Source organism: Epinephelus lanceolatus, chromosome 24, assembly GCF_041903045.1.
Source record: "Epinephelus lanceolatus isolate andai-2023 chromosome 24, ASM4190304v1, whole genome shotgun sequence".
Classification (NCBI taxonomy): Eukaryota; Metazoa; Chordata; class Actinopteri; order Perciformes; family Serranidae; genus Epinephelus; species Epinephelus lanceolatus.
In genome coordinates this window covers 14837660-15891954 of record NC_135757.1, presented here as the reverse complement: position 1 = coordinate 15891954, position 1054295 = coordinate 14837660, and the positions used below count along the sequence as shown (strand labels likewise).

The 1054295-nt window shown below is 41.0% G+C and overlaps 20 protein-coding genes, 2 long non-coding RNA genes, 4 other non-coding genes and 1 pseudogene across 67 annotated transcripts in view; 11 read left to right on the top strand and 16 right to left on the bottom strand.

Moving 5' to 3' along the window:
- The first annotated feature begins 40042 nt into the window (after positions 1-40042).
- Positions 40043-50193, top strand: LOC117256044 (sodium/myo-inositol cotransporter-like). The gene is made up of 5 exons (XM_033625338.2): positions 40043-40333; positions 46973-47919; positions 48030-48225; positions 48668-48795; positions 48882-50193. Exons 2-5 carry the CDS (start codon positions 47280-47282, stop codon positions 50117-50119), a joined length of 2202 nt encoding a protein of 733 aa, XP_033481229.2. The 5' UTR covers positions 40043-40333; positions 46973-47279; the 3' UTR covers positions 50120-50193.
- An 8136-nt stretch (positions 50194-58329) lies between these two features.
- LOC117255986 (sodium/myo-inositol cotransporter-like) lies at positions 58330-69786 on the top strand. Its single transcript, XM_033625263.2, has 5 exons — positions 58330-58419; positions 63883-64792; positions 64907-65102; positions 65932-66059; positions 66153-69786. Exons 2-5 carry the CDS (start codon positions 64153-64155, stop codon positions 67367-67369), a joined length of 2181 nt encoding a protein of 726 aa, XP_033481154.2. The 5' UTR covers positions 58330-58419; positions 63883-64152; the 3' UTR covers positions 67370-69786.
- An 11890-nt stretch (positions 69787-81676) lies between these two features.
- LOC117255331 (putative ATP-dependent RNA helicase an3) lies at positions 81677-101255 on the top strand. Of its 10 annotated transcripts, none has more exons than XM_033624114.2 (20): positions 81810-81997; positions 83919-83970; positions 84392-84439; positions 84911-84967; positions 85243-85446; positions 87083-87185; positions 87539-87658; positions 88311-88410; positions 88513-88648; positions 88778-88875; positions 92822-92920; positions 93010-93170; positions 93445-93589; positions 94158-94302; positions 94744-94794; positions 97321-97502; positions 97702-97819; positions 97964-98147; positions 98250-98374; positions 99861-101255. In XM_033624114.2, the coding sequence occupies exons 1-20, from the start codon at positions 81953-81955 to the stop codon at positions 99938-99940; spliced, it is 2253 nt and encodes a 750-aa protein (XP_033480005.1). In that variant the 5' UTR covers positions 81810-81952; the 3' UTR covers positions 99941-101255. The 10 variants fall into 10 exon arrangements, with proteins under 10 accessions (XP_033480009.1, XP_033480011.1, XP_033480005.1 ...); XM_078165920.1 differs by having other exon boundaries at positions 84908-84967; positions 87089-87185; XM_033624113.2 differs by having other exon boundaries at positions 84908-84967.
- Positions 101256-109478: 8223 nt separating this feature from the next.
- Positions 109479-114360, bottom strand: tgds (TDP-glucose 4,6-dehydratase). Its single transcript, XM_033624121.2, has 12 exons — positions 114134-114360; positions 112774-112840; positions 112581-112649; positions 112384-112474; positions 112129-112277; positions 111937-112035; positions 111650-111709; positions 111525-111568; positions 111231-111396; positions 111095-111150; positions 110907-111004; positions 109479-110108 (listed from the first exon to the last, which is right to left on the bottom strand). Exons 1-12 carry the CDS (start codon positions 114178-114180, stop codon positions 110014-110016), a joined length of 1041 nt encoding a protein of 346 aa, XP_033480012.1. The 5' UTR covers positions 114181-114360; the 3' UTR covers positions 109479-110013.
- Positions 114361-115387: 1027 nt separating this feature from the next.
- gpr180 (G protein-coupled receptor 180) lies at positions 115388-125047 on the top strand. Its single transcript, XM_033623112.2, has 10 exons — positions 115388-115615; positions 117924-118067; positions 118186-118280; positions 119957-120062; positions 120412-120592; positions 121057-121106; positions 121968-122125; positions 122265-122462; positions 122557-122634; positions 122804-125047. The coding sequence occupies exons 1-10, from the start codon at positions 115477-115479 to the stop codon at positions 122957-122959; spliced, it is 1305 nt and encodes a 434-aa protein (XP_033479003.1). The 5' UTR covers positions 115388-115476; the 3' UTR covers positions 122960-125047.
- A 1064-nt stretch (positions 125048-126111) lies between these two features.
- trnas-cga (transfer RNA serine (anticodon CGA)) lies at positions 126112-126193 on the bottom strand. The gene has a single exon. It is a non-coding gene; the product is annotated as a tRNA-Ser (tRNA).
- A 629-nt stretch (positions 126194-126822) lies between these two features.
- Positions 126823-129320, top strand: smim11 (small integral membrane protein 11). Its single transcript, XM_033623329.2, has 3 exons — positions 126823-126961; positions 127867-128082; positions 128494-129320. The coding sequence occupies exons 1-2, from the start codon at positions 126947-126949 to the stop codon at positions 128053-128055; spliced, it is 204 nt and encodes a 67-aa protein (XP_033479220.1). The 5' UTR covers positions 126823-126946; the 3' UTR covers positions 128056-128082; positions 128494-129320.
- Positions 129321-130618: 1298 nt separating this feature from the next.
- LOC117255896 (nectin-1-like) lies at positions 130619-134193 on the top strand. 2 transcript variants are annotated; one of them, XM_078165858.1, is made up of 7 exons: positions 130619-130678; positions 130952-131290; positions 131389-131724; positions 131832-131925; positions 132065-132127; positions 132320-132465; positions 132984-134192. In XM_078165858.1, coding segments are annotated over exons 1-7 (1035 nt in total). In that variant the 5' UTR covers positions 130619-130623; the 3' UTR covers positions 132986-134192. The 2 variants fall into 2 exon arrangements, with proteins under 2 accessions (XP_078021984.1, XP_033481022.2); XM_033625131.2 differs by having other exon boundaries at positions 132320-134193.
- A 16705-nt stretch (positions 134194-150898) lies between these two features.
- On the bottom strand, positions 150899-156136 carry LOC117255569 (inosine-uridine preferring nucleoside hydrolase-like). Its single transcript, XM_033624604.2, has 9 exons — positions 156110-156136; positions 155791-155873; positions 154099-154276; positions 153771-153950; positions 153360-153471; positions 153126-153262; positions 152923-153000; positions 151283-151399; positions 150899-151196 (listed from the first exon to the last, which is right to left on the bottom strand). The coding sequence occupies exons 1-9, from the start codon at positions 156119-156121 to the stop codon at positions 151044-151046; spliced, it is 1050 nt and encodes a 349-aa protein (XP_033480495.2). The 5' UTR covers positions 156122-156136; the 3' UTR covers positions 150899-151043.
- A 1075-nt stretch (positions 156137-157211) lies between these two features.
- LOC144461854 (uncharacterized) lies at positions 157212-158276 on the bottom strand (annotated as a pseudogene).
- A 7283-nt stretch (positions 158277-165559) lies between these two features.
- LOC117255568 (protein-tyrosine kinase 2-beta-like) lies at positions 165560-181882 on the bottom strand. Its single transcript, XM_033624603.2, has 30 exons — positions 181610-181882; positions 181138-181493; positions 179548-179726; positions 179344-179431; positions 179137-179216; positions 178969-179031; positions 178582-178636; positions 178290-178430; positions 178127-178198; positions 177818-177919; positions 177397-177514; positions 177035-177074; positions 176776-176801; positions 176568-176615; positions 175671-175765; positions 175494-175575; positions 171001-171101; positions 170715-170830; positions 170500-170600; positions 170261-170350; positions 169838-170042; positions 169095-169197; positions 168707-168754; positions 168025-168150; positions 167741-167773; positions 167496-167520; positions 167111-167151; positions 166823-166957; positions 166211-166291; positions 165560-165950 (listed from the first exon to the last, which is right to left on the bottom strand). The coding sequence occupies exons 2-30, from the start codon at positions 181339-181341 to the stop codon at positions 165708-165710; spliced, it is 2841 nt and encodes a 946-aa protein (XP_033480494.2). The 5' UTR covers positions 181342-181493; positions 181610-181882; the 3' UTR covers positions 165560-165707.
- A 6066-nt stretch (positions 181883-187948) lies between these two features.
- Positions 187949-205668, top strand: LOC117255936 (rho guanine nucleotide exchange factor 7-like). 4 transcript variants are annotated; one of them, XM_033616259.2, is made up of 22 exons: positions 187949-188387; positions 189870-189953; positions 195184-195268; positions 195492-195616; positions 195787-195991; positions 197319-197410; positions 199005-199099; positions 199339-199434; positions 200044-200166; positions 200261-200399; positions 200502-200561; positions 200794-200940; positions 201210-201296; positions 201392-201470; positions 201674-201810; positions 201903-202130; positions 202247-202340; positions 202520-202609; positions 202992-203150; positions 203463-203559; positions 203809-203863; positions 204002-205668. In XM_033616259.2, exons 1-22 carry the CDS (start codon positions 188223-188225, stop codon positions 204122-204124), a joined length of 2565 nt encoding a protein of 854 aa, XP_033472150.2. In that variant the 5' UTR covers positions 187949-188222; the 3' UTR covers positions 204125-205668. The 4 variants fall into 4 exon arrangements, with proteins under 4 accessions (XP_033472150.2, XP_033481084.2, XP_033472153.2 ...); XM_033625193.2 differs by having other exon boundaries at positions 201189-201296; XM_033616262.2 differs by lacking the exon at positions 202992-203150 and having other exon boundaries at positions 187950-188387.
- Positions 191049-191122, bottom strand: trnai-aau (transfer RNA isoleucine (anticodon AAU)). The gene has a single exon. It is a non-coding gene; the product is annotated as a tRNA-Ile (tRNA).
- Positions 191661-191734, bottom strand: trnai-aau (transfer RNA isoleucine (anticodon AAU)). Its single transcript has one exon. It is a non-coding gene; the product is annotated as a tRNA-Ile (tRNA).
- trnar-ucg (transfer RNA arginine (anticodon UCG)) lies at positions 192069-192141 on the bottom strand. Its single transcript has one exon. It is a non-coding gene; the product is annotated as a tRNA-Arg (tRNA).
- Positions 205669-214726: 9058 nt separating the features above from the next.
- On the top strand, positions 214727-322829 carry LOC117250175 (uncharacterized). Its single transcript, XR_004501067.2, has 4 exons — positions 214727-215477; positions 296482-296584; positions 309432-309500; positions 321851-322829. It is a non-coding gene; the product is annotated as an uncharacterized LOC117250175 (long non-coding RNA).
- LOC144461940 (uncharacterized) lies at positions 312413-319082 on the bottom strand. Its single transcript, XR_013490522.1, has 5 exons — positions 318989-319082; positions 315226-315332; positions 314623-314741; positions 314073-314144; positions 312413-312583 (listed from the first exon to the last, which is right to left on the bottom strand). It is a non-coding gene; the product is annotated as an uncharacterized LOC144461940 (long non-coding RNA).
- A 2487-nt stretch (positions 322830-325316) lies between the features above and the next one.
- LOC117250174 (transcription factor Sox-1a-like) lies at positions 325317-327325 on the top strand. Its single transcript, XM_033616211.2, has one exon. The coding sequence runs from the start codon at positions 325705-325707 to the stop codon at positions 326767-326769; it is 1065 nt and encodes a 354-aa protein (XP_033472102.1). The 5' UTR covers positions 325317-325704; the 3' UTR covers positions 326770-327325.
- Positions 327326-378191: 50866 nt separating this feature from the next.
- Positions 378192-430424, bottom strand: atp11a (ATPase phospholipid transporting 11A). 7 transcript variants are annotated; one of them, XM_033615968.2, is made up of 32 exons: positions 403234-403310; positions 400502-400624; positions 399920-400009; positions 399373-399453; positions 399122-399229; positions 398510-398638; positions 398318-398421; positions 398172-398219; positions 397749-397813; positions 397259-397340; positions 396630-396780; positions 396344-396541; positions 396146-396259; positions 395987-396046; positions 395742-395908; positions 395541-395612; positions 395055-395128; positions 394831-394934; positions 392124-392305; positions 391494-391745; positions 391223-391400; positions 391027-391129; positions 390797-390942; positions 390437-390496; positions 390209-390336; positions 389170-389305; positions 388317-388340; positions 385990-386055; positions 385731-385834; positions 385444-385609; positions 382754-382881; positions 378192-381960 (listed from the first exon to the last, which is right to left on the bottom strand). In XM_033615968.2, the coding sequence occupies exons 1-32, from the start codon at positions 403282-403284 to the stop codon at positions 381909-381911; spliced, it is 3546 nt and encodes a 1181-aa protein (XP_033471859.2). In that variant the 5' UTR covers positions 403285-403310; the 3' UTR covers positions 378192-381908. The 7 variants fall into 7 exon arrangements, with proteins under 7 accessions (XP_033471859.2, XP_033471857.2, XP_033471856.2 ...); XM_033615970.2 differs by lacking the exon at positions 378192-381960 and adding an exon at positions 384353-384446 and having other exon boundaries at positions 382746-382881; positions 403234-403309; XM_033615966.2 differs by lacking the exon at positions 403234-403310 and adding an exon at positions 429997-430424 and having other exon boundaries at positions 378192-382881.
- A 1896-nt stretch (positions 430425-432320) lies between these two features.
- tubgcp3 (tubulin gamma complex component 3) lies at positions 432321-444198 on the top strand. Its single transcript, XM_033616109.2, has 22 exons — positions 432321-432501; positions 433619-433726; positions 434364-434431; positions 434605-434682; positions 434788-434996; positions 435633-435799; positions 435973-436085; positions 437128-437253; positions 437371-437439; positions 437539-437838; positions 438712-438822; positions 438933-439041; positions 439625-439814; positions 439923-440058; positions 440141-440209; positions 440297-440432; positions 440561-440649; positions 441067-441198; positions 441299-441439; positions 441535-441651; positions 441756-441850; positions 441956-444198. The coding sequence occupies exons 1-22, from the start codon at positions 432426-432428 to the stop codon at positions 442020-442022; spliced, it is 2706 nt and encodes a 901-aa protein (XP_033472000.1). The 5' UTR covers positions 432321-432425; the 3' UTR covers positions 442023-444198.
- A 27608-nt stretch (positions 444199-471806) lies between these two features.
- On the bottom strand, positions 471807-540285 carry LOC117250073 (fibroblast growth factor 14-like). 2 transcript variants are annotated; one of them, XM_033616055.2, is made up of 5 exons: positions 505885-506553; positions 497302-497412; positions 492182-492285; positions 476270-476468; positions 471807-473370 (listed from the first exon to the last, which is right to left on the bottom strand). In XM_033616055.2, the coding sequence occupies exons 1-5, from the start codon at positions 506075-506077 to the stop codon at positions 473222-473224; spliced, it is 756 nt and encodes a 251-aa protein (XP_033471946.2). In that variant the 5' UTR covers positions 506078-506553; the 3' UTR covers positions 471807-473221. The 2 variants fall into 2 exon arrangements, with proteins under 2 accessions (XP_033471946.2, XP_033471947.2); XM_033616056.2 differs by lacking the exon at positions 505885-506553 and adding an exon at positions 539490-540285 and having other exon boundaries at positions 472862-473370.
- Positions 540286-551934: 11649 nt separating this feature from the next.
- Positions 551935-591613, bottom strand: hecw2b (HECT, C2 and WW domain containing E3 ubiquitin protein ligase 2b). 2 transcript variants are annotated; one of them, XM_078165611.1, is made up of 31 exons: positions 591481-591613; positions 575055-576395; positions 570716-570823; positions 570454-570548; positions 567388-567463; positions 567127-567296; positions 566781-566923; positions 566135-566235; positions 564596-565548; positions 564350-564494; positions 563710-563859; positions 563048-563149; positions 561753-561903; positions 561551-561654; positions 561325-561449; positions 560447-560632; positions 559540-559692; positions 559337-559439; positions 559148-559244; positions 558962-559045; positions 558580-558689; positions 558166-558286; positions 557973-558086; positions 557665-557817; positions 557463-557561; positions 557109-557238; positions 556787-556933; positions 556561-556675; positions 555911-555996; positions 555646-555758; positions 551935-555445 (listed from the first exon to the last, which is right to left on the bottom strand). In XM_078165611.1, the coding sequence occupies exons 2-31, from the start codon at positions 575440-575442 to the stop codon at positions 555334-555336; spliced, it is 4734 nt and encodes a 1577-aa protein (XP_078021737.1). In that variant the 5' UTR covers positions 575443-576395; positions 591481-591613; the 3' UTR covers positions 551935-555333. The 2 variants fall into 2 exon arrangements, with proteins under 2 accessions (XP_078021737.1, XP_033471866.1); XM_033615975.2 differs by lacking the exon at positions 591481-591613 and adding an exon at positions 590044-590593.
- A 346-nt stretch (positions 591614-591959) lies between these two features.
- gtf3c3 (general transcription factor IIIC, polypeptide 3) lies at positions 591960-601898 on the bottom strand. The gene is made up of 19 exons (XM_033615590.2): positions 601658-601898; positions 600091-600172; positions 599260-599615; positions 599049-599172; positions 598773-598964; positions 598184-598349; positions 597916-598063; positions 597622-597793; positions 597178-597278; positions 596879-597050; positions 596346-596548; positions 595954-596055; positions 595719-595851; positions 594851-595076; positions 594689-594743; positions 594400-594535; positions 594112-594236; positions 593874-594026; positions 591960-592829 (listed from the first exon to the last, which is right to left on the bottom strand). The coding sequence occupies exons 1-19, from the start codon at positions 601748-601750 to the stop codon at positions 592707-592709; spliced, it is 2862 nt and encodes a 953-aa protein (XP_033471481.2). The 5' UTR covers positions 601751-601898; the 3' UTR covers positions 591960-592706.
- A 1274-nt stretch (positions 601899-603172) lies between these two features.
- LOC117249762 (adenosine receptor A1-like) lies at positions 603173-608132 on the top strand. Its single transcript, XM_033615472.2, has 5 exons — positions 603173-603271; positions 604904-605121; positions 605211-605345; positions 605714-605898; positions 606024-608132. Exons 2-5 carry the CDS (start codon positions 604942-604944, stop codon positions 606760-606762), a joined length of 1239 nt encoding a protein of 412 aa, XP_033471363.1. The 5' UTR covers positions 603173-603271; positions 604904-604941; the 3' UTR covers positions 606763-608132.
- Positions 608133-608484: 352 nt separating this feature from the next.
- Positions 608485-985220, bottom strand: dmd (dystrophin). 20 transcript variants are annotated; one of them, XM_078165595.1, is made up of 85 exons: positions 984899-985219; positions 853188-853249; positions 828258-828350; positions 824724-824804; positions 823024-823116; positions 819797-819898; positions 817911-817981; positions 815737-815855; positions 807453-807649; positions 799549-799677; positions 796591-796686; positions 795560-795658; positions 793857-794038; positions 791439-791589; positions 784365-784484; positions 780321-780422; positions 778070-778177; positions 777759-777938; positions 773510-773679; positions 771573-771696; positions 768501-768579; positions 765472-765584; positions 763372-763500; positions 757922-758114; positions 750390-750535; positions 742936-743036; positions 742182-742293; positions 741978-742091; positions 741521-741676; positions 741251-741421; positions 738741-738923; positions 733532-733666; positions 730383-730532; positions 720733-720894; positions 719543-719653; positions 718816-718989; positions 718580-718735; positions 718327-718497; positions 717964-718143; positions 717672-717794; positions 717002-717172; positions 716416-716538; positions 716202-716336; positions 714782-714934; positions 712403-712573; positions 705441-705563; positions 704839-705011; positions 704586-704721; positions 701547-701722; positions 700361-700508; positions 699801-699926; positions 698785-698934; positions 697895-697993; positions 697610-697709; positions 696948-697117; positions 696082-696199; positions 694955-695166; positions 694543-694697; positions 692963-693152; positions 688119-688291; positions 687872-688028; positions 686732-686843; positions 684013-684281; positions 681964-682110; positions 679521-679583; positions 676462-676525; positions 673267-673327; positions 667891-667926; positions 648810-648871; positions 648545-648619; positions 646345-646546; positions 646179-646264; positions 645419-645576; positions 642615-642781; positions 640654-640765; positions 639542-639678; positions 637892-637930; positions 635668-635733; positions 626006-626071; positions 623098-623256; positions 620612-620855; positions 618936-619050; positions 618596-618685; positions 617566-617591; positions 608485-611749 (listed from the first exon to the last, which is right to left on the bottom strand). In XM_078165595.1, the coding sequence occupies exons 1-84, from the start codon at positions 984978-984980 to the stop codon at positions 617569-617571; spliced, it is 10932 nt and encodes a 3643-aa protein (XP_078021721.1). In that variant the 5' UTR covers positions 984981-985219; the 3' UTR covers positions 608485-611749; positions 617566-617568. The 20 variants fall into 20 exon arrangements, with proteins under 20 accessions (XP_078021721.1, XP_078021727.1, XP_078021725.1 ...); XM_078165601.1 differs by lacking the exon at positions 626006-626071 and having other exon boundaries at positions 984899-985220; XM_078165599.1 differs by lacking the exon at positions 667891-667926 and having other exon boundaries at positions 984899-985220.
- Positions 985221-993071: 7851 nt separating this feature from the next.
- LOC117249882 (transmembrane protein 47-like) lies at positions 993072-1023148 on the bottom strand. 2 transcript variants are annotated; one of them, XM_078165691.1, is made up of 4 exons: positions 1021009-1023148; positions 1005961-1005999; positions 1005639-1005779; positions 993072-1000776 (listed from the first exon to the last, which is right to left on the bottom strand). In XM_078165691.1, the coding sequence occupies exons 1-4, from the start codon at positions 1021235-1021237 to the stop codon at positions 1000598-1000600; spliced, it is 588 nt and encodes a 195-aa protein (XP_078021817.1). In that variant the 5' UTR covers positions 1021238-1023148; the 3' UTR covers positions 993072-1000597. The 2 variants fall into 2 exon arrangements, with proteins under 2 accessions (XP_078021817.1, XP_033471574.1); XM_033615683.2 differs by lacking the exon at positions 1005961-1005999.
- Positions 1023149-1047989: 24841 nt separating this feature from the next.
- The window catches only part of LOC117250254 (cilia- and flagella-associated protein 47-like), a 70951-nt gene continuing 64645 nt past the window's right edge, over positions 1047990-1054295 (bottom strand). Inside the window, exons 65-67 of the mRNA XM_033616360.2 lie at positions 1049361-1049522; positions 1048554-1048719; positions 1047990-1048441 (exon numbers count right to left, since the gene is read on the bottom strand). Coding sequence (XP_033472251.2) covers positions 1048250-1048441; positions 1048554-1048719; positions 1049361-1049522 — 520 coding nt within the window. The 3' untranslated portion in view covers positions 1047990-1048249. The remainder of the gene's footprint in view (positions 1048442-1048553; positions 1048720-1049360; positions 1049523-1054295) is intronic.

Sequence of the window (1054295 nt, the reverse complement as noted above, 5' to 3'; positions counted from 1 at the left end):
AACAACATGGGGGACTCCACTACGGGGGAGTACCTGCTCTGTATGTAAATTTAAATGGTTTATTCTAAGGCAATGAAAATACAGTTATTTTTTTCTGGTGATTATAAACTAATGAAACCATAGTTCTGAATATTATATACGATTTCTGCCAATAGATGCCCCTAAATCCTACACAGTGGACCTTTAAATATTACTAACTATCCAGAAATGTAACCAGAAAACTTTCAGTTTCAGAGCTTCGAACTCTGACACTAGACAGAGCCCATTATTTAAATAATTTAGGATGTTTTTTCCACTGTTTCAGAGAAAAATTGTACCTTGCACTTACCAGCCAAAACTGAAATTCATATCTGCACAACAAAAACTTTACCAGCTGATAATGAAAGTCATCTGTTCCCAACACATGTCGGCTGACCTCTGCTGAGTCTCTGCGGTGGTTTTCTTTTAAGCAAATGAATGAATCGTATCACGTTGACTGCTGTGTGAACACACGCTCACAGTTCCAGCAACAACACACACAAAGTGAGGCCGTTTGTGTCCAAACCCAGCAGGACCCAAACAAACCTGTTAGGTTTGTCGTAAGATGTGCCAGGCTGTGTTTCCTCCTTCACTGACTGGGCTTGGTTAGCGCTTTGTTTGATGTTTTAAATAGTTTTAAAAGGTATTTTAAGCAACTATCGGAACTGTATGAGCAATATCAGGCTGTGGTCAGGTCAGTCAGCGCATGTGAAGCTGTACTCTGGACATATTTTTTACCCTCAGTCAGAACTAAAACATTTAAAGATATGATTATTTTAAAATATTGGATGTTACATATTCAAACCATGAATCTGTTGTTCACTTAGCTCTGACTTTGTGCACCAAAACGCCTCAAATTCGGCCTGGCTGGGCAGCCAGTGCAGAATACTTAATTATTATCCCATCCAAACAATCCCCAAATCCATAAATATCTCTGACTGAAGAACTCCAAGAGTTTATTTCATAGCTTCAGGAAACACCCAGACAAACCTGTACACATCCTGCTACAATAATATATTTTATTTTCAGTTAGGGACACTAAGGGGTTAAACCGAAAACCCACTTTGAGACATATTGATACAATATGTGTGTTTGGGTTTGATTGATTGTGACAGTTTCTTCAAAAACTTCCAGTGCGTCTCCATAAAGCCTCTCCACAGGTGTGTGTGTGTGTGTGTGTGTGTGTGTGTGTCTCTCTCTCTCTCTCTCTCTCTCTCTCTCTCTCTCTCTCTCTCTCTCTCTCTCTCTGTGATAGAGCTGTTGCAGTATTCAAAATGGGTTTTACCACTATCACGAACACACACGCACACACACATACTCACAGTACTGGAGCTCACAGGTTAATGATAGGGCTCCGTGCCAAATGCTCTTAACAGTGAACAACACAAACACGTAGCATTGATACACTCCTCTGAACATGTCACTGCAAGGTTTCCCCAGTGTCCTTTTACTTTGTCATTTTATTGCAACGAGTATGATGAATCATGATGATGTTTTTTTTTTAAATAAATAGATTTGTAAGATGTATTCATTTTGTAAATTATTGCATATGTCCTGATTTTATTGTGTTTTTATGGTAATGATTTCATTATTGTTTATTCTCGATTTTGTTACCCAGCTGTTTCCCCCTCGTGGTGGTGTACGTGGAATAAGGCAGTACAGGAGGAGGCGCACATTAATAATCCTCCAGGACTGTAACGTGCTCATGCTTGTTTAACCCAAACAATGTGTAATGTGACTGCAGTTGGTTCGGATCAAGGTCAGGACACATTTGTTTAAAACCGGACCGAGACCACCTCTTCAGGATGGTCTCGGTCCGGTTGTTTTGGTGTGCACCTGAGCACGACTGCTGTGTTCACACCTGCCCAAACAAACAGCCCTGAGGGGGCAAACCAACTTGAGTTCAATTGAAAAGAACCAAACAGGGCAGATATTACAGCTGCCTTAAAAACAGCTAGTTTATGCAGAATGTCCTGTTTCATGCAAGGGAGGATTCTCAGTACCAGGTACTGTCCGGGACCATGGTTTTTCGGTGTATCAACTGAAGCCTCTGAATGGGCGTTTCCCAAGACAGGGCCAGGCTTGCTGGGAGACACACCATCACTTCTGTCATGCACTACTGACTGGAGCATGTCATCAACCTGTAAAGCTTACGAGCATTGATGTCATGTTATTTATGTTTTCACAAAACCAACATAACATTGGCTATCAAACGTTATCAATTTAAACCGTCAAACTTTCAAATTCCAATTGCCCTTGGAAATTAAATGCTAGCATGCTAACGTTAGCACACATACCCTTCAGATGCTACTTTTTCATGTTATTTCCTGCACACTCATTGCTGTGTTCATCTAGCATTTTTCATGTGGATTCTTTAAACTTCACCTTCAACATTGAGCTTGTATCTTGTGATCACACCAAGCCAACAGTCCATCTTAGGTCAATGGCAGGCAGTCGATGAGCATCTGTTGCCCTAATTTTGGGGCATTTCCTGCATGGCTGGCACTAGCCGGCCCTTGTGGCCTATTTTTTGGTCGATTCAGCATGCTGATTTGGCGTCCTAGATGGTGGAGCCCGTTGGTGAGAGAAATCCTTGTGATTGGCAGTTCAGCTCAGCACAAGAGAAGGCAAACAGAAGTGAGGAAGGCAAACAAACGAGGGCGTGAGAATAAAATAAAGTTGTTACATTTGGTCCGATTCATTAGGTAAGATTTCTTCTAGCCACTGAGCTCTTTCGCAGAAAGACTTTGTAATTGTTTGTATTATTGTTCGCTGACTCACAGTAAATAGAATTTGTTCTTTCGACATCAGGTTCAGTTGTTAATGTGGTAACTGGCTAACTAGCGTCTTGAATCCATCCTGTTGGTCTTACAGCTTCCCCTTTTTCAGTGGTGAGTACAGATGATGCTGCCTGCTGCGATGGAGAGTGATAAAGCTCAGCATAAGTTCAGTAAGGTAGACTTTATTTATGCTATATCCATTGACAATTTTACCTTTATCCCACTCCTACTGCTTCCACCAATCAGCTGACTATGGTGTTCCCTCTCCAGGTTAGCCAGTCAAACTTTGCCATGATCTCCTTCAGCCATTCATGTTGCTGCTGCCAAACTTTAAATCTCCACTTTGCTCCTGTCAGCTGTCATTTTAGGCAGCTTGGCAATCGTTCACATTACCTTTGTCTTTTCAGTCTCTCCTCGATAGCAGCAAGCCGATGTGTGATTCCTCAGCAGAAATCAAATCATCCCTTCCCCATTATGCTCTCCTGTTCAGGCAATCTTGCCTGATAGCAGTCAGAGTTGTCATGTGTAACGTCATTCTCTGTATCCATTCCGGCCAAGCTTTCCATGCACACCTAGCTTCAGTCCCCGGATATGCCTCAGCCTCTGCCTTGTCAGCGTCCTCATCACCTCAGGCCTCCACACGCAGCCGACTCCTGCTTTCAACCAGTACTTCGTTCCGCCACCAGCCTCTCAACACTAAACAGCCCCGGTGCACCCCGATTTCTCATGGCAAAAAAGTCGGCAATTCAAGCAACCTGATGAAACAGCACATGCACACGTGCAGGCGCAGAATGTACATGCTAGTTCGCGGCTGGCAGAAGTCTTTGTGGTGTGTTCAAGTGCAACTCTTTGGCCAAGACACAGGCGACATGAGTTGGCCTTTTCGCCACTAGTTCTTTACTAGTTCCAAAAAGTTAAATGAAGTCCAACCCACAAAGCAGCAACAGTAGCTCTGATAGGCTAGCTGTTGTGTTTTGGTTGGAGCTCCAGCTGCTGCCCTGTCTGTCTGTGTGCAGCCAATAGGGGCGGTTCATGATGTCACTCTTCTTCCCCCAAATCAACATTTATGTGTTTTGTGTTTGTATAGTTGATTTACTGTCTGAATAACACCAGTAGATATTTAAATGTGGAGGTAGCTCTGGCTGGCCCACATTTGCCCTCTTTCTGTTAAGATGTGGCTGCTGATTTTTATTTTTTTTTCCACAGGATCTGATGTGGTCGTGATCAGAGTTCCTGCTCTGAGACTTGTGACAAATGTGGGCCAATTTGGTTTTTCTTCTCCGTCTCTGGGCAAGCCATCAATCAGGTTTTTGTATGCTTGCAAACATCTGAAAAAATAAAACAACTTCAAAAACTTCTAGCAGAATAAATGTTTTATAATTCAACATTGGACCACGGCTATATCTCTCCCTCTTCCCTCCATGTCTTTAATACAGTGTCACCCATCCCCTTGTTAGTCTTATGGGATTTATTTTCTGTCTGTTTATAGTCTTTCTCTCTCGCTCTGTCACCAATCTCTCTTTCCCTCCGTCTCCCTGCTCCATTTCTCCTCTATATTTCTCTTTCGCTGCATCTCTCCTCATCACACCCATCTCTCTTTCACTCTTCATTAGAAATGCAGAAGAGTTGAAACCTCGGTTGCTCTCCTGGGTTTTGATTTTTTACACCACTTTAACAACACTTTCTCCATCCAACTCTCTCCCTCCATCACTCTTTCTTTTCTCTCATCTCCGCATGAGATGGAGATGAGAGAAAAGAAAGATCCGGTGTCGATTGGCTTGGGCTGTGGCTTTTCTAACTTGCACTCGTTCCCTCTCAGGGTCCACTTGACCCAGTTTCCTCGTCTCTGTGTGTGTTCATGCCTGTCATGGATCATTTGGTAATGTGGCCTTGTCTCAACTTAAACCATTGTCTTCCTTAATTGACTCAGTGGTGTGTGTGCGTGTGATTAAAAACAGCACAGGGTATTTTTTTTGTTTTGCCACCACCATACACTCCTACTGTTTTGGAGATAGCACATTTCGTTGGTGTTACCCACCGGCTCTGACTTGAGCGTGTCACAGCTTGAGGGTTGCTCCACATAACAAAAATTTCAGACGGAAAAATTTAGCAGCGCACGGAGAGAAGTAAGCAGCCTGTTCTCCCCAGAGTGTACCAGAGGCGACACGTTTTCTCGTATTCATTGTAATCAACGCTGATGTTTACAGCAGCTCCAAACAGCCGACAGCCTCCATCACACCACTCTGCTGTCTGTTTGTCGCCCAGTTAAACGCAGCAGTTTGGTGGATGCTCTCCCTTCACTGTTTCACAAAAAAGCGTGGATTAGAAAGAAGCAGACCAGTTTGTTAAACACTTTTGTGTCCTGATTTTCCAATCACAAGTTGTTTCCTGATGTTTAAGTGTTAAAATAATGTTCTCACAATAGAATTGAGAGAAAATCTAAACTTGTAGCTGTGCAGCTTTAATATAAATGGTCGCTCAAGAGATATACGGTGGTATTGCTCTTAAATAAAGCTGAGAGACCTGCGAGAGCAGAAATCACTATTGCTGCAACAACTACGATTCCTGTAGGAGCCAAGTTACGTTTATACTTATTTTAGTTCACTAAAAAAGTGCAGTCTGTATTTCATTTTAAGGTATATTATGCAGGAATTGTCGATTATTATTTTTGAAAATGAAAGTAAACCCTAGCTTTTGCTGCTTGGCGTTTCACCTCACTATATTTGCATTTTTTCATTATTATTTTTTTTGGTGCTGCGTCCGTGATTTTTGTAACTGACTCTTGGATGGGTGCTACTCACAGTCTGGCACCTGGTTGCTACTGTTTTATAATAAAAAAAAGGCACCAACATCACCTTTGTGCTGTTTCCAGGAACAAGCTGAACATGCCAAAATAAGAAAAAAAATACAGGCAGGGCATGGGCAGATTATGACACAGTGGGCCCCTGGGCACAGAAATGCAGAAGGCCCCACCGCCTCTGCAACATGGGAGCAAGAGACAGAGACTTTGTTATTGTTTTGTGGCTCTTTGAAGTAAATTTGTGTCTTAGTTAGGTCATTTTGTGTCTTTTTTGGTCCTTTGGTGTCTCTTGTGGTCATTTTATGTCTCCTTGTAGTCATTCTGTGTCTCCTTGTGGTCATTTTGTGTCTCCTTGTACTCAATGTGTGCCTCCTTGTAGTCATTTTGTGTCTCCTTGTGGTGATTTTGTGTCTCCTTATAGTCATTGTGTGCCTCCTTGTAGTCATTGTGTGCCTCCTTGTAGTCATTTTGTGTCTCCTTGTGGTCATTTTGTGCCTCCTTGTGTTCATTTTGTGTCTCCTTATAGTCATTGTGTGCCTCCTTGTAGTCATTTTGTGTCTCCTTGTGGTCATTTTGTGCCCCTTTGTAGTCATTTTGTGCCTCCTTGTAGTCATTTTGTGTCTCTTTATAGTCATTGTGTGCCTCCTTGTAGTCATTTTGTGTCTCCTTGTGGTCATTTTGTGCCTCTTTGTTGTCATTTTGTGCCTCCTTGTAGTCATTTTGTGTCTCCTTGTGGTCATTTTGTGCCTCTTTGTAGTCATTTTGTGCCTCCTTGTAGTCATTTTGTGTCTCCTTGTGGTCATTTTGTGCCTCTTTGTAGTCATTTTGTGTCTCCTTGTGGTCATTTTGTGTCTCCCTGTAGTCATTGTGTGTCTCTTTGTAGTCATTTTGTGTCTCCTTGTAGTCATTTTGTGTCTCCCTGTAGTCATTGTGTGTCTCTTTGTAGTAATTTTGTGTCTCCGTGTAGTCATTTTGTGTCTCCCTGTGGTCATTTTGTGTCTGGGCTGACACTTTGGGCCCCTGGACCTATGCTCAATAGACCTATTGCATGAGACAGATGGTGTCTTAATTTTGTATGAGTCTATGCATTGTTTTTAAGGAAACTCCTGCATAGTATACCTTCAGTCGTATATGTAAATTGAGATAAATAAGTGATTTAATTTAGTAAGTTGATGGAAGTATATTTTGTTTGTCAGCTTTCTGTGAGAACAGTAACGTAGGTTCCTGCTGCTTTAAGAGAAAAAGCCCTCTTATGCACATTGAAGTGAATTCATTTTTTGCTCAGCTGAGGCTCAAGAAACGACGAGCCACATGGTTTTCTTAACGTAGCACAGTTTGCTGATTCAGAGAACTTACCTTTCAATACACCAGTAAGAAGATACTTCACAGCTGTGGAATAAAAATATTCAGTTTTACATCAGATAATGTGAAAAGGTGGAAGTTTTTCCATCTCAAATTAATGTACAGGTGTTAAACCAAGGCATCTTTAAGCTTCTACTCCCACAATCCCTCACTGGCTTCCCACCAATGAACATTAACATTAGTTTCCTGTGGGACTGAACAGAAAAACCTTCTGATTTAACGTTTTCTTCTTTTTTATTGAAGGTATATCATTATGAGCTAGTTTGAATAATACATATTCATCATGGACCGGGAATTGAGATCCCAGTATTTCCTGGGAATTCTCACCAAAATCCGCTCTGTTTCCCAGGAAACCAGTTTGAAATGGATGACGTTAAGAGAATCCAAACATTCTCTATAACTGGTGGTGCTTCAGAGAGAGTGAACTTTTAAGAAGAAAAGAAAGGTTGAGTTTTCCTGCGTTTCTCTTAGCACGTCAGCTCTGACAAGAAGCTCAACAGCTGTTTCCCTACAAGAGCTGCTGCAGCCTTACTTGCCCTGGGTGTGAGATGATGGACGTCTTCAAACCCGAACCCCAGAACACCCAAAGCATGTCTTTTCAACACCCCGTGATGAGGCTGAGAGCTGACGGAGCAGAGCGGCCAGCCTGGGGTGAGATCTCACTGACGGTGTCCATGCAGCTGAGTCACTCATCACCAGCAGCAGGAGGTTCACTTCAATTAACCTCAAACTTTGCAGCATGGAGAGGTGAAACAAGGCGCTGTGCTCTTCACGCCAATGCTAATTTCTCCTATCCCCACAGGTGATACTGTACCTTCCATTTTGGCTCTGATGGTACCCACAGTTTACCCACAATGCTCCACAGTGGCTTCAATGTGGAGCCACTGTGTATTGTTTGGGATAAAATTCTGAAGTATTTCTGCAAGTTAAGTCTGCTCAGCCCTTTAGCTTTGCCTTGGATTACTGCTGTTAGTTCAAGAATTTAAACCGGATGTGTGTGCGCGAATGTGCATAAGTGTGTGTGTGGGTCTAAAGCTTTCATAAGAGGTGTGTCTCCAGTCTGGCTTTTATCAAGCAATTTTCAGAGTAACTAAAAACACAAACAATGAAAGTGCAGCAGGATGGACGTATATCATGTTTCTGTTTTGCAGGCCTGAGGTTGGTGCTTCAACACCTCATCAGCTGGGGCCTCAACACATACAGTAATCTTACACAGGGACACTAAATCTTAAGGGCCAGGAAAGCAAATTCCGCTCAGTCACCCACTTCAACTGTTATCACTTGATTTATGGGTGTTATCAGCCGATATCAGCCTCATTGATATGAGGTATGGGGGCTGCAGCTAGTGGGTGGCGACCTCTTGTGGCTGTAGTAGTTATGACGGGAGCAAAGGAGGAAGTCAGGTAATATAACGTTAGGGTAAAGATTGAGAAAGTCTGCATTGGGAGGGCATAACAACAACAAACACAGGACTTTCACGCAGGAGACCTGGGTCTGTGTCTTGTTTGAGCCCCAAAATCAATGTTGAATTATTTCAAGTGAAAGTTTGTCACATAATATTAAATTTAACGTAACCCAAACCATGCTCTCTCTTTTTTTTTTTTTTTTTTTACCTAAATGCCAAGGGTGTAGGTTTCAAGACTTAAGACTTAATTTCCTGCACTCTTGTGATTTTTTATGCACCAAATTCTGTCTTACTTTCATGTTTATATTGGGAGGGGGGACAAATGCATATGTTTTAAATACTGAGGGGGATGTATCCCCTGTGGCGGAAATATCCACCTATGCTAACCATGTAGTTGTGGTGCTGAAACCAGAGTCCTGCATTGGGTGGAGTACCCAGCGGGTGAGCTGTAAAAAAGGTAATTCACAAGTGGTATTTTGTTTTAATTTTATTTCTGTTCTCGGTTCAGGGTGAAAAAAAAACATGCAGGTCAGATTGGTGTGGTGTTGGATGATGAATATATTGCATTGGTATCTCCTCTGCCATCCTGTCTTGTTTGTCTATTGTACCAAGACACCCAGGACAAACTTTTTTGTTGCCCTAAGTAGGCACAGTTTCACAGCAGCCCTAAGACTTAACATGATAAATATATCACAATAAAATTAGAAATATAATAATGTAATGTTTTATGGTTTTTATCATCTGACTGCTGACTGTGTGTGTCGGCTATGTCTTGTGCACCAACTGGAATATGAGAGCCTCTTTAATCAGGTGCGTTACTGAGAGATGCATTAACTGTGGAGATGAGAATAAGCAATAATTGTATTTCCAGTATTACCTTTATTTTAACATTAGGGTGGCTCCTCTAGACCGCATGTTGTGTTGGTTGTTGACGCTGTGAGGCACCATGTCAAGTTCTCTTCTTTCAAGATACACTTCTGTTTTCACAGGAAATTCAATGTTAACATATAGTCTCTTTCAAAATCAATGCACTACATCGGTACAACACCATGAATTGACTTTCTTTCCTTCAACAACAAATACGTGGTTGTGTTTGGGAAAAAAGAACAGGGTTTGGCTTTAGAATCTTGCGTGATGCAAAAACCACTCCTGGGTGAAAGTCGCCCCATTCAGACTTTCGCAACCATAACTTTCGTCCTTGTCCCACCACGTTTCCCTCTGAGGCCGCCGGGTGCAACCTGCTGCGTATCATGCCGATGTTAAAGGATGCCTTTTTTCATTGGTTTCTGACACCGCAAGTCACTGCCCAAGTGCCGGATTTTGGCAACTTCAGAGTGAGACCAGGCTCGCTGAACCAAATGAATGGAACACCACATGGTTGTCAAAGGATTTGTGGTTTCAGATCAGGCCGTTGATCTTGTGTCGGAGGGTCAGGTTGCTTCGTGGAACTAATTTGTCATGTGTGGGTGGGGAAGGTGGTGCAATATTACTTGTTGTGGTTGGGATTTGGGAGCATTATCATAACTGATAATTGCAATTTAATGGCTGATAACAGCCTTCTGAAACAACTAGCAGGGTTTACAGGCCCCTTCTAACATATATCAATGAGGCTTTTAACTGACACCCATTCAATCGAGTGATAACATTCAAAATGGGTGGCTGTACTTTACACTTTACTAATGTAGTGTATTTAAGTACAATACTAGGCACATTTCCCTCCACTACATGTATTTGATAACTTTGGTTACTTTGCAGATTCAGATGAATGATGAATCAATGAAGTCTGATGATGACTGTTGAACCCCTGGGGGGAAATTCACATACAACCCAGCATTACATCAAATAATCAGCTGTTACCAAAGGGATGCACACATGAATGTATGAATAATTATAATCCAATCCAACATACATAATTCTCTAATGAGCCATTCTGCATAATGAGGGGCTGTAAAATGTTTCCTTGTGTAAAATTTTAAATGCAGAGCTTTAACTTGTAACAGTCAGTAGTTTTGCTATTTTTACTAAAGTCAAAGAACAGACTGCTTCTTCCACTGCTGAAATTATCCGCTCAGAGCACATTGTACCTCCAGGACACTGCAAACCTCTGGGCTCTGTGTTTCTTTATCGAGGCTGCAGCAGCAGTCAAATATTGGACTGGGAGAGGACCCCCCCCCCCCCCCAGAGTAAATGTTAATGTATGTGTGCGTGTGAGCACGCTCCCAGGAATGCAGCGATGACTCGTCAACACCTTCCCCTCACCATGGAAACTATGTCAACACATGGGTGGGGGATGGTGAGAGAGGAAGAGTGTATATGAGATGGGGGGTGGCAGTGTGTGTGTGTGTGTATGTGTGTGTGTATGTGTGTGTGGTGTGTGATTTATTATTAGGTAGAAGATATTTGACCTCACTTCTCCATAAATCACTCTCTTGTGCTTTCGCTCTCTCTCGCTCTCACACTTACACACACACACACACACACACACACACACACAGATATGGACTTCAGAGCAGTTAGATGATTTTCAGAGTCTCTTTCATCTTCTGTAGACTTTCACTCAGTTGATTTATAAAACATTCAAACTCAGACACATTAAGAGAGTTACACTCAGTCTGATAGAAGAAAAAGAAAAGGGTTTCAGCAGGACAGGATTGTACTTTTATTACAAATCAGATGTGTCCCAGTCAATGTTGTCCGCCTCTCAGATGATGCATATGATGCAGCTTAATTGATTATTTACTGTAGAATGAAACACTACTGCTCTGGCTGTATGCAGAAACACCTCAACCTTATTAGCCTCCAGTGAGAAGCTCAGATTCTGCACAAGAGGAAACATTTTATTGTGTAACCTAAATTATGGATCTTGAATGTGATATTTTGATAGGAATGTTAAGATTTAAAGAAACAGTCAGATGCTTTCGGAGCCATCTGGTTTGTGAAGAGTCTTTTGAAAGTGTTGGGTCTTCAAATATGACGCTTTGTCACAACCCTTATCGTCTAATATGTGTCATACAGGGAACCCTTGAGCATACAGTCAGGTCCATAATTATTTGGACAATGATACAGTTGTCGTCATTTTGGCTCTGTACACCACCACAATGGGTTTTAAATGAAACAATGAATACCTGCTTAAAGTGCAGACTCTCAGCTTTCATTTAAGGCTTTTTTTCAAAAATGTAGTATGAACCGTGTAGGAATTACAACCATTTCTTCACACAGTCCCCCAACTTTAAGGGCTCATAAGTATTTGGACAAACTAACATAATCATCAGTGTCAATGACTGCCTGAAGTGTTGGACACATAGGCATCATCAGATGCTGGGTTTCTTCCCTGGTGATGCTCTGCCAGCCCTTTACTGCAGCCGTCTGCACTTCCTGCTTGTGTTTTGGGTGTTTTGCCCTCAGTTTTGGCTTCAGCAAGAGAAACGCATGCTCAATTGGATTCAGGTCAGATGATAATGACTTGGCCATTGCACAACATTCCACTTCTTTGCCTTAAAAATGTCTTTGGTTGCTTTTGCAATATGCTTCAGGTCATTGTCCATCTGTACTGTGAAACATCGTCTAATGAGTTTTGAAGCATTTGGTTGAATCTGAGCAGATAATGGTGCCCCAAACACTTCAGCTTTCATCCTGCTGCTCTTGTCAGCAGTCACATCATCAATAAATACAAAAGAACCAGTTCCACTGGCAGCCATACATGGCCATGACATAACAGTACCTCCACCATGCTTCACTGATGAGGTGGTGTGCTTTGGATCATGAGCAGTTCCTTCCCTTCTTCCTTCTCTTGTCTTCCCATCATTCTGGTAGTTGATCTTTGTTTTATCTGTCCATAGTATGCTGTTCCACACCTGTACAGGCTTTTTAGATGGTTTTTGACTAACTCTAATCTGGCCTTCCATTTTTAAGGCTAACCAATGGTTTGCATCTTGTGATAAACCCTCTGTATTTATTCTAGTGAAGTCTTGTCTTGCTTACAAGAGCAGCAGGATGAAAGCTGAAGTGTTTGGGGCACCATTATCTGCTCAGATTCAACCAAATGCTTCAAAACTCATTGGACGATGTTTCACAGTACAGATGGACAATGACCTGAAGCATATTGCAAAAGCAACCAAAGACATTTTTAAGGCAAAGAAGTGGAATGTTGTGCAATGGCCAAGTCATATCATCTGACCTGAATCCAATTGAGCATGCGTTTCTCTTGCTGAAGCCAAAACTGAGGGCAAAACACCCAAAACACAAGCAGGAAGTGCAGACGGCTGCAGTAAAGGGCTGGCAGAGCATCACCAGGGAAGAAACCCAGCATCTGATGATGCCTATGTGTCCAACACTTCAGGCAGTCATTGACTGTAAAGGATTTGCAACCAAGTATTAAAACTGACTGTTTAATTGATGATTATGTTAGTTTGTCCAAATACTTATGAGCCCTTAAAGTTGGGGGACTGTGTGAAGAAATGGTTGTAATTCCTACACGGTTCATACTACATTTTTGAAAAAAAAGCCTTAAATGAAAGCTGAGAGTCTGCACTTTAAGCAGGTATTCATTGTTTCATTTAAAACCCATTGTGGTGGTGTACAGAGCCAAAATGATGACAACTGTATCATTGTCCAAATAATTATGGACCTGACTGTATGTGATGCATTGTGTAACTTGTGAAATGATCCCTTTTATGTATGGGCAACAAACCTACTTGGTTAAGTGTGTAAAAGTGATCATGATCAGCAAAACAGCGCTGACTTTTGGTTTCATACGGGACACAAACTGCGATCTCCATGGTGAAAGTTTGGTTTTGTTTGAGCATCCATCACCCCTCCTTCCCACCCTAAACAGACTTTCTGGCTCCTTATACTACATCAGATGCTCGCTGCCTCAAGTGTTGTTGCAGAAGCGACATGTTGGAGGTAAGTGAAAGCCTGGTGCATCTCATAAAGCAGCTGAAGGGTGTCTTTGGCTTCAATACGTTTTTAAGTGAAAGCACTACACTTGTGTACAAATCCACCCAGTCCAGGAGTTTGTTTAAAGTTCGAGCAGTCCTCAGAGCTAGCAACCCTCAGACTTATCAGAAAAACACTCCAACACATAACTGCAGCTTAAACAATCATGTCTCATTTTATGACCCTCAACATAAGGCACGAAGCGCAGCAATGTCTTGTGGTCGTGTCACTGATTGTTGTCTATAAGAAGCATCACCAGCATTTTTTAAACAGCACACACATTCGTCACGGTAACCAACAGTAAACTGCCTTGACCTTATTACTGGGCCATCTATACACCACCTGGGTTAAACCGTCACAGAGCTGCAGCAGTGCCACCCTGCAGACAGCCTGATCCTGCAGCATGACTTGTCCTTGTATGGTGCTGTGTCTTCAGCATGGCACCGGTCCAGCTCTTCACCAGGCACACATCCACATTATACAAACACACACAAATAACTGGTACTGTAGGTATGACTCCACATTATCTCCCTCTCCCTCTCTGTGGCACCGTGCCAGCTAATATCTCTGCACCAACTGCTGCGCTCTGATGCTGCGAATTACCTCAGCCTCCAGATGGGGAGTAAAACTCAACAGGGAGAGACAGGGAGCCATCTTTGGCCTCTGAGGACCACTAAAGGGAACTTGTTACAAGTATCAATTAGATCTAATCTGCCCTCCAAAATTATATGACTTAGAGGGACTTTTTGGAGCTGTCTATTAAATATATTACATCAGTGTATTGTTATCATTGATGTGTTGAAATGTGAGCGTTAATCCCTGACAAATAAATCTCATGGGTAGACAAACACTCACACTGCAGGCCCATCACAGAGGTGAAGGAGGGTTGGCTTTAGCGACCCAAAACACAGTCTGCCCCAAATTTGTATTATCAAAGCCCTTAAAATGCAAAATAATGATGAGTGCTCCAGACACACACACACACACACACACACACACACATACTAATCACCAACAATGTGTATTGGCATAGCTGTAATTCCGAGGCTGCAGGGATCTGAGCTAATGCTTCACCAGGGAGCATTAAAGCAAAAAGGGATAAGAGAAGTCAGAAAGACTTCGACATGTCTGTGTTTGAAGTTGTTTGAAGCTGCGAAGATGCTGCGACTGTCGTTTTCTGCAGACTTAGGTCGCCCCTGATCAGCTTTTTCACGCTTTAGACGCTTAGTGACGACACATTTGAGTTCATGCTCAGGAGCAAACTGAGCATTGTAGTGTCCACAACACACAAATTAATTTAAAGGAGTCTATTTCTCCTGTTTTTAAGATCAAGGAATCTGGAAACAAATGCAGAATAAAGCAAGTGGCTTGAGCTGGCAGGTGCAGCAAACTGCGTTCATATTAGTTGTAAACTTCCTCATAAAACCCAACTCGACATTGTGATCCTCGATCACTTTAAAAGGCCCACAACTCATCGAGCAGCTCGCCTTGGCTTGATTTACACACGACATCAGATTTGTTTTTGATAGGAAAATCCCGGCTTTATTGTATCCTATGCAGCGATGCAGAGAGGTCAGCCTGCTCAAGTCAGGTCAGTGAACTCATCACATAACTGCATGCTTTCTGCCTTTATACTCAGATCCACAGGGCAAGTGGTGGAGCTTCCTATAGGCGACATAGGCAGCTGCCTAGGGCGCCACACGGATGGAGGGGGTGCCAAACTTGCCCCTCCCCCAAACCCCACCCCCCGTTTTTTTTCTTTTTTTATCTCTTAAAAAGATAATGATAGATAATAGTAAGAAAAAAGAAAAACTGTGAAGGGGAGGCTAGTGGGAAGCACCGAATGAGCAAGATCCAGCGCTGCACATGACAACTAACCTCCTGGAATTGTTTTTGTATCACCACATTGTCTGCACTATGCTAACAAGCAAAGCCAAACCAAGCTGCCTATGTAAAATTAAAAGTAACTTCCACTTTGTTTTGCTGTTTTTGACACATTTTAAAAATGAAGAGTGACCTGCAAATGCACCCCGAAGTGTGAGTTAAGAGACTGATTCTGCACCTGAATACGCAGATGAAAGTAATGAAAGCAACACACACTCTCTGATAAGAACAAAGAACTTTAACTGGGCCCAACAGCTCTCACACTCTGCTAACAATAGCTGCAATCACTGTAGTTAAATGCGATAAGACTGTGAGCATGTGAGAGCGCTGCAATTTGTGAGCTGAAAACTTTAAGGTTGTGCACATGTGTGGTTAAGTGTTTGATATGACCCTCAACTAACTGGATTATGGCATGTTAACATGGCTGCAGCTGTTGAGTCGAGGGGGTGGTCCTGCTGCTGTAGCACTGTGTAGTTTTGCACTTTCTGTTCTGTGGATTAACAAACAAACAGTCAAATGTGATGTGTAACCTCGTGTGACCCAGATCTGTTGCTTGTGCCATGTTTGGACAGCAGAAGCGAAGACGTGGGTCAAGTCATCTTCAAAGTGCAACATGGGCGTTTGTGTGTAAACATAGTCGCCATACGTGTCGATCACTGCACTTCACGGTCACATAAACCAGAATGAGGGAGGAGGGAGAGCAGAAAACATGTCACACTTCAAACACAATCACCAACCATTGCATCTTGTACATTATTACACATATTACACACACTCCCTGCTCATGCATGACAGCACGAAAGGACAACTGTCAGTGCAATATACATGGAAGTGCATTCAGACTCATGTACTGAATGAATTAGCAGAATATCATCACTCAAACAACTGCTTAAACAGGTATTTATTTTTGTCTTTTATCTCTGTTATAGTCTCGACTGAATTTTTATAAAGATCACCAAGGATGCAGGTTTCAGATTTTGAATATTGTTTGCATTAGGCCCTAAAAAAGGCTGAAATATCCATCAATGAACTTCTTTGCTGCAGCAGGTGTTTGGTACATTCCTGGGCCCAGGTGTTGCCATTTATCACTGCTTGTTGCACCAGTCAAGTCTTTGCATGGTGGAAAACAGGAGCAGCAGCAGAGTAACTCATAAGGAGGATAATATTAAAGGGTAAGTTCTGATGGACGTCATGCTAAGACCAAAATTGTTCCCATATTTGTCACTAAGACACAAAACATGGGATTACAGGGTATGGGTTGAAAAATACAGAAGTGCTTGTCAAAATTGCTATCACCAAACCCACCTGACTCCATTTAAAAAAACAGGGATTTTATCACCATGAAACACACTTCACTCAAAGTTGACAGCAACAAAATAAAACTCTCAAAAGCCATCTTGGTTCATATTTCCACTGTTCCTACAATTACCAACTCTGTTTTGGTTGAAATAAACCCTTAATTCACCTACTTAGATGTGAAATAATCCTGGCTCTATACACGCTTAAATGACTGTTTATTTAAATGGAGTCTGGTTGGTTCGACAATTGTGATTTCAGGGCTGTTTCTGGTTGGACAAAATGGATCTTACACTTTAAAAAAAGGTCTGTCCCTGCAGAGATCTTTTCCACAATGTTGTCAGACAATTGAAATAACAATCTGAGTGATGAAATTGCAAAAAGTGAAAATCATGAATGTCAAAAACCTGCATACAAAATCAAGCAAACTGTCAAGAGAGATCACATTACAGGTGAAAATGGGCATGTATTTACTGAAGATGTTGATCTGTTAGTGTGGCCCACAAAAAAACATTCTGAGTTGGTCCAAAGCCGAGTTTTATCTTGTGGTCATGTGAGTGTTACCTCCAGCCACACCCCAATAAAACAAATATGTTTTTTTTCCTGCAGGGAAAAAGAGAATAAATGCATCATTTACGTACATTACGACAATTTCACCCTCCACTGAATCATGCTCGGCCACTTTCTTCATTCGCTCCAGTTTACACCTCACAGAGCAGTGTATATGTATTATACACACAGAGTGTCAGATCCCATCATTATCACGCTGACCCTTTATTATTCTGGCTGTTATGATGCTCTGTGGATGCTCATATCCAGCCTGAGGCCAACTTACATTAACCTCTTTTCCACTGAGAGTTTGACCCAGCAGTCCTGCTTCTTTACTTAATGAAGAGAGTAGGGTCGGGTCACATGTGGGTAACTTAATCTCAGCTTCAAATGGAAGAAGGAAAGAGGTGATTTTTTTGTGTTTTCCTGCTGCTGGGTGTCTTTTTTTATTGAGCCTGTAGTTACTCACAGGCTGCAAAATGTAGCATCAGCACATGTTTTCAGAGTAGTAGTTTGTTTAGTCAGACTGGGGCAGATTTATTCTAAAAGCTTCGGTAGGCTATATTGGAGCTGACACTTAACACAGAAGTGCCCTTAAAAAGCAAATAAACCTGACATAAAGTTAAAGGGGACCTATTATGCTTTTCCTTATGTTCTGTATAAAGTTACAATGTTGGATGTTCATATTGAATGTGGCCAAAATTTCAAATAATAAAGTAAACATTTGAAAAAAATAATCCCTGTGCGCAAAAACCTCAGGCTTTAGACCACTCTGAATAATCTGTTTCCAAAGTTTTTTCTACTTCTGTGACAGATTTCTTTATATGGTCATCTGCACCACGCATGCCACTTTTGAGTCCCGCCCTGATGTGCTGTGATTAGCTAGTACTAACCCTAATCATGGCCTCTTTGCCCGAACCACCTTCACCCTTGACGCCTTGATGTGACAAATACTCGCCATGCACAGTCGGGCAGGACTAGGTGGAACATGCCTGGGAAAAAAATATGCCTGAGTCACTTAGGCTACTCTCTCAGCTGGCCACCAACATCATTAGATTTGGTTGAATTCAGGTTGACGTTGGTTGATCAAAATACAATGTCAGGACAACGTCTAATGCCAACGTCAATTTGACATATAATTCTGAAGATAGATGACTTCACGATTTTTTTGGTTTTAAGTTGTGTTGTAAAGTAAACACAAGCCAGCGTCTTCCAAATACGTAAAAAAAAAACGTAAAAACGTAAAATTCTAACATTGGTAGAGATTTAAAATATCGTCAACTCAATTTTCATGCCAACCAAAATTTAATGTCTTTCCAACAGAAGAGTCCAACATTTCTCTGACGTCATACTGACGTCCAGTACCAGCTGGGCTGTACCATGTAGCTTCATGCTAATATCAGGGAAATGTAATCTTGGTTGCCAGTGTTAATTTCCCCTGATTGTGGATCATGTTCCTACTCAGCTGCTCAGCCTTGCAGAAAATATCTCTCAGTGGCCACTTGTGGTTTTCCAGCGAAAAAATCCCTGCGGCCCAGAAAGCATTTTACTCATAGGCAATCACTGTAAAAGAGACATCTGTAAAACTGTTGACAGGATGCCTCGACCTGCAAACAAGGTTAATTAGGACTCATTCTATTCTGATTTTTTGATCCATGTAGGTTTAATATCTGTCGAACCTTCATCAAGCAGAGAAAAACGATTAAAAAATCTGTGACGTCACAATATAAGTCTATGAGCTGAGTGGGAACTTGCAAACGGGGAGGGTTTCAGACGGTGTGAATACGGGTGTTCCAGCACAGACAGTGTTTTTGATCATTAAAGCATGTAAACATTCTGATAGAAACCCAAAATACAAGTAAGAACCTGATAATGAGCACAATAGGTCCCCTTAAGAGCATAATTCACTGTAATAAAATCTAAATTCGGCCTTGACGCACAGTATTTTTATCCCTCACTCAATCAATAATATAACCTTCTTCAGTTGTCCAATAAATGTTTGCAAGTTGTTCACATGAGGATCTTTTCTTCGTCCATCCCTCATAATATGAACACGCATAATTTAGCCCGTGTGCGGAAAGCAGCTGAGAGCAAAAGAGAGCTCTGTACCATGAGCTGAAGTATTTATGAAACAAATCAATGAATGTGTTTTGGATCTCAAGGCACACCATTTTCTTCCTGCAAAATTAAAGGTTATAGCAGTTCGATAATACCTGCTCAACAAAAAGCTCAGGGAGGGAGTTCAAAAAAGTTCAATATTTGCTTTTTCTTCCTCTGACAAACCAAAAGGTGTTTCAGAAAGATCCACATGTTCCACCTGCTTCTGTCAGACCTTCAGATACACACCCAGAAGAAGCAGCAATCAGCAATGATAAACCACTTTGAGCCATTTGTATCAACTTGCAGGGGAGCCAGACACTGTAAACATTCAGGGACTCAGCCCAAACCTGGGGGGCTCCAGGGGCGGGCCATTGACAAGTTGGGAGTGAAAATGTGTTGTGTTATGTGAATGACACAAAATAAAAGCTATTTTAAAAAACCTAAAAGATTTGAGGCTTTTGATGAAACATTTGGGGTGGAGCCCCAGAGGCCACCTCCTGCTCCGCCCCTGTGAACTTGCATTCCCTTTCTCATGTTTGATGATCCTTTAATGCTCTGATACATTTTGCAAAAGTATAAAATGGACTCTACCTGACCCTGTTAGATAAAAAGTCAGGGGATGACACAAGTTTTAGAACGCATCCTCCGGAGATCATTAAAATTTCAGGGCGAGCCATCCAATATTTGGCAGGATATTTCCCTCCAGAGCAAAGTGGTGAACCCACCAACCGGCTGGCACAACCATCCCCAGAGCCCCGCTGCTAGCATGGCTAACAATACACCAAACTCCATTAAATGACCCTCTGAGACACAAGATGGCAGCTCAGTGATATTACTTTTTAAAGAATAGCTCAGTTTGCACTTTAAAGTCTTCTTCTGTGAAAAGTTCACAACAGAGGTCATAAGAAAACCCATGTCACTTTAACAGAGGAGCTCTCCTGTCAACAGCGAGTGTAAAAACCTTCAAAATATATCATTAAAAAAAAAACCTCTCTCTTTGAATTCCTCTCCGCTATATAACACTGCACGATAATCTGTTGGCTGCAAATGATCAAGTGCAGCATCTTAGAGAATTGACACGGATAGATTTCTGTCTTCTGGGTCCCCCACTTCAAAATAAAAGTCAAACTGTGCCTCAGGTTTTTAAGAAACGCCAACCTCCCTCTCTCGCTAACATACATATTCTCTCCTGGGTCGTCTCCTCCAACGCTGCGCTAGTACCGCCTGCAGCTACGTTTCAAATGAAAGAGCTGCTCCATGCATCTAAATGTTGTCCTGCTATGTTTTACACTTCAGCCATGATAAGAGGAGTGTTTGCTATGTTTTATTTTGCTGGATTTTAACCCCCATTTTTTAAAATTAAACTGTCAAATCACACAAAGAAAACAACTATAAATCTGGACAGCCTGCACCATGTTGACTCAACATTGTGATCACTTCCTGCAGGTCTGCGGATGACATCAATAGATGTTACTTTGGGTGCAGGGGGCCTTTTCACCACTGCAGGCAAAGATCACAAAGGTGAGTGAAAAATGTCTCCTTCAGAGTAAGACACTGTGATAAATACATCCAGTTCTGTCTGCGGTTTATATCTCTAACCGCCACTAATTCACAGAGTGGGTTCAGTCTTTCTAATCCTCGCTTAACCAGCTGTGTATTTACAGCAAAAGCCCCAGGCAATAACTGCACACTATAACTGGTCTTAGATTGTTGGCAGATGGAGGTTTATTCCAATTTTACCAATTGCCTGGATGACCAGAGGATATGTTCTAAACATGACTGTGCCCCCAGTGACGCTCCGAGACCTCAACGTTTCTCCTGAAACTCCCAGCAGCTGCAGCATTACACTGGATATGAATCATTCATATGCCGAATGGTAGTTTTATGTGTCTCAGTAGTATGAATCACTAAAAGGTATTTCCCTTGGGGGGTGCACTTAAAGGTTTCCCAAGACAAACTTCCATGTTCAAACACGTTGTGATATATCTGCCCCACATTATCGTCTGCAGGCAGTGGTGGAAAAGTATTTACATAATTTAAAGAATGAGTAAAAGTAGAAATACAGCAATTCAGATTTAAAGTACTTAAAGTACATCAGCTAAATGTATCAGAGTATCAAAGGGTGAATTCCCACACTGTAACACTACCCTGTTCGACTTTTGCTGTGTGGTAGTTTATTCATCATAAAACAATTTTTATGACACATTTGTGTTGGCACTATACAAACATGACAACAATTAAAGGTCCCATATTATGCTCATTTTCAGGTTCATACTTGAATTTTGGGTCTCTACTGGAACATGTTTACATGCTTAAATGTCTAAAAAACACTTCATTTGTCTCGTACTGTCTGCCTGAATACACCTGTATTCACCATCTGTCTGAAACACTCCATTTTAGTGCCTGTCTCTTTAAGGCCCCCTGCCCAAAACCCCAGTCTGCTTTGATTGGTCAGCATTTCTGGGTCTTCCACATCTGTGCTCTTTATATCTCAGCACTGCAATTGCAGCATTTTCTGTATTTATAAACCACTTCCCTGGATTTGCATTGCTCAGTAGCAGCTTGGGTTGTGACATCACAAATTTATTTTATTTATTTATTTTTATTTCATTCATTGAAAAAAAAGAAAAAAAAAAACCGATACAATATAAACACAACATTCCCAAATCTGAATGAAATTGACGGATGTCCTGACAGTTTGTTTAAAGGCACAGTTTTTAGCATAGTTCAAACCAAAGACTCACAACGAGAGGAAACTGTTTTTAGAACATTGCAGAGAAGAATTGCAGCAGTGTGAACTGCGATTCAACTGGTTAAATTGCTCATGGCTGGTTTTATAATGGAAAACATGTCACCTTTTTCAGCAGCCAGTTAGCTTGTAGTGAGCCCTCTTTTTCCGTCACTCACTCTCACTATCATCATTCATATGTGAAGAAGCTGCAAATTATATTCAGCCACAAAATGAGCCTGGAAAACTGGAAATCAGAGCAGAAGTACAGAGAGTTGTTGCATTGAGATGATACACCGTCTCATCTAGTTAGCATTGGTCTGAACCAGCAGGTTTTTAGAATGTTGCAGAACGGTGTGTTGCAAGTAGTTGCAAATTTTAACCCATCTCATCGCGAATCTCTGGTCTGAACTGGATTTTTGAATATGGACTATATGCATTCATCCGTGGACTGAGTGTTTTGATACTTTCACAGTATTTACACAGCACCTACACCTGCTTCATATTAAAAAAAGACATTAAAATCTGACAGGGACCTTTAAAATATTAAAGGTATTAGAAATAGAGTTGACACATAGCTCCTCTACATGACAGAGCCTCAGGGTAGAAAAGCAGGAGCCACCTTAGGGCCTTTACCACGTCAGTTTATATTGTGTTTTAGTCACAAATGTGCAATTAATCAAACTGACACACAGATAACCTGGGGTCTTTGTGCCCCTGTGGGTCTGGGGCCTCAGGGGCAGTTGCTAGCTTTGCATTGCAGGAAAATCAGCCTTAGCAGTAGAGCTATGCTAATTCGAATATAGGCCATCCTAACCTGAATTACTTGTCAAATGATTTCCCAGTCACAAATAAGTCTCCGATGTTGACCCTTTGTGTGTGTTCAGTGTGCGACTAAAAATTCACATTGTCTTTAGATGTGAGAGGATGTCAGACTTTAATCTTTAAAAGTCTTTTTATAGTCTTGTCGTGCATGTGCATTGGTGATAATAAAGTAAAAATATTTACTTATTCTCCAAGTCCAGCCGAGAGAGTCAAACTTTTCAGTGAGGGGTTTCATTTGTTTAAAGTTATTGCAACAAGCTCACAGTGTCTCAGTGCTTCCGCTAATGTCTCTAATACTGATGAATGATGCACTGATGTAAAAATGTTCCACATTAGCACCTTTCTTATTTATAGCAAAGTCAATATGTGTATTACCAAAAAGAAGCTTGACTCTGTGGGTTAAAGCTGCGGAAGAATCGATTCTGTTCATGAATAATAACTTAAGTTTGCAGCAGGAACAAGAGTTCATCATGTCTGATATTTACACTCAACTTTATCTGTGTATTCAGAGAACATTAACGAATGAGAATAACCGCTCATACTGTACACTGAAGACGTGAGGTTATTTGAGTCCACACACATTCAGGGTGACTGAGGTCGGGCGCTCTGCATACAGCAGCTGACTGGCCTTCATCACTCAGATGGTCTAAATGACTGTCTGAGGCAGGTCTTACTGGATTAACCTTTACACTCTCTCACACACACACACACACACACACACATAGTAGGAGTCTGTTGGAGTCCTATTCCCTCCAAAGCAGCTATTGCTAGGTTTGCTGTTGCCAAACCACCATATGCATGGACCACATACAGTAATGTGCAGTGATCTTTAGCAGGCTGATTTGTCCTGGTGCCTGCAAGGTAATTTGGCACCCTGATCAGTTTCAGAACCACTGTCTTATTTACATTTAGCTCAAAAAGCCAAAGAGCAAAAATAGAAGAGAAGGAAGGAGAGAAAGACAGCTTTATATCATACATGTACACTTGTTTTTATTTAAAGTAACAGTGTGTAGGATTTAGTGGCACCTAGTGGTGAAGACTGCAGATTGCAGCTTCTCCATGTGCCATGTGACCCAGATGGAATTCCTGTAGTGTTCACTGTTGAGGAGGTTTTTACTGGGAGCCAATTTATTGTTTCTTATCTGTGAAATTAAAGTAAATAAAAGCTTCTTTTCCTCTGAGGGAAATGGTTTCAGCTTCCAAAAATAGACAGGAGGTCTGCGTCACTGCTATGTGTAGTTACATTTCAGGGAAGGTGCACGTCAGGCTGCGGTGTAGGTGACAACGCACGGCGTTGATTCAAGGGAGAAGTATAAATCCTGCTTTATCTGTAGAGGTCTTTTCCTCTCCTTAACAAATGGACCCAGTGATTTAAACCATTTAAAACACTGAATAAAGCAGTTTCATCTTAAAAATCAATTTTTCCCGATGCTGTTTGGCTCGTTATGGAGGGGCTTCTAACAACAATGGCCGATACAAAAAATGCAAAAAACGTGAATGGCCCTGTCTAGAGTCAGTGTTTGGTTTGTCCATTCAAGGCTACTTCAGAAACAGCAAAGGCAGACTCTGGACGAGGACCTGTTCTGTATGTGATACAAACAGCTCATTCTAAGGCAGCAGAAACACAGTGATTCTTATTTTCAGGTGATTATACGTTAGAGAAAACAAACTTATTATATTACATTCCATTTCTGCCAATACATCCCCCTAAATCCTACACACTGGACCTTTAAAGCTGCATATCAATGTTATTTTTGTTTGCTGGCCACTTGAGGGCAGCAGATCTAGCTAACAACAAAACTCACACATTATCGCCTTGTTGAGTTGCTATGTCAAATTTAACCATTTTTGTTTCCTTGTAATGTTTTTCATTTTCTACTCTATTTCTATTAAATTGCCATCTTATGATATAAATATGTAATTTCAATATTAAAATTCCTCTCCTGATTTCTTTGAAACATTCAGTTATGCCATGATTATCTCTCAGGTAGAGAATAATTCATTAACTGTTTTATTGTAATGTTCCTTTCTCTCTATTAATTTTCCTCCTGGGTGAAATTAGCATCCATATATTTGAGCGATTGGCTCGTTAAAAAACCTCTTACTCCGGCAGAATTTGTTTTCAGTAATGGCACGGGAGGATGGAGCCCCGCAGTGTTGAGATGTTATTGATTTAGAAAACGAATGAGCTTTTTGTTTTATTTGCTCACAAAGGTTTTCATTTATAATTCAGTCGCCACAGTGTGTGTTGAGGAGTTGAAGCCCACATAACCACCTTTTTGTAGTTTGAAGTTTGGGGAAAGCTCGTGAGCAGAGAAATCACTGCTGACTCTTGGTTAAAAACTGGATGGGAACCACAGCCTCCAGCACATTTTTATTAACCATAACACCAATCTTACCGAACCATAACCATAACCTAATTTGCCATAACCACAGATTTCCCTAACCTGAACCACACTGTAGCTGCTACAGATATTAAAGACAGTCAGGACTTTGTCACCCCATGTTAGCACTAAAACAAAAAACTCAAACAAAAAAAAAAACAAAAACTTGGTATCGCAAGCTTCTTCTTAGTCATTATTTTGAGATACAAACTCATTATTTGAGGAAAGTTTCTCATTATTTTAAGATACTAACAAATTATTTTTGATTAAGTTTCTTATTATGTTGAGATACTAACACATTATTTTGAGAAAGTTTCTCATTATTTTGTGATTCTAAGTCAATATTTTCAGAAAATTACGCATTATTTTGAGATATAACTCATTATTTTGGAAACCTTTTTATTACTTTGTGAGATATAATTTGTTGTTTAAGAGTTTCTTATTATTTTTGAGACACCGAGTCATTATTTTGAGAAAGTTACTTATTATTTTAAGATAATGAGTCATTTGTTTTAGATGTAACTCATTTTGAGACATTTTCTCATTATTTTGAAATATTAACACATTATTTCAAGAGAGTGACTCGCTGTTTTGAGATACAAACTCAGTATTTTGAGAAGATTATTTATTTATTTTGAGATAATGAGTCATTATTTTTTTAGAGTATTTTTTAGACTCATTATTTTTAGAAATAGAAAAAGTAAATTTTAGAGTTTACTTATTATTCTGAGAACATTTCTCATTATTTTTTAGATACCAAATCATTATTTTGAGTCAGCTTCTCATTATTTCAAGATGGTAACTTATTATTTCCATAAAAGTTCATTATAATGACTAAACTGGGCATTTTTTCATCACACAGGTGGAAATGTGCTTCCATAATAATGCACTTGTTTGTTACTTTTTGGCAAACATCAGCCAAATCAATGTAAGGTAATGTCAACATAGGTGTTGTGACGTCATCCTCCACTGTGGAGGGTGGGGAGCTGACAGATCAACCTGAGTCGGCCCCGATGGGCACAGTTTTAGTTGGAATCTTTTCTATTGCATACATTTGCAGCTTGGAGTTCAAATATCAGAGTACAACAACATCTCATCTTTAAACAAGACTATATGACCAATGCTGGAGGCTTCTCTGCCTCATTCAAATGTTTTTTCTAATCTGCTTTTAATGAATCACACTGCCCTTCCAGTAAAATGTTACCAAGTCAAATACATGTAAGCACACACTCTCACAAGTTACATAAGAGCTCTGAGCGCTGGTTCACTGCATCGCTTGTTACTTCAAAGAAAGGGGAAAAACAAAGCAGGAGAGAGGATGGGGTTTATTCCTTCTCATTCGTCAGTCAAGTTCTCCCTCTCTCTGTTAAAAAAGCTGAGCTAGCATTTGGTGTCAGCATGTTTAGGAGTGTGTGTGTGTGTGTGTGTGAGTGTGTATGTGTGTGTGTGAGAGGATCAGATGTCCCCCCAGACAATAAGACGCCCTTATTTAAAACAACTGAGAGAGGAAGAGAGACAGAGAGGAGGAACAATCAGGAGGCAGACTTTAAGAAAGAGTCAGAGAGGTTAGATTAAAGCCTCTTTCTCTCTCTGTCAGTGTTTTCTTTTCTTTCTCTGTGACTTTACATTGGACCAAATTCTAGACAAAGCTAATCCCACAGAAATGAAAAATAATTTGAGAGCGGAGGGAGACATTAGTTTTGCATTTAATCTGGGTTTTTGACACATTCCAAAGTAAAAGTAATGCCAGAATACTGCCTTTTATTCTATTATACCTCCACTCACTCTGTGTGTTTCTTAATGCTTTGGACTTCATTGTAGCGATTTATGCCCCCAGATCTCTGCACAATGTTAACATAACTGATGCAAATTATGGACAAAACTATAAAAAGTAATATTCTGGAGTTAGCCAATCTTTACAGAACCTCTCTATCATCTTATTTCACAGCTCTCAGATGAGCTCCAGCTAAATATTTACTCTGACTCCGGGTTGCCATTCGACCATAAACGTGATAACCTCTGAGTGTTTCTGTCTGAGAGCAGGCAGCTGGAGATTAGTGGTGTCCTTGTAAGAACCTTAATTTGAAGACTGTTCTTTCCACTTTGTTGATAAGACCTAAACACTAACAGCTGGTTCCAGAGTGGTCCTTATTTGGAGCATTTTGGGTATATTATTAAAGGATTCCTCAGAGCAGGGGTTTAAAAGTCGAACACTGTACACCCCACCTCACACACACATAAAATAGTGCAACATGTAAAATGGTACTATTCATTTATTTAATTTGTCTATTATTATTCTTTGTCTTAATTTAATTTGGGAGATGATTGTGCTCCATGATTTGGGGAATTTTTGGGGTGTAAACGGGAAGGATATAATGATGCCATGATATCAGTTAGTTAGCTTTGGCTACAACTTGAGTCCAATATTTTATGCCGCCGTGCAGGCGACAGCCATGGCTGAAAGCATCAAGTTTCAGGTTGTCTGAACTTGAGGGTATTTCTTCAAATTTGGTACAAACCTAGAATCATCAGTGCCCTGATCTCAATTTTGGTTGTCAAGGTCAATGTAACCAACACATTCTCATTGACTTTTCATGTCCAGATATGACGTACAAGGTACCCTGGGTGCGTTGGTTGTTGACATTCTGGGACACTGTCTCAACTTTAGCCTGTTAATCGTCTGTTTTCAAAGTACACTTCCATTTTCACAGGAATTGTACAGTTTGCATACAGTCTCTTTCAAAATAAACGCACTCCATCAATACAACACTGCAAATTCAACAACGAACGCACGTGGTTAGGTTTAGGAAAAAAAGAACAGGGTTTGGCCCTATAATTTTTTGGGACACAAACACCGCTCTCCCGGGTGAAAGTTGGTGTTTGTTGGACCCATCCACCACCCCTCTCGTCTGCCTCACTCACAGTAACAATAATGGCAACTGGCCATGTATCATGCCAGTGTTAAAGGACGGCTTTTTTCATCTGTGTCTGACACCGCAAGTCACTGCCCAAACACTGGATTTTGACAACTTCAGAGTTAGACTAGTTTGATGTAACCCTGTCCATCTCATTCTTGTGAACACCATATCTCTAGAACATCTTGAGAGAATTTCCTCAAATTTGGCACAAACGTCCACTTGGACTCAACAGTAAACTGATTAGATTTTGGTGGTCAAAGGTCACCGTGAGCTCGCAAAACATGCGTTTGGCAAAATCTCAAGAATTTTACATTTCACACAAACGTCGCATAGGATAAAATGATGAAGTGATGACATTTATATCCAAAAGCTCAAAGGTCAGCTTGACTGTGACGTTATAATGTTCTGCAAAAACACTTTCTGTCCATTATTCAACATCATAACATAACATAAAGGAGAGACATTTGGTCAGATATTGAACTGGTGACACTAATCTGTCCACCTTGGATTTGTGCTAACTGTATAAACCCGTTCTCACTCCGAAGTCGCCAAAATCCAACGCTTGGTCAGTGACTTCTGGTGTCAGACACACGCATAAAAAGTTGTCTTTTCATGTTGGCACAATACACATTATTGTTGTTTAACGGTGCCTAGCAGTGTCAGGGGGAAACGCAACAGGACAATAACGAAAGTTTAGGTGGCAGATGTCCAAGTAGGACAGGCGGGAGGGGTGGTGGATGGGTCCAACAACCACTGACTTTCACCCGGCAGGGTGTAGTTTGTAAAGCCAAACCTTGTTCTTTTCTCCTGTGAACACAGAAGTGTATTTTAAGAAACAGACAATGCATGTAACAGGCTGAAGTTGACACAGCGTCCCAGAACGTCCACAACCAACGCACCTAGGGTACCTTGCATCTCGTATCTTGACGTGGGTAGTCCATGAAAATGTCTAAAATGTGCTCAGGCAAGTTCTGTAGTTACTGTATAAGGAGGGTCTTTTTCTGTTGTTATTAAGTGGCTTAATGAGGTTTAGTCATGACTATAATACTCTCAGGAAGTGTAAGTCACCCTGTCTATAAAAATATATGCTTCATGGATGTGTATTCAGATATGATTTGAGTTATGACTTCCAGAAGAAGTCCGAATTTTGAAAGAAAGAATTTTCTCGCCTTTAATTCACTGTCTTTCTGCCACACACACACACAAGTCCTCAGACCATGCCCCTCATGCTGTCAGGGGTGTGTTTGCAGAGGTCACAAAGTCATGTGTGTTTCTCAAGTTTCTCAGCCGCCTCTCTGCCCTCACACATACATATCACCATAGTAACGTTACATTAATTGTCCTGGCAACATCACACTGTAAATATGTATTAAAATTTCAGCAGCTCAGGACTCACATCTTGTGTCCTGCTTCAAGTCAGTATTGACTTTCTCAATATTAAACCACAATCTGTCTCTGACTTGATCAAGTTCTTAAAGTTGCCTAAACATAACCATCCATCCATCCATTCATCCTCAGCTGACACAAGTTGATTTTATGGGGAAATACTCTGATATTGATCGTTTGGCCTTGTTCAGCAGTTCTTTATTTATACTGAACAAAAATATAGGCTGCTTTAAAAACATAATCAACACAATGTACAGCCTCGCTCTCACACCAGTGTGGCTTTTAGTGCTAGTGTTACTCAAAATTCAATCACATTTTTCATTAACCCCGGGGGAATCATCTCCCCTCACACACACACACACACACACACACACACACTACAGTATACACGCTTCTTGATGATGATAAACATGTTGGAAGTGATTTTTCCATCTGCCTTTCCTTCCTTCCACCATCTGCCATCGCCAGCAACTCTCAGAGCTTCAGCTCTGTTTGTGTTCAAAGAATAATGCCCTCCTCTTTCTCCTCCTCCTTTTTCTTCATCTCTGTGCTGCAGAGAAATCCCTTTTTCCATCTCTGACACAGTGGCACCCATAATGACCCCCTGTTTATCTTTCTCATCGTGCACTGTACACATATTCTGTTCACTGTGGGTCAGTTAGTTTTTCTTACTTTTGATTAAACATGTATTTATTTCAGAAAATGCATGTAAGCACAATATCAACTGCAACAAAGTTATAAATGAAAAACAGATCCAGGCTCCTTGTTTCCCTCTGTTTCCAGTCTTTATGTTGAGCTAAGCTAACCAGCTGCTGGCTCCAGATACAAATTCAGCTTACAGATATGATCAGTCGGCCATGCTAACAAGATGTAAAATCCCTGTGAGACGAATCAGTGGCACCGTCATGGAAGGATTACTGGGCAGGCCAACTGGGCAGAGGTCCATGGGCACAAAGTGTGAGGGGGGCCCCCCTGGCCCTCACCTGCAAAATGTCACTCGAATTAACACACACTGAGCAGGAAGAGATTCAAAATGATCATGAAGAAATGCAAAGGAACTGCAAAGAGATACAAAATAACTACTAGAAGATGCAAAACAACCACAAAGATGACCAAAAATGACAAAAAATTATGTCTTGCTCCTATCTAGGAGAGGTGGGGGGCTTTGTGCATATCTCATTATCCACCCCTGGGCACCTCGCTCTGACATCTCCCCATTTAATGCATCTATAGGTCCTGTTTGTGCATGTGTGTGTGTATTTTGGGCTTGTGTGTAAAAGAATGAATTTCCCCTCGAGGATTAATAAAGTATATCTTCTTTCTTCTTTCTGCAAACCATGGATATGTCACATTTGTGGGTTATTATGAAGCAGGTATGCTGAAACTTTCAACAATGCTGTGGTTAATGTGCGGTTGGGTTTAGCCACAAGAACCACTTGGTAATGGTTGGGAAAAGATCATGTTTTGGCTTAAAGTATTCACTTTTTGTGGAGTGATCCAAGCAGGAAATGCAGCAATGTCTTGCTAAAAAACAACCATGTTTGGTGGCCAAAAAGCCTCTGGAAACACAGAGATGACTTGCTGAAGAACAAACAGTTTGGTTGGTTGTTGGTCTTGAACAGCGGTCTGAAGGTTGGCAGGTGCCTTGCCTGGGTGACACACCATCCACCATCCCCTCCACCTCCTGATGACAAAGTCAGTTCATACACTGTCATGTTAGAAATGTTGATATGCTGCACATGATACATACAAATGTAATGTAGCCGTGGTTTGCAGAAATGATAATGGCAATATTTTCCTCTGGTGAATGGCCGATCAGTGGTTGGAAAACCAGCTTTGGGAAGCAGAGAGGAATACATTAATATTTAGAGTTTTTGTTTAAGATCATTTCATGAAATTTCCTTTTACACCCTGGCAGATGATTAATGATACTTTTCATTCTGCAACATAACCTTTTCAACCTCTGTGTTAAAGCCAAAAGACATGTTGGGCTGTTTGTCTCCATCTGTCAATCAGCTGAGCGCAGAAGTGTCGTAGACTCGCGGGGATGCTGAGAGATGAGATTAAATATAGTCTGTAAAAACCGACTTTTATCTGATGTTTTGGTTTTCCCTCAGTAGGGATACCCGTTTGTGTATATTTGATTGACAGTGTGGGTTCTTGAAATTTCAAGTCAGTGTTTCACCACAAAAATGGTCTATTAATATTTGATGGGTGAAGAAAAGAGAACAGTTTCTCTGTCTTAGTTTTTGTGAGGAGAGATTCCAAGTTTGAAGGGAAGTGGGAGAACAAAACATTTCAGAGGACGAAGTGACATTAAATCTGGTCATACTTTCCAACCCATCCCACATCCAAAACCAAAATCTTCTACAGTACTCCAGGACTGTTCTGTTGTAACAGTATGTAATGTCATGCTGTCAGTTTAGGAGTCATTCTATGGAGCAGACCTTTCAGAGCACTGAGACACTTAAGAGGAATAAGACAGTAGAATTCAGAGCAGAGAGCTGGTGGTGCTGTTTGTTCAGTGGAGTAGTGGCGCCATCCACTGTTAAAGACTTTAAACAGCACATAATTCCACAGAATAATAATCTGAGTTTACTGCAAATAACACCTAGGTTACGAATAACAACCCTACCTGTTCCTGACCTGCCTCCGTCCTCTCTTCCCTGGTAATCACCTCATCCTTCTGTCTCTGACTCCAAGTCCTGCCTGCTTCCTTCCTGGTTCTCGTCTACTCGTCTCTGGCTGCATGGTGCTGCACCAATCCTGTTTACTCGGGTCTTCTTCAAGATCAACAATCATCATCTGAGTGAAAAAGAAATGCATTTGGAGCCAGAGTGTGCAGCACCTATTTACTACCTTCAAAAATAAGACAGTTTAAATCAACTGGAGACTGGTGTTCAGTCAAAACAGAAATGATAAAAGTGAAATAATAAAAAAGAGACATAAAATAGATTAATGCAATCAAAATATTTAAATCAAGAGAGCAGTTGAAATTAAATATCAAAAGCCAAGCTATAGTATGAGCTTTAAGATTATATTTTAAGATATAAAAAAACTCTTGTCTCAGATTCTGTTTGTGATATTCATGGACAGGATCTCAAGACACAGGTGAGGGGAGGAAGAGGTCCGGTTTGGTGACCTCAGAATTGCATCCCTGCTTCTTGCAGATGATGTGGTTCTGTTGGCTTCATCACACCGTGACCTCCAGCATGCACTGGGGCGGTTTGCAGCCGAGTGTGAAGCAGCTGGTATGAGAGTCAGCACCTCCAAATCCGAGGTCATGGTTCTCTTCCAGAAAACAGTGAACTGCCCCTTCTGGGTTGAGACTGAGTGACTGTGCCAAGCAAGGGAGTTCAAGTATTTCGGGGTCTTGCTCATGAGTGATGGTAGAATGGAGCATGAAATGGATCAGCGGTTTCATGTGACTTCTGCAGTGATGCAAGCGCTGCGCCGGACTGTCATGGTGAAGAGGGAGCTGAGCCAGAAGGCAAAGCTTTCAGTTTACTGGTCCATCTACGTCCCAACCCTCACCTACAGTCATGAGCTCTGGGTAGTGACCGAAAGACTGAGATCGAGGATACAACCTGCTGAAATGAGTTTCCTCTGTGGGGTGGCTGGGCTCAGCCTTAGAGATAGGATAAGGAGCTCGGACATCTGGAGGGAGCTCGGAGTAGAGCTGCTGCTTCTTTGCATCAGAAGGGGTCAGTGTGGCTGAGTGGAAGCAATGGGACTTCAGTGTTACCTCATGCTGTTCCAACAGTCAGCTGCAGCGCAGTGACGACCCACATTGTCTTTGTTGTGGAAATATGTCTCTTGATAAAAGGGATCTGCTGCAGCGGTGCAACACTTGTTGAGCTGAGTTTGACATTTATGCAGTTTTAAAAATTGAATGTAAAGTCATTTTCTGATGGTCTGATCAGAAACTGACTCTAGAGCTCCTTCACTGGCTGTTTTATGAGTATGAATGATCAGTAGTTCATTTTTCTTGCTCTGCTTTGTTTCTTTATCAAATTAGCATATCAAACAGTGTCCGTCTGGATTGCAATGTGTGATTTTAGGCTGAAAATGGTTCTTTTCCCGCTATGGAGGCAGTCAGGTTAATGGAAACTATGGGCACATTTCTCTATTGTGTGCCTCCTCGTCTTCTCTCTCCTCCGTCCTCCTGCCTGTGACCCCGAAATCGATCTCAGCGTGCCATCATGAAGGATGTCTAAATTCTTGTCATGGCTAGATGGTAACTTTAGACTTTCACGAGCCACTTCAAAACATTCTTGCCTCAAGGTCTTGTTAGGTTTAGGCTCAAAAAGCACTTAAGGTTGGGGAAAAATAATGGTTTAGGTTGATCCTCAGTTCTTAAAATGCATCTCGAGAGGGGAGGAGGCTTGCAAGAGGAGCTATTAGTGAGATTATGCAGGTGTTTCCTTGGTAAATGTCTCTCTAGCACCTGAGACGTAGAAGAGGTGTGACACACAGCTGGTGATGCAGCTGTGTCACATGTTATAATTAATTAATGCTGCTTTAAAATAATGGGTCTGAAACAAGGATATCTCCTTTCGTTAAATGCCTCTTCTTTTGTCTCTTCCTTGCCTCCTCTGCTCACTTCTCAGGTGGATGGATTGTTAAACAGGCATGCCGGGTACAGGCCCAAAGCGTCAGCCCCCTGGCCTTCAACTGCAAAATGTCATTCAAATTAATATGTACCAAAAAAAGACACAAAAAAACAGACACAAAATCACACAAAAAGACAATATCACTACAAAGAGACACAAAGGAACCAGAAAAAACACACAAAATAATCTCAACGAGGCACAACACATCTACAAAAAGGGACAAAGCCAGACACAAAATGAGTATAGGGAGACACTAAATGACCTCAAGGAGACACAAAATCACTACTAAAAGTGACAAAACATCCAAAAATAAACAAGAAATGACCCCAAACGACACAACATGAACTAAAAAAGACACAATATGACTGCAAAAAGGGGTAAAATAATAACAAATAACTATAAAAGGAGAGCAAAAAGACAAAATGACTACAAAAAGGGGTAAAACAACCAAAAAAGATGCAAAAGAACTACAGAGACACAAAACAAACCCCCCCCCCCCCCCACACACACACACACACACACACACAAAATTACCTAAAAGAGACACAGAATAATGGCAAAAGGCAGCAAAACAACCTAAAAAAAAAGACAAAATGATCTCAAGGAGATACAACATAACCACAAAAAACAGACAAAACAATCATAAAGCAAAATAGCTACAACAAGGGGCAAAACAGCAATATCAACAACAAGACACAAAATGACCTCAAGGAGACACAAAGGAACAAAAAGGATAAAACAAGGGCATAAAAAGGGGCATAAAAGCTAGAAAGAGTCACAACATGACCACAAAAGACACAAAATAATCTCAAGGAGACACAAAATTACTACAAAATTGGCGAAACAACCAAGAAATAGACACAAAACAACCAAAAAGAGACTCTAAATAACCTGGAAGACACAAAATAACTACAAAAAGGAGCAAAACAACCAAAAAGAGCCACAAAATAACATGAAAGAGACACAAAATAACTATAAACAGAGGCACAACAACAAAATACACAAAATGACCCCAAGAAGACACAAAATAACCTGAAAGAGACACAAAATAATGAGAAAAGGGGGCACAACAAACAAAAAAAAGACACAAAATGACCAAAAATTACACAAACTGACGATGAAGTGACACAAAATGACAATTACAAAAAGAGACAAAATAACCATTAAGTCTCTGTATGTGTTTCCAGTAGGTAATGGTAGGAGGGATGAAGACATGAGGAGAGGGGCCGAGGAAAGGAATGAAGGATGTACAGGTGAAGTTGATAAGCCTTGATTAGTAGCTCCATGTTAGTGAGAAACATGGTCAGGGCTCCGAATACCAATGAAAACAGAAAAAAAAAACTGCAGAAGAAGTGATCAGAAAAGTTAACAAGCTTTCCATTCTACTGTGTCATTTTGTGATCGCAGCAGCTGAGGCTGGATATCTGGAAAAGCAGCTGCTCAAAATGACTGAGAGGCCGAGAAGGGAACAGAGACTGATGAGAAGCCAAGCTCCTCCAAATCTGGATCGCCTGAGTCCAGAGAGAAGGACATTAAGCCGGGATGGAGTCTGGCAGACGACCTCGGGTCCAGTGGGGAATTATATGATATTACTAAACGCTTTGCCACCATGAAGGACAGTGAGCTTCAAATACATGGTGAGTAAATGCCTCTGCTTCCATGCTGCTGCTTACAGAGCTGCGCATTGGCACCATCTTGTGGCTGAATGGAGCAACAGCAACAATGTACGGAAAGAGACAGTCTACCCCAAACCAAAACTACACATATTTCCTCCTACTTGTAGTGCTATTTATCAATCTTGATTGTTTTGGTGTCAGCGGTAGAGATGTCTGCCTTCCCTTGCATATAATTACACTGGATTGCACTCAGCTTGTGGTTCTCAAAGTGCCAAATAAATGGATAAATGAATAAATGACACATTTGAAAAAATGTGTTGGTAGTCGTACCAAACCACCAACACGAAGCTTCGGTATTTGATTTGATTTTTGATTTGATTTATTCATTTTGAACATTAAAAAAAGATAAAATAAAATAAATTACAATATATTGTAGAATGAACAGACTTATGAGAGACATAAATTCACATTTCATGGCCAAAAAGGAGTCGGAAGAGGCAACCTGCTTGTCTAGCCCTATCCCCAATCCGACCTGGGAATGAAACTCAACAATCAGCTATCTTTCTTCAGAATTGCAAACTGAACAAACACACACTGAATGTACAATTGAAAGTGGAGACCATTTTGGCATCTAGGAAAGCTTAAAAAAGCAACTTTTTTGATAGATTTCTGTGTTTTAAAATCAAACCCAGGAACCAGGAAGTCCAAAGAAGAATCTGATATATTCTGATAATGCTGCAATTTCAAAGCCACATGAATACATTCAAAGGCTTGTGTTCTTGTGCACAGTGCACAGTTTATAGTAGGCATTAAGGATAGACCGATACATCGGGCCGATATTTGAGTTTTTTACTTGTATCAGCATCAGCCGATACGCGCATGGGTTCGCAGATTTATTTTTCCCTTTTTTTCATTTGAAAGTATGTGGTTAATTTGAACAAAGCTATTGAATCCTACTGTGTACAGTAGTTGTTGATTTATTTATGCTTCAGATTAAATATTTGTTTATTTTTATAAAGACACTACTGGAAGATTTAAGAGCACTGACCTCTTTTTTTTTATTTGAATGTATAATAATAATATTCTACCTGTTCTACCTCAACTTTCCATCTTGTTTTAGTATTTTTTACTGTTCAATAAATGTTTCTTATTTTAAACTTGAGACCTGTAATATTTGTTATCATTGTGTCCTTTTTTTTTATGTAAATTGAGGGAGCAAAAGCAGTATCGGCCCCAAATATCGGCTCAAGAAAATCGGCAGTCCATAATCGGTCATCGGCTAAGGGTGATGGAAAAAAATCGGTATCGGCATCAGCCCTAAAAAATCCATATCGGTCTCTCCTTAGTAGGCATGATACAGCATGTGGTGCCAATGCAAAAACAACAAATTCCTTACCATCAGTTCCCTGACACAAACAAAAGTCAGAACCCATCGAACTCAGACTGTGGCTTATTGTTTATGAAAAATGCAAAATCATGGTGTGTGTGCAGAAAGTAGGACTTTGCTGTCACGTTAAGGTCGTGCCTTTCTTGGTAATGGGTAATAAGGTGTTCTTGGTCAACACACACACACACACACACACACACACAAACACACTCTAAAACACATGCAAATAATATATTTTGATATACTTTGCATGCAAAACCCAAAAAAACAGTCACGCAGGCTTCAATGCAAAGTTGCATGCACACACAGATTTTTATGTAACAATACAAAAACAAGCATGCAAACACAGCACCAAGTCAGGCGGCATTCACGTTCTCATGACTCACACATTGTGTGAACACTTGGGTTTATAAGTAACTGTGTGTGTCCTTGTGTGTGTGTGTGTGTAAATCCACATATATGTGTCTGTGTACTGGATGCATGTGAACCCCCTGCAAGCTGCATGGTCTACTTGTCCTAATTGAGAAAATGTCAGTGATCTTTGGTTTACTCATCAATCCACATGTTTAAACTAATAGAGTGCGACAAGGAAAACAAGTTGAAGAATAACAGTAAAGGTAGAGACTTCTTGTCAGGAAGCCATAATATTAAACCTTTAAGTTTGTTTTCAGAGAGTGGTTGAATCAACTTTATCATTGGGGTCAAGATTTCTTGTTTTAGGTGTTCACTGTATGGTATGGGTTAAAATCCTGACAGGATACAAGTTGTCCTGCCATTAAAGGTCCAGGATGTAGGATTTAGGGGGATACACTGGCAGGAACGGAATATTGTATTACAAGTATGTATGTTTTAGTGAGTGTATCATCACCTGGAAATAAAAAATTGTTGTGTCTTCGTTACTTAAAATTGTTTGTCGACATAGGGAGCAGGTCCTCGTTTATGGAGATTGCCTTGTTGCACCACCATGTTTTTACAGTAGCCCAGAATGCACGAACCAAACACTGGCTATAGATATGCCCTTCGCGTTTTTGTATTGGCTACTGTCGTTAGAAACCCCTCAGCAACAATTTAGCCATTGCCAAATGTACTTGGGAAAAGGGGCCCCTGAAGGCCACTTTTTGCAATGACAGCTATAAATCCCCTTTACCTTCCATTAAGGCACTACAGTCAAGGAAGAATTATTGCACAGACCTACGGGCAAAGGCCCTGGGGCCCAAAGTGTAAAGGGGGCCCCTTGTCCTTCACCTGCAAAACGTCACTCAAATTAACAGGAAGAGATTTAAAATGACCATAAAGAGATGCAAACAGCCTCAAAGAGACACAAAACAACTACAAAGAGTTTCAAAACAACGACACAAAACGAGGCTAAACAACTAGAAAGTGTGTGTGTCTTGATCCTGTGTAGGAGAGATGGGGGTACCTTATGGATATCTATGCCCCGGGGCTCATGGATTTATACTACGCCCCTGTAAACAGTGCACCGCCACTCCCCGCAAAACCCCCCTAAGTGGGGCCCCTTCAAAAGATGATACCATTCCTTAGGACGTTCAGCTAGCTACCTGTAACTGTCATACACACAATGTTAGGTATAACCATCACCGCAACCATCAGGACCTCGATGGGCTTTACTCGGGGCCCCTCAGAATCTAGGATCGCCACTGGCAGCCGCTCTCTGATGGCCGACAAAGCTTTAGTAAAGACCATCAGTTCTGCAAACACAGTAGTGTCACCAGCACAACCCAAGATCTAGCTTCTCTGTCAGAGGGGCTCGTTCAGAGGCCCCAACTGAAAACTGAGCATTGTTATGCAACCGCCATGTGTAGCCTCAGGAGAGGTGGTCTCAGGTAACTAGACTTTTTTCCACAGTGCTGTGTCAGCGCCAGTGAAAGGTCTGGAAACATATAATTATTCTGCTATGGGGGGAAATGCTGTGGCTTGTTTGTATTTGTTTACACCAATCACAATCATCTTGGGCTTTGCTAAGATCAGGATACCATGACAGGTGCACTGCCATTAAAATGGCGAATGTTCTGCAAAAGAGAACGCCACAAAAAAAAAACAGTAATGACAATTCACAGTGTCAATGTCTTCAGTTTCGTCAGAATAAAAGTCCTCTGCTACTTGTATGTTTTTGCAGGGGGGGCAATTACACATGTTCTAAATATTGACCCCTGCCCCCCTGAAATCTACACCTACGGCAAGATATATGTGGCTCGTAGATGATATCCCAGAAGCTCAATTCAACTCTGACTGGCCGTGTCAGAAAACAGCTCAACATCAGCCACAAAAGTCCTGTAAAACCAAGTCTGGGCTTTTCTGAAGTTGTTTTCATTGTAGATCTTTACAACAATTCACCAAAAGACCAAAGCAGGCACGCCTCATAGTGGGGATTTTGAAAATGGTACATGCAGATAGTGGATGAGGGGCAAGAACGTCAGCCTAAATAGCCACAGTCTACAGGACAGATAGCTACTGTTAGGTCGATGTTGGCACATGGAAAAAGACAGGTGCATTGTGTCTTTGATGTCTTTATCATAGGTTTATGAAGAGAGAAGGTGATGCTAAAATTTTGCTTTTATGTTAGTTAATAAGGAGAAAGACTGGGTGCACATCCTTAAGCATAACTCCCTTAAAATCAAATAGTGAGACCTCTAACGTGCCTGTTTTTAGTATAGGCCTACATACTATCCTGCTCTGTACTTGGCGGGTACCTGAAGGCATCACAAATGATGCCTTGTCTTTATCTATTTTTCATACCTGGAAAGATCCTAAAAGTAAATCCAGCCATGCTTCCATTGAAACCACAAAGCAATGACCCCTTTGTTCATAGCAAATCCACCCTTTTCTCTGTCTTAAAATTTATGATTTTTATGCAGGTTAAGGTTAGTTTAAAAACATTTAGGTGAAGTCTATTACCACAACTACTTCTACAACTACAACTAATAATAATAATAATGATAATAATAATATCAGTTTCTAGTTTCATTATCCTCCATCATTAACTGGTATTTATTCTTTTTTTTTTTTCTTCTTTTTTATTGCGCACAAATTTGAGTGGATGCAGTTTAATCAGTGGTAAAAAGAGTTTCGATGGCTGCACAATCAGCAGTCACGTTAATCTGCACAGCATCATCATCCTCATCAGAGCACGAGCAGCGTGTTTCCCCTCCACCCTGCAGGTGATGATGATGCTGCTGCTGTGGGCGGAGGCTTCCGCTCCTGATAATAGCCCGAGGACTCTGCTGGTCTCCAACTAGTCTGGGACTCAAACCAGCCTGACAATAAACTTTTCCACTGCAAAGACAAACTGGGAGACGACACAGAGGAGATCAGCCTCCCGGCAGGTGAGTCTCGTGTTTTTTACTTTACTTTAAAAGTGCGGCTGAAATATCGCGATGGACATTCAAACGGTTTTGTGACCTGATGGATTTAATTAATAGGAGTTTTGTCTCGTATGTTGGTGTAAAATTTGTCACGGCTAATGCCCACAGACACGTTTAACTGCATAAATATGCTATTAAAATATTGTAATTAAAATAAAGGGCGCTGATCCACAGGAATTAAAAAGAAAAATATCAGAGGTTGAAAAGTACAGTGGAAAACTGATTACTGAGTCAGCTGAAAAAGTCCCTCAAGGAGAAAAAGAGAGCCAACTTGGCTATATGATAGATAATTCAGCAGCACATACTTTATAACAATATAAGTATACAGTGGTGGAAAAAAGTTTTCGGACACCCCATGCATTTGTGAAATATTGCACTAAGAATCACTCTTAGGTCTTCAAGTGCAATTTCTTTTAGTACAGTCACAGCCAAAATACTAAATAAATCCTAAAAAACCCATTAAAAAATTAAAATTGATTGGTTCCATGAAAACACATAAGAAATTTTGAGTATTGGGTCATTTTGGTACCAGTGATGAAGGTCGTTCTTTTTATTAAAAGACACAATTTTTGTTGCCAAGCTTCGTGTCTACATAAAGCCAGCACATTTGAAGGTTCTTCAGACACAAAAATGGCTAAAACAAGGAACCTAACGCAGGAAACACGCCTGAAGATAAAGATTCTCAGCCAGGAAGGGTACAGCTGCCGCCAGATAGTCAGGAAGTGCAGATGCAGTCCTTCAGCAGTTGGATACACTCTGCAGAAATACAGACGAACCAACAGCTTGGAAGACAAACCAAGATCTGGGTGTCCAAGGGTTTCTTCAGCAAGAAATGACCGCATCCTGATCCGCATGTGCAGGCAAAACCGCCGAATGACATCACAGGAGCTTCAGCAGCAGTGGTCAAACCAAACTGGTGTCCAGTGTTCCACCCGCACTGTACGTGGCCGACTTTTAGATCATGGCTTAAGGTCCTACAAGGCTATCAGGAAGCCCCTGATCAATGAGAGACAGAGGTTAGCCCGGCGTCGTTGGGCCCAGGCACACAAGAACTGGACAGCCAGGAATTGGAAGAAGATTTTGTGGTCAGATGAGTCCAGTTTCCAGCTTTATCTTCCTCCTACTAATGTGAGGGTACGCAGAAGGCCAGGCGAAGCATTATCTCCAGCATGTACAGTACCTACTGTCAAGCATGGTGGAGGCAGTATCATGGTTTGGGGATGCATGAGTGCTGCTGGTGTTGGTCATCTCACTGTCTGTGATGGCACATTGAACTCTACCAAGTATTGTACCATTCTCGAAACCCACATGCTCCCTTCTGCGCGTGCACTGTTCCGTCGAGGTAAAAACTGGATGTTTCAACAAGATAATGCCCCTTGCCACACATCCAAGGCCAGTAGAACATGGCTGCAGGAGCACAGTATCTAGGTCTTAGAGTGGCCAGCTCAATCCCCAGACATGAGCCCCATTGAAAATCTGTGGTGGATTATCAAAAGGTCTGTTTCAAAGCATAAACCAAAGAATTTAGAAGAATTAAAAGCAGTAATTCAAGAAGAATGGGACAAGATTACCCCTCAACAGTGTGAAAGGCTCGTGGGGAACATGCCAGCCAGGATTAGAGCTCTACTACGTGCCAATGGCAGGACTACTAAATATTAATTTGATGATGTGATGGTTTATTTATTTTTTGTTCAGTTTTGAACACATTCTCTGTTATTTGTTGACTTTGATACCGACAATGTTGAGAACTGACATATTGAAACTGTCAAGAATTTAGTTTTGTTAGTTTTTCTTGTAAACAATAAACAAAAAAATATAATTTGTATTTGTTTGTATCTGTCTAATGCAGCCACACCTTTTGAAACACAGAAAAGATTTTTCCACAAATATTTCATGATAATATTTGAGATTGTGTAAAATTTTAAGGGTGTCCGAAAACTTTTTTCCACCACTGTAGTAAAGTCCTTTTTCACTGTAGTAATATGAGATAAATTATAGAAATTAAAACAGCATAAATTACAGCAACCATATATTTGAACATATCTTGCTTCAGGTATATTTTGTATGAAAACCAAACTTTTTATTATACTTTTAATATCACAAGGTATAAGTATATGCTATAACTCATACTTTATTGAAATAATTAAAACAGCCACAATGAAATAAACCAGAGAATGAGAATATTATAGGAATATGATGGCAAAAAGTCATAATTATTAATATGATCACATCACACCATGCTTTACTTAAAGAACATGATGTAATGAAGTGATAAAGATATAACATTTCTGCATTTGAATATATAAAAAACAAAGGGACCTATGTTATATAATTTTTGAGTTGTGTACTTACATTTTCCCAAATGTTTCCAACAATGCTCAGAAGTCGGGCAGCATGACAGCTCCCAAAGCTTATCCTAAAAATGGTTTCTGTCATTAAAGAAATAATGTTTATGATAAGTACGGGTTTAATTAGCTATTTGATGCGATTAAAAAAAGGGGTGTGACATTATGATTGACAGCTGTGTGTTTCAACTGGTGTGCTTGTGTTCAGTGGCTCTGTTCACGAGTGGGTAGGACAGGTTTATGGGTAGGAACTTGATACCACAGCTCAACTTCCCGAATGCTACTGCGCAAGTTCTGGCTCCAAAAGTGCAATATTTGGCTGTGATTTTTTTACAGTGGAAGGAGAGATACGTTGTTCATCGTTATATACAGTCTATAGATCAAACCCAGAGGAATCGGTAGTTTAATTCAAGAAATGGTGCGTTTCATTTGGTCGCCTGTCAGTGGTTTAACAGATAACCTTTACTGCGTTCTTTTGCCCTAACTTCTGATGAAACACGAGATACATCAGCTGAAACATCATTTAAAATCATATAGTGTTGCCAAATTTTACTCAGTAAATGCTTTCTGTCTGTGTTTATCAAAACACAAATCAGACAAGCCAGTTAAATGGTATAAGCTAGATAGCTAGCACCCCTGCAATCCCTTTGCCTCACTCCCCACCTAAAAGACTACCTCACTGGGAGGAGAGTGGGCTGCAACTCCAGAGATGGACCTTCAGTTCCGTGGTGGTAACTCATATTTAACCACTGCAATACCCAATTGCTGGTGGGGTCACAGCAAACTGGTGGCCAGTAGCAGCGCTGAGTGTAACCTGGGTAACGGCAGCAACAGAAAGTTTGCTGATCTGGTGGTGAGTTGGTCGGCTTAATTCGAGTTGCTACAGGGTACTAATGAAGGTCCATGACCCCCACCAGTCAGCTACCACCGCAAATAGAGTCTACTTCTGTGGGAAATACCGTTCAACACACGTATGACGTTAGTTTTAGTATGACTGTTTTTAATGATATCAGCACTTGACCTCATCACAATTTGTTAGCTACGCTTACTGTATGGATAAGTGTTAGACGACTCATCTAATGCTAATGGTAAGTTAGCAAATTAAGGTTAGCTATTTTGTAGCATGACATAGTATGATTGAATATAATGTTAAGAAAACTTTTATACATTTTCTTGTCTGTCATTATGATTCCTGCCAGAGCTGTGTCAGATAGATTTTCCATCTGCAATATGGTGGTTGTTTAACATGACGACACACTCCCACAGTCCCGTGCTGCTTCATCAAAGTCTCTTTTGTTGAGAGACCCTGAGCAGCAGAAAGTACATATTGTGTGTTTAAGTAAAGGGTAGTTATGTAATCCTGAATTTTACAGCAACAGTGTTAAAAGGGCTGTGTGTCTGGTTTCAAGGCCCCACACCCCCGTGGTCCACCCATATATGTCTTTTTATTTATTTGCATATTGGATTCCTCATCAGGGGTTAATGTAATTTTTGTTGGTTTGTGAAGTTTGGTGGCTCTGTGCAATGCCAACATAACCCAAGAGAGTATAACCATAGTGAGCACTCTGCTCAAGAAGTCAGTTTTCCTTGTTATAATTATTTTAAATCAATATTGACTCTGCTGCAAGTAGCAGGATTGATTCCTGCAAATAGAAATAAAGACAGTCCAGTGTCCTCTGGTGAGAAAATGTCACTGATGCTATTGTTCCCAACCATTTACACGAGTGAAACATTTTCATGCTGCCTGCACAGAGCTAATTTAAAACTGTGTGGAGACATTTTGATCTTCCAGAGACTTGTATGCATTCATACAGTCAACCCCAGCTGTCCTCTACCGACCTGCACACTCTGGTCAACAACAAACACAAACACCAGCCCCGATGTGGGACCCTCATACTACAGTCCTGTATCAAAGCAGCACTGGAAACAGAAAATACAGCTAGTTATTTCTAGAGAGCAGCTGACATGTGATGCCCTACTTCTACAAATGTCAATACATGCTTATATTTGCTAATTCCACCCAGAGCTTTGCAGCCTTTCATTCTCCATTATGTTACAAGCTTGGTCTACCACAGGAAATTAATATGCAACTATCATATGTTTAAGTCACTACAATACTAAACTAAATATCTTTGGGTTGGACAAAACACCATCTATAGACCAAATGATTAATTGATTTAACTGATGAGATAATTGGCAGAATTATCAATAATAGATTACCTGCAGGCCTAACGTCAACTTGCTCTTTCAAAAACACAACAGCAGGACCAACATGCAAACATGCTCCATGGTAGTCATTCTTCAGTCATGATGTTTAAGGGGTAAATTGATCTGGCAGAGACCGAGATATCCAGACCTTCAGTTTCTTGTGTGGACCACCTCCCCATTATGCAACTTGACACCCTCCCTGCCCTGGAAACGCCCACACTACACTATAGAATATCTGTTTGGCATGCAAGGACTTGCTTACTCGTGACATGATGCAAACTGGAGGAGTGAGTCTGAATACACTGAGCTACAAGGTTCTTATACAATCTATTAACAGCACGGTTGCAGGTGACATCAGGAACTTGTAATCATCGTCAAAACAGAAGGTCGAGGAAATGGGCAGACTTGGAGCTCGGGTCACCCAGCTAATTATCAATTTACTATTTATGGGGAGCACTACTTAGCCTGTGGAAACAGCTGTATAATGTCTGTGGTGACTCCAGAGGTATTTTGTTTTAGTCTGAGAAAACAGTCCCGGTGATGTTATAGTGATGTCATCAGGGTTAGGTAGGTCTCGGACTGGAGACTTAACTGGAAGTGGGGATGTGAGTTTGATTGTTCTTTCTTTACCTTACAAACAGAACTTGACAAATCAAGGAGATGTGGTGACCTGGATGTTTAACGTGATGGTAGGATCTAATGGAAAATGCAAGGTGACAGTGACCTTAACCTTTGACCTTTGACCACCAAATTCTCATCAGTTCATTTGTGAGTCCAAGTGGACGTTCGGGCCAAATTTGAAGAAATTCCCTTTCGTTGTTCTTGAGATACTACGTTTTCGAGAATGTGATGGACAAGGGCACAGTGACCCGGACCGTTGACCTTTGACCACCAAATTCTAATCAGTTCATTCTTGACTCAAAGTGGATGTTTGTGCCAAATTTGGAAAAATTCCTCAAGGTTTTCTTGAGATATCGACAACCCAAAAACATAATGTGGCCACGGCTATGAAGAGACTGATTGTCTTGAAGGAATCTCAGTCCACTGAGGGTTCTCGACTGAGGATTCAAACCCCTGACTTTCAAGAGACAACCCAACTAAAGTGCATTATAGGAAACGTAGGAACAAGTGTTTTTGTTGCATGACCCATGCTAGGGATTAAACGTCTGGATATCTTGACCTCTGTTGCTTCCATTTTTTTCTCACGAGACATTAAACTTTTTTAAAAGTGCAGTACTTAAGTACCCTTTAAAGATCAGTGTACAGCCCTGTTGCTTACTTCTATGATATGTTGCATGTTGACACAAAGTTTAAAGCTAGGGTAAGCAGAAATCTGGAAAAGGCAAGAAGACTGGCAGAACTTGAAAATAAACCCTCCTCCTGCAGCTCTCCACTCTCCATCCTCCGCTCTCCATCCTAAGCCCCTCCCACCAGAGGACCACAGACATATGCAAGTGCTTCATACAGTAATTCAGAGTTTCCCATACATTGATCTATTAAATCTTATTTCATTGTAGAGTCGGGGTTGTCCAGTAAATAGTAAATGGTGAATGGACTTATATAGTGAAATAAATTTTACACATGTTGCACACAACAGGAGATTGTCTGTGTTAAAAGCGTTCTCACCAACTGGAAATGCTCTACGTGGTTTATGTGATGGGTGGTGCTTGGGTAGATATGCAGGAGGCAGGAAATTACACAATGGTCACGTAGCCCATTTCTAATTTAGTCATAAACAACCAAGTCTTCCGCCATTCTTTGAATTCTCCTGACGATTTTGGCATTGGCCCTTACTGACAGCTCTTCCAGAATCTTCTTGTCTCTCCAGTAACACATTCTTGTTGGTGTCTTCATGTGAATGACTCTTCTCCCTGCCACACTGCCCACCCCAGTTTTTAATGAGCATGTTGACATTCTTTCATGAAAAATGTCGACCAAAGTTGCAGGGACTGTAAAGTTATTTGGGGCTAAATGTAATTTATAGAGGCATTAGAGATTGTAGATGGAAATATGAATAATTTTGTCTGTACATTTGCTTTTGTTGCAGGATTCATTTTACAAGCTGCCAAGCCACAACTTGGATTCATTGCCAAAGCTAAGAGATACTCCAACGGAACAAGGACCATTAATTTCAGGCTTTGGCTTGATAACTGCTTTATACTACACTATATGATAATGTGCAGATGACTGCAAATGATGATTTTGTTGCTCAGTTGAATACCACTGTTTGACACCCTAATAAACAGGTAAATTAGGCATCTTTGGACTTAAATTTGTGCAAATTTCAGTGATTTTCTGGACAAAACACACAGCTTTAGTTTAGTTCTGTTTAAGAGCTACAAAACTGCTCAAACATGGCCGCTGCTAGCATCATGGAAGCGGCAGACATCACTGTTGTAGTAATCTACTTCATCCTGGTGCTAGCTATTGGTTTCTTTGCCATGTGGAAAGCTAACAAGAGCACAGTGAGCGGGTACTTCCTTGCTGGTCGCTCCATGAATTGGGCGGCTATAGGAGCATCTCTATTCGTCAGCAACATAGGAAGCGAGCATTTCATTGGACTGGCTGGATCAGGTGCTGCTACTGGGTTAAGTGTGGCTGCATGGGAATTAAATGCTTTACTATTGCTCCAGTTGTTAGGCTGGATATTTATCCCTGTGTATATTCAGTCTGGAGTCTACACCATGCCGGAGTACCTGTCCAAACGGTTCGGCGGGAACAGACTAAAAGTGTACTTTGCAGCGTTATCACTCGTCCTGTACATCTTTACCAAGTTGTCTGTGGATCTCTATGCCGGGGCCTTGTTCATTCAGGAATCCTTAGGGTGGAACCTCTATCTGTCAATCATCATCCTCATCACCATGACAGCTGTGTTGACAGTCACTGGAGGTCTGGTTGCTGTCATCTACACGGATACAGTCCAGGCATTGCTCATGATCGCCGGAGCACTGTGCCTCACAGGCATCAGCCTCTTTAAAGTGGGAGGACTTGAAGGTCTGTATTGATCTGATTTATACATTAAAGTTAAATCACTTGTACCATGTAATCAATTAAACTATTCAGTATAATGTATGCTAAACCATGTCCTGGCATGTCATTTTAAGGTGTAAGGACCAAGTACATGCAGGCTACTCCGAACATCACTGCCATCATGCTTTCTTCACCCAACCTGACATATTCTGAATCTTGCTACCACCACCTCCACCCGAAGCCAGATGCCCTGAAGATACTTCGAGGCACGAGGGATCCAGACCTGCCTTGGCCTGGTTTCTTACTGGGCCAGACTCCTGCTTCTATTTGGTAACTGTCCAGTTCTTTTCACGTAGTTTCACTTCCTAACTGGTTCAATTCCATGTAGTTCTTTTATGTGTGTATGCCCCAAGAAGATTAATCTTAACCCACTTGGCCTTTCACAGAACAGCCTGCACAGAACAGCAGTAAAAATAGATTTATCAGATTGCCATGAATTTTTATGAACACATCCATGCTTTCCAGAAAGGCTCCATACGTTATAATTAAAGTTTATGGCGATCCATCCAATACTTGTTGAGATATTTCAGTTTGGACCAAAGTGCGGGACCGCCTAGCACTATGCCTGATCCCTACCCACAATACTAGCCTTTGGAGTCAGTACAGACAGCTCAGGTAATGGGAGGTGAACCAGTGTCCTTGCTATAATGCTACTTGATACTTTAAAGAGAACTTAATGTTAAGTCTATGCATTTTTCCCTTTGTGTTCCAGGTACTGGTGTGCTGATCAAGTAATTGTGCAACGTGTTCTGGCAGCAAAGAACATTGCCCATGCCAAAGGTTCTACTCTCATGGCTGGCTTTCTGAAAATACTTCCCATGTTCATTATTGTCATACCAGGTAAAACCATTAATTGCTTTTTAAGTAACTGACACCTAAAGTCCTGACTCACTAAATAACTGATTTACTTATCATTATGATTCCAGGGATGATTTCCAGGATCTTCTTTCCTGATGAGTTGGCCTGTATCAGCCCAGAGCACTGCATGGAAGTGTGTGGTTCTGCAACTGGCTGTAGCAACGTAGCTTACCCACGGCTCGTCATGTCTGTGATGCCCGTTGGTCTCCGCGGCCTAATGATGGCTGTCATGATCGCAGCTCTAATGAGCGACTTGGACTCCATCTTCAACTCAGCAAGCACCATATTCACATTGGATATTTACAAGATGATACGAAAGAAGGCGTCATCCAGGGAGTTGGTGATAGTCGGCAGGTTGTTTGTGGTTTTCATGGTGATCATCAGCATTGCCTGGGTGCCAGTTATTATTGAGATGCAGGGAGGCCAGATGTTCTATTACATCCAAGAAGTTACAGATTACCTGACTCCACCTGTAGCTGCTCTCTTCTTGCTTGGAGTCCTGTGGCATCGCTGCAATGAGACGGGTGCCTTTTGGGGCGGGTTAGTAGGGTTTACCCTTGGTGCGTTGCGTCTGATTTTGGCATTAGTCTACCGTGAGCCTCACTGCGACCAGCCTGACGAGCGGCCATCTTTCATCAAAGATGTTCATTTCATGTATGTGGCTGCCATCTTGTTTTGGGTGTCAGCTTTGGTGACTGCAGTTGTGAGTCTTTGCACTCCTCCACCCAGAAAAGAACAAATCAGAAGCACTACTCTGTGGGGGTTAAACAAGAGAAAGAAACTAAAACAACAAGAAAAAGAGAAAACTGGAGATGCTGACAATGCTTTGAAGCCTCTGAACCATGCAATCCTAAATGGAAACAGTTTGCTTTGTGAAAAAAAGTATCAAGACCTCCCAAACAAGATCAATGGGGTTGAGGCCAATCATGAAAATGCTAAACCAAGCAATGGTAATGCTGTCACAGCCAGTGACCTAGAAACACAACTTCCAATCCACAATGGTTGCACCTCACCAATTTTTGATCCTAAAATGGTAGAAGAGGGAGAAGGGAGAGGAGTTAGGGATGCAGAGGAGGAAGGCTGCCTTGGAGAAGGAGTGGAGGGTGGGAGGTGTATGAAGGCTTTAAAGTGGTTCTGTGGCTTCCAAGAGAAACCACTTGAAGCTCAGGTCATTAAAGTGCAGGAACAGGAGAAGATTGTGGATAAGCTTTTACATGAACCTCCACAAGCCAGAATCATCCTGAACACAGGACTGGTGATGATTTGCTCTGTTGGGATCTTCCTCTTTATCTATTTCTCCTTATAGGCTTGTTTAATTCCAAACTGTTGGACACTTTTGACCATAAACTACAAGCAGGGGTGTTCTGCAGATAAGCTATCCTTGAGTTTTTCTCTGAAGGGTTGCTTAAAGAAGAGCATGATGAACAGGAAAAATGTTCCTAAGAACATTTTGTTCATTGTCAAATTGCAAATTATGTGCAAATGGCCTCTTTTAATAGGGTTGAAAGTATTGTAGCAGTGTATGACCATACGAGTACAAATCAAACCTTCAAGAACATTTTTTTTGTCCCGCGTCTCAGGCTTCCTTCTGAATAGTTAATGAGGATGCTTAGATTAACATATCATTTCACTGTCCAATCAAGGAACCAGGGGGATGGGCCTACTTTGCTGCAAGTCTGTGGCAGCAACCAAATGACAGCTACAGTAGCTTGAAAACTAATCATACATCAACACCAGATCTCCGCATTGTATCTTGAATATGTTAATCTGAGCATCCCTACTGGCTATTCAGAAAGTATGAAACGCGGGACATGAATTCAAAAATTAAATCTGTATTTTTTTCAGTTTTTTTTTTTTTTTTTTTTTTTTTTTTACATATTCAACGTTTGATCAAAATGATTTACACATTCACACAATTGATGGAATATATATATAGTAAATACTTTCACATATTCAGATATGGCCATACACAGCTACAATACTTTTGACCCTACTTTCTTCCAGATCTGGATACACAGTTCATCATTTTTCCGTTTCTTTTACCTGCAAAATTGGATGTAGAACCCCAAGCAGATTTGAAATATGCTTAGAATTAGGCTGCGAAACCAACTCTTGAAAAGAGGTTTTGGTTGTTTTTTTTAAATAGTTTTTTGTTGTATTTTATGAAATTTATTTTTTACACTGTATATAAGGCGGTAGGTGTCAAGGGTTCAGTATGCTTCAAACAAACTAGCTCGTCAACTCTTGATATTTGCACAATGATAGTGGATAAAACCTTTTTCTTTGGAAAGAAACCTGACAACTTTATGAAATGACAAGCCATCAAGCATGGAATATCAGTTTGAAAGTTACTAAAATTAATGGAGGCAGCCGCCTCAATTCACATCAGAAAACCACTTTGAAGCATTCTCACTCCTTTTAGGAGACACTTGTTTTGAAGATAGTCTTTTATTGCTGTAGATAGTCTTTTTATTAGTTTCACTGTGTCATAATCAATCAATCAATCAACCAATCAATTTATTTGTCACATGACATCATACAAGGTACAGATCCCATGAAATGTAATCCCTGTCAGCTCCTTTAACTTGTGCATTGCAAGTCCCTTTTTGCCTCCTTTACTGGTGTTCTTACATTGTATGCTGCTGCTTAATAATTTTCCATGTTTCCAGACTGTAGCCATAAATCGTAGGCTGCAGTGTGTGTGTGTGTGTGTGTGTGTGTGTGTTGCAACATACCAGATGGTTATGGTAATCCATGGTTTCTGGTGGTAAAATTATCTAACTGTTTAGGGTACAGGTTGCTTTTGTTGTATTTCAAATGAAATCCACCACAGACTCAATGAATTCACTGATACATTGGTGACGTTAACATTGTTGTCATGGAATATGCACCAGACTGCATCATGTTATGCAGACTGTAGGGTGGCCTCAAACTGGCTTGACAATTTCTGGACCTTTTGCGCCACTATGGCCTTGCTTTGTAGGTTGTTTACATATTTTGACCTCAGCAAGAGGGCATTGTCATTCTTACCAGATACTGGCAGCAATTCCACTTTGTAGACACCTCTGAAAGGTATGTAGCAGTGATTCAGAGTGTTTTTATGGCTCTGCTCTGTTAATTGTCATGGCCGGAGGCAATATGTCTTTTAGGTTGTGCATGCGTCCTTTTCTCACGAATGCAATATCTCAAAAAAGCCAATTTCTTCAAATTTGGGACAAGTATGAAATGATTAGTTTCATATGGTCAAAAGTCTAGGTTACTGTGACCTCAGCTGTCTCATTCTCAGGAACGTGATATCTCAAGGAAATCTTCGGGTAATTTTTCCAAATTTGGAACAAACGTTTGCTTGGAGTCAAGGGTGAGCTGATTAGAATGTGGTAGTCGAAGGTTAAGATTACTGTGACCTTACGTCTGTCTCATTTCTGAACAGTATATCTCAAGATAGCCTTGTGGGAATTTCCTCAAATTTGGCAAAAATGTCCGCTTGAGATTAGAATTTGGTGGTCCCAGGTCAAAGGTCAAGATAACTGTGACCTCACAAAACATGATTTTGGCCATGACTCAGTAATTCATAAGCCAATTTTGACAAAATTTCACACAAATGTCTTATAGGATAAAATTATGAAATGATATATCCAAAAGGACAAAGGTCAACTTCACTGTGGCATCATCATGTTCTGCAAAGACACTTGCCTGGCCATTACTTAATGTCATAACTCAGGAACAGAAGGGGCGGCGTTTGGACGCATACTTAATTGGTGACACTAATCTCGGGTGTCCAATGTGGAACTGTGCAAATAGTATAGATCTTCTGTGCTGCCGGGGGGGAAGATGTGGCACAAGGTGAGCAGGAAAGGGACAGCATTTCAATATTCCTATTGTCACACTAATCCTTATTCATCAGAAAGCACATGCCTCCTCCTTTTTTTTTAATGCCAGAGTGCTCTGTTCTCCCGGATCAGATATTGGAAAAAGAGTCACCCGATTGAATGGCGCTGTCTGGTGTTACAGGATTTAGCCAAGTTTTGGTGAAACAAAGGACATTGCAGTTCCTGATATCCTGTCAGAAACGGATGTAGGCCTGGAGGTTATCCAGTTTCTTATCCAATGCCTGTATATTGGTTAGCAGGATGTTAGGCAGAGAAGATGTCTAAGGCTGCGACCCCAGGCGGTGTTTATGTGGATATGTAGATATGGATATAGAGATGGTCATACTTGTTTGTGTGGTCATAATTGTAGCTTTTGCCCATCTTCTCCACCTCTTTCCTCTGTGTTTACTCTGATGTTTACATGGTAAAACCTCAGTCAGGTAGCAGAGTCGACAGGAGGACCGTAGTGAGTTGACTTCCCCATCCTGTAACCATACGTCATCACTGTTCAATCCAGATCACAAAAAGCACAAACAATATTTGTAAAATACATGTAAGAGCATAAAATTGCATAAATTTAGCGGAGCTGACGTAGAGGCGACTGGAAAGGTCCATACCACTGACTGAAATTAAGTCTTCCTCATTCTAAATGGGACGATCTGGAACCCTCTCAACAGTACAGAGGTCCACAAACTCCTGACTTCAGGAGATGAGTGCCGATGTTTGGTGGCAGTACGGCACCAAAAATAGGCGTCATGGTGATGGTAGTTATTTACATTCATCCATGAATTTGGAAAACTCCTGGGAATACTTCAGCACCCCACCATCTACCATCTGCTGTGACTAAACATGCACTTCATCAACATTAACAATCATCATTCCATTGCTTTGACTAGACAATCCACTTGTTAGAAATGCAGCTCAAGGCTGACTAGTAAGGGATCCATTCAGGTAGAAGTTACTCAGGGGCTTTGGTGTTGGTTTCTTCACATAGTATCGATTAGTGGGGAATGCACAAGAGTTTATAAAGCAATATTGCCAAGTGCAACTTTTCTATTTTTTGTACGTCATCTGTTGAATCTCCTTTTGCTGTGGTATGTACACATAAACTAGGTGCCTTACACCTATATAACACCACTGTGCAAAACAACACTGTGTCTGTATAACACTTTGGGGTTTTTCAGGAGAATGTACTGTTACTTGGCAGTCATTTTTAATACATTGGATTGTTATTATAACACATGAACATGATACTGTATGTGCTAGTCCTCAAAGTGTTGAAAAGTAACCAATATTTTTAAAGCTGTCTAAAGGGATATGTTGGGAAAATAAGCATTTAATGAGATCTTGTCTTTTTACTTTTCTGCACCTGTTATAGAACTCAAGGGCTTCCTCCACTGAAATGGTTAAAATGTTTTATGAACGTAGTTGTCAATGATGGTGTTATTGTGTTTATTTGTAAGAACTGATGTTAAGCCTGATTTCAGATGTGAAGGAGAGGACCACCTCTCCTGAATCAATTTGGTGAATATAATTGCAATATTGTAATTATTTACCACTGAATGATGTTTAAAACCTAATCTTTGCAATAGAAATTGAGTCCAAATAACTTGAGTGGTGTCTCTTAATGTGGCTATTGTGTGAGTTTCCATTAAAGTTTTACTGGCTGTAAAATGCTCGTACAAGTTTATTGTGGGACTCATTTTTGAGGATGTCGTGACATTAGAGATATGCTACATATCACAGAAGTAATCGCTGCTGCACTTGACACCATTCTTCACTTGTAGGTTGTAAAACACCTAACCAAACTGGTCATTCTGGTCTATTTAAAGGCCTCCACCAGGATCAGTACATGAAGGTTGTTACATGTTAACTGTTCACAAACTACACACTATGACTTGTGGGCTTTCTCCGGACTGACATGCTTGGCAGAGAATTAAATCAATAAACTGTGAATTTTTGTTGATGTATTATGACTGCTGGTTTATTTTTTTGTAAGTGGGGCATCCAGTGGCACAAAGGTCCCAGGAAGACAGATTCCAAACAAGCTTATCATTGACACAATCTCTGCCATCGAATATACAAAAAAAACACCCACCCATCTGTTCGTTTATACATCCGTACGTCAGTCCCATTCTTGTAAACGCAATATGAACGCCTCAAGGAAATTTCTTCATATTTGGCACAAACGTTCACATGTACTTAATGATGAACTAATTAGATTTTGGTGATCAAAGGTAAATGTCGCTGTGATCTTGCATCTGTCTCATTCTTATTAACACAATTTCTCAATAAGGCCTTGAGGGAATTTTACAAAAATTTGGCTCAAATGAAGTCCAAGTGAAGTCACGTGTCACTGGTGTTGAAATCCAAGGCGACTAAAAAGTCTTCTTTGATTTTGTTAAGTCCAGTCTAAAATCATCACATTTGTGACTTGAGTCCAAGTCATATGACTCGAGTTTAGTGCTAATTAGCAAATGTTGGTACGCTATCACACTTAACTAAGACAGTGATATTGATATGATGGTTTATGAGCAAGATTTTTTCTTTTTGGGGGGCCAAACTACTAATTCTAAGGTCAAGAAATAACTTTTGGTGATAACCCTCAACATTTCGTGATTATTTTGCAGACATTTTGATAGCAATTAATAGTCTGCAGATCTGCTTACTATGAACATTTGGCCAATATGTTGATTAATAAGACAATCTTAAACAGGAGGATTTCCTGGTTGCATCACCAGTTGCTCTTGCCCGGACCCATTGGTGTTCCTGTTACCTAGCAACCAGTTGTGCTCGATGAAAGGAGTAAGCTAGTTAGTTAGTTAGCCCTAAATCATGGACACAGAGATTATTATATATATATTTGTTTTTATTTAATACTTGAGGAGATGATTCGCCGCTGGAGAATTCATCATTTGATATATTTCCCTTTGATGGCGGACAGTTTTCGGGTAAACTTATCAAATTAAGATTGTTTAAGCTGTGTGCTTTTAGCTAACAGTAATGTTAACAACAGTCAACCGTTTGCTAGTTAACAACTGTTAGTTAACTTCACTTAATATACAGTACAGGCCAAAAGTTTGGACACACCTTCTCATTCAATGCGTTTTCTTTATTTTCATGACTATTTACATTGTAGATTCTCACTGAAGGCATCAAAACTATGAATGAACACATGTGGAGTTATGTACTTAACAAAAAAAGGTGAAATAACTGAAAACATGTTTTATATTCTAGTTTCTTCAAAATAGCCACCCTTTGCTCTGATTACTGCTTTGCACACTCTTGGCATTCTCTCCATGAGCTTCAAGAGGTAGTCACCTGAAATGGTTTCCACTTCACAGGTGTGCCTTATCAGGGTTAATTAGTGGAATTTCTTGCTTTATCAATGGGGTTGGGACCATCAGTTGTGTTGTGCAGAAGTCAGGTTAATACACAGCCGACAGCCCTATTGGACAACTGTTAAAATTCATATTATGGCAAGAACCAATCAGCTAACTAAAGAAAAACGAGTGGCCATCATTACTTTAAGAAATGAAGGTCAGTCAGTCTGGAAAATTGCAAAAACTTTAAATGTGTCCCCAAGTGGAGTCGCAAAAACCATCAAGCGCTACAACGAAACTGGCACACATGAGGACCGACCCAGGAAAGGAAGACCAAGAGTCACCTCCGCTTCTGAGGATAAGTTCATCCGAGTCACCAGCCTCAGAAATCGCAAGTTAACAGCAGCTCAGATCAGAGACCAGATGAATGCCACACAGAGTTCTAGCAGCAGACCCATCTCTAGAACAACTGTTCTAGAGATGGGTCTGAAGAGGAGACTGCGCGAATCAGGCCTTCATGGTCAAATAGCTGCTAGGAAACCACTGCTAAGGAGAGGCAACAAGCAGAAGAGATTTGTTTGGGCCAAGAAACACCAGGAATGGACATTAGACCAGTGGAAATCTGTGCTTTGGTCTGATGAGTCCAAATTTGAGATCTTTGGTTCCAACCACCGTGTCTTTGTGAGATGCAGAAAAGGTGAACGGATGGATTCCACATGCCTGGTTCCCACTGTGAAGCATGGAGGAGGAGGTGTGATGGTGTGGGGGTGTTTTGCTGGTGACACTGTTGGGGATTTATTCAAAATTGAAGGCACACTGAACCAGCATGGCTACCACAGCATCCTGCAGCGACATGCCATCCCATCCGCTTTGCGTTTAGTTGGACGATCATTTATTTTTCAACAGGACAATGACCCCAAACACACCTCCAGGCTGTGTAAGGGCTATTTGACCAAGAAGGAGAGTGATGGAGTGCTGTGGCAGATGACCTGGCCTCCACAGTCACCGGACCTGAACCCAATCGAGATGGTTTGGGGTGAGCTGGACCGCAGAGTGAAGGCAAAGGGGCCAACAAGTGCTAAACACCTCTGGGAACTCCTTCAAGACTGTTGGAAAACCATTTCAGGTGACTACCTCTTGAAGCTCATGGAGAGAATGCCAAGAGTGTGCAAAGCAGTAATCAGAGCAAAGGGTGGCTATTTTGAAGAAACTAGAATATAAAACATGTTTTCAGTTATTTCACCTTTTTTTGTTAAGTACATAACTCCACATGTGTTCATTCATAGTTTTGATGCCTTCAGTGAGAATCTACAATGTAAATAGTCATGAAAATAAAGAAAACGCATTGAATGAGAAGGTGTGTCCAAACTTTTGGCCTGTACTGTATAATCGTCCCCAGCGCACAATGCATTTTGGGAGAGGCTGGCCCACAAAGGATTCATCCGTTGCATCCTCCAAATTCTTGGAAAGATGGCTGCATTTCTCGGCCACATTTGAAGGAGCCTTCGAAATGGGACAGCCTTGGTCGCACTGATGTGGCGCAACAGGTCTTCAAATGCAGCCCCTGAATTGAGGCACAGCTAAAGTAGTCTTCAGAGTTTTACATAGTTTCCTTGGTAATCTACCAAAAACTGTTCCAAATTATCTGACTTCACGCTACATGAAGGGTACCTGATGGCAACCAGGGTTGGGGATTAACAAGTTACATGTGACAGAGTTACATATTTAAATTAAATGTAATTAGTTACAGTTACCGAGAAAAAATAATTAAATTACAGTTACTAATCAAATGGTAGTTACAAAGGGGTTACATATGGATATATTATTTTTGGTAAAAAGTTTATATGTAGGATAAAACATTCATTCTGTTGCTCTGCATCTTTTTTTCTGTGCCAGAATGTCTTCTTTTGGCATATTATTGGACAAAGCATTCAGTAAAGCCATTAGAAATTACAAATTTGAGTGCAACATATGTGCAGTCATGTGTTTAGGGACTTCTCAGCTTTATTGCCCAGTTTAAAACATTAGTTAGAAAAGTTATCTAAAGGAAATCAAATGTAACAGGGCCTAAACTACATTAATTAAATGAAGTAATTAAAATAGTTACATAACTCATTACAAATAATCTGTATCCTATTACATGTCAAAGGTAACCTTTCCAACACTGGTGATTACCAAGTGATGCCTTGTCATTTTTCTGCCGTGGAAACCCCGACAATTTTTATTGAGTGTCCAGGGTGCTGTCCCTCCACCCTGCAGGTGATAATGATGCTGCTGTGGGCGGAGCCTCCTGTTTCTCTTAATAGCCTGGGGACTCTGCTGTTCTCCAGCCAGCCTGAGACTCAGATGAGCCTGACAAAAAATCTTTACACTGCAAAGGCAAATTGAGAGACGACACGGAGGAGAGTCAGCAGGTGAGTCTCATCTTATTTTCATTTTAAAGTGCGGCTGAAATATCGCGATGCACAGTCAAACGCTTCTGTGACCTCCTGTGTATAACTAATAAGAGCTGTGTCTCGTGTGTTTGAGTAAATCATGTCACCGCTAATCCCACAGACACATTATAAAAATGTTTGCTGAATATTATTGTAATGCAGACTAGAAAATTTAGGTCACTGATCCAAGAAAAAAATAAAGAAATATTCCATGAATATTATAAGAGGCAGATTCAATAGAAAACTGTTGACTGCAATGTGCAAGACAGTCCCTCAGGGAAAAATGCAAAGCCAACCAGGCTGCATGATGGATAATTAACATTATAAAGCTACACAACTTACTTCATAACTATATGAGAATATCACAAGAAACGATTATATCTATTTTCACTTGCAGTTCCACTGTAAATCTATTTTCACTGTTGCAGTAAATGAGATAAATCATAGAGATTAAAACAGTATAAAGCACAGCAAGCATATGTGAGCATGTTTTGCTTCAGCCATATTTTGTATAAAAACTACATGAATGTCACAATGCACCACAAAAAGTCTCTCTGTAGTATAAGAATAGTAGATAGCTCACCGTCTACATTACAGGGTTATAATTAAAGTATCATATACATTGCTGCTATAGTCTCTCCAGTAGAATATCATAGGTATATTCATGCACGCGATCACAGACACCATGATTTACTTTTTAAGTGAAAAGGAAGTTTTGTTATCTTGTGTTAACCAGCAGCAACTCCAGTAAGGGTTTATTTTTGACTTAAACACCCCATGGTCCATTCCCATGTGTGTTTTTTATGCCTTGTCAGATCCCCTGTCAGATGTTTTTATTGGCTGTATCATTTTATTGATCCCTGAAATGACATTGTGCAGTCCCAATATAACTCCACCAAACTTTAACCTGAGCAGAGGTCGAATTAGCCAGAATAACTGGAAACACCTGTGGGCGCAGGACATTTAGTACTTTTGAGGGTCATTCAGAGGATAAAAAGGGGCAAAATGCCATTCAGGTAAATATAGACATTCAAATTCCACAAACTGAAACAGTGTGGTCTAGAGAGGGTTGCACTTTTGAGTCCCTTTCTTCAGTGAGACAGAAAAAAAATAGAGGACTTGTAAAAAATGTCTCCCGAACAAAGTGTTACGAAACCTCCCTGCAGGTCCAAAACTTGTTTGGCAGAAGTCCCCCGATAAAACCAAGAGGAGGGAATAAATGCAGATGTCTTGAAGCTGGAAATGTCAAAACCTCTGTTTACCCACCATTTTCCTTCTTGTACTAATTATCTTAAGTTAGTACTCACTCTGTTGCAAGTAGCATCAGGAGTTAACCCTGCACATGGAAATACAGCAGTTCAATGTACTCTGGTGAGAAAATATCACTGATGCTATTGTTCCCAACTGTGTACACTCGTGAAACATTATCACGCTGCCTGCACAGAGCTAAATTAAAGTGAATGAGGCTGTGTGGAGAGATTTTGATTTTTGTGCTTCTGCACATTCACACCAGCCCCAGCTGTCCTGCATGGACAAGCACATGCTGTTGAGCAACAAAAACAAACTCCAGTATCGATGCAAGATCCTCATATAGTTCTTTATGATGTCGAGTCAAAGCTTTGATGAGTTATGTTACAAGCTTGGTCTACTACAGCATATTCTTAGTTTTCTACATTAACCTTCTGAAACCTGGAGGGACATAATTTTTCTTGTGCTGCTTTCAAACCATTGAACTCTGAGCAAACTGGTGCAATTTCTTTCAAAAACAAGGGGAAAAGGTAATGAGCAACTTGGCAAAAATGTTACACAAATTGCAATAAAATAAATAAATTTAGAAAATTATTTTTAAAAAGATAGTGGGGGGAAAGCCAAGGAAAAACTATAATGATGATTATTACATATTTAAAATTATTTTACATAATTATTATAATATTTAAGCTATTCTTCCAGGTCATTTCCTTGTTTGTTTTTAACTAATCTTCTTGTTTTTAATTTAATCTTTTTACTAACTTCTTGCCAATAGTTGTGGGTCATTTCTTTTTTTTCATTGCTCATTTCCTCCTTGTCATGTTTTTGAAATAACCCAAGCCAATTTGCTCAGGTTTCAAAGGGTTAATAAAACTCCCACAGACATGCAGGTTAATTGGGGACTCTTGGCTGTAGGTGTGAATGTGAGCGTGAATGAATGTCTCTATGTGTCAGCCCTGTGATAGTCTGGCAACTTGTCCATGGTGTACCCCGCCTCTCTCCCAATGTCAGCTGGGATAGGCTCCAGCCCTCCCGCGACCCCCAACAGGGTAGGAGGTTACGGAAAATGAATGAATGAATACTTTTGGGTTGGACAAAACAAGACATTTGGCGATCGCTGTGGCCAGAGGCATTATGTTTTCGGGTTGTCCACATGTCCGTACGTCCCATTCTTGTGAACGTTAAGTCTCAAGAACACCTTGAGTAAATGTCTTCAAGTTTGGCACAAACATACAATTTGACTCAAGGACAAACTGATTTGATTTTGGTGGTCAGAGATCAAAGGTCAAGGTAATTGTGACCTGGTCTGTCTCATTGTTGTGAATGCGATATCTCAATAACACCTTGGGGGGAATTCCCTAAATTTGGCTCAAACATCCACACGGACTCAAAAATTAAGTGATTAGAATTTGGTGGTCAAAAGTCAAGGTTACTGTTACCTTTCATTTGTCTCATTCTCTTGAATGCAGTATCTTAAGTGGGTCTCGAGGGAATTTCCTCAAATATGGCACAAACGTCCATTTGGGCTCAGCAATGAACTGATTAGAATTTGATGGTCAAAGGTCACTGTGACCTCATAAAACATGTTTTTGGTGATAACTCAGAAATTCATACGCTAATTATGACAAAGTTTCATGCAAATGTCTAATACAATAACATGATGAAGTAAGGACATTTTATATCCATATCCATTGACCATCACTCAGTGTTGAAGGTCAACTTCACTGTGACATCATAATGTTCTGCAAAAACACTTTTCTGGCCATTACTCAAACTAATGGAGACATTTGGTCAGATACTGAATTGGTGGCACTATTCTTGGGTGTCCGCCTTGAAACTGTGCTGATTGTATAGATCTTCTGTGCTGCCAGGTTGATCATGTGTGTGAAGCATCCATGTTTTAGAATTTGTAGCTTCTTTGCAGCAACATCCACATTTGAAGCATTGTAAACCTCATGTCATGGCTACACATGAGTCTGGACAGACATGGATGTAAATTGTAATTGAAACTTGAATGGTTCGTGGAGGAACCAACTTGCAGACGTGCTCATTGGTAATGATGCTTCCATTATGATGTCAAACTGAAGCAGCAGAGCCCGAGATATCCTAACTTTTAGTATCTAGTATTGGCCACTTCCCCAGAATGCAACTTGATACCCTCCCTGGTGGCTAAACACCCACATCTTTCAATGCTGCATTTCAGAATGCAGAGACTTTAAGAGGTTTGCAACTTCACTTGTAATTTGTTTATGCAGACTTGTGAATTGAGGCAAACTGGGGTGAGTCTGAATGCACTGAGCCATGGGCTTCTTATTTGATCAATTCCAATTTAACAGCATTGTTCCTGGTGACATCAAAGCTGCTCTGTCACTCTTAAAAGAAAATCTGGCAGAAAGAGTTAAGTGCTGACTACTGACAGCTTTTTGTCACTGCCAAGCTCCTCCACCCTCTAAAAAGGCCACAGAGATGAGGAAACAATGGTCTTTATAAAAGGCTGTGCTGTGCAGATGCATCGCAAAGACAAGAGAGAAAAGAAAAGAAAAGAAACATGTTTCCTGTGTTTACACAGCTTGCAGAGGTCTCGATATGACCAGGGGTTGCATTAATAAATTAAAAAAAAATCCCTTCACCACTCTCATCCTCCTGACTCAGCGACCTGGCCAGTTGAGGTTTTCAAATGTAAAGCGAGTAAACATCAAGGAAAATGTATGCAAGTTGGGCACCATCTACAGTAGTGACCACTGGCTTTATGTTTTCCCATTCTCGTGAACATGATATCTTAAAAATACCATGAGGGAATTTCTTCAAATTTGGCACAAATGTCCACTTGGACTCAAGAATGATCTGATTAGATTTTGGGGTTCATAGTTCAAAGGTCAAGGTTACTGTGTCCTTACATCTGTCTCATCTTGTGAATGTGATATCTCAAGAAGGCCTTGCAGGAATGAACTCAAATATGACACAAATGTCCACTTGGACTTAACAATGTGATTAGAATTTGGTGGTTGAACTTCGAAGATCAAGGTCACTGTGACCTCACAAAACATTTTTTTATCCATAATGCAAGAATTCATACTCTAATTTTGACAAATTCAATCGGCTGGCTAATAGGATAAAAGGTCACTGTGACCTGGTCTGTCTCATTGTCATGAATATGGTATCTCAAGAACATCTTGGGGGAAATTCTTCAAATTTGGCACAAACATCCACTTGAACTCAAAAATTAAGTGATTACATTTTGGTGGTCAAACTGAAATGTCACTGTTACCTTTCATTTGTCCCATTCTCTTGTACGCAATATATCAAAAATGTCTTGAGGGAATTTCCTTAATTTTGGCACAGTTGTCCACTTGGGCTCAGCAATGAAGTAATCAAAGGTCACTGTGACCTCACAAAACATGTTTTTGGCGATAAGTCAAGAATTCATACGCCAATCATGCCAATTGAAGTGATGACTTTTATATCCAAAAAGTCAGAGGTCAACTTCACTGTGACATCATAACGTTCTGCAAAAACTCTTCTGGCCTACTGAATCATACTGAATTGGTGACACTAAACTTGGGTGTCCACCTTCAAACTGTGTTGATTGTATAGAGCTTCTCTGCCGCCGGGTTGCAGATGTGAGTGGAGCATCCATGTTTTAGAATTTGTAGCTTTGTTGCAGCAACATCCACATTTGAAGTGTGTGAAACCTTGAAAATGTGCTGATTGTATAGCTCCAATGTCCTTCGGAAGGGAAGATGTGTGTGACGCATCCACATTTTCTCAGAATGTGAACTGTAAGTGCAACTTAATAATTAATAATATACAACCGCAAAGTGGTAATTCTAGTTGAGGCACAAATAAAAGGAGCTGGTGAGATTACATTTCACTGGAATTGTATTGTGGCATAATAATATACAAATAAATTGACTGAAGTCAAAGAAATGAGCAGACTTGGAGATAAGGTCATCCAAAAGACTACTGCCCAGCTGTGACAACAGTTGTATGATGTTTTTGGTGACTCCAGTGTTGTGAAGATTAATGACCATATTGACATCCTCGCATAGAAAATGCTTTGACTACTCACTAAGCAGTGACCATCAAGGTAAGGGCTAAATGTACTTTGTAGAATTACATGTCTTAGTCTTGGTTACAGCATGTCTTGCTGTGGGAATAAGAATAATATTGTTTCTACATTTGTGTTTGTTGCAGGACCCAGATGACCACTTTCTTTTGAGGCCCCCAGTGACAGTGCACCACCATTTTGCAAGCTGCCAAGTCACAACCTGCTTTGATTACAAGGGTTGAGGTTATTTGGAACAGGAAAACATTTTTTGGACATAAGCTCAATCAGTGGTTTATACTGTATATATGAGAATCAAACAGGAATCTATGGACTAAAATTAGTGGAAATTCCATTGCTGCATGTGTAACCACACTTGGATTTTATGTCTGGGGTCATAACTAGCAAAGTGCTCAAACATGGCTGCCACTGCCATCATGGAAGTGGCAGACATCACTGTTGTAGTAATCTACTTTATCCTGGTACTAGCAATTGGTTTGTTTGCCACGTGGAAAGCTAATAAGAGCACAGTGAGCGGGTACTTTCTCGCTGGTCGCTCTATGAATTGGGCGGCTGTAGGAGCATCTCTATTCGTCAGCAACATAGGAAGCGAGCATTTCATTGGACTGGCTGGATCAGGTGCTGCTACTGGGTTAAGTGTGGCTGCATGGGAATTAAATGCTTTATTATTGCTCCAGTTGTTAGGCTGGATATTTATCCCTGTGTATATTCATTCTGGAGTCTACACCATGCCGGAGTACCTGTCCAAACGGTTCGGCGGTTACCGGCTAAAGGTGTATTTTGCAGCATTATCTCTCATCGTGTACATGTTCACAAAGTTGTCTGTGGATCTCTATGCCGGGGCCTTGTTCATTCAGGAATCCTTAGGGTGGAACCTCTATCTGTCAGTCATCATCCTCATCACCATGACAGCTGTGTTGACAGTCACTGGAGGTCTGGTTGCTGTCATCTACACGGATACAGTCCAGGCATTGCTCATGATCGCCGGAGCACTGTGCCTCACAGGCATCAGCCTCTTTAAAGTGGGAGGGCTTGAAGGTCTGTATTGATCTTATTTATACATTAAAGTTAAACCACTTGTACCATGTAATCAATTAAACTATTTATTTAGCATAATGTATGCTAAACCATGTCCTGGCATGTCATTTTAAGGTGTAAGGACCAAGTACATGCAGGCTACTCCAAACATCACTGCCATCTTGCTGTCTTCACCCAACCTGACATATTCTGAATCTTGCTACCACCACCTCCACCCGAAGCCAGATGCCCTGAAGATACTTCATGGCCCAAGGGATCCAGACCTGCCTTGGCCTGGTTTCTTACTGGGCCAGACTTTTGCCTCTATGTGGTAGTTTTCCATGTCTTTCCACGCAGATGTCCTAGGTGGTTCAGATGTATTGCTTTTTATGTGTGTGAAGATTAACACACTTGACATTTCTGCTTAAACTGGTGTGATGCTTGTACAAACCTGTGAAAATATATTGAGGAGATTGCCATAAAATTTACTCGCCAGTGTTTGCCCTCAACAGCGGTGCTAACGTTAGTGCAAACTAATGCATTACTAACAGGGAAAGGCAGCTAACGCTATTGTCAGTGCTAACTTGGTTTGTAGTAAAGTAAAACCAATACCTGGAATCTAAGCTGGTTCAGACTACAACGTGTCTGTGTTCTGAACCTGTGTGAACCAAGACGGCAACACCATTGTTTTTCACATTGTCTTCAGCAGTGTATTACAGCTTTATTGGGTTTTTTTACCTTTCAGAATAGAAATCCAACTTAAAGTACTCAGAGCATGTGCTAAGAGGCAACTTAACAAAGTAGCTTACACAAGTAACAAGTACATAGCTTCAGTATTTTCTATGTAGTCCTGTGGCTCCACCTACTTTTCTCCAAGCCCTCTCCTTTTTTGTTGTGATTCTGTATAGTACTGACATGGAGTAGTAGAGCCCAGGGTGCCCACAGAAGATGAAAATAAGTTTGTCCTCCATTTCTGATTCTCTATGACATCAGGAGCTTAATGCTGATAGGTGTGGACTCCCATGCAATTGCATCACCCAACACATAATTTGCATCTAATTGCATTTATGCATTGATTTTGTATGTAATTGTGCCACAGGTAAAATATGCTTTGCGTTTTCGTTTGAACACACCATAAGCATCACCCCTTTGTGTTCCAGCTACTGGTGTGCAGATCAGGTGATTGTACAGCGGGTTCTGGCAGCGAAGAACATAGCCCACTCCAAGGGTGCTACTCTCATGGCTGGCTTTCTGAAAATCCTCCCCACGTTCATCATTGTCATCCCAGGTAGCACCATCAGCTGCTTTTTAGTTGAGTCACACCAACAATCCCACCCATGGGCTCACTAAATAACTGATTTACTTATCATTATGATTCCAGGGATGATTTCCAGGATCTTCTTTCCTGATGAGTTGGCCTGTATCAGCCCAGAGCACTGTATGGAAGTGTGTGGTTCTGCAACTGGCTGTAGCAACGTAGCTTACCCACGTCTCGTCATGTCTGTGATGCCTGTTGGTCTCCGCGGCCTAATGATGGCTGTCATGATCGCAGCTCTAATGAGCGACTTGGACTCCATCTTCAACTCAGCAAGCACCATATTCACATTGGATATTTACAAGATGATACGAAAGAAGGCGTCATCCAGGGAGTTGGTGATAGTCGGCAGGTTGTTTGTGGTTTTCATGGTGATCATCAGCATTGCCTGGGTGCCAGTTATTATTGAGATGCAGGGAGGCCAGGTGTTCTATTACATCCAAGAAGTAATTGATTACCTGACTCCACCTGTAGCTGCTCTCTTCTTGCTTGCTGTCCTGTGGCATCGCTGCAATGAGACGGGTGCCTTCTGGGGTGGGTTAGTAGGGTCTTCCCTTGGTATATTGCGTCTGATTTTGGCATTAGTCTACCGTGAGCCTCACTGTGACCAGCCTGACGAGCGGCCATCTTTCATCAAAGATGTTCATTTCATGTATGTGGCTGCCATCTTGTTTTGGGTGTCAGCTTTGGTGACTGTAGTTGTGAGTCTTTGCACTCCTCCGCCCAGCAAAGAACAAATCAGAAGCACTACTCTGTGGGGGTTAAACAAGAGAAAGAAACTAAAACAGCATGAAAAAGAGAAAACTGGAGACGCTGACAATGCTTTGAAGCCTCTGAACCATACAGGTCTAAATGCAAACAGTGTGCTTGGTGAGAAAAAGAGCAGTCAAGACCTCCCAAATGTGCTCAGTGTTGTTGACAGTCATACTGTCACAGCCAGTGACATAGAACCACGCCTTTCAAACCAGAATACTCGCACCTCTTTGTTTTCTGATGTTAAAATGGTAGAAGAGGGAGAAGGGAGAGGAGTGAGGGATGATGAGAAGGAAGGCTACCTTGGAGGAGGAGGAGGACTGGAGAGTGGGAGGTGTATGAAGACTTTAGAGTGTTTATGTGGCTTCCGGGAGAAGCCAATTGAAGCTCAGGTCTTTAAAGTTCAAGAAAAGGAGCGGATCGTGGATGAGCTTCTCCATGAACCTCCACAAACCAGAATCATCCTGAACATAGGACTGGTAGTAATTTGCTTTATCGATATCTTTCTCCTTATCTATTTCTCCATATAAGCTTGTTTAGTTCCAAGCAGTGGGACACATTTATCCTTCACCAGATTGGATCCCCGATGAGTATGTCATGTGATGTGAGGGTCCACGTGTGACCTTGTGTGTGCTTTCAAGAAAATATTACAGCTACAAGTGGGCAAGTCAGAAAGTGACAAAGTACCATTCTGAGTTACAGAAACATTGCATGCGATAGTCCACCGTCCACCTTTGCTTCCCGTCCCTTTGTCACTCTCTCCTTCCCTCTCAAACACACATACACACCTTTGAGAGTGCCACTCTTTGAGGGCACCTGGGGAACCAACTTTTGGTTTGTTTGTTTTTTTAATAGAGTAAATAAGTGCTTTGTCATATGTTATGAAATGGATGTGGTGACTGTTGAGGTTTTAGTAGGCTTCCAACAAACTAGCTTATACAACAGAAGCGTTTCCACAATACACTTCAGTTATGGTACCCATTGAACTCGTATGTAGTCCATACCGACATATACCCAAACCTTCAAACTGTTTTACTGTCTGCATTTCCACTGCTGACAGTACTCTTAAATGTAGGGGAGTAGTTAGTTCAGAGCAAAATAAAAAAGGCTGGAGTGTGAAGAGTCTTTCCCAATCAGTGGGATATTTAAAAAGAACATTTTTGTGCATTGAGTCCTTGTTGGGCAAGAGTGACGACTCTCTCCTAAACAATTAACAGACTCCTGTGTTTCTAGATTCATCTTTTAGACATTGGACCAGTGTGCAAGGTACCTTAGCAGAGGGGTATTAAAAAACAGGACAGAATGGATGTTGTTGGTGCCCTCAACAAAATTTTTGACGATAGAAACACAAAAGTAGCTATTCTGATGTGAAACAAATTGAACTAAACCAGACAGCTTGGTAGAGACAAGGTGCAAGTGTCAACTCTTAATGTTCACAGAGCGGTCGTGGATGGTACATTAATTGCAATATATTTGGAAAGAAACCTGGTGACTTTTGTCAAGTATTGATTATTAGTTTGAAAGGTACAAAAATTGATGGACGCAACTTGCCGAATCAGATGTCGCATAGTTACTGAACAAAAGACTATCTACAGTGAGACCATGTCTCTATCTACAGTGAGACCATCTACACAAGTGTCTTGTGTAGATGGTCTCACTGTAGATAGTCTTTTGTTCAGTTTCACTGCCCCATAAGTTCCACTAAAAGAAATATAGTATTTGTCTTTCTAAAGGGGACTATCAAGAACCCACTCAATAGGACAGAGGTCCACAAATCCCAGACTTTAGGAGATGAGTGCAAATGTTTGGTGGGAATACAACACCAAAAAATGGCTTTTATGGTGGTGGTCTGTAAATTCTTCAATGAAATGGGAAAACACCCAGGAAACCTTGAGCACCCCACCATCTGCTGTGGTTAAACAGACACTTTATCTATATTAACAATCGTTATTCCATTGCTTTGACTAGACAATCCACTGGTTTGAAATGGAGCTAAAGGCTAGCTAGCAAGGGACCCACTGAGGTCGAAGTTACCCAGAGGTTTTGGTAATGGTTTCTTTACATGGGGAAAGCACAAGAGTTTATATATGTAAGTGCAACTTAAAATGTTTTAAATATTTTTGTACCTTTTAGTGTCACCTGTCATATTTTGCTGTGTGGAATGTATATGTACATACAGTATATGCTTTACAGCTATGTAACACCACTGTGTAAAACACAACACTGTGTTAGTGGAAATGTATAAATAATCCTATTATGTTTCGCTTTTTCTTGGCAGTCTTTTATATTTCCAAGGGTAGTCATGTTCAATACATACATGAGTACATGCCAGATGTTTTGGGAGATAAGCATTAAATATGATGTTGTCATGTTTTTTTTTTTTTCATTTTCTACACGTTTCATAGAACTCAAGGGTGCCTTCCACTCAATATAATAATTTTACGAGTGTAATTGTGAATTATGGTGTTATTGTTTTAATATGTAAGAAGTGATGTTTAGCCTGATTTCTTCTGTGAAGGAGAGGACCTCCTCTCCAAAAACTGATCCAACGAATGTAATCGTGTTAGTGTAATAACACTGAAGTTTAAACATTACACACTATGCTTTGTGGGCTTTCTTTCGGCTGATGTGCTTGACAGAGATTAAAAACAAACACACTGTGAGTTTTTGTTGATTTATTATAATGACAAGTCATGGGTTGTGCCTTCTCAAATAGGTTAGTGGAGATATTGAAGTTGCATCAGTTATATCAGAATTGGAGAGATCCCCTGCCAAGTAACAGTTTCCAATGACGGCTTTTCAGATAACTTCCTTTAACAAACCCATCAGGCGCGTCAGATTAGGGACACCGAGCAGCACAAAGTTCCCAGGTGGATATTCCCAGCAAGTTTATCGTTGGCATAATCCCTGTTTTAAACTATACAATAAAAACATACCCAACACTTTATTTCACCTGTCATTTGTCTCAGACTGAAATATCTCAACATCTATAGATTGGAGCAAATTTTGGACCAGATGTTCATGGTTTCTAGAGGATAAATGTTATTGATTTATTTATGATCATCTATTCCTTTTGCACCACCATGAAGTTGACTTGTGACTAATGAATTTTCATTTAACTAGCTAGTTAATGTGATGTAGGCTAGTTCAGTTTTCACCCAGTAGAGTCAACCATAGCTCACGTTTTCATGCTCTCACATTAGCTGGCTAGTTAACAGAAAATTCATCATAGTATATTTAAATATACATATTAAATACTACACAATATAAACATCATATACTTGAAATAATGAGACACATATTGGTACCATGTTGATACTCAAATACTGTTCATCTGCACACACTGCGATGCCACACAGCTGGTTCAATATCAGCAAAGTTTCCCTTTATACTCATTGTCTTCTGTGGCGATCAGCAGTGATGTGGTGGTTCACTTTTACACTGTGATCTGTAGCCTTTACTGTAGTTCGGCTTTAGCTTCTAACTATCTTTGTCTTTTTAACCTGTTGTTGTTGCTGTGTCAGTTTGACATCCTGGATATATCCTTCAAACACAGACTGTAGACCCATCTGTCTGCTTCTCTCTGGAATCACTGTTTAATTTTTCCAACAATATGATAATATTTCTTCTAAACACAAAGCATGTCTTAAATGTGCTAACACACTGATTGTGCTGAAAGCAGCACAAATGTGCTGACCTTAACTAGACATGCAGGTGTGTTAAAAATTAACATACAATGTGTTATTCTTAACACATCTGTTATAAGTCCAGTGAACCAGTCTTGAATTTAGACCAGCATGATGGGAGAATTTCCACAGCAAAGATAAACTGTGTTAAGAGTGTTAAGCTGCACACAAGGATTTTTTGGTAAAATAAGCATTTAATGAGATTTTGTCAAAGCTTTTTTTGTTTTCTACAGCTATTATAGAAATCAAGGGCTTCCTCCTATCAAATGGTTTCAAAATTTTAAGAACATACTTGTAAATTATGGTGTTATTGTGTTAGTTTGTAAGAACAGATGTTAAGGACCTCCTCTCCTGGATCAATCCAGTGATTATAATGGCATTATTGTAATATTCCAACACTGAGTGAAGTTTAGAACCTAATTTACGCAATAGAAATTGATCAAGTCCAAATAAGTGAAGTGCTATTTCTCAATGTGGCTATTATAATGATTTTCATTGAAGTTTCACTGGCTGTAAAGTGCTTGTACAGATTCATTAGGGTGGTCATTTTTGAAGATGTCATGACATGAGAAATAAGCTTTAACTAATAGATTCTTGTATGATATAATCTGCCTGCCCTAACTACATATTACAGAAGTAATCAGTGCTCCATTCTTCACTTATAGGTTATCTATTAATGGAAAACATTAAACCAAACTGGTCATCTGGCCCACTAACAGTTCCCATGATATGGTTAGCAGAGTGCCTGATAACCCCTTGAGTTTTGATTGAGCTTTGATTGATTTTATCAATGGTAAATTGACTTTAGATGGCTGCTCAGTAAGACATCTGTTAGATTCAGTAAACAACAGGCACATTGACCTGCACATCTTCATCATCCTCATCAGGGTGCAGGCAACATGTTTTCTCTACACCTAGGTGATGATGATGCTGCTGTGGGCGGAGACTCCTGTTGATAGGCTGAGGACCTGCCGGTTTCCAACTAACCTCACACCAGCCTGGCAGTAAACTTTCCACAACAATCACCAAGCAGATGAGTCTCCAGTTATTAACTGTTTAAAGTGTGGTTTAAATATTGCAATAGACGTCTAATTGGGTGCGTATTGTGACTTGCTTAATCTAATTATTTAGTTTTGTGTCTTGTATGTTTGTTTAATGCCCACAGACCCATTAAGGTTCCATTAAGGTTCTAAACATGTAATTTGCATATTGAAAATTAAATTAAGGACACCAAAATTAATAGAATAAGAAGAATATCACAAGACACTCAACCCTTGTGTATCCTTGAAAAAAAAGATTCCTCTTGTGTCAGAAAACAAAAATGTCCCCATTGAAAAACTGCCATTAAAATGAAATCTTTTGACCAGCTTCACTCTTAAACATAATTAACAAATGTGCATTTTTTTTTTTTTTTAATTTTAACCCTTTAAATGACAGTTTGTTTTGATAAAGCCACTGTTATTTTTTATGAAAACAAAAACTGAGTTTTCCCCCCTATTCTAAACACTAAATGGATTTTTCTTTTTTCTCTTTTTCACAGTATGGGGCATGTCAATGATAAGCAAAAACGATGATTTTAATCCATTTTTATTTTTGGTGCAGTGTCAGTTTTGCCTGACCCAAACTTAAAGTGGCACCACAGGTCTATCAACAGTAAGTAACAGTAATAATCAATTTGATAACACTGCAAACACAGCATCTTTCCATCTAACTTTAACGTGACAACTGTAAACACATTACACCTACACCGTCAACATATGATGGCTTCCCTTTTACTGGGTGGGTGACAAAAGATAACACTCAGTCAATATTGCTCATGCACTGCAAGCTATATCTACTCTTTCTGTATTTATTACTTAATATAGAGAACAGACCGTGGTGCTGAGACACTTTGTACTGTCAAAAGAGGCGGCATGTAGCCTTACAGAGATAAAGATGTAGAGCTTGATCCAGTGTCTGGGTTGTCTGTTCTGGGCTACTGAAGAAACAATACAATGGATTCTGTGGAAGAGGACCTGCTCTTGTTGTAGATATAAATGGCTAATTCTGGGGTAACAATTAGAATTACCGCCTCATGATTGTTTGCCTCCACGCAGCATTCAGTTTTGTTGTAATTATCTTGAATTCTTGAGTTATGGCGGAAAACATGTTTTGTGAGGTCACAGTGACCTTTGACCACCAACTTCTAATCAGTTCATTCTCAAGTCAAGTCAAGTGAACGTTTGTGCCAAATTTGAAGGAAACTAATTCAAGTCCTTCTTGAGATACTGTGCTCAAGAGAAGGAGATCTATGCAAGGTCAAAGTGACCTTGACCTTTGACCATCAAAATTTAATCAGTTCATCACTGAGTCAAAGTGGACGTTAGTGCCAGATTTGAAGAAATTCCCTCAAACTGTTCTTGAGATATTGCATACACGAGAATGGGATGGACGAACAGACAACAGACACTGGCATAAAAACACAACAATTCTTATTTTGAGGTCAGAAGTCTTTATACCTGGTATACCTGCATATACCCCCACTACCCGTTCTGAATCTACTCCCTTTAAACAGCACTGATGACATCAAAGCTGCTCCGACACTTTTGAAGGGCAGACTGGTTGAAAGGGTTAAGTGCTAAACTCAAAATTGCTAGACTCAAGACAGACAGCTGTTTGTCATTGCCAAGCTCCTCCACTCTTTTAAAAGGCCACAGAGATGAGGAAACAGGTTTATGAAAGGGTTTGTTAATTTGGGGACAACTTAAACGCTTTAAAATTGTTACAGTTTCAAACTTGGTTACAGCATGTTCTGCATTGCTTTGGAAATAAAAGTAATTTGTTTGTACATTTGCATTTGTTTCAGGACCCAGATGATCATTTTCCTTCGAGGTTCCCTCAGTCAAAACCCAGCGACAATGCAACGTCACTTTGCAAGCTGACAAGCCACAACCTGGACTGATTCCCAAAGCTGAGGTTAACAACAAAGGAACAAGGAACATTTAGACTTCGTCTTGATAACTGCTTAATCCTGTATATATGTGTAGAGATGACGGTAAATAAAGCTGAACACCACTGTTTGATACCCTAAAGACAGATTAAATCAACAATCTATGGGGTTAAATTAGTGGAAATTTCAGTGTTTTAGTGTATCTGCACTTGCGTTTTACATCTAGGGTCATTTTACATCTAGATTTAAAGTGAAAAGATATTGCACCTGATAAAAACAGTGGTACTTAATTCATTTTGTTCTGATAAGACCGAAGAAAAGTGCTCAAACATGGCTGCCACTGCCATCATGGATGTGGCATTTTGCCATTGACTGCTCAAAAATATAAAGGGAACACTTAATCGTCACACTATAACACCAAGTCAGTTAAACTTCTGGGATATCAACCTGTCCATTTCAGAAGTACAAGTGACTGTGAATCAGTTTCACCTGCTTTGGTGCAAATGAAAGTGACAACAAGTGCAATGCAGAGGCAAAAGCAGACAGGTTGCTCTCTCCTTATCCTTCCTGACTGATTCTTCTCTAGTTTTGTGTTCTGCTAGTGTCCTTGTCACTACTGGTAGCATGAAGTGGCACCTGCAGCCCAAACAGGTTGCACAGGTAGTCTGCTTCCTCCAGGATGGCACATCTACAGTATACGTGTATTTGCAAGGTTTGCTGTGTCTCCCTGCACAGGCTCAAGAGCATGGAGGAGACACCAGGAGACCAGCCGTTACACCAGGAGAGCTGGACAGGGCCGTAGAAGGGCATCAACCCAGCAGCAGGACCAGTATCTGCTCCTTTTTGTGAGGAGGAACAGGAGGAGCACTGCCAGAGTCCTACAAAATGAGCTCCAGCAGGCTACTGGTGTGCATGTTTCTGACCAAACTGTTAGAAACAGTGAACACCAGAATTGGCAGGTCTGTCATTGGTGTCCTGTTCTCTTCAAAGATGACAGCAGGCTCACACTGAACATATGTGATAGGCATTAAAGAGTCTGGAGACGCCATGGTGAACGTTATGCTGCCTGTGACATCATCCAGCATGACCAGTTTGGCTGTGGATCAGTGATGGTCTGGGGAGGCATATCCTGGGAGGGTCGCACAGACCTCCATGTCATAGCCAGTGGTACCTTGACTGATGTTAGGTACTGGGATAAAATCCACAGGGCAACCTTGGTGCAGTAGGCCCTGGGTTCCTCCTGGTGCAGTGGGCCCTGGGTTCCTCCTGGTGCAGGACAATGCCCGGTCTCATGTGGCCATAATGTGTAGGCAGTTCCTGGATAACAAAGGCATTGATGTCACTGACTGGCCCTCTCGTTCCTCTGACCTCAATCCAACTGAGCACCTATGGGACGTTATGTATCGGTGCATCCGACACCACCAAGTACCAACACAGACTGTCCAGGAGCTCACTGATGCCCTGATCCAGGTCTGGGAGGAGATCCCCCGGAACACCATCCACTGACTCATCAGGAGCATGCCCAGACGTTGTCAGGAGTGCATACAGGCATGTTGGGGCCACACACACTACTGAGTCACATTACGAGCTGCCATGATAACATTCACACAAGTTGCAGCCTGTGATTTAAGTTTTTTACTTTAATTATTGGTGTGATTTTGAATCCAGTGACCTTTGTTACCAAATTTTGTTCTCAACAAATTATACAGTGTACATTAGTAAAGATTTTGAACTTGAATAGTTCGTTCATCAAGATCTGATGTTTGATTTAAGTGTTTCCTTAATTTTTTCGAGCAGTGTATATTAAGTGCGGGTCTGGGGGTCCTATCCCTGGAAATTTTGAGCATCGAACACTTACTTTCCTGCATTGTGGTAAATTTTTCTGCATCACTTTTCTGCTCTGACACACAGACGCTCTCTGAGGATGATTTCTACATCCACGTTCTTCACTTAGATATGAGTGCTGAAGAGAAGTTTGGTTCATTTACATAAAATTTAGCCTTCTACAAACATGTTTCTTTGCTACATGCCTTATTGCAGGGCTTGTTTTAATTTTTTTCTTGTTACTTTCCCATCAGAACTCTGTTATTTCACACATGATCCAGTTAACATTTGCTTTATTTCATGCTGGTGTATAAATAAATGATTTTCACATTTTTAAATTCAATCTGCCGCCTTAGAATTAGTAAACAATGATGTTTTATATCAGAGAAACCACAACAATTCTTCTAATTATCTTCTAAATACACTTTAGATATTCTTAACGAATCCCAGAGCACAGACACGTGCAGCCCCACGCTCTTCCTCTCCTCCTCCTGCGCTCTTTGTGCACAGAGTGTTCCTGCAGCACTAAACCCCATGTCAGATTTCTTTAAGTGAATTATCAGAGCCAACATATTGGAGACATAAACATTATTTCATCATATCTTTTGGTTTCCAAAGACATATAGAAGTGGGAAAGCAATTCGGCCACTGTCTCTGCTCACACTGGGCAGCTGGTGAACCAGAATCTGGTGTGGTTTTACACCACAGTAGCTTACTTGTTAGTCTGGCTGTACTGAGATGTTTTTATAGTTAATTAATTTCAATTACAAACAATGCTGAAGCTTAGGGCAGACACTAAAGTTAGCTGGGTGTTCATGAAGGCAGGTCAGGGAGACGTGATGCTGCTCTGCAGGGCACTCAATTTGTGTGTCTTAACTGTGATGGCTGTGACAAGGAAAGTCAAAAAGGGCAACACACTTTCAATTGAGAGTGATGAAATGGGCCAAACTTAAAATATAGAATTAGAAAAAAATCAAACTTGTCTTGCAAAAAGGGCACTCATCTAGTCAGAGGCCAAAGGTACTGGTGTTTGAGCACCACCTGTATTCTATCTGTGCATGTTCCTGGTGTCGTCTGTCTGTCTGTTTGTCTTCCTCTGTTTTATTTGCCAAAGGCGAGGCAGCCACGGGGAAAAGCGACCCAGCAGTCACATTTTTCAGTTTAGTAATTTAAAAAAATCCAGTTAGGTATTCTTCAAAATCAAGTACTCTTTATTACTGTAGACTGTTTGATTCTTCTCGGCCAAAAAATGTGCATTATTTCCCATAAACCTCTGATAAGTACCCTTATCAGTATTCTTAATTAATCATCAACTAGTATGTGGCTACTGTAATTAAAATGACATCACTGGCAAGCTGCCACAGTTACTTGAAATTGCACTTATGCCATTTAGTCACTGACTGGAAATCTTTAAGCCATAGTAAAATGCAGCTTAAGATGCTTTCTAGTAAAACAACAAAAGGTGGAAGTAAAACTTGTGCCTCAAAGCAGAAGACCTGAGGCAAGGACTTATGTAATGACCCAGCAGGTCATGGTATGTGAGGCAGAATTCACATCCTCCAGTAAAAGGCACCACAACAAGTGTACATAGCACCACAGTCGGTTAAAATGCCATCAATAACAGCCTCTGCCGCAGTGGAAAGTTACAGACTGGAAGTGGAAAGTTACTGGGTAGACACATACCACAGTTTTTTTTTCCTTTCTGTCTTTGGTGTTTCAAGTTCACAGACCTGCAGCCTGCATAGTGTTTCAGGAAATGTCACTTTATTTTTTTAATGAACTCATAATCAGGAAACTTAAAGTGAATAAAAGTGCAAAAGTAATGGAAGCAGTTGTTGCTTGTCCTGAAACAAGTAATAAGAAAGTAAGTTAACAAAGGGGAAATACTTGGTAAATGCACGGTGTAAAATCAGAGCTTTAAAAGCGGCAGGTGTTACTAATATCATTAATGATGGCTCTGTTCTGTTAAAGTGTCCCAGTAATTCAGCAGTGAGCCAGCATGCTCAATATCAGTGTAAGGACATTCCTGACAGAGTCAGTTAACAAGATAAGTTTAACTATTTCTTTATCTCTCATACAAGACTAAATAATTTCCACTGTGTCTCCATCTCTTGAATTCCTAAACTGACACAACATAAACAAGTTGCACAATCTGGTTTGACAACATTGTTGTTCAGCATCAGCTTGGTGAAGGCAGGTCCCTGTACTGTTACAAACAAAGCACGTGTACAAAAGTGTATCTCCAAAAAGCAAAGTGTCCTTCACTTTGTCCTAATTTTAATTTGAAGATACATCATGTAAAATCTCAATAAAAATTGGATTTTAGCCCCACTCTCTAACATTAAACTTTACCATGAAATATAAGGATTAGAATCCCTCAGAAATCATATTTTTTGTATTATTGTGGGACTCTATTTCCAATTTATGCATAAAATACATTTTCCTCATTGAAAATCCATATTATGTGAGTTTAAATACACATTTTAGTCATGTCTCCAGGTTTTCACTCAGTCAAAAACATTGTTACACTTCATGTATCTGTGGGTGTTAAAAGTGACAGCAGTGCTGCAGGGGAGCCATCTGTTTGTTCCATAGATACAGGTATGCACAGATCATGAGAGGCCCATTATACATGTATGTACTTGCTGTCAAACACAGACAAAGACAGAGAGAAGGGGTTGGAAAGCAAATAATGCATGAATGATTACATAATATTAATAGGATTCTGTGTATTAGTTCCCCAAGAAGACATCTAGGGAACAGCTAGATTTTATTGTCATAAGTTTGGAAGCTAAATATAGTCTAAGATGCTTAAGGCAAAAATGAACCCTCATTCTGCTGGCAGCAGAGCCCCCCCCCCCCCCCCCCCCCCCATGTGGAAACAAATAAAAGGCATAAATATTTGAATTTTAACAGCCACTGAATATGTCCCAATAGTAGGAGGCCCTGGGGCAGACCTAGAACACACTGGAGGGATTACATATCTCATCTGGCCTGGGAACACCTTGGGGTCCCCCAGGAGGAGCTGGAAAGTGTTGCTAGGGAGAGGGACGTCTGGGGTGCTTTGCTTGGCCTGCTGCCCCCGCGACCTGGCCCCGGATAAGCAGGTGAAAATGGATGGATGGCTGGATGAATACTTAATACTGAAATTTAACAGCCACTATGAAAATTGATAGCTGATTTTTTTTTAAAGCCTGATCTAGGGTGCCCAGTATTTCAGTAGGCAGGGCAGGCGCCCCATGTACAAAATTCCAGCCCATTGCCCCCTGCAGCATATCATCTCCTCTCTCTTCTTCCCCCTTCACCCCTCAAACTGTCCTGTCATTGAAAAAAAAATAAAGAAAAATTCAACTGGCTGGTTTGCAGATCCTGTCATGGGTAGCTTGGACGTTGCTGTTGATGTTTTTGAACTTGAATTTTTAGATCTGACTTTAACCAATCAAATCTGAGCAGCCTGTATCTTTTTTCTTTTTTTTTAAACTTTAATTTTTGGATCTCAATCTGTAAACATTGAAAAAATATATATTTAGTGTCAGCTGGTGAAAGTGCAAATCAAGAAATTTCATATTTTAATTTCAAAGAGTTGAATTCAGTACAAATACATTCAGATACATAGTTTTCAACATAAATATTTCAATACTATAAATTCAGTGGTGTTTAAATTTCTATATCATTCAGTGGCTGCCAAAATCAAAATGCTTAAGTCTCTTACTTGCTTCTATACCCCTGCTGCCCCTTCCCTCAGAAAGCCTGTTCACATCACTGATCCTTCAAAATTGAAAGTGTTAAATGTTTTTAAAAACAAGTGTGACTGCAGAAACAACTTGTGTCTCACATTTTTATCAAACTGGTTATGACAATTTGTGTAGTAAATGAATGGAAATATAAAACACAAACTGCAAAGGCAAAGCAAGAGTGGAAACTGTCATTATCCAGTTCCACCACAAGTGGGAAGCATTTCTCCAAAGCACAGCCACAGACAGTCCTGAGATCCATCCTGCCATGAACAGGAAGTTCTCATTCATAAACTGCACTGTACTGAGCTGTAGATAGCTGTTTACATGATGTAAAAATATGACACACTCAATGGAGTCAGCAGCAAAACACATACAAATAGGCAAGCAAAAAAAAAAGGGTTATGGTGCACTGAATTACCACCACCATGTGTCAGTAAGGCCACATCCAACCAGGAAGCAACTGTCTTTTCTTGAGAAATTAAGTAAAACTTTCAGAATAAAATGTCTGATAATTCAAGTGGTTATTTTAAATGTCTGAGGCAACCAGCATGCACACCAACCAGAACCACAAACGAACAGCAACATCAGGTACAAATCAAAGGCTAAACAAACAAAACAGTGATGCTGGCAAAGCAAAACTGCAGGTAAAGCATCAGTGGTAAAACCCAGCTTGTTTGCAAAAAAAAGAATATCAAAGCCAGTGAGGGGAAAATACAAATGTATGCTCGCAGATGTATAGTGGATGTTTCAAGCGTTTCACTCTTCTGTACCTCCTGGATTTCCGTAACTGCTTCTGTCTGCCCCACACAGTGCCGTTTTTCATTCCTGTGGCAGCAGAAGTGCAGACATGGGTGTCCACAAAGCAATTAATGTGCCAGGAGTGAATAAATACTGGAAAACAATATCTTTGCAATGTAATTCATCCATGCCCCATCCACATGTTACATTTGCAGCCCATGTTCAGTTAGCCAAATTCGCCCTAATGCAGGGGCGGATTAACAGATAATGGGCACAGATATTGAAAAGGCCCCCCACCTCACAGCAGCAAGACACACTCTTCATATACTGCTAAAAAAAAAGGGAACACATAATCATCACAGTGTAACTCAAAGTTAATCAAACTCCTGGGGTATCAACCTGTCCAGTTAGGAACCAATACTGATTGTGAATCAATTTCACCTGCTGTTGTGCAAATTGGACAGACAACAGGTGGAAAGGAGAGGCAATTACCAGACAACCCCTGTTTAGGAATGGTTTTGCAGGTGGTGGCCACAGACCATTTCCCTCTCTGTGTCCTTTCTGGCTGATTCTTAGCTAGTTTTGCATTTTTCCAGTGCCCTCACCACTAGTGGTAGCATGAGGCGGTATCTGCAGCCCACAGAAGTTGCTCAGGTAGTGCAGCTACTCTAGGATGGCACATCCATACGCGCAGTGACCAGAAGGTTTGCTGTGTCTCCCAGCACAGTGTCAAGAGCATGGAGGGGATACCAATTACCAATTACCTTTGTCACTGCTGTTTAATTCTTAGTGGTCACCAATGGGGGCTGAGAGACTGTTCACTGCAGGCATCACATCATTTTCACAAACTTTTTCTCATGAACAATTTTGTAAAGTGTATGCCGACATGGGAATTCCCATATATTTGTTTATTAAAAGGGTAATTACATTAATTTCGCATCCTTTTCAAAGGCAAGTGCTGATGGTTACAAGACAACGGGCAACCTACACCACATTGTGTTCAGTGGCTGTATCGCGACAAGCTGTAACAAGTCTCGCGGTGTTTGGATTAATAACATTTTAGATGCGTCGGTCAAGCTGTCTGAGGCGTTCCGGAAGTAAGGGAAATAAATTTTACATTGCAATTGATAAGATAAGATCAGATAAGAGATGATAAAGTAAAAATATACTAGTAAAAAATACTGTATGTCCATGATTGATACTACATGATTAACTACAATCTATGAAACAATGTATACGATGTTTGTTTGTTTTTTTTTATAAATTTACTATCATTACCTTTTTTTGGTCTCTACATATGGGAAATAATCCTCAAAAATGCAAAAAAAAAAAAAAAAAGGATAATTGAAATACACACATGGTGGGCAGTATATTTACTGTAAAGATACAGCAAGTGGTAAGATTGCACAGTAGGAAATTGCACAGGCATGTTACACAGTATAAATACAGAGGATATCTATCTATCTATCTATCTATCTATCTATCTATCTATCTAAACACTTCCCCTCATCAACAACACAGTGGTATTAAAACAGACATAAAATGAAATAAGATAAGTGTATAAATAGAAATTAAATTAAACAAATTATACACACACACACACACACACATATATATCAACAAAACCAGCATACTTTTGCAGACAAATGAAAAATGTATTTTTATTAAATATAGATTGATATTCATTGATTAATTCAATATTTGACATTTAATACTATTTAACAATTAAAATGTTTATTATATATTTTCCATTTTTATTTTATTTTTAAATAATTCATTAATTATTAATTCTATCATGCAGATTAAGTTATATTTGCTCAACTATAGCAAAATGTTACATTGACTCATATTTATAGACTTTTATTTTGACACTACCGGATGTTTTTGTGTGTTGCATTCAGGCTCGCTTAACCAGTGCATGACGGCTTCACCTCAGCTTCAAGCTCAGGAGCAAACCGACATCAGCTGAGTTTGCATGAAGTACCATCCTTGCAGCGAAATACAGAATTTATTATCACGCAAAATTCAAGACTAGCATTTTACAAAGTTACGTGTAACTGTTAAACCAATGAAATAACTGTCATCTGTCGGAACCACAGAAACAAGATAGGGGCAAAGGAGAAATAACATTACATCAAACCCGGCAAACAAAGAGGTCCTTTTTTCAACGACAACATTTTTCCTCCATATTCTATAGTTATGAGTCATGTGGCCGTCGAAAATGTCCACGGTCTAGAGCAGCAGGTAAGCCGCCTCAGTTTGATGTGTGTTGCAGCGTCAGTTGGTAAAAAGTGTTATAACGCCAGGGATAAATGTTAGCTTACCGGCTAGCCTGAAAACACCGATAACGAGATGCTATCGTGCTAGCTAGCGTTGGGTGCGCTTCAATTGTACACCCGCGTGACTACGAGAGGCTGCGGAGCGGGTAACGACCCAAACGATGTGGAAAACATCGTTGTTCTCTCCGCATTTCAACTGTTTACGTAAAGATATGTGTGCTACACCATTAAGTCGTCTGGTAGTGATATAAGAAAGCTGTTAAATGTGATTGTTAGCTTAAAATGCGGCAGCCGAATGACCAATTGCGCCTGAGTGGTTCCGTCGGTTTTTCCGTGTGCACATATGAAACGCACCCATCAACTATTATCTTCACTGCGTTTGTCTTGCAGCTTGATACAATAATAAAATGGAGGTATGCAGAGATGGAGCTAGCGGGGCTGACACACAAACAATGCGGCGTTTGGCAGCTTAGCCCGCTGGCTTTCTGCTCATACGCAGTATTGCACAGTTTCTCTAAACTGCGTCCCGCTTAAAGAAATGCTCATTTCTTCTGCGTCACTAGCAACGTAGTCGAGCTGTGTCTGACTGGTCAGACAGTTGGATGGCAACAGAAAAGTACTGTATGTTCTCGGTTGATATTTTGGAAAGCTTGTATTGCCATCATATCTACTGGAGCGTTGGATGCACAACATAACAAAAATTTTACCTCATTTTTTTCAGCTGGGATGGAAAACATACTCTACTGGGAATTTTTTAAATGCAGATATCAGTCACTCTTATGAGCTTAGTTTATTAAATATTGCTGCAGTAAAGTAGAGCATCCCATCCTTAATCAAAATTCAGTTTCTTTAAATAAAATCATAAGATCTAAAGTTGTTTCTGTGACAGCAGTTTGAGTCTCTGCTCAGAGAAAGATGGAGACACCAGCAACAAATCTCCTGTCTCTCATCACTTTGATTTCCTCTGTTGTTGTTGATTGTCTCAGACCAGCTGTGTGCAGTTTGCTGACATCACCATAATGGGATTCCTGCACGTTACGGTTAAAATATTTCTCAGAGTAGTGTGCAGAGTGGTCTGCTGCTGATATAAAAAAAACGGATTGTCTCAGTGTCCTCTTCCCTTAAAGGTCCCATGTTGTTAAAGTCAGATTTAAATACCTTTATTTTACATCAGGTATAGGTGCTATATAAAAAATCTAAACCACAGAGAATTGCACTCAGTCCATATTCAGAAACTGTGCCTTTAAACGAGCTGTCAGGACTTCCGTGACGTTGTGATGTCACAACCGTACGATATAAAGGTACAGATTGTTGCTATAGTGCCGTTAAGGGTTGCAGCGGTGTACGGTGGTATAAAAATTGATTGCTATCACACCATGTTTGCCTATCTATGGTATTGGGAGAAAAATACAACCAGGCGAAGAATCTTACCTATATTTTAGTTGTTTTCAAAAATTTTCCACATATTTCCATTAAAAAAATTCAGTCATTTGGGCTTTTTCTGTTTTAGACAGATGCTAAAACAGAGCTTTCAGACAGAGCATTTCATACAGGTAAATTCAGGCAGACATTATGAGGAAAATTAAGTGGTTTTTGTAAATTGAAGCATGTAAACATGTTCTAGGAGAAACCCCAAATGTAGCTATGAACCTGAAAATTAGCATAATATGGGACCTTTAAGTCTGGACAGTTTAGTGACTCTAGTGTTTAAAAGCAAAGCGTTTTAGTAGGCAGCAGCTTTTGATGTCACCTGCTGCAAAAAATCTGCTGAAGAAGTATTCTCTAGACTCAAACATGTAGAACAAGGCTAGATATATTTTGTCTGCTGGAAATACCTGAGTTGTTGTTGTGCTGTTTTTTATGATAATTTGCGTCTGTCTCTCCAGCTCGCTGTCCTAGACTTGAGTGCGGCAGACGGACAAGGTGGAGGTACCAACCGTAAGCAGCCTTTGTTTAAACTGTGCATACACACTCACAAACCTGAACATTTTACCTCAACACACTATAAACTATGGTTATATAAACAAGGAAGTACTCCACAGAGAATAAATTGGGAGGGGCAGGAAAGCAACTAAGGGGATATTTCTCGTTATTGAGGAGTACTACCATTTAAAACTCCTTTAAATTTGAAGCTAATTTATTCACTGATAATTCCAATTTAGTACAGTTTAAATGTGTCATTGACACAAGACAAATTTTGGAAATATCTATTGGATTTCCATGTTTTTTAGCTTTAGATGTGCACCATAGATCAATGAATGTTGGGGGTGCTTCAGAAATTTTCAACAACTTAAAATCAAGTCCTTAAAGTCTAATAATTCATCAAATGATGTTGGACACTGTCTCTCTCTGTCTGCAGGGCGATACATTCCTCCACATTTACGGAACAAAGACGCTTCCAAAAATGGTGTGTAGCATCAAGTTAAAGCTGTCCTGTGGAGTTTTCTTGTAAACAAACAAAAGGCGTTACGTCATGTTTACATTTAGTGTCACTCACCACAACACTTTGTGTGAATCCTTGAGTGTACTTCCCTCCTCATAAAGCAAATCTGAATATTTAGTATTATTTACATCCATGTTAGCCTTCATCTTCCTCTGTGCCTTTGCTGGTGCATCACTACATACCTTTGCACATTACATTACTTGCGTCAACTGTTGATCAGTGAAATAGTGTGAAATTGGTGGACGTATGTGAATCAAGTCGCCGCATGCTTGTGTGTCTAAGTATGCATGCACGATAGAAACAAAATGGAGACCCACTTGTAAAGACATTGCTCTCTAATGCTACCAGGGGTCAAAAACTCCACAGGGTACCTTTATTAAGTGCATTTGTTACTGATTAAAACCATGACTGAAACACTGTCTTCCTGTCCAGCAGGAAATGCCTTTGCTGCCGGTCGACAGGGTGGCTACACCATAGCGCCCGCAGCTAACTGTAAGTTCATCTCTCAGCTTCTAATAAACTCTGCTTTGCAGTTTGCTGCCATGCACTGCTGTTCATTCTGTACTGATTAGATAACATCACTCATCAGTATGTTTTCCAGTTTGTTGCCTCCTCTCAGTGAGGTGATCACTTATCGATCTACAATAAGAATTGATACAGTAATGTCAGCAGTGATGAGTAGTATTCCTGCACATGTGGTGTTTTTGAAAACTCGGATCACTTAAATTTAATTTTAAATGTTTAATCATTGTCCTTTCCATCTTTAGATGGTTGGGACGGGGGGCGCAACAACTTTGTCAATGGCTACCATGACAACCGCATGGCTGGCGGCAACACGTTCACCCGCGGCCCGCCTCGCATGGAGCGCGGCAGAGGTGGCGTCGGAGGAGGTTACCGTGGCAACAGGGGCGGAGCTTTCAACCCCATCAACCCAGCACAGCAAATGGCCTTTGGTGGCTACGAAAATAAAGGTGGGGTTTGAGTTTACTGCATGACACTTAAAACCATCTTTCTTATAAAGTGTAAGATCTGCTCTGCAGGTAACATGTACGGAGTCCCCCAAAGGTCAACGGGAGATCTTTATTTATTTTTTGCCATTTTATTTATATTATATTGCTTATATTTTGTAGGGGTGGGAATCACCAGAAAATCCACAATACAATATTATCACGAAACGTCAGTCACAATTCAATATCGCAATAAAATATAATGTGATATATTACCTTTTTTCAACTGTAAATTATGTCCCCAAAGGAAAACTCTGCCAACATCTGTTTTATCGAATAAGATAAAGTTTTCAGTCTGTTCATCTCACTTGAGCCATAGCCATTTTTTTTTTTTTTTCAGCAAAGTCTATCTAGTGGACTGGAAAAGCAATTGATTATATGATTCTAGTAGGCTACCTAAAGGTTAATTTGCATTTTTAACATAAATAATTTATATAATAAAAAAAAAAGATACTTGGCACTGTGTGACGATTCATTATTGCCACACAAAAATAACGCGATACTATGTTGTATCAATTTTTTCCCCACCCCTTTAATATTTGCAAAATGTTGGGTTCCCCCATAATTAGTGGTGGGCAATATCGAGAGGAGTTATTGTCTTAGATGGATATCATAATCTTAAGCCGGGTACACACTACACGATATCAGCCCGATGCAGCATTGTACGGGGTCGCCATGGATCGTGAATGACAATGAGTGTCGTATGCGATAATCCATCCTTTTATCTCGTGTGGTGTGTCATAGTAGACGACAACCGATGCCATGTCTGGGACGACCTCATGACGTTCCAACAGAAAGTCTGGCATGTTTGATTTTCTTTTTGTTGTTCACGACTTCTCCCGTCACAACCATCACTTTGATCAATAGAAACACAGTGTGATCTGCTGCCGTAGTCAACTGTATGACAACAGCATCCCAGGGTTTTTGATATTTCCTCGAGGGATATTATCATGACAGAGTAAAAAGGGAAGATTATGGCGTGAAACAGCAGAGGCACTTTATCAACCCGATGATTACTGCCATTAGCATCAGGCTAGCAGAGAACTTTATTTCTTTATAATGGAGACGGACAGAAAGTGTCATGTCTGTCGGCCAAGTCATGGTGCGATTTAATTGCGTAATGTGACATAGTGACTGTTGGAACAGACAAAAATGTTGTGTAGTGTGAACCAGGCTTTACTTGTATCTTAAGATGTGCCATGATTAGAGCCAAAAGGAGTCAAGACTGTCCCCTCTTTTTACCTGCAACCTGTACGTAGAGTAGACCTATATATAATGTTAACTTCTTACGTTTTTCAATCTTAAATGGAAAGTTTGTGATCAACTGCTGACATTTTCACCTTTTTCTCTGCAGTGAGACTATTGTAAGGGAATGCAAACTTGGGTGACCCTTGGGCGTAAACATCCTGTGTTGTCTTTCAAGGAGAAAAAATACTCTGCTTTATATGTTGCACCCTGTTTGTGCGTATATCTTCATGATGGTCAGACCAGCTGAAGTTTTCTTCACACACTGATGAATAAGTAGTACTAATACATACTATGAAGTACTAATAATATTGTATTAAAGTGCCTTCAAATAATTTTATGTTCATTCTGCCAGATGCAGGCGGCTGGAACACTGCCAAAGATGCCTATGGCAGTTTTGGCAACAACCGAGGGAAGTCAGCGTTCTTCAATGACAGAGGCAACGCTAACAGAGGGAGGTAAGGAGATGAGACACGTACAGACTGATAAGCTGCTGTCACAGTTTTTTTTGTCTTTTTTCTTTTCTACCTCTTGTGATCCTTTGTGTGTGTTACACTGTCCTGGTGAGAATTTTTGTTGTTACGTAAAAAGCGGGTGGCGTGACTTTATGTATGTCATGGTTGACTAATGGCTGTTGCCTGCCCCTGGCCAACAGAGGGAGCAAGACGCAACAAGGACTGCAGTGTGTGGCCAAGTGGCTGTTCAAAAGATTTAAAATACATAGCATGAAATAAGACTGCTACTTGTCTAATGTAGAGTTGGAAAAGATCGTAGCATCATCCATGTTGCATCATCGTCCTTGTGTTCCCAGGTTTGAGCATGGTGGATTTGGTGGCGGAGGAGGAGGAGGAGGAAACAGCCGCTGGGTGGAGGAGTCCAGAGATGACGGAGATTGGTCCAAACCAACGCCACGTAACGAACGCCTTGAACAGTGAGTCTGTGCTTTTATTTTCACAACAGGAAATATCAGGGAAACTGTTCAGGAAGGTGGTAAAATAATCGGATTTATACTAGAGGCACGCGTCATGATTGAACACATGCATTGTAAAATCAACATTGCACTATTTATGACTTATTGTTTGGGTTTTATTTGGTCATAGAATAACACATGATGACAAGCTGGATTCCTGAAACAGCTAGAAAATTGTCACTTCATCCTTGAAATTTATTGTACTCATAGGCAGATGTCAAATCTTACATCACAACAACAGTATGCCAGTATGAAAGCATCAGTCCATCTGGCTCTGAAAGTCAAGTCAGAATAACCAGAATCACAAAAATATTCATCAGTTAGCTGATGAACAACTGTTTTCTCATGTTCTCTCGTAAAAATGGCACAACACACAACGGTAAGAAAATTTTACCGGTAACGGTAAGAAAAGAATTGGTGGATTCACTGAAAGTGAAAATAATCAGTGTTAAAAAATCTGCTGAGTAATCCAACAGCAGTGAGTGACATTGTTTTAAGATAACGACAATAGTACCAAAGAAAAATGTATTCAAAGACATGTTTTTTAACAGCTGCATATATTGTAAATCTTTGTGAAATGTCATGTGTTTTCTTCTGCTCTGTTCCTCCGTAGTGAGTTGTTCTCTGGCAGTAACACTGGGATCAACTTTGAGAAATACGATGACATTCCTGTTGAAGCCACAGGACAGAACTGCCCTCACCACATCGAGAGTGTACACTGCTCTTGTTAACTCAACATCCAGCAATATTACATTATATATCAGCTCTCCACTGCTCTTTTTATAAATGTCTTTGACTGTGTGTGTGCTGTGTAGTTCCAAGATGTGGACATGGGTGAGATCGTCATGGGTAACATCGCTCTGAGTCGCTACACCAGACCGACCCCTGTCCAGAAATATGCCATTCCAATTGTCAAGGCTAAGCGAGACCTCATGGCCTGCGCACAGACAGGTAGGACACACACACACACACATCTCTTGAAAAGTATTATATTGGAGTTAGATTGTTGGGATAATGCTATGAAATGATGTCTCTACTGAAGGCACGTGGAGATGGATGAGGTTGATTTTGTGTCTTTAGGTTCTGGGAAGACTGCAGCGTTCCTGCTGCCAATTCTCAGCCAGATCTACACTGATGGACCAGGAGAAGCCCTTAACGCAGTTAAAGCATCTGGACAAGTAAGAGGAAATAATGGCGCTTTATTACAACACATGGATCAATTGCAAGGGGATTAAAAAAAACAACACAAATTAATGCTAACGTGTTGTGTTCAAAGTGTACGTCTTTTAGATTAGACAAGTAGTATTTATTTTCAGAGCAAAATAAAACAGGCTGCAGTGAGAGTCTCTCTCCGTGGGATGTTTAAAAATAGCGGGTTTGTGAAGTTTATAAAATGTTCAAGCATAGACTGATGCCACCATTATTAGAAATGTTTAAAGTTACAATGTGTAATTTACGTGGTTGTTTATTAGCAAATATCAACTATTGCTTTGATAAATATATATTTACTAAAGTGTAATGCAATTCACATACAAATGGAAGCTTTCTCATAGGCTTAAAATGATTTCTCTATATATACACAGGCAGGGCGCGGTCTGCTGGAGGCTGCCCTCTTGCATCGCCATATTTGATACAGTGGCAGAAAGGGATATACGCCCTTCGCATTTACCTAGAACTTGCCGTAACTAGAGAAGGTGAAGATCAATCCGGGGCGCTTCTGCGTGAACCTGCTTTGTACTTTTATGATTCTGTCGCACTTTAAATGGAGGAGCATACACACGTTTTGCCCCGTAAGAGGGAAACCACGCCACCAAATAAAAGAAAAAGATCAGAGAAGTGAGGACGGGACAAAACGCGAGTGAATATCGGCGTTGCTTATTTTATTTGAACTCCTGTGGAAGAACACTCCGGAAAAGCATATGTTATAATCGTACCAACCTATATTTGCTGCACTGTGCCGTGACTATCACATGAAACGTGTTATTTTAGCATTACTGTGCTAATGTTTGCTCGTGTTACCAAAACAATTAGAAATAAAACACTCCTAACATAACGTTATATCTCACAGATAACCTATATGTCACTGGTAAGCTATAACATATTGTAGCATCCGCCAGGACGTGTGGAAAGGATGACGCAGTTATTCGGCAAACCACTGTTTATTACTGAACAGTACAGGTTACTGTTGGCCATAACTACGCCAAAACAACCAACAAACAAGAACTTAGCTGTAACTCCAACTGTGCACTGCTGCTCCCTCCTCCAGCTCGCTCATACACACATCAGCACGCGCACTCACACAGCCCTCATCCCTGTCACACTCGCATACAACATTGTAACATGGTTTAGATTCCTAAATAAATATTCACCTCGTCACTAGATAGGCCTACTTCTGAAAAACTCGAAAAACTCGTGGATGGATCTCTGCTGTCTGCGCAAGGCTTTTTATCCTACGAGGCCACGTCACTTACCGGACAGGAGGGGCGAGCGAGTGAGCGCGAGTGAGCCCTGCAATCTAGAATATGACCGCTGATGTCACTGTTACTCACCATTTTTACACACTGAGGCTTTAAGGAATCTTTTCACAACGGAATCCTTCCAACATATTTAAGGGGAGCACTAATCACTTTGCTGCCAAAACCGGGCAAACCGAATAACAAATGTGAAAACTTCAGGCCAATCAGTCTTTTAAATGTGGATTTAAAAATTTTGAGTAAAATAATAGCCAGGAGACTTGAGAAAATAATTCCGAATATTATTGACAAAGATCAAAATGGCTTTGTACAAAGTAGGCAAGGCTTCCATAATGTTAGGAGAATTCTAAATATATTATTTGAGGAAAAGGGAGCAGCAGATACAGCATTACTGTCATTAGATGCTGAAAAAGCGTTTGACAGAGTGGAATGGCTCTATTTATTTGAAATCCTCACACGTTTTGGCTTTGGAGAAAACTTTAATAAATGGATAAAACTACTTTATACAGAACCATATGCTGAAATCATGACCAATCGTAACATATCCAAAACCATTAAGATACAAAGAGGATGTAGACAGGGAGATCCCCTATCCCCTCTACTGTTCATTATGGCTATAGAACCACTGGCAATAGCAGTAAGAACACACCAAAACATGGCAACAGGCATATCAATTGGACAACAGGAACACCGTCTGGCTTTATTTGCGGATGATGTAATAATATTTCTTAAAAAGATGGAAAAATTCAATCCTGAATTATTAGAACTCATTAATGTATTTGGAAAAATCTCAGGATATAAATTAAACAAATCAAAATCATCAATAATGTTCTTAAATCAATTAGAAAGTAAAAGTCCTCCTAAAACAGCCACTCAATTTAAAATTGTGGATTGCTTTACATATCTAGGCATTCAAATTGTCCCACAACTTAAATATATTGTAGCCAGTAATTATGAACCATTACTGCAAGAAATCTCAAAGTTACTGGACAGGTGGACACACATACCAATGTCACTAATAGGAAAAATAAACGTCCTTAAAATGAATATACTGCCCAAGCTATTGTATTTGTTTCAGAATCTTCCACTTCCTCCTCCAAGTAACCTGTTCACTCAACTTAAAAGATTGTTTGTTAGATTTTTGTGGAATAACAGACGTCCCCGGACACGACTGTCACTATTGTACTTACCTTATGACAGAGGGGGACTCAAATGTCCCAGTCCACTCTGGTACTATTGGGCAGCACAATTAAGAACACTGTTGTTTTACTTCACAGAAGGAGATGCTCCTCTCTGGAAAGAAATGGAGGAACTCCAGCTAAGTCTGCCCCTCCCAATATACCTGTACTCAGCAAGAGCTAAAATCCTTAAAAAGAATACAAAAAACCCTATTGTGAAAAATATGATTGTAGTGTGGCATCAAGTTAAAAAATATCGTAGAGAAACGCCCTCTCCCTCTGTCTTCAGCCCAATATGGGGGAATTACTTCTTCCCTCCAGGTAAAATAGATGGGGGATTTAAATATTGGGCTACTAAGGGGCTGGGAAAAATAGGAGATCTTTACAACTCGCACAAGGTGCTGATGACATTTGGAGAAATAGTTTTTTTTTAAATACCTACAGTTGAGAAATTTCATTAGAACACACCAAAATCAAACATTATGCATCCCTGAAATGTCTACCATAGAAAAATTAATGAATATGAATTGTTTAGGGGAGGGGTTTAATTTCCAAAATTTATAAATGCCTGGTAGACGGAAGTACAGAAACATCTGCAGGACGGCTGGGGAAATGGAGAGAAGATCTACAGGAGGACATCCCAATAGAAAAGTGGGAGGAGGCACGCTCTAAAGCACAATGGAGAACCACTAACACCCGTCTGAAATTACTACAATACAACTGGTTGATGCGAACGTATATCACTCCAGAAAAACTTAACAGATATAATAGCGCTATACCTGATACTTGTATTAAATGTGAGAAGGAAAAAGGTACATTTTTCCATTGCGTTTGGCAATGTACGGAAATACAAAAATTCTGGCAAGAAATAAAACAATGTATTCAAAATATTTTACAGATTCAAATACCCTTGGTCCCACAGTTGTTTTATTAGGGTTATATCTAGATAATTTGAAGATTAAAAAATATCATCTAATATTTGTGTATTTGTAAACAGTGGCACTTTGCAGTACCTAATATTGCAGAAATATGTCGTCATCCCCCCCCCTATACAATGGACTAAAATGGACTAACTCACTAATCTGATCCCCAACCAAGAATTAGAATAATTTGAAAGGGCGGGAGGTGGGGGGGAATTGACATGTTTGTTCAAGACATGTAATTGTATTTCTTTGTTATGTTGTGATAACAAAAAAAAGAATGATGGTTAAAAAAAAAAAAAAAAATAGCGGGTTTGTGCATTTAGTCCTTCTCAGGCAAGAGCAATGTTTAGTGTTGCTGTAGCCCACAGGAACAATGCGCTGTTACACTGTTTTTTTACTCTGTGTGAGGATTACAATAGATGCTGTCTTAGTTGAAGGTAATATATATAAACGCTTGAAAAAAGTGTATGTCATATAAAAACTAAAGTAATGGTCAAAGTTGTCCCAGTGAAATTCAAGGTGTGCTGTTGTTTTGTCGTTGTCTTACAGGAGAATGGAAAGTATGGGCGTCGTAAGCAGTACCCCATCTCACTGGTGTTGGCTCCAACCAGAGAACTGGCTCTGCAGATATATGATGAAGCCAGGAAAGTGAGCAGACACACACAGGAGCATGAAATCCTTTAAGATGACAGACATTTACCCATGTATGTCCTTAACCTTTTTGTTTGTGTCTTTAGTTTTCCTACCGCTCCAGAGTGCGCCCGTGTGTGGTGTACGGAGGAGCAGACATTGGGCAGCAGATAAGAGATCTGGAGAGAGGCTGTCACCTGCTGGTGGCCACGCCTGGAAGACTGGTGGACATGATGGAGAGAGGCAAGATTGGACTGGACTACTGCAAGTAAGACATGGACAGGTGGAGGGAGTGATGGATGAAAGTAGGATACAACCTCTAACACTATTTGCAGGGTTGCCACTGCGCTCTGGCCAACTGGTGCATTATCCTAGATGCATTTATCTATATTAAGAAGAGAGGGTCACACTCAAAATCTATCATTCATAAGTTTCCATGATTATTTGTCTGGCAATTCACAGAATGTTTTTGGCCATAGAATCTTCATCAGTGAGGCCAAAGGCTTCAACCTTTTCATCTTCCTTTGTCCTCTTAATTTCAGCTACCTGGTCCTGGATGAGGCAGATCGTATGCTGGACATGGGATTTGAACCCCAGATCAGACGCATCGTTGAACAGGACACCATGCCGCACAAAGGCATCCGACAAACCATGATGTTCAGCGCAACCTTTCCCAAAGAGATCCAGGTACGTTTGTGTTGCATTTGCAGTGGCACCAGGAATACAGGAATATTTTTGCTGTATTCTCGTTAGCATGTGGTTGCGACCACCATGACCCACCTCTTCATGAGCATGTTGAAGAACTGGATGAGAAATGTGTGAAAAAGAAAGAGATATGTTTGATCTCCAATGGCTCAGGTGTAAATAACACCATAGCGCTGCACAACACTACTTCCACAAGGGTCCACAACAGTCAGCTCCAAACATACATGCAGGGGGTGTTATCAGGAGAGACTCTATCCAGGGGCAAATCTGCCATCTGCTGTTGTTACACTGCATTTTCCGCTTAGAGATGCTTTGGATAAGCCTTTGTTTCACACTGTTGTAGCAGTAAAATAAAGTTTTGTTTTCCACAGGGCTTATTTTCTGCAATAATCCAAAAAGCCAGTGGAATAATCCCATAGGCTTTTTTTTTTCCGAGGCAACCAGGCAGATGTTAACTTTCCACCACACCTGAATTGACAACAGTCCAACCATGAGCACTTAGCCCATGCTAAAACTCTATTTATAAGCACATTTACTGCTCCTTTTCCAGATCCTGGCCAGGGATTTCCTAGAGGAGTACATCTTCCTGGCTGTGGGCAGAGTGGGTTCCACCTCAGAGAACATCACTCAGAAAGTTGTGTGGGTGGAGGAGAGCGACAAGAGGTCTTTCCTCCTGGACCTGCTCAGTGCTACAGGTAAGACAGTCACATGACAATAACAGCGCATTACTTTCAGATGTGTGTTAACACTGCAGGTCCATGACACATCAAACAACTTAAGTCTGAATTGATTTTTCTACATTGGATAGCATTAGCAGGAGCAAAAGCTTTCAGCAGGTTTCATCCAATGATCAACTATTTTCTTAGCTCCAGGAAGGCAACAGTGAGGATGTTCCATAAAAAGAAATGTCATTCCCACTTTGTAATTTTCAAAGAATATTTTATTTTTCTTCATTTCCAGTAGAAACCAATTTAAAGAGCCACCTTTGTGGTTGGACAAATAAACCATTTTCCTGATTTAGTATAACAAATTTAGTGAACTGAGGCAAACAGGAACATCAAACATGTACAGTTGGTTTTCTGCTGCTGATTGAGTGCAGTTGACATGTCGATGGTTTGGTGTGGTTTTATCCCAAGTCATTCCCAGCGAGGTTCAGGACAATACAGGAGACAACATAGAGAAACCTGGTAAGATCCTCAGTGGGGAAACTTATATCTGTCATTTCATATTTAAAATAATTTTGCTTGCCCTTTGATGTTCCTCTCTGTGGATGGAGAGTCCTTCAGTTATTTTTGGTTCTGTGTACCATTTCATGGGTCCGGTTTGCTGACCTGAAAACAAACATGCCTGCTGTATTTTTTTGTGGTATTTTTATGTAAATTATGTTGCTGTGGTGTCTCTGTGTCAGACCCAAACAGCCTTGATGGAGAGAGTCTGGTTATGTTGTTGTCTCAGCAGCTAACCAGTGGATACAAATGTGGGCCAGTGGCCTCGCTTCATTTTCAGGTAGTGATGTACACGGCGCATTGAGGAAGAACTGTGACCACACTCTTTCCATCAGTGGCTCGAGTCACAGTTCAGCACAGTGCTGCTCATACTGTTAAGCTATTGTTTGGTATTATTATTTTGTTTTTTTTCCCACACTGCAATCCCTGCTTCCTGTTGCACTGTTCTGTTCATAGAGAAAATGTACTGTAATGTGAACATTTTATCTAAATTAAGGTGCATGTTTTTAGGATTTATGTGTCACACCTGGAACTGAAAAGCCTTACCAGCAGACCTGTAACCTGCTCGTAAGGCTGAAAGAGGAACTGATATGATTTGTTTATAAACGGAAGGATTTGCATGTCGGGATGTCAGTATGATGCAACATATATTGTGCCTACAGCCCTTTTTTAAATGGCAAATGAATGAATAAGATACAGTGAGATGGTGAATTTCCACTCAAGTGTTTGAAGAACTTTTGTCTCCCCCCTCTGACCATGAGAGTAATTACACAAACACATGATTATAACATAATGCTTGCAGGTGAGCTCACTGCATCTCCCCCGCCCCCAGGAGTGCTCCCTTCAAGTCTTCTTGTGCAAATTATTTAAACTTAGTCCTTCCTCTGAATGCCAACTTTCTTTGTATGTATTTTAGGCATTCTGTTTTCGGGTCTGTGTGTCCCATTGTGGTGAGCACAATATCTCCAGAATTTAGTACAAACGTCCATTTGGACTCAAAGATGAACTGATTGCATTTTGTTAGTCAAAAGTCAAGGTCATTGTGACTTTGAGTCCATCTCATTATCGTGAATGTGATATCTCAAGAAGGTCTTGAGGGAATTTCCTGGAATTTTGCACAACCATTGACCTTGTATTGGACTCATTCTCTTGAATGGAATCTCTCAAAAATACCTTAAGGGAATTTCTTTAAATTTCGCACAAAGGTTCACTTGGACTCAGCAATTAACTCATTGGATTTAAGTGCTTAAAGTCAAGTTCATGGGCGCCCAGTAGCTCAGTGGGTAGGGCAGGCGTCCCATATACAAAGGCAGTGTCCTTGTGGCAGCAGCTGTGGGTTCGATTCCACCCTTTGCTGCATGTCATCCCCATTTCTCTCTCTCTCGCCCTTTCATGCTTAATTTGTCCTGTCAAATAAAGGCAAAAAGCCATAAGCATAATCTTCAAAAAAAGATGTAAAAGTCAAGGTCACTGTGACATTGAGTCTTTCTTATTCTTGAATGCAATATCTCAAGAACACCTTGAGGGATGTTCCTTAAATTTGGCACAAATGTCCACTTCGACACAGCTGAGACATTCACTTGGACTCAGCAATAAACTGATCAGATTTTAGTTGTGAAAGGTCACTGTGATCTTGGGTCTGTCTCATCCTGAATGCAATATTCTTGAGAACACCTCAAGGGAATTTCCTCAAATTTGGCACAAATGTCCACCTCAAAACAGCGATGAACTGATTAGATTTTAGTGGCCACACTTTAGTGTTTGTGAGGTCATAGTCACTGTAACCTCACGAAACATGTTTCTGGCCACTATTCAAGAATTCAGAAGCTAATTAGGACAAAATTTCACTCAAATAGGATAAAATGATGAAGCAGTGCCATTTTATATCCAAAAGGTCAAAGGTCAGCTTCACTGTGACATCATACTGTTCTGCAAAAACACTTTTCTGACCTTTACTCAATGTCATAACTCGGGAACGGAAGAGGAGACATTTGGTCAGATACTGAATTGGTGACACAAATCTTGGGTGTCCACCTTGAAACTGTGCTGATTGTAAAGATCTTCTGTGCTGTCGGGGGGGGGGAGATGTGTGTGAAGCATCCATGTTTTCACAGTTACAGTCACAGAGGCATATAGTCATGAGACAGTAATTCTAGTTTGCCATGTCATAAGCAATCTCTAAAAATGATGAGGCCATTTGATGTGTTCATCTCCTAGGTCAGGGCAGGGTAACATGTCAACAAAAGACCAGTGGGAAGTTTTATATGCATTCAATTTTGTATAGGTACTAATCTCTATGAAAATATTCCTCATGATTTTCGTGACCACCTCACCTTTCTACTCTGCACTTTTCAAAATCTGTGGTGTGAAAACAGAGAAACATGCAGCTACTTTATTCTCAGCAAGTTAAAATCAGCTCTCTGTGTTATACATTTAGCGACCACCTTGAATGATTAACCTCGGGTGTCTTCTTTCTCGGCCCATCAGGTAAGGACTCGTTGACTCTGGTTTTTGTGGAGACCAAGAAGGGCGCAGACGCCTTGGAGGACTTCCTGTATCGGGAGGGCTACGCCTGCACCAGTATCCATGGCGACCGCTCCCAGAGAGACCGAGAGGAGGCCCTGAGCCAGTTCAGATCAGGAAAATGCCCCATTCTGGTGGCCACAGCGGTCAGTAGAAATGAACAGTTGCTTGTAAAAATGGTTAAACCTGCCTTAATACATACTTTATACTTCACACTCATATGGCAGGAAATAGTAGAAAGATACCGGTCTTGCTTTTAGAGACTCATATCAGTTACAAGTGAATAGTATCACTGCATGTGAACTTGTGTGAGTGACCTTTTTTCCCTCTTTTGTATGAACTTAGGTGGCAGCTCGCGGTCTGGACATCTCCAATGTGAAACATGTTATTAACTTTGACTTGCCCAGCGACATAGAGGAGTATGTCCATCGTATTGGACGTACAGGAAGAGTCGGAAACCTGGGTAAGACCAGAGCTAATGTCAGCCAGTGGTATGAAGCCCAGTCATGTGTGGTACATAATCTAAATTAGGACAGACTTGAAGCTTTTTGAGTCACACACCACAAAAAGCTGTGATTGAATGCTACTGTTACTTTTTAACCTGTAGGATTGGCCACATCATTCTTCAATGATAAAAATGGAAATATCACAAAAGACCTGCTGGACATTCTGGTGGAGGCCAAACAGGAAGTGCCCTCATGGCTTGAGAGCCTGGCCTATGAACACCAGCATAAGAGCAGCAACAGAGGACGCTCTAAGAGGTATTCATACACACCGTCTCCTCTTAATAGGTAAATGTGTTTTCTATGAATGTTAATGCCATTTATGGGTCTCAACCCATCAGTGTTTTGTACAAATGCAGTGACGTTCACTTTGTGTCTGATGTAAACCAGGTTCTCTGGTGGTTTTGGAGCACGTGATTATCGACAGACGGCTGCTGGAGGCAACGCTGGAGGGTTTGGAGGACGTGGAGGTCGCAACCAGGCAGGACATGGAGGAAACCGTGGGTTTGGAGGAGGTGAGCATCTGGTCTTTGGGTATGACTATTGCAGCAAAGTCGAAGTAACTTGCAACCCTAGGTTCATTGGGAACATCTTTACTTTGTTAAAGAAGTATTTCACTGCTGGAAAGAAAAAAGTTTTTATAAAACTGGGCTGTCCTTTAAGTAAATAGACAAAAATACTTTTGAAATTGGTGCTGTATGACCAAAGAAAACAGGGGAAGGGGGGTGTGGTATTTGCTTTTGCTAAAGACTGTGCAAAAAAGCACTGTGCCACAGCGGACCAATAAACAGTCCCTCCAGGATTTCACGGGCTGTTTTTTGGATTGTTGCGGCCTGATGTCACGGCAGCTTTTTTTTTTTTTCCAAAAATTGCAATCAGTGTTGTGGTATGTGTCGTTTTGTTGCAATGAAATTGCAGCCAATTGACACCGCGTTAAAGGACCGTCCTTGTGAAATCCTCTCCCTCTGCTCCTCTGCTTGGTGAGCATGAGCTAACATAGCACAATGCGATCTCATCCCTACTCAACATATTTTACTGCTTGAGCAGAAGCCTCACAACAGCGGTTAACATCCAACACCAAGCCGTTATCTCACACCAGAACGGCTGAACTCTGCTATTAAACCGTTGATTAACTGTTTGGTAACATTAGCTTTGTGATGCTAACAGTTAGCCCTGTCACTGTGTGTGTATTTGTATGTGTGCGTGCATGTGTGTGACTCTGTTCCAGGCACAGAGCTCCGGTCCTGCAGCAGTAGTCTCATGATAATCAGAGAGAGACGGGCTGAGCGAATCAATACGGTGCACGCAGCTTTACATTGAAATGAGATTTTACCTGTTTTAAGTGGTGGGTAGCGGAAAGCGTGCCCGTCTGTTTTTACACAGGAAACAATATGGCGGCTGGCTGGTAACAAATGATCGGTAAGCTAAAATATGGTTCTGAAAAAATTTGAGGCGAACCAGGCGACACAGTAACAGAATTTTTGTAGTTAAGTCCCAGGTTTTTTTTTAGACTCCATTTTTACAAAACAGGAAACAGTATTGCATACACCTCCTGTTTCCAAATTCTTTGATTTCAGCCAAACAGTACACTTAAATATGTTTGAATTAAGACATTTTAAGTGAGAAATAGGCAATACAGAGACATAATCTAATTTTTTTTTCCATTAGCACTGTCTAGTTGAGTCGAGTTTGAGAGAGACAGAGAAAGGGGGATGTTTCTCTCTTGATCTGCTTCTGTGCTCTTTGTGTCCGTGGTGGGGAGCATACGGACATTCAAAAGTACAAACTTAAGTTTGAGCAACAGCCCTAAAGCCAGCAGGAATTTGTCTAATGACACAAACTGAGTCATTCAGCAGATTTGAGCAGGGAGATCTTGGTGCTGGTAAGGTGAAGGAAAGTTCAGTTCATTCACACATACTACCCACACTGTTATGATACAAAGCTGGTTAAAAATTGTCAGAGTGTCCCTCTAACTTTTCTCCTCTGTTTCCTCCCTCTCAGGTGGTTTTGGCAACTTCTACACCAGTGACGGCTACGGAGGGAACTACTCACACTCTCAAGTTGACTGGTGGGGCAACTAGGTTCCTCCTCCCCTCCTTTACTCATCCCTCTTTCTTCCTCTCACTCATCCTCCTTCCTTTCTCCACACTGTTGTCTACACTCCATCTGTCTCCTCCCCTTCATTAACCCCGAGAACCCATGTGCATGTTATTAAACTATTTATACTCATTTATATAGCCCTCCTTCCATCCCTGTGCACTCAGATCTTTTAATTATTTGACTTTTCTCGTCCTTTCCATCTCCATCCTCGTCTTTACGGTCGACCATCTGTTTTTCTTTTGATTTCTTAATTCCTGGTAAACCTCACCTCGTACAGTAGGCCACATTATAAAGGGATTCTTCAATTTTAGGTTGTTATTTTTTAACACATCCTTAAGTTCCAGAGGATGTTTTGAAATATTTTCCCTTTGTGGCAAGTGCTTGAAGAAAAATAACCAATTGAATTTAAGTTTTACGTCTTCCTTTAACCCCTTAAGTTTAGATGGACATGTAAGATTTACAGTGACTTAGTCCTGCGAGACAACCGTAGAAGACCAGGGGGAAATCTTGTTGTTTTTTTTTTTTTGTTTTGTTTTGTTTTGTTTTGTATTTTTCACTTTAGATTTCAGTTTTGGCTTCATCGTGTTTTTGTCTGCATTCACCCAAAGCCAGCCAGGCGTCTTGTGTACCTTCACATGTCATCTTTGTATGTAACGCATGGCCATGTTGTAAATCACCGGCCAAAAACTTTTCTAAAATATAGCGCAGAGATAGGCAAGATGTCAATTCTGAGCAAAATATGTCTGCATATGAATTCACAAAATGGGAACTGGCTGAAGTTTTCTTCATTTACATGATAGATACTAAAAAAAAAGGGGCCACAGAAACAGAAAAATGTTTTTTTTATTATTTTTTTCACCTTTTTAAAACATATTGAAGTCTTGATTTACAAAGATCTGAGAAAGACGTCTTACAGAGACAGCAGGGACAAGGGAGCTGGACAAACCGAAACACCCAGCCTGTGGGACGCCAGCAGACGTTGTCACCCATTAGCAATGATGCTAGCAAACAGTCTTTGGACTGCGAACAGCATTTTCTTTGTTTGAAACAAAACATAATGAAGGATCATTTGTTTCTGTACTGTGCCTTTAAGAATTTGAACTTTGTCTCTTATTTCCGTTGTTTTAATTGCCATAATACGTAAGTGGCTACAAGTATTGGCCAACTGTGACAAAAAAAAGTGTATTTAATGTCATGTATGGGTTTAAACATGTTTTTCTTTATTTCTATTTGGAAGGAAACAAACTAGGCTTGAACTAAATCAAACCTTGGCAAAAAAAATAAAATAAACAAAAACTGTGATGAGGAAACTCAAAGAAATTCCTTATCTGTTTATTGGAGTTCAAATTCATCAGGTCTCTGATGAGCCGATTCCCAAAAGCATATTACCACTGTAACCATATTTAAAGATTCTTCTGATATACCCTCATCCAGAGTGACTAAAATAAGTCAAAACAAGACATTACATTTGTTTTATGCAAAATAAGAAGTTAATTACAAAACTACTAGCCAGTGAGCGCTCATAACAACAATGGTTTTATGCTTTTGGGAACCGAGTCCTACTAATTGACCTGTATGTCACATCTATAGCTCAGGTCTGAGCATGAGTTTGAGTTTCCCAAAGGCATCTTGTCACTAATTGTTGGGTCACATTACATCTCAGAACAACTGAGAGAGAATTAAGCCTACCGGCGTAGCAGCAGTCATGTTACTTCTTCTACCATTCAGACATGTGGTTGTAAATAAAAATATGTTCCAGGTTTATTTCTGGGTTTTTTTTTTTCGATCCAGTGCGGCGTATGAGCTTAAACCGGTTTGATTTTATGCAAACTGGCTGAACTGACATTTGTCATTTTGAAGCTAACGAAAGAGGTGTTCTAACTGGCCTACGCTTGTTCGCTGTTAGAACATGATGTCATTATGTCCTACTCGGGAGCGGCTGCTAAGTCAACTGCAACACCTAATAGTAAAATTCAGAATACTGGTCCGGTGCCTTAATGTCAAACCGGTTTTAAAAATCTTACACTGCCCCAAACCTAATAGCAGTAGCGCTCCTGATAACATTACCGAAATTCAGTATATTCATAGTATGATAAGTATCTTTGCAGCGAAATAGGAAAGAATATTGTGACCGCATCCAGCAGTGATGTGAGCAATGCTGCAGCATATTTGAGTGTAGAAATTAAAACCAGACTGCTGCTGCAGCAGCTACCAAATGTAACCAGCTACTCTCGTGCTGACTCTTAGTGACACCGTGCTCTTGGGAAACAGGCTCCGCCTCCACCACAAACACTGAAACCCTTGTTTGCCAAAAGCTTCTTTCAAGGGGATACACAACTAAAAGGCTTAAAGAGTTCAAAATTTTCTCGCTCACTCTATCCTGGAGAGTTACATGAAAAGTCTTCTCTAAAATAAGTCATTCCAGTTTATTCGTTATGTCTTTGAGATCTGTCGAGGTCAGGGTTCAAAGTAAAGACTTGGATAATTTAGCCTAACCCACTTCACAGCAGAGAGAGCCGGGGCTTTCCAGAGGATTTAATGCCACGCTGCCATAGCACATTTTAGCCATGTCCTGTCTTACTGTTAGGTGAAATGTGATCACGCGTCCTTTCCAAAGCACTGGCAGGGAAAGGGCATTACTTACTTGGGACTTGTGTTAGTTGTTTGAGAATTTGCCCAAAATGTGACTGCACCTTTTGAGTAGTTCACTTGTGACGCTGTCTTTACGCCAAATATAACTAGGCTTCTGCTTGAGATTTGTATACACTCCTATTCCGACTATTTATTCAACAGTGCACTTTGGCTAGCACTAGGGCTGGGTACTGGTACGCGATACCTCCAAGGTATTGACCAAAATAATGTAGTAACAAGAAGTAACAGATCTTCTCCAGTCAAACCATTATTGGTCCTTTTTGTACCAAGATCTGGTTTTGCTCACAGCCAATCACTGCAAGTGTTTGTCGATTTATTGCAACGTGCGATTGGTCCAATCGGCCCACATTGATACTGGTATTGTCATTTTTTAACAATACTCAGCCCTAGCTAGCACCATAGCTTATGAATGTTAAAAGGACACCGAGCTCGGCATAGCACAGTAAGACAGAGGACCAATAAAGTGTGCTTGTAGAAAAGTGGCGCAACAGAACTCAAGATCTTTGGCTACAACATGCAAGAAGATCAATTTATTTATTTTTTTGTGATCCCTGGTCAGCCCCACTCGCTGCTGCTGTGGAATCAGACGTCCATGTTTCATCCCTGATTGAACCTCCAAAAGGAACTCCACTGTACATTTGGACACTTCAGTGGTAGAAGTCCGATCCCCCCGCTGTGTTAAATAGCAGCAGAATAAGCCCCAAAATGCTCTGTTGCTACCTGGCGGGAGAAATTGTTAATCTTCATCAGGGTCTTAATTTGTTTTGTTTATATGAACAACTTTAGTGAAGTGAAAATATAGATTTAAATGTAAATAGTTAAACTCTTCTTAAGACAAAAAGAGGAGAATCTCCACTGAAAAAGAATGTGAATTACAAGTGAAACAACACTTGTGTAGAAATCACGTCCGATCACTCGATGTTGGACCAGGCAGTGTCTGGGATGCTTAGCTCAGTGGGCAATTTGAATACGGTCATCAGATTTTTTCTTTATTTATGGAAAAGGCGTAAGGGGAATTTAATTACTAATCAATCAATTGAGGAACCCATCAGTTACTAGTTTGACGACGATAACTACCTGGGTGCAACATTTCAACAGAAGAATTATGGCTGATGGGTTCTAAGATTACATTTCGGGCAATGCGTCCCGCCTTTTTTTGCGCTCCACTGTTTACCTGCATGCAGCCAAGCCTGCTCAGGCGTGATAAGGCGATACTACTTTGACTACAAACGGAAACCAATTAATGCTCACCAGACAGAATACCTCAAATTGCCCACTGGTTTTGGCAAATGACAAGGCTGGACCAAGACAATAAAACATATGCAAGTGTTGTTGTTTTTTGGTCAAGGAGTTAATGAACGCCAAGCAAATAGATACAATTCTACAGCAGGCTTTAGTTTTGTTAGAACTCTGATTTTTCCCGTCATCTATGATTTTGAGACTTTTTAACTTTCAAGAGGTCGTGTTCGGGCCAGTCTGTTTCCTTAAAGAACAGTTTGTTGGGAGGTTTAGGATGGAGTTGGCTTGAACGTGATTTTTTGGAGAATTCAGGTTGAGTAATGCTAAAGGACTCAGGATTCAAGCAGACAGCAAGTCACATAAAAACTCGATTTTTCAGAAGTTTCCTGGTGCTAAGGCACCGGCTTTTGTGTCTGAATTCATGGCGGGAGAAATGAGTTCAGTGATTTCTCAGTAACTTGGTTCACCTTCTTATGGTTGAGGGGCCAGTTTATGTTCAAGGACAGTTGTCATCGGATGCAATGTTAGGGACTAAAATGAAACTCCACCATGTAACCACTCAAAAAGCTACCGAACACAGAAGGTTAGTTTGCATTATCTTTTGGCCACTTGCGATTCAATTGTCAGATTAACTGTCTTTGTTGCATACAGCATTATAATGTCGCTATTGTTCAACTTCAAGTCAAATTTGGACTAAACTACCATGAGCAGCAGTTAAAACAGCGATTGATTGTTGACCAGAACTGTGTTTGAGGTGTCCCAGAAGATGATTTTAGCAACCAATCAGAGAATTTGTCTGTGGCCATGATATAAACACCGAACTTTAATTTTTCCTGCAGCATCTCAGAGAGAACTGTTGCTGTGCAGTGTGAAGGTATAACCAGCAGGAAGATAAAAATCAGTAACAGGACAATAAGTGAAAGATAACATTGCAAATGACAATCAGTTATGAAGGATTTACTTAGTTTAAAACTCACTTTACACATCAGTAAAACTCTTTCAGTTGCACTTTTTTGATAGTCTTTGGGGACACCTTTACATGTAGGAGTTTTCTTAACCAGCTGTCTTGTTGGCAGTTGTTTCATAACTGTCAAATTTTCCAGCGTGTGTCCCCCATCATGGAGGAGACAGATCTGCACAGGCAGACGAATGCCAAACTAAAGCTCATTACCTTACAGTTGAATTTGCACTCTTGGATTTTGTTACAAAAATCAGAGAGTCCACCTTTTAATATTGACTGAACAACAGTTTTAATGCCTGACTGAATTATCAACTGACACATTCCCTGTGTGAGAGGAGACATTGTCAGCGTTTGTTACTTGAATTCATGGCTGTTGCCAACCACAAACTTAGTATGCAGCTAGTGCAGTTGCTTGTGTTTTAGTAATAATGCTAATTATGCTAAAATCAAAGGCCTACAGTGGGAGGCAAAGCCACTTGGTTGAATCTGGTTGAGTGCGTAGACATTGCTATGCCTTCTACCAGCCACTAGGGGGCAGATAGAATAACCGTGAATAAATGAAAGGACTGAGCATTTCGCCTGCAGTGATAAATATTAGAATTGCTGATATAATACAAGATAAATGCTGGGTGTTGACTGCTGATGGTACAGATAGGAAGTGTGCAGCAGAGAGTCATGGAAGGTTAAACTTCAGTTTACCTCACATTTTCGTCTTGTTGGTAGAGCAATCTTGTCAAGTAGTGTCGTTCAGAGTTCGCACATGTATATGCAATGTATTTAGGTCTTTTACTAAGGCAGACAGATCACATCTGTCAGCTGTAATTACCATTGAACTGTGTTGAAGCAACACGTAACTACCACTGTGCCCCAAACTCCCTTCCCACTTCGTCAAAATGAACCCAACTTCTGCAGAAAGTGCAATAGAGATCAATTACTTGTGGCTTTCACTTTGCTGTCAACGAGTTTTTCTGCACGAGATGTTTTCCGTCTGTGCTCCATTTGGACTAGAGCACAAGCTGGCACAAGTGAGTTCAGCCCAAAGTCTGACATGTGCACGGTGCCTTGAAGTGACTGAATCTCTGATTTACTTCAGACTGAAACTTTTTGGTTAGGGCTGGGTATTTTTCAACACAGATGAAAAAACCAAACCATTAGGGACTGTTCTTCATTTATCAGAGCAGAGGGGTGCCTGGGATGTGACTTTGTTTTTGTTTTTTCTTTATTTTTTTGACCCCTGAATCTACAAATATTTTTCCTTTAACCGGACGGAAAATGCACGAACCACTCTCCACCATGAATTATTATTATTGTTATTAGAGACTGAAAGTTAAAAGTTGAAGACGAAATCCAGAAGTTGAAAAAAGCCGTGGATTTTCACTCTTGTCGTGCATATCAGTCAGTTCGTGCACTCTTTTTTTTGCCAAATATAAAAAAGACATGTTTTCTTTAATAATCTGCAGTAAAATAAATACAAAATACAACCACTTAAATTTGTATGCCCCTCCCCTTAGCCGAAATAAAGAAACATAAGTATGTCCCCAGTGTTTAAAAAATTATATGACATACCTCTCCTTTTGCACCACCCCCCTTCTCTCATAATAACGAACAGTCCCTTACATAAACGATTTCTTTTATAGTAGAAATATAGGATACAGTAGGGGGCATGCGTGTGACATCACTGTACACTGTCACACACTTTGGGTCATGGTCAAATACCTGCAAAACTGATACTGTTGCCATTAGCATCACCTGTACTTTGTAGTTAGTGCTAATTAGCAAATGCTAGCATGCTAAACTAAGATGGTCCACATTACCTGCAAAATATTAGCATACTAGCATTGTCGTCGCGAGCAGGTTAGCATGTGGATATTAGCATTTAGCTGTGCCTACGTACAGCCTCACAGAGCAGCTTGCATGGCTGTAGAGTCTCTTGCTGTTCGTCTTGTTCAAGTTAGTATTTTGCCATTTTTGGTCTGTTTTGCCACTCAGTAGTGTCGAAGGTAGCATCATGTTAATAAATCCACACCCTCTACAGTAAATGTAACATTTGTTTGGATCTTCAGCTTCACAAATCAGACAGGTTAATTTCCTCTGGAAGAAAAGTTCTTATTTAGAAATGCAGCACTTTAGTTTTTGAAATGTTTTAAAAACCTTTTTGATGCCTTAAATCCCAGGGTGATACCCAGCCCTAATGGAGCAGATAGTTGGTTACACTGTATACAGCATTACCATGGCAACAGACTCACTGACACTGACAGTGTCACCATGGCAAATGATTCGGCGTCACTACGGTAACTAACTTTCCAGCCGGAGTGCTTCTATTGTCAGTGAACAATTAATGGTGCTATGCTCCCATTGCTGCGGCCTGCAGGCCCCTCTGTTGTAGAAAACCCATTGAGTTTTACAGAAAATACTTCAGTTACTTTGTTTAATGTTCAACTAAAGTCTTCTGTAGTACATGTCTTTCAAAACCTCCGAGAGGTACGAAGGAGCAAGTGAGAGTGTTTGAAGTGTAGCACAGCCAGGTGTCAAAGAGAGAGGTTTCTCCACAGTTTAGTGCGTGGTGTGTGTGTGTGCACGTGTGTGTATGTGTCGTATGGAAAGGTTCTTCCAGATATGAAGCCGTTTTATTTTTTGGGACCAGGTGGAGTTGTAGTTAACAGCAACCGTAGGAATCAGCTGTTTGCACACAGAGTTCTCGAGTCTACTTTCGCTGCTAGTTTGTGTAATTTATCAAGCATTTTTGAGAAATATTTATTTTTATAAGCCTAATACAAAAGTTGATATTTTACAAAGTGACTTGACCAAAAGACAGTAAACAAAAACACTGGCACTTGAATGTTGAATGTCATTGGTATGAGTGAAAATTTCTATTTTTCTGGGGTAGTGTGAGCTTTTTAATGTTAAAGATGCAGCGTGTAGGGGTTTCTCTTTCAATATGTCACTGTAACAACCTGTGATGATGTAAGTAACAGATTTTAAAAATCCAGAATCTCACATTGGTACCAAAACTGATTCAATCATCAGTTAATCAGGAATCCAAAATCACCAATTCACTGTACAAGGGTGCCATGCCATTGTTCTGACGTCCCGTTGGTCCGAAAAATATCCTGTTGGACCGAAAGTCTATTTTACTCACAGTCCGTCATCCCAAAAACAAAAGCCTGTTGTTCCAAAGTCCAGTTTCTCTGAAAATAAGATAAAGTACAATTCAAACATTTTTTCTGGGGAATGGGTTGTCACACTGCAGGGAGGATATATTTTTGGAGAAACTGTACTTCGAAGCAATGTACGTTGGCTTTTTGGGATAACAGACTGTCGGAGAATGGGTTTTTTGTCCAGTAGGACATTTTCCTGACTAACTAAGCTGCAGAACTTTGGGCCGTCTGAACGATGGGCAGCCCCCTGTGTAAGGTCAAGACAAAACAACCCATGCTATGTGCACATCTTTTCGTGTTAAACCAGACTGTTTTTGCCAACCCAGTCCCAAACCCCAGAACAGTGCATTGTCTGGACCTGCACTATACATTTTCCTTAAGTTTAAACTGGCTTTTGTCCAAACAAAATTGGACCCTAAATACTTACAAAGTAGCAGCACTCCTCACACAAGGCCACAGAGTGAAGACAGTTTTATTACAGCTGATGCGACTGTGACATATTAAGAGAAACATCCGACATGGGTTACCTTTAAAGTCACATTGGACTCAGTATCAGATCCACAAACCTGTTTGTGCGACAGGTTCCATTGCCAATAATGATAATCAAACACAAACAGCCATTTTTAATTGGCAGACAAAATTTGAGACAATACCACCATATATGCCAAGGTTTGGATTAAAAAAAAAAAATTAACAAAACGTCAAGATCAAAGACCATTTTGTAAAAAACAAAAAAAAACAAAAGAAACATGCAGTACAAAAAACAAGTGTCCAGATTCTCTCCAAGTCAGATGTTGTTTTGTTTTGTTTTTTTAATTCATTTGAGTCTTTACACTTTTTCCTTTCCGTTAATACCCTTGTTGTGAATGTCTGGCAAGTGGTGATCTTTAAAGTCTTCATAACACAGAATTAACTGTGGTTCTATTGCTATGTTGTTGTGATTTGCATATTTTCAGGCATTAGGGTGTTAATGCTCATACGGGGGGAGCGTCTGGCCAATCAGAAATGAGGTAAAGATGACCTGACAATGCCCATACAGGTTCCTTTTATCCATATGAGTCTACATCTGTCTCTTGCATGAGACATTCTGCAGTTACACTGGGACAGAATGTAATGTGGCCCCAGTAAAGCCACGATTAATGACCGATCAAAGTTCATGCCTCTTCTCTAGTTGTGAACAAAAGGCATTCTCATTGAGGAATAATTATTGACTGAGCTGAAAGAGGAAAAAGTCCAGTGCTGTCCCCATTACTGACTGGCCAGACTCCTCAGTGTGGACACGTAGCACCTCCAGCCTGGTAGTTAGTATTTGCTTTATGTATTAGTTTAGCAGTTGTGCACGAAGAGGAGCACTGCACGAAGAAAAACAACTGTCTATTCTGATTTTACCACAAATAAAGGTTTGGATTTGCAAATGTAAAACTGTTTCGATCCATTTCTTCTTCCTCTTCTGTGTCTTTAAACGTGTACAAAATTAGATGTTTGAGAAAAGCAGGTCAAACACTTTGAAGCTATTAAATAATCAAGTTTATTTGCAGTACATTCTACAGAATGACATGATAAAGATCTTTTAACAATGTGTATAAAACAAATGACTAAAATGAACTGACAGTCTTGTTGAATGTTAGCAGGAGCTGGTGTGTTTACATGTTCTGAAGAGTTACAGCCGTCTGTCTCATTTCTCTGAGTAATCTCATTAAGTGCATGACAATGTAATACACGTCTTCCCTGTTTTGAGCTGACCATCACTACAATATGTGGTCATTTGATTTTTGAACTATGAGGGCAACGCGGAAAAGGAAATAAGACAACTGCTATGCTCATTAACACCAGCTGAATTAGTAATTAATATCAAAATAAAGTGCATTCATTTCCAGGTGAAACTTTGGTTGACGGGAGGCTCTGCCTTCCTGTTGTCTGGCACTTCAGGGCCTGTTGGTCCAGCGATCACTTACAGACAGTTGAGAATAAAAAATGCTGTACAGCGAGACTGATGTTCGCTCATGTGTTCAGTAGCTGTTAGTTAAGACGTAAGTCAGGCCACTTATTTGTTGGTGGCTTGTTCAAGCTTGCTTATGATTTGTTCTTGGTCCTTGCTCGGGTCTGACCAAAAGTCTGAGTTGTCTTGGTACCATTTGACTGAAAGACACAGATGTAGAACACAGGGATTAAAAGCACAGACTACAAAGAAGGAACCACCAGCACCAAATTATTGTTTAATTTAATATAGGTAAATACTGTGTGGTACCGTGAACTAGATAGCTAACACTTGCGTGCTATTGAAACATACGGCCAATTAGCTTTATTATTATTGAAAGTATATGGACATTCTTGTGAACAATGGATAATTTTGTAACATTTTCAAATGAGATTCTGACATACCGTTCACCTCAGAAACCACACACGAAAGTACAGAAGGTGAGGCTAACACACCTAGCCACGCTACAACTGCTACTGACTTAGAAGTTACCGTCCCTTTGCGCTTAGGTGTCCTTAGCCTGTAAAACCCTCAACACTCCTGATTTAGATGGACAATTTGGGCTACAACATGCACCTTTTAAAGATGAGGCTTAAATGTACTGGCTTATCTCCTCGCTTTAAAGCTGGGGTTAGCAGTTTTCTCTGTCCTAAGCCCCTCCCACAAGACAAGCATAGGCATATGCACGTGCTTTATGCAGTAGCCTGTATCAGCCCTGGTCATTCATTTTAACCACTGTAATTGTGATCCTGAAGCTGTTACATATGCCGTTTTCTCTGCAAACTTTTGGGCCTGTTAAGCCCTTTTGGATATCACACTTTAAACCAAGGCTCTAGCTAACATTAGCTACATAAACATCGACTTATAGCTGCAGCTGTGAGCCTTTTACTTTTGTTAGCAGAAGGCGAAACTACTAACCCCAGCTTTAAATCAGAGTTTTTTCGTGTGTGTTACTGTACCAGTCTGTCTGATGCCTTCAGCCCAGGACACCTCTGCTCTCCAGCCCAGCTGCTGCAGCTTCTCACATTTGATGGGGTAGCGCAGGTCGACACGCGGCCTACAGAGCAGAGGTTAGAGTTCATTAAGCTTGTGGAGACTGTTTTTTTTTTTTTAATAGATTTCTCAGGAAATATTTGTTTGCGCTCACCTGTCAGGCACAAACTCAAGCCAATCGTTCACTTCAGAGTCTGTCACGTTCTTCATCTAAAGAACAAAGACAGTTTATTGAACACCTGCTACCTCCTGCTATATGATTAAATTAAAAGAACAGTTCTTATACACACCATCTTAACAAGTTCCCTGGCCAGCTGCACAATGGGAACCTCACAGCTCGTTCCCACATTGTAGATTTCTCCCACAGTCCCTTTCTCCAGAACCAGCAGGAAGGCGCTGATGGTGTCATCGACAAACAGGAAATGGCGGGATTTCGGGAGGGTTCCCTGGATGGTGCTGCAGCAGAGCGGAGACAGAGAAACCCAGGTTAGAAACTACACATACTCTGCTTTATTTTTGTCTCGATATCAAACAAGTATTGAATCTGATTCGTCAGTGAAAAACAAAAAGAAAGTCAAGCCTACCATTTCTTGTTCATGCGTAAGAGGGTGAGAAACCTTGGAATGACCTGAAAGATTGAGAAGATGATTGCTGGCTTCAAAATGGACCAATCTGATCAAGATGTCACAGTAAAGTCTGGGTGCTGTACCTTCTCAGTGTACTGCCTGGGGCCGTAGATGTTGTTGCTCCTGGTGATGATGATGGGAAACTGGTAATAAAAAGACAGAGCAGTTCTTAACATGCAAAGTTGTGAGGAACAAAATCATGATTATTGCATCTGTTATTAAATGTCAAAATGAGCTAAGCTGGCAAATACAGTGTATTTCCAATCGGATAACCACGATGATAAACCTTAAAGCTTAATTGCATCTAGTATTGTCATATTAACTATACATGTCTTTAGTTAGCCACTTTTCTGCCTGTGTGTGTGTGTACCTTGTATTTGTCCCAGTAGGATCTAACCAGGTACTCTGCGGCTGCTTTAGTGGCAGAGTACGGGTTGGAGGGCCTCACTGGACTGCTCTCATCAAACACCTGCAGACAGCACACACCCAGTATCCACATCATTACGACTCATGACCCCATGATCCACTGAACAATCTGTCAACTAACTCACTGTCCACTGACCTGGTCCAGACTGGCTCCGTACACTTCATCGGTGCTGACGTAGATGAAGCGTTGTGGCTGGTGTCGGGCCTGATGGGCGGCTCCCAGTAAAACTCTGGTCCCATCGATGTTAATGCGCTGGAAACTAGACGGAGTTTCAAACGATGACTCTGAACAAGGGAAGAAAGAAAGAAATATAATTTTCAGAAGCTGATTATGAATACATGAACAGTAAAATCAGCCCGGCAGATGAGTGTAACCTCAATTCCTGCTCACCGACGTGTGTTTTTGCTGCCAGGTGAAAGATCACATCGATGTTTTCAGTGTTGAAAATGTGATTTACCAGCCGCGAGTTACACACATCTCCCTGTTAAAGAAAGGAGTACCAGTATGTTGTTATTTTAATAGAGATCACTACACCAGACGCTGTTGAGCATCTCTAGTTTTACAATATTAACGTGAGCAGCTCTCACCCTGATAAAGGTGTAGTTGGCTCTGTCTTCAACACTCTCCAGACTCCTGAGGCTGCAGCAGTAATCCAACTGGAAGAGATCAGACAATGAGAAATCCTACAGTACATACATATCGCATACTGGGATATATTGATCTATATATTCATTCATCCATTTGGAGTGTCAGCGCGACCAAACACCAGTAAGAACTTACGATATCCAAGTTAATAATTCTCCAGTCAGGGTGTCTGTTGACCAGCGAACACACAAGATGGGAGCCACTGGAACAGAGATGGGGAGGTGGAGATGAGACATTACAAAACACTTACTCTAGTACTGTACCTCAGTTCAGTTTGATTGTACTTGTACTGTCCTTGAGTATTTGATTTTTCTGCTATTGTATACTTCTACTTTGCTGCATTTAAGAAGAAGATGACCTTTTATTTGACAGCTATCGAAGATTAAAACCCATAATAATTACTCCAAAGTTCTTGCCACCAGAGCAAGTCTTCTTCTACAGAGATCTCCATGTTGCACCACCATGTTTCTTCAGTAGCCCAGAACAGACAAACCAAACACTGGCTCGAGATAGGGCCATTTCCATTATGACGTTTTTGCATCAGCCACCATAGTTCACAGCCCTTTTGCGACAAGTGTCTGAAAAACACTTTTCTTTTAACATGAAACTGCTCTATGTAGTGTTGTTACTGGTTTAAATCACCGGGACAGTTTGTGTCAGAGAGGAAGAGACCTCTGCGGGTAATTCGGCTCCTGGTAAAAACCTCCTGAACATCTGGATCTTAAGTAATCAGAGAAAAAAGTTGAGCACACATCAGCAGGTGTTTCCCCGTTTCTGACATGCCAAACAGCATAGGACAAACACTGAGTTTTAACTTGAAACTACTTTATTCAGTGTTTTTACCAGTTTTAGTAACTGATCTGTTTATGTCGGAGAGGAAGAGACCTCTGCGGATAATTCGGCTCCTGGTTAAAACCACCTGAACATCTGGATCTTAAGTTATCAGAGAAAAAAGGTGAGCACACATCAGCAGGTGCTTGCCCGTTTCTGACATGCCAAACAGCATAGGATGAACACTGATTTTTAACATGACACTACTTTATTCAGTGTTTTTACCATTTTTATCACCTGGTCCGTTTATGTCAGAGAAGAAGAGACCTTTGCGGATAATTCGGCTCCTGGTAAAAACCTCCTGAACACTGAACACTGACTAACTGGGAATTTTCAGCTTTTTGCAACCTGCAGTCCTCACTGTTAGATGACACTAAATTCGGTTAAATCTTACTAAGGTTGCAGTGATTCCGGTTTCGAGGTGTAACGTGATATAAAAGCTGACTATTGTGTACATTTGGTTACCTATTTTCATTCCTTTGAGGGTCATTCTGACTGATGATAATATAAATTCTGTAATGTGATACAACGATATTTTGTGAGACGGTTATCTTACTGTGAAGAAGACTGGTTGCCTTATGAGACTGAATGATGACCTGGTACAACTACCTGAATAACGGTGAGTCATGTCTTAATTATCAGTTTAAACTCAAAATAAACTCACATGAATCCATAGCCTCCGGTCACCAGAACAGTCCTGTTAAAGTCCATCTTCCGGTCATCACACTGAACACCGACAGCTGTCTGTTCACATTAAAGTCTCCTATAAACATAATAACGACATCTTGGTCGTTTCTAAACTCCGTTATCTGTCCTGCTACCTGCTAACAAGCAGCACTGAACTTCTTTATTTTCGTCAGTACACTACCTACATTGTGTAATTTAATTTACGACAGTCGATGGCCGTTTTACAGCAGTGTTGACACGTTGAAAAGGGGCGGGATATCTAGCGCATGTAGACGAATTTCTGATCTCTGATTGGTTGTCGTGTGTGACGGCAAGAAATGTGCGCTGTTTGATTGGGTGAATTTTAAATCAGTTAAACTGTCAATATTGCCGATTTGGCATGGCAACAGTGTAAAGTGAGCTACAATACATATGGAACTTCCGGATTATATGTTCAAAATAAAATTATTTGTTAACATTTGTTAAAAATGTATTTATTATCGAAGAATAGGTGCTTTTTAAAGTTTATTTACTAGTTTATTACATTTGCAAGGGTGAGTTGATGTTTTGACGTCACTCTGTACACCATAAATCTTTTCTTTTCTGTTTTATTATTTTATTTTACTTAATAGGATGCAGAGATTCCGTATACAATATGAGGCAAGCATTATTTATTTATTTAATAATTACCGATTTTCAACTGTAATTATGTCCACGAAGGATCTGTTCATCTGTCCATTTCACTTCAAGATTTTTATTTTGTGCAGCAAAATGTGTCCAGTGGTCTGAAAAGGCAATTGATTATATTATTCTAGTAGGCTACCTTTAATTTGTATTTGTAATATTAATAATTGATATAGTTAAAAAAACAACAACAACAACAACTGTGTATGATATGATACTGACACACAAAAATATTGCGATACTATGCTGTATCGATTTTTCCCCCCAACCCTAGTAATGTTATTTATGTTTATGATATTTTCTCATTGTTTTGAGGGAAATATGGCAACAAAGATGGTGTTATCGCTGGATTTCGAATTTATAATTAAGTGATAACCAAGCCCACAGAATTTTTCAGCTTTACAAATTATTATTAAAATTAATTAAAATATACAAACCCTCCCAATCATCTTTTTTTTTTTTAATTAATCAATGCACTTAAACATCTTTTATTTTCCAAAGTGAGCTCTTATGTGAGTGCAGAAACACCTAACTTCCGGTCTCGTCTCTGCTAACTTTGAACAGCTTGACGTAGCTGGTTTACTTCTGGCTTCGTGGATCATTGAATCCAGTAGCAAACGTTTATTTGTCGGTAACGTCAAACTGCAGCGGGGGAAAATGTCGTATTTATTAGCCACACTTGTCGCCGCAGTGCTGCTCGGTTCTGAGGCTTTGGGGAAAACTGTGACGGGACGTTTTAAGAGCGAAGCGGCGAGACAGCAGAATGGCCAGTTCATCACTAAATTCATGTACCAAGGTAACGACACTGATGTAATGATGCTAACGTGTCATTCAGGCACTCACTGGGCTAGCTCATAGTCACTGTTAATTTTTAGCATGGCGTAACAGTTGTGTTTTGAGTCATTTTACTCTATTGTTTCTGTTTTATTTTCTCTTTTGGCTCTTGTTTTATTTGCCACTGGCTCATCAATGGGTGTAACTAGGGTGTCATCACTACTTTATCTGATTATATCACTTTCAATAACCTGAGTTTGTCCATCCTCTGTTTCCGTATTTGTGCCACTTTAAAATCACAGCAATCTCTTCCAGCATCAGCAGTTATTATTTTTATTTTGAGCATTTTCTGAATCAGGGTGTCTTCATTCAGTTATTTGCTTCAAGACAAGTTACACATTGTAAATCAGCCTGCTCAACCAATACAAGTCTTCTCCTACCTCATCCAATAATCTGGACTTTCTGCTGCCCTTCCAACACCCACCAAAGGTCCAAGAGTGAGGTCAGAGGTTAGCTGGATCCCACTGAGCTGATAGGGTCATAGGTGGATCATGAACCAACTTGTTCCTGGGCACAGACCTGCAGAAGGCACCACATAAGAGCACGACACACAGACTTTATAGTTATTTAGCTTCTTTTTGTTGTAGTTTTGCATCTCTTTGTAGTTGTGTGACTCTTTGTGGTCATTTAGAGCCTCTTTGTAGGTGTTTTATGTATCTTAGTGGCCATTTCAAGTCTCTTAGTAGTAGGTATGTGTCTCTTTGTTGTCATTTTGAGTCTCTTAGTAGTAGCTTTGTGTATCTTTGTTGTCATTTTGAGTCCCTTAGTAGTAGTAGCTATGTTTATCTTTGTAGTCATTTTGAGTCCCTTAGTAGTAGCTATGTGTCTCTTTGTAGTCATTTTGAGTCCCTTAGTAGTAGCTATGTTCATCTTTGTAGTCATTTTGAGTCCCTTAGTAGAAGCTATGTGTCTCTTTGTAGTCATTTTGAGTCCCTTAGCAGTAGCTATGTGTCTCTTTGTCGTCATTTTGAGTCCCTTAGTAGTAGCTATGTCTCTTTGTAGTCATTTTGGGTCCCTTGGTAGTAGCTATGTTTATTTTTGTAGTCACTTTGAGTCCCTTGGTAGTAGCTATGTGTCTCTTTGTCTTCATTTTGAGTCCCTTAGTAGTAGCTTTGTGTATCTTTGTCATCATTTTGAGTCCCTTAGTAGTAGCTATGTTTATCTTTGTAGTCATTTTGAGTCCCTTAGTAGTAGCTATGTGTATCTTTGTAGTCATTTTGAGTCCCTTAGTAGTAGCTATGTTTATCTTTGTAGTCATTTTGAGTCCCTTAGTATTAGCTATGTGTCTCTTTGTAGTCATTTTGAGTCCCTTAGTATTGGCTATGTGTCTCTTTGTAGTCATTTTGAGTCCCTTAGTAGTAGCTATGTTTATCTTTGTAGTCATTTTGAGTCCCTTAGTATTAGCTATGTGTCTCTTTGTAGTCATTTTGAGTCCCTTAGTAGTAGCTATGTTTATCTTTGTAGTCATTTTGAGTCCCTTAGTAGTAGCTATGTGTCTCTTTGTAGTCATTTTGAGTCCCTTAGTAGTAGCTATGTGTCTCTTTGTAGTCATTTTGAGTCCCTTAGCAGTAGCTATGTGTCTCTTTGTCGTCATTTTGAGTCCCTTAGTAGTAGCTATGTCTCTTTGTAGTCATTTTGGGTCCCTTAGTAGTAGCTATGTTTATCTTTGTAGTCATTTTGAGTCCCTTAGTAGTAGCTATGTGTCACTTTGTCGTCATTTTGAGTCCCTTAGCAGTAGCTATGTGTGTCTTTGTCGTCATTTTGAGTCCCTTAGTAGTAGCTATGTGTATCTTTGTAGTCATTTTGAGTCCCTTAGTAGTAGCTTTGTGTCTCGTTGTAGTCATTTTGAGTCTCTTTGTGGATGTTTTGCCTTTTTCATAGTCATTTGAGTCTCTCTGTGCCTTTTTTAGCTGTTTTACACCTCTCTGTAGTCATCTTGTGTGGCTTTCTTGATGTTTTGCATCTCCTGTAGTCATTTTGTGTCTTTTTGTGGTCAATTCGAGTCTTGTCTCGTCAAGTGACAGTTTGCAGGTGAAGGCAAGGGGGACTCCAGACACTTTGTGCCTGAGGCCTGTGCCCTGATAGGCCCGTTCAGTAATCTGTCCATGGGTAGATTGTCTGGCTGCCTCCAGCTGGGTGGATATTTAGTGGTGGGTGGGTTAAAAAATAGTGGAGCATGTGAGACCATTTTTATTTTGCTGCGATTAACTGATAGAAATCTAATAAATGAAGACGTGTCCGACCCTTGTCCCATCTCTGTCTCTTTATAGGTGATAATGGTCTGTTGGTGTGCAGGCTGGACAACTCTGCTCTGGCTGCTGAGAAGGAGTCCAGGCTGCTGCTGTATCAGGATATGGACTCCACGCTGGACAACCTCAGCTGCTCTGAGAGGCTCGCTAAAGCTGAGTTCTCCAGTAAGAACCAGCATTGATACGATGGGTGTGATGCAGCTGTATTGATTTTTATCCTTGATATCCATCCACACTGTCACCTCACACCACTGTGTTTGTCCTTTTTGTCCTCCTGCTTCAGTTTCTCTCAGTCAAGACGAACACAACCAGACGATCCCTCGTCAGTTCTCTCCTACATCGTGGCGGGCCCTGTATGCTGACAGATATACATGTCAGGTAACTTCAAACATTGGTAACCCCACCTTAACAAACACATACATGGACATAAAATCTGAGTTGAATACCAAAGTTTAGAACAAATGGAGGAGGTGACTCAGGTTGTAACAGCCGCTGTGTACAAATGTATGAATGTGACCAGATCAGGGCTGCAACTGATTATTATTTTATCATCGATTAAGGTGCCCATTATTTTTTCAGTAATTGTTTTGCCAATAAAATGTCAGAAATTGTGAAATGAAAGATTTCTGCCAAACAAAACCTTACGCTTGTAGAGTGAATATCTCTTTGGCATTACGCAGTTGCAGCCCAAAACCTCAGACGAACCATATCACAACATCTGAACAGTAGACTAAACAAGACTGATGCTGATGAAGTAAAGCAGAGAACATTTAGAGAGGTTTTAGTAGAAGCATGTTACAGCAGGATCTCCATGTTGGCCATTTGGGTTCATTTGAGTACAGTTTGTGCCATTTGAAATTTTCTCTGGTAATTACAAAACTCATTTAATTTCACGTACATGTCAAGACGTGTTGAAGTGTTGCTCAAGTGCTCCTTAACATAGTTACGTCGTCACAGGCTTGTGTGTGTCTGCTACTTGCCAGAAACCACCTCACCTTGACGTCATCTAGAGTTTATTGTCTCACTTATAGCTGTGTGACTATAGTGACAGTTATAGTGACAGTTTTTAATGAAAGTTACCAACCACAGCTTTAATACAAGAGTTAATGTTGTACCATGATTCAGCCACTAGATGGAGACATAGACCATGAAATGAGCTGAAGAGATGAGCTTTCTAAGGGTCATTTCCCATGCAAGGGATAGAGAAGTTGGAATATACACCAGAAATAGACTTAAAATAGCCTACAGTCTTATTATTCAAGCAGTAATGGATTTATGTGGTCAGATCAGACAACTTTCATTTACAAAAACAGCGAAAATAAGACATAATTTATGGCTATAGCTGTATTAAGTGAAGTATATTTTTGCTCTTCCTCAGCTGCCAGGTCAGTGAAATTTGTGTATAGTGATTAAACACATACCTTTGGAATCTGTTGAGCCTCAGCTTTGTGTTGGTAGTGAAATTAGCTATTGCAACCCATGCGCTTATGCACCGTTAGTGTGTTTTTGATATGAGAATTATAAACTTTATTTATGTAGCATCTTTCAAAACATGGTTACGAAGTGCTTTACAAAACTGAATAAAAGACAAAGCAAATAAAATAAGATAAAAGCAGTAAAAACAGAAAACACACAACAGCAAAACACGCGATAATAAAGCTGTTAAAATAAAGGCAAATTCAGACTAGGTTTTCAGAAGTGATTTAAAAGTTGAGACAGAATTTGCCCTGATCTTCTCAGGCACGTCAGTCCAAAGTTGTGGAGCTCTGACTGCAAGTTACTTGAGTAACTAAATATACAGTACACATGTAGCACATAACAACGTCACTGCCAGTGTGAAAACTCCAAATAAATAAATACACTTAACAAAACTGAGCTGGAAAAATAACAACAAACACCCACGCTTATACCAGCAGTAGTAATATTAATGTCAGGGTTCAGAATGTATGAAATTCCTTAATAATCTTTATCCATTTTCAGTACTTATATTGGTACTAAGAGCAGTAATTTGTTACTTAAAGCTTTCCTTCTCTATTTCCTGTCTGTCTCTGCAGGAAAGTGCAGTGATTCCTGCTCATGCTGATCTCAGTTTTACCATCTTGCTGTTTAACCCTGACTCAGCTGGGAATCCTCTGGAGCACTTCAGCGCGGAGGAGGCAGGTCAGAAATAAGGACGTTTTTTATTTTGATATATTAAAGTGGGGAATCCCAAGCCCTGATTTTTGTTTGACAAACCATATCGACCCTTTTTTCAGTCTAAATAGAGTCATCCAAAACCACTGCTTTATGCTTGTGTGGTGCTGTTAAAAAAGATGTTTGTGTTAAATATTTAAAGGGAAGAAAGTGCATACACATGCTGTCAAATCTCTCATGCTGCTCACATGTGACATTATAACAAGAGGTTATGATTTGTTCAAGATGTAGAGACCAGTCCTGAGAGATCTGCATCATTTATGTGGGACAAAATGTTTCCTCTTGACTCATCTTATTCTCTCTCTCTCTGTCCCAGGTCTTCACAGTTTCTACTTCCTGCTGCTGCTGGCCTACTTCATCGCCTGCTGCATCTACATCCAGCCTCTGTACCAGGCTCTGAGGAAAGGAGGTCCCATGCACACCGTCCTCAAAGTGCTGACCACGGCGCTGGCGTTACAGGCCTGCTCCGCTCTCTGCAACTACATCCACCTGGCCAGGTAGAATCTGCAAATAAAGATATAAGATTTCCTTTTCAATTTAATAGCTTTTAGTCCCAAAGAGGTAACATTCCAGTGTATCACAAGAAAAATTAACAGAATTAGAAATAAATGCACATTTGTGCAGCAAAATTAGGTTCTTTTCAAACTTGTATTTCATCTTGCACATGACTGGAGCATTCACACCCATCAAGGCAGCCTCTTTTTAGGAAACAATCATGCATGATGGGCGGTTTTGATCTAGTATATACAGGATTTAGGTGAAGTGGAGAGCAGCTTTCTTCATTTTCCCCTTATTATACTTATTAACAAATTTCTTACCAATTCCACATATAGTTTTTTAAGCAAGGAGCCTTTGAGCTTTGCGATTAACATTGTTGTTTTGTTTCTTTTCTTTCTCCTCTTGTTATATATATAACTATCGCACTCTATTGTCTCCCGTTCCCTCCTCTTGTGCTCCGCAGGTATTCCAGAGATGGTACTGGTATTCCTCTGATGGGCAGCCTGGCAGAGTGTACGTTGTCTCTCTCCATCCGTATTTATATCTACTTCTGAAGCTTGATTCAGTTAGGGACTGTGCCCACCCTCAACACTGTGCCCACCCTCCAGTCTCCCCAGAAGCTTGAGCCACAAACACCCTTTAGCATTGTTAACTGTGTTACTAATAGCTCCATTAGCATTGTCAGCACAGCACGCGTTGCTAAGATACTTTACAATGCTAAAGGGGTTTTGCTGCTTAAACTGAAGCTGCTTACTTGCCAGGTAAAGCTGGGGGGAGATCGAAGGGTGCCCACCATGTTTACACAGCAGGATGGCGTTGCTGCATAGGCGTTCCTTACACATGATGCGTTCAAGAACTGTAAGAAATGTGGAAATCCAAAGATAATTTCTGTTTTTTACAGTTTTTAGCGATGATAAATGGTGTCATTTTGGTGATTTTTTTTAAAGATTATTTTTGAGCTTTTATTGCCTTTATTACAGTGCAGCTAGAGAGTGACAGGAAAGGGGGAGGGAGAATGGGGATGACACTCACGAAGGGCTGCGGGTTGACACACTACTTGCTGAACTAGAGGCCGCCCCTATTTTTACATTTTTTTTTTAAAGAAAAATTGCCTTTCAAACCTGGCTGTGTGTTTTGGGGTTCAGAGGGTACTTAAATAAATACAAAATACTACAATTTAAAGTTGTATGTCCAAAATTAAAAACATAAGTTCCTCCCCAGTGCTTAAAAAATCATTTGACACGCCTCCCCCATTTTTTCACCACCCCCATCCCGTCACATAAATAACAAACAGTCCCTTGAAGGCATTAGATTCTCTAATTTGTAAACAGACAAGAAATTAATTTGTTAATTACATTTTTGTTCCCTGTGCAGTCTGGGATATGGTGTCCCAGGTGTCCATGCTGTACATGTTACTGAGTCTGTGCATGGGCTGGACTCTGAGCCGGGGCAGGAAGCCTCAGTCCAGACCTCTACAGTGGGAACAGTCTCCGGCATCCACGGCTGTCGCTGTAGGTGGAGTTGTTATACAGGTACGCAGGATTACACTGAAAACTAATACTTCAGGGTGATAGTGAATTTGAATGTAAATGAAATGTGGTGAGATATGGTTCAGGTTGAAGTTATCCTGCATACTAAAAGATACTGACAGTGACACGGTGTCATTTTCAGGGCGTGTTGCTGCTGTGGGAGCAGTACTCCGAGACAGAGAGTCAACATCACAGCTACCACGCCCAGCAGAGTCTGGCAGGTCTCCTCCTCATGGCTCTGAGAGTGGGCCTGGCCCTCCTGCTGGCCTCTGTCCTCTACCAGATCATCTCCACCGAGAGGAGCACCCTGAAGAGAGACTTCTACCTCTGCTTCGCTAAGGTAACATACACAGCACACTAATGTACCCTCAAGGCACACAGATACTCACCTACAGTTCCTCAGGTGGTCATGTGGTGTTCCTTGTGTTCTGCAGGGATGCTTCCTGTGGTTCCTCTGCCATCCCGTCCTCTTCCTCATGTCGGTCATCTTCAACGAGCACCAGAGGGAGAAGGTTTGAACACACTAACAAACCACATTTGAAGTGTAACTTATTAAGTCTGAGCTGGAGTTTTCAGGTAGGGGAAAATGAGCTTGAAGCAATGTAGTTTGCCTGTGTTGCCACAAGTTCTTTGGTGTCGGTTTGGTGTGTCAGGGCCTTAACTCTCTCTCTCTCTCTGTAGGTGGTGACTATCGGCGTGATCCTCTGCCAGTCCATCTCCATGGTGATCCTCTACCAACTCTTCCTGTCTCGTTCTCTCTACTGGGAGGTCTCCTCTCTCTCCGCTGTGTCTCTGCCGCTCACCATGTCCAGGACGAACCACAGAGGGCGCTACTGAGCGCATCCACTGTCACACACACAATCCAGGGAGAGCACACTGTGACACGGAGGCTTCACTCCCGCTACCTGCCACTGTGTGCGAGGTGGGAGACCTCCTGAGCACGAAGACAGGAAGTGCTGTAACACTGCAGGGACTGTTCTCCTTTACTGTTACTGTTTCCTGGGAGACAAGTAGTAGCCACTAGCAAGCAAGTCAACAGGGAACTACAGCTCGGGTCACTAAACGACCAGAGGAAGATATTTACAGTAACACCCTACCTCTAGAACCAACATTGACATTACTGAGCAGGAGGAGAGATATTTAAAGCAGGACGCCAGGCTTTCTGTGACACGCTGGATGTCAGAACTAACAGCCAAAGTACAATTTCAGAACAAAACACGCATGATGAAGCTGGATTGCCAAGATTCAGGATTTTAGGATGCATCTGCACATTGCAAACACTGACTCATCATCAGTGTCGCGGAGAGATAATTGTTTGGACCTCAAGGACACGGCCCAGGATCAGGATCAGATCAGAGGGGTTTGTTGCATCCGAGGAAACTTCTCTGCAAGGACACAAATGTGCGTCTTTGTGCTCTTGGCTTCAGTCACTATTACTATAAGGGAAAATACAAAGCACAGGGAAGCGTTACACCACTGATTAGCTGTGGTGTTAGGGATGCAGGAAGGGTTCTAGTCATTCAATGAAACTTGGATCAGATCGCCAAAGAGAGAGCTTGTAAGTCAGATTTCAGTAAGGCTGTTGTTATTCTGTGTTTTTCTTATTGCCAACAAATCCCATGAAAAGACAAACACAACAATCACCCTCACCTCACCTGAAGAGGTAAATCTTCAGCAGCAACTCAGTACTTTCTGACCTCTCAACTACAAGTCCAACATGTCAGAAATATATATTTTCATTTTCAGAATCAGCTCAGTAATTTCCAACAGCTGGGCACTGTAGTTTTTTGTAAATGTTAGTTAAACTGGAGTAAATGCTGCATTTGTTTGGGACTACTTTCAGCTGTGGATGGATACACATTTGGTCTCAAATGCACAGTTTAAACAGAGTCTCTTACCTTTAATTACACTACATTTTCTCCAAAATAAGTTCTCATGGTGGTCCATTAAAACAGGAGGGACTTTGCCTCTTGAAACACTGTAGGCTCTGGTCTTTTCACAGGATTTATTTACAATAAGAGAGCAAATTAACATGCGTTGATTGATGGATCAGTATGTGGTAAGATTGATATGTTACTCTGGATGAACAGATGGAGGTGGAGAGTGAACTGGATGGACTTACAGATGGATGTACTGAGGGAGGGACAGATGGAAGTGTGGAGGTGGTTACAGTATGTCAACAGGTAAAGTCTCCGAAATACAAAGGATGAGTGCGCTTCTGTGTTTGCACATGCAAAGTGAGCCAAAAAATCAGTGTGTGCTCCCTTTATTTCTTTACGCTTGACATGAGTTTACGAGCTGACAGCATGTGAAACCTTGAAATCATATGAACTTCATGTAGCTGGAGACACACTGCATGACATCTTTTTTTAATGTTTTATTTTCCATTCACTGCACCCTGAGCTGGAGCGCTCTGCCTGGGCCAATGATATTCCTGATTACACACTTACAGCCCGGTGGGAACAGACCTGCGGGTTCATTTAGGACTGACATACAGAAGAAAATAAAATTCCACTTCTGACAGCTGACGTAATAGGTGACATATTTATTATTCGTTGTGTATTTATTTCTTTAAAGTGAATGTAGGTGTGTTATCTGGGCAGTATGTACTGTATGCACTGTACTGTCTATTTTATTCGACACTATGACACTCCTTGTCTACTTGGGAAACAACAAAATATTTGGAACAACATTTAGTCCTCAGATTGTTTCACATGGATACGGTTCAGGTTATATTTGTTTTAAAAACAGGAAAACAAGTTCTGTCCAGTCATTCCATTTTTTATTTTTGCAGTATTCACACTCCAGTGTCCATATGTCACATGTATTTATTTTCTATACAACCCAGCCTGTGGAAATTTGGGATCTGTGATCATTACAGCTGTAATAAAGCAAATGTAATAAAATACATTTTGAAATAACGTAGCTAATCTTAAATGCTTGTCTTCTGGCTAATGTTCTTCATGATGTTATGCTGGTTTCATTATTAGAATATACACCAGAGTCATGGGGCTGTTTACTTAAACTATGGAGGCAAAAAAGAGGCACAAGACACAACCACTGAATACTTAATATTGAAATGTAAACACCATTGAATTCATAACATTGATTTTTTTTTTTTTTTTTTACTTTGAAAACAAAACATGTACCTGAATTTATTTCTGCTGAATTAACCTCTTTGAAATTAAAATATGAAATATATTGATTTGTAATTTCAAAAGCTGAATGTTAATATATTATATATTATTATTATTGTAATCAGATAGTTTCACGTCTGTTTCATTATGTGCAAATACATTTTGAGGGTACCCATCCACTTCCTGATAGTACATTTCTTTGACAGACAACATCACAAGATTGACCACTTTTTTGTGTGTGTGCAATAAAAATATTTATACACTAAGATTATCCCCCACAAGGTCCATGTTAATGGGGTAGTATATATGACACATGATGGTAGGAGCTTAAGAACTACCAAGGAACACAAAATGACTACTTAGAGATGTAAGTAACTACAAAGAGTCTCAAAATGACTACAAAGAGACACAAAATAACCACTTAGACACAAAACAACAACAAAGAGCCTCAAAATAGCTACAAAGAAAACACAAAATGACCACCAAGACACATAAAGCAGCTACAAAGAGCCCCCAAATGGCTGCAAAGAGACACAAAATAACCACTAAGACACAAAACAACTACAAAGAACCTCAAAATGACGACAGAGACACATGACCACAAAGAAACTTAAAACAACCACAAAGAGCCCCAAAATGACTACAAAGAGACAGAAAACAACCACTTGAGACAAAACCACTGACAGATATATAAAAAAAAAACAACCAAAAAAAAGGATGAAGCTAAACATCTATATAGGCTGAGTGTCTTGCTGCTATTTAAAACTCGTGTTGGGGCGTTCTGTGTGCCTGTTGTCTCATCATCTGCCCATCAAAGTAATAAAATATTCAATGTAAAAAGAAACGAAAATTCGTCACGAACAGGATTCGAACCTGTGCGGGGAAACCCCATTGGATTTCGAGTCCAACGCCTTAACCTCTCGGCCACCGTGACTACGCATGCCTACTATGTTTCGACTTTGAATTTAACTATGGTAAAGGACAAATAAAGAATCGTTATATATACACTGTTGTTGTTATTATTATTATTATTATTATACATTGTTTAATCAAGAATTTGAATATGCATCGCGCCGTATGGGACGGGAGCGCCATCTTGAGAGGTTCGTACTCTGTTATCCCTTTTACCAAAGTGTACGCAGTCAGTCCAAAACGGAAATGATATGCAATGTCCGAGTAGGTGAGTCGAGGACGTGCATCGGGGTGAATATGAGCCAAAAGGATCCAAAGCTCCAATATTTAAAACAACCTTTTAACGAGCCTAATGACAGCATCTTCCATCCGCGTCTCGAACTTTCAACAACATACGAGTCCTTCAAGAGAAATGATGCCTTCATGTGTAATGGGAATGCAAACTATAACAAAAATACGCAATACAATTAACTAAGAAACATTGAAAACTAGTTTTACAATAATAACAATACAGTTCAAGAATTTTTTCATACTTAAATTCATATCTATCACCGCGAACTGCATATATATGTTAATGCCACAATGGTGGATCATCACTTGAAGTTCCTAAACTAAAATATTTGAGTCCATCCGTTGCTGAACGCAGCACTACTTACGTTCAACAGAGCCTGCATTTCAATTGGTCGGTCACTGCAAGCCCCGCCTTCTTCAGAAAGCATTAAAACCTCTCTAGCTGTCAAAGTGAAGGACAAACTTCTACACTACAGGCGCCATAATGATTAACTGGAAGGTAAATAAATTCTAATTTATCATTTTATAGATACATTATGCATGATTTGTTATTAGTGTAAAAGCTGTTTCGCATGTGGTTCTCTAATAACGCTTAGGTTGTCTCAACTGTCACTAGCATAATGCTAACGTTGCTACAGCTGAGTGAGTTTGTGTGTCTCGCGTTATCTGCCACAACTGTCACAAATTGGTTATATAATAAAATAGAAGTTTTTGTGTATGCCTTTCATGCTGTCTCTCTGTCCCGTAATTTGGCTCTGTTGTTAGAGTAGCCGTGAATTTTAGGCAAATATAAATGGGAAAATTTTGCGATAGTCCGCTTGGAAATACGTCAAGACTAACCTTATGATTAAATTGAGATTAACGGCTGATGCAGTTGTAAAAGGTAAAAAATAAATTAAACGTGTTCGTATTGATGGCTTGTGTGTATGCCGAATTAGTCTCTGTTCTGTAATGATTAGGAGCAAATCGTGAAATCTATCATGCGTTACCAACTTCGGTCAGTATATGTTGCAATTTAAAAATTGTCACTTTTTTGAACGAGGTCTGGGCGACAAAAACTGTACCACTGCAATCCCAGAATGCACATGGTTTGCAGCTGCTTCTCTCTTTCACACATCTCCCCCTCTCACTGTGACCAAATTAACTCCCACCTCCTGCTTGAACAGCTGAGGCCACTGGTGGATAAGAGGGAAGGGGGCGGGGGAGAAACAGCTTCAGGATGCCTGAATGTTCCAGAGCTGTCTTTTTCTTCTTTCACTTCCTATGGACATAAAGTAGCTCTTTTTTTCTGCAAACATTGGTAAAATTCTTATGTTTGGAAGAAATGTGCTTTGCTCTCTATAAGTTGTCTGGAAGCAGAAAAAGGCATAGTATTCCTCAAACATAAACTCTGCCTATCCTCAGGCTTTGGATAACGTCCCCATCCTCCTGTACATCCTAGCCCTGAAGACACTGCTGCTGTGTTTGGCGTTCGCCGGGGTGAAGATCTACCAGAGTAAGAAAGCTGATGAGGCCCTGAAGAAGCAGCAGGCTGAGAAGAGGAGGCTCGCCCAGCAGACACAGGAGCTCATAGACAACAAGAAGGAGGACTGAGCAGAGGAGAGAGGCAGCTGTACACAGGTACTGCACTGTACCACGCCATAAACATACAGGGATGCTTAAGTAATCAGCTGTTTTACAGCCAGTAGTGATTCATTCATTATACTGTTATACAGAGCGGCTTGAAACATCTGATTATATTGGAGATATTTTATTTATTTTACTTTTTATCGTACTTAGCAAAACTGCAAACTGGTGACTGTACGGCTGGCTTTTTAGTCACATAGCCAACTACACCAATTAAGTATTTACCACACACTGTTGCACCCAGGGGACACCAACACTTTGTAGATTATTCATAAATTGATAGTGCAGCTTTTTTCAGTCATGGTGGTCATTTTCAAAGAGGTCATAACCACATGAAGTAAATATGTCATATAGACCGGTTACTGATTGTGATCCATCTCACTTTGTTATATTCTCTCTCTCCAGGGAAACATGTTACTGACCTGAGCAACAAGCCGCTGTCTCCACATGTGTGACTCTCAGCAGCAGGAGGACCATCCTGTGCTTCACGAAGTGTTTGTGGTTCTGGTACCAGTTTTATATATCATGTAAATGTTTGACTGAACAGGGTTTTTATAAAATGAAATTACATCAGAAACCACGTGGTCTCACTGCAGTGAGACTGAGATAAGGGACTGTTGTGTCTTTTCAACGGACATAAAAGAACCACAGCAGGCTCAGCATCAACATAGTTTTTCCCAAACATCCACTCCTTTCTGGGCCTCATCCTCTGCATTGTGTATACTCTTCTCTATCTGTCTCGACACTTGAATGAGCTCCACTTTGTATACTGGATAGTGTAGGATCAAAGCTTGTCAAATCTGCATTTCATCTGTATTTATTCTGTAATATTCCTTGTAAATTGTGAGCCAACTTTGTGCCAAACTTTTGTAATTTATATTAAATAGTTTGTCCCACGTGCTACGATGTTGTTCTGCTTTTATTTCCCAGAATTCCTGGAAGTATGTAACACCTTTTGCTTCCTTGTTTCGAAGCCACAGCGGGGTCACGTTGAGTCTTCTCTGTCAGCCATAATATGTTCCAGCATTGTGTGTGCAGTCCAGATATAACTAAACCAGGGTTTCCACGAGTCCTTGAAAGTTTGACGGGGTAAAATCAAAAATACACGTGAAATTTAATGAATTTATACATTTTTGTGCCAGAATAGGCTCTGTTTAATAGTTGTCCGAAGGCTGCTACTTCTCAAAATGAAAATCTGCAGTGTTGTAATTAAACTAGATCTGTGTCGGTAACTATGCTGTGTTGTGTCCTTTAAAGGGAATTGGGCCTGGAAAGTAACCCTACTTCCTCATTTTGTTAACTTAATTTTCTTCTATCTATTTATTCATATTTTTGATAGTGTTTTTACTATATGATCTGTCTACCACACTGGTGTCTATGGCAGTTTATACTCCGACTCAAGTCTACCGGTCTATTTTATATATTTATTGGTAAATAAAGTAATTTTTCATCCTGTATACTCCTCTGTTTTGACATGTTTGCCCTGTTTTTCAAAGCTCTGTTTCCAGTCAAGTTTGTGGTAAAAAAGTTGATACCACTTGCTGTCTCCTATCCAAGTACTGTGTGTGGTTGTTACCACACACAAGTATTGTGAGACTCTTGCAATGGACCGTACCACTGCGCAGTGCAATAGGAGACATTAAGACGTCACGTGCTGTTTTCCGAGCAACATGACATTGCTGGCGAAGTCAGTAATTTATTTTCTGTTAAGCTGAATCAATAGGTGAGTTATATATCGCCGTATATGTACTGCAGGGATCACGTTTTACACCGTATTTTATAGTGACTCCCACGCTTGGACATAATGGTCTAGCCCATGTACAAATCAGAGCGCGGCAGTCGAGTTTTCCTACCTGGACCCAGGTCAAACTACTGTCTAAGTGTAACTGAATCTTTGAGTCTTTGTGTTTAACTCTCTTAACTATTGCATGTCGTTTTCTGTCAGGAACCTTTGTATCTATATCTCAGAGAATCAAACTCTCCTGAAGCTGTCTTTGTTTTGTCTTTGTTAATTTTTGTGTATTTGAAATAAATGTTTGTTTTATTCTTCCCGCAATTTGCAGCAAACATTTTGTTCTTCCGTTATTTTTCATATACAGGATTTTTAATGATTATCTGCAATTACTTTATTGTATTATACGGTTAAACAAGATCTAAGAAGATATAATTTAACACTTGTACACACTTGGTGAGTCCTCTCTGACACTGATAATAATGGTGTAAGAAAACGAAACTATGTGAGTGTCTCTTCAACTGATTTGGACTGGACTGTTCCACTGTGCGGTAAAAAGAAGGGAGACCGTAAGACGTCACGCGCTGTTACTACAGGGTTTCAGAGCAAAATAGCATAATTGACAAAGTCACTACTTCATTCGACATTTCATTAAACGATAAGTGAAATACTTACAGGCGTTTACGTATTCCAGAGATCACCTTACATCGTAATTGTTATAGTGAAACCCACGCACAGAGATAATGGTTTAACCGACTTCCTCACCTGCAGCTTTGAATTTTAACCGCTCCTTTAGCAACAACATGGCTAACGGTGCAGTCCTGTGTCTCCTTTTTGTGTCGGGGCTCTGTCAAAAAGGTAGGAAATATAAATAATATTACATAATATTACACTTATTGGTTGGTTTTAAGTCTATTTGTTTTGAATAGATTAAACTGCATTCACACGTGATGACACTGTTCAGTTAATAGCATTAATATTAGGGTGCTTTCTATTTAGCTAGCTTGTCAGATTTAATCACTGACTTGTAGTTGCTTATTGAATTACAAGTCACAATGCTGAGCAGCCAGTAGAGATCAGAGACACACAGTTGTTTCCCCTCATAACTGTCAGTTCATTTCTTCCCTGCAGGTCTAGCAGCTGTGATAGAGACTCAGCAGACTGTGATGGCAGCAGTGGGAGAAGAGGCTCTTTTAAACTGTCAGCTGATGCAACCTAAGGATGTTCTTCAAGTGTCATGGCAGAAAGTTTTACCTGAGGGGGGGAAAAATCTTGCGTCTTACAACAAATACTTTGGTCAGAAAGTGAATGATGGTTTTCAGGATAAGGTGGAGTTTAAAGATGCTGGACTGCTGAACTGTTCCATAGTTATCAGGAGGGTGACAGAGGAAGATGAAGGATGCTATCGGTGTCTGTACAGCACCTACCCTCACGGAGCTTTCATAGCTAGAACATGCCTCCAACTCTATGGTAAGAACCTTACAGTGTTATTAAAGACATCTCCATCATCCTTAAAGTCTGTCCTGTAAAAACTTGATGTGATGTTTTTAAATGTGTGGTGTGTGCAGAGCTGCATGAACCCGTTCTACATGTCAGAGAATCAAACTCTCCTGAAGAGGTAGTTGTGTCCTGCTCGGCCACAGGTCGACCTGCTCCCACAGTAAGACTGACTGTCCTTCACTACAACTCTACCAGTGTCACCAACACCAACGCTACAGTCACTGTCACCGCTACAGCCGTGCTGCCTCGTCTCCATGGCAACAGCACACAGGTTGGATGTGCAGTGCAAGTGCTCTCTGGTCCTCAGATAGAGGTGTTTACCATGATTCCTGAGGTCACACTGTTGTCTGCTGATGGTGAGAAACACCTCCAAAGATCCAATGAGGAATCTGGGTCTGACAAAGGTGATTTCACTAAGCTAACCTTTATGTGGTCTCATGTCAGTCTCACCATTTGATCTGTAGTTGCTTTATGAATGTTGAGTGTTACTAATTTTCCTTTCTTCTCACAGATGTCACTTTGATCATTGTGTTGGTCGTGGTCATGTCCTTTGTTTGTGTTGCTATCATTATCGCCGGCCTGCTTATTCAAAAACATCGCAACTGGTAATTATAAACTTTTAACACCTGTCTTGTTGTAACACCAGTGTCTCACATTTAATATAATAATGATTCATTGAGATCTATTTAGACAAAGCCCACAAATAAATGTTTGTTCAGCACTGACTTTTCTTAAATCCTTCAGTCTGTCACACAGAGACTCTGAGAAGAACAAGACACCACAAAAAACAACCAAAGACACTGAAGAGTAAGAAACTTTATTCATTTTTCATTTGTGCTTTCATCTGTACCTCCCTAACTAATGTGTTAACATATTTGTGAAGTCAACCATGATACACTGTACTCTTCATGGACCATTATGTATTCATAGTCAGCATGTTTGTCATCACTGTTGTTCAGAGTGATTTGGAAACCGACTAATACCTTGTTTTATCTGAAGGCCCAGAACACCTTTACTGAGTCAAGAGAACGAGGTACGGCAACGGATGTCCACTGGGAAAAAGAAAGAAAATGTCTCCCCAAAAGAATCATCTCTGAGAGCAGGGTGTCAGCGACAACTGAGTCAGCAGTTCACTGACACACAATCAGTACGTTTACATGCACAGAATGAAAGGCCATTCCGATTAAAAGTGGTCATGTAAACGGTCATTCCGATTGAAAAACGGTCATTCCGATTGAAAATTAAATCCGATTAAAGGGGGTGGTTTATTCTGTTCGTCATTCCGAATGAAAGAATTTTGTGTGCATGTATACACTCATTCCTCTTTAAGTTAATTCCGGTCTTTCTGCGCATGCTCGTTTCCTTGCCCTTCTGGCGCGATGGCGTCGTCAAGCATCTTGTTATCCGGAGCGAGGACTACAGTGTTTTCTTCCGGTAAACGTAAACACGTAACATCCGCCCCGCCCCCTATCCAATCAGAAACCTTCCCTGCCCCAAACCTTGCACAGACCTGAATAAAGGCGATTGAACTGATCTCCCATGTAAACCCTCATTCGGAATGAATATTTCCCATGTAAACTACCTGGAAAGACTTTAATTCCGAATGATTTCATTCAGATTTATTTCATTCCGAATGAGAAGCCATCATGTAACCGTAGCCATTGACCCCTAAGAGTGTAGTGCCTGAATGAAGACAGTTGGACAAAACTGCCTCAAAGCCTAAAATCATGTATAAGATGAATGTTTGACTACAACACAGAGAACATGTCTGTCCCAGTTAAAAGATAATGGCCCTCATTTATCAGTCTATCATACAAACCAGCGCAAATCCAAACACAGAAATCATCTTATGATAGGGTTTGCTTGTAATTCAAGAAACGTTCTTATCTCGCCAATCACAGCATAGGAATGATCAGGTGTTGACATGGCAGCTAAAGACAATCGCCAAAAGAAAATCATCACTCCAGTCAGCAACTCAATGGACAACTGAACTCGATGTGGGAATATTTAATTCATACATCCATTATATTTCAGTCTTGATATATACGTTAATATGAAATATGAAGTGACAAACACTGCACTGGATATAGTCTAATAACAGTTTTCCTCAGTAAGATCTACTAAAACTGCATACAGGAATAGAGACTTGATGTGAGATCTGACCGAGGCCTCCACCTGCCTGTCAGCTACTTAAATTTGCACGACCATCAGAAGCATATCTACTGTAGTAACGGCTCTTATGTAAAAAGCTACTGGGCTACCCTAATTTCCCTTGGGCATTATAATCTTGTCTATCAATCTATCTATCCACCCACATCAACATTTATGAATGCTGAATTTAGGGTGTAAATTGCTGTACGCTTAGTTTTCTGTTGTACATTTGTTTCATAAACGAGGTCCAATGATTCCGGTTGATTGTTTACAATAATTATGGTGTCAATGTTTGTATACCTTATATTTTTTAATGTACATATTTTGTAGCATCTTTAATGTGAATTAAACCAATCTACTGCTATATATATGTAATTTTACAACTGCTTCTTTATGGATTATTTTTCATGTAAACTGAAATATAATAAAGATTAAATTACAGAGGACTATGCAAGTCAAGAACAGCCATGCTTGCAAATATTACTTTTAAATGCCGTTTTCTTGCGATCTTGATCTAATAATTTTGTTTTCTTCAGAAATGAGCTTTGTTGTTATAACAGCATTACAAAATAATTGGAAGCACAGCTATTTCCAGCTTCTACAGAGGAGTCTTGTGTTAAAGGTACATTCAATGAAATTAAAAATGTGTCATTAAAACATCAAATTTAAATTAATTTTGTCTAATAAGCAGCATCATGACTCATTAAAGGGACTGTGGGGACTGAATATGTGCACTATTACTTTGGTAAAATATTTAACAAAATAAGGGTACAACAGAGTCACTGAAACTTAATGAAGAAAAAACTTAACTTAAAAATGATTCAATAGGTCTTAAAAACTTTTAACCCTCACAATTTATAAGAGGATTTAGAGCCAGATGAGCTGTGAAAATAAACTGGCAATTGATTAAAAATCAATACTGGAAGTACAAATAATTAGGGTCCGGGCAGCTAAGCTGCCAGGGCACTATTGTAATCTTAGGTATTCTTCTTCTTTCTTATTTCTTCTTCCAAGGAAATCATATTTCCCATTGGAGAAAACTCACCAAACTTTGCACAAAGGTCCAGTCTCATGCCAGATATCCTCAGCTGTAAAGTCAAGCCAATAATCCTGATTGTGGTGCTACAGCAAGCGTCTAAAGTTCAAAACTTTGAAAATTCATAACAAATCAACCATATGTGCTACAACTTCACAACTTTCATCTGAAGAAACTTTTGTACACTTAAACCTATTAACAATTATGAAGTTCATCACTCTTTTTTTTTTTTCAAAAACTGTAAAACTTCTTAAACCTATCTCCTCCCACAATTTTTGCTCAATTGACACCAAACTTGCTACAGAGCATCTTCAGACTGTCCTACAAAAACTATGTTTCTCAGATTTTTGATTTATCAAAAAATTGAGCCTACAGTGCATCAAAATGTTTGACTGTAAACAGTACTGTAAACATATACATGCAAATTCTTGCTAAATAAATCTTCAATGTTCATGAAAAAAATTACAAAATTCTAGAGTCATGGTAGATGATGTGTGGCAAATTTCAGAATTTTATCTCAAAAACTGAATTTTTGACAGCATTTTGAATTTTACTCTAATGTGAGCAATTGGAGTCAATGTAAAAATGGCAATTTTAAACATCAGTTTTTCACTTATGGAGCAAATCAATCATTGTTACAAACAAATTACCAACATCTCCATGCTGTCTAGATGCAGTATGAGTATTTTCAGATTTTTGTTTCAATAACTGAATTTTTTACAGTGGTTTGAAATCTGCTTTTCCATGCATGGATGGCTGCTAAACCTGCAGGTCTGGCTTAGTCAATTTGTGAAGCTACACATGAATTTTCACTGACTAATTAGCTCAGTGAGATAGAAATTGATCCTTAGTCTCTTAGAGGTTGTGAGTTCAAGCCTCAGCTGATGCAAAAGGCAGATTGTGTTGCTAAAATCCTAAATGTCTTCCAATTCTTCAGCTTGTTGCTCAGAATTGCCTAAAAATGCCCGCATTCGACCCACTGCTGCGCAGCAGCCATAATTTGTGATGTATTTCTTGCAGTTCATTGAATGTCTGTATCAGATTTTTAGCAGCACAAGCACAACATGGCCACTGGAGGTCATGCTTTCCTTCAGTTTACCTAAAGAAGAGTTGAAAACCCTACAATTTAAAACTGAACTGAAAATAAAACATCTGTGTTTCTTTGGCTGGGAAAATAAATGCAGTCAAAATGGTAATTCTGCCACAATCTCTCTTCCTTTTCCAAGCTATCCTAACTTTCATCCCTCTGTCTTATTTTAAACAGCAGGACTAGCTCACCACACCCTTTGTACAAATCACCAAAACACACCTTATCAAAGGATGAGGGTGGTTTTGACCTGCCACACTCTAAAGTTTACTACTGGACGGCTCACTTAAGCATCGTATCATGGTGGGAAAAGGGCCCAGCAGCTGACTCAAGTGGCTGCCCAGTACGGCAATCACTAGAGCGTGTTCTTTGCTTCTTGCCCTTCTTAACAGCCCCACCATAAATGCTCCGTTAACTCTAGACGCAATGTGATACTATTTAAAACAGTGCATTGGCTGTTCTACTCCAAAGACAGATTGCATTAGACTTTCCCTGATGTTTCCCCCCTTTGTAGACGATACAAATAGGCAGATGGGACATCAAGACATTCTCTTTGGACATGTCAGGAATTGTTTATTTACTGGAAAAGTATACTTGAATGTTTCTCTAATGCATTTGAGGGGAACTGGGAACCTAACCCACTAGCTGCTGTCCTAGGGGCCAGCAGGTAGGAGAACAGCCTTTCCAATCCTGATAGGAGAGGAAGGTGGAATGACAGGAGATAAATTAGGCACACCTGTGAGCGGGGGAAGGGGGAAATCCATCAACAAGCTGCATGAAGGAGAATGGAGAGGAGTTAGAGTGGCTCAAGGAGAGGAGAATCAAAATTTACTTCAGTTATGGACATTCTTTGCTCAAAAACCTTAAACGGAGAAACATAAAATTAAAAGTAGAGTGAGCAGTAGTTAAATCAAGGATCGTCTGGGCCACGTAAACGTTCTGGATAACAAAGCTCCTTGAGGAAGTGTGCTGATCCCAGATGAGGTGGAATGAAGGGACTCTTAATCTAACTGTCACCTGTTTGGATGCACCGGTGGACTTCTTTGCAGTGTCCGTCTGATAAGTTCTCTTTTACTGCCCTCTCCTAGCTTCTCCCTTACTCACAGTACTTACTTCTGCGTTGAACTGACGTTGCAACTAGGCGTAGACTCTGCGTCAACATGGAGCCTTTGCTGTAAGTTGTGGCAACACAGACCTCCTGTCTTTTTTGTAAGCTGAAACTATTTCCCTCAGTGGAAACAAAGCTTAATTTCACAGATAAGAAACAATAAATTGTGAAGACAATAAAGCCTCCACAAAATAGCATAAGTCCTGTGTGTGATTTATCCTGGCTTCATATGAGCAGAGGAAATCTCTGCTAGCTGCTAGGCTAATTTATACAATGTAAAATGCAATAGACTTGTGCTAATAACGTCAGCATTTTGTATTTGTTTGGAAAACGTGTTTTGTATTAGACAGTTGTTTTGTCAGTGAACTTTGTGAGTTGAATGGTGCCAAATTACGTACCATTACCTTTGTTAAATGTTGCTGTTGTCCCTGGCTTCATATGAGTAGAGGAAATGTCCACTAGTTGCGAGGCTAATTTATACAATGTAAAATGCCATAGGCTTGTGCTAATAACATTAGCATGTTGTATTTGTGGGGAAACGATTAACTCAAGTGTTTGTCTGTGAATGCTGTGAGTTATAATGAAGCCAATTTGTGTACTTGTGTTTGAAATTGTCTCTATTAAGCCATGTTTAATGTGTGTTTTGGGTGTGTTTTGAATCAACTGAACTTCACCAGTGTTTTGAAGGTGTAACTGCAGAGTGACACAGACACCACACACAAGTTTAAATGCTCACAATGGCGTAGGCGACGTGCATAGGGTCTGCCGCACTAGTCAGGCCGCTTCATACCAACATATGATATGTAGATAAGGCAGCTGATGAATGTATTGTACATAGAAAGGTTATGGTTCCCCTAATAAGGATAAGATTCAAATATTTGTCAAGTATCTCAAGGGTAGTGAATTGCAATGGTCTAACTGAGTAGCAGTACATCTTCTATCACTGTGTATATGCATTTTATTTAACTAGTAATAGTTTATGTTTTTCTACCTGCAAAGATATTTGTGGTTGACTTGATAAACCTTAATCATAAAATGAAGTTAAAAAAGAGTAAAATTCATCAGTTAACTTCAATACCAGACTTCAATACTAACAGGTTTTCTTTATGAGCAAAAATGCACGTGTGTGTGGGATGCACTGAGCAAACAACTGGATAGGAGACTTGGGTTATACTGCATGAGTTGTGTGATAGTTTGTAAACAGATGTTTGGATTTAGTTTTGCTGCTGTTAACGGTTCCTGATCAATCAATACATCAACTGACTACAGGCCGGTGGCACTAACGTCACATGTCATGAAGACACTTGAGAGGCTTGTTCTCCAACACCTGAGGACTCTGCTCTCTGCCTTCCTGGACCCCCTGCAATTTGCTTACCAGCAGCACATTGGTGTGGAGGATGCCATCATCTTCCTCACTCACAAGGCCCTGTCTCACTTGGAGAGTGCTGGAAGCACTGTGAGAGTCATATTCTTTGACTTTTCCAGTACCTTCAACAGTATTCAACCCAGCCTCCTGAGAGACAAGCTGCTGGATATGCAACTTCACCTGGACTGTGTCTGGGCGGATGGCTGCATATCTGAGGTGGTGTCAAGTAACACCAGGGTGCCCCAAGGAACTGTTCTGGCACCATTCTTCTTCACCCTCTACACCTCTGATTTCCGGTTCAATTCTGGTTCCTGCAACCTCCAAAAGTTTTCCGACAACTCCTCTATAGTCGGATGCATCAGAAATGATGACAAGGAGGAGTACACGGGACTGATTGAGAGCTTTGTCGAGTGGAGCAACCGAAACCACCTTCAACTCAACATCAGTAAGACTAAGGAGGTGGTGGTGGACGACCGGAGGAACCAGAGGCAACCTGCCCCAGTCACCATCCAGAGCGAGGAGGTGGAGATGGTGGACTCGTACAAGTACCTTGGGGTCCACATCAACAATAAACTGGACTGGACTCATAACACAGATGCCCTCTATAGGAAAGGACAGAGCAGGATGTTCTTCCTGAAGAGACTCAGATCGTTTGGCATCTGTAGTGGGCTCCTCAAGACCTTCTACCAGTCTATGGTTGCCAGTGCACTCTTCTTTGCTGTAGTGTGCTGGTGGGGTGGAGTTGAGACTGGTGAGGTCAACAGGCTCAACAAGCTTGTGAGGAAAGCTCACTCTGTGGTGGGACTGGACCTGGACAGTCTGGAGACAGTGGCTGAGAGGAGGGTGAAGGACTAAATCTGTGCAATTCTGGACAATCCTTCTCACCTTCTGCACAATGAGCTGTGGCTGATGGGCAGCTCATTCAGCCAGCAGATTATCCCACCCAGGAGCAGAACTAAACGATTCAGACGCTTGTTTGTGCCCACCGCCATCAGACTGTACAACAAGCAACATCCAGCTCTGCATTGACTTATTTTGCATCTGTCCAATATGACACTTTATCTGCCACCTGTCACTTTATTTCATTCAACACTTTGTCTCTTAATCTTATTCTATTTAATGTCCTTTGATTTTGTCTTGTGCTGCTGTGATACTTGAATTTCCCCCCTGGGGGATCAATAAAGTATATCTTATCTGATCTTATCTTATCTTATCTTAATATATTATGTTACATTATACAATATAATGTAATATTATAGAATTTTTTACATATATATTACATTATATTATATTATATTTTTTATTTTATTGTAAAATAAATGTAAAAGAATGAAGGATTATATGTATTATTTGTATGATATATATTTTATTGTTTAATATTGTATTATATTACATTATATTATTTTTTGGGGAAAAAACTTGATATTACATAAGACAATATAATATAAAAGTATATTATGTAATGATGTATAAAATAAAGGTTTTTTTTACACATATATTACATTATATTATTTCACATTATATATCAAATAAGTATAAAGGATAATATATATTTATATTATTTATATAATATTATTTGAAAAATTATATCACATAATATAGAGTAATACAGCATAAAATGATATACATTTTAATACTGTATATGTAGTACATGTTATTATATTTTTTGTATTCTATTTCATTATTCTATAATAATAATAATACAATGACAAAACCTTACATCCAATTAATGAATTTATTTTATTTCATTTGATATCATCCAGTTTTATGTTATTTTAGATTATCCAATTACTCATGTCAAGAGTAACGAAAAATTATGCCAAAATCATGATGACACTTCCCTCAAGCGGGCAAGGAAAAACTCCCAAACTCACCCTTCACGGGAGAGCTGGAAGAAACCTTGGGAAGGACCACACAAGAGGGAACTCCCTTCCTGAGATAGTGTAGTGTCTTATGGGCAGCATATCAAACAGACAGTCATAACAGACGCCTCCTGTGCAGGCGTTACTTACCAACCTCCTAATGACCTGATATTACCCTGAGCCGTTGATCTGTGGTCCTGATCCTTTGTCCTGGATCCGTTGTCCTCCGTCGTCCTCTGTCGTCCTCCGTCGGCCTCCATTGGCCGCCGTGGCTCTGGTGGCCTGCCACTGTCCAACAACAAGTTTAGTTATGCCAACTTCTCAAGTTTGCATAGCAAACTTTCCGTTACAAATTTTAATTCTCACAAGTATCAGAATTAAAGTTTCTTGATTTACAATCAGCTGATCCTGAGTGTGAGTTGCGTTAGAAGAACTTACCTGCACGTGAAGGTGCACCCTCAATCCAGGCTCGTCTCTCTCTTTTTCCTCTGTGGAGGAGCTGCAGTCTGGATTTCTGCACACATCAAAACTTGTTTGAATCTCTTGAATCATAAAGTCTAATGGGACAGACCGACTAAACAGGCATGTGATGCAACACCTACCTAATCGGACACTTTCCTTTTCCTCAGAGGTCTGGTCTGGTTTGGGCCACTGTCACCGGAGGGGATCTTTTTTTTTTTTTTTTGCCCTCTTTGGAGATGAGCAGTTTGGGTTCCTGCAAAGATGAAATGTTGTTTAAATATCTTGAATCCTACAGTAACAGCATAATCTCTTTAAGACTGGGAAGTGACAAAATACAAACTTTTCGATGATCTCTGGATTTTTGGCCTCGCTGGATGATGCATGGTTAGAGTCCTGGCGCTTCCCTGTGGGGAAAAAAAAGTTTTAAGGTTTCACCAAAACCACCCGCAAATGTGTTTTTAACTGAGACTGAGACCCACTGAACAGGAGTCAAAGATAAGCTTACTTTTCTTTTGTGTCTCAGACTCATCAGTTGGAGCCTTATTTGAATCATGTGACTGGCTCATCTTCTTCCTCTCTGGTGAGCATGGAGTTCTGCATAGATGAAATGTGTTTGAATGTCTTGAATTTAAACAGTTGGCATAAATAAGTTCAGACAAATAAAAGAACACTTACCTTAACCCAGGGTGCGAGGCTACAAAGGTCACCCACGTCCTTTTTCTCTGAGGTTTAATTTTGGCCTCAGTGTACGGAGCTTCAGTTTGGGCCTCGCTTAATGAATCCATCACTTTCATCTTCCTCTTCTTCCTCTCCGGTGATCCAGTGTATGGAGTTCTGTATGAATGAAGTGTTTGAATGTCTTGTATTTTAACAGTTAGCTTAAATAAATTCAGACAACTAAGAGAGTACATACCTTAATCCACTGTATGAAGCTACAAAAGTCGCCCATGTCCTTTTCCTCTGAGGTGTTATTATGGACGGAGCTTCAGCCTCTTTCAAATCATACAGCAGGCTCATCTTCCTCTTCTTCCTCTCTGGTGAGCCGCTGAATGGAGATCTGCATAGATGAAATGTGTTTGAATGTCTTGAATTTAAACAGTTGGCATAAATAAGTTCAGACAAATAAAAGAACACTTACCTTAACCCAGGGTCCGAGGCTACAAAGGTCGCCCACGTCCTTTTCCTCTGAGGCGTAGCTGTGGCCGTGCTGGATGAAGTCTCAGCTGGAGTCTCTTTGGAAGTTTCGTGTTGCTCTGCATAAAAGGAAAAATGAAAAATCTAAAGTTATGATGCTTACAATGCTTCAACGTGTTATTCATTTACAGCTGATCTCAAATGTGTGCTGCTATAGATGATTCTACCTCCATGTGTCTCGATTGAATCCGTCCTGATCCTCTTCTTCGGGGCTGGGCCGCTCTCTGGACTTCTGCATAGACCAAATACAGTTTCAGTCTTTTTAATTTTAGCAGCAAATATCAGGTAATTTGTATATATGCACGTATACTGCAAAGTAAGACAGGAAAGTTATAAAACACTCACCTGTCACCGCTCTGTGAGGTTTCAGAAAACCACCTCTTCAGTTTCCTCACAGGGCTAACTTTGCCAGTATCGGATGTAGCCACAGAGGTGGTGGGCAACTGCTGCTCTGGCGTTGCCTTTCCTTTGGCAATGGAACAGCTAAGTTGCTGTAGCTGTGGTGGACTCTGGTCGTCACAGATGGAGAGGCTACTGGAGATGGCCGATGCAACATCCAGTACCAGGGGATGCTCCTGGTGATTGTGCCAAGCAGGAGCAACCTGGCTGGGGGTGTAGTGTTGGTTGGGGGTGGCTGTGCTGGTGGAGGCCTGCGGGTTGAGCCATGGATCCTGTTCCATGTCCTCTGAGCTCTGACTCTGATCCTGACAGACTTCCATCATCTCACAGGCTAATTTTGTGCTAAGAGAAAACCAATAATTAAATCAACATTCGTCCATCCGCACCAGCACAGATGTTCTACACACAGTATTTTAATGTAGACCTACTGGAAGCTGTTGGGGTGGCTGTCACTGAGGTCACTCATGGTGATGAATGGATCCTCAAGAAGAAGGCTGGGCAATATCCGTTTACTTGGGTCCAGATAAAGCATCTTCAGCAAATCAATGAAGTTGTCCACGTCTTCAACTTGTGCCATGGTGTCCTCATCTGACAGATGGCAGACTGGTCTAATCTGAATCAGAATAAATCACAAAGGTCAGAAAAATCTCTGTTTATCTTAATGGTGCTTAGGATTTGTGGCAAATGTACTCATTTTTAAGAAGAAGAAAAATCTGATTTGCCAAATGCGACTTCCTACCTTCTTCAAATCATCCAGGGAGTTGAACTTGCTATTGCCCCTGGTGACTTGTCCATATTCCAAACGTGTCTGAAGAGAAATATTATTCGATTAGCTTAAACACAGTGAGCAGCATAACAAGACAAAGACACTGATGGATACAAAGATAAAAAGGAAGCCATTCTGGCTGACAGTCACTGAGTGTTTGTACCTTCAATCTCCAGCGGCATCCATGGCGTCTGCCACTGTAGAAGAAGTCCCTTGTGTTGCTGCCATTGTCCAGAAGTCCGAGCGGCAGCTGACCCTGGGTCTGAACCATATATCGTAGCTGTTGGCACAACACAAAGTCACAAAGTCAGTTACACTTGGTAAATATTAAGATTTCTTTTTGTTGTTTTGTTTGTTTTGTTAGAGGAGTAACTGCAGAGTGACACAGACACACCACTGCACAAATATAAATGTTCATTACAGCAGAGCCCACGGTGTAGCCTCTGTGTAGAACTGACACGCAAACATAAATCCGCCTTTAGTCGTAATACTGACCATGTCATACTCGCTGCTGCCAGGGTACAGGGCATGGCCTAGGAACAACTCTGCATCAATGCAGCCTAAAGACCACATGTCTGCTGTGCAGGGATGTCCCAGGATGACCTCTGGAGACCTGAGAAAAGAAATACAAATACATTGTTTAGGTTATTTGTTTTAGTTGCTTTAGTAGACATAAAATCTAAATCCTGAACTCTGCCACCTGTTACTTACCTGTAGTAAAGCGCCTGCATTTCTTTGCCACTCTTCATCTGGGAAGCATGACGGGCCAAGCCAAAGTCAATCATCTTAACCTTCAAAGGCTGGTTTACATGGTCCACCATCATGATATTGTCTGGCTTGAGATCTGTGTGCACGAGTCCAAGGCTTCCCAGGAGTTGTAGTCGTGGCCATCTGAAAGTCATGAATAAATCATGTTATAAGGTCAGTTTTTGTTTCTGAATATGGGCTTTGCCAGGCTGAGAGCCCTGTAAGATCTGAGCTGAGTATCATTTCAGAGCAAATTAGTTATTTACAGTTGGTGGAACAGAAATAGAAACACCTGACAATTTAATGCAGTGGATTTGAGTCCTGTACAATACGGATTATAGTCCACCTGGTGGACAAAATAGCAGGAACTCCCTATATTTAAATTCACCACAATAGATTGCTCCAGGGATCAAAAATGCAAACTTATCCCCAGGTTTTGAGACTCTGTATGACAGCACCACAGAAATACCCTCAAAAACACTACTCTGTTTGCCAAACAGCAAAGTCACACCTTGGCAACCTTGGCTATAGCTACATTGATCATAAACAGGTGAGGAGGCTGACCTTTAACCTTGGACATGTTGCTTTAGCCTCAGTTTTTGTATTTTAATGTGACCATCTCCTGTATGCATTACATACCTGATGCAGGATGGGGCGGATCTCTTTCACAGAGAAACAGTTGCGAGGTCTCTTATCCAAGAAATTGCACAAACTCATGTCCAGCATTTCAAACTCAAGACAAAATCGCTCTTTTATCAATCAATCACTTTATTTGTCCCCAGTGGGGCAATTAGTTTCGCAGCAGTGGGAGCAACACAAAGTACAAAAATACACAAATACACAGATACACACAGCATAATAAACACATTGTGGACAAGCCTAATAAATACTCACTCATACTCATGTTAAAAACAAAAAGAATTAAAAAAGCACTGTAGTATCTGACAAAGTTGTATCTGTCTGAGTCAAAAGCTCTCAGTTGTTTGAGGATGGCAGCCTGGGGAACATATCAGATGTTAGATTTCAGGCAAATGATTTAAAGTACATTTGAAGCATCGCACTGTACAAATGAAACCTTTGATACCTACCTCGTTCAATGCCTCAAATTTATAGGTGTTGTTGATGATCTTCACAACCACTGTTTCCTTAGTGGCTGACTTGGTGCACTTGGCGACTTGTCCAAAGACCCCCTGCCCCAAAAACGAGCGGATCAAGTAATCTGAGGAGGGGAGGAGAGGACGCTGAGGATGACCTGGGACTCATCATCTGAACATGAGGAGGGGGATGTGGTGTCCTCTTCAGATATTGTAGCATACTGTTTTTGAGTATTTCACATGCGTATTTGAACAAGGTACCCTGTGACAAGAGGACTGAGTATGGTACCAGGAGTAATATGCCTATTGTTAGTGTATATGAGTTGTTATGTGTACGATAAGATGTATTATGGTTACTGGTATTTGTTTAAGGTGTAATAGAGTATAGGATAGCAGTATAAGATACATCAGTAGATGACAGCAGCAGAGCAGAAGTACCGGTCAGTACAGGATGAGTGAGTTGCAGTGTGCAAGCTACAGAGAGAGCTCTTGATCTCTACTGTTTTCACATTTCCTACAGGAAATAATCGTGGTGCACCAAGGTGTGGCTTCATTCGTAAAAGTGTAACACAGTGTTGACTTATTGTTGTACTGCTTATTGAGCTGTCACTTTCAGTGTCTAATACATAAACTCTCCGACAACAACAATGTGCAGGATTCTGCTGCTTTATTTCAAGTCCATCTACCTCACATACATAACACCATTACCTCATCAAGACGTCTGATTGGTTATTGACACAAGGCACAGAATACAGAATACATGGACACAGTGTCACTGACAAGAAAACTTCAATTTATTTGAGCTGTAGCCCCAAAATGGGGAGGAAGGGGTCCGGTTTGGTGACCTCAGAATTGCATCTCTGCTTTCGCAGATGATGTGGTTCTGTTGCTTCATCACACCGTGACCTCTAGCATGCACTGGGGTGGTTTGCAGCCGAGTGTCAGGATCTCCAAATCTGGGTGAAGAGGGAGTTGAGAAGGTGAAGGTGAAGCTTTCAATTTACTGGTCCATCTACGTCCCAAACCTCACCGATGGTCATGAGCTCTGGGTAGTGACTGAAAGAATGAGGTCACGGATTCGAGCAACCAAAAGGAGTTTCCTCCGTGGGGTGGCTGGTCTCAGCCTTAGAGACATGGTAAGGAGCTCGGACATCCAGTGGGAACTCGAAGTAGAGCCACTGCTCTTTCGCATCGAAAGGGGTCAGTTGAGGGGGTACAGGCATCTGATCAGGATGCCTCCTGAGCGCCTCCCGCTGGACATGTTTTGGTTACGTCCCACTGGTAGGAGGCCCCAGGGCAGACCCAGAACACACTGGAGGGATTACATATCTCATTTGGCCTGCGAACACCTTGGGGTCCCCCAGGAGGAGCTGGAGAGCATTGCTGGGAAGCTTGGCCTGCTGCCCCCGCAACCCGGTCCCAGATAAACAGATGAAAATGGATGGATAAAAATGTTTATTATACTCAAATGTGGTAGAATATGTAGTGGCTGTTGTCCTTTGTTTTGATGACGTGATTGGCTGTAGATCCTTTTGCTCAACCTAATGCTGAGGTATGATGATCTAACCACGATCAGCTGTGTGACTGTGATTTGCTCAACCTAATGACCTAATCACCTAATCATCATCAGCTGTGTGACAAAGGTGTGGTCCATATAACAGATCAGTGTGCCCGTGTCTCAGTATGTTTGTTAATCTTGAAGACCTGTATATGGAGCCAGAGTGTGCGACACTTGTTTTCCACAGTCAAGTCTATTACCAGTGATCAGCACCTCATTATAATTCTTGATGTGCATTACTTTTATACATTAAATGTTTTGATGTTTTGCCTCTAAGCTGCCATTCATCTAGTTGGTGTGTCAGCGTCAGCTCACCTCACCACAGCTTGAGTGTTTGTGCTTTTGCTGTCTGATATATTCAGACTCTGGGCAACGTGAAGCTTTTCTAGCTCTGTATTTCAGCTCTTAGCTTCTTTAGGTAAAGCAGCTCAGCTTCCAGCTCTGCCAGATTTATATCTTGTGTCTTCAATCTGTATTAAATCCAAAGACAGGAAATAATCTGGCACATAACCCCCCTGTAAAACAAACTGTTTTCACACTGCAGTTTTGTATGTTCACTTTGGACAGAGCCAGGAAAGCTGGGGCCTGTATCACGAAGCAGGATTAATGTCTTAGCGAGGTAACTTCAGGATTAACCCTGGGTTTTCGGTCTCACGAAGCCGGTTCAGTTCTTATCGGGGTAAATCACCATGGTAACTTACTCTGAACGGCTATCCTGCTCCGGAGCAGGGTAAGTTCAGGGTTGAATCTGATCCTATAAAAAGCACCACCCACTGGCCAATCAGCTGTTCGGAAAAAAATGACTCCACTGACAGAAATGCAGCCCAGTCATGACGGGAAGTTTAATTCATTTGATTAATTTTGATTTGAAAGTTTATTTTGAACATTAAAAAAGAAAAGAAAGCAACAACAACAGACAATGAAAAGACTGTTCAAAAATGAGTGGAAAGAAGTCGAAATGTCATAAGAAAGAAACTGATAATTTGCGGACACTTAATAGCACCATTAATTAGTGCCAACATTTTGTTTTGTTGGAGGAAATGATCCCTGTTAAAGATAATGGGCCTAATTGACAGCTTTGCTGCTGGAAATGTGTAAAGTACCCTATCATGTCTACACTTCATGGTGTTTGAGGGATTTTCCTTTTTGTTTTTTAAAGAGGGAGACTAGGTATATTTTTGCGCAGCTGTTAATTTGTAACACAGCTCAATATCAGGATGATTTTATTCAGACTATCAATTTGGTGTTGATATGATTTAATTGTGGCGTCAGCTTTAAGCTTTATTGTAGCATATATAACGTTATGACAAAGAAGACCAATTTATCAGACGCAATGATGTTAGACGATAATTGTAATACACGCAATTCATCTGCACAGCATTGATTTCATGGGATTCAAGGGTGTGATCAGTGTCAGATGTACAGGTACAGGTACTGTAGCTACTTGAACCAGTGATGAGTAATTTAACCTACACATCATTTTATTTGCTACCTTGTTTTGTCTTGATTTTTTCCTCTCTCCTCCTCTATTTCTTCTTTCCTTACCCGTTTTTTTTTTCTTCTCTATTATGTGATTTCATTGATGTTTTGACAGGGGAATTTCTTTGATAAGCTTTTAGCGGCTTTTAACCTCTCCGGCACTTTTCTTTTTTTTAATCTTGTAAATTTTATACTGTCTGTTTTTAACATTATGTGCAAATAAACTAATCTAAACTAAAACTAAACATTATTCATCCTGCAGCTGCCACGGTGTTGGCCTTTTCTGTAATGTTGCTTTTCTCCTCCTCATATTTTAGTAGAATTAATCTCTGATCCTCACGAGGAATACTTTTTTTCCCCTCACATACGGCGCTCTGTGAGGACGCTCAGTGACGCTGCGCTTCTCTCATGATTGTGATTGGTCCGCTGCGTGCGCATTCACGGCTCTTGATAAAGCAACACTGGGTTGAGTTACCGAGTTGATATCCAGCGTCGTGATACCGATTATCCTGATTGCCATTGTTAGGGTTAGTCAACCCAGGATAGGTCTGGGTAACCCAGGAAAGGTTGATCTCGCTTCGTGATACAGGCCCCTGTTTCCCCCTGCATCCAGTCTTTATGCTAAGCTAAGCTAACTGTCTACTGTCGTCATCCTAGGTTTGTTTATATTCTGTTATCCTGTGGACTTTGTTTTGGAGTTTTCTGTTTGTGTTCCTTGTTTCATGGTATTCATTCATGTTTAATCTGATTCCTGTTTTATTTTGTAGATTCTCTCCTCATGTGTCATGTCTGGTTTTACTTCCTGTCTTTGTGTGTTTTCCCACCTGTTTTCTGTCACACTTGTCTCGTTAGTCCCTCCCTGTTCCCAGAGTCTTCCCTTCACACCTGTTCTGTATTAGTCTTGTTTGCTCCACCCTTGTTGTTAGCCAGTCTCCCTCCTTTTGCCCATGTCTTCCTACTCCAGCTGTGTCTCGTTCTTGTGATTAGTTTCCTGTGTATATATACCTGTGTGTTTCTCTTTGTTCTTTGTCAGTTTGTCTGTGTTCTTCCTGGGTGCGTTCTTTTGTTCATCTTGCATTCATCCCTATTCATTGTGTTTTTCCCAGTTGGTTTTCAGTTTAGTTTTTGTTCTGCTTTCATTCAGACTTTGAGTTGCCTGCCTGTATTGGATGTTTTCAATCAGCGACATTAAAGCTCGCTTTTTGTTAAAAACTCAAACTGTCTGTTAGTCTGCATTTGGGTCCTCCTCTGAACTGACTCGTGACACCAACTCCTGGACCTGGAGAGCTTTTTCATCAAACCCAAACAAGTCGCAACAATCATTTCAAAAACTTTGGCTTTTAGTATCAGTACAACATTCACATCCCTTTGTCTTTGACACATCCCTGATGGACTCAGTAAAGATTATGTCTATCTATTAAAGATCCTGCTGGCAGCAAGTAAAAAGGCCATTACTAAAATACTGGCTCCAGAAAAACTGTCCCACTGCTCGCCTCTTTATTAATACTGTTAATCACTTACACCTTATGTTGAATATGTAATACATATATGTAATATATATATATATATATATATATATATATATATATATATTACATATATGTATTACATATATATATATATATATATATATATATATAACTGTGCCCAGTTGAGATGTGATATCTTACCTCTGGCAGCGGAAACTGGTTGTTTTTATTCTGTTCCAGAAGAAGATAGGAAGTGTCAGCTATGTGATCTGGGGGTGGTCGAGGATGAAATGCATTTTCTGTTTTATTGTCCATTATACCATGATCTTAGACATGAATATTTTTGTAAAATTGCGGCCAAATGTCCTGATTTATTTCTTATGTCCGATGAGTCAAGACTTCTTTTTTTGTTTACAAATAAGGTCTAGCTCAATTTATCTGGAACGCCTTTCAATTGCGCAAGACTCTATGTTTAAAGGCGTAAAAGACTCTAATTTATGGCTATTTTAACAAAGCTGTTTCTGCTTGGCCTTTTGCCTTCACCGCTGTGGTCAAATGTTTTGAGCCATTTATGTATTATGTCTCCTGTCTTGAACCTGTTTTGTTTTTGTAGTTTCTTATAAGTCCATGTGGGCTGGGCATCTAAATTTGGTGCACGACACTCTTCTAAGAAAATAAAAATCAATCAATCAATCAATGTAAAACATGTTTATTTAGCCAATGAGACAGATGTCACATGATAATTGTATGTACCATATATGAAACCTTATTTTAGGTTAGTGTTCATAAATGTTCATAAACTAAACGCTTTAAAAAAACTGACTGATGCTTAATCCCTGTGGCAATCCCTGGCAATACCAGGGTTTGAGCTAACTAAGACGGTTAAAAGTTAAAAGCTATGAAGGATTATGACCTTCAACAGTATCTGACACCTGGATTAAAGATAACTACTAGGTTTTATCATGATCTGACAGATGCCCATTCATTTACAACCATCACTTGCGAAATTGCAAATACTTTGCGAAAACATTTTAGGGACATGTTTCAACAGCTTGATTTAAAGTAGCCACCAAGTTTGGTGGTGTTTAAATAAACTGTCATAGATTTCAGGACAAATTTTGCACCGGGCCATAGCACTTATTTGGAACTGGTGGCGCCCCCTATTTAGCAATTTCATAATAGTTTTACACAAATGGTTCAACATCGTTAAGAAACACATCCTGTAAATTTTCCAACTATAGCGGCTAAGCCTAAACTTAAAGCCACTGAGGGGCTGCATAGACAGGCTATTTACTAATTGACGCGCTTGCCTGACATGACTGACTACTGTTGATCAGGTGAAAACAAAAAGTCCCACAACTTCTTCTTTGATGCATAATTCAACCATTCAACCATTCATAAAAACAACATTTCACCATTACATTCAGCAGCCTACACCTGACTAAACATGGCCTGGCTTTGTGGTCAAAAAACTGTTCAAAATACTGTTTCTCTTTACTTTTCGAAGGTACTGCAGCTGCCCTTAAAAAGTATATACTGTTGCATGCAATATGCACACAACTGGGACATACTACTTCCTCATTATGTCACGCCCTAAACTTTTGCCACGTTTGCCACTTTGCCAATAAACAGAGATCGCCTCCGAAGATATATCTCCCTCTTTATATCTACACAACGGAGACATCACTAGAGTCCACCAGTTACATAGCAACACCTGTCCCTGAATAAATGGCTCCTGCCTATGTTGACAGATACTCATGATAGAACAGTGGCCCCTACAGGACAAATTAGCATACCACATACATTTTACACCAGGGATGACTTTATTGATAGTCTGATTTTTGTTATGCCACACCCATGTGCGCACAAATTATTGCTTTGTTCAGATTTGCTTTATTTACTTTGTTGAACCAAATTTATGCTTTCAGTTTGTTGCAGTAAATTTCTACTTCAGTGAATTCATGAGCATGGTTTTAAATTTCTCCAGGTCGACTTTCTTCATGATGACAGCCTTGTGTTTCTTTTTGAGCAGCTCCATGTAGTCAAGCACCATCATGCCTCGGGTGTAGGTCCCCTCCAGCTCCACTGTAACTGCGACCTGGAGGAGGATCATGAGATGCTGTTGGGCAATGACTTGAGCTGACATGTTTTGTTTTTTAAGATATAAAAGCAGCAGATACTCACCTTTTCACTGTCAGTTATGAGTGTGTCATCGATGGCGGCAGCTAAGGCATAGGTGTCACAGGAATTAAACCCTTTGCCCGCTGTAATTTCCTTCTGATATTCTGCTGACCTCGCTTTCTGCAGAGACAATACATGATGAATTCATGTTAGACATGTTGTAGTCTGAGTGGGCGGAAGTTCGCTGCATAGATCAGCCTCTCACTGGGCGGAACGAGCCACCCGCTGAAGTCCCGCCCTACCACATCCGGTTGTGTAGCAGTTTTCAACCGTTTTCAACACGTCATTTACTAACTTTTGTGGTGTTTCATCTTGCGGGGATGTAGCCATTTTTCTGCCATGGTTCACGTCCTGTAGCAGATATTTTTTGTGGGCGTGTTACACCAAAACCTGTTTCCCCCTGGCAGTATTTTTGCAAGCACACCTTTGCTGTGGCACCCCCCAGAACGATTGTGATTGGCTGAAAGAAATACAAGCAGCCGGTCTGGTGAGGAAGACTAGACATGTTGTGACCCGACACTGTTTTTTTCCCCCTTATTTATTGTTATAAATCTTTTAAAGATACACTTGATACATAACACTCAATGGGAAACCCATTTCCACCAATGTGATGAAAAAAATACCCTGTAAGTCACAATAATGAGAAACTTTCTCTTAGAATCTGACAATAATGAGAAACGGTACTAAGTTATGACTTTGAGAAAGTTTTTGATTGTAACTCACTATTTTTGAGATACTAAATTCTTGTTTGAGATACAAAGTCATTACTTTGAGATAATTTGTCATTATTTTGAGATACTAACTCATATTTCAAGAAAAATTCTTATTATTTTGTCAAAGTTTTTCATTATTTCAAGAAAGTTTGCATTATATTGACTTACTGGATCTTTTTTTCATCACAGACTTCCACACAATTGTATCAGTCATATCTAGATATTAAAAAAAAAACAGAAGAAGAAGGTTTGTGGGTGCAAACTCTTGGGATTAAAGGGGCCTGTACTGTGGATGTACCTTTATATTTTCACTTGTGATTTTTGGGTGATTTAGCTTTTGCTAGCACATTTTGGGGTTAGGTTTGGAGAGGATATTCTGCACACAGCCCTAAAAGCTTAAGCAAGTCCTGGCAAGCCTTTTTAATAAGCCTTTAATAATATAAGCAAAAAGAAATTAAATAGTACCCGTAGGTTATATGGCATAATCACCCGTCTGAAAACATTGCATACTTGTCTCAACATGCTCTGTGGTGCATGCTGTACTATAAGCACAGTTTTCTGAGGCTTACTGTCAGCTTCCACAAAATATGACAATTTTCCTCGTATTAACACAATATGCATGTAAGAGTGTGAATATTATAAAGGTTAATTTAAATATCATGCAAAATGAATTCCCAGACATTGTATAAACATATGTAAAAAAAAACAAAATGCATGTATGTTGAATTTTGATAATGACGCTCCCTTTAACTTTTAATTTATTTCTGCATTAGGCATGGGAGCACATCGTTTTCTATGGTGTGAGCCAGTGTGATTTCAACTTTTTCAGTAAACGTTTTAATTCATGTCAGACTGAAGTTACTGTACCTCCAGGTCATGAATGGCTTTTTTGATATTTAGAGGGAATGCCACCACAATGCACACTCTTACCGTCATTGAAAGGCGTGTAATCTTTTTCATGAATGCAGCCTTCTCGGTTTTCATGTCCAGCCAAGGGTCACAGAAAGACTGAGGGAGGTAAACAGACAGTGTTCAGCATTATTACGTCTCTTTTCACATGACTTTAAACTTAAATTCTGTTGTGTTAAACCTAAGAAGGGAAGTCTTTACCCTCTTAGTTAGCTCAAACTCACCCACGGCAGGCTGTTGCTGCATGTGAACTCCCATGTGGCGATGTAGGTGGGGCAGGTGTAGCGGTCCAGCACAATGTAGGCAGCCTCAGAGTCAGCTACAAAATTAAACTCTCCACACGCTGTGGTGTTACCCCTGGCTGCACACACACATACACATCATTCTCTGTACTCATACACTGTTAGTGAATAAGCAACAGATTGAATATATTTCAGAGTTAACAACAGATAACATACATTCCATGTTTCCACCCATGATGTAGAGCGCCTTCAGTTTCTCAGGGAGGGAAGGCTCCAGTTGCACTGCGACAGCCAGGTTAGTGAGGGGCGCCGTAGCCACTAGAGTCACCTGTAGACAGCAACAGCAAAGAAACACAGAATTAGTGTAGGAACTATTTTCTTTCTACCAAACTACACCTACCAACTGCATCACTGCGCAGACGAAAGCATGCAGTTTAACTAGCACCACTAAGCTAGCCAATGTTAAAGCCCAGCCAAGGAGGACGCCATTACATCTCACGCTGTCACAAGCACGAGCCTCTTGTCCATGAGTAGATGCACGCTTCCTTCTGTGCAGTGATATGGTTGTAGGGTGTTACCCTCAAATTTCATCATGTTAACAAGATGTTGGATGGAGTGAGGTCTCACCTCTCCAGGGTTCGCTTTCACCATCTTGATCATGGCCTTCACAGCGTTTCTCTTCTGCAGCAGCTCCAGACCTGGAGCATCAGGATCTGGGACGTCACCCAGCCCGTCCTTCCCGTGGTAATCTCCAGCATGTTGTTTACAGGCCAGCAGGGGCTTTGAGCAGCCTTTATACACTGGGATCTGTGGAGTATGATATGTTGTGCTTTATGCGGCATCATGTGTGGGTCATATCTTCAGTTCCAGCTGCACATTAGCCCCTTCAATACCCCAAACTACCAATTTCTGTTGAAACACCAATGACTGAAGTTACAGTCCACTACAAACTTACATCCAGCCTGTTGCAGACTTTCAGGACACGCAGTGTGTTCTTGAGGACATTCTCCAGGGGTGTGTTGCCATGGCAGCAGGTGATTCCCAAAATCTCCACATCGGGGGCCGCCAGGGCCAACATGATGGCCTGGGCATCATCCACACCTGTGTCCACATCGAGGATTAACTTCTTCATCCTATGTTTAACAGCAAGAAAAGATTAACACCTAAAGAGTATGTAATTACACATACTTTACGAAAGGTTTAAGTCTTCAAATAGAGGACTCATGGTGCTGCTGTTCAGGAAAACACAGTCTGAAATAGACAGATTGAGCCCGTTCATGCTTGAATTCTGACTTCTTCAGTCAAGATTTGTTCCCTATGTGTTTTTATTCCTCTTTAGGCATGAAAAGACAAATTGACGTTCATTTTTTAACATGCATTTTTCCACGTCCACTTGTGAAAACCTTGCTTCTGACCCCTCAGTTAACCATAGATCTTATTTCAGGCATCTAACAAAAAACTCACTGACTTCAAGACGAGGGAACCAGGAGTGCTAAAATGCTAACTCATTCCTGGGGCAAACTATAACTTCAAAACCAGGCCCCCAGGAAGTGTGCTGGGCTTTGAAGCCAATTTTCACAGTGGACGAACAGTGAAATTACAACTTCCGAGCCCGTCATATGATGTCAGTGGGTCCAAACAGACTTTTTCCAATAAACTTATATGGCAAAAGAGAGGTCCGTTTACCAGTGGATTCAATTTTTTTTTAGCCTCAAAGCTCCGCAGAATGACCCGTTTTAGTATCAGAAATTGATTTATACAGTCCAGTAACATTTAAAAAGTCTAGAGGAGTTACATACTCTCTCTACGTGACACTATACATGTCAGTCCACGATCAGCCCCTTTCGCCTCTTAGCCTGAAAGTAGAAGCTCTGAAGAAAATGCTAAGTTAGTGTTTGGCTAGCTATGTAGGATTAGCTTAAAAGAGAGGCTGTTAAAGTTAATGGTAAAAGGTTGCATCTCATACGTCTTCACATATAATGAATTAAAAAGTGGATTATTGCTTTATTTTGCTTTATTTGGCCTCATAACTGTTCACTATGTTGTAGTGTGGTTTAAATAGCAGTTGGCACAGTTTGCAGGGGTGTGTCTTGTCCGCTACCAATGGAATGTGCCTACAGCTATACATGTCTCCAATGATGATGTGTCCAGGGACACAATAAAAAGGTTCAACAATAATTGCTGTAATCATGAGCAGCTGGTGTAATATGAGCAACATACCATTAGGTGTAGCAGGGCAGAGAAGGAGCATTGCTCAAAAGATTACATGCAAACCATTTAAAGTAGTTCTAAACACTTCAGAAAGTTGCAATTAAATATTTGAAATATTGTTATAGCTAATCTTATTTGATATGGATATTATAATAGCATTACAATTGTGCATTTATCCACAAGAATCACATGCACTGTGTTTAGTGCAAAATGCAACTTTGCAAAATCTGTCCACAGGAGGCTTTTTAAATGTTAAAATACATCTACACTAAAGACAAAATACAATACATTACAATACTCTTGCTTGCAGATGACATATCAGGGGATTATTGTTGTTTCTAAGAATTGTCTTTTAAAAGTAACCATTGCAGGGCTTTACTCATGCTAATACACACTTTTAAATGTCTGTGGTTTGAAAATATTGGAAAATTCTCACCTGGCTAGTAGATCCTGACGGATGTTTACTGATGTGTTGACAGCGGAGAGGCGGCTGCTGACTGCCTGAACCTGAAGACCTGCCTTTTAAAGGTCAGAGACACACCTCAGGGGTGGTGCAAATAAGACAATCCCCCACTCCGAGGTGTGTTTCTGTATGTGAGAAATACCTAAAAGCCTCTCAAGTAGGTGGCTTTCATTTTAGTAAGTTTGGCTCACATTTAAATGGCATGACACCATCAGTGGTGTTTTGTTTCACAAACCACTTTAAAAGGATATCTTTTTCATTCTTTCATTCTTTCTTTCTGTTTGTTACTTACACAATGCTGCATTGAGACTCAGCTGCAAAAGAAAAATGTTGAGAGCAAGTCACTTCATGGCTGTCTTGAAATAACTATCAAAGAGGAACCTGCATTCATCCTGAGGGTGGACAAAGCGTCTGTAAACCGGCATTGGTTTGGTCACATACAAATGAGTTTTGCTTTCCAAGGAATTAGATGCTGTTTAACTGCTAGATAAAGGTGAATGGGTGTGTTTTTCTTAAAGGAAGAGAAAGAAGAGATTTGAACAGTATGATGCAACTTAATGTCTCCACTGTGTCAGAAAATAAAGAATAACCCGGGCGTAGCGGACACAGGGTACATGTGGGACATGTCCCCCGCACTTACCGTAAATGTGCCCTCTGTCCCCTACACTTTTTACAGTCATTACATCATTTTTAACATGTAGTAACGTGTTTTTCCGAGTCGTCTTAATGAACACCATTGAACTGTGTATTAACTATGTTCTGCCTTGCACAGTTTCTTCCAAACAAACCGTGTAAGTTGAGTAATGCTGTTGCATGTAGATAATGTTAGCTAAATGATGACTAATTAATAGATGCCAATATATCAAGTTAAGCTAGTTAACAAGAATACTAATGTTATTGTTACCTATGTTAAATCACAATTCTTGAGAATTTGGATAAAACAGGTTTTAATTTTGAAAAGAAAATATTTTAAATATTGAGAAATATTAAGTTATATGATTATAGATCAAGCTCTTGGTTTTCATGCAATATAGCGATGCAACCTCCCCATTTTGTAATTTTTTCATAAAATAGGCGTTTTCCCTGTCATTACTTTGTTTTTGTCAAATCCCCCCCCCCCAAAAAAAAACCCCAAAAAAACATAGAAAACAAACCAGGAACTAAATCAAAATATTTCTGGGTGTGAAAATCTTCACAAAATCAACATCTTGACCCTGTCCCTTTCTCTTGACTCTAGGCTGTCCTCTTTTCCCTTTTCTTCAAATCTTCTCTACTGTTATTCCATCTTCGCTTTTCTTTTCTCAGGCATTCCTCTTTTAACTCTGCCTCACTATATGCATTTCTCTCTCCACTTCTTTGAGTATTCCCTAATTCTTCTTGTTCACTCCTCCACTTCAGTCAGCTTTATTGGGAAGCATATGCTGAATATGTTTTTCCTCTATGAAGTCCATGACTTCAGCAGACAGGTGGTAGAGCTCCCTCGTCCTGCTTGCACGACCCGGTGATGAAGACTCCATCAGTTTGAATAGAATAGAAAAGAATATGTTCAACTTGTATGAAGCACATATCCTTTTTTGGTTTTGGATGGAATTGTGTGTTGGGCCCATGGGGGTAAAAAAAACCCCCCACTTGAACATCTTGATGTTGAGCATCCACAGTGACAGTCTTTGCTAACCACCAATGTTGGTCATATATGACTGCAAACCAATCACCACAATTAATCTCCCCAGCAGGTATATCTATCTCTTGGGTTCTTGCTCCATTTCCTCCCGCTCCATTTCCTCCATCAGCATTGCCAAAGGCCACCTCTTCTTCCTCACTGCAATAGAGCCATCATGTTCCTCAGCCTGGACCCTGGCATGTGTGTTTTCAGTCAACTGAAATATTGTTGGGCTGAAACACTGGCACATCTGTGGCTCACTGTAGAAACATGACAATGATCTGCAGTGGATGCCGTTTCTGTAAGGTGTGATCTGATAGATTTTCCTCGTTGCTGGTACAGGTTTTAGTGGTTGAGAAAGGAGTGCATCATATGTCTGCATGTAAGCTTCAGTAATATGATAGAGATAAGTACTGCGCAGGCTTTTCCCAACCAGCTCATGAAAGATCTTGCCATCCACAATGTCATTCCCCTGTAGTAGAAGGTGGTCTGCAGTCCTTTTCACAGTTCCCCCAATGCCATCTGGAGCTCCCTTCCCATGTTGGGTGGCAAAGAAGTTCCAGGTTGTTCTCTGAAAACCCAGTGTTGGAGGGACACTGCACAGGAGAGAGAAGTTTTTCTTGTTTTTGTATTGCTTGCTGGGGCCATCTGACCAAAAGTGAATGGTATCAACATTTGGAAACTTTAAACGAATATCCCTGAGGACTGGTTCCATGTGTGTCCAAATGGCAGACGCATCCTGTCGCTTGAATTCTGATACTGTACAAAACCCTGTTTTCACTTCTTTTGTGTAGTACATGCCAGTGTGCAGATTGAGCTGTGGGAGGTTCTGACCAAAATGACATGACTGTATCTCAGAACTATATTTGCATTTCCATGCCTCAGAAAAGTCCACATGCACAATCACTGCGCTTTCATTACAGCTCTGTATCATGCGCCTGTATTCCCTGGACTGGTTCTGAACCAAGCACACATGTGGTGTAGTTTCACTCTTTAGTTTGTCTTCATTCAGTTTGATGAGCTCTGCCAGCATGCCATTGTGTGTCACAAGTCTTGTATTGTAGTAAAGTCCATCTGCTGTGTGGTCCTGAACTCATTCCCACTGCTGCCATTCAACATCCATGCACTCCTGCTGTGGTGTGGGACATGTTTGCTTGTGGAGACACCAGGTGCAGGAGCGCAGAAGACATGCCTCGCTTGTCTGAGAACAACACACAAGTTCAAGACTATCCTCCAATTTACTAGACTTTACAATACCATTTTAAAAGATTTTTTCATATTTTTTATTAAATTGAACTGACAATCTCTTGTCTGAGGACAACTGATTTTGAGGGTAATGAGGTGACATATAATCATATAATTCATGAAATTAAAATTTAACTCATGAAATAAGTTTATATTTGTGTAAAAGACCCTCAGATGATCAACTCTGATTATTTTATTCATGAAAATGTTATTTATTTTTAACAGAATTAGCACTTTTCTTAGTGGGACATGTTTTATCCAAATTCTCAAGAATCAGTGACTTGCTAGCTAGTTTCATGCTAGGAATAAACCCACTCCTCTTTAATAAGAACCTGTGCTCACTATTGCTTTGCACATATTTTTTTAATCTTTATTGCTACAATATAAAGAGCAGGGTCAGGGATGAGACAGTGGGCCAGAGGCCAGCAAGGATGATCATGCAGGGTCTTCACAGGTGAAGAGAGAATATAGCTGGCTGAGAAAAAATATCTATAGCATAAAAGTGACTTTGCAATTAATTTCCACAGCTATGTCACCACTACTATTCTTAATTCTATTTCTAAATTTTGCTTTGCACATTTATTATCTAGTATATTATTGCAATAGATAGAAGAGGGACAGGGAGAAACCAGGCAGGTATTTGGCACTTAATTATCTGGCTACTTACCCTATAGATGCTCGAGGGTCATTCTGTGTCAACTCAACCAGTTTAGCAGCTAAAACTTTAGATTTTGTTAGTATATAATTTTAAAGAACTAAAGTCGGTCCCCTGGTGCTGTACTGTGGCTGTTTGTGGTTGTGTGGTTCTTTAGCCACTAAGGAGAGGTGCAATTGAATGTGAGAGGATGATAAATCACTCAATAGACCTCTGAACAATATGTCCCCCTCACTCCTGAAATGATGGCTACACCCCTGACCCATCCATCCATCCATCCATCCATTTTCATCCACTTATGCGGGGTCGGGTTGCAGGGGTAGCAGGCCAAGCAAAGCCCCCAGACGTCCCTCTCCCCAGCAACACTTTCCAGCTCCTCCTGGGGGACCCCAAGGTGTTCCCAGGCTAGATGAGGTGTGCAATCCCTCCAGCATGTTCTGGATCTACCCTGGAGCCTCCTATCAGTGGGACGTGTAATAACCTAGATAAATGGAAATCAATCAATCTTACCAAAAATAGTAGTTGCTCCTAAGTTTAACGACAAATCATTGATGAAACCAGTGACGATTTCTACAGGAATTTTCAAGCAGTATAATCAGATAATGAAGGACTATTTATGTAATGGAAAGAAACTTAGAATCAGCATGCAAAAGTTTGGATGGACACAAAAAAGAAAAGGAAATCGCAGCCCCATTCAAACCAACTGAGGCCTTGTCACAGAATGCTGTGGGTAGTCTAAGTAGTGAGGAGAGGAATCCAGTCTGGCAACACAGTGTGGGCGAAGTAACATGGGATGGTTTCATATCTCATTTATCTGTTATAATCTATCTATTTGAATAGGGCTAAAAACTTGTTTGTGAGATCCTGGCTGGCGAAGGAATTTGAATAAGATTGGAGACCTGTATTAGGGATAGGGGATTTTTGTCATTTTAAGAGATTAGTGAGCATTTCAGACTGAATGAGAGGAGAGATTTTTGGAGGGACCTCCAGTGAAGAAATAGTTTCAGAGCAAGGCAGTGATTTTGCAATATACTGAGTGTAAGAGCCACTTAAGCACATATTCATATTAGGTAAAAATGTCTGTGTTGATAAGACATATCATATACGTTCTGATATTTAGGTTTGCACATCAATTTCTGTATATTTTGAATGATGTATAGTAGTGGACTATGCTAAGGGTATGTTTATATTTCCTTTATTTCTGTGTGAGAATACAGGCACAAGTAATTTACGACAGGCATGGTGCAAAGAGGCAGTTTAGTGTGCATGACAAAAGGAGATTGTTTACAACGTTGTGTGTAAAGGTGATGTGAAGTCTATTTTTGAACAAACACATTATACTGATAGAAAATATCAATTATTTTTTCCCATGCTAAGACAGGTGTAAGTACCGAATGTGTCCGGGCTGCCAGATTTGTCCGGGGTCCCGTGCTAACTGATGACGTCACGCATTATGATTGGCTTTATGGCAGTCACAAATCCTGATTGGTTGTAGCCTAGGTTGTGGCTGGAAGTTTGAGGAAATGGTTGTAGCGTTAGAGAGTTTGAGGAGAGAAATAAAAATAATAAATCTAAAGTTTTCTCTTCAGCTGTATGCTGAATGAAGTATTAAAACATTAACATGACAAGCGGCAAACATTAACGAGATCGGCTCGGTTCGGATTAGCCTTCTTTTAAGTTAGCATTAAGCTAACAGCTAGCAGCTAATAAGTAAGTCTCAAGTCTTAACCTTCAAGTCTCAAGTAAGTCCCAAGTCATTTTTTCTTGGGCAAGTCAAGTCAAGTCAAGTCACAGGTTATGTCAAGTCAAGTCAAGTCAAGTCCTGTAATAGGTCAAATCAAGTCCAAGTCAAGTCACCTTATTATTGTAATTTTACCTGCAGAATCTGATCTCAATAAAGTGAAAAGACAAGATATAATATACTGATATACTGTCAGTAAACATTGACTTCATTGCTGCAATGTTTACTTTGCAGGGACGACCCCCATGCGTGCGCGCGCGCACACACACACACACACACACTCACACACACTAACCAAGGCAGCAGCGAAAATCCCCCATTTAGCTCATTTAACCCTGTGTTGCTCATTCATAAAACGTACAGCCGGTCTTGTGATGAATCGGTCGGAATGTTCGCTCACGTTTTCTGGGGTTAATGTTAGCAAATAAATTAAAAAACAAGTTCCACCAAACTGACACACCACCCCACCCCACCCCTGTATCGTATCAAGCTAACGTTAGCTTACTACCGACTAACCAGATAATATTAGCTAATTGACAAGCACTTACTGGGTAGAATGGCTCTTCAAATGACGAACAAAGTTTGAAGTTGTCGCCTGGCTGTCCGAGATGTTTATGTCGCATGTCTTGCACTGTGCTGTTCGTCTTTTGCCGTAATAATGGTAATTCCGAAAGCCGAAGACGATGACTCTCGGTACCCCTCCCGCTGACATGTTGATGCCTATCTGATATAAGAGGGCCTGTTTCTCCAATAAACACGTAAGGTACGTAGAGAGACCACCATTCTCAGCCTGTGCTCCTACCGGGTAATCAACATAAAACATGATGTGACTAACACTCAAGTCATTTAAGTCATCGTGTCTCAAGTCAAGTCAAGTCCCGAGTCTTTAACTTCCAAGTCCGAGTCAAGTCTCAAGTCTTTTATTTTTTGTCAAGTCAAGTCACAAGTCATCAAAACAGCGACTCGAGTCGACTCGAGTCCAAGTCACAATGACTCAAGTCCCCATCTCTGGAAATGCATAAGAAACATAAGAAATTACTGTTAGATCAGCTCGTGGTCGGAGGGTGTCTCACAAATCAATGTACAGTGTTTCACAAATCCAGGGTTAGTGTATCATACACTATATTTATGTGTAGGCTATCTGTATACAGTATGAAAAATAAATAAACATAACAGCATGTAATTGTAACTAACTTTATGTTATTTCTTTCTTTGTTTTGGGACCCTGAACACTGGCTGCACTGACCCTTGGAGCAATAGGTTCATTTGAGATGAGCCAGGCCTGCGCAGATTCGATCACCGGCAATGGGCGCACAATGCATGCCGGTTAGTTTTGTGTCCGACTTCATCCCGACTTGCTCTGACGTATTACAAAAGTGGACGGCGATAAAACCGCGAAAGCGAGGTGGCCGCAGTTTTTAGAGCCAGGCGCTGCAGTTGCTCTCCACCGACTGCACCGCCTGGCTCTCACCTGATCTAACAGCTGATTGGCTTAGATGTCAACTCAACAAGATGACGTTTTAGATACAGAGTCTACTGTATATTAACACTGGACTTTTTAATTATTGAAGTATTTAGCAACACAGACTTGTGGTCAGTGGGATGTAAGGATTCTTAAAATAACATCAGATGTGAAGCCCTGACTGTATCTGACTGAGCCTTAATGAAAGCTGTTGTCTTGTATTTTTTTCCTCTGAAAATATTAACCTTATAGTCAAGCACTGTTTATTTAGCCCCTGTAGTTGAGGGGACAGGTCAAACTGATATGATGCTGATTTACAGGAGAATTCATGTAAAATGGAGGGTAAACCATGAACATAAACTACAGATCACCTGCAAAGCATTTTAATAAATAAATCTATCATACTTAAAACAACTGGAGACTGAAAACAAACTGATATATGGGTCTGATCACTTTTTTAATGAATTGACATCATTCCAGACAGGATGTAAGCGTGTCTGTGACTTCCTGTATGGACTGAAGGCTGCTGGAAACTGTCGGGAAACTGTCCGACTTCACCACGGCTTTTTGTCACCGCTCCCCGCTGCGGCCACGTGCTCTTGTGTACTTTCCAGGTGAGGCGCAGTTCATCTCGAACGAGCCTATACCTGTATGCTGTCAAATACATATATTTGTGAAACATTGTACATTGATTTGCCCTCCGACCACGAGCCGATCTAACAGTAATTTCTTATGTTTCTTATGCATTTCTCTTCTTTTTAGCCATTTTATTATTAGCTGCTAGCTGTTAGCTTAATGCTAACTTAAAAGAAGGCTAATCCGAACCGAGCCGATCTTGTTAATGTTTGCCGCTTGTCAGGTTAATGTTTAAATACTTCATTCAGCATACAGCTGAAGAGAAAACTTTAGATTTATTATTTTTATTTCTCTCCTCAAACTCTCTAACGTTACAACCATTTCCTCAAACTTCCAACCACAACCATGGCTACAACCAATCAGGATTTGTGACTGCCATGAAGCCAACATAATGCATGATGTCATCAGTTAGCACGGGACCCCGGACAAATCTGGCAGCTCGGACGCATTCGGTACTTACACAGGCGATCATGCACCACCGTCCAAATTAATCATTAACAAATGAATAATCACATAATCATAAATAAACTTAACAAACTACCATTATTATTATTACTGCTTCTAGTATTCCACTCTACTGCAGTTCTGTATGTGGTTTGTCCAAGTGGTGCTGCCATACATCAGCAGCAGCCATTGCTCGACTGCTGTGGGTATTGTCTGTCTATTTCATAACTTTTAAATGTATTCAAAAGTGGAAAACTAGAATGTAATATGAGTGTATGAGTGTTTAATGAAGTAGTCCTTTGATTTGTCTTGGTGTGTTGTGTTAGGTAGGTGCTGAATCTAAGGTTTACATACAGTAACATTTTGGGTGTGCTTGGGGCTACTTATGTTAAAAAGAAAATCATGTTATGTAACAGATTATTTGATAACCGCGTTATATAACCATGTTCTGTATATATGGCCCTGTAACATCTGCAGTGGAGTCTACATCACCGGCACTTTGACATTTTGTGGTCTCACAGCCTCTGTTGAAACCTGCAACAAGGATGGTATGTCGAGCTAAAGGCTGTAATTTGCATTATACTGTGCTTTCACCAGAGGCAAAAGAGAACACGAGGAACCTGTCTGATGACTCTCTACATCTGAGAGACTCCCACCTTATACGTATGAACAGACTCACCCCGATATCAACACAACTTTTAAACCTACCTTCGGCTCAGATTTTGCCAGGACATGATCATGGTATTGATGCAACTGTTGGCACATCATTCCCAGCACTCACATCATGTTCTTGTAGCTACTGGAAATGTTTTCTCTTATGTTCAAGCTCATTATTGAAGGTGCAAGAACAGAAGTCTCACCTGCAATTAAATCGTACTGTGTGCAGAAAAAGCAGTCATGACCTGTTCAAAGCATTTCTTGTCTTACAACACAAAAGAACACAAAAGTGCAGAATGTCTTTAATAGTAAAAAGATTTTTTTTAAAAAAAGGAAAATATATATAAACTTTATTGCTTTGATACAATGTGGTAGTTTGATTTGTTCAGCTTCAAGGCGTGCTCATTATAAAGGGGACCTATTATGCTCACTTTTAGGTTTGTCTTTATATGCTTTAATGTTCAAAAAGCTCTTTTTTCCCATATTGTCTGTACTGGAACACCTGTATTCACCCCCTGTCTGAAACATTCCTTTTTAGCGCCTCCTCCTGACTAAGCCCAGTCTGCTCTGGCTGGTCCACGTTTCTGAGTCTTCCATATCTCGGTGGCTCTGCACTGTCTTTCAAGCCGGGGGAACAACTGTAATTGAGAATAGCAGCACTTTTCACTGTGAAAAATCACCAATAAAAGCTTGTAAACCAAAATCTTCACAACTGAACATGTTACGGCAGAAATATAATCCAATATCAGGGAGAAATTAACAACGTTAGGAACCAAGATTATACGTTTCCCTGACGTTAGCATGTAGCTACATGTAGCTACATGTAGCGGTGTATTTACAGCTGGGGGAATGGAGTACAGCAGCACTCTCCACTGTGAAAAATCACCAATTAAAGCTTCTATATCCATAAACCGGACATGCTCCAGCGGGAATGTGATCTGAAATCGGGGAAAATTAACAGCATCTGCAACGATTACATTTCCCTGGCATTCGCATGTAGTAATGTATGTGATTTAAACGCTCGCAATAGCATGCCTGGAGCAGATGACCAAAAAGAAATCTGTCACGATTTGACATCAGCTTGTAGCCAAATTTTCTAAAAAAATAAATAAATAAATAAAACGTATTGAGAAAGCTCATTTACCTCATTCTTTGAAACTTTGGCCATGTTTAATATAAACACTTGATACTGTAACATTATATATATTTCACGGAAAATAAGGAAAAGCATAATAGGTCCCCTTCAAGTTAACATGATTTTATTTTTTAGGAGAAAAAACAAATATATTATCACATCTTGTCATTGGCATGAAAACAGTAACTCATCCGCTTATAATTCGACCCAAATTTCATGTCCTTTTTTTAAAGTCCATTTGATCAACAGGGGATTTCATTCCCCAGGATGCTCTGCTTCTTGTGAGATAGGTTTGGGCTTGGCCAGGTTGGCCCTGACTCGAGCCTGGTCCACAGCGTCCAACAGGTTTTTGGAATCCAGTGCCAGGGTGTGAGCGGCCGCCAGCATCTGCCGCTGACATTCCTCCTTCAGCGATGTTACGGAGTTCTGCTGGGCCAGTCGCATCTTGTTGATCAGCTCCCCTAAATCCTTGTTTAGCAATTTCTTAGTGCCCTCAATCTGAGGCAGAGAGGAGAGAGGATCACATTAAGCAGTGTGGTTTAAGTTCAGTTTATCCAGGTTATTAAGAAATTCTTTTTGGTAAGTAACTTCAGCTGAGCAGGATACTGGATTTGAAAATTTCAGCATTTAACTTTGAACTAGCAGGTACCATCTCCAATTAAGTAACCACAGTATATCTGTTGACTGCATTTATGTCCACTGTCACAAATAAAGAAGACAGATAATAGCTCATACAAAGAGAGAGAAGTGAGGCCTACCTCTGTTGTAATGGAGCTGTGAAGAGAGGGCAGGATCTCGTCGACACTTTGGATCAGGCTACGGAGAGTGATACCAACCGTCTAAGGGTGGATGAGGGAAGGAGGAAAAGACAACAGGAGAGAGGAGGGAGGATAGAGTGAAGGAGGGCAGGAGATGGAGAAGGAAGGGATTACCATTTCTCAGTTTACTGGGGTATTTGTTTAAGACCTACAGACATGTACAAAAATTTGACCTTTACACAAGACAAATAAAAATGTAATGATCAGGTTGCAATTACATTTAGTAAATAGATGTAAACGCCCCAGAGCATAAGTTCTTTTCAGTTTTTTGGCCACTCCATGATTAGATGTTTAGGTACCAAACTTGGTACTTTTAAGGGTACCAACCAAATTACATCGGTACTACCAAGTACCAATTCACGTTAAATCTATCAGTGCCAAATTTCAGTATCAAAGAGCAGAGAAAGTAAGGAACTGAAAAGGGTATACTTGGGTACCAGAACTGAATTCCAGGTACTGTAACTGGTACCACTATGGGTTTAAATGTGAACAGTACCCAACCCTAGTCCATGACCTTTCGTCTAGCACCAGAAACTTCCTCAAACGACCTACTTTGACAGCGTTGGGATACTCGGAGGCTGGCAGTGTGTTGACATCATTCTTCAGCTGGACCACCTGTTTCACCATCGCCATGACGCCGAGGTAAACTTGGTCACCTGATCGGTCCAGCTCAGCTGTGGGCCGAGGCTACAACACAAGACTTACTTTTCAATGACCAAATTTAACACACAGCTCAATTTCAGTACAAAAAATGTGCAAACCAGTTGAACTTTTCTCGTCATTGTTGCAGCTTTAATGATTATTTTCATAATGACATAACAAAACCAAAGTATATTTTACCTGTGTGATTGTGGGAGGCATTGGTGGCTTCTCTGGAGGACCTGACAAACAGAATTTTGTTGACCCACACATTTTCAGCACTTATGTTTGACATATCAGAAGACTTTGAGTGTGAGTGTGAATATTCTATCCACAATATATGTTCTAAAAAATGCATTCTTTAATCTTAAAAATCTTGTTTACAGTCTTTCTTTTTGTCTTTGAACGTACTGTTCATGCTGTAATTATTATTTTGGGACCATTTATGCTCCGTAACTCTGCCTGTAAAAGTCTGATATCAGATATCAAAGGGTCCTTTGCAGATAAAACATTGTGAGCACAAGAGAAAGAAAAGCTTGATTCACAAAGAGCTCAGCTGAAATGAGGTTTCTTAATCTGGACTCACCATTTTCTGGGCTTTTTTTGGGTGGCTGCAAGAGAAACAAGAAAAGAGAATGTGACTTTATCACTTTAATAAGTTTGAGTTTCAAACATCACCTCAGGTCAGAGCTGGTGGACCAAACTACATCTTTAACACTTGTGTTTAACTTATAGCAGTATAAGGTGTGTCTCTGCCCTCTAGTGGTCAAAAGGTGCTTAATGCAGCTTTAATATACGTCTCAAATTAGCACAAGAGCAGCATCGCTGTACCTTGAGGTGTGTATCCACTCGCACAACCAGGTCCTACAGAAAATACAGAAACAGAAGCAGATGTCAGTGAATGCAGCAAAGATCAATGACTGTGTTTGCGTAATGTAGATGAAGCGATCATTTCTCTTCTTCACATGTCATGCGCTTGCCAAAGATCTTCCGCTTTCAAGACGCATCACTCCCGTCATTTCATCACACTGCTGGGGCCACAAACTACTCCCTGCGCATTCTTTGCTGAGCAGTGCAAGGGTAAGATATCTGTGTGTGTGTGTGTGATCCCTCACCAGTTGTCTCTCCTCTTGCTCCAGCCACTGTTTATCCATCAGCATCTCTCTTCTTTGTCTTTGTAAAATGTCCTCCACTTGCTCTTTCTCTTTCTCCCACACTGGCCGGGTATCTCTGTTTTTTCCCTACACACACACACACACACACACCCTTTAAATGTCAGTATTTTCACTTTGGTACAGTTGTGACGATATAACTTGGCAGTTCGTATGACCTATTTGGATTTCTTTGTCTTTGTGTGATTTCTGTAGCTTTTTTACTTGATTTGTGATCAATTATTTTACATATCAAAATAGACTTTTTTTCTCTAGGGTATGAACTGAAAAAGTTTAGTCAGTTTATTTCCATGTTATTGCTTAATCATCCAGACTTTACACTGGCCTTATAAGTTGAGCTGCGGCTGGCTTTGCAGAACATGACTCAACAACAAACTTCCTTCCCTTTTTTGATGTCATTTGGGAGGTTCAGACATTGTATGTATAATATGTTGACACAGAACCACTGCGTGCCAGACTTTCACTGTATAATTTTCAATATTACAGTGTGTTTCCTCTCTGTAAGGGAAGAAAAAGTCGCAGCGGGGGTTGACACAGTTCAGTTAAACCTAAATTTGGTCAGATATGAAGCTCAGTGTGTGTCGTTGTAGCATATTAGCCTAAGTGTGTGTGTGCATGTGGACACCTGTATGTTTGTGATTCGAGGAAGGGTGTTGCCTTGTACTCTGGATGGCTATAAGAAAGAGAAAAAGAGGAATTTAAGTCATTTAATAGAGGGATATCGGGTGAACACAGCCTGTACTGGTCGTATTGGAGTCTACAGCTCTTAGCTACTATTTTATCATTATTTCATTAATCAGAGATCCGCATTTACTGCCAAAACAAGTGGTTTGGTTGTCTCTCGTATCCACGTTAAAAAAATAACAGGCAATTTTAAAACTGCAACATACCAAAACATAAAAATCATACATCAAATACGAGGGCTGAAGGAACTGCTTGCTAGCTAACTAGGCCATCAAACCTCTTGCGACCAGCAGTACTGCAGTACACTCATGGCAGGTATCTAGACATACCTTGGGTGGAGGCTCTGTGGTGAGGTTTGGGTTAAATGTCAATGCGGTGGAGCGCCGTCTGTCTTGCCTTGACCCCTGCTCCAACTCCATCCTGTGGATGTCACTGTCAAACACACAAACAGACTTCAGTTAGTGTGTGTGCTGGTGTCCTCGTTTCAAATGTGTGAGCAAAAATAACATTTACAGTTAATACAATTATATCTTGATTTCATACATGTTGTTAAAGGTAAACTTCTGTATTAACTGACATGATTTCTAACCAATAAAAACATATTTTTAGTAGGTTGTTAGCCCCTCATAACCATGTAAATGCTTAACCCCATTGTTTTTCTCTGATTGGAATGAATATATACTTTCTGAACATGTTTACCCCACGCGTGACGATAACATTAGGTGATGCAATGTGCTGCATAAAACATGCTGCAACTGTATTTTCTGTGCACCTCCCTCTGCTGATTCTGACAGAGTAATTCATGAATGTAAAAAACATTTGAGCTTTGCTAGTGCTAAGGCAGAAACACTTCTTCTCCTTCCATACTATTATGTATTGTAAAATAAAATTCAAAAAATGAATATAAAAATTTAAATATGATGAAATATAACTAAATTATATATATAATTTTAAAATTATATATTTAAAAAAAAATTAAAAATAAAATATATTAAATGTAATACAGGACTTTCACTCATAACTCTTTTACTTCTTTTAAAGATCTGAATACTTCTTCCACCACTGTGTGTACCTGAGGGAGCAGACGAGCTGGCTGAAGGTGGGCCTGCCGTGCGGCTCGTAGGACCAGCAGCGGGTGAGCAGGGAGTAGACCGGGGGCGGGCATTGCTGCGGTTTAGGGAGTCGAACTCCAGACTCCAGCTGGTTGATCACCTGCCCGTTCTCCAGCCAGAAGAATGGCTGCTGGGCCATGGAGAAGATTTCCCATACACACACACCTGGGTGAACACACACAACCAGCTAAAATAACAATTGTCACTCGACCCTGCCTGACTCAGTCTCAGTGAAAACCAGACACATTTCACAATTGCAGAACTAAATTTAAAGCACATCTGACATCATGAATTGCTTTATATTGCACACACATTTCTTCCTCTGGTTGAGTATAAGTTGATATTTATGTTCACACGTGCATGCAGACAAGTGTGTTTCTCACCAAACATCCAGACATCGCTAGCTGTGGTGAAGCGTCTGAAGTTGATGGACTCTGGTGCCATCCATTTGATCGGTAATCGACTGACTGAGGCTGTAAACAGAGGGGACATATGTGATAAGAAACAGACACAAATACAGATTGGACAATTGTCTGTACTTTAAAGAGGCAAGAAGAGATGAGTGTAAACACTGAAATGAGTTTTCACTACACTGTGCTTCACTAAAATGTTGGCCACAGACCTTTGTAATACTCTTGTTCGTCAACATAGCGAGACAGACCAAAGTCACCAAGCTTGACGCACTCGGGAGAAGCCACCAAGATGTTTCTCACCGCTATATCTCTGCAGCACAAGAAGAGAACAGAAACCAGACCAGATTATTATCTATCATGAAATGCACAGGCATTAAAAATAGCAGAGTGTCTGTTTTTAGGTTTTCTCTGATGAGTCTATTACCTGTGCACCATATTGAGTCCCTCCAGGTAAGCCAAGGCTTTGCAGATTTGTAAACAGTACAGGATTAAAGTTGCCGTGGTCAGGATGTACTTCTCCTCCAGGAGATAGCTCCCCAGCTGTCAGCGAAACAAACACACCCACTTCATACAATATAGTTTGCATTCACATGCATCTCACCTTTTGGTGAAACCTAAACTCAGCAGATGAGCTGCAAGTTCAGCTTTACAGTTGTACAATTTCAACAATAATGTACAAATCAGCCATTCACACACACGCAAACACACACCTCTCCATGCTCATAGAGCTCCATGACGATCCAGACAGGATCGACCTCAATGACTCCGATCAGTCGCACAATGTGGGGATGATCCAGATTTTTCATCAAGCCTGCAACAGACAGAGCAACTGGGATCAATAAAATATCTTATTATATCAATAAAAATGGTGTTTCAGAGGAAACGTGTGGGGGGCAGAGAGGGGAATGAAATGCAACAAAGGTCTTTGGCAAGAGAAACAACCATTACTGTAGATGGTATGTCTCTTATCCACGAGGACACCGGGAACTGCCCATTGGTTCGATAGCCCATTGGTTCGACATCCCATTGTTCCGACCATATTAAACTCATTGTTTTCCGAAGTCCGTTTCCGAAATCATCATGATGCCCTGTGGTTAAGGTCTGGTTAGGTTTAGGCACAAAAACCACTTGATTAGGGTCAGGAAAACATCATGGTGTGGGTTAAAATGAAAAAGAAAGTGACAAACACATAAGCTGTGAGCCTGCTCTGTCTCAAGCCGGTTGCAGTGCACCATACACCCGCCGCAAGCCATTCAGCACCGCGGACAGTCGGACTAATGGGATGTCGAAACAATGGGTTGTCGAACCAATGACATGGACCCGAGGACACCGGGCAGCCCAGCCGCCAGAAGAAAATGTTGGTATTGTACATTACTGCAAACCACGGATACATTACATTTGTACGTTTCTCACTCTGACTTTGTCACATATTGACGTTTTTTTTCGTCTGTGTCTGACACCGCAACTAACTGCCCAAGCACTGGATTTTGACAACTTCGGAGCGAGTCGCTGGCAACATTTTGTTGGGAATAGAAGGATTTTATGTGTTTTACTATAAGTTGTGTTTCACTATATAAGTTTTAGATGTGTGAACAATGAGAATACTGAGATGATTTCAGCTGATCTGAATGTGTTTGCTTGGCAGAAGTGGAGAAGTACAGGAGAGGAAGAGACATGAAGTCTGAGGAGCACATACCGCAATGCTTAGATAATTAGTTTCATATATGGTAAAAAGAATAGAAAGTGATATACAGATAGTAAGGTACAGCACGTGTAGGGAGTTGTGTTGTTCTCTTGTCTTTCAAAACAGGAACCACGCCCCCACCGCCAGCGGGAAGGAGTCAGATTAACACGAGGCAGGGGCGTGGTGTGGTGAAGGAGGAAGTGGAACTGCCAATGAGAAGAGGACAACGCCTTGCGTGCACAATGACACTCTGTTACGCTCAAATATACTGGGTCAGGGAAAGGACAGGAGGTCAGACTTCGTGAACTGACACACCTTTGTTGTTCGTCAGGGACGTGAAGTTGAGACCCAGAGCTCTGTTTGTAGCATTACATACTGCTGACTGTATCCTGCCTTTCTTTTGGCTGCCACATCTGCTGCGTCATTCCCTCTGGAGACAACTGTCCCTGTTTTGTCATGACCCTTGCACTTAATCACTGCTACCTGTGCCGGCTTCATCAGAGCCTCCCGTAGTCTCCTCATGTCCTTCTCATGCTTAATGGGGGTCTTTGCTGCTGTTAAAAAGCCAGATCTGATCCACTGTGCCATTTCCACATGGATCGCTCCTACGACATAGGTACACATACATAGTCTACACATAGTCTGTGTAGATGTTCACTCTTTTCCCTTCTGACCATTCTAATGCTGCAATCATTGCTTGGAGTTCAGCCAATTGAGATGATTCTTTTCCTGTCACACTTTCTGTAATCACTTTCTATTCTTTTTACCATATATGAAACTAATTATCTAAGCATTGCGGTATGTGCTCCTCAGACTTCATGTCTCTTCCTCTCCTGTACTTCTCCACTTCTGCCAAGCAAACACATTCAGATCAGCTGAAATCATCTCAGTATTCTCATTGTTCACACATCTAAAACTTATATAGTGAAACACAACTTATAGTAAAACACATAAAATCATTCTATTCCCAACAATTTCCAGCCTAACTGTGTCACCAGTACCGGGTATTTTAAGCCAAAAACTGTGATGATTCTCTTTTAGTTTTGGTTTTTGGGTGGATTTTTGTGTACTCTCCCTTCCCCCTTGCCTTGCTGTTTCTGTTCCTGCCAGGCTTGTGTGTGGCAGGGGCGTGGCTGGCTCTTTCCACTGCAGCTGACGAGGCACACCTGTTTCTACTCAGCTCATCAACCTGCCTACATATACCCGGTCTTCACTCCACTACTCTGCCAGATAAGTCCCTCTGTGTTTGGTAATGCCAAGCATACTCTTATCCAGTGTTGCTTCTTTGTGGTTTTTGGTTTTTCTAGCCGGCCAGCACCCTGCCTCTAAAGTTTCAACATATCTGGTACATAATAGTGTACAAATGTTACGTGTTCATGATTTGCAGAAATGTACAATGCCAAAATTTATCCCGGGCCAAGATCAGCTGATCCATCTTACTTTTGTGCTGGTTTTTCAAAGCAACATTGGACTGAATCACCCTGATCCAGATACAGACCTTTCAGGGTTACCAAATCTGGATAGCCAGGACCCTAAATGGGACTACACATCAAAATGAAGGCAGCCTGCCAACGAACACACTGCAATTAGCACTTGCTGCCATAGGTGCTGCCACAGAAAATGAAACCTGATCTTTGAGATCATACCTTTTCAATACATTTTGTTTGATTTTGACAGCTATTTGGGGGATTCTTTTATGGGGACCATATCCTTTTTTTGATTTTACTGTATAGAAATGCTCAATAGTTAGCTTAATATCTACTCTATTCACGTAATCACAGTAACTGTTAATAAATCAAGTGCAAAATATCATTAGATGTATATATTAGACCAATTTGAAGGTTTCTTATTATATTTTGTTCCTGGAATCCACCCTGAATCTACCCTTCTGCTGGGATCAGGATAATCCTGATTTTTTGGATCAAAGGTAACCCAACACTACTAAAGTTTTGATCGACACATACTGAAGGTTTGATCCTGAGCAAAGCCAAGACTAGGTTCCATGATCTAATCCAATTTCAGACCCCTTTTCTTTTCTTTTGAACAACCCATTTTCAGGATTTGATCCTGTCTAATAGCTGGAATACAATCAGATTACCTCTGACCAGCTGGGTCCTGATGACGTAGGTACAGCGGGACACCACAAGCTTTCAGTTTTAGTTGACAGGAAAACCTTAATCGCAGCTTTTACCACTGTGTTTGTGTGGTAGAGCTTGTGGGAGGGATAACTTATCTTCCTCTTGACAAGAAATATTTCACACCTTCTCATTTGTACTTTTATTAACCAAGAGCAATGGCATCTGGTTTCAGTTAAAATGCCTGCTGAATGCTATCTGTTCAGCACCAAACAGCAGAAAACTAGCTGTGGAGCATTTACAGTAGGAGCTAAAAGGACCAGACATTTCCCGTAAGGAGTTGGTGGAGACCAAAACAGAGCTAAAAGGAGACTGACTATTTATTTTACAGTCATCAGGTGGACATGAACAGGATTCTGAATGAATACTGATGTTGTTCTGTGACCGCTTTATATGGAAATTGGTATTTGTTTACTGGCAAATTCAACATAACAACTTCACAAGATGATAGTCTGTCAAAGTTGGGGTTAAAACTTGTTCCAATAAAAGGCAAGACTATGTAACAACACATCATGTGCCTTAATAATGTAACAATATCTTATAATTGTCACTTCAGGCTAGAGTTTCCGCTGCTCAGCAAAAGACACACATCTTACTTTAAAGCAGATTTTTGGGATTCGTGAAAATGTTTTTGTGGCACCATCAGATCAGAGTTTCCAATTTGTGCTCAAGAAATTTCAAAACATTTGTGAGTACAACTTCCCAATAAATCCTATGACCTTTCTTACAGCAACCACAAGAAAGTTTAATTTTGTGTTGATTTTGACGTCATACTGTGGACAAAAGCAGTAGTGTTTTCATGAGCAACTGCATCATGTTGCAAAGATCTTTTTCTGGCTAAAGCATGTATTTGTTTTAGGAGCAGGTGAAAGAAAGACACATATTACTGTGAGCATCCTATGGAGTACTATTTATGTCCACAACATTGTCAGCAAATGTAGCTTGTTATTTTTTCTAAACCTGCACTTTGTCTGGAAAAAAAAAATCAGATAAAGTCTCTAGTCTCAGCTGGAGGTTACCACAGCCCCCAGTCTGAGTGTTTCACAAAACCACAACCAGGCAACAGGAAGTCGACTACAGCAATGTTCTGACTGATGAAACACGTAAAACCCTCAAATGTTCCAAGCTCATGTACGTCTACTCCTGTCATCACATTATACCTTTAATTTGCTTACCACTGCCATGTGTTCACTGTGATTAAAACCATAATCAGTCATATTTTTATGTGAGAAAAAAGTAACAACCAAAAGTGATTTATATTTTTATGTAGTTAAGGAAGAGTTTTACACTTCTTGTTATGAACATCTGCCAGATTTTCCAGTTGCATCACAAATCTCCGCACAAACCCTGGGGGCTGATAATCACTGCAACATACTGTACTCACCAGCTTCACTGAGAAACTTCTCCTTCACCTCAGCCGAACAGTCCTTACAGGTTTTGATGGCCACATTGATCCTCTCTCCAGTCTACAAACACACACATTAGTGCCATGCTTTCATCACACGATTCAAATATTTTATCTGATCCTTTAGAGTAATGTTTGGACCATAGATGAACTCACGGGGCTTTTATAAACTCCATCGTGAACCTCTCCAAAGAATCCCTCACCCAGGATTCGACCCACGACAACGTCATCTCTGGAGATCCTGTACTTCTCTAAACACACAAACATTAAAGGTACAGTTCACCCCCAAAAGTATATATTTTTCCTCTTACCTGTAGATCTATTTATCAATCTAGATTGTTCCGGTGTGAGTTGCAGAGTGTTGGAGATATCGGCCATAGAGATGTCTGCCTCCTCTTAAATAAAATGTAGCTAGATGGCACTCAGCTTGTGATGCTTAAAGTGCCAATAAAATACATTTGAAAAACTCAACAGCAATGTCTCTTTCCCAAAATCATGACCCGGTTACTCAAGATAATCCACAGACCTTGCTGTGCGCAGTTTCATGTAGGAACTATTTTCTTTCTACTGAAGTACATTCAACTAGAACACCACGCAGAAAGAAGGGTGCATCTACTGCTAGCTTGCCAAGCACCACTGAGCTAGCTAACGTTCCAGCTCAGCCAAGGAGGATGCCAATAATACTCATATCTCAGACTGTCACGAATGCAAGTACTCGTCCGTGAGTAGATGCACACTTCCTTCTGCCCGGTGACACGATTGGTAGGTGGAGTTCAGTTCAGAGAAAAAAGGTCCGACATGAAACGTGCTTTAAACACCACAAGCCGAATGCCATTTAGTTCCATTATATTGGAGAGAAGGCAGACATCTCTGTGGCTGACATCTTCAAGACTCGGCAACTCACACCAAAATAATCTACACTGATAACTCGCACTTAAGGTAAGTAAATGACATAGACACTGACATTTCTTCACTGATTGCCTTGTTTAAGGGCTTCATAGCAACATCTTGCTAGTTGATGTGAAGGTTAATTGTGAGTGTAACATGACTCACCACCAGTGTCTGCTGTGCCCTCTGGAATCTCAGCATAAATGTCCGAACCTTCAGAGTGAAACACGTTGAAATTAAAGCTGTTTACTTTGCATTTGTAATTCAGTATACAGTCACAGGAGATCAGAAGAAACCTCCGAAAAAAATTAGAAATGATTGTTGCATGATGTAAATTACAGAAGTCCAAATCAGTCATTAGATTCGCTCAAACCTTTGCTGGGACCACTGGAAACAACACTGAAAGAGAAAGGGAGACATTTTGTTTTAAGTGTCTTCTTTGAAGCAAGCAGTCAGTAACAACTACTACTATCAGCCTGTGCTTAAATATCTGTGACATTTCTGTCCAGCACACAGACAAGAAAATGAAAATTTGACTGCAACATAAAGGAGGAGGAAGGTGAGAAAATGAAACCCCACACAGTGTATGCCTCCGCCACATGACTTTCCAATATGATTCATTACACACTCACGGTTTTGGGATGTCAGGTAGTTTCTGTCTTGCGTCTCTCCCTGAAAGAATCAGATAATTGGTTTAGGGGTTTGTCCAACATGATTTATCTCTGAGGTTTAGAAAATTAAAGGAACATTTAAGGGTTTTTATAACTGGTCGTACTTCGGTACCTTTGGACATTGGACATTAGTTTATCGTTATATGGAAACCCTTTATTTTAACTGAGAAAAAAAGCAAATGCACCTGAAATTATGTGAATTTAGTGAGTAATGTCATCATGATTCATAGACACTTAAAGCCAAAAATACAAAAGTATCCCAGGTTGTGCAATAATAGAAATGGTGCAGGTTGGTGTGTCACAACATTTTCGCTCAAGTGTACCTTTGCTGGGCCGGGTAATGAGCGACCTCTCAGAGCTGCCTTCCAGCCGACAGTAGCCGTCAATCAGGTCGGCCATGTTTTCCGCCATAGCCAGAGAGGAAGTGTTCACTGACAGTGGCTGGAGGGTTGAAGATACAAGATAGTCAGTCTGTCTCCAACTTGCTTTGCACTTAAACCACAACTGACTCTTAGAGGTGCTATTCAGAGGCCAGGCCACATTTAGCATGTGTGAAAAAGGTTGGAAACAACTCGTCTGACCGGTCAAAATATCCCCCACAAGTCTCCAGGAAGTCACAGCACTTACAAGAAACAGTTCCAACATTTATCTCCTCTTAAAACCAAAACTTGTCACTTTAGTTTTTGTACAGATTAAACAAATGGATTCCTAATGAGGTGCAAACTATTCCTTTATAAAGATTACCTGTTTGGCTCCCTCTATGTTTACAGTGAGCAGAGCTCGACCGTCACTCTCAGCAGAGCAGGAGATACTGCGCACCTGAGAGAATGTGGCCAAACAGACGGGCTGCAAAAGAGACAAAGATGTTTGTTCCAATATATATAGATACACACTGTGATAGATCTGCCTCTGCAAATAAGGCTCATTGTTATATTCTTGTTTTCCCATGTTGCAAGTGCTGTAACCAGCATGCTAAAATCTGTAGTGTCTTGTAACTGTATGCGTCCTCTTATCATTTAGCACATCTTTCATCCAGACAAAGTGTGAGCTCACCGTAGAGTTTTCTATTTGCTGACTGATGCCGTCAGGGCCAATGACCAGGTCTATTGTTAGACTCCAACCGTGCTGTAAAACAGGACATACACGCACAAACACTTAAAGAAAACACAACATTCAGCTTGAAATATGACAGAAAATAACGTGTAAACTGTCTCACCACTAGCTGGCAGGCGAAGCTCTCCTGTGTGTAGCTGTGGCATTGAGCCAGAGTGGTGAAGAACCGGGCCATGCACTGGTCCTGCTTCAGAGTGGAGTAGCCCTGGAACGTCTGCTGGATGAGCCGACGTAACTGTTTGGGCTGACAAACACAGACACACAGCATTTATCAAATTAAAATGTTTGGTTTTACTGTATTTTGTAACTTTAACATAATACCAGCAGGTTTAAGCAGATAAAAGTGACATTAAACCAAGACTAATGACTATATAGGAGTTGTTTCAGCGCTCTACCTTCATGCTGTCAATCAGCTCTCTGGGAAAGAACAGGTCCAGCCCTACGTCTTTCCTAATGGAGGAAAGGCAGGCCACCATCAAAAAACAAACGCACCTCTTTAATAGCACACATATGGAAGCTGAGAATGGCTGTGCTTGCAATATTTCAAGAAATCGTACTTGTGTTTTCTTGAGAATCTACATAAAGAAAGCCGTTATCATGAGAAAACAAGCTCTGTTATCTCGAAACGAACAGAATCGAAACTACTACTCAAAGACACACAAACCAGGAGCCTTCCTGCTGCCAGGAAATGTAACCACACCTCAAATATATCTGCCACCAAGGCACAAAAGTCCTGATTTAAAAGACAAATTGCTCATATACAACAGTCACACATGACTTACTCTAATAGTTCAAAGTTGGACTTTTTCTCCAGTCCGTTTGGATTCATGTCTTTGTAGAATCTCCTGCAAACATGATACATGAATACAATGACACAATCAGCATTTGATTTTTCATTAAGGATATTAAACTATCTCTAATCTTCTCTCTTAGATCTGGAACACACGCACCTAATTTCCAGACAACCAAGCTGTAGAGCCATCCCATCGCTGACTTTTGAGGCATACTGCTGCATGTAGTCACTTCGTACCTGGGGATAAGCACACACACACCTCCATGGACAACAGCCATGTAAAAAATTGAACCTAATCTAGAAATAAAAAGTTAAATGACCTCATTACTATAATCTCAAAATGAGTTGCAGTGGTATTACTGACCTGCTGGTAAAAGTACAGCATCGTGGTTCTGTCATCTTTAAATTTCTCCAAGAAGTCTGATGGGATGTATCTGATCCTCAGGTCGTATCTGGACAAATAAACATCACAGTAAGCTTTGCCAAGTCATTTCTCTACACACATGTAGATTTTTACCTCACTTTCTTGAAGTAAGACAATGCATGCGACGAAGACTGAAGTACTGACCTCCACTCAGCTTCTAGGTGCTGCTGCTCGTAGCGCTGGGTGAGTTCAGACACAGTCAGGTCTGGGTGCAGCCAGTGTATCACCGAGGACTTGAGGTGTTTGAGTAGAAGGCCGTAGCATAAGGTGTATTTTATGTCTGGACCCACACAGCCACTGGACAGCACCACTTTAACAACATCCTGGGATAGAAGTCATTACAGTAATGTCTCTGAGATGTTTCAGAATGTGAATGTGAACAAACATTTTATTTATAGTCAATATGAAAAAACTCACAATGAGCCTTGTCTACTTGATAAACCATTTTCTTAACAATGACTGTGCTAGTCTTATCTTCTTTAACCTGCAGATTTCACTTCCTTGTTTTCTTGTCTTGGAGTTTGGTGCAAGCAAGTCAGCAGAATACTGCTTCGTAATGTAAAGATGAAACAAAAGTGTGTTAAAGCGTACAGCTAGATACAGACAAGTACAAGGAAATACAGAAAATGCAGTTGAAGAAAGACAAGTAGTGCGCAGACAGATTATAGAGTACAGTATAGAAGAGCGCAGTAAAGTACATTACAACACATTAGAGTACAACAAAGAGCAGCTGAGTAAGTGTGTTCCCTCTTGGCCATCTTATACGCAGACATAATATCAGTTTCCATTTCTACGCAGATGATACTCATGTCTATTTAAGCTGTGATCCAACAAATAACTATCTGATAAATTGCCTTCGTGACATTCACAAGTGGATGTCACGAAATTTCCTGCAGCCTAATGCTGACAAGACAAAGATATGGATCGTAGGACAAGATAGTGCTAACGTTCAAATATCAAACAGTCTTGGTTCTCTGTCCAACTTGATAACTCAAACCTTCAGTTTAAACAAACATGTGAATTCAGTAGTTCAATCCAGCTTCGACCATCTCAGAAATATTTCCGGGATCAGATCACTCCTTTCCAACAAACATCTGGAATTCATGCATTCATAACCAGTCAGCTCACCCAAAACTGTACTCGAAAAACATGACCACATCACACCAATCCTGGCTTCCCTACACTGGTTACCTGTTGCTTTTAGAATTGATTTTAAGATTTTACTGATTACTTAAAAAGCCCTTAGAGGCCTTGCTCAAAGTTACATTACAAATCTTTTATTGCCCTATTCTCCTTCTCGCACCCTGAGATGCTCAGATGCATCTTTTCTTGTTGTTCCGAGGTCTAGATTAATTCACAAACGTGACAGAGCCTTTGCAGTAAGAGCTCCATATTATTATCATTAGAGTATAGTATAATGGATTCAAGCAAAGTAAAGACATCAAAGTGCAGTAAAGTAGCCTACAACAGCCTGTAGCATAGTGCAGTTAAGGAGAGGACAATATGGTATCGTACAGTAGGGTACAGTGGTCCACAAGGAGAGGAAGGAGACATACTTTGTTAGACCGCATGCGGAAATTCTATTTTTTTACTCTGTCATATACACACAGGCCCAAAATACACACACATGTACAAACAGGACAAACAGGAAAGTAAAAAGTACAGCCAAGTACAGCATCATAAAGTAGACAACAGAATAGCACGTGAAGTACAGCAGAGTACAGTGTAATATACCTTGACAGTCCATCCCTCCTCACAACGGACCAGTTTGAAGTTCTTGCCCAGGTTGGAGCTGTTGCTAAGGAAACACACTTTGATGATCTTCACCGGGAAGATGCCGTCCCTGGTGACAGTTGCCGAGGGAGACAGATCCGAGGAATCTGACTGGCTGGTGGGAGACACGCTCCTCCAGGACAGGGTGCTGGTGTCACCCGACATCACACACACACACTCAACACATACACACCCAGACACACACAGCGTGTATGCTACTGCTTATAGACATACATTGCTGGCTCAACAATATGTCACTTTCTTCCGTCACTCTCATACGGTCTCATTAAACACACACATGAGGAGATGCATTGAAGCTGGAGACAGACGGGAGATGGACACAACAATCATTATATGATCGTGCAGTTGGATCTGAAGAACATTCATGCCTCAGTAAATGGTTCAGCTTCTGCTGTGATCTCTCTGTACTCACCAGTCTTGCACAAGTTCCACGGCTCAGCACCAGAAATTTATATTATCAGTCCCAAGAAGTGAATTCAAGCCAGTGCCAGCAACTAACTGTATTCATGTTACTTTTCAAAGTGTAGATTTGGTCTTTTTTTGTCAGATTAGCAAAGCAGACTTCTCCGAAGCTGTGCCTGATGAAGAATCGCGGTAAGCGAAAGAGGAAACGGTGCTCACGGGCAAATAAGGAAGTTGAAGAGCAGCAAACAGAAAAACTGACAGGACTGATGAAACCGCCATGTCACCCCATGTCTCACATGCAATGGCACAGTCCAGCACCAAACCACAACCCACCCCTAACTGTGCAAAAGAGGCACAGCCTACAGCGCATTCACTTACTGAGCTAAAAGTTTTGATGAGCTAAAGCACAGTACAGGTGAATACTGGGGATTTGGGCCTGAAGGAACATATTTTGTACAATATCCTTACCAACTATTTCAAGTAAAACAAGCACAATGTGTTGATCATTTAGAAGTTTGTAACCATGCTATGCCATGTACATGTGGTTCAGACCTTCATGGTCCTCAGAGGGTGACTCCAACTCATTTTGCCAATCCTCTTACTTTTTCTCTAGTGCCACCCCGAGGCTGACATTTTGGGTTTTGAGTAAAAAGTTTCCATGACTACTGGATTGATTTTTTTGAAGTAGGGTTTTATGAGGTAGATGATGGTCAATGCACCCTGGATTTGGAGAGGCAGACAAGAATACCACCACTGAAGCTAAGCAAAGTACAGCTGTGGATGGGGGCAGCAGCAAAAAACATATTTTTTGCCACCTAAAAATATCAGTATCAGTTTAAGAGTGTGCTATATTTAGAATATTTCCACTGCTTTACCTCAGCATCAGACACCCCTTTTTGACAGGGAACTAAACTGAAAGTGAAACTTATCTATGCTCTCTTCAAAGCCACCAGACTCCACTGACAAAAACGGTAATTTAACCTCGCTGAACACAGGAGCTGCTGGTCTACTGCTGCCTCCTTTTTGGTGTTACTGTGTGATTTTGACACCAAAGTCACCCAATAACACAAACAAACTACTAATCCAGGCAGTGGTAGACCAGCAGCTCCTGTGTTCAATGAGGCAAAATTACTCATTTTTGTCAATGGAGTCTGGTGGCTTTGAAGAGAGCAATATAACAACTTTGTCAGTGGGCTGTCTGATGACTAAGTAACGTGGTGAAAATATTCTAAATATAGCATACACTTGAACTGATACTGATTATTTCAGGTGGGACTTTTTTAGGTGGCTAAAATGGGTTTTGCTACTGCCCCCATTCACAGTAATACATTGCTGAGCTTCCATGGCAGTACTCCTGTCTGCTTCTCCAGAGTTGGGGCAAGCTGCTGATGATACTGTAGGTACCTCATACAACCCCACTTCAAAAATAAAAATAAAAAACATTTAACTACTGTTACTGTACAGCACTGTTATGCCTACACACAGGTAGGTGGTAGGTTTAACCTAAACAGCCATGGTAAATATTATTTTATAGTCATTTGGGGGTCTAATCAAATGCTTGTTATTTTGAACATTATTCTATTATTAGATAAAAGATGAAAAGCATCTATGTAAAGCTGCAGCCTGACTGAAGCCGTTCACATGCAGTGAGGCGTACAGTGTGGTGACCATGAGGCTGTTGGTGGAAAATTCTTTCTATTCTTTCAGATTCAACCTCAGTGGTTTTTTCTGCCTTGGCTGACGCTGAGGCAGAGACAGGCACCTCTCTTTGAACATGTGGGTGAGATTTGGGTCACAGATGCAGAAAGAATATGACCGTGTGTCACAACAGAAACAAATGTCAGGAAAAGTGCAGCCTTTGTTATTTTCAGAAAGCAGTTTGTTTCTTCTTTTGAATCAGTTTGATACTACTTACTGTCTTACTTTCATGGTGATACTATTTGTAGGATAATGCAGACACATAGATGGGAACTCACCCGTCTGTATGTTTAATCAGTGCAAATGTATTCTTGTATCAGACAGTTATAGAGAGGAGAGACGGATATCATGAACTATGTCTTCATTCCTGTTACTGACAGTCTTTACACTTTCAAGTGACGCTGTTCCACGTATCAGTACTTAGTGTGACATCCTGTTATGCGAAGTGCATTATATTTTTCACACTCACAACCCAACCTATTTTGCCTTGAACACAGCCCGAGCTGAAACTGTACTTATAAAGCATTAATTTGACAGGGTGAAGACAAAGGGGGTGCAGAAAACCCAAAGAGCATGATGCATGATGAGAATTACTAACAAAATTTTTGAGTTAGAACTATTAAATTAGTTGCTGCATTAGTTACAGTTCCTGAACTCAATTAAAAGCAGTGTTCTGCTACTTTATAATCTTGTTTTGGGGTTACATTTGCCTAATTTCAAGGGCAAATTTTCTTCTCTTTATCTTTGTTTCTTGTCAGAGAAAATAACGAGGGCTTGGAGCCAGAGGGGCGTAAGTGGCATTTTGGGCGAATATGGGTTCAATATATCAAAATAAAGGTCTCGATGAGCTCTATCCAATGGTGCCAAAAAGACCTATCTGAGATCAAACTGTATTGAATAAAGCAACAAAACAATAAAGACCTAACACAAAAGTGTGAGTAATGTTTGGAGCCAGAAGGGCGTAAGTCCACTTACACCCTTCTGGCTCTGAAAAATACATGTAGGACCCACATGTTTCAGAGCCAGAAGGGCGTAAGTGTAGTTGGTGCCCTTAAACAGCATTCAAAATGGCTGACACGGACATGGAACTGTCTGAGGCAGAAAAGATTTTGATTAATATTATGAAACAAACTGATGAATCCTATATTGAAGAAGTTGAAGGTGAGTCAGAGTGGCTTTTGAATGTATTTCCTCACAAGAGTGATGACAGTAAGACATTATCATGCCTTGAGAGCCTTACCTTGTTAGCCTAGCCTAACATGGCTAACGTTAATCCCATTGTTTTGGTCTGATCTGGTCAACTGTGCCTGCTAGCTAGCCTAGTGTTCTGACAGAATATTCTTTTGAACTTTCTCATAATCTACTTTACCCTAGCTTCGAACTAATAGATTCAGGGCACTCATGTAGGATGTTATATTAATAAATATTAATGTGTTAATCATTAAGGGACACAGCCACATGAGGTGAGGAAGAGAAATCAACTTGAGGGACACATGGAGACAGCACAAGATGCAGGAAGTGAGTTCTGACTTGCATAGAAAATAAGTTTGAACATTCACCTTATCTAATTCTTACCCTGAATTATTAGTAGCAGGGCATTCATGTAGGATATTAATAAATATTAATGATATCATTTAGGGACACAGCATGAGATGAGGGAGAGAGATGAGGAGATGGAAGAGAGAGAGGGACACATGGAGACAGAAGAGGATCGAGGGACTGAGACAGTAGACATTGTGCTAGAATTTGTTCAGGAGGGAGGGGCTAACAGTGGCCAGGAAGAGGAGACAGAAGATCGAGGGAGTGAGACAGTAGACATTGAGCCTGTTCAGGAGGGAGGGGTTGAAAGTGGCCAGGAAGAGGATGCCAACACACCACAGAGAGGAAAAAAAGACAGAGAGATGATGAAAATTGGAAAAGAAACCAACGTAAAAGGTTAAGAAATTCTGGCCAAAGCTACATTAATTCACATGGCATTCATGTTGTCTATTGTATACAGTACTTGAAAAAAAAATGAATGAATGTAATGAAATAAATTGAATAACTCATGAATTGCCAATCAGAATTGTGTTTAGCAAGTTCAGTGACTTTTATACAGTCTCTACTGTTCAGCAGATGCCCAGAATGGAAAAGTGAAATGAGAAAAAAATAAAAAAATAAATAATGAATGAGTTAAATGAAAATGAATTACTTATTCAAGTGTTATTCAAGTGTTAATTATTCAATCAATTCCCCTTTTGACCAATTATTTTCTGCATTGTTCAGCAGATACGCCCAATATGTCCATAGAAGACTTGGAAATGTTTGGTGCCAAAAAGGCGTATCTGACATTTTTGCCATATTTTTTTGATTTTAAAATGTTTTAGAACATGTTCATTGTGTTAATATGCCATAAGTTTATTACTTAAATACTCATTCATGTAAGTATGTCTGTGGTTGCAATGTTGTGGTTTAAGGTTAATAGATACAGTTGATTGAAGTGTGGTCAAAATTTTGTTTTGTCTCTCCTGTAAAGTTTGTCAAAAGCCACTTACACCCCTCTGGCTCCAAGCCCTCGATAAAGTAAAATAAAAAATAAAGTGTTGCATGGAGCTGATAGACCTCTCTTAAATATCACTACATAATTCAATAATCCATTGCATTTATAGGGAGTTTGTGTCCAAAAGTAATGCATTTTCATACATCATTGCACTTTTTATTCACTATATTATCTTATGACTACATGTTTTTTTGCAGGGAGTAATCATTTAAGAGTGTCCAGTGTCTTTGCTTGAGTAAAATGTTGCAGGATATGTCACTGACATAAGGTTATTAATTCATTGACAACCTAATGTAAAGTGAAACCTAAACTGTCCGACAGAGGGCGCCACAGTCCATTTTGACACGCTTGATAAAAGGCTTTGAGTCAATGAATTAATAATGTCACCCCCCTGCAGTCATTGGAAGAAATCGACTTAACACGCAAGTTACGGTTCGTTGAATAAATCAGTGCATTAACACAAATTAGACCCACGGCTAACATTTTCTCAACAATAATGAGGCACTCTTCATTATTCTGTTATCGAGTAGACGCTTGATTTAATTAAGAATATTTTAATTAATTGGCTTCTTCCATCAAATTGCAGCAGTTGTACAATTTAAGACTTAATTGTAAACAATACTGAGACTAAATGTGACTACAGTATTTTGAGTGTTACATCACCATGTGGATACATCGGCCACATATTTTCATTTTTGAGTTCATCTGTCCAACATATCTCTGGAAAAACAGAGTAGCCTGCCGGAAAGGGAAACACTGGTACATTTAATTTACAGCCATATGGGAATTTAATCATCTATTTTAATCTCTGACTTTATCAGATGAGGCCCGTCGGCCGTCTTCTCAGTGTGGTTTAATTAAGCTGTTAGTCATCAATGGGACGGTCCTGTGCTGCGCTGCGTCAAACTCATCAGTGACAGCAATGGATGAAGCGGAAGTTAGATGGGTTTGTCTTCAAAGTAAAAGTGCAAAAATGACTGACATCAAAAATTAAAGTGCTGCAGTTCTGAAATGATACGTATCACACACATTTTCCTTATTATTTCCCATTAAAATTCAGTTGGTTTTCCCTCTGTCATTTTAAAAAAGTAAACTCAAAACAAAAGTAAAAAGTAAAAGTAAACTTAAAAACAGAACAGATTTACATCACTTAAAACTCAGTGACCGACAAAATACATATATAAAGGAATACAGTATGACGCCATGAATGATATATAATTTATTTTGCAATAATTTTGTAGATGGTATGATAATAATACATATTAAATTTCCTTATTTAAGCCTTCTTCTGTAACTAAATAGTGTTCAATTCAATTCAGTTTAATTCAAAGAACTTTATTTTTCCGTTAGGAACTTCGTCTGTGAATAGTGCATATTAAACAAAATAAATACAAATAGATAAATACAAATGTTAAAAAGTAATAGTAGATATTTACTGTACCCTCCTGGACATGCATAACTTGACAGTAACTACCCAGCTTACATTTGTATGTGGGGCCCATGTGGGTAGTAAATGGGCTGAAAATTGGGCCCTATATTTGACTGTCCATGTGTTCCATATTGGCCCCATGCCAATTGCCCACATGGGTGGGTTTACCCAAGTGGGCTACGGATAAGATGCCCATTTCAGACCCATACCCACTTTGTATTCAGGTAGCCCCATCATGACCCATGTTGGGCCCACTTGGGTAAACCGATGTTGATAAATGTCATGGGGCCAATATGGAACCAGTGGACAGTTCCATATAGGGCTCATTTTGCGGTCCATTTATTCCCCACATTGGCCCCACATACAAATGTTGGCTGCGTAATGGTTTGACGATATAGTTTTCAGTCTTTTCACTGAAATTAATTTGAATTATATTTCTCTAATTTCAGTTTCAATTTGGTGTGTCGCTGCATGTTAAGACATTTGTGTTGCCAAAACATGTCAAATAAAAAAATGTGGATAATGAAAAGGAGCAATCGTGGTGCTACAACTGGTTAAAAACAAACTGAGCTCAGATACATGCTTTTAATTGGAAAAGTGTGAGAGGAAGCGGTGTGTTACAGCGCCTCTCTTGACTCAGTGCTGCTGCTACAGTTGTGCACACAAGCAAAGGTGATGCCAACATCCGCTGAGACAGAGAGCAGTGTGGGACAATAGGAAGCTGTTAAAGGAAGGAACCACCTTTCTCACTTCCACATCTATTTCTTTTTCTATTTTGAAACAACAGCCTGTGTGATCCAACCAGTGCGCGCTGACTGTTATGTTCCAACAAGGCGGGGCTGACCCCTCCTGTCTCATTTGGACCGTCCACAAGTAGGATAGCCTGGACACTGAGGAGTGCTGCTGTTGCTGCTGCTGCTGCTGTTGTTGTTTTATGACATTAGAGACTCAGGCATGAATTCGGCCGAACAGACTGTAACGTGGCTCATCACACTGGGGGTCCTGGAGTCTCCCAAGAAGAGCATCTCGGATCCAGAGGCTTTCCTCCAAACGTCTCTGCAGGATGGAGCGGTGTTGTGCAAGCTGCTGGAGCGACTTAAACCCGGGACGGTGGACAAAGTAAGTGGATGGAGGGGTAGAAGACTGAGGGAGAAGGAAAGAACCCATACTTAACTAACTATTGGACATATTGGGTATTTAAAAACATGGGGAAATACGTAAAAGCAGAAACACTGAGAAATCCCCTTTATCTACATGATGATTAATTAATAGTTAACATTCTTAGGCATAAGGGCACCTGAAAAAAACAATGTTTATCAGTAAAATGTTATAAGAATTTTAGAGTATCAGTGCCTTAAAAAGAAGCAATAAAATATCCTAATTACAACACATTATTCATAAGAAAAAATATTCAGAGATCTGAGGCTTTGAAGTGTTTTTTTCTGTTTAAAAAAATCTAAACTGAAAGGAAATGAACATTTTAGGCACTTGTAGGTAGCCTATTGAAATTATTGTATTACCTATAAACCCACCATTTACTATATCACCTACCTGTTAACGCTACAAGCTCAATAAACAGTCTATAGATAATCATAATATTGTTTATTTTTACTGTAGTCACATTGTTATCCTTACCTTTATGTGCTTTTCTTTTAATGTCATTTGTTTTTATTCTTATTTTTCACTACTATTCAGGTTATCTTTTTTTTTTACATAGGCTATTTATAATTATTATTTCTATTTATTTTAGGGGAAAATATAAAAAGGGACAAAGACATGCATGTTCCTACAAAAATTAAGTTATGCAAATACATTTCTGTTGTATTTATAATAGGCTACCGATAGAAATACTGCAATACAACTTGTATTATTAAATGTATGGGCTAATTCTACCACTAATTGGGCCACTGGCTGTCAGGGCTCATAGGTCCACTGGTCATAACAAGCAGTGATATTGCTATAGCCTCCTACTTTACTTCCTGTTGCTTGTTACTGCTGGGGCTGTAATAGGCTTTATCACATGCCAGTATTTTGAATCTCTCTCTCTCTCTCACACATACATGTACACACACACACACACACACACACACATATACACACAATGGACCATGAACCTGTCAACGTCATATCCTCCTGGCTTATCCAACTTCCCTGAGAGATTGTAGATCTCTATCAATGTAGCTTCAGTTAGCTGCAGAGTGAGGCAGTGCTTATTTCAAAATAAAAGCATATCACGCTATAGGTATATAAAATATTAAAATGATACCTCATAATTCACTGAAAAATGACAGATATCCTTGACTACAATAAAAAAGTGTATAAATTGTACAATGGTAATGTATTTTTTTTAGTGAAAGTATAATTTTAAACACAAAATGTTTGAAACGTCTCACAATTATTGCTTTACTTTGAAAGTTGAAACCGGAAGTTATCTTATTACGCTAGCTAGCTTGATACTGGTGAGCAGCAAGTTGCAAATGCACTAGCAACGCCTGTAATAAGAATGTTTTTCATGCGGAAAAATCCTCAACACTTTTTTTAAGAGTTTATTAATATTTTATCTTATTATTTAAAGCTAATTCAGGCACTTTTTGTGTGTAGTTTTTCCAGGAGCCGAGGGGCGAAAGCGAGTGTCAGAGGAACATCACCGAGTTTATTAAAGGCTGCGGGGCTTTCGGTGTGGAGGTGAGTTAATATATCAATAATGCATTACTTACACAGCATGAAGCCTAGAAGACAGATAACCCCATACCAGCAACTTACAGACCTATTTATCCTGTACACCACCTTGTAAAAAATATCTGTCGTTCTGTTTATGAGTGACGTCTTTATGTTTGGCCGTTACTCCTGTTAACGGCACGAGACAGCAACAGGTAGTACACTCACGAGCGACCTGTATGGAGGCAGTTATGAGTGAATATGGCTTTGTTGGGATTTTTCGTCACGATATTCGTTTAAAATTTGCAATTAAAATACAAAAATGTGTTTGTGTTAAACACTTTGTATTGTATTGTCTACGTGACGAACACAAAGGTGAGCTCCACTGAGTGATTCACAAGATAAACACAGACCATAATGTGTGTTACTCATATCCTCAGGAGCAAAGTGGGAGTGTTTTTAGTACTGCTTTCTGATATGTGTTTTAGGTCTTATAAATGTTTTGAATGCTCTTCTTCTCTGATAGGAAGCAATTAGTGGTTTTGCAGAATTGTTTGTTATAGAAACTGTCAAATATAAAGTGGGAATCAGTAAATCAAAACAGGTAGTAGGGTGCGTGCATGTGTCTGAGTGCTTGCACAACAGTGGGATTAAGCCAGGCAAAGCAGCCTACTATTTCAGGATGTGTTGTTGTTGTTGTTGTTGTTGTTGTTGTTGTTTTTACAAAATTTGTTTCACAATTAATCAGGGCCTGATATATTGGAAAGGTTTCTTTGTTCTCATTGAGGTGTGACCACTTGCCAGCTCTGTGTCAGTCAGGGTTGCAATGATATTGCTGAGACAGTTTGATAACCGTCTCAGCAAATATCGCAGTTTCACAGTATCGTGGTATACAGAAATACAGAGTTATCATTATTAAATGAATGAAAACAGAAGGATTATAAATGTGTAAAAAAAAATCTGACCGGCAGTTAAGGAGGAAAGGAGTTGTGCATGTGCAGGTGAGATTCTCTGTCACTGGTTGTATTTCTTAATATTGTAGATAAGAAAATGTACACAAAGTGATATTCATATATTTTTGACCGCTGATGCAGACTAACTGATTTGTTATGCTACTGTCACTGGCCAGTATGGGGGTTGAACCCATGACCCTGGTGTTATTAGCACCACGCTCTAACCATCTGAGCTAACCAGCCTTCTTTTTGTTATGTGCTTTATGACATTAGTTTCAGAAATTAATCAGTATGGTAACTGTGTCAGTAAATATCATGAATGTGTTTGGGGAGAGTGTTCCAGAGGGAGGGGGTGCCTATGGAGAGGGCTTTGTCACCCCAGGTCTGAGGCTTGGTCCTGAGTGGTGGAGTCAGGAGGTTGGCATCGAAGGAGCAGAGACTATGGGAAGGAGTGTGGCAGTGGAGGAGGTTGGTAAGGGAGCTAGGAGGGGGCATGGTTATGGAGGACTTTATAAATAAAGAGAAGAACTTTGAATTGGATGCATTTTGGGACAGGGAGTCAGTGGAGGTTCGGGAGGATAGGGGTGATGTGATTGCAGAAGCGGGGATGGATGAGCAGACAGGCAGTGGAGTTCTGGAGGTAGTGGAGTTTATTTAGGACTTTGGATGATGTACTATAAAGAATGCTGTTACAGTGGTAGATCAGATGTCCACAGTATGACATTCTATTTTCTGCTGCAGATGCATAAAAATAATTTTGTTTTTGTTGGGCTGCTATCACTGGCCAGTATGGGGATTGAACCCATGACCTTGGCGTTATTAGCACCATGTTCTAACCATCTGAGCTAACTGGCCTTTTATTGTTTTGTGTTTTACGAAATTTGTTACAGAATTAGTCAGGGACAAAACAAAAAAACATTGCATTCATTTTGGATGTTTAGTCAAGTGTGATCACTATCCGGGTTAGCATGTGTGGAGGGTTTATATCGTAAACTGCTTGGCTCAAATGGGAGTTAGTTACCCACAGTGTGCATACTATTTGTTTCTGGAGAGCAAAATACTTTGTATTATTGCAAAGCATTACAGACTTACCCCAACATGTAATGTTTGCATTTTGCGAAACAAAGTGGTGTCCACAGCACTATTCCAGCCACTCTCCTCACCATGATACTAAGGAAACATGAACTTTCAACCACGAAGGGACTCGAACCCTCAATCTTCTGATCCGAAGTCAGACGCCTTATCCATTAGGCCACGTGGTCATATAAAAGCTGTTGCTTTACAAATGAGCAATAGCATTTTCCCCCAAATATTCCATGAAAACTGTGTTTAGTTGATTTATGTTACTAAATGTTTGTTTCTTAGCCATTCAGACATCTAAACTCATTGATATAGTGTTAAATGTAAAGGTGAAATGTGCTCAAGAGCAGCCTGGAAAGGGTTTTCTTATGAGTAAATATGGCTGTGGTGGAAATTTATTTTCCAGTCAGAAAGCTGTGTAGATTTGCAGAATTGTTTGGCACAGAAACTCTCAGCTATAAAGTTGGAAACATTGAAATCGACACAGTATGTTTGGTAAGTTTGTCTAAAAAAATGCCTGCATTGTTATCAGAGCTCAAAAACATGTAGTAGGGTGTGTGCCTGTGTCTGTGTGTTTGCACAACAGTGGTCAAGCCAGGTTATGTCCTGCCCCAGAGTGGGTGTGTAGAGAGGGCTGGTGAGTAGTGTGGTACAAAATGACAGCACACACTCTCTCACTCACTCACACACTCAAACACTATTGATCTTAGTCATGGAAAAAGCCATGTAATAAATGGAAAAGAACAGATTATGCAACACAGGAGTCCTGGGCTGTGGAACTGTAACAAGGTTTTGCTCCTGACTTGGAAAATGATTTTGATGTCCCTGAAAGCCCAGTCAGTAAAAAGAGCACTGGCTTTGAGCCAAATCTTGAATCTGTGGCAAAGGAGAAATGGAAAGAGTATGAAATGATGAAATAGAGGAGAGGAGAAAGGGTGGGCTGACGTAATGCAACACGCCAGGCAGTCAGTGGATTTTCCAATCAGGTTGATTAGAGGCATGTCAGCCATGTTGCTGGAAGTCAAGGCCTCCATTACCAGCAGCCTGACTGACATCAGCGTAGTAACTCTCCCAGACAGTCATTGGACAAGCAGAGGACGAGCCAGGCTGTCGGTCAAATAGAGCGCGAGTACAGAGTGGGCTGCAAGTGGCAGTGTGAGTGTGGTTGAGTTCTGACTTCATGATAATCAGAGCAACACAATTAATCGGATCATAAATTTGGCTTCTGCTATTAATTAAACTTAATCGGGTGGGATATTGATTCTGTGCATTAAGAGTCTGCTGCAGTAAATCAAGCGCTCCCTTTTGTCAGGTAAGCCGCACGGGCATTTGTTTTAAGCATGCTGTGATTATATGCTCTCTGCTTCTCACAGCTGCACGTGCACAACCTGCAAGATGAAAATAGTTAATAATATCCTTTATTTGGTTGATAACTGCTGTGGCATTATTTATATTACTTATATTTAACTTCATAAAAACATTAATTTCATGAAAACTTTTCATTTTCATTCAAAAATGTACATAATTAAAGCAAGTTTTACTTTATTAAGTACGATGTGAAGGTAAGGACAGTTCTCTCTCAGGTGCAGTAAATGTAATGTGTTCTAAAGATGAAAAAATAATTTAAATAATAAATAATCTTTTATTTAGAATTAGAGGAATGTAACTCCTTGTAATACTTGATTCTGATCAGAAATCAGCAGCAGCTCACGTAATTGAAATTCACGTACAGGATGAGATGTCCTCTGTGTTACTGAACCTGTTGAGGTCATGTCTTACTTCGTGATGATGACCAATTATATTGCATGAAATCTAAAATGAAACTAATTTTTGCGTGGATCAATAAAGTGTGATCTAATATTTCAATATCAAATGGACTTTTTCCTCCGTTAGTGAGGTATAAGATTCTCTGCAAATGCCTTGCTGTGTCACCGACACTCTACATGTGGTTCTCAGATTTCAGTCATTTCCATTGATACATTATTGTACCTAAGGGAGCGGCAGCTAAATATCCAAAATGTGTGCAAACGTAACTCAAGCGCTGATACATTTCTACTGCGGCAGTGACTCAAAAGCCTCATGTTGTATCTCGGACCAGTGCCAGTGGGAAGGATGGAAGCGTGTATTAACTGTTGGGTCCATACTGCTCTGACTACTAATCAGCCTGTGAATATAAATCAGATGAAGTGGGTTCTTAAAAGCAGGACTACATTAAACACCGGTGTAGTTTTATCGGTATATTAAAGAGACACAATCTGAAAAGAAATTGAGATATAGGAAATCTTAATGTTCAGCTATTTCTGGCTGCTCTCAGCATGTGACCTTGGACATTTAAAGGAGCAGTGTGTAAGATGTAGGGAGATTTAGTGACATCTAGCAGCAAGGATTGCAGAGTGCAACCAGATGAAAGTGTTCCCGGTTAGAATTCCTTCTGTGTTGTTGAGGAAGTTTACACGGGAGCTGAATTATCCACAAAGGTCTCATACTTATATACCATTTCTGCCAATATATTCCCCTAAATCCTACACACTGGACCTTTAATTTGAAATAGCTGTCAAATCAGGATGTTTCAGCTCTGACATTTACGCAACATGTTGCTCCACCTTCACGCCTTGGGAATGTAGAAGGCAGTCAGTGTGTGGTATACACAAGATTAGGGGCTTCAGAGGTATTTTGATTATGGCTGTGTGTGTGTGTGTGTGTGTGTGTGTGTGTGTGTGTGTGTGTGTGTGTGTGTGTGTGTGTGTGTGTGATGGGGAGATTACAAGGGGAAGCTCAGACTTTTAGTAATCCTGCTCCAGACTGCAGTTGGAGCAGGGATGTAAACCCCCATGAAACTCAGTATTTCTTTATTTTTAGATTCTTTGACTGTAAGTTGTCATGATGTAAATTTGTAATGAGAACTGATGCAAGCTAATTAAGGATAGGGTAAAGAAACAAAACCATGATTTTTAAACCATATTGACATGATGTGTTTTAGAAAATTGTTTTTATTGTTGTTATAATGATCATGAGTTAAAGGTCTTTCTATTCCCACCACATCTCTGCGTGAGATACTTGCATGCAAATGTCAGGAAGGTTGCTTTGTGTCCTTGCTTCATGAATTTTATATGAATGTTTGTACACTACATGCTTTTCTTTTCTCCTCTTTCTCAAACTCCTCTTTGCTTTACTGCTGTTTTAAAATGTATATTATATTATTGATTTTGTTTTCTCCCCTTCAGCCTTTTGAGGTCAATGACCTCCTGCAGGGACTCAACTTCTCCAAGGTCCTAAACTCCTTGGTTGCCCTCAACAAAGCTACTGAAGGTAAGATGGTTGTTTTATGTGTATTTTTTAAGGCACATTTTTCACTGTTTTCAGTTTTCTGCTTTAGTTCTTCTTACTTTTTTTATTTCTTATTTATGATATTCTAATATATGCTCTGCTCTTTAGGTTTATTGTTCGTGTTAGTATCTTTACCTTACCAGGGTACTGAATTTTACATCTTTTGATTGTTTAACTCGACTGTTAACTGAAGCACTGTGTGCAGATTTAGGAGTTTCTGAGGACAGTGTGTGTGTGCCGCACTCCTCCCACTTGAGGATCAAGTCATTTGACTCTCTGAACACTCAGAGTCGCTCCTCCAAAGTGCTGCAGCCTCAGTACCGCAGCCTGGTGAGTTACCATGACAACGACAGCAACACATCTCATGAGTATTTTGACAGTAGACAAACACTGAGTGGGGTCAGATGTACAAAACTGATACCAGTCTGTTATGAAAACTTAGAAATTCATGTTTTTATGCACAGATTCAGTCAGCTCGTTGTAATTCTCCTCTTCCTCAGGACATGTCAGAGGGCAGTGGGTGCGGCCACGTGCTGGTCAAGGCGCGCTTTGCTTTCCAGCAGACCAATGAGGATGAACTCTCCTTCTCCAAGGGCGACATCATCAGCGTGAGCCGACAGGAGGACGGGGGCTGGTGGGAAGGCTCGTTCAATGGCAACTCTGGATGGTTCCCCAGCAACTATGTACGGGAGCTGAAGGGAAGCGGTGGGTGCAGCTAAAATAAACATTTGAGTCACACACTACTGTATATCAAACATTATAGTACAGCCAATCCTTCCAGTATGAATTTGAAGTGTGTGAAATTGTCTCAAAGTGGTGACACACACATGTTAAGGACATATACTGGGCTAATTATCCTTGAAACATACTGTAACTGAGAGCTAATTTGTATGTAGCTCGCATTTTGGATCATTAGATGAGACATTTTTCACTTTTGTAAATCTTGAGACACAAACATATCTGAAGCTTTCAACTTATTTTGATTTTTGCGTCAAACAATTTATTTACAAGTGTGATTTTTTCCATCAAAAATGTGAGATAATTGCTGCACTTGCACACTTTGCATCTCTGACTTCAAATTGACCACAGTTGAGGCTGCTAACTGCTGCCTCCCGTGCTTGTAAGAGCCATATCCTCGTGGTCTGATTGTGATGGTTGGTTGTGCTGCTTTCTGTGGAGGGAAGGCAGGAGTGAAGGAAGGAAGCTCCACAAGCACACAAAGACAGGAAGCGCCAGGCCTGCTGTATAGAAAGGCACTTCCTGACTTGAAGCTTACAGCTGAAAACAAGGACCATGATAACAGCGCTCTGAGGAATGGCAGTAAATTCATATCACCGGTGGGAGTTGTGTGATGTGAGAGATAGCAGACTAAAATGTATGATAGCTGTGGTTGTCTGTCAAGTAAACAGCGGTGAAATGGAGGCTGTGTGTTCCTGTTGTCTGGCACAAATTATTGTTATTGAGACTGACACATGAACAGAGACGCTATAGGTTATATAGCAGTCTTTGGACCTTCCTTTGTGCCTGCTCTAATACACAATCAAAAGAAGATCTAGGCAGAGAATATCTCTTTGTTTCTGTAACTGCACCCTAATTGTAGTTTACTTCCTCTCGTCAGTCAGATAAGTCTAAAAGTACATTAAACGGCTCATTATTTAGGAAACACTTGTCGGTCTTTCTGCTTTACGTTGCAATGTCTGCAAAGGACAATGAACTGAAGGATATGACAGCATGCTCTATTATTGGCCATACAATGTTAAAAAAACAGGACAGTGAAATGTTGGAGTCAGTATGGTAAAGAGTTCAGTCATTGGTCATCCTACATTTTGTACATTAAAGGGACACAACATCACCTGCAGATAGGAAATGTTCCTACTTCCTACAGCCCTGCAACCCAGCTCTTATATTTATTCCAAACCAAAAAGAAATATGTAATAACAGACACTTATAGAAACGAGCAGAACATGTGATCCCACCTTGTTCTTGTCTCCATTTGATATTTGAATTGTTTTCTCTTTCTGTCTCTTTTTAGACAAGACATTAGACAAGCCAAAGTCTGGGACGCTGAAAAGCCCCCCCAAAGGTTTTGACACCACCATCATCAGTAAGACCTACTACAATGTGGTGAGCATCATACTCTTATAAAAGTGTGTGTGTGTGTGTGTGTGTGTGTGTGTGTGTGCCTGCATGCATGCATGACCAAATGTTCTCACAGTCATGGAAAGAGGAAGAAAATCTACCGTTTCTCAGTTCTACCAGAATAGTTTCAGACTATAATTATGATGTTGAATTTGAATTAGGTCTGGTTTATTCATGATACATGTTAGACTTCTGGGGTAATTAATTCTGAAGATATCATTACCCAGAAATGTAATAAACATCTCCTTATTTATGGTTTCTATCTCTCATTAGAGTGATGGAGTGAACCAGATTAACACGTGTGTCTGCTTCTGTGCAATCAATTATTTTTCATCTGCACATCCAGTAATGATTGTGTAGCTGTGTCTGTCTGTCCGTGTGTATAAGCATGTGATGGTGTGTGGCGTGTGCATGGCACCCCTGTGTGAGTGTGTGTGAGAGTGCAGCAGATGTAATGTAGGTTACTTCTTCCATCCCAGTGGTTTCTGGGGCAGCCTTGCCCCAGGGTTGGCTATGGCCTGTGTGTGTGTGTGTGTGTGTGTGTGTGTGTGTGTGTTTTAATAATGCAACAAGCTGCCACAGTCTCTCCAGGCAGTCCATTTTCATTTGGGGTACCTGAGTGTCTCTCACAGACCCTGCCTCAAGTCAAAGCTGTTCTCAGACTGAAACGCAAAACAAAAAATGATATGAATAAAAAAGTTTTTGTCTTTCTTCTAATGGACACAAGAGAAGCTTGTATAAGTCGAAGATGTAGCCTTTAGGCTTTTTTCTTTGTGTGTGTTTGTGCTGTTTTTTAAGACCATGCCATGACCATTTCAAATTTGAATTTTTAAACCAAAATTTTGTTCCCACTTCCTGCACTGAGCTCCTCTCTGTATCCTCTTACACATCAGTTAATGATTTGATTTAAAGATAAATAAAATCTGTATACCTTGATGATGCCATTCTTCTTGTAGCTTATACCTCTTATTATATTTTGCCAGAATGTCTGCCGTGTATCCACGTGTAACGTGCAACAATTTATTACCAGAACCCTCATCCCTGAGAGGCTGTGATGTTGTGGAGAGATTAGCCAATTAGCCTGTAGCATCAGACGCATGGAAGGCAACTCGAGCTGGTGTTACGGCTCCCATAGGGTCTGATATCGCTCTCCATTATGCATCTCCTGGTAATAATCGAACAGCTCATAGAGTCATTTTGCCTTAGCAGGATGTTGTTGGCAGCAGGTCTTGTCTTACTTCTGGATGTGTGTTCATATTGATGTCAACAGCATAAAGAAAACAAATTGTTGGACTTATGATTCTAAAATATTAATATTTTCCTTTGTACTAATAATTAGAAGGGATATTTGGAGTAATGTTACATTGTATTTTCAGTGTAATATGTTAAAGTTGCTTTAAACCGAGCATACCTGGTGCACAAAAGTTGTATTATCAACTGGGTATTGTTATGAGCAAGAGCATACACCACTGCCATTTATAACTCTACTCATATCCCTCTCCATTACTTATTCTGTATATCACTCACTGCATTTAATATTAAAGCTTCTGTGTGTATTTGTGGTCCGTGTCTCGGTCAGGTCCTGCAAAACATCCTGGAAGCAGAGAGTGAGTATTCGAGGGAGCTGCAGAGTCTCCTGGGCTCTTACCTGCGCTCACTTCACCCCACAGACAGGTGGAGTTATTTTTTACACTTTTTACTGTTTTATTCAACACAGTCAGACTTTAGAGGCAGTGCTACGCACACTGGCATATCTGTTGCAACACCTATATTATCTGTCAAGTTTTAGAGAGTGTAAGAACTCATATATGCTACATATTTAATGCACATTTTACAAAATGCATGAATTATTATCCTTATATATTGGTGCTCCTCTCTCTTTCTCCTCTCCTCCCCTCTCCTCCATTTTGCAGACTCAGCAGCATTGACATCGGTCACATTCAGGGAAATCTGGAGGAGATCTCGACCTTCCAGCAGATGTTGGTTCAGTCCTTGGAGGAGCATACAAAGTCAGTGCACTGATCTGTCTGCTACAGATGCCACTGAAACATGATAAACAATTTCTATGATACTATAATGGACATTTTTCTCTTTATTTTCTGCCAGGTTACAGACCAAATAGTTAATTTGTCATGAAAATGATTGGTTGATAGTTGATAGTGTATATATTGTACTAGGTTCACTGAACACAGTTTGACAGGTGAGCATAAAAGCTCTCATAGAGTCTCTAACTCTTCTCTCTGAAACCTGCATAAAACCCTGATAAACAGCTCAAGCTAACATCCTGTTTAACTTTCAAATACATCCTCTGGCTTCGCTTCAAATAGGAGGGGGGCAGGCAAACTGTAGCTCAGACCTGATAGCGGCCTGAGTAGAGCTTAATGGAGGCAGTTATTAAAGCTACAGAGACATCTAGTGGTAGACTCATGTAATAGTCTGTTTATCTGAGCCCTGTGTGATTGCAACGTAGAGAGACTTCTTTTTAAAGGATTTTTCCTCTGTGTTACACATTCTGTATTAAATCCTATAATTATCATCTGTTTAAATCTTTACCTTAATGTGTGATTTATTGCTGACATTGGCAGTCGATATCTAATGGATGTCATTTGTGTGTGTAGACTCCCAGAGAACCAGCAGAGAATCGGGGGGTTCTTCTTGAATCTGATGCCCCAGATGAAGATCCTCTATGTGGCCTACTGCTCCAACCACCCGTCTGCAGTCAACATACTCACACAACATAGGTACAGTCAGAGATGTGCTGTGTTTTGTGTTTGCAGGCCTGTATTTTTTCTTGTGAATATATTTTGTATATTTGTATGTGTGTGTGCATCACAGTGAGGAGCTAGGGGAGTTCATGGAGTCAAAGGGGGCGTCCAGTCCTGGGATCCTCACTCTGACCACCAGTCTGAGTAAACCCTTCACCAGACTGGAGAGATACCCAACGCTGCTGAAAGAGCTGGACAGACACATGGAGGTTAGTTTAAACCTACCTGTCTGTGTCGTTGTCCAAATAAACCAATACACTAAAAAAAATCCCATTAATGTGTTCCTGTACTTTCTTTTTTCTTTGTCTCAGGACCAGCACCCTGACAGAGCTGATCTCATTGCTGCCATGATGGACTTTAAAACCCTTGCGGTAAGATACAAGCACACAGACACATAGATGGATCCTATGCGCACCAAACACCAGAAGACTTTGAAAAGGCTTTTAAAAGACTAAAGTCTGATATTGTCTCATATCTAAAGTCACACACTGTAAGATTTTGCAAAGACTGGGGATCTTGCAGGGTCATTATTTGCAAGACAACATTTATTAGACATCATTTACATTTATTTGTCTTTGAATGCTTCTCTGTATGTGTGTTTAGGCTAAGTGCCAGGAGGTGAGGAAGAAGAAAGACCTGGAGTTGCAGATATTAACGGAGCCAATCAGAAACTGGGAGGGGGATGACATCAGAACCCTCGGCCCTGTTCTCCACATGTCCCAGGCCACGGTCCACACGCAGAACTGTCAGGTACTGATCACAGTTTCCAAACAGTTGACCCAAGGAGGCTTAAAAGAGAAGTCATGGCATCATATAGTGTGATATAACAACACATGCACAGTCACACCTGGTCTGCACATGCTGAGAGACTCACTAGCTACCGCACGATCATACAAGATGGGAATGATTGGGTCATTTCACTGAGGGTCGGTCGGCCTTGGGTCAAAAATTGCCTTGAGTTTTCCTGAACAGGTGTAATGTGAATGTACGTAAAAAAGTATGTCGTTTTTGATTTTCAGGAGTCAAACGAACGCTACCTCGTCCTCTTCCCTCACACTCTGCTCATGCTTTCTGCCAGCCTGAGAATGAGTGGATTCATCTATCAGGTAAGTCATACTGTCTTTCTCGGCAGCATACACATGTGGTTTGGTCCTTGGTCCACTAATTTATACACTGTGTGTTTGTGTGTGTGTCTCCACAGGGAAGGATGCCACTGACAGGGATGCTCATCTCCAGAATAGAAGACGGGGAAACCCTGAAGAATGCATTTGAAATATCCGGTCAGCCCTTTCTCTTAAGCTGGTTCTAATTGTTTAAGACAAGATCACTTCATCCTGATTTTAGCATGGCATCACAGGCAGATTCCTGTTGACTGTGCTTCCTTTATACTGGAATCTGTGACATCTTTAAAAGCAGCACCATCACTCAAGTAAGAAAACAACTGTGTGTTTGTCTGTGTAACCTCTGCCTGTTTGTTGCTCAGGTGGCCAGTGTGAGCGCATGCAGGTGGCATGTAACAGTCAGCAAGAACTACAGGACTGGCTCGACCTCCTCACCAAACACACACACACTCTAGCTTCGCACACACACTCGCACAAGCCCCAGTCCGTCTGTCACACAGTAAGTCTCAACGAACCAGTCGATCAGTTGAACCTCATGCAGTATCTGTCTCTCTTTCCTGTTTTCTACAACCTCTCTTCTGCTTCTCCCAGCTGCCCTCTCACCCAGCCACTCCATCCAGACACTCGGAATCTCGTGGAGCGAGTACAGGAAACACCTACCACACCCTTCCCCATCCTTCTTCATTTGGGTCCACCCTCAGCAGCAGCAGTCCCATGTGGGGGCCTCTGGAGCAACCGAGCACCCCTAAACCCTGGAGCCTGAGCTGTCTTCGCCCTGCGCCTCCACTCCGGCCCTCAGCTGCTCTCTGCTTCAAGGAGGTGCTCAACATTGGCATATCAAAATGTGTCCTAAGTGTTTTTGAGGATGTTTTTGAGACGATAGTGAACAGTTTGATTGATTCCTCCTGTACATATTTCTGTATCTTTGTTTGTAGGATATGAGTAAGAGTCCAAAGAACATGAAAAAGCTGCTACCTAAGAGAAAGCCAGAGAGGAAACCTTCAGAAGAGGACTTCACTGTCAGAAAAAGTAAGTATGCAACTCAGCAAATACACCACCCCAATGGCAAGGGGAACAATTTGTCCTCTAACTGTTAAGAAAGCTGTGGGAGATGTTCTTTGAAATTCACTGGTGCAACAAAAACGCTGTCTTTCCTCCCCCTTCCTCCACCATCTCACCTCTCTGTCTGCCTTGTCCTTGTGTCTCAGGTACAGCGGCTCTAGAGGAGGACGCTGAGATACTGAAAGTGATCGAGGCCTATTGTACCAGCGCCAAGACACGACAGACTCTCAACTCCAGTGAGTGCACACACACATCCTCGTACTCACATACATGCTCACGCACTGTCTCATTGCTAACCACTGTTTGTTCTCTGCTGTCAGCTCTAACAATGTTTTCTCTTCTCTCTCTTTTTATGTCTTTCCTACTACCCTCCAAATATTTCTTTCATTAACTCCTTTATCCATATGTTTGGTTTCATTGTCCTTCGTTTATTCTGAATGATGTCTTACCCTTGCTTTCTTGAATTTGACATGATTTTTCCCACACAAATTGTTTTAATTTTATTTCAAATGTCCCATCATCCTTTATCCGATATGGTTTATACTCCTCCATTCATTCCCCCCACATTCAATTTGGTTTGTTCCAACCCTGTCTATTACTGGTTACGTTATGGTACAGCCTGGCAAGGGACCGACCTCATGCACAACCATGTGCTTGCTGACACCAGCCTCACCATCGCTGGTTTCCCCGGCAACCTGCCGTGTTCCGACCAGTCAGAGGACTCGGATTATGACAGTCTCTGGACCGCACATAGTTACAGGACTGCCTCATTTTCTCGTAAGATATCGGTGTCCGAACAATAGACATGCTAGTGAGCTGGCTAGATACAACTTAGGATAGATGTATATAACTGTGTATCTTCCCAGCCTTTGACCTGCTGTGTGTCAAGTATTTGTCTTAGTGTATGAGCCTGTATGAGCCCCATAGTACAGTCTGTTTAATGGCTGGATGTGTTGTAACTGCAACCTGGAACCCCATCAGTGTCCAAGCCTATCTATGATGTCGTCCCCTTTGAAGTTAAAATGTATGTTTGTGTGCACGTGTATGCGCAAAGTTTTAAAACTTACACTGTTTTCACTGTTCAATCAGGGTCCAGCAGGAAGGATGTACACATGTTGTTCCCAGACGAGGAGAAGATCATAGTGGAGGAGACCAGGAGCAACGGACAAACTGTGGTGGAGGAGAGGTGAGAGACGACAGGGGAAAGGTGTGCTTAATGTGTGTTAATGGAGGTAAGTGAGGCTGTGACAGTGGCCCCTATGGGGAAGAAGAGTTGCTGCAGCAGCTCTAGCACAAATATAGAAAGGGTTGCCAAGTGTCAAAGTGCAACGTAGAACATAGCAAAAATACAAAACATGCAATATATGAAATGAGACATTGTGTGAATGAAGCTGCAGTCAGGGTGTGATACAGTAAAGCTGATGTGTTCTTGCAGGAGTCTGGTTGACACTGTGTACAGCCTGAAAGATGAGGTCCAGGAACTCAAACAGGTGAGTCTGTAGTTTATAAAAGGTGTTACTAACTGGGACTTCTCCTTATCAGTTTTGATATTTGTTTTTTTCATACTGGTGCTCTTTATCCTTTCATCCTCCTCTCCTCTGTCTTCTGTCTTTGTCTCACGTCTCCAGGACAACAAGAGGATGAAGAGGACACTGGAGGAGGAGCAGCGAGCGAGGAAAGAGCTGGAGAGGATTGTCAGGAGAGTCCTAAAGAGCATGAACGACCCAACCTGGGACGAGACTAACCTCTGAGATCAACATGTGTCTGAGCATAACGAACGAGACCGACGTCTGACTTTGAAACGACCAAATGAGCTGTTGTTCATCCGGCGTGGACACAAGCTGCCAATGCTTCATTCAACATGTCCTCACCTGCTTTGACCTTCACAGTGACCTGTCTGTACCAAACTGTGGACCAAGAGGAAACACCTGCCAGCCATCAGCAAAGCCATCCCAACTGACCGTAAAATTGCCAAATTAGCTGGTAGGCATGATGACATCACTTCCTGTCACGCTCCTTAACTTCTTTCAACAGCTTTCTGTGGAGCACTGACAAACCAATAACTTTCCCTCATCCACGCGTGTTTGTTGTAATCCCTCCTTGTGCTTATTTGCATTAAGTGTGAGATTTAACCAGTATTTCATTGACTGAACTGAAGACCTCTATTTCTATTTTATGATATAAGTTACTGAGTCGAACAAACTATGAAGTTAGATCATTTGTTATATCAAACACAAATTGTTGTAGGAACCAAATTTTAAAGTCAACCTAAATTTACCAGCACTCTTCAGTGACAGGATGAAATTAAAGTTCTCTGTGCGATGTAAAGATCAGCGCAACTGTGATGAAGAACACCAAGCTTTACATTTTGGAACAGACCACCAAATTACTTTGTGGATCCACTGCATTGCTTCATGGGATACGAAGCAGATACCACGTCTCAAAAATGTGATGTACTGTAAAATCATCTTGTTATTGTCAAAGGGAAGCAGGAGGGAGATCTTCTCAGGAATTTACTCGTCCATCAGGGAGTTTCAGCTTTCTGCTCCAGATTAACTTCTATTTCAAATTTCATATTTTTGCAGAAAGACACTCCAAACAATATTTAAAGGTTCAGGATGATTTTGAATTGTGTTATTTTCAAATAGAGACACAGTCAGAAACTGCACTGAACTCATACAGAGCACCAAGTCACACAGATACCATCACAGCTCATTTTCAGTTTGTCTTAACCTACAGTGACTCAGCTCGCTGCTCTTTCTGTTCCTAAACCAAAGCAATACAACACTGGAAACTGTTTTTTTAATGATGTTTATGATGTCAATATGCAACTTACTGTAGAATGTTTTCTTATTTTTATATTTGTGATTGTGTTTTTACTCTTATCAGCTGCTTTTGATTTGTAACACCACTTATTTTCTACTTGACCTGGTTGATCACACTAAAGATGATTTGTACAGAGAAACAGCCTATTTCTCATCAACGTCAGGAGACGTGCCTTTGGGAGAAGAACATTTCCTTTGCTAAAGTTATGAAGAATCAAAACTTCACCAACTGAAATAGGCCTATAACTGAAATTAGAAACCACACTAATGCAAGCTATGTAATACAGTATGTCAATTATTGATTCTAACTTATGTATTTAACTGAGAGTGACTGATGTAAATGTATTGTGTGTTCAGTTGTTACAATAATGAAGGTGATTACAGTAGTTACTATGACAAGAATCACCCCCCCTCTATTTATTTATTTCACCCATTTGTCTGTGAATAAAATGTTGACTCAAACAGTTGAATCTTCTGTCTCTAGTAGATCTTTATCTCTGTTTTGTTGTTCAAATATTTTTACTGAGGTAATATTTCAAATGCAGGACGTTGACTTGTAACAGAGTATTTTCACAGAGTGGTATTAGTTACTTTTACTAGAGTAACGGATTTAAATACTGAAAGACTCCACTCACATAACATACCTGCTGCTGTCAGAGAGCAGGTGAGATAATAACACTGTTAAAATCCCCAAACGTGAGCCCAGCAGGAACAGGAGGCCAAAAGAAAGGCACTGAGGAAACGGTCTCATGGCGCGTGGATGCGCACGGCAGGCGCACATCCACACATTCACAGATAGTAAAATTATGTAGGGACAGCAGGCAGGAACAGTCGTTACACACTGGCAGCATCAGAACCTCGTACAAATACGAGCAGAGTCTGAGCATATAAAGCTGCAGCGCATGTATCGGCTCTCACTTCGGTGCGCTCCCGCTTACGGTTATTAATGCAGTCAGTTTCCTCTGCTGAGCCAAGTTTATCCAAAGCTGCGTTCAACCATGGGACAGCAACGTATAGGTGGTCTTGTTGTCATCAGCATCGATGCAGAACTCGCTCAGACACACACAGAGGTGAGATGTGACTGTAAGATCACACGTGCACAAAATGGAGGTGAACGATTCCATGGTTACTATGGTTTGTCTCCAGGTGCATCATTTATACAAGATCATCATTATAACAAACAAAACCGAGGACGGTCCACAAAAGTTTTTCACAGGCTTCAGTCGACGACTTCTTCAAAATTTCATTTTAACAGTGACTCACTGAAAGACACTCAACTCACTTCCATCATGCAAACTGTAAGATTTATACTCTTTGACTGTTTTTGTGTTTGTGTGTGTGTTTTAACTACGAGACTGTAAGTTAACTAACACATTATCAACAGGCTCTGATCACCATATAGATCTGAATGTGTGAACACTGAAAAAAAATTTCACATTCAGCTTTTAAAATGCAAATAAACACATTTAATATTTGATATTTAAATAAATTCAGATACATGGTTTTCACAGTAAAATATTTCAATGCTATGAATTCAGAGGTGTTTACATTTTAATATGAAGTATTCAGTGGCTGTAAAATTAAAACAGCTTACACTTTTTTTTCTCTTACTTGCTTTCACACACTCCCCCCACTCCATGTGTCACATGGTACACAAAATATATTGAAGAGGAAATCAATATAGCCTATATATATTATATTAATATTTATTCGTTGCAGGGAAAACTGTACTGATTAATTCATCTGCTCAATTAAAAATAACAAAAATCAAAATGGCAGCCTCACTGATGAAAATCATTTAATCTTTTGATGTTTCTCATGAAAATCATGAAATAATTAAATCATTTAAGTGCAGTAAAGGACTAACAGGCGAACAAGCCTCAGTCTAACATGAGTGTGTCTTGTAGCCATGTGCTGTGCAGAGACTGAGGAGGTGGCATGTGGCCTGCAGGAACTGTTCATGCTGCAGCCATGACCAGGTCAGACATTTGATGTCCCACTTTGTTGTGAATGTAACCCTTAATAACTAGAATCAGACAGCTTTACAAATGTTTCATTTGACAAGGTGGTCCTCTGCAGAGCGTCTGATGTCTTTGTCTCCTGTCAGATTATAAAAGTATGTTGTTAAATAACAAGTTTACTGGAGCCTGACATCCTCCTGTGTGTTGCTGACCTTCCCCAGGTGTCCACCTCCGAGCAGAAGCACCAGCCCTTGGCTTCTGCTGCTGCTCTTCTACAGAAGAGGAAGAGGACCTCCGTGGCTCGTCCTTCCGAACCTTCGGAAGCTCCAGAGGTGGTCAGTGCTGTTTCCATGCCTCACCCCTCCACATCAGACACTGACATGCTGTCTTTTTTAAATCTGGTCCCCAGGCCTTCAGCCACCATCTCACCTGACGAGCTGCCAGTGTGCTCCGGTGTGCCCCCCCGCCCCCAGCCCTCCACTGCTCCGCTGCCTGACGATGCCCCTCCGAGGATCCACAACCGCTCCGTGGAAGAGTACCAGCGGCTCTACCACGAAGTTGTGGACCCCATGCTGAGGTGTGTTTGAGTCAGAATCATCTTTCAGTCAGATCATCATGACCTTCTTCAATAATTATTACTTCAGAATCATATTGAAGCTTTTTAATCACATGTATCATCATGATTTCTGTTTCTCCTGCTCCTCACAGGTACAAGGATGGCCGGCTGCGTCCTTACAGTCTGGCGTTGGGGAGGTGCATCAAGCGGAGGCTGTGGGAGCGACTGGAGCGTCCAACGTTCACTGAATCAGTCACTGAGGACAGACTGGTTCATGTGGACGTGTCATACGGGGTTGAACACCTTCCTCCCCTGTATGACGTGGACACTTCAGGAGAGCCCGAGCCCTGGACACCGCCACACGCCAAACAAGCTAAGCACTAAATATTAGTCCTATTAACTCAGATATGTAAATAGTTCTGTAGTTTAAGTTAAGTGTTATAGTTTAAGTTAAGTGTTGTGCTTTAAGTGTTGTGCTGCAACAGAGCAAATCTCTCTCCACCTCTGTCACTCTGCTGCAGATCCAACCTCTGCCTCCACACTCTGACAGCAGGTTTTACCACCCAACTGCTGCCCCATGCTCCACCTGCCAATTCTCACACACAGTTAAAGACACACCTCCACCTCCAGCCTCTCACTGCTACCTTCAGGTCCAGGTCCTCCACCTGCAGATTCTGGCAGACAGCTGCAGCCAAACCATCTATCGACTCCTTAGTGTCCAGCTCCATCCTACACTGAAACAGCTATGGCCAAACCTCCACCTCCAGCCTCTGCCAGCAACCTGCAGCCTCTGCCTCCACCTGCAGATTCTGGCAGAGAGCTGCAGCCAGACCTCCAGCCTCTGCCAGCAACATGCAGCCTCCGCCTCCACCTCCACCTGCAGATTCTGGCAGACAGCTGCAGTCAAACCTCCACCTCCAGCCTCTGCCAGCAACATGCAGCCTCCGCCTCCACCTGCAGATTCTGGCAGACAGCTGCGGTCAAACCTCCACCTCCAGCCTCTGCCAGCAACCTGCAGCCACCGCCTCCACCTGCAAGTTCTGGCAGACACCTGCAGTCAAACCTCCACCTCCAGCCTCTGCCAGCCACCTGCAGCCGCTGCCTCCACCTGCAGATTCTGACAGACAACTGCCAGTCAAACCTCCATCTACAGCCTCTGCCAGCAATCTGCAGCTGCTGCCTCCACCTGCAGATTCTGACAGACAGCTGAGGTCAAACCTCCACCTCCAGCCTCTGCCAGCAACCTGCAGCCACTGCCTCCACCTGCAGATTCTAGCAGACAGCTGCGGCCAGACCTCCACCTCCAGCCTCTGCCAGCAACCTGTAGCCACTGCCTCCACCTGCCAGTTCTAGCAGACAGCTGCAGCCAAACCATCTATCGCCTCCCAAGTGTCCAGCTCCATCCTACACCAAAACAGCTACGGCCAAACCTTCACCTTCAGCCTCCTCCAGCATCCTGCACCTCTGACTCCTGCCCTGTCCCCATGCGAAGACCTCAGTGGAACAGCAGGGACCAGAGATACACACATAAATATAACCTTTCAGATAAAATGATAAAACAAAGCTTTATAATAACAGCATGCCTGGCCTGATAAATTAAACCCACCTTTCTGTTAACTATCTGTTGACATCATCTTCTTCACCTCACAGGTATTTCAGACGCTGTGTGAAAGAAGAGCACACACCTGTCAGCATGAACCTGGCTGAACTTCATCTACCAGAGACAGCTCCTCTTCCTCCACTTGTCTGAACTCAAGGTAGTGTGGAGCAGGCTGGTGTATAGCACTATGACATATTTGGTAGTTTCTCAGTGTGTCGTCATGAATGTTCAGTTAATCTGATCTTTCAATGCATGTTAAAAAATGATCAAGTCTGTAGAAGTCACTATATCTATATCTGTGTAGTAGAAGGTGTTAGAATAATATCTGAGGTGGGAACTCTGTGTGGTTTTCTTCAGGCCTTGATGGACTTCAACATCCACCAGGAGCTGATCAACGGCGAAGAAGACCGGAGATGATTATGCCTCCTCCCCGTGCAGAGATGCTACACATTCACAGATCATTTATCTTGTGTGATGACTACAAATGTTTAATAAACTCAAAAAGAAAAGAAAAATAATAGTCTATATACAAACAGTCGCAATGAAGCAACACATAACGCTCAGTGATGGTAAAACATACAGAGCCTACCTGATCATATGAATTTTGATGGATATTTTAAAATGTATTTAAACTCAATATACATGTTACATTTATACATAGTTACATATGGACTTGATCTCAGGTGTTTTGCAGGCTGATTGGATCAAACTATAGATGAGGGGAAAATCACCACAGTGACAAACTTGTACAACTCAGCTACGGTGCTTAAACAGTTATGAATTCTTAAGGATTTAAGACGATACTTTAAGTCTAATTTAATTCAACTATAGTGTCACTCAATATGCAATTTTTTTTGACATAATACTTTTCTTTTATATTTTAATACTTTCCCATCTTTTACCGAGTCAAACAGCGCCCCCATGTGTCAGTGGCCAAAGTGTGGTATTTACACCCTAACAGAAATCAACGGCAGGTGAAAGTTGCCTCTCAATTAAAATACAGTGAAGTATCAAACAGTTCAAAGCGGCCTCTGTAAGGACACCTTAGCACCTTAACGGACACGTTCCCGGTAAATAAACTTCATAAAAATAGCATTTTACAGTACAAACAGCATAAAGTTAACAACATAAGTTACTTTAAATGAAGCAACAGTTAGCTTCCAGGTAGCCGTAACGTTAGCTAGTTTTCCAGTGTTGCTAATGATATCGGCTAACATGCTAAGCTAGCTACATGCAGCAGCCACAGAGAAAGGAAACGAAGACTGTCAACGAAGAAATTGACTGTCAAAGCGGAAGAGGACTCTGTCAACAAACAAACAAACAAACAAACAAAATGACTGTCAAGAGGAAGAAGACTTCTGTCAACAAACAAACAAATAACAGACTGTCAAGAGGAAGAAGACTTCTGTTAACAAACAAACAAATAAACAGAGACTGTCAAAGCAGCAAGTGCAGTTGGACATCAGTGTCTACTTCATCTCCATGACAGAAAGATGAATGGACTTGAACAACAAATGTAAGCCACATACACTCTGTCTGTCTCTCTGTCTGTCTGTGTTTGTCTCTTTGCTTTATTTCCTGATGTTTAAATGTCCCGCTGTGGCTGCCTCCTGTGTGTGTTTAACTCCTTGCAGTGTACTTGCTGATGTTATGAAGGTTATTGGGGCTGTTTGTCTGAAGGTGTTGTGTTGTTGCTGCTGTCTGCAGAGGCTTTGAATGATGTGACATCTCTCTAGTTTTGCATTATTTGGTTGTTTAATCAGTCAGTCACCTATTGATGGTGTCTAATATGTGAATGGACCTATGTGGGAATTGCTTTGTATTTAAGCTTTGCTGCATTATGTGTATTGAGCTAAGTAACTCTATAGGCTTTATAAGTCATACGTTGTGTACCATGCAGACAGATAACAGTGTGTAAGTCACGTATTTGATACATGCATTGATACTTTTTGATGTGAACAAAAGGTTTTAGACCTGTGGATGTTTCCCCAGTATTGATGTGTACCTGCAGCTTCGTAGCACTGCATATATTTCTATTGTTTGAGAAATCATACAAACATGTTTAAGTCATGTAGCCTATCTTTGATATGTGCATTATATTTGATGTGAATATCATCACCTTGTATGAAAGTTCTGCTAAAAAGAGGCCTTTATATCAGTTATTTTAAGTGGCCTGAGTCTGCCCCCTGTGGATTAGATGAGCTAGAACCACTACCAGGTGATAAAACACAATCCACAAAATGTACTTGAGCAGTTTGGCAAAACACCTCAAATTAGCCTTTTACTATTTAATAGCATTTTGATCAGTTTAAATATCCTGGAATCAGCTGTGGTGTCGCAATCAGTGACATTGTGATGTTACAACTTGCTATGCTTTTGTTTTTCTGTGTATGCGGTACTGAATAATTAGAATTTTATTTCTTAATGCTATGCATGCCTTGTCATATTGGTGAAAATGCTCTTAACATTTTCATGTTTTCTTCAGCTCTCTCTGTTTTCCTGCCTGTGTGAAAACGGTGTTATCTGATATAAGTAGAAGGAGCTGAGGAAAAGAGGGAACTTTAGATATGTTAGAGTTGTTTTGCATGGTCGGAATAGGTGTGAACAGCAAGGTAAAAGGTGTTGTATACTTTGCTGAAGTCTTCTGCAGCTCTTTATCTTACTGGTTGCTGTTGTTGTGTCTCCTTGCACTGTTCTTCCCTGCAATTTTTGAAACGGATCCACTGGCCAAGTATCACAGAATATGTCTATATCTTTATTGTGTGCAGTTCTTGTAGCTGTTGAAAAGTGACACAGTAAACAGTGAGACTTCTGTCTGTTTGAAATGAAAATATGAACAGGAATATATAAAACTTTAAGCCGCTGAGACTCAACTTGCAAGTGACTGATTTATGGAGGCTGTATGGCTGTACGGTGACATTTAGGTACGGGAATAGTGACGACGTACCATTTTAAATTCACATCATAAAGGTTTTTGTCAAGGCCATACTGCAGACTATTGATGTCAGTGTGCAGGACACCAAGACAGAAAGTGGATATTTTAATTTGACAGTAATTACCAGTGGTTTCAGTCAGGTACAGTATGTTAAAGGTGAGACGCCTATTGTACACATGTATTCATTGTAAAGCCTCCATAAAGAAGTTTATTCTTGGATCTGATCACCACGCATTCATTTGTGATGTTTCACAATGCATCACTGACAGTTTGATAGCTTCCATGTTAGATGTCTGTTATCAATGCAATCAATAACATCACATGGCGAAATTGCCAACAGGTTTTGGCAGGACACCAGTGAAAAGCATTATTCCCATAACAACAGAGGAGAAAGGAGTCTTTGTGGAGTTGTCCTTACTAAATTGACAAGGCCTTTTACAGCCTTTGATACAGGGCTGGCTGCCTCGCACAATGGAAGGCATATAAATTTGCAGATGTCGTCTGGAAAGCTCAAATGTCAACGCTTTTCACAACAGCACCAGGGCCCTGCAAGAGGAATAATTGATTGGTTCACCTTTTGTCTCGAGCCAAATATTCATCCAGGAGGACAAAAACAGGAGGCAAAGCAAAAGATGAAAGAGCATCTTCTGCAGTCAGTGTGTGCTGACGCTATTCATCTCTTTCCTTTTAAGAATAATAGTATTTTCCCCCATATTTTACAGGCCACTCATGTAATACATATGCAGTGGTGCACCAATTGGATGTGTGGTTAAGGCTTTTCAGCTTCATATCAAACACTTTATCGTCCCTCCTTCTGGTACATCTGGTTTTGTGATACTAAAACTCGCACCAGTTACACAGCTATGTCTGTACCATAATCATAACGTACTGTAGCACCCAAACTCCTGAGTGAACTAATTTCAACAAGGATGTGTTTTATTGTTTATAAATTCAACTTTTTTTTTCTTTCAAAAATCCGAGAAATGTTTGCATAGTTGGAAAGTGTTGTGGGATCTAGGCTAGCACCTGGCCTGCTGGAAGGGAGGTTATCTCTTCATCCCCCAAAACCAAGTAACTTATTACTTAATCATTTATCTGTAATACCTAGAAGAATAAATAATGAACTTCATTATTTCCAAGGCTTACAGTTGCTTACAGTTAATGGACAACATTAATTTTTACATCTTGCACTGTCATGAGCATGAGCCTCTTGTCCATGAGTAGATGCACGCTTCCTTCTGCGTGATGCTTCAGTTGGTGGGTGTAATGGAAAGAAAATAGTTCCTACATGAAACTGCTCACAAATACGTCTGTTGGTTATCTTGAGTAACTGGGTCACGATTTCTGGAAAGAGACATGTTTCAAATGTATTGTTTTAGCGCTTTGAGCACCACAAGCTGAGTGCCATCTAGTTCCATTAGGCTATATGTGAGCAAAAGCAGACATCTCTACGTCTCCAACTCACACAAAAACAATCTAGACTAATAAATACAGCTACATGTAAGAGGTAAAACATGTATTTTTGATTTTTGTCCCTTTAAAGCACTCACACAAATCAGAGCCAGGATCTGAGAAGCAATCATTAATTCTACCAGCATCTCTACACACACCTAGAGGTCTGCAGAACAGTGAACTAGACACACACTATTGACAGCCTCATTGTAGATTAAATGACAGTGAGTTACTGGGGTTGTATTGTTTTTGGCCATGAGCCCAACAGGTGTGTGAAAGGTACTCTCACAACACACAAACACACTAAACTCCTCTGGAGTCGTACAGTACCTTTCTGTCACCTCACTGTGTTCAATAGCTAGTGATAATTTAGATTTGACTTGTATTGTTGCGTTGTGGCTCCCTCGTCTTTCTCCCTCTCTTTCCCTTCAAAGCCTTGCCATGAATTTTCAGCCTCTGCAATTTTCCTCTCCAATAGCAGAAAGGAGCAAAAGAAAAGAGAAAGAAAGATGACAAAGACAACACAGGACTCCTCTCTTCCCCCGGCCCTGTTATTGTACAAAATAGCCAAGCAATAGTTTTTTTGTCATTGGTTTACTCCTAAAAGCCCATTTGACGTCGGCCCTGAAAAGAAAGCAATAAAGAAACCTTTTCAGTGGCGTTGAATGAGCGAGAGGAGGAATGAATCCCTTTGGGACGTTGCGCCCAGAGAGGCCTTTTTATTGTCTTTGCTCTGGTAATCAAATGGAGCTGAAATGAAAATGGAGTTTTCTATGAAAATAGGGGCCTTTGTTGGCTTTGGAAGGCTAGTAATTCATAAACAATAAGCCGGCTCCTTTTGTTTGGGTTATAATATATTCCTGCTGCTCTGAAAGAGGTCTCTCTCTGCACACACACATACGCACACATGCACACACACACACATTGAAACCAGGGTAAAAGCCAAAGCGAGGCAGCAGGGGAAGAGAGAATATAAAAGGAGGCAGAGAGGCAGGCTTTCCATTCATCCTCCTGGCTGAGAGACGGCAGGATGCTCGACTCTTCAACTCTCCATCCTTCACCTCTCTTTCTCTGTTCGCTCCATCAACCTCTTCCTCTCTGTTATGACTAACAGCCTCTCACACCTCTTAGTCTTTTTTTTTCCCCCTGCAAAAGTTTAATGGGGTTGACTGGGCCAGCCAACAGGTGTGTGCTGATCATTTTTGCTTTTTCCAAGGAAAGGACTTCTCCTTCAATCATTGGATTGTGTGTATGGGTCAAATCATCTCTGATTTAACTTTCTTTTCTTAATGCTGTCTCTGGTTATTGAATTTGCCCCTAAATATTGGAGACACAAAGGAAGACAAGTGATGCAGCCTCTGAGATGACAGAAAACCTGCAACATCAGCAGCATGATGAGATGACGCCAAAGTCCTGCTGAGCAAAAACATTTTACTGTTCTAACTTCAGTGGAGCAACACCTCAGTGTGAAGAGAGTCATTTGTCTGGATGGTTTAACTCAGAGACGGGACAACAACATGGGTGTTTTAGACAGAATGACACCTGAATGAGTTTGTTTGCCAATAGTTGGAGCTCCAAACAACATCTTCCCTGAGTGTCTGGAAAGCAACCTGGTGAATTCCTTTCTTCAATGGAAGAAGACACTGAAACACTCATGTTGCCATACTTTGCACCCTCTGGATCAAATGAAGTTTGCAGATGAGAACCAGGCACATTTAAACACAAAGGGATTTGGATATTTACAAAAGTATGGATTTGGAATGAGCCAACATGACGTAAGTGCGGCATTTTGCATATTTCATACCCTGTATTTTTATTTCATCTCAGCATTTCTTTACTTTCTTTTAGTCTTTAGTCACCAGAGAGAGTGGAAGAGAAACTTTTATTTCCTCAGATGTCCACAGTGAAAGGGAAGTGTTTTTTTAAACTGAAGTAATCTCAAAAATTAGAGCTGCCAAATGCAAGTTCCATGTGTTCTCTCGATGATTTTTGCCAAATATGTTTTAGAGGGAAATGTAGTCGCGGTCAAGGTGGTCATGATGGATAATGAGTGAACAGAAGTCATGCTTTAAGCCAGCGTCATTTGAACTCATACCACACAGTCTTTCTGAAATTTTAAAGTGTATTGAGTTGCCTAAACATATTAATATTAATCATGCTTAAGTTGTAACAATTGTTATGTTAGCTAAACAAATGATTGTTATGCAGATGCTTTTCAAATTAACATTTTGTGCGTTTGCAGATTTGTCCATGATTATTTGTGCTCATTTGGTGTTGCAGATTAGTTCGAGCAGATCTATGTGCAGCTATTTGCTTCCTCGCTCAGCCACTCTTTAGTCATGTGACATATGGTGCCATGTGGGCGTGTCTTTGAATGAGTTTGCAGGAAGCAGTTGGACCCTTTTTAATTAATACAGACGGGAGACAGTTCCTCTGCTGCCTCCGCCCCTCTTACAGCCTAACTTCTCATAGAAGGCTACATGCTTTACTTATGTTAACATAAGCTGCTGTGGCATTGTAGCCATCAGATGAAGTTTAGACAGAAAAATAAACCAGACGGGCCGTATCCAGGGGTTAATAAGAGACTTTAATTAAACTCTGAGTCAATAAACAAGGAATAAGAAGCGATGGGATGATACCTGGAGCTATGATATCTTTCAACTGTCCTGCAAGATAACATTATTACCTACCTACCTTTCTCAGGATAGTCACAGCCTGGTGAATGGGAAAGATAAGAGGGAGAGACCACAACAAAATACTTACTAAACAAGAAATGTCACGTTTGGATTTAATAAAACAAAAAATATCTGCACTGCATGGACGAGTAAGAGATGTTTGCTTTGGACAATTCACATTTATAAAGGGTAGAAAGACAAATCTAAGCCAATGGTGAATAAATGTACAAACTTAACCAAATTTACAGCACCAATATTACAGACTTATAACTCAAGTAGAAATAGAGCTGCTTTTCTGATGTATGCTGCAAACTACTGTGCTGTTTTTACTGTAACAAACTCCACTCCTTGTCCTTGTTCATTCACTCCAGAGCCGTCCATGGTCATCTTAACATGGCACCAACAATGGACTGGTTACTGTCGCAAGTGCACAATTGTCACAACTGTACAATTTGGTCAGTTACATCAATTGTTTGAAGTTGCTTACCTTATTCTGTGAAGATCTGAAGGTGATGTTCTAGAACTCATCAAAAAAGGCTTGAATTATAGCCTCGTCATTTTCAGTATCTATGCCTGATAAATCATTAAATCTGTGTGTTGCTGTCAGTTGCTCTTTCAAAAACCTTGGTACTTTCTACTCAAAGACTGTGAGGTGGAATTGCAATCTTCTTTAGTTTTTTTGTGTTTGATGCCTCTGAACACACAAGTTACATTGATTGTTTTCTGAATCATTGCGAATACGTCAGCTAAGGAAATGGCTCACTTAAATGAGTTCAGTTTGATGTTTGTTGCAAAATAAGTGTTTATTAGAACATGTTTGATGATGTGGCCAGCTGGGATCTCATTTGATGGCTGGTTCAGCTGGTGGTGGAAATGTTGGAGAGGTTGTAACCTGGTTACAAAAGGGCCACTTATTTCTGCACTAATTGCTGCATCTCTGCAACCCTTATTTCTTATTCTAGCACCACTTTAAATTATAATAACGTGCTTTTACAAATGGCTAAAAAGTTGTCCATACATGTCTGTCATCCTCTGTCGGGAAAAGAGCAATTTATTTAAGTGAGAGGAGAGAGAATTAACACAACAGCAACCTCTTATCTGAAACCTACATCTCCTGATCATTTCTGCCTCACAGTTTCTTGATGTTTCATCTCTGAACTAAGTGTATTTGTGATGCTCCTCTGTGTGATATCACCATCATTTCATGGCTTCCAACTGCCTCATTGTCTTCCTCTAGTCGTCTGTTTTATGATGCTGCGACTAAGTGACTTCTTTTAATAATGCAAGCACAGATCTGCTATGTAGTTCATTTTATCTGCGTCAGCTTTCCTGATCGTGGAGGTCTTCTCTGTTCAGCCATGCGCAATATATGGACTTTGCTATGAAAGTCCAAACTGACTTTTGCGTCTTTTCTACTTGCATTTTTACAGATTTCTACTATCTAACTACTAACTATACAAACCTTTATCAGTGGTGATTGGTAAATACAGTCTTAGATCAAAAAGAAAACAAATGGACAGAATTAATTGATTTGACTCGGGATTGACATGTTAATGTTGGAAACAATGCTGGTAAACATGATGAAGAAATGGTGCAAGTCCCAATTTAACCACTAGATGGCAGCACAGTCTAATGAACAGAAACTCAGTGGTACTGGTGCCGCCAAGTCACAGTTGACCTCTCATTTTGTCTTCACTTCTCTTACATGTAAATGCACATTTGAGCTCTAACACATTCTTAAATATAATATTCATTTTTCATTTAATATGACGCATTAAGAATTAATTTACAACTAGTTATCTTGTACCTGACAAGACACAGTTGTTTGCCTACTTCTGTATCTTGTGCCCCAGTCTTTCTATACACAGATTTGAAACATACAACCCATGGAAAAGGTCAAATATTTATGTATGTAATCAGGCACCTCAGGAATTCTGGTTCATTATGGGGTTACAGTGATAACCTTAACTCTGTAGAGATGTGCCTCATTTCTCAGATACCATAGCCTCAGTAGATAGTTTTTTTTAGAAATACTGAGGTCAAGAATCCTACACAAAGAAAATGTTGTAATCATGCAAAACAGGACAACATCAGATTTGTTTTGTAGCTTTGTAGGGGTCAGACCTCCAAAGTTCTTACATCTGTGAATAATGAGAGAACTTCATCATTGTTCTACAAATGTAATCAAAGCCAGTTAAAAGATTGGGCGACAGTAGCTTAGTTGCTGGGAACTTCGTATGGGAACTGAGGGGTCACCGATTCAAGTCCCTGTGTAGACCAAATTTGGAGTGTGGACTGAAGGGATACATTTCAGCGGCCTTGTGTGAATTTCCTTGTGTAAATTTTCTGTGTGACAATTGACGAATGAAGAGATGATCCTGTAACACACACATATTTGTGTCCAAGATTGCCCCGTGATAAAAAGCTCTGCTCCTTCAGCTTTTCTTTAACTTGCCTTGAGAAAGTTATGCTCAGTGCATGCATACTTTTTTCTTTCATGTAACCATATACAATGTAGAAACTGTCCACTAGAGGGAGCTTGATATCCACTTTAAAATTTTGTCATTTAAACCCCAGAGAGCCCACTGGAGGCTTGAGAACTATTAGTCCCCAGTGTATATAAACTCTGTAAACAGCTGTTTTCCAGACACTAACTGACCGTGAGCAGAAAAATCAAAGCTTCTGATTTACTCAGTCGTTCTGCGTCTAACAGGCAGTGGCAAAAAGCCGGTGGACAAATAACAGGAACAATAACAAGACAAAATATAAGACAAGAAATGATGTATGGTACTACTTTTACTTACTGTAGTTTAAGAATTGAATTAACTTAAGTTTTGTGTTTAATTTAAGAGTAAAGAATCTTTTGTTATTTGACTGTGAAAGTTCAAAATTGAAGTGCTTTCCTGATTAAATTTGTGTGGAAAATAAATTGAAGGATATTTTAATTTTCTAAATAACCAGCAGAAAAATAAACATTGACACCACATTTTCAACATGATGTGACTGATACTGTAATTTTGACATCAATAAATAGTAACCTGAAAGTCACCATGTCCACAGACCTTGTTTGACTGAGTAAAAGGCGCGACAAACACAACAAATTCCTGCTCTTGTTGCCTTAAAATGCATCAACTCAGAGCAAACGATCAGCATGTTAATTGAGAAACATTCACATCACAGGGTCGTGGTAGTAAGTTTTTTTTTTAAATTTTACATTTTGCAGTAACTAAGCTACTGTGAGATATGAATCACACTTATTGGTGGATTCTGGTTGCACACAGTAAAAGCATAAATCTCCTCCACAACAGACTGTATGGGCTGTTTTTTTCCAGAAGCGTAGAGATTAAAATATGAATAGGCAGATATCACTTCTTCACACTATGCGGGCATTATGCCATTTCTTCAGCTGTTATTTAGACTAACTGTACCATAATGGCCAAACAAGCTTGAGTGGAATAAAGACTACCATTATGTGAGCTCAAAGTCTCGACCTGTTGATGCGCCATTAGCTTCACTTCTCAAATGTGTCTGGATTGTTCCACTGTGTTTTTCACTCCTTGCAGAGACTTAAGGTTAACTGGGTGTAAAGACAGGAGGGGAAAAATAAAATGGTAGAGTGTGGTGTCGCCCAGAATGCAGCAGGAAAAGTCTGAGCTGTCACTGCTTTTATGTGGAGGAAACTCTTTTGACTTTGTAACTTTTTGCAGTTAAAACTAGGGTTGGGCAATATATTGATATTATATTGATACTGTGGTCTTAGATTTTGGATCCTGTAATATTATAAGTGTTGTCTTCTCCTGGTTTTAAAGGCTACATTACAGTAAATACATGTAATTTTCTTAACTTACCAGACTGTCTAGCATTTCTATTTTTTTTTGCATTTATCTACTTAGTCATTATACCCACATTACTGATGATTATTTATCAAAAATCTCACTGTGTAAATATTTTGTGAGAGCACCAATAGTCAGCCCTATGTCATTGCAATATTGGTAATGAGGTGTGTGGTTGAAATTATCATATTTGATTATCTTCATGTCCCCCAGCCCAAATTAGGACCCATGAAAATAAAGACAGCTCTTGACTGCACACTGCATAATATCTGCAAATGTCATTGCAGTCATCTTATGAATGAATTTTAATGTATTTCACCATTCATTATAGCAGATTGGAAACAAAAAAACATCAAGCTAGAGGGTAATTTAAAACAAGTTGTATTCAAAGACAGCAAAATTAGTATTTTAACACCTTTTTACCACCCCATTTGGAAATTATAAACAATAAATTCTTAGTAAATTGTTAATAATACACTGTTTTGTCAACAAATATATATACATTTCTAATTTCTAATGATTTCTAATCCTCAGTGTGCTCATTTAGTAACTATACTTATGTATAAATCATTCACAGGCAGCTTTACAACCACTTATAAATGTGTTCAAACTCACGACGACATGTTGAGCTTCAAGGTTTACTTAAGCATGACAGAAACCCCTTCACTCAAGGTCCACTTATTAGATTTCTCACATGTCCTGGCCTTCATCAGTGGACGAACTTTACTCATTTGTTCTGTGACATAATTATGAATAAATAAATAATTTAAATATTCTACATGTGTCTACGTGCTGTTCTTATCTTAGTGAGTCTGGAGCTACAACGATGAATTGATTAGTATTCAACTATTAAATTAATCACCAATGTATTTGATTATTGATTTAGCGGTATTAGTAATTTTTTTTTTTTAAAAAAAAGGCAAAATTCTCTAATTCTAGCTTCTTAAATGTGAGTATTTTCTGGTTTGTTCGCTCCTCTACAGTGGTGGAAAAAAGTTTTCGGACACCCTTAAAATTTTACACAATCTCAAATATTATCATGAAATATTTGTGGAAAAATCTTTTTTATGTTTCAAAAGGTGTGGCTGCATTAGACATATGCAAACAAATACAAATTATATTTTTTTGTTTATTGTTTACAAGAAAAACTAACAAAACTAAATTCTTGACAGTTTCAATATGTCAGTTCTCAACATTGTCGGTATCAAAGTCAACAAATAACAGAGAATGTGTTCAAAACTGAACAAAAAATAAATAAACCATCACATCATCAAATTAATATTTAGTAGTCCTGCCACTGGCACGTAGTAGAGCTCTCACCCTGGCTGGCATGTTCCCCACGAGCCTTTCACACTGTTGAGGGGTAATCTTGTCCCATTCTTCTTGAATTACTGCTTTTAATTCTTCTGAATTCTTTGGTTTATGCTTTGAAACAGACCTTTTGATAATCCACCACAGATTTTCAATGGGGCTCATGTCCGGGGATTGAGCTGGCCACTCTAAGACCTGGATACTGTGCTCCTGCAGCCAAGTTCTACTGGCCTTGGATGTGTGGCAAGGGGCATTATCTTGTTGAAACATCCAGTTTTTACCTCGACGGAACAGTGCACGCGCAGAAGGGAGCATGTGGGTTTCGAGAATGGTACAATACTTGGTAGAGTTCAATGTGCCATCACAGACAGTGATATGACCAACACCAGCAGCACTCATGCATCCCCAAACCATGATACTGCCTCCACCATGCTTGACAGTAGGTACTGTACATGCTGGAGATAATGCTTCGCCTGGCCTTCTGCGTACCCTCACATTAGTAGGAGGAAGATAAAGCTGGAAACTGGACTCATCTGACCACAAAATCTTCTTCCAGTTCCTGGCTGTCCAGTTCTTGTGTGCCTGGGCCCAACGACGCCGGGCTAACCTCTGTCTCTCATTGCTCAGGGGCTTCTTGATAGCCTTGTAGGACCTTAAGCCATGATCTAAAAGTCGGCCACGTACAGTGCGGGTGGAACATTGGACACCAGTTTGGTTTGACCACTGCTGCTGAAGCTCCTGTGATGTCATTCGGCGGTTTTGCCTGCACATGCGGATCAGGATGCGGTCATTTCTTGCTGAAGAAACCCTTGGACGCCCAGATCTTGGTTTGTCTTCCAAGCTGTTGGTTCGTCTGTATTTCTGCAGAGTGTATCCAACTGCTGAAGGACTGCATTTGCACTTCCTGGCTATCTGGTGGTAGCTGTACCCTTCCTGGCTGAGAATCTTTATCTTCAGGTGTGTTTCCTGCGTTAGGTTCCTTGTTTTAGCCATTTTTGTGTCTGAAGAACTTTCAAATGTGCTGGCTTTATGTAGACACGAAGCTTGGCAACAAAAATTGTGTCTTTTAATAAAAAGAACGACCTTCATCACTGGTACCAAAATGACCCAATACTCAAAATTTCTTATGTATTTTCATGGAACCAATCAATTTTAATTTTTTAATGGCTTTTTTAGGATTTATTTAGTATTTTGGCTGTGACTGTACTAAAAGAAATTGCACTTTAAGACCTAAGAGTGATTCTTAATGCAATATTTCACAAATGCATGGGGTGTCCGAAAACTTTTTTCCACCACTGTATGACAGTAAACGATTTGGGTACTGGACAAAACGTGACATCTGTTGAGGTAATTTTGGGCTTTGGGAAACACTGATTGACATTTTTCACCATTTTCAGACATTTTATAGACCAAACAACTAATCGAGAAAATAATTGACAAATGAATCAACAATGGAAATAATCATCAGATGCAGCCCTAAGTGTGTTCATAGTTTAAACACAGAACTTAGACTAATGTGTCGCCTTCCTTGATTAAATCAATTGCAGGATGTCCGAAAATGTCCTCAGTTCTAATGATGGTGAAGCTGAGGTCATACAGTACTAATTGGACCAGAAAATGCTACCAGCCATTTTAACGGCAAGATAACAAATAGTTTGAAATCTTTGTGTAAATTTTGATTCAGATCCAGTTTTGATGACCGAGTGGTAAATTTAACTGCAGACTATCAAGGCGTTACATGGCCATGCTCACTGATTAGTTGACCCTAAATGTTCCTGATTGATGATGGGGCTCTGCTGGTTATTCTGAGGTCTCGGCTGGTGACTAATCGTGCAATTGCAGTCAAAGCAATTTAACTTTTTTAACTTCTTGGTGAGAGTCTTGGTAAAAATCCAAGATGTGTCTTCTAATGTTACCCCTTCACTCTTGCCATTTTGTTTTCAATGTTTTTGCCTTTTGTGTTTGCTTTTTCAGTTTACTTTATTGTAAAAAGTGCTGTAGAAATGAGATTATTCTATTATTATAGTTGCTTTTAGATACAGCATGAAGCACACTGAAGAAAATAATAATTGTTTAATGATCCTAACGGTGTCTCTACCTGCAGAACATCAGCATTTTGTGATTGTTCAGTTACTTTTGGAATTTCCAGAGGAAAGGAACTGATGTGAGATTTTTTAATTAGGCCTAACAGCGTCCAGTTTATCTTTAGATTTTTGAACACGGGTCAACACCGCTCTCTATGCCCAAGTTGATATTTCACTAAAAGACGTAAGAGCAATAGCAACAAAGACAAAACAAACAGCTTTACTGTAGAATTCAATAAAACAGCGAAATCTACCACCAGCACGACTACACAGGAATTGTTTTTAAGTGGCGTGCAGTGTTCCGAACCATTTGCAGAAAAAGCAGGGACCAGTGGGATACGAGAGCCTTCCTGTGAACTGAATTGCCTCAAAGTGCCAGGCTGCTATCAAACCGCATTAATGTGATGGATATCCGGCATTCTGCATTCATTCTCCACGCAGTAAATGTGGGAGCTGACAAACAGATCCTGGTGAGAAGGCTTCCAGCACAGAGCAGCCGCTCAGGCGCTCTCTGCCTCTAATGCATCGACAAATATAGCTTGGGTTCAAGCACATTTTATGTAAAACTCACACAAATAGACACACTTTTCCTTAACCCAATTTTTGCAATTTCTTAAGAGTAAGCAGCTCAGTCCTCCTCTTCTCGTTCTGGTATATCTGTGCGGACGGCAGTCAGTGTGATCAGGCTTGTGTTTATCTTCAGCCAGAGTGGAAAAGGTCACTTTATTGCATTTTGTTTGTTTGTTTGTTTGTTTGTTCACATTCACAGTGTCCAATCACAAGCCAACCTGAGCTTGTAGAGAAGACACATGACTTACAAATATCTACTATTTTACCTATCTTTTTGTAGCACAATACAGTTGTTTCTTTTAAATACAAAGCTGTGAAGTCATATACAAATTTAAGATGCATTTACTTCTGACTGTAGAATCAATCAGCGTCATCTGATGAGTAATACAGTGTTAAATTTAGAATTGATCAGGGCTCTCTCCAAGATTTAGATAACCTTAAATCTTTGAAATTTTAGAATTTTAAATGTGATTGCTATATGCTTGCTTGCAGTGCCAGAATGTACTTGTTTCTGTGGGAAGAGGAGCATGAAAACTTCTCAGATCATTTAAAGGGTATACATAAGTGTTTAGGGGTTTAATATTTCACCCCCACAAAGATGGGAGGCTTGCATGAGACACATTTAAAAAAGGCAATCCAGATTTGCAGCTGGTTTCCCATAATGCAACCAAATAGCCTTTTTCATTTGGCTTTCCCTGCCTTGCAAATGTCTACATATTTTTGCCTGTACGCTCCACTTTATGTGTCAGGCTTTCTGTCAGAAAGAATTATTTGTTCAGACACTGGGTCCACACTGCACAGGAATAAAGCTGACTTTGGGCCGTACAATCGTCAACAAAGCCCTGATTTTTTTGGTGATTCTAAAGATCATCTTGCCAGATTTTCTTGTGGTGTGAGGCAAATTAAACACATTTAATATTTACAATCTGATATCTTGTTGTGAGAGGGGAAACTAAAGGATCACCAGTGGTCCTGTGGGTCTCAGAGGATTTTAATGCAATATGAAATGGGATTCAACTCGCAATTTACTCACCTCCGTCTTGCGCTTTAACATGTGCAGTCCATGTCCTCGCCATCTCCATGACTTTCTTTGTCAGTTTTCTTTAAAAAGTGGCACAAAAACTAACAGCTAGTTCTTCCTGCCCGTAGTTCTTCAGATTTGTTTACTCTGAAGTCAAGTTTTATTGCGAGAGATATCAAATTTTGAGAGTCGAGAGTCGGGACGCCATGTCATTGCTCTCCACATACTATTGAAACAAAACTGTTAAATTTATTATTACATGTCATTATGTGTGGGCTCTCTCCCATTTTCAACATCTGTGAGGTTTTGAAAAATCTTTTACTGTGGGCTGCTCTTTCAAAGCTCTCTCTAGATGTGTAAAGCTGGTGAAATGCCCCTTTAAAGCCCCCCAAATTCAAAGAAACAATACCAACTCAGTGGTAGCTATGGCCCTGTTACTGGAGTTTGTTTGTTCTGTTTTGATTTTATGGTTACATCATCCCAATACAGCGCTGAGGATTTCAGACAGCAGGTGTGAAGAGAGAACCATGAGTGTAAAAGTCTTAATGAACTGTTGGTTAAGTCAGTATTGTGTGTAAACTGTGGCCAAAATGACATTTATTGATAAAAAGTTGGATTCTCACTCCCAAACACACACCTCAGAGGAGAACAGAAGTGCTTGGTTCAGGTCGATCTGCTAAATGACACATCACATCCCTGCTGCCTGGTTGACGGGCATCACGAATGCAAATCTGTCTCTGTGTATATTTAAATAGGTTTCTCCTCCATTCACATGTCAGTGCTCCTCCCATTACTCAGACCCCCTCGCTATGAAGGAACTATGCTGCCATCATCACACCACTACAAGCATTACACAAGATATTCAGTCAGACTAAATGGTCCAACCAATTACATTGATTTTAGAGGAGCTATGTTGTTTGCATTAGCGGAGGAAAATGGACTGCCATTTTCCATGTTGTTGGGTGGAAATTGAGAATTGAGCCCTCTTCAGGGTGTATAATGGACAGAATACCAATCAGCCGGCTGATGTAACTCACGCTACACTCTTTTGACCACGTATCACATCATGCACTTACACCATTAGAAAGTCTTCTCAATGCATTTCTAATTACATGTGCAAATACATTTCAGTGCTAGTGAGTGTGCCGGGCTGGAGGGAAGGCAGTGTGCATGCTGGTTTGGAATGGAAAGACTGTATCTCTAACGCAGACCTATTCAGCTGGTGCCAGCGGGGGACCAGTTCCATTTACAAATAAATACAGTTTAAAAACTCGAAGAAGGAAAATCACGCAAACAACAGACATTTTCAAAATAAAAGTTTTGAAAATGTGGTGGTACGTTGCGTCAATTGTACATACATACTGAGAATAATGACTCAGTGACTCAGCCCCAGAGTCCCTAGCTTTCTGAAAACAGTATTCCCACTATCATGAAATTCCTCAGAAAATTATCAAATTAAAACTGTTTTCCAGGCCTTCAAATGGTTTGGAATTAACCAAATGTTTTGGAAAAGTTTTGAATATATATTTCAGCTACTGTTAAAACTATGTTCATTAATGTCACATGATACACATTGTCAGTTTAGTAGTTTGCTTATCTGCAAATGCCGGGTACTGTAAGTCAGTGTTTAATAATGTATGGCTTTCAAAAGACAAATATAACACGTAGCTCAAGGGAGACGCCCTACTCTGAGTCAAAACGTTAAAAGTTTTGGTGCAGAGTAGAATAGGGGCCACATTTAGTCATGGGGAAATGTAGTGTGAGTAACTCTCCACATTTGGAATGCGCCCTATTTCAATTTGCAGCTTTTCATAGGTGTCCATACAGACTGTTTTAAACTGCTTATATAATGGCATGGAAATGGGGTAAAATGTTATAGAAAAAGTTTTGAAAAGTCATGTGTAAAAATGTTTGGGAACCCTGTAAAAAGGTGACCCCATGAAGTTGACTAGCCGTGATTTATGTACATTGATGACATTGAAATCTATGACATTTAAACAGAAAATCTGTACAAAATGTTTACACATTTTAGCCCAGCAATACAAATCCAGCATTAAAAACTTGTATAGAGAGTGGGAATATTTTCTTACATTGAGGCACCTTATAATATATGAATGCTTGGTCTGAGTTATAGTAAGAAGTAGTGTGGCTTTTATAATCTTACAGGCTCGTTTTCAATTAAATATATACCCTTTTTACTCTGATCTGAAGTTTGCCTCTTTGGTTATTTATCAATCAATTTCAACAATTTTAGCACCATTCCTGATGATTGAACCAGCAACAGATTACAATTTTAGGAATTTAAAGTCTGATATTCATTTCCCTCTTAATTTTTCTCAAAGCAAAAGGGCCAAATATTCTCAAATTTCAGCTTCTCAAATGTGAGGATTTGCTCATTTTCTTTATTTTTTGTAATTGTAAAATTAATATCTCTTGGTTTCAGATTTTTGTCTGGACAGAACAATCAGTTAGTAGACGTCACCTTGGACTCTGGGAAATTATGAGGGGCATTTCTTTTTTTGACTTTTCACTCGCATTTTTTTTTTTTTTTTTATTAATTGGAAGAAAAAAAAATTGACACTGAAAATAATTGTCAGCACAGAAGAGGCACTTGTCTTCCAGAAAAGGTTGCTCATAGTTTTGGTTATGTAAAACAGACAGGACATCTTAACGCCAGCTACCGCTTATACGTTTAGATCTTTCTCCTCCAACTGACACACACAGAGACAGACACATATACACACCTAAAGCGGAGTGCCTCTGAGTAAGAAATCACATGTCATCTTCGAGGCCAAGTCGATTTCAATCTCTATTTTCAGCTTTTTCCAAAATCTATAAACGCAGCTCTTAACACATGAGTGTGAGCTGGGTGAGCAGAGGGTTAAAGGGGCTCCGGGGCTCTGCAGGGCTTGGGTTAACTGCCGTGTCAAAGTGGCTTTTGTCCTCTGAACAGCATGGGGATGATGGTGCGTGGCATACAGACGGTTCCTAGTTTGAATCTTCACAGTAAAAGGGACGAGTTGCTGCTGCTCAGGAGCCTCTGATTCAGCTGCCAGAGGGTGTTTTATATCAACCTTTGTAGAGGAAGTTCTTTTTTTTTGCTTTAAAAGGAGCAGGGGGATGTTTTATAGGCCTTGTCACTCAGTAAAGACAAATATCTGGTTGTGTACGTTGCTGTTGTATGATCAAAATGCATTCGGGTCTTATAGTTGGCAATAACCACAACAGAAATGCCTCTCCAGCCACGTATCATAGCTGTCTCACAACAAGCCTCGCCTCAAAATAATTTCTTAATCCATTAATTGGCGTGGAGCAGCATTCGGGGCAGGGCTTTTTGTTCAATATGTTTTTCAGAGATGCATACTAATCATATAAAGTGATCCTTTGTACTCAGGTTGACAGCAGCGACGAGGGCTTTTAGACGCACACACACGTACACACACACACACACACACGCCGAGGCATGTGTCTGGGAGCGCCGACGGCAGAACGAGTGTATTATTTTCCCTGAAGAGTGTTATTTTCCTGTCAAGGCTTGATGGCAACGTGCCAACAGATGTGACAGGGAGCGATCATCCCTCCTTCATACTGTACGGAGAGAGAGAGGAAGTGAGGAGGGATGGGTGAGGACAGAGGGAGTAAGACAGACACACAGACACACTAGCTGGGTTTCCATCCAGGCATTTTTATGCAAATTACAATATATCGAACTTGAAAAACATCAGGGAAATGGCAAATTCTAATGAAATTTTCTCTCAAAGTTTTTCGCTGGAAGTTGAGAAATCGTTATCTGAAATCTATTCGTCAAATATAGGCTGATCTGTCCACCCTGATCTCCCAATGATGGACTGCTGTTGCACCCGCAAAGGCTCATGTATCCATTAGTTGGTACTTCAAAATCCTGCTTAGTGATTTCTTTAGATTAAAGTTTAAAACATGGTGTTAAACATATGCTCATATCTCAGTGTCGATTAGAACATTTGAGCTCAGTGGAGTTTTACTTTTGGGGACCATATATTAGAGCACATTGGTTATATTTGAAAAAGTCAACAACTTCTCGTCACTAAAATTAGGTGGGGAAAAATGGATATATTGATATCGGTATCAGTTATAGGCCAAATAAGTTGTTATATATCGGAATATCGGATATTGGCAAAAAATCTATTATCGTCCATCCCTTATCTTGGGTGTCCACCGTCTTACTTAGTTGTCAAGGTTTCCAAAGTTGGCTGTTGTCTGTTTCTGCATGCGTGTCCTCTGTTTGCATGTGGGTCCTATCTGGCCCTGTCACAGTGCAGTTATTATTTTTGGTGTGGAGTGTGTGTGAGAAGTGTTTGTAGTGGGCACATGATACTTGAAATTCTCCCTCAAATACCACGTGTACAAGCCCAGACCGGTTTATTAATGTATTAACTGTAAATTCCACAGCCTAACAATACATATTAAAGCTCCCAATAAGCCTCAGAAAAATTTCTGGCAGCTCCAAAATGAATTTTTTTGCTGCAGTCTGTGGTGGAGAAAACTATTTTTTCTTTTTGGTCAGGGCTGCTGATTTACTCCTTTACCGATGATGTGGGTGGCCATTAATTGAGTGTGTTTGTGTTTGAGGTGACAGACACTGCGAGCACTCAGCTTTATCAAGTTGTATTCATGGTTCTGCTTTAAGGGGTTACGTGTGTAGGCTCCTTATCTGACCACATTTTGGAGCTACTGTACAGTGGCTATAGAGACTGCAAGAGTTGTGATTGGTCAGTAGTCTTATCTTTTTCACTGAAACCCTTTTCACACATGCAGTCTGAAATGCTGTTTCCTGTATGGGGTCATGTGTAAATTGGAGCATGTATTGATTTTCAGGGAATCTGTACTACCACTTTCCCACTTCAAGACCTTATAAAATGTCAGGGAAAATGCAGGTATGACTGTATTGTAAATGAAAGCATTAACATCACAGGGATGAGCATGTAAAGGGTTTATGTCTTTCCTACAAAAGACACTTTAACATTGAGCAAGCTAACTGTGCCTTGTTTATCATTAAGCATTTACGGCAGCGCTTTGGCGAGTGAACTTATATCTTTAAAGACGTAAAAAGGACATGAATAACATCAGACAAAAACAGCTTCCAGTCCATCATGTTCCTGAAAATGATAAGAGATGTCTTCCTCCACATACATGTACATCTGGCCATCTTCTTCTTTTTCTGGTGAGTTTAACAGCAGTTGGTATCCGTAAGTGTTGCATTACCGCCATCTGCTGCACTGTGAATTAAGTTATTTTAGTCTTCGACTCCAGATGCTGGAAGAGCCAGCAAAACATCCTTTCATTTCATAGTTACAGTTTTATAATTAAACTCTCCATGGTATGAACAGTGGTTACAGAAAAGACTCAAAACCAGCCATAACTCAGCCCTGAGCAGAGGGACCGTCCGCTATTGACCAATCAATGGACTACAGTGTTCACAGCTCCACCTTTTAGTACTAGATCCATGTGCTGGGTACCCCAACAGATGCTAGAAATCGGTGAGACTTGAATCACTGTTGAATGTTACTCCTTCAGACTAAATTTGGAATCTCATTCCTGAACTTGCCTCAGTAATCTGATCTCCTGAGCCAGCTCCTCTGGAGAGGCGCACAGTGCCTCTCAGATCAACGCCACTATTCAGAGCTACCTGATAAATAACAGCCGCTGCAGATCAGATTATAGTGTGTGTGTGTTAATGGCACTGTTCTCTTTTGTCATGCGGTAAAGTCTGTAAGTAAACTGATTCTCTCCGTTATCTCCCTCTCTTTCTGTGTTCCTCAGTCTCTCTCTCTCCCTCTGCTCCTTTACCCTCTTCATTTACTTCTTCTCTGACTAAAAAACAAAGAAAAAGCAAAACAAAGCAGAAGAAAACAAAAGGAAAGCAAGAAGAACATGTCATTACTGGTTTTGTTTCTACAGCGGCACAATACCCTGACCACCCTCATCAAATGATAGAGAGAGATTGCGTGCGTGTAGGCGAGTGAGAGAGAGAGAGAGATAGAGCCCCCGTGTGACGAAAGGCAGTTTAATTTAGATAATTATCTCACAAATTAACCACAAACTCCTTCCCTGTTAATTACCTGTCTTGGGGAGCAGTGCAGGAAAACAAAAAGCAGAGCCAGGGAGGTCTTTGTTCAGATCTTCTTGGGGGGGCCATAAATTGGTTACGCCCCTGCTGAAAGGCCAGATAACCCTTTGAGGGAACAACCACTAAAGCATTTGATAGGCTAATGGGGAATACTGTTAGCATCCTCGTTTGTAATTGGACGTCATAAATCTGGAACAGGTGATGGGGGAACAAAAGAGGGGTTTTGTGCGGGTGTCGAGGCCACGGCGCGACTTGTAAATCCTTCCCCCTGCTGAATGGCGCTATCTGATGGTCCACATATGGCTACAACAGGAGATGCACGGCAACTGGATCTCCCACATCGATCCTGTGGAGTATTTATATGCGTTCAGATACACAACCATATGTATGTGTGTGTGTATGAGTGTGTGTTTGCCCCAGCAGTGCTAATAAAAAGACCTTTTCTTATCTTGGTGTCTGCTGAAGGTGATTCTGTCAGCAGCTATTAACCTTGCCTTTATAATGACAGCTCGCCTGATTAGTTTCAACACTTAAAGCCCTGACATTTTCAATTTCACTCTGGTATTTTTCTTCTTCAGGTCTTTGTCACAGTGTGAAATACATTCTGTACACCGTTATCTTCTCTAATAATGACTTATTAGTGTTGTTAGCGCACCTCATTAAAAACCAACATTAAAGCTTTGTTGTTTTTACCCTTTTTTTTTGGATCAGGTGTGGAGGAGTAGCAAAGTTTGCTTTATGTAAACTTTAATACTGAACTTATTTTCAATGTGCTTAGCAGAAGAAAATCAAAAGGTAAAATAAATGTTTCATTAAATTTAAAAGTGTCTTTTCAAAGAGAAAACACAAAGAGGCACAGTAGGTGGTCAAACCACTTAACAAATCTGGGAAACAGATTATATTTGAGCATGCATGAAGAATTTGACAAGGTTAGTGGTTTGACAAAACTCCTCAGCTTAATTTCCCTTTATATCTCCCTCTTAAGTGCTAATAAGAATATCTGCCTTTATCTTTGGTCAGTGTCAAAGAGGTATTTTGTTATCTCCTGATTTCAGTGATTTTGGAGACACAGTTGTACACCTCCAAGACACCTCTGAAATCCCTCATCTGTCTGAGCTGGAAGGACACATTTAATGTCATCCTCTTATTACACCGGCACAAGGTTATTGCTTCTGTCAGGTGAAATGTGTTTTCATTCTCCTCTGATGGCTGAAAGATTTGGACCCATGAAACCTGTTGAAAGTCCCTCAAACAAACACAAAAATGCCTGGTGGTCAGACTAAGGTGAAGGCTGATTATCCTCCATAAAAACTGACATTTTAGATTTTCCAGATGTCACCCTGAGAGGGCATTGTCCTTTTGCACATCAGGCGCATCAACTTCAAACTGTTAAAAGGAATTTATCTACTGTGTGTGAGGTCTTTGGTTTAACTAGATTGCTGTGGTGCTTCTGCTCTATACTTCTCAGACATTACCTGTCAGTCCAACAGTGTGACATCGCTGATATGATCTGGGCTTGGTTTGAAAATCAATTGCCAGTCTTTCCTGTAGCTTTTTGCTCAGCGACGTTCTAAGCCTTCCTCTGAATCACTCATCTGATTATATTTGCTTGGATTTCTTTTGCTGCAGTTTGAGTGTCACTTGGTGATTGATTAAACAAAACAGCTATTGTTTGTTGTTTCTCTCCAGAATGACAAACATAAGCCTTTTCTGATCTGATGCCCCCATCAGCATTACATCATTTTTCTGTGCCCTCCAAATGTGTTACTAATCACTGTTGCGGAAACATCAAAAGTGGTTGTTTTTGTCACTGTAAGGCTCAGATTCTTATTTTAAGTCTGACAGCACAATGGTAAGGATCCCTCTAGAGATAGACCCTTTTTGTGAAAGAGTAAGGTCCTTTTTCTTTAAACAGGAACAGCCCTGAAATCACTATTGCCACCAGACTCCATTTAAATAACCTGTACCGTACTGCTTTGTGGACACAATCTGAGCCTGTCAGTGGCAAAAACAAATACATTTAATGGACATATGTTGACGGTGTGAACATGCCTGGAGTGGTCACATTTTCTCACCCAATACTAGACCAGTTTTAGAAGTTGTTGTCTCCATAAAAACATGGGAAAAGTCAAGGGTGACAAATACTAAAGTAACCCTCTGAGGTTAGGGATCAATCATGATCATAGTTAAAAGAAACCAACCCTTGGAAACTGGACTCTAACAGCTGTCTCCCATGTCAAAGTCTAGCATTTATATGTTTGGCACACTATATTGTCTTTTGCTCCTATTGCTCTGAGGGCCATGGTGCTGATCACTTCTCAGTCTACCTTTATCTATCACTAACTAATTTTTATTTTTACCTTTATTACAGATAAATGTAAATAGAAAAGTAATAGAAAAGAAAAAAAACATTACCTCTATTTACAAGCAGGTTATTATTCTGACCCTCACAAAAAACATCTAAAACTAAAAATCCATTTTGATTTAAATATGTTGACCTTAAACACAAGCTAAACAAGAAGCAAGAACCAGCCACTTTGAATTAAATTCTCTTCGTCTTTCTATCCGCGTGGGGACATTTGATAGAAAACCACACACACAAATTAACACACGTGACGGTGTAACTGTGACGACAGCGGTGGTGCTAATCTGTAGCCATGTTCTCCAAACCAGGTGTGCGAGACATGAGAGTGCGCACACACACACACACACACACACACACACACACACACACGCTCCTCATACTTAACACACACAGCGAGGGGAACATCGGAGCTGCACCAATATTTGTGTTTTGCGGCTGTCACGTATTTGTCCAAGTCCTTGTGGCTGCTCTCCACATCTACCGGCAGCAGGTGTGAACAACTCTTGTGCTGAGAGGGACGCACTCTACCGCCACCCTGTCAGAGAGAGACAGAGAGACATAGACACAGGGCCGGGGGAGGAGGGGGGGGAGGCAGAGGGAGAGATCAATAGTAGTGAGTGTGGAGTTTGGATAATTACAGTTGTTAGCAGGGAGAGGAGAGCAGCTATAGTGGCCTCTCCACTCAGAGTCTCTTATCACTCTCTGGCCTGTCATTACAGCTTTAAATGCTGCTGTAGCAAAGTGGCAACTGTGTGTGTGTGTGTGTGTGTGTGTGTGTGTGTTTCTGCCTTTTTTCTGCTCCTCTTCCCCTCTTTTTACCTCCTCTCTTCTGCTCTGTATTTCTCCTTTGCTTATCTCCTTCTTGTTTCTACTCTCCTCTTCACAGAGTATCTCCTCTTCTCTTTATCTTTTCTCTTAAATTGTCTCTCCCTCTTTACGTCTCCTCCTCATTTCTCCTCTTTCCTGTTTTTACCTCATCTTCCACTCTGTATATCTCGGCTCGTTGTCTTTTCCTTCCCCTCCTCTTCTCTCTTTTCCGTGTCCCCTTTGCTTTTTTGTATCTCTTCTCCTCTCCTCTCCTCTTTTTGCTTCCTCTTTTCTTTCTCCTGCACTCCGAGCCCTCCTTTCCTTGTTTCGCATCCTTCCCTCTCCTCTTTAAATCTTATCTCCTTCTCTTTTCCTTCTCTTCTTATTTCCTCCCCTCTCTTCACCTTTAACCTCTTCCTCATTTCTCCTCCTTTAATGTTTTTACCTCATCTCCTCCACTCTATATATCTCCTCCCTTCATTTCTCCTCTCCTTGTTTCCCCATCCTCTCCTTTCCTCGTCCCCTTTCCTCTTCTCCTCCTTTCTTATTCCCTCGAATCTCCTCTTTTACCTTCTTTCTTCTCCTCAGCCCTCATTCATATCCTGTCTCTTTCCATTCCTCACCCTTCTTCTTCTCCTCTCTCCATCCTCTCCTTTTTTCCTTTTCTTATCCTTCCTCTTCTTCAGATCTCCTCCCCTCCTTTCTTTTCTTCTTTTTCCTGTTAATAACTTCTTTCAGACTTTCTTGTTCCTCCCTCTGTTCTTTCTCACATCTTTTCTGCTTTCTCTGTTTTGTCTCCTCTATATATCGCCAATCCTCCCCTCCTTTCCTGTCTCATCCCCCTTTTTTTATTTCCTCCCCTTACCTAGCCTGTTCCCTTTGGTCAACTCCTCTTTCATGTCTTTTGCTTCTGGCAATAATCTCTCGTCACCTCTTCTTTTCCTCAACTTTGTTGTTTCTCATCTCCCCTCCTCTCCTCTCCTTTTTACTCTTCTTGCCTTGCACCTTCTCCTCTGATCACGTCCTGTCTTCTCCTACAATCTCTCTGTTTATCCTAGTTTGTTCCTCCTCTCTCCTCTCCTCTCCTCTCCTCTCCTCTTCCTTTTCATACACCAAAATTTCCAGACTTTTCTAATCTATCAAAGAAACCTCTGTACTCTGGCAGTCTGGTCACTTTCAAGGTGGCTAAGTGTGTTTGACCCAGGTTCATTCCTCTGAGGCAGCTGGATGTGTCTGTTTAAGCCTCCCATGGAGAAATGCAGTGTGGATGTCAGTGCAGAGTAAAGTGCATGAGGCTATGTTTAGAGCAGGGAGTCACTGTGTTTCTGTCGGGCTGAGGAGACTCTTCTCACTGGTGCAGCAGTGACTCACTTTAGACGAAGTGTTCGATGATGGGGTTTTTATTTTTGGTCCAAAATGTTGTGCAGCGCTCCAGCTGTGTTTGTCTCGTTCATTTTCTAATGGGTTAAAACTGAGCATCTGGCTGAAAAGGACGCTGTTCAATAAACTTTCCAACTTTCCTTTTCCAATTAAGATCTCATATTATAAAATGGTGATAAATAACTTCATGAATCAAGTTTCTTTATTTTCCTCTCGTCCTTTCTTCACTTTCATACACTTTGATCTTCTTAGTCTCTTCTCTATCTCTGCTCCTCATCTCTCCTTCCCTCTGATCCACTCTTTCCATCACCTCCTCTATACAATAATCTCTCCTTCTCCTAACTTGCTCTCTCCGCTCCTGTTTTCTCTGCCTCTCGTCTCCTCACATCCTCCCGTACATCTTCTCTCTCATCCACTAATCTCTCTTCATCTCCTATCTCCTCTTTCCCGCTCCTCTCCATTCTTTGTCTCTCCTCCTTCCTTCTTTTTCTGACACCCTCGGTGGTGCCAGAAAGGGGAATTTATTCTGGAGTACCACGCTCTAATTTCTCAGAAAGAGACGGAGAGAGGTTTTGACTGTCCAGCCAGACAGGATTTTCTTAGTTGTTGAGTCTTGACACGCGACACTAAAATAGGCCTGGAGAAACTGGAGTTAAATCCCCTTTGGATGGCTCTGTGGTTGTTTCAACATCCTCTCTCCACACACACACACACACACACACACACACACACACACACACACACACACAGTTGCGGTTTTGTTGATCTCCACTGATGTTGAGGAGCCTTGTCAGACATAAGAAGGAGATGAGAATGATGGAGAGAAGGATTAGATGGGCCCAAAACAACGGCCGTTTGTCCCCCCCGGGCGGTTTGCTCTGATTTAGATGGAGCAGGATTAGCTGAGGATGACGAGATCAGAGTAGTGTGTGTGTCAGTCTATATGTGTGTGTGTGTGTGTGTGTGTGTGTGTGTGTATTGAAGAGAAGTGGGCTGGTGATACGTAGACGCTTGAGGCAAAGCTGTCAGATATTCGACCGATTTTCGTGTTGTGTTCCGTAGGTGGTGCATGGTACACCATGAGAACGTTGCACACACACACACACACACCATGCACTACACTGCAACACGACAAAAACAAAAATAAAGTTGCAAAACATCAAACTCCACCAACATATGTGGTTCAAATTCTTGTCTTTTTCTAAAAACCTGGACAGAATGTTCATAAACCAGTCGAAATGAAAGTTTATGGCTTTCCTTTCCACAATATTCTTGTAAATATTCAGATTTTGGTGTCAGTGCACTTGCAGGTGGTCTAAAACTGTAAATGTGTCAATGGTGCGCATGTTATTGAAGCCGATTGGGAAACGGAACTACGTGAATGTGGTTTTGATCGTCAGGAAGCGCTAACATGGCGGCTCATGAAACCAGACTGTCAGCTGTCTCTCAAAACCCGCTGTGCTATGTGTGTGTGTGCATGTATGTGTCTTTGTGTGTGTGTGTGTGTGTGTGTGTGTGTGTGTGTATGTTACGAGCATTGAGTCGAGTATCACAATGAGACAGGAAATCACTGCGAGGATAAAAATTCTATCTCTCTCTCTCCTCCTCATACAAAACACTCACAAATAACCCGCTAATCTCTGCCTCTGCCCGCGTGCCATTCAAGGCTTCCTCCAATTAAAAAGCATCAGGGAGTCGAACCCGCCATCTTATTTATCATATTAATTAGAAACTCCCCTGACAACAAAGAGAGGCCTACAGCTGTGGAGCAGAGGAGAGGCCTGGGAAATGAAGGATGGTTTGATTTGTTGTCTTGCTAATGTGACACCTATTATACAGGTTAGGCCTCAAATACAAAGACGCCACAACAGCATATGGTAATTGTAAGTGTGCACGTGTGTGTGCAAGTGTGTGGGGCGAATGCGTTGGCATCAAAGGATCTGCTTTGACTAAGTAGTTTTTGTATTTAGTTAACCACAGCTTGTGTTATTTCATATTGGTAATAAGTCACTCATATCTCCTTTTATGCTCATTTTCAATTTGTGCATAATAAGCCTGGGTGTAAAAGCCAAATTTGAAATAATCTTGAAATAAGGCAAAAAAAGTTTTTATATGCCCCGCAAGCTCTCGCCATCATTACTGGATGGCTTTTAGCACACTTATACACACAGGGTTGTTACCAGAACTCTTCCAAGTGTACACAGCTGTAATACTAGTTCTTCAAACTAACGTCATTGTTTTCCTTTATTCAAGTTTTGACTGGTGCTCTTTTAATGATGTCATCTCTTTGCGCCCTCTTCCTCTAATGGCACCTATAGAATTAGGGCTACCTACTGCTTATCTCAATGAACCAATGCCCAATATTCACATAACAGTAGTGGATTAGAAAGAGCATAAATTCACATTTTCTTTTGCTGATTTTCTTAGAATTCTGTTAAAATTTTTACTACAATTAGACAGAAACTAGACTGTGGAGCTTTATATGGTCGCCATAACCTATCACACCATACCTGAATGGCACTTGTAGGTTTCAAAGTATCACATACAACATGTGTACATGTTAAATGATGTGGCTGATACATCTCACACTTGGATATAACTTTGGACAGTCAGTTTTCTACATCACCGTTTCCAACTCATACATTAATATGTGGCGGCCTGCCACAATATCAACATTGATTTTCTATTTTTGGAGCTGCTCACACTCTTTCTTTCTTTTTCTCTCTCTCAAAAACATTGACTACAGACTGACCTACATCTATCGTTTTTCAAACTTTCTTTAGATGAAATTTGATGCTTTTCCATGGAAACAGCAGCCACTTGGGGGCTTGCGAAATATGACAGCTACAGTAGCTTGGAAAGGTACTTAATTTGACTTTACTGTTAATCAGACCACAAATGTAACAATAATTAACTCCCTCCACCAACAGCAGCACTGGGGCTAACCTGTGTAACGGCAGTGTGTTCTTATTACGAATCTAATTCTCTCCATAATATACTGTACTGGGAATTCCACTTGTTATTCTGTCCGCACTGCAAGAACTAGGAACGATCGTAGTTGATAGAACTAGGGGTGGGGGAAATTTCCGATCCTTAGATGCATCGCGATTCGGACGTGGACAAATCTGAATCGCTTCACAAACGTCCAAATTTCGATTATTTAAATCTGTTAATTAGAGTAATACAGAAGGTTCTAAATAATGTGGAACTAAGAAGCGCGGTACGTGTCATCTCCGGGACACTTTGGGATGCGCACCTGGAGCAGACATGCCAACACGCGCACAGAGGAAAACAAACATGGCTGACCGCTACCCACCTCGCCGTGAGAGCTGAACAGCTCCTTCTAATTTAAAAGCAGATGTGTGGAAATACTTCGGCTTCTACAACGTTGACGGCGGAAGCGAACTGAACAAGAGCCACGTTATATGTAAGCTGTGTCGTGCTAAAATAAAATACTTTGGCAACACAACAAACATGAGAAGCCATGTAACTCGATTCCACCTGATGGAGGAGTCAGGGAGACGGCAGGCTGTTGTTGCTGCGGCAACTATGGCGCTACCGACCAGAGAACAATCGAGGAAGCAATTAGAAAGCTGCCACCCTCATCGGAAAAGGCGAAGCGAATTACGAAGGCCATCGTGGCATTTACTGCCAAGGATTTGCATCCTTATTCTGTCATGGAAAATCAGGGATTTCGAGCACTGCTGCATACATTGGAGCCCAGATACACCATCCCATCCCAACGCTATTTCACCAACACTCTACCATCAAACCAAACAGAAGTCATGGCCTCACTGTTGAAGGCAGGTAGGAACACAGTTACATGTGATGCGTGGACGTCTGTCGCCACAGAATCATTTGTTACTCTAACTACGCATTTTATCTTGTGATTTAAGATACCTGTTGTTACCTTTGGTTCCATACAACGAAGTTGTAACTTTCCAGTTTGCACGCATTTCCATTTATATGTTTAATAAAATATAATGGAAATGAATTCAACTCTTTCTTATTACAAATGCACTGTTTTTAAAACTTGCAAGTGTTGAATGCTTATTCAGTGAGACAAAAAGAAATGTGTGTTGTGAAAAAGTGCATCAATATACATAAATTAAAGATGCATCAATAATCGTTTTATAATCGAATCGTAGCCCCTGAATCGTAATCGAATCGTGAGGTGCCCAAAGATTCCCACCCCTAGATAGAACGCTGTTTTGAGGGACTTTTATAACCCCTATTTCAGAGTACTTACTCTTCCAGCACAAGTGGAAACATGAATGACTTAAGAGTTCGGGGATTGGTCGAAACAAGGCAACCGGCACAGGCAACAGCCATTTTTAGAAACCTGTGCATTAGAACAGTAGATTGTTTTTGAATGTCCTACAAAAGCATGTTGCTTTACTAACCGCTGGCCGGCTCATGTCACTTCAGCATTCCTATTAGCGGTAAGAATGCAAGCCAAAAAAAATCCCCCTTGAAGATATATACTTCTTGTGGGTACACTTGACTAACCCATGGAGACTCAGAGGATACAGAGAGATAATGATGATGGGACCAAGGTTAGTGTTCAATTACTGGATGGAGACCATCTGCCAGTCGATGAGGTCCACCTCATATGCTGCTCTTTTTTTGATGACGTATTCATTTTTGAACAGTAGGTGTTAATTATATAGGAAGCTTAAACATAAGACAGTGAGTTTAAAAGTGTTTAATTGTGACTGAAATGCTTTTTTAGAGATTTTGGTACCACTCTCTAAAATAGCATATAAGACAGTGAGTTTAAAAGTGTTTAATTGTGATTGAAATGCTATTTTAGAGATTTTGGTACCACTCTCTAATGAGGCACTCTTTGCAAAGTGTTGGTTCATGAGTTATTACGAATTGGTTAATAATACATCTTTGTTCCCAGTCTTTGTGCTAAGCTAAGCTAACCAGCTACTGGGTCCAGTCTAATTTTTAGCTCACAGATATGATCATCTTACTCTCTGCAAAAAGAGTAAGACAAAGTTGAATTATTCTTTTATTATATTTCCACAAGGTTTCGACATCTGTAGCTTCAGTCTTAACAACGAGTACAGTAATCCCATATCTGACGATGCCTCAGAGAGAAGACCAAGAGGGGAGATAAAGAGGTTAAAGACTGATAGACAGAGAGTGATGGGGTGATGTGCTCTGTGATTACGGGTCTATTAACCTGCCCTCTATACGTCTGTGATGGAGCTCGAGCGTTGCCCTGTGGAAGATAGTGCTCGACATACTTGACAGCTGACAGGTGTGTGTGTGTGTGTGTGTGTGTGTGTGTGTGTGTGGGGCAGGGCGTTGCAGGATCATTTTTTTCTAAGCGTGTCGAAATTGTGCATTTCAGCCAGAACTTATGTGAAAAATCCTGAATACTTGTAGCATTGAAGGTGTTCTGGAGGTTTGTGGTCGCTTAGAAACTTAAGACAGTTCATGTTGATTTACTTGTTTTATTTGTCACCCTTGTGTGGATGCAAGTAGCACAGACGTTCACAAAAGTGCATCAAGTTGAATAAAGCTTGTATTTATCAAACAAATGTTACCTAAACTTTGGCCTTACAGTGGCACCAGAGGGATTATGGGATCTTCATGAGCATTGAAAGCAAAGTGAGTCTGGGTGTTCTCTGCCAAATTCATGTGCATGTCACAGTATCAAAAGCTGTAGCACCATTTAGTGCTTGGTGCTGTAAATATGGGCTGAAAATATTGCCTGCAAAAGAGAAGGCATAAGTGTCACTGACCGTGGTGCTGAAGTTGTGAAGGAGCTGTCCGCAGTTGTGAAACTATGGCTTCATCTCAAGACATGTGGCTCTGTGTCACCTTAGTAGCTGACAGGAAAGGAGAGATAAGCTGAAACAGAGGGAGATAAAGAAATGGAGGGAAGAAAAAAGACAGTGTTGAATGGATGGAGGTAGAGATAGATGTTAGATGGGAAGAGACGATGATAAATGAGTGGAGCATATCTCAGCTTTGAAACAAGCCTCACACTCTGTCTCTCCCTACAATATTTTTCCTTTGAGCCACCAGCTATTGAGATTTGACAGACACTGTCAAATGTGTGTGTGCATGTGTGTGTGTCAGTCCAGCCATCTGGTTACCAGGGCATTGTTTACTCTGTCACAACTCAATATTTGCCCATCCATCTCTCATCCCACTGCAAACCACGAGTGTGTGTGCTTGTAGTAAACTGTATATGTGGGTTTTTGTTGTATTTTGTGAAGGTGAAATGTCAGTTTTATGTGTTAAAACAAAGGTCAGATTTCTCCAGACAAATTAAACCTTTCAAATGTTTTAAATAAATTTGGGATTTAAAAAAAAAAAATCATATTAACCATTATTATGGACTAAACTTAAAAGTCTAGTGTGAGGGATTTAGGGGGATATATTGTCAGAATTTGTATTTAATATAAAAAGTATGTTTTCTTTAGTGTATAATCACCCGAATATAGGAAATTTGGGTGTTGTCATTAGCTAAAAATATGTCATTTGACTTGCTTCTTGCTTCAGCCTCAAGTGGCCATTAGAGGAACTGCAGTATTTGGCACTGATACAACACTGATTTTCAACATGAAAGTGTTTTATTTTGTGTTTTTACTGGTTTTAATCACCAAATCTGTTTGTTTTAGGTAGGAAGAGACCTCTGCAAATAATTTAGCCCCCAGTAAAAACCCTGAATGTCTTGATCTTAAGTTATCGGAAAAAAGGTTAGCACACATTAGCAGGCGAAGAACGTCAGAGAAGCATTGATTTGTAACATGAAAGTGTTTTATTTAGTGTTATTACGAGTTTTAATAATGGGGTCTGTTATTTTGGAGAGGAAGGGACCTCTGGGAATAATACAGCTCCTGCCTAAAACTGGTGAATGATGAAAACAGAAGGAATTTTTACCAGGAGTTCATGCTTAGCGCATGAGAGAAGTTTCAGCTAATTGCAATCTGCAGTTCTTTCTGCTAGATGCCACTGAATCCTACATACTCTGTGTGCAGAGCCAGTGCCATGGAGTAATTCTCCATTTGGCTGCTGGACAGAAAGATGCATGTTGGCAAGACAATCTACTTATTGAAGTAAACACACACACACACACACACACACAGCTAGAAGACCTTGCTATAATATAGCTTACATGTGTTTGTATGAGCATATATCACAACATCAGATTCAATGCACTGCTTTGACATGCCCCAATAGCAGTGCACTTTACACAGAGAGGGAATCATATCTTTGACACTGATGTTATTTCTGCCATGGATCTCCATCTCTGTCTTTCTACTGCTGGAACACTCTCATCCCTCCATCTACATTTCCTTTCTCTCCTGTCTCTTTGCAATATCTTGTTGCTTTTCCCTCCATTCCCTTTCTCCCTCTGCCCGTCTCTGATCTCCTGCTGCTGTCTGAGCATCAAAGGTGTTGAAGAGGTTTGCCATCTCACCTTCCTTGCCACAGATCCCTTCATCTTCTTCAAACAGGGAAGTGCAAAGGCTAACTGTGGGTTTCAGACATCTTCTGTTCTGTCGCTCTCGCTCCTCTGCCCTGGCCTTTGCTATTAGCAAAGTATCTTGACAGAACTGCTCTCTGGGTGTAGAAATGGTCGAGACATACATGACCTGAGCTCTCAGATCGTCAGAGCCTCAATTTGTGTTTGCGAGGCTGAGGTGCCATGCTGATAAAGTTTGTTAAATAATTGACTTGTTTTTATAAATGCATTATTAGTTTATATGTCTGTTACTATACTTATATTAGATATTTGAAAATGAGAGTTAAGTTGACTTTTCCATGATATATGCATCATTAGAGTCAGTAGTGGGGTTAAAATGGTCAATGTTACATGTGTCCTACAGATGGCTTCAGAAGAAAGGTCATGAGGTCACTATAATCAGAGAGCATGGTGTGCTTGTAAACTTTTATTGCATTCCAAAATCAACCTTGCACAGACATAATACCACCCCATTTTGTTCTTATACTTCTTAAATAGATATTTATAAACATTGTGTATTCAGATCTCATGGAGAATCCACCACAGTACACAGCAGCTGAACTGAAAAACAAACACAAACTCCTGACATTTCACATATCATCCTGTTTTGGGATGCAGCATGTACAAAAATTGATAATTTTCAGTCTCTAAGTGTGTGTAAGTGGGTAGCCGGTGATCCTGGCAGCTGCTCTTCACTGTGTAAACACACACTCACACACACACACACACACACACACACACACACACACAATGGTCAGAGCAACCCTGTGTGTTTGCTGACTGCACAGTATAAGCACCTGTCTGCAGAGCCATGCACAAACACTTTTAACATTGTGCTGAAAGTTAAAGTGGAAATCCTTTAGATCCTCCGTTTTTCTATTTAGTCACCATCTGTGGTGCTAAGAGCTCATCGCTGTGGTGTTTCTAAACTGTCCCAACAGGAGGCTGGCTGTCAGTCAATCTGTGTGTGTGGTACAGTGATGACTTTTACCTTACCTACCTAATTTGTCTCGTCTTCCTGTTACTTTGGAGATGTCCAGCGTGAATTACAATTGAAAGAATTAGGTATAAAATAGATACAGTGTGCAGTATTACGTATTTGTATAGGATTATACAGGATTAAAGGACATTTGGGCATGTTAAACCCCTCGGTGTGATGTTCCAGAGGGCCCAAAGGCCTAGACCTTACATGCTAAACCCCAGCAAACCCCCCCTCCACACACACATTTCAACCTTTACCCTAAACCCATTCCTCATCTCTGTGAGAACGGACTCTGAGTGAATGGCCTCGCTAAAGGCTTTTTAATAGACTGCTTTGTGCGGGGAAAACTCTGGGTGACAGGGGTGAGTCCCAAGGGAGACGTGGGGGAGGGGGGCAGAGACACACAGAGTGAGAATGGCTCATTGAAAAACTAACAGAGCAGGGAATCAGTGTTTGCTGCCCTACTGATCCTTAAACACCTTATTTAAATCCAATAAATCACAATTACATCTGTGACATTTCATAAGAACAAATGTCTCCGCTCTCCTGTAATGTGTTATGACTGATGTAGCACAAACATAGATAAAAACCAAATAACCTCTCACACACAGCGTATAATCACAACCATAAAAGCTTTCACATTTGCTGCTTACCTGGTGTCCACTATGTTTGTGACTGTCTCTGAAACAAACCTGATGTTCTCCACATCAAACCTTCATTTGGTTTCAAGTCTGTTTTTACTCGTCAGAGATTATACAACATTCAGGCTTTAGAAATAGCTTGAAATAGCTCCTCTAAAATTCACCCACACACACATACACACACACTCTGAATGCCCTTTTTGGAAAGAGTGTGTTGGATCATGTTAAATGAAATTAAATGAGAAGCAAATCCATTTACACTGTAATGTAATGACAATATACGCTATTTATTAATTGTATCTACAGTGTTTAAGTTGCTGTCGGAAACCATTAATATGTGCTCAAAAGGTACAGGACAGGCATGTCCACAGGAAACCTTTGAATGGTCCCTCATATCCAGATTGATTGTATTCATACAGTGTTTAAAAATGTGTCACCAGTGGCTGTGATTAATGCTGGATCTCTGCTCAGTGTGCTAAAAGACTTCAACAATTGGCCAGCACTTGGAAAGCGTATTCGTATTCGTAGACTGTAATCTAGTTACACTGCTATATTTACTTTTACTTGTATTTTGTTATGTCTTTTTAAATCTCTTGCATTTATACTTGCTTTTTTGGCTGATTGTACATGTATGACGATAACTGATAATGAATTCAGTCTCACGTCATGATATCTGTTTAAAGTGGGAAAGCAGGCTGTACATTAATTGTAGTACGGTTGATGGTTTGATTAACTGCTCCTCCTATCCATGTTTCAAAGTGTCCTTGAGCAAGACTCGTAACCAGAGTTGTAAATTGCGGAGCAAGACACCTCCTTGCGTTGCAGCATGAGCCAGCATTGGTAGGCTAAATGTTTGTAAATCATTTATCTTGCCCATGTAAATGTCGTCTATTTACATGTGATGCAACTCACGAGTCTTATCTCAAATGATACTTTATTAAATTACAAAAATAAGGGTAATCTTGTTATTATTGTCATTGTTGTCATCATAATTTCTCAACCTCATATGAGGGGAGTGGGAGGGTGTCGGTGCGGGTTTAGTATCGGAACTCATGTCACTAAATGGTTTTGTGACGACTCCTAAAATGCAAATAAAATGTGATCATGAAAATAAATTAATAAATAAGGGTAATCTTTTCATTACTATATCAAGAACCGCAGAGTGTATAGACCCAAGGGTGACTTATTACGTAAAATAAGTGATATCCAGACAGAGATGTTTATCAAAATGTTTGAATTTAAAGTCCCCTCCACTCAAAAATGTGTTTTTCTTTATTATGTGCCCTATAAAATGTCTGATCTTGACTATAGTGACATGTATCTGTGCAAAGTTTGTCACATGAGAGGTTTTTTCACATCCCTGTGTTTCTGTATTCCTCAACCTGAGATTCAAACGTACCAAGGGCAAGCTAGATTATAGGTATGTCACTCAAAGAAAAGCCAATCACTGTCTCATATGGAAAACACATATCATCGGGCGAAGGGACTTTGACACAACACAGGCAAAGAAACCTGAAATTTCCAGCACGGAGCGGATCTTTCAGTACAGAGAGCAGAGTTTGCATGAAAGTTTTGACAGAAAACATTGTAGAGGGTGCAGTTAATCCTCGTAGCAGATACTATTGTGTTTTATAACCACTCATGTGTCAACCACTAACTGACAAGCCAATAGACAACATAAACAACAGGGTTGTTTATTGGGGCGGCTGTGGCTCAGAGATAGAGCGGGTCGTCCACCAATTGAAAGATCAGCGGTTCGAACCCGGGCTCCTCCAGGCTGCATGTCGAAGTATCCTTGAGCAAGATACTGAACCTACTGAACCCCAAATTGCTCCTGATGGCTCTTCCATTGGTGTGTGAGTGTGTTAAAACTGAGTAGCAGGTGGCACCTTGTATGGTAGCCTCGGCCACCAGTGTATGAATGTGTGTGTGAATGGGTGAACGTGACTCCTAGTGTAAAGAGCGCTTTGAGTGGTCACAGATGACTAGAAAGGTGCTATACAAATAGCTATACAAATGCAGGTCCATTTACCATCCAGTGGTCATGGATAACCTGGAAAAGTCATGGAATTTCATAGTCTCCATTTCCAGGCCTGGGAAGTCATAGAATTAGTAAAATCCAAAAGTCATAGACTTTTGTTGTGTGTAATGAAACAATCGTTACTATAATCTTCCAGGGATAACCTTCCACGTAATGTAACATAACTGCAAATTTATCGTAGCTGTTGACCTAACGTAGCCCTGAGAAGTTTTGTTTACCCACAGGTAGCTTTCTTCCAATTTCTCCCCACGTTCTGTCTCTCCCTCCATGTATGCTGGCTAGCTGGAATTATGTGTGAATAGTGGTTGAATTTGATATGTTTGGATAGGAAAAAATGAATGTTGTGACATGGTGATTTAATGTGTAGGGTCATCGATTCAAAAGTTTGCGTACCTATGCCATGCCCCACTATTGCTTTTCAGTTATACTGCATTTTTGAATTGGAGCAATGTTCATGTTAAACATTGTGAGTGGTTATGGAAATTTTATTTCTGGTCCTTGAGAGGTCATGGAAAACCATTCTGATAAGCTTACTAGTTGCCGATTGCCTAACAGACTCCTCATTTGAGTCTGGGTCTGGCTCTGACATTGTATGGCTAATATTTTGTGTATCGATAACCATCTTCATGCGCACTGCTCTTTCACTGGTCAACCTACATCGAGCAGCACTGCAGGAAGCAGAAAACGAAACCTTGTGAAAGTGGCGACAGCAGGCAGGGTGGAGGCTAAACCCAGAATTTCTCACTGAGTGAGAAACAGTAGATCTACTTCAGGCCCCTTTTCAGAGTTTTATCTTTAACTATTATGTGGGAAAACCATGTAAAACAAAATTAGTAAAAGTAATGTACTTTAAAAAAATGCCTGGAGGGGGACTAAAATCAGGGGGACATCAATTTTAATCAGATGTTACACCAAAATGTGAGAGAAGGTGTTGATTGGTCTAAGATTGGTGCTACAATTTCAGGTCAGTACAAGGTGACATGTTTGACTGCATCATCCTTGGGAAGGCGATATGTTTGCGGTTGCCGTGTATTCCTGTCCCCTCTCTGCTGCGGAGTGTGTGAATGAAGACATTTATTACAACAGAGACACAGAGGATTAGCAGAGGGCTTAAACCATTCTCATGGTAATGCGCGGAGCTGGGAGTGCGCAGATAAACACAAACACTCACCTTATCAAAACACCCAGACCTGAAAGACTACTCCTTAACAGCACCGACAGACCAGCTGAAAGACACTGACAGAAAACAGGAAACAGACAGAGAAAGAGAAAGATGTCAGTTAGCTGTGGCAGATTATGGCCTCATTCAAAAGTAATGTTTGGACAATGAAATCATTCAAGGGTGCACCCAGCAACACTCAAATGCAAAAGGTATGACGCTATTTTCCAAGTTAATACAGAAAAACAATTTCTGACATGGAAATGGACATGGACCTTGGTTGGGTGAAGCACAACTGGACATTTGAAGTAGTACTGCTGGTTTTTGTAATTTTAGATGCGTCATCCAAAATAATTAAAGTTCATGAGTTTGAATGTGAAAAAACATCAGAAGACCTGCTGTTGTTAAATGGGAAACCGACCGGAGAGTTTGTCTTTTTTTTTTTTTTTTTTGCACTTTTTCCACCTTTTGTGTAACTGTCACTGATAAGCCAGAATAACACTTGTGCTATTTGGTGCCTGTTGCCTTGGAAGAAGTTACTTTAATTCTGAGGATAGAAACTAATGTTGGATACATCAATGGCCTTCAAGTGGATACTGCCATGAGGACAAGCACTCCATCATCTCTATCATTTACCGGCTAGCAACGGTGACGGAAGCTGGTTAGCATGTGAAGTGCTATTAAGAGATTTGCATCAAATTTTAATGAATGGAGGACCAAACTTTGGTGTCAGCATCTTAAATGTGAAGATTTGCCGCTTTTCATAGTTACACAAGATAGTCAATTGAATATATTTGAGTTTGGGACTGCCTGCCTGTAAGGAAGAGAGGCTTTGCCCTGATAGGCTTTGAGAGAACGTTTTCTCCACCAGTCCAGTTAGATGTGCTGAATTTATAGCTCACAGCAACTGAATACGATACAGTCTCTGACTTTTGTCTGATATGTGTTTGCAAAAAGTTTGCTGACAATTTGCACATTTCTGATTTGTCGTTAGCATAGTTGGTATGTTTTAGTTTGGAGGGCTAGTTTGGCTACTTTACAATATGACGTGTATGTCACTGTCACCCTGAACAATCGAATATTTGTGTTGAACAGCCAAATCCGATAAACTGAGGCATTTTTTTGTCTTCTTACTGTGTGTCTATCCATTCATCTATCCTTTATCCAACCTAATTGCCACAGGAATTGTTGGTGTTGTACATTTCTGCAAACCTAGTTAAGCTATTTTTGTACTTAAGTATGTAGCAGACAAGTTGAAACTTTGCATTTCTTTGCTTTCCAACGACGCTTTGGTTAATGTGTGGTTAGATTAAGGCACTAGAACTACTTTTTGCGGTGCTATCTCCGGTGGAAAAACAATAATGGGTTGCTAAAAAATCATTTGAAGGCTAAATTGTCACTACAAACACAGCAATAACTCGCTTGAAAACAACCAAGTTTGTTGTTTGTTGCCTCAGATGAACCTTTAATGCCAACATTTTCTTTATGCGACTGGACTGTTTCATATGTACCTGACATTTTTGTCAGTACATGATTTTAATTTATCTGATGAAAGCTTTTTTTGATTGCCTGATTGATTTTTCATCTCAAGCTATAATAATCCTGCGCCAGCTCATGTGAAAGACGGAGCAGAGAGAACCGTAAGCTCCCTGCCACTGTAATCCACAGTATCCTCTCTGCTCCAGGCGATCCACTGTGCTCACTTGTACCTTCTCAACATTGTAGTCAGACAACAATCTCAGCCACCAAATCCACGTCTCTCCAAATCTTCTCTCTTGGCGTCAGGTTTGTTTTTTGGCTCCGTCAAGAGAAGACGGGGAATAAGCTGAGCTCTGAGGATTTTTATATCCCTCTTTTCAATAGACTCTTCCTTTTTGAACGTCACACTGTAACAGCATATCATAGAGAGAGCAAGACTCCAAGATTCTTTCAGCCATCATATGCTGATAAAGGAGCGCTGTGTACATGTAGAATTTGACATTGATGATTTAAGCAAGCAGTATTTTTGTATTTTACTGTCACCAAAATGCCTGAAAAAGTCATCAGTAATTGTACTTACAGCTTAAGCTGTTTTAACAGACAAGTCCAGGTCAAGTCTCAAGTCTTTCAAGCCAAGTCACAAGTTTTTTAGAGCAAGTCTCCATTGCATCGGTTTAGTTCTATGTAATGTCACCGGTATTTTAGGGCATGTCCAAATCAAGTCTTAAGTAATTTGAAGCAAGTTCAATTCCAAGTCATTCAATGCCAGTCTCACTTCTCAAGTCTTTCAGGTCAAGTCACAAATGTTTTAGCAAGTCTAGTCTCAGGTCTTTCACTGCAAGTCTTGAGTGAAATCCTTTACGCCAGTTCATGTCTTTAAGACAAATCCAAGTCGTCTCAAGTCATCCAAGACAAGTTTAAGCCAAGTCTCAAGTCTTTCGGTGCTAGTCTTAATTCTCATGTCTTTCAAGTCAAGTTGCAAGTCTTTAAAGGCTAGTCCAAGTCAGATCTCAAGTAATTCAGGTCAAGTTTTTTGGTAGGTCTTTAGCCATTTGAGACGAGTCCAAGTCCGAGTCCAACACTTCATACAAAAAATGTCTTTGTGAGTCTGAAGTATCAAGAGTTCCTTAACAGCATGACTTGAAACAAGGGACAAGTTATTCAAAGGGTTTTTTTTTTTTTCAAGACTAGGGGAAGGTGCCATTAGATACTACAGTTTTACTTACCACCTGCATTGGTGTCATGCTCAACAGTTTGGGACCCTTTGGCCTTCCTGATGCCATCAAGAAGAAATCTTTGCACTGAGCTTCAGTCCAGTCCACAGGGGACGTAAACCTGTAGCCTTTGCAGTGTCCGTGCCAGAACCACAAGATATACAGTACATAGACACATGCTCCTCTTCCCCTGTCCAACTAGTCTTCCCCTCAGTGACAGAGATGTAGCTTCCAGATCTCTCCCCTGCCACCTCTGATTAAGGCTGGCGTGGGCGAGACACACCTGTACAGCTGATGGGAGACAATGCCGCCGCTTCCTCCCCGAGATTGATTTTCTCCATTAAAACGGGCCCTTTGTCTAAAAACCCTGCACCCCTTTTGTTATGCTAAAGAGAAGATGGAAGATTTCCAATTCAATTTGGGCTGAGCCGAGGGCCGGTCAGCTATATGGGCCTCCATTGTTCTGGCTGAGCCCGCTGGGACAACGCTAGCGTCTCCCAAACGCCAATTAAGCCGGACGGAGAGACGGACAGGGGGATAATTGACAGGCAGGAGAAAGGCAGCCTTCTTCCTCTCTGTCTCATCATTGAAAAAGAAAATCAAAGAGAAAGAGCAGCAGAGAGGAGGAGAAGTGAGGGATGAGAGGGAGAACAAGGAGGAGAGGAGTAATGACCTGTAATATGTTGCCCAGAGCAAATTCAGATTACATGAAGTGTTTAGCTCACGTACACAACTTTGGCCCAGCGGCACCGACAAGGCCAAGAAAAGACAATGACAGCCATGATTAAAAGTACAGAGTCAGCTCTGATGCTGCTTATTATTGGTTGATATAATTTTTGTGAAAAGAATGCAAAGCGGTCATATAAATTACACTAACTTTCAGTATCTTCATCCTCCATCATTAACCTGTCACAGGTCCGCTCACGTATTAATTACTTGAAAATGTATCTAATTAAGACTAATTTAACTTAAATTGTTAAATACGTCCTACTATCTTTCTGATGTCTCAAAGAGAGGTGTCCCCATGAAAACTTATCTTAATAATCTACAGCACATTTTTATGAAATCAGAAATCTGTCTCCTCATAGTGAAGTGGTTTCAATTGAGATGAAATGCTTTTGTAACTCCTTTAGATCACATCCCTGGTCATATTGTGCTCCTATTTAACAACATATACCATAATATAACCAATAATGTCATTACATCCTACCATTAGTCGGTCTGCAACTTTTGGCCATACAGAGCTAAGATTCATTGGTTAACTAGGTCGCAACAACATGGTATGTTGGTGTGTCTTCGAGTGTTCACCACCCTAAACTTAATGATCTTTTCTTCCCAAAATGGTCAAGGGTCTGCTGGTTAGAATTTTCTCAGAGTACACAAAATGCTACCCATGACAGTTCCAGATTATGTGCAAGGCATTTTAAAGTTGACCGCTCAGGCAGCTAACGTTACATAGAGCATATGATGGGCTTCATCTCTCTCCCTGACGAATGCCGTTATCTCGTCGTTGTACACCACTGGGTCCTCGGCATGTTTGTTATGACACGTCCACTTTTCAGCAATAAAATCAAATTCCTCTCAATGTTATATCCACCTGCTTATCCAGTTTCACTCAGAAATACAACATGATACTGAAGCTAGATACTTGCTTTTTCATGTGGACTTTTCAGTTATGCAAAGGAGTCAATTCTTTTCCATCAACCATACACATAGCTCCCACCCACACCACACCCTCTTTCTTTTAATGGAGATTTCCAGTGATAGTGAATTTTTAAAAAACATTTGCATCAAAAAGACAATACAGGTGTATTGGTAAATTGTGGCTGCAAACTATAAATCATAAACATACATTTTGGGTGATGTATTCTACAGAGATTTTGGATGTATTTTTAACTATGCAAGGGAAATGGCTCTAGTGATTGCAATGTTGGTCTGTTTGTTGGGCAGTCCATCATGTTGGTCCAGATTGCCATTGATGGGTTGCTGTGAAAGTTGGTACGCACATTCATAGTTCTTGACTTTGGTGTTCTCCTGTATTTTAGGTTCACTGATAAGGCAGTAGGGCATGCAATTGGTCGAACTGATGTTGAACTTTAGGAGTGCCAATTGTGGGGCCACTAGGAAACAGTGCTTTGTGCTTTATAGAAAAAAAAAATCAATCCAAACAGGTTATTACAGTTTAAATGTTTATTAGGCCAGGAGCCAGGTCCAGCCCTCATGATGTTCTCTACTACTTTTTCATTTTCATTATTATTTCCTGTTAGCCTATACCTTGGGCCATCGCAAGTTAATAACAAGCACCCTCAACTCGGGGCCGTTTTCTCTCAGGGGGCCCAAAGCCCTCTTTATGGGACGTTTCTGGTGAAATGATGTAAATGCAAACATTAGGGCACTACAGTAGCATAAATAGTTGCGCAAGCATGAAATTTGGCAAGGAGTATCCTTACACAAAGGGGAAAGTAGAAAAATAAGATTATTGGGCTTGCTGCTGTTATATTTCAAAATATCACACAACACATCCCCAAAAAAACAAAAAGAATGACTGTCCATTTGACAAGTTCTCATCAAAAATAATTATTTTTCATGACCTTGTGTTTAATATTACTGCTTCATTTGAAAATAGAAAACTTACCAATGTTGCAAAAAGGGGGTTTGGGCCCCCTGAGACCAAATGGCCCTGAGTTGGGGGTGCTCGTTATCAACTTGTGATGGCCAAAGGTACCGGCTAACAGGAAGGCAGCAGAAAACATCATGAGGGCTAGATTCTGGCTCCCAGCCTATTATTTTTTCCTCACATTGGAACAAAAGTTTCAATGTTGAATAAAAGCGACAGCCCTATGGGTTACACAACTCAAGCAAGTTTCAGGAATATGTTTTTATATTGTATAGAGTGAATGGAAAACTAATGTAGTGACCTGCAAAAGTAGAGAGAATATTCTAGGGATTGGTCTCATTAAACATTTAGGGCACACTGTGTATTGACCTCACAGCAGCCTTCTACCTGTACATTTCCGTGTATCAGCAGCACCTGCTTTGTGTTTCATTACTGTCAAATCCAATTAGCGCTTCCTCCATTGTGTTTCATAGTAAAGTAAAAAGAGCATCTCTTTCACTACTTTCTTTCCTCCAGACGTCCTTTTTCTCAGTTTATCGCGCTCTGTTTCTCCATTGCTCAAATCATAATGTCTCTGCCTCCCTCCCTCCCCCCTTTTCTCTCCCCCTCTCTCTGCTGGCTCGTGACAGACGGCCTAATAGGATTTAATAAGCCCCATTTGCATGTCAGCCTTTTAGATTTTCTGTAAGAAAGAAAGGCGATAGGAGGGATGGGGGGTGGACAGGGAGAGAGAGGGAGGGAGGGAGGGAGGGATGGTGTGAAGGAATAGAAAGGAGGAGAGAAAGAAAGAAAGGAAGGAGGGAGGGATAGGGGTGAGCATGACGATGGATGGATTGAATTAAGGACACATTTCGCTTTTGATAAAAGTAGAAAAGCATAATACCAACTGCTTTAAAAATATACTGGAGCCAACATTGGCCTTTCTTTAAAATATGATCTCATGCAATATTTTTTTTTTTTCATGTAAGCAGAGAACTCATTCAGTATGCACTGGTAGTGACAATTATTGTGTCTTTCAGTGTATTTTGTGGTCTAAATGTTGTTCAGAGGTGTCTCTGCCTCTACAAATATTAGATTTTGGTGGTAAATCTATGTTCAGCTGGAGCGAGCGGCTTCATGTCATTTCCACTAAGTGGCTTTTGTCTTTTTGTTTGGATTTGTTTGTTGTTTAGAGCAAATGTGAAGAACACAACGCAAAAGGAAGAGAAGGTTCTCAAAAACTGATTGATAGACAATGAGCTATCTGGTGTTACATGGCAATCATATGTCATCATGTTGGAAGAGCTTATTGTTCTCATCCACACTGCAATTGCCATTTTTAATTTCATTCACTTTATAGACCTTTTTGGTCAGTTTTGGTGATTGAAATGGTAGAATGTCCTCACTAGAAAAACAACAGCAACGATTGTTTGTTTTAAATACTTAAAACCATCTATGTTGAAGCTTTGTTGATGTGTGACCTCTTGGACCAAGAAGTGTAGTTTCTTAAGCCTGACAAAATCTTTTAACCGTAGAGGTGACAGATCAGAAAAATAAGTTGTTCAGTGGCAGATAAAGCTAAATAAGTCTCTTCCTGGTTATAAAATTACCCAAATCTCCCGCATCTATAAGCCCAGAGAGCCATCGCACTAGCGTTTCCTTTAACCCTGCCTACCAACCACTTGGTCTTGGGCTCACTAACTTCAGCAACAGTTCGTAAAAGTGTTCGCAGTGAGAAGTAAATGTACCTAAAAAAAAAAAAAAAAAAAAAAAAAAAAGATCTTCTGATTTACTGACATCTCTTTCACATTACAAATCTAAGCAACAAAGTCTTTTTGGCCCATGTGACAAATGCAGAAGTTTTAATTCAGCGGTTGGACCACGATGCCACATTGGCTTTAAATCCATGATTAACAGATATCTTTTGTCTACTCTCTAATTGCCCTTGTTCGAACATCGTCCACAGCTGCTAGGTGCTTTTAGACTTTTAATTTGTGATTTGTTAAATTAGTTTTTATGTAATCAGTTGCTAACAAAGCTAGCTATTATAGCTGTCTGTCATGTTGCTCATACAACAGTCTGAGTGACTGTTTAGCAAACAGCCTCTTTTTCTTTGACTCTTGTGGGCTCTTTGCATATGTGTACCAAATTCATTACCTTGTCAAACCTCCCATAAGGAAGTAGTTTTTAGGGTTCCCACAGTCATGGAAAACCTGGAAAAGTCATGGAATTTCTCAATCTCACTTTTCAGACGTGGACAAGTCAAGGAATCACTGAAAATCATTGAAAGTTTTGGGAAACTAATGCAGTTTTGTTGTTGGTAATGAAATTAGTTGTTACAGTAATCTTCTGGGGATAACCTTCCACGCAGTGTAACATAAGGATGAATTTATTTCACGCAAGTTAGCTGTTAACATAATGTAGCTCTAATATGCATCAACTTAGGCCTGCACAATATATCGTTTCAGCATCAACATTGTGATGTGCAAAAGTCACATCGAAGAGTGTACAATGTCAAATATGGCTAATCAACTCAAACAACTCATTTAATACTTGATACAATTGGAAAACTTGCATGGTTTCTTCGTTTCACTGTTTCTTATGTGAAGCGAGAATCTCTCCTGCATATGTGTGTGTAGAAAAGTAATCAGGCCAGCACGTGCAGTAGACACAATTAAGTGCATGCTTTTCTAACTTGAAAATAATATAAGGGGTCCTTGAAAAGTCATGGAAAAGTTTTGAAAGTCCATGGAAATGTGTGGGAACCCTGAATGATCTATCCCCACTAACTAATTTGACAGCTAGTCTGTACTGAACTAATTTAAATTCACTTTTACAAGTAAATTTAAGTTGAATTTAAATTGATGATGAATGAACATGCGCTGGTTAACCTGTAATCTTTTGGCATGGAAATTCAAATATAACGATTTTATGATGAGTTGGCATGAAATAGCAATTTAAAAATATTGGTACCAGCCCATAAGCCCAGATTGTACATTATTTATATCAGCTGATATCTATTCATTATTACAAATGATTAAAAAACATCTGACACATTTCAGGAATGAGCCTTTTCCTGAAATGTATTATTTTGTTGTACAGTATATCATGCTTCTCCAGTCCTTACATGGATAGTTACAGAAACCAAATATGTATGTGTGTGTGTGTGTGTGTGTGTGTGTGTGTGCGCGTGTGTGTGTGTGTGTGTGTGTGTGAGCGGCAGAGGGAGACTGTCGCTCTGTAAAGGAGGATAAAAGGTCCAGCCAAAAACCATGAGTGTTGCACACATCTCCACACACACTCACACACTCAGTAATCCCCATGTTGGTAGCTGATGTTTATTGCCATGTAATAGGATCAGGATGAGGCAGCGTCAATATCAGAGCAAACATCTCACACACACACACACACACACACACACACACACACACACACACAATCGCTGATCAAACATAGCCCAGGAAACATTGTGATCCAGGAGAGATGAGAGGACTAATCCTTTTAGCCTTCTAAGAAGACTCTCCTCCTCCTCCTCCTCTTCTCTTTTTTTCTTCCAGGCTCGCTTCCTCAATCATTCTTCTTCCTTGACTCTCTGCCTTTCTCTTTCTTCTCCTCTTTTGCTTGACAACATTGTTTTCGCTCTCCCCTTCTTCCACTTTTACTGACAAGGACAAGGCTAAAGAGAGAGAGTCACCGAGCTAAATATACATACCATGTGTGTGTGTGTTTATCTGTGTGTTAAGAGTAGATTGATCTGCTTGGTTTGCTGAGAGATTAGACCTGATAAATCCTCCATTTATACCAAACCAGCCTCCCTCCTCAGCCTCCTCCCACCTACACTCTGCATACGTCTGTGTGTGTGTGTGTGTGTGTGTGTGTGTGTGTGTGTGTGTGTGTGTGCATTCCTTCAGGTTTGCACAATGATACCCATCACATGTTAAAATATCAGCTCAAGCTATTCAAGTTCTGAAGGGTGAAACTGATTTTTTAAACCATAGCTGATATGTAGGGCTTGTTTCTTGCCAGAGGATGGGGTTTGGGATGTCTATTGGTTGGTCTGTCTGACAGCTTGATAGAGATAAGTTATCTCTACAGCTTACCATGAAATTTAAGACTATATTTGTGGTCCTCCTGACCATTACGCCAATGTTACCCTTTGACCAATTCTTTGGTACGCAGGGTATCTTAAAATGAATAGTTTCGTAAATTATTTTGTGGGAGTCAAGTGTGATAAATTGCATCTCTTTTTGTCAAGAGATGACAGGATTTGAGTAGAGAGAGAGAGATGGGGATTGCCACTTACCATAAACAATGATGCCTCCAGCTTGCTTTCAGCTAGGGGATGCTCTGGTTAATGGTGAGCACCTGATACTTCTTGTCCACTAGAGCAAAGCCTTTAAAATGCAAATAAAGTTTTTTAAAATATACAGTTTTTCTCCATAGCTTGGACATGCTTAAAGTAACTAGGATCCACCATTGGTTGCACACAATTTTCAACCCTTTTTCAAAGCAGTTATTAAAGATCTCATAAAGGGTTTCAAAACTTAATTGGATGAACCATGTTAAGCCTCAAAAATGGACATTGTTTTGCATGATTCTGTTATAATAGATCCAAAATAAGAACAAGAAGAGCTCAAGCATTCATTCTTTGTGCAGCAGAGAGACAAGGCTTCTGTCTTCCCTGTTATCACGTCATGACCTTGTGTTACCTCATTTTACGTGCTGTGCCAATGTGGGATTTTGCCGTAATTACGCCAGAATTTCTGTCATGGCCACTGGAGATAGTTGTTTGAATAATCCTGTATCTATCTATCTAAAATTAAAATATAAGAGCTCAAGCATTCATTCTTTTTTTTGCAGCAGAAAGCTAAGGCTTCTGTCTTCCTTTAATCATGTGGTACGCTCATAATAAGGTCACTGCGCAATGGTATGTTTGGTGCAAAAAACACAGAGGCGTGGGAGGAATGAATGACAGGTCCATAACAACTCCTTTGCACCCTGCACATTGAAAAAAGATTATATCTCAAAATCAAATAATGCACATAGTTCAATAACATATCGAGTGTTTGGAAATATTTGTTTATGTTTCTGCATTTAGAAATATTTTGGATCATTTTTTTATGACACAGTGTCAATACTTTTGTTGCTTATAGCTTACTGAGTGACTTAACCTTTTATCTTAGGTTGTACAGATTTAAGGGATAAAAAGCATTTGAAGATACTCTAAAAAATGACATCACAAAAAGCCAAACTACCAATATAGGCACTTTTGAACCATCTTATTGCAGAGTTCAGAAGGTTTAACAAAATGAAACATCAATTCAAAGCTGATAGAAGTTACCTGCATAATTATGACTCTCTAATGCACCTGTGTGAAACTCACAATTCTTCAACCAGCAATCAGTCCTTTTCCATCTGTAAAAGATACTGCCTCTTTGTTACTGTTTGTAAGCGTGGATCAAAGAGGCCAAAGGCAAGTAAAAATGAATAATACAACTTTTTTTAGAAAATAACTCTTTGAAAAAAGTGTCTTAACAAGGCATCTCAAAATGTGTAAAAAGTGAGAACAAAATACACCTCATGTAATATGCTTGCTTGCCTTTTTTTGGCACCTACTATGTAAAGTAACAAAAATAGCACAGGCATGTAGCACAGATTAAGGCTGAGCCGCTTCATATTGATAGCTGTATTTTGTATTTTGTTGTCCGTTGTGTAATGATTGATTGAAAGAATGTATTAATTTGACCACAAGCTGTGTTATATGATAGAAAATATTTGCTTTTGTTGCATGTCTTTAATGTTTCTTGAGTGTTGGAGCAAACAAAATGTGTCATTTTGCCACAGTGACTTTGAGTTTATATGTGAACAGTTTTGAAAATTTAACATCTGAATGGACAAATTTGTTCAAATTTGCAAACAGATTGCCCTAAAAATATAATATATATTTGTTTCTGTATTGACCAGAATATAAAAATAGTTGTATACAGGAAATGTGTATGAAGCAAACAAAAATAGCTTTCTCCAGTTGAGTTCAGTCAGTTCATTGTCCAGTAGAAGGACTTAAAACATCATAACATCTTACACATGAATGGTAATTTTCCCCTGTCCATGTACAAAACCCAAAACCAGTGAAGTTGGCACGTTATGTAAATCGTAGATAAAAACAGAATACAATGATTTGCAAATCCTTTTCAACTTATATTCAATTGAATACACTGCAAAGACAAGATGTTTAATGTTCAAACTGAGAAACTTTATTTTTTTTTTTTTTTTGCAAATAATCATTAACTTAGAATTTAAAGGCAGCAACACATTGCAAAAAAGTTGGCACAGGGGCCTTTTTACCACTGTGTTACATCGCCTTTCCTTTTAACGACACTCAGTAAACGTTTGGGAACTGAGGAGACCAGTTTTTGAAGCTTTTCAGGTGGAACTCTTTCCCATTCTTGCTTGATGTACAGTTTAAGTTGTTCAACAGTCCGGGGTCTCCGTTGTCGTATTTTACGCTTCATAATGCGCCACACATTTTCAATGGGAGACAGGTCTGGACTACAGGCAGGCCAGTCTAGTACCCGCACTCTTTTACTATGGAGCCATGCTGTTGTAACACGTGCAGAATGTGGCTTGGCATTGTCTTGCTGAAATAAGCAGGGGCGTCCATGAAAAAGACGTTGCTTGGATGGCAACATATGTTGCTCCAAAACCTGTATGTACCTTTCAGCATTAATGGTGCCTTCACATATGTGTAAGTTGCCCATGCCTTGGGCACTAATACACCCCCATACCATCACAGATGCTGGCTTTTGAACTTTGCGCCTATAACAGTCCGGATGGTTCTTTTCCTCTTTGGTCCGGAGGACACGACGTCCACAGTTTCCAAAAACAATTTGAAATGTGGACTCGTCAGACCACAGAACACTTTTCCACTTTGCATCAGTCCATCTTAGATGAGCTCGGGCCCAGCGAAGCCGGCGGCGTTTCTGGGTGCTGTTGATGAATGGCTTTCGCTTTGCATTGTAGAGTTTTAACTTGCACTTGCAGATGTAGCGACGAACTGTAGTTACTGACAGTGGTTTTCTGAAGTGTTCCTGAGCCCATGTGGTGATGTCCTTTACACACTGATGTCGGTTTTTGATGCAGTACCGCCTGAGGGATCGAAGGTCACAGGCATTCAATGTTGGTTTTCGGCCTTGTCGCTTACGTGCAGTGATTTCTCCAGATTCTCTGAACCTTTTGACGATATTACGGACCGTAGATGATGAAATCCCTAAATTTCTTGCAATAGCTCGTTGAGGAATGTTGTTCTTAAACTGTTCGACAATCAGCTCACGCATTTGTTCACTAAGTGGTGACCCTCGCCCCATCCTTGTTTGTGAATGACTGAGCATTTCAGGGAAGCTGCTTTTATACCCAATCATGGCACCCACCTGTTCCCAATTAGCCCGTTCACCTGTGGGATGTTCCAAATAAGTGTTTGATGAGCATTCCTCAACTTTCTCAGTCTTTTTTGCCACTTGTGCCAGCTTTTTTGAAACATGTTGCAGGCATCAAATTCCAAATGAGCTAATATTTGCAAAAAATTACAAAGTTTACCTGTTCGAACATTAAGTAACTTGTCTTTGCAGTGTATTCAATTGAATATAGGTTGAAAAGGATTTGCAAATCATTGTATTCTGTTTTTATTTACGGTTTACACAACGTGCCAACTTCACTGGTTTTGGGTTTTGTAATTGCGTTCACATAATATTACAGTACTTTGTATATGCTGTATGTCTTTGTCAGTCTATTTTCTCTTTTTTTTATATGGAGCTTCTCTTTTGAGTTTCCTTTTACATCCTGTTTAAAGTTAGGAGCCATTACAGTCGTGTCACATTTTTATGGCATGCTTTTCTATACAAGGCGACTTGTTGTGCTTCTTTCTTCTCCTGTTAAACACAGGCTTTCATTTTATTTACTCAGAGTGAAGCCATGCCCCTAAATATATACTGTATGTATCTATAAAAATGACACAATGTTATTATTGCATATCACATTCACAGGTTCATGTAAATGCTCACTGCTGCATACAGTTCATGCTTGTGAATGTGTGTGTGTGTGTGTGTGTGTGTGTGTGTGTCTTCAAACAGAGCTGTGAGTGCTTAATGAATTTACTTTGCTCTGATTGGAAATTAATTAAAACAGCCTCAAACAGACAGCCGCCCACAGGGAGCCACTGGCAACACACTGACAGACAGATTACTGCTCTGTGGAGGGAGGGAAGGAGGGACGAAGGGAGGGAGGAGGTAAGGGAGTTTACAACTATCTGATGCACTCCCTACGACCCCACGTGTCATGGATTAATGCAACCTTAGCCTCATTATGATCTTATTTTATCTTTCTTATCTGCAGTATCAGTTAAACAGCAGCAGTCTGGATCCTATACAGGTGAGCAGGTGGCTTTCTCATCTGTAAGCTTTTGATAGACATGTTTATAACTGATGCCAGAAAAAAAAATCAGGTTCTGATTGCAGTTCTGATGCAGGAAGATGATTTGATTCTTCAGAAAAAAACAACTTTTCTAGGATATGTTTAAGTGACATTTTGGGCAAATGTGTTGCCTGTTCCCATAGGCCAAACCCCAGGTATTAGACCCTGCTCAATGTATCCACATATGACAGTTTGTATAATATCTTAAGTAACGCATATACACAGTTTTGTATTATATCTAATGATTTAGTGCCCCACGAATGGTGTTGTCATGTTATGTACTTAATGTAGAGTTACATACGTTAGGTACAGGCAAGTGAAAAATAACATAGGTTAGGTTTAAGAGAAGAAACATGGTTGGGTGCTGTGAAGTTATGTACTTAACATAAAGTTATGTAGGCTAGGTGTGAGCGAGTAAAGTTACATAGGTTAGGTTTAGGAAGAGAAACGTGGTTGGGCGTCGTCACATCACGTACTTAATGTAAAGTTACATATGCTAGGTTTAGGCAAGTAAAAAATTATGTAGGTTAGGTTTACGAAATGGACATGGTATGACATTCGCAAGTTAGGTACTTAACATGAAGTTACATAGGTTAGGTTTCGAAAGAGACACATGGTTGGGCATGGTTATGTAACAATTTAACAGAGTGACGTAGGTTAGGTTTAGGCAGGAAAAAAGTTACATAGGTTAGGTTTAAGCAAGTGAAGTTACATCAGTCAGGTTTCGGAAGAGACACATGGGCCTCTAGTTTGGCAGACCGGGCGAGGCAGAGGCACCTGCGCTTCGCCAACTGGGTGTGGCCAGGCGGATTTTGCAAGTTTGGCACACCGTGCGCGCTGGTGCAGCTACTCCTCTTTCCCACCTCCGTCCCTCCTACCTGTGCAAGTCGGAAAGAGGGAGGAGAGAAGGCGTGGAGTGGGTTTTACACACATCACACCAATCAATTGAGCCCCTCTCCTCGCCCTTAAATGCGCCGCGTGAAGGTGTAATGAGAGTTTACTCAATTCTCCATGGCAGAAGAGAGCAGCAGAGACGGTCAAACTTCTCCCAGGAGGAAACTGATGTTTTGCTCCAAGCTTGCAGTGTCCGAATATATGGAACTGCGAGCAGACCTCCACGGGCTGATGATGCAGAGGTAGCCTGGGAGGAGGTCACCACAATTGTAAATCAATGTTGCGTTTCTCTTGTGCGCGTGCGCGCTCTCTCTTTCTCTCTCACAGTCTCACTCTGTTTCATTTCTTTTGACTTTTCTAAGATGACAGATGCTGAATATATACTCTCTATCTGATGCTGTGGCTGTTTGTGGTTGGCTGAGAGGGGTGTGAACTCATTAGTTTGCAGGCTGTGTTAATCAAATCAGGTTGGGTTTCAATTACGCGTGCCAAATGGTGCCAATCCCCTTTGGTCTGACATCACATGTGATGGGACAGTCGATATAGAGATACATTTATGTGCTGATTGCAGATAGTTGCATTGAATAGTGGTTTTGTGGCTATTTACTTTATTGTTAATGTGCCTGATATTCTGGAAACCTGCCTGTGAGGTTTTGGTGACGTGTGCGCACTGTCCGCCGGTCAGCCAAACTTCCACTTACACCGGCTGCACTCCGCCTGCGCTGACAGTAGACCTGGTTTCAGCTGGCGAGCTTTTAGCACACCTTTGGCGAAGCCTTTTGGCACGAAACTGTCACTGTGCCAAGCTGGATCTGTTGACACCTCCCACTGCTGCGCCGCCACACCCATCTCAGCGCACCTCGGTCTGCCAAACTACCAAACTGAGCACTCCTCGGGTTGCGCTGCTCGAAACTATCTCTGCGTGGGGTTCGCGACCCTGTGCCACCCTGCGCTCTGCCGGGAAACTAGAGCCCATGGTTGGGCATGGTTATGTAACAATTTAACAAAGTAATGTAGGTTAGGTTTAGGCAAGTAAAAAGTGACATAGGTTTAGTGTAAGCAAAGAAACATGGTTGGGCATTGTCAAGTTATGTTCTTAACGTCAAGTTACGTAGGTTAGGTGTAGACAAGTAAAAAGTAATAGAGGTTCGGTTTCTTAGGTTAGGTTTTGGGAAAGAAACATGCTGACGCAACCTTAAAATAATCCAATGTCCACTTGGTTTCAGACTGGACACCAACATTTGTCTCCTGGGGGAAAGTCCTGTCACCAACCCATCCTGCCTCCTTAAGCATACTGTCGTTTTTTATACTACTTCCTTCTTTTCTCCTGTCAGTGCATTGGTCATGTGATTGCAGCCTTTCTGATTACATGGATTGTATACTAATTCTGGCGCATTACTTTTCGAAGATGTATGTACAAACAGTGCGGAGAACAGCCTGCCTGGTTTAGTGTGCAGTTGTATGTTGCTAAACTTCAAACACCCATTTGATGAAAAAAAGTATCTGTGGGAACATTTATGTAATTGTACCAAGTCTTTCTTGATAAAAGGACACCTGTGCAACATTTCAATACATTAGCATAAATGTTTTCGATTTCCAATGATTTCCATGATAGAATGAACCATAGTTGAAGATTGGCTTCATATTTCAATATTGTCACACGAGCATCTCATCTTACTGTTTTTTTTGTTTTGTTTTTTTTTTCAATATATCAATCTTCAAATATGGGTAAAACAGTAAATAAATTAATTTCCTTCGAGTTTAAGATATTTGCTGCTTCTCCTTTAAAACAGAAGTAAACAGTGGTGGTGGTACAACTCAATAAGCGGTTTGGGAAGTTAGTCATTGAAAAAATGACAGTATGGGAGGGTGTTAATACAGTTTATTAATCTGTAATTGCAGAAGAATTGAACAAAAGTATTTGATTAATGTGCGAGACAGCTGGAGACTGAGCACGTCAGTGAACGATTCCCAACCAGCCCCTCAGGGAATGTGTCAAACACAAAAGGCACAGAGGAGTAAGACAAACAACAGGCACATCAATAATGACAAGTTATGGTGGTGAAAGACTTCATCAAGAGCGGCCACATGTCAGCCTCTGAGTGATTTCCTACCTCCACTCAAATCAGTCCTTTCAAAATCAAAATCTGGCTTTCTGCTGTATATCATTATTGTCATGTGAAAATGCGAGGGTTTTTTAGAAAATAAGAAGAGCCTTGAGCTCATGTTCAACAATGTGTTTCGAAGTAACTGATTTTAAAATGTTTTCATGAACCAAGTATTCTCAATGTTGTCATTCAGTCTGTGCCAATGCTACTATTAACAGGTTGTTCCAGCAACTTCGTCTTGCACTTCCATAAAGTTTGGGGACTTGGCACAAGACAGATCGAAAAAATAGCGGTTAAAACTAATGTAGCAGAGGCCTGTATCCTGACTATTGTGCCATAGTTATATCAAAGTTATAGTACTTATCAATTTCTGACTTGTAATGTCAACATCCAAGTCGTATTTATGTCCAGAAAACTCTTTTTTCTTAAAGTGATGATATCTTGTTGTTGCCTAATTATACGGAAGCCACCATGGACACTTCACATCAGATGGTGGCGCAATATGCAGCGGCCAGAGTCTGGTGAAAACGGCACAACAGCAGCTTCACATCCTAAGAACACACAGGAAAGCCAACCTGCCACTACAGCTGCTAATGTCCTTTTACCACTGCTCCACTGAGAGCGTTCTGACTAGGGCTACACAATATCAGTGTTCAATGTGGCATTATCAGGGGAAGAAACGTGGCACATCGCCTGGATGGTAAAGCACCATTGTCACTTATATCAGTGAATGCAGCATCTCCTGTCACAACAGAGGTTGGGATATTAGATATTAGGAATGTCTGAAGTAATATCTTACATACTCATGAATTTGGGTGTATTTTTGAACCTTAAAATACAAGGTGATTGTCTGCCAGTGGTCCCCGGGAGTCAGATCTGTGCAGAGTACCAGAACAAATACACCAACACGTCACATTATCGGTATGATAATAACATCCAAAACACAAGTTTCACTCTCAGTGGTTTCTGGGACAAGATAATTACTTTAAAAATTAGTTGAGTCACCTGACGCCACTGTTTAAACAAGGATTGGTCGTTCACAGTCACTTCGTGGCATCTATATCCGGGCATCTAGGGTGGTAGGGATCCATCTGATTGGCCAGATATATAGAGATGCAGTGTGTGAATGCATGGCACATGTTAATATTAATTATCACAGTTCAAGCAGTCTTTGCAAAACCTTAATTGCGTATGTTGATATTACTGTAAAGGTAAATTTTTGATATATTGTGCAGCCTTAGACGTGATACATGGGATCCCTGGGTGGTTTGGCAATAATTCTGCGGCTGACAAGAAGGCTCTGCAGAGGGTCATCAACACAGCCCAGAAGATCACCACCACACATTTGCGTGCCCTGGAAGACAAATATCTATAGCTCACATTGCTTGTAGAACACATCCTGCATCTTAAAGGACCCCTCTCCCCTGCCCATCACTTGTTTGTCCTTCTGCTCCCAGGAAAGTGATACAGGTCCATCAAAATACGCACCACAAGATTAATAGTTTGCACCTTGAGGCCATCACCACACTAAAGTTTACGCTGAAAGAACACCCCTCACAGACAATATTTATACTGTACAATACCTTGTATATTTGAGCTCCACTTAGGCAGTGCGCCTGAATTTCATTGTATGGCCCTGTACAATTACCGCAAAGAAATTCTATTTAACAAGTCAGTTAAGGTTTTTAAAGACAGCCCTTCAACCAACAGTACCTTTTTCTTAGACAATTTTTTGTAGTCTCTACAGTTTGGATAGATTTGTTCTAGATCATGTGCTCCAGAACAGTTGCTAAGTAGACCTTGAGGTGCTGTTTCAAAGCTCAAGAATAAAATTTCAATCTGAACTTTTGACCCAACATGAGCAAAAAGTTCAGACAAAAATGGAAATCTGAATATCTGTCATTTAAATGGACTTTGAGGGAACACTGTTTTGTCAAATGATAAAATACACTGAAATAACGGGCTAAATTAGGTATAAGGTGATGTGACGTCTGCTTCACATGATGCTCTGCAGTAGATACATTATATTCCATTAGAAGGAGCCAGACCCCAACTGTTGATGCGTCTGAACCTCTCAGCTCTGCCTCCGGTTCAGGAAGTGTTAACCGGTCCAGCTCCCTCAGGCAGACAATGATGTTAAAGACTAATTGACGAGCACTTTAAATAAGTCCTAATTAGAGCACGGCTGGTAATAATTGGGCAGGCGGTCTGAGCACTAATTAGCGTTTTAGAAAAAAGCCCACTGTGTGTGTATGTGTGTGTGTGTGTGTGTGTGTGTGTGTGTTACTGTGTGGATGAATGATCTCTACAGGGGGGCTGATGAAGCCCATACTTTCAAGAAGCAGACAGAGCGAAAGAGAGCAAGTGGGTGAGAGAGGTAGCGGGAGAATGGAGCAGAGAGAAAGTGGGGAGATAAACCACCTCCCCTCCTTGCTCTTTTGTGATGGTGTATGGTTTGTGGGTGGCCCTCTCTTCATGGGAGGGACAAGGTGGAGGGCAGGTGTGTGTGTGTGTGTGTGTGTGTGTGTGTGTGTGTGTGTGTGTGTGTGTGCGAGCTGAACTTACTCCTAACAAGACTAATTGATTCTGTAGCCTTTCTTTATCCTTTCCCGTCTTCCCCTCTCACACACTCTGTTTTTTCTTCTCCTCTCTGCCTCTAATTGTTTGTGCTGAGAGGCGTCTAGAAAACAGCACTAATAGATTTCCCACCTGCTGCAGAGACACATTAGTAACACACTCAAATGACTTGTTTGCCTCTCGCTCTCTCCCTGCTGCCGTCTATTCATTGTTTACTGCTGGGCCTTTCAGCCGGCGACCCAGGTGTACTGACCCCCCCTCTGGTTCTCAGCCAGGCTGCATATTAAAAACACAACCAAAGTGTCACTCTTCTCAATTTTTATCATTTCTATTTGATCACATTTCATTAGTGTCATGTAAGGTTTGAATGCAGCGTATTAAGGGCTGCTATCAGTGATTTGTCCTGTCATTAAAACCCAGATGCTGTCGAGTCATGAATATGATTTAGCTTGATTGATTCCTTGTTTCGTGTAGAATTAATTCAGTGATGAACACATTTTGTCTATGCTAAGTCATTTTGGTCAAATTACACAAATTATTGTAAACTACTGCTGGTGGTAGCCTGAAATTTTTTGTGATATGTGTGTTCAAGGGATGGGCATTTAAAGTAACATCCATATTTAGGTACTCACATAAAAGTTAAAAGTAAGAATAAGAATGTAAATTGGCCAACAAGGAAAAAAGTCTGCAAACTTTCTGTTGCTGCCGTCACCATTACATTGATTAAATGCAGCACTGAAGGACTGTCTCTGAGTTGCTTTCCTCCAAGTCCAATGTCTGCCCAGTTAGCAAGATCTAACACCGCAACAGTGGCTAATATCCGACACCGAGCTGTTTAACAGTCCCAACAAATGGCTTGACTCTGCTGTTAACTCATAACTAACTAAGTTAACGCTAAGCTTGTGGTGCTAACTCACTCTGTGCGCAGAAGCAATACACTGCATGCAGCACTACAATAAAATAAGATTTTAACCATTTTAGAGTGTGAAAAAAGAGACTTATGCTCACATGTGGGAGGTACAGCGGTCAGTACTTTATACCTTGAAGGAACACTGATGTCCAAATTAGTCCTCCAAGACATAAAGCCGGTGTCCACTTTTACACCTTTACAGTCTGATGCCATCCAATACAACTGTTCTGCCATACAGTCTACTTTTATTCATTCTGGAAGAGGCTGCAATGCTATACAAAAACCTTGGATCAGACAGTGCTTTGCAGGTGTTTCTTAACAGACAGCCACCCACAGTATATAGAGTATATAGAAGTTTCAGTCTGGCAAAAAGTCAATGTCAACTGGAAGAAACAATGTGCTCTGCTCAAACATTTTGATTTAGTTAACTGCATATTTGAAACTAGTATGTGTGTCTGAAAAAGTCTAAACAACAGCACAACCTCTCTGAAGAAGCGAGGAGTCTATGGGCTCATACATATGTTGTGTCTTTAGGCGCAGGGAGGCAGGTTGCGCCAAGGGCAGGGAGGCAGGTTGCGCCTGATGTTGCTAAGCGACCGTTATCAGCATACTTACCAGAAATCCTGAGTTCAGGGCCAATCTTCTTCAAGGCATTATTTTTTAAGTTTATATTAAAATACAGATGGAAAGCTCTGGGTTAGTTAAATGCAGTTAAATGATCAACTTTTCTTCCATATTTACCATCAACTGATAATTAGGTAAGAAAGGAAAGATATCTGCTGACTGTGATTGGTTGTTCCTCATCACATGACATATAGTGTGAGACCCTCCATGTTTAAACTTCCTGGTCAGCACATTCTGACAGAACAAGCTTTGAACAGTCATCAGTGAACTGGGTTCAACTTTGAATATTTTTATAACTTTGATCACAGTGTGTAGGTGGTGCACAACACCCAACCTTTAAGGAGGTAGCCCTCCTCAAAGGTTGCAGTGTGATTCTTCTGATCAAGCCCTGGAACTTGTGTCCTACTGGCCACAGCAGGATTCATCACTCAGACAGATTTACAATTGAAAATTACTTCAAATACTAATTAATGGCACAGCAGAGCCAATCTCAAATTGGCAGTCTGGTTTGAACATGCCAGATGTACACTTGGTGGTCTCTAATTGCTGGTTAATTAATTAAATATCCAGTGGATTAGAGGAATTATGGGCAATTGTCCCTTAACGACCCTTAACGAGGTCTTGATTAGTGTCTTCAGCCATATCCTGTGGCTAAAATGATCCTTCAATTAGTGATGGAAAGCTCATGAAGAGAGAGCTTTGGAGGATGAGAGGTCACATGATGGACAGGAGACATTTGCAGTTACTTCAACCAAATGAGGGAGAAGAAAAAGTTCTGAGGGGTGTTTTAATTTAGCGAACATGGGGCCAGTGGGTTGTTAGTTGGCATATATTCAGGCAACCTCACAGAGATTGCAGGTAATTTCTGGCGCACTACAACAAACTCCAACACTATCTCATACCTAAACCACAGAATAGGCCAATTTCAACTTACTTCCATAATGACACATACGATATCACCATCCAAAACTGGCAGTTCTTAACACATCATTACACATCAACTTTGTGGTGAGGTTTAGAAAAAACATCATGGTTTGGCTTTAAATAAGTACTTTTTTTAACAACGGAAAGTCACATATGTCAAGTGAGAGATGTCACATGTAACATTTGTCACATCATATACGTCACATCATGACACAAACATGACCTCACATACGTCATCTCACATACTTCACATACGTCACATCGAATACATCACATCAATACGTCAAGTCACATCCAATACGTCACATCACATACATCAAGTCACATACATCACATCACATCCAATACATCACATCACATACATCAAGTCACATACATCACATCACATCCAATACATCACATCACATACATCAAGTCACATACATCACATCACATCCAATACGTCACATCACATATGTCACGTCCAATAGGTCACACCAATACGTCACGTCACATACATCACATCACATCAAGTCACATATGTCAGGTCCAATACGTCACATCACATATATCAAGTCATATAGATCACATCACATCCAACACATCACATCACATGTCACGTCCAATACGTCACACCAATACGCACATCACATCACATCACGTCATTTCACATACGTCACATCACATATGACACATCACATCACATACATCACGTCCAGTACGTCACATCACATACATCACATCCAGTACATCACATCACATCACATACATCACGTCCAGTACGTCACATCACATACGTCACGTCCAATACATCACATCACATACATCAGATCCAGTATGTCACATCATATACATCACGTCCAGTACGTCACATCACATACATCACGTCCAATACGTCACATCACATACATAAAGCCTAATACGTCACATCACATACATCACGTCCAATACGTCACATCACATACATCACGTCCAGTACGTCACATCAAATACATCACGTCCAGTACGACATATCACATACATCACGTCCAATACGTCACATCACATAATCACGTCCAATACGTCACATCACATACATCACGTCCCGTACGTCACATCACATACATCACGTCCAATACGTCACATCACATACATCACGTCCAATACGTTACATCACATACATCACGTCCAATACGTCACATCACATACATCACGTCCCGTACGTCACATCACATACATCACGTCCAATACGTCACATCACATACATCACGTCCAATACGTTACATCACATACATCACGTCCAATACGTCACATCACATACATCACGTCCAGTACGTCACATCAAATACATCACGTCCAGTACGACATATCACATACATCACGTCCAATACGTCACATCACATACATCACGTCCAGTACGTCACATCAAATACATCACGTCCAGTACGACATATCACATACATCACGTCCAATACGTCACATCACATACATCACGTCCAATACATCACATCACATACATCACGTCCCGTACGTCACATCACATACATCACGTCCAATACATCACATCACATACATCACGTCCAATACGTTACATCACATACATCACGTCCAATACGTCACATCACATACATCACGTCCCGTACGTCACATCACATACATCACGTCCAATACATCACATCACATACATCACGTCCAATACGTTACATCACATACATCACGTCCAATACGTCACATCACATACATCACGTCCAGTACGTCACATCAAATACATCACGTCCAGTACGACATATCACATACATCACGTCCAATACGTCACATCACATACATCACGTCCAATACGTCACATCACATACATCACGTCCCGTACGTCACATCACATACATCACGTCCAATACATCACATCACATACATCACGTCCAATACGTTACATCACATACATCACGTCCAATACGTCACATCACATTCATCACGTCCCGTACGTCACATTACATACATCACGTCCCGTACGTCACATCACATACATCACGTCCAATACATCACATCACATACATACCGTCCAATACGTTACATCACATACATCACGTCCAATACGTCACATCACATACATCACGTCCAGTACGTCACATCAAATACATCACGTCCAGTACGACATATCACATACATCACGTCCAATACGTCACATCACATACATCACGTCCAGTGCGTCACATCATATATGTCACATCGAATACGTCACATCACATACATCACGTCCAGTACGTCACATCACATACATCACATCCAGTATGTCACATCACATACATCACGTTCCGTACGTCACATCACATACATAAAGCCTAATACGTCACATCACATAATCACGTCCAATACGTCACATCACATACATCACGTCCAATACGTCACATCACATACATCACGTCCAATACGACATATCACATACATAAAGCCTAATACATCACATCACATACATCACGTCCAGTACGTCACATCACATACGTCACGTCCAATACGTTACATCACATACATCACATCACATACGTCACGTCCAATACGTCACATCACATACATCACGTCCAATACGTCACATCACATACATCACGTCCCGTACGTCACATCACATACATCACGCCCCGTACGTCACATCACATACATCACGTCCAGTACGTCACATCACATACATAAAGCCTAATACGTCACATCACATACATCACGTCCAATACGTCACATCACATACATCACATCCAATACGACATATCACATACATAAAGCCTAATACGTCACATCACATACATCACGTCCAATACGTCACATCACATACGTCACGTCCAATACGTTACATCACATACATCACGTCCAATACGTCACATCACATACATCACGTCCAATACAACATATCACATACATCACGTCCCGTACGTCACATCACATACATAAAGCCTAATATGTCACATCACATACATCACGTCCAGTGCGTCATATTATATATGTCATGTCCAATACGTCACATCACATACATCACGTCCAATACATCACATCACATACATCATGTCCAATACGTCACATCACATACATCATGTCACATACATCACATCACAACTGTCACGTCACATACATCACGTCCAATACGTCACATCACAACTGTCATGTCACATACGGCACACCAGTACGTCACTTCACATACATTACATCATTTCACATACGTCATATCACATCAAGTCACATACGTCACATCACATACATCATCATCACATACATCACGTCCAATATGTCTCATCACATACATCACATCCAATACGTCACGTCCAATACGTCACATCACATACGTCATGTCACATACTTCACGTCCCATAAGTCACTGGCATAGTATGTTACACATACAAGCACATTACACTAAATTGTCATTTAAAGAAGTCAGCGTTGACCTCTGGGCACAAACACCCATCCACCACCCCCCCTTCCACCCTATAGGGAATTCTTAGATCCTTGTACAACATTATGTGGACTTTGTCACTTCTAATACTATGCCACCTCACTTTTTTATTGAGAACTGTTACTATTATTATTATTGGAAATGAATTAAACATATTTTTACACCTCATTACACCAGACACTGGTGATCAACCCATCTGCAGGAACTTCAGAATTTTTATTCACCCTGAGCTCTGGGGTTGTTTGGTGATGAAGATTTCATTGAGCTGGAACAGTGATTTTTTTTCTTTGATTTTGATGTCGGCATTATGTCCATGCATGTCAAAGTTTCCTCCAGCTTTAATAGAGGAATATGGTTAAAATGTGAGGTAAATCAATACATTCTTTTTACCAAATAAAACATATGTTTGTATTTTCTGTTCATGCCCTAGAAATACTGACCCATTTGGAGAGCTGCTCAGGAAAATAAGTCTTCTATTTTTGTTGAGAATTGCAGGACTGAGGCAGGGAACAAAGTGTGCATCACTTTCAATTTGGCCTCTATTCAGAATAATCGATTTTAACCCATACTCCATTTGTGCAAGACATGTTTTTGTTACTCTGCATACACATCGATGTGAAACCATGTGTTGCTGAGACCTTTCACTTGATTCTCGCACGGAGTGGTAGTCTGTATTTTCTACATTTCCCTGGAACATTGTGGACATTAAATGGGAGAGCAGCAGAGTTGGTGCACTATAGTCTCAGGACCATGATATTCAGCATGACGGTCCTGCATCAGCACTGCTAATAACTGTGTTTGAGTGCATCCATGTGTATGTATAAAACTGGTGTGTGCATGTGTGTGGGGGTCCCTATGTTTCATGTTTCTGACACAGTGACAGGAAGATTTCCCTGGCCTCTGCAGCCTTGTCAGACAGATAAATGTTCTCTAGATCTCCCATCATGCACACACCCTCAGACACACACACTGGCTGTATGGAGATAGGAAGGTGGCTGACATTTGTGGTGTCTCGTGTGAGGACATGGCCTTTTCTCCTCATTTCTCCTGGCCAATCACCCAGACTGAAAGGGGAAAGGAAGATAAGGCCCTTTGTTTGGCCTGACAATGTCCTACTGATACTGCCGTGGGAGACCATTCAGTGTTGTAGACAGTGTGTACGTGCATGTGTGTGTGTTGGGTCTATCCCATCCCTTTAAGACAGGGAACCCCTCGGAGAAGTCATTATTACAGAAGTACATCACCATCAGAGATTCACACACACACAAAACTAATGACCACACATATGATCACAGAGCTTACATACACGATAGCATAGAACGTTTGTCTTACTTTGAGGAATTTGCGATTGCAAAACTAAATTATATTCACAATCTTTTTATTAAATTGTCACCACTTTTTTCACTTACTAATGAATTCATAGCTGCAGTTGATGCAAATTCCTGGTAGATTGCTTTCTAATATGATCAAGGTGATTCCTCAGTTCATCTCATGATTGTGGCAATGGCGGATAAAATGATTGTCGCCAGAGCTTCAAAATCCTGTCTCATAGTATTAGAAAAAACCCACTGGCAACTTTGTCATCCAGCTCATGTCATGTACTTGCAGGCAGGCAGGCAGGCAGATTCACTCGCCACAGGGGCGAGGAAATAAAACCTAAACAGCCAACTTAGTTTGGCTTAGTTTAGAAGTTAGCGATGTCTTTCACTCACTCTTGGTCTCTGCTGTGTTTAGCTATTTCCCTGCTTTCCTGTTAGCGTTAGCACCACTCGGCTGCCACGCTAACGCTCCAACTCCAACTGAGCTGGGAGCCCGTGAGCCCGCCAGGCTCACGGTCTCACGGAGAAGAGTTGGCATGTTAGCATGGCAGCCAACTAGTGCTAACGTCCCTATGCTTCTCTGCCAGGCTCAGTGAACCGGAACCGAGAAGCGTGGGGACTAGGCTGACCAAACGTCCTCTTTTGCCCGGACATGTCCACTTTTCACGTCCCGTCCAGAGCGTCCGGGGTGTCCGGGGGGGTTTTATAAACTGATGATAATGTCCGGTTTTCCGTGTGTTTGTGTGTGTGTGTTAGAGTGCGGCACGGGCCGCATATTTCTGTCTGAACCCGAACCGAGCCCGACATTATTTAATGACCAAAGCACTGAGTTTGTGTCACACAGTGGTTACAGTTACAGGCTATTTAACAGGCCGGGCATGCTCAGCAGAGAGGGAAACCTCCGTGTTTGAGACGGGAGCGGGAGGCGGGAGGTCTGACAGTTCCAGCGAGAGGAGAGGGAGAAATAAAACAAAATAAGATAAAATCGGAAAAACTTGTCTCCCTCTCTTATTTTATTTTCAGCGTTTAATCAAGGCGGAGGCGGGCGGCTGGAGGTCCGAGACTTCCAGAGAGGGGAGAGGTAGAAACCATAGACTGTATAAAATAAGTAGAAACAAACAGCCAATGTGTGTCTGTGTGTGTTATGTTCAGGTGTTGTCACGTAAATAACAGTGCCCAAGCAATAAACAGGACAGACAATAGGATTTATTTATTTTTGTTTATTTTTACACTACATTTTCACTGAAAGCTGACCGAATCTGACCTGAACCCGAATACAATTTATAGCTACATTTTTGACCAAACCTGGCCCGACCTGTCGGGTACCGTCGGACTTGGATCGCCACACTCTAGTGTGTGTATGTGTCTTTGAGAGATATTATTTTGTAATATAACTGAATTTTCTATCCATACATATACATTTTAAATATATTAAAATGATAAGGCATCTTTGAGGAAGCTGCGAGTATCATTTAAGTAGGCTATGTCGTGGCCAGCCGAGTGTCCTCTTTTTTGGAAATCAAAATATGGTCACCCTAGTGGGGACGTTAGCGTTAGCACTAGTTGGCTGCCATGCTGACGTTCCGGGAGCCTGCTTCTCGGCTCACGGATCTCGCCGGAGCCGAGAAGCGTGGGGACGTTAGCGTTAGCACTAGTCGGCTGCCATGCTAACGTTCCGGGAGCCTGCTTAAGCATGGGGACGTTAGTGTTAGCACTAGTCGGCTGCCATGCTGCCGTGAGACCATGCCGTGAGACTGTGAAACCGTGAGCCCGCCCGGAGAAGAGAGGAATGTTAGCATTAGCTCCCAGAGTTTGCACTAGAGCTACTACGCTATGCGCTTCTACCAGCTCTTCTAGTCACTGAGCCTCGCCTCCATTTCAGCAAATACATTACATTTATTACAGGTACCATTATCATTGAAGTAGGCAGGGAAATAGCTAAACACAGCTGCCAGGCTGCCCGCCGGGCTACATTTTACAATGCTAATTGCAAATGTTAGCTGGGCTGCCGGGCTACTTACCTAACACAACCGTAACGCCTGACCCATTGCTGGGACTGAGCCGCTAATAACTCAAGCTCCGGACATTAACCCATGCTACGATTGTACATTAAATTTAATTGAATCGACATAGTGACATGTGCTTAATGTTACTGTAACACTAATTAAAACAGACATTTGACTTTATGTTGTACCTGTCCAGGAGAAGAAGAGCTAGCTCCGAGTCAGATTGTAGCCCCTTAAGCTCTCGCAGTGCTCTCCACTTTGGAAATGCAAGGCCAATGTTAATCCGAGTTCTGTCCCTTTCTGTCCCATTCACATGAACGCGCAGCCAGACCGGCTTGTAAACAATGGGCTGGAGATCAACACAGAGAGAGGGTGTGTGAGGTCATGCTATACTCCAGATGAAATTACACCTCTAGTTCTTCACATAGCGATTTTTTAATTCCTTCAATCTAGAAATGATGAATTTCGCTTATTGCTCCTTTAAGTAACTCAGCTGGAAATCGATGTTTCCCTTTCTGTGCTGAAAACCATTATCTGTTTGTAACTGACAGGTCACAGCAGGCACAGATTTTGGTTTCCCTGATTGCCTGTTGTAGGACCTGTGAACAACATTTCTCACAAAAATAGATACGTCCGTTTCAAACAATGTAAACGTCGCTATTCTCATACTTCCATGCATCCTTTAGGAATGCATAGATACAGCCAATAGATGGCACTAGAGGGCATAGTCAAAGTCTGAACAACAATCGTGGCGACCGTGACGGAGGTTGTTATAATGAACCTTTCAACAGTGGCAGCATTGGAGACAGCTATGGTCTATGTGGCCATTAAATACACCCCGACATGTGGACAGAGAATTCACTATATTATTGATTCTTTCCCCCATTTGTTAAACATCTTTGTTGACTCCTACGGCCGTTTCTCACTTGAAATATACCACAGTGCCCCCACAGTCTCTGGTAGTGCTGTTCCATTTCATCCATATCCGTAAGCTGTCAGAAAACGTGCACGAATATGGAAAAAATGAATGCAGTGTATGGACAGAAGACTCTTATCGTGTTCATGAACAGATTTAACATTGAACATAAATGAGCCCTAATCCAGATTCATCTTCTGTTAAAGTTGCTTTATTTCATTCAGGGGTGTGCTATTTGTTTAAATACCAAACAAAAATATGGCATTGCGTCTTTTTGTGGTGCGCTCCGGTGTGTGCTGCACCCTAGATTTGATTTTTATCCCCAAGGTCGGAGTCAGAGCATATATCATAACCTAAACTATAAACAGGAAAGTAGACACGCTAGGCTCATTATGTGCCAGACCAGCGCTTCACACACTTTGGACACCATGCTGGGGAGATGCCGTCCCATATCACCTTGTTAGCAGTAAATGGTGTTAAGATAGTGTCAGGTGGGAAGGGGGAATGCGCTCATTTAAGATGATATCACTCCCAGAAAAAGGGGCAGCAGCCAAATGCAGGAGGATTAATAATTTTGTCAAATTGCCTGTAGCACTTTGAGGCCTCGCCGTCAGCTGCCGAACATCTTAAAGAAGATCCTGGTATAATATATGAAGCCATCTTCATAATGTATCAAAATTGAATGGCTGGAATGCCACTTAAGGTAGTGGTGGTGTAATTGGTACTCAAAAAATCTTAATAGTATCATATATCTTGAGCTGGGCTTTTAAAAGGATCTATTGTGAGATCTTGCCTTGATCTCTCTCTCTCTTACACACACACTCTCTCTCTCTCTTTCTCTCTCTCTCACACACACACACACACACACATACACATGGGATAATGCATTCAAGACATCACTTCATCTCAGAATTCCCAAGTGTATTGGGACACCACATGCTGTAATGATCCTCTGTAAATGGCTCGGTGGTTGGACTGCTAACTTGTGTAAATAGTGCAGGCAGAGTCTAATGTACTGTCTTGTAATAGGGGGAAATTACTCGCCTATTACAGGTAGACCCACGGAGAGGGAAGGAGAGGAAAAAGGAGGTGGAAGACGAGGAGACAGGAATAAAAAAAGGGAGGATGATGAGATTGATGAGGAAGATGAAAGGAAGTAAGGAGCAGAAAGTTTCTTTTGTGTGTGAGGGAACTTTTGATGTCGACAAAATCTAACAGAAGCAGTTTAATGGTCTTGAAGGGAATATCCATGCACAAAATATTGCATAACACAGGACATATCTGTTTTCTCTCCATCATCCTGTTCTCTGCTTGTTCCAAAGACCTTTTTCAAACTGCGTTCTTCTCTTTACTTGGGTTCTTGTGAGCCTTGTAAGTGTTAGGTAACTGTCCCAATTCAAAGTCAGCATATAGCCAGGAATACTCCAAATAGAGTATTCGGTCAGTTCATTCAGATAGTGCACTCTTATCTTTGCAATGCCTTTCATACTACTTATCAAACTGTAGTGGTTAAGATATGAGAAATATTTCCTTTTGGAAGATTCATTAGATTCTCCAAGAGTTTATATTTAATATTTGTTGCGGGGCAAGTTAATGTGGCTGAAGGTTATGTTTTATGTGGGTTTTTTGGGCAGTTAGTTAACATTGAACAACACCATAGCTATCACTCAGTTAGGTCAAAAAGTTTGTTCCTGTTCCTGAAAATTTGGACTGAAGAGTTCAAATTGCCGGAGATTAAACTCCCATGAATGCGAGTGCAAACTTTTGTGTTTTGTATTGCGAGAGACCTTGAGTGTGAGACAGGAAGCCAAAGAGCTGCGGGAAAGAAAACTGCAACAAAAGCCAGGGTTAGTCAGGGTTATGCTGTGTGCAAGAGCAAATGTTGGCAAACTTCTGAAGGATCATACGTCGAAACAACAGAGCCTCGGAGTATCTCAAAGATCAACTTCATAGGATTGGAGGAACTTGTGCCCACTGGACTAGAGCTGGTGTGGCTGACTGGTGGTCTTAAAGGTGTTCATTAGCAACGCAGTATTTGCCAAGAAAATTCCCTCTTTTATTGTGAAATAGTAAGTAACCACTATGCCTTTAAAATGAAGATCAAATTAAGTAACATGGCAAGTAGGAACATAGCATCCTTGGTGTAATTTTTATGCTGTTCTTTTAATCATTTACAACATCCTCCAAGGAGATTGTGTTTTCTGTTTGGTCTATTTGTCAGCAGGAATACAGAAAACGACTGGCCCAGTTTACATGAGACTTGGTGGCAGAATTGAACAGGCATACCAAGCACAGGGGCCCAAAGTGTCAGAGGGCCCCCTGGCCTTTAATAGTAAAATATCAGATTAACACGTAACGACCAGGAAGAGACCCAAACTGAGCACAAAGAGATGCAAAGGAACTGCAAATATGGGCAGAACAACCACAATGAGATACAAAATTAACTCTTAAGAGACCAAAAGGACTACAGAAGATACAAAACAACCAGAATGAGACACAAAACATCCAAAAATACCAACACAAAATCTGTGTGTTTTGCCTCTGTTTTGGAGAGGTGGTGGGGCCCTTTGCATATCTGTGTCCAGGGGCCCATTGTCTCATAATCCACGCAGTTGCTGTGGTGGAATGTAACAAAATATATTCACTCAAGTACTGTACATAAGTACAAATGGGAGATAGCCTACTTGTACTTGTATTTTCTTTCCCTGCTACTTTATACTTCAGTTCAGGGGGAAATATTGTTCTTTTTACGGCATTAAAATTATTTACAGCTTTCAATACTTCACTTATTAAGATTTTTTGCATAATATGTGAAAAACATGTAAAATGTTGTACATACTATATATATATATTTTGATGTAGAGTAACCTTCTTAACAATGTATTTAACTACAGCTGAAATAATAAGTTGATTAACAGTTAATTTATTGGTACTATTTTGATTGTTTGAGTCATTTTTAATGCAAAAACATTTTGTGGCTCCAGCTTCACAAGTGTGACAATTTGATGCCTCTCCTTTTAATTATTTTTTAAATTTTGCATCCTTAAGAGTTTTTCTGCATTGAGTACTTTTACTTCTAAGTACTTTTTTTAGTACAATTTCCTGATTATACCGACATACTTTAACATAGGCTAATTATTATTTTTTCCTTACTCCAACTTTCTTTGATTTTGTCAACAAATAGGAAAAGGAAACTGCATATTTCAGTTAAATACCAGCACAGATACCTGCATGGCATGAGAAAAAAAGTTGATTAAAAGGTAAAAAAAAAAAATGAATGTGAAGTAAAATAAAACTAAAATAACATAAATTAAAAATTAAAGTAGCAATAATAATAATAATAATAATAATAATAATGATAGCGGGATCATGTGGAGCTTAGTAAGATGAGGGTCTTGGGGATAAACTAAAAACAAGTGTAGTTCAAGCCATCTATCCAATAGTGTAATAAATAAAGGAAACATGGACAGTCATGTTTCTTCTGGAGTATGTCTCAAGATTCTGGGGAAGATCTACGAAACATTTCCAGCGCAGGACTTTTACTTGAAATGGAGTATTTTTACAGTGTGGTATTAGTAGTTTTACTGAAGTAAAGGATCTGAATAATTCCTCCACAAGGGGTGTAGCATGGGCCAAGGAAGAACCTGTAATTTGAATCACAGTGCGGCTAAACTAATTATTTTTCAATTTTGTTAAAGTGCAAGAGAGGGAATGTGGCCTTACTGGAGGTCTGTGATCTCCAAGTGCCACTGTAGTTGGATGTTTGGATGATGATATAAGTATTCAATCATGGAAAACAATGATTATAAGTCTTGGACTAGATGCATAACATTTTATGTCCTTTTCCACATTATATTGAATAAGCAAAACTTAAGGAGGCTCCATTGGTTGAAAATGTTGGGTTAAAAAAAAGAAGTATATGAATGTAAGTTTCCATAAAGGCCTCATGAGTGTTAATTAAACAGTTGCAGAGGGCCATTCAGGATGTTGTGGTTAATTTGAATTTCATTCTAAACAAAATATGAAGCTTCATAAATCTCCTTTTCAAATCTGGATTTTGTTTACAGACAGAATTCAGGCTTGATAATACCAACACCATGTTTTGTCGTGCTTCTTTAAGGAAATTAATTGAAAATCTCTGCAGAGCTGGTTGTAATGCACGCTAATTTCCTTCAGCTATTGGCTAAGCATAAATTGGCAAACATTCGCATAATGTGTTCATGTGAATAGACAGTTTAGATCGCTGTTTGTTAACAATATTTGTTTGCTTAGTTATTGTATTCATGGGGACAAATATGAGGCATGTCTTTTTATGCTGCTTCATTTCTTGTTAGTTGTTTGCTATTATGATAACAAGGATCCATTTGATGTCAGCAGGCTTTTTATCTTCAAATGAGCCATTTAAATGTCATTACTGTAGGGATGTGTGTGTTTGCGTGTGTGTGTGTGTGATCATTACATTTACAAGGCCCATTCATGTCTCGTCATTTTTCCTACAATGAGAAATTACCAGCATTCACTCTCTCTGATGCCGCAGCAGTAACAATATTCAGTTTTTAATAGTTATTGTTCAGTGACATAAATTCAAGCTTTTGTCCATTTGGTTGTCCTCAGTTGTTTACTGTTTATGCAACAGGCCATAGCATAATGACACAGGAAATTAGAGTCATTATTCACTAATATGGTCAACAGTAATTTTGTTATTTATAATGCGTAACATGATACGAGGTTTGGAAAGTCAGTATCACTTTTTCAAGATCAAACTTGTCGGTAGCTTATCAACACGAGGATAGTGAGGATAAAATAGGGAGTATAGGCTCTGTGTAGTTAGTTTTTCAGAGATTCAGATTCTGTATACACTATTAGTAGTTCAACAAAAATGAAATCTTCCACAAATTACAAATTTAAATAGCTCTCAGATACAAACATGTCCCCTGGGATCTATATATATATATATATATATATATATATATATATATATATATACAGTACAGGCCAAAAGTTTGGACACACCTTCTCATTCAATGCGTTTTCTTTATTTTCATGACTATTTACATTGTAGATTCTCACTGAAGGCATCAAAACTATGAATGAACACATGTGGAGTTATGTACTTAACAAAAAAAGGTGAAATAACTGAAAACATGTTTATATTCTAGTTTCTTCAAAATAGCCACCCTTTGCTCTGATTACTGCTTTGCACACTCTTGGCATTCTCTCCATGAGCTTCAAGAGGTAGTCACCTGAAATGGTTTTCCAACAGTCTTGGAGGAGTTCCCAGAGGTGTTTAGCACTTGTTGGCCCCTTTGCCTTCACTCTGCGGTCCAGCTCACCCAAACCATCTCAATTGGGTTCAGGTCCGGTGACTGTGGAGGCCAGGTCATCTGCCACAGCACTCCATCACTCTCCTTCTTGGTCAAATAGCCCTTACACAGCCTGGAGGTGTGTTTGGGGTCATTGTTCTGTTGAAAAATAAATGATCGTCCAACTAAACGCAAACCGGATGGGATGGCATGTCGCTGCAGGATGCTGTGGTAGCCATGCTGGTTCAGTGTGCCTTCAATTTTGAATAAATCCCCAACAGTGTCACCAGCAAAACACCCCCACACCATCACACCTCCTCCTCCATGCTTCACAGTGGGAACCAGGCATGTGGAATCCATCCGTTCACCTTTTCTGCGTCTCACAAAGACACGGCGGTTGGAACCAAAGATCTCAAATTTGGACTCATCAGACCTAAGCACAGATTTCCACTGGTCTAATGTCCATTCCTTGTGTTTCTTGGCCCAAACAAATCTCTTCTGCTTGTTGCCTCTCCTTAGCAGTGGTTTCCTAGCAGCTATTTGACCATGAAGGCCTGATTCGTGCAGTCTCCTCTTAACAGTTGTTCTAGAGATGGGTCTGCTGCTAGAACTCTGTGTGGCATTCATCTGGTCTCTGATCTGAGCTGCTGTTAACTTGCGATTTCTGAGGCTGGTGACTCGGATGAACTTATCCTCAGAAGCAGAGGTGACTCTTGGTCTTCCTTTCCTGGGTCGGTCCTCATGTGTGCCAGTTTTGTTGTAGCGCTTGATGGTTTTTGCGACTCCACTTGGGGACACATTTAAAGTTTTTGCAATTTTCCGGACTGACTGACCTTCATTTCTTAAAGTAATGATGGCCACTCGTTTTTCTTTAGTTAGCTGATTGGTTCTTGCCATAATATGAATTTTAACAGTTGTCCAATAGGGCTGTCGGCTGTGTATTAACCTGACTTCTGCACAACACAACTGATGGTCCCAACCCCATTGATAAAGCAAGAAATTCCACTAATTAACCCTGATAAGGCACACCTGTGAAGTGGAAACCATTTCAGGTGACTACCTCTTGAAGCTCATGGAGAGAATGCCAAGAGTGTGCAAAGCAGTAATCAGAGCAAAGGGTGGCTATTTTGAAGAAACTAGAATATAAAACATGTTTTCAGTTATTTCACCTTTTTTTGTTAAGTACATAACTCCACATGTGTTCATTCATAGTTTTGATGCCTTCAGTGAGAATCTACAATGTAAATAGTCATGAAAATAAAGAAAACGCATTGAATGAGAAGGTGTGTCCAAACTTTTGGCCTGTACTGTATATATATATAATGAGTAAATGGATATATATATATATATGTATATATATATATATATATATATATATATATATATATATAGCAAAATCCTAAATGACTGGACATTATGCTCTGCCATTTCTCCTCTAATCATAACGCTGTAACCTGTAACTATTGCACGTTCACATATATGGAGTTTTTTGTTGTGTAACTTGCTAAAAGAGTCTGAGTAGTCCGGGACTGTTCATTTGGATATATGGAGGTAAATTGTATCTGTGTTATACTTTTAATAGTCATCAGTTGTTTTAATTGAAACATTTGATGTCAAATGTTACATCTGCCCCAACATGCAAGAGTGATTGTAAGAGCATATGTGGTATGAGAGGCATTTTATTAAACGAAATTCGACATTTACAGCAGTGCACAAATGTGTGTCTAAAGCCCTTGTCCTAACAGTTGATGTGCTAAATATCTTCCAGCAGCGCAAAATTAACATCACACACTTCAGCACCACTGCTGGATAATTCAATTTACTGTATAGACATGCATCATTACGGAAATCCTCACAATTGGTGTTACAAATTGTAATCTACAAAGTCAGTACTAACTATGGCTGTCAAATACACGTTGACGGTGTTGCAGTTATGTCTTAATAGGTGGGTATACGCTAATGTGGCTTGTCCCCAGGCTTGGAGTACTTCCTGTTTGTTGCTTGGGAGGATGCATTGCCTTAAAGGCTGAAGTCAGCTAATTGCAAAGATTACATGAAAGATAGTATTATGTTTGGCTGCAGTCTTGCTCTGTAAAGCCCCTTTCCCCCTGGACAAAAAACCCACAACACCCACTAACATCTGACTTTTGTCTGTAATGGGTAAAGTTACAATCAGCATTCATTCTCAGGCCAAATGTCTCTACAGTCGTCATCGCCTCCAGCTCCAATCAGCAGTGGTAGAAACATGACACCCAGGTGGACACACAGAAATTTGCCTCCTTTCTGGTGCAACCGTCTGTAATTTCTGCAACTCTTTGTCATCTCAGCTACAAATTCTGTCTTTGTCCATGCAGCGCTAAAAAATCATTTCAGATTTGTTGACGCTGAGTTTCAAAAAAAGAGACTGAATAATAAACATATAAAAAAGACTGTAACATTCTCACTGGGCTTTATACTACTTCCTGTTGTTGTTTAAGAAACCCTGTTTTCAGGCACATTTGTGATGTCAAACTTGACACACCACTAGAAAAGTCAGAAAGGCATACTCTACTAGTAAAGGGCAAACAGTCATCACCTGTTTTTAAAGGGTTTTCCCATGTTATTAAAAGCTTGTGCTGAGTTTGTGCTGATTTTGGTGGTATAAGGTTGGACAGAGATACTTATTACTACAGTATTTTAGAACTGTACTTAGTTACAGTACTTGAGTAAATGTACTATTACTTCCCTGCACTGCCTAATCAGCTCTGATACCAATGCTCCAGATGAGCTCAGGGCACCTAACAGCGGACCTCCTCTCTGACTGAATGATACGTGCTTTTAAAGAAAAGCTAATGTTGGCTCTGTGTCCTGTCTAACCTTCACAGAGAGAGTGCTGTCTCCGTCTCTTTGCTGGAGTGGCAGATAAGCTATAGGGCAGCCCTCCCAGTGCACTACTGGTAATTTAGGAAATCCTTACTGGCAGGTTGAGATGACACGGCCACTGTGTTTGTGGCAGCGCTCTGTAATTTGCTTGTTTTCCACTCCACCATAGAGCTGACGCACTGCAGGAGCAGGCAAGCCAAGGAGCATCTCTCTCTCTCTCTCTATCTGTCACTGTCTCCCTACCTATCTCTTTCTCTTGCTCCCTCGCTCATTTGCTCCGGGTTCGCTCTCTCCTATTGTTGTCATTGTGTTATTCAGCTCAGCTCTGTGGCCTCCAAGTAAAAAGAAAAACACAGGCTGCAACCACCACAGAAATCAGAGCCTAATCTCTTACAGCGATGAAATCCACTGCAGGAGTGAAAACACAGTTCTCTGGCATGTTTGAATACAGGGATTTTTTTAGTTTTCAGAAACTGAATGTGAAATATAAATGAAAAATAAATATCTGTGTAATGAGTAGAACTTTTAACAAAACTGAAACTGCCAATCATCAGTCTCTTGTGAAATCCTTTTGATTGAAAGGTGATTTAAAAAGTGTCTAAATATGGAGCTGGTGTTTAACTGTTAATGTCATTTCTTGTGTAATTTCCATTTCCTAAAAATGCTATTTTTCACATATGAAAAATTGCAAAAAAAATTAACAGGATTTGGTACAAGCGCCTTCCTCTGTCTCGACTAATGAATGTATGTGCCTCTCTTTTGGCCTGGAGCATTGTAGGAAATTCCTGCCCGGGATATTTTAACAGGGTTATTTTTCCTAAATGAAGTGTAAAATATAAATTCTAGTTAAATGTAATTAATAGACGTTTTATGAACATTTTCCAAATCATGAAACTGCCAGTCAGTCTCTGTCAAAATATGGATACAGTATTGATGCACGTCTGTTTGTCACTTTTTATGTACTCTTCCTAAAAATGCTCATATAACACCCAAAAGAAAACAAACAAAAAATTGCCAAAAAGTGACCTGAGTTTGGTTAAAGCTTGTTTCTTGATGTCTTTGAATGAATCATGAATCTTCTGTGTTCTGCACAGTGTATCGTTTTCCTCCCTGTTGCCCTGGAGCATTGTGGGGAATTCCCTCCTGTCATGGCGTACAGTTTTCTCCCTCTTTATCTACTTTCATTAGTCTCTGACTTGTAATTGGGAATTGTAATTGTTTTCTGAGGAAAAAGCAGCGTCAGACACAGGCTACATTTGTGTATGTGGAGAGTGTGCGTGTGTGTCTGTGTGTGTGCGCGCATGTGTGTCAAAAGAACTTTGACAAACAGCTCCCCTGTTTACCATGGCGACGCCGTGGCCTGTGTTCTCTCGTCTCTACGGTAACCGAGGCCCTGAGCTCTCTTATTGGCTCAGCCATTGAACTCCCAGCTAGAGACAAAAGAGAAGGACCCGGTGCTGGTAATTTCTTATCACCAAATCCCATTAGGCTCAGGGTTTTTCAGGGGTTTTTTTTCATTATACCACACAAAAGTAAAGTGGAAATCACCATACTCAGTCAGCTCAGCCCCTACTGTGCGCCTGACTAGGCCCCCTAATAACATCACTGTGCTCCAGCTCGTCTGGATTAATACAAGAGATACGTGCAAAAAGTGCATTAATAGAATCAATCCAAAATGGAAAATAAAAAGCTTTGGTTGTATTTTAAAAGTGCAATACTTAATTATCACATTAAATCCTGATGCCTTTGTGAGAAATCATTGTGAACAAATGAGAATGGCAGACAAAGATAGCCTCTGTATTATGTAAGTGATACTGTTAATTAATAATTTATTTGTTTCTATAGACGGGTAAGGGACACCCAGAGATGTAGAAATAAATTATCTAAACATAAATAACAAAAACCTAAGGAACAGATAATACTCTAAATCTACTTTTTTTTTTCTTTCTGGAGAGGTGAATAATAAGAAAAGGGATTTTAACACCAGCCTTTCACTATGTATACCATCCTGTTGGTGTTTGCTGGTGGCTCCCTGCATGTAATAACATATGATATGATCCACAGATTAAACGTCCAATAAAGGAACACTCTCCCAAAGTGATCAGGGAATGTGTATGGGAACACATCATGGTCCTGGGAATTTTGAACATCAAACAGTTTCCTGCATTCTAGTAAATTTTATCAAGTGGCAATCTCCACGGCTAAAAAACATGAAGCCTGCAGTTCCTCTAATGGCCACTTGAGGCTGGCTCCAAAACAAAGTAAATCCCCATAGACCCTCATGTTAAAATGCCCAACCTCTGCTAACAAATTATATCACATTTGGCTCCTTCTGAGATTAAACACCAGCAGGGTCATTACATCAATGTATGTTGAACCATAAAGTGGATTTTACAGCCAATTCAACCCACGGACATAAAATGCAAAATGCAACACTGAACTCTCCTGTCCTGTCTTCAACAGCGATCTTTTTCTTTCTTTTACAATAATTATACTAAAATCTCAAAGTTAATGAGGTAATGGCTTCGTTAAAAGCATGTATCACCTCTGAGGAGTGCAGGGCCTTAAGTGCTGTTTTGAGCATATCTCAAAGTGATCTTGTAAGAGGGAGGAAATGCTAGGAAAAGGAAAAGCTTGTATGTCCAAGAAACTGGCCAAAAAACAGTTTGTGCTTTGGGCCATCTACATTGTTTTAATTTTGTGCTGAAAAATGCATAAAACTTTATTCCACAGCAGAGTCGGCTGATGATCTCCACTGACATCTCAAGTGCTTTTTCTTCCCGTATTTCCTGTCAGAGTGAAATTTTCACTGTGCACAAAAATATTTGATTGTTAAAGAAACAAGAGTGAATAATGCCAATATATTACTTTCTCAAAAAGTCCTTTCTCAGAGGTCTGGAACAATAAAGCCTACCATAGTAATACTGGTAAACTTGTGAATACCTGCCGTCTTTTTGACATTTCGGCCAATCCAGTCATCATTTCTCCATCTGACACCTCTCAGCCCACTGAATGGGCCTTATATACCTACGGCCATAATCACTGACGTTTCTGCACGAGTGTGTGTGACAGTAGGTGGTGGTTAGGTGTATCTGCTCGTGTGTGCGCGTGATAACCGCCTCTATGAAGTCAGATTGACAGACAAAAGCCTAATCGCTCCTCAGCTCCAGCAGCCAAACAGCTCAGAGGAAGTATTGACCCAAAAGCACCATAATCCCCTTCACCTAACATGGGCAATTTCATGTAATACCTGTAATAACACGCATTTAGCTCAAAGTAGTCATCAAAAGAGCTCTGAGCATCTGATTTTGAAAGGTGAGCTGTTTGAATAAAAGGGACCTGAAGAGTATATCAATCTGTAATAACAACATCGTGGCCCGGACTCGCTTTCTTTTCAACTCCCCTTATCGCCGCTCCTGTGAATCACTTTCACTGGCGTTCTCTCACTCTCTTTGTCTCTCCCTGTCTAAATGTGTTCCTCAAGTTGCTTTGTGCTTTTCAGCTTTTTGGAGTTGTTTTAAAGAAACATATGGAGTCTTGCATGGTAAAGAAAAGCTGTGTCAAGTGGAGGTTTCACTTTCTTTGTATGCGTCTGCAAGTATGTTTCCTTATGTTTGACATTTGAAATGCCTTTGTACGGTACAGTTTGCATACCTTTTGTCATTTCTTGTTCTCTGCTGTCAGTAAGGGTCTCGTACCAATGTTCAAACATCATGCTAATACAGCAAGACTGTTGAGATTACTCTAGAAGTTCTAAAGTTCTCACGTCCAGTTCATGAAAGACGCGGCATGTGTACTGCCCCTTAAACCTCCAATAAAGGTACTATACAGTGCACTGCTGCTGCTTCCCAAACCCCCTAAGCTAGCTACCCTATGAGAGCTGGATACTATTGGTTAGGACAGAGCCTTGATTACCTGGGCCCCCCAAAATCCAGGATCGCCACTGCTGACTCCTAATCTGGGAACTACTGCATTTCAAGTATTTAGATCCTCTGTGAACAGGAGGGAAACTAATTAATCTTTGCTGCTGAGCAGCTAATAAAACACTGAAAACTTATTTTCTGTGTGCACCATTTCTCTCTGGTGAGCTTTAGACAATTGTTGTTTTTCCAAATACCTTGACAGAAATGTGTAACTGTTTCTGCAGGTCTTATTGTTTGTCTTGATTAAGCTCATTATGAGGAGTCATCAGGTCAAACTGTATTAAAATAAAAACAAAAGGAAGCACACACGGTCAAAGTAGTTTTAAAAGCAAAATGTTTAACTTTTTACTTTTCAGATAAACAGGAAACACAAAATCCACTTTTTCTAGCTGGCTGTTTGTGGCTGGATGCCTCTAAAATATTTAGCAGTGAACTTATTTTTGCCAACAGTTCACCAAACCTCACAGCTGAGATTCTTTCTTTTTGTTAGCACTTGTGTGTTTTGCTGCTGCACACAGAGTGTGTATAATGTGAGGCTTAGCGAGGAGAAGTGGTGCACATGATGGAGCACATGGTATTCTCTGTTTGTGTTAGGCTACATACACACGCAGCAGTAAAGATCAAGAAAAGAATCACTAGAATGTTTTTGGAAAACGTATCTAAAAAATACACAGAGGTACGTTCAGGGTCAGTGTTGTGGAGAGTTTATGAGTTTGGAGACTGACTATAGATCGAGTCATTTATCTCACTGAAGTGAAGTGTAGTGCTCCTTGTTTATTCGAATCCAAATATTCAGATTCTGGTTTAAGTATATATGTTTTAGGATCAAAACCTTATTTTCTCAAGCTCTTCGAAACATGTTTTCCCACATGACCTGATGGAGGTATCTGCACAATGACATTGTTAAGTATAAACCCTCTAACCCACTAATGTGCCTCTTCGTGACTGAGCCAATCCTCCTTTGTGAATTATGTGTCATCGATCTTCCAAATTAGCTATATTCCGTCCGTCAACATGAACTTCTGTCTTCACAGGAAACGTTATGTTTGGCAACAATAATTCTTGGTTACATTTAGAAAAATGATCATGGTTTTGGTTAAAATAACCACGAATTTACAGTTACTTAATGAGTATTTCACTTGACGATTATTTCATGTGACATACACCAGTAACTATGATTTGTGGTTAAAAAACTAAAGATGACTTTTGGTTTCACACTTGAGCAGCAGCGTCCTCTGTGAAAGTCCGGTGTGTGTTTGACCCATCCACAACAACTCCCTCCTTCCCTAATCAGATTTTTTGCTCACTCTTCTAGAGCTGCAATGATAAATCGATTAGTTGTCAACTATTAATTAATCACTAACTAGTCTTATAATCAATCAGTCAGTTTGAGTGTTTTATTTAAAGACAAAAAAATCTCTTTGGGTTATGGACAAAACAAGACATCTGAGGACGTCATCTTGGCTTTGGGAAACATTGATCGACATTTTTCACCATTTTCTTACATTTTTAGAATGAACAACTAATCAATTAATCAAGAAAATAATCGAACATTAAAATAATCTTTAATTGCAGCCCTTCTTTTTATTACATAATTCCTGCAGACTGGATTACATTCCAGCCCGGGGCGTCTCACTTTGTGAGTCAGTAACAGAAGCTGAAGGCCACTGACCAGGCTGCCATATATGACACCTGGGGAATGACGCAAAAGTCACACGATAACACAAACTAGCTAACCAATTAAGGCAGCGGTAAACCAGCAACTCCTGTGTTCTGCAAGGTAAAATTACTCTTTTGTCAAAGGAGTCTGGTGGCTTTGAAGAGAGTGATATTATGCCTTCTCTCCACTCCATCTCCACTCTTATCTACGTCACTGATTTTTGCTAACAGCTCAGTGGGCATTTCCATTTTAGAAAACCCGGAAAAGAACGCAGATACAGTTGACTTTTAACTTTTGAAACACATTCGTAAGAATCACATTCTGTGACAAATGAAAAGTTGAATTCACAAGCAATAAAACACACTAATGATCAGTCCAACAAACACAGGGTGGTTTGCTGGTACTGTCTTGTCTGGTATGTCCAGAAGCTAACGCTGGCTAACATTAAGAGGGGCTCTACTCTTTGTCTTATAAACTTTAAAAAAGAAAATGCATTTTGATATTTTTTGTGCAGGAGATGATGTATTGAGTCTGAAACCTGATCTGATTGACTGCTGAAGAAGTGGTTTGTGTCATCATCATCACAACTTCAATCTTTGCTGTATGCATTCACTCACACACACTTTTTAGCCTGATTTGGTATTTATGTCACAGCGATTAATCAACCTCATCGCTGTCACACACTGATACACACACTACAGTTACACCCTGTACCTGTGTCGAGGTAGTTGTGCGCGTGTGTGTGTGTGTCTGTGTGTGTGCCTCTATCACCATTCTGCTTATCTGCATATTAGCGCTGGACCATCCCTTTAATTTCCTACAGCAGCTGATAACCATCTCATCTCTCGGCCTCTTAGTCACTCCCACACAGCACTCTGAGATTTTATATGAGTGTGTATTTGTGTGTGTGTGTGTGTGTGTGCGTGCGGTTGTTGACTAATACCATCAGTTCTTTCTGTTACCCAACACACACACACACACACACACACACACACCGGGACTGTCAGACAGGCTTTGACATCGTATTGATTTACTTTTCTCTTTGATAAGTGAAATGATCTGTGTGCCATTAAAAGGAGATGTAGAGAGCGGTGGGGATGAGACAGGAGGTCAAACAAGCTGTGGGAGGTGTCTAATGATATTGAAATGATGTGCAGGCCATCACAGGGCACTAAAACTCTCCACCAAAACGCAGGTTGATAACAGTCTGAATTGTAATTACATTAGATTCACAAACTTTTACATTCGCTTACTTTGAATCTGTTAAAAACATCTCAATAGAATCAGTTCTTTTTTGTTCCTACTATAGATGTCCAGTGTGACAAACATTGTTTATCGTGTGATGATAAAGCCAATCTGACAATCAAACACTTCCCAGGAGTAGAATATGTTGACAGCTGCTGGTCAGTTTGCAATGAAATTTGGTCCACATGATTTTCAGTTACTTCTGACCTTGTGTGTTAACATTACATACACTGCTACATGTAGCTACATGCTAACATCAGGGAAACTTGTAATCTTGGTTGCCGATGTTTATTTCTTTGAGATCTTGGATCATATTCCTGTTGGAACATGTCTGGTTATGAAGATTTTGGTTGAGAAGCTTTCAATGGTGCTTTGTTTACGGTAGAAAGTGCCGCCATACTCTGTTACAGTCATACCCTAGCTGTGAGCACACTGCTACATGTAGCTACGTGCTAACATCAGAGAAACATATCATCTTTGGTGCTGATGTTGTTACTTTCTCGGTTTTATCAAATCAAAAACATGTCCCATTGAGTTTCGAAGCTGTTATTGGTAATTTTTCACAGTAGAACCCAGAAACGCTGACCAATCAGAGCAGACTGGGCTTTTTTGGGAGGGGAGGCTTAAAGAGACAGGTGCTAAAAGGAAGAGTTTCAGACATAGGGTGAATACAGGTGTTCCAGCACAGACAATGTGAGGAAAATAAAGTGTTTTTTGAATGTTAAAGCCTGTATACATGTCCAAAATACAAATAAGAACCTGAAAATGAGCATATTAGGTCCTCTTGAATGTAACTGGCTCTGGAGGAAGCAAATTAAACAGCACAATGACTGTCAAACCAAAGCAGAGTGAATAAGTATAACACATCCTGTCCACAAACAACCAGACAAAGATACATTTTTAATAAAACATAGAAAGGACTCGAAGCTTTAGAAACTTGCAGTGACAGGTTAAGTGACCGCTGTTAGTCTGCAGTAGGTGGGTGTTGAGTGTTTTGTGTGCATGTAGCCTGGCGGGCGGCTCACATGTATGGTATTGATTTTTACCTCTGATTTGGTGATGAGATGGTTGTTTTGACTGATAAACAGTCAGACCTAAAATTACATGATGTACATAAATGATATACAGGCTTTATATAGAAATTAATGATTATGTTTTCATGTGACTGCAAAGTGTGTGATTGGATTAATAACATTTTAATATCAGGTGTGAATAAGGGATGAACTGTGAGTCAAATTAGCTCAGTATTATGCTTTTGATGTAACTCTTATGGTTTTTGTGATTTTAGTTTATCTGTAATCTGACTAAATGCAACACATTCATCTGTACATTCAAGTGATCCATTCAGGAGATAAAGTGTGTGTGTGTTGCATGCTGCAAAATGTTTGCGTAGGTGTGTGTGTGTGTTACATACTACATATGGTGACAAGAGTGTGTTTGACAGCTCCACAGCAATTATTGCTTCACCTTAATTAACTCTGTGAGGTCTAGGCGAGTGGCCTTGCAGCAGCCTGTGTGTTTGCGCGCGTGTGCACTGTGTGTACTGAGTCACACCGCATCGTGAGGAGGCGAATGCTAATCTGCCATTTGCTATTATTCTGAGAGACCTTGGGTGAGACGAGAGGATGGAGGTAGAGATGGGGGGAGCAAGACAGCGGGGGAGAAGGAGAAGAAGCAGATAGGGAGGTTATGAATGAAGCCTTTGTGTGTGTGTGTGTGTGTGTGTGTGTGTGTGTGTGTGTGTGTTGGTTGTAGAAAAGAGAAGTAGTGCGAATTAGAAGTATGAGAGGAGCGAGCGCCTGTATGTGAGAAAGAAGTGAGGCGGTGAGAGGCGTCATGTGTCTGGCGCCCATTATGTACATCTGCACCTCACCAAGGTCGCTGAGAAAGAGAAGAAGTCTGTTAAAGTTTCTTTAAGCACAAATATGTTTGATCAAGTTTGTATTTTACCGAGGACTCAGGTGTAATGGATTTACAGTATCTTTGTGGGTTATCTGCTTTTTGTCAAGACATTACACTGATGTTTGTGACAAAGACAGTTGACCTTGGTGTAATGACTCAGCTCAAAGCCAGTTCCCTGACCAATCATAGGTTGACAGAGTTGACAGAGTTAGCTTGTGACCAGAATATTGGTGGTTCTGTCCTCACAGTGCCATCACTAAGGTGCCCTTGAGCAAGGCCCTTAACCCCACCTGCTCCAGCAGAGCTGCTCTGTAACCATCTGATACAACTGTGTGAACAGGGCCTGACAACAATGGTTGCAAGGTTGCCATTGGCAACTATTTTGAGAAATTGGCAACCAGTGCGTGGCCTTTGGATGCAATCAGTGGCAACCACTTTTTAAAATATGAAAAATAGTGACAGCAAACAGCAAAATGTGCACCCCAAAATAAATCAGTGTCTAATATGTGTTGCATTAGTGATCTTTAAGTATTGCTGTTACAGTCAGCAGTGGAACCTGACAATGCTGCACATACGTTGGAGTTAAGGCTGCACACATTAACTGATGACACTCAAAGGATCAGTGTGCAGGATTTAAACTGGTCCTTTTTCACAGGGCATCCTCTAGAAATAAAATATAAATAAAATTGTGCCAAAAATTAAATCAACAGAGCACTGATCTCACTTTCATCTTGTCTTACATTCCTGCTGATTAAAAGAAAATCATTGCATCAAAATCAGACTTAAAAATCAGATTCTTCTTCACCTGAATTTAGTGCATCTCCTACGGCTGCGTCTCTTGTCACTGTATTATTTTTTTTACAGCAGTCACGGTACTGTGACTGCTCTACAGCAGCTCTGTTATGAATGTTTGAGTTGACACTGGACAAGGATGGGGATTCAGTGATTCTTGTTGGCCTTCATGCATTCATCACACTGCAGATTGTGGTGTTTTTTTCAGGGAGTTTAACAAGTTAGTTACCAGTAGTTCTATGCATATGATTTGTTCTCTCCTAAATCTGAAATACTTCCAAACAACAGATGATGACGGTTGTTGAATGGATGATTTTCGTTTAGCCTGTCTGCAGTTGCAACATTTCGGAAAGTTTTTCATAGACTGTAACTGCAGTCTATGAAAAACGTTAGGTTGCAGTTTAGGGAGCGCTTGATTTGATTTGCAGCAGAGTGGGGCACACATTTTAAATTTCAATATAACAGCTGATCACGTTTATTTAATTGTGGGAAACCAAAATCGTGATTGTGATTAAAATTCGATAAATTGTGCAGCCCTTATTCATAACTATGTTTTCATTACTATATAATCATGTTGTCATCAAAATAAGAATCATTGTTTTTTCATTACATGTAACGACTATATAACTATATAACAAATGTTTATATCTACATACGGAGTGGCTCCTCTTCCATAGAGTTTGCCATGTTATCTCTACAGTAGCCCAGAATGGACAAACCAAACACTGGCTCTAGATAGGGCCATTCATGTTTTCACGTCGACCACTGTAAGTCTCCTACGTGCTTGGCACACAGGAGACGTTTCAGCTGGTTGTAGTCTGAAACCTCACTTCTAGATGCCACTGAATCCAACACACTGGACCTTTAAGATTAGAAATCTTTAAAGTTTAAGATGAAACATAAACTATAAAGAATTTTTAACTGTGAGTGTGAAAAAAGAGCTTTTTTCTGTCAGTGAAACTTTGGATGAGTAAAGTGTGTGAATTGCACACAGCAGAACATCTTTATCAGACTTTCTTTTTTTCACAATGCCTAAAGAAAAAGAAATACATCCTCTTCCTCTCTTCTACTTCTTTTTTAGCTGCTAAGAATCCGTACTGAAGCCCACAAAGATCAGGTGTTCCTCTGAACTGCTTTGTTGTTCATATTGAATTTACCTGCAGAAATCACTGAGTGAGTAATCGTCTTTTATTTCTCTGTTTCCCAGGCTCGACATGGCATGGCGACTTACGCTGAAGTTGACAACAGAGACGATCAACACCTTTGAAAAAGACGCAACCTGTGCCTGATGCTGACCATCCTTTCCAAAGGTGAGCAGCCTTCAATCAACGTGTTAGATCAATCTGATAAACTTAAAGCAGGCTGTGAAGGTTTCTCTTATTGACTGCATGTTTTTATTGACTCTATAAAACTCGGACACATCACGCCGTCCTTTGTTTGTAGCAGAAGGATACATACTGCATGACCCCCGCATTGAAGTGCAAAGTTTGGTACAAACAAAAATCCTGGTGGTAATTTTACTTTGACATTCAAATTGTTACATTTTAAGATATGACTTTGGGCTTTTGTACGAGTTTAGTTAGATCAACTGCATCTGTGGCCATTCGTTGCTTGGACCTTCCTGCTACAAAAAGTTTTTTTTTTTTTTTCATCTCTTTCAATCCTCCCAAGGCCGATACCGAGTGTGTGTGTGTCTGAGCATGTGTATGAGTGTGTGTAAGAAGCTTTCAATGAGATAAACACTTGAGCTACAGATTCTGTGCGGAGGGAAATCTATAATGTTTAATACCAAGGTCAGAGTTATTGTTTCTGTCTCTCTCTGCCTGTATGCTCTGCCACAATAGGCATATTTTTCTCCCTCAAAGAAGAAAAGTTTCCAATCAAACCCTGCAGCTGAACGCGTGTGCGCAGCATGGATGAGGTGAAGTGTCAACACCTCCATCTGCACCTTAAATCGGCAACTAATTATCAGAGGCCCTTTGAATGAGGACTTCTCTTAGCAGTATCTGGATAAAGCTGGATTTAGTTTTGTCTGATGAACAATACAGGACTTCTGCTAAAGTGAGTTTAACCCAAGTACTTTGTGAACACACTCACAGACAAGCAAGCTTTGAAGGACGAGGCTGGTAATATTTTAAAAAACAATTTGCCCTAAAAAAAAATCCCCTCAAAACCTCTTCTTGTTCCTCCATGCCACAGAGCTCTATTTTTGTCCAAGAACTATTAAAAACACACCAATGAGCCACAATCCTGTTCTTGTTCCATCATTACAGTGTCACTTTATGTTATCATGAATCTAACATATGCAGGATTACCTTTAAACCATCTCATGTTTATTGTGCTCATTGATTAAGTCAGCTCGGGCTGAAACTAACAACATTTTTATTACTATCATTGAACAATCTGCTTATTATTGTCCTCCGTCAATTTATAGTTTAGGCCGTAAAATGTCCAAAATTAAAGATATTCAATTAACTCTCATATATGACACAGAACAGTGTCAAGTCCTTACATTTAAGGGGCAAATACTTGATCATCTTTAAATCCAAATGTGACAGCTGACACTTAAATTTAGCTTCTTATATTGTTGTCAATTGAAAGAGGCATTTTATGTTTTCACGTTACAGGTTGATACCTAGAATCTTAGGTATTTGTAAATCTGTAAATCACTCTATAGCTACTCATAAAAATGGAAGTGGAAGCATTCTTACTAAATTTTGAATAAATAAAGTATTTTAAAAATAAGTATGTTTTAATGGTACAAAATTGTAAAAGAAAAAAAAAATCATGATACAAAATGTGTCCATTCTAACCTGTTATAAAATACCTTCAGAATCAGAAAACCTTTACTGTCCCTTGCAAGAAGCAATGGAAATATGTCTTTGACATGCTCACAGATGCACATAGAATAAAAACACAAGTTAAAACACAGTTTAAACATAGGACATCAATACAGAATAAATACAGTGAGGACATTAAAAGATTTCATTGTGAGTTGTTGATGATGTTGATGGTGGATGAAATGAATGATTTTTTTTACTAAGTTTATTCTTGCTCGGGGGACCCTGTATCTACAGCCTGAGGTTTTGGTGTCACTGCTTAATTAAAAACAGCAGTTCACAAGCACTGCCCACACCATCAGATAATATTTGGATAAAATATTTCATTGGATATGAAACATATGAGTTGTGACTGGCAGATGTGGGCTAGGCTTAAGGTAAGATCTACCATAACTTCAGCAGACCCCAAGGGACCCTATGAGAGACAACGAGTTTTTAGGATTCTAGGACACTCAAGGTTTAACCTGGACGTCTGTTGGAGGGTCCAGGGGATCCTCTCCTGGCACTTAGCCCTGATAAATATGCTTTATTTTGATGCCTTGTTTGCAGTCAAAGTCCACAAAAAGTTCTTAGTGCAAACCAATTTATTTTTTATTGTGAATTATAAAATGGTTGGTGGGCCATACGTTGAGTATCACTGTGACAGAGGGAGAGTAATGAGGGTGGTGATGGGGACTGGCAGTGCAGTGGATTTATAGAAGTGTTTGAAGTGAGGTCCGTCTCCTGAGCGTTGGTTCAATTATCTCAGAGTCAAGAGGAAGTACTACACCGTCAAATAGGACGAGAATGTACAGTAATGTGTTTGGTGGATGCATGGTTCATTTCAGATGCTGTAGTGTGATTTTATGTTCCTAAAAATACGCTTATGTTGTCTGCCGGACTGAAAACGTGAATCTTATCAGTGCAGAGTGACAGTAAGTGCTACTACATAGAGCGATATATGTAGTGTATGTGGGAGTCTGTGTGTTTTGTGTGTGTGTGTGTGGCCCAGAAGGAATAGAGTGCTGACAGCACAATGATGAGATGATAATGTATGTTCTTCAGACAGAATGACTGACACGGCTGCTTCCTGCTCTTATCCTGATCATCTGTCCAGTTCCACTGACTGAGCAGTGACGCTCCGCAGTCTTCACCCAGTCAACCTAAATACCTACCTGACATGCACGTGGAGGACGGTGTGTGGTGTGTGGAGGGATGAATGATGTATGAAAACTAAAAATCACATGATGTCAGGACGGCTGCAGGGACAGCTGAATGATTTTTGGATGTATTTTCCAGAGCAACCTCCAAACTAAAATATCTCAACAGATATTGAATGGATTGCCATGAACATGTGACCCACGCTAGGAATAAAAAAGTTAGGATTTCTCACTCTCTGTCACCACAAACTTTTTAAATACTAGATATTTTTAATGCAGCATCTTTAATTTCCAAACTGTCTCCTTAGTATTTCCCCCCCACCGAACACCTCCCGCCGTCCTCCTGTCATGCGCTCGATCCCTCCACCGCTGTCATGTCACTGCTTTTATCTCGTCACCCTAAGCAACACCTCTCCATCTTATTGTCTCGCTGCTGCTGTCTGTCTCTTTGTTGCTCTGATGAGGGTCAGCGGGTCAGCCGGAGGGCTTGTCATTAGCTGGGAGTGTGCACGTACATGTGCATACATGTGAAGTGTGTACACAAGATAATAAGGTCCTTTAATGACCGCTGAGAGGAAATTGTAGCGGAGAGGGAAAGTAGCAGGACAAAGCATTTAACGGAGAAATAAATGAATGTATGCGGAAAACAACATTACACACTCGGCCTTTCAAAGTGCTTTGACTTGCCTAAATATAACTTCAAAAACATGATCCAGATTACTTTAAATTTACTGTTAAAAATTAGTTTGTGGAGATAGACTTGCTGCCAGCCCACATGCCTCACTAAATTTAACTCTGAGACACTTAACCCTCAGAAATCGATGTAGAATCATCACAGGAAAATTATATTTTAATGCTATTTTACCAGCTGATATCCTGTTTAAGCGTTCAGCAATTCATGTGTAAATAAAAAGTAAAGAAATTAAACTCCTTTGATATAACATGCCGTATAAATGGAGATATTTATAGTGTATTTTCCCCTGACACATGCAGTCACTCTGCCAGGCGTCTCCCTCTTTCTGTCGCCTTCCATGCTGACCAGTTGATGTCTCTCTCTTTCTCTGTGGTGCTTTATCTGTGTCAGCCCAACAATAGGCACCAATAGGAAACTGCTGATGCCGTTGTGGTGGTAGTAAACAAACAGCATCCAGAGCTGTCCACCAGCCTCCCATTCGATCATTTACCGCTCTCGCCTCTCTTTTCTCTGGGTAAATTTAGCACAGTTCTATCTGCAGTGAGCCTGTGCGATGTTGGAAATAAAAACCTATTTACAGATATGAATTTTTACCACAACACATGAAGCTATATTAAGATGAATCTAACATTAAAGTGTGCTGGAGGAGAGTGTGTGTTGGCTCGCTGGCCTGTCCCTCCAATTTATTGTGTAATGAAAGACTCGCTGGGTATTGACCATGTAGCTCTTCTGTCTATGTGTGTGTGTGAGACCATAGCTTATTGTGCTGGCTGGTAATGAGGGCTGCTTGGCGTGTGCTGCTACCGTCGCTGGGCCTGTTTGTTTAGGTGCTGGTGTTCTGCGTGTGTGTATTTACATACACATGTGCACGTGTGTGTTTGGATGCCACTATTTGTTCAGCTTCGCCTGCTTTCTCAAGGTTGCCTCATCGCAGCCAGGAGACAAGCATAATAGTGGTGTGTGTGTGTGTGTGTGTGTGTGTGTGTGCGTGTGTGTGTGTGTGTTTGCCTGGGGGAATAGAATCTAGAGTAAACACACATGTCCATCTCTTTCCCAGGTGGAGTTGGATGAATGAATGAGCCGACAGTGGTATTGACAAGCTGACCCACTGCTCATGTATGTGTGTGTCGTGTGTGTGTGTGTTGCTCTAAAACATGGACGCATGGGAGAGAAATTTGAGCTGCAGCTTGCACACACTTGTTCTGTATTTCAGCAGCAACAGTTGTCAGTTTAACTAATTAGAAATCAACTTATGTACCTTTATGGATTTTTTGGATTTTTTTTAAACCTGCAAATTACAACATTTACAACTGACATTTTCGGTGAGTAATTAAAGTCCAACGTCTAATTTCAGTCCACTGTCTATTTTTGACATATAGCTTCAGTGTCTGGTCTACATTTCCCATGAGCTGCAAGCGAATCTGGCAAATAAAAAAAAAACAAAAAACACTGATAATCTACTCTGAACAATATAAGGGATATTAGATATTATACAAGTGATCTAAACATGATATATCAAGAAATACACAACTAGTGCTTCCACTTATGTCAGCCGTGTCAAAACAGAGAGCAAGAGAGACGAGCAGTCACACACAAACACACGCACACACACAAGCAAATGGAGACAGAGCTTTACGTGTGATTAGAAAGCAGGGGAGCAGAATCGCTTGCTGACTGGTGCAGAGAATCAAGGCTTCTGCATCCAGTGTGGAAATGGCATTAGGCTGATAAGTCCAGTCGTTGTTGTTTGTAGATACACTCATTCACACACACAAATATGCACCCAAACAACGAAATGCAAGATCCCAATGTGAAATAATGTGCCTTTCTTTTATAAATGAAAAGTCAAAAGCATAAGCAATGAAATGCCAATACCTTATAGTGGCTAATGTTAGCTTATATTAGCATACTTTAGATCGATATTACCTGGTATTAATGACTCAGTTCACTGACTTCATGACTCCTTTCTACTGCGTCACAGTGCTCGCCTTGGCTCACTTTCACGCTCGATCCCATTAATCACATAATGAATCACATAGTGGAATTCCATGAAAAACTGAAATTAAACATATTCAGAATCACAAATAGTTCTGTCTGTAAAAAGTAAGATGTGTAGTTAAGGACTTTAAATGCTGACTTTGTTTTAGTAAGACTTTAACATTTAAAACAGAGGGTCAACATGAGAACAGACCCAGATTAAGGTGATGAATTCTGCCATCACAACCTGTCCGATGTTGACTAGTAGGACTGGATTGATATGCTTATTATTACTGTGATTTTTCAGTACTACAACTGTACAAGTACCATGACTCAATATTAAGATTATTTGCAATTTATTTTTGTTTACTTTTTTAACACCAGGCCACTAGGAAAAGGTAAATGATGCACTTTTAGAGACTCTATATCATGAGACATTTTAAAAAATGATGCACATCTCATGTCAGTTAGTCTTTGTGGGGGTTTGTGTAAAAGTGTAGAAAACTTTCTTGCTTACTAAAATGTGTTATATTGACTATAGAATGAATGAAAAACATACTTTTCTTTATAAAGTAAACTTAAACTGCTACAATAAGCTGTCCCTGCTCATCAAGCCTGCTGTGTTTCCCATACATTGATTTATTTGTGGCGGCTGCCTCAGTATCTCCAGCAGGCTGGATCTAATTTGTGTCACTGCAGCAACAGAAAGTTTGCTGATCCAGTGGGGAGTTTACAGCGGGCCGGCTCGATTTGAGTTGCTTATAGCAGCTGAGGGTTTGTCCACCATTGTCTGCTTTCCTACTTCCTACATATTCTCTTTTCCCACCTAAGTGATAAGCTAACAATATGATGTTGGGGGTTTTTTGCATTGAAAATGTTCTTTTGCCCCTTCAACCAGCAGTTTTAAGCTGAGAGCAACAGGTCAAAGTTGGAGCAGGAAGTTGGTCTGTACACTGGGATTGATGTTAACATGGTGAGTACTGTGTTAGTATTTCTGGTTACGACTGTGAAAATAAGAGCTCAGTTGTAATAAAACCCAATCCCCACAGTCAAATGTGCACCATGGTAATGCATATGCAGTCATCAATTTGTGTGCAGACAGAAGCGTATGTGCTCACTGTTATCAGTCATTACTCACAAGGTAAGCTAAGTGTTAGCATATAGCACTGAAACCAGTTTTTGGTACGTTCTCTTCTCTTCAGACGATCTATCAAAGTGTAACAGGGTAAACAGGGACACGAGAGAGAGAGAGATGATGCATCGAGCTGCTGTGATAACGTCTCTCTCTTTCAGTCTCTAAAAAGAAAGGGATAAAGGGCCTTTTCTCCATCCCACATGCCAGGCAACTCCCAGCGGCCTCTTTGTTGACACAGCCGCCACAATGGGAACTAAAGGCCTCCCAATGCCTCCCATTATGAGCCTAACCCAGGGCCCAGTCGCTGCGCTGCAGGGTTATCCAGTGCAGGCCAGCCAGCATTGGCCAAAGCCCCCTTGAATATCAGCCTGGATATATAAGACTACCCCCCCTGCCCCCTCCTGCATTGTTCAGCATTATTCTGCTCCCACAATGGGACATCACACTTTGGAAGTAATTTTCAAAAAGGGGAAGCCAATCAAAAATAATGGCACTTATTGTTTCTCTTTTGACACACATTGCTGAGCGGCCTGCCCCTCCCTCGTCTGTCGCTTTCTCTGCCTGTGTAGCCCTAAACCCCGGGGTTCATTCACGTCTATTATACGGACAAATTAAATAAAACCCAGTATGGGTCGGAGGGGAGCGGAGAGCCACGCTGGCTGTCGGCGGTGGTGCTAGAAAGAGTCAGGGATGGGAGGAACGCCATGGAGGGAAAGACTGAGAAGTGGACAGGGAGAGCAGAGCTTGAGGAGGGCAGGAAGGGACGCAAACAGGCCCAGGTGGAAGGACGCTGGAAAAGACATGGCTGCTGAGGGTAGGGACAGAGTTCAGTTTGTGTTGCAGCAAGTCATCAGGTAGGGTTTCAGTTTCCGCTGTTGATGGACACATTAGCTCTGTGGGAATTTAACTGAAGATGTGATGCTGCTAGGCTGAGACAGTGAGAACCTGTGAGGAGTAAGGGGAACATCACTTGGAGACTGTACACTTGGCTTCCATATCTTTCTCCTGCTGTACTCCACGGGAGGAATAGAGTGTGTGTAAATGACATCCTGGATGGACTAACCGATGGATATATCTCCTGCTTTCTGCCATGGATAGATGGATGCCTGGTGACAGGAGGGAAGGTATGTTGTTACTTACCAAAGGGGGGAGGGCCTATTGAGGCATGAAGGTGTGCATTTGGTGGTTGAGGTTCATTGGCTCATGAAGGTTGCTCTACTTCTGGGTTTTAGGTTCAATTCAAATTTAAGATTAAGCTGATAAATGTAATCTCACTGAAAATAATACAAAAAAGTGGATGACTTATCTTTTGACCAGAACCAGAACAATAACTTTCACTACATGTGCACAGAAATTAAAAGAAGGCTTTCACGTCATTTGAACATTGGTGGAAAAATAATAATAATAATAATAATAATAATAATAATAATAATAATAATAACATAATTGCATCCACTTGTAGCAGCAGGGTCCCGCACAGAGCTGCTGTACAACTCTGCAGCTACAGAAATGTTCTGGGGTGTCCGGCTGTTTGATGGCTGACTGCAGTTTCTTGATCTGTTAGTTGGAGGTGGAATTAGAAAAACACTGGTCAGGTTTAGTTGATGTTTTGCCTTTCAAAAGCTCTCCACCTGATTGGATTGACATGAGTGCATGAATGGGTTTAACATCACGAGTGGTGTCTTTTTTAAATCTCGTGTTGATCTAAATGTTGGTCAAGACGTCTCATGGCCCTGATGTGACCAAAAAGTTTTTACTCTTTCTAGGTAGCAGGTCAAAAGACGTCTAGACTTGGTTCTTGCTTCAGCCAAGCCCTGCCTACTTGTGACCCCCTCCTGTTGGGTTGCACATCTGTGAGCTATGAGCAGTGAATTAGAGTTGTCGGATTGCTTCATTTTAAGAGGTAAAACTGCCGCATTTGAGAAAAGTCGGAAAAAAGTAAAGACAGTTTTGCATAGCAGAAATGTTTCCTATCATGTTTGTCGTCTTGTGACCTCTCCGATTAATCATTAGAACCCTAAGGGAACCAGACCCACAGGTTGGAAAACACATGTCCAGAAGTCTTGATAAACATTTATTGGAAAAAATTAACTTTTGAACGTCAAGGTTTGGTCCCTCTAGGATTGTGCGACTGTTTTTAGGATTGTTGTGGCCTAAAGTCTTGCTCAAGCATGAATCGTGCAGTGAAGAGCAGGAAAAGCCAAATATTACAGCTGTAGAAATATAAAAAAGGAAAGGTATGAAGACGAGAACGGTGCAGCTGTGTGATAGAGAGGAAGCATGATAAGAAGAGGAGAGGAAGGTGACGTGAGGGACAGGACTGGAACGAAAGGAAGAAGAAAAGGTTGTTTAGGGATGGGAGGAAAGGGCAGGAGGAGGAGAGCTGCTCTTTGGGGTCTTTGAAAGCAGCAGGTCCCGGCTGCTAGCTTGACCCCATTTAGGAGGAGCGAGGGACACGGAGGAGAAGTGTGAGGCAGGAAGAGAGAGGGCGAGACACTCCTCAGCCCTGCACTTAAAGGCCCTCCCCAGGAAGTCCTCATTCTTCCCCCGAGCCCGACACCCCCCACCAACAGCAGAGAAGATGGAGGAAAAAGCCCTCATTTAAGATGAGTGGAGCAGAGAGAGGACCCCCATCCTCCTCTGAGGGGGGCCCTCATATCAAAACTTTCCCTCAGCAGGATGGAGAGAAATGTCAGAGAGAAGGAAAGGTTTAGTATCTTTTATCATTTGATCTGGATATTGATTTGTGTGTGCAAAGCTTGTCATCAACCCCTTTGACCTTTTCAACATTTTGTGATGTTGAATTCAAAATCGAGCGAACTATTGTTTGTCACTGATCGACATGATATACATTCAAATAACTCAAGTCGTACAGCAGAAAATAAGGGTTTCAGATCAGTGTAAGTCAATGTAGCCAAGTATATTTACTCAGGTACTTGAGAACATTTATTTTGTGGCCTTTATTCCTCTACTGAACCACATTTTAGAGGAGCATTTGTACATTTGCTTTAATACGTCTGTACTTTTACTTAACTAGGATTTTTCATGTGGCGGTATCACTGCTGTGACTTAAAAGATCTGAGTATTTCTTCTGTCGCTGCATTTTGGTGCCTAAATTTTGATTCTGTCAGCATTTCTCTTGTACCTGTGTGCTTGTATGTGCTCATTACACAGTGTTACCTTCGTGTTTTCCTAGTTCTGGCCACTGTACTATTAGTCATGACATTTAACTTGCCAGTTTCATTGTAGAGACTCAGACACTACAGTCAGCTTTAGGTTGAGTTCAGATAACTGGTTCCAGTTTAGGTATATTATCATATAGGTATGAAATAGTTCAGTAGTATTGTTTCTCCATGTCTGTGCTATAACGTTGTGTTGTGTTTTTGTAGCTGCAGTAATTGTAGTTGTTTATATAGTGGCATTTTTCTCACAACTTTACTTTATGGGCACTTAAAATAGGTTAAAAATGTTCAAGTCTGTCTCAAAACAACTGTCTGATGATACGAACATTGTTCTATGACAGTTCTTGTTGCTGTAATCACTCCTGTTTATCCTGGACATTAAATGACTCCTAATAGAAAAGCCATTTTCACTGTTGACATGGAGACAGTGAAAATGTGTTTGTGGCTTTAGACGTCAGTGTGTGTCGTTATGAGGCATTACAAAAGTGGTGATGTTTCATGCAGTGGCTGACGTAACAAAAATAGTGCTGGTTCTAACCTTACTAACAGGACTTTTTACATGTTTACACATCAGTGATCAGTTACTCTTCGACAATACTGAGGAACAGTATGGTAGCTTATTTTCAGGCTTCTGATTGGCCAACATCTGCCTCTGCTTCAGGATTGCAGTTATGTTGTCTCCTGTTGGTTTGGTATGCTCTTGACAACACTGTAGTTGTGTTTTTGTGGTTTCACTTTGACAGAGATTTTTCTATAACAGTGTGTGTGGACAGGATTTTTTGAGAATGAAAACCCAGTTTTCAAAATACTGGTCCATGTGTGGACCAGGCCACAGACAAATCAAGCTGGTATCTCCTAAGTAGGGCTGTAGTGGTACACTGTGATTTACAAGTTGATGACTGTGAACCTGTCTTTTAAAATGTCAGGACAACAGGTGGATGTTGTTCTTCAAAAAAAGTCTTTCTGACTGTGTTGTCATGTTCAGCTCACAGAACTTTCTGCCCTACACAATCATTTTCAGATGTGTCAGTTAAAATCAGACATGATGGTGCTGCTGGTGGTGCTGGGGGTGGAGTGGGATTAGCTGGTCTTGGCCACTCACACCAATGACACACACACAACTACAATTCTGCCAGTGTTGCACAACAGCAGAGAAAACAGCTGACTGTCAACTCGAGAGGTTCAACGTGCTGGGCTGACACCTCTGTGTGTGTGTGTGTGTGTGTGTGTGTGTGTATGTGTGAGTGTGAGAGAGAGAGAGAGAGAGAGAGAGAGAGAGAGAGAGAGAGTGAGAGTGAGAGACTTGTAAATGCTCCCAGCCAAGCAGACACGACTAACATTGTTATTAAATCATTTTCAAAGTAAAATAGAGCTTAGACATGGACAAAGAGGTCTCACTGTGCTGAGGTCCGTGTGTGTTATGTGTATATGTTTGCATTATTATAATGTGGTCATTGTTATTGTGTGTGTGTGTGTGTGTGTGTGTTTGCATTGGCTGGGACTGGCTGCTCCCTCAGAGGGACTATCATTGCTGGTAATCCTCTTCATGGTCCACTAATCTGTTTTCGCCGGGGTCACTCCATCGCAGTCCTTCCCTCTCTCCGTCCTCTCTCCTTTCCTTTTTCTTTTCACAGCTCCTCAGTGGGGTTCTCCCGTGTCTCTTTACCTCATCCTGCAAAGGTCAATCCTTCATTCTTTCCTCCGTCTCACCATGTTTCCCTCCATCCTTCCTCCCCCTCCTCTCTGGCTGCCCTTCTCCCTTTAATAACACTAGTCTTGTTACACAGAGTATCAAAGCTTTCATGTTTACCTCCTGTCCATCAGAAAATCAAACTCATAATGAGAGATTAGGCATCTTCTCTCCTCCACATCTACCCTTTCCTCCACATCACTGGTTAAGTTATGGACACTGATACCAACCTCTTTTAGGCTAGCTGGCTTCACCCAGTCTTGATGCTAAGCTAGGCTAACCACGTCCAGGCTGCAGCTTTGTACTCTTGGAGGGAAAAAAGGGAATTCCCCAATCTGTTACAGCCATATTTTAGAATTGACCAATTGTGTGGCAGAATTGACACAATCTATGAAATTGATGTATCAGCTCCTTCCTCCCCCCTCCGTCTTCTCTCATTCTCTTGTATCCTCATATCCAATCATCCCCTCATCCTTTTTAACCCTTCAGCCTACCTCTGCTCTCACCACCAACAAAACCACAATCAGATTTCTTCATTTCCTCCCACCTCCGACACACACACACACACACACACACACACACACACACACACACGTAAACAGGGGAACTCAAACACGTGGTCTAATCATATTTCCTCCTATCTAGAAGCAATCAGTGATAGTGTTGGCTGCTTGCGAGCACTTTGACAATACTGGCAGAGAGGGAGACTGCACATTCTCTAATTAAATTAAATGTATGTGCTGGTGTGTCAGTGTGTGTCACACACACACACTGACACACCAGCACATACATTTAATTTGTGTGTTTGGGGGGCTTTGATGAGGGAGAGGGAGGTCCAAATAAAATGCAGCCGCTGCATCATCACTGCTTGACCCGCCTGTAGCAGATGGAAGGATGATGGGAAACAAAGGTTTGATGTGAAGAGCTCAGCTGAGAGTATCAAAGGTCAGAGCAGGATGCTGATCAGTGCTGCTGTGCGCTAATATATCATCAGTCATTGTTTTCAATCATCTGTTTTAGCACAGCGTTTCTTAGACATAGCATTATATTTTAGTCATTACCAGTCCACGTCAATACTTTACTCTTTAGTAGCTTACATTGAATACATTTCTCAGCTACTGCGTCAAACTGCGCTCTGCTGACAAGCATCTGTCAGGTTAGGAATGACAACTTGTAGAAAGCTGATTGTATAGCGACTTGTGGCACCTTGTGAGTGTCGCAGGTATTACTTTGTGTCATCAGTGCCAGTGCTGTTAGCTACAGTTAGCGATTTTGATGGACATCTCGGCAGTTTAATGTGGAAGTGAGACGTAAAGGATCTTTTGTTTGATATGTGCCCTTCTCCTGTGCAGCCCTCAATCACATGCTGGTTCCTTAAAGTTGCACTCGGTCATCATAACTTTGAGAAGTGAGTGTCTACAGGCTATGTCTGTTATTGGAGCAGGAGACACCTTAAATGTCTTCAAAGTGTTGGTAAATATGTTTCTGTTTTCTGTCCAGACTGATGAATGCCCTCAGGGACTTGAAGAGCCTGGAAGAGACAATGGATCGCATGGAACTAAAAATTTGGTAATTAATCAATTTATTTGATTTCTAACTTAGCACACAGCCTCCCTTCTGTTTCTATATCAGTGGTTCTAGTATTTGGAATAGTAGTTGTTGTTGTAGTATTTGTGGTAGTAACAGTAATGGTAGAATGATATGAAAAAGTAATTTAAAAAGGTCATAGTGTCATATGTCATGGTATTGTACCAAGGTTCCTGCAGCTCGAGGCGAGTTAGATTCAAGACTTTTTCAGGCTTTTTTTTTTTTGACACTCAGAATGAAACTTAAGACCAGTTTTACAAAAACCAAACTTGAGAAGAAGGGAAAAAACATGAACTATCACCAGATACCTAGGGTTAGGGCCAATTTTGCCCAAACTGATTGTAGGCATACATTCAAATAGTGTTTGGAGATCTGTTGCTGCTGACCCTGGTGTTGATATAAGAGATACTTTAAGATTTTACAATTTAATATTACAAAAAACAATTCATAAAATCCTACTTCCCATGTCTTTACATGTTTAGGGCTTCTGAATGACTGATTTGTGATAATATAATATCAGTTACCTTATTTTCTGACTAATGAATTAAAAGACTTTTTATGGATGTACAGAAACCCTGAGTTTGCCTTCTAAAATGTCACCAAAAACAGCATTGTATGTCATAAATAATGTGAAAAGATTAATCCATAGAAAGGTCAGAAAAATACCATGTCATTCAGTACGTTTACATGCACAGTTTAATTCCACTTTTAATCGGAATGGAAGGCCATTCCGATTAAAAGTGGTCATGTAAACGGTCATTCCGATTGAAAAACGGTCATTCCGACTGAAAATTAAATCCAATTAAAGGGGGTGGTTTATTCCGTTCGTCATTCCGAATGAAAGAATTTTGTGTGCATGTATACACTCATTCCTCTTTAAGTTCATTCCGGTCTTTCTGCGCATGCTCGTTTCCTTGCCCTTCTGGCGCGATGACGTATATAGCGCGCATAGCAACAGGCTGCATAGCAACGGGCTGAGATAGAGCAGTCGGACTTGTTGCACTCACCGGTTTCCATTTGCCACAGTACAGTCTTCTACCTCCCTTCTTCGACCTTCTACCTCCCTTCTCCTCCTCAACAGATGAAGCATTAGCAGAACAAGGTTGTTGTCGTACTGCTGCTTCAACAATATAAGCAAAACAAGCCCAAAAAAGGCACTAAGAACGGCGTTGTCAAGCATCTTGTTATCCGGAGCGAGGACTACAGTGTTTTCTTCCGGTAAACGTAAACACGTAACATCCGCCCCGCCCCCTATCCAATCAGAAACCTTCCCTGCCCCAAACCTTGCACAGACCTGAATAAAGGTGATTGAACTGATCTCCCATGTAAACCCTCATTCGGAATGAATATTTCCCATGTAAACTACCTGGAAAGACTTTAATTCCGAATGATTTCATTCAGATTTATTTCATTCCGAATGAGAAGCCATCATAAGGTACTGTGAAACAATGTCATAAAAAATTGTCAGTATAGTATACTCTGGATCAAACTTGAATGAGTTAGTTTCATGTATTTATGCAGTTGTCACTGAACAACACATCAATAAATACTTATATTTTATCAAAATCCTGGTTTTCTGTGCCATAACCCCTGCATTTCATTTCCCTGAAACACCGGGAGGAGACACACGTCTCAACTCCCTTTTCCACCTCCGCAGTGGAGCTCTGGACACAGTGCCCTCACAATGGTGAGAACCAAACCCAGCTCTGGCGCCTTCCAAACCGGGAACTGACAGACCACGCCACCATGCCACGCACACTTGGAACTGTTCTCTTCGTGTATTTGTCTTCTTCATTTTGGGAATGATTGATGATGATGTCTCAAAATTCACTGCACCAAATGAGTATTGAACTCTCAGCCTCCAGTCTTCAGACCAGTCTCCTTCCTCTCTGAGCTATCTTATGAGATGCTTCACTGTGGTTTAATAGCATATGTCTTCTTCACTTTGGGTTGTTTGACTACAAAATTGAACATACCAACTAAGTATTGAACTCATGCTCTCTGGTCCACAGACCAGTGTTCTACCACACTTAGGGTGTTGGACCTCAAATTCACTACATTACATCGCAATTAAACGCACCCTCTCCAGTCTTCCAACAAATCTTCTATCACACTGAACTACCTGAGACATTTAGCCTCTGTTACTACTTGCTTCTCACATTGTGCAGATACTAGTTTTTCCAGAGGTTTTGTGTGTTTGAGTTGAGTGGAAGTGGTATGACCAAGTAGTTCAGGCTGTTAGTAGACTTCTCAGAAGGCAAAGGTTTTAAGGTCCAACACCCAAAGTGAAGAAGACAAATACACAACAGAAAAGTATCATAGTGTGTTGGATCAGATAGCACAGTGTGGTAGAAGACTTGGGCTGTAATCCAGAGGCTGAGAGTTCAATACTTAGCTGGTGTGGTGAATTTTGTCTAAGACGCAAAATGAAGAAGACAAATACGCGATTAGTCATTAACCATTTGTGTCATGAGATAGCTCAGAGAGGAAGGAGACTGGTCTGACGACTGGAGGCTGAGAGTTCAATACTTAGCTGGTGCAGTGAATTTTGTCTAAGACACAAAATGAAGAAGACAAATACGCGATTAGTCATTAACCATTTGGGTCATGAGATAGCTCAGAGAGGAAGGAGACTGGTCTGAAGACTGAAGGTTGAGAGTTCAATACTCATTTGGTGCAGTGAATTTTGAGCATGATCATTCCCAAAATGAAGAAGACAAATACACAAAGAGAACAGTTCCAAGTGTGCGTGGCATGGTGGCGTGGTCTGTCAGTTCCCGGTTTGGAAGGCGCCAGAGCCGGGTTCGGTTCTCACCGTTGTGAGGGCACTGTGTCCAGAGCTTCACTGTGGAAAGGGAGTTGAGACGTGCGTCTCCTCCCGGTGTTTCGGGGAAGTGAAATGCAGGGGTTATGGCACAGAAAACCAGAATTTTACTTTATTTGAACTTATCATTGAGACCAAACAAAGCACTGTGACACTGCAGAACTGACACTCAGTAGAAGATGGCGACAATGATGTGAAGAAACTTGCTAGCTTCAGGTTGGTTCAGAAGCTGGGCACTTATCTGGGGAGAAAAGAAGAGAAGGATGACATCAGAATTGGCATTAAAGTCACATACATATCAGTGTACATACTAAAACTATAAAATCAATTAATATTACAGAAAAAAACTACAAAACAACAAGTTTTTGTAAGTGCTAACTTAGGGAGCCACAAAGGAAAGCTGTACCCTGTGGCATACTATCCACCTTATTCCTAGGGAGTGCTACTTGAGAAAAGATTATTGGTAAAACCTCTGGTGAGATAGCAGAAGTAGCAGTAAGCTAGTTAGTCCCATTGACTGTCTATTGTACTGGCTAATCATGGTGACTAACCACCAACAGCAGTTCTTCTTTTATGTAATTTGCCTTCAATTTAGCAAACACTGCTTTGTTTGTCAACAATCATTTAACTCAATTAACATTAACTAATTAGCATTGTCTAAATGTTCTTGTGGAGCTCTGGTACCTGTTGTACCTCTACATCTGTAATGTCACTAACAGCCAGACAAAGCTAAATTTGTGGATTCAACAACAGTGTTGAACACGCACCCCGAACAAAAACGGATTGTTCCTGTAACCATCGCCTAGGAATAGGTTGCCACCTGTTCTGTATAATATCGGATTGTCCCGTATTGAAAAAGTAATTAAAGTGTGCCTTACTGAATCAATATGGGACACAACTGGTCCAGTATTTTTGTGCCTACATTAGAAAATTGGCGGTCATAAAATACACTGAGCAGCATACCTTGAATTGTGTTATGTCACCTAGGCTGAGAATGTGTTACTGATTTGCTGTACGTCTTTCATATCATACAAAAATAAATGCCTGAAGTTATACATTTTACACTTTATTTACTATGACAGATTTTCTGCTAAATTCAGTATTATGTTTAATTCAGCAGAGCTCAGATTTAATAAATTAAGCAGTGATTAAACTGTGTAAACTGCGTCATTAGCTGGGAAACATCACATTTATTCATGGAGCTAAAATTAATACTGAATTATGTTAAATGCTTGCCGAACGTTAGTGTCCGTTCATGAGTCACGTGAAATCATAAATCATCTTTTAGAAGGAGTAGATGCTAACAGTCAGCTAGCGCAGCTCTGTTAAGGGGAATGTTTTAAGGGGAATTGAGCCCATTTTCAAATTCATATATTTTATTCTCATTGTCTTAAGCCCAGTTCAGACCAATAATTCACTGGTGGTGTGTTCCACATGTTTTATTTCCCAATCATCCTAGGAAAGAGGATTAGTGTGCAGTTACCAATGGAGAACACTGGTTGCGGTTCAGCGCTGTAAGTCGCGGGATAATTCACGCAACATATCATGGGGGCTAGGAGAAAGGTGGATATTATAACAATTTTCAATTACTTTTTATCACTTTTTTAAATTAGAGTTTTATGGCATACTATACATGAGACTACTACAACCACTTATACATCAAGTACATGACAACTACAACATCAACTACTATGACTACAACTACTGGTACGAGTTAATTTCATAGGTACCAAATTTTGGTTTGGTGCGCTCCACTTGCCGTCTTCTCTGGGCCCTTCAAGTCCCTTTGTTCATTCAGCAGACTGGACATGAAGCAGAGACATTTTCACCCACATTTACAAAACATATAAAGTCTCTCCAGATCCAAACCCTAACCCTAACCCATTTTTAAACAGACCTTTTGCATCAGTTTTCATGCAAGATACATCAAAACACAGGTGTATATATACTGGGACATACTTGATAATCTGATGATATAATCAAAATGTTCCTGGTGTGATGGTGACAAGGTGTTAAAAGTGATTTCATCACACATAAAGCCCTTTAAGTCACAAAATAGCTCACAATGATAAAATGGAGACTTTCACTGTCTTTCAGTCCATTCATTTGGTCACAAGTGTAACAGAATAGAAAATATATAAAGAAAAAAGAAATAAAACATTCCTGTAAAAGTTCTCAAATGGCAAAATGCCGCAAAAATATCTTCAACACAAAACACATAAAAAAAACTTGAAATAATAAAGTATACAAAGAATATTTTGCTTACTGATGTTTCCTTACTCTGTGAGTTTGTCTGGCATCCTCTGCTTGTCTTTGACCTTGTCTCAGAGGCAGCTGAGCTGCTTCTGAATAACTCCCTGTGGTTCTCTCGCTGCTTCTCCAGCATTGTCTGCAAATGACTAAACATTACCGACACACAATCATTCAAATATCGAAATCATTTCATCGTATGGTATGCCATAAAAATGGCATAAAAAATTTAACAGTATGCAATAAAAAATGTAAAAATAAATCATAAAGTATGTCATAGTAAATTAAAAAAAATGTCATAGTACAGTATGTCATAAAAAGTCCTCGTATAGTAAATCATAAAAATATCATAAAAATGTTTGACATTCAATAGAGAGGCAAAGTTCAGCACCTTCCACCCATGGAAACTTGTTTCGGAAAAGCAACTCTCCTGCAGTTGATAGCAATAGACATGCCATGAATTACTTGTTTGTCAATTTAAAAGATAATTTTGCAAGTTGAGAAAGTCGCAGTTGGTTGTAAAACTGTTGAAGTAAGACTGCGAAAATATGCAACAAGAAAGAGAACACAGGCCGCGTAAGTGATGTCAAAACTTCTCCCTCTTGCTGAAGCTACAATACCTGTGTTACGTACCAGGATGTGCTCACAGAGGGTGACGTAACAGGTCTTGCTTGTTCTTTTGCTTCCTAACTTGTGCCATGTCATTATTCAGCAGCTCATTTTTCCAAAACCCCAATAGTCTGAAAAAAACAACAACAACAGGATATTAGGACGGACGGTAGGACTGATTACCCGGAAACATAATCACAACCCAAATATAGTGTTTATAGTGTAAATCTGCCTGGACAGAACACCCATTTGTTTGCATAATCGCCGAAAACAAAGGCCCACTGCTCTAGTGGCCCATTGCTCAAAAAAATACAAGCTCTTCCTGTGGTTAGAACCGCCAAATTCTAATCAGACCATTGTCGAGTCCAGATGAATGTTTGTGCCAAATTTGAAAAAAATTCCTTTAGGGTGTTCTTGAGATATCGCATTTATGAGAATGAGATGGATGCAAGGTCACAATGATCCTGACTTTTGACCACCAAAATCTAATCAGCTCATCGGTGAGTCAAACTGGGCATTTGTGCCAAATTTGAAGAAATTTCCTCTGAGTGTTATTGTGATATTGCATCACGAGAATGGGACAGATAGATCGACGACCCAAAAAACAAACAGCATGTTACTCCAGTGATAATCATTTTAAGTTTGAAGTCAAGTACAGTAAAATACTGAATCTCCAGCTCATGGAAAGGGTTACTATGACATACAGTGATTACATTAATCTATGTGTCACAAAAAAAAAAATAAAATAATGGTGAGATTAACCAAGAAAAAAAGATCCTTAGGTGAAGCCCTAATTGGCACCTGGGAAGGTCTGGTAATCTGTTTGGAGGAGTGTGTATTTTACGAGCAATTGGTGTTTCTTTTTGTGATAACTGGCAGTCGGACAAATGGTCTTTCGGTTCAATGGATTACTGGTGTTTAGGAATAATGAGCAGCCGGAACATTGCATTGCGCCGAAGGAACAGACGAACTGTATGGAGCAGACACGAAGACAGTTAAAAATGCAATCAAAAAATTATTTGTCACTTCCTTTTGACTACCGTTCATATTTTTTACTGAATAAGGTCCCATGAAGTACACCTGAAGGGGAGGGACTTGGTCTCTCTATACACTACCTGGCTACTGCATCAAATTCACCCTTTGTTGGCCTTCTGTTTGGTCTACTGACCCACCAACCAGAGTGCTCCTCCCCATAGCAACAGTTGTTAACGTACTAGGATTCGCCAAACATTGCCCCAGGCTGTGTTCTCCCAGGCTCGTTGTTAATGGCATCACAGTGAACCACAGAGCTTTCTGGCTGGCAAACGTGGATAAATCAGTGATTTATATTATTTTAACATGGTTAAAAGCTGTGCTTGGGGTGTCTGCAACAGTGACTCGAGATATCCAGAACGTATTCCCGGAGTGGTTTTTATTCCATTTCCAAAACCTAAGGGAAATCATGTCTCCTTTGCATTCGACTCTGTGGACGACCACAATGGCAGTTCAACACATAGACTATCAATAAGCATACTTACATATGCTCGAAAATAAGAGAAGCAATGTGGTTTTCATATTTTATAATAAGTGATGTGATCCAACAATGTTACCCTAGCTACAGACTGTTGTTAGCTTGCTATGCTAACCTGTTGGGCAGGCCTCAGACAGGCCCAGCTCGTATTAAACGTTAACTTGCTGGCAACATTAACGTTTGTAGAGGACAACATTGCTATTCATACGTCAGCTAAAAATTACTGTGGTGTTAAACTTGTAAACACTCTCAATATAACGTTAACGTCGGGCAAGAGAGCTAGCAACCGCGGAAGGACAGCTCACGTTAGTGGCCATGGCTACCATCAGACATCGGGACAAAACAACGATTTTTACCAGTTTTCGGATATGTCATGTAATGCCCATTCACTCAACTGTAGCCACATTTGTTCTCTATCACTGACACCACGTTTTGGACAGAATGATCGATTCAATTCGAATTACGAGAAAGTTAAATCTCCTGGTATTTTCCATTGTTTTCTATGGGAATAAACCCCAGCGAGACCAGTTTTGTTGAACCCAGCAACAGTAACCAAAGAGGGCGGGACCATGGGCGGGTCTTGACAAAAGGTGAATTGCAGTTCCTTTAATGAGCATTTGACAGGTTAGGAATGACAACTTGGAGAAAGCTGGTTGCATGGCAACTAGTGGCGCCTCAGTAGTGTAGCGTGATATATATTCTGTCATCAATGCTTGTGCTGTTAGCTTAAGTTTGTGACTTCAGTGGACAACTTTGCAGTTTAATGTGGGAGTGAGTTGTAAAAGATATTTCGTATGACGTGTGCACTTTTCCTGACACTCAGTCATCAATACTTCGATAGCATTTGCTGTGTAGTGAGTGATATGTAGCACTCATGATTTGGTCCATGTCTGCACTGTTTTTTAAGACATAAAAACAATCTTTCTCCCACTAGTTTCAGACCATTATAGCTGGAGCCTACTAGCGATGAGTGATGTGGCTGCTAATTGCAAAAGTACTCGGTGAGAGATGCTGTTGAAAATGACTAAGAGCTTATTTACATTGGGAGCTCAATGCTAAACTTCCCTTTTTCAGCACACACAGAACTGATGTGAACATGGATGTGCTCTCCACAACAAGAAAGAGCAGCTCAGAATATATATATTGTTGGGTTGGTTTTGTCTGTTACAACAGCTCTAAGTATGTTACATCTGTGTGAGAAATGACAGAATAAATAGTCTTGAAGCTCTGGTGTAAACGCAGACTTCTCTGCCTAAAGCCTGGGCTGTCTGGCAGACAGGCAAAACCCATTAGCAAGGCTCTGTTAGCGATCGTCTTGTAAACCGAGACCCCGGGCATTCATTAGGCATCAATCAAAGGACGAGGTGCGATGATTAAATGATGAGTGCAAATGCTTAACAGTGTTCGGTACACCAGGCCACTTTACTCTGACACTTTAAAGTGGGGGAAAATGGATGGAAGAAAGATGATGTTAGTCTCCGTGTAGATGGCTGCAACTGGTTAATTTATTCATGGAAGTTATTAAAGAAAGTGAATTTCAAAACCTTGAAGTCAAAGCTTGATGATGCCTCCAAATGCTGTTGGAGCAAAGGGAATTCATTCGCATTGGCTCCCATTAATCATCATTAAATTGCACTCAATTTAGGAATTCACAGACTTTGTTCCTGTTTCAAAGCTCAGAGTATCAGCAGGCGCCAGATGAATGGAACACGACCACCAAGTTTGAGATCTGTGATGCACTAAAAACTTGAACATGCTTAGGCATCCATCCATTTTCATAGCAGCTCATATGGGTCAGGGTCGCAACGATGAAGAGGCACCTGACTTAGAAATAGGCCAGAATTTTTTACTGAAAGGTAGTTTTAAGGCCTTTATTATTTCAGTGAATATTGAGCTTACATGGTGCAATTTAAATGTGTGCTTGAAGTTTAACTGAGAAAAAATATTAGCATTTTTAAGATATTAGAATAGATGTCTTTGTTTTGACTATTTATGCTTACCAAGAAGAAGAAATTTAACTGTTCTGCAGTGATAGTGCCCCCTATATTGGTGTTGACCAGAGCGTGTGCATTATGGTACCAGCGTTAGCAATTACATCGTCCAATCTGTGTTTTGAGCACTGCCTACGTTAATCCATCTGGAGATAAAGCCATACTGTCGTAAAAGTTTTCATAATACAGCATGCCATGAAGATTTCATAAAAAAGACATGCCAAAAATGTCACAAAAATTCACAATACAGTGTGTCATTAAAAAAAATGTTGGTTGCAGAACTCACAGCCATCCAGCTTCTTCTCATCAGGTGTTTTCTGTGTGCGCATATTGTCCAGGTTCTTCTGTGTTGGGCTTTTTGTCAGTGCAGTGTATTCCTCCACCTGCAATGAACACAGGTGAGAGCCATATTGGAGGTCTGCTACAACATCAGAGTAGTAGTACAAAAGTCATTGTATGGTATGTCGAGAAAAGCCATAGTAAAGTATGCCATAAAAAAGTCATAGTGTAGTATTTCACAAAAAAAATGGTGTGGTATGTCAGAAAAAATGTAATAAAAAAGTCATAGTATAAAGTGTCATTTACAAAGTCACACTATGTCAAAAAGTCAAAGTCAATGTATAAAAGTCAGATCACAACGTAACAGCTCTCCCTTCACAGCAGAAATACCTTGAGTGACAAAATACACAGCAATAGAAATTACACTGAGCTGATCTCTGACAAATGTGTTTCATTCCTTTATGAATGGAGAGAACATAGAGCTTTCAGAAGATACAGTATTTTGCCAAGAGACTACTGATCCAATTTTCTATTAAACGTAATCTCAGCTCTACCAATATTATTAGATATGCTGAAAAGTTGTCTTTACATGAAAAAAACCTTTCAGTTTCAACAAAATACTGTTGCAGTACTATTAATGACTATTTTCATCATCAGCTGTGTGAGTGCTGTGGGTCATATTTAAAGTTCAGAAGGCCTGACTGTATTTCTGAGCACTTAATGTGACATATGTCATAGCTTGTTGTTGTATGTATGTACTGTATGCATGCATGTGTGTGTTAGTGTGCTTCCTGCTCTGTCTGTAAGGCTGAGCTCCAGTAGAGCTGACAGCTTGCTGTGACAGAGAGCCTTAAACAAACCCACTAGGTCGGCTGCTGCACAGGAGAAATGCCTTTGATTCTATTAGGCCTGTGTGTGTGTGTGTGTGTGTGTGTGTGTGTGGCCTGTTGGCTTAGAGATTTCAGGCCTAATAGCAGTGTGAAGATGTGAAGAACATCCTTATTGCTGTGTTTATCTCCAAGCACTCTTTGATCCTGTGCTATGTCCATGAGTGTGTGTTGAGAAAAACAAAGTAGTGATAGCTAATGCGTGATTATATGTATTGATCAACATGATTGGTTTAGTTCTGATGTCTCTGACTTTTGGTGGCAGTTTGGTTACACTGAGTTTCGAAAAATTCAATTTGTCCTTTTTTTTTCAATATAATTCCTTTGGTTTATGCTAAAAAAGTGTGTTTGAAACAATATATGCTGAAGAGAATCTAAGCTCAAAGGTCCACTTATTTATGATTTGGAGATTTCCACCTCATCTCATGGTTCACTGAGTAAAAGACCATGCGTCTGGATTCTCTTCACCATATATTGCACCCAGAGATCAAGAGTGATCTTCCACCTATAGAATGATGGTTTGACTTGTATGGGTTATTTATATGTGTGAGCTAAAACTGCAAATACATGACTCATGCATGCATTTGAAAGCCAACAGCTTTTAAAAATGTTCACAGCTCAGGACAAAGTGTTAACCAGGGGGAAGTGGAGGGTGGGCGCTACGCCTCAGCGACAACACCATCCCTATATTAGCAGTACCCGTTGTTTAAGCGCAGTGCAAAGCAGCTGCATGAGCTGGCAAGTGGAATACACACATGCACTAACATGCATGCTCAGCCGGACCTGCTCACCACAACAAACCACAGAGCAGCTCAGACTGCAACACACACTGATAGTGTCCATTATGTCATGGTATCTTCACATGGTTTACTGCTATACTAATGCTCTGAATATCTCATACAGAACACCAGCAATTAGACCTGTCTACTGGAAGTTGCTTTTTGAGTGGCAAAGACCTGGTGCTGCCAAACAATTTCATTGATGAGCGTAACTGACCCAAGCTATTAACTTCTTAGAATTTAGATTAACAACAATAACTATTTATATATTTTGTATAAGTTATTAATTTAAATAGATTTATTTTGCAGCTCACACAATTTTGACTTTTTTTTAGGATTTATATCTACTACTGGGGAATTCTTATATTCAACTTCAATAATTTAATTTATGTTGTGGGTTATTTTAACTGATATGATCTGCATTTTGTTGTTATGTTTTTCAAATTTTCTATTTTATCTTTGACTGTATTCACCTGAATGGTAAGACTTTGATAGGGTCATTATCTACATGGCATCATTAACATTATATTACAAAGAACTTAAGTGTAGCTCAGACACAGCGTACACAAGGTTACATTACTTGTCTGCAATTCGCAGTAAAAGCCAAATAACCCCTTAAAACCAAGGTTAAGTCAAAGTAACCCAGAGCAGCAGAAGTGCATGCAGTGTTTCCAGCACTGTCCCATTGGTCCACTGGCTGTCCTGTTCCACACAATACCTGTTACAGTTCTCTCTGGGTATTTCCAGTTAGGCTACGCTGGCCCTACACTGCTGCCTGCTGAATATCTACAACATGTGGGTTACTTGTTCATTTTATTTTAACTACCACACAGGCTGTGCTTAAACTCGTGGAGTTAAGAGGCAAAAAAAATATTGCAAGTTACTTATTTTAAGGATTTTAAGAGGTCTGACGAGTCGAAATTATTATTTAACAGTTTTACTCTCTAGAGGCAAACATTTGTCAAAAGCAGGATAAAATTAACCCAAATAACCCAATCACACTATTTAACTCTGTTGTACCATGAGATATTAGGGGACAGTTATAAATGATGCCATGTATTGACCTGCATTAGCTGGGTTTGTCAGTATTTGATATCTGTGCATATTTAAATACAGAGAAGAGTTATTGTTTTCTGATTGTGTTTCCTGTCCCTGCTGCTATCAATTCTTTTCAGCTTTATCAAAGATACTGTTTTATTGCAGATATGGAAATCTCTGCTTTACAAACTTCTTCAGGGAAACTCTGTGGGAAGACGAAATCACCCCCAGCAGAACAGCGTGTTTGGACACAGTTGGGAACAATCAGTCCTGCAGGCTTTCATTGATCTGGAGCAGAAGCAGAACCTGTCATGGAGCTCCATCTGATGTGTCACCATCCAGCTACAGAGACACTGAATGGATAAACTCAGAAACTCTGCACAAAAATACCATCTTACTATCCAACTTCTGTCTGCTACTTCTCTTTAAATCATGTGTCCCATGTCCCACAGACAGACAGCAGCCTGCCTCCTCTCCTTCATATGTAACTTATGAGCACATCAGCTTGTTGAACAAGCAACCAAACAAACACTAGATGGCCAATAAGCTGCATCACATTGAACAGCATGTAAACACACCTGTACTTCTTCTGTTTTAGATGCTGCTAACCACACACTGTCTGCCCATGTTTGTTTACATTATATCTGACTGCAAAGAAGGATGACTAAATATGATTTTAAATAGACTTTGATCAACCCAGTACAGACTGCAGTTCCTTCTCTCTCCACAACACAGAAGAAACATGCAACTTTTTTAAAAACGCGATACTGAATCAGTACTATTAAAATCAGAGCACCTCTCATGTGTTGCTTGATTTGTCTGAATTACTGTCTCAATCATTTTGTAATTGCACTTTGGATATGTATGTAAACTAGAGCTGCAACAAATAATCAGTTTACTATCATCAGGGGTGTCGTGCAATTTAATTATAGTGGGTCATTTTGAAGGTTACGTAACCAACTTTTCTGTCCTGTTTCCTGTTCAAGCACTGAAAAAATGTGCATGGATTTCAACCACATAATGTGAACTACAAATATTCTATTTCCTCACTTGGAGGAAAAAGTGTTGGATTGTCTTTCCAGCAGAATGACACCCCTGGTTGTCAACTATTAAATTAATCATTAACTATCTGACAATCAATTATTTGGTTTGAGACATTTTTTAAGAAAAAAAAGTCAAAATTCTCTGATTTCAGCTTCTTAAATGTGAATAATTTCTGGTTTGTTTGCTCCTCTATAACAGAAAATTACCATTTTCTTATATTTTATAGACCAAACAACTAATCAATAAAATAATCAACAATGAAAATAATCATTAACCATTATCACTAATGTAAACAAGCTTTGATTATGCCATCGTCACTCTTAAACACTGTAAAATTGGTCAAGACACAAGTGCAATGGTTTGTATGAACCACCTGGTGGTCAAAATTCACAAATAGGGCCACTACACTCAGCTCATCAGGAGGCATTTGAGACCCTCATTTCCTCAACAGTGTAATTCGGCTGCAGTAAATCAGCATGGCAAAAAGCATCGCACATGAACCGAGAAAACAATAAAATACAAAGAGCTATGATGTGACAGAGCCAATGACGGTGGTGTCCTTCTTTCTGTTCACTTATCAAACAAAGCCAACACACAGGCGTCGACTCTCAAAGGTCAACATGTCCGAGACAGTGTTGTAAATGAATGTCCCTGAAAATCTTAATTCTCCATATCAGCTGTTAATTCAGTAATCTATAAAATGTCTCAAGACTGAGAGTAAATTCAATAAGACTCACAATGCCACAAAGTCTCGGCACATGAATCAATAGATGAATAGACAGCACATTAGAACACTGAGCAAAGTGTGCTCACGGACAAGACATTATTATTTAGTCAATGTGAAATATTTCTGCCCATTCGCTGATTTGATTTCCACCTCAAGGACTAACTGCTAAATTTTCATGATATGTTGTACGTTTCAGAGATCCAATGTGCTTGTCTCTGTGTGTCCATGTGTTTCTGTGCCGGATGCAAAAAGGCAGAAAGAAGAGGAGATTGTGAGTAAAACAGATCATACAAGCCACTTAGCAGCACTATAGCCGACTGGTACAAGGGAGCGAGAGGAAAATCCAGCCATGCCAGCATGCCAATATAGTTTACAGCTCGCTGAGAGGCGGGCCGCACCTGACAGATGCCACTTGGGAGCATAATCCCAGAGGGCTGAAAAGATCCTCCACATGACGGGAAGCCAGTGAAGCAGGAGGAGACTGGAATACCAAATGACAAATCGCAACGTTAAATCAAATATATATCTCTTCCTTTCTTTTCATTAGAGCCAAATGCAAGGAAATTAAAACATTTCAACAGAGCAACTGTAAAATAACGAGGTGCAATGATTAGTGGGTCAACAAAAATAATAATCAGCAACTACTGTGATGATGGATGAATTTTCTGAATTATTTCTTGAGCAAAACACGAAATATTTGCTGGTTTTAGATACTCAAGTGTTCAGTTTGTCTGGGTCCCTTTGTCTTGTATGATTGTAAACTGAATATCTGAATGTTGTGGACAAAAAGCTCTTGGGAATTTCGGTCTATGTGTATTAGTAATATTAATATTATTGGCAGTAGGAGTAGCAGACGCGGGAATAGAAATAGATTTAATATATTTTAACAGTTTAATACCACAGGTATTTTTTGACAACAGCAAACTCTCCTTTCCAGACTCAATAAAATTATATCTTTCAGGAGAACTGCTTGGCAGAATTGTCCTTGATCCTTATTATAAGAACAGGAGCATGTAAGTGGTCTCAGGCCTCCTGCAGCAGGCCCGCAGCTGCAGGTTTATGGCGCCCACATCATATTTCATTACATTATTAAAACGTTATCATGAACAACATATATATTTCTAACATTTATTATAGGATTACAGTAGTTTTTCTAGGAGGGGTTAAATCTCTCCCTCTTTCTCTCGTGCTCTCCCTCAGCTTTGGTGAAACAAACAAAAGGGGCGCTTTGAATGGCACGTGCTCCGGGCGTCAGTCACCTGTTTCCTAGCAACGGGCACAACAGAAAAGCACCTGTGGCTCTGAATAGGAGGCGGTGGAGCCCTTTGACAAAAACCAGGGAGAAATTTTTTAAAATATATAGTCCTTACCCCACAGATAATTATATCTATAAATTATATACCCTATTTCTGATTTGGTAATGAGCTTAAAAGGCTACTTGAGTGCTTGTAGTTATGCTCCTAAATTAGCTCCCGTACATTGTGAATATAGAGAACAGCCTATTTTAAATGTAAATATTGTGTACCCAGTTGGGAACATTTGTGCTTGTAGTTGTGATGATGAAGATGATAGGATTATTAAAGCTCTGATGAATCATTCTGCTTTTTTCAACAGCTTCCATATTTACTTTATTTTGATTAAATTCATCTTACTTGTAACATATCTGTTGTTGCGCTGGAGCCAATGTCGTTCTCATTAAACTTATATTTTCTTTGCAGTGAAATATCAGAGCGCACAGACTCTGTGTAGGTCATGCGCAAAATTATGGGAATTAAACTGTTTATATGTTGTGTGTTTTTTTGCCACACACACCAGCTACACACGCAAAACAGATGACAGAGGGAGTAATTTTTAGGTCTCGCGCTCCGACGTCACCAGAACCTCGAGCATGCAAATCACGTCTCCACTCGAGCCTCTCCATTGGCCGTCTCTCGCTCATTTAGCTGCTGTCAAAGCGCGCGGCCCGGGCACGCTCTGGTAACTTTTCCCAGTACAGCTTCAACCAAAGTAAGCTCCAACAACTGGTTTCTATTCTTCGCTGCGCTCGCGGATGACAGGAAAAAAGGCGAAAAGGGGAAGTGAGGAGCAAGTTTACCTCTGAGTGGATTTCATCCTGAGCACCTTTTCATCTCCCTCCGTGTCTTTCACTCTTCATCTGTCTCTTCCTCGGAGGTTTAGCTGCGCGCGGGCCAGCCTGAATGTTTCTGTGTGTTTGACTGAGAAGTGTTGTCCTACAAAGACGAGGTGAATGTACAGCATCATGATGGAAACGGACTTACATTCCCCCGTGGTGCCCCAGACCAACCCATCCAACCCGGGGGGACACGCGGGAGGAGGAGGCGGGGGCCCCGGTGGTAAGGTCCCCCAGGACAGAATCAAGAGACCCATGAACGCCTTCATGGTGTGGTCCCGGGGCCAGCGGAGGAAAATGGCACAGGAGAACCCCAAGATGCACAACTCGGAGATCAGCAAGCGGCTGGGTGCAGAGTGGAAGGTGATGACCGAGGCGGAGAAGAGACCATTCATCGACGAGGCGAAGCGGCTCCGGGCCATGCACATGAAGGAACACCCGGACTACAAGTACCGGCCGCGGAGGAAGACCAAGACGCTGCTGAAGAAGGACAAGTACTCTCTGGCCGGCGGGCTCCTCGGCTCACCTGCGGGTGTAGGGATGGGCGGCGGGCAGCGGCTGGAGAGCCCTGGTGGGGGGCACGCGGGGGCAAATGCGGGCTACGCCACGCACGTGAACGGCTGGGCTAACGGCACATACTCGGGCCAGGTGGCGGCTGCAGCGGCGGCGGCTCACGCGATGATGCAGGAGGCGCAGCTGGCGTACACGCAACACCCAGGCACCGGAGCTCACCCGCACCACCCGCACCCGCATCACCACCCGCATCACCACCCGCACAACCCGCAGCCCGTGCACAGGTATGACATGAGCGCCTTATCTTACAGCCCCATCTCAAACTCTCAGAGCTACATGAGCGCTTCTCCGCCGGGCTACGGCGGGATCACCGGCTACACTCACCAGCACCAAAGCTCCGGTGTCTCCCCAGTGTCCGGGGCGATCGGAGGGACTTTGGGGTCCCTTGTGAAATCTGAGCCTAGCGTGAGCCCCCCGGTTTCCACCGCACGCGCACCACCGCCGTGCCCTACGGGGGACCTGCGGGACATGATCAGCATGTATTTGCCGACCGGAGAGGCGGCGGGGGAGTCCCCCGTTCATAGCAGACTGCACGTGCTCCACCCGCAGCACTACCAGAGCAGCGGCTCCACTCCGGTAAACGGGACGGTTCCCCTGACTCATATTTAAATCTCTAAATGTACTATAAGCACTACAAACCACAACCAAATATTTAAAAACTTAGATGTGGGCGCAGGCTGCTGATGAATTGTAAATTATAGGCGGTTATAGCCATAAAAATGCAATCACTTTGAACAAACTTTTTTATTGTTATTTTTATTTTCTCTCAGTGATGGATTTATGTCTGTCCGAGCTAAAGGAAAGCGCATCCGATTTACTTTTGCTCTCTGGAACAGAGCATGCCAAGTTTTGACACGATTTAAATTATAATCCGTGAAGGCTGGTGCATTTTGAAGGTTATTTTTTTTCCGACTTTTTCTGTGGAATTAAAAGGCACCAGCGGTGTGTTTGAGGGATCCTGAAAACCTGTTTAAAGAGGGAACCGTATAATAAATGGAGGGCGGTGTGGAAGATGTGTTTTAAAAAAAAAAGTTTCTAGGCTGCAACTTAAATTGATTTCCAGTTTTAATGCTTGTAAACATGTGAGTCAGTCGGTGTAATTTGAATTTGTTTTTGTTGTTGTAAAATCTTGTAAATTGTGAATAAATAGGCCTACTGAAAACGCTTTAATGCAAGTGTACATAATTTACAATATACCAAGCTTCTTTTTCGGGTTCAAACAATTTTTGCGCTGAGTTTAACACATTAAAAGTGTGAGGTTTGTTGGTTTGTTTTATATTTGCAGGTGGTTTAAAAGGCTCATGGAAACTGTACTTCCGATAGTTGTTTACATTTAATACATTTCTAAAATATATTTAAAAATGCTGACAAGCTTATTGCATCACGCGGGTTTAATGAAATCGTAGCAAAAAATCTGGTCAAATTGTAAATTACAAATAATAATAACAGTAATAATAATAAGAACATTACAGGCAGATATGTTTTCTAGGTGATGCCCTTTTTATTTATCGGTCAGGCTCTTAATTAATTATTTCTCCTAGAATTAAAAATAGCCTAACTGAAACATTATATTTATCTTTTTTCCCCTAATGGAAAAAAAATGTTAAACCTTCTAATTACCCTCTTTTTAGTTTACATAAATCTTAATAATAGGCATTTCATCAACATAAATTCACGCTGGACATCAGAATGGGTGATGTGTAAGAATATGGTCTTTTAATTGGGAAAAAGTATATGAAACAGACTACATTTTTTCCTGTAATTATTTTTTGTTTTTGATATTTATATTTAAGTTTTCTGTCCACAATATCCATGATATCTGTAATTGTAGAATTATGTTTATCAGATATAAGATTAATACATTCAGTTTATCTGACAGCCTGTCACTTACAGCTTGCACTAACACTTGTTGGCTGAGGATTTTCTCCACAGAGAGAGGAAGCTAGAAAATATATGCCTAATAATGTCCGAATTTTTGCATAAAATGGGGCCACATTTTAAATCTACACTCTCATGGTTATTATTCATTAATGCCACATGCAACAAAGAAGAAGGAAACAAGAAACAAAACTGATAACAGGGATAAATTCCATTTTCATGAATTATGTTTTGTTATATATTGAATTCCTGTTTCTCTCTCTGTTTCTTGCATTCTTGCAAATGTGAAAATGTATTGAAGATTTTTCTTTCAAAAGCCTTTTCTATGAGCCAGCTGCAAATATGGAATCATCTACGTGATAAGAAGGCCTCTGTGTCGTCTTATCACAGTTAACTTATTATTTTTGCAGAAATTCTAGCACAATTATTCATCAACTTGATCATGCATCATCTGAAATTTACTTCAGATCCACTTCCACATGTTGATGTTATGGGTCTGTCTGTATATTAGCGCACTCACAGGCCAGTGAGTTTCTTTTTTATTTACCTGCCTCAGGGTCATGACCTCAGTGATTTAGATCTCAAGCAAAAGTAAATCCGACAACAACAGTATCCGACGGTCAATGAACCACTAATTCTTCAGCTGGCCTCGACTGGGCCCACTTCAACTGTGCCTCCACCTCACGGGTCCTCCAACCCTGCCCCGTTCCTCTCCCTCAGCATCAAACGCCTGCACCTATGTGTGTGCAAGTCTCCTGGTTGTTAAATTATTTCCTTCTTTAAATTTGATGGCTGAATCACTGGAGGCCCTGGGGTAGGATGAGGCAAGGAGGGAGGAATGAATGAGAGGAGGAGGAGGAGGAGGAGGAGGAAGAAGGCGAGGAGAGGAGGTTTTTGTGTTGGAGGAGAATGGGGATTAGTCCTGGTGTAAGCTGGGGCAGCCCGGGGGTCACCCCTAACAAAAAGCCCAGCAAACAACACCCCTGGTTTTATCAGACTAATTCCCACTCGGGTCTGGACTTAAAAACAAGAGGGCAACGTGGATGCAAATCACATATAATAAAGCTGTTTCCATGGATGTCAGCTGTTTAAACTGAAGGTATTTATTAGCAATGAATGATCCCTGTGGGATTTATTGTAGTTAAATTCAGATTGCTTTTATTTTTGGGGATTGTTTTTGCTCTTAAAAGTTGGATTGATACTCCCTTAATACATAAAAATATAACATATACATTTAAATTAAAGCCAACAAACCTGTACAGTTCTGAGGATGGGGTCATAAAGAAATAATGCATAAATATGTTTTTGTAATTTGTGGAGATTGTTTAAAAAAGACACATTTCACCACCTTTTTAACTGCATTTTACTACTGCATGACTGATAATTAATAAATGTTAATTATTGTTTTGTCATTGTTTTTTCCACACATTAATATATATATCTCCTGAGCTAACAGGACAGGGATCATTTAAAGAGCAACTTCAGTGGCAATCAGTATCCATGGCTGCTTATTAATCCCTACATGAATTCCACATTTACAGTGATCGATACTTGATTAATTGATGTGAAGGAAATGTACAGCAAGATTGAAAGGCTGTCAAAGATTTGTTGTGCAGACTTCAAGACACATAAACTGACACTAAAGAGTGTCAGGCGATATTTGTATCGCTGAAAATACAATTAAAACGGGTGCCAGTCATCTACGTTACAAAAAGCTAAGAAACCTACAAGTAAAACACAAAAGTGTCTGTGTGTCGAAGAGAACGCATCACCTCTCTTCATTTTTAAGGTTTTTGGAGCATCTATATACTTAAATTTATTGAGGGATCAAAGGGAATTTAAAAGATGAAGACATTTTTAAAGAGTGAGCAAAGAAAAAAGTGAATATGCGAGGGAGAGAAAAAAAGGCACTCCACTGTTTAGTTGTCACTCATTACAAGTAAAAAGGTGATAAATATTAAATGAATGCCTTTAAATATTGCTCGAGTTGGACTTTTTTAGTCTTCATGATTCAAAACTGGAGGATCAAAAATGGACGGATTTTGCCAGAAAAAGCGTTTACTGTACAGCTACTGTGAGGAGCATCAATTCACTAAAGCTCAAGGTATGTCGAGAGATTTCCCTCCAAATACACCAAATATCAAATCCATGAAAAGATATTATAATCTGAGAAGTGTGATGAATCAAATTATCACACCACATGACATCAGGCCTCGCTGCAGCTCAGGTAGGACGAAACTTATGCAAATGAGGAATATGTGGAGCACTTTAAGGCAAGACTCAGTGTTTGTACTAAGATATTTGGGACTGATCAGTCAGAATTAAAGCTCAGTGGCCCAGAATGCTCCCGTCACTGAGGCTGGGGGTTGGACCCATCCACACATGTGTCTGCAACTTTTCATCCTCTCCTCATGTTGTGCTTGGCACATGCTTGGACACCGCTGCTCTGGCACTTCCCACTCCATAACCCTGTGCACGCCCCTCCCCATCCCGCGTGCTCCCGGTGTCCTAAACGTGGCTAATCGGCATCAGTTTATCACGCCTTCGCATATTTCTCTCCCTCTCCTCCTATAAAAACCCTCACCTCCGACGTTGGACCCGGTTCTGTCATGGGAGATTACGGGGGACCGATTGCACAAGACCGAATGTGGCGCGAGGAGATTAGCTGGGACGCCATAGAAAATAGCAACGGGGCCAACGGATTCCTCGCGAGGGGGCCTTATCGTGCAATTACACGTTGACACGTTTTAACCATTTTTCAGCCTCTTAATCCGAGGGCCCCCTCCTCCCCTTCCCTCCCCCTTCTCTCTCCAAAAGCAGACCTATTGGTGCTGAGGGAGCCTCGCTGCTCTGTCTGACTCACTCCATCACTCTGCTGCTGTCTGAAAAGTCTTTTCTCTCTTTATCAGCCACTGTTTATATTTCAAAACATTTAAAAAGGGAAAACAAACCAGAGAGTTGTTCACAGTTTGTGTCTGTCTATCTCTAGCTCAAAAACTTTAAAAGCTGAATTAGGGGGAAAAAAAAGTTTATTCAGGCTTAGAGTTACAAAGTCACTGAAGAACACTGATGACTAAATGAATAAAAGGTAATTACACAGATCAAATTAAACAAGACTAAAAACAGAATTAAGTGCAAGACAAAATCTAAACATGGGGAAAAGAAACTTTATATACACTGGCATCGACTGACTTTGCAGCTTTCACCAGACCCCAACATAACTGAGTCCAAATTTTACCACTTGTTATTTAACATCATCAAAAGTGCAAAGTGCAAAATTTAATCTTAGAATATGCATATAGGATGACTCTCAGCTCTGCTTGCCACCGTGTTATTTCTACAGAAATAACCCTTTATACATTTTGTTATTTAACTTCTTTGTTTTCCTTAAAAGATTTAGCTTTTTGCTGTGCGCTAACAAGCGTGCTCGGGCCGAGGTAAAATATATTGTCAGTCTCAAGGGTGTAGGCTGCGTTTCAACACTGGGGGCAGGGCACATATAAAATTGGAGCTTGGAGGTCCACCCGCGGAAATTTTAAGCATCAATTTTTGCCTTTTTTGCATCGATTTATGGTGGAAATGTATTTAATTTAGTCAAAATAATAGCCCTCTGCTCATGTCATGTTTTTATTGGAGGGGAGACATTACATGTTCTAAATACTTTAGGGAACATGTGCCCTGAGTCCCCCCCAAAAGCCACGAATATTATGGGGTCAGATCAGTCTCATAATGAATGAATTCACGCAGGGTTTTTCACGAATGCACATGCTCTGGTTCACAGTTGTATTTTGGACTCACTAATGCACACAATCTGTTTCGCAATGCACGCGCTCTGGTTCACAAATATAATGTTGATGCAAAATTGTAATATAAATTCGGAAATGCACACGATCTGTTTCGCAAATGCACACGCTCTGATTCACAAATATAATTTTAATGCAAACTTGTAATATAAATTCAGAAATGCACATGCTCTGCTTCACAAATATTATTTTGAGGCACACTTGGAATATAAATTCACAGATCATGCAAATCGCTGAATGTGCATTTACAAACTGCTTCTCATTTGTGAACCTCTCTACATTTGTGAGAGAAATCTGTGTGGTGAATTTTGAGACTCCCCTGACGTTGCAGGTCAACGAATGTCACCATTGGCTGATAAATCTGTCAATCAAATTTATGATTCTGATTGACAGATTCATCAATTAATCAGGTGTGTTTGCTTTCAGCCAATCGTATGGCTCCTTACATTTTCTCCACACTTTTAAACCAATCGCAGAGCTACTGAGCTACTGTTTGCAGTGTTCAATCAAGACGCGCTAGACTGAAACGGTGGAAGAGACATGGATCAATCTCAGTCTGTAAGTAACACATTTATCTTATTATCCCCTCGTTGTAAATCATGCGATGTTATTGAATTATAATGAGTTGAAGCATTCTGCTTAGCCAAGTAACATGTTTGAATGAACATAAACTATGAATACACCCTATGTAAGGAGCCATACGATTGGCTGAAAGCAAACACACCTGATTAACTGATGAATCTGTCAATCAGAATCATAAATTTGATTGACAGATTTATCAGCCAATGGTGACGTTCTGCGACATTAGGGGAGTCTCAAAATTCACCACACAGATTTCTCTCACAAATGTAGAGAGGTTCACAAATGAGAAGCAGTTTGTAAATGCACATTCAGCGATTTGCATGATCTGTGAATTTATATTACAAGTGTGCCTCAAAATAATATTTGTGAAACAGAGCGTGTGCATTTCCGAATTTATATTACAAGTTTGCATAAAAATTTTATTTGTGAACCAGAGTGTGTGCATTTGCGAAACAGATCGTGTGCATGAGTCCGAAATACAACTGCGAACCAGAGCATGTGTATTCGTGAGAAACCCTGCGTGAGTTCATTCATTATGAGACTGATCTGACCCCATAGAATATTGGTCAATCTCTCCTTATACAGCACAAAGGATAAAGAAAATTGCTTTTTTTTCCAGTGCAATGATGTACACAATTAAAACAAGCATATGAAATGGCTACAAAAAAACAGGAAGACGATGATACAATTCCTAGGGTAAGTGCAATGACTGTTGATTTAGTGCAGTCTTACATATAAGATGTGTATCACTTCATTAAAGATCACTGAAAGATGAAGCACATTACTTTTAACTGCCCAAAGAAATGACAAAGCAGTATTTGTCATAATGATGTCGTGGTTTCTCACCATACATTACTGATGAACTTCAACTGACATCCTGCAGTGGGTTTTGCAGTACCTCTTATAGCAGTCTAAAAGTCAAAGATGACGCAGTTCTGTATTAGTTGCAGACCATGTAAAAACTTTTCCCTACATTAATCTCAGTGTAGACTTTACACTGCAGCCACTGCCTTGAGGTTTTTTAACATCAGGCATCAAACGGACTGCATGGTGTGTTGTTACACCATGCTGCTCAATTCAATTAGGGCCTTTCATGACAATCAATTAGGGAGTACCCCCTGGATCTCCCCAGGGGCCTATAATCATCACACACCGTCTGCTCAGACAGGCACTGGGGAGCCCCGCCCACCAGTGGCAAGGACGCCTCAGTGCTACGTAACAGGGCCACTGGGAGCCCTGAGCAGACAGTTTGTGTTTTAATTCAAGGCATTTTACTTCAGATTATGTCCCTGTTTTCTTCACTGGCTGTGTGTTGAATGTAGATTTTCCCCCTTTAAATTTTGCTCGTCTGCACCAATTTTCATGCGTGTAAGGGGTTTTACCGGGACTGCCTCTTTTTTATGCTTTGGGTTTGTGATAATTGGTAATCACATCCAGGGGTTACAGCTTTGTCGTCTGAAGTGTTGCTGACTGAAACTGCACTGATCGGCAGAGTATTTACTGGGAGATTGAAGTAACTAATAATCACTTTACTGGAGATTTTATACAAAAATACATTCAGTATGGGCAGCAGTGATGGACAATAAATACACTCACTTAAGTACTGTGCTTATGTACATAATGAGGTATTTGTAATTTACTTTAGTGTGTTATTTGCTGCTACTTTCTACTTATGTATTTGACGGCTTTAGTAACTTTGTGGATAAAGATTTCACATACAAAACTGACAATCAGCTTCTAAAATGTGACAGACTGTTAAAGCTCTAACTAACACATACAATTCGCTTCACCTCCACCAGCCGCAACATTAGACAGGATCTCCATCAGTTTGACATATTATAGGTTAGTTCACCAGTGATGGAGAATACTCAGTAGGGGTGTAACAATAAACATGTTCATACTGAACCATTCAGTACGAGGCTTTCGGTTCAGTTTGGTACGCATTACAAATGGGCTTGCAAACTATAAATTTATATTGAAAAGATGCTGGTTGCATTATGGGAAATGCAGGATCTAAATTCATCCATACTCTGAACTACAAGCCAGGATATGTCAGCCTCTGCTGTGCCATTTTGAATATTCTTCGAGTACTAGCAGACTTTTTTTTAATACATTTGTATGTTTATCACTACATGTCATCACTGATTAAAACAATGTTGTTTATACATGTAGGGAATTATTTTTCCTCGGCCCCTCCACACAGAGCTCAAAGGTCATTGTCAGCTATGACCTTGTGGTTCCCAATCTTGGGTCAGAACCCCTGCATGTGGTCATTAGATTGGTCTGAGGCATCATGAATGGGACAGAAAAGAAGAAGAAAGATAATGTTCTGGCACATTTCCTTCATCTTTGCTGCTTTCTTGATAATTACTGGATACTTTATAGTTATTCAGATAAAACGATGTAAGAAAATAACTTTTTGGGTAAACTTCACCCCACTCAAGGACAAATTCAAGCTGTGCCAAAAACATCATAAACCCCCAAGGAGTGGTGGAGATTTTACCTCAAGGCTGTTTCAGAGGGCTGCATGCTTTCAGGTGTGTGAACACCTTCTGATTGACTGCAGGATAGATTTGAATTTTTGGAGCGTCAAATCCTAGCCAAGGAAAATCCACCTTCAAATAACAGCCCTGACTTCATAAATTTCTTTTCAACTAGGATGAACAAATGCTCACTATCTTTGCTATTCAAATGTTGAAGAACTAGACAGCTTTATAAATAAAGTGTCTCATAATCATGATTGAAGCAGGATCACTTCGCTGACCCCCAGCGTACTTACCAAAATGTTTTCATTATAGTTTCTGCAAACCATGAATACATTACATTAGCACATTTAGTACATACATACTAAAATGATGTAATATATAGTATGGGCTGACCTTTGTCATTGGGATGTGGAGGGGATGATAAAATGTGTGTTACCTGGGCAAGACGCCCCCCAAGCTGCAAACCGCTGCAGATTACTGTTCCCAAAAAAAAAAAAAAAACGGTTGTTTTCTGGTGACATTTCACGACATTTCACGACATTTCGCATTCACATTTCATTTTTAAGCGAAAAGGTCTTTTCCTAATCATAACCAAGCCTAAATCTACGACCAAAACTTTGTGACCCATGCAGTGTCCGAAATAACCAGCCAAGGGGACTGGTAAAATGAAGAAATCCACCTGCCAAGCACATTTCCGACCAGCCAAGATAACAGTTGCAGACCGACAGCAACGGATAGTTTAGTTTATATCGAAAAGGTATATTATTTTTTGGCCAAATTGTACGCACATGGATATGACTGTAGTATTTAACTATTTTAAAAAGCTGCTGTAGAACAACTTCACACAGAGGTACCAGGGGACCTCTGAGACAAACCTGAATTATCCTTCAACTACCCATCATTAGTGCTGACTGTTGAGATGTTTTGGTAAATGGAGTCACTTCAAAAGTTTCCACTGGAAAATCAATTACAAGACTTGATTCTCTTAGCTCTCCTACTCTACCGCATATATTTTTATAACTTAAATTGGAAAACATACAATAAACGTAGTTCTTAGAGCTGTCCAGGTGCTGAAATAAACAAGTTGCAATAAGCCACAGGGTAATAATTCTACTACTTCATGTCATCTAATGGACCTCACAGAGTACTAAACATGACTTCATTTAAACCACTTCAATAATTATAATTTTCCTTCACACTGACCCTCATTTACAAAATGTTCAATATTTTTCAGGAATAAGGAAGTCCTTGACTTAACGATAAATCCAGCACAATAGAGCGCTTCAATATTCCCTGCTGGTCTAAATGCACTGACAGGAAGAACACTATGGTGAAAATGTGTTAAATTTACATGTATATAATTTCAAAATCATAAATGTATTCTTCCAAAAAAAAAAAGCAATGTTTATGTTTCAAGTCATACATGCAGCAGCTGTATCCTACCAGAAAGAAAAGTGAACATTGGACAATAGAAAGCAGGAAAAGCTTCGGTGTTTCTACTTTTAAACAAATTATAAATGCAAGAGCAAAAGTGAGGTCTCCTCAAGCCAATTACCTTGAACACCACGGTACTTTTCCTGGAGGGTTAAGGCAGTTTGGAGCAGAAAGAAAGAAAAGAGGGGGAGAGAAAAGAGGTAGGAATGGAGGAGAACAGGAAACACTAACATGATTACAACTGCAGCTCAGGCTCAGGTAATCACTGGAGTTAAAAGGTCTCCTGCCAGCCCAGAGGCCAATGAACCGCTCCCTCCCTTTCACCTCTGCAGAGGGGAACTCTGTCATTTGCAGATTGCAGGTGAGATCTGGTTCACGTCTCTCCAACCTCCCACCAGTCTGGCCGCCAAAAACACTGGTCAATTAGTGCCAATCATCAGCAATGGTGCCATAATTATTTAGTGGTGTTTGACATGGGGAGACCTGTGTGTGTGTGTGTGTGTGTGTGTGTGTGTGTTTTTGTATTTCACAGATTCAGGTTTTTAACAGCCCATGCAGATGTATTCTAAGTTGAAGCTCCAAAAGGCTACAATTCAGCTGTTTTAAATTATACTTTAAATCTAAAAGACTGAAAGTTGTATTGTGCTGAGGGGTCTATATTCTTTCAATCTGGAAATCCATCAGTTAAAAAAAAAAAAAAAAAAAAAAAAAAAAGAAAAAGTCACAGCCCGGAGTTTTTCGACTAACGGAAGGGCAGGGGCCTCGGCGATCGCTCAACCCCTTCACTTCCGACAGTGCCCCCAGGGAATCGCCGTGTTGTTTACAAATACTTCGGGTAGAAAACCAGCAGAGTTTAGCTATATACAGTCAGGTCCATAATTATTTGGACAATAATACAGTTGTTGTCATTTTGGCTCTGTACACCACCACAATGGGTTTTAAATGAAACAATGAATACCTGCTTAAAGTGCAGACTCTCAGCTTTCATTTAAGGCTTTTTTCAAAAATGTAGTATGAACCGTGTAGGAATGACAACCATTTCTTCACACAGTCCCCCGACTTTAAGGGCTCATAAGTATTTGGACAAACTAACATAATCATCAATTAAACAGTCAGTTTTAATACTTGGTTGCAAATCCTTTACAGTCAATGACTGCCTGAAGTGTTGGACACATAGGCATCATCAGATGCTGGGTTTCTTCCCTGGTGATGCTCTGCCAGCCCTTTACTGCAGCCGTCTGCACTTCCTGCCTGTGTTTTGGGTGTTTTGCCCTCAGTTTTGGCTTCAGCAAGAGAAACGCATGCTCAGTTGGATTCAGGTCAGATGATATGACTTGGCCGTTCCAGAACATTCCACTTCTTTGCCTTAAAAATGTCTTTGGTTGCTTTTGCAATATGCTACAGGTCAATGTCCAACTGCACTGTGAAGCATCGTCCAATGAGTTTTGAAGCATTTGGTTGAATCTGAGCAGATAATGGTGCCCCAAACACTTCAGCTTTCATCCTGCTGCTCTTGTAAGCAAGACAAGACTTCACTAGAATAAATACAGAGGGTTTATCACAAGATGCAAACCATTGGTTAGCCTTAAAAATGGAAGGCCAGATTAGAGTTTGTCAAAAACCATCTAAAAAGCCTGTACAGTTGTGGAACAGCATACTATGGACAGATAAAACAAAGATCAACTACCAGAATGATGGGAAGACAAGAGAAGGAAGAAGGGAAGGAACTGCTCATGATCCAAAGCACACCACCTCATCAGTGAAGCATGGTGGAGGTACTGTTATGTCATGGCCATGTATGGCTGCCAGTGGAACTGGTTCTCTTGTATTTATTGATGATGTGACTGCTGAGAAGAGCATCAGGATGAATTCTGAAGTGTTTGGGGCACCATTATCTGCTCAGATTCAACTAAATGCTTCAAAACTCATTGGACGATGCTTCACAGTGCAGATGGACATTGACCTGTAGCATACTGCAAAAGCAACCAAAGACATTTTTAAGGCAAAGAAGTGGAATGTTCTGCAATGACCAAGTCATATCATCTGACCTGAATCCAACTGAGCATGCGTTTCTCTTGCTGAAGCCAAAACTGAGGGCAAAACACCCAAAACACAAGCAGGAAGTGCAGACGGCTGCAGTAAAGGGCTGGCAGAGCATCACCAGGGAAGAAACCCAGCATCTGATGATGCCTATGTGTCCAACACTTCAGGCAGTCATTGACTGTAAAGGATTTGCAACCAAGTATTAAAACTGACTGTTTAATTGATGATTATGTTAGTTTGTCCAAATACTTATGAGCCCTTAAAGTCGGGGGACTGTGTGAAGAAATGGTTGTCATTCCTACACGGTTCATACTACATTTTTGAAATAAGCCTTAAATGAAAGCTGAGAGTCTGCACTTTAAGCAGGTATTCATTGTTTCATTTAAAACCCATTGTGGTGGTGTACAGAGCCAAAATGATGACAACTGTATCATTGTCCAAATAATTATGGACCTGACTGTATCACATTTTTCAGGTCACTATATCACCGTGTAGACTAATCTGATGTTTGTTAAGTCTATAAACACAATGATTGAACAAATGTAACTATTTCTGTGTGCATGTTTTGTAAATAACATGATTATCGTAGATTAGCTGGGCTAACCGTTAGCTGTTAACGTTAGCTGTTAGTGGTGTCTGTAATAACCATAGTCTGTATAAAAATAAGGTATTAACTCAATAAAAGGTCCGTGAAAAAATTATTTTTTCCAGCGGATATCTTAGTTACAACGTGACTGAGCTAGCAAAGCAGTTTTGTGTTGCTATGTGTGGTATTTATACACATTTCCTGGGGACACCTGCACGTCTTGGCCACGCCCCCTCCATTGTGATTGGCTAAAGTGCAGCATGTTCAAAGTCAAAGCCCCCGCCCTCCTTCTTGGAAGAAGAGGTCCTTCTTCCAGGACGGAAAATGGTAGAACATGGTCAGAAGGAACGTAAGGTATACATGATCTGTGTGTGCTGAGTGAATGAATAGCTTGACTTCTGTACCAACTCGTTAAAACTCACTACAACCAAGGTCTGCAGAAGACCATCTCTGAACCAACAACACATCGAACCTTGAAGCAGATGGGCTACAGCAGCAGAAGACCACATCAGCTAACAACAGGAAACTGAGGCTACAATTCGCACAGGCTCACCAAAACTGGACAATAGAAGTTTGGAAAAACGTTGCCTGGTCTGATGAGTCTGGATTTCTGCTGTGACATTCAGATGGTAGAGTCAGAATGTGGTGTAAACAACATGAAAGCATGGATCCACGTCCCCCACCCCACCCCCCACTGGCTCTAATGGCAGTGCAGCAGCAGCAGCAGCAACAACCAATTAGAGCCGCATTGTCTAATTTTTGCCTTAAATGACTTCAGAAACATGTTTTAGTGTACTGTTGGCTGTAAACTAAAATTAAAAAAAAAAAAAAGCCCCGTCCACCAGCCAGAACAACATTCTCATTTTACAGCTAAACAGTACACTAAAATATATTTCTGAAAACATCTATAGGGCTGGGTGGTATGACTAAAATTTTCATATCACGTTTTTTTTTTGTTTTAAATATCAGTTTCGCGATATTTGACGGTATTTTGCTCGGGTTCGTCCCACTTCACATGCTACTGTGTTGTGCTATGGCCTATCCAAGTGCTGGAATTTGTTATTTACATAACAACGCCTGAACACAGGCTCCCGTCCGTTAGAGACTCCTCAGCTCTGATTGGTTGTTTTCATTCACATGCGTAAGGCCATTAGATGCAAATCAAGGGGGCAGAGGAATATGACTGCTTTCACAGATCTTCTGTCACATGCACTATTGTGTGAATACAGTGACAGTTTCAACAAATATGACAAAAAGTTATATTTTAAAAGTCACCAACTTTAGGTTTAACCTACTCAACAGTATGTAGAAGTCACCAACTTTAAAATGCTACTTAAATATTAATGCTTAGTTTAATAATCCTATAATGTCTGGGAACACAGTGGCTTTGCTGCAGCACATTCAGACAGGCTTTCACTAGCTGTTTGTCCAGATAATCTAAACCATGTAATTTGAAGGTAAGACTGAGAGCGCATCAAAAAGTCAGCCGAGGAGAAGACTAAACGCAGGTGAGGTTCACGACCATACTAACTCCCGCTTTTCAATTGGACCATATAGTTTTAAGTGTTTACATAGGAGAGCTTTCATGCATGCGTGTGTTTGTGTGTTTGTTTGTGTGTGCATGCTTGTGTGCGTTTGGGTAAAAGAATATGCTAATCTCTGGCGTGGAGTAGAGGGATTTGCTGTTTAAAGGAGAGAGAGAGGAGTATGCTTGTTAGCGATAGCCTGGCTGAAGATTCCTACACACACCCACCTCCCTGATCCACTTCCACGGGCCTTCTAGTGTGTGTGTGTGTGTGTGTGTGTGTGTGTGTGTGTGTGTGTGCATGTTTGTGTGTGAATGTGTCTGATCTGTCAGAATATATGGTTTCATCTATACATTTCCTGTTTCTCAGTCTTTTGCGAATGTTGCATATTGAATATTGATATCTGTATGTGTGTGTGTGTGTACAGGAGGATGATCTGTGTTGGCAGCCAGTAGTTGTGGACTCAGATTAAACATGGAGAGGGATTCAGTCTGAGGGTATTTACAGATTCTCATTATAGACTCAGAATATGAGCACACACACACACACACACACACACACACACTCTCTTTCTAATCTTATCACCTATATAGCTTAATCTGTTTACTGTGATTAGCCCAAATTTGAATGTAACATATTTTAGTTTTTCATCCAGGTTTCTCTGCTGGAACTTCAATGTACACAACAATAAATTCAGATGGTAAAAACACAATCATAAAGGTAATAAGTGGGTTTTGTGCAGTGCATGTTGGGATATAGTCCTTTGCCCTGTGGTGCTGAACAAGAAAAGTGTTTAAAGACAATGAATACATGACTTGTCATTCTTGTATAATGTGTAAACCTTATCTGACCTCTGGCCTCAACTCACTCATGTATTTCAGAAACTTGTAACCTTCATTTTTATAATCAAATCAAAATGATTTTTAATAATAAGTTCAATTCAATTAGAAAAGCTAAATGACTCACTTAAATGCATAATTTCTCTTTCAATCACAGTTAATTTCTTTTCTTCTCTCACCTCACTCTTAAACTAAAATTATACTTTTGATGTCCACATAACTGCAAGGGTCTGAGTGACGTATACCCATGGCTGTGAGGTACGTGTGAACACAATATAACTATGCTGACATGCAATGCATGTATGCTGACTGGCCGCAGCTCTTTTTGAGTACAGTCAGCAGCAAACTCTAAACAAATGGTAACAACAGTGTCATAAAGTTTTAAGAAGAATCTCTACCCCTCAGTAACAATAAAGTAACTTGCTTCCACCCTGCTCCCACCCTCTGGAAGTCACTCCCTAAAGACAGCAGAGACTCCTCCTCACTCTCCACCTTCAAGAAAACCCTCAAAACATACCTTTTCAAAACTGCCTACAACCTCTAATTTCAGTGTACTTTGTCCTTTCACCATTATTTCCCTCTCTACCACTTAGCATTCGCTTCATCATCATTATATTAGTTATAAATCCTACATGGCCACAAATAGAATCATTACCTCATCACTATGAAACAGCTGTGTTTAAAAAAGAAAAAATGTATGACAAATAAATTGCATCTTTCTTTCAACAAATGCGTGCACTAGCCAGATCAAGAGCTTTACAACACGAGGCACCCGTGCTCATGGGAAATGCAGTATTGCGCTACCGCTTTTGACCACACTATCACAAAAATCAACACAGAAGTTCCTTGTAGTCGCAAAAATCTGCCGATGTTTCCTGCCCCATTTGACTTCTTTGAAGCATTGTCACCACATTCAATCTCAGTATCACAGTAAGATGAAATTCCATCCATTTTCATCTGCTTTTCCAGGGCAGGGTCACGGGGGCAGCAGGCTGAGCAGAGCACTCCAGACATCCCTCTCCCCAGCAACACTTTCCAGCTCCTCCTGGGGAATCCCAAGATATTCCCAAGCCAAATGATTTATATAACAGGGTTCAACGCTAAGGTTTTTTTTCACTTGCCCGGTTGGGCAAGTTGGTCACAGATCTACTTGCCCGAAGTCAGTTTTTGCTTGCCCTATAAAAACTGTTTAATTTAAGCGGCTATCAATTAACAAAGACTGCAGTTATTTTCATGTTATATAATCTTTATTCACACTGTATTTAATAATTAAAACAACATATGTCATGTATTGTAGCTTAATTCCTACACAAAAATGACAGTGTCAGGGCTTAAAGTGAAAAATGTGTCAATTATTCTCCGTCTATAATTTTGCACCCATGCCCACCTCTATTTATTTTTCACCCCCCTCTCTCCAGTTCTGCTGTATTAACACTGGGTTTAATATACTTTGCTTCCATCTCTCTGCCCTGCTCTACTCTACTTCAATGCTACTTAGCTCTCTCTCTACTCTACCAGTAGACTACCACATCCACCTGTTGCACAAAACGCACACACAAGAGTGTTTCCCCTAGGATGGAGTTGTAGCAGTGGAGGTGAAGCACACGCATGAAAAATAATTTTCACATGCGTGAAACTTTTTTGTATGCTTGCAAAGCACAGCCTGCTGGGATGTTTCTATGTATCTACTGGCACCAGAAGGGCTCTTTAGGACTAAGTACATACAGTACATGTGTGCACAGTATGAGCAGGTGAAATGTCTGTCTAGCTTACATATGAGGTGTCTCAAGATTTAGGAACATACAATTGTACTTAATATAATAAAAGTAAAAAGTCACTTGACATGCTGCTGTTTTGTGCTATGACCTATTTAAGTGTTGGAAGTTGTTATTTACGTGACAACGCCTGAACGCAACACAAGCTCAGCATGAGTGCCGTGCTACGCTGCTCGGAGTGCAGCGTGTTTGTCTGTGTGTAACAGCAATCTGATGGTTATTTACACAGTGTCCATAACAATAACTTTGTCAGCTGACAAACTGCACCAGGCTCGGGGTCAGGTTTGGTCAGGAAAATGCGGCCCGAGCCGCTCTAACGTGCTCACCTGTGTGTGTGTGGTGGAACTCCACCGTGCGAGATACAGAGAGCAGAGGAGAATTGTTAACGCGTGACCATGTAGAGACAGAAATGACACGATGACATAACACCATAAATAGTATGTTGTTATGTTGTTATATGAAGCGTTTGTCGTGCAAAATAATATCAATGGGCGCTGTGTTACACAGCTGTGCCTGTGACTTCAGGCAGAGACACCACTGCATCAGAGCCGAAGGAGCACGGTTTAAAATACATTTATTTTATCAATTAGTTATATTAACTTTTACTATTTTTAGCAACTTGCCCAATCAGGCAAGTGAGTTGTTAGTTTACATGCCCGACCGTGAGTTTTACTTGCCCCGGGCAATCGGGCAATCCTTATTGCAATCCCATTTTCTGGGTCTGCCCCGGGGCCTCCTACCAGTTGGTCATGCCTGAAATACCTCTAATGGGAGGTCGACCAGGTGGCATCTTAATCAGATGCCCAAACCACCCCAACTGGCCCCTTTTGACGTGAAGGAGCAGAGGCTCTATTCAGAACTCCCTCCGGATGTCCGAGCTCCTCATCTTATCTCTAAGACTGAGCCCAACCACCCTACAAAGGAAACTCATTTCAGCTACTTTTATCCTTGATCTCATTCTTTTGGTCGCCACCCAAAGCTCATGACTGTAGGTGAGGGTCAAACTATGTTTAATTATGTGTTATAAAGCACCACTATTTAAATCCCAGTGTAAATTAAATAAGGAAAACCCTGCTGAGCCACAGAGCAGAAGCAGCAGATGAAACCCAGCTTGCAGGCTCCACACTCATGTCAAACATCCTCAGGGGGAAACTTTACACAATGCAGCTGCTGTTTAGACACAAACTTTTTCTTGTTTTTTTAAAGTAGACAACTTGGTTGGTGGAGTGGAGAAGGGGAAGGAGGGAGCGATGGCGAGGGATGTGGAAGGATGAGAAAAAACTGAGGGAGGGTAGAGCGGTGCTGAAACACAACGGGAGCATCCATCCTTTAACCGGTGGGGAGTTATCGCCCGACGACAGAGCCTTTCCAAACGCTTTAAAAAGCACATTTGAAGATGTATTAGTGCATCCCTGAATCCACTTGCTGCCAATAGGGGGCTGTTCGCTGGGCTTTGTGCATGTCTCTGTGTATATATGTGTATGTGTGTGTGTGTGTGTGTGTGTGTGTGTGTGTGTGTGTGTATGTATGATTTTTTTTTTTTTTTTGTAGCTCCCTCCAAATTCCCTTAGCGAGCGTTGCTAAGGTGCTTTAGGGATGGGATTAGCTGGAGGCTCATCACACATTCCATAACAGAAAGAAAAAGTATGAGGAGAAAGAGAGAGATAGAGAGGAAGAATTAAAGGAAGAACGCAAGAAAGAGGAAAGGAGGGAGGAATGAGTGATGAAAAAGAAATGATGGAAAGGCTGGGAAAAAGAAAGCAAGCAATCAATGAGGGAAGGAGGCAAGAAAGGAAAGGAGGAAGGAGAGAGTGATGAAAAAGAAGGAATGGCTGTGAGAATGAAAAGAAAGGAAGGAGTCAAGAAAGGTGAAAGAAGGGAGGAAGCTGTGATGATAAAGAAATGAAAGAAAGATGGACGGCAGGAACGAAGGGAGAGAAAGGAAGGAAGCAAGGAAGAGGAAATGAGGAAATAGTGATAAAAAATGAAAGAAAGTATAGAAGAAAGGAAAGATAGGAAGGAAGGAAGGAAGGGGAAAGAAAGGAGGAAAGAGTGATGAAAAAGAAGTAATGGAAAGGGAAAAGGGGAAGGGGCAAGAAAGGAATGAGAAAGTAAAAAAAGGATGAAGGAAAGACTGGATAGAAGACATAATGGACAAAAAGGAAGGACAAAATAAAAAAGAAGACAAGGCAAAAAAAAGACATCAGGAAAAGACAAAGAAATGACAAGAAAGAGGACAATAGAAAAAGGAGCAAGGAATTGATTGGAAGGGAAGAAAGGAAAAAACAAAAACAGAGTGATTGGGAAATAAAGAGGAAAAAAGTGACAAAGGGTAAAATGGCACAAAAAAAGTAAAGACAAGAGCAATAATAAACAGTGTGGTAGAGAGAGGAGGGGGAGACATGGGGATGAAAAAGAGGGGAGGAAAAAGAAGGAGGGAATGGTGGAGGAAAGAGTAGGAAGAAAGAGGAGGGGAGCAAAGGAGTGAGCTTGCTGACTGTTGCATCAGCCTGTTAACCGAGGGCAATATGATGAGAATAAGCTGCATAATGAAGCGTGGAGGCAGCTGTAGAAATGTGTCCAGGAAGCCACCTTGTCTCCTCTGCTGTGATGTTTGAAAATCCATCAGAGCAGCAGTCTGGCAGGTTTTGGCATCCTGGTTCACACGACACTGGAGATTAAAGACACGCGGGCAGATGAAACCGCTAATCTTCAAGATCCTGGTTTATTTTTGGTGTGATGTTTCTGCGCTGCACTTTGAGAGATCACCTGTCAGTCAAATGGTGTGGGCAGTGCTGAGATGTCTTTGTGGGGTTTGTGGAGATCTTTGTCATGCTAGCCATCCGACCAGTTCTCACTCCCAACTCGTCAAATACCAAGGCTTGGTCAGTGTCCCTTGGTGGCACATACTGATGACCTAAGGCACCCTTGAGCATCTGTAATAAGTTACCTGTGAAAATGTTGTTGCCAGAAAGTTGAACTCGCCCACCCTCACGCACAGCGTTGTGGTGAAGCAGACCTCCTGTCAGCTTCTGTGTACCAACACTATTTCACTCAGTGGAAACGAAGCTTGTATTTACTTGTATTTCACAGATAAGAAACTATAAATTGTGAAGACAGTAAAGCCTCCACTAAAATAGCATTTTAAGTTGTGAGTGTGATTTATCCTTCAGGGATTTGTACTTCGGGATTTATCGTGGCTTCATATGAGCAGAGGAAATCTCCACTCGTCGCTAGGCTAATTTATACAATGTAAAATGCCATAGGCTGGTGCTAATAATGTTAGCATGTTGTATTTGCTTGGAAATCGTGTTTTGTCGGCGAATGTTGTGAGTTGTAATGGAGCCAAATTACGTGCCGTTACCTTTGTTACATGTTGCTGTTGTGCCTGGTTTTATATGAGAAGAGGAAAAGATCGCTAGACGCTAGGCTTATTTATACAATGTAAAACGCCATAGACTTGTGCTAATAACGTTAGCATGTTGTATTGGTGGGCGAAATGTGTCCAGATAAAGACAACTGTTTGTCTGTCAGTTCTGCAATTTATAGTGAAGCCAGTTTGCGTAATTGTGCTTGAAATTGTCCCTATTAAGCCATATTTAATGTGTGTTTTGAATCAACTATATAAATAAAGTTTGATTTGAACTAAACTTTACAGCACTTAACACAGTCCTCCACTGCTGACTAGTGTTTTGGAGATGTAACTGCAGAGTGACACAGACACACCACCGCAGAAGTAAAAATAACATGCAGATGTTTTTTTTCCCCACGACTAATCGATAAGTTGAAAATTATGTGCGACTTTAGTCAACCAAGATTTTCTTTGGTTGACTACAGCCCTAGTCTGTATGAAACACACTGGGCCACATCATTATTTAGCTGTCTCTAGTAGACTATAAAGAGCCTTATAACCTTAATATAAAGTCCGAGGAGGGAGGGATGATAGATGAGTGAAACAAACACAGAACTTTCACCCAGAAAGCTGCTTGTGTGTGTCCAGTGTAAAACTAAAAATCAACAAGCCTTTTATAGGAACAAAGCGGAGTATGTTGTACGACATGTCACATACACAACACATACATCATCTTACGTTACATTAGTAAGAATGGTACTTATTTTGTTGGATTGGAAAGAGGGGATGACATGCATCAAAAGGACATAGCCTTAGTACATGGGTTGCCTGCCCTACCAGGTGAGATACTGGGTGCCTCGACTGGTACTCACTTTAACCCAAACCATAACCTTTTTTCTAAACCTAACCACAAGCTTTTGTTGCCTAAACCCAAGGAAGTAACCCTAAAAATGAAACAAATCTATGTTGGAAGCTTATTTTGAAACACATCTGTATGTATTTAACATGCAACAACCGAGCACCTCTCCTGCATCACAAACTTCATTGTAAGGAGGCCAGGGTGGATGGATAAGTCAGCAATATGTGTGACTTTTTTCGCATCAACAGTAAGCATTGGTTTCCTTTAACCATGACCATGATATTTTCATAATCTCATCTATCAATCCATGACCACAACCAAGGACTTTTCCATCACTCCTCTGCAGTCTGCAGTTTGGCAAAGTTGAGAGAGCAGCTGTGAAAAACTTTTTAGCTTGCTGTTGGGTTATCCTGTGTTCTGTGTACAATTACACAGTGAAAAAGAACAAAGTCTGATGCTTTAACTGGAAACGTGACATTCAAATCAAGCTATAGACTGTTTAGGGTAGGGCCTAGTTTGTGTTTAAGACCTTGAAATGCCAAAAATATGTCTACAAAGATCCAAAATTAAGAGCAAAAACACAAAGGAGCAAACAAAACCTGCTTTTTTTGTCTTCTCCAAAATCTATCGATTAGTCTGTTAAACAGTTATGAGCTTCACTTTTAGAGAGCCAGGGAAAAAACAGATAATGTCCATACTGTACATCCAGTGTGTTTGTAAGTGTGTGCATGTGAAGCAGGGGGATAAGGCTAATACCTGTTGCATAGGTGTGGTCTGTTAGATCTCCCGTTACCTGGCCCTCCATTGCAACCTGAGTCTCCTCTGTTTGGACAAATTGACACAGTGAACCGAGCTGACAGGCAGCCAGATTTCCCTCTCTGTTTATTTCCATCTCTCTCGTTTTCTGTTTATCTATCACTCACTTCCTCTCTATCTGTTGACGCATGGAAATAGAATAGAGACAGAAATATTCTTTTGAAGAAATGACAGCATAATTTATGATAGAAACATGTTTTTTGTTGTTGTTATAGATATTTGAAGTGTTATTTTGGATCAAACATTTGATAGAAATCTAGAGACTGCTTCTCTTTTCTTTTTGATTCAGGAATAAATGTTTACAGAACTTTTCATAGCTGTTCTGCCATTTTTCTTTCTCCTTCTCTCTCTCACTATGTCTCTATGTCTTTCTTTCTCCCTCCATCCATCCGTTTAGGGTTTCCATGATCTCATTATGTGTCTATGAAAAGGGACAGGTAATGCAATCTGGCATGGCGTGGCACGACTTTGTGTGTGTGTTGATTACCTGAACAACAGTCAACAGAGTCTCTATTTCACCCACTTATCTCGTCTAGAAACAATCATCTAATCAATCGTGCACACACATAGACACACATGCATGCATGTAATGTATATTAGTGTGTGTGTGTGTGTGTGTGTGTGTGTAAGCACTTCTCTGCAAACTGTGCGTGCACAGGCTACAAACAATCAAGCAGAAACTTGTCATGGCACAAACTTCTTTAACTACAAGTCATTTTGCATTGACTTACATTGATTCCCTGGACACTTCGCTTAACCATAAAAGAAAAACTTCAACACCCCCCAAATTACCTCTTGTATATCAGCTTCACTCATCATGTTACATTCAATGTATGAACAATGCTGGTTTTCTCATTATTATCAATTTAAGAACATAGCAGAAGAGGGGGAGAGATGCTGTGCTGCTGCCAGAGGAGCCGCTGAGTGAGTTCTCTCTGTGCGATAACTTACTAAAAGAGTCTGAGAAGTCTGAGGCTGTTTAAAAAACATCCAGGACACCCAGGCCGAACGACGCCAGTTTATTCCACGTTACTGAAGCTGCTCCTCTTTTTGGAACCACTGCAGAGTCCGTGGTAATTTTTCTTTCAGCCATGCTTGTTGTTGCTGTGATTAACAGGTATGCAAGAATAACAGTTTTCTTCACGAAGTCAACACAGGATGAGTAATTTATATACAGATGGTCATTTGGGGGTGGAGTATTCCTTTAACTATGAACATTAGATGCCTAACCCCAGCTTTCACCCTCAGAGCATAAGGGTGTAAGAATCTATATTTTCTTACTGTGGACAAAGACCAAAGCCAACAATGAACTGATCCTACGAACAAGTATTTTCTGGGCAAGAGTACAGGTTGGTTTAAAATGGAAGTAAAGCAATTTAAACACCATCATTATTCCAAAATTTTAAGTTGTAGGTTACATTCAGCTCATAATTTATTAAATCATGGAATATTTTGCTGACTTTGATATTGTATTAACTCGTATTTCTCTGGTACATGAACAAAAATAAAAAAATCAACTAACACACAGCTAAGCATATGTCCACAGAAAAAAGAAATTAAATGTAGACAACTGATGTATTAAACTGACATGAAAAACAATTATTAACACCCACGGGCACTAAAGGTAGTCTAGCAACCAAACATTTATTCATTCATTTCATGCCAACATGAGTCAATCCCCCACACACTGTTGTGGTAAATATGTACCATTTATTACCTGTTTAAGCAACATTTGCTAAAAATTACAGGGTCCAGCTAATGTAGGTAAATTGCTAAACCTTTTTAATATATATAAACTGAATGTCCTCATTGTCAAGACAAGTCTTAGACAAAACTTACTGACATTTAAGATACACACAATAACATTAGGTGTATTGTTTCACCCTTCCCTAACCCTAACCAAAAACCAATGCTTAACCCTAAATATTTTAACTGGATACATTGTGGGAACCAGCTTTTCACCTTCTAACAGGAGTGGAGTCTCCATAATATGCCTGTGTGAGCAGATTAATGTCCCCACAACATGATTAATACAGGTACCACACACACACACACATAAATGATGATGTATTACAGCTGTCTGTTGGCCTTACACTGAAAGCCTCATTTGAAAACATCCTTCATCTCCCTCTGCATTATATTCAAAGCACAAAAACAGCAAATGATTCATAGAATTTCATTTTCAGCGACTTAAAGAGGTATGTGTTTGTGTCTCTCCAACATAATGCTCAATTGGCAGGTGCCTCTGATATTAAAAATCACATATTGAACCGCAGTAAACACACAACAGCTAGAGAGCTGAAAAATAGATCAATCATGCTGATGGGAGAGAGGGAAAAAAGCAGTGAAAAGAAAGGCAGGAAGAGGGAGGGAGGCCGATCGACTGTAGTTTTGACCTCTCTGCACTTACAAAGCCCCCCTCCCTCAAAAAAAAAAAGCCTCAGAACCCTCCACGGCCAGGGCATTTTACTGTATCAATTGCCCCCCCACTCCTGCGCCCTCTCAGCCACCCACCCCACATGGTTGGACAGCCGATAAGTTGGAGCCGAGGACTAAAAGCTCCCGCAGGGTGTGCAACAATAGGACTCCTACAGCCAAGGAAAAGAGAGTGCCCTCTCTCTTCTCCCTCACTTTCTTCCACACTCACTCACTCTCTCTCCGTTCGCTGTAGGGACACATTATGAAGTCATTATTCTGGCCCTCCAAGTTGCCACAGAAGCTTCGGGGCTTTGACCTGGCCGTCGTGTGTGTGTGTGTGTGTGTGTGTGTGTGTGTGTGTACATGTACATAAGCCCTGCAGGATGCCTTCCAGCCCCACTGAGTGTGAGATGAGGAGAATTAAGAGTAATTTTTCCTCAGAGTCCCGACTTCTTTCCCCACAGAGGAGCAATGTCACACATTTTACATTAGTCCTGGAAACACTTTGATATGCACACACACACACACAAGCGCCTGGTATGAGGCAAATACCTCAAAGGAGTTCAAATCAAACAACTAATGTGTTTCAAAATAAAAACAGAAAATGCACTGTGTAAAACTGCAGCAACAAGTGTTACTATAAACATCTAATATTGCTACCCACTGAGGATTTTTCATGTCTTATTGAAATAATATGCATTAAAGTCAATAGTTAATCAACATCATACTGATGAGTCATTGGAGGTGGAAGACAGAGACAAAACAGAGGCTGAGAGACACTGAAGCTTCCCTGGAAGCAGCCAAAATACTGATTTATTGATTAAGGATCAGGTTTCTGGGAATGTTTCGTTAAATTTAGTTGCTTTCTTTTCGCTCTGCCTCTGAGTCGCCACTGTAATCCATTGTAAACTCAATGAATCATACTGATTACAGCTGCCAGCTTTTAAGAACGAGCGAACCTTAAAACATTTGAAGCCATTTTCAAGACATTGTTCTTTAGTTTTCTATTAAGCTTTATGTTGAAACCGACTGGGTGCAAGGTAGGGTTGGTACAGGACATATGAGGACGATGTATTCGAGAGCTGTGATTGACAAAGAATAGACACATCCTCAGCACATTGCTGCGGTGGATAAAGCATGTGAGGTTCACCCAGGTCAGGTTATCTTTGTGTTGGTTCGTGCAGACTGCGTCTCTGTGAAAAGCTTTTCTTCCACTGCCAAAATTCCAGTTTCACTACCAGTATAAAACCCAGTTGCTGCAAATTAACAGGGAGCATTAGCCATCAATCATTTTCTAATACACAGAATTTGACATGGAAATCATGGTGCCATAAGCCGGCGTGAGCAGTTATACAGAAGACCGATTCAGATGTCATGAGGATTGATGTACTAACTCTGTAAAGGACCGGCTTTGACATAATAAATTTAGAGTCAGTACCAATTACAGCCACCTAATCTAAATGTTACAGCCAGGTGAGGTTGGCATATCGCTACCGAACAAACTGCATGGACGAGCAGGGAAACTGTATGTTTGCCAGAGAGGAAGACGTATCCACATGCCGATTTTTACATTTTACATCTCCACAAAATTACATGGTTTGTGGATTATCTTGTGGATTATCCCTGGACTATTTTGTGAAGATGCATCGTTACCCTTGCAATGTAAAACTCAGCAAAACTAGACAGTAACTATTAGTATTTAATCATATCTGATGTATTTAAAATTTGAAGTTTAATTCTGCAATATTTGTCAGAAACGTCCTAATTTTTTGTCCGAGACAAAAATAATCACCATCCCCATTGGATCACTAAATCGTCATCATCACCTCTAATCTTTATTGCTGTATTTGTCATGTTAAATATTGTCATCAGAGGTTTCTTTCTGCCGTTATCAGCTCTGCCATCGTCATGATCACTAGCACCTTTACTGTCATCCTCATCATCATCACTGCTGTTGTCACCCCCTTCATCATGCTGACCTCTCTGTCACTTTCCTCTTTAGGGCCTTTGATTTTTTCTGGACCTCTTGTCTCTTTTTTGCCAGTGTCTGGAGAGGGCCTTTAGCTTTTAGGCTGAGCGACTGATGGTTAGAGAGAAAAGGGGATAAAAAAAAAAAGACGAGAGAGGACGGAAGAAAGAGGGGAATCAGGATGGAGGCTGTAATAGGAGACACGCAGCAGGAGGGCTGTTTACTGTCACTGAAGGAGGAGAAGAAAGAGGTGGGGGGGTGAGACGGAGGGATATGGACAACGAGAGGGAAAGAGGGAAGATTAGGGGAAGATGAATATAGAGGGGCAACGTTCATGGAAAAGACAGACTGCACAGTGATGGAAAATGTTTCTTTAGGCTCACAGAATCTTTCCATACTGTCACATTCACTGTACAAACAACCTTCACGTAACTTCTATAAATTGGCCGACTTGCCAGTTCTGTATTATCACAAATATTACGAGTTTTTCATAAGCTTTGAGCTAGCACCTCCGTGGCATATTATGTACTGTACCTAAGGTGGCCAGACCCCAACAAATCAAATGTGGGACAAAGAGTACCTTTGTGTGAGACACACCTGGTGCAAGTCTGTATACAATCACGTTTTTCTGTGCATTTCCAGTATTAACTCTTTAACCAGCAGCGGCATGTTGGATGTTCAGTAAGACACAGGACACAGAGAGGTAAGGACTGTGCACCACAGACAGCACACACCCCACGTGTGGCTTTTGACACACAGAATGATAATCTGACCATTTTATCTCATGTCACTTTTTGTTTGTTTCTGATTATGTGGCACTGGTTTGTAACATAGTGGTTAAAAATCTGTCTGCTCTTCCACTCGTAGCTGGATGTAGCTGTGTGTACTATATGGAGACATACACACTCACATGCGGACACACACACACACACACACACACACACACACACACACAAGCGCATACACACTAGCTGAGTATCATCCTCTTTTGTTTCTTTTGTGGTACGCCACTATGCTTAGTAATGCTGCTTTCACCCGACAAAGTGTAATTCAACAAAGAAAAGTATGAGCTTAAGCAGAAAACCGTCTGTCCTGCAGTGGTTTGATTTTTGAAAACTACAGCCAATCAAATCGCAGGACATTGTCTAAATATGTGGGATGTGGGACAAGACGATGTAGTGCAGTCTGGCATAAAACAGCACCTAACTGTACCTGAGCTTTTAACTGTGTAACTACATGACATAAGGTTAAGACAATGCTAGCTAAGGGTCTGTAACCACATAGCATTTTTTTCCCTCAAAGCCAGCGTCTTTTTTCAATCGTTCCCAATGAGGAGAGAGTGTACTGTTGTCATAGAAACAAAACCTACGCACAGCGCTCCACAGTGCCCTGTCACTGCTTTTCTGTTGAAGAAAAACATTATGTGGACACACGTCCTTAGGCTAAAGCTTGCTAACACTGGAGAAAGACTAGATACTAGGTTGCAAGAGGTCACTTGAATAATTCTAGTAAAAGCTGCTCATTAGGCACATACATCGAAAGATTTCTGCATAGGCTACCAGCATAATGAATGACAATAAATTCCACCTCCAACCTTGAACCTTTGATTCATTCCTTCACCAACTTTTCTTTTACTAATAATTAACCATCCATTTCACACTGTTTATCCCAGTCCACATGGCAGCAGGCTAAGAAAGGTAGCCCTACATCCTCTGTAGTTTTTTTTAACTTGATGGTTTTGTGCGTCAACTTTTGTCCATGTCCTTTCCTATTTTAGCACACCAGCTCTCTGACTCTTTTCAAGCCTTTCCCATCACTGGCTCCTGAGCTGAGACCAGCAAGTTAACACCTGCTGCCTGCCAAGGAGCAGTTCTTTCTGTTCTCCGGCTCTGAACATGAACTGGCACCTGGCTTGTTCAAAAGGGATATCAGAGGACTCTGTGAGGGATCTGTGAAGCGCCATGACCAACCAAAATCCAAAGCATTTAACCCGACTATTCAGTACCTAAGCCTCACTTTAAGACCCACTGCTCTGACATTTACTGTCAAATGTCCATTTCGATGAGATAAACACATGAATTTCACATTGTGAGCAGACATCGCCGGAAGCCATGATGTCGGCATGGCGCCAATGTGTGAGGCATGATAGGAATGGCATAAAGCATTGCTTACTGTAATCACATTTTGAGGTTTTCAGGCTGGCCCAAACTGCAATAAATACCTGTCACCTGCACCTTTTCACCTAACCAGCCAACTTGTGGCTGCATTTTCTTTTTCACTGTCTCTCACTGTGGAATTAAAGCAATCTGCCCACCACAAACTAACAAATAAATAACATCAAAATTAAATGTAAATGTTCAATTGATCAAGCACTTAATAGTCAGTTAAGTAAGCAATGATATAAGTTCCAATATAAGAGAATAATGGACAAGGTGGAAGCAAAGAGCCTCACAGTGTGTTTCCTCCACAGAGTCTATTATGAGTCAGCCATGTAACTAGTGAGAAACTGTAGGCTTAAAAAACCACACACATTGTCTGCATGTTAATTGCTTACTGAATATTTGTCCATGAAGTGACAAATCAAATGCTGTGTGTTTTTCTCACAAGACTCCAGAGACACAAACAAAAACAAAACAACACTTAGTACTGATTTGGTGATGAACACATTTGCAGTTCTGTATCTGGAATGAAATAATTTGTGTACCGACGCTCTTAAGAAAAAGTCTCTATGCTGCATCTCTCGCACACACACACACCTCGAGCATGTCTTCCAGACACAGTTGGGAACATTCACACACTGACACTAATGTATGCTGCTGCTTTGAAGATAGCTGAGCAATAGAGTAGGAGGGAGGAGGGAGAGACAGAAAAAGAAAGGAAATTGGTGAGGGTCTTACTGTGCTTTCTAGCAATCAATAACAAAAAGTCTTCCAAGAGTAAGAGGAGTCGTTACTGACATGTTTAGCTGTAGCTTCTCAGTTAAAATAACATCCACTGTGTACATGCTGAAAATCTAAAATTCAACATGCAACGGTGTTTACTGTGTAAAATTTGTCAACTTGATCTTTACTGTGGCCACGTCTGTCTAAACAATGAAGGATTCTTTCAAAAATCAGGTACGCACATATGGGCACAATATCTTAACGTTGCATTAGTCTGGCACACAGATGGTCTATAATCAGTTAAATCATGCAAAAATATAGCTTTGGGCATTGGTGCAGGACAGTGGGTGCTGCAGCATGCCCTTTTGACAAAATGTGAAACAACACAGTCTGTAAATTTTTGGCTATTTTACCATAACTTATGGGCTATCTGAACATCTGTATTTTTTTTTACAGTACATGATAGGGTGCCTGTAAGAAAATATATGAAAAAAAGGAATCACTGATGTAAGTATGTCTGAGAGCAGTTTTCCTGTAGCCCCTGTGTGAGCACGTGCACATACATAGTCATGCGGACACATTGGGCCTCATTCACAAACAGTATGTACACAGGAATCTGTGCTGAAACTGTGCATACAAATGTCTAACAGAAATCTGGGATTTATCAATACTTTCTTACCTCAACTTTTTAATACTCTGCAAACAAATTTAGAACAGCCTTGACCATACATACGTACAAACGATAAAGGCCAAACTGTCTTAGAAAATGTTGAGACTAGGGCTGCACGATTCTGGAAAAAATGAGAATCATGATTTTTTGGCCTATAATTGAGATCATGATTCTCTCACGATTTTTTTCAACATAAAGATTTATTGTGCTTATTTCCTGATACAAAAGGAAAAGTAACAAAAATTATAAATAAATAATAAAATAATATCATTAAAAAACAAAACCTATGATTGTGCCTGATACAAGAGACACAATAAACATAAACGCTGGTCAGCAGAGAGGGAACTGTTTTTAGCTTAAATGCAGCAGCTGACAGCCTGACACTGACCGTAAAAACAATAAACTTTAGTCTCTTGTCTTCTCTTACAGCTTTTGAACAATTTTAACAATAATATCAATGTTGAACAACATTTTTCTGAGGTAGGTATTCCAGGCCTGGAATTAAGTCATTTTTAGGGCAAGGCCACTTTGGCCTTTGATAAATACAAATTTATTGGGGTATCACGGCCAAAATGTGGGGCACCAAGGCCAAAACCAATGGCGCAATAACAATATGTGCTAATTACATTGAATGAAGACAAAACAATAAATGTGTTGAAAAACAGTACTGAGTTTATTAAAACTGTAAACTGAACATTTGACTTTTCCACAAAATGCTGTGTGATAAATGTTATTAAAATTAAATTAAAATTAAAATGTGAACAATTCATAATATTCATTGTTATTGTTATGATAAAATAAAGTCTAAATGGACTAAGGAAGATCAAAATTAAACATTTCAACACCATGCATTTGACAGGAGTATTCACCTAACATAGCCTACATATCTTTAATTATATAATTATTTATATGTTTCTATGTATATTTTTACATAAATCCCCAATATTTTATTTGCCTTAAAAAAATCCTCTTCCTTCATTTCATTTGACAATGTTTACTGTATTGTATTATATATATTAATTCTCTACAGAATCTTGTATGTTCTTTAATGTGTGTTCAATTTATTATAAGAAAAAAAAAAAGTTTTGGTGAACCCTGCAGCAAAGTGAGCCCTCTTCCTCAGAGAGGATCTTTGCCTCCCAGTTTGTTCCTGGCGGCAGAGCAGAGTGAACCGTCTTTCTTCTCAGAGGATCTTTGTCCCATGAGAGCAGGCAGATTTGGCAGTCACTAGAAGCACATTATGACCCTTTGTAAAAGTTTCTGTGTGGTACCTGTGTTGTACATGAACTAATGTTAGCGGCTAAGGACTGAGAGGCTGTCCGGTGTGTGTGTGTGTGTGTGTGTGTGTGTGTGTGTGTATGTCTGTCTGTCTGAGGAGTGTCAGTACGTTAACTTGTAAGGGGTCCTCCTCATGTTGTCGGCTCTCTCCTGCTCTTGCTGCTTTCCAAACTGCCGGCCGGCTGTCGCTATGCATCACGTGGTATAACGCTGCGTCGTTGGGAGCGCTTGTTTTCATGCAGATGATGTCCTGACTCCCGGCATGGGCGGGGCCGGCAGAATGGCCGTCATTGAAAAATTAGATCGCATATGCATATGAATCAAGATCACGATTTTATTACGATTAATCGTGCAGCCCTAGTTGACACACACCATTTTATTTGATGCATAACATATAAAAACTGTAATTATTTCAATGGGTTTCATAGAAAATATTTAAAACTGTTAATTTATAAATGCTTCTGTCAAATGTATTAAACAATTATAAAATTGACACCCTTTCATCCTCATCTACAGTATTGCTAATCAAAAAAAATCAACTATGAAAACATGTTTCTCAGTTTTTATTTTATGGATAGCCAACTAATTACTTGGTAGCCTATTACTGTACGTTCACGGCAGAAGCTTCCGAAGAGGCAAAGTCTGTTGCAGACGCCCAAGAAGCACGACTGTCAATAAAATTTGTGGCAGCTTTGGTCGCTCTAGTCGCTCATCGTGCGAATCACTGAACGTTCAATCGTGCTTGTCAGTTTAAAGGAGACGCAAAGTGGACTACTGGCTTGAAAGCAGCGTAGTTGCTGCTTGCTGTTGTCCAGTGAAAAAGCTCATAATTGGCCTACAGAAAGTTATGTTTGGTCAATGAAAACAGAAAACATATATCATCCCATTCAAACCAAGCAAGGAAGATTTGCATGCTAAGTCACAACATTAGCCTGCAATTCTCTCCTCTATTACTAACATTACACACTTTAAAACTCACCAGACCAACCAACTACCTCCACGACGCGGTCCCAAACCTCATTCTTTTATTTTGGTCTCTGTAACCAAACAGCGACACATAATAAAGGACTGAGGGGGCGCGAACACAAGTAATCAACTTCTCGATATCCATTGTCGGAACAAGTGTGCTGTAGGAACTGAAGTTACATGGCTTGTTCTCTGGGACCCGCTTCATCGAAGCACATCAGCAGTCCGTTTGGTTGCCGCCAAACCGCGTCAGAGCTCATTACCATAAAGTCAAACGAGTTTTAACTCCCCTCCGGAACCGCTCCAGTCGCTTTGGTCACCCAAGACGTGCAGCTGATGGCCAGGCCACCCAAGTCGCCGGGCTCTCATTGAAAATGAATGACTTTCCACCGCTCTGATGTGAGTTGACTCGTCTAAATAAAGACCTGAAATCTACTAGATTCAACAGGTACAAGGCCTTTTGTCGATTTTCTTTATGTAATATTGTACATTATTTTTCCAAGAGTGACAAAATACTGCCAACACAAAGTTTACTTAAGGCTATTTAAAGATGTTCTACCCCAAAATACAAGCAAACAAATAAGCCACGACTAAAAAGACCCACTGTGGACACTATGACTGCATTCTATAGAAGCCGACTGGCAGCGTCTGTGAGTGGGAAGCTGGTGAGGGATCATGTTTTTATTGCTGCTCTCCTTTTCTGCAAAACTCTTATCCTTTCGACAGTGCATCCTTCATAGGTCGAAGGTGAGCAAGAATGACGGCAGAGGATTTCTTCAGAACAAACTGAGAGAAAACTGAAAAATACAAGAAAATTAAAGGGAACTGCTTTCAAGAGGTAAAGTTAACATTTGCACATTTTGCACTGACCTCTGAAACTAAGTATGAAAGATTCTGCATTACATTTATATAAACTGCCATCATAAAAAAAAGACTTGGTCAATGATGATGAACTGCAGGTCACCACTTAAAATGGTTTTTCACACTGGGTTGGAATATCCATGGAAGCCTCTAGGTTTAAGAAGAATAAAATAAGAACATTTCTTTAAAGGAATGTGCTACTTTGAAAGCTTTCGATGACATATAGCATACAACCTATACAGCCTTTTCAGAAGTCACGGAACTTCATGTTCAAATGACCGTGAGAACCAAGTGCCCCCACACTTACACTGTTAATAAAAAGATCTTCAAGTATGATGTGTTTGGGCTGATGCTTCATTTCTGTCAATGTTATAAGTTAAACTGTAGAGTAGTGGCTTTTATGTTAAAATACCAGGACAGTGAAATATAGCTATTTTATTGTCTGGACTTTGATTTACTGTATGCAGTGTTTTGACAGTACAGTGCACGGTATTACTCTACTACTCAGTCAGTTGATGTTTGAACTCCTAATGTACTACAAGTGTAATTTCATGCACAGAAGTCAGAAAGTTTCACTTCTGTCAGCCTCAAAATTGTTGTGTTAATGCTTTCTGCACAGCTATTTATCTGTCACACTTATGATACTCCATACCACCACTGGAAGTTGTCATAAGAGGTATAATCTAAAAGCAAGGAAAGCCTCCACTGTAGGTGTATCAATTAATCATCACAGTCTCCCTCAGTCCAGGGTGACAGCTTCAAACGTTGTCCTTTTGTTGGACCAACCCCAAAACCCAAAGACGATTAATCTACAACACAGAAAAGTCATAAATTCTCACATTTAAGAAGCAGAGTACATTTGGCTTTTTTGAACAATACTCCCAACAATAAATTATCTTTCTGCCAAGTGACTGAATGCTTAAATGGAAACTTCAGTATTGTTCAACCTGGACCCTATTTGCCAAGTTTTTGTGTCAAGGGTACAAATACAGACAACAATTTGGTCCAGCATTGAGAGAGAGCACTGCAGCCTGCAACTGTGAAACAGGCTGCAGTGTAACCACTCAAAGCAATATCATGATGTCAATGTATGTCCATGAAAAGCTTGTTTTTGCCACTGACAGGCTCAGATTGCTCAGACAAAAACTATGATAAAAATCTTTTGTCAACCTTTTTTCCATGACGAAAACAAGATGATGACGAGCTAAATAAAGATCTTGATAATAAAAACCAAGACAAAATCTATGGGCCATTTTCGTTGATGAGACGAAACGTGATGAAAATGTTCGTGGTCAACTATTCGACATTGAAAACCGAGAACTGCAGTGCTTGTAATTATCTTCAAATGCTGCATGAGCAACAGGCTGGTAAACTGCAAATGGTCTGCACCGGGATGTTTTGCTAGCCAGCAAAAACACTCACACAGGAGCAGCGTCAGCCGTTGGTGCAAGTTAATCAGCCGTGTGTGTCTGACTGTGGATGGTGGAGCTGCTGAATGGATTTGTGTAGTTTATTAGTTAGTAGCCGCTGAATGGCAGCGGAGCAAGCAGCCACTGGCCACTGGACTTCACAGCTGATCCCCATGGGACCCCACTCAGTCCTGACTGTCTCAGGAAGGTTCATGGGTTGATGCTGTTTGACAGGCAGGTAGGAGGCTCAGTTATCTGTGAGTGTAGCTTTGCTGTAAGTTAACAGTCTAAACTCTTAAGTCTGACAGAGATAAAAGTTTAGTTTTAATCAAAAACTCTGTCAGACATAAGTTTAAACCTCCAGACTGTCATGTTGCAGATTAAGAAAGAATTCAAGCTTTAATTAAATTATTTTTCTCCTTCTTAACAGTTTGTAAGTGTTCAGAAATTATTTGAATCGTAAAAAAAAATGTCTCCATGAAATGTTTATACAACCTGTCACCTTGATTCTAATTTCTGATATATTAATTAGCCTGACTGGGTTAGTTTAAAGATATCACTAAGGGAGAAGTCTCATTCTGAAATCTCCCATACTTTTTCATACATTGTATTTCTATATATATATATATATATATATATATATATATATATATATATATATATATATATAATATTTATTGATTGGGCTCATTTTATACGTGTGTGTGTGTGATCTGTATTTGTTACTGTCTATTTTCTATTGTTTTATATTTCAGGTATGGCACAACAAATTTCGTTGTACTTCTTGTGCAATGACAATAAAGTCTATTCTACATTGTCAAAATCAGCTAAATATTTAACCATAACATTAAAAATTATTTATGTAACATGAAGCTATGGTTTTTGCACTCAAACACAACAAACCGTTCCCAGCACTCCTCTCTCCAACTTCCAGTAATTTTTCCACTGTTGTCTTCAAGTTCATTAGTCTTCCACATTTTTGGGCCAAGTATTGGGCAGATTTTTTCACCGTTGGACAGAGCCAGGTTAGCTGTTTCCCCCTGCTCCCGGTCTTAATGCAAAACTAATCATCTCTGGCTCTAGCTTCATTTTTTATGTATAAACTGCAGAATGGTATCAGTCTTCTCATCTAGCTCTCTGAAAAGATGTTCTGAGAAAAGGTGCCTCTGGTAAACACTTCAGATGCTCTTAAAACAAAATTACCGTACCATAGGTTAAAGAGCGCTTCCTACTTGTTCACAAAAACGCTCTCAACCTCTAAGATTGATTGTTGTTAGATAACGCAGCCCTGCACTGTACAGTACCCATGCCTCACTTGTCCACACAAATACATCCACTCAAGCTCTCACCTGTCGAGCTCTTCCAGCATTCTTTACCTGCCGCTGGGACCGGCTCCAACAACTGTCAATTATCCGTAAGACAATCCCACAAGCGATTGACAAGCCAGTAGAGCCAGGGATCGGGTTCAGTCTCTTGGGGATCTGTGTGTGTGTATATGAGTGTGTGACAGTCAGTGTGTGTGTGTGTTTATGTGTGTGCCTGTGTGGAATCAACCAGCAACACTGCTAAGCTCTGACTTCAAGCAGCTCAGGTTGACTAGAAGTCGATGGGCTGATAAAACCACCAAGTGTGTGTGTTTGTGAGTGTGTGTGTGATATAGGCCTTGTTGTCTGAAGACAGAGACCATGGGAACACATGGACACCGCTAATCCTTTAACTACCATCCAGAGAAACCACATAAAACACACACAAATAGCCTGTTAGCCCTCATTTAGCGCCCATTTTTGTTGTGTTTGTTTCATGTGAAGTTAGTTATGTTACTTGTTAATGCTGACTTATAAAACATAATAACTGAATACTCAAATCACTCAAAAAGCTGTTCTGGACACCAATAGTATGAAGACAAATTGTTTCAAGACAAATTAACTGTACTTGTCAGATAAAAACAGCATCAGTTATTTATTCAGATGAGTGCTGTTGTTTCAAATGACGTGTGGTTACTTTCACTGGCAAAACTTTAAGTAGTGTAAAAGTTTCATACCACTAAAGGTCTGTGTTTGTGGTGGATAACTGTGTACAGCAATTATGTGACTTTTACACCGTAAACTGTGGTTCACATTCTGTCTCCTACCAACAGTAAAATGTTTCTTTTAAACAATCGTTTTCTGAACTTGAGTCCAACTCAAGGTGGACTTAACCTGGAGTGATTTTCATTACATAAATGGAATTATAGGGGACAATAAATCAGTAAAATCATGTATAAGTCGCTTTAAAAACAGTCGGATGGGACATCTTATAAGGTGCTGCACTCACATGTTTGTTCTGATTTCTAGTAGTGATGTAAACGAGAAACCTGGTTTTCAAAATTAGAACACAGGATTAGAGAAACACAGTGTTTCCAGCTGGAGAAAGATTATTTCTTGGCAAGGTATGTGCATAGCTGGGATTCCTGAGGGACATCCTCTCCAAAAGCTATAACCAGGGCTGGGCAATTAATTGAAAATTAATCAAAACTGACTTTCAGAACCATTAACCGATGTAATCTTGCCCAGGTCACTAATTTCCGTTTTTTTTACATTCTGTTATTACCTTCCCCACTGTGTGTGTTCATGTACTGACCCCTTAAAAACGTACTACTGAGTGTGTAGTCAGGTGACTCCACCCCATCCAGTCCACAACCTGGAAGCCATATGGAGGAGAACTCAAACACCGAGCCAACTGAGCAACTTAAGCAGCTTGTACCAAAGCAGCCTGTATACTTCAACATACAGTTGGGGATAGGGAAGAAATTATATCACTGAACTGCTGCACATAGTGTATATGAACCTTTTACAGAACTCCTTAAGACTGGTCTTAACAAAGACCGTCTTGAGAGTTACGACCAGGCGTAAAGACCAGTTGGTGCAACTGGCCCCAGAGCATTTTACGCACACTGTGTGGATATGAGCACCCTTTGTTACATGTTGCGAAGGAGAAAGGCCTATCTTTGGTGTCAATTCTTTCTCAGATTGCCACTGTGAAAGGCTACAGAAAGATCTAACCACATTCAACTGAAAATAAAGGTTCAAAATGACAGGAAATACAAACACTTACCTGGATAAATACTGAGCTTAGAGTTCTATCTGAAACTTTAACCATTTCCATTGAGTTTTCATGCACCACATGTTATAACTGGAATGATGCCAAAAACAAGACAATGTCAACCTGAACAAAGGCTGGTTGGTTCTTATCCTTCATCTTACAAAGAGAGGGAAACATGTTAGATGGTGTGTGTGTGTGTGTGTGTGTGTGTGTGGGTGCGTGTAGGGCGTGGTGCCATATGAATGTCCTGAGTTTAACGCTCTAATGATTTACCTTTATTGTCTCCGTAATACAGGCCTATCAATCAGAACCTGACTGAATGCCAAATCAACGAGGAAACTTTTAACTCCTATCAGATGACTGCTGGGAGTAGAGAAGGGAGTATAGGTCAAGGGGAGTATTTTGTTTTGGACTTAATTTAATTACCCTTGCAGATGGAAATGGAATGAAAACAATAAATGCCAACAAATACAATATTGTGGGTTGAAACTTTTAAGCATGTTGCATTTCTATACGGCATACGATATTTCTCATTACAGCAGCAACACAGATGGCTGAGAACAAGACAATCATTGCAGCTGGATCTGCAGTGGAGGAGGAAGGAACAACTTTGGCAGTGTGGACGAGGTTTGTTGCCTTGCACATCACGTTGCTGTATTGTTCACACTGACAAAACATACATTGTGTGCAAAAACTACCTTTTCTGCTCAAAACTAGCTTCTGTGCATTGCATAGTTGAAGGCTGAGCAGAATTGTGTAGTCTCTCCTTTTAACCATGACTATATAGCAAAGACTCTGAGGTTTATTGAATTATACATCTCTTGAGTTTTATTTGATCTTTGGTGCATTATATACACTGAACAAAAATATAAACGCAACACTTTTGTTTTTGCTCCCATTTTTCATGAGCTGAACTCAAAGATCTAAAACATTTTCTATACACAAAAAAGACCATTTCCCTCAAATACTGTTCACAAATCTGTCTCAATCTGTGTTAGTGAGCACTTCTCCTTTGCCGAGATAATCCATCCCACCTCACAGGTGTGGCATATCAAGATACTGATTAGACAGCATGAATATTGCACAGGTGTGCCTTAGGCTGGCCATAATAAAAGGCCTCTCTGAAATGTGCAGTTTTGCTTTATTGGGGGGGTCTGGGGGGGTCAGAAAACCAGTCAGTATCTGGTGTGACCACCATTTGCCTCACGCAGTACAACACATCTCCTTCGCATAGAGTTGATCAGGTTGTTGATTATGGCCTGTGGAATGTTGGTCCGCTCCTCTTCAATGGCTGTGCGAAGTTGCTGGATATTGGCAGGAACTGGAACACGCTGTCATATACGCCGATCCAGAGCATCCCAAACATGCTCAATGGGTGACATGTCCGGTGAGTATGCTGGCCATGCAAGAACTGGGATGTTTTCAGCTTCAAGGAATTGTGTACAGATCCTTGCAACATGGGGCTGTGCATTATCATGCTGCAACATGAGGTGATGGTCGTGGATGAATGGCACAACAATGGGCCTCAGGATCTCGTCACGGTATCTCTGTACATTCAAAATGCCATCAATAAAATGCACCTGTGTTCGTTGTCCACAACATACGCCTGCCCATACCATAACCCCACCGCCACCATGGGCCACTCGATCCACAACGTTGACATCAGCAAACCGCTCACCCACACGACGCCACACACGCTGTCTGCCCTGAACAGTGAAAACCGGGATTCATCCATGAAGACAACACCTATCCAACGTGCCAACGTGCCTCCAACGAGCATTTGCCCACTCAAGTCGGTTACGATGACGAACTGTAGTCAGGTCGAGACCCCGATGAGGACGACGAGCATGCAGATGAGCTTCCCTGAGATGGTTTCTGACAGTTTGTGCAGAAATTCTTCGGTTATGCAAACCGATTGTTGCAGCAGCTGTCCGGGTGGCTGGTCTCAGATGATCTTGGAGGTGAACATGCTGGATGTGGAGGTCCTGGGCTGGTGTGGTTGCACATGGTTTGCGGTTGTGAGGCCGGTTGGATGTACTGCCAAATTGTCTGAAACGCCTTTGGAGACGGCTTATGGTAGAGAAATGAACATTCAGTTCATGGGCAACAGCTCTGGTGGACATTCCTGCAGTCAGCATGCCAATTGCACGCTCCCTCAAAACTTGCGACATCTGTGGCATTGTGCTGTGTGATAAAACTGAACATTTCAGAGTGGCCTTTTATTGTGGCCAGCCTAAGGCACACCTGTGCAATAATCATGCTGTCCAATCAGCATCTTGATATGCCACACCTGTGAGGTGGGATGGATTATCTCGGCAAAGGAGAAGTGCTCACTAACACAGATTTAGACAGATCTGTGAACAATATTTGAGCGAAATGGTCTTTTGTGTATATAGAAAATGTTTTAGATCTTTGAGTTCAGCTCATGAAAAATGGGAGCAAAAACAAAAGTGTTGCGTTTATATTTTTGTTCAGTGTATATTTTAACCTTGAGCATCAGTGGACAATCAAACATGTAAAGAAAAGGTACGTAGGGACATAAAAGATGTTTTTTAGGAGCTAATACCAAATCATTTAAGTTATAACTATTACTGCTCTCACTTCAGTTTAACCTTACAATAAATGTGTATACCTTGATGTCAAACTGACTGCTGTGGTCAAGGAAGAAGTCTTGCATTAACAAAGTGGATGACACCAATTGGCATGACACAACCACACCCACCATGCCAGTGCAAGTGCAACAAAGGCCCCACGGGCAAAAAGTCAGTAAGAGTCATTTATAAATCCATGCAAAAGATGTACAAACAATGTAAAATAAAACACTTGGTGGGATACAGTTATTTCAGATAGGCTCAGGCTAGGCTGCACCAAGGCAACAAACTCCCTGAAAGTAACACTGGCGTAACAAGTCACACAAACTAAAGCACATACTGTCTATGGCTCTACCACTCTACAATATTTGGATAACTCAAAGCCTCGTTGTGATTTGTTGACTGTGGTCAGGACGTACATGCACACTTCAGGGCTAACCCCCTTCATAATATCGATATGAATTTGATTATTCGTTCAGCCCCAATTGACACTGTTTTAATCTCTATAATCCTTGAAAACTCCCCGAGGTTAGAAAACTTCACCACAGCACCACAGCTTCCCAGACACGGCCTATTGTCAACAGAATAGCGCCTCTCAGAAGCATCCAAGGTTGGAGGAGAAGAAAAAAAACGGTGCTGGAGAGGCAGCGAGCAAAGAAAAAGAGAGAGATGAGGAAGAAAGACGAGAACGAATGCTAACAAAAGTGAATACAGTTTTCCAAGGCTGCTCAGATTGGATCAATTCAGCGGTGACTGAGGACTGTGAAGAGAGGTAAACATGTTAGATGGTGTGTGTTTGTGTGTGTGTGTGTGTGTGTGTGTGTGTGTGGAGGAGTTTGAATTCAGTCAGTGAGGTCTTTGTCTTCGAGTGAACCCTGTTAAATGCAAGGACGAGGAGCATTTTATATCCTCAGTCCATACCAATTGATTATATACAAGGTTAGCTACTGTAACGGTGAAATATTACCTAAGATAGGCAGACAGACTGGCAAGACTAACAATGATATCAAGAGCCTGTGTTCTCAGGTCATGCCTCCTTGCTCCCTTATCGCTTCTCTATGTCTTTTACAATATTTTCTCTTATGCTTCAGTCTTGGATCACTGTGTATAAAGAGGTCAAGAAATCCTACTAATTCACAGGATCTTCTCCCATAAAATAAAATCATGAAACCTATTTTATCATTCAATTAGGTGCTTTTGTGGTATAGGACAATCTAGAAACTTGACTCTTTGAACCTTGACTCGACCCTTTAATGCTGTCCGCCACTAAACGATCTCCTGAGAAGATGAAGGCTCAATTTGCGGCACAAAGTAAGCGCATCAACCACTGCCCAACTACAACAGAGAGAAACTATCAGTAGCTATTCCCAGTAAAGTTTGACTTTTGACTTAAGTTAGTAGATCCCATTTCAAAAACATTTTCCTGAGAGACTAGCCTCCATGTCAAGGCCACATACACTATAACAGGCTGTCCACACATGACCAAAAACACAGTCCTCTCCTTCTCAAAATTTAAGGAGACTATCAATCCTTTACAACATCTGAATGTTTGGGTCAGGTTCAGCCACTTGAACTGGACCAAAAACCAGAGGCCTTTCATCAGTAAAACAGCTTTTATTTTATTTTTTTTTTACTTTTTTACTTTCTCCGCCTCACTTTGAGATCTTTTCTATTTTTTTTTCTCTTAAAGGAATAGTTTGTCATGTTGGTAAATACAGGAACTCGGCTGATCAATACCAGGCAGCAGAAACATGCCAAGAAAAGTGTAGCAACGCACCAAACGAGATGAGAAAAACGAGGACTGCAAATTAAGAAAGATGACTTTTTGAATATACTGTATATATTAGGGATGCACCGAAATGAAAATTTGTGGCTGAAGCCGAAACCGAATATTATTAAATGCTTGGCTGAATACCGAGTACCAAATACCGAATATTGTTGTTTAGTTTTTCATTAGTTTTTGCAGATGAACCCCCTCCAGATTAGTGTTGTCACGGTACCAAAATTGGGACCCACTGTGCGATACCAATGAAAATATCATGGTTCTGTGTAGTATCACAATACCACAGCGAAAATGAGGCAGATGTGCCTTTTGTCATTTATAAAAGATAAATCACTTTTCTATAATACATCAATGATATTTCAATGGAATAAATTACTTACTGACTTATTCATACCTCAAAAACAGCATCAATCAGTGATTAACATAGGGGGGGATCAAAATAAAATAACTAAATAAAATAAGAATCAACCAGCCACCCTCCTCCCCTGACAAGTCCCTTCATAAGTAACGAACAGTCCCTAAAGTGCGGTGAGGTTTGTGGGCCGTGAAAGGCTCGTTTCTCCTCTGACACGTCACATACCTGTGTTCGTCTGGCTCGGCCGTTCACGTACTTCTGGGCAGTCATGTCGCCAAGAAGAGGATATTATTGGAACCGACTTCTCCGCCGCCGGTAAGCTGATGGCCGCCGTATTTGACAGGAATACATTCCTGTCTGTGTCTGTAACCCCTGTTCAACCCACAACCGGTGGCATTCGCCGTTTGTTTCTGCTGGTGGTTGAAATCTGTAGGCTGCTCGCACATTGTGTTGAATGATTTAAGCCTATTTTGCTCGCTCAAAACTATTTTTAGTCGCAAATGCGGTGACGGACGGATCGCCACACTGCCGACATTTTATTCCGCCCGTCACGGCACGCCGTTTGATTGTGTTATCAAAACACGCCGCTATTATTCGGCCTTGCCTTTAACTTATTCCACCGAATACCGAATGTGTGTTTTTTTGCAATATTCGGCCGAATATATTCGGTTACCGAATATTCGGTGCATCCCTAGACATCCCCATTTTTTTCTATAAAAACATTTTTTTGTTCAAGGTTTTCAATGAGGAGGTTTTGCAGCTTCTTTCTATTTTACATTATTGTGTATCTTTTGTGTTGCTAGACAGACGTTTTGACATTTTCTAGACTAAAAGATTACTCAATGCATGGAAAAAATAAAGGACAGATTAGGAATAACAAAGACAGTTGTTACTTTTTGTTAGTTGGATGCACTGGTTCAGACCACTTCACTGACAGAGGAATGAGGGCACCAAAAACAATGAGTGCTTCCGGCTATTCAATTGTTTTCTGTTCAGGACACATAAATCGTTTCCTGATTGCCAAACTCACTAATCTGCCATACAGCAAAGACATCACCGGCCTATAACTTTGATTGTGTGGTTTTCATCATGCAACCACTGACAGAAAACTATTTTAAAGTCTGGAGATCATTTGGGACCTGTAATGCCATTTTGACATACAGTATATTTGTCACACTGACAATAATGTGTTAAATTATGTTTTAATGAGTTTGGAAGGTTTTTGTGGCAAATGATTTTCAGTGAGGAAGCCTGAGTGTGTCAGAATGAGTTTAATACTTTAATTGTATTCTGTGTTAAAGAGGACTTTTTTTAAGTGTTTTTGGGTAGCTCTTCATTCATGAACAAAGAGAGTGACATTGGACAAAACAGAAAGAGTCTCATCTCTTTCATTTATTCAGCCTGTGTGTGTGTGTGTGTGTGTGTGTGTGTGTGCACGCACGCGCACGCACGCACGCATGCAGTATACATTTTTCAAACCCAGTATGATTCAGACAGAGGTCCTCTTGAATTCATTGGAATTGCCTTCTTGCTTTCTTCTTTCTCTGGTTGACCTGGCCTAATTATCCATGTAATGATATAACCCTGGGGGGAAAGGGGATCTCCCTCTGTCTCTCAGATGTGCACACACACACACACACACACGCACACACACACACACATATACAGACAAATAAACCGGGCTGCCCATTCCCACAGAAAACCAAAAGCCTCCTGCTGAAAGAAGCGAAGGCAGGGAACGAATTTCACCCGCTAATTAGACTCGACCCTGCCTCTTATTCACAGCGAGGAAACAACCTGGCCATGAGAACACAATATCGCAGAGAAGGAAAGGTACGGTCCATCCAAAAAAGGACTTCATATGTGCATAACTACTTTTATATGCAATAAATCCTTTACAGAGTTGACAATGATACTGCAGTAAATCGAGAACAACCAGATAAACGGGCAGAGACCTCAACACCAGAAACAGAGCCTGTTGAGATACAATGGACAAACGTGGACCTTCAAAACTTTGGCTTCATTGATGCACCAATTTTTCAACTTGTTCCATGCATGTATCTAATGTGATTTTTGAGTAGGCGGGGTGGTTTTGCCTGTGCTAAAATGTCAACATTAAACACATAAGCTCTAACTCGGGAAATTGGGTTATTCATATTCCCATATATATCCTGGTTTCTTTCAGAGTGCTCCAGCTAGCATAATCGGGTTTCCCATAAATGAAAAATGGTGTTTACATGCTTAAACAAATAAACAGGATACTCTGGACCTCACAGGTCACTTCATGGATCGCATTCATTCTCAATGATACCTGAAGCAAACGCCAACATACTCAAATACTTTATTTTTCCCTTTTGTGTTGTAGTCAATGCAGGAGTTATATTGTGTTGCTACACATTTGAAACTAGAATCAATTAATTAAAATAAATAATCATGAAAAACACAGAACACTGTGATACCGTACATTTGGCACAGCAGCTGAACACACACATCCATCAGCATGCCTCTGACAGCTCAGGCTTTTGAACAGTGAGGCAGGTCAGAGCAATTATATGAGATCGATAGCAGCTACACTTAAACGCACACACACATACAGAGTGGGACATCAGAGAGAGACTAACAGAGTGCTCATGGTTAGAGACAGTGTATCTCATGTGTCTTGCTCAAGTGTCTTGGTCTATTCATCACTGGTATGTTTGACAGTAACTGTGTGGTGACACAGCAGCTAAGGTTAGTGAATCCAGTTTGTAAAGCAGTTGTGGTAAAAAGTCATGGTCAGGAAACTTTTGTGATCCCTAACAATATGTGAGCCATCTACTAGTTTTTCTTTATTTTATTAAAAAATATCTAGCTTCATAAAACAGACAAAGGGCACTTTAGGAAGTAAAATCACCAACAGGTGTGTTCTTTGTTTATTTTCTGAAGCATCATGGGTTACTCTCAGCGTGCCACTAGAATTTTTCTTTGTCAAATGTTTTTTAAAAATGCTGTTTTACCTTTTGAGAAGCTACCACGAGGAAAGCAATCCACAAAGACTGAATGATGTTGTTTTTTTCTGTCTGTGAAATTGAGGCAAAGACACTGGCAGGAGAAACAGTTTGGCACACTGTTAAATGGTAAAATATCTGAACTCATTTAAATGACAGTAACGCTGAAACAGAGCAAAAATGGCCTTAACTGGATTTTCTAAAGATGTGCGCCGCTTCAGGTGCAATTCAGCAACTGGATTTATTGGGTGATTTAAAATATTATCTCAGCATGTGGCTACGTCTTGCTTATATCCTTTACCGACATATCAACAAGGGGTTAACTGTATACAGCTTCGTAGCATAATTGTTACAGTATCAGTTTCAACTAGCAGAAGTCACTGACTATTGATGATATTAACCAGGAGACACAACAAAGAAAGTGAATACTAAACTGCCAACTTTCTGACTTGGTTGAAGTAAGTGTTAGATGGCTGATGAGCATCTGCTCCTTTATGAACGAAGGCATATTTTTATATAACTCACCCGTTTACATTTTTTATCAAGGCTTAAAGCTACTCATAATTAAGGGCATAGCCATTTGAGTGACAGGTGGGTGCTGTCTGTTGACAAGTCACGACCATGGCAACAACATCGGTTATGTAACGCAACGATGACATAAACCCAGATACACAGAATATAAGCATAAAGCTGTAGCTGCGTATAAAAACAATAATACCAAAAGGAAACCATGTGGACTCCTCATGAAGTGTGAAAAACTAAGACTGAATTCTTCTGCTCACTCTGCTGTATATATGTGCATGTGCGTGCATGCGTGCGTGTGTGTGTCTGAGCAGGGACAGAGGACAGCCGACATTTATTGACAAAGGCTGCTCCGCTCGATAAGAAGGGGCATGAAATCAATCAACCTGATTGTTGGACAAGAGGGAGGGAGGATGAGACTACAGAGGAAGTCCTGCAGCACAAAAAGAGGGCTTAATATCAAGAATAAACAGTGGAAGAGGAAGAATTCACACACTCCCTTTAAGTAAAAGTAGGAATACCACTGTGTAATAATACTCTGATATAAGTAAAAGTCCTGTTTTTAAATCCTAATTGAGTAAAAGTACAGGAATGCTGTCAACTAAATTTACTTAAAGTAGTAAAAGTTAAAGTACTTGCTTTGCACAAAATCAGCGGTACCAAACCCGGGCCCCTCCAAAGGGCCACAAGGTAAATCTGAGGGGTCATCAGGTGATAAAAACGAGGGGAGAGACGGAAAAAAATATGTTCTGATAAATAAATCTAAATTCATTTTTCAGACTTTGCTCTAATCTTTGATTTTTTTTTTTATTAAATACTGGAGAGAATAATATGAGATGATTAGAAAGATTTATCAGAAAAGGGGGAGTCGGAAGAAGCTGTTACCCTGTGGTATTTTACAAACACTTCAAAACATAATTCAGTATGATTCAGTTATTGGTGAAAAAAAGGGGGAATGAGTTTGTAGCTAACAGCACTGCTTGGAAGAACAGCAGAAAAATGTCAGCTTTCTGCCACTGGCACTTGGACTCCATTCAGCACTGAGAAGGGGGATACACGCTAATCAGATTAGTTTGTTTCTGCACTTGTAAAAGGAGACAGTCAGCAGTGTGATGCAGTCTGTGTCCCATATTTAGCCTCCGCCAACATGAAACAAGCTATCACCTCTCGTCTGTTCTGTGACAGCTCTGGCCCATTTAAACCACAGGGGCCAGCTGCTAAATTAACCCTGAAACCAAACACATGTTTACAGGTTTGTGTTCACATAACGATAATGCACGTATGTATATTCTTAGTATCAATTCATACTACAGAAGCAGATGAGCACTGAAAACTGAGAAAACATTCACAGATCTCAAACTTTTTCTTCATATCAAAACAAATCAATGCATGTACCAAATACATGACTTACACACTCTTTCCTAATAACAAGGGTGGATTACTGAATGGGCCAACCAAGCACACACCCAGAGCCCCAAAATGTCAGGGGCCCCACTGACCTCTTGCAATATGTCACACAACATTTACGACTTAACCTACCAGTTAGAGACCCTGAGTGACTACAAAGAGACACAAAAGACAACAAAAGATAGTAAGGAACTGCAAGAGGCATGACTACAAAGAGGCACAAAACAACAACAACGACAATAACAAAAAAAAGGCAAAACCACCACAAAGTCTGTGTGTCTCACTCCTATGTAACAGAGGTGGTGGGGCCTCTTGCATAGCCATGCCCAGGGGCCCACTGTCTCTTAATCCGCCCATAATGGTAAACAGAGTAGAGCCTAAAAGACCCTCTGCAGCAGCAAATAAACCAGCGAGCAAAGAGACAAACAGCTTATCTATTTGTCTCTTTGACAGACAAAACAGATAGACAGAGAATATGTCTGACTCACGTTTCATTGAAGTCAGTTGGAGATGTCCACTGATGTCTAACTGCACTTGCTGCTTTGACAGTCATTTTGTTTGTTGACAAAGTCCTCCTCCTCTCCGTTGACAGCAATTCTGTTCGGTTTTTTTTTTTTTTGGTTGTCTGTTGACAGTCGTCTTCCACAAGTCTTCTTCCTCTTTGACAGTCATTATTTGTTTGTTGACAGTCTTCGTTTCCTCTCTCTTTTGCTGCTAGCTTAGCATGCTAGCCGCGGTTAGCCGATATCATTAGCAACACTGGAAAACTAGCTAGCTAACGGGTAACTGCCACTGGAAAGGTAACGGTTATTTCATTACAATTAATTTTTTAACCTTATCTTATTTGTACTGCGACAGGCTTCATATCTCACCACAGAGTTTATTTACCAGCAACGTGTCCGTTTATAGTTTCGCGGTGTCTTTACAGAGGCCGCTTTGAATTGTTTGATACTTCACTATTTTTTAATCAACGGATGACGAATTTCACCTGGCAGCAACCTCAGGTAGACCTTATTAAGCTGCAATACTCTTCCTGACCACATGGACTTAATATAAGCCAAGGGGGACGCTGTTTCACCCTTTTTTTTAAGAAACTTTAAAAAAAATTAAAACTTAAAAATAACTTCAGAAGAAAAATGATAGAAGTGTCTGTTACGTCAAAATTAAAATCATTAATTATCTTTTTTGTAAAGTTAAAGCGATACTGAATCGTGAGGGAGAGAAAACCCCCAGCTGCCGCTAATGTCCTATTTAAACATACTGTACGAACAGCAAGAAACAACGCAACAGTAAAACCACACCGAACAGTTTCTTCCCATTAAAAAATGAACAGTGCTGGAAACTGAATGGTAAATCATATCATTGATAATAAAGACCGACAGTTTTTAAATATGTGTATACAAAGGCATAGGTGTCATTTCAACATTGACAGGGAAACATTTCAGGGGTCAGGGGGTCTTCTTGAAGGAATTTTTGAGCACCACTTCATTTCTTGTATTCTGGTTTCATTTTAAGCACCAATTTGAGCTTTTTCATAATCAATTTCTGATTCTTTTTAATCAAAATTATCACTAGGGACAATTCTGAAGTCACAGGATATTGTCATGTCCCCAGTATGTCTTAATTTTATGCACATTTTCTGTATATTTTTACATGTATTTGTGTAACATTATATAGTAAACAACAGGAAACAGAAAAAAAAAACATTTTAGATTCTAATTGAATGCGAGTAATCTGTGTTGTGACCATCCAGCCTGCAGTGTTACTTTAAACTCGAGGATGTAAACTCCAGTATTAACTGCCTATTTCTTAAAATGTGTAGCCTAGAAATCATTTGCGGCCCCCACCTGAAATGGAGAATTCAGCTGTGGCCTTGAGTGAAGAGAGAAAACTATATGCACACAGTATAATGTTCCTGTGTGCTCCAGATGACGCCTACAGCCCCTAAAGCTTTCAGCTAACTACAAGTCTTTTAGGCTTAGATTGTCTTGTATTGTGTTTTATTTGTTTCTATTGTGTGTCAAGACATTGATGTGAGTGACAAAGAAGTGACAAGACTGGAGAACAGATGGAATAAAGTTTCTGCACAATTTCCCTCATTTGGAGAAGATGTAGACTGGAGGTGAAGAGGCAGAGATGCGAGGAGCTATGACAACAGAAAATATATTTAAAACGTGAGATCTTCCTTAAAATTTCATGTTTGTGTTAATGCTTACTAAACACTATCAAATTAATTCATAAGCCTCCCTCTTGGTGAGTGTGTGTGCATCCATCCTCAAAGCATCTCCCTTTAAAAGCCAGGCCATATTAATGAGACAGCCCTTTGTACGGACAAAAGAGGAGCCCCCGCCCCTCTCCCAAAAAACAATGTGTACTGAGTCATAAACAATTGGTGGCAAATAACAGCAATTTCACAGCTAATTCGTAGATTTCACGTGTGGATGCCTCCATCACCTCCCTCCATTTAATGTTGTGAATAGAGACACACGCTGACATTACAACACAAGGCGAGCTACAGTGCGTGTGTGTTTGTGTGGTGAGTGGAGGTCTTAGGTCTAATTATTTAAGTCTAGTTTGAGTGTCAGAGCTGCTGCTGGGCTCAGACATGTGCAGGAACACACACACTTTGTTGTTACAACAGGTGTAAAAATGACTAGTGGAGAGGAGACTGTTAAATGGTAATCAAATAAAACCCACACATATCAATCCCCTTTGATTCTTTAGATTATTAGCTTATCCTGAGTGCATAATCATAATATAATACACAGCTCATATGAAATCATGAAAACCTTGATATTTGCAGCTTTATATTTCACCCCAGACATAAAGAAGGGTCATAAATCTAAATGTTCAAAACAGTTTTTCCTTTAATTCTCCGTAAAGAGATACTTAAACTCTTCCCTTTATTCATGATAATTAAAAATATATTTCAGTCCTACCCAGAACACTTTGAGTACAGGTGGAGTGCTTGAGGATCTATTGAAAAAGTTTTGACTTCAGTACAACCTGAAAGTTGCTGCAGAAGATAAAAGAAGAGAATGAGTGATTCCAAAACGAGGTGAGTGGCTACATTACATGACATAAAGTAACAGAAAGTTTTGAACTGGATGAGAGAAGCAAAGAAGAGCCACTGAAATGAAGCATTCTGGACTATCTACAGAGTAGAGTAAGAAAAGGAGGGAGCCTAGGTTGGAGCCCTGTGCAGCCCCTTTTTGCATGCAGCATGGTTCAGACAGACCTTTTTCATGTCACGTGGTAGGACAAGTGTGTAGAGGGTCTAACCCTTAATATTGGTTTGTTGAGTGTGAAGCAACAGCAACGGTTAGCTTAGCTTTGTATAAAGATTGGAAAAAGGGGGAAACAGCTGGCAACAAGTCCAGAATTTTTTCACCAGGACTAGTAAAACCCTCCTTGGAATCTTTGCAGGTTGCCTGCCAGAAGAAATCTTTGGGCAGAGCCAGGCTAGCCATTTCAGCATGTGCAGTCTTTGTGCAAAGCTAAGTTAGCCTTCTGCCAGCTGTAGCTTCCTACTATAGAATATGGACATATAAATGGTCCATCTAAGACTTCACAAGAGCAAATAAGCTTCTCAAAATGTCGAACTTTTCCCTTAACCCCCACCTCTCAACAGAAGAGGATTTTGTGCATGGCACTTTACAGGATTACTATTGAACTCTCTATTTTTAACAGTCACCTGTTTGTTACTTATTGCAGCTTCAGACAGATAAGTCTGACTCTTAACATGATGGAAAATGAACCGATATCTACTTGCCTTTGATTTCTCTGCCAGTCCCATTTCTGTCTCCACCGTTTCATCATGTCTTCTCGATATGTTGACTATTTTCATATGATTGGGGGTGTAAATGCATCTTAATCTAACATACTTTAGTACATCCTCACAAACACCTACCTTAAAAAGTGTTATCATGTCTTACTATTGGGCCTCAAGCAATCTAACCTCAAGCAGTTTAAGATGCCTAAATTGGTAGGGAAGAGGTTGTAAAGGACTTGGTTACACCTTGAATTACACCTCCCACCTCTCTATATATTTTAGAATCTATACTAAGTAATACACCATAAACATGAAATTACAGGTAAACACGTTGCATATTTATAGTTTAAGTTTTTAGCAGTGTTTGATGAAACAGGTGGTAAAACATTAAGACTTTGGTCGTTCTGCTTTCAGTTTTAAAATGATTGAATGAGTCATTGCAATTTAGCTACCTGGAAAAAAAAAACAAAGCCATCTTGGGGAAAAAGAGGTCTGTGCAACCACAATGAAAACACACAGCCACTTTTCACCATCTACTTTTCATATTTCTCCCTCTTCACCAGATTTCACCTCTGACAGTCTTGCCCTAGATATTTCTCCATCCTTGTCAGACACACTAGCAGGTCTCATCGGCTGCCAGCTGTGGAGGAGAGGACGTGGAGATCAGCGCAGATGAGAAGTGAAAAGGATGAAGAGAATCCAATCGATCCAAAACCTCCATCCTAATCTTGTTGACGTCTTCAGATGGTGCAGACAGCAGCCCTGGAGCAACTTTGGGGAACACATTAAATCTAAAAATTGTCTCCCTTTCTTTCTTTTTTTTTTTTTTTACATTTCCTGTCATTTTCAACACAACTGGTAGTTTAAATTGAGCAGCATATAAAGGAAAAGGTTGGTTAGATGCTCTGAACTTGTATCATGAAATATCCTTTTGGTTGTATCTTATCAGCTTCAGATATTTAGAAACTCCCCAGGTGCGGTCAATTTTGTCAACTTACATCTTTAAAAGGCCTCAAAAGGGTCTGACACTTCAGAAATACTCTACTGCAGCCCTGTGGCTGATGCATGAAGTGCAGCTGCAAATAACCACATTATTTCAGGTTGTCATATTTCCACTTCTGGCTTTTATTTTCAAGCAAATGTACAGTTTGTTTGCCATTGATAGCTACAGAAAGGTTGGCAAAAATCCACAAGTAAATCTTGATATGACTCTGTTAAAAACTGTATATAAAAAGACCCCAAAACTGTACATCAATTAACATAACTACATTTATATACTGTATGTACTGTATCTGAGTATACAGTCATTTATAGATACTGTTGGTTATGAGAACACTATACAACAATACATCGTAAAAGAGAAAGATAACATTCTGTTCGAAGGCTGTCAGTTTAGGTGGTCTTGAAAGATCAGGACAGTTAGGACAGGAGCGAATGGTACAGTAAGACCTTAAATCCACCATTAATGGCTTTGAAAGTTTCTACAGCAAAGTGTCAATCATCAGACAAGACGGTTCAGTGCAGGGCTGTATCTGAGCTAACACCACAGAAATCTTTTTTGAAGCATTAAAGCTATGCATACATACATGTCCAGTGTTGTTTTGTCACACAACTCAGTTTGGTTGTTCCAGTACTCTTCTACATAAATAAGACACACATCAAATACTGTCTCCAGAACGTAAAAAAAGGTAGCATGATCTCTGACGTACAAAAACGCACTACAGTAACAGTGGGTATTCCTTGTGATTCATTCATTCATTCAGTAATTTATGTTCACGGTCCAATAATTAGAACTGATCCTATTGTATCTCACGATAAAGGATTTAGTGGATTTGTTTGTGAATAGAGAGGTAGAAACTTTAATGTCCAATAAGAGATTCCCGATTGTGACGGAGGGATCATACATGACTTCTGAACGCAAGACCAAGACAATTGTAATACATATCCACTGGAGTGTGGATGCCTGACCCGAGCTTGATGGGACCTGATGGGCCAAGCCTGGTTTGGACAAATATTCACAAATAATGTTCGGTTCGGCCTACTTGACTTGGTCCTTCATATTTTGTCTCAAGCAATATCGGAGGACAGTGCTTGCCTTAACTGTGTAGGACTAGGGTTGGACATTAAAAAACAGAATGTCTGATGGGTCTGGGTCCAACTCGGTTACTACTCTCGGGCTGAGGTCGGGTTTGGACGTTAACAAAACAGAATGCCTGTTGGGTTTGAATCAGGCTGGGTTACTACTCTCTAATGCTCGGGTCAGGCTAGGTTCCAACTCTTTTGGACTTGGGTCAGCACTCCATCATCCACTACCACATGGCTAGTGCTCTGAGGTCAGGTTGGTTGCAATGGGTCATTTACATCCAAGGCAATATTTCAACTTGAGCTGTCTATCCATGCAGATACTTTTGTTTTAGTTTTGTTTTTCTTGCTGTGCGCTATCACTCTGGGATTTCTGTCTCCACCTGAAAACAGCATCCATGCTACTCTGGATAATCCACAGACTTTTACTGTGGAAAGTTTTCATAGGGACCACTTCTTTAGTAGAAACAATTTCCAATCTGCAAGGCCAGATACCACGACAGGTGAGAAAATGTGCTTTTTTTCTTCTGTAATTTGGGTGAAATGACCCTTTAATATTCAAATTGGAGGATGAAATTCTGTGCATTTTACCACAACAGTATAAGAACCCCTTTGCTTTACCATTATTTTTACATAAACATTGAAATAGAAAACCAGAATTCTGAGAAGTCAGAGATGTTAAATTAAAAGGAAAAATACACTGAATAATTAGTAAAAAAAAATCCCAGTTTGTAACACTGATAGATCAGAGGTCTTATTAAAGTAAAGATTAACATCACATCAGACTGAGATATTTCCAGTGTGCTCTGACCGCTCAGTGAGACCTTCACTCAGTAATGTGGTAAAGGGGAATTTTACACATTGCACGCAATAGAAAACAATAAAAATAACATGTTGAGACAGATGCCCTCTTGGACATATATAAAACATTTGGATTATAAACAATAAAAAACAGATATTAAACATAACTTGAATGTTTTGGTGCAACAAGTAATTATTTGTTCACTGATTGTGCATCATTTGTAATATTTTAGTGCTGTGTTTGTTCCTTGGACAGGATAACCTGTGTAAAACTGATTTTTTACATTCACCTTTTCACGCACATATCCATTCTCTCAGTCACAAATCCGTTCATACATCATCTGCGGTGCTTTCACACGATCCAAAAGTCTAATATTAGGTGTAAAGTTACCATAAAGCGAGCAAAGACAGTTCAGCAGAGACAAATAAACTACAACAAGGCACCTAATATTAAAGCAGCTAAAAGTATCTCTAGCAGCAACAAGGCTTTGGTTCATAGAAGTACTAAAAGTAGAGTAAAAAACATTATTTCTACTCTGTCTCACAATGATGGATGGATGAATGAAGAAGATGCAGAAGGGGAGACATGTTAGGATGATGATGATCACACGGGTGGCTCTCACAGAGGTAGGAAAACTTCCACTTCACCAGAGAAAGAATAAAAGAAAGAGAGAAAGAGAGAGACGGCTAAAAAGAAAGAGAGAGGATAAAAGATGAAGCAGACAGAATTCAATGCACTGCAAAGGCTCTTTTCAAGGTAGAGAATCACATTAGACTAAAATACTAAAATACTAAAATAAATGAATGGGTATCATCTAGCTTATCAATGCATACCTCTGGAAAAAGTTTGACATTTGGGAAATTACCAGCTATAGAGGTGCTGCTAAGTGGACCTGCTTCCAGTCTTTATGATAAGCTAAGCTAAGCTAAGCTAAGCTAAGCTAAGCTAAGAGGCTGAGATCTCCAACTTCACACTGTGTTCTCATCAACAAATGGCTGCATGTCAAATTGATCGAATCTCCCAGTAACTGCATATCGATTTAAGGCGACAAGTAGTTTGGGGCACTTGATAGAATCCTTCTGTTGTGTTGTGATTATCTCAGTAAGGACGTGCTATCTTTTAAGGAAAGTAAACATAAATAATGTAAAACAGTATGCAATTTAGCCCCCAAAGCTCGACAGCTGACATGCACCCCACATTTCAAACATCAGATTTAGACTGTAGTTTTCTATCACCATATTAAAAACCATTTCATGCATTAATTATACTTACTTGATTGAATAATTCATGCGTGAAAGGGTTAATGGCTTTTACTAAATGTAATATTCTTTGTGGTGGCCACTCTCATTTAAAGTGTTTTACAGAACCATGAGTGTGTACATTGACGTACAGGTCACACACTTTCCCCAACACGACACTATATCCATCAGTTGTCACATTGTCTTTCTGTTTCTTTGGTAAAAGGTCTCTGTGGAGGACAAGGTGGTATTTACAAGGTAATTTAAGGCATTGAGAAACAGCTGGGAAGCCATCATGTAGCCATTTGTTCTATTTCTGTCATTTCAAAGCCATAAAAACTTAGATTAGTCTCTGTATATAGCGTTACAGACACATATAAGAAGAAGGTTGAGAGTTAAAGTGCTTTAAAGACAATAAGAAAGACAGGGATCCTGCCGAGATAAATGCGACATACACAGTGACATGACTGCTAGCTATCAGCACATATACACACACACACACATCTGTTTCAATTACTCCAGACTACCTACAGGTGAAAGCTTAAGTGTTGGATGTGCAGCTAAAGTCGGTCTTTCTTTCGTTAGGACATAACATACACTGACTTATGAATCAGGAAAAAGGCCGACTCAGATCCACCTCTCCAACACTTAGGCTTTACTGCTCTACTACACCCCTCCTTACAATGTTGTAGAGTCCTAGGGAGTATTTCGGGATAATATGTTTGCACACAGGCAACACCAGTTACACCTGAAAAGAGGCAGGACAGACAGACAGAGAGAGAGATAAAGAGAGATGGTAGGAATGAAGAAAAGAAAATGTTTGGTCAGAGAAAGCTGGAGCTGGCTTAAGCACTGTTACTGTCCTCATCATCATCATCATCATCAGCAGCAGCACAATCACAACACATCATAACCGTTTTTTAAAAAGTACACTCGTCAAGTACACTTCAGCTGCCAGCTGTCGAAGGCGGGCAGCCTTAAAGGGCCAGTGCACACATTTTCAGTGATTTAAGAAATCAAAGCTCTTGATTCTTGTTTGTTTGTTTGTTTGTTGTGACATCGATACGCTGAGCCCTTTGCACATTGTGGCGGCGAGCGAGGCCCTTTGGATGGAGTCCTTTCCAGAGCCGTCCCATAGTGCTTTGTGCCGTACTTGGCTGCTGACTTGGGAGCAGTTGTAAAGGTCACTTTCATTGTAATCCCTTACAGCTGGATTACCTGCTATTAGCAACATAGTCAGTTATTTGACTCCAGTAACGTAACTACACCAGTTACTTTTGGGCAACTTTACTTTCCAGTGACCTGATCAGCTTCTGGACCAGTTTATTGATGCTGTTCTATCTGATATCAGAATTATAAGACTAGAAAAACACCCAACAGAAATAAATTAAACTGAGGTCTCAGGCCCCGCCCCGCTGTAGGCATGTCCCCGCTTTGTGTGACGGGAGCCATCGGCGAATCGGAGGAGAGGGGTGAAGGTGCTGTAGTCTGGCGTTTTTTGCCAGCGCGTGAACATGATTTTCTTGGTAAAGGGTGCAGACCTTCGTGGGTTCAGGGCGTTCCTTTGGTTGCCCGAGCCTCGCCGGTGGCTGCCAGCCTTGGATGGGGCGTGGAGAGACGCCAGGGGGGTGAACTCGGACAGCTGGCCCTTGTAGAGTTTATCAGCATTCTGTGAGGGTGTAAAGAGGGAGGAAGAGGAGGCAGAGGGGGAGAGAGGAGATATAAAGCGACAGAGAAGATGGTTACTGTACTGTAGAGGGCTCTCAGAGAGAAGGTGGAGGAGACATTTCTATCCCAGCTGGCCAAAAATCAAACTGTGGATATATTTGTGTACTTTTAGTCTTCTAGTTTCTATGGTTTGGGTTAAGCCTTAGTTCCAGTGAATGGAAATCTTAGTCCCACAATACAGAATGAGACTTTATACTCTATGACATCATAAGTTTGACACTTACTTCTCTGGTTTCTGGCTTTGACAGAGTAGCTCATATTCATGAATATTAATTAAACTTTCCTAGACCATGAAAACAACATGCTGGATGTCTTAATTTAGGCGGTTTTCCCCTTTAATGCATGAGCATCAGGAGGTTACAGCTGCAGGGACAAAGGCCAAATGATCTACTGCAACAAACAAGACACTTTCCTCTGCCAGTAACCTGAGCCTAAACACAAATCTGCCTCAGCAGACAATTCAATTATTTATATGATTTAATTAATAAAGTATTGCATTGCCTTTAATCTAATTGGCCAGCTGTGATGAAAGCATCCTGTGCATCCTGTGGAGACACAGGCGATACAACTCGAGCAAATGAAGTACATATACAAGAAATAAATACTGCAGCACCATACAACACCATAACAGAATGAAACCAAAACATGCAAATGGAAACATAACTTAAAAACATGCATGAATGTTCAGCCCCAGTGTGTGTAAAGTCTTCCAACTCTGCAGCGAGGCTGAAATGCGTCACTAGAGAGCGCCAGAGCTCCATGTACAGAATCACCCAACAGGATACAAGTGTTTTATATATACATACCTGGAGGATTTTGGGGTCATCGGACTTTTATGACTTTTACAAACACTCACACTATACCCATGTGTTAGTGAGATACAACTCTCAAACCTGTGTAGCCACACCACAGCAGGATGTTAACACCACCCACCAATACCATTAAACACACACAGAGAGTGGCGGGGTGTGTGTTTTACCGTGCTGAAGCCCTCTAGGCTTCTGTGACAGCTAATCCATCTAGTAAGGAGTCAGAACTGTGGTAGGTCAGGGTCCTCTCAGACCCTCTATTACCCCGCACACGCTGTGGACACACGCAAACACACACACACACACACATATAGACAAACACATTAAGGGTCTACCACATACATGAAAACATACACAGCCTAACCTAAGTGTTGCAAAAGAAAATAGATGACTTAAACAAGGAGTCATAAAGGACACACATCACATGCCACATTTACAGTATACTACAGGGTAAATCCAGATGTTGACACACTGGCATGCAAGAAGAGCCCATTCATGCAAAATACTGGCAGGAAGAAGCAACAGGACGCAAAAAAGGAAAACAGAGAGAGAGAGAGAGGAATTCTGCACAAAACAGAAACAGGAGGAAAGGCAGAGGGTCACCTCTAGGAGGGCAGGGTTAGAAACTGATTCTGCTGGAAGTCTGAGACAGCATAAAGATGGTGGAGGGCTCGGAGGCAAGGCACCGACGCTTAGTCTGCCGCGGAGGAGGAAGAAGAGCCAGGAGTTCAGAGGGAGGAGTGAATAAGGAGAGGGAAGAGTTAAAGCTCTGGAAATCAGTGAGACCTTTCCAAATGCCACATGATTAATTTATGCAAAAGTTCATATTTACAGAGATAAGAACATAAAGTCTGTCTTCCAGGATCAGAAATATCTCGACAGGTTCCAGGAGGTCGGTTATTAGCTCTCCACAACCACAGTTATTAGGAAGGTTAAAGGAAAGGAGCAGTTTAAGGCATGTAGGAAGGAATTAAGAAAGTTCAAACCTCACTGCAAACAAACACATGTAACAGGCTACACATCTACAACACTCTAAAAAGGTTGATGTCACTTCAACAGCTGATCCAACCATCAAAACTCAATATAATCATAGCGCAGCATGGTGGCAACTGTCCTGCACCTGCACCTAAAATAACATTAGTGCTGTGCTTTTCAGTAGTTCCCCTGTGCCTAGACTCCAGAGCCAGGGACGGCAGCCACTCCCAGCCTCTGCAGACAAGTGAATAACAGCTATGATGGCTGCATCTCTGATTTAGAAATAAAGAAGCACTGCACACAGACAGAGAGGCTTACTGACTTACATCCAACAGAGTCGGGACGTAGCCAAAGCCAGCGTACATCTGCTGACCCACAGCCATCAGTTAGATATTTCACACACTGCATCATCACAGTTCATAAGCAGTATTATATGTTAGTCTAGAAAGCTTTAAACAGATGATTTACAGCAAATATTACTCAAAAATATCTTGTTCTTTACAAGGTAAAAGTCATAAGCAGGTAAATCTCCTAAACTGGTTATATGAAACACAACAAGCAGAGGGTGCTGTTCTCCCTGTGTGACCTAGAATATCTTCCAAAACAATGAAATTATTTTGGCAAATATGTTATTTGGTTTTAAAAGTCAAGAGTGCAATTCATTGTCAGTTATCTGGTGGTAAATACCTGCTAATCAGAACATATGTGTATGGACCCACCTGTATGCGTTCGGTTGTGGTGGGCCACAGCGCCCTCCAGATGACCTTCTTTAACACATCTGGCAGCAGACTGGCTGTTATCAGAAGGATTATACTGAGCCAAGCTGGACCACTGGACAACATCTGCATGAACACATAGTACATCCTCTGGTAGTTGAGAAAGGGCCTGGAAGAGAGAAGAGGAGAGGATACAGCAAAATCACAAAATATTTCTCTCATTCGCTCTCTAGGTTTCAGGCTTTGACATAAAACTGAAATTTAAAGATATATATTTCTCCAAAGCTTACCAGATGATTCCTCCCCACAGCAGAGAGAAGACCACGAAGAAGATCAGCGAGCCCCAGATGACAAAATGGTTGATCCAGGTCCAGTAATGAGTATCTAGAGCCAGCTACAAGAAAAGGGAGAGAGATGAGAGGGGAAACCTTCGACCTGTCAAATGTCATAGCTCACTTTAATGATACAGCTGAGGTTTAATCCGACCTCGCTCCGGTGCTCCTGTGAGTGCAGATACTCTGCAGACCATGTGTCTGTATGTGTGGTTACCTTGAATGTAACAGTGAAGACGAGCACGGTGAAGACCAGCGTGCCAAATGTCCAGTTTCCAAACATCTGCGGAGGCAATGTGACAACAGATGCCGTCAGTGAGATTTTTGGTTTTGTTTAATAAAATCCAATTTGAAAGCTGTTAATTTCTCAATTAAATGCACTCAATTGGTTTGAGAGCAGCCTACAGGTCTGGTGTTGATATGGTACACAGAGATAAACTTAAGTGCACATATTCAATAAGGAATCAATCAATCAAACAGATGGCAGGGTGCTCAGGTGAAGGACAGACTATCAGGTGACTGATGGGTGGGAAACAGGTGGGGTGAGGTGGCTTAAATACAACCAGAGGAAGGGATGTGCATGTCAACCTGACACAGAAACATAACATAACTATTTTTGTATTGCTTGACATCACAAAAGTGAACTGCAATTTAATCTGCCCTGAAAAACTTAATTTCTGGGAATGGCAGAGAGTGTAATAGAAATATAAAAATCTATTTCAGCTGAGGAGAAATTATGTAAAAGGCTCTCTACTCTTCACGGCAAAGGGATTTAAGGGAAATGTGGTCTTACCTAAGGTCTTATTAACAACATACCTCAAAATACTGTCAACATAAGACAGATCTTACTGCTTAGTCATTCATTCATTCATTCATCTTCTAACCGCTTCATCCTCTTGAGGGTCGCGGGGGGGCTGGAACCTATCCCAGCTACTGCTTAGTCATCTTTACAGTAAATATACCAACGTGTGTTAATGAAATAACCATAATGATATTAAGATGATGACTGCCACAGAGTCAAATGCTAACCCTAAATGTTCATTGAAACTTTCACCCTGGCTTAACCTCGTACCCTCACATGCAAGAAACTTTCAAACATTTTAATTTTTGCTATCGTTTCCTTAAATGTGCCTCATCCATGAGAGAGAATTAAAAAAAAAACCCATAAAGACAAGCATGATAAGTTAAAAATGAAGCTTTTTATAGGCCACCTGTATATGTGGTGGTTGTGATGTTGACATGACAAATGAAGCATGACAGTAATGAGTTACAACAGACATACTATTTACCCCAAACTGTTGTCTTATTATACATTATCCAAGTGCCAAGACAAAGCCAGTGGGTCTCAAAGTGTTTGTTGTGGTATTATTAAAGTAGAATAAAAGAGATATCAGGCACTTTTCTGGACCTGTACTCTCCTTTTCATGGCGAAGATTTTGATCAAGGCTATTTAAATGATAGCTGTATATATTAGCAAGTTCGTTGCTTGTTTTCTTCACAAAATGTAAGGTAAAGAGTTTTAAGCATATATTGATGATTATCGGGATAATGCAGTGTTAATTGTGAGATGACATTTTTATATTGCCCCATGCCTACTTTCATACTTTGGTTACACTGGTATCATTTTCTAGCTGCCTGTTTTTCTGACTTGTTGGTTCCTGAGAAAATGACTTTTTGATTATTTTCAGACAGATTATAATTTGTCAAATTTTAAAGTCTAACGAAAAGAGACACTTTTATTTTCAAACTCTAGTCATTACTAATGATGATGAATTCACACCAATATCTTGGATGGGGAGGAATGAATGTGGACGCTTAAAAATGGAGTTTGGTCCATTTACCAGGACCCCTCCGAAAAATTTGTCACAAGTGTCTCCTGTATATGGACATTCACTGGACACATTTAAGTGTTTCGGGTCTTCACACAATCACTTGGTGCCACAGAACAAATTCCACAGCACTGATCTCTGACTGAAAAACAGTTTTCAAAGCACTTAATTCACATTTTACTTTCTCTACACTTAGAAGAAGCTTCAGAATATCACTCCCAATTTCCTTGGTCCTGCTGGTGCTTCACCTCTGTTAGTTCTTTACAAATAAGCCTTTAAATAGTCCTGATGGTTCAGGGAGTGACTGCAAATGTGACAATGTTCTTCTGCTCTGAAAGAAGCTCCATCAGCTGAGGGAGAATTAGATTAGAAAGATGGCTAAATGTCTCGAATGTCATATAATGGAAATTAGAGTGCAACTATTTTCTGTCATGATTTATCCCCTGGCATCTGCCACACACACACACACACACACACACACACACAATGCACACAGAATGTAAAGTCAAGGTGTTAAATCACTACGTTAACACCTGGACACATGAGCATAGGTCACTACACAGAAGCCTACAGTTGATGTGTCTACAGCAAGCACTAAGGGGCTGGACATGAGATGAACGGTGATGATGAGTGGTTTGGTATCAGGCTGTGTGATGGGACCAGACAGGAAATTGGAAACTAGGGAGAGATGACAGAGAGACAGGGACAGGCTTACCATCTGTGTGTTGGTTGTCATTAGCTGGGAGGAGGAAAGAGAAGCAAAAAGAAAAAGCAACACAAAGGTAAGGGAGAGAGGAAGAAGAAGAAGAAGAGGAGAAGGCCAGAAAAAGAAAATCATAACAAAATAAACAACTGTTTTGTGGCTGGAGAAGAATAAAAACCCAATGCATAAATAAAAGTGAAGCTGAGCAACTCAAAGCAGTCTGAGAGGTCTCTGGGAGAGTTACGCTGCTTGGAAATTAAAGGAAACAAATAGAGAAACACAGAGGAAGATGGTGGAAACCCGCCATGCTGTCGCGTCTTGAATGTGAAAAGGGGAACATCTATCGGCTTTTAAAGTACAGACAATATGAACAGGTGTATGACCACTGAAACTCTCTTCCTTTTATTGTTAACTGATCTTAAACTGAAGTTTGGGGTTTATTTTCACTATTAATCTAATTTACTAACCTACAAAAAAAACTCTGGGCTGCAGTTAACACAAATTAAACCTGGGGGATTAAAAAAAAAAAGTGGTGGAATAAGCTGAAATTCAAACCACAGCGAAAACTTGCCTACATCTATGTACATTAAAAAACTTTAAACAACCCAAAAAGACAGAAGGAGACAAATGACAAGCAGCAAATTATAGATATGTTTTAGAAAACTGCGTCACAACAGGCCGGAGCCTGCAGAGAATATGCAAACTGACAAATTATAAAAACAGGAAATGAAAAACAAAATGTGTCCAACTGACGTATGCAGCCTCCAATCTAATATCAATTTAAATGTCGTCATGAGGCAGCCTGTGAATATTTTGACTTTAAAGGACTGAATTACAGGAGCTGTCTTTGACACGTGGACGTTACCTGTCCGTTGCTGGTGAAGGTGGTGTTGTCAAACAGGAAATAAGCACCGAAGAACATCACAATGGCGTCATACACACCCAGGATGGTCCAATATATGAAGATGGGCCACCGCAGCAGAGAGTTCTTCGCAATATCTCTGTGAAACACAAGATGACGGTAAACAGTATGAATGACCACCTCTCATACGAGCGATCACAGTTCCTGATCAATATTACATTAGCTGACTGCAATGAGACATTCTAATTTGATTTAGCATTCATATACAAATACTCTCAAATACATCACTGATACAGGCGCCGTATAAACACTAACATACCGAATGACCTGAGACCATTTATGTTCCCTCAGAAGTCGAGAGTGGGAGTTTTGAGGGTCATCCCACAAGAAAAGGAGAATTCATCCTCCTCCAGTCATGTGAAAAATTGAGCTCTGACCAAACTCAATCAAACCGAGTTATTAAAGTGGGAGTGCTCTGCCCTCTGAGGCCTGATCTGAATGCACTGAGCAAACGTCTCCTTTGCATGGACCAAAAATCAATAAAAACTGTTTATGCCTGCAGTTTATTGGAGTCATATTGAGTTAGTGTACTCTTTTGCTTTGGAAAATATTAAATCTTCTGCCATTACTTTGTACATAAACGATCAGGTGGAGGGTATTATGAGTGGAAATATAGCCTGGTTAGTCTGGAACCTCTTTGTTCATTATCAATATCCAAGGGACGTTATTATCGAAATTGAAATATGTATGTGTTTCTTTTGCTCAGGAGGCTGAAGTAAACACTGTCTCTGAAAAAATCCAATCAAACACAAAACATTATATTACATCATGTGCTTGGAGTCATATTGATCTTGTGCTCGACCTGTTCCAGGAGGTTAAACACCAAGCTGTTGTTTACTGTTGGAAACTCTTCATTTCCACCATTAAAATTACATAACACGACGCTGTCTCACTGTATGCAGGAAGCTTACATAATAAGAAAAGAGTGTCAGGTAATAGTTGTAGATTTTGTGTTTGCACATTACCAGATATCGACACAAACCTGTAGAGAGTTGGGTCTTTCTTCAGGATGTCCATGTTAATGTGCTGCTCTATGAGACTGTAGAGCAGAATGGGCAGCGAGGTGAAGCTGATGTTGTACAGAGTCAAGTAGGCTGTGTCATACAGCGGCTGGGGAGACAGGCACACAGCATTTAAGTGTCTTAGTCTTTCATTTATTCTTTTATTTTCTTTGTTTGTTTGGTGTGTGTATATGTGTGTGTGTACCTACTTGTTGTGAGAAGCCACAGAAGAACTGGTACAGGAACTGGGGGAAGATGAAACAGACATTCTGGGGATAGAAAATGAGAGGAGAAAAGCAGGCAGCAGGTCAGTAGGTGTAAAAATGATGAAAAGCAGTGGTTCCCATTTCCAACTGGTGGGTCGCAGTCCAAAAGTGGGGCGTACCACCTTTCTCAAAAAAACAACAACTAGAAACTAAATATTCAATAACTAGGCTGTAACTTGGCAACGTTCTCACAATAAAAACAACCCTGAAGAAATAAAATTAAAAATGTAGATAAAATATACATACAAGCTGCATGCTGCTGCCTTAAACAAACACAGTTCATGTAATAAGCAGACACACTACCTTGTAGAAGAAGTATTGCACGAGTTCAGAGATGCGTATGTAGTAATAGTGTCCGTGGACAAGCAGCATCTTCTTGAGGTGTTTGAACTTTGGGATGGCGTAGTCACTGTTCCTCACCGCCTGTCGACCCTCCTTACCCATGATACCTGGGAGAGGCAGACGAAAGTTTGTCATTGTAATTTAACATAATTTTAACACTTAAGTTTCGTACTGCAGGATGGAGTACTAACCAATGCCAACATGGGCCTCTAGGATCATGCTAACATCATTAGCTCCATCTCCAATGGCCAGCGTGATTGGGTGCTCCTCGGAGGCTTTGATCAGCTTCACAATCTAGAAATAAGAGAGAAGTGATGATGTCACACCTTTAATGGATTGGCACGAAGCATCACTCCAGGGCGTGACTCATATTTCAACTCAGTCTACCTGTGCTTTCTGGAGCGGTGCCATTCGACAGCAGAGCACAGCGCTGCAGTTGCGGCAGATTTCTAGGAAGATCTCTTTGTAGTTCCCTGAGTTGGAGTCCTCCTGGGCGGGCCTCATCACCGCAGAGAGCGTAGCTCCATCGATGATCAGACCGTAGTCCGTACAGTCACCTGATAAACTGAGCACAAGACCTGTCAATACAAGTCTGTCTGGCACTCAACTTGCTACGAGTTTTAACAAGCTGGGGGTGTAATCACGTAAACACACGCACCCAGAGAAGGTGTCCCTGGTCATGCCTCCATGCTGCCGCAGCACAGTCCTGCTCAGGTCAAACAGGACGTCATGAAGACTCTGCTCCTCAGTGCGTTTGGTGGTCAGCTCCAAGATCTGGGTGTTGCGGTGAAACAGCTTGCTGGCGTAGCAGGTCGCAGCTGCCGTCTCCATCTTATCCCCCGTCAGCACCCACACCTTCATACCTGCCTTGTGGAGAGACTCAATGGTGTCTGCCGCTTTTTCCTGGAGCCTGTCATGAAAGGAAGTGGGAGAAAAGACAAAAAGTATTCATTAGGGGCAGGACAGAGCTATACAGTGAATCATTTTCACTCTGCCTCTTTCTGCAGCATGAGTTGACTTGCAATGCCCTCTGGGTTGACAATCCCTTTAAAGCCTGCGCTGTAATTGCTTTAGTAGCGAGTGTGCTATCAGAGGGTTGAGCTGCCTCTTGCCGGCACCCAGTTACGCTCACTAAGAAGTGGGGCAGCACTTGTCATGGTAGCAGCTCGCATAGAATAAAGAGTTATTGTTTTGAAGCACAGATCCAAAAAGTGCAGGCCCAACACCAAAATGGTAATAAAAGACCAAAGGACTAGATTTCTGAAAGAAATTGAAAGAGATCCTCGACCTGTCCTCCACAGCAGTGGCTCCCAGCAGTATCAGGTCTTTCTCAATGAGGTCGTAGGCCTCGGCCAGGCATTTGTCTCGGTCCTGAAGTGCCAACTTGGCCCCGTTCAGCAGGTGGCAAACCTCCTGGTACTGTTCAGGGCTCAGGGGACGATAGGCAACACAAAGTGTCCTCAGACCCTCCTGGAGGAGAAGAGAGATTCAGACTAGGTTAGCCCTGTAAGACCCAGATATAGAAAAAAATGAGCAAATTTTTTTTTGACCTCTCAGATATTGTTTTAGGAGGCCTCTGATGTAGAAATTAAAGAGTTTTCAAATTTTTTACATTTTAGTAAGTTTTTAGGGAAATGTTGTAAATTTGCAATGTTGGGCAGTGTTGGGAGCAGAACTTTTGTGTTTGTACTCACTATGTCTGAACAGATATACAGAATATTTAAGTATTCATTTGCAGGGTTGATTGCTTACTAAGCCTCATAACAGTATATATCATGAGTAATAATCACACAACAATCATAGTTTTATGAATAAACATTTATTAATAAAAATATTGGAAAAAAATATATTTACAAAACTTTTTCCTCCGTCACTTTCAATGTGGTTTGAATGAAGTCTGTGTTCACTTGCAGTGATAGTCCCTAAAACAGTTCTTTTCATCTGTGAAGCACAGGCAAACATTGCACTTGCTACACAGTGTGTTTGTGTATCCATTATTTGAAAGAATAGACAGGGTGGTAGACCATGTGTCGAGGGTAGAGATCTAAGTATTACCATTAGTATGTCCATAAGTATTATCATTTCAATACAAATGCTTATCAAAATTCCACTACATTCAAACAATACTGTCTGGCTGGCCTATTATGCTCTCTACTTATCATACTAAAACGAACACATGCATCCCCCCAGAGCACTTACAGGTTCACATTCAAGACCATTCGCACCTGTCCCTGAACAATGCAACAGGCATCCCCCCAACAAATCCAGAACATTCAGAACCTGTTTTTCTATCTCCTAATGCTACAAACTGCTGCTTGGGCAACACTGAGAAAAATAGCTCAGGATCATTTAGAAGTTAAAAACAAACAAAAAACTACAAAGATACAGGGAGTTTCAAATACTGCTATAGATGCTGGAGTTTCAAATACCCGATACAATTTATTTATGTGTTTAAATATGGTCTACGCTAAACTAAGTAAAAATTTAACAGAAAAGCACATTTAGAGCTTAGTTACAATGAATCATCTAATACTTTAAATTTCTACTACATTTTTTTTCAATTTGTGACCATGTGAGGAGTGCAGTGACCTTATGTAATGTGTAAGGAAGCACAGGCTATTTTGACTACCACACTGACCCAACGTTGTAGAATTACAACATAGACATAACAAGCTCGAAATCAAATTTGATGAATGTTTTCCAAAATAATTAATTATGGTTAACATGTTAATTAACATGTTCTAGACATTGTAATAAACACAAAAAAAATATTTAAGGAATTTTATTTACTTTAATCCTGACAAATCCAGTCATGCAAAAAAAAGGAGATGAGCTCAACGGGAAGTTTGCAGGTAGAGTGAGTTCATGGCCAGATGACCAGACCTATATACACTTCTTCTATCCAACAGCATTGTGAGGACAAACAATAGGACCCATTAATTATGTAAATGTGGTCTTGAGAAAAAAAAAATATTTGCAGGCCTTTTTTTAGAATTGTTAAAAGTGATGTTGTAAATTTGCAACAGTGGGTTTTACAGGGTTAGACTGGTACATCAAGGGACAGTGGGCTTCTTTTTACATGTTCTGTCTAAAATGTGTGTTTTTAAATTCTGAACAAACAACAAAACAGAGATATTTGTTTGAGTTTGGGCTTTGGATGCGAGTGTGTGGTGAGTGGGAAGAAAATGCTCTTTCTAGTCGAACCTCTCCAGTACAACGCCCACCACAGATCTTTCTGTTTGGACTAAACAGCTACGATTCATCTGCAGCAGCAACCACAAGTCTCACTGACCTGGTTTCCACTACAGCTTCATCTCACTTTATTTAGTTCATCTTTATGGGTGAAGAGAACTAAAAAAGTTCTTACAGATACTTTCACAATCAACTCATTATATTTGTCGTCCATTTTGGGAACTATTTTGAAATTGGGTGTTGCAGTTTGCAGTTATTGTATGAGCTTTCCCTCCGCCTGCCTCCCTCTACATCAGCTGGTTATTTCCTTCATTTCCCAGGAGACTTTTTGACAGTCAGTTGATGAATAGGCCACTGAAACACATACTGCGGCTGCACGGCTTTCTGTCCTGTCTATTCTTTCTCTCTTTTGATTATGTATAACCTGGTTAGTCACAACAACAACAGACAGAAGGAGTGGAGAAATGAGATCATAAAATACATGTTATCTCACAGCTGATGAGAAAAACTGGAAGGGCAAGTTTTGTCTTCTGGCTCGCCACACTGAACCTTAAATACAAAACAACTGCTTAAATGAAGTGGGCCATGTTCCACTGATCTACTTTGGTGGTAACCATAGAAACCACGGTGGTCATGTGCTCCAACTATTTAAACCACTGAAGTCACACAACCTTTGAAACTCTCACAAGGTGAATCGTGTGAATAATGCTGCAACGGAAAAATTGTTTTTGTCATTTTATGAATCTATAGTAAGAGAAGAATTGTGTGTGTGTGTGTGTGTGTGTGCGCGCGTGTGCTCTCACCACTGCGTTGTGCTCCACCCGAGCTCTGACCTGTTCCACCTTGCCTGATATAACCCTGGGGAAGATGGAGGAGTCTGCACCTTTACAGAACAGATAAAGCTCACCTGCTCACACACACACACACACACGCAAAAAAGAGAGGGGAAACCGTATAAGAGAAGAGTGACGCCATACACCTACAACCTAACCATATACATGCATATTAACAGTATGAGGTCTATTACCAGTGTTGGACCTGACAATGACGCTCATCCTCCGTCTGACTGAGTCGAATGTCAAAACCTCCAGCAGCTCAAACCTGATAAAAAGAAGACACAAACATTTAAGCTATCTTGCTACATTCAATATATTATATATTATATTTATACTCATAGCTGGAAGGCTGCTGGTTTCGGCAGTTACTAGGCTGCTCCCACTTATTGCAGTGCCATTACAATAATGCACATGCAGATCAGATCAGCTCTTATCACTGCTCTATATTCATACACTGGCCATAATGTTGCTAATAAAACTATGTAAATTATGTATCATTGCACACTGAAACTGAAACTAAGCTTGTGAGTCCAAAATGGCCAACAAAACAATTGAGAAATGACCAACATGGATAATCTAATCAGAGGTGTGAGTTATAGTTATAAATCAAAAGCTGACAGGATACTTGTGGCAGAGGATTAAAGAGATAAACAACATATTATATGGGGCACACTGACCTCTCAATCTCATCCTCCCTGTTCAAGATCTCCATGTGACTGTCCTTGAGTCTCAGATAGGTGAAACCGAGCCTGCGGCACAGAGCAAAGCACTGTTACTGGAAATGGAGTGAACAAACTGAATGTGTGTATGTGAGTGACAAAATAGAAAAAGAAAAAGTAAATGCTTCTAAATGCTTTGAGTGTGTGTGTGTGGTCTACCTCTTCATGCCTTCCACCAGCGCCACCTCGTCCGGAGATGAGGAGATGTAGAAGGAGGTGGACTTGCCCTGGTGGATGCCGTGCTTGATCCCGTCCACCGTCTCCTCCTCCTTCACCTGCACTGTGTGGCACAAACATAGCGCCCGGAAAAACAGCTCCTCGTGTTCCTGTTGTGGACAGCCAGCAGTGTTAGCCCCTCGACACACATAAACACACACACATATTCAAACTGAGGCTATGCTCACCCTGGCCCCGGGACCTGGCGATGTGTCGATCATATCCATACCTGCTGCACCAGGCATCACCTAGCAACAACACAAATTAAGTACATTAAGATATATGGCACAGTCCCAAGTACAACACGAGAGTAATCTGAGTAAGAACATACAAAGCTAAAAATGTACCTGTCCGTTACAGATAGCATGAGGTACGTAAACATGTCCGTCCACACAGCACTCGATGAACTCCATGTTGTTCTCTGTCAGAGTCCCCGTCTTGTCTGTAAACACGTACTCCACCTGGAAACAGAGCAGGAAAAGCCTCTGCATGACTTCTCTTTATGGTACAGTAACATTTAGCTTGTTTCAAGTGTCGTTTATTACCTGTCCCAGCTCCTCGTTCAGGTCCGACGTGTTGACCACGGCTCTCTCTCCCAGCTCCTCGTCAAACATCTCATCGTCCCACATGATGAAATAGGAGCCCAGAAACTTCTGCATCTCCACAGTGACGTACATGGAGACGGGGATGATGTAGTTGAAAAGAACCATGAAGGCCAAGAAGTCTGTGAATGCCCTGATCACCTGAGGAGGAAGAGGAGGAGGATGAGAGGGAGGAGAGAGGATGAAGAAATCATTTTACCTCCTGACTGAGGGAGTGTGACCGACTCACGATGTGTCTCTGTCTCTCTGCCTCTGTCCTCTCGTTGTACCACGGCTCGTCTCTCTTGGAGTCGGCCTGCCACACGTATTTCAGCACTGTGTTGATGAGGGCCTTGCTGATGAGGATGCACAGGTAGACCACCAGGTAGGCATTCATTGACCTGCAGGGGGAGACAATGAGAGGAAACAAAAGTGCATGGATTTCGAAAGGAGGCAGTTTGGACTGTAACACACTGTACTTAACAGATACTTGTGTTAAGAGAACGGCTAAGACATTTACACCTAGCCAAGTTCATTTTGGCAAAAGGAAGACAAATGCAATTTCAATGACTTAATGAGGCAATGCTGTTGCCAAGTGTAAATGTAATCCACCTACAGACAGTTATATCTACAAGCCATCTGGATACAAGACGCATGTCAACGCCAGATGGAAAGAAAGTGATCCAGTCAGAGCAGCGAGCCAGAGAGACACAAGGCTGCTCAGTTAGCTCATAGATGGATGGGTAAAAAATAGAAATATTATCTAAGCTTGCTTTAATTGATGCTGCCAAAGACTGTAATGTCTGCGTGTGGGTGTCAATCAATGCTCATAGCTTCTCCTCCACAAACAACTTAGAATATTTATATCAGCAAACTTACTTTTCCACTGCAGACCGTTTCTGAGACTTGGACTGGTAGTTGAGAGCCATCTTGGTTTCCATGCCTGTGTAGATGGCAACCGCTAAAAAGGAGGCAAAGGTGAACGTTGAACACAATAGTTTATTTTTGACCAATAGTTTGGCCATGGCCATATATGCAACCTTAAAAACTTTTTGTGACTTAAGTCACAGCTTAAAACCCATCTGTTCAGACTTGCCTATCCGGTTTAATTTTCTGTCATGTATTTTATCTATTTTTAATGTTGTATGATTGGTATTTTTGTATGTTTTTATTGTAAGGTGTCCTTGGGTGCTCAGAATGGCGCCAACAAATAAAATTTATTATTATTATAATTATTATTAAGTTTTATACTTGCACCAACTGAAGAGAGTTAATAGCTCTGGAAAAAGGTCATACACGCACTTTGTTTGACAAAAAATCTTAACAAACACCTTTTCCAAGCATATTAGTGTATTTCAGGGGACATTACCATAGATGTATTCCGTGTTCTTGAGTGTGGCTCCTCGGAGCAGCAGGTTCTCTGCTCCTAACGGCCTGCAAAGAGACAACAAATCATTTTCTGGCTGTTTCATCAATTGTGAAAGTTCTGCTGTATTCATTTATCCTTGTACACATGTTCTGTTACACCTGCTAACAAAGACCTTATTTTGAAAGTAAGCCTTTGCTCAGAAACAAAAGTAACAAGAAACTCAATTAAGGGACAAATTTTGCAATGCTGTTTGGTGTGTTTTCAGCATCAGGGTGAGAGTGCTGCCGCTAAATATGACTGAACATATCTGGAGGACTAATATGGAGTTTAGTGATTTTTGGAAAACTCAGCTTAAACTGATTAACTGATCTTTGCTGGGGAAAAATGATTATACTCCTGTGGTATATTAGAGCTTTGAGTTACCTTGCAACTGGCTCACTGTCCATGTAGAAGTTGATGCGACCCACGAATCTGTGTCGGACAGATGTAACAGGAAACAAGACACATTTCAAACATTCATTTGCCAGGATTGTGTTTTTTCAATGTGTGTGTATGTGTGTTGTACTGACTTGTACAGGTCCGGCTGTGGTTGTTCACATTCTATAGTAGCATGGATGGAGTCCATCTCCTTCTCTGTGATGTAAGCTTTGGTGTCCTGAACTGCATAGTACGTCTAGAGAGGAGAGAAGGTACAGTATGGGTGAATAAAAGAGCCTAAAGAAGAGGCTGGCATGAAAACTGCGCACAAATACTGTACACACCTTGTGGCTGCTCTCTCCGTCCAGACTGGCTGTGGTCACATAGCAGGTCCCATCATCTCGAGATGTGGAGAGAAGGATGAGGTCGCAGGGAAAAGACTCATCTTCTTTCACCAAGACGACATCTCCAACCTGAGACAGACATCTTGTTTTTTCATTTTAAAAATGCACCGTGTCTGGCACTTGCAGATGCAGTGTCTCCAATCATGCTTTTAGTATTGCTAATGCACTTTATGCTAATGCAGTTTGCCTAACAAGCTAACCTTCTGCTTTACCACCTGTAACCCGTTCAAGTTCAGCCAACAGTCACCAACATTTGTTCTCTCACGGGACATTTGATCCTGTAACAGATCCTCTACATCTGGTTATTTTAGCTGCAATTTCACTTTCTGAATACATTATATAACGTATATTAATATAACACACTTTAAAAGCTTAACTGCTCTCAAATATAGGCCTACACACACACACACACACACACACACACATACACACACGCACGCACAGCTCAGTGGCAGGAAAATCCCTCAGCATGAGCCAATAAAACAAATGCACCAAAGCTCTGTTCATGTTATATGGGGTGAGAGTGATTTATCTCGTGACATACACACGTACCCTGAGCTTGCGGCTTTGTTTGCGGACTACTTTCCCGTGCTGCACCACGTGGACGGGACACTGGTTGACAGAGTTGTCTGCTTTGTGTCTCAACCAGTCCTCATAACCCTTACAGAGAGAGACAGAGACAGAGGAGGGCGGGATGTAAAGGTGCTGTGATGAGGAGTGTGTAGGTTTTGCTTGCAGTGTGGTGTTTAATGTCAATATCCCACAAAACAAAGCAAAGTGAAATTAAAACCTCTGGGTCTCACCTGTTTGATGGCGGTGACTGTGATGACAAAGAAGAGCGGCAGCCCGCTAGTGATCGGACTGGTGGGAGTGTCGATGATCAACTACAGTGACACACACAGACTGACAGAATTAAATGGCCAGCATAGATTTAGGGCAGAATACTATATCAAAATGACAGACAGCTTTAAAAAGAGACGCAAAGTAATATCTGACCTTTACCGGCCTCTACGGGGAGGTAATAAGAAGTAGCAAAGTACTGATGGCCTTAATCACCACCCATCTCACACCCACAAACAAATAATGGTTCATTTAACGACAGTGGGTCAAACTTTATAGCCACAGTTCTTTTTTTGGCTTGTTTTCTTCATGTTAGTTGTCCTTGGTTTATGTGAAAGGGTTATTATTGTTGTTATTATTATTATTTATGGTGTTGCACGTTCTCCCAGAAACCATTTAATTCCAGCATACAGTAAAAGCAGCTTTGCAGGAACAAAACTAGTGAAAAGACAGGAAAATACACTTTAAATATCTGTAATTAACGTAGAAGTAAACAGAAAAGGGTTTTACCTGAACCAGAAATATGATGAGAAAGTAGAAGTTGGCGACTCTCCTAAACTGCTCGAACATATTCTTTGGGATGAAGTTCCAAAATGTGTACTGGAGACATGAGACAGTTCAAATGATACATTGAGCGTTAGTGTTAAAATCCAAATGCATGAAGGGTCTGAACAAAGTAGATGATAAGATGCTTTTTCATTGATTTTACCATAAGTAGGACTAGGATATTTCAATAAGGGCTTCAATATAATCCAGTATAACGGAAGAAATGTAAATCTAACATTAACCACAGCCATAAAAAACATTTTACAAAACTAAAAAGACATTAAAATCATCAATAAACCACTGTCTGAAATGGCAGAACAGATTGAATTTAATAATTTAAATACTGAGAGTCCCATCTTTAAAATACAATAACCGCTCTTCCAAAATCTTCCTCACAGTGTGTGTTCTTACCAAGAATAACTCACTCACACAGCATAAGCCCGGACAGTGCTACAGTGAAAACTGTTGTTTCCTGTTGTGTGTTTTTCTTCTAGTATCTATGCTGTGTGTTTTGATCTGTGTGTGTGCGTGGGTGTTTTCGCTGACCTTGGAGGAGACTATTCTGTTGTCGGGGAATCTTTGTTGTATAAAGGCCTCCGTTCCTGGAGGAGGCTCCTTGTGTCCAATGTAAATCGTCCTGCTGTCCACCCAGTTCTCCTCACCAACACACTACAGAGGGAAAAAAGACATGTTTGAGTGTGTGCTGGAGCATACATATGTTTGTGCATTTCATTTAATGTCAGTTTTTATTTTAACTTGTGTTTTGAAGCTTCGCATTGATGATACAGAGCTCTACAGAGCTAAATTAAACATCAAACATTTGTACAAACAAACCTAATTTGACATTTTTATTGGACTCCTACATTTAAAATGGTAACTTTGGTATTTTCCAACCTGAACCCTATCTTCTCATGTCTTTGTTTCAAAGTAAGGAATGGGAACAAAACATTTTTTTACCCAGTGTTTTTGGTCCAGTATCAAGTAAGAGTGCTGCAGCAAGTAGCAGCAAATCAAGCTGCAATGAAATCAGTTTATGTTCACGAATAAATTGTTTATTTTTGCCACTGACAGGCTCAGATTGTTATTAGGAGTGTCTGACAACATTATGGAAAGGATCCTTATGGAGATAAACCTTTTTTTTTTTTTTTTTTTTTTAAAAGATATTTTTTGGGCAGTTTTGCCTTTAATTGATAGGAAAGTCTAGTGTGAAGGGAGAGAGAGAGAGGGAATGACATGCAGCAAAGGGCCACAGGCTGGAGTCGAACCTGGGCCGCTGCAGCAACAGCCTTGTACATGGGGCGCCTGCTCTATCCACTAAGCCACCAGCGCCCCGGAGATAAACCTTTTTGTTGAAGAGTAAGATTCTTTTTGTTTTACTAGACACAGACCCAAAATCGCAATCATCAGACCCACCAGACTCCATTCAAAAAAACAGCCATTTAAGCATGTAAAGATCCAGAATATTTCCACATCTTACTGGGTGAATTAAGGGTTTATTTCAACCAAACTGGAGCTGATGATTGTTGGAACAGTGAAGAGACAACCCAAGATGACTTTTGTGAGTTTTATTTTGTTTCTGTTGTCTTAAAATAAAGTGTGTTATACTATGATAAAATCACTGTTTTTTTAAATGGAGTCTGGTGGGTTTGGTGATGGCGATTTTAGGTCTGTTTCTAACTGAACAAAAAAGGATCTTATTCTTTCGCACAAAGGTCTTTCTCTGTAGGGATCATTTCAACAATGTTTTCAGACACTTACAATAGCAATCTGAGCCTGTCAGTGGCAAAAACAAACACTTTTAGTGGATACAAATTGAACAAACATGCAGCGAGTGGTTACATTGCAACCTGCTGCAGCACTGTTTAAAAAAACACTGTTGTTTCCATTAGTCACTTAGACACAAAAAGTTTTCATGGGAGATAAATAAATGTATGATGATCCAATGTGTTCACATATACACACACTCTATCAATACACTCCAACACACTGATAACAGAACACAGTGACATGGTGAAACAGATTGCAGAGAGTCAGAATGAATGAGTAGTTTCTCCCCGAGAGAATGAGAGCTTTTGTTACCACGGATACACGGACCTGCATGTGACTCAGACTGGAATGCCAAATGCACACACACACACTCACTCCCCCTCACACACATGTATACAGACTGATAAGACACCTGAAAACTTTTGTTCTTCTGACATCTCTTCACACTCATTTACCTGCTCCTGATGGTAAGGATCTCCACAATTCCAAGAATTTAGTTTCCTAATAAAGAATGTCATATGTCTTATAGCAACTAATCCCAGGAGACAGTTATTTAAACAACTAATAGATATTAGACTGAAGAGCTTACTGGTGTGATATCCCAATACTCCAGTTAAACCTGAAACATGCAAGTAGGATATTTGAGCTGAAAGTATTCAGGACAGGCAAGACTGGGCTTGCACTGGAAATACACACACGCTTTATGGCCTGCTGGTTCTGGGAAACGCACACACACACACACACACACACACACACATGTATTATCTCCCTGTGGTCCATTAATCCTAAGAAAACACAAGGGCTGCAACTAATGATTATTTTACTTTTTAATTAATTATGGATTGCATTTACTTACATCCTTAACAACTCAACTTTGTATGTCCAAATTTAAAATGTACATACAAACAATGGTTGCATTGTTTAGAAATGAGAGCAGTCATCAGTCAAACAACAGATTGAACCTCGTCCAGAGGGCTTTCATGTTCTAGCAAGCCTCAGCCATCTCTAAGCACCTGGTCCTGTTGAACTGCAGTGACCAGGATGAAGGGCAGACAGCTCACCGTCTTTCACTCTTTCAGGCATGAAACATTTTCTATATATGTCTGACGGCGGCTGTCAATCACAAAGAAATAGACCCATTTCCATCTTCAAACACACACATATGCAGACTAACAAGAGGTGACAGTAATCTGTGGCAGGTGAATGAGATTGAGTGTCAAGAGGCTGCATGGCCCAGTTTCTACACTCTCTCTGTCTCTGTCTACCTCACACAGTAACACACACACATGCACATTATGCACACACACACACAGTAACCGTTTAACTCACTGCTCTAAGATTACCTTGTTGAAGATGGAGAGCTATTTATATCCTGTGACCTCCAACTATTTATAGAAAAGCAAAGGATGGAAATGTAGGGAAACCTCACGTACAGATAGAAATCAATATCTTCAAGACATACATGCAGTTCATCATCCCTACTTCCCTGTCTTCTCTGCCCTCGTCGTTACCTTTCTGAAGGCCAGTATTGATGCGTTATTGAGACCGCACCAACATCGCATCCATCACATTAGCGAGGGACCGCACCAACTGACTGATATCTGATTTACAGTGAAGGTGGAGATGAAAACCAGATAACGCAGACAGCTTGCCAACTCTGTCGCCCACACAGTGTTGCTGTTCCTCCTCTTCTCTCCCACCTGCCTGCTCCGTCTGCTTCACCTAACACGTTTCTTACACACTTCCTGTTGATCGTCGGCTCATGGAACAGAGCCATGCATACACAGTGTTACATAAACATACTGTCCATTATGGAGACGCTACTAACTGGTGGTTGCTTGTTAGATAATTGGCCGTTTTTGTTTTACTTCTTTTATCGGAATCGCTGAACAAATGAGGGATGTGGGCCCGTGGAACCTCGTGTTGACATATTTGATTACATTTCTGTAGAATGAAGTCAACCTGCTGTAGTATTTTAGCTTGACTTTGCAGCATTCAGACTGTCCATCTTATTTCAGGTATTGAAGCCATTTGTAAAACCGCCTGTTGCCACAGTACAGAAGCATCTGACTCTTGGTGTTGTAAGCACAAAAGCTCCACAATGCATTTTGTTTAGTAATAAGCTGCAATGATTAGTTGATTGAAACAAAATTAACTAATGCCAAACGATATGAAGAAAATCGACGATACATCGACATTTTTGATGTATACTCATCATTCATGTGGATATAATGTAGGGATGCACCGAAATGAAAATTTGTGGCTGAAGCTGAAGCCGAATAAAAATAAACGCTTGGCCGAATACCGAATACTGTTGTTTAATTTTTCATTAGTTTTTGCAGATGAACCTCCTCCAGATTAGTGTTGTCAGGGTACCAAAATTGGGACCCACGGTATGATACCAGTGAAAATATCATGGTTCTGAGTAGTATCACAATACCACAGCAAAAATGAGGCAGATGTGCCTTTTGTCATTTATAAAAAGATAAATCACTTTTCTATAATACATCAATGATATTTCAATGGAATAAATTACTTACTGACTTATTCATACTTCAAAAACGGCATCAATAAGTGATGAACATAGCAGGGATCGAAATAAAATAAATAAATAAAATAAAAATCAACCAGCCACCCTCCTCCCCTGACAAGTCCCTTCATAAGTAAAGAACAGTCCCTGAAGTGCGGTGAGGTTTGTGGACCGTTACCTGCCACAAAGAGAGAAATGTGAACGGCTCGTTTCTCCTCTGACACGTCACATACCTGTGTGCCGCCACGGCTCGGCTGTCCAGGTACTACTGGGCAGTCAAGACGCCAAGAAGAGGACATTATTGGAGCCGGACTTCTCCGTCACCGGTAAGCCGTTATCTTGCGCCGCGGAGCACTATGGCCGCCGTATTTGACAGGAAAACGTATTCCTGTCCGTGTCTGTGACCCCCGTTCAACCCACAACCGGCAGGATTCGCCTTTCGTTTCTGCTGCTGGTTGAAATCTGTACTTGCACAGCGTGCTGAATGATTTATTTTGCTCGCACAAAACTATTTTTAGTCGCAAATGCGAGTGCGGTGACGGCAGAGTAAAATATCGCCACACTGCCGACATTTTACTCCGTCCGTCACCGCACGCTGTTTGACTGCGTTATCCAAGGACGCCGCTATTATTCGGCCTTGCTTTTCACTTATTCCACCGGATACCGAATGTTTTTTTTTTTTTTTTTTTTTTTTTTTTTTTTGCAATATTCGGCCGAATATATTCGGTTGTCGAATATTCTGTGCATCCCTAATATGATGACTAAGTGGGCTACAGCAGTCTGGTAAGTTCAGAAAATTACATCACTTTACTGTAATGCAGCCTTTAAAACAAGGGAAAGACAACAATTACAATGTTACGAAATCCAATATCTAAGACGATATCTAGCCTCATATCATCATATCAATATAATAGCAAAATATTGTCCAGCCCCAACTATTTTAATAATTGTTTAACTCACTTATCAAAGCAAAATTGCTCAACTTGCTGATTCCAACTTCTCAAATGTGAGGTTTTGCTGCTTTTCTTTGTTTGAGGTCACTGTAAATTTATTATGTTTGGCACCATCCTGGAAAATGTGACATTTAACATCGGTAAGAAACTTATTTGTGATAAATAATAGATAGTAAAGTGTATTCAGTTCTGCCTTTCTGCTACTTTCAGTAATCTGCTAAAACACAATATATTCCATGTTGATTAAAAAATGAAAGGAGTACCAACTACCAACAACTCAAAAAATCAAGTTGACATTGAGATGACGATAAAAAAATAACAATATATTGTGTAGCCCTATCAACAGGTTAATTGATAATAACAATAATGGTTGCAGCCCTAGTGTTGTTGTAAATGTCACTGATAATAGTGATGAGGAATGCATCACAAAGGCAAATATTATCATTACCAGTTCTAAAAAATGGTCTTCTGTCAATCATTTTAACATCAGCAAGTGCAGTGGTTTGCATCCAAGGGTCCAGGTACACCCCCTGGGTCCTTGGGGGATTATTTTCACTATTTACCTCACTGAAACTTTCACTTCAATCCACTCCCCTAATGTGAATAAGAAACTATTCTGATCATAGGTTTCACTTCCTATGTGATGAACTCCCCAGCTGTAGTTGACAACTATAGAATTCTGGTCTTAATCACAACCAAAATCTTTTTAGATTGAGGTCCCCAAAGTAAAATCTTATCAAATGGGGGCCTGACTTGATGTGTGTCAATTACTCTGGCTTCCTCCCACAGTCCAAAGACAAGCAGGTTAATTATTGACTCTAAATTGTCCGTAGGTGTGAATGTGAGTGTGAATGGTTGTCTGTCTCTATGTGTCAGCCCTGTGATAGTCTGGTGACCTGTCCAGGGTGCACCCTGCCTCTCACCCAGTGTCAACTGAGATAGACTCCAGCCCTCCAGAATGTCTGTATCACATATGAGCAGTGACATCATTATGATTATTACATGTATCTGTGTTGATCAGAGTGAATGGAGACAGATGGCACTGACTGCGAATCAGCAGGCCTCCTCTCTAACTGTCATCTCTTCCATTTTGCCCTTAATGCAGCTTTATTGGTTTTCTCACCTCTTTCCTCTCCATCTCTAACCACAACCTCTATGGCCTCTAAGCAGACAATCTCTCTGCTATCGATTACATTTAGCTTTCATCCGGATTCAAGCTTTTTACATGGAAGCCTGTCTGTGTTTAATCAAATAAAATAGCATCTTCACAAAATAAAAGCCGGGCTTATAAAATAAAACTGCCCTGTATTGGCTTGGGCCTTCAGCCTTTAGATGTAATGGGAGACTTTGGGCTATTCTGGACCTTGATAATCACTTTTAGCGGCGTTTCATGTTACAGGACGCGGCAGGTTTCAGGGGTGTATTTATAGTTGGAAGGGAAACATTTGTGGTCAGGAGAGAGGGATGGAGAGAGCTCACAGGCTTTGTTTCGGTCTGTCTCACTCAGCGCCCACATCCATTTTCCTTAAAGCCACATTAGTAGAAAGCGCAGGGAGCCTTTCAGAGATCACACACACACACACACACACACACACACACACACGCACAGACAAATGCATCCAGCAACATCAAACATGTATGAGAGCAGGTCTACACGAACAATGACACACAATGTTACCTCTGTAGTCACTGGTCCACGGGATATATTTAGCAGACTCCTATTCTTCTTGTCAGTTATGTGGTGTGTGTGTTTTTCTCTGTGACTTTACTGAGACAGAAAGACATGGAAATTCATCCAAAGTGACAACAATACAGTCGGGGAATTTTTAGAGTAAGAATGAGGTTTTTTTAGGGGAAGTTTAGGGGAAGGATTAGAGCGTGGATGTACCTACAGGTGTATGGAGCTATCGTGTGTTTTAAAGAAGTGAAACTAACACATCAAAAGTTATTTTCAAATTTTTAACCGAATCGTGTTTTGCATGTCAAAATTCTCAGAATACCTTGAAATATAGAACTCATTTTTCAGTCTTTTGATAATCAGCGAATGACAGGAGTTATCATATCTGTGTCACTACATTGGTGCTTCAAAAATAACACTCATTATTCCAACAGGACTTCAACACAGCATCACAGAGCCAGAAACTGAAGCCCCACTGTGATCAGGAACAGAGGACCATATTGTAAACAGGAAGAGCTGGACCCACCCACTCACTCACACACACACTTCCTGAAACAAGCAGGCACCTCCCCTCCTCTCCACCCCACCAGAGACACAGAGAAGAGAAAGATTCAGGGATGAGAGAAGACAAGAGGAGAACAGTATCTGATGTGGAGAATCAAATGGAGGTGTGTCTGTTAGGCAGCCAGAAAAGAAAAGCTGCACTGATGTTACTCCGATGTTATTGCCTCCAGTACTTTAAACAAAAGAAATACGGTTATGATCAAAGAAAACTTTGAAGACATGCTTTAAATTTCCCCTTTCAATTAGATTGGGTACACTTCTATGTTTGTGCTCAAGGAGGAAATTCATTGCCACAGCCAGGCAAACACAGATACATCCATTAAAAAGCCATGATTACACCAGCACATGACTCACAGATTGACACACATCAACAACACACCATTGCAGAGCAGCAAAATAAACCATCACATATGTACATCCTAAGATTTGCAAAACTATTTTGTGAAATATGTGATTTAAAACAAAAAAAAATGATGTTCAGTCTGCAGTAATACTGTAGTTAGTGCTGTATGATGCCTGGCAAGCAAAGATAACATTTACAGGACAGGAAAGATGAATCACTGCAACACACACACACAAATGACTATTGTTTGGCTGAGCTTTTGTTCGACTGATGACCAGTCCCAAAGTATTTTATCTCCCGCTGCAACAGGCAGCACTGAAAGTAAGTCTCAACTAAAAGCCACGGACGACAACCTGCTCTCTGCGATACCGCTGATGGACACACACACGCACACACACTCCTCACACACTTTCACATCTAAATACTGTGTCATATATCAGGCTTGCGTGTGCAAACACGTGGAAAGAGTGTGTATTATCTCTCTGCTGCCACTGAGCTACGGAGATAAGAGAAATCCTGTCCCCTTCACTAAATCACCAGGAATTAAATACAGACATATAGTGTGTGTTTGTGTGTATGTGTGTGTGTGTGTGTGTATGTGTGCGCGCGCGTGCATGTGTGTGTGTGAGAGAGAGTCTGCCTGTTTACTACTGCACTTGAGATTAGGTGGAAATGTTTTGGCCAAAAGGGAAACAGGGATAAATAAATGCAGGAGTGTAGAGACTGGTAGCAGTCCCTCTGTTTACTCTCAGTATCATGAATGGATTACTGAATGGCCCTACCAGACACAGGCCCTGGGGCCCCAAAGTGTGAGGGGCCCTCTCGCCTTCACGTGTAAAATGTCACACAAATTAATTGGTACCGACCAACTAGAGACTCAAAATGACCACAAGTAGACTCAAAGGAACTGCAAAGAGACACAAAATAATTACAAAAATGGGCCGAACTAAAAGACATGATTTACCTCAAAGAGACACAAAATTAACTCAATGAGACAAAAAAATGACCACACAGATACACAAAATTACTACAAAGCAACACAAAACAACTAAAAAAGACATAAAAGTGCCACAAAGAGACACAAAACAACCTCAAGGAGACACAAATGACTACAAAGAGACACAAAACAACCACAAGGAGACACAAATGACTACAAAGAGGCACAAAACAACCACAAGGAGACACAAATGACTACAAAGACACACAAAACGACTACAAAGAAACACAAAACAACTACAAAGAGACACAAAACAACCACAACAAGACACAAAATGACTACAAAGAAACACAAAACTACAAAGACACACAAAACAACCACAACACGACACAAAATGACTACAAAGACACTCAAAACAGCCACAAGGAGACACAAATGACTACAAAGAGACACAAAACAATAACAAACAGACACAAAACAACCACAAAGAGACACAAACTGACTACAAAGAGACACAAAACAAACACAAAGAGACACAAACTGACAACAAAGAGACACAAAAGAACCACAAGGAGTCACAAATGACTACAAAGAGACACAAAACAACCACAAGGAGACACAAAAAGACTACAAAGAGACACAAATGACTACAAAGAGACACAAAAAAACCACAAGGAGACACAAAACAACTACAAAGAGACACAAAACAACCACAAGGAGACACAAAACAACTACAAAGAGACATAAATGACTATAAAGAGACACAAACCGACTACAAAGAGACACAAAACAGACACATGGAGATACAAATGACTACAAAGAGACACAAAATAACCACAAAGTCTCTGTGTCTTGTTCCTATGTAGAGGTGGTGTTGGGGCCCCTTGCATACCCGAGCTCAGGAGCCCACTGTCTCATAATCCGCCCCTGCTCAGTTTTTAGAGCAGTAGCTTTAGCACAGCATTTCCCAAAGTCACCACTTTCTTCATGGCTGCTCCCGATGGACTCAAAGTTTAAAAAAGGCACTGGGGCAGGTTGAAAATAGCAGCGAACACGTACTGTCTTGTGTTTTATATGCACGTGGAGATCTTGTGCTGTATGTCAGCTGGCAGGCTGGTGAGAACATGATGAACTGCTGCAGTATCTACATCCACACTGCACAGCGATAATGTGGAGGATTAAAGAATTATAGTCAACCCGCCTGCGCTGTGTATATTGTTATCTTTATACGTGATATTCTGATAGGTGTCCTGATATCTGTGTGTGTCAGTCTGGGCGTGTGTGTTACCTGAGTCACAGATTAAATACCAGCTGTGCTCCCCATCTGTCACCATGTCGCTCAGCCTCACCCAGGGCAACAGGCCAGACCAAATAAGATAATGATAAATCCTCATCATCCACCTCAAAGCACCACTCTGTAACCTTTGACCATGACGGTGTGTTCGCACTGTGACGGACTGTGTCATCAGCTGAGTGTTTGGAGTGGAGTGTCCAGGAAAAGTTGAAGGATAAGTGGACGCTCTAAAAGCTGTCTGGGTGATAAAAGCCGCCCACAGACGAGCTTCTTGTGACCGTCAGCAGCCAATCAGAGCTCTGTGAGACAAAGTAGTAGAGGTTTTTAATTCAGCCTGAATGCAATGCACTCGTGATCTGTTCATTATTTCTTTTCTAATAAAAAATAATTATAAATAATAACAATAATTAAAGGAATACTTCACAAACTAATGCTCTCCAGTGCAAGCAGCTGCAGACCCAGACCCGGGATAAGTCTGGGTGAGATGGGAGGCAGCTGCCCTGAGGAAGAGAGGCTTTGCCCGGTCAGGCCCTGTAATTCAAAGTTGGGTTCAGTCCTCTCAATAACTCACGTATTAGGTTTGTTCTTGCATGCCTCTCCTCCTCCTGCGGTATAATCTAAGTCTCATTTGTCCAGCCATATGATCCCAAACACATGCATAAGTATTTTAAATAGTACAATTTTGGGAAGCACTGAGCTAACGACTGGATAAATGAGACTGTGAGTTGTGTGAGAGATTGTAAACACATGTTTTGGTATAGTTTTGCTGTTGTTAGACACGGACCCCATTTACTTCACTTCATCAACAGTTTCCATCATTTTTGGACTCTTCATTTACTGTGGAAGCATGTGAAAAAACAAAGTTTTCTTCCCCAAATTCAACCTAACACCGGGTGAGTGATTGATACATAAATAATCACTCTGTGGGTGAGCCATTCCTTTAATGCTGCTTTCTGAGCAGATGAACAGTCTGGTTTTAACTTGCTCTCTAATTTTCGTTCCAAAAAAGAAAATGCAGAATCACACAAAAGCTGCATCTTTTAATTACCAACCACAAACAAAAACATCCAGAAAATAGTGTCATGAAGTCAGCAGGGGGAGGGACAGGGCAAAACAAATCCCCAGCAGTGACCCCGAGGGTGTGGTTATGGGCATGTTACACCTTATTAGTGATGCTGCTGGCTGGCAGGTTAAAACAAGCTGGGTGGGGACTCCACGTCTATCAGAGGAAACTTTCTACACTCATCACATGCAGGCCAGTCTGGGGAGAAGAATTTAAATTAAATACCTTCAAAAAGCAACTTCAGAAAAGAAGCTAACATTAAAAAGATAAGAAAAATCTGTTATTGTGCTACTGTTGTTGTGTGGAGGTAACACAGAAAGCCACTCTGGCATTAGCAGAGATGAGAGGGGAGAATACTAATCAGTTAAAACCGAGCCAGTCTATAAAGCAAACTGTCTGTGTGTGTGTGTGTGTGTGTGTCTGGGGGATCTGACCCCCAGTCCTTACTGTTTTGCAACCATCTACACACATACACACACACACACATACACACGCACTGATGGCCTGATCACATGAGAGCACTGCTGGTATTAATCAGAGTCAGACTTTACGATTCAGCATTTGTACTGGTGTGTGTGTTTCTGTGTGAGACTCTACACCTGCATATCCTCACAAGGCTGAAAAACACAGCTAAAAAAAGGGAAAGTACAGAGAAACACAGGGAGGATGATAGAGAGAGAAAGTCCTGCAGATTGTTTGATGAAAGTTTTAAATAATGATCCCACTTCTGTTTTCACTGTGACCACTACAACTCCTCCTCCTTCTTTTAACACGACTGGAAATATAACAACAGCAACGCTACAACTGCTCCTCCTGTTACTCCTGATGTTTATTCAGATTGCATTTACTATCTTGAGTAAAGTATCTTAAGTACAGCTTGTTCATGCAGCAAAATGCATTCAATAAAAACCTCAGTAACTGTCTCAATCAGCAACTCCGTGATGTAACAGCAACTCTTTGAGCAACACCCTCAGTCATTAATCAAAGCAACAGGTGGTTGATCCAACCCTCACTGCGGAATGCCAAACACATACACACTACATATCAACACACCTGGATCATACCGATAAAAAATCATAACAACATGTGGGAGTGGCAGTGGGAGGGATCGTGTCATTAAAGTGGCATGACTACAGCAGTGATTGGGGAGGTGATGTAGGTCACTTTGCACCTGCTCGGCGTGCCAGATGGTGAGGTAATGATGATGATGTTGTGATCTAATGATCTATTCTAATCAATGTGGCTGTAAAGATTTGAAGCCTATGGGAAAGTATCTGAGCATAAACAGCAGGACTGCAGCTTCTCTGGAGATCATCTCACAGACATTCACCTGCTTCCATTACTTTGTGTTAGGGCTGGGCGATTAATTAAATTCAATTTAAAATTATGATTTTGGCTTCCAATCATTATGAAGACAAGATAACTAAGTAAAACGATGACTGAACCACATTCTGTTTTGCAATTGTGCTTAATTATGCAGAACTTTAAGCCCTAATAAAGAATTTATGGGTGAGTTATATAAGATTCACCCACCGTACAGTTGTTAGCTGTAGAGACCAAAACTTTTTTTAGTAGGCTGTAAACATGTTTATTACTGCTGTAAATTTGGGCATTTTAACATGGGGGTCTGTGAGGGCACTTCTGTTCTGGCTTCCTTTTTTTTTAGCCCCAGAGTTTGCCACTTGGCAGTGCCTGATGTGACGGAGACAGAAAGCTAGTTTGCTAGCTAATGTTAGCTAGCTTGCTAAAAATACCCTGCATTTTCTATTTTCTTGTCATTTTCCTGTTCCATGTCTGTCTCCTAGCTCACTGCAAGCCAGACAGCATCTCTCATGTGCAGCAGTTTACATTCTTCATGGCCAATATTACACAATATCAGCTGGTTAGACATGGCAACAATCAGCATTTCCTCCACACATATTTCTTTGCTTTTGGTTGAGGTTATGACTTTGTCAGTCAAAGTTCACTAAAGTTGAACATCACACAATGTGAAGACGCAAATTTGCTTTGCCACCGGAGGAAAATGTTTTATTAGGTTCTCTGCTAGCAGTGAATGGAAGTTAATGAGAGGCAAATAATCTGCAGTGTTAATTTTGCTCACGTGTGCGCACCCTTGCAGCCGCACACTCAGTGTTGCCAATTTTGCACTATTCTGAACTAGATTTAGGGATTTTCCAGAACCCCTTTGGGACTTTATTTCTAACAAGGGACTAGCAAAAAAAATAGAGAAAAGGCAAGACATACACTCAAATATATTATAATTACTTCCTAGTGACCAATATAATCATGATTATGATTTTTGCCATAGTCGAACAGCCCTTCTATGTAGGTTAGTGGACCATCGTACGACTGTGTGCGTGTATGTGTGTGAATGTGTGCTTGATTGTTGCGTGGTCTGAACCACTGTGTGACTTGGTTTTTGAATGCAGTTATATAACTAATATTAGTTATAACTAAGCACTTGTTGTTCACCTGAACACTTGTTGTTGATAATTATATAACACCAGGTTGCTGCAGCCTGTGTCTCTGTTATTTCTTCGTGCGATGACGCAACTTCTTTAAAAGCATGAATTGAGTGTAATTTCATCTAACACAGATACATGTATGGAAATACAACACACACCACTCCTATAAGACAAACCCTTCCTCCTACATCACTGCTCCCCTCTTTGATAAACTACTGAAACTGTGAGGAGAGGAGAGGAGAGGAGAGGAGAGGAGAGGAGTGGAGTAACCTCTCTGCTTCTGTCAGCTATACACAGAAATTCATTAGCCTGGTTTCCACAGAGCAGATCTCAGTAGGGAACTGGGATAATATGGCTGCTTTACCACACTGCACACACGGCTTGTGGCTCTAAATTAAACGTTCACCCACAATTACAAATATTCAATGTTCTCCCAAGGTACTGTATTTGCCTCAGAGTTGGAGCACCTCTGTAGCAGCACTGATAGCTACTACTGACTTGTTATAAGCTGCTTGACGCACTCAGTGAAGTAGATGCAGGATAATGCAGGATAGATGCAGAGCAGGAGGCAGAGCAGCTAACAGGCTAACCACTGTGCGTCTCCTCAGAGCTGGATAGAAGACCATTGTTGTGGATTTCCTGTGGATAAACACAGTCATTCTTCGGATGTCAAGGGAATAAACTTACACTGTTCATACTGGTATCATTGTGAGCATATGCGAGAGGGAGGGACCGCTGAGGGTCACATGATCCCCCATGACTTGACTTAATGCTGCATTCAGGCCACATGGGAACAAACAATGTAAAGGTTTGATGGTTAACAATTTGGAGGCTTTCAGTATTTTAGCTGCTGTTCATCACTTTATGTCAGCTCAGAATTCAGAATTTAGTAAGCTCTTTGTTAGCAGCCTTTTATACAGCCGAGACAGACAGTCTTTTTGTAGAATAATTACTATAATTTCCAGCACACACAAATGCAGAGCAAGCTCTCCAACTCTGTTCAGCAGTTAGTGGATTACAAAACACTAATGATTCAGCTTGCCATGAATGCACCTCGACTCCCAAACATCACATGAAACACATCACCAGTCTGACTCAGACTCTTCCTCTGTCTTCCCAGCATTAAAACCATTAAGCTAGCATACATTAGTACACACTGTCTTTGGTTGACGGACACAGAAACACAATGAATCCAACTAACTCCAGTTAATACTCTATAATAATCAAATACTGTAGTGCTTAAATGCATCTGTGACACACTCTTCAGTTAAACATGTGTGTTTGTGTGAGCAGCCAGGTCACACTGAGTGTCTGCATTGATCTGTGGACACTCTGCTCGCTTTAAATAACTTCAACACTGCCATTGAAGGGAAGTGGGCTTTTATTGGGGAGTAACCCCACTCAGCTTTTGCAGGCGTCCACAACTTTTGCATTTAGTATGTTGAAGAGACATGAAATATTTAGTGGATGCAGCAAAACACATTCATGTTTGAGCAGGATATGGTCTGGACAATGACTTTTTTCCAGTTGTGGCAGAGGATAAAAAGCATCTAGTCATAGTCAGGCACAGAAAGATGCTGAGAGCTAGATTGATATCACTCTCATGTCTGTCCTTTAAATGTGAAGCTACAGCCAGGAGACAGCTTAGCTTGGCACAAAGACCGTTTTTACCGACATCTAACTTGACTCATCACCTACAAAGCACTTCGGGTAGAAGCATTATTGTTGCTGAAGTATATTATTGGTAACAGCCTGCTTTCCCGCGGGGCTTCATCATGTTTGTCCATTCGTTTCATCAAGCATTTTTATTCTCCTTAGGGCGACAGTCCCATTAGTTGCTGATCTCCTGTACATATGTTTCACCTCGCTCTGTTAGTGCTCTCACTTCCTGCTGTAAAGCAATGCTGTCTGCTCGTCCCCCAGGAGCTCAGAGAAAAGTACCGAAATGCTTTCAATACTTTTCATCTTCCTCCAATGTGTTTATTTCCCAACTTTTCATTCTCTCCGCCCCTCTCCTTCTCGTTAATGGGAGCACTTCTCGGTCTTCCCTCATGTTTGTCCTGTAGGGACACGGCTGCTTAATGGTGTTTGTTACACTGTTTGTGTTGCCGGTAATCGTCCCCACACTTCACACACACACACACACACACACACACACACACACACACACACAAACATGAAGACACACATACACACACACTACAGAGTATATCAAAGCTGTTTCTACTGCTGCACCTCAATTCCTTTCATTATCAACTACTCTGCTTATATTTTTGTTTATTCAATTTACTGATTAATCATTTATAAAATATCAAAGGTTACTGAAGCATAATGCAGTAGAGCATTAGCAAAGAACTCCAGACATCCCTCTCCCCAGTAACGCTTTCCAGTCCTCCTGGGGGACCCCAAGGCGTTCCCAGGCCAGTCGAGATATATAATCCCTCAAGCATGTTGTGGCTCTGCTCTGGGGTCTACAAGTCTACAAATCTACAAGTTGGACGTGCCCGGATAATCTCTAAGGTGGGGCGCCCAGGAGGCATCCTGATCAGATGCCTGAACCAAATCCACTGGCACCTCAGGACAGGAATTACAGAACTTAACACTGCAGCTTCACACAGCCAACTGATACTGCCTACAACATTTCTGTAAACGTGCCAAAAGCTGTGTGAGATCAGATACCTTTGAGGTATACCATTAGCTGTCTAGGTTACTGTGATCCTGGTAAACCTATGCCACAGTGACGCAAGGTCAAATGACAACTCTAACAACTTGGGCTCTACCAAATAGTTTCGTTCCTAACATTGACACCATACATAGTGCCACCTGCTACTCAGTTATCATTCATGCACACTCACACACCAATGGAACAGTCATCGGGAGCAATTTGAGGTTCAGTATCTTGCCCAAGGATACTTTGATGTGCGAAGAGGATGAGCCAGGGATCGAACCGCCGATCTTCCGATTGGTGGACGCTCTACCTCTAATCCACAGCCGCCCCAGTGCTACCAGTCCTACAGCACTCCTTTCCTGTCTGTTTGCCAGCTGAACTGACTGGTGGCTGGTTGGTCATAGCTGGTCCGGGCTCCAGGGACTCTAAATCAGTCACATGATGATCAACTGATATAGAACTGCAGTCAAATCCTACTTCAAGTCTCTCTCTGCAGCCCTCCTCTCTTTGCTCAGTTTAAATCCACTTTTGAAATGCTGTTGCTCAAATGTTAGCATTTCATAGCAGGCTGTCAGTAAAAGAAAATATCCACGAGACAATGAAAGGATGTTTGCTCCAGCTAATGCTCTTCTTTTTTTCCTGACGACCAAACAAGCAAATGCACTTCAAAAGCACAAACTAATGGGTACTTTATATTACTGATGAAACAAAATGCGCAGCACGTCTTTTGGTGAAGAATTATTCTGAAGCTTGACATTTACATTTTATGATTCTGTTTTTCCTCTGCTTTGTGCTTTTTCAGTTTATTTCCCTTCAGTTTAATTTTGTCCCAGCTGAGCTTCACTGCTTCCTGTTCTGTTCCTAGTGTTTCATTGTCACATGTCCCCATGAATCCCGCTGCCCTTCCATGTCAGCTGGGGAGACAAATACACACACACACACTCTGAGTGTGAGTGCGAGAGGGTGCAGGAGAGGAGAAAATTACTATATGGTCAGTTTGTTCTTCATTATCTCCTTGACAACCATGAGATTAACAATCTCCCTCTGTGTGTCTCTCTGCGCTCACTTCTACCGCTGACTTTAATCTCGCTGTCTGAATCGTCCTTTCTCTCTGTAGATTTTATCTCTCCTCCACTGATTCCTTTTTTGTCCAACTGTTCCTCCTTCTCCTTTCCGTCTGACTCTGAATGACATGTGTAATACTGTCAGGCAGATTAAGAGCTATGATATTCCATGGGCAATGAGAGGAAGGACACACAGTCAACTTTTTTTTTTTTGTAGTCTATTTTGTTATTCTCCATTCCTGAAATGTCTTGGCAACAAGTATGATTATCAGATCTCAGTGGGAGGAGAAACATCTCAGGGCAAATCAGAGGGCTGAGGGGAACCTAATGGCATCATGTGGCCCTCATGAGACCAGTCACCTGACTTAGACCAAGCATCATGGTGGAAATGAATTCCTAGAAGTTAAATGAAGTCCAAGTGCGGCAATGCTTTCATGCATATTCACAATTACAGTTGCACAACTTCAATGACACCTTTTAATCGTCTGTGGCTGTGGGATTTAATTTACACTGCAATTAAACGCACTCAGTGTTTCATACGGCTGTGGCTGCAGGACAAAATAATTGATCATGAGACAAAGTGAAATGATTCACTGAACAGAATGCAGTTAAAATATACACAAATGCACTTTGCCCCAGGCGATGGCAGAGCACCACGCTGGTTTGATGCACAAATCCTGGAAGAGCGCCAGTCAGTCCGCTGAGCCCTGCATCCACTCCACTCCTCCCACCATTGCTAGCCTCAACTATTTATAAGATGCTGCAGCTGCTGACTTGTGTTTACTGTATGTGAATCTTTACAATCACTGAAAACTTCAGAGGAATTTACTTTACAGCAACAAAAGGTCTTCACCCTTAAATATATGGAAAACACAAAACTCAACACTGGCAGAAGTTACTATTTGTACACTGTATTGCCAGTGAAAGTAAAAGCTGACTCCGGATTCACTTTAGATCTCTATATTTGCATTTTCGTAGCTTCCTCTTAGATGTGTACTGTTCACCGTCTGGCACCTGGTCTCAACTGTGTGCTGTGCCTAGAACATCCTGAACACAGCACAAGAGGGAGAAAATCACAAAACACAGGCAGAAGGCAGCGTCTCTGCAGATAAATACACCGCCACACACTGAGAGTGGGCCATGAGTGATGATTTAAAGGGATTACTTTTGTTTGAGTCTTTGAATTTTTGTATGATTCCATCTAACATTTAGTCTACTGCACCACTGTAACACCCATGCTCATGATGATCAAAATTTAAAAGTAAGAGTAAGATGCAGACACAACAGCCCCAACAAATGACCTTGAATAGTGAGCACTGTGGCCTTGACTTACCAAAGCATGGCAAACCAGACTTTATAACAGACTTTATTAAAGTAAATGAAACATTCACCAGCAGAGTTATAGTAACCAATGGTGATGAGATCTCTAGTCGGTGTTTTGAAACAGGTAATGTTAGCTTGTTCACTATACTTCCTTTGTGACAAGGGCGACTGCTGAAACAGCAAACGACAGCAAGTGTTTGTGTGGACAAAATCATTTTTAAAATGGAGGGGAAAACTGTACATTTTTGTATACATGTATACATGGCCCTAGTTTTGCTTCTGATGGCAAAAACAGCACTTCACTCCTGAGTCTGTGCCACTTGCGTCTACTTTCGTGGTGCAAATCAATCCTGCCGATTTAGTGCTGAATCCAACCTGGTAACACACGATGTAAAAAATACTGCTGTGTTGCAAATTTAGCAGTGGCCTCTTTTGTTTGTGGCAATTATGCTCAAATATTAATGTGGTGATTATTTATTTATGTTAAAATGCTACACAAAGCACATTTAAGGGATTTAGTGTTGTCATTTGGGTTCACTCTGTAATGCTGCACTCAGAGAAAAACATATTTATGGGACCATAATTCCATTATTAATATTGTCCTGCCGTTATACTTCGTCTTTAGAGGAGCTTCTATTCTTAGGTTTAGTGCTCAACATTGCATTAGCGTTATATACTGCAGAATACAGACAATGTATTTGAACCAAGCTTCCAGATTGATGTCTAAATTGAATAAATTTAGTCTTGTCTTCATCTAGCGAGCAAAAATGAATACATCTATAAAGCCCATTTTGTCTCTAACTCGACAACATGCCATCTCAGTTCTATCAGAGATATTTCCAAGTGCAGTGATGTGTAATCTCAGTATTATATCACTTGGTGTTGCTCTGCTCTGGGCACACTGACAGTGTGTTAGATCACAGCCATCTACTTCATGGAGGCTGCCAAAGTGCATTGACAATGTTACAGACAGAATAATCAATGCTGTTTCATGTGCGTGAGTTGTTCAGCTATGGAAATCACTTGAGTGCTCAGTAGTTTCAACTTGATACTGAACATTCATGCGATTCACTGCCATGTATCATCGACACTTCCAGGCAATCATAATAATAATAATAATAATAATAAAAATACTGGTTTGTAATTTGTCACCTGGCAACAAATGCACTTTCAGAGAGAGGATCTTTTCTTAGTTGTTGTACTGCAGCTCGCTGCTAAAATGGCTTCACAAGTGCTCCCTTTGGATGCCACCGAAAAGCTTTTAATCCAGCCTGAGGAGCTCCGTATTCTACAATAAACCAGCCTTCTGTGAAAGAAAACACTCAAATGTCAGTATTTTCCTATATAACAAAGATGCATGAAAACAAGGATGAATGTATTCGGTGACTAAGTACAGCCCTACCACTAAATTACTGTAACTATGGAAAAATTTTGCAGATGCAACAGGGAGGACAGAAAAATATGCCTCTGCAGCAGCCAAAATGGAAGCTTAAAGCCTTCCTCTTGGTTATTTATGTGGACCTGAGACCTTACTGTCGAATCAAATAGTCTGAAGCTTCATTAAAAACTTTGACATACAAATTCTAAATCAATATATGAATGCTGCCCAGTTCTTGTTGCTGTTGTTTTCCAGATGTATTAATTCTGTTTAAACCAGGTACTTCAGCACAGTTGCAGATAAAGATAAGGCTACACTAATACTACAGCCTTGTGTCCTAGAAAGTACGTTCATATACAGCTTGTTTGAAAGAGAAAATAGGTTTTGAAGGCAGCACAATGCTGAGCAAATTACGTTTTCTATCAACGTAATGAGGAAATGCTGCTAATTATCACATCTAGCAAGTCAAAAGTTGTATCCACTTGTAACGAGAACAGTATTTTTCAATAAAATTTTTAATAAAATGTAACTAAAATTACAAACTTCCTCTAACCTTAACCTGAGACAGGAGTCTGGACACAAACTCCATGTTCTTGTGTCAACATCCTGGACTTTGTACACCTGCCATCCTTCCTAAACACCTTATTGCAAAGCCTACGCGGTACATGAATGTGATGTTTCGTTACCTAAAAGAAACGTCTCTAAACATTATCTGGGCGGCAATTACGTTGCCACAACAACATAATTAAGAAAACAGTTTAGTTACATACAACATAATTTCTAGGAGATAGGCTTGAATATTTTTACATTATACTATTTGTAGAATTTGATAGCAGCAATGACTGCGAGGATTGATTCTGACTTCCAAACATTTACACATCATTCCCTTGGTTACAACCCCATCTTTGCACAACGAGGGAATGTTAGTCATCTCAAAAGTAAATCAGATGATTACTGAATTTAAATTAAGCATTTTGTCTGAGTGATGGTGTCAGAAAATATGATGAGTTTAGCTGCCAATCAAAAAAAAAATCTCGAAAACCTCAATAAAAGCTTTGAATATAACAAAAATGACATACAGTACAGCCCCAGACATAACAATAGTCTCAAGAGGCATGTTATACTGAAATATACTGATGTAACTCCCTTCCTGCACTTGAATGCAGGACCTGTAATACGTTAAGTCTGTACATTAAAGCAGGAAAATTATATTTGAACTTCTCACTATTTAACTTAAGTGCTGCATTAACAGGAGCTGATGCAGGTACATCACACTGTGGCATCAGCTTTTAGAGGTATACAGTCTCATCACTCCTCGAATCAGGATCAACACAAACAGAGAGAAGGCAGCACAAGATGGATACAACTTCACTCCAGGTTGCACCAACTGAAGTATGACAGCATTTTCTCAAGGTAATATTGTTCAACCTGAACCACAAGTTTGCCCGATGCACTGAAGCAAATGCCAATCAGCTCCAAACACTACAAATGCCTCCTTTGGTGTATTTACAGGAAGAAAGCAGCTTTCCTTCCAATACCTACCACTGAAATCTAAACAAAAAGTTTATAAAATACAAATATCTCAGAAGATATTGGAAAAAGCGTCTCATCATATCCCACTGACAGAGGAAGGCAAGAGCCAAAACAGCTGTTCCTAACTGTTATATTATGGATAGATGTTCGTCAAACTACCGTTCCTAATGGGACTAATGGGGAGAGGTCAACCAACAGCGATCAATTCTTGCAAGTAAGCAAAATTCTGCTTCACTTCCTGTGTGAACGTACAGTAAGAGGTGAGTTCTATGAACCAGTAATCCAAATAATCAATAGTTCTATAATGCTGTCCTGCTAATGTCTCAAGCAAACAAAGCAAAGAGAGGGGAAAGGGGGAGACGTTCGGAGCTAAAAGGAAGACAGACGAGGGGGCTGATGTCTGCAGAGTGCACCGTCAGCGCTTAGAAAGAGGGGGTGTAGGCTCTCACTTCACTTTTCTTCCTCTCTCTCCCCCTCAGTCTGACATGAGGACCGCTGGGAATGGTGTGTTCCAGCAGCGAGTCGACCAGCTATCATTCCCTCAGATAGCGAGAACATTAAGGTGTACCTGCCCCTCTCAGCACTTTCACTTGCAACCCGGAGCAATGTTATTATGATGACCCAAGTTCAAACAACATCTTTCTCTCTCTGTGTCGGTCTCTCTCTTTGGATAGAGCCCTGCATGCACCATTAACCCAGGGCTATCCATCATCTGTCTCCCTGTTCAATGGGCTGTAATACACTGTTAATGTTACTGCAATGACACTGATACAAGCCCTTAATGGAGAGCACACTCTTCAGCAGGTACTGTTCGGGCAATGTGAGCAGGAGATAACCAGTATTAAAAAGCAGTTATACAGGAATCTTTATGTCTTTTACATAAGCAGATCCAGGAAAGAATTCCCACATACTAGCCCATTACTTGCAATAAACTTTATAAAGCAAACAACATTCTCATCGTCAGACCTCCGTCAGTCACCTGATGACGCTGTTTGTTTAACAAAGTTTATTGCAAGTAATTCGGACAGTTTGTGGGTATTCCTTTTTCTTTATCTATGGACAGTTTCCTCCTACGCACCTGTCTACAAGCATTTCAAAGTGTGCATATGCCTCCACATTCATATAAGAAGATCCGAAATCACATCTCTCTGACCTAGTCATAACACAAACATACACAACTGGTGACAATGGATCACAAGTAGAATTTCCTTCATTGTAAAGGGGTCACAAGTCAAACAAAGGTTGGAAACCACTACTTTATGTATGAGGGAGATGCCCCGTAAAGCTCTATCACGTATACCAAAGACTTTTTGTCACACCGACAGCCCAAGAAGCAGTACGTCCTCACATTTAATAAACTTGTTAGGCATACCTCATACAAAATTGCAGAATATAGATGCAAATGAACATTATAAATATAAACCGTGACTTGGATGGCGTGGTGAAGAGGGAGCTGAGCTGGAGGGCAAAACTTACAATTTACTGGTCCATCTACGTCCCAACCCTCACCTATGGTCATGAGCTGACCAAAAGAATGACATCACGGATACAAGTGGCTGAAATGAGTTTCATCCGTAGGGTGGTTGGGCTCAGCCTTAGAGATAGGGTGAGGAGCTCAAACATCCGGAGGGAGCTCGTAGCAAACCCAGTGTTCCTTTGCATCGAAAGGTGCTCGTCTAGGTGGTTCGGGCATCTGATTATGATGCCTCCTGGCTGCCTACTGTTAGAAGTGTTCTAGGCATGTCCAACTGCTAGGAGGCCTCTGGGCAGACCCAGAACATGCTGGAGGTATTATACATCTCATTTGGCTTGGGAATGCCTCGGGAACCCAGGAGAAGCTGGAAAACATCGCTGGGGAGAGTCTAGAGTACCCAGATAAGTGAAGGAAAATTGATGGATGGATGGACTTGGACGTTTTTGTAGTTCAGCTCATAAGAAGATGTCTAATGTTTGATGCACTAGAATAATAATCTTCCTTCAAAGTGCAAATAAATATGTAGAATACAGTGAATATGATTCTTGTTGTGTCTTTATGTAAACAAATACAGGAGACTGCTGCTAAATGTGATTGAAAAGTGAAGCAAGCAGTGAAACAATCCTCAGACCAAGTGGCTTAGTGAGAGCCTGTAAATCCTCCAGGTAAAGAGGTTAACCCTGGTGCACTTAGTGGATTGTGGACAGTATGGAGGGGCAGGTGTTAAATGATTAGCATGAGGCTGAGAGGAAACCTGTTGGCACACACACACACACACACACACACACACACACACAATGCCATCATACAATTTCCCAACAACGTGGATATCCTTCAAAATAAAAGGCTATCTTTCCCCTTAGTCCCGAAAAGGAACCTACTTCAATAACCTTTGATGAAATGCTATCTCTTTTTTGTTTTACTATTTGACCTTTTTCAATCTACCACCACACCATTGTTAATAATACTAACCGACGCTGTATTTGACTGTGGTTAGCGATTAAATACTTGTGGGGACTCCATGGCATCCCCCTCAAGCACCCCTGGTCATCCCTGGACCCCACAGTGAGCAGCCCTTCTGTGTGAGGACTCCATAAGAAGCGACACAAAGGTCAGCCCACATTGTCAGCCAGTCTGCTTATGAATTATTGACAACTAGACAGAGCCAAGGAGTTCATGTGATCCGCTGCCCTCTGCGTCACCTGGCTACTACTGAATTCCACCTGCCCGCTTAACGGTAACACTGCAGAGACAATATGATCACCAGCCACTATTCACTAACTCTGCACAGTTGTTCATGTCTCATATGCACAGATCAGTTGACATGCTTCATGCTCCAGCCTGCTGCTGTACTGAAACTGAAGGAAAACTTCTGTACCAACCTGAACATACAGCAGGTGGTAAACAAGCAGTTGATAAGTGATTGGCTTAGATTTCAGGCTTAGATTTCAAAGTATAGCTGTAAAATGGATTAAGTGTGTGAGGGAATAGTGAACACCAGTAACCCTTTAATCCACTATGTGAAGGCAGGAAGCCAGACAGAGACAGAAGAGAGGCACTTCCTGTCCAGGAATCCAGATTTGTCAGCAGCAGAGGAATGCTGCCCTGCTGCTTTTACCTCACCTCTAAACCGACACCACATCTCTAGTTTGTTTCATTCACAGCTGCGGCTGAGCATCGATACTCAATACCATCAAATTTTCTCAGGTCAAACAATACCTGCATTCAATCCTTTTTGTACCTGGCTCTAACCACCGGACCGATTAAATGCAACATGTGATTGACCAACCAACAGCACCTACAACCCATACAGTCTGTAGTGTGGTGAAGACGAACACAGTGTATTTGACGGAGACATTACAGCCTGCCGAGATGCTTTCAGGGTACTGGTATTGTAATTTTTAAAAAGATATCCAGCCCTATTCACAGCTGAAAGCTAGCACTGTAACTGCTTATCATGCATTGAATGTTTTACATTTCAATATTGAAAATTTTGATAAAAGAATGACATTAACTATTTCAATAAATGCTCAAAAGGTTACATTCACTGTCGCTGACACTGAGTTTATTGGGTACTACTGCATTCTCACCATCTGGATAACAAAAAACATTTCATCCTCTTTTATATTTTCATACAAAAATAAGGCTTTTATGGGTTTTGTTTTTGTGCCGAACAGAGTGAACAAGGAGATATGTCCGGACAGTCGCAAATTGGGAAACAGGTTGAAAATATTATAACAAGCACAGAACAGATTATTTTTTTTTTATCTTGATGGTTGAAGAGTCTCCAGAAAAATGTTAAAGGAATACTTCACCCCAAAATGATCATGTGACTCCATCATGAATTAGAACAAGGACCAAAATCGTCTATCTGCTATAATCTGGGTGCGTTCTTTTAACAAGAATAAGAAAGTGGAAGTGGAGAAAGAATAAGAGACATTAAAATAAAGAGATGTAAACATAATTTGTCTCATTTATAACAAAATAATCAACAGTAAAAATGTAAGAGACAAGTAACAGGGTATCTGAAGAGTTAGAGAAGCTAAATTAATGAGATCTTATGATGAACTTATTTTAAAAAACAACATATAGAAAAGCAGTTAGGAAAGGAGCTGTTTCTTTGGACTGAACACAAGCAAAATAATAAGGAACGACAGGAATTTAACTGTAAATGACTAGACAAGACAATAGAGCTGACAGGACACACAGGTGGGTTATATGGTTGAAATAAAAAAGGACTAATTTTAGCACTGAAGTATTTTACTGAGGACCGCAGAATGTCTGTAATTTAGAACAGTAAACTGTACTTCTAAAACTTCCAGAGCCTAAAAGTGCCCCGAGAAGAGAAGAGAAGAGAAGAGAAGAGAAGAGAAGAGAAGAGAAGAAGTGAGGCGAGCCAGCAGAGTGACTGAGTACAGTACGAGTACACTAGGTCTCAGTGCTCCGACTTGTCACTGTGATTACATTTTGTTCTCATTCAGCCTGGACTAAGGCAACAGCTACAAACTCTACATGTTACACTTTTAAAGCTATCTATAGGCTTACATAAAGGCCTCTACCTTTTTACTTCACCAGAGATGACAGCGACTGGAGAGACCAAATAACTGCAACAGTACAACTGGTATCCAAGTCGTAAATTCGTGGCCTCAGCTAAACATATTTAGGGTAATTTAATTTTTAGGTCACACATGTTTTCATCAGAGTATTGTCACATGAAAGGAATAGTTCACCCACAAAATGATTGTTTGTATATCAATTACTAAACTGTGTTTTGCCAAAATTGTGAAGAGAATTGCGTTTTTCTCGCATGCCTCGATGATGAACAGAAATTTTAAAATTTTGAAAATCTTGATGAATTGGAGTAAAAGGGGGCCGCGCTCAAAAACAGCATGACCTCATCAAAATATCAGTTAACAAACTTTCACTTTGCTTCATGTAATGCACAGGAAGAGTTCAAACTCATGCTCTTGCCTTGGCATGCGACTCGTAAGTCGTATGTGTTTTAAATTGTCAGGCCTTAGCAAAATACATGTGTTCGGGAAGCGCTGAGCATATATGAGTCGTAGCTGTTGTTAAATGCAGACCCTTTTCATTCAGTTCAAAGATTTTCTTTATTGGGGGAGTTTTTGGATTCTCCATTCACTGAGGAGGCATGCAAGAAAAATAAAGTTTTCTTCACAAATTCAACGCAGCACTCGGTGAGTAAATGATATAAAAGCGATCACTGTGGGGGTGAATTTTCCTTTAGGTCAGGGGTCGGCAAACTTACTATCAAAAGAGCCATTTTTGGCCAAAAAAAAGAAAAAGAAAAAAAAATCTGCCTGGAGCCGTAAAAATATTTAAGCCTCACAATAAAGGTAACACAGTCGTTTAAGTCAAATTCAGCCGATCAACTTTACCAATAGATCTAAATAAGCATTCATTAATATGCTGATGAAAGCAAACAAATTTGTCCATGCACTATTAAAATCTCTACAATCCCCTGAGACTTTCCCTTTTTGGATTTGGAATCCGCAGTTGGCCTAGCTAGGAAGACTCAAGACCATTGTAGGCATGGCTGGTGATGTTTTTAGAGGAAAAGGCGCCAGGCCATAGACACATGACGCACATGTTGGGTGACGAAATGTTAAAACATTTTTTTTTAATCGGTATATAGTTGAAGAATGTAAGAATCACTTAATGCCTACAACAATAAATAATGATTATTCATTTCCATATAATTTTCGGTCAAAGCTACAGGGAGCCACTAGAGAGGGGGTAAAGAGCCGCATGTGGCCCTGGAGCTGCAGGTTGCCACCCCTTGCTTTTGGCAAATTAGGCTACGCTTACACAGATATCTGACAATACTGATGCTGTATTTTTTCATTGACTTGAGAGCTAGGCAGTGATTTATACTGTAGGATTACATGCGTATTTAAAAGGCAATGCTCTGGAGCTGCAACTCAAAGTTATTTTTGTAGATTAATCTGCTGATAATTGCTGAAAATAATGATAGTGACAATCCAGAAACCAAAGACATTCAGTGTATGCGGCCTCACAATTGAGAGGCGGAAATTACTAGGTAATATCTGACATTTTTGCTTGAAATATTATTTAAAAGATGAATCGATCATCAAAAATTTGAGGCCATTAACTATTAACTAACTTAAGTCACTTGAAAAATATCTGGTGAAATTTTCATACCTCCAACATAAATTCTTTAATTTTATTTGTGCAATAGAAACAATAAATCTAAATAGTTTCAGTCAAGGGTAAAACTGATTTAATATGTAAGAGATCAACTGTATCATAGCCATCACAGCAGCATATCCAGGCTGACTGAAGTCTGATGTGTGTGATAAGGGCAAAATTAGCAACTCCAACTCCAGTCGACTCCATGCTGCGAGCCTGTTAGAGAAATCTTGCTTTTTATTCCTGCCATCGCTGCACTCATCAGCATCATTTCATCACATCACAGACAGCGACGCACTACTTATTTTTGTCTTGTAGACTTCAAACTATGGTTAATTGCAGGTAATAACCAATTACTTTGATCTATTATGTCGTTTTTGCAGAAATTTATTATCAGGGGTGATAAAGTCTAAGTAGGCAATAATTATTATTTTTGCACATACCCTGAGCTTCCTATTGGCTCTATTACAAACAGATGCATTTAAGTAATTTTTGGGATATGTCGGACAGTGAAGATGTGGATTTATTTATGCTGAACTCCAGATTAGATTACTGTAACACCCAAAGAAATATCATGAATATACTGACTGAAAGCATTGTGATTATTTGGGCAGAAACAAATGTGCATTAACTAGTTATTAGAGACATAAATTCACATTAACTGCTGAAAGGTCCTCAAAGGTGCTTCAACAGAATCACCTTGATTGTATTCTGGTCTTCATGTGAATCACAGCCGTCTGTTTACTGATAACAGACAAATCTCAACATGCCTGGAGAGTAATGGCTGTCAGCCCACAAAGCGACAAGTGATGCCGCTTTAATTGGCCCCATAAAACAAAGTCTTGTCAAATGCAGAGATTTTGGATGCATTTTTCAAGACTGGAGATCACTGACATTTCACATGAGCTTTCTGTAGAGCATAGCAAATATGTTAAGGTTTTAAATAAAGACTGAATTTCTGATTAGTTTCATTTACAGACGCACTCAGAGGGAGGATCCTCCATCATAACACTGACTCCCAGTACTGACTGATATTTCATAAAGCCCCAGTATTGACAACCAGATAAATGTTCCTAACCCTCATCTTAAGCATTCAGCAGTCTCTTTACATCCGGATTTTTGCAGCGGCAGTACAATCAATTTAACCCCAACCCATTTGTCTAAAGCAGTTTTCCAGATCAATTACAGCAGCAGACCTCATCAGCATCCCACATCCTCCCAGTCACAGACTCGTCTCTGCACGTTTCTTATTCTGAGGCTCCATTTCAGCCTCCACACAGCAGGGGGTTTTATCTAATCAGCCATTTGCAACAGTTGGGAGACTGTGTCTAAGCCTCAGCTGAGCATGGAGCCCGGGTATAAACCTCGCTGGCTCTCATGTGAGCAGGGGTTTGCTCTGCCGGGATTATTGTCAAACACATTACTGTGGAGCCTAATGCAACTCAAAGCCATATAGAGCGGCTGCTCCACTGCTGACCATCGATTTCACTAGCAGGGGGAAAACAACTGGATTACATAATTCATGTGACTGACTGTAGTGTTGTTCAACATAATAAATCAGAGTGAATAGCGCACACGTGAGTCCAATGATTTAAAATGAATGATATTTGCTGTCTGCCTGCACCTCTTGGCATGTTCTGTCATGACTGGATGTGTTGCCTGCCCTCCAGAATGCTGCATTACAACTGGTGATAATAAAAGGTGACTCCACCTTTCACTTACTTCAGCACCTCTCTGATTTGTTGACTTATGGTTGCTGCTGGTGTGTCTGAACATGAGGTGCTACAATACCTAAATTACTACCATAAGATGACAAATTATCATTACATGAGTTGATGTGTGCCAAATCTCATTCAAAAATATATAGTTTTAACATCCCTGGTGACCAAAAATTGCACTTTAAATATTAAAATAGCATTTTAAATAGGTTTCTAAGCCAGCACAGTGTATGCTGAGGTTGAAGATGAGTTTATGAATGATAGGATGTTCATTATAATGTTCAATAAATTATATTTGGATAGCGTTTTGCGTTATTAGAAGGACTATCTGCCAAATTGCTACTGTTTAATATGGGAATAATCACATTGCAAGCCAATACTACAACTTCCTGTAAGATTTAGTCATAGTAGGTTGTGTGTTTTCAGGCGTCACATAGTTTCCCAATCATTTCCCAATGAGTTTCTTTCCACTCCCTTTCGCGAGTGAAACTTAATCCGGATGAGTAGCTGCCTCGGCGCAATTTGAAACCAAAAGTGCTGAAAACGCTTCGTGTTTATCTTGGTGAATTGTTTAAAGCTTTAGTCTGCAGAGGATAAATGAGTGTGGTAAAAACTTACATATCTGCTGATGAGGGTCCGAAGAGTGCTGAAATCCATCCCCATCCTGCCCCTCTTTCCTCTCCGGACACTTCTTCGTCTTCTTCCCGAGGCGTTTCTCCTAAAGGTGATTTTACTGTAAGCGCTAACTTCTTTTTAATGCTCCTCCTTTGTCCATGACTTTCTCTCCCTTCTCTTCTTCCTGAATTTAAAAAGAAAAAAAAGACGCTCGGTCCGACGGAGCAGCTCCAAACAACCTGAGCTCACCTACTGGGTGCTGTACAGGCAGTTAACACACTTCATACAGACACAGACAAGTGGGCTACTCCTCCTCTGAGGCCGGGACGAAACTAGCACCCTTTCTCTTGCTCTCCCCCTCTCTGCGTGTGGACTAATAATCTTCTTGTCTAGCGCCGCGGCCAAAGGAGCTTTTCTCTCATCTACGTCACGAGGAGCCAGGTGGTGGCTGTGGCTGGAGGTGAGCGCATGCGCACTCTAGTGTTTTTGGGGTGTAATTGATTGGATGTTTCAGTTAATTAGGGTATTGATTTGTTTGCTCGGGACGGGGCGTCACGGTGCACCACAGACGAAATTAGCAATAACTTTAATTAAACTGAACAAAGAATTTACATTTGTGTGTGTGTGTGTGTGTGTGTTGGGGGACTGTCCATACATGTGTATCCCCCCCCCCCCCCCCCCAATTGGTGCTGTCCACCCAAATGGTGCTGAAATACATTAATAAAATTATTATTAAATTCAGTTATTACTATTACATATTCCAATAAAAAACATTTTGAACTATTATCTTGTGCTTTTATTTTGAAATAAATAAAAGAATATATTTAAATATTCCTCTGCTATCTTAAGTCCAGTTCCTCAGAACAGCAAATTAGCAAGGTTTAAAAAATATTCTACATCCTAGAGAGATTTTACAAGTTATTGCCACAAACAGAAAATATGCTTACAAGTACAGAGCGCATTATTAAGCATCAGTTTGTAAGTATTGACTTGTTTTGTTGAGGTCAGGAGGGTCAGAACTAGAAACTATGGTGCTGTGTTTCCAGAGGGGAATATTTTCATTCATTTGTCCATCCTCTGTTTCCTGGAGACGCTTTTCGGCGGGTTCTGTTGAAACACCAACGTCAAGGTTACTGCAGTAACAACCACTATATCCGGTTTTTACCTTCAGAATAAAACCCACTATGAGCCATAACGTTTTCCCTTAAAAACCTTTGCCACAAACAGTACAGAGTAATTTAGACACTGATTCTTTTTCTCTTTTTAATAGTAAAATTATTTTAAATTGGCATATTGTCATTATTGTATTTTTTGCCATAACTTCATATAGCCTATTTTGCATTTATTTAAATTTCGGCATACTTTTAGCCTACTTGAGTATTTTGATGGATTATAGTTGGCAAAATTTTTGTTTACATTTCCAGCCTTGCAAAAAATACTCCTGTACAAGGGTTTAATTGAAACCAGTTGTACTGCCAAAGCCAGCATAGACCAAAAGCTCTGAGAACAAGATAGTATTTATGTTGTCACATAGCCTGCACCTGCATTTATTGACACAATGAAGGTCCATTTCAAAAAGTCCAGTGTGCACAATGAGACACAAATCAAATGTATAGATAGCACTTTTAAAGAATAAAACACACTTTGAGAGGCATTAAAATTAAATTCCAAAGAAGCCATTTTTTCCAGCCCTGTTTCAACTATTTAATGTGCAGAAATAGATTCGATTTTAAGATTAGGTTTGTCTTTCTGTTGCCTATCGTCCACTCAGGCCTAAATGCTAGTGGCTATTGTCAGTATTAATTAGAGACAGTTATCACTGTTAGTGAATATACAGCTCATATGTTGTATAATCCAATTCAGTTGAACTTTGTTTATCCCAAAGGAAATTCTTGTGCCAGAGAATGCTTCAAATATAGTAGTTTGGGGGTATTAAATATCAGTCAAAAACATTAAAATTTACAAGATATAAATTGCCACAATTTACAAAGAAACCATCTGTGATCCCTTCAGTAGTAATCTGACAGTAAGAAGAGTTGAAAATTTGGAAAAGAAAGACAATTTAATTTATAGATTTTGTCGTAAAATTTAGGTGTAATCATTGACTCGCATATCTGATAATACACTATTAACTAATTTCTGCTTTAATCAGTCTAATTTAAAAGTAATTTAAGTTTAGTTTAATATTTTACCTTCATTTATTCATCCTCTTTAATAGTCATGCAGTTGTTGGCAAACCAAGTGGGAAATTATATGCTCTTACTTTGAAGGAAAAGTGGAACTCGTTTTCGTCATATCCTTCCAACGTCGTGCTGGCTTGACTTAACTTGTCAAAATGGCGTTGTTGGTAGTAGCAGACTGGAGTTAGTTCACATTATTCACTGCCATTTATTCGGTTATTGGGCAACACACGCAACATTGGCCGCGACAGCATGGCGACCCTGGATCAGAAATCTCCCAACGTGCTCCTCCAGAGCCTCTGCTGCAGAATCACGGGGAAAAGCGAAGGTACATCAGTTGACGTTAACGCTAGCATGCTGCGCGCTAGCACAGGAAATGTCATAGCGAACCTAATTCAAAAAACCGGCACTTTGTCGTTGCTCTTGCCATAACCAAACGTCTGTGATTTACACATAAAGTAAAGTTATCGACTGAATCTTTTTCGTCTACTGGCAAATTCGGCTTATCATTTTTACACCAGGCAGTTCAGATTTTGCTAATAATCTAAGTTTTCTTAACTGCTTGCAGCGGCCGAGCTTGCTGTTTTTGTGGCGGAAAGTTGTATAAATCCGTTGAAATTTGACTGGAGATGAAGCTGCTTGGTCTTGTGGACATATGCCGAATTGAAGAGAGCGTATTACTCATTTCTTAAAGGGCGTTGCGATTTAATAAACACAATTTCATTTCAGATCACATAGAGAATAGAGATAAGTTGAGGTTTGGTATTGCTTCAGCTGTGTTGAACAGCGATACGTAGCGGGGCTAGGTCCCCGTAGCTGTCAGCCAGTGGGCTTGGCTAGATACTGCACATCCCGCTCAACAGCTTCACGATACTTCCAGCTGTCACGATAACGCACTGTTAGCTTTGGATTAATAAAGTTAGCTGCTCTGTTCAGTTATTTATGAGCTTGCTAGCCAGTTAGCTCCCATGACCAACACACTGTTTGCCTGGTTGTTGGATGCACTTGTCTTGCTAACTGCAGGCCCCTGCTGGATGCAGGCATCTCAGAGTTGCATATTTTTAAGAGATAGCGGATGAATATTAATATGATAATTGTTTTTACTGATTTTGATGCGATTGCAGCTTTAACCCTGTGATCAAAGACACAATAAAGGTTTGCAGGCAATGCTCACAGACATATTACTTGTATTTTTGTATTCAAAACCACACTAATTGTGTCCCATAATTCACAACCCTTCTCAAAGCAATAGCCCATTCACACCAGTGTCCAAGTGTCTTAAGTTGAAAGTGTTATACTGTGCATGTACAACTTTTTGAGGCAAAATGAATGTAGGAAAATGGGGTGTGATAGCAGCAAAAACTCAACACTGTTGGTCATGTCCATATTACTTCAAAGTGCTGCTCATTTGACTTTAAGTTATTACCTGTTATTTATTTCTCCAGCTGAAGTTGCCCACCAGTTCCAGTATGCAGTGCGAGTCATTGGCAGTAACTACGCCCCAACTATTGAGCGGGATGAGTTCCTGGTGTCGGAGAAGATCAAGAAAGAACGTAAGTGCCCTTTGGACAAATATTGTCCCCCAATGACCACACATTCATACTGCACCAATAATAAGCGACCTTGAGTATATTTCTCCTCATCTGCCCATCTCTGTTGCTGTCAGGTGGTTTTGTATATATGCTTTTTATGTTGGAGCACTCCACAAAACAGTTAAAATCTTTATTTCACCTTAATAGAAAACTCCAGTGGGCTTGCATAGCAGCCAAGGTAGCAACATTAGTGGGAAAACATTGATCAAAGCTTTGACATAGAAAATAAAACTAAAATAGAGCAGCACTTACCGTACAGCGTTTATTTATCCCAGGTCTGCAGGTGGACTTATGGGAACCTTTGTTAAAGGATTTTGTAGGGTTATGGAGCTGCCGTAAAAGTAATGGCCCAGCTCTTAATCTCTAAATTTAAGACATCAGAATTATTAGCAGGCTTTTCCCCATTCACTGTGTAATGAAAGGTTTCTTTGTGCTGCAGCACAGAGCAAGCTGTGCAGCCTGGAAGACCTCATGTTCCTCAGCAATTTATTTTGCTGCTTTCTATTCTGTCTTACACTGCAGTTTAAGTTAGCCATGTTCAAATCCCAAATAGGCCATTTGTGGAAAGGTTCATTATTTTGTTTCGATTGTGTTGCAGTGCTGAAGCAGAGGAGAGAAGCAGACGCTGCGCTGTTCTCAGAGCTGCATAGAAAACTACAGACGCAGGTGGGTAATGGTGTTTCTTTCAGAAGAGAAAAGCGTCTGAACCATAATGAGACGATATTTACTCAACTCACATGACAATGTAGTTGTAGATATTAATTTTGGATGTTTTTCTGCAGTATCCCCAACAAATTATGATGTTTAGCTGATGAGATGTCATGTTTCCTGTTTGACAGAGTGTTCTGAAGCATCGTTGGTCTGTTCTCTACTTGCTGCTCAGCCTGTCTGAAGACCCCCGCAAACCCTCCAGCAGGGTGAGACACACACACTTAAATACTTACTAATAACAGAGGTATAATAATAAAGTACATGGGTGATACTGACTCCATCCCCTCACCTCCTCATTGTGTGTTTCTCAGGTTGGAAACTATGGCGCACTCTTTGCCCAGGCTCTCCCCAGGGACGCCCACTCCACCCCCTTCTACTGCACCCGGCCCCAGAGCCTGGCCCTGGGCTACGGGGAGAGGAGTGCTGGCCTGTCGGCGAGTGTGGGCACCAGCGGCATCTCCAGTCTGGGAGTCTACACGCTGAACGGGCCCACGCCAACGCCTCAGTCACTGCTGGCTGGGTGAGACAAACACCTGTTGAAGACACAATATAATGCCAGTGACAAAACTGGTAGTCTTTCGAGTTATTAAGTAATCAGATGATGCATTAATAGAGAAGAGAACCGACTTACACATTCATAACTGAGACACGCTTATCAGCTGTGTTTAAGCAGATTCATGTGGAAGGCTCAGGGGAAAAGAGGGTTATTTATCTGATGCTCGTCCTGTAAAAACACCCAGCGCCACATAAAGGAAGCATCAATTATCACCAGAAAATGAACCTGCCTCTCAGCCCGACCTCTTATAAATCTGTTTTATGAGGCATCAGAAGGCCATTTAATTCCATTTATGCTTATTAATAATGTAGATGTTCCTCAGCTTCAAATGACCATCGAGCTGTCCAGGTTCACCTTTTTAGTCGTGAAAGGGCAAATCCTTACTTCAAACATAGAAAAAGATCTCAAGGCATTGAATAATAATTTATACTCCGGAAAACACACGATAGTGGTGCTTGAATGAACAAAGATGTACTTTGGTTTGTTTTTTATTTGTTTATTGTTGTATTGCTGTTTAATTTTTGGTCATATCCAGATGTTAGTGCAAAATATTAGAACCTTCAGAGCAACTGTAAAACTGTGTGTGTGCTTGTGTTTCAGTCAACCCCCTCAGTCTGCAGCAGGAGGCGGGCAGCCTCTGGGCTCTCGGCTGGCCTGGGCTCTTCCTGTAAGCTGCTCCCCTTCCTCCGCTCTGGCCCCGCTCGCCACTCGACCACCCCTCGGACCTCCAGTTCCCTCCTCCAGAGTGGTGCGTCCTCGACGCGATGGTGAGTGACATCTATAAAGCCAGAATGACGATGGGTTACAGGCTGACCATAACATCATCAACGGAATACCATTTGTATATCAGTTACTCACCCTGTGTTACACTGAATTTGGGAAGTAAACTGTGTACTTATGTACAGCAAATTCTCTGTCCTCTTGTCCTCTGTGGGTGCAGGTGAGGTGAGCGAGGCGGCGCTGGTGCGGGACATCCTCTACGTCTTCCAGGGAATCGATGGCAAGTTCATCAAGATGAGTGGCCAGGATAACTGCTACAGAATAGACAGCAAGGTACGTGAACCTGCATCCAGCCCCATAAAGCTTATAATGGACTGATCAGTTCAGTGGGCTGCACACATTACCAAGAGTTACCTCACAGTGCAGCTCAGCATCAGCCAAGAACAACTGATACAATGCTGGCCGTGTGTTTTAAACATAATTTTTCAAACATGGTGAAGCTGATCATTAAAACTCGCCGTTCACAGTCTTCTTTCGGGAGACTTTGTATTCATGTTGGATAGTGTTTCTTATAAGGACTGAAGTACTCGCCACCACATATCCAGAGTAGACAGTATGATATCAAGACTGCTGTTGTTGATTGGACTTTAAAAGAAAGATTCAACAGATCAATACGAAGCTCTTTGGCTCCGAGCCACATCGACCCCTCTTTTCTCTTTTCTTTGTCCGTCCTGTCAATTTCTTTTACTCCCCTTTCATCCTCCTCTCTCGGCCTTAGATGAAACCTGTCCCGCATCCTCTCAGTGGTGCTAAACATAGACTTGTGGTCAATCTGCTGCCACTGTCCTGATGGAGAAGGAGCCACTGAGACCAGAAATAAATGAGTCAAGGATGGAAATATTTTGGGACTCGGCTATGGCCACTTAACTTCCCTTTGCAAAGCTCTCTGGATAAGAGGTTTTGTTTAAAGAGATAAAAAATTAATGCATCGTTAAATTTAAATCTTTCTCAGCCAGAAAACAAATCTGTTGCTGTGAGACGGCCGTGCCAGTAACCGTGGTTATAGCACAGTAAATTACAGGAATCACCATGAAATTCGTCAGAGCTTTCAATATGAGATTTGTGACGACAAACTGCACATCATACATCATATTATTTCTGTCTGAAGCTTATATATATTTGAGTTGCGGACAGAACAAGATATTTGAGGACGCCATCTTGGGCTTTGGGAAACACTGATCGACATTGTTCACCATTTTCTGATATTTTATAGACTAAACAACTAATCAATTAATAGAGAAACTTATTGTTAGTTGCAGCTCTAATTGCTTGTGGATGTCTTGTATGTGTTGTAATGTGTGCTGTTCCTCACCAGGTGGTGCTGTGCAAGTCCCTGAGAGACACAAGCAGCAGACTGGCCGAGCTCGGCTGGCTCCACAACAAGGTCAGGAAGTACACCGATGCCAGGAGCTTGGACCGGGCCTTTGGACTGGTCGGGCAGGTGTGTCTGTGTTTTCCTTGGATGTTTTTTTTTTTTTTTTTTTTTTTTTATCTAATCTCATTCGCTGATTCATATCTTTACATCTGTGTGTCCTCCTCTCTCTTCTTCTCCACTCAGAGCTTCTGTGCGTCGCTCCATCAGGAGCTGAAGGAGTACTACAGGCTACTATCTGTCCTCCACTCCCAGGTACACAGATCAAACAGGGCCTGGTGCTGACAGGGAAGTTCATACATTAGTAAAGACAGTGGATAATGAAATTGTCATGATTGTGTCTGTGTGTTGTAGTTGCAGGTGGAGGATGAGCAGGGTGTGACCGTGTGCACAGAGAGCAGTCTGACCCTCAGAAGGCTCCTGGTCTGGATGTATGACCCCAAAGTGCGACTCAAAACTCTGGCCGCCCTTGTCGACTTCTGCCAAGGTCGGAAAGGAGGTGAGCTGGCCTCAGCCGTCCATTCTTACGGGAAAACGGGAGACCCGCAGATGCGAGCGCTGGTTCAACACATCCTCAGCCTGGTGTCACACCCCATCCTCAACTTCCTGTATAGGTGGATCTATGATGGGGAGCTAGAAGATACCTACCACGAGGTACACACACACTTCTCTGCAGCCCTAAATACGGTGTCTGAAGCTTAATGAGAGATTGTGCTTCCCAGAAGTCCAGCAGGAATTTACTGGTCATTTCTGGAACATTGTTCCATTCGGCTGCTCTGACGTTTGACCCCAATGAGAGAGAACATTACTGAGGGGAGGAGGGAGGAGGGAGGCAGAGGGATAAAGAAAATGGGGAGAGGCAGGACAGCTTCTTCAATGAGGACTGATGAGAGGAGTGTAATGGAGAGGCCGGTGATGGATGGTTCTCCTTTACTTCTTCCTGCCCTTTTCTCTCCTCTTGTTTCGCTCTCACACACAGTATTTATGTGTCCAGCGTTAAGCATTAGTCATGACTGGACTCTGGGCTTAAGTGCAGTGTTTAAGAACACAGGGACAAAGATATTGCACCTTTCAAGGGGGAAATTACCCGGGAGATCACACACAAAGAGGTCTGTTAAAACACATGCAATAAACAACACCCGTAAGTATGGAGTGAATATAAGATGTTACGCTTTGTAGATCAGCTGCCTTATATTTTACTTACAGTACATGTTTTTTAACATCTCCCTGCAATAGTGAAGCTGACAGTTGGAGTCAGCATACATGGAGTGTGCTGCCCATTAGAAAGCCAGTTCAAGCTACTGTAGTTCCCTCTGAAGTAAATGGACAATCTAAGTGAACATGACAATGGATGAAAACCTCTGTCAGGCACTGTACACTCTGCTCATAGAGCTGTTTATTCAGTATCTCTGTTAACTTGATTTCAATTGCAGAGATACGAGATCTTGGGAAACTTGTATATTTCTGCAGTCATTTTCAGCCATAAATGTCAGTTCTACAGTCAATAAATATGTAATTTTTTTTTAGTTCTTTGTAGCATCAGATCCCAACGTGAAGACAGATCGTCTGTGGCACGACAAGTACTCCCTCAGGAAGTCAATGATCCCGTCATTCATCACCATGGATCAGGCCCGCAAGGTGTGCACCCACACACAATCACGCATCTTATTGCCGCAGAATACATGATCAGATAAGAATGTTTACTTTGAGTCATAATAACTCATTATCTCTCTCCCGCTCTCCCCTAGGTTCTGCTGATTGGTAAATCCATCAACTTCCTGCATCAGGTTTGTCACGACAGAACACCGCCGGGGAAAATCACACCAGCATCCACGTCTGCAGACACACCCAAAGATGGTAAGAGCCTCGGTTTCTCTCTCCAAAGCAAATATTTTGACATTAAGAAGAAGCAATATGATGCATATCTATAAGTTGATGGCACTGCTGGCTTTATTTGTCTCTCTTTTGTCTTTTTTTCTGTCTTTTATAGCTTTATTTTTCAAGCACTGTAATGACATTGACCAACAAGACATCTCTTTTTTTGTTTCGTCCTCATCATATTGATATTGTTATATTGACACTGGCTCGTGGACGGGCCGTGATCGATGCTCTTACCGCTCACTGGCCTTGTCCTCCTCTCCTTTTGACTATGCAGAGCAAAGAGGTATACTTAGCTGTGTTTTATTGATTCAGTCTGTAGGACTTCATCTGACCAGTTTGATCTGTAGCTTTTACTGTAGTCGCTGAAGGACATCGCGCTCTCTTCTGTGCAGCAGCAGCATAGTTGGACCAGGAATGGATATTTGCATACTTGACCCTGAATCTAAAAGAAAAACATCATTGCATGGCACATACTATAACAGCACAGAATCCATATTTCCTGTAAAACCCAACATTAAAAGTTGAAACTCCAGTTAATACCTTTCTCATCTCCTCATAGCTGCAGAGCTGCTGTCAGACCTGGAAGGGGCGTTTCAGGAGAAGATTGATGCTGCCTACTTTGACACCAGCAAATACCTGCTGGACGTCCTCAACCGCAACTACCTGCTGCTGGAGCATCTGCAGGCCATGAGGAGATACCTGCTGCTGGGTCAGGGAGACTTCATCAGACACCTCATGGACCTTCTAAAGTTAGCACTTTGAAGTCATCGTGATCTACTACTTTGTGTGCAGAATCATAGCATTTAGATATTAAGATGTAATAATCATCTAATGGTGTCCTGATTGTTTTGTCTCAGACCAGAGTTGGCGCGTCCTGCCACCACTTTGTATCAACACAACCTGACTGGAATCTTAGAGACGGCGGTCAGAGCCACGAACGCCCAGTATGACAATGCAGAGATCCTCAAGAGACTGGATGTTCGCCTGCTAGAGGTAATGTGTGTGAGGGTGTGTGTATGCTGCAGGATATTCAGCATGTCCTTATCTTTTGACATGTGTCTTTTGTTGGCTCCAGGTGTCTCCTGGTGATACAGGCTGGGATGTTTTCAGTCTGGACTACCATGTTGATGGACCCATTGCTACGGTATCACACGCTTTTAGTACAGTTCCCATCAGTTGTCTGTATACAGCATTGTGCTGTGTCGTAGATTTACATATCTGTGTGTTTCAGGTGTTTACAAGGGAGTGTATGGGCCACTACCTGCGTGTGTTCAATTTCCTGTGGAGGGCCAAGAGGATGGAGTACACACTGACTGACATCTGGAAGGGACAGATGTGTAATGCCAAGCTGCTCAAAACCATGCCTGGTACGTAAACACACTATCTGGTGGTACCTTTATAGATCTGCAACACTAGGTGTTTTTTTTTTTTGTTTTTGTTTTTTTTCAAAGTGCAGACTTATCTTTTACCTGCCATTGTGCTTTTTACCCTCCAGAGTTGTCCGGCGTGCTGCATCAATGTCACATCCTGGCCTCCGAGATGGTCCACTTCATCCACCAAATGCAGTACTACATCACCTTTGAGGTCAGGCCATTAGCGGTGCCGTTACCATCACAGGCTGTAAAACATCAGTAAAAAGCAGTAATTACCGCAGGAGGCGATCTGCTGCGTCTGTTAAATGCAGCGCTGCAGGACTCTGATTTACAGGATCGAGTGCAGCCTTGAAGAGGTTAACTCAATTTTAGAAGGTTGCAGGTTCAAACTATGCTGAAAGTCAGAGTAAAGAGCTTCTTTTAGAGGCGTTAGCAGTTCTTTAATGCAGACTGACACTGTGTAAAGACAGGAACGATTTTTCTACTTGGACATCTAATTAAATATATATAGAAATTAGAAGAAAACCATATTGACTGTGGACAGGAAGGCACCACCTTTGGACTGAATCATATCTGATTTCTTATAAAAGGGTAATACCATTCCCATATACCTGTGCTGTGTGTGTAGGTGCTGGAGTGCTCCTGGGACGAGCTGTGGAACAAAGTGCAGCAGGCTCAGGACCTCGACCACATCATCGCTGCCCATGAAGTCTTCCTCGACAGCGTCATCTCAAGGTGCCTGCTGGACAACAACAGCAAGGTAACACACATGATGATCTCATCGATATGATAAAATGTCAGATTGTATTTTATTTCCACACACTCACTTCCTTGAGCTCTGTTTCTATCTGTCCGCCCAGTCTCTTTTGACCCAGCTGAGGGCCATATTTGATCAGATCATCGAGTTCCAGAACGCGCAGGACTCCCTCTACCGCTCGGCACTGGAGGAACTCACCCTGCGGCTGCAGTTTGAAGAGAAGAAGCAACAGAGAGAGGAGGAGGTATGAGATGAGCTAAATACAGAGAGAAGAACAGTGGGAATGTTCGGAATGTAATGGCGTTTACGTGAGTGACGCTATCCTGTCTGTCGATCCAGGGTCAGTGGGGAGTGACAGCCGAACAGGAAGCAGAGGAGAAGAAGAGGATTCAGAAGTTCCAGAAGACTGTACCAAACATGCACGCCCAGCTCCGCCTCCTCACTCACGTCTACCAGGTACCGGCTTGAGCTTGTCATTCGGCACATCCTTCAATGCAATCAGATGTTTTACTGTATCTTTCTTGTCTTTGTTCCTCCTCACCTCCCTCTCCTTTCTTCAGACCATCGTCCAGCAGTTCCTGGTGTTGCTGATGACCAGTTCAGATGAGAGTCTGCGTTTCCTCAGCTTCAGACTAGACTTCAATGAACACTACAGGTTTGTCTTGATCACCAGTCTTTCAGATAAAAGTAAAAGTATCGTAAATGATATACTGTATATTAGGTAATTTTGCTTGAAATTATCGTTCTGTTTCCTCTGCAGGGCCAGAGAGCCAAGGCTGCGAGCCTCACTGGGTGCCACCAGGGGGCGACGACCGTCAAATATCTGACATAACGGTGACAGCATCAACAAGTGAGGCTTCCAGTCATTGGAGCGTGGGATATGACATCACAGTGGACACTCGTGACATCACAGAGATGGGCCAGCCAGCAGACTTGAAACGCGCTTCATGTCGTGATGATGTCATGCCTTGGAGGAGCGACCCAGCGCTGCTCCGGTGTCGCAGCGGTCGCCAAGTGATGACATCACAGCAGACGGCTCTGGCGAAGTCAGCCGTGTGGGATCACAAAGGAATAAAGTCCAGTAAATAAAACTTTCTGAGCTCGTTGTGACGTGCAGAACAAACACCCTGAACAGACTGCTCGAAAATTCAGCAAGTATTCTGCAAAACATGAGGTCAATTTGGGAAAACGGAGTGCAAGGAGGTAAATAAAAGCAGCTGTCAGACTGAGCTCCCCGAGTCACATGGCATGCCTTATTAATGAGAACAAACACTTTCTCAGCGCGGTTGCCAAATCTAGTCCCAACTCTCACAATGTATGTACATAGAGTTTATGCAAAAATGTATGTGTATAAATGCATCTTTACACGTCAACACTTGTGGCTTTGCATCTTCGCACTAGGGTTCAACCGATATAGGTGATATTTTTTCAACTTTCTATTTGTAGCAGTTATTAAAATGATCGAATTTGAGCATTTTTATTGCAGTTAATCCGTACGTGGCCGTGTTTCTGCTGATTTGTTTCCGTTAAGGTGGAAACAAACAGCATTCACAGTATGACTCAGTCTTCAGCATACTGAATACTGAATATGATCAGTATTGGCACACCAGTATATCGGTCTAACCCTAGTTCTCCTCTCACCTCTTTAAAATCCAGGGTTTTATAGTGTCAGCTGCCCAATCACAATCATACACAGGATGTAGAATTACGCACACACACACTTGCTGACAATTCTGCTTCCACTGACATGAAGACAATCTGGCTCATACAGACAAAAAGCCGACTTTGTTTACACCTCGTTTTAGTAGATTTGTAACTGTTTGCCGTTACACAGGTGAGGCTATGAACATCTGGCGTCACCTCGACTGACACTGACCGATGTAAAGAATGTTACTATGAGTTTAGTTTATGTGGTTTCCCTGTTTAGTTTACAGTTGGTGCTTTTGTGTCTGTATGAGCGATGGATCATGTCAAAGAAACTCACAACAACCACAACAACCTCACTTCGTCTCATCGCATCAACAATAGGAACTATAAATGTTCAGATGTGTCTTTAAAAAAATGTAAATATTTCTAAATGAAAGTCCATATTTAAAGAATTTAATGGTTATAAATGTGGGCGGTTTATTTTCTGAAAAAAGTCAACGTTATCCAGAGGAAAGCAACAGTAGTTGTGTTAGTAAGTGAGGTTTGCTGTGCGTATGAGGTGAAGATGCTGTTTGAACAGTCGCCCAAATTGTTACTCACATTTCATTAATCGGACCTAACTGTTTGCTGGATTTCCTTTGTAGTACACAGTCGAATGCTTTTGCTGTTCAAAAAAGGCCAAACGTTTGTTGGTATTGAAAAGTCAAATTGCAATTTAATCATCGAGTTAAACAATCAGCTGTGAGCGTTGATCTCACCTTGTAGGAGCTCTGATCCTGGATCATCGAGGGCATGTTTCTAAGAGCAAGGAAATTAAATTGATACGCTTAATGTAGTACCATAGATTCAAAGATTAAAAACTCTGAGAGTAAACATGCATCAAAAGTATTTGCATTTCACACTTTTTTGTTTTGTTAGTTTCATGGGGGAATATTTACTTCAGCAGATGAACAAACTATATTTCAGTTTGGGGAAATTCTCAGTCGGAGCTACAAAACCGTTTTCATTTAGCAGCATGCACACTGAGCTCAGGAGCAGATGTTCCTCAACATCAGCCCTGTAGTCACTGTGCACAGACTGACTCATAACGATCCACATGTGTGCAGTGATGTTCCCGCTCTGATTTTTGTCTTTTATTTTTACTGTCGATGAAACAAACTGGTGCTGCTTATGGTCACTGGACCAGTTAACTGCTCCTTGACAATGAGTTTCTGAAGTGAAAGACTTAACTGAACCTGGGTCAGCACTCCTGCATTGTCTGTCTCTGTTTGTCCTCGACATTGTATAGCACATAATGTATAGAATATAGGGAAAAAAAACATCCCACTTCTTCTTTAATAAAATGTTTTTTATTAATGTGTGTTTGATTTCTTACTGCCATGAGTGCTGGTGATGGGGTGCTGCTCTGCCTCAGGGTGGATGTGAATTTGCTTGAGTGTACTGCCACCTACAGGCAAGACATCAGAGATAATATTTCATCATTTCAAGATGCACTTTCCAGATCAGAATCAGAGTCATACATAAGGAAATTGCTTTGGTGCATAGACAAGCAACAGAAATATAGAATAGAAAAATCCAAATGAAATATGTGCAATGTAACTGTTTAAAATAAAAAAGCTAAGCAGGAATATGCAAACATTCTCGGGCAGTGTTAGTGGAGTTATGAGAAGGTGTAGGAGGCGTAGGAGTCTTCATCTTCTAACCGCTTCATCTTCAGGGTCGCGGGGGGGCTGGAGCCTATCCCAGCTGACATCGGGCGAGAGGCAGGGTACACCCTGGACAGGTCGCCAGACTATCGCAGAGGCGTAGGAGTAATCATGCATAATTCCTAAAATAATTATATTATAATAAATGTAATAATAATGGAAATGTAAGTTTGATAAACCACATTTTGTATTCAAGTATCCTATTTTCAACTCCAGAAATGTCAGCTACCACAACAAATACAATCGTGTTCACTTCTACGTTCCTATGTGATACCACCAAAAATGATGTGCACTGGTCAGGGGGTACTCTGCTGAATAACATATTTCAAAGGGGCACATTATTTAAAAAAAAGAAGGGAAATACCATTCGATATGATACGATACAATATACTTTATTGTCCCATAGGGAAATTTGTCTTGGACTCATAAGCGCTGCATACAATAAAAACACAGAGAAACAGTACACTAAACATAACAACAAATAACACATACCCCCTCCCCAGTGCAATACAGTAGGCTATAAATAACATCAGATAACACATACCCCCCACTCCCAAACATATTGCACATGTCCCATAGAAACGTAGGAAACACCATGGAGCTATTTCACAATCCTACTACCTTGGGCAGCATCATTTAAGAGTTGGATTGAGATTAGCACAAATGACCATGTTCCAGGGGAAGTGCAGAGAAATCTCTCCTGAACACTCAATTCTTTTGTCAAACAATATCATGATTAATGTAATTCAATATTATCAGCAACAGGTTAAATATTAGTTCTACAACTGGTCTTCCTCCCATCATCTGAGCCGTCAAGTTCTACTAAGACTTCCCTTCACTAAATTAATTGTTTTAAAAGTCATTACTTAAAGAGGTACACCAGAAATTTAGTATCACACCTTTAGAAAGTTGGGAGACTTGTGAGTGACAGACTTAAACTAGAACGGTTAAAATTTAAGTATCAGAGGTTGAGATATCCAGACCTTCAGTTCCTAGAAACAGTTCCTACATTTCCCATAATGCAACTCAGCTTGTGCTGCCTTCAAATGGAACTTGTGAGCTTGTGGTTCCAACATGGCCAATCATGCCTGGCATTTAAGTGGTTATAGGAGCAGTGTGTAGGATTTAGGGGGATATATTGGCATAAATGGAAAAAATATTCATAACTGTTTTTGTTAGTGTATAATCACCTGAAACTAATGCTGTGTCTCAGTTCGTATTCTTCCATACCTACACTGGCTGTTCTGAGTGCACAAGTGTGTTCATATTGACGAGTATGGCTAAATGCAGTGCACTAATAATGATCAGAAAGTTAATGTGTGGAACACTGGACACTTCTTACCATCAGTGGTCGCCATCTTGGCTACATAGCACAAGGGTAGGGACCACCAAACTTGTGAAAATGGCATCCAAGGAAGCTGTCGCAGATGCGGTCACTCTGGTGAACAAGTAAACAAGCCGGCAGATATTTTGCCAGGCGACAATTGTGGTCAAATGTTTGTGATATTGGACTGCCTGGTTGCAATTTGCAATAAAAAGTAGACAAATCAAATGTTGCAACTGTCATTTCTGTAAGTTCACACTAGCCATGTTTGAACACTGAAGAATCTGAATTCAGACACAGCATGAGAATCATTATGTTTTCTTTAGCTTAGAATGAGGCTTTCATACCTACAAAAGGAGCAGCTCCTCTTCCACGAAGTCCACCATGTTTCTACAGAAGCCCAGAACAGACATACCAAACACTAGGTGTTTCTCAAAGTCAAGGAAGGATCCTTTAATGGCTGAATTTCAAGGTTGCTACGTCATTAAATCCCACCTAAGGACTGTTCCAATGTCAAGGATCCTTCAAATTCTACTAAGGACTGAGTCCTTCTTCATTGAATTTTCAAGGATGCACCTCAGCAGGTATAAAATACCCATAATTCTTTGCGCATTCTTTGTTTTTTTTTTAAAGTGTACTCTAGAAATATATTCTCCCTCAGTGTCATGTGACTGAAAATACTGCTTACATTTGTTCAAACTGTACATCAGCATTAGAGAGTGCCAAAATGATCACAGTATCCTGAACCCTCTCAGTCTGCTGAGGGTTTATGACTTGAGATGAGACACTTGTTAGCCTGTTCCAATGTGTGTTCACTGAATGCTAAGGAGGGCTCTTGCCTCTGTGGGATCCTTCCTTAGAAGATCCTGTCCTACCAAGGAAGGATCCTTGACTCTGAGAAACACCCACTGGCTCTAGAGAAGGCCTTTCACATTTTTGCGCTACCTGAATGCCACCATAGACTTTGAGGGACAGTATGTGGTCCACTTCCTGGTGTTTTGGAGCTGAAAAATGCATCTCTTGGTGTGGGTTCAAGTAAGTTCAGTCAATAATCGACAGACATTTTTGTACTGTTTGTACTTTAGACTTAACTACACAAGAGAAGAACCACTAGAGGGAGTAACAGCTCCTCTTTTTCTAGCTTCCGTTCTCTTCACCCTCAGCCTGTGTGTGTGTGTGTTTCTCTTTCTCACAAAGACACACACTCTCGCACTCACACATTTAATCATCCTGGCTTTTCATTCTTTGGTGTGAAGTCCCTGCAATCAAAAAGCTGTTTAGTATACAGAACCAGACCATTTCACTGTCTTTTGTACTCACATTAAGTTATTCCGTGGGGCCTCTGTAATTCAGACGCTGTCATGGATAAAAAACGTTGCTCTCGCTCACTCGTTGTTGGATGTTGGAGGAAGATGTTTGCACAATGCAGAGGCAGGAGGGAGAGGAAGGTGTGAAAGTCCTGTCACACACATACAGTATCACCAGGGCCTCAGAAATTTATTCTGTCTGCCTTCATTTCTGTCTCAAAAAGCAATTCTTTCAGAGATTCACTCAGTCGTTTGATTGTGCAAATGTGCATTCTGTGTGTGTGTGTGTGTGTGTGCGTGTAGATACCTGTTTATTTGTCCAGAGAGCCATCTCTTCAGGCCGATATATAACAACCTCTCGTCTTCGTGGATAACACTTGGAGAAAATTGTCAATTTGGAAAGCTGGAGAGGCTGAGAGTCCTGACTGCTCAGTCGGAACAGACAGACTACGGGGATCTCCATTTTTCTTTTCTTTTCTCTCCTTTTCTTCCCTTCATCTCTGCACTCTGTCTGTGTGTGAGGTGTCTAAGTGTGTAGAGGTGTTTGTCTGTGACAGCGAAATGGTTTCTGATCACTTAAGACATTTTTTCCCAGTATTCCCAACGCCCCTCATGTCATTTTCTCTCAACAGAAATAGCTTTGCTCTGCTGACCTTTATATTGAGCAATACCCCCCCGACAAACTGACCTGGTATCAGTTCATTCTGCATGTGTCAGTGGTTTGGGGAGCGTTTGACAGCCTTGGACATGTTCACTCGCTGTAAGCTGTATTTTATATTTTGGAGTGAACTGTCCCTTTAAATAAGTATTCAAACTTAAATGTTTTGTATTCTTTGTGAACATACTTTTTATCTGGCCTGACGATACTCATGATATATTTCAAATGTGTGTCTGTGTGCACTCCATCCTCTTTGCCCTTGTGCAGTGAACCCTCACTAATACCTGAGAAACAGATCCAGCTGCCCCTCACTGCCACATCTGCACTTTGAACAGCCTCAGGGCTCAAGGTCACACAGAGGTGACAGCGAGGACTTCCTGCCTCAGCCATAGTTACCACTGAGGGCATATGTTTGGTATTTAGTGCTGAAAATTCAGGGATTTTAGCAACCATGGTGGAGTTTGCATTTTCCAGTAATCAACTTTTACTTTATTTAATTTGACATATTTTAGTAATCTTAATTAAATAACTAAAGGATTCAGTGCTTTTTTGCTGGACTTTCATTTCAGACTGTTTTGAAGGAGCATTTACATTTTTATGATGTGATATAAAATAGTCATACTTTAATTTACAGGTCTGTTACTGCCTGATACATTTCAAGAAAGTTTCCTGGAAATAACTGCATTTTCTTGTATTAATTACAAGGAAAATGGACACAAAGTTCTGGTAAGTTGTGTTTTATGGGGCTTTATTGTATTATAGTCTGTGTCTTGTATTGTTCTTGTTGATTTCAGACTTTTTTATTCTCTTATTGTACATATTTCTTTTTAGTTTTGCGTTTTGTATCGTCTTCTGTGTATTTTCGTGTTGCGTTTTATGTATTTTAAAGGCCCATAGGGAGGGGCATTGCAAATTAGCTTCGGCTATAAATGCTGTAATGTGTGGTATTAGTTTATGCTACATACTTGTCCTTATACAAATAAACTAAATAAATAAATAATGCACTTTTAACTGCTAATTCTTGGTACCATTAAAGGAATAGTTTTTTTTTTTTGAGTAAATATGCTTATTCGCTTCCTTAATAAGAGTTAAATTAGAAGACAGATACCACTCTTATAGTGTGTCTCAAATCACATACTTCTGTTAGTACACTTCTATGTAGTATACCATGTGCACTATGTACTCATTGGCATAGTGCACAAATTTCGACAGGGTAGTGTTGTCTCAAACCAAACACGGCCGTTGTGCACTCACCGGAAATGACGACCGCAAATTAGCTAGTTAGCAAACTAGCATTAGCATTCGCGTTACCAAATTATTACAGACTGCTAAATTAACCCAATAAACATACTGGTGGCTTATACCCGACAATAGTATAGTGGTGCTTAGTGCAAAAACACATGTATTTGAATAATGCAGCAACGTTCAAGGTCGCACATTCTTCGGCCGCTATTTCCAGTTTGAAAAGTGGTCCCTCCCCTTCCCCTACATAGCCAAGATGGCGACCATTGAGGGCGAGAAGTGTCCATAGTTCCACACTCAACTTCTTGACTGCTTTGAGTGCACCATCCGGGTACTCATAGTGCACTGCATTTTTCCATACTTCTCAGTGTGAACACACTTATGCACTCAAAATATTAAGTGCAAGTACAGAAGTACGAGATTTGAGACACAGTGTTAGTTACAGCTAGCATACTGTTAGCTTAGCATAAAGACTGGAACCAAGGGGAAACAGTGACCTTTGTTTTGTCTGAAGATGACAAACTCTTCCTCTACAGCTCAGTAATTAACATGTTTAAATGATCCTTTCAGAGTTTAAGACATTAACTGATTTTTTTTTTACATTAGAGATGTTAATAATCCCCTGAAAGGATCATAAAAGTTGTTGAATAAAAACAGGACAGCTGGTTAAATTTGGGGTTCTTGCACAGCAGAGCCATGTGGATGACACATGCCACATTTCCACAGCAGTCGGCTCTATTCATCTCTGTTTGACCCACTGATACAAAGCAACATGACCAACTGTCATATCCCATCATGCATTAGCCATGTCGAAAATGCGTGAATGCGAGCCGAAGAATAGTCCGCCAGCCATTCTGTCCCCTCACTGTTCCCCATTATATTCTGTGTGAATGTCATTAAAGAAAAGGCTGGTTCATTTCCCTGCGACTGACTCGAGCCCTGATCCTCTTTTGTACGACCTTCTAACACTGTTGTGAGGTGAGACGCAGAGAAAAAGAACACGTGTGTGTGTGTTGTCAAGCCAGGAACAGACAGCTGACATTTTAATGGCATTTCTGGCAGCAGGTGTATTTGAGAGAATCTTATCAAAAGGCTGAATTCTTGTTACTTCTTTTCATCCCTCTTGTCTCTCTGTTTAGCTGTATCCACAGTTTGCTTTATACACAGTTTAACACAATGCAGGATGCACAAGCTGATGTAGACACACTGTAATGTGCATGTAACACAACAGAACCGAGCTACAGCTTTTACATTTCTGCTTCTTAAAGGCCGCAGTTTGAAAAACCTTGCATTGTGTCCGAGACCTGCACCTCCTTTGTTCACAGTTTGCTTTAACAAGAGTCTTGAGGATAGATTTGCGGCATTAATTGGACATTTGCATTTATGGGATTTTAATGAGGCTAATTAGGCCAGAAGATTGTAGTTAAGTCTTATAGTTTTGCCCAGATACTGAACAAGGTGTGAAAAGTGCTCTCACTGGTGGATAATTGTCCCCTCATCCAAACTTTTACCTTTTGAAGTGCTTTCCCAGGTCAGATTTTCACTAATTGTGACCTTCTAATTAATTGTGAAATAAAACAACGCTCTGCGGGAACCTTTTGTTGCTGTTTTTCCTTTGATTATGATGCGAAGTTTGGTTTTCCAAAATTAGACGAGATGAAACAATGAACATGTCGCTGATATATATCAGGCCCTCTTTTGGCTTTCAAGTTTAAAGCGCTGACTAGGCTGGAGTACAGTTAGGCCTCTTACAATAACTACTTTTGTTTGACAATATATTGTCCACGAAATAATGATAAACTGTATCATTTTCATTTTGAGGCCATTTTATGCCACTGATTTAATGATAATATAACTGCATAATAAAGACATTAACCCCTTTCAAAGAGCAATTAACTTAATGCTAAAGATATTCAGATACTGGAACTGGATTGGAAACATTGATCTTTAGAACTTAGATTAAAAAGATTGACTGTGTGGTTAAAGAAAGCTTGAAATTATTGCACTATAATATGTAACCCTCCACCGACTTCTTCAGAATAAAACCTGATACACGAAGAGGAGCCAGGACTGATGTAATTTCCTCTCAGTAAACACAAGTCGTGTGCTTGTTGACAGCTGAAATTATTAGGAATGAAGTATATCAGAGAGCGCTGCGAGACGACATATGAAAGGCCGACTCGAGAGAAAACAGAGAAACAAAAATGAGACGACTCACAAAGAGGGTCAGGTCTGAAAGAAGTCGTTCACCAGCACATCTCGTCTCCATCTTCTCTTCTTCTAACACGCCATCTCGTCTCAGCTGCCTTCTGAGTTCAAAAACTCGGGCAGGTGAGCTCACTTCAGCTCGGCTGGATTTCTTGATGTTGCAGCAGGGTTACTTCTCTCTGTTCAGGCTCGTCTCTGCTCCTCTCCTCTGCATTACCTGACTCCTCCGCACATCCACATCTTGACAGCTTTGCTCTGTAGTTCTCTATTTTGAATTTTAAGCAAGCCTCACACCCATACCATCCACTGGCAGTCCCGGCTTCTTTGAGACACTCGTGTCTCAGCTGTCTCAGCCACTTCCCTGTCACTTGGATGAAGCAGAGAAACTTTGCCTGGTTCCTGAAGTATTTATATAAAAAAATGTTGTGTTAATATTATACTAGAAAGGTCAGTACGTTTGGGTGGAAAAACCTGGACACCAATTCATGGCACAACATCCTCTTTCACACAGAAAGAACAAACACTTTCAAGTTTTCATTTGCCTCCTCAACTGCTGCTTTTTGTGGAAAAGTCAGCACTCAGGGATCAGGCCATCTCTGTGGGCGGCCAAGCATGCAGACAGGAGGGAGTATTCAACACAAGGGACAGACGACATGTCGACAGTTCCAGCTGAGCTGCCATCACTCTGGTCAAATGATTTTTGGTTGTTGATGGTGCTGTAGCTCCTCAGTGTCCAGAGGACAGCAGAGCTGCCCATCAACATGCTGCAGAGAGACATGACAGTGCAGTTTTGGCTGGAACTTGACTTATGGTCCTGGCTACAGTGCACTGTGTCTACCAGGGTTGTGTGCTAGCAAGCATCTGGCAATACAATACAGGAGTTAGGATTTATTATATTGCAATATGATGTGTTACTGTAAGCAGGTTAATACAGTATGTTACATTTTATTTAAGGGGACCTATTGTGCTTTTTGTACTTTGTCTTTGGATGCTCTCAGACCTAGCGTTGTCTTGCTTTGGTCTGAATCAGGGACTAATTTTGTTACAAATTTGCATATTTGCCTAGAGTTGGTTCGTGTTTTCATGGCAGCATTTACAAGCAGACCAGATAAAACGCTTGCATGAGAAAGCTGCTCTTGATTGGTCAGAATTTCCATTTGCGTAATGTGACTGCAGTTGGTTCAGATCGAGGTCAAAACACGTTCTCACCACAAACGAACCGCACCAGGGTTCGTTTGTAACCGGACACAGACCACCTCTTCAAGAAGGTCTCAGTCTGGTTGTTTTGGTGCACACCGAGGGCGATTGTGTTCACACCTGCCCAAACCAACCGCACTTAAGGCTATTTCACATTACACGATTTTCTCCCTGATTTTGTGTCGCGGAGACTATCGTAATCTTTTGAGTGTTCATTCCTGGTGACGTATGTTTCTGTCAGCGGGAGTCTTGCCAACTGTGTTATGACCTGTGTGTGCACACCACAAGATTTCTCCACCGAACCCTCGCTGACAGAGCCCCAGATAACGTGGTGATGTCACCGAACTACATTTTTTAACTTGTGATCCTGTGGACACCGCCATTGTTGTTGTTGCTTGCCGGGTTGTCAGTGTTGCCAGATCTTGGGAGAGAAACAAGCAACCAGGGCTATGGAAACAAGCCCAAACGAAGCGACTATCATGCATTTAAATAACTTATTAGACGGATATATATATAGAGGAAGGTGACGTTTAGAGAGCAAGCCCAAATAAGCAGCTCCACTTTAGAAACAAGCCCTAAGTCACGGCTAATAAGTGGACCTGGCAACGCGGCGGCTTGTCCTCCTCACATTTCTTCAGTCCTTCTGCATGCTGACGTGGGACGTATCCCGCCTCTCATTGGCTGATGCTCTTTCTCAGTCGTGTCACTCTTCTCCAGTTTTCTAGCATGCCAGATATCCAGTCCAAGTCGCAGACAAGGGGGCAACTTGCTCGTAGGCTTGTTCACACATGAGGACTCGTCATGGCAGACTATCTGCCAACTCACCTCCGACCCAAGGTGGCTCTCAAGATCCTCTGCGATGTCAAAATTTCAGTGAAAATCGTGTAATGTGAACTAGGCTTTAGGGAGCAAACGAACTTGAGTTCAACAGAACCGACCAAACAGGGCAGGTGTGAAATCTTATACATGTAGTGTTCATATTAAAAGTTGTCAGACTTTCAGATAATGAGGCAAACATACAGAAGTAAAAGTAATAGACCACTGTGAACCGTATTTTTTTACTCTGGCTACAGTATGACGTCATGTTGTGCCAGACTTCCTTATATAGTCATCTGCTCAGGCACGCTACTACGAGCTACATGCTAACGTCAGGGAAACATGTAAACTTGGTTGCTAGTGTTGTTATTTGCTTCCTGATTTCGGATCATATTCCTACTGTAACATGTCAGGTTGTGTGTACAAGTTTTTATATGTGCTTTTTTACGTTACAAATTGCCGCTATTCTCCATTACAATCATTCTGAGATTCTTAGATCATTAAAACACTTGGAAGCATGGTCACTGCTATGATGCTCAATCAAACATACTGTAGTGGCCATCCAGAGACATATAAATGTCATATAGTCTGAGTTATGGAGTCATGAGGTTGCCACTGGATTAATTGTAGGCCTTTGCAGTGTTTAATTGTAATCAATTAAAAGATTTTAAAACCAATCATAAATTGCACACCCAGCTCCTGCCACCTGTTCTTATGTACAGCAGAAAGGGGGATGGGGGTGGGGGAGCAATTAGAGCTCCTGTTGCTGTGGGTTGGATTTAATCTTTTACAGTGATGATGCCATGGAAGCTTTATCAGGAAATATAATGACTTGTTTGCAACAAGCAATTATTCATACATTTATATTTAAAATATCCTACTCAGGTGGCACACTCCACACTCCATATATGTCATGTATAACAACATTAAGAGACGGATCAGTCTGAAACAGATGCTTTACATCATCAGCAGCTCATTCTGGAGCAACATGTTTGTTATTCCTTTCAGATCCTCTCACAGTCCTCCTCAACAGTCGTACGAGCTGCCTTTAGCTGCAGCACTGTGTGACATTTTCACTGCCATTGCCCCCATAGCTGCCCTTTTCCTGGCCGTGGTTTATCAACCTTGTGCATGTGCTCATATGGGAACGATGCAGTTTCGCTGTTTAATATTCCAGGGTAAAGTGCATGAGACAAATCATCTTCTGAACTCTCCAGGTGTAATACCTTCAAAAAGGTCATGCTGGTGCTGACTTGAAAATGTAGATTCTCTCTCTTTTTATGCACATTCAGCCTCTGAATGTCTCCATGTGCAGGGTCACGTGTGTAGAATTTGTACGCAGTTGGTTAATCACAGTAGCACACCAAACAAGTGTCCAAAATGGGTTGATCCTCTGGGGAGCATGAATATCAGTACATGGAGCTGACTGACAGGGGTCAGCATTAGACAATCAGGTAAAGTAGTTGTTGAGATATCTTGCAGTGGACCAAAGTGCTGGATAAACAAACAACTGATGGACATTAAGCCAGTGTGATTTCAGTTATTGAGTGTGACATTTCAGCCTTACAAGCTGTGGCTGCTTTACAGATATTTATTCAGCTTAGATGGTCAAATGGATTGATGGACACATTAAGGGGATGGGCAAAGAATAGTTTATTAGCCCACTTGTATTCATACGCATGCACAAGAGTTCTGCCGTCAGTCATGAGGCCTGATGGGAGAAGCTGTCTGCAGGCTGGAAATGCCACCGTCTCCGATATTGACAGACAGCAAAAACAGAGAGAGAGCCAGATCGACGGACAGAGGGACGTGGGAGGGAGCCAGAGTGGGTGTGTTTGTGTTGTTAATGTTTGATGAAAATACTGCAGTGATTTCATATTTTAGGCAATGAAAACTAGACAGTGTGTGTCATCTTTATTCTTCTACTATCTGGTACAATGTCCAAGTCCAATGTAGTCTATATACAGATTACAGTATGAGCGAAATATATGTACAAGTAATGCAACATAAGGTCATTTTTACACTAGTTTGCAGGGCTACTATAAAAAGCAATCAAAGCACCAGCTGTGCTTAAGTGCTATTCAGTAAATATTAGCATACTACATTAAGATGGTGAGCATTATGTTATTGTATCATCAAAACATCAGCATGACACTTAACACAATGGAGCATTGTTTTGAATATATATGTACTATTTTGATGTCTCATATCTTTTTACATGCTCATTTCTGAAAGGAAACTTCACTGCCAAACACAGGACGTCACCTAAAGAAAGAAACATCAAAGTCATGTGTACAGAAGCCCTGAGAAGTAAGCGAGAAAAAAAAATTCTTGTGATCCAAGTCTAATCTTAATTGTTTTTTCTTAGTCTCCAGGTTTAAAATAAAAATTTTAAACAGGATATTATTTTCTTTTATCTCAGCTGTGAAAACAGATGGGAAAAAAAAAGTTTGGGGAAATGATTAAGGAGGATTATTTTACTAAATGAACATTTCTTTTCACCTGTTTTCACAGATGAAAAAAGGTAATTTAGAAAAACTATTCTGGCTTTTTTGTTTTTACCTTTTTTACTACATTTTCATGTTTGACAGGAAACTAACTACCACAAAAATAGGACTTGGGCTACAGAAACACAACATACAACTAATTTATACGGAAGCTCTAAGAGGCAAATGAGAGAAAAAATTCTGTTTTCTAGGCCTGATCTAAATTGTCTAAATTCTCTTGAGTTTATAACTTAAAACAGATTTAAAAAAAAAAAGTTTTGCAAGTATAATTGCCAGTAGCTTTTTTTTTTAAAAAAACCTATGAAAACAGGTGGGAAAAAAGTTTGGGCAGGTGAAAATCTTTATTTTAATCTTTTTTTTGTTGTCAGGATCATTGTTCTAAATGAAGCTTTCTATCTAACCTGTTTTCATGGATAAAAAAAAGCAACATAGAAAAATTATCCAAGCAAAACTATTTTTTCCACCTACTTCACAGATGAAAAAAGAAATAGTACCTGAACAATTATCCTGGCAAAACCTTTATTCCACCTTTTTTAAAAAGTCATAAACAGGAGAGAAAATGATTTACATCAGACTGAGAAAATGGATCACCAGAAATCTGTAATTTTAGTGTCGCAAGTTAGCAAATTATTAACCATAAAGCAAAAAAGAAACAATTATGACATGATACAACCACCTCAAAAACACCAAGAGTTACTGCAGCAGGCACCCAGGTTGTAAAGAGTCCAATAAATGAATCTAGAAAATCTGCCAGTTTATCAATAATGCTTCCCCTTCAATACACAGAAACTCAAGGCAGAAACACTATGAAATGACATGAATATGCAGCAGCTGCCTTTCAATCAGAGGTAACACTACTGTGTTAATGTGTAAAGTTAAATTGTACTGGATGGAACATTTTGTGCCCTCAGGTTGAATCTGACTGCACAAAATGTACAAAGACAGGCCACTGGATGTCTCCCTGATGGCCTCATTTGTTAACAGTAATTACACTAATGTCTTAAAATGAACAAGGAAGTGATTTATTGGTGTTAAAACGCTACATGTAGCTCCACTGTGATGGCTTTGGACTCTGTAATAATGGAGAATTTTAATTTCAAAGACAAAATGTGATGAATGTAGCTGCTAATTCAAAGCCTCACAGCTGGTTAGTGGACTGAAACACACTGAAGCCCGATTTCATCTCATGATCTCGACGACAGCTCAACTGAGAGGTTAGACAAATGTCAACCAGAGCAGGTTAAGTTTATTTCTTTTTTCCCCCTATAATTTAGAGTAATTGCCGTAACAGCTGCCGGCACACACCTGGACAATTACCTTCTGTGAATGCTGAAATGGCTGAATTGGCTGAGTGGCGGCAGCACCCACGGGTGAAATTGCAGACGTGCCTCACACTATGATCAACTGACAAAACCGTCTGACTCATCAGGCTAAAAAGCTTTTCCCAAATAAAGGTTTATTGTGTGAATAAACTAACTGCTCCAACAGCTTTTATTCTGAAGAAAATCTGCCTTTTCTAGATATGCATTTGTAAGTAAGGTATTGATTTTCCATTTGAACATCTTGACCTGCCCTGCATGTGACACACACACTCCCATGCACACACTCCAATCAAATGTTCTGCTCCATTGCCAGTTGCCAAGGTCACCAAACCTGCACACCTACTGCTGCTTAAAAGCAAAGAAAAACACTTTATTTTTTTCTTGCGCTTTGTGCTGCAGTTGGGCATTGATCTCTCTGTCTGGCTGACTCTCTTCTCTCTCTGCTCCAGTCCATTTTTCTCTTTCCGTACCCGCAAAGAGGTAGACAGAAATAAAGCGGCCTATTCTCAGAAACCTCCAAAAGGAAGTGCTCTTTCTCTCCCCTGCTCTCTCTCAAACCACGGAGCTGTGACTTCAAAGCCACTCTCTAAAAATGGGGGGATAAAAAAAATGCTCGATATGGCTCCTGCCCGGCGTCGTGGGGTTGTTTTGTGAATGAACCAACATGCTGAGTTACCTGTAAGGCCCAAAAAACACTACCTCTTTTGACCCAGCTCTGGCTCATTCTTCTTCTGTTCCATTCACATCCATGGTCCTCTATTTCCAATAAAATATGAACTGTTTCCACAAGTTTCAGCAGTCATTTTAAGTTACAGTGGTGCTCTGGCTTTCTCAGCCTTCAGAAACTGTAAAAGCCTATCTGCATAGACACAAATATACATGTTCTACACACTATAAATGCAGATTGGAGCACATACTGTACACAGCAGACTTTACAAACCCCAGCCCTCTCACTAGAGTATGTTTCAGCGTCTTATTAGTGGGTTAACAGCTGATGAGGCAGCTTCATAACAGGAGACTAGAATATCCCAAATTATAATAGGATGTTGGTGTGTGTTTGTCAGATGAGAGCCAGCCAGGGAAATCATATTCATATGAAATGCAATATTTATGAATTCGGATATTGAAGGCTTCTTTCTGACTTCAATATTAAACCTGCTGAGGTGCCCTTCAAAATCTTGTAATAATCCACTCATCCTTTTCTCTGTTCTCCCCATCCGTCTATCTAATAATATCTTACTTACACACAGATATCCAAACACCAAGGAGATGCAGTTTAGTGGTTTAAAGGAACATTCCCTCACTTTTCCTATTGTTAATATATACGTGCAATAAAGTTACACCATGTCACAGAGATCAGATCATCTCAAACGTTTCTTGAACATGACAATGAGTTCACTGTACTCCAATGGCCTCCACAGTCACCAGATCTCAATCCAATAGAGCACCTTTGGGAGCTTGCAGTGGAGCGGGTGATTTGCATCATGGATGTGCAGCCGACAAATCTGCAACAACTGTGTATTGCTATCATGTCATTATGGACCAAAATCTCTGAAGAATGTTTCCAGCATCTTGTTAAATCTATGACATGAAAAATAAAGACAGTTCTGAAGGCAAAGGGGGTCCTATTTTCTGGTGAGGACAATCTCTGAATACCCAGGGTTTATCACTAATCCAGATTTTTAAGGCCACACTTGTTAAATGTTAACCCAGCGATATGACAGGCAAGGGTTAAACCTGGGATAACACTGCCTGGTTTTGTTTTAGCACTCAATAATCCCCCAAATTTCCTCCCGGCTTACTGCTGATGCTTTGAAAGTGAATACAGACGACTGAAGTGAGCCTCAGAGGGGCTGAGTGCAACACAGAGCTCATGCCAATGTTAATTTATACCAAAGGTTTATTTTATTCTGGCAACACACTTGACCTGTGCTCGTTGTCAGTAATAATCCTTACGAGCTGGTACTAGAAATTGTGATTTACCGTCAACACTTGACTGAATTCTGCCATTTTGATCACTTCAAAACAGACTGAATGTGTGCGGTGGTCAAGCTAAACACGATGCAGCTCCACAGAGACGATAAGTGACGCAGCGGTTTGAAGTGGACATGATTACTGTGAAAACCACCCCATGACTCATGGCTTCGTGAGTATGTGTGTGTGTGTGTGTGTGTGTGTGTGTGTGTGTGTGTGCCAGCAACAGCACAGCTAAGGGGTGCGTGGTAAAACCTAAATCTTGGGGATTGGATGAGTAAATAGGACTGTTTGTGTAGTGACATGCAGCAGTTCTGTACTTTAATACACTCTATAATCACATTCTCTGCAGTGCTATACAGTAAGTTATTGTTTCCTGATGTACTGAGTGTGGATGACACCTAATTCAGAAAGTTTAGATTTAATGCACACACTGACACACTGGATTTAAAGCACACTCCTTGCATCTGGCTCCATATGGGATAATAAAGCACGACTTCCACTGACTATCTCTGTCTGTGCTACTCATCTCTCCACTGCTCCTCATTTGCATGACAGTTGAGAACAATATTGCCAAAGCAGCGAGACAAAGGCTCTCCCTGTCTTTAATTTTGCTCTCTTTCCTCTCTTTCAGGGCCTCTGAGATAATTAAATGTTTCACAGTCATCAAAGTGTGTCAGACATGCTGTTGCCAAAGTACAGTCCAGAATAAAACCAGCAACAGGCTTGATGACATTTCCTCAACAAAATGACAAGTGATAATATCATACATACAATTAAAGTTACAGTAATCAACTTCACTGCAAACCAATTGGCTGTCGAAACAGGTGACAAGCGTTACGTTCTAAAACCAGCTGCCAGCGATTTAACCAGCTGAGTTGCAGGCGACATCATCAGCCGGCTTGAGTCAAGCTCAGACCGGCCTAGACTCACAAGGCAGTCTTTAGACGCTTTGCTTAACTAAAGACTGATGACTTTCTCCCTGATTTTGTGTTTAGATGGGCGGATACAATTTCAGAGTTTAAAAAACGCGGTCCTTCGGTGGCTTGCTGAACTCTTGTTCGTAAACATAGTCCGACTAGAAACACATGCAGCGGTACGTCCTTCATTTCCACAATCTTGTGGACTGAGCACACGTTTGATAAAACGGAGTTAAATCTCTCGGCATCCATTTTCAAGCTCTCTGTGTGTTTGTGCCCTTGCAAACGAGAAAAGTGGGAGCGCACATTTCTGGGAGGGCGTGTCCTTTTCAAAAATGCAAGAGGCGTTGCTTTGTTGCCGGCCGTTTTCGCCGGTGTGTTAAACACACTTTAGAAAGGAGTGTCCCCAGACTATCAGAAGGCGGAGATCTCTGATTGTCTGGTGGCCAGACTAAGACCGGCCAGTTCCCACCAATGCAACTTTTCTCTAAAATGGTTTTGTTTAATTGCGAATCATTGGTCTGAACTTTGAATGATTTAAAGCATGAAAGATGACTGCCAAACATAAAATAATCATCATAGCAACCAGTCATCAAAATGATCAGTTCAACAATAAAACACATTGTGAATATTCCTCAAGATGGAGGAGATAGATTTTTCTTTTTCTCAATTTAACACACGTACACTCACACACCGAGGTACTTCCTCCCTCTCCTTTCAGCTATGATGCTTTCTTGGTTGCCATGGCAGCCAACGAGTGTCTCTGGTGCCAGGCAGAAATGGGCTCTGATTGGTTAATCAGTATTCAGACTGCGTGTTTGCTTGGCTAGATGCTGCTCTGCTCTACTCTGAGTGTGTGTGTGTGTGTGTGTGTGTGTGTGTGTGCCTGTGCGTGTGTGTGTGTGTGTCCATCAAATGTCACTTATCACCTGAGAGATAAATTATTCCTTTCTCTCCTCCCGCCCTCTCTTTCTTCATCAACCTTTTTCTTCCCTTTCCTGCTGTTGTGAAGAAGAAGAGAGGAGGAGGAGTGATGAATGAGGGGAGGGTGATGATGAGAGGAGATGTGAGGAGGAAAAAAGGTGCAAATGGAAGAGAGGGGGTCAAAGGGGAGGAGCGAGCAGGGAACAGAGATGAAGACGAATGAGTGACAGCGACAGTATGACGACTCTGACCTCTGACCTTCACCTGTACCGTTTCATCTGAGGAGGCTTAGGTTGACAAACGGAGCCTGATTTTGAATTCTAATGAATCGTTTGGGTCAAATTTAATCCAAATAGGCATCAGGGCATTATGTTATTCATTCTAATGATCATCAGTCTTGGTTTCAGTGCAGACTTTTAATTTCCCGTGATATCTAGATTTTATATGAGAACATGAAACGAAGAAAATTAACAGCAAAAAAACTTTTTTTTTTTCTTTTTTTTTTTACATACATCAAATAACACTAATGAGACATGGAAGCAGTAATTACAAAAGAGTGGGGGGTTTGATCTTAACCTTTTCAGAGTGATTGACAGCAGTCTGGTTGCCATGGGGACATCATGAAACTGCAGACTGCCTTACATAATGCTAGTGTTGTGTGAAAACCTCATATTGTTGCTAATTTTCATGTTTCAGCCTCAGTTAAAGGATCTCACGCTCCTTTGAGGGACGAGGAAATTCCAATCACACGTTGGTTCATGAGATAATTTAAAAACACCACTGGATAACTGGGAAGAAAAAAAACCAAGGGGCTCAAGCTGCACTGCTTTTTTAGTTTCACAGTTGTTTGGAGATACAAGGTTTTCATGAGACAGCAGTGGTGAGGGACGCTGGGGCTTGAAGTGGCCATGATTACTATGAAAACCATCTATGACGCATGCCTTGTGTGTGCATGTGCATGCAAGGGCGTGTGCATGTGTGTGTGAGTGCATGTACTGGAGCGCCTGTTGTCTTTGATGATAATGAGGCAGACAGAAACAGGCTCTCAAGTGAGCTCTCAATGCCACCTCAAACACATTGCTTCAGCACGGGTACTGTCTGTGTGTATATGTGTGTGTGCATGCGCGTGCGAGTGTGCGTTTGTGGCAGATAAGAGACCAAAAATCCCAACTCGATGCTGTTTTAATGAAATTAATCAAAAAGACGGGAAATCGAAACATTTTGTGCTATGTGATAACAAAATGTCATTTTGCTTTCCGGCTATAATTGGCTGCTTTTTAATAAGAGATTACTGTTCAGCCATTTTGCTTTGTGCATAATGGAGTTTTAGTTTTGCTGGTGGCCAAAGTGATCTCATTGATTGAATCAAAGCACACATAGTGGAGCCAAACAGGGCCGGAGCCAGGATTTTAAAGTCCCAGACTGTCACATAGTCAGAAAAATAATGTCCTATGTCTTTTCCTAAACACTTAACCTTGATCTCCATGGTAACGTCATGAGGTCAGGGAAAGGTGTGAAGGTGAATTGGCCACCATAATTATCGCACAGATGCAGGTTTTGCAAAAATGGGAAAACACACTAAAAATAAGCGATAGATTCCTTTCTCATTGCCACTAGACGAGAGCTGGGTACAGGGCTCTGCAGCAGAAGAATATTCAACGTCACGAACACCCTGGAAAACAGGTTAATTACCAGAAAGCAGCATGGAGGTCAGAGAAACTTTTGACTTCTGCAAAGTTATTTCTCCCTGGAATACAATAGTAACATTTCCTATTAAAGACAAAAGCCGTATGTTAGTGGGCGTTACTTGTGTTTTGTCCAGTGGGAAAGGGGCTTAAAAGAATCTGTCTGCACTTACACAAGGCTCCATAATTGATGTGACAGCAGATGTTATTGACGTGGATCTGCTGTGGTGAAACTATAATGTTCCGAAGATGGAAAAGCACATCACCTTGATGATTCTACAACAGTAGCGCAATGTCCAAATTCACCAATTGGTTTCACACATTGTTGAAAGTTCAAAACACAAAAGCATGTTCGCAGGTTACAGCATAAGATGGAAAATAATTAATGAGCAACAGTGCATTTACATGAATTGTAGCATGTTTCCATAGCATAGAGATAATTCTAAAAGCTCTTGTCATGGCTGCCATGTAGATAATTCTGGCTTGTTTTACTCAGTTAGCAACCTTTCTAAACAAAGATGATTTCACCAGCTGTACCTCATCCATGGTGCCATTTTCATCTTGTTGGACAGTCCACAGTAAAGAGGCAAACGGGACACTATATTGAGACTTTAACCTAGGTGTCCTCAATAGTAGCTATGGTGCTGAAGCCAAAGAAATGGCGACTGGAAACACTGTCGGGTCAAGCAATTTGTCATATAATATAACCATAGAGAAAGAATGACTTTGTGAAAAGTAGGACACATCTTAATACTGATATTATAGTATGGGGCCCTAAAAGAACTAATGATGGTATAATTCATCTTTTACTTCAATTCAGAAGAAGTATGAGAAAAAGGACTGAGCATTCGCTTTTGCTCAAGAGGTAGACAACCTACAACTACCAGAATGCACTGTGCCACCAATAAACACTCCAATGGATAGGTAACATAATGCAAGTTTGTCTATTCCGACACAGGAAACAATATGGTGGCCAGTTGGTAACAAATGATCTCAAATTACAGTAAAAGGTTGTTTCAGAAAACAGTTTAGGTGAGAAATAGACGATGCAGTGACAGAATCTTGGTTCATATTTGATCAGCTGCTCTCTTTCTCTCGATCTGCTTCTATACTCTGCGTGTCCATTTTGGCAGTCGTACAAAAATGCTGAAGTACAGTCTGTAGTTTGAGCAAAAGCCTCAGAGCCAGCAAAAATCCACCAGATGACGCATTTTGCAGGAAGATCTGGGCACTGGCAAGATGGAGGGAAGTTTACCACAGTTGATTTACACACACGACCCACAGTGTTTTGATACAAAGCTGGTTGAAAATCAGCAGAGTATCCCTCTAAAGGGTTAAAAGACATTAGACTGTGCTGACAGAAGGACTCCACAGATCTAGATCCTGTCATCAACTCCTTCAATGATCAATTACACGGTCTGCAGAGGATGCATGTGTATGTGATGGATGTTTACACAGAGAAAGATAACGACTAATAACAGATCCATGATAAGGCTTTTGCAGAATATAAATTGTATCAGATATATACATGACCACGGAGGAACTACAAATTAGCAGCTGAAGCTATTCTTAACATCACATTGCTCACATTAAAGCGATTGCATTTGTTTGCAGAGAGATGAATCACACAAGCACAGAAGAATGACAAAGTATGGAAGTCAAAACCTAAATTTATGCAGCAGGCTACAAAAGATGTGACAGTGCACATGATGGCAGAACAGATGGTGAAACTAAATACTTAAAATGACAGAGAGTGACAGAAGGAAAACATTTTAAGGAAGAATTACTGCAGGAAATGAAATCACGACCGAGTCCATAATCCTAATACTTTAACAAGTGATGAAAAACATTACAACGATCATCAGTTTGAACGAGAGATGAAGCATGCAGTGTTTCATTGGATATAATTAAAGTTACAGTTCTTTATAACCCCCATCTTGCTAATTAAACACCATGTTGCCCTTTAAAGTACACCTAATTTACATTAAATTTACATATGCAAATCTTAATGACATCCATCTAATTACAGTATTTGCTGGTTCATCTGTCATTTAAAGGAGGCCAGGCAGTGCGGTGTGATTGTGTGTGTGTGTCTGTGTGTATGTGTCTTCTTGCCTGTCAACCTGTCTGAATGTGTCTGCCGAGCTGTCTCCACAGCTCTCTCCATACATGTCTGCCTGATAGTGGAGCTGTTTAATGGTGTTTCCATCAAACTCTGCTCTGTGGAAACTGACTGATGCTGCTTCTCTCTGTGTCTTTGGTTAATGTGGTTTACGACAGAGTTAATTACATTTGTTACTTAGTTGGATTCTTTTTTTCCTGTGTGAAATTTGGGTACACTAATCTTTTACACTTTGCATCAAAATTGAAGCTCCTGTCCGAAACTATTTCATTTCTGGGATTTATTATTCAAAACTTTTTCAGCATTGTTTGGACAGCTGGTTGCCCCATCTATGTCCATGGCAATATTTGCAGTAACTCCTCTAGATGTCTTAACTTAAGTAGAGCCCAAGTGGACATTGTCTCTTTTTGCTCTCTTCTGGAAGGACTCTTCATGTCCAACATATGGACACTGGATTAAGGATGTAATGTATTATTTACAAGCGGAGAAAATCCATTGTTATATCAAAGGATCAACCACACGCTTTTTTGCCACCTGGCAACCATTTTCAACTTTTGTGGCAAATATAGAAGCTGAAAACTTGTAATGAAACACAGGTTAATTAATTTGTCATCATTATTAATTATTTATTTTTTCTCTTCTTACTCTTTTTGGGATTCCCTCAACTGGTCTTGGATTTTCATTCTTATTGGTTCTGTGTTTGTCTGTTAGTACTTTGTATATCTTAATTGAATTGCTAATAGTGACACCTTGTTTAAAAAAGATTTGCAGCCCCTGCATTGTTATAGTTTTGAGGGGCCTGCTATCAAAATGTAGTGTCAATACCTTAATTACTTCAGTTGATTTTGTTTACAGGTGTAAATTGCAAAATAAATTCATCAAATTGCCACAAACTAATTGTAGGATGATATACATATGTATGCCAGCAACACAAAGCTACACCCTTAGCAACAATGGCACTTAAATGTAGCCAGTTACTGAACCTTTATTGCCGTTGAACAAGGTTATTATGGTCAACTTAAACTAAACTAAAAACTTACTAAACTGTGACTAACTAAATCAATATTGTGCATTTCAAAACGAAAACAAAACAAATATGAAACATATATTTTCAAGGTTTCATAATATAAAGGTATTGACAATAACTGTGATAATTAAAAATGAAATATTGATGTCAGGTTAATATTGCACATATATTTACATATATTTACATTGTGTACATAATGTAATCTAAATATAAAATATTTACACTGTGTAAATAATCCAACGCCTCTAAAGTAATTTCCATTTCTTTCTGTCTGCTTTGTCTCCCTCCACTAATGCCAACTGATGGCCCTTTCACTATCCATTAAATGTAATTGCTCCTTTTGTCATTACAGACTTTCTCTTCTTCTATAAATTTCGAAATGATATTGTAATTATGAACTCTTTTGGTTCCAGTTGTCGTGTGGTGAAAACCTTCTCTTGTGCCAGCCCTTGTCTTTAGGTCGTGTTTTCGTAAGTTTGGTCACAACAAGCATGAGGAGGCAACAACTGCCTTCACAAAGTGTTGTTGTTTGTATTGTAATAACTATTTTGAACTTCTTAGATATGTCCCCTGAATAAACAAATGCCCCACATATTATAATAAAAACAGTAAAACTACTACTGAAACTGACTGACGCTAAACTGAATTGAAAACAAAAACTAAAAACAGAATGAAAAACAAGAACTAATGATTACAAAACTATTAAACTCTGTGCTGAAATGGGTGATGACAAACAGCCTGGCCTTCAGTCAACACAAAGCATGAATGGTATGAAGAGTAAACCTATAAATGAAGAGTGCTTAAGTTGAATGGATAAATAAAGTCAGTGATGACATCTATGAAAGTTTATCTTATACAGAAATAAACGGATGAGAGAGAGACACACTGTGCAGTAAATCAGTCCAGCCACACTTCCTTTCTATAAATCCTTTATTCAATATTGTTTTCTGTGTGTATACAATGGATTGGACACAAACTGTACAGTGCAGACAAACTGTTTGCATAATATGTATGTAAAGGTAACTGTACATTTACTGACAGACAGAGTAATCTCCTTTAAGGTAAACACCTGGGACATTGCATCTGGCTCATAGCATGGTTTGCATTAGCCAGACACAGAAGGTTGTGAATCTACGGCTTTATTCAATGTGTTCTCCATCCTGCAGTTAATCACAGTCTCACTTTGAAACTGAACATGTAATTATACGTGTGCACTAGTTTCCATTAACCCCTGATCCAGGACTATGACACTACATATCAGTGATATAACCTGGACGTTTAGGTCACACAGTTCCTCTTGACATTGGGTACAGGGAGAATGTTGAAAACCCAGACTCACTCGACGGTACACAATCTCCTTTATGATTAGAAGGTGGGAAAAAACAGCATTGGGTTATGTTTTTTTTCATTGACGTCAATACAAACCATGTTAAATCAATTCTGTGTTGCTGTAATACAGCATGTGACCACCAGTGGCAGCACTGATTGAGGAGGAAAACCTAAACCATCTCTCGTTAGTTTACAGCTGCGTAACACCATTTTTGCCCACCTTAAAAGTCACAATACGTAATACTATATGTTGTGTGATGGTCCTTAATCAGGGCATCTATTTCTACATCTACCAGCATCTAAAATAACTCCCTGAGCACAATCCAGCATTGTTAAATGAAGCAGCAAAGGAAATCAAACAATTACTTACTGTTTTTTATAATTTTCCTGCTCTTAGCCTCCAGAATTAAATATTGATGCTCTGCTGAAAGTATTCCACGCAAGGCATGCATTAGTGTAACAATGTTAGCGATATGAAGTAATTTTGATTCATTCTTCCTTTGCTCCAGTAATGCAGTGATGGATTGTGCTTGGAAACAATGTGTCTCTGTGAGTTGTTTCCGATGCCACAGGAAAATGTAAAAATTACACAAACATCAAAAGTGGCTGCAGCAAACCAACGAGCAAGATGCAAAGTTTCACTGGTGCTACACTGTAAATGTTTGTTTTGTTTATGATAACACATTTCCTAAATTACCACATGCATTAGCCCCAGTCATCTTTCCTCTTTTAAAAAACATGCAACAAGTGGGAAACAGTCCGAACAGAGAGAGGAGGAGAAAAGAGGAGGTGGGAAGAAGTTCTCTGGCTGCGTGATTACAAAACGAGCAGAGAGCAAAAGCTAGCATAGTTACAGTGAACAGAAGATTGGGGATCAAAGGATAATTGAAACGTAAAATAAGATGAAGAGTGTGTGTCTGCTTTGTGTGTTTGTGTGGGATGAATGTTGAGAAAAAACAACAACAGGAGAGTGCGTTTACTGTCTCGTTTCGGATTCAGATGTAATAAGGCAGTCTTTTGTCAGAGGAATAAAGTGGAATGGAGAAAAAAGGAAAAAGAAAAGAAAACCTGAGGGAGACCAGCTACATCATGAGTACAGTGCGAACCATTACATGTCCCTGTGTCTCTAAAGTGCACCTGTACTGCAGTGGTCGGGTCACACAAGCCTTTTTGTCCCATTATGTCTCGTGTCCATTTTCTGATTTCAGAGCTACAGTTCATGCAGGACAAAGTAAGATGGCTACATGTGTACCTGCCATGAGAACACGAGTGGTACTTATATGTGGAAATTAAAAGTGACCTGGGTTGTCATGATTGCTCACTTCTAATTAAATCAGCTGCTCTCTTTCCTGTGCAGAGCTCGCTGTTAGATATCTCATAATTGTAGCCTTGGTACCTGGCGAACCACCAGTGGAGAGAAATCTCTCAGGAGACACTGACAGTAATTGCGCCGTCGTTGTTTGAACCAGGAACTGTGATTACCAGTCTGGAAACACTATTGTAGCAGTGTCTTTGGTCAGCAGCCAGGAAACCAGGCCCCTTTTTCTCTGGCCTCAGCTATCATTAATTCTTGAGCATGTGCCACAGATCTTCAATAGCTGCTTTCACACGACGTGGACCCTACTTCTAACCTAACAAGCTGGGCCTCTTTGAACGGAGGAAGATTTGGTTCTTTTGCTAAGTCGATCTTTTTCCTCTGCCAGCAGTGCAGACAAATTAGCTGCTTGATAATCGTTCAGTGGAAAGCAGTTGCTGTCCTGGATTGTATCTCTTAACGTTTGCTCAGGCAAGTACAAAAACATCATACTCTATGCTGTAATTAAAGTGGCTTCTTAGACACAAGCAGCGGAGACAACACAGGACACATTCAAAAATAAAAGTTTACAGACCTGATTGTCAGGGTTTTTGTTTTTTTTTTTTTTTACGTAGTAACCCCTACTGTGACACAACATTACATCCACATTTCTTTGACGTGACACAAGCACAATACCGGTTAAAAGACTTCTTCCACATTACCGTCATCCCACTTCAACAGAGCTGGAGTCGAGCGACTTTGAGAATTTGGAAATCTTGGATAAACCCTGCTGGAGCCCAGGACGGCCGAGTGTTTAGCATAAATCTGCAGCCACCCTGGATCTCACATCTCGAGCTTGGCTGGGGATAAGAGGCACTCATATAGCCAGAATCTACAACCAGCAAACATTGTCATGAGATACATGTCACGTGCACTTGCAGATTTCCAGGGTACACAGAAACTCTGATCTTTCTTTTATTTCACACATATTTCACTTACATCTGGCTTTTATAAAATACCTTTATATCAAACAGTAGCTATGGATGTGAGACTAGATATGTTTACGCAATGTGAGCTGCTCAGCCACACATATTTGAAGGCAAGTAACAGCTAATGAGAATCAGAGGAGAGAAAAATGTGGTGAATGTGAGGAACAAATCTGAGAAATGCCAATTAGAAACACTGTGAGCTGTCTTGTATTTTCACAGTCTCTTCAGCAGCCGAGTGTATCCTCTGTACAGTACAACACAGCGTGACAACATGAAACATGTCGGAGAGGCTTGGCTTGTGTGCAACAGCTGCAGTGTTTGACCTGCTGCACAGACACACACCTGTTGCTGAGGCTGGGGGTAGCTCGTTTAATGTCGGAACAACTGTGAGGATTAATCATATAGCCTTGTGGTTTTGTGTCTAGGGCGGCCGCTTTGTCTTGTCTCTTTGTAGTTTTGGGAACGTCAGTGGAGGTCATTCATCTTCAGCAAATATGACAGTGTTTCAAGGATCTGATTAAAATGCAAAGTGGTTACTTTGCTTAAAAATCAGGATTCAAAGCGAGAGAGACGCACAGTTTGTGTTTCTTACTGAATATATTCATTTATCTGTGCCTCATTGTCGCTGACACTAATATGAAGTGTGGGATCACAGTATTAACGTCTCCTCAGGGATATGACGGACTACTGGTGTAACTTTCTGAAGAGTTAATTGGCGTCTAGTCTTGCTGTCTTAGAAAGACGAGTAAACAGAGAGCCTGGGTGTCGAACGGGATTCAAGTCCAGAACAGATTGGTGCCATGTTGACTGTCACAGTGAGAGGGCAAAGCATGGGAATCTATTTGGTTTAATTTCATTTCAAGGCATTTGATTTTCTGCCCTGTAGTTCGAAACATTTCACTCAGAGCTGCATTTCGGTGGTGGGATTTGAAACTGCAATCAGTGTGTGCTGTTTGTTTTTGGTGGTTATACAAACCACATTTCTAATACTGTTTTAGTAATGTAACCTGCTGGTATAGGACGCTGTGCAGGCTAATTTAGAGCCACAATGTGAAGTTCACACCCTCTGTCTTGTCAAAAAACTATATTTCCTCCTGAAATTAAAATGCATATGATCAGATCAGCTCTGATCCACGCAGACATACTGGCCTTGTTCAGACTGCAATCCCAAATCCATTTTTCATTATATCCAGATTGTAATCAGATTGATTTTAGAGTGTGTGGACAGCAAAAAAACACATTTGGAGGTGATCTGAAATGCAATTTCTCAGCCTGGACGCTCATATCGGATTTCAAAGTATCTTTTGCATCACTGGCAATGCGTCACACAATGATGACGTCAAATCCAGAGGGACAGAAGTGCTGAGCAGGATCCATTCTGCTTCTAGATGAGCACTATGGACGAGTCTGTGTGGTACAACAGAGGAGTTCTGCACCACGACTTCACAGTGTGATTGTTTGGTGGTCAAAATGGTCGACCTCCATCAGGGGCGACGCTGGATAGTCAACGACTTGACGATTTGATCTAAGGAGCCTGATTCGACTGCTAATCTCATAGTGGAATCGTCACAGTTGCGGGAAAATGTGGTTAAGAAACAAAGCATCATGCCATTCAGCTCACGGTGGTGCTGACTGTCTGATTTTTACATAGAATTGTTTGGTTTCTCCCTATAAATCATAGCTTGTTTTGGTAGCGCTAAATATTTTTTAGACTTCTCAATGGTTCTGTCACAATAGAATCAGTGGCTTGCATCTTTCTGTCTCAAAGTTCTGTTTACAGCCACAGACGGCAAGCAGAATACAAACTAAGTGACGTGTTCTGTCTGTCTATCGATCTCTTATGTTCGCTCTTTTTACTGTGGACAGCGCCACATGTACACACTCATCCCGTACACACAATATACAGGGCTGAATGGAAGACGTACAATTATAAAACAAGTTCTATTTCAAAATTAAGAACATGAATCATTTAGCAAAAGAAAACAAAACATGATTTGACAATGAGTCAATGATCGGCAACACTTGATGAATCAGATTCGACTTTGTAAATTCTTAGTTGGGGACATTTTCCATTTCTTATGCTTCTGCGTTGGAAAGCTGCGTCATCAGCATAGCCACGTCGTTACAGATGTTGTTAACACAGCAACCCATGCAGATAGGTTGGTGCTGTCTTTACACACAAGTCTAATCTGATCACTTGCAAATAACAGTGCGGACAATCTGTCTTAAAAATTTGATTTGCCTGTAGTCTGAATGTAGCCAGTGACACACAGATCTGCATCCACTCGTGCAAAGTATCCACATACTGTGTATATATGCTACTTTAAAATTGCACTCCTCTAAAATTAATATTTATTTGAGAGCTGTAATAACTTTGAAGATTAGGACATGTGAAGACCTCTGATCTTCAGGTGCAGGTTGCATTAGGGGAGGGTAGTGGCGTGTATTGCTGTCTACCTAAGTGTCTTTTTTGAAAGAACCACTGGGCAGTTAAGTTCAACACAAAGTGGCTTTAACATCATTTACCCTGTTCATTTTTACCCTCATTCCTACCTTTAACTTCAAGTACTTGGGAAGGCAACAGAAAGGAAAAATACTACTGACCGTTCTTGAGGTTTGACCCTCTGCAATTTCTGCTACTCCATGTAAACACTGACTGCTACCATGCTGTTTGGACGCCAGCATGCCTCCTGTGCACTCCGTGTTGCTACAAACAGGGAATTTGTGGAAATCGTTCTGGCTTCAGCTACGCACTAATTTGAGCAACTTGATACCAAAACTCCTTATTTGACACGTCAGCTGTTCTCCTCCTCTCCTGAGCTACACTTGTGTCAGTGACGTTATGGAATTCAAAAGGGGACAGAAAAAAAAAAGACAGAGAGGTAGACACTAAAATCTCTTTTGTGTCTGTACAACAACATAGCTCGATAATCACTAGTGCTCTGTGTATGCAGAATACAGTAATAAACCATCCAACAAAAAGATAACAAAGGCATACTGAAAAGACAAACATGCTTTAAGCTATGTGGTGTCAAATAAGAACTCTCTCTTTTTAACAGCTATATCGTATGTGATTAAAATCAGGGACGTGTCATACGATGGGTTGCCTTGTATATAATGCAGAGGGTCATTTTCAAGTACATTTCATTATAAGTTTAGTAGAGAAGGTCTTGTGCCAAATCTTAATTGATCGATGACTAAGCATCCTCTTAATCATCAGTGTTTGGTATTTAAAGCATTCTCTTTGCCCGATGTTTGCTTTAATCTGTTCTTTATTTACTCAAAGATCGAATCCAAGTGGTCGATTTTGGGTAGGAGTTGTGTGCGTGTGTGTGTGTGTGTGTGTGTGTGTGTGTGTGTAGCCACCAGCAAGCAAGCATACCTGGCAACAGAAAACAGTACTATCAGGAGAGGAAAAAAAGGGGCCTCATTCTTACAGATTGTCACAGAAAAATACCGGTGAAGACGACATTTTTTTCCGTTTTTTCTTTGTTTTGTTTATACTTTAAGAAGTCATTTCGTGTCCCACATGAGGGCTGTCCCAGTTCCAAAATATCCGTCTGGCATTGGCCTGACTTTATGGTCTTCATCCTCCTCTTCCCCCCCGCCACCAGCCGCAGTGCTCTTCCCCACAACATCGGATCTGTCCAACAGGGGAAGAGCTGAGGCGGGACGTGTGGCCCCACTGATGACCAGTCAGAACTTGAGCTGTTGTTTGTTTGGTTACCTTTTGTTGCAGTTTAGTTTTGTGAGAGCACAGCAGCGGGGCGAGTCTCTGGCTTTTCCTGGCCTCCGGTTGGCCAGGGGAGAGTTAAACGGGGGGCTGGGTTATGTCTCCTCTTTGTCGGGTTTGTTGACTGGTTTGCCGCCATTCATGACCACCGGTTCGCTGGTTGTGCTTTTGGAAGGCGGGCCCCCGGCGAGTTTAGGCACCGCCTCCCCTACGTCGTGCAATGAAGGCTCTCGGTACATCGCAACTAGTGGTGGGAGAAAAAGGGAAGGGAGGAGGGTGAGGAAAGGAAGGAAGGAGAGAGATTAAAGAAAGTATACAGGAGAAGGAGTGGGAAGAGAGGAGAGTAACAAGGATTAAAAGGGGTAAAAGACAAGATAAGTAAAGCATGAATGAATGAAGGAAACAAAGAGCAGGAGGACAAGAATTGTCTTTATAATCTCATAAAACTAAAAAATAAAATAAAACTTGAAGCAGCATTATGCAAGAATTGGTATTTGCCTGAGTGATCTGTCTCACAGCTACTGGGAAAACCAAGACAATCAGCAGAGTGTACATCCCTGCCAATATTATTCATGAAAGATTGCTAACTAAGACTGTAACTTCATCAATGTCATCCCTTACTCATGAAGCCTTGTGCCTTGTGTTGACAAGCTGAAGGATTAAGAACCAGTAAATATGACGTCAGAAGCCAAGGGAACATGCCAACTGACAGCAGGGTTTCCCACGTATTTATTTATCGGTGGCAGCCCGCCACGATACCAACATCTGTCGCCACATATTGATTTTATATTTCTGGAGCTGTAGTGTTCATTCAGAGTTATTAATTGCATCACACTCTTGGAGCGCAGATTGTACTCTGAGCACAGACGGAGCAGCAGAGCGCCAGATGCAAGTGAAAATCAACCGTATGTTATGCTAGGTTGAATAGTTTGCTTTCACTTGCCTCTGCAGCAGCTGCTCCTCTCATCCACTGATCTGATCAGCTCTGGTCACATAAACTGATCAATCATTCACCCTGCAACTCAAACTCCTAAATAACAGTGACAGGGATGCACACTCTGTTGCTGGATTGTTGTTTTCCCGCCAGTTCCCATCAGGAAAGTATACACAGTTTGCAACCTTTTATTAGTTGGTTCAATAACAAAGTATAATTAATGCATTCGTAACAGTGTATGAGGTTTGGATTTTTACAACAATGGTTCTTTTATTAATGTCCTTTTAGGCCTCTTCGCCTCTGCCATGATGTCAGTACAAAGTTTACAACACTTTGTGAGGACAACTTGAATCTAAAGGTTGTAATAAGAAAGATAAAACTGAGCTAGCTTCTTATAGCTAGCTAGTGGTGTATGCCATCGTCAGAGGCGGCCTTTGGCATCAGGGGGCCCGTTTCAATACTTAATATGGGGCCTTATCAAGTAAAACATAAACATAATTATGTTTGCCAGCTACGCGTCCTGCGTCCGTGACGCATTATAAGCTGAAAGAACGCAGTAAAGTCATCCATGCGTCCCAAGGACGCACATATTTTCCCATGTAAAACGATACATTGTGACCAAGTGTTAAAATCATAACCAGGGCAAGAAACCGGGACTCAGCAGAAAAGGCAAGGATTCAGCTTGGTTTGCAACAAATAAGGATATGGATACTTTATTGTCCCTTACAATCCCCTCAAATTAAATTAACAACAAAAATAATGAGTGCTCCGCGTTATTTTTGTCCAGTTGTGGTCAGAGCACTCTCTCAGTCAGAGAAACGGAAATAAAAGAGAAACAACTTTCTACAGATTTGTTTTCAAAATTCAGCCAAAAAATCAAAAATTCAAAATTCTCAACTTACATTAACAACAAAAATAATGAGTGCTCCGCGTCATTTCAGCACCATGGACAGCTGGTGACGGAGACAGACGGAGGAAAAAAAGAAAGGTTTCGTTCTGCAAGGTGACAGACTATTGCAATTATCCTTTTCATGACGTCGTTCCAGTGTTTTTTCTCCAGCATTTGTATTTCTTGGTATGTTTTGTCAATGGCACTGTGCGCTCTTACGCGCGTCTCCAGCTCGCGCCAGCTGTCCATGTTGGAACGGTGTGCATTTGATTTCTCATGATCCTGGAGTGTGAGAGTGAGTCCTTCCCACATTCTGAAACCCCCGTCAGTGAGACTGTGATTTCGCTTGCCAAATAGGGTACAGCAGAAACAGAAAACTGAATCTGATGATTCTGAATACACTAACCATGACCTGCGTATTTTTTCTCCATTTTTCATCCTTATGAAATATCTGTCATTAGTAAAATGGCGGCGTGTTTGGCTCTGTGGGAAGTTAAAGTCCTCTATCTGAACGGGACCTCTCCGAACAATATCGATCCGTTGGTCACTGGTAATACGCTCTGGCCAACATGCCGGGTCTGTCTCTGTGAATGGCAGTGGGACTTTCTCCCTGGCTGCAGTGCTGGTGGTGGCATCTCCCTCACCTGTCTCAGTTGTGGGACTATCATCATGTGGTGCTTCAAACGATAATGTTTGGTCATCATTATCACCAGCTGTTTCAGTAGAAAGGTCTTTATTTTCACCTTCTCCCGTATTTGTTGTTTGGCGTTATGTGACTGCCGGCAGTCGCTGCTGTACTCGGTGCAGCTGTTATAGATGCAGGACCAAAGAAAGAGGTCACTTTTGGAAGACTACTCACAGCTTTCCTTTTGATGTCTGCTAGTTTTCGCTTTTCAACACCACTCTGGTATGTGCGTTTCATTTTGTAACGTTAGGGATGTTAGCTAGCTAGTTAGGTGATGGCAGGCAGTGATTTATTATTGTGTCTTCCTTGCGGCATTTATTTTTTTGTCAGTCAGTTGGGGGCCCCCTGGTGGCCGGGGCCCGTTTCAACTGAAACGGTTGAAACATAGGTAAGGCCGCCTATGGCCATCGTGCTGTAAAGTGTTCCACTCTTCTTTGGGAGATCCTATCCGCTCATTAAAGTTACAAAGTACAAGAACAGCCAACGTCGAAGCTGTTATTTAAGTGAAAAGGTTGCATAATGTTTCTTTAACATCCACAAGCATTTTAGCAAACAAAGGAATCCGGTCAAAAACCAAAAATGAAATAAAACTAAACGAATTAACCCTGGATCATGTGTGTGTGAATGTGTGTTACCTTCTATAGGTTTAGGCAGGAAGTGTGCAGCTGGTTTGGTCTTTTTGACCCTGTTGCCCTTCATGGCCTGTCCCTCTTTATTGAGGCCCAGAAACCAGGCCCGGCCCGACTCCTTCTGTCTGTAGAGCATAGAGCTGTAGATCACATAGTAGTTCTCGAACACCGACTCCTTAAACTTACACTCGGCTGTAAACAGTTCCTGAGGAGACAGACAGACAGACAGACAGGAAGCGATATGGGTCATATTATGTTGGGAAAAGGAGTATTTTAACAATTATTGTATGTGGGAAAAATGAATAACACAAACAAGGATTTAAAAAATATATATATATGTCAGTGTGCCAATAAATCTGACATAAGAAAACAATGAAACCACACTGCCCAGCCACAGACAGGGAGGAGCAGCACAGCACTGACTGAATGATGTGCTGCTTTAACCCATGTTACTCTCCCCAGACACTCTCTCTCTGTACACACATGAACAACAAACTAAACAGATAAAAAAGCTGACTGATTCTGGTGACACAAAGCCCAAAAGATCTCACCCTCCCGCCCACATCAGCTCTGCTGTTATGTGTCAGAACTCTTTTCCATGGTCGCAAGCGCCTCCAGCGGAGCATATTTCAGCTCTGAATCAAGGTGTTATTCTTACTGGGAGAAAAAATCCTGTCTCCCTAGTGTCCTCTTGCACTACTGAGTCACAGCAAGTACAAAAGGCAGCCTGAGATGAAACATTCTCCTTTTGCGGAGGTCAGAATCGAGGCAATCGGAGAAGTCAGGCTCCAGAAATCAAAAGAATTGCAAATACTCGAGCAGTATTTACAACTAAAAGATGGAGCTTTGTCAATGAAATGTCATTTTTAGTAGGGATTTTCTACTGTTTTCTTATATGACATCAACACAGCATGACATCAGGCTGGGTTAGCAAACTTCCATATTAGGGCTGCAGCTAATGATTATCAACTGATCTAACTGTCTTTGAGCAGGGTTTAAGAGCTTCTCAACAACACCAGATATTATTACCTACACAATCATTTAAAGCTGCATCTTCTGGTTCTTAGAGGACTTGGGAGGCGTGTGACATACTGCAAACATCTGACATATTATCACCTTATTAAGTTGATGTGGCACACATGTTAGCAGGGAATTGCCAATTTGCACATCAAGCTGACTCTGGCTTAGAGGATTTGGCTCTGTCACAATGACAAATGGTGAAAATTTAAGACACTTTTTAGCTGCTACTTTTTCCACTTCCTTCACCAGCTTACTTTGTCTGTCTGACATTTGCTACTTGGCAGGCAGGTGGGTTATCAGACCTTTTTCTGTGGGTTTGTTATTATGAGAAGCACTTTTCACATTACACACAGCAGCCAGTGATCCACTGTTAATATAAAATATGTAAAATAATGTATCTTTGTGCTATTGCTATCTCCTCTCTTAGGGCAACATTTCATAAAGGAACTTTCATAATCATTAACAATGACTGACACATTCCCTCTTTGAGACAATTGCTGAGGATATAAATAGTGTTAATAAACTACGCCTCATATGGCTGAGGAGGCTCCTGCCAACCCAAACAATCACCCCGGAGGTCCCCAGACCCCAGATTGGGAAGTGTTTGTATAGACCGTCTCTTATTGGTTGTTGTGGGCCTCTTGCCAGAGCCACAGACACATTGTCATTCAGCTCAGGTCTGTTGGTCCGAGTCTCATAGCAACATGAGGAAGAGAGGCGACACTGTAGCCGTGGCAACCAACCAGCGCTGAGAGGGAGGGGTCAGTGGGTGGGTGGTTGGCTTGTGAAAGGGGGGGGGGGGGGGGGGGGGGGCTGCAATAGTGAGAGAATGAAATACACACAAACACTTGCATTGGTAATTTAACGTATAATGCGCTGTAGCTCATGCTCTAATACATCCACTCATGCTAACATAGGAAGACACTTATTTAAGGCTGGGCTGGGTGGCACCGACACACAGCTGCGAGGGATCAGACACACACACACACACACACACTTGTGGCTCTAGGGGATGAATGGAGGGAGGTGCAGGGGGGCTTGCTGGGATATGAAACGTGACTAAATGATTGGCTGGCAACAAAACAAGACAAGGTTATAATGAATGAATGCTCTATTTATTGGCAATGTCAGTGACACACATAAATCAAATGGTAACCATGGTTTTGTTCTTTGAAGAGCTTAACATTCTTCATTACTGGATTAAATTAACAAATTCATAATATATATTTAGTCTTGACCTGCACACCGGATTCATTATTCAGTTGTTAAGGAGGTTGATCTTTGCTGGCGTGCACAGAGCGGTGCCAGACACTTATTAATGTTGGCCAGTGAGGTCATACATCATTTAATGCTGCTTTTAAAATTAAAGATGTTTGATGTCGAGGCGTCTCTCGGTCTCGTCTGAAGAAGAAACATTTATCCCCGGCTGAATTCAGAGAGAAAAAGTGAACTGTTCGAATTACTTCAGATGAAAACCTCACAGCCTTACAGGTGAGTCATTTTAACAACACTGCCTGCCTGAATGTGTTTCTGTCGTCATTTCTAAATAGCTATGTTCACCAGCTGCCCACAGAAAGAAGACAGGGAGAAAAGAATGAATGAAAGAAACGGAGGGTGGGGTGGTGGTGGTGGGGCTGGAAATTGGGACGTGAAGGAGAGGAGGGAGAATAAATCACCCAGTGAAGAGGACGACGCCTCCTGATTGGAAAAACAGCAGGGGGATTCTCTCTCTCTCTCCCTTCTCTTATCTTTGTGTTTCTCTCGTCGCTTTTCTTTTTTTCCCCCTCCCTCTGTCATTTCTCCATGCTCTGCAGAGATTTAGTGGAGGAGAGCGCGCTGCACACATGCATGCACATTGTTATCTTTTGAATTACACACACATACGTGCATGCAGCCTGAACAGCAGCCGCGATCAGATAGAGACGAGGCAATTAACATGTGAAACATTGTGCTCCAAAACATACCAAATTGATACAGGCAGCACTTTGTTCTCTGTCCATTTAAGACCTAAAAATAAGAAACTTAAAACCAGAGTGGGAAAAGCAATCTCCACTCTTGGCACGGCACCAAGCTGCACTAATGACAACACTTGGCAACTAGAACTACCCAGTGCTACCACAGAGTGACTGCCGGCCACTGGGAGCTCCCCAGTAGAAGCAGATTCACAATACAACAATAAACCGTTTTAATAATTAGTGTTCCAGTGCATTTCCTTTGGTCTGTTGTAATTTACTAAAGCCTTTAATCCACAGACAATCAGCAACATGTCTTGTTGAAGAATGAGTATCATCATCATAATAATACACTGACAGATCAGGCCCGTGACCTTACTGACCAGGGCAAGTTCTCCCTTCAAGATCTGACTCGCTGGGCTGAAGAGAGACTGACTGACAGCCTGAAGCTTGATTCATTCTTGTGCATCATTAGTTAACAACAAAGCCCACACATGTAGCTACACCATAGCTAACTTGCATCTCCTCAAAAATGCAAGTTAAGGGAGCCATAAGGTTTATGATGACTACAAATACACCATGTGGAGTCCACAGGGTCAGCTCAGGCCGCTTGTGTTTTCTTCCACAACTTTCTGATACAGCTAGAGATTGCTGATAATGAATCCAGCAGGAGCAGGTTGCAGAAAGCCTCAGTGTTTGCCTATTCAGTAACACACATCTATCATTTCTACTGCACCTTTTGCATCTTGCAATTGAGTTTCTTGATCCCAGTGAATGGAAAAACAAACAACATTAAAGGATGCTTTGCAGGAGGAAAACAAGCCAAACCTTTATATTATTGCTCTACATTAAAGTGGAAATAGACAAGTTTAGCTTTAACTTATCATTATGAGGTAAAGGTTGATTGCACAATGTAATGACACCATCAGCTTTAAGATGGGGTCCCTTTAACACCTCTTTATAACGGGGCATGATACTAATGAGCAACCATTAGATTGGTTTAGTTTTTCCCAATGAAGATGTCCTAACCTGCTCCATGCATCAGTGAACAGGCTAATTCCTGTGTCTTCAACAGGGGGTCCGGGACCCCTAAGAGAGGGGTCCTCAGAGTTACTGCAGGGAGGCCACCAAATTACTGCTTGATAATTTAAATTTAATTTAAGTTAAAATGCGTCTGCAAATACACATAAACATGAATCTAACATATCATCAGTGAAGATAAATTGGCTTATCCATAAAACCCATTTAATTTACAGTACACAACCAGGGTTTTCCCTGGGTTTTTTCGAGACCAAGGTGGCAAAGGCCTGTGGCGGGGGGCATCTTGACAGCTGTACTTTTAGATACGCCCCAGCCCCCCCCCCCCCCCCCCCCCCCTCTATTAAATATGAAAGGAGGCCCCCACATGCTTGAGCTTTACACTGCTTACTTGTATAATCAGAACAGACATGTCCTGTGATTTTCAGCCTTCTATGATTATATTTACCCTTTACAGCAGGCACATCCTGACAGCTGAGAATATTACTGTCAGAAATTGTCCCCCCTCTATTTAATATGAAAGGAGGCTGAAAATCACTGGACATGTCGCTTCTAATGATACAAGTCAGCGGTCCTGAAATGTGCGTTTCTCTTCTATAACACACATTCTACATCTCGGAGGCACATCTTTCCACATACAGGCTTCCTTCGCCTTTCAAACGGGGCAGAGCTCCATGGGAAACAGTAGGCGAGACACCGCCCAAGGGGGGAACTGGGATCTGACACAATACTGGAGGGAGAAGCAGGTCATGGAGCTGTGCGCCGGACGAAAAAACAAGCGTGTCGCACTGAATGCACGCCGCTACGGCGTCACTTTGGGTTGTGAGCGCGCATGATGCACATCTACATTGAAAGTAATGGGTTTGAGCGTGCAAAAGACGCTCCAGAAAGAAACCATCGACAAAAGTGCAGAGGGTGAGGCTAATGCACCTTTGCCACAACTGCAGGTGACTGAGCAGCTACAGGCAAGTGCAACAGAGAAAACACGACAACTTGGAGTCCATGCTCTGTCTCTCTTTCAGCTCAGGGTCCTTAGCCTGAAAAATGTTGAAGACCCCTGGGCCTACTTTTAAAACTGCTCACCCCAGCTCTAATTTTTTAAAGCTTTGCACACCTCCAAGCTAATGGAGCATGCAAGCTGTCCATACCTGGACACTTTTTCGTGTCCAATCCACCAGGGTTTCTGTCTCCAGAGTCTCAGGAAAATTAAGGCTCAATTTATGGTACAAAAGGAAGTGCACCAACCACTGCACAACCAAAACAGGAAGAGGAAAGCGCCTCAGTGGCTATCCCCAGTTACCAATGAGCATTAATTTAAGTTCTTTACAGTCACTATTCCCAGCAGCAGAAATGGTGGACAGTGGAACAACCTGTGAAAAGTGTTGGTCTGTTTCCACTTTAAGTAAATGAAAGGATGTAAACAATTACTTAGGGGCAGATAATTAAAGAGTGACAGTGCACAACACAGCTAATGTTACAGTGATGGTGCCCAGGAGTGAAATGTGATGCTGAACTGTGAATCAATCACTATGGCGGGACTACAGTACACTGTCATACACACGTGTAATTCCACCTCGCGTAACCTGTACAGTGTGTTCTTTCAGAGGTGAGCCTCACAAGGTCCCAAACATTCCACAAATCCTCCGAACTAAATAACAAATACATTTGTCACAGCCTCCAAACATAAATAGACCTTTATCAAAAAGATTCTGTTTTCTCATCTGCTGTTGCTACAGTTAATTCAATTTAAGCTCAAGAATGATATGTTTGAGTTCAGGGAGCAATGGTTAAAACAATGCTGATGACTGCCATGTCCGAGTCTTGTTGACCCATCAATCCACCCAGATCTCCTCCCTTGGAGGTTTTGCAGTGCCGTGATAATGTCAGACCTTTTTCCTGACAGACTAGAGGGCCTTGTCAGGTAAACATGAACACGTTGTTGTTTCTTTTGTCTGGAAAACTCCAAATGTCCCTTGTTTGTTTCTGATGCTTGTCTAGTCTCTCCCTTCTTCTTGCTGAAAACCCCCTAAAATACTGCCAATTTCTACTGCAGCTGAAAAATGAAAAATGGACTGAAAGTCACACCAAGCAACCTCCCCGCAGTTTATTTTTTTCAGTGCTGGCAATGCAACAAAGAGTCATGATTCTAGTTATGGCTGAGCTTTCTGGTTTAGCTGTTTTTTAAATGCACCCTGTGTTTTTTGAAGATGCCTGGCTGTCATTATTTCCTGTTCATTATAACCAAGAAATCATGAACTGGGACTGAACTTTTAAGGCTGCTTGAAATCAACATAAGAATGCTAAATAGGGCTGCAACTAATGAAAAGGTTTATACCTGTTATTATCATGTGTTTTGGGTGATCCGATCACAAGTGGACAGCTCTATGTCTGTCTATTCATACCTGGCAGAAGAACACGTCTCCACATGTGTCCCTAGTGACCACTTGTGACCGGATCTCAGTTCCCCACTCTGTATGCAAATAAACATGTGAATCATTTCCGTTTGCAAAGACCAAATGTGCTGTTTTAAACAAGCTTTGTAGTTCTATTTGTACACTTACAGCCTTCACCATTTAAACGAGTAAAATCTTATCTAATTGTAGGGCTGCATGAAGCATATTGACAGCCCCTCTGTGCCTGTATCTCTCTCTGTGTTTATCAAGTGCCACTAGGAGCCTACTGTGGTGCAGTGTGAGCTGTGAGCACCGTGTTGGGGACAACTGCACACATACAGTGACAGGGCTAACTGTTAGCACCACATGGCTAACATTACCTAGCAGTCATTAAAGGGTTTGACAACAGAGTCGAGTCGCTTCACTGTCAGTGTGAATTTGTTGGGACCTTTTAACAGCAGCTGCTTACTTATTGGTAATAATGAATTATCATCCAGCCTTTGTTTCTTATTTTAAACCTTGATGAAAATGTGTTTACTTATGAAAAATGACAACTTTGCACTTTCCTGCTTTATAAACTGGAGGAAGCATCGTTGAAATTTGCAGTTGCTCTACTTGTAAAATAACTTAATGCGACTAAGCTTAAGGAAGTTGTTTTTCATCCTAATGTGTATGTATATATGTGTGTGTGTCTGCGTGTGTGTGTTTGTGTGCAGTGCTCAGTGAGTGGGTGTGTTTGTTTCCAACACCAGTTATTATCACAGCGCTAATTACCCAGGGGAATTGTGGGTAAACAAATCATTCTAAAGAAAAGAAAGCCCACAGAGAAGAAGGAAGAGGAGGAGTGGAAAGAAAAGTGTCAGTGTATGAAAACAAAAGTGGAGAGGGCGCTTTGAGAGGGGACTTAAAAGGATGTCCTCCAGCCCAGACAGACCGAATCAAAGCGCACATCTGACTCCAATCACGGCCTCGATCTCGGCGTGTCAGGAACACCACGTGCTCTGCAGCCACTCCAGACCTGCAACACCTGATCCAATTACCCTGTTATGAAAATGTGTGGCTCCTAATTGGATCAGGTGTGTTAAAGCTGGAGCAACAACTCAGAGCACAGGCACTCCTGAAGGACTGGTTGGGAAACAGAGCTGGTGGATAGTATCAGGAGGATATAAATAAATCTTTATCTAGACACCTGGAAAATCATCTGTTGTTTTCTAAATCTTAACATATTGATGACACCAAGTGAGTGACCAAGTCGGGGTTCTGCTCTCAACATCACATACCTGATAATATATTTGAAGGTGACAGCCACTACAGAGTCCTCTGTTTTACATTAATACCACCATCTCATATCATGATTTTCACAAATGCACACAAAGGCTGCATGGAGGCCTGTTGAGTCAGTTACCAGTGAGACAATAAAATACAAGTTTGAGTACTTATTTACAGGCCTGTCATAATGCATGTACACCTGTCTGTGAAACTCCGACACAGAGCAGACGAGAGGACAGAAAGAGCGCGACCAGAGATGACAGCAAAACATGACTCAGCATAGGTGTTTTTTCCTGTTCATTCTGCTTAGGTGCCGTGAAAAAAAAGCTTAGGCGCTGCGCCCAAGTCTTATAATGATCGGGAAAACCCTGCTGTTTATTCTGGCATCCCGTTGGCTGCAATGTTGGTTAGATTCTTATGGAAACAAATAAACACATAAACACAGAGCAGTACCGTACAGTATGATATATTGACATGACCTTGACAATTTTTGCTGACTTCAATACGTCGATAATTATCAGTACAAGCCTATCAGCAGCAGAATGCTGCACAGGGGCTTATAAATACACTGAGGAAGGATTTTACATTTCTGGAAAGGTCCAAATTACACTCGGTCTAATCAGGTCGGATAAGGTTTTTTGCCACCTGTGAAAATAGAACTTTTAATTATTTCTATAAATTAGTCTTTGAAGCATATAAACAAATTATTTTTGGATTAGTTTTTATTTGTTCTAAGAAGATTATTATCATATTGCTGCACTTTTAACCACAGCGGCTTGTTAACTGCTGGTTCTAGTGTTGGTGTTCATTCTCTGTGAGGGTCTGTTCAGGTCTGGTCTGACTGGGTCTGCATCAGATCAAGTCTGTCTTTTTTTGTAAATTTATTTGTGCACATTGGGTTTGGGAAGATTTTCCACAGGCACCAGGATAAAATGGCAGCATCAGAGAAACGTCAGGATTTTGTTGGCAGCGATTCAGTTTGCAGATTTCATCAATTCTGCAGAATTGAATTAAACTTCAAACAATAAGCCAGCCTTTAAGTTTTTATTAAAGGTGAATATGTCTTTGAGTGTGTGTGTTTCAGTAAACCACCTTGAACAGCTAAACAAAAGGTGCAGACTGTGATTCATTAGAAAAGGGTTGGGAAGGCTATATATACGCCGGCAACGACTGTCAAACGATAGATTTGTTCAAACCTGCAATTTGAGTGTGATGTCTGCCCTGTTGTGCTTCAATACCACGATGCACAGAGTGACATCTTTGAAGAGACATGCCAGCGACTAATTCATTCTCTAGTCACCAGAAAATGTGTGTGTCTGTGTGTATGTGTGTCATGATGACTCACATGGCTAACATTTATTCTCTCTGCCACTCGTCTTCCTTCTCATCTCTCTGAATGTAGACATCACAGGACTCACTCTGTCTGAGTGCTGTACCGACTGTGTTGTGAATGGATGTCCATGCCCACGTACACAGACATGCGGCAGACACACACACACACACAAGCACATACGTAGAGCGCACAAACACACACACACACCAACATTTGTTGAAAACATCCTGTTGTAAGAAAACATGCTGTAGCTCAGGAAAAGAGAGAAAAAAATATGAGGTGAAATGAAAATGGAAGGACGAATCCTCGATAAAGAAAAGGGCACGCAAGGTCTCTCCATCTTGTTTTTTTATGTTGTAATGAATAAAACAGAGCTTAAGTGGTTAGTTGATTAGTTGATAATTAATGATTAATCATTAATGATGACTAATCAGCAGCTACTTTAATAACTGGTTGATTGTTTCAGTCACTTATCAAGCAAATTCCTCATTATCTGGTTTCATGCTCAGAATTTTTGGTTATATCGTAGTAATCTTTGGGTTTTAGACTGTTTGTGGGAAGAAGAATGGCCATGTGTGTAAGTATTGGTAAGAGTTTATTTTACCATTATTTTTATAGTGTAGTTAGTAATGGTAAAAGTGTTTGGCACTGATTCATGTAAATGTAGATTTTGTCTTGGATCTATGTATTCAGTCTTGTCCTCAGGGGGCTGTGTTTGTGTGTTTTATATTTTAGTTTATTTATTTATTTTTCCATTGTGGGATATCTCCTGAAGCGCTGTTTTTAGGAGGTTTATTTATTCATTTATTTTGCCTGGTTGATGTTTGGGATGTCTGAGTACAGAGAGTTAATATACTGGAATGTTAAGTTTGTTATTGGCTCATGTGTCTGATTAGTCCCCTGAGGGATGGGTCCTAAAAATGACCAGACATGAAAGTAAAATATTTAGTCTTTTATTCATTCTGTGACCATATTGTTTAGTTGTATGTACTTCTATTTTTTATGTTATTTATCTGGTGTACTAGCCGTCTTTCCAGCACCGGGAGCTGTCCACAGTATGACCCAGACAAAGACAAAGTCTCCACATGGGGGTGTTAATTATTGGAGGATAAATTCATGTTATTGTTATTGGGATTTAAACGGGCTTTGGACTTCTACTGCGAGAAACGCGCCCGACCTTCAGATTTCCTTCAGGGGGATGAAGAGTTTTTGAGAAGGACCAGACTTGACCACAGGCTATTTGCCGTCCCTTACTTTAAGATGTTTCTATGACCTGAGGATACCTGGGCTGAAAGAGAAGGAGGAAGAGAGAGGAGTTTTAGCACAGACACAAGCGAGTGAAAAAGATAGATGGAGGATGGAGTTGAATTGATGGTGTTCAGGCTCTCAGGACCTCTCCAGCAGAAAGACTGGGGCTCTAACAGTCTGACTCACAGGAGCTGGCATGGAGGAATACATTTCCATTTCTAATCTTGGCTGGTGGACAGTCAGCAAAATTCAGATTTCAAAAACAAGCAGATTTTCGGGGGGCACTGGTGTACACAAGCCTCAGTCATGATCTAGGTACATTATCCTCTCTTATCCCCCCCACATTAATTGTCTGTCATCTCACTCACAGTGTTCATGTAGAAGTAGTAGAAGAAGATAATAATAATGATAGTAGGAGTGGCAGTTGCAGGAAACGTGTCGTTTTTCTCTTTCACCTTTGAGCTGACATCCTGACACCTCCACCTCCACCAACCACCCTGATACACCCACACACATACACATACATACCAAGGCATGTGTTACACACACTTTGGCATACACTCCCATCACTCTGAGTCTCATTCACACACAAACACACACAGTCCCAAACTCATCAGCACTTTTTCTTTCCCTCACTTTCCCCAGCATGCTCCATAATTATCACATAGCAGCTCATTGCACACTGTGCCATCTGTTAGTCGCACGCACACACGCCCAAAACACACACACACACACACACACACACACACACACACACACGCGCGCACCACACGTATGTGCACAGCCACACACTGCCAGATGCTTGGGATCTGGGATTAATAAGATAGTCCTACCATGTATAACTAAGTTTGCAGCATATCATTAACAATTTGCAATAAGAGGATAAAGAATCTCACTGGGAGCTGAGCAGCATAAATTTAGGAACAAGGCTCAACTTGCTCTGTTGCATGGAGAATGCACTATAAAAGGATATTTAAATTTTTGAGACGGGGCAGGCAATATAGCTGAAAATGGTATTACAGTAATTATTTCAGAATTATCTTGATAAGTTGCTATATTGACAAAAGTATGAAAAAAGCAAAAATCAAAATCATTTGATTAGGGAATAAGTAGAACTGTCAACAATTTTGAGAACTCATTAATCATTTATTTATCAAACAGTTGCTGGTCCAGCTTCTCTAGCTCTACGTTATATAACTGAACATCTTTGGGTTTTTAATAAATTTGACAGTGTTCCTATGAGTTAGGGGAAACTGTGATGTGCTTTTTTTTAGTCATTTCTGACATTTCATGGACTGAATAAGTGTTACCCAACCAGAGATACTGGGGTGTGTGGGAAAGAGATACCCTTGGGGGTACTTCTGCCGTTACCAAGGCATACATGCGATATTGCAGTGCAGCTACACTAATTCGGGGGAAAAAAAAATCTAGTTGATTAGAAAATAAAAAATAAGCAGTATATGGTGTCAGCTGTAACTTGAATGTGTTGTAATTGTAAGCGCATGAAAAGAAGATGGCAAACGAGCAGAGAAGTCTAATCAGTAAGGTAAATGTGATGTGCAAATGCTTAAATACAAGCTAAATATAATGTGTGTACTGTTGAAATAGATAGCTAACTTAAAGTAATGGATAAATAGCTAAAAGAGTTAACTAAAAGTAATGGATACGCAGTTGAAAAAGTATTGGCTAAATGGTTAAAATATCTAAATGCCAACCTCTGCCAGCCGTAGTACAAATGTAGACTTGACCAAACTAACCTTGACATCGACAGTTTATATGTATGAAAAAAATACTCTAACAATATTGTAAAATATTGTGAATAATGCTGTATAATATCCACTTAATGATATATTGTAATGAACACATTTGGAACCTGACCAATAGTATTGATGAAGGGGTACATGAGCTCATCTGATGCGTTAAAGAAAAAGTTAGGAACCTCCAGACTAAATGACTGATAAACTAAATTATCAACTGATGATGAAAAATAATTGCAGTTCTACATATACTGTGACACATTTTGGTAAGGTTCATCTTGTTATTTTGCCTTTGGTAATGAGAAATGTGAGCCATAATATCTCAAAATAAAAACGTAACCACATGGTGCCAATGAGCCAAATTTACCCTGGGTTTTGGATGCAGAACATACGTGACTGTCTGTCTGCACTGTGCTACATACAATCATGTCCTTTCATCATTTAGACACATAAAAAAGATATTAAATGCAATTAAAAATAACAGCATTAATAGCATATTTGCCCCACAAACACCTTGTCATGCTGTACTCAGTACATCATGTTCTGATCATAATGATTGCAGTGCAGTCACAGTGTGCCTGAGATGTCTTACACCATGATGAGTGTTTGTTCCAGGAGTATTGAGTTATTTTTGTTAATAAAAATTCTTCCGAGGGCAAAATGCAGCCTGATCTAACATGTTACAGCAAAGACTGCTGATAAGTGCACCATGTTTAGTCGAAGGTACAGGAACTATAATCTGATTTGTATCGACTTCCTGACACCTCCACAATAACTAACCCGGCAGGATGAAAGATAATCCAGACTGTGTCCGATAAACAAGATGCTCTCGGTCTGAACCCAAACCAATTACACGCAAACACAAAGGGAAACGTCACTGCTGTGGTTCAGACCAGGATAAAACAAAGTGTAGCTGTGATAGCACCCTCGTAATGTTTAATGAGTATCTCTTCAGGCGCAGTGCTACCATCCTTACCCACACACTACAACACACACTACACCTGCCGGGACCTTTGCAGCAGCCAATTAAACATCAAGTGCCGCTGACATCATGATAAATTAGACCTGCTGTATGTAATTTATATATTCGTTATCATGTAACTGCCTGCACATCACTCACAGAGCTGGAACATGATCACACAGCCTCACTTTCCCCTCTACGCAACTTTAGAGGGGATTTCTACTGTGTGTGTGTGTGTGTGTGTGTGTGTGTGTGTGTGTGTAGGGGGGGACTCCCCCTCTTCAATTATTTACAGGAAGCCCTCATGCATCTGTAACTTTCAGCGACAGGCTGAGAAAGCCCAGCAGAGCAGCACAGATCTCGTCTTTCTCCTCCCGATTATTCCTCTCTCTTCTACACCTCCTCTCTCCATCCTATTGTCTACAACATTTCTCCGTCTACTTCTCCATCTTTTATTCTGCTCCGTCTGCAACCTCTTTTCTCCGCCGTCTGCATCCTCTCCTCCTCTGTCTACAACACTTCCCTCCTTCCTCTCCATCTTTTCCTCCTCTGTCTACAACACATCCCTCCTTCCTCTCCATCCTTTCTTCCTCTGTCTACAACACATCCCTCCTACCTTTTCCATCCTTTCCTCCTCTGTCTACAACACTTCCCTCCTTCCTCTCCGTCTTTTTCTCCTCTGTCTACAACACTTCCCTCCATCCTCCTCATCTTTTCCTCCTCTGTCTACAACCTTTTCCTCCTTCCTCTCCATCTCTTCTTCTCCTGCCTGCAACCTTTTCCTTCATCCTCTCCACCTTTTCTCCTCCTGTCTACAACCTTGTCATCCTTCCTCTCCATCTCTTTCCTCCTGTCTACAGCCTTTTTTTCTGTCTTCTCCATCCTCTTCTTCCTCTGTCCACAACCTTTTCCTTTATCGGTTTTTCCTACTCTGTCCTCAACTTTTTCCTACATCCTCTCCACCTTTTTCCTCCTCTGTCTACAGCCTTTCTTTCCTTTCTCTCCATCTTTGTCCTCCTCTGTCTACCTTTTCCTCTTTCCTCTCTAGCTTTTAACTCCCTGTCTACAGTCTTTTCCTCCTCCCCTATGTCGTTTTTCCTCTCATTGTCTGTGTCCTATTTCTTCCTCACCTCCTTTCTTTGCCTCCCAATGAAGTCTGTCCTTTCTTCTCCCCTCTCCTTCTTTCTTTCATGATTGGCCCTGGCCTCACCTTTATTCACCTCTCCCTTTCATTCCCCCCCTTTCATCTCCTCCCCTCCCAACCATTTCTATTCCCCCTGTCCCCTCACTCCGTCATCTCCCCTTTCCTGTCTTCTCCTCCCTTCACCTCCTTTCCCGTCCTCTCTGGCTCCTGTCATCTCCACCCCAAAAAAGAAATGAAGGGGAGGAAAGAGGGATGATGTCAAGGAGAAGCGACGCCAGTGAAAGAGTGTGAACTCTCTGAAGAGTCAGCATGGAAATAATTCATATTCTGCTCAGGCAGATCTCCTAGCAGCCGACCGCTGCTCCTCTACCTCACTTCCCCTCCACTTGCACCTCCTTCATCCTTCTCTCATGTCAGTGATTTGACAAAGGTTTGACTAATTTAGCTCTAGTTTTTAAATTCATTTAGCCTTTTTCATTTGCAACCTTATTTTGTTTTCATTATCTGGATCATACACTCAAGGAGGAAAAGCCTCTGGAATGGCATTTACGGACACTTAGACATGCTTACTTTATACATACCTATACATAATCCGACAAATATGTTTCATTATCATCCATTAAAAGCAATTATCTCTGTCTTCTCAGCTCTCTCCCTCACTCTGTCTGATGCACCTGTCTCCTGACATGAAAAAAGCTTTTATTATATCAAGCATGCTTCAATTCTTTGAGTTTAAACCTAAATGCAAGTTAGTTATTGTATAATTTAGAGCAAAATTTGTCTGTAACTGCACTTTGAGGTGATTCATTTTGCCTCATTGTGCTGCAGACGGAGCAGGAGAGGCTCTGCAGACAGACGGGTCCCCGGACACAGTGAATGTAATGGTCTGCACACCGGCTAACTGAAGGGAGTTGTACTAAAATCACCCAGTGGTTCTTCTGAGCAGCATAATGAGATGGGATGATGAGTTTGTCATGTTAACTGGCTAATGATCCATTTATCTCGGCTAAGAACGTGTCTTCAGTGTGCGGACAGCTACACTTTGCACAAGGGCTGAAACAGGAAGATCATTCTGCATCAATTTTGGTAATCGCCTTTTAATTTAAACAGAAATTGGTTACAGAAAATAAATCACTGTTTCAAGCCTCTTTAATAGGAACATTTTCTTCATCTTGTATGACAATAAACCAAATATTGTTTGGTTTTGGACTGCATATCAGATGAAACAAGCTATGTGAAGGGGTCACCTTGGGCTCTGGGAACTTGTGATGGATTTTATTTACTTTTTACAGTTTATATATCTATTGGACCACTGATTAATCATGAACATAATGGGCATAGTGACAAAAATTATTAGTTGCAGCCCTCCTTTGCTGTTTAATTTTGTTTCTGACAACTAAAGTCAACAGATGTGCCTCCCTGAATCACTGTAAGCCATTTGTCCTTCCTCCTGTGGATAAAGTAGGGTCTTATAAATGACCAGAGATTTGCCAAAATGGGCTGATACTTCCATTTGTGTCCGACAAAGAATTACCACAGCTTAAAACCAAACACCCGAGACTTGGATGAGCAACACATGATTTGTAATTAAGCCCCATAATTTTCCAGAAACAAACATTAAGCTCTCAGCAGGACTGCCCACCGCACAAACAAAGACCAACAAAAACAGACACGTGAAAATTACCGGAACAAAACATCTTATGGACACTGTCCATCAGGAATTTCTCATCCTTGTGTGTGTTCTTGACTACTGTGTGGTGTGTGTGTGTATGTGTGTGTGTGTGTGTGTATGTGCGTGCTTACCGATGAGTAGAGGTGACCCTCCCCGTTCATGGCGATGTAGAGGCCAGTCTTGACTGATTGGATGGCCACGACTCTCAGACCCACAGGAATTAAGTTAAACAGAGCTGAGGAAAAAAACAGACAAACTGAGTTTACGTGCATATGTGTGTGCTTTTTTCCTCTTGATATACGCTGCTCTATGAACTGACGTGTCAGTTGGTTTGTTGCTCACTTAGTTTGGATATCTCTTAAGGTGAAGAAAGAGCTCGGCCTGTGTATTATATTTGAGCTGAGTAATTTTTCCACAACATTTTAATATCAGCCTGTTCTTGTTTATGTTTTCAAAGGCACAGTCATGCTTTCAGCTCCATCGGGTCAGTGTTATTTGAAGAACAGCATTCAGTGATGGCACCCAAACAGACAGCTGATCACACCCTTATAGCCTCGGGCAGGTATTTTAAAGGACAATGCTTGTATCACTGCTGTTTTTGTTCACTACTGTTCACTTCAACAGTCCCCTACTGTTTTGTGTCTTTTAGATTTGTTTCACTTATATGACATATTAGCTATTCTTCTTTTATTACTAATATTTGAAGGTTGTGACTGTCAGATTTTTAGTGACAGTAATAGATTACATTTTTGGAAGAAGAAACCAAATGGATGTTTTGTGTTAACTTTGAAAATGGAGGTGTGTGAAGAAGCCTAGCTGGAGTGCTTTACAAACATCTATCATAATAGCCTATATGTGAAAAAGTCAGAATTAACATTAAATTAACATAACAAATAAGCAAATATTCCAATCAAACTATGAAAACCTCTCTACTTTCAAAACTCACATTACACAGTGATACAGGAGCTGCTATAAGAGAGCAATTACCTTTTTGTTTTAAAGTGTAAAAAGATAATAATGAGGCTTGAAAATTATTTTAATATTGCCACGGTGATGTACGTCTGTATCTGTCTTCTCTCTAATGTGAAAATGGGACAAATATTACTCTGATTATTGGCCATCATTAGCTGTGACCTTTCAAGGTTGTTGACAATCTCCCAGACGTCTCCCTCTGAGGTCAATTGAAATGTTGCCTCTTTAACCTGAATGCCTCTTATCATTACAGACTTATTGATTAGCCTGCTGACAGCACATACAGTGAAGTTGTTATGACAGAGACAAAGTCAAACTAAATTCAAGGTGAATCCTGCCTCTGTCTGTACATTCAGGATGTTTGTGCAAATTTTAGAAAAATCCAGCACAATGTTTTAATGAAAAATGTTCCAATGAACGAGCATATTTGCCAAGGTAAATGTGTTAGATGTTTATATTACCAGTTGCAGCTTTGTTGAAGCTGCAGCATACAACAAGGTCAAAATAAATCTCAGGATCAACCTGTGGAGTGAAGTGAGGATGGGGTGCAGTAGGTTTGGAGTTCATAAAAACATGTTTTTCTTTTGGAAGCAATGCAAAACACTCCACAGCACTTATAGCCAATGCTAGTTAAGCATTTTAGGGATGTTTTCATCAATTATTGATGGTGTAATTGTCTCAGGTGTTTGACTCCTTTTTTCGGTTGGTGGTTGCAGCCCGTGGCTCGAGTATAAAGACGTTAATTGTTTCATGTTGTGAGTGTGATGCCTGGAAAAAGCTGAACTGCTGCATTGTCAGTAAACTTGGTGCTGACAGTGTGTGGGAATTCATTGCTTTCATTTGCCTGGCTTTTGAAATAACTGCCTCCGTACAATGGAGATGAACAGAAATTTGTTTGTGCTGCTCAAAACATAAAAAAACACAAAACATTTGCAGAGCTCATCTGCAGTTTGTCTTTTTGAAAACAGTCCAAGTTAAACTCAATAATCTACAGACCTCACAGTGAACAGGTTTTATTTGGAATATTTTTCAGTGAGATCATTTTGTCCGATAACGTCTGATTAGCTTACACAGCTAACTCATTCATGTGTTGAAGATGGGTTAGTCTTGAAACACTTGACTCTCAATTAATCCTCTAAGCTAAACTATGAAACTTTTTGAAGGCTGTTGCCCTCTCTGAGAGCATGAGTAAATTAAAGCAAAGATGTTTGTTGTGATATGTTGAACTGAAGGCAGCCGCTGCAAAACTTTAAAATGCACAAGCTGACAGCGAAGTATTGACTGAAGCTGTTGATTTTAATGAATAAAAATCCAGTCATATTGGATCGATATATCAATTCAATGATCGACGATCCATATCATCATCTTTAGGATGCACCTTTATCTTGAAATTCTGTGTCACAGTCAAACAGCTCTAGGCAGATAAGGGCAAGCAGCCAAGAGAAAGATGATGAAAATGACATTATTTCATCAGCAGTGTGGGAATATTTTGGATTTCGAATATAGGATGACAGACAAAGTACATGCCACATGTAAGCAATAGGGCTGCAACGAATAGTCAACTAATCGATGACTAATCGACTATTAAAATAATCAGTGACTATTTTAGTAGTCGACTAATCGGTATGAGTCATTTTTCATAGAAAAGTACTATAAATGTACCCCAAAATACTGAGTACGTGAGTACGAAACAAGACATTAGATGACATAATTTTGTGGTTTGGGAGAGACAGACAGCATTTTTCAACATTTTAACACATTTTTCAATAAAATGATTAGTCGACTAATCGAAGAAATAATCGACAGATTAGTCGACAATGAAAGTAATCGTTAGTTGCAGCCCTAGTAAGCAATGCCGCTATGAGATAAAATACTCAGGAAACAACATAGCTACCTTACTGGGCATCTCACTCAGCTAACTTCTCACAATGGCAAAATTAGCAGCTCTGTTTTAATAACGTTCGGCTAAAAAAACGTGCATACAGGCTGAAATCTGTGCTGTTCTGTCGGGAGACGCAGTGACTGATGCCAAAAATGTGTGAGAAAAAGTATAAATAATACATGTTATTTGTTAAGCTATAAGTAGAGGAAAACTCCTAAAACCTAGAAGTGCTTCAGCTAATAATGAGTGACTAGCAAAACACAACTGTTGTGTCTACAAACCTTAACAGTTATTTTTGGGGCTTGTTGTTAGTCTGTTTTATAGCTGTTGGGAGAAGTTTGCCTCCAGGCCTCCAGATTTCTTCCAGAAAAAGGCTTTCTGGCACTGTAGGCATTGACCAACTTAACTGGTTAAAATTATTTATGTGTTGTTTTTTATCTTTGATAGTCAAAAGCAAGAAGACAGAGGTGGCAGCTTCATGATGAAACTACACCCATAGTGAGAGTCATCCTTTCATTTATTTTGAATTGACTTTATTGACACTGTCATGGATGCTGGGTACAGTATGACGATCTGATCAACATTTCACAGCAGCAGAGGATTCTCCAGAGACAGTTGATGCAAAAGGAAATACACAGGTAGTTATTATTGTGTAATTGATGTGAAATCACAACACAACAGAACAATGACCTGTAATGAAGGCCGTAAAAACGGACGTGCTATTTGGGACCAACAGCCGTGCTGGTTTTCTTTCTAATCAAGGGCTGATTACACCTGGGATATCAGAGCCCTCATTAATCAAGGTTACATAGAAATGGTCTCGAACAACCAACGTCTACAGTGTTTAGATATGAGCAGCAGAAATTTAAATGTGTGCAAGTACACCTGCAAGTAATCATCCTCCATAAATATCACTCTTTCCAAACCGCCATCGCGCTCATGCACAGCCTTCATTAACATAAAGATATGCACCCAGCTGATTAGCCATGGTGACGACCCTCCTTTTAAATGCTGCAGGAAATGTCACTGATGTCTCCCCTCTGCTGAACATGGCTCAGCCAGAGAAAACTGACAAACTAATAAAAAAAAAATACAAGCTTGGCTACAAGTGAGAGCTGCAGTAAATTCTGTTTGATCTACATGCCGAGCTGTGGCAGAAATTTCAAAAATGATGATGGGAAGACGTTCGCCAAAAATTGATGTGAAGACATTAGCCAGAAAAAAGGGATCATAGTAAACAAGTGGGACATTGCTGCAACACACGGATGGCAGAGAGCAACCAGCTCAGCCAACGTCGAGAGGACCAGCGAGCTGCCTGCTGTAGTGATTACTGATTAGCATTTGATTTTCTCTCAGCCCAGCACATCAGAATATAGCAATGGCTACATTAATCAATAAGCCATCCATCTGCAGCTCCTCCCTGAGGGCAGCGTTCGGGTGCAGAGGTCTAATAAACCAGGCCTTAAAAAACTAAATCCTCTGAGCAGCCACTTGTCGCTTTCAGCCCAACAGTTGGTGTGCTCTCTGAAAACACACACAGCCTGCCCTGCACAGCGTGAAATGTCCCCTCTATGAAAACACCATCGCTGTCTCATTGCTGTCTTTCTGACTGCATATACTGTGAATTTCAATCGATGCCAACAACTGTCAGTCATTTAGATCAATATGCTCGTATGATAGATGGTGTCGCAGCACAATATGTTTATAATGTCCTTGTAAATGGGGAAACTTGACCCTACTTTAACCTTTTAACTATTTGTATAATAACTATGATTCATTAGATCCTTCCTGCTGTTCTCTCCTTTTCACAGCGAGGAAAAAAGTGTCTCTCGACCTTCACCAAATCAGATGAGGACAAGAGACAGACATGTAATCTCTAAATAACTATTTGCCCTTGAGAAAGAGAGAGAGAGAGAAAGAGAGAGAGAGAGAGAGAGAGAGAGAGAGACAGAGAGACAGAGAGAGAGAGAGACAGAGAGAGTCAAGGCTTTTCTTTTGCAATGATGAAATTTAGGCCCTGGTGAATTAAACTGACTAGTTATTGTAGTAAATGTATTACAGGAAATCAGCAGCAACAGGGCGCTCAGTTTTTCCCAAATTTACTGTAACATATTGGCACACCTGATTACAGCTGGATGATTATGGCCACAATGACAATCAAGATTATTTATCACAATTATTAATTGATGATGTGGCTGCTGTTAGTTAAGGAAGCGCTTGATTTGATATGCAGTGGAGTGTTTTTTTTTTGTGTGTTTTTTTTATGATTAATACATCAACATCGCAGTCGATCATGTTCATTTAACTGTGGGAAGCCAATACGGTGATTAATATTTGATTTACTGTGCAGCCCTACACCTGATTGTGTGTATGGTATCCATCAGTGAGTCCACTTACAGGAGTTGGTGCTGTCGTCTTTGGTCCCGTCCAGACTTCCATCCTGGCCCATCTGGAGATAGAAGCCCTGCCTGCAGAACAACCTGGTCACTATGCCCTTCAGCTGTGGTTCTACGCAGACACAGACACAGACACAGACACAGGGAGGAGAAGAGAGATCTTATTATCAGGACAGCCTTTAAACATGAGCACGCAAATGAAAATAAAATGAGGCAAAAATTGCTTCAACAGAATAATGTATCCACAAATTCATCCCCACAAATCAATTTCTGCACAAATCCTGCAGGGCACATTTGAGATACACCACAGTTTGGCATTAAAGAACAATGTGACCACATGCGACCCGATGCATCCTGAGGGATTTCCTGTGGGAGACTAGTCAGGCACATCCAATCCATTACAGGATTCTTGGACTAATCCTTCCTTCGTGGTCATTGTTCCACTTGAATAATGCTGATAAATTATTTCTGAACCTTTGATGGTGTGGAGCAGCTTCATAACGGCTTTGTATCTTCCATATTCTGTTTACTGTTTATCCACAGACCAACATATGCGTTTGTATGTATTACTCCTCTTATCAAAACTCAGATACAAGTGTGTATACCTCTGATGGCTTCTCCCCACCTTGAGCTGTTTGTCTAGAATGTTACAGACAGATAACTATTGATTGATGCTTCAAATTAAGATGTTTAAATCCTTACAGATCTAATATCGCAAACACAAGCAAATCACTGTTGCTCTAATGCTAATTTTCTAATTCTTAGTCACTGGATGCAGTGCTCTTGGCTAATCCATATTGCTCCAATTAAACAGCAGTCACATTTGCCTCCCACTGTTTGCATCTCAGCAACAAATACAAAATGACTGATAATAAAAGAAAATGATTACAAATACATGTGACAAAGGGGATGTGAAGGAGCCGAGGGACAAAGACTGACTGAGTCACAAGATAAAGACGGAGCGTGAGAGACTGATAGAAGGATAGAAAAATACAAGTCTGCCTGGATCTGCGTCGTACAGGTACAGACAGGCATTCGTTCCATTCTGTCATCATTAGATCGAGAGCACGGTTTTTCCACATAAACATACACTCGCTGGTTGGTGACACTGATTATTTAATATGGCTCCTCTCACACACTTACATGTGACCACACCCATTTTCTCTCTCCAAAACATCAGTGACTTCGCCTTTGTCGGTGCAGCTATAGCAGGGTGGGAATCCCCTTTGAACATGTGTGTGTGTGAGCGGGAATGAGTAAAGGTATACTCTAATGCACAGAGACAGAAAAAAGCCAACACTGACCCAGTTTACGAGGAGTGTGTGTGTGAGAGAGAGAGGCAGGGGTGTTTTCCATCTTTGTGAAGGATCCATCTTGTGCAGCAGGGGAGAAGCAGGGAAGAGGAGCTGTGAAGCTTGCAACCAGCACTCCAACTGACTAAACTCCCAGCACACTACTTACTGTGGCATGTTGTGTGGTGCAGCCTGTGATAAATCTCACTTTTATTAAAAGAAAGCTATTAAATTTGATGGCAAGGATCTCACACCACCATAAAGAGGACTGGACAGTTTGTCATTCTTTATGACACATATATATCCACACACTAATTGGTAATTAAAATACTTGATAGTTGCAGCCCTGCACAGACACACTCCTCCCCCTGCTGCCCTTTTCTTTTCCTCTTTCCTATAAATACAGTGCAGCACAGTCTGTATTCTCTTGCATTAAGTAAACATCATTGCGACTGTCAGCTGTGATATTTTCTTGCTGCTTTATGATTCAAAGTTTACCTGCCCAGCACCCATCTGTCAGAGCAGAACAGAAATCAGCACACGCTGCCCACTGCAGAGCGACTGAAATCAGTCACATTTCAATCTCTCTGTGCTTGTTTCTGTGACACACAACCAGTGGAAGCTTCTGGAAATTTAATTTATTGTCTCTTATCTTTTTTCTGTGTGACATGTTAAATGTAAAAAAACATAATGTAAAACATGTTTTCTTTATCTTTAATTGTTACTGAATTAGATATGGAGACACAGCCTGGCTTTGTGTTTATACATCTGTCTTTCTGCTGGTTTCTATCTGTCTGATATGGATATATATTACAGCAGGTGTATTTCAATGGTGACATGTTACATCAGAATGCCTCTCCTGGCTGGTGTTATGACTCAGCTGATGGGAATTTTCAAGTCCAGGCAATTCATTTTTCAAAAACAGCTTGAAGAAAAACATTTATATTTCTGAAAGTTAGACATGGAGAGACATTTTTTTGGTTACTTTGACTTAAGAGGAGACGATAAACCAAATGTATGTACTTACCAATATTAAGGATCTTCTTGTATCAACCAATATTTACTCAAATTTAAATCAACAGTTTGTCTGAAACCCATAAAATTAAACTGAGAATAACTAAACAAGTGGGGCTGTACAAATTGTATTTCAATTCAAATATACTGTACCTATTTTTAATTATGATTTGCTCATACTTTTATTACAACTTTATTCTACCCTACATTTGTGTCCCTCAATTTTTTGCAATACTTGTATTTATTTTTTAATTTCATTTTTTCTTACTATGTTTATGTAACGCACCGACACACTAAAGCAAATTCTTGAAACCTGCTTGGCATTAAACTGGATTATTATTCTGATTTCATTCTTTACAATTGAAGCTTCAACTGATGTTTTCAGATGAAGTTTCTAATCTCTCTCTTTTTTTTTAAATCCTCAGTTTGAATAAAGTGCTTCATCAGATGAAATGAATGTATCTTCCTTAAATCAACTTTCCTCAATAAATAAATGGTGCTGTCAAGATTGCTGCAAGACCATCTTGCTAATGCAGGTGCAGGCCTCCCTTTGTGTGCAGCAAGCAGAGGAGCAAATTGTTTTTTGACTGCAGTGAAAATATTGTTTATGAAATGCTTAACACCAACAACTGTGCAATGAACCAGAAAAAAGCAGGTTGTGAATTTTAGAAATTATTACATTTATCTTTTTTTTCAGTCCTCTGGAGTTATTATTACTATTGTTACAATGGTTCGTATAATAACTATCAAACCACTGCCCCACGGATGGTGCAGTCACTTTACGTACTTAACATAAAGTTACATAGGTTAGGTTTCAGAAAGTAAAGTTACTGAGGTTAGGTTTAGGAAAAGAAAAATGATGATGACGTACCTTAAAATAATTCAAAGTTCATTTGCTTTCACACAGGACACAAACACCAGTCTGGGGGAAAGTCCTGCATTTGTTTGACCCATCCACCACGTCAACCTGCCTCCTTACACAGACTTTCTCTCTTTATACTATTTCCTTATTTACTCCCATCAGAGTGCAGGCCACATGATCGCAGCCTTCTCAAATACATTAAAAATAGATTTCTGGTCTATGATTACTTAAGTTACACAAATACTGGTGCTTTACTTTTTGTGGGTATACATATGAACAGTGCATGGGAACAGCCTGACTGGAAGCTAATAGTTATAATACTAATAATATTAGTATAATCTTTTCTGCAACTGTGCAGAAATACTGGATGTGAGCATGATGAATACACAAAAAAAGAAAAGCAAATGAGCTTGGTTTATAATTCTAATGTCAACATTATAAATGAAGCTTCCGAGCTTCGAACTGTTTGGCGTAGCCCTACTAACCAGAGGTTTAACCAATCAATTCACAGTCTATTCCAGTATCTTCAACTGGCCATACTGTAATTGATTAGGACTGAGCCAGCACATGAAAGGAAATTTAATGCACTGAAGTATTTATCTTATGTGATATCATTTATGGTGCTATAGATTTTTAATTACGTCCTCCAGCCCTATTACGAGTACAATTACAGACTCAAATGGCGTTATTGTTGGTGTTTGCATAACCCCCTGCTGCACTGGATGAAAAATCGATACTTCTCTACAGGGGACTGTCCTGCTGCATCCACTCTGCATCAGCTCATCATCTATTTATGTGTCTATTCATCCATCTAACATCCAATTATCCATTTACTCATATTCCAACCTGACGTGGCCAGCCGTTGCCACGGTGACATTCCCACAGTCGTCAATGTGATATTCCCACTCTTCCCACTTTCTCCATGTCCTGTCTGTTACTAGGGAAATTCCCATTCTCGTGTTGCCACGGCAACAGTCTCGTGATTCCAGACTGTTCCAGTGGAAGGGTATTCCCCCATCCACACAGACACACACACACATACAGTACACACACACACATACACACACACACACACACAGAGCTGTATTTTCATCATAATGTGATCTGATTCAATCAGTCAGCCCGTCAGGCGGCCACGCTGATTTGACATGTCATATTGTCTGTTAATTCACCCCAGTCTGAGTCTGAATACAGTGTTTAACACGGTATAAAATACCAACATGGGTGTCTCATACAAACGATGCATTAAAGACCTCTCTCCTTCTCTCTCTTTTTCACACATCTCACCAAACAACAGCACCCAAGTGAAAAATTCACAGGCAGCAACTGAATTCAGCCATTTCATCCTCATTTCCATCAGAGTGATTAGTGATTAGAGAAACACTTAGGGTGCTGAAGAGCGTGGATTTCTTGTAAAAAAAACAGACCATTCAGATCTGGTTCAGCTCCAGTAAATGTACTTCAGCTCTAACATGGCAGCAATGACGCAGCTTGTGCAAAATCTATACTGATAAATAATAAAGATCCTTAACCTAAATTTGTGCCAACGAGACATTATATTCAGGTTTTACACAGGTCTGCACCACTTATAATCGTTGAGGCTTTTCCACCCGTGACAAGAATACATTTCTGAGGGAAATACTAGTATCGATTATCCATACATGCTTATTATTATGAATTGATTGAAAGCAAGGAAACATCCTGTACAGACAGCCAGTCCATCACAAGGATAACACATAAAAAACCAAGGTGACAGTGTTAACCACAGAGCTACATATTGAGCTAAGTATTTTATTAAGTCAGAGTTCCACCAGGGTATCTGTACCAGGTGCCTGAAAAAGCACAACTGGCTTCTATCAACATGAGGAGCAGCAACTCGAATTTTATGTCCCCCTGCATCACTAAACTCCTCATCTCTGCAGTGAATCCCTATTTTGGCATATCCTTAATCTCATCCTCTCGGTCACTACGCAGAGTTCATGACCACGGTGAGGGCGGGATACAACATCAATAAATCGGAAAATCAAGAGCTTTGTGGTTCGGCTCCCTCTTCGGCCACAGCGCCCAGCTGGCACTCAATCTCATGCTCCTTGTTAGCGTCACATAAAGATACGACGCAGAGACACTTAACCTCCCCAACACCCCTCCCACCACCACAAGCTTCCTGGAAGTGACACATAATTGGGGTTTAGGGGTTTGTGAGCCTCGGTGAGCTTTGATAAATGTTTTCTGAGAACTTGTGCTCCTTTTAGGGATGTCTGCGGCAAACTGGTGTCAGGTAAGAGGCCAGAACATTTGAAGCCAAGAAATATCATGCTCTGCTCTGCTCAGACGTCCCCACTCAGGGAGCAGGAAAGGAGCAAACCAATATCTACGAGTGTGACAATAAATTACATGACTATTTAACTAACTAACAAGATGCCTGAATACATTGTCTCGGGCGGTGGGGAAAAAGGGTTTCATAGACTAAATTAGTCAAAAGAATTATTGACATTAATTAATAAAGAAAACAATCATTGATGCATCCATATAGACACACACTCCTCTGTTTTACTGCATTCTTCCCCTTTCCTATAAAGAGGACAAAGTCTATACTTTTCATCCATTAAGTAAACATAATTGCAACTGACAGCTGATATTTTCTCGCTGCTTTATGATTCAAATTTACCTGCCCAGCACCCGTCTGTCAGAGCAGAACAGAAATCAGCACACGCTGCCCACTGCAGAGCGACTGAAATCAGTCACATTTCCATCTCCCTGAGCTTGTTTGTGTGACGTACGACCAGAAGAAGCTCCTGCAAATGTAATTTATTGTCTGTTATCTTTTCCTAGAACATGTCATGTCCTTTATATTTCATCTACGACATGGTGATTTATAAAAAAAATAATGTGAAATGTTACTGATCCAGACCTGGATGCACAGGGGAGAGCGTGCCTTCCAGCCCGGCTTTGCGTTTATACATCTGTCTTTCTATTGGCTTATAACCCTGTCTGATATGGATATATTACAGGTGCTTTTCAACAGCGGCATGTAATATCAGAACACCTTTCCTGGCTGGTGCTGTGACTCAGCTGATGAGAATTTTTTGAGGCAGTGTGATTTATTTCTTGATTGAAGCCACGAAAAGCCAGTATTTTGTGGCAGTGATTGTCTTTTAATTCGGCGGGGATCTCCCGTCCATCATGTTACAATGAAACTCTCCACTCAAAGTCAGACTGGTGACGTGGTTGTAGGTGGGGTAGGCTGATTTCACTGCAGGATTTGAATGCTGTTGAGTAAAAATCCTCCCACACCAGTGCCGTGAACTCTCCGCTCAGACGCCTAATTACTAATAATAACAACACACTGAGACGAACTGTGGACAAGAAGGAGACTCTGTCATATCAAAAATGGACTGATATCACATTTTTAATAAAAAGCCAATTTTGGTTCCATGTCAGTAATGTAACTCTGGCTGATAAAAGCATGCAAATTTGAGCTGTATTGAACCACGTCTTTGATCGAGTAATGAAGGCTGCGGATCATTTTTAGTCTGTCTCTCCTTCACAAAACCTCTGGAAGACAGTAGGGGATGTTGGCAAATCTCTCTCACACACACAAACACACATACACATGGACGTTGCCAAGCTTTCACCAGCAGCTCTCACAGCTGGGAACACAGAGGGTGAAGGAGGGAAAGGAGGAGGTAGGGAAGAAGGGAGGAAGGAAGGAAAAAGAGGGAGAAAAAAGTAAAATGGAAAAATCTATATGGGGAGGAGTGGATGGAGAGGAGAAAGGTGATGAGATGAAGGTGAGGAGAGGAATGAAGGTAAGGGAGAAAGGTGACAAAAAGGGGAAATGAGACAAGGAAGGGGAACAAATATGCAGATGAACTGAGGCAAAGACAAGAGAAGAGGAGGAGAAAAGAAAGAGGAGAGATAAAACACAAAACGATGCTGGAAGAAGGGAGGTCCAAGGTAAGGAGGGAAGATTAGGATGGAGAGAAGGAAGGGAGATGAGGAAGGGAAGAGAGGAAGAAAGGAAGTAGGGAAGAGGGGTGACCAAAAGGGGAGGAGAAGGGAGAAAAATGCAAAGCAACTGACGGTGAGACAGGAGAGAAAGAGGAAGGTGAAAAGAGAAGTGAAGGAGAGGAAAGGACAGGACAGGAAAGGAAAGGAAAGGAAAGGAGAGGATGCTGTTGTATTCTTCCCAAAATTGTAAAAAGGGAATGAGGCAGAAGGAGGGACAAAGAGATCTAAGGTAGGAAGAGAGGTGGCAGGAGAAGAAAGGAAGAAAAAAATCCAGAGGAACTGAAGTGAGAGGAGGTGACAGAAAGAAAGAAAGGAGAGTGAGGACCTGGGATGGAGCTCTCACGCCCCAGTATATTCCCGTCAGCCACCAGACCAAACTGGTGAAAAACAATTCCTGTCAACATGACTCCTCACGTTCCCCTCTCCTCTATCTCCTCCTCTGCCCCTCTTCTCATTTCCTGCCTCCTTCTCTCCTCCCTTCATCCATCCCTCTGCACACCGGCACCTGCTGGTTTCTCACACAATCAATTGATTACAACAGCACTTATCGTCTTTGCTATATTGAACTCTCACCATAGCACACAATCACAGCATTCTCATTAATCTGCATTCACGGCTATAACCAATCAATTTTCGGCGCGTTGACGGCGAGATCTGTCCCGTGATTGAACAATGGTGTTTGAGTGGGACTTGAAATGTGAATTTTTTTTACTTTTTGACCTCCACGCCAACAAAAACCTGTCTGTGTTTTTCGTTCCAAGAGAGAGAGAACAGATGAAGCAAAGTGTGATTTCCAAACAAGAGAGAGGTGTTAGTTTTGTTCCTGTCCTTGTGTTTTAGTCCGACGTTCTGCTAATGTTGAGGCAAAGTCTCATGGTGGTGACAGGGCTCTGAATTATGAGCCCAAAATGAGAGAGTGGGGTAGAGATGCACAGAGAGACAGATAGAGAGAGAGGCTAGACAGACTAATCTGAGGCTTCAATAATGGATGTACCTGGAAACTACTGAACCATAGGGCACTACAAGACATGACAGTGTGTGTGTGTGTGTGTGTGTGTGTGTGTGTGTGTGTGTGACCACAGAGGAGAGAGAGAGGGGGGAAAAAGAGAAAGAGGGGCGAGTCTGTCATTCTGTGTTTGTGCATGATTCGGGGGGGGGGGTGTGCGTGTATGAGCGCGCGCGAGTGTGCACCAGCCAGGGCGTGCATGTGTGAAGGTGGTTGTGTGTGGTTGTGTCCGCGCGTAAAAAAGTGTATATAGGCGTGCGTGCATTCCTGCGTATGTGTGTGTGTGTGTATAGAAGCGCGCGCGCGCATCTGCATATCAATATATAGGCTATGTGCGTGTGTGTGATTGTCTGTGGTCATGCATGTGCGCGTTCGTACGCCCCCCATTTCCCCCCACACCTTGTCTCCGTAGCCTCCTCTTCTTCAAGCCAAATATCCGGACTTTGGAGAAGATGTCGACCAGGTTCCCGTTGCACAGCCCCTGCTTCTTACCGGGGCTCTTCCGCCGCCGGTGTGTAGTCGGTCGGTGGGCGTGTTGCTCTCTCGCCTGTCGCTTCTGCCGGATTAAACCGCTGGCGATGGCCGCTGCCATGTCTCCGCCGAAACAAAACCAGCCCCGTCTCCGTCCGTGTCTCCAGTCTCTTCAGCTGTGTCCACCGGAGGGGACGGAGCGCAGACAAAACCAGACGCAAACCTCCAGTCTCCGCTCTACCGGCTATACCGACCCCATACTTGAGCCACAACGCGGTAAAGTCCGAGATAAACACACCACTTCGCCTTACAGCATAACCTCTGTTGCCGTTATTCCCCAGGCCATTGATTTGAAACGCACAGCGGTTTACCTGTCCGTCACGTTTTACCGGTCTGTCTGTCAGTCAGATAACAACAGCTGTCACTGAACGGCTCCTCCAGCCGATACCACCGGAGCCCGTTTGTCACTTTGTGTTCCCATGGTCAACAGGCGAGACACACACAACCGGGAGAAAAGGAGAATAGTGCCTCAGAAAGCAATTCTGTCCTCTGCTCTGAAAAACGTCCGTTTGTATTCCACTGACAGAAGCGCGAGGCGCGCGTGCTGCCGCGAGCCGCTCCAGCTGCGTGAAACTAGCGACAGTTACCCGGAGCATCACCGGAAACAGGGCGGGTTGGCTTTCAAAGTGAAAGCTTCATGGTGTTTGTGTTTTTCAAACCCATTACATTAATGACTCACTTTACAGAAGAGAATTTTAAACCTTTAGCAGAATGACAATTTACTGTATTCATAGTCTATTAGTCCCCTTTTATTTGCCGCCATTTCACTACTTGTTGCTGCCATCAAGTGGTCAATATTCGGTCAATCTACATTATTTAGGAAAAATATTATTTTAATCTTACTAGAAACGCAACTAACAGTTTAAACTCTAGAAAAAAATAATTACACCCGTTTATTACAGGCATACATTTAAAAAAAATGTATATCAGCCACACGAATACGAATATTATTTTCTTTTAAATATCATTAATATTGGATATAGTTCTCCCGCATTAACACAATGTCATCTTGTGTTTTTTAGTGGAGATTTAGTGTCATTATCTTGATCCTCCTTTATAAAATATCTTTATAAAATTTTATTTAGCGTCACTATAGAATTTTTTCCCCAAGCCAACATGGAATATTAAAACTTATGTAGCACATCTTACATTATCAATTATATATATTTATTATTTTGAAAGTAATGACCGGATGTCCCCGTGGTGCCCATTCTAGGTGGCTTGACGTTGGAAGGCGCGAGCGCTCACTGGAACCACACCGTTGCTGGAGCCACGCGCCGAGCGAGCAGTCACACACGCGCTCCCAAAAACAACCTGTCATGCTCATCACGGGCCAGTGGAGGGGTGTGTGCGGGGTGTGGGGGCGACGTCACCGGCGGACGGTCGGCTGGAACCGGTAGCAGGTGCCCGGGTGGGGTTCAGGAATGAGACACGGCAACAGCTCTGTCCTTTAACATGAGTGCAAAGCATATGCAATGTGGCTACAGTGAAATGTTGAAGCATTTTCATCCCTATCATACTGATTTTATTTCAAACTGCATGCAGACAATGAGATGTGCTCCACTCATCACCTCCTCCTCCTCCTCCTCCTCCTCCCATACATCCCCACTGTCTGTATGCATGACAGGCTTTCTGACTGACTGGTTTAAAAATGCAAGAGGTGGGTAGATTGACAGGCTGATAAGGTGGAGGGCTACCTGCCTCACATGTGGGGTTTGTCTACTGTACACGTGCCTATACCTTTCACAGATGGCTGTAAGATAACACCACAGGACTGAGTACACTCATTCCCTCCCTTAGCACTGTACTGAGTGGGTATGTTTAACACTCAGTTTTAAATGAGTGGGATTATTGAATCAAATAAGGATACAATAGATATTATACAACCAGACGAAGTCAAACAAAGTATTATTATTTCTGAAAAGTTATGTTCGGATTGAAGTTTTGCCTGAAATTTCACAAGCCAGCACGAATTTGTCTTTTGTCCAGTGCAGCATGTAGGTCAGCCATCTCTCCAGAATAAAGAGCTGGGCAGGGACCCAGCTGGACACAAAGAACGCTGAAATGAAATTTTCCTTTCTTCTGGGGGAAACTCATATCAAAGAAAATCCCCAAACCTTTCCCAGTCTATCTGTCCTTATAATGAACAATGGACAGCGGGGTTTGGCTGTGTGGGTTTTCTGAAGGCAGGGTGGAAGCCTCATCATATGCGTGAAATTCACTCACCACATTCAAGTGCCCACAGGGGTGAACTGTTTCCATCACTGCCAGTCCCAAATGTCAACTTTGCATATAAGATATCTCGCTGTCTAATGGGCTGATTGTAATTCAATATGCTGATCAAAATCAGTTCCCTCAGGGGGTTAAGCCCTTGGATCACAATACAGATTGTAGCTATTCTATAGTGTGGCTGTGATTGGGATGTTACATGTGTTTGTCTGGGTGATCACAGGCTTGCAAGAAAAGAAGTTTAATGGTACGAGCAGTATCTGTAACCTGCATTTTATTGGTAGTATTTCTATGGAAACGAATGGTTTCAAAACTGTTCTGAATAAATGAAAGTCCTATTCATTTTCAAGTATTTTTATCTTTGTTGTGTTGGATCTTGAGTGCAGTGGCTGAAGCATATGCGATTAAAAAATAATCGGATGCCGCTTTGAGGCTTGGTGACGTCGGAGGCAGGTCAGGGCACTTTAACAAACATATCTCAGCACCATGGACAGAGAACATCCTCTCTCTAACACTGTCTAGCTCTGCCTTTGTATGTATGTGTGTGTGTGTGTGTGTGTGCTATTCAGATACACACTGACGAACAGACAGTTCTCTCCAAGGTACCACTGGGATATAATGCATGTCTTTCCTCATGCCCACTAGGTGGCACCAGAGCGTGTCTATGAAGATCAGCCCAACAATAGGAGCTCACTGATAACAGTATTAATAGTGGTAGCACATCAATAACACAGTGGCAGCTCACTATGTGTGGTACATAATGATCAGTAGCAGTGTGGGACTCCCGCACAGACAAGATAAAAGCATGCGTGATTGAAGAACCTGCTCATTTAAAAGCTACAATAACCAAATAGAGCTCTGAACGCAGACAGGAGCTTATCAGATTTTTGGTCTTTGTGTGAACTGAAAATATGTCAGTGCAGTTATTGTTGTCTCATATTCATCCTAATATACTTTGCTTAGCTTGGTCCCATTATGGCCTGTATTCATAGACTCGTATAGATAAAGCAACAGCAGCAGTCTGTCATCCTGGATATTCATTTTTTTGCCGTTTCAGCAGGTAAATCGAAAATCTTCGACAGGCCTCCCTTCTTTTGTCTTTGATGTTGCTGACACATTATTATTTAGATACAGAAGGAACCATTGCTTCGCCCTTGCTTGTCTCTCAGACAGCAGAAAAGAGAGAACAAAAAAAAGATGTGTGTGTACGTGTGTGAGCGAGGAGGGGGGTGTGTACGCTGTTTTATCCAGGTCAGTCCAAGAGAAGGAGTTATGAATAAATCAAAGCTTCATTTACATTAAAATTCATCTCCTCTGCTGCTTTTTATAACATCGGAGGAAGGCGGGACACAGCTCTTAAACTTCAAAAGGAAAATTCTTCGCACCCCATCCCTCTTTCACCATCCATCCCCTCAAAAAATAAAAACATCTGCCCATCCCAAATCCTTCTGCTTCACAGTATGTGGCTTGCATGAGAACAGCAACAACCTCTCTCTCACACACACACACACACACACACACACACACACACACAGAGATAAACACACAAATTGTGCATGTCAACTGAAATATGTAATAGTGTACATAAATTAAAAAAAAGAAAATGCTTTTAATACCAGAGCTCTCTCCTGAGAGGACACACACATAGACACACACTTCTATTCTTTTCTATTCTATTTGAAGCTCTTTACATGTCTGCGTGTCTACACAGTTTTCCTTTGGGTCTGCACAGAGGCAGCAGCGCCCTCTACAGGCACTCAAAGAAAACAGCATTCATCCACCACCACTTTCTCCTAAATCCTCTGCTCCTTCACTCTCTCTACTTGAATGAATTTTCTTCCACACACTAATCATTTTGTATTTCATTAGATGTCACTGCTCTGTGACTTTTCTATCAGCCTTCAAGACACTTTCATGATTTCTGATGACAGGGTAAAATAATTCCTGATAATTGTAATGCTCAGCTGGGGGCTTCTAGTGGCTGCTAGGCCGTCACTGAGCTGCTTAGTTCACTTATGCCTGAGACATGTTGATGTTGAAAGACCGATGGAGCCACAGATCTTACAGCCACCCACTATGAACGCCATCACTCTATTAAATAGGCATTCATAGTGGTTATCAGCCTTATAGATACAGGTTACAAGACTCCTAAGTTCAGCAATTACAAGGTAAGACAGCTGCCAATGCGGCTGAACATTGTGCAAGACCAACAAACCGAGACATAGGGAGACATTGTGGCGTATCCAGCTGTATTTCTGCCCTCAAACATGGGTGTTTTTTAGAGATCTGTTGCTGCATTTCCAGCACCATCTGTACCCGCGAACAATGGTATTTTAACGTTGGTGAGTCGTCGCTAGGAGTGGGGGAAAATTGATTTCTTAGATGCATGTCATGTGGACCTGGACAGTTTGGAATCAATTCACAAATGTCAATAACTGATTATCTAAATGTTTATGAAGTGATACTGACGGAACGAAAGATGTGGAACTCAACCACAAGGGCAGTGCAGGGAAGTCCACAATACTGACACGCTCCAGTTAACTCGTAATTCATATTCACAAAGGCGGAGGTTGCAAGCATGTTTTCATTTATTGTCTGAATAATTACACTGGCTTGCTGAACGTTAAATATATTGTGAATACTTTCTACGCCATGACCGAGAGAAGGAGCAGAGCAGCAATCAGCAGTATAGGGAACAACAAACGCTGCAGCATCAAACAACTTAAAACAACTTTGTGGTGAAGAACATAACTCTCTGCTCGGTCTGTTTCACCTCAAAAACACTTTGCCTGGCCCCCTCAGTGGCTGCTCTCATTACGTTAATAACAACACAGCACAACATTCCTCATTTTGTTATTCTCACACAGACTGGAGACTTAAAGCTGCTTTCAAATGAATTAAGTAACTGTTAATGCAGTTAACTTTTCAAAGTAAAAATGCTGCAGACCATTTATTATTCAACAGTATGTGAATTGAATACTATTTCCGGTGAAATATTACAGTATTCAAACACTGAATGCTGGCAAAAATATCCCACAATGGGTTAGGGTGAGCAACCACAGATGGATATAATCCAGCTATCACTCACTGGTTTGGGTATTGAAGCATTTTGGCTTCTATATGGTTGAATGGAAAAGTGACCTGGTCAAGAGCTACACTGTATGCAGGCAAATCCATCTGTTTATTTAATTATGGACCACTACAAATACAGTATGGTATATTTTAAAGGAAGCATGTAGTCACACAGTAAGAAAAATAATTCATGTATATAATATATAAATTAAAAAAAACCTGATGCGTCAAGATGCATTGATAATCATTTTACAATTGATTTGTAGCCCTCTGAACTGAATCAAATTGTGAGGTGCCTGGAAATTGCCACCCCTAGTCGTTGCTGTGTTTCCACCAACTTTTCTACCATCAAACTTGGGTGTTTCTAGTGATCCATCACTGTGTTTCCAGCAGATTTTGTTACACCAAATGTGGGTGTTATAAGCCGAACCTGATCTTTTCCTAACCATAATCAAGAGGTTTTTGTGCCTTAACACAGCAACATGTTTACCATAGCATTGCTGAAAAAGAAATTTAGTGTAAAGGTCTGCATACTGCTATCTAATAAGGTGACAACAGCATTCTATACATACTTGTCTGTGTAGCAAAAGCCTTCTAACCTGTAACTTTAATGCTGGCAAACACCACCAACGGCACTGTAATGGAGTGAAAACATACAAGAGGCTCTCAGGCTGCTAGTGCCCCTCTAGCGTGACATCAGGCTTAAAATGAAGCATCTAAGTGTCCCATTAGGGAAGAGACATATCCTAATTAAAAAGATTTCAAACGACATGCAATTTGGCACTCGGTGCAAAATGTAGCATCGCCTTAAAAAGCAATTCAATGCAAATAAACCCAATGAACCAGCCAAAATCGATGGATGCTGAGAGCAAGACTGTCTTTGTTCTCAAACACCAAGAAAGAAGTGCTGCCTACACCGACAAGAAAAGAAGTCATTGTACAGTACAGGCACCAAAACTGCTCAACTACCTTGAGACAAGTACTGAACATGTTGTATGTGGGAGGCTGAAGATGACTGTTTGGTTCTGATCTTTGTTTTCTGTGCGTTCATCAAGAAGCTCAAAGATGTACAGTACAGCAGAGGGACTGTGCTTGAGGCCAGATGGGGAACATTTTCTCAGAACGTTTTTAATTTGTGGCACTTTTAACTTGTTTTTCAAAAAGTGCTGTCTACATACTTTTGAGTACTTCATGTCTGGGGCTGTTTTGGTCTATGTCCTATAAGATGTAAACATTAATGGTGTTGTCCTCAGCTGAGCTATGACTTTAGCAGGCTAAGTGGTGCTAGGTGAGCTAGCAGTAAATGTACCCTCCTTTCTGCACTGTGATATGGTTGGCATACAGCTATTTTCTGGTCCTTGGAAGGTCACAGACACAAAAGTTTTAATTAAAATGTTTGCTAAGTTAAAACATAAGTCATGAACTTTTTTTGGTGAGGGTAACGTTTCAGTTTAAAAAAAAAAAAAAGTGGTATGTGGCCTAAATGATTTATAAAACTGTGTTAGACAAAGATATTGGAAATGTGTTACTTTTCGTTAATAGACATAAGAATTGCCACATTTTGATATAAGATTTGACAGACTGAAGAGAGATGGTAACATGGCAAACATCATTTCATCACAAAGTTGGGTCAAATGTGAGCAGGGTTGGTTGGCACACAACTGTGAATTGTATAATTAAGAGCTGTAGCTATAACTGAATTTTGTGAGATTAAAACTGTTTTGAAAGCTTAAAAATACTAATAATGTTAGTAAGTTATGATTATTTTGACTGGTGAATGGTTTGAATAAATCAGATGTTCCGACTGATAAATTGTTTAAAAATGTTGCTTAGTTTTAGAAATGGGCAGAAATTCTTATAAATGTTTGTGTTTTCTGGTTCTTCTTTGAATTAAATGTTAAAATTGTTTCTATTGAATGCGTCATTTGTGTTGTAACATGTGCGAATCAACCCTGTGATGGGGCTGGTCGGCACAAATGCACAACATGACTTGAATCACAAATCACTTTTTAGAAGACATTTGTGTACATTAAAACACGTGTTTATATCTGAGACCTTTCTGGTAGGATATTCAACATTAATTATGCCAGAAAAGTGTGGCAGAGAGTGAAAAGTGTGCCAATCAAGCCTGGTCTCTACTACAGGTAAGAGGTAAAATATGTATTTTTGATCTTAAAGTGAACTGTCCCTTTAACAAAGGTGGGAACAGCTAGCCTAAAAACTGTCTATTAACTTGGATACTCGGCTAACCACCTGACTGCATTTCTGCACTTAACACACACACACATTAAATTTGTATCCTTTCATCTCACTCCCAGAAACAGAATAAAATGTTCTAAAATGTCAAACTATTCCTTGAAATGTAAGATTTACATGTGAGATTGGCCCACAAGAATAAGGCTTCATTAACAATCTCCATTTTATCAACAAAAGCTAGACTTGTTCCCAGGGACTGCTTGTCGCTCAAACAGCATCTCTGCAGGTGGCGCTCTTTGTTTGATCGTGGTGACTGCGACTGCTCATGCTAATTAATGTGTTCCTCTGCTGCTCTGAACAAACACAGCCTGCAAAAGGTTCATCACATTCATGAAGATACACTGAATCAAAGCGCGGCACATATCTGTAAAGTCTCGCCAGCAGAAGAGAAGAGTTGAAAAAGAGGGGGTGATGAAGAGCAGAGAGGAGAGATGGAGTGACAAGTGGAGAAAGAGAGACAGACAGGGAGGTAACAGATGTGGGTGGGTGTTCCCCAGACAGGAGTGTGAGGATAGCCACTCTGAACTGAGCAGGATGAGTCATAATTCACGCTCAGACGCCCGCCCACACCAGCACACACACACTCACAGAGGCAGAGACACGGGGAAGTCCACTGTTGCCAAGGTAACGAGTGATTAGTGACGCAGGTGGGTCTCCGAGTGGAGGGGGAGAACACCTGCTGAATGCTGAGAGGATAACACAGACACACACAGACACACACATCTGGCATCTATTACATTCATCGTACTGCGTCTTTGACTTCATCTTACTGCTCTGTGTACGGGTTTGTTGCTCACACACACATATACACACACCAACACACACTAGCTGAGTTGCATACGTGTATACACACAACCAAGCTAAATAATGGTGGCCTCATTTTCTCTCCTCTCGCTTCCTCTAATCTCATCTTCTTTCCTTGTCTCCTCTCTTCCCTGTCTCCTCTCCTCCACCTCTCTTCTTTCTTTGTCTTCTCTCCTGTCCTTGTTTCCTCTCATCCTCTCCCATCTCCTTGTTTCCTCTCCTTCATACTTCTTTTCTCTCTCATCTCCTCCCTTCTCCCATATCCTTGTTTACCCTCTTCTATTCTCTTTTCTAACCCCCTCCTCTATTCTCCTTAACTTTCCTCTCTTCTCATCCCCTCTATTCTCCTTGTCTCTTCTCTCATCCCCTCTCATCTTTTCTCCTTGTTTCCTCTCCTCTATTCTCATTTTCTCTCCTCTAATCCCCTCTCATCTCCTCTCTTTGTTTCCTCTCCTCTATTCTCCATCTCTCTCACCCTCTCTCATCTCCTCATACTCTCCCCTGTATCCTTTCCTGGTCTCTTCCCTTTGTTCCCTATCTTCCTCTTCCCATCCTTCCTCTCATCTCATCCCATCTCATATCTCTTTTCGTTTCCTTTCCTTGTTTCCCCTCCTCTCTTGGTTTTATCTCCTTTCCTTCCATCTCCTCTGTTCCCATTTTTTGCTTTCATCTCATCCCCTCTGCATCATTTCTAATGTCCTTTCCTCTTCTCTTCTCCTTCCTTCCCATTCCTCTCCTCTTGTCTAATCTCCTCTCCTTTCCTTTTCTTTTCACCTCTCACCTCCTCTCATCTTGTCTCATTCCCTTTCCTTCCCTTTTCTCCTCATCTATCTTTGTAACATCACCAACTCAGCAGGGAGGAGGAGAGAGGGAATGGAGAGACTGAATTATTCATTCACATCCCCTCTCTCTTTTCTTCCATCTCTGTCTGCTGCCTCTAGTGTCTTGAATCCCCCTCCCCTCTTTCTCTCTGTTACACCTATTTCTCTCTCATCCTGAATTTCTGCAGACGTCTCTCTTGCTTGCAGCACAAAAACCATTGAACAGCTTTACATCTCCTGGGTGTCAGAGAATTCACAGGGATATGGGTATCACAGGAACAGACACAGTGAGACATATACACTGTTTCTGTTTCCTTTATACTCGCTTGTCAGTCAGGGGCAGTTAAAGTAAACTTTATTATCACAAGTTTAACTTTCTGATGCTTAAAATGACTATGACAGCAAGATGAGCCAGCCGCTGTAACCTAGCAACTACAGACAAAGTTATGCACATCAGTATTTTTTACTGCCAATTATCCACTGTGTCTAAATGGAAGAAGTGGATGTGTTTGAGGTTTCATTATCAGTTTAAAGAGAGTCTGTGTAATTTAAGTTTAACAGCAGTATGAGAAGAGAAAATCATAAAGTCAGCAATTTGAAAAAGATAAATGCAAATTTGGCATGTTTCCATCGACTGGTTTGGAGTCAATAAACTAAGCTAAACTAAGCATGGTTTAGTCAGAAGTTGGAGGAAAAGGCTACACTTTATGCACAGTTGTAATCTGCTAGTAAAGCAGATAAAGTAGAGGGTGCAAACCAAAAACAAAACAAGTCACCTTGGCCATCTAACCAAGGCCTCCAGGAACAGTGCCGGGCCATAAGGCTGATTTGACACAGTGGCACCACACATCTTTCAAGTGTTGCGTGCTGCCATGGGCCCACAAAGACTTTTCCCCATGGACCTTCATGTGAAAGAGGTGTCTTTAAATCAGCAGATCAGCTACTATTGGGCATGTTTCATGTTATCCAGACACAAAGACAAATTATGTCATTATGGGAATATCCTGGAAGATGCTGAAAGTGGAGCCACCTGATCAGTCTTGTGAGTTAAATGTTCACGTCAAAACTTAATCGTCAAAGACATTTCCATATCCCTTTTCAGCAAAGGCCAAAAGCTGACTGAATTAGCAAAAGGGAACAGGAGATAGACTGGAGAGATACTGAAGAAGGCAGAGGAAAAAAAAACTGATTATATGGAGAGACTAAAGTGAAACCACTGAATAAGGCAAAACGCCTTTGTGTGAGCTACTTTAGTGTACCACAAGACTTAAAGGGGCAATAAGTGGAAATTCATCATTTCTAGATTGAAGGAATTAAAAAATCGCTATGTGAAGAACTAGAGGTGTAATTTCATCTGGAGTATAGCATGACCTCACACACCCTCTCTCTGTGTTGATCTCCAGCCCCTTGTTTACAAGCCGGTCCAGCTGCGCACTCATGTACATTCATGTGAATCGTCGCCTCCTCCCTCCTCTCGGAGCCCTTGGCCCCCCCTCCCTATAAAAGGCTACAGCCAGTGAGCAATGGCAGTGCGTATTTTCGAAGCGAACTGGCGGAGAGCAGAACGAAACATTCACCTGAAGACGACCAGGATCTGACATTACCTCTAAAGAAACAACGGTCGTTGGCAAAGAAGTTGTTGGATAAAGAAAGGGACAGAACTCGGATTAACATTGGCCTTGCATTTCTAAGTTGGAGAGCACTGCGAGAGCTAAAGGGGCTACAATCTGACTCGGAGCTAGCTCTTCTTCTCCTGGACAGGTACAACATAAAGTCAAATGTCTGTTTTAATCAGTGTTACAGTAACGTTAAGCACATGTCACTATGTCGATTCAATTAAATTTAATGTGACAATCGTAGCATGAGTTAATGTCCGGAGCTTGAGTTATTAGTGGCTCGGTCCCAGCAATGGGTCAGGCGTTACGGTTGTGTTAGGTGAGTAGCCCAGCAGCCAAGCTAATTTGCAATTAGCATTTTAATCTCTAACTCAGCTTGGACCCCCGTGTCCGCGCTCCCTCCCTCCTCTGTTAAATGGTAGCAAAGGTAGAGGGAGGAGTGGCTCATGACACACTTTGTTTTGGTCTACAGGCAGTGCACAACAGCAAACCTAGCAGTGAAACGATTTCGCTTTTTGCCCCTTTAAGTTTTGGCATTATTCTATGTTCCCCTACTTTGGTTGCAATATAGTTGCCTAAAATGTGACAAGTGGCTTGTTTTAACCTCTAAAAAAATAGCTCAGATTGGCACAAAGCAGGATTTGTTCAGAGCTTCGTTTGAGCTAAACACTGAACTGTCAATCCCAGAAGTGCATGAATGTGTCAGTGGTCTTAAATGCCTTTGTTTGTGGACTCTTTTCACACCGACAGGAGTCAATTGCCATAATTTTGAAAATGCAAAAACAGTGCATCAGTCCCTCAACTTTTGTCAAAATCTGAGAAATGTTTCTGTGACCAACATGCAAACACAGCAGCAGATCCATCCACAATTTCCTCCACTATTATTTCCAACTGGGGAATAAAACATTGTTTTTTAGTAAACAGCATTACGTAATATACCTAACTTGTTGGACATGTGATGGGAATTTCTGGCTGTTTTGTGGCCCAGAACCCTGTATATATAAAACAATATCAGTGTATCAAGAACTCTCCCATCTGCATATCAAGTAACCCCACATGGGCCGACAACCCGAGGTTAAGTACTTCAGGCTCTCTACAACAGCAGGACTTGGATGTTAGTAATAGAGGGCTTCCTGGACCGTGGTCCTCTAAACACCTCACATATTACTATTGATCTCTCCTTAAAAGCTCCCTGTTTCAGGCCTCAGTGACATTTCATGGGGATTTCCCCAGGAAGTGCTGCTCTAATATTACTGATGTTGTTGGTACTTTGAAGTGTGAAGTAATAACAGCGAAAGTCAATTCCTGTTAGTCATGCTTTGTCCCCCAGAGTGACCCACTGTAAAAGGACTGGAGACACTGGATGTGTATGAAGCTTTCTTACAGCTATTTAAAAACTATTTAAAAGCATTATTCCAATAATGTTTCAAGCTACTTCGCTCCACTTTTGGATATTCAAAGAGAGGTCAGGGGTCACAAGCAGCTGCTACAGCAGGTACACTAGGAGGCTCAACTCATCAGTAACAATTTTCCACGCAAAATGATAACACTTCAAAATGGAAAACTCCTGCGTCAGAGCGGTTACATAATCGCTCCAGATCTTTCCCCCAAAAAGTCAGAACTACAGAGGAAGATGAGAGGAGGGGGAGAAGAGGAGCTGTGGGGATGGGGAGATATAACTACAGAGACTGAAGGGAGAAATCCTCCATGCAAGTTTGAATTAAGGAGGTGCTGAGAGTCAAAGATGGGTGGCGGACGGCTTGAAAATATGTTTATATAATGTGAAAATGTAGTGTTGTGGCACAGTCTGAAACAGAGTTAACAGCTTTACTGTTTAGTAAGACACCATCTACATTTGTTAGACTACAGCTAAGTTTGGTTCTGTGTTTTAGAAATGAAAAATATGCATTTACAATGACTTTTTACATAACTTTTGTCACATTATGTAAGTTTTGAGTGTTAGTTTTAAGCACTTAATGAGCAGTCTGTAAAAAAAGGGGGACAAATATCAACTCACAGAAATGAATTTAAAAGATAATATGACAGAAAGTCATCAAATTCAAACAATGTAAGAAATAAAAAGAACGATTATTCCCTGTAAGCCATGCATCAAAAGCTCATGTTGTTTCATTCTCTCTAAATCTCACTTTAAATAGATCGTGCAGAGCCGTCAGTCAAGCTGACTGCCATGATACCTCTTCATCTCCTCTATTATCCAAACACTTAACCTACACATCATGACTGGATTCCATTAGTACCTGGAGAGCGTGTGCCATCACTGTATTTCTATTAGTGACACCCAGCGTAACCACCACTTAGATCCCTTTATTCTCTATGAATGGCACAATAAGTCACAATTCACAAGGTCACAGGAGGTCCTTGTTTGGGATTGTTCAGTGTCGCAGGTGGCTAAGGCCTACTGAGACAGAGTGTAATGTGTCATACTCTGTAAACCATGGCCACCAGAGGGGAAAACAATCAGTGCCACAATAGGAAACCGAGGGTTGAAACAACAGGATACCTGTGGCTTCCTGAAAAATTTAGATTTAAGATTGTCAAAGGATTATTTTCCCTTCTCCTTACTTTGCTTCACTTGGAGAAATGATCTCAGTGAATGGTCAGAAGTAAAATACCTTGACTATTTCACCTGACAAAGATCAAAACCAGGCCTTGCATGGCTTAGTGAGTTTCAGCCTCTACAGTTCGTCCGGCCAAATGAGTAAAATGCATGCTTCACATGCATACTGAGTGTCAAGATCCCCACAGATTTCCCATTCTTCCCGCCAATGCCTTTGTCATCGTATTATTGGCTGTATCTAGGCCTGCACGATTAATCGTATTTTCATCATCATCGCGATGTGAATGTGCGCGATAAACACATCGCAAAAGTTGGTCTGACATGCAATAAGTTTTGTTTACATGCACCATGCTTTCACACTCAGCATGCTGACATTTGGCCAATCAGATGGAGCCCTGGACACATGGGCCATGCATGCACACTGTTTAGCCAATCAGATGATGCCCAGCTCCGCTCACGTTCCTGCAGGATAATTAGTAGTGAGAGGAGTGCAGAGAGATGGCGGAGGCAGGAGAGCAGAGCAGTGAAAATGCGGACGAATTGCTTGTGCCAAAAAGAAAAAGCACCTCCATGATTTGGCAATACTTTGGATTCAAGCGAGACTTACAGACTACAGATTTACAGACTCAGGTACTGTGTAGGACCTGCAGAACGGTTGTAGCAACGTCTAGAGGTAACACCACCAACCTCCATCACCACCTGCTGCACCACCATCAAGAGCTGCACGAACAATTCCAGGCCAGTCAATCTAGAGCACAAACGTCGAGCAGCAGTAAAGTAACACTACCATCACTGCAGCAACAGTCCATTGATCAGAGTTTTGGCCACAGGCTGCATCTTGCTATCCGTAAGTGTATTTTCTGTACGTGAAATTATTATCAGAGATTGAAGTATTACCTGAACTTTCTCAAGAGCGGGATGCCGTATGAATATTATTGATCTTAATAAAAAATAGCAACTGCAATCCTTTGGTGTAAAAGTTATATAGTTCATTTCCCCCACTGCATGGCCAGCCCTGAAACCAGGCTTTCTGGCCACATGCACACTGTACCTGTCAAATAAATTAATAATTTATTGATTTTGAGCTCATCCTTCAAATTAAAATATTAGTCTTTTTAAAGTCTCAGTTTTCACTTCGGCAGCTTCTAGACTGTTTCATGGGAATTGCATTGACAGGCAACAGCTTGGGTCTATGTTTACTTCCTGTCCGCTGATGTCCTTTGTGCGCATAAACAATGGTATGTATCTTTTTGGACCGCTGAACTGTAACTACAACGTCAAATCCAGAGAGCCTCCTTCCTAGTTTGAGATATGAAAATAAAATAATAAAAATATATTACACCTAGCAAAGTGAAATCTTATAATTAGGGGCCGGGCAGCCTAAGCTGCCAGGACCCTATTGTTGTGCTGCATCTTCTTCTTCTTCTTCCGAGGAAATCATACTTCCTATGCGCGAAAAATCACCAAACTTTGCACAAAGGTCCAGTCCCATGCCAGATTGCCTCAGCTGCAAAAACAGGCCAACAGTCCTGATGGTGGCGCTACAGCAAGCCTCTAAAGTTAAAAATTTTGAAAATTCACAACAAATCAACCATATGTGCTACAGATTTGCAACATTCACCAAAATGTAGCACCAATACTGAAGAAACTTTTGTACATTTAAACCTATTGCAAATTATGAAGTCCATCACTGTTTTTTTTCGAAAACTGTAAAACATATTAAACCTATCTCCTCCCACAATTTTTGCTCAATTGACACCAAACTTGCTACAGAGCATCTTCAGACTGTCCTACACAAATGATCCACACAGATTTTTGATTTATTGAAAATTGAGCCTACAGTGCATCAAAATGTTTGATTGTAAACGGTATTATAAACATATAGTACAGGCCAAAAGTTTGGACACACCTTCTCATTCAATGCGTTTTCTTTATTTTCATGACTATTTACATTGTAGATTCTCACTGAAGGCATCAAAACTATGAATGAACACATGTGGAGTTATGTACTTAACAAAAAAAGGTGAAATAACTGAAAACATGTTTTATATTCTAGTTTCTTCAAAATAGCCACCCTTTGCTCTGATTACTGCTTTGCACACTCTTGGCATTCTCTCGATGATCTTCAAGAGGTAGTCACCTGAAATGGTTTCCACTTCACAGGTGTGCCTTATCACGGTTAATTAGTGGAATTTCTTGCTTTATCAACGGGGTTGGGACCATCAGTTGTGTTGTGCAGAAGTCAGGTTAATACACAGCCGACAGCCCTATTGGACAACTGTTAAAATCCATATTATGGCAAGAACCAATCAGCTAACTAAAGAAAAACGAGTGGCCATCATTACTTTAAGAAATGAAGGTCAGTCAGTCCGGAAAATTGCAAAAACTTTAAATGTGCCCCCAAGAGGAGTCGCAAAAACCATCAAGCGCTACAACGAAACTGGCACACATGAGGACCGACCCAGGAAAGGAAGACCAAGAGTCACCTCTGCTTCTGAGGGTAAGTTCATCCGAGTCACCAGCCTCAGAAATCGCAAGTTAACAGCAGCTCAGATCAGAGACCAGATGAATGCCACACAGAGTTCTAGCAGCAGACCCATCTCTAGAACAACTGTTAAGAGGAGACTGCGCGAATCAGGCCTTCATGGTCAAATAGCTGCTAGGAAACCACTGCTAAGGAGAGGCAACAAGCAGAAGAGATTTGTTTGGGCCAAGAAACACAAGAAATGGACATTAGACCAGTGGAAATCTGTGCTTTGGTCTGATGAGTCCAAATTTGAGATCTTTGGTTCCAACCGCCGTGTCTTTGTGAGACGCAGAAAAGGTGAATGGATGGATTCCACATGCCTGGTTCCCACTGTGAAGCATGGAGGAGGAGGTGTGATGGTGTGGGGATGTTTTGCTGGTGACACTGTTGGGGATTTATTCAAAATTGAAGGCACACTGAACCAGCATGGCTACCACAGCATCCTGCAGCGACATGCCATCCCATCCGGTTTGCGTTTAGTTGGACGATCATTTATTTTTCAACAGGACAATGACCCCAAACACACCTCCAGGCTGTGTAAGGGCTATTTGACCAAGAAGGAGAGTGATGGAGTGCTGCGGCAGATGACCTGGCCTCCACAGTCACCGGACCTGAACCCAATGGAGATGGTTTGGGGTGAGCTGGACCGCAGAGTGAAGGCAAAGGGGCCAACAAGTGCTAAACACCTCTGGGAACTCCTTCAAGACTGTTGGAAAACCATTTCAGGTGACTACCTCTTGAAGCTCATGGAGAGAATGCCAAGAGTGTGCAAAGCAGTAATCAGAGCAAAGGGTGGCTATTTTGAAGAAACTAGAATATAAAACATGTTTTCAGTTATTTCACCTTTTTTTGTTAAGTACATAACTCCACATGTGTTCATTCATAGTTTTGATGCCTTCAGTGAGAATCTACAATGTAAATAGTCATGAAAATAAAGAAAACGCACTGAATGAGAAGGTGTGTCCAAACTTTTGGCCTGTACTGTACTTGCAAATTCTTGCTAAATACATTTTCAATGTTCATTAAAAAAAATGACAAAATTTTGGAGTCATGGTAGATGACGTTTGGAAAATATCAGAATTTTACCTCAAAAACTGATTTTTTTTTACAGCATTTTGAATTTCGCTCTCATGCGAACAATTGGAGCCAATGCAAAAATGGCATTTTTAAACATCAGTTTTTAACTTATGGAGCCAATAAATCATTGTTAAAAACAAATTACCAACATCTCCATGCTGTCTAGATCCAATTTGTGTATTTTCGGATTTAGCCTCAGCTAAGGCAGAACGGACATTCTAATGTGAAAGTCCTATGTTCAGGCATCATGCTATGTGGATTAGAGACTACCAAGGTTAAAATAGTTATGATCCAGGCAGTTTTGCGGAGAGACAAATACTCTTTATCAACACTTTCCCCTGTTATCCCTTGTCTCTTTTCCCTGTTTATTTGGCTTGGCTATCAGTCAATATGCAGTCTATCCAATAGCTACTTCTTCATCTTCTAACCACTTCATCCTCTTGAGGGTCGCGGGGGGGCCGGAGCCTATCCCAGCTGACATTGGGCGAGAGGCAGGGTACACCCTGGACAGGTTGCCAGACTATCGCAGGGCTGACACATAGAGACAGACAACCATTCACGCTCACATTCACACCTACGGACAATTTAGAGTTATCAATTAACCTAGTCCCCAATCTGCATGTCTTTGGACTGTGGGAGGAAGCCGGAGTGCCCGGAGAGAACCCACGCTGACACGGGGAGAACATGCAAACTCTGCACAGAAGGGCTCCCACGCCCGGGATTGAACCGACAACCCTCTTGCTGTGAGGCGAGAGTGCTAACCACCACACCACCGTGCCGCCCCCAATAGCTACTTTTACATTTTAAAAAATGTTTTCATCTTTGTCACCATGGATAATGTTTAGCTTTAAGCTAGATCAGGCCAGTTTGTTCATAGTTGCTAGCAGTTAATGTTATTCTTACTTTCTTGTTCTTGAGTTTTTTCTTTCCTTTGTATATATGGGTCTGATCACTTCAGCCACTCATCCACAATTTGAAGGGCATGCCATAATTATATGACATAACTTCTATGTTGTGATATGTGCTCTGTTTTAGTGTGTGTGTTGCTCAGAATTGCCTAATTTTGCCTAAAATTGCCCGGCCCCTACCATTGCTGCACAGCAGCTATAATTACATTTACACTGAAACATTAATGACATTACAGAGCTGACATGGTCACTGTCTATTAAGAAAGTTCTTATCTGTCCTATCTTTGTCCTATCTTTCTGTAATACTGTAATAGTGCATACTGTAATATTTCAACAGGAAATAATATGTAATTCACAAACTATTAGTTTTATACTAAGGTTTCTGGCATGCTAGAAAATCTCACATAGTATTTCAGAGTACTAAATAGTGTAATAGTATGGAATTTTGGACATTTGTTCTGGGTTTTTTGCTCTGTTGGTAGTGCATCCCACCACACAGCAGCTTTTAGGCATTTTTCTGTTGTTTAGTATCAGACACAAATGACAGAAGGCCCTTTCATGCAACACAAAGTCAATGGGGAGTGATGAATCCCCCCCAGAGGTGTGATTAGGATTTGATTGCACTCCGTTTCTCTAGTCCAGCACGAGTAGGGCAAAAGGTAAGGTACACCCAGGACAGGTTTCCAGTCTATCACAGGGTTGACTATCACATTTAACCTGACCTTCTTGAGCACTTTGCGGCATCTCTCTTATAATGCGATGCTCTCACTTTTAATGCTGCTGACTTTACACTCTAGTGTTCATTTGAGGCCACTTCAGTATAAATTAAATATGTTTCATATGTTTAAATCTAATTTAGACTTCCCTTTTGTTGCATACCTTGCGCCAGTTTGTGACAAATCTCTGCTGAGGTGTAAAATTAATGTGTAGAGCAGTCCTGTGCAGTACAATCCAGTGCAATCACTTGAGTACAGTGTAGTGCTGGAGATGGATAGTACTGTACTGACTGGACAGAGAAATATAATGCGTCAGTCGATACGAATTAATTCACTCTCTTCCGCTGTGTGTGTGTGAGTGTATTGCGGTGATCTCGGTCAAAGAAGCACTTAGAATTAAATGATTTCCCTCAACAGCCGCACCACTCCACTCAGCTCAACCACAACCTCCAGCCCACTGCTCCTCTGACAACAGTACTTCCCATTGTACCAGCCCTTTGATGACTAATGGCAGATTTTATTTTCATGCCTCTGCATTTTCACATCACTGTAAACTGCTGGACTCTCTGTAATGAGTCAGTTACGTCTCCGGCGGGTCATTTGTTTGATTGTGCTAGCAATTCTGTCAAAACTCTTTGGCATCATATACAACTCGACTGTGCTCTGTCTTTGGTGTTACAAATTAAAACATTTTTAAAATGTTTTTTTCTGCTAGTTACAGCAAGAAAAGTAGTGACAATATGTCAACTATCTGCTCCATATTTTCCCAAAGAAGGAGATTAGAGCCTGTTGATGACAGATGCGTTATTTTTCAGCGCGGCCCCCTGAATAAGAGACAAAATTAGTTTTGAATAACAGGAACAGAGAGCGTAGGTAGATAATGTGACAAGAGATAAAACTTTGCTCAGCATTCAAAACTCAACAAAGCAGCATGTTTTCAGTGCCACCCACAGTCGTGCACATGTTGGGCGAGAACTTGAGCTTATCTTTCTCTACAGCATGTTCAGTCAGCTGTAGTCTGAGTACAATAATGCCTAATTTCAGCTATTTTGTTGTGAAAAAACATGTTATCCCTCACACCTCTCGCTGAGTGAAAAGTTCACAGTTGGATAGATGAGGAGGATGACCAAGGAGGTAGTGAAATTTTGGACGAGGATTTTTGGCGCGGTTGGGGGGGGGAGAAACTCAAAAGGCTAACAAATTCAACAAAAACTAACTTTTACTCAAAATCTGAGGTGATACAGCAGATGTCCCTTTTCCTTCTGTCTTTAAGTTAGATAACTAACAGTGTGACATGACAGTAGGCAGTAATAACTGCTGAAAACGGCTGACAGTAACGCTGAATAGACCTGTGACTAATCCGTTTTCCCCACTTTGCTGCATTAGAGGCACCTTGGATACAGTATGTGCATGTGTGTACAGTAATTCCTCTCATCCTCATTCAACCCAAGAGGCCAACATCACACTGCATCTAATCCAAAGCAAATACAGATTTAAGAGCAACAGTCCTCACAGGTAAAGGTGTGGTTTGAGAGGGAATACAGCACATCAACACTGGGCTTTGACAGCACTGATTCTATAACCATGCTATGTCTGCACCCATTACCTAAAGCCTTAGAGTACAGGCTAATGGATTTGAGATGACAAAGAGTGTTAGCATGGGTTACTTACAATTCATTTAAAATTAGACAAAAAGGCATGAAATTGCTTCAAATCTTCTCATTTCACAAGAGCCAGTTTATCAACGAGTATTAACCAACAAAAACAATATAAAAAGCATTTTTATCAGAGGTGAAGCCTTTTAGTTTCTCATTTTGCCCCGTCTAATTGCTCCAAGTCAGCTTCAATGACTTTACTTTTTACTGCCATTTTATAAAAGTTATAATAATAGTGAGCGTGGGGCTGAGAGCCAAAGGAAAGTGTTGACACTGAGAAAAATTCAGCAGGCCTGGTGCAGTTTTACCCTCTGAGTCCATCCTCCACCCTCAACCCAACTGTTTTCATTTGACCTTATTGGTTAAGTTTCTCTTTAACTGGTGGTGTGTGTTGGTCAGCATGTACTTTTTTGCATATTGGTGCAAATTCTGCAGTTTTCTGATTTAAAAAGTTTGCTTGCCCGCCCGGTGAATAATCACCTACAGTGACCTATGTGGGACAGTATTCATGAAGGTGTTTGCCACCTCATGTTGAAATTCACTATCAAAGCATTTTTGTGTGATATGACTCTGCTGTACTTTAGTTACCATAGTTTAAATTGGAGGATTTGGTGGACTCAAACCAGCGTTGCCAGGTGGGAAAAGTAGGATTATCGTACCAGAGACTCAAAATTATCGTATTTTGAGGGAAATTATCGTACCTCCGTCATAACCAAAATAACAATCCTACTGATGCACTATAGGCAAATATAGTCACTCTAGTGTTTCCTTTTTTGGTTTACTTTTTTTCCATTTTCCTTGCTTCTGTTTTTCCTCTTCTTCTTCTTCTTCTGTTTGAATCTCATTCTTGCTCGACTTCCTGACGGGTCCTAGCACCTCGTGGGGTGGGTACAGCTGACCATTCAGCCAATCGTGCTCATTGTTCAGAGACAAACGTCACCCGTTTCTCACGCTAAGCAAAGTGCGTTTGGCTGGAAACATGTCACATGGGAACAGATGCCTTCAGGGCTCACAAAAAAACTCCGGCATACTGATTACAACCACACATTCAGGAAATGGTCAAATTATCATACATTTGGCCTTTTTTGGGATTATTGATCGTACATCGTACAGAGGGCCAAATTATCTTAAAATTCCGGTAATTATCGTACACCTGGCAATGCTGACTTAAGCTAGTGTATAACTAGTGTACACTGTATGGAAATGCAATTCAGCCATGTGACTCACATCACAAAATATACGACAAGAAAATGGAAAAAGAAAATGTATTTGCTAGCAAGGAAGAAACATATGGGCAGCTTCAGTGGCGAACATCATGACCTCATCAGTCCATCACACACACACAGACCTCCAGACAGAGGCTTAAGAGTGACGCCTCACTTATCAGCTACCGTTGTGTGTGTATTCTCATCATCAGTACAAATTCAGCAGCTGTGTAAGAACAGTGTTGGACTCAGGAATCATAGTGATCATGAACTCACACTAAAATCCCTCCACATTCAAAATCACAAAGCAGCACCCTAAATCCTGTCTGGGTAGGATTAGTTTAGCATCGGTTGGATCATTTATGCCAGTCCCAAAAGCTGTCAGTCATATCTGCTGTATTTTTGGACTGTTGAGAAATTACAGCCTCTTTTGTCTTGTGCATCACCCACACACCCCATAGAATTATTTAAACCATCTAATTAAAACTCAAAAAAGTTACTTTAATTAAGTTTCAATTATATAAAAGCAAATAAGAGACGGAAGTATTTTAATTCACTCTCTCTTCCACTGTGTATATGTCTGGTGACCTGTCCAGGGTGTACCAGGCTTCTCGCCCAGCGTCATTTGGGATAGCCCCCCCCAACACGATAAGTGGTTACAGAAAATGATTTTCTTGATCTGCACTTTTAAAAACCTGAATCTTTTTTTCTGAAATTCTGACACTTAATTTTTTTGGATTGGACTCGAGATTCAGCTTTGAATTTGCAAATCAAGAAATTTCATTTTCTAATTTCAAAGAGGTGAATTCAGAACACATAAATTCAGATACATGGTTTCCAAGCAAAATATTTCAATGCAATGAATTCAGTGGCTGTTAAAATTCAAATACTGATGTCTCTTAATTGTATTTTTACATGTTTCTTCTAACAAACTGTCAAATTAATTTTCAGCAAAATTTTGGAAAGTCGCAAAGAATATCAAATGTATACATTTAAATTATGATGAAGCCAAAGTGTAAATAAGTTAATATACAACCACAGTTTATACCTAAAGCTGTATATTTGGAGGACGGCATCGACGACATTTCTGGGAGATTGTTATGTATAGTTTTTTGAGTCCTCTCAACGATTCCCTGTGATGGCAGCATGATGGTGTGCTGGTTAGCATTGTCGCTTTACAGCAAGGGGGTTCAAACCCAGGGTGGGGGAACCCTTCTGTGCAGAGTTTGCATGTTCTCCCTGTGTCACTGTAGGTTTACTCTGGGTACTCCAGCTTCCTCCCACAGTCCAAAGACATGCAGGTTAATTGGTGACTCTAAATTGCCCATAGGTGTGAATGTGAGTGTGAATCGTTGTCTGTCTCTATGTGTCAGCCCTGTGATAGTCTGGTGACCTATCCAGGGTGCACCCTGCCTCTCGTGCAGTGTCAGCTGGGATAGGCTCCAGCCCCCCGCAACCCCCAACAGGATAAGCAGTTATGGATATTGAATGAATAAATGAAGTGACACTCCCAGGACACATGCACACAGCTGTAGCCAGTGTAAAGCGTATCTTACCTGGGTCAGCTTTGCCCAAAACAGTCTTTAGTCTCTTCTCTGCTACCCTCAGTATAAACTCATAGTCCATGGCTAACACACCTGTTCAGCCCAGCCCACTGAAAACTCACTTCTTAAACCGCCTGGAGTCACCCCCAATGCGGCCTCAGACGAGGACACACACGCAAACACATACACACATGGTGAGTGGGACAGATATGGCGATTATGTCATGCAAGGCTGTCATCAAGCAAAAGGTTAACCCAGACAAGGGAAGAGTAAAAGTCAGCTCAAGTGTGTGTGAGGGAGAGGTGGAACAAAAGAAAGGAGGGGAGACAAAGAGACAAGGTGCCAAGAAAAAGCAAAAGAGTGGGAACTCATCAGTAATGTAAGCTGCTTAGCTTTCACATCAGTGTTTACATTGTTTTTTCTTTTGAAAGATTAACTGTTGAGGCCAAAAATTCTGAGATGGATGACAGCTAATGAGCTCGTATGCCAACATCTGTGTGATATGGTTGAAAGGTCTATGGAAAGCTAGTAAGTACACCTTAACTTTAATTTATTTATTGAGTCTAAGAATAGAAAATCACCAGCCCGATGCTATAATACCGCAGTATTATAATCCAGTGACTGTGTATATTCGGCATTTCCAGCCTCGCCAATTAAACACTTTTTATGCAGAGAGTCAGAGAAGGAGACTGAGTTGTTGTCAGGTGTTTCTCTGCTTCTTATCATTCAGTCTGCGAAAACACTTCTTAGTGAAGCCTTTGATGCCCTGCTGCTTTTTAAGTGCACTTGGAAAAATAACACTCAGCACTCACTCTCTCTTGACAGAAACCTGGAGCGAGAGCCGTCCAAACACACTCACACATTTTCTCATTCACCTTTACACTTTTACTCATTGCTTCATTTTGAAAATTATAGTGTTTCCACTGCTCAACAGTCACACTATAATCAACAGTGCAACGCTCTCATAAGGTTTTTTTCTTTGTTTGAGACCCCTCAATAACCACAATCATTTACCTTGATACTATTGTTTCAAAGCAGAAACTGTTTGGGAGATGACAGTTTCAGGGTCTAAACATTTGTAGCAGTAATATGTCAAGAAATATTCGGGAAGGAATGAAATTTGAGTCATTTCTGAGTGCTCTCTCCAGAATCTAGAATTCTCTGCAAGTTTATAGTCCTGTAAACTGGGTAGACAAGGTGGATAACAAATGGGACTTTGTGTTGTTGTGGTCAGTCGTGACTTCTGGCTCTGCTGGGGAAAAATGAAACTCAGAAGGCTATACCTGAACTTAAATGGCCTGGAGTCTGTGTTGAATAGAGATGTAAGTTAGAAGATCTGTGCTGTTAAAGGGTCACTCCACCCACACACACACACACACACACACACACACACACACACACACACACAATGTGCCCACAGCACTGAAAAATACATTGGCAAATCTCAAAAGCAACTCGCCCTGTCCCTGTTGCCCTGGGCGGTCTACAGACCTCACTGTCAACACATTTCATTGGAATTGCTGTCCACCAAAAAAGAGTCCCACACCTTTATTCATTTCTACAACATTTTTCTTTTTCATGTTTGGTTGTTTGCTGACCAATTCAAAGTTCCGCCCCCCTTAGTTACTGTTGCTAGGTTGGACAAGCTTGACAAAAAGAGCAACACCGATTCCGTATAGCTGGGTGCCGTAGTGTGTATTAGGTAGTAAGAAGCAGACAGCAAGGACTACAACGTGTGATGGAAGGATATATTAACAAGGGGGTGCCAGACGGAAATCCAAATAAATAACACCAAAAGTTACTCTGAGGCAGTATGTAGCCCTACAGAGATAACACAAACAAAGGGACACTAGTATTGATTGTTTCTGGCTGACAATGATTCATGTAACGTTAGAAATATGTCAGCAACCAACCTATCTGTCCATCTATCGAAAAAAGGTGGAAGCAAATCCGGCTGATGCTGGTGATCTGACATTAGGACAGTTACTCTTGATATAGCTATAGCTATAGCTATAGCTATGTAAGCCAGCGTTTTGCTGACATTAGCTAACTCTGGATGTGACAATGTACAATATAATGTGTCCATAAAGATTGTGACACTAATGTGACTTGTTGATTGTTGTTTTACAGCTCCCCCAGCCACATCTTTATACCATCTTCAAATACTTCATATCATAGATGAGCCTAGCACATAACATACCTAGCTAAGTATTAAAGAAAAGGGAAAAGTTGACTGTGGTTCTGCTGGACACCAAGTTTGTTCACCTATAACTGGAGAAAAGAGCGGAAAGGGGCAGGACTTTCAATTGCTTATTTGCATATAATGCATACAGTGGTGCATTGTCCAGATGGAGGGCAAGAAACTGGAGGCAAAGACTACTAACACTGCACAAATGTCTATGATTTACACTGTTTACGGTTGCACCAACTGATCAAATTGGAAAAATAGGGGCAACATTAGGTCCCAAAAATACTACGTAAAGGAGAAATATGGAGCATAGAGTTTGTACAAGCAGTCTTCACCAACTCCTCAGGGAAATATCTTCTTGTGCTGCTAAATGTTCCTTTACTTTCAGCTAGCCGCCAACTTTATCAGTCTGCTATTAGGTGCTAAGCAGGTAGTGCATGGCAGATTTATCATAGCTTGTTTCACTAAAAACATTTTAAGCTTTAACAGTGCATTTGATAAACTAAACTGTACTAAAATGTGTATAAAACATTAAAAGAAGCTAAATCTATCACTATGACTTGAGAAATACTGAATCATTTTTGTCTTTTACCTGAAAAGTTCAGTGCAGTTTGGTTTGTTCTGGTGTTGTTATATAAATGACCTGTGTGACTGCACTGTATGTGTTTGTGACGAGTGTGAGTAGCTGACAGCTTGTGAGCGTGTGAAGTATGACGTGCACAAGAGTTCAGACGAAAGCAGCTCAGACCAGCAAAGTCATAATGTTTTTCTGCAGACTCAGTGTGTTTTGGACAATGAGGCCATGAACTAATGAGCATTACATACATACATACACACACACACACACACACACACACACACATACAGGGAGCATATTAGGGGACTGCACCAAAACCCTCCATGTGACCTTAGAGGACAGACATCACTATGACTGTCACTATTTTGTCAACTCATCACTTTTGGACAATGTAACAGCACGCAACTGAGAAACAGAGTCAGGGAGGCACACTTTGTTGCAAGCTTGAGAAAAAAAATAAATAAATAAAAAAAAAAAATAATAATATATATATATATATATATATATATATACACATATATATATATATATATATATATATATAATATATTTGATCCAAAGATATCCACTGATTTAAATTTAAACACGATATCTTTAAATAGCATAGATGTGTAGTGTGTGTGTGTGTGTGTGTGTGTGTGTGTGTGTGTGTGTGTGTGTGTGTAGGGGGGGGACTTTCACTGACAGAGACAGATCCGAGTTGGCACGAACCCCACTGCTATACTCCAGTGTTTAAATAAAATATAAAGCATGCTGCCTTAATGGCAACTCTCCAGAGGAGCTGAGCAGGTATGTGTGTATGTGCGGTCGTGGGCACGCACGCCTACGTGTGCTATAAAGGAGTCAAAGTCTATATCTGGGTCACGTCACATGGGACACAAGACATTGAGTAACATTGCGCCTTATTCCTTTTAACAATGAATGATACTGATGCTGGTTCATCCGGAGGAAACAGCTGGAAGTCCATTCCAACAGTTTCAACTCTTTCTAACAGAAAACGCTTCATAGAGAAGTGAGTTTTTATTATGTCAGGGATGAATTTAAACCTAATCTCTCTGTGGCTATCTTATCTTTGAAGTTATAATCTGATTTTTTTTTTTACTTTAAAGGAACAGTGTGCAAGATTTAGGGGGATTTAGTGGCATGGTGAGGATTTCCGAGTGCAACCAGCTGAAACTTCTCCTGGTTCCTTCAGTGTTCATTGTTCAGGTGGTTTTTACTGGGAGCCGAATTACCCGCAGAGGTCTCTTCCTCTCATAAACAAACCTGGTGATTTAAAGCAGTAAAAACACTGAATAAAGCAGTTTCACATTGAATAAATCAGTATTTTTAAAGATTTTTTTTAGGGCATTTTGCCATTAATAGACAGAACAGGTAAGTTTGGGGGGGGGGGGGGGGGGGACATGCAGCAAAGGGTGGACTCGAACCTGGGCCGCTGCAGCAACAGCCATGTACATGGGGCGCCTGCTCTACCACTAAGCCAAAAAAAATGACAAAAAACGTGTCCTCTCTCCCCTTGACTTTCCCCTGAAGACACATGTTTGGAACTATGTGAACTTTAAGTGAACTTCAAGTCATTCAGTATCACGTTGTCACCATGTTACTTTCCCTAAACCTAACCACAGTAACTTTACGTCATAACTGTACATTGAGGATGTAACAACATTCGTGGGGCACTAATGCGTATCATACGAACCATTCTATGAGGACGTGTTGAACATGCAGCGTCTTTGTAAAGCTGTAGCAGCAGCGCCAAGCTCAGCAAGGCGGCCATTTGATTCTGCAAGGAAGGGCTACCAAAGTAAAAGTTGGGGATAGTTTTAACTTTAAGCAGCAAGTTGCGGCCAGAGAACATAGCAGCCAATCAGTAAACAGAGTTCTTTTACTCCTGTGGCTTAGTGGCCTATGTGACAAAGAATTTCTTCCTGCTTGAAACACATGAAAACGCCTCAGACAAAGAAAAATATAATTATTACGGCGAGCCGGACTTTGCTGCTGCTTGGTGTATTTTCACAGTAAAGCGTTCAACCAACAAATCATGAGGTGGCTTTTTTTTGTAAAGCAGCCACAGGGTATCCCATATATTTCTCACCAAGGTCAGCAGTAATTTGTCAGCAATGCTATTTTTCACTAAAATGGATCTGCACCACAGGATATATTTAGTGACTTTTGACAGTGAATCAGTTTAATATTGCCAGGGAGGAAAGAAGAAGACTTTACAAGAAGAAACAAGGAAGATGTTTACAAGTCCTTCCTTTACCATAAAATTTTAGGGACTGAATAGAAACCCATCTTATTATAACAATGCATACTTTATATACTGTGTAATACAACAACACCAACCGTAGTAAGAGCTGAAACTTCTGGCTTGCTTCTGATTGAATCACCCAGATACATATTGATGTACACACACATCCACACACACTAAACAAAGCTGTATCTCTGTCTTCCCAGTAGACTTTCACTAAACAGTGCAATTCAGAGGAAAAACGGCAACAAATCCTGAGTCAGCAAACTCTGCCTCCTTCCCGTCTCCAGCAGGTCCATATTTCACCACCAACTGCTGCGTGTATCACACATAAACACACACTAAACTCCAAGGGAGAGAGTTCATACACTACGTTTTCTTTAATTAAAAGAGAAGGTGACAGCTAAATGGTGCTGGCTGCAAATCTCTGAGCCTGGCTGCAGGATGCTGCTGCGAACTTACTTGTGTACAGAACGTACTGACACTCCTCTTTGCATTCTCACTGTGTGTGTGTGTGTGTGTGTGTGTGTGTGTGTGTGCGCGTGACTGTGAGTGAGTGGGTGGCTGAGATATTCTTTCATTAGCTAATCACCTCACATGATGAAACGACATATGCGAAAGCCAAGTTTCTGAGCTCCTGTTTGCCATCGCTTGCATGTATCAGTGCAGTTGGCATGACACCAGGAAATAAGAACTAAACACTGAGTCACTTCACCATGATATAATGACTTCAGAGGTCATGTCAAATAAATGTTGAGTGGTTTGCCTCATTGGTGCAGAGGATTAGATAAATGTCAAGAATGTATGATCAGTTGCATCCGTCTGTTCACTTTTTGGTCAATAAAATGTCAAACACATGAAACATGATCAGCTGAGTCCAATGTGATGTCTCAAAAAGGCATATTTCATTACACACAGCTAACCTAATAAGGTATTCTATTTGCAATTACATGACAGAGAGAAGCATTTTATCTTAACTTGAATGGTAAAGTAAAGTAATAAAAAAGACTTCATTGGTACAATAAATTCATCAATTAGGCTAACTAATCTGGCAAAATAACACTGAAGGGTAACCACGACATTTTCAACCTGGATCCTATTTTCCCAATATTTTGTGTCTATTATGCAAGACCACTGCAGCTGACAGCCACAAAACAGGCTGCAATGTAACCACTTGGGGCAACTATGCACCATCAACTTATGTCCACGAAAAGTTCTTGTTTTTGCCACTGACAGGCTCAGATTGTTATTGTAAGTGTCTGACAACATTATGGAAAGGATCCCTACAGAAACAGACATTCTTGCAAGAGTATTTAACCAGAAAACAGACCCAAAACAACATTTATTCAAAATTTTAAGAAACAAAACAATATTCACAAAAATAGTCTTGGTTCATCTTTCCACTATTCCAACAATCACCAACTCTGGTTTTGTTGAAATAACCCTCAATTCACCCAGTTATATGTAAAAATATGCTGGATTTATACATGCTAAATTACTGGCAATAGCAATTTTGGGCTGTTTTAGGTTAAACAAAAAGGATCTTACTCTTTAATAAAAGGGTCCATCTCAGTAGGGATCCTTTACATAAAGTTGTCCGACACTTAAAATAACAATCTGAGCCAGTCAGTGGCAAAAAATTAATAAAAAGTTTAGTACCTGTTGCTTCCATTAGGCACTTAGGCACAAAAACATGGTTACAATAGGGTCCAGGTTGAAAAATACCAAAGTTTCCCTTTAACTCAAGGTCCACCTTCCCAGAGGCTTTCAACCAGATTATGGTTTTCATGAGCAGGTGGAGAAGGCTAAATTATCATCACATCAAGGGATTAAAAAAATCTAAGATCATATGATGACAACTGAGCCAACTCGGAACATGAGATGTGGTCGAAAGCTCCAGGAAAAAGCTAGTAAGTAGACTTTGAGTTACAATTATTGCATCACACAGCTTCCTTGGTCTAGAAGGAACTTTCACACTATATTGACTAATTGTTTCAGCATGATCCATGTTGTTATGACCCATGTTATAAGACCCTGAACTCTACATACTGACACTTTAAAATGATAATAAACATCTATATACTAAAAACAAAACTGCAGCTCAGATTCTGTCCATCTAATGCCATTACACAGCCAAAGAGGGATTCTGAAACTGCAGGGGAACTATGAGTAAGAAGGTTATGCTCGGTATTGTTAATATCCCTGCTTATGTATCACAGGAGTGCACGCGCTCTCTCATAAATCCAGCTCGCCTAGCTTCAAGCCAATTCATCAAATAAGCAAAGAGGAGCCACAATATAAAAGGGAATGAAAGCAGAAACACAGAGCCCAGAGGACACAAAGAACACAACCAGTCATGTGACACTTTTTATAAATTGCAAGCAGTGGCGTGTTAGCAGGCGGTGAAAAGGAGCTGTGAAAATTTTGCAGTTAGTACAACTGTTCAGTTCTGTGTAGCAAATTAGTCCTTTCACCTGCGCCAACACATCAATATTGATTTTGTTTGTTTTCAGGGGTTTATGTTTGGTGCTAAAGTCTTACTGCTCTAGTGTTTTCCCAGAGATTACTTTTCGATCACTCGTGGCAGATATACGCCTTTTTTCTTCCAGTGTTTGTTGGTAAAGAACAAACATACTTCACAGGAAAGATCTAGCAGCCTCTCATGAACTCTTTATAGGTCTATTCATTGTTATACCAGACAGTGATGCAGAGAAAAACACACATTGTGTATGAGAAATGCTACAGATTAGACGTACTACTTTGACATGCTCTCCTGCAGATATTTATGACTTGAATTTCAAGCAACCTCTCTTACACATCCTCTTACAAGGGGCTAGAAATGACTGAGGTTCTACATGCCAGTCACTTCAATGGCCAAAGCTGTCATACAGCATGCTGTGGTGTTTTACAGACTTGATTTATTATGCCTTTGCCCTTTTTACGCATCAGCTCCAAACCAGAGGAACACTGCTTTGTAATCACTCAAACTACTGAAACTGACTGTTAAGCACTCAGAGACAAAGAGAAGACACAGCATTAATGTCTCTGACCTCACCTCATCACTTTTCAGTGCTGACTGTCTGTGGTTACTCAATTGTTTACTCTGTGCCACTACAAAGTGATATTTATGCGTAGAGAAATGCAGCAAAGCACCAAGGGAAACATTCAAGTGCCCACATAATGGCAATTTTACATTATGCTCCTTCTGGGTAAAGTGTAAACAGGCTTGTTGATGCATCATAGAGAGCATGGTAGCAGGGTAGAGCTTTCACTTGACACTTTTAAAACTTTGTCAAAACTGTTTCCACTTATGCAACACTCCATAAAACTACAAAAGAAAATTTTGTTGTGTGCCTTTTCCCTAAATGCTTCTAGATGCAGGCTGGGAGAAAACTCAAACATAGAAATTTGGTTTAATTTTAATTTTGGCTTAAAAAGACATCTGTTAGGGGTGAGTTTGCTCGATTGGCTGTGGCTCAGCTTTTCAAACTCAGGTCTGGTTCCTTTGCCCAAAATATGTTTCTAGGCACCAAACAACAAGGCAGTGACACTAACTTTTCAGACCAAAAAGTTCTGGGGTCTCCCTGAGAGGGACTGCCCAATGAGGAGCTCTCTTGAGAATGATAATACTGCTAACTGTTATTTAAAAATGGCGGATGCTTGTGACATAAAGTCCCTCAAAAGGGCGTTCAACGAACTCTGGTCCGAAAACTTCTCGTGTTTGAATCCAACCAATTTAAGGTTGTTTGCAGCAAAGCAAACATTAAGACTGGTTGGGTCAAAGTTTTAAAAAGAGGAGAAAAGACCCCAGTGACAGGCAAGTAAATTAAACTCCCTTAGAGTTGGGCTAATTTTCTACTGGCCATTTGGTGAAGTGGTGCACTGTTCCTTTAATCAAGGCCTGGTGGAGTGCCGTGGAGCAAGACACAGAATAATGACCAGCTGCAGAGTGACCTGCCTGTGAAATTAATTGTCCTTTCAGTTTAAATGACAAAAAAAGCCTTATCATATCATAAACTACAAAGATTAATGTCAGGATTCGTGTTCATAACCACAAAACCAGTCAAAAAACACAAACTTTCAAATTACAATGTAAGGAAGCACTCTAAATTAGGAAGATGTGACCAAGTGATTTAGTAGCCTTTTGTGAATTAAATTTGCTGTGAATTAAATTTGATGTGAAGCTTCCTCTGGAATACATAAACAGCACACAGTCACAGTAAGATAGCATCATATAGTTCTGAGCTCAGAGACAACAAAAGGTAATGATTGGTAGTTTGGCTGATATACTTTTCACATTTAGTCATATTTACTATAATATCTGACTGTCATCCGACTTTACAGAGTGGCCTCATGGGGCCTGCTGTTGCCCTCTAAACAGTGCTGAGGATACACAGGCCAACTTTTTGATGCAATGTCAATATGCCAATAATGTCAACATTTTCCACTTCCTGTTGCAATGCCAAGTCAATCTGTGTCCCTGCCCTCACCCAGAGCGGAGGGAAAATCTGGTGGAGACCAGGACAAACTATTTGATTTGGTCAAAGCTTTTAGCAAATCTAAATATGTCCTGAACCCTCTGGAGAGCATGACCACGAGAATCAAAAGACCAGCTGGCCAATTAAACTAAATTTCACTCTTAATTATATCATCCCTACATCCTGTTGATGAACACAGCCAGGGACTTGTGACAGACAGATGTCTCAGTCCCGATCTTTGAATTTGTCCACACACACACGTGCACAAATCCAACTTCAGAAGATGGATATGTTGCCAGTGAGTGTACCAAGCATGAGCATAATTGACGGCTCACCTGAATGAAGAAGTTGCAATAAACATTGTGTGACCCCTTTAAGTCACTCCCCCAATAAGCTCTGGGCTCTGCTCATGAGAAGAGATGTTTATGTCCACACAGTCTGACTGAGATGTCTGCAGCCAGAAGAAAAACACACACCTTCCACTCTTTCCTGTTCCACAGTATGCACTGAACATCCACAGTGGAAGTCTAAATAAGGCCATGTGCTGTTTAATCATGCAGGTTACTGGAGCCTGAACAGGTCTGCATGCTGCATTAGACTTGATTTTCTGCAGCATCTCTGCCACGCACAGTACGCACGCACTCTTTTTCGCACGCACTGCCACTGTAGTCAGTTTCTGTGCTAATAAGTTATCACCCCCTCCCTCCCTTCTCCCCCTGCCCCCCCATCATACCCCCTCCCCTCCCTGTAGTGCACTCACTTGCTGCACAACTGCGATTGCAGAGAAACACCAGCAAGCAGTCGAACAGTGCAGTCTCGGGAGGGAACACACACACACACACACACACACACACACACACACTCCTCTGCGTACGCACACGCACAGAAACGCAATAAAGTCTTTCTCCATCACCCCCACACACGCACGTACACACACAGAAAGAGAGAAAGAGAGACACACACAACAAACTCACCAGTTGGGTTCTTGTTTTTCTTGAGGCTCCTGCCACAAAGACACTGCAGCATATGCGATCCTTTGCTGAAAATGTTGTTCCAAATAAACCGCATGGATTTGGCCGAGACGGGGGAGGAGGAGGAAGAGGTGGAGGAAGAGGAGGTGGGGGACGCGAGGCGCTCCGGATGCGGCAGCCTAAAATTCACCCACCGCATGGGGGCTGATCCGCCCCCCTGTTTGCATGCCAGCAGAGCCGGCCAGCTGTTGGGCTCAGTTCGGCGGTGCTTCGGCCCCCCAATCTGCACCATAGACAAGAATAAGAGCAGGAAGCCCGGCTCGTCGCCCGGTTTCTCGCCCGGTTCCTCCACGAGCCCAGAGACCAGCAGCCGCACGTATTCCGCGTCGACGTCGTCCTCGTGCGGCAGGAAAAGAGCAACCGCTGCGGCGCTTTTCTCCGCGGTCTCCGCCTCCGGCTGCCCCAGCGGCCGGTGGTCCTCAGCGGCGGAGGATAGGTCGCTGCTGCTGCCGCCCGGCCGCCGCGGCGTGGAAAGCCCCCGAGCGCTCCTCTTCAAATGGCGTCGTCTGCCGCGCGGCGCGGGGAGAGGAGCAGCAGCGGCGGACAGGCATGCGGCGGCGCTAGCGTGAAGTCGGCGGTACGCGGCAGCTGTCGGCTTCTGCACAAAAAACCATTGCATATTAGTGGGGATCGCAGGGGTCGGTGCGTCCGTCCGTCCGGGAGGGGAGGAGGAGGGGAGGGGTGCGGATACCGGGTGTCCGTCAGCAAGTCGGTGGCATCCCTGTACCAGTACAGCAGACAAGTACTGCAGCAGGGGGGCTCCTTTCCAAACACACACACACACTCAGTCAGACACTCACACACACTGCACACACACGCGAGATGCAGAATCCTTTTCCAGCAGCAGCAGCAGCAGCAGCGCTGGGTCTCTGGTCTGTGGTCAGTGAGAGCGCATGTTGCGCTGGACCGGCCAGGTGAATCACTGCAGGGAATCTCTGCACTATCCCACTCTGTGTTTTCCTCTTCAAAAAGTCCTTATGAATATTTGATCCGCGTTTCGGCCTCCACTTCTCAATAATCCATAAGCTCCAATGCGCCAAGATACTGCTGCTGTCTGTCTGTCTCCTCTTCCTCTCCTCTCCCTCTCTCCTCCTCCTCTTCCTCTTCCTCACCTTGCTGATGAAAAGCAGCTGCTGGACTGTGGCTCTGCTGTCTCTGCGACTCCACAAACTAGATGGAGAGGAAGTGGAAGGGGAGCGGGTCCGGCTCGTGGTCCTCTCGCGCTCCTCTGGTGCTTCAGCGTCTTCTTCAGCAGCGCTCGAGACGACCGACGGCCGGTGGGGCGCAAGGAGGTGCACTGACTATCTATACCCAAGCAGCAGCAAAGTGGGAGCAGTTAAACAAAACACCTATTCCGGTTGGCACCTTCAAAACAAAAGACCCAAATAATTTAAACTATTTTAACAGCACACTTTCATGAACAGGTAACAATACTGCTCCGCTCTTTTCACTATTTTCTCACAATATGTTGTCTTTATTTATATGAACCTTCCCTACAAATTCTAGTTATTTATGTTTATTGATTTGTATTTTTAGGATATAAACGCATGATTCAATAATCAAATAAAAAACAGGCCTCCAAAATAATGCTCATGCATGAATAAAAGTGCTAACTGACATGGGCATATTACAAAAATTTCTGACAAGCATGCAAATGTATGATTTGTTGTCTGTTCCTGAACAACATTTACACTTTGTTTTTGCTACAGAGCTCAGTCTGGTTTGTGTTCGACTTTTGTTGTGAAGGGAAGCGTCCCCCCTGCTCTGCCTGTGCAGCTTGATGCAGCCCTACCGAGAGGTGCTGCTTGCAGTTACGTAGACACGTGGTTCCCACACCGTCAGTATCTGGACTGACTGGATATAAACCGTAACCGGAGAGATTTGGGGAGGTGGGGGTGCCGGGATGGCGTCACTAATATGGGCACGAGTCCACCACAAACCTTTGTCTCGCTTTACTGCTGTTTTTTATGAGCGCACTCTGCTTTGTGTCGGCGAGGCGCTGCTCCAAACTCCGCGCAAAAATGTGGCGCTTTAATGCCGCCTGCTCTTTCGGCAAATGTACACACCTGTTGCACGACTCCCTTCCAACACTGGGGTCTCCTGCTCAGTTCGGCTTGCCTGATATGGTCTTTGCAACAGCACTTAACCTGAATGAAATCCTTTAGACGTGATTGTTTCCTTCATGCTTTATTTTATATTAAATCATTGGAGTTGAATTATTATTCATAAGAAAGGACCACAAAGGAATGAATAAAAGCTTATCTCATGGCGGGTTGAAACGGAGGTGAAAATGCTGCAGTGGTTTCAGCAGAGCGAGCTGGCGCTGTCCAGAGTGCTGAATCCACATCCACTGCTCAAGCTCACACACACACACGCGCGCGCGCGCGCGCCTGAAACCTCATCAGTGGGAACCTCAATTACCCTCATGGCATGCATGTGAGGTCTCAGGACCGTCATAACAATGTCAGAGACATTTCCATCCAATTACACTAACATACCACAAGGAAAATCAATGAACTGACTTCATTTTTTTGCAGAGATAAATCACCCAAGTCACACTGTACCTTTCTTATGTCTCAGAGAAATGATTAAATGTCAGTAAATGACAGAAAACGTTTGAAAGAGACAGAAACATCTGTCTAAACACACCATCAAGTCCTTAAGGGGATTTCCCGTGAAGGCTTTTAAAACACACCATCCATTCTCCAGATTGGTTTTTGGCTCATTTGCCTGTGATTCAGTCGATTTCTAAACCCAAACCCAAAAACAGCCATTTAACTAAGGAAAGCGAAACGACTTTCATGTATTAAGTGCCTTTGATGTTTGCAGTGTTAGAAAATCCCCCCTCTGAGCTGAATGAAGGTGTGGGCTTGCATTTAGAAAAGGAAAATTAAACACGTAGAGAAGCAATGCTCTGTTAATGAGAACAGGAATTTATATTTTCAGGAGAAATGGTGATGAGATGTAGTTAATATAAAGGTTTATGAAAAGACAGTAAATGGAGAGAGGAGATGATGGGCAGAAGAGTGAAAAATTAATAGGAAAAATGGCTTCCAACATTACTCAACAAAGATAAACATGATGATGAGCGGGTGGCTTGATATTCCATTACAGCCTCTATCTCAGCAGATCTAATTGGAAATAGAGTTTTAGTTCTGAGCAACAACAAATACGCCACCAACTGTATCCACCATAGTCTCATGTGTTCAATGATCATATCAAACCATCTGACAGTGGTATTGTACTGTCCCGATGTAATCTTTCCCTGGCACTAAACACTCAAATACAGCTGTGTGACATTTGCATTTCTCAAAGTTGTCAGGCACACACACAAAGGAGTGAAATTCTGCAGTGGCACAAATGACCAATTACAGACAAACACTGAACTTCCTGGAACAGACATCACTCTGAGCTGCATTGCAGTATCGGCAAATGAGTCCAGGATAATGGTCCTCACTAACAGCCACGTCTCCTGCTCATCTCGTCTTGTATATTCCGACATTTGAATCACAACAGGGACCACACATACAGAAGAGATACACAAACACACACACACACAGAGTCATTACTGCAGGATGACTGACGCCTGGCAGATTTTTTTTCACGTTCTGTTCACGACTTGTACTGTTCAGGGGAGCTCAAGGCTGCAGCATGGGATTGCTGTCATCAAGGGGCAACATATCATCTGTGTGCACAGCTCCTACCAGCAAACAGCCACAGCTGCACAGATGTGTGCTGTACAGTTTGTTTGTCATACACAGCAAGTAGTGTCGCTGGAAAAGGAAGAGGAAAGAAAAGTGACAGGAGTGAGGGCGCAGGAAAACACAGAAAGGTAGAGGAAGAAGGGTGTAAGAGAAAAACCAAGAGTGGAGAAAGGAGGATGCAAAAGACTGAAATCTGAGAGCAACGCTTTCAGCCAGTGGGAATTCATGAAACGCGAAAGAACCAGAAAAGAGGTGGCTTTTAATTACAACACTCTGGGAGATAATTTACATTAGAAAGACTCCAAAGCGTCTCAACTCGTTATAAATCTTGACTCATTTTCATCTGAAAGCAGAGGTGTAGGTAGAAAGCCCAAGGCCCCTGAGAGCACGTCTTTATTTAATAAAACTTTTCTTAATGATTTAACCAAAATGTAACCTGCTGCTCCTCTTCCATTGTGGAAAATACAATAAGACCATTTCATACAGGATGTAGATTTGAGTTGTAATAGAAGTCTGGTTTCTTTTCTATGACATCTGGGAATGTTTAACCTGTGAATGATAGTGGCAGTTTATCCATTCTTCCCACAAAATGGCTAACTTACAGCTAACTATAAGGACATGGAGGTCATATCCTCTATATTTTATCTGGGGGTTTAGAGATTTTCGCAACTTGAGGGGAGTTTCCATTAGTGCTGCACGATTAATCTAATCGCAATCGCGATGTCAGGCTGTGCGATTACATGACCGCACAAAAGGCTGCGATTTAATGTAAATAAATGTTACAGTGTGTGCCTGTGAATATGACTACCTCTCCTGTAGTGTGTGGATTTTGTTGACATCACGCCCACAAGTTATCCGGGTGTGTGCAGCACGTATGGTCAGGTGACCACCCCGCGTGCAGCAGTGACCAACATAGACGCTGAAGAAGAGCATGAGCACGACTAAGAACAGGCTAAGTTGGTGGCAAAAAAAAACGCAACGTCTATTACATGACGATATTTTGGATTCAGGTATGGCGACGTTGAACAGAAAGACGTGCTGTGTAAAAGTTTAAAAGTTAAAGTCGCCATGTCCTGCGGCAACACGACCAGTCTATATCAGCACTTGAGACAGCACAGAGAAAAGCAGGAAGAATGGATGCGAGAGAAAGCTGAGCCATGTAACGTTCAAGACAAAGAGACAACTGAAAGCCGCCAGAGCCTCATAAAACAACATCCAAGCACAGTTACGCAAACATTTGTAAGTGTCACGGGGAAATCACGGACTCCATAACAAACTATATAACAACAAATGAAAAACTGAGCAATTTTGCTCGGTTTCGGCCCACTCGACATGCTGCTGTGTTGGGCTATGGCGAGCTGGAATTTGTCATTTACGTGACAACGCCTGAACGCAACACAGGCTCGCTCCGCTGGTACAGTGCTGTGCTGCATTGCTGTGAGCAGAATGTTTGACTGTTCTCAGTCTGTTGATGGTCATTTACACTGTCCATAATAACTATGTCAGGTCAGGTCAGTGCCCCCCTAATATAATGTAGGGGAACACTGAATCAAGCAAGAAGACTAATGATACCATTTTCTTATTATATTGTGATCGCAACTGCAAATCGCGATATCGTCCACCATAATCGCAATCGCACATTTTTATCAAATCATGCAGCACTAGTTTCCATTCAACCAGGATTTCTTATTTCTGTACCTAAACTGTATTTGTGGCAGCTTGAACAGAGCTTTGAAACAGTAGACGTTCATCTTTGTGAGAACATGATAACACTTTTTCATAATTTCCTTGAAAATTTCCTGGTAAAAAGGAGGTGACCAGGGACAGTTGTAACACTTTTACTGGTCCATCTACGTCCCAACCCTCATCTATGGTCATGGGCTTTAGGTAGCTCAGGTTCAGGTTCACGTCCAACTAGCTGGAGGTCTCGGGGCAGACCCAGAACTAGTCTCGCGTGACCAGCCTCCCTTACTTCGGAATGGGAGTCTAGGGACATTCGTTTTTCGTTTTGTAATAGAAAGGGGCGGGGCTATCCAGACCACATGACGGCATTGCCATAGGTACGGCACACTGTAAATCCTTAATTTCTCCAATCTTGTGGATGTTGCAGCTCTGCAATATAGCTGAATCAAATGAAATCATATCCATTTTAATCTCTTCTTGCGATGCACTGAACACTTCCTTTTCTGTTGTACTACGGACAACAATTTGGGGAACAGTAATTCCGGTGTAGGCGGGTGTAAGGCAAAGCTAATCAGCCGTTGGTTGAGGAATTACGGAAGTACACGGATTTGGATCCAATCACATCACTGCCGCTGAGGGCACTAGTTCTATTAGTTCTATTAGTTCTATTCCACAGACGACAGAGTCAGCCAGCGTGCTGACGTCATCGGCGTCTGTCCAAGAGACTAACCCAGAACATGCTAGAGGATGTATATATCTCACCTGGTCTGGGAACGCCTCAGGATCCCCCAGTAGGAGCTGGGGAGAGGGACGTCTGGAATACTTTGCTCAGCCTGCTGCCCCCGCGACCCGGCCCCAAATAAGTAGATGAAAATGGATAGCCAATTTGCTATATTATAAACTTCAATGTGTCAAACTACCAAAACAATGTTTTAGGTGGTGTTCTTCAACATGTACAGGTTGCAAAACTGAGTCAAATGTGGCTCCTTTTTTGTAAGCAAGATGACAATCTAATTGAGCATGTTCAGAGTAAGTGTCATCACTGCAGCTTATTTCTGACTGGAGGAATTCAAGGTTTTACAACCGTCCCATGTCACAGCTGTCCCTGGTCTCCCCAACTACATAACCTGCAAGGATGGAAAGAGTACTAGGCTACAAAATGTGACACAAGTAAAAGTACTGTTCCTTTAAAGAAATCTGACTCACGTAAAGGTAAAATGACTTGTGGAAAAATACAGGTTACTGGGGAGTAAAAAGTAGGTATGTTAAAATGTAATGTTATGACCAAACAACTATAAAAACGTTCTCTATAGAAAGACGTTTGCAGCCTGTGTATTCAACTGATGATCAATTAATTAAGACAAAACATTTTCCTAAGTATAGCCTCACTAGAATTAATATCAAAAAAAGAAGATAAAACTCAGGCAAGAAAACAAAAGTGGGTGACAATAATCAAGAAGAGCTGTGGACACATCTGCGGATGCAGGCATTATTAGGCTACATCAGTTAAATAACAGGCAGCATTGGGGAGGAGAGAACTACTTGTAATTAAAGTAGCAGTTTAAGCAAATTTTGCAGTAGCTTGCTGGTAGTTCAACTACATTCATATCTGCATAGTGATCCAAGTAGGCAATTTAGTTTTTGCCCTTTTTGTGTAGTTAATGACTAAAACTACACACAATTTTGGGACACAAAAAGAAAGGAATTTTTTGGGCGGCTTTTTGTATTATATTTTGTTATAATTTCATATTACATGTACATTGTCAATTTGATCATTGTTTTACAAAGTAGTTCCAACACCTTTTTCTTAGTAGCTTTAGTCTGACCCTCAGCACTGGGGTGCCACAGGGCTGTGCTCTGAGTCCCCTGCTGTATTCACTGTACACATTTGATTGCAATCCTAAATACCTCACAAACACAATAATCAAATTTGCAGACGACACAAAAGGGGTGGAACTAATTTCAAACAACAATGAAACACAATACAGAGAGGAAACAGACAGGCTGACAGACTGGTGCATGGACAATAACCTCACACTGAACATCAAAAACACAAAAGAAGTCATTATTGACTCCAGGAGACACCGTGAGGACCATGCTCCCCTAACCATCACGAGAGCGGAAGTGGAGAGGGTCACCAGCTTAAAGTTTCTGGGGACTTACAGCAGTGAGGACCTCACATGGACGAACAGCTCCTCTGCCCTTGTTAAAAAGGCTCAACAGTGGATCTACTTCTTATGGACTCTACTTCTTCTCTGCAGAACTAAAAACATCTTGAAAGATGCAACCCACCCTGTCATCACCTGTTACCCTCTGGGAGGTGCTACAGAGCACTCAAAGCTTGCACCTCCAGACTGAAGGACAGCTTTTATCCAAGAGCCATCACTGAACTGAACAGAATCAAACACTGCCCCACCATTGTATCATTCAGATTAACTCAATGTGCAATAATGGGACAACTTGTGCAATACTGCTTTTCACGTTATTTTCTAAATTTATCGATTTGGGATGATTGTGTACGTGTATGTGTGGTGTACTTATAACTTTATTTTTTATATTGAGGCATGGCACAGCAAATTTTGTTGTACTTTTTGTGCAATGACAATAAAGTCTATTCTATTCTATCCTTACCGTTCTTGGTAAAATCCATATCCATAAATTTAAATGGTCTGACTCCAAACCCTGCTTTAATCTGTTTATTTTCTGACTCAAGCAACATGGCACCTTATTAGAAGATGCAGAGAACAAAAATTACTTACTAAAGATGAATGGACTTTTAACGCCTCTGGCATGTTGTCGTTTTCTGGTATGACTATCCTCCTGAGACCCTGTGTCCTCATATGAAGACATCACAGTTTTTGTTTCCTGCACCTTATACTTCATTGTGCTTAACTTAGACCTGTTGTCCTCCTTCGCGGACACTTTTTGTGCCATCTAGTGGCAGTAAGACCACAATAAACTAGTCCATGTACAAACAAGATGGCGGCCATCTCTGCCAAGAAGGTCAACAATTAGGAAGTACTTGTTTGAGGACATTGGGACTTCATTATTGTTGACCATGTTTAGTTTCTTATATTTATCAGATCCGACTGATCCCAAACAGCAAGAAGAAATTAAAATTGCAAACCAACAAAAGTTCGGGTCTCAGGTAGCTATAGGCTACCTCTAAATAGTGTTTTGCAGGAGAAAAAAATTCAGTGTCTTCAAAGTAGCTTCCCCACACTGATAACCTGCCACCTTAACAGCAATATAAAGTATCACAAAGCCAACATAGATGTAAAGACATAAACCCAACAGCAGCTGCAGCCCACTTACACACACACTGAAGCACAATTACAGCTGCGCAGTTTTACACACCTGTCCTGCATCACACGCACACTACGTCACTGACAACCTCCTCTGTACAGCGAGCTAGCGTCATAGAAATGTAACACTGTCTCGCATACATCCATAAATAAGTTTGTTGTTGTACTCACATGTCTGGACCTCCTTCTGCCAGTCTGTGGCACCTCCCCAATTTGCTCCAGGTTAAACTTTGCTGCTTAATTTTCGGTGTCAAATGTAGCCTAACTGTCCTCTCAGCCTCTCAGTCCCGCCCCGCTCCTCACACTCAAAATGTTCCCAGCTGAAACAGTCCCAGCTGTGACAGGAAAAACTGTCCCAAACAACAGAAAGGTCTCAAGCATCTTACTAAAGGTAAAAGTTCCAAAACAAATGTAAAGGTCACCGCTAGAGGGTCCACGCGAGTCCGCCACACGCACAACCCGCATTTTGTATTTAGGCGGGACCAGCATGCACCTGCTTTGACGCAGCGAGTGGGTGCGTTTGATTTGCGTCACTCCGCCAGGTGGTGAATCACAGTTTCTCGCATTCGCTTTAACATATCTGTGTATTGAGCAACAGGGAAGTGTGTTAGAAAAGAAAATATTTATTTATTGACAGTTCAGAAATGGTATTAATAATATAATAAAATAAAAAATAAAAAATAAGCTTGTTCAGAGCCTTTGTGGGTAAAAATATAGTCTAATAGATATCTACTGGTTTATAAAGTTAATGAGATTTCCTTTAAGCACATTCATCGCTGTTACCCTGTCAAGTTATTTTTAGTCAGGTTCAAGAAGGACATTGACACCATAAGCACTTTCTGTAACATGCACCCATAGACTGTCTCCCATTTGTTCTGGATTTGAGAACACACACTCAGAGTCTGCCTGTTGCTTAATATTGGACTATATCTGTGATACTTTTGTATCTAAAGGATGTACTGTATGAATGTTTTTCTGTGTAATCTCTTCATAATGCTGGCCAAGTTTTATACCCATAAATATAAGGTATTAAAAATCAAAGCCTCTTTCTAAACCTTTAAAAAGGAAGCAGAATCCTATATCAGGACTTTATATACCTCAGGCAATAGAACAGTTGTGAGAACCCTAAATTTGTGCTCCAAGTTTATGATTCTATTATAGTGTTAAATTATTTTGGTACAATTTTATTGTGTATCTTTTATTTATCTGTATCAGAATGTGTTTGTAGTAACCCCTGGCATTATATTTCTCTCTGTTGTCCCTTATTCTCTGATCTTCCATCATGTTCTCTCATATTATTGTCTCTATGTTCACAATGAAATGTAAAATAAAGATTTTTTTTTTTAAATCTGTGCACTGAGAAGTTACATTTTCAAAATAAGCCTGAACTGAAAGGCACAGGCCAAATGATACATTTTGTTTGCAAAATGCTCTAAAAACATTAAACACATGCATAAAAAGGAAATAATTGTATCAATCAACACAACTTTTGGTCAAATTAATATACTAAATTACTAAATATAGCTATCAGTAGGAACCAGTTCAACCCTAATTTGTGTTACATGCCTGTGTCATTCATTGATACTTTACATAATTATGGTATGTGCCAAAAAAGGTAAGCAAACATATCACTGCATGAGCTGTATTCTTTTCTCCAAAGATGATTTTTCTAAAGATAACAAACCCTACTACACTCTGCACCTGCATGCTTTACCCTCTATTTCAGATGTCCTGTTGAAATACTGTGAAAATAAAAGAGAGAGACATTTTCTAAGGGAGTTTTCTCCATTTTTTTCTTAACAATATTACAGTCATTATTCATTTTCAGGCCTACGTGCATTTGACCTCTTTGATCCATGCTTGCAAATAGCAACACAGAGATGGCGTCTTTTGATGAGGACTGATTGCTGATTTAAAGAGCTGTGCAAAGGAGTTTCACACAGGTACATCAGAGATTCATAACTGTGCAAGTAAAACACCACATGGACTACATCCAGGGAATATCACATAACTGTCCACTAATCCACAGGATAGACTGCAACACAGAAGTGCTGCTGGACCAAAACAAAAATGTTGGAACTATTATCCTGATTTGTGAGGCTTAATATATTTAATCTGATCAGCTGTGATATAAAGCATGTTGTATAAAGGAAAAATACACTTTTGGACACATCAAACCAAGCCCAGCTCTGGTAAACATATTTGGACTTTCGTCAAGAATCTAACTTAATAATGCAATGAATATCTTTTTCATTGAAGTCCAATGTTTGCAATCTGTCATAACATGCCAATGTCAATATAACAGCTGAACTGACCCCATATTAAAACCCTAAACCCTAATTTTCTGGCACTGTATCTCTCTAAGAGCATCCCACATAATGCAGCAAATCCAAGACCAGGATGAGGCCAAATCTGTGTTAGTGCTCCACCTGCTGGTTGTCAAGGAAAACTACAACTACAAGTCCATGGGAAAATGATGGTACTTTTTTTAACTGCAGTTCAGGCTTATGTGTATTTTATAAAGCATTTGCTTCACTTACCTTGGATGTGTTACTGTAAATGAATGAGTTCATTAGATCACAGACGATCAGGTCTACCTCAAAACACGTAGACATGTTGACCCAGAGATACCAAAGCAGGCGTTCTCAAAGTTTTGATGACTGAGTGCCAATTAGGGAGCCAGTCAGTGGTGTAGTTGAGGGTATACGCAAGTATATAGGGGTATACCCACATCTTTTTCTTGAGGTTTACAGTATACCCACCCATCAGCCAAAAAGCCACTGAAATATAAAGAAGTTTATACCCACGTCCTCCTTGGTAACCTACCTCTTGACTTAGTAGTACACCCACCTCATCAAAAACCACCACACCATCGGAGCCAGCATTTGACTGAGGGCTGAGGGCTGCACTGAAAGTTAGAGGGCTTGAGATTGGTACAATAATGGCATTTAAATTCCTTAAGCACCTAATTCATCTGTATGCAGACAACAGATCGTCAAGGCAGATCGTCCCCCAAGACTCGACGAGTGAATCAGTTTTTTCTGAGACCTTTTTTCCTGAGTCCTGACTGCAGCCCAGGCCCTTTCCTACATGTTGTCACTTCTATCTCCTCTGCCATCCCTGTGTCTTTCTCTCTGACTATCAAACATAAAGCAGAAATGTCCAAAATAAATAAATAAATTCAGTCATGGCTTTTCTATCTCACAGTGAACTATGACCTGAAAAATGCCACTCAAAAATCAACAGGTACCAAGCAGGTGGAGACTCAAAATGACCACAAAGAGACACAAAACAACTACAAAGAGATGCACAACAGCTGCAAAGAGACTCACAACGACGACAGAGAGGGGCAAAAGAATCATAAAAAGACACAGACTACAATGAGAATGAGAATAAAAATGACAACACAGAAACTCAAAGTGACCACAGACACATACAAAATGAGTACAGAGGAGTCAACAGTAAAGCTTTGATTGAAGAGGATTATCCCATGTCACACAGGCTGTTTTAAATTATATCCTGTCGTGCTAGAACAGAAACAAAATAACCATTTGAATTGGAAATACAACATGTGACAGAATCTGTTTTACGCTCCAACAGAGAAATGACAGGACACAGATATTCATTTCCATTTTATCCTGCACTGCTCAATTATAGTCAAAGTGACACAGAAAGAAGAAGAAGAAAGAGCTTGCATAGAGTGATGAAATTTTATTTCAGGAGAGAAGTGGTGACAAACATTCATATTCAAAAGTGAGGTGGACTGTACAGAAGAGTGGTCGGCTGGGTTGGGGTTAGATGTGAAGCAGCCCGGTAAGGCTCAAAACTTTGGTACATTCTGATGAGATGGACACAGGGCAGTGCATTCAGTGAGGGAAATTATATTATTATTTTCATCATGACAATTATTTGATCCCATTTGAATTGAACTAAATTCACACATGAAAATGTAGCCAAGAGTTAACTTCATATTCATAACTTCATATTCTGGATAAGAGCACATTCTTTAAAAGTGTAAACAAAGAAAACAGTAGATCCAGGACTTTATCAAGATCTGTTTTCTATGAGTGCATAATAAACTGGACTTTAAACGGCATCTTAAAATCAAAATTGTGTTTTTGACACCAGCTGTAGCAGCTAGGGGACATTTTTCAGTTCTGATCGAGGTGGTTGTGGCAGGGACGGATCTAGAGGGCGGCATGGGGGGAGCAGCTACCACCCTGACGATGGAGATTGTTCATAATTATAAAATCATGTAATATTCAGTCACCTCGATGTCCCTGAGCTGTCCAAACTCAATTAAGTGTTTTTGTGTGCCTAAACCTAACCACTCAAAGTGTATTCATTACATAATAATGTAAAAAGTCACGTAACCGTGAGTTGCAGAAACATGCAATGCCAACATTCATTGTGACAATTGGGTTGCCACTCCAGTAGTACCCGGAGTAGTTAGAATTAGTATTTAAAATTAGCCTCACCTACTGTAAAGTGATGTACACACACTTTAATCCATAATTATAATCCAAAATATTCTGATGACTTTTTAGTTAAGTGTAATTTTTTGCAGAACTTTTGATTACAGGGGTGTGTAGCTAAGATTTAAATAAAATACAGCCTCTTGCATAGCAGTGGTTCTACCCTATAAGATGACTCATCTTGAGTTATTTTGATTCACTGACACTTGGAAATGTACCGACGACAGAAAAACCCTGACCCTTTGAGAGTGTTCGTCAACAACTGTCACTTTGCTGAAGGAAAAATTATGATATTAAAATGATTTTAAAAGATGATTTTCATAAATACACAAATATAAATATACCAACACCTAGATATGTTTTGTATTTAAGGTGTTTAAGGAACTAGTGTTTCCTAATGATAGTAGTCATCCTGCACCCACTCTGCCCACACTCATGCATTTCCACTGCCTCATGATGCAGGATGTAGCCTACACTAGACAGTGTTTCCAGTTTTAACTTAATGCCCTTACATGCCAACCTGTAGCTGCAGGCTTCACACAGCTGCCTAAATTACATGATTCTTGTGGGACATGATGAGCAGATTGTTACCGGTGTTGACCTTAGACTCTGGGGGGACCCCGAGCAAAGAAGCCTATTGATGCCCCCCTACACCCCCTAGTGTCATTTTTCCTCCTCTTCTTGTTTTTTCTCTTATTTCTGGTGACCAGAACAGTATGCTCGTTATACATACACATATACCTGAATTCTGCATGTGCTGATATTAAATCTCGATACTTACAGCGAGCAGTTCAACTTCTAACTTTGGCTAATTCAGCACAGGCATTAGCCTAATACTTTATCGTATGTTGCCATGGTATTGGCAAAAGAAAAAAAAATCACATTAGTTTGGTGACCTAAAACCCTCATGCAGAGTTGCCACAAAAAAAAAGACGTTTGGTATCGCAAAAATTGAAGGAACCTCTCTGGTGTCCAGGACATGATACACATGGCATAGCTAAATGCCATAAAGTACATGGATCTCATCCAACTGGATGATGGAGCCTTGGGAAAACCTCTATTCTGTTCTGTTTTTGTGATAGCGATAGCTCGACTCCTGTATCCACTGCTGTTACAAGATTTGCGAAAAAGGACGACTACAAATTTAATTGTAAGAACTTATGAGTTATCCTAGTCATAATTTGAGTACACAACTCAAATATTGAATACCTAAGAATCATAATCAAAAGATAGATGAAACTACGTCTATTCTGCTGTAAATGTATTCTTATTTTTTCATTTGCACTTGAGCTAACTAATGGTTAACTGATGGAGGGTTTGCTAATAAATAAGATGGTGTTATAGTCATGCTATACCATTATATCATTATAAGTTATCCTTTAGGCCTATGTGACTGATAATTTAGTTTTGTCATAGTTAAACTTTTAGCTTAACTTGCAGAAGTAGCTTGTATTTTTATGTGGGGACGCACCACCCTCCCATGCCACCCCTTTGCCAGAAGTTTTCCAGATCCGCCACTGGTGGGTGGACATTCAATTTACTTTATCCATTTGGATAAACAGTTTACTTTCAATCTCCACCTGTTGAATGTAGATGACTTTTAGCAAACTTTAAAAAACAGACCTGGGTCAAAGTAAATCAATCAAATACAATCAAAGTAAATGGATATGGTTACATACTGTATGTTAATTACTTACCATCAACACATTGATAACGTGAGTGGGGGGACCAAATATTTTTTTGCCAATTAATCGAGATCTGGTGCATAATCACTTCCCACACAATCTACATCATTAAGTTACATTCAAATCACAATATGTCACTGCCACATCGTTAGAAAATCACTTTTTTGTTCTTCTTTGAGATGAAAATACTGTAACAATAGCAAAGCTTCTGTCTGGACTCCAAAACTGGCTGTAGAAGAAAATTCCATAAACTTTACCAAAAGTTACATCAGGCGGTCCTCAAAAGGCTTTGACAAATGCCTACATGGGTGCAGTTACTTCTACAGGCCACAGGGAGGCGCTGTACTACAATGGGGTTGTCACTGGACAGGCCGTATGATCTGAGGTCCATCAACACCAGAATAAAGACGCTGAGTCCACTCAGCTTTTGCGGTGAAGGCAGTGATCGCTTTTTCTTTGATGTGTAGCCTTATACTCTAATCCTCTGGTATCAAAGAGAAAGTAACCAAAAAAACAAAACAAAAACAACAACAACAACAACAACAAAAAAAAAACAACACTCCAGTATCCACATGGTCAAATCCCGGCAGTTATGATTCTGGTCCCAAAGGCAGTGTGGGTTTTCATTTGTCAAATCACACAGGTAAAAGCGTGTGTTACTAAGTAGGTGTGAAATACGTGCAGGTGCGGCAAAAAAAAAAAGTGTTTACCTCTGTACATAGGGCATTTCAAAAGGCCAGAGTGCAGCTTCATGGATCAAAGGTCTTATCAGCCTCTGATATAAAATTCAGCCCAATATAAATTAAACATAAACCATAACTTGGACTTTAAATCCAGTTTTTTGAACCTTTGTCCATCATAGCTACTTCTCGTCACTACTACCAGCAGTCCTTGAGGGGTAGACAGAGGTCAGCTGAGATTTGGGTTGGCGAGGATCATTCCAGCCCAAAGGTGCTGGTCTCCTCCACAGCCGTCAGCATCTTCTCATACAGCATTGAGAAGGACGGGTATGGTGGCAGGTCCAGCCGGTTGAAACAAGTATGAGCTCTGGAGAGAAACCACAGGACGTGATATCAGACAGTGTCTGAACAGAAGGTGTAGAGTGAGCAGCACATGTGTTCCTTATTGCAATTATCTACACAATATTATGTTCCTATCAAATTCCACTGAGAATATATTTGGGTCATTTTTGAATTAATGTTTAAAATGTGGCCTAAATAAAACCCTGTTGGGCTCAGTGTGTTTACCTGGGCAGCGCGGTGACCTTCCCCCACTTCTCCACACAAAACCTGCGAGGCCCGTTGCTGCCTCGCAGAGAAGCAAAGCCTTCGTATGGAATACTGGATGTCCCAGTCACAAACTGAACAGGCAGACGGGAAGGAGGGACAGAGAAGGAAAGAAAGAATAAGAAGACTAAAATAGAAGTCAACCTACCTCAAACATTTCACATACACGCACACACACGCGCACACACACACACACACACACACACACACACACACACACGCCTACCTGCAGGAGTCGTAGTCTCTGTTCATTGTTGAACCTCTCCACTGCTGCCCAGAACCACCGGATCACAATATGGTTGTCATGGTAACCTAAACATAACACATCATGTCATGTAACTATGGCGATGGATCGTGATGACTGAAGGCTGAGAAGCCAGCACCAAGGACAGCTGCCGTGTCTCGAGCTGGTCTGCACCACCAGGCTCAGGGACGGCTTCACACCACAGGCCAAAAGACTCACGACTCTTTTACTTGTGTGTTTTTTCCTTCTGATACATACTTAAATGAGCATTGTTGGAGGGAGCCTGACAGCTAATATTTTCATTGCCAGGGACTACTTCTCTCTAACTGTTGTGCATATGACAGTAAAGAAACTGAACTTGAATGATGATGGTGAATGCAGTGTATCGAGACCGAGACAAGACCAAGACTTTCAGGGATTGAGATCAAGTCGCACACTGCAGTACACACTTAGAATAAAATGTGGAACATGCAAACCATAGGCACTGCTTAACATCATCTGAAAGTTCCGCATTCCCATAAAAAAAACACCTATAGAATACAGATGGGGGGTAAAAACGCAGTTGAGTCCCAGAAGAGAGGATGCATATGAATTAAGACTAAAATAAAATAATAAATAAAATAAGAACATACCTCCTCTGTACTCGGTGTTGTTCCTCCAGTCTGATAAGTCAATCTCAGCTGTGCCAGCGATCACCAGCTCCAGCTCCCTTGCATCAAACACTGACACTAGCCTGGCATCCACTACCTGGAAAACACACACAACATATCATACAGCCACTGAGTGTCACATTTTCCACAGTACAGTTTGTGAAAGACTATCATAAAGGTGATTATATTATGTTACGCTGAGCCATACCTCGTAGAAACCTCTAACCAGGCTGTCAGTCTGCTGCACCACTCCTCTCTCTATCCTCCACTTCACCATCCGCTCAATGTATTCCTTTTTGTTCTTCTCTGACACAGGGATGTTGGCTCCACCGGGTTTGAGCTCCCTTTCTGTTATCTATGGAAACACAGGCAAAAAAATAAATACATACATTAATCCTTTTTATCACTTTTTCCTTAAGACAAAACAAAACAGAAGACTTTTTTTTACAATCTCAGTCCGTCCTCTTTCTCCCTCTGTCTTGCCACGTGTGTATAAATGTGAATACAAACACACACACATAGAGCCTAACCTGTCCAAAGACTTCCTCGTTGACGGTGAAGGTGAGGTCTAACATGTCCTCTATGTCGTTGTCCTTCATCCACTGAAGGGACTGGTGAAACTCCTCATCCAGGTACTCCAGGTCACTCAGGTCACAGGGACTACAAGGTGGGAAATGAGAATGAATGAGTGTGTGTTTGTGTGTGTGTGTGTGTGTGTGTGTATGAGACCTGTAACATTCCAGGTCACATTTAGGACACACTGGCTAACAAAGATAAGCAAATGTGCACTAGAATGCTCCAATATCCAAGTTTATAAACAGGTCAAATGACTTTTAAAAAGTACGTATTTGTGCATACATCTGTGTGTTCATTACAGTACGTACATGCGCAGTAGGCCTTTGTAGAAGGGTCTGGTGAAAAAGGCATCCAGTAGGTACTGATGGATCAGAGCCAAACCGAGAATGCGACCACTGAACCGGAACCTGCAACACATCAACACATAAAAGTAATCAGGATATTAAAGATCATATCTCAGCTTCATTGTCTCTAGTATGTATTTGTGTGTGCGTGTACAGTGAACCTCACCATTCATGGTGATTGTCTACGAAGGCAGACATGGGGCTTATCTGGACGGTGTAGGTGTCGTTGGCAGAGTACTCAAACAGACCATAATAAGGGTTGAAGAGCTCCCTGGAAACCAAGAAGAAGAACTCTCTGGAAGGCCCGCTGTAGTCCAACCTGCAACACACACACATTCGGATATCAGTCCTTCCTACATACAATACATGACTGTAATAGTGGTTAATGTTAAAGGGATGACTACTGTATGTTGCACATATATGCACATATGTTATGGGTTTCATGCTTCTTCTTCTCCCCTCCCACATACTCACCCCTCCTCCCCAACAAAGCTGACGTAAAGCTTGCTGCGCTGCAGGTCTTTACGGGAATAGCACATGATCTGGTTGAAGGCATCTTCCAGCAGATGGTCCCGACGGATGATCAACCTGCGACACAAACACAAGTGTGAGGGCAAAATGAAACAGAGAAGAAAGCTCTCTCTTCAGACGAACCCATTCCACCTACTTTAGCTTCCCTGGTCCTTGGCCGTAGCCTTTAGTTTCCAGTTTCCTGTAGAAGTTGCGCAGTTTGGCCTCAAAGTCTCTTTTGTAGGGTGCTGGAGCTCTGGCATTTGCTCTCTGAGTACCTACAGGCAGAGAGAAAGGGAGAGGTTGTACTCCTTTACTGCGCTGACATATGTCAGCAATCAGCACAGGTCTGTGCATTCCAGTGGTTAGTTTATAATCAGCACTGTGGGTTTTTGTTTGTATGCTCCCTTCCTGGTTGTTTTTTTAGTTAAATTATTTACAGATGTGACTACTTGACAAATATAGACATGCACCTATGGGTAGTGATGACAAAATGCAGCTTTTACCTGACACACTGTGTGTTGTATGATGGCCTTAATGCAAGTAAAAGAAATGTCTCTGTGTCTCTTACCAGGCGAGTTCTGTGGGGAGGAGACAGGTGATCCCCGCGGTGACTGGCAGTAGCTGGGGTGAAGTAAGGCGTGAGGAGGCACGTAGGACATTACTTCATCTTCAAACAGACTGCAGAGAGGAGAGAAAGACAGGAAGACATTGAATTAATTCAATAGAGTGACTTAAGTTGAAAGCAAGAAAGAAAGGAAAGAAATAAATTAGGGAGGAAGCAAGGAAGTAAAGAGGCAAAGTGATTCACTGCTAACACAATAAGACGTGGAGGGGAGGTAGAGGTAAAAGTAAGAAGGGAAGTAGATGACGGAAAAAACAGAAAGGTTGGCAAGAAGGAAAGGAAGGTTGAGGACAGGGAAAAAAGAAGGAAGGAAAGAAACAGGTCTCACCTTAGCAGCATGACAAGGTCAGCGTCACCTGACAACCTGGCCAATCCTGACCCTCCATCTGTGCGTATCAGCTGCACCTTCTCCCTGTTGTCATAGCAACATTACAGACAGATGCTGGTATCTGGTATCTGTATAACCCTATATCTTGGGTGGAGATAGTGTGTGTAATTATGTGTGTGTGTGTACCTGAGTGAATGGTTCCTGCTGAGGTCAGACTGTCTCTCCTGCAAAATCTCAAAGATGTTTGGTTGTCGAAGAAACGCCACAATCTTATCGTTGTAAGCTGGAGGAAAAGCAGACACACTCATGTAAGTCACTTTGGATCATTTCTGGAGAGTTCTGTGTGTGTGAGTGTGTGTGTGTGTTTGTACTGACCCACTGGCACAACGTCTTGGCACTGCCCCCTGCTGGCAGAGGTGAAGGTGCTGGAAGGCCGCGGCAGGACGGGTGGACCGGCATGACGAGGGTCTTCACCCACCTACAGAGAGAGGGAACGGAGGTTATATTTTTATAGTTTCACCAGCCTCAGTCTGCTGTTTGCCACACCTCTAAAACACCTGTGCTTTTCTCTGTCTTACCAGTCGCCGTGGGCTGACCTCCCCAGCACTGTGGCTGCGTTGGCGAGTCAGGTGTTGGCGGTGAGCCAGGAGGCTCGGGGGCCGAGTGCTCTGGAGAGGCAGCCGGGGGTCAATGAAGGTCGTCGCACGGCAGTTATGGTCCACGAAGAAAGGCTGCATATGTACACACAAGAGAAGACTGTCACATGTGACAGTACAGTTTTATTTCTGTGCAAATAAGGTTGAATGGAATATTCATAGTATACCTTGAATTATGTTAATTTAATTTATTAATGAATTTTAAAATCTGCATCTATTTCTGAGTTTCTACTTTTTTATTTCTGATTTTCTGTCTCTATGTTAATGAGGTAGGTGGGAGTAACCTTACTGTAAAGCACAATAAATGACATTATACATAAACGCAGAAAATAAGAAATGTAGAGGTAAAGATATTAATTTTGCAACGAATTACCAGCATTTATGTATTTTTTAATATTAAATTATGCATTAAAATATGTATTTTTATGTTCAGCTTCATTTAGTCTTTTATTTATTGATTGATTTTAGCATTTAAAAATGTATTAAATTAAATTATCAAATTAAAATTAAATTATGTGATCTTGTGAAGAAAGCACCATGTCATGGTGACTCCATGCAATTAAATGAATGGTCGTTTTCAAAGTAGAACCTGAACACACCCTGTCAGGAGACAGGAGGATACTCCCAGTGGCTGGGAACTGACTGGTAGTTGGCTGGCAGCCAAAAGCCTTCGGCAGTGGAGGGAGACTCAAGGTGGCTGCATCTGCATGTATCTGCACAACACTACAACCTCTGAACTGAATTTAAAATACTACACTCTACTGTTTCCAAAACCATTTAAGCCCATGAGTTAATAGTATGAGAGACTTTATATGGGCGCGGTCCCCACCTTGCCGGTGTGGTCGTGCTTCATCTCCCAGCCTCTGGGCAGCTCCAGCTGTTTGTTGGCGAACATGTTGAGGAAGGCCACCAGGTCCCTGTTGTGCTGGTAGCGCTCAAAGTGGTGAGCATCCCGACGAACCTTACTGATCATATGCTTCAGACACGTGTTGGTGGTGAACATACGGTAGGCACTCTAGACACACAAAAGAAACATGAGATAAATTATAGTAAGGGAGGAGGAACCACATGCACCAGAGAAAGATTTTAAATTTTGTTAATGGGGCTCAAATTCAGAGTGAGTTGTCTGGACACGGTTCTCAATATGGGGGTGGCTCCTCTCATTTCTCTTTGTGCCTCCCCATCTCCTCTCTCCTCCATCCTTCTGCCTGTGACCTGGAAATTTATCACAGTGCACCATGTTGACGGATGTCTCAATTCCCAAAATGCATCTTTCAGAGAGGAGGCTTACTGGAGGATCTATGAGTGAGGAGGCACAGGTGTATCCTTTACAGAAGTCTTTTTGGGAATTGTGACACATTTAAGAGGCATGACACGTTATATTTAGTTGACCTCACTTTGTAATGACACCTCCAAAAGCATGGATGTCTCATTTTGTTACATCCTTGTTGCTTCGACTCCTCTCTCCTTGTGTCATTTCCCTGCCTCCTCCGCTTGCATCTCAGGTGCGAGGAACTAAAACGCGAGGGGAGGAAGCAAGGCAAGGAATCGAGGATCTACAAAGTAAGAATTGAGAAGAGGGAGAGGCCTTGCAATTTCCTAAAACAAACAGCAGAGGGCAACCTATGAGAGTAAGTTGGGGGAAAGAGAGATGGATTGGTTGAAAGAAAGAAGAGAGAGATGAAAAAAAAAAACAGTTGTCCGTACAGGGTTGGAATGCAGCACAGTGAAGAAGTCGGGGCTGGTGAGGAACTTTGCGCTGGGGGACTGAAGCAGGAGGGTGAGACGAGACCTGGAGCTGGACTGAGATACACTGTTGTCCCGACGGAACTCTGAAACAGACACACACACACAGTCAAACAAAACTGATCAAGTCTCCAGGACATGCTTTACAGACTACATAAACCAGAATGCAGAGGAGTGAGAGGATTACCTGGGATGGAGGGGTGCATGTCAGTCTCATCTGTTGGCAGCTCATTGGCTGGCTGCTCCTCTGGTCTGCTGTCATTGGTTATCGTCCTACGTATACTCTGATACCTGGTAAGGTGTGCATGTTTGTGTTGATCACCATGGTGACAGTTAAAGTAAACAAAGAAATGTCAAAAGTGGAAAAATCAACTACATTTTGTTCTGACCTGCGGTTCAGCTGCTCCATCTGCTGTATGGAGTTGGACCTCTGGAGGGTCTGTGGGGCGGGGGGAGCGGTGGGACGCTGCCATGTTGTGGTTCTGTTCACGTGGTCCACGTAAAAGATCCGACCGTGGCTGTCGATACGAGCCTCCCAGTCTGATTCAGACACAGACACACAAATTGTCATAAGTAAGTACACACACACAATAGTAAGCCCAATGCTGAAGAGGAGATTCAGAGGCTTAGTATCTAAACAATCAAAGGTATAATTGATTTCATGCATCTCTTGGCTTGTCTGTGATGGTGAGAATTTCTTCAGAGATATAACGGAGTGAACACCCACTGAAAAGAGTAATGAATCCATTGATTTGCTTGATTACACTACCAATCTTTCTTCTATTAAACTGATCCAAAATACGCCATATTTTGAGGTGTCACAAAATTGTTTTGTTTTTTTTTGACTGAGCCAGTGGAGACACACTTCTAACCAATTTACGACTTAGTGTGAGCTGAAGTGAATTGTTAATTTGTGTGAGCAAATCACAGTAAATCATACAAAATACTAGAAAAACAAAGTGATTAAGAAACTCTAGGCCAGTACACTGTAGATCATAGTAACCTGCTGTTTAAGCTAAAGGCCATGGGGATTCGCAAGTTTGCCATTAAATGGGTCAATTTTTAACTCTTGGGAAGGACACCGACAGTAGATCGGTAGGGCCATTTTCCAAAGCTGAAACTATACGTTGTGGGGTCCCTCAAGGGCGTGTACTGGACACACTTTTTTCCTATTGTTCATTAATGATATGAAGGTAGCCTGGCCATCTGAACTGTTTCTCTATGCAGACGATTCAGCTTTTTTCGTGTCTCATAAAGATTTAGCCGGTGAACAAAATTCTTGGCAAGAAAATCAGGGTTGTTGGACCGGTAAACACTTAAGACCTTGGTCCAAGCATTGGTTTGATGACATTTTAACTATGCTATGCTATCTCCTGGTTGATTATTACACCACAGCACAATAAAAATAAACCCTGGACTGCACAAAACAAGTTAATCAAGGTAGTGTTTAAGTTACCTCCTTGAACCCATTGTGATTCAGCACATTTTCTACAACTTCATCGGCTTCCAGATGATAACAGAGGCACACAAATCAAGTATATTGAGGTCCCTAAATATCTGTCCAACAATTTTAATTGCCTCAGAAACAATCACAACAATTCAATAAGACATTCTATCTATCTATCTATCTATCTATCTTCTCACACACTCACACACCCCCCCACACACACACACCCACACTCACTAGGTGGTAGCGGCTCGTCCACTCTCTGGTAACGACTGATGTCATGGCGCACAGATGGCAGGGAGCGAACAGACTGGTGGCCATTGACCTGAGCTGTGGCACCTGCAAAACATTTGGCCATGCATCACTTTGAATAGAAGAAAAGGTAGAAAAGTCCCCTTTTTATATGTAAAACCAAAGCTGCAAAACCTGATGACCTTCCAAATATAAGATCCTACAGCTGGCTCATATCCTCACTGCACAACCTACTACTATCTACTACTGTCATAAGGTTAAATAGCACAACTGTTCTCTGTGTCATCCAACAGCTTTTTGGCAGGTGCAGAAAACATGATCTGATCTGAATAATGCTCCAGTCTTTTATTAAATACTCCCTGATCCCTTCTGTTCTGTGATGTGGAGAGATGCCAGTCCAGATACTGCATGGGGATGTTCCTCTAATGTCAAATTTATGGCAACATACAATAAATACTAGTCGTGGGATCATTCTAATAATAACAAAAATGATATGATTTGTAGATACTTAAAGAAATAAATAGATAAAAAGTCAGTGAAGGCTGTGTGGAAATCTCTAAGTGTTGCTATAATATTTATTTTTTTTTCATTTTTATTTTACTGGAAAAATAAAGCAAAAAAACATCCAAGATCATCCTGCATCTCACCTGTCTCTCTCTCCACCCCCACTGCCCCGTTCTGACTCTCTCTGGCTGCGCACGCCTCCTGGTTTTGGGCCACACCTCCGGAAGCTTGCATTGACTGCCTCCTCCTCCACACCTCCCCATCCTCCTCCTCCTGACTCCTGGCTCTTGCTCCTGAAATTAACAAGATGTTTTTATGAGTGTAATGTAACAAGGAGGCAGATAAAAGCAGCAGAGTGAGATCCGGCTGCCTGTGCATGGTCCTGGCAGCCATAGTATGTTATGTATATCTTATCATATGATATCGTATGAAGGTAGGTTTTCATTCCTGATTTCAGTTTGTTTACAATTAATATTATTTTGTTAGTATTATAAAAGTTGTCCGTTCAAATGCATCCACCTAACACAGTGGGGTTGATGCTGTCATTCCTGACTATTAAGGACAGAGCAGAGAGGCAAGCCAGAGCAGGGCTCCAGGGCCACAGAGGCTGATGGGCATATGATTTTCAAAAGGGTGATAAGGGGCCTAGATGGCCAAATTCCTGCTCTGACTGTAATGTTTAATGCATGTTTTTAAAATATGTGGACCCCAGGAAGACTAGGCCTTAAGGGCAAAGCTAATGGGAATCCTTACAAAGAAACAACAAATACATTTACCACCTACCAACTTCGGAGGTCCCTCCTCCCTGGTCAGCTATGATGCTGCTCGTAGATGCACCAGCTGCTGCTGATGGTCCGTTGGCCTCACTGCTTGATGACTCCCCTTCCTCCTCTGCCTTAGGAGCCACTTCTTTTCTTGTCTCCACCTCCTGAGGAGAGGACAGGAAAAAAGTGTGGAGAAGAAACTTTGTAACTTTCCAGCTGACACCCAAGATATGTACTGTTTGATCACCAAACTACAGCTGCTCACCTGAATGGGTGAAAGTGGACCAAGTGAGGGAGTGAGGGATACTTCCTGGTTTGCACCTGTTCTGCTACTCTGCTCCTGACAGGTACATTCCCCCACAGACTCCATGGGCCCAGCTGCCGCAGCTGCCTCAGCCCCTGATGCCTGAGATGAGCTGGAAGCTGTGGAGGGTTCTCCAGTGATGTGTGCAGCCTCAGCTGATGCTCCAGCAGCTTCTCCAAGCCCAGCTTCAGTCTCAGCAGCAGCAGCTGGTGTTCCTTCCTGTGTTTGGACTGCACTTTCAGCAGCTCCAGCTCCAGATTCGGCCCCTGCAGGCGTCGTTCCAGGCTGAGCACTGGCAGAGGAACCTGCCTCTGTTGTGGCTCCAGTCCCAGCTCCAGTCCCAGTCCCAGTCCCAGCTCCAGTCTGGCCCTGCGGCTCCTCTTTTGAACCCTTGTTCCCTTGTTGAGACTCCGATGTAGCCAAGTTCCTCGATGAGGCTGAGTCTATGCTCTGCTGTGTCCTCGTCTCCTGTGTTTGCTCCCTGTGCTGCCCTGCTGTCTCCTCATCCTCATCTGAGTCTATGTGCAGCATGGCATTGAGCCGTGTGTCTGTTGGAAAGCTAGAACGGAGTTTCGGCGAAGGCCCCGCAAGAGGCCGGTCCCCGGGGCTCCTGGGAGCCTCAATGGCATCCAGGTAATCATTGAGTGACACCTGCCGGTGAGTGTGGCCGCCCAGAGCCATAGCAAGCAGATCTTCCTCTGCCATCTGCCCAGGCTCCCGCCACACACTGTCATCGCCATAGTAACAAGCACCATTAACTAACAGGGAGCCCTCGTCCGATCCTGTGGGAGAAGGCCCGTATGCAACGCGCGAGGAGGAGGATGGGTGAGGGAGGTCTTCATCGTCTGAGGGACTTCCAGGGTCACCGTTCACTGAGCTGCCTAGGATGGTGCCCACAGCATCTGGGGAGGCTTCTGAAAGAAAGAGAGGATGGGGGAGAGGTAAAAGAAGATTGGGGATAAATTCGAGATATTAAAGATATATTTTTATGGTATTTTTCAGCCTAGACCCTATTTTCCCATGTTTTTGTGTCTAAGTGATGAATGGGAACAACAGTTGGCTCAGTGTTGAGTGACAGGGCTGCAGACAGCAGCAGTGAAACAGGCTGTACTGTAATACCTGCTGTCAATTTACAGCCACCAAAGTGTTTGTTTTCACCACTGACAGGTTCAGATTGTTATTAAAAGTGTCTGACAACAACATAGGCCAGGACACATTTAATAGTCCTGGATTCTTCTGCCAAAGAATATGATCCAGTCATCCAGTGGGTATAAATAACAAATGACTTTATCTTAACCCTATCTAACGCCCCACCCCATTTATTCTGAAGGTCAGGTATCCATACCAGAAGTTTCATTGTTCCCATGAACACAATCTGACTGAGCACTCCTCCAAATCCCCTCTAAGTGTATTAGTTTGTCACAACTGAACATCTTGTTTATTAAAAAGGTTGTGTTACTCATTTACATTACCCCAGAACATTTTAATACACACACGCACCTTCATGTCCAGTGGAGGTGATATCCACTCTGAACTGAAGCTGCCCACTCACATGGTCCGTAGGGAGACGACGACACAGGCTGTAGCTGACTGGCTGATCGCTGCACACACACACACACACACACACACACACACAAAGGAGTTAAGACACATTATCAGAGAACACACAGTCACACCAGATGGATACACACGTCTACACATGCACAATGTCTCTGACATTTATCTAAATCAAACTGTTGAATATATGAACAATTGTCGCTGTTCACATCCTATTACCATTAACTGTCAAAATGTGCACATACTATACACCATGCTTCACGAGAGTACATGATGTCCTGAGCTGTGGATCAATATCAAATCAATGCCTGAACAATGAGCTGATTAGGATGCATTGATTGATATTGACTGCACACTGTTGAGTCACTGTGGTTAAGTGCTGAAGGTCAGATGACTGTGCGACCTCCTCAGACGTCCCCTTCTTCTGTCTGAGAAATCTTGGTTCAACCAAAATAACCCTTTCATTTTCATTCCTTTAAGGCTATGATAACATGAAACCGTGATATTTTCAGACACGGTTATCGTACTGTGGAAGACTCATACAATTACAACCTTATGTGTGTGTGTGTGTGTGTGTGTGTTAACTCACTCAGCTGTCGGCCCCTCTAGAAGTCTCTGCACAGGGAGGATCAGCTGACCTAGAAACCTCTTGATGATTGGTCGGCTCTTGGCAAACTTATCCTTCACCTCGATCTCCAACACGTCAGTCATCAGAGCCACAAAGGTGTATTTCTACAGGAAGATCCATAGTAAAAAAAAAAATATATATTTTCAACATGTGGAAATTTGGTATATTTACAGTTTTTGTTTGTTCCTTTTCTGCTTTTTTTTTGCTGTAACTTCTGGTCACTATCCCTGGCAACAGTAAACATGTAAAGACACAATAGTGCCGGTCCATGATGTGTGCTTCTGTAGGTGCATGTGTTCGTGCTGACCTCCCCATGCCACACAGGGTTGGTGGTGTTAGCTATGATGGAGGAGCGTCTCTCCTGGCCGTGGTGGGTGAACTTGGGGAGGCCGCTTCTTTTCCCAGGCTGGATTGACATCTTCAGGTAGGGGTCAGGGTTGAAGAACATGCCCTTCTTCAAACCCACTGCTCGCATGTCTGTAGTGCAAAACACACATCTGTAAGTATGTGTGTGTATTTTATACTGGACCACAAATACACCACAGTTCCATGGAATGAGTCCTTGTACCTGATAAGGTGAAGCTGACTAGTTTCCGACAGTGTTCAGTCCCTGATTGGTCCTCGACTTGGCCTTCACTGCCCACCTGATGAGAAAACAACCAATAGAAGAGCAGTGAGTGGATCACTTGTCCATCCCATTTTTGGAGTGAACTGATTTGACTCTTAGAGAAAAAAGAGAGTTGATGAAACGTTAAAAGGAGGGACAACAAAGAGGGAAGAAAAATGCTCTTGATTCAAGCTGACTGCTTAAATTTCACTGACTCAACTGGAGTAAATGTCTCTCCGCTTCAGTTTGTGCTGCCAAGAGCTCAGGGACGTCTATATTCTTCATTCACTTCCCTCCACTGACTCTGACTGCATCCCTGCCATCTCTAAATTTGTTTCCAGCTTTGGTCTTAGCTGAGCGGAGGCCAAAATATGTTACCCAATAAATTCTGGGGGTTAAAGGCAGAGGCTAAGAAGATTTTCTTCTTAAAGCAACCTGTGCTGAAGTGGACACTGACATGCCTTTATTTAGTCACAGTTTAAGTGGAAGAAGAGGGAGGATCTGCAGCTGATAACCAGGTACTATATTTACAGTGTACCAGAATCCTTTGCAAGGAATCACACTGAGAGCTAACCTAAGGCTAAAAGCACCTCTACCTTTAAGATATTCACAAGGCCTCCTGCACTAACTTTCAGCAGAGCAAGCGGAGAAGAAGGACGTGACACTGCTGTTAAGCAACAGCCGCAGAGTAGAAGCCATGATTGTAGTTTGAAATGTTAGGCATTGGTAAAATTCTATGAAAATACTGGCACTGTATGTAACTACAAACCCATGACTATGTTACAGTTATATGTTTCATATGTATCATATCGACATTTCTAATGTGACGTAGTATATGAGACACCTGCAAACTGCATTTCACTGCAGACTACTGGTCAAGACCAACAACCAAACTGTTTGTTTTATGGTGACCCTTCACTACTTGCAGTTAAGCAACCTGTGACTGTGTTTCCTGCTGCTTTTTAGCCACCAAATGCGGGTGTTTTTAAGTCCCCAAATGTGAGGGGTTTTTCGCGACCTGTTGCTGTATATCCTGCTGCTTTTTAGTCCCCAAATGTGGCAGTTTTTTGCAACCTGTGGTTGTGTGTCCTGCGTTTTTTTAGCCCCCCAAACGTGGCTGCTTTTTTTTGACCTGTAGCAATGTGTCCTGCAGCTTTTTAGCCCCCAAACTTGGCTGTTATGTTGTGACCTATGGCTGTGTGTTCTGTGGATTTTTGGCCCTAAAACATGGCTGTTTTTTGCAACCTATGGCTGTGTGTTCTTTGGCTTTTTAGCCCTCAAACATAGCTGTTTTTTGCGGCCTAAGGTTGTGTTATCTGTGGCTTTTTAGCTCCCCAAACGTGGCTGTTTTTTGTGACCTGTGGCTGTGTGTCCTCCAGCCTTTAAGCCCCCCAAGCGAAGCTGCTTTTGTGTGACCTATGGCTGTGTGTCCTGCAGCTTTTTGGCCCTCAAACATGGCTGGTTTTTGCAACCCACGGCTGTGTGTTCTGCAGCTTTTTAGCCCCCAAACATGGCTGTATTTTTGCGACCTATGGTTGTGTGTTCTGCAACGTTTTAGCCCCCAAACATGGCTGTATCTTTGCAACCTATGGTTGTGTGTTCTGTAACATTTTAGCCCCCAAACATGGCTGATTTTTTGCAATACATGGTTGTGTGTCCTGCAGCTTTGCGACCAGTGGCTGTGTGGCTCCCAAAGTGGCTGTTTTCTGCTAACCTGTGGCTGAGTATCCTGTGGCTTTTTAGCCCATGATAGTGGCTGTTGTTTTGGGACATGTAGCTGTGTCCTGCAGCTTTTTTGCCCCCAAACATGGCTGTTTTTTTGCGACCTGTGGCTGTGTGCTGTGTGGCTTTTTAGCCCCCAAATGTGGCTGTTTTCTGGCAACTTGTGGCTGTGTATTCTGTGGCTTTTTAGCCCCCAATAGTGGCTGTTTTTTCATGACCTGTTGCTGTTTTTCCACCAAGGATAGTGCCATGAAAATTGGGGAACTGCCCATTGGTCCGACAGCCCATTGGTCTGACATCCCATTGTTCCGATCATATTAAATCCATTGTTCCGAAGTCCCGTTGTTCCGAAATCATCATGATGCCCTGTGGTTAAGGTCTGGTTAGGTTTAGGCACAAAAACCACTTGGTTACGGTTAGGAAAAGATCATGGTGTGGCTTAAAATGAAAAAGAAAGTGGCAAACACATAAGCTGTGAGCCTGCTTCGCCTCAAGCCTTTCCCAGCTGACCCAGAGCCGGTCGTGGCGCACCATCAAGGCAGAAATACGCCCGCCGGGAGCCGTTCAGCACCGCGGAAAGCTCCCCACACAACCCCGACCCCAGAGTTAATAACAGGAGGTTATGGTGTTTCACTCTCTTCTCTCTATGGCACTTGCATCTCGACCAGTAGCCTACTTTTGTTGCATTTGCTGATCCTCTATGGTACACAAATACAGTATAGCCTAGGATAATCACATATCGGAACAATGGGACGTCAGACTAATGGGATGTCGGACCAATAACATGGACCCGAAAATTGAATGCTGTTTTTTACCAAGACACTGCTGCTTTTCCAGCAGAGATTATGCCACCAAAACTGCATATTTTAAACCAAAACATGATCTTTTCCTAACCATAACTAAGTGGTTTTTGTGCCTACACCTCACCACACACTAACCAAAGTGATGTTGAAACACAAAGAAATGGAAAGTTTTAATGTATCCCCTACATAATAATGTGCAATTGTAACGCATCTGTGGTTTGCAGAGACAGACAATGAAACATTTTTCTGGTGATTAGGTGTGAAAACACTAAATGCAGCACTTTTTATGTGTAGGTCTCACATGTATGGAGCAAGACAAAGAGTCACTTCTGAAATGCTTGATAAATAAGTCACCAATTACTGGCCTCTGGAAGCCAATCAATGGTGGATTAAGGGCGTGACATTTTCATAACTGGAATAGAGGTCATTATAGAAGACAGACAAAACAGAAAGTAGTAGAAACAAACTAAGTGGGATGTCGATGAAACACACGCTAACATACCGGTACTCCAGGGTTCTTGACTGTGATACAAGGTGTTGTTGCTCTTAATGCTCCACTTACACCATGATAGTATTTAAAGCAGATCTTAGTCTCCGCTGTGGAGAAAACACACAAATAAAGACACTGCTGTGACATCATGATGGTTATTTTCTCAGACTTGACAAAGCTCTTCCATATCCACCAAAGACATTACACAACTGACAAGTAAAATCAGCAGAATACTTTATCAAAGACAAACACAGCACCCATGGGGTCCACTCACGCTCCATGAAGTTGGGTTCCGGCTCTAGTCTCCACACGATCTGTCCTCTCTGGGTGCCATTCACGCCACGATTCTTGGAGTCCCAAACGTTGGCCACACACGTCTCATCTGTTTAACACACAAACACATTTATATTCACAAGCTGTTCCTCTGTGTTTCTCTGTCATCTGTTTTAATAACACACACACATGGCCTGACAAAGCTTATGTAAATTAGGCCGCACAGTTGTTAGACATTTAGTAAGGTCACAAACAGCTATGTCTCGACTCACTTAATGAGGCAGCAGCATGGGCAAACACTTCGGCAAAAGATTATTTATGTCAACAGAGGAGAGAGTTGGAAGTTACTTTTTTTAAATCCAAGAGTGGTGTGCCAAAAACTGTAGTTCTTCTAATGGTATCTATAGGTCTGCCTGGAGACAAAAACAAAACTTGAGGACTCAATTACAGGTTAAAATTACTTAATGAGATGGAAACAATTATTTAAAAACCATGTGAGAAGTTCAGTGGAGAAATGCCTCTTTGGTGGAACTGCTAACAACTCAGATATTGAAAATGTGTCAAAGAGCTACAGCCACGGCCTTCCTAAGGGCTCACAAAAAAAGGTTGGGATTCACTAGTTTAATCTTCAACAGGGAAACTCTTCCCTCAGGTCATAAACCACATCCCTGTCTGTGCCTGTTGAGCCATCAAACATTTATGTGTACGTCCTGTGACAAATGGCTCGTGTCCTAATGGATCAATGCCGATGTCAGCCACACACACGCACAGGCACAGACACATATACAGGACACCCCTTGCCCTCTGTCACATCAGGTCACCATCAATAAACCATGAGCCTTTACTGGTGACAGCAAATAAGTATTCCTCACACACACACAGACACCCACACACCTGTCTGACCTGATAACCCTGCAATCATCCAACCCGTATAAACTCCAGTGTGAGAAGTGTGACACACACACAGGAACCCTTATACACACACAGGTCAGACAGCAGGGTGAGGTTATGGAGCTCAGGCGGCTCCAGGGGAACGTGGCCGACAGCCAGGCTGGAAACAGTGCCTTCCCCTGGGGAGAAAAACCCTAGAAATCCCCCTGCATGGGTCAATACCATGGAAGAGCTGCAGAGAGGCTGGAGGGATAGAGAGAGATCACCTTTCACTGGCTCTCTCTGCCTCTCTGTCTCAGATAGAGGATTGTCCACAGGCACCCACTCTTACTCACACTCACACACACACACACACACACACACACACACACACACACAAAATCAGTCACCTGTGGTTTGAGATGCCCTTAGCTTTTGTAAAACGGTGTGTATTTCATTGGCTGCTGAAAGCTGCTCTTTCACACCTGAGCCTGAGAACTGCAGGGCATCACCGAGCCCAGCTGTTAACACAGAGTGGCTTTTATCTCATATTAAACTCATGTAAACATATCAGAATAAACACTACTAGCCACTGGGAAAATACATTTGGATCAATGCTATAATGTAGAGGAATAAAAAACACTTGCATTTACTATATATCAAACTGAATAATACTTGTTGTAATTGGGTGACTGTCCCTTTAGATATTTAATTTTAATTTAACATGGATACACAATCGTAAATTCTTTATGCTTAATTCATTTTCCGTAACTGCTTATCCTGTGTTGCAGGGTGCTGAAGCCTATCCCAGCTGACATTGGACGAGAGGTGGGGTAAACCTGGACAGGGCTGACACACAGAGACAGACAACCTGTCACACCCACATTCACACCGACCAGCAATTTAGAGTCACCAATTAACCTGCATGTCTTTGGACTGCGGGAGGAAGCCGGAGTACCAAGAGAAAACCCAAACTGACACGGGGAGAACATGCAAACTCTGCACAGAAGGGCAAGTCATTGCGGTGTTTAAAGCCTTTAAGGTGCCAAACATGGTTGTTTTTTTACCCACAAAGAGCTGTTGTTTTTTTACCCAGACATCACTGTTTTTCCTGCCAGGATAGTGGCACAAAACAAAGATGTTTTTCTACAGAGACATCACTGCTTTTCCAGCAGGGATTATGCTCCTTAAAACCAGGTGTTTTAAACCCAAACATAATCCTTTCCTTAAAGTTTCAGTGTATCTGCTACATAATAACATGCAAATGTAACCTAGCCTTGGTTTGCACAAACGAACAATGCCACTTTTTTTCTGGCAAATGGGTTGTCTCTTACAATAATGGCAGTTCAGGATTGAGCCTTCCACTACAAAAAATAAAAAAGAATAGTGAAATGAAAAGAAAACCCATTTTCTGATGCCGATAATGTACCACAGTCCCCTGAGGTATGTAAAAAAAATTGTTGTATTAATGGCATTCAAAAATTCTCGCATATGTTTGTATTTTTGTCGTATTATTATGGGACAGACAGGTTGCACTTCACTACACGCTCTGTCATTCACCTGTACATCACTCTAGGACGAGGTACTTGAAATGTGTGTATATGTGTGTGTGAAAGAAAGAGAGAGAGTGTAATATGAGAACACAAATACTGCCCTTAAGTGCTACTGGTGCTGAGTCAGCATCACTTTTCATCAGGATAACCTCCCCTCTTCTCTCACCACCTTCTCCACACACAACCCAAGCCCACCATCCATTAGCCAGTTAATGCAGCAGCAGCGGGGCTGATGCCATGCTCTAATCTTGAGATGAGTTGCAAGTTGTAATTTCTTCAATGGCAATTCTTATGACAACACCAGACAAATAGAAAAAAAGACAAGTGGACAGACAGGCAGGCAGGGAGACAGACAGAAGGAGAGACAACATGGAAGTGAGAGACAGGAGGCAGGAACACGGACAGCATGATGATGATGATGACGATGAGCAAGCAAGAACAGACCACAATGGAAGTCCATTTGAGAGCTAGCTGTGCACAACTAATAGCTTGCTAAAAAACTTGCTGTGCTTTGGATTTTATAGTGATGTTACAGTAAAATTAATGGTTTAAAAAGGCAGTTTAAGGTAAAGTGACACAGTAAAATGTTGTGCAATAATGGTGCAGATTGTTTTTGTTGGCCAACCCAGTAGTTAACATCACCCTGGTTCCCTTGTCAAAAAGCACATGAGATTTTCCCATGGGATTTTGGATTATTGCAAAAAAGGTTATAAAACTTACACTATAATGTGGTCTCATGTTTTCATCGTGGCCACCACCATAAGGCTGCGAAGCCATGTTCAGGAATTTATTAACAATTGCCTTTTGTAAGACACAAAAAAGCTTAAAAATTCATGAGTGGGGTATTTACTGACGGAAGCTATTTTATGTCGTAGAACAAAATGTCTCTTCAGCTTTCATTAACAGCATTTTATTTCAGGCGTCTAACCAAAAACCAATTCAAAAACCTACTGCTTTTGAGATGAGGGAACCGAAAGTGCAAAAATGCTAACTCATGGTGTTAGGACTCATTCCTACACCACTGTATTTGGCCTCTAAAACATCAGGCCCATCAGACCTGGAAATTCATAGAGGCAAGACTGCATCGATATGCTGACAAGATGTTAGCGGTGAAACGCTTCGTTCATTAATCATCTAACTGTTCGAAAATCCCTCTTCCTAACAGCACTTGTCCAATCATAGCTTAGTAACTCTAACTATGCAAGGCTATCATGTCTTCTTCTGATTATCAGCTGATCAGGATGCTGACTCTTTGTCTGGAACATACAGCACAGCCTCGGTCTTTTAGCATGATATCATGTCGCCATCAAAAATCCCTTGTATTAAATGAGTCAGCTGGAAACATTAAAAGCTGGCTATGGAGTTTTCAGCCAACTTACAGAGCTGATGTGAATTAGCTTGCCAGCAGCTGATGAAACTGTTATTTCAGCTGAGAAAACCTGTGTCCATCAATTGGAAATGACTTGTTTCAAAAAGCACTGTGAACTTTAATTGTACATTAAAAATGTGGCATGCAAGAATAAAAAGCTTGACAGGTGTAACAACAGTAATGAACAGGGATGAGGCTTAGCGAAAGGTCAATGAGGTGACCAGCATTTTTGCTGGAACTTGAGGATATATCTTTAAATTAAAATATTTGTATATTCTACTGATTCATTATGAAAATAATAGCTTTGCTGCTTGTCACAGTAAAATCTGAAGACATTAACTTTGGCTCTGGGAAACTGATGGCTGTGTTTCACTATTTTCTATAACTTTATACCCTGAACGAGAAGTTGTTTCAGCAAAAGATAACTGAGGGGTTAACTGATATTAGACATTAATCACTAGGCGCGGCCCTTGTTGTATCATATCAATGCTTCCATGAAATTCAGAACATAGATCTTGAGGTCGCCCTCCTGAAGCAGGTTTGCTCACCGATGTGGTACAGGCCGATCCAGTCGGTGGCATCCACTTCCTCCTTGATGTCCCAGGAAATCACCAGGTGGCTGTGGCCTAAAGTCAACTGGTACGTAGACGCCGTGAGTGATGAGCGGCTGTCTGATGTCACCAGGTCTGTGTCGCTGTTGGCCCTCTGGAGTCCCACCCCTGCCGTTTCTGATTGACTCCCTGATGACATAGCAGAGGAGGACGAAGAGGTGGAGCTCCCGCCCTGCACCGACAGACTGCGCAGGTTGTCCGGACCAATCGTGTATGGCCGAGTGTGCGGGGTGCGCCGACGCACCGCCAGCAGGTGCTCCCGGGCGCTGCCGTTGGGGGAAGACGAGGATGAGGGAGAGGAGGAGGCGGTGGCAGCCATCGCCATGGTTCCCGCAGAAGAGGAGGCAGAGAAGGGAGGGGGCGAGAAGCGAGGGAGAGAGGACGAGAGTTGGTGGTGGTGGTGGTGATGGTGGTGGTGGTGGGGGGAGTGGGGTTGGGGGTGAGGATGGTGGTGGTGATGATGATGGTGGTGGGGGGAGGAGGGGGCGGAGGAGGAGAGGGAGGGGGAGGATGAATGGGGGCGGGAGCGAGGGGGGAGGACGGCCGTTGCGAGAGAGGGGCGAATGGTGGAGGCCAGGTGGGTGAGGCAAAAAACAAAACAAAGGGGGTGGGAGGGGGAAGGAAGTGAGGGAAGAAGGAAGAAAGGAAAAGGACACTTGGGCCCTTTAGCTTAAAAGTGAACCAGACCAAACTGAAGAAGCAATGAATGCTGGGAAGATGAAGCAAGGACAAAAGGAGAAATGATTGAGGTATAGAGGTATAGACAGATGAATGGAGTAATCACAAGAGAAGCTGTCCAAAGCAACTTAAAAAAAAGATTTAGGGTCCCTTGATGTACATGCTCTTGGCCCTGCTGGCGTTCCCTTGGGCAAGGCACTTCAGAACTCCCAGAATCCACTAGTGGTCAATCGAGGTGTCATGAGGCAGTTTGAAACATAGTTAAACTCTCTTAGATCAGTCATGGATATCACGTTTCCTCTGTGAACACTGATGTTGATTTATCTCTCTCAACACCCTAGGATGCCTGTCCATCCTGACTAACACTCGAGTGTCAACAGCAGAGCAATGCCTTGCTCTAGGGCACTAGAGTACTTCGTAAATCATCCAGGTATCCATTATGATACAGGGAAGTGGTGGAGGCGGGAGATGGGCAGAGAGAGACGAGGAATTAAGGATGAAAGGCGATCCAGTAATCCTTCTGCTGGCCTGTCCAGGGAGGAGGGGGTGATGACAGGGCGATCCTATGTTCCACAGGGAGGAGAGGGGTGGAGGGAAGACCTATAGGAGAGACAGAGAGAGAGACAGGAAGTCAGAAAGGTGATAGGGGAAAGAGGAGGACAAGGGGACAAAAAGAGGGATGGTGGTGAGTATTTTACGGTCAATACTTTGTGTGTGTAGTAAATAGTCACTTTTAATTTGATTCTTTTAAACATCAGTGCCATATATTTCCTTTTCTTCATTACTTAAAGGGACAGTTCACCCCAAAATCAACCAACAGTAATTTTCCATGCCACTAATGCATCTAAATCAGTCTGATGGGCACTCAGTTTTGCTTACAAACTGTTTACAAGGGGGGAAAAAAAGGTCACACTGTTACTGTGTGTGTATGGTTGTTTACTGGATAGTGCAGAGGTTTATCAGGCACTATGTTCAATGCTTCCGTGATCAGTTTGATGTTTAGAGTTTCAGTGTGTGATTGGTGAGAGCTGATAAAGGTACAGAAAGATGGCTGTTGTTATTCTTGTGAGAAATATCACAAACAGGTGCGCAGAATCTCTTTTTACGACAACTGCAGCGGCTTAATTCTAAATCCTATATTGACACCATTTGCTATGAGTAAAGTTTAGCCTGCTGTCATCTGAGTTTCTGCATTAACATAAGACGTCAACCACATGCCTGTCTGGTATGTTTTGATGGGTAACAGCAGGAGGTTTTCACATTAGGTCACTTATATCCAGAATTTGAGGGCCTCTCAAGGGGACTTCCTCTCAGCATGTTCATAAATGCAAAAGGTTTCTAGTCCTTCTTTGCTCTTTATGGTTTGGTTTTTGCATTTTTTAGCTTTTTCGACAGCTAACGGCTCTCAGTCTTGATGCTGAGCTAAGCAAAGATAAACAACTTCCTGCTCTAGCCACAGATAAAGCGCCGTGAGTGGTATCCATGTTCTCATCTAACTCTCAGCGAGAACATGAATAAGGGTATTTCCCAAACTGTGAAACTACTGCTTTAAAAAAACAAGATAACACATTTCACATTTACAGAATAATCTCCTCAATCTAAAAAATTACACTGAAAATTAGGGATGTCCCAATCCAACATTCGGATCAGTATCGGCCGCCGATATTAGCAAAAAACGGGCATCGGCATCGGATCGGACTGCATGGAAAAATGCCGATCCAAGAACTCCGATCACGGAGTCCGCTCCAGGTTTTCTGGCCAGCCCAGCGCGCCGCGATTCAAGCAGTCCATTCCAGTGATCCGCTCCAGCTCTTACTATCAATCCACCAGGCCAGCATGCAGACGGCAGACACACGAAGGGTAGGAAGAGTAACGGTCAACTTAGTTAACTGACTGTTTTCTGCTCTGGTTTTTTGAGAGTGATATTTTTATTTGGTTTACACTCTTACTGTTTAAGTAAAGAGCACTGATGGCATTGTTTTGGGCACAGCTAGTGAAATTGGAGCCATGGGTGGACTACAAAAACACTACTAAAATAACTGAAAAGGAAAGGCTGCATTGTTTGTTAAATGCCAACAATGTCTTGTGGTGTTAATTTTTTTTTTTATTTATTAGGGGAGCAAAGCACAAATGTGTGGAGTCTTGCTGCTATTTTAATTTCATTGTTAGACATTTTAAAGATTTCTTGTGTTGATTTATTTTCTGTTTATTAAGGGGCCAAAGCAGCCAAAGCAAACCAGCTATATTTTTTATTTAATGTTAATGTTCAAATTTAAAGTTTGTTTATTTAACCCTGTTAACAATAAACAGGTCAGTTTCTCATACCAACTGTTGTGGATCATTCTAACTAACCCGATTAAGTAGTTGTTCTTGTTAGAGTAATATTGCTTGATCAAACCTTTTCTAACATGACTGACAACAAAATAAGTGAGCTTGGATCGGATTGGTATCGGCCAAAACTCAAGGCTGTAATATCGGTATCGGATCGGAAGTGAAAAAGCTGGATCGGGACATCCCTACTGAAAATAACCCACAATACCATGGGTTTTTTTTCTGTAACTGCACCACTAAACAAAATGGATTATTTCTGAATGGCTCGTGTATCACTTTACAGACATTTCCCCAAATTTCAAACTGTGACAACATGAATTAACTATATGTTTCGAGCTCTTTTCTTGTCTATCACTTTGATACCACCTACACTGACTTTAAAACACAAACGTAGGCCACTGTATTTGTAAAGATGTCTGCACCCGCATCAGATGTTAGCAGGTTACATTCCACTTCCTGAATGGACACAAATAAATCCAAAACCTGACCTTTCCCAGCACACACACACCCATGACCTCTCCTCTTGATTATCTCTTTTCTCTCCCTCTCACACACATGCACTTCTGTTGCCATGGTAAGAGGTGATTATGCCTAACCATGTCCCAGCTTCCGCACCAGTCACGTCAAACCTACTGATCAGCAGCCACTCCCCTCCTTCCTCTTCTTCTCTGCATTCTTCCAGACTGAGTGGATGTGCACTCAGAGACAAGTATACCATCCCCCAAGGCGTCTAAATTAGCTGTGTAACGTGCTACTGACAGAGTTAGAGGGAGGAAGAGGTATGCAGAAAACTGCAGAGGAAGAGATAGAGTATGCAGGGGAGACAGACCCAAATAAATGATTGATGAAGAGAGAGAAATGAGACACAGGGCATATTATGGAGGATTTTAAGGCCCCAGATGTCTCGAATTAAACCTGCATAGCGGATTTTTTGACCACTTGGGGGCAGAGCAACAAGCTGTAAACACTACACTGGCATATTATCTAATGCAGGGCTGCAGCTTACAATTATGTTCATTATACATCAATCTCCCAATTATTTTCTTGATTGATCCATTCATTAGTTGGTCTATAGTACACAGAACAATTACAAATTCCGAGAGGCCAAGGGGGACACATTACGGTAGTTTAAGCTCCTACTTAATTAAACTTTTTCCTGTTTACATTCAGCCTGAGTAGCCTCGTGGTGACACAATACCTACAGCAATCAGCACAATACTCCCCATTGTCAGCTCCACTGATTAACTAAATGTAGGCTGTTGTCATGTTTTGGTTGGAGCACAGCATGCAAGGCCAGTCCCATGAACGCAAGCATCTGTCCGTCACTGAGTGAGTGAGTGATGAAGTTACAACACTGGTGGGAGTGAGTTGTGACGCAAGTGTTGGCTTTTTTTCTTCTGAAAGGAAAACAGTGTGCCATGGTAGCCTGGGGAATTTGCAAGGTCGATAGCTAACTAGAGCACCTCCACATGAGTAAAATTTAACAACTTCACCACTGTAATGACTGCATAAAAGTGAGAAGAGAAGACAAAGAGAAAAGAGAAAGTGGAAATTGGATGTTGGAACAGGTGCCATGACCTTAGGAACACCCTGTAACTAGAGGCTGACCAAACGGTTTGGTCGATTAAGGGCCAATGAGACGTTTTACAAACTATCGTTACTGGTGGAAGCTAGGCTTTAATGGTGGCAGATGACTTTGCAGCCTCCACCAGCCACATGGGGCTGAACATCATCTACTGGAGCTGAGGACGGGAGGGTTGTGTTATGTGTATTTGCTCTTCATTTTAACATGCATTACCATGATTTTTTAAGCTAGATCACAACAGCAAGGACAAAGACCGTGAATAAGTGAATGCTGCCACCCCCTATTTCAAATTAAAAGCCCTCCAGTGTGTTTTTACATGGTCCAGGTTTTGATCTGGTCTTGTTATATCCACTATTGCATGTCACAGAAATACTAGGTCTTTAATTACTCAGCAGAAAAGCAGACTATGAACACCAAGCTACAGTATGTAAAATTCAGAAAATCAATATGAAAGCTGACAGTGGCAGTGTGTATCTCCAGTTTCCATCTATTTCAGCAGCACCTCACAGGTGGAGCATGCCTCGAAGATGCCAAACAAAACATTGCCAGACATTTCTGTCACAGCAGACTATATTCCATTGAGAATATACAAAGCTATGGAAACTCTTATTCACGGGAACACTATAAAAAGCATTATGAAAAAACACGACAGGAAATGGTGAAGAAATGAGACGTGACTGATAACCTGTGCAGAGAAATACATAAAATTACTCACACTTTATGCATGAGTGTTGCCTATAAATAGGGTAATTTTCATTGGAAAAATCCAGGAAAGGTTGCTTCCTGTCAGTTCCACTACACGCATCCAACGACGAGAAGTCAAAGCGAGTTTAAGGAGCACAAGACACATCATGTTAGCTTAGAAGTAACACTTCTACATAATTCCCTGTCAGAATAACGATGCAGTTTCCTGGCTTTTCCAAAAGAAATGTCAAGCTTTACTGTGGAACATCCTCTAAATTCATCCTGTATTTACACACACACACACACACACACACACACACACACACACACACACACACTCACGCCCACACATCTGGACAGATTTATAAATAGCTCAGGGGAGAGGCCATTGCTGAGCATGGTGCTGCTGGCAGAGTTTAAAGCCACTTGTGCCCAAATAGCTGCCACAAACCCTCACACACATACACACCAGTACAAACTCTTAAAATTGTGCTGAATAGCATGCTATGTCCCGTCAAATTAAAGCACGCACTTCACTCTTTGCTTTTCCGAAAACACTCCAAAAGCACCTGCACACTCCATCCTGAGAGCCAAACGAAACCCTTCTCCGCAAACAAAACACACACAGACCCACTGCTGCCTCTTGCCTTTCTAAAACTAATCAGAATTGCACACACACATACAAGCACAGGCACGTGAAGCTCTTGGGAGGTAGGTGTCCTTGATTCAGCAGCGGGATTAAAACAGAGAATGGGGGGGGGATTTACTGTTGACAGAATGCCTTCTCTAATCCGCTGCATTACCACACGGCTTCAATCTGCAGCTGGAGCCCTGGCTGCCTCTGTAACTATATTTCAGGGGCATTTAATGATTTTTTTCAAGGTGTTTTTCCCACATAATTACACCTGAGCTTGTGTTCGGTAAGTTATGTGCGTTGTACAAGGTCACTTGATTTGTCTCTATTTGAATAACTTCTTGCCTCGTCTGTAGGATTGCTTCTTTTCAATTGTGAGCATACACACATACCTGTTGTCACATGGTGACAGAAGGTCATTGGACCAAAATCTATCTTAATAAATTGACTGTAAGTGTTGACAGCTTGTGAGAGTTGTTGTGATGTGTCCTCCTACACACCTGTTGCCAGTGGTAGACTGTAACCAAGTACACTGACTCAAGGACAGTACAGTTTTGAGGTACTTGCACTTTACTTGCAACTTTACACTTCTACTCAATCTCGGGGGCAAAGGTACTTTTTACTCTATAACAAATAACAATAGGGGTGTCGGTAGCGTACTAGATAGTGCCGGCGCCCCATGTACAGAGGCATTGCCTCGCTGCAGCGGCTGCGGGTTTGAATCCGGCTCGTGGACCTTTGCTGCGTTTCAGTCCCCACTCTCTCTCTGTCTCCCCATTTCACCTTCTGTCCTGTCAATAAAGGCAAAAAGCCAATAAAAATAATCTTTAAAAAAACAAAACAAATAACAATAGCTTTAGTTACTTTTCAGATCACAATTAGTCATACTCTTCCTGTCCAGTGAAAACCATGCATCTCCAGATCTGGTGGTTTTGATTGTGAGTGTTTCTGATAAACAAAGGGATTACAGCTTCCTTTATAAACTGAGACAACTCTACTACTTCTTAAGCCAGTTAAACTAATCAAAACCCCTCTTGGATTAGCTGGACAGTGCATTGTGTTGAAAACAGGGCAGTACTCTGTTGTAAGTCAAAGTCCCGCCCTGAAAATGCTGCTTAAGCAAAAGTATCTAAGTACTTTCCGCAAAACGTCGGTTACTTTAAGTCTAAACAGTGAAGGTAATCAATGTAGAATAAAGGTCCCTTTGAGTGTTATTGTTGTCAAGGTGAGGCCACTTTTAACTATTTTATATACTGTTATATTTGCTTATATTTTAGTCCAGTGGTTCCCAACTGATTTCTCCTTGGTCATTAGTTTAATACATAAAGCATCATACTTCGGCCATATCATCCAGCTGGTTTGCTGTCCCTGTCAAGGAGCTGTCTATTAGTCACTCAATCTATGGCAGGAAATGACACTTCAAAATACAATCTCTGTGCCGGAAATTGACTGTACCTAAAAATAAAGGGACCATGACTATGACCCACCAGTTGGGAACCACTGTTTTAGTCTATAAACCACCGTCATATTTATAAGATCATCATATTTTTTGGATGTATAATCTTTATTTGTACAGTAATTGGTAATTAAAGCTGTCACTTAAATGTAGTGAAGTAAAAGTATATTGTTGTGCAATACTGTTCTGCTTTAACTTCAAAACTGTACATTTTCTTATCGTTTGTCTTTACCTGTATACGGTATAGGAGCAACCTCAACATGTCTCAATCCAACTCTGGGGATCAAAAGTATTTCTGATATCTGATGTTGCATGTGCCTCTTTTTTTGTAGATACTGTACAGTACTTGAGTAAATGTAATTATTTAGCATCCCTCACCAAAAGCCCCGTAACAACCTGAAATCATCATCATCACTGTCATTATGTATGAGACTTTTTTTTAATTTACTGACTGACAGAGACTAATTGTCATGGTGACAGTATTTTGCTTCTTGTTATTACAGCGGAGTGATAAGCCAGATCATTTGACTCGCTGCCGCTCTATTACTGCCAACTCTAATTTAATTTACATTTAGCCTTCAGCCTGGCATTGAAGGTCACATTTAAAGGCTGAGCTATTAATACCTGACCTGTAACGAAACCTCGACCCTCCACATATCTCCTCCCTACTGACCCCTCGCAAACCCCCTTGTCGTCCTCTCTCCTCCCTGTCTCGCACATGCACAATAAGATGACCTTTGACCTTACTCAGCCTTGGTTTTAAAACTGAGCATTGCACATTAGGCATGCACTCAGAACTCTGCAAACGCTTAACACTAACCTTCTTTAAGCTTCAGCCAGTGCCAGGTACCACATTCATTCCCCAACTGAACATTGAACTTACATGTGAAATCTCATGTTTAGTTTAAGTAAATCACTATAAATACGTAACCATCATCACTTATATAACAGCTTTCACAAGACTTTAATCATGAAGCTAGGATTTAGGAAACAATTAAGAAGTTCAAGTCTAGTTGTTATAAGTAAAATGACACTGAGTTTTGTTGATCATCAGTTATACGTTGCTGTGTGTTGCTTGTCACTTAACAAGCAAATTCACTCAACTGTAGTAGAAATATACCTATTAGTGAATTAATTGATAAGTGGATTTACAGAAAAATAATCAGCAAATAATCAGACAAATTGATCAAAAATAGATTCGGGCTTGGGTTGGCAGTTGCCCTCTGTAGTTCTGCGTCCTATTTGACAATAGGTAACTAATTGGCGGCTATGAATGTCTTCGAACATAACTCAGCCAATCATAATTGAGGATTGCAAGTATATGTTTCGTAACATTCATTACATATCATGTAATATGTCACAAAATCTTTAAACAGTGATATCATTTTGTGGCCTGGGATCAGTTTGGCATGTATGCTGCAATGGACAAATGCATTTCTGTTTCATATTAGATTGACAGAACACAACAGGTTAATATTCCTACTGCAATTACACTGAAGATGTCTTTTAATTTAATGAAATTACAGCTATTGTATGATGGATGGAGGTAAAGAAGGCAGTGTCTGGTTGTCAGAGGCAGTCAAACTCATGATAGGAGCATGTACTTGTCCACCGTTTAACCACAGAGCCGTGAAAATAAATAAAACAAACACAGTGTGAGTTTCCACAGAAGTCTTCTGCTTTGCACAGAATTATCACCCCCCCCTTGCAGAATGTCATGTTGTATTTCCGCTTCAGCAGACTCCAACTATGTACAGACTGAACTCAGTAGCAAGAGGTGGTTGGTGGGTAGGGGGCACTGACGCCATACTGTCAGCACACACTCACACATACACAGGTGAAATCACACACGCTGACTTTCACTAACACACACAGGCAAAGGGAGACAGTAAGTGGATTGATGGAGTGTGCAGACTGGATCACATGGCTGACTCATCACTGCCCTACTGCCCCGCCGTCTCTAAGACTCTAAGTGCGTGTGGTCATCTGAGCAGGGTTGTGATTTAGGTGTGTGAGATCATAAGCTGTAATGTAGGTGAGCTGCTGCAGTGCCAGGGCTACCCCATTAGCTTAAAGGTACACTCCCTGATGTGGCTATCTTGTCTTCAAATCCCCAAACGTCCGCCCAGCTCACTGCTGACTGTGTCATGTAGAAAACTACATAAGTACATGTCAAAATCTGTGTCTAAGCCCAACATGACCAATAAATAAATCGACACATCACCTGATAATTGATTAATAGTTCAAACTTGATTTTTTTCTTTTTGTCCTGTTGGAGACATCACAAAAAGCTTTGGGAACTTCAACAAGTGGCAAACATTGACATATATATTTTAGACCAGCGGTTCCCAACTGGTCCAGCGGTTCTCAACTGGTCAAGCAACAAAAGCATTTATTTTGAGTCCTGTTTCTGTCTACCTGATGAATTTAACTCCAATATCCACTCCCTTTTTGCTCTGTTTTTGGTCTCCATCAACTCCTGAGAGATATCAGACATGACAAGACCAAAAAATTTCAATAAAAATAATTTACTAACTTCCAAAAATAAATATTTTCTCATTTGCTAATTATCTGACAATTTTTTAATTCTTCAGTTTGTCCATGTGGGCCCCTATACCTGTTACATTGTGTGATTTCAGAATAAAATAATAATAAATAAACAAACAAATAAACAATATAAACCCACAATATGTCAAGAAATGTAATATTCTTAGACCCATTTTCCTGTACACCACCTGAATTCAAGTATCTAACCTAAACCTAAGTGACGTTAGCTTAACTGCCTCGTTAACTCATGGTAAAACACACTGCATTCAAACTGGACAGAAACAAAATAAAACTCCCAAAACCCATCTTAGTTAGTCATGTCAGTCGTCTAGTTAGTTAGTCCACTGTTCCAACAATAATAATCCATTAATTCACCAGATTCGATGTGAAAATATGGTGCTTTCCCCTGCAGTCTCTCTCTGACATTGCGGCAGTTTACAGTCCTGTGATGTTATCTCAACAAAGCGCAGCTTTCTGTTCAACAAGTACAGAGTGACCTCTGGTGGCCCAGGTGGTGCACTACACCCTTAAAGGAATACTCACCCAAAAACTTTTCTTACCTTGAATTCATGAGGGAAACTCGACAGAAACATCAGTTTACAAACACTCACACAACTCCTGCAGGATAATCCAAATCTCATTTATTCAGTCATACGCCCAGTACTTCCCTAACACATTGATTTTTAAAACACCTTAGTATTGGAGTCTAGCTTTGAGGAGAGCATAGATAAGTTTCATTCTCAGTTCAGTTTTAAATAGTAAAGTTTTAATGAAAATGGATGTGTTTTGGAAACACTGAGTATACAACTGAACAAACAAGACTTGTATTACAATGTATAAGTTGAGTGAGAGTTAGTAATTCAATGTTTTGATATAGCTTTTTAAGCGGGGTCCCCAATTAAACAATAAATCAGTATGTTAGCCGTTTTCTGTGGAGGCATGCAAGAAAAATAAAGTTTTCTTCACAAATTCAAGATATTACGACATGACTAATTGATTTACAAATGGTCATTTTTTGGGTGAAGTATTCTTTTAACACGGCATCTCACAAGCAGCAACTTCCGGGGCTGAAAAATGAAGTGCAGTTCCTCTAATGGCCACTTGAGGCTGGCTCCAGAAGCCAGTCAATCCTCACAGACACCCATTTTAAAATGTCCAACTTTACAGCAGAAATAAACATGTTTACAGCCTGGTACAAACAATGTACAACTGTAAGAGGAGTGATTTTTTATGTAACTCATACATTAATAATTTATTACCAAGGCTTCAAATCATGAGTCCAAAAACCAATGGGTGACGTCACGGTAGGTACATACAATATTTTTACAGTCTATGGTTCAACAGAAAGGGGAGCATCTGTATTTTTGACAGCATTAAAAATCATTCGGACCAGATTTCTATATACCCTGGTATACTGTAATACCATGATACTGTCTGAGTCTACCATGTGAGACACAGTAATTGCAATCATCACCCTAGTAGCAATCTCGAAACCCACTGGTTATCATCTGACAACAATAAGCGATAGAGATTTCCCCAGCAGCAGCTCCAAGTCTGCAGGTTTATTTATAAATGGTGAGACTTTGTGACTAAATATAAACACAACCCAGTGAAAACAGACCCAGGCACTGACATCAATACACTGTCAGCTAGTGGTGAGGGTACTAGACACACAGTCTGTGCTAAAGTACTGCACATACACCCCAAAACCTGAGTTTGGTTTGGTCCTACTTTCATCCTATGCTAAGACACAGGAATGATGGGTAGAAGAGCGTACAAATTCACAAGGGTTTCTTGTCTGTGGGCTGGACAGGAGGAGCATTTTATCCCTCTGACTCTGAAGCTCTCCACTGAAATCAAAATGCTGCTGATTTTCTTCTAGGTGGGGCAGCGCTTGCTTGGGTTATGTGTCTGCACAGAAAAGGCTGCGTTATTGAATTATGTAAGTGTCTGAGAGCTTAAAAGCTGCACCAGGCAAGATTTATAAGAAAAAAATAGTTGTATCAGCCTAATTAAATCACGAAGTGGAGCTCCACTGGAGAAGGCTGACCCAGTCCCTGAAGAGATGCCAGAAATGTGTCCTATTTGCCCAAGTAACGGTGTGGTGTGGGGCTGGTACACTTTTCAGCCCGCAGGGAGAGACACAGCCAGACATGAGGGCAGAATATAAACTGTCCCATTAACTGCTAACTTACAGGATTCGGGGTTAGGTTTGGTGTAATATGGACGACAAATTTAAGGCCTATTAAGTTAAATTCACTGGTATAAATCTAGAAGGTTCGTACAAAAGCAGCCTTCTGAGATAGGACCATTATCACACATGCTGTATACACAGAGAGACAGTCCTGAAATAGCTGTAGCGTGATTGGAGAACAATGAGGCGGTCCCGTCAGAGGCGACAGCTTCCTGTCCCCAACACACCCATCACATTCCTCTGTGCCAGTTTGTGTGTGTATGTTTGTGTTTCAGTGCATTCTTCTACTTCTGCAGACCAAAGTGTCCAATCCAATCTGACAGACGTGACAGCACTCCACCTACTCAAGACATTTGATTCAGTTTGTGCCCAAACAAAAACGACTGGTTAGGGGTTACGGCAAACTGGGGATATGACATCTGAAAGATGTGGGCACTTGGGTTTACTGAAAAAGACTACTGGGTTGCATTTTGGGGCTTCACCCAAACTAAATACCAGGATATGTCCGCCTCTGCTGCTTCAGTTTTGACCATTCTTTTTTAAAATCTGTCTGAAGTGCAACATACAATCACTTGACTACCACTTTATGTTTTGAATCATCACTTCCTGTGGGGAGAACAAAGCCCATGACATTAGGATCTGGGGGCAAAGGGAAAGATTCAACAGGGTCTTTTATCAGTTTTGGCAGATTATTCTCTGCTGTAGCCAAACTCTGAACTAGATTACATCATGTTCAAAGGAATTTGCTACTGCAACTTCAACATCAACCACCTATTGACATATCAGTGCCTAATCTGGGTTTTCATGAACTGAAAAAGTTGCATATGGGGAAATCTGTTAGTTTACACAGTGCGGTTGCAGTTTTATCCAAGGACAAATTAGAAAGGTCCTTTCAGATGTACATCAGGGGGTTTAAGGTCCAATGTGTAGGACTTAGGGGCAGGATTTATTGGGATTAATCATATAAAACCTTCATAACTGTTTTCATTCATATATAATCACCTAAAACAAAGAATCAACGTATTTTCACAACCTTATAATTAGCTGTTTATACCTACATTATAGATACCAGATACCAGATATTGATACGAGATACCAGACCCCAAGATGGTGTCTATTCAGTCAAATGGAACTGTTCGCCTGATGCATCTGTCAAAAAGAGTTTCTAGCTTGCGGACTTTCAGGGTATGTGGCCCACTGAATATGCTCAGTAGGGTTTCTCCTCTGGACCTTGACAAATATAAAATCTCCATGGATCAAAAGTTCATAATAGAAAGAGTCATAATTGACTGTCTGCAGTTCAACAAATTCTGTCACGAGTTTTGCAGACGTCTCTTTTATAATAGTGGTCTATGGGGAAAATGCTTTGATGGGCTGCAGGGGATTTTTTTCCAAGCAATACTGCGAGTGGCCACTCGGAAAAATTGTTAGCAAGGCTGAGCAGTGTATCTGAGGGCCTGATACACATATGGAGTAGGTCCTCCTTCATGGAGTCCGCCATGTTGTTTCTACAGTGGTCCAGAATGGACAAACCAGACACCAGCGCTAGATATGGTCATTCGTGTTTTCGTGTCAGCCACTGTAGTTCTCCAACACGCTTGGCAGTGGGATAAGTTTCACCTGGTTGCAATCTGCAACCTCACTGCTAGATGCCACCACCTATTAGCGCATAAAGTTTTTATGAACTGATAAAGTTGCATATGAGGGAATTTGTTAGGTCACACAGTATGATTGCAGTTTTATTTAAGAACAAATTAGAAAATGTCTTTTTAGATGTAGATCAGGGGGTTTAAATGATGGAAAAGCACTGGGCAGGATGTACTGAGAATGAAAGTGATATCAAATATCAGGTCAATAGGCGTAGTAGTCAAAAATAGGCTTAATACGCTTGAGAATGTTTTGGAGTGCAGCTGATAATGTATATTCTACAATACTGTAATTTCTACTGAAAGGTCCCTGAGCAAGACACCAACACCCCCCCTGCTCTGATGTCAGTGAGGGAAAGGATAAATGATATTCCTTCTACAGTATCGCCCAAAATACTACCGTATCATACACTGAGGGATGCTACACATCCAAACTGAACTGTTATTTTGTTCAGCAAACAATGGATCTGATTATATGTTTTGAATGATAAACACACGTCTGCAAGAGAACTATTGCTGCATGCTAAAGAAAGCCACATTCTCATTGTCTGCCACAGGTCTTGGACAAACACAATGAGGAGCACCCAGATGACCTCCTAGTCATTTTCCTGATGAATTTTACCTCGGCCTACACTATTATATACGGATAACAATCAGTTTCAGATCCTACATAAAGCTATTAGGGAGGAAACCGGAGATGTCCTGTTATTCTGGGATTGATCTGATTGTGTGAGCAGAGCACACTACAGCTCTGATCACATTCTTAAACTGTGTGTGTGTGTGTGTGTGTGTGTATGTGAGCAGCTTCAAATCACTGCTGACTTTTCCCTTTCTGCACAAAGCCTCTTTTCATTCTGACAGCAAGGCAAGATGCTGAAGATGTTATTTAGGCTTTGTTGTTGTTGTTTCTATTAGGCCTTTATTTGTCACTGTTGCTTATGCGCTCGCCATCACACATCAGAGCATGACTTCATCAGCTCACAATACCAACCCTGTCGGAGGCAGCCCTTTATAGAGCAGCAGACAGATTGATTTGTGAGAAGGAAATATGTCAAATACATTTGCATGTGTGGAAAACGCCAATTAAAGGCTTGATGGCAACATGTGAGGCTGCAGATCCCCATCACAGTTATAACTATTATTGCATTTACATCTGAGACACCTCACTTACCTTTGCTACGGTGATTTAAACGTCGTTTGCGACCACAACTGCATGCAAACAAATCCCCGAAGAAGTCGCTTAATTATAGACGACGGACCTCCATATGGCCCAGGAACCACCGACCCTTCATCGGCTTCCAAACGGGATTCGGCGCTCCAGAGCCCGGGCGCAGCGCCGCTGCCCCTCGGTAGTCCAGCCTCCGTTCAACGCGAAGTCTCCCTTTGTAAATGCTTGTGTTTATTCCCGTCTTTAAATCATGGTTGCCATCTCTTCCTCGCCACTGCGTCGTTGACTTCTCCGTGATGTTGCCAGGTTGAGTAGAAATCCGTTCATATCTTATTTATTTGGCTGGACCACTTTACATCCGCCTCCCCGTTTCCGCTGCTTCACACACTTTATTCCCGTCCTGCTCGCGCTCCGCCATGCTGGAGGGAAATAAAACCGACCGCAGCCTGCTTACAACAACATATTTCCCTTAAATGCTGGGTAGGAACTTTTTTTAAGAAGCCAGGCCTTGTTGCGGGAGTCCATCCTGACCGAGCTCAGCATCAAAATAACTGATTTAACACCTCCCACCACCCTCCCCTTTGTAGAGCACGGATTACCAAACTGAGGTTCGGGGACCTTCAAGGGGTCGGTGCCTCACTCACCAAGATACCCCATAATGGTTTGTTACATTGGTATTGGAAAGTCGGTATTTCTGAACTCTCACTCAGAAATTTGAACTGAAATGCTCTGAAATTGGAATTCGACTTGGAAAGTGGCAGGCCCCCAGGAATATTGCACAACCATGTAGACAATTTTCCCAGCGGCCACTCACAGTATGCAAAATTCCCCATCGGCCAAAAGCATTTTCCCCATAGGCCACCATCATAAAAGAGACATCTGTAAAGCTGTTGACAGGACACCTTGAACTGCAAACAAGGTCAATTATGGAAGTAAACCTGAAGCTAAAAACTGTTTGGCGTATGCGCCAGGTGAGCGACTCCATTGGCATGAATAGGCACCATCTTGGGATCTGGTAACAAGGCATTATTATACATCTATGACAGTAATATACTGTTTACGAGCACCTGTCTCATTTAAATAGTCCTCTGCACCAGTGGTTCCAAACGTGTCAACTTTGTAAAAAAAACATGCATTGTGAACTTCTCACAGAGCTTTTATTTTGAAGCTCTGTTTCCTGCTGTAGACTGAGTGACGAACAGCCACCCACTTGACAGAGACAGCAAACTAGCTTGATGACATGGTCAAACACAAGTATGATGCAGAGTGTATTAACTTGTGTGGACCTTGAACTGTTGATGAAGGAGAAATGTGGACCCACAGTCCTGTGTAATTTCTATCTGTGGACATGTTGCTACAGTGTGTGTGTGTGTGTGTGCGCGCAAAAGACAGTGAGCTGCATTGATATCAACTGGCTGACAGTGGCTAACCGGGTCTGACCTGGTGTTGCTAAAACATCTTGGTTGTCGGACTTGTACTGGATTGCAGAAAATTCGGGTGATGTCATTCCCTACTCCAACCTCAGACTCCTGACTTCCAAGATAAATGGAACGCAGCATAAGATCATCCCCTACTTTCTGCAGCAGCACCTGTGACTGGTAGACAAATTTCTTCCCCATTATCTGGAGAGACACTGGACAGGACACAGACTGACATACTACATTATCATGTAGGTATCATATGACAGAAATATCATACTCACTTTTTAGCCACAAAAAATGAACCTATATATGGGATATGATTAATCACTTAAGCAATAATAGAAATCACAAACTAGAATGTGATTCTTTAAGTAGTACAGTATTTACAGCTTACTGTAAGTGACTAAACTGTCCCCCATATGTTCCAAATCCAAACAGATATTCCAGGATTATTACAGTAATATCATACAGGGCTTTAAATTATAAACTGTGACCTAGTGTTCTGATATTTTTTTATTTAGTAGGCAAACTTTTGGCAGCTTCTATACTGTGTTTTTGAACAATATTACTGCTTACATCATTCAGCGACCGGGGACGAGGGCTCACAAACAGTGCCCCACCCCCTTCCACCAGTAGGCCTGTCCCGCCGCTGGCCCTGGCCTAGATGGAATGCAGTGACCCAGGGAGGAAACATGATGGAAGCAGATGGTTAGGATAGGAGAGAGGGAGGGATTTGGCAAATAATCCGACCGCCTTAATCCCTGCAACAACAAAAGAAAAAGTCTGTCCTTTCATCTTTTTGTCACATTACTGTAAGGAAAAAAACCCCCAAATCACAGCAGAGAACATGACCCAAGCAACATCATGCTCATTTTTATGATTTAAATATACATAAACAACTGAGGCTCTTACACTGAAAATCTTTTATCAAAAATAGCATCCTCTTTACAAAATGAGTTTTAACAGCAGTGCTGATTTAAAAAGTTGAATTTTTACAGTAGCATCAGGGCTGTGTGTACATGTACAAATAATACAAGTTAAATCTAACCAAGAAAGTCTGACATCCACTGACATGGCGCTCAATCTGAAATATATATCTGTGAATTATTTTTATATATTATTCATGAATAAATCACCTTTAGTACTCCATATTTTTAAAAGGCAGCACTTGCACGGACTGAGTCTGAGTCTCAACATTCAAAATCAAAAACATTTTCACAGATGATGAAGCATTTGTGTGCATTTTCAAACGATGCAGTATGTGTTGATGAGCTGGTGGGCCATCCGCATGTTCCCGCTGGCCTGGTAGATGAGAGAGAGGTTGAAGGCGATCTCCCTCCTCAGATCCACCTGATCGTCAGGGATACCCTGCAGAGAGGACCAGTGGTGAAAGAATGAAGAGCGGGATACACAGAGGAAACGATACTGTGAGGCTACATTATAGAGGTCTACTGAAAAACTGTCAGTGCACACATATTGGACAGACAAAGCGCTGTGGATGTAGGTCCGTTCATCAATGTCCTAAATAACAGAAATGTGTCTAAATTGGGTCACGATTGATACAGCAGGCTGAGTGCTTATCATAAATCATAGTCGTCAGGTTACTGGATAGGAAGAAATAAATGTTCGGGTGATGTTGTATATATACTCTGGGTTTAAGTATTGCAACTGTTTTTTTTTTAGATCTTTTAACCAATTTTTTGATGTCTGAATCAATATAATGCAAATTCAGTAACTGCTTTTATCATTGTAATCTATGACTAACGTAACGTCATATTCTTTTCAAGAAAGACAAAGCCAAAGCAAGATGGCAGAAAATTGCAGGTGGTCTGAGGACACAGACCTTCAATCTTTAGCAAATCAAATTCAGCTAGCACAAACCTCAGCGGCGGGCGTGTGACCCCCAACTGCAATGGCTCTGCTGAATCAGCAAAATTTCTGTTGCTGCTGTTACACAGGATAAACCCAGCCTGCTGTGACCCCTTGGCACTTGCACCTGAATTTGAGTTGCTACACTTGCTACCACTAAATGAATGTCCGTCTGCTGAGGTGCAGCCCACGCTTTCCCAGCAAAGTATTCTTCTAACAGCAGGGAGAAAGACAGAGGGACCACCAGATGAGCTAGCTACGTAATTCTTGTGTCAGTGGTCAGATAAACAGAGAGCATGAGCGAGAGTGGGGCGAGGGGCTCGACAGGATGAGTCATGAAACATTTGAAACTGTTTTACCTGGTCTGGCGTGTGACCCCAGACTGCTGTGGCTCTCTGCTGAATCAGCAAACTTTCTGTTGCTGCTGTTACACAAGTTAAACCCAGCCTGCTGTGTCCCCTGGCACTGGAGTTTGCGCCTGAGTATCATGATAGTATGGAATCGGAAGATAAGCAAGTGGTCCAAGCCCTGATGTATACGCACCTCAAGTTTCTTAGGAGGCATTGTAAGAGCCTTCTGGTAGTAATGTAAAGCCAAATGTGTGAGGCCCATCTGGTGCAGCGCTCTGCCCAGGTTGTACATGCTCTCCTGACACTCTCCACGTAGTTCCACATACCGCCACAGGAAGGAGAAACCCTAGAAACACACAAATATTTAAAAACACCGAGTAGGTTTCTAACTATAAAGCTAAGAGAGGGAATACGACACACAAACACTGTACCTGCAGCACCAGCGTATGTCGTTTGGCGACATACTTCTGAGATGCCATGTGGAAGAAGGTGAGACCCACACACAGGCTGTGGAGTGGGTTGTTGGGGTGAGTCTGGAAGGCCTGAACATACTGACCTGAAGACACATAACATGTGTTACATGAATACCATGGGAAAATCATCAAAATATTTTTCCTAATCTCACTACCTTTTATATTTATTTTTAAAATTAGCTTGTCTACTACATTAACACTAGCCACATTAGCTCCACATCCTCAGTGCGTGTGTGTGTTTGGTACCCAGGGCGTGTTTGAAGCTCCCAGACACCATGGCGTTGTGTCCGCACAGGACACACAAGGCATGGTTGTCAGGATGTTTTAACAGCAGACGTAGACAGAAGCGATGGTGACGCTGGTGTTGGGAGGTTATTGTCAGCTGAGGGGAATAAAAAAACAGACATTTGTTTATGTCCACAAGAACAGACACACAGAAACAGAGACATTAAAGACTATTATGTATTTTCGTCACTGATTAATGGTCTTTAAAGCTTTGATGAGGTAATTCTTGCACACAGAGACAGAGGCAGACCTGGTTGAAAATATTCCAAAGCTGAGGCAGATCCACATTTTCCATCAGCATCAATCTATTGAGAAGAGAAAAGCAGAGGACAATTTATGTTTTTCTTTCAACTCCTGACAAAAAAGAAGCCGACTCATTCTCTGCATAATTAAGTTATAGATGTGAGTCTACCTAATGTAGTTGTAGGCCTTGTAGTAGTTGTGGTCGAGGATGGTGGCGGACAGGCCGAAGAACTCCATCTCCTTCCTCCTGGGCTTGTTGTCGTAGAAGGAGTAGAACTCCATGGCGGACTCGACCAGCAGCTCGGCCTCCTCGTAGCGCTGCACCTCACACAGTGTGAGCACGCAGCTCACCAGCAGCTGCCACCAGTCTTCTTTGGACAGAACATTGGTCTTACCTGAGCACAGGGACAGGATTATACCATCAGTATAGCATAAATTCTGGATAAAAAAAGATCACTGATACTGGCTCGGTCGTCAGCCGTTTCACAACATTTGACATTACATAACACAACATTTTCTACGTTTGTTTGTTGTTTGTCTTCCAGGTTTAATTTCATAAGGGGATGGCTCATGAATGCAGCACTTTGATAAACCATACTTTATGCTTTTTATAGTTTAGTGAGCTAAAACATGCTTCAAATATTGCCCCGTCGGAGAGAAATAAACAGCTTGTTCTCCACATATGGTAAATGTGAATAAGTGCTGACAGTGACCAATATCTGGCCAACTGCTCTGTGCTGCTCCTGCCAGCTCCAGGCTCTGTACATCAGCCAGACAACCAGGTATGAAGACTTGAAGCTCGGGTAAGCAGTTTAATTTTGGTGTCACTGGGCAAAAATCCCATGATTAACTTTGAGCATTTTGTAAGTCAAGTGGACTGAAAGAAGACGAGGCTTCTGCCCGTCTGCTTGGCTCTGCATTCAGGCTTTAGAAAATCTAGCTTGTGACAGGAGACTTTGGCCAATCATACTGCCAATCACTGCTCATGATCTGCAGTCAGCCTGTATAGTTCAGTATAGTTATATGTATATCCTTACCAGTGTTGTCCAGGTAAGCAGCTTCATGGTCAGCGATCTCTGGCAGTGTGTCTTTGGCCTTCACCAGTCTCAGGTGACTCTTCCCTGACGCCATTACAGAACGCACACACACCTTGGCTCGCTGCATGGACACCTAAGACACCGGAAAAAACAGAAGTGTCCCTCAGTGATGAACAAAAAAAATCTTCCTGGATGAGACATCCTCAGTGCATGTGGGTGTGTTTATGCGTGTTACCTTAAGCAGCATGGAGATCATAGTGATCATAGCGTCCAGATAGTCCTGTGTTTGTCCCTGAGTCTTCAGCAGTGTGGAACGATGCAGCAGCAGCTTCAGTTCCTACAGCCACAGTGTATACAGAGATAGGAGATTACACACAGACAAAGAAACCAATCCTGTCACTCTTTTACAAATCCAAACACGAGGAAAGCTAAACTCAGGTTTTTAAATTGTTCAGTATTTATTATGTATGGGAGTCCACTCACCCCAGACAAAAACATCAATGTATCTTATTTTTATTTTATTTTTGGAATTGTTGTGTGTCCTCAAGTGTGATTTTTAAATGACACAAGACAGAAAATGTAGTATATTCTTTTAAGGACTGGACACAAGATGCAAGATGCTCTTGCCTTTTGTGAGGCTGACGAGTCCTGCGCCAACGTGTCACTGTCATACATGGACTCCAGGGCCTTGAGAGCGCACTCCGGCCGGCCCAGCTGCTGTTGCAGAGTGGCCAGGGAGAGCCGAGCCTCCAGGTGCTGTGGTGCCATCTCCACCACCTTAGTGTAGCTCTGAGCTGCCGCCTCCATTTGGCCCAGCGCCTTCAGACACTCTGTGTGGGAGACGTGATGAAGGTATTTATGCAACAGTGGTTTTCATTTTCTCCACTCAAAGCCAAACTGAGGGGTCATTTCAAACCCTGTCTTGCACCTTAGCTGCAAAGTTTAACACAGTGGAGATTTTTGGATGTGTGCTTCTGGAGATAAGCTTCTCATCTACCAGGATATTTCAGTTTCAACTCTCAAATTTGTCTGAGCAGGATTATGGTTAGTATTTACACCATCAATGTTTGTTTCGATATGTTGTGAATTACCTAGTTGGGGCTTTTAAAGCATTGGACATGTTTACTCGATCTTAAACTTTTGCTTTCTGTTGGTCCCACCTGCGTGTCGGAGCCAGACAACAGCCAAGTTGTACTTCTCCGATATGATGAGGGCAGACAGCAGAGGCAGGGCAGTCATGTACTCGCCCTCCTCCAGGTAGGCTTCACCTACATCCAGGTACAAGTCACCAATCTCCTCTGGACTCTGCTCCATCAGTGTCGACACGAGTCCCTGCGAGGGGGAGGGTACAGAGCAGTGGAGACAGGTGTCGTTAGCCATGCTAGAAAATAATATTTTTGGCTTAAGTTTCTCAATGTTGCACCTGTGTTGCTAAGAAAATCTCCTCAACTGTGTTTACCTCCAGGGGTGTGAAGACATGTAGGTGTATGAGGCAGACAATTAGCTTGGCCCTCAGGTCCACTGGGACACTGTCTGGTACCTGCACATCCTGAATGTTACCTGGAGACACACACAAACACACACACCCTCGGTCAGCGTTACTATGCTCCAAAAATAACAAATATGACTACAGTTTCTTCGCTGACGGAGAGGAGTGTGAGAATTGTGAGAAAATTCACAGCTAAGGTGTGAAGGCTACATTTCCACAATAACACAACAAACCACTGTGGACCTCTTCTCTTTGTGTTTGTTTGTTCCCAACTGACTGGTGAAATGAGATATTGTTACTACATTTTACATGATGTTTTAAATTTAACCTTACAGGCATAGAAAGGCAACTGTAAGGTCAAAGAGAAGAGAAATATTTGCAAACTGATTTATGTTTTTGCAGAGAGCCACACACCGTTCTCTTCTGCAGCTAACTCCTCTACAGTCTTCGACTTTGTGCACTCTCCATTCTTCTCATCTTGTTCCTCAGTCGTACTCTCTGTCACTTTGTCATCTTGTTCTGGTACTGCACTCTCTGATTTGGTTTCATCCTTGACCAGAACTATACCTGCAAACTGGACCAAGACCTGGGACAACACACACAAAGCACATGCATCCATTAAGACACCTTGTGTTTACTTTTTCTCTCTCTGAACGACACAAACGAGCTTTTGCTTCACTGCACACAAACACACACACCAAGGTCTACCTGCAGGGCCTTGTTGTGCTGGCGGTTGGCGATATAGAGCTCAGCTGCCATGTTGATGAAGTCATCGCTGACCAGGTCGGGGTGTCGCGCCAGAGCTTCCTCTATTACACCCAAAGCTGAGGGCAAGTCATTACTCTCATAGTAACTCCTAAACAGGACACACACACTCTTAATTAATAATTAATTCATTTTGATGCAAGTAATGAAATCCTGTGTTGGGCTTTTGTGGTTGAATGTGTGGATCTGTGCATCACTGTGTGTACTCTACTTGGCCATGTCCTTGGACAGCTGCATGAAGTGCTCTCCGTCCTCCAGCGGCAGCAGTGACAGGATCCTGCGGTAGCCGTCCATGCACTGTTTGTGCTCGCCCAGACGCATGTGGAGGCTGGAGCGCTCCCACACGTAGCGCACGTTGGTGGGGTCGTACTTAATGGCTGGGGAGGCAGAGAGCAAGAAGGAATAGAGTACAGTATTATTGATAGTAGGGCTGCAAATAACAACTACTGTCATCATTGATTAATCTAATTTCTTTAATTGATTGCTTAATCGTTAGTCAATATAAATTATGTGAGTAAATTGTATTTTAGAGACAGCAGAGTAAAATGTGGTGAGAAAGAAAAGCTTCTTAGGGACAAGAAGATGTGTCAGAGTCGCAGAAACCCAGTCACTGTGCATTATCCTGCCCACCCTGGTGTCATGTTTCCAAAAATACCCCTGACTACTACAGTGTCACAAAAGACAGAGTTGCGACACAGGGACGTCTGGGTCACGTGGTTGCAGTCTCTGTTTCAGAACCGTCGCACCCCTCATATAGCTGTATATATTTTAATCTTTGACTTCTGAGTGTCAAGACTGACCCTTTGAGTAGCAGACAATGGCCTGTCGGATGTTGTCCTGCTCCAGAGACATTTCTGCCAGTCTGATCCACTCATCACAGTCCGAGGGGTTCAGGTGAGCGGCGATCAGACCAAACTGCAGCGCCTTCTCCATGTCTTCATCATCCTCGTAGATCATAGCTAATGTGGAGAAAGGCTCGTAGGCCAGAGGAGCTGGAAGAGAAGGGAGAGATCATTTAGATAATTTATAAATGTAAAAATAGATAACTCAAAAAACGCACACAAGTTGTTTCATACCCTGTCGTATGATCTCCATACACATCAAGATGGCGTCCTCTTTCTCTCCTCTGGCATAGCGGATATTGGCTTCTCCCATCAAGCCTCTCAGAGCTCTGGGCAGCTTGCTGCGATGACGCCGCTCCTGGACACACACACAAGAAGTCATAAACTAACACACATTAAGAGCTGGGGAAAGGACACCTGCACACTCTTCCGTCTGCCTCCTCACCTTCATCATCTTCTTGTTTTCTCGGTTCAGCTCCATCTCCAGCGCGAAGACGTCCCCCACTGTCACATCCTCCTCATCCCCGTCCTCATCCAAATCTCTCCTCTTCCTGCCCCTCCGTCCTCTCCCTCCTTTCCCCCTTCGCTTCGGCCTCTTCTCTGTCTCCTCCACCTCCTCTTCCACCTCCATCTCCATCTTTGGCCCCTCCTCTTCCTCCACCTTGTAATCCTCATCATCTTCATCATCAACGTAGCTCAAACTGTCCTCCTCTTCCTCCTCCTCTTCTGAAGATGGTGGTTCTGGCTTTTCTCCGAGCATGGAGGCAAAGGCGAGCTGGACCCCCGGGCTGACTCCCTCTTCTGGCAGGAGGGAAGAGTTGTGTCAAGTGATGTCATCATCAATAATAATAATAATAATAATAGAAATAACAATAACAACAACCATTGAGAGAAGATAGGAGTCACCGGAGTCACTTTTTATTGTCATTGTGCGCAGCAGCAATTGTTCTGTGGCCATTTTTACCTCAGGTTTCATCTCTCAGGCTATATGAAGGTTTAATATAACAATACTTTTCTGTATCACCTAAATAAAGCACTGTCCTTTGATTGCTTTTCATGTACAATACAATAATTTAATTTACACAGTACTCTATTTAGTAGAGATGCAACTACAACATCTATCCAGATTTGCATCTAATGTGCATCAGTACGTATCAGGTTTCACTGAAGAAAACTGATATGTCAAAAGCTCCTCAGTTATAGCATTTGTGTCACTGATCAGCAGCAAAATGCAAATTTAACCACCGCCTCAGTGTCAGAAAGACAGCAGTTTTACCGATTTTCCCCGGGATCTGTGCAGAGGTTGAGGGCTGAGCATCATCCTCCACATCTTCAGTATCAGCAGATACCTCTGACTCCTGGGAGGGGAAAGAAAATACTGACCTTTAGTTAAACAGCTATGAAGAGGCTTAATTTTCGACATGGGGACACAGGGAATATGGCCCCCACAGTATTGGACCTCCATTTTTAACAGTCCAACTAATGTTATATCAAAAAGGTATGGAATATGGAATGGTTTTTGTATCTTATAAGTAGTAAATTACCCATAGAATGAATGGCAAGTATGGAAATGAGAATTTAAAGACTCAAAATAATTTTAAAAGTCTGTAGAAAATTTTTAAAAGTGATAATGGAATCTATTTTAGTGGAATCTAGTTTTAACACTGTAAGAGGAGATGACACGTAGGGCAAATATCAGGGCACCATTAGTACAAATGTGAACTAAATCCAAGCAATAGGAAAAAAATGAAATGAGATTAGGTTGGTACCCCCATCATCTCCAGATTGGTTTTATTCTGCACTATTTCATCTATGGGTTAGTCAATACAGTTTAATTACTTTTTATTTTGCTGTATTAAATACTTTGTTACGACCATCCATTTCATGAAGAAGACATGTCAAAATGATTTCTAAAAAACTGTAGTGTTTTGTACTGTACTACTGTACTGTGTTTTGTACTGTACTACTTAATGTAGCCACTTTGCCACTGCACAAAAAAAACACAAACACCTGATAACATCTGGCTTTTGTATGTAACAGGAAAGGTTACAATCGGGATTCACACTTGGGTCAAATGACTCCGCAGAAGTCATGGTTGTTTATCAGCTCTGGCTCTGATCAGCGCTGCTTGAAATAAAACACCCAGGTGAAGACACTTATTTTAGCTCCTTTACAGATGAGATGCAATGACGTGGCACCACAAAACTCAGTCCGTTTCCGTCCATGCAAAACATTCAAACATCGCTCCAAATTAGTCTGCAACAAATTTGAACAAGAGACCGAATAAGTAAGACATATATGAAGTCATCAACACAAAGGTTTCACTGACCTCTATGCTGCTGTCTACTGTTTTCTAACCTATTGTCCAGACTGACAGACACTCCAGTATCAACAACTAACTAACAAACACATCCTCTCTGCAGCAGAGCTATGTACACGCCACTGGTTTACTGACAATTGGAAAGTAGTCTATGGCCCCTTTTTTTTTTTTTGCAAAAACGTATACACACGTTAATCTGGGTGGAAAAGGGAGATGTGTCCCCCTGACCACTGAAATGTAAAGCTCGCCCATGCAGCAATGTATATTTCAAAACAGACGTTTAGGTATATTATTGAACTAATAAAACAATCCATTATTTTTTTTATCAAACAGTCCAGTCATATTTCAAAATATAAATACAGCGTGACGACATTAAATTGTTGTAAAGTCTATGAAACGTACAGGGTGATGCTGCGTCAGCTAGCTAACGTTAGCTATGCTACCTTAGCTCTGGTCTGAGCTGTGGCGTGGTGTCGCCGGTTAGGCTGTTAACTCGTTCACATATCCATAATTTGTGATTTACCTTGGCTTTCCGCTCGTCTCTCCGCTTGTCAAACTCCTCAAATGTTATCCTCCCCTCCAGGTACTCTATTAACTCAGCGCTGAAACCAGACATCTTTCTGTCTGTTACGGTTAACGTTACTCTGTCTGTCTCAGGCTGAGGCTGACTGTCTGCACAGGAGGTGCTCCTTCAAACTAAATGCGTCATTTACGTTAGAGCAGTAACACAATATAAACTATTTCGAGAAAAATACACCCTCAGTGGTGACTTCAGCTGCACTTCAAGTAAACACAAATCACCCGCATGTTGAAGTGCAGTCACGTGACCTGTAAAAACTTCCGGTATGAGTTTCTCAAAGTGAATCAGGAAAGTGTTTTGGCGACAACTAGCGGTGAGAGCAGGGAACGCACACAATACAATTTGTATTTTGACCTTTATTTTTGCCTACATTACTGAAATATTACCCAACAAATGTTATTATGCAAAAGAAATAAGGTAAAGTCAGTCTTTCTAAATACTTAATTTTCAATACTAAAACTATATTGACCATTAATCTAAAACCTTTATCTGGTTTTTACTCTGAAGACATTAAAATTGAAAAGGTACTAGAATGTAAATATTTTTTCTATGTATAAAACATGTCTGGAGGGGACATTTTAATGCACTAGATATGAATTAATTAATTATTTTTTCATTTAATTATTAACAGCCACAAGTTATTTATTGTTCTTTTACCACCCACAGTTTATCATCTTGTTTTCTTTCACAAAGTTCCGTAAAAAGTGATTTTCTAAGAGGAAGTTTCATACAAATACACACACTGTGGGGCAATGTAGCTCAGTAAATTTACTCAAGTACTTGTACACTTGTACTTCCCTATAGTTCAGAGGGAAACATTGTGCTCCACTACATATTTTGACAGTAATATGTAGTCTATAGTATTGTTTGTGTTGAAAAGATGAAATCAATTTCTTCTTGACCAACTACATCAATCCAATTCTACTGGAGGCATTTTCCTGCATTTTTTCCTGCATCACGTTCGTTTACTTTTGATACTTTAAGTAAACTTTGCCAATAACATACTGTAGTACTGTATGTTTTTTGTTTATAGATATCATTTATAATTCATGTAAGTGCATTTGTTTCTTATTTTAGCCTCACATCATGTATGCTTTACACAACATGTTTGGCCTTCGCCTTCATTGTTCTTCATGAAAATTTGTTTGAAAGTGCAGCTTGAGCGTACGTAATTGAAAAATTAATATAACATGTTTGTTTTGTTATGACCATGCTGGGGATTTACGTCAATGCATATCAGCTTTTTCCATTTCACCCAGATCCAGAGCAGTGTGGCAACTGCTGCTGCTCATTCAGCAGGTTAATGCTTGACGTGTTCTGCATTATCTTTTTATCTCCCATGCAAAAAAGAGAGGGAGCAGAAGAAGAGAGAGGGACCGAGGGAGAGGTGGAGGGTGTGGTTTCATCCCGGCAGCTGATGCTCCTCCTGCTTCTTTCTCAGTTTCCTCTCAGTGTGAGCTCTGATGCCTCTGTTCCATCAGCTTCGCATTGTTTCAGTGTCCTGGATGTTCTGGATCTTCCAAACTGTGGGATGACTGCAGCTGAAGCCTAGCACAGGTGAGCATTATAATCCAAACCTGAAGTGTTTTATCAACCAAAATCAGTACTAACGCAAGAATTTGTCCTGGTGGTATTGTGGGTGTGGATCTTTATAGATAGTTGTTGCCTTCTCTTTAATCTTATTTTATGGAACAGAACGAATCTACAATTAAATGTGTAACAGACTTAATATGTATAGAAAGTTCACCCGCAGTGAAATGAGTGCTGCAACTTACAATCTTTATGATCATTTCTCCTGTTGATTCTTTTTCTTTTAAGCGATTCATCATTTTGTCTGTGAAAAGTGCACAAAATAGTGAAAAATGCCAAACACAGATTACAAGGTGACTTCTTAAAATGCCTTGTTTTGTTTGACCAACAGTCCAAAACCTTGAGATAATCAATATTCAGTTATACAAAACACAGAAAAGTAACAAATCCTTACATTTTAAAGGATGAAAGTAACAAATATTTGCCAATTTTGTGTGAAAAAAAATGAATGAAATGATTAACTAAATTAACTGAATGAAAATCGCTTCTGATTAATTTTCTGTCAATTGACTTATGAATTAATTGTATAATCTTTTCAGCATAATGCAGGTTCAATCAAGGGTAGGTTTTGCTTTGAAACTGAAGGGAATAAGTATGAAATGGGGTATGAAATTTTCAGTACTTCATTTCCTGCTTAGTGGTGAATTCTTATGCACCAATCTGTGTATTTTCTGCATCAGTTTATGGAATAAAAGTCTTTGATTTTGTAAAAGTACTCAACTACTTTCATGTTTTGAGGGGAAATGCACATATTCTAAATTCTGAGGGGGCGTGTGTCCCCTTTGTGCCCCTGAAATCTACACCTATGTGTTCAGCACAACCCAGCCTATTCTACTCATAAATTGCCCCGTTAGCTTGTGTGTTAATTTAGTAGTTCTTGGTTCAAAATTAGCAGATTGAAAGCTTGGTAAACAACGCACATCATTTGCAATGTTTACCATGTTTTTGGCAAATGATGATTCCACCTCTGATGTGCAATTTGGGCTGACTATAAATATTTCATTTACACTGACATTAGAGTTGAGTTGAAAAGAAAATGTACCATTTTTTCCAAGTATCAAACATTAATAAACCTGGCAACAAGGGGCAAACACAAGTTTGAGCCCCCCCCACCCGAACCAATTATGTATGGACTGACTCTACTCATTCAATAGGCAGGAAAATTGCAAAAATTCAGCTGCTGCTGTTTTTTATTCCGCCTAATTTGCTTAAATAGTAGGGAATCCATCTATTTACATGTGCACAGAGCAACAAGCAGCAGGTTTTAATACATATCCATGTGTGTACATAGTGAACACTTGGGTCTGTGTGTGTGTGTGTGTGTGTGTCATTGTTTTCATCTCTTATCAGGAACAATTTTCACCGCTCAGTTGGTCAGCACAAAGGCCACAGGCTGAGCTTCATAACAACCTCTGTTCCTCTCTCCTTTCATATCTTCTTCTCCTCAGATAAATTTAATCTGCGTAATCAATGTGAGAACTAGAAACTGCTCTATCAGCAGATCTAATTAGGTGGATGATTTGTACACCTCTTACAAATGATTTTCTTTACATATGGTTTAAATGCTGAAGTTTTCTCAATTTCTATCCCTATTTCCAGGTTTTCCAAGACTGTGAATCCTCTGTCTCCCTCTCATCATGAATGTCACTCCTGACAGCTGTACGGCAGAGATGCCGTACGGCTACCAACCTCGTCTGAAAGGGTTCTACATCGCCACCGAGCTCATCATTGCAGTGCTGGCCATCACAGGCAACTTTTTGGTTTGTCTGGCTGTCACCCGCAACAAGAAACTTCGCACCGTCACCAACTACTTCCTGGTGAGGAAATCTGTTTCTGCAAAATCTGGAATTCTTAACACACAAACCTGTGGCCAAAAGTGTTTTACTCTGTCTGCATGTGTGTGAAGATATCATTGGCTGTGTCGGACATCCTGGTGGGCTTGGTGGCCATTCCCTGTGCAGTGCTGACAGACCTGGGTCGACCTCGCCATAACCTGCCCCTCTGCCTGGTGCTGCTCAGCATCCTCATGGTGCTCACACAGGTAGGGACATTAACCTGTAGGCAAGAGCACCACCCATAAATATGCTCAGTGTATGTCATCAAGATGCTAGAGCTGCTCTGTTAAGTGTTGTCACTTTTTTGTTTGGGGCTTTTTGCCTTTAATGGACAGGACAGATTGAAATGGGGTGAGAGAGAGAGTGGGGGTTGACATGCAGTAAAGAGTTGCAAGCTGGTGTCAAACCTGCGACCGCTGCAGCGAGGTGTCGCCTCTGTACATGGGGCGCCGGCACTATCCACTACACTACTGACGCCCCTAAGTGTTGTCACTTTGACTAAGAATCCATTTTGTGATGCCTGCTAAAGACCCTACCATATATGACCTTTTAAAAACCTTCCTTTGTCTTCCAGAGCTCAATCCTAAGCCTGTTAGCAGTAGCAGTGGAGCGTTACACAGCCATCCTTCTGCCCTTCCAGTACCAGCGTATCATGAGCCCCAGGAACGCCCACCTGGCCCTGCTGGTCACCTGGGGCCTGGGAGCCATCACCGGCTCTGTGCCGCTAATGGATTGGAAACGACAACCGCCAGACTCTGAGTAAGAGAATGAGGAGGGCAGATGGATGGATGAATGGATGGATGGGAGGACTGCAAGAGAATGAAATTAAAGAAGGGGCATGTGTGCATAATAATTAATATATATATGCCTCCCTTTCAATCTAGCTACTGTATCTTCACTTGTGTGGTGGACATGAACTACATGGTCTACTTCAACTTCTTCTGCTGCCTCCTGGTGCCGCTGGTGGCCATGTTCATCATCTACAGCCACATCTTCCTCACCGTCCGTCGCCAGCTGAGACGCATTGCTGTGGCTAGGGGAACTGCAGAGGACATAACAGCTGCTAGTAGTGGGTGCACTGGGACAGACAATGGGAGTTCTGCTGCTGGGGGAACTGCAGCAGGTGGAGCAGACATGGGGGCAGTAAAAGAATCCAGCAGACAAGCCGAGGAAGGCTTGTCTGCTGGGCAGAGGGAAGTAGAGTCTGGCATTGGGTCTCTTATTGAAACTGAGACTACTGCTGTCTTTACAAAGCCAGGGCTCAGGACTGCTTCTGCTGGACCTCCCACCTGCAGCTCTGCTCATGCCAACACCCGTCCAGAAGAGTCCAACGAGGCCAAATCCAACGTTCGCAGCCGTCAGGAGATGCGTAAGGCCACCTCCCTCTTCCTTGTCCTCTTTCTCTTCATGGTGTGCTGGATGCCAATCCATCTCATCAACTGCATCCTGCTGCTCTGCCCACAATGCAAGGTCCCCATGTCGGTCACACTAGGAGCCATTTTGCTTTCTCATGCTAATTCGGCCCTCAACCCAATCTTGTACGCATACAGGATGAGGTCATTTAGATACACTCTGATAGGAATGTGGAGAGGATTGATGAGTGTTAGGCCAAATTCCAAGTAGAGCAGCACTGTGGGTCATAAACAAACACTCAGTGCTGAGGGTCAGGGTTGGTTTATGGAAAACTTCAACCAAGGGGATACAATTTTCACTGTAAAAAGTAGGGCTTTTTGTTAAATGCAAAATTCAAAGGGTATAAGTTGTCTGGATACAATTCTCAATATGGAGGTGGCTGAGCTGGTGGCTAGCAGCTAACGGTGCTAACTGAATAAACAGCATTTAACAACAGCAACAGTGCTGACAGAACTGACGGTGTTAACCAGGGGGGAACCTAAGGGTGGCTGCAACTCCTCCGCTGCACAGTAACCACCATAGGGGCATAGTGCAAGGCAGGGATGATAAGCAAGCCAGTAGGATATGCACATAAACTACCATGCAGCCCGACTGACTTACCACAACAAAGAACAGAGAAGTTCGGATTGCAACACACACAGAGGTCGTGTGACTTAATTCTCTGCTTAGGACACCATTACTCTACGATATCTTTACATAACAAAAGTGGTTTGCTGCTTTATTAATGCTCTAAACGTCACATACAGAACCTTTAAAGCTCTTGAGTAAGATTTAGTGGCATTTGACGACTGCAGAAGCAACATGGCAGCCTTCATGGAACAGGACCTGGGGGAGTGACATGCAGCAAAGGGCCACAGGCTGGAGTTGAACCCGGGCCATGTACATGGGGCGCCTGCTCTACCACTAAGCCACCGACACCCCAAAGTAGCATTGATTTAAGTCTAATTCTTTAGTGTTGACTGTAGCGATGCCCAAGGACCGTAAAATAAGGTCTACTCAGAATGTCTTCCCTGAAGCACTGAATCAGCAAATAGCAGGCCTTCAAAGGTGATGTGGCAGAGTCACTATTTTAAGTAATACTTAATAAAATGTTAACATAGTGGAGCATTTAGCAGCTAGAGTCACATATGTTTCTTAGAATTTATTGGAGACCAAAATAGAGTGAAAAGGAAAGTGTATAATGAACTTACATTCATTAAGTGGACACAAACATGACTCCAAATGAATTCTCGCGTTGACCTGTGTCTTCTAGATGTGGAAATAAGGAGCTGCTTGCCACCATGTTCGCCATATCATTTTTTAAGGCTGCACTGCCCCCAGGTGGTGTGGGAGAAAAAAATGTATGCGTCTGTGAAAGATGCAGATATACAGTAATGGGTCACATTTTATAACAAACTTGAGTCTTTTAATATATCTCAGTGTGTGTAATTTAATAGAATCAGAAAATTTTAATCTTAATGATATTTTTTGATATTTTTTATAGACTTTAAAAACTAATAAGGACAGTTATGGTCAATTGGCTTACTGTTTGGAATCAGAGGACTTTATAGAACTCTAGTTTCTGTGCAAATATTTTCATCTATTAAAAAAAAAAATCACAATTTTTTCTTATTGTAGCGGTGAATTTTACATGGTTGTTTGATTGTTTACATTGTACATCAGGAACATGTGTGTGTGTGCTTGCTTTATGAATGTAAAAGTTGAATAAATGAGTTGTCCTGTATGGACTTCATATGCACAAAAGTATTTAGGTTGCAGTTGATTGCACTTTGTCCCTTATTTGAGTTCATATGTGCAGGCATGTACTACTAAACTGGGACCTTTTTTTGTGGACCAGCTTTTCAAAATAAATATTTTTGTGCATTTATCGTTCCTTGCTTTTATTCTAATCCTGTTGAAAGCAAACAACAAAGAGCAAATCAAAGAGGTGAGTCAACTCAACATAACTGCGTGCTTTATTGATATACAGTAAAGCATTTTATAATACAGTAGTAAGGCATATATTTGGTGGAATCTGATATGTTGTGAAGTATTGACGCGTTATTTGAAAAATGATGTGAGAATGAAAGACAAACGTTAGAAATGAAAAACAAACTAAGAAATCAATCAAATTCAGTGTCTGGATCAAAACAAAACCCTCCTGGATCATGCTGCAAGAATATGATGCCAAAAACAAACGAGTGTATAACGCCACGGCGCTCACCGCGGACTTCTCTGAGTGGTTATACATTAAATAACGATGGAGTTTATTTAGTCACACATGCTAATATTGTAACACCTCACACGGCACAAAACAAAATACCTTTTTAACCAAAGACAAAAAGACACTTCTAGAATAAACGCATCCTCCACACAGGAAACAAATATCTAGCATGTCCCAGGTATGACAGTAGTGCACACGGATTCATTTGATTTGTGTAAAATGCTAATTTTTCAAACTTGAGTTAAATCTCTGACAGAGATGAGAAATGCAGTAAATGCATCTGAACATTCAGACTGGAGGCTCCTACAGTGCAGTAGAACGTTACAGAGTATTTAGGATATTTGACGTGAATCAACCATCCAGCAATATTCAATTAATAAACAATCAGAGGAGCATGGGGTTGAGTACAGTAGAGAAATTGCCTCCGAACCGGACTTTGACAACTCAGACGAGGTAGAGCTTACGTTACTGGGCTTCCTAAAACCTCCTAAAATATTTCTCTGTTACAGGTCAAACAGAAAAATTCCTCAAAAATAATCTCAACAAGCAGCCTTGTAACACTGTAGTGCTCAGGTTCAATTAAAATCACATTCTTCTAAGTTCCTCTTACAGTACTTCTGACAAAACCAATACACAGTGTACTGTGTGGACTCAACAGGCCCTAAAGACACTTAGAAAGCATCTTAGAGATTCATATGTTCATAAAATCCTTATTAAAGATGTACCAGTGCAATAATCAGGACTTTTTTCTTTCAAAAAAATACAGTTTCTTTCTGAAGGAGTCTGTAGAGGCCCGATGCAGAACTGAAGAGAAATGCTTTCACAAACTGATGACCAGTTTGGATATAAAAGATACTGATAGACATCCAGTGGTCTAACTCTGTTGCAGTGATGTAAAGGTGTACTCCAGGACATCATGACATCACTGCTGGGTGTGCTTACAGGTGCAACAAAGTTTCAAACCTGTTTTACCTCTGACACACCCATCAGTGATGCTGAGTGAAGACATGAAAATTTACTGGGCATCTACAAGGCAGTGAGGGTCTACTGAGAGACGCTATAAAGTTTCATGATGGGAAAGGTGGGATCCAGTGTTTTTAAAGCCACACTAGGAACAAAAGTCCGGATATCTCAGCCTCTGCTCCTTCAACTTGGACTATTCTTTTTAAAAATCTGTCTCTTATGAATCCCCCAACTTCATGAATGTGCAATGCCAAATCACTGAACTGACCCTTTAAAGGAGTAGTTTGGATATTGTGAAGTGGCATTTTGGGAGGTTAGTTCTGCATCTATGCTCTTGTCAAAGCCACCACACTCCACTTACAAAAGCAGTAATTTTAGGTCGCTGAACACAAGAGCTGCTGGTTTACCACTGCCTCAATCAGCTGGTTTGTTTGTGCTATTGAGTGACTTTGCGAATGTGAACTAACTCTTATAAACACCAAAGTCACAATATAACACAAACAAACAAACAAACCGGTCGAGGCAGCAAAAGACCAGCAACTCCTGTGTTCAGTGATGTTAAATTACTGTTTTTCTCAGTGGAGTCTGGCTTGAAGAGAGCACTATAACTGCTTCAGTTTCCCGTCGAAAATTGGTGTCTGACAGCTACGTAAAGCGGTGAAAATTTTCTAGATATAGCATACATTTAAAATTATATTGATTTTGTTTCTGTCCCCCTGCCTGCTTCTCCAAACTAGGGGTGTGCCGACTGACATCTACTGTATGTAATTCACAAAACTATAGATAAGTACCTCATACATCCCACTTCAAAATGTCAGAACTATCCCTTATTATCAAGTTTAAAAGATAATGCACACACATATATATATCTCAACATACTATGCAAATAGTAAATATATTCTTTCATCAACAGGGATGACAAATGCAGGTTGACTTTTCCCCACTACATAAGAAAAACAAAGTAGTTTGATGATTGTAGAATGGAATCCAAATGTTTTCCTATTATGTCGAATTATTTCCCATTATGTGCATTAGCTTTAAAGTGACCTTGCTGACTCATCTCAGTTCTGAATCGGGCCTATTACAGCATCTGTTTATGCACACAGTACACTGTGCTGAAAACAAACACAGGGAGAAAAACTGTTGCCATAGAGATGTTAATCACAGGGATGATGAACAGATTGATGGATGGATAGATGGACGGATGACTAGATAAATGAATAATTCAAATATAACATGAGGGCTGTCAGCCAAAGCCGACCCCCCCCCCCCCCCCCCCCCCCCCCCCAAAAAAAAAAAGCTGTAATGTAATGTGGAAATTAGGCACCACCACACGAACACACACACACACACACACAAACTCACACACAGTCTCACAGACAACGTACTGTAAAGATCCAGGATGCCTGCATTACCTTGACTGTAGTGTACGCTGTTATAGAAAGACATTTTTCTCTTAGAAAGCACCCTTATGATTACAATCATTCTTTTTTTTTGATACAAATGTCTGAAATGCTTTTGCTGTTTCCTCAATTACAAAGAGATGGCAAATATTCGACCACACTTAACACACTTATTTGTATCGCATCTCTCTTTGCCCCCCATCACCCCAGTCTTGTTTTATACAATTGCATAGAAGTTTATAAACCAGCCTCTGTTAATAATAAAACAACTTCAGGACGTTTTAAGAAACTACTGAAATCTACAAGGTATAATGTTTTTCTTTTGTTTGTTTTTTTTTACGCGTCGTTGCTGGAACCGCAATCCTTCACAAAAATAGACGTTATATATTCTCTTTGTAAACTGTGTTTCCAATCCAGTTGTTTTGACTAGAAAAGCATGCGATAGGTAGGCAGGGAGGAGAGAGGAGAGGAGAGAGAGGACAGGGGATGAAGGTTGAGAGGGGGCGGGATCAAAAGGGCAGGGCCTCGTGCTGTTCGGCGCTCTGCTCGTCTGTCATCACGTTGACTAGTGACTCCATGGCACGGCCCAGATCATCGGCCATGTGGAACAAACTGCCAATACTGGGACCTGGAGAGAGAGGAAGGAAATGCTTAGACATGACACAGTCGCTCATAGTGATGGACTGAAAGCTGCACAGGTTAACACGAGCATACAGACACATGACGGTAAAAATGGGCTAATATGTGTGCTACATATGAAACAAAACATCTACAGCCACGCCAACAGCTCTGTGAGGCTTTAATTAGGCAACATAAAAGAACAAGAGGTGACGAAAGCTGCACATGAACACACCGCAGAGACTACTGTCATCGGGCAACCAGCATGTACATTCTGCACCTGCATAAGAAGAAATAACTGTCTACAACAGCAACCAGTTAGCACATGTTAACACAATCCAATGTCGAAAGATTAAAGCATATTTACTGTGTGCCAGTGAACAAAAACACAAAGCATCAGGAAACATTTTCTGCTAAAGAGCCAAATGTCTAAAGAAAAATAATCTTACCTCATGTAGCAAGTTTGTTTCAATCTGACTCCCTGTTGACTTTCGCTGTCTCTTTACTTTCCTCACTTCCCTTTCTCTCCTTGTGTGCTGAGCTGAACTGCCAATCAAATGATTTCAATCGCTGACAATTAAACGTGCTGAACTGGCTGAAATAAAGCTGACAGGGACTGACGAGGGCCAACAGGGTGGGACACACCGCAAAGATGGCGAGCGAGTGAGCAGAGCACTGCTGGCTTAAGTACACCACCATAATATAAAGGGTGAGTTGGATGGACAGTATGTGAGTACAATGGTGATTGGAGGTGACTACTTAAACTATCTTGCAGGCTTTGCTTCATGAATCAGTGATTAAGAGCTCTGCACAGGCCTTTTTCAAAGACACCGTGCTCCAATCACCTGCACCTACCATCACATCTGATTTGTAAATTCTGATTGAAAAGCTTTCCCTAAGATTCCTTTTTAATGTGACCAAGAAATCAGCAATGATTTAAGCCCGTAGCCTCGGAATAAAAACCCCATGATGCTATTTGGATCGTAAAATGTCAAGCAAACTCCCTCTTGCTTAGGTTTTGCTTGAAATGTACAATGAGACCAGCTTGGTTCCAGATCTATGAATCACCGCGCACATCTCCCATTTTTTAAGCAAATGAAAAAATCAATGGAGTGAAAAGTCTGGTGATGAGGCTACAATGGCACCCCTAGTGGGCCAAATATGAGCACAAAGGAACATGCAGAAAATGGCACAGCGGTAAACAAACAGGCCATGTTTTAAATTCACTGTTACACTCGGACTGTATTGAATGTTTGCAGGAACAAATAAACCATTATATATATATATATATATATATATATATATATACACACACACACACACACACACACACACACACACATATATGTATATATATATATATACAAATATACACATACAGTACAGGCCAAAAGTTTGGACACACCTTCTCATTCAATGCGTTTTCTTTATTTTCATGACTATTTACATTGTAGATTCTCACTGAAGGCATCAAAACTATGAATGAACACATGTGGAGTTATGTACTTAACAAAAAAAGGTGAAATAACTGAAAACATGTTTTATATTCTAGTTTCTTCAAAATAGCCACCCTTTGCTCTGATTACTGCTTTGCACACTCTTGGCATTCTCTCCATGAGCTTCAAGAGGTAGTCACCTGAAATGGTTTCCACTTCACAGGTGTGCCTTATCAGGGTTAATTAGTGGAATTTCTTGCTTTATCAATGGGGTTGGGACCATCAGTTGTGTTGTGCAGAAGTCAGGTTAATACACAGCCGACAGCCCTATTGGACAACTGTTAAAATTCATATTATGGCAAGAACCAATCAGCTAACTAAAGAAAAACGAGTGGCCATCATTACTTGAAGAAATGAAGGTCAGTCAGTCCGGAAAATTGCAAAAACTTTAAATGTGTCCCCAAGTGGAGTCGCAAAAACCATCAAGCGCTACAACGAAACTGGCACACATGAGGACCGACCCAGGAAAGGAAGACCAAGAGTCACCTCTGCTTCTGAGGATAAGTTCATCCGAGTCACCAGCCTCAGAAATCGCAAGTTAACAGCAGCTCAGATCAGAGACCAGATGAATGCCACACAGAGTTCTAGCAGCAGACCCATCTCTGGAACAACTGTTAAGAGGAGACTGCGCGAATCAGGCCTTCATGGTCAAATAGCTGCTAGGAAACCACTGCTAAGGAGAGGCACCAAGCAGAAGAGATTTGTTTGGGCCAAGAAACACAAGGAATGGACATTAGACCAGTGGAAATCTGTGCTTTGGTCTGATGAGTCCAAATTTGAGATCTTTGGTTCCAACCGCCGTGTCTTTGTGAGACGCAGAAAAGGTGAACGGATGGATTCCACATGCCTGGTTCCCACTGTGAAGCATGGAGGAGGAGGTGTGATGGTGTGGGGGTGTTTTGCTGGTGACACTGTTGGGGATTTATTCAAAATTGAAGGCACACTGAACCAGCATGGCTACCACAGCATCCTGCAGCGACATGCCAGCCCATCCGGTTTGCGTTTAGTTGGACGATCATTTATTTTTCAACAGGACAATGACCCCAAACACACCTCCAGGCTGTGTAAGGGCTATTTGACCAAGAAGGAGAGTGATGGAGTGCTGTGGCAGATGACCTGGCCTCCACAGTCACCGGACCTGAACCCAATGGAGATGGTTTGGGGTGAGCTGGACCGCAGAGTGAAGGCAAAGGGGCCAACAAGTGCTAAACACCTCTGGGAACTCCTTCAAGACTGTTGGAAAACCATTTCAGGTGACTACCTCTTGAAGCTCATGGAGAGAATGCCAAGAGTGTGCAAAGCAGTAATCAGAGCAAAGGGTGGCTATTTTGAAGAAACTAGAATATAAAACATGTTTTCAGTTATTTCACCTTTTTTTGTTAAGTACATAACTCCACGTGTTCATTCATAGTTTTGATGCCTTCAGTGAGAATCTACAATGTAAATAGTCATGAAAATAAAGAAAACGCATTGAATGAGAAGGTGTGTCCAAACTTTTGGCCTGTACTGTATATATATATATATATATATATATATATATACACACACAGTCAGGTCCATAATTATTTGGACAATGATACAGTTGTCGTCATTTTGGCTCTGTACACCACCACAATGGGTTTTAAATGAAACAATGAATACCTGCTTAAAGTGCAGACTCTCAGCTTTCATTTAAGACTTTTTTCAAAAATGTAGTATGAACCGTGTAGGAATTACAACCATTTCTTCACACAGTCCCCCGACTTTAAGGGCTCATAAGTATTTGGACAAACTAACATAATAATCAATTAAACAGTCAGTTTTAATACTTGGTTGCAAATCCTTTACAGTCAATGATTGCCTGAAGTGTTGGACACATAGGCATCATCAGATGCTGGGTTTCTTCCCTGGTGATGCTCTGCCAGCCCTTTACTGCAGCCGTCTGCACTTCCTGCTTGTGTTTTGGGTGTTTTGCCCTCAGTTTTGGCTTCAGCAAGAGAAACGCATGCTCAGTTGGATTCAGGTCAGATGATATGACTTGGCCGTTCCAGAACATTCCATTTCTTTGCCTTAAAAATGTCTTTGGTTGCTTTTGCAATATGCTTCAGGTCAATGTCCATCTGCACTGTGAAGCATCGTCCAATGAGTTTTGAAGCATTTAATTGAATCTGAGCAGATAATGGTGCCCCAAACACTTCAGCTTTCATCCTGCTGCTCTTGTAAGCAAGACAAGACTTCACTAGAATAAATACAGAGGGTTTATCACAAGATGCAAACCATTGGTTAGCCTTAAAAATGGAAGGCCAGATTAGAGTTTGTCAAAAACCATCTAAAAAGCCTGTACAGTTGTGGAACAGCATACTATGGACAGATAAAACAAAGATCAACTACCAGAATGATGGGAAGTCAAGAGAAGGAAGAAGGGAAGGAACTGCTCATGATCCAAAGCACACCACCTCATCAGTGAAGCATGGTGGAGGTACTGTTATGTCATGGCCATGTATGGCTGCCAGTGGAACTGGTTCTGTTGTATTTATTGATGATGTGACTGCTGAGAAGAGCAGCAGGATGAAAGCTGAAGTGTTTGGGGCACCATTATCTGCTCAGATTCAACCAAATGCTTCAAAACTCATTAGACGATGCTTCACAGTGCAGTTGGACAATGACCTGAAGCATATTGCAAAAGCAACCAAAGACATTTTTAAGGCAAAGAAGTGGAATGTTCTGCAATGGCCAAGTCATATCATCTGACCTGAATCCAATTGAGCATGCGTTTCTCTTGCTGAAGCCAAAACTGAGGGCAAAACACCCAAAACACAAGCAGGAAGTGCAGACGGCTACAGTAAAGGGCTGGCAGAGCATCACCAGGGAAGAAACCCAGCATCTGATGATGCCTATGTGTCCAACACTTCAGGCAATCATTGACTGTAAAGGATTTGCAACCAAGTATTAAAACTGACTGTTTAATTGATTATTATGTTAGTTTGTCCAAATACTTATGAGCCCTTAAAGCTGGGGGACTGTGTGAAGAAATGGTTGTAATTCCTACACGGTTCATACTACATTTTTGAAAAAAGCCTTAAATGAAAGCTGAGAGTCTGCACTTTAAGCAGGTATTCATTGTTTCATTTAAAACCCATTGTGGTGGTGTACAGAGCCAAAATGACGACAACCGTATCATTGTCCAAATAATTATGGACCTGACTGTATATAACATTAATGACAAATTTTACTACACTTTGTGAAATGAAACATTGTGGGAATCCACCATTTTAAGAGAAATACAATGTATGCCTCAGAAATAACAGAACATGACAGACATCTAGCTGTTTTTATCACATTAAATTGTGGTTGCATTGTAGGGTGAGCCCCACACTGTGAACTGTAGCGTGGCATTAACACCTCATCCCAAATCTACATGCACACAGAGATGCTCTATGCACATACACACTCATACACACATCACTACTCCCTACTGTGCAGAACAGAGCGTCAGTGTGACAGAGGACAGAAAAGGGAACGGAAATTAAAAACAGGGACAGGGAGGGAGGACATATATGTTTTTTTCCACTGCATCACTGTACCATGACATTTCCACTTTTTGGGATGTTTTATGCTGAGTTCTACTCACAACAACATCCAAAATTCAGTCCCCTTATTAAGCCAATAATTAGATTTTTTTCTCATGGTTTCGGATTCTGATAGAAGCCAAAGTGGTACACACATGGTACTTGCATGAAATGGAAATAATCTTTCGGGGCTAAGGTAAAAAAAAAAAAAAACAGAAGTAGGGTGAACTAGACAATCTAAGTATGTTTAATATACTTACAAGCAATGTACTAAAAGTGTGCTATTTTCGATGTGCTAAAAATCTACTTGGTATGCTAATGGTGCTATTTAAGATATAAAAATTGTTTCAATTTGGTGTACTTGCCTGTTTTATTATGAGACCACTGAAATGTACATAAATATACTTAAGTACAACTTTCTAATAGTGCTGTAGTGTTGAAAAATGTCCCGGTATAAAAAGTTGGATTAAAGTATATTTTTAAAAAGTACAGCATTATTAATAAAAGATGTACATAAATAAATTTAAGTGCATTTTAATGGTGCCTTAAATAGTACAGTCAAGTACACTTAGTTTTATTTCAATATGTCTCAAGTAGCACTTATAATATATTAATTATATATCAAGTACATTTCTAATACATTAAAAATAGCACACTGTTAGTACATTAATCAAGGGCTCATGGAAGTGTTATAAAATGAAGTGTACTTCAGTACTTTTTTAAATTTGGTGGTGGGGAAATGAGATGAGACAGTGGGGGGGAGAGAAAGCTGAGCCACTAACCTCTCATGGGTGTCCCCTTCTCCCTCCTGGCTCACGGAGAAAAAGAGGGAAGGAAGAAAAGAGAGGAAGAAAGAGGAAACACAATCAGCCTCGTGTCAGTAACAGAGAGGAAGAAAAACAAGTGAAGGGCAGGTAACGCTTTACTTTAGGCTTACAGCTGTAATTAAGTTTAATGAGAGCATTTGACTGGAAGGAAAAAGGTACGCACATCCAAAAAACTCTTGAGCTAAGCAGGAGGAAAAAGTACCATGTTATAATTAGCAATTTTGTTCTGATTTTATATCATGCAATTTCCATTTTTTTCTTTACACTGTAAAAAGTGCAGTGTGGTCACCCAGTGTATTTTTTATCCCATAGGCTAAACTATGTATTTATCCTGGATGTTTTCTGTTTTACTAAGAGTTCTTCTCAGAGCTGATAACAGGAAGTTTATTAGGTGGCATCCTGAGGAAGACATGTAGAGAACCTCCCAGCATGCAGCGGGGCAACAGTGATCAACATAATTGTCATTCTGTTTGTTTCTGCATTGTTACTTATGTTATTGTGTTCATCGCACTATATCACCTTGTGCTCTTTTCACAGTTTCTAATGTTTTGGAGATGGAGCAAGTATTGACTAGAATTTGGTCATTAGTTGCAGCCTCATTTCCCGCAATTTTGGTGAATTCAGTCAAGGTTTTTTTGTGTTTTTTTCATTTATAAATAATGCCATCATTTTGTCTTCTCTTTACTTCTCATTTTTGGCTTTTGTCTGACTGTTCATGTTGTCTGATGATGGTTTCATTCACATGGTAATCTTGACCTACAGCCAAAGCCTTTTAAGACGAGACAACAGAATATAATGTGATGTTGATGCTGCTTGTGTCTAAAAAAGATCTGATCGATGAAAACCTTGTACAGCCCCTGTGAATAAAAATCATAGTGGGAGCAGAGAACAGAACTCTTACATTTCCCTGACTAGACTGGGGTATGAAACCTCTGAGTGACAATGTGGACAATGTGCAAGACACGGTGGTGTTGGTGTTCCATACCCTGGCTATGAGGAAAGGAATTATTGAGCTGTTCCATCACTTCCTCTAGTCCAGATGCATCTTGGGAAGGGCTGGACAGCTCGTCATCACCTGAAACAAAAAGGAGATGACGCTTTTCCACTTTCAAAAGTCAGTCTAAAATAATGACCAGTCACGTACACACACACACACACACACACACACACACACACACATTTCAACAGTGCTTTGTCGTCAGATGTACAACACTGTCCAACAGCATGGTCTGTACAAGCTGTGAAATCAAACACCTCTATTTATATCCGTGCTTTTAAAAAAGGTAGATGCATATTAAAGGATATAAGTGCGTGTGTGTTCTTACCCATTGTATCAGTAGTCTGGCTGGCAGCCACACGGAGCAGAGGGAGGGAGGAGTCTGAGCGCTGAGAGGAGGTGGAGGGAGAGGACAGTGCTGTGCCGTTCACCTTGGAATCCGTCTGACACACACACAGGCACGCACATGCATTAGATACACAACAAATTGGCAGCCACGCCGCACAGCTTAATTAGAGGAGTCAAAAGGGAAGTGAAGTGTGTGTGTGGGACCAAGGAGTTGGCCTGATCCTCTGTGTGTGTGTCAGCTGTTACTGGCAGTCAGACAGTGTGGAGGAAGCTACTTCAGTCTGAGCTTACTGGTGGGAACTTCACATCAACTTAAAGGCTCTATTTTTTTTTGGATCCAGGAAAGGAGCTGGCTCCTCTGCTGCTGGTCACTATAGCATGCGAGGGTTCACTGCCTTGCTCAAGCGCACGTGGAACATCAGATGTTGAACAGGCAGAGGTTGTTTTGTAATAATTCTGTGCACAGGATTTGCTTTTCTTATTATCTCAGTCATCTCTGTAGTTATATCTGACTGTGGGGCTGTTGCCAGCTTGTGCCAATGTGACTTTCCACCTGACTGTAACTGGACTGAAACACTATCTGCACTTACATAGACATTTTCATGGACATTACATGGACATTTTCTTTAACTTTTCTATTCTATATTTATGTTCTTCAGTGTTGAAGTGCTTTGAGTTACTTTTTATTCATCTTAATATCTTTATTGTATGTTTAATGTATGCAACAAAAACCAAAGCAAATTCCTTGTAAGTGAAAACTTGGTGATATATCTTACTCTGATTCTGATACTGATTCTAAAACAAGGGGCTCTGTTAAGATGTGTGTTTATATGCGGCAAAGTATTTAATCAAAACATAACCTTTTGTGATTGGTGCAAAGTGGTTCTACCTGCTGTGAAGTGCCTAGTTTTTTTTCCAACTTCACTGAAAATTCAACTTGTTTAATACATAAAGTAAATTAAGTGTTTCCACCTGTTCAACAGATCAGTCGTAAGTACCATAAGTGTAACCCAGGTTATTTTCTGCAGCTATAACGTAGAGATGTCCCCTTAATTCCTCACATGCAGACTATCAGTAGACACAACAATTTACCAGCGTTCTCTAAACGTCATATGCAGGCAACTGATAATGTTAGCAACAGATTGTTATGACCAGTGACTCCATTATTCAGCCTGTAACAACAACATTACATAAGGCCACTGTTTGAAAATCAAAAGCAGATTTCTGAATCATTTTGGAATTTATGAACAATTCTCTGCCAAAGTCAGCAGAGGGAAGATCTCAGAAACAGCTGTTGCGGCATGTCATATGGGGCACATGCAGCAGCTACTGGACGTCACCTAATGTGAACCTATGTGGTGCAAATGTGTAAAAGGAAACCTGACATCTAGCAGGTCTCATCATATGGTTAATAATCACACATAAAAAATCATGTCTTTTAAAAACTGAGGATTATCAATGTGAATATCCTTAACAAGTTTTTGTTCAGGATGTTGGTTTTAGACAAAGTGCTGAGGCATGTAGGTTAATTAAACAGTTGATTTGAGCAGCTACACATATCAGATATTTATATTTGGTTAATGGACAAAGTATGCACAGCATATATATGAGTGTGCCACAGTTTATGAATGAGTCCGTGTTCCTGCTGGTGTGTACCTGCTCCAGCAGCTGTCTCAGCCTGTGCAGTTGGGACTCCAGCTGTTTGTTGTGGTCCTCCAGTATCTGCATCCGTGCCTCCAGACGTCCTTTATGCTGCCGCAGCAGTTTGGCCTCGGCGATGAGCTCAGCATCGCGTGCGCTCTGAGGCGACACCGGGAGCATCTCCGGGGGCGACGGCAGCGGAGACAGGCCCTTCCTGTCGTGGGCCTTCTTCAGACGGTCGTACTCAGATTGCAGCTTCCTGCGGCGAGGGCATCAGAGGAATTAATCCGCTGCGGCAGCTCTGATATACATGTGAAATACCAAACACCCACTGCTGGGGAAAAAATGTGATCTTTTGTTTTATTGATTATAGAGGGGAAGCTGGGTCACTGCAGCAACACAGTGAAAGATATAAATAAAACAGTGACAGTAAACATCCATCAGTAACAGTCATCCCCCATGCATGAGGCAGTCACTCTTTATCTTTTTGTTTCAACAAAATCCCCCTGTTGGAATAAACAAAGAGAGGGCTGAAAGAGGAAGCCTATTAAAAAACACCATGTCTGCTACAGACGTCAAATGTTCAGTCTTTATTGATTTCTATTTTAGGACATTTGTATCCTAGGACTGATTAAATCCGAGGCAGAGAGGAGGACACTGGTACTTGGCTGCCTGCCCTTTCACAAGAACATTTTCACTGGGGTTGAAGATTCATGTAATTAAATCATAGACATTTTCAGGCCCGTTTAAACCCTGTCAGAAATATACATAAATCCAACTTAGCACTTAAAATAAACATGAAAATTAAAAACTTGATCTATGTGGCTGGGTGGAGTTTTCACTAGAAAATGGGACATGGCAGCAAAACAACTTTACAGAAGGATAACACAGGATTTCTCTCTGGCTGTCGGGTAATTACAGTGTGAACTGTAAGATTAAAGAGAACGCACAAGTTGCCTTTTCCTCTAAAGCTACACTGTCTAATTTTTGAAAGAAGAAATACCACAGTATTCTTCCTACAAATGAAAAGTTATATTCAAGCAACTGAATGCACCCTTGCTCATTTGAATACACTCAAGGGTTATACAGCTACAGTCTTAATGCTACCGTACACTAGAAGGCTTTGAAAAAACTTTGAAAAGACTTAAGTCTGACGCCCGCTCACATCTGAAGACAAGGTGAGTTTTTAGTCACACACTATAAAGTTTTGCAAAGACTGGGGATCTTCCAGGGTCACTATTTGCAAGACTACAATTAGATTCTGCTGGAAAATATAAAACCAAACTCCCTTTAAGAAAATGACATTTAACAATTCGTTACGTATCCACAAAGACACATAACACTAGAAACATAAGATAAAAGGCGGCATGTGCCAACAGTATTCTTGTCAATTCCGCATCAATATAATCTATAAAGACAAACTGTATTTGTGTCCAAAGGCTCCTGAGGCATTCCCAAACCCGATGAGATATATAATGCCCTATCAGCTGGACCTGCCTAGAAAAGCTGAGGAGGCATCCCCATCAGCTCCCTCCTATCAATCTCACGCTCCACTTTACCTCTACTCGTAAACAAGACCCCAAAAGACTTGAACTACTTAACCTGGGGTGCACGAATCAGAGAACTGCCATCTTATTTTAGCGGAGGGGTTTGTGACCCTGTGAGCTTTGATGTTGGGGGCAATAGCCGCCAGTAGGGTCTCCCAAGGCAAACTGGTCCCAGGTGAAGGGCAAAACTGCTACCCTTTTCCACCAAAATTACCATGTATGCCTTTCTTTTTTTTAATCAGATATCATAAATATGCTGGAAATCTGGTTAGTAAATAACAGAAAGCAGCATGGAGGCCAATGAAAATGTTACGGTGGTTGCTTTTTGTTTTAATATCTGTTACTTATTCAGTCTGTCTTTCAATCTTGGTGCGAATGGATTTGTAGCGCACGTCCCAGGAATTAATGTCGATTGCAACCTTTCCCATTAAGAGAAGGGCCAGATGTTAGTGGTTGCTGGTGGGTTTTGTCGAGTAGGAATGGAGCTTATGACCGATTAACAGAACCCATATGAATCAGCTAAGAGGGAGCTGAAGCACCTCGTCAAGAACAAAGACATCATGGCCCCCTGCTGGAGCCAGACCCAGGAGGGGAGCTTTCCGGCAAGCATCTGATTGGACACAGCCGTAAAGAACTATATGAATCCACCACCCTGTGGGCTCACAACTGCGTGTGGTCACTTGCATCGTCAGATAGGTGGCAGGCAAAGGCGTGGATCTAGACGTGCTGACCCCTATTTTCAAGGTTTCAAGATGCAATATTAAAATGTGAACCCCAGACCTCTGAAGAACCTAGCTTTTAGAAATATGACTGTTTCAGATTCAGCGAGCTCTTTGTCATTTATGCATGAATCAAGTCTCTTCAACAACAGATCCTGCTAGAGTTAGAGCCAAGTTCAGGTTAGAGTAAAGATGCAGCCAACAGGATTTAATAACGAAGGGTCCATTCACTGACCTGTTCTCCTGCTCCAGGTCATTCAGGACCCTCTCCAGCTCTCCCTTCTCCTCTGTCTCCATGGAGATGAGGATCTGTGCAGGGCTACGGGGCTGGCTGAGAGGAGAGCCTTGGTTCAGAGACTGGCAGTAGTGCTGGATCAACATGTGCTCGTCATCACTGCAAATGCACACACATGCCAAACATAAACACAGACAAAGGAAAATGGGGGGGGGGGGGGGGGGGTATCAGCAACTGACTAAAAGAACAGTGGAACAGGACTGCATCACAGAAGAAGAGTCTAAAACACAGCGGGGGACAGAGAGAGGGCCAGAGCTGTCGTCTTTACAACACATTTGTCCTGAACTCTGTTTGCAACACTGGATATTTGGAGTGATTCGATTGGCCACGCTCTGCCAACTCAGACTGATCACACACGCGGCCCGCAGAGTTTTGGAGGGTTTTAATTAGGCCAGGTGTTTAGATGCTGCTGCGTTCACTGCACTGCTTTCAGCTCAGCCAATCATCCACTCCGAATACTAAAGGAGCTGCAGATATGTGCTGATGAAAACAACAAATCCCCTTTAAGACGACTGCTGACTTGAAAGTAGAACTCATTATGGGAGGAGTGCGTAGCTCTCTGTGCTCTGGTTTAAAACAGCTTCTGGATGCTTTCTGCTCACATTTTTCACTTCATCAAGCAAGCGGAGTTCGAAAGTTATGTTGATGTGTTCCACTGGAGCTGTTCTTTTGCTTCAAATTTTAATTACAGGCTTACCTTTGCATGTCAGATTCCATGTGCAGTTATTACAAAGAAGGGAAATTTGTCTTGCAGCCATACAAAATATAGAATGGGTGCATGGATTTGAATATTTGATACATAAACAACACTATAATACATGGACATGTTTTACATCTGAATGCATCTGAAGACTATTAGCTGTTAACATCTGTGGGATTAAGTCTGATTTTAAAGTTCAGAGTTAAGTTTAAAGCCAAAGTTTCTTTTTAGCTTGCTGAAAACAGTAATTTAAATAAAATCAGAGCACACCTGGTGACTGCATCTTCTTCATTTGAATAAAAAAAACAGATGTTATGCATATTACACAGTAATACATTTTGTAAGATGAAGAAAAATATTACTCTGCTTTTACAGTTTTGGTTTTGGGGTTTGACCCATGCTGTGGACGAAAAGTAAGGATTTCTCAGCCTTTGCTGCTTTGATTTAGTTTCTCATAAGCCACTTTCAACTTTATGGAAGTGTAATATTAAATCGCCAACGCGCTACTTCAATCACTTGTCACTTAATTCATCAAATATTACATGTAATCTACCAATGGCCACTCAAGTTACCACAACGTTACCGTCAAAGTTCATTACACACTAAATGATTTGGACTCATAAACGGATGACTGCAAAGAGGATTTACGTTCAATAAAACTTTAGAAGCAACAGTTTTATTTTTGCTACCATTTTTCACAGGTTTAAGTTAAAGGTCTAAGACTTCCCTGATCCTTAAAAGACAAAAATTTTGGTCACCAATTTCTTAAAATTCATATTGGTAAGCACTTGTTTTTCCAAGACAATCCATCCACCTGACATATCAGGCATATCAGGATGCTGATTAAACAGCATCATTATGACACAGGTGTGTCTTGGGGTGGTCATGAAGGCCACTCTAAAATGCAGAGTTTTATCACACAACACAAGTTTTAAGATAGCATGGCATTGGCAGGCTGACTGCAGGAATGTCCACCAGAGTTGTTGCCTGTGAACTGAATCTGAATTTGGCAGTATATCCAACCGAGCTCACAACCACAGACCCCGTGTTACCACACTAGTTCAGGACCTCCAAAGGAGAAGTGCTCAATTACATTGTTTTAAACAAATTTGTGATCAAAATTTGAGAGAATTGAGTCTTTTGTGTGCACAGAAATGGTCTTAAACCTTAAAATTAAATTTGTGAAAAATGAGAGAAAAAACGAAAGCATCGTTTCAGGTCATCTAAAGACTTTGGCTGTTAAGAATTACTGTCAAAGGAATTTCAGCATCGTGTTTATGACTGAAATCTAATTTTCAGAACCCACAGATGTTGCTTGCTGGTTAAATTGAGAAATGGAGAAGAGTAAAGCATCAGTATTTAAAATAAAAAATACGAAATGTTGCTATAAAAATCAATACATTTTAATGGAATCACCACGGTCTGTGGATTTTCTCACTTACAAAGTCGATCCGAATTTTCAGATTAACTTCTACTTTGGAGAACTCTGACCCATGAGTCTGGTGAGAACGGACCTTAATGCTAAAGGCCAAGATGCTCACTGTGATTTAAATTATTACGATTTTGACCAGCTCTAATAACTAAACAGCAGTAAGTTAGCAGAGTTTTCTGTTCCTCTCTCTGTACCACCCAAAACTTCCTGTTTAACATAATTAAATTCCTTTGTACTATGTGAATACAACATTTTTGAAGACAGGGAATCAGAGAAAGCAAATGCATAGTTACAGTGATGAGTTTAAACAGAGTGTGGACATATATGCTGACATATATACTGTACATTTTACTAAACTTCCACTACTTGGGATGCTGGGATTTTGTTAACGAGCTGCATATGAAACTAATATACCAATCATAATCACCCAGAGAAAATCTTATCCCTGAGGACAATATCAATACAATACATGAGATGTACTGATATTACCTGGTAATATCAGATAAACAGTAAATCTGTATGGGATACGATGATGCAAACACAAATGAAACCATAACATGTATCCAGAATATTGAGCACAAGTAAACACAGTCACTGACAAATATCACAACCAGCCAATGAAAACAAAGAAGACAGAGCCAGTTCACACACAGTGAGCCAATCAGTGGGTGAGGAGGTTGGCAAAACAAAGCAAACAAACAAAAAGCGGTTCTCACATGCTCTCATTGGGTGAGATACTGTCATTCAGATAAGAGCCATTACGATTCTCCATTTCTGCTAACCTGCGGAGGGGGGAGAAACAGAGCAGTCAGTCCCAAAACCAAAAGGTCCAGCAAGTAGCAGATTATGGAGGGAAAATCCACCTCAAAACAGAATTCAGATATTTTACTGACACGATTGTGTTTTTGTTTTTTCAGGGTGTAACCTAATGTGCAGGTTGTCCTGTGATGGGTAAACTCCAACTCTGTGGGAGCTGGTTTTCACAGAACTAATGGCAGAAAATGTTTCCTGATGGGAGGAAAATGAGGATGGGTATCTCCAGTTACACTAGTTGTGCAAACAGCAGCGGGACTAATGAGGGAAATTTTGGTAATTGTGATGTTTTTTGTTGTTGAGACTGTTGGAGTTCCTCTGTGTTTGGCATATGTTGTTAGCATTTTACCCTTTCAGCTGTAGGTGGTAACTTTTATATGAACAACTTTTTTTCATAACTGCTGAAACTGTCACTACATCCGCACAGCAGTACATGAGACAGATTATCTGTGAAATAAAAAATCATGTTCCTCTGCCTCCTTGTAGTGCTTCTTATGTTGTTTGGATGAATCCACTGCAGCTGAAAGAGAACAATCAGAGCTGAAGAGTCTAAAACGCAGCTGTAAATCATGTAAATCGCAGCTCGTGGACTGTGGTTAAACTGGGCAGCGCTGATCAAACATGAACCAAGATTCTGTTACTGAGTTGCCTATTTCTCACCTCAAAGGTTTCCAGAAACATATTTTAGTGTACTGTTTAGCTGTAAAATGAAAACGCTTTTAGAGCTGCCCCCTGAAAGTCAAAGATTTAAACCCCCATTCAAACTCTCAAACTCTGGAAAAAAGGAACAAATAGTCATATATATTTGTACTGAACAGGCAAAACCAATTCAACTGACATAATTCTGAGTCGGGTATATCCCTAGAAGTTTGTGATGCGGCTTCCATGTTCAAAAGAGTCGAGCGAAAATGAAGCACTGCCCACTGGCTGGAGCAAACTTTGTCATTTTACAGCCAAATGGCACAATAACATATGTTTCTGTAAACATTTGAGGTGAGAAATGGGCAACTTAGTAACAGAATCTTGATTCATGTTTGATCAACGCTGCCCAGTTCGACCGTGTGACCACAGTTCACAAGCGGTGAATTCTTGCAAATGCCATGAGAAACACTTTAAGAAGGAGGAGGAAGATTATCTGTCTCATGTACTGCTGTCAGGATATAGTGACAGTTTTAGTAAATATGACAAAAAGTTAACATGGTATGCTAGACACACTGTGTGCAGCCCTCTGTAACCTCCTGTCTATTGCACTTCATTTTATAGTGTTTAAAACTGACACACTATAAACTAAAGCTGCACCTTCAGAATGTGGCCTTTTTATATTTTATACAAGTTGGCTCGTATTGTCTTGAAAGCTGCTGCCCTATAAAAGTGGCAACTGGCAGATGTCTAACGCATAATACTGCCATTTGGTCTGACTGATTTGTGTAACAGCCTCACTAACTGTGATTTACAGTGGTCACATCTCTGGTGCGTTAGTCACAAACACTATGACAACATATGTTAAACACAGGATCCAGGGAGGGTTTAAACAGACAGACGTTGGTTTCTTAAAAAATACTAGGGTTGTTTTTGTAATTCTTTAAAAGGAGTAATTCAATATTCTATTTGCTTTTTGCAAAGGTGGATCTCACACTGTGTTATCTATCAAGCTAAAGCCAGGAGTCGACTAGCGTAGCCTAGCATAAAGACTGGAAATGGGAGGAAACAGCTAGCCTGGCTTAGTCCAAAGCTTCGAAATGTTTGTTTTTACATTTCAGTTTTGTAACAAACATTAAAAGACACGTTTATCAGAGAGCTTTAGAGGTTGTGGGAGTTGTTTTCTTTGAACATTGGAATGAGCAAAGCAAGCTATTTTCCCCTGCTTCAGTCTTCATGCTAACCTAAGCTAACCACCTTCAGACTCTACCTCCACAATGACCAGACATGAAAGTAATACTGAACTTCTGAGTAACTTAAATTACTAGCCAAGTTGTATCTTAAGGAAATACCTTAACATTTTAGGGAACTGGCTATTTGCCGTTGCTCTAGCTCCATATTTAGCCTACAAATCTTCATGTCTCACTCTTTGCAAGAACCTACTTTTATCATGTACAGAAGGTGGACAGATGAACTAATGCCTTTTACAGAACATAAGCAATGCACTAAATATCAAATAGTTTTGTTTTATTTGTTTTTATTGTTGTTTTATTCATTTTGTTTTGAGATATCTGTGTCTGAGATTTCAGTTTTCATAAAGACCGTTTTTTTTTTCTCGCAGAAAGTAGTTTCCATAAAAATACACTGCTATTTAAGCTTTAAAGGCGCTGTATGTAAGAATGTGGCCAAAACGGTTACTGCACTCAAATTCAAAATACTGCCGCGGGTCGTTTCTGCCCCCCATCCCCTACAGATTCGAGGTAGCTGGACAGTGGCACACTGGAGACTGATTTGTCTGCCCACGGACGGCTGCCGTGGCAGGGCCATGTCGCCGCATCCGTGATCTGCAGTTTTCCAGTGGACCGTTCGAGCAAGTCCGGCTTCTCTGCTGCTAACGCTGCTGCCGGGATACAGCTGAGGAGCCGGCTGCTAATGTTATGTACCGGGACACTGCTAACGCTGCTGCCGGGATACAGCTGAGGAGATGCCGGCTGCTAATGCTATGTACCGGGACACTGCTAATGCTGCTTGCTGTGCTGCTGTAGCTCAGTCGTAACTGTAACTGATGCTGAGACTCTACTGACTGCGTGACTGGTAGACGGCGGTGGGTGGCGCAACAGGCCAAAACACAAATTCAAAACATAAACATGATTTGTGGACCGTAAAAAAATTTTTTTTAAATGCGAATATTCTGGCTGTACTATTGTTGTCGGTGAGATCAGTATGTTATATGAACATTATTCCTTAGTCTCTGTGACATATTAGGAGGATTTTACGACTATTTGCTTTAGATTTCTTACATATAGCTCCTTTAAGTGTCATTTTTTAAGGATATTTTGAGCCCTACAAACAAAATCCTATTCATCTCCATTGTATTTGGGTGGAGGCAAGGGAGATAAATATATGCATGGCTAGATACCATTAGCAATAAGTGAGAAAATATGTCTTTCATAGCTCTGTTGAACTGATCCTTAAACCCTGGTATTATGTTTGAGAAACCAGAGTCTGGCCATTAAGACGGCCTTGTAAACAAACCTCCCGGCTGTGCTTCTCAACAGATCCATCATGATAAAACAGCTATGAGCGAAAAGCCAAAGATTTAAATTGCCCCCTCGCTATCTCCACTAGATCAGTTTCCTGGTGGTGTGAGTGTGTGCCCAAAAAGTAAAGAGATTTTGGGGGATTTTTATCAGTGCTCAAATAAAAAAAAAAATAATAAAAAAAAGCTTGGTGCTTGGCAGTGACCATTTAAGCAGATGGACTGTGACAGACTGGCATCTGCCCAGGCCAGTGTATTTGTACTCATAAGCTGCTGCACGCTACAGAAACAAGAGATAACCTCGCAGTTTGGGGGCCATCAGCTCACTCAAGGCTTAATTATGTTACTTCTTTGCCCTACCACCTTCCTTTAATCTGCTGGATGGTATCTGGATTCCGCCAGATCTTGACACGACAGGGGCTGAGAGCACAGGGCTGGAGGGAGGCATGTGACTCAGCATGTGCGTCCGTCAGCATGTGTGTATTTATATACAGTACAGGCCAAAAGTTTGGACACACCTTCTCATTCAATGCGTTTTCTTTATTTTCATGACTATTTACATTGTAGATTCTCACTGAAGGCATCAAAACTATGAATGAACACATGTGGAGTTATGTACTTAACAAAAAAAGGTGAAATAACTGAAAACATGTTTTATATTCTAGTTTCTTCAAAATAGCCGCCCTTTGCTCTGATTACTGCTTTGCACACTCTTGGCATTCTCTCGATGAGCTTCAAGAGGTAGTCACCTGAAATGGTTTTCCAACAGTCTTGAAGGAGTTCCCAGAGGTGTTCAGCACTTGTTGGCCCCTTTGCCTTCACTCTGCAGTCCAGCTCACCCCAAACCATCTCGATTGGGTTCAGGTCCGGTGACTGTGGAGGCCAGGTCATCTGCCGCAGCACTCCATCACTCTCCTTCTTGGTCAAATAGCCCTTACACAGCCTGGAGGTGTGTTTGGGGTCATTGTCCTGTTGAAAAATAAATGATCGTCCAACTAAACGCAAACCGGATGGGATGGCATGTCGCTGCAGGATGCTGTGGTAGCCATGCTGGTTCAGTGTGCCTTCAATTTTGAATAAATCCCCAACAGTGTCACCAGCAAAACACCCCCACACCATCACACCTCCTCCTCCATGCTTCACAGTGGGAACCAGGCATGTGGAATCCATCCGTTCACCTTTTCTGCGTCTCACAAAGACACGGCGGTTGGAAGCAAAGATCTCAAATTTGGAGTCATCAGACCAAAGCACAGATTTCCACTGGTCTAATGTCCATTCCTTGTGTTTCTTGGCCCAAACAAATCTCTTCTGCTTGTTGCCTCTCCTTAGCAGTGGTTTCCTAGCAGCTATTTGACCATGAAGGCCTGATTGGCGCAGTCTCCTCTTAACAGTTGTTCTAGAGATGGGTCTGCTGCTAGAACTCTGTGTGGCATTCATCTGGTCTCTGATCTGAGCTGCTGTTAACTTGCCATTTCTGAGGCTGGTGACTCGGATGAACTTATCCTCAGAAGCAGAGGTGACTCTTGGTCTTCCTTTCCTGGGTCGGTCCTCATGTGTGCCAGTTTCGTTGTAGCGCTTGATGGTTTTTGCGACTCCACTTGGGGACACATTTAAAGTTTTTGCAATTTTCCGGACTGACTGACCTTCATTTCTTCAAGTAATGATGGCCACTCGTTTTTCTTTAGTTAGCTGATTGGTTCTTGCCATAATATGAATTTTAACAGTTGTCCAATAGGGCTGTCGGCTGTGTATTAACCTGACTTCTGCACAACACAACTGATGGTCCCAACCCCATTGATAAAGCAAGAAATTCCACTAATTAACCCTGATAAGGCACACCTGTGAAGTGGAAACCATTTCAGGTGACTACCTCTTGAAGCTCATGGAGAGAATGCCAAGAGTGTGCAAAGCAGTAATCAGAGCAAAGGGTGGCTATTTTGAAGAAACTAGAATATAAAACATTTTTTTCAGTTATTTCACCTTTTTTTGTTAAGTACATAACTCCACATGTGTTCATTCATAGTTTTGATGCCTTCAGTGAGAATCTACAATGTAAATAGTCATGAAAATAAAGAAAACGCATTGAATGAGAAGGTGTGTCCAAAATTTTGGCCTGTACTGTATATATATATGTGTGGTGTGTGTGTGTGTGTGTGTGTGTGTGTGTGTGTGTGTTAGCCTGAGGCAACAGTGAGTGGTGTCAAACACTCTCTGGCAGGGATAAAAGACTCGGCCTGTGGCTCAGACCTCACACTGACTCTACTGAGGAATGCCAACAGTGGCCGACTGACTGATTCAATGACCGATTGATCAACTGGTTGATTGACTCATAGTTTGATTGATTTGTCTGCTTCTTGTCCCTCAGCGGTGGGTTTCGGGGAGCAGTTAGGATCACTGCAAACTGCAAGAACACTGAAATGTTTTGGTGAATAAGCTCTGATTGACTCAGTGTGGCACCACAACAATATTGATGGGTTTCCTCTCCTCTGAGTCCAGTATTGATGAGGTTTTCGAACGCACATGCTGGCGCATTGGATGGCACAAGCAACATCTCAGATGCATTAGCATATACTGGACTCTTACTGCAGAACGCTTATTCACCAAAAAGTCAATGCATCACTTCATCATGTGAACAGATTCAGTTTCACTGTATGCAAAGGGATATCTTGACATTTTTGTTCAGTCGTATACTATTTGCTTCCCTGACAGAAAAATCATTCAGTATTTAACCAATGGTGCAAAAAGTTAGATGTAAATACTGTTTTTCTTTGATGAGAAAACCCCTGCAGTTATAATACGTACAAGTAAAGAGTTTCACATAAAATGGTAAATACACTGTGGTACAAAGAGTCACATAGAGTTTGTCAAGGTATCCCATTCTCCATTGAAAAAGAAAAATCAACAATCGTGCATAAACTAATTTCAAAGCACTGTCATATACAGCCATAAATATCTGGTGTGTCTATCTGGAATTAAATGTTTCAGATGTTAAAAGGTACAGGTTACTCAACATTGTAAGACTGTGGCTAAATATGCATCACTAGCGTTGTTTTGCCAGCAGCTCTTAGAAATGTCATCAGTTGCTGTTAAAGGGTAACTTCAATATTTTTCAACCTGGACCTTATTTTCTCATGGTCTTTTCGTCTAAGTCACTAATTGGAACAACATTTTTTTGAAATTGGTCCCGTATTGAGTGAGACTGCTGCAACCAGCAGAGTCAAAACAGGCTGCAGAGTCATCCATGGGGGCAATTGAACACTGTCCACTTACGTCCACTAAAAATGCTTGTTTCTGACACTGACAGACTCAGATTATCTAAAGTATCGGACAACATAATGGTAAAGATCCCTACAGAGATAGACCTCTTTGTTGAAGAATTAGATCCTTTTTGATTAACTGGTCAAACTCACCAGACTTCATTTAAATAAACCAACAGAAGCAAAACAAAACTCCCAAAAACCGCCTTGATTCATCTTCCCACTGTTCCAACAATCACAAATTCTGGTTTAGCTGGAAGAAAAAAAACTTAATTAACCCAGTTAAATGTGAAAATATGGTGGCTCCAAACTTGCTTAAATTACTGTTTATTTTATGGCATAGGCGATTGTGGCGCTGTTTCTGGTTAAACAAAAAGGATCTTCCTCTTAATCAAAAAGGTCTGCCTCTGTTAGGATCATTTCAATTATCTTGTCAGACACTTATAACAACAATCTGATCCTGTCAGTAGCAAAAACGAGCACTTTTAGTGAACATAACTTGACAAAGCTCAATTGCCTACAGGGATTACACTGCAGCCTTTTTTGCACTGGTCTTGTTCAATCCTGAAAAAGTTTCATGTGTTATTGACAGTCATTAAGTCATTCGTATTTTAGTTTAGAGAGGTGCTGATCAACTGTATGATCATTTTGAAGGGAGGATTAATTGCAGGACTGTTGTCTTAGACTGCATTAAAGGTGTACAGTACAGGCCAAAAGTTTGGACACACCTTCTCATTCAATGCGTTTTCTTTATTTTCATGACTATTTACATTGTAGATTCTCACTGAAGGCATCAAAACTATGAATGAACACATGTGGAGTTATGTACTTAACAAAAAAAGGTGAAATAACTGAAAACATGTTTTATATTCTAGTTTCTTCAAAATAGCCACCCTTTGCTCTGATTACTGCTTTGCACACTCTTGGCATTCTCTCCATGAGCTTCAAGAGGTAGTCACCTGAAATGGTTTCCACTTCACAGGTGTGCCTTATCAGGGTTAATTAGTGGAATTTCTTGCTTTATCAATGGGGTTGGGACCATCAGTTGTGTTGTGCAGAAGTCAGGTTAATACACAGCCGACAGCCCTATTGGACAACTGTTAAAATTCATATTATGGCAAGAACCAATCAGCTAACTAAAGAAAAACGAGTGGCCATCATTACTTGAAGAAATGAAGGTCAGTCAGTCCGGAAAATTGCAAAAACTTTAAATGTGTCCCCAAGTGGAGTCGCAAAAACCATCAAGTGCTACAACGAAACTGGCACACATGAGGACCGACCCAGGAAAGGAAGACCAAGAGTCACCTCTGCTTCTGAGGATAAGTTCATCCGAGTCACCAGCCTCAGAAATGGCAAGTTAACAGCAGCTCAGATCAGAGACCAGATGAATGCCACACAGAGTTCTAGCAGCAGACCCATCTCTAGAACAACTGTTAAGAGGAGACTGCGCCAATCAGGCCTTCATGGTCAAATAGCTGCTAGGAAACCACTGCTAAGGAGAGGCAACAAGCAGAAGAGATTTGTTTGGGCCAAGAAACACAAGGAATGGACATTAGACCAGTGGAAATCTGTGCTTTGGTCTGATGACTCCAAATTTGAGATCTTTGCTTCCAACCGCCGTGTCTTTGTGAGACGCAGAAAAGGTGAACGGATGGATTCCACATGCCTGGTTCCCACTGTGAAGCATGGAGGAGGAGGTGTGATGGTGTGGGGGTGTTTTGCTGGTGACACTGTTGGGGATTTATTCAAAATTGAAGGCACACTGAACCAGCATGGCTACCACAGCATCCTGCAGCGACATGCCATCCCATCCGGTTTGCGTTTAGCTGGACCATCATTTATTTTTCAACAGGACAATGACCCCAAACACACCTCCAGGCTGTGTAAGGGCTATTTGACCAAGAAGGAGAGTGATGGAGTGCTGCGGCAGATGACCTGGCCTCCACAGTCACCGGACCTGAACCCAATGGAGATGGTTTGGGGTGAGCTGGACCGCAGAGTGAAGGCAAAGGGGCCAACAAGTGCTAAACACCTCTGGGAACTCCTTCAAGACTGTTGGAAAACCATTTCAGGTGACTACCTCTTGAAGCTCATGGAGAGAATGCCAAGAGTGTGCAAAGCAGTAATCAGAGCAAAGGGTGGCTATTTTGAAGAAACTAGAATATAAAACATGTTTTCAGTTATTTCACCTTTTTTTGTTAAGTACATAACTCCACATATGTTCATTCATAGTTTTGATGCCTTCAGTGAGAATCTACAATGTAAACAGTCATGAAAATAAAGAAAACGCATTGAATGAGAAGGTGTGTCCAAACTTTTGGCCTGTACTGTACCTAATAAACTAGCAACGAAGTGTAGTGAAATGTACCGAAATGCAGATATGTAGACACAATTGAGAATTTAGTTTCCTGTACCTTTATCTCATCTTCAGGGGAATATAGAAGATTTGTGACCATTGTCTCCTGTATTAAACCACATGCAAAACCAGACAATTTTTGGACTGACTGTATATGACATGTGCCTGAAAGGTCGGTTCACATCTTTAGTGTTAGCATTTAATTGGGTTGCTCTGGCTAAATTACTAAAATAGACCCACTGGGTTGTGAACAATTGCATTTACACATGCCTGAGTGGGTGTGGAAGCTTTCACTAGATGAGAATAATCTGACTTGTTCTGGGGTAAAAATACCTCTAATATGTGACTAACAGCTTTTAAATACCAAAAAGCTCTTTAATGATCAGCTTTTAGGTCTATTAAGTGGAATGAACATGAGAATTTTGACTGCAAGTTCCCCGGAACGGCGTCAGCAAGGAATTAGGGCAACCGATCCCCTGTGAGTTAACGGCTGCGTGAACACAGTGGGGGGAAGACAGACAGCCCATTGCAGGAAGTGTGCTGTGCTTTAACATTTTCTCCAAATTCATTATTCCAAATCACATCAATCAAAATGTTTCTGGTGTCTGAGAGAGCTCTCTAGAGGAGCCATTATTTGCAAAGCTCACAGGGCCGAGGATAGCAGCAGGGAATGCAAAACTGGAGCACGAGGAAAGGTTACTTCATTGCATCCTGTTCGCAACACTGTGAGTCTACACTGCAAGGAGCCGCTGCTGAATGCAGATAGTGTGTTACCGGTTGGCGTAGTGCTCGATCCGAGTATGTGTGTCGTCATGTGAGAGCTGTGGGGATGATCCGGGCCTGCGACAGAGAGAGAGAGAGAGAGAGAGAGAGAGAGAGAGAGAGAGAGAGAGAGAGAGAGAGAGAGAGAGAGAGAGAGAGAGAGACAGACAGACAGACAGACAGACAGACAGACAGACAGACAGACAGACAGGAAAAAGAGAAATTCAAGAATCCAACCAGGAGAGACTCATTAATCCAAAAACACACACACGCGCACATGCACAAGCTGCATGAATCCAGCTATGAGGGAAGCAACAGTACGAGGCACAGATGTGTGGCGGTGTGAAAATGCTCTGTAAATAAGCTCCCTGCTTGTATCCTGCACTCCTGGCTTGGAATACATTTGCCTTCACTTCAAAAGATGCATCGGATCTGAGATCTCACACCTCGTCTGCCGAGGGAAAGATCAGTATTTTGACATCATTAACCACGAGTCTCTGAGGATTCTACAACTTTTCCTGCAGTGTTTTAGTCCTTGAGAAATTAGGGTTTGACTCTATAAAATCCTGAAAACTTCCCTTCACAAAGGCACCTTGACGTTTGGAAGTTTTATCTGTTAAGAGGCAAACAGATGAGTTTTCAGCACAAAGTAAAGGTAAATGAAAGAGGAAAAATGTCAGGATAATCCAAAAACATGAAATTATGTCTTAAAATAAAATATGCCAGGAGGTTGTTCACCATAGAACACTTTGGTAAATCTTTCTTTATTATAATTCTAATGCTTGATTCAAAGATATATGCCACTTACTGGTATGCAGCTACCATTTTACAGACTTATGGCCCTTATTAGCATATCACTTATGTTAAACTGATGCTAAGTGACATTAACTGCTGAGAATGATGTGTTGCTGCTGTTCGTGCCTTATAGACATATTGCCACTCACGTTTCACTGTCAGATAAGACTTTTCACAGACTCATTGATGATGTGACACTTGTGTTTTAGTTGATGCCATACTTGCCAACCCTCCTGATTTTCCTGGGAGAATCACGTTTTTCATTGCCCTCTCCGAATTTCCTCCAGAGGTCACAATTCTCCTCTATTTCTCACAATTTATCACTAGACACATTTTGTCCTTTGTGTTATGACAATCTGTTTCTGAACTGTAAAGCAAGTATATACCAAGCCCTACGACTCAAAGTGTCAGTGCTCTCTCCAACCCTCCAGAGCCTAGGGGGGACGCCTGTCAGGCCTGCAGAAGTTAGGGGATGGCTGCCGGGGGACACGGTGTCTCTGTGTTGGCCGCTTTCGGGATGCTCTATTGGGGGTTTTAGGGGTGCCTTGAGAGTTGGGGGCTACCAAACACATGATCCAAGCTAATACTGAGTACTGGTGTTGTACTGGTGCTGAAAGTTTTCTGATTGTTTAGGTAGTGGGTCTGGCTGTAGACATATCAACTCTGTACAACGATCATATTGAGTGTAGTCTTGGACAAAAAATTGGCCCACAATGCTAATGCTATTTGCTAATGGACATTATGTCAAAGTGTGGCATCTATCAGTGGAACAGCAGGGCTGTTTAATTGGCTAACTTTCACCACTGCAGTATACCTTAACATATATCAGTCTATGAAGCTGAAAAGTCATATATACCAGTAAAAAGCAGCATACAGAATACTAATATTCAGTACCACTCAGAACTGATACATGACACTTTACCACAAGTGGCACAAAAGTAGCCATTTTTGAGTGTGAGTGTTGCTGCGATCTAGATCAGGTGAACAGGTTAGATTTCGAATCGGTCAGAAACTGGTTAATTAACGTTAATAATCAAGTCATTATTTTACAGTTTTTCCTGGCCTTGATAGTTCTCGTCAAAAGTCAGAATCAGAAGAGTGAATTATCCTGAATCTCAGATGTGCAGGTGAATGTGGGGTCAAGCAGCAGCAAGAAACTGTGAGATGTAAACCACCACGACTACAAACAGAATGGCACTACACAATGAGTGTGAAATGGGTGGAGTTGAGAGAGTGTGTGTGTGTTTGTGTATATGCAAGAGAGTGCAACTAAAGAAAGAATTTGTGTGTATAATTAAAAGAAGAAAATATAATCATGTGTTTGTTGCTGTAATTGAGCAAGAGAATATTTGAACATGAGACTGAATGTAGATGTTCAGTGTGTGTGTGTGTGTGTGTGTGTGTGTGTGTGTGTGTGTGCATGTGCCAGCCAGGTACTCACGCATGGTCTACGGGCCAGAAGTTGATCAGAGTGACAGGACTGAAAGACAAAAAAATGTGAGATGATGACACAGGAAGTGGGAGGACACTGCACAGCAAGGCATGATGGGAGCTGTAGTATGACGGGGCAGCAGGGGGGCGGACAGGGAGGAGTGTGAAACCAGACTGACACAAACAAGACATAGTGATAAAACAGGAGTTACTGCATAGTGCATGTCACACACATTCACACACAAAACAGACACACCGTTACAATTAATATTCTATACTATTTCAGATATAATTAATAAAATACTCATAATATGTGATGTATCAAACCTTCATGTGTGCATGCACTTACATGTGAGTGCATTTGTCTTTAAGAAAGTGAAGTCAAGAACATCTATCACACATACACAATATGAAGGTGTGTGCGTGTGTGTGTGTGTGTGTGCGTGCGCTGTTGCATCGCAGAAGGACAAACACAATTCACAGTTAAACATTAATCCTGGATGAAATGTCACTGCGCCTGTATATCCTGTGTGTGTGGGTGTGATCACTCTCACATTTGCGTCCCCCTTCAAGTCATAAATTGCTTTAAAGACCATAAGTGCCTACAATTGTAAAGCCTTTACAATATGGTGTATTGCTGTGTTTCTTCTTTCATCATTTACATTACAGAGTCTTTGTGTTTCAGGTGTGCAGATATTCATATCGAGCCTGCGGCACTGAAAGCTCGGCCTTGACTGAATAACAGAGAGACATTCATCATTCTTCTTCAAGTGCCATTACATACGTTATTACTGACTGTGTAGCTTCAGCTAACAGTCATATTAAAGGTCATCCGGATTTCCATAATCATTAGTATTCAGCCCGTGTTTAAAGCTGGGGAAGGGAGTTTCATTTTGGCAATACTGGACAAAAATATCAAAGTGAACTTTAAGCATATCGTTATTCGAGTGGACTGAGAAGAAACTAGACTTCTGCACCTCCCTGTGGCTCTGTTTTCAGGCTTTAGAACATCAGACTTCAGCCAATCACAGGTCATTTTAAAATGCAGATGCATGTGCACTTCCTGTCGCTAAAAGCCTGATTCAATGGCGGAGAATCCTGCAGAGAAAGTTGCTAGTCCAGCATTGGCAAAAACTGCCAACACTGCAAAGCAACCCAACAATGGAAGACGGATTTATCAACAAGGGAGTCTAAAAGAGAGTCTGACAACAAACAAAACAGAAGACATGTCAATATTGGCAAAGGGATTCAGAGGTGGAGAGAAAATACTCCTAATAGTTTAGCCTTCTGCTAACTGGAGCCAAGGGGTCACGGTTGCTGCTTACAGTCACCACAACTTCTCTCACGTCCCTCAACAATAAGAAGCATAAAACACATAATTGACACGGATAAACAAACTACTGCACACACTATCATAGATAAATATGTTCTGAGACTGCAGCTACACTGCATTGCATGTCAATACATGGTAGTAAATGTGTGTATATATGCATGGACTGAAATTAGATCAGAGAGTTGTGAGCTTTCAGTGTGTTTTTGTCTACTTCAGGTCAATAAATGGGAGTGTCTCTCAGTTTGTAATAAAACCTAATTCTCTTCGTGTGTGTGTGTGTGTGTGTGTGTGTGTGTGTGTGTGTGTGTGTGTGTGTGTGAGACTCACGTTTCCATGTTGTCTCCCTCCAGGATGGTCTGGACAGGCAGGTAGCCCATGCGTGGGTGTTTGGCGAAGTAGCGCTTAGTCCTGAACTTGTTCTTCAGCACCTTGGCAAAGTCCCTGACATCCTCCCCTGATGTAGTCTGGTGAGGCACAGGGCACAAAGGTGGCTTTGTTTACACCATGGGAGTGGGGCACGCTCACACACATGCGCACACACACCTTGCAGAACACACTGCTAATTTATTTCAAGGCCCTTTTACCTTTATTCACACTTCTAGTGAGTGCAGTTAATGCCGTCTTTGTCGGGCCTGAGTGTGTCATTACAGTAAGAAGAAAGAGGAAACAGATTTATGACTCTCAGCCAGGGCTTCAGCGTCTTTATTTCAGCCTCAGGTTTTCCATGACTTTCTGTGTTATGTCAGAGATTGTCTACGACCCAAAATATCAAATTCCTGTCCTGGTGCAGAAGCTTGGTCTGTACCAACTCATGAGAAAAATAGCTGCAAAATGCCCCACTATAATCTTACTTTTTTTTATCTCTATTGCTAATTTCCCCGTGGCCACTTTGGGTGACATTTGGGGACCATCTGATTATGTCACTACCACAGCAACAATGGTGGTTAGGTAAAATAACCATGGTGTAACCCCAAAATCACAGAGTAAGTTGTACAAAAGATGTGCTAAGGAGTCAGATGTTCAGTTTTTCCGGGAAGTACATTTTGTTTTAATGGTTTTAAGCCTGTTTTTTCTTTTATTAGCATTAGCATTATCACACTTAGCCATAGTTGTAAATGAACGTAAAAACCAGACTTGAGGCTTTAAAACAGGAGTCCACAAACCAATGGGTGATGTGACTACAGTGGCTACGTCCATTATTTTATACAGTCCATGCTGCTCACCAAATGAAAGGCGTGTTGAAGGTGCAGCCAGGATGTACACTGGGAGAAAAACACATCCACATTCTCCACTCAAGATTAATTTACTGTGGCAAGCTTTTGGCTTCCACTTCATAACTGGAGGAAGAAAATTATTCGACTGTCTGGCACCTTAAAATTCACATCTTCACCGTTTTCATTTACACAATGCAGAGCAGGAACATATAAATGTATTCATACCGGAGTGCAGTACTCGACCATGGGGTACTGCATCTTGTGTCCCTTGGCGACGCGACCGGAGAAGAAGCAGCTTTGGCAAATGTCATAGTTGAAATGTTTCAGACTCCGATATCTGGGGAGAGAAAGAGAGAATGAAGGAGGGAGGTCAAGAAAGCAAAAGAAGACAAAAGGACAAGGAGAGCGGAGATGTGGGAGGGAAAAGAAAAGAGTACAGATAAAAGAGAGCAAAAAGAAAAAAGGGAGATGGCGGAGAATCAGGAATAGAAAAAGGGAGAGAATCAATAAAAGAGGGGAATTTACGGTTCTGTCTCCAGGGCGGGAGTAGTTAAAATTCTTTCAGCTCTGTACCTAAATGAGATATTTATTCTCTGGCCCTGGGATACTTCATTAAAATTTATCACTGCTCTTGTAGTGAAGGGGCCCACCAACAATAGAACAGACACACCTCCCTTTCCAGGTCCCAACCACTGGTTGAGGAAAAAAACTCTTGGGCTTCACCAGCATCTTAAGGGCTGAGGTTACAAATATGACTGCAGTTCTGTCAGTATAATCAGATCATCAATCATTCACATGTACAAGCGGGCTGCTTTACTGCTGCGCTGCTGCTGTTGAATTAGATTAAAGAGACAAACAGGATCACAACCTTTTCCACAGCTGGATCTCAGCTCTCTTAACTCTGTTATAATAACCCCGAAAAAAAAAAAAATGTTTTATTTTTACTTAAGAGAAAACTCTTAAAAGGAAAATTGGTGAATGTGTCAAACTCTCTTTAATCCCTCTTACGAATCTGGTGAGTGCCTCTCACATGGGGCCCAATATGAGCAGAAAATATGATAAACAAGAAATATAAAACTCACTCCCCTGTAACATCAATTTGGCAATTATCAATGCAGCTTCTCTGAATAGCTGCTGAAGCTTCGAGTTTCAAATAGCTGATTATAAAACACCTCACGGGCGTCGAGATAAAAAGAACAGCTTTGTGGAGCAAACTAGGGAGCCATCTCTCTTTTTCATTTGTTCAAGTGTCTGTGCAACACATAAAAAATAAATATGGATACCTTGCTTCTTGTCTACTGCGCAAAATAAAGAAGAGCACTACAGGGACAAGAATGCTCACTCTTCTCTCAAAATGAAAAGCTTTTCTATATTATCTCCATGATAAAGAACAATGTCCTCTGACATTTATTGGAAACACTATGGTGAGATGCAAATATGTTTAACTCTTTAAAGTAAAGGGTTTCCCAGACAGAAAAAAGATACAGCTGACACAGATTTCCTCATGTGCTCTGTCGATGACCCCAAGATACTAAAATCAAAGGATGTGTATCATACTTGGGCTATAAGCTGCAATTTATAATAATAATCTGTTTCTTCTCAGATTACATTGATAACATAACTAATAAATAATGTTTTGAGAAGGAATAAGTTAAAATGTTGCTGTGATGGTTGTTTATTACAGTTGATCATTCAGCTGATAGTCCTTGTATATTAAATATGTTGGTGTGATGAGGGTTAAAATATATACATATAGATAGCTAATGGGCTGCTGATATATGCTATAGATTAAACATGGATAGATAAAAACATATTTTATCAAGTCTGGAAGCCAAGGGTCTCTATGTGCACTCAAATCCAGTTCAACCCTCCTGACAATGGAACCTTGAAGGTTCTGTACTGCACCACAAAAGAGCATAATTCTCATTTACGTTCATTTGGCCTTAACTGAAAATGAAATTAATTCTGTGTTTTATTGCCCACTATGTAATGAGATGAAGATTATAATGCTCTACGGCAAAATGGCTCCGATTTCTGCTCATTTCTTTTGATTAGACATTCAGATGTGCAGCTCATAAATTGGATTACATATGGAACATTCACCTATGAAGCCAAAGACAAAAAAAGTGAACTCTTTAAGGCACGTTTGTACTGTAAGATTAAAAGTGGTTGTGCTCCAGCTGTACCTGAATCCTATGATGGGACACTCCTTGCAGATGTTACACTTGGCCTGGTGCTTGGCGGTCTCGGCAGCAGCGACACGGTGCAGGACGGGTAACCACACCATGGACTGAGGTTCCAGGCGCATCCAGTCCAAGAACATGGCCGCTTCCAGCTCGGGTTTGTTGTTAGCCTGGGAAGAAGAACAAATTACAGTTGGCATTGTTTGCAAATATAACAATGAATGAATTAATTAATTCTTTCTGTCCCACATAACACAATCCTAGAGCACCATTTATAAATTAATCCGCCCCTTAAAATTGTCCAAAACAAATGCTGCAATGCAATTTCCTGATATTTGTAATGTTTGTTAGAAATCACTGAGCCTTTTATCATATCTCGTGCTCTAAATGAAAGAATCGGACGGAGACAACATATTGGCTTCATCCACCCAGAAGACGGACGCCGTGTTCAAGCCTCATAATAACTGAAAATGAAAGCAGATGCCTTCTGTTGGTGACAATGATTGAAATTAGCGCTGACAGACACAAGTGCTGGAACATAATTTATACATATTATGTCTGCAAAGATTTCTCAACTTCTAATGCCACTGAAAAAGTCTGTGATGCTTCAAGGTACAAACAATCAAGGAACCAGATTATTATAACCACAAAAACATGAAGGCTTGATGTTGACAGCTCACATATATCAATGCTTTTATTAGCGCTTCTGTCAATCATTGTGTATGCACAATGCCTTCAATGAAATCATCACAATAAAGCAGACATAGACAGGAGGCTCCACATTGCTGATTTTTATTCCCAGGGGACTACGATTCCAGAAATCACAATTTGATGCTTGCTACACCTGCCTAGCTCTCCGTTATTGCATACCACATGTGCAGTTAACGATGACAAGCATTGCAGATTTACCACTTGAAATTCTTAGTCATTTTCAAACCAATGGGTATGTGATTTCAGACAGAGCAAGACAAAAATAACTTATCATTTCTGGCTGAGATCATTTTTGTCACTGCAGATTTTACTGGCTGTAGCTAGCTAGCTTATTGAGATATTGATATCGAAACTCTCTACATTGTAAACTATCTTGTTTTTTGGACTGAGCACATACACTTGGTAGCAAAGGTTAACAGATCATGTACCTCACAAGATTGCGCCCCTGTCCCACACAGCCTGACATATAGAGCTAGCTAGTCCTAGTAAAAGTCTAGTTTCATAAGAAAGTTTGGAGTGTTGTTTTGTTCTAACATAGCCCTTTTTAGCCACTTAGCATACATATTCACATAAAACAGCATGTTCTCACTGTTAACATAACAAAAGAGAAAGTATTTAGGAAGATGATTGACCAATGTGTCTGTGAAAGTAACACTTTCTCAAGTAAGAAGTTTGGCTGGAGCTGCTGGAGTGTGAAATCTAATTCCAGTAAAGACAAAGCCGTTAACGTTAGCCGAAAGTGATATACAAAGATCCAGGAGCAGCTGCCTCCCACACAGTGTAGAACTGCTACACACTGGATATGTTAGTCAAACAGGGCTTTAACGGCTCTAACACAACACATAACCTCACAACTTGGTACTGAATTTAACTTTATTGTACCATCACTGATCCTGGTTCCAGTCTATAGTGTTCATTACAACATTAGTTATTTTTTGTTTCCAGAGAAAATCAAGTCATTTTGTCCTCTTGTCTCCCAAAATCTGTGACATTTCTTAACCATGCTTGCAAACTGCATGGCAACATCCGTAGAAACAGTGTAAGTAGAAATAATACAAGTTCTGGGTTTTATAGTAATCTGTCATTTGTGCAGGTGTTGTATTCAGGCTGCACACCACTTCAACATGTGTAGGAATCCAAAGCTTGACAGGCTTGGTCAGTCTTGGTTGTTTAATATGAGATTGGTTGATTGCTGTATGGGGAAGGGTTTTAGCAAACTGTCGTTTTCCTCAGTATTCCCTCTGTTGAACACATAACAATGGTTTTGCTTTCAGAATACATTTGAGGAAAAGAGCTAAATTCGGTGTCCAAAGCGGGGACTTTAAACATGAAAATGCTGGATCATCTTTTGGAGATTAGGGATAATCCAGTCAGACTGCAATTACTGGAATCCTTTGGAAAAAAAAATTATGTGAATGCTGGATTTGCTGCTTGTTTTGTGGCTCAAACGTTGATGCTGTCTGCTCCCAAACATCAAGAAACACAAAGGGAATGTTGGTCTAAAGAGCTGGTGACTTTCCTTTCCTCGCCTCTCGGTGCTGTCACACACTTTATCATTTAAGCGCCCATGCACAGATAGATATATGGTGTTCAATCTGTCCTGTTTGTGAGATTTTCCCATGTTTCCATTCCAGCAACATCTCTGCAGCTGTCATCATTTGTTTGATCCCGTACAGGCTGCCATTCACACAAAGGCACTCTGGCCCTGTTTCCTGGAGTCTGTTGTGCACTTGTTGTCCCTCTTGTTGTTATCATCCTTGTTTTTATCGATGTTCTGCCCTTTATTTTCTGTAAAGCTCTGTTTTTTCTGTTTTTCTATAAAGCAACATCCAGCTGCTTTCTATAAATAAACCTGATTTAGCCTGACATAAACAAACCTTCACACTTGGTGGGGCTGTGCTAATATGTAGCCTTCATCTGGAAGACCTCAGGCATCAGCGCAAATAGACATGTGGGCTATATCAGCATTTGACTGTCCTGTTGCTATAAATAGTGAGTACATTCATCATGACTGACCATAACTCTAAAAATTCATCTGCTAACTCAAAACAAAACGCTTAAAAAGAGGAGTTTGCGTGGGAGAGTGTGTCACGTACAAACTGGAAGCAGCTGCGGACGGAAGGCTCAATGTTGGAGCCGCCGAAGGAGGCGACCTCGCCAAGCTGTCGGGGGATCTGGATGGAGTCGTGGAGGAGGAGGCCTAGACGACGCTGGTCACAGAAACCTGTTGCGCTGGCAACCTGTCTGAACAAGACTGGAGGGTGGAGGGGGAAGGAGGAGAGTGAGGGGATTACAAAGGGAAAGATGATGGTTACAATATAACCACAGACACACCTCTACATGTTATCAGACAGGCCGGTTATAACTCAGTATTCTACCTGTTTATGCTTCTGTATCTCACCATTACAACATGATGTCACCATTAATTACTCGAGATACAGCAGGATTATGACTGGAAGAAAGTGAGATTGTTGCTGCTTGACAAAAAGCTTCAACAAACTATTGTTTTTATTACTCATTCTGCACTGTTTGTCCTGAAAAAAACTACACCAACTGGCTGCATATTTGTGGTGCTGTGTGTTTGCGTCCTGCTGCTCTGCAATATCCAGACAACAATATGAATATGATCTGCTGGAGAAGCCAATTCATTCGTAGAGCCATTGCTCTCATGCTCCACTGTGATTGGCTCAACTGTGTCAGAGCGATGACAGCAGTGATGTTGGGTTTTTTCTGCACAGAGAATTATGAGACCCCGACTCCCTCATATTTCATCCCACACGTGTGAAAACACGGCGGGTGACTGGCTGAAAGTGTATTTAACAATCACTACACCCCCTGTGTGTGTGCATTACTTACATCTGTATTTATCCTCCAGGTGAGCCTTGCAGAGTGAGATGATTCCAGTTTTGAATGACAGAGTCCGGATCTTTCCGGTGCGACCACTACGACCAACAAAACAACATGTCAGAGTATGTTAAATCTCACTGAAATACTGGAAACTCAGCGCGCGCGCTGCACATACGTGTCATAGACGTTGAGCAGCCAGTTGAGGCACATGTCCACACACAGCGGGACGTTGACCAGGTGAGAGTGGCTCTGCTCCAGCCGCTGGTACAGGCTGGTCAGACAGGTGACCAGCTGGGAGATGTCCAGCAGCTGCTCGTTCTGCTTCAGTCCGTGCTGATCGAACACCTCGCACGCCATCGGCATGCTCAACAGGTCCACTGCAGATGGAGAGAGCGGAGGACTGTTAGTTAGCAGACACACACACACACACACACACACACACACACACACACACACACACACACAGCTGAGAGTGTCCTACTGCTGAGCTCACACTGTCCTTCAACCGGACCTGCTGGGTTCAAATTCTCTGTGTTTAAAGTGTCCCTGAGCTTAATGCTGCTCAAGGACAGTGACGTTACTCCAGGGATCAATAAAGTATGACATTATTCATCTTTAGCTGCCTTTCCAAACACTTTAGGTACAGTACCCTTTCAATGTATGGAACCCATATGGACATATACCTTAACCTGAGATCTGAGTCCTGACAAATCAACAGACTGCAGTGTTTCTAGCTCCACCTTTTAGTATAGTGTCAGTGTCCTAGGTACCTCAACTGATGGGTAAAAAAAACAAGATGAAAAAGTGTGGTGCGATTGGTACCATGCACAACTTTTGACAAACACATAAATAACCATTCTTATGAGTAATGAACTGAAGTGAGCCAGACTGCTTGATGGAAACAAGGCTTTAATCATTCATGAAGTCCACTAAAGGACGGGCAGACAGGGGAGAGCCCAAACACTCCTTAAATTATCCTGGCATGGTCAGTGGACAGTGATGGAAGTGACGGGATGAAGGCTGCAAACTGAACTACAACTTCAAAAAAAAATATTTTGGATCATTTTACAGACAAGAGCTGTGATCAAAACCCGCCAGTGTTAACTCTCAGACGCTGTCTTGCAAGTTTGCCGTCTTTGTGAATTTTGTAGCTCATAAAACTGTTAAGTCTTGTTTTTGGCACAGCTGGCCTTTTTCTCTTCCAAGAACACACAACATGGTGGACAGCAGGAGAGAAGCAAACTGAATCAATACTGATGAATCCGGGATCTCATTTCAATTTATAATTCAAACTCCAAGTCAGACTTGAAAGATATTAAAATATTGTAAAATTCTAAAATCTAGATATGATGCCATGTTCACTGTAGGGTAGGCCACCTGGGTTGCATTCAAATGAATTACAGCCAATTACACATTAGTTTGAATTTGTTGAAGCTTGACCTTTTGAAAATGTTGCAGTTTGGGGGTTGCTTGCTTACTGTTTCCTGGCCTTTGTGTCCTTGTGTATCTAAATTCAAAAGTTTTTGCTGGTCTGTGAATGCAGCACAGGCAGAATTTTTTTTTCCCCTCAGCAGCAAGTTTTGAGTCGTGGGGTGGATAACTGATTTGTCGATTCGATCAGGCCTGATCAGATCAGACTGATGGATGAGAGAAGCAGTAATTTTAAGGCAAAGGAATCTAAATAATCCATAAAAAGGTGGAAAGTGAGCTAGATTAACCCGGTAAAGTAAAAAGAAAAAGAAGAAGAAACAGAGAGTATTATTATGAAGATGGAACGGCCCATCCAGTGTGCTGCTGGGAATAATGTGAGCAAAGGGTTAAGGAAACGAAAATTTCACCACCGTGCTTCCGTCACCAGCGTTAATCACAAAACCTGTTCATTTTTATTTTTAGAAAAATACCTTCACATAAATAGTACTTCTGTGCTATACAGTTGCAGCCCACTATACACCTTAAAACATATCACACACTGAACAGCGTGTAGGCGGCTCACACTCTCCGGCTTCACCAGCGAGAGGGATGAGTAAACACACATATGGATACACACACATGCAGACTGATGGCAGAGCAGAGACACAAAGAAAAGTGAGTGAGAAGAAAAAGAGGAGGAGGAAAGAAGAATACACAAAGGAGGAAGTGAAGAGGAGACGATGGAGAAGAAGAATGCTGCAGCAAATGAGGTGAATTAAGAAAAAGAGTGAGACAGAGAGATGTAAGAAAAGAAAGAACAAAGGAGGAGTGTAGGAGGGCTGGAACACAATGAGAGGAACCCTCGTGACGAGAGAGGAGTGTACTTCACGCAAGAGACGGGAACCCTATATGAGACACACGTTGAGGAGAGGTATGTAAACTATATATAGGCTGAGGGTACTTACAGCAGAGAGCCTTCTGAAGGCGTCTGAGCTTCATGGCTGTTCGATAGGCTGAGAATCGAACATTGTTCAGGTCGGCTAAAGGAAGAGAAACAAGAACGGAGATGAAACAGAGTTAGAGGTGAAGAAAAGGGAGATGGTGGACTTAAAGTTAACAGCGTCATAATTTCTACATTTCATCCTGTCATTCATGAAGTGATACCGCTTCTTAAATCACAGTCAAGCAGTTCAGGGATTCATGACAACACATGACTTTTCAATATCTTACCCAGAGACTGGTAGAGCTCAGCCATCTTAGGATGATCCCAGCATGTCGTCTGGGTCTGGTGGCTGGAAAGGGACAAAAAGAGACAGAATGGTCAGATGCCAAGTTGATCAAACAGTCATTCACCAAAGGCTAAGGCTCAACTAAATGGTCATGAAAACATTACACTAAGCTAAATGCTAGCACTAGCCCTTCAATGCAATATGTTGATGTTCAGCAGGTTTCAGGTTTACCACGTTAACCATCTTAGTTTAGCATATTAGCATGCTAATTCACACTTAACACAAATGATGCATTCCATTTCCACTGGGAAGTTGGAATTTCAAGTTTCCAGTCGAAAATTTCAACTGGACAGCCTTCTGAAATCAGATTTCTGACTCTGAAAGTCAAAGGAACTTCACCAAAGCCATCCCATAATGGCTGCTCTGTGCATCAACAGTAGTGAAAGCTGTAGTAATATACTGTTAATTATCTCTTCTGTCTTATTTCTGTCTTATTAAAATGTTGCTAGAGTACTGGATGTGCAAAATACAGCATGGTACGCTCATATCAACTGATATTGCTAACAACATCTTGGTTTTCAAACTTGTTGTACTGGAACGCAATTCAGGTGTGATGTTATGTCAAGCTCGGACTTCCAAGGTAAATGAAACACAACAAAAGAACAGATGAGGCTAGTGATAATGTCATATGCTTTGCAGGTATTTGGTTATAAATCAAAGTGTTGGACAAATGAAAATCTTGACCTGATGATAGTGCTACAGGAAAGGTTTAGGTATAACCACGTTATTACAATTCATCCTGAGGGGGGCATGACTATCTGAACCAAATACAATACATCTAATAGTTGACACTGACATTTCCAGGGACCATTAACGTTCCCCTACCCCCCGCTGTTACAACATCTACACCCTTGCTCCACAGTGACTCACATACCTCTGTCATCGTGTATTTATATTTTGATACCATCATTCCCTTTTTAGCCTCTCAATGTAAGGTCTTCTGCTTTCCTATAGTGTGTTACTCTGGATAGGACCATCAGCTATACACACAAAATGTAAATTAAACACACTTAAACCAACTAAACTGATGGAAATCCCTCTATAAGAATGACTAGTTTCATGTCAAACATTTGATACAAATGTTTCACAAGGAAACTAGAATAAAATGTCCATACAAGAGCATTTGATTAATCTTTGATGAGATTTTTGAGATGCTAAAAAGATTTTTAATGATGTTTTAATGTTTGTCAGCTTAAAACATAAAAAGTGGCTCTTTTTTCTGAGGAGATATCATAATAGTTGCTCTGCCAATAGCTTTAAAGTCCGATTAAACCAAACTAAATGCCGCCATCAGAACAAAGTTATTAAAACACAACTCAGAGTTTCTTCACATACAGATGACTTAAAATAAATCTGAACACTGGTTTTGTACAGTTGACATATAAAACCCTCTGAATAAGTAAATATTTAGACAGATGCCTTTCAAACTGCGTCGTAATGCCAAATGACTATGCCTTCCTAAAAACCCAAAAGGAGATGGAAGGTCCTTTTGGGTAAAACTGAAATGAATCTCAGTCTCTGATGAATTAGATCAGCTTCCCCAAAATCCAACACTATGACATTAATCCTGTTGTTTGTGTGTTTCTCCTCTCCATCTCCTAATCTTAGTAAATAACAACCCACTGTGGCACAAACCCATACAGGCTCCATCCTCCCTGCATCACACAAGTGTGATAGAGGAAGAAAGAAAAGAGGCAGAGGGAGGAAGAGAGATAGATGGCTGCTGTGTCATTCTCCCCTCACACATTCTCTCCTCGTGACTGCTGCTCACCACTCACAGGAGACTTGGCTGTGTATTTGTGTGTGTGTTGGAGAGAAACAGATCGAGTGAAAAGGGAATCTGTGTGTGTGAGATTTACGCCCTCAGAACTGCAATGAGGGACGTGCATTTTCTCATGGAACTGAATATGAATGATAATGATGATACTTAACCCATCCTGTTATTCCAGCTCCTACTGTCCTGCACGCTCTGTGTCAACCCTGTATTGTGCGTCTGCCTACCCATGGGTTACAACTAATAAGCCAAGTTAACCCGTCACACAGTAATATGAATGAGGCCGTCAGAGGCTTAAAGAATTCAGAAGATGACACATCCAAGAAATTGACAAAAATAAATTGTCTTCATCAAAACATGGCTGGATTAAGCAGCTCCAGGGGCCCCTATCAATCCCCAGCTCCTCCTACTCTCTATGCATTGTGTACAGTTTCCTATGCTGTATTATTACCTTGCCAAACATTAATTTAGAAATGTGAAACACACATGCAAAATTTAAGTAGTGGAGGTCTTGTATGGATGCAGAAAAAGGCCATAAAAATATGAATGTTTATATACAACTGGATTCCATACTGTGGAACGTATACACTACTGAATACTCAATGTTATAATATAAATACCACAGCATGAAATTTTTCGCTTTGAAGTCTCTTGGATTCCTCAGAGGTTGTTTCAAATATTACAATGTCTAAACAGAATTGATGCCTCGCAGTTGTATGCCTCTGCCCACCTGTCAAGTTGCAGTTACAGTTTGTATCCATATTTGTCCAGAGCCATATGTAGCCATGACAGCTGACAATGCTTCAAATCTGGATGTTGCTGCAAAGAAGCCACAAATTCTAAAACATAGATGCCTCACACATATCTTCACCTGGCAGCACAGAAGATCTATACACTCAGCACAGCTCAAAGATTAGTGTCATCAATTCAGTATGTGACTGAATGTCTCCCCTTCTGTGTTGAAGGTATGGTGTTGACTAATAGACAGCAAACATTATGGTGTCATGGTGAAGTTGACCTTTGATCTTGTGGATATAAAACATCATAACTTCATCATTTTATCTCAGTAGACATCTGTGTGAAATTATGTCATGGTTAGGGAATGAATTCTTGAGTTATGGGTGAAAACATGTTTTGTCCTTTGACCGTTTGTGCCAAATTTGAGGAAATTCCATCAAGGTCTTCCTGAGAAATCCCCTTTATGAGAATGGGACAGATGGACAACCTAAAAAACATAATGCCTCCAGTAGGGGTGGGAAAAAAAGAAAACTGATACAGCATAGTATAACATTTTTGTGTGGTAATATCATATCACCACACAGTAGCCCCTTTTACACTGCCAGATTTTCTGCAAATGTTGGGCCATTTTGCCAGCAAGCTGCGAGCGTTTAGACATTGAGAGCCGGATTGACGAGTTGATCCGAGATGCCCAATTTTCCGCCTCGTAGGGTAGACATATTGGCGGAACCTTTTTGGTTTAAACAGACAGAGGCGGCCTTCCGCCGTGGGAGGGGCTGTTGAAGACTTGTGGGAGGAGCTGTTGATGACGCCGCTTGTGCGACCCATTGGCGGTGGATAAACAGGAAACAGCTGCTAGCAGGAATTAGCGAACAGCTAGTACTAGTAGCAAGAGGGAAACGCAAACCTGACAGACACTGTAAAGATGAGCAACTGGGAAGACAAAGAATTGCGTACCCTCCTTGTCCTCGCAAATGAAGAGGCCATTAACCAGCAGATGATGAGGACGGTGAAGGACGGGCCAACTTATGAGAGGATTGCCAAAGGACTGACCAGCTGCGGCTTCCCTCGAAGTACATCATTGTTTACGTCACACGCTGAGCTACACTTTGGTTACTTGCTCAAAAGGCGCATTCTGTATAAACAAAAGTAGGCAGGTGGCATTTTGCTGCACTCCTCAATTTTGTTTTTATACTGCCAATGCTGAAAGAAGACTGATTGGGCTTTCCTGCAAATTTGCACAATTCCTGTCAAAAAAGGGCTCGTGCCGAGTATTAATTTTTTATTCAAATACAAATTAAACTTTAGGTAGCCTACTAAAATAATATAATCAATTGCATTTACAGTCCCCAAGACACATTTTAATTCAGCCAAAAAAATGGCTGACATTAAATGAACAGACTGAAAACTTTATCTTAGATAAAACAGATGTTGACAAAACTTCCCTTTAGGGACTTAATTTACATTTGAAAAAAAGGTAATAAATCGCAATATGTTTTGTCGCAATATTGAGCATATTGCAACATTTTTTTAAATTGCAATAATATTGTATTGTGACTTAAGTATCGTTATAATATTGTGGATCCTCTGGTGACACCCACCCCTAGCCTCCAGCCATGGCTGTTGCCAGTGCAGAGGCGTAAAAACATTCAAGTACCCCAAATTAAATGAGTCATTTTTTGGATCTAAAACATGAACATCCTGCCAGTGATCTGCAGTCGAGTCAGGTCACATTCTGTCAGACCAAGAAAGAGAGGTCTTTTTAACAACCGGAAATCCATCTCTCTCAACGTATATATCCAAATTAGCGAACTTGAAATTACTTCAAACAACATAAACTCAGATAAATGGTTTCAATGGTGAAATTTTAGTGGGATTCAAGTGTCAACTTACTTAGTAGTGGTTAAATTTCACAGTTAAGTATTTGAGAATAGATATAAATCATTTGGTATATCTTTGCTTCCATACTGTGCTCACATATTAGCATTACATTCAGTTAGTGTCTTTATCATAACCTGTTAAAAGGTATACCATGAAAAATTGATGGTAAAGGTTTGAAAACACACTCATGTGACAATGCGAGTAAAAGCCAACCCCAGATTCACTCTTATTTGACATTTCACCTGCTGTTTACAGCCTAGCACCTGGACCTTTTCATAAAGCCCTGACCACACCTGAGCACTGCAGGGTACACGCCCATGAACATCTCAAACACAGAAAATAAGAGTACAGGCAAAAGGCAGAGTCTCTGCAGAAAAATACACCATCACACACTGATTGAGAGGAATTAATATTGCACGACGTTCGACATGGAAACTCATACAGGTACAGAAGCTCTTGAATTAAGATGATATTTTATTGCTGCTTATTTATTGCTTTATTACCTTAAATATGGTGTCAGTATTTGCAGTCATACAAAAGCCAACTCTCTCCATATGTCCTCCTGACGTTTGCTGTTTAATCCCAGATGAATTCATAGCATCTTTAAAACACCCACTTTGAATTGAAATGCCATCTAGGAAACATTAACTCTGCTTACATTAAATGGCAGCAAAAACTAATTGTGTTACTGTAAAGCAAAGAGCTGATTTTCCTGGTCATTAGTTCCACTTAGCTGCTGTTGCAACAATTATGGTACTAACATGATAAGAAAGTCTGGACGGCTAATTCCAGCTGCATTAATAACAAAGTGTCTCCATTCGAGCGAGAAAAGAGAAGTTCTGTGCCACGATAAATACAAGTGTGAAGTGTCAGATCGACGCTGCTGTAAATGTGATGGTAATGCGCCAGCTGCCTGTTTACATAAAGCTAATGGAAGCCACATGTCTTAGCAGCGAGGCAATTAAGGTTTTTTGTTCAGAGCACATCAAATATTTGAAAAGTCCTTCACAGGAGACGGAGAACAGTGGAGTCTCAAGAAATGGTTTCCAGGGCCTTCCACTTTATACATCAGATGGTTAATAAATAGACAGTTGTCTCTCTGCTATCCTGTAAATGAAAGTGGCTTCTTAATAAAGTGTGTGTGTCAATCAATGTGTCTGTGACACTTTCGCCATTAAGTTGAGTATTGGACAGTTGAATGTCTATTCAGTGCCAGTTAGAATGAAATATTTAGCCATTTCATTGCTGATGTGAAGGTGAAAATGAGACAAGAGCTGGAGGTGAAGAAAGAATTTAAAAATATTCTTAGTCTTCTGTGAGACCACACATATTTCCCCAGTACAGGTGTGTGTGATCAGACTCACATACATGTGGATAGTAGGTGTGCAAAGTGGTGGGTGTGAGTGGGAGTTGTGGGTCAGTGAAAAAAAAAGCGTTCCTTCACAGACAAAGTGCTGTTTTCTGCTTTATAATTCTGTCCTGAGACAGGCTGGTACACACTGTAGCCCTTCCCAGCTTGTTATAAGCACACGTCGAGTTGGTCACACACAAGCGCACCTGCAGTTAACCTTTGTCTGAAAAGCAGACAAATAATAATCCATATGCTGTGTTTTTTCTCTGCATTGCCCTTGTTTTTCTCTCTACTGCCTTTCTCCCACACTCCCACTCCAGATAATGAGGAGAGGGGTCCCATGGTGAAGAGCTACTTAAAAATCCTCTAAGCTCAGAGTCTGTGCAAACAGTAGCTCAGTCACTCAGCTCGTCATCGGTGTGCCGCTTCGAGCCACTCGGACAAATGCTTCTAATAACTGTGCAGAATCAAACATGCAGCGATGCAGGGTTCTAACTGGCTGAATCCGCTGGGAAAATCTGACAAGACACCCTTGAGCAAGACAGGTAACTTGCAGCTGTTTACATCAGCTGCTCAGAAGCAAATAAACAGCAATGAGGAGCACTTCTATTTCCATACAAAGCTGAAGTGATCTAAGTTGCCAATTCTCACCCTGGGGTCAGGAACCAATTGATGAGTCACAGAACAATACATCTTCCTGTGAAAGGAGAAGTTGTTTTATTGAACCTGGTGTCCTGCTGGACAAGAAAACAATATACTGTAAAACAAAGCATTGACACAACATTTAATTCGTACTTGATTTTTTACTTGGCTGTCATCTTCCTTTTGTGGGGATTTTTATCATATTGGCCACAGGGACTGGACCTTTTCAAACAATCTGCTGCTAAGAGCAGCATTGGAGTCAAGACCACCTAAACCAAGATCAATTCATGACCAAGAACAGAGTGTATTGAGACCAAGACAAGACCAAGACTTTGAGGGGTTGAGACCAAGTCAAGTACAAGACCAGACCAGTGAGAGTCCAACACTTCAGAACACACAATAAAATGTGGAACATGCGAACCATAGGTGCTTCTCAAGTTGTTCCAAAAGATCTACAAATCCATAAAAACACCCAAAGAAAACAAATGAAGATCCCTCCTTATTCACCAATTTTATTGCCATACTGTGTGTGCATGTGCATATATAAGTGTACAATACTAAAAACTAAATACAAACACTAAGGAGCTGAAATCAACTAAAGCATCTTTATTCAACACTTGATATCCCTGCATGGTCTTGACTGGTCTTGGAATAAAATCTTAAGTCCTCTTTGTCTGAGAACGAAATACGACAGAGTAAAAATGTGGCTGAGTCCAAGACGAGACTGACATCTTCAAAAAATGTTCTTGAGACCAACCGAACCCCAGTACTTAGATTAGATTCGTTTTGGATTTTTCCAAATTACAGAAGAGAGTAAGACGTTTTTGAAGCCTTTGGGGTAACTTTTATGTAACAATTCCAATTGCCTGTTAATTTAATGTATATATACTCCACAATATCTATACAGCAGATTCACAGGTACATTATTTTTGTCAAGTTCTCAAAGAATATCTGAGGGCAATCTGTTATGTTTATGCTGACATTTAAAACTACAACACTTCATTTGTTGCAGTTGTGTTCTTGAAATAATTTTCAGTGTTTTGTCATATCATGGAGAATGTCATTATTGCAAAAATACCTTGACATATTGTGATATTATTTTAGGGCCAAATTGCCTACCCCTATTTACAAATGTGGCAACATATAAAGGGAATTAGGTGCAAATTTCTTCACTGGGCGATTAAAGTGTCTGTCAGAACACAAAGTTCCAATGTTGGGAAACAAACATGGACAATAAAAAAAGCTCGGCTGTGAAGACCTTACAGCTCTTGGGCATGTTCTTTCGTTTCAGCTCATATAAGTCCGTATTTGTTGCATTCTGGAGCAAGATGATGACAGAGGGCTGCCGATAAAGGCTCCCTTGATTTATAGCAGGGAGTCTCCCCTACGGGTGCAGCTGTGTGTTTGATAGCTATGGGAAAGTTACGCTGGAGTTGACACTTATTCAGCTTTTCTAATTAGATAACAGACATAAAAACGTTTGGATGAAAAGTGTCATAAGAGTAGCGTGGGTCCTTTCAGGAAAATCTCAGTGTGTGAAACAGTGTTTCAGCAAACTATCTAAAGGTTTATTGACACTCTTTTGCAGACGATTGCATCATTTCAATGAGCAGCCACTGAAATTAACAACATGGACTTAGGTCTGGTTGCAGAGCCAAACACAACAGCACCGCTGTGTGGCATGAAATAAACAGCAGAAGACAAACTGTTAATTGCAATTATTTGGTTGACAATTTGTATGACGATTAATCATAAACTGAAATATCATGATCGTGACAGCCCTAGGAAGAGGAGGATACCGCACAGTTACACACACACACACACACACGCCAAAACACCTGACAAACACATTGTTCCAATATGTCTACATCATCCAGAACTGCAGTCCAACCACTTCCCACTAGATGCCCCATTGGGATTAATGAACAAAAAAAACAACATGAGAGAACAATCATGTATCAGTGGTGGCCTGCAGGAACTAAGCATCTCTCGTTTTGACTCTTTTTTTATGCTCTTTGAAAGCCGATACTGTCTCCCTTGGAAATGTATCATGGCCCCGGGACAAGCCAAAGTGTTGATAATGCATCGTAAACTGTCAAAAGATAAACTACTGCACACTGAGCATCTCCGGCGGAACAGTCAGGGATTCGCTGCCTTGCTCGAGGGCGATCTGATTGAAGTTGATGAGGGAGGGGGAGAGCATTCAACATTCACATCCCCCACCCACCATATCCCAGTGCGAACAGGGATAGAAACCAGTGGAAACAGTGATGGTTCATCTTAATGAGATGAAACAGCGAGAAAAAACACAAGAAACTGAAATAGAGATCAAAGAAAAGTCTTGTTTTTCACAATACATACTGTAAATGACCTACATGTTCTACAACTCCTTCGATATTTGAGGAGCAGGCCTACAACATGCTCACAATTACAATACTGACTGTCAGACAGACTGATGAAAAGCAGGAGTCATGCTTATCATCTTGATTTAGTGTGTTAGCATTGCTAACATGTGTGAAATAGTATATATTTCAGTCTGGACCAAAGTGGTGGAAGGACTGTCTGACAGACATTACACATTCTGCAACAGCAGAAGGTGATCCAAATTAAAATAAAGTTGGTTTGAAGCATCTATTAAGAAACACTGAAAGCTACTGACAAAAATTAAAACATCCCCTTTTGGCCACTTTGCATGCACTTTTGAGACAGTTCCAAACTTCAGCTGGTCCGTTTAACTGTCAAATCACTAGAGCTGCATTTGATAACTTTAAGGTATCCTGCCAAATAACCCAGTATCAAGCAGTATCAAAACTTCTCCAGTCAAAATGATACCTGCATTTGATCCTTTTTGTACCCAGAACTAGGAAAAAACGACATGTGTAAGGTTTTGCTTGCAGCCTATTCGATTGCTGAGATGCCACCAAAATGGTTGACAGTATGGGCAATATCTTAATGTCAGCACTTTCAAAATGTATTTATGCTAAAGAAAATGGATCGGGAGGAGTGGTGGTGGCATTTTATGTAAGTGCCAGGCTTCAATAGCTGATCATAAGATCAGAATAATAATACTAATATATATAATAATACTAATATATATACTAAATAAGGAACATCGTCCGGCTTTATACTGAATTGCGCAACAGGTAAACGGAGGATGAACCTCTCTGAATGTCTATTTCTATTTCACCTACATGTTTTTAGCCTACAGCGGTGATACTCAACTTACAGCCCGCCGGCAAAATCTGGCCCTCAACAGGGTGCTGGGTGACCCCCAACCATTTTCTCACTCAGAATGAAAATAAATTAATTCATGCTGGGAGTACTCTGATTGTAAATAAGGTGCCAGAGCGCATAGAACAGCGTCAAAATAGAGCTTGTTTAATGAAAAAGTGCCATGGGAGGATCCCCTGGACCACCTAACAGAGTTTCAGACTAAGCCTCTAATATCCTTAAATTCCTAGAAACGCCCTTGCACACACCTGACCTGTGCGGCCCCTGGCCTCCTGTCATTTTGCGAAAGCGGCCACCAGGCAAAGTAAATGGAGTATCCCTGACCTGCAGTCTATTTTTTTTTAAATCTGGGCAAATCTGCTGCTTTGGCTGCTCCTGCTCACACTGCACACACGACAATCACTCGATTACTAATTATACTGTAAAAGAAGTTTTAATCTGATCATACTGTTTCTCAAGGCCTGCTTTTGTCCAGGAAATATAAAGTGCAACAAAACTTAGGGTTGGATTGAACTGCAGTTACTCTTTGACAGACAGTTACGCACACGTGCCGTCACACAATGACACATCCACACACGTGTGAACACACAATACTACATATTGCAGTTAAAAGGCAGCTGAATAGCCTATTGCGGCGGTGACAGATAGGTATTTTAAATAATGGATCCATACAGAGACACCAGTGTCACTTTCTCACTGCAGTCAATTATGGCTCTTGGATGAATGATTAAAGGTGGTTTATGGTCTACGGCGATGTTTTCCTGTGCCTATCAGCAAGAGTGAGCCCTGACAGAATGTCTCCTGCACACCAGGCATCTGAATGATCTCAAACAATGGCCTTCAGGGATGTAATGTGAGCAAGAGAAAAAGCGGGCTAAAAGGCATAAAAGCCATATTCATCAGCTGGATATTAGAGGAAGCTGTTTGTGAAAGAGAACCTAAAAGTACAGCCAAAACCTGAGGGATCACACAGAGCTGAAAGATAACTGTTATTATGTTTCTTGTGATAATGTATCATAATGATGAGTTACGATTTTAGACCCATGATTAGTTCTGCATCTTAATTAAACATCATGAGATTTTCCATGGATAATTCTGGTGTTCATATTTATTTTAGTTATTGTAAGCAAATTCGATAAGAAGACCATTATCCTGTTGAAATACTTTGTGATCTATCTGTATTGTCTTTGGCTATCAGTCTCAAGCTCAATGGTTCCTAGTGAAGATGTAAATCTTTTAAAAACAACTACAACTACATAGTATTTTTTTTTTTCATTGAAAGGGCAAAATTATAACCTAAAACTGCTGGACACTGTAGTCTCTAATGAATACTGGGGTAAATAGTGCATTTCATGGGGTCTATTTTCAGATTGACTGGTATCAAGATGGTGTACGGAGGAATTTCTGTGAGTTTCACAGAGTTCAAGGGGACGTCTTCAAGTTATTTGTTTTTGCCAAGAGTCCAAAGTGTCCGTCCATCAACGATATACTGCTTATCCAATTCAATGAATCCCAGCTGACATTGGCCAAGAGGGGGGATATATGTAGAGACAGACAACCTTTTACGCTCACAATCACATCTATGTGCAATTTACAGTCACCAATCAATGTGCACGTCTTTGGACTGTGGGAGGAAGCTGGAGAACCCAGAAAAAAAAACCCAGAACCCGCTTACTGTAAGACGACAGTGCTAACCACTGTGCCACAATCTTAGAATCCATGGGCTATTGGTCTGACAATGATATAGCCTCTGTAGGGAACAGCCAATATTTTGGGGGTTCCAGTGAAGCCAGCAGATATTTGTGCCAAGACTTTTTTGTGCACCTGTCAGTTTGGCAAATCGCTATAAGCAGATATCTGCTCATGAAAGCAGATACATTATTTTCCCAAGCTAATAGAAAGCTAAATCGTCATCAGCCCCTTTTGCTCCTCATAAGAGCTGTTTGCATGCCGCTCGAATGTGGTTAGTCAATACTACTCAGACCACAAATGGACTATGAACGAAAACCAGAGTGCATCCCATACCCATAGTACTTTGTACATGTCATGAAATATGTCTGGGGGGGGTCTTTAATCTCTGGTAATTGATTAATCAATTTGAACTAAATGCTTGTAGGTATTGGTGTGTTGATAAGGCAAAATAAGCAATTTGATGACATCACTTTGGGTTTAAGGAAATTGTGAGTTCACTTATTTTTAGTGATCTGTGATCACCACAACCATTGGGGGGGGGGGTAGTAAACTACAATTAAAATTACAATAGGTTAGACCCAACACAGATAAATGTCTGCAGTATGAACTGAAGGCATACTAGTTAAAGTGGCTTTGTCACAAGTGTCATTTATATATTAACAGCTGCATGCACAGAAAAAGAAGAGGGGGCTGCCCACCCTAAACCTCATGTAATACAAAAACCATACAGTCCTCATACTGCAGTGGTTCAACAAAGAGATGACTGAACCCAAATGGAAGAAATTCATTTCTCACACATTTTACTTTGTGACCTTTGGCGAATCTTTTGTTTTCACAGCCACCGCTCGCTGTAATAATCAATGTGAAATTGCATGAAAGGCTGGGGAAAAAAATCTTTTGATGCTTTTTGCTTCAGGAGGTTGAAACCACTGGTAAATATACGTGATTATAGATATCACTCGGAACAACTGTTCCCTCGTGGAACAGCTCATTGACGATTTTATCAGCCCTCTTAAAAACACTGAAATCTGTCATCGGCATCATCGTCACCACAATCAGATCTGTGTGCAGGCTGAGTGCAGATTATCTCCCCAGCAACACTAAATGCTTCATTAGTTTGACGCTCTACTCACAAAAAGTAATTTTTCATCATTTTAAAATACAACCTGAGGCCTTCAGAAGGAAGAAAATTACTTTGAATATGAGTAGATTCATGCTGATAACCGATTCTGCACAGAAGCAACTTTTGTACATGAAGTATGGGATGAACTTTTCCTGCAGTAATGGTGACTCTGGCTGGCTCACACGTCTGACAGCTCCCCCACAAAGTCTGGAAAAAGGGAAACAGAAGCAGCTCTTTTTTTTGTTCTCTAGTGGCGGACATTCATATTAGACATTTTGGGCTGTGAGCTGAAAGGTTTTGGCAGGCTAATTATCCCCTGAGGACTAAGGAAGATGGTTATTAAGTATCATCTTTAAACTTTTCTGACAGCTTCTGGTTTCTCTCTCAAAACCAGTCTGATCTGAAGTCATTCCAACTAAGTGAACACATTAATGCCAGAGTTATCTGTTCTCACATGCTGATTCAGAAACCAACATCTTCTTGATGCTGCAGTCATCCAAGATCATGTATTATAAGTCATTCAAACATGATACCCGAACATAAAAGGCATGCAGCTTGAATGTGGTCAACTTTATTCCATCACTACCTATCAACGCAGAAATTCACCCCCTGAAAACAAAGATCAGGCTGAACTAGAGCTTGTGGTTGATAATCATCGGCACCAAATACAAAGACAGCACACACATGAGCCATAACAATCATGCCCAAGCACGTCAGCACCACTATCCAGCAACTGGGATTGAATCTATGTGTGTGTTGAGGCTTTTTATCCATCAGCTGTATTTAATCAGTGCACACACACACACACACACACACACACACACACACACACACACACACACACACACACACACACACACCTGCAATCACATTGGTGCCAAAAATCTGCACCAGCCAGCCCGTATCCCCTGCTCTCATTTAACCAACTCCTGAAGTGCACACACACACACACACACACACACACACACATATACATAGAGGTCCATGTCATATCAGTGCAGGACAACCCCATCCCACTTCACAGTGGATCTGCAAATGATCTGAACCGTGGATGAACACCACACATGAACCTAAAAACCCCGCTGTTTGCGCTGAAAAATGAGGCCTGGCGATATTTTTCCAGCCGAAAATAGACCAACGCAGCACATCAAAATCGCCGTGCACGGTGCGCACACCTCCGCACGCACACACCGTGCAAAAACGCACTGATCCAGACACGGGCTGCTTTGCTGGCACGGGGGTGATTGTGTTTGCACCTCTGTGTGTGACTGGTTTGTGACTGTGAAGGAATGCAACACAGTGATACATTGCTGCTTTGCTCGGCGGGGCTCTTTTCTCATGCAAAAACTCAGCCAACGCACCACACACTCACACAAATCGTTGTCGGGCCAAATTCAAACACATACGGGCAAATAAACGCAGGCAGCACAGAGCTCCGTTTGCAGCCTGTTTGCTTTAAAGCATTCAATGCCCTTCTTATTCCAACATGGCAGCAACTAGCCAGTGAAACAGTGCATTGGGAGGCTTTACAATTAGGAAATGCACGGTTCGGGTATCCGGAGGGGACAGCGGGTCCAAGAGCCTCACTGGCCGCACACCTCGCCTGATTCCCCGGTAACAATCACAATCAGCAGCCGTTGTGAAGAAAGCGGCTGGCTGGGTTTAATGGCTACCATATAGGACAGTTTTCCTCCCTTTTCATGGAAAATTAACGTCCTGTTTTTCTGTTCATACGCTCAGGGCTCCATCCCTGACATGCAAATACATATGTTTACTTATACCAGTGAATATTTTTGCAGTATGCTTCAGATTTGTCCATAAAATGCATGTGAACATGCTATGTGACATTCATTCGTTATGCATTTTGGATGGACTTGCAGAAATGGTTTAACAGCACACAAGAAGGGAGAGCATCTAACGTTATTTCTCTATCTGGAAAATGTAATTTGAATGAATGGTCCAGTTTGTATGCGTATTTTTGCGCAGATAGTGACTACTGCTGGAATACTGTGTGTTTCTGCAGAGTGTGGGGGATATCTGTGCCCCTACTCTCCGCCTCTCTGCTGCCCATGAAAACCCACAGCCAGTGTGCTGTCTGTGTGAACATGTTTACTGCATTACGACCAGCACAATTACCATCACCATTATTAATCACCACCACTAACAGTTCCCAGCCCAGCACTCACTTCCGAAGCTGCTCCCGCATCACCGGCCGATCAGAGAGCTCCGCGTCCGGCAGATATTAACTGATTCCTGGGCAGAACCGAGGCGATATCCCGACCCCTCCGCGGTCCGACCAAGCGTCCTCTACCACCGGCGAGAGGCGTCCGAGATTACCGTGTGAAGCCTACGTGTGTGTATGTGTGAGTGTGTCGGTGTGTGTTCCTCTGCAAGCGGCAGCGGTGGGTTGCAGAGGCTGACTGGCCAGCGAGACGCGAGGGTCAAACAACCGTAATAAAACAAAGACCACTTCCGCTTACCGCTTCAAAATAAAAGCTTCAGTAAAAAAGATGCCGTGCTTTTGTTTCTTGAATAACCACACGTTAAAAATCTGTTAACAGAGATACTATGGTGTCATCTAGCATTAGGTAGATGGAATAATGCAACATCATCAAAACAATCTCTGCAGGCTTGCTTGTGATTTAACTGTCCAACAGGAGATGAGCTGGCTTGCTACCATAAAGAAACTGGACATGGTTCAGGCCCCTAAGAATGCTGCTTGGCTTGGCCTCCAATTTTTTCCCAATGGCAAGTCATGGTATTGCAGTGACAAAATCCTATTCAGGGAGCCACATACCCTGGAAGTATACCTGAAAGCTAAAAACTGGCACTTGCGTTTATCTGAAGAGGCGCCATCTTGTTGTCCAGTGTCCAGATCTAAAAATACATCCATGAGGCAGCAAGTGAAGGCAATAGAAAATTGCCTTAAACCTGCATTCTTTCTAATGGCCAGCAGGGGGTGATTCCACTGGCTGCAAAAAGAAGTCTAGCCCCTTTTACACTGCCTGTTCATGGCAGGAATATTGCACTGTTATCCCGTCTTGCAGTTCTGTATAAAAGGTATGATGGCGGAATGGAGGGACAGAGTTGTCTCTCCTCGGAGCCAGGAACGGAGGTAGTGACAATGCTGAACCGATGTCTGTATAAACAGGAAAGCTAGCAGGATGGAGTCATGGGAGGCATGGGTGTGACGTTTTGATGACGTGTTAAGCGTGTGACCCATTGCTTGAGATTTAAAAATGAGATGATAGCAGTTAGCGGCTAACTCAAAGACGAATAGAAGCGGCTGAGACATATAGCAGAGATGGTAAATGATTGTTATTTCTATTTAATTGATAATATTAGTTACCCCAAAAGCAAATAACTTGTTACAATCTTATTTTTGTTGTCAGTCCCCTTCTGATTTAAAATCCTACAATCCATCGAATCCTGGAATTCCTTTCCTCATCATCATGCATGCAAATCACAAAGCAGTAAGCTTGCTTGGAAAATGAAAATGCTTGCACTCTGCAGCTAGAAAAATCCCCATTACTTTAGTATTTCTTCCACCACTGATGGCTACGCAAGATATGTTAAGAAAATGGCATGTTAAGATTGAACCATCCGACATATTTGCCACCTTTATTTTGAAATCTAACTAAACACACTTCCGATCTAAGCCTGTCTGCCTCTGGGAGACTTGACACAGCTCAGATAGACGAGGCGGAGCTCAGGCTCCCTGCCTCCCTTCCCCCAATCCCGCTGTTTCTGAAAGCAAAGGAGCCTCGACACCATCCGAGGAGGTTTTTCACCTCCCTGACGAGAGAGAGAGAGAGAGAGAGAGAGAGAGAGAGAGAGACTCTTTGCTTTTCAAGGCACACATATTTCCACATTCAAGGCCATAGAGAGATAGAGAGAAGAGAAAGAAAGAGGGGCAGAAGAAGAAGAAAGATAGAAAAAGAGGAAGAGACAAAAAAGGCAGGGAGACAGAGGAGGAGAGAGGAAAAGGGCGCTTTTTGCTTCTACAAGGAGCACAGGACAGAAGAGAGGAGAGACAGGAAGAGAGAGAGGGGTAGAAGAAGAGGAGGGGGGGGACTCTTTGCTTTGGGAATCAGTGTTCAAGGCTTGAGAAATGTAGGCTATGTTGCACCAGCAAAGAGAGAGAACAGCCTGTAATTTATAGGCAAGTCTCAACTGTTATTTTATCCCCCACAACAGTATGTCTTTATACCTGAGTGTGTGTAGGTGTGTGTGTGTGTAGCAGAGAGACATGACAGATTGAGACGCAGGAAGAGGACAGAGAGGGATGGAGTTAAAACATAAAACAAATCCCAATTACTGATTTCAAGATTTCAGATGTCCTTTTGCATCTGACTGTGTTTGTGTAGGAGGTCATTGATCTAAACTCACCGTGGGGAGCATGCTTGCAGTGAGTCGAATCAAACACACCCTCACAGGACAGGGTGGGGGGTGGGGGTGGGGGGGACAAGGTGGATGTTGCAGGTTTGAGGAAATCATCTCCAGAAGCAGACACGTAATTGTGCACAAGAAGCAGTTGGCCAGCCATATGTTGTCGCGCTGTGCCCTGAATGTTTATGAGAGTGTGTTTGTATGCGTGACACAGTGGGGGTGTTTTGCCAAGTGTGTGTAGGCTATAGCCTCAGTGGTATATTGTGTGAAATATGCAATGTATGCATGGACACTGTATGGCTCAAAGTATGCAGACATCCCTGTAAACACTGCATACTTTTGGGTTGGGGCTTGTTTTCATGGTATGGGCACTTTAGTTCTAATAAAGCATACATTGACAATGAAAAGGGATAGTTCCAGTTTTCTGAAATGGGGTGTATGAGATACTGATCCATAGTCAGGTTATCACAGTAGATGTCAGTCAGCATGCCCCAGTTTGGAGAAGCATGACGGAGTCCGACATGGAAACTAAACAAATGTATTTTAGCCACCCAAAACAAGTCAGTTTAAGCGTACGCTACATTTAGACTATTTTTACCACTCTACCTTACTATTAGTGATTTGTGACGGTAACTGAAGCCGTTATATCACTTTCTTTAAAGCCACCAGACTCCATTGAGAAAAACAGTAATTTTGGCTTCCTCAACACAGGAGCTGCTGTTCTACCACTGCATCGATCAGTTAGTTTGTGTGTATTATTGTGTGACTTTGGCATTTCAAAAGGTTCGTTTGGATTCACCAAAGTCACACAATGACAAAAACAAGCTAACTGATTGAAGTAGCGGTAGACCAGCAGCTCTCATGTTCAGCAAGCCAAAATTACAGTTTTTCTCAAAGGAGTCTGGTGGCTTTGAAGCATAGATGGATACCTGAAACTGTGATGGGCCTTCACATCTTCATCTCACTGATCACAGTGGGTATTTAAAGATGGCGTTTCTGTTTGTATCTTATTACAAGTCTGAGGAAGAGCCTGCGTTGCTCGAAATGTCACTTGACAGAAAATAAATGGATAAATGGGAGCTCTATCGGTGTGCGGATCATCTTTTCCTTTTTTGATGCATGTTAAGTTTATGATCCAGCACCCTTTTAATATTTCTTTGGGATGTGCGTGTTATTATCTTTTTCCTTCACATCAGAACAGGCTGTCTGACAGAAAGGTAAAGCGGTGATAATACTCTCAATATAGCATAAACTTAAACTTAAATAAAGTGTTTAGGTGGGACTTGTTTAAGGTGGCTAAAATACATTTTGCCGCTGCCCCCACCCACAGCAATACATTGCTTAGCTTCTGTGCTACCTCTCCAAACTGAGGACATGTTGACTTCAAGATATGTGAACCGTCCCTTTAAGACGATAATATGCAACAAACTTGGTGGCTCTTGATTTTGCCAGTTTGGTGTGGAAGAATTTGACTGGCCTGCAAAGAGTCCTGACCTCAACCCAATGCAACACGTTTTGGCTGAACTGAAATGCTGAAATGTCTTAGCACCAAACATTAATAGTCAACCTCACTAATGCTTTTGCAGCTTGAGGGCAGTGGCTGAAGAAGTGTTCAGATCTTCTACTGAAAGGGTATTGCACTTCCACGCAGTGTGGGGATTCACAAGAGACAGATTTAAAAAAAAAAAAGAAAAAAAAAAGGGTCAAAATCAAAGCAGCACAGGCAAACATATCCTGACTTTTAGTTCCTAGTATAAGTCAGGGCCCCAAACCATTGGATCCTACATTTCCCACAATGCACTAACTGCAATTATGTCTTTCATTAGATCCTCTCAGCCTAGGAAACTCCCACAACTTTCAAACTCGGTTTGTAACGCAGTTATTTCCTGTATAAACATGCTCTCTACAAGCCCAAGCTGAGATGAGCTGAGACATCATCAGGGATATATTTTTTTCCTCATAGTATCAAAAGTAAAAATACCTGTTATAAAGGCAGAATGACCTCTGCAAATATAAATAAATTTTCATATACCATTGTATTACTATTACTTACTTGTAAACATAGTTGTCAAATAACTGCAGTGGAGTTAAAAAGTACACTTTCTCCCTTTAAAATGTGTGTGCATGCTGCATACAGTAAGGGGATGTTTGTGTGTGTGTGTGTGTGTGTGTGTGTGCATGTGTGGTCAGCTGGCACTCACAGGGCCTCGGTCGTCTGGTCAGGTCCAGCTTTCTCACTGCATGTGGAGAGGAGAATCTGTCACTTCTCTTTCCCTCCCTCCTTCCTCCTCTCTCTCTCTTTCTCTCAGGTGAATGCGTTTCTCTCACTTGCAGTTAGTTCCATGTCAGACATGGAATCTCTCTCACTCAGTCATTAAGGGTTAACTCAAACACACCAAACTGCTAGTTGCTGATTACCAAACCCGTGCAATCTATTGTATGAGCTCTCTTAACTGCAGAAGAAGCAGGAAGTGAGGTTGACCAATCACATCGTGGGGTTATTCTGACCAATGAGTTAGGAATGTGAGGTGGGGAGTTAAGCCGAGGCCACTGTTGCTACAGTAACGATGTAACAATTACAGGATAAAGGCCTGGTTACATCAAAAAAATGCAACAACTACATTCATCCTTGTGTATTTGCAAAATCCATGAGCCTGGAAGCTTGGTGACCCTGGGGAAAACTCACTGCACACTAACAAACTAGAGTTATTAAAGGGGAACACGCATGCTACCTGTCAGTTACCAACATGTATTCATTAAATCTCCATCACTTTAAATGCTGGTGTGACCAAGCCTCAATGGAAAATTCTAATATGTGGTGTAACACTAGGACTAGTAGAGATGAGCCAGTAAACCATCTCAATAATGTCAATTACACAGCAATACCTTACCAAAATTTGCTACCACTAGCTAACATACGCTAACATAAGCTACATGTCATACCATACCAAGAATGTGTGTTGCAGCACAAACCCTGAGGCTGCATTTTATTGCTAAAGAATTAAACAGGTCATTTGTAGCAGAAGGGAAGTATTATCTCTTCTTTCAAAATTACAGTACATGGTCTGTTTTTTTTATTTGTGCTGCATCATATGACACTGTGTGAGGCTAACTGTGTGCGGTAACACTTAAATACTACATGATGCATACACTAACTGTATTCACACTACAAACGACACAACAACAGGCTACAAGCATGGATGTTTAAAAAGAACTGGATACAGTGCCAGAGGCAGGACTTGCTCATTCTTATGAAAGTTTCTCAGTGGGGCATGAAGCCAAACAAAGTTGGACTTCCTGGGTGTAAAATTACCCACATCATCCACTTTGTGGGACCATAGAGCAGGCACACTGGAGAGTCTACTGGCCGAGTGACTAACTTCCAGTTTAGCACTCTGCTAACTTAAATGGGGATGAAATGATTTAATCACACGGCTCTTCTAGACTTTTAGACTTTAGAAAGGTTATCGGTCCAAATGGTCATTTCGTTGGGATTGTGATGCTAAAAAAAAAAAAAATATGCGATGATTTACAGATGTCTCTTTCCCAATGTATGTCTATGGGAAAGTCTTTTCGGACCCCAAGGCATCAAGTGACAACCTTGGAACTTGTAGTTACACAGTTTAGCTACTATGTCAACATGCCTTCAAAGTCCAACAAACTTCCTGGGGGCCTAGGGGCAAGTCATTTTCAATGACCACCGGTGACATGAAGCTACAAACTGACGCCCAAAACTTGTTGCTGCGTGACAGGCGTGATGCGAAGTTGAACTGGCCTCAACTTCATACAGCACTCCAATCAGGGTTAAACATCAACCACTTGTATGTTTTTGTTTCAAGCTATAGTACTGTGTTATTTAGCTAAATTTGCTGACTCTATGCTATCTTTCTGTGTATCGCGGTGCACACTGAGTTGCAATGGGCTGGCGAAATGTGAGGTAAAATGGGGCTCAGAGACTGATCAAAAGCATTTTTGACCAAATACAAACTTTAGTTAACGTTCAGTCGAGGTGCTTTGTTGCAAACATCAGACACACACAAGTATGTCAACAAGTGCTTAAGGAACAATCCAGTTGCAACTTAGGGATAATGTACATGGCCACTCTGTTGCTTTGTCGCTCATAGTGTGAACACACACTAGGTTCTGTAGGTCTGAACAATGAGAGGTCCGGCAGGAAGAGGTTAAAGCCCCTCCAGATTTATCATAGCTTCACTCTAAAGTATTCAAATTAATGAGGACAACACTGCTCAAAGGAAATCAAAAAAAATCATAAAATGTTTACCAAATGATCTCTCATGTTTAACCCAGGGAAATATCTTTGCTGCACCAACTCATGAGCAGTTAGACGTCTGAGGCACAAGCTGTAAGACAGTACTTCCAACTGTGCTAACACACCCCACCTCCAAAACTTCTGCTATCTGCTGATGAGTAGTAAACAGTTTTCCGGCATTCACCACTGCAGCACAACTCAGTTGCTCAATGAATAATGACGTAAATAACGTCCAAAATTTTTACCCACCATGCAGTCTTTTGGCAACAGCAGCGTTTTAATAGGCCTATAAGTCTTTGCACGTTTGGAGCATTGTAGAGACGATCATGTTATAGTCAGCAGGAGGGAAAAGCTGAGAGCGTACAGCTAACCCATGTGGGTAAATTTGCATCATAGTTTTAACTGAGTTGCAGAAATACATTAAGTGTGATGATGACTTCAGCCCCTTATGTTGTGCTGATCATGTTAATGAAATGATTCAATTATTCTAAATTACAAAATATTGCATTTGAGTGGATGGATGGATGGATGGATGGATGGATTGTAAAATGTCAACAGATAAAGAATTAAATGTACTAAATGTGGAAGCACAAACAGCTTCAAAGAAAGACAGACACAAAGACTAAATGAATGAATATAAGATGCCATTAAACACTAAGAGATACCACCAAAGCCAACAGTTAAGGACTGAACAACACATTTTGCAGACACGTGCAACACTGCATCAGTCCAGCTCAAAGTATTAAAAGTCAGGATGAAACAATGTTTTGGCTAGATCTCACTTCCTTAATGTGACTGTGCTGAAACAGGATGTTGGGACAGGACATCATATAAGCCAATTAGACATCCAGGGGCTGCATTTAAACGCCACCATGTTATTTCAGAATTTTGATAAGTCCCCTTCATGAAATGGATGGTTGTAACAACAACATTTTATACAGTGTAAACTGATAAGAAAAAGTTATGGGAAAATAGCGTCCTGATATGTGCCCTCAAACCTCAAAGCAGTATGGATACGACAATGTGCAATTACTATAAAACTAGAGCCTACAGAGGCTTTTAAATACAAAACTGTTAAAGGTAGAATTTTCACAGACACCTTTTTAAAAGAAAGTCATTTAAACTTCAGGTAATATGATGGTATGTTGGCACAATTCAGGCCATGACATTGATTCAGAATTTTTTACGTTAAAAAAAAAAAAAAAAAAGGTGCAATACAGCAAAATGTGTAGAGTGAGGACTACAATGGACTTTTTGTAAAAACAAACTGTTTTTTTTTATCTCTTTTATATTTTTGGAGATTGTTCAAAAATAAAAGTTTTAACTCCATTAAACCTGATGGAGCTCAAGATTTCAAAATGTAGCTCCTGAATGTTTAAATTAGACGTTCCAAGCCCCACTATAATAGACACTGTGACCACTTTAAAAGATTTTAGACAGATTTGAAAAATTCATTTTAGTTGTTATATCATTTTCATTTCCCATTTTTTAAATTTGCTACAACTTGTAAGATAAAAAACTTTCCAAAATTCACACCTTCAGAACTACAAACGGTTGTGTGAGGAGAGTCTCTTTAAAATAACTTGAGTACTGCCTTCTGAAAAATGCAGTGGACATGTTCCCCAGCTCTGATCGGCAGTGATGGAAACGCGGAAACGACACCTGGATTGATGCTCTAAGCACCACCACAAAAAACAGTCCATCAAATTAGTCTTACTTTAGAGTTTAAAGTATAAGTGGCTCCATCACTGGCCTCCATGTTGCTATCTACTGTTTACTAATATGTTTTCTGGCGCCTTCCGGATGCTGAACATGACACACCAGAAAAACAGTATAAAGACCTACTTGTCTACTACAGAGCCGACTCTGGTCGACTGGTGATGAGAAAAGAGTCAATTCAATTTATTTCAATTTACTCCTTTTCCAGGAAAAAAGGTTTCAAGAGATTTTGAAAAATTACTTTGAGAAAGGAGGTTAATTTTATAAAAGGAGATTCCAACTTTTTACCCACTTATAGGTAAAGATAAAAGATTGTTTTTCTAACGAATATTTTCGAAAAGTTGGCTGTAATATTGTATGTTTTGTATTTATGGTCATTTGTATGTACAATTCTGTAACCACTAGGTGAAACTAGAGATGTCCTTCCAATAGATTCGTAGAAGGACCAACCAGGGGCCGATAAAGATAAGACTGTCTACACTGTGGTGCTGGTGAGCTGCTGCACCCATAGTCAGAGTCCTCCCAGATGTCATCGGAATACGTTAAACGGACATGACCTCTTAACAACGCATTACGTGGTGGAGCTGACAAAAACAATGCCAAAGCAAAGTCAGTGAGGATCTTGATCATGGTGGACACAGGGATTAAGTATAAAGAGTGAGAAAGTCCGCATTGTGCTGTATCGGTCAAACCAACTTGGACTTTCAACCACGAGACCACTGTTTGTGTCACCTGTAAAAGCTAAAGTCAACATACTAGTTACATGACTTCACAGACTTTCGATAACTGCGCCAAGTACTTTCCGTAGGTCCTTAATGTAACGATGCAAAGAGAAGTAGAGAGAAGTATATGTCACTAATGTCTCGTATGTAGGTATTGTAACTGAAACCATGATCATTTCCTAACTCAACCAAGTAGTTTTTGTTCTCTACAGCTGACCAAGGTTTATCTTTACCTAAACGTATCCAAAGTGTGACCGTTTCAGAACAAAATTGTGACTGTTTGTGACAGACTTTGCATTGTCATTGTTTTCATGTTACCAGCACATAATTTTAGCAATCTTAATTCCCACCACCACTTATTGAATTGTTTAAAAGTCATGTCCTTTCTGTTTCCATGACACTTTGTTGCTGTGTCACTGCATTCAATCAAGTCAGAACACCAGTCTCTGACACAATCCAAATGAAGGCAAGATAGCCTGAAAGTGTTTGGTGAAAAACAGCTCTAACAGATCCACAAACACCCAGGAATGCTTAATGTTGAGTCCTAAAATTTTTAATTTGCACTTTCTTGGCTCTTCATGTGCAACATCATTTGACTCAAACTTTTTCAAATACTTTGGCTTAGGCTGGATTGCTGTAGTGTCAATGCACAGTACACACCACTCTGTTAGAAGATTAGTGCACTCAAGTTACAAATTTGTGCTCCTTTCATGACATTTAACCAGACCATTAGCCAGTGTCCAGCATCAGCATCACCAGAACGAGTACTAACTAATGAGGTCAGAATTTGTGTGTGGACTGGTGGAACTGTTATATAAATAGCAGTGAAGAGACATGCTGGCCACAGCTAAGAGGTCAGTACTTACTTTATGTAGTAGGGCACGTTGTTTGGGGAGATGCCCTGCTCGAAGGGGCTCTCTACAGATCCTGCTGAGACAGAGAAACAAGGGTCAAAACAACTGTTCAAACTGTCTGCAGGCGATTAAACTTTTCACATACACATTTTACTGCAGGATCAACATCCTGTAGGTCTAACAAGAGCATGCACATCCAGGAAGTGTGTATGCAGCATTTACCAAAACATCACGCGTAGTGAAAAGTTTTCTTCAAAGTAATATACATGATAATGAAAAACAGCAGAAAAACAAGAAATATTGCTAATTATCTCACTTATTATGCCCACAAGAGTTGGCACACCAACCATTAAAGCAGACTGTGCTTTCTGGGAATTGTCAGCACAGTTGGAATGCATCTCTGACCAATCAGATTGCTTGGCTGAAACTACCCGCTGTATAAGCGTTATTGTGCCCCACGGGTAAAATTTGCTGCAGTTAAAAACAGAACGATGCATCGTGGAACAAACTGCCAGAGCACATGCGGTGTATATCAACACAGCAGTTAGATATGAGAAACGTGTACATTCTTACTGTTCTCACATTATCATCTTCACTGTCATCTTTATTATACCCCATCACCATCTCTGTCTGTCGGGCTGTATCTATTACAGCTTCATTATCAAGCTAGAAGGACCATTTATATATGAACAGATGTGACACTGTAAGTAGTGCCTCATCCCCAAAGACTTATTACCTCCAAGGAATATTTCAATCTATGTTTTGTCCTTTGATAGCATATTTGACAAATGTAGTTGCTGTTCTCCTATTTTTTTCCACCATCTTACAGAATATCAATGCTATTTAACCTCTTCATTTGTACCTGAAGTGTCAATTTCACTTTTCGTTTCTTCCTTTTCTTATGTTGTTCTTACAAGCCCCCCTGTGGTTCGTCAATTTTAATCACCGCCATGAGCGTATGAGCAATGTTGTGATCTTTTGTTATCTGTGGTCTTATAATTACTCTGCAGATGAGCTGTAATTAAACTAAAGAGAATTGGTGAGAAAAGGCAGCCAGCAGTTTGATGAGTGGCTCCAGGTGGACATCCTTAAATGAAAAAATATCATCCTTGTAGTATTATACTTTCATACATCATTAATCTGCATTGTTTAATGTATTCCAAGAGTCACTTTGTTTTCCTCTTGGATGCCAACTCCAGCTCTGGTTTCTACAGAACGTCTGTCCTACATTTTTACAAGCAGCTGTGATATGTCAGTAGAGAGAGCGAGTAGAGAGAAGTGATAATTGTTGCTTGTGGCTGCTTTCTTGTCTTTTTTTTCCATTGTTGTCTATTAATCACCAAGCCCTGCTTAGCGAATAGCCAAAATGAGTCACCGTGGCTACGCCATCCAACTTTTCAAGTCAAGTTAATTTTATTTATACAGCTCTGATATCACACATCACAAATTTGCCTCAAGGGGCATTCCTAAACTGCACAAAATTTACAGTGATAATGATGACAGATATATCACTCGTAGTCGTTTCAGAAATAATATGTCCTTCACTTCACACAGAGACTTCTTGTTTCTAGCCAGAAACCGCAAAATCTTGTTGGATGACATGATAGCTGTGGCTAGCAGATTTTATCGGCTCCAGCAAGATAATTTATACTAACCTAATGATTAGGTCTTCTGTCTTTGGCTGACCCATTCTTAAAAAAGAACCTTGTAAAAATAGTCTTACATTTGCACTAGAAGGCTACATAACATCTAAATGAGCACACTAAAATATGTTCTGAATCTAAAATCTCTTGTCGCAAAAGCAAATATCTCCTGTGCACTAGCCCATAAGTTTGACTGACTGACTGAAAGTACCCGGAAAAAGAGACAAGACTAATAAAAATGAACACAAATACAGTAATGTTTTTTGGGAAATGAGCTCTTCAAGTTATAATTATTAATTGCTGCTGGCTCATTTTTGTTAGGGAGGTCTCATTCCTTTCCTGTTTGGCTGACGTGGCACATGGTCATTAGCTGAGCATCAATCCACTGTCAAACAGCCATGACAGTTCTTTATAGAGAAATCTCACATTTCCAATATGTTTTACAATGGACATTTGCTGTTAATGTGTTCAACCCGCAATTGCAGAGATGGACCTTGAGCTCCACGAACTGCGGTACCTGGTACAGCTATGGGCAGAAAATAACCCTTTTGTTCACGCTGCATTTTGGTGAACTTTCAATGCTTTTTGCACAAGTACTAAGTGCCTAATTTTGCACAGCTTTCTCACTCTCAAAACATCCTAATTAAAACTACCCGAATACATTATGAGAGGAAAGACAGAATTAAGTTTTTAATAAATCCTCCTACGTAGGAGATAATATCCTGTATGTAGGAGGAGATGATATCTTGTACGTAGGAGATAAACTTTGGTTTTGCCCAACATTTCCCACATTCTTTTCCCACCTTGCCTCTCAGGGCTTCCATAGATAGCTGTTTGGCAAATGTAACACTATCTTGGGTTGCTGGAGTGTAAACTTCTCGTAAGAGAACTACTAACATCAGCTGAAACTCTAATTCAGCAGCATTTTCACTCTGACACAATAAATGTGCTGATTGGAAATGGGGGTTTTCTAATTTAACCTGTAATGTTGTTTGCTAATGTTATGCTCCTTGGCCTGATAGTAATGCTAGTTTACCACTGTAAACAATGAATGAGTTTGCAGCTCATGTTAGAGCCAAAAAACACACTGCTTAATCCATTCCTTACACTTTTGTTCTTGTATTTCTGGTTTGGGAAAGGCTGAAGAAAAAGACACGACCCAACACAACCTTAACATACAAAAACAACCACAAAAAACAACAACACAGACCTAATGAGCAGCCAGAGGAGAGAGAGTCTTTATGTACTCTTTGCCTGTTCACTTATTCAGTTATTCAGTGACCTGTTGACAGTGGAGTGCTGTGTCACTCTCTCTCGCATGCTAACACGTCACTAATGTGAGTGTCACTGAGCGAGATGGAGCCAGGAGGGGGATGCCTCATCTCCTCTAAGACATTTTGTCTTAGTTCTTTCTTATACGCACACACGCACACACACACACACACACACACACACACACACACACACATACACACACATACACGCTGAGTGTTCTTGTCAACTGTCAACAGTCTGATGTATGCAGGTAGGTGTGTGTGCACGTGTGTGAGTGTCTTTTACTCACCGTGCAGAAGGCCAAAGTCCCTGTGAGCGTCTGTCAGCTGCTTTAGATGTTCATTGATGGAGATCTGATGGAGAGAGATGGAAAGAAATGAGATAGATAGATTCACTGTGTCCTCATGTGCTAATGAATATGACAACACAACAAAAGAATCAACTGTTTTGTGGCCATGAGTAAAAGTTCAGCCTTCAGCTTCCACAAAGTAATGAATAGCTTTTTAATGCGATGACAGGGACACACTGGGGGGTGATTTTGTGTGTGTGTCACTGTGAACCATGACACATGATATACTTAAAGAAAGAGCAGTAAGTAGAAGTACAAGGATGGGCAGAGGGAGGGAGAGGGAGGGAGAGGAAGGGAGGTGGGGGAGACACAAAGACAAGCATGGAAGAGATAATTGAATTTGTAGTGGAGGAATTAGAGAGGATGCAGTCTCCTGTGAGTCTCCTTCAGCTCTGAATGAGCTGTCTATCTAGATGGAGTTGAGATAATTGTGCCAAATCAGCAGAGCTCTGTAGGTACACACAGCGAGGTGGGGCTAAGCCCAGGGGGTGCACACACTTGTCTCATGGCTCACAGATTTCCATCTAAACAGCAAACTCTGAGCTTGTCATTCATCCAAATCTAAACACCTATTTTGTATGCTGGCACTGATTTCACAATATCATCGACTTTATGTAAAGTACCATGCATCACTGGCATGAAAATCCTATCTTGATGATTCTCATGTTTAAACTTTATTCAACACCTGGGGAGGGGCGGGGGAGTAGAAAAAATATCTTTATCCTGGGACATTGTCAACAAAACTTAAACAAAACAATATTTGTTCAACAGACTTCTAAAAAGAGCAGAAGGCAGTTACTAACAGGGTTCAATGAGTGCACAAATGTAAAGTGCTCTCGATAAAAAAAGTGCTATATCGATGCAGTCCATTACATTCCATAAAATATACATTGGGGTCTATCTAAATTAATTGGCCTCTTCACAGCTGCAAGAAATCGCATGAGCTAATGCCAGCCATAACTCATGCAGTCTGAAGAAGATAACCAAGAAATCTGTCAACACTTAAATAGACCAACAAATGCTCACACATCCTTAAGAGGATACAAAAAGTATTTTTCACTTTCTTTTACTTTGTGAGATAGGGCATTTGGCCTTGGTGGAATAAACGGCATACATCTTAAAATCCAGTCAACGGTCATCAAGTTAAATTGTGACAAAACAACCAATTGTAGAGATACAATGACTCAATATCACATCCACATTCACAGGTACCAGTAATCCTCTGGGGCAGTGGTTTTGTCACATCCAAATGTGAGTTGTCGGCAATAAACACAGTGTGAAGCTGCCTTGATGTCTTTTGACTCAAGTAAGAACTTCTTCCTTGTGAACATACAGTTTGTCGTAACGACTGTTTCTGATAACAAGCTGCTTTGTTAGGGATGTTATTTCCGTCTTCTGGTTTTCACAAATGTATGAAAAGTATGATAAATATTTCCAACTTAGAAATCAATTCATAGCAAAGATAATAAGGCGCCACCTAGGCACAGCTATATTTTGACATAATTAATGAAACATAAGTGTTAGAAAAATACCCAGACATATATTGTGGTTGTGCTACTTTCCGCATACCATATATGACTGGACTATTGGCCATGCAGAGGTCTGCCGTCTCGTGGTGCCTTTGGAGGTTTCCATTGTTTTTCTTGTATAGCATTAAAGGGACTACAGCTGTATTTTGTTTTGCAATTCTATATAATGACAATAAAATAACCTTGAACCCATAGGTGCAGGAAGGTGGGTGCAGCACCTCCTATTGACAGGGGGTGGAACAATACAGTCTGTGGATAGTTTGCAATTTTACCATAACTATCGGAATATTTGTTTTAAATTTTGAACAGCATATGATAAGCTGCCTGTCAGAAAATACATACACAAAAAGATGTTTAAAAATGCTGAAATTTAATTAATGTCTCTGATTTGACTTGACAACATCATCACATCAGGTCAAAGTGCAAGGGTCAGGGTCATCCATGGAACAGCTAAACTGAGAGTTGAACACTGCAGAGAAAACTGCCAGAAGTGTTTCGCAGCTGCTTTTTAGATCCATGAAATTCAGTGAGTGTCGCTGCAGTGGGACTTCCACTGCCAACGGGATGGAGTTTTGTAGCAGCTAATGGTGGAGCGAACAACAAACTGAGGTATGATTTGCCAAGAGGGTGTGAGTCTCTTCAGCAAAAATCAACTGGATGTCCGATACTACTCAAAAGGTATTAGAAATTGTGGCACATGCAGTCCAGAGAATAGTGGTGTTTAAGGTGAGGGAGCACACATTATTTGGAGTAATGGCTGATGTAAGCATGTTTGAGCAGTCTTCCTGTAGCTCTTGTGTAAGTGTGTGCACATTTCTACTGTGTAGAAAACTGTGCAAAACTGTGTTCCCATGTGCATACTTAAATCACGATTTACCACACATTATTCCTCAAAATCTGCTGCTTCCATTAAGCCTTTCTAATCTGATGTATAATTCACATAAAAAGACAGCCGATGGTTGCAGGCATGATTTCAGTCCAGCACCAGCGCTCGACAGCGAGCTGCAACCTGACCGTCCCTGGAGGAGCCACTGTGCGTCTATAACCACTGATGCTTCCTGACACAATGTTCAATGATCTGATGTTCCCAGGCAACACATGCAGGTCTGGCTGGCATGCAGAGCTTTGGCAGCCGCTGATTAGCGACAGACTTTTGTTCCAGGAAGTACAAAAAGTGAATCATCGGAGGCTTAAAGGCGTCTCAACTTTCTGTGATAGAAGTCTTGATGCTGAGGGACTGAGAAGGGTTATTATCCAGTCTGAGTGGCCAGATTGGCTGATTGACCATCCAACCTTTCATCCATAACCCAAATGAGAAGGCTACTGATGAGACACTGTCAGGAGAGCGTGTGTATGTGTGTGTGACTCATGGTATGAGATGAAGAACAGATAAGGATGACAATATGACAGTAATGACCAGTCCTTTTTATTTGGGCTTCGATGTGGCATGAAACCAAATGATGAGATTACCTTTGAGTCCACCTCACCCAATCCATTTCTGCCTGAGTTGCCTTTCCCCGTATCCAGGGTAACCTAATTAGAATTGTACAAATGACAGGAGTGGGGTTGTTGAGGAAGAATTTATCGAAATTACTTAAAGTGCTTTGTGTCCCTGCATCAACCAATCAGCGTCGACCTTTTAGGCACGACAAGAACACTGTGAACCAACTAAAATGATGTGAATGTGCAGGTACCACACACACACACACACACACACACACACACACACAATGACATCAAATGCATAAACACAAGCACTCACCTCAAAGCCACATTCTCAGTCTCATTTAAGCCACATTAACTGCACCAGAAAACATGAAATCACAAACACACATTGGACACACTCAGATTACCAGGCAGTGCTTAAGCAGGCGCACACACACACACACACACACACACACACACACACTGCTATCCATCACCCTGCCATTATAAGTGATGCCAATATTCCTGGGCAAACATCCCGCTCCCAATGAACCACCTGCAATGGAAACTGACTTCTCAAAAACTGGCAGTAAAATCCTATCCTCTGTCCAAATTAAATACTTAATTCTCTTCTTACCATTTTATATCAGCTCATGCATATCAGTGTAAACAAAGAGGGTAATCTTTTCCTGAGTGAAAATGAGACACGTATCTTGCAGTCTTTGACCAAGCGCCATATTTATCAAGCTGCTAAAAGTGACAGAAGTAAAAATATATCTTACTCCTACTTGCAAACTTAAGAATAAAAGCCATTAATCAAATTGAAGAGAGCTCCAGAGGTCTTTTAAGGCCTGGGCATGTGAGAAAGCGTCACAACAAAACTGGTGTGGCTGGCGAGCTCACCACTAACCCGTTAGCCAGCTCAAACAATAGTACTAGTCAGGTACACCAGTTCTCTGAGCTTTTTTCTGTCCTGGCGTGGTGCTGTCTGGACTCTACATCCCTTCACTCAAAACAAAATAGTGTGCTAACTGCCTCAGCTATGCAGCATTCACATGCTCCTCGGGTCGACTTTAGTGTGTTCATGAGCTTTAAGTTGTAATGTGGACACAACATGGACGCTACAAAGATGTGTTGTATATTACTGCATGAATGTAGGGTTAGCAAGCTTGTTAGCTCGGTCGCTATCAGGACAATGACTCACTTCCACTGCATAGTTCGACTCAACTCGACTCTGCCTGACTCACTGTCATAGTGACACCACATGAAACTGCTGGGATATCATCTTCAACATGACACAGCACTTTATACTAAGAGATTAACTAAAAGTAAACAGTGCAACACAGCTAAGAAGATATGACAGCTTCCTCCATCTTGGACAGGTAAATACTGTCAACTTAATTGCTATTAACCAACCGTGCAAATGCACTGATCAAGGTGCACCAAAGTTTAACTTTACGCAAGAAATTTGTGTGGATTTACTTCGCTTCTACTGGTGAATCCATGGAGTGATTGTTATAAAAATCACATAGTTCTTTTTAGCTAACTACCTGAGAATAGGGTAGTTTCTGCGTAATTTTTTGTGTCTTCCTGTCTTCCTCTCCCGCTGTCTACATCAACTACACTGATGTTCTCACCTTCACTACAAGATAAAGGTGTGTGTGTGCATGTGTGTGTGCAAGCATCTGGTCAGGTGCTAACTTCAGAGAGACCAGCCGTCTGGTCCCGTCACTGTGGTGTCACCACGGCACCCATCTCTGCCCAGGACTCCTCTGCATTAGTTGATCTCTCTGGCAGCTGATTGGCTCTATCTGTCACCCCCGGTAATAATCACTGTCTGACTTCCAGCATGGCTGCCATTGGGTTTATTGAGACTGATGGCGGCGCACCCTGTGCTCCCTCTGATCACCAACACATGGTGTGTGTGTTTTGTCCTTGTTCCAGCTTTCCCACAATGTAGCACGTACAAACACTCGATGTGGTACACCAGGTACAGACTGTCTTTTTTGTTTTCGAGAGTGAACCAACCTGAAAAGATGTTTGGCATGTTGGTCAAAAGACGTCATAAAATCTCAACAGTCACTATTACGTCATCATAGTTTCGCAACTGTACCAACACAAGAAGGCCTGTCACATGTTGAAGTGGTGTGCATGGGGCTTTAGTAGAAGAGGTACTTGGTACCTCAAAACTTGGGAGGGTTGTGTCTTTTGTTTTTCTGTAGCCAAGCCACAAACACAACGCAAAAGTGTAAGGAATGCCAACAGTCAGTCGCAACAAAAGAATCTGAATTTCTCATTTTATTTTAAACAGAACCCAGGAGCCTGAAGATTCAAGAAACTGTAATCCCTTGAAAAAAAGCACGATACGTTATGACATTTTATGTGAAGTTTATGTACATAACTTCAGAAGATATTAATGTCTCCACACTTGAATGAGTTTAAGTGTGTGTGTGTGTGTGTGTGTGTGCGCGCGCGCATGAGTATGTACCTGGAGCAGCCTCCAGCGCGTGTTGAGATCTTCGATGCGTTCCAGGTTGCTAGGTGACAGCTGGATGTCGGGTGGACCAAAAGTGGACGCCAACTGGTTCATATGTATTACATCATCCTTAATTGGAGCAATTTCTTCCTGAAACTCCTGTAACACACACACACACACACACACACAAATTCTCGGGTCATTTGTATTGTGCTGCATTGTTTACAGTGGTGAGCGGACAGATGGGAAACACAGACAGGTTGTTAGTAGCCCTCGGTTCACTCGTTTCTCACCTCAACTGCTCTAACAGTGAGACACAGATGCATCCATCATGTAAACTCCACTTTTTCTGCTTGTTTAATTCTTACTGATGTATGGAAAACACTGACAGGCTTAAGTAGGATAAATGAAATGTCGCTACTGCTAACAGTTATAGCCGATAGATGCAAGGTGGGCTCACTCCTCTTCCTCTTCAGCTGTGATGCATGCAGATCAAGGAGAAGGTAATGCACACGTGTGACTGTTATAGATGGCTTAAAGGTGCTTTTGGAGCACTTGAACACAGATGAATCATTATCAGATTATTCACATCTTGGTACATTTAATTCAAACAAATGAGAGGGTCATTGAGAAGTCAAGCAGCCTATATCAACATCTAGTTATCTGCTAGAGTCCTAATTCTCAATAATCTTTGAAATGTTAAGGTGTGCTTTCTTGAAGAGGTTCAATGAAGACTCTGTAATGTCATATTGATTAAGTTTACGTGAGTCAGTTTAGTGGCTGCTCAAAGTAGACGTTCCAAAGTACAAATCAAAACTTCAAATTAATCAGTGACAGTTCTTATGAGCTTCGTGAATATGCACATAATCAGGGGCAGACCTTTGATTTCAAAGGGGATAAACTGTATGAAAATAATGGATGTAGCTACAGTGATGTCACCCATTGGTTTGTGGACTCCCCTTTTCAAGCCCTGAGTTTGGCATTTTGGGCTGTCGCCATCTTGGTTTTTTGTATGACCAAATTTGGATGAGAAAGTGGAGCTGTGGAGGAGGGGTGGGTCTGACTCTGGATCTCTGAGACTGTGGTGACGGTAAGAACGTGGCTTGTCTCTCAAAGCGGCCACGCCTTAATGAAACAGAAACGGGTGATTACATAAAAATTCACCTCCCATACAGACCAGGCTGTAACCATGTTTATTTCTGCTGTTAAGTTGGGCATTTTAACAGTGAGGTCAATGAGGACTGACACAGTTTTGCAGCCAGCCTCAAGTGGCCATTTTAGGAATTTTTGAAGTTTTTGGCACTTCCATGTTGGCTTCATTTTTCAGTCCCGGAGGTTGCTGCGTGGTGGGAGACACAGAATTACAAACAAATCCTTGAAAGGACTTTTTTAAGATACCTTTACCTGGGGTAGAACAAAACATTAAATGGATGCTCATAAAACACTAAACAACTATGGGTGATGAAATTTATCAATATGTTGATCTCTCATAAAACTAGAGGCTTGAAGCTTTTCAATACAAAGTTGTGACAGATGGAGATTTCAAACAGGCACCTTTTTAAAATAGAGTTACTTGTACCTCAGGTAATATATGATGGTATGCTGGCACAGTTCAGGCCGGCACACTGCACAAAAACAATAAAGGCGGTGCAATAAAGCAAACTGTGTAGAGTGAGGAGTAAAATGCAATTTTTCATGGTAATATTTAACAAAGTATGCATAAAAAAACTGTTTTTATATCTTTTTGTACTTAAGAAATACCACAAATAACATCTTAATCCCATTAAACCCTATGAAGCTCGAGATTTCAGAATGTATCTTCTCTTACAGCATTTAAAGCGCCACTATAATAGATACTCTTACCACTTTTAAAGATTTTAATACAGATTTATGATCTATGTAATTACCTTCAATTTATAAGATACAAACAGCATTCTAACTTTCATACCTTTTTTTATTGGAATATTTGTGGACTGTAAGAAGTGAAGGGGTCACTGCCTCCTGAAAAAGTGCAGGGGGACATGCCTCCTGTGTACCCCATCCCCCTCTACTCAATCTGACCTTGACTCTTTCGATGTGCTCCGGCAGGGAATCGATCAGCAGGTCACCAACAGGTTCCCACGCCTCCTTCACCATCTCAGCCTGCCTCAACTGTCCATCCAGCAAGTCCTCCGCCTCCTGGAGCTCCATCAGTCGATCCAGTGCCAGCTCCAGCCTCCTCTGCCATTCGGCCGAGTCGTTATTGAGCCTGTCCCACTTGTTCACCACATCGTCTGCCTCTTTGCGTAGGATTCTCCCAACGTTCTGAGCACGCTCCTCTGGGCTGATATCTGAGGGTTGTGGAAAGAACAAGTCCTGATAAAAACATCTGGTGACAATAAAAGCAAACTGTATCCTCACAGGCTGCAACACACAGCTCATCATCATCATCATCCATAAAATCTATTTTTTCTCAACCCATATATTGCATCTAGTATTTAAATAATGCCTATATTCATATCTTGGGATTAATTAAAAAGCCTTTGATCAAAATTCTGATGGCATGGGAGGGATAGGAGAGGGGGGCAACTGTTTTAACAACAAGTTATCAGTCAGGAGTTCATGGTGGGATGTATTCTGGGCTCTGTCCTTGTCAGCCGTTATATAAATTAAATTACCTTTTCTGTGTATGACTGTGAAATTTATTTATATGCAGACAATGCTTTTGTATATGGGCAGATAGCTTTTCACAGCTAAGAAGCTCTGATAAACTAACAACTTCATTTTTGATTCATATGTGAACTCTGACTGGTGCATGGCAGTGGGTGACAACATGTTCCCTACTGAGCACTGCCTACTTCATACCAGGGGGGAAAGCAAGGACAAAAGCATGAATCTATAATATGTCATGTGAAATAACCCAAACTGTTCTACCAGTGAGAAAAGTGGCTTTCAGGACCTCTAAATAAAAGCATGTCCACACATAATCCATCGTCAACTATGGCAATTAATCTGTGTTCTCATAAAACTTTAGAAGATATTAATTTGTACAGATCTGTGGGAATGAATGTAGATGAAATTACTAAGTGTGGAAATGCATGTCCTAATGAGGAGAAAATGTCTGCTGCTACAGAGAAGAAGAGCTCCTGCAGTCCTATTTCGTCCTGTTGTCTCCTGACTGTCTTCACCTGTGCACAACTCTAACTGTGTAAGACTCGGCCATTTCAGTTTAAAAGCCTATTTCCTCTTTTAAAGTAACCACAAGCACAAGCAGTGGCTATGACAAAGAAGACCAGCTCCTGAGAGACTGTCTTGCTTATATGTCAAAGCACTCAGGCTGTTTGTGGAGACACAGGTTCTCTTTTAGGAAAGCCAGGTGAATTTAAACCAAGCAAAATGTCATATACTGAAAAGTGCTGTGTTAATTCAGCTTTTTAGACGTCCCCAACCGCTGCCGATTTGAAGGTCACATCACAGAAACATAACAACTTTCTAAGAGGAAGTAAATGCTCCTGTCCCCCAGTGCAACAGCGATCAGCAGCTGGAGTTCACCCTTTCTTTCTGTGTTCTCTGTCTGTGTTTAACTTGGCAGCTGAATGGGTTTAATGGACCACAGTTAAAGTTCCACTATTTTCTACAAGCATGGTAACCAGGCTGCTGCCATGGTGTTAAAGGTGCTGCAGGAAATTCTGCGTGTGTGCTGACCCCTGTGTGGTTGTTACCAGGCTGTTACTAGGGTCCAAAGTTCACTGTGTGAGTCAGAGATGAGAGGAAAGGGACCTTTACATCGGGGTAGGAGACAGGTCTGTTAACTTCATTTCAGACTTTCCTTTTATGTAGGATTTCAAGTGTTAAGGCTGATCACGGCACTGCTCTGGCAGGAAACATCACTAATTAATCAACTATTTAGGTACATAGTGTGTTCAAATGCAAATGTATCTTTGTTATAATATCCTTATTGATAATAACGCTACAAAAGAGCTCATGCTGCTCATAACACATACATTCTTAATCTATCCAACATAAAAAACATTAAAGCAAGTCTGACGCACTGAAGGGGGACTATCTTAACAAGGACCTATTGTTCTTTTCCGTATTTTGTGGCTTATATATGGTGTTACACTGAAAGAAGTCGACATTAAATGTGGCCAAATAATGAGGGAAACATATGTAAGATGAATCCCTGTGAGCAAAAACCTCAAGTTTCCTACAGTACTGAACTTTTTTCTACTCTGGCAACAGTATGACTTCATAGTGTGCACATTTTTTAATACGGTCATCTGCTCCAGGCACGCTACTACAAGTGTTTACATTACCTGGACTACACTGCTACATGTATGTGCATGCTAACATCAGGGGAACATGTAAACTTGGTTGCCAGTGTTGTAAATTTCTCCCCAGTTTAGAACATATTCCTCCTGGAACATGTTTGATTGTGTTAAGAAGCTTTTATTGGTAATTTTTCACAGTGGCTTTTCTCTGTTACAGTCGTTCCCAGGCTGCAATGACGGTGGAAAGACGCAGAGATATGGAAGACCTGGAAACACTGACCAATCAGAGCAGATTGGGCTTTTTCAGGAGCGTCTCAGAGGGCGAATACAGGTGTTCCACCATAGACAGTATGAGGACAACACAGTATTTTTTGAACATTAAAGAATGTAAACATGTTCAAGTATCCTTGTGGGTCCTCTCTAATCCCTGTTAGAAAAATAAATGGAGGAGAGGCTATATGTAGCATTGGGTAGAATAAATCATTTTGGCAATGTGTGTGTGTGTGTGTGTGTGTGTGTGTGTGTGTTACCTCTCTTCTCAGGTGATGGTGTGTCTCGCGGTAGCTCAGACAGAAAGACTCCCACATCATCCAGCGCCTTGGTTACAACCGGCTCTTTAGCTCTCAAGTCCCTCCTGAAGCCCTATTAAAAAAAAACCCCACACACAACAATCTTAATTTATCTGTGCCACTAACAGGAAATGTGTTATTTATTATATGTAAAAAAAAAATAAAAAATAAAAAAAATAAAAAAAAGGTCAGGTGTATGACATGTTTTAATGAATGTCTTTGCCTTCTCTTGATTATAGGTTCATGTAGATATTATGGTGGTCAATTACGCATTCATGAGCTTGGGTCCTTGGGACATTTCAATTTTGGGTCCCATAATAAAATAGCTTGAGAGTCCCTGTTGCAGAGATGCAGCCTCAGGAGTCAACATATTTTTTACAAGATGTAATACATCAAGTCCTTTACATAATTATGATAAATGAAATGTTGAAAAGGTTGTTGCTGGAAAGTTTTCATGTATTCTTTGCATGGGTAGAGTTAGGCACAACACTGTTCTGTTAGATTCAAGGGTCTGTGTATCTGAGTGGTCCCTTCAAACTAAAACATGTCTACTTTCATTAAGAAATGCTTTGACTAAAAGCCTTTCCCTAATGCATATCTACAGGAACTCCCCATTTTGCAGACTCATTGTAGTTTTATACATGAAATGACCAAATCAGCAGAGCCAATCATCTCGCATTTTTGCATAAAATGGTGCATAAAAAGGGTTTTTCATTTAACCTGCATGACTATACTTTCCATTTATTCTGAGTCTTTGATTTGCATAATGTGAGTCAGAGAGACATTAAGTCTCCCTCCAACATAAATGGCTGCTTTTGCAATGAAACCTCGAAACTTTTTTATTACAAATGAATCAAACACTGACTTTATTGGTTGCTTACTGCATTGATGCTGACCTGTCAAAGTATTACAGTTCATTTCTGTGATAAGCAGTGTGCTAATCATTAACTCAACAACGCTCAACTCAAAGCCCAACTTCACAAACACCTCTGAAAAAACACCTCCAGAATCAGCAGAATGTCCCATTTTCCAACAAAAGATGCAGCAGAGACAAACAGTGCGTCTGTCAGCGTCCCACATGGTGTGCATGTTCACTCCTACCCGGTGTGTGTCCAGCTGTGTCTGCACAGCCGGGACGTCACCCCCTACAGGCGGCTCTTGTTCCAGCTGTTGAGTTTTAAACCTTAGCCAGTTCAGCAGCTCCTGCAGCGACATGTGGAGCCTCTTCCACGGGGCCATCTCTGAGTCCAGGTGGGCCCTGGAAACACAAACAGATTCTGTTTCTTGTGCTTTATATAAACTCTATGTTTTTACAGAGAAAACCTGAGCATTTCCAACATTCCCTCACCTCATGCTGAGGGTCTTGTTGCGCAGGTCGTTCCAGCGCTGGCTCATGTTATCCAGACGTCTCTGGAGCAGAGCACCATCCTCCGAGTCCCCAAGCGAGGTTACGATCCTCTGCCCATTCTCATCCAGGGAGTGATACAGCTCTGTGTGGCTGTCAATCTCTGCCTGGAGGTCCTGGTAATACACACACATGAAGACTCAGTGGAAAAAAAATCTATTGCAGCACACATAGCACCTGTCTTTCAGGAATTCACTTTTTTCATTGCTCGAGTGCTCAGTAATGGGATCAGGATCTGAGAGAGTGATTTACTCTCTAAAAGCAGCGATCACCAGGATTGAGGCATAATGTAGGGCTTAATATATTGTGGAAGAAACCTTTTGTAGCACTGGAATGTCAAGATGTGTCATTCAGCCTGGTATCAGTTAACTTCCAGTAGTCCCACCTGTGTACATCTTTCCTACAGACAATCCATTACTGAAGCTCTAATATTCCTGATAAGTCCCTGGAAAGGAAGAAAGTACTGAACAAACCAATCTTTGTAGAGTGCAAAGGAAGTAAAGCTTTATTTCTGTGAACGATAAAATGAAAAATAATAATAATAATAATATATAAAATATAAAATAATAACGAAAAAATTACCTGACTGAATCAATTGCCACATCTTAGGGAATCATGTGAATATATCTGAATCTTTTACCTGGGCATTTAAATTTCTGTAATGCTTACAGTAACGTCTTTCAACACCGTACACATAATTCCTCACAGAAAGTCTCTAAAAGATTTTAGCAGTGGGTTGCCTGTGATTCTTGATAAAGAAATTTCACTTTCAAAACTTCAACAGTTTATGTCATCATTTCCCAAACGCTTACCAAGTGTTGTTAAAGGAAAAGGTGATGTAACTCAGTGGTAAACATGCCACTGTCTCAACTTTTTTCCAAATAAACGATAAACCTGTTACGTGATATCAGAGACCATTTTCACCCTTTTATATGTTAAAAGTTGACTAAAGCCATGAAAAAAAGGAAAAGCATCCTCTTAAAGAATGTTACACCGGCTGGAAGTTTTAAGATAAATTAGATAATATGAAATTTCAATGATACCTGCAGGGGGAAAATGGGTCATTGCACCAAAGAATAGGACACAGACAAGAATAGAACAAATAGAAAGCACTGAAGACACAGTGAAGGTGGAGTGCAGGATAACCGGCTCCTGAATTAAATGTAGTTCCAGAAAGTTTCTTCTGTGATCTAAATGTCCTCTGATCCCTTTGAACACTGAGTCAATTTGAGCCCTGTGCCTTCACATGAACCTAAACTTTGATGTCTTTATTTTTAACTGATGGTTTCATATTTTATTCTGTTTTATTCTTTATATTTTATCTTTTGTGAAAAAACATTGAACAAAAATTTAAACGCAACACTTTTGTTTTAGCTCCCATTTTTTACAGGTTTAAGTTAAAGCTCTGAGTCTTTTTTATGCACTCAATAAGTGTATTTCACTCAAATTTTGGTTGAAAAATTCGCTTAAGTCTTTTTGAGACTACCAGAGCTGTTGCCCGTCAAATGAATGTTCATTTCACGACCATAAGCTGTCTCCAATGTCGTTTCTTTCTTTGAATTTGGCCGTACACAGTCTGTGTAATGACATCAGCTCAGGACCTCTACATCCAGCATCTTTACCTGCAGCATCATCTGAGACCAGCTGATGCAATAACTGGTTTGCACAATTCATCAGAAACCATCTCAGGGAAACTAATCTGCATGCTCATTATCCTCACCAGGATCTTGACCTGACAACAGTGTGTCGTTGATGGTGGCAACTGCTCACCATTGATGGTGTCTGGCACTTTGGAGAAGTGTTCTCTTCACAAATCAATCCCGCTTTATACTGTTCTGAGCAGAAGGCGTGAATGGCGTTGTGGGGATGGTTGCTCATGACAATGTTGTGAACAGAGTGCCCCACGATGGCGGTGGGGTTATGGTATGGGCTGGCATAAGCTACGGACAACAAACACAGGAGCGTTTTATTAATGGCCTCTTGAATGCACAGAGATCTGTGATGAGATCCTGAGACCCTTCATCAGCCTTCATGATCTCATGTTGCACGGCCCCATGTTGCATGGATCTGTACACAATTCCTGGAGGCTTATAACTCGCCTGTTCTTGCATGGCCTGCATACTAACCACACATCACCCACTGAGCATATCTGGGATGCTCTGGATTGGCGTGTACAACAGCATGTTCCAATTCCTGCCAACATACAGCAACTTCACACAGCCATTGAAGAGGAATGGGCCAACATTCAACTGTCCACGATCAGCTGATCAACTTTATGTGAAGGAGATGAGTCGAACTGCATGAGACAAATACTGACGGGTTCTTTGGGGTATCTGTGACCAAGAAATGCATTTCTGTAGTGCCAGTCATGTGAAATCCTCATCCTTTTTCAGGATAAAACACCTGTCAAGCAGATGGATTATCTTTGAAAAGGTGAAGTCTTCACTAACACAAATTCTAACAAAGTTTTTGGGCCAAAATTGGGGAGAAAAATATCTACTGAGTGCGTAAAAAAAGTCTTAGATCTTTAACTTAAACCTGTGAAAAATTTAAGCAAAAAAAGAAAGTATTGCATTTAAATTTTTGTTCAGTGTATTCCCCAGATAGTTGACCTCAAACGCCTCACGAAAAGCTAAACAAACGTACTTTTAGACTCGTAGTTTATATTAAAACCTCATTTTTCACAATGTGACAAGTTCTCGTTGAAGAAGCAAAGCCTGAAAACAGCAGAGTATCCCACTGAACTGATACTTAGATATATAGATTTTCAAAAAAAACACAAATTTCTTATGTTGTAACGTCAAAATTTTTACAACTTCTAAGCTACTTAACTAACACAATACTTTGAAAAAAAAAAAAAAAACAGTTCTTGATTTTCTTTCCCAACCTGAACATGGTAGACCTTCCTCCGCAGCATCCTCAAAACTTTACCGTGGAATCCCAAAACTCAACGTCGGGTAGAAGAAGAAGAAGAAGAGGCATCATCTTCTGCCTCTTCTAGTCCCTCAAGAATAACTCACAATGTGAGTGCATAAGAAAACCCTCTGTTTAAATGTGTGTTACAAAAAGAGAGATTAGGAGATGAAGAGGAAGAGAGGGAGAGTCGTAGAGAGATGGAGGGAGGGTTAGTTACCCATACAAAGAGAGACAGAGTTGGAGGGTGTGAGTCTCAGTGAGTTTGAATGACAGAGGGGGTGAGACAGAGAGGAGAGGAGGAGAGAGGCAGGGAGAACTTGAAAGGGTGCGTAAAATGATGAGTTTGCTCATTTTCCAATTAAACGTTATCTGTGTGCAGCGTTGTAGCCCGTGAGTGTGTGTGCGCTCCCTGGATGCTACGCTGCGTTGCTGTCCACCATTATAATTGGACACAGAAGACTATCTCAGCTCTGCATACAGTGCTGCTGTTGTACTGACAGAGCTGTGTGTGTGTGTGTGTGTGTGTGTGTGTGTGTCAGAGAGAGGGAAAAGGATGTGTGTATTTGAAAATGAATTTCCAAAATGCTGTGTGAGTCCCTGTGTGTTTCCTTTACAGTATGTATGTTGTTTGTGTGTGTGTGTGTGTGTGTGTGTGTGCGCGCGTGTGCGTGTGCATCGTGCATCATGCACACGCCGTTCCACCACAAAGCTTGTGTGGGTGCAGGGTGAGGGCCGAGGGTCAAAATATGTTCTCTCACAGAACAGAGCCTTCCCTTCAACACCCACAATGCAGTGGGGGGATTTTTGCATTTGTTTGCCAGGCACCAACCGGCCAATGAGATCTCTCTATGCTGTCATGTCAGCATTCCTGTCATACCAGACAGGGCAGCGACAGTCAAGGAAGACAGTCTTAAACTCTGGGTCAAAAACTGGAGATGCACAGTAATGGATGTCTGATAGACCCTGTATGACAAAATGTTGCAGTCATTCACATTTTCATTGTCTCGATCACGGCTGTGGTCAAAAGAATCACTTGTCACCTGCCAATCAAACTGTGTTGGCAGGACAACAACATCTTTTTCTGTTGAGGTTTGAGGGTAACACTCTATAACACTGGCTGTCAAACTGTGGGGCGGATAGAGCCGCTTCAGGTGGGGCGTGGGTAACCAGGGCCAAAATATGGAGTTGCAGGGAGGAATTGTACAAGATGGAGCCGACACAGTGTGTATGATGTCAAGGTAAACATTTACGTCACAGTGCTGTCCTGTGGAAAATCATTCCCACTGTGTTCACGGCTTGAATGGCCGCTGTTGCTTGTGGCTGAGCTTGCTGTCAGTATCCCCACTGCCTTAAAAATTGTTTAAAAGGCATACAGAAGGCTTGAACTGGACAGTTCAGGTCAGCCTTTCTGTGTTCTCCTTTTTCTGCACACAATGGCTCCTATTTTCTATGTAAAAATAATGGTTAACCATGGATAACATGGATCGGATACTGTTAATATGACAGCGTGAGAAGCCTAAACTTCAGAATGATTCAGCTTGGACTCACAATTAATTTACTTAATTCATCAATCTCCAGCAGAAGGTCAATAATTCCAAATGAGAAGCACATCACCACTGTGTTACAATGCAGCTGTTGCACGCACTGAATTCAGTCTATATTCATATGTGAATGTAATTTATGTTTGCTTCAACTAGCAAGCTGTCTGTGAAGGTCTTAGAATAAGATTAAAGCTGCAATGGAAATCAATGTTGTAATAACAAAATAAATAACCAGGTCACTCACTTACATTTTAATATGAGTGACCTGAAAACACCCCAGTGGAGCTGTGTACAGTCGGGAGAACAGGAATATATAACAGTGTGTCCTACCTTCCACTGTGCCAGCAGGTTCCTGGCTGCCTCTGGCTGCTCCTGCATTCTCTCCTTGTTGGTGGCGTCTATTAAGACGTTGCAGGTTGTCTCGGCCTCCGTCAGCCAGTTGAGGAACTTCTCCAGGTCAAGGTAGAAATGCTGCAGCAGCCTCAGAGCTGCCTCCAGAGCCGCCTCCCTGTCTGAAACGCTGGGGAAACACACGACAAAATACATGTTACCAACTAGCAGTTACAGTATGTGGAAAACGCAAAAACCTAACAACATTTTTATCCAAGATTCTGTATGCGACATTCACAGCATTTATACAGCAGCAAACCACTATTTGCTATGTAAAGATATAGTGGAGTAATGGTAGCAGAAAATGAGGTCACGCTAACTGTGTGTGTGTTGTTATCCAAGCTTCTTTATGGTTTGTTGTGGTAAATCAGTCGAAACATGCATGCAGATTAGTGCATATGTGTATCCCACTGGCTAGCTCATCACCGCTGCTTATACGCAGTTACTGCTGATATCGGGATGTTGTCATCGCTGGAGCATAGCGCCCACCCTCCGGTTCCCCCCATGGTTAACGCCATTACACTCTGTAAGTACTGTTGCCGTTGTTAAGTGCTGTTTATGGAGTTAGCACCGTTAGCTGCTAGCCTCCGACTCAGTCACTTCTCTGTTGAGAACCATGTGAAGAAGACTCACTCTGAATATTGCACAGAGCGCCTTGTTTTTTTATGTATTTATTTTCAGGGTCAATATGATTCAAACACTGAAAATGTTACTTTTATTTTCTTATTTATTTTTATTTTCTTCTGTTCTCAAAGACAGCAGCTTAAAAAGTTGCAGACAAACAATACAAAACCATGCAATGGATTAAACAATACTAAACGCAGATAAAAAAAAAAAAGCTAAAATAAGGCTAATACATGTGTTAAGAAGAGATTTAGAAGTAATTCATTTCCCCTAACATTCACACAAAATTCTTGATATTGCCTGAGATATTAGTGCCACCAGTGTAATTCCTTTGCAGACTACTTCGAATGGATAGATCAGAAAACATGGAGGATTTTTTTTTTACCATCTCCGTACGTATATTAGCAAGATGCACACTGAGAAATAAGTTTGCAGAAATACAATGGACAAAATGAGTTTATAAATAAATACACCAATGACTCAACTGATGTATGGGCAGAAAACCTAACATGTGGAGGCACTGTTCTGGGATGCATTTATGAAATTAAACTCAATTTTTAAAGCTCAGATTGCCAGGCATTACAGACAGACTGTCACAGATATACAAAGCTGCATCATCTGCATAACATTGAATATAATTTCCATTTGCAGTCAAAGTAAAAATAAAATAAAAGTGGACTGAGCACAGTACTTCATTAAGTACAGTAAGGCAATTTGAACTGAGTCCAGCATCCCTACAATGAGCAACCTATACTTCAGTAGGGCACAGTATCAGTATCAAAAGCTTTCTTTCTTGTTTCTTAGGGGCTCACACCATATTGGTTGCTTTTTGAATTTGTCTTGTGTTCAAACAAGCTGTTGAATGGTGATTATTCCACAGTAGTGTGTGTCGTTACCGCCTGTTGATGTGTGTCCAGGTGGCCATCATGTTGTCGTTGACTTGGGTGACCTTGTGCGTGTCGTCATTGGCGTACAACGTCAGCAGCTTGTCGGCCAGTGCGTTGGTTTTGTCCACCTGACCTTGCCACTGCTGCAGCTCCTTCACAAAGAGCTGAGGAGGGAGGGAGAGTGAAGGAAGAACAATTCCAATTTAAAATGTGATGATTCACTCTCAACGCCTAAATGTCCTTTGAGTCATCCCCAGTACAAGTACAATCATATTTCTAAACCATCTGTTTATAAATCTCACATGCAAGGTGGAAAAAATGTTTAAATCTAAGTTTTGATTTAGTTAAGTAAAAACGCAGAACATAAATATGAGCACAAACATCTTTAAGACATTCTTGCATAGTAGATGTCCAACTCAACCTTCAGTTCAGCATTTTGTTTCTTCAGTGCATCCATTGTGTATGTGATTTCCTGCCAGGACTCCAGCCTCTCACTGGCCTGCTTGATGTGATGATCCACTCCCTTCTTGGCATCCAGCCAGTCGGTTGAGTCCTGCAGCATGTTGTGGAGCTGCTTTGTCCTATCGGAGAGTTTGGTCTGTGAGTCTTCCCAGTGAGTCTGAAGCCTGTCAACTGCAATGACAGAAAGAAACCAAACACAAAGCATTGTTTTTGCTTTGTTTTTTTTTTATAAAAAAGACACTGCTTTGCCTTTTTTGTTTGATTTTTATGCAGCATTGTCCCATTGCTGCCATGTAGTTTTTGATTACCACCACTGGAGGCTGCTGAACGTTTAAATTTCTTTATTTCGACAGACTGACTTCATGTACTGAAATATAAACGTACCACTCAAAATCTAAAAGGGATGAATCATAATAGGACACTACACATTGGACGCGCAGGTGGGTTGCGGGTGGGTGAAATAAAACATCATTGATGAGGAAAATATTACATTCTCTAAAATGTGAACATAGCAAAGAGCAGGGCAGAGCTGCTGTCAGACTCCCCGTTAAGAAGAGAAGCTGTGCACATTTATGCACAAGTGAAAACAGCTCGGGATCAGGTGTTATTTAGCTGCTCATTTACACATGCAGTCTTAGTAGTATGTTTATACATATCCTATGTGCTTCATGTGGGTGAAATCCTATCAGTCTGCACAACATCAGATTTTGTTTTATACTGAATTATGCATTGCAATTTGTGTAAGTATATTTGTTGCACCAAGCCTTCCTTTTAGAAGGCCAAGAGTCAGACATGCTGCATACATTAGGATGTGACATATGTAAATCATATGCAGATAAGGTAGTGGTGTGCCGCATGCTTGTTTCGACAGGTGACTTAGATTTATAAGTCTGGGATCAAATCAGCTCTCTTTTGTTATCTTGTTTTACCAATAACATGTGAATAGATATGGATATCTGTGTCAATGCTTTCATTTGCTTTAATTTCTGAGTGTCTGGAAAATGTCTGGGTGTGTGTGTGTGCGTGTGTGTGTGTGTGTGTGTGTGTGTGTGTGTGTGAGAGAGAGAGAGAGAGAGAGAGACATACTGCGTTCAGTGATAGCGTTGCGGGTCTCCTGGTTGCTGGTTTTGTTCTTCAGGTTCTGAGCTGCTGTGACTTGTCTCTCCAGGAGGGGGCGTCGCTGGTCCAGCTCCTGCAGAGACACCTAAAAATGCATAATCAATATTTGTCATTTGGTTTATTAACAGAATAATGAATGTTTTTAGCAGATACAAATACTCATCACACAGATACACACATCTGTGTACACACAGATGTAAACAGATATGATATATCTGGTGGCCCAGCCCTATTTTCATGTAGCCCATTGAACTATTGAACACTGTGGCTGCTATTCCTGCACAAATAAGACAAAAACATACTGTGTAATTCTCAAAGCTTCTGCAAAAATTGAAATGCACCCCTAATTGTGCTGCCAAGCAAATAGCATCTCAGTGCTCCTGTACTATTTGCATAAATTCAAATGAGGTAATATGCATAAAAGAACAGCGCTATTAACCACACACAGTTACAGTGAAATTATTAGCATCTTAAGAGAGTTGGTGGTAACTGAAGTGCATTTGTACATGGTGTCAACATCCAGACTTTCCAGTAATCATATTCATTGCCTGAAGTTTTGAGGAAAGCCTCTACACTTCGTCAGTCACAATTTTTTTTTCTGACTGCCATTGTTTTGCCTGCTGTGTTCTTGGTGCAAAGGCAACACATATACTTCGTCAAATGGATAATTGCAGTCTTCTGATAATTAAATCAGACCCTGAATCAGGGCAGATAGCAGTTGCAAGTGATGCGCAATTCATGGTGCTGTCAGTAGCTGCAATCTTTGCGAATTTGCCCCACAGTGTTTTTTCTGCTGGTAATCTGGTTGGAACAGTAATCTCTGAGGACCTGACCTTGAGCCTGGTGATGTTATCGTTGATGTCGTCCAGGTCAGCCACCACCACACGCTTGTTCTGCACCATGTTATCCAGCATTGTCAGCCAATCAGTGAGCTCAGCCCAGGACTTGTTGAACTGAGCCAGCGCTGCAGATTCAGGCTGGGAACTTCCTGTCAGACTTTCATCTGACACACACACACACACACACACACACACACACACACACACAGAATGTTTATTTATTCATGTCCAGTTATAGACTGGGACTCTCCCTCTCTTTGTAGCTCATTTTCTGACTCAGTATAGAGGCTTCCAAGGTTTACTTGGATTTTGGGAGAGAGTTCCCACTGGAAAAAAATGCACATAAAGCCACAAGTAAACCTGCCAACAGACCGATGGGAGAGCCCTGTCTAGCTTTATCTTCCAGGACAATTTGCACAGTAAAACCAAAGTACTGAGGGTTTATGAGTTGTTTTGTGTTTTAAACTCCATAAATCCCAAAAGTAAAAGGTGGGAAATGTTTATTACTACAAGGTGTATTGCAACCTCCCCGTTAGCTTAGAGTACAGAATTATCTCTTAGCTCCAAAATATCATTATCTCTTAAACTTAGATCTCTCTAAAACACATGGAGGTACACATTGACTGACACACCCACTGAAGAAAATTAAGTCTTACTGGCTTTTTTGGCGACTAGCAGAGCAGCTGTCCTCTCCCTATGCTGCCGCAGCAGCTCCAGGATCACAGTCCAGTCTTCTCTTAGCTTGACATACTTCATCTGTTACAACACACACACAGAGTCACAGTCAGTGTTGAGAAATATGAGTTTAAAGATAACTGAGTAACACAGATGCAATCAAAGGCTTTTATTTTGATATGGCAACTTTAGGTGGGGAATATGAAAAAGCACATATGTCTGATATATGCGAGAGAAATCACTGACAGCTTGTTTGATTTTCTCACCTTGTCTGGTTGGCTGGGAGGACTGTCCCTGTACAAGTGATCGGCTCGTTGCAAAACTGACTCCACTTCTGGCTTCTTCACTTGCACTTCCTCACCGAGCTGCAGCCAGCAATAAATGGAGAGGCAACACAAATGTAAAATATAGCGTGTAAAAGATTTCATTCAAAGGGATGGGCATTTACTTTCTGCATTTCTGCACCATTTGTGCAATATACAGTACAGGCCAAAAGTTTGGACACACCTTCTCATTCAATGCGTTTTCTTTATTTTCATGACTATTTACATTGTAGATTCTCACTGAAGGCATCAAAACTATGAATGAACACATGTGGAGTTATGTACTTAACAAAAAAAGGTGAAATAACTGAAAACATGTTTTATATTCTAGTTTCTTCAAAATAGCCACCCTTTGCTCTGATTACTGCTTTGCACACTCTTGGCATTCTCTCCATGAGCTTCAAGAGGTAGTCACCTGAAATGGTTTCCACTTCACAGGTGTGCCTTATCAGGGTTAATTAGTGGAATTTCTTGCTTTATCAATGGGGTTGGGACCATCAGTTGTGTTGTGCAGAAGTCAGGTTAATACACAGCCGACAGCCCTATTGGACAACTGTTAAAATTCATATTATGGCAAGAACCAATCAGCTAACTAAAGAAAAATGAGTGGCCATCATTACTTTAAGAAATGAAGGTCAGTGAGTCCGGAAAATTGAGTGAGAATCTACAATGTAAATAGTCATGAAAATAAAGAAAACGCATTGAATGAGAAGGTGTGTCCAAACTTTTGGCCTGTACTGTATATAATGCCATTTATACTCATTTCAGTCAGTTTGGGCTTTAACCCTATGGTAATTAAGGGAAAATAGTGTGTAAGTGTGCTTGTGTCTTACCCTGGGTGGTGGCTCCTCTGGGCTGTGCTCTAGCTTGGTTCGGGTGGTGGACGCCCAGCCTGACAGGTCGTCCAGCTGACCCTCAAACTTCTCCAGCTCCTTCAGCAGACCCTCAATCTCCAGCTGACGCTCAGGCAGAGCCTTGGACACCTAAACAAAGACAGGCTGTGATTTATTCAGGTGCATTACACTCTTAACAGTCGACAATGACTGAGGATAGTTGGGCTTTGGTTGACTCATAACTCATAATTGTTGTGATATTTCAGGTATGACTTGTAATATCAAACCCATTGTCGTGAGGAGTGCTATTCAGCTTGTGAATACAGTTGTATAACATCTCCTATGGCTCTGGATCGTTGCTAAGTCTGAGAAAATTGGCTGTGGTCTTTGTGGTGTGTTCAGGTGCAACTTTTTAGCCAAGACACTGGTGACGCGAAGCTGCGCAACATTTGGCCTTCATCACTGCTAATTCTCGGATGTCGGTTCTCTGAAGGTGGACTTTACTATGCATGGAGGGTTTAATCAAGTTTTTTTGGAGCTTGACCCATACAAGGGAGTCAGATAAGGATATCACTGCTGCCTCAATTCACATTCACCACAGAGTGCAATTAAGAAGCTGACTGAAAAAATACATTATCGGGACTTTTAATATGGTATCTTGTTAGCAAACACTTGTTTGCACATCAAGCAGACAGACTAATATTATCCATCGATTGGAGTGGTGCTTGTGTCCACCCGATGAATGTAAATCCAATATTCACTCTCTTTTTAGCTCTGTTTTTGGTGTACATGAGCTCCTGAGAGAAATCTATTTTGCTGCTTAATGCTCCACTGGCCAAATATTCACCAGTTATTTTTTAAATGTGTTTGTCAGATGTTTGGTGCTGCTACAGACAGCATTATGCACCGAGTATGATTTTACAGCCTAGTGCAGCTTTGTTCTGACCAGAGCAGATGAATATTTACAAATCAGTGGTGTGTTGTTGGCTGTGGTGTTCACAGTGGCGGCTGCTGACCTGAGCCCAGCGAGCGTTGATGATCCTGATGTCTTTCTGTCTGTCAGCAGGAAGTGTTATCTGTTTGTGTCTGGAGTTCAGATCCTCCATCGCTGCCTTCTTGGCAGGAAGCTCCTCCACACGTGCCTGACACACACACACACACACACACACACACACAAGTCTTACAGGCTGAATTTAATAAGACATCACTGCAGCAGCTCAATGTAGGACACACGCTCTTTCAATCTAATTATGTAAACTCACACAACCAAATACACACACGCACACACACACACAAACAATAAAGTGTTTTCAAGGTTGAATTTCAGAATGAGACATTATAGCATCTCATTGGAAACCATAATACCCTCAATTAAAACAAACCAACACACACACATAAGCACATGCAAATGTTCTTTTAACGCTAGGTGTAATAATAAAGAACCCGTATCTCATTTACACTGTGATAGCAGCTAAATGAAATTACACTGATCAACACACACCCACACAGGTACACAGCCACACACACAGAGAGCTCAGAGGCTCATTAAAACTGCTGTGTTGTGTCTGTAGGGTACCTGGACTTTGCCCAGCGTGTCTCTGATGTGCTGTGGCTCTGCAGGCTGCAGAGGGATGGCCAGGACGCTGTCCGCTTTGTCCAGCCAGCCCAGCATGGAGCCCATGTTCTCCTGCAGCTCTGCAGTCGCTGTGCGCGCCTCTGTGGACCTGCAGAGAGTGGAGAGAAAAAGAGGAAAGGGTGAGACAGGGATGCCCCCATGGAGCAAAGTCCTAATGGCTCAGCTTGATAAGGCCCACAAAAGAGTGGGTCTCACTTTCAGACTGTGAGTTAAACAAAAGCAATTTAACTAAAATAAATTCAACACAGATAATAAACTATACCTTCCTATTCTATGGCTCAGTTCTCCTCTATATGAAATTATTGTTTCTTTAAATTTCAATTAAGTTAACCAGTTAATTTTGTCGTGGCTATGTGACCTTAAATGCACCATGCAGTGTTTTTGACTAGTAGCTGCACTATGCAGCATTGTTCTGAAGAGTGGGCCCACATTAGGACGCACATGCAATGGGCAACATGTTTCAGATTCCTGCCAATGGTTCACGCTATACTAACGATCTACAGGTGGCTGTTATGGGCCAAGAAAGCAGCAATGTGCCAACTAAAGGCACTGAAGAAGAAGACTACTTGTAAACAATGTAAGTTTCAAACTTTTAAAGGGGGACTAGAACTGATTTCACATCAGCAGGTGTCTCCAGGTGTTTGGGAGTAGTGCAGCAGGCTTGACGATGAAAAACAATGTGTAGAATAAAAAAGAAAGTATCTCCTTTTCTGCTGCATTGATCTGGATCCTTTAAAAAAATCCATCATGCACAAAACACAAAAGTCCATCATGAGTGTGTCAATGTTATAGAAGGGCAATGCTAAATCGGTAGAGGACACTCATTTACAACACTACTGCAGAATTGTTTGTAACCAGTGTGTGTGTTTGGATAAGGAGGCAGCCTGCGAGAGCGGGTGCTGAGGTAAGCTCAATATTCTATATTGTTAGTCCACACTGCAACTGGCTCACAATAAATAACTCCCTCTGTATCAGTTCCATCCTGATTCTGCCCACTGTGAACTCTCAGATACAAGCACACAGCACACAGACAAATTAAAGAAAGTATTCCATGAGAGAGGGGAATTTTGAAAGTGAGACAAACATGGATTATCCATGACCAGCAATCACACATACACACACACACCTCCTCTTGCGCTCATTCAGCTGCTGGCAGACGTTGGCCCAGCGAGTGTTGAGGAATTTGAGCTGCGTTCGGAGCTGTGAGGCATCATCTGGTGTGCTCAACTGGCTGATGTCCTCTCCTGCAGAGTTCACTCTGCTCAACACCACTTCCTGTAGAGGTATAGCCTCCGTCAGGTCCTGCAACCACACACACAATGAATGATTAGCTTTTTTATTATTTGATTTGAGTGTTTACACTGTAGGACTTATTTTAAGGTTAAGGCTCGTGCTAGGTACAGACTACATATTTGTGTCAGTGTCACAATGACAACTGTGTCAGAAAAGAGGATTATAGAGTCACAAATTCTTGCCGTGACTTGGCCAGGAGACTTGAAAGACTGCAAATTGGTCCCTGAACCAATAAAAGCTTGTCATCTTTCATGAAGGAGGTGCTAGGAGCTGAATTCCAAGAACAATAAAGTAACCAAACAGTGGCAGTGTGTATGATGCTGGCTGTGTTTGGACAAGCCCAAGAAAAAGAAAGAAAAAATGACTGAAATTAGAGCCACGAGGTGGTAATCTTAGTTAGTTTAGCATAGAGACCTATAACGGGGGAAACAGCTTGCCTGGTTTGGTCCAAATGTCAAAAATTAATTAATCTGTTACATCTTGTTTTGATTAAACCTACATAAATGGAGAGGTTAAAGTCACATTAAAGTGACAATCTGTGGTTTTATTGGGAGCTACATACTGGAACTTCTTGACCTGGCCAGTGGTTAAGCTAAGCTAATCGTCCACAGGCTTTATATTTAGTGCAGAGACATAAGATTGATATCATTCTTCTCATCAAAATCTGTCAAGAAATACAATAAACTTGTTTCCCAAAACCTTGAATTATGCCTTTAAATGCTCTTAAGTACTAAAAAAAACTTTTTATTTTAAATAAACCAACCATTTAAGGTTAGGGTAAGTCTCCACAAGTTAATATAATTCAATACAATGCCCCCCATAAATGTATCAGTGCCAATTCTATGTCTGAGTGTGTGTTAGTGGGGGATCAGGATTGGTTCAGGTGGCAGTTTGTGATTTGAGGTACCAGATGGTTCTCTGTCTCTCACACACACACACACACACACACACACACACACACAGGTTGGTACTTGAGTGGCACTTGGACACTGTATCCTCGTCTGTGCAGGTGGACATTGAGAGCTGATCAATGCAGCCCAAAGTGGACTGGGCATATCTGATGATGCAAACACACACACACACACACACACACACACACACACACACACACAACACATGCATAACAATGCCTTATATCCAAGGTTGAGTGCATCAGTTTAACCGCCGCGACTCAAACTAAAAGTCAACTCAGCGGCACATCTGTGAAAACAACGGCTCGTACATTTCTACTCTGTGAATCTGATTCCTCATACATTATTCATCTAAGTCGTGGTGGTGATGTAAAAGCCTATTGTTCTACGCTGGTATTAAATTGCTTTTCATAATCCTTCAATTTCAGTTTTTTGGGGTTGATGTAACATTCAAATGTCAAATTGATGACATAATATTGTTACATAAGGTCTAAAAAAGGAAAGAGTTCTGTTTGTATTGAGGCTGACTGCACTGTCAGACACTCACTGCCTTTTCCTCTTGACAACTGCCATCTGTGTGCCAGCGTGTGTGTGTCTGTATCAATGTGTGTGCTACTGACCACACACAGAAACTAAATGTGTTGTGGTGATGTCATATCATTTCACATCTTTTTTTGGCATGTTATTTTAGGTGTTGTTGTGTCATGCAATATCAAAAAAATGTCCATCAATATCTTGACATGTCATGTTTCATCACGTCATGCTATCAGAGGAGGGTAGTAATGAGTCGACACTTTACTCCATTTCATGTGGATAGAGTTAGCACACCACTCGGTCCCCCTCAAGGATGTTGCAATGGCAAAACTGCAGCAATTAACGCAAACTCAAGCCACCCCTGTGAATTTTTTACAACCTTGCAATTTTGTTCAATCACTACAACTTTATTTTGCAAATTTGACCAAATGTTGACATATTCATACTGTTTTATACATTATTTACTATAAATGTGTACCCTTGTACTTCTTGTTAGATGGTTTTAAATACCTCAACAATTTTTCAAAAGATTGCCATAAAATGTTGCACACACATTCATGCTCCCCTCAGGGTGAACTCCACTCATAAACCCTTTAGTCTCTGCGTATCCCCCTGCCCTCAGATTCATCTGTGGGGATAATTATTGTACTCACCATTGTACCTTGAGTAACAAGGTTGGGTGGTTCTCTCTGGCAGAGGCGCGTGACATGCACTGGCATCTCTTTCTTTATAAAGCTATTGTTGGAGATTTGCCACCTTATATCACCTCATTATTGCACTGAACCTCTGGCCCTTAGCGCTCCAGTGACTGGCTTACACTTAAAGTTCCCAGAGCTTTTAGCTTCTACGCCCCGTACACGTGCACGCCCTACAGTGTACTTAAAAACTCAAATCATTTGTACCCATTGGTCAATTTAAATCCCTAACAACCAATCATTTCACTCCATCTGCAGTTGCATTTCTTGTAATTGTTTTGTATTTATCATGTACAGGAGATTATAATGTGATGTTGCACACAAATAGACCATACATTCACTGTGATGACACATTTTGTTATCATGTGTGCCAAATTATGTCTTCATATGTCATGTTAGGCCATGATATGTCACATCTTGTCAGGTCATGTCATGTGCTATTTCATCATACTGTGGTGGGGAATTTGTATAATCAGTTTGGGCAGAAAACTAAGAAAAAGAAAGATGAAAGTGCCGACAGAAGCAGTCTGGACTTGTGTGCTTTGCTCAAGGGCGCTTCAGCTGTGTTGGTGGACACTGGAGACGAAATATGACTCAGACTCAGCTGGAATACACTCAGCAGCTTTCTGGGTACAATTAGCCTTGTGTGTGCAAACATTTTCTTTATATCTGTACAGAAATGCCTGTGTCTCTGGTTAAGTGTGTGTGCGTGTGTGTGTGTGTGTGTGTTACCCTGAGGTGCTGTCTCTGTCCTGCTGGGTCACTCTCAGCCAGTTTCAAAGTGTTCTCAGCATCATTCAGCCACTCCTCCATAGCCTTCTGATCAGAAACAAACTTCTGCCACTTGGAGTTGCAATCCTGCCAACGCCTTGATGTGCGCACACACAGACACACAAACACACAGAGATTTTCAATCAAAGGTAGGCACAAAATGAGTCAATAGTCATGCAATCATGTACAGTACATCCCTCCAGCCCCTCCTTACTTGAGTCTGTCCTGGTAGAGCTTGTTCAGTTTGTCCCAGTTGGTATTGAGGAGGGTGGCCGTCTCCTGGATCCTCTGACCTTCCAGAGGCCGAGCCCCAGACACCATCTCCTCTTTGCGGGCCAACGCTCCCTCCACAGGGCCTCGCAACTTGTCGATGCTCCCCTTCACGTCCTGTGTGGTTGGTGGAATTTGTTACCTTTGGACAGAGCCAGGCTATCTGTTTCCCCCTGCTTCCAGTCTTGCTATGCTAAGCTAAGCTAACTGGCAGACATTAGATTGGTATCAGTCTTCTTATCTAACTGCCAGAAAGCAAATTTGCATGTTTCCGAAAATGTCAAACTATTTCTTTGAACGTGCATTTAGTTCACAGACTCTCTCTTATCAGCATCAAAGCCCAGTATCTCACCCTCTCTCTATCAGCAGTGAAGACTTGACTGTGCTTCCTCTCACCACATACTGTACTGTACTGTACTTTGGTTATTTCTTAAGTCGGGATATTTCACGAACAACAAAATAATTTAAAAATTAGCTGTACATAACATTATTTCCTGAGAAATGTTGTCTGGTGCTCTCAGACAGAAACACCAAAGCAGTGCTGACCTTCAGGCAGTGCTGTTGCTGAGGCAGGTTATAATAAGCTGCAGACCAGTATTCAGGAGAGTTCAGCTTGAAGTCCGTCTCTGACACCGAACGCAGCAACGCCTGCAGCTCTGTTAGGTAGTCCTGGACACCCACACACAAACACACACACACACGCAAAGGAGGGTGTAAGCACCAACACATTCACAAACACACAAGGCAGAGAGGTGGATCAGAAAAAAAAATACTAAGACTTCATACAAAAAAACTAAGTATTCCAAATCATGTGTGTTAATCTCTCTAACCAGGCAACATATAATGGCTAGCTTAATGGGGAAAAATATTTGGATTTTCAAGAAACTTATCTGGAGCTTAAATTGTTAAATAAGTTTACTGGACATCACTGAAATTCCACATTAGAAGTAATTCTAAAATACATGAGGTCAATCTCAATCAGATCGATAGAGGACACATTTTCATGATATAAAAAAACCTATATTAATTAATTATTGTCGATACATTTTTGATGATGAATTCTAAACTTTGACAAATGAAGCACCAGATTGTTTCAAGGCCATCAGATACCGTGTAACCTTTCACAGTGAAACTCCTCTCCAAACACATTACTAATCCCTATTGTATATCATGATCATATTAACTCAACTTTAATTTATTTAAGCTTTGGTTATAAAGCAACTCTTAAAACAGCAATTGAAAGAAAAATGTGTATTTCCTCTGACCATGATACACAATACTCAACATGGCAAATGAAACTACCTCTACCACTGATCGTCTTCTGCAGAGGTACCGGGGCACTAACACTCAGCTCTGTCCATTTCACCTCTTTGTCATCTGGGCAATCACTTCTCTCGTTAAATTATCCCACAATAAAACGCACAAATTGGTATTATTAGCATCCTTCCTTTGCTTTTGCCTGATGTGGCAGTAAGAGTCTCTGTAACAGGTGGGGTGGATTGCACAAGCTGATTCACTCACTAGCTGGGGGTATAGCTGTTCAGTCTAGTAATAGTCTAATTATTTGGCAGGAAAGAAATAGCTCGGAATCACCTGAGATTCAGTGTTGCACTTCCATAAAGTTTGAAGACCCAAAGAAAAAACAGAATGGTCAAAACTGAGACAGCAGAGACCAAGATATACTGATTTTTGGTCTTTAGTGAGGGTCAGACACTAAAAACCTACATTTCCCACAATGCAACTTGACAGCATCTTTCGTTAAACTCTCCCAGCCTGATGAAAGTCTACTTTCAAACTCCATACCCCAGTTTGTAACGCATGTAGTTGCCATATGAAGTGAAATGGAAGACCAGAGTTTAGTATGTCCCGGTTTCCCTGCTGACTATATTAGCATTGTGTCTGCTGCAGACGGAGAGTTGTGTCACACTGGATTTCAGCTGGGTGAAATACAAAGAGTAGTGGCGCACGTATTAAGGGAATAGCTTGCTATTTTCCTGAGGGCTAGATAAGAAGATCAATACCACTAGCATGTCTTTGCATTAAATATGAAGCTAGAGCATGTAGCCAGTTAGCTTAGCTTAGCTTAGCACATCTCTTTAGTTTTTGTTTGGATAAAACAAGCAACATGTTACAGGTTAATTTGAAATTGTTTTATAACTATGGCCAGATCAACAGTATACTAAATGTTTCCACTGCCTTAAGCCTTTATGCTAAATTAAGCTAAGTGGCTTCAGCTTCATATTCAGTGGTTTTGATTTCCTCATCCAAGTCTCTGCAAAAAAAAGTGAGTCATTATTCCCTTAACTTTTATAGTAATCCTCCAAACTAATCTGTTAATATTTAACTCACTGCTACAATATCTGTTCATTAACTGGTTAAGGAAAAGCTACTAAATTGACTTTGTGCTTAAGTTGTTTTGTCAATGACAATCCAAAAGAGTTCACGAAGACATCTACAATTCCATGAACAACAGTGTCATGTGATCTGATCAGCTATTAAATTGATGATTGTTAGGTGGTTAAAGGAGAGGTTCACATTTTTTCACGTCTGTCTTAAAACAACACTCACATGCCCGTATGTGCAATGAAAGCTACTACTTTACCCAAGTACTGTACTTGAAGGGACTGTTTAGCCCCAAATCATAAGTCCATATTTTTCCTCCTACCTTAAGTGCTATGTACCAGTCTAGACTGTTTTGGTGTGAGTGGCTGAGTGCTGGAGATATCGGTCGTAGAGATGTCTGTCTGTCTATAATGGAACTAGATGGCAAAAAAATACATTTAAAAAACTCAACAGCAATGTCTCTTACCGGACATCATGACCCAGTTACTCAAGGTAATCTGCAGACCTTGTTGTGAGCAGTTTCATGTAGGAACTATTTTCTTTCACCCAAACTACACCCACCACTGCATGGAGATACAGTTGGCAGGTGTAGTTCAGTTGAAAGAAAGTGAAGTTTCATGAAGTTCCTTCATGAAACGCTCACAAGCTAGTGAGTGAGTGAGTGAGTAACTGGGTCATGACTTCGAGAAAGAAACATTGCAGTTGACTTTTTGAAACACCAAAAGCTGAGTGCCATCAAGTTCTCTTATACTGGAGAGGAGGCAGGCATCCCGACGGCCGAAATCTCCAACACTCGGCAACTCACACCAAAATAATCTAGACTGATAAATAGCACTACAGTTAAGGGGAGAAATAGGTATTTTTGATTTGGGGGTTACCTGTCCCTTTAAGTATAATTCTGAGTATTTGTACTTTAATTTAGTGTATCTATGTTCTGCTGCTTTATACTTTTACTGCACTATAATTATCTGGTGTTACTTGTTACTTTGCAAATTAAGATTTTACATACAAATGATGCTGTATGATACATTGTTACAACCCAACAGTCAACAAAGTAGTTAATATTTGTTCCACCTAAAGCTACGACAGGAAAATGCTGTTAACATGTGAATGCTTCAATAATAATGATCCAGCAACATAACATTTAATGATCTAACAATGATATGGTGCATTCTGCTGTATAACAAGTACTTTTATGTTTTACTTTTGCTCATGAGAGTACTTATAAGAGCAAGGGTGTCTTCTTGCTTCTGAGTTTGACTTTTGTGAGAAGAAAACTGTAATTTCTTCTGTAAAAGTTACATAATCTCCCTTTGAGTAAAGGATTTAAAAATGTCTCATATAAAAGTAAAGTACCAAATGCCTTTTTTGTTGCTATCCCTCCACTGCAGCTGAGTAAATAAGTAATGTCTGTGGAAACACAAGGACAGAATTTGGTACCAAACAGGACGTAACTCCAATGATTCCCACTCAATTATTTATCTACTACATCTGAATTTTTACACAGACCTGGGGCTGTGGCTTTTGTCCCCCATGTCTTACACTTAAGTAAAAGAAGGGACAGCCAGTATGGACAGGAGGAATGAACACAGTGACCAATTTTTCCTTTAACGTACATACGGATGCCTGAGTACTGTTTAATAAATATGTGAACTAATCCTTTAACATTATAGGGAAAGACTGCTGATTTAATACTTTTTTTCTTTTAAGTGTTAGGGTGGCACTCAGCGATTTAACCCAGTGTGACAAACTCACACATTATCTCTCATTGAATTCATCACATCCATAGTAAAGGCCCAAACCTCACACACATAGACCCACCTGCTCACACATTTAATGTTTCGTGTGGAGCCTTTTTTTGACATTGTGTGCGTGTGTTTGTGATTTCAATCTGTGTTGCTGAGATATGAGAGCAGAGCAGATCCAGGCGATGAGAAGGAGAGGCTTTAAGTAGCATGTCTCAGAAAAGACATTCTCAAATTAAATAAAATTGGCAGGGAAACAATAAAGCGGCCTGTTACTGTGTGGGAATTAGATTTAGTTCCCAGGTTAGTCGGTCAGAAATGTCTCACTTTCAAGAGAAAGTTTGGCTCAAGCAGTTATTCTCGTCTTGTTTAGATGTCTTTGTCTAGACTGCCAGCAAATACTGATTCCTTCCCAGCATTTTAAAACTGGACCAGCGTAGGTGGGCATTTTTTGGAAATGCCTGATGTCGCCACTCTTTCAGATACAAAAACTGTTTTGACCAAAATAATACTAAGCCAGGAAATATTAGGAAACTCAAAATAGCTCCCACTCTCATGATCTGGTCTGCTCTTCTCTTTCTTCTCAACCACTTGGACTGAATACACATCTGCACTATGTCTTTAGTAAAACCGTTGTGCGAGAATATGCAGCAAAACTGTAGCATCTGACTTAACAGTATGCTGCATGTCATGATTCACTGCTGCTCAGGCACTGAGACGAGATGAAAATGACTAAGGGCTCTATTTTGGTGCTGGCGTGCAGTTAGGTGTGGCACAGCAAGGTGGCCTCTTACTGGGGTGCACTGAGGCTGTTGCTTCGTCTCATACTCGGTTCGGTATTTTTATTATGACTAATCTAATATGGCTAATCCAGCAACGCACTGCAGCCTTGGTACCAATGATGACTGTTGACCATCTTGAAGCAGATCAGAGAGTACTGCAATGTTTTTGTCACTTATTTGCAATTTCAGTCTATTTTGTTCATGTAAAAGTTTCAAATCTTACAGGACTGAACTCACAAAAGTTGTAACTTGTCGTTTGATTTCTGAGGCTCAAAAACTGCTGGAAAAGCAGGGACGGAGTCGGTGAAAAGCACCCAGATTCAATGGCTCAAATGCCACTGGGAAACGGGGTGACATGCCAGAAATTACGCCCAGGTTTGCTGCCACAAATGCTCCTGGGAAATGCCGGGATGTGCCACTAAAGCCCCCCAGTTTTGGTGGGAAATGCCATGAAAGGTTGCCAAAAAGCAACCAGTGTTGTCAGTTTCCGTCTCACCTAAGTGACACATAAACCATCAAATTACCTCACTTTAGAAACGTTGATATGATACATATAAAATGTGCAAATGTAACTTATTTGAGGTTTGCAGAGACATATAGTGTTAACATTTTCTTTTGGGACTAGGCTGCAAGTGAAGTGCATGTGTATTACATAAGTTGTGATGCTGCAGTCCATGGGAAAGGAAGTGCACCAATTACTGCTCAAGAGTCCTTAAGCAATGTACCAAAGTTCCTAAACAACTCGAGTGGAGCAGCTTAGAGGCCTTACTGTACCACACTGGAGCACATCATCACTGAGAAACAGTGAGTGTGTTCAGTCTGCAGTCTCTTGGGACACAAAGATAACACTAAATATGAGCTCATGATTCCTCTCAGTGCGTCCAAAGAAATGCTTAAGTCTAAACCCTGACAGTTCAGATGTGGATTCGTCCAAGCTGGTACCATGTGGTATAAGTGTCCGTGAGTTGATTCATGTGATTGTTTGACAGGATACATACATCTTCAGTGATTGGCAGATCAGGGAACTGCGAGGGTGTAATGTGATTGGTTGGCAGGAGGCAGCATGCGGTGACACAGAGCCAGACAGAGCAACCAATGAGATTCATACATGTGAGCGTGCTTCACATGTATACATAGGACATGTTAATGAGTATGCAGCAAAGAAAAACCAAAAAAGCAACTCACATTTTATTTTCCAGGGAATAGTCTAATTCTGACTTAAATCTTAAGTATCTTTTTAAGGTAACTGGGGGCTAACAGTATTTGATGTACGTCACTAATAGTTAAGGAGTTAGGATAAGTCTGGTGATATCCAATGTTTCTCTTATTGTCAACAAATCTTATGAGACCAACAGTGAATGTATGTAATACAAGTATTGTGTGTATCAAAGCCTGATATATCTTCTTCCTATGTGCCGTAGAGCTCCACTCTTGTTTAAAACTAATAAAAACACATCAATGAGCCACTCTACTGGGTGATGTTCTTCCATACCATGAACACACACACTGTAGTTTATTTAACTCAATCCCACATACACATGTTGCCCTAAATACTCACAAGAGCACCAAATGTGGATTAATCCGCAGCTCAAAACAGTCCCCAAGTAAGCACAATTTTCTCCTGTCTAACGGATAGAAGTTAAGACATTAAAACATTGTAGGGTTTTGGTGTTTTAATGGGATTTGCTGACAAAAAGAAAATATAGACTATAGAATAACACCAGACTTTGACCTTTACGTAAGACATTTTTTGCAATAGATTAGAGATACTCAACTTACGGCCCACGGGCCAGATTTGGCCTGCGGTAGGGTGCCAGCTGTCCTGACGATCATTTTCAAATTCACAATTAAAATAAACTGATTCACACAGGGATTTGTTTTGTAAAGAAAGTTCCGGAGGACCCCCCCCCACACACAGCAGACATCGAAAAATAAGGAACAGGCGATTCATTTATTATATACACTGACTATTATTAATGTTTGTTTATTAACTGGCCCCTGGCCGTCTGTCATTATGCAAAAGTTGCCTCTGGGCAAAGCAAGTTAAGCATCCCTGCTATAGAAGAATGTAGAGAAATGTCTTCTTCAACTAACTTAATTCGAGTATATTCCCTACATTTTGCAAAATACACTTATTAACTTGCTCTTAAGATAGATAATAGAGAAGATGAATGGTATGAATCTTTTAATTTAAGTGTTGCCAAGATAGCCAATAGATGTTATTCCCAAAATGGGATGACAGGTGTTGGCATCATTATTAGCCTGCACTCAGCTCAGAAATGAAACTGCACAGTTAATTAGAATACACATTGACTGTTGATGAAGCCATAATTGTTTTTTTTGTTGCACTATTTTGGTGGCTTTAGGATTCTATAACTATTTATAAACAGCCTGCTGCAGCTTGCATACCACATTTCAAATGGGATTCAGTAAAGATAGTTGTTATTAGAAGCTCTTCAAGCAAGTCTCATGCTAATAGTTAGTGAAATCAACTGTTAGACCTGCCTAGAACGTCTCGCACACTGTCTATCAAATGTTTAGATCTCAGAGAGTAGTATTAGTATTATGAACTGGTCTGATTAGTATAGTTTTTTCTGTTAGTACTGTAGATATAGAAGTCGTGCCTACTGAAACTCACACATTGTCTTTTGAAGGGTATGAACTTGCCCTCCACCTCAACCCAGCGCGTGTTGAGCTGGAGTTGGCGGGGCTCCACTAGATTGGCGGCTCCAGCTTCTGAGAGCTGATTGGCTAAGCCCTGCACCTCCTTAAGCTCCTCCTTCTTCTTGTCGAACTCTGAGCCAATTTCCTATTGGACGAAATCAACCAGGAGGTCACTCGCTATTGGCTGAACCCGGGGGGAGTGAGCACAGAGAGGCATGTGGATGTCAAATAATACACATTCATACACACACACATACACTGACAATTAATACATAATAAAAATAATAAAACATTAAATTACTCACTAGCACACACTCAGACCAAGACACAACACATTAATAAAAGAGACAAGATATCATGGTTTGTAAGTGTCAAACATACACAGCGGATTCATACTGTAAATTGATAGTATCTCCATTTCAACAATCCTTATAAAATCATGACGTGGTGCTATAAGTAGGAGGCGCACACTGCCTTCAGACTTTATTTACATTGAGAAGGAGTACAATCACTGGCCTTTTAAATAAGTACAGAGGAGTAAGTGCAGTGTGTGAAGTGGGAGGTGTGAGCGTGAAAAGAAGCATGGAGAGACAGAGAGACGGATAGATGAGCAGACAGACAGACAGATAGCGAGGAATCTCAGGTGCGGCAATGACAGGTGAGTCTGAGGCAAGCGAGTCAGACGTCCGCTTAGCGAAATGTCATAGTGATCATCTGAAAGTGAAACACACACACACACAGTCAGGGTGGGGGGCAGAAAAAAAGGTGGAGTGCATGGTTTCTCCGTCAAACCTTTTCCCACATCAACACATTCAAAATTGAGCTGCCATCAATGTATCAATGTTTAACTGAAGTCTAACTAATGTGGAAGCTGTTTATAACACTCATTAAAGGGGAAACAGACAACTTTTTTAAACCCCTCCCAAGAGTTTCAAGTGGTATCATTGTTGGCGCCATTGTCGCAAAGACAACCGGATCGCTATTTTTTCTTGAAATGGGTGGAGATTCCACGGTTACTTTGATTGTTCCTCTATCCGCAGTTTCTGCCTTTGCTATTCTTTGGTAAGTGTTGCCAGTTTCTTGGGTCAAATAAAAAAAAAAAAAAAAAAAATCAAAAACCACCAAGGAGCAATTTGGGAGGACTGATTAGTAAATTAGCTTTAGTATTACGCCGCAACCAATCAATGAGAATTAATAACAACAAAGGCAAGGGCTAGAGGCTGTTTGGAAAAAGCAATAAAAAAACTTGTCTATTTCCACTTTTATATATACATACATATATATATATATATATATATATATATATATATATATATATATATATATATATATATATATATGTATGTATATATATATATATATATATATATATATATGTATAAGCATCTTCAAATAGTTTAGATGGAGTCTTGTCAGTCGACACTGTAAAAAAGGGTATTCGTGAGTAAATAGTAAGTATTAGAAGTAACAAGTATAACATATAAACACTTTTTCTTAATTAAATTCATATTATTATAATATATGAAAACATATTTGTGTATATTGTCAAGCGTTTATTATTATGCTATGACACACTTCACTAACACTAACACTTCACTTATATCCACTTACAACTACAGTAAACCAGAGTCTGTTACAGTGTACTATAAAGTATTAATAAATTGCTAATACATTTATTATAAATGCTATTGCCATTTTTTCTTTTATCTTGACCAATTATAATAATAATATTAATTGAAATTCTGCACTTTGAAATGATAAAACAATAAAACACAGAGTGCAGGTCATCAGCTGTAGTGAGCTTTAATAAATAATAATTATACTGCCGTTTCACAGATATTTTGGTAATGATTTATTGATGTTAAAATGCTAGACACAACAGTGTTTAATTAGCCTCTTTCTCACTCTGGGCCTGCCACAAAAAAAAAAAAAAAACAGATAAAAGCTGCAGTCTTCTACTGGGGACAAAAATTGATCTGCAATTATTTCTTTAAATAGATACGAGGATGATGTCCTGGAACAATTGCTCAGAAAGTGAATTATTGCAAAAGCCTTGACACCAACCCATTGTCCAAAAGCGGGGGAAGAGGAGCGGTATAAACAAAGGGAAGAGAGAGGTTTTTCCACTGTCACCGGGAAAACGTAGAATGAGAGATGATTAAAGACACAGAAGGTGTGAGACAGACAGCGGGAGATGACGAGGAAGGCAGAGATAAACAGCAGGCTGGATATCAAGCTTATTTGTCAACATGGCAGAAAAGCAAAGATATTACTGTCTCTGCATACATGTATATATGCACATGTGTGTCTGTTTATCATGTATGTGAGCATGAATGTGTGTGTGTGCTATCACCTTGACCCTCTCTCCTTCAGGGGGATCAGGCAGTTGGTCCACGCTGCGTTGGATGTCATCCAGCCAGGCCAGCAGGTCATGTGACTTCCTCCTGTACTGGTACCACTGGGGGGCAATGGCCAACGCTTTCCGGTTTCTCAGCAAACGCAGGTCCTTCACAAACATACACATACACAAGACACAACATGTTAATGAACAAGTTTTAGAGGTGCCGGTCAGAGACTTTTGTTACCTTTAGACTGACCGAGTCTAGCTGTTTCCACTTGTTTTCAGTCTTTATGCTAAGCTACGCTAACTATCTCCTGGCTCTCGCTTCTTGATAAAAGGGGAGCTATTATGCTAATTTTCAGGTTCATACTGTCTGTGCTGGAACACCTCTGTCTGAGATGCTCTGTTTAGCCCCTGTCTTTTTCAGCCCCACTTCAGAAAAAGCCCAGTCTGCTCAGAGTGGTCATCATATCTGGGTCTTCCAAATTTTGGTGCCCAAAATGACTGTAAAGGAGTATAACAGCACTTTCTACCTTAAAAAAATCACCAATAAAAGCCTCTTAACACAATCAACGTGTTACAGCAGGAGTACAATCTAAAATTAAGGAGAAACTGACAACATCTGCAACCAAGATGACATCTTTCCCTGGCGTTAGCATGTAGCTACATGTAGCTGTGTAGGTGACATAATGTAACGTGCCTGAAGCAGATGATCATAGGAAAAAATCTAGCGCCGTACATGTTCTTCTAGTGGATTTTAGAGGCTCAAGTAAAAATATACTTGACTTTTGAGTCCAAGGCACAATCTCGCTACAAATCAATGTCACACTTGGCCCAGGCAGTCAGTCAAATCAAGCAAGAGTCAAGGTTTACTAATGTTTTAATGTCAGTAGATGTAGAAGGAACAGTGGGGCGATGGCAAATGCAGACAAAAAGTTGATATTTGTGGTATTTAATTACAATGAAGATCACCCATTATTCAAATACTTATCATTGAACGCATGCATGGAGTTGCATGAGTAGTCAGGTGAATCTCTGGTGAGTTTAATACCATTTGCGATGCAAGTAAATTGGCTCCCTAGCTAGTTAGCTGTTGAACCTTGAGAGAGCTATGGAGTATGTGGGGGAAGGGGGATTTCAAATTTCATGTAATAGTTTCATGTAGAGGCAGAGAAGGAGAAAGAGCGAGCCATGGGAAGACTACAGGAGATTAGTTTGTGTTTGTTTTTCTGTTAATAACATTGCATTGCCTGGTTGCACATGCAGCCCCGCTCCAAAGGTGCGCCAAGCTGTTTTACCTAACATATTTTGCCAAGGTGTTGCCCCTGTAGCGACATGTGTTGGTGTGACTGGGGCCTAACCCTTGGCAAGAAAGTAAACAAGCATCTTTGCATTACTTCTTTGTTTCATTCTAATAGTATGTGTGTTTTACCTTGACGGTGTTGTACTTGCTGTTGAGCTGGTTGTGTTTTTGTCTGATCTGCTCTCTCTTGTCCTGATCCGGGACCCTCTTCTGTAGATTCTCTCCTTTCAGTAGTAACTCCTTCACTGCACCTTCTTCACAGTCCTGCACAACACACACATTGTTTAGAGGTGCACATATAATAAGGAAAGGAAGTCAAAATAATCATCTTAGTGTGTGAGACCTTGTCCTCCTGGAAGTCCTCCTCCTTAAGGTTTTCCCCCTGTTTGACTTCCTCCTCCAGGAGCTCCAGCCAGATCTGTGCTTCACTGTGGTACTGCTCCAGCTCCTTGGCCGATGCTGCCGTCTGCCACACACACACACACACACACACACAAACGTGCACGCACACACCCACGGCAAAGATGCACGGGCGGACAGACACATGAAAAAAAGAGAGATCATTAGTGGAAGTAATTTAGTCGGAGAGGTTGGAGCAGATTTAGTGAGAGTTTGAAGTAAATTTAGTGTGAGAGTTTGAAGCCTGTTAAGTGAGGGTTTAAAGTACATTTAGCGAGAGAGTCTATTTAGTGAGACTTTGAAGTAAATTTAGGGAGAGTTTGGAGTAAATTTAGTGAGCTCGGAGTATGTTTGGAGAGAGCTTGAAGTAAATTTATGGGGATGGCTGGAATATAGTATTTAGCGAGAAAGATGAAAGAGTCAAAATGACAACGACTGACATATTAACTCAGTCGTATCAGACTATGTGTCACTGCTGTTGGAATTTTAAAATAATAGTATTCAGAGGTTATATTGTCCTTTTTCCCTACCAGTCCAGAGGCGATGCGTTGTGCGATGGTGTCAAATCTCTGGTTGAGCTGCTCCACTTTGGGTCCCACCTGGGCCTGGCAGTTTTCCCCCCTGGTGGACATGAGCTCCTGGGCCAGAGCCCTCACCTCCTCCATCTTACCCCTTGTCATCTCCAGCTCTGCACGCAGCACCTGTGAGACAGAGACACACAGAAGAAGAAGTCTTTCCTGAGGCTTGGGAGCTGCAGCTGCATCGTTTAAAGTTCAAGGTACATCTAGAGCAAGGCTTGAGACAAATCCTGAATATGTTTTATGATATAAATGATGAAAATTACGTCCCTATTTTAAACATCTATCTGAATTTATAGGATCGACGGGCAAGATTAAAGGCATTTTTTTAGGCTGTTCCACTGAATTAAAAAGGTATTAAGCCCTAAACAACACTGTGGAGTGAACACTTGCTGTCTCCCATAGGGAACTAACTAAAGATAAGTGTGTATTAATGACTTATCACTCTCTCTCACAGCTAATAACAACAGCATATTTATCTGTACTTTCAAGCAATACTGCATGTCTTCTCAAAATCGACCTCCCTCTCAACTAATCTACAAACACATTCAGATAATTAGTGGAGAACAAACACAAAGTAACATAGCTTAAACGCGACATACATAATGATAGACATTACAACCTTAAGCACAGCGTCGTTGGGTCCCTGGCTGTCCATCTCGTCCATCTTTTTCTCTGCGCCGTCAATCCATCCGTTCACTTCCTTTATCTCTCCATCCAACTTCTGCATCTGCCGCTGGTAGTCCTGAGAGACAGAGGAGAGAGAGAGAGGGAAGAAAGGATTAATTTCTTGAGGCTGCAAACAGTGACACTTCTAATGTGTTATTTATAGTTTGGTTTAATTTTAGCACTGATAAGACAGACAAATTAGTATCATAGGGTGTTTTAAATTCTGTTTTTTTACTGTCTCTGACCAGCAGCAGGTTGAGCCATTCTTCTGCTCTGGATGTCACTGCAATCCAGTTGCAGCGCAGCAGGCTGACTTTGTCATCCACCAGGCCCCCGTGGCCTCGCAGCACCGCCTTGAGGGCCTCTGCAAGGTCCACCACAGCCTGCAGCTGCGGCTGACGCCTCTCTGTCTCCCCGTGGATGGACTGATGGGATGAAGAAAAGGGCACAGGAGGAGAGTTAAGTTACACATTAGATTCTTAAAGGTCAATTACACCTATTTTTAGTGTGAACTTTATATTTCTGTGTGTATGTTCCTATAGACCATTTTAAACTTTCCCCATTATATTTCGAGATTTCAAATAAACAGTTGCCTGTGAGTTTCATACCTGTGCCCATGCCACTTCAGCCTCCAGGTCACTGGGCATACCATCCACAGCAGAGCGCCTGGTCAGCTCAGCGTCAGTGGCGGCGAGCCACTCCGTCAGCCCGTTCAGCTCCTTACGCAGCTTCCTGGACAACTTCAGACTTTTCTCCAGCTCCAGTTTACTCTCAGTTACCTACACACACATAAAAAAGGACAACATCTAAATGTGACGTGACATGTATCATGTGTATCTAACTATGTGTGCGTGTTCTAACCTGTGAGCCCAGCTGGTTGTAGAGCAGCTTGAGGGCGGTCACCCTGTCGTCCAGCTCTTTGGGCTGTTCGGTCTGCTGCCTCTGGACGATCTGCCTGCCTGTTTTTATCACCGTCTCCACCTCCCCTTTCACTTCACTCAGCACCTTGTATAGCTTCTGTTGGACACATACAGACAGCATGGGGCTTAACATCGGTTCAAACCATCCATTTATCCATTTATCTGCCACAAACCCACCATGCACTGATCCAGCTGCGACTGCACCACGTCCTGCTCCACACTGCGAATGTCCAGCACCCCCACCTGACTTTTGACCCCAGCCAACAAGCGCTCACACTCGGCCAGCCGAGCGTCAAAGTTTGCTGGCTTCTGGAAGAGCCGGAACTTCGTCCACACGTCTGTCAGCATTTTCTGTGAGAGGAAAACAGAGATCATCAAAAACAGGCTGAGCGCTTGTGCTGGGCAGTAGCTATGGGAAAAAGGTTTGGTGCTGTGGTACTGAAGGAGGGCACATCAGTTGGGAAATTAAGTAAATGATATAAATGAATAGATAAATAAATAAATAAATAACAAGACAGTTAAGTGCAGACTGCAGAGGCAGAAGCATCTTCCGTGTTTCCAATGGATTTTGTATCCACCTGCTCAGATCAATTCGTTGGCGGAGGGTCACACACACACCTCTCCTGCTTATGTTACACATAGCTGGCACAACTGGGATACCTTCATTAATCATTTACACTTCCTGACAAGACACCAGGATTTATTGCTAATAGTTCAACTGATCTCTCTTACGCTGACTAGCAAATCTTCAGGCCCCATCTTGAATTTGTTTGTTTAACGGTAAGACAGACCCAAAAAAATATGATTTTAAGGGTTACAGGGAGTCCAAGGTGCTTAATTAAGGAGCTGAGGACACACTGGCTGCACGTTTATACACCATGTGTGTCCATCTCTCTGTGTGTACCTGGGTAAGGTCTATCTGTCCCATCATCCTCTGGGACGGCTCTTTGTCCTGGTTCTTCTTCCTCATGTCCTCCAGGGTCGCGTCATGGCCGCTCAGCTCCGTCTGGATTTTCTGTTAAACACACACACATGTTTTTTTTTAATATCATTATTATAAAGTATAGAGAGTTACTAAATTGAAAAAGATTTGTTCTCAAAGTGTAACTAAAGCCAATAAAGTTTAAGTGGATTGAAAGTGTACCTCCCTCTGCCGACCACAAGGGGGCAGGAGACATCAAGGAGAAAGGAGAGGAAGCTCAAAAGTTTAATCATCTGTCATCCTCTCTCTCTCTCTCTCTCTCTCTCTCTCTCTCTAACACACACACACACACACACACACACACACACACAGACACACTTGGCCTTCGTCACCCATCTCTCTTTTTAAATACCAAGTGCCCTGTAATCACATATGCTCATCCACACCACTCTAATCCAATCATTCTCTCATCCTCCTGTGTGTGTGTGTGTGTGTGTGTGTGTGTGAGAGTCATCCTTTGCACTTGTGGTCTACAACACACGTGGAGGTAATCTCGCCATCCCCTCCTTACGCACACACAGACACACAGACACAGACACAGACACAGACACACACACACACACACACACACACACAAACACAGACACAGACACGCACACACACTCTTCCGTTTCCATCACTTATTCTATCATCTCAGGTCGTTATTTCAGGATCTACCATCTGATTCATCTGGAGGCTTTGTGTGTGTGTGTGTGTGTCAGAGAGATAAAGCAAGGAGATATGGTGACGGAGTTAGAGGAAGAGACAAAAAGACAGAGGCATAGTGTATGCGCATGTGCATGTGCGTGTGTGTGTGAGTGTGTGTTTGCTCTGGCTGTCCGTGTCCAAAGCAGCTCCAGGCTTAATTAGGACCACGGGGAGAAAAAGAGCAGTTGCCATTCTCTCTTGGGTTACTCCACACACACACGCACACACATACATGGAAAATCTGCGTAGTATATTTCCACACTGCTGTCCTTCTTCTCTCTCTATACCTGTCCACACAGCTGTCTCTGACAGTGCTGAAATCTGTCACAATAGTCCAGGTATAATGGCTCACCTTTCATTCTTCTAAGCCCTTAAACACACACACACACACACACACACACACACACACACACACTGATGGCTACCTGAGCCTCCTGTGGTATTTGCTGGGCGTCGATATGGTCAGCCAGGTAGGCAGTGAGGTGGCGGTCGGTGTTGGCCAGCGCGTCCTGGATCTGTTTCAGCGACTTGTCATTCTCCTGAGCCCATTGGACGCTCTTCTCCAGCTCCTTCTGCCTGAGCGCCGCCTGGGGAAACAGGAAATGCATCACATCTTGTCAAAAGAAACCCAGACAAACACATAAAGTAGACTATAAATACAGGAAACACATCAGTAGATGTTTTCATGTATTCCTACATTAAAATTTCTGACTCATGTATATAAAAGTAATTCCCCACAAACAACAGCTTGAATAATCTCTTAGAAATTCTGGATAACATACCCATGAGATTCAGACAAGATGCATTTTTACAGAATCCTCAGGGGAAGATTGGGATATTTCATTCACATATCCAAACTAGTGTACTGTTAGTTTTTGCAGTCAGTGTATAAAAAGCCTATGCTGAGTGACATCACAGCCTCTACAACTGTGTGCACACAAAGCCAACTGCATTTTAGAGGCTGAAAATAGGCCAGTAGATGAGTTAAAAATGAGACTGCCTCTCCAATCTGGTAAAGGTCAGGCATTGAGGGCTTTTGGCCATCGCCATCTCATTCTTGGAGCCATTGGTGGCCATTGGAGGAACTTCCGCATTTGCTTTATTTTTCAGCCCAGATGTTGCTGCTTGTCTGGGACATGCTGGCAACAGTCAAATTTTTCTGGACTATGTTGTTTATTCTCTCTCTGGTATTTTGTTCTCATGATTGTACATACTTTTATTCAATAAACAGTCTTATTGCAGAGGGAATAAGCAAACCTCAGAAATGCTTGCTAACTGTCAATTTGCAAGCTGGTTGGTTTGGTTGCTAACAAGGCACTATGTTCACACATTGTATTTAAAAGGCGCATTTTTACCATCAGCTCAAAACTGTCTACAAACCAATTGCTTTTCTATTGAGCAGTTTGTAATACTATGTGAAAAAGAGATTCTTAGTTTCAACTTTTTCTGCTGTTGCTTTGGAAAAGATCACTTCTGATACTGTCTGCAGCAGTGCAAAGAACTGCTTGAAAAAGCAATTATCTGATGGTTTTCTTTGTGACATCAAAATGCCAACATGCTATAAAGCTCCTGTGCACAACTAACAAGACCGAAAATTTAAACCTTCAGTTTCATATTACACCAGCTGAAGGAGAAGGTGGCTGGCGGCCATCAGAAAGGATCACATGATCACAGATGGGAGTGTCAAAACAGACCCTGGTCCCCCAAGTGTGAGAAGTCTTACAAGTCGTATAATACTGGAATAATAGTAATACCATTACTCTATGTCGATACATTTGGTCTTGCAATTTGGTGGTCATTATAGGCCCAGGCTTGGCCAGTTACTTTAGTACTTTACAGTACTTTAATCATACTTGTAGGTATGTGGTATCATGTTAGACAACCCAAGGCATCCATTTGTTACCAACCATGTCATGCTAGCAAGTGCGGGGGCGCGTTTCCTCCCATATCTTGCCTTAGAATCACCAGAAAGGGCTTCAAAGTAATCAAGGGCCACGTTGGCCTCAATATTCTGTAATTAAGGATGTAATTCAAGGTTGTGAAATTAAACTTGAACTTGAGTGTACAGACGAGAGAATACTGCCCCCCTTTTCCCCAAACAAAGATGGCAGCGATTTTGTGACGTCACGTTGACCGTGGTAAATAAATGAAAGTAAATGGTGCAATACAGCAAATGAGCTGCAGTAGCTTCCTCCATGTAGAATCTTCAGCCCTTCCTCGGCTGGGTTGCTGCTGGTCAAAGGTGCAAATTTGCCATGTCGATTTCACCAAAGTTGAACTTGATGCAGAAAATTTGCGCAGATTTCCTTTGCTTCCACAAATAAATCCACCAATTGCGGTGATTCTGTTGAAATGAACTGGTTTAGCCGCAACATTTCAGCATTCTCGCAATTTCTCTCCATGTACCTACAAACGAGCAGACACACACACAAACATAGGCACAAGATGGAGCGATATGTACACACACCCCAGCCAACCACCACACACACAAACACACAGACACACTCCCCGTGTGTACCCTCTTGAAGGACGGCCTCCGGGGTTTCTCTCTCATGTCGTCTCCGTGTGACCGACCACATCAACGTTGCTGTCTTCACCAACACAAATGATCTTCTGATGCCTGTTGTTGGCAAGTGGCAAATGCTCAAGTGTTTCCTCTCTCCTTTTCCCCGGTGACTGCCTACAAGATTAACTAGTGAACTGACCTGTTACATCACAAACCTGTATGAGCTCGTATGTTAGAGGGAGACAGAGAGGGTGTATGTGGTTACAGGTGAGCATGCTAAGCTCATGTGGAAGGATAACCACTCTAAGTATAGCGCTGAGCCTGTCTAACCCCAACACACACACACACACACACACACACACACACACACACACACACACACACACACGTTCTCCTAATGTTACCAGTGGATGTGTCTTAGTTGATAATGTATGAAATGAGAAGTTGAGTGAGATTAAATATTTAGACAAACATTGATAACAACCTTCCCTGTGGCCATGTACTCCATTTCCCTGGCAATTGTCGGCTCATGAATACATATTCTCATTAAACACTCAGTTTTCCCTTATTACTTATTTCTCTCACACACGCAGACACGTAGTCACGAATGCAGTGATTGTGAACAAGAGAGATAGAGAATCACTGTTTGCTTAACTGCCTTGTGTCGGAAACGCCGTCGGCAAAGCGCGAGCAGCATTCTCTGCACCACACTTCCTCTTATTGGTTTTCAGCTGCTACAAGAAGCTGAAATTAAAATGGCAAACATGCCTCTTTGATCTGAAGTCTGAGACGGAGATGTAAGACAACATTTTTCTTTTTTTTGCATGTGCGGGCTGGATTTATCTCCACATGAGGTTTAAAGTGGGACATTGATATAATAAGATTATGTACTTATTTTACTGTCTCTGCATTTACTTAGACCCCTGCACTCCGCTGAACTTGGTTCAATCTGATGCTGGGGAAATGTTGACATTCAGCTATTTGACTCTTGAACTTATAATACTTTTCTTTGGATAAGAAGTAGGGAACAGATAAGAAATAGACTTCTTTGATGTCTAACTTTGAATTCAATGACATCTACAATTTCTATGCATAAAGGCAATCAAAACAGTGTCAATGCCAGATCGAGTGAGGAGGCTTTATCCTCGTCAGGGTTCCTGCTCCACATACAGCTACAGCAACTAAAAGGACTGACACCTGGCTGGTGGCTGCAAAGCTGCACCATTGTTTAAGACTAACAAACAACAGTACTGGTTGATTTTAGTGAGACACTGGCAGCATTTCCAGCCCTGATTGTGCCATTAAAAACGGATGTTTTGTATCATGATATCAGCAGCTTTTCTAGCAGCAGTTGTGCCAACAAAAGCAGGTGATATTTAGCAGGACATCAGCGGCATTTCCAGCCATGATTTTGCTACAAAAAGCAGGTAATTTTTAGCAATAAAAAAGTGGGATTTCCAGTAGCAACTGTACCACGAAAACAATCCTGTTTCCGCAGGAAATCAACGGAATTTCCAGCTGTGATTGTGCCACCAAAAGTTAACAGAAAATTGGCGGAATTTCCAGCCTTGACTTGACTCGTCAAAAACTTGTGTTTTTTAGAGGGATATCGGCAGGAATCCAGCTGTGGCTTAGGGTGTTTTTTTAGCTAGAAATCTGTTTTATTTCCAGCGACAATTATGCCACCAAAACCGTGCATTTTTTAATGGGTCTTTGCATTTCCAGTGTCATTTCAAATGGTATTTGAAATGGTGATTGTGCCACCAAAAGCAGGGGATTTTTAGCGAGACATTGTCAGCATTTATAGTCTTGAGCGTGCCACCAACAGCATGTATTTTAAGCCAAAACGTGATCATCAAATATGTTTAAACATACTGTAAAGAGAAGTAAAGTCGCAACATATCTGCTACATAATAACATAACAAATGTTATTCTGACGATTGGGTTAAATATAGCAAGGCCTTTTTCACAGAAGACCTTTCTACATGTTATCACAGGAAAAGCACTGGTGCTATTAATAACTTGATTAATGGCTGCATTCCACTCAGTGACAGGGCCCTGGTAACACAGCCATAATTAAAGTTATTAATTATGATATCATAACTCCTCTGAGTAATTAATATATTACATTGGCATTTTACAACAAAGCGTAAATATAGTGCCTTTTAATTCTACAATTCTTACAATTTAAAGGTGTTAGTTTAATATCATGTATTAAGAGGGCATTTAGGGTTCTTGTTTTAATTAATAAACGATAATTAAATTGAATGTCAATTTGTTTCTAAATGAAATGAGATGTCTAGTTTTCATCTTAAGTGTCTGGAGAGCTAAAAAATGGCCGTCACTAAAACTGGTCCACAAAACGATCCTAGAGATTTGATAATGTTTTCTTCAAACAGCACTGATCAAGAAAGAAAAACAGATTTAAAAAAGAAATTCCCTGGATACAGTCCCCTCAGGTCAAAAAAAGGAAAAAATATTAAGGCAATATTTTGGTCTCAGTGTGCTTTTGCTCCTCCATCTGTCTTTCCAGAGATACTCACAAACACCCGCGTCCTGTCTCTGAGCTCCTCGTCCCCTTTATAGATGACAAACAAACAGGGCTCGGAGCCGCCCGGCCTCACCTCACATGCATACATGCTGACATACACACCGAAACAAAGGACACCAGCTTCTGTAATGCTTTCAAACACATACGCACAGACAATACATACGGTGACACTTCCTCCCAAAAAATACAAAAAGTCTGAAATAAAAGACTGTGCTTCACACACATACATACGCACACACACACTGTCTCTGATGGGTAGACAAACAAAGGGAGGCTTATCAGGCTGCAAGGAGAACATTAATCTGGTTCTATTGTGAGGGAGGATCAACCCAGCGGGCAATGAGTGTGTGTCGCTATGTGTGTGTGTGTGTGTGTGTGTGTGTGTGTGTGTGGGTGCAAGTGTGTCTAATCTGTCACTGAGCATCACCACAAGAGGCTGAGAATGTATTGCTGCCGCTGATGATGGCTAGAAGGGAGGAAAGGAAGATGTTGGGAAAGGAAGAGGAGGAGAAAGAGGAGGAGAATTAGGAAGAGGAGGGAGGACGAGAGAGTGAAGTTGTAGAGAAGAAGGAGAAAGAAAATGATTAAGAAAAGGCAGAAAAATCAGGGGGAGAAATGGGGAGAAGAGAAGGAGGAGAGGGTATGAAATAAAGGGAAAATGGTAGAAAGGAGGATGATAAAGTGCAAGAAGAAAAGGAAAGGTGTGATAAATGGAGGAAGGGGAAGATGAGGCAAAAGGTGGGGGATTAAGAGTGGAAAAGAAATAAAACAAGTGTACGTGCTTGCGCCCTTGGTGTATGTGCCGAGGTCTCTTAATTAATGTGTATTATGTAAGAATACTGTTACTGGCAATCAAGCGTTGTTTTTGTATTGCAGTTAGAAGCAACTTTCAAATGTGTCACTCTGTCCAATCATATTATAACATAAATAAAGATGTTTTTCTGTTGTGTTTTCCCTGTTTGCCTAAATGGTGGTAAACAGGGAAGCAATTTATCTGCATTGTTGTCAGATGTTGCTCACACTGAGTATACCTCATCATTCCACACACATTGTGTGCATCTTTGAGGTTAACAAACATGGTGAGTGCAATTCTGTCCTCGCACTGCAACCAAATTAAACTTACACAACACATACAACATTTGAATTCCTGCTGAAACATGTAATTAGTCTCACATTCATAGGCCCATTCCCATTTCTTATTTTTACCCCTACCCCTTGTTTTCAAGTGCCCATTTGTCCCTCGAAGGAGAGTTTTAAGAGGCAGTGGTTGAAATCTTTCCCGGTGAAATGGGACAATCTTTCAAGGCCTTGATAATTATAATAACAATAAACTTTGTTTATATGGCTCTTTTCATACAAGAAATGCAGCACAAAGTGCTTTACAATTAAGACATTATAAGCACTGAGTGCTACACATGAAAACAGACGTAATGAACATAAAACAGACAAACAAGGCAATTAAATATAAAAGGACACTTAAAAACAGTTTAAAACAAGGATTAACTGGTTCAACAGTTTTCATTTTAAAGTGGTGGTGATTTAAGATCCTAAATCTCATATAGTATTTCTTCTTGTGTCACCTTTTAGGCCCTCTGACGTCACTACCAATCAGAGCCTATAATTCCCAATGGGCAAAGACTCACCAACAGACATTGATTAACTGAAATGAGCGTATTTTGGATTACCCCAGAACGTCTTCTCAAGACTTAACCACATTGTGGGTATGCTGGGTACAGCCCACAGCTGCCACAGAATCTGCCACTCAGTTGTGGCACTGTGGATCAAATAAAACTCACCACAGTCTTTCTCCAACAAATCCACCACCCACTGATCAAAGCCAAACGACAAATCTTAAAATCGTGAAAAAATCACAAAATGACCTAAGTTATAAAATGTCCCAGAATCATGACAACATACAGTCATAGAATTGTTAAAGCATAAATCATAAAATCAAGTAAAGTTAAACATTTTAAAGAGTTGCAGCAGCGTGAAGCGTAAAAAGAAGAGTTTTAGACCTGAGGAAAATTAGAGCTCCTTAAAGGCTAAGTGAACATGTTTTTAGCTTTCTTTTAAAATGTTTAGAGAGCTGGCTTTCCTGATATCTATCGATGATGTGTTCTATAGTTTTTAAATGACAAACACAAATGTGTTACGTTCAGCTACAGTAAAAAGGTGTTACTCCTAGCAAAGTTGTGTGTATTTAGATGCTGTGAGGTATGTAATTCAATACTAGCACCTATAACAGTGATCTGTGTATGATACCACCTGTGACTTGTCGAGGCTTGAGAACAGAGGGTTGTTGTTATTCCTGCTAGTTTGTGTGTGTGTAGCCGAGGAGTGCTGCTAATGCAAAAAACACCTTGTAAGGTAGACATGTTTGTTGTTTTGCCATTGGCTAAGGCCCACAAGAGCCAGTGTTGCCAACTTAGCGACTCTGTCACTATATTTAGCAACTTTTCAGACCCCTCTAGCGACTCTTTTTCAAAAAAGCGACTAGCGACAAATCTAGTGACTTTTTCTGATGTTATTGAAGACTTCTGGAGACTCTGTTGTGAGAGCACGTATCATTCTTATTCTTCTCAACGAGCAGCGGATGCTGCCGTGGGCCCTTCCCTCGCCCCAAAGCACTCACAGAAGGCCCAGTCCTCCCTCCCAGCAGCAGTCAGAGCAGGAGATGTTAACCCCTCCACGTCCAGACTGTAAGTGAATCGCGCATGCGCGGAACCGCTGCTGGCTGATCCCGACCTGGTTTACAGTCAGGGCGGGATGTAAATGTAAAATTTTCTTCGTCTAATATAAATCATTGAAAGAAGGTTTATTTGTAGTTCTAAACATATTCAGGGTGTTTTTTTACTCAGTTTTTGTCTCTCCCACGACATTATTCCTCTCTCCTACAGCAGCCATTACAATTACATGCATATGGAAAATTATGCAAATTGGGCAATGACGTCATTTAGAGACTTCTCGTGACTTTTAGGACAGCCAATGGCTACTTTTCTTACTGAGGAGTTGGCAACAGTGACAAGAGCCTGTGTAAAGTTAAGGAATAAAAAGCCTCATTGTAGCCTCATTGTTAAGGGACGCTACAGAATGAATGAATTAATGAATTACTTTATTTCGAACCAAAATAATGATATTTGCTTTTTATCTGATGAAGCATGGACACTTCTGGTTTGTTCACAACTTAATTTAGCTTCATTACCAGGTCACTAGCAGTGGTCTGGAGGCTAATTTAGCAACCTGTGCTTCAGCATACCTTGCCATTAGGCCCTCATATTAGAGGAGCGCAGAGGAGTTTAGTTAAATTTCATGCATCATATGCCGTCATGGGAGGGATGCGATATGGAAATATGTCAAAATGTGGGATGGTTATGCACAAATCAGCAAAACAAAGTAAAACTAGCTTCTTGCCTAGTTAGCTTCCTGTCTAGTTAGCTACCTTCCTAGTTAGCTTCTTGCCTAGTTAGCTTCTTGTCTAGTTAGCTTCCTGCCTAGTTAGCTGCCTGCCTAGTTAGCTACCTTCCTAGTTAGCTTCTTGCCTAGTTAGCTTCTTGTCTAGTTAGCTTCCTGCCTAGTTAGCTTCCTGCCTAGTTAGCTACCTTCCTAGTTAGCTTCTTGCCTAGTTACCTTCCTGCCTAGTTCGCTACCTGCCTATTTAGCTTCTTGCCTAGTTAGCTTCCTGCCTAGTTAGCTACCGAGACATCAGCATACCACAAGCGATTTTTTTTGTTGTAAAATGACCTAAATACATTGAAACAACATTAAACTAAGATAGTATGATGGTTGTTGTAAGGTTTTATTTTTTTTTTTAAAGATATTTTTTTGGGCATTTTAGTAATAATGATTACTCATAATTATTCAGTTGGGAGTGTGCTTCTGAAAAGTATCCCTAACACTTTACCTTCCCCCTTTATCCCAATTAGAATTGGGACACCCTACACCTAGACCTGCGCATGCAAAACAGAGGGGTAAGGGTTAAGTGGTAGGGACAAGGTGTGTATTGGGATTGAGCCATGATCTAATAGAGTACTTCTTGATGATGTCATGGGTTAAATATTCATACAGGAACACAAAAGACGAGGTTTGTTAAAAGATAAATATCCTCAGTGTGAAAAGATTAACTGTCTTGAAGTGGCTGAGAGAAATTAAAACAAATCAAAGCACCTCAACATCTTACCTAAGATTTTTTATTCGAGAAATGTTTTGGAATAAAGCCTTCAAATGATGACCGTCCTTGTCCTGGACTGTCCTTGGCTGCAGCAGTTACATGAATTCCTGAACGGAGTAGAATTCTACTTTAAAGATTCAAAAGAAGGATTTAAATGAAAAAAAAAATCTAATCTGTATTTTTACAGTATATGTATTTTTAAGTGTGTGTTTTGACCTGTATCAGGATGTATAGATTTTTATAGATATTTATTTGTCTAAATGTAAAACAGAATCACAATCACAATCAAAGATGTAGAACTACTCTGCCACTTTGTCATCACATACAGGGGACCTTGGCTGTGGAATATGGACCATTTTGTTGCAACTCAGTGAGGCAGTCCAAGCAGGTGGGTGCTGTGCTAATGGCAGCTCTATAGGCAAGCCTTAGGCCCCCTCGATCGTGTGATTTTTGGCTGTTCCAAACAAAAGGCGACTATTGCAAAAGAAATCTTAGTCAGAAAAGAAAATGCACAGATTCTGAAAATGTGTTTATCTTGCAGTCACAATCATCTCCAGCCAAAAAGTACATGCTGTGCCCAAAGCTTTGTTCTCTTTGCTGGTGAAATCTTTGGTTGTCAATCAAAACTCTGGTCCAACAATGTACTGTAAAACTTGTCCAAAAGCAACCAAAGACAGCCTGCAGCAACAATCCGACAGTGTCAGAGATGTGGGACCAAAGTCTCACAATGTGACTGTTGTGACAACTCATGTTCACCAACCAACACACCAGAACACAATCTGAAGTGATGCAGAATGCTCCTGCTAAAAATATATAAATCCAAACTCTTAAATGTTACTGTATGTCTTACCCTTGCCATGAGCTCATCCCATCGTGTATTGAAAGCATCCAGTTTTTGCTGTATTAGTTCATCCAGAACACCTCCGTCCATCAGCGTCTGGGCGAGCTCCCGTATCTGGTTCCTGTTGTCCTCAGGGTGCCGCAGAAGAACCTCTAGACTCTGTACACACACAAGACATCATCAGTCACACTTGGCCATATAACTAGTAGTTAAAAATTCCACCGTGGTAGCTTCCATTAAGTGAAACCACAGAAAAATATGCACACAAAGTGATGTTGTTTTGTTTGAAGGTGAGTCATGATGAGGCAGCAGCAGCATATTGAAAATTATGCAGGATAAGAGTATGAGGTGCTGACATGTAGAGGCTAAAAGAGGTCAAGCAGCCCTTGTTCGTTTGACCTTGGTGCTTAACAGCTTTTCACATCTTCTGAAATCCCCATAAAGGTCTCTTTGGCTGATGTCAGTAGAGCATTTAGCGTAGTAGAATACAGCTGATTGGGCAGTTATTTGCATTTTGCTGTTCTGTACAAACCTAAATTAAAAGAATGGATCTGTGGTCTCGAGGCTTTAAGCTTTTTGCATTGTTTAATCTCATGAAATCCCTGGATGTAACATCTAAGGCAATCTGCAAAAGCACAGTTTAAGCAAATTAATGAGTTAGGGTTAACACATAAGCCTTTTACTTTATTTCCCCGGGAAGGCCAGGAAGCCTCAGTGTCTCTTATTGCAAGATTCAACATAAATTCCATTGAATTCAAGATTTCTTTTTTTTTTTTTTTTTTTTTTTAATCTGTGTGTCTTACATAACATCAACATCCTCAGAGAGGCCAACACACTCAATCTTTTTATCCCCTAACATAATCTCTTTCATATATGCTTTTATCTGATGAAAATCACCTTTTCCAGAAATATCTCACATCACATATTTCTTCTTAATGTTATCTCTCCCCACTGACTCCTCGAGTTATGAGAAAAAAAACAAAACGTCTCTTTTCCTCCTTAAAGTGTAATTGTCCTTTCTTTGCATCCCACCCATACTTCCATCCGCTGATATGTTAGTTTGAGAATCTGATTGAGTTCAATGATTACCATAATTTTGTAATTACTCTAGGTAATGGTAGGTCTCTAGGTAAAGTATAAATGGAAAAATGAGAATGTTTACTGGCCTTATGGCTTCACATAAACCTTGTTGGTTCTTTTAAAATAGTTTATTCTGAAATAAAGGCACATATGCCTTTTTATTTATTAATTCCCCTATTTATTTACATTCCTATTTAGTTTTCCCTTTTATTTATCCATTTTTTTTTTACATTTATCTATTCAATTTTATCTGTATTTATTTAAATAATTAATTACCTAATTATTTAATTGTATTTTATTTTGGCAGCTTCCTCCACACTTCACAGCTCAATCCTGCCTTCTATTTACCTATTCATCAGTCTTCCTAATTGGTTGTTTACTCATTTCTTTGTTTCCTCTCTATTTCCTTTTGTCTTTTTTGTTTTTCATGTTTCCTCAACATAAGCCTTTTGGGCTCCTTGGTAGGGTGGCGGGTGTTCTTTTCATTTTATGGTGGTGGTAGGGGTTGTATTTTGGTCAGGCTCATAGCTGAGGGAGGCCTGAGTTCTCCTAGTAATTGTTGAATTAAAAGAAGAAATCCCTGTGAAGCCCACAAGGATCAAACTCCCTCCTTGATGGTCTGGTGTCTGTTCAGAGTGGGAAACACTTTTGCCTCAAAGTGGTCAGCCTCCTCAAAATCCCGTTTTTTCAATACAGCTGGGCAATCTCATGCCAAGCTGAGCCGTGAGCAACCACGATGGTTGAGCTGTGCTGGCACACTTTGAGTGTATTTGCACAACACAGCAGGGCACAGCGAACGTTGTAGAAGATGTGTTCAAGTGGTGCTGGTCCCAAACTGCATTAAGAGCCTGCTGCCTGCAGCTCTTCACCTAAAAGCTTGTCTAGGCTGCTTCTGCTTGTACTATCCCTGTCTGCAGTACTTAAAAACCAAATATGTCCTCATCTTATAATAAATTCTAATCTTAATCTAAGAATAGCACCGCTAACAACAAGAAAACTAGCAGTGATGGAATGTACCTTTTTACTTATGCACTATACTTAACTACAATTTTGAAGTACTTTACTTTAGCATTTTAATTTTATGCTACTTCATACACATTATGGTGTATTATTATTGATTAAACTATCTATAAATATATAAAGTGATTAGAAATAGCCCTACATTAACAGTTGCACTGTTAAAGTGATGGACACATTAATGCATCACTAATCACAATCCAATTACATCATTTAAGTATAAAGCAAAGAATCTCTGTATGTCTATTTGTCCTTCACATATCTCAAGAAATACCCGATCCGATCCACTTCACACTTGGCGGGTGTATTGCTGGGGACCCAAGGATGTGCAGTGTCTAAGTTGGTAGACAGGGTACACATTCAATAACAAAAACTTTGACTAATCAAGCGGACAGCGCTCTGTGGGACTTTTATGAGTTAGCTTTAAATGTGTGACTTTTACTTGTAACAAAATATTTCTATAATTAATACTTTCTAAAACTAATACTTTAATATCTGAGGACTTCTCCCACCACTGGAACCAAGAAAAGCTCCTGCTTCCATCAGCAGTAATTTCATACAGCTCCAATATAACTGAAAGCAATCAGTAAACAGTAGAGTAAGACTGATATGATGAAAGATGAATACAGACAGACAGGGCTTACTCTCTAGTCTCAAGCACAAACACAAATGTTTACAGCCAATCAGTTTAGCGCAAGACACGGCTTTGCTTTGCGGGAGGAGACGTCCCAGGTTGGCTGCAGTCGGCCCTGCTGTCTGAGCACAACAGCTGTGCGCACTGCTGTGAGGGCGCAAGGGAAACACATAGGATCACTGATGTGATCGGCTCTGCAGGATTTAAGAAGGCTAAACCCTTAGCACAAGGGTCTGGGTGGGAGCTATGCAGGAGCACCCCTGCCTCCTGCTTTATAGAGGGGAAAAACAGAACCTGCCTCCTCCTTATCCCCCCAGTCCCATTTTGACACATTTTACATCATAAAAACTTCTTGCATTTTCTCTGCAATGTAAATCTTGTGCACTGCATGCATGTTCACTTCATTTCTCCTTCTCTTCATACTCACATCCAGCGCCTCCTGCAGCTCCTCTGCGCCTCCTTGAAGGTTTTCCGTCTCATCCAGTTTCTGCTCCAACTGGTCCAGGAAGGCATTCTCCTGCTCCAGGTAGGAGAGCAACTCACACCAACACGCCCACACCTCCTACAAAACACACATATATACAACACAGTCACCAGGAGGTACAGACAGAGATGAAGAGGAACTGATTGATAAAAAACAAACAAACAAACAACAACAAAGACAGCTGGACATAAGCAGAAAAAGACAAACCGTAAGAGAGAGAGAGTCTTCAGCCATAAAGTTGAATTACCAAGAATGCCAAGACGCAGAGGTAATTATGTCTCAAGAAAATGAGGCACAAAGGAGCGTGGAAAGACAGGGAGGAGACTCACATCAAGGGAACACAAAGAGAGAAGAAGAGAGAGACAAGGATAGGTAGCAGCAGATAACTATAGATGCCACTTTCTCGTGGTGTTTGGGTTTTTTTTTTTTATTCACGTATTCAGCTTTGGCGCAGGCTGTCATAGCAGCATCTGTTCAACATCAACATGTTTGATTAGTTTGTTTCCGCCTGCAAATTAGCAACAGTTGCCTCTGTCTGGCTGAAAAGATTGAATTGGCTTCCCGGGATGTAAAATGGAGCTAAATCTGGAAATATGTTCAACAAAAGAAAGCAGATTTCACACAAACACATAAAAAGCAAATTGTAAAGGTGTTAGCCAACATTGTAATGCACCAGCTGATGGCTGTAAGACATCGTTGGTGGCAGCATGTAGTGTATAGCATCAACAAGTGGACAGACATTTTGACAGCAGCTTTTCATGAAGCCAAAAGCTTAAAAGAGAAACCCACTTGTGCTCATACTGCCCGAACAGGCTTCTTTTGCAGACTGGACAATGTCTGGATGTCAGGCCTTATTTCAATTATCATTATTATTATTTTTAACAGGGGGCTCTTTTCCTTTTCTTGCTCTGTGTCATGTGCCTTCTGAAAGGGTGTTCCCTGCCCAAAATGTTTCACCCATCATTCATCAGAAACATGTCGTCAGATATTACAACTATAAAAAATTAATTATCTGTTAATGGGAGAGTGTGAGGGTAAAAAAAAAAGACTCGGTACTAGCGAGGAGAAGAATTAAAATAAGATTAGATCACTAAATATAACCCAGGCTTCTGCAGAAAATCTGATGTACTGTGAGTAAAAATGTTGCCTAACTTTGAAGCATTATTATATTGTCATATAACACCAATATCTTCACTCTAGTTTTATTTGGTAGCCTGCCTAACATTAACTCCCCACCTCCTCACGTTCAGCTTCACCAGACATACCTGGTGCTTCTTCATACTTTTTTTTTTTTTTTAGCCAGAAACTTGCCCCTCTGCTCCTCGAATTTCAGCTGCACAATTTTCACAATATCTGCCAGGGGCATCACATGACAAGGTGAAATGTGTTTCAGAGACGGCAATAAATTTATCATGTAATACATACAGTCAGGTCCATAATTATTTGGACAATGATACAGTTGTCGTCATTTTGGCTCTGTACACCACCACAATGGGTTTTAAATGAAACAATGAATACCTGCTTAAAGTGCAGACTCTCAGCTTTCATTTAAGGCTTTTTTCAAAAATGTAGTATGAACCGTGTAGGAATTACAACCATTTCTTCACACAGTCCCCCGACTTTAAGGGCTCATAAGTATTTGGACAAACTAACATAATCATCAATTAAACAGTCAGTTTTAATACTTGGTTGCAAATCCTTTGCAGTCAATGACTGCCTGAAGTGTTGGACACATAGGCATCATCAGATGCTGGGTTTCTTCCCTGGTGATGCTCTGCCAGCCCTTTACTGCAGCCATCTGCACTTCCTGCTTGTGTTTTGGGTGTTTTGCCCTCAGTTTTGGCTTCAGCAAGAGAAACGAATGCTCAATTGGATTCAGGTCAGATAATATGACTTGGCCATTGCAGAACATTCCACTTCTTTGCCTTAAAAATGTCTTTGGTTGCTTTTGCAGTATGCTTCAGGTCATTGTCCAACTGCACTGTGAAGCATCGTCCAATGAGTTTTGAAGCATTTGGTTGAATCTGAGCAGATAATGGTGCCCCAAACACTTCAGCTTTCATCCTGCTGCTCTTGTAAGCAGTCACATCATCAATAAATACAAGAGAACCAGTTCCACTGGCAGCCATACATGGCCATGACATAACAGTACCTCCACCATGCTTCACTGATGAGGTGGTGTGCTTTGGATCATGAGCAGTTCCTTCCCTTCTTCCTTCTCTTGTCTTCCCATCATTCTGGTAGTTGATCTTTGTTTTATCTGTCCATAGTATGCTGTTCCACAACTGTACAGGCTTTTTTGATGGTTTTTGACAAACTCTAATCTGGCCTTCCATTTTTAAGGCTAACCAATGGTTTGCATCTTATGATAAACCCTCTGTATTTATTCTAGTGAAGTCTTGTCTTGCTTACAAGAGCAGCAGGATGAAAGCTGAAGTGTTTGGGGCACCATTACCTGCTCAGATTCAACTAAATGCTTCAAAACTCATTGGATGATGCTTCACAGTGCAGATGGACATTGACCTGAAGCATATTGCAAAAGCAACCAAAGACATTTTTAAGGCAAAGAAGTGGAATGTTCTGCAATGGCCAAGTCATATCATCTGACCTGAATCCAATTGAGCATGCGTTTCTCTTGCTGAAGCCAAAACTGAGGGCAAAACACCCAAAACACAAGCAGGAAGTGCAGACAGCTACAGTAAAGGGCTGGCAGAGCATCACCAGGGAAGAAACCCAGCATCTGATGATGCCTATGTGTCCAACATTTCAGGCAGTCATTGACTGTAAAGGATTTGCAACCAAGTATTAAAACTGACTGTTTAACTGATGATTATGTTAGTTTGTCCAAATACTTATGAGCCCTTAAAGTCGGGGGACTGTGTGAAGAAATGGTTGTAATTCCTACACGGTTCATACTACATTTTTGAAAAAAGCCTTAAATGAAAGCTGAGAGTCTGCACTTTAAGCAGGTATTCATTGTTTCATTTAAAACCCATTGTGGTGGTGTACAGAGCCAAAATGACGACAACTGTATCATTGTCCAAATAATTATGGACCTGACTGTATGTGTGACTCCAGGGTGTCTACAGATATCAGACACTTAAACTAAATGCTTTTTGAGACCTTTTCAAGATCATTTTAACATTTCAAGGCTGAAATTTAAGACTGATTTTTAGACAAATGATCTTTTTGTTATTTAAGTATTGCAGGTAAGTATGAAGGTAGGAAGTGTCAATGTGGTCCTGTGCAGAGGTGGGTTTTATTTAGGAATATGGTTATTAGAGTGCGTTAAATCAACCTACACTTTGCCAACAGGAAAGGGCAAGTGTGAAGTAAAATGACAATATTAGGTTAAGTGGTAGGTTAAAAGATTTGTAGCATTAAAAATGTGGACTTCTACACAGCAGACCTTGACTCATTTTGACAAAAAGAAATTAAAAGATGGATAAATGAAATTAGATAAAGTGTTATAATTCACAAATTCACATTTAGGACTATTTAATGACTGTTGAGGCCTAATATTTATATAACTGAACTGAAGACATTTTAAGACTTTGAGAACCTGCAGACACCTGAATGGTCAGTGATAAAAGTCAGTAAGTAAATTGCTGTTCTTGATCATTTAAGGGTCAACCATAAACCTTTCTATGGACCCCCCCTCCAGGACGTGGGCTGGAGTCATCTATACCCTGTACACCATGATAATAGCTTGGAAATACCTGCAGCCATCACACAGCAGCAAGAACAATACGAGCAACTCCAAATAAGAGGCACTGTGCAGAACATTTTGTGGACATCACAGAGCAGCAGTAACTTTATGTATTATTCTAATCTAATGGTAACTGAGCTTCAGACAGGGAAGATTTTCTCCAGTAAACACATTTGAAACATTGCAGCCATCCTCAGGAAGAGCCCTGAGCTCCATCTGAGTATTTATGGGTGGACTGACTCTTTTTACAGTATCGATTCCTTTGAGTTGATTCATGTAAACAGATCAGATTCTTGCTTTGACACTTTTTGCAATGTCTTTTTGATGTTCATGACACTTTGTTGTAGTACAAGCACGTTTGACTCTAATGCTGCCCGCCCCACAAAACTTCTCAATACATTCTCAGTCATCATGTATAAGTTTACATTAATAAAGATAAAATATTCAATTTAATGCATTGATTCAACATTTAACTTTTATCTAGGTGGGCTATGTAAGCTTACTATGATATTACACAAATGCTACTGACCAACAATCTGTCCATCTTTGAGGTGCAAGTTATATCTTAAATAATAATAATCTTAAAAATTAGTTTCCAGTCATACGTCATGGCTCACCTGATCAGTTTCTTTTGCTTGACACTATCAAGGTGTGTTTAAGCGCTCTGAGCAGAGAAAATACAACATATCTTCTTTGTAGCAGTAATATTGTTTACAACTTAAAGCTCATGAACACACCAAAGTCGGAAGAACGGCCATCTGAGGAGTACATAATACACCATTTGCTTTTGCTGAAACTAAAAAAACTTTACATAATAAGCACTTTAATAAAGTCTCGGCCTATTCAAAGACACACAAATTATTAAAAGACAAAAAATCCCATGACAGTGGTACCTAGCCATACAGATAGCTTTCAGATATCCGCCTCTGCGATTTCTGCCTCCAAACCATAGAATATACTGTCTGTGCTTTTCACAGGGAATATTTTCTGCAAACATGTATTTATCCAGCTTGTATCTCCATCATATTTATCACCTGCAGCCTGAACATTAAACATTAAAACCTTGAGCATTCATTCAAATTGACTTGTTTTTGATAACGCTTACAATTTGAAGGTCACGAGGTAACATCTAAAATGCAAGAAAAAGAGCCTGAAACGGTGTTGCTTGGCTGATCTCATTTACCCTCAGCTCATCTATAATAAACTATGTGCACTCACACAGTCATCTACCCACATACACAACAACATGCCCTGCAGAGCTGGCACTGATGTATGTATGCACTACGGCCTTGACACATCATGTAAGGGTGTTTTTAGCTTGGGCACACACACACACACACACACACACACACAAACACACCCTCCCATCCTTTCCCCCTTTTAATAGTTTGTCATGCCGAGGTTATCCATTAACACTTCTAAATGAGCAGAGAGAGTTTGTACCTCCAGAGTTTTACATTTCCCATCCAGCCGGCTACACAGGCGCTGGTAGTTGGCCGTCAGCACGTCCAATTCAGACCGCAAGGCATCATGGGCAGTGGGTGGGGCTTTGGCGATGAAACTGTTGACACTGTCAGTCAGGAGTTTGACCTTTAACTCCTTGGAGTGGACCTCTTCCTGGGCCCTCTGATGGAGAGACAGAGTAAATGAGTTGAACAGGGGACACTTTAGCATCTCAGTTGATTTAGTTTGTGAGCATGAACAAGTCTCGTCGTGTCAATAAAAATCCTAAAAGTGAAAGTGGACAGTGAAAGAAAAGAGATACAGGTGGCAAGAGATAAAGAGCAAGAGGAACAGAAAGAAAGAGTAAGAGAGGGTGTAATGGATGGAGGGATGGATGCACAAACAAATGAATCAATGTATCTTCTGTTGACAAAGCCACCGAGTGTAAAGAGACAGAGAGAGACGGAGCGAGCAAGTAAGCCAACGAATCAATGAATGAAGGAGTGTAGCTAATACTTTCCCAAACGAGGGAGGGAGGAAGGGAGCAGGAGACAGGGGGATTAAGAGAATAAGCGAGCAAACGGATTCACGAATGGAGTTTCCTTTAAGCTCAGAGTAGAAAGGGGGAGTTGAGGAAAGGAAGAGGAGGTGAAAGGAGGGAGGAGTGGGAGGGGGGAGATTAGCAAGAGCAAGCAGAGTGAAATCAATTTTTAATTTTCAACTCGACTCTCAAGCAAAGTTTTTCAGGCACACGGGTGAATGGAAGGGGACTACTACTGCCAAGGCTTTTTGGGTATATCACAAAGCAAATAAATTTACATCACAAACACATTGCATTAAAGTTATGAAAGCTCAAAAATGTACAGCATTGAATAGGAGAATTGATGCAATTTTATACAAAATTGAAGAGCGGAGGGAACGAGAGTGGAGAGGGGGTTTGAAAAAACAGATTCGAAGGAGTGAGTGAGGGGAGGAGATAAAGAGAGGGCCAAAAAAAGAAAGAAAGAGAGCTGGTTTTCAACTTCAACAATGTCAAGAGAGGCAGCAGACGGGGGCGTTATCGACCTGGAATTAACCGGGATCAGAAGAGAGTGACAGAGCAAAGCAGCTGCATAAAGTTGGTCAGATGTGGGCCTCTGCTGTGAATATAGAGAAGACCAAGATCATGATTTTAATGAATAGGCCCACATGTCAGGGAAATCCAAACAGGGCTCCACCAAACTCTACATATTCAGAACTACAGCTAAGATACACAGGTAATTTAAATGAGGATATGGATGACCCTGGCGAAAAAGGAAAGACGACTGTCTAAGCCATGAAACCATGCAGACCTTTTCAAACCTGGCAGACAATATTCAGTTCAATAGGGGACTGTATGAAAAGTATTCTAAATTATTATTCTGCCAGTTTAAAAGAGTAAGGGCTGCCAGAAAGCCAAAATACAAGAAAAAGTACACAGGTGTAAAAATGGACAAATATTCAGTGAGAGAAATATCAGTATAAAGAATTATTAAAAATTAAAAATTAAAAATTATTTCACTTTTTGTAGAGACAGTGAAGTGTCAACGGGTCCTTGGTGGAGCAGGTGGAAAGTTTCAAGTACCTTGATGTCCACATCACGGAGGGTCTGACCTGGATGCTGCATACTGACTCAGTGATGAGAAAGGCAAGGCAGAGGGTGTTTCACCCCAGACTGGGAGTGTGGTGCTGCTGGAGCACACTGAAACGACGCTCGCCACTTTTTTTCATCAAGTAAGGACACAGAATAATCTGGTTGAAATTCATATAGTGTTTAATTGTTTCAAGAGCTTGAAGATCCAATTATTACTAAAGTGTGTGTCATGCAAGAAAGACAATAAAAACAAATGGAGTGGTTTGTTGCCATATTGACATTTAAGTTGTGTTGACTGATTCATGACGTCAATTCATGCATTGAGTTATGTACTATAAAGTTGCCGGTAGTTGCCGGCAGTAGACTTTGAGCAGCAAAGTGAATCAATTTTTTTTTTTATCAGTCTTCAGCCAGCTGTTAACTAGTAAAGATGAAAAGGCAGCAACACATCCTTTCATTTTATCGTTACAGTCGACTACTGTATGTAAACTTGCCACCGTAGGAACAGTGATCATAACGTTCAAAAAAAAAAAAAAAAATAAGGCCAGGAGAATCATTAAAGATCCCAGCCACAGGGATAACTGCCTTTTCTCCCTGCCAAGGTCAGGAAGAAGGAACCGAATATACCAAGCCAGTGCTAAGAGGCTCAGGACGAGCTTGTATCCACAGCCACTTGGATCCTAAATGAAGACGCTGCCAAGGTCTGCCCAATCACACATACATATACATTGAAGAGATTGATGGGAAAACATTTCACTGTCAATGTGTCTCATGATTTCATGTGGCGGGTGAATGCTTGCTGAAGTGCTCAAGATTTTGGTATTGGTACTGACCCATATCAGTTTTGCCACAAGTGAAGGGGATAGCAATGTACTGCATGTTCTGTTCACGCACACACCTTGAGCTCCTCCACGGCCTTGCGAAGCTCTTCAGGTGTCTTGTATGTGAAATCTCTCTCCAGGTAGTCTTCCTCTGCCTGGTTGATCCATTCTTGCATCTCCTGCATTTCCTTCCTCAGAGCCATGGTCTTATCAAGGCCGCCTTTCAGAGCGGACTTCTTAGCGTAGGCCTAGACAGAGGAGAAAAACCCACATAGCAACGCAAACACTCAAGGTTACATGTACACATTAAAGCAGGAAAAAACATCCTCTGGATGAAGGTTACACACCTGTTTGCAGACCATCTCCCACTGGCCGTTGAGTTCGTCTAGTTCTTTCTGGATGTGGATGGCAAACGGTGGCTCAGCCTCTTTCTTTAGGTACAGACCCACTTCATTGATGCCGTTGACACTGGGTTGGATGGTGTGGATGTCGTTCACCAGAGCCTGGCCAATCACAGTGCAGGACGGAGGTTACGCAGGTGAAATTATTACCATCATAATTCCAGTCTTATTGAGAAACCTTTAATTTCTTTACAAGTAGTCATGAAAAAAGTCATGAAAAAAAGGTGCTTGCTCAGTTTCAATTGCCTTTTTACTTCACTGAGAGATATTTTATAGACTCTGGGATATTTTATGAATTCCCTGAGGCATTTTTATTCCAAGAAATTTCTGAGAAAAAAAGGAACTTCATGGTGAGAAGCAATAGTTTAATGTCAAGTAATGTCAAGATGCATGGTTTCCTTACTGTGCACTGCTCTAACTGTTTCTCCAGAGCTTCAGAGTCTCCCAGAGCTGGCCATTCCTCATTCAGAAACACATCCACATCTGCCATCCACTTCTTTAAAGTCTTTACATCATTCTGGCCAACAGAAAATAAATGGGTATTAAAATAAAGATATGTCCACAAGCAGATCTAGCAACATATAGTACTCCCTGTGATCAGTTGCACCTCAAACTGCATCAGTTTGGCCATGAGCTCCTGTATTCTCTGGGCGTTGTCTGCCAGCGTGGTGCCGAGTCTTCTCCAACGCGCCATGACGGCATCCGTTTCTATGCGATACCTGCAGAAAATCAAAGAGGCTTATTGGCTTGCGTCTTCATTCCTACTACGCTGTTTAGAATGCTAATAAAAATGAATACTCCACTAATATTCTGATTTACATGCATCTGTGCATACTCCGAAAATATCAAAATAAGGAAAAGTGGAACAGCTCTCCCTTGTGCCAGGACTTTTTCAAAGTTTTCCACCAGTGGCGGACTTGTTTGACCATGAGAACACAGCCTCCCTCTTTAATTTCTCTAATCACCTCCTTGAGAAGCTCGTCCTTGCAATATTTTAGCATACCCAAAAAGCCTGTTGATATCCGTCTTTCATGAAGTTTAAAAGTAGATGTGTTTCCCCTTTAGACCAGAAATGTGGGCTTTTCTTTTGGGCATGCATTTCTACCTCAGCCTTGCAAACAGTTGGTTTGTGTACAACACATTCATGTCAAAGCACAGAGGCAAGAGGCAGTGTTTCCCTCAATGTGGTAAAATCCCCAGTTAAGACATATATTCTGAATTTGCTGTATACATGTCCAAAGAATGCTCCCAAAACCGAAATACTACCAGCATATCCCACATGTCCAGTGCACCAAATTCCTTCTTGTGTCAAACTTTCCTTCAGTGGATTACATAGCACTCTGTTATTTTCCATGTCTCACTTTTGGCTGATGTCTGGTGGAGCTTTCTGGAAGACCTGCTCCACAGCTGATGTTAGGTAGTCCACCTCCCCCTGGTGTTCAGCCAGAGCCACCTGGAGGTTCTGCAGGGGTGAAAAAGAGACATGGTGGAAAAAAGGCAGAGGCAGGGTGGATGGTTGGGGGAAGGATATAGAGAGAAGATATAAGTCAGAAGAGCTCTTTTGGCCACTTTGCCTGACAGGTGGAGGTTGTGTACACAGTGGGAGGAGGTCCAGATGTAGAAAGTAGGGTGCTGAGTCGGGCCAAGACTAAATAAACGGATAAATACATAAAAAATGGAGCGTTTGCTGCAATAGGAGGAGATCCAGATGTAAAATAGATTCTATTCTCCTGACTTTGTGTGTGTGAGGATCTATGAAAAGCAGGGGAAATAGCAGAGTGAGGGATGACGAGCATGAGAGGTTACGGGGCTGCCACTGTTAACATTTTGTAACGAAAGCCTTTTCACACTATTTGATTTTGCTTACCCTGCTGTGCAGGATGAATTACAAGTGGATAGGTGAGGGAATTCCTGGTGAACTTTAGGTGGGTTGCAGTGGAAGATTTGGGGCAAGAAAGCCTCGTTCACACCAAGGTGGCTCAGAGGCTTAGTTTAGCTTAGTTCAAGCACAGCCCCTGGACAGGACATCCGTCAGTTACTATGGCTTACCCACAATCCTTCTGCTGCAACACTGAATCCCAAGCAGGGAGGCATTAGAGACTATTTTTGCTCAAAGTTCTGGCTTTTTCTTTTCTTTCCTCCCCCTCTCTCGCTCAATGATTTGTATCCAGCTCCAGTGGAGAGCAGGGAAACACATGGACAAGCCTCTTTCTGTAAACTACCACTTTCACTTCTGAGCTCTCTTATTAAAGATCCAATGGAAAGGTGAGGAGGTGATACATCACAATGCAAAATAATACAAAAATAATGCCTGTGATTCTCTTTGAACCCATGACCATCTGTTGATGGACAGCCTTCCACCCACAGGGTTGTGTAATAGGAGAGATGTAATATGATATATACCATTAGACAACAGAGATATTACTATATCACAGTCATATGTAACTCTGGTTTGATGCTGCCTCCTACTTCAATGGTAGAGGGTCTTAGGGTCATTACTGTGGTGGCATCTCAACACTGTAATGAATGTATATTGTTTTCATGCACCTTTGACCAGCTTTTGCAAAGAAATATATCCAGCAGACACTAAACAGCCTGTTACACAGTCATCAAAATGCCATTCAAACAAAGGTTAAATATACAAACTGCCTTTTGAGGTTCACTATGTGTGTTTGATTACAGTGTAAGAAATCATGGATTGCAGGGTTGATGATTTATGCTATCAATGCTCGTAATGCCAGCTGGCGTGTACTTCACAGCTTTAAATCCAGACTGTGTCAGTCAGACAGAAGCAATACATTTGTGTTATTTCTTAACAAAGCTTGTGTCGTACTCCAGTCTCACACAAGTGTTTTGGGACTGTCTCACGCTAACTGCACATGGCTTCATGTTGATCTGAGACATGCCTGACCAAATCAATTTCTCATCCTCCTTTCGCAATCCACCAGCAACCAGATAACAAACCACAATCAACTCAGGCATATTTACTTTCACTATCAGTCAAAATTCTTTCAATTCATTTTTTGTCTGTAACGGATGAAATTTGAACCGCGGGCTCCAGTGTCCAAGTCTCTGGCTTTGTTGACCCAAAACACACCACAACAACAAGGCTTGGGATATATTCCCCAGCCCTATTGTGGTGTGATACTATATCGTGGTATGAGACTAGATATTGTCTGAGACTAGATACTGTCTTAGATTTTAGATATAATATGTGTTTTCCTGGCTTTAAAGGCTGCATTACAGTAAAGTGATGTAATTTTCTAAACTTATCAGACTGTTATAGCTGTTCAATTATTTGGCTTTACCCACTCAGTCATTCTAGCAATGTTACTGTTGATTATTTAATGTATCAAAAATCTCAATGTTAAAATATTTGGTGAAAGTACCAAGAGTCAGCCCTACAATATCGTTATTGTGCTATTTGATAAAATATATTGTGATATTTGATTTTATCCATATCGTCCAACTGTACCACACTGTCCTACCTAAGAGTTCTTCGGAATGCTACAACGTCACGCTTGACAACATTCATAATTCTTACTGCCACATATGGTCTTCTTTAAGCAAACATGAGTTATTTCAATCATTTTAGCAAATGACCAGTGCTGTTGTTTCTCTTGAGAGGACAGTCTCTACTGAGTTAGCCACCTTTTTAATATATGTTGGTCACTGCTGAAACAACATGTTGCAGTAGTTTGCTAATGGTTCTACTACATTTGTATTTGCATGGTGATTCAAGAAGATAAATTATTTTTTTGCATTTTTTTTGTATAGTAAATTACTGAAACTACAGACAATCTTATACGGAGCGCAGGAAGAGACATCTAAAGTTGAGCATTCTGTCATGAGTAGTGGGGTATTTTCTTTTCTTTCCCTTTTTTCTATTATTTTTATTAGGAATTTAAAAGCACAACAACTCAAAAGAGTATCATGACACAAAGTCCCAGAGGACAGCCCTTAAAAGCATTGCTAAAAACACGTATTTCCAAAGTGGTTCTTGGTTAACTTTTTTGTATGACCTGTGAATAAGTGGGCACTTTTTGCATTTAACTCAACTGCGCTTTTTTGCTGGCATATGACTTTTCTGTACTATATTTTGTTATAATTTCAAATCTCATGTAAATTGTCAATATGATCTTTTTTTTACAAAGTAGTTTGAGCTACTTTCTCGAAGTAGCTTTGGTTGACCAAACTACATTTTATCCTGAGGGCAGCTTTGTTGAAGTTCACCTTCTTCCAGCGTAAAGTAATTAGTAGCTTGCAAAGGTATACTTTCAAAATAGCTTTGCCAACACTGACAATCCAATCTAAATAACAGTTTAACTGGGAGAATGTGACTCTCGAAACTGCAGTCTTCAATCAATTATCCATACAATCAACCCCTACTCACTTCTCACCACATCACTACTACAAAGTCCCAAATCAATCACACAATGTAATAACACCTAAATAATAAGCAGTGATTGAATGCTGCAATCAGCTCTTTAATAATTTCTCCCAGCTGCTGTTGATAATATTAATAATCATCTGTCATTTGCTTCAACCAATCAGGGCTGTTTTAATATCTGCTAGAGTTCTGTTTTCCTAACACTAGGTCAGGATTCAAACCAAGTTCCCATCCGACAGGAGTGCTCATTACTTTAATGAACAAAGTAAGTGGAAAGAAACGTGCTACCGTCACCTGGGTAAAGGAAATGTTTCCAACCACACATACGTGCACACACACGCGGAAGTTTCTTTGAGTGACGAGAGGGGAAAGACTTGTGCTGGAAATTAATGACAGCTTATCAGTATGCAGAATGAATTCTTAATTATTATCTACAATCAACTTTAATTAATCTCAGGCTACAAGGCTTGATCTCCCTGCTATGCTACAAGACCATTATCAAGTTTAAAGAGGGTGCGCTCACACACACACACACACACACACACACACACACACACACACACACACTTTTTCCCCTATTGTGTAACCTTGACTTTAGTCAAAGATAGAAATAAACACTTTTAAAACAACATGAGTCATAAAAAAAACGACCTTGTATGATTTTGACTGGAATTACGGATTAAAACTGACACAATGGAAAATGTGTATGCGTATGTACTCACCTCCGTATTGTATGCATACTGACACAAACTGCACTGGCGCTCTGTGTGTGTGTGTGTATCTGTAGGTAGATATTGTGATAAACAGAGACACTGATTTGCTCCACTGGGATTTTGCTCACCCGCCTCTCATAATTGCAGAGTTGTAGACAAACACACACCAATAGCAGACTGGCTCTGGCCTGCTCTCTGCATGTTAATGCAGATGCGAGTCTGGCTTCAGGAAATCGACGATTTTCACTGAAATTGAAATTCTATCTGCTTGTTTTTAGGCTTCTGAATGTGCAGTTTAGCTTGCTGATGGAGCTGCTGCTTTCAGTGAAGACTGCTGTTAAGGATACAGGACAGCAAATATGGTGCAAGGTGTGAATGCATACTGTTTGTATAATGATAGCTTTAAAGTCTGATGAAAGAGGATCTTACGATTGTATTTTATTTACATTTTACAAAATACTGTGATGTGAACTGCACATTCTTTTTATACTTTTATACTTCGTACTGTGGGCCTCAGTTTAGTCCTTGGACAATGCACATTGCTGCCCAAACTACAACTTCTAAAAAGGGCACTATTCTTTCATTTTTATTCAGACCTACAGTTCCTATTTCATAGTATCTTTTCATGTCTTTATTATCATTTTCCTTTTATGTCTGTTTCTGCACTATGTGTGTTACTTGTATGTGAAAACTTACTTAGCAATAAACCGGATTATTATTCTGATCCTGCTCAGCATCTTGATTTGTTAATTCACTCTTAAAACAGGACCAGAACATAATTTAGAGAGGGGCTGATCGAACATTAAACCAATGAGATATCAGTTAAGTTGAAAAATGAACTACTGAATTTACACTTAAGGTAAAAATGATGCCAAATAAAACAAGAAAATCAAACATTTGCATGACATAATGACTATATTGAGGGTTCTGTCCTGAAAGCGTCTACACTTCCGGTACATGTACTTAGTTGAAAGAAATGGAGCACAAACACCTCCAGCAAACCCTTAAAAGCTTGTGGCTACCCAAACTGAGCTTGCAGTAAAACAGCAACAACATCCAGCAAGAACACCACAACCACATGTGGAGAAAACAACAGATGCAACAACTCTTTCACTACCTACATGGGTGGAGTATCTTCAAGTGAGGTGGTCTGTGTTGTGTGTTTGGTTGGGGTAAGTATGTTTGTTTGCATATACATATGTATGTGTGTGAGGGTGTGAATAAATAAATGGGTAAAAGGAAGAAAAAATAAAGAATCAAAGTTGTATTGGGAGTTGGAGGCGAGATGGATCAGTGGGGTTACAATTTTGTAGTTTCCAAAACAAGCCTAGCCAACAGCCTGGGTCACAGAGGCAGGGCAGCCCAGTCGCCAGAACAAACCACAAATACATTACATTTTTACGTTTTATATCTATCATGTCAGTGTTTTTAAAGTGTATATAAACTGACATTGTAATCGGGAAGTGGGGAGGATGGCATGTAACCTTAGTGAAACGCCTGCCAAGGTGCAGATCACTGCAGACCACTATTTGAGACCAGCAAACAATAAAACCGGTAGTGATTTTGTGAGCCATTGCTGTGTTTCCAGCAGTTTAAAGGCACCAAACATGGGTGTTTTATAGCACCCCATTGCTGTTTTTGAAGGGGGTATATAGTGATTAAAAAGCAGAAAATGTTTTTGGAGACATTGCTGCATTTCTGACTGTATTGTGAGACCAAAACCTGGTATTTTAAGCCAAAACGTTATCTTTTACTAACTATAACCGAGTAGTTTTTGTGCTCTATCTGAACAACAACATCGCTGACACGTTAAGTTTCTGTAGTTTGCAGAAACGTATAATGCCAGGTGAGGGGAGCACTAAAAGGGGAAGTCCACCCCAGAAGTATAATTATAATATTATTTGTAATAAGTATAATAATATTATAAACAGAACTTAGGATAATATATCTGTACACTGTATTGTGCCCCCTAAAAAGACTCCTTTGCTATTAATACTGGGTTACATTTCAAGCAAACTTAGTTTAAAACGACCTCTCCTTTTTAAAAGGATACTCCAGCTGCCTTAATGATTCGTTCTACAAGGGTTTTATGTTTACAATGGTGATTTGGGGATGTCCTAGTGTATCAGATGCATGCAATTTACTCAGTAGGTTGTGGGTATGAATCAGACTCTTGGTTAATGGGGCATGTCATCTGTTTTCTCTCCCTTCTTTATCCTCTGCCTGCTACCTCAAAGAGCAGCAGAGAAGCATCCTTTAAAAGAGTGCTGCTTTGGCAGTTTGGCATCGCCAGTGGCCATATAACTTTACTACGCGCAGTAAAAACTGATTACAGTGTTATACAGCCCCACAGGATTAGAGAGCCAGCACCATTTTGGCACTTTATGGGAATTTGTAAATAGATCTGAGCAGCAGCGTTGTCAAGAGCACACAGAGTGATACAGAGCAAATCCACCTATCAGCTGAATCACTGTTGACTCCTAGTGGATGATGGGATTAGAGTATACCCACCTAACAGCATAATTACCTCTGATTCATACCAGATGTGAGGTGCTATTATACCAACCTCTAACATTACACCATACTACATGATTCAAGCCCTGATAAGTTAAAGGGACAGTTCACCCCAAAATCAAAAATATATATTTTTCCTCTTACCTGTAGTGCTGTTTATCAGTCTAGATTGTTTTGGTGTGAGTTGCCGAGTGTTGGAGATATCAACTGTAGAGCTTACTGTCTTCTCTTGAGTATAATGGAAGTAAATGGTACTCAGCTTGTGGTGCTCAAAGTGCCAGAAAAATACATTTGAAAAACTCAACAGCAATGTCACTTTCCGGAGATCATGACCTGGTTACTGAAGATAATCCACAGACCTTGTTGTGAGCAGTTTCATGTAGGAACTATTGAATTGAACTACACCTGCCAACCATATCATCACGCATGCATCTACTCATGGACGAGAGGCTCTTGCTCGTGACGGTGCGAGACATAAACATTAATGGCAACCTCCTTGGCTGAGCTGTAACGTTAGGTAGCTCAGCAGTACTACATGAACTAGCAGTAAATGTACACTTCCTTCTGGGCAGTGTAAGGTTGGCGAATATAGCTACATAGAAAGAAAATAGGTCCTACATAAAACTGCTCCCAACAAGGTCTGTGGATTATCTTGAGTAACCAGGTCATGATCTCCAGAAAGAGACATTGCTGTTGAGCTTTCAAATGTTTTTTTTAGCACCATAAGCTGAGTGCCATCTAGTTCCATTATACTGGAGAGAAGGCAGACATCTCTACAGTCAATATCTCCAACACTCTGCAAATCACACAGAAACAATCTACACTAATAAAAAGCACCACAGGTCAGTTGTTATGTGAGCAGTGACGGCAGTAGTTACTGTACAAGTTGAAATCAAAGTCAAAGATCTAAAGGTGGCTGGTCAGGTGGCATGTAACCGGTGAAAGTGGCTGAAGCTTCAGTGAAAGTGTAAGAAACCAAAGCAAGAAAGGTATGAAAGGGTGGAGAAAACTGAACTGATGTGTGGAAACATTTCTCAGTTTTATTAATTAAATGTGTGCATCTAAATCTACAAAGTGCCACACTATAGATATTATAGAGATTATTACAGAGATGAGATTATATTATATTATATAGATTGGATATTAAACAGAAATGTATCACTCATCTGCAGACCTAAGTGTGTGTGTGTGTATTTACCTGAACGTCCTTCAGTCTCTGCTCCATGATAGGATATTCTGTAACGGCCGTGGATGGGACAGCCAGCTTGGCCTCGCACTGTTGTAACCATGCCAACAGTGTTGATATGGTTTCCTTATAACGAGCCGGGGGCAAGCTCTCTAAAACTAGAGACAGACAGAGAGAGATATATTTCAGTGAGGCAGTCAGGCTATCTGTGCGGATGTGGCGCTGCAAACTGCAGAGACTTATAAAAAATGATTTATACCTTTTAATTGAGCATCCAAACATGTGGACAAATACCATCCTGAATACATATTTTCTTTTGTTCTACCTTTGTGTACAATTAAAAAGAACAAAATCCATCTTTTGCTAGGATGCACTCTATTTCAGTTTTAACTGACAGGCTGAGTTGCTGGGCTGGACTTACTGGCTTTGTCCTGAACTGGTTCTGTGCTTCCAAACACAATCATCTCTCTTCCTTGGCCATAATCAGGTTTGGGGTGCCTCATGGGTCAATTTTGGGTCCTATTTTATTTTCCCTATATATGCTTATTCTGGGTGAAATTATTAAACACCATTGAGGAACATCAAATGTTTATGCTGAGAACATACAGCTATGAGTTTCAATAATGCCCACTGACCCTGGTATGCTGCACATTTCAGCATACTGATGTTAGGGCAAGTACAGCCATTAACGGTGTGGCTGTAGACCAGTGGTGGAATGTAACTAAGTTCATTTACTAAGTACAAATTTGAGGTATTTGTACTTTACTCCACTAGATTTCAGAGGCAAGTGTTGTATTTTTTACTTTACTACATTTATCTGAGAAGATACAAATTAAGATTGTTTTTGTGGTGTTTTCTTATAAATTAACTGTCCCAACAGTAAATACAAGTGCAGCTAAAACAATTACTTGATTAATCAATTAGCCATTTGATAGCTATTTTGATAAACAGATATAACAGAGTGTGGTATAGTACTTTTACTTAAGTACAGGAACTGAATACTTCCTCCACCACTGCTGTAGATTATTTTATTGTGGTTATATTGATTTGGTTCTAGTCAGTAACGTCCTTTGTAAGTTTTGTTAAGAAAAGTGCATTGTAAATAAAATCTAGTATTATTATTATTTGAGTGAAGTTATTCATGTGAAAAACGATATTACATGCCAGGGCCCCGACACATGAAGCCAATGGTCGGCCATTGGTCAAAGTAGGGCCGTTGGTGGGTGTTACTTCATTTTTTGCGGTGTGTACTGCGCTGTTGGCACCAGTCCTCCCTTGTTGGCTATTGCTGAATCATGCTGAATCAGTGTTGGAGCTGGCGGAGCCCAGCGCTAAATGAAATCCTTCTGCTTGGCAGTTCAGCTCAGTACACGTGAAGAGCAGAGGAAGTGAAGAAAGCAAATAAGCAACTAGAGTCAAGAGGGCGTGAGATTGAAACGAACTTGTTATATTAGGTAAGATTATTTCTTTAGTCATTGAGCTCTTTAGCAGAAATGGTTCCTAATTGTTTGTGTTAGTGTTCACTTGCACACAGTGAATACATTTTGTTCTTTCAACATCTTGTGTTGTTTATGTGCTGCCTGGCTAATTAGCACCTTGAGTTCGGCCTTTGGGTCTTCTAGTTTTACTTTCGAATGACGAATACAGACGACTGCTGCCTGCTGGTACGGAGAATTATTTACTCTCATGCAAATGCAGAACATGCAAGCGAGTTGGCCACTGGCTGATGTCTTTTTTGTGTGTTTACGTGCAACTTTGCCGACGTGCCGAGACACAGACGACATGAGGTGATGCAACTGTGGGCCTTCGTTGCCGGTAGTTCTTTGATGTTGCTTTGTCGTGTCTGGGCCCTTATATTTAACATCCCTCATGAAATATCTGGAAATCAGATATTTCTATATCTAAATGTTCCACATGTGTAGTGTTGTCCTTATTTTGAATACTTTCATCTCTTACATTTACAGCAATTTATGACTTTCATATTTTATGATGTACTAACCTCACCTCGTAACCTTTGAATTCGTTCCAATGAAGGTACTCTGATTTGATCTGAAGTGACTTCGAGAAATGTGCTGACCTGACCTGATCTGACTTCCGAGGCAGAGAGAGAGGATGCCACAAAAGGAAAATGTCTCATTTAAATAAGTGCTGCATCTTTTCGAAAAAATCTTTTCTATATGCTCTCAACTGCACTTGAATTCAGCACAGTAATCTGTCTGTGTGTCCTTTACCCAGTTCATGTATATGTTGGTAATCTCACCCCTGGCGTGGGCGAGAAAAGCGCAGTGTGTGGCACGATGGAAGAGGCTGTCTGAGTGAGTAAAAAAGTATAGTTTGTCTGGTTGGCTGTCAGCATCTTTTCTTCTCTCTCTGTCTTTTGTCCCACCCTCTACATCTTCCTCTCTCAATGTCAGTGTCATTTTCTCAGTAGCTATATTCTTTCCATTGGTCTCTACCCCACTGATATAAATAGCTATCTGCTCTCATTTTGTTTCAGTGTCTGATTTAGCTTTTCTTGTCTTGATGGCCGCAGCTTTCAGCTTCTTTTTCTATCTCATTAAGTCTCATTGTCACATAGAGCATCTTAACACACACATGCACAGAGAGAGGAGCACTACAAATTTAACTAAATGACTCACTGTCACTAGCTGCTTACCATGACGACAGGTGAAAAGGTCTAACCAGGTGAGCACTGACTGTTTACACGAGTCACTCGCCTTATAAACCAGCTCTGAAATTGGCCTTGTGATGTGATGTGAGCATATGTAGTGTCAAGATGACACCCACAACTCTTAAAATTAGAACCTTTGAATGACATTTTCATTTGACTTGAGAACGTAGATCGCTTGAAACTTTACTGCAAAACCTGATAGCCAGGAGGAACTGTCAGAGCCCCACAGGTGCTCAGAGAGGACCTGAGGTAAATCAAAACCTAATTTTGAAAAGTATTACCTTCCAAAAAGCATTTTCCCCACAGACCTCCATTATAAAAGAGGTGTCTGTAAACTGTTGACAGGTCACCTCTGACTGCAAACTAGAACGTCTTTAGCTTCTGTTGACGCATTTCCCAGTGAAACTAAATATTTCAGCAGACGAGGAAGGGGAAAAAAGTTAGACCTCCGCTACATTGTTTTGGAAATGAAAACATGCATAGGTTTTACCCATTGACATTAAAAACACATCTCTTCCTATCTCTCTCCATATTATTCTGTTAGCTACAACCACCTGTGTTGTATCAAAGTCTGTTTCCCTGTTGAAAAGTGTTTCTTCCTGTTAAAGTGTAGCACTCCCTTTGGTGGTTAGAGAGAGAATATGGTTCAGATTTGGTTCAGGTTTCGGTAGGGGAAATAAATACCAATGGGTAAACAGTCATCGACACAACACCGGCAGACAGTGAAGTGAGGCTAGCTAGTCACACAAAGTCTTCGTAGTTATTGTTAAGATTTGTTTCCAGCATCACAAAATCAAAGAATGACGTAAATTCCCACATAATTTAGTCAATTTTTTCATTTATATGGGACACAAGTTACCTGTTTTTATACCTCCTGTGAATTAAATTAATCTCAATGTGTTTTGTATATACTCTTTTTTATCACAACTTGTTCCTGCCCCAATGTCACACAATGTTTGTTTTAGATCACTCTATTCTTGTCACTCTGTTCCATTCAAGGTTGCTCGGTCTTAGTAAACATGTTCTGCTTCTAACCTGACCTTAAGGGTCAAATATTTCGAGGCCTTTTCGCCACCCCAGTCGCTGAACCCGTTGGCAAACCACTGCATTAAAAGGTGGACAAAATTACATGTGTCCTGGGCCATTTCATTGCATACCATAAAGGTTGGAATATGGGGGAATTCCAATTCCTGGCAGCTGTTTTGACCACAGGGAAGCGAGCTAGCTGTACTAGGTCTCGTGCAACCGGCCGATTGTATTTGCTGGCCCGACCAAACTTTTTACTGCCCCCAGGTCATCAGGCGATCCTTACTGTTAGGCTCTGGTTGATAATGAGCATTTTCATCTAAGGGCGTGTCCAATGGCAGAATTGTTTCTCCTCAGGAAATCCACGCTTCATTATGTTATTGTGTCCATTTGCAAATACCCATTAGATATTTTTTGGGGGGTTGTCAACATGGAGTCTGGCTTGAAGCTTTTCCTTCACTGTGAATATCTTCACTTGTCATTTCATGCATTTAGATCTCACGACGAATGTATTTAGTTGCTTCTCAGAGACATATAAAATGTCAGGTACATCAGGACTTTGGCCCAGCATTTAAATATGTGTTTGATGTCAGCGTAAAATCGAATAATGTGATTCCCGACAGATCTCAAAATAGAAATTCTCTTTTGTCTTGCCCTCTCTAACAGACATCAGCGGTCAGTGTGAGCATTAATTCAGTACTGGAGCTGACAGAGATTCAGTGTTCTGCCCCGAGGATACGTCAACGAGGTGGATGTTTGTCGCAGCCAGGTCATAAAAGGCAGTCTTACCGTGCTATTGTATCGTTTTGAAAAAGGCTTTTTATAGCGAGTGTTTTAAAAATGTTTGCATTTTTGACTTTGATTCTCAGCCTAGGCAATAAAATAATGACTGTAATATAAGCAGCACAGCATAATGAGTGATGTTTCCTGGGAGATTAATTTATTAAACAGCCGTCTACGATGCACCATGCTGTGCTGTACATTAATGCCTTATGGAGGTAATTGGAGAGCAGATCATATGGAAACAGTACTGTATTCATTCTTGCATCTACCCACACTGAGCGACGTCGCTGTAGGCTGTAGATCTCAATGCATTTGTTCCGTTTTCAAACAACCACAGCTGTGTATGTATTAAACGTTGGGTGGTTGTTGCTGTTGTGGGTAGAGACATTTGCCACTCTAAATCTGTCTGATACAGTGTGTGGGTTACAGCCAGCTGTCAAGGCTGACTTTCTGCAGCGGGAAACTGAACAGTCACTTATGTCCTCTAAATTGCTGAATCCAGAGTCCTACACAGACCTGGGAACAAGTAGTACTAAAAATATACTGTTGGTTTTTCAAAGATTGAGAACTGGAACTCCACATCAATCTCAGAAAATCCAAAAGAAGTAGAAGTCCTGGTGTCATGAGAGGGCCACTGAGTGTCAGCCAAAACTAAATTAGCAGCACTTTTTTATTATAGGAGATCCACCGGTTCAGGTGGGTGTGTTTCCGTTTCAAAAATACTATTTACTGGTAGAATGGAATATGTGTGCCCTCTAAGTGGTCACCTGTGACAGCTAGGTTTAGGTTTTTGTGTACTAGTTTGTACTTTGTACATGACTCCAAAAAACAAGGATATAGAAATATTTCCTTATAAATAAGGAGTGCACACTAGTAAATTGAATAATCCTCCACACCCTGAGATAAAAATTAAACTGAGGAGTTCCTGGGCCAATCTACAGGAGTGAGATTAAAGCCAATCTGGGCATTTTTGTATTAATAGGAACTGATATTACAAGGTTGCTTTTGTTCTGGGAACAAAAGCAACCTTGGGGCAGCCCCTTAGCATTGGGATTGAGCCAACCAAGAACTGTTGCATCTCTTTCTTCCTTCTTTCCTGTCATTTCTTTCTTATTGCTGTCTTAAAATGTCCAAATTATTATCATTAAAAACTATCCAGTTGCGCCCTGTAATGGGTCTACAACATTGTGAGGAAGTGACCCATCAAGCCATACGATACAGAAACAGCAGCCAACAGCTACACTTAATGACAAGACAGCACAGATTATTGATCAATGTGAGCCACTTTGAGTTTAAAAATGGCTGTTCTGTGTCTACTTCATCGACTTTCTGAAGGTGAACCACATCGCTGGTGAAAACTTAATACTAAAGTTGAAAGGAGTCTGTCTTTTTAATTTTTTCGTCTAATCTTTCTTTGTTTTGCTATCTTACAATCTTCTGAAACATTGTTTAAACTCGGTCAATAACTGCAAAACAAATTTTGTTTGGAATGCAAAGTTTGTTTTTATGTGACACCTGAAATAGCTTGTTTGATAAAGTGCTAAGGCTTTTACAGATTTTTCAGAGAACTTTTATATCCATTTTGAAAACAACTCATTACTTCAAGTTTATTGTTTAACATCTCTAGGCCAGCCAATTTGCAAATCTACTGTCATTTGTCATCCATAGATCCAAGGATTTGCCTCCAAAAGTTAAATACTTGTTGTTAAACTTTATGTATCAGTCAGAAGTGACTGACTGTGCTGTATTGAGAAAAACAAGTGAAATAGCCTGGAGTCACTGCTGAATTGTCTTGGGTAATATTGCCTGTTTTTATTGTATTCTAGTCTGATTTTAAATTATATTGTATTTTAGGTTTCAGTCTAGCTTCTTCACCACATGCACCCACATGTGGCTGACAGTGTCTGGGTGGCGGGTGGTACTATAGGCTTAGTGACGTAGCGACTAAAAGGCCAGCTGGTAAACCACTGTAGCTGTCGAGCTAAAGGCTAACATGCTAGCCAGAGAGGAATATGCTACAGCAAGTCAGCCAAAATCATGATCAGGGCATTTATAACTATGTGTACCAATGCGACTTGCAAATATGCCCCGCACTATTTTGATGTGATTTCTAAAATCATAACAACAGGATTAAGCGAGGACTAGCACGAGTGTGTTGCTTTGCAAGTGACGTTACAACGTCTGCTCTGCTCTGCCTGTGTCTGTCTCCAACTTAAGCAGCAGCTGGTGTGATCACAGGAATGCAAGTGACGGCTAGCTTGTTATATTGTATTCATAGGAAGTGTAAAACATGTCTTGACAATGATTACATTTCAATGAAGGATATTTTGAGTATTGAAGTCTGACAGTTGTGCACCACCTTAAAATACCTTCTTTCTAAAGACTTGTAAACATTGGTAAGTTCAGCTATGATCCCAGCAAACACCAGCAAATGTCAGAGCCAAGGTACCAAGAAGACTTTTTCTTTAGCACAGCATATTGTTCTGTCTGTAAATGGTTTATTTACTATTTATATGTCTGCAAACATGCCTCTGTTGTGGAGCAGTTTAAATAGGACGGGATGTTTAAACACAGCTGATAATCTATGATTGAGTCTAAAATGGTGGAACATTTTAGACTCTGGCTCCTCATTCCCTCAAAGTTGAACACTATCAAGAAGGCTTACTCTTCACTAACTCAAGTCATTGAACACTTGAACATTTTGTGCTGATTGATTTTGCTCATCTGAGCAATCGTAGTGATTCTTTTGAAATTCATTATTTTACAGCAAAGTTTTGCTGTTTTAAAAGCTTTCACATTCATGTTTTGGTGGTGGGTGATTCACCATATGTCAACAGTCAAGTGTAGTGCCATAAAGGATAAAAATGGTGTCCAAAAATAAGACCTGTGTTTTGAAAAATGGAAAATCCTCAGGCTTTAAAGACTGCAGCACTTAGCTACTAACTTCTGAAATAGAAGGGACAAAAGCAGGGGCCAGGAGGTGTAGTAAAAAAGTTCAACTCTGCACAAAATGCATTGCTGGCATTAGGTTTTTTACAGTGAATCACCATCTCTCGTCTCTCACCCAGTTGTAACTGCCTCTCTCTGGCCCTCAGATCCTCCAGGACTTTGTGGTAGTGCTCTTGGAAGGCATTGATGTCGGCATCCAGGAAGGCTGAAGGGTCCTCCTCTCCTTCCTTCTCCTCCTTCAGCGCCTTCAGCTGCTTCTCCAGGAGGTCCACTTGAGGTTGCAAGGAGGCCAGGCGAGCGACCTCCTCCTGTTCGGACAAGATTCATAAAACAGTCACATTATGGAAGACTGTTTTCTATGTGCCTTCATAATTGGCTAGAGTTATAGTAGTCATAATGTGCTGCATAACCCAGGAACTCAGACTCGTAATGCAATATAGATGTGACCTTCATAGAAAGTATTACCCTCCATTCTAATTCAATAAAAACTGATCTGAGGAAAAGTATTGTGTTTTCATTTTTAAAGCTCCACTCCATTTGCCTTTTGCTTAATCAATTGTATTTTACAGAAATGTTTAAATACACTCTCAACTGTTAATGAATATGAAGCCAAGCAGGAAATTGGACCAGCTCAGCAAAACCGAAATGTGAAACTTTCCCTCCTCGACTGTAGGAAGAAATCACTGCTTTGTCATCACAGGAGGAGGATTGAAGACCAGAGTGTGGCTGAATGATTTTTTCTATACTTTTTAACATTTGGTTTGTGTTGAGCAAGCACCACATTAAAAAGACAAAGTGTAAGTTAGAATCATGATTTGATGTCAAACCAGTGGGTCAAAAGGAAAACAAAAATGATTTCTGGAAGTCAACCACTGATACTGTCAGCTGAAATGGTGACTATCTCTGACAGACTGTTTTAGCTGTAGCTTGTTACCTAATTAAACCATAGATTTTAATAATAATTAGATACCATACTCCAAGATGGTGCCAGTTCACTCCAGTGGAGTTGCTCCCTTGACACACATACCAAAAAAGGTTTCTAGCTTCTGGATTTCCTTCTGTGGCATGGGTCCCACTGAATATGCGCAGTAGTGTTTCTCCCATCGGCCCCGCCTGCAAGTTCCTGCTTTAATCACTTTACTCAGCTTGAGTAAAGTTTCACGAATATAAAACCACCCTGGCTATACAATGGAAAGATTTATTACTGACCTTGTTTGCAGTCCGAGGTGTTCTATCAACAGTTTACAGATGTCTCTTTACAGTGTGGTCTATGGGGAACAAGCTTTTTGGGCTGCAGGGGATTTTTACACTGCAATACCACAAGCAGCAACTAGGAAAAACTGGGCGGCTTTAAGGGAGTCTATGAGCTGATGAAAATTCCATCATGCCTCCAGCTGATATGTATTAAAACAATATACTGTGTAAAATAATGGACAAAGCCACTGACCTCACCGATTGGTTTGCGGACTCCCGTTTTGAGGCCTTGAGTTCATTGAGAGGGTGGAGCTAACCCATACACCAGTTGCTAGCTTGGTTAGCACAATGGATTTATGGCTTTAATTAACTATGATAGTGCTAATTTTCATGAGCAAAAAACAGGCTTAAAACCATTAAAACACAATGTACTTACCGCAAAAACAGACTATCTGAGATCTAGAGGGTCTTTAAGTTCAACCAAATGCTGAACAAGATTATTTTAGGCGACCAAAACCTTACTCTTATGAACTGGCAACACACTAAAAATAGAGACAGCTACAATTACGTGGCCACGCTGTTAGTTATACATTACTTTAAGCCTTGATAACATTTAAACAGGCGAGTTATACAAAAATGGTAGAGCAAAGTAGAGCAGACAAACTGTTAAAACCATTATCTAACTTTTTACTATTGTTTATTTCAATCCACAAACATACAGACATAAACTTCAATCCCACCCCACCTAACCACTTAAACTTGTCTGACATTTGTAGAGTTAAAATGCTATCAGCGACAGATAACACTGACATAGAGTGGCAGTATCAGTAAAACTGGCAGGAATAGACTAAGAAGGCCTGATTAAAAATATTGAGCTGCAGGGCTCTTTGTGTACCATCATTTGTAAACTACTATTATCATGAATCTTCACCAGAGCTAAACACAATGTTGTTTTAGATCAGTGTATTTAGTTCATCATTTATCAGACAACTCACATTTGCCTGAACATAGAGCCTCATCTGAATGGAGGCTGCGGTGAAACCCCCCTTGGCATTTGTGCACCGTCAATTTACATCCACTAAAAGGTCTTGTTATTGCCACTGACAGGCTCAGATTGTTATTATCAGTATCAGAAAAACATAGTAAGTAAAGTACCCCTACAGAGACAGGCATTTTTGTTAAAGAGTAAGATCCCTTTTGTTTAACCAGAAATTGCCATCGCCAAACCCATCAGACTCCATCTAAATAAGGAGTAATTTACTGTAACTGGGTGTAGAACCTGCAAATTTTGACATCTAACTTTGTCAATTAAAGGCTTATTTTAACCAAAGCAGGGTTGGTGATTGTTAGAACAGTGGAAAGATGAACCAAGCTAGTTTTTGTGAGTTTTCATTTGTTTCTGTTGACTTTAAATGAAGTGTGTTTTACGATAATAAAATTACTGTTCATTTAAATGGAGTCTAGTGGGATCAACAGAGGCAATTTTAGGGCTGTTTCTGGTTAAACAAAAAGGATCTTATTCTTTAACAAAAAGGTCTATCTTTGCAGGGATTATTTCCATAATATTGTCAGACGCTAATAACAACCTGAGCCTGTTTGTGGCAAAAACAACCACCTTTAATGGATATGAACTGATGGTGCAATCGCCCATAAACATTACACTGCAGTCTGTTTCACAGCTGCCGGCTGCAGCACTCGCCTTAATACTTGTTAGTGGGATTGTTCATTATTGGTTTGCATTTTAGTAAGATTTGTTGACAATAACAAAAACACAATATGTCACCAGGCGTATACTTTAAAGCAATGAATTAACTTCAAGTAGTTTTCTTTAAATCACATAAAAAGTGTGGAGGATCAGTCCAACTGAGCTGCCGAAAGTAGCAGGTAAGGCGGGTTAATATTCACTGAACTGTTTGGGGATGAAGGCTCTGAATGCAGCTCAGTCTTATCCCCTTGTAACACTGAGTAAGTTAACGCTCTCGCCTGGAGCCAAGAGACATACTCCTGATTCATGAATAATGTTAGAAAACACAGGCTTTTATAACCTCGATAAAATATATTTTCATAAGCTGACAGTTGGCGGCATGGTTTGCCGATGGGAAGGTTGTTTTAAAAGTTTCAGTAAATATTTTATTTTCGCTGAAGTCTCTCCTGTTTAATATAAAGATAGGAAGTCAGAAAGTATTCATGTGTGGGGGCAAGTGTGTGTTCTTCATTTGTGTCTATGTGTGGGTGCACTTCTGAGGGAAACCTTGTTTGTGTGAATTTGTCTGCAGTGGAAGCCAGACATATCTCCCAAGAAAAATCGAATTTCAGCACCCCATCTCTTTTTTCCTCACAGCTTTATCTGCTCATTTCTCTTTCCTCCATCCTTTGTCCATCTTCATTCTTTTTTCTGTCTTACTTTAAAAGTTGTCTCCCTTTCTCTTATGTCTGTGGCGTTTACTCCTTTCTGTTTAAAGTCCTGTCTTTCACTCTAATTATGCGTCCCCTCCTCTCATCTCTCCTTTTAGAAGTTTGTTTTTCCAAACCTGCTTGTCTCTTCTCTTCGCCTGTTGTTTAGATGTTATCGAAATGAACCTATTTGTGTGTTTCATGCAAGTCAATACTCCTGCTCTTTAAGCAGCCCACTCATTTGGACACACATTTGGTTTAAAGCAGCAGATTTCAAAGTCTGACACTCCCTCCAAATTAGAGCTTTGATCGGGCACAAAAAATCAGAACTGACCCGACATGAACTCACATAGTTTCTGCCCAAGTCCAAACCACAGCAGCATGTTAAGGTGTCTTTGTCTTCGAGTGAGCACAGTGGTCTAAAGCAATACGGCGTGCAGATGATGATCACTGCTTTGCGCTGCATGTTACATACATCTCTCCCACTGCTCGCTTTCTCTCTTTTTCCCCTTCCAGTCCAATGCAACTCTTGCCATTTATGCACATGGACTGCCAGTTTCTTGCGTCTCGTTTGCAGTGAAATGGAGTTTGTGTACGGTATTTAAGCAAATGACCCCTAATTCTAATGTTTTTCAATTTAAATCTAATCTAACTCTCAACGTTTTTCATTAGTTATAATGGGTTGATGGCCGCCCACACATTATTCATGAAACCACACAGAGGTAACGTCTGCCTAAAAATACATAAATTGATGGATAAAAATTAAAAAACTGGCACAGAGCCGATCGGATTCAAGCCTGAGGAAATCTTTATAAATTACAGCCTGGAGCAGCCTGAGCCCACCTGGTCCAAATCATGTCCAGACAGGCAGAAAATCAATTCTCTATTTCAAAATACAAGATTGGCACCATTAAAGGTACGCCAAATTATCTAATAGTGGTTCCTTTTTGCAGCGTACTTATAAACGTACAGAAAACTATTATTGGATTGCTTTAAAGAAAACTTAAAAACCTGATCATTCTCAGGCAAGTTAGGGAGTCATAAAGAGTAATTTTTAATCTGGGATTTCTAATTGGATTCATCAATATTTATTTACAAAATATGATATCAGAAAGTGTCTCAGTGTAAGTCACACTGAATCTAGAAATATATGACTCATCCATGTGTGTTGAGATCTGACTGAGTTATGACTCCAAGGAGTGTAATTTTTGACACAAATTCACCTGTCATCTCTCCCCTCACACCTCCCTCTGCACCTCTCCCATGCTCCCTTGGGGAGGATGCCACCTCACAGTTAGCTGAGAAGATCAATACCATGATTGATCCTCATATCTGTGCAAAGTTAGAGCCAGGAGACAATTAGCTGAACCTAACATAACAATGGAAACAGAGAAAAACAGCTGGCCTGTTTCTGTCCAAAGTTATGTCTGGTTTGTCTGATGTGTACACCAATAGAAAAGTATTAATGAAAAGTTGTTGTTTTAGGTCAACTTTGGACAGCGCCAGTCGAGCTCTCCCCCCTGCTTTAGCTAAGCTTTGTGTGGTACTTGTAGAGACAATATTTTGGAGGGATAATTCTGCTGTTTCTAACAAAAGTGGTAACACATCACTGGCTGTACTTTCTGTAGGAGTGGGGGAAGTGTTCAAAGAACAAATTGGAAAATAGGGAAGAAGTACACTTCATTTAATCTGTGTTGGAATTAATAAATAACTCAAAAATACTTACAGAAAATTGCTGTGACAAACAGATGCATGAAAAGAAACACAAATTCAAACAAGCCAAATAAATAAAGATGCTGTATAAATAACAAATGAAGACACAAAAAATGGAACAAAACAAAAACTATGCAACAACAAATGGACTTCAACAAAAATAGTATGACAAAATGAAATGTTTGCGTGATGTTAATCAGTGTGGGTCTGAGCAGAGAGTAATGGATCATCCTGGAGACAGTTTGGGCTCATGATTTCACTCACCCGGCAGCGGTCCAGTTGTACTTTGAGTGGCTCTGGTTCTGATGCTGGAGGCGCCTGGACTTTGAGCCAGTTCTCACTGCTGTCCACAGCCTGCTCACACTGCTCATACAAGCTGTAGAAGGCCAGCACCTGCAGGACACACACATACACACAGACACATTTTGAATGAAGGTGATAAAAAAGCCTCCACTCAATTCCCACAAAGACACAAGCAAACACCCACACAACATCTGTCTTGTTTCATGAAAACTCTTTCCTAGTTTGCAGCAGAGCTGCATGATGAGTGTGAATGAAACTCTCTCCACACCTGTGATAACCTGAGAGTGAGTCATATCACATTGCAGTTCTAACTCTGTACCTGGGTAGAAATTTTGATACTTAAAATCTTTGTATATAGTAAATCAGTGCTATTCACCTGCCTCAAGGACACCTCCAGGGGTATTTAAGGCCCACCGTTAAAGCATCATGTCCACATTACAAGAAACATTTCCTGAATTACTGATATCACATAAATAATACATATATGATAATAGCATGTAAATAATCCAGCTTCCCTTTAATCACTTCTGTTTCTTTTCCGTCTTGCTTTGTCTCCCTCCCCCAACACCATCTGCTTGCCTTTTCACTATCCATTAAGTGTAATTGCTCTTTTTGTACAATTTTGTTAAGATATGGTGACGGACTCTCTCTCTGCCAGTGAAATCCATTTGCCAAAAAGAGAAACAAGAAACAAAGTTAAAGCTACAGTTGGTAACTTTTATGACAATAACTCTTTGTCATATTTGCTGAAGCTGTCACTACATCCACACAGCAGCACATGAGACAGATAATCAGTAAAAAAGATTAATGTTCCTCCTCCTGGTGCTCCTAATGTCACTTGCAAGAATTCACCTCAGCCGGGGGAAAACAATCAGAGCTGAGGAGTCTCTAACGCAGCTGTCAATCATATCGATCACCTCTTGTGAAACTAGGCAGCGCTGATTAAATATGAATCAGGATTCTGTTACAGCATTGCCTATTCCTCAACTCAAATGTTTTCAGAAACATATTTCAGTGTACTGTTTAGCTGTAAAATGAGAAAGTTTGCTCTGGCCAGTGGGTGGTGCTTCATTTTCCTGACTTCTTCCAACAGACTTCTTCTTTTTGGCAGCTGGGTCACAAACTTTGTCATTTTGCAGCTAAATAGTACACTAAAATATGTTTCTGGAACATATTCAAGGCAAGAAATAGGCAATGTAGTGACAGAATCTTGATTCATAGCTAATCAGTGCTGCCGAGTTTGACAGTTTGGCTGCATATCATGAGCCATGATTGACTTCTCGGCTTTGACTGGTAGTTTTCATTCATGTGCAGTAAGGCCATTAGAAGCACTGACAGAAGGCAGAGGAACATTTTTCACAGACTATCTTTCTCATTTAGTGTGGGGTGAATATAGTTACATTTTCACAAATATGACAAAAAGTTATTTCTTTTAAGAGTAACCGACCAGCTTTCAGGATGAATTTGACAATATTTTGTGTTTTAAATTTTCTACACCTATTGCGGTAATATCGTTACTATAAACTCTTTTGGCCATTAGACAATAAGTCACTTAAAATAAAGGAAATCTTCACCAATTTTACACATAAGGATCACTTTAGTAGTCCTGTTGAGTGCTGTGCAGCTTGTGAAAACAGTATCACATCTCCTATAGAGCTTGATATATAGTAGGGATGAAACAGAATATTTCATACTGTGCAGCACATATTTGGATGATTCTTTCTTAAATCTGTCTCGAACAGGTCCCTCAACATCATGGAAATGCGATGTTACATGCTGGAGTATGGCTTTAAAATGCTGTTGTTTTTGTTGTTCAGTCATTTGTCATTGTCATGACAATCCCATAAAGCTGAATTTGTTCGTGCAGGTGTCTGTTTACAAGCTGTTCAAGGGATTTTTGTCACTTTCTAGAGTGGTATATTTGCCAAAGACAAGGTGCTACGAACATCAACTTATATCATACTGAACTTGGTGAGTGAAGCTGGTTTACAGCAGGCAACTGTGGTTAAAAGTAAAGAAAAGAAAAAAGCAACAGGGGTGGACATGTATGTACGCGTGTACCTTTGTCTGATAAGCCAGCCATGCCAACCTTTCTGCCAACAGGGCACAAAATCCCACCCAGCGCTGGTTCAGCTGATCCGCTGCCTGGGCAATGTCATCAGCACGACTCCCCTCTGGAGGGGGCAGACAGAGAAAAAGGGCCGGCTGTCACACACACATACACACACAGTGATACATGCCTCATAGTTCACATGAGCACGACTGGCCTCTCTGTTGGGGACAGACATGAATACACACACACTCTATGCGCACAAAATGTGGTGAAAGTCATTTGTAGGAGAGATGAGGCGAGCCATCAATATTCTGCACAAAATAAGAGCTCCAGAAACTGATTATCTGCCTGCCCACCGAACACAGGGGCACATACACACATCTCGCTGTGCATTCACGCTCAGTGCCAACATTTTTTTGATGTAAATGGCCAATTTAAAGTGCACGTAAAAGTCCGATGCCCGGGAAATGAAAACCTCCATGAAGTTCCAGGAGGGAAAAATCAATGCTAAAGTTGTACAAAGATGAATTCACGCTCCTGCCTCTAAAAGGGCAAAGTGAAGCCCATGGGCTGGATGATAATTGAACCTGCAAGGCACCGTCCTGGCTCGCATGACTCAAGATTGCTTCTTCTTCTTCCTGTAATCGCACCTCCATTAGGTTCCATTTAGATTTACATGTCAAGCATTTGGCTGATGCAGCACAGGTTACTATAAATACAGCAGCATAGGCTTAATGCTAGACAAGTGGCATTACATGTGACTCATTTCCTCCTGTTTGAATAACGTTCGGTAAATAAATAATAAGATTGGAGGCAACACAAGAAAGTAGGGATGTGTGGGTGTTTGATGACCGAATATATTCGGCCGAATATTGCAAAAAAACACACATTCGGTATTCAGTGGAATAAGTTAAAAGCAAGGCCGAATAATAGCGGCCTTTCAATCAAGCAGCGTGCGGTGACGGATGGAGTAAAATGTCGGCAGTGTGCCGATATTTTACTCCGTCCATCACCGCACTCGCATTTGAGACTAAAAATAGTTTTGTGCGTGCAAAATAAATCATTCAGCATGCTGTGTGAGTACAGATTTCAACCAGCAGCAGAAACGAAATGCCGAATCCCGCCGGTTGTGGGTTGAACGGGGGTCACAGACACGGACAGGAATACGTATTCCTGTCAAATACGGCAGCGCATGATAACGGCTTACCGGCGACGGAGAAGTCCGGCTCCAGGTGAATAACTTGTTGTCCTGACTGCCCAAAAGTACCTGAACAGCCGAGCCATGGCGGCACACAGTATGTGGCGTATCCGAGGAGAAACGAGCCATTCGCATTTCTCTCTTTTAGTCTTTCAGTGGCAGGTAACAGTCCACAAACCTCACCACACTTTAGGGACTGTTCTTTACTTATGAAGGGACTTGTCAGGGGAGGAGGGTGGCTGGTTGATTTTTTATTTCATTTATTTATTTTATTTTGATCCCCCCCTATGTTAATCACTGATTGATGCTGTTTTTGAGGTATGAATAAGTCAGTAAGTAATTTATTCCATTGAAATATCATTGATGTATTATAGAAAAGTGATTTATCTTTTTATAAATGACAAAAGGCACATCTGCCTCATTTTTGCTGTGGTATCCTGATACTACTCAGAACCATGATACTTTCACTGGTATCGTACCGTGGGTCCCAATTTTGGTACCGTGACAACACTAGTCTGGAGGGTGTTCATCTGCAAAAACTAATGAAAAACTAAAAAACGGCATTCAGTACTCGGTATCCGGCCAAGCATTTAATATTATTTGACTTCGGCCACAAATTTTCATTTCGGTGCATCCCTACAAGAAAGTGCCCCTACCATGACTCTCTGACCTTTTAATGCCTTTTCTTTTTTTTTTTAATCAAAACACTATCACATTACAAAAACTATAACAGCTGGGCAATGATGTAGCCTGCAGGGATGACATTTTTTTGGGTGGCCAACCTCAACGACTACATCGAGTTGGGTCTCTCACAAAACACATATGGTATTTTCCTGTTGAATTTTGGATTACTGCAGAAAAAAACTCTGTGAAAACAAAACTGCCACATTTTGTTCAATGAGATAACCTTCACAAATGAACACCACATTCTTGATTTCTCAAGTGTAAATGCAATGGCCCAAAGTAAAAAGTTAATGTTACGCTGTAAATGAAGTGCACCACAGTCACATATCTGGGCGTCGCCACTACAACAAGGCTGTAAAGCCATGTTCGATGACGTTATATAGTCTCATTTAGCTACTTGTTAGCAGACGCCTGTTTTTAAGACACAATAAATGATCAAAAATCTCTCAAGCCGGTGCTAACCCCCGACCTTATTTCAGGCATCTAACCAAAAACCCATTCCGAAAACCCACAGACTTCAAGACGAGGGAACCACAGGTGCAAAAATGCTAACTCATTTATGGGCTTTGGGACTCCTGCACCACTCCCAATTTCTAATGAGGTGATGTTTTTGGAGCTTTATTCATGAGCTTCATCAAAGTTCGCCCTGGGTTTAACCACATTATTTCACATATTAACATTTCTTTTAGTCATGTTACATTAAAACACATTATACACATTATATTATAGTAAATATAGCACATTACATCGTATTTATTAATGATATTATTTGCACACAAAAGCATTATTTTTTTCTTTCTCCCTCACTTCCAAGCACACAGAGACTCACACACACACACACCATTCAGTAAGTTGGGGGATGTTCTGGCATGTTCTGTTTGGATTGTGGTTAAAGCACTAAAAGTGAAAAGTATAAACTGAGTGCTTTTCTGCTTTCAGAAGTCCCAACAATTGCACAAGGACAGAGGAGAGGACGGAACGAGAAGAAACATCTCTCTCTTTCTGTCTGTTCCTCTCTCTATCAGTGTTTCTATGGAGACAAGGAGAGAGGGTGGGACAGGTGGAGGCGTTGCCATGGGGACAGACAGGGTATGTGTGTGCGTGTGTGTGTATGCATGTGAATGAAGTGTGTGTGAGTGTGCGAGTGCATGTTACCCTGCTCGACCAGGGTCTGCGCCGTGCGCGTTGCTTCCTGAAGCTTTCGGTACTTCTCTGGCCGCTCTCTCTCTATCGCCTATGGCAAAGAGAAAGAGAGGTAGAGGGAGAGTGATGGGGCAGAGGAAGATAAAGGAAGTTAAAGGACAAGAGACAGACAAGGAGAGGCAGCAAGACAAAAGGAACAACAGGCTGACAGCAAGAGAATTATTATTTATTTCAAGGAAAGATTCAAGAATCTCAAGAATCAATGTCAAATTCAACAGATTGTTACTCTCCAAGAAAACAAGCTCCTGCAGCTTCCATCAACCTCTGACCCTATTCTGCTGCAACATTAGGACAACCTGAGCATGTCTGGTACATTTTTGGCAAGGAAAGGATGAGTAGAAAAAAACATTTAGGGAGTTAAAATTTCCTGTAAGCTAACACCAAAGCTCAAATGGTAAATTCATTGTTCAACATTCAACATTGTTCAAATGCTCTGAACATAAAAATTCAAAACGTCTTCTTTGTAGTGTCCATGCTGTTTCCATGTTACGACTAAAGCTCATGAACACACTGAAGTCAGAAGAACAACCATTCAAAGAGCATGTGAATGCACCATTGACCTTGGCTGGCAGAGGTCTCGACTTGTGTTCAACTGTTTCTCGCTCACTCGCCATAGTAGGCAACGTGAGCAGCACCTTACAATAAGAGTGAGTGGGAAGAGTTGGGGATTCATGAGCACTCGGATTTTCCGCAGGTTGACCTGGTACGCGCTGGACAGTTCAAAAAGATTCATTCATTTTCGCCTTTCACTACTAGTAGTGCAGGGATTGCAGTTATATCCACAGGCACCACAGTTATCTATACAGTGCGTGTGTGTGTGTGTGTGTGTGTGTGTGTGTGTGTGTGTGTGCGTGCATGTGTGCGTTTTAAAGGATTTAGGTTAAAAATTATTTAAACTGTAAAGAATACAGCTGAGTTAAAGTTATGAGGACTTAAATAGAAAGACCCAACAGCTTTAGCATGTGACTCGAGTAAAATCAAGACTCACTTTGCTCCCTAATACTGTGTTCTAAAGGAATTTAATGTTGTTTCTTTTATAAGCTGCTGCAGAGAACCGATCTGACAGAGAAGTTGAAGAGGCAACTGGGATCAGAGGAGATTTTGAAGAATCTGCCTACCTAAAATTCATCACTTTGCATCTATTACCACAGTGCGTGCATCACTTGTAATGCCAGTAGTTAAGTTTCAGATTTTGTTCACAAACAGTGTTTAAAGGCTTCATACACTGTTTATGTGGGCTGCAGTGGATTGGAGTTTTACTCATTTATTATGAATGATTTGTTGGCACATTTATAAATGCTGAGCAGTCACACAGTATGTGTTGTGCCTTATCTACAGCTTTAATTGTTATCATTAACAAAGCATGCATCAGCACATTGTGAGCCCCTTATAAGCTTTATCTATTTATAAGTATTTCTCATTCATGATGAATGTAATTACATGAGTAAATATATATAAATTGTTTTCTGCCTCTAATTTAAAGTTGCAGCAAATGGTTCATGTCGGGGACAAGCACTAATTTAGAAAAGATAATATAGTTAGTTATCAAGGTGTTTGAATTTAATGTCAAACTAATGGTTCTTAATTCTTACAAAATGTCATTGTTCTTAATTTGATTTATTTAAAGGGTGAATCTGGTGTTTTTCAACTGGACTCTGTTTTCCTTTATTTCTTTTTTGTTTTCATGTGATGAATGAGAACAAAGATTTTCAAAATTGTTCCAATATTGAAAGAGAGCTGCAGCCAGCAGTGGCACATAAGGCTGCAATGTAACCACTTGGGGCATGTTTGCACCGTCAATGTACGTCTGCTAGAAGTGGTTGTTTTTGTGTCTGCCAACATTATTAAAAGGATCCATAGAGAGACAGACCTTTCTGTTTTTGTTTAACCAGAATCAGCCCCAGAATTGCCATTGCTAAACCCACCACATTTCATTTAAATCAACAGTAATTTAAGTGTGTATAGAGCCAGCATGTTTTCACACCTAACTGAGTGAATTTAAAGTTTCAACATACCCACAGTTGGTGAATGTTGTAACAGTGGAAAGACAAACCAAGAAGGTTTATGTGAGTTTTGTTTCTGTAAACTTTGAAAAAAGTGTGTTTTCACAATGATAACATTACTGTTTATTTAAACAGAGTCTGGTGGGTGGCAATTTCAGGGCTGTTTCTGGTTAAATAAAAAAGACCTCACTTTATCTCTGAAGGTATCCTTTCCATAATGTTGGCAGACACTTATATTAAAAATATATGCCAGTCAGTGGCAAAAATAAGCACTTTTAATTGGCGTAAACTTACTGTGTGGTTACATTGCAGCCTGTTGCACTGCCATCTCAATACTTAATCACTCAGTAAAGTTAAAGGCATTACTCGTAGTGGTGAGGCTACTACATCCAATCAGCAGCGAGACAGAAATGTGAATGAGCTGTGAATGTGCAGATATAACAAGCTAAGCTACAGTGTTGCTTTAGCTTCATGATTAGCATACAGATATAAGAGTGCTATCAATCTTCTCATCCCACTCCTGGTACATAGAGCTGCATTCCCCAAAATGATTAACTATTCTTTTAAGCTACTTAGAAGTACCTATTTGTATCACAACAACACGTTGTTGCTATATTTTTTGTATTTGCTACAGTGAGTAGAAGCTGGTATAGTAGCCACCTTCCTTCATTTTCCTGTTTATCATGTTTGTGTTGCCCTTTAGAGGCCAAACCTAGCGAGTTGACATGCATAGGTAGCTGCTGCAGAAAAGTTTAAAAACTCCATAGTCATTATGGACGCTTTACTGCATCTCATACTTCCGCCGTGCCACATCAGCGTTGTCCTGTATGCATAATCACTGCTCAGAATGTCCTCACAGACATGATTGCTATATGGAAGGTAAAATTCATTTCTAACCCAACTGTGTGATGGAACCTTGTTATTTCAGCATCACAGGTCTCAGCAGATTAAGCTCCGCGGGGCATCGCATACACACTCACGCGCACACACTCACGCACACACACACACAATGTGTTTTTACCTGCACTTTGTCATGCAGCTCCTGTATGCTGCCGTCCTTGCGTGACACGGAAAACTCAGGGCTCTGTAGGATGGCCTCGCCGCGGGTCATGTAGCTGTGGACTTCTGTGAAGTCCACGTCAAACCTGAGAACACAAACACAGACAGATACTTGGCACTGTTACCTGCTATGCTGATATTTTTGAGCACATATGATAATTGTTGCTGCTGTTTTCTATACATTTCAAGATTGCATCCTGTGTTGTTCCTGTTAATCTGAACAACTTGAATTGTATTCTAGCATTTAAGTTAGTCTAAACTCTACAGTTTTGAAGTCATCTGCTGTATGTAAACACAAAAAACTACCCTAACACAGTGGTGGAAGAAGTATTCAGATCCTTTACTTAAAAGAGTACTCCAGATACTTCATATTCCATTAAGTTTAGGGACTTTTTTTGCTAAAGTCAGCAAGAAGCACTCAAAACCTTGAATCCTACATTTCCCATAATCCAATTTAGCAGAATCTTTTTCTTTGAACCTCCCTGCCTAGTAAGCCCACATCTTTCAAACTCCCGCTCTTCAAACGTTTCCTTAATATGTAAAGTAGAATTTCTGTTATAAATTTATACACTTTAAGTCCAAGCTAAGAAAACCCTGATGACATCACCATAACATCATCAGTTATTTTCCCAGACATACACATGATGATACAACTGTTTTCACAGGCTGACGCCATGTTCACACTTGAGATGAAAGTACCACAGTATGCCAACTGCCAAGCGAGCATGCAGCAGTCTGGCTGTTTTGAATTTTTCTAATCACATGTAGAGCTCTGTCTCTGTCTGTCAGCTTGAGTGTGTGTATGTGTGTGTATATGAGTGTCTGCTTGTCTCTCTTGCTCTGCTTAGACACAACTGACAAATTCGTGGAGTAAGTTGGCGGGGTAATTTAAAGAAAACAATCACAAACAGCAGTAATACTAGGCTTTTTCTTTCTTTTTTGTTTGATTATTTTGGGGCTTTTATTGCCTTTATTTTAGAACAGCTGGAGAGTGACAGGAAAGAGGGGACAGACAGAGGGAATGACACGCAACAAAGCACTGGAATCAAACCCGGACGCTCTAGGTGAGCTAGAGGTTGCCCAAATACTAGGGGTATTATGTATACCATATGTATTTCTGATCAATTTCATCGTGGGGGTTAAAAATTGGGAAGAACAGCAAGGAGAGGGATCAGAATATCTAACCATATCTAATACATCCTTTATATCCTTCATAATTAGATTATCAGTCTGTTTTCTTGCCAGGTTCACTTATGGCTTTCAGAGAAAACAGACCAGATGGCGAAACTATTGCCGCAGATCATGAGACGGCCATGGAGCTCCGCGCCGGTCCCGGGGGAACAGCTCAATTAGTTAACATGGCTGCCAAAAGGGAGCAGGCAGGGCCCTATGGAAAACTGGGGTACTTTGGCATCAAGTGTGAACCTGGCATGATGAGTATTCCTCTGACTTTTAGTGTTTATTTTATATATTTTTTTAAAGACAATTTTTGGCATTTTTATGCTTTATTGAGAGACAGAGACATGTGTGAAAATGGAAATACTCTATTATAGTACAAGTTCCCAAAAGCTCTAGTGAAGTTCAGTCCTTGAGAAAACACTTTCCACCACTGCAGAACAGATCCTCCTCTAAGGTTTCCTGCTTCACTACTCTACAAAACGCAAAAGGATTTCCAACTTCTACTTCACTATTATCAAAGGTTCTTTTTAAAACAGCCTCTATTACTACCATCACAAATACTCATTATCAGTATCTGCAGTGTTTCATCACCTACCTGCTGAGATAAGACAGCAGAAAGGGGTGCATGTAACTGAACATTTCACACAAGTTAAAAAGGAAACTTAGGATGTCATAACACAATTCAGAGTACACCTCCTCAGTGTAGCAACACATGCCCACCTTTTCCTGAGTTCTGAATCCACCACAACTTGTCTCTTTTTCTGTGGTGGCGGTGACTCTCGGGTCTGGCGTACAGCTGACACCTTCTCCCTCGTCGTCACCTTGGTAATGGTCGCTGTGACAGAGTGGGTCAGCTCAGACTGCTGGGCCACGCTGACAGCTGATGATAGCTAAATGTGCACACATGCACACACAAAAAACATTTAGACAAACCGCACACAACAGCAGGCGCTGTATCAGTTTACAAGGATCTGTCAAAACCATACAGATCCCAAATCACCACTCAGCACACTCTCACATCTGTCTGAGTGCCTGCACGCGCACACACACACACACACACACACACACACACACACACACGCACACACTCAGAATGCAACAGTGTCCTTGAGAGGCGATGAGTCAAAGATCAGTTACATCAATCATACATTATCTCAACAAATATATAAGACGTGATGTGTGCGGAGTTTCGACAGCTACAGATGTGAGGATGAGTGTGTGTGTCACTGAGTGAGTATAAACTCAGACAGCTGTGAGACGGTTAAGTAGCGACTTGGGATTTCTGTGACTCTGACAGATTGTAATGGCACAAAAGGAGGGGTGTGAGAGAGATATTACACAGAGTGCATGTGTGTGTGTTTTTGTGGGCGTTGCATGCTTAGATGAAGGTGTGTGCTTATTCAAATTCTGAGCAAATTCTGTCTTCTTGTGATAACGTGTGTGTGTGTGTTTGTGTGTGTGCGTGCAGGTTTGTTTCAGCAGGGAAGCGCCTAATAACAGTTAAGCTGTGAGTACAACTACTAGGATAGCCTTGCTACCATGGAAACATGTGTGTGTGTGTGCAGCTGAAATGGTGGAGACTGTGTGTGCCTGCAGAGGTCAATCTGCTAATTATCTGACTGATTATAATGGACAAGTAATTGAGAAAGAGAGAGAGACAAAGAGGGGGGAGTGGGAGTGACAGAGGGATGGTGCAAGAATCACATACTGTACTTGTATTTGATGAATTGTTTATGTTATTCTCGCCTTGTACGTGTTCTAATATTATTTTAGTTTATTTCAATTTTGAAAAGTCTATTATAGGTGCACCATGCTTAGGTTTTATTGATTTCGCTATCATTCTGTCTTTGAGTGCTTCTTAACGGTTCCTACTGAAAAAAAAAATCCTTTAAAACAGCTCATAAATACATAGTTTCATTTTTTAAAAAGGCTCAATAATCCCCTAAAACAGCTTGTCATTGTAGTTTTTAGCAAAATTCAGTAAAACAGAAGAAAATAGCCCATTTGTTGGGACTATTTACAGCGGTGGATTGATCCACTCTAGTGCTGAGGGTTTGCATGAACTGCATGAAAACACTTATGTTCAGACGATCACTTTAATGTCTCTCTGCTCTGATATGAACCTCTCAAGCAGTGTTAAAGGAAAAGTTTCACATTTTCTGACAGGTAACTAAAACCAATATATCATTTTCTACAAAGCCAGACTCCAATGAGAAAAACAGTGATTTAACATGAACACAGGAGATGCTGGTCTGCTGCTTAAATCAAGTAATTTTTTTGTGTTATTGTGTGACTTTGGGGTTTTAAATGGTTGATTTGGATTTACTAAAATCACACAGTGTCACAAACTAAGTGACCAAAGCAGTGGGAGACCAGCAGCTTCCTGTGTTGATTGATGTAAAATTGCTGTTTTTATCAATGGAGTCTGGTGGCTTTGACAAAAGCATAGATGGGGAACTGAGGCCGTTAACCACTTCCCGTTGGAAAGGGCTCTCTGACGGAAATGTAAAGTGGTGAGAGCACTCCTGAACTGTTATTGTTTTTGGCTTGGGTTTTTTGCAAGTGGCTGAAAAACATTTTGTTGCTGACCCTCTCCACAGCTTCAGTGGTGGCATTCTTGCTCATGACAAACTGAGGGCATGCCAGTTGACATCTAATATGGGCAACATACTGACAATGGAAAAGTATCACATGAAAACTATCCCTTTACAAAGAAGTGTATTTCCAATGTGTTACACTGCTCCTTTAAGTCCAAGTTTTTGAGCTTTTGAGAACAGTGAGTGGTGCCTGAGAAGGAGCACTCAGGGCATAAATGTTCCTTTGCAAACCTGTAATATAAATAATTCCAATCACTTACTCAACTCTCAGTGTGAAGCTGCCCACAGGGAGCATTACAGTGCAGTGTCTTTATCAGCAAAAGTCCAAAACCACAGACACGCTTTGTCTTTATCTTATCACTTGTCACTGAGCATGTCAGTTTTAAAAGCACAGATATGACAGTGGAGATAAAGACTGAGAGGAGTTGTGTAGTTACAGGAGGAGATGAGAGAGCAGCGGGGAAAAGTGACAATTGAGCAATCAAACATTATCAGAGAAGTGATAATGAAGAGTGATCATCATCACTGTGTTTCTGCTCAGGACAGTGCAGATGCCAAAGGATTGTTCACACAAGTGTCAGTCCTAATTTCACCTTTCCCTCCTCAGTATTCTCCACAGGTTTGTAACATTAACCTCTCTAGGTGTTCAGTGACCTCTGTCACCCAGCCAGTCCATTTATTTCTCTCTGTCCCTCAGGCTAAACACCAGCAGCCACCAAGACTCAGTTTGTTCACAGTGTTCTTCTATCTAGCGGGACAAAATGTGACCGCAGTGCGTCTAGATGCTACATGGATTTTGTTTTGACAGAAAACCAAAGTGAGTCATCTGTAGGGCTATAAAGCAAAACAAAACAGTTTGGTGAACCAGCAGAGCACACTGACAGCTTTTATGTTTGAGTAGAAGAAGAGGAGATAGGACTTGTCTTATAAAGAAGGCTCGTGGTTCATGTTTTCATAGCCATTGTCAACATTGGTGACACTCATTCTGCCTTTAATCGTAACTTTCTTCTTCCGTTCAAGCTGCTGTTCTTTAATCAGCCCTTTGTTTTTTAATCTCAGTCCCTGAGTTGCAACTTCCTGCTGGTTTTCATTCCGCTACCTAATCACAAACTGATTAAGGCCTGGGACACTGAGTGAATGAAATGAAGTGCAATCATCTAGTTGGTAGGATGGAGAAAGAGCTCAGCAGAGTCTGAGCCATGAGGACCACAGCTGAGACTGACCTGAGCAGACAGCTGGCAAAAGGCTGAAGCAAAGTTGTTTTGACTTAACTTTACTTTAACCTACAAGTTAAACCCATGAGTCACTAACATGTCCGCTCTATGCTTTTGTAGCATAATCTTATTCTGTATGTATGTATGTAGTTGGTAGGGTGCACACCAGCAAGCAATTACAAGCATACAAGTTAATAGAAGCTTACGACGATCATCTGTGGACTCAGAGCTTTGTATGTTAACATCAGAAATCCTCCCTCGCCAAAGACAACGACACAATGTATGTATGAGGCTTGAGTTATAATGAATTAATGTTACGTCATAACAGCGAATTCTGTGTTTTTGGCTTGTTAGCTAGCGTAGTTCAGAACTCAGTGATGTGGTTGTTATGCAAATTCCGCCTCTGTTTTACTGTAACACAAGAAGTTTTGACTGTGTCCTCAGTCCAGTGGAAATCAGAAAGAGTGACCGTGCTAATTGGTGACCCTCAGCTGAATGCGTTCTTGGTTGCTCATACTAACTTGCGTAAATTGTTACTGTGGATAATAAACACAGAGGAATATGTGTTTAAAAAAACAGCTGCTGTCAGTACAAGTAACCATGACCCATTAGGTGAGTCACCAGCTAACACACCTAATGCCCACAAATGTTCGAAATTCTGTAGAACTTGAATTCACTGTTGGAAAATCAAAAACAACCAAAACATGTTTCAGCTTTTGACAGAGCAAAATGCCACTTCATGCACTTACTTTTGATGATGTCAGCTGAAAAATGGTCCATTGTTTATGGAAAAAATGCTGTAACTATTTCTTGGCTGGGCGCAGGGTCCTCCGCTGGTTGCCTGGCAACCTTGTGGCAGCCAGTGTTGGGCAAGTTACTTAAAAAATTAACTAATAACTCATAACTGATTTAATCTTAGGGTAGGCTTTCTAGTTGTTAACATCAGCGGGCCAGTGAGGAAAACACAACAAACAGGAGTATGTACATTTGGTAGAGACTAACCACCTCCCTCCATCTCAGGCCACTGCACCAAGCTAGCACATCCAGGACCAGTCTGTCCAAGTGCATATAATACTGCTACTGGGCACCACTTACAATACACCTAAACATGTCCTTGGCAGCCTGGTATATAAATGCTAAAAAACCCAACTGATGTACCTGGGAGCTGCTCATCTCCAGACTCTGTATCAGTCGGTCCCAGCGCTGGGCGAAGCTGTCTAGTCTGGCCTCCAGTTTGTTGGCCACCTCTTTGTTCTTGACGCTAGACAGCAGGTCCTGACTCATGGAGCACAGCTTGTCCATGGTGGGACGCTTCACCTCCAGGTCTGCCTTCACCGTCTGATACACACAGAGGATGGTAAGCATTTCTGTTTTTTTTGTGCAGGAGGACTTACACTGAAGTTACTTCATGTACGTTCCTCCTTTTTCCTTAATGAAAAATTCAGTAGATCTGTTACAGGGAGACTCACAGCAAGACGGCGGAGGCAGGCCACCATCTCTGGTTGGTCTTTTAGGTTGGAGGTCTTGATTGAGCGAACCAGCTCCTCTTTCTGAGTGAGCCAGGAGTCAAATAAACACTGTGAGGAGAGAAAAGGAGAGGAGAGGAGAGGAGAGAAATGAGGAGAGGTGATGAAGGGAAGGAGAGTGAAACAAGAACAAAGTAGGGGTAAGAGGAGAAGCAGCAGAAATCCAGAGAGAAGAAAGTGGTAGAACACAGAAAGAGGAGGAGGAAGAGTAGACGGATGGCAGAGGGGAAAGAGAAGGGGAACAAGAAGATAGGAAGAAAGGGAGCAGGAGGAGAAACACATCTTATCATGTGGGAGGCGGCACACTTGAGGCCATTGTCTCCTGTTGGTACAGACAGCTCTTAACTGCAGCATCCTCCTCAGGCCTATTGTCTGTGACAGCATCTCTCCCTGTGCCCGGGATTACAAGGTGAATATTTCTGTTATCAGCGCACGGACAGTTCATTTGCAACCAGAGCCTGGGGCGCTAGTTCAACAAGCATTTAGCCAGAGAACGGGGGAAAATTGAATTCAATGTATTTCCTGATGTTTTGAATAATTAATCAAATTAAATTTGGGTCTTATGGATGTCTTGAAGCCATTGCAGCCAATGGCACATCATTATAAAACACAGTGGAGAGGTTATTTCATGATGAATCTCTACTTCTCTATGTAACTAGGTAATCACACTTAATCAAATGGGCGCCTGATGCCCCGAGTCTCAGATTTTATGCACATTAGGCAGAGCTGCAATGCAAATATAGACACTTTTTTAAAAGTGAGACAACAACATGCAAAAACAGATTTATCTAGATTTTATTATGGTGTCACTGAGCAAAAAAAAATCAGGAAAACAATTATTAAAATTTCACTTTTTTTGTTGTAACAAAGGTATACTGATAATAAATAATATTTGAGTTGATTCCTGCCAACGTTAGAGCATTCATTTGCCTTTCTTTTTTTAAAATACTTGAACAGTAAACAAAGGCTGACTGTGACCCAAAGGGCTGCAAAGCAAATCCAGTTTTGGACTTTTAATTAAGGCTGATCAGTTAATCGTGTATAATCCGATGTTGTGATTTTAGCTTCCTTAGTTATTAATCACAGAACACGAGCAAATCGGATATCATGACACATTTAATTTCCTTTACAATGTCTGCTGTGGCTAAAAATATGAACTGCAAAGAGGCTGATAAGGGACAGAGAAAATATGATGGCATGAAAGTCATTAAAAAGAGCATCTAATTAATAATTCTGATCAAAATACAAAATGAGATAAAGGTGTCGTGTCCTAGTTGGTCTTCAGATGAAGGTATAGGCCTGCAATGTTTCATGAAAAAAAGCATTTACACCTGTACTCATGTGACAGAGCCTCAACCCACAACAGTCCAATCACCCTAAACTCATTTTAATGCAAGGCGTAAAGGAGGTGTATGTGACTGGGCCACCCACATCCCATCTGGATCACACTGTGATCAGATCTTAGCAGGTGTAAATGTAATCCATACAGCATGATTACATTCTTAAGAGAAAATCCATCCGTCAAGTTGAAAGGTCACTTAACTCTTCATGTTCCTGGTGGTTTAAGATAGTCAGGCAAAAGCTACAAGTAGAAGCTGTTGCTATAATTCTGCCCTTGCAAAAAGTGAATGATGGCAAGTCATGGTCATGCTTCCCTTGATGTGGGACTCCAGACATGCCAAGTGCACCAGCCATGCTTAACTCATACTTAATCTAGATAATGCGAACATCTTGGTTCAGTGTGTTAGCATTCTAACATTTGCAAATTAGCACTAAACATAAATTACAGCTGAGGCTGATAAGACTGTCAAATATAATGTCAACAGATTGTAAACTATAAAATAGATTTATCACTTTTATGAAGCACAAAGATGTATTCTAAATTTTATCTTTAGTTAATATGAGACTTTAACAGTGTGAGTCAGACAAATTATGTGGTGTCTTCCCAAGTTACAGACATTTAAGAACAAAATTCTCTCTTTTTGTTTCTTTCCCTCCATGAATATGAAGTCTGCTTCAGCTTTAAAGTTCTCTTAAAGCCCGAAGAATGTGGGAGTAGACATGATCTGGATGATCTAATCTCATTATACATGCAGCAAATACTGCTGTGATCCTGTCTCAGCTCCTCACACACACACACACACACACACACACGCAAGCACATGCACGTGCACACACACACTCGTGCTCATACCTGTTCATTAGTGAAGTGCTGCCATTTCAGTAAAATCTCTTGAAGCAGAATCCAGCGTTCTTCTGTCCATCTACAAATGGCTGCCCAGCGGTCACCAAGCACCTGCACACACACAGGCACACACACGCACATAAATCATCTATTAATGTCTGCATTAGCACAAAAATTCCTTTTGGATTATTTCCCCTGAGGGACTGAAACATTTTCATCATGTTGCCTCAAAGGCTGATGGATTCACATCTTCACTTGCCAGTTTAATTTTTTTAGCTGCCAAAAATGCAGTTTGATTCTCGTTCCTCTCCCTCCCAGAGGGACCGGGCTGATCATGATTGTTGAAGGGCATGAAATTCAGAGACGACAGGGACAAAATATCTCTTTATTCTAGCCAAGTGAATGGAGTGCAATAACTGTACAAATAAAGTATAAACAATGAACAATCTGGAGTTTCATAATGATCAAATAAAGGATAAATAACTGGATGTTAAGAACACTTTTAATTCATCAAGATCCATTTCAAGTTGTGCTTTTTCAGGAATTTTAACGCTTTTTCATATTTTTAAGTGCTAAACATCGGCAAATTTTATTCCAATGATCTTTAACAATTCAGGTACTGAACAATATCTGGCCAAAAGTATGAGGACATTCTCATAAACATACTGTTCTCTATACTGACAGTTTTCCATACACTTTTGGCCATGTTCTCACCAGCCTGCTTTGTCAACAGAATCCACAAGATCCACCCAAACAAATACCACATTTTTAACCTCATGTGACGAAAGTGCATTTGGGGGAAAAAAAAAAAAAAAAAAATTCAAACAATAATAAACGATAAAATCAATAGGGATTCGGACAATAATAATTTAATGATGTATTAAACATATAAGTAACATATATGAATATCAAGACATCTCTAGACTGCACTTATATAGCACTTTTCTAGCTTAACAGACACAGCACTTTATAATATGCCTCTCATTCACTGATTCAAACACACACACACATCAGTGGCTGAGGAGCTGCCATGCAAGGTACTGGCCTTGAAGCAATTTGCGGATCAGTATCTTGCAGGAGAATTGAACCACCAACCATGGGATAAATGGATGACAGCTCTTCCTCTTAAAATAAATAATTCAGTGCTATAAATTCAGTGGTATATAAATTTGACATTAAATATTCAGTGATGAATAAAACGTGAATCAACATATAGTTCCCACTGCTCGTTCCTGTCTTTTGGCCATATTTCATATGATATATTGGAGTTGTTTTACTGGGTCCAGCCTCCAGATCTGAACACAGTATGTGCATTAAAGCATGTTGGCGCACTGACACACACACTAACACACACAGAGGCTGTGAGCTGTAAAAGTTTATTTCTCCTGACTCCATTGTATCGGCATATTGGCAGCTGGCTGTTAGCTGAGTAAAATGGGAGAGACACTCTTCCGTTCCATTTAACTGGCATATACAAAACCCACAGTGTGACCACTGAACAAAGTCATCAGAGTGACATAGAGAGGGGAGGGCGGTGAGGAAGGAGAGGAAATGAAAAGACAATGAGATGCAAAAAAAAGTGAGAGACAAGCGAGCGGGTAAAGACAGACTTGGAGAGAGAGGCTCAGCAGGTTAATCTTAAGATGAATGGCCTGTAATTAATCAAGCGACAGTTCTACAGCGGGGAGAAACCACGGAAGGCACCTTCTATTTGCATTTTCACATTCCAACACACACTGCTCTCTCTCATCTATTCATCTCTGTTATCTTGTATTTAGTAATAAACCGCACTGCAGGAAACAGCGCCAGCAAACCTCCAGAAAGTCAAACACAAAGTTGTATTGCTAATGATGTTAAGTGTGATTATACTTTTCCATGCAACAATGTGTCTTCTGTATTGTGATTTCTTAAAATAAAACACAGCAGCATTGTGTCTTTGATATATTAGAACAAATTACATTATTCTTTCCTTTTTTTCGAAGGTATTTCTGACTTGAGTTTTTAATTTTCAGCTAATCTGCTGTCAGTATGGAGCAGGATCCTTTTATCCACATCTCCTCAACCCTGCTCTCCCCAAGGAGGAGCTTCAGTCACATCCAATTATCCAAATTTCTTCATTTCCTCTTCGCCAGTGATGCCCAATTCTACCTCAGCTCACCCACTCGCACCTTCCCCAATGATAATAGATTGAACTTCCCAAGACAAAATCACCATGACTTCCCCTTTTCTCCCCGCATCAGCTTTCTATTTTCCACTGAGGCAGCCCTCCATCACAGTTCACATCATATGCAGCTCAGCGTGGACGCTTCAGCACAACTTTCATCTCTAATCCTGGCTGCAGTTTGACATTGCTGTTAAAGTATTGTCATTGGTGGTACGTCACTGATCTCTGTCCCGTTCCACGTCTCTCATACTCTGATGCAGTTCTTTTGTGGTGTGAAAGCAAAGCAGAATGACCACAGGAGTCTGTGACGACTGAGGTATGAAATAAAAAACTAAATTACTATTAAATCCACCTGGTGATTGTGAACTGTCAAAGTAGAGATTGGTATAAGCCGACTCATGTAGTAATTGAATGCTGTGTTACTTAAAATGACAGCGCTCCGATTCTAGTGCAGAGCATCAGACTAGATTTACAAACACACCCTTTATCTTTTTACCCCTTGGTGTGGACCAAATGAACCAAACTGCAGGTGTGACAGAGACCAGAAAAAGTAAGTTTCCATCCACCTGTTTTTACATTTACACATTTTCATAAAAACATCAGATCTGTGTGGAGCGATGAGTCGACTGTAACCTTCCTCAAATTAAGACACAAAATCATCATGTTTAACTCAGGGTTCTCTTAAATAATGGGCATAGACACTGTGATATCACCTACTGGTTTGTAGACTCCTATGGCTTCAGCTACACCCATACTCTGTGAGTCTAGGGTTATGCCATGGTTACATTATGTAACCAATTTTGTTGCTGTGGCATCAATTTGTCAACAGACACAGGCACCCACCTGTCAGTCAAAGTGGCCACCGCCTTAATCATGCATAACTTTAAGCCTGAAAAATGTTAAAATGTTAGCAGGTGAGTTACTGTAAATAAAAATTCATCCCTCGTACAGTAGTCACAAAAGGTGAAAATAACTATGGAGACCAAAACCATATTTTGCACCCGGCTGTAAACATGCTTATTTCTGCTGCTGATATCAGAAACTACAGCCACACAGCCAGCTCTTCTTTAAACTTACAAAACTAAACCCTTAATGCAGCAATTATTTATTGAGCCAAGAGCATAAAAGATCTTTTCTTTACCAAAGCAAGGTCAGAGGTCAAGATAGAAGCACTGTAGCTTGTCAAGAAGTGCTTTGGCAGTCCAGACACTAATCTACTTGTTTATCCAACATTCTTGTATCAACAGCACATCCAATCAATTTAAGAGTGAGGAACCTTCCAACACCTAAATCCTGGACAAAGACAGCAATAGTGTGGCGGTGCTTTAACATGAAGCAGCATGCTACAATTAAGGCTAGTGTATTTGAAAGCAGTGGATATCAGCAGCTGCAGTTTTAATAGATTTCAGCTATACTGTTTGCAGTGTATGGGAGTTAACAAGTGGAACCAAGGCCCATACATCAGATGCCTAGACAACCGTGGAGAATTAACCGCACAAACAGGCAGCGAAGTCTGGCTCCTGGCTGGAGTCTGTGTGATGATAACTTAGAGTAAACAAAATCAGCAGAAAGCAACAACACACACACATACAGCACAGGCCCATCTCGCTGGCAAGGTCTAATTACTGCGCAACACCAAAGACAAAACTATCTCCTGTTCAATCTATTTTCCCTGAGAAACAACAAGCGGAGTGTGCTGAGCCCACTGAGAGGGGGAAAGAGAGAGAAATATTTTATAAGAAGAGATGAAAAAGGCCCACAAGGTATTTGTCCTTCTATGAAATTTCCCCGAACGCTCTGTGTGATCAGCAAAGTGTGTGCAATGTGAGCATGTTTGGCTCAGATTTTAGTGTATGTGACAATGTGCAAGCATGTGTGTCTGTCCTCACCTGAAGTTTGCTCTCTAAAGCAGCGGTGGCGCTGTCTCCACTGGTCTCGTCCACCACCACCACCATGTGGGTCAGTGAGTTCACCCTCACCTGCTCCAGCTCCAGGTCCTCCTGAAGGAGCTGCAGCACAGGAACACATGCAAAGTTTTAATTATGGTGACCCAGTGACAGAGAGTAGCTGGCAGCAATAGAAAGTAAACATTGTTGGTTTGCCAAAAGACCGCAGGAGTTGAGAACAGAGCAATGTTTCAAGTATATTCCCTAAACACAGGCAGTAAAAAGAACATTTACAGTCACCAATACAGATACAAACTTTCTGTATTTAAACTTCAATACGTTCAGTTCTTTATATAAAGTGTTTGCATTAATATATTAGAAAACTCATATTCTCTCTCAATGTCATATTTTACGCGACAGCACGAGATGTGTGACAATTTCAATTTTAGCCTTCAAAGCAACAGATGATTCACTGTCACTTCAAATCCTTACAGCGGAGGTGTGGACTTGAGTCATACAACTTGGACATGAGTCAGACTCAAGTCACAGATTTGATGACTCGCCCTGACAAAAATCAAAAAGGACTAGGGTTTTAACACTGATGACTCATGACTTAATTTAGACTTGAGTCTTTTGGCTTGAAAATACTTCATACCTTCCCCCAAGCTCAGGGATTAAAACATATGTTATTCAAAAAAGGCTCCACGAGTCACATCATTTCCCTTCATTTCCTTAATTGAAAGCTATGAAAGCACATTATGACTTGTTCAGGACTCACAACTAAAAGTTTAGGTCTTTGGACTTGACTCAGGACTTGCCTGTCTTGATTTGGGACTTGAGTGCAAAGACTTGACACTTGCTTGTGACCAGTGACTTGGTCTCAACTCTGCCTTTCAGGTCTCATATCTTTATCTTTCAACCAAAAACCTCAGCTCTTCTAACTCCCACAACTTCCACTGTTAATACACAGTTTATCCTCACTGCTTTTACACTTCAGCCAACACTTGAACTGTCATTTTGTTTCAAATTATACACCCGCAGTGGCACTTATTTCTTTTAGGACACTCATTTTAACTGAGGCCTCCAGCTGAATTTATCACTTACACTTTACTTTTCAACTCCTTTAAGTGCTTCAACTTAATCCTCCACTTCTTTGGGCACATTCATTTAAATTGATGGTTTATTGTCACTCACGGTTCACTTTCAAATTGACACTTCAAATTCATCCAGCCCTTCCATTGAAACTGCTGTTTCAGTGTCTTTTAGGTTTCTTTTTTAACTGCCACTTCAACTTCTTTCAGTATTTTAAATTTAGATATTTAACTGAGCAGCACACATGCAAAATTTATTCAATTTCTCCACGTTTTTTCTGATATTGATAATATTTGTCCAAGACCCAAAGATTACAAAAATTCTGATATGAAACAGAGCAAAGAAGCAAACCCTCACATCTGAGAGGCAGAAACCAGCTAATGTTTGGCATTTTTGCTTGAAAAATTAGCTCAGTCAGACAACTCATGGCTTTAATGTGTATTTCAACAGCAGAACATAGTCAGAGTTTGGCGTCTAGACTCAGGCCTCATCGCTCCCCCAGATATGTTTACATAAGATATTTAGGATTGATGATTAAATCAAGATCAATAAGATTTATACTGTATACAGCAAATTTCAAGATGATAATGCAACCAATTTCAACATGGAATTAGAGGTATTTCAGCAAGAAACTAAAACTACTAAATTGCTGCCACAGACGTGAAAGTGTTTGTTTAAACCCCCTGCTGATGGTAACAGGATTCAATTCAAAGCCTCTCTGAAACCTTCCATTTTCTCAAAATGATTTCTCCACTGGTTGCAATCCTAGTCAGAATGAGATTCTCGAGGGCAGCAGAGGAACTAGTCACAAAACCAACAAAAAGTGCACACATACAAATAAAACAGTATCTGAGTCTACTGTGTTTGTTTCTGTGGCAAACCTGTGATTTCTCAGTGAGTGTCAGCATGTTGTTTTTAGCATCTGTGTTCACTCTTGGGGTAAATTTGTACAGCGACATATGATTGGTGGTAATTTAGCCAATTGGAGTGCATTTTCTATTTTCCCACCTTCAAGTGGCAGGAAAGCCAAAACAAAAAGATATAACCGAACCTGCTGACAACAGGTACATCTATGTTTTTGTTTTCATTGTCAGCACTCTTAAATTTAAGTCGGTGTACTGCTTAAGTGTTTACCAGTGAACTTATTTTTAGCAGCTTCTGTGGGGTGGCTAATTGTTGTTTCCCCTCAGCCTGAGCCACCGCAGCTTTGCTGTGTTGAATCTAGTTTGACAGAGCCTCCTGCTGTGAGAAGAAAGTAAAACCTCCAAATCAGGCATGGATTTGACATGAGATTGTAAACAGTCGGCTAATTTAAAGCTTTTTAGTTGTCAGGGATCTTTAAAACTGCCACATGAACAGATGGAGTCAACGTGTGCAGAGCAGCCTCACACCACTGATGTGATAACTCATTCTTGACCTTGGAAACAGTGCTTGGCAAAATAACCTGACCACAAAGTCAATTTGGTAGCTGTGGAGCTTCCAGTCCTGTCCCAGCTGTCATGGAGATACAGATGTTCAAATATTCATTTTTCTTCAGGGCATGTTAAAGGCTTCTCACTCAGGTTGGCATAAAAGTTCAGATTGAAAATTAATTTTGATCTTCAATAACAACACTAACAAAAGCTTTATTTGAATGCCACATCTCAGAACATTAAGTAAAAGCTGAAGTAGGCAGAAATCTTTATTATTATTTTCATTTTATTTTAATATATTTAACATCTAACTTCTAAGTTTCAACCCACGTTTCTTGTTTTTGTTTGTTTTGTTTTTCCCACCCGGGGTCAAACCCAAGAGTAAGATATACACAAAATATCAACCTTCTTGCCCTGCTCTCTCTGTTTATCAGACCACCTATGAGACAAGAATTAGCTAGCTAGCCACCCCCTTCTGGGTCCATCTGTAGTGCTCTTCTCCTGGCGAGGTGGTCAGTAGTGGCAGGGGGAGTGAGGCGGAGGGCAGATTGTGATTCAAGGTTTTAGCTGACATAGCAACATAAAAGTAAAAAACTATTAGCAACATTTTCCATCTATCTGTGATAAGTTTAGCCGATACTGACACTTTCATTATTGCGTTTATTGTCAGACTCTCTTTTAGTCTCACTCTTCAATAAGTCTGTCTTCCTTTTTGGGGTTGCTTTGCAGTATAGGAAGTTGTTGCCAATGTTGGAACTTCCTCTGCAGGATTCTCTTCCACTGAATCAGACTTTCACAAGAGGGACACGCACATGCATCTGCATTTGTAGACCAGCCAATACTAACACCCTCTCTCTAATATTACCTGTTATTGGCTTACGTCTCCCATTACAGCCAAGAGGAGGTGCAGAGGTCTTGTTTTCTCAGTCCAGTTAATTTACAATACGCTCAAAGTCTATTATGGAATTCTGCCCATTGATGCCAAAATTAAACTGTCTATCCCAGCTTTAACAGGGTGCTTCACAGAACAATAAAACATGACAATATCCATTACAAGAAGGGCATACGATCAATACAGATATGAAGTATGATAAAAATGGTGACACGTTGACTATGTTGTCATGATGAAATGTACATTATTTTGGATGATATACCTTAAAACTGGACAAGGTTGCAGTTAAAAATTTGCAATTGAAACATTAACAATAGCATATAATACTCCTTGAAGTTAAAGTGGCAGTTTAAATGCTGAAGAATAATGAAGTTTCAGTTTTACGTGAGTGGTGAATTAAGTTGAAGAAAGTTAAAGACTCTTGAAAGAAGTTGAAATGTTCAAGGGATAGTGCACCCAAAAATAAAAATTCAGCCATTATCTACTCACCCATATGCTGATGGAGGCCCTGGTGAAGTTTTAGAGTCCTCACATCCCTTGCGGAGATCGGCGGGGGGAGCAGCTAGCACACCTAATGGCAGACGGCGCCCCAGACTAACGTCCAAGAAGACAAAATTGAATCCACAAAGTATCTCCAACATGCTCATCCGTAGTGATCCAAGTGTCCTGAACCCCTGACATAAAAAGTTGTTTCGAAAAACGTCATCTGAACTCATTTTAGCCTCACTGTAGCCTGTAGCTCTGACTGCTTCTCTGTGCTCCACACTCACGTGTGTGCACTCAGGGTGATCGGTGATGCACGGTCTCTGAAGAGCAGCAGTCTCGTCAGTACTGATGTCCAGATTCTCAAGTGCAGGCATCGCCAATTCCCAGTCTGAGCAGCAAAGACTTTCCTCATCTGTTGGCATTGCTTTGCATTTGAAACAACTACACCACCAGGTTTCCAGTGCTCGGTATTATGCGGCTGGCTGAGGGTTAGGCTCATGAGCTGCGGTGGGTGCTTCGTCCAGTAGCCTGAGTTCCGCATCCGTATACTCGGGCTCAAACAAATACGGCTCAACAAAGAAATGCTGTTCCTCCTCAATTTCAAAGTCTTCAGACATGTCGGGCTGTCCTTTGCTAAAAGACCGTAGTGCAAATTATCTTTTAGCTCTGTGGTTACTGTTGTCTCTCCCTGCAGTGCATGTGTCACGTGATGTAAACACGGTCTCACGCAAGCACGCACACGTGAGCGCGGAGCACAGAGAGGCAGTCAGAGCCACAGGCTACAGTGAGGCTAAAAACAGAGTTCAGATGACGTTTTTCGAAACAACTTTTTATGTCAGGGCTGCAGCACGCTTGGATCACTACGGATGAGCAGTATGGAGATACTTTGTGGATTCAGTTTTGTGTTCTTGAACGTTAGTCTGGGGCGCCGTCTGCCATTAGGTGGCTCGCTGCTCCCCCCGCCGATCTCCGCAAGGGATGTGAGGACTCTAAAACTTCACCAGGACCTCCATCGGCATATGGGTGAGTAGATAATGGCTGAATTTTCATTTTTGGGTGCACTATCCCTTTAAGTGTCAGTGAAAAAATGAAAGCAGTATAAGTCAGGTTAGAAATTTTGGCAGCAGGGAAGTAAAAAACAACAACCCCAAAATCAATCCTAGTCCCTGAATTTCAGCAAAGTGTTTTGTACCCGCCTTTGCTTTCCCAATACCAGCAACAGCACATGAGATAAAAGCTGAATGTGCAAGAACGCAGGCCACAGTTTGGTCAGTTTGCTGCGCTTTGCTTTCAAAGAACGAAGACTTGCTCGCATGGATGGATTACTGACTATTGGACTACTGGGCACAGACCCAGCAGGGGCCCAAGGGATGTAGTACATTTTATTTCTTTGGTATTTTGTATAATAGTTGGAGAGAGGTGTCAGTGAGGATCCTTTGCAAGAGGAAGCTTTAGAAGGGATTTAGACAGCTTCTCTTCTCCAACATGAACAAAATACTGAAGTACGTGGGGCAGTTTTCAATCAACAGCAGCACTCAGAGTTTGTTAATCTGCATGACACCACTGAAAAGACACTTTGTAATGAACAAATTGAAAGAACTGGTGAGACTACATTTGACTGGAGCTGCACCTTATATGATTACATGTGACAAATTGAATGCATTGCAATTAATGGAAATTAAAATTGGGTGGGGGGCTGGTGAGATATGTAGGATAACGGGGCATGTATCTTGCCCAATGTCTTATTATCTGCCTCCTAGTTATCACACTTCTACTGGCAAGAAAACTTATGGAATATATGGGTTCAAGCAATAAACAGGAGCAGTGTCATCAGCTTTCCTGTCAGTAGTTATAATTGGGTATTATCACCTTTAACAAACTGCTTTATGCATTTCTAATAAGGCAACTGAGACTCACACAGCCTTGGTGTGATGTATGTTTAAATACCTAGCTGTTTAAGGTCAATCCAGGATGCTGCTACACTCTGAGAAAAAGGGGTTACAAAAGGGTTCTTCCTGAAGGGCTGAGATTCTAACCATGCTTTTTTTTTTCTAGAAAAGCTGGGTGGAACCATTACACCAAAGAAATGTGTCTCATACTGGGCTCTGAGTGGAACCTTTCACAGATGGTTCTAGACATAACCTGTTAAGTTAGGTTCTTGGTAGTGCCCTCTGAAAAGGTTCCAGGTGGGACCTTTATAAAAGGCTGTATAAAGAACCAAAAGAGGCCTCTGAGTTCAGGCCCAAGAACTCTCTATGGTTCAACTTTGGATCTTTATGTCTAAAAGTGTATATTAGAGTTTTGGCTAATGTTAGCAGCTCTGACCTGCTCTATATTGGAACAAGGTTTGCCCTCCAGCAACCCCAGCCAACATTAATTAATATAACACTGCCACACTGGTTATTAGAGAGACGAATTATCCACTCAAGTCTCAGATTTTAACTGGTAAAAACACTGGATAACCAAGTTTCATGTAACAAAATCAGTGTTTTTCTGAAGCTGCCAACTATAGTGGCTGACACAAAAACTAAAAAAAAAAAAAAAAAAAAAAAAAGGCGAATGGCCCTTTCTAGTCAGTGTTTGTTTTGTCCATTATGGGATACTGTAGAAACATGGCAGTACAACATGGTGCACTCCATAGCCAAGGACTCACTCTCTATGTAGATATTCAATCTCATTCTAAAGTGACAAAAACACAACAATTCTTCTTCTTCTTCTTTTAAGCAGATGATACACTAAAGAAAACCTAGTTATTATATTATATTCCATTTCTGCCAGTATATCTAGCTAAATTCTACACACTGGACCTTTATGGGCCTTTTTGCATAGTTTTCGTTTTCAAACTAGTCAGCTGGAAACATTAGAAAGTCACACAGAGACAAAGTTTTAACCAACTCAGGGAACTAATGTTAGCTTAATTAGCTAGCTACCTAAAGTTGATAAAATCTGATAACTGGCCATACCTGATTTTGTTTACTTCTGTCAGAAATCAGCCAGCATTTGTTTCAAAATGTCAAAAAATTTGATGGTTAATCTGACACTGTTAACAATGTACACTGCATTTGTATCCTGCGAATAAAGAAGAGCTTGACAGACTCAGCAACTGTCAATCAGCAGGATAATTTAAGCTCAATCACAACATGATAGCCTGGATTAGTTAGGTGCCATCTGAAAATCAGGCCAGCAGCTGCCCACCTTGTGCTCTTCCACTTGGTGCTTGACATCCTCCAGGTCAGGTCCCAATGGTTGAGCCCCCATCCTCTTAATCCGGGCCTCCGTCACGTCCAACCAGTCTGTGAGCTGCTGCAACTGCTGGTGCTGCAGGTCCATGAGGACCTCGTGGAGTCTGGGGTTGAGAGACAGTTCAGTGAGCTGTCAATCTCATGTTGATACTGCAAGGGTTAGCTATCATCAAAAAGAGTCTCAAGAACAGTTCAGAAGGACAGATGAAAGTCTGGTTAAACAAGCTCATGCCCCGAGCAGTGCTGCTGATTTAATTGGTAGAAATGGTAAAAGCCACCTAACCTGCTCTTATATGCACCCGTGCTTTATAGCAGACCCTCGCTGTATTGTCTAAGTGGTATTTGGTAGTCAAGGCCATGTCTGCACAGCTTTGTGCTTGAATCAACAAGATTATCAAAGAAGATAGCTGAACAGTTAATTAAATTTGGCTCAGTGTCAGTTATCGTTGGATCCACCATAATTAGAAAGGCCGCTGTTCTTTGTATCCATGAATGTTGGGTACTGTGGGGATCTTCATTATGTCAAAGAGATGAAACTTTATTCTTACCCCTAAATTAAGATCGGATAAAACATGTGAAGCTGTGCGTGTGTGTGTGTGTGTGTGTGTTTGAGTGTGTATCATTATGTCTCATTGGGCAAATACATTCTGACACACTCCCTGAGCTTTTTGATCTTTTCATTGTCTTCTTGTTTATATTCCCAGATCTGTCTTAAAGACCTTTGACTCTATAGCTTCATCACATATTCGTAATAATTCCAATTCCTCAGACTGTGGTTGCAATATATCATCCAGAGCAAGCTTTCATCACCACGCCCCCTTTTGAAGGAAAAGAAGCCAGAGTTCAGCATACACAGAGTAGGTTGAAACATATCTCTACATTTCTACTTAAAACAAACTGGCCTAAAAAAAAATAACGCAAGCCCAAGAGTTGCTGTGTAGTTGGGTGTACCAACAATAAATCCAAAGATGCTGATCTCCAATTTGTTTCCCTGTCGTGTTGTTAAAAAGACAGAAGATGGCAGCTCCAAGCTACAGACTAACTGGTTGACATCACACACGCCAACTGCGTGTCCCCTTTTGGTGGGAAAGAAATCCGCTTTCACATACAGAGACAAACGGGATAATGCAGAGGAGCTGTTGTGTATCGAGTTAACCAAGGCTGTAACACTGAGATTTAAGGCACATAATACACATGAATTTTCACTGTCATTGTGGTAAATGATGCTGGTGACAGTTACTATTGATGGATAGCTTTTCGTTAGCTTGAATGGGAGCTGCTGCAGTTAGTTTCAGTCTCACATTGCAGCAGCATGATTCGTCTCAACTAAATCTCTTTAACTTAAGGTATCGTTAAAGCTCAGGTTCAGGCAAGGTCACAAAACAATTATTGAACAGTCTATAAAACAAACATTTGTTTTAAAGAAATTAATGTATACAGACATGTTAAAATCATAATCCAAACACACATCAAACTGCATTGACACAAACACGATCTTTGGCTCTCTATCCCCTAAAAGAGGGCGCAGCCTTGACCCGAATGTGTGCTCCAGGTATGAGTTCTAAAACCTGTAAATGAGTTTGCATTTTAGTAGTCCCCTCATATTGAAGTCAGTGGGTTTTTTCAATGGGTTTTTGGTTAGATGACTGAAATGAGGTCTGTGGTTAACACAAGCTGAAGAGGCTTTTACGTTTTGTTCTACGACATAAAATATGTCAGTAAATTCCCCACTTATGAATTCTGAAGCTTTTATGTGTCTTAAAAAAGGTGGTTGCTAACATGTGGCTTAACGAGACTACAGAACATTATCACGACGAAGACAGCTTTACAGCCTCGTTGCGGTGGTGATGTTGAGACATGCAACTGTAGTGTAGTTTTAGTGTCGTTTTATTAGCTTTTTACTTCTGGCGAATTTAGGCTTGGTGAATTTAGGCTTCAAGCATCGTTCATTTGAGAAGATTATCTTGCTGAACAAAACGTGTAAATATTGTAAACGTTCGTTTGCCACAGAGCTTATTTTCTATAATAATCCAAAATCCAATGGAAAAATCCAATTGTCTTTTGAAGAGGGAATCAGGGCAACACTAACATCGACCTCCAGAAAAATGTCATCCCTGGAGCACTCTATTAGTGCAGTTGAGGCTGAAGGAAATGTCATTAGTTTTACAGGTATTTGATCACAAGCCAAAGTATTGGACAAAACAAAATTTTGACATGATGATGATCAAAGTAATGGCAATTGATCCTGAAAGAAACATGGATATCCGTACCAAATTCTACGGCAATCCATCCAACATTTGCTACGATATTTCAACTAAAGACATACACACATAAAGACCAACTTAGAAGCCCTTCAAAGAATGTTATCTACCTGCTCTGTCTCTCCATGCTGGCCACTCTCAGGTGCTCCCACCGGGAGTTGAGGAGGTTCATCTGCTCCCTAACTTCCGTGTCCTCCTCTTCACTCAGGTTCCCCTCCCCCAGCAGGGCGGCGCCGGCCCGGAGGACCCGCCCCACACTGCCTTGGTGGGTGGTTAGCTCCACCATGTACCCCTGGCGAGAGACATTTCACACACATATTCGCAACGTTTCCACTCATTTTGCCTAATTACCCCTCCATAAGAAGGGAACTGCCTCACATCAGTACCCTGAACGACCCTCATTCACTTTAACTACTCTCAAAATACATTTCCACCTCTCACCTCACTGCTTAATCTATTTCCTCCAAGCACACTTATAGGATCCTTCTAGGATCTCACACAGCAAAATGGTCAGGGCTAATTTAATTTTCAGAGCATAAAAGTCAATAGTAAGCCTGTGGTCCTGCAAGTCCACATCCATCAGAGTTAATTCAACACTTACAGTTTGCTGTAAAACAGCTGCACAGTGCTGGAGCAGCTCTGCAAGTAAACAACTTAAAAATTCACAGATCAATTCAAAATAAGTTACAAAGACTGGAATATTTCACTACCTAAAGCAGACTCATCTTAGTATTTTTAGGAATTGGCTAAATCCCTAAACTGTTAATTTGGACGATTCTTGTTACAGTTGACTGTTCTTCGGTGTTCTGCCTTTTTCAGATGTTTGTTCGTCTTCCATCAACAAACAGCAGAGATTGTTTTTTGGTGATGGGCCACTTTACACTCATTACTGCAGTCTTTTCAAGCCTGGCCCTTCAGTGGAGTGGAGGGAGGGAGGCTCATTCTTTTCTTTAACTACACAGTTCTCCTAGTTATTGGACATGGTATGTTGTTATGGATTGATGGCTGCTATTACTTTAACTTCTTTGTTGTGTTTTTGGCTAGGTTTCGGCCGTGCAACACTGACTTAGGGGCAAAAAAACAAGAAGACTGTGTATTGTGTTTGTTTACAGCTTCCAACAGGGGCACATTATTGCTGCTCTGTTACCACTACAAGAATCACAACTCATTATATAACTACAATTAACATGTCGTTATAGCATCGTGCGTGTAAGAGCCCTGCCAGTAGTGTCAAACTGATGCTCTATTAGGGAAAAACAATCTTAAATAAATGCTTTTTTCATATTATAACTAATTACAGCCCCATAAAAATGTCCAGGACTTCACTGCAAAGTTTTGCTGGATGATATTTTGTGTTCCTTAATAACATTACAACGCTTATAACAACTCCTATAAAAGCAAACATATAGAGAAGATGTTTTACAACACTTTCTACATTTTATAAACCACTAAAATTTATGCTGCTAGTTAGGTATTTTAACAAGGGGGTCTATGGGTACTGACTCGCTCTTGGAGCCAGCCTCAACTGGCCATTAGAGGAACTGCAGTTTTGGCACCGTTTTCAGCCTCAGAAGCTGCTGCTTGGTTAAAACTCAGAAAAACTTGGGAGTAAAAAAAAAAAAAAAAAAAAGGCAAAAGCATTTTAGGAACACTAGATCTCATAATGAAGTGCTTTTCTGCTAAGCATCATGGATGAATTGTTGTTTACAGTGGAGTGTTAAAACAGATGTTCTGCTAAAAAAAGGCTGCTCCAGGAGCATCACTAATTACAGCCCCCCTTGTTATACCAGGAATTCACTGCTCCAGCTCTCACCTCATGTGTGTGGAACTGTTCTTTCACCTCCTCCACATTGTTGGAGATGGGAGGTTGGCCCTGGAGCCCATCTTCAGCCGACAGCAGCCATGTCAACACCTAAAAAAATTAAAATTAACATGACACACAGAAAAACAATCCAGTCACCAGGATAAATGTTTGCACTGTATGTTTCTGAAAGCTACAGATTTATTACATTTGTACATTTCCTTATGTTTGAACAACTCTGGAGTAAATGATTGGTTCAGCTTAGGGCACAAAAACCACTTGGTTATGGTTAGGAAAAGATAATGTTTTGGCTTAAAATACTCAGTTTTGGGGGCACAATTTCCACTGAAATTACAGGGAGGGGCTGCCAAAGGATAAGTCTGCTGATATTCTGCTTTTTCTATTGTCAACAAGTCCCTTTAAACATCTAAACCAACACTGTGTTAACATCTCTAAATACTGTCCGACTTCACTATCCTGTCTACAGCTCTCAGCCACAAGACCACTGTTCCTACTGAAAATGTTATCTTTTAAAGATGCCTCACATATATAATTTCTTTAAAAAAAGGAGTCTGTTATTTCCAAAAACATCTGGTCACTGTAGTTTTATCAAATACAACTCAAACAGGAGGAAATAGTGCGCTCTTTAGGGACTATTTTCAGCAGGCAGATTAATCCATATTTGGTGCCCTAGTGAGAATTTCAGGAAATAGGACAGCGTATGAGGGATTGAGTCAAAATGAACTACAGTGTGTGTTTTCATGGGAATGAAGGAACATGTCACCCTATACAACCGTGTGGCTCATTGATGTGTTTTTAATAGCTTTTGGACAACAATAGAGCTCTATGGCGCAGAAGAAAGAGATATATCAGGCTTTGATACACACAATGCAGCTGGATACATCTATTGTTGTTCTGGCCCTGCACATGGGATGTGTTGACAATAAGAAAGATATAGAATATCACCAGACTTGTCTTTTAACAGAAAAGTACATTAAATAGAGGATATGAAACATTTTTTTATCACCACTGTAGTGACATACCTCCTCCAGTGCAGCCTGGTAGCTCTCCAGGCTGGTGGAGCCTGGAAGCAGAGGACTGAGGCCCCGCTGTAGCTCCTCGTGACCAGGACTTAGGAACTACAAAGGGAAGGGATGGATGAGAGATAACAGACGGAGATGGAGCGTGATTGTGGGGAGGGATATGAGGAGAAGCAGAGGGATAGAGGATGTCAAGGTTACAAGGTAGGATGGAAATAGGGTTAAGAGAGGAGGGAATAAAAGAAGGTTTCGAGTGAGGGAAAAAGGGGGCAGGGAAGCAAGGAAATCAGTAGGCAGCATGGAAGAAAGGTGGGCAGAGAAGATAGATAGAGATGAGGAGAGGCCTGTCAGTGTTAGCCATTACCGGTGCTGACAAGCAGTTCTGGCCTTTGTCCAACCTCAACAACTTGTCCTCTTTCTCTCTGGGTCTCTTTCTCCCTCTCTCTCCCCATATCTCTCTTTGTGTGCACGCTACTGATCTGGACACTAACAACTTCTCTCTTTTTATCTCGGCTCCACGCTCCTCCTCTCGCTCTATTCTTCTGTCTGGTAATAAGGTCCTGAAAAGATACACAAGGCCCATCCACGGTGCTGATAACTGTCCAGCCTCAGTCAGTGCCGTTCTCTCTTTATGCCTCTTTTGTATTACAAATGTGCTCCGTTTTGTCTGATGGTGGAGACTCAGAAATAACTCTTTACTGACAGAGTTTACAGCTTGTGAAGTAATCAAATATAAAATAAATGCGGAATATTCAGCTCCCTGACAGTTTAAAGCATGCTCTTTCTTTCAAACTCTATCTTTATATACTAAGCTGTCCATATAAAACATGTTTGACTGAGGCAAACTGAGGACAGTGCATTGTAAAAGTCTATTCCTCATATTCTCAAGGGGGTACTTTGGTGAACCCTGTTGCAATGAGACCGGGGTTTTTATCCAAGGTTCTGCTTTACATCCTACTTTTCAGAGAACAGTGGGGTGTGCTTGAATACAGCTTATCTGACAAATTATCTTCTCTTCTTGCGATGCCTTTTAGGTGCCAGCCAATTTAAGTCGAGCACCCTGCTGTTATATTAAACATTTGACACAGTCTCTGAATACATTCACTCGAGCCGGAGCAAATTATGGGCCACATTTAGTTACGCAGCGCAGGGTGACGGCTTTGAAAATGCATCTGAACTTTTTGAAATGTCATGTTGGGGAATACAGGGGACAAAAAGTACAAGATGAGTGGATGCACATTAACTGTTTTTGTGTTGCAGGGTGCTGTAGGAGCTGTTGCATTAACTGGTGACAGATAAGAAGCAAACTTGTCAGTTTGTTTTTGGTTGTAAAGTGGGGCACAGAGCAACTTTTTCTTAGTTTAGATTAGCAACAGTACAGTAAAAGTTTCCAGTTTACCCTTCCTTCTAATCTTTATACTAAGTCGAGCTAATCAACTCCTGGTTGTGGCTTAATATTTTAAGGTTCTGTATGTAACTTTTTACATGTATCAAATGTTTTTTGTTGCTAATGGGTGAACAGGTCGTAACTTCAAAATGGGGACTTTCCTCAACTTTCTCAATTGCCTGTGACAGCCCGTGGACTGACCTCTATGTAAAGGAATTTTCTGGGAATTTTCTCTTCAGTTCTGCTACAGCGCTAACAGTGTGGCCTGCTAACATCAACAAACCACTGGCACCCACCACAACACAGAGTCAACGCAGGGTATTTTTCCACGATATACATTCTGCAATGGTGGCGCAGTGGAGAAAAAACTTTATTTAGCAACCTGTAGCAACTCGAATTCAGCCAGAGTAAGACTGAGTGCCAGAGTGCTGGGGGACTGATCACGAACTGCCTTTCCGAATACCTGCTGGATCAGCAAACTTTCAGGTGCTGCCCTTACATAGGTTGGTCCCAGCACTGCAAACAAAGACAAACTGCTAGCTAGCTAACTTAGCAAAATACTGTCTTTATTGATTATTGTTGTGTAATTTATTCAGACTCAAGGGTTGATATGTCAGTTGACTAACTAAATTTAGCCCTTTCTACTAGCCAAGAGCAGTGCAGGGGTTGCCTATAAGCTAACCTGAACCTCAGATAAGGTTAGCCAGCTATCTGTAACTTAGCTAATTAGTTGATTGCTTCGTAACATTAGCTGATAAAATAATTTGCAAATGGCAAGCTCCTTGGATACAATGGTCCGAATGAAATATCACAACTTTGCAGATAGTAATGTAATTTATTTTACGGTCAATCAGTCATGGTCAGTTTCTTGTTTGGCACTGTTTTTGGCCAATTCCCAAGAATGCCAGCACAAGCAACAGAATGCTAACTGCAGTTTACTTAACAGCCTAAGACATAGGGGGTCACTATATACAAGGATTTTCTGAAAGTTACACACAGAACCTTTAATGACAAAGTGGTATTGATCTTGAAAAAAAGGAAGTTTATCAAATTTTGATTCATTATATAAATATCATAATTATAATATTGCTCAACTGCACTGATTAAGAGGGAGCCTTGGTATCACTACTGATAAAAAAGACGACCTCATGAGCATAGTCAGTACCCCTTCTGACTCATGGGTTGTTAAAATTAATGTATCACATCATGAGCAAAATAGTTTTTAAACCATGAATTACATGAAACGTAATGTGATTGACAGGCATGAACAAAAAGTATCCAACTCAACAAGTCAAGTTTCATATTCAGTCTTAAAATACCGTTTTTCTTTACCATAAGTTAAACAATTCAAACATTAATTCCACTTTTCAATGTGTTTTCACTTGTTGCAGGTACCATGGTAGGACAAGGTACACCACCTCTTAGGCATACAATTATATACAGACTTGGTGTGATGGACAATTTTTGTCAATGACAAAGAGAAACAAGAGCAGACAAAACAACAAATGTGCAGCCAAAACATGCACAGACAGATGGACGCTTGGCATGGAGTGTTAGCACTGCGAGACACGGACCTGATCAGTAAAACGCCTCCTCTTTTGTTCGGGCGACTTGACATATGCAGCCTGGGTGTAGGCATAGCTTTTATAGCGAGGCTGAGGGGAGGGACTCCGCACTCGGCCCTGAGCCACACTCACTGTGATCTGAGAGAGATGGAGAGATAGAATGGGACAGAGAAAGAATAGGACAGAGGAAGAGGGAGAAAGATTTGGCAGGAGAGGCCAGAAAAGAGGAGAGAGAGGGAGAAAAAGAGAAGCGAAAGGACGCAAAACATAAAGCGAAAAAAGATCCAAAAGCCAAATTATACAAAGGAAGAGGAGGCAGAAAATGAAGAGGCAGAGTGAAAGAAATGTAACAGGGAGCGAGTGGTGATGAGAAATTAAGATGAGGAGAGATGAGAAAGAGAAGCAGAAAACAGGAGAAAAAAAAGGAAACATGAATAATCACACATAAGCTCTGTTTCCATCCAAATGTCAAGCTAATTTTAGATGAACTTTCGAATCGACATGAATAAAAAATAAATCACAGATTATGTGTGTTTCCATCAACAGAGTGTCAAAAAACACATTTACAAGAAAAATGGAAAGTCTCCAAAATTAAAACGGGCAAGTAGTTATTTACGTTCATCTCAGGAAATGTTATAAATGTTGCCATATCTAATGCTCTCTGAATATGAAAACAGAGATATACTGCAACAAACTAAACTTTATCAGGCATCTTACGCAGCTCAGGAAGATTGTGGTGGACTCGTAAAACCCAAAGTCACTATAATGAACTGTTTTAAAAGTAGACTGAAGTATTTATTTAGATAATTCCTTACGCAAAATGTACTTAAAGTGAGACTATGTAACTTTGAAAAAAAGAAACAACACATCCTTCTTCTTACGAGTGAAAAGTTCAAAAGCAATAAATGCACATTTCAATGCACTCATGACAACTTTTGATAGAATACTGTTGTGTATTGCACATTACTGAGTCAGTTTGCTGACTTTATGACTCTTTCCTGTAATTTAGCATTTCCTATTATCTTGCTATTGCCACCCGTGGCAGCGTTGCTCCTGCACATTACATCGGATTACTGTTAGTGATACATTCGTGTTTAAGTAGCAATTTCCACCGAACAATACATCCTATTTTAGAGGCGGATTTTCCATGAAATATAATCATCAAAATATATTTTTCTCTGAAATGTAGTGGATTTGAAGTATAACAGAGGTGAAAAAAAAACTCAAGTATACTTCCTACCACTGCTGATTATGTATTTGTAAAATGTATAATGGCTTTCAAATCTGACACTTTGAAAAACTCCTTGGATGGAAACCCGGCTACAGATAATGCAGACATGAGAGAGCGCAGAGGTAGAAAGAGAGAGAGAACAGATGTGTTATGCAGGAGATGTGGACAGAATAGACAACAGACAGTAGCGTAGAGTCAAAGCTGATGTTGTTGTGAGCAGCTCCCATTCAACAACCCTCCATCCTCGAGATCCACCACACCCATGCAGACACTCTCTTTCTGCCTGCTGATGTTTAAAATGTCAACAGTTTTACACTTTGTTTTCTCTCCTGGGAAAGAGATCACTGGCCTGTTTGGCATCTTCACACTCACTCTGGCACATTTATCCCTAACTAGCAGCAGCTCTGTATAACTGCAGTCCTAAGCAATTTATCATCACCTATCATTTACTGGCTAACAAACAATGGACTGATTTTTAGTTTCATTAGATCTCATTACAGGTTTACTTTGCGAGAACGGTAAGAATATACACAGTCTTCTGATCTACGGTCCCTTGAACTCACCTCAAGGTATCTGAAAGAAAATGGGTTCTACAAGTCTCCCCTAAACTTGAGTTCCCAATAAATGTTTTTTTTCCTTACAATCAATCTGCTCCTTTTAATTAAAGCTGTATGTTTGTCTTCATAAGGAAAAGGACAACCAGCCTACTCGAATAACAATGATGTGTATCAGATAATTATTAATATTACCTGTAAAAAAAAAAAAAAAGTCAAATTAATGTGTGATTGTTTAACTGTCATTTTGATATAACTTTCAGCTAACCTACGGTATATACTACATCAGCACAATGGAATTCCTGAAATTCAATTATGGCTGTTAGTTTTGGTGTGCCACTCAAAGATTTTCAGTGGCCCCATCTGGTCACCCCTATGAAAAAATTCTGGGGGCACCACTGACTATGAAACTGGAGTCAGGAGGCAATTTGCTTAGCTAAACTTAACTTAGCTTAGTGTAAAGACTGGAACCAAATGAAAGGAGCTAGCCTGGTTCGGTTCAGTGTTTAAAAATATGTCGACCAACAGCTTTACAGCTCACTAATTAACACATATTTTGCACGTCAAGCTGTTTCTCCTGATTTCATTCTTTTTTCTAAGCTAAGCTAACCAACTCCCAGGTGTAGCTCCACATTATAGTTAACTCTCAGACATGAAACTGGTACTGATCTTCTTATTTAACTATTCACAAGAAAGCAAATAAGCATATTTCCCAAAACGTTGAACCTTTCCGCTAATTAACAGCTCCAATATATAAATTTTTAATGGTTTTAACATGCAAGTAATTCATAATTAATTTAAGTATTCAACAGTACCCCAGTAGCAAGTTAACGTAGTCTACCTTAGCATTTGGACTGGGGTTAGGGCTGCAGCTTTTAGCAGTAGTGTGAAAGTCCAGGAAAACAATGTTGACCAGAAGTGTAGGTTTGCTGCACATGCTCACAAATGTTTTACATTAAAAATTCAAGGGATGGCTTATTGAAATCAGTCCACTAATGAGTCATTAAGTGTGGCGCAAACACTGTTTTCGATGAAGCCTTTTGGATATGCTTCACAGTCAACTGTAAAACTATTGTACTGTATGAAGTTTGGATATAAAAGTGGGGAAGAACCTTTCTTGCGTTTGGTTGTGCCTCTCAGTCCTGCCTCTTCATGTGTATTAATGCATCACATGGTCTATCAAAGACAGAGGCAATTACACAAAAACTTCATTACTCAGTGTATGACTCAACAGCAGATATATAAAATCTGTAAGTCAGAGCAAAGCCATGACTTTCAAGATTTATTAAAAATCTTTTAGTTCAGTCTAAGTAAATGAGGTCTCTTATTGAAAAATTCTCCATGACTGACAACACTAATTCCATCTAATTTTGTCACTGCAGTGAAGGCACTATGTAGCCAAAAGTATGTGGACACAAACCCACATGTGATTGCTGAACATCTCACTCCAGAACCATGGGAAATAATATGCTGCTCTAACAGCCTCCGTTCATCTGGTTTCTGGCTTTTCAAAGACTTTTAAATCATTCTGCAAAAGCACATGTGATTAAACATGAAATTAAATCAATAGTATAAAATATATGAATAGTATTAAAATATAAAGTGTGATGAAATAAGAAGAAAACCAAAAAGGAAACCAAACTAGTGCAGGGAGGCGATTGTGCTGCTGGAAAAAGAGGCACGGTATAACATGGGAATTTAGCACCATGACATTAACTGCAGGTGGATGAATGTGTGCACTGTTTAGGATTTTACCTTTAAAATCATACAGTAGTCAAACTGTACAGGTGCCACGTTTTCAAACAGCTGAGCTCTTGTTTTGGAGGGACAAATAACTTTTAATTGACGACTAATTCTCTCACTAGTTTGACATTCCCAAGCTGCCTTTACTATGACAGCCGAGTGAGCTGCTGCATCGCTAACACCAAGTCAACCATTCCACCACAGACATCATAAAAGTTTAATCTCTCGCTGTCTCGGCTCTTTCTCCCCAGCTATCAATCTCCCCTTTCACCTCCATCCCCTGTCTCTCTTCTCTCCCCTTGCTCTTTTTCGTCTTTTCACCTGTCATCATCTCTCTGTCTGTCTTCTTCCTCTGTTTTACTCCTCGCTGTTTTCCCCTTTCTCTCTTTCAAGGTGGATTAGGTGTTTTTCTTGCTGTAAAGAGCAGACAGCCAGAGGCGACCCAGCCCGGGATCAAACGCTTCCTGGCAAATAACTCTTAGCGTTTGTTTGCACCAGCTCGGAGCAGCAGACAGGTGGGGTTTTAGAGCATCAGGACACCTCAGATAATGTCACAAAAAAGCTGACTTTTCTAATTTGAAACAATTGTCTCAAACTTTGGATTTAGTCATTTTTCCCACTCTATTTCCATGAAAAGTTCCCTTCCTCCCTGGGTCCCAGGTGGTGGTAGTATGGTGTTGATGTAAGGAGGTGGTGACAGCACCGCTTTGATGATGACAGATGAGGGAGGAGGCAGATAATAGCCGCTGTCAGTAACTCCTTTTTTTTCCCTCCCGTCTTTCCTATCCCTCTCTCGTTTTATTGCCATCTGACTTGTTCCTCGCACTCCCTATTTGTCTGCTCCATCTCACTCTTCATTTCCCCCCTCACCACCTCTTCATCTTTCTGTACATCTTTATACATCTTTACACCTCCCCACTTCCTCTCTTTGCCCTCTTATCTTTCCTTCAAAATCTATGCCTCTCTTTTCCATCTCTTTTTCCGTCTGTCTAATTCTCAGAGGGAAAAGGCCTGCAGTTTCCTCCACTCTCAGATAGCTGATGGGGGGGAAGGGGGTGGTGTGGCCATTAAACTGACTGAGATAATAATATTACCAGCCATTACTCCAGGAAGCTCACTCCATCCTGCTGCGATTCAGCGCGATAGCATGACACTGACCTCTTCTTAACTCAGCTCGAAAGGTCAGCACTGGTGGATCTAATTTGTGACTTGAGATTTGGTCCATTTTTTACAGCACATTCATTGAGAGGTTCTGTCTAAATTTAGCAGTCAATTTTCATTCCAATGCTCACAAATTTCCGAGAGTGACTGAAAGAACAAGATAGGAGATTTGTCTACTCCTTACTGAAGGGTGACTACATCTCCCTGCATACCTGGCAGGGCTTGGGAATCCCCAGCAGGAAGAAGTTCTGCCTCACTGCTGCCTCTGAGAGCCTAACCTCAACATGTGATGACTAAATGGAGGGATGAGCAGATGAACGGACAGATGGTGATTAGGTGGATGCTGAATTGAAGTTTTATTTCAAACTCAGCTTTGGGAACATGAACTGTTAATGCTATGTGTGTCAAAGGTCTTAAGATGGTCTGTTACTTTAATTCTATTACTGAAGAAGTTGTGATGCCAGAAAACGCATTGCACTGTTCCAATCTTAGGTTTACTGCAGAGAAGGGTTGGGTGTCATTGTGGAGGACATAGCCACCGTGACATCACCCACTTGTTTGCACTCCTGTTTTGAAATCTCCAGTTTAAAATTTGGGCCATTCCCACCTTGCTTTTTTGGAGCTAGAATTACGCATATTTGAACAAAATGGCAGAGAAAATCCTAACGCTAGCTGCTACCTTAGTTAGCACGGTGCATTAAGGGCCTGCAACTGTGATAATACTAATGCTAATATTTATTTTTGATAGTGGAAAAATAAACCTTAAACTATTAAAAAAATGTTAAACTGAGTGATTGCTGGGAGGAGAGCTGCTTGAGAGACAGTAGCAAATGACAGTTTGCTGATCCAGCAGGGAGTCGGGACGGTCCAGGGTCAGACCACCAACGCAAGGTAGTGATTACTGATACGCAGCCCTACTACAGAGCAAATCAGATAATATTACTTTACTGATATAACATTCCTGCTATATAATAGTTTATATTGAAAGTGCTCTTCATCAGCCTTCAGTTGCAAATACTGTATATTACAGCTTTTTCCAAAATTCTAGAGGCTCGAGGCGGAGATAAAATTGTTTATTTTTCAAAGTACTCCCACACAACAATACCACTCCACAAAAAGAGGCTGACCTGAAGAGGTATTTTCTGTCTAATACAATTTCAGGAGCAGTAAAGCTGAGAGGTTATTGTCTTGTGGCAGATCTTTTCTTTTTGTATTATTATTATTTTTTTTATTTTGGCTCTCTGTGCCAAAACGTCTGCTGATATAATCATAATATTTACATAAATTTGCAGCATTTTCTCCTCTTAATCACGCCTTTGATTAAAATGGTTGCGATAATCTGCTCCTCCAGGAAACCTGCTCGCAGTTTGTGGCACCACTGAGAGGAAAATATGTTCTCAAACTGTTCATTATCCAATTTAAAAAGTAGAATCCGAACAGTGATTCTCTTTTTAACTATGCTGGTGAGCCTGTGTGGATACTGGTTAGCGCCTTCATTTTATTTTACAAAAGTACAGGGATAGATGGAGTTTCAAACCTCTCTCTAATGTTTTTCCTTTACTGCTTGTAGAGATGTAAGAATGAGGTGTCCTACCTGACCCTTCATTATCTAAAAGATCTCCAAATCTCTGCAGAGTTTCTTTGATTAATTCTGTTCTTGCCATACAGTGCTGATTTAGGACAACTTAGTGGATATTTGATAGCAGGGATCATCCCCTCTGTTTCTTTCATCCCCTTCAGTTTCTCTGGGATACTACAACAGACAGAGGGCCCTGCTGGGAATTCCACAAGCTCACTTCGTAATCTTGATAAAGTGGCAGGTTGGCAGAGTGGCGGGACAGAAGTGTCGATGCTTCGAAGGAGTGCAAATTCATTTTGTAACTAGGTTAGAGAATCCTGTTCTGGAGCTGATAATATGCAGTGGACAAACAACTGCAGTAATTTAGCTGTATGATATGCAATACTATAGAGCCTACTTGAGTATGATTATGTAGTGTGGGCACTGCCACAACAACAAAGCAATGAAATGTAAATGTGAAGCTCTAGGACCAAGTGAGTGTACAGCACAGACACAATGCATGCATAGCAAAGGCCTATGGGGAATCAATCATGGCATATTGCTATCATGACCGCATGAAGCAGTCATGGTAACAGTGACGGCAAATTGCACAGACACAATGACAAGAATCACTGGCATGAAGCTGCCACTATCACCATTCAACTAGTTCCCATGATGTGTTACCACAGAAACAACAATGGCACATTACTATGGTAACAGGATGCCGAGCTTCTATGACAATATCTAGGGCACATTAATTTTTCCTTTCTTCTGTTTCCTAGAGAGATGGCTGTTATGACTTGATTTAAAGTGGGACTAGACAACTGTTATAATTGTTGGCGCCTCTGTCACAAACACAACTGGATCACTTTCCATTTTTTTCCTCAGAGCCTGGCAAATAGTCACAATAATACCGCGGGTTTAATTATAAATATTAACACAGTTACCTTTAAGCTTTTCCTCACAGCAATAAACAAAATGTAGTATTGCTGAATGGGGGAAAAAACACGAAAGGATAAACAATCCTCAAAAATATCAACCTTAACAAATCTAACTGAAACTACATCTTGTGCTGCGGCTCATAATCACAGCAGCTCTGATGACATCACTCAGGTGAGACAAAGAAAATTACAATCAGAATGAAGCAAACAAACCTGTGCTGCAATACACAGGCAAACTTATTACATAACAATGCGTGCTTTCTAACATACACTGATACTCTTTGGTAACTTGGGATAGCTATAAATAGCTACCATGGAAAACGTGGTATTTCTGAAAGCGCTATCCACTTCCTGTTTTGGATGAGTAATGGTTGATGCGTGTCCTTTGTGCTGCGCATGGAACCTTCATTGCACAGACAGAATTGCATAGTGAAAGTGAGGTTTAGGGGGAATAAATCTAAAGGTTGATGGTGTCATTACTCTATAGCCATTACATTGTACAATCAACATTTCCTTCATAATGATCAGTTAAAGTAAAAAGCTTGTCTTTTTCCACTTTAATAAAAGTGATGAAATACAAGAATTGTTTCGGAGAAAATTCAAAAATCAGTGAGGCGTAGCAGTCCCACGTGGCAGCCTTAGTAACAGTCAACAGAATGCAATGGCAGGAAGGACTGACAACGTGTGTGTGTGGTTCCACCCGTGTCTGTGTTTGTGTGTCTAACCTGCTGAGAGAAGCGCTGCTGGGTCTGGATCTGGTAGTGCTCCTCTGTTGTCACCCGGGAGATGTTGGCTGTGGTCGCCCGTGGCAGCGTCTCCACCTCATGGATGGCTTCCATGGAGACGCTTTGGGGAAGCACCTGGAAGAGTGATGTCACGTACATGATGACACTCTTCTTGTCAGGGTGAGGTACCGCCACATCTGAAGAGTGGGAAGTTAGAGGAGAAAAAAGTCATTTTAAATTTCGAGGGTAAACCCTTCGAGATTAACTTTCTTGTTTTTACGGGAGCTTTAGACACAGAGGAAAGTTACATTCACATAACAAACAAATAAAGAAAAACAATGAGGAAGGAAAACCCAAAACCACACATCACTTTTAATACCTTCATTAAATATATATCCAGTCACAAAAAAATCAATTCAAAAAAGGATTTAAAAAAATGGAGAGGGACATGTACTCAAAAGAAATTATGCAAGTCCTCCAAATTAAACTGATTTCCTCAATAAAACCATAGCCCAGCATTTTAAAAATATCTTCTCTTAGAACAGTTTTCAAAAAACTCAAGATTTTTGTTGATAAAAACGGAAAAAAATGTAGAGAAAGAGATCACATTTTAAATTTACACACATTTATATTAATTAATCCCATAGACCTTATGAAATAATGGACGTGGCCGAGTTTGGCATTTTGTTCAGCTCCATCTCAGGTTTTTGAAGCCTAAAGTGAGCATCTGTGGAGAAGAAGGTGGCGCTAACCCTGGTGCTAGCTGCTAGTTTAGCCTCAAGTGGCCATTAGAGGAACTACAGTTTTTGGAACTCTGCGTTGGTTTCATTTTTCAGCCCGGGAGGTTGCCTCTTGGTAATATCAGATAAGCTAGCAAGGAAGTTCTAAAGTAATATAAATGAGCAAGTTGAAACTACTGTTTGGTGGCTGATCGACAGGAAATCCATCTGCAACAAGAACTACATGATTCAATAATTGTTTAAGTAATTTTCTCTGGATCCACTTTTCTAAATGTGAATTTCTTAACTAAATGTTTTTTGTTTTAGACTGTTGGTCTGACAAAACAAGAAATCTGAAGATGCTGACTTGGGCTTAAGAACATTAACGTAGAGAGGCATTTCTCAGTATTTTCTGTGGATTAATCAGAAAAATAATTGGCAGAGTCGTTAGTTGCAGCCCTAGAAAGCAAATCTGAATCCATTGAGGAAGTTGTTTCAGTGAGACGGAGCTTGAAAATGAATTCAAGTATATGATGGCCTCTTATAGGGTATCCAAGAGGCTGCAGGGTAAGGCAGCCGATGTCTCAACTGCAAAAACAGACATTTTTCTTTGTGCTCATGAATAGCTGTAGGCCTCTTCTTATTTCCCATAGCATCAGTGTGCGTCCGCCTGTCTGCCCTCAATCCTACAGCTAAATTAAGTCTGAGCAAAGTTTTCCAACAGGTGGAGGACAGATATAACAGCGATAATTTCAGGAAAGGTGGCCAAGAGCCTGTGGCCCGGCCAGTCAACCTGGGGCAAAACTAATAGAGACAGATCACAGCAGCGCCGAGACACAGCAGATAAATGAAGAGATAGGGAGAGGAGAGAAGAAAGAGGGCGAGCTGAGGGAGAGGAGGCTGAGAGCAGAAAGGGAGGAAAGAAAGACAGACAGAGAAAGACGCAGAGTGCTAATGAACTGATGGTGGGTACGTGGTTAGCTCACAACTGTCGGAATAATGAACAAGAGAGAGGAAGAAGACGATGATGGAAAGGAAGAAAAAGACAGAAAGAAAAATAGCCAGATGCAAAGCAACAGAAATAAGTGTGTGCCAAGAAAGATATGTGTGTCAGCGGATAGATAGATAGATACAGCTCGTCATATATTTGGTTGTAGAATACTGATTTATCAGCATCACAGAAATCTGAGGATGTTATTGTTTGTCTGAGGAAGACAAACAGCTCCGTAAATAATGCAACCAGCTGCAAGTCTGTGTCTGAGTGTGTACACATCCCTCACTTGTGCAGTCCACGTTGTTTTTCCATCCCATCATCTCCATTTTAGTCATTCCACAACAGCTATATGTGTGTGCATACCTATGAGGGACTGTGGTCGTCTTTGTGTATGGATGTTGGAGTGTGTGTTTGCATGTGTGGATAATTGTGTTTGGGAGTACAATTTTTTGTGTGTGTGTGTGTGTTTTTTGTGTGTTATGTTATGTGTGTGTATAAGCATGTCAGATTGCCAGACTGTCCTCCAAAACACGATCATAAAGGTCATTTTTCCAAGCAGCAATTACAATCTATATTTAGGCTTACTGTTAGGTGGTTGTTACAATATCAATCAGAACATTTTATTACATTTTTTGGTCAAGTTATAACATTACTGGGTTTTCTGACATTTTCGATCAGGTGAAGTAGACATTTTACTACATGCTACATGGTCATATATGAGCTCTGTCCATGGGTAGGGGCGTTAATTTTGGAAAAACTCCTGAGTGTTGTAATCAAGGGTAGAAACACATGACCTATGTATGGGCTGTATGGGTGGAGAACTTGTTGCACAGTGCGTTTAGTGTCCACATTTATGCTTACTGATGTGTGTGTCTGCACGTCTTTTTTCCATGTTGCTTCACAGGTGTCTATATGCCTCTGCTTGTATGTGTGTGTGTGTGTGTGTGTGTGTGTGTGTGTCCCTGCCCTGCAGTGATTACATCTGTCTCTGTAAGCACACACTGTAGAAATGTCATTAGTTTGGATTAAAATAGCTTCTCAAATAATTCCCTGGAAAATATTTGGTTTCCTCCGTGATATTTAACTTATGATTGAGAAATTCTATTCTTGTACAAAACAAACAATAATATTCCATTCATGACTTCTCCAAGTTGCCACGACCCGTGCGAGGTCACATAAAACTTTATAGAGTCGCAGCTTGATAGAAACATGTCTAACCAATATTCCACGCTGTGCTTATGTGTTCAAGGACTATGTGCAGCTGGATGTCAGCTTTGATTCCAGGCTAAAGAAGTGAACAGAGGAACAAAGCAAGACAAGACAAGAAAGAGGAGTGAAAAGGAAATTAAGTGGGAGAAGCTGGAGAGATAAATACACAATATATATCCAATATATAAAATACAAGGATTTGTCCCCCTAACAACTGCAAATGACCAGGCGTGTTATCACATCCCTCCAAACTCAGTTTTAAACTCCCCAATGTACTGGCTGAATAGTGTTTACTGAGCTTCTACCTAATGTCGACCAACAACAATGAACACAACAGCTGCGCACGTGACTGGCGAGCATGCCAAACGTTGGGGTCAGTTCTGTATCCTCTGCCGGCCGTGTGGAGATCTATAATTCACAAGGACAACACAGTCTGTTTGAATCATATAATCACTAGTACACATGTGAATTATAAATTGGTGCTACTGCTGCTGTTGACTAACACAGCCTGAGGGGTGTTTTTCAGCCTAACATGCTGAATGATGGTCTGAGCTTCAACTCAATTTTATTTATATCACCCAATAACACTAATCACACATTTGTCTTGTTCCCTGCTATACCGTGTGAGCATATATATAGTCTGAAAAGGGAAGTGGTCTTTCATCTGGCCTTAAACTCGAGGGGACAGAGTGTTTGCAGTCAGGGCCCACAGCCACTGAAATGACCTGCCCAAGTAAATGAAGCTGTAGATACCCACTTTAGAAACTGGTGTGCGCACCAGTGCGCATCATTCATGGCTTATTGCCCTTTGTCCTGTGTGTGTTCTGTGTTTTACATTTAATATGTAGTCACTGGTTATCTGCTGTGAACCTGCACAGGACTCACTGGAGAGTGAATCCCTGGGGCACCAACTTGTATTGAAAAGTGGTGGGGATAAAAAAGACCTTGTAAATTGTCTTCAAAATTTGTGATGTTAGGCAATGTAATGGGGGGGATCAGTATGAGGCCCGAGGAGATAATTACAGCAGGTTGGGGAAAAAAAAGCACAACAATGGATCAAAAGGGTCTTGCTTCAGCTACTACTGAAGGCATAGGTTGTATTTCAACATGGGGGGGTACATATTAAGTGGGGTATCTGGGGGGCCTCTAAATTCTAAGCATTAAACAGTTCAACAGTTCAAGCGTCTTTATTGTTGTAAAGGAAAAAACAAAGTTCAGGCAGCAGGTGACAATTCAAAATACAAAACTAGAATGAAATGTAATACAGTAAGACTTTCGGGCATTCTGTATTGCTTCAAATATTTATCCTCCTGTCGATGGACCTTTCTCATTTAATGTTGTCTCTGCTAAATCAACACACATGCAGGCATGATTTACTCCTACCTCCTCTTTTGTCAGGGGAAGTCACTTTTTTAAATGTGCACATGGCACATATTCACATCAATGACAAATTAATTTGTTTAAATTAATTTATAAAGCCCTGGATTTTATTAGCTTTTATGCGTTGTCCGGTTCACAGGGAGAGAATGGAAAACTTGAGCATGAAGAAACTGTGTCAGCACTTTGTTAAAGCTACCGATCGACGCATGTGGATTTTTGGGTTATTTTAGAATCAGTAGGGTAGGGGGGGATTTTGTTGTAGCTGACTTTACTTCTTTGTTTCTTCTGTCTTTACATTGCATTGTAAGTTTTCCTGATGTGCAAATGAACCCTTGTCAAAGTGTTCTCATTTATTAACATAACATAACACAACAAGTTTTCTCCTTTTGGTTAGTTGCAGGGAACAGCAACTAATGAATGTTGTAAATATTAACAGTAAGAGTGTTTGAGAATGCGCAGCTGGAACTGGTGTATCGATACTACGGAAAATGAGTATTGAAGCCATTTCAAATAAACTGAAGCAATATGTATCAGTTAAACTGATATTTTTGACATCAGTGCAAGCTGTGTATTTCACAGAGCAATTCTAACAAATTGTGCTTGACCCATCAAATTGTCCTTGACCCATCAAGCTCCCTGATTTCATGTTTATTTGTCATCCTCGTGTTTCCTGTTTTATTTTGGTAACCATCGTCTCGTCTCATTTCAGATCCCACGTTCTGTCAAGTTTTCCTCCTCTGTAATTACTTGCCCTAATGTTTACCTCCGTCTCATTGTCTCCCTTGTCTTTGAGTATTTAGGTCCTTGTCCTCCCCTCCTTTGTTGCCAGATTGTCTTTACCTTTGAGTGAGAGTTGCAGCATTTCCTAGTGTTTCCTGTGAGTGTATGGTTCAGTTTTTGCCTTTTGACCATTTGTCCTGTGGATTCGGATACTTTTGCCTGTGTGAGTGATTACCCGTGTACCAACCTGAGCCTGATTAAAGACCCTGAACTTTTATCCGAGTCTGTGAGTCTGCTTTGTGGGTCTGTCTCCAGTTTGTGCTAGAGACTTTAAAAGCGATGGGGACAAACTCGACCATCCATTTTATGGAGTGGTGGGGACATGTCCCCAGTGTGAATGATGCCTATGGTTCATCCTGATAATACAAAAAGAAATACTTTTGTATTATATAAGTTGTGTGCGATTTTTGGATGCCAGTAGGAGGCTTACTGACCAGTGAGGTTACTGTTCCTTTCAAGTATTGCCAAGCTGTCTATATAAGAAGCCAAGATGTTGCTGCAGTGGTAGAATAACTAAAATGTTACGAGTAAAGGCAGCCTCATTTCTCACATCAGACATTGACTGTTCTTGCTTTGTTTGAATTGGCTTTTCCTCACTGTAGCCTTAAAGAACTGTAATATAGTTTTGTCAGGGTATATTTCCAATACCTCCTAACCCCATGACCTTACATCTACCCTAGTCAAAAGTACACTTTCAGTACAAAAATATTTACAACTATAATATAGTTTAAACATTTTGTTTACAGCTTTGGTAATAATCCCCCTCTAAACAGCCAGCAAGTGATTTAACTGGAAGAATAAAGAGACATAAAGAAAATAAAAAAGACAAGGTAATAAGGCTGAAGTTTATGATTACACCAAAGTATCCATCACGGTTTGACGGCTAGCATTAAAACTACTGTTGGCATCACAGACAATGAGCTGTTTCAAAGGAGTAAACTTCAAACAAGCGTCCAACTTCCTAAATCCTGACAGCTCCTCTTCACTGAGATATGAGCCAAACAATCCTCAGACAAACACAACTTGAAATCCTTTATAGCATGAGAAACTGTTCAAAAAGCCCAGGTGGGGGGTTAATGGGTTTTTGAGCATTGATGCAAGGCATAATAATGATACACGTTCACCCCACTTGCTCAAAACTGGCGATTGTCTATAGTAAGATCAATGGAAATTCATCTGCCGTGATGTGTCGTTTCAAGGCTTAAGTGAGCTGCGAGGGATTACAACATCCCCTATCGCGCTGGCTCAAAAACTGAACATAGCGCTCACAACAGACAGGATTAAAGGGGAAGGCCTCTCAATTTCTGATTTCACATTCAATCAAGACCAATCCTAAAAGCCCAGTCAGACATGTACATGGCAAGATATTAAGAAAATTGATAAAATACTGCACACGTGGAGAGGAAAATTTTTTACCATACAGAAAAAAAAACCCTAGTTTATTATATGGTAATATGAAAAATATAAAATGCTTATATAAGAACACATTTTTAAAAAATGATGCACAGTAAATAAAAGACAAGGAAGGACAAAAATAAAGGAAATCCATATAACAATGTGTATTGTATTTAATATTTAACTGAATTTCTTTATTTGATCTGATTTATTTCAGCATATTAAATCTTCCAGTTCATCACAGCTCATATACCTTACACAGCTAGAATGCTGCTTACTGGGTACTGTTTACCTCAGTTCCTGAGTCAGTACCATCCTAATAAATTTGGCTTTCTACATAATGCACCTGTGAACAAAATGCACATGACTTCAGTAACAGTTTTGCTTTTAACTGGGAGAAGCGAGGGCCAAGTTAGAATTTGCATTAGCAGCTAACGCTAGTATTACTTACCATATATTGATTGCTCCTCTCTGTAACTTGGTTTTTAAATTAGTACTGAGGCATCTCACATCATAGGCCTCTCTTATTACTTTGCCGCTCATTCTAAAGCAGTGGATCTGCCTCCATAATTTGCTATTTGATACACACCACCCACCTGAACATCGATGCAAACCAAGCGCCCCCTTTCATGGCAACAGCTCTTCCTGATGGCAGCCCCCTTGCAGGACACAAACTGATCAAGCATCTTCAAGATTTGCTGGTACCCAACATTGCAACTCACAGGACCCAAGTATCTGCTGCCAACGCCCCGGTTCCAGATACCACGGGACAATCCGCAAAGGACAAGTCAGGGCCATGTCTGATCTACCTCTGGGGTATGGCATGTCTCACAGGTGCTCATTTTGATTTTTATCTAGGGAATTTGGAGGCAAGGTAAACACCTGGAGTTTTTGCGGTGTGGCATGACACATTGTTCTGTTGAAGGGGCCACTTCCACTGGGGAGTGCCACTGCCATGAAGAGGTGTACTTAGTCTGCAGCAGTGTTTGGGTGGGTGGTGTGTGTCAAGTGGCATCCAGATAAGACAAACAGTTACATGATCAAATTATTAAGAAGTGGGAGAAGACTATTTTATAAGAAATAAATGTCATAAAGAACATATATATTTGTCCTCTGATGAGGAGGGTGACAAAAAAAAATCATTTTTTAATATTAAATGGTTTTATAATAAAAGGAAAATTTAGATATATAAACTTTATTCAGGACTGTGGCCCTTTCTCTTACATTGATCGATCACTTTGCCTTCACCCGACTATCGATCTCTCTAGTTTTCTAAGAGGCAATATCACTGACAATTTTCCTGATAAGTGTAGTAAATCTAGGCCTGTGTTTGCAAAAAACACCACCAACATTTATCACAGAGAGCTGCCCACCAAAGACAGTGTTGCAACAAACTTTGACCCAGCTTTATTCACTTTACCCCTGCCTGACAGTTTTGATTAAGAGTCTGTATACTGGTCTTAGGTCACAGCAGCAACCCTGGCAGTGATGGATGCCACAAATGTCAACAAATCCAGAATGAATATTTGTTAGGAGGTGTGTTATTTTGTACAAAATCAAAGGGCTTTTCCAGGGAGGTGAGCTCGGTCAGTTTGTGCATCACTGATCAAGTCCTTCCACCAAGGTGACCACAGTTATCACTATAGCAACACCCAATCACACCAGACACATCAAGTTAAACTGGGCCAATTAAGGTGCATGATTGGAAGGCGTGAAATGCGATGAGAGCCGTAACTCACCTCAAATATTCTTCTCTGGAAATATCAGTGTGTGTGTGTGTGTGTGTGTGTGTGTGTGTGTAAGTTACCCTCAGGGTCCAGCAGTCTCTCTATCCCCAGGTGTTGTTCTGCCTTATTAAAGGCGTGTTCCAGTCTGTCGATCGCAGACGTCTTCTTCTCCACTGAGCTCCAATCAAAAAGCTCAGGTCTGCGGAGGCAAAGGGAAATCAGCAAGGATCACTTACACATATTCTCCGTTGCTCAATGTAAATGCTTCAGCACATGTTGAGAAAAAGGGGACAAAGAGCATTCTTTAAGTAAAAAGACTGACATTGCAGTAATGAAAAATGTTTTTTTTTTTTTTATTACACAGCCTTTAGATTAATTTTCTTAAATGTGAAATACACTGTAATTAACTTACTTCAGCTGATGCAGTCAGGTTTATTTTTGGAGCAACTTTAAGTCAGCAAACATGTGACCATTTGTTGCACAGTGATTGTAAGCTGCACTCTCCAGTCAACCACCATTAAACAGTGAAATTAGACCATGATAATGCAAAGCAGTGTGTTGATTGTGTATGTAAATTGATTTAAACATTTGCTCTGTGAAATCTGCTGTAATTCCACAATCAGTAAACAGAATGCTATTGGCATGGAGCAGCGGAGGAAATGATCTGCAGGGTGATGGCTTTGTCGTGTGTGTGATCTTCCACTCTGTATTCCAGTAAGGACACTGCAAACAGATGTTCTTTCAGCTAGCCAGGATTTAATTCATAACTACGAGAGACCAGGCTTGAGACCAAGACTCTCGTGAGCAACCATAGAGGCAGATAGACACTGTTTCTCCTCTACATGTAATGTATTCACCCAGCTTTCATCCATTATCCATTCATTGATTCATTTAGTTATGTATTTATTCATTCATTTGTTCATTTAATCATTTAGTGTAGCTTTTCTATGTAATAATACAACTTCACTACACTACATGTGAAATTATGCTAGATATATAGATATATCCGAGGAAGTATCCGAAGTAAACAAGTTGCATTACTGCAGTAGCATCTCCCTACAAAATACATATGTTTGAATGCAAGCTGTCCTACGAAGTGTAGAATTTTCTGCTTTTACTTCTACTTTCTACTTTAAATGCTACTTTTGACAACATTGAGAACAACATATGTAGTTCTCAGTTGCTCCAACAGTAGCGGCAAACTTGGACTAAAAAGGATTGTGAAACAAGTCAAGTCAGCTAATGTACTGTAACACTGTCTTGCTATCTTAGCTAATGTTAGTGGGCTAACATGACTGTCTAGAGGCTGTGGTGTTCCCACAGAATAAATTAAGTCAATCAAGTAACTGTGTCAAACAGTAGCTTCTCTGACAAACAGTAGCTGCTCTAACTAAGGCAATGACCACAAAGGAAAACATTTGGCTGGCATCACAAAACGAACAGGCACAATGTTGTCTGGTGTTTCGTTCTCAGCCGAATGCGTGGTTGCTCGTAGTAATGACAGCTGTTGAAAACATGAACAGATTTAAGTGTCCTTGTAAAAGCCCCAATTTTTCTTGAATCAATTTTAAACACTCATCTGTGTTTATCAACTTCGCCAACCATTTCTGTAAGTTAAGCAACGACAGATACATATGGCTAAAGTCACCAGTTAAAGCAGCTGTTAAACCAAAACACCAAGTCAATAATGTCTACATTTTATGCCACAGTTTGTCATCAAGTAGTTGAGATAATCTGAGTATCTGCAAGCTTTGCTGCTGTTACTGTCAGCAGGCAGCCACAGACACTGCCACTTGCCACAGTGATGGCAGCCGTGCAAGAACACACAAATTGGTCGCCAGAATTGTCCATAGGCTACAGTATACTGGCTCACTGGCTTGGAGACTTTTTAGTGTCCACCTTATAAACAGCTATGGTTTTAATGGCTTCCTATAGCCGTGCACCACTAATACCAACTGGCACTACCTGACATATTCTGTGTCTTTCCTTTTCTATTTCTCTTTTTCCTTTTGTGAGTATTTAGCACTAATTCTCCACGTCCAAGTATATAAATGTAATAAAATGTATGAACAAGACCTCAGTTTAGGCAGCCATATAAATTTCATAATGCGTCTCCCTTTGTATGCCCTTGACATTTCCCTTGTCTATCCACTTCTTTGTGTCTTTTTTTTTGTTTTCTTTCTATTTCTCTCTCTGCTAACATACACACACACACACACACACACACACCAGCACACTACCCATTTTACAATACCTGTGGCTGTGGATGAGGGCATTGAAGGCCAATCCATCATTCCAGCTACTGGAGAAGTTAACCACATTGACCTGAGGACAGAGATAATGGATATTAAAGGGCCAACCTGTGAATGCAGTATGACACCATCTGTTGAAACACGATTGCACCAATACTGGTTTCCATTTTCATAGGTATATTAGAGTGAAGGCATCTTTTCTCTCTCAAATTGCCAGTCTGAGCTTTTAATATATGACCTGACAGACTGCTTAGCTATGGAGGTAACCCACGTTATAACTGTAATGTTAGGTAGCACGCTAAGCTAGTTAACGTTAGCTGGACAAGCTAACGTTTGTAGCATACGTCAAAGAGTTCTTCTTCAACTACGGTCCATTTTGGTCTGAGAATTTTTAGAAAATCTGACACATATTTAGAGAACTATATTGATATAATATTTTTAGTTATATAACACTGACACTGTCATTTCCATTGCCATATGTCACATTTTTTATAAAATATGTTTGCTTGCTAATCCTAATGTCCGTTTTAGCATTAGCATTAAATATACACAAAATACACACTATAAAATGTTTTCTTAATATTTGTACATTCAAAGGAAATATGAGCTGTTTGGAAAGGACAGCCAATAAAAATATTTTTTATTTCAACAAAAAATTACCTCAGTTTTTTTCTTATTGCCCTCCATGAAGCTAACTGTCCTTCTGCTGTGCGCTCTCCTGACACATGACTATTGCTGTGGTCACCAAGTGTACAAACTCTAAAAGACTTCCCTGAATTTACATTTGGCACAGTGTGGAGGACACAACAGTGACTCCAGGGGACAGGTGTTCTTTTTGTATCAAAAGACATGAAATACAACACATGATGTATTTCATTAAAATGGGCATTTATGTGTTAATTGTTTCTGAAGTTAATATTAGATCACAATTAAGGTCAAAATTAAGCACGGTCTAAAATCTGGCTCTGATACAAAGGAACTATTCCAAAAACCACACACAAAAGGCCACTTTTTGTATAATAAGAATAATGATTGACCCATATTTTAATTTACGTATGTTTCTTTTGGTGTCAAGCAAGTGTGCCAAAAATAAAAAAATAATTAAGGTAATTCAGGACCCATTTTGCTAAACAGGAAATCAAGCACTTTAAAGCTTTGCACCTCGGAGAATATATGAAAGAAACTATATAATGCCACATTACCAAAAAAGTGGCATAAGCTGTGTTGTCAGTGCTCTTGCGTTTTGGATTTAATACAGTAGTAAACAGTTCATGCCAGAAGTTACAAAAAGAAATGGAGAAAAAACAAAATGGACTGTACAAACTTCTATAAATACTCCAAAGGAATCTAAAGAGATCACAAAGACCGCTGAAATTTTAAATTAATTGGATTCTTTTTCCACCTTGAAAACATATTTTTAGGACTTCGGCTCAAGTCTTTTAATTTCATATGTAGGGCTATAAAATGATAACCATCTGATGGCACTAATCCCAGATCTGGATCACCACCAAAACCTAATCCATTATTCCTTGGCCCCCAGCCTATCTGTCCAACAAATTTCATGAAAATCTGTTCATGAGGGGTTTTAATAATCTAGTCAGACAGATAGACAGACTACTGGAAAAAACATAAGGTCTTTGGCTGTGGTAAAAACATTCTATACCATTAAAGATGAAACGGAGGCAGGACCTGAAGCTACTGCTTTTAAAAGAAGACATGCTCTACATACATGGTCAGTCAATAAGGCAGCTTTTTTTTAATGGTGTCACAGGACTAAAGTTTCCTGAAAACACAGAAGAGCCTGCATTAGAGGAGAAGTTCGGTAACAGTGGGGCCAGTGTGACAGCCTGCAGACTGAGAATAAAACTGAATGAGTAAGAAAACAAACCTGAGGATACTGGCGTGTGTTCTGACGAACCCAACTCAGCAGAATCTTCTCACTGTTGGTCTGCTGTAGGCCCGCCATCACATCTTTCATCACATCCTTTACCTGCACACAAATACAAAGTACAGCTGGTGTAAACACACACTCACACACACAAAAAAAGTGAAGTTTGTTCATAGGACAGCACTGGAGGAAAGTAAATTGGTATCACTGAAACAGTTTATACTCTGAGAAGCATGAGAGCTTGATCAATTTAGGAATCTGGGGTCAGCTGCACAAAACACTTTAAGTTAATATTATCCTTAAATTCCTGGTTCAGGATTCCTCAAAATAAAATCAGTTGCACAAAACACCCTTAAGTCTTCTCCTTAAGATTACCTTGGAATGTTCACTTAAGTATTTATGGTTTTCTCTTGGTCCACCATTGCACAAAAGACTTTAGCAACCAAAGCAAGGTAAAAAAAACTTTAACTCTACCTTTGACTCTATCTTTTGCAACATGACTGAATTTATGGTGATGAATGAAAAAATTAACACACCCTGGGAAAAGTGTTCCGCGACCAGGAGAATCCAATGGATACACTTTTGATTTTACACTACAGATCTGAATTAATTAATTTTCAACGTGACTTCTTTCCACCGTTTTCTGTTTTCTGGTATTTGGGGATTGAATTGAATTTGTAGTGTGTGCTCTCTAAGATTGTTTTCCTCCAGAAGTCTAATCTTTTCCTCCTCTGACCATTGTGGTTTTCTTGTCTTCTTTTCTTATGCAATTTTTTCACTATCTAACTATAAGACAGCTAAGACAGGTATCACAAGCATGGGTCCAAGCAAACAAACAATCTCCATGGAATCTTTTAGTGCCATAAAATCTCTTTCAACGCAGTGACTGTAACGCTTTTTCTTAACTAAGGAAATCTTTCAAGGGACTCTGTGCAACTATGTGAGTCCCTCAGCTAAGGAGAAATAAAGCCTCGAGTGTCATACTTAAGGAAAAAATGTAAGGTGTTCTGTACAACTGGTCCCTGCCCATTAGATTAAAATAACATTGACTTCTGGTTTCACACTGGACACAAACTGGGGTCTTCTCAATTTAAGTCCAGTTTTGTTTGAGCCATCCAACTCATCTCTGTCCCACCTTACGCAGGCTTTCTTACACCTTATACTACACCAGTCTCTCTCACCACCAAGTACTACCAACAAATAGGTTAACACTGGAGGTATCTGAAAGCCCAGTGCATCCCATAAGGATGTGAAAGAGTGTCTTTGGCGTCACACGCCAGCTGGCGTGGTAAAGCAACACCCTGGGAATAAGAACTGGCTGTGTATACAGTGTGCGCTAAATTTTGAGGCTTATAAGTGAAGTTTTTTATGTTTGTCCTCCAGCATTTGTCATTCGTATAAAACACATGCAAACAGTGGATTTGTCAGTCAGTTGGAACAGGATAGTTGGCTGTAAAATACACACAACAAATCCTGTAGAAACACAATATCCACCAAGAGAGAACAGACACGCACAGTTAACAGTTGGCTACTGTTAGCAGTTACCATCAAACACACCCACAACCACTCTCTCTCCACATAACTATAAAGAGCCGTTTTTAAAATATCTGCTGCTTTCTAGCAAAGTTTTGGCGTGGCCTGTCAGTGGATACTTTGCATATTCACATACACACTGGTACCTCCACATGGCAGCAGACACTCAGTAAAGTGCACACAGTCAAAGGATACTTGTGTACACACATATCCAGGCATATGCCTGTGTGTGGATATGGTTTCATCCTCGCAGGCTGGATTTTGGCAGTTGTGAGTGACAGTTTTGGAGCACTTGTTCAGGGCTCAGGGGGAGAGAGGGAGAGAGACATTACACTTTTCACTGCCCGGTTGTGCATTACTTATGCATATCTTACCCTCATATGCTCTCACACACACATACATTCTAAAAAAGGCAGTTTTTGTTCCCCTCTACTCCTGTCTTTCTCTTTCTCACCCCACTGTACCACTAAACCCTCTTCCTCTGCCTCGCTCCCCTCACTTTCTGCACTCTGACAAACACACACGCACTAATGCAGCGAGGTAGTACAATGAATGTTAGCAGAGCTCAGAGCAGCGGCTGGACAGATGAGTAGAAGACAGAATGAGGAAAAAAACGAGTTGAAAGCCTCGAAACAAGTCAACAAAACATCCAACAAACAATCACAGTCACACACAGTTGCACAGAGAGATGTAAAGTAATAGAGTAAGAAAGATGAGGGGAAAGTTTATTACACACTCACAGACACACACTCACACAGAATGTGCAACTAAACCTATTAATAGAGCTCTGTGTAATTCGGTGTTGAGGTGAATTCCCAGCAAGGGGACTCTCACACACATACACACACGCAGGTTTGTTAGCGATTCCTCACTGAATGTGGCCTGCCGGGTAAAAAAGGGACTCATTTGGGAGTAGGTCACTGCATGCATTTCCACTTTAATTGGAGGGGCGCTTTGACAAAGACTGCTGATTACACACACTCACAATGACACACACACACACACACACACACACACACACACAGATGCACTCACAGACTGGCATACATGCCCACACACAAGCAAAAGATAACCTCTAGGGCGGTGCAGCCTTTGACAGGCACATTCACACACACTATATACACAGACACACACATACATGCTACAGATAATCATGCGCACTCAGCCAACACACACACACACACCTCATTATAGAACTGTGTTTTGCTATTAATCGCATCATTAAGTCTATGCCAAAACTACCGTGATTGAGACATTAGCCTCTATTCAACTTAATGAGGAATGAAATACAATTAAAATGTATCGTAATGTAAGCTATTAAAACTACTGATTTTACATGAAGTTGGTTTTAAGCATTGAGTCTATTGTAAAATAGATAATGAACTTTAAATACAGCTTAAGGGGAGTAATAGCCAACAGGCATATTGTTGTTCTGAATTGGCAAAAAGATGAAAGCTCCATCATGAAAAACAAAAATATTAAAGGAACTTTGGAGGTAAGGAAACAATATTCAGTCCAAATAGTAACAGCTCCCTGAAATGCAGCCAGAATTAGCTGCAACTGCAAACAACAAATGTCATAACTTAATATTGGAGGCACTACCAACATATGAAAACTCTTATTGCCTCCAAAATGCCTTCAGAGCACCCAACACACACTCACAAAGACATACATATGCATGCACACACACACACCTGCCAGTGGAGAATGATGCTCCAGATGAGCCCGAGAATCAGTTTGTGATTCCCATCAACGATGTCTGCTGCTCCGATATTCACCAATTCAACCTGGAGGAGAGATGAACAGAAAGTCAAATCTCATTGTGGGATCATTTTAGAAAATACAGTCTCCTTTCTTCCTCTGACTCAGTGGTTCCCAACCTTCTTGGCTGCTGAGCAAAAGTGTACGAATTAAATAGTGTGTTTGTTGGCTCTCATGCAAGCTACCAATATTAGCACGCCGAGCTAACTAGCTGACTAACAGTAGAATTACTATCATAACCAAGGAGTATATCCCTGTTAAGGACTAACAAACTAACAAAAAACTGTAAAAAGATTTATAATGTTAAATGTATTATGTTGTACAATCAGACAGAAAGGTAGGTTAACATTATGTATTTCATTTTGTTAGATCAATTAAGCATGATTAACTGACATTTTGTTAGCACACAGTTAGCATAACATTAGCTAGCTTATCTTTGATAAGATAATGTTGCTTGCATTTGACTTGTAAATCAGAAGGTCCTGTAGCCACCTGTTTGTAAATTGGACATGGCCCCCCAAAATTAAATGTTTTTGATTTGCTGACAGGTGTAGGCACTAACACCAAGCACCAGAGAGACATCAGGGACCATAATGTTAATGGGTGGCAAGCTGTCAAAGTCTGTAAGGATCAATATCATTAACTAAATTCAATTTTGTAATAGTTCGCTCCTTTCCTTTCATGGATCGAGAGCTTCTCTCCATATGGGTCTTTGGAATGTAGTTTAATATTTCTGACGATTAACAATTGACAGATGATTAATGTTGCAGCAGCTACCATTGCTAGCTATTAAGGATGGTGTCGCTGTCCCAGAATACTCTGCCATTCCCAATCCTTTTAAGTAAAAAGTGTCACAAGATAACCTCTGTTGTAAATTAGGCTATATAAATAAATCTGAGTTGAAAACTGAATTGAATTGCTCAATCTATTGCCCACTGTTATCACTGTAAACTATATGCCGTGCTAGAGTAGAAAGCTTGATAATAACAACAGTAAGTAATGGGTCAGGAGTGGACTGTCAGTTCAACCAATAAGTTCTTCCTCTTTCATTGAAGACTTTAGAAGTCTGACGAGATGACCATTTCCAATATTTCACAATTTAAAAAAAAAAAGAGAACAGAGTCACAAAACTCAAGATTTCTTTTATCCTCTGGTGACTGCTCCGATTTATCTTTGGATCCCTACTATTTGCTAAACTTAAGTAAAAAATATAAATATACGCTTTTTTTTGACTAAAATAAGATATTCTTATATCAAAGGGAAATATCACAATAGAAGTAAAAGCACAGCAGGGCAACACAATGAGAGACGATCAAAGAAGAAGTAAGGCAATAGAAAGATTGTTGGAAGGGAAAAAGCTCAACACACATATGTGCACAGTAGAAAGACAGTGATATAAAAGAAGGAATGCTTTTCTTAGACAGGAAAGTAAAGGCATCCTGCAAGAGATGATGGTAAAGGTATATGGAAGGACAGATAGAGAGGAGATAGAGGACCAGTCTACGCACTTCACTGTTTGCTGAGTTTAACCACTGATTCATTTAATGTATATTAATGTAGTCAAATCCATATGATATGAAACTCTCCTGAACAATAAAGGGGAATATGTGTGTGTCACTGCACGTATACTCACATTGTTCTTCTGCAAGATCTGCAGAGCACGGTTGACATTGTTGAGCGAGTGAACGCGCGTGAATCCCCTCTCCAACCTCACCTACACACACACACACACACACACACACACACACACACACACGCACAGCCCAGAAAGAGGAGATTATTGAGGCATAAACAGACCTTGCTCAGGGGCATCCATGAGCGCTACAAACAGCCACATTACAATAAAAGTGTGTGTTTGTATGTGTGTGTATGCCATTACAATAAGGAGATAGCATCAAACAAAGGACAAAGATGATAACGTCTCTCCCCAAGATAGAAGTGGAGGCGAGGAGAGAGGGAGGAAAGGTGGAGGATAGAGAAAGAAGAGGAGAGAAAACCAAAAAAGAGATAAATAGAAAGAGAAATGGTTGAAGAAGAGAGAGGGAGGGATTCCAGCAAACAGACAAGGTGGAGGAGGTGGGGAGAGCTGGAGGGGAAAAGAAAAACAAGGTGGGAGCGGAAGTTTGATTACAGTAAGGCCGTGGGCTGCGCTGGTGTGTGTGTGTGTGTGTATGTGTGTGTGTTCCCATCTAAGAGCCAGTTTAGGATTTTAATCTTGGCACTTGGCATTTATTTTCCAGTTTTCATTTCCTCAAGTGATGATTTTAACATTAAGGTTAGAAATATGATTAGGTCAAGCTGAGGTTAATGCTGTGTACACACTGTGTGTGATAGAAGATGAAGTGTGATGTGAAAGTTTTGCTAATTTGGTTACAACTTGTCAGAGTAAGTCAAGTGGACAAACTCCAATGTCTCACAGAAGTGTGTGAAATGGCCAGAGTGTCTTAATACATGGTGGTGACACGAAAGCACCAAAACTACTTGGTTGTGATGTGGTTTCCATTAAAGTAACTAGATTTATTGTGTATGGGGCCAAATGGTTGGGTTAAAGCACCAAAACTGATTGGTTAGGTTTAGTGGTTTTAGTTGAAATAACTACATTTGTTAGGTATAGGATGTAAGTATGTCAAAAACTGGCATACGTGTCTTACATAACGTGATGTAACGCCCAAAAGGATGTAAATATGTGAAGTTCAAAGAACTCAGTGTTGACTTTTAGTTTACAGGGGACACAATCAGCTGTTTCCTTGTTTGTTTTCTTTAACCGCCACCCATTACGTGACGTCACTGAACCAGGAAATTTGCGTGTCCACCAAGGATCCTGATAGACTTCCCATCGGCAGTGATTCCATGGTGCCAGCATGTAATTTTGACACATTACATGCCATTTGTCTGAAAAGAGATATTCGCATGTCCAACTGTCTTAGATGCAGGTGCACCGGAAATTATCACTTGAGTTGAACAGAAAATCACGCACACTGCTCTTGCTCAGCTTCACAATTTATTAGTAACACTAACAATTCGGACCTTCTGGACCTTCAAGACCATAATATACAACATTGACCTTAAATAGGCCCACCCATTTTGCAGGTGTGCACAGGTGTGGGGGAATTAATCAGCTGTGGGTGTGTTACCCAATAACTGAAAACAGCATGTCCACCATATGTCATATACCCCACCAGCAAGGTGGTAGCACTGAAGAAATACTTAGCAGAAGAGAAGTATACTGGATATTTAATCTGCATGGCATGTCATGCTATAATGGCTTTGTGGATCTCAAAAGACCAATTCATAATACATGACATAAGAGTATACAATGCTGAACATTTTGAATGATTAATGAAAGCTGCAAGGCCGATGTGTTCATTCATAAGATGAACATCTTCTGTAAATAACCTTGTAAATAGCCTGTGGAGCCTATGGTTTTTCCTGTGTTTTTCTTGTTCCCTGGATCTTTCATTTGTGAGGTATGTGACACATGGTGTACAGGTTGTTGTCAACTATTGGATAACGCACCCACAGCTGACCCCCTGATACCCCCCACACCTGGGCACATCTGCAAAAGCGTCTTTTATTTAAGCTCGATGTTGCAAATAATGGTGTTGATCACTCTTAACGAGGTCCTGGAAGGAACGAAACGTTAGTGTTACTAATAAATTGTCAAGCTGTGCAATGTGCAGGTTTTTCTGTTCAAACACATTACATGCCACCATAACATAATGCGCTGTTAGGTTGGGGTCATATCATACATTTCTGTGGGACCAGGTTGTTGGTAGTGTTATTAATAAGGAATATAATTACTATGTTGGATGAACTGTTATCCGGGATACAAGTACCTCTGGTTGAGAAGCACTGGTACTTATTTCAAAGCCTGCAATATACCATCTCTTCAGGAATTTCCTCCATCAGTACCATCCAACATACACAACCGTTATATATGTATTGTTTTTTTCTTTCCTTCAATAATGGCTGTTTTAAACATAGATAAAACAACAATTCAGGCACCAAATATATTATTAACATCTGAAACCATTTTGGCCCAAAAAGAAGAAGAATTAAATAATTCATACTTCCATTTAGCCGACGTCCCCACAGTGTGGCATGACAGGGGAGAACAATGTTGGAGCCATTTATCCTCGAATACCCTTTGATTTTGAATTTGTTCTCCTGTCCAGAAAAGTGTAAGTGATCCTCAATCATTACTGAACCACAATGGTGGAGTTAGGCTTGAAATTTTTGGGGAAGCCACTTTTTTTGTGGATGGGGTTAGGGGGGCTCTGCAGTCTACCAAGAGGTTAGATTGAATAGGTTTAAACTTTGATTTGTCAGCCCACAGTATGTTCAGCTGATATTCCCCTCAGCAACATTCTGCCTGGAGTTTTCATGTTCTCCCATGTTCTCCATGGGTTTTCTCCAGGCTCTACAGCTTCCTCCCACAGTCCAAAGACATGCAGTTTTGGTTAATTGGTGACTTGAAACTGCTGTAGGTGTGAATGTAAGCGTCTCTATGTGTCAGCCCTGTGATAGTTTGGCCTCTCGCCCAGTGTCAGTTTGGATAGGCTCCAGCCCCCCTGTGACCTTGAACAGAATTAGCGGCACAGATGATCAATGAATTGAATTAGAGGCATTTTTGTCTCCTTATATCTTCTTAATTGTCAGTCTGGTTGAACTTGATATTGTACAGTTTTAATGTAGCTTGTCATGTTTTGCAATTGATTTACAAGACTGTTACACGCAGCATCCGGTCCTTTCCTTTGCTTGGTAACATCAGCAACTGAGACCAAAATGTTTTGCAGCGAGTAGGGTCATCAGGTGTGACCAGATGTCAGCTGCTCAGTTGTGTAAAGACCTCAGTGAGTAAGGCTGATTGCATCCTTAATGACCCTACTCACCCCCTTCACAACTGGTTCCTACAAAGCTATCGCAGAAATGGAAGGATCATGCAAAGAAAAAAGAGAACAGCCAGGTTTAGCAAGTCTTTTGTTCCTATAGCAATCAGACTGTGAGAGGGACAGCACAAAAACATAGGAGCCTATGGTATTTTGGACAGGGCTGTGGGGAATGGTAATCATTACACAATACTTGTAAGGGGCATTATATGAATGTATTTATTAGTTGATTATAATGTTGTAGTCATGTCAGTTATATGGTGGTGGTATATTCATACCAGTTCATGTCCTGACAGCCCCTCCAGCAGCTCCAGCAGACGTCTTCCATCACACAGGTCTGAGAACAGATCATCTACAGGTGGTTTCCCTGTCTAAAACACAGATACACACACAATTATCAGTTTAGCTGAATATATTAATGTGCATTAATACTTAACATTCACAAGATTCTACAGGTTTATTAATACAAAGTTACATTTCTTTAAGTCTGCAGGCAGTGACATGAGGTCAGTTTACCGCGTAAGGGTCAAAACTTCAATCCACGTACTGGAGACTACTCATAGATGGCCAGAACCACAACAGTTTTTGGGAGTATAAAGAGACGTCTTTTGAGTAAGCACAAATCAGCCCTGTGTTAAACGCGAAGATAGCAGTTAAAACCCAAGAGGTTGTTCTTTATCAGTGCTGATAAGTCTGGGATTACAAGCTAGCAGTTACTTCACACTGGAAAACACTTCAGGCTGAATACAGTGAATGTCTTCTCTGGGCCTTCACAGCAGCCAGAGTGAAGGGAAAAGCAGGAAGCGAGGAGCTATATTTCAATTAAATAAATAAATAAATAGTTTTTTCACTTTGCAGCCAAAAATAGCAGGAAACTACAACCCATCACACAGTCCATAATAACAACAAAATACAACCCCCCCCACCCATCCCACCTGTAACCAAGAGGGGTCAACCTACCAATAGATATATAGATATAGTACATACATTATTAACCAAAGAGACACCTGACAGGGCCTAATAAATACAATTCTTTAAGTGAGCTAGAAGAGATATGTATCTGGAGAATTTTTTTTTTTTTTTTTAATGTATCACCAGTTTAAGTTGATGTCATGAATTTTTTTCCACCACTATACTGTGTTAATAACATGGACTGTGTAAAAAAAATTAACATAGCCAAGTCACCCATTGGTTTGCGGTCTCCCATTTTGAAACCTCGAGATAGGGGTTTTTGCTGTCGCCATCTTAGATTTCTTGGAGCCAGAAGTAACCATATTTGGATGAGGATGTGGAGGAGAGAGGGGTGGATATGACCAGCTTGCTGAGGAGATGCTTATCAGCAGGCCCACATGGAATCTGCGTCCACAGAATTCCGCAGATTTAAAAGTTGTTGTTTTTTCTTTTGCTTGTTTTTTATTAACACTATCACATTACAAGCAAAGTTTAATTATGGATCGCCGCTGAAATTAAGTAAACAAATCTGTCACTCAAAGCAGCAACCTCTTTAATTATGCATAATTTTAAGCCTGAATAAAATGTAAACATGTAACTTATAGAAAAATGCACCCCCTGAACAGCTGACATGAATAGGGAAATTAACTTAGTAGACCAAAACTGTTTTGTTTTTGTTTGTTTGTTTTGTTGTTTTTTTCCAAGCTGTAAACATGTTTATTTCTGCTTTAAAGTTGGGTGTTTTAACGTGGGGGGTCTATGGGGATTGACTCACTCTTGGAGACAGCCTCAAGTGGCCATTCAAGGAACTGCAGTTTTTAGCACTTCTGTGTTGGCTTCATTTTTCAGCCCTGCTTGGTTTATAAAAGTATGCAGGTATAAGGCACAACTGGGCGATATAATCACAAAACCATAAAAATAATCTAAAATCAGTAAGTATCTTATAGAAAACCCTAAAACATCACCATTATTTCTCCCATATATTTCACCTCGGTGGTCTTCACAGGGCTACAGCTCTTAACTTGAGGCTGATCAATTAGTTCAATTTAACTTGCATATTGCGAATGACCTTCACATGCCCACGGTTTATTAGAGGTGTCATAACAGATTTGAGATCGGCTAATCTGGACTAATTTTTCAGCACCACTTGATTTAGCATGGTGAGCAGCCCTATCGTATTATTTTAAAAACTGAGAAAAAGCTTGCTGAAGTAAGTAATTATGAGCAAGTGTAAGAAGAATTGGTAAAGACAGGAAAGGGGCAAGGACACAGACAAAAAGTAAGTAAAGTGAAGCTTTTCTTTTGCACGTTTTGCCAGCAGCATCATGTACAAATAGCATCATGAATCTTCCCTGCATTATTACTGTCCTGGTTACTGTGGCAGAGATCTCTTTTCCTGCATCGATCATGCATTATTACAACGATGGCTGCCATGTAGTCCCCACTCCTGCATCTAGAATGCATTAGCACCGGCAGCGAGACAGAAAGAAAAAGGTCCCAGAACTGTGGGGAAAAAAATAAACACAATATAGAAACAAAAGTGAAAAAGGAAAAAAACACTTTTCTATAATGACAAAATTCAGTTATCAATCTTCTGAGAAGCAACTTCTTCCTATCACTGTCTCATTTTCTCACATTTTCCATTCATTTCTGCCCTCACCCTCAATCTTATATTTTACACTCAGTCTCCTCCAAACATTCTCTCACATCTCATTCTCTGTCTCTTATGTTCTTATTTTCCTCCCTCTGTCTATTGTTCTCTTTTTCCATCCCTCTCTGCCCTCGACCTACGCCTCTCGGCATTGTCCTGAGACTGAGCGTTATTGAGTCATTTTCCATTGGCCAGAGCAATGTGTGCAAGTGTGTGTGTTGAGAGTAGATGTATTATTTGAATGGGCTGTGGACAGTGTGTGGGTGTAGGTGATAAGTGAAGAAACCACAGGCCAACACAGATAAAAGAAAAGGAAACAAGGCACGAAAAAGAGGCATATGCACATTTGAATATTGCTGCTGGAAAACAGAATACGCACAAACGAACACTCACTCCTGCCCACTCACACCCATTAAAAATCCCTCTCTTGTCCATTTAGTGACGGCCTCCTTCAAATTTCCAGTCCACTCCAGCAGTGAAGACAGTTCTTCAGGTATTCTTTGGACTGAACTGATGTTCTTATAATTGCAGCTCTCAGAGGAAGCACTTGAACCTTTGAAACTGGTTTGTACTTAAAACTGAGGAATCATCAAAAATGTACACAGATGTATCAGACTCGCAGACTCCATCCAGAGCAGATGTTTTATTGACATTACAGCAAGTGTTTTCTATTTCTCTTGCTTTTTTCGTGAGTGTATTGTTGCCTGAACAAAGCAGCACTTACTGGTGGCCTTCAGTCTGAAGATTAAAGTATCACTTAGCGATATAAGCTGGAGGGGCAGCTCCACAAATGGCTCTGACCTCTGACCACCCGCAGAGACACTGAATGAAAACAGAATATTCCTTGGGGCAAAAGTGAAATTTCAACACTCTGACACAGGTGGCCAAAATAGACCACATCACAAAGTTGGTTTACAGTAACCTCTGGGAAGAAAATCTCATGTCATGTACATAAAATAAAAGCAAACGCTGCCTCAATTAGTTATTTTTTTAGCCACCTAACTTAAAAATCAACATCAGTTGAAGGGTGCATTATATAGAATATTTTCAAAGCTTTACCTTGCTGTCAGACAACCCTTTCCGACAGTGAACTTAAGCTGTTATCTTAAAGCCACCGGACTCCACTGACAAAAACTAACTTTACTTCACAGAACACGGGAGTTGCTGGTTTACTGCTGCCTCCATCTGTTAGTGTCTGAGGTAAAACAGAGAAAATATTCCAAGTATAATGTACAATTAAAATGATACTGATTTTTTTTTTTTTTTTTAAAAAGTGTTGCTGTGGCCCCCATCCACAGCTTCCCCACCGTTTGATTCGGTTTATCAAAGACGCTGTCAAAGCAACACAGTATATAAAATAAGCACAGCAGAAACATCAGATAGGAGGATCAAGGTGTTAAGCTATATATCTTTACACGTTACAGTTACAGCTGAAAATGACAAGCAAGAAATAAACATGTTTGCTGATTGCACATATCTCCACAATTGAAGTAAATTTCCAGTTGCTTACCTGGAAGTGATTGTTGCTGTTAGCGCAACATTCAACACATTCTCATCCCAAAACATCATATATGGCCACTTTGTTAGTGGCCTTTCACATGTACATATTACATGCTGGGTATACTTCTGCGTCTGCTATTGACCTTATAATATCACTGTGATTATTGCTGTTCGGCCATGTCATGAACTGAAGCTGTCTGTCTGTGATCATACTGCTACTGAAATCACTGACAATGCAGCGGTATTCGATGACCTTGGAGTGAGAACAAGCTGCAACATCACGATGACTGATGATTATATTTCTATATTTATGCATTTTTTGGTCTAAAAATACAGTATTTAGCATGTGGGTACAATTTAATGTTATGATTTTAAAACTTTAAAACTGGAGGTGTGTATGGCTTGCAGGATGTTACAGGTCATTTCATCTTCTGTGTAACATTGTTTGCTACTGCCATTTATACGCTACTCCTTATATCTATACTTTAACATGCTCACTAAATATACAAAATCTGGTGTCCATGTACCAAGTCTATTCTCTGAGCAGAAATGAGTGATAGAAACAGAACAAGAGGTTTTAAAGCGGGCAACACAAGTCAGAAATGCACTGAGGCTTACTGCATGATTTTTCTTTCTGGAGGCCAAAAATATCTTCAAGGACAAACAACATATTTGTCAAGTACATTTTGGACAAAAATCCAAAAAGCTCTCTTGGCCATTTTTCATGCACTTTTGAGACAATCCCTAACTCCAACTCTAACTTTAGTTTCCTGTGTCTAATACTGGATCATGGGGTAAAAAAACAAAACAACTGCCTTTGTCAAGCTTCTTTCTGCAGTGCCAAAAAATCTGCTGAAACTTTATCATCTAAGTTTTTGAGAATGAACCTTGCTGAATATGTCTTGCATACCATAACTTGTAACCATACCCTGAGTGTTGTGTTTGCATTCAAAATGACAAAATGAAGCATACGCTAAAGCCCAGCAGGCATATAAAATGGTTCGATTTTTCAGGGTGGTCTTGATGGACACTCTCCTCCCACAGCGAAATACATGATGAAAATGGAAGAGTTATTCAAAGTTGATTAAAAAATTGAAATAGTAGATGGTGAAACATTCCCTCAGGCAATAAATCCTCAGGGGAAAACAGTTACTTGCTAATTGTTAAACACCTAATTTCCATAATTTCCTACAGGAGACTTTTAAAGACTAACTACACCCGGTTTAAAAATTCAGTTTGTCTTGCCAATTACTGGTGACAACATGCTTTTTCCACAACATAGGCAGCAATGGTTCAAGAGGCTTATTGTACCTTTCAGCCCACAGAGGTCAATGCCAGTGGCGCCCACAGAGATTTTTCATAGGGGCGGTCCAACATGGGGTGGCACACCAAATCCAAATCCAAATCCATAACTGAATTACAGGAATTTGATTATGCTGTTGAAGTATATAGGCAAGCTAAAAACTATGTCAATGGGGAGTTCACGGAATCACATACCAGTGTACTTGGTTTCTCATTTTCCATTTAAAATTACTATATAGTGGATGTGCGTAGACTCGTACAGTTAACCTTTCAAGTTCCAAAACAAGCCTGTTTTAATGTGTTACGCATCTATACAGTACATGTTAGGTAATTCATTGTTCTTCAAATAGGCTGCTTGTCCTTTTCCTTACATTGATTGTAAGGAAAAAAACATTTACTGGAAACAAGCCCTTTCAAGTTTAGGGGAGAATCATAGGAACCCACAGAACCCAATATCATTCAGATACCTTGAGGTGAGAGTTCAAGGGACCCCTTTAAATGGCCATGGCAGTAACTCCCTCACCAAAATTTTACCTAAATTTAGAGCATTTTTTCACCCCTTTCTGACAAGCTATGCTGACATAGTTGGTACCAATTTATGCCTTAGGTCATCTAGTTTCATAAGATACCACTACATTTGCGCTAGCTTAAAAGAACATGTCACAACCTTTTAAAGACAGGAATGCTGACCTCCAAATAGCTATTGTATCATGGTGGCCATGGCCCCCCCCCGGCTCCTCCTTGGGAACGCCACTGGCCAGTGCAGCTATGTTTTTCCTCCTTCCAAAGTCTAGTGCAAAGGTACTCCTTTAATGCAAAAATGTCAATTATAAGCACTTATGACTCCAGGAAGTCACGGCTCCCAGCCAAGAATTAGTCCTTTATAATGGCAAACTGTTTTTACACTTTAGTTTTGTAGTGATTGAACAGTATATATATAAGTTTAACAATTTCAATGCATCCTAACACAACAGTTTGTTTAATATACTACAAATTAGTGCCCCACGAAAGGTGTAACATACTTAACGTAAAGTTGTATACTTACGTAAAGTTAGAGAGGATAGGTTCAGGAAAAGAAACATGGTGACGATGTACCTTAAAATGACTCAAAGTTCACTCAAAGTTCACACGGTTCTGAGCACCAGTCTCCTGAGGCAAGTCCTGTGTTTTGTGACCAATCCACCACTCCAACCTGCCTCCTCACAGGACCACTTCCTTCTTCACTTCCATCAGCACACTGGTCACGTGATCTAAGCCTTCCAGTTATAGACAAAATTCTGGCTCATGATAAGGTGGGATATGTAAGAATTTTGGTGCATTACTTTTCACAGGAAAATGTAAGAACAGTGCATGAGAATAGCCTGGCAATTTATACAGTGTTTAAAACTACCATTATTTTGAAGAGCTACATTGATATAAATGTAGGAAATAACATTGACGTGATGTGTCGAGAGCACTGTAACTCACCTTACAGTCTGCTGCTGTTACGTGCCGTGTTGTGTTTGGTGTTTTGTGTTTTCGCTCTGGTTCTCTCTCGCCAGGTACCGCCCCCCCTCCTCCCTCCGCTGATTACCGCAGCTGTGGCCCATCACAGCAGTGTGATTAAAGCCACCCTGGAACTGGAGCCGGTGGCTAGTGGGCTTCCGGCAGCGTGCAGTGCAGACCGTGGCTGTGTGCGTGGTGGTGTGCGCTCGGGTGTTTAGTGACCTAGTCCCAGTGTTTATTCTTCTGCTTTTGTTATTGATTATTGATTATCTGTTATATCATTCTTGTTGCTAGTCGGCTCCCCTTATTTGGGAGCTTCTTTTGTGTTTGCAATCGTAAATAAATCGCTGCCTTGCAGTCGCTTTAGTTTACTTCCATGTTCTTCATTATTGGTTATTGGTTATTTGTGTTAATTGTTACCTCCCTTCCCCTAGGCCTTTAAGGGTTTGTAACAGCTGCTATGAGTAATGATTGGCTACATCGCTCCAAATAAAGAAAATCAAGAAACATATTTACAAAAATAAACCCTTCTTGATGTACAAACAGACTGTGTCTGTAGTTTTGGGGTAACGTGAAGGGCAGCCTGTTCTTTGCATCTGCCAACAAATAAGCGTGAAATCACAGGCTGCTTCTACGGCACACTCAGCCCTGATTTGTTTTAGCACTTATGTATCTTTTTATCTTCTTCCAACACAAACTGGGATTTACATCTGTACACAAATACAAACACACACCATCAGTATTCCACTGACACAAAAACACGATGCAGAGACACAAAAATACATTTTGAAGTATATCTGTCTAACTATAAGGTGTAACTGCATGACAAACCCCTCCCATACACAAACAAGCATATTTTCATTTTCAGACTACAATTACCTGCCAGCATGTGACCACAATGCCAAACTCCACTGACGCATTTCTCACGTGTGTGTGTTAGTCTTTTCAAACCAGACATCACAAGGTGACTCCATCTGTATCAAGGACAGTGTGTCTTTTCTCGCGTTTAAAGGGAAAACATGTGTCATTGCTGGGTTACAATTTGAATCAGGTGAAGCTTAGAGTACGAACAGAGGTTAGCTAATTAGAGACAGTAATGTCTATGATAAGGACATGAAGTCTGTGTGAACTAAATTAACTTTCTTCCCCACTTGTCTTTCATTTGCATGTCAAAGTGTATGTAAGTGTGTGTCTGTTATGGACCATGTATTCCAATGACCACAAAGAGGCTGTCTGACCAACAATGTAAAACAAAATTCTGTTTATTATCACATAAGGCAGCTGGAGGCCGAAACTTAGAGGACACAAAGCCTTTAAAAGTGTTGACAACAGTAATGATGAGACTAAAAACTGTTTCTAATATGTGTATGATACCACAGTGCATCTGTATTGGACAGCCTGTTTAGTAAGGGTGTAACAATAAGCTCCCATCTGTATCAGTTTATTTCACAATATTGAGGTTCATACTGGTAGTGAATTTATACTACCAATCCAAACGGCAGATACAATTTTGGCCTTGTACCTTTCTGTAAAGCATGAATGCAGCAGATACATTGAAACTTTACACTTCAACAATGCTGTGGTTATTATCGTGTGGTTAAACCTAGTCACAAAAACAACTTGGTATTGGTTGGGAGAAGACTGTGTTTTGGCCGAACGTACCCAGTTTTGGTGGCACAGTCTCAGCAGGAAACACAGCCATGTCTTGGTAAAAAAAAAAAAAAAAACACACTGATTTTGGTGATACTATCCTGGCAGGAAACGCGGCACTGTCTTGGTAAAAACAAATGTAGTTCATGGCCCTTTACTAGCTGGGAACATAGCACTGTCTTTGTAAAAAGCAACCACTTTTTGTGGCATTGTGCCCAGTGGAAACACAGCAACAGGTCACTAAAAATATTTGGTGTTTGGTGACTAAAAATCTGCTGGAAAGATAATGATAACTCACTAAAAACAATCGGTTTTGTTGTGTGTTGGTCTCAAACAGTGGTCTGCAGCTTTGCAGGTGTCTCGTCTAGGTATCACGCCATCCACCATCCTCTCCACCTCTTAATGACAAAATCAGCTTATATATTACATCACTTTAGAGACACTGATGTGATTTGTATGAAATGTACAAATGTAAAATATCTGTTGCAGAAATGTACCATGATAACATTTTCTTTTGGTGACCGGACTGATACTGGATATACTGCTTGTGTGTGTGTGTGTGTGTGTGTGTGTGTGTGTGTGTGTGTGTGTGTGTGTGTGTGTGTGAAGAACTTTAGCGAATCACAAAATATGAAAAATTACATCATATCACAACAAACAAACAAACAAAAAAAAAAAAAAAAAAAAAAAAAAAGTCAAAATAAATGTGAAGAAATTACAAAATTGTGTTGGGTGATACTGCATGATTTTTCTCTCTCAAAAAAAAAAAAAGACAGAAATTGTGTATATTATGGGAGAAGCTACAAAGATAAAGGCTGGTATGAGGTGCCTTTGATGAAAAAAAGAAGAAAGAAAAAAGCTATTAACAAATATCTAAAAAGCTCTTTTGGCCATTTTGGTTGCACTTTTTAAGATGGTCCCTAACTTCAGCTGATCCGCTCCCATCCACTGTCAAATCACACAAGATGCCAGGCTTCAATATGTGATTATGAGGTGAAAATAACATCTGTGGAACATCTGTCTAGCTCCATTCTGCTCCGCACAACTAATCTGGGGAAGGCTACTGAAAAGTTATGATGGCTTTTTTTTCTGTAATTTCTGAACAGATTTATGGACAACTGTTGATTTTATCAGATCACAGCGTATATGATGCCTGTGTGTTTTGATTTGACTGAGTGCAGACTCTGAAAGGACGTGGTGGGATGTTGTAAACAAATAGTGCCTATTGTTTAGAATGGAAGGAGAGCAAAATATTAATGCAATTCAGATGCTGTTTGTAATCAGAGCACATTTATTTTCATTCTCAATGCATGACTAAACTAAATCAGACAAAACACTTATGAGCCAACACTATGTACTGTGTGTGTACGTTTAGTGAAAGGTGAAATCTGTGTTTGTCCTCTGTTCTCCATGCCAGACACAAACTCACCATCAGCTATGAAAACAAATCAGAAGCAGGGATGTTTCAAGATGTCAGCTTCTATAATTGAATTTTGTAACAGGACCTCCTACGACTTAACTCTAAATCACAAAAAGGAAAGATAACACAAAAGATGGAACCTGCACCATCTGATCTGAGGACAGTTAAAGGAAGACAACCTTGCAACCAACTGGAATGCTTCACTCCATACATTTTTTTAAATCTGCCGAGGGACCACTTCTCTGCATTCTGAAAGTGTCTGGATTTCACTGAGATAACAGTCAACGTGACACATTTAATGGTTACGTCTTGTTTTGAATGGCTGCTTTGAGTCATCACTATTTTTTGTTAGCGACATTAGCTGTCTGACTGATCAGTTAACTGACTCCCTGTGTTAGCATTATACACTAAGAAAAAGAGGGTTCTTCCTAAAGGGCTGAGGTTCTACCCAAAAGTTTTTGCTTTTAAAGTAAGGGTTTTTCAAGGGATCTTTGTAAGACTTATGGCTCTATTGAAAACCTTTTTTTTTTAAAGAGGTGCCCAGCACTTGGCATTTTGTACTTGGTTCTAATCTGGTTCCCAACCTGACTCCACTATTGAAATAGTAAAGACTGTAGAAGTAGTCATAGTTTTTTGTTTTTTTTTGAACTATGAGTGTTGTGGATTTTGCTGGACTACATCAGCCGTTGGACGTGGTTCCCTTGGCCCAAGATTAACCTGTTAAACTAAAAATGTGATTAGTGGAGATAGATCTATTGGTAAAGAAGAACCCTATATACTAGTTAGCACCTATACTTCTAAGAATGCAGAAAAGAATTACAAAATTATAGACACTGCAAAGTGTCTAGATACTTGAGCCCCAAAAGCCTCAGGTCTGTAAGTAATTAAATTAATATAAAATTTAATTAGATTGTCACAAGCTAATTCACACAACAGCCAACCTGGGGCCAGCAAGTATTCCAGGACAGAGAGAGCTGGTTGGTCTGTGACGCAAAACATATCTGAGATAAGATGACATGTGTGTTCTGGTTCCGACTTGTGTAAAGAACATAGGTCATGGAAAAATAATTTTACTTAAGTAAGCAAACATATAGGGTTTCACAATTTCAGTATGTAGCCCAGACTATATATAGCTATGGTGTGCCTGCTTTCCATTCTCCCAATGCTTCTCTGATAACAACTAGTGATTATATTGGAGTCAAAACTGCCATCAGAAATAATCAAAATATCAAAAATGATCTAGTCTCAATTTCCTATTGGCTGGAAATTTGGCACACTGTATCACATGTACAATTAATTGAGATGATCGGAAATGAGGAAAGAGAAAGATGAGGAAGTAGCAATCTCTGGGGCTGAAAAATAAAGCCAGTGCTAAGTGTCAAAAACTGCAGTTCCTCAAATGGCCACTTGAGGCTGGCTCCAAAAATAAGTCAATCCCCACAGACACCCATGTTACACCCAGCATTTTGTTTTGATGGTTTTAAGCCTATTTTTCGCAAGCAAAAATTAATTGTAGGCAAAACACGACCACCACAGGGCTGTGGGCTACATCGGAGTCCTTAAATGTTGTCTTGTTGTATCATTGGGAGACAGAATAGAAGGAGTCATGGCTCATACTAACCATCACTGATCGGAACAACAAAGCAGACAACTATCGTTAAATGCAATAAGACGAAAGGACTGGATGAAGGCTCAAAATGCTCAAACAAACAAACAAATGCTCCCATGTGCAGCGCACACTTCATATCAGGTGCAGGAAAAAGTATTTCCTGTTGTAGGGATGAATAACATTATGTATATTAAGTGTTATCATGTCACCTAATCACAAATTGGGGAGGTAATATAGTTAAATTATTAGTGCAATAGCAAACGTTAGCTTCAATAGCAAAACAAAATGGAGGAAACCATTAAAGTGTTGTTCTCCTTTGTAAGATTAGCATAGTAATCGACCACAAAGCTTCCTGTGACATCATCCATCCACTGAGTGAGAGCATACGGGTTGGCCAGTCTGGTCCTGTTGGTCAGTTTTTACTTAGTCAAGTAACACTCCCAATTCTGGAGAGTGAGTGACCTGACATGGAGTCAGTTCAGTCTGATTCTCCATCCTAAAATGAGAGCCCTGTTGCTCAAAGAAATGTAACATTCTATTTCTACATGAATTAAGTAACAGTTAAGTTAATCAAACATTTACTCTGATCAATGCTCTGCTGCTCTGTTTTCCCAGACAGAGAGCCCAGAGTGCGCTCTGCCACTCCGAGAGTGTGGTGCTCTGGATAACCAAACTGTACATTAAGACAGCTCTATACATTTACAAACAGTCCAGCAAGAGTGTGCTCTGCCACTCAGAATGAGTATTTCCAAACGCACCCTAATCAGAGAGACTTATATCATCTTCCTCCCTTGTCGAAAAGCCAACAGAACTTGCTAGCTAGCGCTAACTAACAGTAAAAGGGTCTATAACAAAGGCCCTCAGCTGGACACAAACCAGGGCTCTGGTTCCTGGTACTTTATAAGAGCAAATGACGGAATTACATTTAAAAGCAAATTTTACTCAAATAATTATGTAATTCTTTAAAGTTCCCTGTGCACCTCACTGTGCTAGGTTTGTTTTCACATTCATCTGTGGAGGGAGGACGTTCCTCTGAGATCACTGTAAATCTTTTAATACCTAGACGCACCTGTAGGATTTATGCCTTCACAACTAGCCTGGAGTCGACCATGGTCAGATATGCAACTTACAGAAGTGTGATGTGGAAACCTGAAGCTTCCAGGTCACATACACAGAGAATTGGGCCATGAGAGACTCTACTAAAGAATCCTTTAGCAAGTTTTTTAAAAAGTATGGAAATGCGAGGTAAGTTGGTTATCTTAAGCTGCACCTACATGAGACATTTGAACAAGCAGGCCTCCAGGAAATGGGAAGAAGGGCAGTTTATCTAATATTACAGAATGCATCTTTACTGAGCAGCTTTCTAACATATAAAAACAAATAAGACAGCTTTAGTGTCTTCTGACAAGATGTAAACTGAGATGATGCACAGAGGTGAGCTTCACTGCAGAATGCTATCAGCAATTTCACAGACAGGAAGCTGTGAAATGTATCTATTTAATTCATTTCTCTGAGGGTTTCAGAGTTTCTCTCTATAAGCCACAACACACACAGAGAAAAACACACTCATACACAGCGATTTTCCAGTCAAGGATCTTGCTAATTGTCGTTTCCAGACAGATTTTACATGACTTTAAGCAGCAGCATTTAACATGGTGTCTAGTGTGTATCCTTTAAATCAGAATTAAACAGATTCAGATGCTCTCGTTGCCTCCAAATACATATTTTTTTCGGATTAGATGACTCATGACTAAATCCCAAGATTTCACGCAGATTTCATGCTTTTGTTGTACAACCAAAATGAACATGTCAACCACGATAAAATCTTACCCTGAGGTGGTTGTATTCTCTTCATTTTTTAGCAAATTACAACAAATAGAAGTTGGTAAAGGTAAAGAAGAGAAGCTAATTAGTTTGTGTCAATGAGGAGAAAAACATTCCTGCGCTCGACTATCCAACGCAACACCTCACAAAAAAAAATATATTCTCATTATAGTATATAATGTACTTTCTTGCAAAAAATCAAGAAAAGCTCTGATGTAGGGTTGTGACCCTAGTTTGTTAGGTTACCAGGAGACAGTATCTCTGGAAGAAAAATTATGTTTAGACAAATGCATGCTGAAAAGAAGATAAGGAAAAGAAATCCATGCAATAGAAACAAAGGAAGCCCTACCAGTAAAATGTGTGCTGTACAGTACGTATAACAACCTCACTTGACAACAAATTTTTAAACACAAGCATTTTCTAAATGTCACAAAGTGACAGTCTCTGTGTGATTTGATTTTGTAGTTACTCACAGAGACAAATATAAAACTGTTCTGTTTCCGCCCTGTCACTCGTCTTTCTATCCCAATTATTCCCACAAGTTGTTTTTGGGCTCTTTAGTATAGAGACAAAGAAACTGTCAGTAACAACAGCACTGGAAGTTGCTGTCACTGATGGCTTATCGCAGGAAACAGTTACATTTCAGGTTGTAAGCTGCAATCCAGCCCAGATGCTAGAAGAAAATGTTGGCATTGTACATTTCTGTAAACCTCAGATATATTACATTTGTACATTTCATATTTATCATATCAACACTTCTAAAGTGACAGTAAATGAGCTGACTTTGATTTTGGATGTCGACAAGACAGCTGTCAAGCAGCAGACTCAGGCCAACAAACAACAACACAGGTTGTTTTTTAGTGACCTGTTTCTGCTTTTCCAGCAGCTTTTATGCCATTAAATATGGATGTTTTCCAGCCACCTGTCAACGCTTTTCCAGCATCTTTTATGCCGTTGAATGTGGATGGGTTTTTTTTGGCCAACCATCTACGCTTTCCCAGCAGCTTTTATGCTTAACTGGGGGGTTTATAGCCAACCTTCACCACATTTTCAGAAGCATTTGTGCTGTCGAACGTGGTTATCTTCAGCTAAAACATACTCTTTTCCTAACCATAATTAAGGGCTCTGGTTTCGCAGACTGGGCGCGGCGGGGGCGCAGTGCACCTGCACTTCGCCAACTGGGTGTGGCCCTTAAATGCGCCGCGCAAAGGTGTAATGAGAGTTTACTCAATTCGCCATTGCAGAGGAGAGCAGCAGCGTCAGACAGCCAAACTCCTCCCAGGAGGAAACTTATGTTTTGGTCCGGGAGGTCCTCCACGGGCTGATGATGCAGAGGTAGCCTGGAAGGAGGTCACCACAATTGTAAATCAATGTTGCGTTTCTCTCGTGCGCGCGCGCGCTCTCTCTTTCCCTCTCGCAGTCTCACTCTGTTTCTTTTCTTTTGACTTTCTAAGATGACAGATGCTGAATATATACTCCCTATCTGATGCTGTGGCTGTTTGTGGTTGGCTGAGAGGGATGTGAACTCATTAGTTTGCAGGCTGTGTTAATCAAATCAGGTTGGGTTTCCATTACGCGTGCCAAACGGTGCCAATCCCCTTTGATCTGACATCAGATGTGACGGGACAGTCGGTATAGAGATACATTTATGTGCTGATTGCAGTTAGTTGCATTAAATAGTGGTTTTGTGGCTATTTATTGCATTATTAATGTGCCTCATATTCTGGAAACCTGCCTGTGAGGTTTTGGTGAGGTGTGCGCACCATCCGCTGGTCAGCCAAACTTCAGCTTACGCCGGCTGCGCTCCCCCTGCGCTGACAGTAGACCTGGTTTCAGCTGGCGAGCTTTTAGCGCACCTTCGGTGAAACAGTGACGAAACTGTCACTGCGCCAAGCTGGATCTGTCGACACCTCCCCCTGCTGCGCCGCCACACCCATCTCAGCACACCCTGGTCTGCCAAACTACCAAACTGAGTGCGCCTCAGGTTGCGCTGCTCGAAACTACTGCGCGGGGTTCGCCACCCTGTGCCACCTACGCTGTGCCGGGAAACTAGAGCCCTAAGTGTTTTTTGTGCCTAAACATAGTCACACATTAACCACACCACTATTAGAAAAAAGTGTCCATATATCAGCTACATAATAATGTACAAATGTAATATGTTCGTGGTTTGCAGAAAAGAACAACGGTAGCATTTTTTTCTGGGGATTAGGTTGTGCCACGGTGAATAACAGAAGGCTGACAGAAGTGTTATTTGACATATGAACTTCAGACTGAAGTCAATTAACCCAGGTTTATTTTTGGAATAGTTTTAGGTATTTTGAGTCAAGTGTTTTGATTCAAGATTCATTGTTTATTGACACTTAAAAATCATTCGTGTTAGCATGCGGACCTCTTGTTGTGCATGTTTACTTCAAATGAAAACCCAAAACACTGCATGCAGTGCATCCTAAATTAGCATTTAGATTCAAAGTTGTTACAAGTTTTGAGGTAATGCCAGCAGCCTGTATCACTCAACAGTGTGTGTTAAAGTGTTGACATAGATCACCAGAGCAAATGATCAACTGCGGACATACGGATGAGACTGCTGCATTCTTCACGAGGTAAGCTGCCCGACAGAATAACTTGACCAAAACTTTGCATTTTTTTTAAAGTTGAAGCCACCCTGAGCGACAAGTAAGATTTGATTCTGACAGATGTGTGTATCTTAATATGTTTTTACATGCTGTGTGATCAGACAGTGTGTGTGTGTGACAGAGCTTAGCTGTAAATGCAAGCAAAATGGAATTTGGGAAGATGTCGATTTTTTCCTTGCGGTAAGATTCAAACCCCAAGACAGTGAACACAAAAGCTATAATATTAGTGTAGTTTAGTTTAATTTCACCCTGGTGGCTCACTCCTACTTTGGACTGTACCTTCCCCCTGATGGTAATCAAACCCTCCAGCGCACCATCCCCTGGAATACTCTGTATGTGTGTGTGTTTTTGCAGCTCCAGGAACCTTTTGTTTAAACATATTTTTGTGAAGCAGCTTGTTTCACACACAGTTAACAATGTCTTTCCCTCTCAGTTCCCACATATATTTTTCACTTAGACTTGTATGATACTGTGAAATATTACAGAGATGGAAGATGTAATGCAAATGTAATTTAAGTGCCTATCTCGTGGCATATGCAAACAAGTATGCAAGCAAACTGTTTTGTGTCATTCTTATTGACAAAGTGTTGGATTTAATCAGCTAGGCTCCACTTTAAAAAGCATGAACCATGACAAACATACTCTCCCAGTGTAAAAATCAAGTCAACAACTTCACAAACCTTTCTACTGATTGTGGAGTTTACATAAATTGAAGCAACCTAGTATCACGGAAAGAAGAGCAGAAACAATTTAGAAACAGAGCTGCTCAAAGATGCATGATTTTGAACTATTTTCCACAGCAGTTTGCCAAAAACACAGTCAGCAGTGATCCAGTGAAAATTAGTTCTAACAGCTGCCATTCAGAAAACCCTTAAAAAAGCACACTCACCTTTTCAACTAACTTCATCCAATGACCTTTAAATCTACAGTACATCGCACGTTATGAACAAGCAACCAATTCTGCCTCACTTCTCCCATGCTGCTCTCCAGTAGTTTACACTAGTTTTGACTTGGGAAAGGATCACTCAGCTGTTGTAGCTGTGTGACACCTCCTAATTTTCACAGCTTAATTCAGACTCAACACAAAAGAAAGAAATGATTCATTAGGGATGCCAGAAGGCTAGCAGTCAAAGAAGAGCATATTAAAGGTAGTGAATAAAATAATGGCTGTATCTTCATTCAACTTCATTTTTAGGAACCATGAGAAGCCTTGGCCCAGCCTGTTCTCATACACTGTACATATACCAATGAAAAGCAATACACCAGAATATGTATATAACCCAAGTAATTATGAGCCAGTAATTCATATATAACTCATATAATCTGGAAGGTAGTGATAACGTGACCAGAAGTAAAGAAGGAATTAGTATTAAGAGCAAAGTCTGCATAAGGAGGCAGTATGGAGTGGTAGAATGGTCAAACAAACACAGGTCTTTCCCCCAGGAGACTGGTGATAGTGTCCCATGTAAAACTAAGGTACATTGTCACAATGTTTGTATTCCTGTAATGCCCGCCAATGTAATAATGTCCACAAATGTAATTAACCACAAATGTAATAAAAATCTGCAGCATTTAATGTAATAAACCCACAAATGAAATAAATATTCCACAAACGTGATAGCCGCTGCCTACTACAAACGTAACATGCAATTTCCCACAAATGTAATAACTATTACGTTTGCAGGGATTTATTATGTTTGTGGGGAAGTGAAAATCTTTATTGTAATAACTTCCCACAAATGTAATAATACAATGAATAATGGTCATTGTGGTTGTTGTTTGTTTGTTTGCCTATACACCTACTAATACTACTGACCGTGGGTGCTATCACACAACGGATCCCCCCGGATGCCATATATTTGCATATTTCTTGATTCTGGAATTTTTAATGAGGGAAAAGGATTTTAACAAGATAGGGGCCTACTTTAACTTTTTGTGTGTGAAAAACTATATCAGTCACATTATTATTCAAAGAAAAGTATTTATAGGCTAAACCTTGAAACATGTCTAGAAGGAGTCTTTAATGATTGCATTTTGTTATTTATTTAGCTAGGCTACATCACAAATTGATAACAGGCGGGCGGGGGATCCGTTGTGTGATAGCGGAGCGGAGAGTCAGCAGCTGGATTTTGCACCCACGGTCAGTAGTATTAGTAGGGTATAGGCAAACAAACAAACAACAACCACAATGACCATTATTCATTGTATTATTACATTTGTGGGAAGTTATTACAATAAAGATTTTCACTTCCCCACACACATAATAAATCCCTGCAAACGTAATAGTTATTACATTTGTGGGAAATCGCGTGTTACGTTTGTAGTAGGCAGCGGTTATCACGTTTGTGGAAAATTTATTACATTTGTGGGTTTATTACATTAAATGCTGCAGATTTTTATTATGTTTGTGGTTTATTGCGTTTGTGGACATTATTACACTGGCAGGCGTTACAATTCCTAAACCTAATCTATGTAACTTAACTTTCTTAAACCTAACCTACGTAACTTTACCTGCCTTAACCTAACCTACATAGCTTTACTTGCCTAAACCTAACCTATGTAACTGTACTTGCCTCAACCTAACCTATGTAACTGTACTTGCTCTAAAATAACCTACGTAACTTCACATAAAGTACATAATGTAACGATAATTAGTGGGGCACTAATTTGTTAGGTATCATACAAACCGTTGTATGTGCATTTCCATTAGGTATATGAACTGCTGTACGAGGATACATGCATGGTCATACCTCTCTTTCTCTCACTGTCTTGCACATGCAGTCTTTGGATCTACTGAATCCATGTTGATATGAAATAGCAGTCACAGGTTAATCTCTAGTATAATTCTATATAAATCTCACTGATAAACAGTAGAGTTCAACTTTCATTTCTCTCCTTTTATCCATATACCCTCAGCCCCTCTCTTTTCTCTCAAACGTTCTCATTCTTTTTCTCCATCTGGAAAACCACATGTTTACAAAGTTAAAACATCAAGTTTTTGTAAATGTCAACAACTTAGATATAGGGTGTTATTAAGTTACCTTTAGCTGTGTTTATAACTGGATTTTTGCACAGAGCCAGGGTAGCTGTTTCCAGTCTTTATGGTTAGATAACTAGCAGCTAGCCTTAGCTGTATACAAGGGTGGTAGCTAGGCAAGCCAAATGATATTTTTTATAATCTACCACCTTTCCTTATTATCATTAACCATTTTTGTTTTATTTTTGCAGATTCTTGAAGTGAATAGTGGTCAGTGATTTGTTGAAAAAGGAGAAATTGGACTATCACGCTATCATATATCTCCATCTTAAAGGAATGTCACCATCTGAAATCCACCAAGATATGCTCAATACTTTACATGACAATGCCCCTTCATATGCCACAGTCAAATGCTGGATACAGGAACTCGAGCATGGCAGAGAGAGTGAGCAACCTGAAGAGTTCTTTTCCACTGGGATAAAGACACTTCAGCACCGCTGAATTGTGTTGCCCTTGAGGGGGATTATGTTCAAAAATAAAAGCACTGAAAAATCTGTATCTTGTTTTGTTTCCTTGAGGCTCAAAACTTTTCAGTCACCCCTCGTATTTAGTGTACATATGTGTTAGTGGTTCTTTCCAGATTCACAGTGTTTGCAAAGCTAGTTAAATGCTCCCATACCCCTCGGATGTAATGTCGGTCTTTCACGTCAGTAAGTGGATGAACACACTCAAACATTTCATTGATTTACTAATAAATCTTGACAAATGTCCCTTTTCTTTGGAACAAAACAGGAGCAAAGCAACACTGACCAACACTTCAATCTGTAGTCCTTTTTTCCACCTCTGAAAGGCTTAAATGTAACACAGATGATGTCCAAACAATGGCAATGTAGTACAAACACATCACTAAATGTGAATGCTACAGAGTAATGACCCACAACAACCATCAGGCTGGGTACTGTGTAATTATCAGTAATGCAATGTGGGGAGTTATTCAACAAAATTAAGCCTGTATCATCAGCATAACAATGCATCTTGGAATACTGAAACAAGGAAATTATGCCTTCCTCACTGCTGTCTGTGCTCTTAATCATTTTATCTCATCTCACATCTCCTGTTCTATTCCTTTTGGTTCTTCAGCTTCTTTGTCCTCTCCTGCTCCCTCTTCTCCCCTCTCCTATCAAAATTATTCTGCAGTTTTTGAGGACCTGAGCAAACAGTGACAGCCAGGGTGTGAAATTAACACCAGGCACTGGACGAGTGCTGCCTTCACCTCCATCTGTCACCCTTTCCCTCCATTCCTGGCTCCCTAATGTGAGTTTATTTGTCCACTCTGTCCTTATGGAAAAAAGCACCTAAATGACCAATACCAATCAATTAAACTTTATTCAAAGAGTTTCTTCACCGCTTTGTACCAAAGAGATTGTTGTTAGCTTGCCAACCCCTGGCAACGAGCCCATCAATTGTAATTTTGGGGCCTGTACACATGCAGTGTTTTTTGCAACCTAAAATCCATTGTTTTTAATGTAGAATGTGGCTGAGTGCTGAGATAAACAAAGCTCAACAGCAACACACAACACATGTGACAAGGAACAACCAATCACAGCTGGTAGATATCTTCCCTTTCTTCAGTAAATATCAGTCTGTAATAAAAGAAGTCGATCATTTTAGTTTAGGGCTACCCAGAGCTTGTCCCATGGGCAATATTTGATGATAAATTTAAAGTGAAAAACAACACCTGGATGAAAACACTCCAAACTTGGCATTTCTGATAAGTAGGATACAATGCTGGTTATTGTCACTTAGCAACCACTGACACAACCTGCCTTAGTGCCCTTAAACGTTGGCACACAGTAGGCACAAAAATAATACTCAGCACCCGACCTCATATTTTCCTGGCAGTCAAGGAATAGATATTTGTCCTAGCCCTGACCCTCCAACAACCTCATCCTCCACTCCGTAAATCCATCACCAAACCGCCTAGCTCCCAGGTTGCATTCCTCAGGAGCCGACTGCAGCACACCGGCTGGATGATGCAAGTAACTGCAGAATTCCCAGAGCTTCACTAAGCTTGTCTGTAAGACACAAGAGGCATCACTTGGTTTTGTTTATGTTGGCCAAATTTTTTATTAAGTCTCAAACCGTGTTGTTATTCTGGGCTACTCCTATAAAGGTGCTATTATATTATTTATACTTTCTTGTAGATATTAACAGGTGTTCATTACTCTTCAAAAATATATTAAATATTTTTTCATATCCTAATTTCAATGTCTGAATATTCTCATGAATCAAATTTCATTACTCTTTGAGAGGGTGCACTTGCATCACTGGGATATTTTATTATTATTATACCAGTGGCATAAAATGGTCTCAAAATGATATTCCTGGGACAATATATTATCAAACGAAAGGAGTTACTGTGGCAGACTTATCTGTGTGTTGAAAGTGGAATGAAAGTGTCAGAAAAGTAAATTACAGGTGACATGTTGCAGTGTATCCTGCACTGGAATGGAATCTCATACTCTTGAATAAAATACCAGCTAGGGTTGGTAAACAACAACAACAGAAAACGGCTCAGTTTCCTGCCTTGGTGACGGATCCTCATATATTCCTGAAGTGCCTCTTTTTATGGTTTGCTGAGTAGCAAATCACACTAAAATCAGACACGACGCGGCTTCACTGCCAGGCATCTCGCCGGCTTTTTTCTCTCCATATTTCTCACGCCTGCCGCTACCATACCTTCCACCTCCTGCCATAACTCGTTTGCTCTCCCCTCTTGTCCCTGTCTGAACTTTTGTTTGCCCCTCACTCATTCTCTATTGCTTCTCCACACTCTTTCCTACATCCTTCATCTCCTTCCCTTACTCCTCTCATTTTCTCCTCTCCTATAATCTCACTTTCTTCCATCTGCTGTCTCACTACCTCTTACTCTCCTGAGGCTGGTGTATATGTGTGTGTGTGTGTGTGTGCGAGAGAAAAAGAGAGAGAGGCATAGAGACTCATCTATCTAGGATGGGGTACTCATTATGCTCCGCTGGGTTTGGATGGATGAGGGGATCTCTCTCCTTTCCTCTGCTGCGTATCTCTATCACCCTCTTTCTATCTCCTTGACTCCCACTGCCAGATTTCCCCCCTCCTACTTTCTCTTAGTTATGGTTAGAAGGGATCTGGCAGGCTGGATGGACAGGATAGGAGGAGGGAAGACAGGAAAGTGGAAGGAAGGAGAGAGGGAGAGAAGAAGGGAAGGCAATGAAAGGCAAGGAAAAGGGAGTAGAAAAGAAGGAAGGGAAGAAAGAGGGTGAAAGGAAAAGGAGAGGAATGAGGAGAGGAAGAAAAGAGAGGAGACAAGAGGAAGGACAGGAGACCTCTCCAGCCTGTCTGTCCTTTTCCTGGCTTTAATCACCTGCCTTGGATCAGACTTGTTTCAATAGCTTTACTCACACACACACATGCACAAATGAGCACCAGCGTGCACACAAACTGTATGCACACGCACTCACCTAAGTCTCCATCACCATGGCAACAGCACACCTCTAGCACCCTTGTAATCAACTTTGAAATAGGGATAGAAGTGATGTGTCGGCACGCACAAAATACACATACGCCACAAATAAACACAGGCACATAAACACTGAAATGTAATTAGAGTTACATGCAAAACAAGTCCCCACCCACCCTACTGGGGTGGGAGGTGGGGGGTGGACTGAGCAACTGTTTTGCAGGACAACAAAGTGCAGGAGACAACGATCAAGCAACAAAAATCAAAAGAGATAACCAAGAAATCCATAGTCATTAAAACAATCCCAAATACAGCATGGAGAATGACAAGGAAAAGGGGAATGTGAAAAATGTGCAACACTCCCCTGCCCCCTTTATCCTAGCTTTACCAAACCCACTCTCCAGAGAGAATGGACGTGGCAGGAATAACCTTTGTGTGTTTGTTTGTGCGTAAGAATCACAGCCGTAAAAGGAAATGCCTCAGAAATTGTCCATGACTCTGAGAGACGAACAGAAAACAGCCCCAGATGAAAGGAGGTGGAAGACGCTGCCAGCGGTTAAGAAAAACAACAACAACAAATCCTTCCCTCCTGTTCGTTTTCTTTGGAAAATAGGAGGAGGAAATAAATGAAAACAAAATAGAGGGTGGGAGGAAGACGGAGAGAGGATCTGAAGTAGACAGAATAAAGAGACAGGTAGGTGTTCTCCCTGCTCCCCCACATCATTGTGCATGGATTGTACCCCACAAGATGGACAGTATCTCATAACACACACAGAGACCTGCTTCATTCCATTAAAGGTCCCATACTGTAAAAAGTCAGATTGAAGCAGGTCGAAACGCTCCACCTACAGACATAGGCACACAGTCCGTATTCAGAAACTGTGCCTTTAAACGAGTCGTAAGGACTTCTGTAGAGTTGTGACATCACAGCTATACCATATACAAGTAGAAACTGCCGCTATAGTATCACTACAGTCATTCTGCGGTAGGGATGCACCGAAATGAAAATTTGTGGCCGAAGCCGAAGCCCAGTAATATTAAGCGCTTGGCTGAATACCGAGTACCGAATACGGAATATTGTTGTTTAGTTTTTCATTAGTTTTTGCAAATGAACCCCATCCAGATTAGTGTTGTCACGGTACCAAAATTGGGACCCACTGTGCGATACCAATGAAAATATCATGGTTCTGAGTAGTATCAGGATACCACAGCGAAAATGAGACAGATGTGCCTTTTGTCATTTATAAAAATATAAATCACTTTTCTATTATAGGCTACATCAATGATATTTCAATGGAATAAATTACTTACTGACTTATTTATACTTCAAAAACAGCATCAATAAGTGATTAACATAGGGGGGATCAAAATAAAATAAATAAATGAAATAAGAATCAACCAGCCACCCTCCTCCCCTGACAAGTCCCTTCATAAGTAACGAACAGTCCCTAAAGTGCGGTGAGGTTTGTGGGCTGTGAATGGCTCGTTTCTCCTCTGACACATCACATACCTGTGTTCGGCTGGCTCGGCTGTTCAGGTACTTCTGGGTAGTCATGACACCAAGAGGATATTATTGGAGCTGAATTCTCCGTCTCCGGTAAGCCGATGGCCGCCGTATTTGACAGGAATACATTACTGTCTGTGTCTCTGACCCCCGTTCAACCCACAATCAGTGGGATTCGCCTTTCGTTTCTGCTGCTGGTTGAAATCTGAAGGCTGCTCGCACAGTGTGCTGAATGATTTAAGCCTATTTTGCTCACTCAAAACTATTTTTAGTCGCAAATGCGAGTGCCGTGACGGGCGGATCACCACACTGCCGACATTTTACTCCGCCAGTCATGGCACGCTGTTTGATTGCGTTATCAAAACACGCCGCTATTATTCGGCCTTGCTTTTAACTTATTCTACCGAATACCGAATGTGTGTTTTTTTGCAATATTCGGCCGAATATATTCGGTTACCGAATATTCGGTGCATCCCTATTCTGCGGCTGCAATACCAGCACAGAGACACAGAGAGCACAGATGTAAAAGACCTGGAAACAGTGACCAATCAGAGCAGACTATGTTTTTTTGGGGTGGGGGCTAAAAGAGACAAGTGCTAAAACAGAGCGTTTCAGACAGGGTCAGTTTTTTGAACATTAGGAGTTCACTAGAGGGCACGCCAGAAAACACAGACAGTAAAGAAATTCGGGATTTGCATGATGTAAATGATAAACATGGCAGATCACAGATCATGGTAGAAAATGTGACAGCAGCGCCATCATAGGTGTTATGTGTAAAGCATATCTTGACTTTAGTTTCTTTCTCTCGTTCTGCCAACACTATCCCGACTGTTCATGTGTGTATTACATCTTGTGGACATTGAGGACGTGCACAGCCAATGCTTCAAACAGACGCAGGTGACACAAGGCAGCCATAATGTGCACACACACGTGTAGTTAAAAGTAAGTGTATCTCCAACCTAAGGGTCCATTTTCAAAGCAAAGGGCTTCAGCCATTAAAACAAGAGATAGTGACAGAGAGAAAGAGGTTCCAAGAAACAAGCTATGCTACAGATTTTGTGTCATGTACTTGTTAGAATTTGAGAAACGTTGAAATAGTATTGAAAATGAAAGAAACCGATCACAGTCCAGTTGGTGCAGACAGGCGATAGAAAGTACAGTAAATGGAGTGGATAATGGAAAGAAAGCAGGAAGCTGTCTTACCTTAGCCAACTGTGAGTTTACCCATTTTGTGAAAGTCTTCTTCTGAACGTCTTCTCTTTCATCTGCCGAAGGAAGAAACACAGACAGTCAGAAAAAAGGAGCTGTACATGTGTATGTGTGTGTGTTTGTGTGTGTCATGTCAGATGTATGGCAGCGAGTCAAAGAGAACATGAAAAGGGCACATTTCCACTTTAAGACTCCAATCTTCCTGACTGACTGGTTGACAGTCTATCTGAGTTCAGGCTTCTGTCTCTCTCAAACACACACACACACACACACACACACACACACACACACACACACACACACACAACGCGAGTGGTGCTTAGCACGATAAGAGGCTCCTCTAATTTTGCTCAGGGCTAATTGCATCCTCATCATATCAATCAGCGTGCTACTTACAGGCCTTCACCGTCACATCACATGACAAACTGGAGTGAGCCTGCACTGTTTTCACTTGTTGCCCTCACAGAACAACTCCCTCTGTACTATTAAAATATCATTACAGTGATCACATAGTCACTATGGCACTGTTTCCTATTTGCTGCCCATCAATGTAGATGCTTTTGTGCACTGAGGGTGTTTCTGAATGTGTTTTAATTTGGTCAACTGTTTAGTTAGAATAGGTATTATTACTTTATATCCAACTTTCATTTTAGAATCAAACCCATTACATTAAGTATTTACTGCACTGCAGAATTATCTAATATGACATTTAAAAGTCAGTTTGTACCAGAAACCCTTACTTTCCTTCAGCCTCAACTGTACTTTGCATGCAAGGGTGAAAGCAGGTTGGTAGTGTCTGCTACTCTGTACCACTAACAGCTTCAGGGAGAATTTAGTGAAGTTGTAAAGATATTTACAAATTTGAACTTCCTGGATCAATAACTCATTAAGCGAAACACTGTTAAAACACAAACAAGCCTCTTTTCAACAGTGGTAAGGTAAACAGCAAGCTTCAACTTAATCTTCATCAAAACAAGGTGTCCTATGAGCTGAGCAGGAACGTTGATCTGTGTGTGGCTGTGAGACGAGTGCAGGGACCGTCTACAAAGTGCAACACCCGAAAGAGATAACTTCACTCACAGTAAGTATATTGTCCCGAAGATCACTTCACATATCAGTGGTCTCCTGTTGGTTATACTGCGATACTTATTTTGGGGGGAAAAGTATTAAATTTACTGATATACAGTATAGTTTAAGATTTCAAGCTTCAAGATTTAGTTTATTGTTAAAAATTCCCATTAAAAATACAACCATATTCTCAAATATTCAATAACCTCACTAGAAAATTGTTTTTATGTGCCAAATGTTCTGAAAATCCAAAGACTTCTAAACTGTTCAGCTGTTGTTGATGAAATTAGTTGTGCTTTACTGTTTAATTAAAACAAAGCAAATTATGATTTTAAAGTTTTCACAAATTAATTCACAGATTAATTCACAAATGTATTAAGTTGCGCCATTTAGAGAAGAGTTATGTGACATTCGGAGCATTAACATAGCAGCAAATTGGCGTTTGCTGTGTAAAGATAATGCAGAGTAATGGAGTCACAAAGTCACACTACTGTACCTCTGTGTGTGTTGTAATCTGAGCTTCTCTGTGGTTTGTTGTGTGTGTATCCTACTGGCTCGCTAACTGCTGCCATTCTGCACCATGCTCATTTGGAAGGTACCGCTAATATCGGGACAGCAGTGTTGCAGAAGCATAGTGCCAACCCACCAGATCACCCCCGAGTAACATTGTTAGCTCTGTCAGCACTGTTGCTGTTGTAACATTTTTTTCTTCATACAATCCTCCAGCTAATTATCAGTTACTTCACCATGATTGTTAGAGACCAGAATGAAACTAACCCTTGCATCATCTTGATGTAACTTAGTCTTGTTTATTGGCAGTTGGTATTTGGCACACTCTGCTTTACACAGAAAATTCACACAGCAAAACATTAGTCTGCCATCAGTGAGAAAACACTTTCTGAGTTTCTGGAAGCTTTCTAACAGTCCACTGTCACTGCTCTCTGAAATGTCAACTTTCTCAGAAAAACAGCTCTGCTTTTACAACGTGATGGCATTTTCAAGTTTCATGGGCTTTCAAAGGGATTTAAAAGGAAGTTGCACAATTTTTACAAGCAACTAAAAAGCACATAATCTTCCCAGGAAGTTAAAATTTGAACATTTGGAGGCTTTAAGATGATGATACTGAAACATTTGTCCTAACTTAAAATGATAAAGGCCCCAATAAAACATATACAGTACAGGCCAAAAGTTTGGACACACCTTCTCATTCAATGCGTTTTCTTTATTTTCATGACTATTTACATTGTAGATTCTCACTGAAGGCATCAAAACTATGAATGAACACATGTGGAATTATGTACTTAACAAAAAAAGGTGAAATAACTGAAAACATGTTTTATATTCTAGTTTCTTCAAAATAGCCACCCTTTGCTCTGATTACTGCTTTGCACACTCTTGGCATTCTCTCCATGAGCTTCAAGAGGTAGTCACCTGAAATGGTTTCCACTTCACAGGTGTGCCTTATCAGGGTTAATTAGTGGAATTTCTTGCTTTATCAATGGGGTTGGGACCATGGGTTGTGTTGTGCAGAAGTCAGGTTAATACATAGCCGACAGCCCTATTGGACAACTGTTAAAATTCATATTATGGCAAGAACCAATCAGCTAACTAAAGAAAAACGAGTGGCCATCATTACTTTAAGAAATGAAGGTCAGTCAGTCTGGAAAATTGCAAAAACTTTAAATGTGTCCCCAAGTGGAGTCGCAAAAACCATCAAGCGTTACAACGAAACTGGCACACATGAGGACCGACCCAGGAAAGGAAGACCAAGAGTCACCTCTGCTTCTGAGGATAAGTTCATCCGAGTCACCAGCCTCAGAAATCGCAAGTTAACAGCAGCTCAGATCAGAGACCAGATGAATGCCACACAGAGTTCTAGCAGCAGACCCATCTCTAGAACAACTGTTAAGAGGAGACTGCGCCAATCAGGCCTTCATGGTCAAATAGCTGCTAGGAAACCACTGCTATGGAGAGGCAACAAGTAGAAGAGATTTGTTTGGGCCAAGAAACACAAGGAATGGACATTAGACCAGTGGAAATCTGTGCTTTGGTCTGATGAGTCCAAATTTGAGATCATTGGTTCCAACCACCGTGTCTTTGTGAGACGCAGAAAAGGTGAACGGATGGATTCCACATGCCTGGTTCCCACTGTGAAGCATGGAGGAGGAGGTGTGATGGTGTGGGGGTGTTTTGCTGGTGACACTGTTGGGGATTTATTCAAAATTGAAGGCACACTGAACCAGCATGGCTACCACAGCATCCTGCAGCGACATGCCAGCCCATCCGGTTTGCGTTTAGTTGGACGATCATTTATTTTTCAACAGGACAATGACCCCAAACACACCTCCAGGCTGTGTAAGGGCTATTTGACCAAGAAGGAGAGTGATGGAGTGCTGCGGCAGATGACCTGGCCTCCACAGTCACCGGACCTGAACCCAATCGAGATGGTTTGGGGTGAGCTGGACCGCAGAGTGAAGGCAAAGGGGCCAACAAGTGCTAAACACCTCTGGGAACTCCTTCAAGACTGTTGGAAAACCATTTCAGGTGACTACCTCTTGAAGCTCATCGAGAGAATGCCAAGAGTGTGCAAAGCAGTAATCAGAGCAAAGGGTGGCTATTTTGAAGAAACTAGAATATAAAACATGTTTTCAGTTATTTCACCTTTTTTTGTTAAGTACATAACTCCACATGTGTTCATTCATAGTTTTGATGCCTTCAGTGAGAATCTACAATGTAAATAGTCATGAAAATAAAGAAAACACATTGAATGAGAAGGTGTGTCCAAACTTTTGGCCTGTACTGTATATGATACAGGGAACAGGTTTACTGAGATACTGAATGATGATTTTCAAGGCAGGATTGTGTCTCTAAAATCTACATAAGGTGTTCCACAGATGCCTATATGGCAGGGACATTATCCTCCACTATGGAGGTTTTTTTCCTCTGTAGCGGAGCAGTGTGGTGTGGCCTGTGACATGCATTACAATCCAAATGCCGACATGATGACTTATAATAACATCTCTCCCCCTCCTCTCTCATTTGACTGGAAATGGGGTCACTTCCCATTACTACGGATAATAAATTACACCATCATCCTGAAACAGAACATCAGTTTAAATATTATACCAGCCCAGCTAACAGTACTCGATCAGTGTGTGTGTGTGTGTGTGTGTGTGTGTGTGTGTGTGTGTGTGTGTATGTGTGTGTGCGCATGAGTGTTGACACCACCCAGGCATTGACTAATGGAGCTGATAATGAAAGTTCTCCCTTAATTAAAAGGTCCCGCGTTGAGCAGTGGACTGTGGTGAGACGCCGGACACACATGCAGGTATACACACAAACACTCAAGTGTGCAGGCACATATAGCCGATGTGAGATAATGGCACGCCAAGCGGTGAAGCATGAATGAAATAGAAGCATGTAGCAAACAATCTCATCTAAAGCAGGTAATCCATCCACATCAATGTACAGTGTGTGTGTGTGTGTGTGTGTGTGTGTCTGTGTCTCTGTATGTGTGTATGTATGTGTCTGTATTCCCATGCAATGCAATGTTCTGCAAGTGTGAGTTGAATGACTATTTTTGGATGGTGTGTGTGTGTGTGTGTGTGTGTGTGTGTGTGTGCCTGAGGCCAGAAATCCACAGTTCCTTTTATAGCCAAAGTGTTTAAGATATTTTAAATGTGTGGTGTGTGTCATGACAACAAAACTAAAAGAAACAAAATGTTTTCGTCTTGCATCATAAACCTTAGTTCAGGCCTAACTTACAAAAGGCCTGCTTTAAATTAGAGAAGGTATTTGTCCTATAGTACTTAACATCCATAGAGAGTGTGTCAGATAGACTCTCTTCAACCTCAGCATTAACAAAAAAAAAATAAAAAAAATACTAGAAAAGTGCACTCAGAGTGCAGATCTCTGCCAGGTGGCTGCCTGAGCTGATCATGGCCATTCGAGACAAATCTTGTAATTCCAGCAGATGCGGCGCAGCGCATTTCAGAAGCGTCCCGAAAGTGTCCCAGATGTGTTCCATAAGCTAATAAAAATACATGTCTCATCTATTTTTTACGCAGCCAGGGCACACTGCACAGAGCAGATCAAGTCCTGCTATCAGACATTCTATGTGAAATAAAAGATAGGATGTCATTGTGAGGATGAATGTATTTTTCATCATTAAAACACAGCCACTAATCTTTCATCTGTATCATTCATTACTGGACTTTTAACAGTATTAACCTTGCCTGTAGGCTACAGCACAACAAAGTAGGAAATAACAACAATAAACACAACTAGAACATACAAGGAAACAAATAATTTAAATAATAAGCCTACTTTCTTACTTGACTTTCTCACTGGAACAAATATCAAGGTGCGAAGCAGTGATAACCGGAATGCTGTGCACCTGCGCTCAGTGGAATTGTCCCTCCCAGCTTCCTTACAATCAAGAGGGCGGTGACGATTAGAAAAAAAAAAAAAAAAAAAATTAGTTGACTTATTCACCTTGTATCATGCCCAAGTTTAGTGGATCAGGTATGGAATTAATCTGCAAGGTTCAAAATGAGACCAAACTTTGCTATGGAGGTCACTTTTTCAGCCACAACGAAGGCCAAAATATTGCCTGCAACAGTTGGTAAAGCTTGTTGTTTTAGTGGAGACAATTTCCTGAAAACTTGTGGCTTATGAGGAGTCGGTAGTCAGTGACTGTATAAAACAGCCAATAAAAGGGGTTATTTAACAATAATGAATCACCGCAACCACAGGAGGTTCTTGAGCATACAGTCAAACGCGTGCACAAAATATTAGGCTGATAGGTCCAATAGTTTGTGAGATTATGATGATGATGTCTTAATGGACAACTGTCACTCCCTTAGCCAACATTTGGATTTACAGACACTTTTCAGACTAAGAATACTTAAACTGGCCTGACTCCTGATCATTTGAGCTCATGTTTAGGATGTAACAGTATGTACAGTCTTATTTCAGTTTTCATCATATGGTGATATGACGATTGCATTGGGTTTAAGTAGCCTGGTAATTGATGTCCCTGTATATACAATTATTCCACAGATGTGTGAGCAAATTAACTGTGGGGTAATAAAATGAGAGTCAGCCAGTCATTTCGCTTAATGATATGATGACAAGTCAGTATCAGGTGTATAGTGTAGCATCAGCAGTGGATTTATTTAGTTGTAAAATGCACTGGATGTCAATGCAACAGAGTTTTAACAATACACTGGACACTGTGGAATTAATTACACAAAAAGGTTATTTGTCTTTGTGTATAAATGTAAAGGATTGACAGTTTCCCTGCATCAGTACATGGATGTTTTCTACTGTACATTAACATGTCCTTGTGTGTTTGACAGACTGTGTGTTAATTTGCATATATGTGTGTGTGTGCTGTCAGGCAAAATGAGCCAGTGTGTGAGAACCAGCGGGGAGGGCAGGAAGCCGTCACAGACTGACAGAGAGAGAGGCACAATCAATAGTCCATTTAAACTGTTGTTCTGCGATTGAAACCTTCGGTGTCCTCACAAACACTGATACACTCATGATGAGGCATGCACACAGCCACATGCATCTCATTAAAGAGGCTGCAACATTAAGAGCTTAATCTCGGTTCCAGAGAGGCGTCAGAAAGAAGAGTAAGAGAGGAAATCAAGTGGACAGGTAACACGAAGGAAAGAAGGAAATTAAATCGCAGGAGGATGAAACAGGCCTGAAACAAAAAGGAGGAGGAAAGACTGTAAGGAGAGGGGAAATGAAGAGAGAAAATGTGGAGAAGACAGCATGAGAAAAGGAGAGAAGGCCTGATAGGGCAGAGAGAGGAAAGTTAAAACGGATAAAGAGAGAGCAAGGACAGAAAGCTGGAGGACACAAAGTGAAAGACTGAAAAGGAGACAGAGGATCAGTCCCAAACAGGTCTCCATGACCACAGGCAAAACTAAAAAAATATCTATGTGACTGCAGAGAATCATTTTGCCAAACTGGAAAACAGCCTTTAAACATGCAGTGTTTCAACTATCATGCAGCCTGTGCTGTAACTAGAGCTAACTAGATTTGGAGAAAACTTTGAGGAACACATGTACAATCTTCTGAGGATAAAGTATCCACCAGTTCTTTGACTAAGATTAAAGTGTCACAGTTTGTGTTGACAGAATTTGGGCAACAACAGGATACAATGCAAACCAGCCTGTAAATATAGGCCCGCTGTGCATTTACTATTGCATGCAGAATCAATCCCCCACTTGATCAAAAGATAGTTTCGCTAAATGTGCTCCCACATCTCCGAGAAAATCCGCTGAGTTCATGTCAAGCGGCGTATCTCAGCCCTGCCTTCCTTTCATGTTTACATCACAAAGTGAACGCTTCAAAAGCACAGAACGACTTCAACACTGTTTCAATATGAGTGTGCCTTCCCTATGAACTAGCTGGGAAAATAACATAATATGTCTAATAATATATCGTAACAAGGAAAGGACAAAGAAGAAAAACATGTGTTTATGAATGCATCCAGTAGGGCAGGGAAAAACTAACTGTAGCCTGCTCCTCGTCTGTGCTTGAGGCAAGAGGCTTGAGGCTATATTAGCCACGACAAGCATAACACAACAGAATCTGAAGACTGAACTGTCAGTCCTCGAGTTGCATTGCGGGTAATGCAGGTTTTGACAAGGAAGAAGAATGTGTGGAATAAAATAGACAACATCTCTCGTTCTACTTTTAGATTTTACTGTCCATCATTAGTCCAACAATGCTATAGTAGTAAGGGAGAATGGGGGTTGGTTGTCACTCTTTTTACTTTCATTTTAATCCCTCGAAAACTATCATTAATAGATTGCTTCAAATGTGTAACAGTAGCCTGGAGTGTCAGGTAGATAAGGACTGTCAAATGCGTCTTGTATACTTACTACAACCATCCCCATCATGGGGGATAATTTCAAGATACTTCTAAAAGTCCATATCTTTTGAACAGAATAAGCTTAAGGAGAGTAAGGTCACTCGACTCCTGACACTTAAGGCTTCCATTAAGCATTGAAAAGGAATCTGTTAAGAATATTTACTTGGTCTAACCTTTAGTAAATATGATACAAAAAGGTTTTTGCAACATACGCCGCTTAAATAGTGCCTGCTTGTACGATACTCACTGGGCTTTCAACAAACTCCAACGTGAGTTCATCTGCGTTATTAGACATTCAGAGCAACAGACCTAGTATTAAGAGTGTGAATGTCCCCTTGAATGGTGGTGGATTGGCCCCACAAGCACAGGACTTTTACTCAGGAAACCGGTGTTTGTGTCCTGTGTGTGACTAAAAATCAACTTTGACTTATTTTGTCAGTCGTTAATCATGTGAGTGACTGACTAATGTCAACCACAATCTTTTTTTCAACCCTAACCAACTAGTTTTGTTGCCTAAACATACGTGCCGACCACCTGCATCAAGATACAAAGCAAAAGACTGCCCCTAGTGCCACTATAATAATGCCAGGGGCTTCTGCTGGTTGGAAAACAGACATTTGAAGTTGTTATATTGGGCATTAGAAGACTATGATGGCAATTTTTCACTATTTTTGATGCTTTATAGACCAAATGATTTATGATGTTCATCCTTACATCTCACTCTGTAAGATGCTCTCAGATGCTTTGTGAAAATATCTTAAAACAAACTCTTAGTTTCACCATTCAGGAGTATTTCTTGTGGTAATACAGAATACTTATCGTATATAGCTCTGGGTGGTTTCTTAGTGAAGAGATAACAGGATCTGAAGTGATAGTGAGTTAAAGAGTTAAAGGGAATGAGAGACTTTTCCAGCAGGTCTCTACCCTGCTGACTGAATGATGGTGAGTGCCTGGGACAGCTCCAGGATCAGCACTCTGGACACCAACTGTGGCAGCGCACTGGCCTAACAGTGGATAAAACTGATCCATCAGAGCTGAAACATTTAGTCCATTAATTGATTTTAGGACTCAACTTCAGTTCTCCTGTTTGTTTTAAAAGCTCTGCACAGTCTCCCTCTGAGTAACTGTACACCAAGAAACTCAATCTCCCCACAGTCGTGTTTGTTTCTGAGGTTTTCTCATAGGCTTCCAGCCATCCTATAGTGCAGTCAAGAACTAAGTGTAGCAGCCCTGAGATAATGGAATAATTTCCACAATATGATGAGTTGAATTCATTTGTAAATTTCCATTTTTTTTGATCCGACAGTCATTTAGTAATGTAAGTATATGGAGTGAGTATTTTGTAATTTAAGCGCACAAATGACTTTTGTGTCAAAGAGATTTATCAAAACATTTCTCCACACACCTACTGGGCTTCATGTTTTTCAGAACAAAACTCTTCAATTGATCTCCAAATATACTGTTCTTTGTTCCCTTGAGAAAACAGTTGAACACCTCCTACTGCGAAGGAAGCTGTGCTGGCAACACAACTTGCAGTTAACTAGATGGTCAGACAGCAGGAGACAGGCGTCCGGACCTGCGGCACACCTAACGTCTGCCAAACCTCAGCACTTGACAAACAAGTGACGAAAGAAAGGAAACGGAAGTGCGGAGCTGCTGCCCCCATCGGAGAGCGGCAGCATCAAAGCAGCTGTCCAGCTAATAGAGTCTGGTGAAACTAGGTGGGAGTTTGATCCAACAAGGGGTGTGCTTTCAACCCGTCAGTTTCTCAGCTAATGATGGCAAGAGAAACTGGAAGGTTGTTTTGATCCGTCATGGGAGCCAGCTGGAGCCCGTCAACAGCGAAACTACAGAGGCCCGGGAAACAATTGTAAAAACAAAGACAAGGAGGAGAAAAATCTGAGCTCTAACCTCGACTAAGTACAGAGCTGATAGTCATGAAATATGGATGCAGATTTTGTCCAAACATAAAAAACTGTGTGATACACAGCGGTGGGTAGAGTGGTCAAAATGTGGACTCAAGAAAAGTATCATCAGTTCGGAATAAAAAGTAGAAGTAAAAGCAGTTATTAAAGGAAGTACAGATAGGCAGGATTATGTACATTTATAGGTCATAAATTTTAAATATATCCAAAACATTCCCAATGCAAGATAGAATATGAGGTCAAGAGATTTTTAAATAAAATAAAAAAGACAAGTGGGAAACTTGAGAGAGAAATCAATTCATTGAGGCTAATTAGTCTGTTTGCCTGTTAGCTGTGGTAGATTAGCAAGAGCTGCTAGCACTGTTTGCCTGCCATATTCAGGCAGGCTTTAAATATGTTTTAAATATTGTTTTACACCTAACACACTACAAAAAAGAATATTCAATTAAATAAAATAGTACAAAAAATACAAAGTGTGAATGTCAGACAAAGTGATGATATGATGTTAGCCTGTTAGAGAGGCTAAAATTTATGCTAGCCCTATAAAACAGATTGAAACACGGGTTCTAATATTATATATCCTCTGGAAAAAGTGTTTAATTAAGTAAACTAAGTAAATTGTAAAAACTTCCACCAGTATAAGAGGGCAACGGTACAATAACTTTCGGGACAAACGCCTCGCTAAAGTTAAATGATAATGCTAAGTACAAACATGTTCATAAAATAGCTAATATAATAACAACATTATCTTTGAATATATTCAAAACATTATTCATGCGAGAAAAAAAATGTGACGTTGTGTAGACGGCAAACCAGATATCATTTCAGTAAACAAGAGCAGGACAGTAAAATTAGGTGAGACCAGCAGAGAATACCAGCGAGGTAACAGTAGACAGCATTAGCATTTAAAGTTAAAATGTTTAAATTTTTTCCTGTCTTCTGTGTAAGAATAACAACCAGATGTTAAGTAGCTCCTTCACACAAGGAGAAAACAGACAATCTGGACAATATCTGAATTTTGAGTAATTACATAAAATAATTACACAAAATATGTTTTATTTTATGCCATTCTTTGTAAACATTATGGCATCAGCATGGCACATGCATGTTTCATTTTACCGTCCTGCCATTCAGTCGGATTGTTCATTTGTTTTCCCCATGCTGTCCAGGTGTTGTTCATGTGCCATCTACCGTCTGCCTGATTCCATGTGAACGCAGCATTAGTGGCATCTAATGGTGACGTTGCAAATTGCAACCAACTGAAACTTCTTCTATGTGCCTAGCACGGAGGACAACTACAATGGCTGACGCGAGAACACAAAAACGACCTCTTTTTCTAGAGCTGCTGTTTGATTTGTCTGTCCTGGGCAACTGGGTAAATACCATGGCAGACTCCGTGGAAAAGGATCTGCTCCATATCTAGATATAAACGGATCATTCTAAGGTAAGAAAAACACAACAGTTCTTATTTTCAGGTAATAATATGCATATTATATACCATTTCTACCAATAGATGCCCCATAGTCCTATACACTGGTCCCTTAAAACTGCACATGAATAAAACTGCACATAAAATCTTCCCTGCTTCATGTTGCCTAAAAAAAAAGTTCAGAACAAATAAAGTGATTAAAGTTTGAACACATCAGCAGCACTGGCTTCGTTTTTGTCTTCCCTAATGGCTTTTGCTTTCAAAATGGAAAAGGACAAAGAGAGCACTCTCCAGAGGAAGCAAATACAAATCCATAAATACATTTTTAACTTGAGTCATTACATTCCATTTATATTTTAGGCATTTAGCAGACGCTCATGTGGAGGATGGCTTACCAAAGTGCAACAGTAAAATAAGCTTAAGGTCTTGGCTCATAAAAATTGCAAATGGGGGGAAAAAAAAGACAAGACAAAAGACAAAAAGCATCCAATGAAATGATTATGTAATATTAAAATATTAAATCTCAAGATAAAGCAGGGACACAGCAGAAGTAATAGTCTCCTAAATAATTTTGATCTTGGACAAAAAGAAGGCTGTTAGCCTTGAGAAGTATTTCACAAAAGCTGTGGAGGGGTGCTGGGTGTCTCACACCACTGCCATGGACACCAGTGGTGGTTTCTCAGCTGTGCAGATAATAGACGTGAGAGGAACTACTGTTTGAGCCATCGCAGCAACACATTTAAAGCTTTCATGTTGAACTCCAGCAGGCATTGAAGAAATGAGGTCCCCGGAGAGGACACACCGCCTATAGTAGTGTTTCAGATAGTACAGTTTGTAATGGAGCCCTGAAACTATTAAAGCATGGCCTAGTTATTGTCTGGTCTGTCACTGTGTCTGTTCACCTGTCGGCTAAAATAAATCTGCAGCTCTGGAAGAATGTAACACAGCCTTGCTACGGCACAAAACAGTGCTGCTCAAGAAACTGTCAATGCCATGTCCTGAACTTTTCAAAATGCTAACTATGGAACTACAGATGGATTATTGAACAGGCCAACCGCACACAGGCCCAGGGGCCCAAAGTGTCAGGGGCCTCCCTGGGGTTCACCTGCAAAATGTCACTAAATAAACACATACCAGCCAGGAAGAGATACAAAGTAACTGCAAAAAAACAATGAAATGACCACCAAGAAAAAATGTCTTTGCTGAGAACATATACATTTCCCCATTTGCAATGGTAAATGGACTGCACTTGTATAGTGCATTTCTAATCTGTGGATCACTCAAATCACTTTTAACACGACATGTAACATTCACCCTTTCACACACAAGTGGCCAAGGCTACTATACATGGCGCATCCTGCTACTAAGTAACCATTTACACACACTCATGGAACATTTGGGGAGCGATTTGGGGTTCAGTATCTTGCCCAAGGATACTTTGACATATGGACTGGAGGACGTGGGGATCGGACTGCTGATCTTCCGATTAGTGGAAGACCCACTCTACTCCTGAGGCATGGCCGCCGCAACAAGTTTTTACACAGTTTAGTTCCACCACACTGCAGTAAACCTCACGCCAGCCTTACACCAAGTGACTTAAAATAAAAATCTAAACATGGTTAATATTTAAGTTTTTAGTCTTGGCTCATGCAAACACTAAAGTTCAATGATGTGAACATTGTCAACAGCCAATAGCTGTGCTCTCTTCAGCACCAAAAAGAAGACAGCAAACTAGGTGGACAGTAAACATGGGGGGGGGGACAAGCTCTTACACAGTCTCAGTTCTCCTGTACTGTGAAACGGGTGTGTTTGTGGACCCAAATGCCGTACCAGGCTCGCAGGAACAGTTGGTAATGACTTTTATTAGCACCACAGCAAACAGGGAATGCAGCAGGCAGAATAAACACAGAATAAAGTTCGTTCTTCGGGCAAGTTGCCCTCACACAGTCTCTGAGGCTCAGATGAGGGAAAGAGATCAAGCTTACGGCAGCCAAAGGTGGCGAGGCAGACGCACCGTAGGCTGAAGTGCCGGCTGATCGTGCTGAGAAGCCGACGAGGAGTGAGCTGAGGCGAGGTCGGGAGCCGGTGGGGGGGTCGTAGCTAGAAGAGCCGTCAGCGAAGGCAGAAGCACCGTTGAGGAGCAGGCAGGAGGGTAGACGAGGCCGGGCGGAGGAGTCGAGACCAGACGAGCAGGCAGAAACCAGAGACGCTGAAGCAAAGCACGAGGTCGGGGACAGAAGGCAGGTGAGTTTACCGGGAGGCAGACGAGGGGAGCAGGTCGGGGACAGGCAGAGTTGGCACCGGGAGATCAGGCAGGAGAAGAACGCTGGAGAGTCTCGCATAATGCTAAAGAACAATCTGGCAGTGAGTGAAGGTGCTGGAGAGGCTTATATGCAGGGCTGGTTGATGAGCTGCAGCTGTGTAGGCAGGTGAGCAGAGTTGGGCTGATGAGGTGGGCGCGGCTGGCAGGTAGAGTGAAGCAGAGGGAGGGGGAGTGGAAAAACACTGCAGCAGAGTGGCAGGAGAGGACTGAGAGACAGGGATTGTGACAGAACCCCCCCCTCAAGGGACGGCTCCTGACGTCCCAAACAGTTCCAGAGGAGCCGGGTGGGTGGCGGGGGCCTGGAGGAGGGCTAAAATTCCTCAGAGGCCTCTGTCCCAGTCTCTTCATCCTCCGAGGCCGGTCCCGCATCCTCCTCCTCAGACCCAGATGCCTCAGATGCAGGAGGAGACCGAAGGTCAGTGTTGGGGCCCCCTTGTGCCGAGGTGATGTTGGAGGGCTGGTCAGGGTGTTGGCGATGGAACTCCCTGATGAGCCGTGCGTCCAGGATCTGACGGGCCGGAACCCATGACCGCTCCTCCGGACCGTACCCCTCCCAGTCGACGAGGTACTGCAGGCCCCTTCCCCGGCGACGAGAGCGGAGCAAGCGGTGCACCGTGTAAGCAAGGTCCCCATCGATGATGCGAGGCGGTGGGGGTGGCCGGGAGGCGGGCTGCAGGTGGCTCTCCCGACACGGCTTTAGCTTGGAGACATGGAAGGTGGGATGAATCCGCATGGAACGGGGCAACTTGAGTCGAACAGCCACTGGGTTTATCACCCTCTCGATGGGGAAAGGACCGATGAATTTGGGGCCCAACTTCCTCGACTCCACCCTCAAAGGCAGGTCCCGGGTAGAAAGCCACACCTTCTGTCCCACCTGATAAGGGGGGGCCTGGGAGCGGTGACGGTTGGCGGCTGTCGAGTATCTGTCGGCGGCCCGTAGAAGTGCAGCCCTGGCCTGTGTCCAGGTCCGGCGGCAGCGGCGGATGAAGGCCTCCACTGAGGGACAGACGGTCTCTTTCTCTTGAGCAGAAAACAGGGGAGGCTGAAAGCCGTAAGCGCACTGGAAAGGGGAGAGTCCAGTAGCGGAGCTGATGAGGGTGTTGTGGGCGTACTCCACCCACAGCAGTTGCGAGGACCAGGAGGCAGGGTGCCTGGAGACCATGCAGCGGCGCGCCGTTTCCATTTCTTGATTCATCCTTTCTGACTGACCATTAGACTGGGGATGAAATCCAGACGTCAGGCTGGTGGAGGCCCCCAGGAGACGGCAGAATTCCCTCCAGAAGGAAGAGGTGAACTGGGGGCCTCGATCGGAGACCACATCAGACGGGAGGCCGTGAATCCGGAACACGTGTTGCAGAATCAGTTCAGCAGTCTCTTTGGCCGATGGAAGCTTGGGCAGGGGCACGAAATGAGCCATTTTACTGAAGCGGTCCACAATAGTCAAAATGGCGGTGTGGCCCCCTGACAGCGGCAGTCCAGTGACAAAGTCCAAAGAGATGTGGGACCAGGGGCGGTGAGGCACAGGCAGGGGTTGCAGGTGGCCGGCAGGGGCCTGCCGAGGGGCCTTGTTCTGGTTGCAGATTGGGCAAGCGTTAACAAAGTCTCTGGTGTCCTCATCCAAAGTAGCCCACCAGAACCGCCGTTGTAGGACCTCCTTGGTACGGAGGATCCCCGGATGGCAGGTGAGCCGGGAGTCGTGGGCCCACTGCAGAACCTCCGTCCTTAACTCCTGCGGGACGAATAGGCGGTCTTGGGGGCAGGAGCTGGGCCCGGGCTGGTCCTCCAAAGCAGCTCTAACTCGCTCCTCCACCCCCCAGGTGAGAGCGGCCATCAGACGAGAAGTGGGGAGGATGTTGTCAGGGCTGGGGGAGTCCTCTTCCCCGACCATGAACTGACGGGACAGGGCGTCAGGTTTGACGTTGCGGGAGCCTGGACGGTAGGAGAGAGTGAAGTTGAATCTGGCGAAGAAGAGGGCCCACCGGGCTTGACGAGAGTTCAGCCTCTTGGCCGAGCGGATGTACTCCAGATTCTTGTGGTCAGTCCAGACGAGAAAGGGGGTCTTGGTTCCCTCCAACCAATGGCGCCACTCCTCCAGTGCCAGCTTCACCGCCAACAGTTCTCGATTCCCGATGTCGTAATTTCTTTCAGCTGGGGACAGACGCCGGGAGAAAAAGGCGCAGGGGTGAAGCTTCTGGTCCCTGGCAGCACGTTGGGAGAGGACGGCCCCCAACCCCACATCCGAAGCGTCGACTTCTACGACGAACTGTCTCTCGGGGTCAGGGATCAGGAGAATGGGGGCTGAGGTGAACCACCCCTTCAGGTGCAGGAACGCCTCCTCGGCGGCCGAGGTCCACCTGAAAGGGACCTTGGAGGAGGTGAGGGCGGTGAGAGGTGCTGCCACCGTGCTGTAGCCCCGGATGAACCTCCTATAGAAGTTGGCGAACCCCAGGAATCGTTGCAGCTGTTTGCGGGAATCAGGGACGGGCCAGGAGGTGACAGCTGATACCTTGACGGGGTCCATCTCCATGCGGTCCCGGCCTATGATGTACCCCAGGAAGGAGACAGAGGGGGCGTGGAACTCGCACTTCTCCGCCTTGACGAACAGGGAGTTCTCCAGCAGTCGCTGCAACACTGTCTGGACGTGATGAATGTGTTCTTGCTTGGAGCGGGAGAAGATGAGAATATCGTCTAGGTAGACGAACACGAACTTATTGAGCATGTCTCGGAGCACGTCATTGATGAGGGCTTGGAACACAGCAGGGGCATTGGTGAGGCCGAAAGGCATCACCAGGTACTCGTAATGTCCAGTAGGGGTGTTGAAGGCCGTCTTCCACTCGTCTCCCTCACGGATCCGGACCAGATGGTATGCGTTGCAGAGGTCCAACTTAGTGAAGATGGTGGCCCCTTGGAGCAGCTCGAAGGCTGAGGCGATGAGGGGGAGAGGGTAGCGGTTCTTCACCGTGATGTCGTTGAGCCCTCTGTAGTCGATGCAGGGCCTTAATGTCCCGTCCTTCTTGTCGACGAAGAAGAACCCCGCTCCGGCAGGTGAAGAGGAGGGTCGGATGATCCCGGCGGCCAGGGCGTCGTTTATGTAGGTCTCCATGGCTTCCCTTTCAGGTGCGGACAGGGAGTAGAGGCGGCCCTTGGGAGGGACGGAGCCGGGAAGGAGGTCGATGGCACAGTCGTAGGGCCGATGAGGGGGCAGAGAGGTGGCCCTAGCCTTGCTAAACACCTCCCAGAAGTCGTGGTAGTCAGGGGGCACCATGGAGAGGTCTGAGGTGGAACGGGAGCTGGCCGGTGGCGTGGATGCCACTGCTGGTCTGAGGCAGATCTGTTGACAGGAGGGGCTCCATCCCAGGATGGACCCCGTGGACCAGTCTATGTGGGGGTTATGACGGCGAAGCCAGGGGTAGCCAAGAATCAGGGGAAGGTTGGGAGATCTCAGAATGTGAAACTGAATAGTCTCTTGATGTGTGCCGGACAGAAGCATCGAGATGGGAGTGGTTTGATGAGTGACAGTCCCCAGGAGATGACCGTCCAGGGCGCTGGCTGGCACGGGATGAGGGAGAGGGACCCTAATGAGGTCCAACTGGCGGGCGAGCTCCTCGTCGATCAGGCTGACGTCCGCCCCCGAGTCGATGAATGTGGCGAGGGTGTGGGACCCCCCTGGCAGCAAAAGCTGGACGTGGAACAGAGGTCTTGGGTCGGGGGCAGAGTTCTGGGAACGGCTCAGCAGAATGCCCCTCTTTACTGCTGAGCCCTCCCTTTTGCTGGACACCGGGAAACAAAATGGCCGGCCTGGCCACAGTAGAGGCAGAGATTTCCCCGGCGTCGTCGCTCTCGCTCCTCTGGCGTTAGGCTGGTCCGCCCCACCTGCATGGGCTCCGCCCCTCCATGTATGGGTTCAGGAGGTGGGACAGGAGGGGCTGGGAGTCGACGTTGACGGAAAGATGGCCGGTGATCTCCTCCCTCGTGGCGTTGTTCCCTCCTCCTTGTCTGAATCCGCCTGTCCAGCCTCGTGGTCAACTCGATGAGTCCGTCCAGGGAACTGGGGAGGTCGAACGAAACCAGCTCATCCTTCACGTACGGAGCCAGCCCGTTGAGGAAAGCGTCACATTGGGCGGCAGCGTTCCAATCACTGAGACGAGCCCGGGTCCTGAAGTCAATGGCATAGTCAGCAACTGTCCGATCCCCCTGCCTCTGGCTCATGAGACCCCCTGTAGCATCAGGACCCAGGGAAACGGGACCAAAAACCTTGCGAAGCTCCTCTGAGAAGGCCTGGAAAGAGGCGCAGGCTGGTGTGCCTCTCTCCCACTCTGCCGTTCCCCACAGACGTGCCCTTCCAGTGAGGTGGTTGATGGTGAAGGCGACTCTAGCCCCCTCTGTGGCGAAGGTATGAGGTTGCAGGGCGAACAGAATGGAACAGTTTGTCAGGAAAGGGTTGCAGCCCTCAGGGTCCCCTGCGTAGCGTTCTGGCGCCCCCACCCGGGGCTCGGGTGCAGTGCTAGAGGACGGCCCCGGGGTCGGAGCAGGAGGGGCTGGAGCCGCAGCAGGAACGGCGTGTTGTGTCATGGCGGCCGCCATCTGTTGCACCTGGGCGGCTAGCGAGGTTAGCGCTCGTTCCAGAGCAGACGCCGACTGACGAGCCTCCGCCGCGTTGGAGGCTAACTGAGCCTCATGCTGCTGGAGCATGCCCTCCACCCGGGCTAGGCGAGACTGAGGTGAAGCAGGGTCTGCTGGGTCCATTTCTGGCCAGATTGTACTGAAACGGGTGTGTTTGTGGACCCAAATGCAGTACCAGGCTCGCAGGAACAGTTGGTAATGACTTTTATTAGCACCACAGCAAACAGGGAATGCAGCAGGCAGAATAAACACAGAATAAAGTTCGTTCTTCGGGCAAGTTGCCCTCACACAGTCTCTGAGGCTCAGATGAGGGAAAGAGATCAAGCTTACGGCAGCCAAAGGTGGCGAGGCAGACGCACCGTAGGCTGAATTGCCGGCTGATCGTGCTGAGAAGCCGACGAGGAGTGAGCTGAGGCGAGGTCGGGAGCCGGTGGGGGGGTCGTAGCTAGAAGAGCCGTCAGCGAAGGCAGAAGCACCGTTGAGGAGCAGGCAGGAGGGTAGACGAGGCCGGGCGGAGGAGTCGAGACCAGACGAGCAGGCAGAAACCAGAGACGCTGAAGCAAAGCACGAGGTCGGGGACAGAAGGCAGGTGAGTTTACCGGGAGGCAGACGAGGGGAGCAGGTCGGGGACAGGCAGAGTTGGCACCGGGAGATCAGGCAGGAGAAGAACGCTGGAGAGTCTCGCATAATGCTAAAGAACAATCTGGCAGTGAGTGAAGGTGCTGGAGAGGCTTATATGCAGGGCTGGTTGATGAGCTGCAGCTGTGTAGGCAGGTGAGCAGAGTTGGGCTGATGAGGTGGGCGCGGCTGGCAGGTAGAGTGAAGCAGAGGGAGGGGGAGTGGAAAAACACTGCAGCAGAGTGGCAGGAGAGGACTGAGAGACAGGGATTGTGACATACTGTGAACAAGAGCCAATGTTTAATTCGCCGTATAACTGGTCCACCAACCAGCACTTATTTTAGTTAGAAATCTTCATTTTTTTTAAACAGTGTGCTTCTCATTCCCACCATCTCCTCCCACTAAAACAGCGGGGCTAACCAACAAAGACTGTTTGCGAGTTTGCAGAACTGATTAGAATACTGCTAACATGTCACGCCTTTTATCTTGTGTTTCTCGAGTTATGTGTTTTTGTGGATATGTAAGGAATTGTTAATATATCATACCGTAAATTACCAAATAATAGCTGGGTTTCAAATAACCGCAGGGTCCCCTTTAAACGCCGGGTGCAGGTGTATATTTTGATAAATAACCACCGGTTCCAAATAAACGCCAGGTCTAATTTATTTATTTTTTTAAAACAAAGAAGAAGACGTTGACCACTGACACTGCACGTTTTTCTTCTTTGCGCTTTTTTCACGTAGGCTATTGTGCTTGCTTTCTGTCAAATATCACATCAATGATCGCCATGGCTCCGGTGCAGCAAAAAAAAATTAAAAAGTACGACGTGAAATTCAAACTTTCTGTCATAAAATATGCAGAGGAAAACTCGGGAGAAGCCGCCGCTAGACGTTTCTCTGTCGATCCCAAGACAGTGAGAGTTTGGCAAAAAAATAAAACTGAGCTTCAGCGTCTGTCCGAGGAGGACAGCAAAAGGGCCAGGCTGCCTGGTGGAGGTAGGAAGAAAGCTTCCGAGGAGCTTGAGATAAACATGCGGGAATGGGTTATCGGCAAACGGGCACGCCACAAGAGAGTGTCCCGTAAAATGATCCGGGCGATGGCGAAACAAATGTACGCCACCGTGAGTGACAGCAGAGATGAGGAGTTTGCAGCCAGTGCTGGATGGCTAAATCGTTTCCTCCGCCGCAACAACTTCACTTGCAGAAGACGTACAACTATGGCCCAAAAGGATGCCAGAGAATTCACCGAGAAGCTGGTGAAGTTTGTGACATTTTCATCCCGGATGATTGAAACAAAGAAGATACCGAACAGAGACATCATAGCTATGGATGAAACTGCGGTGTGGTTTGACATGGTTGGGTCCACTACTGTGGAGACACGCGGGGCCCGCAGTGTCCCTTTGAAAACTACAGGCCACGAGAAGAGCCACTTGACTGTTGTTCTGGCAGCAAAAGCGGACGGGACCAAACTGAAACCTTTTGTGGTTTTCAAAGGAGGTGTCAGGGAAGTCAAGGCGATGCAAAGTATTGGTGGAGTGGTGATAGCATCCTCTAAAAACTGCTGGATGAATGACGACTTCACTGCAGATTGGCTGCAGAAAGTTGTGGGGAAATTCAACTTTGGCTCTCGTCTCCTCGTCTGGGATTCCTACCGATGCCACATCAGCCAGGCCGCTAAAGAGGAGCTCAAGCGGGGCTACAAGATAACTATGGCTGTGATACCGGGAGGATGTACAAAATACATCCAGGCACCTGACGTTGTTTGGAATCAGCCGTTCAAAGCCAGTCTGCACAAGTCATATGACAGCTGGATGGCCAGTGACGCAGACAAAACCTACACCGCTGGAGGAAACATGAGAGCCCCAGCTCGCCGCCTACTTGTCGCCTGGGTGCTTAAAGCTTGGGAGGAGTTGGACACGGAGGTGGTGAAAAAATCCTTCAAGGTGATTGTGTGTGTGAGTTTCTCTGTTTGTAAATGAAAGAGAGAGAGAGAGAGAGTCTGTTTGTGTGTGTGAGAGAGAGTAACAGTATATATATATATATATATATATATTATGACAGTAAATGTTATAATTATTTTAATATACGTTTTTGGAATATTGTGCTTTAAGGTGTGTGGCCTGACAATGGCAAGTGATGGCAGTGAGGACCATTTGATCCACTGCTTCAAAGAAGGAGAGCCATGTGCTGCAGGGAGAGAGATGTTGGCTCAGGCCAGACAAGGAGAGCAGGAGGATGATGGAGAAGCTGAGCAGGAGGAGGAAGATGAGGGTGAAGAGTTTGAAAACGAACTGGTAGTTGAGGATGATGATGATGATGATGAGGAGGAGGAGGAGGAGGAGGAGGAGGAGGAGGGGGAGGAGGTGGATGCTGATGAGGAGGATGAGTGAGAGGATGGACATGGACTTGGTCTTACAACAGGCTGTTGAACTAGTTTTCTTGTTGTCTTACTCAGGTTGCCTTCTTTCATGTTTCTTTTAAATTCATGTACCAGTACATGTTATTTTTTCTGTGTGTTTCAGAAAACAAGTTGCTGATATAGCTACAGACAGGATCTGGCCATTGTTGTTCAGTATTTGGCCTTATATTGTCTACCTTCCTGAAAGTGTTGTGAGAGTGTTGTGTTGACAAAAGAAGAAAAAAGTTTAACTACAGTACTGTAATCTTACTCTTAAAACATGTAAAAGTTAAAGTCATTCTGGTTTAATAAAAGAATTTGAATAAATTACCATATTTTCCCAGTTTTTCTGAGCAAGATTTTTGTGAGGAAGGAATTGAACGCCTGTCCCAAATTGCCGCCTGGTCCCAAATAAACGCCTGGTCTGTTAAGTGATTGAAACAAATAAACGCCCTGGCTATTATTTGGTAATTTACGGTATTTCTTAAAGGGAGTCTGACGTAATATTTTCAAGGAACACGATGGGAAATAATTTCAAAAGGGATCTCATTGTAGTCTTGCAAATAGTGTCTGACTACAAACTCAGATTGTCTTTAGATGTGAGAGGGTGTCAGACTCTTTTCAAAGTCTTTTCAAGGTCTTCTAGTGTTTGGCAGGCATTTTTTGCTACAACTATCTGATCATTGTTAAAGTTAAAGTTGTGTTACACTGAAAATTAAACTACAAATCTCCTTATATTAGTGGCCATTTCTCTAACAGTTAACGTAATCCTCTTCTGCTATGCTAATGTATTTGACATCACACTAGGAGTGATGCCTCTGCATCTCTTAGCCTGCAAAGGCTGCCGTGATGCACCTGATTTATTTAATCTTACAGCTATAAATCTTTGTAAGTATAAGAAGTCATCCTGTGGTATTTTATATTCAAGCATACCGTTATTAAATCTTCTCCATCATGTATGTAATACGCTGTAACTCATGTTTATGGCTCAGCTGCTAGCCGGCAAACCTTTCCATAGCACTACTGTATTCTCAGCGGAAGAGCCAAGATCACATTCAAATGAAATGATAATTAACTGAGACTGATGTTAAATGTCATTTATATGTCACATATCTGCCTGGAGATTATGCAGGATCTGTACTTATCATCCTAAAATGTATTTCTAATAGACTGGCACTCTGTGTGATAGATGGATAAACTCCGGGCAACTCCATCACAGAGGCCGACCTCAACAGTCATGTCACCTGTCCTAATGGAGCTCAGTAAAAATGTAAGCAAAGAAGCCCCAAGAGCGCAAACAAGTGATCCGTCTCCATTGTCAGCGTGGCCCGGCCTAACAGCCATGTTTGTCGCTGTTTTGGCACAGGCTGCCTAGCAACGGTCACGGCCATTAGCCACGGAAGGAATCTGAGACCAAATCCAATCAGATCAGGTCATTACTGAGAGATGAGACAGAGAGGAAGTGATGGAGAGAAAGGGAGACAGAGAGGAAGATGGCCCGTGGAGAAAGGGCGGAGCTGGGAGCAGATGAAGAGGAGAAGGAAGGAGAGAGCGGGAGAAACAAAATGACCAAAAAAAGGGAGAGAAAGAGGGAACCAGGAAGTGACAGCAGGAGAGAGGGAGATGATTGGAAAGTGAGAGGCATGGATGACAAGCTTATGTCAGCCTCAATGTCAATTAGCACCATACACACTTAGGCAAGCACACACATTTTTACACACACTCAAACTAACGTCAGCCTCAGTTTTTGTTAGTGCCATACACACTGTTATGTTCATCTAGTGGTCTCTGTGACACACACAAGTACTGGTGGTGCACACAAAGGCACACACTTTCACACACATCATTCTGCCGGAATGTGGCGTGTACAGTGTGTTTGTGTGTTAAATTTTAAAATACGGCTGCCACAGATGTACTCCAGCCCTTTCTCCTCAGCTAGAGAGGCACAGATGGGCCGGACCACTGCTATAATGCTGTGTGCATGTGTGTGTCAGTCAGTGTGTGTGTGTGTGTGTGTGTGCCTGCAGCTGTCCAGGAAAAAATACATTTACAAGCTCCAAAATGTAGAGCTGATACCCATCATCTGCAGCCAGAGAACAGAAGAAAAACAAACTGTGGAAGGGATGAGCTGACAGAAATGTACTGCGCTTCAGAGAGGGGAAACTCTTTCCACTCTCCTCTCTATTTTTTTAAAAAAACATGTCCACCAGCTGCCAATATGCCCCATTGATTTATCTCGGAAATCTAGAATATACACACTTGCCAGAGTGTAGTTCATCTTCTTAGATGGGAAAAAATATATGTCAGGAATGTGTAGAGTAACTAAAACACAAATTACCACAATGCAAGTTAATTTATTCTCATTTTACCACATAGGGTTGCACAAAAATTGCAGTTCTAGCCCCTTAATGCCACACAAGGGAAAAAAGCTGCTCTGTAGTCTGGTGGCACCACAGCAGATACTTCTGTATCACCTGCCTGATGACAGGAGGGTGAACAGGCTGTGGATGAGGTGAGTGTGGTCTTTTAGTATCCTTCAGACTCTGTGTAGACACCTCACCTCACCAATAGTAGGGTTTCCATCCAAATGTTGCGCAAATTTTAACAGATTTTTCATAAAATTGGCAAAAGACAATGCAATTTTATATATTTTTTCTATCCACTAATGTTATACAGATATTGAGAGTTGATGACAAAGAAAACAATGGATGGCTTATAACAGAGAGCACACTGGACACTGGAAATACAGTTTTATACAAATGAAGCTTTGCATTAGCTCATGCAGGTCACGGGAATCCTACGCCCCAGTTGACAGCCAGCTGATTGGATCATTGCTTCTAATCAGTCACAAACCAATCATAGCCCATTCTCACAACTACTCACTCATCGCTGCTACCCCAATGCTGCTACACACAAAACTTTTTTTTTTCTGTAGATGGGTACCAATGATGTTTTGGGCGGTTTTTATCACCTGCTGCACCTGATGCATTCTATCGCTCCTCTGTAACAGGTAACAGGAACTTGGCAGGAGAATTTTGAATTCTTACATTCACTTGCTCCACTGATGTGATTGTCTTTATCTCCTTTTTTCTAAAATCAACAATCAGCTCCTTGGTTTTGCTGACCTTGAGTAGTAGGTTGTTCTCTGCGCACCACTCAGCATGACTCTTCCTCTTGATATGAATTCTCATCGTTGTTTGTAATCCGTACGATCAAGCTGTCATTACTGCTGTGTTAAATGACTTGTAAAGGCAAATGTGGCACATTCGCGTCTATTTGTTTATATAAAAATGTTCACTTTTTGAGGGCTTTTGCCAAGAAATCTTTCCATCAGATTCCTTAGACCATTACCCATGGCAAGAAAAAAAAGTTTCAGGGACATTAAGGACCACAGAGACCAACAGTATGAACAAACATGCAGAGACGCCCACCACCATCTTCCCACAGGCAACAGACAGTAAAGCCAGTAGAGGTGACACGCAATCACAGTCAATAAAAACACGGTGCATGGATTCAGGCGTGGTATAAAGTTAATAGCTCTCCCCCACGTTTTGATCTGATTTGATGATGATGATCTTGGTTTTAATGAGGAAAGACAAAGAAAAAGAGAATGAATAAGATGGAAAAAGAAGGGAGGAAGAATAGAGGACAAAGAAATTGGGGAAGGGGTGGACAGACAGTGAAGAGATATGGCTGAAAAAGGGAGAAAAAGAGGGAGACAAAAAGAAGTGATGAAGAAAGAAAGGTAGAGTAATAAATGAGTGTGACACAGGAAAAATAAAAAAAAAAGTAAAAGGGATGTGTGTCAGAGAGGGATGAGTAAGGACTACTACATCCACACCCCCACTGATGGAAACATATGGCCCTGTGTGAGTGTGTGAGCAAACGCTACAGAGAATGTGGGAGAAGGTGCAATCTCTAACTGTGGGACACACAAAGAGGTGCGTGACAAAGTGAGTGTGTGTGTGTGTCTGTGTGTGTGACCTGCAGCCAAACAGTTAAGGCAGAAAAATATGACTTCAGAGCAGAAATATTTGATTCTTCTGCTATTTCTGTAGAAATGTTGATGTCAACAAATTGAACCCCCCTCAAACACCCAGACACACATGCACACATACACACAAAAAACAGGAATCCAAAGCTGCTGATAGACAAAAGTAACTGAAACCATTACACCTGCTAAAGCAGCACAAGGCTAACTGCCACCTGGCCCTTTCTCTCTGGATCTCTCCAGTCGTTCCCCCTCAGTTCATATCAATTGTTCCCTCACACATTGGATCCAGATGTACACACCAGTGGCCACACACAGCTTTGAATAACCCGCAGAACAATTCAACTGAGCAAAACCGAACAAATTAGCTACACACACTCATTTCTGCTCCTGTTTATTCATCAAAGTTTGGAGTAAACAAACGAACTTTAGAGTAAACAGTGAGAGCCACACTGAATCTCAAATCAATTTATTGTAGGGGCGAGTTTATTTATACAGTACATTTCATATATCTCGCCATTAAAAATGCATTAAAAATTGAAAAAGATGTCAAGCTTTGGGGACCCTGTGTGTTAAAGGGATAGTGCACCCAAAAATGAAAATTCAGCCATTATCTACTCACCCATATGCCGATGGAGGCCCTGGTGAAGTTTTAGAGTCCTCACATCCCTTGCGGAGACCGGCGGGGGGAGCGGCTAGCACACCTAATGGCTGACGGCGCCCCAGACTAACGTTCAAGAACACAAAATTGAATCCACAAAGTATCTCCATACTGCTCATCCGTAGTGATCCAAGTGTGCTGTAGCCCGACATAAAAAGTTGTTTCGAAAAACGTCATATGAACGTTAGCCTCACTGTAGCCTGTAGCTCTGACTGCTTCTCTGTGCTCTGCCTTCAGGTGTGCGCGCCTGCGTGAGACCAGCGAAAGCATGAGCTTTGCTCACCCGTGTTTACATCACGTGACACTTGCACCGCAGGGAGAGACAACGTAACCACAGAGCTAAAAGATAATTTGCACTACATTAGGCCATTAGGTGTGCTAGCCGCTCCCCCCGCTGATCTCCGCAAGGGATGTGAGGTCTCTAAAACTTCACCAGGGTCTCCATCAGCATATGGGTGAGTAGATAATGGCTGAATTTTCATTTTTGGGTGCACTATCCCTTTAATGAATTATTACCATGAGCAACGTCTGGTGTCGGGATGAGCGAGTACACAGTTATCTGTATCTGTTTAATCCATACTCTAAATGGGCGGTGTTCAAACTGGAAAGGGGTGGGGCTTAAAATAAAGTAGGTGTGGTGTAACCAAAAGTTGCTCTTTTAAGTCTAAAATTGATATGGTTTCATAAAAAGTTGCTATATTTATTATTTATTAAAAAAACAATTCACAGAACAATCTCAGAATGGCGGTCCAGGCTGAACACAGCTAACCAAATGAGGATTTTACTAGAGCTGTAGTCTCCTGGTCAACTAGTCGATTATTTGGTCACTATGCTCTCGTGCGACCAAATTCTCATTGGTCGAATGATCGGCATGTTACTTTCATAAGGAGAAAAGTGCTACATCAATAGCTTTCCAGGATTAATCCATTATTTTCTGCGGCGAGAGGGACAGGCTAAGTTACCTGTGAAAATGGGGGTGTTTTCAAAACACGCGTTAGGGTGGGCGAGTTCAATGGTGTGTACTCGCCCACCCTAACGCTCAGTGTCGCAGTAATGCAGACCTCCTGTCTGTTTCTGTATTCACCTTATTTTTCACGGAAACACGGAGGCAAAACAGAACGCAGCCAGCTTCCAGTTTTTGAGCAACACTTCCGGTCCAGCACTCTTGACCACTATGTAAATGAGAATCTTGTTGTTTACCTTGTTGAGTTTAGCTATATATATATACAGTACAGGCCAAAAGTTTGGACACACCTTCTCATTCAATGTGTTTTCTTTATTTTCATGACTATTTACATTGTAGATTCTCACTGAAGGCATCAAAACTATGAATGAACACATGTGGAGTTATGTACTTAACAAAAAAAGGTGAAATAACTGAAAACATGTTTTATATTCTAGTTTCTTCAAAATAGCCACCCTTTGCTCTGATTACTGCTTTGCACACTCTTGGCATTCTCTCCATGAGCTTCAAGAGGTAGTCACCTGAAATGGTTTCCACTTCACAGGTGTGCCTTATCAGGGTTAATTAGTGGAATTTCTTGCTTTATCAATGGGGTTAGGACCATCAGTTGTGTTGTGCAGAAGTCAGGTTAATACACAGCCGACAGCCCTATTGGACAACTGTTAAAATTCATATTATGGCAAGAACCAATCAGCTAACTAAAGAAAAACGAGTGGCCATCATTACTTTAAGAAATGAAGGTCAGTCAGTCCGGAAAATTGCAAAAACTTTAAATGTGTCCCCAAGTGGAGTCGCAAAAACCATCAAGTGCTACAACGAAACTGGCACACATGAGGACCGACCTAGGAAAGGAAGACCAAGAGTCACCTCTGCTTCTGAGGATAAGTTCATCCGAGTCACCAGCCTCAGAAATCACAAGTTAACAGCAGCTCAGATCAGAGACCAGATGAATGCCACACAGAGTTCTAGCAGCAGACCCATCTCTACAACAACTGTTAAGAGGAGACTGCGCGAATCAGGCCTTCATGGTCAAATAGCTGCTAGGAAACCACTGCTAAGGAGAGGCAACAAGCAGAAGAGATTTGTTTGGGCCAAGAAACACAAGGAATGGACATTAGACCAGTGGAAATCTGTGCTTTGGTCTGATGAGTCCAAATTTGACATCTTTGTGATGGTGTGGGGGTGTTTTGCTGGTGACACTGTTGGGGATTTATTCAAAATTGAAGGCACACTGAACCAGCATGGCTACCACAGCATCCTGCAGCGACATGCCATCCCATCCGGTTTGCGTTTATTTGGACGATCATTTATTTTTCAACAGGACAATGACCCCAAACACACCTCCAGGCTGTGTAAGGGCTATTTGACCAAGAAGGAGAGTGATGGAGTGCTGCGGCAGATGACCTGGCCTCCACAGTCACCGGACCTGAACCCAATCAAGATGGTTTGGGGTGAGCTGGACCGCAGAGTGAAGGCAAAGGGGCCAACAAGTGCTAAACACCTCTGGGAACTCCTTCAAGACTGTTGGAAAACCATTTCAGGTGACTACCTCTTGAAGCTCATTGAGAGAATGCCAAGAGTGTGCAAAGCAGTAATCAGAGCAAAGGGTGGCTATTTTGAAGAAACTAGAATATAAAACATGTTTTCAGTTATTTCACCTTTTTTTGTTAAGTACATAATTCCACATGTGTTCATTCATAGTTTTGATGCCTTCAGTGAGAATCTACAATGTAAATAGTCATGAAAATAAAGAAAACGCATTGAATGAGAAGGTGTGTCCAAACTTTTGGCCTGTACTGTATATATATGTATACATAATATATATATATATATATATATATATATATATATATCACATTTTTCACGTCACTATATCACCGTTTAGACTAATCTGATGTTTGTAAAGTCTATAAACACAATGATTGAACAAACACTACTATTTCTGTGTGCACGTTTAGTAATTAACATGGTTATCGTAGATTAGCTGGGTTAACCGTTAGCTGTTAGCCGTTAGCCGTTAGCTGTGTCTGTAATAACTCAATAAACGGTCCGTGAAAAAAATATTTCTTCCAGCGGATGTCTTAGTTACAACACGATTGAGCTAACTGTTTAATGTCGTATCCGACAATGGGAGGCTTTTAACAGATGACGTCCTGATGTTAGCTTTGCTGCTAGTGTTAGCTGTCCCTGTCAGCTGCAGCCATTGATGCTTTCTAGATACCGTGATTTCCCAAAACTGAATAAATACCACACACAGCAACACAAAACTTCTCTGCTAGCTCAATCATGTTGTAATGGCTGGATGGTTGATGCGTACAGAGCCGATCCGCACATCACTATGGCTTAATAATCAACTTAGTCAATAAAAACAACCCGTCCTGTGAGTGTATGTCGCTGACAGAAAGAAAGAAAGAAAGAAAGAAAGAAAAGGAGAAAAAAAGATAGAAAAGCAGCGTACACCTCACATATTTATTTCTCACAGTTGAGCACACGTTTGGCTGGCAAGCAGAAGCACCGTCTGTGTGTCGAGGGTGCGAGCAGCAGCTTCAGCTGCTCAGGTAGAGAGGCTGTGTAGCCCGGTGTGTTTTTTCACTGATTCAGTTCTGCAGGTTCTCTGCTGGTACACTGGAGACGGGATCAAGCAGTTTGTCTAACTTGGGATATATTGTGCTTTTTTGGTTCATAGTTTTTGATCGACATGCGATTTATTCGCATTTAGAGGGAATTATTTTTTACTGGTAATTACCAGATAACGAAAACGTGGGCACAGTTATCTATATAAAATACACAGACTAACTAACTAACTAACTGATTGACTAACATTAACAATTTAAAACTGAAAAAAATTAGCTTGCACCGTTAGCTCCGGTAAGGGAAGGCGGCTGACCGGAAGTCACACACAAAAACACGGAAGTTGATCACTATTTACTTCCGTGTTTGAAAATAAGGTGCTAATAACGTTAGAATGTTGTATTGGTGGGGGAAATGTGTCCAGATAAAGACAAGTGCTTGTCCATCAATGCTGCAATTTATAGTGAAGCTGATTTGTGTATTTGTGTTTGAAACTGTCTCTCAGTAATTGAAAGATCAGCAGTTCAATCACTGGCTCCTCCAGTCTGCGTGTCCAAGTGTCCTTGAGCAAGACACTAAAACCCAAATATGAGTGTGTGTGTGTGTGTGTGTGTGTGTGTGTGTGTGTGAATGGTAAATTGAGTAGCAGGTGGCACCTTGCACCTTGGCCACTAGATGAATATGTGTGTGTGAAAGCACTTTGAGTGGGTGGAAGGTGAAAAGGGGCTATACAAATGGAAGTCCATTCACCAAGCATCTGTCATCAATAGAAACAGACATGGATGCGTGACATAAGGACGGCTCCACATACTGCGGGTTTGATGCATACTTCAAACTGTAATCTTTACATTATCTTTGTGTAACACACAGCCCGTCTGGAGGCACTCATTCATTCACTCCTTTGTCCTGCTGCAACCAAAACCAAGACCTTCAATCAACACAAATCAGCAGTAAGTGATGTATGTAATGTGGGTATTACTGACAAAGGTTGGAATCAAGGCTGTCCCTTTAAGAGTTCATTAATCTTAAGTACATGACTGTCTGCCATGAAAAATGTTATGTGGGCTTGTTTAAAAGGGAACGAAAAGGGTACTTTAAACATGCATGTATGATGTTTTTCACTGCACCACAGAAGCTGCGTCAATTGCCCGTCCACAGCGGCTTGGACAAAAACATCCAAAAGTGGTTATGCTTTGACAAAACTGAAAAATAAAACCTACAATATCATAGTTTCTGTCCTTAGACCAAAAAAAGTTAAGAGAAATCAAATTTCAGTCAAAGTTATTACACTTAATATTGACTTTCTGCCAGTGCCAATTCGATCCCCAGACTGGCAGGATGAATCTGGGCAGGGAGAGTAGTCACTGCGTTATCAAGCTTCTAGATATTTCCTCTGTTGCGTAGGAATGTACTCTATTGTAACACTGACTGGTGTGACTGAAAAGTTGAAAAGTTTTCTTTTTCCTGAAACCGACTTTACTTGTTACACTGATTTATTTAATTAGATTTAATTAATGCACTTGGGTCTAAAAAATATATAAATATTTTCCAATTATCCTGAATAACAAATAAAAAAAATCACTCCCCACAGTTTTGAAGGTCTCAGAGTATGAGAACACAATGTGCAGCTCTCTCAGGATCTAAGGTGAACCACGTGAACGCTGAGAGTTAAACGCGATTTACTGTTTACGAAATTACGACAATCTTTGTTTCAAACTAAGGTGGAGAAATGCTCTTAAACACCTGTCCATGCATAAAGCTGTTAAAGCCTTTTTCTGCTGTCCCATCATTTGTGTGTACGTGTGTGTGTGTGTGTCTGCCACATGACACAGCTCCCACCTGTTCCAGATTAACCCAGTGTGCTCCTTTGCCAGGTAAGGATTAACCTCACAAACGCAGATTAAGCGCACACACACCAGCACACACGGACACAGGAAGCACTCAGGCAGAAAAACTCTCTCTCACACACACTCACATGCACTCTCACATTACTAACAGTGGACAGTTGTTGTACCCTCACCGACTGATGACCTCCATTTCTGGTCATTTTAAAAAAACATCAGGCCACACACACACATGCTGTACAAAGACACAGCAAAACATATGTATTGGAAACATACACAGAGAAAAGGGAGAAAGTGAGACAAGTGGGACTAAAGACATCTCACACACACACACACACACACACACACACACACACACATACACACACACTAGTCTATTTTGTCAGTCATGATAATTCCTATTGACAGATTACAGAGGCCGTCTCTCTGCCATAATATATTTTCTACTTCCTCATTACGTCCCCCATCTCCCATCTCTTTCACATACCAATTTATGCTTTCATTAAAGCAGACCTTCTTGTAATTACCTCTTCTATAAAGAAAAGTAATCTTTCCTCCTGCTGTGTTTTATTAGACAGGAAGCCTTGGAGGGCTTTTCTCTGCACCGACTCTTTTTTTCCGTCGAGTCATTTCAAACACTAAACAAAAGTGTTGCACTTGCACAGCTTGAAAGGTAAAACTCTGTAATTGTCAATGACTGACTGTCACCTTTTCAGACATCTACACGCACACAAAACAATCAACTTGTTCCCCAGTCAGACTGAAACCTGTGCCTCCGGGTTGCCAAAACTTGCCGAAGGCCCACGGGTCACGCAGCCTCCTCAGCACATCGCTGAAAGTCAGCTTTCAATTCGAATTCAAGATGTATAAAAAAAACAAAGAAGTTGGAAGCTCCCATTTTGCTGTTCCTCCAGGTTTGTTTCACTGCAGCTGTCTCGATCTGTCTGCCAGTCTATTCACACCGTATGCTGTTTCATTCTCGAATATCTCTCCTCCGTTGACTCATTTTCATCATCCAAGAGCGGCTCTCTGCATTTTCTCATCCCTGTAATTGGAAAATTGTTCAGATCTGCTTTGAATGGGGATTACTGGTACTGGCAATCAGATTTCAGGCCCATATCAAGGCAAAAAAAAAACAACAAAAAAAAAAAAACGATTTTATCAGAAAATTGCCCAAATCCAAAAACTGACACCACAAGCAATCTGTGATACAGGAAAGCAAAATTACTTGTTTATGTGCATTTGTACACATTCCGTGGAAGCAATTTTTGGGTTGCAGAGCTTTCACTAAGGTACACGTAAGAGCTTGCATGTGATATGAATACCCACGATCCCCTGTGCGCAGCCCTGCACAGACCTGTTTAGACATGCGAAATGCACAGTCATAACCTCAAGCTTAATAGAGAGTACTGGCCTAAATGAGTTTTTTGTCCATCTCCAGTGGCGAGCAATAACTTTCTATTGACCTTCAACTTTAATTTTATCTAGTGCCTCAGCAGAATTTTTTTAATGGACTTTCAGAAATACCTCCCAGATGCTTCAAAAAGCAAAGCAGCGGAGAAATACACCAAAGATGTTGTTTCTTATCTGTAAATGTCTTTTATATCAAACTGCATCAAAAAACACATGAAATATAGATGCAAAGACACCCAGAACACACAAATATTGCATCAGCCAAGCCAAGTGCTAAGAGAGGCATTTGGCAACATTAATATCAAACACATATGTAACAACGTTCAGGGGACTCCCTAAAAACATGGTATTTCACCCTCGGGCAGTGCCTTACAATAAATTCGCCAATATTCGTTGTGTGCCTGATGTTCATTCTGGACAGCACACACTGAGTCGTCTTGCCTGCAAATTTTTAAATGTTTTTTACCCGACTGCTGATAAATTCTCAAATTGACCACTAAAAAAATCATTCATTTATTACCTGTAACAACTTACCCCGATTGTAGAGGGGCTGGAGCCTATTCCAGGTGACATTGAGTGAGAGGTGGAGTGCACCCTGGACAGGTTGCCAGATTATCACAAGGCTGACACATACAGACAGACAACCATTAACACTTGCATCCACAGTCCCCAGTTGACCTAATCTGTATGTCTTTGGACTGTGGGGGAAAGCCAGAAGCTGAAGAACCCGGAAAACCTTGAGAAAACTAAGGCAGGAAGAACATGTAAACTCCATATAGAAGGGCCCCAGTTGGCTGATGGGTTCAAACCTAGAACCCTCTCGCTGTGAGGTGACAGTGCTAACCTTAGTTAATTAAAGTTAATTCTAACAACCATAATCTACCCAGATGGGGGGGTCTGTATTCTGATATCAATGTAGTATCTTGGATCAAACAACTGAGTTGATTAGCTTCACACTGCATGAAGACCAGAACAGTTAGCCTAGCTCTCTTCAAAGTCCAAACATTTTACTTTATGTACAGATATTAAGCTTTAGAGGTGCTGGAAGGTTGATCTTTTTTTTACCTTTGGACAAAGCCAGGCTTGCTGTTTGGGTCTTGCTGAGCTTAGCTAACAGTCTCTCAGTTGTGGCAGCAAAACCCCTGAGGTGGTAAAGGGATGATGAGTGTTAGTTTTTCTTTCAAAAGCTCAACAGCTACTGTTCTGAAAACAGTAAAAAAAAAAATAAAAAAAAATAGAAAAGCAGAACAATCAAACCCAGTATGTTCTGTTGAGGTTTCACAGCTTTATAGATGCATAGACTTGCTTTCTTACCTGTTGACTCTGGTACAAATGAATTGTGCTATTTGTCTGGATGAGTGGGGGAAAATTGCAATGCAATTTGCAAAATGATTACTCTGTCTTTAAATGGCAAAAGTGGCAGGTGCAATTTGATTTGTCTGAACACTTGAGACAGAATTTATTTCCATGTGCAAAAGCACATAATCACAATGACACAAGTTGATAGGTGAGGGGGTTCATCTTCACCGGATATACAGTGCAATGTATGTTTAGGCCGACAAGGATGTACATAGAGTTAGAAGAGAGGAGCTTTTGCTTTCAGAGAAGTCAATAATCATTTCTGGTAAATACAAGGAATACCTCATACTACTAGTAAAGTAAGTGGGGCATGACAGTGGCTGCTGTTATCTATCACTATTAGGCTCTATAATATCCGATCAGTGGGTGATTATAATAGTTTTAAAATGGTGTTTTATGTGCGCTTGGCTTGTGCCCCAGCTGTGGGAAAACAACAAAGTGCATGCCGAAAGCCTTTGGCAATGACAATGGAGGGCACAGATGTAATGTTCAGTGTGGCTGTCATTATCAGCAAGTAGCTTACTGTTGATGTCATTTGCTTTTCGTTGGCAAAAGTTAGTATTTCTTTTTGATGAGATAGTAAATAGGGTAACAATGTATGCTGTGGATATCTTCTTAAGTCTGCCTTTTAAAGAAAACTTGACATTACACACTTTAGTACCAAACCAAATGTCTGATAAAAATAATCAGATTTATTGTGGAGCGGCTCTCCATGACATCATGACTAACTGCAAGCTTGTGAAAGATGACGCTTTTCATGTTTTTGTTCGGTGGGGATGATGCCTGGTCAAAAACAGGCTTTCAGTAACTTGGGCATCTTTCTAAGAGGATTACCAAACATGAAAGCTGCAGGACAACAGTGTAAATAGGGCAAATAAAGCTACACAAATTAACAGTGCATACAAATAGGGAATTAACAATTTAACAGCAAGCTTAGGAGAACATGTATGTGCCGATTCCGAATATCACCTATGTTACACTATGTGAGGAATGTCAAATATCGCATTATGTCAAATAATAAAACTGTGTAATTTCCTGGTTCTGTATCTGTCCAAAGAAGTTGTTGCCCCAACACCCATGTTTAAGTGAGAACACTGCATTGATGTCAAAAAGAGAGGTAGCTCTACTGTGATACATGTGAGAAGGAGCAGGTTATTTTAGAAAAACTTCAAGTTTATAACTGTACTGCAGTCAGCTGGAGTCCAGGATAAACACAACTTCATACTCAAACACTGGGCACACTTCAGCAGTGTTTGCCAATGAGTGGTGAGGGAGGAATGTATCTTTGAGATGAAGGGGAAAACATTTACTGCTGAGGACCGTGCTGCATAGAAACAGCCAGGGAAAAAAAAAAGAAAAGCATGGCACTTACTCTGTCAGAACTCCAACGTGTGGATTGGGTGCTTCATAATTGCTGCCACTGACTGTTAAATTCCCCGCTGGCTGCTCTGTGGCTGTGTACGATGATAAGCATAAATATCAGCTAACTTTGTCATATTTGCGTTCGCATTATAGATTGCCATCACTGCTGTGTTTGCATTCATTTACAAAAAAGTGGTTTTGTTCTTGGATTTCAGCTCAGCGTATGGTATGCATGAATGATAGACGTGGGTGCTAAGTGTGCTGCATTATGAAAATATCAGTATATAATAAATGTGTAATGTTTTTTATGTGTCCATTATCAAAATGTGTATTTGCCTGTAATTTTCCTTTTTCAAAGTGACAGCCATTTGCAAAAAAGGTGAGATAGATATGATCATGGCCGTTCAAATGAATGCAATAACCATTAACATTGTGCAGCAGTTATTAGATAAATCGGATAGCCTTCCTGGCTGTGTGCTCGACTAGACAACTTGTGCTTGTGTATAAAGTGCAACTGCACATAAACTGACTTAAATGATAACCACTGGGCGTTTATGAAAGCTGCAGGTAAACATGTCTGAGGCAACAGTAGCGTGCTGAGGTGCAGCAAGCATGTCTTTAATCTGATGATAGAGAAAGCAACCAATGACAAGCACCCTTTATAACAACACAAGCTTCCACAAACAAGTCTCTATCAGGCAAACACACTCACTCTGAACACTTATCAGACCGAAAATGGCCTTAGGGAGCATAGATATACTGTGTTATTGAGTATGTGTGCATGTATACAAACTGCGTATATTTTCCCCTGTGGTGATGTGGTACAGCTCTTAAATCTTTTTTCTGTTCTGTTTTCTGTTCCACGTGTAGCATCTGCGTTTTCCTGTGTGTTAGCTGGGGGGGCTGTATCTCATGTGATACATCACCCAGCATATGGGAGGTACATGAAAGTGAGCGCACACATTTGTAGCTTGCAAAAACAGTTATGCATGGGCATGCTTCTCTGAACACACATCTACTGTTTACTCTCTTCCTCTGTCCTCTTGTTCATTTCACCTCCCATCTTTCCTTCCTTCGATCTGTCTCCAACCTTTTTCTTCTCTCCATCCTCCTCCTCCTCTTCCCCTCTGTTGCTAGCCATCCCCCAGAGAGATTAGCCAAAAGACCAATTTGCTTCCTGAGTTTCACTTCTCTAGTCCCTAATTGGCTTGAGGGGATCTGGGGGGGATTTGTGGAGGGGCGGAGCTCAACAGAAAGCAGACTCCAGACTAAAAGTTGACACAAATTATAGCAGAGAACTGACTTAATAAAGCCTCCAATCTGTAACTGCAGCATGATGCCCTGTCACCCCATTACTGGGTTTGTTTACACTTTGCTTTATTGGATTTAAGACTTTTGACCTCAGGGGAAGTGAAAAAGCCAAAGAAGTTGTGTTTTTAACCCACTTGTGTGAAATTTGGTGTACAGTCCTTTGACCAAGGAACGACTGATTGGATTTAAGTGGTGGACTTGAACCCAAATATGTTTGCATGGTGAGGAAATCAATTTCACTTAAAAGTTAAGTGGTAGGAATGCAAGTCAGTGTCAACCACTGTCTTTGAGACAAGTTGGAAACTGATCTTCTATTGTCTGTTTGTCTGTCTGGACTGCAGTGGAGGGTAAACAAGATAACGAGGTAACTATGTTTCACCAAATTTCGGCCTGTCCTGGTAATTATGTTATCGACTTAACATACTATATATGCTCATGACCTCTATCATTTTGTTGACTTTGACATTGCCTGTTGTGTTTTACATAACAAAGTCACCTACATTTTAGTCAACATGATACCAGAATGAACAGCAGGGTTTTCCTGATCATTATAAGACTTGGGCTCAGTGATTCTCTCTTTTCTATTTCTACGCCCGCCACCTTGCAGAAGTCCGAAGAAAAATATAACCCTTCAAAGACGACACAGCGTAGCTGACCAGTAGCCAGCAGCTGCACTTTTGGAGTAAAAGCCACATTCCTGACAGATGTTAGCTTGCCAACCCCTTGCAACGAGCCAAAAAGTGTCATTCATAGTTCTACCCTTCAACAACTTCATTGTCCATTCTGTAAAACCACCAACAAACCTTGTTCCCAGGCATTCCAATCCAAGGACCTGACCGCAGCACACCCGCAGAATTATGGAGATAACTGCGATGATCCCAGAGCTTCACTAAGCTTGTCTGTTAGTTGCAAGAGACACGTTTTGTTGGCCAACTTTTATATTAAAGGCTGAGAGTGTAGGATTTCATGGCATGTTGGGGTGACGTTACAGATTGCAACCAACTGACACTTCTGGGCTTGAGAAAGAGTTCTTCCAGAGAGGGCTTTCTGGCAGAAGCTTTCCATTTTAACTCAAACCATGATCTTTTTCTAAACCTAACCTAGAAAAAAGGCAGTCTGAAAAGCACTGGAGGCAAACAAAAACGCAATGATTCTTAGATTATGTGATTATATACTAATGAAAACAGTTATGAATATTATATCATTTCTGCAACTGTATCCCCCTAAATCCTACACACTGGACCTTGAAGTCTCAACCTGAGTAATTTTGGGCAGCTCCAACAGAGGGTACTATTATTTTATTTATACTTTCTTGTATATTTACTCTTTTTTTAAAAAATTATGTTAAATAATTTCATATTCCTATTCCACTCTCTAAATAATCTTAAGAATTAATAGCATTCTGAAAGGGTGTGCTTGCTTATATCAGTGGCATAACATGGTCTTAAAGTTTATCGCAATTACTTCTGGGACAATATATCATCCAACACAAGTAGTTATCATGACAGGCCTAAACAAATTCTGCAGTAGGGTCTTCTCACACTCCACATCAGTTATGTCTCTTTTCCACCTAATTAGCTCTGGTTCTTGAGCTGGTTCTGTTCAGGATTCTTGGTACCTTGGTGCTATCTAGTGAACCAGCCTGTCTCTCCACCAGTTTGGATCAGAAACATTGTAATCAAGGATGTGTCATCAATAGAGGTCGTGGCAAGTAGTGCACTAGTAGCAAGATGGCTGATCAACAAGCAAACATTGACCAAATATTAATTAGAACACCCCAGGCTCTTTTTTTCAATGACTTCTCACTTAACATCTCTATTGTTGTCTTCTCCATCCTCTCTTTCCAACCTGTAGAATGTGACACACCCACTGATGTCGTCACGGTTCACACTAGGTTAGGAAAAACAAGTTCCAGCTGGGAACCAACTTTTCAGATTCTGGTCAAAATGCTCCAAACGATTCAAATTAGTTGGGGAACCAGAATGGAAACTGTTGCATGTTAGTGGAAAAGGAGCATTAGTGCACTCAGACTTGGTTTCCCAAATTCTAGGATGCCTCATTTGGCCCCCTATTGGAACATTGTATCCTAATACTATAGCACCACTTTATCCTGTTAACACTTAGCAGCCATTAACCCACCACCCACTTGTGCTATGCGGGAGCTACACTGAAACTAGCAGTCAGACTGTAAACACCGCAGGAGATACTTTCAATAAAAGATCACAAAGCATGTAGCTAGACTTCAGCCCTTGCATGACAATTTTCTTTCCGTGGGGCTTTAAAATGAACGTTAGCACTAAAATCCAAAGCATTAATAAGGTTGACATGATGGAACTGAGTGGTGAGAGGCATAATGTCTCAGTCAAATCCCATATGTCTGAGATAATTCAAGGCAGACACATGAATGATGAGTAGAAACTAATCCACGCCTCTCCCAAAGCTCCTTCAGAATCTCTCTCTATATATACAAACTGTCCACACATATACCCATGTGAATACAGAGCTGACAAATGACACTGAGTATTACATGACTGTGCTCCTCTTGAGTTTTTACAATCAATGTGTAATATAAAATATTATATAACAAGACAGACAGGCAATCTGGTCTGACTGTACTCACAATTCCCTTAAAGCATGGAAAGCCGGTGTCTTTGATTACTGGCCAACTCTTGTAACCACAGACTGAGACAGAAATCTCATGTTTGCTTAATCCTATTTGTCAGTGTATATACTGTATTGAATATTATTCAGAAGTATCTCCATGCAGTGCATCAGTTATGAAATTCACAGTACCAAAAGATCTTTGCTGTAGCTACAGTATGAAGGCCATGCTGCTTACAGTGTCCATGAGTTTAATATCACAAGGCCCTAAAGGCTTTGATATGACTGCACAGGCCAGATCTTATTACAGTTTGATTAGACTCATTATAATATTATGTAATATCAAGTGGCACCCACATGTAGTTGTAAAAGAAACATGTTTCAGTTCGGCTGATTGATTATCTTTTCTCAGGTTACTAAACTGAACGCACAGCACATGAGCCCGCAGATTGATAAATTACAGCAGTTTGTTAATTTCTACTGAAAACAATTATCTTTATACACCAAACAAAACCAAATATATGCTTAATTAGTTGCCGCTGAACTGTGAAACGGAAACCAATCCACAGGCTGTCATATAGCACATAACAGGCAATCAGGAGGGATAAAGGGAATGAAAATACCACAAAACAAACAGTTCAGTACACTACTAATCATTCAATTTGACAGTCTATATGTGAGAAATTCTTCATGCTAAAAATCCAACAGTCTGTTTTCATCACTGAATGTGGAGCCACTTTCAACTGTCAGTTATTTCCTATACACAAATCATTCACATAACAGATGTAGGAGTAAGTATTTATTGGGCCCATTGTGTATTCATTCAATTCAATTCACTTCCTCGTAGGGCTGTAACGATTCTTGTATTTGTGTCAAACGATCACGGTATGGAGTCCAGGTCACTTTTTGACCTATTTGCCGAATACAGTGATATTTCTACACCAGCAAAAAAACAAAACACAAAAAAAAAGGCAGTCAGCCCAGGGTATGTGAGCAGATGTTGATCAGTACAAGTGTTTTAACCATGACAATGACAAACTTGGTTGCTAAAAAAGGTACCACTTTGCCCATCTGGCAGCCTCAAGTTTGTTTGGTAGATAAATCAGAACTTTTACTTTTTAAGCATGCTATGAATGCCATTAGCGCCAACGCAAATCAACCACTGAGACCACTAGGGCTGTCAAAATTGCTCAAAAATGACATTTGAATATTCCTTCTAAAAATAACTCATAGGTTCGAACCATTCGATTTTTTCTTTTTTCGCATTATGTCCACAAGAGGGCAAACCAATACAAGGAAACATACTTGTATATGTATAAATACAAGGAAACATAACTACCTGTAGGTATTTTTATTTCAACATAAACATCTTTGAAAACATTTACATACCTACACATTAAAACACATAAAACAATTATCTATAACATTTTATTATGAACGACCATGGACCTCTCGCTCGCTCTCTGACCTGTCACACCAGGGCCACACCGCCCGCGGAAGTGCTGCGAATAGCCTCGAAGCGCTGAGAAGCGAAGCCAGTTTCCTTTCAGCGCCCATGTTAACCGATTGTGTCATTCACACCGTTGCCGGATCATGGCCGGCTCGCGCCCTGCAGCGACCATTTCAGCGTCTGGTCTATTTTCTGCGCGAGCCGCGAGTGAATGTGTCAAGCAGTGCGTTCAGTGCAGCAGCCCAGGCCAACGCCCACTTGCAAAGAGGACAGCTGCGGTGGTGTTTTTTTTTTTTTTTTCCTCCACAGTCGAATATCAATTTTCACATTCGAAGGTCCATTTTTTTTCCAAATTCGAATTTAAATTTGAATTTAGAATATTCGTTGACAGCCCTAGAGACCACCATGGCTGACTGCCATCACTGATGAAAGAAAGCATCATCCATCAGCCAACCTTAATGCACATAATGCAGAACCAAATTTCACAAGCGCTGAGTTCCCCCCATAAACTTAAATCTGCCTATATGTTGTTAGTAACATTTGCTAATGTGAGCAATGCAAGCCGATTGGCGTTCAAGTCAGTTACATTATAATGAACGCAAATCAAATGTCAGGGTCAGCTACAACAGCAACTGAGAGAGAGTTGTGTATGAGTCGAGGAGGATGTGTCTGTGTTGCTCCACTGTTGGAAGGGACTGTGAATGGAAACACATCCAACATGCTCATATATAATCCAGAGGTGCCATATGCCATTGTTCTGATGGCCGAAAATTCCAAAGCCCCATTGCTTCCAAAAATGTTCCAATGGACCAAAACCCCCTTTCTCGGGCAGTGCATTATCCCACAAACAAATGCCCATTGCTCCAAAGTCCCGTTTCTCTAAAAACCCACATTCCCTGCAGTAAGTTTCAGTTTCCCAGCAGTGTTTAAGCCACCTAACCCAGGTGTTTTACTGACCTGTCTCTGCTTTTCCAGTGACTTTTGAGCCTCTAAATGTGGGTGTTTGAAGCCTCATATGATTTTCTCCTAACTTGTTTTTTTGCTGAAACCTTACCACACATTGACCACTGACAAATGTGTCCATAGTTTACATAAAAGGAAAAATTAGGTGGTTTGGTTGTCTAACTGCAGGGAGTGTTTACTTTTGGAGAAATGGGAGAAATACGTATTTGTTTTTGGTATAATGGGCTGTCAGAGGAATGGGCTTTTGATCCAATGGGATTGGCGGGGTTTCAGAATTTTGAGCAGTCGGAACGATGGGCAGTCCCCTCACCTAGATGTTGCAATCCCTGGAACAAGGAAAAAAACAACCCATATTTTGGTATTTTCAATATCATAGCATAAGAGATGCTTTTTAGTTTTTACAGCCTGTCATAACTTGTTCCTTCCTTTTAAGAAAGTATTTTTTCAGTGTTCGTACTGTACTAGTACTGTACTTATTGACAGAAGTGTTTGAAATATTCCTTATTTATATAAAAAAAAGTTTACCAAAGTTGCCAGTGGGCAAAATATTACCTCAGTCCCCAGCAGTAAAGTTTTGTCTGTCTTTGGAACTTTTACTGCTGTGTGTTTAAAAAAAAATATGACACAAACTTGTCTGTATGCATCTGTACCACCGTGACTTTTGTGTACAGTTACACCCAGACTTCCTCATGTTTTTTAAAGATTCCCTGAGATGGATGAGAGAGCTCTGGTGTGGGATTCCTCTCCATACATTCTAATTTGTGCTCTGCTGTCTAATTGTTATTGCTACACCTGATTCCCAGCTGCACTGTGTATATTAGAGGAGAAAACTAACTCAGAGAATAATTATTTGCTTACTACTTCAAACCACCATATGTCCACAAAAAACTCTTTTGAAGCAAGTTAGAAACAACCACGTGTACAACCTGGTGAAAAATATTACTTCAATGCACTACCAGCATCAAACTTCTGACGGGTCATTACATATCCCAGCAGTACTCTTTCTTTTCCCTCTTCTTTTCTGACTGCCACTTCAAGTCTATTCATTTAAATGAATATTTCGGAGGATGCTCCTTTCACTGTCATAGCATACTATGAGTGAATCCGTTGGTGTAGTGTAAGTGGCCCCAGCGGGAACAGAGCTAGCCCAGGGCAGTGATGCTCTGCTACAGTGTTGAGTTAAACAAGACAAGAACCATTCTCTCCGTCCTCTATCTTTGCTGTGTTATTTCCATTTTCCCTCCTGTATTCATCTCGATATATTTCATTTTGCTTTTCTCTACCAAATAGCTATGTCAGTGGTCAAGTCAAGGGGCTGGGCTGACATTTTGTTGCTCTCCTAATTACATAATGTTGCTGTGAAGGAGCCTTTTTGAGTAGGCAGTGGGTGACTGATAGGCAAGCTCTTGCAGCGGCAGGAAATTACACCGGTGCAATGCCATTTAACTCTGTGAGCAGCATTGTGCTTAGGTAGAACCGCGAATCAATCTTGCTTCCTGCCTCCCTTCCTCTGAAATGCCAATGTGCACTTTCTCTCTTTTGGCTAATGGCTAAGAGACTGACTGGCCTGCAGGGCAGAATGCTGTGTTAAGAGACTCGCTGACGGTCTGCGAGGTGGGGAGAACCAGGTCACTGTGATCTGCCCTTTTTGTGAAAATCGCACTATGTAGAAAGCCGCTACAAACTATGAAGCATGAGAAACTTTCAGAGGCAATGGGAGTTTCTTTTTTAAAGTGTAGAAGACTGTTTGCCATGATAAGAGCTGTTCAAATTCTCTTAATGTGAAGGAAAGGTGCTTCAGTGCTTCCTTTCTTATCTCCTTTAGCATAGGATACACTGGAACATCCTTCGCCAAAGAAAATGAGATAATGCCGTCCGACAATTCTTTGCTGCAGCAGCATTTAAAGCAACTCACCATTCAGCCATTCTGCACATCCACAGCCATAACAACTTCAAAGCACAATCAACTCAACTTGTCAAGGTGTTTACCTACATGCACCGACTTATAATCAGATCTTTGCCTTGAATGTAAATATTTTTCAAAAACATATAATTGTATTGCTTCTCATATACCCATTATGTTACTATAACTTATTATATTTTATATGCATATATATTTACTATTCTTATTGAGCCTTTTACATATTTTCACAAAAATATTTCACAATTGTAGTTGTGAACCAAAGTGACACTAAGCATCTCTACAAGATCATAATCAGCATTTTAACTATAGTGCAGCAGTCTGTGTTTCAAGAAAAAGGTATGTTTTAAATTCAACCTGTTTGAACTTAAGCAAGTACAGCAGTAGATTTATGAGCCTAACATGATATGTCAGTCTTGCATATATGTAATTATTTTCATATAATCATTCTAATTAGATTTTATGTTGATGAATATGGTGGATAAGAAGGTTAGCTCCTCTCAATATCACAACTATTTTGTTTGAATTTTGTGACCGGTAGCTGTTATTCCTTTATTATATAAATTCCAACCTTGGCATTGAAGTAATATTTTTCACCAGGTTGTACACGTTTATATATGGTGCATTAAGTATCTAAGATAATAATAATAACTGTAACTGTTTATCCTATTCAGGATTGCAGGGGGGCTGAAGCCTATCCCAGCTGGGAAAGAGGTGGGGTACACACTGGACAGGTCATTAGTCCATCACACGGCTGCTGCAAAGAGACAGGCAACTTCTCTATCACATTCACACCTTCAGGCAATTTAAAGTCACCAATCAACCCGCATGTCTTTGGACTTTGGATGGAAGCCTGAGAACGTGGAGAAAACACATGCAGTGACAGTGATCACCACTGCACCACCACGCCACCTTTATTTTTAGAGCAATATAAGATCCATGCTATAAAGTGCTCCACAAAGGCAGCAACAGATGTCATAAAATCATCAGGTTTTAAAAGAAAACTGATTTAACAAATGGGTGTATAAAAACCAATACCATGAAGATATGCTTTTAGTAGTCCATCGTTGAAACACTGTATTTTCACCAGACCAACATCAGGGACATCTGCTGTCGCGTAATTACAGAGCCTAGTGTAAGTACAATCATATTCTTTCAGCACTGTGGCTATCTTTTCCTAACTCCTTGTGCATTCTCCCTCACATCTTTCCTTAACCTCATGATGTTTTCAATCAAAGTCAAGGAAAAGTGGTTGGGAAAGGAAGCCTAAGTCTTCAGTCAAGTCTGAAGTCAGAAGAAGCAAGTGATAGTAAAGTCTCAAGACTGACAGACTAAGTCTTAAAGGTCCAGTGTGTAGGATTTAGCGTGATATACTGGCAGAAATGGAACATAATAAGTGGGTTATCTTTAGTCCGCCACATTGTTTCTACAGTAGCCCAGAACAGACAAACCAAACATTGGCTCTAGATAGGGGCATTCGCATTTTCACATCAGCCACTGTAGTTAGCAACCCCTCCATGACAAACAGCATTGGAAAAACACTGACATATTAACAAAAACCTTCTCTATTCAGTGTTTTTACTGGTGTAAATCACTGGGTCTGTTGGTCTTAGGTAGAGCCCTCTGTGGATAACTTGGCTCCCGGTAAAAACCTCTTGAACAACAAACACTGAAGGAATCCAAACCACTCTCACTCCATTGGTTACAATCTGCAGTTCTCACCAATAGATGCCATTAATTCCTTCACACTGCTCCTTTAAATCAAGTCTAATGTCTGTCAAGCCAAGGATCACTGAATTCAGGTTGGTACAGCAAAGCTAGAAGTGACGTGAGAGAGTAGTATCGCCAGGTTGGCTTTACTTTATTATTGTCTCCCATAGAAGAGTTGTCTCGGCTTAAGGGACTTGCAACATCCAAACCGCACATCGCCATAAAAAACACATGTAATTAAATGTAAACAAAATCCCATAGGTAACATATGGCATCAGGTCAGCAAGAATGAAATCAGATCATGCGTCAGTAACAACTTCACTGACTAAACTAAATTACTCCCTCCATCTTATGCCATGGGAACATGGGTCTCTAATTAGAATGGAAACAAAATTCTTGACAAGCACAGCTGTCCATTTTAATCCTACACCTGTTTCCAATCATTGAATGCTAGGATGAATATGTTTTTTAAAGGCCTTTCTTAACTTCAAGTCTGTCATTACACCAGCAGAGACCATTTTGTACCCAGCTTTGGGCATAAGAGGAAAGCTGTCATTTGTTCTCCCTTTCTAGGCACAAAGAGCCGCTTTAGATATGTTATTTTATTCCCTGGCTGGTCTTAAAAGCACGCTGGTTTCAGCACTTTAAGAAAACTGAGTGAAAAAAGCTGCACTTTTCATCTTTCTCATTGTCCTGCATCTACTTTGCTTACATTTTCTCTATGTCTCACATCAATTTATTCCCATTTCCATACACTCATACCTCTCAGCCTCACTACCTTTCAGTCTCTCACCACGTCACTCTATCTTTCCCTATGATTTTCACTCCATCTGTCTCCCTTTCATTCTCTTTCTCTCTCGCTCAGCTGAGATATACTGTAACAGGACCTAAAAATACCAGCACTCCTGCCAAGTGGGGAGGAAAGAGACAGTGATGCGAGTTACTTCAACGTGAAATATCTTTACCATTTCAGCTGTCTCCACCCAGCTCTGTCAAGCCCCTTGAAAGCCATCTCTTCTCATGTTGCCCTCTCCACCCCTCTCAATATCTCTCATTATTCTCCTTTATTTCTCTTCCTCCATCTTGGTCTCTTTCACACTTAATCTCACAATCTTTCTCTTCCCCATGGCCACTCTATCAAGAAGAACAATAAAAGCAAGGGTAAAACTAAACATGTTGTTTCTTATGAATGAAGCACACTTCTTCCAAACCAACAGGCATTATGTCACCAAGGTTTGACCTCGGATTGTTGAAACTCTATTAAATGCTGGAATTAAGTGAAATCTTACTGCAGATGCGTCATTGTTCTGTACAAGCTTAGATGAAAAAGAACATTATTTTTGGACAATTCTGCAAAACGTGGGCTTACATTCCATGTAAATTTTGGACAATCAGTGCCAACATTTTTTAATGAATTATTTCAATCATACTCATGCGTCATGGCTACATCATGGTTAGGGTATCATTAAAGTTTCACTCCACTCCATTTAGATCAATTTATAAGTGATGGGGAGAGGAATTTGACAAGTCTGGGAAAATAATCCTAATGATGTCATAGTGGTGTCATCTGGGTTAACACAGCTTGGACTTGGAGACTACAAATGTGTGACAGAAAGCCTAGAGATGTGAAGTTTGAAAGGCATTTTAAAAGGCAGGGAGGGTATAACAATTGATGCTATCAAAAGTTGCATTACGGAGACTAAATGTGAGGATATCCTGGCCTCAGCTGCTTCAATTTTGCTCACTTAAAAAAAAAAATGCCCTTGAAAGTTTATGGAAGAGTGATATTAGATCTCAGAATTGCCTCTAAAAGGTTATGGAAAGAGCATTGTCATGATTAAATATTTAAAAATGCCTCTGATTACACATGGTGTTCTTTATGTGGTACATGCCAATTCAGCAGCCTCCACACTCTTCATTTTTGCCAAGCGGCAACCCCCTGGGCTGAAAAATGAAGCCAACTTAGGTGGCAAAAACTGCAGGTCCTCGAGGCTGGCTCCAAGAGGGAGTCAATCTCTACAGACTCCCATGTTAAAATGCCCCAAATTACAGCAGAAATAAACATGTTTGTTTCTGTCTGGTACAAAAAACTGTATTAAAGCTTTAAGTTATGCATAATTAAGGGCGTAGCTGCTTTAAGTGACAGATGGATGCCTTCCGTTTACAAGTCGCTACCATGGCGAGAACGTTGGTTATGTAACCTTGCCATGGTGTAGCCCCAGATTCAGAGTATAGGCGTCATCATGGGGGCTATGTACATTAGTTTATACAGTCTAGGATTACTAGAAATGCTAACACAGCAGGAATATTAGCCTCCACATATACATATAATATAAATACCATCATTTAACCCCTCCTTTAAACTTTAGCACAGCTGACCATGAAAATCTTTTTACATTCTGTCAAGGAAAACCAAAAACTGGGCACATTATATTCAAACAAGATGCTTGTATCCACAAAAATGTTCACAACAGGCCCCCAGGAAGTGTGCCTGGCTTTGAAGCCAATTTTTGTAGTAGCCAAACAGTGGAATTACAACTTCAAAGCCCGTCACGTGATGAGCTTTGGCCCAAAGAGACTGTTTCCCATAAACTTACATTGTGAAAGAGACATCTGTAAATCAGTGGATACATTTTTTTTTGAGTCCCGTAAATTGACTCCTTTCACTATCAGAATCTCCATTCAAGTTCACGGAGCGCTATACCAGAGTTAGCTGGCTGGGACGTTGGCAGTCTCTAGTGCGCCTGCTCTATGGGCCCAGTGATGCAGGAGTACTGCCGATTACCCAGGTAATTTATACGCGACAGTTTAACTGTTTTGGCCTCATGTGTTACTGAGCAATTGAACAGGGTCCCACCTTCAACGCTGTATCCAGGTCTCTTTATGGTTCAAAAATAAAAGAGAGTAAGACAGCACTTTGTGAACCTCTTCTAGGAACAGAAAGTTAAGTAAGAAAAAAAAAAGTAAAGTATGGAGGCACACATCAGATGCAGGCAATATTGTGTCTGCTTTGCTGTGAAGTTCAGTTCTATATCAGCTCAGTCTGAGTCAGACAGCCAAAACATATAAAATACTCGTCATAATAAGACAAGTATCACCACAGTTTATAACACATCTTTTGACAGCAGCCATGTGGGAAATCAGACCCTGAAAGCCGCTGATCGTTCAGGCAGTTAATCAGGCGATGTGACCCCTCAAACTGCATGTCAACAAGCTTGGCCCACTTCTAAAATAAAACGGGGTGACTAAATCGGGGTTAAAATCTGGCTTTATCTGTACAGTGTCTGCCTGGTAAAAGGAACAGAACAAAACAAAAAACAAGACAAAAGAAAAAGGCAGCAGATATCAGTGCCAGGTCGGTAAAATTGTTGCAATTCCTATGCAGACAATCCAAGCTCTCCCGAACGCTGTCTTGAAATTAGAGATCACACTGTATCTACCCAGGGCTCTCCGGCTCTTTTGCAGTGACACCCTGCTTCCCACAGTAACACCAATTCTAACTTGGGACTTGCCTGTCACAGCCACTTGACAGAGGCTGTGAAAGGAACAGGATCATGCCACAGTCACTATCCTTATGCAGATTTTCAGTGTCTGTCTAAGATCCGACCAGAGGGACAAGGATGCTTGGGTAACCCCTGAGCCATTTTAATGTCTCACACTCCAAAATAAACTGACATGGGAGTCCTTACTCATGTTTGATAAAAAAAAATCACTGTGGCGGATGAAGTATTCACATCACTGCCTCAAAGAAAATTAAATACCACACTGTACAAATACTCAGTTACATGTAAAGGCCCTGCATCATTCTTGGTCATTCAACATTTTTGTGCATTTCTTTAACTGGGAACATTTCAAGGGGCAGGAATCACCAGAGACTCCATGATGCGATGTTATCACAATACTTAAGTCACGTCATGATACAATATTATTGCAATTTTTAATGTTTTGCAACATGCTGAGTATTGAGATGACATATATTATGATATATTGAGATTATTACCTTTTCTTCAATTGCAAATTATGAGATAAAAACAACATCTGTTTTATCTAATAAGATAAAATTCTCAGTCTGTTCATCGCACTTGAATCATTTTTATTGCAGAAAATTTCAACTGATAATCATTTTACTGTTGACCTCTTCTTCGGGAAGTCTGTGACTTCCCGTAAAGCTTAATCTCCTTCACAATCACAACAGACTGTTCTGATATTTTGTACAGTTTTCTCCACCTCCTCCTGCCCAGCCTCTCCCCACTCTTCCCTCATTGTTGTCGCTGCCAGCACAAATCACCTATACTGATGACAGCAGCTGATCAATAGCCTGCTAGTCCTAGTCACGCTTGTCAAGTCAATTTCCCACTAATGAAACCTGTTCGACCGCGATCTTCTTTGATGAACTATCTGAAGTTGTTTATTGTGCACTTGCCGCATCACTGCTGTGCTGTTGGAAACGGGTTACACAGAGAGAAACTCATGATGATGCATCTCATCATGAGTTTCCAGAACCCAATTCATTGTTTTCTTGACGAGTTCTCCTATTGCTGTGGCCAAAACGTACAACCGTCGCATCCCATCAAGATATTTACAGCAAAACAGCGATGGAGTTTGATAGCACTTTCAGCAATTTTTCAGCAATCTAAAACATCAATGATAAATGTCAGGGTTTACTGTCAGCCTCTCAGAATCAAAGCGCAAGGGCTCCTTTCTAGATTAATCATTTTAAACGGGTATTTCACAGACAAACAGGGAGAAATCCATCATGTAAGAGGCATATATAACACTCTCTCAATTGACACTGGCCTTAAGAGCATGCCAGCAATGTCAGCTCAAGGTAATTTCAGTTCTGTAATGACTGTATTGAAACATATTGATGTTTAACAGTCTACAGTAACAGAGTGCACTGTGTATTGTTTGTATTTATGGGGAAAATGGAGAGAAACTGAGAGAAAATGCTCCCCAAGGATCCATTTAGCCCTCACGACAGCAAATAACAGCATATGGATACAAATGTAGAAACACTACAAAACCGCTTATTCAATACAGTAGATGCAGCATTTCATCATACACAATGGCTATTGGTATGTACCACACAGGATTTGTAACTTGCTATAGGACCGTAACCCCCAGAGAGGCTTATCTGAAATACAGTGTATTTACTCCACGGTGTCCCTGTGGTAAATGGACGAAACACTGGTTAGAAAGGCAAACACCCAAAAGCCTATTAAAGTTGTTCAGAATATAATAGAAGGTTTAGAATGAGCCTCTCAAACAAGCTGTAGCTGTAGATATGTAGCAATGAAACACCTGAACGCCCAAATGCAATATCAACAATATCAAATATCAAACACTGGGGTAAGAAATAAAAATACAAAAGCCTGCAATGAAAAAAGTTAATCAAAAGAAAGTGCAATAACTCCAGTTGTAGGCCTGGTATTGTCTGAAATCACATATACACACACACACACACACACCCACACACACCCACACCCACACACACACACACACACACACACACACATATGCATCCATTCCAAACATTGTCCACAGAATCTCCACATTGCTGCCTCCAAACCAAACCTAACTGCAGGCTTTCTCTCTGGTCACCAGCAGCCCTATTCGGTAGTTTAGCTCCCACAGGGGCTAACGGACGGCTTGTGGCGCTATTTGAGCAGTGGTGGTCTGTTGTATGACAAGATGGCTTGTAGCAGCCATCATCTCGTTGTCCTGAGGACAATAGCAAATGTGTTTGGGATGCGCAGAGATCTTCCCTGGAATGCGATGCACATCCTATTGTGATGTGCGATAAGAGATCCATGACATGTGGGCCAGGGTCGTAAAGTGGAGTGGGGGAATGGCCATTCTCGAATTCCTACCTCCCACTTCCAGCACCCTTACTCAGACCACAGCCATCTTCAAACTCTGCCTTCATTTTGATCTCAACTACACACCTTTTAAGTTTTGTGACTGCATCTTGCACAATTGTGATGCTATTACGATAGCAAAATCTGTTAACAAACAGACAGACGAACATATACTTACCACCTGGCAAAGTACTCAAAACCACTTTTGTGGTCGTTTACGCAGTGTATAGGTGTCTCTAAGACCACATTGTGCCATGATGACACGCACACATTCAGACTCACAAGGTCGAAAATAATACCAGATGCCACAACACTGTCACAGCGGATATAAAGGAAATAAAAGGAATAATACTTTGAAAAAAAAATAAAAATAAAAAAAAATACCGTCTTTGCTACTAACAGGTATGTTTGGTGTTTCTTCACTGCAGAAGCACCAGATGGTGTGAGGGGTGCAGCTATACTTCATGCCCGTTGACTCCATTAGCAGTTTGTGAACAAAAAAGAAAAAAAATCAACAATACAAGAATATTAGGCACCACCATGCATGCTGAGCATGAACAACAACATCCCTGTGTCGCATCAGGCTGAGGAGCTTTGTTGCATGTCATTCTCCATCTCTCTCTCTTTATTTCTTGCCACCTTTCTACTGTCAAAAATCTCCAATAGAGGATTACAAATGCACAAAAAGAAAAAAATATGGGTTATGATGAGCATTATTATACCTTAGTATAGAGTGAACAAAAAACACACTTTGCATCTACCTCTGCCGGCATCAAGAAGGCTAAATGACCTTATTCAAACATCCCGAGAGTGTTGTCGGGCAGGCGCATGCTGTGTCTGATGGTGGATCCTCCAGCAGTGTCTTTAATACAGCCTTTCTTCTATTCCTGAGAATAACTGTTTTTTTTTCATTCACTTTCTGTCTGCCCATCACTATTTATGCCATTTGAGGTCCAGTCACGCTGTGAACGAGTAATGCTCACAATACCATAAATTATTTCTTTGTGAGCTTGCTGACTCCAGAGAAGATAAACTACCAGGCTTGGTAAAGTGCTGCATGACTGGCGCGCAGTCACCAGAGTTTCCCCACTCTGATACAAGTCAATTTGGGAAACTAAAACTTCCTTGTATTCTTTCCAGCTCATGTTTCCAACACCACACAACAATCAGCTACAGTAATATATGCACACACAGCAGGGGGACTTATGCAGCAGCTCCAGGACCTCTGCATTTCCAGGCTGCACAATTCATCTGAATGAAACATAATCACAATATTGAACTTCTGCACCACAATTCACAAGAGGCTGTAGATTTCATGGTAGCAGTTTACAACGGGTCGCATTCTGGTGTACTAATTAGTGCATCTACCCATGAAAAACCATTGCATGCACAGAATAACACTGAGCTTGTACTGAATGGAAATATCCCTCCAATGAAATTACATTTGGGGATTTTTGTTCTTGTGTTAGTATTACGGCTCTGGAAGCTGCGAGGGAGGATTTCAAAGACTGATTTTTTTTGCTTTGATATGATTGTTGGGGAACAAACTGTACATTAAGTATTCCAGGAATAGCTGGAATCGGGAGTTTGCGGCAGGAATAAAGAGAGCGATGACCAAAGAGGCTGAAAACGATCACAGCTTTCATGAGTGCAATACTGAGAGACTTTATATATGAAGGTGCTGATGAAGTGTGGACACACACGCACACACACACACACACACACTCATAGTGTCCCTGTCACTCTCTTTCACTTTCTCTCCCTTGTGTTTCCTCCCACTTGTTCTGTCTTACAAACAAAGACAAACACACACTGCAGGGGTGTTTCCCAACGGGACACCGAGTATTGAACGCTCTCTTTTTCTATTTCTTCCTCTAACACACGCACGCACACACACCACACACACACACACACAAATACAGAACATCCCAGCTCACACACACACTTTGCAGGGGCGATCTCCATTGGGTAACCTATGATTGAACTCTCCTCCGGCCCGCTCCCTCTCTCTCACACCCCTGCTGTGACCTTATAATGATCTTCCACGCTGCACCACACAAACACATGCGCGTGCACACACAGCCATACACAGACACACACACACGGTGTCTCTCTAAATTCCCACACTGGGTCTGTAATGATCTGCCAGGCACTCCATGCTCTGAATCTTTTAACAGTCCACTCCTCCACTAAGTCTCAATAGAGTACCCCGCATGTATGTGTGTGTGTGTGTGTGTGTGTGTGTGTGTGTGTGTGTGTGTGGGTGTGTGTGGGTGTGTGCGTGCGTGCGTGTGTTTTGGGATGTTTGTAGTGACTGTATGTATGTAATTTTCTGTGATACACTTTGTAGCAAATATGTGCACATATTGTTTGCCTGCTTTGCATTTTTTTCCATTAGATGAAAACAAGTGTGTATTGTGTGTTTATTGTGCATATGCATTTTTCTTAACACACACACACACTCACACACACACACACACACACATCATGGCAGATAAGCTTTTAATCACTGCAGCATGTCAAGGGAGTGGTGAAGTTTTGCTGCTGTGTATTCAGTATTAATTTCAAGGTCTTCTGAAGTTAGCATTCATCAAATATCTTTGTGGGACTCTAAAGAGCATGACTGTGATAAAACATCCGAGTGAACGGGGTGAGCTCTGCTGCTCATTGATTATATCTCATCAGAGGTCACTTTAGATATGTCTTTTAGATACATCTAAATAGATTAAAGCAATACTCCACCAAAAATCTCTGTATTGACTATCAACTCACCACCTGTAGGATTGAAAGCAACGGCAACTGCCTCAGTGACTGAAGTGGGTAGATGGTACCACCGTGGGTTGGAGGCTAAGTGTATAACCTTTATATATGCATGTGTACAGTGGTGAAAGTACTGTACAAAGTACAGAGAAAGTTGCTATTCCAGCATTGGCAACAACTTCCAACACTGCAAAGCAACCCAAAAATGGAAGACGAATTTATCAAAAAGAGAGTCTAAAACAGAGTCTGACAATACACAAAATGAAACACATGTAAATATTGACAAAGTGTTTCAGAGATGGAGAGAAAATGTAGCAAATAGTTTAGTCTTCTACTAACCGTAGCCAAAGGCTCACAGCCACAGCTTCAAATTCATGTTCATGTAGCTAACGTTAGCAAGAGCCTGAAATCGCAGTATGTCCTCCGCCTCACTCCCCACTGCTTCAGACAACCTTGCCGTGTGGAAAGAGGGGAGCAGCTCTGGAGATAGACCCCCAGTCAGCAGTCAAAGCAACCCTAATTCAGCCATGGCACACCCCAGCTCTAGGGGACCAGACAGCCCCAACTCCCTGCCAGATTAGCAAACTTTCTGTTGCTGCTGTTACACAGGTTAGACCGGAGATGCCACTGGACACCAGCCTGCTGTGAAACCCGGTCATGGGTGGTTTGCGCTGGCCAAATTCAAGCCATTACAGCTGCCAACCAAAGTCTGTCTCCCAAGCTGCTGTCCGCTCTCCTCCCAATAATAGCAGTCCACAGCGGCGTAGAGTTAGGCAGAGGGACTGTGGGGTGGCTAGCTAGCGCATTCTTGCCTCATTTGTGGTCTGATAAACAGAGAAAGAGAGGATGGGGTGAATGAGCAGTGTGCAATTGTACATGTACAATGAAACACAATAAAATATACCAATGTATGGGACACACTGTTACTGTATGGAGTGTTTGCACATGCCCAAAGTCATCTGGTGGGAGAGGCTTAGGACATAGTTTTAATGTAGCTGTTTTTATGCCTTTTCCAGATTTTTGCCTACCCTGGCTTGATGATGCAGTATTTTTAACATGGAGTGTCCCATAGAATAATTGAATGAACAGGGACGGACTGCCTATCAGTGTATTTAAGTACAAATGTATTACAAGCTCAGTATCATTAGTTAGTATCATACTAAGCATACTAAGTATCATAGCTTAGTATCATTTCAATTCCTCTGAAACACAATTAATTCAGGAGACACAAAGGTGGAACTTAAGTGCTTTTGGAAATGATACTAAGTGAGCTTTCAGCGTTTGAGAATGTCAATGTACACATTTGTTAATGCAAATCTGTGTGAGTGCTGCTATGTTTCCTGCTGCAGTGGCGCCTGTGTGTGGTGATCATGTCTCGTGTGTGAGTGCACAGATGCATTAGAGCCGTGCAGAGGCAGCCCCTCTAAGTCTGAGGCATTCCCTGGACATCTCTAAGTGGTTTTCTTTGAGAGCCACAGCCTGGCAGTAAGACCCCTATTACTGATAAAGACACACTGTAATAAGGCAGAGATGCTCACACACTCAAACACAGACACTCATATATAAAGGGACTTTATCTCTACTATCAGCAGCACATAAGAAGCAATCTGCACGCAAGGACAACAACCATTGCTGGGGCAACGTTAATAACACTGGATCGAGATGAACATATAGTGCACTCATGTATGTACTGACAGTATAGACTTGTGTGTGTGAATTTCAGAAGAAGTATGGTAAGAGAAGAAACAGAGCTCACAATCTGTCAATATGATTCCATATCTCTTCTTCATCTCATTTTTCTTCCTCTCTGTTTCTCTTTAGTTCAGCATCCCTTCCTCTGCGCAAATGTTTGTAATCAGAGATATTGAGCGGCTGACTGATGGCCACTTTCATGTCTAAATTTAGCCAGACACACACTACACGGCAATAAGAAGAAGATAGATGCACACAAACACACAGAAACACCATTGTGCTCCTGTCATCTCCCCCTCTCTCAGACAGATCATTATCAGGCAGGAGATCGTTCTGTTACAGGAAGGGACCCGACACTCAAAGGACAGGAAATGAAGACGTGGTTCAGCCTATCAAGCTCCTCAGGAGACGACAGGATAAGAGAGGGTGTGTATCGCCCTATCAGTGTCTCTGGGGAAAGTCATGTGACCGAAGAGGCAGGAAGTGGGTTTTTAATAAAGTCGCCCCCAGCCAGGCGGATAGGGCATCAAGGATGAGTGGGTTTACAAACAGCCTTTTTTCCTCCCGGAGTCTCTGCTGACCTTTGACCTTCTTACTATCTACCCCTACCATTTTTATTTAGTTATGTTTTTTTATTTATAAGTGTTGATAAGCACATTATACAGTAAACATCTACTCAGATTAGACAAACAATCATGCCACTCCACCCATCCCACCCACTGAAACATACACTCAATAAGAAGAGAATAAAAATTAAACAAATAAAGGTCACATTTAGCCATACCCAATGTCAATATCAGATTCTACCTAAATATGTCAGAGCTGGTTCCTAGACGGAGAAGGAGCCCCTTATTGAGTATTTTATCTTCTCTAACTGTTTGAATAGCATAAGGTCAATTATAAAAGTTCAGCGTGTAGGATTTAGGGAGATATATTTTCAGAAACGGAATATAATATAATACGTATGTTTACCTTAGTGTACAATCACCTGAAAATAAGAGCTGTGTTTTCATTACCTTAGAATGAGCATCTACATAGAGAGCGGGTCCTTGTTCATGGAGTCTGCCATGTTGTATCCACAGCCCAGAATGGAAAAACCAAATACAGACTCTGAAGAGGACCTTTCGTGTTTTTGCATTTTTGTGTTTTAACGTAGGCCACCATAATTGGCAGCCCCACTGTGACAAATATTGGAAGAACACTGACTTTTAAACTTGAAACTGCTTCATTTGGTGTTTTTATCAGTTTTAATAACCATGTTTTTTTTTGTGATGACGCAATCAAACAGCGTGATATGTGAATGTATTCCTGTCAAATACGGCAGCCATAGTGCTCCACGGCGCAAGATAACGGCTTGCCGGCGACAGAGAAGCCTGGCTCCAGATCCAATAATTTCCTCTTCTTGGTGTCATGACTGCCCAAAAGCACCTGGACAGCCGAGCCGTGGCGGCACACAGGTACGTGATATGTCAGAGGAGAAACGAGCCGTTCACATTTCTCTCTTTGTGGCAGGTAACGGTCTCTGCCGTCCTTTAGGGACTGTTCTTAACTTGTCAGGGGAGGAGGGTGGCTGGTTGATTTTTGGTTGATTTTTATTTTATTTATTTATTTTATTTCGATCCCCACTATGTTAATTACTTATTGATGCTGTTTCTGAAATATGAATAAGTCAATAAGTAATTTATTCCATTGAAATATCATTGATGTATTATAGAAAAGTGATTTATCTTTTTATAAATGACAAAAGGCACATCTGCCTCATTTTCGCTGTGGTATCGTGATACTACTCAGAACCGTGATACTTACTACTGGTATCGTACCGTGGGTCCCTAATCTGGAGGGTGTTCATCTGCAAAAACTAATGAAAAACTAAACAACGGCATTCGGTATTCAGTACTCGGTATTCGGCCAAGCGTTTAATTTTATTCAGCTTTGGCCACAAATTTTCATTTCGGTGCATCCCTACTCTTAATGACCAGAGGCCTGTACTAAGAAGCAGGATTTGGAGTTAGCGAGGTAACTTTGGTGTTAACTCAGGGTTTTCAGTACCAACGAAGCTAGTTCTCTTTTTACAGGGATAAATCACTGTGGCAACTTATGCTGAACAACCAATCTATAAGGTAAAAAAGAGTAGCCTTTATGCTGTTACAGGTCAGTAGAATTATTTCATTGTTCCAGGGCTCTATTTCCACTGGTTTTAAAACAGAGCCTCTAAGAGAGAGAGAGAGACTGTTTACACACTAAACACATGATTTTAGCCCTGTTTCAAATTATGCAAAGTCTATTTTAGTCCTCAGTGATAGTGCTGCTACTTTTACACTCTGATTCCATCACTGCAGCTCAAAATAACATAAGACACCTACGTGATGAGATCTAGGATAAAACAGGTAACATTTAATAAGTAAAATAATCCACACACTGTTAATTGGCTCTAGTTTTTATAAATGCCACATTTTGGTCAGACAGACCTCATTAGTCATTTACTACTTTTCCACCCTTTACTTCAGCAGCAGAAACAGTCTGGCGTCACTTTGAAGTCTTTTTACGTGACATATTCAGAGTAGTATTATTATCCGCCACTGCCATTTTAACTACTTTATCTACTAATTGATAGTTTCATCTAATGCATCCTATAATATTATTGATCATATATTTTTATGTTTAACATCTGATTCTGCAAAGTTGTAAGACAAATGTAGCAGAATAACGAGTTTAATAGTGTTTCTTCTAAGCTCCCCATCCCTCCCAGCAGGAGTGAAGTAGAACTATGCAGCTGAATAACCAAAAATTATTCCAGTAATGTCCATGTACCTCACAACTGTAATTAAGCATAGAAAAAAGGATTATATTAACTGACAATATTACATCTTTTTTATATAAAGCCAACCACACTAAGTTCCAAGGCTGGATTTTCTGTTATTAATATACAAATACAAATGTCTACTGAATTTTAAATGAGTTTTCTTACTTCTTGCTCTCTTTATCTAAGTAAACAGAAAGCTTGACCTCTGTACTATTTTTTTTAAACCAATATGACTCACAATAAGTTAAATTCAGATCTAAGAGATGCATTTAATGCAATGATTAAAAGAATCCCTATGCAGAAACACAGCTAGACAATTGCATGTTAAAGTTTACAGAGGCTTCTACCTGAAGGGTCAAGGGCTATATAAAAGCAGATATTTTTTAACATGTTCCACCTGCAAATACACAGAGAACTGATCCCCTGAAACTGTCAGGAGGTAATGTTTCCCAATATCCATTGAGGAAAATCTGCCAGCAGCTGTAACCAGTTGTCTTTTTTGATGATTAATTAATTTGTCAAGGGCCACTGCACCATTCTATTAAATTTATAACAACGTTGACTTTATGTCATCACTGAAGGCAATATAACCCACCTAAATCGCCTCAAACAGGCGGCGGTCAAACTGAATCAATAACCAGAGAAAAAATATGTGGAAGCGGCATGTGCTCTCTTGGACCTGCATATTATTGGCCTCTCTGCATAAATGCAAATCAAGCTGAATTCTTGGCAATATTATCTGAGGAAAAGAGGACACTGACCCTCCACTTTGTATCCACAAGAGAAGTACGTGCTCTGCGTACTACTGCTGGTCAACCAATTTTGCTGGAAAAACAGAAGGGGAGGCGGGTGAGCAGCAGGCGGGAAATATAAAAGTCAAGCGGGAGTATTAAGGGAAGGATGGGAGGTATAGAGGAATGGCTGACACGCAAGATGAGACAGAGGACACGAGATGAAGATGCATGAGCAGAGGTGGTAAGATGCAAAATAGATGAATAAAATGAAGTGATACACACATATGCAAGATGTATGCATTGATTTCTTTAGACAGCATTGAGTGAAGACCAGGAGAACACAGTATGATAATGCCCTGTCTACTGCCAAAAACATGATTACACACATGCACTACACACGCAAAGCCGTGCTCCTGTCAATACAATAGATCCACACTCTTTTCCCTCTTCCAGGGTCACTTCCTTCCCTGCTGTCTCTCATGCGCACATGCCAACAGGCACCCATCACAACAAGCACAAACTGACTGAAATGGCAATAAACCTCGCCCTTGTCAATCGACTGGTCGACATGAAATCAATACACAATCAGCCTTAATTAGGAGGCCTTGGTGTAATATCTGAACCCCAATCAGATTGAGTGACAATCACTCCAGAATAATCTCAAGAATTTATCGCTTTTTATTCACAACAAAATGAAGCAAAGCAGATCTGGTCTAGAAATTCCCCTACAATGTGTGTGAGGCGGCCCAGGCTAATCTCTGGATAGCATCTGTTTGCAATGAGGTTTTCGTTCCAAGCCGCTGAGTCACGACAAGCCCTGGCCAGGCTCAATCTACAACACGGGAATGAAATAAGGAAGGAGCAACCGTGGGTGGGTGTAATCTCTAGATTGCATCTGTTTCTGTTGAACGCCGGGCGAAGGGCATCATATTTACAGAACATTTACTACAGGACTGTTGTTGTCATCCACACAGTGAGAGGGAGCAGAAAAGCACAAAAAAGTCACCTGCAAAGACATGCAAGTTCAATACCTGTGTTTGTTTCACATGTAAAAGCTTAGTAAAATAAGAAAAGAGGGAATTCAGAGGGGGTAACTGTTACTCTGGAAAATTGAAAGTGTCAGAAAGTGTAATCTGGTTATTTAGCTCCCTGTTTAGAAAACAAGGTTTATGATTATGCCCGGGTTTTATTTAGATACTTAGAAATGGCATAGTTGTGAGCATGTAACTGCACTAACTGACAAATAAACTCACCTGAGTGAGAAACCATATGTCTCTACTGTTCCTAAGATGTTCAACACCTCAAACTGCCAATTTTAAATGAAACTGTAAAATAATTATAAAATAAACTATCAACTATTTAAATACAGGTAGAACCTATATTATATGAATGAAATTTGAAAGTAAATTATATTTTCAAAAATGAGATATCAGATCATTAGTTGGTGTTTAAAAAAAATCAAATAATCATTTAATAATATCACATAAATGTATATTAATGCAGCGATTCTCAACACCGGTGGGCCTCGAAGCGATGCCATCTAGTTGGCCATGGAGGTAATGCAAATTGGTTGTATTAAATTCACGAAACAAACTGGTTATTTGCAAAGTTAGTTATTTTTATATCTAAATGTGGTGTAGTATTTACATAAAAAATAAATGTATTTATTTAATACTGAACACTTTGGGCTTCCATACAAAACAGCCATCACATGTTAAGGGTGATATCTAGCATACAGTGTGTACAGTTATAGTGTAGCCTGTTTGTGCCGTAGTTTAATACATGTGTTTCTTTTGTTTTCATTAAAATTGTACATTCAATTTCGCTGAGGGATACACACAGACACAAAAGGGAAATGATTTCATCTATGATTTTTGATATTTTTAGTGACGCCTTTGCAATATTGCTCTTTAGTTTCATGCCTGTGTAAGACCCTGAATTGAAAATAAATTGAACTTGCCGGTTGGGAGGGAGGTTCGCACTGAGCACAGTTATTAATCAGGCAATAAGCTTGCAGAGAAAGCGGAGCCGACGTCTGTCTTTATAAGGTGAATTTCCCGATTAAAACAGACGCCACCCTCTAACTCAAATACAGACAGGCCGTTTCAAAGGGTTCCCTTGTATTACATATTTTCCTTTGTAGTCATGTCTTCCTCATGCTAACCACACCTATCATGGTGATAATGAGACGTCCTTATTATATATTCAGGCTGATAAAGACCAGGATACCAATCTTTTTTAACTTGAAAGACATTTTTTTAGATGACTAATTCAAGTGGCGAGGAAAGACGCCTGTCAGCTCTGAGGCCAGACTCTACGTGTGTGTGTGTGTGTGTGTGTAAGAAAGAGAGAGAGAGAGAGAGAGAGAGAAAGAGAGAGAGAGAGAGAGAGAAAGAGGTAGAGAGGATAGGAAGGAAGGAAGTCATTCTATCCATGGTCTCCAGGGGATGCAAGGCAATTTGGGAAGCCTGTGACAGCACAGATTTTAAGTTTTATATCCATCCCTCCCACATCCCTCTCTTTGTGCTGTTCTCTTAACATCCAACTTGCTCGCTTCTCCCTCTTTCCCTTCTACTCTTCGCCATGTATCTGGATACGCTTTGATAAACTTTGCTTTTAAAACACTTTGTTGAACACAGAGTTCATGACACAAGACTTTCTCCTCCTCCTCCCCCCCATTCACCCCGACACTTCCTCTCTTCGTCCATCACTCCTTTCTGTCTATTTCCTCTGTTTTTATCTCCGTCTGTCCCTCTAAGGGTCCATCTCTATCACTCACTCCACCATACCCACAGATGCATGCACACTCAGACACTTAAAAATTCTATCCACGGTCCGCCACTTACAGACACAAAGGAGCATTGCGAGTGCTGGCCGGGGGGCTAAAAGCGTCATCTTTGATAGGAAAAGCAATTTGAATGGTACTGAGTGATGCAGACTGGGCTACTTTTCTGCTACACACACACACACACACACACACACACACACACACACACACACATACATACACACACTTAAATGGACATACTGGAGCACACAGGTGCATAGACACAAAAACATTCACTCACACACACATAAATGTAAGCCACTATCAACCAAAAAGTGCTCTCACACCATTAATGGACATCACTAGGGCGGACAGAATATGTAGTAGCCTGGATCACATTGACAGACACCAAAGTAATGACAGCAGGCCACATTTGGCTCTCAAAGTATCTGTTGGCCTTTTGAAAGCTTCCAGCAGCATGATGAGATTTTCAATATTTTCTGTTGATCAGAACTTCCATTAGAGCACCTGAATTCTTCACAGGGATCATAAAGTGTCATCTAATGCATCTAAGCGTCAGATCAGGTGTCAGATTTTTGAGGTGCGTTTTTCCTGACCTGTAACCCATCACCGGTGGTATGTTTCCTCCTTCAGCAAACCACAACGTCCAGATTGGACAGCCCCCAAGTAGAAAATCAGGGCAGACCCCAAAATGTATTCAACATCATAGGACCATGTTCAACTCCACTGGAACTCACCCCAAAAAATGAGAGAAATGTAAAATACCGTTTCAGAGCTGTTCTGTGGAGCCTTTGCTTTGATCTACAAGGAAAGCCTCTTTAAAAAATAACCACAAACAGGCAGGCTGCCTTTCAACTTCTCTCCTGTTTCTCCCATCTGGGTCTACCTCTCTGTTCTGCTCTAACCTGGGCAGGAAGTTGGGACGAGAGCTTTTCCTGGCGACAGAAATGTCTGCCAATTTAACAGCAACTCATAACAGGCCAGATAGGGCTCCATCTGTTGAGTCGGTTCATTGATTGGCCCCGCATACATTTGTATCTCATCCCGCTTTTCATCCTTCCATCCAATCATCTGTCTATTTATACCTGCATGCATTGATTTGTTCATATTTGTACTGTCAACTGGATAAATTACCATTCCTCTAATCCAATCCGAGTTGCAGTGTAAACAAAATCAACATTAGAGTGACTGCACTATGATTACAGACACTTCAGACTTAGCGTAAATGTTCATTTCGCCAAAAGACTGGAGTCAAATATCTGACAGCAACTCTTCCTCCATGTAATGTTTTAATAAAGAATACTCCAAGGATCACAGTGACAGACGCTTAGTCAATCCCTCCACACTCCAACAGCGTGAAGAAGACGAGGCAAGGGGAGGAAAGATTTTAATTTCACTCCAAAAAAATAAAAAATGAGGCAACACTATGCAACGGGTTAGCTTGCGGCTAGCACTTCCACTGGGATCGTTATCAAGCATGCTGCTCCTTGGGTAATAGAAGAGGGTGGTATGGAAACTGTTTTATTCCCCCACCCCCTGCCAATGTAAGCGATGAATTCCTGGTGAGGAACAATGGCAGACATTCATTTGATACATGGCATCCCCTGTGAGCCACTGAGACTCGTGAGGGTGCAACAAGATGAATTGATGGATACATTTAAAATCTTTGAAATATCTTTAAAGTTATGGTGAGAGTTTTTATGTAGAGTAATATGTATAAACTGAATAACACTGTATGGCAAAGTCATCTTCTGAAAAGTGTCTTTAACAGTTACAGTTACCTTCAACTCATTACTTTGACACAAACATAAAATATGAACATCTTAACTATTCACCTTTTTCAGTCTGATGTTAGATAGAATCTTGAGAAAAACCAGAATTACCGCACCACGGTTGTATGCCTATTGACGCCTTATTGTTGTCAAGAACGGTAGCCAATGGTTTCCAAGATGAAATAGGTAGTTTTTGATTGCAGAAAAAAAGGACTACACTATGGATGGAAGGATATCCTTACAATCTTAACTTTTATAAACAAGGCAAAATGGCACGACTTGAGGCTTCTGGTGTCAACGAAAAAGGAAGAACTGAGGATGAGGATGACAAGAGTATCAGTTAACATTGCTCCTGCACTGGTGGGTATGTGTTCCCTTTTTCCCTTAAAGGGATAGTGCACCCAAAAATGAAATTCAGCCATAATCTACTCACCCATATGCAGATGGGTGTGAGGACTCTAAAACTTCACCTGAGCCTCCGTCGGCATATGGGTGAGTAGATTATGGCTGAATTTTCATTTTTTGGGTGCACTATCCCTTTAAGGACATCAGTAAAGTACTCTGTGTATTTATTACTGACTATAGACAATGGTGCTAACGTAATGTTAGTCTATCGTCAATGTAGAAAGTTACTTTGGGGTGGCATGTAGCCATGCAGACATAATATAAACAAAGGAACATTAGCCTTGATCTTTTCTAGCGAACGATGACTCATGTCATGTTAAAAACATGTCAGCAACCAACCTATCTGTTCCAAGCTTGTTCAACTGTTATGGGAGCATAGCAAAAGGGGGCAGGACTAAGGAAGGGATAATTGATTTAAGATTGTTAACTCAATGTATGCATGGAGAGATAAAGAGATAGAGAGATAAAGAGATGCTAGTTTGATGTGTTAAAAACTAATTTTGGCACATTTGATTAGAAGGCAGTGAATGTAGTACCTCTCCTTCTGTCTAGTACCTACTAAGTGGTTTGTCTGCAGCAAGGATCTCTCCCCTGTTCAGTGGCCCAGTCTCTATTCACACTGACCTTGATGAGAAGAAAACAGGAGAGAAGAAATGCAAATGCAGGGTGGCGGCATTGTTAAGCTTTAGCTTGGGACACACACACACACACACACACACACACACACACACACACACACACACACACACAGAACAGGTAGGATTTTTTTATATGGTTGAATTTATGCTCCTTGCCAGCTGAGTTTACACTGTGAAGGCTTCTGAACCCTGTTCTGTGACCACACCACAGCCTTATAGACTAAACATTATGAACTCATATGCTGTAAAATCGATTAAGATCCCCAAAGAGAGCAAAAATACAATAGGTCATATAAATGCAGCGCAGTGCTAGGCAGTTCTCAATCCAGGCACGCTTCCCCTTTAGTTTTCATCCTTGCATCATCTCAATAATGAATGAATCAGCTCTGCTGTCTAATTGTTGAAATGCACCAAGGTCCAAAAGCCCTGTAGCCCATCACTGTAACGTTAATGGCAGCAGTTTATATGAAAGAAACTGTCAGAATGGTCTGAATTAACATTTAAAGTTAAGTGTTATCAACGCACTTAAAGGCAAAGGATGACGATGTGAAGTGATCATTGCTGTGGTGTTACTACAGCTTTTTCCTTGTATTTTCTATTAACCTTTTGCACTGATTGATGCGGTTTTGCCGCCCTCAAAGTGGACCAACTGTCATAAAACATTCAAACTGAAATGGACTAATATAACACACATACTGATGAATCAGCAAAGCCTTGTCTAGTGTCTACTGCACGTAAGTGCAGGGGTGGTTAAAGAACTGTAAATCCATACCCAAGTAAAAGCACAGTTATGTCATAAAAATGACTCAAGTAAAAGTGAAAATTACCATTTAAGAAGCCTACTTAAGTAAAAATAAAAAAGGTACCTAGGTAATAAATTACTAAAAAATACATGTTTCTTTTAATTTAATATTTTTAAGGGTGTACTGGTGGTGTACTTTAAGAACACAGAAATTAATAACATAAACAATTGGAAGTACTGTTAACAGTGTTCTGCAGTTATCTTTTGTAACCCCTTCTCACCCATCCTCACCCACATGACAACAGCAAACAAGTCGAACCCCAAATATGTCGTTAGTAACTGTAATGTAACATGTAACCATTCTTTGTGTACTAAAATGTATTTTTTTGTGTTTTTGTAACAAAAACCCTTTTTCCTCTTCCAGGATTTTTTTTTTTTTTAACACCACCCCAAACCAACAGCATTGCTGTGGGAACATCGTGCCCATCCTCCAGTCTCCCTCCAGGTCGTCAGAGTGAGTAACCCCCTTAAGCATTGTTAACTTTAGCTCTGTTAGTACCGTTAGTATTGTCAGCACAGCTAGTGGTACTAACAATGTTAAGGGTGACCACCATGTTTCCACAGCAACTCTAGCCCACTGGCAGCTAGCTCCCACCTGACCCGGCTGGTATGCAGTGCAGAGTGGCCAAGGCTAGCTAATCAGTGGAAACTGGGATAGGTAGTCCGCACTATGTTTCCTCATGTTAACAACAGGGCTAGCTGGCCGTCTGTCAGCTAAAGCAACAGAAAACGTAAAAAAAAGGCAAGCCATGTACATCCCAAAACATTAAAATATAATCACCTTGAAATGGATAGCACTTTAAAATTCAGCACCACAGCTCGCTGAGTCTTTAGAGCGCTTAACCACAACAAAAGGCCTTTTGTATTTCACGTCATTTTGTTTTTTATCTGGTTAGTTATTGGTTAATGGGTGTCAGACTATCCAAAGCAAAATTAGCCTAAATTCACAGCCCTAATACCAAACAAACAGTTTTGGGAGCTAAAAACCAGACAAAAGAGAGTTGTTTTCTTTTCTATTTGAAACAGTAAATGTGACAACGTACGTGCTTTCATTATATTGTGCTGCATTACTCATGATAGAGTGAGACCAAATGGTATTTGTTGCAGGGTATTACTTTAAAAGATAATCAAGCACCTGAATTATGGGACATTTCTCTCCGTCACCCTCTCTCCACCAGCTTTATTTTTCCACCTCACGCCCTACCACTCTAATTATCCATCTCTCTCACCCTCTCGCTACCTCCGTCTGTCCATTACACACAAACACACATACACACACACACACACACACACAGAATGAGGGCTGGAGGGGTTAATGTGAATGTGTGAGTGTGTGATGTCATATAAACAGGCTCACAGGATGAGGGGCCAGGTGATTTATCAAGGGCTTCAGTGCCGCCACAATAAGCTAGCTGTCAATACAATCACGGCTTCTGCCAGCACGAACACACACACAGTCAACCGCTAAGCTATTCATGGCTCTATCTCTTTCCATTGCTCTATTCGGCTGGCTAGACAGACACACACACTTCCATCCATCTGCTTTTCATTGCTCTATTCAGCCAGCTGGTCAGACAGTCCAGCAACGATAAACACAATTGAGGAAGAGTCCAAGCTCTCACTTTCTACCTCTTTCCGCTATCTGCCCTCCTCACCCCTTTCCCCGACTCTTCCTCTCAAACCATCTTCCTTCTTTCTCTCTCCATCCCCAAACACACACATTCATTTTAATCACATCTTCGTAGGGAAACACACATTACCTTGCACAGATGCACAACATTCACTAAAAAATGCAACAGACTATAACATGGTATTAGACTGTAACCATCATGATAAAGGACTGCCCTTCCCCTCCAATCTAATATAGTTTGGCAATCACTGTGGTGATGCATAAACACATAAACAAATCATATTTTCCGGTCAGAGGACGGCAGCAACACCACACCTGACTTACAGTGCAAGTGTTTAACACTTAAGGAATGCCAGCTTTTGCTCTCCATATCTGTTGTCATCTGAATATTTTGCGATTTAAATGACAGAAATAGCAAATTTCAGCGTGCATGGTTACTGGTACTTGTATGCATCTCTCACATGTGTGAGAAGGCCTAACAGTGCTGTGAACTGCAGGTTGGACCGGCTCCCCAACCCACAGGGCTTTGACGCAGCTCCCCCTCAAGACACCCAGCAGGTGGGCTGAATGATGGGGTGAAAGGCAGCACAGGACAGGGCAGTGTAACAAAGGATGTGGAGGGAGAAAGTGGGGAAGTGATGGTGAATCAACTTTAAGGAATATACAGTGCCAGACCCCACACCAGCTAGACGGATGAGTGAGGCAGGGAGTGACACATTACCTGCTTCAGCTCGAGGCATCCTCAGGGGTGCTGGACAACCCCATGGCCCAGAAGAGACAGAGAACAGGAGGACTACAGGGACCAGTAAAACCAACCAGACAGGCACAGTAGACCAGGGATAGTGGCACAGTTGTACACATTTGCAAGTTGAAAGTTAATAAACAAACATTAATATATTTATGTGGATATAAAAAAAAATAATTGCCTGTTTTCAATTTTTGACATTTGCTGTCCTCACTGATGTTTGCCAAGAGGCATATCCAGTTGCAGCAGCACTGCATAGCGCATGTGTAAGCATAGGTGTTTCTAGGATTTGAGACTTTCCCTGACACTTAAAATGCAAACTTTAAACTTGAAAGTGACACTTAAAACTCTAATTGGGTACTTTATAATGCCCTCTGGCACTTTATTTACATTCAAAGCATAAAAATTTAACAGCGTGAATCAATTTATTTTCATTGTGAATTAGAAAATGGTCGGTGGGCCACCCAGCCCCCTATTGTGGACCAAATCTGGTTCATGGGCCGCAGGTTGAGCATGACTGCAGTGGAGGCTCGGCTCTTTTAACTTTGACTTTAAGAAAGATACTTTTACTCCCTGGGACTTTTAACTACTTTCTCATTGAACTGTTACTCTTTCAGAGGCACAATTTTAATGTCTTTGGATTATTTTTACAGGGTTCCCACAGATCCTTTAAAAGTCTTAATAGGTGCTGAATTCATAAATGTAATAATAAGGCTTTAACTGGTGCTTTAATTTTATGCAAAAAGTTTTTCAAACTCGTCACAATGGGAATCAAGAAAGTGGAATCCCACATGCAGAGTGAGAAACACAAAATCGCCATGTCATGTTTTATATTACAACAAACAACTGAGCAAAATTGTCCCTAAACTAAATCAATTGATAGGGGCGGCACGGTGGTGTGGTGGTTAGCACTCTCGCCTCACAGCAAGAGGGTTGCCGGTTCGATCCTGGGCGTGGGAGCCCTTCTGTGTGGAGTTTGCATGTTCTCCCCGTGTCAGCGTGGGTTCTCTCCGGGCACTCCGGCTTCCTCCCACAGTCCAAAGACATGCAGATTGGGGACTAGGTTAATTGATAACTCTAAATTGTCCGTAGGTGTAAATGTGAGCGTGAATGGTTGTCTGTCGCAGAGGTCTCTTCCTCTCCAAAACCAATAGACCTGATTATTTTAACAGGTAAAAACACTGAATAAAGGTAGACCAGACACAAAAATGCAAAAATGCGAATGGTTCTATCCAGGACCAGTATTTGGTTCGTCCGTTTTGGGTCACTATAGAATCATAGTGGTGCAACATGGTGGATTCTGTGGACAAGGACCCTCCCCAGTCTCCTTACCTTATATCAAGGTAACAAACTCATATTTTCCGAGGATTATACAAAGAAAACATACTTATTACCTCCACCAAGGAGGTTATGTTTTCGCCAGCGTTGGTCTGTTTTTCTGTTTGTCTGCAAAATAACTTGAAAAGTTCTGAACGGATTTTGATGAAATTTTCAGGAAAGGTTGATAATGGGACAAGGAACAGATGATAAAATGTTGGTGGTGATCAGTTGAGGCGAAGTGGATAAAATAATAACATGGTGGGAAATCCGAGCTGCGGGCGGCACGGTGGTGTGGTGGTTAGCACTCTCGCCTCACAGCAAGAGGGTTGCCAGTTCGATCCCGGGCGTGGGAGCCCTTCTGTGCGGAGTTTGCATGTTCTCCCCGTGTCAGCATGGGTTCTCTCCGGGCACTCCGGCTTCCTCCCACAGTCCAAAGACATGCAGATTGGGGACTAGGTTAATTGATAACTCTAAATTGTCCGTAGGTGTGAATGTGAGCGTGAATGGTTGTTTGTCTCTATGTGTCAGCCCTGCGATACTCTGGCGACCTGTCCAGGGTGTACCCTGCCTCTCGCCCGATGTCAGCTGGGATAGGCTCCAGCCCCCCCGCGACCCTCAAGAGGATGAAGCGGTTAGAAGATGAATGAATGAATGAATAAATCAATTGATGTCGGTCGGTTTGTTGTTTGTTTATCTTGCTTTGTTTTTTCTAGTTTTGGTCATTGTGAAATTGGTCATAAATTTCATTCGGTGCGACATTAAAAAAAGTCTTAATAATCTAACTTGCCTGAAGCTTAATTGAATTTATTTATAACAACAGTTTGTAATGTTTTGTGGTGTTTTACTGGACAGGGTTCTTTGAAAGCCATTTCTATTTTGGTATCAGATAATATTCTTGACAGTGAAATTTTACATTGAGGGAGTTCATTTAATTGCCTGATAAAATCTTACATGCATTTTTGAAGTCTGCATCGCTCATCAACCACTGACAATAATCTGCTCTGCGTGCTTCAAGCAACTGAATGGATTCTGATGATACTTTCTGCTTTCCATCCAGCATTTTTTAAATATACTGATTATACTGACAATTACTTGTTGCTGACTGGCCCACAGAGGCATGACAATGACAAGTGTATTGCCACCTTCCTTTTTGTCATGACACTCCATAAGTTAGATTCACATTTGCTCTCCAGTTAGATGAAAACCTTTCTTCGCTTTGTTTCATCACCCTCCTCTGTCTGCCTGTCTTTTAACAAACACACACACACACACACACACACACAGTCTTAAGCATTGCTTGCTCAGTCACAGCGGGTCCCCCAGGACGTGACAGGGGCGTATTAGGCGGTGAGAGGTAGACCGCCAAGGGTGACAATGTTTTCTTTCAACAGCACCCCCCCCCACCGATCCCTTCCTCAGCACCCCACTCCATGTTACCGTAAGCTACCCTAACCCACAAAACCAAGCACGACGAGTGGGCTCTGTCACCCAATAACAGCATGCAAAGAGACAGGATAGAGACCATGCAACACAGTGGGAGAAAGACAGAGAGGAAGAGAGGGTGACGGGTGAGAGCGGAAAAAAATAGTAAAAAAAAAAAAAAAAAAAAGAGAGAGTACAAAAATAGAACAAGATTCAGGTAGACAGAAAGGTAAAAAAAAAGAGGCGAGAGGAAGATGATGCAAGAGTGAGACAGAGGGAGGGAAGAAGGAGGAGAGGGAGAGGGGGGAGAGAGAAACAGAGAGGGAGATTACGTCCGTCCTTGTCCAAAGAGGATAATGAGGTGAGTGGAGCTGAGCTGACCCAGTGTGGCAAATCCCAGTGTGCACCTGGTGCCTGGGAAGCATTGCACAGGACAAAAGCACAGCCTGACACACATTTGTATGACGATACTTGTGAGGACCATCCTTTCCTGACTATTAAAGTAATGCTTCACTTTGCAGGAATATCAGCAGAGTGCAGCAACACAACATGACAATAGTACTCAGAGGTCAGCTACAGAACTGCTATTGCGAACTTGATCCATGCATAGGCATTGTTAATTTCATCAATGAAAACTATGACAAATAATGTTCATCAACAACCTTTTTTCCATTACTAAGATGAGACACTGACGAGCTAAAAGTGACAAAATGTATGTTCTGTTTTGTTTACAAAATGAGTCAGCTATTGGACTGTATGAGCAGTATGAGATTGGAGCGCCAACAACAATGGCAGTAAACACTCCGCACCAGGATGTTTTGCTAGCCTGCAAAAACACTTACACCAGAACAGCGTTGGCCATTAGTGTGACTTTTGAGCTGTAATTCGCCAGTAAATAAGCAGCCGTGTGTGTCTAACTGTGGATAGTGGAGATGGATCAATGGATTTGTGGAGTTAGTTGGTTGCTGTGGTGGCTGTTAGCTTGACAGGCAGGTTGGAGGCTCAATTCTCTGTGAGTGTAGCTGTGCTGTAAGTAAACAGTCTAAACTCAACTGCATCTTTTTGAGAATCTCATCATAACTAGAACTCGTGAACTATCTGAATTACAGCCCAGCAAAACTAAAATGAACAGAAAAAGAAACATTTATTTCAGAAATGTTTCAAAATTTCAAAAAAACATTCAACAGGAGGATTGGCCTGAAGTGAAACACTTTCATTTCAAGTCAGGCATTATTAGCCATGAAACACAGGTATAAACACTCACAGTAAGTGCTCTCTCACACACACAGAGGTCAGGCAGAATAAAGTCAAAACGTGGCCTTTATAATAGCTGCTTTTACCCACCCAGAGTAAAAACTGAGCAGAAATGCCACATTTATTTTAATGGGATAAGAGCAGAATAACTGCCAGTTTATTAAAATGTTGACCCAAGGTAAATGTTACACTTATCCATTCTCATTCCTGGGTCATCAAATACAGCAGTCAGTGGCCCTAAGCGTCTGATACCAATGCACAAGGCACCCCTCAGCATGTGCCTATAAAAGACACACCAGCTCTCAGCTTTCAACTAACTCCAAAGTCAACCCATCTGCAGCAATACTGGACACTCAGAGCAACTGATGTAGTATAGACCCTACTGTTAGTAAACAGTATGATGTTTTTTGGTGGGCGGGGCTTAGCTGGATGCAAAACAATTCTCCACAGACATTAGCTAGTGCTAGCTAGCGAGTTCTTTTGGCTTGTGTTAGATAGTGGTAGGAGATGATACAAGTGGTGCATTCCAGAGCACCGCACTCTGTCTGTGGAGACAGAGCAGCAGAGCGCCGAGTGGAGTGAATGTGTGATAAAATTAACTGCTCATTAATTCATATAGAAATATGAAGCTCCGTTTCTTTGACCAACAGGGTTCTCATTTTAGTGTAGAGCGTCAGACTGAATTTACAAACGCACCATGTCAGGTTACTCACTCTCCGGGACCGCCGCCAGTGTTACTTAAAAAAGTAAAAGTAAACACTGACTAACGGGACCAGACTGACCGACCTGTATGCTCTCACTCAGTGGATGGATGATTTGATAGGATTGCTGAAGGTGGGACGGCCGACTTTGTGGATGATTACTATGCCAATCTTTCAAAGGTGGACGACACTTCAACGGTTTCCTCCAGTTTGTTTTGCTATCGAGTTAATGTTAGCTAATGCACTAAAAAGTTAGCGTTACGGAGAAATCCAACAATCCTCTTAATACCTCCCCAATTTCTGATTATGTGGACATGATAACCCTTAAAGGATAACTTCGGTATTTTTCAACCTGGGCCCTATTTCCCCATGTGTATGTGTGCGTATGATTCATAGGTACAACTCGTTCTAAAATTGGTTCAGTATTGAGGGAGGCGGATGCAACAGGCAGCCGCGAAACGAGCTAAAACCGTAACGGGGGCAAATGCGTCCTGTATAAGTTTGCGCATTAAAAGTGCTTTTTTCGCCACTGACTGGTTCAGATCGTCAGTGCTATCTCTGTAAATAGCATACTAAGTGTTTCCCTGACCCTTCACCTCCTACCGGCTGTGACGTCATCTCGCGAGAGCTTTGCTTGTTGCCCGAAGAAAACAGGATACGATATACGAGGGCAAAGTATGCAACAGTAAATGTGCGTCTCGGAGACAATTCTAGGTATCAGTATTACATGCATATTAGTAAGACATATTAGTAATACTTACTCAGGGTCCAACGTTAAGGTTTTTTTCCAAGTACTTCTCAAATCTACCTGCCCCATCTAAATTCTTACTTGCCCTGCCTAAGAGGTTCTTTTTCTGGCTGTGTGGTGCATATTTTCGCTCATGACTTACATCTTACGTCAGCAGAGACGCTCAGCCAATGGAGACAGCAACACAGCAACACACTTTATTGTCCTCTCTCAGCACATTACATACATTGAAATGAAATTTCACCTCTGCATTTGACCCATCCTACTGTATACACTAGGAGCAGTGGGCAGCTGCAGTGCAGCGTCCGGGGACCAACTCCAGTTCCTTTGCCAATGCCAGTGGTCAGGGTCACTGACAGGAGTATTCACCTAACATAGCCTACATATCTTTAATTACATAATTATTTATATGTCTCTATGTATATTTTTACATAAATCCCCAATATTTAATTTGCCTTTAAAAAATCCACTTCCTTCATTTAATTTGACAATGTTTATTGTATTGTATTATATGTATTAATTCTCTACAGGATCTTGTATGTTCTTTAATGTGTGTTCAATTTATTAAAAGAAAAAAACAAAAAAATGTTTTGGTGAACCCTGCAGCAAAGTGAGCCCTCTTCCTCAGAGAGGATCTTTGCCTCCCAGTTTGTTCCTGGCGACAGAGCAGAGTGAATTGTCTTTCTTCTCAGAGGATCTTTGTCCCATGAGAGCAGGCAGCATGCTCTCCGTGTCCGCATTTAAAACAACTTTCGCTGGCGATTTGACAGTCACTAGAAGCACATTATGACCCTTCGTAAAAGTTTCTGTGTGGTACCTGTGTTGTAAGTACTAAGTACTAAGAGGCTGTCCGGTATGTGTGTGTGTCCGAGTCGGTGCTGCTTGCCCGATCGGGCATGTCTGCGCAGGGTCTGCTGGGCCACCGGCTATTTTTACTTGCCCCGGGCATTCGGGCAACCGTTAATGTTGGACCCTGCTTACCTGATGGATAGTTGACCATTTGGTCCCTGTGGTTTTGGCCGCCTCCTCCAATTTATTTTGGGCACATGATAAAAGGTATCCAGCACTGCCCTGTTGATCAGAGGGGGGAAATCCTCTAACGTAGTTACACAGCATTTGGTAGTTTCTTTATCATCCCAGGACACATCAAGACCATGAATATTGGGCAGCAGGTCCCACTCATTGCAACACAGACATTTTTCCTCTGTGGGCATGGAGTCACAGCAACCACAGGAGCACCACCAGTCCTCAGAGATTCGCGTTCGTGCAGCCACTGCTTCACCCTCATCCCTCGTCTGCTCACTGGCCCTCTCTCTCTATCCTCGTCTGCTCTTCAATTTGTAGGAGCTCCTCGTCCGTATACTCGGGCTCAAATAAGTACGGGTGGCCACTGTAATAAAAGGGCTCATCCTCATTCTTGAAATCGGGTAAATATGCAGCCATGATACAGATGCAGTAAAACTCCCAACTGTACTCCGGGACAACCAGCGCCACTCTGAGCGGCGCTCAGCATGGCTCCTCTGTTTTCTTCCGGCAACAAACAAAGCTCTCGCGAGATGACGTCACAGCCGGGAGGTGGTGAAGGGTAAGGGAAACGCTTAGTATGCTATTTACAGAGATAGCACTGGTGATCTGAACCAGTCAGTGGCGAAAAAAAGCACTTTTAATGTGCAAACTTATACGGGACGCATTTGCCCCCACATCTACCTCGCGGCTGCCGGCTGCATCCGCCTCCCTCAATACTGAACCAATTTTAAAACGAGTTGTACCTGTGAATCATAAGCACACATACACATGGGGAAATAGGGCCCAGGTTGAAAAATAGTTATCCTTTAGTTATCCTTTAATACATATAACGTTATTCATCCCTACAACAGGAAATACTTTTCCCCTAACCTGATATGAAGTGTGCGCTGCACATGTGAGCATTTTTGATGATCGCCTCCGTCCAGTCCTTTCGTATTATCTCATTTAACCATAGTTGTCTTTGTTTTTGTTGACGGGCAGTGTTGGGTGGTATGTGCTAAAATTTAAGTTTCGAGCCATGACTCCTTCTATTCTGGCTCCCAATAACACAACAAGATGACATTTTAAGACTCCTTTGTAGCCTACAGCCCTGTGGTGGTGAGTCGTGTTTTGCCTCCAGCTAACAAACTGACATCATTGTGATGTCGGCCCTAAAAGGGTCCAAACAGAGTGAGAGAGTCTGCACAGGGAGGAGGTCAGGGTGGATGGGTGGGTCAACATACACAGGACTGTCACCCAGGAAACAGCTGTTCATGTCCTGTGTGAAACCAAAATGGAACATATGGAACAAGCTGACACATCCGAAACTGAAACAAGAGGAGTAACTAGAGTGTCATAGTTTGAAGCTTAGTGCCACTGATGTAGCTGCTGTATTTGATGGGTTGGAGTGAGAAAGTTTTGGTTCCTCACACAAACAAAAAACACATGCATACACTGTGGATGGTGTGTGACCCAGGAGAGACGCCAGTCATTGCTGTTTCCAGCCAGGATAGTTCCACCAACCCAGGAATTTTAAGATAAAACATGATGTTTTCCTAGCTATAACCAAGTGGTTTTCGTGCCTAAACATAACCACACATTAAGCACAGCATTGTTGAAACACAGATTTTCAACATATCTGCTAAAGAACTGTAACAGCCATTTATCTATGTGTGTGTTTATTTATTTATTTATTTATTTTTTGTTTGTTACAAAACATTTTTGTACTTTGTGTGGCACTGTGGCAACTTCCTGTGGGAGTGCACTTATTCAGCCAGGTTAATGAGGCCAGGTGTGTATGAGTAGAGGCAAACAGTTTTTTGACCATGGCTGAGGCACAGCTGAGGTGTCTGCAGATAGGAGCAGTATTAAATATTAGGCTACCTAATTGCTACAGACCAAGGTGTTGTACCTTCTTGTGCTTAAACTGTGGAAGCAATAAATGGAGCAAAGCAACAGGAAACGTCTGGACATTGTTTTGTGAGAGCCAAGCCTGGCGCGCGTCAATTAATTGCACCTGCAGTAAGTGACAGTGGAAAGACACGTACAAGAATAATGTAAAAATGAAACATATTCATGGTTTACAGAAATGTACAACATTGAGTCTCTTCATTGAGTCTCTTCTGACGATTTCGTTGGTGTGTTCATCAATAAATGCAAGAGATTTAAGGATCTCTCACTTACACACATACAACATCTTTGTGGTGCAAAACACAGACACACACATTAAAGGTTTTTGGATTAAGGTGTGAAATACGTTGATGTCCCTTTTTTTCCAGAAAAATCACATTCAGGACTGGTCTCACACACACACTCGCTCACACACACTCAGTAACTGGGCCCAGCATCTCCCTTCCTTACCTTTTATCACAAGACGCTTGATTCATCATCCAACATCACTCCTGGATGTTATCATAGGAGCGTGAAAGGGATCTTACATCTCTCAGCCACGCACAGACAACCTGCGCGCTAATAAGCCTCACCTAAAACGACCAGGCTCAGCTGGCACTGTAGTGTCGCCAAACCCTCCAGCGATCTGTGGTACATTTACACTGACAGCCCGGGGAGAGGGCTACAAACAGACAGGAAGTGTGTGTTGTTTGTTTACTAGTCACGGTTGGCTCACAGCCATGGGGCTACCGACGGAGAGTCTCAGCTGCCCCGACAGCCAGGCACACAAACCAGGGTGAACCCATTGGCTGGCTGGCTTCGTCAGTCCCTAATGGAAAAATGACTGATATAGCTATGATACTACTACAGGGACTTTACAGTGAACATCTTTGTCTTGAAATACGATAAGCGCAGGGCTTTGTCATTTACAATATGGGATAAAATTAAGAAATGATGCAATTACTCTGAACAAAACAGTGCAGTAGAAACTACAGACCAAAAATATTACTGAGCCTACCCTTTTTCACAAACACTATCTTTTTACCATCAAAAAGTAACACTGTTCCTGCATACAAATCCATTTTAATACATATATTTTTAAGGTGAGCTATATATTTTCACTTCATCTCCATAACCGTTCCATAAATTCAGCTCTTTTACTGAAATTCAATGTTTTTTTTTTGTTTTTTTTTTACATTATTCCTCCTCATCATTTGTTTCTTCAGCATTCATATTCCTCTCAAGTCATATAAGTTTTCTCTCTTTTTAAATATCTCTTGGATACTTTCGGGTTGTAATTTGTTTTTGACTTTATACATGATTTGTACCATCTGAAATAGTCTCAGAATTTTACTGCCTTTATTTTAAAGCCCCCCTCCAGTCAAAAATGTGTTGTGCTTCTTGTTTCTTCGCTGTGATGTTTGAGCTTGACTGTGCAGAATGATGTATGTGCCGTCTGTTTTTACATTCATCTGCTGGAGGCAAAATGTCTCTGCTCTCATCTGAAATCTCAGTTTATAACACGGACGTATCAGCAGGATTTGGGACATCACAACGAGTTTGGAGGATATCATGGTCCAGTAGGTAAATTACACAAGTGCAATGTAGAAACTTGAAGTCTCCAGGTCACATAGACTTATAATAGACTTAACAGTGAAGGCGACATCTTGTGCCCAGCTGTTAAAGATCTACTATGCAGGATCTTACAATGATTTTACAAAATATAGACTCATACAGAATGACCAGCCAGAAGTGTGTTGCGGTGTATTTATCTGCAAAGACTCTGCCTGCACTTTCTTCTTATTTTGCTGTGGTTGGGACATTTATGGGCGCGTAGCCTCCAGCCAATAACAGCACTCAGACGATGTTGGGACATTATAAAAATGTAGCGCCCGGATCGTAGGCAGCACACATCCAAGAGGAAGCTATGAAAATCACAGCACAGTACAGAAAAAAATGCTAATATAATGAGGCCCAGTGCCAAGTGGAAAAGCTCATTCCAAAACGAGAGTGAGTGTGGGGCTGGCCTTTCACTTTGAAGTTTGCTGGCAAGCACTGTAGATAAAGACCAATGCAGAGATTGTTTGCATTGTGTTGGATAGGTAGGTGCCCATGAGTAGCTTAGTAATCCGACCAATCAATTGGCTTTTCCAGTACAATATGTGACATTTCTACAATAGTAGCTAGAGGTGTACATACAAGTAGTGTAGGAAGCAAGGAGCAACCCCCAGAGCAAAAAAAAAAAAAAAAAGCCAATTCTTTAAATGGTCACTTGAGGTTGGCTCCAGACATGTCAGTCTCCGAAAAAGCCCAACTTTACAGCAGACATAAACCTTTTTACAGCCTAGTAAAAAAAAAAAAACTTGCCTGTTTACATTTCATGAAGGCGTAAAGTTGTGCATATTTAAGGACAAGGCCACTCTGAGTGAAAGACTGTCTACCAGGTGTCACCGCTTTTCCTCCAAATATGGTCACTTCTGGCTCCAAAAAACCAAGATGGCGACATCCCCAAATGCCTGACTTGACGCTTTGAAACAGCAGTCTACAAACCAATGGGTGATGTCACAGTGGCTACATCCATTATTTTATAGAGTCTAGGGAGGAGGGGCCAAGTTTGAATGTTGTGTTTACAAACAGTAACCGACAATTCCTGTATAGTTTACCTTTAAACTTTCGAAATGAACGATATTAGTGTATTCAGGAATGTGGGATTTTTGCTGAGGGAGAGGGAGAATATGTAGTTTAAAGAATTCTTAATGATGTGACTGAACTTTTTTGCATAAATTTGTATTATACATGTCTTAGATTAGATTTTGATCAGATTAAGATTTACATGTAGATTAGATTTAGATTTACTTTAAGACTTTTGACTTCATGCACCTTTTATTTGATGGAAGATGTTAGTTCTTGTTTTGTTTGCTTTAATGGCTCCTTTTGAACTAAAAGAAATGATGGTGCATTTGTTTCAAGTGTTTCCCAAGTGACTAAAGAGTGATTTCTGATCCTTAATATGTTTATCTCCAAACAGTTTCCACTTAAACTGTATTTATGTCCCAGTAGGGTTACTTTCAACTCTCTTTTTTTTTTGCACACTGGGTTAGAGTCACCTGATTTTACTTTATGTTATTTCTGTCTGGCACAGTGCAGCATCAATATGCCTTAAGGGCATGGTGCTCAATATTGGCTTTATATTAGCCTTATGGTACTTGCAAGTATTTTCATCTGCTTTGACATATAGGCGTATTATGACTTTAATCCCTGTGTGAGAGTTATAGCATATAGGTGCTGGTTCATAGTGAGTTTATGTGATCAAATATCATTTGTGCTGTTTCCATCTCCTAAGGGATCCACCTAATGTTTCTACTAGGCCTCGCTTTGCTGTGTATTCTCAGTATCCCTTCATATTTAATCTGCTACATAATAGCCTGTATTAATTGACTGTCAGTCCAGGTCTGAGATTTAGAAAATAATTTCTACACAAAAAATCAAGCTGCTCGTAATTAGTATTTCAGGATATGGAAACTGAGCTCTTTTGTTGAAGAGTTTATTAAATCCAGTTCAACCTTTATTCATAAATGTGAGCAGAGTGAGCTGTCATTACCTCGTGTAAAGGGTAAACAAAACAAGAGATAAATAAAGGGGGGGGGGGGGGGGGGGGGGTAGACATTGATAGTGTGGGCGAGACAGGACACGCACTACACACGCGCGCATGCACACGCGCACGCACAGTCTGGATGTCCTCAGTTGCTAAGGCTACCTCTTTAAATGTAATGACACTTAGTGACAAAACAACATGTGTTGCCAATAAACCGATACAGAATCAATTAATGTCCGATTAGAGTATTAGCAGATGACTTGCAATGATGGCTGCAAACACGCACACGCGCGCGCGCTCAGACGCACGCGCTAAATGCTGAGGAATGTCATATCTCTTGCATGCCTTGCAAAACACCGCCCCACCTGCCTGTTGTCACACAGAGTTTATTCCTAAACAACATGAGGGTAATAAAGCAGCAGAATTCACCAAACTCACGGCAGGACTCACATTCCTGTCTCCTGTCAAAATGAGCTGACAGCCGCGTGCAGCCGCTCTCATGACAGGCACGTCTGCTGGACTTGTTTGACTGAAATAAATTGCACCCAAACCGCAAGAAACGCCAGCGGATGGAATGACTTAAAGTGTGTGGTGCGCATTCTCTCCACAGTCGTCCCAGCCTGCTTTCCAGGGTCTTACCTGAAAACGTGCCATTCTAGCCGCTTTCCATCTCAGCTGCCTTTAATCCCGCCGAGCCGAGCCGGGCTGAGCCGCTGTGCAGCTCGGCACAGCTGAACAGGTGAATGCCGGAGGTGTTCTCCAAATTCACCAAACCGTGCGTAACCGACCCTCTGCTTATCCAGGTGAACGCGCAATCACGGCTGATGTAGGTGCGTGTGTTAGTGTGTGCGTCTGGATTTAAGAGCCGGACACGGGGGGCTACACTGAAGTGAGTCAGAAGGCTCCGTCCGTTTCTCCGCTCGCTGTCAATCACAAATAGTCCCAGTTATGTCCCGGTGCTTGAGAGCCCCCCCGGTGCCGCTTACAGAGCGGCCGAGACTCCTCCTCCTCCGACGGCGGCGCTCTCACCGTCTGTCGTGGTCCGGTGTACAACAGGCAAAGTCTCTCTCTCTCTCTCTCTCTCTCTCTCTTTCTGTGTGTGTGTGTGTGTGTGTTTCCCTCGCTCATCTCTCTGTTTCACTCCTGTGTTATCCTCCCCTCTGAGATGGTTCCCAACATGAGAGAATCACTGGCTGACAAACTGAGAGTTCAGCAGGGGGTGAGAGTCTGAAACCCCACTGTCAGTGCTGCGTAATAGTGGCAGTAGTACCACGCAGTGATGTAATGAAATGTGAGTAAACAACAATGATACAAGAACAATCCTAAAAGTCCTGCACTCACATTTTCCATCACTGAAAGTTCTATCTGTTGCAGAGATGCAGCCAGGATTTTGGAAATATTGAGACCAACGATCCAAAGTCCACTTTGTACCTCCTCTATTCCTCAATTTCAACTAACAGACAGAAAACGTGGGGCCAGTGAGGGAATAATACTGAATTGTACCTAAAGCCTTACTACAGCAATTCACAGTTGCACTTCTAAAAAGTTAGGGTTTTGACAAGGGTCATTATGAGCTCCAAAACACTGGATAATGCACTTCGACACCATATTTCATTGGATGCCCTCATTTTACAAAGTGCACATTCCTCAAATGTAATGCAGGCTATCTGTTCAACACATTCTCACTCCGACCTCGTTACATATCCGCGTTTGGACAGGGAATTTCCATGTCCAGATACAACATAGAAGGTGCCCTGGGTGCGTTGGATGTTGGCGATCTGGGATGCTGTGTTAAGTTATGCCTGTTATATGCATTGTCTTCTTTCAAAATAAACTTCCGTTTTTACAGGAAATTTACTATTTACATACATACCTCCCTGCTTGGCACTCAGCATCAGGGGTTGGAATTGGGGGGTTAGATCTCCACATGATTCCCGAGCGCGGCACCACTGCTGCTCACTGCTCCCTCAGGGGATGGGTCAAATGCGGAGAACAAATTTCACACACTCAGATGTGTGACAATCAGTGGGACTTTAACTTTAATGGCCCGAGACATTCTTATTAGGGGAGATATGCTGCAGCTTCAGAAACACTGCCCAGAAAAAACACATGACAATACAAAACAACAACAAAAAAGCTCGTCCGGTCAACATAACAGAAGTTCTCTTAGCCTTAAGGGGGAGAGCGCTGAGCAGAACAACTTGATTTTTGACCTAAGAGAGATAAAGGTGAGAGTAAATAGAGTAAATAACTTCCACAGGAAATGGACCGTTTACATACAGTCTCTTTAAAAAAACAAACGCACTATGTCCGTACAATATTGCAAACTGACTTTTTTTTTCCTTCAACAATAAACACATGTGGTTACTTTTAGCCAACACACGCATATGGTGAGTTTAGGCAACAAAAGCACGTGGTTCGGTTTAGGAAAAAATAACACCACTCTCCTGGGTGAAGTTCCTGTCCGGTTGCGTTTCCCTCTGACGCCGCCGAACGCCATTAAACTATAATGACGACACACCTTAAAATAACTGAAAGTTCACTTGGTTTCACCAAGACAGGAGCACTGGTCGTCTGGGGGAAAGTCCTGTGCCTGTTTGACTCATCCACCACCCCAAGACTTTAGCTCGTTATACCACTTCCTTCTTTACTCCTATTAGCACATTGGTCACATGATCGCAGGCCTCCTGATTACCTGTGTTACATACGAATACTGATGTATTTTTACAGGTATGCAAACAAACAGTGCATGAGAACAGACTGGACACTGATGAAGTGCCCCTTTAGGTACAGAACTTGAGTTAAGGCACAACTAAGTGTCAGATAACTTTAGTGGGACAGTGTACAATATTTCCCTCTAAAATTTAGTGGAGGAAAAGAGGAAAGTAGCACCCAGTAGAAGATGGCAAACAGTGGTAAAAGCAGAGAATATGAGCCAGAGTTTCTTCTCTACAGCGAGAAACCAGAAACAGTTTTATTTCTCACCACAGTTAATGTCTCATCAATCAGCCTTATGGGCTTCTTTTGGACAGCATTTGATATCAAAATCATTTCAGAGTGAAAACAATCCAAACGCAGCCCATCAGCTTGACTGATGATGCATTAACTTTAATGAAAAATTAAATTATTTCCAGTTTCTCTCTATCCATTTTGGTTAGCTGAATGTTTAGGTGGTTGTTAGGCGGCTTGGTGTCGTGATAAATGGTGTTAATTTCTCAGCTTTTCCCAAAAAAGGATTACATTATCTAAAGTAGTGTACTTCGTAAATAATCGCCTTCACACCGCTAATGGCTTTAATAATCAGCTATAGTTACATGTAGCTTTAGTTTCTTGTCACACTCATTCAGTGAGAGAGGGTGTACATGTTTTCAAAAGATGAATGTCTCATTTTAAAGTCAAGTCCTTCATTTTATTAGAAGCGGGGAACAAATTGCAGCCGGGCAAATGCAAGCTGTTATTTTCACAGGCCGTCCCTCCCTCGCTAAATTTCTGATTTATGCATTTACTGTTGTCTATTGACTTTTAACCACGTCGGACTGCCTCTGTGAGAAGCCCTGCAGCTTTCAGCACTCTGAAACATTCATCAAACCCAACAGTTGTAACCCAGGAAAATTCTACAAAACGGAGTTTGATTTTGGAATATCCAAATGAGATAAAACTTAAATGAGGAACAATTATCGACCGTGAGGATCTGCACTGGGGTGACTTGATCTCCGCTCGGCTCTGCAAAGTGTATTTTTCTTCTCATGAATAGAATATCAGCTCATTTCCTGGGTCATCTGCTGCTCGGGTAATTGGCTAAAGGGCTGAGAGCATACTGAACACATCTAACCTCCATATCCAGGGAAAGGACAAAAAAAAAGAAAGAAAGAAAACACTGTTTGAGTGTCACTTATAAGCATAATAAAGTCTTAAATATTACAAACAACCAAACTACACTGCAGCAAGTACAATCTATCATCTTAACCCATCAATGGATGAAAAGGCTGATTGCTTATTTTTCAATACAAAGCAGCCAACTCTGTACTCTTTCAATCTCTTCCATATTTATGGATAAGCCTAACTAATTTTAAAGTCAATCTAGAGTTACAAACTTTAACCATTTCTAAATTGGGCTTCTTAAAGCTATAATCCTTAAAGTTCTCATGACTCCAATTCTGTTGTTAATATAGTCAAATAGTAAAATAGTCATTCAATTTATTTATATTCTGTAATCATGTCTCTATATAGTCTTTATAATTGTTAGTGGCAGGGTCCGCCATCCCATGAGGAAACGATGCATGATGTGGCTAATCAAGAGTTGTTCTTTGTGATTTAATCTCATTGATATCAGCCTCACTGTTTACTGTTCACTCTCCTACAGCTGTAACACAGCTGGATTAGGTTACTGCTAAAGCTAACCCAACATTTCCCACTGCGGCTGCTTCCCATTAGAAGCTTTTAATTGGAGAAACACAGTGTGGGTTTTTTTGAGAAGGAGTCACAGGAGGCAGGAGTCTATTTTTCACAGAGGTTCGCGCTGACAGCGAACGTTTATCAAAAACATGTCTAAAAACGAGACATGCTTGCTTGACTGTCCTGACATGTAAGCTTCATTAAAAGTATACAGTATCTCACGTAAGTGAGTACACCCCTCCCATTTTTGCAAATATTTCATTATATCTTGTCATGGGACAACACTATAGAAATGACACTTTGATATAACTTAAAGTAGTCAGCGTACAGCTTGTATAGTACTATAGATTTACCTTCCTCTGAAAATTACTCAAAACACAGCCATCAACATGTAAACAGCTGGCAACAACATAAGTGAGTACACCCCACAGTGAACATGTTCAAATTGTAGGCAAGGGACAGTTGTCTTGGTGCTCTTTCAACATGTGTGGCACCTTGGTGAAGAGCACCAAGACAACTGTCCCATGCCTACAGTCAAGTATAGTGGTGGCAGCATCATGGTTTGGGGCCGCATGAGTGCTGCCGGCTCTGGGGAGCTCGGTTCATTTAGGGAAACATGAATTCCAAGCAGAGCATGATCGCCCCTCTTCGGAAACTGAGCCACAATGCAGTTTTCCAACATGATAATGACCCAAAACACACCGAGTAGATGACAACTGCCTTGCTGAGGAAGCTGAAGGTGAAGGTGATGGACTGGCCAAGTATGTATCCAGCCCTAAACTCACCTGTGCACCTGTGGGGCATCCTCAAGCTGAAGGTGGAGGAGCGCAAGGCATCTTCACATCCATCTGCTCCATGATGTCATCATGGAGGAGTGGGAGAGGAGTGGGAAGCGGCAACTTATTTCCACCTCTGCATTTGAATAACATTGATTTACTTATCCATGGACTGTACATAAGAAAACTGGAAGTAGCCCCATACTGTAGAAATGTTGCAAAGAGTTGTGTCACATGTTTTGTTGGTCTTTTAACAGTAAAGTGGAGCAAAGTAAAATCAAACTACAATAATGCGTGATATTAAGAAGACATGTTGATTTAGAACAGCCTTGATAGCAGCATGTTATCAATCAATCAATCAATCAATTTTATTTATAAAGCCCAATATCACAAATCACAATTTGCCTCACAGGGCTTTACAGCATACGACATCCCTCTGTCCTTATGACCCTCGCAGTTATCAGTACTTATTGGTTATTGGCACACCGCTTGACACTTGACAAAGGCGTTGGTCACACTCGCGGTACCGATTGGCAGGTATTAAAGTCAGACAGAGGCGCTGCGTCTATGTTACCATCGGCACTGCAACTGATGATAGATTTATTGATGAGTGACATTACTTTATTACATTCAGTATATACCAAAAAAAGCTATTTTTTACAGTTACCAAATGTTATAAGTTATTGGGCTTTTGGGGTTAAGCAGTTAAATGCTGCTCTACAGTAAGGCTTGTGCTGCCAAGTGTGTAGTTAATCATTGTTTCAAATTGCACTGCAAGACTCTTTATAATTAAAACAGTAAGGCAGTCTCATTTACTTTTTTCATTTGGCAGTATTAACAAGAGGAAATAAAAAGGGACCATTAGGAAACTATTAAAAGACAAAAAAAAATACTTGTATTTCTTCATTAGTTTTCTTTGCTTTTAATTCAGAATCATATTATAGTCAAAGCTGATGTGCACATCACTATTACTTTTCTTTGAAGACACTGCTTTAAAAACCTCTTTGATTCCCAAGTTCAAATCTTAAGTCAGCCGTCCTCATTCATATTGTGCATTGTCCTTGTGGTTGTGTGTCATCTCACTTGTGTAATGCAGCTGATGATAAGACACAGGCATGTTTCAAGTCATAATGTCACAGATCAATAAATCAATAACACATAAATTGCAAATAATTCCCAGCACTCAGAAACAGTGCAGTGGAATACAGATCAAACACTGATATAAATAAATCTAATGTTGCAGGCTGACAGATTAAAGTGAAAAATCCCAGCTTTATGAGGTTAATTCTTTTATGCGCATCTTTTCCTGCCTGCTCATGTTGTATATAAACATAACACATTCAACACTGGATGAATACTGAATGAACACATTTGCATTATGCTTATTGAGAATTCCTCCTAAGGTGATAACAGTAGAATGAGTGTTAATGCGCATCCTCCCTGTATTAGAGGAGCGGCCATTATTCACAGCCAGTGATGAAGGCCGGGATGGTGAAGCCGTTTGTCTGCAATGGGAATAAAGCGATCCGTCATATAAAACTAGTTCTGTCAAGTGCAGCCTTATCTATTCAACATTAAATGCTACTGACAGGATAATGCACTGACTGGTCTGAGCGCAGCGGACTGTGCGTGACAGCGAATGTCCCCAGCGAGTTAGACATCATCAAAAACACTGGAGCCAAAGTTAGAAAGATGCTACACTTCTGATGAAAACACGTTGTTGTTTACAGCGGCGGAAAGGAGAGAGAAGGTTACATTCACACACTCACACCTGAGAGATGCCCAGTATAACCACAGTTTTGTTCTATTGGCCTCTGAGCTGAGCCATCAGGTCTTATGAACATTACAGTAGGTGCTTCGGTCAAGGTTATCAGGGACAGTGTTTCTCTTTTATTGTTACTCCCCAGATGTTTCCAGTTGACTGGAACTGACTACAGTCCGGTAATAGGCATACTTGTCTATCCCAAGCAGGGATGTTAATAATTCACTGTTTAACCATCAACAGACCTATCAGTTAAGTGATCAATGATCCAATATAATTGATGCAAAATGAAAACATTCATCCTTATCATAATCTCTAGGACACACCTTTATTTTGAAATTCCGTGTCACCTTCAAACAGCACCAGGCAGATGATGGCAAGCAGCCAAGAGAAAGACAATGAGGATAACGTTATTTACTCAGGAAATAAATAAGCAGCATGGAATTATTTTCAATTTTGGAGAAAATATGGGTCAACAGACAGAGCACATGCCACATGTAAACAATGGCGTTAGGAGATAAAATACTTGGGAAACATGACATACTGGCCTGGCCGAGGATCTCACTCTGCTTCTTGCAGCAACATAGCAACATTAGCTGCTCTGTTTCAACAATGTCAGGTTGAAAAACGTTATTAAACAACATTAGCCTATATTGGAGTCATGCTTGCGTTCACCTGATAAATAAAAGCCCAGTATTCACTCTGTTTTAGCCCAGTTTTGGTCTCCACCAACTCCTGAGGAAAATCTAGATCATAAGCTGCTAAATGTTCCACTGTTTTCACCAGCTAGTCGCTTATTGTGTTTGTCCTCTGTTTGATGCTGGGCAGGAAGTGTGCACTGGGATTATGTGAGCTTTTTTTGCTGAATACAGCTAGAAAAGAATTAATGAGAAGGGTGAGAGTGGCTGGACTGAAAAGAAGAGAGAATTTACAGTCATACAGAATTCTCTGTGGGTCCGTCGCTATAAACAACCCCTTTCATATTACTCATTACTCATCTGATCCACTGTAATATAAATATAAAATAATAATATAAATATAAAAATATTGTGGAGTGCAGCTTTAAGTAATTTGGGATGAAGGACTTTTAATGGTAACAGACATACTGAGTCCCTTCACTTAAGTGAAGACGTTGAGTACTTCTTTTACCCTGCTCTTATGCAACCAACTGCCACTTTATCAGATTTATAGTTGCAATTAGAGGGACCTGCAAAAAAAAACTACACCATTTTAGCATCCAAGACTTCTGCTGGATCTGCTGTCACCAGAAACATTCAAGACTCTAGGCATTAAACTATGTTTTAATGAAAGAGAAAAAGACATAGAGAGAAAGAAAGACTGGTTGCACTATAATAATCCCCACTAGGACATAGCAGCTCAAAACTGGTGGAATTAGTTGATAAAAAGTGGAAGTAAGATTTCATTGCCAGATTAGCAAACTGACAGGACTGACAGAGCCTAGAGTTCTCCAGGGTGGCAATTATTCGTGCGGGAACATAAGAAACTGCTGCACAGGTGTTTTAATGTGAAGATATGTGCTCATATACATGTATTTACTCAGTATAAACTATGGAAATGACACTGATGGAAACCAGCCTTTGCTTGTAACTGCACTTATTTAACAGAAATTTTACATTTTTGCTGTGACACATTCTCAGAGAGTTTTTCCTGTGGCCTTAAATTCCTAAATGTGTTCAATGCACCAAAGTTATGAACCCTTAAGAAATAATTTTCCCAACACATTCCTAAGGTCAAGCTTGTCAGCATCACATTTTCATCATTCCACCAAGCAGAAGGTGTCCTCCACATAACATTACTGGGATGATAAATTGAATCACCAACCCTTTTATTAATGACAGGGGGGAAAAACACAGTTTGGGCTAAATTGTTCAAAGTCTGGATATTTGTAACATAATAAATCATCTGAGTTTCTTAGACAGGTATCACTTTTAATGTGAAACAATCCCGAGCTGGACCTAACTTTGAAAAGGGAGAGTCAGCATCAATCAGCCTCGCTGACAGAATGCCAATTTCATCTTTTCAAAAACAGTCCTCAAGTGAGATACAAAGCAAACAAAACAAAAGACAGACGAAACAGCTGAAAGACAGACAACGGCTCAAGAGAAAGTAGTTTGCAAATAGCAGACACCTGTCTTCCTAGTGGGATTTAAGCCTTTTCAGTCAGTAAATCAAGGATGAAGATGAAGACAATTATATTCTGTCACAGTGAAATCTGTGTTTGTAAAGTAAAGTATGTACTTCTTGGCTGATTGACTTGTTGCTGAATATTCTGTTCAGTGTTTGGAGTTCTTCCCCACTGAAGTGCTACTCAAAAATAAAGCTGGCAGGTCTGTTGAAGTGAGAGATATGAGTGCAGAGTCAAAAATTCAAGGCTAATTATAAAAGGAATAAACACAACCTCAGTAAACACATAATGTTGTTTATAGGCTATCAAGACAGCAACAGCAAGATGGACTTTAACAAATCAAATATTAGCTACAGGCGTATAGTATGATAACTCTGCATAGTGTTAGCAGTCAAGTCTATACAGAGCCAGGTTTGTGTGCTACTTTGATGGAGAGTGACAGTGAGAATCGACCATTCAGTAAAACCTGCCTCTCTTACTGACTGTTGCTACGACTGTCAAACTTGGCGTTATCGCATATATACTGTGTGGTTAGTAATTAAAACGGTGAGACATTTACCATTCCTGATTCTTAGGACTTGTTTTTATCTACAGGCTCTTCAGACAGAGGTAGAAAAAAAAATAGACTTGTCCATTCTAGTCAGAAACCATCAATTTTGCCAGCTAAAATGATAACCGACAACAGCAATCTAATTAAAGGTTCAGTGTGTAGAATTTGGAGGCATCTTTTTGTAGAACTAGTATATAACATTAATAACTACAGTACAGGCCAAAAGTTTGGACACACCTTCTCATTCAATGTGTTTTCTTTATTTTCATGACTATTTACATTGTAGATTCTCACTGAAGGCATCAAAACTATGAATGAACACATGTGGAGTTATGTACTTAACAAAAAAAGGTGAAATAACTGAAAACATGTTTTATATTCTAGTTTCTTCAAAACAGCCACCCTTTGCTCTGATTACTGCTTTGCACACTCTTGGCATTCTCTCCATGAGCTTCAAGAGGTAGTCACCTGAAATGGTTTTCCAACAGTCTTGAAGGAGTTCCCAGAGGTGTTTAGCACTTGTTGGCCCCTTTGCCTTCACTCTGCGGTCCAGTTCACCCCAAACCATCTCGATTGGGTTCAGGTCCGGTGGAGGCCAGGTCATCTGCCGCAGCACTCCATCACTCTCCTTCTTGGTCAAATAGCCCTTACACAGCCTGGAGGTGTGTTTGGGGTCATTGTCCTGTTGAAAAATAAATGATCGTCCAACTAAACGCAAACCGGATGGGATGGCATGTCGCTGCAGGATGCTGTGGTAGCCATGCTGGTTCAGTGTGCCTTCAATTTTGAATAAATCCCCAACAGTGTCACCAGCAAAACACCCCCACACCATCACACCTCCTCCTCCATGCTTCACAGTGGGAACCAGGCATGTGGAATCCATCCGTTCACCTTTTCTGCGTCTCACAAAGACACGGCGGTTGGAACCAAAGATCTCAAATTTGGACTCATCAGACCAAAGCACAGATTTCCACTGGTCTAATGTCCATTCCTTGTGTTTCTTGGCCCAAACAAATCTCTTCTGCTTGTTGCCTCTCCTTAGCAGTGGTTTCCTAGCAGCTATTTGACCATGAAGGCCTGATTCGCGCAGTCTCCTCTTAACAGTTGTTCTAGAGATGGGTCTGCTGCTAGAACTCTGTGTGGCATTCATCTGGTCTCTGATCTGAGCTGCTGTTAACTTGTGATTTCTGAGGCTGGTGACTCGGATGAACTTATCCTCAGAAGCAGAGGTGACTCTTGGTCTTCCTTTCCTGGGTCGGTCCTCATGTGTGCCAGTTTGGTTGTAGCGCTTGATGGTTTTTGCGACTCCACTTGGGGACACATTTAAAGTTTTTGCAATTTTCCGGACTGACTGACCTTCATTTCTTAAAGTAATGATGGCCACTCGTTTTTCTTTAGTTAGCTGATTGGTTCTTGCCATAATATGAATTTTAACAGTTGTCCAATAGGGCTGTCGGCTGTGCATTAACCTGACTTCTGCACAACACAACTGATGGTCCCAACCCCATTGATAAAGCAAGAAATTCCACTAATTAACCCTGATAAGGCACACCTGTGAAGTGGAAACCATTTCAGGTGACTACCTCTTGAAGCTCATGGAGAGAATGCCAAGAGTGTGCAAAGCAGTAATCAGAGCAAAGGGTGGCTATTTTGAAGAAACTAGAATATAAAACATGTTTTCAGTTATTTCACCTTTTTTTGTTAAGTACATAACTCCACATGTGTTCATTCATAGTTTTGATGCCTTCAGTGAGAATCTACAATGTAAATAGTCATGAAAATAAAGAAAACGCATTGAATGAGAAGGTGTGTCCAAACTTTTGGCCTGTACTGTATGTTTTCATTAGTGTATAATCACCTAAAACTAAGAATTGTTGTTTTTGTTACCTTAGAATGAGCTGTTTTTATTTACACACAGAGCAGGTTCTCTTCCACAAAGTTCGCCATGTTCTACAGTTCCCCAGGACAGACAAATCAAACACTGGCTCTAAATAGGCTAATTTGCTTCTTCACATTGGTAACTGTGGTTCTCGGAAATGCTTGGCCCTTGAAAGAAGTTTCAGCAGGGTTCTACTTTAATGAGTGGGTCAGAAATCTATTTGCCCAATGTCAATTTCTGTGAGCAGTTACTAAATAATAACACTAAAAACTAAATGGCTCTCGTTTTGGCACTCAAGCAATGTTTTTTGCAGACTTGCATACTTGAGCCTGTTGAACCCGCCTTGCTATTAAACTTGTCGCAAAAGGCGTAATACATAGCTAGGGTTGTACCCCCATCCTCTAAAGCCACCTAACTAAACTCCTGTTTCTACGATTACTGAAATGCTTCCTTGAGCTTCAGCTCATAAACTTGTTTTTACCTGTGGCCATTTTGTGCCCATTCTGCAATGTGCATATGCATCTCTCAACAGAGATGAGAAGGAGGCAACATGACTCACTCCTTAACTACTCCCATCATCAGCTCTGGAAAAAAATGTGTATAATTCTATTTTATCACTTGCCCATAGCACAAGTGAGTTGCTAGATTTGCTAGCCTGAAGTGGCGTTTTACTTGCCCCAGTGATCCTTATTGCTGAGCCCTGCTCAGTTCTGCAACCTCACCGCTAGTTGTGATTAAATCCTACACACTGATCCTTTGAGCTTATGTTAGCTCTATGAGCTGAAAACACTGTCTCAAGCTAAGTTTTAATGTTTCCAGCTGACTTGTTTTAAAATGGGAACCAGGATAAAGCATTGTTCTTGTAATGCAGTGTAATTAGTATGTCAAAAGTTCAAGATGAGACTTTCATTTCATTTTGATATCGGCATGTTTGGCTACTTGGCTTACCAACTCGGACAAGTAGATGTTAAATGTTTTATTGTTCACACTTTTAACATTACAAAGACAGTGTTTACAGAAGAGGACAAACAAAGTGTTAATGCAAACTATCACAAAATCTGTTACAATTCAGATGTGACTCAGTTCAGGGGCCTGGTGTCGTGGAAATTTAAAAACAAAGGCATATTTTAAAGATGACCAAATATACTGATGTTTTCACTTTGCATTGATGATATTGGATCATTGAGAATTTAACTGATTGATCCAGATCCATGTGTTGTTACATCTCCAAAAGACATCAGGTCTTTAAGAAAAACATTTCAGTTTTAATACTTAGCTAAATGCATTTATCTTTGTTTCTGTCAATTATATATAAAATTGAAACAGTAATTTTAGTCTCAGTTATGTAATAAAATCTGAAACCAAATTGATGCCCTTGTATAAAAGCACTATCATTGTTGACCACAATGTGTCTTTCCATCATGTTCCAATGTACGGATTATTTCTGACCAGAATATCATTGAATGCTTCATTACATCAAGGGAGCATGGGTGTCATTTATATTCTCAGCGCATGTATCCTGTAGCTCCATAGTGAAGTGATTGGCTGGATGATGCAAAGTGATGGGAAACAGGACACAAGCTGAAAAGCATGCAGTTTTGTTTTAAGGTTCTCCAGGAGACAGGTCAACCCCCGAAGTGGAGAGGATTACCAATAACTGGAGGGCAGCTGGATTGATCTCGGGCGCTGCCTGGAGGTTGTATTCCAGCTGTGATCTGGGGACTGGAGAGCGTCTGGTTTTTCATCTTGCTGTGTCCACTGCGACTGCTGATCAGCCCCGAAGTGAAGCGCTGAGCCCCAAATTGCTCCAAGGATGCTGCAGACCCTGCTCTCTGCTGTCTTTGATGAGACTGTTGTGTGTTCAGGGCTATGCATGTATACATCTTGCCCGGTGTGAGGCTTTCAATACCAAATTCTGTGTCCGGTGATGTTCAGGATCCTCTGTATTCCTGTTGAGTATTATAGTATTGTCGGCACTGCCGGGCTGTAGTGTTTTTCCCTGACTGTACTCTCATTATCCCTCAGCGGACCTGGGAATATCATAATTCTATTCTGGGCTTGCTTGCTCTTGCCAACTTCACGCCTGCCAAACCTGTAAGGGCAAAACAAAATCCTACAACACAGTGCATTATCCCCAGTAGCTGAGCAAGTCTGCCTACATGACACACAACCCTCAAATTGGCGCGTCCTCAGCTAGCAAACATATGCCTTTATTTACAGCGATCACGAGCGTCATTAAGCGTAGCCATTAGTCAGCCAGCGTAGGAAATGGAAGCGATCCCGCTCACTCATTGGCTGGGGAACCTCTTTAAGGGCTTTTGATTGGCTTGACGATGACCTCCCTGAGTGTGTCAGCGTGTGTGAGAACGTGTGTGTGTGTGTGTGAATTGGCGGGGGTGACAGATAGGAACACAGCCGGACCAGCTGGCTGAAAATCACCGCAATCTGCTGCCTAGTTTAGCTGGCATAAGTACACACACACACAGACACACACACACACACGTTTGTGCACACACATTCACACACAATGCACACATACATTAGCTAAAGACTTAAGTACATTCAATTATTCACTAGACATTATACACGAAGAGTGCCAATTAAGTGCTTGAAACGAGAAAAAACTGAAAAGAATATAAGTCACACGTGAAAAGTATCTGGAGAAATACAAAAACTGATTACTTCATAACATTTAAATTACATAAAGCTGATAAATATGAAGTCATCTGGAAAGGGCGGTCAGTGAATGACCATATACTGCAGCACTGACTAACACTCAGGCGCTAAAAATGAAACAGACTGATTTGTGTAATTTGGCTCTGACAGTAGCAATACACACTTCCCTTCCTTCCCCTGGTGAAACCACTGGTGTGTGTCCTCTCTCTTTCTCCCTCTCTCTGTAGAGAAGCAAAACCATTTGCAGGTCATTAAAATAATTTATTACAATTCTCAATATTCTCTTAATTAAAATTCACTTATCGCAGTTGGGGACTTGAGAGCAGGGCCATTAAGGAGACTGCTCTCTTGAGTGTACGTATAGGAATGGGTCTAGGTGTGTGTGTACAACATGTGTGTGCTAATACAAGCACCTGTGTGTGTGTGTGTGTGTGTGTGTGTGTGTGTGTACTGTATCTGCAACCATGTGTGCAAGCATAGCAAATGGGCTCTTAATCACAAGCTTTCTTGATTAAGCCATACTGTGAGGTAATTCATTTTAGGAAATATTAAAGTTTGCCATCAGGCGGTCTCTTAGTCCTTTAATCACCAGATATGGAGACTAAAACACACCATGTTTTAATCATGAATAACAATTCTAGTTAGTGAACAAACAATCTACTTCAAATAAGTTTGATAATTTACCATAGGATCCCAAAAATATTCAAGGAAAATAACATGAGTGGGAGTGCTGTTGTACTGAATATCAGCACGGCTGTGATTCAGTCATGGGCCAATGATAATCACATGCAGGGTAGGTAATTAGCCCGAGCCTTACAGTACAGCATTATGAATAACTAAACCAAAATGTTATTTTGCTCTAAGATAAACCTGCTGGATACCCAGTTTACTATGAAAACACACTTTTAACAATCACTGCAGCACTTCCATCAAGCGGCAACCCCGTTCACATTTGAACCAGTGGGTAATGTCACGGTAGCTACATCTGATGTTTTTACAGCCTATGAGTTTGAGTCATGATTTCTTGTTTCAAATCATGGTTCAAATTTACAAAATAAAAGCTATGAGGATGAAGATTAACTGTAGCCTGGTGAAACCATCCTGATCTCGCAAGCTCATATTCTTTTCGCTCCGCTGACCAGTCTGGCCTTGGAGTCACAAACGCGAATTCTGGCATCGGTTTTGGCTTACCGGGCCAGTCAGAACCATTTATTACTTTGGGGCAGGTTATTTGAAATCAGGTCATCGGAATAGGAGGGACAAGTAGCAGAGTGAATGCATTTTGTAAACAACCAACATGGCTACTGATTTTGAAACTGCTATGGTAAATGTGTTGAACAAACTGGAATGTATATTTTCTTTAAAAGAAAAAAAGGATGTGTTTGCCGTCCTTCCTACAGGGTTTGGCAAAAGTTTAATTTACTAACTGGCTCCGCTGATCGGGAAAAAGATGGGGCTCAGTGAAAACCCAGTGGCTATTGTTGTTTCTCCGCTAGTTGCTCTCATGGAGGAGCAGGTCAGGGAAGCGACCAAGCTGGGAATCACAGCCATGCAACTCGGAGTCCACAGTGAGGAGGAAATCCGCAAAGACGGCAACACTCTTTCCCAGACATCATCACAGCTCATCTCTGCTGCAGCTTGCTGGTCTGTTTACAGTGGCGTTGTGCTAGCCTAAGTCACACGTTTTGTTTACTCTGATTGGTTTTCCGTCTTTCCAATTGTGTGAAGGGGCACTTTGAGTGACAGCCATTGATTCCGCCCCTCGGGAATAGAGGAAATGTACAGTCCGTGTCCAGACCCATTCGCATTTTGCGAATTGGGTCTGGCAACACCAGGCTAGATTAACTGATCTGTTTAGCAAAATAGTGTCCACAGCTGATTGTAAGCCAACAAGTACTGCAAGGTGACAACTGTCGGTACTGGGCTTGGGCAGTACTAAGGTATTACAGTCTACCAAGGTATTTAGTAATCCCAAACAAATGACTTTCAATACCATGAAAAAAGGTCTTCTTTCTTTTAAACTGACACAGAGATGTGTTGAGTGCTGTATTGAGGTAATGTATTGTAGGACACAGCACACACCACCAGAGGTCAGTGTCTACTGGTGGAACAGACAGCTAAGCTAAAAAAAAAAAAGGTGAACTTGAGAGGTGGGGATAGTTGGGGAAGTTACAGGACAAGAAAAAGGCGTCTGCCCCTTTTGGGGAATACTGCTACAACTTTATCTTGAGATGACATCTCCAAACTACAAAAGCAGTTTATAGTCACAGTCACGTGATTTTATTCAACACATCTTCTCCGCTTAGTCCACTGATATGTTGGTAACCGTTGCAGCAGCAGTGTCAACCTGTCCTCCAGGAAGAAGGGCGCTTATTTCCCATCTTTTCATAATTCTACACACCATTAAGTATTTAAACCCAGCAAGACTGAATTTCATATTAGACGCAGCTTTTACATTTCTATCTTTTTTTTTTTTAAACAAAAATACCGTTCCACATCATTCACCTGGTGAAATGTCACAAAGGTATGAAAGAACAGATACTACCCAAGCCTTGTAGGTAGTAAGCTGAACATGCTAACGTTTGTTGCTTACATAACAGCAGACAAACTCGTTCTTTACTACACTACTTAAAATATTGTTCTTCTATTTTTGGTTTTGAGAAAACTAATAAAAAGCCACAACTCTTTGCATACCAAACACCAATCTAACCAGAACCCCATGAAATCATCTTGGGCGTACTGAGAAATCCATGCTTCATCTTTTATCACTTGTATCATATTCACTGCCATTTTTGTACTTCTTCTTTAAAGCCTCTGGAAACCCAAATCAACAATAGCCTTCTAACTATGTAACTTAGGGTCTTACGTACATAATATTAAACATGTAAAAACAATTAGAAATCAGTTTCCATCCAAATTCGATATATCTGTCTTTTATGTTTTTGTACATTCTTGAAATTGGGTTTGATTTGGCCGTGGTTATCTCTGAGATTTATTACGCAATAAATTCCAAACCAATATAAATCATCCGTCAGTTGTCTCATCCCGCCCCCCAGTGGCAGCGCAACAAAACCTTTCTGCTCCAGCTAAATCTGCCTCTTTGAGTCTGAGCCAACAAACAGCTTTCTAGTCTGATGTTTAGAAAATACAGATCGTAAACTGGCTGAACCGCTCGGCTGCGACCCAATGGAGGCTCTGCCTCAGGCGGGCTCCCAGCAGCACTCGAATCAGGTTGACTGGCTCCAGAGCCCGGACAATCCGAGCCTTTGCAGCTCGTGGAGCTGCAGGAAGAGGCGGCCTGTGAGCGGCCAGGCTTGCCCCCCGGGCCCGGTGCCGGTGTCGGCTCACGGGGAAAGGACGTAATGTGCACCCTTCCTCACCCCTAACCCCAACCCCAAGCAGTTAGCTTTGCTACGCATAAACATATCCCCAATCGCGGAGGTGATGCTGCAGGAAACAACACAATTTTAGCGAGGCGGGCAAATACTTCTACACAACGCCAGAGAGACGGCCGGCCGGCACCAGTCTCTCCCGCTTTGAGGGTCGGTGTGTGTGTCAAAGTAAAGACATATTTAATCTATTAAGACTGGATGTGTTTGAATGAAAAAGGCTATTATCAGAACAACGGAGCAGATTTATGTTTTCAATGAAAATGTATCTCAATGAAAAAAGGCAAAGCGCTAGCCTCCCGTTGTCATTGATCTCAGCTAACATTACATGTAAAAGTTATGCTAACTATTCTAGGAAGTAACATTAATATGAATCACAAAACATTTTGAAACTTAACATTCAGTGACCACCTGAAAGGAATCATTTTCAGCTGGCAGGGCTTCTGCTTCGTCCTCTGAATCATCAGAGGGCTCAAACATGTATGGCTGGATTAAATTTGTGGCAGCCATTGCTGAGCCAGGAATCAAAACGAGGGAGCTGTCAATCAGAGCGTTATCTGCCACGCCCACTCTGTCCTGGCAAGTGGTCTAAACAGCAAAATGAGCTGTTTTTAAGCCAGGTTTTCTAATAGTTATGAATGGTTATTTTCACTCAGACTCTTGTGGATGATAATGAGACACTTGACTTTGATATAATATATGCATTTTTACTATTTCAAGCTGTGTTTCCAAAGGCTTTAAATCTTATTTCTTTTCTGTACTGGCTCCTTTGGTCCCGAATTTTACTTTTTACTCTTTAACTCCATCTTTCACAGATGCAGAGTTTCAGCTGTAGCACAAAAAGGCATTCATTCCTTCAGATACCTTTTTATTGAGGGTAAATTCAACAGTTACGCACTAAATTTGACATACCACATACTCATTTTTTACAGGTACATAACTTTGTCAGGCAAAACACGGCATCCTTCCCTAATTTACCAATCAGTTTGCCAATTGAATCTATATTTCTATCAAACCCACTGATCAAAGGAGGCACCACTGTTATTTATAATGCACTTTCATTTTAAAACTATTTATCTATTTCTTTTCTTTTTTTATTATTTTATATAGAATGATAAATAGAATGGTACGCTTTACTTGTAAATATTTTATTTTGCATATTGCATATTTGCATATTTTACTTTTTCTATACATGTATGACAAACCACATCTAAGGGTATTTTTGATCTTTGACTTGCTGAATATTACAAGAAATTCAGTTTCCACTGCCATGGTTTAAAACCCCAATAAAAAGAGTTGGGAAAAAAATTGTTTATCTTTAATCTACCACGCTTGTAGTGATGGCACCTTTCGTACCTGAATTAATTTCTCGGTACAATGCTTGCTTTAATGTTCTTGATTAAAGCAACTGATCAGAAAGTTCATTTTGGCTATGTTTTGGTTGTTATGTGATCGATATGGAGCTATATTTATTCACATCACATCAGAACAAATGATGAGCCAAACAAGGCATCAAGAGATCAAAGACTTTATGAGTGTATTTTTTCAGGCTGCTTATGTTCCAACGTATAAAAACAGTCACCCCCAAATCACCCAATACAATTAATACCATATTTTACAGCCACTATGTGCGGTTTTTGAAAATGTCCTGCTTTGTACACCACTGCCCCCCATGCTCAAACGTATCTTTATTGGTATCATTAAAGAGGACTCCTGTGGGGACAGCGATATCACAGACTTTGCTGCTGTAGAAGTGGAAAAGGTACCCATGCACTCTGCACTCATCTGCCATACTTCTCCTGGTTTGCAGTCCTTAAATAAAAACATGCCTGTTGTCTTTATCTGATTGGCTGAGTGTGACTTCAAAAACCCCACTTCCACATTCCTAAAGTTCAGAACTAGATTCTCTAAAGTCCCCATTTCTGGACCAAATATATTACAGTGGGCAAATGAATTTTATAGGCGTATCAAACAATCCATTGTCCACAAGTCATTTCTGTAATGGAGTCGTCAGACTTCAACTCATCAAGTCCGCACATATTTCACATGGCATAGTATTTCCCAGATATGGGCCTGTATGCTGCTAACTGGGTGTAACTGACATACTGTATGTAAGGACGTATTATATGGACATGTTTACCATTATCCTGATGCACAGTGTGCAGCTGTCTATCATACATTTAAGCTTTAAGGTTCAGTGTGTAGGATTTAGAGGGATATATTGGCAAAAATGGAATTACAATATAGTACCCTGGAGAACTCTAGGCTCTGTCAGTCCTGTCAGTCCTGTCAGTTTGCTAATCTGGCAATGAAATCGTACTTCTAGTTTGTAACAACTAATTCCACCAGTTTTGAGCTGTTGTGGCCCAGTGGGGATTATTATAGTGCAACCCCACTTTCTTTGTCTCTCTATGACTTTTTCTATTTCATTAAAATAGTTTAATGCCTGAAGTCTTGAATGTTTCTGGTGACAGCAGATCCATCAGAAATCTTGGTAAAATGATCTAAATTTTTTACAGGTCTCTCTAATTGCAACTTTAAATCTGATAAAATGGCAATCGATTGCATGACAGCAGGGGTTAAAGAAGTACTCAACCTCTTCACTTGCACTTCTGCAGCTTAGCACTTTCCAGTAAAAGTGCTTCATTCAAAATCACTTAAAGGTCCGGTGTGTCAGATTTAGGGGGATTTCGGCGGAAATGTAACAGAAGATAACTAGAGCCCCTGGAGAGCATAGACCTCCGCCAAGCAGCTCGGATTTCACTCATTCATTCATTCATCTTCTAACCACTTCATTCTCTTGAAGGTCGCGGGGGGGCTGGAGCCTATCCCAGCTGACATCGGGCGAGAGGCAGGGTGCACCCTGGACAGGTCGCCAGACTATCGCAGGGCTGACACATAGAGACAGACAACCATTCACGCTCACATTCACACCTACGGACAATTTAGAGTTATCAATTAACCTAGTCCCCAATCTGCATGTCTTTGGACTGTGGGAGGAAGCCGGAGTGCCCGGAGAGAACCCACGCTGACACGGGGAGAACATGCAAACTCCGCACAGAAGGGCTCCCACGCCCGGGATCGAACCGGCAACCCTCTTGCTGTGAGGCAAGAGTGCTAACCACCACACCACCGTGCCGCCCGCAGCTCGGATTTCCCATCATGTTATTATTTTATCCACTTCGCCTCAACTGATCACCACCAACATTTTATCATCTGTTCCTTGTCCCATTATCAACCTTTCCTGAAAATTTCATCAAAATCCGTTCAGAACTTTTCAAGTTATTTTGCAGACAAACAGAAAAACAGACCAACGCTGGCGAAAACATAACCTCCTTGGTGGAGGTAATAAGTATGTTTTCTTTGTATAATCCTCGGAAAATATGAGTTTGTTACCTTGATATAAGGTAAGGAGACTGGGGAGGGTCCTTGTCCACAGAATCCACCATGTTGCACCACTATGATTCTATAGTGACCCAAAACGGACGAACCAAATACTGGTTCTGGATAGAACCATTCGCATTTTTGCATTTTTGTGTCTGGTCTACCTTTATTCAGTGTTTTTACCTGTTAAAATAATCAGGTCTGTTGGTTTTGGAGAGGAAGAGACCTCTGCGGATAATAAGTTATCAGATAAAAAAGGTGAGCCCACATTAGCATGTGCTAAGCCAGTGGCCAAACAGCATCAGAGAAACACTGATTTGTAATGTGAAACTAATTTATTCAGTGTTTTTACTGGTTTAAATCACCAGGTCTGTTTGTTTTGGAGAAGAAGAGACCTCTGCAAGTAATTCGGCTTCCAGTAAAAATCTCCTGCACAATGAACAGTGAAGGAATTTTAACCTGGTTAATGGTTACAACCTGCAATCCTCAGTGCTAGATTCCACTAAATCCCCCTAAATCTTACATACTGCTCCTTTAATGTACTTGTGCTATAAACCCATTTAATTTTAATTTGTGATTGAAGCTGAACATGTTTTACTTAATCTGACTTTGTTTTACTTTCTTTCCTTCTCACGTTAACTTACATTCTAAACTTGTTTTTCTTTAAGCTGTACATGCACAATTTTTATGCTGCTCGTACTGCTTTTATTTCAAAAACACTGACGGAAGCCTTGTGAAATTACATTTTCCCTGTGACAAGATCATTCAAGCTGACAGGGTGTGCAAATGGATCATTACTTTAGGTCTCTTTAAGACTTTTAAACTGTTTGGTTAGGTTGCAATGTATTCTAGTGGGTTTTCCCAGTTGATTTAGTTCATTTAGGTTGGGGTGAAAGCTGTCCATTGAACTCTGGTATGGATCAAATGGGTCCACTTACAGACAAGTGGTGCAACTCATATGTGGTGTGAAAGCAAAGCAGACCGACTTGTGGATTTTGTGATAAGACGTGATTGTAGCATAAATTCAAATGCTAAATTACTCTTTAATCCATGTATTGATCACAGGAACTCTCAAAGAACAGAAACTCAAGACCTTTTAGTAAACACCATAAAAGATCTGCTTGTCCTCACACCTCCAGTCATAATTTAAAAACTCAACCCTTCCATCAATTTGACTCTCTGTCCACTTTTCATCAGCATTATTGTTTCCACTGACACTGATTCTGCATTACAAGCTTTTCTGCTCGGCTTTAAATTCTCTGTATTAACAGAAACTGCAGCGAACAAAAGATGCTGCAGACAAACATTCAGCTGCAATTTCAATCATAAAAGCTCTAAACGGGGTTTGTTAGATACAACGGCTCAACAGTGGGGGCAGACAGAGGAAGCCGGAATCTGATGCTCTCCTTTCTCACACACACACCCTCTGAACACACACACAGGGCTTGCAGGGCGTGTGTATACCACTGTAGCCATGTGTCAGCTCCAGCTGCCTTCAGGCTCACAGGGAGTTTTTGAGGAAGTGCCTGGGTTGCCAAGGACCTCGGCGCATACTGTATTGTATCCCGGCTACAGTTGCTATGGCATCTGTATTGTCGCGCTGCCAGCAGCGATAAATGTATGCATGTTTCCCGCAGAGAGCAATCCCGCGGAGGGCGGAGTCATTAGCTAAACGAGCACTGCTTCAATGACACACACAAAGACACACAAGTCACATGGAAAGACACACATTCCAGTGTGCGCAGACCGACCTGCAGATACACACATCCAAAAATACTCACTGTTGTAATTACCTCTTTACTGGCAGCATGATAAACAGTTAGTCAACTGGAACGTTTTGTCTTTTTATGCTCCAGTGTGTGTATGATCTGTTGTGTCCTTGATGTGTGTGTGCTGTCCTGCTGTGAGTTCATGTGTATGACAGAGAGAGGAATAAAGGGAGAGATAACTGTAGATACAGAGTAAGGCCTCAGTAATCTACGCTGCTGATGTTTGATTAAACTAACAATCCAGGGGGGTTCAGATCACTGTCAGCTCTCAAACATTCCCAAGTTGATCAACCAAATAAACTCAAAGCCCGTTTGAATCATACGACTGCCCCGAGTCAGACGACCTGTAAGCTTACCCAATCGTTTCATTTGTTTACTTATTAAAGACTTTTACAAACCATCCCAGAGTGAAATAATCCTAGGGGTAATTCAATTGCAGGTTTTGTTTACTTATTAAGAGCATTTTCACTCCAAGAAACGTTGGCCCAGTTTCCCCTGGTGAGCAAGCAGTTAACCTGCGTGACAGCCTCAAGTCAAGCCAACTGCACTGTAATAACTTCCTCTGTATTGTGTGCCTGTCTCAGAGATCATTTGAAAACATTAACTCACTCCTCTGCATCAGTGTGATAATTACAATTATTGTTATTATTATTTGAAGAAAATGTTCACCAGCTTTCGGTTTTTTAATTAGTTTAATTAGCATGTACCTGGACTATCTGCTGAGTTATGCTCACAGAAATGAATCATTTTCTGTCCTTGAAGTTCACTGAGGGATTTTTTAAGATTTGTAGAGGATGCATTTCACTAATACGTGTTTACACCTAATATCTGTAAATTTTACTTCAGCAGACTTTTTAAACTCAAGCAACCGAAAACATGATTAAATTCTTAATGGCTACATTTAAGCCCTTGAGCATTGTCTTGATTAAATATTGAATAAGCCAAAAGTGACTTGAAGCAAAGGTTCATTTAATCAAAGACTGAATTAATGTTTCCCAAACCTTAAAGGTCTAGTGTGGGGGATTTAGTGGCTTTTCATGCGGTCAGATTATAGAAGTGAAACTTCTCCCAAGTGCCAAGCGTGTCGGAGAACTACAGTAGCCAATGCAAAAAACATGAATGGCCCTATCTGGAGCCACTGTTTGGTTTGTCCGTTCTGGGCTACTGTGGAAACAACATGGTCATCTCTCTGAAAGAGGACCTGCTCCGTATGTAGATATATAAGGCTCATTCCATAGTAACACAAACACAACATTTTTTAATTTCAGGTGAATATACACGTATGAAAACACAGTTACAAATATTACATTCCATGTCTCCCAACAGATGCTCCTAAATCCTACACAATCGACCTTTAAGTATAGCTAGAGCAATTTACTGGTTGAACAGTTTTATTGGTCAATACTGGCCAATCACAGATATATCGAAATGTAAAAATCGATGTGTTTTTACAGAATATAATGCAGACAAAGATGTTTGGGCAATTTGGAAACAGTGTTTGTCCTGCAGAGCGTGCTCCCACTTAAAATACTGTGGCAAACAGCGCTTGCTTGAGACAAGACGCAGCTCTCAGCAGTGTCAACCCAGAAATGTCATTCAACACAAAGGACAAGAAGTTAAAAACAACCTACTGTATTGTGCTTTTCCATACTGTCATGTATATGTATATATATATATATATATATATGTACACACATACATATAATGTTAAAATATCATGTTCATATTAAACAAGTTCAATGTATGTACAGTTCTCCTGTGAGCAAAAACTTCAAGTTTCCTACCATTTTGAATACTTTTGTTTTGCTGTTTTTTCTACTTTTGAGACAAGCTGACATCAGACTGTAACAGGTTTCTTGCTTTTGGTCATCTGTTCCAGGCACACCACTTCAAGGGTTTACATTTGCACACTGCTACATGTAGCTACATGCTAATGTCAGGGAAACATTTAATCTTTGTTGCTGATGCCGTTAATTTTTCCCCAATTTCTGATCATATTCCTGCCGGAACATGTTCGGCTGTAAACACTTTGGTTTGGAAGCTGTTACTGGTGATTTTTCACAGTGGATAGTGCCACTGTTCACCATTACTGTCATTCCCAGCTGCAATGAGAGAGAGAGAGAGAGGAGAGGCAGAGATTCAGAAGACCCAGGAATGCTGACCAATCAAAGCAGACTGGGTTTTTTTTTTTTTCGGGAATGGTGCTTAAAGAGAAGGGAGCTAAAAAGTCCACTATTACCACTATAATAAAACAGAGTAAGGCTGTTAGTACCGCAGACAACCTTTGCCGTTCCTGAAAATCACAGCTACTAAAAAACAAAGCTTTAGCTGATTCTGCTGTTGTCAGCTAATATGTTCTAAAAAGTCCTCTAAAAAGCCTTTCTTGATAGTTTACCAACCCGAATGTGACATGAATGTGTGCTTCTTATCATTTTGTAACAACGAGTGTGTCTTTTGTCAAACGGGGATGATCTTAATTTAGAACAAACATCTTCTAACATTTTTTTCTACAGAAAACTAAAAGAGGACTTTTTTCCCTCTTTTTTTTTTGTTGATCAAAGACACAACACTTAAAGTGGTTCTGAATTATGTTACAAAAGCATACAATGGATTCAAACAACCAGAGGGCTAATTAAATTGTTTAGCCTGTCTCATATTTATCCTCTGAAATGTGCCTGCCACAGTGGTTGATTAAGCGGGGGGACTTAAAGCTAGCTTTCATCTGGGACACGACAGCAAGAGAATGTCTATCACTACTGGAAAACATGTAAAGAATGAAAATGATTTGAATAAGTAATTATAATAAAGCTAAAGAAATATGTATGATTTAAAGGAATAGTTTGACGTTTTGGGAAATACGCTTTGTTTTCTTGCCCAGAGTTAGATAAGAATAATATCAGTCTCATTACTGTCCATTAAAGCTGCTCTGATCAGTGTTAAATTAATACCAAATTTCTAAGGCTACATTCATTTTTCCAACATGGTGGCTGGGTCACAAACTTTCTAATTTTACAGCTAAATAGTACACTAAAATATGTTTCTGAAAACATATGAGGTGGCACATAGGCAATGGAGTAACAGGGTGATCAATGAATGAATAAGAATATGGATAAACTTATTCTTAGCAGACTCATATGAAAGTAGTATTAATCTTCCCATCTAACTCTTGGCAAACGATACGCTTATTTCCCAAATGTTTGAACATTTCTTCAATGATTACAGTATACTCTCTAATTATGTTTCCATTGTGTATTCCATCTTGTACCACTGTAACTCTTGGTTCGGTTTTGGCAGCAAATTTCTATACTTCTGGCAAATTAAGCAATACTGATCTCTTGATCCCTGGAATAAATCCAACAATCCCAAGCTGACATGGCATCTGCTGACTACTTGTTCCTTAGTGCTAAATGCAATAATCCCCATTAAAAAAACTTCTTCAAAACCACCTGTACTCCACTGTTGGTCTAAGAATTCTGTTGAAAAGTGACAGCAATATTTTGCCTTTTCCTCCCCCTCATGTGCACTCGTGTCCAAAAACAACATACATAACCACTCACTGAGTGCTGAAGCAACTGTTGCAAGTCCAAGCCCCTTAATGAATTTAATTGTAGCATAAGGGTGTGTAAACAAGTCAACTAACAGAGTACCAGGCCCTGCAGCTAGGAAACTGACCAGCCAAGTGAGACTGGCTCATTAAGACAAAATTCTGATTGATGTGCACTTCTGCCCAGGTCAAATTAAATCTAACGGAGTAAACTGAGCAAGACAACCACCACAGTTGAATTGGACGGTCTCTAATTAAGCTCAAACTATCCTGCAGAGATGTGTACATAATCAATGATTGAAAAACATTTGCATCAAACTGTTGCGTTTGATGATTTTGACAATTGGGCTCATGATGGTGGTTGATGGAAACAGCTGAATAAAAGTGAGCAAGGCTGCTATTCAGCTTCCTATCCAAGGCCTCCTCTTAAGTTTCATCCAGCTCATAAACGTTATTTAAATCAATTGACGGAAGACAACAGATGGTGAGTGTCTCTGTGGGAGGGAGTCGCTGCTCAGTTTTCACAAAGCCATAAAAGTTCGATCACTCTCACGCTGCATTTCCTAAACTGTAAGTCAGGATCCAAAGGAGACCAGGAGCTTGGGTTGTTTTTGGAAATGTGCCTATAATGGCAACCGCGCTCACCATGTTTCCGTGACAATACATGCCTTCAGTAAATCTCTTCCCTCCAATGTTTCATTTTTATTGGTTTAGTTTATAGCACAGGTACATCAGTGGCTTCAAGGTCCATTAAAAAGCACTGTAAAATTTTGCAAGAGGTAAAGGAAAGTGTCATCAGCCCTTAGCTCACTTCCTAAAACTGGACTATTACTGGATTTTTGGAGCCCTATATCGACTACATTTACATGCACACTAATATTTCCCTACTATTCCAAATATGACAATATTCTGAATTTGATATGGGTCATGTAAATGGCTTATTCCATCTGGACATTCTGAATTAGGCCTTTTTCAGAATGGAGGATTTTCTAATTAAGACGTGGGATATGCTGCTATTTTTCGTATTTCAGGATAATTATTTGGATGTGTTTTTGGATATGTATAAATATTGTAATGTCAACCTTTTCAAGAAGGTGGCTGAAGTAGAGTTGGGTGATAAATCAAAATATCCTCAATGTATTTTATTCTATGTGGGATGTATAAAATGACTATACACTGAGTAGCTGACAAATTGTCATGTCATTTTTTTTTTTTTTAGCCATCGGCATGAGACTTGCTTGGGAATTTCATTTCTCTTGCTCTTTCCTATGGCTCTTGCACTCTCACAGACCCACGCAAGTAAAGACTCCAGGGCTTGACGCTAACTTTTTTCCCAAGGAGCACATGTGCTCCTAAGTTGAAAAAGTAAGGAGCGCACAAAGAACTTTAGGGGCACAATGTAAATTGATCAAATAATGCGTTTTCCGTAATAAACGTGATGCAAATACACATTTACAAGCAAAATTATTTAATGAATTTGTATACAAAATGTACAGAAAGGTAAAATCATCAAGTTTTGAAAAAGCATTGCAATTTAATTTTGTCTTTAATGTTATTATCTTATATATATTATCTTTGCAATATGATTATCTTATATAATGTTATTACTATCCTAAAACAGGTCCTCCAGGTCCTCTGAAACTCTGCAGGACTTATTTCCATCCTGCCCAGCAGCAGCGGTACCGTGGCGAATGGTCAGAGGCGGTCCTGGCTAGTTTTTCGCCCTGGGCGAACCATCCCTCGCTCCCCACCCCCCAAGGTACGATAGCAGTGAAAGTATCACGGTTCTGAGTAGTATCACGACACCACGGCAAAAATGAGGCAGATGTGCCTTTTGTCATTTATAAAAAGATAAATCACTTTTCTATAATACATCAATGATATTTCAATGGAATAAATTACTTATTGACTTATTCATACTTCAAAAACAGCATCAATAAGTAATTAACATGGGGGGATCAAAATAAAAAAAATAAATAAGTAAAAATCAACCAGCCACCCTCCTCCCCTGACAAGCAAAGAACAGTCCCTCCATAAGTAAAGAACAGTCCCTAAAGTGCGGTGAGGTTTGTGGACCGTTACCTGCCACAAAGAGAGAAATGTGAACAGCTCATTTCTCCTCTGACATGCCACATACCTGTGTGCCGCCACGGCTCAGTTGTCCAGGTACTACTGGGCAGTCATGACACCAATGAAAGAGGAAATTACTGGAACTGGAGTCAGACTTCTTCTTCTTTTTTTTTTTTTTTTTTAGATATTTTTTGGGGCATTTTCAAGCCTTTAATTGATAGGACAGACAAGCATGAAAGGGGTAGAGAGAGAGGGAGTGACATGCAGCAAAGGGCCACAGGCTGGAGTCGAACCCAGGCCGCTGTGGCAACAGCCTTGTACATGGGGCGCCTGCTCTACCACTAAGTCACCGACGCCCCCTGGAGTCGGACTTCTCTGTCGCCGGTAAGCCGTTATCTTGCGCGGCAGAGCACTATGAGCCTCCGCCGTATTCCTGTCTGTGACCCCCGTTCAACCCACAACCACCAGGATTCGCCTTTGAAACGTGATAATAGGGGCGCCCCAGTGCCCACTCCACTAACTCAACGTGGAAATGAATGGTAGTCTAGAAAACTGGCGAATTTTGCAAAAACCATCCCTGCCAACGGTCCCTAACTGTGGAGAGAACGGAGCAGGCTCAGGAGGTCCACCGCTTTTCCCGGTCCCTCTACTCCGCCACACTTTGACTTATTCCCACCCAGCTGACAGCCTGGCCGTGGAGAATGGTCCCTAACTGCGGGGAGAACGGAGCAGGCTTCCCCGGAGGTCCACCGCTTTTCCCAGTCTGTCTCCTCCACACTTTGATTTATTTCCACCCTGCCGACAGTGGGACTTATATTCATTGTGCCGACAGTGGCTTGGAAAACCGCCCAAAACCGTGTCACACGGGGAAGAGGGAAGAGGGAAGGCAGCTGGAGTTCCTCCAACATTTGCGGTTAGATTATCATATTTTTTTATCGACAAAAATATAGGCTGCTTCGGCTGATTTTTATATGTGCACATGTGCCCCTTAATATTTTTTACAGTTCGCACACACCTCTTTTTAGTCGCAAATGCAAGTGAAACGTTCGCACTGCCGAGCCCTGGACTCACAAACATGTTACTTACAAACATAGCTTGCGTCTATATATCTGCAGAGCTCAAGACCGCAACTATTTAATAGAATTCTGTGACCATGGAGCACCACTGCAATTTGCAAATATTATAGACTGTAGAGCTGTTGGTTGGTTTCCAGCTTACAATGAATAAATCCTCACGTTTAACAGTGCTGTGGTATCAGTTAAACTTAATAAGTTTAAAAATAGTGTGCACAACGCATGTGTTTGTGTACCTGCAGGACTCCAGACCACAACTACTTAGTCGCATTTTGTGACTATGGAGCATCACAGCGACCTATAAATATTACTAACATGTGGACTGGAGAACTGATAGTGTGTTCCTAGCTCACAGTGAATAAATCCTCACATTTAAAGGTGTAGCGGCAACAGTTTAACTCTCTGCTAACTGCTTACGTCTTACATCCAAATTCACAGCAAAAACATCACATCAACACCCACCCGAGACGAACCTGGTACCTGGTAAAAACACCTGTGGTTTCGCTTTGACCTATTTAATTATAAAAATACAATATTAACATGATTATAGCAGTACTTTATTTAACTTTATTGACAGAAGCTACTTAATTAAACTTCACTGAAACTATAGTTCATTTAATAAATTTGTATTTTAGTAGTCTAGAGTAGATCTAGAGGACATTTCAAAATATTGAGATATATAGTGTATCGCAATATAGCCTGAACATAGTGGGATATTATTTCTGCGCCAAACTGCCCAGCCCTTGGATAAAGTAATGAAAGAGGGAGGCTGTGGTTATGCAGTAGAACAAGTCTGCCAACAGTGGAAAATTCTGAAAAAATCCTATCTTGATGCGAAGAGGCAAAGTGGGAGAAGCAGCTCAAGCCATTGCTCATTTCTGTTTTCTGATGTGATAAATGACATGTTAGAGCACTTAAATCAGAGTATGCATGGCTGCATCTACAGGGGTGTATTAGTAGAATATTAATTTTCATTAGTCATGTAAACAGAAAATTATGTGCATGAAAACAGTCAGTGACACTTAAGAATAATACAAATCAGATTACAACATATGAGCCGAGACTCCTTTTGAAATGAGCACTTAGTGATAGAGACAAATTTGTGTCAATATATTTTACAGTTTAACTTTAACATCGAGATTACAGTGACCATAAATGTAACAAAAAAACAACAACAACATACTGAACAGGAAACTTACTGAAACTGAAAGCATTTTAAATAATCACTATACATCAAGTACCAAATCCCCCTTTCATAATTCAATACTATTTTCATATGTATTCAATTATTTAGAAAATACTATAATGTAGTTGTAAGCAGATAGCCAATAACATCTGACTTTACTAAAAACTAAAGCTGAACAATCAATTCGTCGATCAATAAGAAATTAATCAACAGCTGTTTTGATAACTAATCCTTTCAGCAATTAAGAAAAAAAAAGACTTCCAACACTGAGGTTTTTATCATTTATTTAGCAAAACTTTCAAGGGCAGTGGATGAAAGAATCCACCAAATGGCTTTTGATTTAAAAAAAAAAAAAAAAGCTAAATCTGTGATTTTAATTTTAAGATGTAAACTGTGTCAGAGCAGGTGTTGGTTTGAAGTCAGCACCAGACTGCTGACTTCGACGCAGTAAAAACAGACTCTCCCTGAGCAACGACACAGAGAATAAATAGATTGTAGAGGGGACAAAGATATCACACAGGCACATAAAAGTAAGGAGAGGAAGAAAAGTTATTTATATGGCGTTATCTATGGTCCTGGCTCCCTGTTCCTCCTCTCAGTTTTATGTAAGTTGAAAAAGGGTCCCTGTCTGATTCAGAGGCGTGGAGGGTGCAGCGGAGGTTCTGGAATATAATCTATTTGCTAATTATAAACCAAGGCTAAAGCACGACCAAGCTGCTCCGCTGAGCTCAGGGCTATACCCAGAGGCTGAGGAAGAATTAGCATAGTCTGCACACACACACAGAGATGCACACATGCACAGAGCCTCAGAGTGATTAGACCCGCCCTGAATGTGAACAGCAATTAGCTGCAATCAGAACCCTGTCCCTCTCCTCCCCAGCCCTCCCACCGTCTCTCCCTGTGTCTCTCATCCCTTGCTCTTTCATCTGCATGTCAGCCCTTTCACTTGTTTTCATCTTGATTATTCTTAAAGTGATCCCTTTACATTTTTTATTTCACTTGGCATCTTTTCTTCAGAACACACAGATCGTTTTGCTGCTGGAGAAAGCAGTTAAGTCAGTCCTTTGGCTCTTAGACGCGCGAGAGAAAAAACCTTGACATAGTAAAAAAAAAACATGGCAATTGAAAAGCCGCACAAAAATATCGTCATGTACTGTATACACTGGTAAATTATCAGGAAGAAATGAAAAAATTGATACCACGTAAGCCTAATTTCTTCACTGTTGTATTGCTAATTTTACTTAAAATGTTAGTAGGCTCCACCACTTTTATTTAACATTGGTTTATTAGAAAATTTGAACAGGTTTTCTTCTACTCACACACAATTTTCAGACACAATTCATACAGTGTAGTGATTGCACTGTTCACCTCTCCATCATCTGTTGCTGTCCATCTGTCTAACTGAGTTTTCACCTACGGTAAAATGTTGTTAACCGTTTCAATTTGTTTTGTAATTGTAATTGTTCATACTCTATTAAACCCCAAGGGGGAAATTCAGTGATGTCACTCCATTGTCATAAACATATAAACAAAGGCCCAAAATACACACACACATGCACAAACAGGACCCTTTTACATGCATTAAATAGAGAGAGATGAGATGAGGGGAGAGAGAGAGAGATGCCCATGGACAAGCTCCCCGAGCAGTTTGGGGTTTTGGTGCCTTGCTCAAGGGCACCTCAGCAGTGCCTAGGAGGTGAACTGGCACCTCTTCAGCTACCAGTCCACGCTCCATATTTTGGTCCGGGCGGAGACTTGGACCATCAACCCTCCGGTTCCCAAGTCAAGCCCCTATGGACCGAGCTACTGCTGCCCATGCCACACCATGACGTTATACAAAGTGAATTCTCACAGTACACACTGGGTCAGATCAATGTAACTCTGCAGCTGATCTGATGTGTTTGGGGCACAATCTACAGTACCTTAACAGAAACAACAAACAAACAAAAAACAAAAACAAATCATTGTCTAGATCTAGGTCGCATCTTGCCTCTGTTCCATTCATTAAAGATACAAAATTACAACACTGCCAGCTTCTTAAAAAATAACCTCTCAAAGTGGAAAATTATTCAGGGTCAAGAAGAAAAAATCTTTAGCCCCAAAAGCCAAAGTCTGATAGGGCCTTACCAGTGACCTGCTGTTGCAGTGTTTCAGTGTGAAAATTGTTTGGGCAGCATAAGAGCATGAAGCTAAGGGTGAAAGCATGTGTCACACGCCAAAAGCGTGAGAGTTGGCAACCCTGGCAAATGTTGCAACACAGCTGAGCTACGGTAGTGTCTTTTATTTTGCTCTCTCCAGGTCTCCGTTCCCTCAAATGTTGGCACTGTCAGTGCAGCTTGCTATTGGTCAAGGTTCACCAAAGTTGAACTTGACACAAAAATGCAAGAACATTTAGGCTATTTTGCCTCTGCAAACAAAACCAAAAATAAGAGTTTGTGTATATCTGGTATTAATGTGTGTTTTGGTGATCTGAACACAAGCAGAAAGCCTAGACACATCGCCTTTCACATCTGTGTGTGTCAGGCGCCTTCAGCTGACCACTTATGTTAAGATGTTGTTCCTGCCTACATCCCTACATTACAGGGTCAAAGGCCTCCGCACATAGATATTATGTCCACACTCTCAGTAGCTGCTCACTGGTCACATTATTAGCTGTGTTGGTACAGCTGGAGATATCGCTGTCAGCAGAATCCAATATGTCTCCTTCCATCAGGCAAAATGATGGATGGTAATGAAACATGTTGTCCAACTTGTTGTTAAGCGGGCAAGTTTTCAAGTGTGAGCACGGTGTCAACAAAACAACCACCATGTCTGCACTGATGACATTAATGACTTGTCAGGGATGAATCAGGACGCATTAACATTTACTCTACAAAATATACAGTATGTGGTCAAATGCACCCCAGACCCCCTTGGCAAGTGGTTTGAGTGATCGTATTACAATGCGTCTTGGTGGCCGTTTACACTTGTATTTAGTTCTGTCCACTTGTGATCAGATTGTCAAAGATACATGATAATACTAGGCGTTAATAGACTTCAGAGAGTGATTCCATTGAAATGATCTGAAATCACTGCAAAATTTAAATGCTGCTGTGAACAGACCTTCAGGCTGAACATTCATCTTTTGAAGAGACTCCTAAAATAACAGCCTCTCTCCACTAATTCAAAAAAAAAAGCTCTTCTACTGTAACATTCAGTCAGTTTCTCTGGTTGCATCAGGATATTGCAGAGAATGTAAATAGAAATTACAGAGTGACAGGGGGGAAAAAACAAGATAGGGGGAGAAGAGGGAGGGGGCATGCAGTGGGTGTTGAAACTGAAGGCGCAGTTGCAGCATTTATCCAACAAGACACCCCGCAGCCCTTTAATGAAACTCAGCAACATTAAGCCCATGCTTGGGGAAAGTGTCGGTCATGGCACGTCCACAACCAACAACAAACAGCATTAAAAAGAGGTCTACATTGTAAAGAGATTTGGTTTTCAGCACAAGATTACACACACTGGGCTACATTTCAGTATGCTTTAAAGATAAGTTAAGCGCACTGGTCCAAATACTCCCCGAATCTAATGTCTAATAAAACATTAACACATCAAAGGCATTAATTAAAACAGACTCCGCTCTGACTCTGATGTGCAACAGTTTCTTCTAATTACCTCGCTATGGTTACCTAGAAAGAATAATCTTGTTGATCTCAGATATGAAAGTCAATTTCCACTTCCCTCAGTTCTGTCAGTGGTAATATTCCTGCTTTTAGTCACCCTGTCACAAGGTGTACTGTTCCACACTTCAGACCATCTCCACCTGCTATCGTGACTCTTCACAGGGTCTAGCAGAACTTTTAATCAGTGTGCAGCACAGGTGAAAAAAGGTTGGGGTGATTGAATTTCTAAAACCAATCAGAATAATCAAGTGCTGGCCTAAAGGGTCCAGGGTCGCCTGGTGAACTGAAATATTTTGCAAAAGGCTAATTAAACTCATGCCAAATTAAGTTACTGTGGAAGGCTGTAAAAGACATGCAGTTAATAATGTCTGCAGTTTTATTTCCTTATGATCATGTAATAGGTCATTTGTGATTTGTTCGCCACAATGATAATAAAATCATTCTGGCAGTTTTATAGTGGAGGTGGGCCACCTTGCCTAAAACAATCATCACCACCACATTATTAAAGAATTGCACTTTTATGAACTCAGAAGGAAAAGATCAGAGGTACTATTTCAGCAAAGGCATATCTTTGATTACCAAAGCCACTTTTCTGAGGTGGTGTTTCTGTGTTCTTGTTCACACAGTTGTCGCAAATTTATTCAAATAGATGTGATTTAACTTAAAGAAATACTTTTTTACATTGTCGTGACAAAAGTTCGTGTTATTGCGTGATTTTGGTTTTGAAACATGGTCAGTTTGGATTCACCAAAGCCACACAATAACACAAACTACAAATTAATGCAGTGGTAGACCAACAACTCCCATGTTCAGTGACGTAAAATTACTGTTTTTGTAAATGGAGCCTGGCTTTGAAGAGAAGATAGGTAAGTTTCACTTTCAGTTCAATTATAAATAGTAAGGTTTTAGCAAAAATGCATGTGTTGTGTGAGAGTTTACAAACAGGTCTTTTGGTATAGTTTTGCTGTAAACATGGCCACCTTTTACTTTAAGACATCACAAATTTTGTACTTCTTTGGATTCCTCTTTCAACAGAGGTATGTGAGAAAAAGTTTTCTTCAAAAATTCAACGTGACAAGGGTGAGTAATTGATATACAAATAGTCATTTAGGGGGTGGGGTATTACTTTAAGTAATGTAACTCTATATTAAATATGCTCTGTATCACGTTCGTAAGGATGATTGTCACATAAAAGTTAAACATTAATTTAACTGGTTTCCAGCACTTTCTTTTATTTGTTAATGCTGAAAACAACCATGTTTTAGCTAATGGGACATTGTTACAACGTGTTTTCTACCCGTGCTGCACGTGGGAAACTCATCAATGAATCACACAATGAGATATGACAATCTGTTGGCATTACGACCTCTGTTACCTAATATTATTATATACACTTGTTTAAGACATACATGATATAGTACATATTCTACATATTCATATACATAAAATATGTGTGTGTGTGTGTGTGTGTGTGTGTGACATTATTTCAATAAGCCAGGCAACCCTGCTCTGCTGCCCAGCCTTAAATATCTTGTCAAAGTTTTCCATCATTAGTATGTAGCATGTTATCTCCAGCACTAGCAGTTGTTGCTCTGACAGACTTTGAAAGTGGCAACATAGAGGGAAGAGAATGAAGAAAAAAGAAAAGCGTATTTGGCCAGTGGGGGGGCTTCTCACAGCAGTCCACATCTGGTGAGTCAGACTGCCTGCTAACCAGCTCAGAGACCCACAAAACATCCAAGAGACCCTCACTGGTTCCCATATTTACAAAACACAACTCTCATAACTCCAAATCTCTCCGTCACACCCTCCTTCCTGCTGGCTCCTCGGGTGCACTGTACTCTAGACCTTCAAAAGTGTCATCATTTTCTTTTTCCCCTCTATTTCACCATCTTCCCCCACTACCCTGTTCCTCCATCTGGTACCATCTTCCCCATGGCCTCCTGCTTCTCAAGCTCTACACCTCTAAACCCGTCCATCCAAACAGCTCCAGGAAAAACTAGTGTGCAGCTCTCCTTGCTGTCTGCACTTTGAACCTTCTCCAATCCATACCTTCATCTTTGCCGTCCCAAACCTCTGGGCTCCTGGAAGGTTTTTTTTTGGTTTGTTTTTATTTTTTACACCTCCCCATTCCTCCATCTTTTCTTCCGTCATATCATCCATTCAACCTTTCAACCTAAGTGGCCCCATCTGCCCTCCGGCCATCTGTCTCCATTTCTCAGAGATTTTCTTTCACTCTCTTTTTCCTCATCTGTATTTTCTGAATCATCTCTCCCATTCCATCTTTCCTTTTCACGACCTTGTGACACCATTTTAGGGAGCAAAAATGAAAAGAACATTGCTGACAAAACAGAGAGAACGAGAGAAAGGCGTGAGGAATAGAAGAGAGTCAAGAAGCAGAGATGGTGTGAGCAAGTAAGAGTGAATGAAACAACAAAATGGAAATGAAAATCACGAATAATGTGGAGACAGACAACTATTCAAGAGGAGATAATACAGAGTAGAAAAAACAGAGATACTGTGACAGAGAAGGAGAGAGTGAGAGATCAAACAAGTGAGAAGGAGAGCAAATAGCGGAGAGAGCAAAGGCCAGATTAAAAAGTGCTTGGCTGAAACTGAATCAGGGCAACTGTGGATCTATGACCTGCTGAGCTATGAGCACACATATGGAAAGAACTGGACTCACTGAGCTCACAGTCCTGCACATCTCCTTGGACATGCATGCACATGTGCAGTCAAAGGCACTGAAGTAACACTTTGCACGGAAGTGTAGGCTTTTTACAACTGGAGATTTCCATCGACACAGGCTCAGTCATGCCTGCATTCAGGGGCAGCCACCTCACAGTACGAGTGAGTCAACTCTTCCTTGCTTCATGCCATTAAATTAAAGCTAAATGGGGCGTCGGTGGCTTAGTGGTAGAGCAGGCGCCCCATGTACAAGACTGTTGCCGCAGCGGCCCGGGTTCGACTCCAGCCTGTGGCCCTTTGCTTCATGTCACTCCCTCTCTCTCTCCCCTTTCACGCTTACCTGTCCTATCAAATAAAGGCTAAAAATGCCCCAAAAAATATCTTAAAAAATAAAGCTCAATATTTTATACTAACAGTGCATTAAATGACAATGTGTATGTAAAACGCCCACAGAGATTTAGGCTCTACGGATCCTTCTAGCCACTTTAGGCACCGCCCACAAATTTTTTGTTTTGGTCACTTTCATCACTCTCATCAGTGTCATTTCCAGTTACAACTGACAACATTTTTTTTAAGAACTGGTGGAAAACAAACCTAAGGTGGCTGACAAGGGCAAATGCGCTTCAACAGCCCAAAACATTTACATTTGGAGAAATGTGTGAGAAACAATGCCAATTCAAAAACACAGATGAAAATCCAAAACAAATACAACAGCAAAAACATGCTGCAATTGAAAAAATGTGCTGCAGAAAGCCAAAACAAATATATTACAAGCAAAGTCGCTGCAAATACAGAAACAGCCAGAATCAAAAACACACAAACACCGAACATAACTGCAACAGAGAAAAGCTGCATACCCAGTCAACCAGTTTTGGGGAGTAACCAAGCAGCAATCTCAGAGGCAGAAAAATAAGGCCAATGCGCAAGTGCCAAAAACTGTAGTTCATTGAAAGGCCAATTGAGACTGGCTCCAAAACACAAGAAAATCCCCTTGACCTTCATATTAAAATGCTGTGTTACTAGTTACACGTAAAAGAGTTACGTACTTAAATTACAGAATAAATGTTATGGTAATTTGTTACGGTAAGTGAAAAAAAATATGCAACTAAATTAAAAAAGCTTATGTGCAGAATATAACACATAGTTTCTGATGCTACAGCACATTTCTCTTAATGGAAATGTCTTGGGCTATAGTCGCACATACAGTACAGGCCAAAAGTTTGGACACACCTTCTCATTCAATGCGTTTTCTTTATTTTCATGACTATTTACATTGTAGATTCTCACTGAAGGCATCAAAACTATGAATGAACACATGTGGAGTTATGTACTTAACAAAAAAAGGTGAAATAACTGAAAACATGCTTTATATTCTAGTTTCTTCAAAATAGCCACCCTTTGCTCTGATTACTGCTTTGCACACTCTTGGCATTCTCTCGATGAGCTTCAAGAGGTAGTCACCTGAAATGGTTTTCCAACAGTCTTGAAGGAGTTCCCAGAGGTGTTTAGCACTTGTTGGCCCCTTTGCCTTCACTCTGCGGTCCAGCTCACCCCAAACCATCTCGATTGGGTTCAGGTCCGGTGACTGTGGAGGCCAGGTCATCTGCCGCAGCACTCCATCACTCTCCTCCTTGGTCAAATAGCCCTTACACAGCCTGGAGGTGTGTTTGGGGTCATTGTCCTGTTGAAAAATAAATGATCGTCCAACTAAACGCAAACCGGATGGGATGGCATGTCGCTGCAGGATGCTGTGGTCGCCATGCTGTTTCAGTGTGCCTTCAATTTTGAATAAATCCCCAACAGTGCCACCAGCAAAACAACCCCACACCATCACACCTCCTCCTCCATGCTTCACAGTGGGAACCAGGCATGTGGAATCCATCCGTTCACCTTTTCTGCGTCTCACAAAGACACGGCGGTTGGAAGCAAAGATCTCAAATTTGGACTCATCAGACCAAAGCACAGATTTCCACTGGTCTAATGTCCATTCCTTGTGTTTCTTGGCCCAAACAAATCTCTTCTGCTTGTTGCCTCTCCTTAGCAGTGGTTTCCTAGCAGCTATTTGACCATGAAGGCCTGATTGGCGCAGTCTCCTCTTAACAGTTGTTCTAGAGATGGGTCTGCTGCTAGAACTCTGTGTGGCATTCATCTGGTCTCTGATCTGAGCTGCTGTTAACTTGCCATTTCTGAGGCTGGTGACTCGGATGAACTTATCCTCAGAAGCAGAGGTGACTCTTGGTCTTCCTTTCCTGGATCGGTCCTCATGTGTGCCAGTTTCGTTGTAGCGCTTGATGGTTTTTGCGACTCCGCTTGGGGACACATTTAAAGTTTTTGCAATTTTCCGGACTGACTGACCTTCATTTCTTAAAGTAATGATGGCCACTCGTTTTTCTTTATTTAGCTGATTGGTTCTTGCCATAATATGAATTTTAACAGTTGTCCAATAAGGCTGTCGGCTGTGTATTAACCTGACTTCTGCACAACACAACTGATGGTCCCAACCCCATTGATAAAGCAAGAAATTCCACTAATTAACCCTGATAAGGCACACCTGTGAAGTGGAAACCATTTCAGGTGACTACCTCTTGAAGCTCATCGAGAGAATGCCAAGAGTGTGCAAAGCAGTAATCAGAGCAAAGGGTGGCTATTTTGAAGAAACTAGAATATAAAGCATGTTTTCAGTTATTTCACCTTTTTTTGTTAAGTACATAATTCCACATGTGTTCATTCATAGTTTTGATGCCTTCAGTGAGAATCTACAATGTAAATAGTCATGAAAATAAAGAAAACGCATTGAATGAGAAGGTGTGTCCAAACTTTTGGCCTGTACTGTATGCCCTCGCCAACCACCGTACAATAACAGAGCAAAACCAGAGAGTATACTGGACTTGCATTTCTCAGTTGGACATAAAAACAACTCCAAATGAGCACTAATGGTGCTATATGTCCTAAAAAAAGCCACTGTTAGCCATAATGACTTTTTTAAGTAACAATATGTCAACAAGTGGCCATAAAATTCAGTTAATGCAGGTGTTACTTCATGATGTTCTTCCTCCATGTGATGTAAGAAAAAAAGGTGAATCATTATTATGCAATCGAATCATACAGCAATAAAGCATCAAACTGCCAAACAATTATTACTGTGAAGCAGCTGCAGGAAGCGTTGAGTTAGCATAGCTGAAGTAACTAATGAGTAAATGATTGAAAGAAAATTACACAACATGTCTTTGTTATTGATAAGACATTTATTAAGCTACGCAGTGGGCCTCATGAAAGAACATATCTCCTGTTTTTCCAGTGACCCTTGCTCATACGTTTGTTGGAGTTCTCCAAATCAGATAGGCCAAACTCTCAGTGCAAATACCTATTTTGGTGTTCAATACACATTTTTTCTTGACTTTGGTAACATATTTAAACTCCAAATTTATTCAGATCAAGCTCCTATGATTCCTAGTTCAAACAAGTGTTTTTACCTTGTGAAATGGCAGACTCTCTGTACGAGACTCATAAGACAGGTCCACTGGACCACTCATGAATTTACACTAGTTTGTACCAAAGATAAAGTTGGAGAAAAGTGTTAAATGCCAACAGTTATCATAAATTTCTGGAAAGTGTTCATTTGAAACAAATTTCTTTGTATTAATGGTTCTTGCATGAGGACAATGCCTGGTTCCAGTTTCTCAAATGTGAGGAATTATGATGAGCACTTTCCTCTGTGTTCTGACATTTACACATAACAGTAGCCGGCAATGAAACACTCATCGATTGCAGCCCTAGATAACGTGATGCCAGAAAACACAGCCTGTATATACTTTGGCTTTTTATGCAAAGCGTGGCATTTTCACGTTAACATAAATGCATAAACACTGCGCTCACTCTCATTCATTGAGAGGAAGGAGGTGTTATTGAAGCACTCCCATATGTTCTTTTTCCCATGCACAAGGGTACATACACACACATATACACCGAAAAACACTCTGCCAAGGCATTTTAAATTCTTGGAAAGAAATCACTGCAGGTTTTGAGTCAAGTATTGAAGGATGCACTTGGAAAAGGAAGACGCAGCAGGAGTGCAGATGGAAGGTGATATCACTCTTTTAAATTAAACTTGTCCCTCTTTTCCATATATTTCCTATCTCCTTCTATTTCATATCATTTATATAACTTAGCTTGTTATTTCCATGCAGGGTACACAGTCTAAAGTGAATAATATGAGAAGCAGGGTATATTACTTTAAAGCTTCCTATATCTTTCCACCATTACCACAAACAATTTAAAAGTATCTTATTACTTATATTTCACCAAAAAGCCCCGGTTTTATTTCTCTGTGTATTTCTGTCTCTTGTCTAACCTTTGTTGATAGCTTTTTCATTCGTTGTGACCTTTACCCCGTTGGCAATGTCACTATCTGCCTTTTGTGTTAATAATTCATATTCAGGAGGACACATTTTAGAGTATTTTGTTTATATTTATGTTCACTGTTAGATGAAAACAAATCTTAACCTTCAAACAGCAAAACTTTTTGGGGCATTTTATGTCTTTTAGTAGACCGTCCCCAGTAGAGAGATGACAGGAACTGAGGAAAGGAAGAAATAGTGATTGACATGCAATAAACAGGGGAAAGTGCGGTTTATTCCTGAAGCTACCAGGCAAACAGCCCTTTGATGGTTTGTCCCAAGGTGTGGATGGGCCAAAGTGTCCTCATTCCAAGGTCTAAATCTCACATAGGTCTCCACAAAGATAAGCATCCACCAGCACACACATATACAGAGAGTGTCTGATACTGATGCAGCAGAGAAGATCAAAGTGGAGCTGATCTTATTCCTCCATCATCTGCGTTTGATGATGCTGGCCTTGTGAGTTTTTCCCTATGTGTGTGAGGGTGTGTGTGTGTGTGTGTTCTCGCACTTTCTACATAGCAAGGACCAAAACCCATTTTTACAATCAGAGTGAGGACACTTGTGGAAAATAAGGACATTTTGGCCGGTCCTCATTTCTTCAAAGGCCTGTTTGAGACTTGGTTTTAAGGACCCGGTTAGAAGATGGTTTAGGCTGGGTAAGGGGTTAGGTGTTTCGATGTGATGGTTGAGGTCAAGGACCAGACATATCAAACCAACATCAAAGAACTGTGGTGATGAAGGCTGACTGTTGCGTCATCTCACTGTGCCTGTGTCTGGGCCAAAAAGTTGCACATGAAGACATGAAGACTGAAATATCCCCAACTGAATCAATAGCGAATGGAATCAGAAATCGAATCAACTCAAGAAATCTGTGGCAATACCTAGCCCTAGTTAAAAATAATAATCTTATTATTATTTATCCCATATAACAATTTCTTTTCAGTCTCACACTCTCTTGACTTTGGCTGTTTGTTTACTTTCCTCACTTCCGTTTCTCTTCTTGTCCACTGAGCTGAACTGCCAATCAGGGATCACTCATAAGCCCCCCTGTCTCCAACACTGATTGAACATGCTGAGTCAGCCGGCAATAGGTGGACAAGTGTCAACAAGGATTGACAAGGGCAAACGGGCCGACTTGTGCCACCGGTGTGGGAAACACCACAAAAACCAGGGCGACAGACACTCATTGATGGCCAAACCCAAACTGATGGCTGACCGTTGGCTTGGTTTGTTGGGGCCTTTGGGGAAAAGGCCTTGGAAATGCATTATGTCAATGAGGGTCCTCACAAAGACAGAAGTACATCATGTAAGATGATTGTTTGCTGACATTATCAGAACTACCTATGGATCCATCTCTACAAATAGTACTTTTGCTGATTTATTTGTGTTTAAAAGACAACACCACTCATCTTTTTTCATCCTCTCTTTTTTGTACTTCAGAATCATTCCTGTCACTTTTATTGCCCGTCTAAAAGTTAAAAACTATTGATCCACACTTTGACAAGTTGAAAATCCAAAGTAATCCAAAACCAGGCAGAATTCTGATCCTGAGCTCGTTGTGAGTGGAAATATTTGCACTGAGGTTCAGGAGTCACACCCACCCATTACCTCATCCTCCTTTTGACAGCGAACAAATCACGCAAAGATCGACATGGTGTCCTCTAATGACATCACACCAATTGTCTGAGATTTGTGATGATCATGGAGGCTTGACACATCAATGAGGCAAAATAATCTGTGCAAGGAGGATCACTTTTTGTGGCTGACTTCAGCCCAGCGTGACTCTTCCACCTGATTGATCGGTGCCCATCCCGCTGCGAGCTGTTGGCCCACTTCCATGAGAACAGGGTGCAACCTGATTGTGAAAAACCCACTTTTCCTGGCGTTACTCTTCCTAACCCAGAAAAGGGGTTTTGTATGCTCAGACGTGTGCGTGCGTCTGATTGAGCGGGGAGGGGGTTCCTGTGGGATCCTCGACTGCCAGACTCATTACAACACACACACACACACACACAGCCTCCTCCTCCTCCTCTGGCCTGTAGTGACCCAGAAACTCCATGTGGGTCAGATCATACACTGAACCCTCCACTCCATTCTGACTGAGAGACAGAGCATGTGTTAATATCTGTCACTGCTCTGTCATTTATTTCACCAGTCATCCTTTTCTCCCCTCAAGAAAACAACAGCTGCATTTATTCTCCACCATCTTTCTTGTTTTGTGTTTGTTTCCCCCCTCCATCCTCTTCCTATGTATCAACCCAACCTGTCTCTCTCTCATACGGAGCCAGACTCAAATCTCCCAAGAACAGGCGGATCTGTCCCCACACATTCATCTTCATTGCCAGCATTTCACACAGTCTCTCTGAGGACAGTTACAAAGCCACTGGCTGCCTCTGTTGCCATCTTCTGTCCATAAATGTCATTACCTACATACAGAGAGACTGACTCAGAGCTAAATTGTGACTTTCTAGTATTTTCTCCCTAAAAGGAAACAATGTTTAATAACCTGGAACCACAAAAAATTATGTCACATTAAATGATGTGCTGTTTGACTTTGGAAACAACACTATTAATGTTACCTTACGTGAGCTAGTTAGCCGGACATGCTAATGTTACAACAGATAAACTCACTGTTAAATTTGTTCTTTACATTTTAGCTTTGCTTGCTCATTTTTGTTTGTTTGTTGTCCCTATTTAAAAAGAAATAAAACACCTTTATTGCCACTTCCAACTGATTTTATGTTGGCTCCATTTCCTCTTACTGACTCTGATTTAAAAATGTTAATTCTTGCAGAAAATAATTTGAATTTAATATCTACTTTGCAGAGTAATCAATATTTACTTCTGAGATATAACTGATTTTTCATGCAAGATTTTGTGTTTTCAATTACATCAAGCATTCTACTGACTTCAAAATTTAATTTCCCGAATGGCGTTCCTCAGTCAGGCTTGAAAAATTAGCAATGTTTCATTTTCATCATTTCACTGAGCTGGAATCAACACTGTACAGCTGTTCTTCTGTCAGATCAGAACACAGCGTGTTGTTTGTTAGGGCAGTGGTTTGTTTGGTTGTTTATTTGTTTAGTTGTTTACTGTCTTTCTGATTAGTTTGTGGTTTAAAAAGTTATTTATCCACAAGTATCTAGTTAGTTGCATGTTTCTTTAATTCTTTGCCTGTTTAGGTCTTTATTTATATTGCCTTTTGTTGTTAAAGATATGCAGACAGGCGGGTAAAATAAAGTTTGATTCATTATTAAACTGTGTTCTTTTTATCTCCCTATACTCTGTGCAGAGTGGCTGTTTTGTAAATGCAAAATGAAGGCTGATATTATCTGAAAGTAGGGAGCTCTAAGTGGCGTTGCACTAAATTGTCCCCAGACACTGTGGCTGTACTCAGATCTGTAACTCCCTCTGTGCTGCTGACAGATAAGGTTAATACTTAAAAAGCACTGAGGGACAACTTTTATCCCAGAGTGTTAATTGATGGCTTTGTGTGTTTTTCAGTTTTACTCAATGGTGTGTGCATGTGTATGTGTTCTAGTATTTGCCTTTGAGCTCTTTAACTGGTTTGACTTCATGGGGGGACACGGACCGGGTGTTCTGAAGTCAAGGTCCTGCACTTTATACGCCCGCCATCCTCCCCAACCATCTCTCTGCGAAACCTACGCTGTACATGAATGTGGTGTTTTGTTGTCTAAAAGAAACATCTCTGAACATAATCCAGGTAGCAATTACACTGGCACAACAACGTAATCAAGGAAGCACTTTAGTAACAAACATAATTTTCTAGGAGGCAGGGTTGACTGAGGTAAAGTGAATTCTTCAGAAGAGATGAGATAAAGAAGAGAAGAGATGTGATGTCAAGTCAAATGAGGAGAAGTAAAAAAGTGGAGAGAAGTGAAGAGACAGACCAGCTGCCAGAAGAAAATATTCATTTGTACTGTATCAACATTTTTTAAGTAATGAACTATTAGCTAACTTTGTCACTGGGAGGTGAAGGGGATGGTGGCTTTTTCAGTAGCTTTTTGGCCACCAAATGTGGGTGTTCCTACTTGGAATAGTGCCACAAAAAGCAGATGTGTTTTACCAAGACATGGGCCAGAAAAAGGTGTTTATAGCCAAAACATGATCTCTTCCTAATCATAACCAAGTGGTTTTGTAAACCTAACTACACTTTAGACAAAGCGTTGTTGAAATGTAAAGAATCAATGTGTCCGCTACATAATAATGTACAAATGTAACATATCTGTGGCTTGCAAAAACATACAATGCCAACATGTATTCACAAGTGCGACTGGTTTTAAAGCGAAGTGATAACGAGTCAAAGAACAGAAGCAAAATGATATGAAGTGAAGATAAGAGATGAGAATATGTGTTTTGTTTGGATATAGGTGTTAGCTTTCTATCCTGAGTACAGGTCCTCTGAAGAACCCTGGTATTTCTGGGTGTACCCACTGCATTGCATATCACACAGGGGTCCTTAGGGTGCGGTTGTCCACAGTAACACCTGAATTTACCTGCCTGCTCCAGTCAGGATTACTATCCAGAGATCTGTGCCTAGGCAGGGAGTGATGGGATAAGCGAAGTGGTTATGGATCTGCGGGGTGTGATAACAAGGCAGACATGGCTACACATGCAGGAACACATACACACGTAGATGCCTGTTCGCACACACACACACACTCCCAGCCCCCCCACACCCGATGAAAGGTTGTCAATGTTGATAAATTCTACAATTTTAAAACCAATCTACAAACATACACAGACCCTCCCACGGCATTACACCCTGACACACACACACACACACACACACACACACACACAGCCTGGAGTGGGGATAAATCAAGTGGGCAACATGTCATCGACTGCATACTTTCATACTCCTAGAAGTGGTATATTAGACCAAATTGCAGATCATGCTGAAAAATTCAAAGCCACAGACAAACTGCATCTATCTATCCATCTATTGTGAATAAACGTAATTAAAGGTAAGAATAACATTACAGTTACAATTCTGCAGCAACGCAGGAACTTCAAAGATATCTTTAATATTTCAAACACATTTTGGGAAATCAAAATGTACGTTTTCTGTAAATGTTAGAAAGCACAACTATTACACAGGTGCAGAGGCGAATGACATCATGCAACAGAAGGTCGTGACTTCCTGCACGCTGTCAGCACTTTTTCAATGATTTTAATGCTGACAGAAAACATTTCAGGCACCTGTTTCTTCAATCAGTTTTTAAGAAGTGAGATCCTCCATGAACTCCATTAGACTTTTTGAGGGTTAAACTCTTAAATAAATAACACTAACAGATAAACATTGATTAATAAAATTGTTTAGTTGTGAATATTAAATGCTACAGAAAAATACTGAAGATTTGACATATTTTTAGGGGCTTCAAATGTATTTTGAGAAATCCATTTCATTGTTTAAACTGTACTTTTGAGGTGCCTTAATTAAGTAAAAATATGGTCTAAAGCTGAAACGATTAGTTAATTAATCAATTAGTAGTTTTGCTGTGAAAGGAATACTTCACCTGCAAAATGATCAGATGTATATTAGTTACTCAGAGCGTGTTATGCCAAAGTCATGAAGAAAACGTTTTTTCATGCCTCTACAGTCGACGGAGAATCCAAAAAAGATGAGCATTCTTCATGAGTTGAAGTAAACAGCAAAACTGTATCGAAACATCAGTTTACAAACTCTCACACAACTCCTGCAGTTTAATCCAAATCTCATTTATCCAGTCGTATGCTCAGTACTTCCCAAACACAAAAACTTTATGATTTGTCCTTCTTTATTATTTGATTACTGTGCCAGCATTTGCACAACATTATTAAATATTCACAATAAACATATAACTTCTGTATTACATTTTTTTTGGTCGTACCATATGTTTCATCTCAACATCTTACACGTAAATGGAATGCACTTATGTAGCACCTTTCTAGTCCTCTGACCACTCACTGTACTTTTTACAGTACATATAACATTCACCCATTCACACACTTTCACACACTGGTGACCGAGGCTACCACACACAGTGTCACCTGCTACTCACTAACCATTCACAAGCTCTCACACACTGATGGAACAGCCCATCGGGAGCAATGGTTCAGTATCTTGCCCAGAGATACTTTGACATGCTTTCCAATGAGACTGTAACACTAAAATATGCATTAAACTTTAACAAGATAAAGCAAAAGGCCCTGAAACGGACCATCCATGAGGTTGGGGGTAACAGACAAAGATAGCGTTTCTGCTAATTTAGTCTTAACATGCTTATATGTACATTATGTGCACTTAAACTGATACACAAGTTAGTTCAGTGCCAAGTGGCAAAATGTTTCAAATCAAATCCGCTCACAGCCCCCAAAAGTCTAGGGCCGGCTCTGTGCAATGTTAATGACAATGAAAAGTAATTTGTGTATCAGTCCCATGATTCAGATCTGCTCCTCTTTGTTGGCCCGTGCTACACTGTTTCACCAAATTTCATGAAAATTGTGCCACTAGTTTTTCCGTAATCCTGCTGACTCCTTGGCAAAGTGAGAAAAACAGTCAGCGACCATTTTGGTCATTTTTCAAGCACAAATCCCAAGCATTCATTAGTTCACTAGTAGGGCCTATACAGAAAGAAACAGTCAGTGAACAACAGCTGGGTGTTCAAATATGACTCATGGAAAGATCGGGGCAAGGACACATTAAAAAAAGAGCCAGAAAGCCCCAAAAAAGACAAAGATATCTGAGTGTCCCTGAGACAGAATGCAGAAAAGGGGAACAACAAGGCTGATGTTAGGGACCAAACAGAGGAAGAGGAAAATGTAAATAGACTGGAAGATGGAAAGAGGGTGTGGAAAGACTGAAAGTAATGAACGAGGAAAGTGGACTGCTGGGAAGGGGGAGTAAGAGATCGAAAGAGAAAACACAGAGCAGGCGGAGGCATGGCAACCTCCCAAACTAAGCTATCTGACACCAAACAACAGCCGTCCGTCAGGCCAGCTGACCGCTATTTCCAGCGTGAGATGACCCACCAGCTGTACCGTGGGGGAGAGGGTGAGATACATGCACAGAGACAAGAGAAAGTGAGAGAAAGAGAGGGCTTTATTTATTCATTGAAGCGTTACTTAAGCAGGTGGGTCACTCAAGACAAGAAGTTATTTACACAGACAGACAGCCGAGAGGTAATTCACCTCCCGAGGAAGCAGCAGAGGGAGATTACCTGTCCCAGTCCTCATATGTAGTAAGAAAACTTGACCCTACTGTCCATCTGTCTGTCTCAGTCAGTCTGTTTGACTCTGTGTCTCACCGCCCAGTGGACCATTCCAGGTCATCCAGTATTTACAAGAGCTAAAACAGGAAATCAAACCTCTACGGCCTCTAACTCATCTCAGCATGCTATGAGAGATTCAGTGTCATGGTAACACATCACACAAACAAGACTTTCCCCCAGATCATTTTTAGCCCTGGGGTGGGCTATAGGTGGCAAGTTAGCCCAGAAACAATTTAGTCCCAATTTAGTTCTACATTGTACTGTTGACCTTAAACGCAGCAAGGTGAGGACAGAGTTATACTAACTGGATAGTTCAGGGCTAACAGGACAGTAAAGGAGAAGTTTTATGGGAATGAAATGAACCCAATGTGGCACACAGGGTGCACAAAACATAAATGCAGCCTTTAGGGAACAACATCACATCACAGGGAGTGGCAATGTTTTACACTACACATCTTTATATTCTTGTATTTACAGACTCAGTGGTGGAAAGAAACCAATTACATTTACTCAAGTACACCTTAGTACACTTTTGAGAGAGTTTAAGATATTTCACTACTTTGTAGAGTAAAATATTGTGGTTTTTCCTCAACATTATTAGTCAGCTGCTTTTCAGAAAATGATTTTACTTAAAAAATATATCATCTTATAAAATAAAATGCATCATTAAATATTCAACATTTTTCCTCATGCTCTGAGCCAAATATTTCCACTTTAGTAGCACTTACATGCACCAAACTGTCCAGTTTTATCTATATTCTGAAGGCTTTGCATATTTAAACATAAAATCTTAGAAAAAATTTTTGTCTAGAGTTAATCTAAGTAATCACCCGAGGAAGGTTTGTGGTGATAAGTTGAATTTTATTCACATTATTCGTCTTATTTTTGGTCTATAAATTATGGAATTTTACAATACATATATTTAAAGGCCTTTTCCTCAGAATGAGTTTTTTTTCTCATACTCTGAGTGAAAACTTTCCACTTCAGTAGCACTTACATATACCAAAGTGTCCAGTTTTATTCTTATCGGTATTCTGAAGGGTTTGCATATTTAAATATAAAATCTTAGAAAACATGTAATACAAAAAAAATGTCTAAATGTAAGTTACCAGCTATGGTGATATCTATGAGTTAAATGTTTTAACCTAGTCACCTGGGGTGTGTCCCCTTAAATCTACAGTGAAACTGTTTGAGGTCCAAAAAGGTCAGATTGTCTGAGATTTCAAAATGAATAAACAAATAAATAAATACATTTAATTACTTCCCAGCCCCTTAAATGTATCTTGTGACCATCTGGAGGGCCGTGACCTCTAGGTCAGGAACCACTAGACTAAGTTTGCTAACTGTATATAAAGTAGTTAGAAATATGCAGCTACAGTAAAATGACACTTACACATTGATGCATCAGTATTAATAATCTAATGATGTCATATATAATATTACAGTAGTCACAGTGGACATTGTACTGCACAATTCACAACTTACTTAAAGTGTACATTTGCTGATATTTCATCTGTTTTTATACTTAAACAGGATTTTGAATGCAGGACTTTTATGGACTGGAGTATTTATATATTGTTGTATTGGTCCTTTTACCATAAAGGATCTGAGTAATTCTTACCCTACAAGCACAACTTACAGTGCTTTAATTTCCTTTGTCTCTCCTGGCTTGGGTTTGTGCACTAGAATTTTTTATTTGCTAAGTATATTTTTTCAAGCATGACAATTTTTAGACTTGGATAAAAAATGCACTACCTACAGCATTATTATACACTATTTTATTAGATGAGTTTTACCATTTGATTTTATTACTGCTTTTTTTCTCCTTTGTAACTTGTGTAAGAGTGAGTTAAAATATTTTTACTCATAATTGCCAGTTTACTAGTCACTGTGTGATGTCTTCTGAGGCTCTGGGGGATCTTTGTCACGTCTGACAAAATAACCCTTGGTGATGTCATAGTGCTGTCATCTGGGTAGGATCTCAGTTTGAGCTTGGTGACTACATTTTTAAGCTTGCATGACAAACTTGAAATGTGGCGTTTGAGCTGTTTATCACGCAGAGGGTCTAACGAGGAGACACTATTACATTGCATTACAAGAAATGTGGGATCCAGTGTTTTTGGGCCCATTCTAGCACTCAAAGTCAATGGCTATTCTTTTTAAAATCAGTCTCTCACAGATATGTCTCTCATACTAAATTGCTGAAGTACCCCTTCAAACACACACCTAATTGTAGATTTAGTAAATACTTACTACAAGTGAAAATACTTATGTCGATAAAGACTCCTAAAGTTTACTTGCAACTTCAAGTTTAATCAGATGGTGATTCTACCTACATTGGAAAGCCTTGAGATCCACTGTGCAAACAGCAACACTGAACTGTATATGACACTCAACAAAAAGGTATGCAATTCACCTTTTTGTCTTAATTGCTCACATTTGACATTTCATTCATCTATAACTGCAAGTATATACCTCACTTCAACAAGCACCAAGTCAAGAAAACCCTTCCTGACAAGGTCAGAGGCATCAGCTGTTTTTAGATCTGATAATGCCCTGTGTCAACATCCTCTTTGCAAGAGGAAGAAATAGTGTTTTCAGACACACACGCAGTGACAACATCATAGTGGAGGCTGGAAGGGGTCTTAGAGCAATGTCTAAAAGTAGCCTGCACTCTGTGTCGTCAACATTCCCCAAATACATAAAAAAAAAAATCAGAATAAAACTATGTGGAAAAACACATACAGACACAGCACCCCTGTGATGACACCTCCCCTCAGTCTCACACCTCATCATAATTACATCTCTCACATGCAGACAAGTACTCTCTCTCTCATTAGGCCATTCCTGCATCACATCTACACCAATCAACAGCCAAGACAGAATTCATATTTTAGAGTTTTCAGCTGCTTATTGCTGTGACACGTGATAATGGAAAAGTTTGTGATGATGTTTGAGGTGCTGTCAGCGGTATTGAGCATCCTCAGCAGGAACTTTAATATAACATACACAAGCATATGGTCTCTCTCCCGTGCGCAGAGCGCGCGCGCACACACACACACACACACACACACACACACACACACACACACACACACACACTCGGGTAGCTTTGATGTCTTACCGGATCGACACTTGATGATCTCTCCAAACTCGTCCTCCACCGGCTCGTCGCAGTAGTCCTCGGGGCGCACACCCTCCGCCATCGATAACAGAGCACCGGGTGTAAAAAATGGGCTGGGGGTGACTAAAAAGAAAGGTTAAATCCACCAGGGGGGGGGGGGGGGGGAGAAAAGACCAAAAGTACAAATCCAAAACAAGGCAGAGCGCACGATGTGGACACAAAAATTGAGCTCCGGTGAGGAAGGAGAGGACGAAGGCAGGAGGACCGGCCGGTCTGTCAGGCAGGGACAGACGGAGCGGAGCAGGTGTGCAGGGGGGGCTGGGTGTCGAAGCATTCCCACCTCTAAATAGTAGGATGCAAGGAGGTGGTCTCCGCGGGCCCCAGTCCCGTTTGGCGGACGCCATGCGTAAAACCCGACACCCAGTGGACGCATCAGTGGACGCTTATTTCCGCACTGGGGCAATGAGGTAGTTGCAAAAGCATCAAGGTGAGTCAACCGAGGAGTCAACTTTAACCTCCGGTGGGTGGGGGTCACGTGACGGGCCACAACCAATGTGAATAAATTTATATTGAAGCATCACGAGTTCCCCTATAACCCAAATTGATTTAGTGGGTTACTGCTCACTTTGATGCTCATGAATTTGGGTCACAGAGCGACACAGAGGGATGGATGCATGTAATAAATATAACATAAATTAAATAATAAAAACTGAGAGCCTGATTTCCAGAGCCACAACTTGAGAAATAAGTTAAAATGTTATTTACTGTGTTGTTTGTTTGCTGCTCCTGTGGAGAGGAAGCGCATTCTGGTCAGATGTCGGCGCCGTTATGCACTCACTAATATTAGATCAGCTGAAAAACTGATACACCCACTTTGGATTTCCTGGCTATTCAGAAGTGGGACTTGGTTACTGTAATGGCTCCATTACGCACGATGCGCTACACATTTACGAGCCTGGGAGTTGCTATTATTAGATGAGATGGTGTGATGGATCCAGGCGCGGCTCTTGGCCACAGACTCCCGGCTACTCACAAGCCTGCAGGGTGCTGTAAGTGAATGAGGTGTTCCAAAAACAGAAACCTCGGCACTGACTGGCATCCCAGGCAGCCGCCGGCTGGACGGTCTGTACTGTACTGCTGTCTGAACAGGGAGAGGTGGAGTGTGTGGGTGGGCTGCTGGAGTGGAGAGGTGGAAATAACTTATGTGGTTCAGCTGTTCTACTTGGTGATGTTGACATGAAGTAAAACTTGCTTTTTGTTGACACTGGCTTTACTTTCTCATTTGTTTTTTCGCTGGCCTCTGTTGCACCTGTCACCACATCCAACAGTGACACCCTGGAGTACATAATCACTCATCTCTGCAGCAGGGTGCAGGTCAGGAAAAACAGATTTTTAGGGGTATTTATAAGTTACACTTTAAAGGTGTACAATTTTTCTTTTCATCTGAACTTATTAAACCCCAATATGTAGGAACGTGACACTTCTCTTTACCATGAGCATGCATGTTTGATGAAGGTGACAGAATACAGAAATGACTATAAGGCATTGCTATTAACTAAATAAGTAAATACAGTATTTCAAATTTAAGATGTTATGGGGAGGTTTGCATGAACAAGCATATTTTTCCTTTGTCTCCAAGAAGAAATTCAAATCTAAGTATTTGGGATTCTGGGAAGGACTTGGACCACCCGGGAATACCAAGGATTTTCATATGCCTCACACAGTCATTGTAAGTCCACTGTCAACTACTGTGTAAAGCATATGAAACTTCATTGAATTTCACCAGGGTTTACATCTGGAGGCTCTAGTATTATTCATGTTAATATGCAATTCTCAAAAAAAGACAATCTTAAACAATTAACCAAAATGGAGGAAATGAAGTGTTTGATGCTCAAAATCCCCCAAACCAAATGAAACCTTCAACTTTAACAGGGGGAATAGCGGCCCCCCTTAAAGGGATAGTGCACCCAAAAATGAAAATTCAGCCATTATCTACTCACCCATATGCCGAGGGAGGCTCAGGTGAAGTTTTAGAGTCCTCACAACACTTGCGGAGATCCAAGGGGAGAGGGGGTAGCAACACAACTTCACCTAATGGAGGCTTCCAGCGCCCCAGATTCAAACATCCAAAAACACATAATTGAAACCACAAAGTATCTCCATACTGCTCGTCCGTAGTGATCCAAGCATCCTGAAGCCCCGACATAAAAAGTTGTTTGGAAAAACGTCATTTGAACTCTGTTTTTTGCCTCACTGTAGCCTGGAGCTCTAACTGCCTCTCTATACACCACGCTCACGTGTGCGCTTGCCCAAGACGGTGAGACATGGGCACCGCGTTCATGTGTGTTCACATGCTTTCGCTGTGCACAGAGAGGCAGTTAGAGCTGCAGGCTACAATGAGGCTAAAAACAGAGTTTAAATGACGTTTTTCCAAACAACTTTTTATGTCGGGGCTTCAGGACACTTGGATCACTACGGACGAGGAGTATGGAGATATTTTGTGGTTTCAATTATGTGTTTTTGGACGTCTGAATCTGGGGCGCCATCACCTGAGCCTCCCTCGGCATATGGGTGAGTAGATAATGGCTGAATTTTCATTTTTGAGTGCACTATCCCTTTAATTCACCTACTGCTCATACCACAAGATTATTTTTTTAGTTACAGAAATGTTCAGACATGTTTAATTCTTCGACAGTCAAAAGAACATGAAGAGTGAACTTTAAAGACATGACAACATAATGTATTGCCAGGAGTCTTATTGTCACAAAAATATTACTCATGTTTTTCCTGAGCGATTAAAGATTTAAGTAGCTAACGGTTAAAATAAGGAGGTTCGATATTGGTGGCCTGACTATTCACTTTCAAATAATGACAGTGATTTATACGTAATGAGCATTCACGGCATCACAGCTTATTTTTCTTGTTCACAAGAATGTAATTGTTTGTATGGTAGCTTACACATGTGGTTTGTGGTGCTGATAGCATCTCTATGGGATTGCTGTTTGGTGCAATTTATTGTTGTTTTTTTAGTTGTTTTTTTAAATGCAGGTTTTTTTCTTTTGTGTTTCCACCATTTGTTTTGTGTCTCAGTGGACTTGTGTCATCCCCTGAGGATGTTTTTCACGTTTTTGTAGCATGTGAAGCTCACCCAAAATGATTTATTCCAACTAGTCTGGACTGGAAAGACCCTTTTTCCACTATATGAACATCAGGCTCTGTTTTACTCCTCCTGCTGTGTGCCAGTTTGACTTTACATACATACTTATAAGCACTGTGTCCTGTACACTGTTACAAGAAATCAAGTAGCCTACCTTTGACATCATAATGTTCATTGAACACTTGACAGCCTCACTCTGGTCCTACTCACTTCCTGGATATCTCTCTGAAATTTTAAATGAAAGTCACATTATAGTAACAAGGCAGGTTTCAAGAGAGTGGGTTTTATTCTGATTTAAAATAAAGAAAGTCTTGGCTTTCAGAATATTAAAACCCTTTTAAAAAGCTGTGACCTGCTTCAGCTAGTTACAAGCGGTTTTTGCTCTCAAATATAACATTAAAAGTATAACATTAAAAGTTTGCTACACACCCTTAGCTCCATTTCCACAACTTATTGTTGAAGTTCAACTATGAGCACCAACATAACCTTACAAGTGAAACATGACAAGCAGAAAAAAATGCTAACTCCCTACCTTTGAAGAGGTCCTTAAGTCCAATTAAGTGTCCATTTCTCCTTTATTTTATTCATTTTGTCCGTAAGGGTCCAACGATAAAGATTCAAAATAGTTTTTCATTAAAAAATGCATCCAAACGGTGAATATTGTCGTGTGAAGTTAGTTGCTAGCTGTGTATGCTAACTGCATCAAACGGACCGCAGTTCTTTCTCTGCAGTGCTGTGGGTATGCTTGTTTTAGTTACCTTGTAGGCTCTAAACTAGAAATGTCCACTATCGTTTCTGTGTATCTTTTCCTCTGGGACAGCCCCCAGCAGTACAGCATGCGCTCCCAGCTCAAGAGGCCAACTGGGGCCGTAGTGTCTCTTTGCGGCCACCGTACTCCAAACTTTAATGGCCGTTGTCTCAGCGATATCGCATAGTGACAGTCGTAATGTAATGTGACGTATTTTTGGTCATGTTTGGAGTACAGAAACAATACTGATATCATTAGAAAGCTAATAATTTCATCTTTCCAATATGGCAACCTTTTATTAACTCTATGGAGAATCTGCCATCCCATATGATTGAATGACTGTCTGCATGTTTTCTGTATTTTCACCACACTAGTATAATACTAGTGTGGTGTTGTATGGTCTATCATAATACTAGTAGTATTATAATAGACCATACAATTGTGGATAAGACTACTCTATCCCCCATCCCCACTTGCATTTTTCCCCTACATTCTTGTATTGTATCACCTAATTTTATAAGTTATATTTTTATTTTCATTGTTACATGCCAATTTATTCAATTGTCTGTTTGTGTACTGTCAATTTGTGACTGTAGGCTTTGTATATTTTGAAAAACTAAAATAAAAAGAAAGAAAATCTGACTGAAGACCCCCAGATTATCATACAAATCATACTACAAGATTCTTTTTCAGTTATAGAAATGTGCAGACATGTCTAATAAAACATGAAAAGTGAACTTTAAAGACATGACAACATAATGTATTGCCAAGGTTATTATTGTCACTAAAGTATTAAATTGTGATTGTTTTTTTAATATGGTATTGATGTACCATCCCTACCATTAATTGAAACTTCATTAAGAGAAAGCAAAATGTGTCTCTAAAGATTTTTCCCCCCCAAGATCTCTCTAGTACGGAGCTGTCAGTCTTTTCCAATTAATTGCACAGCAGCGAGAGCCTCCATTTTCTTTATGTATTGCATTTTGTAAAAAAGAGTGTCTGCATACAATACATACTGTGTTTTTGAATAGGCTATACTTAATTTTGTGATAACAGCCATATTACATACTGAAAACCTGTATGGATTTGGGACACTCTCAATGGGAGGCTCTGAGTAGTCATGTCAGGATGTAGACAGCAGGGGGCAGTACAAGCACATGTGAGGTGGTACAGTGTGAATCTCTACTGTAAACTAGGCCAGTGAGTCTTGGAAAGATGTTTTTTGAAGATGTCTCCCTCAGGGCTGAGTAAACAACAAAGGAGCTGTAGTTGATTGTAAAAACTTAAATGGAGCAAGAGGTAGAAATGATCCAGTTTAGTATTGTATTATGCATTACTGTCAGATCAGTCAGACACCTCCTGATTGTGCGTTTAATGGTAAATGACAGATGTTGATGGAGGCAGATGTTAGGTATACTTATTGTTTTGATGAGAGCTAATCCAGGCTAACAAGGTGTGCTGCTCCTGTAACCAACCCCTGACTCTCCTGTAGGGTTTTGGCAGCAGTATGGGGGGCAGAGTTTCCAGATCATCAGCTGTGCTATAAAATAAGCTCTTACTCGACTCAGTAATTATGCTGTATCTGCTTTTTCTTGGGAATCTGTGAATAAGCAGCAAGGACAGGTGAAGAAGTCACTGTTTTACTTTTCAGAGGCTGAAAGTGATTTTTAAGACACTCACCAGTCAAAAAAAAGATCATTGTTTCAAAATCCCATTGACAGGTGACAAGAGCAATATATTATGACCCACGATGACATTACCGACTCCTGCTCCAGGGAGCTGCTGCTTTAACACCAACTTTGCGAGATCCTTTCTCTTGCAGAGATCTTGATTTGTCTCCTGCAGTGAAGTGCTCCTGTCACAGCAGCAATCACAAACCACTTCACTTCAAACAACACCTCTCAAGCTCTTTTTGTCACTCACAGGCTGTTTTCAATTGCAGAATATAAAAACAACATGCCTCTCTGTGGCTAAATGTTGAAATTATGTTTGTTTTTTGATTTTTTTGCTGGATGCAGTAACCATTGTTTTGGTCAAGTGGTTGCTCTGACTCCTCAGAGCCTTTCCTTATGTTGGTAATTGGCACTTCAACTCCTAATTGGCAGGAGGAGTGTTTGTGAAGAGGTGGACTTGAGAGCAAATTCATCAAAAACTGGCAATAGATATAATGTGTTCATTTAAGTAATTAGGGAAAAGTAGTCCTCTTCCTGGAGGAATCCACATACCTCAGAATTCACTTTTGATATATGGATAGATGGAGTGAAGGTTTCATTTACTTATTTAAGACTTTTCAGGGAGGAACCACCAATGGGAACATTAAACTAGTCATTTAAGTTTTTCATTTTTTATTCATCACAAATGAAATACACTGACAAATGTTACCACAGATATCAGTTGAACTTTAAAGTTTCTCAGTGGAAAGAGTGCCTCTAACTTGAGTTTGTTTTGCAGCCTTTCCAGTTGTAAGGCGCATATTACTGGACATCTGTCTGTCCCAGGTCAGAGTTGGTACAAGTAACTTTTGAAGCTAACCTACCCTCTGATCTCATGTCATAGCTGTTTACTTACTTTGCACTCAACTAAAGATATTGATGAGTAATCTACCCTGCCCTCTAGTGGCTTAACACCTTACCATGTTGTAGTGATGTTCAGATGTACACCAGGGCGTGTCAGTATGCCATGTCATCACTTGGTGCTTTTCCAGCCACCTGTTTTTATGGATGTACTTAATTTTTGCATTAAAACAATGGTGTGGAAACACTGGTAAACCTGGGAAAAGTTGAATTATTGCCAAAAAAAAAAAAAAAAAAGTTTTGAAAAAAAAAAGAAAAGTTGAAAAACACAGTTTTATAGAAATTCACTTAAAATATGCAAGTATACATTTGGATAGAAACCTGACTGTAGTGATATTTCTGTCATTAAGGAACAAAAAGCTCTGTTCTGGAATAAGAATATTTAGTTTTTGGATGAGGTGCCCAACATGAGTAATGTAAAAAAAAAAAAAAAAAAGTAAATGCAAACGTAAAGATTAAGTTTGATATTTTTCATACTGGATCCCTTTGACCATGTTTTTGTGTCAAGTGACTAATGGGAACAACAATTTTTGAAACTGGTCAAGTATTGAGCGAGAGCGCTGAAGTCAGCAGCAGCAAGACAGGCTGCAATGTAACCACTCAAGGCATGTTCGCACTTAGTTTACGTCCACTAAAAGTGCACCATCACTAATCCCACCAGACTCCATTTAAATAAACAGTAGTTTTACCAACACGAAACACACTTCAGCCAAAGTCGACAGACTTTGGCTGAAGTCAACTAACTCACAAAAATGATCTTGGTTCGTCTGTCCACTGTTCCAACAATCTCCAACTCTGGTTTGGTTGAAATAAACCCAGTTAGATGTGAAAATATCCAGGCTCTATTCACGCTAGAATTACTGTTTATTTAAATAGAGTCTGGTGAGTTTGGTGATGGCGATTTTGGGGCTGTTTCTGGTTTAACAAAATTGACCTTACTCTTTAACAAAAGGTCTATCTCTGTAGGGATCCTTTCCATAATGTTGCTACTTGCTAGACACTTATAATAACAACCTGAGCCTGTCAGTGGCAAAAAGAGGCACTTCTAGTGGATGCTGCCAGCTACAGAGCTCTCGCTCAATGCTGTACCAATTTCAAAAACTGTTACCATTTGTTATAAAGACACAAAAACATGGGAAAATAGGGTCCAGGTTGAAAAATTCTCAACATACCCTTTAAGTATACATTAAGCTTCACTGTATCAATTAGATTTCCATTATTGTCGTTGAGTTTAGAACTCTGGTTTGCAGTACAGCCAGTGGCATGTAAGATTACATCATCAGCATAAAAACAGGCATTGCAATGAAAGGCATACACACTCAAAATGAATGAATTGCATTACCATATTAATAAGAATACACTAAATTTTAAAATAAACATCCTCACCAGAATATCTTGACCTAAATATATTTTCTAAAGTCTGAGTTATCCCCCTGTGTGCACCTGATTATTCCACCATGTGGTAGCTTTTCTTTCTCAGGATGCTCTTGCACTGTCTGACAAATCTAACTCAGCATACCTGGAAACTGCAGTGCATTAATGTAGTGTATGTTGGGCTAAATTTAGTGAACTGCATCTTTGGCTCTGTAAGATAATACTGGAAGTGAAATAAGCGTGACAGTAGTCATTTCAGAGCTGAATAGAGATGGCAAAATACGGAGGACGTGACAACAAAATGAGACAGAGAGTGAGACGTTCTGTTCAGTGCTTTAATGTGCCAACGTACAAAGAGATAAATGCTGATTACTGACATCTCTACAATGGCATCTAAAACATGCCAACACACATGCACACACACACGCACTCTTTTTCTCTTGGTCAAACACACGTTTCCTCTGTCATTCACACACACAAACACACATCCATACACACTTACTAAATCCCTATGCACATCATTAGACAGTGTTTCTCTCCAGTCTACTGGGAGATGATGCATAAAACAGAGATGTCTCTGTTTGCGAGCCTCTACTTTTCATCAATAAATTAATAACCAAACAAATGCTAATAACTACGAGTCAGACCTGGCCCTAAAACATACAAGAATCCAGCATGGCTCAGACACCCTGGGGCCACAAATAACGGGTACAATGCATTAGGTTAGTTGGGTTTTTGTAGCAAGCTCATGTAGCTCCCTGTAGAAATCACACTGAGGGGCCTAACACAAATAGTCTTATTTACCAAGAACCACACTGAAGTGCTTCATTAAAAATCAAAGCATGTAGGTCATTTTTGAAACTGGTGCAAACATATTTACATTGTCATTTAGAATCAGAGACTCGTAATTACAACTGACGTGACATTGATTTCCGCTCCCAATTAAGAAATCAAAACACGCAGAGACTTTAAGTGCTTCTGCTCACTCCTAAAGGCAGCAGCTATGAGAAGTTAAGGTATGTTGGATTTATGGATGTAGTACTGTCACTTTGAATCTTGGATAAAAGATGTACTAATAACAGCCGCTGCACAACGTAAAACTACCTGTAAGTCTTTGATCTGAAACGATCCATCAGGGGATATATCTCCTTCAGAGTGTTTATGTGTCTGGCAGGTAGATTCAAAATAATGCCAGACGGTAAATCAGCAGCTTTTCTAGTACATCAAACATCACTTTAAGAGTTGCTGCTGACAAATATTCAGCAAAAAAACACACTCACAAACAAATGCTAGTTATTGATTATGAAACTATTAAATTGTTTTTTACACCTGCCATTAAAAGGGAACTCTGGTATTTTTCAATCTGAACCCTTTTTATTTATGTTTTTGTGTCTAAGTGACTCATGGGAACAATAACAGTTGAAATTGGTCCAGTATTGAGAGAGAGGGCTGAGCCGGCAGCAGCTAAACAGGCTTTAATATAACATTGATTAAAAGTGCTTATTTTTGCCACAGGCTGAGATTGTTATTATGAGAGCCTTGCAGCATTACAGAAAGGATAACTGCAGAGAAATGAAATGTTTCTCGTACCTTTCGCTTGTTCTGGTCTGTTTTCAACACCTAAATCGAGAAGTCATGACCAAGACCAGAGTGTATCTAGACCTAGACAAGACCAAGACTCTGAGGGGTTGAGACTGACTCAATTACAAGACCAGACCAGTGAGAGTCCTACATTGCATGACACACTTATGATTAAATGCGGAGCAAACCATAGGCACTTCTCAAACTGATCTGAAAGATCCACATGTCCATAAAAACACCCAGAGAAAACAAATGATTCCCCTTCACTCATCTCTTTTATTGCAATACTGTATACACGTGTATATGTATAAGTGCACCATGAGAAATGTCTTAATAAAATAATAAATGGCACTGCAGAGGGGGATTTTATGTGAGGGGATTTTCCTTTGTTCTCTATGAGCAAACAACTCAACCACCTTTATTCAAAACTCATTTTCTGCACAGGAAACGTCATGACATTGCGCTAGTTATGGTCTTGATTGGTCTTAAAATAAAAGCCACCTTTGTCCAAGACCATCACAAGTCTGAGTAAAAATACAGTTGAGTCTAAGATGAGACTGAGACCCTCAGAACGGATCTCGAGTTCAATTCGAGACTTGCTGTGAAGTCCCACGTGAGGTGAGTTGTGAGAAAACGATGGAAAAGCAAGTGAGAGATGTCACAGCTGAATATTTAGCTGACTTTGACAACGTGAAAAAGTGTGAGATTTCAGACTGAGACATCTCCAAGCAAAAGGTACAGAAAAAAATGTTTAATTTCTCTGTAGGGTCCTTTTTGTAATGTTATAAGACACTTATCATAAAAATCTATGCCTGTCAGTGGCACTTTTAATGGTTGTAAATTGATGGGGCGTACCAGCCCTGAGTGACAAATTGATTCACTTGAACACAAAAACATCGGTCCAAGAGTTCCCCTTTAATACACATTAGGATATTGGAAATGATTCCTGTATATTTTAACCCAGGTCTGTTACAGTGTTAGTGCCTAAGGCTCCTCTACACCACCAAAGCACAGAGACATTTCTAGGTAGCAAAAACACCCTCACTAAACTGTGATAATACAGTATTAAATACAGTAGTGGACGGCCATATCAAATATCATACTGGTGGTTATGATCTCTATTATAGCACTCCCTCATTGTGTCAGGACTTCTTTTCCGCTCTGCCCGCATAGAGTAACAACACATCGAGTCAGGTGACACAAAGTGCTTCGTCCATGATCCGACAGAAAACCCGTTGACCCAACAAAACTGAACACTGAGCAACCGGAGCCTGACCGCTTGGTGCTCGGTGAGGCTGTGACATCTTTCAAACTGATAAAATACCAAAGAGACGGGTCACATGCTAAAAAGCACCCGCTGACCCATATATCTGGTATGACTAATGGAATAATGGCTGTAACAGTGAGCGCTGTTTCTGTTTTCACTCAGTGCCAAATATAAAGATGGGTTAACTGCGACATCCAGTCACTTAAAAAAAAAAATCAATGTAAAAGCTTTGAAGTTAAGTATTTTCTTTACCTCAGATGACCCTACTTTCATGTAACATCCATCAGATCAATACAACTAATGAGAATATACACTGTGAATTTACAGCATGAGGTTAATGTCAGCCTGAAACGGCTTGTGAAGTGGGATTAAGTGGTTCTGCTACATCCTGCCCACAAGTTTACTCTTTAGTACCGCTTTACATTACAGCCAGCAAATTACAGTGTAAATATTTCGTATATGCAGGGTACCACTGACAATATTTAAGGGGTTATCTAGAAGCTGCTCTGGGCTCTTCTCTGAGAAAAGTTTTGTTTGTCGAATAAATCCTCCACTGGATCCCAAAGCTACACCACTGTTCCTCAGTATACATAAATCTTTTGAGCATAGGTATATTGGTACACTCACCTTACTGTGCTTTTTAATGTTTTGTTCCAAGCAACAATAATTTAGACTGTCAAAGAGTAGTTGGACATTTGTCTTTCTCACCCAGCGTTAGATGACAAGTTGGATTCTACTTGCATGTCTCTACACTAAATATGAAGCTACAGCCAAACAGCTGGTTAACTTTTGTTCACATACAGACTTGGGGAAACAGTTTGTCAGTGAAACAGAAACCTTTTCCATTGTTGCTAGGGTTCACAAACATTTTCATGGACAAAATTTCAAAACTCTTTCATTACTTTTCAAGGACCCATGATGAAATTTCCATGCCCATTCATTCACCATTTATAATATGAACATCCCTCCATCTCAAAAATGCAGTATAATTTAAAAACATTAGTGGGGCAAAGCAAAGGTATGGAAACTTTGGGATTCATGATCCTACATGGTAAATCACACTATCACAAAAAATATTCTTCTCCTTTTTAAACAAACAAACTCTATTCATACATAGTTCTGCAAATTTGAGTACATGAAGAGACAGAATATGGGGAGAAAGTGAAGAAACCCACATGATGGTAAACAAAATGTCTACCCTATGGCTGCCACTCGTATGCACATATTAGAGCTACGATTTGTCAACAGGTACATAAAATAAATTTGGTGCTGTGTTACATTACGTCCACACACACACACACACACACACACACACACACACACACACACAACAGAATACCATGACTTTTCCAAAACTTTCAAATATTTTACTAATTCCATGACTTTCCCAGGCCTTAAAAACTACAACGTTAAATTCCATGACATTTCCAGGTTTTCCATGACTGTGGGAACTTTGTGTTTCCAGTCTTCATATTATGCTAAGCTACGCTAACCAGCTGATGGCTGCAACTTCATATCAGTGTACAGACATGAGAGTGGCATCGATCTTCTCAACTATCAGTAACTCGCGACAAGAAAATTATTTTCCCAAAATGTCAAACAATTCCTTTAATAATATATTTTAATGATAAGTGTTCCAAAACTTTACAATGTTTTTCCAGTTTATTTGTATAAAAATAAATGATAAGATAACTAATTTCAGTATCGGTACTGGAACTCTTTTTGACCCATTTTTTCTTTGTTGTTACTCAGAAACAATATCACTCTACCCCCTCTATCCCACTTAAATACAAAGTTTTAACCCCCTAATTCCCTAACCTTTTGTCGTCTTACCTATTTATGACATATCTATCCTGTTATAGAAACCTGGTAAGTACTGATACCCTGTATATATATGAAATCACTGCACTGTAACTCGCATGCTGTAATCTCATGCATGACAGAAGCCATCTTCTAGTCGCATCAGCTCTCAGTCGTGAACAACTTGAATAAGCTGATATTTGTAGTAACAGGCAGAACCCATCGACAACAGAGGACATGATTCTGTCTGTGCTAAACATCATCGTGTCAGTTTATATAAAATAAATGGACTTCTGTCAGCTGCATGAATCGCATGGTGGCTGCTCGGTCCCACATTTATTAAGGTGGCGAGGGAGGCAGCCTGGATGCTATTTTTGGGTGATGGTTGCTTGACAGCTCCACGGTAAATATGTGACAATGGAGAGCTACAGAAAAGACGCTGCTTGTGTCTCCAAAATGTCATCTGGAGAATTCTTATTTTACATTCCACTACCTGTGCACTTTGAATGTGTTCTGAAGGGAGAATGGAGGTCACCAGGTTAGGGAAGTAATTCAGCACACAGGGCTTCAGCTAAGAGAAAACATAAATAGGATTTTGCACAATGAAAGCAAAAATTAGCTTTATCACCTGCTTTATCGCCCAATAAAATCTGTATGGAGGTCACAATATTTGCTTCTCCATCTGTATTTACACCCTAAAATTGCACTGGACCCATGGCTACCACCCAAACAACTGGTGATTAGAGCCAAACCCTGAGGGCAGGGGAAACAGAGGAAATTAGATAAATACTGTTTCAATTCAAAGCAGCAAGGTGGGGCATGAAAGCAGTGATTATCAGATGTTCTCTTCTGTAAGGTGGTGATGCTTTTAATGTATGATACAGTCCTGCTTCTTGTCTTCATGTGTCTGAATTCCACTAACATCTAATAATATTGACATTTGACACTGGCTGATATTGACATTTGCTTTACCCGTGCCAACAGACGCATGCCAGGCTCGTTTTCCACCCAAATCTACACACTCTGGGTGCAGGGCCAGTCCCTGACATTTACTGTAGACAAGGAGACAGCAGTCTGGTGTTAATGAAGCGTGGCCTAAACTTATCAGTAGATACACTGATGCTGTTTATAAATAGTCGGCTTCAGTTGCCATGTTTACATGCACACAATAATGCATCGATTGCTCATACCTAGAGCTACTGTCTGATTGTGTCCTTGACTGCAATCCTGTTATCACGAATGAAATACTGTTTTAGATTATAAGGGGACTAAAATGTGAGCTGGGTACCTGTGCAACTAAACATCAAAGAATGATATTTGGGTAAACACTGAGCTTGTCACTGTAACTTTTTACCTCGCCATCCAATCATAAGCCCCTTCCCCCTTCCCCTTCCTTTTGCCTTTAATGGGAAAAGTTACATTCGGCGTTCATTCCTGGGACAAATAACTCTGCATTCAACAGCTCCAGCCCTGATCAGCTCTGATTAGCAGTGACGTAATACTCTGGTGGATGCACTAATTTTCAGCTCTTTTCTGGTGCTTTGCAATGACAGGTCCGTCCTTACTCTGATGTCTTTCAAAATGAGTCTGTACAGAGTTTGAAAGAAATACTGAATGAATGACAGATATAAAAAGAGATAAAAGCTGTGACATTTTTACTGGCCATCATGCTGCTTTCGACTGTTCACTAAACTGTTTTCTGGCATGTCTGTGACGCCAAAGGTGACACAAAATTAAAAAAAAAAAAAAAGAAAGAAAGAAAGGCATACTTATCTACTGCGTCATACATTCATGCTCTGGTCTGCATATACACGCTAATTTTGGTTTCAAAGAGTACAAGTGGAGGAGGGACAGGGCCAATACAAAGTGGTGAACCACAACCACAGTGGGGGGGGGGGGGGGGGGGGGGGGGCAATGATGTTGGCCACACAGACTGGTGGGTTTGTCTTCTCTCCCTATGTGCTTCAGCCTTCTCTTTACCTTGTGCTAACATTTTTACTTATGTGGACATTCCATATCACAGCCGCCAGAAGCTAATTCAGCAAGAATTTGGTCGACCAACCAATCAGAAGGTGTCAGCTTTACCTACTAACTTTCATAAACTATTGATGTGCATGTAAACACGTCCACTGAGAGATTGTATCTGTCTGTGGTGTGTGTAGCAGACACTCCCATTGACATTGACAAGCAGGATGGAGAGGAGCTGGACAGGAGGAGGAAGGATGCTCCGAACGTCATGGTGCGGAGAAACTCGCCTCATCGGGAATCGACATTTAGCAGACCCTTGGAGGCAGCTGAGCGCAGTCCCGTCTCACACCTCCAACCATGGCTAATCAATCATGACAGCTGCATGTGCACACCCCGTGGGTTGCCGCGGTAACAGACAAGTGGGTCGATAACAGAATATTGAGCGGGTGTCTTTACTGTATTACCCCCCCCCCCCAGGAGGAATCTATCTGTCTTATGAAAAGTTATGAAGTGCAACCGGAGCGTCTGATCCTCTTCCATGTCCTTCTGAAAGTTTAAGCGCTCCAGAGGACTCTGAAAAACAAAATGCCACAACTCCTAACTAAGCACTGACAATGATGCACGGATGGAGCAGGAGTCTGGGGGGGGGGGCAGATTTTTGAAGCCCAGCCCGAGGACATGATGTTGACAGGTGAAGATACACGTGCCTCTGCATGTGCATGCGTGCGTAAACGTGCAGTACAAGCCTCCCAGTCAGACATCCTGTTCCCTAAGTAACAGAGTCAGTAAGCTGGGTTGTTACTGATGACTTGCAGTTTAGTTCACAGGCAAGAAAGGACGGATTGTTACCATAAACCTCCATCCTTTGCTACTGCAGGGTTGTCAGTTCTCACAAGTCCTAGGAATAGAATAGTAAGACTCCTTCCCAACCCTCAACCCCTCCCCAGGACTGACCTGGTGACGCTGACTGTAAGTTCAAACATGTAGCCTCAGTGCTCACTTCTCTGGTGACTGAAGCAGGAAAAGAAATAAGCCAGCTTCACCACCTGAATTCACCCCAGGAGCGAAGCTTGTGGCGATACAGTTATTGGCTCAAATACAGTTTATAGTATTCCTTACAGTTCTTTTAACTGAGCCATTAAAGACAAAAAAAAAAAAAAAAAAATCAAAATCCCATGCTCGCCCCCTGAATACCTCTCCCAACATGTGGGGTTCTCAGCTTGAAATGGAGCTAGTAATACTCCTCATAGTTCTTGGGGTTTAGGCAATAGAGGATTCCCCCACCGAAGGAAAAGATGGTTCCCCCCCAGGCCAGGCCATAGCCCCAGTTGAACTCATGGTAGATCCTCAGGTTGATGCTCTCGATGAACTTGATGGGGAACAGGACCAAGCTGCAGGCCTGGAGGACAACTGGAGGAGACATGCAGACGGTAAGTACAAAGTGAAGTAGAATTTCTTAAAATTACAGCTGCAGGAAAAGTATCATTTCTACAAATGGGTTTCCAAGAGATATCACCGTGGGATTGGCTTGCATGCAGTGAGATGAAAACAAATCTGCCTTAAACTGCAGAAATCACAGATATAATGGATGAAAACCTTAGCTTCTAACATCTAGCAATCTCATCAGAGCACTGGATATCAAAAAGGTAGTGGATAGTTTTTCACAAAATTAGGTGAGAAAAAAATGCTGGCATTAAGGCAGAGGTGTTGCCTCGAGTTACATGACCTAGACTCAAGTCGGACTCCAGTCACAAATTTGATACCTTAGACTCTACGTGAGAGAAATCCAAAAAGACTTGAAACTAACTTGGACTTTAACCCTAATGACTTGTGACCTAACTTGGACTTGAAGAGCCTTTTGATTGGAGAACATGTGACACCTTCCCCTACAAGCCCATAGATTAAAAAGAATGTTATTTAAAAAGTGTGCCACGAATCAATTAATTTCCTTTCATTTCCCGAATCAACTAATGTTAAGGCTATTTATTCCCAACAAGTTGACACCTAATTCCCCAGATCCACTCTGTTTGAGCCAATCTGACAGCAGCCACTCCATTTGCAGGAGAGAACCATGAAGAACTGATGTTACATTACTGAAAGCCAGCTGGAAAAATTTGTCAAATTTTTTTTTATTTGTGTACAAACCTTTGCGGGAGTAACAGAAAACAAACTGCAGCATGCAAAATATGTGGGCTGAAAACTACAAAATTACAGACAGAAATACAACAACTTCCAACTTTGTCATTTCAATTTCCACTAAGAACAGTTAAGTCATGGCTAATATTAACATAGTTCAGAAGCTAAGGCTTAGCTAACATTAACTTAACAGCTACATCTGGTGAAGAGTGCATTATGACTTGATTAGGACTCGAAACTCAAAGCTTGAGACATGAGACTTGACTTGGGACTTAGTGCAAAAACCTGAGATTAACTAGCACCACCCTGAGGTTGAAATTTTGTAGTTTACGAGCTATCACAACAATTATTTGATGCATTGTTATTATATGTGGTTCAGACATTCATGTCCCCCTCTGGATGAACTGTAATAACTTAAGTAATCCTCTGACTTTTTATCTTGCACCATCATCAGGTCTAAAATTCAATTTGTTTTTTTAGATGGACAAATACCTGCAAAAGTAACAACATTCTCGCCAGCCTCAACTTTACTTTGTATTTAGTGCTAATTTGCAAATGTTAACAACGGCAACAGAGATGGTGAACATGGTTATACCTGTTTAACATCAGCATGTTAGCATTGCCACTGTGAGCATGTTGATGTTAGCATTAAGCTCACTGTGCCTAAGTAAAGCCTGACAGAGCTGCTAGCCTGACTATAGACTTTTGAAAATGTCCATATATGTGCTGTCATTACATTGTGGTAATGGGATTTCTACCCCACTACTGTGCGCACATCCATGATTGTAAGTGGGAGACTTGTTAATAACCACCATCAAAACCAGAGTTTATAGATCATTAAGAAGGTGAACTAGATGGTGAGAAAGAAAAGCTAGAAAAAAATAAAAAATAATTTAAAATATCTTGTAGTCAGTATCTATATTTAGTATAGCTGTTCCAGCAAGATCCCAACCTGGGTGCCAGCTGGAAGAGGCAGAAGGGTTGTAAATGTTGAAAATATTTATGTAGTGTGTTATTTATCAATTTTAAAACAACAGCTGTGCAATAGCTCAAATATATGAGTCGACATGGAAGAAAGATGTTTGTGCTCAAAGCTTTACACTGGCATATTACACAGGGGGGGGTCAATATTTAAAATTTCTATTAATTATTAGTTCTAGAATCAAAAGTACATTCTGAACAAAACTTCCTGTCATGTAAAATAAGTCTGATGTTAAGTTTAATGTGATCGGGTTCATGGGATTTGGTCACATGCATTTTTGTTGTACATTTTTTAGCAGTCACGTACAAAGACAGTTTGGAAATAGAAAAAAAATAGCAGAAATTAGCATCGACTGGGTCGAGAAGAGAGACGCAAGCCCAGGGGAGGGATGTCATTTAGCTCTGTTTAGTTCATTTAACACACTTTGGAAAAACAAAATAAATCAAATATGATCAGGCAAGAGGCAAGAAGAGGTGATGATGGTGGAGGAAAGAGGAGAGGGGGTGGATGGAGGAACTGAGAGAATGAGGCAGGGGTGAAGGAACAGAGGTGGACTAAAACGTCAGAGGAAACAGGGTGAATTTAGGGAAGGATAGAGGGATGAGGGGAGATAGGAACGGGAGAGGGACGGACAGAGAGAACGATGTTTAAAAAGGGAGGGGGGAGAGAGATAGATGGATGGCAGTGGAACAAAGGAGAACACATCAATCGTTAATTCTTCAAAGGGAATTCATCTTGTGGGAACATAAACACGCTCTGGCACCTTCGTGCATGAAAAAAAAAAAAACATGGAATGCATAATAACCAAAAACATGCAAATATTGACAGAGATGATAAGAAAATAGCCTACATAGGAAGTTAGTTGTCAAGAAGTTTGTATGTGATCAATCCTTCACCAAGGGGTCGCTTTAAAGTCCATCTGAACACACCTTTCCTCTGTGCTCAGCTTTTAAGATATCATTTAGAGAGGCTGTTTTGTGCCCCATCACGGCACAAACAACTACATTCTGACAGCTAGCATTTTTTGTTTGCATGTTAAGTATTCATAGATTCCTGATCTCTGTATTCCAAGCTCTCAAATGATAAATTATATAATTATTTTTGCTTGAAGTGTTGATTATTATTGAATCAAAGCTGTGTATTTCGACCGTTTGCAAACTAAAATGCTTCTCTAAACTTTAGGAGCACATTTTGTTCGGGTTCAAAACCAGCTTTTGGTTTCTTTATGGTAGGATCAGCCTTTTAAAATCACTTGCATTGCTATTTTTTAAACTTACTATCATTATCAGCTTCACTTTATTTATTTATTCTGAAGTTTGTAGAAAAATGAGATCTCGTTAAAACTTAGCATTTTTGCATTGCTGTCTGCCACTGTACCACTAGGAGGCGCTAAAGTTGGATTGGACTGGATTCTTTTGTATGGCAATGGCAGCTGAGGTTTAGTATCTTATGCTGCATTCACATGCTCTTTGGATGGTCCCATTTTCTGAGTCGACCTTCCAACTTTTGTGTGTTCATATGCATCAATTTTGGCTGGGACACAAGTGACATGTCCTCAATATTTAGAACATTAAAAAACATTAAAGTAGCAGAGGACTTCTACTTTCATAAAATTGAACACATTTACATCATAAATAGCTGCAGAGAAGGCACAAATTGCTACATAAAAATTCACCAGAATGCAGGAAATTATGTGTTTGACACTCAGAATTTTCTGGCAGGTGATCCCCAAACCCCCTTTTACGTGTTTCAGTGGTTATTGAAACGAAACCTGCACACTTTAGTGTGTTCATGAGCTTTTACATCATAACGTGGAAACATCACAAATGCTAAAAAAAAATTGATTTTATTGCTCAGTGCATTAAATGTCCCAATGAAGTTTTGTGTTGTTGGCTATACATGGTGAAACAGTTTAAAGCTTTATATTACAAAGGGATTTTGTCTCAGATCTGTTATCGGAGTTAATGCTAATAAATAACTTTTCTAACTAATCTAGGTCATGCTACATGGACAAGAACTAACGGTTTCGACCTAATGTACAATACTAAAAAATTATGTGTGAGCAAAAATTAATATGCAATACCTGAATGAATAAAAAATTTCTCAATGTCAACCAAACGTTTACTTTTACTTCACTATGTTTTTGCATAATATGACGTCGACTAGACAAGTCATGTACATGAACCTATAATATTGTTACATCCTCCAGGAGACTCATGTTTCTATGCTAAAGACATTGAAGATATCTTACGGAAAAGGTTGAAATGAGAATTTACAGTTGGGAGAGATATTATAAGAACCAGTGGCTCTTCTCACATCTTACCTCTATATGTATTCAAGATGGAAATGTCACACTGTCTGTTTACTTTGCAGAGGCTAAAGACAGAAAAGCTCCAAAACCATCACGGCATGCAAAATGATTTTATTTGAATGAGCAGTCAAATGTCAATCCAAACATAATAAGGAGGTTTAATTCCAATCCGTTCATGCATTTTCGTTTCTCATACATGCTTTGAAAGTATTTTTCAGGATGAGAAGACCATGAGAAATCACACAGCCTCTGTAAATCTCCTCACCATCCCTTAAAATAAGATTTCCTCTTTATGCTGTATCTCACTTCTGTGGTTTGCACAGCCTTATTGAGAAGCCAAACACATCCAGCTTTGCAAAATGAAACATTTCACGGCTAAAAATAAATAAATTTTCCAATTATTCCGGGAGGTTAGAATGGGGGAAATGTGGAAACTTGACAGTTGTCCAACTTGAGATTGGGGCTAGCTGGGGAAATTAAAGGGACAGGCGTGACACTCTGCTCCAACCCTGCCGGGCCCGACTCATAAAAATAGGATTTTCTCTAAATGAGTTTGAGGGAAAGAGGAATTGTGTGTGTGTGTAGTCTGTGTGCCTATTTAATGAGTAAGTAAGGATTATCATTTAAATGCATGTCAGTTTTCAATGTGATTACCCGCAACCTTCCAGTTACCTTGTCTAAATTGGCTAATTAAGTGTGTGTGTGTGTGTGTGTGTGTGTGTGTGTGTGTGTGAGAGTGTGTGTCATTAGCTGTGTGTATTTTAGCACATAATGAGTGTGTGGCCTTCGACCCAGGACTGGCGTGATTGTGTACAGACTACAGTTTATTGTGTGTGCACTGACCTGCAGCAAAGAGCATGAAGGCGACGGGTGCGTAGAACCGCCGTCTCGTGCCGATGCACACGGCAACCAGAGCGACCAGGAATGACATCAGCACCAGGGCTCCACCCCCTAGCAACAGGGCCAGGGTAGCAACCTGCCAGTCTGGATAGGAAGGCAGGAGGGAGGTGGAGGACAAGAAGAGAAGAAATGAGGGAGGAAGATGGACAGAGAAAGTGGTAAAGAGAGGAAGAAAGAGACAAAGGTGAGTGGGTACGAGGAAGCAGCATGTTGCATAAACATTCAAAGAACATTCATGAATAAATGCAATATAGTGAACGCATACCAGAGCCAAAAATGAAATGCACAAGACCTTGCGGGTGGCCTGGGAGGAGAGACAGAGCCACAAGAGACATATTATTTTATTTGACATTTTTATATTACTGGCTTTTCCACCATCAAGTATGTAGATTAGAGGGAAAATGAGGGAGGAGGTGAGGACTGAGTGAACAATGAAATAGAAAGGAGTCTAAGGAGAAAAAAAGGAGGAAAGGAAGGAAAAGAGCACACACACATTGAAGAACAAATAGATGGAAAATAGAAGAAAAGATGGGATGTAGAAGAAATAAGGGGGATGAAGAGGAAAACAAAGAGGGAAGAGGACAGGAAAGACACAATGAGGAGCAACAGTGGTGAAGTCAAGGAAGCGTAGACATAAGAAAAACTACAAACCCAAGGCAAATGGATCAGGAAAAGTATATGAAACTAGAATTTGAAATTTGAAGAAATTCCCGCAAGGTGTTCTTGAGATATCACCTTCACGAGAATGAGACAGATGCAAGGTCACATTGATCTTGACCTTTGACCACCAAAATCCAATCAGTTCATTGTTGACTCCAGGTCAACAATGAAATTGGACAGTTCAAATAAAGGGAGAAAGGAATGGGATGAAAAAGGTAAGAAATAAAGAAGACGGAGGGAAGGTACTACAAAACAAAAAAAAAGGAAAAACAAAAGGGAAAATGTGTAGAGAGGAAAGAGGGAATGGGGAGGGAAAGGAACAAGAAGAAAGGGAAAGACATGGGAAGAAGGAAGCAAGGAGGAAATAGGGTAAGAAAATAATACTAAGAATAAAAATGAAGGTAAGACAGGCAGGATAGAAGGCAAATGAATTCAGGGGAGAAAGGAAATAGGGAAGACATGAAAGAGCAAAGGAGGAACAAATGAGTGTGTAAGAACTGCAAAAAACAAAGGGAGTCGAGGAACAAAGGAGAACTGAGGGGGAAAAAAGACAAGACAAGTTAAAGTGAGATGAAGAGTGGTTTGGTGGCGACGAGGCGGTGAGCATCTCTGAGACGCTGATGAGCGATAAAAGAGGAAAAACATGCAAGTGGAGAGGCACCAGCATAATGTTACAAGGACGTAGAGAGGGCAGGATGAAAATAAATGCCAAAAGGAGGAGAAGAGGAGAAGGGTGGTGGTGGTGGTGAAGGTAGAGGGAAAGAGAGGGGAGGAGGAGGAGGAGGAGGAGGAAGAGGAGTGGAGGAGGGCGTGAAGGGGCTGGGGACATAGCAGCGCTGAGTGAAAGTAATGAAGAGAGAGAGAGAGCACTTAGTATACCTGAGCTGACAAAAAGCCTTGGCTAAAAAGCTTTACTGGCATGTTATCAAAAATCTGTCCGCATTTATATATAGGGAGCACTGTGGCTTGATGCACACTGAAATAGAACACACACACACACACACACACACACACACACAGATACATGGTCACATAAAGACACACCCATACTTGGTACTCTCGTCATATCAAACTCAAGATATTGTATTCTACACATAAGCTACCTGATCTGTGCATACTTCACTTACTAGCTTAAAGCTAATGCCTGCACCGTGGGGGCAGAGGCTGTTTGCACGAATGTATAAAGAGAACTGGACACAGGATTGGAGGCGGGGCTCAGAGCATCCCCATGGAAGTTGATCAGTGGCGCATGAAGCCAAAAAAAATTTGAATTCCCAGGTATAAAATTACCTGTACCTTCCACATCGCTGGGTCCACAAAGGAAGTGGACACCCGCCAGCTGAGCGGCTAACTTAAATAATGGGGATAAAATGACCTGAAGTCCCAATTCAATGGAAATTATGGTGTCTTTAGCTTCTTTTCTGTGACCTACTTCCCACTGAAATAGTATTTGATTGGTGTACAGTTACTAGAGGGATTTAAATTCAATCCATTTGATTGGAGCATAAGTGGGCAGACTGAGGTTTGTGCAATATGGAGCTACAGTGGACTGTTGGTTCCAAACACACCTCATGAAGCGTTAGATCGGGAGGTGGATGAGGGAGAGATGACTGAATGAATAAATATGACTGAATGAATAAATCAGAACCAAGCCGCAACCTCCAGGGCTGAAAACTGAAGCAAACGTGCCAAAAACTGCAGTTCTTTGAATGGCCACTAGAGGCTGACACTAAGAACCAATCCCTATGACCCCCATGTTAAAATGTCCAACTTTACAGCAGAAATTAACATGTTTACAGCCTGGTACAAAAAACAGTTTTGGTCTCTGTAGCTAATTTCCAGATTCATGACAACTGTGCTGGGGGTGAATTTTCATATAACTCACCCCAAACATTTTACGTGCAATTAAGAGTATGGCTGGTTTAAGTGACATGCTAACTGCCAACAGTATCCTTAGCTTCTCAATCGGATCCACCCCTCGCTCCTCCACATTTCTGCCCTCTTGCCCAAATATGGTCACTTCCAATCTGAAAATCCATCGGTAAAAAAAAAAAAAATAATAATTAATAATAATTTTTTTCTTCCATTACCTCTGGAGGCACTGCCTGGAGTTTTTCGACTAACGGAAGTGCAGGGGCCTGTGGGATCGCTCATCCCCTTCACTTCCAGCGGTGCCCCCAGTGTTACATTCCTACCTGCAACTCGAACCAAACGGCGGTAAAAACGTTGCTGCTAATGCCCTTTTTTTCCTGTCGTGAGAAGTGGAAGGTGTGCTGGTGAATTCACAACGCTTGTAAGTTGTGCTGTTGTCCATGTTTTTCACGTTGACTTGACGGCGTTTTGGGTGGAGCAGTCGCCATGGACACGGAGCTTGCTGTTTCTGGGGACACCTGCTATTTCCTGGGGACACCTGCACGTCTCGGCCCTGCCCCCTCCATTGTGATTGGCTAAAGCGCAGCATTGTTCAACCTCAAAGCCCCGCCCTCCTCGACAGATTCTACAATATAAATTGCAGAATCTGTCTTGAGAGATTAGGTCACTTCCAGCTCAGAAAACAAACAAACAAACAAACAAAAAGATGGCAACGACTGTAATGCCGAACTCCAGACTTCAAAACGGCAGTCCACAAACCAGTGGCTGACATCATGGTGGCTACATCCATAATTTTTACAGTATGTGGGTATGACTAGCTGCTTATGGTGGCTAATGTTAGATATATCAGCAAACTTATTCCTGTGTAGCTGGTAAATTCAGAAAAATTAATTTGTTAATAAGTCTTGACAACTTGTCAAGTTAGATTATGTCTTAGTTTGCTGACATTATGACTCCTTGTTCTATGTTTAGCATGGTGTAGTATTTGTACTATTGTCCTGATATCCACATGACAACAGTGGTCACTGTTCAGCAAAAGTTACACAGTCTTTACACTTTAAATGAAACAGTAAAGTTACTACAGCTAAAGCTACAATATTTCCCTCCATTTTAAGACTGTCTGTTCCCTCAAAGGTTAGCACTGTCAAGACAATTAGCAAATGGTCAGCTGCTCAAATTACTGCGCCAAAGTTCACTTCATTTCTCTGCAAAACACTAAGGCAGATCAATTGGGATGGATTGATTTTACCAAGATATTTCTCTATTTTATAAGCTGGTGTGACTGTGTGTTTAGGAGCTGGACACACACACACACACACACACACACACACACACACGTGTCAACACCTAATCCATCTGAGCTCAGGGGGAGAGAAGAGATTTGACCATTTCTCTAACCTTTTATTCCACCTGTCTGCCTTCACACTATGATCAGATGGGATGCTGTCAAATTGGCCTGGCTCATGTAAGCTGCTGTAAAACCTATTTCTGTACCACACAGCTCAACTCGAAGTGCTATATTACAAAATACATAAATAAATAAAATAATCTGTACTCCTTGAAGATATACAGCAGCTCTTTAAAGGCAAACTTCAAACTGATAGATCTGGATAAAACATCAGTGAAGTGCGTCTGATGCAGAAATGTAGCTGTCAGAACAGATGCAAAGCCATGCACAGTAGCTGGCATCTATGGTATACTGCAGGGCGAAGGTGAATGTATTTTTTATTTTACAGCTATTTAAGTGGTGTCAATACAGGCAATGCCTAAATTTACTGCTCCAGCGTGGTAAAGAAGCTTATGAAAGATGGATGGTGGGGGGAGAGATAAGGAAAAATGAGCGATTCAGAGGCAGAGGGAGGGAGAGACAGAGATAGAGGTGAAAGATGAGATGCAGAGGTGGATAGTGGGAGGCAGAGAGGGAAGGAGGAAATTAAAGATGAGAGAGGAGAAAGTGGGAAGGAAAGAAGATAGAGAGGGATAGAGAGCAGAGAGGAGAGATAAAAGAAAGGCATCTTGTATTTCAAATGCAAGACAACAGAAAATTTTCAGTTTGAGTGATGCTCCTGATTAGATCACTTTCTGGACAAACACCTACACAGCTTTATTAAAATGTTTCCTGGCAACAACGTGTTCCTATATGAAAGCCCAAAGTCTGGTTTCTAGCCTTTGACTCTGCACGTGTCTTCGCCTGTTAGCTTCATATTTTAGGTTAGGCACTTCAGGCAAAAATTCTGTATTTCACTTAAATCAGGTCAACCAAAGCAACGAGGCAGTTCTGTTGCTTGCTGAATTGTGGCCAATAGAAATAAAATAAACAGAGAGGACATTAAACTTTTTGCCATGGTATTTTGACTACTTAAACAGAAAATGGCAATGGTTGTTAGCTGTTATGGTGACAACACTTGTTAGTGATGGCATAAAATGTGTCACACTCACTAATTTGAGAACTCAGTTTTGGCCGACTGCTGCCTATTAGTGATCACAGGTATTGACATCTTTGCACAATGAGTAGATGTATTTATATTTATATTTAGTAGTGTCAGAGGTACTGGGTTATAAAGTAATCTGATTACTTTTTTGTTTTAGCAGGTAACATACCATATATTACCATATTTCCCTGTTTTTTTGTTGCCATTAACTGCATCTTTGATAAAACATGATGTACTGTTACTGTAGCTGCCTCAGAAGAACGAGTGAGATTCACTGCTCAGTGGACAGCTGGGAGGCAGAGAGAAACACAGGGGACAATGTGCATATCAGCATATTTTCACATCTAATTCAGTGAATTAAGAGTTTATTTCGACCAAGTCTCTATATACAGACTCTACATTCAGTGAATGTAGAGTCTGTAGGCAAACCCCAGAGATCTTGCCTCCGGAAGAAGAGCGGAAGAGCCCTGGTTTCCAGTTGTAGGCTGTTTGTAGTCCGCGTGATATTGACCAATCACTTTTGAGCCGGCTGCAGTTGTTGCCAGGTTAAACAGTCCGTGCGGTGAACTAACGAGGTGGAACATAATTGGCGTCACTGCAAACTCTGAATCCATCGCAATGGTTCAGCATATTTACTTACACATAAACGGAAGTCAGAAACGGAAATTCGCCTCCTCCGCCCAAATCAAACCGGTATGCCAAAAAATCGGGGGTCTGCCCCCAGAGGCTGTATCGCCGCCTGCCGGAAGTCAGACGTCGAATACAGCCAATGGGTTCTGAGAATGATTTCGAACCAAACCAGACTTGGTGATTGTTGAAACACTGGACTGACTAACTAAAGGACTAACAAGACAAACTGAGACAGTCTAGGTCATATTTATTTTGTGTCCGTTGAGCTTAAATGAAGTGTGTTTTGAGTTAACAAGGAAAGCAGGGAAACGAAAATCTAAGCTCAGCCACTGCATGCTTTGTACTATTACTCCACTGCTCCTTTGGTCATTACTGCAAAACCTCACTTCAGTGAGTTCTCGACTTTCTGCAAATCGACTTCTTAATACGTAAGTGTATATAGAAGTTAGCCCACCACAAATGTTGCAACGAGCCAGCAGGAACCATGCCAGGCTTTAAAGCCAACTTTATCAGAGGCCAAACAGTTACGGCTCTCGCGTGGTGCCATATGGCCCAAAAATACTTTTTTCCCATTGACTTACATGGTGAAAGAGATGTGTAAAAGAGTGGGTACATTTTTTTGAGTCACAACCCCCGCAAAATAACTTGAGAACTTCAGATTTTAATCCATTTGGTCAGATAACATTTGTAAAGTCTGCAAGAGCCAAACGATTAATGTTATCCCCATTCAAGTTAGCAGAGTGCTAAGCTGCTGGGCTAGTGGAAGTCCCTCATCTCTAGTCTACAAATTATAATTTACAAATGCTACATTAACAAAGGCTGCCGCTCTGACAATCCCGCACTGTTGATTTGAATGGGAATTTCTGTTTTATTCTCATTCTATTTTTATAGTTATGGCGCTTGCAGAATTTTAATCGATGTGGTTGAGGTACCTTTAAATCACAGTCTTAAAATGTGATTTACTTAATATTACTTTATTAAACTTGCTTGTCAGTTCAGCCAAGTGCATCATTTTTTGAATGTAATGTTGTTTTATCACTTGCTGTATTTACATTTTTGTTCCGGAATACATACCACAGTATATGACACATCTACAGTAACTTGCACTTCTCTTTCTCAGTGTCACACTCACAGATTTACAGTCACTACAACTGTTGCAAATACCTCGCCCACTCATTCTTACTCCTTTACACACACACACAAACACACACTGGCTTATACTGTAAAACTCTTTGCTGTTTTATCTTTCATACACATACAATATGCTAAGCCTTTTTTTCTCTCTCACGCACACATGGCTGGTTTGAATTTTTTAAATTGCATCATAGACACACATAGGCAACCGTAGAAATTGCCATATGTACCGTATAAATCCTCCCACTTTCTCTCACTCACACACATGCACACACTCTTTGGTGTATGTAACATGCTAATTAGTGCTTGCACCAGTTTCTCACATAGGGACACAGACTGCGCTGTCCTGTGAACCTCTCTTTCTCCTTCTCGCTCACACCAAGAGAAATACCTCTCGCTGTAATGTGACTGTTTGCCATGTGACAGGATTACTGTGAGGCACTGTCACTTTTTTTCTTTACTGTAAAGCCACCCCAAGCTGTCACGCTGATTAGCTGCTGTAGTACTTTGGGTTCCTCTCTCCAAAACAGAAGCCACCAGTCCTGTAGCTGCTAATGTAAAATTCAAGAGTACGCACATACAGTACAGCTGTCACTGTAACGTTTCAACAGGCACAAGAGATACATAAATGAACAATGGAGAGTTGTATGTAGATTGCGGAGGCCCCCCTCTGGCACACTGTGATCCTGTGATGCTCGTTATCTTTCAAGATGCAAATACAGTATCACTGCAACTAGTCATCATTATCAGTTATTATATTGATTACTATTTTGATTAGCCAATTAATCATTTAGTCTACAAAAAGTCCCAAAATAGCTTTAGTAATATCTTCAAATGTCTTATTTTGTCTGACCTGCAGTCCAAAACCCAAATCAGTTTATGTTTCCTAATGCTGACTGACTAATGAACAATTTTTTTCAGCTCTAACATAAACTAAAGAAAAGAATAACCCCCTGTACTTCACACATTGGATTTAGAATGTTCAAAGAACAATTTTCAACCGAAATATGAAAAAAAAGGGTGAAAAACAAGCCTATTTCCAAGTGAACATGCAGATGACTGCTCACAACAGCACATTTGCCAGAGGAAAATGTAGGAATTATACGTTTCTACAAACCACAAATATTAGGTTTGTACATATGTATCATCAACCTCTCTAAAGTGACGTAGCATATGAGCTGTCTTTGTCACCTGGAGATAGAGGGGATGGTGGATGGCGTGACACCTAGGCGAGACACTTGCCAAGCTGCAGACAACTTTTGGAGAACAACAAATGACAAAATCTAGTGAGTCATCGCTGTGTTTTGAAGGGCTTTTTAGCCACTGAACTTTGGTGTTTTTAGCCACCTATGGCTGTTTTTTCGATTGGATTATTTGTTAACAGTTGGTTTATTTAAAAAGAATACAATAATTGCAAGATAACACCAGAGGAATATGATTGTATTTAAGAAAATTCTGTTCTTTTATGTCTCCAGATCATTTTGAATTTGTATAATTTAAGACTTTTACAGGCTTTTTGTGAGCTGCCACATGCTGCTACTACGATACTGTAAATGCTTTGAAGAAAGCTTGATTTGCATCCACCAAAAGGATTATGTGTGTTTGGGCACATGCACATCCTTTTCCTCATCATGCCCTCAGTGTGTGTGTGTGTGTTTTTTGGGGATGGCAAGTGGGAGCTGTAGGTTCCTGGCTATTCCTCTGTCTGTCTGTCTGTCTGTCTGTCTGTCTGTCTGCCACAGAACTGAATGCCACATCATTTCCCATTCCTCGTTCAGCCGCTACAAATAGAACGGGCGTCTCTGGGGGCTGAGCTCACTGTGAAGAGAGATGGAGTCAGAGGAGAGGAGGTGGAGGCAAGGAGGGGGGTAAAAAAGGAGGAGAAGAAGGGGGGGGCAGCTTGACCCTGGAGAAATGGAAAGGGTACATGGAGATGGAGGAGGATGAAGAGGAGGAGGATGGTGAAATTACAAAGGGAAAATGATTAACATTAGAAATGTAACAATGAAGCCCTCGGGGAGAAGAGAGGGACAGGGAGGAGGGAGGAGAGGAAGAAAGGGAATGAGGAACAAACAAAAAGGAGATAGAAAATATAAATGGGAGGGGGCAGTGAGCATTGAGAAAAAGACAATTCATTTAAGAGTACAGATGAAAAAGGCCGGGGGAGTAAAAGCAACGGATGGATCGATCGATAGACTGATAGAGAAAGATGAGAAGGGCAGAGCGCGAGGAGGCAGCGTTCGTGGAGGTTTTTAGGTCTTCAGTGATGACTGATCTCAAATCTGTGACAACTAAGACTCATGAATGTGAGGCAGAAATGCCACCACTTTCCACCAAATTTGTTTAAAATCATACCTTTCTACAAACTTGAGTGCGTTTTGGGATTTATTCCTAAATGAATACAGCACATGCAATAAGCTGAAAAAGCTCACTCATTTTCATCATTTTAAACAAATTACAATGGTGTGAGAAAATAGAAAACATAATATAATTGCTGTTCTTTTAGTAATCTTTTCTCAGCTACTGCAACCAAGTCTGACAGTGAGCCTGGGAAATCTTCTGTCAAGGTCAGGTCAATGACAGACCTGTTGGTAGCAACAACACAGCTTTTGTTCTCAGGCATTTAGTGTACTTCTGTTTCATTTGAATGTTTTGGTGTTGCATATTTTTATTTGAAACAGATGCGTTTGTTTATGGGACTGAGCATGAAACCTGGGTTATTAGAAAACACAGGACGAGAGGAATGGGAAGAAAGGGTGGGGTAGAGAGAGGGCAGATGAGAAAAGGAGGAAGATGAACAGGAGGGGTGAATGAATATAGGAGAAGAGGAGGAGGTGGTTGAACCAGACACATGTCCAATCCCAGTCTGGTCTCACCCCCAAGGCATAAAGTTACGCCACTTGGCCAGACACACTGGGCTTTCCACAAACTTGTAAACCCATTCAAGTCATTATTAGACGCTCAGAGCTGAGGATGTCATTTAAAGACCGTGAAAATCCGCTTAGGTGGATGGGTCCAACAAACGCAGGACTTTAATGCAGGAGACCGGTGTTCGAGACCAACAAACATCGGCTGCAGCTGTTGTACAACCCCAAAATGTATGTGCCCACAGGATCCATTTTCACGCTTCCCATTCATTGTCTATGTAAGCAGCCGTGCAATGCATTCTGGTGAGAGATGACTAATTCATGCAAACCAGGGGCTGCCAGTGCACCTCGCTGCCTCTGGAAACTCGTGAAAAACTTTTAAACTGACTGCTGTTGATTTAAAATTAAGACAGATTCTACAACTGCATGGCTTATTTCTCATCACAAATATTTTCAAAAACACATTTCAGTGAACTATTTTCATAATGTAAGAAGACGTTGTGAGCCGCAGTGTGGTCAGGTTTGAAATTTGGGAGCACAGAGCCCACATGCCTTGTGGCACACCCATCAAGCATTCAATCCTGAGAAGTGATGAGACCCCTCATGTCTAAAAACGTCCATGTGGAAACACACCGAAAGCCAAGGTTTTTTTGGCGACACACTGCAATCTTTTTCGAACCATAACCAAGTAGTTTTGTTGCCCAAACCTAACTGCCAATCCAAACCTTCTTAGCGCCGGCCCCATCTGCATCAAGATACAATGCAAAAAGCTGCTGTCATTATAATAACGCCAGGGCTTCTGCCAAAGTGGTAAAATAGGACAAGTAGGGATGAGATCACATTGCACATGCCCACTATAAGATTTTTTTTTTATCTAGACTCATGTCCCATTTGCCAAACATGAGGGAATTCAAGGATTTCAAAGTGGAGCTGACGCTGGTTGGTGGTTGACTATTCTAGTATATACTGAATGTTTTGTGGCTTTTTTTCAGACAAGACAAGGGATTAACAAGAAGAGCCATGAGGTATGCATGATGTTTGGCACCTGGTGGCACTGCTAGAGAACAGCGCCGAGTTGGGAAGTAATGACACGGAGGAATAAAAGTGGCTTCTGATCTCCCACACATTGCATCAGTGATGGATTTTAAAACCTGTTTTGTTGCTGTAGCCTTGATTAATGACTAACATGAGTGTGAGGGACGCCAGCCGCCTCTTCTCATAGTTTCATCATTTTTTAGGCAATTCTGTTCCCATTCTAATGTCTGACAGAAACGGCGTCGAGCTGCGGGGAGCTTCAGAGTAGGTGGATAATTCTCTATGGATTCGTCACTACAAGCGACATCCTTCTCATTACACAGAGTCATCTGAATCACTGTTAATACAAAATATTGTTTACAGCAGTTTTAAGTTAGAGCTCATTTAGATCCTATTCTTTTTTTAATTTGCTAGATATTCAAAATTCCATACATGCAGCTGACATGGATAAAAAATACAGAGGGAGTGCTAGTCTGAATTTATTTATTCATTATTTGTATTTAATTATAGACTGATCTGGCATGAGAAGAATCTCAACCTAAAATGAAGGCGCCTTGGTGGCCCAGGGTTTATGAGACGTTAATGCCATATTACAGTTATACATCGTGTAAAACAGCACAAATGCGAACATCAAAACTGTAATCATGACTGCAAAACTAAGATTTTTGGGAAAGCTCCAAGACATCAGACTTGGCACTTAATAAGAAAGAAGATTATGAAAACCAGCCACAGGTGGTGCCTGATGTCAGCCAAATTTGTTGTTAGGGGTAATTAGATATATTTTAAACCTCGCATGACCACTACTGCAAGTTCAGTCATCTCACATTTCTTCTCTACATTTAAATCTCTAATAAGGCAGAACATGCCTCATGTTACTAAGACCTAGTAAGACTACTGTTGTGACTTCTGCCATTATGTATAAAGGTACATGTGTGAAAGGGGCTTAAGATACCCTGCAGTTACCTTGAAACTCATATTCCAACCACTACAGCAATCGTTCTGTTCTTCTACAAAGTGAAAACGTTCCTTTATGCCTTTATTTTTCCACCTCAGTCCAATTAATTAGAAGCCATGCAGTGCACGTTGTGAACTGAAGATTTCCTCCTCTGATTGAGGTGTTGCATGATCTGTCTTTGCATACATTACTGCATTTTGCTTGTTGTTAGGGGTGAGGCATTTGTGTTAAGCTTATAAATGTTCCCTTGTCTTAGGTCTTTAGGGCCCTGGCAGGCACCACAGTGCACCTTGTCTCTAAAATTTCAGAGTGTATTTAGAAAGCTAATGTGTGTCTTTTTTGTCATGTATACCTACAGGCAGAAGGTGATAGCAGCCAAGCAGGTTTTCCTGTTTTGAGACTGAAATAAAATGACAGAGGACTATTGAAAATATAACAATGTTATATTACAATAAAAGGTATTGTTATTTTAGCTTGGTTGCTATTGGGACAACATGTTCACACAGTTTATTCAAGAGATGCATTTTTACTATTGACTCCTGTGCTATAACTTTGCACAAACCTTTTCTCTCCTGTGAGACATTTTCTAATCCAACAGAGGATGGTTGTATTGCACTGTTCCTAATATATGCAGTTCTATATCAGTGGTCTCTCCATATCTTTCTTTCTTTGTCTTTTTAACAGTATGGTGGCCCCAGGCAGCAATCTCTGGGGCTAAAAATGAAGCCAACGTGAAGTGTCAAAAACTGAAGTTCCTCCAACGGCCACTTGAGGCTGGCTCCAAAAGTGAGCAAACCCTTATCGACTCCATGTTACACTTTACAGCAGAAGTAGACATGTTTACAGCCTGGTACAAAAATAGCGTTGATCTCTATTGCTGATTCCCCCCTCCATGACAACTGTAGGGAGGTGAAATTTTATATAACTCACCCATTTAAATGTTATTAAGACTTACGACAGACAGGCTATCGGCAGGGTATCTCCACAGTCTACCCCTTGCTCCTCCATAGCTCCACCCTCTTGTCCAAATATGGCCACTTCTTGCTACAAAAATCTAAGATGACAAAGGCCAAAGTGCCAAACTAGAGTCCACAAACCAATGGGTGACGTCACAATGGCTACATCCATTAATTTCATACAGTCTATGGGTGGCCCACAAGGTTCAAAAATCCATATGCTGAACTATCCATTAACAAGCTCATAAATAACTGCCAACTTCAGCAAGGGCTCTGCTATAGCAGCCCTGCTTTCTAAAGAGGAGAAGGTGAAAAGACAAATTTCCTGCAGCGATCAATTCAGTTTCACATTTTCACAAAGAGTGAATCATCACAATGAATGAAAAGGGCAAGCTAAATTAGCAGAACCCGCTGCTTTGGTCTCATTCAGGTGCTGGGATGTGCAAAGAGAGCGGGCACAAGCAGAGATACATTCTTAAGATCAATGTGTGTGTGTGTGTGTGTGTTAAGGCTCACACACACCTGTCGCGCCAAGACATCTAATTAGGGAGTCCTGTTCTGGCGTCTAGATGTGTATGTACTGAATGTGTGCGCGAGGGAAAGAAAGAAAGAAAGAGAGGGACTGCCGAAAGTCACAAAGTGTGTCAGTGAGTGTGTGTGTGTGAAGAGGTCCTAAGAGAGGAGGTGCGGAGATGCAACAACAGAGAAATCAGAGTGTGACATGAAATATTCAGCTGGGCTTCAGAGGAGACTGTCCAGAAATAGGTCAGCTCAACGCGGTAGCCTCTTATTGGCACACACACACACACACACACACACACACACACACACACACACACACACACACAGACATACAGAGACCCAGACTCCCCTTCTGTCTCCCACACACACTCACAGAGTCATTCACTTGCATATAAAGACACACTGCACAGTTGCTACAAACACACACACACACACACACACAATCATGATGCCTTCCCACCCACAGAGAGTGCAGCTCTGCAGGTAGACAGAGTGTGTGTAAGATAGATAGATAGATAGATAGATAGATAGATAGATAGATGATGTCTGTCACAGTTGCTGACAGTTTAAAGACCTTTTAACTGATTCCCCTTTAAAGCCCCCAAGTGTAATTAGCACCAGTCAACTCCCAGCGTCACAGTGGTAGTAAAGAAAGCCACTTTCACCTCAATTAATGTAACGCTCATGAGCTCTTGTTTCCCTGGAAACCAATCCAACATCCAAGATCAACACCTCCTCTCCTGCCCAAAACGGCAAGACCTCTCCGGGGTGTGACAGCAAGGCCGTTTTCTAGACAACAAAAGAAGGGGGAGGGTAATAATAATAATAATTATAATAAATTAAAAAAAACAGACAGGGTGAGCTCTATATGGAGCCTTTATTCTCCTCCCTTCCATCTCCTGTTTTGACAAATGAATTAATTGGGTGCAGGTTGGTGTCAACACCCAGGAGAGTTGATGTACTTCACCATGGAGGTGGTGGCAGTTTTGCTGTGTTAATAACCTAGACGGTGAGCATTGTGAAGGAGCAAAAACAGGCTGAATATGCACATTATAGCTCCTGAGCAGCATTTATTTTATTTTTATCTCCCCAGAATGGCCCAGCAGCATGTTCAGGTGCATACACGTTGTTTAGTCTCATAAATGGGAGAAAATTATTGTAATGCTCTATCAGACATTATAACAAGGAGATGCTTTTTCACCATTACATGTTAAAATAATCATTTTGGGCCTGCAACGTTTTCATTATTTTCATATTCAGTATAATCTGCCAATTATTTCCCAGCCTAACTTACATATTAAAAGGATGTGCCTTGTATAACTAATGGTCCAAAACTCAAACATAATCATTTTACTAATACAGAATAGTTGGAAAACCAGAAAAAAATGTTCTCAAAGCTAAAAATACTGGAGTTTTGATTGAAGAAACAACTTAAATATTTCTGTCTAAATGATAAACTTAATGTCTTAGCTGTAATGCATTCATAAACAAACTGTTCGCAGCCCACTGGTGGAGGTTCACATCTTCCTTGCTGCTCATCTACCTCTGTTTCCCCTCAGTGAGGCTACCTGACAGACCTGTGGCATTCAGACACATGTGCGCCCTTTAACATCAGGGTTAGTATTTATCACACGTCTGTGTGTGTGTGTGTCTCTCTCTCTCTTTTTTTTTTTAAAATGTCATGTCTGCAGCTTTTTTGAGTAGGAAAAAAGAAGGGGTGAGACGGAATGGGAAGAGATGTTTGGCAATACAAGCCTCTAGTGCAGGTATAACAAACTGCAAACATTTTGTTATGTGTATGATCAATTTTTCCTTCACTTTTTAAAGCAAAAATAAATTTAAAAAGATGAGAGTGCACTCCAGCCTTGCAAAATTGCTTCATTTCACCTCCACAATAATTAATGTGGATATCCCAGTGGAGTCACAGGTTGACAGCGACTGTCAGTATGAGGCTTTGTTATGGTTGGATAGAGACAGTGGGGAGACACAATGCTGGCCAGGACAATACCTGCCTAGGCTTGGGGAGTCAGTGGATTATTTTCCTCTAGGAATGCCCTTCCAGTGGTGAGGAAGCATCCCTCCATCATCATCAAGTCATTCAGAGCAACTCTTTGTTCTCTACTGTTAATGCATAATAGAAGACACATGGTAACTACCCTCTATCCTGTCCGGTGCGCCCGGGACAGATAGATGAAGCGGTTGTTGTGATTTCATAAGCCCATACAATGTGACTTCCTCCCCTCTTATTACCTGTACCCAGCGTGCTGGTGCACTGCCAGTTCTCGGTGCTCGCCGGCTTCCAGCAGGACTCCCACAGGGACAGGTAGTACTGGTCGTCGGCAGTCACCCACGCCGGGCTCATCACGGCTCCCACATCCAAGCAGAGCGCCAGGAACACGCACACCAGCCCGACCAGCTTCAGCGGCGTCAGCGGGGAGCTGCGCGCCGACTCCTCCGTCTCGGTGACAGCAGACGACATGGCGCGGCTGGAGAGGCGAAGAAGGTGAACCGGTTCAAAACCCGGGGAGGATGCTGATGTGTGTGCGTGGATGTATGTGATGATCGGATAGATGTGAAAGTCGGGCGGGGAAGTCTGAGCTGAGTGTTGTTGTTGCTGCTGCTGCTGCTGGTGCCGCCGCAGCCGCCTGCGTTGCGCGCTGGACGGACGCTGCGCCTGTGGGCACTGTTGCCGCCGCGCACCGGAGATCTCCACCGTTTACAGCGCTGACGTCAAGGCTCCGAGAGATCAGCAGGTGCTACAGGGTCCTAGAGAGAAAGAGAGAAGAAAAGTCAGGACCACCGCTTCAGGGCCGTAGCCAGGATGTGAACGGTACAGAGGTCCTGAGCCCAAACTCAAAGACAGTGTGACCAGCCACCAACCAACTCTGTGTTTTGTGAGTATCAAAAACATGCCTGTTCATGGCGGTTGACTCAGCCATATTTCTATAACATCTTTTTATTTATGTGTCTCTTCCTCCAACTGATTTAGTTTTTGTTATTGCAGGCCTGGTTGTATTTGCATACAACAGTCACATTTTACAGTCGGCCTATTACTTAAAGATCTCACATATTGACGTTTGGTCATGAATTTTCCACGTCCACATATGACATGCAAAGCACCCTGGGTGTGTTGGTTGTTGATGTTCTGAAACACCATGTCAAGTTCTGCCTGTTACATGCATTGTGCTCTTTCAAAATACACTTCTGTTTGTACAGGAAATTTACAATTTACATACAGTCTCTTTCAAAATAAGCGCATGACGTTGCCAACTGATGTTTTTTTCCTTCAACAACAAACTTGGGTTGGGTTTAGGTAACAAAAGCAGGTGGTTAGGTTTGGGAAAAAAGAACAGGGTTTGGCTTTGGAATCTTAAGAGACACAAACACTGCTCTCTTGGGTGAAAGTCGGTGTTTGTTGGACCCATCCACCACCCCTCCTGCTTGCCTCAGTTGGACTTTTCACCGCCTTAACTTTCGTCCTTGTCCCACCGTGTTTCCCCATGATGCCGCCAGGCACCGTTGTACTTTAACCAATGTTAAAGGACACCTTTTTTTGTTGGTTTCTGGCACCGCAATCACTGCCGAAGCACTGGATTTAGACAACTTTGGAGTGAGACCGGGCTCCAAAAACAGGATCTATGCATGCGTTAAATTCAACTACTAGTTGAAGCTTCATACTTGATATGGAAGGGGACTTGAGCTAGTGACACACCGGTTCCCAACCCGAGTCCCTATGGGCTGAGTTACTGCCACCCCATGGAGATACTGCAGTTATGTGCGTGGTTTGTCCATGTGGTGTTGTTGTACCCCCACTAAACATGGTTCATGGGCGTATTCAAATAACGTTAATGTCTTTATTGTGTGATAAATGTCAGATAGCCCACATAAAGTCAGAGTAACGTGTCAATAATGTTGCGCTGCATGTCATCTCCATTATCCCTGCTTTTAATCTTCCTTTTAAATTAAATGGGCTATCTTTGAGTTCTGGACAAAACAAGACATTTAAGGATGACGCCTTCTTTGTAAGATGAAGAATGTGTTATTTCTTGACTCAAAATGTACATATTCTTCCTTTAAATTCCACTTGCCTCATTTAAGTTTGTCATGTTGAAATGCCGGAAAATACGGAGCATGACTCCGTCGTTAAAAAAATCCCCACTGATTTAGGATAAGTGATCAATGGTAAAAAATTACAAAGAGTTAGGATTGGATTTGGGATTCACTGTTAGATTAAATATTAAAGAAGCAGAAGAGAAAAGGAGAGCAGACACATTGATGGAGCCGGAGAAAGTGGGAGGCACATGAAGGAATATTATTGTTTCTTCTGCATACTAATGACAAAGCCAGAGATGAGACAGAAGAGACAGAGAGAGGGAGAGACAGGAGGGGAGAAGGCCAAGAATGCAGAGGTTAGCAGGTTTAGGGAGGCAGAGCCATCCATATGTTTATTCGAGCAGAGAGAAAGGAGGGATGGAGAGACTGATGGGAGGAAAAGATGGCCTTGTTTACTCCCCATCAGGACAATAATGAGTGATGATGAGGGAGAGACAGAAGGAGGCAGGGGAGCAAAGCGGAGAGCAGAGGAGAAGAGAGGGGAAGGGCAACAGATAGAGGTGAAAGAGATGGAGGGATGGAACCCTGGAGGAATAAAGATAGATAATGGATAGATAGAGGTCTTAATGAATGGACTTACTGTTGATCCACATCAGTTATTCACGGCTTAATAAGAAAATACCCCCCGGCACTGTTCTATCTTCGAAACACAGTCAAAAACATCATCTTCCTACTCCTGAACATTTGTTTTTATCAAATAAAGAGTAGTGAAATGGTGAGCAGAGGTGGTATATTACTGAATAATGAGGGAGTAAGGCCAGTGAGGGGCAGTGGCTAGTGATATTTATTATTGTATTACAGAGCCCACCTTTTTTGTGGTAAAACAAAACAGCAGAATAAAGTTAAATTCAATACTCTTAAGAAAAGTGTAATTGAGGTAATCCTCTTCCTTGAATGCAGCTTAATCAAGGACATTTCTTATTTCCAGTCCGTTAATGACGTTCAGTGGAAGAATAATGAAGGTACTCGACAAATTGTATTTATGTTCTTTATGAGCAGACACATCCAGTTTATACAGGCTCAAGGGACGAACATACAGTATGGTCTTCTGCTGATTGTAGCTTGATGAAAAACTCCAGGGACAGTCAAAGATGTTCAGTGGAGCTTTCATTCGAATTTTCAACCTAAATGCGTCAAGTCATCAAGCTACAGAAAATGCTTACACTGAATTTTTTTTTTAGGGGGGTGGGGATCGCACAGTAGGGAAGACAATTACCTCAAACCAGAAACAAAAAGTTAGAGCACTTACACTAAATGTCAGATGAAGCAATTAAATGCAGCCAGTTTATCTATTACAGAAGAAATAATGTCAGCTGGGGGCCAGGAGGGGGAACTACTAAGCAGGGCACATAACTCCTTGAGATCAGGTGGAGAGATCCACTTCCTGTCAGGAGAAATCCAGGAAGAGGAAGTATTTAAGTGTGGGAGTGGCCTATTGGAATCCATTTTGTTTGAGGCCATGCAGCAAGGTGAGTGTGCTTGCTGATCCTGTAAGTCCAGTTAGCTCCTTTAACTTTAGCTTATATTGTAGTTATGCTATGTAGTGTGTGAAATAGAGTATGGTGAATGTGACAGGAAAGCTAGTATCAGCATTGCTTCTGCCTGGAGCTCGCATGTATGGAGCCTGGGTTTGGTTGAAGATGGCAGTGCTGTTTGGGCTGAGAAAGCCATGTGTAAGTAAGGAGGAAATCCAGGAAGAGGAAGGTTATTTAAGTGTGGGAGTGGCCTATTTGAATCCATTTTGTTTGAGACCATGCTGCAAAGTGAGTGTGTTTGCTGATCCTGTGAGTTCATTTATCTCCTTTAACTTTAGCTTACATTGTAGTTATGCTATGTAGCGTGTGAAATAGAGTATGGTGAATGTGCTAGTAAAGGTAGTATCAGCATTGCTTCTGCCTGGAGCTCGCATAAACGGAGCCTGGGTTTGGTTGAAGGTGGCAGTGCTGTTTGGGCTGAGATCACTGTCTAGCCTCCTGGAGGTGTCATTGTTGTGAGGGCTCGTCTTGGGGAGGTAGACTGTACAGCCTAACCCGGCGGGGGAGTGTGATAGCCTAACAAGGCTTCCTTCCCTGGGTCTACCTCCTCTGTGGTAGTATAGGTAAGGTAAAGGAGGTTGTTCGGTTAGTGTGGGGAGCAGTGAGACCTGGCATTAGGGGAGTGTCTCTGGGACGCCAGAGATCACTGTCTAGCCTCCTGGAGGTGTCGTGGGACCAACTAGACGAAACACCGGTGAAAGGAGGTTCCCACCCGATGACCCCAAAGACATGTTAGTTATCACTGCTCACTGGTCTGTATAGTTAAGCCTTGCCATAATAGCTTATCGTAGGGCTTAGGCGGTTATTCACTGAGTGCTGATCCTTTTTTTTTTTTTTTTAGAGCACAAACTTCTTGTGTTTATTTGAATACATACTTTATACTTTGGATTAATCTATACTTTCACTCCGTATTAAAAACAATATAAACATAAAAGAAAATCATAGTAGCAGTACTCAAAGTGCTGTGCAGTGTGTAGTAGGCAAACATTTAGCAATGTGCAATCTACATTGCAGCAACACAAGATGCAAACACTTTTCAGAGGGCACGAGCAGCCCAGTATCCAGAAGAAAATGTTGGCATTGTATGTCCCTGCAAACCACAAATACATTAATATCATAAGTTTCATATGTATCATTGTTTCTAAAGAGATGTAGTATATGAGCTGACTTTGTCATGGGGTTGCTTTTAGGAAGTCATTGCTACACTTCCTGCAGCTTTTTAGCCCCCACAGGTGCTTTTAGTAACCCATTGACCCATTTCCAACAGGGATATTGCCATGAAATGCAGTTGTTTTTTTTACCAAGACATCACTACATCTCCAGCCAGAATTGAACTTTTGTAAGCTCCGCCCCTTTGTGATGGTCCGACAGCTGTCGGAGTAAGCATGGAGCCCACACTGTAACTAACTGCACTCTGATGAAATATTATTGTATTTTTGGAAAAATGAAACAGTGATTCCAGAGAGAAGCAGTCTGTGTTTGAAGGATATATCCAGGATGTCAAACTGACTCAGCAGCAACAACAGGTTAAAAAGACAAAGATAGTTAGAAGCTAAAGCCGAACTATAGGCTACAGATCACAGTGTAAAAGTGAACCACCACATCACTGCTGATCGCCACAGAAGACAATTAAGATAAAGGGAAACTTTGCCGATATTGAACCAGCTGTGTGGCATCGCCCCCGTGCCGCTGCCAGCACCCAGACCTTCGCCACTGGATGGGCAGGAATCTCCGGGGGAAGTCAAACAACATTCACCTGCACACAATGCGGTGACACACAGCTGGTCGAATAGTTTCCATTCCATTTACATTCAGTGGGCTATATCTTCAGTAGCTAGCTAGCTAACCCTACACTTTTCAGGGTTTGATTTTGGTTTTGGAACAGGGAAGAAACGTATATCTTTTTCCAACCTCTCTAGGTAATGAGTATCATTAATACACGACGTGCCCCAGGCACAGCATTTAGCTCCAAATCCACAAAACCAGCCTGAAAATGAAGGAAGTCTTTAAGTGATTGCATTAAAGTCAATGGAGCACAGCTGTGTTGTTGTCAGACCCTGGTCTGAACCGACCTAATGCTACTTTATGATTGGCCAGTCTGCATCCGGGGGGCAGGACTTAGTGAGGTGTCAACTGTGCTCCAAAATTGAGTATTTGAAGCCAAAACACGATCTTTTCCTAACCATAGCCAAGTGGGGCTTGTGCTTAAACGTCACCATGCATTAACTACATACCTGTTTAATGTAAAGAAACGTAAAGTTTTATAATGTGAAAATGTAACATATGGGTGGTCTGCGGAAATGCACAATGCCAACATTTATTCTGGTGATTGGGTTGCACCAAACTGCTGCATCTATGCGCGCCGCCATCATGCTTATGCCAGAGAGGTCTTAGACGAAGTAAGGCTGACCACTGTAGGTTTATAAATTAGTTAGTCAGGCCATGCTTACTTTTACAGCTTACAGCAGAAAAACACACAGTTTAATTAATTGCTTACACTTCAGCTCTCATATCTCTGGTAAAAAGGTAAAAAAAAAAGATGTCATGCTTTGTACAGTGTATAGATGTGTGTTTCACTCCTTGAGAAATTACTTTGGTGTAAATATTGGTATAATTTGGCTTTATCCAGGGCTAAATAAAAAATAATGTATTTAAATATTCTGTATCTATCTCTACTTATTTATAACCCCAAAGTATAAACCAAAAGGACTCAAACACCATTTGGCATGTCTTATCGTAAGAGTTCTGAGGAAGAGACGGAACAAAGAGAAGCCTGACTTAACTATCAGATCAATAAAACGTGACATTTTATCAGTCAATCTTACTATTTAGCAAAGCTCTGTTGTAAGATAGTGAATTCTTTGAACAATTGGACAGTAAAGGCACAGCTTGTACTTAGTATGTGATAAATCTGTTTTGTCTTCATGATGAGATAAATGTTAACATTTTGAATACGGAATAGCAAGTTTTTTTGACTTTCAGAGAAAGTTATGAGTAAAATAAGCACTCTCGTGGTTGCACTGTGATATGCCTCAAATTAAAGTAGTTATGAAATGGTATACTGATGTTGTGTATTATTAAAGCCCCCAAAATTGCCAACAATTCCACGGTACATTTGCCAGGGGTGCTATACAGATTGGGCAGTGAAGACAAGTGAGCTGAGTGAGACCTGAGTTTCTCTTCATGGTATTCGATGTATTTATTGTCTGGTACTACTCCAGAAGCCCACACTTTTTTCGTATGCTTGAGTGCCTGTGAAGACACAATGGTAGAAGAGGTGGAAGGTCAGGTTCATAAACTGTAAATAAAAGTTTTCACAGATTATTAAATTGTGTCAGAGAGAAAATGGAATACTTTTACATCTGTCCTCTCTTCCATTCCATACATAAGAGTGACCATCAGCCACTCAGAGCCGTGTAAAGATTAGACACTCTGAAAGTTTTCCAACTGTTTTTAAGTGTTTTTCCACGTGTTGGGAGACCTTGTATGTGATGTCACTTGAGTCAGTGTCAGCTGTTTAGAGGAAAAAAAAAAGACACAGAGGTAGAGAGGATTCAATTGACAAAACCTCTGTAGCTTATCTCTGCTTCCAGCTTTATCAACCGCTACTAGCATAACACACCAAATTCTCTCATCAATCTCTGGGCAGCAGAGTTGCATTGTGGGTAATGAAGGCGCCACAGGTTTTGGCGAGGAAAAACAATGCTTGGAATGAAAAAGACAATATCTCTGGTTTTGCTGTATCAATTTTGATCCTTAATATAAAGAACTTGATTATGAGTCTGACAGTGTTACAGGAGTGCAATGCTAAATCATGGGAGTACACCTTTAACCTTTTTAATTTATATATGAGGATAAAGTACAGGCAAGTAAAAATATTTTGAGATATAACTAGTGCAACAATAGAAAATGTTTTCAGCCCATTACCTAATGTTTTCACTGATTCTGATACCACTTATTTGTCTATACATTCAGCCATAGTGAGTTGTTGGATGAAGTACGACAGGCTTCACACTTCCAATTTCAACTGACATGCGCAACATTCAATCAGATGACGGTTCCTCATGGCATCATGGAAAAAGGTCAGCTGTTGACTTGAATTGTCTATGATACAACAATTTGATTTTGTTTGGCAGCACTGTAACGAGATACTTCCGCTGCTCTTCTGTTAAATTTCTGACAGTAGTAGTAGCTGTTGCTGCTCAAGGAGTGTTTGCAGCTGGCAGAATTATAGGGCCTGTAGTATCTTGCTGAAACTGAAAATCCCTCACCTGCCAAACAGATGAAGTAAAGGGGATCTCCACATGGAAGATCCCTCCAGCGAAAGTGGCCACTGGTGTCGATGCCACCACAGGGACTGGTGAGTTGCCAGATGGACTGTGTCTACCAGTACGCATAGTTCACGGAGTCATCAGACATCCAAAATCACTTGCCATCCATCAGGTACCTGAAAATTATGTCTTAATATATTTGAACTTGTAAGTGAAGAATGATATCAACACAGCTAGGCATAGTGTACAGAATGTCAGCAGCTGCAACAAAAAGGCCTTTGGATGTGAAATGCAAAGGCCACAACAGTGGGAAATATAGCAGATGTTCTCTCGTAGATGTGGGTCCTTCCTATTAATACGGCACTTTGTCACAATCTGATCTTATTGACTGTGACTTTTGTTTGATTATTATCGCTCCTTTAACGGCCTATTGTTAACGTACCAGATGGTTGTCTGGTGGTGCAGTGGTGTTAGAAATGGTCTTGATATCAAACTAATAAGAGTGAATTATCTTTGAGAATAGAGGAATCACATGTGGTTTGGGCATGATAATAACTTTTGTTCATCTGTCCCAAACAAAAATATCTTATGGTTTTTTTTTTCATTATCTAATTAACCTTAAAATATTTTCAACTACAGAAAGTGTCATAAAGAAAGCATTGTGGAGGTGTTCAAACCTCTTGACCAGATGTGAAAACATAAGCAGGGAGGCTGAACATAAAACTCCCCACTCCTCTAACAACTACTTCCTGTGTACTCATGTATAGCCGACAGCGTATGCGCTCAGAGGTAAACAGTGGCAGATTGTTACACCTAGTAGCGTCCAAGTGTGAATGCATGTCAGTGTGCGATTTTAGAGACAAGGAGCTGCTTAAACAGGACAGGCTGCTCACTAAATCTTCCCTGGATCAATAAAGGTGGAAAAACAACACCACACTATTAACTCTGCAGTCCTGCCCACTGCTGAGTCACTGAATAAATTGTTAGTGTTTGGAATGCAGGAATGGTGGAGCGAGTGCATAATGTTTTAGGTCTTTTACCTTAAAATAACAGTGCCAAATCATTTTGATGGTATACTGACTTGTAATAGGAAGAATGGCACCTCTGACATTCCCACTCTGCACCACGAATGCCAGTTCTCGTATTATGTAACTTTGGTGAGCAGGTAGGATTAGTGCGTAACATTTTGCAGCAATGTTAAAGGGAAATTTCGGTTTATTTCAACCCGTCTCCTATCGTCCTAAATTTGTTTCAAGTGACTAGTGACATAGGAATAATAGTTAGCATGTTAGCCGTTAGCCTAGATATAGCCGTAGCGTCAGACCTGTTAAAACTTGATTGAATGGGCATCCTTTCAAGTGCAAAGTTTGTCCACTAAACAAGCTTTTTCTCCACAAAGACCGCCTCATATCGTTAGGATAAATGTCAGAGAACATATAGAAAACGACATGTAAACGTGTTGTCTTACCTTACCGGTGTGGTGCTATGTTTGTTGTTTACCATTTAGCTAAGGCTGCAACCGGTCCCATTCCTTGCAACAGAGGTATTCCTCTTCTGTGGGCACTGGGGTACAGCATTCACAGGTAACATTACACCACCGTTCTCCAGAGCTAAAGCCTTGCAGCAGCCATTCCTCCTCTGTCGTCCTCTACCTGTTGGCCTCTCTCTCTCTCCTCCTCCGTTCTTCAATTTCACAAAGCTCTTCATCAGTGTGTTCTGGCTCAAATAAATAAGGGCGACCATCAAACTCTGCAAAATCAAATTCCTTCTCCACAAAGTCGAAGTCTGGCAAAAAGTCAGCCATTATTCTATAAATCTTTCATAAAATAAATGAATGAACCTTTCAGGCTACTGTCCGGTTCTGCCTTGCAGCTGCTGCTGCATGTTCTCGCGAGATTTTGGACAGGTAAGACAACAACTCTGAAGACCACCTAAATGTGGAATGTTAGTATATAGGCTTTCCACATCGAGAGGTGATGGCCGCCCTTATTTATTTGAGCCAGAATACACTGACGAAGAGCTTCGTGAAACTGAAGAATGGAGGAGAGAGAGAGAGGCACAACAGGTAACGTTAGAGGACGACAGAGGAGGAATGGCTGATGCGATCCTGTACATGGCTGGCAGGAGCAAATTCCACCAGTGGCTTGGTCCACTGACTGTATGGCTGCAGGATCCAGCGTAGTGGTCTGGGTTTTTATTCCCGTCAATTGCTTTTGAAGCATTAGATAAAAAATATGTTGATGACTGAGATGCTATTCCACTGCTCGCCACATTTGGCAAACTGGTAGCTTGGTGGTGACCAGAACAACAAAAAGAAAAAAAAAAATGTGAATAGTCTTACACAAAACTTAGATCTCCAACATGTGCCATTTTTATTTGAACTTAGATTTCACTTCAACGTCAGTTTCTCATGCAATGCCCAACAAATTTAAAGCAATTTTACATTTTGACATTTACATTTTTCTTTATCCACATTCCTGCTGTCTTGAAATTTATCCAGTTTAAGTAGCCCTACATAAAAATGTATATTAATAAAACAAATCAAAAGAACCAAATATAATGAATATCACAGAGACCTCAAAAGAAAGGGAGGAAATTCTCTCAAAGCCATCTGGAATTACACAGAAAAGGATTATTTTTGGATCTTCTCACTTCTTTAAGGGCATCAAACACATCCCTCCAGAAATTTCTTAACTTTCGACATGACCAGAAAATATGAGTGTGGTTGCCAATTTTGGGTCCACATTTTTCCAGGACTTGTCTGAGCTGAATGGGCTCCACTTTGCTGTTTTTTGTGAAGTCTGGAGGTATCTTATTTTTACTTTGCACTTGAATTCCCTCCAAGTATTAGATTTGGTCACCATATTCCTTGTTATATTAAATACCCTGCTGAGGTTATCTCTATAATATCTTCCCAAAATAAATCCAGTTTGGTGTATGTACAATTTCAGTAATAACATCATTTACTCTTTTAGCAAAAATGGCTGTTAATATACAAACGATAATCAGCAGGGTCACTTCATTCTTTGAGCATTACCCCTATGGTCGATAAAGAGAGGCGAAGTCTCTCTCCTTCTGGTGTTCATCATGGGAGCTCCCCCCCCCCCCCCCCCCCCAGAAAAAATATGCACGGTTGATCCCGTTTAAATTGTGCCATGAATTATACATATGATGTTAGTCAACTTAAAAGGTAATTTTGCAAGTCAAATAAGTTGTAGTTTGTTGTAAGTTTGTCATAGTAGTGTCATTTGGTCTTGTGTGAGACTGCTCAAGGAACGTCTCATCTCGTCTTGCACAGACTTCCAAATCACCAGCTAGCTAGCTCGCAAGGTAACTTAGCTGTGTTCCACACACAAATGTAATGTTACCAGATGTGTTTTATCAAGCAATTTCTGGTCTGTCTGTAAGCAAGGAAGCAGAGTAAAAGAATGTTTTGCACATCTATTTCAAAGTAGATGCGTAGGAAAGGGACGAGTACAATACAGTTTACAAAGTCCCACAGACTGTCTAATCTTGCAAAACAATTAATTTATTGCAATGTTTCAGTAATTAGACCTTCATCAGGTGAACAGTTTTGTGACAAAGAAAAGCCCAAGCAAGGGAGCAAAAAAATGTGCTTACATTCCAGTACAAAACAGCAATTGATAAAGTTATGATGTCGCTTACATGACTTTTGTTGTCTTTCTGGCCACGTACTTTCAGAGTGGTATGCTTCAACAGTTTAACAAAAACTGCCACCTTCTTGACTTGCAAAATTATGTTTGAAAGTTACAAACATCATATGTGTAATTCATGGCACAATTCAAATGGGACTGAAAAATTATTTGTTTCTCACCACTGACTACTGTACATATTTTTTCCAAGATAAGGTCCTTGGTGGTCCACTGGTTGGGGAAGAGATTCGCCTCTCTATGGCATTCAAAGCATTGAAAAATTTAATACAGTAAACAAAAGAAAAAAGAAGCTCAACAGTAATATATTTAGAACATGAAATGATTTAACCGGATCTTACCTGTGAAGCCATGGAGGAACCATAACTGGAAGAAAACACCTTTAAAACAAAATAGATTATAGAACGTTTGTTCCTCCCTCATTCATTCCTATTTATTTATTTACTCATTCATCTACTAGTTTTGTTTTATCATTACTTTTGCCACAAATATTATTTAAAATTGACCCTACACAGCTGCTTCCCTACAACTTTAATTCACTCACGTTCTCCATGCATACACACATTGGAATCGACAGGAGGAGAGGCTTGCCTAGAGCACCAAATGTGCTAGGGTCACCACTGGTCTGACTTCATGAACTTGCAGTTAGAAGCAGAGGGCTGTTATTTTTGTCTAACACTCCATGTACTGAAGCTGCTGACAAATTGTTACGTGTGTCCTCAGCTACTGAAGAAAGTAAAGAAAAAAAGGACAGAAGAAATCCAATGGAATTAGCTTTTGATGCACTTCTCAAGGACAGACAGACCCACAGCACAGATAAAGAAATTGTGCAATGTGAAGGTTGAGTTACAATGCACCATTTCTTTATCTGTCACACAGGTTATTCTGTGATAAGGACTAAAAGCCACAAAAAGAAAATCAACTGGGAGAATTTTAAGTCCCTGTGGTTAAAAGCAAATTGGAAGATGTGAAGAAGTTAAAGCTCTCAGTTTACATTTAACGGATTTCAGTGTCACAGTAGTTAAATATGTTGTCCTTTGAATACAATAAATACATAATATTGGCTGTGGCAGGTAAAAGGTGCAGTATCTAACTCTGGAGAAAGATAGTTGAGTGTTGAGTCTTACTCCCAAGTTAATGGGGGAAAAAACACAAGAATGTCAGCTGAATGACAATTTTCCCTGACAACTTTAATGATATCAGTCAGCTAAACTCAGGCCCACAAATTAGATACTTATATATCAAAATTATAGGAAATACCAGTATGCTTTTCTTAATATTAGTTGAAAATAGCTGTAGCTATGACAGTAGACAAAGCTTCAAACGTGGATGTTGCTGCAAAGAACCTACATATTCTAAAACATGGACGCTTCAAACACATCTTCAACCCAGCAGCATAAAGGGTCTATACAATCACTACAGTTTCAAGGTGGGCACCCAAATAATGGCCAAAAAAATGTTTTAGCAGAACATTATGACTTCACATAATGTTGCCCTTTAACCTTTAGTGTGCCAAATTTGAAAAAAAATGCCCTCAGTGTGTTCTTGAGATATCACATTCTTGAGAATGGGACAGATGGACGGACAGCCTGAAAACGTAATGCCTCCAGCCACAGCTGTTAATGGTGCTGAGGCATAAAAGTACAATATTTCAGAATGTAAAATAAAGTAAATTATATCTGTACAGCCTAAAATTCCAAATTTATCTCAGGGGGCTTCAAAATCTGACAGTACTTTCAACGCCCTGTATCCTCAATGAATAAATACATTTATGAATAAAACTACACAACAGAAAAAGTATAATATCCCTTTACAAGGACATATGCTTCTACCTCATTGAAAACACTTTGTTGGATGATATCTGATTTGAGTAACAGCAGACAAAAGGTCTGCCTTGAGGATTGCCGTCAGATTCTATTTTAGTCTATATGAAGACATACTCTCAGTTTCGAGCTCAGTCTCAAGTTCAAACAACAATTTTTGTAGATAAAGCAACTTTGTGTGCTCATCTAACTAGGAAACAGTGGCTTTGCTGTGTTGAAACAATAACAGCTGCAAAGGCACATTATCACTGATCTTGTTAAATGTCAGTGCTGACTAATATGCATTCATTCTTATGAACTAATAAAAAATACTTGAACTTGATTAGTAAAACTAATCTCTTCACAAAGGTAACTGCAGTTAGTAAATACCATAACATTGTTAAATCAAGTCTAAAATATGTAAAAGAAAAACTTATTTTTTTGTAATTTAATCTATATTAACTTTAAATAATACAAAAATAAGACTCACAGTAAACATCTTTGCAGGTTATTGGCCTCAGCATGCTTCCAGCGTCAGAAACCCCACTGATCAACTGTGATCTATCCTCGATCTTACAATTTCATAACGTGGAAAATTACTGTATGTAAATCACCTCAGATGATTTGCAACGGCTTACAAAACTCATTTACAAATCACAAAATTTCCACAAGTGAATGTGGACTCCCTGTTTCTCTTGAACATCTGTCACACAAAGCAACCACCAATTTACAAGTACACAAATATTCTATAAGTAGGCTGAAAGCTCTCAAGGCTTAAAGTTTAAAGTCTTAAAAGTCAGGCTTAAAGTCAAATCTGATGCTTCACTGCATGATTCTCCAAACCAATGGATGATGTCACTGTGGTTACGCCCCTTGTTTTTCTACAGTCTATGGCTATAACATAAAGAAACAGTAAACTGTGGGTGGAAAACCACATTGAGCACTCATGTTTTGCTGACTTTTCAGGAATTCTGTTTTAATTTACACTACATGCAGATGGAAACTTAGCAATAGACATCTGAAATGCCACAAGGGGCCTTAACCATCACTGATTTTTGAAATGGGTCACAAGTCAAAAGGTTCAGAACTACAACTTAATCTTTAACATTGTTATGTATTTTATAAGCTTATCATTTTTACTGTATTTTCCCTAAAATGTAGTGAAGTAACAATATAAAGTTACTGGACATACCTTGATATAGCATTTTATTACAGTACTTGAGTAAATGTACTTTCCATCTCAGCTGATCTGGGTGGTTTGTGCCTGTTTCAAGCTCACTCATATCTGGACATAGCCATATTCATTATTGCAATTATGCAAGTGTTTACTGTAAATGACACCTTTGTGAAACTAACAAATCCTGACACTAGTTCTACACATGAAATAAAGATACGACATGGAGCAAGTGTGAGTTTTTTTTTCGTTTCGTTTGTTTATTAAAATGCCACTCTGTGCTATTTTTAATTAGATATTTTTTGCAATTAGTTGATGAAGGAGCACTACAGTTTATAAATGTAGCTCCTGGTGAGCATCAATAATGAACCCTCTTCAAAAGGGAAATGGCTCTCTGAGGGTCTTCAACAAAATGAATCACTTCAAATAAAATCCCCTTTATTTCATTTGCGACTAAGTTAACATGCTGAAAGATTGCACAGTATATGAATGTCTTCATTTTTTAGTTTGATTACAGTGGCTTTGTGATGTGTACGTATTTTCATATAGTGTATAATAACAAATCTGTCCCAAAGAGTATTCATTATTGAAATTAAAACAGGCTGCATGTAACACAAATGTGACGCTGTTTGTTTTTTTTTTTTTTCAACGAGAAATAAACACCGTTTCCAGAGGATTTTGTTTTCTGTTTGTACGTGATTATGAAGAAGTTTGAAGAAGGGTCTGGGAGTCCAGGGGCTGTATTCACAAACACCCTGAGAGTACTCTCAGAGAGCTCCTAACTTCACCTGAAATTTCTGGCAAGGAGTCCTAGCTGAGGAGGGATTTGAGAAATTCTCAGTGCAATCTGAGCAAAGACGGGACAGAAACTACTTCAGTGAGGAGTTGCGGTTGATCCTGTTGCTAGGTATGACACTTTCTTTTAAAAGGTTTGATTGGTTGATCAAAAAAAAAGGTGTGGACACCCACTGAAAATTAAATGAACTGTGCCACAGTATGAGACTGTGAAAACGCTTTAGTTGCTTGTGTGATCAATCTGCAGATGGAAGGCTGCGATAGACCCCAGTCATCACTGCACTGTTGCCTTTGCCAAAATATCTTAATGTTGTAATCACCTTTATTTCTGGGGTTAAAGCATTATTGCCTTAACTGGGAGATGTGAGCGCATCTCTAAAGAAACATCCCTACACAATCTGATCTGAATTGTTTCATGAATTTACTGTCAATCAGCGATTAGAGAATATTTCCCCTACCTCTGTCTTTCCATAATTTTCTCCTCTGCAGAAGAAACTCTGAAGAATCCCCAAAGTCCTCTGAGTTTTTCACCTTAGAAGCTCTTTTATGGGCTAAGATGCTTTGAAAATAACTTTTATCATTACCAGGATCTAGTCCTAACTGCAAGGGGAAATTAATAGAGAACGACGAGCTTTGTGAATCTGGCCCCAAAATGAAGCGGCATTTCGAGAGTATCTGGCTTCAGTAGTGTGATGTACTTCTGAGTCAAACAGGATAGGCAGGTGGGATATAACGTTGGGAGGAATTTGATTTGATCATTGAAAAGGCGTGTCAAAACACACATGGAGAACTACAGTCTGTGTACACCGCTGGGATAGCAGAATCTGTCAGAGACAAAGAGGACGCCCATCATATGCTTCATGTAGTTGCAGATGCAGTCCACTGTAAAACTTCTTTCCTCAAAGGGACTGAATTCTAGCCAGCAGGCCCATGACCACATTATTCTGGGGCAACAGAACATAAAACACACCAACACAATATGCTGTCGTGAGAATCTTTGCTCTGTGCGACTAAAAGTGGCAGATTGATGGAGGAATGTGGGTCATGATATTATTGGTTAAAACTAGTTGGTATAAACATACGTAAGCACACATCATATTTTGTTTTACAGGAAGATGATGATTGGATTTTGATAGAAGAATAAGAACTTTTTTTTTGTATTGTTTTTTACATGATGGCTAAATAGGTACACTATGTGCATATCAGCAAGTACATAAACCTATATAAACCTTTATTTAACCAGGTAAGTCCTGTTGAGATCGAGATGTCATTTTCAAGAGAGACCTGAGTTAAAATGTACAATATAGCACTATCTATCTATCTATCTATCTATACGTATAAACTGATTAGACTTGACTAGATTTCTGAATTGAACCATTGGAACCAGAGTATCAAGCTTCAAAGTACACAGCAATTTCGTTCCAGGTGTTCAGTGCAAAGAATCTAAAAGCCATCTCTCCCAAATGAGTGTTAGTCCTAGGAAGCTGCATTACTAACTAGTCCTACGAATGTGTGTTATGTGTTCCAACTCTCCAGCCAACAAGTCACGTTAAATATGAGGGCAACTTTTGGAGAAGTCCTTTTGGTTATTCCTGATGCCTGTTATTTAATAAAGTATTTCACTGCTGGAAAGCTGGTCTTTTTGTAAAACTGGACTGTCAATGCTGTGGAAAGATGCAAATACTTTTGAAATTGGTGCTTTCTGACCAGAGAAAACAGATGAAAAGGGCTGTGGCTTTTGCACAAGGGGTAGAAAACCTACAACTACCAAAACGTTTATTGGTCCGGTGCGGCACAACAGAACAATAAATGCTCCTGCTAGTGGCTAGTGTAATGCAAACCCATCTGTTTAACACAGCTGGCCTGCTGGTAACCAACAATTTTGTATTACAGTTAAACAGTACGTTAAAATATGTTTCTGAAAATATTTTAGAGGAGAAACAGGTAATGCAGCAACAGCATCTTGGTTCCTTTTTTATCAGCACTGCTTAATTTTACCTTAGTTTACAATATGATGCCCACTTCCTGTTCACACACAGTTGTATTAAAACAGTGCACTAAAATATGTTTCTGAAAACATTTCAAGTGAGAAATAGGCCAAACAGTTCCAGAATATTGGTTTCTATTTGACCACTGCCTAATTTAACTGTTTGACTAGGATCTGGTCCGAGTCTGAAACAGAGACACAGAGAGAAGGAGGGGCTGGTCTCTCTCTCAGTCCACCTCTATACACTTTGTATCTGTGGTGGCCGCCGTACAAAATGAGGAGGTACAATCTGTAGTTTTGCAAATGAGCAGGGGATTATTGCTGGCAAATGAGCAGGGAGATCTGGGAGTTGGCAAAACAGGCAGAAGTTTACCACAGGTCATTCACTACCCACACTGTTTTGATACAAAGCTGGCTGAGAACTGGCAAAGTACCCCTTTAAGGATATTACTGGTTTTCAATAGGATGATTTAAATATGTTTTTAGTCTCTTAAAAAAGATTTCATCTGCCTCCACAGGCTACTAAGTAATACCCAGAAATGTTCACTATTTTCATTTTCCCCTGCTGTGTGAGGCGTGGTGGCTTTTATACTTGCTTAATGTGTGCACTGCAAGAAATAAACAGCTTAGAAATGTTGTTAATGTAGCTGAAAGACTTTGTAAGTAACCCAAACTGTTGTGTGTTGTTGGTGTGCGGCCTTAAGCAAACGGAAATTACTTTGTTTCCCTTATGATTGATTTGTTAATGCAGCTTGGACAATCCTGATGTAAGTACTTTTCCTCAAAACCAGAAAATATTCCCCCTGGTGAGGGTAAGATAATTTCAATTTTGTCTGGAAATACGGTTGGTAAAAGACAAAATCCTTTGCAAAGTCTTTCATTTTCTTTCTGCCGTGTGTGTGATGGAATATTATTATGTTGGGTCATTAGCATATTTCATATTCTGCTGCCGAGCCTTTTCAGCTCTCTATCTGTCTCCATCGGCGGCAGGGACAAGTCACAGGTGCCGGATGCTTGCTGAGGATAGCTTCATGTGAACACAGCGCACACTGAGATGAACATCCAAACAATGCTGGCTCATCATTCACTGAGACAAGCACACACAACCATCAGTCAGTGTAAGAGCTTCAAAGAGTGCAGTAACACGTTTAAATGAAAGCAGACACGCCAGCATGTCATACAATGTGTCAACTCATCAAAGCTGCTTCCAAATGTGTCACACAGCATTCAACCAAACCAGACAAACACATGCCAGCTGTCCTTCACACACAAGTGCTGCTTTGTCAAACACCCGGGTGCAAACAGAATGATAACTCCTACAATCAGCAGCAGCATGAAATATGTAACAATGTCTCACGCACTCGCACACACATAGATACACTCACACACATAGACGTGATGATTTTTTATGTGTCAGAGCTGAGTTTTCAGGCAGTAAAAGGGGGAGAAGATGAAAGCAGGGTTGAGCAGCTTGTTCTTTCTCCCCGTCTCTTCTGTCATGTTCACCAGAGGGAGTTTTGATAGGTGTACGCACACACTCACACACACTCACACTCATGCTCAGAGGCAAAAATGTAGACACACACATACAGTGTTAGTGGTGAAGTGCCGCAGCAATAATTAGATTTCACTTCAAAGAACCATGCAGTTGTTTCGGTGGGAGACGGGGCCGATGCGTGATTGGCTACTCTATCTAGCAGGTGAGGGGCTGTGGGTGCTTCAGGATACCGGACCATTCTCCTGTTAATACTGCAGGACGGGCTGTGTGCTTCGATGTGTGTGTGTGTGTGTGTGTGTGTGTGTGTGTGTGTGTGTAGATATCTGACTGACAAGTAGGTTCACATTAATTTACTCCCCTGGTAGTAAGTTATCCATCACTTTAACATCAAACTAAGCACGCAGGTAAAAACAGGAGTCATGATTAAGAGGTGGGAAGACATATGCTCTGACATCTGGATCATGGCACTTAAAAACAATGGATCTGTCATGTTCCACTGGCACGACGCGGCCAAAAGTTTGCCCACAGTATTGTGCGTGTGCTACTGCGGTCATTTAATTCATCTCCCAGACTGATTTAGAGTAGCACGTGTAACATACAGACTGATGTTGCACTGTAGACTAATTAAAAGACAGATTAAGCAGTAGAAGCACAGTGTGTTGCTGGAGAACTTCTGAGTGAGTGAGTGGGGCAGAGCTGTGCGGAGAGTGTGAAAGATGAGAGATACACACTGGTATGCGTTATGTGACACAACTTGACCCTATATTGATATAAATGGTGTTATCTAAATCTATATCTTGCTTGAAAATATACTGATATGTCGTACACTGTTGTATATTGCCCAGCCTGCTGCTGTGTGCCCGTTAAGAAAGCTCATGTTCTGCTGAACATAATGACATTGTCAATGGGAGGTTGAGGGGATGGTGGATGGCATCACACCTTGGTGAGATGCCTGCCAAGCTGCAAACTACTATTCAAAACCAACACACAATAAAACTGATTGCTTTTTAGCAACCCATTGCTATTTGTTCAATGGCTTTTAAGAACACAATGTGTTTTTTAGCAACTTATCACTGATTAACAAGCATTGTTTTTTTTTATTTTTTGCAACCTTTCACAACCTTTTACAGAGACATTGCTGTGTTTTCTGCCATTGTAGTGCCACAAAAAGTGGGTGTTTTCGGCCAACACATGACCTTTACCTAACCATAACCAAGTGGTTTTTGTGCCTTAACCTTATTACACGTTAAGCACAGCATTTTGAAATGTTATATTTCAACGTATCTATGTTTTGCACTTTGCAGCAACGTACAATGTCAACCTTTTTTCTGGCAATTGGGTTGAGCACACACAAACAACGTATCGTAATCAGTGGCATATGTCAATGAAAACTGGTACATGCCAGAGAAAATTGGCATGTCAGTAGCACAGGAGTGACATACTTTTTATACCATAAGCACCATAAGCCAGGAGAACAGCAGTGACATGCAGATAATCAACAGTGACATGCCTCTTAAAGTTGGCATCTGCCACCCAAACAAAAAAAGCATAATATCAGCCACTTTTTCACCTGGACAATGCTGAAAAAATTTTTAGGGGCGTTTATAAGGTGGGGGTGTGGGGGTGGTGGGCTGTTAATATGGTTGTGCATTTAGGTTTTGATGGTATTTGCATGCACAAAAACCTTTATCATGGCCAGTGTCAGAAAAGACTGTCTTTTTCTTACTTGCAGTGACCCAGTTTCCCTTTAGGAATCAATATATTTCATCTTAAAGTGCTTCAAAATGAAATGGAGGTACAAAAATCAATGATATAGCAAAGTGATAATATTTACGATACGTTTATACTTTTACTGTTATTACAGCAAACATAACAGCTGTGTATGTTGGTTGACACAATCACGTTGTGTGACAAGCGAGGATATCAGACACACTGACAAAATTTGACGAATCTGTATCCTCCTCTTACTTTTTCATCACCTGCTCTCTCTTTCTGTCAATATGACAAACACACACACACACACACACACACACACACACACACACACACTTCCCCCTTCTACTGGCAGGCTGTCAAATAATTTTGTGTGCATTTCAGGGAGAAACAGCCCCTGCTTAATTACTGCCATGCTAATTGAATCCCACTGTGAGTGATGTATGGGGATAGGACTCTCTGTGACAGAATGAAAATGAAATGGTATTAAGCAGCCAAGTAGATAATCCATTTAGGAATGTCTGGGAAACAAGAAGGATTAGTTAATGCAGCGCCATATGGCTCGCCTGTCAGAAGACATCAAAGTTGTTTGAAATCTAAAATGTTTTCATTCTCAGCTGCTCTCTTTTTTTAAATATGTTTTTTTTTGTTTTTACCAGAATTCTTAAGTCTCTGACAAACTAAACAAACCTGCCCCTGGCACATCAGAACATATTGTCAGTCTGTTGCTTACTGTTGTTGGATGAATCGCTTTTACTGTAAACATCTCATTAAAGATGATCCGTACCCTGAAGGTCTTTTATCACAGTTGCAGACGGCGAGAGAGAGGTAGGTCATGTGAGGTTGGATCCCAATTACTAGTATTTGTTGGAAGAGGAGTGAAACAACTGGCCCTTCAAAAAGGTCAGTATCATCTGGTCAGAAAAACATCAGAACACAAATAAACTGCAGTGACAAAGAGGTCCTGCAGTCAACTGTAACCACTATGTTTTGACAGCATTTGCATGAGCAATTTAGTTCCTTAAGACATTTAATATTTATCAAGCATCCTAAAGTCCTCACTGGCCAAAAACTCCCACAGTGATGTAAACTTGGACAAGGACAAGGAGTAAAATATTTTATCAGCTTTCCTATCTTTGGAGATGACACCTATCTCTTGCATGAAAGATAATAAATTACTGTATTTAAGATACAGTTCTGTCAAAAATAAAAACATTTTACGATGGACCTTGTGAAGCACACCCTCTCTTTGCAACTTTCAACAACAGGGGGAAAAGCAGCTTTGCAAAAGTGATGATTTGGGTCTGTCACAACCAACTATTTCAACAATAATGGCTGTGTGTAGGTAAGAAAGGAGCCAGGGTTTGAACTTGTCAAAACAGCATGGGAGTGGGACCTTGATTTGGCCCTTTCAGATAACAACTGGGATACTGTTATGGAGTTGGTCCGCTCTTCATTCATGTGCGCTCAAGTGGTTCATCAGATTAAGTTTTCTAAATTAAAGTTGTCTAAAATTTGCCCCCATGTAAGCCCCATTCATGACAGGTGTATGAGTGTAAAGTGCTTGTTAATCCACGTGTTGGCTGTGCCAAAGATTAGAACAATCTTTGGCAAATCCCCTTATCACTCACTGTGGAGTTCACCCGCTGGAATTGCAGCTATCATTTGTGGGGTGTGGCACCCTAGCTTTTGCCTCTCTTTTAGAACATTGTTAAATTTGACTTCAGTGGAAGGAGCTGCCCAACCCAGACATTCCCAGTGGTTTGAAGTCATATCGTCATGCTTAAAACTGGAAAAGATTCGGCACGTAATGCAAGGGTGAGAGAAAAGGTTTCACAAGGTTTGAGGTCTATTTCTAACACATTCTGCTCAGCCCTCTAAAGTAGTTTCTGAGTAGTGCAATATTTTCTTCTGCACTTACTCTGTTCCAGGATGCCTGGTCCTATTTTCCCTCTTGTGTAATTTTGAATACAGTTATTCATTTGCACAATGTATGGATGTGTCATTCTTTGACTCCTGACATAGGGCTTGGAAAGGCTCTAATAATGTTGCCTCGAAGCATGTGTCCTTTTACCTAAGCAAACAATGGTATATATTGCTTCTATACATTTATGCTCGCTCTGACCTTATAACTAATTTCCTTCCCACCTCTAAGGGTACATAAGTTAACAAGAAGTGTCACTGAATGGGGCATTGAACAGCGGCAGAGAAGATTAAATATTCTCCATGGAAAGGGTGCTCAACAGTCCACAGAGGTTACACATTGCTGTGTTTGCAATACTGCACAATATATGCAAGATGCCGTGCTACGATAGGCACTGTAAAACAATTTGAGGGCTGACATGGATAATTTCACTAATGCATGTACATTTATTTTATGAAGCACAAACACAAGTGGCTTGCCAGTATTTAGAGCTTACTATGCAAAAAGCTTTGTTGTAAGTATGTCAATCTCTGTCTAACCCTAACCCCAACCCTCACTATTTCTTTTGGCATCACATTTTGGCACATATAACTAATACAGCTTACCCTAACCTTCAGTCCAGCACGAGAGGACGAAGAAGAAGAGCTGCCTCGAGGGCTTATCAGTCACGTTAAAGATACAGTGCCTGGTTAGTGAAACAGTAAACACAAAGGCAGCATTCACACGTTTTTGTTTTAGAATGCATAACTTTTAATAACGCAAAAGATTACCTAAAGCTCTTGGCAAGTGACCTTTACCACTATATTGACCACACGTTGGTGGCAAGAAACCACAATTGGCGGCTAAGAAAAGAAGTGATACAAAAAGAAGCAAAACAAGAGTTAGGTAGCGGTCTACATTGTGGTGGCTTTCCCCCACTGGAAACAGTGGTGAGTAAAGAGATGAGGTTGATGTTGAACTTTCTTTTAGACTGGTAAGTAACATCTAACATTGGCAGATTGCACCTTTAAGCAGAGCAACATTATTCAGACAAACTAAAGCCTTAAAATTTTCTCGAAGAAAGCAAAGTTAAACTTTGAGTGTCTTGTTTTGCACAGAGGTCACTGAATTTGCTTTGATCGAGTTTGGTGTGTCAGCACTTGGCGGTCACCATGATTTCATTATTGTGAGTCTGACTTCAGTGTGATCTCTTGTTACTGCAGGCAACATAACAGGCCCTCCACCAATTACTGTTGTCTGTTGCTGGGGCAACGCATCCGCAGAGGATGCTCTCTTTCTCTCACAGACAATATGCAAAACACATGCAGGGAGCGTCTTCCCTTCATCCTCGACCTAACACCTGCCTTTTACTGCTCACTTTATCTGCTGCTCTCATCTTTTCTTGCTCTCCCTCCCCCCTTTTGATCCTACCATCATCTAGTACTCCAACTATATCCTTTACCTTCCCTCCCTTGTGTCCTTTATTACTCTCTCTCTCTCTCTCTCTCTCTCTCTCTCTCCATCTTCTATCTTTTGCTTCAATCCTCCATCTTTCCTCTCTCCTCCAATCCCCATTCCCTCTCTGGGAGGCTTCCTCTCTCTCTCCCCCATCCTTGCCCCAGCAGGCTGCAGATGGTGCTTAATGGACGCATAACTGAGCGTAACTGCCTCGTGAATAATTCCACAGGCACAAGGTGAGCCATAGGACAGCTCCATATGTGGACACACATAAAAGTAAGCGCACGTGCACACACACAAACTACAGAGTGAAACACTGTAACATGACTATCAAATTTTAAACAAACTTTAAGGGTACTATGACTGTCTATAAAATTGTTTCCATCATAAACAATCACTTTGTTTCATTAAAAAAAATCCTGACAAATCGTCTTCATGTTTATATGGTCTGACAACATCCAGAGGTAGATTTAGTGTGGCATTTTGGACACTGATTAACATTTTTTTTGTTTGTTTCTTAAAGATTTTAATATTTCTAACATATTTTGGCACAGCAACTCATACTATCAGCTGTTGTTAGTAAAAATCTCTCTTGGGGTGTGCATGCAGGTTGCTGTCCAGTTGCATTCTATAGTGTAACATCACCTACTGCACAATATTCTCTCGTCTAATATCTCTGTGATTGTCATTTCCCCTTGACTGCCTCTCACATTAGTTATGGACCCCTTTGCTTTAAGAAGACCTTTATACTGTCTTACTTTATGTCCCTTTCCTCTTTTATGTCTGAGGCTGTCAGAGTACAGCTTGCTCTGATGCCACGTTGTTGGCAGCTGTACTATTAAAATCTTTTTTTAATAGCCCTCTAGCACCACTGACACTGCTTAACTTATATTTTTTTGTCTTAAGAGTTTGGTGAATCTGACTTGCAACCCCTCAGAAAACTTACACAGGTTTAGGATAGGGATGTGAACATGTTCTTGCACGAGGCTTAATGTCATGCTGGAAAACAAATCTTCTCCCCAGCGGCAGGTTTCTTTAAGACTGCATCAGGATTTCCTCCAGGCTCTCCCTGTAATTTACTGCATTCCTTTTTACCCTCTACCCTCACAAGCCTGCTGCAAAGAAGCATCTCCGGTGTATGACATTGCCACCACCATGCTTCATGATGATGTGCAGTGTTACATGGTGTTTAGTCTGATGGCCCAAAAAAAACAGCTCAATTTGCTCTCATCACACCATAGGATCTTCCCCTAGCTGACTCCAAATCTCCCACTTGCAGTGGAGGTGGCCTTCTTGTTGCAAATCTCCCATAAAGTTGCTACTGGTGAAGCACCCAGCCAGCTTGCTGTTGTATGCACAGTCTCTCCAGTCTGAGCTCTCAAGGTTGAAGCTTCTAGATACAGGTGAACTCTATTTAATTACTGCTTATGTGACTTTTAAAACCAATTGGCTGCACCAGTAACGATTTAAGTGTGTCCTATTAAATGGTGAGTAATTATGCAAACAAGTATTTTAACTTTTATATCGGTAATAAATTTAGATCAGTTTTTAGAGACTTGTTTTTACTTATTATTCAGTGTCAAAGCCACATTAAATCTAATTTGATTAAGTGCTGCAAAACAATAAAACATGGAAACTTCCAAGGAGGGTGAATACTTATTTGAAGGCACAGTGGGGGGAAAAATCGATTAACTTGAGAATCTTTAATTGATCTTTTTAATGCCTGAATCAATGTAATTCAAATGCAAAGGTGGAAATAAGTTGCTGCCTTTATTGTGGTAGTGCGTGGCATCATATCCATCTAGAGAAAAACAAGGCCGAAGCAAAATAGCAGAAAATGGCGAACATTCCAAGGACACAGACCTTCTGCTGCTCAAATAGCAACTCGGCCAGACCAGCGTAAACTCACCACCAAATTTGCCAACTTTCTGTTGCTGCTGTTAGACAGATTAAACCCAGTTGGCTGTGACCCCAAGCGCTGGGGTTTGTGCCACCTGAATTTGGATTGCTACAGCCACTACAAAAGCTGCCCGCCCTAGTCTCAGCAAGGAGTTTACTAGCAGTTGGAAGAGACGGAGGGACTGCAGGGTGCAGGGTGGCTAGCTAGCTATGTTGATACTGTCACAGCTGCCCAACACAAATGTATGGGATACATTGCAAGCTTAATAAGCTGTATGTAGCAGTTTGAGTTTACTTTAAAAACTAGATATTTATTATTATTTATTATTCATTATATGGCATTAAGTACGTAAAGTAAAGTTTATTTAATATAATACCTTTCAAAGAGCACAAAGTGCTTAACTGAAATGAAATTGTTAAAAATAAAAGCAAGAGTCTATGCAGTATATGATGCTGCTGAGATGAAAGTCAGAAAGACTGGATGATGTGATGCACTGTTTCTAGAAATATGTCTGATGATGTACAGCATGTAGAAGTGTATGATTTATCTGTTTCCCATGGTTTGGTGTTAAAAAAGTGTACAAAAATGGCAATGAATTGTAACACTGAATTGCAATACTTATAAATCTCAACACATATTGAATCGGCACTCAAGTATTGTGATGGTATAGAATCCACAGATAAGCATATCGTCCCGGTCATAGTATATTTCAGAAATTTAACTAAAATTTAAAATATCCATTGAGACTTATTAAAAGTTGTTGATTGAAAAGGCAGTTACAAATACGAGGATTTACAGTAGAGTTTAACAGCCATGTGTGCTGCTGTGTGGGATGCATTTGTATGCATACAGGCCCACACACTGGACAACCTCTTAAGGGCTCATGTGGTTTGATTTATTAAATAGAAGATACTGAGATTTTCAGAAAGGTTGCAGCGTATTTCAAGGTTGTCCTGGTTAGTGTAATATAATATGGGGTGGCAATATGAGTCTAACAGAGTATCATAAGGGAAAGGATAACTAAAACGAAGTTGGTTACATTTTTACTTCAAATAGTCTCTGAGGCATAATAGGGACACCATAACCATTACGCCCATTTATTGCTCATCATACATCTGATACCTGCTGTATGTGTAAAACTTGAGAGACACCAGCTCTTTTCATGAATACACTGATTAGGTGAACCCAGGAAAATGCCATTATACCTTATCAATTTTACGTATTAAATCTATAATAACAATAAAGAAGGATAAGAGGTTTTTTTTTGCCAACTCTAGTGTAACATGTAATATGTTACAGTGTGACTTGAGGATGATTTTGGAGAATATTGTTAAAATAAAGGCATTACTTCAAGGTTAATGACATGAAGCGACACATTAACAGTGATCAACACTGATTTAAAATCAAGTGAAAAAGACTGGGTACATTTTATTTTCAAATTTATGAGTTTTCAAAAATGATGCTCCTTTTCTTCAACTGTCCAAATAACACTTCACCAAACCATTAACACATTTCCAAAATAAAAAAAGTTATCTTTTTGAAGGTGACATTGTGTGGTGCATGTTGCTGGACAAAAAAAGCAACTTTGGCTATAAGTCAAACATAAATAAGTCAAAAAGGAAGTTAGACAAATTAATGATCCTTAGCTGTATGAGGGAAGGAGGATGTCTATTATCTGCAGGCTTTAAGAGGGGATGAGTTAGCCAGGGCGGGAAGCCGAAGGTTCCGAGCCACAAAGTTCCGTTGCCGTTCATTGGTTGAACGAGGCACAGAAGAACTGCCATTAATGGATGTGGTACAGATGGGTGGGGAGTCACGAGTGGTTTTCCCTCTCACTTCGTAGGTCCACTTCATGTCTGCTGCCTGTAATAAGGCCTCCAGTCAATCACTAAAATTGATCCCAAAGTTATCACCATAAAACAACAAATAAACACAAAAGTCGATGAGATTATCAGAGAATAAATCACTGAAATACCTGGATGGTTAGTCTTGCTCTGTGCTTGTTGTACGTGGTAGGTGTGAAGGACACAGTGATGAGGGCTCCAATAGAACCAACAGGAGGTAACATCCCTGCCGCTGGAGTCACTGTGAACTCATTGCTGCTGCCTGGTAAGAACGCTGCTGTGAATGGCTCTGGCCTCCTGGAACAAAAACTTCAAATTTACGACTAATCCATCGTGCTGCCCAGAGGTAATTCGCATCTAATTGCATCTTTACAATGACTTTACATGTAATTCACTCATGCAAATTGCTTTACTCGCGCCCGGTATGAACATAACATAACAGCTGACCCTATCTTGCAAAAAACACAAGTAGATGAACAAATGATGTATGAACATTTTAGACATTTTCTACCACAGGAACTTTCTTTGTGAAACAAGGACCTTTTGAGGATCTTGTGAATTTTACCTGCATTTCAACCAGAGGAACCAGAGGGCTAACATTAGTTCCTCCACAGCGGTTCCTGGTACCAAATAAAGGTCCCTGCCGTCAAGGGTGGTACCTTCTAATGATCAAAGAACTACTGGAGTTTGTATGGCTGAATTATGCTGTATTGACTGTGATGTTTCATGTTTCAGATGTGATGGAAATGCATAAGGGACTTTTAGTTGAATTCCTGACTTCAAAAACTCCTGGAAATGTTACATCAAACAGGGCTTTATTGCTACTGTAATGTTAGAGGTGAGGTGAATTGCAGATTGTATTTGATTATAAGGAAACACGGAATGAGAGCAAATGAAAAAAAAAAAAAGCACAATGAGGCAAGTAAACAAACACAGACCTGGTGGTGCTGGTCAGACGGAAGCCCACAGCTGAAGTCTTGCCCAACTCAGTGGCTTCAGTGAGAATGACATCATCTACTTGAGGCTCTGTGGCGATGAGAGTGATGGGAAACTCCCAGATCCTGCCTGGCTCACACTGCACTGCAAGGACTGCTGAGCACCTAGACCGCCCACACACACATACAAACACTGAGCACCTCGATTAAATCCAGATGACCTCTATAAAAGACTTGAGCCAGGTGGGAGAAGGAGGTGAGAGAGGACAGAAGTTGTGGATGAGAATTTGTGGCATGATGCTAACTTAAACATGTATATATAGTGAATATACAGTATCTTCATGTTTGTTTTGTTTCGGGAAATAAAGCCTACTAAGCCAGAGTCCTGCATGGGATATTTGTCTCAATTTTATTTTTGGGTTTGGTTCTGAGCTACAGTTTATTACAATTGCTAGCAAACATTTACCTTTAAATACCTTTTTAAAACATTTACAGTAAGCTATACGCCAGGACCATGTTACGTAAAAAGGCAGTGTTCACACTCTGACACTAGCATTCTATCCTGAACATATTTTTTTGTGGGTCCATGTATTACTTGCTATTTTTAAAATGGCAGGACAAAAACAATTTGGAGCATGCAAAGTGTGTGTGATGAAAGGCCAAATGTATGCAGGTTTATACTTCAACCAGTGAGTGCACCAGCTGATTTTACTGATTGACTTCATCCAGAGAAGAGGAACTAATCAGCAAAATGAGCTGCATTAGGATTTAACTGGAATGAAAACCTGAATACAGTTGGCCCTCCTTGGCACACAGATGAATACCTCTGAGCTCATCTGTTTTTTATCGTCTGTTTTCTTCAAGTCATTCTTCCACTCTAATTTATCTTGAAAAGTGTAATTTGAGCATTGAATCATTCAAACATGATTCACTAAACCGGTCTTTAATATTCCCGCTTTCAGCTTATGATACTTGGTCTCCTCATCTCACTACCCACGGCAGAAAAATAACATGTAGATAATGGAAGAGCCTATTAGCGACACCACACCCCCCGTCATTTCCTCGTGGAGAACTCATTAGCTCTCAGAGGTATTGATTCTACCGGGGCATGCGTCATTAATGGACTCCATAGATGAAGACAGGAGCTGATAAATGAATGCACTCTTCACTCAGCAGGATGTCACATGCAATGTACAGTAAGAAGGACAGTACAGAACCGGCCAGTTTTATTTTGAGTGGGACCAGTTTTGTTTGTATTGTGGAATGTGCATTCCTACCTATGGCCTCACACTATAGTAAGTAGTGGTAGTGTGCCAAGAAATGCAGCAATGCACCAGCAAAAGCAGGGAAGATGAACACTGAAAGCAAGTAAACATGGAGGTAAACAATGCAGGAATTAAATTTTTAAAAAATCAGCTTTGTAAATGTTTTATGAGTAAGGAAATCTATTCAACACTTTTGCTGGACCTCAGGGATGCACACAGTGTGTTTTGGTGGGTAACACTTAATGTGTTTCTCACCAAACTTTTGTTTGTTTACAAGAATTCTCCACAGGGCAGCAGAATTGAGAAGATAACCAAACTGAAACCATCTGCAGGTGGCGGAATAAGTATAATGATTTTAGATTTCTAGCAATGATATTAAACATATCTGTTTAATGTCATTTAGAAACTCCTTTTTTATGTTAAACATTTTGACCTGCCTTATCATTTAAAGGTTTATTTTTCAGCTGTAAAATACTTATCTTGATCACATTTCTGAAATATCTATGGTATTCTTATAAAAAAAGAAAGGTTTGAGAAAGTTAAAACAATGAATGTATTTCAACCCATGTTCATGTCTTCTAAATCACTCCAAGGATATGATAAAAACTAGCAATCACTACTTCAAATGGTTGAGAGTGGCCATCCCAACAGCAAAACAGCTTATTCTTGACCATTGGGAGAGGAAATGAATCTCTAAGCTCTCAATAATGGTTTAATATGTTTTGCAGTATCTCATATACAAGATAAAATAATAAGATGGACATCTTCACAGTGCTGGGAAACCATTCCTATCATAACTGCAACTGTAACACAGTGAGAGTAAAAAGGCCAACAGGGGCAGAGAGAAACAAACACTTGTTCCATTAATCTGCCAGTCACTGCGCGCATCTATCTTTTAGTATTTTGCCTATTTTTGTTTGGATCATTTTTATTATTAGGGTTCAAGCCATGGAGGGTAAAAACCCTTATGAGTTTGTGCCAGTTTGTTATTTTTATTTTTTGTCTTATACTGTGGCTAAATTGCTAGGAGCTGGAATGAACTGGAAACATTAAATAATTATATTATAATACCTGGAAATAATGTGCAAATGCTTCCCAAGAAATATGACTACAATTTGCCACATGATGGTGCTTGGAGGACCATAGGTCATAACTCAAGTTCTTTTGGAACAATCCTGCTAAAACTCAGTGAAGACATCTAGTGCCAAATCTGGTGTGAATGACATACCAAGTTTCATTCACACCAGATTAAGGGGCAGCAAATATGTGCAATTGCTGAAATGATGAATACACTGTAATGATCAAACATGTGGGTTATTGGTCTCATTCCTTCTTTAGACAAAATTAAACCAGAAGAACTGACTTTGTTCAGCTTTGGGAAGCCAGAAATCCACACCTTGCTTCGTGTGGCTTTGAGTTAGGCAATTGAGCTGCTACCTACCATTGACTGAGAAAGGGCTTGAACCTGGGATTACTGCTTGTGGCTATGTTTAAAATTAGTTGACCACAAATTCCCCACTACCTGTCTGCTGTACAGGTCAGTGAGGATACTTTGCTGAACACCTTCTGCTGACAGGGTTGGAAATAAGCGCCAGCATCCAGCCAAGTGCTGGTAAAATATGCAAGTGGCTGACGATTTGCTTCAGTCACCAGTCAAAAAACAATAGTAATCACTGCGTTCAATCACACTGGCAGGTGGACAAAAAGTTCATTTCAGACCCTTACTGCTGACCTTGACTATACAGTATTGAGCACTGCACTGCAAACTAGGAATGCACCGAATATTCAGTAACCGAATATATTCGGCCGAATATTGCAAAAAAACACACATTCGTATTCGGTGGAATAAGTTAAAAGCAAGGCTGAATAATAGCGGCACGGTTTTGATAACGCAATCAAACAGCGTGCCGTGACGGGTGGATTAAAATGTTGGCAGTGTGGCGATCCATCCGTCACATTTGCGACTAAAAATAGTTTTGAGCGAGCAAAATAGGCTTAAATCATTCAGCACGCTGTGCGAGCAGCCTACAGATTTCAACCAGCAGCAGAAACGAAAGGCGAATCCCACCGATTGTGGGTTGAACGGGGGTCACAGACACAGACAGTAATGTATTCCTGTCAAATACCGCGGCCATCGGCTTACTGGCGCGGAAAAGTCGGCTCCAATAATATCCTCTTCTTGGCGTGTGGACTGCCCAGAAGTACCTGAACAGCCGAGCCAGCCGAACACAGGTATGTGACGTGTCAGAAGAGAAACAAGCCGTTCACGGTCCACAAACCTCACCGCACTTTAGGGACTGTTCTTTACTTATGAAGGGGAGGAGGGTGGCTGGTTGATTCTTATTTATTTATTTATTTTATTTTGATCCCCCCTATGTTAATCACTTATTGATGCTGTTTTTGAAGTATGAATAAGTCAATAAGTAATTTATTCCACTGAAATATCATTGATGTATTATAGAAAAGTGATTTATCTTTTTATAAATGACAAAAGGCACATCTGCCTCATTTTCGCTGTGGTATTGTGATACTACTCAGAACCATGATATTTTCACTGGTATCGTACCGTGGGTCCCAATTTTGGTACCGTGACAACACTACTCTGGAGGGGGTTCATCTGCAAAAGCTAATGAAAAACTAAACAACGATATTCAGTATTCGGCCAAGCGTTTAATATTATTCGGCTTCGGCCACAAATTTTCATTTCGGTGCATCCCTACTGCAAACAGAACGATAATTTTTATAGACTTAGCTGACACAAGAAACCTCAACAACTTAAAATCGGTTCATCACAGTGTCAAGGATTAAGCATGCGTATGTGATTGTTTGACAATTCAAACCTAAGAAGCTTAAGTCAAAAGAATATCCAAATGCTTTTCTCACTGACTGCCTTACTAAGTGATATTCAAAAAGTCCTGTGTGGTTTAATTAGAAAAGCACGAGGAGAATCCCTGGTGTTTTAAACCTAAAAAAGTATCAATGTGCTTTTAGGTCACACTAAAGTTAATGTCTATAGGGATCAGTCCTAACATCGCAAATACTGTTAAAGCAGAGGAAGATAATAAGCTGAGCTCCCCCTTCACCTCTGAGAGAGCACAGCAACCTTTAGCTACAAAGATTAAGACTCAGCACATGTAGACAGTTAGTAATAAATGAATGCGGAGGCCACACCCACCTGAGAGAGAGAGAGAGAGAGAGAGAGAGAGAGAGAGAGAGCGAGAGAGAGAAGATGGGAGAAAGAGTGAGGCACTGGAAGAAGAGACTGTACTGTATAGGGAGAAGGACAAGAGATAAATGAATGCAGTGTTTACTCACAAAGCTCAATGCAAGTGTGTTATCTGCAAAGAGAGGGAGTGCAACAAACTGATTGTGTTTATGTGCCTTCCTCCCTGTTGTGTGTCTGTGTATGAGAATGTGCCAGTACTGTATGTGCTGGTTTTGTTTTTCTGTCTTATTATTAGCATACGTTTGTTTTGTTTGTTTTTTTCCTGCACAGAGGAGGTGTGCATATTTGTTTCTCTGAGTGTGTACAATTTGTGTTTTTCTTTGTGTGTGTGCTTTTTAACTTTTGAGATGCTTGTGTGCCTCTGTCAGACTCTGCATAATATTCTCACTCTCTCTGTGTGTGTGTGTGTGTGTGTGTGTTTAGTTCTCCCTGGTACTGAGTATATGT

What these genes read in the sequence shown, in the direction of transcription:
- LOC117256044 (XM_033625338.2), top strand. Translation starts at nt 47,280, where the DNA reads ATGGCCGCTGCTAGCATCATGGAAGCGGCAGACATCACTGTTGTAGTA. An exon ending in TAAAGTGGGAGGACTTGAAG is followed by an intron (nt 47,920 to 48,029) that starts GTCTGTATTGAT and finishes TGTCATTTTAAG; the next exon opens with GTGTAAGGACCAAGTACATG. An exon ending in GTTCATTATTGTCATACCAG is followed by an intron (nt 48,796 to 48,881) that starts GTAAAACCATTA and finishes TTATGATTCCAG; the next exon opens with GGATGATTTCCAGGATCTTC.
- LOC117255986 (XM_033625263.2), top strand. Translation starts at nt 64,153, where the DNA reads ATGGCTGCCACTGCCATCATGGAAGTGGCAGACATCACTGTTGTAGTA. An exon ending in TAAAGTGGGAGGGCTTGAAG is followed by an intron (nt 64,793 to 64,906) that starts GTCTGTATTGAT and finishes TGTCATTTTAAG; the next exon opens with GTGTAAGGACCAAGTACATG. An exon ending in CAGACTTTTGCCTCTATGTG is followed by an intron (nt 65,103 to 65,931) that starts GTAGTTTTCCAT and finishes TTTGTGTTCCAG; the next exon opens with CTACTGGTGTGCAGATCAGG.
- LOC117255331 (XM_033624113.2), top strand. Translation starts at nt 81,953, where the DNA reads ATGAGTCATGTGGCCGTCGAAAATGTCCACGGTCTAGAGCAGCAG. An exon ending in ACAAGGTGGAGGTACCAACC is followed by an intron (nt 83,971 to 84,391) that starts GTAAGCAGCCTT and finishes CTCTGTCTGCAG; the next exon opens with GGCGATACATTCCTCCACAT. An exon ending in CATGGCCTGCGCACAGACAG is followed by an intron (nt 88,649 to 88,777) that starts GTAGGACACACA and finishes TTGTGTCTTTAG; the next exon opens with GTTCTGGGAAGACTGCAGCG.
- tgds (XM_033624121.2), bottom strand. Translation starts at nt 114,180, where the DNA reads ATGGACTTTAACAGGACTGTTCTGGTGACCGGAGGCTATGGATTCAT. An exon ending in GGCAGCAAAAACACACGTCG is followed by an intron (nt 112,278 to 112,383) that starts GTGAGCAGGAAT and finishes TCCCTTGTTCAG; the next exon opens with AGTCATCGTTTGAAACTCCG. An exon ending in CCAGGCAGTACACTGAGAAG is followed by an intron (nt 111,569 to 111,649) that starts GTACAGCACCCA and finishes TCAATCTTTCAG; the next exon opens with GTCATTCCAAGGTTTCTCAC.
- gpr180 (XM_033623112.2), top strand. Translation starts at nt 115,477, where the DNA reads ATGTCGTATTTATTAGCCACACTTGTCGCCGCAGTGCTGCTCGGTTCT. An exon ending in CACTAAATTCATGTACCAAG is followed by an intron (nt 115,616 to 117,923) that starts GTAACGACACTG and finishes GTCTCTTTATAG; the next exon opens with GTGATAATGGTCTGTTGGTG. An exon ending in ACGAGCACCAGAGGGAGAAG is followed by an intron (nt 122,635 to 122,803) that starts GTTTGAACACAC and finishes CTCTCTCTGTAG; the next exon opens with GTGGTGACTATCGGCGTGAT.
- LOC117255896 (XM_033625131.2), top strand. Translation starts at nt 130,624, where the DNA reads ATGGCTAACGGTGCAGTCCTGTGTCTCCTTTTTGTGTCGGGGCTCTGT. An exon ending in GGAATCTGGGTCTGACAAAG is followed by an intron (nt 131,725 to 131,831) that starts GTGATTTCACTA and finishes TTCTTCTCACAG; the next exon opens with ATGTCACTTTGATCATTGTG. An exon ending in ACAACCAAAGACACTGAAGA is followed by an intron (nt 132,128 to 132,319) that starts GTAAGAAACTTT and finishes TTTTATCTGAAG; the next exon opens with GCCCAGAACACCTTTACTGA.
- LOC117255569 (XM_033624604.2), bottom strand. An exon ending in AAGTCTGCAACAGGCTGGAT is followed by an intron (nt 153,951 to 154,098) that starts GTAAGTTTGTAG and finishes CATACTCCACAG; the next exon opens with ATCCCAGTGTATAAAGGCTG. An exon ending in GCAGCAACAGCCTGCCGTGG is followed by an intron (nt 153,001 to 153,125) that starts GTGAGTTTGAGC and finishes TACCTCCCTCAG; the next exon opens with TCTTTCTGTGACCCTTGGCT.
- LOC117255568 (XM_033624603.2), bottom strand. Translation starts at nt 181,341, where the DNA reads ATGTCGGGTGACACCAGCACCCTGTCCTGGAGGAGCGTGTCTCCCACC. An exon ending in AGCAAATAGAAAACTCTACG is followed by an intron (nt 177,920 to 178,126) that starts GTGAGCTCACAC and finishes TCTCTTTTGCAG; the next exon opens with CCCGTCTGTTTGGCCACATT. An exon ending in TAGCGATGTCTGGATGTTTG is followed by an intron (nt 170,043 to 170,260) that starts GTGAGAAACACA and finishes GTGTTCACCCAG; the next exon opens with GTGTGTGTGTATGGGAAATC.
- LOC117255936 (XM_033625193.2), top strand. Translation starts at nt 188,223, where the DNA reads ATGAATTCGGCCGAACAGACTGTAACGTGGCTCATCACACTGGGGGTC. An exon ending in CTGCTCTCTGCTTCAAGGAG is followed by an intron (nt 202,131 to 202,246) that starts GTGCTCAACATT and finishes CTTTGTTTGTAG; the next exon opens with GATATGAGTAAGAGTCCAAA. An exon ending in ACGACAGACTCTCAACTCCA is followed by an intron (nt 202,610 to 202,991) that starts GTGAGTGCACAC and finishes GTTATGGTACAG; the next exon opens with CCTGGCAAGGGACCGACCTC.
- LOC117250174 (XM_033616211.2), top strand. Translation starts at nt 325,705, where the DNA reads ATGTACAGCATCATGATGGAAACGGACTTACATTCCCCCGTGGTGCCC.
- atp11a (XM_033615965.2), bottom strand. Translation starts at nt 403,284, where the DNA reads ATGCGATGTTGGTGCGGTCTCAATAACGCATCAATACTGGCCTTCAGA. An exon ending in TGCAATACTTCTTCTACAAG is followed by an intron (nt 390,497 to 390,796) that starts GTAGTGTGTCTG and finishes TTCTATCCCCAG; the next exon opens with AATGTCTGTTTCATCTTCCC. An exon ending in CTGTGGGGAGGAATCATCTG is followed by an intron (nt 385,610 to 385,730) that starts GTAAGCTTTGGA and finishes TCTCTCTTCCAG; the next exon opens with GCCCTTTCTCAACTACCAGA.
- tubgcp3 (XM_033616109.2), top strand. Translation starts at nt 432,426, where the DNA reads ATGGCGACCCTGGATCAGAAATCTCCCAACGTGCTCCTCCAGAGCCTC. An exon ending in CCTCAGTCACTGCTGGCTGG is followed by an intron (nt 434,997 to 435,632) that starts GTGAGACAAACA and finishes CTTGTGTTTCAG; the next exon opens with TCAACCCCCTCAGTCTGCAG. An exon ending in TGCTGGACAACAACAGCAAG is followed by an intron (nt 441,199 to 441,298) that starts GTAACACACATG and finishes CTGTCCGCCCAG; the next exon opens with TCTCTTTTGACCCAGCTGAG.
- LOC117250073 (XM_033616056.2), bottom strand. Translation starts at nt 540,165, where the DNA reads ATGCAATGGTTTTTTGTGCAGAAGCCGACAGCTGCCGCGTACCGCCGA. An exon ending in AGGGTCACCTCTACTCATCG is followed by an intron (nt 476,469 to 492,181) that starts GTAAGCACGCAC and finishes CTGTCTCCTCAG; the next exon opens with GAACTGTTTACAGCCGAGTG. An exon ending in CCTGCCTAAACCTATAGAAG is followed by an intron (nt 473,371 to 476,269) that starts GTAACACACATT and finishes TCCCACCACTAG; the next exon opens with TTGCGATGTACCGAGAGCCT.
- hecw2b (XM_078165611.1), bottom strand. Translation starts at nt 575,442, where the DNA reads ATGGCGATGGCTGCCACCGCCTCCTCCTCTCCCTCATCCTCGTCTTCC. An exon ending in GATCGGCCTGTACCACATCG is followed by an intron (nt 570,824 to 575,054) that starts GTGAGCAAACCT and finishes TGTGTTAAACAG; the next exon opens with ATGAGACGTGTGTGGCCAAC. An exon ending in CTGTGCTGCATTCCAACCCT is followed by an intron (nt 560,633 to 561,324) that starts GTACGGACAACT and finishes TTGTGTGTCTAG; the next exon opens with AGTGCCTACCGTATGTTCAC.
- gtf3c3 (XM_033615590.2), bottom strand. Translation starts at nt 601,750, where the DNA reads ATGTCTGGTTTCAGCGCTGAGTTAATAGAGTACCTGGAGGGGAGGATA. An exon ending in TGCTTACCTGGACAACACTG is followed by an intron (nt 595,077 to 595,718) that starts GTAAGGATATAC and finishes CCCTGTGCTCAG; the next exon opens with GTAAGACCAATGTTCTGTCC. An exon ending in TGCCTCCTAAGAAACTTGAG is followed by an intron (nt 592,830 to 593,873) that starts GTGCGTATACAT and finishes TCCTCTCTGCAG; the next exon opens with GGTATCCCTGACGATCAGGT.
- LOC117249762 (XM_033615472.2), top strand. Translation starts at nt 604,942, where the DNA reads ATGAATGTCACTCCTGACAGCTGTACGGCAGAGATGCCGTACGGCTAC. An exon ending in TCCTCATGGTGCTCACACAG is followed by an intron (nt 605,346 to 605,713) that starts GTAGGGACATTA and finishes TTTGTCTTCCAG; the next exon opens with AGCTCAATCCTAAGCCTGTT. An exon ending in CGACAACCGCCAGACTCTGA is followed by an intron (nt 605,899 to 606,023) that starts GTAAGAGAATGA and finishes CTTTCAATCTAG; the next exon opens with CTACTGTATCTTCACTTGTG.
- dmd (XM_033615818.2), bottom strand. Translation starts at nt 984,980, where the DNA reads ATGGCGGAGGGTGTGCGCCCCGAGGACTACTGCGACGAGCCGGTGGAG. An exon ending in GGCTGTCAGGACATGAACTG is followed by an intron (nt 824,805 to 828,257) that starts GTATGAATATAC and finishes GTGTGTGTGTAG; the next exon opens with GTGAGGTTGGAGAGGGGATT. An exon ending in GACAGATAGACCTTACCCAG is followed by an intron (nt 718,990 to 719,542) that starts GTACACACAGAG and finishes TTCCTCTCACAG; the next exon opens with AAAATGCTGACAGACGTGTG.
- LOC117249882 (XM_078165691.1), bottom strand. Translation starts at nt 1,021,237, where the DNA reads ATGTCGTCTGCTGTCACCGAGACGGAGGAGTCGGCGCGCAGCTCCCCG. An exon ending in CACCAGCACGCTGGGTACAG is followed by an intron (nt 1,006,000 to 1,021,008) that starts GTAATAAGAGGG and finishes CTCTCCTCCCAG; the next exon opens with GCCACCCGCAAGGTCTTGTG. An exon ending in GCATTTCATTTTTGGCTCTG is followed by an intron (nt 1,005,780 to 1,005,960) that starts GTATGCGTTCAC and finishes CTTCCTATCCAG; the next exon opens with ACTGGCAGGTTGCTACCCTG.